The sequence below is a fragment of the Monodelphis domestica genome, chromosome 2 (assembly GCF_027887165.1).
Source record: "Monodelphis domestica isolate mMonDom1 chromosome 2, mMonDom1.pri, whole genome shotgun sequence".
Taxonomy (NCBI): Eukaryota; Metazoa; Chordata; class Mammalia; order Didelphimorphia; family Didelphidae; genus Monodelphis; species Monodelphis domestica.
In genome coordinates this window covers 429,824,457-430,944,456 of record NC_077228.1, presented here as the reverse complement: position 1 = coordinate 430,944,456, position 1,120,000 = coordinate 429,824,457, and the positions used below count along the sequence as shown (strand labels likewise).

The window sequence follows — 1,120,000 nt, the reverse complement described above, 5'->3', positions numbered from 1 at the left end:
ACACAAAAATACCAAGTGGGAGATTCAAAACCAGGTCTCTTCTAACTCCAAATGCAATAAATAAATATTCCTTCAACTGTATCATGATGATATACATAGTTGGAGATATTCATAGGCTGTGCTCCTAAACAGTGGAGAACTTCACTTGATGCTCTAGGAATGGTGAGCTCTAACAGGCTGAATATTAATAGTCATCTGACCATATATTTTCCAATGTCTCTAGGGCATTTAGAATTCTGGGGTGAAGGGAGCGAAAAAGAGCATAGAACGTCCCTGTCCCCAATGAGAGAAGAAAGCATTTGCCACAAATTTTCAGCAACTAATTTGACTCAAAATCCAATTTTCCATTAAAAGCAGGAATCCATTAACCCAGCCTACAAATCATAAATTACAACTGTCAAAAATAGCTTTTAGAGCTACCACGTACTCTAGTGAATGTGTAGTAAGGATGTCAAGGCTAATCTTCCTTCCATGTTTTTAGCCTCATCAGCAGTATTGCAGACTATGCCTACTTCTCCACCAATAGGGTCCTACATTCATTTGCCAAAAGGAGGGAATACTGCTTAGATGTGGGAAATCCATTCCTTTTAAACTGGATAACAAAGAAAGAGACTCACCAAATGCTGGTCCTCAAACCAATATAAAACAAATTTTCAGCGGTGCCTAGCTTAAGCCCCTTCCCTCCTCTGGGTCCTGCGTGCCTTGTGTGTAACAGGAAGAGGCTGAACTCTATATAAAACTGGATGGGTGTGAGGAGTTCTAATCTAACTTCTAAGCCCCTAACTAGTAAAGTGATATTGAGCCAATCATTCAGCCACTCTGGACTTCATAGATGCCGTCTATAAAAAGTACTTTAAAGGGGAGGCTGTTTTAGGGGATATTCAAAATCCCTTCTAGTGCTAAAATTCTAAGACTTGGGGATTTTTTTGAATTGTTAAAAGAGGAAGCTGAGCAGAGTGGAGAAAGGGCTGGCTGTAGAATCAGAAACCCTTTAAGTTTCAATCCTGCCTCTGCCACAAACATATTTGCAAGAGTCACTTAAATATTCAGTAAGAGAGAGAACTGTCAAAGACTAATCTACAGAAGAGTTTCCAATCTGCGATGCCTTCTAGCAATAAATTCTAAACCGAAGTGATTCTACAAATTATTAGTAAAAGGAGCCATGCAACCAGATGGCACAGTGGGTAAAGCACCAAGACTGGAGATGAGAAGTCCTGGGTTCACACACCTCCTAGCTGTGTGACCCTGTGCAAGTCCTTTATCCCCAGTGCCCTAGCTCTTACCACTCTTCTACCTTGGAATTAATATTTAGTCCTGATTCTAAGACAGAAGGTAAGGTTTGGGTTTTTTTTTTTAATGACAGCTACAAAAACAAAAGTCATCAATAAAACTTTCAAAACTTGTAAATCCCTTCAGAAAGTGTCTTCACTCGCCCCTTGTACCTGCTGCCCTGGAACCTTGGTAGCAAGCAAGGGAAAATGATCCATATGGATCTTGTACAGTAATGGTCAAGAGTGAGGACTGCTAGATATCGGTCTTCCCTCTTGAATTCATATGCAACATGAACATCTCTCCCCTTCCCTGGCCTTGCTAAATTCTGTAAGTAAATCATAGATCATCTACAGCATTATCCCTAGAACAATTCTATCTGTGAGTCACTCTTATAAGATCAGCAATCAAGATATAGAAGTAAACAGTGAATCATAAAGCCTCTTCTTCTCTGGATCACAACTGGCATGGAAAAGCTTTATTTATATGTATGGGAATATTTGCCAAGTACTCAGAGGAAATGATTTATTTACTGCACACACAGTTATCTACAGAACTAGAAAGCAAAATCTTTGGCTTTCTGTTATCAGTTAGTAAAAGACTAGACAAAATACTTTATCCCAACTCATTCCAATTTTATTCTTATTTTTAATAAAATAAATAATTTAATAAATTTAATAAAATCCTTTGTTTTTGTATGATAAGATGATTCCCTCCCCCTCCCCATATTAACAGATGATGACAGGAATCTAGTACGTTATTTAAAAGAATTTCTAGAAATGTCTTCATTTTCCCCTCATGAAAAATAGCTTCTTATCTTCTCTGTAAACCACCCTTTTAAGTATTTCAAGCGCTGATTACATGGGTCAAGGGGGATAATGCAAACACCAACAACATGGAAATAGCTTTGATCAAGGACACATATAAAACCCAGTGAAATTGTACGTCAGCTAAGGGAAGGGTGGGGGGAGGGAAAGAATATGATTCTTGTAATCAAGGAATAATGTTCTAAATTGACTAAATATAAAGGATTTCAAGATCTCTGATAATTAGTGACTGAGAACACAATCACATAATATGGATGGCTGTTCTGTAAGAAATGTTCAATTAAGGGTGCATTGTATGTAAGTATGATAGATATAAATTATCATATTATATTTGTGTATAATAAATACACAAACATATAAACACACAGAGCAACCCAAAGGCCTTAGCTTTAATCACTTAAACTACACTCCCTTTATAAGAACATTGAAAAGGAAAAACTGTCACCATCTTCCTACTCGAGTCAAACCCTCCAGCACTTTACACATGCATCATTATAACAACATCCTGAGCTTTCCTGCTAGCCCAGCCTGTATACCACTTGGAACAGTCCTCTTCAGGATCCCCTTCCTATTCAGACTCCATCCTGACTAAAGAAAATTGGGCTGAAACTCCTTGAAAAGCTGCTTCCAACCTATTCTTCCAAACTTCTCTTCCAGTACTCTTCTGCATGTATCCTCCACTTTAACTACAGAGTAGTTGAATCACTGTCCCAGAAACAGTTATGTACATTTCATGTGGTACCTTTCACAGCTAGAATTCAACAATAGGGTAGAGAGATGGAATCTGCTATGGTAAAACCAGGAATGAAGTAAGGGGTAAGCATTGCAGGAAAGTAGTTACTAGGCTAGACAGGACCTGAAAACTGGCAGCTGAAATAAAGGTAAGAGGGGAGGCAAGAAAGGGGTGCAGGAAAAGAAAAATCTGAGAAAAATAAATACAAGGAATCAAGGTAAGGCAGTGGGCTAAAAAACCAGGCTACAGAGAAGAAACCAGTGAGGCACCTTCTATCCCAGAAAGAAATATATAAGAGATTGAGATATGGAGATGCCAAGTAGGGTTACCTGGTGGTCAGAGGAAGGTCAAAGATAAAATGAGCTCCAGTTATCACCTTTGTTCACTCATCTTCTCATACCTCTCTATATTTCTCTACCCCTACTAAGTGGCTGGTCTAAATTCTACCTATTTTTCTTCTTCTAAAACTTAAAAATTTTTTGCCTATCCCTTACCACTCTTCTCGTTAGAACCAATACACAGTATCAATTCTAAGACAGAAGGTAAGGGTTACAAAAAATAAAATAATAAAAACAAACCTAAAGTTTATCTTTTTAGTTCATAATCTTTTATCTCGTTCCCTTTCCACCCTCTGAAAGAAAGCAAAAAACAAAACCCAGAAAATATTCCTACCCATCCTTCAAGGTTCAATTTGTCTCCATTGTAAGAAACTTTTCCCAGTTATTCCATCTCTTCCCTTCCCAGTCAAGGCCTGGTCCTAAGTTGAGGTTAATGTCTTATTTTATAAGGCAGAAAGTCACCGAAGTGAAGTATGATTCCTTTATATGGCAAACATTACAGCTTCTTAAACTTAACAGAGCTACGAACTCTCTAATAAACAAAAATCAGAAGCATAACTTAAGGAACTGTGAACTCTAATGGTTTTCATACAGATGAATATAACTTTGTATTGTCTTATATGGCTAAAGCCATTTGAAAAAAAAGAACTAGCCACTTCAAAAGTGAATCGGTACACTCCCTTTTTGTACAATGTGTAGAAAAAGAAAGCTGGTTATTTTAAGGTATGAAATCTTTATTTAACAACTAAATTTTTTTTCTTGGTTGATAATTGTGCATTTCAAATAAGACATAAAATGGAGATAGGGAAAAAAGGTTTTCTCCAGACATGTCCTTGTCTAGAACAAAACTTTGAATTGTTTCCTTATCCCTTTTTCACCATTTAAAGGAGGGATCAGGCTTCCTTCTTCCCTCCCCCATGTAAAACCAATAACCAGTTTAATTTATGTATTATCAAGCTAGATGCTTGATAAAGCTGAAGAATGATTTAAATGCCTCTGTTCCTCTCCACACAATATAAGCCATTTACTCCTAAATATTGTTCCTCCTATTAGCAGTGTCAGTGGCATAGCAAGCATATGCTCAATACTTTTCCATTTATTCATGAGGTTAAAATATGAAAAAAAAATCAAACTCATTAAAGACAAATGACTTCTGAACTCCATCTAATTGAAAAATGGATCCAAGAAATAGAGGATCTCCCCCCCCCAAGAACTGGTAAAAAATTATCATTATTAAAACAAAATATCTTCAGCATTTAGATTAATGTATATTTTATTGATGACTAGGCACACTATCCTATAGGCTCCAAAGAAAGACACACAACACTGACAAAAGAGTTGACAAATTTCTTGCAATCCCACCAATGGATCTAATCATGACCAGATATTCCCAGACCACCTTAATCTGCTGCTACCACCGTGTACATTCCAATTGGAAGAAACCCACCTTTATACAACTGCAGAAGTAGCTGCCACCAAGGGAAGGATTCATTTTCTTCTTTTTTTTTCTTCAAAATACTTTAAAGGTAATTTTGGGGACTAAGTGACCAAGACCAAGTAAAAAATATACAGGAATATAAAAATAATAAATCAGAGTGTATACTTGTGAAACTATTACCAAAAAAATTGACTAGCAATTTGGCCACCTCCCCACCCACCCCAATATAACAAGAAAAACAAAAGAACTTTGATTAAATATAGAATGACTAAGAAAAGATAGCGTTACTTAAAAATTAACTCCTATTGGGTTACATAAATCTCTTTACAATGACAACCGAAAACAGATGTCAATCTTTCCTACAAGATGTTTAGGAAATCTCTGACACTATAATTGTACATTCCTGGAAAAACAAAATAAAACACTTTAACACTTTTATAAGTGTTAAAAAAAAAAGTTAGTCAGATTCTTTCATCTTCTGTTACTGGAGCCACTCCCAGACTGTCCTTTTCTTTGTGTGATGTTCTGCATAGACAATGTCCACTGGGAGATTGCACTGCAGACACAGCAAGGCATATTAAAGAGCAAAGCATCAGTGTGGAAACAGCATCCTTTCACCCTCTCCAATACTGCTGACTAAGGAGAGAGCTTAATTACAGGATCTTTTACAGGCCAGCTGGAAAAACTAGTCAAAAATAAAATTCTTTATTTGAGGCAAGGCAAAAATCTTGAGGTTTATTTACTGAGGATAAAATCTTAAGGATACTGAAAAATAATTTCCTAGCCTAATTGTCTTCTGCTGTTAAAACTGAATTATATTTCCCCATCCTTTATTGATCAATAAAAGGTGGGGTCAGGCTTCCTGTCCCTTCTCCATGCAAAATCAATAAGCTCTCCATCTCCAAGATTTTAATATTGCTTTTTTTTTAAGTACAATTAATTGGTTTTGTTTGTACAAAAACTTTTTAATTTGATGTAATCATAGTAATTCATTTTACATTTTGTAATATTCTCTATCTCTTGCTGGTCTTAAATTCCTTAGTTTCGGAATTCTGGGAAGATGGCCACTTAGATGCAGCAAAAGTCCAGACCTCTCTGAAAACCCTTCCACACCAATCAAAAACAAAGTGCTTCGAGGGGATAGAAAGCCCAAATTTAACAACAGAACATAGCTGGGGGACCCTCCTGCTGGATTCAACTTAAAAGGTATGCAAAAAAAAAAAAAGCCTGAATTCTTATACTCTTGGGTTCAAGAGAAAGGAAGAAGGAAGGTCCCAAGACCCCTCCCCACCTACTGTGCTGAGTCTCCAGTGGTCCCTGGAATCTCTGGGTGGGCAAGGGTGCTAGTCTGGAGGGGGTGCCTTGCTAGTACAGCTGTGCCAGACTCAGGGCATTGAACACAGAAGGAAGAGAGGCAGCTGGAGGAGAAGTGCAAAAAGGGTAGCCTACCTAGTCCCAAGCAAAAAACCCGCTCCATCTTTCCCCCCCATCCTTTCTCAAGGTTTTAGCCTCAGGGCACATCTAGCTCCTAAGAGCAACTGGAGGGGGGGGGGGGGAGGAAGAAAGCTTAATCTTATCAATAGGGCAGATAAGAAGCCTTCAGAGGCCAGGGAAGCTCAATCTCCAACAACCCTCTCCCATAGACTGTGCTGAGAGTATTGCTGATTAAGCTCTGAGGGTGAAGGCTGCAACCACTAGATCATCCCCTGATAACAGGGTGGGAAGCCCAGCTACTACTGCCAGCTGGGAGAAGATCTGACCTCAGAGCTCATTAATAACATCAGCCAAAGAAGAGCAGAGAAGAAGCCCCTTCAGGGCAGAATAGCCCAAGCCCACAGATCCAGCAAATAATCTGAGAGGCAAGATTACAGCCAATTACAAGGGGGAAAGAAGGAAAAAATATGAGTATACAACAGAAAAAGAAATTATAATTGACAGCTTCTATCCCAGTAATGAGAGCAAATGGAACAGAGGAGGACCAAGGAACACCAAGCAAAAACACAGAAACTCCAGCGAATTGGACACAGGCTTTGGAAGAACTCAGAACACAATTCAAAAAAATAATTAGGAGGGGCTGAAGACAATTGGGGAAAGAACTTAAAAACCAAAAATAAGTCATCTGGAAACAGAAAACAGTGTCTTGAAAGCCAGAATTGACCAGCTTGAAAAACGAGGCAAAGAAGGTGAAAGATGACCTACAAAGAAAAGATCAGAAGAAGGATGACCAAAAAGCTAGGAATACAATTCAGTCTTTATGAAACACTTCATTGACAAAACCACTGACCTTAAATTCCTTCCTTTCCCACAGATATGACACATATACTATTCTATGTTCGTCTGATTTATTTATGATTTCACTCTATGTTTAAGTCATTTACCCATTTCTGAATTTACCTTGGTATGGGGTGTAAGATGTTCATCTAAACCTAATTTTTCTCATACTGCTTTCCAATTTTCCCAACAGTTTTTGTCAAATACTGAGTTCTTGTCCCAAAATCTGGGATCCTTGGGTACACTAGCTTACTGAGGTCATTTACTCCTAGTCTATTGCACTGATCCACCCTTCTGTCTCTTAATCAGTACCATATTGTTTTGATGACCACTGCTTTATAGTATAGTTTGAGATCTGGGAATGCAAGGCCCCCTTCCTTCACATTTTTTTTCCATTATTTCCCTGGATATTCTTGATCTTTTGTTCTTCCAAATGAACTTTTAATTTTTTCTAATTCTATAAAAAATGTTTTTTTGGTAGTTTGATAGGTATGGCACTGAATAAGATTAATTTGGGTAAAACTGTCATTTTTATTATGCTAGCTCATACTACCCAGGAACAATTAATGTTTTTCCAATTATTTAGATCTAGTTTTAATTGTGTGAAAAGGGTTTTGTAGTTCTGTTCATATAATTCCTATATTTGTCTTGATAGATAGATTCCTAAATATTTTATATTGTCTAGAGTGATTTTAAATGGAATTTCTCTAATTCCTACTGCTGAATTTTGTTGGAAATATACAGAAATGCTGATATTTTATATAGGCTTTTCTTGTACCCTGCAACTTTGTTAAAGTCGTTAATTATCTTCACTAGCCTTTTATTTGATCTGATGGTGAGGGAATATTATTGTGCTGAAAGGAATAATGAACTGGAGGAATTTCATGTGAACTGGAAAGACCTCCAGGAATTGATATAGAGTGAAAGAACCAGGAGGACATTGTACACAGAGACTGATACACTATGACACAATCCAATATAATAGACTTTTCTACCAGCAGCAATGCAATGACCCAAGATAATCTGGAGGAACTTAGGAGAAAGAACACTATCCACATTCAGAAAAAGAACCGTGGAAATTAAAACTCAAAGAAAAACATAGGATTGATCATGTACTTCAGTGGGGACATGACTGGGGTTTTGATGTTAAAAGACCACTCTGTTGCAAACATGGAAATAGAGGGAAGCTAGATGGCTCAGGATTGAAAGCCAGGCCTAGAGATAGGAGGTCCCAAGTTCAAATCTGGCCTCAGACACGTCCTAGCCCTATGTTCCTGGGCAAGTCACTTAACCCCCACATTACCTAGCCCTTACCACTCTTCTGCCTTGGAACCAATATATAGTATTGATTCTAAGGCAGAAGATAAGGGCTACATTACTAAATGAATGAATGAATAAATGGATGGATGGATGAATAAATAAAAGTACAATTAAGAAAAGTTAATATAGTTGATCATGAAATCTATAAGAAAAATAAAAGGGATAATGAAGTTGGGGAGAGGTGAGTTTTCTTTTAAAATTATTATTTTTGACAGCTAAATCTAACTTTGATCACGTCTTCACACACAAAATTTTTATGTTCTTATGGATCAATCACCAGATTCCTAGAGATTTGATTAACTGGGGGGAGAAGTAGCTCAAAAATAATTCTGTCCAAATCTATTTCTGTGAGTTCTGAATACTCATGAATACCTTTGTCTCCCACGAAGAGAAACAAAAAATGCCATTAAGCACTAAATCTAAATAGCATGCTACATTGCACCTTGACTTACTTTCCAATTACTTTCCAGTTAACCCATCTATCATAACCACTGCTTGGGAATGACAGGCACACTTGTTTTTACATGTCCCATCCCAGAGTTTTTCCATAATGTATATTCAAAGCTGGCTGGGGTTCCAGGACAAGCAAACTTACTTCCTGTTCCTCACAGATTGCATTTCCCCTCCCTGTGCATCTTTATAATATAAAAATATACTCTTCTCTCCTTTTAAAAATCCCTAGTTTTATGCCATCCCCTTCCTACATCAGGTCTCTTTTCCTGACTTCCCCAGATGACTATCTATATGTCTCCCTTGAGATGACCTTATATATACTTTGTAAATGTTTCGTATTTATTTATACAGAAGCATACTGTTTCCCTTGATGGAATGTAAACTCCTTGAGAAGGACAAGAACAGTTTCTGTCTTGGTGTTTCAGTACATCAAGCACTTTCCTACAGATAATTCCAGTTTTCACTGGTTAGCAGTAATGTCTTTAAGAGGCCTGTCCTTACTATATAAGCAGCTCTCTTTCTTAGGACTCACCTCCACGAATCACAGAGCCCTTGGATTCTCTTCCTCTCCCCTGGTAGTTCCTGAGTCTAATTTTCTCAGCCAAGTCACTTTACCACTTGAAATCCTTCTTTGGTTCTCCATCGATTATTAGCTAGGATTTTAAACTGCCCTGACACTGGAGACCTTCCACAATGTGGGGGTAACTAACTTTTCTCAATCTTCTCCCACAGTCTCCTCTCCACATCCAATTTCCTTTATTTCCAAACTCAAGCTTGACCTTCTGGAGACAGCCTTTTCCGATTCCTTGACCTGGAAGCCCTCTCTCTCTACTTATTATACTCTCACACCATACTTAATCTAAACTTCCTGTGTTCTGTCTGGCATTCTTTAATTATGAGTATCTGTCAGAAGCCCCATACTAAATTGAGAAAAGAGGCTATGCCAATTCATGTTTGCATCCATAGTCTTGAAAATTGTAAGCATCCCAACGTGCTGAGGAAGCAACTTTTAGAAAATCTGTGCCATACAACTAGTCTATGCAGTTTTAAAAACAAGTACAGTAGTAAAGAAGTAACCACCTCTGCCATCTGGTATATTAGGAGAAAGAGTTTTACCATTGAGAAAATGCATCTCTCTCCCTTTGTGGAGATGGAGTGACTATGGATATGAAACCCTGCTTATATCATTAAGAAAGGGTTGGTGTGTTGGTTTTGCTGAGTGATTTCTTTTAAAATATTTGTTACCAAAGAAGGTAAGTTTGGAGGGACTGGAAAGCAAGGGAGAATACATGAATGAATGAAGGTGATATTTTTTAAAATATCAATGAAAAAAAGCCTTTCTACAAAAAAAGTCAGTCTGAAATTTATTAAGAAAAATTTCATTTAACAATTCAGAAAATTGTTTTCTATCTCTTGATAAATGTGAATGCCTTCAGCTATGCTAACCTAAACTTACAGTGAAAGTTATTACCTTCTACTGAAATTTTTCTCATAGCATATTTCCCCCTTGAGAGAAATATATGGTTGATCCCTAAATTTGAGAAACTATTTTTTAAAATTATATAGAACAAATTGACATTTATTCAAGAAATAAAATTAAATATTTCCATGTCATCTATCAGTTTAAACTGGTTTTATGGTTTTTACCTCCAAAATAATAAGCCCTGTAGAATATTTTAGTAACAAGTGGTGAAAGCAAAAAAACACTAGAAATACAAAAAATTCAAAATAAAGCATCCTCACCCATTCATGGTGAGGGGAAAAAACAATTTCCCATCAAGAGAGTCCCTTCTCATCTGAATAATTAGGAATTATGTGTATTATAGATATACTATATGCTTCAACAAATTTTAATCAACTTTTACTTTTTGTTCTAAAGCTGTACTACAACTTTTTCCTTAAAGACCATCTGCATTGTTGCAATAGGATTAGCATTTTACCATACCTGGACAGGTATGCAATAAGGATGCTTTTGCTTACAGGCCTATTCATGAGACAAGTCCATCTCTCTCAATGCATTAGTTTCTAGTTATTCACAATCTTAGAAAGTGACTTCATAGTACAAGTGGGAGGAATGCCAGTACAAATCAAACTCAAATAGTGATTCCTAAAGAAAGCAGACCTTGTTCTTTAATTATTAATCAGGTACACTAAATGTACTGACAATCAATCTTACAACATAAGTGAATTGAATTTTCACTAAATTCCAAGAAAGGAGAAGATAAATAGGTCAATATTCTCTTGAAGACACAGCTATATTGTAGTCCAAAGTTTGTTGTAGGTTTTTTCACTTGTTTTAAAAAAAGTTTCTGGTAGAAAATAAGGTTACCAGGGCCAAAACTAGCCCTATTTACACCCTGAATACCTGCACAAAATAAGGCCTTACTTCATTAGGGAGAGGGAATGAGAAAAAACCAAGATGAGATTCCTGATAGAAACACTCCTATGAGATAAAAAGATTTAAGGAAACCCACTATTTTCCTATTTTATATAGCTTCCTATTTTGACAAAAGCATTCTTAAAAATTTGCTGTTTAGCTTAAATTGATAGCACCCATCCTATTTTGGCTTCTTGGTAAAAATTCCTGCTGTACCATCTAGATATGACTCTTAAGTTGTTTATTTAGAATTAATCTACCTTTGATATAGCTTCATTTAAATCTGCATTAAGCGCAGCTGGAACATTCATTTTGGTCAATAAATCAAAATATTCAACTTTTATTTCTCAGTTAATTCTAAAAAACCAGAATTCCTATCCACCATCAACATTAGTTCTGCAAAAGACTTAAAAGCAAGGATAAAGGAGAGCAGGGCAAATTTTGCAGTAACCTAAACTTTAAGAGATCAAATGATGCTTTCCTTCTTTCTACCTTGGCCAAATTACTGCTATCCATGCTTAAAGTTTGGGCTTATCTCTGTTAGGAGAGAGCTACTTACTAGAAAGGATGGAGTGTTCCTTTTTTATAAAAAGTGATTTAACATAAAAAGTACTTGAAGAGGCGGAAGAAGCTTGGACTTGTGTCAGAAGGTTGGGAGGTAATGGAAATGTGACAGGAGAATAGCAAAGAGGCCTAATGAAATATAAGAAACAGATGTGGGTTTTCCCCAAAGAGAGGGGAGCAACTCCAAAAAACTCCAAGGAATGAGATGTGCTGTTGTCAGGTGAGAGATTATTACCAAGTCAGAAGTTAGTAATTTCTGTGCTGAGCACTAGAAGACCAACACTTCATGGCCAAGAAATTAAATCCTCAAGACAATGGTTTTCACACTTTTCTTTTTTCGATGTAAAGCACACAGTCTTTTGCCAAGAGGCACTGACATTATATACTTAAGGTGGGACCTGCACAGGAGTGAGGCTCTTCCAAGAAAAGCCATCATTATTGTTGAATTCTTTGTGAGTATATTTGAGATTGCTGTCCATACACAAAAGGCAAGTTTTGTTTGTTTTGCCAATGCTGGACCTACCATGTTTATGCTGGATAAAAGCTATATCATATCTGGAATAATATCTAAAACTTCATTGCACACCCATTGATAACTATTGCCTAGGCAGTATTCTCATCATTATTGCATCAGGACTTCAAAAGAGAAAGTTAGATCAGAGAAATGAAAGGAGAAGAAAAAAAGGTTAAAATGGTGGTGTTTGTGAGATAAGATTAGAATATTTGGTCCATAATTTAAAAATACTGTAATAACAGAGGTCAAGAATGGCATATATGTAACAAAGGCTAAAGAGTGTACTTAAATATTTCAAATTAATTAAAAAGGCTGGAGCTAAAAAGGAAGGGAAAAGAAGAAAATTACACATGATGTGTTTTATTTTATATATATATATATATATATATATATACACACACACATATATATATGTATGTATATCTCCATAACAATAGAGAACAGCTACAAAAGGTAGGAATTCATCAAATTGAATTCTCTCTCTACAAGAAGCCAAGCTCCTTAAAGGATGAATCTATTCAGTTTTTTTTTCCTTTTATCTCTGGGACGTAACAATCAGTTAACAAAGCATCTAATGTGTAAAATACTCACAAACAGTTGTTGTTCAGTAATATCTGACTCTTTCTGACCCCCAGAGTTTCTTAACAAAGATTCTGGAGTGGTTTGCCATTTCTTTCTCCAGTATTAAGGCAAACATTTACCCAGGTCACATAGCTAAAAAGTGTTTGAGGCTCTTTTTTAATTCAAGTCTTCTTGACTCCTGGCCCAGTACTCTACCCATTAAACCATCTAGCTGCCTAGACTGAATTGAATTTAGTCAGGCTATCTGCTGGACACTCTCTTCAACAAGTCAAACATCCAAGTTTGCCTGTCCTGCTTCAATCATAATTTAACCCACAAAAAGTCAAATAAATAAATAAAATAAGGGAAATTTCTATATCGGACCTGACATTCATTAACAAGAACCAACACAAAACTGGAGTGGAAATGATGGCAACCTTGAAGAGATGTGGTCATTTCCTGTCTTAGCACTCGTGAGAGAAAAAGAATAAAGCTGGTAGAGACTTTTTAAATGGACTAAAATTCTACAAAATTCCACAAAAGGAATATAGGTCTCTGCCAAGATCAATGATCTTTACGACAATAAATAATGCTGATTATTTGGAAGTGGTTTCTGGAGTGGTTTGCCATAAAAGCATAAGGAAACACCAAGAAAGCAAACACTGAGCTATTCTTTATAAGTTCCAATCATCAGGTCTGGAAGACCGACATCATAGAGGGAAAAAAAACTGAGCCACCTTAAGTGATCTTTGAAAGGTCGTGGAGAAGGAATGAGTATGCTACCCACCTCCCAACAAAGAGGTAATGGGCCCAAGGTGAAGAATGAAGCATTTTCTTTGAATGTGGCTAATATGATTTTTTTTCACTTGATTATGTTATTTGTTACAGGGACTTCCCACTCCACCCCAAAGAAGGTATGGAGAAGAGAAATTTTTGTTGATTGAAAAAAGTTATGGACGATCTAGAAGTTATAAAATATGTCAAATGTCTGATTTAAAAAAAAAAAAGATTTTAAAACTGTAGACCAGTGGCCTTAACTTTGATTCGTAGCTAAATATTTAAATATATTATTAAAAGGCACTCTTAAGCCATATATTTAGAGGCAAAAAGAAAAGGTCTCATGCATGAAACAAAGTATTCAACAGAGTACTTTGTGATAGTAAAGATAGGGAAATGGGTAAGAAAGCCACCATCATGGCTTTAATAAGAAAAAAAGTGATATACTTTGTGACCTAGACAGGATTATCACCCTGCAGTTTACTTCCTGGGCTTTAACACTCTGAAAAGCTTATAATTCAATCTGAAGAAAATCAAAGTAACCAGTCTCCCCCAAATCATACTGTCTGTTCTACCACAATGACAACCTTTGGCTTTCTTGTGCTCTTTCCTGTGGGCAGACTTAACTCTGCAGTCTGATAACCAACCTAAAAACATTCTAGCAGCCTGATTAAATCTAACTTGTTATAAAAAAAAGTTTCAGATGAAGAGAAGAGAAACTAGTTCTGTCATCAGAGTTATTAGCAATAGGCACTGCCTTCCTGATAACTGTGACCCCTTTGAAATACTTCCTTCTTACTTTCAAGCCAACACAAAGTTCTGAATCTGATTACTCTTGCAATAAAATCCATCAGTATAGCTTTCTAAAGTTTTTCTTAGTTTTGATTTATTTTTATGGATACACAGCCCCAGGAACGAAGGGAAGTATCAAAAATTCTGCCAGCTGCAGAATTCAGAAGTCCACTGAAAACAAATTAAACGTAATTTGGAAATAATTATTTTTTCATTTTTTATTTAATAACTAATTTAGGGTATTTTCCCCTGGTTACAAGATTCATGTTCTTCCCCTCTCCTCCTCTCTCCCCTCTCCCGGAGCTGGCAAGCAATTCCACTGGGTTTTACATGTATCATTGTTCAGTACATGGACCTATTTTTATATTATTAATAATTGCAATAGAGTGAGCATTTAAATTCAACATCCACAATCATATCAATTGGGAAATATTTCACAAAATAAACAAAAATAAAACTTTTGGAAAGCAGTTTGAATTATCTAAAAAAGGTAACAGTCCATTCCCTGTGAACCAGAGACTATACCCTGAGGAAAACAATGTTGAAAAGTCCTCTGAAATATAGTAGTACTTTTTGTCATAGCTAAGAATAGGAAATGAAGTAGATGCCTATCAGTCAGAAAATGACTGAACAAAAAAAATTTAAGTGTACTGGACTATTATTGTGCTATAAGAAATGTGTAAATATAGATGAATCTATAAACTGATATAGGAAAATTATACAGAGGTAAATAAAAAACTATAAATAAAAAAACAAAAGTAAGTGTAACAAAACAATTCTGAGATATCACCTCGCATCTATTAGATGGTTAAGATGATAAAAGGGTAAAATGACAAATTTAAAACAGAGAACTAAAACACTGTTGGTGAAACTTTGAATTGATCCAACCATTTGAGAGCAATTTGGAATTATGCCTAAAGAGTTATAAAACTGTGTATACCCTAAAACCCAGGAATACCACTGTTGAGTCTGTTTCCCAAGGAGATCAGGGAAAAAGGAAAATAAACTATATGTTCCAAAATACTTATAACAGCTCTCTTTGTGGAGGTGAAGAACAGAGATTGAAGATGTCTGTCAACTGGAGAGTGGCTGAACAAGTTTTGACATATGATTATGATGGAACACTGAAGTGCCATAAGATATGATGAGCAGTTTAATTTCAGAAAAAGTTGGATAGTTCACATGAAATTAAAAAGACTTAAATTAGTAGAACTAAGAGAACACTATATGCAGCTACAGAATATTTGAAGAATAACTTGTGAACGAAAATCCACCTCCAGAGAAAGAACTGATAAAGAAACACAAAAAGCATAATTTATGCATATGTATATATTTTATTGAGTGATGCCTTCTATGGTGTGATGAAGTGAGGGACATGGTGAGATACCTAAGAATTCTAATGTAACCAACAAATTTTTTTTTAAGGGAAGAAATGTAACAAAATTATAAAGATTAAGCAGGAATTGAAGAGCATGTGAGAAGACACCCTCAACCTTTGTGTATGTTGTAGGACTTTTTTTTTTAATTTTTAAATTTCTTTAATTAATTTAGAATATTTTTCCATGGTTACAAGATTCATATTCTTTCCCTCCCCTCTTCCCGCCCCCCTCTCATAGCCAACGAGCAATTCCACTGGGTTTTCCATGTATCATTGATCAAGACCTATTTCCATATTATTAATATTTGCAATAGTGATCATTTAGAGTCTACATCCCTGATCATATGTAGGACTTTTTAAATGTAAAGAATTGCACTATTTTTAAGTTTGTTTTTGTTTTTTTACTATTTTACTATTTTAAGACATATTTTTTTACTATTTTACTACTTTAAGTTATATTATTTTATTTATTATTAAAAATACTCTATCAAGATGGCTCTCTAGGAGAAGGGAAGGATACTTAGGATAATTATTTGATGTAAGAAACAGAAAATATCAATAAAACTTATTTTTAAAAATATGGACAACATTCCATTTTAAAACTAAGTTAAAATGTATACAGTAACAGAACTATTATAAGATGATCAACTACGAAGGACTAAACAGTTATCAGGAAAGCAAGTCTCTAAGGTAACCAACCACAAGAGACTCATGATAAAAATGCTATCCACAGCCAAAGAAGAAACTATTGGAATACAGAGCAAAGTATGTTATCTTCTATTTTATTTCCCTCATGAAACTTCTATTGTATGTGTGATATGTGCCTTCTATCATAGACTTTAAAAATTATATCCTGGAAATTTCAAATACAATGTTTAATCATTTCATTTAGAATATCTTCTTAATAATTATGTTTTTATAATTCAACTTAAGCTTTATTCTGACTGTAGTAAAGAAATGGCAATTATTTTGTGCATAAATTACTTAAAGTTCTTAATTAAAGTAACTTTTGTAGGATCAAATTTTAACAAATCACCTAAATCAGGTGTTAAAATAATTTTTACCTGTACAACATAGGGGAGGATACAAGGAGAGAAAGAAAAACACACTTGCACCCACCTCTCTCATCTTAAGAACTAAGAACTAGAAGGGATGGGGGTTATCTATACCCACTCTTTACAAATAAGGGAACTGAGAGGCTAGGCGGCTCAGTAGATACAGAGCCAGGCCCAGAGATATAAGGACCTGGGTTCAAATCTAGTCTCAGATACTTCCTAGCTGTGTGACCCTGAGCCAAGTCACTTCACCCCCATTGCCTAGCCCTTACTGCTCGTCTGCCTTGGAACTGATACTTAGTATCAATTCTAAGACAAAAGGTAAGGGTTCCAAAAAAACAAAAAAAGGTTTAGGGTGGGGGGACTGAGACTCAGGGAGCTACAGTTAACTGCTCAGGGTCCCACAGGTAATGAATACAATGGAAACAGGTATTAAGTGATAACATTTGTGCAACCCAGTGAAATTGCTTATCGGCTCCAGGAGTGGGGAGGGAAGAGGAAAGGAAAAGAAAATCAATTATGGAAAATGGAAAAATATTTTTAAAAATAAATAAATCAGGGTCTCACAGGTAAGTGGAAAGCCTGACTGCTACTTTCTAAGTCCTCTGACTCCAAACCCAACACTCTTCCTACTATAATATACTAACTATTGGCAAGAAAAAGAATATTTTAGATCATTCAAGACCAGTTTTTTTCCTGAGATTCTCAGATTATAAGATTCAGAATACCTGAGATTCGCATCTATTTGATACTTCCTTCATAAGGAAACAGACACTCCTTCCTGAGGCATCCCCTTCTACTTTTGGACAACTTAAAAAATGAAAAAGCCCTCTGGTTCTACCTTACAGGGCGAGGGCAAAATTTACTCTCACATAACACCTTCCCCAAACATTCTTCAAGCTAATTCTCATACTTCTCTTCATACTAAATTGCATCCTTCAGAGAATACAGGGAGCTCCTGGAGGGAAGAGACTTTTAATTTGGCTTATCACCCTATCTGGACAATTCTGACTCAATTTCTCATGTTTGGATTCATTGCAATATTCAAGTGTTAAACGCAAACATGCCCCAGGTTTGAGTTGGGAATTGGTCCCAAGATCTGGATCTTGGACAGGTGAGTCTGGTACTAAGGATGACTAAACAAAGAAGAACATTGCTCAAGAGTCTAGTAAAGTCAGGATCAAAATAGGAAAATCAGATCTTTAGAAAATAATAACTATAAATCAATTGAGTTGGTCCAGGTATTTAAAGAGGAAAAAAGAATGTATTTCTTGCAAAATATCAAAGTGCCAATGTCTTATGTACAGATGAAACTGATGTTGAATATTTTTAAAAAGAAGGGAGGAAATGAAAGAAGAGAGATGGCAGAGAGGGGAGGGAAGGAAAGAAAGTTTAAATCTATGTAAACACGATTTATTTCCTTTTTGGACCATCTTTTAAAAAAAAACAAACAAACATTAATGCTTTTCTACCATGAATAAACCTCACTTCTATCTTGCCCCCTTCCTTTCCTCTGTATATACATTTACTCTGATGTGTTTGTTTCTGCTCCTACAAAAGAATGAAACCAGCTTCCAGACTAAGGTATTCCCAGGAGCACCAGTCAGGTTTTAGGGTTCAAAAAGAAAGCTAGAACAATTCATCCTTTAGAGAGTTTATTATCTACCTGTCAGTGTGAATGTGGGGGGAAAATTGTCTCCTATTTATCACAATGACCAAAATTGAAATCTACCTTCCTGGAAAAGTCAGCTAATTCTTCTGATTTATATTCAGTTTAACAATCTTTCCAATTTTGCTGCACAATAACATACTCATTTTCCTCAAACCCATATTCTAAATCCATCAGATTAAGGTGAGTTTAATTCACTTCTTTATTATATCATTAAATCAGAACTGACCACCTTTTCTTGATGTTTGAACTTGAAGGGGCATCTTGAGTTTTATGTTTTAGAATACACATCTTAAAAGGAACAGCTGGATTCAAGCGATAACCCAAGGGAATGAAATAAAAAAACAAATCCTAACTAAGTCAGTTCAATAATAAATACAAAACATAATATACACACACATCTGTTTCCAACTGATTGAGGTTAAAATAACATTGAAAATCAATTTCACCAGCATGCGTATATTTTAAGTCTCTCTCCCCAACACCCTAAAAAAATTACTTGGCTGAATTTATCCATTTCCCCCAATGATTTTAACTGGATTATGCAGTCCTTTGCTATTGAAATATGTTGAAAGTGAATTAATATTTGCACTCTAGTGGAAAGAGCATTAGTTCAAAGGAGGAGGAGGCAGAGAAACAGGGAGAGAAAGTGGGTGAGCATTTAGTCAGGTCGTTAATTTGAATACTAACTGGCACTGGTTATTGATATGATCTTGGATAAGTCCATTTCTTAGCCTCAATTTTCCTAACTGCAAATGCTTTCATTCCTATTATTTTATAGAGGTTTTATAGATGTCCTATTATTTTATATATAGATTTTATAGATCGATTGATAATTTATGTAAACTGCTTTTCATGTAGTAGGACTTTTAATGTTTGATTTGAATTGCTATATAAACAAACTTATTTTTAGCACATTATTCAATTGAAAGAGCATTTATTCAACTAAGTGGTGGGCACTGAGTACAAAAAGACAAAAATTAACAATAGCCCATGGTTTCAAGGAGCTTACTTTCTATTGGGAGTAGTATAATGGGATCTAAATGCAAAGTAATTTGGGGAGGGAAAGAACACCACTAACAGGAAAGACAGGATATTGCCTGGTACTCTTTAGCTTACCCTAGAAGGAATTCTGAAGATTCTAATAATTAAAGGGAAAGAGGAAGTACATTCCAGGCAGGGGGACAAAAGGGTAAGATAGTACTGGCTACTTTACTGCTGTTTTTTTTATTTTATTATTATTATTTTTTACTTCCTACCTTCAATAAATAAGTTTGTTAGGTATCTGGAATTGTAATGTTTGGTGGGAGGTGAACTGAAAATGAGATTTAACTCTTAACCTCCAGACCCCAGCTAGAACTCTGTCTCCTACCCCCAAGTGGGAGAAGAGACTTTTTATCCTAAGCCCCATCAAAAAGAATCATACCTCTACATTTCAATTAGTTTATTCTAGCCCAATATCCCTCTTGAAGATAGCAGGGTAAGTGGGAAGGTAGAAATTTAGGCCCTCCTGAAGACATGGAGTGAGACATTCCAGACCTATCCAAAAAAATCCCTAAATATTTTTCATTTTAAGAATCCAGAAAACTAAAGCCCTGAGGTTGCCAAAAGTGATCCATCTACATTTTGCCCTTTTAACCATTCACATTCAGTTAATTCAAACCCTTATCATCTCAGGTTTAAATCCTCTAAGTATACAAACCACTACCAGACAAATTTTTACTCCCTTTGTTCTTATTTTAGTTATTTCTTTGACTACTACCCTTCCTCCTGTCTGGTCTCAACCATTCTTTATAAAGAAAAAATAAATTTTTGTCCAAATAGCCTCTTACCTTTCCTGAAAGAATGGTTAGGGTTATTTTCAAGGAGTTTCACTAGAGGAGGATGCCACAGCCAGCCACCTCTTCATTTCCCACCCAACTGCCCTCCTTTGAACTTCTCCATCTTGTCCCTGGGAATCTCATCCTCCTGAAAGATTCTGTCAGTATGGGTCCTCACACCTCATCAGAACCCTCTCCCTCTCTGATTAGAGGGCATCTAATTTCCCACTGGGCTGAACCTCTTTGCCCTTCATCATGCCACCCAGGCGGGCTTCCTTCTCTCACCTTTTCAGCCTCCTTTTGCATGATATCTTGTTTCAATATAGTCTAAGATCCTTGAGGGCAGAGTCTGTTTCTTTTTTGTATTTTTATCCCTAGCACTTAGCATAGTGCTTGGCACATAGTAAGCACTTCATACAAATTTATTGACAGACTAAGTGGTTTTACTCCAGCCTATGACTCCCTTTTATAGATAATTTCACCTCCAATTATTCTCATCTTTTGGTCCTCCCTTTCACCTCCCATTGGGCTCATATTTTTCTGAATTCCTCATATTTATAATTTCTTGCTATAATATTTTCACTTTATTCATATCATAGTCTTTTGTTTGCTACAAAAAAAAATGCTGCTATGATTATTTTGAAATAAATTGCACCTTCCTTGGGGAAGATTCATCATAAACCACCACTTTCTTTCTGACAGGTAAATGTCATTTTCAAGAACCCCTTGGGGCATTATATTCTTTTTCTGTTTAACTTTGTATATGGAAATGTTCTTTTCTTTGAAGGGTAAGGGTTATTCATTCATTTTTTAAGAATATATGTATTGCCTATTGTGCTGAAAGGAATAATGAACTGGAAGGATTCCATGTGAACTGGAAAGACCTCCAGGAATTGATGCAGAGCCAGGAGAACGTTGTACACAGAGAATGATGCATTGTGGCACAATTGAACGTAATAGACTTTTTTACTAGTAGCGAAAATGCAATGACCCAGGACAATCCAGAAAAAGAATACTGTCCACATCCAGAGAAAGAACTGTGGGAGGAGAAGAAAAACATATGATCGATCAAATGGTTCGATGGGGACAAGATTGGGGTTTGGGCATTAAAAGATCACTCTGTTGCAATTATTCATATTTGCAAATATTCATATTTGTTATATGAATAACATGGAAATAGGTTTCTTACAATGATACATGTATAACCCAGTGGAATTGCTTGTCAGCTCTGAGAGGTGGGATAGATGGGAGGATCCATTGAAAAATATTCAAAATTTTTAAAAAAGAACATGTATTGCAGCTCTTCTACCTACCTAGCTCTGAAAAGGTCCTATCCAATCCCTTTCATTCCTCATGTTCCCCCTTTTGTTACTTTTTGAGCAACATTCTTTATTGTGCCATTATTGCTCACCTTTGCACATAGATCTGAGGTAAAAAAATCTACATTTTAGAGAGATAGAAACTGCTGCTGGGAATTCCAAAGTGAGTTATACAACAAGGTTTCACAGTAAATAAGTGGCAGTCAGAATTTGAACCCAAATCATTTACCTAAACCCATATTCTTTCTAGGGTACCATTCTGCCCCACAGTGTCCTCAGGTTGCTCTTTTTGCCATCCATCCCATTATCTTGGAATCCTAACCCTACCTGCTCCCTGGTGACGAATGTCATTAACCTCAGGTAACAATTAAGCAAATGTTTCTTGTCTGTAAGTTAAAATTTGTACACTAACCTAAAGGATTATTAAATGAGTAAGAATCTTGGAAGCTGCAGAAACACTTTTAAATGTTAATGACTTCATTTAGTATTTGCTATCATAGCATGTGGCTTCAAAATCCACTTATCGTTCTGATTCATAAGAAAATTTCCCTATATAAAGTCAATTGGTAAAGAAGGGGGAAAAAATCTGTTCTGGATAAGTACCAAGTAGGCATAAGCTCACACCCTGTTCTTTTATAATAAAAGACCTACTGTAGGAGAAAGATGGCCAGTGGTTTTCTATGCTCACTGATAAGGAAATGGACCAACCTCAGGAAAGGAAGAGGGGAGAACTTGTGACCTTGTACATTGTTAAAGAATTACAATGAAGTTAGGGAATCAATCTTTTCAAAAAATAAAAGCCAAAGATCTCTCTCCCAGGCCTAGGCTCATTATTCTAGAAGAAAAACTAACTCTTAGAGATTTTCCAAAGTTCTTTGTGCTTATTCATCAGCCACTGCTATTACTATTCTTGATATTATTTTGTGGAAAATAAAAAACCTTGGGGAAAAAAAAAACAGCCTTGAGCCAAGTTACACTGAATAAGAATATTTATAGCAGGAATGAACTGGAAATATTTTGTAGCAGAAAAGGACAGGAAATATCAGAGATGGAGAAATGGCCAAACAAACTATATGTGAAACAATGACTTGAAAACTGCAGAAAATCACGGGAAGATATATGAAATGATGCAAAAGTGAAGTAAGTAGATCCAGAGAAACAATATATAAGCAACAAGATTGCAATGCAGTAATGTAAATGGAATGGGGAAAAAACTGAAAGCAAACATTTTAATTGCAATAATGCAGCTCCTCCCTTCCTTTGCAAAAGTACAGAACTTCAGGTATGGAATATTGCATACATATTGTTGAATTTTGTTAATTTGGTTAGTTATTTTGTGAACTGCCACACCCCACCCTTACCCCTACCCAATCTGTCATTTTAAGTAATGCCTCTCAGTGAGGTATATATATGAAAACAAAAACAGAAGATATAAATAAAAATCAAATGAATTAGTTATTACTCAGAATGTGATTTCCAAAGCTGGCAGCTACACATTTTATAGAAAATGAAGTCAAGAAAAGATTTCAAGCCACAAATATACATTTTCCAAAGTATAATACAAGCTGTATGAACATCCATTATCTAAGAAATGTGGATATTTAGATTTTGAGGTAAGTAAGGCTGTTGAACAAGAAAAACAAGAGGCAAAACTGTTTTGAACTGTCATATACAATCAATGAAAGGGGAAAAATATATGTGGGAAGATTAGAAAAACATTTACAAACCTCTTTAGATTGATCATCTAACCAAAACCCTCAGGGCAAACACTTCCTTTTACTTATGCAGCTTTGTTGCTGCTTTTAGATCAGAGTTCTGAAACTAAATGTTATAGCTGCACAGAAATGCTCCTTAATCTTGGTACTTCTGGAAATCTAGTGGTCTTAAAATTATTATTTTTCTTAAAGAAATGAAATATGTTTCTTGTAATAAAATTCCATATACATATTAAATATATGTACTATATGTAAGACATGGAGATTCTCTAAAGAAGGAATGGGCTATATGACCCTGGGCAAGTCACTTAACCCCCATTGCCTACCCCTTACCATTCTTTTGCCTTATACCCAATACACAGTACTGGTTCTAAAGCAGAAGGTAAGGATTTTTAAAAATAAATTGATTAAATTTAATTTTTAAATAAAATAAAGAAGGAATGGGACAGGGCTGGGATCAAGACCAAAAGAACAGTTTCTATGAAACTGTATTAAGCATCTTGCAGTCTTTAATCAGCCTTGGAGTACAGGCATAAACACACTCAGAGATCAAAACAGAAATAAAGATAGAGAAAAAGAGAGCAAGAGAAAGAGTGGAGAAGAAGAGAAAGAATAGTTCTTCTGTCATTACAATTATGTCTCACTTTGGGATTCTATTTGGGAGTTTCTTGGGAAAGATGCTGGAGGGGTTAGTGATTTTCTTCTCCAGTTCATTGACAGATGAAGAAACTGAGGCAAGCAGAATTAAGTGACTTTCCCAGGGCCACAAAGCTAGTAAGTGTCTAAGGCCACATTTGAACTCAGGAAGATAAGACTTATTGACTCCAAGCTTGGCAGTCTGTCCAATCAGCCTCCTGCCTACTCTAAAATTGGGAGACAGACACAAGATTAAGTATTGTTTTAATATGCTTCCCACTTCTTAGCAGAAAAGTGATGAACCAGAGGTACAGAAAAACACTGCCAATGTGTGAATCTGTTGTGCTTGACTATATTTGTTCTAAAGGAAGAGCTTTTACTTCCTAGTGAGAGGATCATAGCTGTATATTAAAATACATTTGCATAAGAGTTCATTAACAAACTTTTCTAAATAAATTTATTTTTGCCAATTACTTTGAAAAGAATCATAATATCCATTAAAGCATACCTGCCAGCTTTTGCTGCCAGACTATTTTTCTCCACCTTGTACCTACCTTTCCTGAACATTTTTAAAAACACTTGGTTCTGATAATACACAACACCTGCCTTCACAAGGGGTGGAGGGAGAATTTGCAGCTTAAAAATATTCAAAAATTAATGCTAATCTTTTAAATGTAAATGGTAACTATTTAATGAAATTAAAAACACTTTTTGAAAAACATTTGAATTTTTACTCAATGTTTTCTCAGCACAGAGTGAAAACTTAATAAAGCAGAGAACACAAAGGAAGCAAAAGTGGAAGACAGAATAACTTTGAACTTGGCAGTGGAAGGTACTTAGATATGCCAAAACCAAGACCACTTTCTACCACGCAAGACTGACAGGCAGCCTGTGTATATAGGAATGTAAGGAGGCGATGGAATGGACAGACAGCTGTCCAGGAAAACCTTAGTTCCAGTGCTGCCTCAACACACATTGGCTATTGGACCCTGAAAAAAAGTCATGGCCTAGCAGTATTCCAGGCAAATCGTCCTGACCTAGCATGATACTAGAATGTTCAAGACCCGTGGTGGCGAACCTATGACACGTGTGTCAGCACTGACACGTGTGGCCATTTCGGTGACACCTGGCCGCATGCAGGCTCAGCACGCCTTATGGCCGGGAGCCGCCCAGGGCAGCCACACAGGGGAGCCACACATGGGAAGGGGGGGGAGGCTGTTCCACTTGGTCGCCATGGGGAGGTGGCTGGGGCTCTTAGGGCTCCTGCTGGAGGAGAAGCTGGCAGCTAGGGAGGGGAGGAGAGAGGCCAGGCAGTGGAAGACTGGAAAAGTGCCTGGAACTGATTACCAGACACTTTTAGCACCCTGAAAAATATAGCAATGGCTTTACTCAATTTTTCCCTCTACATACTTTTATAAGACCTTATTCTCAGCATTAAATAATATCAAAACCAACAAAAGAAACAGATTGACAGATGAAGTTAGTAGCACTTGCTTAGGCTTGAAGTGTACAAAATACCAAAATTCAATTGAATGCCAATGAAACTCAGCAACAAAAAAGCCATTAATAGGCTGGTTAAAGAATTCTCCCTCCCCTTCGCTTATCTTAGTTCATGGCACACCACACAAGTTAAATAATATCAAGACCAACAAAAGAAACCGACTGACAGATGAACAAAGGAGTCACTAAGCTGGTAAGTTAAATAATTAGTTTTTGGTTTATTAAATACAGTTATATATTACAATTATGCATTTTTGTTATTTAAACTATAAATAACATAAAATTATGGTTTTTCTCAAAGTGACATACCACCTGAGTTATGCTCAGTTTTTTGGAGAATTTTGACACACCAAACTCAAAAGGTTGACCATCACTGTTCTAGATACTAAAATACTCATCTCTCAGGCTGTTTTTTGTTTGTTTATTTTTTAATTTAAATCTTTGTATCTCTACCACACTGGCTCAGACAAAGGAAACTCAAATGCTGTTGTAACTCTCTTGGATTAAATCTTTGGGCTACTTTTACCAAGCAGTTTTTCTGAGTAATTGAGCATCTAATACCTTTTTTTATGCCATAAGATTGGAGTGTCAATATATAACTGACAGCCTTGAAACATACAAACAGAAGGAATTCTAATTTTCACTTTTGCTAATACACAGCAGGTTTCTTTAGTTTCTAAGAAAAGTCACTCCCCACTTAACAGAAGCTCTCACATTTATAGAACGCTTTCAGGTTTGTAAAGCATTTTATAAATAATATCTCATTTCTTCCTCACAACAACCCTGGGAGTTAAGTGACATTATTATCCCCATTTTTACAGATGAGGAAACCGAGTCAGAGGTCAACTGGCTTGCCTAGAGTCACAGTCAACATTTAATTTTAGATTTGTACTCAGGTCTTCCTTGGCTCTAGGCCCAGCAGCCTATTCCCAGAACCACACAGCTGCTTTTAATGGCATTAATTATCGGCTTGACTAATTTGAAAATTTTGTAACTAAGAATTACAACTTGTAGAATTATTATTACTATACAAATTGTTCATAAGCTAAAAACTATCAATCACCAATATTAGCGCAGAATTGAAATTCATTGTATATGGTCTTCATTAGTGTCCACTGGCTTCCAAAATTCATTTTCCTTAAGAGAACTTGAAGTGTCTGGTCTTTTACAGATGATTACATTAGATTTGTGTATTCCTAGAGCAAGGGCTCCTAAGAACAGTCTTAGCTTTTCTAGTAATCAGATTCAGAGATCTGACTTAGGAGAGAAATCCTTTTTCCTCCCCATGTCTTATCCAATAATGAACGAAGCCAGCAGGTCAGGTCAGTGCAAAGGAACCATGAGCTGTGGGGATTTTTCCTATTTTGTGACCATAAAAAGCAACGGAATAGCTACTGTTATTGGTCTGAGGAAGAAGGCAACTGCATTCAAGAAAGCCGGTTCTGCCCTTCCCTTGATCTTCCGGAGAGTTCACATCCAGGACAATACTACTAGTATTCGTCTTGGGATCTGGAAAGGATCGGAGGAACCCAGTCATTGACAGCATTTAACTGCACACTAGTGCAATTGTCCTGGGTGCCAGAAAATATGGGTAAATGAACATTTCGAGGCACAACATGGTTTGTGCTAGGATGTTTAACTCTAAGCTCAAATAATGAAGTGCTAGAAAGAACTCTCTGGCTAGGTCTCCAGACACAAACAAGTATAGATGTGAGTGAGGCAATTGTCTGAATTACTCAAGCAGAGAAAATTCTTTTCCCTTCAATTACCTAGCAATTTCATTTTAAAACAAGGTTTTCTTCTCTGGTTATTTGGATAAATTTCTTACTTCTCTATTTCATGTTTACTGTACTAGAGGCACGACAATTTCATCTCTACCAATTTGTTGACATAATTAAAACTAATAAATAGCTACAACTCAGAATGAACCATTCTTCAAGATTACATTAATAATGGGACATTTCTTAGGTCTTTTTTAAAGAACTCTTTCCTATCATGAACATATCCAATCCGTTAGAAATAATATATGCTCATTTCAAAACTTGCACATGTAGAAGAGGAAGAATTTTTATGCCAAAAAGGATGCATTTTGTTGATCAAAATTGGGGCGGAGTGGGGAGGACAGAATCTACTAATCCTCCTGGAAAGGCAGAGAATCTATTTAAAACTTATTAGTCGAGCATACCCAAGAAAAGTTAATTCAGAAACCCTATTTCACTGAATAACCCAGCATTATAGGTAAGGGATAACAAGCAGCTTCAAGGATCATAGGAATATCTTGAGAAACTTTCTTCCACAAAAGCAATGCTTTAAACTATGACCTACTTCCATGAACACTTAAACATTCTTTGCATTCCTCTCCATCATGGGGAGATTGTTTATCAGCCACAGCTCCACAAATGGCCTGAAATCTCAAGCCACACTTTATTGCAAATTCAGATAAAATTGTTGGTCTCCTTTGTCTATCACAAGAATATTATTTACTTCTATTTCCAGGACAGAAAATTCTTTGAAGAGTCTCAAATTAGGTGCTTCATAAATTACTACCAAACATGAAACCTCTATATTTTCACGCCAAAGATGATTTGTGATCATTCTAACAATAAACAAGGGCAGAATAGGATAGCACTGATATATTAGCAGGATTGGAAGTAAACATTAACATAACAACTCCAAAATATACCAAAATAACTGGGAATTTATTCATTAAATTCAAAGTCTTAAAAAAAAAAAAACTTTCTATAAGGTTAAACATTAAATCTTTCAAAAAAAAAATAGAAATCCAAACCTGTGAATTAATTGTTTGACGGTTTGCCATAGATGCTAGCAATTTGTATGAGCAGTCTAGCTCAAATTAAAGATAGAAGATCTCATACAATATGCTGATAAACTAAAAATGGGTACCAACCTTAGACACAGAGGTTGACATCATAAACAAATTAGGTAAGCAGGAAAGAAATTGCCTTTCAGATCTCTGGAAGAGTTCATACCTAAGCACGGGACAAAGGATCCCAGAAGGTAAAATGGACACATTTTATAATGTAAAATTAGAATATTGGTAAAGAAACAATCAGTGCTGCTAAAATTAGAATTTCAATCATTGCAGCAAGTTTCTCTTTTAAAAAATCATTTCTAATATACATACAGGGAACTCATTCAAGTGTTTTAAGAGTAAGATCATTCCCAAATTGATAAATGGACAAAGGAGGCAGTTTCAAGAGGAAGAAATCCAAACTATCAGCAACTATATGAAGAATGCTTTAAATTGGTAATAAGAGAAATGAAGATTAAAACAACCAAGGTATCTATCATCTCATACCCATTAGACTGCCAAAATTGACAAAAATTGATGAATACTGGAGAGTCTAAGGAAACAGGAACATTAAAGCCCCATTGGAAGCACTGTGAATTGGTCCAGTCACACCGGAAAACAATTTGGAACTGTGCCTAAAAAGTTAAACTGTACACAAAATATTTGTAATAGCTCATTTTGTAGTAGGCAAAGAATTGGAAATTTAGAGTGGTTACCCATTGAGAAAGGAAGGGCTGAACAAGTTATGGTATATGAATGCACAAATAATTGTGAAGGGGATAGTTTCAAAGGGAAAAAATCTGGGAAGACTTGTACGAACTGATGATGCAAAGTGAACTGAGCAGCTCTGCCCTGAATTTTTCAAGAAGCAAATCAAATTGGGGGGGGGGGGGGATGTAAGAGGGATTGGTGTGGGTCAACACCTATAGCAGCAAAAGTAATCCTGTGGGTTAAGGGGGAAGGAGGTGGGAAGATACCCTTCCCCTAAAAAGCAAGGGCTCTTATGTGATATTTGTCAAACATTGATCAGAAAGAGAAACTTCACTGGCTAGACAGCGGACTTCCTTGAATCAAGGATTTAGTTATCTAGAAAGAGTTTATAAAGAGCCTGAAGCCTAGAGAGGATAAGTGGGGCAGAAACTGATTAGGATGGTGAAGCTAGAAGAAATCTGAGAGATCATCTAGAACATGAACCTTCACTTTACAGGTAAAGAAACTGAGGCCCAAAGAAGAAATGAGAGTGAAAGGAACAGAACCATGATTTTTTTTTAATTTGGAAAATTTTATTTAATTAATTCAGAATATTTTTTCTGTGATTACAAGATTCATGTTCTTTCCCTCCCCTCCTCCTACCCCCATCCTGTAGCCAACACACAATTCAGCTGGTTTTACATGTGTCATTGATCAAGACCTATTTCCATATTATTGATATTTGTACTAGGATGATAATTTAGAATCTATATCCCCAATCATATCCCCATTGAACAATGTATTCAGGCAGTTGTTTTTCTTCTGGGTTTCTGCTCTGACAGTTCTATCTTGGGATGTGGACAGTATTCTTTCTCATAAGTCCCTCAGAATTGTCCTGGATCACTGCATTGCCACTAATGGAGAAGTCCATAACGTTTGATTGTACCACAGTATTTCAGTCTCTGTGTACACTGTTCTCCTGGTTCTGTTCCTTTCGCTCTGCATCACTTCCTGGAGGTTGTTCCAGTCTCCATGGAATTCCTCCACTTTATTATTCCTTTTAGCACAATAGTATTCCATCACCAACATATACCACAATTTGTTCGGCCATTCCCCAATTGAAGGGCATCCCCTCATTTTCCAATTTTTTTGCCACCACAAAGAGTGCAGCTATGAATATTCTTGTACACGTCTTTTTCCTTATAATCTCTTTGGGGTACAAACCCATCAATGGTATGGCTGGATCAAAGGGCAGACAGTCTTTTAAAGCCTTTTGGGCATAGCAGAACCAGGATTTTAAAATCAATTCTTTTGGTTCCAAATCTAGTGCTTTGCCAATTACCTCATGTTCCTCCACAAAGCTTAAAGATAAAGGTTCTATTCTATCTTATAAAATAAAAATTGAACAAACTTACGTAGCCAGAAACAGAAAAATCTGCTGACAAGAGTCCAATGCTTATGACTCCAAGTTCAAGTAGTTAAATGTAGAAATAATTTACTAGGAACAGGAAGAGAGATGATGTTCAGACACAAAAGTTCTTGCTTCCCAAGAACCACAAGGGAGTTGAAGGAAATTGTTCTGACCTTTGTTGGGAAGGTTAAAAAAAATCATCCTAGCATGACTGAATATATTACAATATGTGGATGTAAGGGATTATTCTGCCAGAAGAAACAACAAAGAGAAAGGTTTCAGAGAAACCTGGAAAAACTTGTATAAACTGATCCAGAATGAAATGAGCAGAACCATAATAATTTGTCTGATAACACTGTAAAGAAAGACCTTGAAAACCTAAGAATTCTGAGGAATGAAATGACCAAAAAGGACTTCAAAGAGCCATGGGTGAGCCATGGTAACCATTTCCTGACTGAAGGAAAAGTGATGAACTAAAAATGAATGATACATATTTTTATTGGATATTTGATTTTGTTTATAAATTTTTTAGGAATAATTAGAGGTGGAGAAAGGGGAAGAAGTGCCAAAAAGAAAGAGAAAGTTACTAAAGGCTTTTTAAATGTTCCTAATAGAAAGTTCAAAATTAATCATAAGAATTTTTTAATACTTTGAATATGCTGTTATATTATAGGTTTGTAGTTTCACATTATCTCTCTGTTCTACTGTGCAAATCTAAATGTTCTTTTTTGCTAAATTCTGAAAAATTAAATTTAAAAACTAGAAAAATAGTCAAGCTGAACTGATTTCTTATACCAGCAACTAACATAACAGGAACCTCATACCTGACCATGATGATAGATAGCCTCCCTGCTTCTTCTAGTTCAAAAGCTTCCAACTACTTGGGGTCACAGACTGCCCCTTCTCAGAAAAATGTTTGTTGCCTACATTCATAATTGAAAGAAATGTCAAATTCTAGCTAGAGCACTTCCTAGCTGTGTAACCCTGGGCAAGTCATTTAAATCCAGCTGTGTAGCACTGGGCAAGTCACTTAAATTCTCATTGCCTAGTCATTATTGCTCTTCTGCCTTGGAACCAAAGCCTATTAGATCTTTAAATGGAAGGTAAAGGGAGCAGCTGGGTAGCTCAGTGGATTGAGAGCCAGGCCTAGAGATGGGAGGTCCTAGGTTCAAATCTGGCCTCAGACACTACCCAGCTGTGTGACCCTGGGCAAGTCACTTAACCCCCATTGCCTAGCCCTTACCACTCTTCTGCCTTGAAACCAATACACAGTATTGAGTCCAAGATGGAAGGTAAGGGTTTTGTTTTGTTTTTTAAATTCCAGTTAAAGGTAAGTGAAAATAAAGATGCAATTTTTTTTCCATACAGGTTCATAGATTCCACAAAATCTAAATTTAGAAACCTCAGTTCTGACCATTCCTGGCTCACTTCAACTCTAATCTTCCTAAAGAACAACTCTGAGGTCATTCTAGATAACAAAAGAAAAGTCAATGACTTGTCATTGATTTCAGAGTATGGTCCTTAGCCATATACATAAGACCCTCCACAATCTGACATGGAATACTTTCAGTCATACCAGCAGTTAAAACTGTCCAAACTGTCCCCAAAATATGCCTGGGGGGAAAAAAAGGAAAGAAAAAAAATATCCCTGGACTTTATTTTGTTAATATCATTCTACTCACCTGAAAGGGAATATCTATCCCACCCCTCAACTCAAATCCAATCTTTGCAAAGTCTTTTTCAACTTGTCCTCACTAAAGTGACCCCTTCCTCCAATCCATTCTTTTCCACCAAGATGATTTTCCTAAAGCCCAGATCCACTACTCAATTAACTCTATTGGTTCTTTCTTCCCTTGCAGGACCACAAATAAAATGCTCTGGCATTTAAAATTACAACCTGTGTCCTTCCTACATTTCTAGTCTCTATAATACAACTTTCTTGACCTACTTGCTGTTCCCACATGACTTTGTACTGGCTGTGCCCCATGCCTGGAATGTTCTCCCTCTTCACTTCCCAGCTTCCTTCAAGACAAGGCTCCAATTCTACGTTCCAGGGGGAAATTCTCCTAGCTTTTCCTTCTTTCCTCAACTAACTTCCTTCTTAGATTACATGATATTTACCATACACGTATCACAGATATATATCACAGATATATACACACATATCACACACATATATAAAATACATGTTGTCTCCCCCATTAGAATGAGTTCCTTGAGCAAAATGGTGTTTTTTACTTTTTGGGGAGTATTTTCAGCATGCCTCAGTTAATAAATGTTTGTTAATAGATTAATCGAATAATCAGTTTTATTTTTAATTTAATATGACTTTTAAAAAAATAATTATCAAATTAATTTAAAAAATATTAATCATTTAACCTTTTCACAATATTTTAAGCATTTTTTTTGCCCCAACTAATTTGTAAACTTAAAGGGAACTTAATTATTTGCTCTAATAACCAATGGGGTATCTTATATAAGTATTTTCTCACTAGATTTTATGATTTGAGTAACAGGGGAAGCCACGCAGATTATTGGTAACTGATGTACTTACCAAGTGCCAATGCTCCATTTCTAGGTCCATAAAGAGGCCACAGTTTCTCCCACCAGGGGAACAGAATTGGAAAAAAAAAACCCATTTGGGGTTTTTTTTCTCAGCCACATCCACAATCACCAAGTTACGTAGGATAGAGAGAATTAACAGGCTATATCCCTTGCTATCCTCTTTCCCCAGCTGTTAGAAATCAGCAATTAAAAACTAGTTACTAAACTATAAACTTCTGGGAGTGAAGAGGATCCAGCAGCAAGAGAATTCATTTTTATTTCTATTTGTAGCCCATTGCCTAGCACAGAATAGATATTTGATTACAAATAGAATACTAAGGATCTTCCCATTCAGAACTAGTTTCACATTTCTGCATAGAATAAAGGAAAGTTATCCAATTAATTGCAAAATGGAATGGAGATGTCATAGTTCAATCATGTCTGAAATGACATATCAGACAAGATTGAAAATGATAGAAGTTAATTGGCTTAGCCAGAATGAGAACTTCAGGTTTTTATTTTGCTTTAAAAATTAAATATTTGTCCTAATTTGTAAATAGAAACAGGATGATAGTCATTCAACTATAATCTCTACTGGTGAAAACCTAAGCATTTCAACAGAACACATCTCACTTTTGTAAAGTAAAAAAATGAGATACTACTTGGGCAGAGCTTAGAGGCGTCTGTCCATCTATTGTAAGAAGATTCCAAGGGAGTTCAGGATATTGTGTTCTTAGGGAGTGGCTATCTGCTTCCTCATAATCCCATCTTTCTAAGGGGCAAAGGTTAGAGAGAAATTTCTAGCACTCAGAATCTCTTGTGAAAAATCAGTCCAGCTAACTCAAGGATTGAAAAAGAGTACCTTCATTTGAAAAGGATAAAGAGACTAGGGGTCCTCTATTCAAAATGTCCCTTATTTGTAAAAAAGGAAAAATATCTCTCCTTTTCCCTAGCCCTTAATAATTTAAGTATCTGCCAACCTGCCCATTTCAGGACACTATTTCCTTCTTTAAAAACTGTACAAGTTTATATTATGCTGGAAGGAATGATGAACTGGAGGAATTCCATGTGAACTGGAAAGATCTCCAGGAACTGATGCAGAGTGAGAGGAGCAGAACCAGGAGACATTGTACACAGAGACTGATACACTGTGGTACAATCGAATGTAATGGACTTCTCTACTAGCAGCAATGCAATGATCCAGAACTATTCAGAGGGATTCATGAGAAAGAACGCTCTCTACATCCAGATCCAGAGAAAGAACTGTGGGAGTAGAGATGTAGAAGAAAAACATATGAATGATCACATGGTTCAAAGGGGATATGATTGGGGATGTTGACTTTAAATGATCACTGTATTTCAAATATTAATAATATGGAAATGGGTTTTGAACGATGATTCATGTAAAACCTAGGGAATTGCTCATGGGCTCTGGGAGGGGGGAGGAAAGAGGGGAAGGAAAGAATATGAATCCTGTAACCATGGGAAAATACTCTTAATTAATTATATTTTTTAAATTTACAAGTTTAATCTATACTTTAGGAAAGTAAACTCAAAGGCACCAGGAAAAACAATAGTGATAAATATAGCTAGTATTTATGTAGCACTTTAAGATTTGCAAAGCATTTTACAAGTATTATTTCAATTTTGTCCTCACAATGACCCTAAGATACGGGATAATAAATTGTTCTCATTTTACAGATGAAGAAACTGAGGCAGACAGCGGTTAAGTGACTTGTGGTGAGACCACACATTAGTAAATATCTAAAGGCAGGATTTAAAATTATTCCAGTTTCAGGATTCTATCCACTGTGCCACCTAGCTGCTTTAATAAAAGGCACAACGATTCTGAAGGAAGGGCACTTACTGAAGGAGACACAATAACTACTGACATTTTTCTTTGTCAGATCTATCTTAACTCCATAATTCAAGCCTGAGACGATGTATCACTGACAGTGTAGCATAAAGTTGGAATCAAAAGCAAGAGGCTGGGGGGCAGCTGGGTGGCTCAGTGGATTGAGAGCCAACTCTGGAGATGGGAGGTCCTAGCTTCAAATCTGGCCTCAGACACTTCCCAGCTGTGTGACCCTGGGCAAGTCACTTAACCCCCATTGCCTATCCCTTACCACTCTTTCTGCCTTAGAGTCAATACAGAGTATTGATTCCAAGAAGGAAAGTAAGGGTTTTAATTTTTAAAAAAAAGCATGGGACAAAGGTACTAGGTACTACCTGCATGACTTTGGGCAAATGATTATCCCCTGAGCCTCAGTTTCTTCATTAGCAAAATATAGTTAAACTACATACTGCAGTAGTAAAGATCCAAAATGAAGCCATTGTTTTATAGCTACACACACACATATATGAATACAATTATATATGTATATATGCAGCTATAGATACATAATTCAATATTCAAGATAAAAGGAAACATGAGATATCAACTGAAATCCACAAAGCCATGACACCTTTTAAAATAGATCTGTTAGTCTCTAAATGACTAAAAGGTCCCTAGTTGGGATGATAAATTAAAGGCTATGTCTAGTTCATCTTTAAAACAATTTAAAAGTTCACAATACTTTGTAAATGTATTGTATGGATTAGATATTTGATGTCACTTTAAATAATGGCATCCCTTAGGTGGGATGGTTCTAGGTTCAAATCTGGCTTCAGACACTTACCAGCTGTGTGACCCTGGGTAAGTAATTTGACAACACCCTTCCTCCCATGGCCTAACCCTTACCACTCTTCTGCCTTGGAACCAATACACAGGATTGATTCCAAGATGGAAGGTAAGGGTTTTAAAAAATAAATAAAATAAATAATGCCATCCCACCCCCAAATATGAAATTTACTCTAATGTTTTTCAACTTTTTTATGCCTCCTTGTTGGTTTTTGATGACTATGACTGTGGAGGCAAAGTTAGGGCACATTCCATCAAGTTAGAAAAACCTAGTGGACAGATGGTAGGAGGTGAACAGCCTTGCTAAATGTAGCAATGCTCATTAACAAAAGGTTTAGACACCAAGCAATTGTATTTTTTGTCAATAGTTACTCATGAATATTATCTATTAAAGCACAATGGAGTTGGGGTTCAGCAGTACCCACATCAATGAAATCACAGATCATTTGAAGTATTTTTCTTTCTGTTTTTGGTTGAGTTAGTATTTTTTCATGAATTAGCTATTAAAAGTGGCAGCCTACCACATGAATGAAACATCTATCAAGTGCTTACTATGTGTCATGTTATTCAAAAATGCTGAGGACACAATTACAAAAATAAGAGAGTCCTTGCCCTCAAGAGCTTATATTCTAAAAGGAGTATCACTAGACTAGAGATGACCAGAAAAAGGTGTTTTGATCTTTAAAGTCAAAATGGTGAGTGGAGGCATAGAAAAGTTGATTGACCCTTTCCACAGGAGGAAAAAAAAAGCGGAAGTATTAATTTAATTAGTTTCCAAAGCAAGGGATTAAGAAGAATTTGCATTCCTAAAAAATATATGACAAAAAGATAGCTAAGATAGCCAACTGGATGTGTTATTTAACATAATCTTTTCTGGCTGTGTGAATTTATGGTTACTCATCAATCAGAATAGCCTAGTATTAAGACAGGGGTTCCAAAACGGAGGTGATTAATAGTTCCCTAAAGGTTTGTTCTGTGGATAAAGAGGATCAAAAGATTAAGATCTGGAAGGGACTTTAGAGAATCAAATAGTCCAAACCCTTCATTTTAGGAAAGGAAATTGGATGCAAATTCATTGTTAGGAACAGAGACTGGATTTGACTCCAACTTGGGTGCTCTTTCCACTACACTATTAACTGGATTGCATTTGGTTTTCTATTTTGTTTTGTTTTGTCCTATTTCAGAGAGTTTCTCTAAGAATACTAATTAGGAGTGAAAAATTCAGGTCCTTTACCTAACTGAAGTTGGTATAAACTTTGATTAAAAAGCATGCCTATCTGGGTATCAATAAATGTTATTTAAAACTTTTGATGACTAACGAGCATACAAGCTATTGGTGGCCACAAGATATCCTGATACTAAACATTCAGTACTTCCTGAAGCATTATTGAGATAAAAGCATAATTTTGTAGAATATGCACCAGACACCAATTTAACCCAGGGGGAAATCAGCATGACTAATAGAGACTACCATCAATTAGCTGTACAATGTCAGTCCTAAGGAAATAAAGAAAAAATGAAATGACTTCTCTCTCTTCCAGGAACTTACAAGCACAACATGTATGCAGATAAATACTGTGTAATACAAAACAAAATTATACAAAACAATTGGAAAAAGGAAAAGAATGCTAACAGCTGAGTATAGGGTAAATTAGGTAAGGCACCTGGGTTGCTCTGAAAGAAAGCTAAGGATTCTAAAAGTAGGTAGGTGGAGGGCAGGGTTAATCCAAAAATGGTGCCACATTTGCTAAAATGGAATGGAAATATAACCAGCTTCCCTAGGCTGGCTCCCTGCTCAAACATCTTCCTTACTTTCTAGCCCAGGGAGATAATGTCTCATACTGATGCAAAGCACTGACCTATTTTTAAATTTACTCAAACTCATCTTAAGCCTGGGAAAAGAGAAAGGTCAAGGGTCTTAGTGACAAAATTTTAAGTGTCTAAGAATCTGAAAGCAAAATACAGCAGGAGAGGTTACTATGAGTGGTTGACTGGACCCTCAGTGACTAGTGCCTCAAATATGACCAGAAATATACAAAATAAAAACATTTTCAAAAATGTAACTGAAAGATTCCAAGATACTGTTGAGCTGAATGTTGCCCAAATTAAGTTACATCCACAAGATAATTATGATGATGTTTCCAGTGTATAACAGTTGAGTATTATACTCAGAAATCAGTTCCATCCTAGAAAATAATTGAAAGAATTATTGAATTTAAAAAAAAACTGTTTACAGTAAGCCATGGGCTTTGTAGAAAACTTTTCCCCTCCAATTCAATCAAAATATTTTAAAAAGCTATAGCAGAACCTTTGTAAGCACTAAAGAACTGAGAAGGAACAATTAAAATAATTTGATCATTTAAATCTTACTCCCTTTGACCTGCTAGACCAGATATTTTAGTTACTGTTATCTTTTGATGAAGTGTGTACACAGTAATTCACATATCTCAATGAGTGACTAAAAAAAATGCAATTACAAAACAAACCCAACTAAAACTATGTATTCAAAATCTACAAATTCTCCCTTACCACAGATACCACTCATGCAGAGAGCCAGAGTTATCTCCTGGATTTTATTTCACAACTTCTTCAATTAGGTAGAAATCACAAAGGAGAGAGTGGTTCCATTTCCATCCATTATAAATATCTTGCATTATAAGTTAGTGTTTTCCTCACTACAGCCTTAAAGTAGATAGTACAAGTTTATGTCCTCATTTTACCGAAGAGGACGCTTGAGCCCCAAAGTGAGACCCAGAGCTGAAGTGATGCTCAAGCTTATGTAGCTAATAATGAATGGCCACAACTCAATACCAAATTCCAATGTTCTTTCTGTTATACCACATTGAGAAACATAGGAATGGGAAAATGGGCTTGACAATCACACCAGTGACGTTTAAAATGAACAAAAGGACAAAAGGAATAAGATTATAATGGGATCTAGGAGAGAAGGATATTTAAAATTTGCAGATCATCAAGGAAAAAAAGCTCTGCTCATACCACACCCTACACTATTACTGGACAAAATAGATACAAGCTGAACCTATAAACATATCATTTGGATCTCTTGGATTTTCTTTTTAAGAGATTTAAAACAGTACCATTTCAATAGATATATGGTTAACTGGGTATTGTCTACACAAATAGTATATGTAGATTTGAAGGATAATCCAACTGCACAAGGATAATAACCAAGAATACTCTAAACCTATTTTAGTCAAAATTTTCTGTCTTCCACAAAGAAAAATAAGCAAATGTACCAATAGGTAACATAAGGGACTAACTAGAATCTTATCTTGTGTTTTACCAAAGAGAGGGGTGCTAATGAGCAATTAAATGGCCAAAAGCAGAATCAAAGAACCATGGAAATTCCCTAACTGGGTTAACTAGCAACGAGATAAAATTAAAGGGCCAGAATTTAAGAATACCTCAAAAGAGCAAGCAAATTTTTTATTCAATTGATGGTAGTTGTGTTAAAGGTCTTAGTATTAAGAACCTTGAGGTCATTTTTCTAGTCACTTAACTTAGATTCCTTTTAAAAATAGCTTTAGTGCTTCATAGCATCCCTTGCATACTTCAAAACCATTCATGATTGCATTGATAAGAAGTGCTCCTATATCACTGACATTCCTGTGGCAAGTACTCCATCTCCTCCAAACCATGCTTTAGTTCAAGGTCTTCCAGAGCTTTTGGAATCTGAAAACATCCATCAGCTGACAGGCTGTGCTCTGGGACTGCTTCTCTCCTCCTATCCTGGTCCTCTAGATAGCTTCACATTGTGAAGCTTGGGAGGTCCAGTTTAAAAAAAAAATTGCACATATTTTTCAGTAATATAGCTCAGTCAAAAGATAAATTTGAATTGGTTGTCAAACTGCTGTCCAAGTAATATGCCAACAAGTTCATGAATTATAAATTTCATTTTAAGAAACCACTTTAAAAAATGTCCCAAAAGTCTCAGTGCAGTCCAAAGCTTTTAAGCTATTAAATCTTAAATATGCACTAAGACTTCTGGGCCACCCAGTATAATGGTCTGTAGAGTTTGGCTCCTTCAAGATTTTGAGGCAAGAAGAGATTGAGCCATTCATAAAACATGAGTAGGAAGTACTTAATAAGAATATAAACACATTTAAAAGTCATCTCTAAGCTCAGAATTCTACTTGATGGTTTCAGAAATGTAGTTGTCAAGTTTTTAACACATTTATTCAAATGTTAACAGTTACTTAAATCCTAAATTACTTTTTATTGATAACTAGAATCATACAACTAGAGTCATGGTTATACACTTTAAAAATGTTAAGTATAAAGACATTTTATTATTTATCATAGCAACTGCATTATCATTCTTTTGAAGCCATTCTTAATCACCTTAATCACCTATTTAAAAAAAAACAAACCTCTACATACCTTAATATTACCACTTACTATTTCTACCTATCAGCTACTTGAAATAAAGCTTGAGATGTCAAATATTAGTAGCTTTTATACACATATAATATAATAATGTTTATATGTAGGAATTAGGGTAAACTGAATTCTCTATTAACAATGTGAAGGCCCTCACAGGAAAACTACCTGGAAGCAAATAAAAGGAAAAGCTCAATTTGTGAGATCAAGGGAATAAAATCTTAATTCTTATATTTAACACCAAAGGAAATCTGGAATGTGGATAAAAATCTCAATCCCTAATATAGAAATCTAGAGAAATTTTAAAGACAGTAAAACTTGTTTTCTTCCTTTAAAATGAAACAAAATTAGAATAAATTTAATGTTTAAACTATTCAGAAACGAGTTTATACAGTCTTTAAACAATCTTGCTAAAATATGCATACTGAGAAATCTTTGTAGGTTCAATTCCTTAACACACACACAAACACCCCCAACCCAGGAGCCAGAATTAGCTAGTTACATGGTCTTTCAAGCAGAAGCAGAAGCAGAAGCAGCACAATCAAATATTGTACTTTTAAAGCATCTACAACCGGAGTTATCTTCCGAGTAGAAAAGTATACACACTTCGTATATATTAATCTGCAAACACATCCTGTGAGAATTTCCAAGCCGCTATTTATTTATCCAACTAGATCCAAAGACAATGAACTGGGAGAAAAAGGGTGGGGGTGCCGCCCACTTTGGGCAACTTGTCAATTCCAGAACTGCTCTTCCCCTTTGGGAAAAATCGAGACTGCACAGGTTTTCCTTGGCAAGGAGCAACTACACCGCAAGCATCCTCTGCATAAGGAAGGCGAGGTGCCTGCAGACCAGCTGTCGCAGGACAGGGTACCAATAGCAGTGTGGGCTTAGGCAGCAGGCAAGAGCTCCTGGTATAGACTCTGCCTCGAAAAATACTGGGAGAACTGAGAGTGGGGAAGAGACCCAGTTCCTTAAAAACCCTCTCCATCCCCATTAGAACTAGCGAGATTGAAGAGAACTTCTTCTAGTCTAGGGTTGGTCTCACCTTATGACCCTATTTCCACTATGGAGTGGGGGCTGCGGGGTGAGGAGACGAGGCGTTAAATGTCGGGTGGTTCTTTAATCTTTAAAAAGAAGTAGCGCATCTATCTTGGGGTACACTGAGTACGGAAGGGGCTGGGGGGCAACGACGATGGCAGGAGCTTCGGGAGGTCACCGGCCGCGTAACTGCGAGCCCGCGAGAATCCAAGACAAGCGAATGCTACCCGTCCTAGCCCCGCTCACTACCCAAGAGGGTGTCCAGCCTGGAGGGCGGGGGAGGGGAGAGGGGCAGCAAGGACCCAGCCAGGCTTTTGCCTCTCGATTTTTGGGAGACTGGTGGAAGCGCTACAAAGTTTTCTCAGGCAGACGGCAATAATATATTGGGGTCTCATCCCCAACCCCCTGCAGTCTATGCTCAGACCAGAGCGCTACCGCTACCGCTACAGCTACCGCCCCCGCCCTCGTATGGGGGGCACAGGAGATAAGGAGGGACTGCGGTGAGGGTGGGGAAAGAGCGCTTTACCTTAGGGGAGGCAGGGGCTGCGCTCGTGGCGTGGTCCCCCTGAGGCTCCGGGGCAGCTGCTGCGGTTGCCTCCTCAGCCAAGGCGCTGCCAGTCTCCTGCTTCGCCAGCGCTGGGGCCTCGGCAGCTCCAGGCTCCCGTGCATCTTGCGGCGACTCCGGAGGCGCCTTCACTGTCGAGCTCCCCGCGCCCATGGCTCCACTGCGGTTCTCCCCAGCTCAGCCGCACCACGCCGCACGCACGGACACACCGCACCGATCTGCTTGCTTTCCACCAGTCTTACGGAGACCCCGGCCACTGGCTGGGGATCGAGGGAGAACTGGCTCCTTGGGGCCCGACGTCCCACACCACTTGGATTCACCTGCCTCCTCCTCCTCGGAATGAGCCGGGTCTGAGAATGAAGGCGACAAGCTCTCTGCAAACTCCTTAAAAAAAAAAAAAGCCACCACCTCTATGCCTCCTCCCCCACCCTTGTTTTCCCTCTCTTCATCACATGAGCTCAGCCCCAGACACGCCTTGCAGCAGCAGCCCGAGCAGCAACAGCATCTCCCACCCCAAGCAGTTAGGGGCTACGGGAGCCAATAGAGGCACCCCCCCCCCCCCGTTAAGGCTTTAACCCCTGCTTTCACAGCAACGGGCGCATTACCTCCGAGAGGACCTCCTGTATATCCAGTGAGACCAGGACTTTTTGCGGACAATCAACCAAGATTTTGCTGGAGAAAGGAGAAGGCAGCCCCCTCTCTACTGAAATTGGATTAACTGGGTTTTATTAAATGATTGATAGCTCTAGGAAAGGGCTTCTGTGTGGTGCCTGACCTTCAGCTGGAGAACAAGCAAACAAAAGGCCTCCCTTTCTCTCAAAATTGTTTTCTATTCTAAACATTTGTTTTTCCCTTCCCTTTGATGGAAGGTGAGGGGGAGACAAAAAGAGGTTTTGCTGTTCTCTCAAAGAACTAATCCTGATCAAATTGCTTAATGGGGAGAAGTAGCAAACTGAGGAGCAATATGTTCAGACTGTGGTTGAGCTTTGCAACTGGTGCCATTTCACAAAAGGATGTGATGGCATCTAATCTCATAAATTAAATCTGCCTCCCTCCTTTCTTTGAAAAATAGCTGTAACAATATCGGCCTATTCTCTTTATTTTAACAGTGATGTTGAAAAAGATATGTCTTCCTCCTTCCAAATAAAGCAAATTTGGTCATTTTTTCCCCATGTTTATAAAATGATGTTCAATTAAGCCCAGTGTAAAGTTAATTCCAATTCAAGCTGACCTAGTCTATTACATTATACTCAGACATGATACTATGTTTTATTTAGAAGTAGATATGTTGCTGGAAACGCATACAAAATGATGGCAAGACAGATAAAACCAGGAAACTGGCATCCTTTCTTCAACAACACCTCCCATCCTATCATCTCTCCCAAGACCTAAACTCTTTCTCCAATTGACTTGAATCACTAGGTGCAAATATTTTTTTATTTTATTTATCAATTTAATAATTCAGATTTATTACTTTTCAGACCATTTATGAAAGTGACATTTTTCAGTACCAGGTTCTTACAAGCAAAACTAATTGCCCATACTGTAGTGACACACATCTTAAGGAAATACTGAAAATAATTATTTTTACAATTTGGTTAAGAAGAGACATCATTCTAAAAGTTCATAGTGTGCTCCTCTTTTAAGATGTTATTTCAAAATCTGAATGTGTTTATTCTGAGGGAGTGGATAAAGGCAAAATCCTTTGGGATATATTCACCAAGATTTTTTTTTCATTTTCTTTGTGTTAAGATTCCTCTGTATTAAATTTATTTTGATATTTATTTCTATTCTGTACCCTAATTGGAAATCTATGTTGGCATTTCATTGAAAAACATTCTAAAACAATTCTCTTCACAACTTGTACTTGTTAATGTTTGTGGGAAAAAAGGGGAGGGGAATATTGACAAGAATAAGGGTGGGAGCAGCTAGGGACTCACTGTATTGAGAGCCAGGCCTATAGATCAGAGGTCCTGGGTTCAAATTTGCCCTCAGATACTTCCTAACCACATAGCTATGGGTAAGTCACTTAACCCCCATTGCCTAGCCCTTACTTCTGCCTTGGAACCAATACATAGTATTGATTCTAAGATGGAGATAAGGGTTCCAAAAAAATTACTATAAAAATCAGTTTATCAACTTGGCCAAAAATTTTTCCATTCTCTTGGATCTCTTGGCTTTTGCTGTGGAAGCACTGTAAAGTCACAGTTCTTTCCAACTTAGTAAAGCATCATGGAAACTTTGAGTTGGAAAGAAAGGACCTTCAAGATCATTTAGATCCAATCTCCTCATTGAGCAAGTAAGGCAATGCTGAAACCTCAGGTTCACCAAAATGTATTTCTTTGAAAGAAAAGGAAAATAGCTAGGTCTTGAAATCCATTTAAATGAAGACACTTGCAGAATTTAGTTTTTAAGGAAAAGGAACTATATAATTTTTTTTCAGTTCAACAAATATTTAATAAGCACATAACCATGTATAAAGCACAGTGCTAGGTGCTAGGAATACAAAGTCAAACCTGGAAAACAGTCCCTGGCCTCAAGAATCTTATATTCTAATGGAGAATACTGCATATAAAAGATAAGTAAATATAATTTGAAGAAGCAGAAGCCAGAGAAGCTACTTGAAACTTCTGGTCCAATGTTTCTCTATAGAAATAGCAATTGTCTTCACAATAATCTTCCTTAAAAACAACAAGGAGCAAATAAATGTTGATGTTCTTCCTCTCTGGCAGTGAGCACAGAAGTCAGTTGCCCCAAGTTAATCCTCTCCCACAAACATCATTTGAGATTTCATAAAAACAAGAGTTCTCCTGGTATAGCCAGCAAAACTTGTATCTCTTAAGAGAAGGGGGGGAGCATCAGGAAATACAGGTCTCTTATTTATTAAAATAATCCAGTAGTCATTGCCATTACTGAACCTCATGTACACATACCAAAACATCCTTCAAATCCAAAGAAATCATCAAGTAGTGTTAGTTATAAAACTTTAATTAATAATTCAAGATTTCAAGGGTCTGTGTTTTTATATTTGTTAACTTTTTCATTGTGTCTGACTCTTCCTGAAGCCTTTTGGGGGTTTTTTGGGCAAAGATACTAGATTGTTTTGTCAAGTCCTTCCCCAGTTCATTTTACAGATAAGGAAACTGTGGCAAACAAGGTTAAGTGGCTTGTCCATGGTCACACAGCAAGTAATTATCTGAGGTCACATCTGAACTCCAGAAGATTAGTCTTTCTGACTCTAGGCTTGACACTCTACCTACTTTGTTGCCCAGCTGCCCATGTTTAAGAGAGTGTGGTGCTGTAAGAAAGGATGAAGATGATTTCAGAAAAATCTGAAAAGATCTGTGGGACTGATGCAGGCAGAGTGAAATAAGCAGAACTGGGAGAAATTGTACACAATAACAGAAATACTGGACAAAGATTATCTGTGAAAACTTTGCTACACTCAGCAGTGCAGTGATCTGAGACAATCCCCAAAGACTTATGACAGGGAACGCCATCCACCTCCAGAGAAAGAACTATTGGAGTCCTCTTTCACATCAGTGTATTTTTGGTTTTATTTGGGGGTTTGGGTTATGTATGACTTTGCTCTTACAACAATGTAAGATTGTTTTTTGTTTGTTTGTTTGTTTGTTTTTTTCAAGAGAAATCTGCATATGGAAGTGTGTTTTGCATGGCAATAAAAATTTAAAAAGGGGGGGAAAGTGTGCAACAGTGGTACTAACCCTGCCCTGGAAACTGAGGAAACCAATCCTGTCACTAGGACAACCCAAAAGGTATCTTAGAACCCAGAAAAGGATAGGCAGGAAGAAAAGACTGTAGAGTAATATCAAAAGAGAAGGGAAGTAGAAGGCAGGTGGGTGGTTCAGTGGATTGAGAGCTAGATCTAGAGATCCGAGGTCTTGGGTTCAAATATGACCTCAGACACTTCCTAAATGTGTGACACTGGGCAAGTAACATAAGTTGTTTTTCCTAGCCCTTATACCACTCTCCTGCCTTGGAACCAATACACTAACCCTAACCCTAAACTGATTCTAATACCAGAGGTGAAGTTTGTTGTTTTGTTTTGTTTTTAAAGAGTGAAAAGGGAAGGCAATCTACATTTATGTGGTACCTACTCTGCACCAGGCACTGGTTAAGCATTTTGTTTTTGTTTTTACAGATATAATCTCATCTGATCAAAACTGAGGAAAGGTTAGGAAGATTGCGAATTTTCAGAATATCAGGTTAAGCAGTTACAAGATCATTTGTAACTCTGAGGGAGCAGTTTTAGTAGAATAGTAGGTTGTAAACCAGATTGCAAGGAGTTGAGAAGTGAGTGGGTGAGGAGGAAGCAGAGGCAGCAATAATTATAGCCGACTCTTTCTAGGAGTTTAGCAGTGAAAGGGAAGAGAGATGCAGGAGATGAAGTGGAGAACTCTCAGATATAGAAGTAAGAGAAGAATCCTTCTGCTGAAAGAATTATCTGTATTAGTCAATTTTTCTTTGGACTTGAACAATATGGAAGAAATCCAAGATCAAACTGTTTTTACTTCGCACATGAAAGTTCTCAAGTTCACTATCTATATCTTAAATATCTTTAGTTGTGGAGAAAACAATGCTAACTTGCCCAATTAATGCTTTTTCCTTACAAAGTCTGTACAAAGGGGTGGAAAGCTATTGGGGGTCCCAACAACAGGCTTACCTGAACAGCAAGACTTCCTTCCTCAAAGATGCCATGTCAAATTTAAATCATTCTCTTCTGAGGGTCATTGGCTGTAAGTTGACCCATACTTGAATGATTAGATAATTTACCAAACCATTCAGTACAGTAGCTTTAGTAATCCTCTTCTTATTTCTTGGGACAAATCATCTACCACATCTGAATCCAAGAGCATATGTGGGTGGAAAACCACTGAATTTGGAGGCAAAAGGTATTAAAGTTATTGTAGGCTGTCTTTTAATGACTTCCTATTTAGTGACTGATCTGAGAACAAAGAAGTGGTAAGAGGTAGCTCAAAGTGTGAAAAGGTATCAAATTAGTCAGTGTAAACATTGGCTCCAAGTCTGGCTAGGAAAGTACAAAGGGAAGGCTTACTTTCTTCCTTCTACTTAGTAAAGTGTGGACCAGGAGTCCTAAACCTATCTTCTGTTGACTATGTTAGCTGGCTTCATACTCAAACCCAACGCTATTAACCTTCCTGAAAGGACTATTAGTTTCTGTGAGGATACATAAAAAGGTAGGAAATCTGCAGTGTTTCTTTGTGCTCGTTTCTATGATGAGTAGTAAAGTATTGGGATTATAATTAATGTTGTTGAGGAAAATGCACAGAATTCCCCCTTGCCTTCAGCCTCAGAGACACCTTCTTACAGTTCCTTATCTTAATCAATACTTAATAATATATTTCCTATTCCATTTCTATAGTACATATAAGGAAGATGTAATTCAAGAGCTCTGCATTTGGAATCAGAGCATCTACCAATGGATCTTGACTCTGGTACTAATAATGACACTTTGGGAAAGTCACTTAACTTCTCTTTTTCTTAGTTTTCTCTTCTTTATAATGAAAGAGATTAGAGTAAATGACCTCTAAGATCCTTTCCTACTCTAATATGGTCCTCTGAAGTTCATAAGATAATATGAAAATTTTAGGAGTTTTGGTAGATTTCAGAATCATAGAATTTTGTAAGTGAAAGGGACCTCTCTGCCATCTAATCCTATACCTAAAAATGAATACAAACTATAACACATTTAACCTTTGTATGGAGATCTCCAATTGAGGGAGAATCCAGAACTTCTAAAGGCATTCCATTCCACTTTTGAAAGCTCTAATTGTAAGAAGATTTTCCCTGACTTCAAGTTTAGATTACAATCTTTTGAATTTCTACCCATTGTTCTTAGTTCTGACCTCTCAGTCAAGATAGAACAAATCTAATCTATTTTCTACTACTTGACAACCTTTCAAGTAATTAAAGAAAGATGTTGAGTTTTCTCTTAGTTTGTACTTCTCCAAGCTCACTATCCACATTCAACTGATCTTTATTTTCATGGACTCAAACTTTTTACCATTTTCCCCTCTCCCTCACTATATATTCAGATAGTTGCCAAGTACTGTTGAAGCAATGTGAATCATACTAGAAGCTTCCTATTTATTCTCCCTACTATGAATCTCCTACATCTCTAACTTATCTCCCATAGAGCTGTCAAAATAATATTCCTGAAGTATAGCTACAATTGTTTTACTCCTCAAAAACTTTAATTAGTTCTCTTCTCCTCAATATGGCATTCCTTTAGTTCGTGTCTGATACAGGATTTGAACTCAGCCCCTCCAAATTCCAGGGCCAGAGCTTTATCCACTGAGCTGTCTAGTTGCTCTTTGGACCTGGTAGATTCTCAAAAAATACTTCTTGTTGAGCCAGGTAGCTCAGTGGATTGAGAGTCAGGCCCAGAGATTGGCCTCAGACACTTCCTAGCTGTGTGATCCTGGGCAAGTCACTTAACTCCCATTGCCTAATGTAATCAAGGGAAAATGGCAAAAAGCAGAGTAAAACCAGACTTCATTTAGTTTGATCAGCTTAGTAGAGAAAAGAGAAAGTGGTTACACTGTAATCAGTCCCCTCCAATAGCTGATTTCCTGGTCCTAGCATTTTAAAGTCCCTTCTGTCTCTCCCACTATTACACTATCCCTTACTGCCCTTCTGCTTTGATTCCAAGACGGAAGGTAAGGGTTTAAAAAAAAAATTCTTCTTGAATTGACTTGATCAATTATAAGAACCCAGGTTAAAGGTCTTATACTTCATCAACCAGTGTGAAAAAATAAAGAAAGGTTTAGGGAAGAGACATAGATATTCCTTTAGATAGGACTTATCAATTAGTACTGGAAGAGTTGAAAAGATATTCTGAGAATTCTGCTGGGAGTGGCAAGCATCAGATTTACTATTCAAGATTCATTGCTATCCTGGGGAAATTTTACCTTCCTAAGCCTTTCTACTAATAGCCCTATAAAAGAAATTGGGGAGGGGGATACAGATTGCTCTCCTTTATGCATTTCCTGAAGGAGGAACCTAGGGAGTAAGGAAGGAAGAAAGTAGGTGGTGAAATAAAATCAAGAAGCATTTATTAAGCTCCTGTTCTCTCAGGCACTGTACTAAATGCAGAGAAAACTAAGAGTGAGATTAATTATCATGCTACCTACCTCTCTCAACTCAAATCTAGCAGTGTACTAGCCTTATTCCAGATTTCTAATAGGAATAATTATCTTTATAAATATATTATTATTATTATATTATAATTATATATAACTTATATATATATATATAATTTATATATAATAATATATATAAAGATAAATTATCTTTATAAAGAAACATTCTGGCTAGGAGCAGAAGACTCTAAAAATGAATAGAGACTTTAGTATCAGCCATCAAAGAGAAATTCTATTCTGGAGATGAAAAATCTATATCTCCTTCTGAGCTTTTGCTCATATTCCTGACCTGTTCAATGTCTAAAGGACTTAAAATCATATAAAACAGGTGACCATGGATTTTTTTTTAAAGAAAATGCCTAGTCTTTGGAAGCATGGATTAGCACAGGAAGGAGTATTTACACAACTAAAATAATATATCTCTCAATGTGTAAGTAATATAAGCATATAATTGTGGCTTTGACTGACTAATGAATGTCCCTACTTTTAGCCTGGAAAATACAATTTCTTTTTTTGGAGGGGGGGATTTCTCAGAAATGTATTTTTTAAGTTTTATTTAATTAGATGATTTAGAAAATTTTTCCATGGTTACAAGACTCGTGTGCTTTCCCTCCCCTCCCCCTCCCCCCTTCCTGTATCTGATGCACAATTCCACTGGGTTTACCATGTGTCATTGATCAAGACCCATTTCCATATTATTAATATTTGCACTAGGGTGAGCGTTTAGAGTCTACTTTCCCAGTCATAGTCCCATCAACCAATGTGATCAAGCAGTTGTTTTTCTTCTGTGTTTCTGGAAAATACAATTTCTATAATTATAGGAGAAAATGGCATCAGTTTATCTCTGATTTCAAAGACTAATAGTATTGACAGCTTCCTAAAAATTAAAATTTTTATAGTGGTTTAAAGCACCTTTTAAAAAGCACCTTCCAAAAAATGGCAAATGATGAAAATAGTGCTGAAGGAGCTACAAAGACAAGACACACTGACTCACTATTGGTGAAACTATGAACTGATCAAACCATTTTGGAATCCACACAGGTCTTGCTTTCTCAGTGCTTCCTCAGAGTCCAGAGCTGACTCCCCAAGTCCGTTACTCTCCCAGAATGCCCTGCTTCCAACATTCCAATCTGTTCCTACCTGTCTTTTCTGTTTCACCACATTCTATTACCATGTCTTTGAAAAATACCTTCCTTCAGTGATTATAAACAGCCTGAATTTCTTCATCTGTAAACTTCCTATTCATATGCTTTGACCATTTATCAGTAGAGGAATGTTTTATATATTATAAATTTGACTCAGTTCACACTATTTGGGAGATAAGGCCTTTATATTTGCTACAAAAAAAATTTTCCCTCAGCTTTCTCCCTTTCTTCTAATCTTGTTTGCACTAGTTTTCTTTGTGCAAAACCTTTTTAGTTTAATATAATCAAATTATCCATTTTCCGTTCTATAATGTTTTCTATCTCTTGTTTGGTCATGAATTCTTCCCTTATCCATAGATTTGGCAGGTAGATTATTTGATACTTTTCTAATTTATTAATGGTAGCACTCTTTATGTATAAATCATGTATCCATTTTCACCTTTTCTTGGTATAAAGTATGAGATACTGGTCTATATTGTGTCTCTTTCATACCTTTTCCCAGTTTCCCCAGTGATTTTATCAAATAGTGATTTCTTGTCCCCAAAGCTTGGATCTTTGGGCTTATCAAGCACTAAACTATGGTCATGTTCTACTATGAATTATATAGCATTCCACTGATTTAATGCTCTATTTTTTTAGGTTAGATTTTTTAGGTTTTAGTACAGATGGTTTTGTTTTTTTTTAAAACCCTTACCTTCCATCTTGGAGTCAATACTGTGTATTGGCAGAAGAGTGGTAAGGGCTAGGCAATTGGGGTCAAGTGACTTGCCCAGGGTCACACAGCTAGGAAGTGGCTGAGGCCAGATTTGAACTAGGACCTCCCATCTCTAGGCCTGGCTCTCAATCCACTGAGCTACCCAGCTTCCCCCAGTACAGATTGTTTTGATGAATGAGTATATGTTGTGGGTTCTAACAATCTCTATTTTGCTCGATGATCATAAAATTTCAGGGCAACTTTCCTCGATAATTTCTTGGAGTATGACATCTAGGTTCTTTTTATGCTCTTAGTTTTCAGGCAGTCCAATTTTTTTTTCTATTTTAAGTGTTTTTTATTTTTTAAATTTAGAATATTTTCCATGGTTACATGATTCATGATTTTCCCCTCCTCTTGCCTCCCTCCTTCCAGAGCTGACACGTAGTTCCACTGGGTTATACATGTATCATTGTTCAAAACCTATTTCCATATTATTCATGAGTGATCTTTTAACATCAAAACCCTAATCCTATCTCTGTCGAACCATGTGATTGTAATGATTAGAATTTAGGAATATGGGGAGACTGAGGCAGGTAGAAATTAGTTTCTCTCAGCAAGGAGTATTATATTTTTTAGAGGTTTATTAAAGGTTAAAGATTAAAGAATATACAAGTAAGAAACATGTGTCTAGGCCAGAGGCCTAGACAAAATAACCTCACATCACGCAAGAGACCGCCTGCTCCAAAACGGAAGTCCAAAAAGAGCCAAGAGCCTCTCTAAAGCCTTTGAATCAGCTTAAATATCTTCTCGATCTTGGCCCAGGTGAGATTACAAGGCATTCTGGGGAAGTGGAGCAAAGGCTCATGGGGATTGTAGTCCTGTATTCGAGTCTATTTTTTACATTTCCCCCTTTGATCGTTTGCAAAAAAATTAATTTTTTTCCAAAGGATCATGAAAACATAATCAATTTAAAGATTAAAATAATTTGAGGATAAGAGAAAGAAAAGAATAAAACCAATAATTACTGGACGCATTGACAGAAAGCCAGTTAGGGGGCAGTCCCCTTTGGCATGAAAGTATGCATACAAATAAATGTTCATTAACCACACCCAAAGTTCATTTTTGTGCATTTCGTGGTCTGGAGGCTTCTTCATGATGGCTTCTCCAACAGTTCATTTTCTGAATTCAGGGAAGTAGCATCTTCTTTACCTAAAATTCTTCTCAAAAGGAATTTAAACTTTGCAATTTAAATAATATTTTTTTTACATTCCCCCGTTAAGAGGGTGATATAAAAAAAAAGGGGATCACTTAGGGATGCATGGCTGAGGTATGAGGTATATGAATCAATTGGCAAGAGATATTAAAAAGACATCAGAAAAATCAAAAGGAAAGAAAAATTTCTGGATGAAAATATAGACTATCAAAGTCTTATGTGTAAAAATTCCAAGTAGAAGAAAAATAAATCTATAACAGGTCCTTCAATCAGCGCCCAATCAAAATGATCTAAGTAATGATGCATTTACCCAGTCAATAGCCAGGACTACAGAAAGGTACCACACTATGAGAGGTAGAAAAGAAAGGGACCAGATTATAGAAGCCAAGTAGGAGCCAAGGTTTCGGGGATACTCATCTGTGAGTATCTTCAGAGTGAGTGTGGATACAAGGAAAGCCTATGTCTTAACACATGTTAAACATAGTAACCTCGAGTCTTCACACTAGGTTCAAGGCCTTTGTATTGGCCTAGAAGTGCATCAATCCATCCTAGATTGGCCTTTCTTTGGCCCTATGAAATGGCTCTTGTGTGTATCTCTTGTCCTGGAATCAGACAGAATCATTAAGCAAAGTCCCATAATTTATTTAAATAATTAGTGGCATCATTTTTATAGTCACAAGCCTTTTAGGACATGTATTAGCAAATGTATCTTAAACTTAAAAATCAAAAGGTTAAAGAAAATCTTAATGCTGATGACATGTGCTTCAAATATAAAAAGGAGAGAAAAAATAATAAAAAAACTGAAAAAGTATATTGCACATGCAAGAAATATATATTAATAAAAGAGCTTTTAAAAATTCAAAAATATAGCTTATAACCATTGACACTCTGTGTCAGTTAAGAAAATATAAAATACAAGGCTTTCTCACCAAAAAATGAGATCCATTTCCTCTTTGTATCTGGCCATGATCACTGTGAGTAGAAGGCAAATGAATTGAACAAGGTTAACAATTTTTTCATCTTTAAAAATATAGTAGTACAAATATGTAGATATCAAAATCCCCAAAATTCTCAATAGCCCAATTAATTACAATAGCAAACAAACACACTTTCATATTTCACATAAGTTGCTGTATGACATTTTTAAAACCTATGAATTGATGCACATTTGTCACAATTTTTACAAACATAGCAATCTTTCAACCTTGGTAATAAACATATATTTTAAACAAAGGTAAAACTCATCTAGGGTTAAGAACATAATCAAGAAATCTACATATCATTCTGGTAGAAGTAAAATAGTGAGCTGAAGACATAAATAAAGGGTGCTCCTTTTTCTTGGAGGCTTATAGGGATACAAATGCCCTGAGATTAACTGCCCAACTTCCATTCACATATTTAGAAATGCGGGAAGGTTGGGGTTTATAAAATGTATTTCACTTCAGCTAATGGGCCTTACCTCGTGGTAGGGGCAGGCAAAAATAACCATACTGTTAAAAAAAATTCCAAAAATCATATTTAAAAAACCCTTAAAATCAAATCATTTGAGGTATTTAGCACATTAAAATTCCAAAGGTTGTTAATACAATTATAACCAGTTCTGAAGTCCATCTATCCTCAGCAAAATAGAAAAAGGCTGTTTTTTCATATATGGGCTTATTCACAATAATATTTGTTCAACACAGTTATAGGGGAAAAACAACAGAATTTCAAAATTCAGTACATTCAAAATAACTTCAATCAACCTTCAGTTCACAGAATAATATTCAATCCAGTAATATATGAACTTAAAATCACAAAGTTATATCTTAAACAAAACAATGCAATAGAATACAGAGATTTTTTTTTTTATAAACCATTGGAGTCTGAAATGCCTTAGAATATAGCCTTTAGTCTCTTCAAAGTTCCTTGGGGTTTTTTTGTTTGTTTGTTTGTTTGTTTTTAATTATCCATTTAAATGTCTATTGTCCGAAAGTAGAGTAGTAAAGGCTAGGCTATGGGGTTCAAGGGATCCATCCAGGGCCCCATAGCTGAGGAGTATCTGAGGCCAGATTTTAACTAGAAACCTCCGGGCTCTGGGCCTGGCTTCCAGTTTGCTGGGCCACCCATTTTCCTCCCCAAAGTTAAAGTTGAATCTTTGGGCTGAGTCTGCTCCCAGACAGGCAGGCAAAATCAATGAAATTGCCAGAAGAGTCAAAAATCCTTTTAAACAGCCCATTGCTTTTTAGGTTTCTGTTTGAAAAGATCTGTTTCTTCTCTCTAGTCTTTTCTCTCTTTCCCCTCTCTGATAGCCCTGTGGCCAATACCCCCATCCACGTGGAGGCTTAGCCTAAAGGAAAATTACCCGTTCTCCTTTCCCTCTCGACTCTCCCCTCCACCCACGTGGCCAATACTGTTACCAGCTGGTCGCAATGAGTCCTCAGCGATCTGCTCCAAGGATCTGGGTGATGAGCCAACTGGGGTTGTGCTCCAGGGTCTGGGGCGCAGAAATAGGCAGGCAGCGGGCCGGTGAGAGGCCAGGAGCAGGAACGGCTGCGGTGGGCAAGGCCGGGACCAGGTACCAGGTGAGGACGATCAGGGCTGCAGGCTGCAGGCAGGAATCGGAGGGGCTGAGCCAGGTGGGGTGGGCAGCAGGTCCGGAGTCTGTAGCAGCTTTCTCGAGGGTAGAAAACCTTGGCCAGAGAGATATGGCTCAAAAAAAATTTTTTTTCCTAGGTACTAGATATTAAAACTGAATTTAAGATCAAAAAAGAAATCAGAAGATTGAAAGTTCTTTTTTCCTCATTAGGTTGCCAACTGTAATGATTAGAATTTAGGAATATGGGGAGACTGAGGCAGGTAGAAATTAGTTTCTCTCAGCAAGGAGTATTATATTTTTTAGAGGTTTATTAAAGGTTAAAGATTAAAGAATATACAAGTAAGAAACATGTGTCTAGGCCAGAGGCCTAGACAAAATAACCTCACATCACGCAAGAGACCGCCTGCTCCAAAACGGAAGTCCAAAAAGAGCCAAGAGCCTCTCTAAAGCCTTTGAATCAGCTTAAATATCTTCTCGATCTTGGCCCAGGTGAGATTACAAGGCATTCTGGGGAAGTGGAGCAAAGGCTCATGGGGATTGTAGTCCTGTATTCGAGTCTATTTTTTACATTATTGATCATATGTTTTTCTTCTGTGTTTCTGCTCCCACAGTTCTTTCTCTGGATATGGATAGTGTTCTTTCTCATAAATTCTTCTGATTTATCCTGGATCATTGCATTGCTGCTAGTAGAGAAGTCCATTACATTTGATTGTGCCACAGTGCATCAGACTCTGTGTACAATGTTCTCCTGATTCTACTCTTTTCACTCTGCATCAATTCCTGGAGGTCATTCCAGTTCACATGGAATTCTTCCAGGTCATTATTCCTTTGAGCACAATAGTATTCCATCACCAACATACACCAAAATTTGTTCAGCCATTCCCCAATTGAAGGACATCCCCTTGTTTTCCAATTTTTTTGCCACCACAAAGAGCACTCCAATCATTTTTAAGTTATCTCTCTGCAATCTATTTTCCAGGTCAGTTGTTTTTCCAAAGAGAAATTTCATATTTTCTTCTATTTTTTTTTTCACTTTTTTGCTTTTGTTTGTTTGATCACTTCTTGAAGTCTCATGGAGTCATTATGTTCCACTTGCCTAATTTTAATTTTTTAGGAATTAATTTCTTCAGTGAACTTATGTATCTTCCATTTCATTTGGCTAGTTCCACTTTTTAGAAACTTGTTTTCTTCAGTGCATTTTTGTACTTCCTTTTCCATTTGGGCAATTCTCCTCCCCCCCCCCCTATGGTTTTCCTTCATTGCTCTAAATTTTTTTTCTATTTCTATTAGCTCTTTGGGACCTGAGACCAACTTATATATTTCTTTGATGCTTCACATGTAGCAATTTTGACAATTATTGACCTCTTCTGTGTTTGTATCTTGAACCTCCCTGTCACCATAATAACTATCTGAAGTTAGATTCTTTTTGTTTGTTTGTTTTTTGTTTATTTTTACCAGTTTATTTTGTGGGTTTTTTACTGCACTCTTTGTGGTGGCAAAAAACTGGAAAATTAGGGGATGTCCTTTAGTTGGGGAATGGCTAAACAAATTGTGGTATATGTTGGTGATGGAATACTGTTGTGCTCAAAGGAATAATGAATTGGATGAATTCCATGTGAACTGGAATGACCTCCAGGAACTGATGCAGAGTGAAAGGAGCAGAACCAGGAGAACATTATACACAGAGATTGATATACTATAGTATAATCAAATATAATGGACTTCTCCATTAGTGGCAATGCAGTGATCCTGAACAACTCAGAGGGATCACATCACAACCCACATTCAAAGGAAAAACTGTGGGATTAGAAACACTGAAGAAAAGCAACTGCTTGATTACATGGGTTGAGAGGGATATGACCAGGGATGTAGACTCTAAATGATCATCCTAGTGCAAACATCAACAACATGGAAATAGGTTTTGATCAAGGACACATGTAAAACCCAGTGGAATTGTGCATTGGTTACAGGAAGGGGTGGGGGGAGGCAAGGGAAAGAATATGATTCTTGAAACTGTAAAAGTTAAAATTATGGTTGAGACTGAAAATCTAAATTTAAGTGGTTGCCAGGGGAAATCCCAAATAATAAAATACCCAAGTCAGCTGGAATTTTTTATGGTAATTTAATCAATAGTGGAGGAAATTAAGGAGAAGGAAGGAGGAGAAGGAGTAGGTTTTCTCTTCCCCCCCCCCCGCCCTCCTCCCCCCCTCCCCCCGCTAGTATTGGGCAGGGAGATCAGGAGATAAGGAAGTAAGGATTTGGAGTATGAAGGAGGAAGGAGTCAGCCAGAACTCCAGAAAAAGAAGGACTAAACCCAGATGCCTGAACCTGAATCAGCTCAATGCAAATTCACCACCACCACTCCAAGATGTTGAAACGCCTAGCACACTGCCAGCCAGAGTCGCCTCTCCAGGGAAAGAGGAAGATACAGGAAGTGACATGCTTTATATAGATGGTTTTACATCACTTTTCTGGGTCTCATTTTTACCAATGATGACTTAGCTTGACTTAGGACCACCCAGGGGTCTGTCTGCTTTTTCTGCACATGTCTGTTGCCTTTTTCTCAGATACTTAATCTTTGAGTTTGCTACAGACCTTCCTAATCTTTTTAAACTAAGGAGGGTGGGGAAAATGTGGACTTCCCAAGACTGGATTCTGTTATTCCAAGTATCTCTATTGCTATTGATCAGGAAATAGCTAAATCGAATCTAAAGAACAGTCTGATTAGGGTGGAATAGTTTTAAAATTCACATAACTAAGGAATAATGTTCTAAATTGACTAATTAAATAAAATTTAAAAAAAAGATGTACATACTTTATTTGCCAGCCTAGGGAGTCAAGACTCTCTGAACTTCCTTTGTTGCTTAAAAGAAATGACTTCTGGAATCTATCAGAGGAACCAATTCACCATTTGTCTGAATAAAATAGCAATTGAGTTGAAGAATGAATGCTTTTATTATTTAAATACCATTCCTTATACATAATACTTACTGTTTTTCTCAACACAAATGATGTAAGAGCAACTTCCTTTCAATGTATTTTTACCAAAGTATTCAATCCTAGATGATAATAAAATGAGAGTCATTCCCCTTTCCAAGTCTCAGTAACTTGGAATCCAGGAAATTTAAGGGGTGGGGAGGTGTAATTTAAAAAAAAAGTGATCTTTCAAAACTTTCTTTCCCCGTCCATTTTAAAAATCTTATTTGGATTCTATGCACTGGTGCCCTTCTCCTACTTCTCTGTTCCTAATAAAATAAAGTAAAATACTGCAAATTCTTATTATATTTTTAAAACTTTCCTCTCATTTCTTTATCCCCCACTGGACTTTCTTCAGACAGACAGAGCAATGGAGTATACTTTGGGGAAAATCACATCAAATCCTCCTTTTTTGTGCTTACTTCTGTCTGACTCAACTGCCTTGTGAATCCCAGATACTCAAAAAGCAGCATATAGATTGAAGACAATAGTGAACACCATTCTGGGATTCTTCTCATGAACAGTGGTAGAAAGGTAGAATATACCAACTTAGTTTGGTTTGGGTAGTTCCATGACCACATTTTCATGTGTATATGTGTCTGTGTCTATTTTTAAGCCCTTACCTTCTGTCTTAGAATCAATATTGTGTTGGCTCCAGGGCAGGAGAAAGGTAAGGGCTAAGCAATGGGGGTTAAGTGACTTTCCCAGGGTCATACAGCTAGGAAATGTCTGAGGCCAGATTTGAAAAGAGAATTTCTGTCTTTAGCCCTGGTTCTCTATCCACTGAACCACCCAGCTGCCCCATTTCCATGATTTTCTAAAAAAGCTCTGATATCAAGAAAAAATGACCTTCAATAAAGCCTTGCTAATTTACTATCTTTCTTTAGCTCTAGTATCCTATAATAACGTAATGAAAAGAGTACTGAATATGAACTGCAAGCACCTAGATTACAAACCTGGCTTTACTTATTTAGGGGGAGAAGGTAGAGTGTAGGTCTCAGAAGACAGAAGTTTAAGTCCTGCCCTTGACATATACTGGCTATGTGATCCTCAGCAAATCATCTAACCTCTCAGGGATCTATGCAATTCTAAGTTACACAGTAGGTGCTGACCTATATTGAAGGAAGAATTTTCTCAACTGCATGCTCACTAAAATTTGATAATTGAAATCACAGGTTTAGTCTTTATCTTCTCTGTAACCTTAAGCAAGTCACTTAACATCTATTTCTTCAGTTGTAAGTGAGGAGATTTAATTAGATGATGTCTGGAGTCCCTTCCAGCTATAGGTACTGTGCTTTTTGTTTCAGAAAACAGTTACTATATGGAACACTTATGAAGTCATTCCCCTTGACTCCCCTACCCCTTGAAGGGAATAAATAAAATAATAAATAAATAAATACTGACATATATGACTTAACAATGGCATTCATTGTCACTCCCTCCCTATTGACTTCTCTACTGTCTCTAAACTGTCTCTCCCACCCTCAAAAAAAAAAAATCCTCCTTTGTTCCTTCTATTCAGGTTGGCTTTCATTCTATATCTCTTCTCCTTTTTGTAACTAGACTCTTCCACTTTCTTTTCTCTCATTCTCTTCTTAACTCTTTGTAGTCTGGCTTCTGAACTCATTCAACTGAATGTATACTCTCCAAAGTAACTAATAACTTCTCAATTGCCAAGGGAATGATCTTTTCTCAGTCCTCATCTTTCTTGACCTCTCTGTAGTCTTCCACATTGTCATTCACTGCCCCCCCACACACACACTTCCTAGATACTTTCTTTGATCTGAGTTTTCAAGACTTTGCTTTCTCTTAGCTCTCCTCCTACCTATCTGACCCCACCTTGATCTCACCAGCTTCCAGAGATTTTTATCATCTGTATACTAAAGATTCTCAAGTCAACTGATCTAGTCCTCTTTCTCATGGCTTCTAGTCCTGTATCTCCAATTATCTTTTAGACATTTTAAACCTAACATGTTCCAAAGTAAAATAATTCCACCCTCAGACCCTCCCTTTGTCTTAATTTCACTTTTACTGTGGAGGTGTAATAGATCATTTTAGAGGGCATATTTGATGGATACTAGATAACTAATAGATGAGGTAGTTATCTTCTTTTTGCCTGCCCTGCTCCCTCTATATCTCCCCTCCTCCCTCTTCCAATCTCCCTTCCTTCCCTCCTCTTCCCTTCAGTTTCCCGTTCCCCTTCTTCTTCAGCCTCCTTCTAAATCACTCAGGGTGAGCTACGATGTTTCAGAAGAAATACTCCTTTCTCTTCTTTTTCTCAAGTAAGGGTCTATTGGGGAACACAGGAAAAGATGAAGGTTGGAGGTAAGAGGGGTGGAGGTTTCCCTATTATCTAAAGTGAGTCTTAGGTTGGAGGATATTGACAGAAATGGCAATTCAGTCACCACCATGAAACAGGACTATTGTCCTTCTTCTGCCTTCCAATCAGCCAGGTCACCTCCAACTTGATTATGCCAAGTCCCAGAGATAAACCCAGCTTCTTCCTTCCAAGTCACCACCAACAACCAAAAAGCCTCAGCCAAGTCCCAGAAAATCAGTCACTGTTGGCTTTTGCCTTAAACTGTTTCCCAGTCACATTCCAAATGGAATTTTCCTTTGATTAACAGCTGATCAATCTCCAGCTTCTTGTCTTGCTGCATGTTTTGTAGTTTCTCTCTTCTCCACAGAGGATACCACCATCTATCTTCTCAGGTACCCAAGCTTACAACGTAAATGTCATCCTCTATTCTTCACTCTCTCACCATATTCTCAGTGGTCATGTTCTGTTGTTTCCACCTTTATAACATTTCTTCCATATGCCCCTCTTTCTTCCTCTAACACTGATACAACCCTGATACAGGTCTTCTTTACCTCAAGCCTAGACTATTTCAATAGCCTTCTGGTTGATCTCTCTGCCTCAAATCTCTCTCCAATACAGTCAGCAATCAAACCAACCTTCCTAAAACACGATTCTGACTAAGTCTCCCCTCTATTCAATAAATTCCTGTGGATCATTTTATTTTTGAGATCAGTTATGAAATCCTCTGGCTTTTCGAGCCTTTTGTCACCTAGCCTTCATTTACCTTTCTCCCCTCTATGTACTCTGTGATTCAGTGCCACTGTTCTTGCTGTTCTTTGAAAAATACACTTCATTTCCCAATTCCATCTTTTTTGCTGGTTGTCTACCATGCCTTGAATTCTCTTCCTCCTCATCTTGGCTTCCTGACTTCCCTAATTTCCTTCAAGTTTCAGCTAAGGTCCCACTTCTATAGGAAGACTTTTTTGATTCTCTTTAATTCTAGTCCCTTCCTTCCATTCTTGATTCAATTTATCTCATATAAAATTTATTTATATATAGTTATTTGTCTCTTGTCTCACACATTAGATTGTGAGTTTCTTAAGAAGAGGCTGGTTTTTGCCTTTCTATTCCCAACTCTTAATCCAGAAGCTGACACTAAATAAGGTTGATATTTAATAAATGAAAGTTGATTGATTGACTGATTTCATCAAACAGTTGAGGCAGAGAAATGTCCTCAGGTAAGTTTGGAGAAGGGGAGGGAAGCAGCCCCCTTGTCCACATGCCAAAGGTTCACCAACATGAGTTTCAACTCAGGTAGACTCATTTTTCTGAGTTTAAATCTGGCATTAGACACACACTAGTTGTGTGACCTTGGACAAGTCTCTTTACCTTATTTGCCTCAGTTCCTCATGGGTAAAATGAGCTGAAGAAGTAAATGACAAAACACTCCAGTATCTTTGCCAAGAAAACCTCCCAAAAATGGAGTTACAGAGAATTGGATTAAATAGCAACAATGTGTGCTTTAATATATACAAAGGCTTATGTTGACAATGACAGGAGACAAAATTTGTATTAATATAGACACAGTCTATGCCTTCATGGAGTTTACCATTTAGCCAAGTGAGGTAATATTAGCAAGGTAACTTTGAGGAAGATTATTTAGGGCCTTAAATGCCAGACTTAAGAAACCAAAGGCTTGGACTGGTTTCATCTTTATTCTACATGTTAGTTGTGGGATCCTGAGTAATAAATGAGATCAATTTGTACTGTTACACTCTTGCATTTGAGGAATATTTTCCCAACAGAAATATTACTACAAAAAATGTTAGGAACTTGACTCATTCAATCTGTATATAAGAGAACTAGGAAATGAAATAAGACTTACTAACACTGAATTTGATATTTACAAAATGATACTTAAAGAAAACTGTTTTACTTTAGATTTTCCTCTCTGTCTTGATCTGATATACTTTTCTATTATTATATTCTGCTCTTGAAATTGTGATTTGTGGTAGAGGCTGGAGAGAGTCTGAGAGAGAGAGAGAGAGAGAGAGAGAGAGAGAGAGAGAGAGAGAGAGAGAGAGAGAGATAACTTGTAAACCAAGATTCAAGAAACTGGAGACCTACTTATCAATCGAGAAGGAGTTTCCAAAAGGGAATGTTCCCAGGAGTTGGCAGTTGAGCTGACCAGGGGGAGGGGACTTGACTTGGAGTCACTCTCTCTGGAGGTTGAAAACTTGGCTGAAAGATCCTTGTGGGACTGACTTAGTTTTGGGGTTCTCTGGCTTTGGACAGTTGAAGTTGACAAGAAGGAGAAACTTGGCTTTTGAGTTGGTGGTTTATTTGAGAGTTGAGCTGGCCAGAAAAACGGAGAGACTTTGAACTTTGTTTCTCTCTGGGGTTGAAGCTGAGAAAGGAGACAAGGAGAGATTTTGGACTTTGTTTTCTCTCTTGAGAAGTTGTTTCAGACTAAAGGGCCCTTGGGGGGCTACAGAAATTAAGCTGAGAGACCTTGCTGATTTTGTGAAGAAGAAGAAAGAAGATTTTTGAACAGCTGTTGTCCTCCAACTCCCTAAATGTCTTAGAGTCACAGCTTGTGACTGGACTACTTTCTCAAACCCTCATTTTAGATTAGGGACATCCTCATCCCTCTCACCTCAGTTTCCCATCCTGTTATCCCAATAAACCCCTTAACTTGAAAAAGAAAAAGAAAGGAGTATCTTTATAGTTCACTCAGGAGAGGGTTGGAGAAGGGAGTAAAGGGGGGAGGAGGTTAAAAGGATTACTGATCCATCAGCCATCAGTAGGGATCAGTAGGCAAACCCCAGAGCATTCTCCAGAGCCATTCCCCTGTGTATAAGCATCATTATGTGTCAGCATCCCTGTGTGGCAGCATCCCTCAACATCTCTCATTCATACCTCCAATTACAACCAAGCAGTTTTAGGTTCCTGTAGCAGCTCTCTAGTCACAGCCAGCCAGAGGACAGCAGTCATTGCAAAAGAAACAGTTTCTCTTCAGTTTACCATTTCTATTTCAAAAAAGAAACAATTTCCTTCAGTTTATTTTTCTATTTCAGATTCTAAAGATTTTTTTTTCTTTTTAAAATGTTTCATTGAGGTTCCTTTTCTTTTTCTTCACTATGGCTTCCCAAATGTTATTCCTACCCTTCTCCCAACTGAACAATCTTTTATACCAAAGAAAAATGGTCAAGTAAACCAAATGATCACATTGATCTTGTCTGAAAAATATGCCTCATTTAGCACCTATTGTCGGATATCTCTATCAAGAGAGGTGGGAGGCATCCTTCACAATCAAATCCTCTGAAACCTCTGGAACATTTCAGTGCAAACAGTGTATGAAAATCCATATCACATGTCCATATCACCAGAGAATAGACACTTTGATACTTAGAATTTAAAAAGTTTAATTCTTGGAATAGAAAACATTCCAAAAACAGTGTGTATTTTCTGTTCCTCACACATGACACTTCATCTCTTGAATGGGCATTTTCAATGGCTGCCCCCCATCTCCCTCTTCACCTCCATTTCTGGCCTCCCTGAGCTTTCAAGTCCCAGCAAAAATCATACTTTTTGCAAGAAGATATTTCTAGTTCCCCTTAATACTACCACCTTCCCTCAATCGTGTATATCTTGTTTGTATCTAGTTGCTTATGTGTTGTCTCCCTCATTAGATCCAGAACTCTGTGAAGGCAGGAAGTATTATGTTTTCTTTGCCTTTCTCTAGGTCTTCCCTCTCTCAACCTTCCATCATCCTGCCCCACCTGCAATTCTTCATAACCCCATCTGGGGTGTTCTTGGCAAAGAGCCCAGAGTGGTTTTGTCATTGAGCTCCAGCTCCAGCTTATAGATGAAGAAACTGAGGCAAACAGGGTTAAGTGATTTGCCCAGAGTCACACAGCTAGAAAGTGTCTAAGGCCAGATTTGAACCCACAAAGATGAATCTTACTGCCTTTGGACCTGGTGCTCTACCCACTGCATCACCTAGGTGCCCCTGCCTGTCACATAGCAGCTGTCAACAGTTGGTTGACAGCTAAGATGTTGGTGTATTTAGTGCATTGTAGCTGAAAACTTATTGATTATAGTTAATAATACCAACTTTGCTATTATCTGCATGAATTGTGTAGTAGAGTTGAAAATTAGTTAATACTTCATGCATAGATAGGGCTGCTGGATGGCTCAGTGGATAGAGAACCAGGCCTAGAGATGGGTTTAAATCTGGCCTCAGACACTTCCTGGCTGTGTCATCCTGAGCAATCCCATTGCCTAGCCTTCACCACTCCTCTGCCTTTGAACTGATGTTTAGTAGTGATTCTAAATCAGAAGGTAAAGATTTAAAAAAATTACATACACAGATTCTCTGAAAACATTTTTCAAAGACTATAGAATGGCTCGTGAATATGCAAAGATAAGTAATATATCCTAAAGATTTTTTCTTTTCTTTTTATTATTATTTTTAAAATTTAGAATATTTTCCCATGTTTATATGATTCATGATTCCCCTCCTCTTCCCTGCCTCCTCCCAGAGCTGACAAACAGTTCCACTGGATCATATATATATATCATTGCTCAAAACCTATTTCCTAAAGATTTTTTATTCTCATCAATTGAGCCAAAAGCATTTTCCTGCTCTCTTCTTTCCAGTAGAAGATTCCCTAAAAAAAAATACTAACTTATCCTATCAGAATCCACCAGATAGAAGCTCCAGTGGTGTTATTCATATTATAGGCAAAAGGAATGCTGGAGAAGAACCCTTGGGTTTCAGCCCAAGGTCAGGTTTGAGCATTCTGAGCAAGAAGCACGACTAGGAAATAAGGTATTTGTTGTTCAGCCCTGTCTGACTCTTTAAGATCTCATTTGGAGTTTTCTTGACAAAGATCCTGGGGTGCTTTGCCATTTCCTTCTCCTTGGCTCATTTTACAGAAGAGGAAACTGAGACAACCCAGGTTAAGTAACTTGCCCAGGGGCCCATAGCTGGTAAAAGTCAGAGGCCAGATTTGGACTGAGGGAAAATATTCTAAATTAAAAAAAAAAAATAATAATCAGTCTTCCTGACTCCAGATCTGGCACTCTATACACCAGGTCACCAGCTGCCCCTAACTAGGTCATTAATATCCAGCTGTGTTTCCCCTCTCATTCAAACAATTTTTCAAGGAAAACGTTGTTGCAAAAGAGAACCTATTATAGAACTCTCTAGCAAGTGTAATCTCTGGTCATCCCAACGGTGTTAAAAGATCAGAGAAGTCAGAGAGACACCTGCAGCAAGAAAAACTAAATCCCATCTATTATTTATTTGTTTATTCATTAATAAACCCTTACCTTCTGTCTTCTTTTTTTTTTTAGTTTTGGAACATTTTATTTATTTAATTAATTAATAATATTTTCCCATAGTTACAAGATTCATGTTTTTTCCCTCTCCTCTCCCCCCACCCCCCAATCCCATAGCTGGCACGCAATTCCGCTGGGTTTTACATGTGTCATTGATGGAGAACTATTTCCATATTATTGATATTTGCACCAGGGTGATCATTTAGAGTTTATAACCCCAATCATATCCCCAGCGACCCATGTGATCAAGCAGTTGTTTTTCTTCTGTGTTTCCATTCCCACAGTTCTTCCTCTGAATGTGGATGGTGTTCTTTCTCATATTACCTTCTGTCAGAATCAATACCAAGTATCAGTTTCAAGACAGAAGAGAGGTAAGGGCTAGGCAATTGGGGTCAAGTGACTTGTTCATACAGCTAGGAAGTCTGAGACCAGATTTAAATCCAGGACCTGTGGTCTCCAAGCTTGGTTCTCTATCCACTGAGTCACTTAGCTGCCCCTCATCTACTTTTTATTAAAACTATAAATAGAGTAGGGATTTCCTTTCCCCTGCTTCCTGGGTTATTCCAGAGTCCAGAAAAGCTTTGAGCTTATAGGACAATCCTTATTTCTAAAGGTAACTATGTGAATTAGACTTTTAAATCATCCTATGCAGTGTCCCATTGATATGGGGACTTACTGAGCCTAGGAATAAATGATATCATTCTTTGGAAGAGAAAGTCATTTCCCCAAGAAGCCCAGAAGGCATTTATTACTGGATCTTTAGGAAAGGTAAGATAAACACTCCCTATTGTGGAAATAGCTACTTTGTCTCCGAGGCCTGAGAAAAGTTTATGGGTTACTCAGACAATGGAACTAGTGAGGCACTTGAAATGGACTGAGTAAATCAACATTTGTAAAGAACACAATTGTTTAGCTGCCAGTAGCCAAGATTAGCCAAACCCCAAAAGATCTAAAAGGAAATTCCAACCAGGTTAATGAGAAAGTGAAAGATTTAATTATTTGGACAACATAGGAGTGAAATTAGATTTTAGAATTAGAATGTAAAAAAGGGCTTGCTTTAGTCTAATAATATTTAATCAGTGAAATTGACATAATATTTATTATTCCAATACTCTCATTTTGGAATTACTGACTATCTGATAGGTAGGTCTCTAAGGAATGGCCATTGCCTCAGGATAAAAAAGTTGATTTTTATGTATATAAAATAGGAACTTAAAATCAGTGACAATTCTATTGAATTATTATATAACTCATTGTGTATATCCCCTACAGAATTTCTAAACTCATCATGTACAATTCTGTATCCTGCCCACCCTCACCACCTCCATATTCCTTATATATCCTAAGAACTCAGTGATTGTTGATTTCCATTTTTATTTAATGTCCTTATTATTGAAATGGATGTTAATTATGTAATCATAAATGATTTTCCACTTATGATTCCATATTATCCATTTACTATTGATTTCTATTTATTTATAAGACAAAAAGTTTTTAAAAGTGGTTTGAAGAGCTGCTAAGTCACACAGGGGATGGAAGTCCTGGAATGGGGAGTTCCTGGGTTAAATCTGACACTTTCTAGCTCTGTAATCCTGGGCAAATCACTTAACCTCAATTGCTTAGCCCTTACCTCTCCTGCCTTAGAATCAATACTTAATTCTAAGAAAGAAGATAAGGGTTTTTTTTTTTTAATTTTTTAGGTGTTTTAAATTTTTAGAGGAAAACAAGAATGAAAAAATGCACTGAGAATGAGTTATGTAGGTATGTAAATATTAAAATTTAGGGGAGACGGGGAGACTGAGGCATCTGAGGCAGGTAGAAATTAGTTTCTCTCTGCAAGGAGTATTATGTTTTTTAGAGGTGTATTGAAGATTAAGGATTAAAGAAAATACAGGATAAGAGACATGTGTCCAGGCCATAGAGAGGCCTAGACACAACCTCACCTACATTATGAAAAAAAGCCACGCCTGCCCCAAAACGGAAGTCCAAGAGCCCAGAGACCTTTGCCACCAGTTTAAATACCTTCTCGATCTCGGCCCAGGTGAGATTACAAGGCATTCTAGGGAAGTGGAGCAAAGGCTCATAGGGATTGTAGTCCTGTATTTGAGTCTATTTTTTACAGTATGAGTACTGGAAATGCAAAAAGTGTGAGAAAAGGAAATTCTGGGAATGGGTGGAGGGTATCTTTGCTAGGGGTATATTCTCCAGACTAGGGAAGTTAGTTTTTTAATGAATGTTTTTCCTTGACACCCCTGGCTCTTAATAATGTTAGAAGATCTGTATATAGCTTCCTGAAATTCCAAAAAGGGAAGAATGCTGATATAGATAATAACAAAATGTGATAGGAAAGGCAGATATCTTTATTTCGTCTATGATATTCATATAGATATATTCTATTAATATTGCCTATCTCTTTGGATTTCAATGTCTTTTTTTTTTCCTGGTCTGTCAATCAGTTTATTAGTTCAGAGATTTTAAATCTCTTGCCTCCAGATCTTTTTTTCTTTTCTGATCTCCAGTCCTAACCCCAGCTTCCATTTTTTTTCTCCTTCTTTCCCTCTTCAGACTACATTTGTCTCTTTTTTATTTACTTTGGGCTTCCTCCCTTCTTTTTTTCTTTCTTCCTTCCTTCCTTCCTTCCTTCCTTCCTTCCTTCCTTCCTTCCTTCCTTCCTTCCTTCCTTCCTTCCTTCCTTCCTTCCTTCCTTCCTTCCTTCCTTCCTTCCTTCCTTCCTTCCTTCCTTCCTTCCTTCCTTCCTTCCTTCCTTTCTTTCTTCCACTTTTTTCTCTTTCTTCCTCTTTCCTTTTTTTCCTTTCTTCCTCTCTTTTTCTCTTCTTGGGCAGCTAGTTCTGGTCAGTATAGACCTGAAACAATTAGATTCCAGAATAGGGAAACAAAATTCAAATTCCCAAGAATCCCCCATCCCCCTCCCTCCCTCAGCTGTTATTTACAGGCGCCAGTTAGAAGTGTAAAAGTGTTTGTTAGAGAACCCATTTGGGTTTCTGCTCCCACATTTGCCTATCTTTCAGATCTTTGAGTCAGAAGAAGTTACTGCCTGGGGAGGCTAAATAAAGGGAAAGGCAAGTAAACTTTATGGATCAAAGCTTTGCTCCTGGACAGTTGTTCAAAACTGAGACATTTGAGAATCTCAAATGGACCTCACACATGTATCCAAGTCAAATAATTTCTGAGAGAAAGAGGATTATCCAATCCGGGAGGGGTTAAAGATGTATTTTATATTTTGCAAAAGAAAAAGGATAAAGGTGAGAAAATGTTTGAATGTTATACATTTCTCTAGTCCTTTTCAATTCTATAACTTTGCTGTATATAATTAGTACAAAAAGATTAATTTCTAAAACTGCTTTAGAGGCAGCATTTTTTCTTTGGGGTAGGATAGTCAGTAATGATTTTAGGAGAATCTTAGTTTTCCAGGTTTCTCTCCACAGCTAAATATATAGGGTTTTTATTTTATTTTATTTTATTTTAATCTTAATCTTCTATTTTAGAAAGCAGAATGGTAAGGGCTAGGCAATGAGGTTTAAATGACTTGGCCAGGGTCACACAGCTAGGAAGTGTCTGATGTCACATTGGAACCCAGGCCCTCCTGACTCCAGTTCTATCCACTATGTTACTTAACCTACCCTAGACATATAGTATTAATGGAGCTTAGACATCTTTTATAGATTTTTAAATAGATTTTAGAACATTTATAGATAATTTTATATTTCATATCTTTTATTTATAGAATTTTTTATAGATTATTTTAAAATTATTGTGGATATATTTAGTTTTGACAAAACAAACACCATTCTTACAAACACTAAAGCAACACCTTCCTCCTCCCCCAACAACATTCTCCCAAGAATTCAACAATGTGGAATCACTGCCACTGTCACTTTCTGCTTTTTGGATTTATAGACTATTTACAGAACAGAAGACTATGCTAAAGCTTTAACTTTTCAATTTGTCACTAATGTTGTCTCTTTTATTTGATCTAAGTTTTATTGCCTTTTCCACATAGCCTTCTTTTACATTGCAGTAGTCATGACCAGGCGTTCGACATAGTGAACAGGGGTGCATTGTGGGTGATCCTCATCAAGCTCGGTTGCCCAGCAAAATTTGTCAAACTGATCCAGCTCTTTCATGTCGACATGACAGGGGAAGTCCTATCTGGGGGAGAGATTTCCAATCGCTTCAACATCTCCAATGGTGTGAAACAAGGCTGTGTCCTTGCTCCGCTGATATTCCACCTATTTTTCACCCAAGTATTACAACATGCTGTGATGGATCTAGACCTGGGCATCTACATCAAATACAGACTGGATGTCTCGCTATTCGACCTTTGCCGCCTGACTGCAAAAACAAAGACAACAGAGACTCATCCTGGAAGCTCTCTTTGCAGATGACTGTGCTCTCATGGCCCACCAAGAAAACCATCTCCAAACCATTGTGGACAGGTTCTCCACCGCAACAAAACTGTTTGTCCTGACTATCAGCCTCAGCAAAACAGAGGTGCTATACCAACCTGCACCAGGGAGGCCAACTAACCAGCCGTGCATTACAATCAACGGCACTCAGCTTTCTAATGTCAACACTTTCAAGTACCTGGGCAGCACCATCGCCAACGATGGGTCCCTAGACCACGAGATTAATGCCAGGATCCAAAAGGCCAGCCAGGCACTCGGGCGGCTGCACTGCAAAGTCCTCCAACACAGCAGTGTAAGCACTGCGACGAAGCTCAAAGTGTACAACGCAGCGGTCCTCAGCTCGCTCCTGTACGGTTGTGAGACACGGACACTGTACCGGAAGCACATGAAACAGCTGGAGCAATTCCACCAACGCTCTCTCCGGTCAATCATGAGGATCCGATGGCAGGACCGAATCACCAACCAGGAAGTCCTCCAAAGAGCCAACTCCACCAGCATCGAAGTCATGGTCCTCAAAGCCCAGCTACGATGGTCTGGACACGTCATCCGCATGGACCCACAGCGAATACCAAGACAGGTATTCTATGGTGAACTGTCAGCTGGACTCAGGAAACAAGGCCGACCAAAGAAAAGATTCAAGGATCAGCTAAAGTCCAACTTGAAGTGGGCTGGCATTACACCAAAGCAACTAGAACTTGCTGCCTCTGACAGAAGCAGCTGGCGAACCCACATTCACCATGCCACCACCACCTTTGAAGATGAGCGACGTCGACGTCTTGCCGCTGCGCGTGAGCGCCAACACCAGGCCACAACCACACCTCCCGTAACAACTGGCGTCCCAGGCCCCATGTGCCACAAACTCTGTGCCTCAGCCTTTGGACTCCAAAGCCACATGAGGGTACACCGTAGATGAAACTGCACAAAGGTGATCATTCTTGATCACCGAGAGACTACCACTACTACTCCCAGTCATTCTAAATAAATATTGTTCATAGGGTCATAGCTTTAGAGCTGGAAGGCATCTCAGAGGCCATCTAATCATCTAATAGAACCTTTTACTTTTACAGACCAGGAAACAAAAGCCCAGTGGTATTATTGACTTGCTCAGGGTTCCACAGCAAATAAGTGTCTAAGACTAGATCTGAACTCATGTCTTCCTTATTCCAGGTGCTCTATCCACAGTTGTATGGGATATTAGGGTATGAAGAGTTGGACATGAGTGAAAGACTCAACAGCACATCAAAGGGACCTCGAAGGGGGAAGGGAGGGAGCATGTGGATTCATGACTTAGAGATGTCCAAGACTTAATATAGATGCTTGGATGTGGGCAAGATAAGGTGAAAGCCTGCCATAATATCCAAGGTAATTCCATGGAGAAGGCATGGTTGGAAATGTTTAAGAAGTGTTCTCTCTCTCTCTCTCTCTCTCCTCTCTCTCTCTCTCTCTCTCTCTCCCTCTCCCTCTTCCTACTTCCCTCCCTCTCTTTCTCTCTCTCTCTCCCTTCATGTGAATTCTATTTTTATTTAATCTAGTTCTTTAAAGTTTCCTTTTCATAATTTGAGGCATATAAACATTAAATTTGTAATATAATTTAATTAGTATTAATTTTTTAATATTGGCATACTCCATTCATGAAAAACAAACATCATTATTGCTTGAATTTATGAAAAAATTAATACTTTTATTTCTATAATCTGGAATTCTGACACGTATATTTAGAATATTTATTGCTATTTTAAATGGAATTTCTATTTTTTTCTCTCCCTTCTAGTTTTTATTAATCTTATACAGGAATTCTGAATATTGGGGGGATTTTATTTTGCACCTTGCTACTTTTCTAAAGCTAATATAAAGTGATTGTTGATTATGGAGTTTAAAGTCTTTAAGATTCTTTTCCTTTACATTATTGTGATTATGGCAGAAGTTGTTTCTTGGTTCTACTTACTTTATTTTACTTTAGTTAATACAAGATTTTTCAAGTGTCCCTGAATTCTTCATATTCTTCACCTAACCCACAAAAAATTACATTACAGTTTTAAAATATAATCTGTCTCTTTTCTTCATGTTCTCAGTACTTAAACATTTTTTTCCTTTTTTTATTAGAATATTTTTTCCACGGTTCCATGATTCATGATTCCTCCATACACACACCTTCTTTCCCCCTCCTGGAGCTGACAAGCAATTCCATTGGGTTATACATGTAAAATTGTTCAAAACCTATTTCCATGCTATTCATATTTGCAGTAGAGCGATCTTTTAATATCAAAACACTAATTATATCCCCATTGAACATATGTGATTGATCATATGTTTTTCTTCTGTGTTTCTGCTACCATAGTTCTTTCTCTGGATGTGGATAATGTTCTTTCTCATAAGTTCCTCTGGATTGTCCTAGATCATTGCATTGCTGCTAGTAGAGAAGTCCATTACATTTGATTGTACCACAGTGTATCAGTCTCTGTGTACAATGTCTCCTGGTTCTGCTCCTTTCGCTCTGCATCACTTCTTAGAGGTCATTCCAGTCTCCATGGAATTCCTCCACTTTATTATTCCTTTGAGCACAATAGTATTCCATCACCAACATATACCACAATTTGTTCAGCCATTCCCCAATTAAAAGGCATCCCCTCATTTTCCAGTTTTTTTCCCACTACAAAGAGCATAGTTATAAATATTTTTGTACACATATTTTCCTCTGTTGTCTCTTTAGGGTACAAATTCAGCAGTGACATGACTGGATCAAGGGCAGGCAATCTTTTAGCATCCTTTGGGCATAGTTCCAAATTGCCTTCCAGAATGACTGAATCAATCCACAACTCTACCAGCAGTGCATTAGTGTCCCAATTTTGACACATCCCCTCCAGCATTTATCACTTTCCTTTGCTGCCACATTATTCAGTCTTCTAGGTGTGAGGTGGTACCTCAGAGTTGTTTTAATTCGCATTTCTCTAATCAGGAGGGATTTAGAACACCTTTTCATGTACTTATTGATAGTTTTAATTTCCTCATGTGAAAACTGCCTATTCATGTCCCTTGATCATTTGTCAATTGGAGAATGGGTTGATTTTTTGTAACTTTGACTTAGTTTCTTATATATTTGGGAAATTAAACCCTTGTCAGAGAGTTTTGTTATAAAAATTTTCTCCAAGTTTGTTGCTTTCCCTCTAATTTTGGTGGCATTGGTTTTGTTTAGTATTTAAATATATTAATATAGTTTTTGTCACTTAACAAGTGCTTAATGAATGCATTTTCATGAATTAATTGTATTTATTAACTACTAATTTTTATGTTTAATCTTTAGAGTTTTTTCAAGTAAACTTATTCTTTTCTACTTTTTTTGATATATGCAACATTGCTAGTACTATATCAAATAGTGACATTGATAGGAAGCGTTTTGGCTCAATCTTGATCTTACCACGAAAACTTTCAGTGTTCATTAGAAATAATGCTAGCTCTTGGATTTATAGTATTTTGATGACATTAAGGAAAGTCTTTTATCTTTGGGTTTTTTAGACTTCTGACATAAATGAGTGTCATTTTATAGATGGCTTTTACTGCATCTTTTGTCATAATAATGATTATTATTGACTTTATTATTAATATAGTTCATTTCAAAAATTGTTGATCTTTTATTCTTGAAAACTACCTGTTACATTTTTTAAAAACTCTTCCACTTTAGAATCGATATTAGGTATTAATTCTAAGGCAGTAGTGTTAAGGGCTAGGCAATGGGGGTCAAGTGATTTGCCCAGGATTTCACAGTGTAAATACAGATAAAAGAGTGTTTGCCTTAAACTGTGACTGCAAAGATATGTTTTTTTATATTAAAAATAAAGTGGTCGCCAGGGAAAAATTCCCAAATATGAAATATACCCAAATCAGCTGGGTTTTACAGAGATTTTAATTAATACAAATTAAGGAATTAAGGAAAGGGAGAGAGAGAGTAAGAGGAAATAATGAGAAGAGGGCTAAGCCAGCCTAGGCCTAAGCCTTAAGAGAGAGATCAGTCAGTCTTTAATTCACTTACCACAAGATTTGTCCCAAGCAATATTCGAGTGTTCAGAGAGACCCTCCAGTATAGCTTCAGCAAGCTGAACTAAGTTCAGCCACCAAGCCCTTCAAGGCAGCTCTGGCAAGCTGCCTCTCTCCAATTCAGCTTTGGCAAGCTGAATCTTCCAGAGACCTCTTTTGAGCTCCTTTTAAAGAGAATTTTCTCCTATGTCACCTCCCCTAAGTTCTCACATCTACCAATCACAGGAGACATTTTTCCAAAGGACAGACCATTCTTAATTCACACCTTCTTTAGTTCTCAACTTCTCTGGGTAGACTAAAACTTCTGAGTGAGTTCACACCTCTTTGCCCCTTGCAAGTTTGCAGGTTGCCTGACCTTCATAGGTACTTAGCACCTTTTTGTATTAGATCTAAAAATAGACTTAGCTTAAGGGATTTTTGCCTCACTATAAGTATGAGTTAAGTACTTTTTCATTGTTCAGTAAAGAGTTTACAAGTTATCTTCCCCTAAAGTATACTTAAGTATGGGTAGAGTAGAGTTCTCACATTCCTGATCTAAGTCCCTTCATTGTTTAAACTGGGGAATGGTCTTAACCAAGTGTTCTGAAGTAGGGTCTGATAATTTTTAAGATTCACAACAGTTAGGAAGTATGAGTTCAAATTTGAACCCAGGACCTCCTATCTCTAGATCTGGCTCTCAATCCTCTGAGCCTGCTGCCCCCTACTTGTTACATTTTGTAATACATCTTTGTCCTCAGTTTTGCTTTTACAAATGAGAAATGCTTAAAATCAGTTGCTAGCTTTTGTTATTAAAAAGATATAATCATTTTTGGTTTTATTTTTATTTTAAAATGTGTACAAGATAGTCTTTTCTATTTTAAAAATATTTTTCACTTCCAAATGACTCTGCCTCCATAAAGACTCCTTTATAATGGAAAAGTACAATCAAGCAAGAAAAATCAATATAAAGGTCTTGTATAAAATCTATGCTTTACTTGATCCCTGCTGTCTACTATTTCTTTGCCAGTTTGCAGGAGAGATGCTTTCTGTCAAGTACTCTGAATTCATGACTACTCACTCCATTGATCAGAGCTCAGATGTCTTTTAGTGTTTTGGGTTTGGTTTATTTACATCACTGTGTTCATTCAGTATATTGGTCCTTTGGTTTTCTTGAGTCTACTTTAATTAATAATGATCTCAAATTTCACTAAATTCTTCATATTTGTCTTTTTAATGATACAATATCATTATATTTGTATTCATGTCCATCTCAAATTGATAAGCACTCACTTTTTTCAAGCTTTCCAATTTTATGTAAGGAAAATTGTCCATTTTATCATTTCTATATACCTGTAACCCTTCCTTGGTTAATCTAGTGTTGTCATCCTTACATTTCTGGTATAAAATCAATCTAATCATAGTGGTTGATTTTTTGAATATATTGTTATAATCTCTTCACTAATATTTAATTTAGCATATTAGATTCAATATTTATTGGTCTAGAAAAGACTAATTAAGGAAATTATCAAAGAATTTAAAAATAGAAGCTTTATTGCATGTAGATTTACCACTTTTGGAATTTATCCTCTTACAAGTGATTCCACAGCAGCCACAGAAGGTGATTATTAAACCCATCTAAAAGTTTAATGTCAATTTCAAAATGAAGTTAGATACATTTCTTGTTACAAATTTATCTGTCATCATTGGGCATCTTTTTGGCAGCAAAGTGAACTTTCCTGGATTAGCCTTTAACCAGTGATAAAATTATCTATTATCGTTTTCTACTTGATCTCTCCCTGATTTCGATGTCAAGGTTATATTTACCTGATAGAAGTAACTTGGTAAGGTGTCATATCTTTCTGTTTTTTGTGATTTTAAATTAAATTAAACATTTTCCCCCCAAAGTTATGTTGTGATCCAAATTGTCTCCCTCCTCCCGGAGCTGGCAAGCAATTCAATCTGGGTTATACATGTATTATCACTTTTTGCAAACATTATAAATAAAATAGTTAATTCTCTAAATGTTTATAAAGTTGCCTTTTGAGTCTATGTGGCACCATGGGTTGTTTTTGTTTTTGCCCCCTTTAGGAGTTCATTTATGACTTTATCAATTTTTGTTTCTGGGATTAAATTGTTTCAATTCTCTATATCTTCTCTATTATGCTAAGTATTTTAATTTTTTAAATAAACATTAATCTACTTTATTTACATTTTAAGTTATTTTGGCATATGATTTAACATAATAGTTTAATTTTTGCTTTTACTTCTTTTTTATTTGGAATTCTTTCTAATTTTGATTTTGGAAATTGTTTCCTACTCTTTTAAAAAATGATATTTATATATTCTTGTCAGTATTTTTTTAAAAGCTCCTTAGTCAAAATTGAGACACTAATACATTGGTAGTAGAGTTGTGAATTTGTCTAACCATTCTGGAGAGCAATTTGGAACTATGCACAAAAGGGCTTTAAAAGAATGTCTACCCTTTGACATTTGAAAGAATGCTATCTACATTCAGAGAAAGAACTGTGGAAACAGAAATTCATTAGAAAAATATATGATCTATCACGTAGTACAATAGGGATATGATTAGGGTTTTGATGTTGAAGAATCACTCTACTGCAAATATGATCAACAAGGAAATAAGTTTTGAGCACCAGTGGAACTGCTTGTCAGCTTCGGAAGGGGTGGTGGTGGAGGATCATGAATCATGGAACCATGGAAAAATATGCTAAATAAAAAATAAAAAGCTCCTTAGTGATTAGATAGCTTTGCTGAGAAAAAGCTTTTTGATTAGTTCTCACATGTGACCTCTATCACCCTTATCCCCTTAATAGTTTCAAGACAAAGTTATGTCACTTTATGAAGTTGTGCTTATCACACCATTACAGAATAGTTCATCTCTATTCTCCCATGTGTAGAGCTTCAATATTGCCCAGTTAGCTACTTCATACATCAAACATTTATTAAGCAACTATGCAGAGCACTGTGTTAGGTGTGGATCTGCAAAGTTTATAGAAAGAAGTGATTTAAGGGGGCAGCTGGGTAGCTCAGTGGATTGAGAGCCAGGACTAGAGATGGGAGGTCCTAGGTTCAAATCTGACCTCAGACACTTCCTAGCTGTGTGACCCTGGGCAAGTCACTTAACCCCCATTGCCTAGCCCTTATTGCTCTTCTGTCTTGGAATGGAGTATTGATTCCAAGATGAAAGGTAAGAGAAAGAAAGCAAGAGAGAGAGAGAGAAAGCAAGAAAGCAAGCAAGCAAGCAAGCAAGAAAGAAAGAAAGCAAGCAAGCAAGCAAGCAAGAAAGAAAGAAAGAAGTGATTTAACAATTTCATCTAGTATCTTAGGTAAGCACTGATAGGACACCACCCTGCCCATCCAGTTACTGCCTGTCTCTCTAGAGGATATGAGGAAACTACTCAGAAACTCAAATCTGAAGTTATTCTAGTTGTAATTTCTTGCACAGCTTTGTGAGTAATTGAAGAGAATAACTGTTGTCCAAATCTTAGGTTTGGTTTGGAGCTCTTTGATACCAAATTCCATCCTCTAGACTCCTAATGGACATATTGACCAATTTTTAAAATATTAAAGCAGGACCTCATTAGATAGTGAGAAGGCAGCATCTCAGCTAGTCAGTGGCATAAAGGTCTTATAAGGCTGGTACAAAGACTCAAGGTCCTGCCAACATCCTTCATGACACTGACACAAATAGTGGCGTCATTGGAAATGAGAAGGAAGGCCAATCTGTTGGGTCTTGGTATGCTAAATAGGACTTGATCCCCTCTTATGAAAGACATAGTGAAAGAACTCTTGAGGGGTTATTGCATGCTTGTTAGAATTTCCTCTGTCATAGCTACAGAAGGAAGTTCCTTAGAAGTGCCATAGAGTGATCCAGCAATACCACTACTAGGTTTGTACCCCAAAGAGATAATTAGGAAAATGACTTGTACAAGAATATTCATAGCTGTGCTCTTTGTGGTGGCCAAAATTGGAAAATGAGGGGATGCCCTTCAATTGGGGAATGGCTGAACAAATTGTGGTACATGTTGGTGATGGAATACTATTGTGCTGTAAGGAATGATGAACTGGAGGAATTCTACATGAACTGGAAAGGCCTCCATGAACTGATGTGGAGTGAAAGTGAAATGAGCAGAACCAGGAGAACAATGTACACAGAAAATGAAACATTGTGGAATGATCAAATGTAACCAAATTTGCTATTAGTAGCAATGCAATGATCCAGGACAATAAGAAGGGACATGTAAGAAAGAAAGAATCCATCCACATCTATCCACATCTAGAGAAAGAACTATGGAAGTATAAATACAGTAGAAAAACATGATTTATCACTTTTTTGTATGGGTATATGATTTGGGGATTTGGTTTTAAAAGATTTCTCTGTTACAAAAATGAATAATATGGAAATAGATATCAAGTGATAATACATGTATAACCCACTGAAATTGCTTGTTGGCTCCGGGAGCAGGGAGGGAAGAGGGGAGGGAGAGAAAATGAAATTGTGTAATTTTGGAAAAATATTTAAAAATAAAAATATAATATAATAAACTTTAATGCAAAAATAAATATGTCACAGAGGCAAGTATAAATCCATGTGCATTATTATAGAATAGTGGTCTCTGAAGTAGAAAGAGAACATAAAACCTAGTACAAAGAGTACAAAAATGCCAAAGTATCCAAAAGATGACTCTTTAAGGAGTAATTTAAAAAATTAGGACTTCTATTTATATTTATTTTGTATTGAAATTTTTAAATTAATATTTAATATGTAAGTAGAAAAGGTACCTTCACTCAGTCCTTACAGAGAAAGTGACATATCATGTTTAGTTCATAAGGTATCCTGAAGGAAGAGTGGAAATTGCAAATGTGAAGAGGTTGGTATTCATGTTTATTCATGATCAGGATATAATAATATTTTGGAATTTATGTGTTACTGGTTAGATGCATTTTCAAATTATGTTCTTTAGCTTTAAGTAAGATTTTCAGTCATTGTTCAGTCATTTTCAGTTGTGTCTGACTCTTCTTGATCCCATTTCCTTCTCCAGTTAATTTTATAGATGAGAAAACAGGCAAACAGTGCTAAGAGACTTGCCCAGGGTCACATAGCTAGTAAGTATTTGGGGCCAGATTTGAACTCAGGAAGACTCCTCTTCCTGACTCTAGACCTGGCACTCTATCCACTATGTCCCCCTAGCTGACCTTTAACTAAGCTAACCATTGCAAAAATGGAAAAGTGGCTTAAAATTATGGTTAAATCATGGATTGAAGATAATATTAATGATAAATAATGAAATAAAATAACTAATCAAAGGAGGCAGTTAGGTGGTACGATGAATAGAGCTCTGACCTTAGTGTTAGGAAAATCTAAGTTCAAATCTAGTCTAAGACACTTAATAACTATGTCACCTTGGGCAAGTCACTTATTTTCTGCTAGCCTCAATTGCCTCACATTTAAAGTGGGTATAATAACAGCATCTACCTCTCAAGATTGTTGTGAGGATCAAATGAAAAAATATTTAGAAGTTCTTAGCACAGTGTCATCCTAAAACCCCCTTCTACTACAAATAAAAGTACAAGTGAATAATGATACTAATCAAACTACCAAAGAATTACTTTGTAGAGCTAGAATAATAACAATGAAATTCATTCAGAAGAACAAAATGTCAAGAATTTCCAGAAAAATACATGAAACATTTTAAAAAGGGCAGATAGGGGCCCAAGAGTACCAGATCTCAAAACTATGTTCATCAGTAATTATCTAAATGATTTGATACTGGGTAAAATATAGAGTGGGTGACTGATGGGACAGATTATGTATACAGCATAAAGAAGCAAACATGATAATTTGGTGTGTTAGAAATTGTAACTACTAGAATAAAGACCGACTATTCAAAAAATAGTTAGGTGGTACAATGGATACAACACTGGGCTGGATTCAGGAAGACTCCTTTTCCTGAGTCCAAATCCAGCCTCAGACACTAGCTGTGTCAGTGTCCTCATCTATAAAATGAGCTGGAGGAGGAAGTGGCAAACCATTCCAGTATCTTTGCCAAGAAAGTCCCAAATAGGATGAGGAAGGGTAGGACATGACTGAAATGACTGATAATACAATAAATTCTATAATTTTCCCAGTTCTTTAATTCCTAAGAAAATTATGGAGTAAACCATTCAGGATATTGTTGGTAAACATACAGAAAGGAACTCAGTGATTACAAAGAATCAACACGGCTTCGCCAAGAACAGCTGGGTAGCTCAGTGGATTGAGAGCCAGGCCTAGAGATGGGAGGTCCTAGGTTCAAATCTGGCCTCAGACACTTCCCAGCTGTGTGACCCTGGGCAAGTCACTTGACCCCCATTACCTAGCCCTTACCACTCTTCAGCCAATACACAATATTGACTCCAAGACACAGTATTGACTCCAAGAAGGAAGGTAAGGGTTAAAAAAAAAAAGAACAGATCATGACAGACTAATTTCATTTCCTGATTTGGGTAGAATTATTAAAAGATTAGACGAGAGACATGCTGTGGCTATAGTTTTCCTAGATTTTAGTGAAGTATTTGATAAAATATTCTAGAAGGTGCAACCAAAAGCAATGGGTAGAATTTGCAAAGAGGCCAATTTAGGATTAATAGTGGGGGAAAAAACTTCCTCACAATTAGTGTTAATCTTAAATTGGGTTACCTTGAGAGATGCTGGGTTCTCCCTCTTTAGAGGTCTTCAAGTAGAGCCTGGATGATCACTTGTAAGATAAATTAAAGTGGGGCTTTGTTTACTTAATTAGATGACTGCTAAGGTTCCTTCTAACTCTCAAATTCTATATTGTGTAATAATTTTAATAACAATTTGAGGGGTTTTTTTGTTTTATACTGCTAAATGGAATAAAATAGCTTGATATTTTAAAATCTATATTTGTTTTATAATATAGTAGTAAATGTGCATACTATTTTGTTTATAAATTTATTGATAAATAAATTTAATTTGAGAGTCTGTATGTAATCCTTCCTTCCTTTCTTTGTTCTTTCCTTTCCTTCTTTCTTTCTACCAATAGAGTGCATGAGTTTTAAAAGTTTGGAGATTACTGCTATAGAAGGCATTGGTTCAGTAGCAGTGGACTAAGAATCAGGAAATAACTACGTTTAAATTCTAGCTCCAAACTTCAACAAATCACTTTACCTCATTTTTGTCATCTATAAAGAGAATGAGAATATTTGTATTACTTTCATCATAGGTTGTTGTGGGAAAAGTATTTCGCAAACCATAATAAAATACTAGGTCAATGTGAGTTATTTTGTCAGAACTGTTTTAGCAATGGAATTTTATAGCTCAAGGAAGTAGAATTCAACATCATAATCTTGTTATAAAGATGAAAGATGTTAATGATTATCTTGTAGCTTATACTTCTATGACTTCTCTTATATCTGTTTCTTTCTCTCCACTCCACTCCACTGAACCAGAGTTCAGACATCACCTACACAATTACAATAGTCTTTTTTCTTCTTTGTTTTTTCATTTAATTATATATTTTTTCACTCTTCAAAAGTCTGCCATCACTCCTTTTCCATTCTGCCCCCCCACCCAAATGAGAATGTAAGAAAAACAAAAGCCCTGTTACAAACACATATAGTCTAGCAAACCAAAGTCCCATTCAAAAACATTGAAAATTTTGCTTGCTTTGGAAGTTGGCCCTAGCTCAGTGCAGAGCCTGCACAGCTCACCCCACCCCTTGTCCTCCTCAGTCTACCCTTGATTTCTGATTCAGCTCTGGGTAGTGAGCAACAGAGCTGCCAGTTTGCACCTGTTCTTGCACTTTCTATGCTGAATCTGTAATCTTTTCTTTCTCTGATGCATAGCTGCTCTTTGTGCTGGACCATCCTGAGCATCTACAAACCCTTCTGTCTGTCTCTCTATGCTGACCTCAGCTGGAAAAATATTCATTATGATTTTTTTCTTGGATTTCCTGATCAAAAGTCAGTCTGAGACATTTTCTCATTCTCTCTGGAGGTGTTTTGGGAGGAAATGGTGGGAGAGATTTATTTCTTATCAGAAGAACATTGCATTATACCATAGTAATGCTGTCTCTAATCTGCAGAATCCCTTATCTCTTTTTTTAATTTCATTTTTTACTCAGAACTTAACAAATACCAAAAAAGATCAGCATTTCCATATGCAAACCAGAATAGAAAGACATTCCACTTAGAGACATGAATCTGTACCATGCAGTTTACTCCATGTACATAAAAAATTCAAAACCTAACTTTCAAAGTTATCCTGTGTTACCTATTGACCTTTCTTCTATTCTCTTCTATGTATTTTAAGAAATGTTTCAATGACCAATTTTTGTTAAAAAAATTTTTTTTGGTAACTCTATTACTAGTTCCTCTTCTTCCCTCCAAATCTCCTTTTCCAATTTCAAAGAAAAAAATAGCAAAAAAAACCTTGTATCTAATGTGCATAGTTAAACAGAGTGAATGATCACATTGGCCTTCTCTGAAAACATATGTCTCATTTGCAGTCTATTTTCCCCTTGAAGCACAAAGCTGAGGAGAAACAGGGGATAAGAGTCTCAAGGGAATAGTAAATAAGATTTTGCAGGACTAGATGAGTTTCCTGGGAAAGGTGGGTGGAGTGGGCAAACATATTTAGACCAAGGACTAGATACAGTGACTGAGATAAAAATAGAACCAAACTCTGTCTTGGCTAAAGCTAAGGGTCAGGGCAATAGAGTGCCCTATGCAAAATGCAAGGCATTAGCTCATTTGCCAAAGCATGCCTGCCTATTCCTGTTAAAGATCAAGACCCAATTCTTCAGATCAGTTCCACAAACCTTTATTCAATAAACCAGCTAAGTAAAAAAGCACTATGCTAGACAATGGGAATAGAAGATTTAAAATGACAGTCCCTGAAGTAAAGAAAAATAATAATTATTGGAAGGGTTGTGACAAAAACTAATGCATTGCTGGTGGAGTTGTAAATTAATTCAACCATTCTGGAAGGCAATTTGGAATTATGCACAAAGGGTTTTAAAAGAATGCCTGCTCTTTGATCCAGCCATACCACTACTAAGTTTGTACCCCAAAGAGATAATAAGGAAAAAGACTTGTACAAAAATATTCATAGCTGCGCTCTTTGTGGTGGCAAAGAAATGGAAAATGAGGGGCTGTCCTTCAATTGGGGAATGGCTGAACAAATTGTGGCATATGATGATGATGGAACACTATTGTGCTATAAGGAATGATGATCTGAAGGACTTCTACATGAACTGGGAGAACCTCAATGAACTGATGCAGAATGAAAGGAGTAGAACCAGGAGAACATTGTACATAGAAATTAAAACATTGTGGAACAATCCCATGAAATGGACTTTGCTATTAGTATCAACACAACAAGCTAGGAGTCTCCTGAAGGACTTATGGGAAAGAATGCTATCCACATTGAGAGAAAGAACTATGGGAGTAGAAATGAAAAAGAAAAAAATGTAAGGCATCACTTATCACATGCATATATATGGGTATGTGATTTGGGGTTTAGGCTTTAAAAAATCACTCTATAGCAAAAATGAATAATATGGAAATAGGTACTGAGTGATAAACATTTGTCTAAGCCAGTAGAATTGCTTATCTGCTCTGGGAGGGAGGGAGAGAAAAGGAAGGGAAAGAAAATGAATCATGTAAACATGGAAAAATAAAGAGTTGTCTTAAAAGAAAAGACAGTCCCTGCCCTTGAGAAATTTACATTCTGATGGAAGATACAACTTCCACAGAAATAAATATATTCCAAGATAGGCTGTAAGGGGAAGGGCACACACAAAAAAAATTGAAGTGTTATGGGAAATGTTGAGGAAGGAGAACTCACTTAAATCTAGAAGTATCAGGGAAGGTTTCTTGGAGGAGGTCTCACTTGTGTTGAGACTTGAAGAATTTCAACAGGCAGAGATGAAGAGGGAAAACCATCCATTCTTAAGGGGAAGCCTGGAGTTGAAAGGGCAGTCAATAATTCCAAATCAGTTCTAGAATAGAAAATAAAAGACTTCTTCTAGAGAAACAGTAACTGGACATCTTATGTCAGCCCATGAAATTCCATGTTGTAAATTATCATTCACTAAGTAAGTAATAATAAGTAATTACTAGCTAAGTAATCTTCCTAAAATCCATCCTAATTACAATCCTTCTTGACAGCTGGACACTCAGAGATTACAAAGTAGGAAGGAATTAACTTCCTTTTATTATCACATAGTTAGAAATGGTAAGGACCCTAGAGACCACAAATTCCAATTCCCTTAATTTACTGGGAGGAAATCCAGGCTTAAAAGAACTGAATATAAGCAAATTAGATGAACACAGAATAGTATACATGTCAGATCTTTGGGAAAGGAAAGACATTAAAACCAAGCAAGAGCTAGAAAAAAAATCACAACATGTAAAATCAATAATTTTGATTACATCAAATTAAAAAGTTTTTGTATAAGCAAAACTAATGCATCCAAAATTAGAAGGGAAGCAACAAATTGGGAAGCAATCTTTATAACAAAAACCTTTGACAAAGGTCTAATTACACAAATTTATAAAGAACTAAGCCAAACAAATTTATAAAGAACTAAGCCAATTGTACAAAAAAATCAAGCCATTCTCCAATTGATAGATGGGCAAGGGACATGAATTGGCAATTTTCAGTTAAAGAAATCAAAACTATTAATAAGCATATGAAAAAAATGTTGTAAATCTCTTATAATCAGAGAAATGCAAGTCAAAACAACTCTGAGGTATCACCTCACACCTAGCAGATTGGCTAACATGACAGCAACAGAAAGTAATGAGTGCTGGAGGGGATGTAGCAAAGTTCCAACATTAATGCACTGCTGGTGGAGTTGTGAATTGATCCAACCATTCTGGAGGGCAATTTGGAACTATGCCCAAAGGGCAATAAAAGACTGTCTGCCCTTTGATCCAGCCATCGCACTGCTGGGTTTGTACACCAAAGAGATAATAAGGAAAATGACATGTACAAGAATATTCATAGTTGCACTCTTTGTGGTGGCAAAAAACTGGAAAATGAGGGGCTGCCCTTCAATTGGGAAATGGCTGAACAAATTGTGGTGTATGTTGGTGATGGAATACTATTGTGCTCAAAGGAATAATAAAGTGGAGGAATTCCATGTGAACTGGAATGACCTCCAGAAATTGATGCAGAGCGAAAGGAGCAGAACCAGGAGAACATTGTACATAGAGACTGATACACTATGGTACAATCTAATATAATGGACTTCTCCATTAGTGGCAATGCAGTGATCCTGAACAACTTGGAGAAATCTATGAGAAAAACTACTATTCACATTCAGAGGAAAAACTGTGGGAGTAGAAACACAGAAGAAAAGCAACTGCTTGAATACATGGGTTGAGGGGTTATGGTTGGGGATACAGACTCCAAATGAACATCCTAATGCAAACACCAACAACATAGAAATCAGTTCTGATCAAGGACACAAGTAATACCCAATGAAATTGCGCATGGGCTCCGGGAAGGGTGGGTGGAGGGGAGGGAGGGAAATAATGTGATTATTGTAACCAAGGAATAATGTTCTAAATTGACTAAATAAATTAATTTAATTAAAAAAAAAAGAACTGGAAACTGAAGGTATGCCCATCAACTAGGGGATGGTTGAACAAGTTGCAGTATATGATTTTAAGGGAACACTGCTGTGCTATAAAGAAGTGATGAACAGGATGATCACACAAAAAAATGTATATAATTGCTGAGCCACTGTCAATAATATTTGAAAGAACTTGGAAAACAGGAGAAGTACCAGAATATTGGTGAAGGACAAATGTCCTGATATTTTAAAACAGGAAAAAAAAAGTCTGCAAACCTTAGGTCAGTGAGTTTGGATGCCATTCATCGGAAAAATTCTAGAATGAATGATTAAAAAACGCTTATTATAGAAATAAAAACAGACCTAAATAATTGGGAAAATATTCCTTATTGTTAGGTCATTCAAATATAATAAGAAGGATAATACTACTTAAAATGTTTTACATATTCAGTGCCTTATGTAAGGGGTAAAATTAGGGGTTGGTTGTTGACTGAATATATTGTATTAGTGGTCTCCAGGGATTAATTCAATCCCAATAAAATACTCGTCAGTTTGGGATTTTTATGGTGGTTTAATTACAATAGAGGGAAGAAATTAAGAAGAGAGAGAGAAAAGGAATTTGGATTGTTCTGGCAAGCCTGATAGGAGTTCAGAGGCCTAGGCCAAGGGGCCTTCTCAATCTAGATTGGCTTCCAGCCATGAGGCCTCTTCTGAGATGAGGGGACTCCTAGGAGAATAGTGTTTTGGAGGTAAAGAAAAAAAGGAATCGGCCTAAACCACTCACCAAGCACTCTAAGGATGCCGCCACAAACTCCCAATGCTGAAACAGCCCAAACAGACTATCAGAGTTACTTTATAGAACTTTTTTTAAAATGGTAATAAAAATTCATGGGGTGGGGGTGGAGGAATGTCAAGAATCTCTAGGGAAATGATGAAAAAAAAGGGTGAAGGAAGGGATCTTTGAAGAAACAAATCTCAAACGTCTTCAAAGCAGTCATTGTCAAAATTATTTGGCTATATTTAATAAATAGAAGGGTTGTAGTGTCATAGGTTAGGCAAACAAGATCCAGAAGCAAACTAACATAGCTGCCTAGTGTTTGCTAAATCCAAGGTTACACAATATGACAAAAGCTGCTGTGAAAACTAGAAACCAATCTGGAAAAAATCAGGTTTAGAACAACCAAAACCACCATACACAAAGATACGGTACAAATATTTCCAATGACCTAGATAAAAATGGTCGTATCATTTTTTTTTTAAATAGAGGATCAGGTAAGGAATTATTTTGTACAATTTTTGACAATTGTTGGAAAGGCTGTGGAAGGATAGGAAAAATCTTAAAGTTTTGAACTTGTCTATCCGCTCTGGAAAGCAATTAGGAATTATGATCCCCTAAATCACCAGACTATGTATTTGCTTTGGTCCAGTGATACATCAAAGAGATCAAAGAAAGAGGGAAAATTTTCATGTTAACAAAAAATATTCAGAGCAGCATTTTTTGTTGTAACAAAGAAATGGAAACTATGATATTGCCCATCAGTTGGGGAATGCTAATACTGTAGAAATTGCTCTCCTAGTTCTGCTCACTTAGCTCTGTATCAGTTCAAAAAATCTTCCCAATTTCATCTGGGATTGTCCATTTCATCATTTCTTAAGGCTTAATAATATCCCATTACAGTAATATATTATAGTTTGTTTGGTCATTTTCCAACTGGGCAGACACAACTTCTAATTTTGGTTACTACAAAAAGATCTGTTATATTTTTCCACATACAGAATCTTTTCCCTTTTCTTTGATTTCCTTAGGTTATAAGCCTAATAGTATAACTGGGTTAAAGGGCATGCATAATTCCAAATAGCTTTCCAGAATGACCAATTCACAGTTCCGCCAACTGTACACTAGTGTACCTGCTTTATTATAGCTTTTTCAACATGTGTCATTTTCTTCTTTTCTCCTCTTTGCTAATTTAATAAGTATGAAGTAGAAGCTCAAAGTAGTTTTAATGTTCATTTCTCTATTATTATATATAATAATATATTTGTGATTTGGAATGTTTTTATATGATTGTTGACTTGGTTATCTTTCCTTGAAAACAATTTGCTCATATCCTTTTGGGGGATGGATTTTGGTCTTATAAATTTGAATCAGTTCCTTATATATCTAGGAAATGAGATCTTTACTAGAGAAATTGCTATTTTGGGTTTTAGGAGAACACAATTGATTATACCTAGTAATTTGGTTCATGAGCCCCTACCATTGTGTTTCCCATTGACAATCAGCCAGTAGACATGGTAAACTTTGCTTAGGCAAAGGCATTTACTTAGATGTAATAGAATAGTAGCAACAAAACACCCCCCCCCCCAAACCTGAGGTGCAGTTTTCCAGTGCTACATAGTGTCTATGGGAAAAGTGGGCATGAACTTAGAGTAGAATTGTAATAAAATACACATGTAGAGAATGTATGAAGCCAATGCCATTCACTCTTCTGGTACTTCAGGGCCTCCATTTTCTGTCTCTCCTAATAGAGTCTTCACAAAGTTTGCCCCTTGTAGAAAGGGTCTCTTGAATGGGTTATTCAGCTGGGCTCCCACATTTGACTCTTGTCCATCATAGATTAGCTTTTGATTGCCATTGCTTAAGTCTATAATTTGCTCTTGTTTTCTGCTGCCAGAAAGTATTACTTCTTCCCTTTAGGGCTTGAGTGTGTCTATGCTCTCTCAACTGTGCCTCAGCATTTCTCAAACTGATTCTTCAACTTCTGAATAGAATGTCTCCTTCTGGGTAAATAGTTCTGATGCTAGAAACCAAGTGAGGTAGAAGAGAGAGAAACCTTGTCTTCCACCCTTTGAGGAATCCATTCCAAAGGCAAATAACTGGTTCTCACTCAAAGTTTGGAACACTCTTCAAGACTTAGATATGAAAAACCCCTAAAAGAATGGCCTATTTTTAGTCCAGATAATCACAATGACCCTTTGGGTCCTTTGAAGAAAGGTATTCACACTTTGTAAAAGGATACAAATCCTTGTAAACACACCAATACCTACTTATTTCTCTAAAACACTCTGCTTTTGTGACTAAATCCTCTTGACTCCTCTTATTGGTGAGTTCTTCTTGGAAGCTCTTTTTTAGAGAAGAACCTGTGCCAGTCATTTCTCATTCTCCACACTTAGCCACCATGTCTCTTTCCCTTTGTTCTAGATTTTTATCCCTAGTGCTTAGAATAGTACCTGGTGGCTTGGGTATTGTACCCCTTGAAACTTAGGCAAACTATTATCAGGGAAATCCTTTGCTCCCTTAGACCCTCATGACTCCCACTGGAAACATCTGACCTAGAAGATCACCCTCCTTTGATTGCCCCATTGAATTGAGATGAACAAAGAGACACACTCCATTCATTTGTCCTCCATATCATGAGAACCACCCCATGACCTCCGGCAAACCTTCCCCCAACCCCTTGCTCCAGAGTCATGTCCTCACTGTTGTAAAGAGTATAAAATCCCCAGAATTGATGCCCTTTGGGGGACAGCTTTTCCACCCATGCTGTTCCACCTAGGAGGCAGGCTTCCACCTATGCTTGCCCTGCAAAAGAGATCCTTCCTGAACTCCAGGGGTTTACCTTTGCACCCCACAACACCTGGCACATATCATACACTTAAATACTTGCTGATCAACTAACTACATCAACTATGGAAGAGGGGTTCAAACCAATTCCTCCCCTGACATAAGAAATATCTGAGAATTTTTAGGGAAAGCTCACGAAATTGAATATTTTCCTTTGTACATATCATCTTAATAGTTTAACAGATCTATAATCTCATCAATATGAGCATTCCCTCTAAATTTAGTTACAGATTCTAATCCCTCTATGCTTTCTTTTTAAAAATTAAAGTTTATTTGTTTGTTTTTTACATTAAGATATCCTACCTTCTGTCCTTCCTCCCCTTCCCCATTAGAGAAGACATCATTTGACAAAAAGATGTAGGACTATATAAAACTATATCTTGCTTGTTTCTTTTTATCAGTTCTTTCTCTGGAGGTGGACATATATGTCATTCTTCAAACAATATTTCCATTCCCATGAAAGTGAACAATATGGAAATATGTTTGCATGATAACTCATGTATAACCCAGATCAAATCACCTGCCTGCACCAGGAGAAAGAAGGGAAGGGAAAGAGGGAGGGAGATAAAATTCATCATATAACTTAGGAAAACGTGTGTGGAAATTTGTTATTACATGTAAGTGATAAAAAAATAAAAACAAGTAAGGCAGTATGAGAAATGCATTTAGACAATGGCAATAGGAATGAGGAAAAGCATGTTTAAGAAAGGAGAAAAAAATAAACATTAAAGAGAAGGAAAAAACAAAAGGAGATAAGGACATAGGGAAACCCTAAAAAGTAAGGGAAGGAGAGAAAGATGCCTTAGAGTAAAAGCACAAAGAAAGGAGGAAGATTCTTGGAGAAAGGAAATTGTGTTTTGCCAACCAAATGGAAAGTAGAAATGCAATAGGTCTACCCAGCTGTCCTCTAGGACTGTTTCTTCCACAATTCTGCCAAAATTCTTTTATAGGATAAAATGGCTCATCACCATTATAATAATGCCCTTGTGCTTTAAAAAGAGAGAGAATGAAAAAGATTAATGACTTTAATTCTCTAACTGGGTAGGAGCCTGGTGGGACTTGTGGGAGGATGTGACTTATTGACAGATCCTCTATGCAATATTTTTTATCCATTGGTAAGAATGACCAAGGCATTCATGTCAAAATGAACATAGGTGGTGCTAACTGTAATAAGTAATTATGGATACTAAGTATCCATATAATAAGTAATAAGTATATATAATATATAATTATATATTATCCATATAATAAGTATCCATATAATAAGTAATTTGGTACTTATGGATAGTTCCTATGCCCAGAAATAGAAAACATCTATGCCCAACATGTAAAATCTATTTCAGGTTGCTGACTATCTCAGTAAGAGGAGAAGGAAAAAGGGGAGAATTTGGGACTCAAAAACATTTTTTTAAATTAATGTTAAAAATTGTTTTCAAATGTAATTGAGGGAAAAAAATTGAAAAGAAAGAAAAAATATATACCCAAGTACAGCATTTAAAAATAATGACCATTATTAAAACATCATTTCCTGTCCTTTTTTAAATATAAGATTTGAAGCCCACCTGATTTCATTCTTATCCATATAGTCCAATATTCATTCTATATCCATGACTCTATTATTAAATTTGGAGAGTACCATCATGTCCTAACTGTCCCATAAAACCAGATTGGCCAGGCTATAGGGGAGCTGAGATTCTTGGATCTCTCCTTCCTTTTCTGCTTTCTTTGTGTCTGAAAATTTACATATGAATGTAGCGGAAGTTCCCCCCTCTCCCCAGATGCCTGTTTGTCTAGAAATTTTACAGTTTTTTTTTTTTTAATCCAGGGCACCAAGATTCCTAACAAAATTCTGCTGGACATAGGAGAAACATGAGAATAGGATCCAATCATAACAGGTTAGTGCTCATTAAGTACTAATGGTGGGTAGAACTGAGACATTAGGGAGAAGGTGAAGATGGAATTTAAAGTATGAAACTTGTAGTAGAGAACTGACTAAACAAGGATACTAGTGACACCAGGCCAGTGTCTTTCCTCAAAGAGTCTTCCAGCCAGAGATTGTTTCAAAGGGCCTCTCTTAAGAGCCTCCAGAGCTCCTACCCCAGAGGGACAGAGCCCCTCAGAGGAGCTCCTCAAGTAGCTCTCCTCCAGAATGAGAGTCAGAAATCGAGATCTCTTGCTCTTCTCTGAGCTCTTATTTTTAAGGGCAAAATCTCCTCTGTCACCTCCCCTAAGTCCTTATATCTACCAATCACTGTAGATGTTTCTAAAGGACCACCCATTTTGAATTCACAGCTGAGTAGTTTTAATCTCTTTAGTAAGTCAGGAAAAAATGCTGCTGTGTCCACAAATTTCATTAAGAAAAAACCTCTGAATAAGTTATCACCCTTTTAGGTTTAAGTAGTTTACAAGTTGCCCCACCTTTATAGGTACTTAGTATCCCATTGTATCAATTCTAAAACAGTCATGACTCAAAGAACTTCCTGTCCCTTCCATAAGCATGGATCAAAGTACTTTCATTGTTTAGCAAACAGTTTTCTGTCCTAAAGCAGTCTTAAGTAGGGTGGAGCAGGGACACTCCCATAGCTAGGAGCCCCCACACTCAAGTAGAGTTCTCACCATCTGCTAGGGAATTTTTTTAAGTAGAAGATTCCCCAATGGGGGAAACCCCTAACATTCATAAATCTGAGAAATTTTGAGGTTTACAGAACTCAGGAAAACCTACTATGATAATTGTATTCAAAGACATTTTAGTGGTTCTGAGGATTTTAGAGATCATTTTTTTAGTCTCTTATAGAAGGAAGATAGGAAGACTGGAGTTCTGACCTCAGATACTATATGATCCTGGGCAAATTATTTAAGTCCTGTTTGCCTCAAGTTTCTTTATCTGTAAAATTAAGATAATAATTGCACCTGCCTCTCTGGGCTGTTGTGAAAGTTAAGTGAAATAATAATTATAAAATTGCTTAGCATAGTATCAGGTGCATAGGAAGTACCATATAAATGTTAACTTTTTATTTTTTACTAGAAAAGTATATTTTTTCTTTTATTTTCCTTCAAATAAAGTTGGATTATTCATTTAAAATATCACTATTCTTTATATCTCCATCAGTTTCATTGTCCTCTTTCCCCCTTTATTCAGTGTTATCTTTAAAATTCTCTGGAGATATATATTATTTATATTATGTAGTATATATACTATATATAATTTATAATTATTAGGAAAAGTTGGAGAGAGAGAGAGAGAGAGAGAGAGAGAGAGAGAGAGAGAGAGAGAGAGAGAGAGAGAGAGAGAGATTCATATAATTACTTGGCTATGCCTGACTAATCTGAGTTTGACAAGCTTTTCTTCATTCACAAGCCAAAAGCAGCCAAGCCTGGAAAATTGTCCAGCCCAAGAGAGCAAGCTGCTTCCTCTAACCCCTCTCTCAAAACCTCTGGTGATATCACTCCCTCTGAGTCTCTCTGGTTGGACAGACTTAATTTCAATCTGAATACTAGGAGTCACAGGAACAAGACAAACCTCTTCTGGGCTGCTGGGGAGCCACATAGCCTCTGGTGTCCTTCCATAGTACTCATGCCTGCCCAGTCAAAGGGTGGGGCTGATACTGACCAAAATGGGTTTTCCAAAGGAATAAGGGGTATATTAAATTCACACAAAAGATATATTTTATTTTCCCAATTACACATAATAACAATTTTCAACATAGATTTTCTGAAATTATAAGATCCAAATTGTTTCCCCTCTTTCTATTCCTTCCCATGTCTTGGAGAGGGTAAATAATTTGATCTGGATTTTGCATTTATGAATATGCCAAACATATTTTCATATTGGCCATTGTTGTAAGAAGATACTCATATAAAACCCAAACTCCAAAATAAAACCAAAGATAAACTAATATGAAAAATAGTATGTTTTAATTTGCATCTAACTCCAACATTTCCTTCTCTGGAGATGGATAGCTTAGCATTCTCTGTTTTAAGTTTTTCAGCACCTTCCTAGATCATTGTATTGCTGAGAGTAGCTAAGTCTTTCACAGTTGATCATTGTACAATACTGCTATTACTGTGTACAAAGTTCTCCTGGTTCTGCTTATTTCACTCTGCATCAGTTCAGGTAGATCTTTCCAATTTTTCCTGAAATCATCCTGCTTATTATTTCTTACCTCACAATAGTATTCCATTACTGACATAGACCACAATTTATTCATCCATTCCCCAATTGATGGACATTCCTTCATAATGTTAGCTATTAATAGCAACTCACAGGACACCCAGGTCTGGAGTCAAGAGGATCTAGGTTCAAATCTAATCTTAGACACTTCCTACCTATGTGACTCTCAGTGAGTTACTTAAACCCAGTTGCCTGGCCCTATCATCTGTCTCTCAGAATCAATATTTTGTTCTGATTCTAAGACAGAAGACAAGCATTTTTAAAAATAGCAACTCATTAACCTCTCTTTGACTCAATTTCCTAAAGCATAAAATGGGGATAATAACAGTACTTACCTTGCAGAGTCATTGCAAAATGAGATAATAAAATAAATAAATAAAATAAAATTTAATGAGATCATATTTATAAAATAGTTAGAACAGTGCCTGGCACTTAGTTGAGGCTATAAATGCTTATTTCCTTCCCTTCTTTTCTCCTTATAGAGTCCTTTTCTTCCTCTTCTCTATCTGGTGCATAAAGACTTTCCCCAAGTCACTCAGCTGCTATTGACCTCCCTTTCTAATTATCTTGTATTTAACCTCTGTGTGTGTATTTATTCATTTTATATTTATATTGAATATATTTTTTCATGTACTTTTCTCCTCCCTTGGAATGTCAGCTCCTTGTAAAGAAGAATTGGTGGAATTTTTTTTTTAATATTTGTATTTCCAGTGGCTAGTGTGAAGCCTGGCACATAGTAGGTGAATAATAAATTCTTATTGACTGATTTTTTTGTCTTTGGAAACCTAATAGAATTTATTTTCCCAAGTACATGAAAGAAATCAACATCAGATTTGCCTGAATTTTTACATAAAGTCCTTCTCTGGAGGATCTCTACCTTTCTGAACTGTTTCAGGGGTCAGAGATTCTTATTCATTGGAAGAGAGTCTCAGGTCTACAAGCCTCAAAAGGCTGTGTGTGTAGACACTATAGAACAAGTTTTGAAAAGAAATACAACAAAACAATTTATAAGCAGAAACTGATAATTTGCAGGATTTTTTTTCTTTCTAAGCTAAGCAGTATTATAGGGAGGAGAGTTAATGAATTGATTTTTAAAAGCATTTATTAAATACATAAGATGTATCAGATACAATGCTAAACCTGTGGATACAAATATGTCAGGCAATTTCTGACCTCAAGGAGTTTGTATTCTAATAGAGGAAGACAACACATAAAAGAGAGAATGATGGAGTGTTTTGGGTGGTGAATTGGCATCAGAGGACAATTGATGTGTCCTTTCCAGGAACAGATGTATTGATTTAATGCAAGGTAGCTGGAAGGCATAAACAGGATCAATGATCAGAGTGATGGAATCAGAAGTCTGGGTCAGGACTAGAGATCAGTAATTAGATATCCAGGTTCCAAGACTGAGTTGTAGAGGCATGTTGTCTCCCCATTACATTGTTTTGTTTTCTTGTTTATGTCTTACTATCATTTCTAAGACAGAGGAATGTCAAGGGCTAGGCAATTGGGATTAAGTGACATGCTCAGGGTCACACAGCTAGATAGTGTCTAAGGTCACATTAGAACCCAGATCCTCACAACTCAAGACCTGGCACACTATCCACTGTGCTACCTTGCTGAAACTCCTCATTAGATCATAAACTCCCTGAGGGCAAGAGACTAAATTTTCTTTTTTGTGCCCTTAGAGCTTAGCACAATGCCTTGCCCAAAATAGGTGCTTAATAAATATTTATTGAATATCTTTTTCACCAAGATTTTATTCTGGCTAGTGATTATGGACAGCAAGAAAGCAGGCATCCTGAAGTCTGCAGCAGTATGGAAATGAGAGCAGAATCTTTATGGAGAGAGAAAGCATATGGAATCTTGGTATGATATTTCTGAATTCTTTAGCATCCTGACCAGACTAAGTAGAGGCTAGAGCCATGGCCCTAAAACAATCTGGACTCTCCACCTGAGAAAGAGGTGCAGCTTCCAGAAATAGTTGTGGGTTTAAACTAGTTATGTAGGGACAGCAGATAGAGCTCCAGGTCTGGAGTGAGGAGGACTGGGTTCAAATCTAGCTCTTCTAGCCTCCTAGCTGTGTGACCCTGGGCAAATCACTTAACCCCATTGCCTAGCCCTTACCACTCTTCTCCCTTGGAACCAATATTCAGCACTGATTCTAAGATAGAAGGTAAGGGCATAAAAAACCAGCCAGTGTTATGTAGCTTCTTCCTGCTGAGTTGGAGGCCCAGAGAGAATGGACTGGGGAGTGGATTTGCAGTTGTCCTGAGAAGTGTAGATGGTGATCACATGGGTTGATGGGGATATGATTGGGAATATAGACTCTAAACGATCATCCTAGTGCAAATATCAATAATATGGAAATAGGTCTTGATCAATGACACATGTAAAACCCAGAGGAATTGCACATCAGCTATGGGAGGGTGGTGGGGGTAGGAGAGGGAAAGAACATGAATCATGTAACCATGGAAAAATATTCTGAATTAATCAATTAAATAAAAATTTCCCCCCAAAATGAAAAAATTAAAAAATTAAAATTAAAAAAAAGTGTAGATGGTAACTGCAGGGATATGGATGCCAAGGATGCTTGCTGCTTGATTTAATTTATTGTTACTAGCTTGCCATGTTGTTTCATTAAATATTTTTCATCCTGAACTCATTTAGTTTAAGGGATACAACCGATGAAACAGAGAGTTGTAGATTTGAATAGATACTAATGAATAGGGTACCCAGAACCCAGTATATTCTCAAGCCATCACATAGAAGGTCCAGAATTATATTTCTGGGGTATAAATATAAATATAGTATGGATAAATATCACCATTTACCTCATTCCAGGCAGCTAAGTGATGAAGTAGATGGAATACCTAGCCTGGATTCAGGAAGATTAATTTTCTTACTAGCTGTGTGACCCTGGGCAAGTCACTTAACCCTGTTTTCCTCAGTTTCTTTATCTGTTAAATTAACTAAATAAGGAAATGGCAGCCTATTCCAGTATTTCTACAAGAAAACTCCAAAATGGGGTCACAAAGAGTCAGATGTACCTCAAACAACAACCTTCATCAGTTTTGCTAATCAGTGAACCTTGCTGAAATTCACCCATAGCCAATTGCCATCTAGGTGTCCATATCTTAGGAGGAGGCCATGTGATGAACTAGAAAATCTTGGATTTGTATTTGAAGGCCTTGTGTTTGAATTCTGCATCAGGAAGGAGAAGAAATAGAGTTCCAGATTCTCTTCAGGAAGAGAAGCACCTAAAGGGGGAAAGACCCTGAGAAGAAGCTGATACTGAGAGGGTCTTTGATCAGGTCCCTTTTCCTAGGTTACTATCCTGGAGACTGTGCTCTGCGTCTGACACTGCGGACTCCCTGTACCATGCCACAGAAGCCCCATCACCCTGGAAATTCAGTCCTTCCGTCCTAGAGTTCTCACCCCAGAAGAACTCTCTGGAGCTCCTTCCTCTGAATGGACTCCTTCCTCCCATAGGCGAATCATGTCTTCACTCCTCTCCAGGCTCCACTCTTGACCGTGGATCTTCTCTAGAATGTGTTCACCGTCCGTCTGTCCTTTCTCCCCTCCTCCTTCCATGTTCTTTTTATTTGTGGTCTTTTCCCATTAGGATGTAAGAGAAAGGCTCTGCCTTTCTTTTTGTTTGCACTTCTATGTCCAATACTTAGGACCGTGCCTGGCAATGCTTTACAAATGCTTGTTGACTTCTTGACTTGACCTGTGAGTTATTTTCCTTGTGATCTTGCTTAAGTCACTTAGCAGTAAACACTTCGGTAGTTGGGTTTTTATTTTATTTTTTTCATCTATAAAATGATAAGGGAGAGAGACTAAAGGACCTCTGAGGTCCCTTTCAGTTCGAAATGTTATTATGGGAAAGATCTAAGCCCTTCAATAGCTGGCAGGAACTGTCTTCTGCTTCCCTCCTAACTCCTTCCACTGTAATGTTCTATGGATAAAGAGTATCCAGGATATATGCTAGAGTTCCTGGTTTTTCAGAAAGTAATGAATGCTGGAGGGGATGTGGCAAAGGTGGGACATTAATTCATTGCTGGTGGAGTTGTGAATTGATACAACCATTCTGGAGGGCAATTTGGAAATATGCCCAAAGGGTACTAAAAGACTGTCTGCCCTTTGATCCAGCCATAGCACTGCTGGGTTTGTACCCCAAAGAGACAATAAGTAAAAAGACATGTACAAGAAAAAGACTTGTACATAGCTGCTCTCTTTGTGGTGGAAAAAATTGGGAAATGAGGGGATGCCCTTCAATTGGGGAATGGCTGAATAAATTGTGGTATATGTTGGTGATGGAATATTATTGTGCTCAAAGGAATAATAAAGTGGAGGAATTTCATGGAGACTGGAATGACCTCCAGGAATTGATACAGAGCGAAAGGAGCAGAACCAGGAGAACATTGTACACAGAGACTGATACACTGTGGTACAATCGAATGTAACGGACTTCTCCATTAGTGGCAATGCAGTGATCCTGAACAACTTGGAGGGATCTATGAGAAAAACCACTATCCACATCCAGAGGAAACACTGTGGGAGTAAAAACACCGAAGAAAAACAACTGCTTGAATACATGGGTCAAGAGGATATGGTTGGGGATGTAGACTCTAAATGAACATCCTAGTGCAAACACCAACATGGAAATAGGTTCTGATCAAGGACACAAGTAATACCCAATGAAATTGCGCATGGGCTGCGGGAAGGGTGGGTGGAGGGAAGGGAGGGAAATAATGTGATTATTGTAACCAAGGAATAATGTTCTAAATTTACTAAATAAATTAATTTTTAAAAATAGAGTTCCTCGTTTTTTACCCATGTATTTGTTCTTTGAACCAATATTTATTGCAGGTGTGCTCTGTGAAAGGCACTGTGTTTTGTGCAATGGGAGAAACAAAGATTTATAAAAATGGTAACCTTTGGGGTACCTTGGCCCTCCCTTCCCCTGCTTCATTTTGGCATTTGCTGGTTATAGATTGGATTTCCAGGGGATCAACTAATCTCCCAGGATCAAAGGTACTCTATAGAGTTTTGCTCTTCACAGCTCAGAAGTCCTTACCTGTGAACTTATGTGTAATAGCCAAAGACACAAAGAAATCAAAGCAAAGAAAGGCATTTATTAAAATGACATCATAAGAATAGTAGCTACACAACATTCCCACTACAAGTGTATGGCATGTTCTTTCACAAGTACACAAAGTCAGCAGGAAAAAAGGATCTAAACAAACAGTATTCTGGTAGCCACATAAATACGGTGGGAACTTGTGTGGTCAAGACAACTCATGCCTATTGTATTATAGGGCCAAGATGCTTTTTCTCTCTCTTTTTTTTTTTGTTCTGGTTCACTCATGTTGTTCTGCTCTGGAAACAGTCTCTCTACTGGATGGATTGCTCACTTATTGGATCTGATTCTTTCTAAAGCTCAATTCTCTCTAGAATACACAGTCATGGGGACAGCTGAGTGGTTCAGTGGATTGAGAGTAAGACCTAGAGATGGGAGGTCCTAAGTTCAAATCTGGCCTCAGATACTTCCCAGCTGTGTCACCCTGGGCAAGTCACTTACCACCCCCATTGCCTATCCCTTACCACTCTTTTGCCTTGGAACCAATACACAGTATTGATTCTAAGATGGAAGGTAAGGGTTAAAAAAAAATACACAGTCAGCTCTCTTCTCTGCTTCCAGGAGTCATACTCTTTGAAGCTGCTTGTATATTGATGGTGTCTGTCTCTACACTCCCTGTGCAATCCCTTCCACTGAGTGATGTCATGGTTGATGGGCACAATGTGATGTCCTGAGAACTGTAACCAGAACTAATTTCCCCTGTTGCTGAGAGAGATGGAGGAGTCAGACTCCACAAAGCCTCTTCCCATCTGAATTCCTTCCAGGGATGACAGACTTATTTTTAAAGACCACTAGGAATGTGGAAAATATTTGGCCATACGCCTTTCCAAATCCATCAGGGAAACTTCTTCACACTTCTGGAAGAGATAACAGAACACAGATTTGCCATTATACTTCATCTAACATATTAACACATCCTTTTCTCTGTTATCTTGGCTTCCTTTCTATGATAACATGTGCTCCACCAGATATAATCCCTGTTCAGAAAGAGACCATATAATATATGGGACCCAAATAGTTATATACAAGAAAGCCCATGATGGAAGGAAACAAATGGTACAAAGGAAATGTTATAGAAATGCAGAGAAGAGAGAAATCACTTTCAGCACAAGTATGGAAGACTTCTTTGTAGAAGAAGAATCTGAGCTGAGCAAATTGATGGACTGGGCCAAAGAAGATGAGTAGAATTTTGATAATTGGAGATTAGAGAGTAGGAAACAAAAGAGATAGAGGGAATTTTAAAAAGTTTTTTTTTTAAATTTTATTTGATGAGTTAATTTAGAATATTTTCCCATGGTTACAAGATTCATGTTCTTTCCCTCCCCTCCCCCTAACCCCCTCTTGTAGCTGACTGATATTCCACTGGGTTTTACATGTGTCAGGGAATTTTTTTTTAATGGAAAAAATGTACAAGAAAATCATCAATAAACATTTCAGTACACAAAGATCAGAATATGGAGGTTGTATAAAACTCCACAATTTACTACTTATACTTGGTACTCTATATTCCTCTATGAAGCCTCCTCTCATCAACCTTTGTATTTTTGAAAAATATGTTGTTATTTTTTTCTTTCTCCTTTTCCCTTTCTTGCATCACTCAATCTACTTATTCTGCCCTATCCTCTCACCTCAGATGATAATTATCCCTTGTAACATAGGTAGAGGCAAAGCAAAAAAAAAAATGCAGCTTAGTGGTAGTGTCTCAAAATGTCCAAGAGAATTTCTGAAGGAAAGGCTCAAGGGTGGGAAACTACAAGGAAGTTGGACTTGGAGGATAATGAGCGATCTTGTTAGCCTATAAGAGGATACAAGATTAAAAAAAAAATAGAGGTAAGGGCCAGACTGTGGAGTTACTGAACACCATGGTAAAGGGTATAGATGTTATTTAATAGGCAGTGACAACTTTATTTTCTATTTTACTAAAAAAAGAGAAGACATCCATTGTGTTTTTTCTTCTTCCTTATACATCTTAGTCCCCTTGATAACAATCCCATTTTCTCTTATTTTACTATAAGTGGCAAAGAGGTAGTTTTTCTTACCAAGGACAACCTCTTTACTTTTGCCCTTGAACCTTTCCCTTCCTATCCCCCTAGGAATGTGATTGAGACACTCAGTTGTGAATGCCTCAAGGAGAGAGAGAGAGTAAGAAAGGATAGTAGATTGGATTCCGTGGGGGGTGTGACGGAGCCAGGTAGGAGATGGCAGAAATGAGTCAGAAACCAGGCCTTATTATTTACAATGGAGCCACAGCAAAACTCCGATCTCTGGACAACTCAAAGGCCAGATCCATCCAGTGATCCAAAATTACATCACACAGATCAGAGACATGATTGAATTAGCTGAGAGAATTAGCCTTTGTTTCTTGACCAAGCAGGAACCTTAAGGCTGAGAGAGTTAAGTGTAAATAATAGGATGAATTAGAAAGAGCTAGATATTAGCATTGGAAAAGAAAGGTGCCTGGCCAAAGGCCAGGTCCCAGGAGAGAGAGATAGAGAAGGAAAGAAGTTAAAAATGGAGCTTGGCCAGAGGCCAAGCTCCAGGAAAGACAGACATAGGTGAGAGGTGAGATCCAAGAGAGGGAGGTGACTGCTATGGCTCCTTTTAATGTCTTTGACATGTAAATGTACCCAATACATATTGATAAATTACATAGTGTATTGCCATTGGGTAATTGTAGATTACGACAAGGTATAGGTGTGGTTTGTCTCAGGCCAGGTGATCACAAAGAAACCTGATCTGGTGCCTAACCTGGGGGAAGCTGGGATCAAGGGTTAGAGGCTTTACTAGCCATGTGCAAGCCTGAGCATGCTCTCTTCTAATACAATCTTTACATTTCAACTATTTCCCTTGTCCATAGATAGGTTCGGACTGCTACAGTGATCCTCTCTCTGTATGTGTATCTCTCTCTCTCTCTCTCTCTCTCTCTCTCTCTCTCTCTCTCTCTCTCTCTCTCTCTCTCTCTCTCTCTCTCTTTCTCTCTCCTTCCCTATTTCCCTTCAAACACACACTATTATTGCATGTCTTTCCTTTCTTTCACAATCAAATTTTTTTCAAGTCACCCCCAAAATGTGGCCTCCATTTCTCCTTCCATTTATTTACATTTCTCCGTCCATTTACTTACTCCTTTGTAGTCTTGCTTCCAACCTCATTGCTGAACCCCCCTTGTCTGTCTTTCTGTCTCTATTTCTTGGCTAACAATTATTTTTTAATTGATAAATTTAGTGACCTTTATCAGTCCTTATCCCTCTTGACTTTGCTGCAATATTTGAAAGTACTGATCACTCTCTCCTCCTGACTTTTCTTCTGCCACTTGATGACTCTTTGGATGACTCTCAAAGAGTGAGTCTGATGGCTTTGTTGGATTCTGCCTCACTTAAATTCTACTGACACAAGTCAAGACATCACTTAGTGATATCATTTGTCCTCTTTGAAACTAAGGACAAACAACAACATCTTTCATGTTGTCGATGGCTACTCAGGTTCAAATAGGAAATCCTTAAGGACAGGTTCTGTTTTTGCCCTTTATTTTTTTTTTTGGTACCTCCAGCACTTAGCATGGTGCCTGATCTGAAGCAAGTGCTCAATAGATGCTTGTTGGCTGCCTGATAGGCAGCCTGGAGCTATTATAGCCTTTGAGTGCTGAAATTGTAGTAAAGGACCTGACGGGCTCTCTGAGAGTCAGAGGAAATCATTTCAAAGTCCTCAAGGTTTTTCTGCTGAATCAGGGATAGGTTATCATCAGCACTTGGTGAAAGGAGCTCACACAATGGAAGCTCCCTGTTTGCTACAGGGAGATTTTCCAAGCTCACGTGGTACATCCCAGGAGTAAGTTAGGCCTTTAGCAAAACTATTCTAACTCTTTCAGGACTCACTAGAGTACTACATTATGCATTAAAGAAATAATTTTCTAATGTCTACCTCATGGTCTGGAAGAACTAATGGAGTTTCCAAATGTGCTTTGATTTATTGCACCTGGGGAGACTAACTCAGCTGTTCATGGCCTCCATTTTTATTTCCTTGCAGTTTTGTGGATGCTTTAAGCAAATTCTGTTGTTATGCAGATATTTCTATTCCCAGTTGCACCTGACATGTGCTGTTCTCTAATAGTATGCAGAAAATGGAGAGAGCCTGGAGACTTTTCATGAAATATTTATTAGTCCCTCTCCAAATCTTGGTTATCTTTCTGGATCTATTCTCTATGACAAGGTTGCACCTGGAAGAACTAGATCCATCACTTTTTTTTTTGAAAAATTTTATTTAATTAATTTAGAAAATTTTTCCTTGATTACATGAATCATGTTCTTTCCTTCTCCTCCTCCCACCCCACTCCTGTAGCCAATGAGCAATTCCACTGGGTTTTGCATGTGTCATTGCAGATCCACCACTATTAAGCCCTGGGTTCTCCAAAATTAAACAAGGCCTAAAAGAAATCCATTTTTCCTCTTTTTCCACTGTGTATGACATTCCAGATGTCAAATTTTCCTCTATTGGTCAGTAGATGTTCTGGGGGAAGAATTTGGAAAATCTTGCTCTGAGGCTTTACAAAAATCCCCTCCAAGATGCTCATTACATCAGCAAACACTCCCCTCACTCCCTCAAAATCTTTACTTCTGGGGAAGGAGAGGAAAGAGTAGGAGGCCTGGGTATGTCCGTGGCAAAAGGGAGTCTTTTTGCTTCAGAGACATTTTAAATGTGACTGTAACTTAACAAAATGTAACCCCACACATCAGAAGGAAATTTGAGATGTCAAATATGAATTGTCTTAATGGCAAAGGAATGAACTCTTTCTTTAAAATTCTGGATGTCTTTTTCTTTTTAATTGTACTTCATTTCCAAATATAGCCTTTAGCCATCTCCTGTAATAAAGAACAAAAAAGAGAGAAAGAAGAGCTGTTCAGCAAAGCCAACCAATACAGCAACCAATATATCTATATATACATATATGTACTGATTCATATATAGCTACCTATTCCTGCAAAGGAGGGAAAGAGGTATATTCTTTCTTGTCTTCTTCAAGGCTAAGATTGGTCATTATAAGAATTATTTCAATATGTCTACTGTGACAGAGGCTGGCACTAGAGAAAAAGTACCAGACTGAAGAGTATGTGAAATTGATCACCCCAATGGGGGAGGAGCCCCAGGAGTGGAATCAAGAGGAGAAGTAGACTCTGGCGGAGAGAGCAGTGACTCTCTGGATCTTGAGAAGCCAAAGAGAGAAGTTGAGAAAAAGACTTTCTCCTGAGGGTTACCCATTTTTCCTGCTGGTGACTAGAAATCTTTCCCCGAATACTTCCCAATTAAAGGGACTTCTGAAGAGAAACCTGAGCAGACTTTACCTCAGCTCCTATTGCCCAGGGGTGAGTCAACCTGACTTTTTCTCAAGGGGCTCAGGCTGCCAAGGCCTGAGTTCCCCCAAAACTTGAGGAGGGAGGGGAAAGGGTTTAGATAGAGACAGGGACCCCTTTCCCTATTTTCCTTTTCACATTCTTCCCTGCCCATTATTCCTTTTGTATTACCTGATTGAGTTAACATTAAAAGTTATCTGTTCCCCAAGCTGAGTGTGAGTGCACCAATCAAGGGGAGACCTTTTAGTCTCGAGTAGTGGAGGGAGGAACAAGAGGGACAAGAGCGAATTGGAGAGATCAGCTTTAGCTAAGGAGGGAAGGCAGAAGGGGGGAAATCTTCAACCCCCCCCTCCTCTCTCTGAGTCAACTCTAAACATCAGCTGTTTCCCCTGAACCTCGATTTGTGGAAGGGGGGTTCTCCTCCCTTTCCCCTTCTCCATACCAAAAGTCCAAGCTTCCTTTGGGGTACAAAATTCCCTCTTTTATCTTTTTTTAATACACTACACAAAGACAGGTAGAGGTGGACTGAACTCCACATCTTTCATCCCCTACTTTTGGACTTCTGGGAGAACTCTTATTCCATGAAGTCTTGGCAAACAGGAACAGAAACTGACCAGGTATTCATTCCAAGAGGAAAATGAAGCAAATACTTTGAAAAGTGCTTTTTTTTTTGCACTAAAAATCATTTTAAAAAATTTTCTTTTTTATTATGAATTTAATGTTGCAAACATTTTCAAGGTCTTAGCTAGCACAAATAAGCCTGTACAGAAAACAGATAGGAACATTTCAGTTTATTTATCCACTCAAGAGTGTGACACATACCATTAGTAAGTGATGGACGTGTGTATGTGTCTCAGAATTTTTCAGATTATACACACACAAACAGTCTTTTATTCTGAGCTACTTGACTCAGAGTTTTGGCTAAGATCTGGTAGGGCATTTTAACCTGAATTAAAGAAGAATATCAAAGTGGCAATAATAAAGGGTTTTTAATTGAGGCAGGAGGATTGCAGTCTTATGTTATTACACAGATTACACAGCATTAGGGGTACAGGAGTACCCAAGAGAGGCAGAGAAAAGTAGGATTAGATCCATTGAGGGAGTCTCAGGGGAGACACAGCCTCCAGGAGCTCTTTTACAGAACAACAGAAAGTTCACAGGCTCAGTGGTTTGAGAGACAGGACCAGAGAAGGTCCTGGATTCAAATTTGAACTTGGACACATTCTGACTGTATGACCTTGGGCAAGTCACTTAACCCCCATTGTCTAGCCTTTAACACTCTTTTGTTTTGGAACCAATACACACTGTTGATTCTAAGATGGAAGGTAAGAGGTTTTTTTTTTTTTTTTTTAAGTTCATAGAAGAGGATAGGGAGACTGGAAGGGGCAGCAATAGCCAGAGGCTCAGGTGTCTGAGATCAGAGCAAGATCATCTTATAGTCAGCAGCTACAGAATATTTAGCAAAAGAAAAAGGATGTTTAAATTACTACAAAAGAAAAAAATATTTTTTAGCATGGCCATTTACACTGAACCAATAAATAAAGTTCAGTAGGGCTCCATATCCATATGTTCTAAGACCTCTTGTGGATGGCTGAAACTTCCATTAAAGGGAGGGAAAGTAGAAACAGAAGAAACCTCAGCATCGACTTTCCTTGCTTTGCTACCTTCCAGTTGTCTTTGCAGAAAGTGAAATCTCTGATTAGGGTCCTTCTGTATCTTCTTTGTCAGTTAATCAGCATTTGTTAAGTACCCACCAGAGGCTTTATTAGATAGGATAAAGGAGAAGAGTTTGAGTTCCTGACCTATTTGAAGTGCTATCAATTTTCTTTTGTAATTATAAATCGATTAGTGGAAGGTACTAAAGGAGACATTTTGTTCATTTAGCATTACACAGAACATATAACCAAAATGGAGTTAATTATATTCTTCCAAAATCCACTTTCAACATTAACAAACACCATTAAACAGGAACATTTTCATATACAAAGACTAGAGAAAGAATATTATTCAGAACACCAGGAATTTCAATTATATTCTGCTTTCTAAAAAAAAAAAAAGCAATTCAGGATGTCCCATATTGCCTTTCTTCTCAGAATCCCTTCCTGAACTTGGTTCTTATCTCTTTTGCGGTTTAAAAATGTTATTCTGTTTTCTTTCTTTTCTTCTTTCGTTGGTAGCACTCTTACTTACCTTTTCTACTCCCCACTGCCCAAAACCTACCCTGGTGAAAAATGTTTTACGTTATGCAAGATCACATCAGCCCTGGAGCTCATGCCTCATCAGTACCCTCTGCTTCTGGGGCCCCTCCATCCCTCTGACTGCAAGATCAACACTTCTCCTCTGAGAACCTCCAATTGAGGCAAGATCCCAGGCCATCCACAAATTCATTTCCCATCCAATTGCTCTCCCCAGGGCTTTTCCACTATGCCCCCAGGCTAGGTAACCTTTCCCTTTTCGCCTACCTTTTGTTTGTTGTTTTCTCTATATTAGATTTCAAATTCTTTTAGGGCAGGGACTATCTTTTATCTTCCTTTGACTCATTGAGGAGAGTCTGACACACAGTAGGTGCTTAATAATTGTTTATTGATTGACTAATTAGTATAAGTATTGTCAAGCAGAATGAAAACATACATTGACCTTGTGTGTAAACATGAGTTTCAATCAGTACGTTTAGACTTTCACCTCCACTAAAACATTAAAGAATATTTGCAGATCTTAGGTTCAAATATGACCTCAGACACTTCCCAGCTGTGTGACCCTGGGCAAGTCACTTGACCCCCATTGCCTAGCCCTTACCACTCTTCTGCCTTGGAGCCAATACACGGTATTGATTCCAAGATGGAAGGTAAGGGTTGAAGAAGAAGAAGAAGAAGAAGAAGAAGAAGAAGAAGAAGAAGAAGAAGAAGAAGAAGAAGAAGAAGAAGAAGAAGAAGAAGAAGAAGATTTGCAGAGCTAGATTTTATGATATGAGAATCACACCTTGTGAAATAGAAACATATCTTCATTTGTTAAGCCTGGCTGGGTGAATGGCCAGATTGCTTAGGAGATAGGCAAACATGGTTCCATGTCACTCCAGAAATATATTTGCTCTGTGACTTTAGCCAAAACAATGAACTTTTCAGTTCTAACTCGTGAAAGTACAGAACAGTTTGGTATGCATTATGGTAGGGAGTTTCCTACACAGATGAAATAGCTCTGGACAAAATATATTTGAATTTGTATTAAAGAAGAAAAAAGACTGCATTTTGATTGACAGACACATGTGACACAGAATCACAAATACAAACTTAATATAAACTTATTCTAAGTACAAACTGTGAATTTGCTAATTACATTTTCCTCAATGCTGACAAATAGCTAGAATTACATAATGACTCAATTTTACAATATGTATTATATAGAATGTTGTAATATAGAATTACAATAATGAATTCCTCAATGCCTAGATGAATGGACAAGCAGATGGATATAATAATGATATTTAAAAAGCAACCTGCAGTCTTCAGAATGAATTTAAAACAAGAAAATAAATGCATGGGCTACATGCATTGCCTCTCTTTGGAGCCCACAGGCATACTGACTCAGTATGTCAAGAAGGAGACAGGACTTCCCTCCCCGGTAAAAGAACTCTACCTCCACTGGAGATGTTGTAAAGGAGAAATCAACATCCCATGAACAGTGGGTGTTAGAGTCCATTTTCCCTTGGACTCTTGACTCCTTTGCTATCTTCATCTAACTCCCCAAGTTTTGGATCAGTTCTGGGAAAGTTCACAATTTTTAGCAAGCTCTTTTATTTTGTTTACTCCATGAACTCAGGTTTGACTTGGCATATTCTGTTATCCTCCACACCGTCTTCCCCATGGAGGTCTTTCTCTCTTTTGGGCTCCGATAATTCTTCTCATTCACCATCAACAGGTCAGAGGAGGGATGTTTAGGGACTGGATTGGGGTTATGCTATAAAGACACAAAGACAAGGGGATTGATACTAGAGACATTAAAGAGATAAACTTGCAAACTGCTTGAATATGAAGGGTAAGTAAAGATCAAAGTTGACTTCTAGGTTGGACATCTGAATGGCTAGAAGAATGGTTGTATCCCTGCAAGAAATAGAAAAGTTAGAAAGAAGGGGAGCTTTAGGGGGAAATATAGTGAGTTCTATGTTTGAGGTGACTATGGGGGGATAAAAGAGATGACTATGGAGAATCTAGGTAAAGATACCACTGATGTCACTGAAAATGGGAGACTGAACCTTAGGAGAGTCATAAGGTCTAGATATATAGATTTGGGATTCAGTTGCATAGAGTTGATATTTAAATTCACTGATGAGATCACCAAGAGAAAATGTAGAAAGAAAAGGAGAGGCTAGAACCTAGAGTATACTCATTCATAGAGAATGGGACAAGGATGATGTACCTGGAAAGAAAACCAAGAAGAAATACCCGAGCAGGTAGGCAGATGACCTTGAAACAATAATATTTAGGAGGAGGTGGTTAACTGAATTGAGTGTTTCATCAAGGTCAGCAATGGTGAAAACTGAGAAAAGGCTGTTGGGTATAGCAATAAAGAGGTTTTGTGGATGACCTTGGAGAAAACAACTTCTGTCAAAGGGGAGACTAGAAGCTAGATTGCAAAGAGTGGAGAAGTGAATGGTTTATTGTCCTGTACCGTGCCATTTGGAAAAGTCAAAATTTAGACACTTGACAGATTTAATGCCTAAACAGACCCTTCTGTAGACTATAACCTTTTAAATTATTCATTGCCCCATCCCACACATCTTCCTTTGAAACTGAGAATGGATTCTCTTATGATTCTTGTCCAGTTTTTTGAGTTTGTTTACTTTGTGATCTCTGGCTTGAGAAGGGATAGCATTTGTTTGCCTTCCTGCATCAGGACCTTTTCCCCTTCCAGAGGAGATTCCTAACTGCCCCTGGCATTATGAAGGCAGCCAGTGGATATGTCAAGATAAACTCAGAGCCTATAGAGGCTTTAGCTGTTCATGTGAACAGCCCAGAATATGACCGAGCAGGTTATAACCCTCATGCTTAGCTGTGTCTTGGTGCCTTTTCCTTCAACCACTCATCAAATGGAGCAGGTTGCTTTAATGGATAGAGATATAGTCCTAGAAATGGGAGGTCCTGAGTTCACATTTGGCTTCAGATACCTCCTAGCTGTGTGACTCTGAGCAAGTCACTTAACCCCAATTGCCCAGCCTTTATCATTTCTGCCTTGGATTGATAGTGTCAATTCTAAGACAGAATGTAAGGGCTTTTTTAAAAGAAAGGAAAACACTGGGGAACCTAGAACCCCAGAATTATTTGGGTCACCCAACTTCATATGGATAATGACCCAGATAAAACTTATCCTTCAGAGACTAAAATCAGGATATATACAAAATATCAATTAAAAGTTAGAGTGAGACAGTGAGACAGTCCCTTGAGCCTGGTAACCAGGATTTTATTCCAAAGAAAAGAGCATTATCTCCTTAGCTAGGAGTATTATTTTTTTTCTAAAGAGCCCAAATCTTGGGACAAAGAATCTTCTGCTAGAGATAATAATTCTCTTGAGCAAGATTATGAATGGGGAAAAGAAATTAAATACTAAGGAGAAATATGCTAAGAAGAATCTCTTCCCTACCTTATTATTCATCCTTTAGCTGTGTGACAACTTTCCTTGAGGAATTATAAAAGCCTCTAAAAGAGCACTGCAGAGCCCATTCTTCTCATAAGGAAGAGGTATTGTAGGAAAGGACTTCAGCTGGTCAGAAATTGGAAGCTTCATAGCTTCAAGCCCAGTGGGATTCTTGCCTACCTGCACCTCAAAGCGATATAGGTTACCCCATTATACGTGCACCCTAGCCATACATGTTCCCTATATGTGTGCATCACTACGAGTCTTCTCTATGCTTGTTCCCTTTTCCATGAATGTATCTGTGGGAAAGTGTGCCTGAAATTTATATGGGAAATTTGTTGTTATTCATTTCAGTTGTATCCAACTGTGACCACATTTGGGATTTTCTTGGCAAGGATATTGGAGTGATTTGCCATTTCCTTCTCCAGCTCATTTTACAGATGAAGAATTGAGCCAAACAGTGACTTGCCCAGGGTGACTCAATAGTCTGAGGCCAGGTTTTGACTCAAGTGATCTATCTATTGCACCACCTACCTACCCTATATAGGAAATGTATTCTTGTTATTTTTCTTACTGTGACATTTCATTCAATGCCTTTGTTTTGAACTAATTATGCTGTCTGGCTAATTATTAGAAATAAATTTATTGGTGAGGGCTTTTGAGTTCTGTTCTTAGTGGATTTGGATTCATTAAATCTAGAGTGTATATTAATAGGGTTCCTTCAAGTTTTAATTTAAAAGACTAGGAACAGGTCACAAGTAATTCTTTTTTTATACTTGTTATCTTTCATATTTCTTACAGACTAGCCATTATTAAATCTTTTTTTTTTCCTTTCTTTATCAAAGAACTATATATCCTGTCTATAAAAGAGAAATGTGACATTTGTCCCAGGGAATCCTAATTTCTTTCTCTCCCAACCTCTTCTTTTTCTTTTTCTTCCTTTCCTTTCTTATGTACATAAAGAGACCAAAAAGAAGGGGAATGAGAGGACATTATTAATATCCAGGCTAAATAAGATTCTCCAGTTTTTTTTCTTTCACATAGTAAGCACTACTGTGCTATAAAAATGCACAATCCCTTCTCCCATCACATTTACAACTGAAGAAGATAAGACAGGCAAACAAAGATATAAATGAAAAATCTGAGTTTAATGGTTTTGGTGTCCCATTGGCCCTCCAAAAAATCAGAAATGCATTTAAAATCCATCATGGATATAGTCTTCTCACATGAAATAAAATGGTCTCAACAGTTCCTAATAGAATTAAGATCTACAGTTGATAAAAAAAATTCTATTTTTTTTTGAAGTGCTACATATAGAATCCAGCTGACTAATTTTTTAAGTCCTCTACAACAAAGAGGGTTATCAAAAATCAGATTCTACAGACAGTTTATTTCATGATGCCATTGGGAGGACATCCCTGACATTCTAGACAAGGTTTCTGATGATTTTGTTCATCCTGAAAAAGGTATGGAAGGAGGAGGAAGTAGCTGAAGTTGACTCATGATACCAGATCATAGCCACACTTAGGGCAACAGAGTATGTCATTGGAATGCATCTTCTTTGTTTAAGAGAGATACAGTAACCTCTAGCCATATCACTTTTGAAATGACTCATTCTGGAATATTGTAATTGAGTATAAGAGAGTTAAAAAAAAGAGTAAAGAGAGCTGAGAATCAGGATATTAATTTCCAGGACTCAAAAATAAATGGGTTTAAACATCTCTCCCTTCCAAACAAACATACAGACAAATAACCCCCAAATCCTTACACAGTCTAGTGGAAAATTGCTTTTATGATGTTTGCCTGCTTCCTTAAACAGAACATAATTTGTCTTTCTGACCTTTCTTTGCAGCATTTGATACTGTTGACCATCTTTTTTCTCCAGGATACTCTCTCCACTGGGTTTTTTGTGACTGGTTCCCCTCTTAACTGTCTGATCACTCCTTCTTAGTCTCTTTTGTTGGTTCTATTTTTTTTTAACATTTACCTTCTGTTCTATCATCAATTCTAAGATAGAACATCAAGATATGATAGGCAAATGGGGTTAAATGACTTGCTCAGGGTCACACAGCTAAGAAGTATCTGAGGCCAGATTTGAACCCAGATTCTCATGTCTCCAGTCTTGGCTACAATGTCACCTAGCTGGTCCTCTTTTGCTGATTCTTTAACCATCTCATACCTACTAACTTGGGTGTAATCCAAGGATTTGCCCAGGTTCTTTTGTCTTTTCATTGCTAACTCTTTTGCAGGATGATGCCATAAACTCCCATGGGTTTAGTTATTTTCTGTTGTTGAGGGCTTTCAGATTTATGTATATAAATTCAGCTTCATTATTTCTATTTAGCTTTAATCCTACATCTCCAACTGCCTATTGAACATTTCAAATTGCATGTCCTATAGGCATCTCAAGCTCAAAATGTGCAAACAAAATTGTCTTTCCCTATAAATTTTCCCTCTTTTAGGGGGCATCTGAGTGGCTCAGTGGATTGAGAGCCAGGTCTGGAGGCAGGAGGTCCTGAGTTCAAATCTGTCCTCAAACATTTCCTAGCTGTGACCCTGGACAAGTCACTTAACTTCCATTGCCTAGCCCTTACCACTCTTCTGCCTTGGAACCAATACACAGTATTGATTCTAAATTTCTCTTTTTACAAACTTCTCTATTACTGTGGAGGACACAAGCAGGTATCCTGTTTAAAAATCTTGATTTTACTCTTGACTCCTTATATCTATTTGCCAAATCTAGTCAATGCCATTTGCAAATACTGTTCCTTTCAAAGAGGACCAATGATATCTCTGGGTATTGTCTTGACTTGCACATAAATTGAATTTAAGTGAGGCAGAGTTGCACAAAGTTGTCAACCTCACTCTGTCCTCCAGAGTCATCAAATACAGGGAATAAGAGTCATCGTCCAATTGATAAATTGGCAAAAGTTATGAACAGACAATTTTCAGATAATGAAATCAAAGCCACATACAGTTTTGTAGGACAATGCTCTAATCACAACTGATTACAGAAATGCAAACCAAAACAATTCTTAAGTATCATTTCATACCCATCAGATTGGGTAAAATGACAAATTTTGGAGGGGATATGGAAACGTAAGGACACTAATACATTGTTGGTAGAATTGTGAACTGATGCAACCTTTTTTGGAGAGCAATTTGGAATTATGCCCAGAGAAATATATAAAACTTGATGATTTATGTATAAAATATAAATATATACCCTTAGACCCAGCAATACCATTGGTGGGATTGAGGAGGGAAGGATTGAGATACCTGGAAATCAATCAATCAATTAATTAATTTTTTAAAAGTCCAGTGGCAGGGTAAAGTTGACTGGCAAAGACCCAGGATGCAGTGGGTAGCTTCCTCAGGAATATTCATTAAAGTAAAGCTTTGACCACATGAATTCCCCTACTCAAATTCCAATGATTCTCTATTACTTCAAGGCTGAAATTTAAGTTCCTCTATTTATCATTTATGTCTCTTTAGAACCTGACCCCTTCTTATCTTTCCCATCTTTTTACATAGTACTTCCCTCTGTAGTCTGGGTTCCAGCTGTTCTACTTGCTGACCTCATACATGGTGCTCATCTCCCATCTCTAGGCCCTTGCAATTCATGTACTCATGCAGTTAATGCTTTCTTCCTCACTTTCACATCTTTGGATGTCTGGCTTTCTCCCAGATTCAACTCAAGTTTTCTTCTCCTTCCTCTTCCTCCTCTTCTCTTCCTCTTCTTCTTTCATCTTCTCCTCCTTCTCTGAAGCCGTCCATCGACTTCACTAAAATTCCTTGTGGGTAAAACACTAGAAAGGGAAACTAGAGACTGAATGACTATGGGTGAAGAGTTAAAGTTTAAGGAGAAAAGAAAGACACAAAGACGCAGAGAGTTCCAACACAAAATAGGTCTGACAGTGAGTTAGCTCTAGTGGAAAGAGCTCTGGTGGTAAAGAACGGCTTCTTAGCCAGACCTACTGCTTTTTATTGGGGCAAACACAGGAAAGGGGGAAGGGAGATGGCTAATCAAAGGAGAGTCTGACCGACAAATTAACATTTTGAGGTCCAGCTCTTGAGTTCATTTGACCTAAGGCATAAAAGCTAGTCGGATACAAATGTTAAATGATTGTTATTGGCAAAATAAAGGGACTGAGATAGCTGGTCAGTCTTCCAGCGTGTAGCCTCAGGGAAAGGTTTGAATATTACAAGGTTACAGTCTTTAGAGAACTCAAGGGCATAGCTGGTAAATGAACACAATGCTCTTAAGTGTTTTTTTTTTTTGAGTGCTTCTATAATATTTTCAAGATCTATACCTGCCTGGACTGCTCCATTCTCCTTCTCCTTCCCTCCTTCCATCTTGGAATCAATACTGATTCCAAGGCAGAAGAGTGGTAAGGGCTAGGCAATGGGGGTTAAGTAACTTGCCCAGGGCCACAGAGCTAGGAAGTGTCTGAGGCCAAACTTGAACCCAAGACCACTCATCTCTAGTTCTGCCTCTGTATCCCCTGAGACACGTAGCTTCCCTTTGTCAATGAGTCAAGACTTGTCAAGAGTAGGTAGCGCATCAGTCTCCCAAGGTGAAGTTCCAGAGTTTGATCCTCCTAGGAAGAAAGGTGTGATTTACTGGGAAAGGTTTCTGGAGACAAAGAGTCACTTGACTTCTGATTTCAGATGAGGTTTATCTCCCACCTGAAGTGGATGTCTATTGTCTGGTGAAGTGGGACCTTTCCTCAGGGGGAAAAGTCTCCTGTGACAAGGTCAAAACCTGGAGTTTCTACCTCCCAACTAAATAAACTGGGGACCTCTAGATTTCCATGTTGATACCTATAGGAAGCTCTCCTTGGTCCTAATTGGTAAAGCTTTCCAAGATTACCTTCCATCTACTTTGTATGTATCTTGAACATATTGCCCACACCATTAGAATTTAATATCTTTGAAGAAAGGACTTATTTTCATTCCTTTCCCTATCTCCCCCTTCTTCTTCCTAACCTTTTCCTGTTCCTTCTCTATCCTTCCTCTCACTGCTTAGTGAAGCATCTGGCACATAATAAATACTTAATAAAAAATAAATACTCAAAAAAAAAATTCAGCCCTGGCCATGCAATTCTGGTCCTCAATAAACTCCACTGGGTTCCTTTTGCCTCCAGGATGAAATTAAAATGTAATAAACAAACAAACAAATAAATAAACACTCAATAAAATGTTTGCTAGATTTTTTTGGGAGATAGTTCAAGAACAATATTGGGAACTCCATTTTATTGTAACATGTTAAAGGCAGATGTAGGTGTCGATAGTGTTGTAGAGAGGACCATGGCAGTGTGACCTAGTAGAAACCATGTTGTTCTTGGAGTCATGAATTTTAAATTCAAATCTCCACTCTGAAAGTCACTAGCTAGGTGACCTTCAACAAGTCATATGACCTTACTGTGTTAGTAATATAGCTTCATGTTGTTGTTGTTGTTGTTGTAGTTGTTCTTGTTGAGTCACTTCAGTTAAGTGAGACTTTTGGTGACTCCATTTGGGGTTTTCTTAGCAAAGACACTTGAGTAGTTTGTTATTTCCTCCTCTTGCTCATTTTGCAGATGAGAAAACTGAGGCCAACAGGGTGAAGAGATTTTCCCAGGGTCACACAGCAAGTAAATAGCTGAGGTCCAGTTTGAACTCAGAAAGATTCATCTTCCTGAGAAATTTAATCTCTAGTAAGAAGTTTGTTGGTGGCAATAGCAATTAGAGTTAATATTTCCTTCATATCTGGGAACTTTAAATTAGTTTCTACCTGAATTTTTGTCATATATTTTAATTTAGTGAAATGATACTGGACCATTCCAAGCCTATATGGTAGCATGTAAAGAAGTGGTTACCATTGATTGGCAACTCCTTTAAGGCAGGGACAATTTCAACTTTTGTCAATTCCCCCCCCCCCCCCCCCCCCCGGGGGCCCAGCACTTGCCAAATATATAGGTGGTCTTGTTTAATTGAATATTTGTTGAATTGAAATAAAAATGGATCTCTCCTATCAGGAAAAGGATTAGGTTACCCAGTGGTACCCTAGAAGGGGAGCCAGTTTAGAGTTAACAGACCCAGCTTCAATTCTTAACTGCTAACTTGGGTGGATTTGGAGAAGTCACTCACACTCCTGGGGCTACTCAGACTCTTTATTTATAAATGAATAAGTTGACTTATTGATTCTCTCAGGTCCCTTCTAGTTCTAAATTTATGGTCTTATAATTCATGCTCAGAGAAAAGTTAAATACCTTGTGGTATATTTTAATATCCAGTGATAAATTCAAAAACAAAACAAAAACAAACAAAAAAACCCAACCCTATTCCTATCACTCCCTAAAAGACACACTATTGCTTTCCAAATTTCTAGAAAGGATCCCAAAGACCATTTAGTTCAATCCTCTCATTTTTCATATGAGGAAACTGAGGTTCAAGGAATCAAATTGTTTATTGACACAGGTAAAATTTGAGTGCAAGCCAGTGTTTTTTTTCACTCTACTGACTTACTGAAGGAGGAAAGGGCAAAAGTGAGAAATTGGTGTAGGCTATAATTGCTGAGGCACCTGTTTATACAGATGACATAGTTCTGATGACATAGCTTTGTCTGATTCATGTATAAGAGAATAAACATTGAAAGCAAAATATAAGTATACAAGCCAGCTCCAAATGCCCTTGTGCAACAAGAAAGAGCATGACTCTATAAACAAACAAGGAAAATAGCAGCAGCTGAAATAAGATACCTCAGAACCATAACTCAGAGAGGTGGATAAGACATAAAAAAACAAGCAATAAAGTCAAACCAGGGTCCCTTATGAATACGAGGAGAAAAATGTCTGAAGTTATAGCAATATGGGCTCAGAATGACTGTAGAGCAGACTAAGAAAATGGCACTAAAAAAAAAGAGTGAGGAGGAAAAGATGAGAGGAAGATTGAGGAGAGTAAAAAGACCAGACTGAAAAGAAAAGGAAAGACAAAGAAAATGTGGAGAAGGGATGTGAAGGATGAGTTAGTGGCTGCTCCCTGGGGATGGAGAGGAGGACTAAAAAAAGTTGTACATAGTGAAGTGAATCCGTAAAAGCCCACGCCTAGAGTCAGGAGATTTGGTTGTAGAACCAGGTCTGTCATTTATCTTGCAACCTGCTTTTAGCCTATTTGGACTCAGTTCTTTCATCTATAAAATGAGGCAGTTGGAGAAGATGAGCTCCAAGCCCTCTTCTAGTTTTAAATCAGATGATCCAACATGTAATTGGTAAAAAATAAAATAAATGAAAAAGAAACAGATGATCTAAAAGGAGTTTTCTTTTTAATCATATTTTCTGTCTTAATAACAACTCTACCACAGAAGGGCAAGGGTGAGGCATCAGGGTTAAGTGTCTTATCTAGCATAACACAGTGAGGAAGTATCTGAAGTAGATATGAACTCAGGTTCTCTTGACTCCAAACTTGGGACACTATCTACCGTGCCACCTAGCTGCCCCTAAAAGGAATTTTTCACTGGAGGCTTCTGAACTAGTCTTTTATTTTTTATTTTTAAAAACCCTTACTTTCTGTTCTAAAACAAAAAAGTGGTAAGGGCTAGGCAAAGAGAGTTAAGTGACTTGCCCAGGGTCACCCAGCTAGGAAGTATTTGAGGTCAAATTTGAACTTAGAACTTCCTGTCTCTGGGCCTGGCTCTCAATCCACTGAGCCACCCAGCTGCCCCCTAAACTATAACTTTCACCAGGATATTAAAGGGATCTATGATACCCCAAATTTATTTTATTTTAGATTTGGCTTCAAATCCTTCTTCAAATGCATATAGAGATGGGCAAGACACTTAACTGCCCTGTGCTTTAGTTTCCTCATCTTTAACATGAAGAAATTGTACTAGATGGCTTCCAGCTCTTCACCTATCATTTTATGATCATAAGAGTCAATTTCTCATTAGATAGTAAATCATGTTTTTGAGGGGATGAAGGTAGTAGGTACATTTTTTGAAGTATTTGAAGTCACTCTGTCCCCTAAAACTCCCCACCTCCATTATCTCCAAGTATCATTCACATATACATATATATATGTATATATATATACATATATATACACACATACACATAAATGTTCCATAAAGCATCATAAGGCATTCCAGATACTGCAAATGTGAAGATGGGATTAATTCTCCCCTGCCCATTTTTAGATTAAATCATCAGAAGCATATACACCCCACTTACACTTGAGTGGGGAAGGTCTATAGCCCACGTGTGCTGAAAGTGGGTAATAAATCAGAAGCGACTGATTGCACCCTGGGCAGTCCTAAGAAAATTTGTAGACTATAATTGATCCATGTAAAGTAGAAGAAGGCACAGGAAGTTGTGCCAAGAAGTGTCTTTAAAAGGAGTTACAAGCTATCCATATTCAGAGGAAGAACTGTGGGAGTAGAAACACAGAAGAAAAACAACTGCCTGATCACATGGTTCGATGGGGATATGACTGGGGATGCAGACTCTAAACGATCACCCTAGTGCAAATATCAATAATATGGAAATAGGTCTCCATCAGTGACACATGTAAAACCCAGTGAAATTGATCATGGGCTACAGGATGGGGAGGTGGAGGAGGGGAGGGAAAGAACATGAATCATGTAACCATGGGGAAATATTCTAAATTAATTAAATAAAAATTTCAATTAAAAAATCACTAAAATAAAATAAAATAAAAATAGTTACAACTTCCTGTGAGGAGTAGTTCTATATTCTTTGGAGTTTGGAGTTTGAGTTGGAGGCTGGTGAAGAATCTACTTACTGGATTTGAGACCTTGGACTTGGTGAGATGGTTATTAAATCTTAAATCTCACCGTTTCTTGGATTTTTGTGGAGGTACTAGCCTTGGGAGAGGCCTCTTGACTTGGAGGAGGCCTCAGGGGCTAAAACCCTTATTTAATTTACCTCTGAGCCCCTTTTGCTGGGCCTCTTAAGCCCTGACTGGTTTTGACCAGGCCAGAGTAAATATCTACTCTCTGATTTTCTTACTTTCACTCATTCTCCTTTTGTAAATAAATTACCATAAAAAAATTTGGATTTGAATAATAATTCCTGGCGATTGTACTCTTAAATAATTTCGTCCAACCCTTTAATTTTAACTCTGTATATTCTGGCCTTTACAGAAAGGGCCATAAGGACCAATTCACCACAAGAATTTTCAGAGGAGGAAAATGAAGAGTGCAAAACAATTAACTTTTCCCCGGGTCACAGGGGAACTGAATTCCACCTCTTACTAAAATCCAGGATGATGACTATGGGGGAATGGCTAAACAGATGGTACATAAATGTAATGGGATACTGTTATAGTATGTGAAATAATGAATATAAAGAATTCAGGAAAGCAGGAGAAGACCTATAAATTGGTATAGAATAAAATTAAGCAGAGTGTGGAATGATAACTCTATGTGGAAAAAAACAACAACAATGAAACTGGATGCTCTCTAATTATAATGAATGAGTTATAACCCAGAGAAAAGCTGAGGAAATTCATACTTCCCCCCCACCCCCAATGCCCTTTGCAGAAGTGGAGGACTATAGCTATGGAACAACATGGCATCCTGTAAGACTCAGTTATTATGGATGCTAGTTTTGCTGAACTGCACCCTCCATCTTTTGTTTTCTTTCTTTGTTGCTAATATTGACTTGATGGGTATGGGAAGGAGGAAGCATATACTGGGAAATGGAGATTTAGAAAGAAAAGGTAAGAATAATTAAAAAAAAAGAACAGAGTATCTTGCTTGAATTTTCTATGCTTAATTTTCCTTAGATAGTCTTGAATTGACACCTTTACTTTTTCCTACCATAGGAATCACTTCTCTCTTTATTCATTTTGCTTTTTTTCTAAGATGACTTGCCTCCTGTGGTTAACATGGTGGCTTCCTCATGGAGCCTTTGTATTTTTTAAAATTTTGTTTAATTGATTAATTTGGAGCATTTTTCCAGGATGACAAAAAATCATGTTCTTTCCCTCCCCTTCTTCCAACACCCTCCTATATCCAATGTGCAATTCCACTGGGTTTTACATGTGTCTTTGGTCAAGACGTATTTCCATATTATTGATATTTGCACTTGGGTGATCATTTAGGGTTTATAACCCCAATCATATCCCCCTCGACCCATGTGATCAAGCAGTTGTTTTTCTTCTGTGTTTTACTCCCACAGTTCTTCCTCTGAATGTGGGTAGTGTTCTTTCTCATAGATCCCTCAGAATAGTCCTGGATCATTGCATTGCTGCTAGTATAGAAGTCCAGTACATTCGATTGTACCACAGTGTATCAGTCTCTGTGTACAATGTTCTCCTGGTTCTGCTCCTCTCACTCTGCTTCAATTCTTGGAGGTTGTTCCATTCCCCATGGAATTCCTCCACTTTATTATTCCTTTTAGCACAATAGTATTCCATCACCAACATATACCACAATTTGTTCAGTCATTCCCCATTTGAAGGGCATCCCCTCATTTTCAATTTTTTTGCTACCACAAAAAGCGTGAGCCTTTGTATTTTTAAGTTGTTACAATGAAGACAAGAGATGCTTACATTTAATTTAAACATTTAAAAAAATCCTTACCTTCTGTCTTAGAATCAATAATATATATTGGTTCTAAGGCTAGGCAATGGGAGTTAAGTGACTTGCCCAGGGTCACATATCTAGGAAGTGAGATCAGATCTTGAACCTAAGACCTCCCATCTCCAGTCCACTGAACCCCCTAATTGTCCCCTAATTGAAACACTTTTATTTAAAAGCATGTTTTCAAACCACCTCCATGCTTAGAAAGCATGGATTAATGGGAATATTGTAGCTAGGGACAATATGGCTAACAGCTCTCTGTCCTCATGCCAAAGAGATCAGGGAAAAAGAAGAAGGATTCATATGTGCACAAATATTTATGCGGCTCTTTTTGTAGTGGCAAAGTTTTGGAAATGAGGGAATGACCATCAATTGGGCTAAGCAAGTCATAGTATGATTGTGATGGAATACTATTGTTCTATAAGAAATTATAAAGGGAAGTCTCAGAAAAAACTGGGAAGACATATGATCTGATGCAAAGTGAAGTGAGCAAAACCAGGAGAATACTGTACACAGTGATGGCAATATTGGTAATGATGATCAACTATAAAAGACTTACCTACTCTGAGCAATGTAATAATTCATGACAATTCCAAAGAACTCATGATAAAAAATACCATCCACAAAGAGAACTGATGAACTCTGAATACAGACTGAACATGTTTTGTTAAATTAATTATTATTTATTATGATTATTTTTCAGCATGATTAATATGGAAGTATATTTTTCATTACTTCACATGTATAATGGGTATCATATTGTTTGCCTTCTTGATGGGTGATGGAGAAGCTAGAGTTAAGGTAGCAAATTTAAAACTTAAATATTTTATTTTTTGAAAATTTTATTTAGTCAATTTAGAACATTATTCCTTGGTTATAAGAATCATATTCTTTCCCTTCCCTCCCCCCACCTCTTCCCATAGCCAATGGACAATTCCACTGGGTTTTACATGTGTCCTTGATGAAAACCTATTTCCATGTTGTTGATGTTTGCACTGGATGATCATTTAGAATCTCTATCCCCAGTCATATCCCCCTTGACCCATGTAATCAAGTAGTTGTTTTTCTTTTGTGTTTCTGCTCCCACAGTTCTTTCTCTGGATGTGGATAGTGTTCTTTCTCGTAGAACCCTCTGAGTTATTCAGGATCATTGCATTCACACTAATGGAGAAGTCCATTACATTTGCTTGTACCACAGTGTATCAGTCTGTGTACAATGTTCTCCTGGTTCTGCTCCTTTCACTCTGTATCACTTCCTGGAGGTTGTTCCAGCCTCCATGGAATTCCTCCACTTTATTATTCCTTTGGGCACAATAGTATTCCATCACCAACACATACCACAATTTGTTAAGCCATTCCCCAATTGAAGGGCATCCCCTCATTTTCCAGTTTTTTGCCACCACAAAGAGTGCAGCTATGAATATTCTTGTACAAGTCTTTTTCCTTATTATCTCTTTGGGGTACAAACCCAGCAGTGCTATGGCTGGATCAAAGGGCAGATAGTCTTTTAGTGCCCTTTGGGCATAAAAACTTAAATGTTTCAAAAGTGAATGTTAAAAAATTTTAAATGCAATTGGGAAATAGTTAATAAAACAAATAAAATGTATAAAAAATCAAAATAAAATAAGAAGGAATTGCACTGTAATGTAGCCACCATTTCTCTGCTTGAAAAAAGATGAACAAAACCCTGTGAATAGCCTGGTCCTCTGTGTCTGGAGACTGGATTGCTTTTCACCAGAATGAGTCATTTTCTGTACCTTCTGACTTTCTTCCCTTTTAGACCAGGGGAGAAGGAGGCTGAGAAAAGAGGAAGAAAGACTGAGATAACAACTCAAAAAGAACAAGAACCACATCATCTTTTGAAATTCCCATGCATGCTGGAATTCTACATGGGAAGCCTTTCTCCCTCTCCCTAAAGTTAGTGTTCAGGGAGAGCCAATCCATTACCATTCAAAGAATGTATCTGTCTGTCTGGGTCATCCCAGAAATGTTCCCAAGGCAATGAAATTTCAGAACCAATTATCATTTCAACAAGTTATGCTAGAGATTCAGGGTAGATCCCAGCAGACAGAGTCCTAAAGCCTCTCAGTGAATACACAGAGTAATCTGGATCATTGTCCTATCCAGGAATGGAATAATTTCAAATTAGCCCCTCTTCTGGGAATACAAGACAGAAGTACAACAATAAATAATTGAAGGCTCCACATCCCTTGTCCTTGATCCTTATTTTCCTTCTTTTTCCCTAAAATCTCTGAACACTATTTCTTCTTGTTGAAAAACCCAGAGAAAAGATGGGTCCAAATTCCAAGAAATTGTCAATCCTTGTAATGACTATTATTATGTTGGATACTCGAATTCATTGCCTTTGTGGTTTCAGGTCAAATGTGTATTTATGTTTTGTGTTCTTAAAATGAATAAAAGCTTTCATGGTTTACAATGCACATGAGGGGAGGAAAATGACAGAGAGAAAAATCAAAATTTATACTTGGCCCTATCTATTTTCTTGGGACCTCTTATGTGGCCCTAAGGGCAATGTGGGGACAGTGAGTCAGTTAATATTCTTGAATTAGAGTCCCCTGAGTTCTCTCTCCAGTTCTGGTTCCCACTTTCTTTTAACAACCACTTCTAAAAAGTAATCATTTTTGGTTGGGAATCTGCTAACATGAAACCTCCTAGATAGCCTGCAGGTAAATTGTTGACATTTTTTTTTGGTCTATCAATGCAATTATTATCCTCTTTAATGAGCTGAGTCTGTTGCTTATCGGTTACATACTCGCACTTATCAATCATGTCTGAACCTTTCTGGAAAAAGTAATTGTTACATGGAGTATTGAGGCAGAGTCATCCAGGCATGTGGTGAAATCTGAGGCTGGGAAAATCAGAACTTGAAAAGCTCCAATTAAGTAATCAGGAGTTGTGTGTAATGCTGACCTTTCCTAGGCTGCTGGGCTTCAGAAGCTGGGAATGGAACACAGAGGAAATCCAAACCTTCCCCCAGACATTCTTCAACAGAATGAGGCAGAGTGTGGCTATTTGGTTACTGACAGGAACTGAACAGAGCTACCTCCAAGTGGTGTCCCTAATGTCACCAGAAAGGACAAGCTTCCAATTTGGCCATTTCACTGGACCAATGTCGGCAGCCAGATTGGATAAATCCAAGTTATGATAAAGTCCTTAAAAATAGGGGGATTTAAAGAATAAATTTTAAAAATTAACATTTAATACTTTAAGTATTAGATTTAATAGTATTTATTAATATCTAACTAGAAGAAAAGGGAAGTTAAAAGGCTAGAGAAACTGAGAGCTGACCAGCCTTCCACATGGAAAAGAGGGGGGAGGGAGGAGCCACCTCAACTATATACAAAAAACGTAAGGACCCACATATAGGAAAAGGAAAGGGGAATTTTGGGAAGAGGAAAGAATGCTGGGAGATGAAATCCAAAGGATACAAAATTTCCACATACAAAAGTCTGAAATGTGCCTATTGAAATTTTACCTTATTAAGTCTCAGTTCAAATGCTATTTAATGGAGACATAACATGGAGAATACAAAAAAATGAGTAAGACTGTCCCTACCCTCAAGGATTTTATATTCTCATAGAGAACTTATCACTCTATTCAAAGAATAGGAATATAAAATAGAAGATGAGAATATAAAAGAAGCAGAAAATACTATGAAAGAACTAACTAGTTGGAGAGAATCCAGAAAAGGTTCCACACAGGTGCAACTTTTCATTTCAATTTAGTTCTGTAGCTAGTTAATTAAGTGCTGGTTATATCCAAGAGGGAGCTGGGTGGTTTGGTGGATAGAGAACTGGGTTTAGAATCAGGAAGATTTGGCTTCAGACACTTATTAGCTGAATGACATTGGGGAGGGGCAAGTCACTTAACCTCTGTTTGCCTCAGTTTATTTGCCTGTAAAATAAGGATAATTACAGCACCTACCTCCCAGGTTGTTGTGAGGATCAAATGAGATAACATTCATAAAGTGTTTAATATAATGCCTGGAATTATAGCAGACACTTAATAGATGCTCTTCATTTCTCTAAAAAAGCATCCTGCAAAGAATATAAAGACAAGATCAATAGTCTGTGCCCTTCAGGAGTTTATACTCTTCAGAGGGGAAGCAATAGGAATCAGATTAGCATAATGTTAGGTCTATTTTGATGGAGGGAAAGAAGGGATCAACAAAAAGAGCTCTAGGATTTGAAGAAGGAGAGCTTCAGGGGAAGCCTCATGAAGATAATGATATCTGACCTGAACCTTGTTAAAAGAGGGATGACCTATGTAAATGGAGAGAGAGTTTGGGGGAAGAAAAAATATTGCAGTTTGGCTGAAATATGGAATGTGTAAAAGAGATTTCTATGAAGTAAGTGTGGGGAAATAGGCAGATTGTTGTCAGGTTGAGGAGTAGACAATAGGGAGCCACTGGTGGTTTTTGAGTAGAGGTTGGACATGGTAAGACCTATATTTTAGGAGAATTATTTTGGTAGCTGTGTGTAAGCTTGACTGGACAAGGGAGAAATAATAAACACATTTATTATAATTTATTACATACTTATAACAAATCATATGCATTATATTATTGCTATGTTACATATGTTATATATAAAATATAAAAATAAATGGTAACTAAAAAAAATAAGAGAGAATGAGAGGAGAGAAAGTGGAGGCATTTATTGCAAAGGGCTTTTTCTTTTTTCTTTTTTTTATTCAACTAAGTAGGTGATTTATTTATTTATTTATTTATTTTTTAAAACATTATTTTATTTGGTCGTTTCCATACATTATTCACTGGAAACAAAGATCATTTTCTTTTCCTCTCCTCCCCCCCCACCTTTCCCTCTCCCATAGCTGACGCACGATTCCACTGGTTATCACATGTGTTCTTGACTCGAACCCATTTCCATGTTGTTGGTATTTGCATTCGAGTGTTCATTTAGAGTCTCTCCTCAGTCTTATCCCCTCCAACCCTGTAGTCAAGCAGTTGCTTTTCATCGGTGTTTTTACTCCCACAGTTTATCCTCTGCTTGTGGGTAGTATTTTTTAGATCCCTGCAGATTGTTCAGAGACATTGCATTGATACTAATGGAGAAGTCCATCACCTTCGATTGTACTACAATGTATCAGTCTCTGTGTACAACGTTTTTTTGGTTCTGCTCCTTTCACTCTGCATCAGTTCCTGGAGGTTGTTCCAGTCTCCATGGAATTCCTCTACTTTATTATTCCTTTTAGCACAATAGTATTCCATCACCAACATATACCACAATTTGTTCAGCCATTCCCCAATTGACAGGCATCCCCTCATTTTCCAATTTTTGGCCACCACAAAGAGCGCAGCTATGAATATTTTTGTACAAGTCTTTTTGTCCATTATCTCTTTGGGGGGCAAAGGGCTTTTTCAAGGACTTTAACCACAAAGGGCAGAGGATATATAGGACAATAGTTAATGGGCACAGAAGGATGAAGTGAAGGTTTTTTCAGGGTAGAGGAGACATATACATGTTTATAAGTAGGAGGAAATGAGTCAGTAGATGGAGAGATTGAAAATAAGTAATAGAGGGATATGACAGGGGAATAATCTGTTGAAGGTGTCTAGATGTAATGGGATCACTTGAGCAGGTAGAGGAATCGGTCTTGGTAAGGGGAAAGACCACCTCATCTGTGAGAAAGGGTTGAAGGAGGAGATAGTGATAGAGGCATATGAATGATACAAGATGAGGAAAGGAAGAGAGGAGGAGCCTTACTACAAATGACTTCAGTTTTTTTCATAAAAATATAAGACAGAGAAAAGAACCTACTTATACAAAATATTTATAGTTGCTCTTTTTATGGTGGCAAAGAACTGGAAATTGAATGTCCATCAATTGGAAAATGGCTGAACAAATTGTGATACATGTTGATGATGAAATACTATTGTGCTATAAAAAATGATAAGCAAGAGGATTTCAGATAAAGCTGGAAAGATCTGCAGGAACTGATGCAGAGTGAAACAAGCAGAACTAGGAGAACATTGTACATAATAATAGCAATATTAGATGATGATTATCTGTGAAAACTTGGCTACTCTCAGCAATGCAGTGATCTGGGACAATTCTGAAAGACTTATGATGGGGAATGCTCCCAAGAAAGAACTGTTAGAATCATCTTTCACATCAGTATGTCTTTGGTTTAATTTTGGGGTTTTGGTTATGTATGAGTATGGTCTTACAACAGTGATCAATATGGAAATGTGTTTTCATGACAATAAAAAAATAAAAAAAAAAAGACAAGGTTCTCATTGAGAGGGTGAGGAAGTCATGAAAAGTTTGAGGAGAGATGAAAAAATTTGGAAAAGCCATTATGGAGAGAGATAGTGAGTTGATAAGGTAAGTATAGTAGGATTTTCCAGTATCAGTGAGGGAGGGTCCAGTTGAGGTAGTATAGCACAAAAGTGTAATAAAGGATTAGTGTTCCCTAAAAAAGAGACAAAGTTGTATCCAGGGTTTGATTTCCCCCTGCTTTCCTAGTATAAGAATATTAGAAACTAAGTCTTGTTATATTAGTTTAGAGATAAGAAGTATCTTGAGAAAAAATTGGAGTTTCAAACAGAGCTGAGGCAGAGTGTTAGTTTCAAATCCAATGTTTTTTTTTTTTTCTGTGGCAGTTGGTCTCTGGCAATTGGCAGAGACTCTCTCTCAGAATGCTGGGGAGAGGTGACATCTTTTCTCTCTTTCTCTCACTGTCTGAGGTAGAAGGAAAGGAGGAAAAGACCTGAAGGAGCTAAGTGATTTCCTTTTCCAACTTGGGAAACACTAGTGACTATCTATTGCTGTTTTTATAGATTATTTTAACTCTGAGATGACCAAAGAAAGATCTAGTCTTTGGTTTGGACTCTAAGTCTGCTAAGGGTCAGAGTCCTAACTTGGTTCTTCCTGAGACTCATCCAGCTAGCCTTTGTTATTTTTATAACCTGGAGACAAAGTTAAGAATTATAAGGATAATAGTGTTAGTTTGTTTAGAATAGTAAAAATTTGGGTTAGTCAGATCAGGAAAGATCAGGGTAGCCTATGAAACAGGAGAAGCAGCTCCTTGTGGAACCAGGGAGTTTTATTTGGGTGGAGATAGAATCCTTTAGAGTTAGAAATCCTTTTTTATCTTTATGTATTTCAATAAATATTTTATTTTTTATAACAAGAGTCTCTTTAGTATTTAGTAAATATTTAGTATTTGCGCTTGGTCCTGAAGAGAAGTTCACTTGTGAGCTTCACTTCACTTATATAAACTGAAGATACTTTGTAAGCACAGCAAGCAGAGTATCGAAATCAGTTTATAACCAATAATCAATCCATTGCTTTATTATTTTTATAGTTCTCATTATTATTTTTACATTAGGTGCATCCTCTGGTCATCTAAGAGTGTAAGACTCTAGCCATGTGGAGTCTAGGCCTCTAGGACTTGATGCACGTCTGATATGTGAGTCATCTCACCCTGCTCCACTGATCAGATCCCAAGTGCCATTGGATCATTGATATGTTGGGGCAAAGGAATATTCCTTTTTTAAAACTGTTCAGTGTCTCATTTATTCCCCAAACTGAACCTGAATAGGGTACTGGCCTTAGTTCTATCCCTAATACCCATTGATTGATTGGTTGATTGATCTAGTTGGGGGATTTAGTCTCCCTCCTCTTTCAACTGATATGATCACAGAAAGTAAGGGGCAGATGACAGGTATTGTTATAAAGTATCAAAAAGTTTCTCTGGTTTGGAAAAGGAACTTGGCAATAGCTAGCTAGCTAAAGACTGATTATGCCCTTAGAGGGCTTTCAAAAGCTAAGCCTTAAATTCCCTGGAGATCAAAAAATAATCAGGGTATATTCTAGGCTGCTACATGGGATGGTAGATAGAGCATCTGGCCTACAGTCAGGAAAACCTGAGTTCAAATCCAGTCTCAGACACTTACTAATTATGTGATTCTGGTCAAGTCATGTCACCCTGTTTGTCTCAGTTTCCTCATCTGTAAAATGAGCTGGAGAAGGAAATGGCAAACCCCAAATGGAATCACAAAGAGTCAGACACACCTGAACAATAGCAACAAAAATATTCCAGGCAGAAAGAACCTCTGTAGAGGTACTCCTCTCCAGGAAGGTGGGAGGAGCAGATGATTCTCTCTTTTCCATTGCTGTTGGCCATGACACCTCATCGTAGAGTTACTCACCTAGCAGGAGTACTGAACCTATCAGGATATCCAGGGAAAGCAAAACAAAGCTAAAGAGGCATCCAGGAGCTCAAAGCCCAGGTTCAGGCTTCCGTAGATAGCACATATAATTTCTTGCCATGTGCCAGAAGTTGCTAGAGTTGCCAGGCAATAGAAGAGGGAGAAGAACTCTGTTCCTTCCACATCCCATACCCAGGCAAGTCTAAAAGAAAGGAAGGAGAGAGAGAGAGAGAGAGAGCTCCAGAGGGTACAGTCACTCCTTTTAAAGCTTAATAAATAAGAATATGAATAGATAAAGAATGAAACAGCAATATATGTAATGTCTATAATGAGGGTAATGGAGGTTGATCTGGAGATCCTCTGGTCAACCTGATGAGTCCTTCTAAACAACATGATGAAATTATAGTGCAAGAACCTTTGTCAGGAGAGGTTATTACCTCTCTATGAACTTAGATATGTACCCTGGCCCCTTGCTAAGAGATGTGAACTCTAGTTCTTTGCTGAGAGGACACAGAGAATCCCCCTCCCCCCAATTAGTGATTGGGATTGCCTTCTGATGACTAGTTGGCTGGCTCAATGTCCAATCTTCTTTGTAATGGTCCTCTCCACTTAATACAGTCATGAGAACCCAGGGATTGCTGTATTAACTCAAAATTCCATGTTCTAAAATTCCAAGATGGCACATATGGCCCTCGAGAAGTGGTCCCAGAGTCCTGTAAATCAAGGGGGCTCCTCTGTTTATTCACATTATACAGATAAGAACATTTGAAAACATGACTGTTGAAGAGAAGATATAGAAGAGCATTCTGTTTTGGAGATGTGTTTGAGGTGCCAAGAGGTGTTTAGCAGGTGGTTGGGTAGATATGACTGGAGTTTGATGGATACATAAGACTGGACATGAAAATATGGTCATCATCTATGCAGAAGAGATCACTGAAACCATAGGAGTACATAAGATCACCAAAGGAAAATGTATAGGAAAGGGAGGGCCCAAGGTAGTGATTTCCTTAGTTAGGGAAAGCCTTTTAGATAACATTTGTGCTACGTACATCATAACTGTCGGTTGAGTGTTTTTGAATGTGTCTACTTACATTTGATCAAATTAGTCAGATAATTGTGAAGTTTCTTCTTCATTTTGTAGAGAATTATGATCATTTATCCGCCACCTCCCTTGGAAATTGTCTAAAGTTTATCTCTAATTCCTTTGGTAAAAGGCCAAATTACTAAAGTGAGCTCATGTCATTGAAGGCCAAAAAAGGACAACAAAGAGGAGTGAATTTCTTTCCCATATATACAGTTAACGCCCTTCAGGCTCTGCCCTGTCTTGCTGTCCTCTTATGCTTAGTCTCCTCAAGGCCATTCCCATCACAAGTCTACTCTGTGTGGTTTATAATAAAAATAACAAACAAACTCCTAGTTAATAGTTTGCATGTGTAGCCCATGTGCTGGCAGTTTATCATGTTCTGTGGTTATATAAAGTGGATGAGGTTTCTTCAAGTTAGACCTCAAGCAGTTAAATTGGTAGTCAAGAATCCACAAATATGCTCTTTAAAAAAAAACAAAACAAAACTCTTGCCCTTCATCTTGGAATCACTATTATGTATAGAAGAACAGTTAGGTCTAGGCAATGGTAGTTAAGTGACTTGTCCAGGGTCATATAGCTGGGAAGTGTTTGAAGTTAGATTTGAACCTAGGACCTCCCATCTCTATGCCTGGCTCTCTATCCACTGAGCCACCTATCTACTCTTAAACATGTTCTTTCAATTAGATGCTTTTCCAGGGAGCTCTGAGGTTAACAGGCTCTTAAATGTCACATCTTAAGTGCTCAAGTAAAATCTGTTGCCCCAATTGGGAATTAAAATTTGAGTTTTAAGCACAAAAGATAGAAATGGAGGTTCCTGGAAGAATGTTAGCTCCTTGAGGGCAGGAATTATTTTCTAGCCTTTGCATCCTTCTGTACCTGGCATAGAGGGTGGCCTTGGATTGGTTCTTAATAAATATTCTTTGGGTTGTTTTGGATGGTTTGGGGACTTTGCAATTTATGGATTATAGTGACCTATTGTGTAAATTAGAATTTTGTTCTCTTGAACTACATTTCCCAGCATTCCTCTTTTGTCCCCACTTTATGTCCTTATGTTTTGAAGATAAATTTGTGTAGCTCCTCTCTCTCTCTCTCTCTGTCTCTCTCTGTCTCTCTTTGTCTCTCTCTCTTTCTCTCTTTCTCTTTCTCTCTCTCCTCCCACAAAGTAGTCTGGGAGAAACTCCTTTTTACTCAAATTTTTCTATTTCCTCATCTTCAAGTGATTATTAATAAATCTTATAAAATATACTACTTGGAGTGATTGAATATTAATTTTTAACCTTATACTATAATCAAAATAGTTACATTTACATGTATAGTCTTTAAAGTCTTATTTATTCTTTGATTATTTATTTATTTATTTAGAATATTTTCCCCTAGTTACATGATTTATGATTTTTCCCTCCCCCTCTTCCTTTCCCCTTCCCAGAGCTGACAAGCAATTCCACTGGGTTATACATTGTTCAAAACCTATTTACATGTTATTCATATTTGCAAGAGTGATCTTTTAACCTCAATACCCCAATCATGGCCCCATTGAACCACTTGATTAATCATATGTTTTTCTTCTGCATTTCTATTTCCACAGTTCTTTCTCTGGATGTGATATCTTTTAAAATCTTAAAGAGAACTTTCTCCACAACAGCCCTTATGACATATGTAACTCTTATTCCTGCCCTTTTCCTCCTCAAGGACTCTGCCCTCAGACAGACTGAGTCCCATCCTGAGAATCTGACCCCAAAGATTCTATCTCATTTCCTTTAACTCATTGGCACAATATAGATCAACCTAAGAAAGTCACCAAAATAAAATTTGTCTCCTTAACATCTAAGAAGTTCCAAATGTGGGAGGCAGCATCCCCAGATCTTGAGCAGGCCTTCAATATACAACAGGGCTATTGGATATAGGACAATCTTTATTTTTTACCCCTATAGAATATGCTTCAAAATGCTGACATGGGAACCCATGAATAAATTTAGCAGAATAAAGCATTTGAACAACCCCTTATCTTCCATGAAAAGAGATTTGAACTTGTGAGAACTTTGGGGAAATGGGAACTTGTGGGAAGATTGTTGTTGTTGTTTAGTGGATTGAAGAGTCTGACTCTTCATGACCCCATCTGGAACTTTCTCAATTGGAATGATTTGCCATTTCCTTCTCCAGTTTATTTTATAGAAGAGGAAATTGATTGATGGTTGGCTATGGGAGGGGAGAGAGAGGAGGGGAGGCAAAGAAGACAAATCATTGTAAGAATTAAATTCATGTTGAATACTTCAAGTATTATTTTTATAAAGTTTATTATCTGACAAAATAGAACCATGTGACTAAATTAATCTATCTGATCAAAAGGGCCTGCTCCACCAAAGCCACCAACAGGAAGTAAAGAGAGCTAGACTGAACTATACCCAATTTATCTCCTGTTTAAGTCAGCATGTAATAATAGGAAGTGAGTGGGCTTCTGGGAATTGTAGTTTTGCTGGGAATCATAGTTTTTAGGGTAACAGTTTCCAATTTCACATCATGTAACCATGGAAAAATATTTTAAATTAATTAAATAAATAAATGAATTTTTTTTTAAAAAGAGGAAATTGAGGCAAACTGGGTTAAATGACTTGCCTGGAGCCATATTGCTAATAAGTGTCTGAGGCCAGATTTGAACTCAGGAAGAAGAATCTTCATTACTTTAGGTCTTGTGCTCTATCCACCATATCACTTAGCTGTCCTACTGTCAGGGTAATCCTCCATTATTCTGGTGAGTCTCTCTTTCCCATAGAAACCACCACAGTGTCCCTAACATTCATTGAATCATTTTGTAATTAGTCTCTTCCCAAAAGCAACCATGCTTTGTATCTTGCTGACCATACTTTCTCACAGTAATATTGTGAAGAGTTGGCAAGATCCAGATCTACTGGGCCCTCTAAACTTGGCTGAAGTCCTCTAGTTTGAGGCAGATCCCATTGGTCAAGAGCTTATGCTCAGCTCTTGACCTCAGGAACTCTTAGACAGGAGAACCTGAATTTGGCATTGCCTATTAGGTAGTTACAAGGCTGGGGGCGTCTATCCTCAGAACTGAGGAGTGGGAGTTCATTTCTTCGGCTCTGGGCAAGCGCACGTCCCTCACTGCCATTTGTTTATGCTATGAACTGCCATTTTGGAGCAATCCCTACCCATCTACCTTGCTACACCCCTGTTTGCAAGTCTAAGAGATAGAAAGCCTGCAAAAAGGATCTAAAAGGGGAATTATAGTTCAGAGCTCGTGCTCATCCCTTACTGCAGGGATGGTTATTCCTCTGACAAGAGCTGATGCCCTTAGACCTCAGTCATCAGAAAGCAGCCCTAGCCACTAATTAGAGTTCACGGTGTCTCCCAGAAAATGACTAATGGGTACATCTCTTAGCAAGGGGCTAAGGTGTGTATCCCCTCCTGGCGAAGGTTCATGCCCTGTAATTTCATCATGTGATTTGGAGGGATTCATCAGATTGATCAGAGACTCTCCAGATCAATCCCAATTACATCCAATACGATCATTATTTAATTGTTGCTTCATTTATTATTCATTTATAAGTCGTCCTGTGCTTCTGTGAATTCTTTATATTTATTCTTTCTTAAGACAATAGAATAATATTCTATTACTTTCATGCTCCACAACTTGTTTAAGCATTCCTCAAATGAAGAGCACTTACTTTGCTTCCAATTCTTTGCTACCAAAAAAAGTGTTGCTATGAATATTTTGAAATATATGGAACATTTCTTTCAGTCTTTTACCTTCTTGGGGTACGTGCTGAGAAGTGGCATCTTAGAGTCAAAGGGTATGGACATTTTAGTCACTTTGTAAAAATGCACAATTACAAGTTACTTTCCAGACTGGTTAGACTGCTTCTAACTCCAACAGCAGAGCCTGACTTGAACTAATCTTTTTTGGTTTGTATTTAGGATCAGGATTATACATCATAAACTTAAATTCCTTCCTCTTTTTATCTTTTATTTTAATCTTTTCCTCTTGCTCAATTGCTAATATTTTTGCCCTGTAATAAAATTTATCATAAAATACTATTTTTAAAACCTAAAAGCTCTGTATTGTAGAAATGAGGGATTATTGGATCAATACGGAATATTGAACATACTATCAAATGTGGTTGATTGATCGATTAGTTTTTCTGTACATTTTTTTCTTTTAATCTTTGTTACAAGAAGACAGCTTCATGGGTAGGGAATGGTGGATTAGATATATTTGGAAATGTGTGAATTGAATATAAATTGAAAATTTATTTTGGTTGGTCTCAGCCCTACCCTTTGGACAGACAGATATACTACTATGGGAGGGCACCAGAGGTCTTGTGGCTCCCTAGTGTTTTGAAGATGCTTGTCTCTTGTCCCAGTGACTCCTGGCATCTGGAAGACTGACTGGCCTCTGACCCAGACTGAGGTCAAGTCTGTCCAACCAGAGAGACCCTGAAGTAGCGATGTCATGGTTGTTATAAATTAGGGATGGAGGAAGCAACAAGGGGGTCTTGGCTCTTGGCTCTTGGTCCATGGTCCAGGGAGTAGAGCTGAGACCAATGCTAGTTACCATTTATTTTTATATTTTATATATAACATATGTAACATAGCAATAATAATACTAGGTCTGAGCAACCCCAAAGATTGGGAGTTACACAAATTTCTATTTTGGAGAGTAAAGAAAGCTAGAACCTTCTTTAGATTCCTGAATTACCCCCAGGCATGTTTGGAACACAACAGTCTTAATTAACTAGATCCAGATCCTTACAAGCTTTGGAGGAGTTCCCTTGGTAATGTGTTTAGGGTGCAAAAGGGAGGAGGACTCTGTGCATGGATCTTTGCCACTAGCTATCTTTGTCTTAGAGGATAATGTAAGAGAAAAAGATGCCACTTTTTCTGTTTTCAATTCCCCATATTGGTTCCCATGAATATTCAGATGAACTAGATAAACTCTAGCTATGTTGTCTTGGATAGACGTCTGGTCTTGGAGTCAGAAGGCTTGGGATTGAGTCTTAGCTCTTAACACTTACTTTTTCCCTGACTCTGAGCCTAAATTTTTTAAATGATTATTTTTTAATGAATGAAAACACATTTATTAAATGTATAGCAGTTATTCTCTTGCCTTACCCCTCCATAGAAAGATTGGCTACATTTTCCTCTCAGAGATCTAGGGATACCCCTAAGAGGGAGCAATGGAGTATCTTTCTCTAATACCCTGTTTGAATCCCCATTCCAATGTGTTTCCATCACTGTAAGTTGCCAGGGACTAACAGTTCAAATCCATTTACGCAAAAGATAATAATGAAAATAAATGGAAAACCCTTACCTTCTGTCTTAGAGTTGATACAAAGTATTGGTTTTAAGGCAAAAGAGTAGTAAAGACTAGGCAACTGAGGTTAAATGACCTGCCTAGGGTCACACAGTTGAGAAGTGTCTGAGGCCAAATTTGAACCCATGTCCTCCTGTTTCTAGTCCTGACTCTGAATCTATTGAGCCACCTAGCTGCCCCCTTAAAGAAAAAATTTATTGATTGAACAAAAATGTATTTTCTCTGCCTCCTAACCTCCCCCACCCCATACTGAAAAAGAAAGAAAAAAGAAGAAAAGTAAAACCCATCTAAGAATATGCCTGGTCAAACAAAACAGATCCCTGTGTTGGGCATATTTTAAAAATATGTTTTATTCTGCACCATTAGCCTATCAATTTTTGGTCAGAGAATGGGTAGGATACCTCATTGTTAGTCTTCTGGAACTATGGTTGATCATTGCATTGATAAGAATTTCAAATGTCTTTACAATGTTATTATTTTAATATATTATTTTATAAATTGTTCTGTTCACTTTAGTCTGCATTTTTTTCATATAAGTCTCCCTAAGTTTCTCTCAGACTCCCAAAAAAAGGAAATTTACTTTGCAGATAATGATGTTAGCTGGCATTTAGAAAGCTTTAAAGTTTACAAAGTCTTTTACATGTGTTATCTCTTTTGAGTCTCACAATAGCATTGGGAAGTAGAGGATAATAAAATTATTATCCTCACTTTACAGATGAGAATAATTAGGCAAAAAAAAAAAAGTTAAAGTGATTTGCCCAGAATCAGACAATGAATTAATAAGTGCTTGATATAGAATCTGAACTCACTGTTCTTCCGGACTCCAAGTTTAGTATTCTATGAACTGTCCACCTAGTTACCTATATAAACACAATCATTTCCCCCAACACCTAGGAGTTCTACTCTCTCCTATCCTGCTTTGGTCGCTAGGGAGAGGATGCTCATATTTGTCCAAGTTTCTACATCCTGGTGAACCCATGAAATCCACATCCAATTGTGGCACTGCTCTTGGATGAATTCCATTCTCAGTCTACCAACAGACCAAAACTTGTTTTTTCCTTGGGGTCTCTTAATGCTGGATTTAATTGGCCATAAAACCTGACTTGGACTGCTTCTGGATGTCAGGTGGCTTGCTTTCCTGAACTCTCAAAGCTCACAAGAAATCTAGTCATCTCTAATTTCTTTCACTTATAAGGATAGAATAAGCTCTGAGCTAAAGAACTGAGGTCCATGCTCATGGGCCGCATATTGGTCTTAAATGGGAAAGATTTGAGATCTCTTCCCTCACAGTATTATCTCTCTTCTCTCACATTCTAGCCATCAAGCAAGAATGGGGTCAGACTCCCAAAAAGAAAATCTAAAGTTTCATCACCAATAATATAGGAAAAATAATAGCTACCTTCCAAGAAAGTGTTTTGTAAAATATCAAACTTTATAATAAACTTAGTTACTATTATCAAAAATTATAATAACTAATGTTTATATGGTACTTATTATATAAAAGACACTATTCTAAGTATCTCACGAATATCTCATTTCATCCTCACAACAGCCTTTGGACATAGGTATTATTATTATTATTATCTCCATTTTACAGTTAAAGAAACTGAGACAGAAGTTAAGTGACTTGTCCAGGGTCACACAACTAACTAAATTTGAATATTATTACTTTATTTACACCAAAGGTCACATAAAGTTCACTCACTAACTCAGCTGGACCAATGGAAACAATGCTGGATTTGATCATATAAGACCTGAATTAAAATCCTAGTTTCATTACTTATTATCTATGTGACCTTGTACAAGTCACAGTTTCCTCACCTATAAAATGAGAGGGTGGGTTATATGAACCCTTGGGCCCCTTCCAACTCTATTTCTAATGTCCAATGAGCTCTGGGTTTGCAAACCATATCTCCTAGTGCATTTGAAAAAGTATAAGTATGCAACTAATTAAATGGAGAGAATCACAACTGAGGAGTCAAAAACTGTAGCATCCCAGGTATATTCTCAGGTTGAAAGTATTATTGATGTATTGATATTGTAACCTAAGTGCTCATATACCAGACACAGAGTCATGTGACTTATTGATCATTATATTTCCAAATCTTCAGTCTAAAGGTCAAAAGAATTCCTGGGCAGTGCGTTAGCTGCCACAGGTTACTAGCTACCTCCTTGTTAGACCACATTCATTAATAAGTCACATATTTTATTAACCTCCTTCTCTTTGATTACATGATTGTCAATTGAACCAATGTTAAATCCTATACCATGTCACAATCGTTAGTTACCTCCCACTCCAAATTCCTAGATTTTGCAATAAAAGATTGGGACCATGTGCAGCTCTCTCTCTCTCTCTCTCTCTCTCTCTCTCTCTCTCTCTCTCTCTCTCTCTCTCTCTCTCAATACCATCAGAGGAGCACGCACGATGGAGCCCATGTTTTTTAACTCATTGTGTCTGAGTCTTTATTCTTCTCTCTCTCTCTCTCTCTCTCTCTCTCTCTCTCTCTCTCTCTCTCTGTCTCTCCCTCTCCCCTTCTCTCTCTCTCTCTCTTTCTCTCTCTCTCTCTCTCCCCTTCTCTCTCTGTCTCTCCCTCTCCCCTTCTCTCTCTCTCTCTCTCTCTCTCTCTCTCTCTCTCTCTCTCTCTCTCTCTCCTTTACCCATTTTCTCTATTTCCATTCTCCTCAGGTGTCCACCCACAAATATATTACTACAAAAGCAAATATTGCAAAATTACAAAGAACAAATAGCCCCAAAGGAGAGATATGGGAGGACAACCTGACTCCACTCCTTTGCAGAAGTAAGAATATGAAAGAGTGGAGCATTACATATATTTTAATAGTTTTTTTTATAAATCTGTTCATTGGTTTTGCTGATGTTTTCACTTCTTTGTTTCATTTTTTTTCTTAATAACATGACTTCTTTTAGGAGTATCTCTGGGAGAATGGAGGGAGAAAGCTTAGAGGAGAAAATTCAAGATGTAAAAACAAAAGCTATTAATGAAAATTTATTTTTTAAATGTGAACAGGTTCCATTTTTTCATGGGCACTTTTTCCTGTGTAGGAGTAAAAATGAATAAATACTAGTGTATATATATATATGTATATATATACATATATATATGATTTTAATAATAATCAAAAGGAGAGAGAAAAGAAAAAAAAGATCTTTCAGTCAAGTGAACAGAGTAAAGAGAGCCAGAGACTCACACTTGCAGCACTTTACCAAAAGTACAAGCTCCCAAAAAAGAACCCGGCAGCATGAGTCTCAGCCAAATTTATATCCCAAGTCTCTTTAAGTAAAATGAGGATTTAACTTAAAAGGATGCTGGGAATGTAGCTAAGGTGTGGCAAATTTTCCACTTGCACATCTGAATGCTAAATGTCCGAATGAATGAAAAGCTTTTTTACTACCAGACACCATACTAAACCCTGGAATACAAATATAAAAGATTCCCTGCCTTCCAAAACTCACATTCTAATGGGGAGACAATACATCTAGGGGAGTACTGGCAGGGAATAGTGAATTCCTTGGTATGGTGAGTGGAGTCCCAAGCAATGGAGTAATGCCAACTTCCCAGAAGCAACGATAGCTTTGATTTGTTTGCTGTAAAGACTTAGCAGTTTTGTTTTTTATCCCTAAAAACAAATCTGTTTAGCAGTGGGAAACAAGTAACTGTCAAGATAGTAATTCTCTGGAGGCCTCCCCTTGAGTCATTATTCACAAAGTGGTTGTCGATTTCAAGTTCATCTTCATTGATTTTTAAACTAAACCAATAATGGAAACCAAAGTAACTCTTTTCTTTACCACCAACTGTCAGATAAAGCACAGAGAACAGATTGATCATGAAGTGGGAGATAGTGAAATATTCCTTTTCTCTCACCCTCTTACCAAGTCTCAAACTTTCCTTAATCCCATAAACGATCATAGGAGTGATGGGGGACATATTTTAGAAGCATGGCAATTCACAATATTTATTTGACCCCAGAGTGGCCAGCTCATTTGAATTGGAGATGCTGGAGTTATAATAGGATCCATTTTACAAGAATGACAGAATGGCTGGGAATACCTCTGGGAAATCACCTAGTATTTTAACCACTCGCTAGCACAAAATCCCATCTTTTATTTCCAATATTCTTTCATTGCTATTATTTGCTGGTGAATGGAGGAACATCACAATATCCAAAGAAACAAAATTGTAAACAATGGAGAGACATATGGTGGGCATACATCAGCCTTATTCTTGACCCGTATGCAAAAATGGGCATAAAAAGTGTTTATCCAGGAAATATATGATCAGAAAAAGAGCTGAGCACATCACATAGCATGGATAGCAGATGGACAGTTCCAATGATACTCTTCTACTCATATAATATTAAAATGCCTAAAAGAAGACTATAGTGCCTTTAGGTAGATAACTGTGTGGAAAATCAATCAGTTAACCAACAAACCTTTTTAAAGTACCTACTATGTGCCAAGTTTGAGAAGTCATATGGTGGCATGGACAAGAATCATACAAGACGACAAAGCATAACTGGTGGGCAGTTGGTATTACTGGAGGGACTACTAACCCAGAGGAGAATCCATTGTAGTATGAAAAGAATTAATTAGGAAAAAGTAAAGTGTTTTAATTTAGGCAACATAAGAGACAGAAAAAAATGCAAAGTTGGCTTCAGTTCTGGGTAGTCCCTTTCTATTTCAGTGACAGTGATAGGGTAGAGGTAAAAGGGGCTGGGGTTTCAAGGAATATCATCTCACGGGATGTGTGATAATTATAATCAGGATAAGTAAAATGAAAAAAACTCATGAATTTAAGTGTGACTTATTTGTCAAAATCCATTGTAGGGGACGACTAGAGACACTCTATGAAGCCCTCAACAAGGTCTTCTAAACCAAGTCATCCTGTCATCAGCCCCATTCCCTGCCTCCTCTTCAGTGGGAGAAGACTAATACTCACTGACTTCAATAAAAAGTTGATTTACTTCACTTTGCAGAAGCTCATATAAGGCTTCCCATGTTTCTCTGTCTTCTTCACAATCATCATTTCTTACAGGACAGTGACAATCCATTGCCTTTATGAATCACGGTTGGTTTAGCTATTCCCCACTCATGAGAACCAAAATATTTTCTAGTCTTTTTCTTTCACAAAATATAACACTTCTGCTATTTTGTTTCAAATGAACCTTTCTATCTCTGATCTTTATGTGTATGTATATGTGTATAATGTGTATATACACATTATAATAAATATAGTATAATATATTAATATAAATATGCATATTGAAATAAAGATATATATATATTTATGCACACACACCTAGTAGTAGGATTTCTGGGCTAAAGGGCATGGACATTTTAATAAATTTCTTGATAAATTCCAAGTTCATAGTAGTAATTTCTTTTTTTAAACCCATTTTGTTTTTTAAAAATTAAAAAAATATGAATACATTTTAATAAACCATGAACATTTCTATATGCAAAGAATAACAAAGGATGTACAGCATTTTAAAAAACATTAATAGGGTCTAGCTCAGTGCTCAGTGGCTTGGGAGCCAGGCCTAAAGATGAGAGGTCTTGGGTTCAAATTTGGCCTCAGACATTTCCTAGTTGTGTGACCCTGGGCAAGTCAATTGACCCCCCCCCCCCATTGCTTAGCCTTCACTGTTCTTCTGCCATGTAACAATATACAGTATTGATTCTAATATGAAAGGTGAGGGAGAAAAAGGAAGGAAGGAAGTATAGAAGAAAGAAAGAAAGAAAGAAAGAAAGAAAGAAAGAAAGAAAGAAAGAAAGAAAGAAAGAAAGAAAGAAAGAAAGAAAGAAAGAAAGAAAGAAAGAAAGAAAGAAAGAAAGAAAGAAAGAAAGAAAGAAAGAAAGAAAGAAAGAAAGGAAGGAAGGAAGGAAGGAAGGAAGGAAGGAAGGAAGGAAGGAAGAAATAAAGGAAGAAAGAAAGAGAGAGAGAGAGAGACAGGAAGGAAGGGAGACAGGAAGGAAGGGAGAAAGAGAGAAAGACAGGAAGGAAGGAAGGGAGGAAGGAAGAAAGAAAGGAAGAAAATTATGCATTAGAGATAGCTAGGTAGCACAGTACATAGCATACCTGGGATCAAGATGATCTGGGTTCTAACATGACCTCAGATACTTCCTTGCTGTGTGACTGGGGCAAGTCACTTAACCCCAATTGCCTACCTCTTATCCCTCTTCTGCTTGGAATTAATACTTAGTATTGATTCTAAGACAGAAGAGAAGGATTAAAAAAACAAACACATATATTAAATATAACACACTAGTACCAACATTGCCCCGATTGTCTGTCTCCCCCTTCTGAGCTTCCTTCTGTTCTTTTCTGAGTATTTTCTAATATTTCATTGGGATTCTTTATTTTTTGTTATCTCTATCATTCCTCACCCACAATTTCCTCACCAAATAAAAACTTCTTTTGAACCAAATAAGTATAATCAAGTGAAACAAATTCATACATTTGCCATATTTGAAAATGTGTCTTATCTTGGGCTTTTAGTCTAATACTTGGTTTAGCAGTCATTTCTGAATTAGGTGTTTGTGTTCAGTCAGATTATTGACTATTTGGAGAAGCGACCAAAGCAAATACCAAAAGAGTAGAAAAAAATGAGAGTTACGGCAGCTCCAACTTGTTTAAGGAACTTGTCAGTAAAATCAATGATGCTATCAAGATTTCATAGAAAAGGTTAAGCAATGAAAAATTGGAAGAAGCTAAAAGATCCCAGAAACTACTTCAGCCAGCAATCTCCTTGCCAAGTGAAGAAACATAGTAGCCAAGTATAACATCATTAGCTCATTTTAAAATATTGTGGATGAGAATGAAATGAGATTATAACCAGTATCACAAAACAAAACAGGAAGAAACAGTAAAGCAGAAAATGGGTCTAATGAGAGCTTTTATTAGGTTCAAGTCAGATAATACCAAAAACATTTGTCAATGAAACTAGAAAACAATGAACAGCTGAGAAATAAGAACAGATCCACTGTTGTATCTATAATTATCTTTTCTCATCAGTGGCAATAGTAGAACCACTATAATCAAACACTATAACTTCAGCATCCCATGTGAGGAAGTGGCAATGTTCCTGTGAAACCAGGAAGAGGGGCTGGATCTAGAGCCATAGCTACTATGAGGCAATAAGGGTTTTGCTCCAGGGCACAAACATCTGAGCATTGTACCCATCCTATCTTTAGTGATCATGCCCCCAAAGAGTAGGAGGACATTGGCAGGGGACAAACAAGTCCCTTTGGATATCAGGATTCTGGGGAGAAGTGTCTGATCCCACTTTTCAAGTCTTGTTATCATCATATTCTTTCCTGGGCCACCATATTCTCATACTGTATTTAATCAGGGAGTGCTATCCTTTTTTTTTTTTGCTTACTATATCTTTATTTTATTTTAATAACAAATTTTCACATAAGTTTTCCAAAGTTATATAATTCATGTTGTCTCCCTGCCTTCTTCCCAGAGTTGACAAGCAATTTAATCTGGGTTATACATGTATTATCAAGCAAAAAAATATTTCCATTTATTCATTTTTAAGTGAATAATCTTATAAAACCAAAACCACAAATCATATAAATAAATAACAAATGATAAATAAAATAAATAAATAAACAAATTACAAATCATATGATAAATGATTTCATATACCATATATCAAGTGATAAATCATATCTTTTCATTTGTATTTTTAATCAGTTCTTTCTCTTCATATAGATAGCATTCTTTTTCCCAAGTCCCTCAGAATTGTCCTGGATCATTGTGTTGCTGTTAGTAGCAAAGTCTCTCACATTTGATCATCTCACAATATTTCAGTTACTGTGTACAATGTTCTCCTGGTTCTGTTTATTTCACTCTGCATCAGTTCATGTAGGTCTTTCTAGTTCTTTCTGAAATCATACTGTTCATCATTCCTTATAGCACAATAGTATTCCATCACTATCATATACCACATTTTGTTCAGCCATTCCTCAGTTGAGGGACATCCCTTTAGTTGCCAATTCTTTGCCACCACAAAAAGAACAGCTATAAATATTTTTGTACAAACAGGTTCTTTCCTATTTTTTTTATTTCTTTGGGATATAGAACCAATAGTAGTATTGCTGGATCAAAGGATCCAGCATAATTATATTTTCGGGCATAATTATAAATTGCCCTTCAGAATGGTTGAATCAATTCACAACTCCACCAACAATGCATGTGTCCCAATTTTGCCACATTCAGGGAGTACTATCTTAATACTTAGTATTAAGTAATTGTTCTGGGAATCCTTGGCATATGGGACATTCAGAATTACTAATAGAATCAGGAGTTTCTTTCCCATACCTTTATTGCTCAACTGGGCTTGTTCTGAGTCTTGCAATTTCCACTTAGGGCTCTGGGTAGACTCAACCTAAATACTCTGGAAATCAGTGCAGAAGAATTTTAAAGATGTTTAGAGATAAATTTTTAAGAAATAAAAATTTGAGAAGTAGCTTGCATCAACAGAAGGATTTTGTTTTTGATTTAATGTATAGTAAGATTATTTCAAACAGGGGAAAAGCTCTTTAAAGAAGAGGTCATAGACAGTACTGTTACATTAGGAAAAAAAATAGTTGAGAAGATAAGAGTAATTACCAGCCCTTATCCTATTTTTTTGTTTGTTTTTGATTTGGCTTTGGATTAATAACTTCCCTTTTCTTAGAAAAATAAATCAAAATCACTTTTGTAACATGATTAATCTTGTGCTTTCTTGGGCTTCAGTCCTTCCAGGGGCTTTATTTTATTTTTTTTTATAAAATTTTATTTATTTTAGAATATTTTCCCATGGTCACAAGATTCACGCTCTTTCCCTTCCCTTCCTCCCATAGCCAATGCACAATTCCATTGTGTTTTACATGCCTCCAGGAGCTTTAAAGATCCACTTAATGATAAATCAAAAATAAAATTTTTTATTTTGAGGCATGTTGCTCCTTTTTTTTGAAAGGACAAGGGAAAGAGAAAGGAATCATGGAAGAAGAGAGATCATATAATGGTTTGGGGTCCTTAGTCACTATATATGTTGCTATACTATTAATTTAAAAATATGTTTCTTTTTAAAGCACAAAAAAACTATTCTGTGGGCAATACTTCAGGGACCCCTGCTCCATTTCTAAATTTTCTATTTTTCCTGCCTTTCCAATGTTCTGTTTCTCAATTATTTTATGAATCAAGGCCTCTTCCCATGAGGTTTTGTAGGCTTGTGTTGTGCAGGTTTTTAAATAGGGGTCCAATTTCTTCAAAAACCAAGCCAAGGATCCACATGCTTCACTGACACCCTAGATGCAATTGGACATCTTCTCCTCCAAAGTATGAGTCTGACAATGCAGGGCAAGTTGGCAGCAATCCCAAAGGGACTCATGAAGTCATGAGGCATCTCCAATAGCATCCATCAACTTCACAGCAACAGCCCTCACTTTAGGATCTATTTCTCTAAAAAGGAAAATATTCCTGTAATTTCTTCTTAGTCAAAACTTAGTTACTTCCTGGACTGAACCATTTCCTCTGTCCTGGGGGGCCCTGGAGTATGTGTATACACGTACAAGCATGTACTCATGTAGGCTTGTGTGCATGGAGCCCTTTCTAGTGGATTCTGGTTTTACAGATAAGAAACCAAAAATGTTATCAGCCAGAGTGATTCATTATCTGCCTGAATTTTGCCTTCCGTTTATAGAGCTTGTGAAGTAAGATTTCTTTATGGGATTGTGGGGAATGAAGTCTAATAAAAAGCAGTTAGAATCTTATCTTTCTATGACCCTCAAGCTCCCTTCCAGGACCCAAATTCCCTTCTTTCTCATTGTCTTACCACAGACTTGGGAAGGTTCAAAATATCAAGTCTCATACAAGGAAACAGAGTTCACATCAAGCCAGTTTTATTGAGGGGAGATACAAAATAAAGGAGAGTCATGGAGAAGGATGGAAAGAGGAAACTGCATCCTTCTGGGGCTTTGAGGGGAATGGGGCACCCACTAAAAAGCCACTTGTGGCTTTCTATAGGGTTCTGATCTGGACAAAGAGCTTGGGCTTGGAGATTGTTACTGACTAATACCAGTTGGAAGGGAAGACCTTTGGGGAACTGGCAACAAGTTAGTGGGAAAGGGCCCTTGGGTGGTGTAAAAATTAAAATTATATCTTAATAATAAAAATATTGTATTTTAGGAGGTTTATTAAATGATCATTAGAAATCAAGGAATAAAGAGGATACAAAATAAAAACCACATGCCCATGGCTGATTAGCCATTTCAAAATCCCCACCTTACCACCATCATCTCTGACTGTAAGCCAAAGAGGGTGTGGGAGGAGTTACCGCCAGTTAAATACCAATAACATGATCTCACCAACATGGAGACACAGGAGAGATTATACAGAATTTTGGGAAATATTAAGGATTTCTGGGGAATGAAGTCAAAGGTTCAAAATCTCCATTTATACAGTGGGTCACTACTGGTCTTACTCTGACAGGGTGACCCAGTAGTTTTGAGTTCCCTTGAAGCTTTTTCATTGACTTTGTAGGCTGTAAAGGTCATTATATTCCTTACACTCGTCTCTACAAATATGTATGAGAATAGTCGATGGGCATACCAAGGATAGGTGACAAAGTGGAACTCAGATTTCCAACTTCTGGTCATTCTCAACTCTTCACTCTCACTCATCTCACATATCTAATCAGTTGCCAAATTTTGTTATTTCTACCTTCATAATATCTCTCCTACATATTTCCCTATTTCTACCCACACAGCTACCATTATAGGTCAGGCTCTCTTCACCTCTCACTTGCATTATTATTATTATTATTATTATTATTATTATTATTCTAATTTATGTCTCTGCTTCAAGTCTCTACCTCCCTACTCCCATCCACCCCTTACACAGGTGACAAAGTGACTTTCCTAAAGCACAGGTTTAACCATGTCAATACCTCTACTCAATAAATTTCAGCAGCTCCCACATAAATAAAAAATCTTAAAATCCTCTGTTTAGCATTTAAAGCTTTTCACAACCTGGATCTTTCCTACCTTTCCAAAGTTCTTACATGTTAATTCCTCCTAGGTACTCTATCATCCAGCCATACTGACTTACTTTCTGTTCCCTGAACAAAATCCTCTGTTTCTATTATTCTTGTTTTTGCCCTCTTTCCCTTATGCCTGAATTTCTCACATCTCCTTCTCACCTTTCATCTACTGTGAATCTATCTTGTATGTATACTGAGATATTTACATATTGTCTTTGCCTATTAGAATGTAAGCTCTTTGAGGTCAGGAAATGTTTTTACCATTCTTTGTACCAAATCAGCCCTTAATCCAATGCTTTTGCCAAATAGACAATGACATGGAAGTTTGACAATTGGCTAAACTCAGAATTGAACAGAAGGGAATAGATTTGGGTTGCATTCTGGAATATGGTTCAGTGTTTTCAAACTTTCTTTTTATTGCCATAAAAGCTCAGCTCTTTAATATCTCTATTCTCTGGATAATGCATATAGCACTAAAATACAGAAATCTGCCATGCTAGAAAAAAAAATTCTCAGTGACCCAAAAGTAATAGAAAATCATTTGGATGGATCAGTCTAGAATGTAAAAAAAATGTTAAAGGCATAATCAACTATAGTGACAAATGGAAGGGAAATGCTTTTGCCTTGTTATAAGAATAAAAGAAAAGAGTTAGTCCAAAAAATTATATTTTTATCTTTGCTATAATAAAAGGATTTGAGGAAGGCATCCAGAATACTGGATGCTAAAACATGAGCTCTTCTGTGGATCATTTGTAGAAAAACTTGGACAAAATTCCCAAAAGATTGAACATATTTCAAGGGCTGAAAAATCATTCTTTTTGGAAGGCACTGTTTGATTTCTGTAAAACCAGTGATTTGAAAATAATAAAAGGAAATTCTCAGGGGCAGTAAAAAAAGAATAAGAATAAGAAAAATATGGGCAAGAATTATGTAGAATTAAAAGGCAACGAAGGGTTGCAATATGCATCAATGAAGACTATCTGGCCTCTAGGACCATCTTAAATATAATGCTGGAATATGCGATCACATTGTGGAGTTCAGAAATTCAGGAACACAATGAAAGGTTTGGGGGGAACCCCTTTAATAAAACTCAGGAATGTTCCTTGAGAACTTTTGTTACAATGTGTGTACTTGTATTTATCTAAAATTTGTAAATACAAGCCATTAATTCAGGTCTTAAACCAGACAGTGAAACTTGGAAGCCTGTTTTTGGCCAGTTTAATAAAGAATTAGGGATCTTCTTGGGATAGTCCTAAATTATTGGGGAAGTTAAGATCTTGTAAGAATAGTTGATAACCCAGTCTCTGGGGAATGCTCAGGACTCATTGATTTATCCCTATCCAATCTCCCTTCCATAAGGGACATTTAAATGATCTCTTATGTCTATTCTTGTGGCATGGCAAAGAGAAGAATATTTGACCTACTTAAGCAGAACAAACCAAGGTCTAGTCATGTTTTGGTCAATTGTAGAGTGCTCCAATCTGGGATCCACAGACTTTAGTGTAAGGGTTCTTAACTCTTATTGTCTTACGGACCCCTTAGGCACTTTGATAAAGCCTCTGAATCCCTTCTCAGAATAAAGTGGCCTCTTTCAAGACTCAACTCAAATTCTATCATCTGAAGAGGACTTTGGCCATTCTATCCCCTCTTCCCCACCACTGCTAGTGCCTTCCCAATGATATTACCTTCTTTGGGGGAGTATGGGTGTTCAAAGAGGACTAATACCTCTCATGTGAGGGATTGCTGAACCCTTTTTGAGGCTGTTCATCCACCTTTGGTATCCACTTGGCACTCACCTCTCCCCTGTGACTCCAAGAAGCTGTAGCATGCACAGTGGTCACATCCCAGTAAATCATTTCAGCAGATGAGCTAAACCAGGCTAAACCCATCAGTGAGTTAGGGGGTTGTCTCTGCCTGACAGATGAGGCAGATGAAAATAATTTGTTACACTAGGAGGCTGAAGCAGGCTCTATGGAGTGCCTAGAGCTTGGTCAGACCTTGAAGATGCCAAGATCATCCACTACATCCTGGGTCCCCACCAGTCATCCTGCCTTTTGTCTTGCCACTGAACTTTGATGACCCTAGAAGAGAGAGTAGGCTAAAGACTTAGTGCAACTCTGCCTCACTTAAATCCAAATCATTCACAAGTCAAGACATCACCCTGTGATGTCACTGGTCCTGTTTGAAAACAAAGGACAAACAACAACAACAAAGACTTTTTTTATCCTGTATATACTATATTTGGTATGATGTAGCTATTTGTATGTTGTTTCCACCATTAGAATGTGAGCTCCCTGAAGGCAGGGACCATGTTACTGTCTCTAATGTATCTTTAAGCCTTAGCACAATGATACATAATGAGCATTTAATAAATGTGTAAAAATATATAGCATTACAAAGGAAAACAATTATATTCACTTTCAGTTACTTTAAGCAACTAGGTCTTCAATATATATATATATATATTTGAAAACCAAATTCCTGATGCCAGAATAAGAACTCCTGTAGTAGAGATAGGGTTTGTAAGATCCTTCCTAGGAACTTGGCTCAGCCTCATTTACCAAAATGACAAATTCTACATGTTTGCCAAAATAAATCCTAATTCCCTAAAAAAAAATCCCTCCAGCTGGTTTGATATGTAGTCATAGGAGATTCCTCTGCCTGTCATGTTAATGTACACACAGTGATTCCCTGCTGAAAAATGATCCCTGAATACTGCGTGAAATCCTACTAGCTGAATAGTAGGTATCCTTTTTCAAAATGAAAAAAAGCACTGGGAGAGTTAAGAAAGATTATCAGTCATTCACATTGTAGTGTAATTAGTTTAAATTGCTTTCCTTTTACCATTCAAAGGTGAGGAGCTTTGAATGAGAGGAAAGGAAGAGGGAATTCCTTCTCTACTCAAACATTGATTGATTGATCAATTGATTAAAATAATATTTATTGATACCAGGTGTTTTATAACATGTTATTTCTGAATATATCTTCCCTTCTACTCATATTGTTTAACCCTCTCCTATAGCAAAGAAAAATAGTTAAGCAAGAAAAAGCATAAAATGACAGAATATATAAATATATGCAACATTCTGCATCTGTAGTCCATCATTTCTTTGCTAAAAGGGAAGAAAGGATATTTCATTAATTCTTCTGCACAACAAAGACTGATTTAATTACACTTAGATTAGTTTTCATTTGAATTATAGAATATTGAGAATGAGAGAGAGACAGAGAGAGAAAGTATTACCGTATTTTCTTCATGCCTTTTCAAAAGACCTTTGATAGCAGCTCATTCATACTGACAAGTTATTCTAGAAAGGTAAGGATATAGGTCATTTGAACCAAGTTGCTTAAAGTAAATGAAAACCAGTAGATCCTCTCTTACCTCATCTCCTCACTATTTTGGGGTTCATTTCCCTGTAAATTACTTTTGTCCTATCTCATCCATGCCAAGGATACTTCTTAATGGGAAGGAAGACAAAGCAACATAAGAATTGGGTGGTTTTGCCTTCTTAACATTGCTATCATTGTCTTCATTCTCCTAAACAGTGATTCTAATCTAGTAGGCAGCTAGGTGGTACAGTGGATAGAGCATTGAGTCCATAATCAGGAAGACTTGAGTTCGGATCTGGCCTTTGACACTTGACCCCGGGCAAGTCATTTTTGTTGTTGTTGTTTTATTAATTAATTAACTAATTTAGAATATTTTTCCGTGGTTATATGATTCATGATTTTCCCTTGCCTCTTCCCTCCTTGCTCCCCAAGCTGACAAGCAACTCCACTGGATTATACATGTATCATTGTTCAAAACCCATTTCCATATTATTCATATCTGCAATAGAGTGATCCTTTAAAGCCAAAACCCCATTCATATCCTCAATGAACCACATGATTGATCATATGTTTTTCTTTTGCATTTCTACTTCCTGGGGAAGTAATTTAACTTGAGTTTCCTTCATTGTAAGATGCTAATAGTTAATAGCACCAGTTTCCAGGGTACAGAGTAGGGCAGTAAGGTTGCACAGTGAATAGAATACTTTAGCCTGAAGTCAGAAAGATTTAGTTTCCTGATTTTAAATCTGGTCTCAGACACTTGCAAGGTATATAACCTTCTTTGCCTCACTTTCCTCAACTGCAAAATGAGCTGGAAAAGGACATGGAAAACCACTGTATCTTTTCCAAGAAAATCCCAAATGGGATCATGAAGAGAAGAACATGACTGAAACAACTAAATAACAACAATCTTTCTGCTGGATTCTTTTTACAGCCTTAAATCAGTTTTCTTCATCTTATCTAGTCTGTTCTTGGCTTGCGATGCAGACCCTGCCATCAGTCTCTGCTGTCTTGAGAAGATTTCTAGGAAACTGATGAAAAAAGTCCAAATCCTCGAGTTCTCTTAAATTCATAAGGCCCTCTTTTGGCCAAGGGTTGGTGGAAAGGAGACCTTGGCCAAAATTGAAGAGTTCTTTGTCAGCAATCTCTCTATTTCTTCTTTGCTATCAGACACTTTAATCTCTGGTTCCAATTAGATGGATGGTTTTATATAGTCTCCATATGCCGTAACCAAGTCCTTCAGCCAATCTGAAGACTTCCTATATTACCCAGGGAGGTGTCCAGGCTTTCTCCACACTTAATGAAGAATCCAGATGTGTTCTCATCTAATAAACGTGTCAGGGCATAGCATCTTGAAACTTACTTTAAATAGAATGGATTGATTTGGTAGCCTGGCACCTAGTAAACAGTTAATAAAGGGTAGATTAATTGATTGATTGGATTTACTAATTGCAATCTTATTAGTTTGCTGTGACCTCTTTGGGTTCTGCAGTTAAAGAAGAATTTAGAGAAATGTAGAAAACTTGAGCAGAGCCAAAAAATGTTGAAAAGATTGGAAAATGGAACTTACATTCAGTGTTGATTATCCATTGTAACAGGGTTGGGGATAATAAAAATAAGTGAAAACATAAACCTTGTTTTTGCCAAATAATTTGAGCAGATGCTTTTTCTCCAAGTGTGGGTGTACATAGAGAAAGGGAGCCAAGTTTTTGCCATGTGATTCAACTCACTTACCTAGAGGATTATAAAAAAGTAACCATAGAAATGATTTCCCAGGGGCTCATTGACTGACTAGAACATTAAAGTAGCGTTAAGGTACTAACCTAGTCCCTCCAGACCCTTTTGGAGAGGCAAAGCAACAGAATGTAGGAGGCAATCCCTATTCACCTTTTTAAAAATCTTCCTTCAATATGAAAACGAATTTTACAAAGGAAGTAAAAGACATTAGTCCCTGTCTCTCTCCTTAATAAATGTGCCAAGTTTCTGGCAAGGTCCTTGCTTAATTAATTCCTTTTCCTTTTGAAAATTACAGGTTAAACAAGGATTACAGGTCAGGAGCTCTCTCGTCAGCTCTCACTGACTTCCATGAAGTTAAGGGAATTGGTTTCATCTGTTTTTTTTTCCCCCCTGTTTTTAGCTCTTTACTGCTGCTATGAATGTTTTGTTGGATAAGGGACTTTCCTTTCTGCTTTTGACTTTTTTTGGGTTTTTGTCTAGTAGGGAAGGGCAATAAGCATTTATTAAGCACCTACTGTATGCCAGCACTTCTACAAATAGCACTCCTACAACACTATGAGGTAGGAGCTATTATAATTTTTATCCTCATCTTGCAGTTGGGGGAACTGAGGAAGACAAAATTAAATGACTTGCCTAGGGTTACCAAGCTAGTCAGTGTTTTGAGCTAAATTTGAACTGGGGTCTTCCTGATTTTAATCCTTTCATCTAGGGTATCACCTAGCTGCTTAATATTGATATTACCAAGAGTGGGTCAAAGGATATGAACATTTTGATCATTTAATTTGGGGTGGAGTGAGGGGGAGAGTTCCAAGAAGTTTTCCAGAATGATTGGATCAATTCAAAGCCCTACAAGCAGAGTATCAGTACACCTGTCTTTCTATAACCCATCCTGATTTGTCATCTTTGACAAAATTGTTCTCATGCAGTCTTTGCAAAAAAACACAGCATAGTCCCTAGTACATGGTAGGCACTATATATATGTGTGTGTATGCATATATGCTTATTCCCTTCCCCTTCCCTACCATTGTTTTCCTGAAGTCCTGGCTTCTTCAAAGGGGAAATTGTTCTATGATTAACTTGGATGGTAAAAGGAGAGGGAATGTTATTTGTCAAGAAAGGGATAGCTCTAAAGAACTGAGAGTCCTGTGTAATAGATGATATTGGAGGGTTTATTTGATGGATACTTGATAACTAATAGATCAGGCACCTATCTTTATTTTGTCTTAACCTCTTCCATCTAAACCTCCCTTCCTCCCTCTTCCAATCTCCCTTTCTCCCCTCTTCTTCCCTTCAGCTTCCATCCCCCTTCCTCTTCAGCCTCCTTCTAAGTCACTCAGGGTGGGCTATGATGTTTCAGAGGAAATACTCTTTTCTCTTCATCTCAAGTAAAGGTTTATTGTGGAAAACAGGAAAGATAGAGGATAAGGTAAGAGGGTTGGAGGTTTCCCTATTATCTACAGTAAGTCTTATATTGGAAGATATTGAGAGAAATGGCAATTTAGCCACTACCATGAAACAGAGCAAGCCAGAGAGAGATATATGGACTATTGTTCTTCTTCTTCTGTCTTCAAATCAGCCAGGCCACCTCCAGCTTGATTATCCCAAGTCCCAGAGATAAACCCAGCTTCTTCCTTCAAAGTCACCATCAGCCAAAAGTCCTCCAAATAGTCAGCAGTTGGCTCTTGCCTCCAACTGTTTCCTGGTCATATTCCACATGGAATTTTCCTTTGATTGACAGCTGATCAATCTCTAGCTTCTTGTCCTTTTGCATGCCTTATAATTTCTCTCCTCCACACGTGTCACATATAATGTGAATGGACATCTTCCTCCTCTGGAAAAAAAAAGAAATCTCTTTTCTTTAAATCAGTCAGACTACGAGTCAACAGTTATTAAGTGCCTGCTAAATGTCAGACAACCTACTAAGGCCTGGGGTTAAAAAGAAAGGCAAAAGAGAGTTCCCACTCTCAAGTAGCTTACAGACTAATTGTGTTGAGAACATGCAAAGAGCTATGAACAAATGAGCGACACATGAGATAAGTTGGAAATAATCCTTATAGGGAAGGTGCTAGAATTGGGGGGAATCAAGTAGAATTTTAGCTGGGACTGGAAGGAATGCAGAGAAATGGGTAGGTAGAGATGAGAAGGAAAAAACCCCTGAAAATGCCTGGAATGTAAAGGTGGAGGCCAATGTGGATGGACTGCATGCAGAGTGCAGAAATGTGTGGGGAAGGTGGGGGGAGACCAGGTCCCAGGAGGTTGGGGGAGAGGACGGGCATGGTCCAACCTGTACTTTAGGAAAATCAATTTGACAGCTGAGTGGAGGAAAGGCAGGAGTGGGGAGAGACTTGAAGGGGTTGAGACCAACCCAAAGGCTATTACATTAATCCATTTACCAACTACCAGCCTTGGACAGGCAATAGGACAGGGGCAGATTTTGAAATCCATAAAATGTTTATTACCAAAGGTCATATTAATTTGAAACTGTATAAATTTGACATTTCCTCTTCCTTCTGGAGTAGAAATACCTACATACTTGTGCATGTATATTTATATACTTACACACATATGTATGTGTCTTTGTGGGTATATTTTAGCAGTAGAACATGTAATTTGGGTTGGGAATCATTGTCAGGTCCTTCCAGACTGAAGGTCTAATCCTTTATTTTATTATCGTATTCTTTGATTTCAGTTTTCTTTTTTTCTCTTGGCCTCCAAGTGCTTATTAAGCCCTTCCTTTTTTCTTCCTCTTGTTTTTTTCCTTCTCTGTTTATAGCTTTGCTAAGCAAATCGTGTAGATATTGCCCTTGTGTTAGGCAGTGCTCACCACCTTACAGATTTAAATTCATATTTATGAGAGAATTCTCTGGTAAATCTTGCCTTGTTGCCTTCTACTTTGGGAGATATGGAAATTCTGAAGTCAATTTAGACCTTGATATTATTATTACCATGTTAAGAGAATCCCAAGTACTCAAAACCATGCTCTAACTGCATTTATCTGGAACAAAAACAAAAACATAAAACAATAAAAATATTCATTTGATGCTCTTTCTCAGCATAGCTCAAGAAGGAAGTTTTCCTCTTTTAGATTCTTTCCTACAAACAGAGGAAACCAGCTGTGTCTCTAGATTAGGAGTTTATAGAAGGGCACACTCTTGTCTACCTTGTGAATCAGGATAATAGCTAACATTGATGTAATTCTTTAAGGTTTGTAAAGTGCTTTACATGTTATCTCATTTGATTTTCACAACTGAGGTAAATATGATTATTCTCCCTATTTTGTAGATGAGGAAACTGAGGTCACACTTAATAGCCATAGTGATTAAGAATTTGAGGGGTAATTTGAACACAAGACTTATTTGATCATTTATTTATTCTCTGGTTTCCACACAGCTCAGTTTAATTTCTTATTGTATTTCATTTCTTTGGCAACATTATAGTAAATTGTATTTTGGAAAATATTTTAAATTATATAATTCCTGAATAAATTGTTTTCCAAAAATAACTTTTTGTTCCACAGACCCTGGCAGACCCTGATAGTCTATACAATTCTTCTGTACAGTCACTATGACATGTATCCCCAGGGCATCAGACATTGTCTCACAGGAACTTGATATTCAGCTCATCTGCAACCAGGTCTGACTCTCCGGGTTTGGGATCTCATGGAAAATGTAGTTTAGAATCAGATGGGCTTTCTCTTGTTGTAAGGGTTGCCCTCATTTGGCTAGTTACTAGTGATATATTAGATCCCAGGGACAGCCTTAGGCAAAATCGCAAAGTAGAAAAAGCTAATTAGCAATGAGCAATTTTCTTGTTTCTCCCTGCACACACACATACACACATGCACACATATGTAATACTTCAGACAACTATGTTATCTAAAGACTCCTTAGAAAATGTGTTTATTTGCCTGAGTCAATGGAAGAACATTGAATTTTAAATCAGAAGATACACATTAAAAGTTTGCACTAAGCAATTTAACCTTTTTGTGTCTCAGTTTCCTATATGAAAACCGAAAAGGTTGGACCTGGATGAATGCTAAAATCCATGATCACTTAATGCATTGCTGATGGAGTTGTGAATTGATCCAACCATTCTGGAGGGCACTAAAAGACTGCCCTTTGATCCAGCCATAGCACTGCTGGGTCTGTACCCCAAAGAGATAATAAAGAAAAAGACTTGTACAAGAATATTCATAGCTGCGCTCTTTGTGGTTCCCAAAAATTGGAAAATGAGGGGATGCCCTTCAATTGGGGAATGGCTGAACAAATTGTGGTACATGTTGGTGATGGAATACTATTGTGCTCAAAGGAATAATAAAGTGGAGGAATTCCATGGAGACTGGAACAACCTCCAGGAAGTGATGCAGAGCAAGAGGAGCAGAACCAGGAGAACATTGTACACAGAGACTGATACACTGTGGTATAATCGAATGTAATAGACTTTTCTACTATCAGCAATGCAATGACCCAGGACAATTCTGAAGGACTCATGAGAAAGAACACTATCCACACCCAGAGAAAGAACTGTGGGAGTAGAAACACAGAAGAAAAACAACTGCTTAATCACATGGGTCTATGGGGATATGATTGGGGATGTAAACTCTAAATGATTACCCTAGTCCAAATATCAATAATATGGAAATAGGTCTTGATTAGTGACACAGGTAAAAAACCCAGTGGAATTGCACATGGACTATGGGGGAAGAGGGGAGGGAGAAAGAAAATGAATCATGGAAACATGGAAAAATATTCTAAATTAATTAAATAAAAATTTTAAATTAAAAAAAAATAAGATCTATGATCCCATAAGCTCTATGGGGCTGAGGTAGGTCACTGATACATTTTCACCAGTTATCTGGATTATTCTAAATAGTAGCTCTCTTTGTGGTGGCAAAGAACTAGAAATTGAGGGAATGCCCATCACCTGGGAAATGGCTAAATAAATTGTGTCATATGATTGTGATAGAATACTATTATGCCATAATCAATGACAAGCACGTTAATTTTGGAAAAATAGGCAAAGACCTACAGAAAAACAAGACATAGTTTAGAGATGTAGGTATAGATATACACACATATATGTATCTTTTTGTCAAATGAATCCTTCTCTACTGCAGGTGGGAGGGAGGGGATTAACTGAGTATTTTAATGTAACAAATAAATTTAATGAATAAATGAATAAATGAAAATAAATGAATAATGAATAAATAACAAATAAATAATGAATAAATTTAAATTTAAAAAACCTAAACTAAGTAGTCATAAGTTTGATAAGGGGTAGAAAAATATTCAAATATTTGAGGGACTTGTTCAACCTTCCCTTGAAAGGTTGGTGCCCTGTAGAAGCAGCTTGCAGTAGGCATAGTGGTTTATTTCAAATTTTGTCATGACTGCACCACACTAGACACTCCAAGTATGTTTGTTCATGGAAGTGCATCTGTCTTCTAAGTAGCACTGCATCATATCTCTGCTGCAAACACTTAGGATTTGATTTTCAAAGGGTGAAAAGACTTCTGAAATTGTGTGGGATGGGGATGGAGAGGAATTGTTTTGAAGTATTTCCCATAGAACTGAATCTATGCTCCTTGGAGAGAGTCATGTATTCTGGTCCCTGGCTAAATGTGTAATGTGTAATAAGAGGCTCCCTTGCTCTAAATAAGATAATACATGGAAACCACTCAGCATAGTCTGGGCACATAGTAGAGTCTTAATAAATACTTGTTCCTTTCAGTGGCCACCTCCATCCCCATCCCCAACATGTGACAGCAAGCCTGTGGGGCTGTTTCAGTGAGAACTGATGACCAAACAAGGAAGAGCTAATTACTCTGCAAACTCAATTTAAGTCAAAAAATTTAAAGCACCTACTATGTGCCAGGCACTGTGCTAAGCCTTGGGGTTACAAAAAGAGTCAAATAATGGTCCCTTTCCTCAAAGAGCTCACAGTTTATTGGGGGTAGGGAGTGGGGAACAATATACAAACAAACATATACAAAACTAGCTCTATACAGGATAAATAGGAAATAATTAACAAAGGGAAGACCACTGAAATTAAGGATGGAAAAGAGATGGCTTCTGGTGTCTCCTGAGGTGGTCTCTTTTATCAGGACACAGTTAATACCAGCTTTCTTTTCTCTTGGACTTCTGAGGAGAGAGGAGATTTCTTTTTCTTCCTTCATCCTCATTCCCAGATAAAACAGCTACACCCAAATGACACCAGCAATATATGTTTGCCTCTGTGAGCCTGAGACGACATTTCAAGTCTATGACTCCCTCTTCTGCTTTGTGTTTTTTGACCCTGGGCACAGTTCATGCAACAGTGATCCTGAGACATAGATATTTCAGTCTGTATGTCTGCTTCATAAATTCAAGAGGTCCAGAGTTCTTGGCTACCCAGTAGTAAGTGTTTCATGCAACTATACCCTTTCTTTTTATTTTTTTCCCCATTTACATGTAAAAAATTTTTTTTACATTCTTTTCTAACATTTCAAGTGCCACATTCTGTCCTTCTCTCCCTCCACCCCCTTGCCCTTCACTGATACAGTAAACCATTTGGTATTGGTTTGTACACATGCTATTGTACAAAATGTTTTCCCATATTTGTCATGTTGTGGAAGAACACACACACACACTGTGGATGTGAAACCTCATTCTCCTTTTGATTCTGCAATACTTTATAAATATTCTATAATCCTGTTATACTCTATAACTATTCTGTTTAAACTTCTGACTCTATTCATTCTGGCCAATGAAACTATATATCTTTGACATTCTGTTTTGTTATGGTTCTGTGTTTCTTGACTGAAGCTACACCCTGGTTAATGCACAGGATTGATGTCATTTTCTAGGGCAAAAATGAGACTGGGCAGTATCCACAGGATGTTGGGACTGATGCACACCCTGCATGCACGATACAGGTTATATACCTTGAATTCATCACACTAGAACAAAAGTCTTGGATCAGGGGACCCATTCCAACAGGCAAGGGCAAACTACTCCAATTAAATCCCATTATATTTCTTAATCTCTAGTCCCTATTTTACTGGATCTCTTGCTCAAATTGTGCTATAAAAGGGGGTTGCTGGAGACCAGCCTGATTGAGAGACTGGATCCCTCTCTCAATAAACCTATTTTATTTTTTTGGTGCCTTGGCTAATAAATTTTCATCATAACACACATACATACACATACACACACACACTCTCTCTCCCATTCTGTCTCTCTCTCTTCCATTCTCTCTCTCTCTCTCTCTCTCTCTCTCTCTCTCTCTCTCTCTCTCTCTCTCTCTCTGTCTCTCTCTCTCTCTCTCTCTCTTTTGCAAAATCCATAAAGAAAATAAAGTGAAGAATGGTCTGCTTTTTGATCTGCATTCAGACTCTATTAGTTCTTTCTCTGGATGCAGATGTCATTTCTCATCATAATTCCATTGGGATTATCTTTTTGGTCATTGTTTTGCCAAGAAGAACTAAGTCATCCATGTGGTTCATCTTCCAGTATCCCAGTATTCCAGGGTAGAATGTCCTTCTGGTTCTGCTCATTTTATTCTGTATCGGTCCATGTAGGTCTTTCCAGGTTTTTCTGAAATCCATTTCTTATAGCACAATAGCATTGCATTACAACTATATTCCAAACTATACCCTTCTTGGAGGAAATGGCCCTTGTCAGAGAATGATTCATACCCTGGCTGTCTGGAAGGCTAGGAGTTGCCACTCAGATAATAGAATTTGAAGTGGAATTAATGGCTATCCACCAGTTCCACAAGAATCCCTGGGAGTGTATAATAGAAGTGATGGGTCATAGTTTATGTTTTAAGCAGCTGATAAATGTTTAACAACTAGCTATCAGGGGGGAAATGTAGGCTTGACGTACTTTTAAGTTTAATCTGCATTATTAAGATTTTTCTCAACACTTTAAGTCTAGACCATTATTAGAACAATAAATCAAACCCTGATTAGTAGCCTTTGCCAACTTCTGAGTTGTAAGTGTTTATGCTGAATATTGAACAATTATCTCTATGGGGCTGGTTTCAGCACACCCTTGGTTTTGAGTATATGTTAATGTATTTTTTAATCATTTATGTTATGATAGGATTATAAATAATTCTATGCCTAATATCTATTACTTTCTACCTTGGGTAACCTCCCTAAGAAGGGACCCTCTTAATCACTTTTGGAGAGACACTGGACATGAGCCATACCTAAACTTTTTTAGAGATTCTTTTCCGGTTGTCTATTATAAGATGGGGGTGTAATGAATCAGAGAGTTTAAGAATATATCTGAAATTCCTTGTCATCAAATTGTCCCAGGATTGAACCCAGGTCCATTTGAGCTCAATGCCAGAAACCCTTATGCAAAGGGGCATTCATGGACTATTATCTCTGCTCCCTCCATTATTATTATTAATCACATCTTGATGCCACTTTACATAAATTCCTTCTTTCATCCTTAAATAAACATGAAATAAATTTAACAAGGCCAATCTATGTTTTGTAAAGCAGACACTGCCATTACTAGAGTTTCTAAAATAAACCAGAGACAGAGGACAAAAGCCAGGGCACTGTCTTCTAAGCTGAGTTCATCTACAGTGTTGAAAAACATTGTTTACACTGACGTAATGTAAACAGCACTGAATTATTGAGCCAATATTACCTTCTTTGGGCCCAAATGTCCCAATCTGAAGAAATGGAGACTTATATAATAGCTGTCTTTCCTACTTCAGAGCATCATTGTAGTTAAAAGGTTGCACAACAACAACCTATAATCTTTCCTTGTTTTCCCTCTACTATTCTGTCTAGGTTGTTTTCAGTTTAGCCCTGTGGTTTTTCTGCAAACTTGCCAAATAAATAGGCCTTTGCTTTTTGCATGGACTAGTTCATTTAATTCTGTTGCAAAGCCCCAGCAATAGAGACAGACAACATGCACTTAGCAACATGCTTGTTAAATTGAATCAAATTGATTGAATGGCAGAATTCTCCCTTTCTATGCAGTTGGTTGACCAATTGACTGTCTTTTTCCTAGAGAAAAATGACTGACCCGTATAGCACACCAAGTAACACTTTGTTATAGTTGAACTTAGATTTTTCTCTGGTTGCTTTTTAGATATGTTCTTTCTCTCTCTCCAACTTGGTGATAAAACCCAAGGGGTTTGGAATGTTATCTTTTACTGATTTTGTATCTCATGCAGTACTGGGGTATCTAGTAGGTAATAAAATAAATTCTTGACTTGTAGTATTCTCTTCTTTTCTCTTCTCTTTTCTTCTCTTTTCTTTTATTTTCTGACCTGGAGCATTTTAAAAATAATCTCTGAGTAGGAGCAGGCATTACTGAAGCTACTATAAGGCACTATCACAGAAACAATGACAATATTTTCTTTTCTTTTTAATTTTTTAATCTCTTTTCACATGTTGATACAGTTTCTAATAATTGTTTTCTGATATTTTGTGATCTGTTTTTTCCCTTCTTCTCTCCCTTCCCATCCTGAAGATAGCAGGTAATATAGGCTGTACAAATGTCTTTTCAAATAAAACATATTTCCATGTTCATCATGTTGTGAAAGGAGACAGAAAAATTCAGAGGAAATAAAGTGAAGAATGCTGTGCTTCAGTCTGTATTCATTTTCTTTAACATAAGTGTTGTTAATAATTTATTGTTAGAAAAGCACTAGAAGATCAGATTTATGCCTTTTCAAAAAAAGAGAACAAAATGCCAGACCCAAATGTGACTCAGACACTTCTTAGTTGTGTGACCCTGGGCAAGTCACTTCATCACAATTGCCTAGCCCTTGCTGCTCTTCTGCCTTGGAACCAGCTCTTAATATTGATTCTAAGAGAGAAGATAAGGGCTTTTTTTAAACCTGTGCAGGTTCCTCCAAACTTAAGGACTTTTGAAAGTTGATGATGAGAAATAATTGGCCTACCCATTCAGTTTAAGAATTTATAGGTATAGGAGGCAGCTGGGTAGCTCAGTGGATTGAGAACCAGGCTTAGAGATGGGAGGTCCTGGGTTCAAATCTAGCCTCAGATACTTCCCATCTGTGTGACCCTGGGCAAGTCACTTAACCTCCATTGCCTAGCTCTTACCACTCTTCTGCCTTGGAACCATTATAAAATTGAGATAGCATCTACCCTCAAGGAGCCTACTTTCTAATAAGGAATTTTTTACAAATCAAAGACAATTTCTTTTTTTTTTACAAAAATACTGAATAGAAAAAATCAAAATAAAATAAATGGCCCATTTAAAAATCAAAGGCATTTTTTTTCTACAAAAATACAGAATAGAAAAAAATCAAAATAAAATAAATGGGGGCCCATCCTTTGATGTACTAGTAACAACATATAAATACTCTCTTAATTCATAAGGACTTTTGCACCAAATAAAGGATTAGGGGCAGAGTATTTCGTCTTCTGATTGGTGAGTGGACCAATACCCCCAAGGATGGGCAGATAGGAACAATTTGTTCCAATGGCCAAGAAGGCAGTTGAAGCAGACTTTGGGGAATTCTTAGAGCTTGGTCAGAGATCAAAGGCATCAAGGTCATCCACTGCATCCCAGATCCTCACTAGTCATCCAGACTTTTGTCTTGCTACTGGACTTGGATGACTCAGGAAAACAGAGTGAGACTGATGGCTTTGTGCAATTCTGCCTCACTAAATCCAAATCACTAAAATGCCAGTTCCAGCCAAGACCTCGCCTGGGGATGTCATTGATCCTTTTCAAAAAGGGCCAACGACGACTAGAGAAAATGGTGGTGTTGATTTGATTGGCTGGACTTTTTAACAGTCCCATAGAAGCTGCAGTTTGCACATTTTTATGGGTAGGAAGAGAGGGTGAGGAGGGAAAGGAGAGCTGCATTTTTCAAACTTGGTGAAGCAACGTAGGTCACAGGGGTAAAAATACCGGAGTTGTTTTCCTAGACACCCAGTACGTAGGAGACAGGATGATTAAACATGAACAAATCCTCCCTGGCATAGAGATATGGCTCTTTCCAAAGAAAACCGAGGGAATGGATTAATCTGGCTTCGTTGGAGAGGACAAGGAGTGATTGATTGATATGTTTAGCATTCTGCTCAAATAACAAGGTCACGGAGTGACTCGACATCCTGATGCCTCACCTCTTCTGGATAATAGCTCTTGGACAGCTGGATTGGCTGCAGATCTTTCCCTGGAGGATTAGCCAGCAGGAGGGAACAGTAAAAGGTCGAAGTGTGCCTACTTACCTCCAGCTAATGAATTAAACAGAACGAGTAGTCAGTCACCTGCTTCAGATAGGCTCCACTAAAACGAATAACTCAAGTCATTGCCCCGGGGTGGAACCATCTAGCTTCCAAGATCTGGGGATGGGGCACTGGATCATCCGTGGCATCAATCATGGGCTCGTAGGATTTAGAACTGGAAGGGAGTCTATGAGATCACCTATACCAGCCCCCTCAGTTAGAGGAACAAGGGAGAAGAAAAGACTGAGAGGGTCATAACTGTCCAAATGTTTGAAGGGTTGTCACATGTGCAAATGGAGCTAGAATTCCTCTGGCCCCCGAGGGCAGAATAGGAATAAAGATGGAAGTTGCAGAGAGTCAGATTTAGGCTTGGTATAAGGAGAAACATATAAACAGAGCTATTCCCAAAATGCATTGGGTTGCACCAAAATAATAGGTTTCACCTCAGGGGAATATTTCAAGCAAAGGTCAGATGAGCACTCATCAGGTAGGTCAAAAGGAGGATTCTTGCTCAGAGACTAGATGACCTCTGAAGTTTCAGTGGTTTTTGAAGATCGTGTTGGCAGTAAATGGCAGATGCAGGATTTAAACCCAGGAACTTTGACTGCACATCTTTTGCATACTTTTATCATATAAAGTAGCCAAGGAAATTGTGGATGGGCTTTTATTCTTTTCCCTCCTTCAGCAAAATATATTTTATTTTTAAAAGTTTTTACATTTTAGAGGGGATACTTTTTTTAATTGAAAGAAATTTATGTTTTAAACCCTTACTTCTGTCATAGTATCAGTTCTAAGATAGTAGAATGGCAAGGTCTAGGCCAGTGGTTCTCAACCTTTCTAAAGCAGTGACCCCGCAATACAGTTCCTCATGTTGCGGTGACCCCAAACCAAAAAATTATTTTGGTGGCTACTTCAAAACTGTAATTTTGCTACAGTTATGATTTGGAATATAAATACCTGATATGCATTATGTATTCTCATTGCTACAAATCAAACATAATTTAAACATAATCATTAATCACAAAAACAATATTTAATTATATGTTGAGAAATATTAATCCAGCAGGAGGCAGCCTGAGCGCTGGGGCAGGAGGTCCTCAGACGCTGCTTTCTTCTTCCTGTCTCTCCCTCCAGCTCCAGTTGAGGCTTCACTTTGCTGGGGTTACTTGGCTCTGTTATCTGTTCCAGGAGTTATCCTCTCCAGGACTCGTTCTTAACCCCTCCAGAGCCAGCACCTGGGTGATCTCTCTGGGTCTCTGAGTCTGGTCTCCAGGCAACAGGGTAAATCCATCGCCCCTCATAGGGGGAGGGCTGCTGATAGGTAGCTAATATTAGTACAATGTGCAGGCAGCAGGGTCCCCGTTCTTTCCGAGATCTTGCTGTAAAATAGCACAATTTCTCATTGGCTAAAGCCATGGGAAATATGTTATTTTCTGATGGCTTTAGGTGACCCCTGTATTTTGGTCATTTGACCCCCGCTGGGGTCGCGACCCACAGGTTAAGAACCACTGGTCTAGGCAATCAGGGTGAAGTGACTTGTGTGAACCCAGGTCCTCCTTACTCTAGACTGGTGCTCTATTCACTGTGCTACCTAACTGCCTCAGGATATCTTCTTTTAAATGACATTTATTCACTTCACTTCCATTGCCTAGCCCTTAGCACTCTTCTGCCTTTGAACCAATACCTCCTATTGATTCTAAGATGGAAGGTAAGGGTTAAAAAAAAAAGACATTTATTTCACAGCATAACAAAGGAAAAAGAAATGGGGGGGGGAGAGGGAGGGATCAATTGAGCAAAACCAAACAATTCATTGAGTTTGACAACATATTTTCTATTGCTTATCCATAGTCTCTCACCCTTACAAAGAAGAGAAAGTGATATATTTTTTCAACTGAAACCAAGCTTTGTTCTTATAATTATGCAGTGCTTAATTTCTTGTTTTTTTTCCTTTTCACATTTATATTATCAGCATTGTGTATATTATATTCCTGGTTCTGCTGACTTTGCTTCGTATCTATTTTTCTATGTTCCTCTGCTTCTCTGAATTTCTCATCTGTGTAATTTCTCATAGCCCAGTAATATTCCAGTGTGTTTAGTCATTCCCCGATAAAAGGTCATCAATTTTTTTCCAGTTAGTGGAGACCCTCAGTATTGCTGTACAAAAAGCATTGGCATATGGTACAGGGAAAACTTTCCTTCTTTCCGTGATCTCCTTGAGATATGTGGCTAGCAATGGCATCAGGCCAAAGAGCATGCATGTTGTAGTCCATCTTTTTAAAAGCATGACTCTGAATAGAACTTCCTTACTGAAAAGTCAAGCAGGGAGGTTTGAAAATCACATATTCTGACCTCCCTGCCTTATCTCTGACACGAGACTGAAAAGAACCCTGGAGCTCAGATCCTGTTTCTGTCACTTCCTGCCTGTGTGACCTTGGGCAAGTCACTGAATGATACCTAGTATTTAGTAGGAACTCTAAACTTTGCAGAACCCTTTACTAGCGCTGTTTCTTTTGAACGATCCTGGAAGGTAGATGAGATCATTACACCTAGCTGGTAAATATCCAAGGTCAGATTTCAGCTCTGGTCTGTCTGACTCCAGCATTCTGTCTGCTGTGACATCTAGGTATCTTTAGTGTCTCAGTTTCCCTTTATGTAAAATAATAGAGTGGACTTGCTGGCCTCTAAGATCTCCAGCAGCCCTCAGCACTGTCCCTTGATATGCCTCTGTATCTTAGAATGGACAAACAGGAAAGACGGGGAGGATTTTGAAATGTGAGCTCTCAGAGGCATCTAGATGGGTTCTCCCAGAGTTATCAGAATGTAGCTATTGTGAAATACAGCTGGCAGAGTTTCAGCTCTATAGGGTCTGTTTTTCCTGGGTATTTGCATTCCAGATTGAATATCTAACCTGTGAAGCAGACAGGAGGCAAATTCAATGGCTTCAAAGATCTGAGGTTTTCTCAGGCTGGATCCTTTTCTCCATGGATGCAGATCATTACCTCTCAAACGTGTAGTGGATGGATTTCAAGAGTTGTTATGGCCCCCAAATTCATCACCCTATGGCCAATGTGGTAATAGCATCTTTGACTTGGGTCCTTTAGTCCTCAGTTGATCAAGCAATAAGTTGGATAGCTACTTTGGGTCAGAAGGTAGTGGAGTCAAAGCCAGGGAGGGGGGAAGATCTGAGTTCAAATTCAAACTCAAGATATGTTCTAGTTATATGGTCCTAAGCAAGTCACTGAACCTCTGCTGAAGTTTTCTTATCTGTAAAATGGGAATAATGATAGCACCTATCTGAAAGGGTTTTTGTAAAGATCAAATGAGATACCAGTTTGTGATACCTAGGATGTACCACATAAAATGCTTATTCCCTCCTCCCTTTTTTTCCAGATGCAGTCCCTGACCTCAAGAATTTTCAGTTGGAGGAGATAGTAGGTAAATAAGAATATGAAATAAATAAAGATACATTTGAGATGAAGATCTGAATCTGAATCCAGTCTCAGACACTCACTAGTTGGGTGATACAAAGCAAAGTTATTTAATTTTGTCTGCCTCAGTTTCCTTATCTGTAAAATGAGCTGGAGAAAGAAATGGCAACCCACTCCAATGTCTTTGCCCATAAAACCCCAAATGGGGTCACCAAGAGTCAGACATGACTGAACAACAACAACATTTGAGATAGGGGAAAGCACTAGCTACTGGGGTGGGATATGAGGAAAGACTTTATTTTAAAGAGTTCACCCAAGCATTTTGGAGTTAATAAGGGATTCTAAGGCTCAGGAGTACATTTCAGGCTTGAGCGGGTGTAGGTGTGTTGTATATGTGACAACAAAAAGACCAGGTTGGTTGTACCAAGAATAATGTATGCTAAGGACTGGAAAAGCAGGCTCGTTCTCAAAGTCTTTGGTAGGATCAAGTAGAACTTTTATACTGCTGGGACAATCTTCCAGAACCCAGAGAGGCCCTGAAAGAAGGAAAAAAGGCTTTTTTTTTTTTTGCTTTAATGTTGCTTTTTCAGCATTAATGGTTGAGTGGGAATTGTGACAAAAATCTGAAGAGGACATTTCCAAGCTTCCAAATGACTGAAAATTTGCTATGATGACTGAATTTGAGTAATTGGATACATTCACTAGAAGGATGTCTTTATTCGTCTCCCACATTGTCTCCCAAATGATTAGATTGGAGTCCTTGGCACTCAGCTGATTTATCTAACTGATTGCAAATTGAGTATAAATACTTGGTTAAGCCAGTTTACAAACTACACAATCCCTTGGAGAAAATGACTTTCCAAATGGTCTCCACTGAAAATAGCCTCTTGGTAGGTCCCAATATGTGCATAATTTTCATTGGCTTTCCACACTTCAGCCTAATGGGAACAGAGAGCTCCCATCCCTTCATGTACTCCCGAAGACTGTCTTGACAATTAGCACTGGCAAATCCCAGCACCCTTGAGCCCATGCAGACTTGCTTTGCTTCAACAAATGCAATAAACCAAACTAAAACGAATACTACCAGTTCTCAGGGTTGTTGTTGTTTTTTTTTAAGAAAATGCTAATCCATGAGATTTCCCGGGACTGAACCCCACAGCCAATGAGGCCAAGTAGACACCAAGCTCTCAAGAATTCATTAATTTCCTTCAGTGGTGAAGCAAATTATATTTTTACAGTTGAAATTTACTAATTGCAAAGCTCAGAGGATTTAAAAAATCAGTTCACCTGTTCTCCAAAGCTATCTCTTAATCCATGAGCTAGAGTAACAATTGTACTGCCTAGGAATATTCCATATTAAGATGCTTTGACCACTCAGTTCAGGCTGAGGTGTCTGATCCAAAATATACTAGAGACTAGACAAGGGAACCTGAGACCATGGGTGTGGAAGACAGTATTAGGATCCAGAGAACTGGATTCAAAGACTGACTGCCACTTGCTACTTGGGTGCCAGAGGTAAGTCACTTAATTTTGTTAAGCCTCAGTTTACTTATCTGTAAAATGAGAAGATTGAACAAGATGGCTTATAAGGTTTCTTTTAGTTCTGAATAATCTGAGATCCTATAACTTGCTGGGTTCAGAGCATGGTTCTCTCTATATTTTTAGTATAAAAAGGAAATTCATCGGTATCAGAAAATATATACACTTTTGTATACACTACTGCAACATTTTTTCTGGTTATATTGAAATATGTGAGGCTAGTCTGTCAAGATTTTTCTTTTTGAGAGTGCATGAATGCCCTTTGATCCAGCAATACCACAGGTTGTACCCCAAAGAGAAAAAAAAATGGGGATGGACCTATTTGTACAAAAATATTTATAGCTGCACTTTTTGTGGTGGCAAAAAATTGGAAAATGAGGGGGTGTCCCTCAATTGGGGAATGGCTGGACAAATTGTGGTACATGTTGGTGATGGAATACTATTGTGCTAAAAGGACCAATAATCTTTAAGAACTGGAAAGACTTACATGAGCTGATGTGAAACAATTGAGCAGAACCAGGAGAACATTGTAAACAGAAACTGAAACATTGTGGGACAATCAAATGTGCTTAACTTTTCTACTAAAAGCAATGCAATCATCCAAGACAATTCTGTGGGACTTGGGAGAAAGAATGTTCTCCACATCTAGAGAAAGAACTATCGGGGTAGAAATCCAGAAGAAAACATGTGATATACAAAACACTTGTATATTGGGGATATGATTTGGGATTTGGATTTTAAAAGATTACTTTTTCACAAAAATAAATAATATGGAAATGGGTACAAGTGATAATACATATATAACCAAGTGGAATTGCTTGTCAGCTTGGGGAGGCAGGAGGAAAGAAGGGAGGGAGAGAATAAGAATCATGTAGCCATGGAAAAAATATTTTAAAAAATTAAAAAATAAAATATTTTAAAAAAGATTTTTCTTTTTGGATCCTGACTTCGATTCCTGGTTTCTTTTTTCAAACAAGTGCTTATTTAAAATTGAATTCAACAAATATTTCTTAAGGGCCATACATGTAAGACACTGGATTCCTCTGGAAATAAAGACAAAAGCACTACAAAAAAAAATCAAAAAGCCTACAGGGAAGAGGTTTTTCACAGTGCATAAGATTTTGGGTATTATCCTCATTTTTGTTGTTCAGTTGTTTCAATAATGTCTGACTCTTTCTGACCCCATCTGGGGTTTTCTTGGCAAAAATGCTAAAGTGGTTTTCCATTCCATCTTCAGCTCATTTTTCAGATAGGAAACTGAGACAAACAGGGTTAAATGACTTTCCTTGGGTGACACAGCTCATAAATATCAGGCCATATTTGAACTTGGGATGATGAGTCTCCCTGACTTCAGACCCAGCGTTCTATCCACTGTACCACCTGGCTGTCCTAGTACCTAAGATCTCAATGATATAGGGAAATCTGAGGGAAGGAAACTTCTGGCCAAGTTAGTTTCAGCTTTCCTATAACTTAAAATTTTAGTTGCCCAGAGTATTGAAAGGTTTAATGCCATCAAGGGGTTTTGAACCTAGGTCTTTCTCACACCGAAGTTCTCTATCCACTTTTGCCACAGATTCTTCCTTTTACCTGGGGTCTCTGATTTTTATTTTTTAAAAATATTTTTGATAACTATTTTGATAGAACTAATTTTCTTTATAATCCTATGTATTTTATGTCATTCTTTTAAAATTTTCACTTCAAGATTGGACCAATAGGCTTCACTAGACTGCTGAAAGGGTCTATGACCCAAAAAAGGTTGAGAAACTGTGCTATGTAGAGTACCAGAAATGGACAAGGATTGGACCTACAATTTCCCTGGATGGGAAGCTCTCTGTTAGAGAAACTGCCCCTACCAGTGCAAGTCAGTCGGTACCATCTCATAGAGAGTGGCCCAGATTATAGAGTAAATTGTCTGGCCCATGGTCACTTAGTCAATTTATGTCAAAGCTAAGACTTCACTCTAGTTCTTTTTGGGGTTCCCAGACCACCTCTGTATCCTGTATGATTCTATCCACAGCCTCTCTCACAATGAACCTATGTAAGTGAATACAAGATAATTGGAGAAGGAAGAGAAGGCTACTCAAGAAGGATTTCCCATTGGAGACAAGTCTTAAAAGACACTGGTGACTCAACAAGTCAAGGATGAGAGGTAGAACATTGAGGATGTCACCTCTACATGTTAATGATTAAAATTCTCTGGAGATGTGATATTAATTTATAATTATTTATTAAATAGTGAAAAGCAGATCAGAGAAAGAACAAGGACATAATCATAGACATGACTGATTGCCTAGCTAACTCAAGCTTGCTACTCACCTTGTGTCTCCATTCGTTCCTGCTGCTTGACCAGGAAAAAAGGAGACCCTTGAACTTCCTAGATCCATAATTTATGCCCACCATGACAACCACTTTTTCTGGGTCACCCTGATTGGCCTCAGTTCTGGTTAGAGGCCAGTCTTCCAGATGCCAGGAATCATGTGGGACAAGACAAACATCTTCCAAGAAACCAGGGAGCCTAGGGTTGGGGAGGGGGTGGTTCTGGTGCCCTCCCACAGCACACATGCATCCCCTTTATCCAGATAAGCCTCAAATCTTGTTTTTAATCCAATCAAAGGGTAGGGGCTTAATGGAAACCCATTTCACCAGAGAAACACCCCAAGATTGATCTTAGGGTACCAAGAAAAGGGGTGAAAACTGGTGTTCAATTCTCACATTCAGAAGCATAGAGACTGAAAATGGGATGATTTTTGGAACCAGTAAGTCCCGTTGGACTGGAATGTAAGTAGAGTAATATGAATTAAGTCCAGAAAGGTAGATTGGAGCCCAATTTTGGGAGACTTTAAATGCCAGGCAGATGAGAGAAAAAGAGAGATGAGCAGCAATAAAGGTTAATTTGAGTGGTTCTTATAATAATATAGTTAGGATTAGGCCAAATTGTAAAGGGCTTTAAATGCTAAACAAAAGAATTTGCTCTTTTAGGTAATCCTCTTGAGTGCCCTTCTCTTCTTCCTCCTATTATCTTCTATTCCCTTGCATATCTTCTGTTTTAGTATCAATTCTAAGAAGAGTGACAAGACCCAGGCAAATGGGGTTAAATGACTTCCCAGCTAGGAAGAAGTATCTCTGGTTAGATTTGAACCCCTGTCCTCTTGACTCCAAGCCAGGTGCTTTATCCACTGGGCTATCTTGCTGCTCCACCAGTGGGACTTATTGAGCAGGAAAATGGAGATGACCAGAACTGTATTTTTGGAAAAATCTGTTTGGCAGCTGTATGAAAAATGGATGGGAGAAGTTGGAAAATTGAGACAGAGGAAAGTAGGAGACTGTTGGCACAATCCAGGTGAGCCATCAGGGTCTGGATAAGGGTAGTGACTGGACTATTTAAGGAAGGAGAAGGGGATCAGTGGAAGATACTTACCGGAATAGAAATGACAAGATTTTTATTTTTTATTTTTTACCATTTACATGTAATAAGTGTCCATACAAGTTTTCCTAAGTTATATGATCAAACTTATCTCCCTTCTCCCTCCCAGTGCTGGTAGATGATTCAATCTGGGTTATATCATGTTATTGTGCAAAACATTTCCATATTGTTCATTTTTGTGAGTAATCTTATAAAATCACCCCCCCCCCCAAAAAACCCCCTCAAGTAAATAATTGAAAAATTGTATGCTTTCATCAGCATTCTGACTCCAACAGGTGTTTCTCTGGAGCTGGATAGCTTTCTTTGACATACATCCTTCAGAATTGTCCTGGATTATTGTTTTGCTGATAATAACTCAGTCTATCACAGTTGATCATTCCACAATAGTGCTTTTACTGTGTTTAATGTTCTGGTTCTGCGTATTTCACTCTACATCAGTTCACATAGGTCTATCTAACTGGTTCTCTCTGAAATCATCCTGTTCATCATTCCCTACTGTACAATAGCATTCCATCACCGTCACATATGACAGTTTGTTCAGTCATTCTTCAACTGATGGACATCCCTTTAATTTCCAATTCTTTGCCACCACAAAAAGAGCAGCTATAAATATTTTTGCACACTGGGTCCTTCCCCCAACCCCCTCTACCCCACCCCAACTTTTTAAAAAAATCTCTCCAGGATACAGACCAAGTGGTGGTATTACTGGATCAAAGGATATTCGTTTTCTCATAGCCCTTTGGGCATAATTCCAAATCCTCCAGAATGGTTGATCAATTCACAACTCTACCAGCAATGCATTAGTGTCCCAATTTTGCATTATTCCCTACATTTATCACTTTTTTTTAAACCCTTACCTTTTGTCTTGAAATCAATACTGTGTATTAGTTACAAGACAGAAGAGTGGTAAGGGCTAGGCAATGGGGGTTAAGTGACTTGCCCAGGGTCATACAGCTGGGAAGTGTCTGTGGCCAAATTTGAACCTAGGACCTCCAGTTTCTAGTCCTGACTCTCAATCCACTGAGCTACCCAGCTGTCCCCAATATTTATCACTTTCCTTTACTGTCATACTGGTCAATCTGATAGGTGAGAGACGATACCTCAGAGCTGTTTTATTTTTAGTTATTTATAAAAGTTTTGGACATTTTTATTTAATTAATTTAGGATATTTTCCCATGGTTACAAGATTCTTGTTTTATTTTTATTTATTTATTAAAGTTTTGGAAATTTGGTATACATTGGACCTTTCTGTCTTGGCTTCTTGGGGTATATACCAAGCAGGGAGATCTTTGGGTCAAAGCAGATGCTATGTTTAAAAGATTTAACTTTACTTGCTGGAATTTGACTAAAACTGGAATCTGGGCATTAGGCAAATTTGTCAACTTGACATGTCCTTCTGCAGATGAGAAACTTCACAAGCATTCCTCCTAGATATAATCAGCCTTCAGCAAGCAAAGGATGCTTCTAACAAGACCCAGGAGCCTACTGCCTCCATTGGCACATCTTCACTAGAAAGTGTGTTGCATTTAGAGCCACGGGATGAGTCTGAGTTCCTGCTCTTGGTGCTTATTGTGTAAACATGGAGAAGTCACTTGGGCTTCAGTCTCCTCATTTGTTGGGTAAGGGAATTGGGCCAGAATGTCTCTATATCTTAATGAGATAATATGTGTGAATTATTTGTTATATAACCACAGTTAAGTCATTCTATGAGCCTCAGTTTCTGTCTCTGTAAAATGGGGGTAACAGTACTATAGCACTAAGAGAGGACTATCAAGAATGAAAAGTGGGCTAATCTTTAGGTACTTTATTCTATTCAGGTTGGAAGTGGTTATGTTTATTGAGCAACATGGTGGTTCCATAGGAAAAAAAGTCAGAAGAGTTTGGTTCAAATCTTAGTTTTCAACTATTTGAGCCATGTTACCTTTGGCAAGTCATTGAACATCTCTCAATGTTCTCAGTGGGTCTCAGTTTCCTCATCTGTAAAATAAGAAAAGAAGACAGGTTTGTTGATTTCGGAGATGCCTTCTTGGTCTAAATCAATGGTCATGATTCTTCTAGGTCAAATGAAATAATGTATTTATTTTTTTTTCTTTTAAGTCCTCACCTGTTTTAGAACCAATACTATGTTTTGGTTTCAAGGCAGAAGAGTGGTAAGGGCTAGGCAATGGGGGTCAAGTGACCTGCCCAGGGTCACACAACTGGAAGTGTCTGAAGCCAGATTTGATCCTAGGACTGCCTATCTCTAGGCCTGCCTCTCAATCCACTGAGCCACCCAGCTGTCTCACTATGTAAAATTCTTTGTAAACCATAAGGTGATATATATCAACTTTTGTTATTGTAAGCCCCCTCCCAAAGGCCTAACATCATTGTGGTGGTAGAGGATATTCTTACTTAGGTGGTCCACTTGTGCTGTTTTTCCCACTGTGATTGAGGCTGCCCTGTCATTCCTGAAAGAAATGTTCCAGTTCTTCACTACCCCAGTGCATTTCCCCTTCAGTTGAATTTGTCTCTGATTTATAGGCTGGACTGTTTGTAACTTTTTAGATAAAGATTGATCATCCCAGGCCATATTTCCCCCTGCCTATGGACATTTAAAGTTTAGATCCTTAAGCAGTGCCTCAGATGTTATACCTCCTACTATCAAAGTGGTCAATTGCTTAATTTATCCTCCCACCAAAAGTGGAATTTTGTTAGAATGATTGAATTAATTTATTTATTCAAAATGTAGGGTTCTTACATAAATTATGATATTCACCTATAGTTCTTTCCTTTATTGTTTCCACTGACTTAAAATTTATTCTATTCTCTTGACTTCTTAGAGGAGCTTGAGATTGCCCGTGATGATTTATGATGTACCTACTGGCTCGCCAAACCTGTACCAGGACTGACCACAATCACATCTCCAAGTAATCCTTGGTATAGGACATCTGGTCTGACTTGGCAGCTACATAAGCTAAACTCTAAATTGTAGGGGCCCACAGACTAAGAATTATTTGTATATACTTAAATACAATAAAATGATTTTCAAATGTAAAAGCCATTCTAAGCTCATGGGCCCTACAGGCCTATTGTGATGAGGAGACTGCTCTAGAAAACTGATACACTCCTTGTGGAAACTTTTTTTTTTTTAAACCCAATACTGCATATTGGTTCCAAGGCAGAAGAGTGGTAAGGGCTAGGCAATGGGGGTCAAGTGACTTGCCCAAGGTCACACAGCTAGGAAGTATCTGAGGCTAGATTTGAACCCAGGACCTCCCATCACTAGGCCTGGTCTTCACCTGACTGACCTACCTAGTTGCCTGCCAATCTTTTGATTTTAAAGTAAAAAATTCTTAGAACTGAAGTTCTAGACTTTGTGGAGTCTTTCCTCCTTTTGTCTACCATGTTAGGAGACCCTGCATGTGCATTGTACACCATTCTAAATGCCACTTGATTACTCCTGGTATCCAGAAGACCCACCTCTTGATCTGACTGAGGTCTGAGTCAACCAATCCAAGAGACTTGGGAAAGGGACTTCATAAAGAGAGTAAATTGGTGGAGGGGACAGGAAGTTGCTTTCTTCCTTTGGAACCATGAACTTAGATGGCACAAAGTCTGGTTTGGGGCCAATTTTGCCTACTTTCAGAGGTGGTAGAAGGAGCTAGCCAGTCTCACATGGTTTGTGCTTCTTTCTTTCTTTCTTTCTTTCTTTCTTTCTTTCTTTCTTTCTTTCTTTCTTTCTTTCTTTCTTTCTTTCTTTCTTTCTTTCTTTCTTTCTTTCTTTCTTTCTTTCTTTCTTTCTTTCTTTCTTTCTTTCTTTCTTTCTTTCTTTCTTTCTTTCTTTCTTTCTTTCTTTCTTTCTTTCTTTCTTTCTTTCTTTCTCTCTCTCTCTCTCCCTCTCTCTCTCTCTCTCTCTCTCTCTCTCTCTCTTTCTTTCTTTCTTCCTACCACTTTTTTCCTACTTAATAAAAATAATTATAAAATTAAGATATGGTCTCCAGAGGATTTTAATCGTAATTCCTCCTAGATAATTTTGGCTGGATTTAAAAGTATGAGAGGGTTATTAATGGAAAAAATAAGTCTTGAAAAATACATTGGATCCATATTATGAAGGGCTTTAAATGCCAAATGGGAATTTATATTTTCAACTTGACTCAGGAGGAAGCTACTAGAGCAGCAGAGTAAAATGATCAGATGTATTTAGGAATATCAATTTGGCAGCTGTTTGGAGGATGGAGATTGGAGAAACTGTATGGAATTAAGAGGCTATCCAGATGAAAGGCGAGTAATAAGGCCCTAACTAGGGTGATGGCGTGTGAGTAGAGAGAGTAGGACTGCTGATTGATAGTCCAGGGTATAAATCTTTTTTACATTTTAGAAAGAGTTGTACTAGGATTGTTTTCTTTTATCTCATATTCATTCCATATTATCCTATATTCAAAAACTTTATTTTAGAATTTTTAAATTTAGATTTGTGATTTCATTGGTATGGGGTGGGAAGAGGAGGGAAATAAACTGGTGGAAACTCCCTTAACTGGTGCAAATCATCAATTCCTCTGAAACTTAGATCCTTAGAGAGTTGTTAGGGCAATGAGAAGTCAAGAGACTTACCAGTGGTCACCCAACTGGCATAAAATTGCCAACTGATTCATCTGGCTCATACAAATCAACTCTGACTCTCCCTCAAAGTCATCTCTAGTTTCAAGAGGTAGGAAACTCACCTGGGAGTCCTAGAACCAGCTGGATATGGTTCAGTGGGGATGAGGAAAGCTGACTAAATTTAGTTAAAGAGAAAATGTATTTAAAACATCTCAGTAAAAATGTATAGCCCAGTGGAACTGCTTGTCAGTTTTGGGAGAGGGGAAGAAAGAGCAGGGATGGGGGGGGGGGGCAATCATGAATCATGTAACCATGGAAAAATATTCTAAATTAAAAAAAAGAAAAAAATCTTAGTAAAACTAAAAATATTAAGAAATATTTTTTCTTTGGTCTATGCAGACCAGACTTTCTAGACTTTTTCCTTTAGAAAGTGACCAGGACTGAAAGGACTTTTCATAAGGAAATGGATCAAGGATAGAACTCCATTCAAAAAGTCTATCATTAAAATCTTTGCCTTTGCTTATTCCTGGAAGTGATTGGCACTGCTGTGTCTCTTTTGGTGTTTGTTTGCAATCAAGGTTAAGTTATGGATCACAGGAAGGAAGCTGTTTTAGTCTTAAAAAGGGGGTAGTCTGAGGAAGAATTAAGGAGTAACTAATCTGGAATGTTAACATAAACTTTGTTTTAATGTTATAACCTTTTCTTTGCTCAAAGTTCCTTACAAAAGTTACTTTAAATTATCTTAGAGTAAAAAGTCTCATCAGAGGGCATGTAGGAACTATGTCATTTTGGACACTTTTGTCTTCAACTTAGAAATTCTTAGATATTAGAGATAATGTTTAATGAAATATAATTCTTTTTTGGCATACTAGTTCCTAAAACCCAGAGTATACAATGAATATTTTTTTTCTTTGACAAGTAGGACAAGAAAAACTGAGCAACTCAGATAGTAAGCTTTTGGTTTCTCTTAGTATGGCCACAACTTGAACCCAGGTTTTCCTGATTCTAGGGCTAGTGCTCTATACAGTGTGCTTTATTTCTTATTACTTAAGGATACCAGCAGAGCAGCCATCATATAACCTTAGAGTGGAATGAACTTTAATTTTTCCAAAATCTCATTCTGCATAAGTATCTCTCCTCTCCACAAAACATTCCCAACAGGTGACTTCATTGTCCTTTGAGACAGCCCATTCAATTTTGGACAGCTCATTGTTAGAAAACTATTTTTTAAAGCTGAAATCTACCTCTTCCCCACCTTTCTCCCCATTCCCATCCACTAAGTTCTGCTCTGTGGAGTAACTGAGGATTTGGTGGAGTCCCCCCCACCCCCCTTCTCTCATCTGTAGTCAGATTTCATGCTTCCCATCATGCCTCTGGTATCCCTCCTGGAGCTTTGGCTGACCATCTTTATTTCAGAAGGATGACTGTGTCAGGTTTCTGGCATGTGCCTCAGGTTTCTACATAAACATGCAGAAAAGTCTTGTATGAGTCTGATGAGGTGGAGAGCCCCTTTCCAGAAGAAGGGTTAGCTGTTACCAAAGAAGAATCACAAAAGTATAAATTGTGCTGATATGTGTTTATATAACTGGATGGGAGTTTAAACAAAGCAACTGGAGAGAAATCTACAAGCCTTAGTTACAAAATCAAGCTTTGGTAAAAGTCGGTGAAATTATGGGTTGCACTTGCCTTGATTTCTCCACACAGGGAAGCCACAAACTCTCCTGACAGATCAGATAGCTCAAATCAGAATCCAGAGGTCAGTGCCATCATCCTCAGAAAACTGCTTTAGAAACTGTCATTGAGAAACTGAAGGAGGAGTGGCTTGCCCCAAGTCACATAGACCATCACCCCAAGAGCCCTGAATGCCACTGACCATTGGGATAACCTGATTGATTTCTAGTGAAATGGACAACTGGTACATACTGCCTTGTCAAATCCCCTAGAGCCATTTCTGATTCCATGAGGCAAGAAGTTTGCCTGGGAATGTTGGAATCAGATGGCCCAGAGAGTCAAGGAAATCTGACAAATCCAGTGAGCAACATTTCTTTTTCTGTTGGGATTTTTAATCCTTGGAAAGGGATTTGGGTCCAGCCTGAGTCTGGCCTAAAGGAATGTGGTAGATACAGACCTTTGGGTCTATATCTCTAGAGACACCACTAACTAATATACATTTATATTACATATGGAATATTTTTTTTTTGTAAAAAATGTTCCCCCACTTCTCCGTATTGGGTAAAGAAGAACAAATATTTATTGAAAGAATAAAGACAAACCCTTTCTACTCTTCTGCCTTAGAATCAATATTGATTCTAAGGCAGAAGGTAAGGGTTTAAAAAAAAAAGAAAGAAAGAATAAAGATAAAGTATTGTAGGCACCAGATAGGGAGAGCATCTTGTTGTGTTTGTGGGATTTGTGAATTGTTCATGCTTTATATCATGTCATAACAGTGTTTTTATGCTTTTATGGCAAACTTTAATACCACATATAGATAATAGAAAATAGGAAATAATCTTTAATTTAAAAAAATCTATAGCCCATTAATTTTAGATATTGGAACAGTTTTGGATTCAGAACTCATTAAATATGTTTATAAGTGGGTTGGCCCACGCATTGGGAGTTGTCAGGAGCCCAAATTCAAAAACTGGCAGGGAGGTTATGGTGAAGGTGACAGGGTGACTCATTTATTGGCTCTTCCTAGACTCACAGATGTATATGTTAGAACTGGGAAGGCTTTTAGAAAGCAGCAAGAGGCGACTAGATGCTATAAAGGTTAGGGCTCTGGACTTAAGAGTGAGGAAGAGGCCTAGAGATGGGAAGTCCTGGGTTCAAATCTGGCCTAAGACACTTCCCAGCTGTGTGACCCTGGGCAAGTCACTTAACCCCCATTGCCTAGCCCTTACCACTCTTCTACCTTAGAACCAATACACAGTATTGATTCCAAGATGGAAGGTAAGGTTTAAAAAAAAAAAAAGTCAGGAAGACCTGAATTCAGTCTTGCTCCTGACATGAACTGTGTAGTCCTGGACAAATCAGTTTAATCTCTCTCAATTTCAGTTTCCTCATCTGTAAAATGGGGATAATATCAGAAACTACCTCATGAGATTATTATGTAATAACATATAAAAACTTTTATAATCCTTAAAGTGCTTTTGAGGACTAAATATTATTAATCTTATCCTATCATTTTCCAAATGAAGAAACTGAGGCCCTGATAGGGATCAGAATTAGTGACTCTTATATAACATATATGACATACAATAATACATGGATATTATCACATGTAATATATAATATGCTTCTTTATATTGTATATTATGTTTACATAATTTACATTATGTAACCTAATAAAAATTATAATGTTGTATACCATTCTATAATAATATGAAAAGTTATCATACTATAATAAATTATGTTGCTATATTATATAATATATAATATGTTATCTTATGCTACATTACATTACTTTACATTACATTGTATTATATTGTAGGTGAAGATAGAATTAACTCTCCCCTTGTCTATTGTTTAGCTAAACAAATCAAGAACTTAAAGTACCCCTACTTGGTACTAAGTAAGAGAGTTTGCAAGTCACTTTCTAGAGTAAGCTCACACCTCCAAAGGTCACTGCTCACCCCTCTTGGGCAGTGCTAGGCAAACGGAAAGACTGTGATTGGGTCCCATAAAATGGCGGAGAGATATCCAGAAAACTGCTTTAAAAGACCAGCTCAAGGATTCAGTCAGGCTCTCTGGGTTGGTGAGCCAGACTGGAGGAGGAGACTCTTCCCCAGGATCCTGCGTTGGCTTACAGAGGTGAGTAGAGTGATTCCTTCCTTGGTTCTTCAATGAGGAGAACCTCTCTGCTCCTTGGTGCTTCCGTGGGACACTCCCTTCAGCGAGTTCCGTTGAGATTCTTGGCGGTCGTAGTCTTGTGTGTGCTGAAGGTTCTCTGCGAATTCTTCAGAGTCTCCTGGCTCTTCGGATTTTAGCCTCCTAATTAGGATTTTGGCGTCTGATGAGGTTCACTTTCATATTCACATTTATGGTCTGGAGACATTAGGATTAAATTTAGGGTATTTGTAGTTAGGCAGTACTTTCTGTCTCTTTATCTACATTTTTCCACTTTCACACTTTCAACCTCTTTGTAGATGAAGCTGCTAAAAGTCATTTTGACTTAAGATCTAATATTTTTAAATCAGTGACCACAATACTACATTAAAATTCTTATATTTAGCATAAAACCTAAATTAAAATTCTTACATGTGTTATGTTATGTTATGTTATATTCTATTCTATTACATTACATTATATTATATTAATAATATTATGTTATATTGTATTATATTATGTTATATTGTATTATATATTACATTACATTATGTTATATTACATTACATTATGTTATATTACATTACATTACATTATATTTATTATATTATATTTATTATATTATATTATATTATATTATATTATATTATATGTCACAACTCCTTACTTTCTATATTGAAATCAATTCTGTGAATTGGTTCCAAGACAGAAGAACAGTAAGGGCTAAGCAATTAGGGTTAAGTGACTTACCCAGGGTCACCAAGCTAGGAAGTATCTAAGTTCAAATTTGAACTCAGGACATCCCATCTCTAGGCCTGGCTCTTTATCCACTACCCTCATAGCATACTTTCAATCATCCCATACTACTCTATCACAAAAGCTATTTTCAATCTCAAGTTATAGAAAATTCACCTGGAAGTGAGTTTCTGGTCCAAACTAACTGGACCAAGCCCAGCCTGGCCAACAGCACTTTCCATTTTTGTGATATAGAGAGTTAAACAAGGGAGAGAGGCATCGTTGTGTAGCCTTGTTCTCTGGGCTGTACCTGCTCCGATGTTGTGTCCTAAGGACCCCTGGGCCTTTCTCTCTGCTCTACAGCTAGACTTTCCTCTCTGTGTTATCTCACCCTGGTTAAAATGTGAGTTCTTTGAATTCAGGGGCTATTGTGGTTTTCTGTTTGTGTTGCCAATGCTGAATAAAAATTAATTATTGATAAACATACAGACAATTTAAAGAAATAATTGAATTAATGGCACAAATAAATGAATAATTTTGTAAATTGGGTTGATTTAATAAGAAAGGTATAGATGAATTAAATTAAAACATATAGTAAATGTTTAACAAATGCTTTTCCTTTCCTTTCCAGTAATATTAGCTGTTTCCTCTTCAATAGCCCAATTGCTGGGGAGGGGGGGAAGATTTTTTGTTTGCAAAGTTGAAGAACTAAGAGCACAGATAATCCCAAAATGGACATAATTCACTTTTTGTATATATTTTAAGCTATATTTGATTATGAGTCTGTCTGTTTGTTGAATTCATGATATACACAGTTCAAAATAATGAAGCCATTATATCAAGACTTGACTATCTCTGGTCCAGCCTGTCTTACATCATCTTTTCCTCTTTTTCTTACTCAACTCCTCTTGCTGGGAGCACTGCTGCCTCCATCATAATGAAAGTAGGACAGCTACTTCAGAATGGTCCTCTGGCTTTCTCCAAACTTACTGTTTTCCTGTTAAATTCAGAAAATTATTAAAAATGTTGGCTTCATTGACCTTTGCTGTTAGGTTATGGTAGGAACCCAAGTGTCTAGAAAATGATGCATGCCTTCTTCCATTGTAGATATTGGGATAAGAATTCACAAGCAAAATATATTTTTCATGATCCAAAATATTCAGTAGGGATCACAGAATGATTTTAGTTTTTGAGTAAAAAAAAGAATTTTGACAATAGAAAAAAATAAGTTTTACTATACTATATTTAGTCAGGATTTGAATCTGACAAATGGACCTTTTTTCTAGTATTATCTAATCTTTGGCTTCCTCCAACTTGGTAAGATTTTAAAAATTAAACATTTATTCATTTCCTTTTCTCTTATTGTCTCTGTTTCCGAATGTAACCCTTCCCCTCTCTTACTGAGGCACCCATTCCTTGCAGCAAAGAATGAAACAAAAAGAAAAAAAAGGTGGTTTAGTAATAGTTTTCAACATATCAAACCAAGGTTGAAATTATATGTGGTATGAGATATCTGTGGTCCTCTGCCTTTACAAAGAAAGGGGAGAGAGACATTTTCTCATCCCTTCTCCAGAACTAACTTTGGTCCTTATCATTACACAGGATATAGTTTTAGTTTTAGTTTTTTCCATTTGTACTACAATAATTTAATAACAATGTTTATTGTTTCCGTGGATCTGCTTACTTCCTTTGTATTGGTTCATATAAGTTTTCCCATGCTTCTGTGTTCTTCATATTTGTCATTCCTTATGGTGGACAGCCAGATGGTGCAGTGGATAGAATATTGGCTTTGGAGTCAGGAGGACCTGAATTTAAATCTAGCCTCAAACACTTCCTAGCTGTGTCACCCTGGGAAAGTCATTTAACCCTGTTTGCCTTAGTTTCCTCATCTGTAAAATGAACTAGAAAAGGAAATGGCAAACCATTCCAGTAGCTTTGCCAAGAAAACTCCAAATGGGATTACGAAGAGTCAGATATAACTGAACAAACAACACATGGAACAGTAATATTTCTTTTATTACATTGTAAATCCCAAATCTCATAGTCACCAAAGGGCATCAGCTCTGGTCCCACAATAACCAAGTTCAGTCCTAGGGGAACCTAATTCCTGAATGAGGAGAGTTGGACTTTTCTCACATTTTCTGGCTCATTACATATCAACCCTAGAATTCTGGAAAATAATTTATTAAATAAAACTTTACTTATGATTCATATCTAGGGTTTCTTCTAAAAGAGGTTAATAGGTTCCCTTCTAGTCAAAATACAAGGTAGTTGTCAAATCTAGGCTCATACACACTTTAAGACAAAAGACTAATAAGAATATATTGACAAATACAGTAGCTTCTCATCATTTGTTGTAGTTATGTTCTATAAAGTGGCTGGGAACATTGAATTAAAGACTACTGAACCATTACTCCTGGGGGAAATAAATACAGGATTGGGTTATTGGGAGCCTCTGTTCATAATATACTTTAGCGTTTTCCTGAGTGGCCTCATGTACAGACTGGCAAATTTCCTTTTCTTTTTTCTGGATGTGCCATATTGTTGATTCATTAACATTTGAACTCTGAGCTAACAACAGTGTAACTCATGCCTGAAGGGAGCTCATCTAACACATATTTTCTCTTTAAGGCACATAACAGCTTTCATCTGCCTGGGAACATTAGACGGTACTTCAGCCCTATGCTTGGGGGACCGATTTAAATGTGAAAATCACCACCAAAAAGCACAAAAATATGAAAAAAATGGCACCAAATAGAGAAAGGGGCACTTGTTTATATGATGAGAGCTGAGTCAAGAGGGCAGAGCCTCTCCTTGTTCAGCATCAACTGGGAATGTACACATTAGGGGATTAAATTTTTTTTGCCACTCCAAATAATCATAAAAGTACCTTCAGAATTGGTTTTGGGGTTAGAAATAAATTATATCAAGTAGATGAATTCACAGATATGGAGATCATGAAGAATGAGAATCAACTGTACTTAAAAACCTGAAGAAGTAACCTATTGCTCCTATTATTTTCTCTAGGAAAGTAAAGACACATTTGTAGGATAATTCAACAGATATTTTTCATAGTTATCTAGGATCTGGTCTGTGTGAACACCTAGCAAGCCCCAAAATTTCTTGCAAACCAGGCAAACAGGTATATAAAGGAATCCTTTCAGCTTCAGAATCCTGGTTGAGGTGGTAGGTGCAGAATCCTACCTTTCTCCTCTAAGAAACTGTTATGGAAATCAGCTGCAAGGGGATCAGCTCCTAACAGACTCATGATTGCAGTTCAGTGACTTATTAAAAAAAAAACAAAAAACAAACAAACAAACCCTATTTTCTGTCTTAGAATCAATACTGTTTATTGGTTCCAAGACAGAAGAACAATAAAGGCTAGGCAATGGGGGTTAAGTGACTTGCCCAGGATCACACAGCTAGGAAATATCTGAGGTCATATTTGAACCCAAGACCTCCCACCTCCCACCTCAAGCCTGGCTCTCAGTCCATTGAGTGAATTAGCTGCCTCACCTCCCAGAAACTTCTGAAGACCATCTAAGGGCTCGTGTGTGTGTGTGTGTGTGTGTGTGTGTGTGTGTGTGTGTGTGTGTGTGTGTGCAGGGCAGTAGGGTGGTGAATTCTGTACTAATAGAGGGAGGACCCACAGTGACCAAAATCTTTGAAGTATTTTAAGCTGACTTATCTCATCCTGGCTGCAAGGTAGATACTGATGATACTATCATGATTATTTTATGGCTAAGAAAATCATACAATTGGTAAGTGTCAGAACTAGAGGGCACACTCAGGTCTCTGGACGTCAAATCTCATGGTCTTTCCCTTGCCCTGAACCAGGCTTGCCTCTTGTGTCTCTCTTCAGGGCTCTAAAATGGAAGGTAAGCTGATCACTGCTTGTAAAGTGGGTTGACAGTGGAGTAGAAGTGATAAATTTCATGGCAGCAAGCAGCATGCTTGTTGCAGGTATTTTGTCCTAGGATTCTGAATAATTCATAGAAATAATGAGGATGAAAACCACTGGCCATTAATCATCCTTGGTAACCCTCCAAGATACAATAACATCCCAAAGATTTAAGAGAAAGCTGAATTGTTATTGCACTGAAAATGGAAAATCCCAGCCGTTGGTGGAGCTCATGTGAGTGAAATAAATGCTCTGAAGGTTGAAAGTCTGTTGATGCTAAAAGGACTGTTTACGTGCCTGGGCTCATTTTAGCTGGAATGGTTCTATTTTTAGCCATGACATCCATGAAGGCCAAATTTCCCTTCCTTGCTGGGGAGTAGCAGTATAACATTAATCTGGTAGCCATGTTAAAAGAAGACGTTCCTGTAGAGTAAGGTTTGTTTTTTCCACTTTTTTTTTTATGTGTCATGGACCTGGCTGGCATCCCAGTGAAGCTATGAACCCATTATCAGAATAATGCTTTAGAATAATTGAAGAAAATGCTAACTTTCAGAGATTAGTGAAATAAAGAACTTCATCCAAGTTCTTAGACCCTCTGAAATCTGTTCATGGATCTTAGGTTGAGCCCCTGATGTAGGGAATGGACCTGAAGTCTGTTAGAAAAGAAAGATTGCAGGATGGCTCTGGTGGAAAGAAGGGAGGGAGTCAAGGGTTATTTATAATGAGAGATTCTGTCAGTGAGCCATCCCAAGAAAATGAGAAGACAAAGCCCTATGCTAAACAAACAAAAAAAGAATTATTATTATTATTATCATCATCATCATTATTATTATTAATTATTATTTTAAAAGCTCTTTAGACTCATTTGGCCCTAATAATCCTCCTCTAGCTCTTCCAGGGAGGCAGATGGATTTAGCCCTTGAACTCTTGCCCTAAGTGCTCTCTGATTTAGCTAAGAATGACTTAGGCATTGCAGTACTTAGAGTCTTCCCTGGATGACTCTTCATAATCTCTTTGGTTTCTCCATTAGGGAATTTTCACATGCACTTAATTTCGCTTTTTCAGTTTCAAGTAACTGCTTGGTTCTAATTATGTCCCTTTGGGCCCATCTCCAATCAGTCTTTCTCCCTTGGTATTAATATCGAATTCCAGAGTTGCCTTTGGACAAACTCATCACTCCCTCACTTCTTGGTCCAATTCTGCCTCCCAACATCATCCCCCTTCCTGAAAATTTACTTTTAGATTTGTTTTTCCTTTTTACTAAAGTTTCATCTTAAGAAACTAATAACATGGTGATGTGATAGGGTAGGAAGTGATATTGCAAACTATAATTGGAAAGTGGAAAGGACCCTTATCTTAAATTTTTTAAAAAATTCTTGGTTATAAGTTAAAGCTTCCTGGGAAAGTAAAAAGGGAGGATATTGGGGAAAGCTTATGGAAATACAAGAGGTATCAATAAAAATCTACTAAAAAAAAAGCAGGAAAAAAACTGATTGGATTAGATGATCTTTAAGATCCCTCCCCAGCTCTAAAAGTCTTAGGATTCTGTTTATACCTCAGTGTGGAAAGTGTCATTTTGTTTTCTAAGGGCAGGTTTTGATGGGGTAGAATTTAGGAGGATATCAGATGACAAAATGGAAGAGCAAAGGATCCTGATGAGGAAGACAAAAAGGAATAGAATAGAGTGGTTCTAGACATGAAGGTTGAACTCATCATTTTGTGGGTGGTCAGCTCTGATTGGAATCTTCAGTTTATACAAGGAATAGATGACCATGCACGTAGTCACAATTACATTCATCTTTCCTTATGCATCATTTCCTTCAGTTCTCTAAACTATAATTTTATTCTCTATGGATACTCCAGTTCATAACCAGCGTATAGCCTTTGCTTTCAGTACATTCTGATATTATTAGAGAGAAGGATTATAAACTCTCAGGAAAGAAATGATAGATTGGGATTCAAAGATCAAGGATTGAGGACTGGCTCTGCTGCTAACTTTCTGTTTCACTATGACCCTGTTACTTCAACATTTCAGGCCTCAGTTTCCTTATCTATAAAATGATTTAGAAATAGATCTAGTCATGAAATATTTAAGCATCTACTATGTGCAAAGAATACTGTTAGGCAGTAGGAGAAATATAAATATGTGTGTTGAAATCCAGTTGAAATCAAGACTTTAATTAAGCTCCTACATTATGATTATGCTAAATGTTGTAAAATAAAATGCAATGGGAATTTGAAGAGGAAGGAAGGATATTCCTCAGGCTTTATGAAGAACATGGTATCTGATCTGGACTAATCTCAACTAGTAATAATAAACTAAATAGGAATTCCACAGACAAAAAAGGGGAGGGAGGACATTCCAAGGACATAAAATAGTTATTTCATACAAAGAAATACAAGGAGGTGGGAGAGCATAGGTCACAAAGGAGGCAAAGCCCAGTAAGCCTATTTTGCTGGAAGAGAATATGCCATGTGCCTGGAATGCTCTCCATCCTCCCTCTGATGATTTATGACCTTGACTTCCTTTAAGTCCCAACTAAAATCCCACCTATTATGGGCAGCCTTCTCCAAACCCTCTTAATTCCAGAGCCTTCTCTCTGTTAATTATTTCTAATTTGTCCTATTTACAGTCTGCTCTGTATACATATCTTTACACATTATCTCCAAGTGAGATTGCAAGCTCCTTGAGGCCAGGGATTATCTTTTTTGCCTCTTTTGTCTTTAGCAAAGTGCCTAGAATGTGGTAAGAGCTTAATAAGATGGATTGTATGTAGGGGGATAATAGGAGATAAAATTGGAAAGTTGGGTGATCAGAATGTGATGCCTTGAGGCAAAGGAATTCGAACTTGAGAGTGGAGAGGGAACTTTGAAGATTTTTGCTTTTATGACATTATTATTAGAACCATAAATGAGGAATCATGTAAGAAAGATGATAGCAGTAAGAAGGACATTGCAGAAACGAGATAGGATGGAAGATGCCCAAGTATGAAATTATGAAGACCCAAAGGGAAACAATTCCAATGAGAAACAAGAAGGGGATTTGTCTGAAGAGACCAATGTGGACATATGAGAAACTTACTGATTGTCTTGGATTTCTTCCTAAAAACCCTTACCTTCTGTCTTAGAATCAATATTAAGTACCAGCTCCAAGGCAGAAGAGTGGTAAGGGCTAGTAAATGGGGTTAAGTGACTTGCCCAGGATCATACAGCTGGGAAGTATCTGAGGTCAAATTTGAATTCAGGAACTCCTGTCTCTAGTCCTGGCTCTCAATCCACTGAACCACCTAGATGCCCCTTGTCTTGGATTTTAAAAAATTATCTAATAGAAGATGAAAGCAAGAGTATAGAACAGTCCTGTAAAATGATAAGACCAAGAATTCTAAGCCTCAGGGAGCTCAGCTGGTAGGGTAAGTTAAGGGCAACCAAAAGGGTTTAAAAAATTTTTTGTTTTGCCCATTATCACCAATTTTATTTAGCAAAATTTTTAGAAATGCTAACAAGAAGAGAAAGAGAAATGAAAGGAATCAGAATGAGCAAAGAAGCAATAACAGTATCTCTTTTTTTTTTTTTTAATTTTTATTTGGTCATTTCCAAACATTATTCAATGGAAACAAAGATCATTTTCTTTTCTTCCCCCCCCCCCCCCACTTCTCCCATAGCCCACGCGCAATTCCACTGGGTATCACATGTGTTCTTGATTCAAACCCTTTTTCATGTTGTTGGTATTTGCATTACAGTGTTCATTTAGAGTCTCTCCTCAGTCATATCCCCTCAACCCCTGTAGTCAAGCAGTTGCTTTTCATCAGTGTTTTTACTCCCACAGTTTATCTTCTGCTTGTGGATAGTGTTTTTTAGATCCCTGCAGATTGTTCAGAGACACTGCAGTGCCACTAATGGAGAAGTCCATTACATTTGATTGTACCACAGTGTATCAGTCTCTGTGTACAATGTTCTCCTGGTTCTGCTCCTTTCACTCTGCATCACTTCCTGGAGGTTGTTCCAGTCTCCATGGAATTCCTCCACTTTATTATTCCTTTTAGCACAACAGTATTCCATCACCAACATATACCACAATTTGTTCAGCCATTCCCCAATTGATGGGTATACCCTCATTTTCCAATTTTTGGCCACCACAAAGATTGCAGCTATGAATATTCTTGCACAAGTCTTTTTCCTTATTATCTCTTTGGGGTACAAACCCAGCAGTGCTATGGCTGGATCAAAGGGCAGACATTCTTTTATCGCCCTTTGGGCATAGTTCCAAATTGCCCTCCAGAATGGTTGGATTAATTCACAACTCCACCAGCAATGAATTAGTGTCCCTACTTTGCCACATCCCCTCCAGCATTCATTACTTTCCATAGCTGTTATGTTAGCCTATCTGCTAGGTGTGAGGTGATACCTCAGAGTTGTTTTGATTTGCATCTCTCTGATTATAAGAGATGGTAGAACACTTTTTCATGTGCTTATTAATAGTTTTGATTTCTTTGGCTGAGAACTGCCTGTTCATGTCCCTTGCCCATTTATCAATTGGAGAATGGCTTGATTTTTTGTACAATTGATTTAGCTCTTTGTAAATTTGAGTAATTAAACCTTTGTTAGAGGTTTTTATGAAGATTGTTTCCCTATTTGTTGCTACCCTTCTGATTTTAGTTACATTGGTTTTGTTTGTACAAAACCTTTTTAATTTGATGTAGTCAAAATTATTTATTTTACATTTTGTGACTCTTTCTAAGTCTTGCTTGGTTTTAAAATCTTTCCCTTCCCAAAGGTCTGACATGTATGCTATTCTGTGTTCACCTAATTTACTTATAGTTTCCTTCTTTATGTTCAAGTCATTCACCCATTCTGAATTTATCTTGGTGTAGGGTGTGAGGTGTTGATCCAAACCTAATCTCTCCCACACTGCCTTCCAATTTTCCCAGCTGTTTTTATCAAATAATGGATTTTTGTCCCAAAAGCTGGGGTCTTTGGGTTTGTCATAAACTGTCTTGCTGAGATCATTTACACCAAGTCTATTCCACTGATCCTGCTTTCTGTCTTTTAGCCAGTACCAAATTGTTTTGATAACCACTGCTTTATAGTATAGTTTGAGATCTGTGACTGCAAGTCCTCCTTCCTTTGCATTTTTTTTTCATGATTTCCCTGGATATCCTTGATCTTTTGTTCTTCCAAATGAACTTAGTTATGGTTTTTTCTAATTCAGTAAAGAAGTTTTTTGGTAGTTCAATGGGTATGGCACTAAATAAGTAAATTAATTTGGGTAGGATTGTCATTTTTATTATGTTAGCTCGTCCCATCCATGAGCAATCAATGTTTTTCCAATTGTTTAGATCTAGTTTTAGCTGTGTGGAAAGTGTTTTGTAGTTGAGTTCATATAGTTCCTGTGTTTGTCTCAGCAAATAGATTCCTAAGTATTTTATATTGTCTAGGGTGATTTTGAATGGTATTTTGCTTTCTAATTCTTGCTGCTGAAATGGGTTAGAGATATATAGAAATGCTGATGACTTATGTGGGTTTATTTTGTATCCTGCAACTTTGCTAAAGTTGTTGATTATTTCGAGTAACTTTTTGGTTGATTCTCTAGGATTCCTTAAGTAAACCATCAATTCATCTGCAAAGAGTGATAGCTTGGTCTCCTCATTGCCAATTTTAATACCTTCAATTTCTTTTTCTTATCTAATTGCTACTGCTAGTGTTTTTAGTACAATGTTAAATAATAGAGGTGATCATGGGCATCCTTGTTTTACTCCTGATCTTATTGGAAAGGATTCTAGTTTATCTCCATTGCAGATGATGTTTGCTGATGGTTTTAGATATATACTGTTTATTATTTTTAGGAAAGGCCCTTCTATTCCTATACTTTCTAGTGTTTTCAATAGGAATGGGTGTTGTGTTTTATCAAAGGCTTTTTCTGCATCTATTGAGATAATCATGTGATTTTTGTCAGTTTGCTTGTTAATATGGTCAATTATGTGGATGGTTTTCCTAATATTGAACCATCCTTGCATTCCTGGTATGAAACCTGCCTGGTCATAGTGGATGACCCTTGTGATGACTTGCTGGAGTCTTTTTGCTAGTATCCTATTTAAGATTTTTGTGTCTGTATTCATTAGGGAGATTGGTCTATAGTTTTCTTTCTCTGTTTTTGACCTGCCTGGCTTTGGGATCAGTACCATGTTTGTGTCGTAGAATGAATTTGGTAGAACTCCTTCTTGGCCTATTCTGTCAAATAGTTTGTTTAATATTGGGATTAGTTGTTTTTTGAATGTTTGATAGAATTCATTTGTGAATCCATCTGGACCTGGGGATTTTTTCTTAGGGAGTTCTTTGATGGCTTGTTCAATTTCTTTTTCTGAAATGGGGTTGTTAAGGTAATTTATTTCTTCCTCTTTTAGTCTAGGCAATTTATATTTTTGTAAGTATTCATCCATATCATCTAGATTGCCATATTTGTTGCCATATAATTGGGCATAGTAGTTTTTGATGATTGCCTTAATTTCCTCTTCATTAGAGGTGAGGTCTCCTTTTTCATCTTGGATACTGTCAATTTGGTTTATTTCTTTCCTTTTTTTAATTAGACTGACTAGTACTTTGTCTATTTTATTTGTTTTTTCAAAGTACCAGCTTCTAGTCTTATTTAATAAAATTGAAAGTCAAAGAACTATTAATTTAATAATTTCTCCTTTGAATTTTAGGATCTCTAATTTAGTCTTCATCTGAGGATTTTTAATTTGTTCACTTTCTAATTTTTTAATTTGCATGCCCAATTCATTGACCTCTGCCCTTCTTAATTTGTTAATATATGAACTCAAGGATATAAATTTCCCCCTGAGTACTGCTTTGGCTGCATCCCAAAGGTTCTGAAAGGATGTCTCATCATTGTCATTTTCTTCAATGAAGTTATTGTTTCTATGATTTGTTCTTTAACTAACTGGTGTTGGAGAATTGTATTGTTTAATTTCCAATTAATTTTCGATTTACCTCTCCATGTTCCCTTACTAATTATTATTTTCATTGCATTGTGATCTGAGAAAGTTGCATTTATTATTTCTGCTCTTTTGCACTTGTTTGCAATGTTTTTATGCCCTAATACATGGTTAATTTTTGTGAATGTACCATGTGCTGCAGAGAAGAAGGTATATTCCTTTTTGTCCCTATTTATTTTTCTCCATATGTCTACTAACTTTAGAGATATTTCCTCACTGTCTATATTGCCTTTTATCAGGATGTAATTACCTTCCCTATCTCTTTTAAATAGATTTATTTTTACTTTGGCTTTGTCAGATATCATGATTGCGACTCCTGCCTTCTTTTTGTCAGTTGATGCCCAATAGATTTGGCTCCACCCTCTTACTTTCACCCTATGTGTATCTACCTTTCTCATATGTGTTTCTTGTAGACAGCATATGGTAGGGTTTTAGAATCTAATCCACTCTGCTATTCACTTGCATTTTATGGGTGAGTTCATTCCATTCACATTCAGAGTTATGATTACTAGCTGTTTATTTCCCAGCCTTTTGATTTCTACTCCTGGTCCTGCTTTTTCTTCTTTCACTATTTCCTTCTACACCAATGTTTGCTTTTGAACAGTCCCCCTTGTTCCCACCCTTATTTTACTCCCCTTTCTATCCCCTCCCTATTTATCCCCCCCTTATTTTCCCTGTAGTCTTTCTAAAATTAACCCCCCCACTCCCTCCCTCTCTTCTACTGATTCCCTCCCCACCAGACCATTTGTTACCCTTCTACTCCCCTATAGGGTGCAAATCTATTCTCTGCCCCCAGGGTTTAAAATTTAAACTATATTGGGAGAAAAAGAAAGAAAAAAGGAGTAAAAGATTTACTTGTGGTAGATGAGATGATAAAAATGTACAACAGATTTTAATTTTATGTCTGTTTTCTCTACTAAGGAGAACAAATTTTGCACTGGAATTGTTGTTCAGTTTCGTCCAACTCCTGGTGACCCCATTTTGGGTTTTCTTGGCAAAGATATAGGAGTGGTTTGCCTTTTCCTTCTCCAGCTCATTTTACAAATGAGAAAACTGAGGCAAAAAGAAGTCAATTGACTTGTCCACAGTCATAGAGTTGTAAGTGTCTGAGGCTAAGTTTGAACTCAAATCTTCCTGACTCCAATCCCAATACTCTAGCCACTGTGCCACTTTATGCCACCTTGTTTCCTCAAAGCAATTTGATAAATACAAATTTCTTGGCTCAGATGGTCTGCATATATTCTCTGATATTGAAAGAACTGGCTGATGTGATTACTAAGCCAGTTACTATGCCACATTTTTCCATGACATTTGAAAAATCAATGTCTCAATTTAAAAACAAAGGAACAGAGTCTGCAAACTATAGTCTAGCAAATTTGACTTTTTAGTTCCTGGGAAAATTATAAGACAGATCCTTAAAAAGAAGTTTGATAAGAATCTTCAAGAACAGCACGCTAAACTTCATCAAAAGCTTTGCTAAAAGTCTAGGTAATTTATATCATCTCATCAGCTAGTTTAGTAAGCCTGTCCAGAAAAAGGAAACAAGGTTAGTCTGACATGACTTGTTCTGGATGAAGCTACAATGGCTCTTTTTAGTCACCATTTCCCTTTTTCCATGTTTGTCAAACTTTTTTGAGTATGGATCCATATTTGATGAGTGTCAGTAACATTAAAGCTCACAATGAGTGGAGGCTGGCTATAAATGCTAAAATCATTTAAAAAAGAATGTTTTAGTCACATAGGGGCCAAGAGGAAGATCAAAAGAGGGTGAAGCTGGGTTTAACATCCTCAGCTCTCATTTGGCTTCCCTTTTCTATGCCAAGGACTGTCATCTCTGGATTAGTAAGGACAGGAAAAAAAGATGTAGAATTGGTAGATGAAACTGGAGACAATGGCTGTCTTCAATAATGACATCAACAATGTTTATAGAGAGCTGTAAGTTTGGTAAAATGCTTTCCTCACCATTCTTCCTGCGGTAGAGAGTACAGATATTATTAGCCTTATTTAACAGGTGGGGAAACTGAGGTTCTAAAAAGGGTTAATGAGAAGACCTGGGGTCAAGCCCTGCCTCAGATATTTGCTGTGGGATGCTAGGCAAGTCACTTAAGGCTGTCCAAAAGGAGCCGAGATAAGCCCAGCTTTCACTTGTATAGGGAGTTTCCTCACTCAGGAGTTCCCCATATCAATGAAATCACAGGGTTAGTCCTTATCCCTTTAGTAACAGAATGGTTTATATAGATGGAAGTCTAACTCTTGAAGAGTTAACTCTAAGAGCCCGAATGGCTTCCTCAAGAACAAGTAATGTTCAACAAATCTAATTAGGGTTGTTTCCCTGGGAAATCAGGGGAATATTGTAGACATGGTATAGCTTGACTTCAGCTACATATTTGAGGGCATGTGTCACGGTGTCCTTCAAGATGAGATAAGGAGGTTTAGGCTAGATGACAGTCATGTAAGGTAGACTCCAGAACTTCATGAGTTGATGTCACTTCGGAGGAATGCCTCTGGTTGAAATATTCTAAGAATCTGTCCTTTGCCCTGGATTATTTGACATTTTTATCAAAGATTTAGATGAAGGCATAGATGCTCATCACATTTACAGAGGACAGAGTTGAAAGTGATAGCTAAACCATTGTTTTACAAAGCCAGAATACAAATGAAATAATAAATAATAAAAAGGTTAAAAAAAAAAAGATATGGCCAGCCTAGAATGATGGACAAAATTAGTAAAATGCAAATTCTTTTTAAAAAGAGATCCAAAAAAAAAAGTCATTCACAGATTAAAAATATTAAATTGAAAAAAAATTTAAAGAGATGTTGGGCCTGGAGTTGTTTGATCATTCTCATCATACACAGATTTGTGGGATTAAGTTCAGCCTGGTACCATATTTTTAAGAAAGAAAATTTTTAAAAGTCTGATACTTCCTTGATGTGTGACTCTGGACAAGTCACTTAATCCCAATTGCCCAACCTTTATTGCTTTTCTGGCTTGGAACCAATCAATATTTAGTATTGATTCTAATATAGAAGGTAAGGTTTTTTTTAAAAGGATATAATAAACGTAGCATGCTCCTTTCTTTTAAAAAAATGTTTATGAGACTGTCTGCCCTTTGATCCAGCCATAGCACTGCTGGGTTTGTACCCCAAACAAATAATAAGGAAAAAGACATGTACAAGAATATTCATAGCTGTGCTCTTTGTGGTGGCAAAAAATTAGAAAATGAGGGGATGCCCTTCAATTGGGGAATGGCTGAACAAATTGTGGTACATGTTGGTGATGGAATATTATTGTGCTGTAAGAAATGATGACAGGATGATTTCAGAAAGACCTGGAATGACCTCCAGGAATTGATGCAGAGTGAGAGGAGCAGAATCAGGAAAACATTGTACACAGAGACTGATACACTGTAGTACAGTCAAATGTAATGGACTTCTCTACTAGCAGCAAAAGAGCACTATCCACATCCAGAGGAAGAACTGTGGGAGTAGAAATGCAGAAGAAAAACTGCTTGACCACATGAGGGGGATACGATTGGGGATGTAGATTCTAAATGATCATCCTGGTGTAAACATCAACAACATGGAAATAGTTTTTCATCAAGGACACATGTAAAACCCAGTGGAATTGTACACCAGGCTATGTGGGGGGTGGGGGTAGAGGAGGGAAAGAACATGAATCTTGTAACCATGGAAAAATATTCTAAATTAATTAATTTTAAAAAATAAATAAAAATTAAAAAAAATTTATGCTAAGGGCAGTTGGGTAGCTCAGTGGATTGAGAGCCAGACCTAGAGACGGGAGGTCCTGGGTTCAAATATGACCTTAGACACTATCTAGCTATGTTTAAAAAATGTTTATGTTTCTCATTTTTTCTTTCTTTTTTATTACAAAGACATTTATAGTTACCAATTACATCTAAAAACAAATTTCCATATAAGTTTTCTGAAGTTATATGATTCAAATCGTCTCCCTTCCCTTCCCTCAACTCTCCCAGAACTGGCAATTCATTTGATCTGAGTTTCCTTATGAATTTCTCATCTGTGCATTTTAAAAAATGCTCCAGTATCCTCCTTTCTTCCTTTTGGGCAACACTATCAGTAGCTCTTATTTTCTCCCTGGCTCCCCTCCCCCAAGAAAATAAAAAGAAGAAAACAAACAAACAAAAAAAACCCTCTTGTAATCAAAAAGCATAGTCAAGCAAAACTATTCAGACATTGGTCCTGACCAAACATATATCTTGTTCTGTCTTGGGTCCATCCCTTACTCTTAGGAGATGGGTAAAATGTTTCATCATGAGTTCTCTGGAATCATGCTTGGTCATTGGATCGTTCATGATTGTTAAGTCTTTCAAAATTGTTTTTTCTTTACACCATCATTGTTACTGTATAAATTGATCTCCTGGTTCTGTCTGCTCTTCATAAATTCATACAAATCTTCCCAGATTTCTCTGAAATGATCCCCCGCCTTTTTTTAAAGCCCTTCTCTTCCCTCTTAGAATCAATACCATGCATTGGTTCCAAGGCAGAAGAGCAGTTAAGGGCTAGAAAATGGAGGTTAAGTGACTTGCTCAAGGTCACACAGCTAGAAAGTGTCTGAGGCCATATTTGAACCTAGGAGCTCTTGTCTGTAGGCCTGACTCTCAATCCACTGAACTACCCAGCTGTCCCTGAAACTATCTCTTTTTTGATATATCTTGTGGAATAATAACATTCCATCCCATTCACACATCCAACTTTGTTTCTAATTCTTTGCTACAATAAAAAGATTGGGTGCTATGTTTTCAGAAGTTCATTGGCATGCATAGAGAATCTAGAAAAAGACTATCTTCAAAATATGTTATACAAAGATTCATAGAAAAATTTTGGGATGTTGAACCAAGAAAAGATAATTATTAGTGGGAAGATTTAAGAAAATAAGTCTGAGAGTTTTTGTATCCCAAGTTCCTACCACAGTTTCTGGCACACAGTAAGTGTTTAATAAAGGCTTGTTTGATGGACATATATAGTCTTTAAATATTTAAAAGGTTATAATATGTAAAAAAAAGGATTTACTTGACTCCAATTTTTAAAACAATTGGGGATATGGGTCTCCAGAGAAAGAACTGTTGGAGTAGAAATGCAGATGAAAGCATGATTTATCACTTTTTTATTTGGGTACATATTTTGTATGATAATACATGGATAACCCAGATTGAAATGCTTGTCAGCTCTGGGATGAGGGAGGAAAGATGGGAAGGAGATACTATGGATCACGTAACTTTGGAAAAGAAATCTGTTATTAAAATTAAAAAAGTTTAAAAAACAAAAAAAAAAAGTTGGGGGATATGTAGGCTCAGGCGATGATGAGTCACCGTGTTCTAATGAGCCATGTAGCCAAGACTAAACTGTCCAACTGAGATTCTTTTTCGTGTGAGGTAGACTGGCTTGGACTTTTTTGGTGAGTCCCCATTCTCTGATGACAGAAGGGGATTGTGTCAGCAGGGATACAGAGATGGCCCAGAGAAGGGAGTGGAAAGTGACCAGATGGCAGGGAAGCAGTCAGTCGTGGAGGTAACTAGGACTAAACAGTTTTCCACTGAGGTAGGTAAAGACTAACCCAGGCAACTAGCAGAGCTGTGAGGAGCATGTGAGGTCTGTTGTGGGGAGTCCAGGTGCTTTTTGGGCAGACAAAGCCTCTCCCAAATACACGGGTAGATTAAGAGATAACAGGGAGGATTAGTTTGTAATCCCTGGGGAATGTGTGTGAGATTATTCTATTCATTTGCAAATTGTTTTCTTCTGATTTAATGTTTTACTTTTAAATTAAATGCTCCTGCTTGCCTACTCCCTTCCCCCTCTTTAAAACTTTTGTTATTAACTCCTGGTATGTGGGGTGGGGAGGAGGAGGGATATGTTTGGAAATGAATGTGATGTAAAAACAAAAGATCCTTTTTTTTTTTAAAGAAAAAAATTAAATGCTTATTCCTTTTTCTGATCAGCTAATAAAAGTTGCAAATAAAGTTGAACTGATTTTAGAGGCTCCCAGTTGATCTGGCATGGAACTCAAACCATATGAGAAGAATGTGATCTGTCAAAATACCTCCACACTAAATCTTGTAATTGCCATGACTCTAGATTTGAATGACTCAAGGATTACAATAGAAATAATGGATAAAAGTTTTTGAACATATTTGTTTGCAAATTGTCTCCCTCTTTTAGATTGTAACCTACTCTAGGGCATGGATTGTCTTTTGCTTCTTTTTTTGTGACCCCAGTGTTCAGCACAATGCCTGGCACTAAATAAATAACAATATACTTTATTGATTGACTGGTACCACTTTTGTAACCCCAGTGTTTAGCACAATGCCTGACACTAAATAAATAACCAATACACTTTATTGATTGGCTGGTACCAAGTGATTGTGAAGTCAAAGAGCATCTAAGAAAGGAGAAGTCAACAGTGTCAAATACTTCAGGAAAGAGGAGGATGTAAAAACAGGATAGAACTTCAGGATCACTGATGATTCTTAAGGAAAATTATTTCTGCAGATTAATGGTGGTAGGGTGGGGCAGAAGTCATTTATATGGAATGAGTAAGGAGAGAATGGATCATGAAGAAGCAAAGATATTGGTAGAGATAATTTTTTCCAAAAAGTTTAGTGAGGTGGTGGGGAAGGCAGCTGGGTAGCTCAGTGGATTGAGAGCTAGACCTGGAGATAGGAGGTTCTGGGTTCAAATATGACCTCAGACACTTTCTACCTGTGTGACCCTTGGCAAGTCATTTAACTCCAATTGCTAAGCCCTTGTTGCTCTTCTGCCTTGGAACCAATAGTTACTATTGATTCTAAGAGGGAGGGTAAGTGTTTAAAAAAAAAGTTTAGCTGGATAAGAGAGAAGAGAGTTAGGTCAGAAACTGGATGGGGGTAGAAGGGTCTGGGACCTGGTTTTTCTTTTGTGGAGGGGAGTTGGGAAACTAGAGAATGTTTGTAGGAAGATAGAAAAGAGCCAGTGGAGAGGAGAAATTAAAAATAGATGAGAAAGATGATTGCTGAAACCAAAAAGGGAATTTTATCAGCTACATAGGCAGAGGGATTGGCCTTCCTAAGAAGCTAGATCCTGGGATGATAAGATTTAGATATGGGAAAGACCTCCAGATCATCTGACCCCAGTCTGTGGCCCAAAAGCTTAAGTGACTTGCTCAAGGTCCCCCATATAGTCAGCATAAGAGACAATATTTGAACCCAGGTCCTCTGACTCCAGAGGCAGGGCAAGTCGCAGTACATCACATTTCCTGCAATGGTATTCTTTATCCTGTGACCAAAGGGAAGGAGAAGAGAGTGGCTGCTGCTGCTGAGACATTTTGAAGACTGGAGGACTGGCTTGAAATAGTCACGTGGGGAGAGTGTGTAAACATCCCCCCAAAACACAAGGGTCCCCAGGTACTATTGCATTTTGTTTTTCATGCCTAGCAAATCTCCGCATAGCAGGACTGTTTCAACATCACTGCACCAAAATCAAATTTTGTTCTTTCAATTTTGTTATCATTCTTTTTATCAGATCAGACAGAACCAAATGGGCTGGACATGGGCCAAAAGACTGCTTTAACATGGTACCACATTATTTATTCCAGTTATGACGTATCAGGAAAAATTTTCCAGGGCTGTTGACTTCTATAAGACTTCTCATTTCCCCTCTCTTTATTGTGAATCCAGTAATCACTAACAGACACAAGCATTTCAGCATAAAAAGAAGTAGCAGAAATGGAATTGTATAAGAATCTGCCACTAGGTGACCAGGCGGAGACTGGAGTTCAAATCTGTCCTCAGATACTTATCAAGTGAGTAATCCAATGGCTTGTCTGTTTGCCAGAGTTTTCTGAACCCCAATAATAATATGACCCACCTTCCAGGGCTACTGTGAAGTACTCACAGAGTGCCTGGCACATAATAAAGCACTATATACTGGCTTTTGTTATTGGGTGTTTTGAAAGAAATATCTTAAGGTAGTAAACTGCTCTATTTGTGTTTCTTTTGCATTTATTTATCTAGTTAATTGTTTATTCCTTTCTTCATTTTTTAATCCTTTCTTTCTGTCTCCCTTCTGCATTTATTTTTCCTTTTATCTTTACATATTTGGAAATGTCTCAGTAAAGTTCTTTTTTAAACTCTTACCTTCTGTCTTAGAATCGATGCTAAGTATCAGTTCCAAAGCAGAAGAGTGGTAAAAGCTAGGCAATGGGGGTTAAGTGACTTGCCCAGGGTCACACTGCTAGGCAGTATATGAGGGCATATTTGAACCCAGGGTCTGGCTCTCTCTATCCACTGAGCCACCTAGGTGGTCCTTACTGATGCTCTTTTGTCCCATCTGTCTCTACCCAGGACTCTCCACTTTCCCAAGCGCTTCCTGGTAACAAATATGTATATTTCACGTTCAAGCAAATCAAATCAATACATCGGCCATATCTGGGAATACAAAAATAGGGTCATTTTTTTAAATGGCAGGATAACCATGCTTCCAAAAAAAAAAAAGCTTTTGATGATTTTGGTTAATTACTAGTAATCATTATATTCTCAGCCTAAGAAAGCGGTTCAGTTCTTGAATTCCAGCCTATGAGCCAAATCCACCGTATTTTCGGTTTTTACACATAAAACCAGTCAGCAAGCCAGAGTTTGCCTACCCCTGTCCTAGGAGGAGGGTGGAAAATTTGGCTTCTTAACATGCTGAACTGGGAGTCACAATAGAACAAGGTGAAAATGCTACCTCTTAGGCTTACTTGCTTTGCCAATGTGGACAAATCCACTAAGTTTCCTTACCTGTAAAATGGGGACAATCATCGCTTTACAGGTTGTTGTGAAACTCAGATGAGTTCTGGAGGCTGTTGGAGAGCAGCTGTATCTGCTGGACACAAATCTTCCAGGGTCTGTCCACTGTTGCCCTTTGGGGCTGTGACTCTTTCTGAAAGGATAGTTCCTCTTTTTGAGCCCTAAAGAAGGGGTAGAGCTGACTCCACTTGGAGAGGAGAAGGGAGCAAACATGAGAGGAAGACATGGGAAGTTCCAACAATGACCACCCTTGGGAAATTTCAGTGCCATCTTGGTGGGCAGCTGAGCCTCTGGCCCAATCCTGCCATAGACTCAATGTTTCCATAGAAAATTCTGGGGTGCTACGAGGATACTGAAGCCCGGGTCTGAGAACTGTAAGCTAGACAGAGAGATTGTTGTGTCCCTGGTGCCATGGAGACAAATCTGGGTGAATTTTACATTTTCAGAGCCTCTCTTTCCCTTTCCCCCTACACTCTTCTCTCTATTAAGGGAAAGACTGAAGGGATCCTTCTTTGGAAGGAGCCTGTTTGCTTTTGGCTTTGCTAATTGCTTTTAAAGAAATTACTCTAAAACTGTGTAGTCATGATTATTGTGCTGATTGATCTGTGTATGTGCCCTTTGGGGTTACTTGTAGCCAGAAGTCAGTCAATAAACATTTATTAATAACTTATTAGGTGCCAGACACTGTGCTAAGTTCCAGGCAAAGCAGGGAGAACAGATACAGGGGTCCTGTCTTCAGGAAGCTCTCATTCTAATGGGGGAGACAACATGCAAAAAGTATTGGGTAAGTAGAAAGTAATCTCAGAGAGAAGGCACCAACCTTTGGGAAGGGGAGATTTGGGCTGAGTCTCCCAGGAAGCTCAGAAAACCAGGAGGCAGGTGAGGAGGGGAGGATGGAAAACAGTTCAGACATTGGGGACAGTCAGTAAAGGTGCTTCACTGTGGGAAAATCAGGAACACTAAAAGTTTCATGACTCCAATTGGGCTGATTTATACGAACTCCAGGAATAGAAGGGAAAATTCCATTGTGTTTGGAATCAGACACTTCATTGGTTCTGAGCTTTATTAAAATTATCCGCCTTTCTGAATGTCAAGGATCTGGGGTACTTTCTTTCAACTCAAACAACATAAGGTTTTTCAAGCTTAGAAAGTAAATGGGGGGCAGCTGACTCAGTGGATTGAGAGCCTGGACCAGAGACAGGAGGTCCTGCGTTCAAATATGACCTCAGACACTTCCCAGCTATGTGACCTGGGGCAAGTCACTTGACCCCCATTGCCTGCCCTTACCATTCTTCTGCCTTATAACCAATACATAGTATTGATTTTAAGATGGAAGGTAAAAGTTTAAGAAGAAAAGAAAAGAATAACTGAACGAACGATGTAATACATACATAAAGAGATCCATCTTAGAATTTCAAGCTTTCAATACAATGTATTATTCATATAACACATTATCTCTTTAGTCCAATTTTTATTCTCTTCTCCAGATCATTAATAAGGCTAAATAAAACCCAGGCTGGAATCCATCACAATATGTAAAGACAAATTGGTAGATTTTTTTTTTGGTGACCTTTTCCAAATAGATTCTTGTGAGGCATTAGTGTAAGGCAAAACATATCAGAGAAGAAAACAGATGCAAAGCATTTTGTAACCTTTAAAAAAATGTTACATTAACTATAATCATTATATATGTAGCCATCTCTTTGCTCCCACGTGGTCCTTAATCTTCTGGGGCTGTAGCAGTGCCCACAGATGTCTCCACCCCTTCCCAGCTAAATAGCCCCTTCTATTGACTTAATACTGATATGTCCTAAAGAAATAAGTAAGAAATAATTCAGGGAGGCAGGGAGTTGTGCTCTGCTTTGAGAGTCCAACCAGCCCCTCTCAAGGGTCTGAGAAGGTTTGCTGCAGGTGGAGTGAAGCAATAATTGTGTATCTGGTGAAAGAACAGAAACAAACTTGGATAAAGAAACAGGGTCGTCTTGGGTGGCTTCAGTGATCTTTCAGCCTTCCCAAAACTGGATTTTCCAGCTTCAGGTCCCAAGTCAGAAGACCAAGAGGTTCTTCAGAATCCCCTCAGCCAACCGTTTTTCTCCAGAAGTCTCTTCACCTCAACTGTCACTCAAGTTCTTTTAGTGCCCATCTCAAAATTCCAAATCTCCCTGCCCTCATGATAACACTCTCCTCTAGGGAACTCACATTTAGTTAGATGAACTGGGGAATTATCTAAAACTAGCAATGCTCTAAACACAATATTGTGGTCCTTACAATGTTTTTCAACAAATGGACTAAAATAATTTGAAAATCAGTTATAGAAAATAATTTTAGTTAGACTTCTTTTCTTATTTGACTGCCAAAGAACTGAAAGTGATCTGTGGTTGTAGCCACTCAGAGCATGAGTATTTTGGGACTGATAAATAAGCACTGGCTTTAATTTAATCTAGAAGGTTCTAATAAATAAGAAAGGCGTTGAGTGAAGGAATAGCTTATCATAGGATTGAGTGTCTGTCATTTGAAGATCAGCTTGACTAGGTTGGAAGGATTAGCTTCCAGGTGAGGATTTTTCTTTGGCTATGGCATTGAGTATACTACTACTCAAACTAGGATCTTAATGTGTCTATACAAACCCAGGGACTACATGAACATAATTATGAAACACTTTTCTATGTAAATAAAATCAAAATTAAATAATTAGATTAGAAATGTTAATTGTCCATGGGTAGATAGAGCCAATATAACTAAAATGACAATCCTACCTAATCTACTTATTAAGTACTGTAAAAATTAAAATTAAATCTCAAATAATAAAAATATTATATTTTAGAGGTTTATTAAATGATCATTAGAAATTAAGGAATAAAGAGGATACAAAATAAAAACCACATGCCAATGACTGGTTAGCCATTTTCAAAATCCCCACCTTACCACCATCACCGCTGGCTGCAAGCCAAAGAGGGCATGGGAGGAGTTACCGCCAGTTAAATTAAATTAAATAATTTAAAATAAATATTTTTTTATTTTAAAATTTAAAATAAAAAAAAATAAATTAAATACCAATAACGTGATCTCGCCAACATGGAGACGCAGGAGAGATTATAGGGAATTTTGGGAAATACTAAGGACTTCTGGGGAATGAAGTCAAAGGTTCAAAATCTCCATTTATACAGTATCATCCCAATTAAATTATCAAAAAATCATTTTATTGAACTAGAAAAATACTGCCTTCCACAAGGCAGTAAGCCATCTGTTCTGGCCCAGGCTATGTGTTTCTTATCTATATCTTCTGATACATTCATCATAGGGGATACCCCAAAGAGCTTGGAGCTTTCCTCAAGTTTTTCAGAAATTGCAAAGAGGTCAGTAGAGCACACAGGCTGCCTATTACCCCTGATTTGTAGCATTCTCACTATATGACCATTCCATTTCCTTTTTCACTCATCCATTTTTTTGATGTTGTTATTGTTTGGTCATTTCAGTCATGTCCAACTCTTTGTGACCCTAGTCAGGGTTTTCTTGGCAAAGATACTTGAGAAGTTTGCCATTTCCTTCTTCACATTTCTTTGATGCATCCCTTTTTTCTGCTTCTTCTGAATAATTCCTTCCTTGCAACTTGTTGTTTGTAGCTTGCTCTTACCCATTGTGTATCTTCTCATTGCCCTTTTGGTAGTGCTCCATCTCATTTCCTTGGAAACTAGTATTTCATGAATCTAGTCATGTAGTATTATAGGAAGAATATGGGGGGGGGGAAGGCCTTTGTTTTAAGGAGAATCTTGGGGTCATTATAGGAACTTTGTATTTTCCCAAAGAGAGTTCAGTCTACTTGTTTCCTGTTCAATTCTTCATTCAGCTCATGGTCCATTTGCAGTAACTTAGGTGCCATCTAGTTCTATGTCCATATTTTATAGGTGTGGAAACTGAGGCCTAAAGAGAGGAGTATCTTGCCCACCATCACAGGAACTTGAAGAATCAATGAGGTCCCCCGATTACAAGCCCTGTGTACTTTCTTTCTTTCTTTCATCTTCCTTCCTTCCTTCCTTCCTTCCTTCCTTCCTTCTTTTTTCTTCCTTCCTTCCTTCCTTCCTTCCTTCCTTCCTTCCTTCCTTCCTTTTTCTCTTTCTTTCTTTCTTTCTTTCTTTCTTTCTTTCTTTCTTTCTTTCTTTCTTTCTTTCTTTCTTTCTTTCTTTCTTTCTTTCTTTCTTTCTTTCTTTCTTTCTTTCTCTCTCTCTCTCTCTCTCTCTCTCTCTTTCTTTCTTTCTTTCTTTCTTTCTTTCTTCCTCCTTTACTTTCTGTCTTAAAATCAATGGCAGAAGAGAGATAAAGGCTAGGCAGTGGGGTTAAGTGACTTGCCCAGGGTCACCTAGTTAGGAAGTGTCTGAGTCCAGATTCAAACCCAGGACATTCTGTCTCTGGGACTGGCTCTCCATCCATTGGGCCAGCTGGCTGCCCTCATCTCATTTGATTCTAACAATAACTCTGTGTGTTATATACGATTATTATTTCTTTTTTTCAGATGAGTAGACTAAGCCTGAAAGTGATTTAGTGACTTGTCTAAGGTTATACAGTTACCAAACATCTTGAGCAAATTTCAATTTAGGTCTTTCTGATTCCAAATCAAACACTAACCACTATTCCACCAAGTCCCTGCAATTCAGCTATGTAAGTTCATGCCTTTACATCTGAAGGTTGTTACTTCAGAGTGTTACTTCATATTTTTTAGGGTCTTTTCCCCCAAAGTTCAATGTTCAAGGAAGCCTTATGGGGTTTGCTTGATATAATTAGCAATGGAGATAAAGTTATAGGATCAAAGATTTTGTAAAATTTAAAATTAAATTTTAATAATAAAAATATTATATTTTGGGAGGTTGATTAAATGATCATTAGGAATCAAGGAATAAGAGTATACAAAATAAAGACCATGTGCCCATGACTGGTTAGCCATTTTTCAAAATCCCCACTCACCACCATCACCGCTGGCTGTATGCCAAAAAGAGGAAGAGCCTCAATTCCCACTGACTTGATCCTCTGTCTACAGAAAGTACGAAATGACAGGAAGTCAGTGGGCTCTCAGGAAATGTAGTTCTTTTTTTAGGGTGACAGATTTTCAATTACACAATTTAGATATGTAAAAGACTTCGGAGGTCAACTTCTACAAGTGCCTTTTCACAGATGAGGAAACTGAGTTCCAGAGAAGTTAAATAAATGATTTGCCTAAAATAACCTCAGTAAATAAATGATGGAGCTGGGATTCAAACCCAGATCCTTTGACTCCAAATCCAGTATTTTCCCACTTATTCTTAGCTACCTTCTTCCCTTCCTTTCTAACAGCAATTGTTAAAAAGGAACAAAATGAACATAAAGCCTCATGGGTATGTATAGATATGAGGGTTCATTGATTTTCCTATCTCCATTTAAAGTAAGTGATTAGGCTATACATTAATTAGGTGATGAGTTTCAATCAGTTTGTCACAGACTATCCATTAAATGTGAAAAATCCTTGGATGCCTTGTGGTGACATTGTCAAGAAGAATTTAGTTTGGTTTAGGAAACTTGTTGTGGGTTGTCTATAAAATAGAAGAAAAGTTTATAACTCATTTTATTCCATTATATAGAGGAGGAGAATTTTTGAGGGTCTGGTAATAGAGATGGAGTGGGAACATCTGGACTTCAATGGAAAGAACAATAGCTCAGTAACAACCAGTGAAAGGGGAAAGGACGATTGAGTTGTGGGAAAAAAGAGAGATATCAAGGCAGGTCAGTGGCCCTTACAGGCATCTAGTAGCAGAAGACTCTGACTGAAGCCAACTATTGTACTTACCTCCTCAAGGATTGAGGGAAGTTCCAAGAAAAGATCTGTTATTTCCTTAGCTTTTCCTCTTAGGCCTCCTTATCTTTATATTTCTTTTTCTTTTTTTTTTTTAATTCAAATTTACATTCCTTTGAATTATGTATACTTTCCCTCCTACCTCTCCTTGACCCAATTATTGAGAAAGCAAAGAAAAGCAAAACCTGTTAAAAATATGTATAGTCAAGCAAAAGATATTTCTACTTTAGCCACTCAAAAAGAAAAATAAAAGGAAAAAGAAAAATATGCATCAACCTGCCCTGAGTTCAACTCTCTATTTGGAAGTTGATAGAATATTTCATCCTGGGGCCTTTAGGTTCATAGCTGGTTATTGTGTTGATCAGAATTCCATTGACTTTTAAAGTTGTTTATCTTTACAATATTGTTATCGTCTAAATTGTTCTCCTGGTTATGTTTATTTTACTTTGCACCAGTTCATTCAAGTCTTTTCAGTTTTTTTTTTAACCATCCCCTACATTATTTCTCATAGCACAAAATTATTTCATCAACTTCATACACTATAATTTGTTCAGCCATTCTCCCTCTCAGTTTCTAATTCTTTGCCACCATGAAAAGAGTTGTTATAAATATTTCTGCACATATGGGTTCTTCTCCTTTAATTTGTAGCATTGAGAATTTAACTAATAAAGAATATGAGGGCAATTTTCTTGATGATAACATTGTTTATTAATGGGAGCTTATAATTTCCCATGAACAAAGAATGAATCCTTTTTACCAACCTTCTTCCTGGAAAAAAAAGACCCAGTGAATCCTGCCTCTTGCTTATAAAAGGAGTCTTATCATCTTTCTGATTGGCTTCCTAGTTTCATCTGACAGGCCCCATTGGTGGATATTTCCAAAGAGGAGGTGGACTTAGAGACCTCCACTCACTCCTCTTTCATTATTTCATCACAGAGGAGGCAGGGCTTTGTCCATACAAGGAAGATGGCAGCACATCCTTTCCTCCCTGCCATTTTGCTAAACCAACTTCACACAGGTCAAGGTTCACCATGGCTTAAGATCTTAACAAAAGAAAGAAGGTTGAAACCCAGTTTGATAGCCTGGTGGGGAATGGGAGGACTGGAAGCTTAAAGGGAAATGATTTCACATAATATCACAATTCAATATTAATTTTCCACAGATTTCATTGGGATATAGACCCAGTAGAGGTGTCAGTGGTCAAAGGGAATGCACAGTTTAATAGCTTTTAGGCATAGTCCAAATTCCTGAACCTGTTTATCAGTAGACATTGTTGATTCTCTATACTATTTTGTTTGATGATTTCATCAGCTCCTAGATATTCAATTATCAGCTCTCAGGTATTCAATCATTGTCTCTATGCAGATGATTCTCAGATCTATATATACCAGCTTAGCCTCTTTCCTGACTTCCAATCCAGCAAAATAAAATAAAAACTGCAGATTGCAATGCATTGATCTGAGATGTTAGGCTTCCCAAATAGACTGTCTTTTCCAACATGCTATACTGATGGAGAGGTAGAGTGGCAGAAGACAGAGACTAACTTCAAGATTAGTTCCTATTAGAAAAAAATTTTTAAGTGGACTAGGCAATTTACAATGAAAAAAGGAGTACTTCTTCTTCTTTTTTTTTAAAAACCCTTACCTTCAGTCTTGGAGTCAATACTGTGCATTGGCTCTAAGGCAGAAGAGTGGTAAGGGCTAGGCAATGGGGGTCAAGTGACTTGCCCAGGGTCACACAGCTGGGAAGTGGCTGAGGCCAGATTTGAACCTAGGACCTCCCATCTCTAGGCCTGGCTCTCAATCCACTGAGCTACCCAGCTGCCCCCGGGAGTACTTCTTATTGGACACCTAGAGTGGTTATGTCTTGTAGAAATCTTAAACACAAGATACCTAAAACTGAACTCATTATCTATCTTTTCTCCCAAACCTTCTCGTTCTAACTTTCCTATTAATATTGATGAGAAGGAAATGGCAAACCACTCTAGCAGAAATCTTCCTTCTCATCAGAACTATATCCTCTTCCCATCAGTCTCAAGTACTCCTAATGGGAGCTCCTGCCAATCTTAACTCCTTCCCCCATTTTCCCTGGGATTCCTGAAATCTGTAGTGGGTCTGGCAGTCTGGTCTGGGATGATGCTATCATCATGCATTTCCTGCTTCTTTGGACTACTCTGAGGGGGGGAAAAACAAAACAAAACAACTTTGTGGACAGGTTAGAGGAGGCTCATAGGATTCCCAGATATGGAACTGAAAGGGGAAATAGAGGATACTTAGTCCAGCCCCTTGTTTTATAGACAAGGAATTTGAAGTTCATAGGGCTTAGATAACTCTCTAAGGTCATATAGGCAGTAAAGAGACAGATAGATGTCTTAGCCAGCTAGGGAAGTCGTGGATGAGGCTGTCTGGGGGTGGTTATCAATCAATAAACATTTATTAAGCCCCATCCTGAGCCTCCTCTCCCCTCTGATTGGAGGGCTTGGGGAATGAACTACCAATCTCTGGTTTTATAATTAAAGGGAATTGTTGAGATTGAAGAGGGACAGGGGATAAGGAAAGTTTTGTAACAGGGAATGGAGGAAATTTTTAAATTAAATTAATAAAAAAAAAACCCTTACCTTCCATCTTAGAATCAATACTGTGTTCTGTTTCCAAGGCATGAGTGGTAAGGGCTGGGGAAAGGGGGTTGCCCAGGGTCACACAGCTAGGAAGTATCAGAGGTCAATTTTGAACCCAAGACCTCCCATCTCTAGGCCTGGCTCTCAATCCACTGAGTCACCCAGCTGCCTCCAAATTAAAAATTTTTTTAAAACCCTTACCTTCCATCTTAGGATCAATACTTTGTATTGGTTCCAAGGCAGAAGAGTGGTAAGGGCTAGACAATGGGGGTTGAGTAACTTTTTAATTAAAAAAAAAGTTTTATCCTTATTTTATTCCAATAACAAATTTTCACATTTTTCCCGAGTTATAAGATTCATGTTGTCTCTTTCCCCTCTTTTCTCCCCCTTCCCAGAGTTGACAAGTAATTCCACTGGGTTATACGTGCATTATCAAGCAAAACATATTTCCATATTACTCGCTTTTATAAATGAATCATCTTATAAAACCAAAACTCTGGGGAGACAAAATACGAAGAAAGCTAAAAAGTGGGGAGAAAGGGAAGAAGCTTGTGCTGGGATGGGAGAGAGAAGTCCCAAAGCAATGGGAAATGGGGAGAAGAAGGCGCTGAGTCCAGTGAGGAGAACAGAGGATGCCCATGAGCCAGGAGTACCAGGCAAATTCAGGCTCACGGGATAAGGAGATTTCCCAGTAATGAGTTTCCTGGGGGATTCCTTCTATCAGATATGGAAGGAAACATGGTCCAGTGGGAAGACTTGAAACAGGAGTCAAAGACACCTGAGGTCTGAGTTCAGGCTTTCTTGCTAGTGGTGTGACTTTGGTAAATTCCCTGATCATCAGTTTCCTCATCGTTTAAATGAAGATGAAGAAACTTGGACTCCCAGTCTCTCGTGGGTTACTGTGAGGAAAAGAAATGTATAAATCTAAAAATACAATGTAAATCTGACTTAAGATGATTAAACTATCCATAAAATTTAGTGATCTATAAAGATTGAATTTTCGTATTGACAAAATCATGGATCATTGGGTATGATACAATATTTTGCTGTCTAGAGTTTTGAGACTAGTCAGAAGTTCAGCTTTGGGGGGTCAGCTGGGTGGCTCAGTGGAGGTCCTGGGTTCAAATCTGACCTCAGACACTTCCCAGCTGTGTGACCCTGGTCAAGTCACTTGACCCACATTGCCTAGCCCTTACCACTCTTCTGCCTTAGAACCAATACACAGTATTGATTCCAAGACAGAAGATAAGGGTTTAAAAAAAAACAACAAAACATTACAACTCAAGGCCTAAGATATTCTAAGATAGAAGGTAAGGTTGTCTTTTTAAATAAGTATTTCTTGTAATATTTTTTTTAGGTCCACGGGTTGATAATCAAAAATGTTCTGGAAAGATGTTTAACCACCAGCTGTCTGAAAAAAAAAAAAGGATATAGGACACAAAAGTTCAGTCTGCATTATTGCCATTTTCTCTGTCACTTTCTTGAGTCTAGACTATCACTAAAACAATAAATCAAGGCTTAAGGTGTAAATACTCACACTGAAAACTTAACAATGGTCTTTCAGCAGCCAGTCAGAGCCGGTTCTAGCTCCTAACTTCATCTCCTGGATCATTTTCTGATTTTAAGACAGGAGTGAAAGGGTCTCTGATCAGGAATCCCTAAGGGAAGGAGGAAGGAGGGCTTTGTGTTTAGCTTTGCCCCACCTGGCAGAGACTCCCTTTCCAGTTTTTGTAGCAGTCTTGGCTTTGCTTTCAGGAAATTCAAGTATTTTAAACAGGAATTTTTTTTTTTGGCCATTTGTTGCTGGATGAAACTTCCTCAGATTATAACAAAGCACTAATTACCAATTGACACAGGGCACAAAAACTCAAAACATAGATTTCACTAAATAATGGCTTTAAGACTGAAAGGCAGCAAACAAAAGTCCTAATGGCCATTTTGACCTAGGAGAACCACAATGGTCTGTATTTCCCTACTCTCTATATTGGGGTAGGGACTCTGGTTGCAGAATTTGGGAATGTTTTCAAAGGCAATTGTGGTGTTTTACTTAATTTTGTTTCTTCTTTTCTATATGATAAGAGAAAGAGGTTTCCCTGGGGCTGGATATATCATACAATACCTGTGACTTCAAAACAAAACAAAACTTGGAGTCATAAAGAGTCAGACACAACTAAAATGAAACAATGAAAAACAACAATAAAAAAAGAAAACCAAGTGGTATATTCAGGGAAACTTTCTGTCATGCATGATGGATTCTGTTTGGTCTGTATCCCCCATAAGGCACTCCTGAAGCTGGGTCCCTTTAGGGGACAAAGCTAGTAAATTTCAAATTTCAAAAATTTGAAAATGACTTAGGTTTAGGGTGGGGGATCTGAATTTTTTAGGGAGTCATGGACCACTTTAGTAACCTGGTGGAGTCTATGGATACCTTCTCAGAATGTTTTTAAATGGATAAAACCAACAAGATGACAAAGGATATAAATTATATTGAAATACAATTATCAAAATATTTTTAAGAATTGATGGATCTGTTGGATTTATTCATGGACCCTTTGGGAGATGCCTGTGGTCACCCAAGCTAAGAACTCCTAGTTCATGAAAGTTATTCTTTGAATTACTAATTACTTGTTATCTACTATGTGCTATATACTCTGCTGGATGTCAGACAAGAAGAATTTAAATGAAACTCTTCCTCTACACATGGACTTTGCAATCCAGATGATCTGATGGTTGGTCTTTTGGAATAGTGATAATGGCCATCATTGGGCCATCTCTATCTACCTAGTTGTTATTTCTGGCATGATTGATAATTCACTTAAGACTTTCCTTATCACAGCCCCATTAAAAACAGCAACCCTTCATCTCATCTGTTCTGGTGGCCTTTTTTTTTTTTGGTCAATAATAAGCAGAAATGGATCCAGCCTTTTAATTCATGAAAGTAGTTGGTGGTTCACTTTTGGCTCATATATTTGTATATAACTTTAAGCTTGGCAAAGTCAGTTAACCTCTGCTGGAGAGGTCCAAGAGTAGAATTGTCTTTAAAAGGATTTCTCTCTCTTACAACTTTGAACTGTTGCCATTCCCCCATTTGGTAGCCCTGAATTGATTTTTCCCCCCAGTGGTTACCACTCATTGCCAATTTGATTTTAATTAGACAGGCAGACCTGCTCTCCTCTTGTAATTGGCCAATCCCATAATTAGTCCCACAGTAGAGCTTGTTTCTCATTAGTGCTATGACTTGACTGGTGTCAGTTTCTCTCATGTGATGTTGCTTCCTGTATAAAAAAAGGCACTGGGGCATGCTTCTTCCTCTGTTCCTCCAAAATCATTGCTTGCTTGCTTTAGCCAATAGCCCTCTAATTCAGAAGTAAGACAGTTCACCTACTTACTAGAATGGTTTTTTTTTTCTCTGCTAATGTTTTATTTTAAAATTTTACATCAATGTATATTAGGGATATTGGTCAGTAGTTGTTGGAGTTGATTTTTTTCTGTTTTAGTCCTGTCTTGTTGGTGTATCAAAATCAGATCATGCCATTGAAGAGATTTATTAGGACCCCTTCTTTTGCTATTTTTGCAAACAATTTATAATTCTTCTTTGAACATTTGACAGAATTCAGTTTGTTCAACTTAATACTCTGTAACTGAGTTATTGAAATTCTCTATTTTTTATTCCAATAATGCAGATATTTTATATTTTTCTAAGTATTTATTGCATTTAAGTTGTCAATATTTTTTTTTTAAAACCCTTACCTTCCGTCTTGGAGTCAATACCCTGTATTGGCTCCAAGGCAGAAGAGTGGTAAGGGCTAGGCAATGGGGGTCAAGTGACTTGCCCAGGGTCACACAGAAGTTGTCAATATTATTGGCATATAATTGGGCTACAGAGTTGCTAGTATTCTTTATTTCTTCATTTGTTATAAATTCCTTTTTCCATTTTGATGTTGGTAATTTGGTTTTATTCTTCTTTTTAATCAAATTACTTAATAGATTATTTTTTTTCTAAATAACACCCAGTTTTATTTTTTAATTGAATTTATTTCATTTTCAGTTTTGTTAATTTTTTGATTGGAATGGTTTTTAAGTAGGAACTGGTACCTTGTGGGGACTCTAAAAGAGATTCATCACCGAGAAGGAATTGGACCCAAGCTCCCTTTGACATACTTTTAAACTTTGTTTCTGTGATTTTTATGAATGGATTTCTTGGTGCTATAGGGCCCTACTGGGATATATGCCTTTTAATTGTAAGTGTACAGCCTCAGTATTGTATTTGTTATTGTAATTGTAAGAGATCTACCCTACCATCCTGGAGAAAAGATATGATCTCAAGGCTGACTTGCCAGATAGCTGATAGTTGTTTTTTAAGTCATGTCTGGCTCTTTGTGACCCTATTTAGAATTTTCCTGTCAAAGGCATCAAAGTAGTTTGCCATTTTTTCCCCTTCAGTTTATTTTGTAGAAGAGGAAACTGAGGCAGAGTAAAATGTCTGCCCAGGGTCACACAGCTAGTATATGTCTGAGGCCAGATTTGAACTCAGGAAAAGGAATCTTTCTGATTCCAGGTCTGGCACTCTATCCACTGAGCTACCTACCTGCCTCAGGAGAACTAATAGAAGAATATAATATAAATCTTATAATATACATTACATGATATATATTGTATAATAACAAATATAAAAATAAACAAAATATAATAAAAATGATGTAATATAAATCTTGTTTTGCAGAGAAGTATAAATTGAAATATTTAAAGAGATAGGGCTCAGCTCCTGAAAAATCTTAGAAACTATTTTTTTAAATGCTTACCTTCTGTCTTAGAATTATTACTATGTATTGGTTCCAAGGCAGAAGAATGGCAAGTCAAGGTAATTGGGATTAAGTGATTTGACCAGGGTCACACAGCCAGGAAATGATAGACCAGATTTGAACCCAGGAACTCCCATCTGTAGAACCACTTAGTCACCTAACTGCTCTATTAGAACCATTAAAAAAAAAAAGAATGGATTTGCAATTCTATTAGTATGGGGTATCTGTCAACCTGAAAAAACCCAGCCACTGCCAATGTAGTTATAATAAGGGCCTTTAATTGGGGTAGGCAGATCAATCTGGGAAGAGGCACAAAACAGTAGTGCTGGGACCTCCATTGAACTGCACCATGCATGGGGCTTATTTAGATGCCCCTTAGTGCAAGGGGGAAGGGCATGCGACCCTCCTGGGACCAAAGCACTAGCCACAGTCTACTGTGCCTGGGAGAGACCTAGATGCAAGAGTTAGAGGCTACAGTGACTGGACAAATAATTAAGCTTTTGATAGTCTTTAGTAGCCCAGTTCTGGCTTGAATGACTGAAAGGTATTTAAAGGTTTATTGGTGTTTATTGGTTGGTTGGGGGGGGGGGGGCTTCAGAAGATGGTCAAACCCAAGGGAACAAAACTCTGTACCAATGAAGGTTGCTTGCCATGTAATTTACACTCTTAGAAGTTCATTCAGGTTCCAAGAGGTTAACAGGGATTCAAGTTCACATAGAAAGTATAAGTTGGCATATAACCCAGTGGAATTGCTTGCCAGCTCTGGGAGTAGGGAGGGAGAGAACAGGAATCATGTAACCATGGAAAAATACTTTAAAAGAAAATTTTAAAAAAGGCTATGTTGGGGCTGGGAAGCTGGGTGACTCAGAGGATAGACATACAGGTGTGGAGATGGGAGGTTCTGGGTTCAAATATGGCCTCTGACACTTCCTAGTGCTTTATCCTCAATGCCTAGCCCTTACTGTTCTGCCTTAGAACCAATACAAAGTATTGATTCTAATATGGAATAATTAATAGGGTTTTTTTTTAAAAAAGGATGTTAGAAGTAAGACTTGAATATCTTAAATTTACTATGTCCAGAATTGCACTTATCTTTTCCCCTGTGATCAGAAATCTGTTACCCTAAAAACTACATTTCCCAGGAGCCCACTTACTTACTGTCATTACATATTTCCTGTAGACAGGGGAGATATTGAGTAGAGTTCCTGGTCTTTATCTCTTTGTTTCCTGAGTGGTGACTGTGGTGCTAAGTGGGGTTTTAAAAGGTTGATTAGCCACAGGTGCGTGGTTTTTATTTTGTTACCTTTTTATTCCTTTATTTCTAATTGATCATTAATAAATCTCTTAAAATATAATTATTTAATTATTTGAGATTAATTTTAATTTTTACACCCCCAAGCCCTCCTCTGGTTGTCCTTTTATTTTTGAGAGCACCCACCAGTCATTCAGGTTCACAACTTAGCCTAATTCTACCAATGATCTCTCATCTATGCCCTCTTTTCTTCTCTGACACTGCAGTCAGTCATCTTAATCTGCCCTCTTCACTCATGCCTGGATTATTGCAATAACCCAATGGTTGGTCTCTCCCCACTCCAGTCCAACCTTCCTCAGCTGTTAAAACTGATCTTCCTTCACAGTTCTGACCACATAATACCTCTCCCTTGAATTCTTCTGTCAATTCAACAAACTCCAGTTACCTCCCATCACTTTCAGGATCAAACAGAAATTCATTTTGTGTTCAGTATCCTTCATAATCTGGCCCCTTCCTACAGTATTTCTAGTTCTCTCACACCTTACTCTTCTTCCCTGTGCACTCTGATCCTCAGTAACGCTGGCCTCCATGGTTCTTCATTGAATAAGAACTGCCATCTCCCAATTCCACACACTTTCATTGGCTGTCCCATCCTCACCTCTACCTGGATTTCTCTCCCTCCTCATCTCAACCTACCAGGCATCTAATTCTGAATTCAATTATTTTTTTACTATTCTTAGTTTTATATAGGAATCATCTGGACTTACTGACCTCTAAGTTCCCTTCCAACTCTAAAGTAATGATCTTTTGATCTTCCCAGTCATCCAGGTGTGGAACCTCAGTCATTTTTGTTTTAGATCCTCCACTCTTTCACTAGTTATATTCAGTTGGACACCTAGTTCTATCATCTCATCTTCTGTACTCTCAAGGACAATACCCTGGGGTTCAAACTCTTTTTACCTAACTTATTATAATAGTCTTTAAATTGGTGTCCTTAATTCCAATCTTCCCTGGTTCTCTCATCCAACCTCCAAACAGTTGTCAAAATACTCTTCCCAAGATCCAGAATCAACCATACCATTTACCTGTTTATAAAATCCTTTAGAACACTGGAATCAAACTCAAACAGAAATGGATCCCTGTAGACTTAGAAAACTGTAAATTAATATGATTTATATTTGATTTTTAATATATTTTTACTACTTTCCAGTCATGGGTTTTCCTTTAAATTAAAAAAATATTTAAAATATTATTTTCTTTTCAAATTGAGTTCTAAATGATCTCCCTCTGTCCTATTCCTCCCCACCCACCTAGAAGGCAAATGATATCAATTGGACACATAAATTCCTACAAAATATATTTTCAAAACAAAGCAAAAAAAAATAAAGCGAGGAAAATTATAATTTGCACTCATTAGTTCTGTTTAAATCTGCTTCCCTGTATTGAGTGCAGGCTTACAGGGCTCTGGTTTTGACTCCTCTCTGCTTTCGTGGCATCTTATTGCTTCTAGACTAGACTAACTCCTGCCATTTGAGTTACTTTACAGCTTGACTCCAAACTACCTTTCCACCTTAATTTCACATTATTTTCCTTCATATATTCTATGTACTGGTTAATATAGACTACTCTTTTAAAAATTGATGTCTTTGTTTTACATTATCCCACTTTCCCACAGCACCCTCTCCTTCCCAAGAACAACCCCTATAACAAATAATATTTTTTTAGTATTAAAATTTTTTATTTAATTTATTTATAATATTTTTCCATGGTTACGTGATTCATCTTTCCCTCCCCTCCTCTTCCCTCCCTCCCATAGACAATGCACAATTCCACTGGGTTTTACATGTGTCATTGATCAAGACCTATTTCCATATTATTGATATTTGCACTAGGGTGATCATTTAGAGTCTCCATCCCCAATCATATCCCCATCAACCCATGTGATCAAGCAGTTGTTTTTCTTCTGTGTTTCTACTCCCACAGTTCTTTCTCTGGATGTAAATAGCATTCTTTCTCATAAACCCCTCAGAATTGTCCTGGGTCATTTCATTGCTGCCAGTAGAGAACAAAAAGTATTTTTTAAAGAGAAAAAAAAAGAAAACAAAGGGAAAAAATCCTTGAAAAAGTTCCAAAACATGTGTACCTTCCACCTCCATAAAGAGCCATTTTGGTAGTTGGACAACCCAATCTTGGCTATTCCTCAATTTAAGGTTTTCATCTCTTGATTTTGCAAATTGGCACCAGCCATTCTCTGAGCAATGTAATCCCTACTCAGAATCTCCTTAAAAGCTCAACTTGGGTCTTCCATCTTAAATGAAGTTTCCCTGGATTCTCTCTCTCCCTTTTCTTTTCCCCAAGTTGTTAATGCTTTCTCTCCTCAAATTACTTGATTTACTCATACTATTGCTTTTCTCCTATTCAATAAGCTCAGGGATAATGTAGGGTCAAAAATTGTTTTATTTTGGCTTTTATATGTCCATTTAAAGGCAAAACTCCCTTATTGTGGATTGTTTGCAAACGAATAAAAATTTAATCCCTGCCTGCTTCCAGCTTGGGGTAGCCCCTCATTCAGCAGTGACCTACCTCTTATTGGTGTAATTATTATACTGGAAAATTATACCATAACAAACCAACATACAATAGGCTTTTGGTAGTTCTTATAAATTGTTATAATTATATAGTTATAATTGTGATTATAATTATAAATGTTATATAGTATACAATAATAGAATTGTAAATATACCATTTATATATTACTATATAATATATACTGTGTATAATATAGAATTGTATTACAAATATGATGATGAATTTCTAAAGATTACACAAATTAATACTAGTAATTATTAATAAGAAAATCTGTTACTTTAGGGCATGCATTGTCTTTTAAACATTTTGTCTTATCCCCATTTTATAGATGAGGAAATTGAGGTTTAGAGAGACTCTGGGTCACATAGTAAGTAAATCTCTGAGGCAAGATTCAATACTCTATACACTGTGCCATTTAGCTTTATAGAGAAGGATCAGTACCATGTGGTTACACTCAAAAATTCTCTAAGGTTTAGAGAAGGTAACATACTTTCTCTTACCATTTTAGCTCTTAAGCCCTTATAATGCACTTCTATTTATATAAGTAGCCCCTCCTAATGATGATTCTTTTATATTTTAAATATAACCATTTATTTTACAATGAAGGGGGAAGGAACAAACATTAAGCAGCTACTCTGTGTCAGATTCTCTGCTAAGCACTTTACAACTATTTTCTTATTTGATCCTCATAACAACCCTGCGAGGTAGGTGCCAAGAAATGGAGGCACATCTGCAATAAAATGATAATAAATAACAATATCACAGGTATTCCTATATTAAAGCAAGTACATGAGTATTAAATCCACATATAAATCTGGGTTATAATCTCCTACCAATATACTCACTATCCGGAAGATACAAACTTATAGAAACCTACAAAGGAGGCATTTGAGTAAGGAAAACATGTATATATGAAGTAATTCCCAACTCTGGAATTAAAAATTTTGGTGTCCTGTCTCAAAATTAATTGAAAATTAACTGAAATTGAAAAATTCAGCTTCTGTGTTTAATAGAATGTTTAATTCAGATAAGCTGAATTGACTCACAATGTGCTTTACAGTTCTTAATTTAAAAATTTTTATTATTAACTATAAAATTTTAATTTCAGAGCTTAAAAATTATAAATGCTTGTGTACATTTATTTAGTCACAAGAATCAAACCTCAGTCTAAGTCTCTCTCTCTCTATATATATATGATGTAAACTACTGTGTACATCAAACATACATTTTAGTCGGCATTTTGTAATATTGATTTTATCCACAAACTTTTGAAATGCAGTGCTAGTTGATTGTTGCAATAAAAACAATAGTAGCTTGTTAAGATGACTGTAGCCTTTCACTCATTCACTATCATATATAAAAGCCAGCATCATGATGGAAGGGTACTGGCTGGCCACAGGTCTGACAGTGAACACCACCTCTGGGAGGATATTGATCATCCTCATAAAAGCTTCTCTCCATCGTTTGACATCTTGTTTATTGAAATTGGTCTGAGTCCACAAGTTCTACCTGATCCACTTGTTCAGTCTCCTCTACTTACTTTTTTTAGGATGATAGCTCTTCCAGCAAAGATTGCTTATTTGATGAAAGAAAGCCATTCTCTGAATGGAGTTTAACTTAAATTCAATCAATGGAATTCCCTTTTCATAATATCAGCAATAAATTCACATGCTTTCATTCAACACACATTGATATGTCCAATGTTTGACAATATGACCAGAGATGAGACTATAGTTCTGCTGTCAAGAATGGAGACTGCTTTATGAAAACCACATCGTGCTTCAACCAACTGGATGGTTGGGTCCATGAAAAGGTCTTCACTTGATCCTTCTGATGCAAAACAATATTATCTCCTGGTTCAAGTCTTGGCTCCTGTCAACTTCAACATGAAATGTTATTTTCTGACTATTCTTCATGCCCTTGTCAAAATGAACTTTCAGAATATTTTTTCTCTTGAGCAATTTTCCTTCCATTACAGCGTTTACATCTATCTTTAGGGCTCATTCTCCCATTCTATACAACTGATTGAATTTGCTGAACCATTCCAGGTTCTATTTGATGAATTTTATTTGTATTCTAGCACCTTTGTAACTGGGACAGCATTCTACTGCTCCTTTCTTGCCACTCTTTATCACAAATTACATTCTTTTGCAAAGCCAGTTTCCTTGTTGGCATCATCATACAAATCTTCTAAAGTTAAACATCCAATGAACAACATTTTAACCTCTCTATTTACTTTGTATTCTTCTTCCTCCTCCAAAAAAAAATATGAAAGATATTCATTGTTGAAGAACCCAAGCCACCACCAGAATCATTTACTTTTTCCTTCTTTTGTCACATAAATTTCTCTGTCACAAAAAGTACTTCATAAGCTTGGGAAATGTTTGAACTTTTTTCTTTCATTTAAATTCTAATCTGGGTGATATTTTAAGCTAGTTTCTTTTATACCACTTAAAATTTTAAGTTCTTAGTGGGAGGTGTTTGGGTTTTGCCCTGAAAACATAAGTTTTTTTCCAACAGTTTTCTATTACTGGGAAGTGATACTTGTGGAAGTCAGTATCAAAATGCCACCCAGAAGCTTGCTGGGATGTTGGGAGAGTAAGTAGAAGAAAGAGAAGGGATGGGGGCAAGTTCTTGTGTGAGGAGCTTTGGCTGCCTCCTGCTTCTTGCCAAGTTTTCTGGAAAGTTCCACAGGGTGTGCCAACAGACTTAGGTATCATATTTTAGCCAAACTAAATGATCGATTGGTTGACTTCTGTGAGATTGTCTGCTCCTAAACCATTCCCTCCACCCAGATCTAGGCTTATTCCTCAACAGCGACTATACCATCTATCACTTTCAGCTTCAAACTTGGATGATGATTTCTGGAATATGTCCCTTCTTTCTAGGGTCAGACTCTGGACTGTCTCAGTAAATAAAACTAATTTAGATTAGTAATAAAATGCTCACCTATTGACTGTAATAGGAGAAATTATATTTTCTCATAAGCATCTAGTTCTGATGTTATCTCCCCCACTACACTATAGTTTATCACGTTCAAAACCTAGTTAACAACTGCTTGCTTTTCAGAACCGATTCAGTGACTATTTTGCTTAGAATTCTAATCCGATTTCACTAAGCAAGAATCTTTTTTCACTTATTTATTTATTTATTTAAAACATTATTTTATTTGGTCATTTCCGAGCATTATTAGCAAGGATCTTAAAGGGACACAAATGTCTGTCCTCTTCTCTCATTACTGAACAGTTTGTTTACAGAATGTTTAGAAATTATTCAGAGAAGCAGAAGACAAAGAAGTAGAACATAAACTTCTTTGCAATTATTGCAGTAGTTATTGAGGAAGAATTAGTAACTCATAACGAGCCTCAGGATTTCCTCATGCATTTCCCTCTGTAGGAATTCAGCTTTAGAATGTATGGTGTGCAATTGGGTTGTCAGGTATTCAGGAATGATGTTTTTATAGGCCTGAATTTCTTCAGTGATATTTCCCCCAATAACATGTAAAAACAATTTTTAATATTCATTTTCTAACATTTTGAGTTTCAAATTCTCCCTCTCCTTCCCCCTCCCTGAGACCATAATCAATTTGATATAGGTTATACATGTGATAAGTCTGAATTTCCTATTTTAACTGGATAGCTGGTTATCTTGCACTTTCAGTAAGTTTTCTCATTTTTTAAAAGTTGGAGTTTTTAACCTGGGATCTGCAACAGATCCTCGAACTTGTTTTAAAAAAAGACTTCAATGATTGCATTCAATATCTTTGGCTTTCTTTGTAACTGTCTTTTATACATTTAAAAACATCCCAAGGAGTCCACCAGGCTTCACTAGATTGCCAAAGGAGTCCAAAACACACACACACAAAAATTAAGTGCCCCTACTTTATATGATGAAAGTGACAGGATAATATCAAATGCTGGTACAAATTAACTCAATATAGTTAAAAACAAAACAAAACACAACAACCTTACCTTCTGTGTACTGGTTCCAAGGCAGAAGAGTGGTAAGTGCTAGGTAATAGGGGTTAAGTGACTTGCCCAGGGTCACACAGCTAGGAAGTGTCTGAAGCCACATTTGAACCCAGGACCTCCCTTGTCTAGGCCTGTCTCTTGATCCACTGAGCTACCTAGCTGCCCCCAACTCAATTTAGTTTTAAAATTCAATTATAACAACCTAACATCCTAGGTGGCAAAGCTAAAGAGGATAGTGCATAGATCTTTAAAGCTAGAAGTAATATTGGAGAGTACTTGCTAGTAATATTTTAAACTCCATTTTAGTATTTTTTTATTTGAAGAACTAGTCTTGGGCTTATTTTATATAACAATTTTTTTTTCAATAAAGCAAAATGCTTGGCACAATTTGACCCTATTGGGTCTAACAAAATTTTTAGAGCACTAGAGGGAAAGAAAAGGGAAGAATATCTTCTTAGTATCACTCAGGAAGTACAGAAACAGATTCTTCTGTATTATTTCTGATATCCTAATCTCTGATCAGCAAATTTAACTAAGAATGGAAACTTAAGAAAATTTCCTAAATTTTTTAATGGAGGAATTGCTGTTGTTCATCCTTAAAGCCCCTGCCCACTTTGGGCAGCCTTTATTTGAAAGGACACGTAACCAACAAGTTTTTTATATTGAAGATAATCAATTGGAACTTGAAATATCCTTTCCTGTTTACTACAAGTTTCTGCAACTTCATTGGCATGGGAACTCTAACCATTACTGACAAACCCTTTTTGCCGATAGGTCTGGCTTGTGTAATTGGAAATCTTGTGCCTTTGAACTACATTTCCCAGGAGCCCACTGACTTCCTGTCATTACCTGCTGACATAGACAGGGGGATAAATAAGATGGTCTTCCGTGGCTAGCTCTCTTTGCCTCTTGTTGGCAACTGTGGTGGAGCAGGGTTTTTGAACAGGTAGATTAGCCATGGGCCTGAGGTTTTATTTTGTTACCTTTTTATTTTGTTACTTCTAGTAACTATTAAGAAATCTTATAAAATATAATATTTGAAATTGAGATTAATTTTAATTTTTACAATTTGAGATTAAATTTAAATTTTATGGGCTAAGGCAGCTAGGTGGCACATGGATAGAGTGCTAGGCTTAGGGTCAGGAAGCTCTGAGTTCAAATAGGACACTTGACTAGCTGTGTGACCCTGGGCAAGTCATTTAACCTGTTTGCCTCAATTTCTTCATTTGTAAAATGAGGATAATTTTCTCCTTGGGTTGTTGTATCAAATAAGAAAATAAGGCAAATAAGAAAAGAGGCAAGACAGATTAAAGCACTTGTCCATGGACTAATAAGTATCCGAACTCAGTATTCTAGATTCTCTTAGCTTTCTAACAACTCCATTTTTTTGTTGTTTTCAAATATCTTTTCCCAGGGCTTAGCATAGTGCTTGGCACATAGTAGGGACTCAGTAAATGGTTCTTGATTGATTACAAATGTACTTAAGGGACCAGGCTAGCATATAAAGATGTGGCTGTTTTAATGGGTTTATTTGATGTTGGGAATGGGGGACCTCTAAAAAAGAGGAGCCTTTAGAACTCAGAGTTCTAACCAGAGGAATTCTTTTTGGGATACATTTTTGAAAGAAAAAGACTCATTTATTCAAATGCTTGGTGCTTTGGAACAATTTATGCAAAGATACACAAAGATACATTATGGGCTAAGGAAAGAATGACCAGGGTCATGAAAGGTTATGGTCCAAGTCAACGAAGGAAAGATCTGCACATGGAGTCCTTCTGGAGGATGTGCCTTGGGGAAAATAAGCTATTTGTAGTGATTCCTTAACTTAGATTGCTCAGAGGACAATGGCTTACTATGGTGCTTTCCCCAAACTTCAGTTTTATTTACATTTTGTACTCTTGTTAGGAAGAAGCGGAAAGGGAATAAGGGTCCAACGTTTTGGGGGAAAGAGATAAAATTGATCAGACATCTGACCTTTCAAATGCCTTAGACCTTAGATTAGAATAAGGGATACGGAGACGTTTCCATAAATGAATGGAAAAAATCAATATAAATCCTTGGAGCCCTGAACATCTCTTGATTTTGTGTTGAAAATATTTTGAAATACCTTAAAACGTTTCCATAGTCCTTGGAAATGCCAAATGAGGACTTTGGAGAAATGTAGGAAGATTTGTATTAATGCAAATAGTGAAGTAAGCAGAACCAGGGAGATACCCAGGAGCACACTATTATCAATAAATATAATAATACAAACCACATTAAAAGCTGTGTATTTAAAATGAACAATGGTGGCTTTGGAGAAGAGATGAGGAAACGTATTTTCCTTTTAAAAATCATTACCTTTTGTCTTAAAATCAAGACTGTGTATGGGTTTTGAGGCAGAAAAATGGTAAGGGCTAAGCCATGGGGGTTAGATGACTTGTCCAGGGTCACACAGCTGGGAAGTTTGAACCCAGCTCTCAATCCACTGAGCCCCTTAGCTGTCCTTGAAAAGTATCTTTCTTCTTTCCTTGGGAAAATCAGGGACTGTGGGTAAAGAATTTATGTATTGTCAAATGGTGGGTTGTTTAGTTTGAATGTTCTTTTGTTACAAGGTTCATTTGGGATGTAGAGAGGGGAAGGAAAAAAAAGAATCTAGAAATGGTTGTGATATAAAAAGGTTTTATAAATAAACAGAATTTCAGAAATAGCTAAAGACAAACATCTATTTACTTTGGTCAGCTCTTCAAACTTCTTAAAAATAGAAATCCCAGGAAACTCTGTGTGTGTGTGTGTGCATGTGTGTGGGGGCCTTGAACGGTGCATGTAATTTGCTGCTTCTAAAAAGTAAAACTTTTCCTGGGTTTATAATCTTATTTGACACATTTATTTTCAGTTCAAAGACAATAGAAAAACACCCATAAAAGAAAATGCTACACCTTTGCACGGACACCCTTTAATCCTTCGTCTTTATAAAACAAACGTTCTTCAGGGCCAGTTGTGGAAAAATGCTAAGTTTAAAGAAACAGAAAATCCATTCGCCTCCCTCTTGCCCAGCCTGGCTCTCGGCCCGTCTTGACCGCGGCTCACTGAGTTTCAACTACGACATGGTGAAGGCAGAAGACCTCTCTGGCCTACTTCCCCAGGGCGGCCCCGGGTCACAGACCGAAGTCTCCAAAGTTCATGGACTCTCCTTAAGTGCTCTGAAAGGGAAGCGGCGCCTGGTTCAAGAATCTGAAAGACAGAAATGTGGCTTAGTGTGGAAGCGGCCAGAGACAGGGTGCTACCCAGCTGCCCCTCAATGCATTTCTTTTTAAAAGGGAATGAAGAATGATTTAGAGGGGGTAGCCGGGGGGCTCAGTGGATGGAGAGCCAGGCCTAGAGACCCGAGGTCCTGGGTTCAAATCTGGCCTCAGACACTTCCTAGCGGAGTGACCCTGGGCAAGTCACTTCACCCCCATGGCCCAGCCCTTACTGCTCTTCTGCCTTGGAACTAATACACTGGAATGATTCTAAGGCTGAAGGTAATGGTTAAAAAAAAAGATTTAGAGGCATAATCTGCATTTCAGTGCTGGTCAGGCTTCCCATTTGCCACAATATAGTTGCCTGTGTCTAATTGTTTTTCAAGTAATAAATAAAATCTTTTGCCAACCCTGGAGTGCTATATAACCACAAGCTATTATTAATGACATTTATTATAGAATATATATATTCTCTAGTATATATATATATATATATATATATATATATATACTAGAGAAAGCTGTCTTAGAAAGGCGCTGCCAGTCTGAGCTGAGACACTGACCCCAGTGCGTCAGGCACGTCCTGTGTCAGCTGGGGGGCTTTTAACTCTGGAGCTACGCAAAGGGTTATTTGGATGGTGGAAATGCACAAAGATCTAACAGGGAGTCCCACAGATTTGAAAATGAAGAGGGAAAATGAATTCTTATTAAAGGCTGGCATTCACATAGGACAGCACCTTATACATTATCTTACCTGATCTTCACAATAGCCCTGAGGTGCCTTTTTGTGCCAATTTCACAGCTAGAGAAACTGAGGCACAGAGAGTTTAAGTGACTTGCCCAGGATTAGGGTTTGAACTTGGGTCTTTTTCCTTCTAAGTCCAACATTCTACTTGACCAAATAGCCTTCCTGATTACTTGGATACCTTTTTACTTTAACTTCTGTGGCTTCCAAACAGCTCATGATGATGTTTATTCAATGTCATCTTATGCCTTAATTAGTACAGCATTCATTTATTTATCTACTCTGCTGGCCACAGATCCTGCTCTTGTGATTCCAATTTCTCTTTTAAACCATTCAAGAAAAGTGTGTTGGGGTTCCATGCTCTCCTCAGAATGGAGTCCTTTATCTCATCAGGTGTTAAATGTGTTTCCTCAGATCTGGAGCCCATATTTCCTCCTGCTAGTTGTTTCCCTTGTTGGTTTATCTGTGTGCAAGGTTTTTTGAGTTTCATTCTCCTGAAATTTTTGGTAATGTGTCATTTTCCCCCACTTATGGCTCACTTTCTGACTCTGTCCTCACATTGGGCAAATCAAATGACTTTCAGAGGGGCAGAAGTGGCCCCAGCTGGATGCTCTGCTCTTTCCTCTATCCCTTGGTACCCTGGCCTGGAGTACCACCATGCTACTGCTATTGCACTTTGGGCCCATTTCTGCCATTTCCTTGGGCTTGGATCTCTCTGGCATTGGGAAGAGGGTAAAGTAAAGAGAAAAACAGGTGCACAGTAATCATGGGAGAGCCTGATCATAGAAGGAATATTATAGCTGTAAACTTTGGGTTGTTTGGCAGTCAAATTTTATTAAGATTAATTAAGTTAATAATTAAGTGGTCAAACAATCATTGCCCCAAAGAGAGGAAGAGGAGTAGTGTTGAGGGGCTGGCCTTGTTGGCAAGAAGATCTATTTAACTCCTTCTGAAACCCACAAGGAAGGACTTACTTCAGCTCTTAATACCCCAGGCAACTAAGTTGAAAAAAAAAGAGACAGAAATGGGAGAAATGGCCAATTTTTTACAGATAAATGGGGTTTGTACACTGGGAGTTCCACATATAGGGAATAATGTCTGATACCTTTTCTTCCAGAAAGGAGATGTTATACAAATTATAAAAGATCATGATTAACCTATTTTTATATGAAAATAGGAATTTGTAAAACTTTATGTGTTCAGTAATCAGCGAGTGATCCCCTGATTTCTTTAGAGAAATATACCAGACTCTGGTCTTGATCAATGAGAACAAAGTAGTTCCCCGAAATCCACCACCACACAAAAGCATAATAGCTGTAGAAAGGGAAGGGGAATGCAATTCAGTATTGTCTCCTTTGGATAAACTGCATGTGTAATCACTCCTAGGTGCTGACATCCAAAAGAATGAGTCATGCCCTTGTGCTAACAATAGAATAAAGAACTGCAGGTGAGATCTTGAGCTGAAAGAAAGCTTAGAATCTGGTCATTTCTCAGCATCTCAAGTTCATATTACATTCTCATGTACTTTCCTGGGAGTGGGGTGGTAAGAGTTGGGAAAGGAAAGGGAAAAAAAAAACATTCAGTAGAATAGTTTTTCTCTGTTTGCAGTAGATATCGGTAACATCCTCTCTAAAGAATAATAATCTGATTAATATAAGGCTGAATGAACACGATTTTCTATTCTGACCATACTGATGATAAACTATTCTACTAAAAACATGTACTTTCAAAAGTTTACGTAAGCTGATTAAGATCCAAACTTTAATATTTTTGTTTCATGCATCCTTTGTTAAGTCTTTTTGTTAGCAGCAGTTGAAACGAACTCTAATAGCACAGTAGCAAACATGCATTCAACTGAAGAGTTACAGAAAGAATGTGTGCTTTGTAAAAAGGGCTTATCTTAGGAGACTGAATCCAGTTTTGGATTGTTTGAGCTGGGTCAAATGATGAGTTCTGAATTACCATTCCCTGAGCCTACAGAAGAGCATGGAGGTTCACAAACAGGAAATGGAGCATGGAAACAATAAACCAAAGTCCCACCAGAAGCTGAAAGGAGTGCCTTTTGCCTAAAATTTTTGTAAAAGACACAGTTTTGTACAAAACTTGTCCTTTAATTACCAAAACTTCTTTCACGTGGGAGAAAACTATCAACCAGGAGAACCAAAAGGTGGGTTGATTCAAACTATATCAGTTTTCAGCATGAGTAAAAAGATCAATGACTTTTGTAACCAGAATAAAAAGGAGAGCCAATCTGTATGAAACAGATTTAGAAAGTTCCTTCTGGCCACAGAAATACCTCTGCTAGGATTTTGGTGAATGAATAAATCCTCTGATGCTTTTGGTACATAACAAAGACACAATATTAAAAAAAAAACCCACAAAAAGATATGTAGCACACAAAGAAGATGGCAAACAGTTTGATGAACTTGATATGCAGAAAGAGGTGAGTAGGGATAAGGGTCCATTCACAATTACCCCAAGAGACAGCTACTCTCAGCAACATAAGGATCTGGGACAATTGGGAAGGTTTTAGGAAAAAGAATGCTTCCCCCTCCAGAGGAAGAACTGTTAGAGGAGGAATGCAGATGGAATCATATGATTTTTTCACTTGCTTATTTGGGTTTATGTTTTGGGGTTTTGGTTTTATATGATTATTCACTAATAAAAAATGAACACTCTGGGAATATGTTTTGCATAATACATGGATAACCCAGAATGAAACACTTGCTAGCTCTGGGAATCAGGAGGAAGGAAGACAATTTGGAACATTTAACTTTGGAACATGTAATTGATAAAAAAAAAAAGAGTCCATTTTCATCTTGAGAAGGTTGTGATTTTTCCAACTAGGGTCTAAGATATATCAACATCACATTTACTAAATATTAGCACCAAAGAAAGAACATAGTGGGATAATTTGCTAAGCTGAGCACTGCAATCACAGCTAAAGATCCAGGACTGTTTGGCTATTACTGTAAAGGAAAACAACATGGAGAGCTTTCAGAACGTTGCCCAGTGTAGGGACTGACTGACTGCTGATTATTTCATAGGAATTACAGGGAGGAATAACACCTGCTGCATTTTGGAAGAAAGCATCCATCCAGCCATAGGGATGGGTTCTGATTCGTGCCCTGCCTTATAGAAAGGGAAGGCTGCTCTGTGTGTGTATGTGTATGTTTGGTTTGTTTATTCATGGAAGTTTTTGAGGAACACCACCAAGACTTTAAACCATTCAGCTTCTGTAATGATCTCTCTCTCTCTCTCTCTCTCTCTCTCTCTCTCTCTCTCTCTCTCTCTCTCTCTCTCCATTCATTTAACCTCTTCCCTTATGCCTTAGAATAGCCACTAAGGAGGAGTCCCGAGCAGAAGACTGATAAGGCAATGGAGGTCAGGTGACTTGCCCAGGGTCACACAGCCAGGCATCCCCAAAGGCCCTAGTTGAACCTGGGACCTCCCATCTCCAAGCCTGGCTCTAGATCCCCTGAGCAACCTTTCAGCTACCCCTTGAATTTAATTTTCTGCATTTTCATTTTGAGATGAGAATTTGATTTTTAAAAAGTAAGCACAGGGAGCAGCTACCTGGCTAGAGCCAGGCCCAGAGATGGGAGGTCTTGGGTTCAAATGTGACCTCAGATGTGTCCCAACTGTGTGACCTCTGGGCGAGTTACTTAACCCCCATTGCCTAGCCCCTGTCACTCTTCTTGCCTTGGCACAGATACTTTAGTAACACTTCTAAGATTGGGGGAAAAAAAGATGACTCTCAGGTCATTTTGCCTTTGGTTACTATGTATTCTGGCAGACTGTGGAATGTTAGTGGAGCCCTGAAGAAAGCCAGAAAAGTGTGTGTGGGGGGGGTTCGGGGGCCAGGCAGAGCATGAGGGAGACAATTACAGACACAGGGTGTAGCCAGGGAGAAAGAGGGATAGTCTTATGGATTCAGATTAATTTCCTGGTTGAATTTCTTCTTTTATGTCCCCTCCTACTATTTTAAATTCTTATTTTCTACTCTAAGTTCTCTCTCTCACTTCTCCACTATTTGGATGGCAAGAAATAGGACAGCAATTATACCTATGAAGTTATGCAAAACCTATTTCCAAATGAGCCATGTTAAAAAAAAAAAAGATTTAAAAAATGCTTCATTCTGCCTTCAGTCCATTTATCTTCTCTCCAGAGGTAGACGGCATTTTTAATCTTGTGTTCTCGGCGATCTTCTGTAAGCCCGGCACGCTCTCCTACGCCCCTTCCCGGAATGGGGAAATACCCGAATAATGGAACTTGCGATTTTATATTTAACCAAAGTTGGTATCAAGTGACCCAAGGCCACCAGATAACATACAGGCTCGCGGCCTCAGCCTAGTCATCCCACTATCTCTGACACACAGTGAGAGTTTGCAGAACGGGGTTTTCTGCCCCTCGGGGCGGTCAGCAACAAGACTTCTGGACCAATGAACGTTCTGTCATAGGGATGTACCAGTACATAGTATGTGGAGACGCCGCTAGTTACCTGCGTCACCAACGCCTAACCCTGGGAAAAGTGACCCTTTTCCCTCCTCCGGGGGTGCCGTCACCCCCTCATCACCTCCAGCCTGGAGGCTTCCCCCACCCCAACCCCTTCTCCACTAGGCGGCCAAGATGGTGCTTCTGATGTATGGGTCTAGCCATGGCTCCTCCTAGCCCCGCCTTCTCTCCCGATATCCAATAGAAAACCTGCGTTTGGGCTTTAAAGCCCTTCACAACCCGCCCCCTTCTGCCCTCCAGTCTGACCTTGCCTCCTGGACACACTCTGCCACCCACACAAAAAGCCAAGTCCATCTCCCAAATGGGGGCGGTTTTCATTGACTCCCTCATCTTCCCAGACCGCCTTCAAGCCTTGTGTGCCCCACCTTAAGGAGGAAGCCTTTTCAGTCTTTCCTCTGAGACAATCTCTCCTCCATCCATAGTGATGTAGACAGACATCTATCACTACCTAGATCTGTCAGCTTCTTTCTATAGCCATCTCTGTCTCTGTCTCGCCCCCCTCCTCCCTCCCTATCTCTCTCTCTCCCTCCTGTCTCTGTCTTCTCTCTGTCTCTTTCTGTCTCCTCCCCTCTGTCTTTTTCCTCCCTCTCCCTCTCCCCTTCTCTCTCTCACCCTCTCCCATTCTCTCTCTCTTCTTCTCTCTCTGTCTCTCCCTCTCCCCTTCTCTCTGTCTGTCTCTCTCTGTCTCTTTCTCCTCTCTCTGTCTCTCTCTCTTACCCTTTCCCCTTCTCTCTCTCTCTCTCTCCCTCTCCCCTCCTCTCTGTCTCTCTCTCCCTCTCCCCTCCTCTCTGTCTCTCTCTCTTACCCTCTCCCCTTCTCTCTCTCTCACCCTCTCCCCTTCTCTCCCTCTCCCCTTCTCTCTCTGTCTGTCTCTGTCTGTCTGTCTCTCTTACCCTCTCCCCTTCTCTCTCTCTCTCACCCTCTCCCCTTCTCTCTCTGTCTGTCTCTCTCTGTCTCTCTCCTCTCTCTGTCTCTCTTACCCTCTCCCCTTCTCTCTCACCCTCTCCCCTTCTCTCTCTGTCTCTCTCTCCTCTCTTTGTCTCTCTCTCTTACCCTCTCCCCTTCTCTCTCTCTCCCTCTCCCCTTCTCTCTCTCTCCCTCTCCCCTCCTCTCTTTCTCTCCCTCTCCCCTTCTCTCTCTCCCTCTCCCCTTCTCTCTCTGTCTCTCTCTCCTCTCTCTGTCTCTCTCTCTTACCCTTTCCCCTTCTCTCTCTCTCTCTCCCTCTCCCCTCCTCTCTGTCTCTCTCTCCCTCTCCCCTCCTCTCTGTCTCTCTCTCTTACCCTCTCCCCTTCTCTCTCTCTCACCCTCTCCCCTTCTCTCTCTGTCTCTCCCTCTCCCCTTCTCTCTCTGTCTGTCTCTGTCTGTCTCTCTCTCTTACCCTCTCCCCTTCTCTCTCTCTCTCACCCTCTCCCCTTCTCTCTCTCTCACCCTCTCCCCTTCTCTCCCTCTCCCCTTCTCTCTCTGTCTGTCTCTGTCTGTCTCTCTTACCCTCTCCCCTTCTCTCTCTCTCTCACCCTCTCCCCTTCTCTCTCTGTCTGTCTCTCTCTGTCTCTCTCCTCTCTCTGTCTCTCTCTCTTACCCTCTCCCCTTCTCTCTCACCCTCTCCCCTTCTCTCTCTGTCTCTCTCTCTTACCCTCTCCCCTTCTCTCTCTTACCCTCTCCCCTTCTCTCTCTCTCCCTCTCCCCTCCTCTCTGTCTCTCTCTTACCCTCTCCCCTCCTCTCTTTCTCTCCCTCTCCCCTTCTCTCTCTCCCTCTCCCCTTCTCTCTCTGTCTCTCTCCTCTCTCTGTCTCTCTCTCTTACCCTCTCCCATTCTCTCTCTCTCTCTCCCTCTCCCCTCCTCTCTGTCTCTCTCTCCCTCTCCCCTCCTCTCTGTCTCTCTCTCTTACCCTCTCCCCTTCTCTCTCTCTCTCACCCTCTCCCCTTCTCTCTTTCTCTCTCTTACCCTCTCCCCTTCTCTCTCTCTTTCTCACCCTCTCCCCTTCTCTCTTTCTCTCTCTCCCTCTCCCCTTCTCTCTCTGTCTCTCTCTCCTCTCTCTGTCTCTCTCTCTTACCCTCTCCCCTTCTCTTTCTCTCTCTCCCTCTCCCCTTCTCTTTCTGTCTCTCTCTCCTCTCTCTGTCTCTCTCTCTTACCCTCTCCCCTTCTCTCTCTCTCCAATACACAATCATTTTGCACATCCCCTCCCCATTAGACTGGAGGCTCTTGGCTCATTTTTGCCTTTTTAAAAAACTCTCCTGCTCTTAGCACAGTGCCTGACACGTTGTAGGACCTTTAATAAAGGCTGAATAAAACATACTAACAAATTATATTTACAAGGTAATACAGGTATTTGATATCCTAGAGATTATTAGGTTCTAACCACAAGCTTCTGACACTTTGGCAAAGCCACCACTCACAGCCCTATAACCTCATATCTGGTTATTTTTGTTGCACAGAAATCCCTGCTTTTGGAAGGGAAGAAAGATGCAGCTTACCCATGCTGGTTGCTGGTTCTTTCAGAACAGGCCTTTTACTTGCTCTGTTTTGGGGTCAAGATCTATATCATAAAAGCATGGTCGGGTAGGAAGTCCTGGCATGGTACTCATCTGTGGGAACAATAAAACATTTAAATATCAACAAAACAAATTCACTGAGTTAACCACACTGTGGAAAAGATGTTACTGATGATTTTAATGACTAGTCATAGTACTGGTCTGTGCTGGATGGTGCCTTGGAGATCATCTAATGAAATTCCTTCGATTTAATGTAGGCAATTAAGATTGGGAGAAATTGTGAACACTGGGCAACCAGCAGAGGACCTCGGTTCATATTTCATCTCTAATGCTTTTTTTTTTTTAAATCTTTACCTTGTCTTAGAATGAAAACTAAGTGGTAAGGGCTAGGCAGTTGTGGTCAAGTGACTTGCCCAGGGTCACAAAGCTAGAAAGTGTCTGAGGCCAAATTTGAACCCAGATCCTGCATGGGAATCTTGTGCCTTTAAGTGGGGATAGATAGGCAGGTGTCTAATAGCTTGAGTCAGAATGCTGAATGCATTTTCCCACGGAAATATCATTTCACATGGCGTAGAATGACATCAAGTTTATGAGGAGTTAAACGGGCTTTTCTTAAATAGGTCTGGAAACTTAACCACCACATATAACATTATTTCTATGAGAAAAGGCATTCCAAGACAAATGACTTGCACATAAACTTTTGGAACTCGTCCCATTTGTGAGCTGAGGGCTGTCTTATTTTTGAAAACTTTTTCTATCAAGGGCCATATTATCTTCATTAAGGCTATGCTTCTATGATGGGGACAACATTCCTCTCTGGCATAGAGTTCACGAGTCTCTAGAAAGAAAACTGTCAGCTGTTTTAGCTTTGGAAGCCCAATGCAAGGCTGGAATAGCTCATGATTGCTCTCGTCACCTGTGTAACAAATCACATAGAAGTCAACGCAGTCATTCCCTTGTATAATTATATCACAATTTCCATGTTTAAAAAATATTTTTTTTAAGCCAGGAGGGTGGACACAAAGGTAGTGAAAAGTCATGTATTTTACTATTTTGTCCTAAGACAAAAGAATGACAGAAAATGATGGAATAACATGCAGAATAAGAAATGGATTTTTGCAGATGGCCAACATGGGAATGTTTCACCTGACCATGTTTCCATTATGCCAGGGTTTTCTAATTTTCTCTTTTCAGTGGGTGTGGAGGTGGAAGGGAAGGAACAAAAGCTGGGAAAAATTACCTAGAAATCATGCAAAATGCAGTTCAAGATGTGATGCAGCATTCCTTACAACTCTTAAATGAATAAATACTGTAAGAACACAGCACTCTTTATGGGTAATGAATTCAAATTTAACTTTACAATGAATATTTATTGTATTAAATTTAATACAGACTACAAAGAGCAGAGAAATAAAAGTCTGAGAGTCTATCGTACAGACCTGGTCGTCTTCCTCCTAGCCCCTTATCAGGGATTGTGATTTATTATAACTGTACATGGAGAGTTTTAGTTGAGCCTGACAGCATCCAGTCCTCGGAGGCTATTCTCAGACAATTCTAGTTAACTGTGTCTGGACTTTGGAGTATCATGTCAAGTCACCCACAAATTCGAATCCTCTGAAGGGAAACACCCCACCTATTTCCTGGCTGTTTTCCCAGAAGAGTCAGAACATCCACAGATAACTGGAGGACAGAGAGAAGGGGATACATAGAGGAAACAAAAATCACCCCAGCTGCCTGTCCATCCGGGGTCTTAAATGACTTCTAAACCTCTTTTTTGTGTATTCTAGCTCTGTGTCAAAGTGGGAAGGGGTCAGTTTTTAATAGGCTGGGCAAGATTTGCATTAGCTTTTCCTTCTTTAAAAAGTGGACTGTCAGAGGTGAGAATGATCCAACATATTCCTTTCCCACTTTTGCAGGGAACTCTGCAATGCCAGTCCCCTCAATATTAGAAATGTGGCAAGACTAGCATCGTGCCTTCCTCGTGTTATAGACCAAAGCCTGACCCAACTCACTGGAAAGAAGGATGCTGTCTAATTAAGTCCTGCATTACATTTGAGGTGCTTGCCCCCCTGAATTGATAGCGTGATAGAGACTGGAAAGGGTTCTGCGTATTTAGAGAATTCTAAAGCAGTGTGGCTTAGGGGATAGAGATCCAGTTTTGGAATTGAGAAGTTCTGAGTTTAAGATCCACCTCTGACAAATACTGCTGTGCTACTTTATTAACTCTTAGTGCCTCAGTCAGCTTTCTAAGATTAAAAAGTGTACAATGGTGGCTAATCTGTAATTATAGACCTTGGACCAAAGTAAAAGAGAAACAAATACTATCATCTTTTTTTTTTTTAATTTTCATTAAAAAAAAAAGTTTTCCATGTTTCCATGATTCATTTTCTTTCCTTCCCCCCTCCTAGGCCTGACAAGCAATCCCACTAACTTAAACAAATGTTATCCCTTGATACTTATTTCCATATTATTCATTTTTGCAATAGAACAATCTTTTAAAACCCAAACCCCAAATCATTTACTCATATAAACGAGTGATGGCATATGTTTTTCTTTTGCAAAAAACTACCATCTTAACGTTAGCATTTATAAATAATAAAAATTATACATAATATAAAAATTTTAAAACATGTAATATGTTCCCACATGGTTTATAGGTGTGAAATTTTAATAAAGCCCAGAACCTAAAATGAAATTTTTCCTTCTGTTCCTGGAGTTCACATAAATCAGTCAGATCAGAGTCATGAAGCTTTTAGTATTCCTGATTTTCCTATAGTAAAGGTACCCAGGACCACCAAATATAAGAAAGAAGTCCACGCTCTTCACTCACTTTCAAATGATCCCTCCTCATTAAAACTTCTTTGGAAGTAACCAGCACAGACATACTGGCATTAGTACATCAGGGTAGGGGCCCCATGGAACTTCATCAGATCTCCACGAGGACTGACCATTCATTCCATTTCTCTTCTTATTCCTTCTCATGGATGGAATGAACATTCCCCCAAATCATGTCTTGTAAAATATAGATGATCAATTACCCCGATCCTGACAGGATGTGTGGTCAGGCTCACCGTGGCATGAAGAAATCTACCCCGAATGCTCCTCTAAATGGAGCCAATTTTAAATCTTTGGGCAGGGCCACCTTCTAGATCAACCACTACTGTGGCTCTGTATGGCCCAAGGGCCGCAGTCTGAAGCACTGGTCTGTTTTTCCTACTTCTAAACTCTCTACGAAAGGCAGGCTCATAGCAAACTGCCCTGCTCTGATAGGTGGGACCATCGTCCTCTGACTGCAGGCAGGCAAACAAATGCTGGACGACTGCTTCTTGGGAATGCTGCAGAAGGAATTCTTTTTCAGAGAATGGGGGGTCCTAGAGGACCACTGAAGTCCTTTCTTACTCTGAATTCTATTTTCCCATCACCCCCGTCTCAACAAGGTGGCTCTCTCCCCAACAACGAAGATCAAAACCCCATCATTTGTTCTCAACTCGCCAACCTACTGTCTGTGCAGTCCTGTAGATTTTGCAAAGGGGGAAATTATCGGAGTTGGCTTTCTTATGCATCCAAATGGAACAAGAAATGAATATTCCAATGAATAATGTGTGGAAATGACCAAATAAAATAATGTTAAAAAAAAAAAGAACTGTGGGAGTAGAAACACAGAAGAAAAACAACTGCTTGATCACATGAGTCGATGGGGATATGATTGGGGATATAGACTTCAAATGAACACCCTAATGCAAATGCGAATACTATGGAAATAGGTCTTGATCAATGACACATGTAAAAGCCAGTGGAATTGCTTGTTGGCCACAAGTGGTGGGGGTAGGAGGAGGGGAGGAAAAGAACATGAATCATGTAACTATGGGAAAATATTCTAAATTAATTAAATAAACTTTTACAAAATGAAAATATTTCAAATTAAAAAAAAAGAAATGAATGTTTCATGGGAATGCAATAAGAAACCACGTGTACAAATGTATGGACAAATATTTCACCTGGTCGTCTCGTATTGCTGTGCTCATTAGGAACATTCATAGAAAGATAGCCGAAGAAGACGGCTGTAAATTATTTGCCAACATCTGTTGTAGAAGGAGAGAAGGTAGAATAATTCTAGAAAGAATTCAATAATCTGCTCTGACTTAAACAAAAATAGGCTTTAAATCTTACTTTTGATGTTTGCAATTTGTGGATTAGACTAGACAGCTTCTTGGGGGGTTCCTTCTATTTTACATCTTCTTGATTCTCAAACATAGTCACATTCACAGGCCAATTAATATCTGGTGTGGATGACAACTCAGAAAGAAACCGACAATATTGTGCATAGTTTGTTTTGCCTGACTCGTGGTCCAGAAGGGGAAGCCTTCCTCCATGGGTATTCTCAAGTCAATTTAGGCAGTCCACCATATTTCCATTTTTAACAGCAGGACTAAACTGACCGGCTATAACAAGGAACTACGTGATTATGCATTGACTTAGCACCTACAACAGACTGTAATTTCTGTTACGGTTCAGTCATCTCAGTTGCCTCTTGACTCTTTGTGACCCCTTTGGGGGATTTTCTTGGCAAACATCCTAATGTGGTTTGCCATTTCCTTCTCCAGCCCATTTTATAGATGAGGAAACTGAGGCCAACTCTTATGTGACTCTTCCAGGATGACACTTGGGTCTTCCTGACTCCAGGAAGGACTCTATCCACTGCACCAACAAGAAACTGCTCCATATTATCTGTAAAGCATCTTGCAAATTATAAAGTGCTTTCATACCCATTTTTATCTCCTCCATAACTCTGTGGGAGAAGGATGACAGGTAGTTTAAATGGTCTTCTTCTTCTTTTTTTTTTTAAACCCTTACCTTCTGTCTTGGAGTCAATACTGTGTATTGGCTTCAAGGTAGAAGAGTGGTAAGGGCTAAAGGCTAGGCAATGGGGGTTAAGTGACTTGCCCAGGGTCACACAGCTGGGAAGTATCTGAGTCCAGATTTGAACCCAGGACCTCCCATCTCTGGGCCTGACTCTCAAACCACTGAGCCACCCAGCTGCCCTCTTAAATGTTCTTAAATAGAAACTGGGGCTCAAAAGTTTAGGAACTAAGGGCAGCTAGGCAGCACTGTGGTCAGAAATGCTAGGCCTGAAGCTGGCAGGACCTGGGTTCAAATATGCCCCCAGCCACTTCTTAGTTATGTACCCTGGTCAAGTCACTTAACTCTGATTGTCCGGCACTTGTCCTTCTATCTCAGAGTTGGTTCTAAGAGAGAAGGTAAGGGTTTAAGAAAAAAAAGGGGGGGGGGGAGGAAATTAACTATATGGTTTTAAGTCTAGGAAGTAGGAGAGTGGGAACTGGGGGTCTTCTAACTGTTAAGTCTAATATTCTACTTTTAGAATACAAAATTTTACCTAGCTGTGAGACCCTGGGCAAGTCACTTAACCCCCACTGCCTAGCCCTTTCTACTCTTCTGCCTTAGAACCAATACACAGTATTGATTCTAAGATGGAAGGTAAGGGTTTAAAAAAAATACAAAATTTTATGCAGGGTTGCCAGCTAGGTGGTCATTGGATAAAGAGGTAGGTCTGGAGATGGGAGGTCTTGGATTCAAATAAGCCTGGATAAATCTTTAAACCCCAATTACCTAACCCTTATAACTCTTTTGCCTTGAAACAATACTTCGTATTGATTCTAAGTTGAAAGTTACAGGTTACAGAACAAACGGATGGTCCTAGTTTTAATGATTTTGTTAAACTAAAATATTTTCTTATTATAAGAAGAAATTTAGAAGATGAAAAATGGCAAGTTGTGAAATAATGTATTCAAGAATAGAGAACACAATGTAGCCCCTGGACTGAAAAATTCACACAAATTCAATTAAGTATTTTGTGTGTGTGTGTGTATGAAGGACCTATCACTTATACTTTTAAATGAACAAATTATCTCCTTTGAATACTTAAAGCATTTGCCACAATGGCAATCCTATTAAAAACACAAGGAAGACATGATGGAAAATTGCCCACTAGAAAAGTTAGAGGGGAAAAAAAAAAGAGTAAAGCCATGATTTACTATTAAAAAAATAATAGGAGTTCAGGGATTCATTTTGGTTTGAAGTAATTGAAAGAAAAACTGTATCTATCAAGGGAATCTTTCTGAATTTTTCCATAAGAACTTTCTATCATAAAATGACCTTTATTTTTATTTCTGGCTTTTTGCCCTTAAAAAAAAAAGCCAACCTAAGGTCTTAAGACATAAAACATAATCAAAAAAGTAAAAATATGTATTATATATATGTGTATACATATACACATATATGCACACGCTTTTTTTTTTCTTGCATAGGATAACAGTGGAAAGAATGAACCAACAAAAAAATTCCAAAATTTAGTCTTAGAAAAAAAGTTTTTTTCCTAATAAAATCTCGCATAATTCAAATAGCAAATAAATTGGTAATTTTGCATTAAAAAGAATATGCCTGAGAATAAAATTTAGAAATTTTAAATTATTTTTAGGTAGTTTATGTTTTCCCATCAAATAAAAAGACATTAAAAATTTACTCATTACTAAAAAATAAATCATGATTTATCATACCCATTCCCTAAATGACATAATTTACATTTAAAAAATTATTCCTTTTAAAAAATTAAACAACATTTTTAGAAAATATTCTTATAGCTCTGCTCTAAAGCAGTTTAAATGTTAGCTTGTGCTTTCTATTTAGAAGACAGTATTTATAAAAGTAGTTCTCCAAGCAAAAGACGGAGCTCTAACTAGGCAATATGGGAAGGGGGGAAAGGTATGAAATTTACAACTCGGGAGGCCTGGGTTTGTGTTCCCACCATTGAGCTCTTGTTACAGTCCTGATCTTCCTGGGTCCCCATTATCTTTAGGGGATCTTCCTTGGGCAGCCACAGAGGCACAACAGAAGCAAGGATCCATACTCCAAACTCTGGGTCTCTCTTCCTAGTCTAAAACTGGGAAGTTCTGGATGATCATTCCTGGAAATGTGATGTCTAGGAACCTTTTTTTTTTGGTGACGGCTTCCAGGGTGCTTGGTCTGGAGTCAGGAATACTTGACAGATCCAGGTTCAAATCTGGTTTTGATTCCTTTTTCTTCTCCTGAGTTTATGTCTTTTTTTTTTTAAGACCCTTACCTTCCGTCTTGGAGTCAATACTGCCTTGACTCCAAGGCAGAAGAGTGGTAAGGGCCAGGCAATGGGGATCAAGTGACTTGCCCAGGGTCACACAGCTGGGAAGTGTCTGAGGCCAGATTTGAACCTTTAGGCCTGGCTCTCAATCCACTGAGCTACCCAGCTGCCCCCCTGAGTCTTTGTCTTGAGCATCCTTATCACAATAGTTTTTTTTTTCTTTCTTGAATAGTGGGATTCAGTTTTGGTCATTCTTCCAGCTTTCTTCCTGGCTTTGGACTCTGTTAGGGCCAGATCCGTGAATTTCTCAGTCCTCTAGGTTCCTGCTGCTGCTTTTCTGGGTTATTGAGTCTTCTATTATTTTGGGATCTTCAGGACAGCTCAGACGGGGAATGGGCAAGCTTTTTCAGGGTTCTCCCCATGTAGGCATCTGATCCAGGGCAAAATCTGGTCCCTGTCGTTCTTGTCAGAACTCACAGAGTTCCTGACAAGGATCTGAGGCTAAGCAAAGCCCTGTGGGTCAGCCCTCGGCCGCAGTTTTAGTAGATGCTCTCTGTTGGTTGTGAGGGACGGAGCTGCAGGCTTGGGGCAGGGTCAGAGGGCTGCTGCTTGGCCTCAGCCGTCCCTCAGTGAGGGCGCCCTGTACGTCAGCCCCTGGAATGCTCTCCTTCAGGCCCCCCTGGCTCTGGGGAGGGGATGATGAGCCCCAGGCAGACCGCCTCTCTAGAATTTCCACATCAGAATCTCATCTAGTATGTGTTCTTTGTGGGGGAGAGCTCTGCGGTATAGATTCCTGCTGCTTTGCTATCTTGGCTCTGCCTCCTTTCTATTGCAAAGCAACCTGAGCATCACTGTTCTCGTGGAGAGGACAGTGGGTACAGCATGGAGCTCAGAATCAGGAATATCAGAGTTCAAATCCAGCCTCAGGTACTTCCTAGCTGTGTGACCCTGGGCAAGTCACTTAACTCTGCATAATTGAAAATCTGTTACCCTAAAAAAGAACTACATATCCTGAGAGCCCACCGACTTACTGTCATTACGTACTTACTACAGACAGAGGATAAAGGAATGGCCGTTGAGGCTCTTCCTCCTCTTTGGTATAATGCAGCAATCAGCGATGACGGTGGTAAGGTGGGGATTTTGAAAATGGCTAACCAGCCATGGGTGCCTGGTTTTTATTTTGTATCCTCTTTGTTCTTTGATTTCTAATGATCATTTTAATAAATCCCTTAAAATACATTATTTTTATTATTGCACATTAATTTTAATTTTTACAATCCTCATCTGCCTAGCCCTTAGTGCTCTTCTGCTTTGGAACCAATTCATAGCGGTGATTCTAAGATGGCAGGTGAGGGTTTAAAAAAACCCCCAAAGCAACATCATGGCCATTGCTATCAGATGGTAACAATATTCATAGCAAAATAACAAAGAGATTCAATCTTTTTTTTTTAAACCCTTACCTTCCGTCTTGGAGTCAATACTGTGTATTGGTTCTAAGGCAGAAGAATGGTAAGGGCAGGCAATGGGGGTTAAGTGACTTGCCCAGGGTCACACAGCTGGGAAGTGTCTGAGGCCAGATTTGAACCCAGGACCTCTGGGCCTGGCTCTCAATCCACTGAGCTACCCAGATTTAATAATTTTAGTATAAAAACTGTAAAAATGATCTTGAGAGGACAGGGTAGGCCATGATAAAGCACTGGAGTCTTAAGTCATTATTATTTTCAAATTGAGCCTTGAATGAGATCTTGTTTCTCTGTAGCTGGCAGAAAACCTAATCACAGCTATGTTAGAAGAAGCTTAATATCCTTGGAGAGATGATGTATAACAATTATCAATGAGAAATAAACATTTCCAATGAGGGACACTGACAGAATTGATTGGCCAAGGTTTCTTCCAGCAGGCAAATTGTAGGCTTGCTGTTCTTGGGCATGAGTCAAAAGATATGGTCATTTATCTGCACCCGCTAGAATGTAAATCCTTTCAGGTTCTGCTGACATAATGTGGTGAGGACCACGAATGCCCTTCCTTTGACCCCCCCCCCCCCCCGGTAATTATAATTATTTTACTTACATATTTTTCACTTAACATTTACTTTGGTTAGGAAATCTAGCTTATTGGCACAAAGCCAACATGACAAACTAACCCCTGAACTGCTTTGCTAATGAGCTAATCATTTTTACTATGAAGTTTATGCTTTATACAAATTCATTCCTGAAAATATGCATAAAGGTCATGAGTTACATAGATGTTAAATTATAACATTAAATTATAAGCATTTCATCCTTCGTTTTCATACTGCAGAATTAAGGTTTGTGGAATACGTGGCATAAAAATGATTTTAAAAGGCTCTATGCATAATTGCTGTAACTAGTAAACCCATCAGCAAATTCTGCTGAAGTGCAGTGGCAAATCCATTTACCTACTTACAATCAAAAAGAATTTTCTGCCATTCATGGCTAATTAAAAGACACTGACAAAACAAGTTTCCCAGATGAGTTAATGATGGATTTCTGACTAGGCCAGGGGGAAATGCTACGTCCTTTTATGTGCTGATAAATTTTTCTTGCAGGTCAAAGAAAATAATTTATGTCTTAAATAATTAGGTTTCCTCCCATATTTCTTCATTATGTCACTGTAATGGCCCAAATAATTTTCCTGGTTACACTATTAGCCCCTTATAGTTTGGGGTTTACAGTCTTATAGAAGAAAGGAAAGTTTGGAATCTATAATATAGTTTCTGCATTTTTATCATAGAAGGGAAAGAATTGCACAATAAGCCAAAATTTTTTCTAAATATTTCATCTCTAAAAGCAATTGGATGACAAGTCCACTGAATTACATATATCTAGGAGAGCATGGCAAATGGATAATGAGTTTGGTCCAGAATTGAAGGGGAGGAAGAGAATAAGTTGAACTAGGGAAATTCTATAGGGCCTTAACTGATAAAGTTATTGATAAGAAATTGATAAAGGTGCAAAGCTCCATTAAAAGGAAACAAAAAACAACAAAGAACCTAACAATCACAAATGTCCCTCTGGAGAGAAGCTCTAAAACTGAAAATTCTGTAAACTATTGTTATTAGAGAGTCAAGCTTGCAATGTAGAGAAACATGGTAGATGCAAGTGGGCCGTGGCATGTTTTGAGTAATTAAACTACACACAAAAAATTTGTATTAGGGGCATTTTAAAAGATACATAAATATATTTTAAAAAGGAAGTAGGTTACTAATGAAGCAAGAGAAAAGTATAATATAAATGCTGCACTGGAAACAATGAAATGTAAGAAAACCAACTCTACCACATGGTGTACATTCTTTTGTGGAAGATACAAAGACAAATATGATCAGGAAATTAATGAGATTGATAAGTAATGACCTGCATCAATGAAGGGAATAGAATCACAAATTTAGAGATGGAAGGAACTTTGTTCAGTCATTTCAGTTGCATCTGACTCTGTATGATGGCATTTTTGAATTTTTCTTGTCAAAGGTACTGAAGTAATCTGCCATTTCCTTCTCCAGTTCATTTTACAGATGAGGAAACTGAATTAAATAGGATTTAAGTGACTTTCCCAGAGAAAAATAGTATTAAATGACTTGTCCTGGGTCACATGGCTAATAAGTGTCTGAGGTCACATTGGAGCCACATTTGAACTTAGGGAGAGGGTTCCTGACTTCTTGGTCCAGTCTTCCTGACTCCAGGACCAATACTCTATTCACTGCACCACTTAGCTACCCTGGAAGGAACTTTAGAAGTTATTTCATTTAGTTTACAGAATAAAAAAGGACTCCCAAAAGAAATGTAGTAGCCTGCCTGCAAAGGTCATACTTATAGTAAGTGGCAGTATTCAAATCAAATACCCAAGTCTACTTACAAAGAAAAGTATCTTTTATGAAGTGTTTGGAGCTCAAAAAAGAGCTAAAGACAAGAGTTACAGATTCGGGAGCCATCTGCCAAGAGGTCTTGGACAGTGGTGAAGTGAGATTTCCAAGTGAGGATACAGATATCCTTGAGGAAAACTCCTATTAAGAAATAAAGAATGATTACAAAGATGGGAAAATCAGGAAACTCTACTACTTAGAGATCAAGGAAGGTTGTGAACATTTGTAGCAGGGATAGAGTCCACACTATCAAAAACTGAAGAAAGTTCAGGGAGGATGAGGACTGAAAAAAAGGGGGCAGATTTGGTGATCAGGAGATCTTTGGGGACCTTTGAAAGAACACTTTTCCCACAATGGCGGTGGGGGTGGTGGAGAAGGCAAATGGCAATGAACCAAGAAAGTAGAAGGCAAGGGTAGGCAGCTTTTCCAAGAAATCTGGCAGCGAATGGGAAGATCAGTAGGTTGCCAGCTAGATTGGTGCTGGTTCAAGACAAATCTTTTTATGACCAAGTGTGTTTTTAGGAAGATGGGAAGGAGGTAAAAGGGTAAAGTACCATGGATTTGGGGGGGGGGGAGGGATACAGGTGGAGTAGAGATATTTTTCCTGTGATTAGAAGGGGAAAAAGAGACTTGGTTATGATGCCAAGGATTTTTCAGGAATGGAAAAAAAAGACACTACGGATGCTCATGTTGGGTGGCCCCAATCTCAGTGAAAGAGAAGGTTGAGTCACCTGTTAATAACTGCTAGGAGCTGGAAATGGGAAAAAAAGGGAGAAAATAGTCTGAGACTTGGTGAAGGGCAGGAGGGGACTATAGAGTTTTAAAATTCACATGGTTGGTCTGATTGGAAGTAATGATTATTTTGAGAAGCTCCCAAAACACAATGAATAGCCTAGTTTTTGCCATTCTTCTGCCTCAGAACAATTCTTAGTATTGATTCTAAGATAGAAGGTAAGAATTAAAAAAAAAAAAGCTAGGACTCTAATGTGGCTTTTAAGGAAGAAAAAGGGAGTTTTAAATGAAATATGGGCCACTGAAGGCTTTCCACATCCCCCAGTTGCTGTTACACAAGGCAGAACTGTCAGTGAATGAGAGCTGTCTTGGCTGGTTTTAGAATGGTCACAGACGTGATGGAGCAGCATCTCAGCTGCTGTTGTGACAAGTTGGTACACTGTGCTATCAGCATCACCATCTGGTTTGGCAGACACAAACATTAAATAACATACTCAGATATTTGGAAAGAGAGAACTGTTGAGCTGTGCTAGTCTTAGGGAGGTGATAAGAAAAACAATGATGTCCCTTGTTCCCAGGGTCCACCTGAGAGCATCGCCATGGAAGATGGATTTAACCCATCCCAGGGACCAGTTACTGAGCATGGCTTCCTGCTATGTAAAGTTAGATAATCATCCTTGCACACGGCTGGGTTAGATGGCAAAGGAAGCTTTTTTTTTTTTTAAATCCTTACCATCTGAGCCACCTAGCTGCCCCAAGGGAAACTTTGTAAATTGTCAAACATGACAAAAATAGAGCCATGATATTTTTATTTGGAAAAGACCAAAATGAATCACTTATTGCAACGTCCCAACCAGCTCATTCCATCATGGCACTCACTTGGGTTTCTATGCTCTGACTTAAAATTTTCCCTCTCTCATAATCCCATTTAATCTTATCTTCAAACCTGTACATTCCTGCTTTGAAAGAGGCTTCTTTCTTTTAAAAGTTAATTTTTGAGTTTAGGAAATACCACCTAACATGAACATTTTCATATTACAGAACAGAGGGGCAGTAAGGTGACTCAGTGGATAGAGTCTGACCTGGAGATGGGAGGTCCTGGGTTCAAACCTGACTTCAGACACATCTAGCTGTGAGACCCTGGGCAAGTCATTTAACCCCCTCACCTTTACTGCTAAAGGCAGAAGCCTCGGAACCCATTCTTGCTGTCCATTCTAAGGCTGAAGATAAGGGTTTAGAAAAAGATTAGACATGAAACTAAGAATCTCCATTACATTCAACTTGCTTTTCCTTTTAAGTATTGGTAAACAAAATGAAAAATTGACCCTTACTGCTCTTCCACCTTACAATCGATAATTTATTGATTCTAAAATGGAAGGTAAGGGTTTGAGGGGGAGAAAAATCAGCATGTACCACTGGCTTACCCCAGAACGGGGCCAGCACATGGATTTATTCCCTCAAATGCAAAATCAACCCAGTGTCCAGGAGAGTTCCCTCCCTACCCATGTGGCTAAAATGATTAACATGATGATTGTTATCACGAAACAAAACAACCCAGAAAGCCCAAAGGACATAGGGAAGCGCCCCTCCCCCTTCCCGCTTATGGGAATTTTTGGCTGGATTGCAAGGCCTCACCACAAAAGAAGATTCTTAAGTTACAGCCGCGGGCTCCACTTTTTCCTAATCAAAACAAGCCCGCTTTCTCTGAACTTTTCTTCTTGGCAGGTCCTCCGGCTTGCTAGTGGCACAGCCAGGCGGGGCGGCGCGGCTCCCTCGGCTGCCCTCTCGCTGACCTGACTAAATGAAAACTTCCCGTGATGGCACATTCTCAAGTCCGTGTGGGAATCCGGGCAGAGTCCCTGGGCAGCTCCCTCCCCACACAGCCCAGGCCTTCACTTTCTTATGTAGGCCAGGGCAGGAAAGGATCCAAATTTGGCCAAAATGTCACCTCGATTCCTCCTTTCCCTCCATGGACATGCCATCCCTGACTGGCTTAGGTTCCTTAAGCAAATGGGATGCTTATGTGGAAACAGGCAAATTGACCAAATTTAATACTAGGCACAGTTAATAATTTAATAATGATTATTTAATAAACAGTTGGGTGGCCAACTAGAGCCTGGAGTCAGAAGACCCCGAGTTTAAATTTAACCTTCAATGCTTATTAGCTGTGTGACCTTGGACAAATTGATTGATCCCATTTTCCTCAGTTTCCTCATCTGTAAAATGAGCTGGAGAAAGAAATGGCAACCCACTCCAGAACCCCTGCCAAGGAAACCCCCCCATGGGGCCATGAAGATGTGGACACCACTAAAGGGACTGAACAACAAGCATTTAATAATCGTGTCAAAACAACCCCCAGGACAGTTTTTTTGTTCTCATTTTCTCCCTCTCCCACCCTTTTTCTCTCTGTCTCTGTCTCTGCCCCTCTCTTTCTCTCCCTCCCTTTCTCTCTCTTTCTCCCTCTCCCTCTTAACTTACCTTCTAACTTAGAATCAATACTGTGTACTGGTTCCAAGGCAGAAAATGGTTAATTGTGTGCCGTGGACTAGAAAGAAGAAAAACCAGGAAATGGAAGATGAACCGGAAGAGTATTTCAAGTCTTCAAGGCTACATGAATGAAGTACAAAAAGGTTTCCCGTTTGGTCCTAGTGGCGTGGGCTGCTTGACTGACCTAGCGAAGGTCACAGAGACGCATCAATACGCCGGCCTCGGCTTTGAAACGCTTATACACACCAAGTCATAAAGAGGTCACAACTGAGGGAGGGATCAGACGGATGGAATGACGACCCCTAGGGTAGAGACGGCGCTTGTTATAATGAAACGACGCTTTAGTTCTGAAAGATTTAAGAACTTTGATGGATGAAAATAATCAAACATGGCTCCAGAGGGCTGACGAAGAGCATCTTGTAATGGACGAAGATGGACGAATATGCAGGAGAAATGCATATACGGACGGGGTCAATGTGGGAACTGTTTCGCTAGACTATGCTTATATTAAGTTTGGGTTCCTTCCTTCCTTTCTTACCTTCCTAGTGGGTGGGAGAAAAAACAAATGTTTAATAAGAGAAATTATTCTATAAAACGATGACAAAGGTTATTGTTCACACAGTAAAGCAGCCCACTGAAGGTTTTTATTCATGTGCCTGCAGTTGTTTTTGGATACAGGAAGATATAGTAAAGTTGGAAAGTTATGGGGGAGAACTCTGGTAAGGTCTCTCTTCTCTCTCTCTCTGTCTCTGGCCTCTCTTCTCTCTCTCACATACAGCGGTGATAAAAAACTGGAAATAAAGTGGATGTCCATCAACTGGTAGGTGGCTGAACAAATGAATAACTGACATTTACATAATACTACATGTCAGGCACTGTGCTAAGTACATTTATGTGGCAGAATATTATTATGCCATAATAAAGGATTCAGAGAAACTTGAGAGTTGGATAAATTGGTGCAGAATCAACTGAAGAGAAATAGGAGCCTAACTGATACACTGACTCTAAGAATGTAAAAGAAAACAACTTTGAAAGGCTTAAGAACTTGGATCTAAAATCCCGTCTTCTACAAGAATCCTTTCCCAAGTCTTATTAATTTGGGTGGCTTCCTTCCCTTTATTTCCAATTTATCCTATGTGAATATACATACACATACACTCTCACACACCCATTTCACTTGTACATGTTTGCTTGTCATCTCCCCCATTGGACTGTCAGCTCCTTGAGGGCTGGCACTATCTTAGGCTTCTTTTTGCATCCCCAGTGCAATGTCTGGCACTTAGTAGGTGTTTGATAAATGCTGACTGACTGACTGATCAATGAGCAATCAGGTCAAAGACTATAGGAAACGGATCATGATGAAATACTATTTCTACTTTTTTAGTAGAGAAGAGAGACTGGTAATCCACAGTGAGACATCCAGTTTCAGATGTGACCAATGTGTGACTTTATTTTGCTTGACTACATTTATTTTTTTAAAAGGTAGACTCTGAGGTAGGGAGTGATAGTGATTTGAAAAAAGGCAAAAAATCACGACTGAAATATTACAAAAAAAGTAAAAGAATGTTCAGAAAGGGATACCAGCAAGAAGGCCAGTTTTGGTATATCATATTAAAGTTAATAAAAGCTTAGAAAAATAAAGCTGTACATAACAGATTCATGGTTTCACACACAATACTCATTGTTCTTTGTATATGAAAATCTTTATGTCTAATGATATTTGTCACATTCATAATACAAAAGGGAATTAAAAAAAAACACCACCCACAATGAGAGAAAACATACTTTAGTTACAATAAATCAGTCTATGGGCAAGTTCTGACTGATGCCCCTTTCAAAGCTAGTGATGATACAGTCTAAAATCATTGACGATGTTAAGTGTGGGAAAAAATTTGTTAGCTGAAATCTTCAAAATGTTTTGAGGACATAAAGATTTTATCTGCATATCTAACTTAATGAATTACTAGTTCTTACATAGTCTCCATTAGAATTCATCTATCAAGTTATTATGTGTATTTTGAAAAGTACATGTGACTTTAGTGACAAGATTGAGAAAGTCTGACGTAGACAATGTAATTATGACTATTTCCCTCTACTTTTGTCTCCTGGGACATTGAGAGAGACTAGAAACCTGAAAGAATACAGAAAATGAACTTAGGTCAGTCATTCTGAAAGCATATGGTTGCTGTAATGGAACCTTTGGACAGATGAAGTTCAAGGAGGAGTCTGCCCACGGCAGATCAGCTTAAAGAATTGAGGACATGCCCTGTGATTGAAAGAGTTGGTGACATCATTAATCATGCTATAAAAGAGCAGAAAAGAAAATATTACAGAAAATTCCAAAGGATCTGTCACTGATAAGATCTTGGCTTGAGGTCTTCCAAACTGCTTACTATGGATGCTCAGAATCTCCAGGCAATTTTCCATCTAGCAGCAAGGCAAAGAAAATACATTTTTTTATAGTATGTGGGGATGAAAGGGAAATCAAAATGTATTTGACCGTTGTCATGAACATGATTAAAGCTCTATTTAATTACTTGCAGTTTAGCAATCCACTTTGCATTACTCACTCGGAAAATCTCCCTCAACACCAATATTACATATCCCTTTTACATGGGCAAGATTGAGGATCAACTCAGGCTATTTTTTGTACCCTCTGGGAAAACTTTTCCTTTTACAAACTTGGAGGCTCATTGAAAATTTCTGATGGTCATTCAAGAATGTCTAATTGCTGTTGATGGGAGCCAGAATTCCTTGTGCAATAGAGGGAACTGAGGGTTCATTTGGCAAGTTTAAAATAATCAGATCAACCATGCTGAAAGCTGTCATCATTCTGATTCTCAGTCAAGGATTGACATAATGCCATATCTCGTATAGGCAGATCATATTTAATGTCTTCAACGAGCTGAGTGCCTATGTTAGTATATTTTTGGAAGAAGAATACTTGACACATTGGCAATATCCATGAATTATACTTAATATCCCACGGCAAGGCAAGATTTCCAATGGATTCTTAGAGCTCAGTGGAACATCTCCAAAGCCATGTTCACTGAAACTTAGGTCTGGGAGGCTGGATATTTGAGAAGGATGAATAAATAGCAGGAATCCTAAGCAACTGATGGGTGACAAGTTTTAGTTGGGAGAGAACATGGGTGGGTGGAAAATGAGGCAGAGACATCACCCTAAACAATGCATCTGAGTCGCAGGCTGTCTGGAACAAACAGCAATAGAGGAGTGTCCACTAGAATTGAACCTGCTCCTTTATGAGCCAGCCAGTCAACATTTATTCATAATACAATAACACCTATTACACACCAGAGACCGGGTGAAGCAACAGAATGAAAAATGAAGAAAAAGTTATAAATAGCTCAATGCTCTCTCTGCTAAACCACCAAGATGTGCGCAGCTCCAAACTTTGCTGATAACTGTTTTTTTGGGCTCTTCTGATTCCTTCTCTGATCTCTTATGCTTGATTCCCTGTTAGCGCACATCATTTTTACTAAATTGTAGACACTTTGCCCATTAAAAAAAAATTCTTACCTGCTGTCTTAGGATCAATACTAAGTATCAGTTATAAGGCAGAAGAGTGGTAAGGGCTAGGCAGTGGGGGTTAAGTGACTTGCCCAGGGTCTCACAGCTAGGAAGTGTCTGAGGCCAGATTTGAACCCAAGAACAGTCTTCCTGATTCCAGGCCAATATTCTATCCACTGGGTCACCTAGCTGCTCTATGAAAAAGATACACGTCCATAATTTCAGCTTGAGCTTTTGGTAAAGTGCTGCAGATGTGAGTCTCTGGCTCTCTTTGCTCTGCTCACTTGACTGAAAGAACCTTTTTTCTTTTCCCTCTCTTTTGATTTATTATTAAAAATCCTATATATTTTTAAATACTAGGAGTAATTATTTATTTTTACTCCTTCATTTTATTCCTACAAAGAGGCTCCTTTCTACTGTTATCCTGTCCCCTCCACCATGATGTCACCTAGAATGGACTTACCATTTCTGCCCATTGAAATCCTTCTAGTTCTTTACACATACCCCAAGTACAGTATTGCCAACTTCCAACTTTCTGAAAACCTCCAACTGTGAAGGATTAAAGGATGCCCCCCATCTCAAGTTTCTCACAGCAGTTTTAAAAATAGAATTCTTCTCTGCACTCACCATTATGCCTTGTATTAAGTTATTTGTGTCCATGTCTTATCTTTATTAGATGGCAAACTTTCCAAGGGAAGGACCTATCATGTTTCCTATTTCTATTCTTGAGAACCTAACACCTAAGTGCTTAATTATGTTTGTTGAATGCTGGTGACACATGACTTTTCATACCGTACCTTCTCCTTGCCATATTGTCCTGTAGGTTACATTCTAACCAAAATGGACAACCCGGGTATGTTGCCCTGAAGGTGTCATGAGCTTCTTCTTCTAAACTCTGACTGGATCTGACAAATGAAGTTTCTGTCCGTTCCCAACCTCCACTTGTTGCCATTGGACCCATACATCACAGCACCCCCATCGGAGTCACCTCTCCCTCCCCTGAACTCTTCCTATGCCCTGCTCATGCCGTTCTCATTCACTCCCACATTCCTTATCATTCACTCCCCTACACTGTTAGGTAAGGAAGCTTTAGGACAATTTGTCATAAGTACAGTCTATATAGGAATCTCATCTCCCTAATCACTGGAACTAAGAAATTCTCTTTGTCCCATTGTTTCTACTTTCCAAATTTCCATTCTTATTGCCTCTTACAGAATAGACTTTCAGGGCTGGCCCTGAATTTCCTCCTGTAATATCTAATCTTAAAGCTGCTTAGACTCTACTTCAGAAGAACTGATTAAGCTATTCCCCATTTTTCACAATGGAGGTACTTGGTCAGGAATGCATTGAGAACTTTTTAAAATTACTCCACCCTACTCAGACAGTGCCTTAGGGGAAGATAAAGTTGCAAACTCCTGACTGAACAATGAAAAGTCCCTAACTCACATTTATAGTAAAGCTAGAACCTTAAGCTAGGTCTATTTTTAGATCTAATACAAAAAGGTCCTAACTACCTATAAAGGTTAAATTAATCACTAAAAGGTCAAGCAACTTACAAAAGGCAAGCTTAACAAAAGAGGTGTGAAGTACCCAGAGAAGGTGAAAACAAAAGAAGATAAGAACTAAGAATGGGCAGTCCTGGGAAAAAGCGTCTACTGTGATTGGTAGATGTGAAAATTTAGGGGAAGTGACATAAGAGAAAATTTCTTTTAAAAGGAAGGGGATTATTTAATTTGAGGGAGTTTTTGGATTGGAAGTCAGTTCATAGTTGGAGTTCGGAGGTTTGGAGCTTGCTTGAAGATGATCTTGTGGTGAGTGATAAAGACTGACTTGCTCTCCCTTAGGCTCAGGCCTAGGCCATTTAGCCTAGGCCCTTTCTACTATTCTCTCTCTCTCTCTCTCTCTCTCTCTCTCCTTCCCTTAATTCCTTCATTTATATTAATTAAAAATCTCCATAAAACCCAGCTGATTTGGGTATTTTCATATTTGGGAATTTTCCCATGGCGACCACTTAATTTTAGATTTTAAATCAAGACACTAAAAATTATCTTTACAGTTTGGCCAAAACCTTTACAGTTTTGGCAATTCACAGTCTTGGCAAACCACATTTTTGCTCGTTACAACGGCTGTTAGTCTCAGGGGTGTCACCTTTTTGAGTCCAGACTGTGTCGTCTCCCACCTAAATCCTGACTGTATCCACCCCAGGGTCTGGGCTGTTCACTTTACCTAATACATATTAAGTACATGGCAGCTTTCAGTCTGGATCCCATTGCCAGCCTCACACCAGTCCAAATATTGATTTACTATCAGATGAATAAAGCTGACAATTCCCCGATGGGCTGTACTACCCAGCAGAAGCCTCCCTTCACAGTCTCATACACTAATGCATGGATTGGAGCCAATTTCCTGAATTCACTTTTAAATACAGCATCCTACACATTTTAGAAACCACTTTGAGAAAGCTCTCATCTCCATATAATCTTTTCATGTACTTAAGGTCTAAGTTTTTTCCCTGCAGATTACATAATCAGACAGTCAAGTATCTCAGCATATAAGGATTCCTCCCACCTATTACAAGGGCTCCATCTTTCTGTAGTCATTATTTTGTCTAGGGTGGGATGAGGTTGGTTCTTGGTCAGGGGGAAGGACCAATAAAAAAATGGGGGGGGGGCTTAATGGATGTATTTTTTCAACATGAGCATCACTACCCCCTGTATCTTTCTCCATTTAATGGGGAGGGGTGGAGAATCTAGTTGATGAACACTTTGAAAAAGTCTGAAAACATGTGCAATGTCTAACATTATTGGATTTCCACTTCTGCAAAAGGGTGGGGTGAGGGACAGCTAAATGGTGTGGTGGATAAGAGCACCAGGCCTAGAGACAAGAGATTCTGGGTTCAAATCTGGCTTTAGACAATTCCTAGTTGTGTGACTCTGGTCTTCTCACTTGACTCTGAATTACCTAGCCTTTACTGCTCTTCTGTCTTGGAACCAATACTTGGTATTGATTCTAGGATAGAAGGTAAGGATTATTTTTTTAAAAAAGTTTGAGTATCTTCTTATATTCTTCTTTCAAGTTATGCTTATTCTTTACATTTTGCAAAATTTGTTTTTACTTTTTTTTTGGCCTGTATGTGGTTATTGTTCCATTTATATTGTCATATTCATTGTATATATTGTTTTCTTGGCTCTACTTGGGAAGTCAATCCTCAAAATGTGAAAAGCTTTTAAAAAATTACAGCTGTGTAAGCACGCATAGAAGTGGCCACAATTTAGTGAAACTAGTTAATACTGGTAGGATTGGAATTCTATAGCTGGAATGACCTAAAATGTCATTTATTCCAAATTGCTCATTTTATAGATGAAGAATGCAAGGCCGGTGGCAGTGGTGGTAAGGGGAGATAAGGTCAAATTCAAGATCACACAGGTGGAATCTGAATCTGTAGAACCAATGTTTTTCCAATCCACTACTCTGCATTTCTCCCAGAAATTTCTATAAATTCTATAACTTACAATCTATCTACATTAGGAAAAATAAAATCCAAACTTGAACAAAACCCCTGAACTTAAAATTCAGGTGAGACTTCTTCCCCCAGGCATCAGCTTCTCATCTCACTGGGTGGCCTGGCTGTTGGAGGACAATTTGTATATGTAGTTGGGTGGAAAGAAGGTAGTTTACTGCAACATTCATGGCATTCTTTTACCTCTGAGCAACTAGGTCTACATTTTCCCATAAGAGAATGCCATATATAGTGTAACAGTAAGCACATGATTGCTTATTAAGTCCATCAAGTTGCTAAACTATTCTTTCCCATTAAACTACTTTAGTCTTAATGCATTTTAAAATAGGAGTTTATTAAATGCTATCTCCCCTCTATAGAGCTGGAAGATTTTGATAACATATCAGTGTAGTATATGAAGAAGAACTCAAAAGAACATAATTATTGACTAAATTAAACCAATTTCTTCCTTTCTTTCCCCAACCTTCATCTTTGCCCAAGTCTAATTAGATTTTCTGTTTTTCATTTTAGTTGGGTCTGTCTCTTTGTGACCCATTTGGAGTTTATTTGGCAAAAATACTGGAGTGGTTTGCCATTTCCTTCTCCAGTTCATTTCACAGATGCAGAAAAAGAGGCAAAAAAGATTAAGTGACTTGCCCAGGGTCACACAGCTAACAATTCCAGATTTCAATCTGGGAAGGTAAGTCTTCATGACTCTGTGCCACCTTGCTGCATTTACTGCCAATCATCCTGGGAAAATCACTTAACCCTTCTTAGTCCCAGTGTCGTCATTTATAAAATATAGAGGTTAGTCGAAATGATATTTATTTTCAACAAGCAGGTTAATTTTGGAAAAAAACATGAAAAGACCTACAAGAAATTATGAAGAGTGAAACAAGCAGAACCAAAAGAGTATTATATACTGAAAGAGAAATATTGTTGGACTTGAGTATGTCTACCTCCAAAGAAAGAACTGATAAACAGAAAAAGGTAAGTCATAGTTTTTGTGTATACTTTATGTCAAATGATGTCTTTTTTTAATGGGGGTAGAGAAGGAAGGAGCTAATTAGGTATTTAAGTGTAACAAACAAATTTAAATTAAAAATAATTTTTTGTGGATGCTTTTTTAAAAATTAAGTTTCTTTGCCACTTCCTAAAGACTTCTGCCTCTTTCATGGAACCCTTCCTTCTACTAGATAAATTCAGCCAAGAAAAAGAAAGAAACATAATGAAAATGCTTGAAAATGCATGCCTTATTCCAAACCTGTTGTCCATTAATCCTTTATCAATAAGTGCTAATTTTCAATTTTCTGAAATGGCCATCACATTAATTAGCTTTCTGCAGCTGTTTGATATTATTTCCCTTTACATTATTATGGCTATTGAGTAATATTGTCCTGGTTCTGCCTATTTCATTCTCTATTAATTCATAAAAGTCCTCCCAGGTTTCTCTGAATTATTCATATTAATAATTTTTCATGGTACAATATTACATTAAGCCCATATTCTGTATGATTTGTTCAGTCATTTCTAAAAAGATGTGCACACACTTTCTTTTCTGTTATTTTCTGTTACAAAAAGGAATGGCTATGAATATTTTTGTACTTAGAGGGCCTTTTTGTTTTTGAACTTCATAAGGGGTGTGCTTTTGGGTGGACTTTAAAGCCCTTTTCAGATCTAAAGTCTCCTAAATGGGCTATGTAGACTTGGCATAAGAAGTAAAATATTTACTAATTAATAAAGAATGCCTGAAGATTATATAGGACATAAAAGAAAAAAGTGAACTATGAATTTCTAAAAGAAATGAAATAGAATTTCCACCAGTATAAAGGATGTTACCTTCACCAAGCTATGAAAAACCAGTGAGCCAACATTTTGTGTTCTTCTATGAGGTCCAGTCTGAGGAAAATGGTACCATGACCTCCTATGGTATCTAGCAATATTGATATAAATCTTCCTTATCATTCTGTAAGGCTATTTTTACTTCATTAAAATATCAATGTGCTAAATCAGCCAAAGGCACTTTAGTAGAAAGGTTTTGAAATCAAACAAGAAAACGAAGACAAAACAAGCCCTTAATAAATAAATCATACTTTAGTATTGATCAGCAAGATGATGCACTAATATAATTAGCTATTCTTATATGCTCCTGAAAGTAGCTTGCTTCCTGTAGTACTTTAATTTGGGGTGTTGCCTCTAATGCATTTTTTCCTTGTTTGCGCAGATGGTATCCTCTAACTTTTTTGGTATATCATAAATCCCTCAAATTTGAGGACCTGGGTCAAATCCCTATGAGCCTTACCACTTACTCCAGGGTAAGAATGTGAACTATTTACACAATCTCTTCAGACCTCAGTTTCCTCATCTGTAAAATGAGAGCAAATGACTTCTAAAATTCCTACCAGCTCTAAATCCATGATCCATGAAGAGAGGCAAGTATGCTGCTATCTTGCCATTTTTGGTGGGTTCAAATCACTTCTATCACTTTTGATTGGCCTCAAAGCATCCAAAGATGGTAATTTATTCACTGTTTTTAAGTCCTTTACAGTGCTAGTAAATTCAGAATTAGGTTAGTTAAAACTGGGGACTTAGAACATCTAGGTGGTTCAATTGATACAGGCATGGAAACAGGAGGTACTGGGTTCAAATTTGATCTGTGACATTTTCTAGCTATATGACCAGATGTGGCAAGTCATTGAACACCGGTTTAGTCCTTACCACTTTTTTTTTTTGCCTTGGAACCAAAACTTAGTATTGATTCTAAGACAGAAGGTAAGAACTTAAAAATAAAAAAACAAAACTGGGGGCCTGAAAGTAGGTAGTTATAACAAATTATCCTGGTTTCTTTCCTTTTTTTAATCCCAATCTTTACCTCTCTACCACATCCTTAAATCTGGCAGAGATGGGCCCTAGAAAAATCTGAGATATGGAACATTTCCTTGACCACTTTTTATAAGTGACCATATTTAGCATATTTCAGTATACTTAATGTAAATTTTATGAGTTGTTAAAAGATGCATGCTTATGTTCTTAAGCCAACAAAATAACTGTAGAGCTGTAGAAGAAAACAAAAAAAATTATGTGCATTTCAGCTGCTTTCCCTATTTTCTAATCTTACCTTGAACTTCTCAAAGATTTTCCCCCTCATTACTTAAACATTTCCAGAAACTTGGTAGGGATTAGAGATTCTGAATGCTTTAGAAAGACTTCCTTCCTCAGCGAGTGAATCGCTGTGATTCATAAGCATGTCATGAAAGCCCTCAGAAATCATCTATTCTAAACCTTTTAATTGTAGAGATTAAAGAAACTTCACTTTCAAGACTTCTCTGAAATTCTAATGAACAAACCCAAGGTTAGTATTCCCTACTATAGGAATATTCTACTTATATTCTTAATTGCTTCCAGAGAAAAAGAGAGGTGAAACAATATTATAAAGTTGTATAAGAACGATGACCTAAATGGGCATTTGGCCCACAGTGTCTTAACTGATTTTTGTGATTATGAAGTGGGATTTGATTTTTAAAAAAATTAACAATGTTACTATAGAATAGTGTTAAGAAGGGACCATGTATAACCTGATTAAAAAAGAAATCTATTTAAGCCTGGCATGGTAGTATATACAGCTCTAATCCTGTCCACTCCGGAGGTTAAGCCTAGTAGATCTGCTGAACTTGAGAATTTTGAGATGTAGAGAGCTAAAGCTAGTTGGTTATCTCCATTAATTCTAAAACCAGTATGGTAAGCAACAGGGCCTGGAAGGACTGAGGGCTGCCAAAGGAAGGGTGAACTGATCCTAACTAGAAATGGAGCATAAATCAATCTAGGGTGGTACTGAGCCTAATGCTACTTCAAACTTGGGCAAGATAAGGAGACGTACTCTTTTAAAAAAAATGTTTCCTATGGAAAAGAAAGATAAAAAAAGCCCGACTTTGTTATTTCTTGAATGCCAACTGGAGGTAAAGGTGTTTCAAGGGAGTTAAACAGATTGATATTGCCACAGAAAACTGTTGGTCTTTTTTCTCTCTCCCTATCCATTCTTTTCAGTTTTCAAGAAATAACACATTCCATTCTATCAAACTTACCAAAATTAAAATAATGACCACCAGATGTCAAAATAACTTTGAGGGGAGGGGGTTTAAAGTCATTGTTATGGCTGTTATTATAAATTAAAGAACTTTTGGCTCCCCATATAGTGTTTTTTCACCCATGTGAAAATAAAATTTAATTTAATTAAGTGATTTAGAAATGGCACAATAGACACCAAATGAGTAATAAAGATCCACACTCAAAAATTCATTACATATTAACTTGGAAGAGGAATGCCAATAACAACAGGGTTCTGGAAACACTACTGACGTGATCTGTCTCAGCCTAGAGAAATGACCCTTAAGACAAGTCTTGTTGAGATGTAACATAAATATCAATGTATTCAATCCAAACTAAAGAGCTGACTTTTAGCAGTAGGGTCAGTGTCAAGATTTATATTCTCTTATACTTCAAGTTACAGAAGAGAATTTTTTTATCTCTTACACTACCAATGATATTATGATTTTGCAGCTGGGCCAAGAAATTAACCATTTGTTTCAGGTAGCAGTGAATCTGAGGATCAGGTTGTTGGTTCCAAAAAGGTGAAGTGCAATTGATTGTTACCAAAGGTAAAAAATATATCTAGTCTCTTAATCTAATCTATTTTATTATAGAATATCCATTAATATTTATAATGTGCTTTAAAATGTACAAGTCACTTTATGTAGATTATTTCATGTGATTCTCATAAAATTGTATGTCAAAACCAAAGCCAAAAGCCAGTCATGTTACTTCAAAAATCTATAATTCATTTTTATTATTTTATTAAGTCTTATGGTTTACAAAGAGATGGTTAATGTAAAGCATTGTGCTACTGAGATTTGGCCACTACTTTCCCTTTCAAAACAAGACTATGTATGTACTTATTCACTGATTGCTAAGAGTTGCAAATCAGGGGATTTACTATGAGAAAAATAGATGAATCCTGGTGGGTAAATGTACAACCTGGGCAAGTCACTAAATTTCTCTTAAGCTTAATTTCTTCTGTAAAATAGCACCTACCCCACAAGGTTGTTGGGAGAATCAAATAATATAACACATATAAAATGCTTAGAAAACCTTAAAGCACTATATGTATACTAGCCATTGTTTTTCTTTACTGAGTACTATTGTTCACAACTGATAAACCATTTGTCTAGTTAATTGTTGCAATTTAGTGATGTAGAAACATGTTTTAATGCAAGAGATCTAAATCTGGAGATTATGAACTCGTTTTAAAAATATTTTGATTATTGTATTTCAATATAATTGTATTTCCTTTGTATTCCTACATATTTTGTCTATGCATTTAAAAATATTATTCTGAGACGATGTTCGTTGGTTTCAACAGGCCCCTAAAGGAGTCTAGGACACAAAAATGATTCAGAACCCTTGCTCTAATGTAAATAAATAGCAAGTTTAATGTAAAGAGTCTCTACAAGTATATCCATTTTATCTTTCTCTTCTTTGCATTCTCATAGCACTCATGCAGCCATTTTTTCTCTCTCATGTACAATGTTATGAGGTTTCTTGTATTGCTGTTTAATTTGTGACTCTACATTTAACTTGTTCAACCATACCCTTTACTTTAGATTCCCTCCATCCTTCAGTGCTGTTGCCATGCTCACCTTCTAAAATCCCAACCTAGGATTGGCCCCTCCCACGCATCTTTTCTTGGGCTAGCGCTTCTAACAGCTCTGGGAGGAGTCACAGAAAGATACTGACCTTGTCCATTACAGTTCTGTTATAGACTCTGAGCCCACCCAGCAGTGCAGCCAGGAGAGCCTCTAACCTCCCCAGCTGACTGTCACATCCTGCCAGCCACTCCTCAGGCTAAGGGCTATGCTGAGCCTCTTCTTTCACTCACTACCACCCTCCTTCACCACTTCTCCTTAGAGCAGTCATGAGAATCAAACGAAGTAATATCCATAAAAAAACAAACAAACAAAAGCTTAGTGAGGTGCTTGACACATAGTAGGTGCTTAATCAAAATGTTCATTCCCTTCCTTTTCCCTCATGGTTCCAGAGAGGACAAAAGTTGTTGCTCTTGAGCTCATTCTTCTCTCCTAACTGCCTGGGTAAACGCCTCGATGCCCCACTATGTGGCTTTCCTTTGCTCTCATCTCTGATGAAGAGGTGGCCCTTCTCTTGATCAAGGCAAATACGTAGATCCCTCCCTTCCCATCTTTCCCATCTGCTCCAACAGATTATTTTCGACAACGACTCCCCATGCCCAGTTCCAGTTTATGGAGCTTTCCTTCTCTGCTCCTTACAAACATGTTCAGGGCACATTTAAAAAACAACTATTACAGCTTTCATTTAATCCAATCATATTTTTAAGTTTCACTCTTCTTATTTTTGCATTAGATAGTATCTGGCACATAATAAGCACTTTATCTATGTCTGTCTTCTTTCTTGCTTTCAAAATCAAATACCTAGAAACAGTCACCTATCATCCTCACTGCCTCCATTTCCCCTTCTTTCAACTCAGCAGGAATCTTATTTTTTTTGTTTCAAAAGTCAGAAACTGCTTTCCAAAGTCATCAGTGTTTTCTTTTTAAAAAAATTAAAACTCTTACCTTCTGTCTTAGATTCAATACTGTATTTTGGTTCTAAGGCAGAAAAGCAGCAAAGGCTAGGCAAGAGGGGGTAAAGTGACTTGCCCAAAGTTATATGGGTAGGAAGTATCAGAGGCTAGATTTGAAACCAAGACCTCTAGGCTCTCAATTCACTGAGCAATTAGCCACACCCCACCAGTGCTTTCTTATTGATCATATTTTATATAGTCATCTTCTTTCTTAACCTCTCAGCTGCATCTGACACTGCTGACAACTTCATCCTGGATACTCTCCTCTAGGATTTTTTGTGGCACTGCTTTTTTTCTGGTTTCCTCCTTTTTCCTTTTGTGACCACCCTTCAGTCTCCTTTGCTGACTCATCATCCAATAAAGTACCCCAACTGTGGGTACAACCTAAAGCTTGGCCTGAGTCCTCTTCACTCTCCAATCACAGTTTCCATGGACACAATGATCATCTTTGTAGAGAAAATCCAGAACTGTTCCTGACCTATGATCTTATAAATGGGAAAGAAGAAAGAGCAGATGCCCAAGATGGGTTCAATACCATACCTCTTTAGACATTGGCTTTTTCCCTAAGAATTTCCAAGTACTCTTTCACTACAGAGCCTGCAGAAATATTCTATATGCCAATTTCTGTAAGAACAGGAAACCAGAAACGGAACTAATTATAGTTCTTTCAAGGGTTCAAGGATTTAGTGAATGTTTCTAAATTGGCCAATTAGCAAAATGTACAAAATTCTTGGGCAGTTTTTCTAGGTACATTACTATTTTGTTTTAATTTAATGAGATCTGGCTAGAATCAGTGAAATAAAGCCACTCATTTAAAGAGTTGCTGGTTCTGAAACAATAACCAGAAAATAGATGTTATTTCCTAGATATAGGTTTTGTAACCTATATCTCATAGACAAAAAGGTTTTAGAAATGTTTAACTATCTTATTGTGTCTGAGGAACAGATGGAAAAATAAATGAATAATTGCAGATATACTTAAGCCTGCAAAGTGCTATGAGTCTATGAGTTCCAGGCATTATTAGTTATGATGAAGGCTAAAGCTACATTAAGTTAAAAAAATTTACTGATATGTTTTCCTTATTAATCTGTCTTCCTCTTTTCTTCATATATTACTGAACATAAAGGCTCTATCTACAAGGGTGGTCCAGCTATTTAATCTCTAAAAACTGCTATTTTTTTATGCAAATTATATTTCCCTGCCATAAATTCCTTAGTATCTTCCAACTACAGGCTTCTAATTAAAGTTAGGGATGTTAGACTAGAGTAAATCTAAGAAAGAGGCACATTGGTAGAAATTTACTGCTCAACAATTTTAAGGGTATCCTGTGGTAGGCTTTAAATTTGGAAGATCTCACTGTCTGAAGAGTTTTGACTCTCATTCATTTCACCTTAATGATTAAAAAAATTATGAAGAATAAAAGGAGCTAGGTAATAAGATGTAGGCTATGATAATAGGAGAGCAATCCCTAGTAAAAGAAAAGAGAAGGGACCAAAAGAAAGACTGATTAAAAGGGTGGACAACAAAAGGAATTAGAGACAGCTGTTCTTTAGATGAGAAGTCCTGAAGTTAAAAGTGATAAGAAATGGGTAATGTAGAACTGGCATACTGAGAAATTTGCAGGACTAGGTGAAAACATCTATATCTACTCTATGACTGAGAACACACCCCTGATTTAGAATGATATGGCTGGCAGTGTTAATCAGTGTGATATTGATAGTCAACATTATTACAAATAGAAATATTACAAAATTTGAGGTGATTTATAAATGGGGGTTATTATTTCTATTATAATAGTTGTTATCCTGTGCTCCCGTCCCATACAGATGTCTCATTGTGTAGAGATGACCTTAATTTTTGAAAGCTATACTTGAGAGGCAACACAGCATACAGAGATAAGTTCTGGACTTAGGAGTCAAAAAGACCTAACAACCTCCCTTGGTGGGTTCTGGTGGGGCTCCAATGAAACAATGTCATCAAGGATACACATTAGTTATCATCATTATTATTATATATATTATTATACAAATGGAGCACAAGTGCTGGCAGGTTCTACTAAGCCAGAAAAGTTTCATGAATTGGTTTGGCCATTGATTGTGACTCTGTCATCCAAGAACTAGCACAGTGCCTAGCATATAACAGGTGTTTAGTAAATATTTATCGATTGGTTAGCATACCTAGACTTGAAGAGGATCATTTCTGGAAGATCAGCCACCAAGTGGTAAGTATTTTTAATCACTGAAACTATAGTGCAGTGGGAGGTTGTAAAACTATAAGGAATGCACACAGAGAAATGACTGATCCCTTAAATTATCAAGGAAATGTATTTGTATTTCTTAATAAAATATATTTACATTTTTATTATAAAGGACTTAGTATCAAATTTATGATCTAGGCTGCCCATAAAAGAATTCATGAATTTTAAACAGGAAAATTAGATAATAAAGTGTAAAGGACCCAGAGAACCTTTTATGAAGGACAGTCTAAAAAAAAGTTATGAACTTTCTTTTATAAATTATATATGTATATAGGGAGAGAGACAGACACAGATTGTGACAGAGAGAAAACTCCAGTTGAGTAAACCTCTACTAATAACGCTCAGCAACATCAAAGTCTTTGAAAACTCTGCCTGAAAACATGTTAAATGATTTGCAGGACTTCAGTTCAATTCTTCGTAACCAAGGCTAGTTCTCTGCCCACTATGCCATACTTTGCTCTGTGTTTATCTTTTGGAAACATATTCATGAGAACCATTTTCTCTCTTCAGAAAACACAAGGTAAATGGTTTAAAGAAATGACACTTATGTCACCTATTATGGTATGAACCCTTCCTGTCTATGCTAGGTATATGTGCTGCAAACTTAATTCTAATTAGATTTCTATATAATGCCTTAAACATCATGGGAAGAGATCTCAAAAAAAAACAGAATATGGGAAGGAATTAGGCAATCAAACTCAAGGAAAGTGCTAAAAGGAGTAGGAATAAGATATTGAAACTGACCTACAACAAGGCAAGAGAGAGAGAGAGAGAGAGAGAGAGAGAGAGAGAGAGAGGGAGGGACAGAGAGAGAGAGAGGGAGGGGCAGAGACAGAGACAGAGAGAGAGTCATTCAGGTGGGAGTAGGGTGGTCTCTGGGGTGGACCCAAGGAGATCCAGAGGAAGAGAAACAAGAAATCAAATGATAAGTACTAAAGGATGAAAGGAAGAGGAAACTTGGCAGTAGCCCTCAGAGCAGAGGATAAAGAGGTGAGAAACAAAAGGGCACCAGACCAGGAGGTCCCCCTCACAGATTAGAGGTCAAGTTTAGTCTGTTTCCTGACCCAGGGCAGAGTGAGCGACTCCAATTCCAAGTGTGTTGCAATCTCAACCAGTTGGCCAGCTTTCAGTGAAGGCATGTCCAAGACCAATGTGTTTGTTGGTGGAAAGAGGAATGGGAAAAGTGGGGGACCTTTTGTAATTTTCCACCAATGGCCTGAAGATTGACCCTATGACTAGTGTGGAGTGAGGGGTTCAAGGTTCAAGGGTTCAAGGAAGCAATCACTTTCTTTGGGTCACAATGACTCCTACAGGTCCCTTTAAAGTACATTCTAAGGTGAAAGCAGTGGTGGATGCTCTTTTTAACATGTGGTGGGTGCTAACATGTTAATAGGTATAGTGTTAACATCTCGTTTACAGTGTGGTTTGGGGTGTGAATGTTAAAATTTCTCACTGATCTAACCAGGCATAAATCACTTAATAAGATGAGTGGAAATGTGTCTAACTTAAACCTCACATGGTTTGGATTAATGTACCCCAGTGAAGGTCCATGAGAAGTGAGCTTGTAGTTTTCACTCCCTAAGTAAGGGTAGAGATTTAGACAAACAAAACAAAACAAAACACAAAAAACCCAACCATTCATTTTGGAAATAGCATCTCCGGCTTGAACCTGATTTAACAGGAAACTAAACATTCAGCACATACTTTTACCGAAAAGGGAGGAGAACAGAAAACAAAATGAGCTGAACTGAAACGTGAGAAAGTACAACATAGCAATTACTTTCCTGGGTGGGTCAGCATCCCCCCAATCCAATAACTCTCCACCCAAGCTTTAGCCGAGAATGACCTCACTGGTTTCCTAAACACACTATAGCAGCCTTCCTGCTCTCCCAGTGTTAAGCCAAGCAATGATGTCAACGGTGCACCTGTGTGAGTGATGGAGTCCAGGGTCAGGGTCACAGAGCTCAGAGATAAAAGTCCTCCTCTGTCGCTGTTAATTCAATGAAGCTTGTGTTGCATTACTCATCTTTTTAGTTTAATTTTCCTGGAAAGACTCTTCATTTTGAAGGGACTGGAGTCAAGCACAACAGAAGGGTTACCCCCATATCTGCAAGCAGGGGGTCCACAGAGCCCCTTCAAGTATCTCCCCATTGATATTTCAGGATGGGGTAACTGTAGAAGAGAAGGCAGCTATGTGGACAGCATCCTATTCTGGAAGGGCTGATGGAAGGGAGCAATCCAGGGCTGCTCAGAATTGCAAAGGGAGGGGGCAGCTGGGTAGCTCAGTGGACTGAGAGCCAGGCCTAGAGATGGGAGGTCCTAGATTCAAATCTGGCCTCAGACACTTCCCAGCTGTGTGACCCTGGGCAAGTCACTTAACCCTCTTTGCCTAGCCCTTACCACTCTTCTGCCTTGGAACCAATATACAGTATTGACTCGTATTGACTAGAGTATTGACTCCAAGAAGGAAGGTAAGGGCTTAAAAAAAAAAAGAACTGCAAAGGGAAAGATAACCTTGTTCATGAAAAAGGATTATCCTTAGACATTCTTGTAGTGATTGGGGAGGTTATTTAACCCCCAATGTGTAGCTTTGGATTAACTCTATACATTTTAGCTATTTTAATTCTATTGATAAAAGGTGAGTGTGTGTGAAGCCTCCAATTCCTTTAAGAATTGAGCCACAATATAAGAGAACAGCTTGCCTCTCATTGTGCTATCAAACAGAATGCCACAGAAAAACTACTTCATACATATTGTATTTATGAAATTAAAGAAGTCTGAGTTCCAGGGTCTACTTGTCAACCCTTATAAAAACAGCACCCTTTTGGAAAACATTCTGTGGCAGGATGTTTTTCTTTAATATCAAGGCAAAAATAGATAATCCAAATAAGTTACTTGAGCCTATTTAAATCCAAATAAAGTGGCAACAGAAAATATTAAATGCATCACCACACAAGACTATTGTTTTAGTGCTGAAAAGGCATTGGGAGATTATAGCATTAGTCATGCGTTAAGAAGTCCTAAGGGGTTAAATAAATACTCCAAGGTCAGGGTGGGCATAGAATTTGAACCCACCTCCTCTGACTCTAAATCTAGTCTTCTTTCTAAATTTAAGACACTGGCTCTAAAGAGAAATAAATATACTTTACAGTGACATTGCTAAATAATGTATTGGTAAGTATGTCAGTTTTTTTAGGAACACGTTAAGCAGATGAATAGATGGATAGGATATGCCAGTAATAAACACACTCATTTGTAAAGCATGCCAAATAAAGAAATGACTTAAGACAGGAGAACAAATTATTTACATTTCAAAGGCCTGTTATTAACTTGAACATGGTAGATATTTAATAAGTGTTCAATCTTCAGTAATATTATTCCATTTCTTTCTATCTTAAATAATGAAAGTATAAATAAATTAATTTTAATTAAAAAGAACCCTAAAAGTCTTATCAAAATAGGATAAGCTCTAATGGATTAAAATAGACGACTTTCAAGACATTATGTGTAGAATGTTCCAACCAACCTCCACATTTTTTACCCTGCGACATTAGTTTTAGGCACTGTAAATGTATTAATTTAGAATGTTTTTTTGAGAACCATACACTGTATGTTTTAAAATATTTTGAAAATATAATTTAGTAATTTGTAGAAAGCTAGGACAAGAAGAAATCTTCAGTCATTTATTCCTTTTCTACCACAATGATGCCTGTTTCTCATAAATGTTTAGAAAGACACTGAATGGTGTTCTATGGGTATTTTTTAGTTTTATTTTTTTTTAATCTTTACCTTCAAAGAGTTTATATTCTCCTGAGAAAGGTATGTCATGTTCATAGTTAAATAAATGTTACATACATAGTTCAAATTTTTGAATAATCTACTATGAATGTAATTTAAAAGAAAATCAGGAGTTCTTTTGGTTATTTCTATGGGTATTATTAAGAAAGGATGGGATAGTGTTTAGTATTACTGGATGGATGGACTGGACATTTTACACAAGCATTACTAACATTACAAAAGTTATTGGCAAAGCCCTGGGTGACACTTACTAGGAGAACCAAGTGGAAAATAGCTTTTTAGGAGGAAAACATAACTAATGAGTACAGAGAAGGAATAACTACATATTATTAGCACAGTAGAAAGAGGTTTATAAGTCATAACTGTCTGCAGGATGAATGCCAATCAACCATGTGGAACTGCTGTAAAACTTTGTAATTTTTTTAATAGATGTGAGAACCACCACATTCATCACTACATCGAAGTGATTTGGACACTACCAATTAAGTAGAGGGCTCACCAGGGGCACAACACAAATGATTAAGTGGTTACAAAAGAGGCTTTCTGGGAAAGAATGCTTGTAGAATACGGAGAAGGGGTCGGCTTCCTCTTTTCCCTCCATAACATCCAAGAGTACTAAGTTGACGCCCAATTATACACATAACCTCTATGTTAAACAAAGAAAAACCATATGACATGTTGCTGAGATCGTGGACAGAATTTTTCATTTTTTTTTATGGTGATTGACCCCAAGAATGGAGGAGAGGTCAATAGGAGAACAGTCCTGGGGGGAGCGTTTGGGGAGTGTTGGTGGAAGGAGCTGTTCGTGGGATTGGCAGGTCTGAGACTGACCAAGAAGAGGAGAAACTCAGGAATCACCTTATGCATTGTTTTACTTATTTGAGAACTTACTCAAAAATGATACAGAGATGGGTGTTCAGTTGGTCCCTACCCACTTGAAGGACACAAGAAAAGATGGCCTTGTGTGTGAGGGGAAAAAAATTAAAGAGAAAACTCACCCCTCCTTCCTTCCAATTTAGTGGTTTTCTTCCCCCCCCTGAGTGTGTGTAGGCACACAAAAATTAATGTAGTGAGTAACTGGTGATGACTTGCATCATCTTCTTGGCCTGACTCAAAAGTAGTATCATGGTTGACTAGAAAGATGGCTGGATCTGGGCTCCAAGGTCTTGGGTTCAGATCCCAGCCCTGCCACTGACTCAGTGACCCTTGTGGAGGAGAGTAAATAGGAAAAGTCTGCAACAGAGCTGGAGTAGCTGGGACTGCTGATCTGTCACTTAAGGAGAACATTCTAATTGGAATGGTGACCAGGAAAGACCGTTGAGAAGGATCTAACAAACTGAAAATCTTGGTCTCTTTGCTTGGGGACAGAAAGGAAGAAGGGCAAAAGTCCTGAGCTCTCTCTGATTTTCTCTGCTATACTACAGTGACTGAATTTCAAGACCTGTTAATCAATTTTCCCATATCTGAACTATATTCCACAATCCTCCAATCTAGGAATTATTCTAGTATTAGGGAAACCCTGAACCCTCTTTTCCTCCATTTTCTTATCTTTCCCTTTCTCCCCAATAAATCCCTTACTTATTAATATTAGAGAAGAGAAAGGAGTAATTTATTTGAAACACCATAATACTCACTCTGAGTTGATTTTTGAGAGACCAACAGAAGAATCAAATAGAAGGGCAGGGAGGAAGGGAGGAGGGACAAAGAGGGAGGTAAACCAGGGAGGATGAAGGGAGAAAGGAGGGAGGAGGGGAGGAGATTGGCAGATCTGATCTTAAATGATCATTTCTACTTAAATAATCCCCTATTACACCCTGGAGAGGTTTTCCCTCCTCTCTGAGGGTCAATTTACTCATTAATAAAATGAGCAGGGTAGACCAGAGGACCAGCAGAGGTTCTTCCATCTCTCTAAGATCTTTGCTTCCATACTTCAAGATCATCTCTACTTTCCTGCCTCCATTTACCACCCAAGAAGCAGCAGGTGCCAGCATGAGAGCTGTTCAAAGTGGGATCAAAGATAAATCCACATTCTTCCCATATTAGGAAATTTGGGCTGTTGGTAAAGGAACTCCCAATGTGCACACTCACTGCCTTCTGATGTTGTCCTTAGAAAGTATTCCTCTCTACGGCCACCATGTCCCTGTGACACGGCTTCCTCAAGCCTAGGAACAACTTCCTTCCGTGCTCTTCGAGTTGTATTGTCTCAGAGGAATTCTGCAACAATGGCCTCCATGCTCATCCGTGTGCTGCTGCTGCTGCTGCTGGAGGAAATCGGGCTGAGTTCTGGGAACAGGAGATAACTGACAGAACTCTCTCTTCCGGAGATTCAGCGAGTCCTCTCGTCCCCATGCTGGGGCCATTCCACACATTCACTCTGTAGCGAGTCAGAGTTCCCAGCGACATCACCAGCAGTTGGACTCTTGTTCAAAGCAAGATGTAGCTGGAGAGCAAAGTCCAACCCAAGGAGGTTCTAGTTTCTCCAGATCTCTTTGGGTAGTCTCATCGAGCACAAAAAGGCCAGACCATATGTTTATCCTATACTTTTTTTTTTCATTTAAAAATAAAGGAAGAAAACTGGTATGTTCAGCAAATAACTTTCAGTAGGATTCATATGTTTTCCATTTGCTAAAACTTTCCTGCCACCATTAAACTCCCTTCTAACTCCTGATATCTAGATGGAGAACCTGTTGACAGAAAGGCCTGTGTCCTATACAATTACACATACTCTCTATACATTTTTTTTTTCTGGGTAAAGATTTGGCTTTATTATGATGGAGAAATGATGGGGTTAGAGGTCTGCAGTTTTCCTCCCGTTTCAAAACCTGAGACCTTGACCATCGGCATTGGCAGATATTTAAAAGAAAAAAAAAAGAACTTGTTGACTCGGGGTGAAGACTGACACGGGTCACTCTTAACATAATAGTGACTTATGGGTCATGAACATATCAGAACACTTTTGACCTGGGTTTTTTTACAATACAGGACTAGCCCCCAGACAAGCTACTTCCTCTTTGGTGTGCCCATTCCCCTTCTAGATGCCCTCCTTGGCCCTTTCTTCTAACCCTACCCAGGCACACTGTGCCCTCACCATGCCATGTTGGGCTGCCATATTAGCCTTCCCTTTACCCTCCCATCCTAGGCCTCTTTGCCCTTTACCAAGCCTGGGATCCCTTCTTAGCCAACTCTGAGAAATTAGTGAGGGCTTAGATGGTAAGACGCCAATAAGCAAATGTGTCCCACCCTCCTCCCCTGGAATATACGACTAGGAGATGGCTGGGGCTAACACAGAGAAGTGACTTCGGGTGGTGTAGTAGCTCATCCTTTTTCTACTCCTCATACAGGTAATCTCTCATAGGATGGGCTTTCACCACATATCACCGAGTTAGGCTGATGTCAATATAAGGCCACCCTTTCATTGTCTAAGAAATGAGGGAGATGGAAAAAACGTGCTCCAAATTTATAATTCTATAATATAATAAGAATAGAATGCAACATGCTCCTTGTTATCCTAAAAAAAGAACTACATTTCCCAGGAGCCCACTGACTTCCTGTCATTATATACTTCCTCTAGACAGGGAATATTAGGTGGGGATGTGGAGGGTCCCACTTCTTTACTTCCTGTCCCAAGCTTGGTGGTGGTAAGGCAGGTGTTTGAACTGGCTGATCAGCCCTGGGCATGTGGTCTTTACTTTGTATCTCCTTTATTCCTTGATTTCTAATGATCATTAATAAATCCCTTAAAATATAATTTTTATTGTTGAGATTTAAATTTAATTTTTATCCCTTTAACCCTCCTTCTTAAAAAAATGATTTTAAAGTGTTCATGTTTTTTCCCTCCCCTTTCTCTCCCCCCTCCTGGAACCAACAACCCATTCTACTGGCTTATACATGTATTATCACTCGATACCTATTTCCATATTATTCATTTTTGTGATAGAGTAATCTTTTAAAAACCAAAACCTCACATCCTATATTCATATAAACAAGTGAAAAATCATGTTTTTCTTCTGTGTTTCTCCTCCCACAGTTCTTTCTCTTGATGTGGATAGGATCATTGTCCTTTTTGCAAATTTTAAAATTTTCTCCAAAATACCTACAACCTGTCAATTATGCCGTAACAGCAGAGAGATCTTTTTTGCTATGTCTGTTTTCAAGTATTTCCAACTACTTAAAGATGAGGAATGAGTATGAAATAATATTATCCCCATTTTGCAGCTGAAGAAATGAATAAAGATGTGGTAAATGAAGTCGGGCAAGTCTCCTTGGCCACCAAGTGGCAGAGCTGGGGAGCCCCACCACAGAGCATCTGTGTCCACATGTGGGCTGCTCCTTGCCACCTATGTGACCTTGGTCAAGTAACTTCATCTTTATGGAGCACAGCTTCCTCCCTTACCAAATGAAGAGATTGAACCAGATATCCTTTCCCAGTCCCTTCCTGATCCTACTCAGTGATGCTCTGCATTTCACCCAAATGTTCTCCCTACAGGACCAGTGCTCATCCCAATATCCCAGGCTCTTTTACTGTTCTGGACCTTTCATATAGTTTGTTGGATTCCTTTTCCTCATAGGGTTAAGAGCTCCATTTTTTGTTTGATCAGTTGAGAAATAAATAGAAGGCTTAGGGGCTTATCAACTTAAAATTCAAAAATTTGGTTCAATATTCTAATTAATTCTATCAGTTTGCAGAACCAAACAAATGGGACTTTCATATGTAGTGAATAATGCCTCACTTCTTAGTAATACTCATATATATTAGCATCCAGTAGTTGGTTTTTTTTTTCCCCCCAAACTCTTACCTTCTGTCTTGGAATCAATACTGTGTATTGGTTCCAAGGCAGAAGCATGGTAAAGAGTACGCAATGGAGGTTAAGTGACTTGCCCAGGGTTACACAGCTGGGAAGTGTCTGAGGACAAATTTGAACCTAGGACCTCCTTTCTCTAGGTCTGGTTCCCAAACTACTGAGTCACCAAGCTGCCCCCTATAAATGTGCCTGATCATTCACTTGGTCATTACATTGGACTCTGATAGACATTTGTCCTATTTTAAGAAGTGGCCATGCTGCAAAGGGTGCCCACTGAATGAATGGCATGTTTTGAAGGACAATAATGATTTGTATATATCTAAATACTGGTACAGTTATTATATTTATTGCAAAATTAGTTATTTTATTCAATTCAACAGACACTTGTTAAGGACTTATCCTATGCATATCAATTAGATACTAGAACTTGGGAAAATCAAGTTTACCCTTTAAGAATAATAAACTATTCACAACAGGTTGTACTCATGTGTTATTATCAGCTGGATTTTATGGCTAAAAATGCATTTTCATCCTCACTAAATAGCCAAATAGGCAATATAAATTATATTTCAGATAGTAAATATCAGATATAAGCAATTTCCCCCATGATTTGATAATAGAAGTTGAAATTATTATTTTTTTACATAGAAAGCAACAAAAGCCTCTTTGGGCATTATAAACTTCAGTTTCCCCTGGGTCTCTTTGATTTCCAAAGAAGATGGTAGAATTGGAGGAATTCGGCATTCATAAAAACAAGGCATGGAAAAATATTTGTGGGGGCATATAACTCACCGTTCCAACCAGTGGGTAAATGAACCCAGCACCGATGCTGGCGCGGACGTCATTAATTGGTAAAATGAAACCAGTTGGGACCCCTTTTTTCTCAGGCTCATGAGAAAGAGATAGGTGGGTTTTTGCCATGCAAATAGGCAAATTTCCAAAACCCTGAAAGAAAAGAAATGAAAACTGTGAGTACTTATATTCCTGTCTTTTTTTAAAAAAAATCCTCATCTTTCTTAGAATCAATCCTGTGTATTGGTTCCAAAAAAGAGTGGTGAGAGATAGGCATTTGGGGGTCACATGACTTGCCCAGGGTCACATGGCCAGGAAGTGTTTGAGGCTAAATTTGAACCCAGGATCTCTAATTCTGGCTCTTGACCCACTGAGCAGGTATATTTCTTGAAGAACCAAAACATTTTTCTACACTTGTTCAATCTTAACTTGCATTTTAGGAAAAGATCCTGATGGTAACAACGTTAATCCTGTGCAAGGCAAACAGTAGGTGCTCGATCAATACTCACTGACTGCTATCAGGGAAAATACTTTCATGTCACACTAATAGCTATACATAAAGCTGATAGAGTCTTAATATCTCACTCTTCTGCAGTACTGTGTGTGTGTGTGTGTGTGTGTGTGTGTGTCTTTCAGAAAGGAAATCTACTTTCTGAGGTGGTCACTACCATATTTACAGAAAGGTGATTTGGATGAAATGTCCTTTAACAAGAGACTTTTAGTCATGGGCTTACTCATTCTGAGGACATCAGGACGCAAAGGGTCCCCATTGTGTTTGTTTATGAGTCACAGCTTTTTGATCTGCAGATATACTCTAAGAACCAGAATGAGGTCACTAGTGAAAACTTCTTCTTTTCAAGGGCCAAAGACTAAACTTGAACCAAAGTCTCAAAGGGGAAAGGGCAGGAAGTCCCATGCGGTGTCGGACAAAAGTACAGTGTCCTCGAGCACAATTTGTCCCCCTGTTAGGAATTCTTTACTAATTAATGACAACTCCAAAGCTGACACATAATAACTTTTGAAATCCATTTCCTCAACTGGCACAGAGAAAGGGAGGAAAAATAAAAACCCCAACAACCTTCCATAGGGAGAGAAATGAAGATTTCTTCAAGTGAGCTCAGAATTTCTTAAAAGGTTCCTGAGGGGGGCAGCTGGGTAGCTCAGTGGATTGAAAGCCAGGCCCAGAGATGGGAGGTCCTGGGTTCAAATCTGACCTCAGATACTTCACAGCTGTGTGACCCTGGGCAAGTCACTTGACCCCCATTGCCTAGCCCTTACCACTCTTCTGCCTTGGAGCCAACACACAGTATTGACTCCAAGATGGAAGGTAAGGGCTTAAAAAAGAAAGAAAGAAAGAAAGGTTCCTGAGCATTATAACAGCAAAGTCTCTTTAAAAGGGCCTGGCTCTTTTCACATACTGAGAAGGCTCTTGCCAAGGAGCAGATGAGGGAGCTCTTGAGATCAAGGTGATCGCTATACCCCAGTCACCCTACAGAGCGACATGAAAGCAGACTCTCCAGTGGACAGTGGAGCACCCAGAACATTCTAAGAACTCCCGATGTGCTGTTAGCCTTGTGAAATGTGGAAAGCCTTGTTTAATCATTTCACTTGTGCCTAACCCTGTGTGGGGTTTTCTTGGTGGAGACACTGGAGTGGTTTGCTAGTTCCTTCTCCAGCTCATTTAACAGAGGAGGAAACTGAGGCAGACAGGGTTAAGTGACTTTCCCAGGGTCACACAGGTAGGAAATATCTGAAGCCAGGTATGAACTCAGGTCCTCCTGACTCCAGGACTGGCTCTTTATCCACAATACTAAATAGCTTCCCTTTGCACAGTTTTTTACTTAGTCACTTAACCAAGGACTCCACTGAAGTGAGACTACATAAATTTGTGGCAGAACCAGTTCAGGACAGTTTTATAACTTTTTTAGCTTTATGCAAGTAAGAATAAAAAAGGTGGAAGATATGGTTTATTCAAAGTTAATAATCAGCAGAGCAGAAATAACTGAAATTCAGTCACTGGGTTTAGGAATTCAGTGCAAATTAGTCAAGACTAGCAAACATGAATAATATCCTAATTCTTCAAGGACCTCTTCTCTCTCCCTCTCCCTCTCCCTCTCCCTCTCCCTCTCCCTCTCCCTCTCCCTCTCCCTCTCTCTCTCTCTCTCTCTCTCTCTCTCCCTCTCTCTCTCTCTCTCCCTGTCTCTCTCTCTCTCCCCTTCTCTCTCTCTCTTCTTCTCTCTCTCTCTTCCCCTCTCCCTCTGTCTCTCTCTCCCTGTCTCTCTCTCCCTTCTTCTCTCTCTCTCTCTCCCTGTCTCTCCCTCTCTCTCTCTCTCTCCTTCTCTCTCTCTCTCCTTCTCTCTCCCCCTCTCTCTCTTCTCTCTCTGTCTCTCCTTCTCTCTCTCTCTCTCCCCCTCTCCCTCTGTCTCTCTCTCCCTTCTTCTCTCTCTCTCTCTCTCTCTCTCTCTCTCTCTCTCTCTCTCTCTCTCTCTCTCTCTCTCTCCTTCTCTCTCTCTCTCTCTCCTTCTCTCTCTCTCTCTCTCTCTCTCTCTCTCTCTCTCTCTCTCTCTCTCTCTCTCTCCTTCTCTCTCTCCTTCTCTCTCCCCCTCTCTCTCTTCTCTCTCTGTCTCTCCTTCTCTCTCTCTCTCTCTCTCTCTCTCTCTCTCTCCCTCTCTCTCTCTCTCCCTGTCTCTCTCTCCCTTCTTCTCTCTCTCTCTCTCTCTCTCTCTCTCTCTCTCTCTCTCTCTCTCTCTCTCTCTCTCTCTCTCTCTCTCTCTCTCTCTCTCTCTCCCCCTCCCACCCCCTTCTCCCTCATTCTCTCTCCTTTCCAAGTTAATCAACATTTTTTACCCAAGGACCTCATAGCAGCATCTTGTTGGAAATAAAAATAGATTAAAGAAAGTTCAGTTAATACAATCTAGAGGGATACCTGGCAATGGCTTTAAGATTAGCATCTGAGAATTCCTGAGACAAGTTTTTAGGACACCTCCCTAACCCTCCCCTCTCCCCACTGTGACTTTTACCTGTTGTGTGTAACGTTCTATTTTAGTTTGCGCCTCAGGAGAAAGCTCTATATCTTTGGCCCCATAGACTTTCTGAGCAATGGTTCTTATTTTTTCAACAATGGGAAGCTGGAAAAAACACAGATGAGAATAAAAGCATTAGCTATAGCAGGCTGAAAGAATAAATTTTTCCAGTAAGTTTTTTATTTTATATTCAATTAATATTCATTTTTATGTCCTCCCACCTTTGAAATGATAAAAGAAAAACAAAACCCTTGTAACAAATATGCAATAAAAAAAAAAAGACAACTAGCAACCTTGTCTATCACTTCCCTCTTGGGAAGTGGGCAACATAGACTGTTTTTAGTCCTCTGGAATCCTGGCTGGTCAATGCATTGATCAAAGTTCTTTAGTCTTTAAAGTTGTTTGCTTGGACAATATTGGGATTGTTCTCCTGATTCTGTTCCCTTCTCTTCTGTCATTCACATATCATAATTTGTGCAGCCATTACTAGGGATGTGCTAAAGTCAGCTCCACAAGAGCTGCTTCTTAAGTTTTCAGCGTAAACATTTATACCCTGGAAACTGGCCAATGATACAAATTAAGAATTGATTTATTGTTTTGTTAAATATCTAGGCTTAAGAAAATGATAAAAAATGCAGCTTAAATTTAAAGGGTGTTGCATGTCCATTTTCCCTTCTGGAGAGCTACTTGTTAAATATTTGCTAGCCCTCTCCCACTTATACCTCACTTCCTTCCTAGACCATTCCCCAACTGATGTGAAGCTCTTTAGTTTCCAGTTCTTTGCCACACTGAAAAGAGTGGCTATAAATCTTTTTGTACATTTGAGGCCTTTTCTTCTCATTGATCTCTTTCTAGAGATATCACTGTGTCAAAGGATATTAATAGTTTACTTATTGGGGTGAATAAATAAAAGCTATAGGGGGCATTTTCAATTTTTACATTTCTTATCAAGCTCATTAACAATATCCTGAGCACAAGGGTGGTAACCTTTTGTGGAAGAAGTAAAGACATTTGAAGTCACAGTCTTGACTTCTTCCACAAATGGTTAACTGTCTTTCTTATAGTTGCAGGTCAACTAAGAAGTAAGAAATCTTAAAAGCTGAAATCATTTTTTGTAGACTGGTGGAAAGAGTGCTAGAACCGGAAAGCTGTAACCCCGCAATACAGAAAGATGACATATGTGCTTGCTTAATAGATCATATAAGAGTTCTCACTAAGGAAAATAGCTATGATTCTTATAGTTAAAAAAAAAAACTCTTACTATTAATGAAAAAAACTATAGGACAGGAGGTAAGGGTTAAAAACCCAAACCATTTAATTAAGGTAAGATATGTGTGTGTGGGTCGTCTGATTAAGTCATCTATCTGTAAAATGTAATAATTATTGTTCAGTCATTTTCGTGGTGTACAACTTTTCTTGAACCCATTTGGGGTTTTCTTGGAAAAGATACTGGAGTGGTTTGCCATTTCAGGACACACTGGATTTGAACTCTGATCTCTTGACTCCTGGCCTGGCACTATCCACTGTGCCACCTGTAATAACATGGTGACTTTAACCCACTACAGATGAATGTGTGATCTCAGAGCCACAGCATGTAAAAACCTAGAACTGGGACAGAGCAGTAACCAAATCCACTCACTCTCAGGATTTTTTGAGAAATATAGAAGAGGAGAGGTACAGGAGACAAGTTAAACTCTCTCAGAGCTGGCAAATGGCAGGCTATATTGGCTGAACTTAGATGGGATTCCAGGCCAGTCCTCCTTCAACTACCATATTATGTTACCCCCTCATAGTCAAGAGGACAAGAGTCAGCAAAAGATAGGAAAGAGGAGCCAGAGGGATAGGAAGAGAATGAGGAGGGAACAGTATTGATGAAGCTGAGAGAGGCTATAGAAAATTTAATGAGAAGTATAGTAATAATAGAAGGAATAGGAAGTACAGCAGCATTAAAAATTATAAGCACCAGTTTTTTTTTTGTTTTATTGATGCCTTGTTTTTGAATTTCAAATATTTATAGATTACTCCCACTTCCTGAGAGGTCTTTGTTACAAGTCAAGGAAAAATGAAACCGTGGCCTTGTTGGAAAGTTCATGCAGCATTTTACATCTGGAAGTACCCCACCCACCCCTTTAAAAAAAATGAGCGCAAATCTCTTTGTTTTTTGGAAGCAAATATCTTTTAAGTAACACATCCTGCATGAAGTTTTCCCTGATTCCTCAAACGGTTAGATCTCCATGTCCCAAACTACCTTCTCTTGAACTATTTTGTATTTGTACTCTTTATATTTACCCTGTGTAGAGACATACATGTCTATCACCCCCAATAGAAGCCAAGTTCCCTGTGAGTAGGTATTGTTTTATTCTTGGATCATGTTTCCTACTCTACATTGGAGCCAGGTGCTCTTGTGGTACCATGTTCAACTCCAGGCATGACATTTTTTTCCAAGTTTTGGAAAAAATAATTAATTAAGAATATTTTCCCATGGTTACAAGATTCATGTTCTTTCCATTCCCTCCTCCCAACCCTACACCCCACCCCCATAGCAGATGCACAATTCCACTGGGTTTTACATGTGTCATTGATCGAGACTTATTTCCATATTATTGATAATCGCACTAGAGTGATTGTTTGGAGTCTGCATCCCCAATCATATCCCCATCAACCCATGGGATCAAGCAGTTGTTTTTCTTCTGTGTTTCTACTCCCACAATTCTTTCTTTGAATGTGGATAGTGTTCTTTCTCATAAGTCTCTCAGAATTGTCCAGGCATGACATTTTATAGGGGATGACAAACAGGGATATGGGAAGAGAAGGAGAGTGATTAGGAAAAGTGTGATGAGTCTGGAGACTCCACCCTCTGCAGGCTAGTTGAAGGATTTAGAGATAGCCTGGGAGAAACTCTTCAAATAGTCAGACCCATCAGAAAGAAGACAGAATAGATCTGTTCTACACAGCTCTAGAGAAAGAAATGGGGCCATTTGGTGTAAATGACTAGGATGGAGAGTTTAGTTCAACATAAAGAACATTCAGCATCAGAGACACTGGAACAAGAATGCTTTGTAAAGAGGGAACGGGTTTTCCACAGAGGAATATATTTAGACAAGGCTGCACAGCTATCTTTCAGAGTTATAGCAGGAGACTGGAGGATAAAGGAATTATTTAGAGCTAGAAGAAACCTCAAAGGGCAATTCAGGAGAACCAGAGGCTCAGGATCAGAGAGTATGTGCCAGAGGCAGGATCTGAAGCTCAGTCTGACTTGAGAGTCAGTGCTCTGTGCACTACATCACTTCCCTGTAAGGGTAGGCTGGAAGCCAGACTAGAAGATCTTTTAGGGCAAAATCTAATGACTTTATATAATTGGAGAAGTAAGTTTAATTGGTTTAAGTCTGAAGACAACAAAAGATTACTCCAGAAGATTCCAATAGCTGCCACAATTTTTAAAGACATTCCAAGTGGTTTTAAACACAGGGCAGCACTGCTCAGTGGATAGAGGTGCCAGGCTTGGAGTCAGGAAGAGTCATCTTCATGAGTTCAAATCTGGTCTCAAACACTGCTTAGCTAGGCAATAACAAGGGAGGCCCCTCAATCCTGCAGATGGGATTTGACATTCTTCCCCCAACACTATATTTACATTAACATGACATCCTCTACAATTCAATAAATACTTGGCAAAGAATAGCACTTAAACAATAAAAAAAAAATAAACCTTACCTTCCATCTTGGAATCAATACTGTGTATTGGTTCCAAGATAGAAGAGTGGTAAGGACTAGGCAAGTGGGGTTAAGTAACTTGCTCAGGGTCACATAGCTAGGAAGTGTCTGAGACCAAATTTAAACCCAGGACCTGGTTCTCAATCCACTGAGCCACCTAGATGCTCCCTAGACCAGGAACTCTTTATTATTTTTTTTAGTTTTAATTTTTTTTTTGAAGACCAGTAATTCCTTAAACTGCAGCTAGGTAGCTCAGTGGATGGAACACAGGACGACCTTGGAGTAAGGAAGATCTGAGTTCAAATGTGGCCTCAGATACTTATTAACTACATGACCGCCTCAGTTTCCTCATTTAAAAAATAGGGATAACATAAGAGATAGCACTGACTTTCCACAGTTATAGTGAAGATCAATTATTTATACAGTGTTTTGAAAACCTTAAAGTACTAGCTACTATGAACTTTAAAAAAAATGTTTTGATAACTATATTTCAATATAATTGGTTTCCTTTGTAGTCCTATATATTTTATGCAATTTAAAACATAACCCTGGGAAGGGACCTGTAGGATTCTTCAGGCCGCCAGATGAGTCTGCCTCATAGAAAAGGCTAAGAATTCCCGGACCAGCCTCTCCCCTCTCACCCACCTCTATGTTCTAATCATTAAGCTGCCACTGTGGCTTGTCCTGATTTTTTTCCCTTTTCTTCACTAGGTGGCTACATCCTTGTTGAGTCCTCATTTCTTTCCCCCTTGATTACTATAAAAACTTCCCAATTTTCTTGTTTTTAGTCTTTTCTTTAGGCAAACAATCCCTCATGTCCCTGCCAAGCTCAGAAGTCTTTAGTGGGTCCCCTCATGTCTATCAGTTAATCTACTCAGCCTGTTATCTGTTTAAGATCCCCCACAATTCAAAGTCTGATTACTCTTCTCCTGTCATCTTCTATTATTCCCCTCTCCTCTATGCTTTCCAGCCAAGTGAGACAGTATAAGAGCCGCTCCTGAAATGTCAGGATGCCGCCTCTGCCTCTGCATTTGTAGGAGCCCTTCTCCAGCCTCCCCTCATCTCTCATCTTCATTCAAGACTATTCAGGTGCTGCTTCATCCATGAAATTCTTCTTGCTTCTTCCTTCAAGTCCTTAGGACTTAACTGTACAGGTTCCTACCCTATCTTCCCCCACCCCCTCCCATAAAGCCCTTTGAGGGCAGGGATGGCTTTTGTTTTGCTCTTGTAGCCCCAACACTTAAGTCACAGTCTGACAAGTAAAAGATGCTCAATAAAAATTGGCTGAAATGAATCCAGTTTAGGAAGATGTCTTTCTTAAAATCTCTTCTTTCAAGTCTACCACAGCCCCCCACAAAGGGTGTCTTTCTCAAAAGGTTAATTTGAAACATTAATAAAAACTCTAAATGTGCTGGGTGTATAGTTAGAAATTCCTGAACCCCTAAAACTACATTACCCAAAATTCCTTTCTGTATTACCTAGAATCCTTTTTCCTTTTCCTGCATCCTCGTATTTACATGAGGGTACTTAGGTTTGCTGTGACTCCTCCCATGCTCTCTTTTACTCCAGCCGGGCTGAGTTCAGGTAGTTCTTTTACTTTGGTTATCATTTTAATTTTATTTTAAACTATAATACTTTAGTTATTGAATATTAATTTTAAAACCCACATTAGCTGCCTTCATTAGTTGTTTAGATGGGTTTTGGGTTTTGTTTACTAAGGTCAGACCATCACTATATGCAGATAACTAAAGAGGGGAGGAGATGGGCATTTATTACACCCCCCCCCCTAAGTGCCTGGCACTGTGCTAAATGCTTTGACAAATATACTATCATTTTATCTTCACAACAACCAAGTAAAGTGAGTGCTTATTTCCCATTTTACAAATGTGGAAACTGAGGCAGAGTTTTTTTTTTTAATTTAAAACTGAATAGCCAGGTTAGTATCTCAGATCTTTCTCTCTCCAGACCCAGGGCTCTATCCACTTGCTGCCAGCTGTCCCTAATAATGCAAGCTGAACATGCAAGTGTGTAATTATATATAAAAGATATCAAAAGACACACCAACCCAGGTTGGATAACTGTAAATTATAATTAAGGGGATTTCTATTCCTTCTTTACCCTGGTCTTTCCAGGGCTGCATGCATGGGACCAGAGAGCTCTTTACATACCAAGAAGCATGATGTCCCTTAACCTGAACCTCAGCTAAAAGAACAGATGATGCTGTATTCTTGTATTCAGGCTCCTTTCCAGGTTTCAACACGCACAATATTATCTACTGAAAGCTGGAGATAATGTAGCATAAACATCCTGGACTCAATTCCTGGTAGGAGTGTCCTGAATGGAACATTTTAGTTTGTACAGATAGCCATCTTGGGACCCAAATTCCTTTCCCTCACCCCTCAGACAATGATCAAGCATTTTTTGGGGGATCAGTCATCCTTGTAAATGAATTTTTAAAACGTCAGAGAACCTTGGTTACTGTGCCTGTCAGATGTAACACAAAGACTGAAAACTGTTCCTGTCAAAGTTTATCTTTTGTCTCATGGAGAGAATTTTCTGCTACCTCTTATGCTGGTTTTAGAAAGTACTTCTTATCTCCTCTGAGTTAAAAAAAAAACAATCAGAAAGAAAATAAATGGAAAATATCTATGTAATCTCTTTTCCAGTACCCTAATTTTATTACTGTAAGACTGTTAATGAAAAAAGTACATTTTTGAAGCAAAAAGTCAACCTAATTTTATTGCAATCCAGCCCATTTTTCAATTTAGTAAATACTACCTTTCAAAAACTCATGACACAATTTAAATCCTAGGTTGTTTAATACCATACAAAAATAATAAGTTATTCTTCTGTTCTGCAAATATGCCCTAATTAAAACACTAAATGTATTTAAGCTGCTCCACCAAAAAGTCTAGGTTTCCATATCAGTATTGTTTGATTTTTTTTTTGTGAAAGAAATTTAAAAATATCTCAAAGGACCAAACTGTGTCAATTGATAGCACATTTAAAAAAAACCCTATAAGTCAAAGAAAATATATAAAATGAAAATTTCAATTTCAAAGCAAAATTATATTTTTGCCTCAATTGACGTACCTGGTCCTTCAAGTGTTAAAATGGGAGGCAAAATGGCATAGTAGGTAGAGGGCCAGCCTTGGACAGTCAGGAAAATCAGAGTTAAAATTGTCACATTCTCTCCCCATCTCCAAAGTCAAGCTCGCGCGCGCACACACACACACACACACACACACACACACACACACACACACTCTGTGACTTCTCAGTGTTTCAAGGAACTCTCTAAATTCATCAACGTTCCCAATGATTGGCATTGGGAGAGGGAATTTCTATACCACAAGTTTCCTCATGTCAATGAAAAAATTAAAAGCAAGACAAAAAAACCCCTTACTTTCAGAGAAATCCAGCTAACTTCAAACATATTCTTCTTCAAGTTCTCCATAAAATCTTTTTAAAGTTTTGTTGGTAAAAGAAAAGGTAAAATCTATATAGCTGGGTTAAAGTAATGCGGTATCATCCAAGTATCTTTATATCCCTTAGGCTTTTGAACACATATTACTGCTAGGATCTAGGCTACTTCTTAATAGATTATGAACATGTAAATACTCACTTTTAAGATTTTTAAACAAATTCCTAAAGTCAAGTATAAGGGTGATTGGGTTAGCCTTGGACATTTTCTAACGGTGCAACTCTGGAAAAGTTACTGAAACTCTCTCTGCCTTATCTACAAAAAGAAGATAATAATAGCACCTATGTCTCAGGATGTTTAGGAGGATCCAATAAGATATTAAAAGAATATCTCAAACCCTCAAACACTGCAAACTCTGAAGCATTAAATAAATGCTTCAGACCTATATTAAATGTCTATTACTCAACTTTCCTCATTTATTAAAAATGGAGGAAAGATGAAATAATTCCCAAGTTCTCTTTTAGTTCTAAAGTCTAAATTCTGTAGAAAGAACTAAATTCTTTAAAGAAGTTCAAAAGTATTAAAACTTATTAAAGTATCACATGTAATTTGATATACCAACATATCTTGTTCTAAATTTCTGTGTGACCAAATAAGCAAAATGAAATCAACTGAACCCTTCCTCCCCCCCTCCCCCAGTTAACTCCTTTGTTGTATAATTTAAGGGAGCTATGTTAATTAAGAAATTCCAGTGGTTTCCAATTTTCCTTAAGACAAAACATAGACTCTTTTGTTTGACATTTAATTATCATTTTGGCCCCAATCTACCATTCCAGATTAGTTTTATTTTTTTTTATACAATTATATAAACATTCTGCCTTCCTTCAGGTACTATTTGTTGTTCAGTCATTTTTCAGTTGATTCTAATTCTTCATGATCTCCTTTGAGGGTTGTTTTTTTGGCAAAGATACTGAAGAGGCTTGGGATTTCTTTCCCCAGCTCATTTTATAGATGAGGAAACTGAGACTAACTGGGTTAAATGACTTGCCCAAGGTCATATAACTAATAAGTGTCTAAGGTCGGATTTGAACTCAGCCAGATGACTCTTTCATGACTCCAGGCTCTGGTACTCTATCTGCTGTGCCAATTAGCTGCTCCTAAATGCTCTCTCTATTTTTTAAAAATGTTTTTACATGTTGATAATAAGTTTAAATAATTATTTTGATATTTTGTGATTCATGTTCTCTTCCCACCTCATTCCTTCCTCAAGATAGCAGATCATGTGATAAAGGCTGTACATATGCTATTATTATACAACACACAGCTCCCATATACTCTATATACTCCCATATACCCAATTAAACTGAGCTCCTTGTTAATCCTAACACAAAACAACATCTATTATTCCTATGCCTAGAGCGAATCCCCATCTCATCGCTGCTTCATCTCATCCCTGGTTTTTTCCAAGACTGTTGAAGTATTGCTATCTACCAGAAACCCTTTCCTGATCCCTTTAGCTACAAATAACTCTCTTGTATCTATTATCTCTCTCCCCCTCCTACCCTGTTTTTAATGGATTAGATACAGCTCTAGAAGATCTAGAATTTCTGCTGAGGAAATATTCTTCAAGTGGAACTCTATGCTTGATTGACTGATGTTATGCAATTTATCAGTTATTTTCTAGATATAAATGATAAGGCACAGAGCCATTTATGTTCACAAGTTCTATTTTATAAATTGAGTGGCTAAAATAAAGTGAGGGCGCTTGCTTACTACTGAAAGAAAAGTTGTTTCTGTTGCATTTTATGTAGTCATGATTTCAAATGAATTTCATGTTCACTACTTTATTTGATAGCTTTGGAATTTGGCAATTACATTCCTGGGAGTTGTCTTTTGGGGGTTTAGTGTAGAAGGTGTTCTGTGAGCTCTGTCAGTGGCTGTATTGCCCCCTTGTTCTAGAATCTCTGGGCAATTTTCTTTGATTATATCTTGTATCACCATGTCCAGTTTGGTGTTTATTTCTGGCTTTTCTGGGAGTCCAATTATTCTTAAATTATCCCTTCTCCCTCTATTTTCCAGATCTATCACCTTGTCGGTGAGATATTTTATGTTCTCTTCTAATTTCTTGGTATTTTGGCTTTGCTTTATTAATTCTTGCTCTTTTACACGATCGTTGTCTTCCAGCTGCCTGATTCTGGCCTTTAAAGCCTGGTTTTCCTTTTCAGTTTCATCATACCGGTTTTGTAGATGCGTGAATTTCTTTTGCATTATTTCCAACTTTTCTTCCCAGAAGGCTTCCATCTTTTTGGTCATTTCTGATTCAAATTCTTCATAGGTTTGTGGAGAGTTTCCATTTCCTTTGGAAGGTTTTGGATTATTTTCTTGTATATTATCTTCTATCTGCTCTGTATTTTGTATTTTGGCTCCATAGAATGTGTCCAAAGTCGCCCCTTTCTTCTTATTTTTCTTGGTATTTTGGGGCTTCTGTGCTTCTGTGGAGTTTGCCATCTCTGAATGTGGAGGATTAGCTTTTCTTATCTCTGTCTGGTGTTCAGAGGCTTTAGTCCTGGGCAAATTGTCGGTTCTATGAGCTTTCCCTGGGTTAAACTGAATATGCCTCACTGGAACTGGAATGGAAGGGTCGGACCACGTTGCTTTCCGGAAGTTGCCTTCAGAATCGCTGGCCGTGAGGCTGTTTCGTTGGCCTGCGGGGGGATGGGCTGCAGCTAACCCAAGCTCTGAGGGCAGGGACTTTCACTGAGACTTGGATAGCAGGATCCAGCCCGTGAGGCTGTCTTGCTCCAGGCAGTGACTTTCACTGGGACTCGGATAGAAGGCCCTGAGGGTTGTTGTTCCGAGGACCCTGCTCTCTGAGCCAGGCCGGGCTGCGGCTTCCGGGAGCCTTGGACTCTGCGCTCCTACCCCTGAGGTCCGAGGGATCTCGGGTTCTGGCTTTTGAGTGGGGCCGTACCTTTTGATCCGGGTCCAGGTCCAGGAGGAGGGTTCCCAGGGTCTGTGCTGTTGATCGTTTTGAATTTCGGCGCCTTAGGAGCTTATAGTTTGAGATCGGTCGGGAAGGGTTTTCCGGAGATCTGAACTTTAGCTTTCTCTAAGCCGCCATCTTAACCAGAAGTCATGTTCACTACTTTAAAATCTACTACATATGTTCAACCAATCATTCAAGGAATAATTGTAATATTTATAAATGAAGGAATAATTATAATTCTTTAAAAAGTCTAGACCTTTAGTGTATTTTATGTAAGAAGCAAAAGCTAAATGTATCATGCTTTCTGTTAAAAATTGTTCTTTTCTTTTCCAAATAGTGGGTATCAAGTACTAAGAGACCACAAGCTAAATATTTCAAGGATATCAAATCATTTCAGTGAGGCTGTTGCCTCTATAAAAGCAGACCAAAATACTTTCATTATTTAATAGGTGGTCTTTAATAGTTATAGTAGCTCAAAATATTCATTGTTTTCTAGCTAACCTGACCATGACTTTCTCTAAATGCCCAGTGGGGCTGGATCACCCCAAGAATTATTCTGGAAGTCTTTCCAGCTTGATAGGACCTGCCATATGTCTGCTAACATGGCTGTCCTTTGAGAACCCAGGATCATCTCTCTACCATAATGAGGCATTGGATTAGAGCTTTAATGTAATTCTTCCTCTGAAAATTGCCTGTTCATGTCTTTTGATCATTCATCAGTTGGGGAAAGCTCTTCTTATAAATTTTCTCAGTTCTCTAAATATTTGAGAAATGAAACTTTTATTATAGAACTGCAGTAAATATTTTCTGCCCAGTTTTCTGTTTTTCTTCTAATTTTGGCTGTGCTGATTTGGTCTCTGCAAAACCTTTTACTTTTATGTAATTAAACTTATGCATTTTTACACTGTGGCACAATCAAATGCAATGGACTTCTCTACTAATAGCAATGCAATGATCCAGGACAATTCTGAGGGACTTATGAGAAAGAACGCTATCCACATCCAGAGAAAGAACTGTAGAAGCAGAAACACAGAAGAAAAACATGATTGATCACATGGTTCGATTGGGGATGTTGACTTTAAAAGATCACTCTATTTCAAATATGAAAAATATGGAAATAGATTTTGAACAACGATATACATAAAACCCAGTGGAATTGCTTGTTGGCTCTAGGAGGGGGAAGGGAGGAAGGGAGGGAAAGAATATGAATCATGTAACCATGGAAAAATACCTTAAATTAATTAATTAAATTAAGCAACCAATCTTAAAAATAAATAAATAAATATTATTTATGCATTTTATATTTTGTTTGGTAATGAACTCTTCTTCTATCCATAGATCTGATAGATAATTTCTCCCATGTTCACTTTATTTGCTAGTAGTTGAGGTCAAGATTGAGAGGAAAAACAAACATTCATTTAAGCAACTGAAAATTATCAGGGGGCAGCGAGGTGGCTCAGTGGATTGAGAGCCAGGCCCAGGGATGGGAAGTCCTGGGTTCAAAACTGGCCTCAGACACTTCCTAGTTGTGTGACTCTGGGCAAGTCACTTTATTCTCATTGCCTACCCCTTACCACTCTATTGATTCTAAGACAGAAGATAAGGGTTTTTAAAAAGTGGCTATCTATAGGCACAGGACAATGTGTTTAGGTAAAGAAGACCAAGAAAATTATGTCTAGTCCTGACTATATAATGACTATAAGGGACATAGTCAATATTTATTTGGTCTCACGTGTTATGGCAATTCATATTTATAAAATTTATACTTTGTCCAAAAAAATAAGATGTCAAAATTAACCTGTATTTTGTTGTAACAAAGATGTCAATGAGAAATGCTTAGCCTTTAAAACAAAAAATGAAAAACTTCATTTTACAATAAATTTAAGAAAAAATAGTTCAGAATTCTTTTTAAAAATCAATTTACTCAAAATTACTCTTTAAGAAATGTTGCCATTAGCCTAATATTTCCATTTTGTAAACATAAAGATCAGGACAGAGAAAATATAATTTATTGAGAGTAATATCAGAAAAAATTTCAGATCAATCTATTTAGCATTTACTTAAAACATAATTTTTCCCCACTGGATATAAGAAAAAGAAATAATTAAAATAAATTTGTTCTTATAAAATCTGTGTTTAAGGGAAAATAAAATTAATATAAAAATTTAAAAGATGCTTTAACATTTTTTTAACATTTAAGATCCTTTATCATAAGGGTAATCTGAAATTAAATACACATAAAGTTAAAGTAAACTTCTGCTATAAATAGATGAAAAGAGAGAAGTACCATAGCTTTATATGGACAAAAATATTTAAATATGTATGAAATGTTTAAACAGAAGTGATCAGATGATAAACTTACAAGTTTAATTGGAAGTCTCAGAAACAACTGTTGTATTTACTTCAGGTCTTTTTGTCTCAGTCAAAATGGGGCATCTAGTTTAAATGTGTTATAAATACACTATAGGTAAACACAGTTAACAAAGAACTTCTGGGTATTAAATAAGAGTGCAATAAAAAAATATTGATGTTCATTTACATTGGATGTGACACAGGGTACAAAGAGGTCGAATTACACACATACCTTCCAAGTGCTATAGCAGCTCTGGAGTTATTACTAAGAACAACAGATTCCTATAACACTGATCAAAAACATATACATGACTCCAGACCAATCCATTCAAAGCTCACAAAGGTGTTATGTCCTTGCTTCCATGAGGCTGATATCATCAGTTCCAAGAACTGACAGCAAGACCACTAAACAAGGAATGAACTCTAAGGGTTCCCTAATGAACCTCATTCTCTATTGGAAACTATAGTTTAATAGAACTTTTTGGACATTGAAAATAGACTCACTGCCCATAAAGGCACATTTTCTACCCCATGAGGGATTACGATAAAGAAGTCACAAATATAGCTTATTTTATTACTCAAATATAAATAAAAAATATTTCTTAATCACCTAATATGTGCCCAAAACTGTGCATTGTCAACAAAAAAGGAATAAGCAAGTAGTTACAATATGGTGATAGAAATGGTGAATAGAAGAAGGAATGGCAGTGACTTAGCTTCTATAAGTGAAATTAGTAATATTGACTTGATAACTATTAAAAATATTTATTTTTAACATTTTTTCCTTTTCCATTTTGAGGTCCAAAATCTTTCCCTCCTTCTCATACCTCCATCACCCAGAGAAGGCAAGCAATATGATGTCAACTATACATATGAAATCATACAAAATATTTATATATTAGTCATATTTCCAAAAAATAGCAAGGAAGAAAACAGAAAATTATACATTAGGGCCCCCTTATCTGAGGCTTTGCTTTCCGTAGATTCAGTTGCCTGTGGCCGACCAGGAAGGGAGGGAGGTCAGCTAGAGGCCACTGTCTACCCCCAGGAGTAGGGGGTCTCTTCAGCTTTCACTTTCACAAAGTTTCTTTATGGAACATAGAGCTGAGAGGCATGAGACTGGATAAAGAGTGCACACTCACATATAGGTAGATTAGATATAGAGAAATTAGATATAGATCTAGGGTGAGCAGGTATTTTCTTCTATTTGTAGTTTCTGCCATTGGGGGTAGTTTCTGGAATGGATCACGGGGTCCTCAGTGTACTTTAGTTTGCACTCTAAATTAATCAGTTTTCTCTCTGCAGGTGGAAAGCATTTTTCCATGAGTCCTTTGACACTATCTTGGATCACTGGATTGATCAGAGTAGCCAAGTCTTTCACAGTTGACCGTTATAGAGCAGTGTTGTCACTGTGCACATTGGTCTCCTGGTTCTCTTTGCCTTGCGTTAGTTCCTCTAGGTCTTGCCATGTTTTTTTATGAAAATATCCCCATACCATTTCTTATAGCACTATGGTACTCCATCAGGATCACATGCCACAACTTGTTCATCCATTCTCCAATTGACAAACATCCTCTCAATTTCCAATTCTTTGTCATCACAGAAAAGGCTGCTACAAATATTTTTGAACATATAAGTCCTTTTCCTTTGACTTTTGATCTCTTTGAGATACAGACTTGAGTGGTATTGCTGAGTCAAAGACCATTTATTGTTCCTCCTTGACCTCCTTCCTCTATTTCCTTACTGGGTAAGTTACATTTTTTATATACAACTGAATGTGTATATATATTCTTCCTTCTTTGAACCAATTCTGATGAGAGTTTTATATTGCCTGCCACTGCTGTATTCCACCCCCACCCCCATTATAAAATTTCTTCCTTGAGCGACTCTTTGATGTGGGAAAAATCTCCCCATTTTACTTCTCCCTTCTTCCTCCTAGTGCATCTCTTTTTCTCACCTCTTCATTAAAAAAAAAAAAAAGATCATTCCAATAGAACTCACATCCATGCCCTCTGTCCATATCAACTCCTTTTAACTGCTCTAATGATGATAAAGTTCTTAGGAGTTAGATATATTCTCTTTCCATATAGGAATATCACAGTTTAACATTACTGAGCCCTGTATAATTAATCTTTCATATTTATCTTTCGACGCTTCCCTTTGAGTCTTCTATTTCAATGTCAAATGTTCTATTCACTTCTGGTCTTTTCATTAGGAATGCTTGAAGTTTTCTATTTCATTTAATATCCATTTCTACCCCCTGAAGGATTATATTTAGTTTTGCTGGGTAGATGGTTTGGGGTTGTAATCCTATCTCTTCTACCTTCCAGAATATCATATTCCTTTAATAGGGAAGGTGATAAATCTTGTGTGATCCTAATGGTGGATCCATTGTTTCTTTCTGGCAGCTTGAAGTATTTTGTCTTTGATTTGGGAGCTCTGGAATTTAGTTATAATATAACTTCATTTTTGGAAACTTTCGGGAAGTAATGATGGATTCTTTCAATTTCTATTTTGCCTTCTGGACTTAAGATACAAGAGCAGTTTTCTTGGTAATTTCTTGAAATATGGTATCTAGACTCCTTTTTGGATCATAACTTTCAGGTAAGTCCAATAATTTTTAAATTATTTTTTCTTGACCTATTTCCTAGGTTAGTTGTTTTTCCAATGAGATATTTTATATTTTCTTCTATTTTTCTTTCTTTTGACTTTGTTTTTATTGTTTATTAATGTCCTATGGAATAATTAACTTTCACTTGCAAGCTATAATTTTCTAAGGATAATTCCTTTCTTCAGTGACATTTTGTACCTCTTTTTCTATTTGACCAATTCTGCTTTTTAAGGAATTTTTTCTTTAGTGTATTTTTGTATGTCCTATTCTGTTTTACCTATTCAGTTTTTAAAAAAGTTTTTTCCTTCAGTGAATTTTTGTGCCTCTTTTACCATTAGGCTAATTCTGTTTTTTTAAGTTGTTTTCTTTAGTATTTTTGGGTGTGTTTGCACCTCTTTTACCAAGCTGTTAATTATTTCTTTGTAATTTTCTTGCATCAATCTTATTTCTTTCCCCAATATTTCTATACCACTCATCTTATTCTTAATCTTTTCTATCAATTTTTGCTGGGCTTGTATCCAATTAATATTTTACTTTGAGGCTTTGTTTGTAACTGTTTCACAAGGTTGTCTTCTTCTGAGTTTGTCTTTTTCTTCTTTACACTGTAGCAGCTTTTTATGGTCAAATTAAATTTTTAAAAATTTGCTCATTTTTCTAGCCAAGTTTTTTACTTGGGAATTTATGTTAAAGTTGGGCTCTGTTCACCTGGGATTGGGGTAGCACTGGCCCAAGCTTTAGGCTTTTTCACGTTGATGTATTTGGAACTAGTTCTGGGACGGGGTCTATAGTCTTTGGTGCTTCTAAGGTAAGGGAGAAGTGTGGTCCCTGCCCTCCTGGTCTGTGCTCTGAACACCTGGTCCTGCAGCTGCATGTGTTGGTGCTCCTCTACACCTTGGTACTGAAACCCTAAACTGTGTATGGGCAATAGAGTTGCCAATCAATCCAGCTGTACCTAGTGCCAGCAAAGGATCCTTTACTATCTCTTTCTGAGAAGTTGTTCAGCTCCCTCATCATCTCTGGGCTGAGAGCTCTTTAAGTTTCTGCTGCTTTGGCTGACACATATGTGGGCTCTGGACAGAACTGTACCCCAGGCTGGAAAAATAGCTTCCCCTGACTTTTTGTTGGCTTTGCTACTCCAAAATTTGACTTGAGGTATTATTTTAAAGTGGTTCAGGAGGGAATGCTGGCAGAGTTCAGCTAGGTGGCAATTTCTAATCGACCATCTTGGTTTCACCTGATTCTTTTAATGAACATAAAACTTTATAAATTGTTCACATTATTACAAAGAGATTAATCTTTTCTCATTGGCTTTCTTCATAAAACTGAAGATGTCTTTTTATGGAAAAACCCTCTGCCTTAAGACTAAACTAATCACAGATTTAAAAGGATGGGAAAAAAGATAAAAAAAATTTTTTTTAAACCCTTACCTTCCGTCTTGGAGTCAATACTGGGTATTGGCTCCAAGGCAGAAGAGTGGTAAGGGCTAGGCAATGGGGGTCAAGTGACTTGCCCAGGGTCACACCGCTGGGAAGTGTCTGAGGTCAGATTTGAACCTAGGACCTCCCATCTCTAGGCCTGACCTCAATCCACTGGCCACTCAGCTACCCCACCCCCCAAAAGATAAATTTTTGATACACCAGTAACAAACATCATATATGTGTGTATATATATATTTTTGTTTTCTTTTTATCCCAACATAAAGCCTTCCTTTAAAAATCTCAAACTTTTTAGTTGTTGTTTCTAAAGATATTTTTATCATGTATTATCTGTCTGTTTACACCTATAACAACACTGACTGAATGGTTTAAATGCTTCCTTTTAGTTTGAAAAATGAATTATATCACTTTCATAAGGAATTATATTGGAAGATCCATCATCTTAGTTTTAAATCACAAGATAAATGCATGATAAACAGTTCAGCTGACCTTTTATTCTCCTAGTCTTTCTACCCATGGGACAATTACAGATGAGGAGATGCATTTCTAAAGGCTAATAAAATAGTAATCTATTTTTTTTCAATTTAAAAACAAGTACTTCAGTGACATTATAAGACTTTTATGACCAGTAAGGATAAAACAAGAGAATTCCTACCTCAGAAGACAATCCTTCAAATTTGATAGATACTATTCCCAGATACAAAACAGGCCTTGTCTGTTAGAAGTTTGAATTACAAGGAGAAAATGTGGAGAAACAACTAGTTTTTCTTTTCCTTGGATATTTCTGTATATGTTTTGGGAAATAATAATCAAAACTATTTTTCAATGGGGCATGGTGAAGAGAACAAATTAATTTTATGTAGAGTAATTGTGTAAAGTTTCTGCTGAATAGATTTAAGAGAGTAGACCCCTGAGACATAAAAAAAGAAAAGAAAAATCAGATCAAAAGAAAAAGAAAAAACCAGAAAGGTGATTAAAGGTTATTTCCACACATATAAAAAAAGTATTTTACATGAAACCACAAACTTCTATTTTACATCATTTACTTTTAAAAAAGTATTGTGGGTTTCTAAATATTGGGGGGGGTAGAGGGACTCCATCCCCCAGCATGCCTCAGGGGTCCCTCCCCCCTACTTCCGGGCTTGGGTTTGGTCTATATAAGGACCAATCCCTGCCTAGGAGGATATTCTGAATCTAACTAGAGTCAAAGTTTAGTGGAGTTAGTTAATTTCAGCCTGGGGAAACTCTAGTTTTTCTTATTTTATTACAGTTAATCAGATAAAAGAAAGAATTAAAAAAAAAATTTATTTCAGTATATAATAAATTCTGTATGTCACTTTCAAAGTTGTCCTGCATATCTATGCTCCTTTTTAAGGCATTTTTGGAAAGAAACAAGGTATAAAGGTGAGCAAGGAGATAGGACACATTAGACTTGACCCTAAGAACAGCATTAGGAAAGGCTGTATGGGGAAAATGGATAGAGAGCTGGTCTTGGAATAAGAAAGACTTTTGTTTAAGTCTTGCTTTTGACATATAATAGCTTTGTGACAATACACAAGTGAATTAACTTGTTATTGCCTCAGTTAATGATCTAAGATTGTAAGAAGTAGATGGGTTTCTGATTTATCTCGGAGGGATTTTCCACAGCACATTTCCCAATATCCCCCTAAAAAGAACTAGCTTTAGCTCAGAAAAAATGAAGCCCTTGATAGGTAAGAGAAAGAGTTATGGTCCCATAGGCCAGGGTTATACAAATAGAGATCCACAAAGATGAGAGAAGTTTGGATTCCCCCTCCCAAACATTTTTATAATTATTATTAGATAAGATTGTAACAGTGAGTACTTCAATGTTTGCTAAAGCTTTGGAGGAAAATATAAAAACAAATATACTGAACATGTAACATTTTTGGATATGGACAATATAGGAATGAGTTTTTTTCCCCCACTTTGGAAGGTGGGGAGGGAAAATAAATGCTTGTTAATGGGGGGGGGAATTTTAATTTTAAAAAGCATTAAGTAAGAATGATTCTTTCATCATGGGAATTTGGGATTTAATAACAGACAGGGAGAAGACAAGAGGCTTGCACCCAGGCAAAGGGGCCAAAAATTAGTGGCTATAAAGGATGTGGATAAGGTATCTTCTCCCATTTTTCTTCCCCCATAAACCTAGTCAGATCTTTGGAATGAGACTGAAGCAGGCAGATGAACTGAGGTAGAAATTAAGATCATAGTATTGCAGGAGTTAGAGTCAGATGGAACCTTGGTGATCACATGGAAAAAAGGTCTAACAAAGACAAATCTAATGTCCTCCTCTGAGTATAATGAGAGGCAAAAAGTTAAGAGTATGGAAAATCCTTTCTAAATAAAGAGTTTGAAATCTATAGAGAATTTGTAAAGAATAAGAAGGACTGAATATCAGATATACAGACATTGAGGAACCACAGAGAAGTAAGAAGACTAAGGAAAGAGCTGGGCAGGGTGTCCAAAGACCCTCCAAAGTGATGGATATCAGTAGAAAAGTCGCTAATTATGTGAACTCTTTTCCCTTGTGTTTTTCTAATTCCTTTAATAAATATGCAGTATTTGTTTTTCATTTTGTAGCTCCAATTCCAGATGATTTAAGGCCAACTGAAGGTTGAATCTCAAAGCCTAAGCAAAACTTGGCACATGATCAAGCTGGAAAGATTTAAAAAACACAAATAATCCTTCAACCACTCCCCATTCCTATAACCCTCCAAATAGGAAAAAAAAAACTACCAGAAAAAACTAACATCTCTTCTACATAAGAACCTTAAGTGCAAGAGTTCATAAATTACTGTCTCTGCCTATGGCCTGAGTCTTAGACTTCATTGATTTAGTTTCCTTCCTCTACATCCAATGAGAGCTGAGTTCAAGAGAAAGACTTCAAGAAATGGCCAGGAAAAAGATTTTAATAAAAAACAAACATGATATTGCCATACTATCAAGGTCATACCTTGAAAATTTTCTAGTGCTGTAAGAAAACGACAAATACTTTCTGAGCTTTTAATTCAGAAAAAAGATTCTTCTTTCATAAGTAGGCTTTTGGGATGAGGTTTCTCTTTTCTCAGGAGACAGACTTTTTCCCATCTAATTACAAAGCTCCCAAACAGCTGAGAAAATGGAACGATGCCAAATATACTGGCTTAATTTGGTGGTGCCCTGGATTATGAGTGCAGATGGGACAACAGCTTGAAACACATTCCCATTTTTATAAGACAAATAACCATCTTGAAAGGCCAGGTTTGTTGATTGTGAAAAAAAAGATGTTGCGTGGAAAATTATCACAGCATGGCAAAGTTGCATGGGCTTGAAATAATTTAACAGTTTCTTCGGGGTGAAGCTCTAGATAATAGTAACAGCCAGCATTTATATTGTGTTTCAAAGTTCACAAAGTTTGTTTTAGATGTTATCTCATTTGATCCTTAATAACCCTATGAAGTTGGTTTTACCATTCCCTTTGCAGAGAAGGAACCCAAGGCTGAAGATGATTAAGTGACTTGCTCATTGTCCTGTGGCTAAAAAAAGTGTCAGAGGCAGCATTTGAATTGGGTCTTACTAATTAAAAGTTTATATAGCTCTCCTCACTAGCTGCCTCAATTAGCTCCATCAGTTTACTGTAGTGGGAAAAAACTGAAGCATGGGGACTCCAGCCTGGGAGAGAGAAGTAGTTTATTTCTATATTTATTATGCCTTGAGTTTCTACAGAGATTTCTTTTTTATGGAACATTTTCCCCCCTTAGGAAAATTGGAGAACAACATCACATGTGAAACTGGAAAGGGACAGAAAATGGTGGAAATCTTTCTGTACTTGTTCACATCATGTATTTAAAGATGTTCACTTGTAGTCAGCGTCTTCAATCCACAGGCTGAGCAGAAACACAAAGTAAATGAAGGCAAGACTGATGTAGGTTTTAATATAGCTCATACTGCTTGGGCTGATTGTTAAATTTTTAGTGTGAGCATTCATGTCTCAGGAATTTGCAAACACCACACATTCACTATTTCGTTGCTTGTCTAGACTTAAGAAAGTGATGGGAAATGTATATATTACAGGTCAAACTTAAAAATGTGCTTTACTCCTATATCCATACCCTGTCCCAGACAATTATTAAGTATGCATCATCCCCCTGCTAATAATCTACCACCAAGTTGCTATTCTAATGTCTTATTATAGGGGAATTTTGAGTTCTTCAAGACTATGCTGGGGAAACATAAGCTCTAACCAAACCAGATGGGGTTGAGTATGGCACTGGCGATGTTTATTGCCAGAGGACCATCCTAACAAGTTCAGAGATGCTCAGAATCAAAGAGCTGGTTATTATGAACTGCTTTTTTATTTTGTTTTATTTCAGGTCATATAATTAATTTTACTATAATATCACAGCAAGAGTAGCTTATATATTGCTAGAACTTACTAAAAACTGGCCGAATGAAACACCTACTAAAATACAGAGGGACTGTAAACTCCACCAAAAGAGGGAATATACTTGATTGGAATTAAATCATAGTCCTTTTTAATAGTAAAATGCTTATAGTTAGTTGCTGGATTCTGTCCAATGTAAATTCTTCTTTCAACTGGTTTTCAAGTTTTACAAACTACATATTTTGTTTTGGAAACACTAGATCTTTTGCATATAACCTCTTCATCTCTATTTGAAAAGATGTTTTATGGTGCCTGAAGCTGTTATTGGTTTTATAGAATTGAATGGGGTCTCTAAACTGATTAGTAAGGTAGCAGAGGTCTAATACTGCTAGATTTATAAGGCACATTAATTGCCATTTAACCACGGATAACCATCAAAGGAACTCTCCCTCTCCAAAGCAGCCTTCATGCAGTTTCCCAATTCTAGATAGGATGTCCCCCTTCCCCAAAGCAGACCAGACTGAGTCATCTGGCTTCACCTTTCTCCCTCCTCTGTAAAGGCTCAGCTCAGTCTCCCAATTGAGGGTTGGAACAATGAGTAACTTACCCGCTTTTATCCAGAAAAGCATCTAAGCAACCACACCCCGAATCTCAACAATTTTCTGTGTCTCCCAAGTCTCCTCATGTTTCTCCTAGGAGGGGAAACTAAGCCTACTTTCAGTAATAGGAAACCAAGCATGGGGTGAATGGACCGAGGCAGAAGCCATCCAATTTGCACTGAATAAGAAGCCAGACAGAATGCAGGGGAGCTTAGCTTTCCCTGGGAAGCAAAGAGGAGTCATGGAGCAGAGCCCAAAGGGCAGAAGGGTGGGCTGCTCCGGCAGGCAGAGGAGAAGAGAAGCTCCTCTGAATCCCAAGCCCCAAGCCAGCCCAGATGGAGTTTCCCAGCAGAAAGATAAATCTGGGGAGAAAACAAAAAAGTGAACAAGGGGCTACAAGATGTCCTCATCCAGAATCTAGAGTCCTCAAGTCTGACTTTGGCAAGACAAAATGGCACAATATAAGGCTTGAGTTCTGGAATTCATCGCATTAAGCAGTCTAGAATCTTACAAGATGGGATTTAGAAGGGGCTGGATGACGCGAAGCTGTGCTAATACAAACCGTAGGTGGACCACAGGAAGTTAAGTCAATAGTGCTGCTTTTCATAAGCTCCCGTGGCATGAAAGCCAAGGAACAGACTCCCCATCTGTTCCCCTTTCTTACTGTGGCCAAGCTCTCAAAGGGGAGGGAATACAAATTCAGAAGCAAGTTTTGCCTCTTTGTTCCTGGGCTAGGTTGGGGCCCATGAGGAAGTGCAATGTTGGAATCAGAGTCAGAAAGACTTGAGTTCTAATCCTTCATACACAGGGCAAATCACTTAATCTCACTCAATTTCAGCAGCAGCATCTGCCTCCTAGGGTTGTGACAATAAAATGAGGTAACCAACAAATGTAAAGTACTTGGCAAACCCTAAAATGCTATATAAATTCTAGTGAGACAGCTAGATTGTTCAGTGGTTATGGCACTGGGCCTCGGGTCAGGAGAGATCAGAGTTCAAATCTGGCTTCAGGCACTTACTAGCTGTGTAACCCCTGGCCAGTGACTTAAGCTCTCTAAATTTGCCTTAATCCAATGGAGAAGGAAATGGCAAACTATTCCAGGATTTTTGCTAAGAAAACCCCAGAGGTAACATGGTCCTTGGGGTCATGAAGAATCAGAATGAATCAATAAAAAAAAATGCTGGTGATGAAGATGATGGGTACACAGAGGTAACAGGGTGCTGTGGAAGGCAGTATTATGAAGACATTTTGAAATATAAACAAGGAAAAGTGATTTTGTCAGGAGAAAAAATATTAGGATATTAATGAGGAAACTGAATCTCATTCCTTGTCTTGATACTGACTAAATGAGTGACTTTGTTTAGGTTGTAGTCTTTATATTTCCCTGGTATAATAGAACAAAGGTAAGAATCTTATTACAATGACCTCGAAGCAACTGTTGACATTTTTTATACTGAAATACTTTGTCATGATGCTTGTTTATGCAAGTTTCCTCTTGTATAATGCAACAAAGGTAAAAATCTTATTAAAATAAACTCCAAGCAACTGTTGACATTTCTTGTACTAAAATTTTTGTCAGGCTGGATGTTTGTGGAAATAAGTAGCCACTGCCCTGTGGTGGGGAAATAGTTTTGTTAAAAAGAAATTTCTATCATAGTAATATGTAGCTTATATAGAGCTATATCACAGGTTTCAGTGATAAAAACAAACAATAAATAATTACCTAAGGCAATTTTAGTTCCCGTCATAGAAGAGTTTATTTTTTTTAAAATAAATAGTGTTTTGCCCTAAAAAAATAATTTCTAGGCATTATTTCTACCTAGGTCAACTATGGTAACCATGTTGTTATAAATGTCTTCTTTTTTTTTTCTCAAGAAGCCTGTTTTCTCACTGCATATTCTTCATGAAAAACAGGCTGAAAGAAAAACTAAACACCTACTTCATTAAAATATCAGCAGAAAATGAAAAAGGGTTCATCTCAGGGTTAGTATATTTCTTAGGACCATTAATCCCCCTCCCCTTTTTCTATTTAACCTTCTTTTCACCTGCAATAATTTTCTTGAGATGAGCCAGACCATATTTTAGAGTGCCATTGTCCCTGAGAGTGCGTAGGTAGTATGTGAAAAAATGTACAATTAGTCAAAACAGTGTGGGAAGAAGCTGTGTGTGGTTTGAGCACGTGGCACTGTTGGCTTGGCCAATATCCGTAAAGAGCCAGTGTCAGAAACAAGTAAGGATCTGTACCAAATAAAGAATAATACCAAAACAACAACAGTCCATTAATAGCCCACATATAACACATGACTAAAATAGCATAATTATAAACAACCCTGGGAGGTAGGTGGAATCATTGGCCCCATTCTATAGAGGAAACTGAGGCAGAGAGAGATTAAGAGACTTGTCCAGAGTTATACAGCTGGTGTCTAAGGCATATTTTGAATTCAGGTCTTTCACAATCTAAAGTTGGCACTCTAACCACTGAATCTTCTTGCAATAGTCTAAGATATGGTACAAAAATGGAAGCAGGAAAATTCCTATGTGAAGTAGAAATATCAAGAGGGCCAAGATTAGATTTCTGATAAAACACAAGTCTTGGAATTATTTATCTAGGGATGGCTCAGCTAACCCGACAGAACCATTATTTAAAGAATTTTAAAAAGTTGATTAAATCACACCCAACTAATTTGTAAACATGATATAAGATGTTAATGGTCAAATTTGGAGGGATGTAGGGAAAGAGGCACACAGATATACTGTTGGCAGTGGTGAATTGGTCTAATTATCCTAGAAAACAATCTGGAATTATTCCAGAAATGTCATTATTCTTACATAGACATTGAGTCATCATCCCACTGCTGGGAATATATGTAATAGAATTAAAAGATAGGGTACCCCCAACCCTAGACAGAAAAGACTAATGAGAAACACTATTTGGCATAGTAAGTCCATAAGAGAAATTCACAAAACAATATGAACTTGTGAATTTTAGATTTACTCCACCTTGTTTAGTCTTTAGAATTTTAGCAAATGGGAATGTATACACCCCCACTTAAGGATTAAGTGTGGGGGAGGAAGGTCTGTGACCCATGTGTGCTAGTAAGTGACAAATCAGAAACAACTGACTGACCCCCTGGACTGTCCTAAGCCAAGTTTAAGCCACCATGTGAGACACAGGAAGTGATGTAAAGAACTGCCTTTATATTTTGTGTCACTTCCTGTGAAAGGGTTTTTGCCAGCTTTTTGGGGTGGTTCTTGACTTGGAAGGTTGGAGTGTAGAAACCTGAGACTGCTTTCCTTAGGCGACCACGTGGTGAGTGTTAAGGCTGAATCCTCTTTCCCTGGCTTTCTGAAGATTCTAGCCTCCAAAGAGGCCTCTCATCTTGGAGGAAGTCTCATGGCTGGAAGCCAAGCTAGATTTAATCTTGGAAAGCCCCTTGGCTGAGGCCTCTGAACTCCCCCTGGCTCAGGCCAGGCCGGAGTAGATCTTCTACCCTTTTCCCTCTTTCTCCCTCATTCTTAATTTCTTCCTTCTATTGTAAATAAACCACCATAAAATTCTATACTTACTTGAGTCTTTCATTGGGATTTAGAATTTAAATCCCTGGCAACCATTAAATAATATATTCAGTCTCAACCCTAAAATTTACCCTTAACAACATATATGAAAATACTCTAGCAGTCCTTTCTTTGTGACAGCAAAAAATCCAAAACCAAATCAAAGTTGTAAATGAAGTGGGGACCTACTGATTGGGAAATAGCTGAAAAAGCAAGGAAATGATGAAAGTAAGGGATCTAGGAAAAATGGGAAGACCTATAAAAATTTATTGAAGAAATAATAGGCAAAACCAGGAGAACAATATCCACAACAACAATATATATATATATTAATAAAGTAGACTGGCCTAGACACATCATACTGTCTAGCCCTCTTCATGCCATGCCATCTCATAATGTTCTTTTCTAACTACTCCACTCACCCTTTTTGTGACTTTCCAGTTTAAAATACCCCTTGGGAAATATGACTTTATTACAGATGCTGTCTTCCTTTAAAAGGTCCTTGATACACATGTAAAACCCAATGGAATTGTGTGTCGGCTATGGAAGGGGTAGGGAGGAGGGGAGAGAGGGAAAGAATATGATTCTTGTAACCAAGGAATAATGTTCTAAATTGACTAAATAAAATTTTCCAAAAAAAAAAGGAAAGAAAGAAAGAAAGAATCCACTTGAAAAATTATAAAAAGGGGGCAGCTGAGTGGCCAGTGGATTGAGAGTCAGGCCTATAGATGGGAGGTCCTAGGTTCAAATCTGGCCTCAGACACTTCCCAGCTATGTGACCCATGGCAAGTCACTTAACCCCCATTGCCTAGCCCATACCACTCTTCTGCCTTGGAGCCAATACACAGTATTGATTCCAAGATGGAAGGTAAGGGTTTAAAAAAAAAAGGTCCTTGATAGCAGGAACTTGCTTTCTGTATATGGCACATAATAAAAGCTTTTTTCATTTATTCATGAAAAAGCACTTATTAAATGCTTACTATGGGCAAAGCTCTAGGGTTATAAATAGAAAAGATTGTCTTTTTTGACAAGGTGCATTCATTGAATCCATTCATTCATTCATTCATTCATTCATTCACTAAAAGCAAGTCAAACTGAGGAATGATAAATATGATAGAAGAGAAAAGATGAAGAAATGCAACTCTCTCATTCTGGTAGGGAGGTGAGAGGGAGTGTGGAATGATAGACATGTTTTCTGGTGAAGTTGCTGTGTTGGCCAGTTTTACTATACTATTTTTCTGAGCTAAAAAGGAACTGTCAGTTGTGATGGGGTGGGTTAGTCTTTCTAAAAATGGCTATGAAAGAAAACCAAAAAGAATCAATAAAACTTTTTTTTTTAATGGACTAGACACAGCTCTAGAAAATTCCAAAGGAGGAAAATTCTTCTAGTGGAAATCTTGATGATTTTATAAGGTCCACGTAAAGTATGAAAAGCACATTAGTCACAGCAGATACAAAATTTTGAGAAGTAGTCACTTACTACTTATCTCCCTTCCCCCCCCACCCCCATCCCTTTGCTTTCTTACTTGCACATCATAGAGGAATCTGAAGTGACTTCTTTGGTTTGCAGCTTCCTTCACAGCACGAGCCAAGTCTATTGACCCTCTACCACCAATAGACCAGTGATGGCAGGGAATGGCATCAAAGGCCCCAGACTGCCTTGCGAGGTTACAGACCAAGTCAATCTCAGCACGTGTGTCACTCCTGTTGGTGATGGAAATTATTGATAGTTTTGACTCTGTGTTTATTTAGGGAGTGGTTTTTAAAGCACCAGAAAGACATATTCCACGTTTAACCAAATTTCAGATTTTTAAACAGACTTCAGATTTTTAAACATTCTCAAAAATGGTTCAATGTTCTAGGCTCAAACTTTTATCAGCAAAATTCTAAATCACTGGTTCTCAATGGTCTAGGACCCTCATGGGGGTCCTTGAGATCCTTTTTTTGGCATCCATAAGGTCAAAATAAATTTTATAATAATACTAAGATATTTTAATTTCCAATACAGTAAATATAGAAAAAATATAGAAAAAAGCTTTGTTTTCAAAATTTTTCCAATAATTTTCATATTTTCAATATTTTAAAATAATTTTCAATAATTTTAAGAGTGTAAAGGGAACCTGAGACCAAAATGTTTGAGAAGTGCTATTCTATATTAATATAGATTAATATTAATTAATATTATATATTAATATTTTTCATTTAAATTTTTTAATTTAAAAATTAAAAAAAAATTTATTTTTATTTTTTATTATTTAAAATTTAAAATTTTTATTTAAAATTTTAATTTAAAATTAATAATAAAATAATATTAATTAATATTAATCCAAAAATAATTGGTTGTTGTTTTTTAAAGCACAGGAAAAGAAAGAAGAGAAAGTGGGGGCAGCTGGGTAGATCAGTGGATTGAGAGCCAGGCCTATAGATGGGAGGTCCTAGGTTCAAATCTGGCCTCAGACACTTTCCAGCTGTGTGACCCATGGCAAGTCACTTAACCCCCATTGCCTAGCCCTTACCACTCTTCTGCCATGGAGCCAATACACATAGTATTGGTTCCAAGACAGAAGGTAAGAGTTAAAAAAAAAAAAGAAGAAGAGAACGTAAGATGATTCTTTTTTTGGGGGGGGTCTATAGGGCTTTGTGAAAAAAAGTATGAAATGTAAAAGGAAAAAAAAACTAAACAAAAATTCAGGTTTGTTTTTTTTAAGCTATTCATCTGGTTCTCTCCCTAACTGAACATTTGAAGTGTGTTATCTTTGTTACTCCAGGAAAAAGACAATAACAACCCCAAAAGATCCATATTTGGTGGTATTCTCTCTCTTTCACCTCTGTAATATAAGGTCCCAAAAGAATAGAGAAGTGCTGTGTGCACTCAAGTAAAAATAATTCAAAGGGGAACCTAATTAATGATCTAGTCTTGCTTAAAACAGAAAATCTGACTTACTTGAAGACATTTAGAGCAACCACAACTGGAACTCCAAAAAGTTGAGCAATCTGAATTTGTTTCTGAAGGTTACAGCATCCATCAGCTACCAGCTGAAGGTTCTATAAGAAAAACCATTTGGCCCAATGTATCATTTCTCATTGAGCCCCATGAAGCCAAGAAAACCAAGAACAGCAGGATTGCTTTGGAGGTGGTTTTATTTACAATTTATCTTTGCTCCCCCCCCTTCCTTTTAGATATATTTTATGAGAACACTATGCAACACCTTTTTTCTCAAAAGAAGCAGCTGTTTGCAAAAAACTTCATCAACTGCCTTTAAATGTGTAAGTCAAGCTGCTACTTTCTGAGATTCACAATGGTTTTTCGTCTGATTGGCTGCCACACCAGGAACAATATGCCAAATATGTCTGTGGGCTGGTTGACACAAGGCATAAGTAATTGTGTGGTTTGGCGCCAGTTTTCCCGCACTGTATTCCTTGCTCCACCTTAAGGAAAAACCCAGGACTAACAGCCTACAGGAAAGTCTATCATAAAAAGAGAACATAAAATATATTATTTCTTTCAAATTCTGAAATTCAACTTGATATCCTTAAAAAAAAATTCCTATTTGTGTGTCAACACAATATAACAAAGGCTCTTCCAGGCCTCCTTCATTCATCTATTTGTCCAGTGCAACCACCCAATAATTCATGGTTCTACCAAGAACCTCACCTGCTAGGAAGCCAATTTTCACCAGAGTTAGTCTATGAGTAATCCTGAATAGGAAGTATCCTATGACTACTCTTTTTCCTGGGTTAATCTGGCCCTTTTTAGTTAAAATATAAAACTATGGTTTTTCTTCCCAGACTTTCAAAATTTTAAGTTTGAATGTAATTCAGACTATTACTAAGATGTCTACATAGACAGTTCATTAGCAATATAGGAAAAATAGAGATCGCCAAAGTAAAGCACGTACTATAAAGTAACTTTGTTGATCAAAAATATTTATAAATCAGAGTTTCCTCAAATTTGATTTGATTCCTATAAATTTGATTTTTTTTCAGGGGTTGAGGGAGGGGTGAAGGCCTTGTTTATTTCATGCTATCTTGGAGACTGAGAACATTTTGTTTCAAAATGGCCATTTGTGGACTCCATAAATTGCAACCTGTTCCCTAATCATGAGCCACCATTTTCAATAGTTGATGAATAAAATGATTTAAGCAATACCATATGGAAGATTTTAATGCAGCTACTCTTACCTCTTCTGTATATTCTTTCTTAAGAGGGACACCGGCAGACACCTAAAATTAAGAGAAAGGCAAATTAAGAATAATGTCATAAAATGTTTAATTCAATTTGCCAACATTTCAGTTCTATACCCACACTGTTGTTTGGTTGTTTCTGATTCTTTCTGACCCCATGTGGGGTTTTCTTGACAGAGATTCTGGAGTAGTTTACCATCTCCTTTTCTAGCTCATTTTAGAGAGGAGGAAACAGACACAAACAGGCTGAAATAGAGTCATGTGGTAAGTAAGTGTCTGAGGTCAAATTTGAACTCAGGTCTTCCTGATTCTAGGCCCAGCACTCTATATTCACTGTGCCGCCTAGCTGTACCCACTATATCCATAATATCTTGTCTTTTTTGAAGGAGAAAAATATCTATGGATTCTTATGTTGTACAGGCTGAATATGAGCCAATAGTATCCCCTAGAAGTCTCAAAGCTGTTGCAATCTTAGGTAGCAGTAAAATATAGCTTCCAGAACAAAGGAATCATAAAAGCTTCAGGTAGCAATGTGGTATAACATATATCATGTTTGTTACCATCAGCAGATCTTGATTTTCAAATCTATTCATTCAGCCCTTCAGGGTGCCATATGCTATCAAAGAAATCAGAGATGAAAATGCCAGTGTAACACAGGACTAATCTATACAGCTAGAGAATCTGCTAATAAACTAGAGGCTTTACAGAACTGATTTTTTTTTTTGGCAAATTTCAAGTTGTTACTTAATCTAAAAATTCTTGAAAACTGAAAAACATATTTCAACAAAATAAATTTTAATGGGCACAGGGCATTTCCTTTAAAAAAACTGAGTTCTTGAAATAAATTTATTACTAAAACAACTCAATACTAGAGCATAATTAATAGCAACAGAACAACATGATTTTGAGATATTGGATGCCAGATGATGCACTAATGAACAAGAAGCTCACATAACCAAATAATGAAAGACCTTCAACATTAATTCACGCATTGTAATTCTTCAGTATTTTTTTTAGGATAACAGCATTTAGTCACCCCAGTATTTACTATATAATTATGAACTGAGCTAATTTTTGAAAAAAAAATTCAAAGATAGAACAACTCTGTGGGTATCATTTAGAATCCTTCACCCTTTAAGCATAGCATGTAGTTGTCAAGGGATGCAAAAGAAAAAATTCAGGATAAGGAAAATATACTGAGGTGAATTAGCAGCTCTATAAGAAAAGCCCTATATGTTTTTAGTACTAAAAGTATTTGTGTCATGAATTTTTAAAACTAAATTTTATGTGAAGACAAAGCACGAACTTACGCTTGGGCCACCTCCATGCATCTTCAATGCCCGCACTGTTGCAACCAGAACCACTACATTGGGAACCAAGCCAGAAGCTCTACATTTGATATTGAAGAATTTCTCCATGCCAATATCAGCTCCAAAACCAGCTTCTGTGACTGTTGGAAATAAAGGAAGGAAAGTGCCATTATTTTCTAAGAACATGACTATCAAAGTAGAGACTGAAAATCAATGTTGCTGTTCATCTCCAATGAGTAGTAAGTCAATCTAAAAATTTCCAAAGTTCCAAGACAATGAACAACTATTGCAATTCTCTCGGGAGCTGAGCAAATATGGGTAGAGGATGTCCCTGAATCTCTATCGATCTTGACTTTTTTTTCCCATTAAATACCAAGTGTTGCTCTTTTCTTCTATGGATAATAAAATATACCTTAAAAAATTTGACTTTTTCCATTGTGGTCCAAATAATACCAAGGGGAACTGGATAGCGATATTATACATATAAAGGAAAATCTTTTGATTAAACAACAAGTATTCAGTAAGTACCTAATATGTATCAGTCATTCGGATATAAAGATTAAAATGAAACAACCAATCCTGTTCTCAAGGAGCTTAACATTTATCTTTTTTATGTTCTCTTTGGTACTCTGGTTAAGCCTATGTACCTTTACTCAGAAGAGATTTAAATGTATAAAGCAAAACATATAAGATTACAAAAGATTTATAATTACAAATTAATTATATTTGTATATGATTACTGATTACATTCACATAAGATGCATAATTTAAAATGTAATTAACAAAATTTAAAAATATTTCAGGGATTTCTACTGTGGGGGGACACAAGATATAGACATTTAAGTAAATATAAAGTATATATAAAATTATCTAAAATAATACATATATACCCCAGTGGAATTGTTTGTCAGCTTTGGGAGGGTAAAGAGTAGGGAGAGAACATGAATCATGTAAACATGGAAAAATATTTTTAAAATAAATAACATAAATAAATAAAATAAAAAATTCTAAAAGGTAATTTTTTATAGGAGAAGTCACTAGCAGCAACTAAGAGCTCAAAGAAAGTCTCATTTGGAGGTGGCAACTGAGTTGAGCTATGAGGGAGGTTGGAATTGCCACAGAGAGAGGTAAAGTTGAATTGTAGGGCTCAAGGACAGCCTGAGCACAAGGCAGGAAAACAACATAACTTTATTACTTGCAATGATAAATTAGATGAATGCACATTGCATATATAAAAGAACACAAATTTATAGTGAAATTTCAGGAAAGTGAGTACTATGATATACAAGTGCCACTAATTTTAAATGTAAAATTACTTACATTACAGCACAAAATAAAGCTTAAAAAATAAAAACAACAACCCTTACCTTCCATCTTGGAACCAGTACTAAGTATTGATTCCAAGGCAGAAGTGTAGCAAGGGCTAAGCAATGACTTGCTCAGGATCACACAGTTAGGAAGTGTCTGAAGCCATATTTGAACCCAGGATCTCCCATCCAGCTTTCAATTCACTGAGCCATGTAGAAGCCCACTATCATTAATGTTTAAGACAGATAAAGGAGAATATTGCTCAGGGTCTCCAACAATTTTGCAAAAGTGTGTAATCTGAAACCACTATGGAAGAATTGAGTATATTTCTGTTATTACTACATAATCCACTTAGATATGGCTGAGTCAAGAGTCATAAAACATGATAATGATGAATTTCTCTTTCCCTCCCCCGATGGCTTCTGTTTCTTCCAAAGTCACAGGTTCAAGTTTGCTATAAAAACTACCAACGTGAGATCAGGAACCATATCGCAACCCTCTGCTGAGTTCCCAAAGCATACTGTATCTTCTCTTCTGCACTGAGTATGGTCTTCTCTGTAGTAAGAGCATGCCCTGATGATTGATGCACTCTTATTACCGATATCTGAAGAGGCATTCAAGGCCGGCCCACGAGCACCTCGAGGTCAGGGACTTGTTCCGCTTCTCATGGCCTCGGCACACAATCATTCACAATACAAAATTCTTCAAGCCCGACTGGGTGCTGGAAATTACTCTTTCCTCAATTATTTTCTTTTATACTTTCCCTTTCCTATCAAAGCTGGGCAAGGGTTTACAGAAGAACCAGATGTAGCATCTGATAATGGAATGAAAACCTTAAAAACATTCACTGACTTGCTATATTTAATTTTAGATGTTGAGACCCAAACTGGAAAAGAAACAATACTAGGATCAGCAGAGAAAGCTTCAATCCAGCTGGAGGAAGGAAGCAGGATGCAGAATCAGGAGGGAGGATGATGGCTACCAAGGGCAAATGAAGAGAGTGGCAAATAGCCCAAGGAGAGTAGGAGAAAGTAACACATTCTTGCACACAGAAAACTGTTTATGCTTGAATGCTCCATGCAATCACTTTCATATTATTTTCTCCTTTGAAATATCAACCTTTCCAAAGAAAACAGACTGGCCATGGAGAATTTAAAAAATGTCAACTAGGGAATAGTCAATAAAATATGATAAAAGAATGGTTGAATTAGCCATAATGAGACTTATCAACTTAAAAAGGGTCATGTGTAATCTGTGATGTGTTACTATTACACATATGGGTCAACAGTGAAAAGGATGAAAAGAAATCACTCGCCTTTGGAGGCACTATAGAACTAATCCTTTTCGAACTCTCAGGAGTTTAAAAAACTAACTTTTAAAAGTTTGCCTAGTGCTCTGAAAGTTAATGCTCCCTAATAAAGGGCATGATTTAATAAATTTTAGGATAAATTCCACATAGCTAAAGGCAAATATTTCTTTCAACAGTCTTTTTTTTTGGGGGGGGGGGAGGAATGGTAATAAGTTATTCAATTTGCTACAGGAATAAAAACAGGAAATAGAAGAGTGATATTCTTATTATGTAAGCACGCAACAGAGCTAGAATCAAACAGCAAAAAAGCCACAATTAGCTCAAAAAGGGAAGTTTTATCGGATTAGAGTTAGGAAGGGAAAGCGTTGTTTGGATGAATACCACCAGGCAAACCTGCTCTTAATAAAAGTAGCCAACTGAAGGTCAGCCTCGAATCCTTCCACGGCTTTGAAGTGTGTTTTGGGGGGAGTAGAGGAGTAGGATAAAGGGGAGAACACATACGGTGCACACTACCAGCCTAAAAGAACATTCCAGAGTGCTACATGCCTACTGGAGACTCGTCAACAAGCTGGAGAGCACTTTGGGTGTCCCCAGCACCTCAAGGAATATTGTAATGACAAGAACTAATTAAATACCATTTTTTTTTGCATGGGAGGGAGGTGCTGGCCTTTATTTTAAAAATACTACTTTGACTTCCTAATTTTGCATATTACATTTTTAAAAAGACCCTTATCTTCTGTCTTAGAATCAATACTGTGTAGTTTCCAAGGCAGAAGAGGGGTAAGGGATAGGCAATGAGAGTTAAATGACTTGCCCAGAGCCCCATGTCTTGGAAGTATCTGATCTGAATCTTAATCCACTGAGCCACTTAGCTTGCCCCCTATATGTTGCATTTTTAAAAAATTTAATTTTATCGATATCTTGTTTTTATAATACCTATATTTCTCAATGTATCCCTCCTTTCTCTCTGTTTCTGCATAGGATTTTTAAAAAGGAGGGAAAAAAGTTCATCCAATGTGGTTCCATGGATCCATGGGAGTGCTTCAGACAAGTTCAGGAAGTCACAGCTATTTTAGTAATAATAATGCCAAGATAGTAGTTGCCCTTTACAATTCTCCTTCCATTTCCAACTACATATATATTTGAAAGGGCAGCTAGGTGGCACAGTGAATAGAGTAAGGGCCCTGGAGTCAAGACTCATCTTCCTGAGTTCAATTCTGGTCTCAGACACTCACTGTGTGACTCAGTTTCCTCATCTGTAAAATGAAAATGTACTCAGTGGAATCTAAAATCCCTTCTAGTTCTGAATTTCTGAACCTGTGATCTTGTGCTTCCATTACCTAATCAGAGGGCACCTATTTTGTTTCTAGTGTTTTTGATATGTATGAAGCCTTTTTTAGGGGTTTGGGATCAAGGACCTCTTTGCAGTATATGCCCAGCACTGGAATCTCTGGGTAAAAGGTTATTAGCCTCTGTCTTTGCATAATTCGAAATTGTTTTTTAATTTGAGTAAAAAACTGATTAAAAAAAACAACAGTCTGAGTAGCTTAGTGTATTGAGAGTCAGGCCTAGAGATGGGAGGTCCTAGGTTCAAATCTGGCCTCAGACACTTCCCAGCTGTGTGACCCTGGGCAAGTCACTTGACCCCCATTGCCTAGCCCTTACCACTCTTCTGCCTTGGAACCAATACACATGGTATTGGTTCCAAGAAGGAAAGTAAGGGTTAAAAAAAAATGGAAGGTAAGAAATCATCTGGTCCAATCCATCATCTTATTCATAAGTAATCTGAGACCCAGAAAAGCAAAATGGCTTTACCAAAATCATATAGCTAGGTAATGGAAAGAGTTGGGGAAAGTTTCTCATTTCCAGTCCAGTGCTTTTTAAACTATACCACGCTGCCCTGAACATCTGGCATTCTGTTAAGCAGAATACTCCTTATTAATGAGCACCATGAGACATTGTATGACCCTAAAAACATTGTTATGGTCACAGAAAGCTTTTTAGAGAATTTGGTTCATAAACACCAGGGTGTATTTTTTGTTGTTATTGCATCCAATTTTTTTGAAAAGGAAAAAAAACACCCTCTAGATTGATATCATTTTCTTCTAAACTAGAATATTCCTTTCTCCAATCAAGTGAGATCAATCAGAATTTACTGTAACATAATAATTCTCCATCTATGAGTAGTTAAGAGACAAGTTAGCACACTGGCTAACTGGTTTATAACGTGAGAGAGAGAGGATCTACAGACAAAATCCAATATAATGTTCAAGTCTCTCTGGTGGTGTCCAATATCTATCCTACTCGTTTTACCAACAGAGCAGGAATTAAGCTAGCTCATATGGTTACCAAGAATCTCATTGGTTACTATGCTGGAAGGGACTGAATAAATGGTCTGGTAGTTGGCCAAGTTATGGATTTGTCTAAACATCTGACTTTCCTAAAGGACAGGACTTGGTAGAACTCTCAAAATCTGCAATGGATTTCTCTTCTCTCAACTAGAATCTAGGCAACCAGTTGGAAAGTGCTACATCATTCATCAGTGAAAAGAAAAATTCTCACCTTGTACCCCCTCCCCCCATTTAAAAAAAGTCTGGACTGATTTAATCTTGTCATCACCATATTCCTTTCCTAAAAGAAAAAGGAACAAAAGCTTTAGAAACACTACAGTCTTCATGTTCCTTTTACGCTAATAATAATATGCCCTGGTCTCCGTTGGCTACGTCACAGTGAAGGGTGTTAGTGTGACTTGTACCCAAGCCTCTGGCCATTTGGACACATAACAGTAATTGTTTTATAAGAGAATTCTAGTTAAACATCATTGAAGTGACACCACTCCTTTCTAAGAAATGAGAGAAATCAGAATTAATGGTGTTGTGGTCAAAATACATGGTCAGATTTCATAGCCACTTTTTAAAAGCAATAATTTCTCTCCTCATGAAAGCTCATTTATAAAGCCATAACTCAAAAGTCTAATATAGTATGCTGAGTTGTCCATTACCTTTGGACGTGAGCTTGGATTTATGGGCTGCTAAAGGGCTCACAAAAGAATGAGGACTTGTAACCAGCTAGTCTTGAAATGGAGTGAGGTAAGAAATCTGTTTGTCCAAAGCAGTCTGGTTTGCTTAATCCTCAAAAAGCATTTCTTGTAAACAGAGGTGGAAATAAAGCTATAACTTTCATTCAGTCAGTACTGTACTTTCTCACATCAAATCAGAAATAAAAACAAAACCTTTATACTAGAAGAGGTATAATACTGAAATCAACTTCAACATTAAAGCTTTGAGCCACAATTCCTGAACAATGCAAAAGGAAGTGGAAACTATGCGCCAGAATAGCGCTTCTTCTTCGCTCCCTTATGTAAACAGATCTGGTCAGCTGCAGCTGTCTGCTGATAAACTCAGGAAAAATAGAGTTCAAAGTCATAGAAAAACATGAGCCCTGAATTTGGAGCTTAAGGTGGGTTAGTCTGAGGCTTTACATCCCCTTTGCTTTTCCCTCCCCAATGACTAGTAGGGGAGAGGCAGCCGCCAAAGCAAAGCAGGATGAATCATTAATTTATCTGCATCAAAAAGTCAGGGTCATTACAAAAGCTATCAGGAAGAATGGTCCAGATGTTTGGCCATTTTAAATTCTGGAGATCCATGCCAGTTGAATTTAAACTGGGATCTATTAAACTTTTAAGAAAACTGAAAGTTTTCCTTGTTTTTGGTGTTTGTAGCTCAGCCTCTTTAGGTTCTTGGAATGCCTTAATGCTCAAATTTTCACAGCATGTGCACATAAAAATGCATAGTAAAAGTATGCCTTGATCTGCTGGGGCACACATATAAGAAAACATACCAAAAACAAGGGGAAATTCAAGAAAACTATGCTAGAGTTAATGCCACGACTGCCAAATATCAAATTTAATGTAGTAATTTGCACTTTTTTGGCCACAGTAGGCAGGCCCCAAGAAATTGCTTTTGAGGAATAGAAACTGAAGAACTTACTCATAGCCTATTTTAGGAGTTTTTTCTATGAATACTCATTTTCAGGGTATTATTATACAAAAGGCTATGGGAACTTATCTCTTACATAAATTAAATCTCCAGAATGACCTCTATATAGCTTTTTAACTAAGTAATCTAAATGTATTTCAGTTCAATTTTCCAAACAATGAGTTAAAAATGATTTAAAAAAGCAATCCTATAGAATTTTCTGTGATCATACACATAGGAGCTTAAAGCTCTCTTGCTACCCATCACCTACCCATCACGTCCTGGGTAGCTACTCTTTGATGATGGTGAAAAATGCAGAGCTGGCAAAGGGAAGAAACTCAGATTTGACAGAGTTGAAAGATGGGGAATCAATGAACATAGCTACAAGAGTGACAAATAAAGAAGAAGAAGCAAAGAGCAAGGAAAGACAGAGAAGGAGCTGGGAATGTTGGAGAGAGAAAGGAGAAGAGGGGACCAGGGAGAGGGGCTCCTGTGAACAGTACCATGGGGCAAATGGCTGACATAACCTTGGGAGTGGATGAGAGAGGAGCTGGATACAGGTGCAGCCATATAACAGCAATGTGGTGGGTCTGGGTCAGCCTAGGAATGGAGAATGTTTTGTTTACAGTATTAGAGTGGCTGGGTACATTATTTTCCTGGTTTTACTTAATTCTTTATTAGTTCAAGTCCTTCCATGTTTCACTGAATTTTCAACTTTAGGCACTTTATGGCACAATGATATGGTCATTACACGAATAATGAAGAAATGAATAACTTTTCTGGTCTAATTCCAAATTAACTTCTAGGACAATTGGAATAATTTACAGATGGACTTTTTCACAGATGTATTGTTATATCTTTTTTATGAGAATATGAGGGTGGGAGGGCAGGCAGGGAAGTATCATATCTCTTTGTATACCACACTCTTCCAACAGGAATAAAAATTCATGAAACAAAAAAATGCCCTGCATTAAAACTAAAATCATTTTGTGCCATAATAATAGCAAGGAAGACCAATATTTTCAAAATGACAATAAATTAAAATATAAACAATTCTCAACTTCTTTCATAAAATTCAATTGTTGCAAATTTATTCACTGGTTTTCCAGTTATTTTTGATCCTACTGTAGACAAAATTATTAATATTTATACTATGCTATTAATGTTCTCAGTATGCAAGTAAATTTTTGACAGTGAACCAATTTTTATCTAAGGCTTAAAGTTTTCAGTGCTCACATGGGATAAACCCAGAGATGTGATGGTAAATGAGGAGAGGAACAAAATGTATGCACACATTTTTATAAAATATAATATGAGTTATCAACATTTTCTTAAGTCTAAAAAATCAACAAAACATGAAGTCAAGTCCTGAGTGGCAAAGCTCATTTCTTAAGGCTTTCATAAAATAAAATTTTCATTAAATAAAATTTAACAATTGGCTCACTCTCTGGCTCTAACAAACCCCAGGGACTTGTTCTCTTAAAGTGTATAATGGTATGATATTCCAGGATAAAGGAGAGAAAAGAATCTAAAAACCTAAGGACTTTTATCCTCAAGCAAAGCTGTGCAGACTTGACCTCAAATTAACTGTAAAATGAAATTACATCTTTCTTATTTACCAAATTTCAGTAATCAAAGGGAAATTTTCAATCAAAGGGAAAGTCTAAACTTGGGAGGAAACAGTAAATAAGAAAACTGCAAAACTATGTTTGTGAATGTTGTGAAAAAATTAGTAGACCCATAATCATGAGACTTCAATCAGTTAATTAACAAGCATTTATTAAGCATGTACCTTGGGAATGAAGATGAGCATGAAACAGTTCCTAATGTTAAAAGACAGTTCACTGAAGGAGGTAACATGTACAATATAATTAGAAGTAAAATGAATACAAAGTGACTTTGAGGAGAAGTCTGAGGAGGATCAGGAATATGAACTTCCATTGTAATCCTGATTCTGACACTTTGTGACTAAAGGAAAAGTCCCTTTTAAAAAATAAAGCCTCAGTTTCCTCATCTGTAAAATGGCTACATTCACTGTAGCTCTTTGCTTATGAAGTTGTTTTGCGCAAAGTGTTTTGTAATCTAAAAGTAAATTATTATCATCACTATTTCTGATGCCATAAATGGACCTTCTCAGAAAGTATTGAAGCCTCTGAGAGCAAAATGAAGTAAAATTTTCTCTTTCTTAATTTTTCTTGCCTTTTTAAAGAAATATGGTTAATGTGTAAATGTTTTACATGATTTCACATGTATAATTTTAATGTTTTTGAATAATATTTTATTTTCCCCAATTATATTCAAATTAAAAAATTATTTAAAAAATTTGAGTTCCATATCCTCTCCTTCTCCCTCTTCTTCCTCACCTCTCTCCGAGTGTAGGTTATACATCACATGTAAAACTTACATCACGTTCTTTGCAATCTCAGTGGATATGGGAGGGGGTTAGGGAGGGAGAGAATTTGGAACTCAAAATTTAAAAAGAAAAGAATACTAAACATAAATAGATAAGAAATAAAAATAAAAATAGATAAGAAATTTAAAAAGAATTTAAAACTAAAATAGACAAGCAATCAAATAAATTAAAAAATGAACTTAACGAAAGAGAAAGTAAGTCATTGAAACCATCCAGCCAGAAGTGATAGTACACTTGTAGACTTTACATAGGAATTTAAGTTGCACTGAAAGACTGAGAGACTCCAGAAGACATTACCAAATAAGGCAATGTAGAACACGGTTTTGGAGATTTCAAAGAGGAGGGAAATAGGGTAGAAAAAAAGATGGCCTTGATGGCACTTGACCCCAAAAAACCCAATGAAGAAGATTCTCGGTCATTAAGGCTCTCAAAATAATCTGATCATTTCCTTTATTTCTTGAAGATTTTCTAAGACTAATCACTGGTCTTATATTAGGTGGTCATTTAGTGAATATCTGAGATAAATATCCATATTATTCCTTTAAAAGCAGTGTGAACCTCCTTTGAAGGAGAAGCAACCTGGTCAATGAGAGGCAATGCTGCATGGCATGAAAAAGCATTGAGCAATTAGTGCCTTAATTCTAAAATGTGCCACCAAGAAGCTGTGTGACCTTAGACTCAAGTCACACAATTTATCTGATCTTCATTATTGGTTATGTATAAAATAAGGAGGCTGTGCCAGCTTTGGGACTTTGTGATTCTCCTATATAGCACAGAGCTTTGCAAGGGGGTTAAAAATATGTGTGTATAATATATATATATATATATATATATATATATATATATATATATATATATATATATATAATTTCAAAATACATTTCAAGCAGTCTGCTCTATATTACAGGAAACGGAGTTATCTTTGGGAATCCTTTATATAAAAATAGTGAAAAAAATTCCACAGGGTCATTCTGTGAAAGAGGCCTAAAATAGACATAGGTGATTCAAATTTCTTTTTGCTGGCTTTCCATTTCTGACCAACAATCTTCCTGAAGGGCAGCAGAGCTTTGGAGGTAGGTAAGAAATTCCCAAGATAATGCATCAAAAAGTCAAAGAACTGCATAGAAGAGGCCTAACCTCATTTATCATCTTATTTCTGGAACATTATAGAACTTTACAGAAGAGATCCAGAACTAGTCAAGGAGTTGACCTAACCACCACTCACTAAGGAAAAGCCAAATAGAAGAAGAATGCCTATTGTTCAAACTATGACATGACACTAGTTAGGACAACCTTTAGAGCTTTGTCCATAGTAAAGTCTATATTCTTGTAGTAGTTATTTCTAGGAAAGCAGAAGATTTTGAGCTAAAATAACCACAAATAATTATATTTTAAATTTCATTTTGTACCAACCAATGATGAATTGAAATGAAAGTACTCTATAACTCTTTATATTTTAAAATATATTAAATCTTAAATTGTTAAAATATATTAAACTTAGAAATATATAATAAATATTACCAATCTTAACAAAATTAATATTACAATTTTATGAAACAAACAATATTTTTAAAAAATGTTCAATCAATGACTTTTGATTTTACATTGGTCATTTATATTACACTTCTTCCTTTTCCCTCCACATAACCAAATTCCTTAAGGGAATTGAGCTCTCTCATAACAAAGAAATACAGTTAAGCAAGAATAAGTGATATAGTGACTACATTTGACAATGAATCCAACATTCTGCCCCAGTAGCTCCAAGATTAAAAAAAAAAAAATCCAACCCTAATATGTAACAAAGAATGGTTTGTTATGAAAAAGGTCTTGAATAATGGTCTCAATTTGCTCATCTGTAAAATTTTGACTGAGTTTTTTTCTAGTTAAAGTATAAAGTAGTATGACTTTCTTTTAGGACAATGAAGCTCAGCCTATGATATCTTGAATGCCTATGTTCAAAAGGGAAAAGAAAAGTAATATGAAATATATTATTAAGAAACACTATTGTTATTGTTTTTGTTATTCAGTTCCCTCAGCTTGGTTTGAAAAAAATAAAATGATTCCCTAGTCAAATACTGCACCAAACCCTTATTTCTATTGGTAATAAAGGCCTGAGAAGAGTGAGAATAGCACAGGATATCACTACAAGGGAAACATTTATCTTATGACTGTGGTTCATTCATTCATTCATTCATTCATTCATTCATTCATTCATTCATTCATTCATTCAAAATATTAATCAAGTCTTTCATATTTACTGATAACCCTTGTCAATTGGATGATTTTATTTTTTATTACCCCCCCCCCACCTCCTTACCTTCTGCCTTAGGTTTTAAGGCAGAAGAGCTGTAAGGGGTTAGGTAGGTACTGGGGTTAAGTGACTTTCCTAGGGTCACATAGCTAGGAAGTGTCTGAATATATTTGAACCCAGGCCTGGTTCTGTATCCACTACTTTTAAAAACCATTTATATTTGAGAGCTGTGGAGGAATACTGTATTTTTACAGGGAGGATGTGGGGGGGGGTGAGGAATGGAGGTGTTTGGTTTTGGAAGTGCTGAGAATCTCATTTATTGTTCATCTCAATGATATTAGCAGACTGTGTTTCTAACCAATCAGAGAGATGTTATCAAGAGAAGCAGTGTGTATTCCAGTTCTTCTATTAATGACAGTCTCAGTTTCCTTAGCTATCAAATTAAGGTCTTGGATAATCTCTAATGTCTCTTTCAGCATAACAACACACTATTAAAATCTTTGATTGAGGACCACATATTATTATTCTGACACCACTCACTGCTAAAAAATTGGAAATTCAATATAATTAAATTGTTTTTTTACCCTTTAATTGGTAACCAATCAAAATATTTAGAATTTTGGGAAAGAAAATTTAAATTTTCAGTTGCACAACCAAGAAAAAAGAAGTAACAATCATGAAATACGAATAAAAAGATAATTGGGTGGTGAAAGTTATGTTAGATTTTTAAAAAATCATAAGTTTATGGATTTAAGTCTCAAGTTTTAACTTGTATTAATGATGTTTCTGTTTTAACAATGATAATCAACAATTATGCCAAGGATCTGTTTTTGACTTTATTCTATTCAACAGGTTAGTCAACAATCAGAATGAAGACTGTCTTGCTCATCATATTTATGGATGACATGAAGCTAGAAGGACTTATAAACAACTTAGCTGAGAGGTGATAAGTCAGGTTTAATGACATGGTATTTTAAGAGATAAACGTGAAATTGCGCATTTGGGTCAAAGACAATCAATTTCATGAGCACATATGGAAGTATCCTTGCTGGCTATTTTAGGTTGTCTGATAGTATTAGAGTGTCCAGAATGTGGGAGATGCATTTTGCTATATTGTACTTGGTTCATACCACAGCTAGAAGATTCTGTACTATTATTAGTGTTACTGGTATATAACTGTTGACAAGTGAGAGGAATGGGAACTGAGGAAGCTGACAATGACGGTGGGCATCCTGGAGATTATTCCAAATAACATATGGTTGAAAGAACCGGGGTCATGATGTATAGAACTTTGCATGACATAGAAAAGTCTTAAAAGGGCCTTTATAGAAACCTAAGTATTTCAAAGACTAGACTTTTAAAAAATTAGATTTGGTTGGTCCATGCCAAAAGGCAGAACTAATAAAAAAAAAGAGAGAGAAGATTTTAGTTTCAAATAAAGGAAAAATTCCTACAATATTAACTATCTAAAAGTTTAACTGGCTGGTTGTAGAGGTAGGTTTTTATGGAAGTCATTCCATAAATGATGCAAGCATTAAGGAACAGAGATTCAAGACTATATTTTAATAATGTTGAAAATTCTCAAGAGTTGTTTCTGAAATTTGTTATATTTTTAAGGACACAACGACTTATTTGGTGACAATGATGGCACTTAGTTAAAGACATTTGACTAAAAACAGTTGCCATTAACAGTCTTAAACAGCACTTTTATTTTAAAAGTGTTCTCTCAAATTCCCAGGAAAATAGGTCTATATCATCTTCAATTTCACACACCAAACGAGATAACTGAAAATCTAATATGTCACTAACACCATGTGTAAATATAAAGCTTAAGTTCTTCACTCATGGGAGTCTCTTAGACCCTTATGCAGGACCTATTTTCTCTTTACATAATTCAGACAAACTTGGTTATCTGGTTTTTCAGCCAACAGCAAAACTGAGGCAACAAATTTGGTCAAGGAAACTGACAAAAGAAAGCTTATAATGGAAGGAAAAATGAAACTACAAAAGGAAGAGAAAAGAATTCATAAAGCAGAACAATATGAAAAAATTCTATTTTGGTTCAAACACCAATCTCTTGGAGGTGAGGGCTAGAAAAATATCTCTTTATATTATTAAATAGTACAGTAACTAATGTTCCTAATTATAGTATATACAGTACTATCAATTTTTAGGTTTAGAAGGAACTTTGGGGGGGGGTCATCTGATCCAACACTCTAAATTTTAAAAATGTGGAAACTGAGGATGATTTGTAAGTGATTTGCTCAAGGTGAGACAAGTGACACCTGTCAGTTCCAAGATTTGAACTCACTGTCTCCTAATAAAAAGGTAAATTTATTTTTCATATACTTTGTTTACAAGGAGAAAAGAGGCATGCAATCTATTTTGTAGCAGTTTCAATGATTGATCCTCCCTTGCATATGCCTCTGCCTCTTTTCCTTTCCTTGTTGGGAGTTTCCAGCTCTCTTAGAGACTGAGCTGGGGCAGCTCTGTGGATTGAGAGCCAGACTCAGAAATGGGAGATCATGGGTTCAAATCTGACCTCAGACACTTCATAGCTGTGTGACCCTGGGCAAGTCACATAAATCCCATTGCCTAACCCTACTGTTCTTCTACCTTGGAACTGATAAACTTTGTAAGTAAAATCATCTCAACTTTCCACAAAGGGCCAGATTTCAGGATTATCACTAAAATAATTTCGACTTGGGCCCTGTCTAATTTTAATCTACTAAATATTCTCTCTGGGGATAGTGGCTCAGTAGCTGGAAAATAGGCATTACAGTGGCTACCAAGTCCAGTATAGCACTGTAATGGTGCAGTTTTTCATCCTGCCCATAAAAAGAGCCCTTTTCCTGGGAATTAAAATTAATGGTGAAAAGACAAAATGCAGAAATTTGTTGAGGACTGTATATTATGGTACTGCTGCGGTCATCTTCATTTCTCTCTGAAGACTGGAAGAACAAACTTAGAAATCTAAACATTAAGAGAACAATGCATAGAATTCTTGCCATGACATTAAAGAAAAAAGTAAAAACATATGGGCTCTTGAACACACATATTTAACATATCATCCATTCTGTTGGTGCCAAAAGAAATGTTAACCAAAACACAAAGCTGTATGTAGCTCCTTATTTGGGAAAGACAGACTACCAGGAATGGGGTGGGGGCAGCAGGAGGCATGGAAGGAGCTTCAAAGCTTTTTATAACTAGAAAAAAGTCCAATGGTTATTCATCATTAAATACAAGCTACACTCCTACAAATTTGTGGAGTGGTTTACAAGTCTATGTTAGATAACATTTTATGTGTGCTATGAACACTTAGACCTTTAAAGTCAAATACCCTTCATATTAGCTGAATCACTTAACAGTCACTTCAATATATTTACCTTGATAAGTACCAATTGATAGTAAAAAAAATTAACTACTTAGCTTTTCACAATTTATTTCTAGTTAAGTATTTTATACTTAAAGTAAAGCTTGAGTTTCTATGGCTGTGATATTTCATTTAAGGGCCAAAACACATGATAAGTTATTACATTGGGTACAGCGATCAAGACTGTATACTTTGGTAAGATATAGAATTATCTTGTTCACAGTTCCAATGTATTTTAACATCTTACAATGTTTACATTCTTACATGCAATCTTTCATGCAGAATCTAAAAGATTTTTTTATATGGGTAAACTTGGACTTGAAAAGGAGACTTCCAAAGAATCAATAAAAAAATTGAACATTTATTAAGCATCTACTATGTTCCAGGCACCGTGCTAAGTGCTGAGGACACAAAGAGGTTAAAAAAAAAAAAGCAGACGAAAAAACCCCAAATCAGTAACTGCCTTCAAGGCTCATAATCTAAAGGTGGAGACAACATGCCAAAAAATGTATACAAAGCAAGTGATATACAGGATAAATAGGAAATAAATAACAGAGGGGGAAATACTGGAATTAAGAGGGTTTGAGCTTGCTCCCTTTAGAAAGTGGGATTTTGGTAGAGATTTCAATTTAAGGGAAGTCAGAGAAGATGAGAAATACTGTTATGCATTTTCCCCTTTAAAATAATTCAGCAAGGCATAGTGACTATAGTGGATACTTGATTTTCCTTTTTTGCTAAACCAAGGTAAAATTCAGAAATTTACCGAATTTTACCTGAATAATAAAGGCTCTTTATTTACAAAACACCTTCAATTAATCTCATCTGGGAAACACAGTAAGTTAAAGCTGAATCTAGTTTCTTGTCATTTGCACTAACCCAGTTCACCAAGCTCCACTGTATACAGGTTGTTCCAAAAGTCTGTATGCAGGTTTAAAGACTTCAATCAGACTTTTGGGACACCTTAGATAGTGGTAAAGTCTCCTAGGTTTTAGAACAGGAAATGAAGAACATGTTATAAAACATGAAAACTCTTGGGTCGACAGATGCATTAGTAGTTTGAACATAGCAGATGCAATAAATATTTGACTAATTCAATCTATTTCAATAGAATAGAATCTGACCAGTGAAGCTTTTCTTTTTTTTCCATGCCAGGTAGCAAAATTTCAATTTGCCTTCAGTAAATTAATGATGGACAAATGCCAAAGGAAGATGTTCATTATGACACCAGGTCAGCAAACACCTCCCAAACTAAAGAGGATCACCCAAGGCCAAAGATGAAAAAAGCCCACAAGAATTTTCCAAAGTGTAATAGGGCTTTCAAAGAAAGATTATTCTTACATATCCCCCTTTCAAGGGAAATCTTAATTTATGAAATCTGACCAATGATACTGACAAAATAATCTCTAATCCAACAAACATTTACTAAGGGTTTACTGTATTCCAGGCAACTGTTCTTTTGGCCAATTTGCATTGCTAGTGGCAATGGATGGGGGTTCTACACTAAAACCACAGGATAGGACCTAAATCAAAATTTAAAAACACCCCCCCCCCGAAAAATTTGATCACTGATCCACTGAAGAGATTGCTCTCTGAGAGGAAAGGCAGATGGAACAAATAGGCTAATGTAATTTGAGGCTGCATTAAGCAATGGAACACTTACAGGAAATAGGACATGGTAGTCCCACTGTATGATGTCCTGATCAGAACTTATCTAAAGTATTGTATTCAGTTCTGGGAACCATGGTTGAAGGATACCGACATACTGTGAAGTGTACAGAGTTGGGTAGCCTGGTTAGTAAAAGGCTTTAATTCCATGCTGTATGAGGATTTGGTTGAAGGAACTCGGCAATTTAGCCTGGATGAGGGAAGGTAAAGGGGGAAGAAGAAGTCAGGAAGGGAGATACCTGATAGTTGTCTTTAAGGATGCAATAATTTATCATGTGGAGGGGGTTGGGAGAACAAGAAGCAATAAATAGGTGCAAGCTTTAAAGAGGACAATCTAGGCTTGAAGGCAGGAATACCTCCTAACAACTGGAGATATCCAAAAGAGAAATGGGCTACTTTGAGAGGTGGTGGGTTTCTTCCCCCTTGGATATCTCTGAGTAGAACTGGCGGGTCACTTCTAAGGTAAGTTTTAATGGGCATTCCTTTTGCTCACTAAATTTGTCATAGGTGGTGGCAGGGGATTGGGGTCCTCACCAAAATCTTCCTATAACAGAAAAATCATAGGATAGGACCTGAATAGAAATAAAAAACAAAAAACCCCTCCACCACCTTGGTATCCATTGATCACAAATCCACTGAAGGGACTGCTCTCTGAGAGGAAAGGCAGTGGAATGTATATGGTTTGGGCTATCTGGCTAGTTAAGTCCCTTTCAAATTTCAAATTCTGTATCTGCCCATAGTTTATGAGTACTAACAATAATCTAGATCCCAGTGTTCTAAACCTACAGGAAATCATTCAAATCAGTGGTTTTTACTCTCCTGGAAACAAGTGAAGGGAGTTTTTTCACCCACTAACTCCTGTCACATGAGACACCTTACAATCCTAAAAGATTCTCTTTTAATTTTTCACTTCCTTGGATCTGGGACCTGAACAATCCCTGGGGAAAATACTGGGCTAAATCATACAATTTGTTCTAGTCTCTAGCTCCAATCTTTACTCCTCATGGGAACTCAGAGAAGAGTGCTTGTCCTATATGGTCTCTGAGGCCCCCTGAATCTCTGCTTTTATGATCCTCTATTGCTCAAACTTTATAAGCTGAATTTATTCTCTTCTGCACTATCTTCTCTACATCACAAGATTATTTTAAGGATTATGTGAGAGGGAAAAAAATAATGTTAAACAATATTCTGAAAATGCAAAACTCTATAAGGTCTAAGATATCACCATCTTTAAAAGGCTTCACTGAATTCAATTCAGTAAACATTTACTAGGCACCTACTACATGCAAGGCAGTGAGCACAGTTACAACAAAGATGACAATTTTCTAAATGTCTACATCAAAAGAGAGAACTTTGAAATGAAAGATGAGAAAAAGAGGCTCTTTCATAAAAGAGCATGCAGAGAAACTGAACAGAAGGTTGGCCCTTGTGACTAACTGAGAAGCAGACTAAGAGGAAATGAAAATAGGCTTATAAAGGTGATAAATTTCAAAGCCCCTCTGAAGAAATCAAGACTAGTGGGGAAAAGCAAATCCCTTCATTGTGTTTCCCTGTGTGTAGGCTGAGAAAAAATCATTATTAACATTAGGTGTTTTATTTCCTGACTGGAGAATATGACCTTCAGTTGGGCACTTCCAATACCATATCATCTACTATCCTGATTTAATTACTAATAAAATTACCAAGGAAGCAATTTGGAATTACTGTAAAACAGAAATGAGGTTGAGGCAGAGCTCTGCATTTTAAAAATTCTGGAAAAGGAGAGAGAGAAGTGAGCTTTCAATGCTAGATGATTATTTTACTTTTCAGGGTAGATAAAACTGCAGAAATATTTACTTTAGTCTAGTTGCATTAAAGGAACATTTTTGTTTAATATTAAAGATTTCAAAGGGATTAAAAAGTGGAGATGGAAAAGAGACAAAATAACTGAGTAGGCTCCTCTCAGAAAAGACTGCTAAGATGAATATGGAACCAGAATTACAAAAAAAATTTGGGAAATCAGAAATAGGTAGAAAAAAGAGACCTTAAAGTATTTTAATTAGAGAGAGATGAATTATTAGCCTGGAAATAAAACTTCATTTTAGAAGGGAGAAACTTAGTGGATGAATAAGATGGGAAGAACATTGGATTTAAAATCAGTTAAGATTTGGGTTCACATCTTGCTTTTTATCCTCCTTAGTTCTGTGATCACAGCATAACCTCTTGGGTCCTCAGTTTCTCAATCTACTTCAGAGGGCTTTTGTGAGGTTGAAATGAGATTATGCATTTAAAATGCTCTTGAAATCTTAAAGCATTATATAAATTCCAGCTGTTTTAAATATCAACTATTAATAAGTTTTTATTCTATAATATGCTAATATTTATGATATTCTGATAATAAGTAAATTGTTGAAAATAACCACTCTACAGTTAGAGAACTCATAAATCCATCAGGTTCTACATAAAAAGAACCTGCTGCAGATAAAATTTATATAACATACACTGAAAAAAAGAAAGTGTTGAGATCATGGATTGTAGCTTTAGAACTGGAATGGGCTTGAGTGATATTTATTCCAATCCCCTTATTTTTAACATGAGGAAACTGACATACAGAAAGTTTAAGGGGCCTGCCTATAGCCCCAGTTATTGGCTGTCTCCCTCTCCATCTCTGTTTGAGAATCCTAGGGGCTTCCTAGATATGGATAATGTGCCGCCTGCTATACAAATCCTCCCCTGATTTCCCTCATTTATTAGTCCTTGCTAAGGGGAACAACCTCTTGAAATTATTTTGTATATACCCTGAATTTATTTATCTCTGTATGTATATAGTATCCTCTCAGAAGAAGGTAAACTCCTTTTGAGCAGGCATAGTTTCTTTTTATTTGTTCAAGGAGATATTTCTTTGTTTTTGTTAACATTCATTTTAAAAAAATATGTAACATGATGATAATATAACATCTGATTTGTTATAAATATATATCCATTAGCTTATTTAAGAGAAACAAATTTTCAAATTAGCTAGGTTAAAAAAAATCTAAGTAGACTTAAAAAAACCCCAAAAAACTCTAACCCTTCTGTCTCAGCACTGATATTGAGTATTGGTTTCAAGGCAAAACAGAGGTAAGGGGTAGACAACTGGGGCTCAGTGACTTGCCCAGGGTGACATACCTAGTGCTTATTTGAGGATGGATTTGAATTCAGGTCTTCCAGACTCTGGGCTCAGCATTCTTTTTACTTCACCACCTAGATATCCACTCAGAGCTTATCTATGTGTACATATGCAGGGCCCATTCCTAGGTGCCCAGCAAGGAGCCCTGGGGCTCCTGTCATTAGACACTGAATGGGGACTTTCTCAGGAGTAAAACTCATTGATGACAAGCTGAATGCTGTCAAGCCTCTATAGGATCATTTGAAAATAGGGTAAAGTCAAATTATGTTGCTTAGCTTATAAAATGGCACTGAGTAAGATCCATCAGCTTCTGGAGAGGGCCTGGAGAAGAGGGAAGAAAGAGAAAGGCCACCCTATAGGTATAGGCAGAATTCAAGTGCTTCATTTGCAGAATGAAACAAAAGAAAATGAGAATCCTTAAAAAAGAAAAACATTTCAAAAGGGGAAAGAAAAGGGAACAAGTTTCAAATTTATAGGCTTAAAAAGTCTAAGAGATAATATATGAGTCAATGCAAAAAACCCCAAACAAACTAAAAACTCAAGTTAGCCTTTTTATAAAAGACACTAGAGTTTGATGCCAAAGATCTATGCTCTGTAGCAATAAACAAAAACAACATAAAATGACCCTATCCTGGGGACTGCTGACTGGATAGAGAAAAGAGAGAGTCCTTGGGGTGACCACAGCACTTTAAAATAATGTCCATGAAAACTTTTATTTCAGTCTGAGAAATTTGCCTAATTAATTAACAGGGTTTCTGTCTACTGTAGGCCCAAATGGAGTATCGATTCCATTATCCTGGAATAATTAATGCAGACAAGACCCACTGTTCCCTGCCAATGGGTATCATCAATATGTCATGTAGTACTGAGGGCCTGAGTGGATGTCAGCAAAACTACCCTCAGAGAGAAAACTCTGCTCTCTAGTCAGTACACTTTTTAAAAACCTTTTTTTAAAAGCTTTTTTAAAAAGCTTTTTTTAGTCTCCTGAGGTTTGAAGGGTCACCAGCAGAATATCATCACTGTAGCATTCATGAACTATTTTGAATTGTTCAAAAAGACTTAAATGACCTGCTTTCCTAGGACATGAGAAGCTTTTCCAGATTTCAGCTACATCACAGCCCTGATTACGCAGGACTACTTCCAACATCAAAAACCAGATGCCACCCATGAGGGCAGTCTCAAAGCCTTTGGCACCAGGCTCTGTGGAAGAGCTTGGCTGCATGTATTCACAGCACCAGAAGACTTTCATCTCGACACAGTAGCATGAAAATAGAGAACTTGGGTTTTTCTAGAAGGGTATCACTGTATGTAGGGCAGACTGCTAGGTCTAAACATTTATCCGCAATGCAGAGAAGCCTGGATGTTCTCTAACTAGGGGGAGATGAGGCCAAAGTCAGTCTTTTGGGGCAATATGGAGAGAAGCATGCCCTAAAGTCTCTTTTCATGGAGAATATTTGGTGGAATTCTGAGTCATTTAAATATGGTGTCAGTCTGCTGGAGAAGGATATCATTTAGGCACTCTGAACTCAAGTTATTCCACAAATGAGTAACACCAACATTTTAATTTAAAATAAAAACTCATTTATCTTTCCTCTGCCTCTATCTCTGACTCATACAGTAATAATAAAAGTAGGATTTGCTTTTTTTTAGGTTTTAGTCATTTGGGTTTTTTTAAGCACTCTAATATCAAGACTCAATCAAAACTGGTTTCTTAGATATATTATATCTTCTTGAGTGATAATACAAGTATAACCCAGAGGAACTGCTTGTTGGCTCTGGAAGGAGGGAAGAAAAAGGGGAGGGAAAAAACATGGACATGTAACCAAAGAAAAAGACTTTAAAATAATATATATATATTATATCTTCAAAGTATCTTCTGAAATAATATCAATATTCAGGTTTTAGTAAAGTACAGAATCTTACATATTTCTTTCTTTTAAAAATAATCCTTATCTCTTGTCTTGGTATCAATTCTAAGATGGTAAGATGGAAGAGTGGTAAGGGCTAAGCAACTTGGGTTAGGTGACTTGCCCAAAGTCTTACAGTTAGGAAGTATGCAGAGGTCAGATTTGAGTACAGGTCCTCCCAACTCCAAGCCTAGTAGTCGTGTACTGCCTAAGTTCCTATGCTTACAACTTTCAATAAGTGGATCAGTATCCTTATAAAATAATTATGCAAATTCAGTACATACATTTTGACATAGCCTCAATGATATACACTTAAAGCCATCTTGTCAATAAATAATAAATCAAAATTTTTTCAGAAAATTATAAAAATTTAAAAAAGAAATCATAAAAAAAATTGGAAGGAGAGATATAAAAGATAGGAATATGATCAGAGGGTATAAAGATCACATTTCTATTCCATCAAGTACCCTGCCAGCATAGAAGAATGTCTACTTTTTATAAACTGAAGTTTGAAGAGCTAAAATACCAACCCTACCACATTACTTCAACACCCAACTTTCATTTCCCTACATTGTGCAGATATCTAATTTTACGATCACTATAGATCAATCAAGCAATCTACTTAGATATCACAATCTTGTTCTTCATTGAGTGGATCCAATACAAAATGACATAAGAAAATCATGGATTACAAGTCTTTGAAAAGCAGACCCATAGATGGTCCTCTTCTCATCCTGATTTTATTTCTAGCAGGAATTCTTTTTTTTGAAACCCTTAGCTGCTCAGATAAGGCAGCCATGATGGAACATATAGTGTAATTGGGGGTATGTGGGGGGGAACTAGATAGTTGTTTTGCTTTTCAGTCTTAGAATTGATACTAAGTATTGGTTCAAAGGCAGAAGAATGGTAAGGGCTAGGCAATGGGAGTTAAATGACTTGCCCAGGGTCACACAGGAAGTGTCTGAGGGCAAATTTGAACCCAGGACCTCCTGTTTCTAGGCCTGGCTCTCAATTCACTGAACTACCCAGCTGCCCTATCTATCAGGATACCTTAAAAAATAAACTTAGTGACCATGAGTAAATTTTGAATCATCAAAAACAAAAAATGACAAGTGGAACCTATTTCAGGAAAATAACTCACTTCTGAGGCCAAAGTAACCTATTGATTATAAAGTTTCTATAAAAAAAAAAGGCTCCCACTACATTTGATTTGATGTAGCCAATAGGAGTCATTTATTGAAATTTGCAAAAAGCACACAAACATCAAAGTGCTTTAATTTTTATGAAAGTCTTTCTGTGAAAGGGAATTGCTTTTATATTTCCCCAAAGACTTGCTATGACATAAAATGGGGAGGTGGGAGAAGACAATAGAAGCTTTGATTGAGGAGGTGCCAGAGCCAACTGGCCTCATCCCTTGTCCACTAAGTCCCTGAGAGAGAGCAAGAAAGGGTAGATGGGGTGGCAGGAATAAAATTGGAGAATGATGACATGGATTCAAGTTCTAGTCATTTATAAAATAAAATTGGTAAAATGCTTTGCAAACCTTAAAGTATCTTATAAATGCTAGCTATTATTACTCTTTAATAGTACCAGCTCTCTCTTGCTCAAATGGGGTCATTAAAATTTCTTGTGGATAAAGGGAAGGGGAGGATTAACTCGGTTTCAAGCTGCTTCAATACTACAGACCTGCTCCAGGAGAATATGAAAGCCCATGTTTTATGTAAAAATGAAACTGTTAAGTTTCCATTTCCCAATAACTGTAATAAAGGGAAAGAAGTAGTACTTTTACTGGGTTCAAATCTGACCACTGACACTTTCTAGTGGGGGGACCCTAGACAAGTTACTTAGTTCCACTTACTTAGCCCTTACCACTCTTTTGCCTTGGAAACAATTCTCAATATCAATTCTAAAACAGAAGAGTTTAAAAAAAAAAGGGTAGATTTCTAATAGGGAAGAAGACTTTCATTAGTATTAAAATGAAGTTCCAGAAAGTTTGTTCCTTTATCATGTTTTCCAACAGTGGAGTATATGTAGTGCAAGAGAAATGACTTACCCACAAAACCTTCTTCACCAACCAATTTCAGCGCAATTTTATCAGCTAACACCGAAGAGTTGCCATGAGCAATGTTAGCAAAGGGGCCAGCATGAACAAACACAGGCGTTCCCTATGTAATGAGAAAAATAAATTTCAGAGAACAATTAAAGAATGCATTATCAGTTTGGGGCATAAAGAATGATGGAGCTTCAAAGGATATATTTAGAGCCTGCAGAGATCTTAAAAAGGTCTAACCTTCCCAATGTTTTTTTTTTTAAACTTTTTGGAAAATTCTATTTAATTAATTAATTTAGGATGTTTTTCCATGGTTACAAGATTCATGTTCTCCCCCCCACCCCATAGCCAATGCGCAATTCCACTGGGTTGATCAAGACCTATTTCCATATTATTGATATTTGCCCTAAAAAACATCTAGCCTAAAACACAAGAAACTGAGGACACTCAATTGGGAATCTGGATCTGAAAATGGGTTCTTAAAGGGAAAATTAGTAACACAAGTGAGGACATCTGATTTCTTCATGCTATCTTTGGAATACTGGTGGAGCACCAGTGTCTTCATAGAAGGGCTACAAGTAGGAGAGAAGGCTGTATAAATTCAGAAGAAGAGGGCCTGCCCACTTTTGAGGCAGCAGAGGAAGGAAGGAACCATCCATTTAGGTAGCTACTATATTCCAGGCACCGTACTAAAAGCTTTATAGTTATGATCTCATTTGATTCTCACAATGACCCTGGTATTACTGTCTTTATTTGTTTTTTATTTATTACCTTTATTTCATAGTTGAGGAAACTGAGGTATACGGTAGTTAAGTGACTTGCTTATAGGGTCACACAGCTTGTCTAAGGTCCAATTTGAACTGAAGTCCTCGATTCTAAGACGATAGCCCTCCCTCTACCGTGCCATCTAGCTGCCTCTAAGACAGACAACAATTCTTCTTTAAGTTATTTCAAGAGAAATTGTTTCCCTAGATTTGAACAAGGTGAGAACAATTAAGGACATGGGTTAGGAAAAAAGGCACCCTGCTTCTGTGACATCATGATAATTGTTGAGTGAACATTTAATTTTTGTAAATAAAATTTCTTATGATGGCAGAGACTGTTTTTGCTTTTTTCATTGTCTTCCCCCATGTTTAACATGATAACACAGTCAAGGAGTTCAAAGTCATTGGGTTCAAACCCTTCATTTCAGATGAGGACATGAAGCCATGAAGGGCTACACGACTTGTTTCAGGGAACTTCCATGTGGGTGCTAAGTAATAGGAGATGAACCAATGTCTTCTAACTTTTAATTCACCATTCTTTCTGGTGTCATTTTCCATTTCCAAGATTTATTATTATTGTTCTTTGCAGTAGTTAATATGTAATGGTTAGGAATGTTTAAAGGATACTTCTGGGTCAGGATTATTACTTCTCTTATCAATAATGTGTGCCTCCTTTGTAATCATTAATGTTTAGGTCACACTAACTCCCTTCTGAGGGGCAACTGGCACAACAATCAATTTTAAATGATATTGCTGTTTTGAATGAATACAATAACTAAATTTCTCTAGATCAAGTTTGTTTTACTATTTAGGGAAGGGAGAAGTCATAAATGTTTGATTAATCATTACACTGGAGTATATTCTTTTGACACTGCTAGGCTGGATAGATGTCATACTATATGAAAGGAGAAATGCGAGGAGCCCTAGTTGACCTAAAAGGTGGATGTTTAATTAAAAAATTTTTTTTCAAGAACAAATAAACCTGTTAGTCCAAAAGAAGTCTCAACCTTTAGAACACCTCCAGAAATGAACATTTTAAAGTAGGCTTTGGGCAGTTGTGGTTCAAAACCTTCTTTTAGGCTATTTTTATAACAATAATGGATTTGCTACTTAGAAATATTTCATCTAAATCCTCAATAATATTTTGTTCCTAAAAGATGGTTCTTGCGTATGTTAGAAATCTGTTAACTACTGAGATATCAAAGGCAAGAGAAAACAGAATTCATGAAATGTTTTGTTAATTCTTAGTAAAGGGAAAAGAAAGGAATTATCACAAAAGGGCCAACGTTGACTTTGGTGTACTTTAAGGCTCATTTTTTATCATAATTACAGCTTATATTTCATCTGGACTAATATATTCTTATATTTCAAATAGATTAAGGGTTTTTTAAAATACAAAAATCATTCTAGACAAAGCTGACCCAACACTGTTCAGGACCTGAACACATAAAACCAGGAACTCCATCTGTGAAAACACAAGCTGTCCTTTCATTAACTCAGTGGGAAAACAAGGATAGAGGTACGGGCCATGGGGGTAAGAAAGATGGAAAATTCCCATGAAACACGACAGGCTCTTTGCTGAATATGTTTCAATGATGAAACAACAGAAAAAAAGCAGGAAGAAAGAAAACAAAAGAAAAATCATGGCTGAGAAAGAGAATGATATGGATTATCAGCATCATATAGTCAAAGCCCTTTATACTCAGAATTTATTTCCTGCCTTCACCCCAAACACCTTGAGGATGTAACAAAAAGATACCGATAGTCATTGAAATTTATGGAAAGGTTAATGGGACTGGAAAGTTCAATATATTAATCTTTTATCCTATTAAATTCCATTCCTATGTAGGAGCAAAGGAAATATCAATTTAAAGTTTCCATAATCTGCCAGGGTTTCCAACATTAATGTGGTAGATGTGGATTGAAATATTCATACCTGACCTTTGTTTCTAGAAGAGATTTTGTTTTTTAAACTATATGAAGTAATTATCTTAATAATTTTAAGGAGTCTTTTTAACGTGGACATATTGTAATTTCTTGTATTTTAGTCCACTTCCTGAATGGGAGTAGGGGAGCAAAGGACTGGGACCTTTAATGGTCTATGGTCATACACTTGTTTTACAACTACTTACCTCTTGAATAAATGAATTTTAACATGGAAAAAAAAAGTTCTCAATGGGTAATTCACTGTTAGGTCAAGGTCATCAGTTCAACCATTACAGTATTTTGTGGTCACAGACTGAACCCATAACTGTCACAGCGGTTGTCTCATAAACAAAGAGGAGCCAGGTGACAAGGAATTGATAGATCACCACAAATTGCCAGTGTTGGAAAAAGAATTCTAGAAGTACATGGTCTCTGGGTCAGTCTTGCCATTTTCTATATACAAAGTAAAGTTTGTTAAATAAAATGTGATTCATGGATAACTACTAGAACAGTACATTATAATACAGTATGATACAGAGAGTGCTGGACTGAGATTTTGGAGACCTGGATATAAATTCTGGTTTTGCCAAGATTAGATATATGACCCTGAGCATGTAACTTAAGATATTCTGGACCTCAGTTTTTTAATCTACAAAATAAATTGCTTGGATGATAAAAGTTCCCTTTGGCTCTAATCATCTTTATTTCATAATAGGATTTTCATAATTTTTTCATGCAATATTATTTTATTTTTGTCTTTTCTAATGGTTTCTCATTCTTCAGGTTGAAAAGACACAAATAATTTCTTGTAAAGATAGTTTATCTAATGGCAAAATGTAGGAAAACATTCTAGATGTTGGCACACCTCATAAGAAAAGCAAAGGAGTCAGAATCATAAATTGATTTAAGTCAAAGGGACCACAGAATCTATGGAACCAAACCACTTCATTGAATTAGGTGAAGAACCTGAGCACTTAAAAGTGACTAATAGAATGTTAAGGAGAGCAAAGTGGTTGCAGATTCCAGAATACAAACTTTCTCAACCCCCATCTCAGGGTTTGCCTACATGTTAGCACATGTTAGATGGGTGTCAGGGACTGCCTTTTGCTACTCTATCACACTTCATTGCTTAGTCCAAAGCCTGGAACTTCGTAGGCACACAATAAATATTCATTGATTATATATTCTAAGACCAAAAATAAAAGAGAATATTTTTTGATCTTGAATCTTCTGGAAAGAATCCAAAATCTCTATATGTACATTTATAAGAGATTGACTATATGCTTAATGGAATCCAATGACCAAGTTAATTCCCAGGGCTTTGTATTGTTAAGGTTGTAGGAAATACAAGGACTTCAATTTGGGTAATATGAGTTTGGGGCAAGAACTAATAAAAAATTTCATCTCATAGGCTTGTAAGACTTAAATTTAAGTTTTATGCTAAATATGAGAATTCTAAATTAATATTGTGGTTGCCAATTTAAAAACATTACAGCTTAAGTCAAAGTGATTTTTAGCAGCTTTATTTATAAAGAAGTGGAAAGAGTGAAAGTGAAAAAATGTAGATAAAGAGACAGATTCTAATAAGCCTACCGGCCCTTCTCCTGAGAAGCCAGGCTCAGCTCTGGCAGGGGCTTCCCTAAATCCCTTATCTCCATGTGGATTTCCCAGTAATTCTCAGCCAGAGGTCCCAGTGGTGGTGTCTTCAGAGTTCCACCAAGGCAGCCTCTTCCAAAGTCAGGGTAGGAATCTCAACCATTCACTTCAAATAGCAGGAATCTCCAGAACCAATCTCTCCAAAAGCCAGGAAAGAAATGCCTCTCTAGAATCAGTCTCTCCAGAAACCAGGAAAGGAATGAATCTAGACCATGCTGGTCTCTTCTTTTTATGTTCCCCATTTCCATGTCACTTCCTGTCACTCCTTTTTTACAGAAACCAAGGCAGTCTTTAATTTGCCTAGCACTGACCAGGGGGGAAGGAGGGAGGGGCAATAGACTTTGGAGGTGTAAGCCTACTCTAGTAAGTGACTTGTGAATTCTCTTACTTAAGTGTTAAGTGGGGATACTTTAAGTTCCTGATTTGATTAACTAAAAATAGACAAGGGGAGAGTTAATCCTATCTTCACAGTTTCATTGTGTGACTATAAAACAAGCAACAATTACTCTATCTCCTGTTTCCTTTATATCACTTCCTCTCAGTCTCCCCTTTTAGAAAAAAAGCCCCTTGGGGACAGGGACTCCCACTTTTGGTGACTGTAACCCAGGTTTTAGTACAATGCCTAATAAATGCTCCTTTGTTCATTCCTGCCACCAATTCTCAGCATTCCAGATTACTCAGGATAAATCTGTTAAGACCCTCTAATGCAGTATGGGGTGGTGCAGACAGTGCATCAGATTTGGAGTTAGCACCTGGGCTCATTTTCCACTACAGAAGGGTGACCTCAGGAGAGTTGTTTTACAACTCTCTGCCTCAGTTTCTTAATTTGTAAAATAAGGAGGTTATACTAGGTAGCCTCTAAGGTCTCTGCCAGTTCTAAATCTGGGATTGTATAATCTCATCTCTTGTCAGAAGATAGAAAAACATCTTAACATCTTTGGAATGTCTTCTCAAACTGTAGGTGATGGAGGACATGCCCCCACATTTAAAAACATACAAAAACACATTCCCAGAGATAAAATTATTTCTGGATTATCTGTTCTTTTAGATGATAAATGGGGCTGATGAATGAATCTATCCATTACTGTATTTAGCACCAGGATAGTGGAGTTTGACCATGTTTAAAATATTTCAGCTGAAGTGTATCTTGTTTGACATGCCCATCTTTTTGGACAAACATTTCAGATGATCTTGTAGTTTGAAAGTTTGAATATATCCAATCTTGTTAAGAATGATTAAGATTGCTTTACCTGCAACTTGACTAATTCCCTGAATGGGATAGGTAATTTGTACTAGTAAAGAATGAATCAATGGAAACAATGAATTAAATATGCTTTCTGAAGTTACAAAAAGCTGACTGAGTGGGAAGGACATCTGACATTTTGTTTTGTATCTTCTTGAAACACTTACGGCATATTGTATTTAACTATGAGAGAGGCAGTTAGGTGGTTCAGTGGATAGAGAGCCTGGCCTGGAGCTAGAAGGTCCTAGGTTCAAATTTGACCTCAGATACTTCCTAGCTATGTGGCCCTGGGCAAGTCACTTAACCCCCATTGCCTAGCTCTTACCACTCTTCTGACTTTGAACCAATACTTAGCATCAATTCCAAGACTGAAAAACAAAACAACTAACTATCTAGTTTCTTCTCCAATTACACTATATGTTCCATGATGGCTGCCTTATCCAAGCATTGCATCTCCCCCATTGCCTAACACAGGGCTCTGTAAAACAGGGGGTGCTTAATTAATGCTTGTTCACCTGAAGATGTTAAATGTTAAGCTTTGGAACTTGGTCTTATTAATGTGAACATGAAGATATGAAAATATTATTTAGTTCTTATTATGAGCTGACAGAAATCTGATGAAAAAGGAGCTTAACAGTAATAATTGTCAAATTTTGAGGTAGTTATCATTGTACTGAAGGGAATTGTTGTCTAACAAAGATTGATCTGGTTGATAAAGTTTTATTATTTAACAGCTATTTAACAAACACTAATTTATTTACTATTAATGAAATATTAAATATGTTTCCCCCCAAACCAGTGATTTCAATAATATAGGAAGTTCTTTCTACAAATTCCAGTCCAGACTGGCAATTGCTTTGCATTTTTAATCTTAGAGAATTGACAAGAGAACTAAGAAGCTTATGAAGACAGAGTATGTCAAAATACTTGAATATAAATAGTCCTGATTCTGAAGTTATGTCTCTTTTTATTTCCAACCCTCCATCTTCCTCACAATGGCATGTGTACACACACACACACACACACACACACACACACACACACACACACACACACACATTCTATTCAACATTAAATGCAGATGGCTAACACATCAGATAATGAAAATTATATTGTAACTAGGAGAAAAGAGAACTATATAAGTTCAGTTAGAATAAATTCAAGGTTAATGTCCTTCAGAAAAGAAACAATCCACAAAAGTAAGATTGGGTAGAAACTGCATCACTCCACAAAAATTTTCTAGTTATCTACTATGTATAAAAAGTTTCGTTAGGAAAACAAAGACTCCAAGTTACAGGGGATTGAAAGATAAATTTGGCATTGTGGCAAATGGGTTCCATCTTCTAGCCACACGAAGGATAAGCTGTCCCTGATTTGGTTTTTTAGTTTTGTCAATAGCCCATTATCAACTGAAACATTGCCAACATGACTGACTTTTGAGAAAGATTATATTTCTTTGGCACAGAAAAAAATGGATTATTATGTCTTGACAATGGTTGTGGGGAAAACATAACTATGGATAGAAAGGTTGCTCATGGCTCAGTGAGGGACAGAGGGAATAAAGACGACAGTACGGCAAATTTAAAGAAATATGTGAAATCATTCACTAAAAAAACAAAACAACAAACCCACCTCTAAGGTTTGCATCAGAGTTGGCTTAATTGCATCCTTCATCAAAACTGTCAAAGCTCCGGTCACTCCCTAAAAGAAATTAGACGGACGTCACATTTAGGCTCATTTCATTGCAATCGGATATAAATATTGGGTTCACCATCCTTACTTGAAAATGTATAAGCAGATAGAAATATGATGTCAAATTCAGATTATCTTGTCTAAATTAATCATTTTTTAAAATAATACAGTCAGCAAGCTCTACAGCCACTTTCTCTTGCCTGCTTCTTAGGTCAGATTTGCAACAATTACTCATTTACTAACTCTCATTCAACCCCTCTTGGCTCTGTTCCTGGTTCCCAGATGTCCAAACCATGCTTTCTCATTTGGACCTCTGCTCAGTGCCTGGGGTCTCCTTGCCCAGAAATATCCACTCACCCATGAAGACTGCTCTCCACCTGGAACTTCCATGAGGGACACCCTTCCCTGCCATTGGGGAGTCCTTCCTGGAGCTTCCATTTTGTGGAGGGGACAAAGGCCAGTCTTTACTCCCCTCTTGGTCCAATTACTGGTCAAGGCTTCAAACCTTTCCCCAGTGTGGGTAGTTTCCTTTCCTCCCCAGTTTTTTGGCTCCCTTTTGGGGACTCCTTCCCCATTATAACATGAGCTCCTTGGGGGCTGGAGTTATCTTCATTGTTTTGTTGGGGTTTTTCGCTTGTATTTATATCCCTTATGCCTTAGATCCAGAAAGTGTCTAAATGCTTATTTCCTTCATTCCTTTCTTTGAACATTGTTATATGCTACTTTGAATAAGCCTGTGGGCTAGGTGTTGGGGGAGATACAAAGATAACCCTTATGGAGCTAAAAATCTAGCAGAGAAAACACAGTGTACACAAAATGCAAGGTCAGGATCTGTGATTTCATTGGTGTAGGGAATTTCCAGGGGAGAAATCTCCCCTTGCCAAAGCAGACTAATATTTTCTCTGCAATTTGTAGTGTGAAACAATTGCTCAGAACATGAGGCAGTTAAATGAATTGCTCAGGATCACACAGTCTGTATACATCAGGGACAGGATTTGGATCTGGGTCTACCTGTCTTTGGGACTAGCTCCATCAATAAAAATACATTATGTATTACTTGTACTGCAGAATAGTATTTATTAAAAAGAGCAGCAAAGAGTGAGTGTTCTATAAACGGTTAGAAAGAGAAAAGCTCAATTCTAACCTTGATGGAGTGGAGGGGAGTTGTAGTGGTGAAGAAATCACCAAAGGTTTTATGGACATGTCAAATCTGACCGGGATCTTGAAGGAAGAGAAGTATTCCAAAAGGGTGGGCAATCTATATATAGGCTGCAGTCAGGAGGAAGTGATGGACACTTACAAGGAAAGGTAAGTATTATGTGTAGGCTGCAGCAAATGGGGATGGGGGTCAGGTGGGGAGGGAAGAGATAAAGGCAATTAGAATGAAATGGGCCCAGAAAGGGGATGAGGGGGGCAGTTCATTGTCTGGCTACAGATGCAGAAATCCTATTCAAAAGCCAGGAATGAGCCCCAGAAGTATCTGGGCAGACAAATGACCTGAATATTTGCAGTGTCCTTAAAGCTTTTACGGTCACCACTCTGCTAATGGCAAAGGCTGGATCCTTTGCTTTCTTTGTCTTTGCATGATCTGAGTCTTATACTTATGATGCATTTTTTTTAACCAAATGATTCCTCTGCTAGGACTGAATCATAAGGCCATTATAGTTCATTGTTCTTTATTGAACCAATCTGTTAATTCTAGTGCATTTCTTCCCTGAATTATTTCCTGGCTGTCCAGTTTATAGCTTGTTTGTCCATTGTCTCCCTCGTTAGTCCGTGAATTGCTTATGAGCAGACACCGTCTTTTACATTTCTTTGTACTCATCACTTAGTATAATGCCGGCACATGGAGTGCTATCTTGACTCGCTAGTAAATTGGATTTAAGTGAGGCAGAGTTACACAGTCATTAGTCTAATGCTGTATTCAAGAGTCACTGAAGTCTAGTGGCAAGACAAGTCAGGATGATGGCGATGGACCACAATGCAGTGGGCATCTTCAGTATCTGACCAAGTTCTAGGTCCACCACAGGAAGTCTTCACACGCTTGAGGAAGACGTTCCCCTAACTTCACTTTGTGAGCTATCAGTCACCCTCAACCTGGTTTAGCTCATCTGCTGAGAAGCTTTTACTAGGGGTGGGTGCTGCCATGCTTCAGGTTCCTGGAGCCACAGGTGAGAGCTGGTTGCTAGATGGACACCAAAGGTGGATGAGCAACCCTGCAAAAGACTTGGCAAACCCCAAGCCCAGAGGTTTTAGCCCTCAATGAACACCCCCCATATGCTCCTGGTGCCTAATAAAATGTTACTGACTGGCATTATACAGTAGGTTGAATAAAGGGAATTTTAGTGCCAGTTTTAGGAATCATTAATTGTGGCTTGGTGCTTCCATGTAACCATTTCATAGTAGAATACCCCATTTTTTAGTAGAACATTTAACTTTCATACTTTAAAAAAGCTTCTATAACATAAGCAAACATCTATTACTTTTTTTAAACAATATAATATCTATTAAGAGGAAAAAAACTCTCACATTCCACACTTTGGCATCCCTTGGAAATTTACAAACAGAAACATGTCAAGCTTGTAATACTCTGACTTCAATATAGGACAGGGGCAAAAGGAAGTGTAATGCTTTTATTTCCTGCAAAGCATTCTTGTTTGCAATCTGGAACCATGTAACATTAGCTGAGGAAGTGAAAGAAGGGAGTAAAAGTTCAATTGGATGGACTGGCCCAATTAAGACAGTAGGTAATCAGCTGTTCATTTATCCATGGCACAAGTCTCCTAATGCTACTTCTTAAAAATTTATAGAATTCAGAGTATTACAAACACTGCCTTATTGAAATGGATGAAGCCTTCTGTGGCCACAATTCCCAGTACTAGCTATGGTGGTCTTTAATGCACTTCTAGTAAATGCCATTTTTTTCTAATATCCAGTATCTTAGAATCCATGACAAAGAAGTGACTGGAAGAAATCTTTCTTCTTTAGTTGTGAAAAGCAATTAACCTTAATTACTAATAACTCTTCTCAATTTTGTATGAAAATCTCACTGCAGAGATCTCAACTAATATTGGATAAAAAAATAGAAATACACTAAGAACTAAGAAATATGTGATAAGAGCTAGCATTTATATGTTGCCTCTTAAATGCTAGGTATGATGCCAAATGTTTTACAAATATTTTCCCATTTGATGTTGAGTTAGATAACTCTGGGAGGTAGGCCTTATTACTATCCCTTTTACAATAGAGGAGACTGAGGCAGGCAAAGGTTAAGTGACTTGCCTAGGGTCACACAGATAGTGCTATGCTTCCTCGTCTGCAGAAAGGGGAGATACAATAAAGGATGATAAGCTTGAAGTAATATCTGGGTGAAGTGAAGGTTTTTTAAAGGATGGGGAAATCTGGGAACATTTTTAGGCAGCACAGAAAAAGCTGGTGGAGTTTGAAGGCTGGGAGAGAAGGAAGGGCCAAAGAGCTGAGGTCAAGAACATGAGAGAGGAAGGAATCAGAGTGAGGAGGAAGACCACTTTATTCTCTGGGTGAATTTAATTTCAATTTTATTCCTTTTGAAAATCCATTTTGGTTGGTTTCAGCCCTACCCTTTGACTAGGCCCTTGTGAGTCCTATGGGAGGCCTCCCAAGGAGGCTGGCTTTATTCCCGTGTGACTCCTGGTATCTGGAAGACTGGGCTCTGATCTGGACTGAGGTCAAGTTCCAGAGACCCAGAGGGAGTGATGTCAATGGCTTTATAAAAGAAGGGACTGAGGAAGTGGGAAGGGCTTTTTTTGGGGGGGCGGCATTTGGCTTTTGGCTCACTGGACTGGAGATGCTTGCTGGTGTGGCTGCTTTTGGCTGGAGAATGGAGACAAGAGTGGCAAACTCAGATTAATTAGGTGAAGCTATGGGATCCTGAGTTTTTCTCTTTCTTTTTCTCTCTATTACTAATAAATAATTATACATAATTTATTATATAACAAACAGTTATAAATTAATACACAATCTATGGAGAATTTTAATCATAACATTCTCAAAGACTGAAAGAAAGGAAGAGGAAGTCAAGGGGATGTTGAGTGTAGAAACTGCAAGAAGAGGGATCTCACAATGGATGGCCAAAAGTTATGAGTGGAAAGAGATTGCTTAACATTTTTTCCCTCTCTATTTTTTACAAGATAAAAGGCTAGTAACATTTTCGTTTCAATGTGGAAGATAAACCACAGTATTTGCAGTCATTTACTAATCTGTATGAAAAAGTAAAGCTTAAGGGTAGAAAAAAAAACTTCTTAAATCCTAATTAGGCAAAAATTTGTTAATTCTTTGAACTTCCAAAGTGTAAACTCACAGAGGTAGAAAAGTCTTCACTCTGTTGAGGTAAACCAAAGGAAAGAGTTATAAAGCAGGAGTTTTTGACCCAATTCATCTTCATTTATATACCTACCAAATCGTCAGCAGTTACAGGTTGTCCTTTTTTGTCACTGGCTACCACCATTCTCCCCAGCCGTATTTTCATGTCTTCTAGGCTATTTGTTAGTGCCAAAACAGCCATGATCTCACTTGCAACAGCAATGTCAAACTGGGCCTAAGGAGGACAAAGCAAAAGGATTAATTAGTCACAGAGGGCCTTTTCAGGGTATTCTTAAAAGGCAAAAATCTATACTGGGACATAAGAACCAGTTATTAATTAAATAGGTATACATTCTCTTACTTAGTGACTCCCTTATCCATTTGAAAAATTTAATAAAATACTTATTTTCTGCCTTTCCTCCTTTATCAGAGACTATCTGATGAAATGAGATTAATATTTGTAAAGCACTTAGCACAAGGCCTAGTACATAGCAGGCGTTATATAAATGCTCATTCCTTTCCTTATTTCCTTTCTCCTTTGTATTTATTATCAGTCAAGAGGATTCTATTTGTCTTTCTAGCAAAAAATAAAGAACAGAAAGAGGGTAGGCATTAAAAACAAATGAAAATCACCCTAAAACAAACAGAGAAACATTTGTGAATTCATTCTTTCTGACCTCAGAAATTTCATGGAGACTTTTTTTCCTAGCTCACTGGACTTTCATACCTGTTTCCAAGACTGTTGTCTTGTGATTAGGAAATAACAGAAAAACCTTTTGGATTGGCTAGATTTCATTAGCTGAAAAGTTAATCACAAAATCAATCAATTTTGTATATTGCACAAAATTTCTAAACTTTTCAGTGGTTGAGGCTGGAGATGAATGATTTTGTTTTGAACAGTCTACATGATATTCTCATCTCCTCTTATGACTGTGTTCATAAAGCAAGCCAGAAAGAAATGGAAGGACAAGGGAACTTCAAGGGCATTGGGTAGACTTCAGAGGTCTCCTCTGATGCTGAAACCCTGCAAAAATTCTTTTGGTCAAAAACCTTCAATTCAACAAGTACTTATTGATTACCAACAATGGATCAGGCTCTATGTTGGGTGCTGGGGAAATAAAGGTAAAAATGACATAGTTCCTGCCTTCTAGGAGATAGCATTCCCCTGAGGAAATGCTAACCCTACTCATCTTTTCCCCAATATCCAAGGAAGGTGTGAGCCAAAGAGATCATAAGCTGAAACTCTGAACTAGGGAACTATCCTTTTCAAGAAAGACAACAGAATATGCCTCCAGACTGGATGTCAAACCCAGCTGGATAGAAGAACAACAGTGGCAGTTAGCTAGTCATTGTGGGTGAAGAAAAAGACATAGCAGTACTGATTCAGATTAACCACTTGACACCAGAGAACCTCTACCTTATGTTAGATTTAAAATGGTTGAAGGCCTTAAACTGTAACAGTTAAAAGAGTGATGTGTATAAACTGTTATAATTAAAATGGTTGATGTTATAAACTGTAGTGAGTTAAAATGGTGGAAGATATAAATTGTGATAGATATAAGAGAGGGTGAGTAAATTGTGACTGCAGAAAATATGTTTGACTACAGTGTCTTGGTTTTTAAATCAAATATAAGGTGGTCACCAGGGAAATATTTCCAATTATTCAATATGCCCAAGTCAGCTGGGTTTTATAGAGAATTTAATTAATAATACAATGAGTAATCAAAGAAAGAGAGAGAGAGAGGAAAAAAGGAAATAAGTATGAAGGGCCTTAAGCCAACATGGCCTAGACCTGAGTCTTATTCTTCCCAAGCAATCCTCATAAGAGCTTCTCCAAAAGGATTTTTTTTTCAAGAGATTCTGCTTTTTCTTATATAGGGGTTTTTCTCCTATGTCACCTCTCCTAAGTCCTTACATCTACCAATCACTGTAGATATTTTCCAAAGGACTGCCCATCTGAATTCCTGCTAAGTCGACTAATCTCCTCAGTAAGTCTGAACCAGAAAAAATGCTGCTGTGTTGACTAATCCCCTCAGTAAGTCTGAACCAGAGAAAACACAGCTGAGTCAACTAATCTCATTAAGAGAAAACCTGCCCGACCCTTTTAGGTACCTAGCATCCCATTGTATCAATTCTAAAAAACAGGCATGGCTCAAAGAACTCCTTGCCTTATTATAAGCAAGGGTCCAAGTATTTTCATTGTTTAAGCAAGGAGTTTTCTCCCCTAAAGCAGTCTTAAGTACGGGTGGAGTAGAGGTCCTCCCATAGCAAGGAGTTTTCTCCCCTAAAGCAGTCTTAAGTACGGGTGGAGTAGAGGTCCTCCCATTTCTGATCCTGGCGAGTTCTCACATCAAAATGGGGAATGTTTCCCAGTAGGGAATTTGTTCCAATGGAGGATTCCTCAATGTGGAAATTTTTTAACATTCACAAGTCTGAGAAATTTCAAGATTTACACTTAGCTGTAAATTTACCCACCTGGCGAAAGAATCCTTTCTCTGTCTTAGACTGACCAATGGTTATTTTTCGTAGAAATCGGTCATTTGTGTCCAATACTGAAAAAATGAGAGAAATTATTAAAAGAAAACTAACAACCAAATTCTAGGTTTCTTTATCCATTAATGTATTTTTTTTGGGGAGGGGAATGTGTGCTCAGTTTATTGATATTGGTTAAAAAAAAAGTTTGATGACTACCAGTCGAAGCAATCAGATAATGTATATTATGACTGTCTTGCTACGTATTTTACACTGCCTTGCCATTCAATGATTATAGCAACCAAGCAGAATTTATATTACTATAATTAAGAACTGTTCACATTTCCCTCTATACATATTCTTTAACATCACTAATTAGAACATTCAATAAACATTTATTAAGGTATAGTTACAACAAAGCAAGGAACTTTGCTGGGAGTTTGGGGCAAGGGGTGGGTGGGTATAAAAAGACATTTATAAAAGGTGTCTCCCTCTGAAGGAGGTTACAACCTAACATGGAGGAAAGATAGTCTCTCATAATTAAAATAAACAATCTAGAAATAAAAATAGAAAGCATGGTAGTATAATGATTAATTGGAATCAAGAGATTTTGTCATTTACTAGTTGTGTGACCCTGGACAAGTCGCAACCACCTTGAGTCCCTATATCCTCACAAAATGGGAAAGTTGGATTTGATCTCTCAGAAGACTGCCAACTCTAAACTCTATAACACTAAATACAAAGGCGAGGTCTGGGCATAAGGTCATATGAGGGGAGCTCATCGAATTCTTCATCCAGAAGCAACCTCAGATGCTACTTAGTCCAATCCATACCATAAGAAGAACCTCACCACAATACATTCAAGTGGTCTTCCAATCTTTGCTTATAGACCTCTAATAAAGGATGACTTTACTATAAGATGAATTCCATTCTACTTTGGGATAATTCCAGCTATTTGGAAGTTTTCCCTTAAATCAAGTCCAAATTTGCCCATTTGCCAATTTTTATCCATGGCTCCAAGTATGGTCATTTGAAGCTAAACACAATAAATCTTAATGCTCTTCCATAAGACAGCCTTCCAAATATTCCAAATATTAATGTTTACATTATCAAATATCAAATATAATGTTTACAGTCCTCCACCTCCCCCCTTGACCCCTTTCCCTTTTTCCAGGGTAAACATTTGCGGTTTGTTCGATGGATCTTCATGGTTTGGACTTGGGGCTCTCTACCATTTTGGCTGCCCTCTAGCTTATCAACATTTTTCTAAAATATAGCTAACAGCTGTAATCAATAGGTGGTGGGGAAGAAGTGTCCACTTTAGGAATGAAGCTATATAAAAGAGATATTGGGAGAGGGGAGAATAGACAAAGACAGTTAGGAGGAAAAGTCAATAATAGTCTGGGAAAGAAGAAGCGATGAGGGCCTTCCCTAGGTAGTTGTCAAGGGGATTGAGACGTAGGGACAGATGTGAGGACAACAAGGGAGACACAATTGACAGGACATGGAAGTTGACAGGATATGTGGGATAAGGGAAAGGAAAGGCACTCAGATTAGAAGCCAGGGTCATAGGAAGGATGACTGTGCCACTAATGGAAAGAGAGCAATTATAGTGAGAGATTTACGACAACAATAGTATTAAGGTAGCTTTGTAAAGGGATTAGAAAACATCTAGAAGCTAAACATCTTCCATCCTAGTAACTTGTCCATCAATACTTGCCCTTTAATCAATCAATGACTACACAACATAGATGCTTTTAAGTCAACCAAACTTACACACATAAAACCTCATTAAAAACAAACAAACAACAAACTTAACAGAAAGAGAAAACTTATGGAAATTCTTATAGGGTACTGACATTTTTGCCTGAGGCCTATGGCAATTTACATGGTTGCATTAAAATATGCCATTTGGAAAGATTACAACTTGATTATAAAAAAGGAAAAAATAAGGGAGAGTTTTCTCAGATCTGTACTACACATAACCTTGGCACAGGAGTAAAGTTTTCTTTTTATCAAATTTCAAAAAAAGGCCAACAACCAAAGTTCAGCTGTTTTTCATTTAACAAAGTTAAAAAAAAAGCAACAAGAAACCTCAGACAAGAAAGCAGCTGGGGTGATCTTTGGGAGCCAGTGGTATCAAAAGCCCATCTGTATCTTCAGGATGCCATCTGTGCTGAAGGGTTTCTCACAATTTACAATTATATTGGTGCTGAGGAAAAAATATGTGAAAGAGCTGGAGAGAAATCATACTAGGTCACATTTACATAGCAGTTTCAGTAAATCAGAAAGTGACTTAAGACTCTCTCAAGCCCAGTAGGAAGATAGATAGTAGAAAGAAAATTCCAAATAAATGGTAAAAGTATTTGTGTAAACTCATCTACCTAGTTGGCTAAAAGGCTTAATTAAGATGGTCAAGCCAAGGAATTTAATCTCATGGTGGAGTTTTGATAATTTTTGTTGCATAATATTCTTTGAGCCCTAAATAGACCAAAACTATACCTAACAAGGATGTTGCAGTGGAGACAGAGCTAGGTCTGGAGGCAGAAAGACTTATCTTCCTTAAGTTCAAATCTGACCTCAGACACTTACTAGCTGTGTGACTCTGGGCAAGTCACTTAACCCTATCTGCCTCAGTTTCTCATCTTTAAATGAACTAGAGAAAGAAATGGCAAATCCCAAATGGAGTTACAAAGAGTGGGACATGACTGAAAATACAATTTCTGCTCACTAATCTCTGATAGCTAAAGATGCACAGAAAACACATACTATGCATAAATCAGCTCAAATGCTTTGTTAGTTCTATTTTTAAAAACTTAGTTATTGACACTATACAAATAGTCACTGCTGGTATAGCTGTGCCTCTGTATCTGCTGAACTGGTTACCTATGGTTAATGATGGGGGTAAAAAGAGAAAAAATTGGAAAAATTGGAAAATTTCAGAATATAAGAAAAGAAACAGGTCATAAGTTTCAAGCTGCTTTGCCAAATGGGCTGTAATATGGTTAAGTCTGACAGCCCAGGGTGTGATTCATCTCCATTTCTCTCCATATCCACACTCCCACATGACTGTTTTCCTCCAGTCTGCCTCCAGTGTTCTTACTAATTGCATTCACTGTAGTGTTATCACAGGGATCCCACTTTGTTTATGAGTGCCCTTATTACTGTAACAATGGCCCCAGAGCACAAGCATGGCGGTGCTCCTTAGCCAGTGACTGGGTAATTCACGAATTCAGCCCTGGTCATTCCTCACCATGATGCCAGTATCATGGCTCCCAATTTCAGAGTCTTCTGACTTCTGTGTGTGTTTTCATTAACACTCCAACTTTCTATACTTCAGGGCCTTGAGCAGGAATAGGATTCTTCTGTTTATTGGAATAACTTCTTAAATGTTGTCAAGTCCTTTAATATTGATTCAAGGCCACAGAATACTTTGACTTTCTATATTCTCAGAAAGAAATCCATCTGAGCATTGGTATTTGGCATAAGTCAACCTAGGGAGCCTTTCTTTATACCAGGATCCAAGAATTGAAGTCACTGCTATATTTCTGAATCCATCTCTAAAAGGAGACTATTCTAATAGACAAGATAACACCACTGTATGTGACTCTATTATCTGATTTAGAGAACTGATTTAAAGTGCACTTTGCCTTTGTATTTTTATTTTTTTCCACTGGTAAATCTTAGTGTGGTTCTTTTAAAAAAAAATCTCAAACCTAATTCACAAATTAACTAATATAAAATAGTTTAACTAATTGAATTCTTTAAAAGATTCTTCCCTTCCCTCTTGGAAGCAACACTAAGTATTGATTACAAGGCAGAAGAGTGGTAAGGGTTAGGCAGAAAAAGTGTTAGAGGTTACATTTGAACCCAGGATCTCCCATCTCCAGGCTTGGCTCTCAATCTACTGAGCTATTTAGCTTCCCCCTTAACTACTAAATTTTTGAGACAAACCATAAACTCATAGTCTATCTTTTGGTACTTTAAGAATCACTTGAGACAACTAAGAATTCTCTAAAAAAAACGAATAAAAGTTCTTTGGGTTGACCAGATTTTAAGCCTTTTAGCTGACCAGGTAGATGAATTCACAGAAATACTTACCATTTACTTGGAATTTTCTATCCACTATTGTATTCTTATTGGGCTTGGGAGAAATCTTTTTAGTCACTTTTTCACTTATTGAAACTGCTATGTAAATGTGACCTATGATTATTTCTCTATAATATTTTCAAACATTTCCCCCTCGGCATCAATAAATTTGTAAAAAAAAATTGTTTAAAAAAACATACACAAAACCTCTTAGAATAAAATCCACTAGACCAATGTTTACAAAGCTTCTTCTGGGCTGAAGAACTGGCAAGACAAAAAGGCATGATCTTTTCTGATCTAGCTACAGGAAAGGATGTTGATATAAGGAAAAATTTCTTAAACTGAAGTTATCCAAACTAGAATGGCCCTCTCCTCTGAAGGTAGTGAATTCCTCCTCACTTAAGATCTTAATTTTTTTAATTGATGCTTTTTGTATATATAATCACATTTAGGACACTTCTCCAATCACACTGGATAAAAAGTTAAGTGAAGACCCCAGTCTGACTGCCTACAGCCTTCTCACCCAGAGTCCCATCTTCCCCCTCTGCCCCACCAAAAAAAAAAAAAATATCATGGTACATGTTGTTGGTCCCAGAGGTCTTCAAGCAAAGATTGGATGATAACTTGCTGAGGAAAGCACAAGAAGGTATTTGACTTGGATGGGCTCTGAAATCTATCCAGTTAGATACCTTGATTTCTGCTCCAGTGCCTCACTGGGGCATGGAAAGGCTTCTGAACCCTTCAAAAAGTGACTGAGTCCTATCCGTCCTGTCCCATCATTATTATGTATACCTCAACCATTCTGGACCTCCATTTTCCTTCTTGCTCTCTCCAAGGTTACATCCACTCCTGCTGGTTCAACCTTTTCTATGCATATGACTCCCATATTTATATATTCAGTCCTACTCTCTCTCCTAATTCCCAGTCTTCCATCTCTGACTACTTATTGGACATTTTGAAATGGATGCCCCTAAGCAACTTTTCCAATAGAGAATTCAGTGACTTTCTCTTCAAAATCATCCCCTTTCAAGTCATCCATTTTTATGACCTCAGGGTTTTTCTTGAGATCTCACATTCTTTCACCCAATAAGTTCAGTCGGTGACATCTGTTTCCATTCTTTTCTCTCCACTTTCATATCACAGCCATAGTTTGGGCCCTCATTACTTCTTGCCTGCCACAGGCTTCTACTCTGCCTCCAGTCCCTCTCCTTTCCAATGCATCTTCCATACACAACTGTCAAGTTGAGAAGATTTATTTAATGCTCTGACTTTAACATTTGATTTCTAATAGGGCTGGATAACTAATTATTCATATCTTTTTCCTCATTCCTTTGCCCTGATAATCTGAGGAATATTCTCACATCCCCTGCCCCAAAGTGACTTCTAAAACTGAGAAACAAAACTGGTTTAGGTCAAGTACATCTAGGACCGGCATGGCACCATCCTTGAGTCTCTCAATGGGGTGAGCAGGAAAAGTCACTCTGAACTAAGTACAACCTGATTTCTTTATCTTGAAATCTCACAATCAGGCATGTGATTTTCCCATCTTCAAGAGAGGGATCAGAGAGGTACTGGAGACAATGGTCCCACCTCTTCATTAGGAATCCCCCCAACTGGAGATGTCTTAGCGAGAGCTGAATAATGAGTTTCCAAAATTGTATTTAATGATTCAAGATGATGAATGTCTTTGTCTTTGATCATCAAGAGAGATCAGTGACCAATTAATTTATTAGTTATTGCTAGCCTGATCAATAATTGATTTTCTTACACAGAACCCAGTCTCTCAGAATTTTTAATCATCACACAGTAATATAACTAAAGTGCAAACCTGATCAAGACACTTTCTTGTTCAGAAAGCTCCTAAGAAAAAAAAAGTCCAGCTCCTCTGTTTAACAGTTAAAGCCCCTCACAAGCTGATCTTCAAATTTCTAAATTCTCTCAAAGTTCAACTAAAGTGTCACCTCCTATAGAAGGCTTTTGCTGATCCTTACCCCTCCAAAAATTACCCTATGTTAACTTGGTATATATAGGTATCCCTTCCACATTACATTTTTTCCCATCACAGTTTTGATATGTCATGGGTCAGGATAAGAAATTAAATGAGAATTTTTTGGGGAGTTTTGTGGAAGCCATAGATAACATGCCATGGTCAGCAGACAATGCAGAAAAATTTTGGCAACTCAGAAATGCATAAAGTATATGTATAATATCAATGTAGTTTATCTTTTAATACTGAAAATATACACAACTTCTTTTACAATAAACACTCCATTAAAAAGGAAAAAATCAGACTTCTTTTCTGGTATAAAGAGAGCGCCCAAAATTTTTATGCAGACTTTACAGCATGGCTAACCTTGGCAATATGGAAGAGATACCTACATTTGCTTGGTATATATTTACTTATCTCTATCCCGAATGAACCTCTCTAGTGGAATGCACTACATGTTCCTTGAGCGCAAGGACTATACAAGTTTTCCTCTTTATACATATTAGATTTCCCTCTTTTCCATCTTTCCTCTTTTGCCTGGCACAGAAGAAGCACTTAATAAATGCTCACTGATAGACTAATTGAAGTCATTTAGTCTCACCAAGCCTCAGTTTCTTCTGTTATAAAATGGGGATAATAATACTTTCCCTACCTACCTTAGAGAACTATGGTGAATGAAGTGTTTTTTCCCCTTTTTAAAAAAATTTATTTAATTAGTTAATGAAGTGTTTTGTAGACCTTAAAGACATTATAAATGTGAGTACCTCTTTGCCATGTGATAGTAGTTGGGTCGATGTCAAGCCGGGCAAATCTGGTCATTTCTTCTTCTGTCAGTGTGCTTGGATTACTCTTATTTATTCCTAATTTCTACAGAAAAGAAAAATAAGATACTTCAATGAAACATACCAAATGTATATCAGAAAACTTACCCCCCTGGTTTTAGATTTTGTTCCCACAAATCTCAATGAATTCCTTTACATGACCACTATGTTCAGGGGAGACAAAAAATTCTGTCAGCATAATTGACACTATTTTATCAGGCTCTACATTCAGCCTCAAACATTGCCATTTATTAGCATTATTTAAAAAAAAAAAAAAGGCCTGCATTTATATTGTTTTCCAAGCAGTTCTCTTCTAATTTAGTGAAAAACACAAAACATTTTTTAGGGCTGCACATTCCCCCAGTGAAACATTACTTCTAAGCCATGGTTCTATAATGAGAAAAAGAACAGGGAAGTATAAAAGCCTGTGAGTTAATGTTAGGCAAAAGAAAATATAAATTACTTATAATATGAAGCTAAGAGGAGAAATATATAAACCACTTCTCTCCAATTAATTGAATTATTGAAGAGTCCTGTAGTGTAAGAAACTTCCCACTTCCCAAAGCTTTAATCAAATTTCTGATGTGGCCAAGAGAGGCCTTATGGTGTTGTGGCTTGAGTGTCAGGAGTGAATACTTCCTCATAAGCTTATTTGCTGTATGGCCCCAGGCAACTGGCCCTGGAAAATCCCTAATTTTTTCCCCTACCTCTAAATCTCGGAGCCCAGGGGCCCTTTAAACATCCCCATCCATCTGAGAGGAGGGAATGAATTTCTTCCCTCCTGGAACTCAACATGGACTCTCTCATCCCAGGGCTGTCTCTACACTTTTGTTTTCAGGGTTGGTTTTTAGTACATCATAAAAGGCAAAGCGAGGACATATCTACAAATCAATCTTGCTCACACCAGCCAGCAGACTCAGCAGATTTTTTTTTTTAATTACACGATTTTAGTTTGGAATCAGTGAGGTAAAGCTTTGACACCATCTCCTGATACCTAATATGACAATCATAGTTAAGACTTTTTCTCTGCTAGAGAACTAGGGCAAATGAAAGTGATAATGAATGTGTATTCACACTATAGGACTTTGGAAACAATTAAAAGCATAAGAAGGGTAGTTCGAGTTCCATCTTCTACATGAAATCCTTTCCTGATCTGCTCAGTGGCTGGTCTTCCTCCTCTCCCATTTTGCTGTTGTTTAGATGTTTCAATTGTGTCCCACTCTTTATGACCCAATTTGAGGTTTTCTTGGCAAAGACACTGGCATGGTTTGCCATTTCCTTCTCCAACTCATCTTACAGATGAGGAAACTAAGATAAAGAAGGTTAAGTGATTTGCCCAGGGTCACATAGTTAGTAAGGGTCTGAATTCAGATCTTATTGACTTTGGGGCCAGCAATGTACCACTAGCTGTTGTGGGTTTAAAAAAAAATATTGTGGCTGGGGGACTTCATTTCCCAGCATTCTTTACTCTTCCTGGGGGTTCCTTGTCTTGCCCTGCGCCTTGTGTCTGTGTTGTGCCCTGGCATGGGTTTGTTTATAAATTTTGCTAAAACCCACCCTGCAGGGCTTTTTTTCCTTTGGCTTGAGTGAAACAAGTTGTGGTTCTCTGGCTTTTTGCTCTGCTCACTTGGCTGAAGGAACCCCTTTTCTTTCCCTCTTTGTTGTTATTAAATCCTATAAATTTAAATATTAGGAGTATTCATTCATTTTTAGTCTTACACCATCCAATTATATGCATAACAATCGTCTTCTGGAATTTTTCCAAATAAAACTGAAGATTACAAACTAAGATGATTACACTAATAAACAACAAAAAATTCTTACCTTTAGAGCAGAGGCCAAGTCAGACTAAAATGCTGACAAGCCTATTGACTCATTTTTTAAGAATTTCACAGTGCATATTAAATCTATCTTATTTCCAGCTAAGTTTCTGAATCCTGAGACCAAATTGTGGGTGGAACAATTGCTAATGTGCTTTAAAAGGTTTTCATTTTACTTTTCTGCTGTATATCCTCTACATTTTCCCCCTTAGAAACACAAACTGGAAACTTACTTTCAATCGACTGAGCTGAATGCTTGAAAACTGTCTCACACCATTCACTAATGGCACCAATCGATTAAACAGAGCCTGAGAATCAACCAAAACAGCAACAAAATCAAGTTTAAGGTACAGCTATTCAATTTGGATCACGTTCAGCGATCTCATATATTTTACCATGTGAGATTTAAGTTGTTTAGTTCATAGAGCCGACGAAAATTGGCCTAACAGAAACTATAACTTTAATTCAATTTTCAAGAAAATTCAGCTATAACTTAATCATATTAGTCAGTTTGTATAAACACAGTTCCTTAATAGAGATCCTAAAAGTTCTCAAATTAATGGTTTTCTGGACACGAGTTCTCTATTTCTCATAAACACACACAGTCTTAAATGATGGACATGGAAGATGCTACAACCCAAGCAGAACTGTTGAGAAAAATGATCTTCCTATCTGAACTCTACGTCTACAAACAATTAATCGTGGTCCATTTGCTCACTTCAGTGCTGCAATTTGCCTCTTGGACTTGTACCCTGAGATAATATTTATAGAGCTCTTAGTGTAGATTGTAGTCCAGTCATTTCAGTCATGTCTGACTCTTCATGTGCTCCTCAATTGTATGGTCAATGGAGAACCCCCACAAATCTCAGGAATTAAGAGTTGGCCTATATTGGATAAAAAAAAAATACATCTATTTCTGAGAGCCTAAGCCTGTGGTTTTATTGGTACAGAGACTTCCAAAGGTGGAATTCCTCTGCAATGATACAGAGAGACAACTTCCTTGCAACTTATCATCCTGGGGAGTTATATGGGACACAGAGAAGTGAAATGACATTTTCCACTGGTCACAAAGCTAATGAATACTACTTGGCCTGCCAGTTCTTCCATTAAGTCAGTCATCTATCTACTATGCCACTAGTGTGGCTCTTTAGGAAAAAAATAGTGATGATGAGGATGATGATGAAAAGGAGGAGAAGGATAGCATTTATAGAGTGCTTTTATATGGGTTTATATATATTTGCAAAGCACTTTACAAATATTATATCATTTTATCCTCAGAACAATTCTGGGAGATAGGCGTTACTATTTCCATTTTACAGCTGCAGAAATTAAGGCAGATGGAAGTCCAGTGACTTGCATAGGGTCACATAGCTAGTAAGTGTATAAGGTTGGATTTTAATTCACATCTTTCTGATTCCAGGTCTACTGCTTTATCTGTTATATCACCCAGCTGCCCTAAAAAATGAAGAGATGTTATGTAAAAAAGAAAAAAACTCACCCCCCCCCAATTTTAGCTTTAAAAAGATTTCCCAAGTATCTAAAAAAACAAATCTTTATTCTTTCAATAAATTATTAGAGAATCAGATGGCAAGTGAAGTAGAAAACTAAGGGTCTTCCTCACCTTATCTGTCTGAGTACTTTCATGCAAAATCCGGGTGTCAATAGCAGCAGCCAGCAAATTATTAGCAGCAGTAATGGCATGAATGTCACCAGTCAAGTGAAGATTAAACTATAAAATAGGTAAAAATTTATTTTCCTGCTTTTCTAGACCACCAAATCAATGTTTACAGTATTTCTGAAATTACAAATTCTTAAAACAGAAAAATCAAAATGAATTGAAATTACAAAATTAAAAAAAATTAGATTATATATTTATCACGTATTCTATATTTACACACTATATATACATTTATGTATTTTAAAAATATTTAAAATTATAAATTTCTAAAAATAAATATATACTTTCTTCCCTCATGAAGATGGAAGAATGGAATTTTTAGGTGTACTTTTCTTCAATTAAATTCAAATAGCTTGATACTCCAAATAAGGGAATATTGACAAACTAAGAATGATTTAAGATTTGGAAATTTTCTTTTTCTTACTTTAAGTTACTATACTTTAACTTTTTTTTAAGGTTTTCAGGTAGTTTTAATGAGTTTGAAGTGATATTATGGTTTAAGCCATTTTCAGATCATTATTTTCCAATTCATTGTTAATTATGAAGGCCATCCATATCTTTTAAAATATTTTTAATTTTAATATTCAATTTTAAAATGTTGAGTTACAAATTCTTTCCCTTCTGCCAACTTCTCTCCTACTCACTGAGAAAGCAAGAAATTTGAGGGCAGAAAAATGTCCAAATGAAACATATTTCTACATTAATTATGTTGAAGGAAAAAAAAACAAGTAAAGTAACTGAAAAAAAGTATGCTTCAATCTTCAACTAGACTTCATCTGTTCTCTCTTTGGATATAGATAGCAATTGTCTTCCTGAGTCTCTTTGGAATTGTTTCATATTATTATATTGATTAGAATAGCTAAGTCTTTTACAATGGATCACTGTTACAATATTTCTGATACTGTAGTGTTCTGGTTCTGCTCACTTCACTTTGTATCTGTTCATGTACATATTGTAAGGTTTTTCCTGAAACCATTCCTCATTTCTTATAGCATAAGAGAATTCCATTATAATCATAAATCACAACTTGTTCAGCCATTCTCCAATTGATGGACATCCATTCAGTTTGCAGTTCTTTGCTACCACAAAAAGCTGCTATAAATATTTTTGTATAAGAAGGCATTTTTTTCTCTGTTTTTGATCTCTTTTGGAAAAAGACTTATATGGAAAAAGATAACAACAGTGTATCTATTTTCTCATATCACCTCTAGGATTATGATGTTCCTTTTTAGTCACATTCATCAATATAATATGTACAAGGAGATAACTGAGTTGTTTTAACTTGTCTTCTCTAATTGATAGTAATTTAGAGCATTTTTTCATATGGTTGAGTTTTATATTTTTATTTTTTGAGGTATCAAATTACTTTCATATTAGACAATAACTTACTTTCCAAAGGGCAAGGAAAAAATATGCACTAATAATTTTGAACAGAGAGAAGTACAAATAGAAGTTATGAGGAGGGAGAAAACGTTAAGGTGCCATTTCACAATGTGGCCCCCTTTTATGTCCTTACCTCTTCCATGGGGATGACCTGAGCATAGCCACCACCTGCAGCTCCCCCTGCATAACACAACAATAAAAATTTCAGCAAATCCTATAAAAATGGGCATATGATTGCTGTCAAAGAATATTTACCACACTAATGAATGGAATTGTACATGTTTTTAAAGTAAACAAACTACAAACTTAACAAATAAAGGGGAAGGGAACAAACATTTTAAAAGTTCTTTATTATAAGCTAGGCATTGTGTCAAGTGCTTTGCAAATATTGCCTCATCTGTGAGGTAGCTACTATTATTATCTTCATTTTACAATTGAGGAAACTAAGGCAAACAGAGATTAAGTTTCTTGCCTATGGTTGCATAGATAACATCTAAGGTCTGATATGAACTGGGTCTTCCTGACTCTAGGTCTATCAATGCATTCACTGAATCTCTTATTTGCCTCTAAATAAGGCAACAAGATAAAGTGAATAAGGATGTTCAGAAGTCTAAATTAAAACAAGCAGGACAAGAGATAGTTATAGTTCAAAAAGTGTGGTATTCAAATACATTAGTTATAATGAACAAAAGAACCTCAGGAACAAAACATCTACAAAATAAATACTCCTTTATACAATATTCTCTTATGAATTTCACAATTACGTTCATGTGTTTAACTGCAAGCTGCCTAGAATTAAATAGAGCAGAGCATGAAATCTGTCACTTTTTATTATCCTCAAGAAGAAAAAGCTACCTGTTTTTCACGTGAAGAGAAGATGAGATGCTACATGTATTTATTGGGTAAAATACCTTTAACACCAAAAGTAGGTCCTTGTGAAGGCTGCCTCAGACAAGCAAAGGAATTGACATGCAGATGTGCGGTCAGTGCTTGAACAAGCCCAACTGTGACTGTGCTTTTCCCTTCTCCCAGGGGTGTAGGGGTGATCCTTATACCAAACAATAAAAAAAAAATAGTTTCAGAAACTACAGTCCTGTATTGAATGAACCCAAAGTAACCCAAACTTGGTGGCAGTCAATGCTATTGAAGGAGATGTAATTCCAGGTACTCATTTCTTGGATTCTGTTATAACCATTGAAGCAATTTAGCAATGCCCTCTTTACTCATCACTTGTATGTTTTTTAAAAATGTCATCTAGCAACAGTGACTGTTCCTAAGACAAAGTTTGTAAAAAGGAGCAAAATGGCATTCTCAGTTTAATGCCCTGAATACTTTTTCACTTCCCAGTCTTCATTACTTATTCAATCTGCCAAAGACAGACATGCTAACATATTTATGTGTATATATTTGTGAGATCTTTACCATTCAACCAACAGCAACAAACATAACCATCCAAAAGTTGCCAGACCATTAAAACCTGGCCATGTTACTCAGCTCTTCTTAGGTAAAACCAAGATATAAGTAAGTGCCCTCACACTAAGATAAGAAATAGGGAATGATACTAAGGAAATTGCCAATTTCTTTCATTTTCCCAAGACAGAAAATGAAAACATTGCTCAAAAAAAACTAAACATATAACTCCTTCATTGTCAACAGTAACTCCTTAATTCAATAAACACTTATTGGTTATACAATGTATGCTTTGGTGCTTTGCATGTTGATTAAAAAATATTTATTGAATGAATTAAAGGATTCAGAAGCAAAGACTAGTAAATACCACCCTAAAGCACTATGACTGGTAAATTTTATTATTAACTTCTATTAAATATGAGCCTTAGGACCTAGGAAATAGAAAAGGATAAGAAAAAAGATAAGAGTTCTTGAGAACCTGACAGATCAAATGAGATATTGTACACAAAGTATTTATAAAACGTTTAAAGCATTATATAAATGTCATTTAATGCTTATAATTACTATTGATAGAAAAAATGCTGAAATGATTCTGAAAAATCATTCACATTATTGTATGGTTGTATATTTGAGCAAAAATGCTGAAATGATTCTGAAAAATCATTCACATTGTTGTATGGTTGTATATTTGAGCCTATAAGCTTCATTCTTCCTTACCTCAAGAATAAAAGCCATTGAGGCTGTACCCTAATTATCTTAGCAGAATCAAATGAATGGATGAACTCCTTAGTACAGAATAGTGTTCTGTTGGCCTGGCAGGCACTTAATAAATAAAATGATTGCTTATTAAATAAATGAAGGTATATCAAACCAAGGCAATCACAAAAAAAGGCTGCCAAGGTAAAACCATCATTAATACAAACTCTGAAGTAGACAAGCCTCTCTTTGGCAAATGAGTAGATAATGGAGAATGGAAGAACCACTTAAAAGAAATTTTTTTTTAATACTTGCCTTCTGTCCAAGAATAAATTGATTCCAAGGCAGAAGAGTGGCAAAGGGCTAGGTAATTAGGATTAAGTGATTCACCAGGATCACATGGCTAGGAAGTGTCTGAGGTCAGATTTGAACCCAGGTTCTCCAGACACCAGTCCTGGTGCTCTATTCACGGAACCACCTTGCTGTCCTTCCCCACTTTTTTCTTGAAGCAGTCAATTCTTGCTAGATATTTGCTAGACAGACAAATGATGGATAAAGAAGACAATGCCAGAGTATTTTTAAGACGATTCCATTTAAACATCCATTTGGAACGACAACATGAAGTCTAAGAATTTTAAACCAAATTCCAAACCATGTCTGTAATCAAGAGATTGAGGAAAAGCCTTTGGGGATCTGGCTGCCTACTGCTCCACCTTGGGATAAGTTCCATTATACTGATGAGCTAAAGCCTCACAGACCACCAGAGCAAACCAACTCTCACACTGGAGAATCTCCTGGTAACAATTGTTTGGCCAATGAAACTATCCGAGTGCGCCTGAGAATTCTAAAGAATTTCCAAACTATTAAGGATGTTGACATAATATGCATATCCACATCTGTTTATGCAGCAAAATCTGGAGTCACGTCAACACTTGCAACCAAAAGGAGCCTCAAATCACAGTTCCTCTGTCTTCCTTGTTGCCTACCCTTCTAGGAGTAACCTGAGGAAGTCTGAATTCCCATTCATTCACAGCCTTCTTGCAAAAACACATAAACGAAGGGTTGGTGAAGTTAAAAATTCTTCAGGGTTCATATTTGTGAGGTCTTTTATTTTCTGCAAATGGAATATGTGCTTTATTTCAGCTATGTGGCATTAAGCACTATATTTTTCATTCCCAAGGAAATATTAGTACACTTGCCTAAAGGAGCCAAAAGGGGGACACGCCTAGTGAGTGACCTCCTTGAAACTTGGACTAAAAAAGATAATTTTTAATTAGAAACATATTACTTCCCAGGTTTTGTTTGGCCATTTTTTTTTACCATTGTTATTACAATTCAGCAAAAGTAAGAAAGTAGCAAAAGGAAAAACAAAAATGCCGTATATGAATGAAATGATGAATGACATTAAAATGAAAAATATACATTTACTTATTCTATACATGATTATGAAGTATCAAAATCTGGTTTTTCTTTTTACAAATGGTTTATTTTTTATGAATGAGAAGTTTCTGTTTTATCCTTTCACCGCTATTTTTATATGATCCAGGTATAAAACATATATTACATAAAATAATATACATCAGGTTATTTAACTAATACATCGGGTTATAATGTGTATATATATACACATATATATATGTATATAGTAATACATCAGGTTAATTAACTAAAGAATCTTTGATAATGTTAACTTAAGGTATATTCTACTGTGATGATTCATTGTAGCCTTGGATTCTAAAAAACTATGTCCAAATTGCATATATCCTTTTTGGTTTTTGGATTTCCTATTCGGATGGAGCATAGGATGATATAAATGTCAGCCATAGTAACTCTCATAGTTAATTTAGTAAATTACAAAGTGGTGGTGATTGTGGTGATGGAGGCAATGCCCAGAGTGATAAAATGACCAGTCCCTAAAATGTAGAAGAAAGTATCAAAGGATCACAGTTTTAAAGGTGGAAGAGACCTTAGAGGTCCTTAGTTTAACCCCCTTATTTGCAGATGAGGAAACTGAGGCTTAGAGAATTAAAATAACTTAGGTTCTCTCAGCTAAGCTAAATTTTGGGCATCATGGTCAGTTCCCAAGATGGAACAATGTTTTATTGTGAATAACATTAAAACCATAATGATTACATTCTGATTTGGAATTTGTGTAGTTCCTCAATTCAGTTTTACCTTACTATCTTTCAAAACAACATTCTCCTAAAATGAAAGTGTAAGAAAGCAGGGCAAGGGAGATAACTGAACTTACAAAATACTACGAAGTATTAAAAAAACAAGAGGGATAGTAATTACAAAATATCATTAACAATTCACAAAAGTAGCTCCCCAATAATCTCTGATTTCTAATATTTTGTTCAAGTGGTAAAGAGTCATTTATATATAAGAAAGTACATTCTAAAATTTTTTATATCAGACTCTTTACTAATTCTAATGGTATAATTTATTTCCTGACACCTAAAAAAAAATTGTGTAATGTTTTGCTAACCCTTAAAACAAAAGGTCTCATTTATTTGATAAATTGTTCAGAAAATATAAGAGGCCTAATAAAAATTCAAATTAGCCAAACTGCCTTACTTAATTACAAATTTTCAATATATTTTCAAATTTTATACTACCCACAGTTTGACCCATGGGCTAGAGATGATCCTTCCCCATCAAATCGCAGACACTCAGCAAACTTTCTTTTAGGATAAATTAAGGACATTATTCATCACCAGGCATTCTCTCAAGAATTGGTCTTTAAAGGAAGAAAACCAACCACCTGTACTATCTTTTTATAAGGCCCTTAGATTTAGTGCCCTTTACATTTGCATTTCTTTTATAATACTCAGAAGTTTAATTTAAGTATAAAAAGTTCAGTGATCCCCAGGAGTGGGTCTACCATCAAAACACAGCTGTGGTCTTCTGCAGACAACAAAAAGACAAAAGATCTGATAGAAGTAAAGCCCAAGAGAAACAACTACAGGAAAGTTGCAAGGAGAGCCCTCCAGGCTGACTCAGGAAAACACAAAAGCAAATGACTTAAAAATGAAAAGCTTAGGGGGCAGTCAGGTAGTTCAGTGGATGGTGATGGTGAGTCAGGTCTAAAGACAGGAAGTCCTGGGCTCAAATGTGGCCCCAGACCCTTCCTCACCATGTGACCCCAAGTCACTTAACACCAACTGCCTAACCATTACTACTCTTGTGCCTTGGAACCAATAATTAGTACCAATTCTAAGACAGGAGGTAAAAGTTTTAAAAAAGTCAAGAAAAAAAATTTGCCAAATCAACTTCTTGGCAGCAATTTAAAGGGAAAAGAACGAGTGATTAATCATCTAACTGGAAAACAAAACAAAACTCTGGTTTTGAAAAATAAAAAAAGTGGAATCAGGAAGACCAGTGCTCGAATCTGACCTTAGACAGGTACTGGCTGTGTGACTGAGCAAGTCTGATGGTCTTACTCAGAAGGTGTGGAATAGCTTTAGAGCAGGCAGGGTGTGTATCATATAAATAGAAGCCAATGAAAGCCAAGGCTGTCTTTTGTTTCTTTTTGTATCCCCAGTGCCTGGCACATAGTAGGTGCTTAATAAATGTTTATTTTGCTACTGATCTGGCCAGTCCAGCCCAGCCTCTCCAGTGGGCCTTGGACAACCTGCTTGGGCTGGCATATTCTCTGTGAAGCCCTCTGGTGCTGCTCAGGATAAAAGCGGGTGTAAGAAAGGGGGAGTTGGGGTGGCTGGAAGAGCTGAGGAGCAAATTCTTTCTCTCTCATGCCTTAGCTGAGGAAAGGAACAGGGGCTACATTTACCATTAAAGAAACTATCTCTTTCCCCTTCAAAATAGATATAAGTATTTATATTGATCAAATAGAAATATGTGAATATATTTAAGAAATATGTGGATATTTAATATATGAATATATTTAATGTTTAAAAATGTAAATAGATATATCTCCCCTTCTTTTCCTTCATCTCTGTTTCATACACATAACCATGTACACAGATGAGGAGGGAGAGACATATGGATTACCGGATTAAGAAAAATCTAGGCCTAAGAAGCTAAACACTTAATTTTTCAGATAATTCTTTTAAAATGGTGAATTACTGAGGAACTGACCCATAGTTCAGTGAAATCACAGGTGTAGTCCCTGTCCCTAGCCTGAAGTACAAGTAGGTCCTTAAGAATGTATCTATTTGCTCTCTCTCTCTCTCTTTCCCCCTCTCCCTACTTTTCCCTTCCCTCTCTCTCTTTCCCTTACCTTTCCCTTCCTCCCTTTCTCTCTTTCCCTTACCTTTCCCTTCCTCCCTTTCTCCTGCTTCCTACTTTCCCTTCCTTCCCTCCTTTTCTCTCTTTCTCTCTTTCCCTTCCTACCTTTCCTTCTCCCTCCCTCCTTCTCTCTCTCTGTGTCTACCTCTGTCTTTCTTCCCCCCACCCCCGTCTGTCTCTCTCTCCCCCCACTCCCTTTCTCTTTGTCTCTGTCTGTCTCTCATGCACTTGTGGCTGCAGTGTGCGTCTAGCCCTCAAACCGAATTCCTTTTTGTTCAAGTAACTGGGAAAATATGTAAAACTCAAGAACCCTTAAGATTCTGTTGGCATATTTCCCTGAACAATTCCCAGGGCTTTCTATTTTGTCAGGCAAAGCAAATAAAGAGATGTGTAGGTGTAAATACCAGGAGATGTGAAGCTGATGAAATACAGATGATTCTGACTGAAAAAGAAAGTCTAAAGTTTAATCTGTTCAGTATTTAGGCTATTTGTATTATGGTAGAAATAACTCACTGTTTTAAAATTCAATAATATTTTTTAAAATGTAAAAGTGGCTTTCAAACCATTGAAGAGTATTTATATAGTTGTACCTTTAGTTTTTTTTTAAATATCGAATGAAATAAGCATTACTTTATGGAAGGGGAGGGACAGATGAAACAAATTATTAGTAGAGTAGGATGATTCAATAATGTTAGTAAACTCATGATGTTAATAAACTATGATGATTCAATAAGAACTAATTTGTCCAGGAATTGAACAATCATATGTAGGAGCAGCTAGGTGGCTTTATAAAGTGTTGGGACGAGTTGGGAAGATTCATCTCAAGTTCAAATCTGGCCTTGGACACTGACTAGCTATGTGATCCTGGGCAAGTCACTTAACTCTGTCTCATTTCCTCATCTGTAAAATGAGCTAGAGAAGAAAATGGCAAACCACTCCTGTATCTTTGCCAAGAAAACCCCAAATGGGGTCACAAAGAGTCATAAATGACTAAACAACAAAAATTACTATTCATCTTTGATGTCCTCATAAAATAGGACATCTGTTAAACTAATTTTGAAAACACTAAAATATTCAGCTATGAAGAACCATAAATTTTGATGCAGTTTATTTAGTCATACCCCTCATTCTCCAAAAAAAGGCCTTTTGTTCTCTCCAGACAATTCTTTTTCCTTTTTTTTACAGTAAGTCTAGGTAATAATTTATTAAAAAAAAAACAAAAACAAAACTCCAAAACCTCTAATTCTGATGCAGAGAACTATATCTTAAAAACTATCTCCTTCAATGTCCTTATTCCCTGTACTGGATGAGGGTGTTTAATTTATGTTTGGAAGGTTTCCTTTGGGGAAGATGGCTAAGGCCTCAAATAATTAAAAAAAAAAAGGAAAGATGTTGCTCTCTTGAGGTTAAACACACATTCATATCTAAGTTTCACTTGCTCCCCTCCCCCTTTTCTTTCTCTCTCTCTCGGACTCACTTTCTTTTTTCTCTTCCTCACTTCTTCCTCTCTTCTCTTTCTTCTGTCTCTGTCTCCTCTCTTTCCCTGTTCTCTCGGTTTTTCTCTTTGTGTCTCTCTCTGTCCTCTCTCTGTGTCTCTGTCTTTCTCTCTCTGTCTATGATTATATGGTGCTGGCTCTGGTACAAGTCAGGGAAGTGTTACTGTGTGCTAACCACTGCACTCTTTAACTTGGGGAATCATGGAGGACTCTGATGCTTGTGAATCACACCTTGTGTGATAGGTGCTCCCAGGGTTCACAGTCCTTCTCAGCAGGATTTCAGATCCGATGATGAAATGCTGATATTACCTAAATGTGAGAACTCCTTGGGCTGGCCTGGAATTCCAATAGCATATACAGCAGAGGCCCCAGTCAGAGGATAGGTTGCTTTCCCATCTAGAGATTTCAAATTGACTCAAGAAACATTTACTGAGTAGCTACTAGGAGCTGGGGATGGAAAAAGCAATGATCCGGCTATCAAATAAAGCAATAGAGCGATAGAGCAAAGGCAAGCAAACATGTAACTCTGACACAAAGAAGAGTGCGTTAAGTACAAGAAAACTTGAAGTAAATACAACGGAGGGGTCTGGGCAAACGGCTATGAAAGTTTAATGAAGAAATGACTTCAGTTGGGGAGGGAGAAGGAGGGAAGGCCTCATACAACATTGGAGCCAGGCCTTGAAGGAAGGGAAGGCCTTCCATAGCAGGAGATGCTGGGGAAAGAAGAGTGTCTATTCCAGGCACAGGGATTACAATCCTATTGGACATTAGGGGGTAAAGAGTAGGGAGAGAGTACCCAAAGGAGTTTATGACGTGATATGCCTGAATAAATACACCACCCTGTGGCCAATTTGGTGGAATTCTGAAAGCTGGCTTCTTCTTGGAGTCTATCACCAGCCTCATTCTCATAAATTTTCTAGATTAGTAGGCCCAACCAAGATAGATGCATCGGGCATAGCTTCCCCCCTTTTAAGCTTTTACCTTCTATCTTAGGACTGATTCTAAGACAAAGAGTGGTGAGGGTGCTGTGACACAGCCAGGGTCACAGGAAGTGTCCGAGGCCTGAGAGGAGCCCAGGGCTTCCCGACTCCAGGCCTGGCACTTTTTAAGCAGCCCAGCATAGGTTTTTAGAATCCAAAGTCACAATGAGGCCACAGGCCAGACCTTAAGCTGGCATCCCCCCGAGTCTACAGGCTATACTCTTTATATAGAGGTAACTATGTACATACGTTTGTGTATATACACACAAGTTGTCTTATTGTTCAGATGTTTCGTACATATACCCGATAAGCCTCAAGATAAAGACGTCCGAAGCCTGGTGGGAAGAACAAGGGAATTATTAGCCCAGAGAGTGGCTAACATTTATATCTCGTTTTAGCTTTACAAGCTATTTCATGTTTTTTATAACAACTGGGGCAGGGATGGGGGGGGGAGGTGCAATTATTATTCTCATTTTATAGATGAGAAAACTGAGGCCAAGAGGATCTAAGTGATTTTCTCAGTCACAACTAATGTGGGAGGCAGAATTTGATATCAGCTCTTCCTAACTCCAAGTCCAGCACTCAAAGGAGAGAACACTAAGGGGGAATAGGATAACTGTCTCCAAGGGCAGGGTATACTAAAAGTCTTAGTGAATTTTAAAGCTTTGTGAGTTTTATTATATGTTTATACAAAACATATCATATATTTATATTATTTATCACTATCATTATTTTGTAAGTTTTATTATCCTAAAATACAATGTGGGTTTTAAAATGCACATCCTGATTGGGGACTGCATTTCCCAGCATGCCCCAAGGGTCCCTCCTCCCCACTTCCTGGTGTGGAATTGGTCTTTATATAGACCAATCCTACACCTGGAAGTAGGGGGTGGTCTCTCCCTGACACTGGTCCCTTCAACCAAAAGGATTTTCACTAGAGAGAGGTATTAAAATTATTCCCCTTGGTCCTAGGGGGCAGAACTGAAAACAGTGAATGCAGGTGGCCCAGACACAAGTTTGGGCTTTATGGAAGTTAAAAACCCCCTCAAACTGGAGCTCTCATTAAAGTGGGATGGGCCTCCTGAAGAGGTGCTGGGCCCCTTCTCCCTGGGGTCTTCAAGCAGAGCCTGAATGCCCAAAGCGCAGAGGAGATTAGAGGGCAAAGCCTTGTCATGTGCTTCTTCGACTTAATGGGATCTCTTTCCTGCTCTCAACCTTCTGTGTAATGAGCTATCCTGGGAAATAGACCTAGGACCTCTTCCTTCCTCGAGATTGTCCGACGGTTTAGAGGGTGTCGCAGGGAGCACTTCTGGTCAGGTGTGGGTAGTCCTGGATGGCTTCTGCCTTCCTACCTTTCCAGGAATATGGTAAACTCTCTGAAGGCAAGGACTACATCTTCTGAGTTTCCAGACCACAGCACACATTTAAAAAACAAAACAAAACCCCTTATCTTCTTTCTTAGAACCAGTACCAAGTACCGATTCCAAGGCAGAAGAGCAGTAGGCCATTGGGGCTGAGTAACTTGCCCAGGGTCAACACAGCTAGGAAGGGTCTAAGGCCATATCTGAACCCAGGACCTTTTATCTCCAAGCTTGGCTCTCTATCCACTGAGCCACCTATCTGCCCTGGCACATAACCTTATTTTTTAATTCCAAGGCAGATATGGTTTCATACAATAATATTAAACTTGAGGGGTGATGGTTATGGGGAGACTTTTTAAAACAGAAAAATGTGGAATTTATGAACTTGTAAGGGCTAGGTTCCAAATTTTATTCATTAAATGATAATTTATCCACTTGAGACTCAATAGAAACCAAATGAAAATACCCATTTTATATCACCACAGGGTAGAGAAGTAATACCCTAGAAATTCTGCTATGGCGCTCATTGGTTTTCTAATGCAATGTTGGATGCATTCTGTCGTTTCCTAGAACAAACATCTGAAGCGGGTGGTGGGTTACATATCTCAAAGCAGTCTGCTACTCCAAATTGTGTTTTCTGTCTAATTTTATTAAGAATGTGATATCCTGCGTAAAAGATATTTTCCATAATTGTTCTGAAAACATTTTGCTGATAATTAAAAAGTAAACCAGCTGTCAGGGGGCTATTTGAATTGGTTCTTAGATATACAACAAATGAATAGGTTATGTATTGAGACTGATAATCAATAAATTTACTAAGTGCCTAATATGTGCCAGGTACTATACTAAATGTTGGGGATAGCAAAAGAGGCAAAAGGCAATCTCTGCTCCAAGGAGCTCAGTCTAATGAGGAAGATGACAAATAAACAGGTATGTACAACAGCTATATACAAGATAAATAGGAAATAATTAAAAGGAAAAACCTCTTCCATCACAATACAGCTCCTTTGTAAATGATAATGATATCGGTGGAGCATTATTTCTAATAATACTAACAAAGACAACCATAACATTTCATTTTTTTTTTCTACTCTGAGCTGAGTGGCATGCGCTGGAAAATGATCATTTTACAAACCCAGGCCCCGGGGTTCAGAAATATTTTATTTGCCATTACTGCAGAAAGAAAGAAAAAAGAGCAAAGAGAAGAAGGAAGGAAGGAAGGAAGGAAGGAAGGAAGGAAGGAAGGAAGGAAGGAAGGAAGGAAGGAAGGAAGGAAGGAAGGAAGGAAGGGAGGGAGGGAGGGAGGGAGGGAGGGAGGGAGGGAGGGAGGGAGGAAGGAAGGGAGGAAGGAAGGAAGGAAGGAAGGAAGGAAGGAAGGAAGGAAGGGAGGGAGGGAGGGAGGGAGGGAGGGAGGAAGGAAGGGAGGAAGGAAGGAAGGAAAGAAGGAAGGAAAGGAGGAAGGGAGGAAGGGAGGGAGGGAGGGAGGGAGGGAGGGAGGGAGGAAGGAAGGAAGGGAGGGAGGGAGGAAGGAAGGGAGGGAGGGAGGAAGGAAGGGAGGGAGGGAGGAAGGAAGGAAGGAAGGAAGGGAGGAAGGAAGGAAGGAAGGAAGGAAGGAAGGAAGGAAGGAAGGGAGGAAGGGAGGAAGGGAGGAAGGGAGGGAGGAAGGGAGGAAGGAAGGGAGGAAGGAAGGAAGGAAGGAAGGAAGGAAGGAAGGAAGGAAGGAAGGAAGGAAGGAAGGAAGGAAGGAACATCCCACCTATTTAAAACAACTTCCCAAGCCAGTTAGCTTTTCCTTAAGTTTACCTGTTCAGGTAGGCATGCTGAGTACACTGCAACTAAATGGGCAAGAATGTCTTGTGAATGTCTTCATTATCTAGGACTTTTCATCACCAATTGTACCTCTCTGCAGCCAGATTGAGTCTCCTAAGCTTTAGTCCATATAGCCAATTGCTTGCTGGACATTTCCAAATGGACATCCTATGGTCATGTTTTTTCAAAGTGTCTGTCATTCTAAATCCATGACTCTTCCCAACTTCTCAACATCTGAGGAGGGTACCAACAGACACCCAAATGCATAAAACTTGGCAGTCCTTGACTCTTTTTTAAAAAAAAAATCTTAAAATCAATACTGTGTATTTGTTCTAAGGCAGAAGAGTGGTAAGGGCTAGGTAATGGGGGTTAAATGACTTGCCCAGGGTCACACAGCTAGGAAGTGGCTGAGGCCAGATTTAAACTGTAAAATAAGGAGGAGGGATACCAGCCTGATTGATAGATCAGCCAGAAAAGCAGAGGGGGAAGGGAACAGAATGCTGCGAGTTCTGAGAGAGCTGGCTGGAACCTTCAAAGCCAATGGACAGTAGGACTTCACTTCCAACCTGGAAGTAGAGAGGGAAGGTGTTTTTTCTGGGAGCAGAGCCAAGAGCTCATGAGATCTGTCTTTCCTTCTGGGACTCTCAAATACCTCCATGGAGACTCAACCACTGTCTGTGCTTCTCAGCAGGGATTTTGTGGGACTCATCTTGTTTTTGAGCCACTTGATCTACCTCCCTGAATTCCTCTCTCCTATTTACCCCTTTGATTTAGGATTTAACTAAGCATAAGTATAGGAAAAGAAGCAGTTGGTGAATAAAGAGGCCAAGGCACTGTGGCCTCTGGCCTCCAGACTTTGAAAGCCAATCTGCAAGGGGGGCAGCTTTTAGGGCTCCCCTTTCACCCATTCTCCTTTTTCCTCACACCTTACCATCACTTGTCCCAAACAACCTCAATAAACCATTTGAAGGTATTTAGATTCTAGGCTTGGGTTTATCTTAGGAATCAAGCAGGGAGACTAGGCTCTCACAGAGAGGGAGGTTGAGTCCAACATCTGAGACTCAGCCTTTTTTGCCTAAGGAAATCATCACTCTTTCCTTGGCAGCTAGCCATATCTAAGCCCTTGGGGGCTGGCTGTTGATGCCCCCTGGGAAGTGAAAATCACAAAAGGGCCACTTTGTGTCACTTCATAGAGTAAACCCTTCTCCTGTCTCCTGCCCTCCTTTGCTCACATCCCCCCAGTGAAGACAGCACCTGGCTTACTGCTCCCCTCTCTGTAATAGAGGAGAATATTCCCTCCTTCAAATCTCTCTTCCCTTTCTCCCTCCTTTCATCTCCTCCATTACAAAACCCAGGACCTCCCATCTTTAGGCCTGGCATTCAATCCACTGAGTTTACCTCGCTACCTCCCCTTCTTGGCTCTTTACTCCCCCTTACATCTCTTGTATCCTCCCCTGCGAACTACCCTTAAACCTACCAACTTAATTTATTGCTTGTCACCTTAATGGTCTCCCTTTTCTCCAATTCATTCATCCTCCACACAGGTTGCAAAAATATATTCTTAGGGCAGAAGTATAACTAAGTCATGTCCTATCTGAAAAAGCCCCAGTGATTTTCCTATTGCTTCTAGGGAAAACAAAAGCAATTCTGTTCAGTAATTAAATTCACTCACAAGTGAGCAAAGCCAAGAAAACACTGATGTTAAATGCAAAAAACCTATCACAAACAACAGAAATCAAACATTACAAGATTATAAAGAATAAGTATGGTTCCAAAAAAGCCCTACAAATTATGCAGAGGTGAGAAGTTCATGGGTAGAGTGGAGTGCATGCAGTTTTGGATCTTTGGATGCCCTGATGAATATTGTGAGTTTTCCCTTATTTTTCATTTTTTCTTCTTTAAAAAAGTATTATTTGACAAATATAGAAAAATGTTTTCATGATCACATCTGTAAAATCTTACATCAGATTTCTTACCATCTCAAAGAGGAGGGAGGAAGAGAATTTTGAACTCAAAAATTTTTTTAAATGTTAAAAACTTTTTACATGTAACTGGAGGAAAATATTTTTAAAGTTTTATTTGCTATATGGGATGATTCTTTGTGAGGGCAGGGGAAGAGATGATGGGAAAAATATGATTCTAATATAAACAAAATATGAAATGTGATATTAAAAATTATCAGTAAAATTTTATTTAAAAAACAACAACAACAATAACAACTAACCAAAAGTCCTCCACAATCTTGTCCTATCCAGTCTTCATTTCCAGGATTATTATCACTACTCCCCATCCCCCTATCCTTTACTATTTTATGCAATTTATATTAAAGGTATTCAGGCCTACTTGGTATTTGCCATACAATACATTCTACTTTTAGCTTCAGCACCTTTCTTTGGCTCCCCTATACCTAAATGTACTTCTCCCTTCTGCCTTTCAGAATTCTTACCTTTTTTTCAGAGAACAGTTCAAGTGCCCCATGAAGCTTCTTTCTGATCTCCCCAACTGCTAGTGATTACTCTCTCTGAAATGTTCAGGCACTAAGGACCACAGGGCCATGGAACCCTCAAAGGCCATTCAATTCAACCTCTTCTTATAAATTAGGCAATTGAGTCCCAATGGAGGCTCCAACTTTCCCAAAGTCAAAAGTGGGACTTGAACTCAAGTTCTTTGATTCCAAAGCCTGTTCCTCTTTCTACCATACCATGCATCCCTCAACTTCCCCCCAATAATTACTCTCTTTATCCTTTATATTTTTTCTGTGTTGTTTCCCAAAATTAAATGTAAGCTCCCTGAAGATTTGGGTTTTTTCCTTTCAGTCTGCGTTCCTTAGCACCTAGCAGGCACTTAATACCAGTTAGCTGATCCACAAATAAGTGTTTAATACTAATAGTAAGTCCTGAGAAATAGAAAACAAGATACAGTTTTATATCTACATATATCTTTTTGTCAAATGATGTCTTCTCTAGTGTAGGGAGGGGAAGGAGGGAGTTACCTGGGAATTTTAATGTAACAAACAAGTTTAAAATTTAATAATAATAATAATAGTAACTCAAATGCATATATAGTGACCAAGTATTTTACATATAAACAACCAAAAAGAATAGTTTTAAAACTATACCAACACCTTTGGACATCCTGTATCTGAAATGGACAATGGAAACTGTATTTTTCTCTCTTTATCAGGTTCACAGTTAGTAAGAGGTGCCAGGTTTTGAATTGTGTTCCTCTGACTGCATCTACTGATCTTTCTACTAGTCACCCAGTAATCATGTACTATTGGCCTGGGTATGAAAATAGATTCCTTATATCAAATTGAATATCATGGGGGAAGGTTGGTTAAAACAAAATTATCCTTATTCAGAGTACAAACATGTGGGCTTTTTCTCCCAATTCAACAGCAAATATTATTGTCTACTGCCTCCAAACCACTACATTCTAATGAGGCATAATCTGTATCTGACAAACCATTCTCAAAACAAATGAAACAAACCATATGTTATCACATTTGAAAATGAAAAGATAAACATAGAGTGAATCTGAGTTATAGGGAGAGCGGTGAGAAATGCTAAAGTGGGATACCGTTCTGGGGACAAAACAATGTTAAAAAGAAGGATTAAAGTATAGCCTTACCCAGCAACTAAGACGTATTTTCCATCTGCTTGATCCTTTAACCTGTCTAGCAGGGACAATCGTACTTTGGCTTTGCTCTGGCCATAGATTTCAATTTCATCTGCAAGCAATCCTATCTCCTTGGCAAGGACATCAACTGCTTTTGGAGTCTGTCCTCTGGAAATCTCAAGATCGCTAGAAGAAATAAAACAAATAAAATAGAAGACAATCGAGTTCTCAGCCTAGGTGGTCGACAATAAAGCACAGAACTAAGAATCAGATTATCAATCAAATTAACATCACCTGTTTGTTTGGGGCTTTCCTCCTAAGCAGAAATGATTAAATCTTATTAAAAAGTATTATATTTATTAAAATAGGAAAACATTTTTCAATATATCTTAAGTGAATTTTAAAAAGAAACACCTAGTGTTCCATACACCAATAAATAGTCTTTTCAGAACTGACCTAGGAAGAGGAGAATAAAGACAATCTATTTACAGCCTCCCCTCTAAAACCTCCACATACCCAATACATTGCCAATATCACTCTATACCCTGAAAGATGTCTAAATTCATGGTTTCATTGGGTACTTTTAGGTGGGGTTTTAACTATGTTCTTTAGTCATGTAGTCAAAGGCTATATAATGTCTTTAAAATTTTTAATTAATTAATTATTGAAACCCTTACTTTCTGACTTAATATCAATTCTAAAACAGATGAGTGGCAAAGGGTTGGCAACTGGAGGGTCCCACAGCTAGGAAGTGTCCCAGGCCAGATTGGAATGTAGGTCCTCTGAACTCTAGGCTTGGCTCTTTATCCCCTGTGATAAAAAGCTGACCCTACTTCATGTTTTTATGATGGCCTGAGTATACGAGTCTCTCTCTGTTTAAGAATACAAAATTGGAATTTCATTTGAGTTGTAGACCATTTGCTTTCTTTTTCCTTTGTGTATTGTCTCCTCTCAGTAGAATGTGAAATTGTTGAGTGCAAGAATTATCTTCCTTTTCTATTTGATTCCCCAATGCTTAACACAGTCTTTTGGGCAGAGTATCTGCTTAATCCATCTCTTTTTTTTTTATCAGTCCTTCATTCTAAATCCAAAAACATGCCTCAAAATAACTATTTAACTGCATAACTCAGAAACAAAGAGGCAGCAGCAGGGCAGGGTAGATGGAGGGAAAAATCTCAAAGTTACCAAAGACTATGTTTTGAGCCTGGCCTTTGACACATACTTGCTATGTAAATTCAGACAAATCAAAAGGCTTTCAGGAAACTTGAAGATTATAAAGATTTAGAGCTAGAAAGATGCTTCACAATCCCTAGTCCCACCTCCTTCTTTTACAATGAGGAAATTGAGGCTGAGAAAGGTGATGTGATTTTCCTTGATCACTCAAGGAGTGACATGTCCTCTGAGCAAGTCTTGGGGTCTTTCTGCTGTGCCATCCTAGATTTTGGAAGGCGGCATAATTTGCACAGCAGTGACCAGAGAGTGTTGGTAAGGAAGAAGCTTTCTCATATAATAATTAAAATAATATTTCTACCCATATATATGTATATGTATTTTATAAAGTTTATTGGAAGGGTAGACAACATTCCTATAAGTAACCTGACCGCGTGGTGCCTAGCCTGCCAGTCTCTTCCTCATTCCTCCCTCACCTGCCTGCTCTGTCTCTTCTCCGTTCTCCCGTGGTTCTCCCCTGGTACTCTCTCGATTCTGCCCCAAACCTTAACTTTTATTGACGTACAGAACGTACACTGACGCAACCCTGGCACAACTGTCTTATGTCAGAAATGTTTGATAGACAGGTAAAGTTACTCAGGAGGGAGAGGGGATGAGCTTCCTTGACACACTCATCTGGTATTCCATACACCAGTGAAACCACAGGTCACTGACAAAATAATGAATGGTTAAATCTGAAATAAAACAATTTAGGGATCAGCTTCCTATTTAGTGAATGTTTGGAGTATGACAACTATTCTGGGAAAATCATCAAGTCAATCATTTCTAAACCTGGAGAGTATGACATTCTGCCAGGGGTGCAATCCATTGCTCTTGAGACTTTTCACTGTGCTTCATCAGTGTGCAGTCAGTCCCTCTTCTCATGGGTGAGGGCACCACTGAGCCCCAACACCAAACCCTCTGCAGTGGCTTCCCCAGGCTATAGGATTAGTTCAAAGAAGGCTATAAAGCCAGTCACATCCTACAGGTACCTGCAACAGAGCAGGCAAGTGGAGGGAATAATATTGATGTCAACGATAAAGGACAAACTCAGCCACCGAGGCAAGAAAGAAAGAGGAACCCAAGGAGCAACAAGTTCAGAATGAGCTCCACAAACCTACCAGGCATGCAAAAGTGGAGCTACATATGTCTCTCCCTGGACCTACTCAGGTTCCAAGATTGCTTTTATCTTATTCCTTCTCTTTGCTCTAAGTTTTTTTCCCCACTCTCTCTGATTTCAGTAACATAAGTCAATAAGGCAGAATTTCAAAATTCCTTAAGGATTATTTTGTATCTAAAAGATCCATGTTAATTTCATTCTGATTTTTTTATGACCTGAAAATTACTTCAATATGTCTTGGTTTCAGGGCAAAGTAAGCCAAATTTTGCAAATCAAACTAATGCATCTTAAAAAGAAAAAAAATTATGCTTTACAAAGGGTAACACTGAGATTTTTGTTGTTTAGCTGTTTCACTTTTCAGGACCCCATTTGGGGTTTTCTTGGCAGAGATACTACAGGGGTTTGCCATTCTCCGTTTCATTTTACAGATGAGGAACTGAGGCAGAGTTAAGTGATTTGCCCAGGATCACACAGCTAGTTAGTGTCTGAGGCTGGATTTGAACTCAGTTCCTCCTGACTTATGACCTGGCCATTCTATCTACCATGCCACCTCGATGCCCAAAACAGAGATGTAGGGGGTACATGTTGGTTGACTAGAGATAGTAAATCCACCTTAAATCTGCTATATGATCAGGGAAGGATTCCATTTTTACATAAATCTGCTAACTACAACAGGTAAAATGACTTTTCCCCAATACATTTTAAAATAAGGCTCTTACACTCAATGTAATGAGTTTAGATTATAGGATGTCTTTATTGAGAAAAACAAACATGACTCCTTTACTTATTTCTTTTCTAGGAGGGTTGAATCTGAGAGGATGTAGGGTATGAACAGTCGATGCGGGGGAACAGGAGGAGAAAAGGAAAGTCTAGGAGGCAGGGGCACTACTTTACTCATTAAAACTAACAGGACAAAATAAACAGAATGATTAGTTCAAGAATCACATCTTTTACAAGCCAAATCCTTTTACCTGGGTACTGGAGAGAGTGGTTGCAGCTTCAAACATCGGAGCTTCCACTTCCTGTACTGCTGTTCCCAAAGCCATTTTCTCCCACTGTTAACTACATTCTTGAAGAAAGAAATGGAAAATAGGTCTCTATTTTCAAAATTAGAAGCCATACTAAAATATAAAGAATGTAAAAACATACCCGTACAGAGGCTAAAATATCACATTAATAAAATGCTTTCCTCTTAGTAGCCTTCTGAGATAGGTAAAAGGAATCAAAACACTATAAGGAAAGGGGGGGAGCAGCTAGGTGGCTCATTGATTTGAGAGCCAAGCCCAGAGATGGAGGTTCAGGGTTCAAATGTGACCTTGAACACTTCCTAGCTGAGTGGGAAAGTCTTCTAAATCTACATTGCCTAGCCCATACCACTCTTCTGCCTTGGAACCAATACAAAATATTGATTCTAAAGTGGAAGGTAAGGGCTTTTAAAAAAAACCAAATACTACATGGCAATATATTATTGTATTAAGGATTATTCATTCATCAGAACAAACTTTTGTAATGATGTCTTTTCCCCAACGTTTTTGCAGGAAAGCATGAATAGATATAAGAATATAAATAATATTAAAACAATAATCTTCCTACAACACATTGAGATTGTGGGATTTTTTTTTGTTGGGGGGGGGGGAATGAATGCGATAGGAGATGTAAAAAAAACCCTAAACTGTAGAATTTGTACACTAAGGAAAAATGAAAACGGGACAGCAAAAGGCAGCAAGCCCCCATCAATGCAATTAGTCAATGTTTAGTTTGGTAGCATTATGCATTATGGCAGTAATTCTCTCCCTTTTTATACCCCTAAACTTGGGGGGGAGATAGCATTGAGAATGTCTTTATTTCATCCTTTGGAAGCTCTTCCTGCTAGATAGTCATGAGAGAAGCCACAGTGAAGGTTTGACAGGAGCCAAGATAGGAAATTGCTCTCTTACTATTATTTTTATTTTCTTAGTTTGTTGCTTGAACTTCAAAGGTAGAAAAATAGGATACAAACAAGGAGTTCTTGCAGTTTACAAATCTCCTCCCTTTGACTTCCTCAGTCTCTGTCCTGACCAGGATCTTCCATAACCATTTCAGTGAAACAGAACTCTCACCAGGCAAAGTAAGTATAATAAACCATCAGCTTGGGTTAAATGCTTTAACAATTCCTGTTCTTAGTATATACTTCCTTTAAAGTGGCAAAAAAGATTACGAGGTATGTATATGGCTGAAGGGAGGTGAGCTGGTCATGTTCCAAGATTGAGGTATCTAGTGAACAGTCTCTGGGTCCTCCACTGGCAGCCACCAAATGCCAGAGATGAGAGGGGCATCTCCAGCAAGATGGATGGGCACAGCAGGAAGTCATGGCTGGGAGGTCCAATGACTAGACTTGGAGTTAGGGTAAGTAAGGATAGGGATGATCTGGCCCGTTGGAGGAAGTACCTCCACATCTATGTCTTTTGGAATAATGGAATATTTGGTCAGCAATGGTTGAAAGGTTGAATGAGTACAAGAAAGCTGATTTATGAATGAAACCTTGATGGGGGTAGAAGGAAGAGAAATTAGCCTCTCAACTTCTCCAAGTCCAATAATTATATTTAAATTATTATTGATATTCTAACACCCTAGTGAGGACTAACAACCCATCATGCTTTTTTGTTCAAGCAACAAAATACAAGGTTGTAGATAAGTGACCAACATATTTGACTGCTAATATATTTATCTGTGTGGTGCTGACATACATCCCCATCCCCATGACCTTTTCCCCCTCCCTAAACCTTTACCTTCCATCTTAGAACCAATACTAAGTCTTGGTTCTAAAGCAGAAGAGTGGCAAGTACTAAGCCACTGTGGTTCAGTGACTTGCTCAGGGTCACACAGCTAGGAAGTATCTGTGGCCAGATTTGAATCCAGAATCTCCCATCTCCGGGTCTGGTTTTCTGTCCAGCAGTTGCCTCTGACCCTTTTAAAATACCTCCAGAAAGATTGTGTGTACCATACACAGTATATGCAAGGTGACACTTAAGGAATGTTACTAAAAGCAGCCCCCCACCCCCACCCCCACACTGTTTGTATACATATTTAGAGTGTTCAACAATAATACTGTAATATTTTGTAGTTTGAAAGCTTGACCTGATTAAGACTCTTGAAAAGAAAACAGAAAAGAGTCATAATTTGTTTCCACAGCAGTTTTCCATCCAATACCAGGCTCAGGTGTCTTCCCTTGCAAAGAATGTCCCTGCCAATTAGTGAGAACACTGTGTGGACAACTGGTACAGACAAAGAACAGGCATTCTGCTCCTCCTCGAATATCAAAGCCAATGAACTGAGTGAGAGGCAAACAAACCTGAATCCTCAGAGCTGCTGCAAGGAGGCCTACATCATCTTCTACGGTCAGGCCATTATGGAGACCATAATCATGCTTCTCTGCAAAAAGAGGAGGGGGGAAAAGACAACATTGCAAAAGCTCATTCTGATGAAGGAATAATCCTTAAGAAAGGTAGTCACAGTCATGGTCAATAACATGGTGAGAGTTATGATTCTGGGGATAGTTACAACAGTGGTCAGGATTTAAATCTCTAATTTAGGGCCTCTTCCAAAACAATAAAACCATTTGGCTGCCACGGATATTTAATGAAATACCTGTTACTCAAGGTATCAACCATGAAACAATCTGTTACCCTATATAATTTTTCCTCTACTAACTAAAAAAATATAAATTATAGAAAAATTTATTTGCACTAAAACCTATCCCAGTGGAATACATTCCATTCACTAAGCAAATTCCTTTGGGCATATCCCGAGTATAATTAAAATTATTCAATTAAAAATATGGTTTAATCAGGAATGCAACTGATTGCTCAAAACAATTAAGGCAGGACCTTTACTATGACAAAAACAATAAAAGTGAAAACTCTGGGAGTGACCCATACCCTCCAGAGTGAAATTCTTCAATAGGAATGACTGCCTTAATTTTTGAGGTAATACAATTCCAGTCTGATCAGAAGCTGCCCACGTTCTTTACTAGGCAGTATGAATAAACTAAGAGATTATGCTTTATATACATGGTAAAAATGCAAAGCACCTTTTTCAATAATGAAAGGGAGGGAAGGAGGAAAGAAAGAATACAGAAAAAGGCACAGGGCTCAGTGAATAGAGAATTGGTTTACTTTGAGAATTTCAACTTGAATCACAAAACTGATGTCTTGTTTATTCCTTTAAGGCAGGAGAAAATAATGTAAAATTATTAACTTGAGGAGCTTCCTGGCAAAAAAAGTAGGTTTTAAATACTCTGCTTTTTTCCCTTTTAAGTTTTAAAAATCTCTCTTTCTGGGGGCAGCTGGGTAGCTCAGTGGATTGAGAGCCAGGCCTAGAGATGGGAGGTCCTAGGTTCAAATCTGACCTCAGACACTTCCTAGCTGTGTGACCCTGGGCAAGTCACTTGACCCCCATTGCCTAGCCCTTATTGCTCTTCTGCCTTGGAGCCAATACATAGTATTGACTCCAAGACAGAAGGTAAGGGTTTAAAAAAAAAAATCTCTCTTTCTCTAAATGTGTGTAAATAAATAAATAAAATTAACTTAGATACCTCTCTCTCCTTCAAGATTTTCTTCTTCTCTAGATTTTCATGATACTATGCTCTCCTGTTTCTTTTCCTACCTCTCTGATTACTCTGTTCAAACATGTTCTCAAGGGGGACACTTCTTCCACAGTAGAGCCATAACTCCCTCATCTGAATAGGAATTCCTTTGAGAATAAGGACTGTTTTTAACCTTCCTTTGGTTCCCTAGGATCATAGTGAAGCCTTAATAAATACATATATGTATGTCTATGGATCTACACAAACATATCACTTAGAAACATTATTAGAAATAAATACATAATATCTTTTAAGGCACCTCCCTCTAGTTGCTTCTGACAAAGGAAAGAAATCTCTCCCATGGCCATGCTCTAATTGAAAGATCATTTTCTTTGCTTTGGAATGACTATCCTCTTAAATTACCCATTTTGCTGACAACATACTGGAAGAAATAGCACAAAAGGCATGAAGTGAATCTTTTTATATCAGATTGCTTGAAGGTGTTAGAAAGTCATTCCCCTCAGGTATTGTGCAAAGATTAGCAGCCTTTCACTTTTATAAATCATCTTTAGGCAAAGGCCAGAAGTCTAGCTGGCTGGGTAGTTTTTTACCTCTAGAGATCTGGGCTCTGGGCCTCATCTACCCACTACTCTTATCTTCATCTGTTTAAATCATAATGTTGGGTGGGGGAAGTAGAGGGCAGTGGAGGATACCCCCTACATGTAATTATGCTCCTTTCTGATTTGCATTTCTTCTTCCTCCTCCTTCCCTTCCCTGTAATAGATACACTTTAAGCATTATCCCACTGGTGGCAATGTGGAAAACCTCTCATGCTCTAATCCATATAATGTACCATTTCCTTCAGTTTTTTCAGGCCATTCCCTTCATGCAAAATATGCAAAAACTATTTCTTTCATGCATTTTATAGCTATCTATCTATCTATCTATCTATCTATCTATCTATCTATCTATCTATTACAATTTAGCTAAAGCAATGAGATGACATTATAGCTACATCATGTTATAATTATAATAAAGGGATACTGTTACCCAAAAGAATTAAATCACCCCCTAAACAATCTCAAATATTATTAGGGTAAGTAATTGCCTTCATTTAAAAAATGAAAATAAAAGCTTTAGGTGGAGAAAATTCAATACACTTAATAAGATAAAATATCTTAAGATAAGTCTTTCATCATCACAGCAGAAGTCATCAATCAATTAAATGCCTACTATGTGCCTGGTACTAAATTTGGGGGTATACTGTGACAAAAGTGAGAAAGTCCTCAAAGAGCTTACATTTTACTCAAGGACATAACACAACCATACCCAAGTCTATAAACAAAATACATATAGAACAGATGAAGGAGCAACTTTAGAGGAGAAGTCACTAGAAAATGGGAGGGTGGTACAGAAAAGTGCTGAAGGAGAGTCTCAGAGGAAAGAATGGATTCCTAGAGTTGGAGGTGAGGAGTAAAAGCATACAAGCATGGGGGAACAGCCAGTGCAGAGGCATGGAGAGATGAAATCAAAGTATCCTGTGTGAGTAACAACAAGGAGGCCAGTGTAACTGGATCAGGCTCAGATCTCATATCACACTGGCTTATAAAACAGGTCCACAAATTATTTTAAAAGATGATCTTTCATTTGTAATTTTTCTTATTATTAACTGGACTTTTGGAAGGCGTATTCCTTATTTAATGATGACACATTGCAAGGTTTTTCCTGGAAACAAGCAGTTTTTACCCCAGTCCCTAACCAATATCAGTTGTTTTGAGATTACTTGGGGAACTTTGCCAGCACAATAAATGAAGTGGGAGGGACCAAGTCAGATTCCTTTGTCCAACTGACATCTCTGCTTCATAGAAACACTTTAGCTTTTATTTGATTTGGCTTGTGGGTGCCTTCCTTATCAAGAGAAAGAGTTTGGATGAACACAGAATGAACTTCTTTTAGACCAGGTCTGTTTCTCTCTGTGTGGTTCATGTTATTTTGTAACATTTATACAGAACTAGAAATGACTAAAATGTAGATGGTGTACTCAGGACAGAAAAGGGCTTTTAAAAAAAATCACTGATTAGGTTTAATTTTTAAGAAGGGAGATTTCATATTTTATTTAATTAAAAAAAATTTTAGCAATTACATGTAATAATAAATTTCCACTTGTTTTCTTAAGTTATAGGATCCAAATTGTCTTTCTGCCTCCCCTGTCCTGAAGCTGGCAAGCAATCCAATCTGGGTTATATATACATATATTATCACACAAAACATATTTCCAAATTGTTCTTTTTTGCAAGTGAAAAAATAAAAGGTGAATTTTAAATGAGCATATCTAGTAGTGCTAGAACAAAAATTATGGGTTAGAGCAGCAGAGAATAGACAGCAAAAACAATGAGCAGGTATTGCAATGCAGGAAGTGCTAAGGGCTGGTGAGTGTCCTGTCAGAATCAGAAGGGCTTACAGGAAAGGCATTCTGAAGAAAAGTGAGGATGGAATTTTTTTAACTGATTGGGTCTAGAAGGCAAGAGAGTGGGGAGTGGAAGGTGATAGGAACTTTGTGCCTAGAGTGCCTGGGAAGATGGTGGCACTCTTCATGATAAAAGGAAAAGATAATGAGCTCCGTTTTGGCCATACTGTGTCTCTGACTTCTATGAGACACCCAATTTGGGATGTCATACAGGCTTTACTGGGAGGGAGGCAGATAATTAAATAGATCTGAGAATAATTAGTATAAAGAAGATAATTAAATCCATGGGAGTTGATGAGCTTTCAGAACAGAGCTCTAGAGGGCAGCCACGGTTAGCAGGCATCCCTTTGGATGAAGACCTAGAAAGGAGACTGAGGAGTCATTAGACAAGTAGGATGAGGACCAGGAAAGAGCTGGCTGTCATAAACACCTGGAGAAGAAAGGGGACAAAGGAGAAGGGGGGGAGGAGGGTCATTGGTAGATCCACAGGAGCCGGTTAGGTTGGGCCATTAAGAGATGACTGGTAACTTTAGAGATGGCAGTTTCAGCTGAATGAGGAGATGAGAAGCCAGACTGCCAGAAGACGTGAACAGGAAAAGTAAAGAAAGAATCAACAACTATTGCAGATGGTCTTCTCAAGGACTTTAGTCATAGGGGTGAAGAGGTATAGGGTGATAGTACAAGATTAAGTGAGGATGGATGGGCATGGGCATATTTGTAAACAGTATGGAGAGATTGAAAAGAAATGAAAGGGGGAAGCTAGGTGGCCTGGAGAAAGGAGGCCCTGGGTTCTAATCTAGCCTCAGATACTTCCTAGTTCTGTGACCCTGGGCAAGTCACTTAATCCCCATTGCCTAGCCCTTACCACTCTTCTGCCTTGTAATCAATACTGAGGATGGATTCTAAGAGGAAAGGTAAGAATTTAGTTCATGCTGTTCTATCTTTGAACGAATATACACTATTTACTCTAAGATGGAAGGTAAGGGTTAAAAAAAAAAGAAAAAGATTTGGATTAATAGAGGGAGCAATCTGCTAGAGAAGACAGGATAGAATGGGATTCTTGAGAATGAAGAGTTGGTAGCCTTGGCAAGGAGATGAACCACATCTTTATGTGAGATGGGCATGATGGAAGTGGTAGCAGAAGACATATGAATGACATGAAATGAGGAGGGAGGAAGGAAGAGCTGGATGGGGGCAAGGGGAAGGGAAGGGATAACTTCCATGGGAGGCTTAAGGAGGTATGAAAAGTTCTGGAAGAGTTGTTTCAGTGAGTGGAATTGGGAACTGGAGGGGAGGCATTAAAGGAGTGCCTTGCCATATGGAGAGTCCAGCTGAGCTTACGGAATATAAATTTGTAGGGGACCCAGACAGCACAGTTACATGATTTTTTCTGACCTCACCCAGTAGGGGCAAAGGGAGTGGACAGTAGGAATAAAAGCTAACTAGGGGCAGTAGGAAGCCACTGGAATTTAATGAGGAGGGGAGACACATGGCAGTATCTGTGCTTCAGGGCCCTTCCCCTGGGAGCCATGGCCATGTTGGATTGGAGAAACCCGATGGAGAGAGAGAGAGGTCAGTGAGGAGACTGGAAATCACTGAGGTCAAGAAATGAGGGCCTGAATTAAAATGGAACCTTCTTCACAGACTCCTTTTCATCACCTGCTTCGAGCCGAACCTTTCAGTGTTCCTGCTTATATTACTCATCTCTCTGAGCATCATGGTCCTCTAGAATGTAGACATTCCATGTCCCACTCGCTCCCATGTCTCCGTGCTAGCGCATTAGGTCTGTGTCTTTTGTGTTCTCCTCTCTGCTGAACCCCTAAGAACTCCACAGGAACTTTAGGGCTCACCTCCTATACCAAGATTTTCTGAACCCTTGGTTGTTAGCATTATCCCTCTCCTTCAGCCACCATGTATTGACTTGTCTGTGGACACATAGCCCTGGTTTTAGCCTGGGAGGATGGACGACAGTTTCATTTCTTCTTGCTACATTCTCAGGATCGATGTTTTATACATACAGACAATTCTTACTTTACTTAAATGGACCATTTCACAGACCTCTATATAAAACAAATTTTGTTTAAGCAAATTTGCAAGCAGGTATGGGGGAGAGAGGGATGAAAGTGGGGAGGGGTCCTGTGGGAAGGGAGGGGGGCAGGGATGGAGAAGCAAGAAGAGGAATGAATGGAACCAAGGGGAAGAGCACAGATGCAAACAGGACAGGTGACATACAAGGAGTGGGTAGGTGGGTGGATTGGGGTCAAAGGCTCCTCTCCTGGGGTCTCAAGTCAAACTTTGGATTCAATACCAGTGAATCTTCTGCTTTCACTTGGAGGTTTTCTAAAATTTAATTAATTAATTTAGAATATTTTCCCACAGTTACATAATTCATGTTCTTTCCCTCCCCTCTTACCTTCTCCTTCCTGTAGCCAACAAGCAATTCCACTGGGTTTTACAAGTATCATTGATCAAGACCTATTTCTGTATTATTGATATTTGCAATAGAGTGATCCTTTAGAGTCTACCTCCCCAATCATATCCTCAGTGAATCACATGATCAATCATGTGTTTTTCTTCTTCATTTCTACTCCCACAGTTCTTTCTCTGGATATGGACAGCATTCTTTCTCGTAAGTCCCTCAGAATTATCCTAGATCATTGCATTGCTGCTAGTAGAAAAGTCTATTATGTTCAATTGTACCACAGTGTATCAGTCTCTGTGTACAATGTTCTCCTGGTTCTGCTCCTTTCACTCTGCATCAATTCCTAGAGGTCATTCCAGTTCAAATGGAATTCCTCCAGTTCATTATTCCTTTTAGCACAATAGTATTCCATCATCATCAGATACCACAATTTGTTCAGCCATTCCCCAGTGGAGGGATACCCCCTCATTTTCTAGATTTTTGCTACCACAAAGAGCATGGCTATAAATATTTTTGTACAAGTATTTTTCTCTATCTCTTTGGGGTACAAACCCAGCAGTGCTATGATCAAAAGGCAGGCAATCTTTTAAAGCCTTCTGGGCATAATAATTGGAGGGTTTTTTCTAAGAGTTGTTGGGATTGTTTGGGGTTTTTTTGGCCATGGGGATCAGAGGCATGGAGCAATGAGGCAAGGGGCAGGAGAGAAGAGAAAGAAGAGAGAGAACACAGGGTAGTTTAATAAGGTCTACATAGGTGGGGTTTTTTTTTGAACATGGATTTCTTTCACAATTCTTTATATAAATATGAAACTAATAGGCAGGAAATAAAGGGGGAAGAGAGAGAGAGAGAGATGGTGACATGGTTAAATAATGGATCAGGAGATTATTTCATTATTGTTAGATTTTCTTTTTTTGTTAATTATCCTCCAATTTCATTTAAAAGAAATTAAATGCATTAACAAACAAGGGAGAGCAGAGATCAATCAATTGGAAATGCAATTGAAAAAACTCGAAAGCGATCAAATTAAAAACCCCCAGCAGAAAACCAAATTAGAAATCCTAAAAATTAAGGGAGAAATTAATAAAATCGAAAGTGATAGAACTATTGATTTAATAAATAAGACAAGAAGCTGGTACTTTGAAAAAACAAACAAAATAGACAAAGTACTGGTCAATCTAATTAAAAAAAGGAAGGAAGAAAAGCAAATTCACAGCATTAAAGATGAAAAGGGGGACAGCACCTCCAATGAGGAGGAAATTAAGGCAATCATTAGAAATTACTTTGCCCAATTATATGGCAACAAATACACCAATTTAGGAGAAATGGATGAATATATACAAAAATACAAACTGCCTAGACTAGCAGAAGAGGAAATAGAATTCTTAAATAATCCCATATCAGAAATTGAAATCCATCAAGCCATCAAAGAACTTCCTAAGAAAAAATCCCCAGGGCCTGATGGATTCACCTGTGAATTCTATCAAACATTCAGAGAACAGTTGACCCCAATACTATACAAACTATTTGACATAATAAGCAAAGAGGGAGTTCTACCAAACTCCTTTTACGACACAAACATGGTACTGATTCCAAAACCAGGCAGGTCAAAAACAGAGAAAGAAAACTATAGACCAATCTCCCTAATGAATATAGATGCAAAAATTTTAAATAGGATACTAGCAAAAAGACTCCAGCAAGTGATCAGAAGGATCATTCACCATGATCAAGTAGGATTCATACCAGGGATGCAGGGCTGGTTCAACATTAGGAAAACCATCCACATAATTGACCACATCAACAAGCAAACTAGCAAGAACCACATGATTATCTCAATAGATGCAGAAAAAGCCTTTGATAAAATACAACACCCATTCCTATTAAAAACACTAGAAAGCATAGGAATAGAAGGGTCATTCCTAAAAATAATAAACAGTATATATCTAAAACCAACAGCTAATATCATCTGCAATGGGGATAAACTAGATGCATTCCCAATAAGATCAGGAGTGAAACAAGGATGCCCATTATCACCTCTACTATTTGACATTGTACTAGAAACACTAGCAGTAGCAATTAGAGAAGATAAAGAAATTGAAGGTATCAGAATAGGCAAGGAGGAGACCAAGTTATCACTCTTTGCGGATGACATGATGGTCTACTTAAAGAATCCTAGAGATTCAACCAAAAAGCTAATTGAAATAATCAACAACTTTAGCAAAGTTGCAGGATACAAAATAAACCCACATAAATCATCAGCTTTTCTATATATCTCCAACACAGCTCAGCAGCAAGAACTAGAAAGAGAAATCCCATTCAAAATCACCTTAGACAAAATAAAATACCTAGGAATCTATCTCCCAAGACAAACACAGGAACTATATGAACACAACTACAAAACACTCGCCACACAACTAAAACTAGACTTGAACAATTGGAAAAACATTAACTGCTCATGGATAGGACGAGCCAATATAATAAAAATGACCATCCTACCCAAACTTATTTATCTATTTAGTGCCATACCCATTGAACTACCAAAATACTTCTTCACTGATTTAGAAAAAACCATAACAAAGTTCATTTGGAAGAACAAAAGATCAAGGATATCCAGGGAATTAATGAAAAAAAACACATATGATGGGGGCCTTGCAGTCCCTGACCTAAAACTATATTACAAAGCAGCAGTCATCAAAACAATTTGGTACTGGCTAAGAAACAGAAAGGAAGATCAGTGGAATAGACTGGGGGAAAACGACCTCAGCAAGACAGTATACGATAAACCCAAAGATCCCAGCTTTTGGGACAAAAATCCACTATTCGATAAAAACTGCTGGGAAAATTGGAAGACAGTGTGGGAGAGACTAGGAATAGATCAACACCTCACACCCTACACCAAGATAAATTCAAAATGGGTGAGTGACTTAAACATAAAGAAGGAAACCATAAGTAAATTGGGTAAACACAGAATAGTATACATGTCAGACCTTTGGGAGGGGAAAGGCTTTAAAACCAAGCAAGATATAGAAAGAATCACAAAATGTAAAATAAATAATTTTGACTACATCAAACTAAAAAGCTTTTGTACAAACAAAACCAATATAACTAAAATCAGAAGGGAAACAACAAATTGGGAAAAAATCTTCATAGAAACCTCTGACAAAGGTTTAATTACTCATATTTATAATGAGCTAAATCAATTGTACAAAAAATCAAGCCATTCTCCAATTGATAAATGGGCAAGGGAAATGGATAGGCAGTTCTCAGATAAAGAAATCAAAACTATTAACAAGCACATGAAGAAGTGTTCTGCATCTCTTATAATCAGAGAGATGCAAATCAAAACAACTCTGAGGTATCACCTCACACCTAGCAGATTGGCTAACATAACAGCAAAGGAAAGTAATGAATGCTGGAGGGGATGTGGCAAAGTAGGGACATTAATTCATTGCTGGTGGAGTTGTGAACTGATCCAACCATTCTGGAGGGCAATTTGGAACTATGCCCAAAGGGCGACAAAAGAATATCTACCCTTTGACCCAGCCATAGCACTGCTGGGTCTGTACCCCAAAGAGATAATGGACACAAAGACTTGTACAAAAATATTCATAGCTGCGCTCTTTGTGGTGGCCCAAAACTGGAAAACGAGGGGATGCCCATCAATTGGGGAATGGCTGAACAAACTGTGGTATATGTTGGTGATGGAATACTATTGTGCTCAAAGGAATAATAAAGTGGAGAAGTTCCATGGAGACTGGAACAACCTCCAGGAAGTGATGCAGAGCGAGAGGAGCAGAACCAGGAGAACATTGTACACAGAGACTAATACACTGTGGTATAATCGAACGTAATGGACTTCTCCATTAGGGGCGGTGTAATGTCCCTGAACAACTTTCAGGGATCCAGGAGAAAAAAAACACCATTCATAAGCAAAGGATAAACTATGGGAGTGGAAACACCGAGAAAAAGCAACTGCCTGAATACAGAGGTTGAGGGGACATGACAGAGGATAGACTTTAAATGAACACTCTAATGCAAATACTATCAACAAAGCAATGGGTTCAAATCAAGAAAACATCTAATGCCCAGTGGACTTACGCGTCGGTTATGGGGGGTGGGGGGGAGGAAAAGAAAATGATCTATGTCTTTAACGAATAATGCTTGGAAATGATCAAATAAAATATATTTAAAAAAAAAAAAAAAAAAAAAAAGAAATTAAATGCAAAAACTTGTCAGGATATTGTTGAGCCTGAGGTACTAGATGTGAAAAGTTAAAATTGCAGTCACAATATTTTTTTGAATTTGTGTTTAACAGAAGTTCATACCCATTTTTTAAAAAGCCAAAGGAAAATTCAATGCGGTCACCAATTTGGGTCTAAGTGAACTTAACATGAACTTTTAATGATCAATCTATTAAGAGAACTTTATAAAATATCAAAACATCCCTTGACTATTTGTTCAAGGGAATTATTCAGATTAAAATCTAATCTTTCAGAGATACCATTTAAAAACTAGGTTCTACAAAGGAAATTTACACAAATATAGCACTAATCAATTACCAAATTGCATGTGCCATTTTCATAAATTTATAGGGACTTGAAGGTTTTTTTTTTTTAAACCTTCATCTTCTGTCTCAGCATCAGTTCTAAGATAGAAGAGTGGCAAGAGCTAGACAATTGGGGTTAAGGGACTTGCCCAGGGTCACGTAGCTAGGAAGTAGCTGAAGCCACATTTGAACCCAATTCCTCTCAACTCAAGCCAGGACCTCTTAAAAAAAATTTTTTTTAATGGATAGATTTCAGAGGCTTTCTTAATTTCATTGGGATTCTGAAATTTTCTTCAGAGGTAAAAATATCTCCCAGCTGTGAATCTTAAAACTGCTCAGACTCTACCTTAGAACATTTGATTAAGGCTATTCCCCATTTAAACAATGGAGGTACTTGATCAGGAATGTATTAGGAATTTTAACATTACTCCACCCATACTTAGGCATACTTTAGGGGAAGATAAAGTTGTAAAACTCCTTACTGAACAATGAAAAAGTCCCTAACTCATACTTATAGTGAGGCCAAAACCTTAAGCTAGATCTATTTTTAGAACTAATACAAAAGGGTGCTAAGTACCTATAAAGGTTAAATTAATCACTAAAAGGTCAAGCAACTTACAAAGGTTTAGCAAGAGGTGTGAAGTTTTAGTCTACTCAGGGAAGGTGATTAACAAAAGAAGATGTGAATTAAGAATGGTCAGGCCTGTGGAAACCGTCTACTGTGATTGGTAGATGTGAAAATTTAGGGGAAGTGACATAAGAGAAATTTCTCTTTAAAAGGAGCTGGCTCTCTCAACTTAGGGTTAATTGGCTCTTGGACTAGTTGGAGTAGCTGGGCCTCTGAACTTAGTTGGAGTTTTGCTTGGGACAAAATCTTGTGGTGAGTGGATAAGAGACTGACTTAGTTTTCTCTCTTAAAGAGAAAGGCCTAGGCCATTTGGCCTAGGCCCTAGGCCTTTTCCTACTATTTCATCTTACTCTCTCTCCCTTCCCTTAATTCCTTCATTCATATTAATTAAAATCTCCATAAAACCCAGCTGACTTGGGTATTTCATATTTAGGAATTTTTCCCATGGTGACCCCTTATTTTTGATATAAAATCAAGACACTAAAATTATTTTTACAGTTTTGGCAATTCACAGTTTTGAAACCATATTTTCGCGGTCACACAGCTCTAACAATGTGGAAAACCAATAATTACGGACTAGTAATAAATGGAGAGGCAGAATGGAACAGTGAATAGGGAACTGGTCTCTGATGACAAAAAGCCCTGGTTTCAAGTTCTACCTTTAATATTTGGTGGCTGTATGACCTCAGAAAAGTCATTCACTTTTCAATGCTCCCAGCCATTCTCTAAGAATATGTACCTCAGATTTTCCTTTTATAATCTAAATGGTAGCATATAACATTTACTTAATTTGTGATCCTATGTTTGCTTTGATCCTTCTACTCTTCTTGGGTCAATAAAAAGCTTCTTTCCTTCTATTTTCTCTCTCTCTCACAAGAAGAAACATTCTCTCAAGGTCTTAATTACTTTTATTGGTATATATTGGAAGGAGAGATGGAGAAATCTGATGAAACTGGCACTTTGGGATTCTACCTTGGAAAACCAAAATGTGGATACTGCTGTGATAGCGGTGGAATGGATAGGATTTTGTTTTGGAACATATGCTTTCAGAATAGACAAGGAAAGTATTTCTCATATCTTTCCTTAACAAAGACTCTAACAAAAGGTGTTGAAACTTACCTGACAGAAGGTCAGAGGAACAATTGAGAATGGTAGTTTCTGGTTGTATCCAACTAAGTGGAATTTCATCTGGTTTAGGAGAGCCCATCACCACAATTTCAGCCTCATTAAGCTAAAAAGAAAAGAAGCAAAATGGGATTTAATGAATGCTTTTAAAAAAGATTTAATATTACTGTATTATATACATAGTTCTTCCTACTTGATTGTATGCTCCAGCAAAGCAAGGATGATATCTGAATGAAACTTTCTAACTCCCTTAGGACAATGTTTTGCATAAATATTTGTTGAATCAAAATGAATGGAACAGATAGACGTCCATTGAAATACAAAGAGGATACACTAATATGGAAGGGGTGGGGGTAAAACACAAGACTTGGAAAACCCTCCATTTTAGGTTAGGTTTTCTCCTAACATTTCTTTGATTTCTTATTTCAAAAAGGGGGGGGGGGACACAAGAGGAGGGTGTTATCTTTGGTTTCCTATAAACAGGCTTCCAAAGTTAGTATCACTTTAGTAACCTCTTCATTCTTGTATGCTGCAAATTATTTGTGCCATGGAATCCAAAAGAAGATCTATTTGTAATTGTTATGGTATCCTCACTTTGTATCTGAGCGATACTATTATGAAGACTTTCTAGGAACCCAAGGAAGACTCTTATTTACAGTGGGAACTTGACTGGTTGTTTGCCAAGCTCCCCATCTGAACAAAGTAATAAAATAATAGTTATCACAAAAAAATGCAATCATCTTATGTAAACCTTAAAATTTCTTAGACTTATAAATGTTGGAAATTTCACCATTGGGAAATTTCATACTTGAAAAATTTCCTACTGATGGTCTATTGGAATGTGAACCCCCCCCCCCCTTGGCATGGGAGGGTCCTTCTCCTCCCTACTTAAGATTTCTTTAGGACAGAAACCTTTTGCTGAACAATGGAAAGGGCTTTGACCTATGCTTAAGCATAGAACAGGAAGTTCTTTGAGTCATGATTGATTTTAGAATTGATACAATAGAGATACTTGGAATGACAGAACCAGGTCTTGGAACTTCCAATCTCCACCCTGCTCAGGGTAACAGGATTTAGGAAGGGCTGCAGCAAAGGATCAAGATTTAATTATTTGAGAATATGACCTTCAACAGACATGTGCAAAGCCACAGACCTCTGGGCGGTCCTGGGTTAAGCTAGAGCCACCATTGGCACAGGGAAGACATGGACAGTGATTGGTAGATGTGAGAACTGAGGGGAGGGAACTGAGATGGTTTCCTTAAAGATAGCGGGGTCTGAGGACTAGAGAGGTTGGAGAGGTTTTGCTCTGAGAGGTTGTGCTCTGAGAAGCTTGCTCTGAAGGAAGCTGGAGGTGGAGGCCCCTGAGACTGTTTCTCCATTTTGGTCATGTGAGTGATAGGGACTGATCTCTTTTCTTTGCCTCAGCTATCTAAGGGCTTGGGCCTTTTGGCCCAGCCAAAACAGAGGGGGTATTTAAGCCCTATTCCCTTCTCTCTCTTTCTCTCTCTCTCTCTCTCTCTCTCTCTCTCTCTCTCTCTCTCTAATACCTTTCTTCCTCCTGTTTGTAATTAAACTCCATAAAAGGTTGACTGCTGACTTGAGTTTTCATTAAGGAATTACATAGCTGAATTCCTTGGCGACCTTAAATTAATATATATCAGTCTTTTAAAGTGATTTCCTTGTCACACTTATCTACTATTGATTTATCTTCCACAGCTTAGCAATGATTTGTACCCAGACATTAGGCCTTGGAGGTGGTTCTGCTCTGATCTCAGAATTAATGGAGCAGAGTCATTCCAATTCATGGACTAGAGAAGATGATTAAGCTTGAACATTGTAAGACACCTCAGAGATCTGATGGTAGACCTCTGAATTCCTCATGCCTTTCATCCTCATTTCCATCCACTTATCATTCCCTGCTTGTCTTTGCTTTCAACTCCCTTTAAAAAATAGACAGAAAGAGTTGAGGAAAGAAAGAAGTTACAGGGGAAGAGTAGGGCACCTTGTTTCTTTAGTAATACAGAAAATATGTTCATTGATCTCTCTTTGTTTTTGGGGTTGTGGAAGGTAGTATTTCAGGATCATGGGGGGGTACCATTAAGACCCCAATTCATGGCTTTCTCTTGTTCTAGGGTTTGCATGGGCAAAAGGGAAAACAAAAAGTAAACGTCTTTTGGTGTCCTTAAGACTAGGAGAAAAGAATAGAGGGTTGGCATTTCAAATACCAATGACAACAGTTATAAAGGAGCTTTTCCATAAATCATGATTGTACTTCAGTATCTAAATATAAAAAAGTTCTCCAAAATATCATTATGTAAAAATATCAATGGAGCATAATATTCTGGGGCATAATTTTTGTGAAATACTCAGTATGGACCAGGAAAAAGAAGTGATGAATTCTTAGCCTGGGACTCATGGATGCCCTTAGGGTCTAAGGATAAATATCAGGGGAGCTATGATTTTGGTTGGGGAATGAGACTGAACCCAGGAATACCTGAGTTCAAATCTGTACTCAGACACTTGCTGGCCATGTGAACCCTGGGCAAACCACTTAACTTCTGCTTGCCTCAATTTCCTCAAATATAAAATGGGGACAATGATATCACCTTTGTCTGAGGGTGGTTGTAAGGATCTTCATTTCAATATAATTGTTTTTTTAAAATAATTCTATGTATTTTATTTTATATATTTAAAACTTAATTCTAAGAAGAAGAAAAAAAGAAGTGGTGAAATGATGATCAGATCTGGGGTCTGGCAGCATTTACTATGATTCTGTTATTCCATTTATCTCCCCCTCTCTCCAGCCCCCAGAAAATTAGAATAATAATATCTTCTAGGGTTTTTGTGTGTGACTATTTTGTCCTGATTTTCTTCTACCTATCTGAACTCTCTGCCTTGGTTTCCTCTGAAAGACCTTCAGATCACGCCTGCTAACCATGGGTGTGTCCCACAGTCTAGATCTAGACAGGTCCCACTGTCCTAGATCTTCTCTCATCCCCTTAAATTGTGAATCAGAAGCCAGACTCCCTTTTTGCACTGCTCTTGAGTCATACAAAAATGATTTTTATATTTTAAAATACAGTAAAACTTTATTTAAAAATGTAAAAAATATTTTTTAGCTCATAGGCAAAAAAAGAGAGCTATACTTGCTCACCCTTGCTCTAGATTATTTCATTTGGTGATCTTATCAGCTCCCTTGAATTTGTCATCTCTATGCTTTCCTAATCTCTAGCCTTACATTTCCAATTCCCTATTGGACACCTCAAACTGGTTGTTCCACTGACATCTTCAATTCAACACATCCCAAACAGAACTCATTCTTCCTCCACAAAAAACTCCTCCCCCCTTCAAAACTTAAAAAAAAAATTAATGTCAAGGGTTCTTCCATTCTCCCAGTTCTCTAATCTTGTAACCCAAACATCATCCTCAACCTCTATCTCTCATCTCCCTCATTCCCCATCCAATCTATTGCTCAGACACATCTCACCTGTGCAACATTGCTTAGTTATTCCCCTGACTCTTTTCTGATACTGCCATCAATCTGGTACGCACATCTCCTGACCCTGGACCACTGCAAATGCATGCTGGTGGGGCAGCCTGCCTCAAATATCTTTGCACTTAGCTCTCAAAGTGAGATTCCTAAAGGATAGATCTTATTGTATGAGTCCCCCTGGTTAATTAAAAACCAGTGGCTTCCTATTGCCCCCTATGTTAAATATAAAATCCTGTGTAGTATTCAAAGTCCTTCCAAACCTCTTACCCTCTACCTTTCAGCCTTCTTACACCTTAAATCTTCCCTTATACTCTGTAATCCAGTGATAATGGCCTCCTTGCTGTTTCCCAAATAAGATGTACCATCTCTTGGCTCAGGGAATTTTCTCTGGTTGTACCCCATGTTTAGAATGTTCTTCCTCCTCACCACTACCTCCCAGCTTCTTTGGTTTCCTTCAAGTCTCAGCTAAAATTCCAGAGAGCCTTTCTTGACTCTCCTTAAATCTGATGTCTTCCTTTTGTGGATAATTTTCAATTTACTGAATTATATAACTTGTTTGTACATTGCTGTCTTGCATGTTCTCTCTCCTATTAGACTACAATCTCCTTGAGAACAGGGATTGCCTTTAACTTTTTTTGTCTCTAGTACTTTGCAGAGTGACAGATACATGCATCTTAATGTTTATTGACTGCCACAAATATGGAAATGATGAAAAATGATTAATTGTCTATAGAAGGAAACTGAAAAAGTATAACCCAATACAAATAAATATAAAAGCAGGGATGAAAAAATAACAACCCATGATTCCTGTTAGAAAACAGATTGGCTGTGATTCAATCTAAAGTGTCTACATAGAGCCAACTAATCCCACCTCTAAAAATCAGCATCCAGAGGGAACTTCATCAGTTTGATGGCATGCAAAGGGGAAATACAAAACATAAAATGTTTTAACATTGCTACAAGAAAGCAGCCTGATTAATCACACTATAAAAGGGCAAAAAAAAAAACAACAAAAAAACAACTAACACTTGCCTAAACGACCACTCTTGTTTCTATAACTACAGGACCACAACACAGCTAAGCTGAACAAAGACATGTAACGGTATTTTCTGCAGCCAAATATTAACAGCAGTTGGGTCAGTTCAAGTAGCACATGCTATCTGCTGGCTGTATCTAAAAAACAGCTGGACATTCTGGTGATGTCACAAATGAGAAAAAATTTTCCAGTGGGTGGAAGGCTTTAAAACATCTGCATAAAAACGATATCTCTTTCCTATATATACACACTACTGTCAGAAGCTGAGCCACAACAAAGGGCAAGCTTTCAGAGAAGTGTTTAAAAAATAATCAGCTATTCAAGAATCCAATGGTCTTAGACAAGAGTAGCAAAAATGTAGCCCTTTAAATCTGTATACAAATCAAGATAATGCCACCCAGACTTAAATGGTAGAGAAATGGAGAATCGGCCAAGGGTTCCCTCAGGTCCCACAAGAACACTTTTAACTCTGCATTGTATCTCTGCTACAACTAGTACTTTTTATTACTTATAAATCACTTAAACATCAGCCTTACCTCCTCCTCAAACTCATAAACATTCATACTCCTAAATCAACAATGTTAATATAAAATCAGAGGACAGCTAATCCCACAGTGCAGGAGAGCAAAATATCTTCCCGTAGCAATAATTGTAAGGCACAAATTATAGTATGTTGGGGGCAAGGGCAGGGAGAGAAGGAGCCAGGAGGGAAGGCAGAAAACTGGATACTCAAATGAGCAAGCAATCCACTACAAAACAAGGAAAGATTCCAATGGGCTAGGATTCTAGATATATAACCAACCTCATTGTCTGTTTCTTTTCCCCATTCCCTAACTCAGGAGACCTGCGCCAAGAAATGACTCAAAACGGTTTCATAACTAAATACTGATTTCTCCAATGAGATTTAAGACTTTGAATGAACCACCCATTCCCAAGACAAAAAATATTAAAATGATATCGAGACTACAGATAATACTTGAAGGTATGGAATTACCAGACACTATGGATAGTCCAAAATCTATTCTCTAAGTGTTAGATGATAAAACTTTTGCCCATATCAACCTTAGTATGATATTAGCAAGCCAGATTTTGAAAATAAAAGATAAAAATTAGGCATAAATTACCATTTGATATGTTCTTTGGAATTTTTATTCCTTTTTGGTTTTTGTTTCTTTTTCTTACAAGAGTTGGGAGGAAGATATGGGAAACTAAATATACAGAAATGAGTGTTGATAGAAATATCAAAAGGCACCAATAAAATCTATTTTTTAAAATAACATGAAAAACATGGACTATCATACATATTATAAATATCATACATATCATAAATATCAATATCAACATATTATAAATAAGTAAAATTTTATTTACTTACATATGCATGTATATAAAACACATATAACATTTTTCTTAATTCTTTGAACATCAAAGACCAAAAAAACCTTTACCCAAAAAGATCATAAAGGATTTGGGACTGAACTCCCACTGTGGAAGCCTCCCTCTAGCAATGCTGAGAAAGACTACTCTTTCCTAACTGAGCATCTTAAGGAATTGTCTGGGACACAGGAGAAGTTAAGTGACTTTTGACTATATAGTCTGTATGTCAGAAGTAGGACTTAAAACCTTATCTCCTGACTTCAAGGTTTTTCCTCTGGAAATTATGCTGGTGTGGTGTGGTGTGGTGTGGTGTGTGTGTGTGTGTCTGTCTGTCTGTGTAAAGTGTAAATAGAAGGAATTTATAGATCTTAATTTTATATTGTTCCCTTGTAGTGAGTCTTACTTACATTATCCCTGCTTACAAGAATTCTTTTTTTCTCCCCTTTCTTGAACCTGTATAAAAGGTTTACTTTCACTTAGATTTCATATCAATACTTCCATGGATCCATGAATACATCAATATGGGCATTCCTTCTACCGGTATAAATCAGCAACCCATTCATGCCTGCCCATCCAGTGTGATTCCTATTTTGGACATATACGTTATGGAGTTTTTTACATCTCTTTTGAGTGCAAGTCAACCTTGGGACCATGTCACAGCTTACTTATCCATCCATAATGCTGAATCTTCTGAAAATGTAATTTCCCATGATTCTTACTAAGAGAATAGTGATGTTCAATTCAGTTTCTTTAGCAAGCATTTTTCAAATATATACTATGTCACAGGCAGTAAACTGGGCACTTTTTTTCTTTCAGGATTTAAATGGATTTTTTTTTTTACATTTAAAGCTTTTTGTAATCTTGGTCCTAATCTAACTGTAAAGAATTATTAAACATCACTATAATCTAAACAAATTGTTCCTTATACATAGCATCCCATCTCCCATCTATCTCTATGCCTTTGCTCAGGCTCTCCCTCATCCCTAGAATTCACTCCTTCTTCGTTTCTTCCTCTTAGAATCCCTAGTTTTCTTCAAGTCTCAGCTAAAGTGCCACCTTTTACAAGAAGCCTTTCTTGATCCTTATAGCTACTCATGGTCTAACTCCCCAAATTATATCATATATGGTTTTTGTCTGTCAGACTATATGCTTCTCTGGGCAGGAATCATTCTGGAGCAGGAATAGTACCCAGCAAGTGTGTAGTGCTGCTTAATAAAAGCTTGTTGACAGGAAGAAAACCCTAAATAGTCCATGGTCTTACATTGAAGTTCTATTGTTTTCCACAAAAAATTTGTGTTCTAAATTGCTGCCCTTGGCACTAAATCTCTAAACCTGAAAAAAGACAGCAAATGTTTCTTAAGGTAGGTTCTAGGCGTTCTTTCAGCTTCATTTTTGGTGACTATCTTACACTGATTAAATTTCTTTATGAAATGGCAGTAAGCCAGTGTTTTTACCTTTATCCATCTCAAATTTCTAAATGAAAAGCTCATTTAAACAAGTTGAGTTGGAACCATCCTAATGAAATACAGTACACTCTTATCTTTGTTCTTTTCTGATATTGAAATGGTTCCCATCTTATAACTACTCATTTACTGTCTGTTAAAATGTAAATTTCATTTTTTGGTGGCAGTATTTGGTGTTATCTATCTTTAGTGATTTCCAATTTTCTTTTTAAGGAAAGCATTCATGATATAGACGTGCAAAAATTACAAGTAATTATTAAGCCTTCGAATGCTTTGATTTCTTAATCTCAAACCCAATTTTCCAATTTTTTTTTTGGCTATCTCCCCATCACTGAAATTATTTATTTATTTACCAGCAAGCTATTTAATTAATTAATTAACTATTTCTTTAAACTGCCCAAATTATGTATTCTTACTAACACTGATGCTTCTCCTTAACATTTGAGGCCAGTGCTACCAGCAAAGAAGGGAAAATAATGCATGAGAGGTAGGTTCTGGGTCCCTCCTGCCTGAGTTCTGAATTGGAATTTAAATTTTTTTTTCAGGTGAGAACAACATTATAGAATTTAGGTTCTGTAACACTATCATTACAGCATTATAGTTCAGCTATATCATGGGATTATGTAGTCTTTTCTGGTTTAGTCTGGGAAACCAATCATCATTTATTAAGTTTATTTTTCTGGGAAAATGGCTTTGGAGTCCCAAGCAACTGATTTACAAGGGAACTTTTGGAATATAATCTGTATAAGAAAGAAACAGCCTAAAATTAAGTTTAGACCAGTATATACCACAGTAAGGCTAAAATGGATACATATATATACATATATATCCTGAGAATTAAATGTTATATCATTAAAAACTTAGGAAAGACACATTCCTTATATAACTTTTTTTAGGTGAGGAAGTTCCTAACCAAATATGGTATGGAGACAATAAAAAAGGTAAAAAATAAATAAATAAATAAAGGTAAAAAGAATCATTTTTTAAAACCCCTTACCTTCCACCTTAGAACCAATACATAGTATTGGTTCTAAGGCAGAAGTTTGGTAAGGGCAGTGGGGATTAAGTGACTTGCTCAGGGTTATACAGCTAGGTAAAATAGATCATTTTAATGATATGAAGTTGAAAAGCTACTAGAATAAGAAAGGAAGTCATTGAGAGGAAGACAATTTTTACCTGGAATATCTTTAATTAGTCCGCTAAGTAAGATAAAGAACTAAACCAAACAAGGCAAGTGCCATTCTCCTATTAATAAGGAGTTCAAAGAACATGAACAAACAGTTCTCAAAAGGACTTCAAACTACTAACAACCATGTGAAAGACTGTTCTAAACCACAAAATACAAACCACAACTTGGAGTTTCCACTTCACAACCAGTTAACTGCCAAAGAAGACTTAAGGGGAGTCATTAATGTTGAAGGAAATGTGGAAACCTTCAAACACTAATACGTTGAGGGAGCTGGGAATGAGTTTGGTCATTGACAACAGTTGAAATTATGCTAACAAGATTGCTAAAATGTTTATGCTTTTTGTCACAGGGTTCCCACTGGTACATGTTTGTTTGTTTTTGTTTTGAAGAGGGCTACCAGGCGATGTTCTGACATGCATGCAAACTGGGTTAAAGTGAGGTAGAGCTGCAGCCTCACTCTCCCTCTTATGGAGTCATCCAAGTCTAGTGACAAGAGAAAGCAATGGCCGGGGATGCACTGGATGGCTGTGGCATCTCTGATGTCTGATCAAGCTCTAGGTACCACACAGAGCCTGCTTCAGCTATTTCTCTGGCTGTTGGAACAAATTGTTTTTATCTGGTCATTCCACTTGGGGAAGTCTTCACATGGTTGGCGTAGACTATAGTCACACAAGTGGCTGATGCTTTGAGAAGGAAATGGCAAACCACTCTAGGATCTTTGCCAAGAAAAGCTCAAATTGAGGCCCTGAAGAGTTTGATTAAAAAACAACTGAAAGATAACATCGATGGCTGGACTAATTTATAGCTCCACCAATAGTGCATTAGTGTCTCACTGGTAGATTGACAAGAAGGTCCATAGATACCAATATTTTTGTTAAACACATTATGGTACATGAGTGTTACAAGATAGGACTGAACCCTAACATGAATGCAGAGAAATATGAGAAGATTTATATGAACTGATATAAAGGGAAGTAAGGAAAACCAGGAAAATTATATACATGAGGATTATAGTAATATAAGCAGAAAAAAAAATTAACATGAGAGTTATCTTGTTAAAATAATCAAGTTTATTTAACCATGAAGAAAAGATGAGAAATGTACTACCCTCCCCTTAGTGGAGAGGTAGGGGCATATGGGAGAAGAACATTGCATATACTGTTAGACACAGTTGATATGTTTGTTAGTTTTGCCTATTTTTTTCTTTTATTCTTTGTAGGGGAGCAGGAGAATATATTTGGAAATGAAAGTGATATAGAAGCAAAATTTAGTCATTCCTTTTTAAAAAAACTGACTATATTAACAATTTATGTTGATATTAATTCCATTTTAGACTATAACCTTTTAAAGGGTGGAGATCTTGTATATATTTTCTATGGAGCATTCTACTATAAAGCTATTACTTCCTGGAAATGAATCATTGTAAAAATTCATTACAGAAAGAAATAATGTCAAACCACTTTCAGTAAAGCATTCCTCAAGTACTCAGATTTTGGCAAGATAAATGAACTTTTCACTAAAGGTATTTCCCCACTTTGCAAACACGCAGTCAATGATTCAGTGATCTCACTGCAAGAGTATTTTTCCTGCCTTTCAGAAACTGGGTATATTTGTTATCCCTTTTCTCATTTGTGATCAGAAGAAATAATTAGCATTTAAAATGAAAAGCACATCTTAATGTTATGTCATAAATTAGACTGAATACAAGTCAAATGGATTCAGAAGAAATAATGATTACAATATAAGTTTACTAAACTTTTCCCCCAAAGAGTTGTAAATGACCTTCCTTTAACTCTTCAATAAGAGAGCATATCAAAGATATTCATCTGAGTCCAAATTGAATACATAGAGCCTTTGAATGAAAATGAAGTTAATACCTATGGTGAGAGCAGATAGAAGGTACTGTAATTAGGACAGAAAATTCAAGGAAAATGTAACTAGAAATATTGTGGCAGCAACATAACATTGCTATTTATTTAAAATAATTTGTCTCCATGGAAAAAAAAGCAAATTACAAAATGGGGTGGGGAGGATGGCTTTGTTTTAATATAGCTTAATGGATCAGAAAACAAAAAAAGGACCAAAGAAACAAAATCATAGAATTCTGAAGTTTTGATTCCCAGAGCAAAAGAAGCCAACACACATTACTTGGAGACACTAGAGGACTGGTGATTTATGTTTATGCTATTAACCACATACTTTAATATAAACAGCATTAGTTAATATGTCAAGTTAATGTGGATTAATGTTGCTTTGGAAACTTTGGCCTTCTATCTCCTGACATTTGGGCTTTTTTGATTGTGAACCTCCCATTACATTAATAGGCTTCTGCATGTTATTTCCTTTGAGATTTTAAAAGCATTCTCTTTGTTAAAATTAAAAAAGGGAGGGGGGGAGAGATAATAAAGAAGCCTGCAACAGCCCATGAGCTGTGAAGATTAGAGGAAGAAAATAGATTTGGTTCTTCATATATGATGGAAATCCAAAAGACACATTATGATGTTGAGTCATGCCCTCTATGGATGGAGGGGTTTGGTAGGTAATAATGAATTATCTAGTGGGGAGGTAGATATTCTATTAATATGTACTGTTGGGGCAGCTATGTGGCAGAACCAGGTCTGGAAATAGGTCATCTTGGGATCAACCCTGGGCAAATCTCTTAACCCTGACTGTTTAGCCCTTCTTGCCCCTTGGCCTTAGAATCAGTTCTAGGGACAGAAGGTAAAAGTTAAAAAAAAAAAAAGATTTCCACCCCATTGTATGTGTGGATTTAAGTGAAGCAAAACTAAGAAATGAGAGAAAAGGCAAGAACCTAATGACATACCGTGAGATACAGAAGTGTTTGGAGCAAAAACTGAAAGCCAGGATAAGTACCCATTGACCCTAAAAGGATATGTCTTAGGATCACAGAATCATAGATTTAGGTCTGGAAAGGATCTTGGAGGTTCGCCAATGAGATCAGAGTTTACAAGAGAATCAAAGGCCAATGGGGAGCCTTCTGCTGGGAACACATATGAGAGAAAACCAGGTTTGACTCCTCTATGCCTTTGATAGTGTCCATCACCTTCTTCACATCACTCTCTCCTTTCCATGACACGACTCTTCTCTGCTTCTCCTCCTGTTGGACCACTCCTGTCTCCTTTGCTAGATCTTCACCCAGGCTCTCTCCTGCACCTTCTTTCTTTTTCTCTAGATGCCATTTAGCACAGTGACTTCTTCAGCTGCCATGGATTCAATGATCTCAGATCTATTTATCTTGCCCTAACTTCCAGGCCTCTTGGACCTACAGACTGGCATCTCTAACTGCCTATTTCACATCTTCAACTGGATATCCTGTAGACATCTTAAACTCAACACATCCGGAACTGATCAATATCTCCCCTCCCATCCTCGGTCATTCCAAACTTCCCTCTTCACCTCCAGAGTACCTGCCGCCTAGATGCCATCCCCACTCATCATTCTCCGTCCTTCATATCCATTCCGAGGGGGCAAAGCCAAGATGGCAGCTCAGTAGCAGCAAAAGCCCAAACCACTCTGACTGGCCTTCCAAATCAATCTTTACAAAGTGCTTCAGAACAGCAGGAATAAAAATCCAACAGCAAGACAGAGTCAGGAGGCCTTGCATACCCACTCTGCTGCCAAAGCCCAACAACAGTTTTACATTCATAACATTTCTTGCACATACTCCCTTCTCTGCTTTGACATGGCAACTATGATGGTGAAGGATTGTATCACATCACACTAGACTCTTAGAATAGTCTGCTGGTTGGTTCTTTTGTTTGCAATCTCTTCCCTGATCCAGCCAGTCCTCTAATCAGTTGCCAAAGTGATCTTCCTAAGTACGGGTCTCACAGGTATGACCAACGAATATCCTACTTGATAAACTCCAGGCTCCCTATCACCTCCAGGATCCAAAAATAAAATCCTATTTTGCATTCAAAGCCCTTCATAACCTGCCTCCTGTCCCCCCCAACTTTCTAGTCTTTTTACAGCATACCATTTACCATTCCTTTACATACTCTGCTATCTAGTGACAAGGTCTACCTACTCTTTTTTGAATAAAACACTCCATCTCCCAACTCTTATTATTTTCACTGGATATTATTCCCTAAACCAGGAAAGTCAGCTTACCTAAAAGTTAAATCAGTGTTTTTATTTTCATTCATAGGGACTGAAAAAAATTTCCTATCGATTTACTAGGGCTAGTTTTAAATAACTCAGTACTAAGCAAGGGATTTAAGTGTGTTTGAAGGGAACCCTTTCTCCTCCCAGTCATATATTGGGGTCATCCTATCTGTGTCCCTGCACTGAATGCATTATGTCACTTGAGAATGCTCCAGCTTGAGTCACAAGACAGTGAGCTAGGCACATGGACCAACTGGGAAAAGATCAGGTTAAGATCCAGGGGAAAAAGAGAAGAAATAAAAGAAGGGCTTCCAGGAAGCACATGCTCTCTATTCCCTTGGACACAGCTGGCAGGATGCTGGCTGAGAGCCAGGAGGTGGAGAGTAGAATAGACTTTAATAGTTCTATATCTATCTGTCCTTTTTTATTCAAGTAAATATTAATAAACTCTATGGAAACTAAGAACAAGAGTGTTAATTTAATTTAGTTTTTACATGTGGAAGAGGGTTAGATTATCTTAAATGACCTCTGATTAAATAATATGCCCACACACAGCTGTAATTTGCAAAAGTGCCTCTGGGCATATGAATGGTCAAATTCTGTGTCAGCTGATGGTAAGAACATCCTGACTTGGGAGTCTGGAGATCTGAATGAAAATCCTGGCTCTGTCACTTAACCAGCTGTATGACCTCAAATGAGTAAGTTCATGTCTCTAGACCTCAGGTTTCTCGTCTATAAGATGAGGAGACTGGACTATATGATCTCTAAAATTCCTTTCCAGAGACTTAATTATTAGTCCTTTTCTTCATTTTCAGTAAAGTGGAAGGATAGGATCCAAATGAAGAAAGAATAAGGTGGAAGATAGAAGCATTAAATGACCTTTTAGTGATATCAGGGAATATAAAATGGTAGATTATTAGCAGTATCATTACTACTAAATGTAAGCAACTTTCATGGTTTAGGGGAGTTTAGGTAATAAAAAAATATTAGCTGACATTTACAGGGCTTCTTTTGGCTTATAAAATACTTTCTATCTGTTCTTTCACTTGCCCTATGAAGGTTGTAGTAGGAAGAATGCTGGACTTGGAACCAGGAGACCTGGTTCTGATACTGGCTCAGCCACTTTGTTTGTGTGATTGGGCAAGCCATTCAACTTTTGGAAATCTCAATTTCCTCTTTTGGAAAGTAGAGATAATAACATCTGTGCTGTATACATCACAGAGTTGTTGCTGTAGGGAAAGTGTTTCCTAATTTCATAAATCTGAGTTATTACTATGTAGTAAGAGAATTTTAGTATTGCAGCCATTTCCTTGAGATAGAAAGTCACATCAACAGCCAGAGTTTGCAGAATTTAGCTGAGGCATTACAATTTAGCTTAATTGATTAACTGGTAAGTGACAGAAGAATTTCTGGCTCAGCTTTATTGCCTCGATTTACTTCCAATGAGTATTTCTGATCACTAGCTATAGTTTTATCGTTCATGGTTAGTCTGAAAATTCTAGTATTAAATCATCTAATGCTTACTGATCAGTTTATTCCTTTGCCTGACATAGATCTTCACCTTCGGCAATTGGTTCTTTGATATGGAAATCTTTATCTTTCCTTTCTGCCCTCAGTAAAATTCCATAGTATCCATCCTACTGATATCACTTAAATCTAGAAAAGGTTGGTGAAAATATTAGTTGAGACCCACTGGTTTCTGTGTACCATGGGATTATTCTCTGAGGAAAAAATAAACTTGTTATTAAAATGTCTCCGTTGTGATAACTACAATTGACAGCAGTATCTATCAACAAATCCTATCAACAAAAAAATTTTATGTCGACCAAAAAGTAATAATAATAAATTTTTAAAATGACTTACCCTAACTCATCCATCTAGTCAAGTAGCAAAGGCAGGATTTTCTGCTACTCTACAGAATCTAATGCCTTTAATTTTTCTAACAAATAAAACTTGCTCAAAGAGTAATGAAAAGGCCAAAATACAGGTAGCAGGGAAAGAAGAGACCTGAGGTGGGATCAGGGATTGAGAATGGTAGCATACCATGGCCTGAGGGCTTCACTGCCTGCTTGTGCATCTATAGTCCCAAAAGCCAATAATGCTTTTTATATCCTAAATAAGATAAAAACTTTTAAAGAACTGTAAAAATCATTCTGGGCTATAAAGTCTTACGTTTGTAGATCCCTGGTCTGGAGGAAACTATGGTATCAATACATGAATACCACAATTCTCCCTTAAACAGAAGATTAGGTTTGTTTATTTTTTTACACTAGAAAACTGACTAGTGATTGTTTAATTTTTTATAGTAGTACCTCAGGTCCCTGTCCTAGTGACTGGCACATAACAAGTGTTTAATAAAAGTGTTGCTTGACAGCCAACTTTTATTTAACTCTTGATAAATAGGTAACATATTAGTCTTGTGAGAGATACAAGGTTTGAACCTAAAAAGAGTATCTGATATGAACCCCCACTACCAATTTCTAGCACTGTACCCTACTCACAGCAGACATTTACTAAATGTTGATTGCACGGAATCTATTTTTTGGATTAAAGCCTGGTAGCAAGGACTGTCTTTATCAAACTTGCTTCAGAACCTAGATTATGATGGTTGAGCTATTCCAGGAGGAGGATTAGACCTAAATACAAAGATACACAAACATGGCCAGGTTACATGTTGGTTCCAGTCCATTTCCTCTAAGGTTAGCATTATCCTTTCCACAATATACATAAGACAAGACTCACTCAAGACTTCACTATAAGATAAATGACAGAGTTTATACTAAATGATATAAGTAGAAGCCATTAAGTTATTGGCTTGGTGACCCATCCATCAGGCTATAGTTTTTAATATCTTACATAACAGTTGTAAGATTTCAATAGGAAATAACAGTGGTGTTTCCACACTTGGTTTCTAGTCTCTATCTCAGTGCTTTCATTTATCCACATTTAAAATATATGTATGCATGTGGGTGTATCTTTTCCACATGGTGGGGGGATTAGGGACACAGTGACCCTTGATCTGGAAAATCCAAGTAAAATTTTTTTGGCCTTCCTTTCATACCAGAGAAGTCTGAATGTTATCTTTTTCTTTTGGGGTGTGTTTATAGTACCTTACTGTAAAATTTGGGTTAAGTGTAGATATTACCCCTTCTATAACTCAAGGGCAAATGTTTAGCTTTTTATATATTTTAACTTAAAAAAGAAATTGTGTATATTTATGGTACAAAAAAGATAACATTTTGATATAATCCAATATTTTATAATTGGATGCATTTCTGAGTTTCTCAGCTTTTTCTGTGGGCCTTCATGTGTTGTCTGCAGCTTCTGCAAAATTTAAAAATTCCTGTTTAATTCCTTTTGCCAACCCAGGATATATCAAACCTGCAAGGGGGACAGCTGGCATGTGGAAGGGATACCTGGTTGTGGAAATTTAACAAATGGAAATGTCTATTAGACCAAATCTACTGTTAACTTTAAAAGCATTTTTAAAAAACCCTTCCCTTCTGTCTTAGAATTAATACTGTGTATTGGTTCCAAGGAAGAGCAGTGAGGACTAGGCAATGGGGGTGAAGTGATTTGTGCAGGGTGACATAGCTAGGAAGTGTACAAGGTCCCATCTGAACCCAGGACCTCCCATCTCTGGAAAAGCACTCTTTGGATCAATAAAATCTCCCTATGGCTCACTGGAATATCTAAAGTTAGCGGGAAAGGAATGCCACATTGCTGACAGCTACAATCACTCAGAGAACTCTCCCAAGTCTCCTTTAGAGCCTTTTCCTAACCGCATCACAATAAGAATTTGGTCTTGAGATCCCCTCTTGTTGACTGTAGGTGAAGGCCCTGATTTATTTTTACTTCATGCTGATAGACCTTCCCGGTAAAATCAGCCTTTTCTGAGGGGCTTGTGGTTTGGGAAAAACGAGAGACAAAATCCATTGAAGCAGAATAAAACAAACAGGCCTCTGTTTTCTGGCCTATTTCTTCTACACACAGTTGGGATTTACCTGATTTGTCACAGCTGGAAAGCCTTTAAAATAGGCCCTTCCAGCTGCGCTTCAGATCCCGGCTTTAAACTCATCCCACAGGAGAATGGGTGTGTGCCTGCTCACATCCCCTTCCCCAGCTATCTCCAGGCTTGGCGCTGGGTCGCTTTTCAAGCAATAAATGTGCATGGGCTAGTCAAACAGTATTGGGACCTGGGATCGATCCATTTCTTGGGGGGCTTCTAGCAAAGCCTCTGGGACCCCAAACAAGGTTTAGTTTGGGGGCCCACCCAGTCATTCTCGTAGAGATTACAAGGGTTCTAGAGAACAGGAAGGGATGTGTGTAAGAGATTCCCCAGACCGCCAGCCTTAGGTCAAGGCTGGGGCTTTGGCTTCAGAACCTCCCAATCAGAGCTCTTCTGCATAAGGCTAAATTGGCAGGCGGCCCGGGACTCCCCCTCCCTCACTCTGGGAAGTATAAGGTGATTGCCGCCGCCCCCCCCCCCCCCCCACTCTAGGAAGTATATGGTGAATGCCTGCCCTCCCCGACTCTTGAAATTACTGGCAGAACGCATTAGGAAGATCCTAGGTCAGTGCCCCGGTCTCACGTTTGTTCTTAATTCTCCATAATAGCAGAGGCTATTCCTCAACCCTGAACTCTTAACTACGCAAGCCACCATGACTACAGATCCGACTCCACGGGGATCTCTATTTAAAAAGAAAAAGGAAAAGGCTTTAAATGGTGAGCTCCCGGTACACGGGGCTCACAAAGGGGGGAGAATAAACACGGGGATGGATTAAAGATGAAGTTTCCCATTTGGCTCACGTTCCCCAATACAGGACCACACAGGAGCTGGCCGGCTCCCTCCCTCAAGCTACAGGTTAAAAAAAAAAAGAATCCTAAAAAGTAAACGTCGTTTACTTGGGCCCTTCGGACCCTGCTTATTCAATGAGAATAGGGAGTAATGGCTAGATTTATCCGGAGAGTAAGGACGCGGCTCGCATTGTGGCGGTAACAAAGCAGGGCCACCAAACACTAGACAGGGCCCCGCGGTGATCCAGAAAAGCACACGTTAACGTTATCTACGTCGTGCTATATTTTTATTTAGCTGGTGAAATACTTTCCACCGAGGACTAGCAGGTTTCACACCTGTGGTTGGTGTATCAGAGGAAGGCGGTAGGAAGGCTCGAGCTTTTCTGATATTTACCGGCCGAAGGACCCTGGGTAAGTCTCTTTAATTCTCCCAGCCTTGCTTCCTAGTGGGGTAGTCACTCTCTCCCAGCCTGTAATAGTCATTAACTTACGGGTCCTTTATGTAAAGCACTTTGCAAACCTGAAAAGCTATTTATTATTCTTGGCCCACTCAATAGAGAGGGTCGGGTACATAACAATAAAGTACAAGCTCTTACAAATACATGAAATTTAACAGAAATTCCCAGGGCATGAGTTATCAGTTAGACTTATCAGTTTTGGGCAGTCAATTTGCTGGACTTACCTTAATTGGGTATATTTTAGGAAATGGGGTGGGGCAAGCATTTATTAAGTATTTTTACTACAGGGTGAGGCACTGGGAGAACTAATCCTTTAAAAAAAAGAATATTTGGGTGTGAATCATGACTCATTTCTCTTTTGTCCCCTCCCCTAAATTTAAGCCACATGAAATCCTGACTAAATGTTTCACAGTTGTGCCTAGAATGGTGCCAGTTATAAATAACCACTTTTTAAAAAAAAAACCTTCTTTCCCTTCTGGGGTAGCATCTAGTCTGAGATGGAAAAGCACAAGGGTTAGGCAATGGGGGTTAAGTGATTCAAGGTCACATATTTAGGAAATGTCTGGGGACAAATTTGAACTTTGGTCCTTCCAAGTCCAGGCCTGGCACTCTAACCAGTTTGAGCTCCACTAGGGAATCAGTCCTCTCTAGGCCTTGATTTTCCTCATCCATAAAAATGGGAAATAAGAACACTTACAGAGAAAGCATTTTGTAAACCTGCATTAATGTAAGTTTTATCATTCTGGCAGAAATATGAGGGAAATGGTGTCCAAAATCAAGTGCCAAGAAAGGCAAAGCAAAAAGAGACCCTGGAGCCTATGTATGGCATAATCAGGATCTGCTTAAGTCACAGCTAAAAAAGGCTTGTGTTTTTGGATTCTGGCAAGAGATTAGCCTGTACAAGTACGGAGGCCAAGGAGAGGAAATCAAACCATACCATATCCCAGAGCCAAAGTGAAATTTTGAAGACAAATGTGTAGAACCTCATACTATTTTTTGGCAGTACAAAGTAAAAGACATTGCTGTAGGAAGTAATGAGGGGTAGTGGCTTGCATATATAGGATTCATGACACCCTAAAGGGAAGATCCAGGGATACTCAAATGTTTCTATACTGGCTCTGAACAAGAACATGTGTAACATATATCCAGATTCACATGCTTCCTATGTAAAAATCTCAACATTGTTTATTTTGAAAAATTCAGACATTAGGAGACTTAAAAAAAAAGTGACAATGCCCTTTTTCACTATTAAGATTCAATTAAAAATAAAAGATCAGGGGAATGGGATTCATGTACCAAGTAAAAAGGACTTTAAAATGCCATATTGTTTCAAAAATAAAAATCAGACAGCAAAAGCATCTGGCAGCTGTGAAAACATTCAGTTGCCAGTAGAGGTATTTTCTTTTCTCACCACAGCTGGTCAGTTCAAGGCATATTTTGTTTTCCTTTTTCACTGAGCTTCTGAACCCAAAATACTTAGCTCTAAATGATGGTGGATTGTATTTGCATTTTCATGAATTGGCTGCCACCTTGTGGTCATCTCTGGGAAAGTGGCTAAAGTCTTCAAGTTCAAAAATCAGAAAGCTTTTATGACTACATCAGCCTATCCTGCAAATTGGCATCTTCACGGCTCTCCAAGCTGTAACCTTCGGGGTCATCTAGTTCAAGGGTTTTTAGACTGGGGCCCAGATATCCCCAAGAAATCTATGGATAGATCTTAAAAGTCCTTTGGAGTTGGGAGGATGGGGGAAAATGGCATTTATTTTCACTAACTTCTAATTGAAAAATAACTTCTTCGATTAGAAAGGTAGACAAAAAACCACAGTAGTATTAATGGACCTCATGACCTTGTCAATGATAGAAAATTTTCTATCATTTTCAAATTTACGGTTTGAAATAATATGTGCTTATAACTATTTTGAGATGACTGCAATTATCAGACTGTTGATATTGTAGTCTTGTTATTTAATGCTTCAAAAGATTTCATATTACTCTATATCATTTGATTTTAAAAATATTTTATAACTCAATATAATTTAAGTATATTTTATAATTATTTCAGCAAAATTGAAATATAGAACTAAAATATATAATTCTATGTATTTTATTTTATGCATTTAAAAGCACTCTTCTGAGAACAGGTCTATCAGTGGCTTCACTTTAGGCAAAGAAATCTATGCCACAAAATGGTTAAGAACCGTTGGACAAGTCCAACCATTAACTGATCTAGAATTTCATTTCTGTGAAGAGATCCTTAAGATACAACCCTTATGTATTTTATTTTAAACCCTTACTTCTTTGGGCAAGTCATTTAACCTCACTGACTAGCCCTTATTTCTCTTCTGCCTTGAAACCAATACATCATATTGATTCTAAGATGGAAAGGAAGGGATTAAAAAAACAAAACAAAACAAAACCTTACCTGCTATCATAGAATAGATCCTAAATGTCAATTCTAAGAGAGAAGAGTGGTAAGTTCTAGGCAAACTTCTTCCAAAAGTCCATCTATTTCTCAATTCAATGAAGGCTTAAGATTGTAGGGGAGGGATGATGGGAAGAAGGCAGAGTAGGGTTTGAAGCTTCCTCACCCTCCTAATACCCACCCACAAACAATCAAAAATAACTCCACAGAATCAAAGCTAAAAGCAGCAAAAACAGAGAGGTGCCAAGAGAGAAGCTGAACAGCCAGGGATAATTAGGGAGAAAGGTTTCTGACTTTCCTGGCTTCAATCCCACCATCCTAAACCCTGGGGGAAGGAACAGAACAAAAAGAATGGAATGAACAAGTTAGACCCTGGGAGCAAGATTGGTAACCTCACCTTGTTTGCTGAGTCTCTCCTTCTCTCCCTCTCCAACCCCCTTCCCTGCCTCACCCTCAGTTCGAGTTTGGAGGATGCCACTGGAACTCTTAGGTGGAGGGCCCTGGGAGCAGCCATGTCTGCTGCACCCTCAGGTCCCAAGACCCTTGCTGCCTTCAGCTGGAAATTGAGGGAGGGAACACCACAGAGTCTATGGGTGCCAACCCCAACAGGCAGGAACAAAGGCCCTGGAGGGCCTTTGGAGATCTGAGGAACACAGCCTGTACACCTGCTCTAGTCTAGGATGCAGCAGAAGGACAGGAGGAGTAAAGAAAAAGGCTGCACCAAAAAGTGTGGTTGCTAAGGGACTGGGTCCCCATTAACTGTGGTCACTCCCAGGAGAATGGAGTTCCTGCTGTTGCCACAGGGGAAGGTGAACTGTTTGCTTGTAGTTGCAATGGCAGAACTGCCATGGGCTCTGGTTGGAGCACTGCAATCAATCATCAACTAGGGTTTCGACAGGGGCCTGGGAATACACCTGTCTCTGGACTCTAAAAACAGGAATAACTAAATAGGTCTGAGGAAAACAAACCCACACAAAAAATCTGAAACATGAGTTAATATAGTTCAACATACTAGAAACCCTGGGACTCCCAGTAAAAAGCTGGCTTATCCAATACAGATTTTAAAAATAAATAAATAAAAATGAGCAAACAAGAGAGAAAGAACCCAACTATTGATAGCTATTATAGGGAAAGAAGTCCAGGCTCAAACTTGGAGGACAGTGAAGCAAAAATAGCTACTTTAAAAATAACAAAGCAATACAACAAATGGCCACAAGCTCAAAAGGAACTTTTGAAAGAGCTTTAAAAAGATCTTAAAAACCAAAGGAAAAAAACTGAGGAAAAATTAAGGGAAAAAAATAAGAGCAATGCAAGAAAACCAAGAAAATTAGGAAAGATCACCCAAATTGAAAAATAAATCCAGGAACTTGCAACGATTTCCTAAGACAACAAGAAATAATAAAGCAAAATCATAAGAATGAAATGATAGGAGAGAATATGAAAAATCTTATCACAAAAAGTGATCTAGAGAATAGTTCAAGGAGAAATATTGTAAGAATAACTGGAGTCTTAGAAAGTTATTATCAAAAAAGAGTTTAGGGGGCAGCTAGGTGGCTCATTGGATTGAGAGTCAGGCTGAGAGTAAAGAGGTCCTAGGTTCAAATCTGGTCTCAGATATTTCCTATCTGTGTGACCCTGGGCAAGTCAATTCACCCCCATTCCCTAGCCCTTATTGCTCTTCTGCCTTAGAAACAATACAGAGCATTGATTCTAAGATGGAAGGTAAGGGTTTTTAAAAAAAAGTTTAGATTCCCATACTCCAAGGAATCATCAAGGAAAATTGCCCAGAAATTCTAGAATCAGAGGCTAAAACAGAAATGGAAAGAATCCCCCAATAACCACCTCAAAGAGACCTAAAGATGAAAATACACAGGAACATCATTACTAAGTTCTGTAGCTCCTAGTTTAAGGAGAAAAGACTACAAGCAACAAGAAAAAACCCTTAAATCCTGAGGAGTCACAGTTAGAATAATACAATATTTAGCAGCCCCAGCATTAAAAGAATGCAGGACATGGAACACAGCATTTTGTAGAGCAAAAGAACTGGGCTTACAACCAAGAATAACATCAAGCAAAGATGAGCATAATTATAAAAGGTAAAAAAATAGATATTTAAAGAACTAAAGGAATTTCAACTATTCCTAAAGCTCAGATCTCAGCAGAAAATCTGTAACATGAATACAAGGGTAATAAAAAACGAATCATAAGCAACCCAAAAGGTCAAAATGTTTGGCTCCAATATGGAAAATGTCATATTGGCCCCTGGGAATGGCATCATTACCTGAGTATTTTGAAGGGGCATATATGGTTGGAACACTCAAGGTTGAGGTAAATGGAATGGAATGAGCTGAAATGACAGTGAAAAAGACTAGGAAGAGGTAGGGTGGAATGGCTATCTAGGAATGAGTGAAGAACTGCCAAGGAGAAAGGGAGGAGTGGGTGGAGGGCTGGTAGTACTAGAAGAATGCTACTATCATCAAACCTGTGATAAAGGGAGAATACAAAATTACAAGGGTAAAAATCTTCTTAATATACAGAGAAATGAGAGGGAAGGGAGATGGGATAAGGGTGGGACTGGGAGCCCCTTTGGGGGACTGAGAGAATAAAGAGAAGGAAGGGTGAGTTAAGAGAAAGGAAGGCAAGGGGATAAGACCTAGAGGGGAGTATATATTGGGAAATAGGGAGATAAGGTAAGGGGATAGGGAGGGACTCAAACAAGATAGAGAGGGAATTTTAGAATCAAACCCATATTAAGAAGTAGGAAGGGACAACTGGGTGGCTCATGGATTGACAGTCAGACCTAGAGATGGGAGGTGCTAGGTTCAAATCTGGCCTCAGACACTTCCCAGTTGTGTGACCCTGGGCAAGTCACTTAACCCCCATTGCCTAGCCCTTCCCACTCTTCTGCCCTGGAGCCAATACACAGAATTGACTACAAGATGGAAGGTAAGGGTTAAAAAAAAAAAAAAGTAGGAGGCCCAGAGCTTGATTCAGTTTTCCTTTCCACAGAGGACATAGTACTTTTGGAAAGGTCGATAAAATAAGATTTAAAAGGTAAGGGGAAAGGGACAAAGGAGGGACCTTTGAAAAGCTGTGCTAATTTGGAACTAGGAGGGCAAGGGGAGAAGATAAGGGAGGATTTGGGGGAATGTGTATGAACTGGAGAGGAACTGGTTAAAAAAATTGGATGTCTGAGGAGGGATGTGGCAGAAAGAAAGGAAGAGGGGAACAAACAGTGAGGAGGAATGAAGTGGATGGAAATGCACAGTATGACATTGAGTGTAAGTGGGATGAATTCACCTGAGGGAAGAAAATGGAATACAGAAAGGATCAAAGACCAGGATCTGACAATTTGTTGTTTATAAGAAATATACTGAAAATGAGAGACACACTTGGAATGGAGGTAAGGGGCTGGAGCAGAATATACCACGCTTCAACTGATCCAGACAAGGCAGGGGTAAAAGTCATGATCTCTGACTGAGATAGGGCTAAATGGATATAATCAGTAGATCTAAACTCTGAACACACACATAATCTAAACATGGTTTCTGGTAGAACAACAATGGTTTACAGAGCACAAGTATTTTGCAAAGTCTCACTTTAATACTTATACTATAGAGGTAATACTATATCCCCAAGAGACTGTGGCATTGGAACAAAAGTTCTAATCGATATGACCAAACTGGAAAGATTTGGTTTTGGAAAGAGTATGGTCCTGGCAATAGATTCTATCTACTGCCCAAGGACCAATATATTTAAATGTGGCCCTGGTAAAGTATTTTTGAATGAGAAGCATATGGGTTAAAGTGATTAAATTAAATGACAGGAATATGGGGAAACAGGCCCAATATTACATTGCAGGAATAGCTGTGAATTGTTTTTTAGAAAACAATATGGAGATACACATTAAGAGCTCTAAAGCAGTTCATGCTCATTGTCCTAAAAATCACTAGGATTTGGCCCCAAGTGTATTATTAAGAGGATAAAAGGCTGTATTTATATGAAAATATTCATGGAAGCTTTGTTTGTATTGACAAAATAACTTGAGAAAAAATATCAAAGTAAAATAAATTCAAGGAAAACTCAAAAGCAGAGGATATTTATATTGTCAACATGGAAATATAGAGATCCCCAGTTTATTTAGTTTGAGTGTAGAAACCCCAGGTTTTGACCTTGTCACAGGAGAGGTTTCCCCCTGAGGGAAGGTTCCTCTTCACCAGATAGTGAACTTTCTGGTAGTTTGGGTTGGAACAGCTAATCCCATCCAATATTAAGCATCCCTTTTGTCCCAATGGTTTCTACCCCTAGACTAAGCTCCATGACCAAGGTGACCCAGCCCTGGGCTGAGTCTTTCCCTTTTGTGTCCACTGTAGGGCATCAGCCCCTCACAATTATTCCTGTCTGGAACTCCTCATTTTCCTTTCTCACCATTGTAAAGTCAATCAACTGTCCCTCTAATCCTAAAGCCCCCAGGTCATCTAGAGTGGTATATAGGCTCCCCAAGTTCTTTTGTTCCTTGGAGTCCATCCTGAGTCGGTGGGCACTCTCGGGTTAGTGACCAGGGTGTCTTGACTCTGTGCAGTCATGGGAAGCAGCTCTTTGTCGCATTAGTAGGGCTAACCCCTTTTCCCTTGATTAAAGAGTGATTTTGACTATTTAATAGTTCTGTGTTTTTTCTAGTCGACAATATCAACACACACATAATTTACATATTTTTAAATAAATAGTTTACAATGTGGAATTTATTTTGCACATAATTTTTTATGCATTTGTTTATTTAAAAAAATTTTTTTTGGTTGGTGAAGGTGGTTACTAAGTATATAATTTTTAAAAATTGAAAAAAAACAAACAAACAAAGATCGATTGTTGGGAAAGAAAGGAAGAAGGAATGGAACAAAGAACCAGGATATTCCTGAGAGGAGAGGAACTTGGCCCATGTACTGACACTTTGAGTTGGATAGAATGGTCTTGAAGTCTAGCCTGGGACAGGTGGGAAGTGTAAGAGGAGGAGAGAACAGGCTGCTATGTCCCTCTTGCTCTAATATATAATGGCCCAAGCCTGACAGAAAAGCATACTACAGACCACTGGCCCCATAATCAATCAGATCAGGCTTTATCTTAGACTGGTCAATCATGAGAACAATAGTTGGACATCCAGTACAGACATTTAATAATAAATGCATGATGATTACTTAGAGTCTAGACACTCCAAGACAGGATAATTATTCTCTTTTTAATGGAATAAAATGCACTTAGATAATCTGCTGTCTTGGATGTATTTCAGTAACAGAAAAACTGTGTGTAAATTACATCCTCGATTAAACTATTATAACTTGAAAAACATGACTGTGATCTAAAGATCAGAACCAGCTAGAGATGATGAGCATGGCTGAGACACATTATAGCCATCCATTTTCTAACATAAATACAGGGAAGTAGGATAATTGTAAATGCATTGACAAGATTCAGTACAAAGAGTTATGTGAATGATAAATAGTCATCCCTAAGGGGAGGAGTCAGGAAAGGCTTCATAAAGTAGGCAGCATTTTGGTTGGATTTTAAAGGAATCAACAAGCAAAGGGCCATTGCATATTGAGAACATGGAGATGGAAGGCAGGACATATTGGAGGATAAGGGATCTGGCGATTTACCTTGCTTTGAAGCTGAGGAGTTTCCCAGGGGCAGATCATGGTCATGGCTCCCTTCCTCTGGAACAGGCACTGCAGGGCAGCTTCCAAAGGACCATGGGCTCCTACCACCAAAACCTTTTTCCCATCTAAGATGAAATCTGACAACAACAACAACAACAAAAATCCCCAGTCTACATTACCATTGTGTCTTCCGGCCTTTTTTAGGAGTTTTAGATATAAAAAAATAAAAGCTCCACTTTTTAAAAACCCCATATCTTTTGTCTTAGAATCATACTACATAGTAATGCCACAGCAGAAGAGCAGTCAGGGGTACCTACGTTCTGTGACTTGTTGAGGAATCCAGAACTGGGAAGTGTTTGTGGTCAGAATTGAACCCAGGATCTCCCTTCTCTAAACCTGGCTCTCTGAAGGCCCCACTTTTAACACTAATTAAGCCAGTTGGGACTAATTTATGATGGAGGCAGAATGAGAGCAATCTCTCCCAGAATGCTTCCTCAGGGAACAGGCTGTTCTGAGGGAATGAACTTTTCCCACAGATTCTCCAAAAAAAGATCTACCAAATATGAAGGAGGCTTTCCTTTACTATCTTTTTTCCACAATGTGTAGGTACTGGAGAAACATTGGTTTGTCCTTGTTATCCTTGCTTTTCTGAACACACATTTTCTTATTGATATCCTCTATGCTCATAAAAAAAATGCAAGAAGAATTTATAGAACATAATCCTCTTCTTTTTAAAAAACAAAAAATGAAGTCTCTTGTAGTACCTTGGAGTGATCCTTCTGATTAGTACATATGAGCAGAGTCATATAGATAGTATAGGAAATGAGCTTTCAGTAGAAAATGACCTTATGAAAAACCCTGGAAATTTGATTCTTTATGACATGACCAACACAATCTTGCATTGTTGCCATTTTTCTATTTTCTTTTTTCCTTCTAAAAGTAGACTGTTTAAAATAAAATTTTTTTGAGTTCCAGTTAATCAAGATTTTATGTAAGTTCTGATTAAGTGGCATATTCAATACACGAAATATCCAATAATCATTTATTCCTTAAATTGAACAGTTGTGAAGCAGAGAATATGAATATCTTTATCTAACAGATAGAGTTCAAGGCCAAGGGGATAAATCTGAAAAGAATCCTTAAATGATAATACTGCTTGAAATGAAACTGCTCACTGAAAAAGCTCCTCTAAGTTCCCATTCATCGACATAAATAAACTAGAACTTCTAATGCAGCAGAAAGGAAAGAGTCAGAACAGAGGTGGGTGCTAGTCTAAGCTCTACTAAGAACTAGTTGTATGACCTTGGGGGGGTCACACTTTTCCTCTATGGGCCTTAGTTTTCTCCCATGAAAATATCTAGTGCTATAATTCCAGAAACTTACACTTATTTAAGATCATCTTTCTAATTAATTAGCACAAGATTTGTTCAGTTATATCAATCCCTTTGTGATCTCACTGGGGTTTTTGGGGCAGAGATACCAGAGCAGTTTGCTGGCTTTATAGATGAAGAAAATGAGGCAAACATAAGATAGTGGATTTTAAAGACACTAAAATTTAAAGCACTGTTCTTCAGCATATCTGCTCTGACTGCTTCTGGGAAGAAATTTAAAAATATATCTGAAGGCATGTTTATCTTTCAGCTTTATTCCTATTCCTTTTTTATGGTAATATAACCAATCCAGGTATAAAGATCAGCCAAGAATGGATAATTATAATTTCTGTCACCTCCCCCCACCCCCAAAGAAGCTTAAAATTATTTTTGGAGAAAAATAAGTGTTATTTTTAGATTTCAATTAGAATCCACAAAAAGGTAACCTTTCAAAATATATAAACATTGTCTTGGATAACTTTTTATAAAAGACCATTATAGGAAAGAATACTAGGATTTGGAGTGGGAAAGCCTTGAGTACCAGCACGGGCAACTATTTAATTGGGTAACCAACCACAGGGCAGTAAGTAAATTTCCTTCCTATGTCCCTTCTATCTTCCTCCTTTCCTTCATCCCTCCTTCCTTCAGCACTACATAAATGACAGTCATTAGAATGATCACTTTTGCTATTACCTGATTTCTCAAGAAGTTCAATCACAGCTCTGGCAGTAGGTGAAACAAAACACTCATGGGCATCTCCTCTTACCAACTTTCCCAGGTTTACATCTGTCACCCTGAGGCATAAAACAAGGAAACATGTAAATGAAATGGTAGTACATATTCAACATGAAGAAGTTCAAAGGAAATAAAAGTCAGTGCCTGATACACTGAATGATTACAAATAAGATAAAAAGTGAGCAGAAAATTAAATAAATTTATTTTGTAATTACATTGCTGGAAGAATCTTCACTCTGACCCCCACAGGCTAACCAGAAAATAGCAATGGAAGTTACAAATTTAGTCTTCAGGCCTTAAATTCATGCATCAAGCCTAGTCCTCAAATGTACTTGCTAACCAGCTCACCTTTAGACACCCTAGCAGAGTCCAAACTTATACATTCACCTCCAGGTATATCCCATTTCTGTGACTTCTCTCTGTCTATATCTTTGGCAAGTCACCAAACTTCTGTTCCCTCAACTGTAGAATAAGGACAATGTAATTTTAAGGTTCCTCCCAGTTCTAGGGCTCTGAAGTTATGATCTTTTGGTACCAGAAAAGAAATGACTTACACCAGGAGGAGGGGATGCTTAGCTTAATTTCTTTGTCAATTCAAATCCAGCTCAAAGCATACCCAAACTCTCTAAAACTGCTAATATGAGTTGATGATCTCTGTATAGACTATTTACAAAATAACTACATTATTTAAAAAAAAGAATCTTAACTATTTTGCCACTTGATTTGGAAAACTGTGAAACCAATCACTGAAGGTGATAAGTTTAGATGGTTTAGAAGTTCTCAGCCATCAAGGCTAAAGCATATTAATAAAGAATAAAGATACTACAATGGCTAGTCATTTCCTTCTCCAGCTCATTTGACAGATGGAGAAACTGAGGCAAACAGGGTTAAGTGACTTGCCCAGGACTTCATATTAGTAATAATAAGAAATGGTAACAGAAATTCCATTTACAGAGATAATCATCAAATCTTTGGGAATTAGCCTATTTAGACATATACAGTATACAGAGAGCCAAAAAACAATAACTGAAATGAGGGAAGATTTAAAATTCTAGAAAGATGATCAGTGTTTATGAAATGGTTTGTATTAATGCAATAAAAATAATACTGTCCAAATTAATTAGCATATTTAATTCAATACTAAGACTTGGCCTGGGAGTCAGAGAAAGACCAGCTATATATAATGAGCTGTGTGACCCTAGACAAGTTATTTTATCTCCAGATGCTCAAGATAATTGGAGAAGGTATCAGTTTGCATGAATAAAGGGAGCAAAAAAAAAAGGTTAAAAACTAGTTTAAATTTCAAATGACTTCCTTAAAAGATAAGATAAAAGCAGCATGGTAGAACAGAAGGAGCCAGAAGATCTGGGTTTGAATCTCAGCTCTGCCACTACTGTCTGACCTTGGCCAAATCACTTGACATCTGTAGGCCTCAGTTTTCTTATCTGCAAATTTAGAGGGTGGACCATATCTTTCAGCTCTGAACCTCTGGTCCTAGGATCTTATGATTGTAGCTCAATCCCGATTGCTATAATGAATGTATTTACCCAAGTTCATCAACCCCACAATATACCAGGTTCCAAATGATGATTATTACTTTGTTTTTTTTTAATTTAAAATTAAACCCCATGATTTTGATTTTTAAAAATCCTTTTTGTGGTTGACTTTTTTTGTCCCCAACCTGGGTGAGATGTCCAAGTATGCAATACTACTGGGAAGTTAGGTAATCCAGGAAGGATAAATCACAGAGGATAATCAAGGGAGCAAAAGAGAGTTGAGGTGTAAAATCAATAATTTTGATTACATCAAATTAAAAAGTTTTTGTACAAACAAAACAAATGCATCTAAAATTAGAAAGGAAGCAACAAATTGGGAAACAATCTTCATTACAAAAACCTCTGACAAAGGTCTTATTACTCAAATTTATAGTTAAACCAATTGTACAAAAAAATTAAGCCATTCTCCAATTGATAGATGAATAGGCAATTTTCAGTTAAAGAAATAAAAACTATTAATAAGCACATGAAAAAGTGTTCTAAATCTCTTATAATCAGAGAAATGAAAACAACTCTGAGGTATCACCTCACACCTAGCAGATTGGCTAACATGACAGCAAAGGAAAGTAATAAATGCTGGAGGGGATGTGGCAAAGTTGGAACATTAATGCATTGCTAGTGGAGTTGTGAACTGATACAACCATTCTAGAGGGCAATTTGGAACTATGCCCAAAGGGTGCTAAAAGACCCTTTGATCCAGCCATTGCACTGCTGGGTTTGTACCCCAAAGAGATAATAGGGAAAAAAAACTTGTACAAGAATATTCATAGCTGCTCTCTTTGTGGTGGCAAAAAATTGGAAAATGAGGGGCTGCCCTTCAACTGGGGAATGGCTGAACAAATTGTGGTATATGTTGATGATGGAATATTATTGTGCTCAAAGGAATAATAAAGTGGAGGAATTCCATGGGGACTGGAACAACCTCCAGGAATTGATGCAGAGTGAGAGGAGGAGAACCAGAAGAACATTGTACACAGAGACTGATACACTGTGGTACAATCAAATGTAATGGACTTCTCCATTAGTGGCAATGCAATGACCGTGAACAACCTGCAGGGATCTATGAGAAAAACCACTATCCACATTCAGAGGAAACACTGTGGGAGTAAAAACACTGAAGAAAAACAACTGCTTGAATACATGGATGGAGGGGGTATGGTTGGGGATGTAAACTCTAAATGAACATCCTGGTGCAAACATCAACAGCATGGAAATAGGTTCTGATCAAGAACACAAGTAATACCCAATGAAATTGTGCATTGGCTGTGGGAAGGGTGGGTGGAGGGAAAGGAGGGAAATAATGTGATTATTGTAACCAAGGAATAATGTTCTAAATTGACTAAATTAATTCAAATGGGAAAAAAAAGAGAGTTGAGGGCATGACAGCATTGGTTATTTACAAGATGACAAACTAGTAAAATAACATTTCTTCAAACATTATAACTTGTTCCATATAAAGAATTAAATCATCCATTGAATTTCCAGGATTTCTCAAGTTGTTTTTTTTTTTGACTTGTTATAAGAGACAATGAACAAATATAACAAAAAAATTTAATGGAAAAAATCATGAAACAAAAATGAACTAGAATCACAGGTCATTTAATTTCTCTGTGTGCTTAATAAATGCCATATTTAATGAATGCCTAAAGTGATATCTTACCCATCCACATCTTTGTCTGGTTTCAAAGCATTAAGTATCTTGTTGCTAAATGAGCTGATGGAGAGTTGAAGAGTGAGGCCATGAATTCTAGGATCTTCATTGAGCTTTAAGATTTCATCTATAATCTAAATGGAAAAATACCCCAAAATAGTTTGATTAAACAAACAAATAATCACACATTTTATTCAATAAGAAGCATTTTGATTTAAAGATGAATTCCTGTTCTATATTAAATGATAGGTTAAAAAAAAAAGCAATGTCAAGTTGTTACTCCCTCTCATTTCTTTTCTTTCTTTTTCCATGTAAAATTTCAGTAAAAACATGACAGTATTTCTCAGGGAATATTAAGTCTCCTATCCCTAATTCAATTTGATTTTGCAAACACTTCTTGAGGTCCACTCTGTGTTAAGCCCTGCACTAGTCTGTTTCTGCAGGAGAGGAAAAAAAAAGATAAGTTAAGATTTGATCTCTGCCCTAAATTTTGAGAACATAAAGTGAGAAGAGATATAAAACACCTAACAAATAATAAAAAAACAGAGCACGACCAGTGTTTTAGAGGTAGAAAAAGCTATTCTCAGAGTGTTCTGTCCACTCTGCCAACACTGGAATTGAAATACCACAGGAAGAAGACCAAGAACCAACCTTATTATAATTGCAAAGGGCAAATCTCTATTAATAGATTCATACCATGAGCCAAACACACAGAAAAAAATCAATACAACAGTAAACAATGGAGGCAGATGGAGTCTGCCAAAGGCATAGTATAGATGGACCATTACCTTCCTTCCTCATTCTAGATGCATTACCATCCATTACAGCCTGAGATCTTTTTTTGACTTTCATGTCAAACTGTTTAACTCTAAAAGAGCTTTCAGTCTGAATCCCCAATAGATGAGGACCCTAAGGCCACTTCCCAAATCACTGAATGCTAAGAGTTGGTTCAAGTCCAACCCATCATTAGACAGATGAGAAAACCGAAGCTCCAGGGCATTTAAGTGACCTGTCCGGCTAAGTGTTCTGGCTCCACATCCAGTATCTTTCCACTCTGTTACTTTGCTTCAAGAATTATCCATTTCACTAAATGTTGACAATATGTCTCTTATTCTAAATGTTTCTTTCATTTTCAAAGCACATTCCTTGGCAAATCTGATGAAAAATTAAAGAAAAATACTAAATACCAATATAGCAATCTGTATATAACAAGAATTGCTGACTTACCCTCAGAAGAGTAGGGCCCTTCTCAATGCCAAATATAAAAAAAAAGGATGAAAGATGCTAATCTTATTAGCATTTCTGAAGTATGCTTCAGAACCTCTGCACTAACAGAAGCAACTAGAAACTTGGCCACAAAGAAAATATAGGATTGTTTAAGTATTCTATTTCTCCTTCTGCTAATCTAAGCAATTTATATTTTTGTAAATATTCATCCATTTCACTTAAATACAGTTTGGCATATAATTGGGCCAAATAATTCCTAGTAATTGCTTTAATTTCATCTTCATTAGTAATATATTCACCCTTTTCATTTTTCATCCTGGTAATTTGGTTTTTTTCTTCTTTAAAATCAAATTAACTAATGGTTTATTATTTTTTAGTACAATGGGTTTTTTACTTTCAGATTTATTAATCTCATCTTTGATTTTCTGTATTTCTATTTTAGTATAATGCAACTAGAATCTGCTCCCCGGGACTCTAAATCCCAGCATTCCACTTTTGTTCTCACATCCTTATGTTTTGGAGATAAAGTTTGTGTGATTCCTCCTCTCTCTTCTCCCCTGATTGTGCTGGGAAAGCAGGCTTTATGCCAGACAGGAGAATCTACAGATGTGGGTTTACTTTTTTAGATAATTAGGTTTGAACTTCTATTTCTCTTAGTTTTATTTTCTTTCTACTTCAAGTGATTATTAAAAAACTTTATAAAATATGATACTTGGAGTTATTGGATATTAATATAAAATTTTACATTGTGGCCACCAGAAGTCTGGAGTTATAGGACCCTTACTTCTCTCTAAGTGAATATATTAAAATCACATTTCTCCTGCCATGACATTTTTTGCCTTTCCCCTCCTGTCTTCTTTGCTTCCCACTGCATTTGCTTGTGCCCATCTACCTGTGCTAGTATTTTTCACTGCTGGCCCCAAGCACTGTGGATTTCCCTTGTGTGGAAGGTGAGAAGCTAAGTAGCTGGCTCCCTGCCAGCACGAGCACCCCCACCACCCCCACCCCCCCCACATGGATCTCAAACATGTGGTAGCTTGGAGCTGAAATAGCTTTTTAGACTAGCAGCAGCCTAGAAGCATGGATGTGCAGCAAGCAGGAGATCCTGGGCCCCTTCCTCACTGCCTACCCCCCCTTTATTCTCTCCCCCATTAAGCTCCTAAATCAACTTTAAACTAACCTAGGGGGGCTTCCACGCTCCTGGCTGTGGGCGTGGGGACTGAGGTGTTACGTGGCCACTGGTTTTTGCCCTTGGGGGGAGGAGAAGGAAGGTTACTCTTCCAAACCTCTTAACTTTACTCCTAGCCAGTGCATACTAGGCTAGCACCACCTAAAGACAGGAAGTAGAATGGCAACCAATTTAATGAGGATTCCAAGCATGGCCCAGTTTCCTGCCTATCTCAAATAGCTCTTGTTCCCAGAGAGCCTTACCAAACTTTTAGGATGTCTTTTCTTGCTACTTTTCCTGGGTGCACTTGTCCTTGCTATTAGCTTGAGTAATCTCCAGATTCAGAGGGGAGATTCATCTCCCTACACCCCCTTGCCATTTTGGCCTGCCCAGTCTCTGCAACACATCCAATATGGAGTTCATCTACACTATGCCCAATGCAGGTATGGAGAACCCCAGAAGTGTGACCAAAGGAAGATAGATGGATTATGATACTTGGGAGGGAAGGAACCTTAAAGAGTCTGGAGGTGAATTGTTAAGCCTTTTCAGACTCCATTGTTTTACTGATGTTAACTGTTTCAGTTTATTTCCTTCCAAATAGTGAAGAAGTCTCTGTAACACAGTTATTAGAATTGGAGAAAAGGACTCTTGAATTCATTGCTCACACCCTGTCACATATATTGTGTTCACTGATTGTTTGAGTTAAGATTTAATTTTGTTTTTTAGGTTCACATATTGATTTAATCTATACTATTTTGTTACACTATGTCATTTTCAGCTACTGTGTTTTGGCCATTAGCTATATGTCCTGTTGTGCTGTTTTCATTTGTACCGTCCTACTGTCTTTATTTGTAGCTCCCCTATGATTGGACTGGAGAAAATACCATTATAAAAGTCCATAAACAACTTGGACAAACCCCTTTCTATGGCAAAACCATAGGTCCTTATGGATGCTAAGTTTGTCACCAGATCCCTCAAGGACACATATTGCCTAAACAGTCTTTGGTGTCTTTTTGTCTTTGTTAATTGTCACTTAGATGATGATGAATGGACTCCATCAAACTGGTAAAACCTGTAAACAACCTTTGAAGAATTTAATGACCTAAAAATGTAAATTGATTTTAAGGGGTCTTCAGAAGTGATTTTCAGGTATCTAGTAGCACCATTACCTCTGACTGATCATTTGCCTCCCTTTGAGTTGTTTTTAACAAGAAATAAGGGTCCATTTATTAGTTGAAGTGAAGTGCAATAACACTACTGTATTCCCCACCTCTGCATTTGTAAAAATGTAATGGATGAGACGTCAGAAGTGATTTTCACTGTTGTAGTCCTTGCCTCCACATTGCAATGGATGAGACATATAAAGACATGCCTTTTATTGCTGTTATAGTCTCAAACCAGAGGGAGGTTTCCCAAGGGGTTTGGTTACCCTGTGATGGATTATAATTTCATCCGAGAGGTGGGAAGGATTTTCCTATGGAGCCTAGTGGCTCCTGGACAGTTTTTATATTTGTAACTCTTCAGCTTACACAACCCTTCCACCAGAATGATCTAGATTCTTGGTGACATTTTAGACCCAACAGATTTTCATCAGCAGTACAGAGGTTTTTCTGTGCATTTCCTACCAAATTTTGGAATGATGTTTGTTAAAAATATCTCAGTCAAGGTTGAAAGATTGGCTAGATCTGGAGAACTTGTGACAAGTATTCATGAGCTTCAGTGGGTATAGAGACTCATGTGAATCCTAATGATAGTGGATTTGTTTACTATTGCCATTAAATGTGCTCTTATGTTTTGGGGATTTTGGTACTTCCTTGAATGTGCACTGGCTGTTTTACTACTGTTTTAAAAAGCTGTTACTTAGTGAAAATCACTCACACTGTGGATCATGGCCAAGTTAAAAAGGAAATGGGTCTCATTTTTGGGTGAGAAACCTTTGTATTCTGCCTCTCCTTGGGTAACATAGTGTGTCACTGATTATGAACTATATATTTTTGATTTTTTAAAAATGTTATTATTGTTTTTCCTTTTATGTGCAACAGGATACTTGAATTTTCTTTCCTCTCTTGTTTTTTGTACTTGTAGTACAAACAATCAGTATTAAAGGTTTTTTTTTTTTAATTTTGCACTAGGGTAAGTTTAAAATGTCCACTAGCCCTAATGTCGATGCATACCCCAAAGCTTTAGACTATGGAAAACCTGCCATTGATTATTAAATATTATGGGACTTTCATTAATGATTATGTTTGATTCCAGGAGAAGGGATCACTAAAGAGCCACTGCACAGTGCCAAGGAGCACAAAGTTAACCTGCATAGTGCCAACAAGCACAAGGTCAAGGAGACCAACCAATCCTGGTGGGATTGCTGAGAGTCTGTGCCAAGACAGGGTACTTGAACTTATTTGGGGTTTGAGGAAGTGGTTGTTTGCAAAGTCAGATGCAGGATCCCCTCATGCCAGATCCAAATTTCTTCCAAGTACCTCAGTTTGGCTGCCATTTTGGCTCCCTTATCCCTGCGAGCAAAGATAAAATCAGACTAGGGAATGCTATTTCCCTTTCTGCTTCAAAATCTAGTCCCTTTTCTGGCTTTTATAGTATGGCAATTTTCTGTAGTCCTGACTGCTGAATGGGTAAGTACATAATTGCAACCATAGGCTTGTGGGACATAAATCACTTTAATCAGGCCCTGATTCTTCAAGGACCTGTTATAGCCTTATTTTTCATTACTTGGAATTTTTACACATGAGACTTTGATATTTTATTTTTCATCCAGAAGTTTTTTTTTCTTTGGGTTTTTTATTTTCTTTTTGCAAATGATTCATATATCTCATAACTCATAACAAGTCATGTATTCTTGGGTGATTTGTGTGTTGGTCAACATCCTCTTTGGGGGGGGGTGGATTGTATTATTGTCATAAAATTCTAGATTTCTAAAAATTTTTCTTGTTTGAGAGTACTTTTTGGATAAGAAACTTGCTACCTCACTGAATCAAGAAAGTGCTATTTGGAGAAGGCACCATGGAGATGCCTGCAGACACCACACACCACACCAAAAGATCCAGAATGAACTTTGGGATGTAGTGAAATTGAACTGTGGGGGGTGGAACATATTTATTTTGAACATACACTATTATGTGAAAGGGGACTACCCCCTAATTGGCTTTTTGTCAGTGCCCTAGCAAACATTATTTTGTTCTCTTCCTCTTTTAAATTTCCCCTTAGAAAGTACAATATTGTACGTACCTCTAGTTAAAGATCTTTAGAGATATATGCTGATTATGTGTACTGATTCATTGGGGAAACTAGGCATGCAAATCTGGGAGATTTCTACATGCTCAGTTTCCAATGGAATCACAGGGGGATTGTATAATTAGAATCTGCTCTCCAGGACTCTAAATCCCAGCATCCTGCTTTTGTTCTCATGTTATATCCTTACATTTTCCAGATAAAGTTTGTGTGTGACCTCGCCATCCTCCTTCTCGCCTGACTATGCTGGGAAAGCAGGCTTTATGCCAAGCAAGAGAATCTACACATGTGGGTTTACTTTTTAGATAATTAGGTTTGACCTTCTATTTCTTTTAGCTTTATTTTCTTTCTACTTCAAGTTATTAATAATACACTTTGTAAAATATAATACTTGGAGCTATTGGATATTAATATAAAATTTTACAATATCTAACTGGGGAGGGTGTACTACACTAGGTGTGTGGTAGATAGAGCACTGGGCCTGGAAGTCAAGAAGACTTAATAGTTGTGTGGCCCTGGGCAAGTCACTTAACCCTGTACCTTATTTTCCCTCAGATATAAAATGAGCTAGAGAAGGAAATGGCAAACTACTCTAGTATTTTTGCCAAGAAAACCCCAAATAGAAATACAAAGAATTGGACCCAACTGAAAATGACTGAACAACAACAAAAGTTAATGAGGGATTTTTAATTCATTCTTTTTCTAGTTTTTTTTTTTTTAATTGCATGACCCTAAATACTGCTTTGGTGGCCTTCAACTGATTTTGGTATGTTGTCTCCCTATGTTGTCTCCCCTAAGGAAAATAGAATACTGCTGTTGCTATTATCTGCCCTAGAAGCTAATTCTTTTAAAAGATCACCTTAAAGAGAAATTAACTAAAGTAAGTGAATAAAGTCTCATTATTTGAGTTTTCTATTGACTGATTAGTCAATAAACTCCTCAAGGAAAGTAGTTGCACCTCCTCTAACATCTAGTTCATAAAAATATATTGTTTTGCACAGAGGCCTTGATACAAAGCAAATCTAAATAAAATAAAATAATAGAACTTTACAGTTAGAAGGGCCTTTACAGATCATCTGATCCAACCTCATCATTTTAAAGACGAAGACACTAAGGTCTGGTGAAGCAACAATAACAAGGTCACACAAATGAACTTGAAAGACTATTAAATGGAAGAGATCTATTCCTTTTAAATTCTTAGCCACAGGAGTGGGCTGGATTTCTTCCAACTTGGCAATATTAATAAAAGGAAAGCAAGAGCCCATTACCTCATCTTCATTGCTGTCAGGAGGCAGGCAAATGTGAGTAATGTTCAGACCAGCCTGAAAAAAAGAATCAAGTTATTTTTTAAAAATCTAAACAAATAATTTAAAATTATAAAGAACAAAAATTTCCAATCCTCACCTCTTCAGCCAAATTCTGGTTTATCTCTTGCATCCAGTTATCCTCACCTGCCTTAAGGGGGGAAAAGGAGAGAAAAGTATATGAGAATAAGCATAAAGAAATTAAATGTAACTTCAAAAAAATAATCTATCTTCAGAAATAGAACTGATGGAATCTGAATGCAGATAGAAGCATATATTTTATTAACTTCCTTTTTTCTTTTTGTCTGTATTTTCTTTTGTAACATGGCTAATATGAAAATGTTTTGTTTGACTTCACATATATAATCTCTATCAAATTGCATGAGGAGGGGAAGGAAGAAAGAAGAGAATTTGGAACTCAAAATTCCAAAAAAGGAAAAAAAACTTTTTACATGTAACTGAGAAATAATTAATGAAATAATATTTTTTGTGGGAAACTTTGATTATAAAATAAATAGAGGAAAATAAATTATACACAAGAGTATAACTTTTCAAAGAATTTGTGCTTTTCTCAAAAGAAATTGTTGAATCATATTTAATTTATTCTAATTTGCAATATTAGCAAATACTGATGCAGACACAGCAATGTCATTGGTATTATTTTACAGGTGAAAATATTAAGATCAGAAGTCTATGAAATAAAGATTGGAGGAGAACCTAAGTCTTTGGTGTCTTAACCTCTTATCACTGCCCTAAAATCATTCTTATGCCTTAAAAGAGACATTAGCACTTGGTACAATGACTAGAAGATAATAATAGTAATAATAACAATACCACAGCATTTATGTAGTGCTTTAACGTTTGTAAAGCACTTTATAGCATTTAATTTAATCCTCACAATAACTTGGGAGGTAGGCACTATTTTTATCTCATTTGATGGTTAAAGAAACTGGAGCAGAAAGAGGTAGATATTTAGTGTTCATTGAGCTGAATAAAAATTAAAGCACATTCAAAGGTCAAGAACAGGTGAATGTTCTTTTATCAGAATTCACACCTTGACAGAAATTTTAAACCTGGGGTCTACAGATTCTTTAGATTTTAGCAGGATGGGGCATGTTTAGTGAATTAGGTTGAGAAAAAAATTTCATCTTTAATTTTACTAACTTCTAAGAAAACGATCATTTTCCTCATTTATTTAAAAATATTCTGAGAAAAAATTCATAATGCATAATGTAGTCAAGAACCTCAGGTTTAAGTAAAAACTACTTTGTTTTGGAAGTATGTAGGCAGCACAGTGGATAGAGCTATGGGACTGGAATCAGGAATTCATGAATTCAAATCTGGCTTTAGACACTAACTAGATGTATCAACCTCAACAAATCACTTAACCTTGTTTGCCTCAGTTTCCTAAACTGTCAAATGAGCAAGAGAAGGAAACGGCAAACTATTCTAGTATTTTTGCTAAGAAAATCTCAAACAGGGTCACAAAGAGGCAGGGACCAAATGACTGACCAACAACAGAACCAGCTTGATTCTGACCTTCTAGACCAGGGGTCTGGTCTCCATGAAAGGGAAGAGAGATGGATTCCATGAGAAAATGTCAATGAAAGTAATAATTTCCTTCTAAAACACTTTGAAATTATAAAAAATTCAGAGGCAGCTAGATGGCTCGGTGTATCGTGCCAGGCCTCTAGATGGGTAGTCCTGGGTTCAAAACTGACCTTGTACATTTCCTAACTATGTGACTCTGGGCAAATCACTTAACCCATTGCCTAGCCCTTATTGTTCTTCTACCTTGGAACCAATACTTAGTATCACTTCTAAGACAGAAGGTAAGTGTTTAAAAAAAGTTATATATAATTCAAAATACTTAATAGTTTACTAAGAGAATTTATGACTTAGTTTTATTAAGGTCATTTATTGAAGATGAACAGGGCATGAAACTAGCTAAAGTCTACAAAATCAACCTAAGACATCAACTCAGGACATGGAATACTAGAGTGGCCAAGGAGGGGGTTGAGTCCTGGGTACAGAATATCAGAGTGAAGACAGTGGGGTTCAATTTTTGGAGTGGGAGAGGAAGTTGGAACATTTTACAGTTATTTTTATAAGGTAGGAAGATAACTAGTAATTGTTACTGTGAACTGTTTTGCATAGACAGGGCTAGGGAATTCTGTGAGTGCTGACATCTGGCCAGAATAGTAGTCTTCAGGGGTTGCCACGGGGAATGTCCAAAGAAAGGACAGATGCCCCTCAATTGGGGAATAGATAAATAAATTGTGGCACATGACTATGATGGAATACTACTGCTCAGAAGAAATGTAAAAACATGAAATGAAAACCTGCATAAAATTATGAAGAATGAAATGAGCAGAACCAAGAAAACATTATATAAGCAACAAAAATATTGTTTGGACAATATGTCCGTCAAGTATGTCCACCTTCAGAAAAATAACAGATATAAATAAAAAAGACATAGTTGTATATATGCACATTTTTCTTCTTGTCACATGATGCCTTCTCTAGCTCCAGGAGGAAGACACCTAGATATTTTAATGTTAACAAATAAATAAATTTTAAAAGAAAAGAAACAAAAGAACCAATTTTTAACTGGTTTAGACCAGGTTGGTCCACCAAGGTCAGCTCAAAGCTAGCTGCATTCAACATTTGATAGAGATTTTCCCCTTCAGACATCTGCTCTTTGGTCTGTAAACCATCATCTTCCCTTATTTACTCCTTGAAATTTTATTGTATTCATCTTTCTTATGTAACTATAACCTACATAACGATGCTGAAACTGTTGCTCAAGACTGATTGATTTTTGTATATAATGAGCTCTAAGCATTATAAACTGATTTTTATCTCCGCACCATCATTGATCTTCAAATAATTTTTGTCACACTAGGTGCTTAAATACCTATGGAAGCTTAATTTATTTTTTCAGAGTAAAAATAGTAAAAAAAAAAGTAAAAAAAGTAAAAATTTCTTTCATTATATTCTATTAAACTCCTTTGCAGAAGTCCAAACTCACTGAAAGAATCTTCAGTTTATGCCCAACTACTACAGAAATTTAATTTGTAATCAAATAATTTTAGACTGTTTTAAAAACCAGGAGACACTAAAGCTATTTGCCACTTCTTAGGCTCTTTGATTTCAAAGCTTGGCTTTCCTAAGAAATTTTAAAATGGAAATATATCATAAAAAAGCAATCCTAAACAATACTTTCAACATTACCTGGACAATTGCAAGCACTGGCTTAAAGGAAGGGTTTCCTTTTTGCAATACATTCAAAACTTCTTTTGAATTCTGAATTATTTCTCTGCAATGAGAAGAAAACACAACTCAGCTAAATATCTGTTAATAAAAGATATGTTTCAACAAGGAACTCATTTGCCAAAAATAGAAAAAGAAGGTGAAATAATATTCAGTGGGAAGAATGAATTTTAGGGTGTTAGGGAAAAAAAACAATGAAACCAATAGCAGAAAACATTTCTTAAGTGCCAAATACGTCCAAATCACTACTGGCCCTTACCCTTCCTTATGCCTCTTCCACACCCTCATGGAGCTTACACTCTAATAGGATAAGAAGACAACAACAAAGAGCTCTTGACATCACTTATTTCCTTACTGCATAAAAAAAAAAAAACCAAAATAGTCTGAAGGGGAAAGATCATTACCAAGGACAAGAATTTTAGTATCTTCTAATCAATTTATGCATTTTTCATCTTTATAAAAAATTTAAAAAGAACATTTGGGGGCAGCTAGGTGGCTCAGTAAATAAAGAGGCAAGTTTGGAGATGGGAGGTCTTGGGTTCAAATGTGACCTCAGACACTTCTTAGCTATATGAACCTGGGCAAGTCACTTAAAACTCATTGCCTAGGTGTGAGAAAAGAAAATGTAAGCTTTTGCAGGGCTTAGCATATTACTTAGGAAGCACATAGTATTTAACAAAATGCTTCTTGATGAATAATAGTCTACAGAAGCTACTAAATATAGAAATATAAACATAAATAATACATTTATTATTTATGTTTGTACTATATTGATATTTTTGTGTTTATATATAATATTTATATTAATATAATATAAATATAAAAATTTTCCATTAACATGGTAACTGAAAAATATAATGAATACAAGATCCAACTATATTGTCTATAAAATGTATTTGATTCAGTGGAGACAAATGCTCTCTTTTCAGGAAGATGTTGCCCAAGAAAATATCAAAACCATACATGATTTTTGCAAAGATATAACATGAGGTTTTTTGTTCACTGATGCTCTGATTATTAATAACAAGTCAGGCATAAACAGTAAGATGTTTGCTGAAAGGTACTTGCCACCATTATAATAATAGCCAGTGTCCAGAGGGTTCCTTAAAGATGGTAAAGCACTCCAGACATTCATGTTTGTGGCTTATGGTGTCCTGACTTTGCATCAAGTGCTGCAGAATAGATCAGCTCTTACTAAATGACACCCATCTCTGCTCTTAAGGGTTTGGCTTTCTTGGTTGTTGTCCATCACACTTGAAGACAAAGAAAATGACCTCACTACATCAGGGTCAATGTACAGTGTGTCTGACTGTGACCCATCAAACTGATATGAGTTCAGAAGGTTCAGTCACAGGACAGGCACAAATAATGTGCAGGAACATCTGGGCTGGAGTTTCCTCTAAATTTGTGCATCTCACAATTTCTGCCTTGCTCACAGAGCACAGCACCTTCTTTGATGTGGTCAGAGAGACTTTGAGGTATTGATAGATGATAATGAGGAATGGAAGGAGGTGGGCCACCTTTTGTCTTAATTTGAACAGGAACAGCTGATTTAAGTAGGCCGACATCAAAAGAGGATGTGGCCCTGAGAGACTCCAGTAGCTCAGTTGGGATTTTAAAGGTGGGAGGCTCTTTCACCTCCTGACTGTCTGAAAGAAATACAGGGAGCAAATTTAAGGATTCCTCAGGCAATTCTAGTGTCATGGAGCCATCTGGAGAGCATGTTATTGTGGCTCTAAGCTTGCATAAATGATCTCTCCCTCACAAATGTGTAGGGGAGCTAGGCATTAGAAGGAAAGAATGTTCTACTGATAGGAGTCCCACAGACACCATTCAAGGGGAAAGCTTTGGGACCTTTAGGAGTGGCCCTGATATCGCAACCAAATTTAGCGAGCCAATAGAATTGCATTCAGAATCAGGTTTACTCATCAATACTGTGTAATTAGAATTTTGTCCCCTTAAAATATATTTCCCAGCATTCCTCTTTCATCCCTATGTTACATCTACATTTTGTAGATAAAAGTTTTGGTAACTCCATTCTCTTGCTCTCTTCTCCTGCTTTCACAATCCAGGACTGCTCTTTACTCAGGCTATCACTTTCCTCTACTTCAAGTGAGTATTAATAAATCTTATAAAATATAACACTTGGAGTAGTGGATATTAATTTTAATCTTACAATACTGATCTGGATGCTCCAGTGTCTAAGAGGCAATCATAGTACGTGCTTCCAACTTTTAGGGTTACCTAAGGTTCATCATTACGGTGGGGAGAATGGACTGGGTTAGAGATTATTTATGGATTTCAGCTACCTTGGGAGTGTATAGGGTATTCAGAGAGGACCAGTACCTTTGGTGAGAGGGCTTACCAAACCATTTTCAGGGCTGATCATCTTTCTGTGGTGTCCATCTTTTACCCAACTCTCATCAGAGGCTCCAAGAAGCTGTAGCATGTGCAGGAGTCACTCCAGTAAAACTGGCTTGGCAAATAGGTTAAACCAGGTTATGAATAACCAACAGGTCTCCAACCCAATGGTGCGCTGGGGGGGAGGGTGTTTGCCCCAAGCATGGGTATAATGGGTGGAGGAGAACAATTTGTTACCAGTCATGTCTGACCAAGCTCTCAGTGCTCCACAGAACCTACTCCAGCAGTCTTCATGACGGTTGGAGCAAACTATTCTCATCTGCCCATTCCACTGAGATTATTTTCACACACTTGGGGTAGACAGACCTCTAATTTGCCAATGGGTTTGAGACCTCTTGGTTAGTCTAGTTTGGTTCCTTTGAAGAATGAGGTAAAAGATTCCAGAAGCACAAATAAAGCAGCTCATACTCGATTACAAGTCAATTTTCTTTTAAACCAAAGATCCTTTTTAAAAAAGTCTATAAGGCTCTATCATAGTCAATCATCCAACAGCAAGTAATATAATATCTTTGGATGGCAGACGTTTTGGAGGGGAGTAAAGCCATAAGGCTAGAATAGTTGGAAAGGGTCAGGCTCTGTTTCATCCTGGAGGTATATAGGGAAGTACTAAAGCTCCTTGAGTTTTATTTTTGGGAGATTAAAAAAAAGGCAGAGGAGATAGTTAACAAATGATATTTACTTGCTCCTAAAATTATCAAAATTAAAAAGGACAGTCTGACAAATTGGAGTAAAAACATATCTAATCTAGCAGGTCTCCCAAACTAGAAGATGCTTGTTAATAGCAATGCAGAGAACAGTTTGACCTGGATTTGTTAAAATATTGTGTTAGCTTGAAGAAAAATGAATTCACATTATAAAAAGAACAATTTAAATGGACTTTGGGAGAGATACTGATTTTATAATTTAACTATATCAAAATATCTAGAACTAATTTGTTGTAACAGATATGATTCATCTCTTAAAGATGACTCAATTAGCTTTTGTAAAAAGAATAACTCAATTTTCACTCAGCTTTTTTGTTTATAAAAAACACCCCATCAAACCACACTTTAAAATATAATTTCTTTCTGAAAATAAAGAGATGGACGACTAGGTGGCACAATGGATAAAAGGATGAACCTGGAGGCAGAAAGACCTAAATTCAAATCTAGATTCATACATTTAGTAGTTAGGTCATCTTGGTCAAGTCACTTAATATCCTTGTGCCTCAGTTTTCTTAACTGTTAAATAGTAATAATAATATTTGTGATGTATTTAGCATAGTACCTGGCACACAGCAGGCACTATATAAATGCTTATTCCCACCCCCTTACTCTTTCTCTGAAAATAATGCATAGGTGGTAGAGGTCTCTCTGACTCCAGGTCTAATGGTCTATCTGCTAGGCCACTGAGCTGCCATATAATATGACATTACATTTAATTCTAAAAAGCTTTCTCTGGCTACCCATACAAACAACATGTCAGGAGGAAGAGACAGGAAACAAATATACAAGATTTCATAAAATATGTGATTTCAAAAATTAAGCAAAACCAGAAAATGATATTGTATCTAAAAGTAACTAGGTGTGGATGTAGAACTTTAAGGTTTGCAGAAGTGCTTTCATAGACATTACTTCATTTGGGCCTGGGAGTGGCTTTGCCCCAAGGTTCTTAGGTGAAGGAAAAAGGGAGGAAGGGACTGTTAGTGCTTCTTTCACTTTCCTCCTGACACAGGAAGCTTTTTAAAGTTCTATTAGCATTTCCCCACAGGCCAAGTTCTCCTTGCTCCTTACTCTCCCAACCTCAGAGAGAGGTAAGACCTTTCTGGGAAGGCTGTTTTAGTTAATCCTGTTCACATCAAACCCAGACAGGCAGTTACATTGAGGAATGAAGAGGTTAAATGACTCCATCCAAGTCATACAGTGCCAGGAACAGGATGTAAGCTTGGTTTTTCCTTACTCCAAATTCAATAAAGTATCCACTAGATCATGTTGACCTTCATTAAATAAAAGTTTGTTAAACTTTGAAACAAAATAAAATGAGGTTTAAGCAGGGGCAGAAGATTTGACCTTGATTTTACCAATCCTTCAACCTCCACTGGATTCTTACAGCATAGCATTATGGGAAAAAGGGAGGATTTGGAATCACAGGAGTTAGATACCAATTCTAGATTCTGCTAATTACCTCAGGACATCCTTAGCCAAGTCAATGAACTCCTCAGGGCTTCCATTTCCTATTGGAGGGGGAGGGAGGATTAGAAGAAATACTGTAGCCTTTATAAACTGGACTGAATACATTTTCCTCCTCTAGCACCAGTACAGAACCTTTACCTATACCCAAGGTCCAAGTACCCACCTTCTGAACTGATCTAGATTAGAACCCTATAAAAACTCATTAGACTTGACTGGCTTTGGAAAAGGTGCTCCACTCTTACCTAGGACCTAATGGAACCAGTTTCCATTCTTCTTTTATACCTTTTGTCCTATATGTCCCCACAATAAAGTTGGTCTGCTTTACTGCCTTGTTGCACTTTCCATGTTTCCCTGTTCTTAGTTTTTGGTACTGAGGCGGTCTTGAGTTTATATTAAACAAGGTGATATTTATCAGATAATGTGAATTTTAGTTTTACTCCACACTGCTTAGTCTTTAAAAATTCTAGCAACCAGGAATGTATACACCCCTACTTAAGGATAAGTGTTGAGGAGGATGGCCTATGATAGACATGTGCTAGCAAGTGACAAATAAGAAACTGACAGACCCCCATGGGCTGTCCTAAGTCACGCTTAAGCTATCACTGGTACATGTGAGACACAGGAAGTGATGTAAAGAACTGTCTATATATTTCGCATCACTTCCTCTCTCTCATTCTCTCTCGCTTGGAGATTTTTGGGCTTGCTTGCAACATTGGGCTCTGTTGGCAGCATGGGGAGTGCTGGGCGGCATTTTGGTGTGTTTACAGCTCTTGTCAGGTTTTGGCATTTGTGGCTTGCTGGTGAAGTGACTGGGAGAAGCTCTGTAGAGTGGGTTAGGTGAGGCATCTTCCCTGAGCGACCTTGTTGAGGTGACTGATTCTTCCTTTCCTTGACCTCCAACTCCTATCTGCTTTGCCAGAGCAGTCCAATTCCCTTTTCTCTCTCTCTTCTTCTTAATTTCCTCCCTATGTTGTAACTAAACCACCATAAAAATCCCAAACTGACTTGAGTATTTTATTGGGATTGAATTTTAATCCCTGGCGACCACTAGTATAATATATTCAGTCAACAACCCCTTATTTTATCCTTAACAATAATTAGATGGTTTCTAACTCTATCCAAATTTTTAGAACTAAATAACTTTCTTTTCTTGTTTTGCTTAAACTCATATTATTTTGTTTTAGGATTATAGATTTTTCCACTACTTATTTCAAAAGAATAGCCCATGACCAATGACAACCTTGTTTTATGAGACCCCAAATTTACCCCTGTCCTATGAGAACTAGCCTTTAAGAAACTCCCTGACTGATCCTAGTCTTCAGACTGTACATCAGGCCATCAAGCACCCATTTAAGCATCTTGGATAGGGGTGATGGATATAGTCAAATTTTAAGTATTCTTTTTTGTCTTATTTTCTCAAGGTAACCTAGACTTGGGCTATAAACCACTATGTAACCAACAAGAGGTTTCTCTTTAGCTATATTCCCTAGGAATGATGGTGGATATTTTAGAGATGGAATGGCCCTCTCCCCACCATGTGCCCCACCCCACCCTTACCCCCACAAAGGGAAGGGAGAAAGCTCTCATTGGGCTGCTGGGCAGAGGGGCAGGGGGAGTGAAGAATGTCCTTAGCAAGTATAGAGAGGGGGAGGGGAGTGGCCTGAGAGCTCTGCTTCCCTCCAGCTCTGCCACCTGTGAGCCACCCACCTTACCCCCGTGTACTCCCATTGGGCTGTGGGAAAGAGGGGTGGGGGATATGAAAAAATGTTGTCAGGTACAGTAGAGAGGGAGAGGGGAGAATTTCTGCCTGAGTCCCTCTGCCCTTCTAGTAATGAACTGGGGGGGAGGGGTAGAGGGGGCACAGCTGAGTGCCCATAGAGGGTGCTCTGCATGCCATCTTTGACACCTGTGCCATAGGTTCACCAACACTGTCCTAAGGTATAAATAGAACACTAGGTTTGTAAATGTTAAATTTAGTCTCTACTGATAAAAGTATTATATTTTATGAGATTTATTAAGATTATTAGAAATCAAGGAAATAAGAAAATACAAAATAAGAAAAGCACGTGCCTAGGGCACATTAGCCCATTCACAGCCTAATTACTACATGTTGCAATGTTTCAAGTTGGGGAAGAGAGCAAAGTAGGCTGGTTTAAATACAATTTGTGTTCTCGCCCAGGTGGGGACTCAGGTGAGATTATAGGGAATTCTGGGAAGTACCAAGGACTTCTGGGGATTGAAGTCTGGGGTTCAAATCTCCATTTTTACAGATTCTTGAGTTCCACAGAAATACCCTTTCTAAGGGTTCTTCCTGGAGACAATGTTCCTAAGGTCTCCAAGATAGTTAATCTACTCATTATTTAGTATTTCATTGTTAAGTCTCTATTTGGGATATGATTCTTTTATTTCTTGTCTCTGAACTACTACTTTTATTGTGTCATGGTTTATAAAAGATTTATCAACTATTTCTGTCCCATTCCTCCCCCTTTTAAACATTTATTTACAATATCTCTGTCCCCTAGTACATGGTCAGTTTTTGCAAAAGTTCCACGTGGTGCCCAGAAATAATTATTTTGCTGTCTCATGTAGAAGACATCATAAGACTTTTAATTCCAGGTTCTCCAGCAATTTATTTGGTTCCATATTTTGTTGTTGTTGTTTATCTTTCTGTTGGACTTATCTAAAACTGAGAGATATTGATGTCTCTTGTCATCGATACCGTTGGTCTTCTTGCAGTTCATATTTTGATTACTGAATATGGATGCTAAGGCATTTGGAGCATTTAAGTTTATTACTGATATTAGTTTGTGGCTTATGGTTCCTTTCAACATAATATAGTTTTCTTGTCTACCCCTTTTTAAAAAATATTTATTTTTGCCTCATCAGATAGTATGATTGCACTTTTTAAAAAAACCTCTACCATTTGCCTTAGAATTAATACTATGTATTGGTTCCAAGGCAGAAGAGCAGTAAGGGCTAGGCAGTGGGGGTCAAGTAACTTGCCCAGGATCACACAGCTAGGAAGTGTCTGGGGCCAGATTTGGACATAGGACAAATCTAGGCCTGGCTCTCAATCTGTTGAGCCACCTAGCTGCCCCCCCCCACCCCCATGATGGCTAGTTCTACTTTTTTTATTCACTTAATTCATAGTAAAATTTCCTTCATCCTTTGTTTTATTTTGCTTATGTCCTTATTTTTTAAAACATGTTTCTCGTAAGCAATATATATTGTAGGGCTTTGTTTTCTAATCCAATCCATCTCTTTTTTGTTATTGAATTGTTTCCAAGTTCTACAAGGTGCTAAGAATCCATATAATCTTTTGCCATCCCAGTTAGAAGATGCTATAAATCTTTAAATTATTCAGTGGTTTCAACTCCCTCTCTCCACCAACAAATAGATGTTTCAAATAAATACCAAATACTCCAGGCCATATCCAGTGCAAGATCCTCACCTCCCTACAGCTTCTCTCTTTACCCCATAGGACATTTATCTGTGGAACCCTAGCAAGACCCTCTTCTTTCCCTTTCCACCTTTCCCTCACTGCTAGTCCTCAATTTGACTTGGGCACATCATATATTCCTCTTTATCCCCCTGCTTCCCAACCCACCTTTCAAGAACCCTCCCATGCTGCAATGCAGTTCTACTGTTACAGAATACAACACTACAAAAAACAAAAAAACCCAAACACTGATTCTCCTACGGGTAAGGGAAGTCACTAGGTTCAGTCTACAAGGCTTCATGCCTGCTTCTTCAATGTTACCTCCCATCGGACTTCTGTGCTCACCTTTGTCTCCTTATGTACATTTAGAAAGAAGTTTCTGACTCATCTGTTTGCTGGCATTTTGTGACTATTGCTGTCCTTGGCTGCTGTATTTATTCATTCCTCCTGCATTTCTATTGTTTTAGTGTTTCATTTTCTTTCTAAAAATGTTTCAAACATCTCATATTGTTGATTATTTTTTCACATACCATTAAGATCAGATTTTCAGGATAGATTATCCTGGTCTGCATTCTGAACTCCATTTTACTTCATAAGATATTGTTCCATTACCTTTCTCCTGTTTTCTGGTGGTGAGTGAAGAATAGTTTTACATTATTCAAAATTCTTTTCCTTTGTATTTAACAAAGTTTTTCTCCTGACCAACTGCAGAACTTCTTTCTGAATAGAATTATTAAATTTAACCACTTTATGTCTTGGAGTTTTTTTTTTTTTTCTGGAGAGAAGCTGAATTCTTTCAATCGGTATTTAATTTCTTATGTTCAGTTCTGGCCAGTTCTGGTATTTTCTGTGTTATGGTATGAAGATTTTCCCCCCCTCAGTTGCGGTCTTCTGGGAGATCTATGATATCTTCTGGGAGATCTATGATCCTTAAGCTGTCTCCAAGCATCTTGTCTTCAATTCTGAATAGTATTATTTGTTTCAATGTTACTGTTTTATTCCCCTCCTTCTAGATTGTCCTTTGCTTTATTGTATTTGTATTCTGAACCTAATGTTCCCTTTTGTTTCTTTGTGAGACTTGCCACACCAGTTTTTCCTACTTTGCCCATTATTTTTGCTGTGCAAGCCATAAATTCTACTCCTGTAATTCTGATTTTTCTTTTGACCCACTCAGAAACATGTGGTGGTTCCATTCTTTTCAGGTTTTAAGCCTCATTTCATCATGTTGGTTCATTTTCCTTTGTTTTGCAGTATTTATTCATAGAAGCTTAAATTTTTTTATCCAATCTGCCATTGTTAATGTTTTTCATGTTTCCCCTACCTGAGATCTCTGGTATTTTCAATCATTTCCCCTCTCTGATTTTCCTGTTTACTTTTTGACTTTTGATGGCGGTTTCCTTGAAGGCTGATTGTCAAACCTGTCCAGCCTCCTTCCATACAGAAATTCTCTGTCCCAAGTGAATTTTGGGTATACAGAACTGGCCCCAGCTGGATGCAGTATTCTTTCCCTTAGGCCAATAGGACCATCAATAAAACAATTGAATAAATTTTTTAAAAAACTCCAAAGAAGAACCTTTCAGCTCTAAATGTATAGGATCACACTACTTAAATCTGAGGTGGAGGGGAATCATAACCAATTAGGTTCTCTGGTTAATATTTTGGCCCCACTGAAACCAGCTACTAAGGGTTGTAATTTCTGTGTGTGTGTGTGTGTTAGTGACATACACACCAAAAGTCAGCTATTGTTTAGAAGTATTTGTAGTAACTAAGTCATCATTAATTACATCGCTTTCCAACCAATCATAAACATTTATTAACGGCCTACTATCTCCTGTACCCAATTTTTTAAGATCCACCCCTCTACAAGAACCTTATTAATTTGCATTGTGATAATTCCTTTAGCCCGTTCATCCCTCAAGAAGACTCCTCTTTTACCCCTAACATTACTTTGCCATAAAAGTTAGTATTGTAACCAGGTGTCAACATACCCCGAAACTTGGGGCATTAAAAACAAAACAAAACCATGAATGCATCTAACTCTAAAATATACCTTAAAAAAATCTTTCCTATGTCTCCCCTCCCCCCCCAAATGCTTTGAACCATCAAATCCAAGGGCTGCCAGGGCAGGCTGACCACTGCCAGTCGGTCTCTCTAAAAGAAGAAACAAAAACACTTTTCTTCTCTGGGAAAGCACTGCCCCGGAGGGACGAACAGATCCTGGTGGGCAATGATAGAGACGTACCCAGCTAAGGCTGGGGATGTCCCCCAATCTCCAAAGCAGACAGCTGTCCATGGCACAGCTACGGAAGGCGGGAAGCGGCTGCTGGCAGGAATCTGCTAGAGCCGCCTCTTTCCTTCCCCAGCCAAGCGTTACGCGGTTGCATCAGACTCTACAGCGAGTCGCAGATGCTCCGGCCTATGCCGGCTCGGCGCGGCTCCGGGCACTTGGGCGCACGTGGGGAGCAGTGTGAGACACTAGGAAGCACACGCGCCGCTAGGCTAGGCGCGAGTACGCAGCGTCAGGCTCCCCTCAGCCCGCGCTCGGGGCCTCTCTCCGCTGTACGTGGCCAGCAGCCACCCGCCCCGCGCGACGTCCCAGCAGAGATCGGCAGCCACATCGAGGGCTCCAACAAGTTGTCATCAAGCATACATAAGTCCATCTCCCCGCTACCTAGGGGCAGCCCTCCCGCCGCTTAAAGGGATGGGGAAGGAGAAGCGAGGCCTCAGCGCCGAACCCACCAGAGCCCAGGGCTCCTGTGGGGAAAGTTAGCCGGCTTTAGACGCTCACCTGACCACGGCGTCCGGCTTCAGCGGCGCTTTCCCGCCCGCGCGGCCGCTGCTTCCGCTCTGTTGCTCTCGTAGCCGCCGCTGCCCGAGCAGGCCCTCACCCGCGCTGCCGCCACTGCTGCTGCCAGCCCGGCAGGGCATCTGGAACGTCTCCCAGGTCGGAAACAGCCGCCGCGCGGCAATACTCTGCCGGCAGCCGCGGGGAGTGCGAGGGGCTTGGGGCTGATGCGCCCAGCGGAGTTGTCTGAGGACCCCTGACCACCTCGTGCTCATGGCTGGGTTGGAGCTGCTGTCGCCTCTGGTGAGCGAGGAGCCAAGGATGCTGGCTCGGAGGCGCGGGCTACCTGAATCCTCCCGCGGTGCGGTGATGCCGCGATGCCGCCGCCGCTGCTGCTGCCAAAGAGAAGAGACGCTGCAGCTGCGCCAAGTTACTCAATACCAGGGCTCTACGCCGTCCAGGCTGGGCTGGGCGGAACTCTTGGGAACTCAGTAGCTAGAGAAGCTGCAGGAAGCTAGCGGGCGCTTCCTTCTTAGGGGACCAGAAGCCAACCCCTAGAGGGCACCCCACCTAGAAGATTGGGAACGCCTGCCATCCCCAAGCCCAGTGACGCCCCTAGAGCTTGGATCGAAGCACCTGCCCGACCATGCTCTGGTCATCGAAGTTGCCACGACCCTAATTTTGAGGTCTTCACTTTAGCATGACGATTTAAAAAGATGCAGCAAAGGAAATACGGATGCTGATGCTAGCTACCTTTGCAACAACACACTGTCTCTTTAGCTGAGAGTTTTGGCTCATCTACTTCTAGGGGGTTAAAATAACAAAGGAAAAAATTACGAAGTAACAAGTATCAACCTTTTGGCCCTGACTTTTGTGAAAATAACCTGGGGCTCAGATGATAGAATTTTAGAGATTCATGAACTCAAATGGGGAAATATTTTTTATAAATTGATGTTCAGTAACATAGCCCCTAACTTAAGTTTAGCATTTCCTTCAGTTAGTTAAACCACATTGTGGGGGGAGTTTGGTTTCACACAGGCCGAGAGTTCCATGACTCAACAGAGACACAAACACCTATTCCTTAATCTTGCCTGATTCATTTTCTCCCTCTCCCACTACTTGTCCCAGAACAAGGTTTTTATTCTACAGAGTTTGGTGTTCTTCCAGTTCTTTAGTCATTTGGCATATCTGCCCTGAGAAATATTTTTATTCTAAAAATGGAATTTCAGAATCTAAAGGAAAACTTTTCTTCTTGAAATAGCCATTGCTCAAAACCAACAAATAATATTAGATTTTGTTGAATTTTAAGAGGTCATAGACTCAATTGTCCTCCAACTCAATGCTCTTTTTAAGGACTTCATAGTATTCCGCTGGCTCATTTAAAAATTAATTGAATACCTAGTCCCTTAAGCTTTTGGTTTCCAAAGCAAGTTTTTTTCTGTGAAACTAATAAGATATTTAAAAACTCATACTCCATTCTCACAATTTTTGGAAGTACTTTAGGATGACAGTAAGAAGTCCAAGACAGCCTATAAACTGAACTTTCAGATTCTAGTATTGAATAAGATTTTTTTTTAAGTTGACCTTATGGCCAAATTAGCATGAATGAAACTAGGTTAATAAAGGCTAATATTCCATCAACAGCCAATCAGTAGTTCTGTCAATAGTTATTAATTTTTAATTTGACTGGTTCTGCTTATGAAAATTTAATCGTTGGGGTATGTAGATGGCTCAGTGGGTAGAAAGCCAGGCCTGGTTTAGGGAGGCCATGGGTTCAAATGTGAACTGCGCAGGTATGTGATCTTAGGTAAGTCATTTAACTCCAAATGCCTAGCTTTTATTGCTCTTTCTCCCTTGTTATTGAGACTCAGTGATTCTAAAACAGAAGGGTATTTTAAAAATTCAATTAAGTAAAAAACATCATAGAATGTGTTAAATATTTGGATACTGAAATTCAAAAACTTTGCATATTTCTTTTATTTTATTCCAATTCATAAATTCAACTTTCCCCAGTGTTTAAACTCCAAATTTTTTTGACTGATTTGAGAATGTTTTGGAAAGTAAAGAGTAATTTATAAGAGATGCTGACACTTTCAGAATTTTCTTCCAATGTTGCTTTTAATGTCATTTGCAAAGTGGCTACACAGCCAGCCTTGCATCCAAAAAGACTTGGGTTCCAGAGCTGCCTTTGACAAATACTGGCCATGGAACCTTGGGCAAGGTAACTGATTCTTTAAGTGACATAGAAGGTGCTTATTTACATTTTTGAAATTTTCCTATGCAAATGAAGTCACAGGTCCAGTATATTTTATCCCTTGATTTTCATATTATAAACTCATAGAAAGCTTATTTTCTTTATTGCATTACAAGCTTTTAGATATTTGTCACAAACATAATCTGCATTTATCAAACTCTTGATAATAGCTACAACATAAACTACATTTCTCTTGGGTTTGACATTTATTTGAATTTAACTTGGAAAAAAGCAAAATGTGAAGACCTAGGTTTAAGAGTACATGTTTTATTTTTAAACAAAATAAGTCATGAAAAAAGTGCAATAAGAAGCTCTAAGTCTTATCCATAGGACAAGATTTGACAAAGTTAAAATAAAACATTTTATATGTGTGTGTGTGTGTATGTGCATGTGCACACGCGCGTGCGTGCACGCGCACACACAAACTAGCAGAAATGTTGAGGAGGTTACTTCTGTCATGAACCTGTTGGGCTGGTGGAGATGAGTATAGCTGTTCTTACCCAGATATAGAACCATAAGCACAATGCAGTGAATTGGAGAACTCTCTAAGCAATGTCTTAAAAACTTTTGCTCTTTACAATGTAAGAATATCTCTAGACCAGATTCTTTGTGTCAAATACCTTTCTTGCCTCTATTATACTAAAAATAAACATGTTACTTAACACCTGATTATATCACCTGTTCACATGGCTTATTGTAAACTAACTTTTAAAATTATTCACATTATCTTTCCTCTATGAGGCTTTAGTTAATTCACATTCTTCACGTGGGGTACAGGTTTTCCTGTCACCAATTTCTTTAAATTAAAGCTAATCCAAACTGGTTTTTGCCTTCGGGTTGAATAGCACAAGGGAATGTTTATCTGGTGGACTGATAGTCAAGTTTAAAATCCACCATTACAAAGTCTTCAGTAAGGTTCTTCCTCCCATCCCCATTCCCTCACACTCACACACACGCATCACACCAAGTTAAGGAATATGTACTTTAAATTTAATTTGGATGAGTTTATATTCAAGAATAGAATTGGCTTTAAGCTACATATTCCATTAACCTTAACATATTATAACAATTCTGTTTCTCTTCCCAATAAGCATCAGATAAGATTGCAAGCAATGTGATGCTGTGTCTTTTTGCACATTTGAAAAACATTTTTCAACAAACAGTTCAAAATTAATTGTCATTTTGGGGAAAAATGAGTATATAGTATTTAGCTACCTACTGGACTGCATGTCCCAAGCCACTCATAATATGTTTCATATACTCCAAATATATAGAAAATAGCATGAACTGGCCCTCTGGAAAACCTGTACACTGTCTTGAACCTAAATAAATTGTGCAACAGTGATATACATGATGAGAGGTTGACTGCTGTAGTTAAGGAGGGAAATCTGAATTTTCTAGTTTATATACATTGATTCACACTATAATTTACTTTATACTTTACAAACTTTATTAAATAATGGGCATTGCTAAGGTTCATTATTTTATATACATTATTTTAAACTGTTTTACTAGAGGCAATTCCCTTAGGTAGTATTCAACTAAGTGAAAATTTAAATTATTTTCTAAAAAGTTGAGTATCCAGTACAGGGATTTATTAAGACAGGAAAACACATTTCTAAATGCACAGAACTTTTGGTTTCTGGGGAGCTTATACAGCAATACATCACATCCCTGGCCATTTAAAACTAAGGTAAAGCATAGCACTGATGATTTGCAGTATCAAGTTCACAATGAGGGAATATACACAATCCTCAAAAATCTGCACCCTAACAAAAAGAATTCATTTGAAGATATAAAATTCAACTTTGCCTAAACATGTAAATACAATGATATATACATACACATTTTATACAAGAAAGAGAGCTATTTTAAAGCTGTCATTTGCCAGGTGTGTGTCTGGGGGTGTCTATACTTTTAATAGTAGACATCAAAACCATGCAATTAGTAAAACAGCATTAATTTGAAGAATCATTTTTGTAAAATGAAAGTTGATCAGCTCATTGTTGTTAAGAATTCAATTCATGCCAATCACTAAAATGAAGTCAATTTCATACCAGGCATATTAATATTCAAATAGCTTTTTTTGTTTTCCAAGGGCATTACAGGGGCATGCTTATTTTAAAGACTTCTATGAAGTCAAGAAGTATGAGATTTTTTTAGGGTTCTCTTTCTGCCCTCCCCACCCAGAAACATCTTGATCCTGAAACTCCAGGATTTTGCATTTTTAAAAATTATCAAGAGTGAAGGATTCATTCAGTATCATATTAACCCCAACAAAACCAGCACTTTGGATGAAGAAAAAGAGCAGAGTTCAAGCAAAGAATGATCTAAAAAGTGAAATATGTTTTTTTTTAAGACGTCTTAACCATCCATCATTAATAAGGAGAATCACTTTTTATGTTTTGCATTTAAGAAAATGAGGCATTCAGTTTAACACACGAAAGTAAGATGCCACTTTGATTTTGTACTTTGTCTTAGTTTCACTCATCTTAAAGAAGACAGATGACCCTAAATATCATATTTAATTATATTTGCCTATAAAAAAATGTGGTGGTGGTGATGAAGGGGGTAGGAGTAAACACCTATAACTTCTTCAGATGAGACTTTGAAGTTCACATTTCAAAAATCTATCTTTTTGTTGCACAAAATCTTGTAATTTCATGTTTTGTTCATGAGAACTTGTGATTAAGTAGACTCTCTTTAAACTTAAGTAAATCTGCTACCATATTCCCCAAATAAGAAACTGTGTGAAAAGAGGCCTTCTGGGGTCCTAAGTATTTTGTGTCTCTAAGCAGCACTAGTATACACTGCTATCTCGATACAGTAATAGCAATACAAGGTTAAGATGTCAGTTGGCAAAACTGGCAAAGAGAATTTCATAAAGAGCCTCTCTTTGTAAATATCTAACATAGATTTGTTTGTATAGACACAAACATATACTACATGCAAATAAAGCAAAATCAAGTGGCATTCCCACAAGTCACTAGTAATTCTTGAGAAATATTTTCAGTCTAGTCCCAGATTCATGAGGGTGCATATAGGCGAATGCCCTTTGGAAATACACATCTTTGGGGAAGGGAGGGGGGAAGTTTTAAAAATGCCTTGGTTTTATGTACGAATAATCTATTTTCTTCATATGAAAAATACTTCAACATATTTAAGAAGATTTTTGTATTCAACTTAAAATGGAAAATAAACTATTCCTAACAGCGTGTGATCTCCAAATACCTAACACATTCTGATTTTTGATGGGGCCTGAAGGAGTCACTATATTCCTGGAGTCATAAAATCAGCAATGTGAGTTTTAATCGTATTCTCAAAGCCTTGTTTCCAAAGAGCAAAAGTGGCAATTGTGAAAGTGTAAAATGCAGTGTGAAAAAAAGGGTGAAAATGTAAAAACAAGCAAACCCAGAGGAGATTTTTTTTTCCCTTCTAATGTTTTGATCCTGGGGTGGTTGAATTCTTTCTTGTCATATAATTTTAAAGACCAATTAGCAACTTATCTGAGCTCCCAGCAGAAACCAAAAAGTAGACAACACATTCACTACCCCCTTTAAAAGGCTATTCCAGTAGAAGGTTTTGCCAAACATTGAGAAAAGTAGCAGTGATAACTTATAGCAGATATCAAATTGTCCCAGGTATCTTTTAGATAGTATTATCCTTGGTCTTGACTTTTAACCTAAAACACTTAAAAATTTTTTTAATGGTGTTTGCTATGCTGCTTGTGATAGCAACTGCCATCCAATTATATGAATATTGTTGCACAGAAGTGCTAGATTTCTTAAAATCTGGACAGTACAGTCAAGATATGGAAAAAAGACCAGACTATTAAAAAAAGACCAAACTTTGAGGTGAAAGCAGAAAATAAGAAGAATAAGCTATGGATATTCAAGTAAAATTGACTTAGGATAAATCAACCATCATCATAAAATATGCCATTAGATGTTTATCTCTGCTACTAGTACAGTCTTGTCAGTTTCAAACTTTTCAACATAATGTGTGCCATATCTTATATATAGTTTCAATATTGCTGTGTGAATTCTATGTTGCAATATGTCATTAGTATTTGTAGTACATGTGTATTGTAAAAAGACATTACAGACAGAAACTATTAGGTATTTTAGGCAAAACTGCTTGAGCTAAGACACTGAAACTTTTCCCTTAGAGCCTGGACAATGTTCTGCTGATTGGGTGAGGAATCACTCCACAGGTATTCATTTAATTTGTCAGAGTCACCATATGTTAAGTAAGGTGAAAGACCAAGTTTGCTGTTCACTGGTTTTGTAGAAGAAGCACAAGGGTTGCTTAAAGAATAAGAGGTGATATTGCTATGGTGATCATCAGAGAGATCAGTATCCCTAATCTTTGGATCAGATTTCTGTATATGATTCTGAGCTGCCTCTAGGTCCGATTCATCCTCTTCTGATTTTATCTCCACATAATCATCTTCATCTCCTTCTACCTCTTTGAAATTGGAAAAATAGTTCTGTGTGGCGATCTGGGCGTTTGATGGTAAATTTTTATTCACTACCAGAACCTTCTGTGAATCTTGGAGAGTCACATCAGAGCATTTGTCAGAACCTTGCTGATCTGGGACAGCAGTACCCAATAACAAATCCTGTTGACTATTACACCTTGAGCTTCTGTGTGAAGAGAGCTGTTTCTTTCCCATTTCATTTGGGTAGTTGATAGAGTCCACCAATTTGTTTAGCACAATTGAAGAAGCCGACTGGGACCAGGTATATGACTGGGATTTATAACTGGTTCCTTTTCTGCCTAAAGAATTATAAGCGTTGATGTGACGTAAATTTTCTTTATTAGGCTGGCTTATTACAACACTCCTTCTTTGTGCAGGACCTTGCAGAGGGGTAGATGTTTGAAGCAAAGGAACAGAACAAACTGTTGGCAACTGCCGTGGAGTACTTTTTACATTCATCTCTGAATGAGAGTACCTTGACTTGGTATCTTCATGAGGCCAGACACAAAAATCTGCTAATTCTCCATTACTGTATGTGGAGTGCAAAAGCCAGTCTTCCGTTTGAGAGCTTTCATCATCAAACTGAGAATGGGAAAGAGACATAGATGGTGGTGATGAAGAACGGAGGATTGGTGACCCTCCAGGACTGGCCCAGCCATCCTTTCTTGTTTTAAGGGGTGTCCCTCTGAATACAATCTGATCATAGAGTTGAGAATATTCAGCAATCCTAGCACCTAGAAGATAGAAATATTTAGACAATTAAACATCCATGGGATAATTTCAATAGTCACCAAAGATAAAAATCAATAATATTTCATATGAGTACTAAATATAGTATTCAGGTTAAGGCTGAGGATAAGGAAATATTAAACAGATGTCAATACAAAAAGATCATTTTTTATTTCATAATTCTTGAATATCTTATACGAGGGGCATATCTGCAGGTATCCACCATTGTCAATATAAATTCCTAATTATTCTTACAAGTTTAAAAAAGTGAAAGCATGCTGAAATAAGATACCACAAAATAAGAATGTATGTAAACTCTAACCAATAAAGAATGAGGTATTTATTAAAACAGAAATCATAACTTGTAACCCAAGGCCTACCTTTAGTTAGTTATTATTTTTGATGGCTGCTGAACAATGTGATCCAGAGAAGCCTATTCTCTATAATTGTTTCTGCACTGAGGCAGCTAGTTGCACAGCAGAGAAAGCATTTGATATAGGAAGACCTAGATCTGTGTTCCATTCCTGCCTCATATACTTAGCTATGTGACTATGGGCAAGTCACTTAACCTCTGTCTGCCTCAGTTCCCTGAACTGAAAAATAGGATCAGTAATGGCACCTTCATCCCAGGGTTGTTGTGAAGACTGAATAAAATAGTATTTTTTTAAGTGGTCTGCAACATTAAAATGCTATATAAATGCTAGTTCTTATTACTCAATTTTTATTTTGAAACCTATTCCAAACAATTTTTTGCCACTTAAGTTCTCTGCTTCCTTGTCTATATAATCATGTATCTTGGACTCTCATGGCTTGGGGTCATTCAAGAAAATAGATAATTTAATTTCTTCTATTCAACATCACTCTTAAATATTTCAGGCAACTAAAGGATTTAGTTCCCACTTGTAAAAAGTAAACCATCCTCATTCTAAATCAGTTGTAATTGTTCAGTTTTAAAAAATATTATTATTCATTTGGATACTAAGTACTGTTTTTGATGAAGTGCTACAATTCCTTCCAAGGAACTCTTGCTCTGATTCTAAGTGCAATCATTTCTAAGTAGATTAAATGTATATGGAGACAGCTATCAATGTAAATATAGGAATGGAAGTCTAAAGAGTCTTCAGAGACCAAGTTAATGTGTAGTTCCATCCACCTGAGTGCTGAAGCAACTGAAGCTTAGAATTGGTGAAAGTGGGTTGTTGTCCTTCATATGTAAAAAGGACCAAAATGACATCACTATGTTAGAGTCAACATATAGTGTGTCCAGCTATTGATCAGATCAATTCAAACTGGGAAGGCTTTACTACAAGTTGGGCACAAATAATTTGAATGAACATTTGGGATGGAGATATTTCTAAATCTTCACGTCTTGTATGTTACTTTTGATTGGTGAAAATACCACTCTCCTAGAGAACCAAGGAGGACATACAAATCATATGCTTCTCTGTCTTTTTGTTTTGCTCCTAGAAACACTAGACACAGTTGGTTGCTATCCTTTTATGCCCTTCATGTACCTGAAGACGTTTTCCCTTTCCTCTTAGATGCTTTTCTTCAGGATAAATAACCCTGATTTAGCTTTGATTTTAGTGGATACATTTCCCAAGCCTTTCTTTTTGTAGCCCAAATGTCATACTAAGACAGATTTTGTTAAAATCTTTGTTAAAGAAAAAAGCCTTTGTTAAAAGAAAAAAAAAACCACCGTGTCATTTTTATTCCTTGAAAGGACAAAATTAAAAGTGTAGATTTATTAGTTCAAGAGTCAAAAAACACACAGCTGTCCCAAAGTCCATATTATTCAACCTGAAAGTGACAATATTTCACCAATTTGATAAAACTTAACCTAGAGAAACTAAATCCAGTCATTTACCAAAATACTAACTGATATTTGGCCAGACTTTACTATTCTGATCTAGACAAAGGTGGTATAATTTGGCTTTTTAGAAAAGACTTTGCATAGTACACTAGTTTGTTTGTTTTTTTTTTTACTTTCAAAAACCATCTAAGTCCCATAAGATTATACTTTCAAAGGAAAAACAGACAGTTAGAACATGTTAAAAAAGTTCCTTTTGAACTATGAAAACTATGAACACATAACTATAAATACTTGCAAGAACAGTTGATACTAGATTATCAAACATAAAGGGAAGAAAGCCTGAATTGTAATAGCAAAACTCATTATATTTTGATCTAGAGTGCATTATTAGATATACTGTACATATGTAATAAATCCTCCTATTGCTAACAACTCATCAATTCTGCTCTAATTCTAATCTCTGTCAATGGGGCAAATGTCCAGATTGAAGAAATCACAACATAAATTAAAAAGCAGTATATTGCTAACAAAAGTTCATTTAAAATTACTCAAACTGAAATAAAGTTTAAAAATTGCTTGCTAAAAGGAAGAAGTATTATATTGTTAACAAAAGTTACTATTTCTATTAAAAATTTGAAAGCACAGAAATATATAACACAACAGGATGGAAAAGACATTGGAGTGAGAGTCAATAGCCCTGGATTCAGTTTGTGTGAATTCACACAAGTAATTTTCCCTGTCTGGGCTTGTTTCCTTGTGAGTAAATTGAGAAGTTGGGATTCTTGACATCAAAGATCCCTTCCAGTGTCTTCTATGACTTCCATGTTGTTTTTGTGAAAGTGACCAAAGGGTTCGTCCCATTGATTAGTAAGTCTAACAAACAAGGAGGTCAGGCTACGGGTATGTCATTTCTGTTCTCTGTAGAGCTCAGCTTGTATAGAAAAATGAAGAGGGTGGACTCCATGACCTCTAAGATGATATTCCACCTCTTTTTAGTTTTCTCTCTTTGGTCTTTTTGAAACATTACTTCCAAACTAAGTGATTATTAGCTATTTTAATACTCATAGAATTTTATGGTTATTTGATAGTTTGCTTATTTTATTTTACTTTTTCATTTCACCAAATCCTCAGGTATTATTGATATTTAGCCTATAGTTTTCTTTCTCTTAAGCTCTTCTTGGTTTAGGTATCAGCATATTTGTATCATAAAAGAAATTTGTCCAGGTAAATAGGATTTACTTTATTTACTGGATCAAAATGTAGACCATATAATTTTCACCATCTTGTCCAGAAGGATTAAAAACCCTTACCTTCTTTCTTAGTATCAATTCTAAGACAGAAAAATGGCAAGAGTTAAGCATTTGGGGTTAAGTAACTTGACCAGGGTCACAGAGCAAGGAAGTATCTGAGGACAGATTAAAATTTTCATGTTGGTCGTATCTTAGTGACTCCCTAATAGTTTATTAGAAATATTCTCTTATGAAAACAAAAGATTTCATCTTGGGACGTACCCAGAGTTAAGCAATGATTCTGCCTTGGACACTGAAAGAATTATAGATCTAGATCTGGAAAGGACATCAGAGGCCATTACTGTCCAATATCCTCATTTTAAAGACATGGAAACTGAGGCCCAAGGAGGTTAAAGCAATTTGCCCAAGATTGACCAGGTTGCATTTGAAACCCAGATCTTCGGATTCCATGAATTCCCTGATGTTGACCTCGAAAATGAAGATATGTAGCACAAATGACTGTTTTCTTTTCTCTGCTGTCTCTTCCCTACTCTCCAAAGTCACATGTTTCCCAGTATTATACTTTTTACCATATGAACTGTTGTGGCTGCATCCATGAATTTGTGCAAATTTCCTTGAATTTGTTTTCAACCTGTGGCACCTCTTAAGATAAAGTAGTATTTAAGTAGTATTTCCATTAAATTGTTGCCCCCCCCCCCCCATCATCTTTTTCTGGCTGTGATGGAAAACTTCTAGTGCTAGTATCATGAAACCCTGGATCTGGGATTTCTTTAGGAATCAGAGTCTACCACTAATTAGCTATGTGATTTTTAATCAAATTGTTTATCCTTTCTTTCTCAATGGTTTTGTGCTAAGAATGAGGGAATTGGACTAAATGACCTGAGGCTTCTTCTAGCTCTGATAATCTATGAATTTATAATATTTTATTAGTCTTTTCTCTCCAACTAGATGATAAGCTTCTTCATTGTCCCCTTCTCTCATATACAGGATGTCCCAAAAGTCTTATGGAGTTCAAAGCTTTATTAGCTGAGACTTTTGAGATAATCTATATTTCTATCTCTCACAAAGTTTGGCTTGCAGTCAGGGTAACATGAGTTAAAATCCTCCCTCAGGCACTTATTAGCTAAGTGGTGTTGGGAAAATTATTTAACTTCCCTCTTAGTTTAATTTCCTTATTTGTAAAAAGGATAATAATAGTATCCACTTCACAGGATTGAAGTGAGAATTAAATGAGATATTTGTAAAGCCCTTTGCTAGCTATACAACTGGTGCTGAAGAAACACAACTACTGACTACTCAGACATTTTTTAGGAGAGACAAAATATGCTGCCACTTTTGTAAGGTCAGTATTAAAGTTAATTTTAATTCCCTCAGTATATATCATTTTTAAGAAGCCCTTACTTTCTGTCTTAGAATTGATACTAAGTATTGGTTCCAAGGTAGAAGAATAACGAGGGCCAGGTAACTGGGGTTAAGTGACTTGCCCAGGATCACACAGCTGGGAAATGTCTGAGACCAGATGAGAACTCAGGACCCCTCATTTCAAGTTTGGTTCTCTATTCCCTGAGATACCTAGCTACCTTGAGAGCAGTAAAAATCCTAGAAACATACTACATGGAAGACCAGAGGGAAGTCAGCTGGTGGTAAAAAAACAAAAACAACCCACAGATGAAGTATTAGGAAAAAAACACATATATTTGCATAAAGTCTCTTTTAGCTCTAAAATTTCAAGATAACCTAGATTTGTTTTTATATACAATTTTGAGTTTTGGAATAAAGTGCCAGACCAAGTAGAAAAAATAGTATAAGAATTTTGTTTCTCAACCAGATTTGATGGGAAAATATAAAGAAGACCATTTTCACCCAATATGAGAGACAGATTACAGGAAGATAGAGACATCTTGGAGAGATGGCCAAAATATCTTCTTTATACAAAGCTAGGATATTAATATGGGAATGAGGGTTCCTCCTAATTCTAGGAGTTCTGATACTTTATCAATTTAGATATAATGAAGAATGAATATGTATAGATAGATATATAGACCAGATATACATTATAACTAAAATAATGGGAATAATGTCCAAATTATTAATTTTTCTCTTTGCTTATAAGAATACTAGAAGAATTTTATGTCATCCTTGCTAAAACAGGCATAAAGAGAGAGGGTAAGATGACTGAAGCAAGACATTAGACTCAACATTTTTTATGTCTAACTAAATTTAGAAAGATATCCAAGATAAAGTTTGGCTTTTCACAATGAGAAGAATCCTTCAACTTACATAGGGTTTCCCCTCCCGTCCCCCCCATGAATAGTAACTCAAAGGCATCCTTTGCCTCAAAGGATCTCAGGAGGCCCAAGTAACTGAGGCTGCCAGCATGCTACAAATATGTTTAAAAATATGGGAGTGAATGGACCTGCTCGGGTGACTTTTAGGCGAAAACCTGACCCAGGCCCTATAGACCCAGGCTAGGCATTCAATAAAGATGTTCGAGAGTTTCAGCCGGGGGATAGCGTGCTCCTCCTTCTGCACAACAACGAGAGCAAGCTCCGGGCAAAGTGGCAAGCCCCATACGAAGTAGTCTGGAGAATCGGTCCAGTCGATTACGAGTTCCTGTGCCCAGATAAACAAGAAAGAGAAAAGGATTCATAATGTCAACTTGCTGAAAGCCTAGTGGGCACAGGAAGCTCTCTTGATTCACCCAGACAGAGGAAGAGAGGATTTAGGTCGTCAGGTCCAAGAGATGGCAGGCCCTAAGGATGTGCCCATATCAGGCAGCAATGGAAAACACAGAGTTCTCAGGAAGATTCTGGAGATGTCTTCTCTTTGTTGGGGAGAGCATCGGTAGTGGCTCACCATGTCAAAATGGACCCAGACACAAATCTGGCAAAAAGATCCTACCAGATCCCCAAAGAAGATACCAAGAGGAAAGAGAAATACTTAATATTAAAAGGGGTAGAGGAAAAATTCACAAGTGGTCCTTATGTGCTAATGGTTTATTTTCTTAATCTTGGGAAAAACACAAGCTTCAGGAGAGACCTCACATTGTTAGTAGGTATTACCTACTCAAAGAGACAGGCCCAGGACATTACCACTTTTTAGTCAATCAAGTTCTATTGTTAAATACCATTAATACTAGATTAAAGGAGAACATTATCTTCCCTATCATTATGGGATGCTCAAGTAAAATACAACTCTCAGGAACCAGCCCAAAGCTAATGGCTATATTACCATGGCACAGAGCTTTTTTGAGTCATCATTTATTACTTAGACTTGTGGGAACTCAATTATTTTCTCTGTATTTAAATAAATGATTTTCTATTACTGTTAGATTTGGAAAAAGAGAAATCATATTTAACTATGTTGATTCATCTGGCAAGAGAAGCCACTAAGAAGTTAGCCAGTCTGTAAAGTCAAAGGTTTAGAGGTAATACTTAAGGTATCTATGACAATTAATCTTTCTTTCTTTCTTTCTTTCTTTCTTTCTTTCTTTCTTTCTTTCTTTCTTTCTTTCTTTCTTTCTTTCTTTCTTTCTTTCTTTCTTTCTCTCTTTCTTTCTCTCTCTCTCTCTCTCTCTTTCTTTCTTTCTCCCTTCCTTCCTTCCTTCCTTCTGCCCATCTTATTACCTTTTCCTTACTCCTTTTTCTATTCTTAAAAAAAACCCCTCTACTTTCTATTTTAGTATTGCTTCTAAGACAGAAGAATGGCAAGGGCTAGTCAATTGGGGTTAAGTGACTTGCCCAGGACCATAAAGCTGTCTGAGGCCAAATTTGAAACAAGGTCCTCCTAACTTTAGGTCTGGTGCTCCATCCACTGTGCCATCTAAATACCCCAACAAGTAATTTCTTTTAAAAATTATACCACCTTCCACTAATATCGCACTTGGCAGGTCACAAAGTCTTTCTATACATATTGTCTCATTTGAACCTCAAAATATCCTATAAGACAGGTAGGTGAGTTATTAATATTATTAATGTTCCTAATTTACAGAGGCTGAATTGAAGTTCAGAATACTTAAGTGACTTGCCAAAGGCCACACACACAAGCAACAGAGTTGGAACTTAAATGCATGTACTCTGTTTTGTACTCTAATTCTCTCTTCCATTCTGTTATGCTGTTTTTAGGAATCTCAAAGAAAGTGATTCAGTAACATTCCTCAGTCATACCTTGCTCCAGAGTTCTTGCAGTCTTAACTACCAAGGAAATTCTTTCTCATGTTTTAAAGTAAAGATCTAGCAGGCATCTGACTAGAGCTAACTCCTTTCAAACAGCTGATAGAATTATTCAGAAACTCCCATTTTCATTTCCCTTAATCCCTTTCAAAAAAAGACAAACAGAAATGAATATCCAAGGAGGAATATTGATGGGACCAACATGATCAAATCTTCCAGGTCACTAAGAAACAGTTTATTTTTTGGAATCTTGTCTTTAATATATTAAATTAGCCACTATAGATGAAAACTGATATTTTTTGACTTGGGATCATGACCCCCCCCCCCCCAATCTTAGAAATCCTACGGTCTTGAAAAATGACTTATGTCTTATTCAAACAGATATTCTACCACTAAAATGTGGTCTGAAGCTTTGACCTTAAAACCCCTTTTCATTTTAATGAAAAGATAGGTAGTTCTCTAATCGCTTATATCCCTGGAACCAACTTTGCAAAAAAAAAAAAAAAGGATACATAGTATTCTAGTTCAGATTAATTTCAAGCCATAAGAGGTTTTATGAAAAAGTCTTATTAAAGATATTAAAATGTTTTATTGTTGTCTTTGGCTTTTTTATCCTTTATATCACAGACATGCCCACCCACTTCTCCATGTGACAAAGAGAAACAGCTAAACAAAAAAATCCACTATAGAAATCTTATCTGCCAATATACAACATACTATCCTGGTAGTAACAATCCATTTCACTGTTATGAGGGAGGAAGCAGGGAGAATTTTATTTTCTTGACAGTGTATATGAGGGAGGAAAAAGATAGGCAGCTGTCTAACAAGAGAATCATTCAAGTCCCTGGCACCAGCTTTGCCCAAAAAAGCATGTGACAGGGGGTGGAAGAGCAGAGAACCGGTTCAGTTGGATTGCTTTTAGAAATTAAACATTAACTAAACATATGAGGAATGAGAAGAGAAGACTATTGGAACACTTCTGAGCAGAACAATTGGAAAGATCTGAGAAAAGATGCTTATTTTTATTTTTAGTCTTTATTAGGATAACTAAGCCTTTTGGTTTGAGATACCCCACCCCCCCATACTCCTTTCTCTCCTAAATCTCCAAAGCTCAGTTATAAGATTCATCTAAACATAATAATAATACAAAGAAAAGACTAAGGAATCAAATCCTAAATTTGTTTCTTTCTTTGTCTATCTCATTCTTCGTTCAGAGAGGAAATTTCTACTGACAGGAACTGTTGCAAAGAAGTTGTCTCTAGTTTTCTTTTCTTTTTTCTTGATACAACAATCATATTACTGAGTTACACTTTCAATGACAAATTCTTAAATCCCCGGATACAGAGAGAGACAATAATCTTGTCAGTGTAAAGCTTGCTATAATTTGGATTCCACTCCACTGAGTCAGTCAGTGGTTTCTGGAGATAGGTAGAAACCACAGGCCTCTAGCAATTGGACATCTTTGCCTATGAAGCCAAAATGTTTAACAATAGGAGAGCATGATCACAGGTGCATCATTTTTTTTAAGGTTATGTAGACTCCTGTTTGAAATTTAAATTCATTTAAACATACATCTTTCCTTCAAAAAAATAAAAGGAAATATTTTCAACATACCAATAGCAGGACCTCCTTGCTTCTTCTCCTCCAATATGGCAGCAAGATCCTTGTGTCTTGATTTATGAGGCTGACTGGCTGTTTGTTCTCCCTCTGGACCTTTCACTTTCAAAAGCTGGTTAGCTTTCTTGATTTTCTGACTGTATTGTCTTGCCATCAGAAAAACTCTGCTTTTGGTTTTATCTGTACTGCTCACTCTTGGGTCAGTACTCTCAGGATCTGTGTGGGATAAACTGCTATTAATTGAGTCACAAGGGCTCTCTATAGAAGGCATTTCACTGGCCAGAGAAAGTCTATTAAGATTCATTAATGAGTTTTCTTTGTAAAGCATGTCTTCTTCAAAAGGGAGATGGGTCCTGCTTAACCTCATAGCTTTATTTTTTACAGGCTTAAGAAATGCAGGGTTTTCTGGCAGGGAGAGGGTAGATATTGCATAGTTTATATCTTTACTGAGTTCAGGTGTGCTTCCAGCATGTAACCTTTCTTGGACATCATCTTTACTAACAGGAAATGCAGCAAGGAGGCGGTCCCTAGTTTTATCTTCATTTTTCTTGATGTAGTTTTCCAAGTCATTCCAAATTTCATCTACTTCTTCTGACAGTTTATCAGCTACAGATTTGTGAGACAGTGAATCAGAGTTAGAAGAACTGTACAGCAAACTTAAATAATCATTCTCCACGGGAGCTTGACGGTAAGGTGTTTCATCTTCGCTGAACTGGAGGCTCTCCTCAGAAACAAAAGGTCTCAAACTATCACAGCAGGCAAAGTCTGTTTCCAGTCCTAAAAAGCTGCTTCGCTTTGCACATTTTAGGTAGTTGCATTTAAAATTCAGTAATGGTGGGTCTGGGAGCTGTATAGTGTCATATATATTTTCCTCAGCAATGTTGAGCTCATTTGAGCTTAAGTTGGAGGGATCTCTACTAGATAAGGTTCCATCTCTTTTTTCAGGAATGGTGAGATTATCTTGACTTTCTTGCTTCTGGGGGGAGATTAATAAATTTGGACTGCTTTGATGGTGTAACCCTTGAAAAGAGTCCATGTTTGATCTCTGGGGAATATATTCAGGTGTGTCCCTTTTGGCAAAACCCATCCGTTTTAAATCTTCATAACTAATATTATCATAGACATGGTCTACATCTTGAAGGGTCAGCTCTGGATCAAAGTAAGCCTTCCCATCACTTTCTGTTCTAGAACCTCTGTCTACCTCTCTCCGTGAAGAGTGCTGAATATCTTCACTGTCTCTATTTCGTGCTTCTGGTACACAAGTATTGCTTTCACCAGCACTGCTGGCCCTCCGGACAATCCTGTGACCAGAACTGGTGATCCCTGGGTCCCTGGATTGCATCTGTCCCAAATGCCAACTACAGGGTCGACTGGAACCATTACTCTCCTCACAAAGCCTGGTGGAATGCAAATCAGATGAAGATAATGATGGCATGAACATTTGGTAATCATCTTCATCGTCCTCATTCTCTTGAGGTGAGCGTCTACTGGGAAATAGAGCTTGCCTGATCTGGTGGTCAGTCCAGATGTTTCTCACACCAGCACCAGCACCTCCCAGGACGTTCAAAATGACTGGGTTATTTTGCTGAGAGGTCCTCTGTGTTGGAGGATTTCCAGCTGATGTTGAACGTGGAAGGTCTGTAATTAGTGATGGAGATGCTTCTTCATCATCTTTGGAAATCTGGAAAAACATTTGAAATTCATCAGCTGAAGGAAAGTAACCAAGGACAAACAAAATGCAATTTAAAATGTTATTTATACTCTTTTTTCTTAATGGATTGTAAACTCACTGAGTTTTGGGACTAGCTTGCATTTCTTTGCACCTTCAGAGCACTCCGAATGCCTTGCAAGCAATAGGTACTGATTATTGCTTTTAGTTTAATTGAAAACATTTTATATGGCCTATACAACATCAAAATTCAATTAAGCCTTATGTCACTCAGATACTTCAAATGTTTCAACTTGTGGTGGTTAAATATTAACAAGACACAGGGAAAGTGAGTATGTGGGCATGAGAGGATTTCATACTTATGTTCTAATAAGGATTTGTATGAAAGCTGAAATTTAATTCTTAGTGAAGTCCCATAGTATCTGCAGAAAAACTTGGTACAAATCCCAGTAACTACTCTATGTGTGGCTCCTTAAACATCTTCTAGGACCAATGTAATTAGGAGCTTCTGGAATTACAAAGCACAGTCAACCTAATGAAATTTTTAAGAGAAATTTTAAAATATTAGAGATGTTTAGCTATTTAGTAGACTAGAAATCCTTACAAAAATTAGACTATGATTATTTAAAGAAAACAATGTGGTCTTTTGTTATCAAGATGCTTTCCTTCATGGAATCTGATACATATCATATTTAAAAGAAAGAATATAAATGTATTCAAAGGACATCATCTGTCAGTCAAAATGAACATTCCTTTTGGAACGTTACCGGGAAAACAGTTGGAGTCAAGCCAACGGTGAACGGGGTCTTTAGCTTCTGACAGAGTGGTGGAGAAGCTGAGGTTTTGGCTGGTGTGGCTGATGGTGGTGAAGAAGCTAATTGTGTCTCTGGACTTGAATTAATCAAGTTGAAGGCTATCTGGCTGGTAAGCAGAAAAAGAAGAAAGACAGTTGTCCTCCTATGTCTTTGACTGTCTCTTCTAGTGAGTGATTGCCATTTTCCCCAATATCCTCCTAACCCTCATTTTAGAGAATAGGGAAACCTATCCCTCTTACCTTATCCACCATCCTTGTCCTGACTTCCCCAAATAAACCCTTACTGACTTAAAGAAGAGAAAAGAGTATTTCCTCTAAAACATCATAGTTCACACTGAGTGTTACTGAAGTAGGGGGTGGGGGAAGCTGAAAAGCTTCTGAAGAGGGGAGGAAGGGAGGCTGGAAGAGGGAGGAAACAGGTGGAAGAGGGAGGAGGGTAGGCAAAACCTTGATCCATTAGTTATCCAGAGAATCAATCAAAATACACCCTCAGAATTACTATCTATTACACATAGCTATTCAAACAGATTCATTTAGGAAGTTGCTTTCTGGTAGTAAATCAGGCACTTTAATATGGAGCTTATTGTTCTGAAAGAGTTAATACTGCTTGCCAATTATTAGAGCATAAACTCTTTGCTCGTCATTATGGATATAAGAAAGAAGAAAGGAAGGGCAGGAAAATAGGGAAAGAGGGGGAAGGAAAGAATGGAGAGAGAAAGGGAGGGAAAAAGAATGAAGAGAGGAAGGAAGGGAAGAAGAAAAGAGAGGAAAGAAGAAAGGAAGTGAGGGAGGAAGGGAAAAGAAATGAAAGGAGGGAGGAATGGAGAAAAGAAGGAAATAAAGGGAATGGAAGGAGGAAGAAATGAAATAAGCATTTATTATGTGCCTACTACATGCCAGGTACTATGAAAATTATAAATATTATCACATTTGATCCTTATGACAAAATTGGGAGGTAGGTGGTATTATCCTCATTTTACAATTGAAGAAATTGAGGTTGACAAAGGTTAAGCAATTGGGCCAGGGTCACATAGATAGTAGGTATTCAAAAGCTAGATTTTGAACTCAGGTCTTCCTGAGCCCAGGCCCACCTCTCTAGCCATTGTATCACCAATTCTTTGTGTGGAACAACTTTAAAGCAAACACTTTGTCTACTGTGAAGGTAATCTGGTACTCTAACTAGGGCATAGGTGTATGAAGTAAACATTACATAAAGCAAGCATGAAATGTAACAAGACTTACCTTTTGTATATCTTGTGTTGTTTCTGGGGAAAAAATAAAAAATAAAAAATGCAATAACTACTATATCATAGCAAATATTAATTAGACTACAGATATCTTTAATTATGACCCTTTACATCATCTACTGGCACCCAGCACAGCCCATTAGAAAAAGCTTCTGGAAATACTTTGATGACTCTGGTAGTAAACCCTATACTATTCAGTGCACCACAAACATTAAGTTAAACATCCTTGGAAACTTGGAATTTTTTCCTGGTTGGTTAAGTGTATATTAACTTTAATATTTTTTAAAAATGGAATATTTTATTATATCATAGTCCATCAAGATATATTTAATATTTTGAATTTTCTATAAAATTGTTGCATCTTCATACTCTACTACATGTTCAATTTTTTGTAGATACCATGCAGAGCTAAGAAATAATTTTGTATTGTTGTTGGATAATATATTTAGTACTGATATTAATTCATTATACTTCCTTTCAGCAAAAATATAGTTTCCTTTGTTCCTTCCTAATGTTTCTCTCTTTTAGTTACATTTATTTTTTCACTTCCTTTTTCTGAGAGGGATGATTACTATCTCCAAATTTTGTTACTTCAGTTGAAGCATAACAGATAATGCCTTCAATCAATCATGACAGAGTGAAGTTAAAGCTCACCTGGAAGCCAGGAGGACCTAAATCCCACCTTAGTCACACACTGGATGTATGACCTTGGGCAAGTCATTTGATTTTCCAGATCTTTAAATAGGTCTCTAAGATTCGATTCTAAGGTGCAAGGAAATTAGCTGCTGATCTGCATTGGTACAGAGTTTTCCTCATCTGGGAAGACTCTGGACAACAATGAAACTCATAGGTCTAATCCCTATCACTAAGAAAAGAGGCAGCATGGCTTAACCAATAAAAGGCCAACTTTGGAGTCAGAAATACCTAGATTTAAGTCTTTCCTTATCAATACTGATTACGTGATCTTGAGCACATGAGTTAATTTCTCAGTGCCCCAAGCATCCCACTAAGGCAATAAATGACAAATTTATAAATTACAGATGATCTAAATTATTGTTGTTGTTTTGTGTGTGTGTGTGTGTGTGATGGTCCTGAGGACCCCAAGGTTCCTTAAGCAGATGAAATTACAGATTTAGACCAAAAAAAGTTTTTAAAAATTGTGAATAAATACAATAGTTAGACTTTCTAACTCACCACTGGCTTTCAAAACCTTATGCACTCTAGAGGAAGGTTCTGGAAAGAAAAAAACCATTATCACTTTCATGAAAAATGCTATGCTTTAGAAAAAGTAATCACTCACTGACCTACTCTTATTTTCATTCATATCTGTCAACATGGAAATATAGAGATCCCCAGTTTATTTAGCTGGGAGGTAGAAACCCCAGGTTTTGACCTTGTCACAGGAGAGGTTTCCTCCTGAGGGAAGGTTCCTCTTCACCAGACAGTGAACTTCCTGGTAGTTTGGGAACAGCTAATCCCATCCAATATTAAGCATCCCTTTTGTCCCAATGGTTTCTACCCCTAGACTAAGGTCCATGACCAAGGTGACCCAGCCCTGGGCTGAGTCTTTCCCTTTTGTGTCCACTGTAGGGCATCAGCCCCTCACAATTATTCCTGTCTGGAACTCCTCATTTTCCTTTCTCACCATTGTAAAATCAATCAACTGTCCCTCTAATCCTAAAGCCCCCAGGTCATCTAGAGTGGTATATAGGTTCCCCAAGTTCTTTTGTTCCTTGGAGTCCATCCTGAGTCGGTGGCACTCCCAGGGGCTGGTGACCAGGGCGTCTTGACTCTGTGCAGTCATGGGAAGCAGCTCTGTTGTCGCATTAGTAGGGCTAACCCCTTTTCCCTTGATTAAAGAGTGATTTTTGACTATTTAATAGTTCTGTGTTTTTTCATCAAAGCAGTAAACATTAAGTGCCTACTATGTGCCAGGCACAGTGCTAAGTGCTGGGGATACAAAGAGATAAAAAGACAAAGGCATTCAAGGAGATTACATTTTAATGGGGGAGAAAATGGGCAAACAAATCCATACTAATTAACTATACACAGGATAAATAGAAAATAAGTAGCTGAGGGAGGTTATTAGAATTAAGAGGGGCTGCTTGGAAAAATTTAACAAAAATTCAGGTCTTTGGCAGAAATCTGAAACACTTGTCAGACTGAAACAGGTCAGCCTTGTCCACATCAGAGCTGTAAAACATGAAGTCATTTTACCCACCACACCAAAAACTCAGAATAAAGGGACCACAGAATCGCAGGGCTCTAGGAGACATCAGCGAATGGTTCCCTAGTTCAGCAGATAAGTCCTAAAATGACCTTAAGGATCCAATTTAAGGGATTTTCTTTACTAAGCTGAATCACTGATGGAATAAACATGGTCATCCTTAGTATTCTGTTTGTTAAGCACACACATGCTTATTATTCCATGTTGTATAATAAAATCTTTTGTCGTATAATCCTCTGTCTGACGTCCATAACCTTTCACAATCTTGTTCCAATCTGTTTTTCAGACTAATTTCATTTTATTCTCTCTCTCATACACTCTTCATCACTGCAGAATTGGCCTACTTGCTGTTCTCATACAAAATACTCCTCCAAACCTTTGCATGGGCTGCTCACGTATGCCTGGAATACTCTTCCCCCCTCACATCTGCTTTCTGGAACCCTCAGCTCTTTTCCAGACTGAGCTTCTATCACCTCCTACATGAGGCTTTTCCTGATTCTCCCAGTTGTTAGTAGTCTCCCTCCCAACATGAATTTGTATTTATTTTGAAAGTGTGTTGATGGGAGCACATATATAGCCTATGTAAAATTGTTTACTTTCTCAGGGCGATGGTGAGGAGGGGAAAAGAGGAGGGAGAGAATTTGGAACTTCAAATGTTAGAAAACAAATGTTAAAAATTGCTTTAAAAATATTACTGGACTTAAAATTTAAAACTGTGCTATTTATTTCTATATATTTTGGGCTGTTTTGCTTTTGTATCTCCAACAAAGTGATTAATAAATATCAATGAGATCTTGGTATGTTCCATTTCTCAGATTTAACTACTTCATGTTTCAAACTGACTAAGCATTAGGAGCTGAGTCTAGGCTGACTGGCAGAGATGGCACTTGGGTATTTTAAGGAAATTAATGACTTTTAAAACTGAAGGAGGCTATTATCACTTGAGCTCCCCCACAATAATTCTGAATGATCTACTGAGGACAGATGAAAATAGATAGCTCGTGGTGACATGGGCACTGTACCCCAGAAACCCAGGCCAACTATTATCAGGGAAACTCCCTTGCCCTTGCATCCTTGTGAATCTTAATCTAGAAACACCCAAAGACCCCACCAGGGTCCTGAGATATTTACCCTCTTTTGCCCTCTAGATTTAAGGTGGACAAAGACATGAATCTTTATGCCTCCAGGCAGGCCCCAATCAGATGACCACCTCACCCCACCAAATGCCTGAGGGACTAATACTCACTTTGGTCTTGTCCACACCAGGACCTAGCATCTAAAGAGTATATAAACCCCAGAACTGATGTTGTCTGGGGGGACAGCCTCTCCATCCATGCTGTCCCCATGGAGGAACAGCCTTTCCTTTCATGCTGTCCTCCCGGGGAACTGCTCCCCATCTTGCTGTTCTACCTTGCTATCCTCCTGGCCATTCTCAACATTACTTTCTAAATTAATAAATCTTTTTGTTTTTAAGCTAAGTTTTGGAGTCTTGCATGCTTGCAAAAGGTATCCTTCCTGAACCCCAAGGCTATCCTTCCTGCCCATAACAGTGGTATGGTGGAAAGAATGCTGGACTTAAAAAGCAAGGGGAAGAAAAAATTAAATTAGTAAGTCCTTTTGTAAGTAAGCAGATTGGAAGAGATATTTAGGTAAGCAAAAGGATAATACTTTTCCAAAGGCTGAACAAATTATATTTCTTAATTTGATTACACTTCCAAGTTATTCCAAATGAAACTCAACAGTTGAGAAAAAAGGAAGAAACGCGAATTAATGTTTTTAGCTAGATTACCTAACATACTCTGCTAACCACACTTTCAATACCACTAGGAAGGCAGGTTTTACATTTTCAGGTTACTTAACAAGGAAAACATTTGATGCCTTTTCCCCTTCTTGGCTAAGGTGGGGGACAATTGTTATAGAAAACTACATACAATGATGTCAGAGTAGGATGGTTAGTTTGACACAACTTTTTTCCCTCTCTAATTTTTTTATTCTTACTAGGGTTGATTTCCTGAGCTGGGAAGCCAGAGTTTGGCGATAGATATGAAGTTGATATAAAAATAAAAATTAATAAAAAATAAAAAGACCAACTACACTTTTTAAAATTTCAGGAGAATGCATTCATTCCTTTTAAATCCAAAAGATACTGACTCTCTGAGAATTCTAAGTATTCACCATATCATAAGAAAGGGCAATGACCTGGCTCTAAGAAGTCCATTAAAATGCTGTTTAGCATATAAATGTACTTAAAAAAATTCTGCATCTATTTGCATGTTTTCCATCTATCTAAACATCATCTCTACCATCTGAAATGTTGGCTACCATTCTGAGTTAATGATAGATGAATACTGGGCAAGAAGGAAAGCTATCAAATAACAGTTATTTCTACACTTTAGACAGTTTGTTTAGGTAAATTCCAAGATCTTGAATACAAAGTATGTCAAAAGCAAAATTACCACCAATGAATATAATATGGTTTTTAGCAGCAGGCTCTCGACTTTTTGATTTCTGACTTTCTGGAGTGCAAAAAGTTCCTCTACATTTCAAGAATAAGCATATTTGGTAGTGAGGGCTGCATGAAGTAAGTTGTTCTTCACTCACACAATAAAAGTGGAATAAGTCCATCTATTTTGAAATAATTGTCCAAAATGCCTTGAGATATATGTTGTTTATGGATCTCTAGAAGGTCAGACACACAGGAAGGAGACTAAAAGCTAGAAGGTTTGGTGTTAATTTATATATCTCTCCAATTTAGGTGGTAAGATGTAATCTTCAGCACTATTGTCTAGCTAGAATGACTATAGTTCTGAAGTCCTCCAACGGTCTTTAGAGTGTGGAATACTTTTCTAGGCCTTTACTCTCCAGAGAGCCTCAATTGATACTTTCTGCCTGTCTGTCACTTTGTCAGATTTTGATATTAAAGAGTAAAATATCCAATTTACCAGATTTTCTTCTTAGGCGATGGGGAGCAGTGCCTTCCTTTGAACTGGAAAATGTCTTTATCTCTTTCTCAGGACTGTAATAGAATCCTGGATGATCTGTAAGATACCCACATGTTTCAATAAGAATACAAGATCCTGTGACACACCAAATCATTGTCATCATTAAACTGGGGCAGGATTCCACGAGTTCATTTCTATTCTACAGACAAAGACAACAGAAAAAACTGAAAATCAGTGCATAGTTATTGTCTCTCTCAGGGCTTTTCTATTTGTTCATAGTAGGCCTTTTAAGAACTTTACAGAGAATGCAAGCCCTGCAGGAAAAGTGATCACATACTTGGCTTTCCTCCAAAACTTCCTGGAGAGTTCATTAAAATGTGCAAAGCACAAATATCCATTATATTGTAGCATCTGTATGACTCAGAGTGGTCACAAATTCCACTTAAAAATAAGAAAACATGTTTGATATTTCAAAATTATTTTTACTAAAATGTTGGTTGAAATAAAGACTGGGGTGAGTTCTAAGACTGATGAGCAGTAGTGTTTTAAGTTTTCTTTCTAACTATTTCTTCCTCTGGTCTAAACCATTCATCCTGTCTCCCATAGTTGAAATTGTTCATACTCCTCTGAACTCTTACTTCTTTCCTCTCATATGTGATGTCCTATTGACATCATCTTCCTATTATTTCTCCCATTTGCCCTTTCTTCTTTATTCCCATTGCTACCTCCTTCATCATTACCTGGACTGTTGCAAAAACCTTTTCCCATTTCTCCTGTCAATACCAGATCTTCCTGCCCCTACCCAAATCTATTAACATCCTTTATAACACTAGGAGAATAGTCTTTCTTATATAGAGATCTGATCAGATCAGATCTCTCTCTATATGCACTCTGCTCAAACTTTCAGCAGCTCCCTGTTGCCCGAGTAAAGCCAAAATTCTCTTGTCTGGCATTTTAGATTTTATTTTCTCCCTAATCTGCTATTGCTTCATTTTTTAGACCTAATTTCATACTGTTACCCTTTGGCCAAAGTGGATCCTCCCACCTTTCTTCTGTGCTGGATTCCTTTAGACCTAAAAAAAGTTTCCTCCTTCCTGAATAGCTCAGTGGTTTACAACTCACCTTCTCCTCTCTAAGTTTATGAGTAACTTCTAATGCACTTGTCAGATATAATATGTATTACAGTTTTTTCTGTTTTTCTGTTTATATCTTCTGCCCCAATAAAATAGCAAGTTCCTTGAGGGCAGGAATTAAATTTCAATTTTTTTAACCCTAAAATCTTCTATCTTAGAGATCACACTGAAGTGTCAGTTCCAAGGAAGATGAGTGGCTAGGGCTAGGCATTTGGGGTTAAGGGTTTTGCCCAGTGTCATAGAACTAGCAAGTATCTGAGCCAAATTTGAACCCAGGATCACAAGGTCCAGGCTTGGCTTTCTATCCACTGAGCCATCCAGCTGCTTCCTACATGATTCTCAAATGCTACTCAGTGTCCCACCTAGGTAACACCATTCTGGTGAAGATATTGTACAAGATACAATGTTCAACAGCATCTTTGTCAAAGAGCAAGTAATGTTAAGCTCTAGTACCAAAAAGTATTTCCCCAACCAAACTATTTCATGAACTAGAAATATATACACATATAATATATGTGTACACATTTGTATATATGTTCTACATATATAGAGTTCTCTTTCTTAGTCTATTCTACCTTTCTCCATCTTAGAGCTCTACAGAAGATCAGTATCTTGGGAAAGAGGAATGGAGAGAAAGGGGAATTATCTTAAATATATGTGTGTTTTAAGAAGAGGTAGAGAGGTAGTGCAGAAAGTATAGTGTTGGGTCTGGAGTCCAGAAGACCTGAGTTCTAATTCAGCTTCAGACAGTTATGAGCTGCATGTCCTTGCAGGGCAAGCCACTTACCCCACTGTCTGCTGCAGCTTCCTCAACTGTAAAATGGGAATCTACTAAAAACATCTACTCTGTAGAGTTATTATGAGGATCAAATGAGATGATATTTGTAAATTGCTCATCACAGAGCACATAGCATGCTTTTAATAAATATTTATTGCCCTCCTACCACCTTTAAAGGGCCCTTGGTTGGAAAATGCTGGCATACTGGTATGTTAACCCTGGACTAGTGCCAATCCATGAAACAGTGATTACTCTAGAAATCCCTACTTCAGACTCATAGGCCTCTTATCAGTTGCCGCCAGGTTCTCCCCAGGTGTCAAATTCAGAGAGAGTTTTGAAGATAGATGTTCAGACCTCCAAAATCTGAGCCATTGAGCAGAAGTGCAAGTAATGAACTGTGCAAATAAGCAATGGACCCTGCAATCCCCTCAGCAGGGGAAGCCAGGTACACTCTTCTTAGGCTATGATGTTCAAGACTGGTTTTGCAGAGAAAGTGACTTGGGGATACATTGTGGGGTCTACTGGGGAAAGACAGAGGTATCTCTAGTTGGTCCTTAAAAAAGGATTTAAAGTGCTTATATATGCATAGTTCAATTAATCTAGACTGGAGTAGTTTTTCTCTCACCATGCTTCATATCTCCTCTCTTTAAAAATCACTTTTCATATTTATTTTCATTAGATTTGACCTGGTTGGAAATGGGGGGGGGCATAGAGCACAATTTACCATTATCCTATACCTGACAAGTATAGAACAATCTACAGAGGGTATTTTTCTCAGATCTTTTTTTCATACTAAGGAGGTTAGACCTCAAAAATACATTAAATAGTGATGGTGTCCATAAGACAAACTACTGATTTTTTTTGAACGGGCATAATTTGTAACATAAAGAGGAACAAGCTAATATAATAAAAAGAACATTGGGCTTGAGAGTCAAAAGACCTGGGTTTGAATCCAAATTCTTCACCTTTAGAGCATGTAGCTTAAATTCTTTAAGTCTCAGTTGCCCTATGTATAAAATAGATAAAATATTACTAACACTACCTACCTCAGAGAGTTGTGAGGAGCAAACATTATAAGACATGTAAACCAAGAAGTAAATGTAAATACATAATGAATCAGGCAGGGGCATAAAAAAACAGTTCCTGTGGAATAAAACTATGACATCAATGCTTGAGATAGAAGTATTGGAAAAGGACAGTCATGAATAGAAAGATCTTTAAGTTTTCCTTTCCCCCCATAGTTAATCTGCTGGGAGAGGGAGTTAAAATCACACTTTACAGAAAAAGAGTTAGCTCTGTCCTAAATCTGGGGTATATGAGGAAGAGGGTTAGAAACAGGAGAATGCCCTGCTTGGTAGCCTCTGGTAACTGTACAGAGGGAAAAAGTAATGAGACAGCTGTCCGACTGGTAAAATTCTTGTAGTTAATAAATCTAAATAATTCAACAGCACCCCCTGCCCTGAAAAAAGAAAAAAAGCTTACATTTTTCTTTAGAATCATTTAAGTGTTGCCTAAATTGTTAACAAATACTGGAACAGACATAGTTGGCTAGCCATCAGCTAAGTTCCAGATAAATTGGCAATGAAAACATCTGTTTTCAAGTTTTTAGGTAGCGACATAGGGGTTTGTGACCCTATTTACCATTTCAGTGATTATAGAGCTATCATTCTCTGCCTGTAGATATTCCACTGTCTTTGAATATTTTATACTTATTTGAGTTTTTTAATTTAAAATGCTGGATATTTTATTCTTAAGAAAAAAAACAACTTACGAATGGCATCCATTTCCAGAATTGCTTGTTTCGCCTGAAAAACACAAAATATGATCATTACTTTATTTGCATATTTTTTTCTTCAGGTACTAACCCCAATACTGATGTCACTTTTATTTATTTTTTTATAAAGATCATTTATGAAAATTTGTTTTTTTAAAAAGTTATTTGTGACAAGAATTTTAATATAACAATTATATCTTAAAAACTCAACATAATAACAGTTTTGGATTCAATTACTCCTGAAAGTCAAGACATAGAAAAATATATGTAATATTTACTCTATACAACTGATGGATTATTGTTAGCTATGATTTCTCCTTTTCTCTGCTGTCTCTTCCCTACTCTCCAAAGTCACATGTTTCCCAGTATTATACTTTTTAGTTGGTAGCATTTCTTTTTCTCTAGTAGAAGCATAGGTTGCTGACAGAAACAGGAACTTGTGAAGTAAAAAGCAAAATGGTGGTATAGTTGAAAGGTCCTGGTCTGCTACTTAACTGCATATGTGACTTTCAGCAAGTCTTGGTCTCATTTTTCTCCTTTATAAATAGTGGGAAAGTTGGATGGGATCATTGAAGTTCTACCCAGCTTTAACATCTGATTCCCTTAGCTCCTACTGGGAACAATGACCCCAAAATCAGTGATATGGGAGGGGAGAGTTCTGGAATATTGTTGCCTCCTTCTGACACCACTTCCACCAAGGTCCCTCTCACCCTACCAAAACCAATCCTACATTCTTCCCTTATTGCTCATAAATGGCACAGAAATAAGAGGGGGCACAAAAACTACCATTACCTAATGGGATACAGCCCCATGATGACCAACCCCATCACCCTTCCTTCCAGCCTTATGCATATAAGGGGACACAAACACATATCTAGAAATGCTCTTTACCTGCCATTTATAACTTTTATCCTTATTTAATACTTTTATTTTTTGTGGGGTGGAGTATGGGATATTTATTTGAAGCAGAAACTAACCAAGCAAATGGGAAGTCGTTTGGTATTCACCAAGGTACAAAAAGGTAAGTAACTTGCTGTGTGTGCCCTAGCTTGTGTTGGCCAAGGTAGCAGGCAAAAGGGACAAGTGGTGGATCTAGTAATATTTACATAAATTACATCATCTTTTACCTTGAATACTTTAAAATGAATTTATAGCCTACAACAGTTACTAGGCAAATGGAGCTCTTATTTAAGCTTCAACTCAAAGCCTCCAGATCTAATGTTAATTCTATGAAGTCACTCAAATAATATAAATAATGCTGTAAAACTAATATTTATATAAATATTTAACAATAACGTTGTTAAATCAGTCACTTTAAAGGTGAGAAGTTTAGCTTTTCATGTAAGTTCTACACCTTACTTAACAGTTTCAGATTACTGGTTAGAATCTCAGAGTATCAGTTAGAAGGAACTTGACACGCTATCTAACCTAGTCCAAATAGGAAACCTTTCTATAATATCATGACATTCATCCAGTGTGTCTGTCTATCTCTTTGATAAGGTTTAATTTTATTTTTTTCTTGGGGGGGGGGTAAATGAAATAGCCATAATGACCACATCAATATCATAAGGATCTAGGTGGTATAGTGGGTAGAGGATGGGATTTAGCATCATGAAGACTTAAATTCAAATCCTTCCTTAGATCCTTAGAGGCTGTGGCCCTGCACAAATCTCTTAACCTCTTTTTACCTCAGTTTCCTCATCCATAAAGTGGAAATGACGAGCATTCATCTTCCAGGATTGTTGTAAGGATCAAATGACAAAATATACATAAAGTATTTTGTAAACTTTAAAGAACCATATGAAAACTCTTGTATATTGTTATTATCACTGTTACCTTGAAAAGCATATGATTATATGCATAGATACCTTTAATCATCAGTAATTTTCTCCTTATTTTGAATCAAAATATTTCTCCCTATAATTCCCACAAATTGATCATAAATTAAGAATTTAAATGTACCAGTTTTATTATAAGACCAATCTCATTGAATCAGGTATATGTTTGCAATACTAGCAAAGAGGATCACAAGTAGTTGAATTGTAAATGATTAATTAAAATAAAATTTTATTTACCCTCTAGTGTGAATCATTATAAAACAGAGGATTAAGTTTAATTACTTTGACCATGTATTGACTTTTTAATACAGATGATTCTGCCACAAATTTAGGTCTAAAGAAGTTGCCAGATTTTCATAAAAGTGACTTCAAGAACGTCAATTTCCCCCCTCTGTCCTATTTCATATGCCATCCTCTACATGAAGCCTTTTCTTGACCTACCAGCTTCTTGTACTATATATATATATATATATATATATATATATATATATATATATATATATATATATATATATATATATATATATATATTTGTATGCATAGACACAGGTAAATGTTTTCTCTCTTATTAGAAAGCAAACCTTTTGAGAGTAGAGACTCTCAGTTTTATCTTTTTATCCCCATTTCCTAGCACAGTGCCAGGCATAAAAAGCATGAAATAAATGTTTGTTGAATGATTTCTAGAATTTGAAATGTTTGAAAAGTGCTACTCGCAAATTGTCCACTAGGTGTCAGATATGAACTATCCCTTACTGAAAAGGGTGGAAAAAGCTAACAAAGCAATTTCCAACAGTTGCAAGTCCTTTTTAATTAAGTGGCAGATGTATTTAGAGGGAAAGGGATTGGAATGATGATTGCACTGGCAGAGGGAACCACTCCATGAGGAAATGCAAGTCAGCACTTTCTCTATAGCTAGTAGTTTTAAAAAGTTGCCTAAAACACTTCAAGTGAAGTGACTTGCATAGGGTCACACAAGTAGTATATGTCAGAGATGGGACTTCAATCAATACCTTGCTGGCTTAGAAGCTGGATTTCTATCTAATATGTAATTTCAAAATGCCTCTTATATGTTCACAAGTCATTTGGTAGAAAACGAATTTTTTTGTTTTTGAAATTTACTTGTTATAAAAATTTAACAAAAACATCGAATTGTATTGACTTTAGTTTAGAAAGTGAAATGGGAAGGAACATCATTCGAAGTTAACATTTTGTGTTTATTACATAAAGATGTTTTAGTAGTTACTGGGGAAAAAATGAAATCTAAAATGATTAGAAATATGGACTTCCTAAAATTTGTTTGTCATGATATCAACCACTTAACTGTGTCTTATAGGAATCCTTAACTATTCCCCTCAACTTGCTAGAACCCCTTCCTCTCTAAGATTAACTTCTATTTACTCTGCATGTATTTTGTTTGTATCTACTTAGTGACTTGGGGCAGCTAGGTGGCACAGTGGATAAAGTGCTAGGACCAGAGACAGGAAGGTTCATCTTCCTGATTTCAAATCTGGCCTCAGACATTTCCTAAATGTATGGCTCCTGGGTAAGTCACCTAACCCTCTTTGACTCAGTTTCCCCATTTGTAAAATGAGCTGGAGAAGAAAATAGCAGACCACTCTTCTAATTTTGCCAAGAAAACCCCTTGAGGACAGGTACTATTTTTGCCTTGCTTCACATCCTCTCTCCCTTGAACTTAGCACAGTGCCTAGCAGATAGTAAGGACTTAATAAATGCTAGTTGGCTAAATACACTAGGATCATAGATCTGGAGACAGAAGTAACCTTAGAGATTTTCTGGTCTAAGTGTTCTACATCATTTTCCCTAGGAAGAAACTGAGGATCAAAAAAAAATATTCAGTTATACTTGAGGAAAAATGCCTGAAGTACAAATATGGTATGGGAGAAATGTTTTAAAGGATCCATAACATTACTCTTTTGTTGTAAAAAAAGTTTGTGATTTCCCTTGAGGATCCTATGAATAACTTTGTCTTTGGCAGGAGACACATCAAATATAGGCAGGGTATGTCAGTAATACTATGCCATTGTTCAGAGATATATTGCAAGGCATGAAACTGAAATGATTAATCACAAGACAATAGTCATCACCCTCACATGAACTACCTTGAGTTTCATCATATGTGCAGGAAATGGAACTCATACACACCTGGGCACATTCATTTCCTGACTACAAAATGAAGGCAGCTTTGAGAAACACTCAGTCACTCACACACGCACACACATGCACATGCACACTCATGCCCAAAGCTCTATAATCCTTTTTCACAGCATGCTGAGGGAAAATAGAAGTCTTTTCTTAAAAAGATCAGGAAGTTGGCAGTGCAAAGTCCAGGAGCAAAATTGTTTGAATCATGAAGGAACCACTGAGACTTGGGAAACCCCTGGGGAATAAGGGCCATTGCCTTCCCCAAACATAGTCTAAGACCCATATTATTGTTTGAAATCTCCCTCAAGAGCTCCCAGTTTTCTTCAATGGTCAGCATCCATTTATCAGCATCCTACCCACATTGTTTTTTCTTTTTCATGGTAGCTGGGTGGTTATGTCCTCCAGTTTCATTGGTACATTGTAAAAAATAGACTCGAATACAGGACTACAATCCCCATGAGCCTTTGCTCCACTTCCCCAGAATGCCTTGTAATCTCACCTGGGCCGAGATCGAGAAGATATTTAAGCAAAGGCTTTTGAAGGGCTCGGCCTTTTTTTTGGACTTCCGTTTTTGGAGCAGAGGCGTCTCTTCCATGATGTGAGGTTACTTTGTCTAGGCCTCTGGCCTAGGCACATGTTTCTTACTTGTATATTCTTAATCTTTAACCTTTAATAAACCTCTAAAAAATATATATTCCTTGCAGAGAGAAACTAATTTCTACCTGCCTCAGTCTCCCCATCTCCCCTAAATTTTAATCTTTACAGTTTGGCTAACCACTACGGGAAAAAGAACTTTCAGTCTTCTGATTTCTTTTCTGATCTTAAATTCAGTTTTAATAGCTAGTACCTAGAAAGCGGCCCCGCCGCTTCCTGCCTGCAGCCTGCAGCCCTGATCATCCTCACCTGGTACCTGGTCCCAGCCTTGCCCACCCCCGCAGCCGCTCCTGCTCCTGGCCTCTCACCGCCCGCTGCCTGCCTATTTCTGTGCCCCAGACCCAGGAGCCCGACCCAGCCGGCTCATCACCCAGATCCTTGGAGCAGATCGCTCAGGACTCATTGCGACCAGCTGGTAACAGTATTGGCCACGTGGGCGGAGGGGAGAGACCAGAGGGAAAGGAGACCAGGCAATTTTCCCTTAGGCTAAGCCTCCACGTGGCTGGCGGTATTGGCCACAGGGGTATCAGAGAGGGGAAAGAGAGAAAAGACTAGAGAGAAGAAACAGACTTTTCAAACAGAAACTTAATAGCAATGGGCTGTTTAAAAGGATTTTTGACTCTTCTGGCAGTTTCATTGATTTTACCTGCCTGTCAGGGAGCAGACTCAGCCCAAAGATTCAACTTTAACTTTGGGGAGGAAAATGGGTGGCCCAGCAAACTGGAAGCCAGGCCCAGAGACGGGAGGTCTCTAGTTAAAATCTGGCCTCAGATACTCCCCAGCTATGGGGCCCTGGACGGATCCCTTGAACCCCGTAGCCTAGCCTTTACTACTCTACCTTCGGACAATAGACATTTAAATGGATAAATAAAAACAAACAAACAAAAAAAAACCCCAAGGAACTTTGAAGAGGCTAAAGGCTATATTCTAAGGCATTTCAGACTCTAATGGTTTATAAAATTATCTGTATTCTATTGCATTTTTTGTTTAAGATATAACTTTGTGATTTTAAGTTCATATATTACTGGATTGAATATTATTCTGGGAACTGAAGGTTGATTGAATTTATTTTGAATGTACTGAGTTTTGAAATTCTGTTGTTTTTCCCCTATAACTGTGTTGAAAAAATATTATTGTGAATAAGCCCATATATGAAAAAACAGCTTTTTTCTATTTTGCTGAGGATAGATGGACTTCAGAACTGGTTATAATTGTATTAACAACCTTGGAAAAATGTAATGTGCTAAATACCTCAAATGATGTAATTTTAAGGGTTTTTTAAATATGATTTTTGGAATTTTTTTTTAACAGTCTGGTTATTTTTGCCTGCCCCTACCATGAGGTAAGGCCCATTCTAGTAGCTGAAGTGAAATGTATTTTATAACCCCCAACCTTCCCACATGTGAATGGAAGTTGGGCAGTTAATTTCAGGGCATTTGTACCCTTGGGAAAAGCCTCCAAGAACAAGGAGCACCCCTTTATTTATGCTCTTCAGCTCACTATTTTACTTCTACCAGGATGATATATAGATTTCTTGATTATGTTCTTAACCCAAGATGAGTTTTACTTTGTTTAAAAAAAAAATATATATATATATGTTTATTACCGAGGTTTAAGGATTGCTATGTTTGTAAAAATTGTGACAAATGTCCATCAATTCATAGGTTTTAAAAATGTCATACAGCAACTTATGTGAAATATGAAAGTGTGTTTGTTTGCTATTGTAATTAATTGGGCTATTGAGAATTTTGGGGATTTTGATATCTACATAGTTGTACTACTGTATTTTTAAAGATGAAAAAATTGTTAACCTTGTTCAATTCATTTGCCTTCTACTCACAGTGATCATGGCCAGATACAAAGAGGAAATGGATCTCATTTTTTGGTGAGAAAGCCTTGCATATCTCTTGCCAATTGATTCATATACCTCATACCTCAGCCATGCATCCCTAACTGATTCTGAATCTTTCAATCACCCACAACACGGGGGAATGTAAAAAAAATATCATTATTTAAATTGCAAAGTTTAAATTCCTTTTGAGAAGAATTTTAGATAAGGAAGATGCTACCTCTCTGAATCCAGAACTGAACTGTTGGAGAAGCCACCATGAAGAAGCCTCCAGACCACAAGTTGCACAAAATTGAACTTTGGGTGTGGTTGATTGAACATTTATTTGTATGTATACTTTTATGCCAAAGGGGACTGCCCCCTAATGGCTTTTTGTCAATGTGTTCAGAAATTATTGGTTTTATTCTTTTTTCTCTTATCCTCACACTATTGTAATCTTTTAAGTTTATTATGTTTTTATGATCCTTTTGGGGAAAAATTAATTTTTCCACAAATGATCACACGGGGGGATGTAAAAAATAGACTCGAATACAGGACTACAATCCCCATGAGCCTTTGCTCCACTTCCCCAGAATGCCTTGTAATCTCACCTGGGCCGAGATCGAGAAGATATTTAAGCAAAGGCTTTTGAAGGGCTCGGCCTTTTTTTTGGACTTCCGTTTTTGGAGCAGAGGCGTCTCTTCCATGATGTGAGGTTACTTTGTCTAGGCCTCTGGCCTAGGCACATGTTTCTTACTTGTATATTCTTAATCTTTAACCTTTAATAAACCTCTAAAAAATATATATTCCTTGCAGAGAGAAACTAATTTCTACCTGCCTCAGTCTCCCCATCTCCCCTAAATTTTAATCTTTACAACATCAGACTTCCAGTATGAAGATTTTTTCCACTGGTGCATGTCAGCAATTCAACCATAGCTTACACAGCTTGGAGAGTTTGCCCTAGGCATTATGTGACTAATACATTATTACACAGTGTGCCTGAGAAGCAGGACTTACCCGAACCTTAGATTACTTTGACTCAAAGGCTAGGTATGTATCTATCAAATTATATTGACTTTTTCATTTTCTCATGTTAATTCTCTTCCATCAAGTTTCCTTTCTGATTTGAACTGACTCTCTATGGGGGCAGCCAGGTGGTGCAGTGGATTTAGTGTTGAAACTGGAATCATGAAGATTCCACTTCCTGCGTTCAAATCTGACTGCACACATTTGCTAGCTGTGCGATCTGGACAGGTCATTAATTCTGCCTCAGTTTCCTCATCTGTAAAATGATCTAGAGAAAGAGATGGCAAACCATTCAAGTATCTTTGCCAAAAAAAAACCCCAAATGGAGTCAAAGAGTTGGACACAATTGAAAAACAATCCTACATCCTAAGAAAAAAGAAAAACTATCTACATCATGTAGCAAAGGGAAAAAAGTTAAAATAAGCATGACTTTCAATATCAACATTGAGTGCTAATTGTTTTTCATGTGTGTAATGTGGTTTTAAAAATTATATCAAACTCCTGTTTTCTATTTATTTCTTTTCAAGCTCCCTGAATGGCCACATCTGGCCAAACCCAAGATTCACAGATTTAATCGGCAATAAAAGTAAGTCAACTGTCCAGGTCGACTCCACACTTGTTAACATATCCAGGTATGACTTTAGGATGACTCTAGAATGGACCAAACTCACCTAGACATAACCACAATTCCAGGATGAGAGAAATAAAGTAATGTCTGGGAGTTTGGATATACTGCTTCACTCCAATCATTACAACTCTTTGTGAACTCCCTTCTGTTTCCTGGATATATGTCTATATCTGTGACTCCATTAAATCTGACTATAAGTTCCATAATTTATCAGTCATTTAAAAGCAATTCAACTAGTTTCTACCTTGACACATTTCTTTCCCTTCACTTTTGACACACAAGTCAGTCTTGTACTTTAAAAGTTTTCCTGATATTGAATAAAAACAATTTTCTTTTCCCTTTTGTATTTTTTAAACATTTTGTTATTGCATAAAACATGTTTTGATATCAGATAATAATTTTGTTATTACATAAAAGTTAAAACAATTTTTCTGATCTTCCTCTATTCAAAATAACTTTTCAGTATTGTATCCCAAGTACTTTGTGAAATTTCTCGAAAATGTATTCAAGAATACTCAACAGGTACCATTCCTGGGGAGTGGAGGTGGTTACCAAAATCAATAAAAGGTTCTGTGACTTCACTCTATCATCCACTATATCTACAATGAAATTCAGGCATCATGCTTGTGAATTCAGCTCTTGCCCCTGCTCCCCATACATTGACTCTCAGTGTTTCCTTAATTTAGAGGCTACCATTTCTTCTGGTCAGGCTGCATTTCTGGGGTTTGAAAAGATTTAAGTTACATTTTTACCTTAGCTGGAATTTTAGCAGCATGATTTTCTAGGATAAGTCTCTTCAGATGGAGAATCCAGAGTCGTTTATCTTGTTGAGATTTAGCCTGTCAGAAACAGATTCGAATAGTAAGAAAACTCACATCTGCAAATCCCCAGGACACAAAGACCAATGGGTATAACTCTGAAAAACAGTCCTCTTCTGGGAAATGGAAGGAGCAAATCAGATGTTTCACAGAGGACATGGAAATAAGGCTTCTCAATACACAAGAATCACACAGAGAAAAAAATAGAGGTTTTTTTTTTTTTTTTTACCTGTACTGTGTGTTGAAGCTTGGGATTCTTATAATGGAAGACACTAAAACTAAGTGGTTCCTTGGGAATCATTTCCACAAGCATGAGGTTGCCACACTGAAAGAGAGAATATGAAAAACCAGTAAGACACTTTTGGAAGGGAATAGGGACCCATGAATTGCTTCAATTTTTGTAGCATTCCCAACACACAGACGTACCAGTATGTGAGCTTTGTAGGTAAAGGTTTCTTCTCTTTTCTTTGTGATCAGAAGTAGCTTGTCAAAGAGGAACAATGTTCGCTCATTTTTAGCACGCTGGATGCGGAATGTTCCTTCCAAAACCAGCTCCCCATAGCTGGTCAGGTCTGGTCCTTTCCAGTTCGTTAGCAAACTCTGTATCTCCTGGAAAAATGAATATATATTTGAAATGTTGTTAAATGGAAGGAAGAAAGGATGACTTCTTCAAGTATTGGGTGGCTTGACAAGTGAAACTTAATACTTCCAACAGTTCAAAGTATCACATAGAAGATCAGCTTTCACTTAAGGGTTAACAAAAATGAAGCACATTTATAGTTATCTAATTGCTAGTACATAATTGGTCTCCCCCAAACCCTACTTGTAATTTTCATCCAAAGGGGCTAGTATGTGAATGGCCAGTGAAAAAAATTGCTTTCCTCCCTTCTTGAACTTCTCTCCTTCCCAGATAAATGTCTTAGAGCTAACGATTTCAGAAATTTCCACTGAAAATTCAATTACCTATATTGTGCATTGAACTACAAATCAGAGGAGGCAAAGAAATAACATATGGACATTTTCTTAAAATTTTCCCAAATAAATAATTATGAAAATAAAGGTAAACCAATAATGTTCTAACTTTAAAATTATTATCTGGGAATTAGTTTACTTATTATTACTATGTACCAAGAGACCAGTTTCATTATTTTGAAAAAAATTCTTACAGAGAGCCATAGAAATATTCAGATTTGCCAGTAAGAATTTGGGAGATCACCTAAGAATCTCAAATTCTATGGAGGAGACTAAGAAATGTTATTTAGGGGGGAAAAAGGAGAAACAGTTGAAGCACAAAATCTAAGATGTCTATATGATAATGAAAACCTGGATGAAACATAAAAAACTCAGATTAGTTGTCCAGCTGTTTACCCATATTCAGGTACAGATATTTGGCTTGTGGGAAGTGGCAGGAAGCAGGAAAGAGTCTGGGGGTGAGGAGGGAGGTTGTTGTTGTTGTTGTTGTTTTTGGTCCAGACCTTTAATTTCTTTACTTGCAATAAACTCCTTCCACCAATGAAGTTTGCAATTAATTTGGAATCCAAAATCTTAGCTGCCTATGGCAGTAGTGAAACCAGTTGATGTCAAATCTCACTTCTTCTAGACTCTTATGGCAGACCTCAAAAGACTACATCACAATGCTTCAGCACCTGGGTGGATGACTGGAGTTTTAAAAAAATCCTTACTTCCTGTCTTAGAATCCATACTAAATATTGGTTCTATGGCAGAAGAGTGGCAAGGATTGGACAGTTAGAGTTAAGTGGCTTGTCTAGGGTCACACAGGTAGGAAGTATATGAGTCCAGATTTGAACTCATGAACTCCCATTGAGTCTCCAAGCCTGTCTCTTTATCCACTGAGTCACCTAGATTCCCTTTGCTTGGAGTTTCTCTCTCTCTCTGATGCTTTTTACTTGAACATTTTGTTATTGAATAGATATGACTTAAAAGATAAGTGAAATATGATGATGGTAATCTTCCTTTGGATGCCCAGCATCCATTGCCAACTTCCATAACAATTCTTTTGATGTCACATTAAGATTTTGGCATATTGGCCAATAATTGTTTTCCTGATGCTACCTAGGGATTGTGAGCTGGGGATAAGAGATTCCATGTTATATTGCATTAGCATGGGTTTTTATGTAACATTGCCAAATCACCTGGAAGACCATCAGTACTTCTTTGAGACCTATTACATTGTTTTCTAAAGATCAAAGGTCACTAGGCATGCCCTAGGATTGGTGAACTGGTGAAACTTTTAGAGATTGTGTGCCCAAACTGTGCCTTCAAGCTGTGCCCCTCCACTCTGTGAGTATCCCACATTACCCCAGACAGCAAAGGGATGAAGTGCTTTCATTAGTCTGCTAGGCAGAGGGACAGGGCATGTGAAAATTGTCCTCAGGTGTGGTGGAGAAGGAGAACAGAGCAACACTCTCCAGCCCACCAGGGCATGTGTGCCATACCTTCACCAGCAAGGCCCTGGGATATAGTCAATATCCAAATATATACTATAACTTTATATATCCATAAAAACATGAAAAGTCTAGGCAATTAAAAGAGGGGAAGAAGAGAGAAAATGCTAAAAAAGGTTACTTATTTTGCAAATAATAATAAAGTTATCCTTTCTGAAACCTAAATTTGTGACTCATTTAAATATTTTCCATTGGGGGCAGCTGGGTGGCTCAGTGGATTGAGAGCCAGGCCTACAGATGGGAGGTCCCAAGTTCAAATCTGACCTCAGACACTTCCCATCTGTGTGACCCTGGACAAGTCACTTGATCTCCATTGCCTAGCCCTTACCACTATTCTGCTTGAGAACCAAAACACAGTATTGATTCTAAGAGGGTAGGTAAGGGTTTAAAAAATGTTTTCTCCATTAGAGGAGGGAAAAGGAAGACTGTTAGATCAAGAGAACCATCCTTAAAAAAAAAAGAGATTTTCATTTACATTTTCCAGTTAACACTTAGGTATAAAATTTAAGACATGCTGCACTAACCCCAGTCAACATAGGCATCAAATAAAATGCTGAGTGACTTGTCATCAGTCATTCCTGTGGGGAATGCTGGGACATAGGAAACAAGGTTTAATGCTCCTTTAACATTTAATTAGGAGAATGCATCCTCTAATAATAACATCAGAAAACAATTCACAAGAAACTTCACTGAAACAAGGAGGCAAGGAGATTTTGTGAACTCACCTGTAGCCGGATTGCATGCTCATGTTTCCTCTTCATGTCATTAATGTGCCAGGCTACTCTCTGCATTGTGTCAATGGCCTCAAGCACCACGTCATAGCCATCAGTCTCCTTGTCAAGGTGGTTTTCTATTTCCTAATGAAGTCAGCAAAAAAGAACCTTCTATTTTGAAACATTTCTTCCACATAGCCTGTTACACTGTGAAGATACCTATGTTATTTTTGAGAGCCTTCTCATCTATAAAATGAGTGATTCATACGACAGGGTCTTCTAACACCTCTTCCAGCTTTAGCCTTTTATAACTCTCTTAGTATTTCATATTATTAATATTATTATTACTGTATCAGCACTAGATGATTGCAATTTAAGTGATATGAAAATTATAGTAAAGCCAAGTAAGTTATATCAACAAGTATTTCTTAAGCACTAGCGATATGCCATATGCTATGCCAAGCACTGGAAACACAAATGCAAGCAAAATGGACAATCCCTGCCCTCTAGTAGCTTATATTTTAATGAGGGAAAGGAACTGAAAAGGGAGGGAGGACAGAAGAATCATGAATGTGGGAGGGGGTGAGAAAGAAAGTACAGAATATAGCCTGGTGAGGAATGAGACATGGCTGGCCTGGGTACCATTCAGAGGGAAAGGCTACTGGGGCATTGGACATTTCCAGGGTTTAAATTCAAGGTCCAGAGTGACTTTCCAGGATGAAAAGTGTCTAGGACATGGAAGAAGCAGCCTAGCATTTCATTCTCTCTTACTCTCAGATAAGTGTAAGTCAGACTGCAATTTTAGAGTGAGAAAGGGCAGTTTTGCTTCATTGTTTCTATCATCATTAGAAAAAGACTAAGAAATGATCCATTCTATTTTAGAATAGCACTGAGTGTGCATGGCAAGGAGTCAGAAAGACTTATTTTTGAGTTCAAATGTGGCTTCAGACAGTTAAAAGCTTTGTGTTGTTGGCCAAGTCACTTAACCCATTTTGCTTCTGTTTCCTTGTCTATAAAATGAGCTGAAGAAGAAAATGGTAAACTACTCCAATATCTCTGCTAAGAAAGCCCCAAATGGAAGAGTCAGACATGACTGAAATGACTGAACAGCAACAAAATTTTTGAATAGACAATGTAGCAAGGGGGTTTCTTCTAAGATGGGTCTTTCCACTGTAGTTTTATCATTTTGTTTGAAGTCTTGTGGATTTATGGAAAGATATACACGAATCCAATCACAACATGAAAACATCACATTTTGTTGTTCAGTCATTTTAGTGAATGAAAGTCAGTCAGTCAACAAAATGTAAACTAAGAACCTACTATTGTGCCAGGAACTGTGCTAGGTGCAGGGGAGAGAAAGAAAGACCAAAAAAATAAGTGCTGTTCTCCAGGGGGGTCAGGGTGTAATGGAGAGACAATAAGAAAACAAATTTACAAGCAAGATATAGATTATAGAAAACATCTATCAAAACTTAGATCTATTATAATAGTATGTTATTGATTACTATAATTTATTATTTAGAAATACACATTAGCTAAAATTAGATGTTTTATCAATATATTAATATATAATAGCTATTGATATATCATATTGGATAAAGTATAGGTTTATCTGTCTATATAGAGGCACACAGAGAGATACACACATACACACACACAGAGACAGACAGAAGGAGGGAGGGAACTTTTTGTACTGGTTAAATCCCATACCTGGAATGCTCTCCCTCCCTCCCTTTGCCTCTTGCATAGTTTTCTTCAAGACTCAGTTCAGGTGCAATGTTCTATATGAGATCTTTAGCATCTCCCCAGTTTTCCATTCCCCACCCTCTAAGTTTTCCTTGTATTTACTTCATATGTGTTGTGTATCTGCCTATATATGTCCATTCTGTTCTCCTTATATGTTCTTTAAGGGCAAGAACTATTTCACTTTTATCTCTGTATCCCCCAGTGATCAGCAGAGAGCTTGGCAGATAAATGATTGTTAATTAATTGATTCTTCCATCTCTAAAAATATTGTACAAAAAACCTACTTTGTTTTAGGCCTGACTGCTTTGACTTTAGAATATGCTGAGAAAAAGATTATGAAGCAGTATTTCAATCTTTTATCTACAAAGCTATCTAAAATTGGGTAAAAGTATTGAGACACAAAACATGGAAATTTAAGTATAACTGAGAACTTAATCCGGTCCACATTTCCCTCTTCACTTGTTGCTACCATACCAAATCAAACCCAAGACAAATAGCTCTTCCTCCCAAACCACTCTCTAAATCTGGCACAGTGATCTCAACTGCTTTCATTTAGATGATAACTTCCTATATAATACAGAAACCACTCGGCAAGATCATGCCCTGGGATATGCCTGGTAGCCAGTGACCTTTTGAAAAATGTCAAGGGTCCCAGAGAGGCACTGGTTGTTTGCCGGTGATTCTCCCGAGCAACTGATGGATTACAGAGCTGAAAAAACCCAGCTCATTACTTGGAAATATTCAACACTGCATGCTCAGTATTATTTTTTCTTCTTTTTTTAAAGTCCCTTATCTTTCATCTTAGAACCAATACTATGTATTGGTTCCAAAGCAGAAGAGCAGTAAGGGCTAGGCAATGAGGTTAAGTGACTTAAGGGTCACACAGCTGGGAAGTATGAGGCCAGATTTAAATCCAGGACTTTCCATCTACTGAGCCAACCTAGCTGCCCTCTAGAATCATGACATCTAAAACTTCTTAATTAAAATGTATTGGTCAACTGTAAAATATGGACAAGGAAGACATCTGTATACATCCTCAACTTTTAAATATTTTTTTGTTAGCTCAACATAAAAAGAAGAAGCCCCCCTCAAATTCTATCCCTGCATGATGAAATGCACTCAAACACAGTAGGCATAAAGAATTGTATGTTTTGAAGATGCTTACATGTAAAAGCAGATGATACTTGAGAATTCGCTGAACAGGCTTCAAAAGGTATGATCCTAAGGGCAGTGAGTGATGGAGAGTTTCCTGACGTTCTCTGAAGAACTTGGCTAACATTTTGTTCCTCATACATTCAGTTAGCACAGCTACTGATCTGTAAAGAAAATCCATGATGCACAACACAGACTCATCAATAACCGAATTACTTATTAAAATCATTTAAGCATGTCTGATATGAAGAAGGCGATCATTTATTTGTAAGGCTATGATAGGGCCATTTTATATCATGGTATCTGGATTTTAAAAGAACAGCCAAACTAACTGATCATTTAATCAGATGAGGAGATCAGCTGAAATATGTGACATCTCACAAATTAAGCAAGGCAGGATCACAGGCTTTGGTACAACAAAAGGAAATACTACTATCAATGTCAAACTATGCAATTAGGTAGGGGCATAAGGGACTTGTTCCTCTTTTTCTTCAAATTGCACCACTGATGTCTTTCAATGTCTTTCTTAGATCCATCAGTCTATTTTCATTACCACCTTCAAAAGCTTGTTTTAACACTCATTTGCTCTTACTGATGGCTCCTCATTGGATATTCTTTCTTCACAGACCTCTCAGCACTTATATACTATTTATGCTATGTTAATTTGTACTTGTTATTCTACTCTGGAGAGTTATTCAATCATTTCATGGAATCATTGATTTAGAACTGGAAATGATTTTAGAAATAATATCATTCATCTCCCTCGTCTATAAAACAAAGGGGTTGGGCTAGATGGTCTCTTAGATCCCTGTTGTTTAGTCTTGTCTGATTCTTCATGATCCAAGTTGGGATTTTCTTGACAAAGATACAAAAGTGGTTTGCCATTTCCTTCTACAGCGAGCCACCTAGCTCATTATTAGTGCCAAGAGTGACATGAAATGAGGAGGAAAATGTTTGCTAACAATGTCCATGGTACTGGAGGATATCCTATGGGTTATCTTAATTGAAGAAGAATTCCTTAGTCCTCCAGATGTTTCTGTTTACAGATCCCAAGACTCATTAATGGGATCCATTACAACTCCTAATGGGAACAATATCTTAACATCTTGCTCCATACAAATTAGGTTAGCTTTTCCTTAAAACATTGAAAATGTCTTTGAGATTTATTTTGATCAGACAACTGAAGACTTAGGCTGTTGACATCACTAGCTGGCCATGAGTATATAACAGTTAAAAGGATTTCCAGGTACGTTCTAATGCTTGGATGAAGGACCACAATGGTCAGTGCAGAGGCAGGGGAATCAACTCTCAATATCCTCAATGCATTTCCTTGTTGAATCACCTTCTCTCCCTATAGCTAAGTAAATCTCCTTTTTGTTAACCATTGACTGAAGTCTGAGTATCTCTTTTTCTCTTTTTTCAAAATGGAAGACAAATCATCAGAGGATTGTCCTGAATCAGGCCTAGCTCAGGACATCATCCAAAAAAGATGGGCCTAAGAGTTTGCACAGGAAGAATCAAGTAGGTAAAGAATGTCTATTACCCAGCTTAGAATCAATAGGATAGGTAGTCCATCATCACAGTTATACTGGGCAATTCATGCAAATGGAAAATAAACTAGGTTTATAACTGAATAGGAGAGAAGAAGAGGGCTAGATTGCCTTGGGGAAATTGCACAATGCTCTCTTTAATATTGAACTGTTCTCTCTCTCTCTCTCTCTCTCTCTCTCTCTCTCTCTCTCTCTCTCTCTCTCTCTCTCTCTCTCTCTCTCTCTCTCTCTCTCTCTCTCTCTCTCTCTCTCTCTCTCTCTCTCTCTCTCTCTCTCTCTCTCTCCCCCTTTCTCTCTCTTTAACATCAATATTACTACAGCCCTAAAAAGCAGTAAGATGTAGAAAAACATGATTGGCTGTAGAGTTGGGAAGATCTGGATTCAATCCTAGTCAACCCATACTGACTGTGTGACCATAAGTAAATTAGGTAATCTTTCAATATCTCAGGAAACTGAATAAGACTAAAAGTTACAAAGTTGTTGGTGATCTATATGGGTGAAAAAGCAAGAATTCCCAATGTTTAAGAGATCACAGGTGTGTGCACCCCCCCTTCATTCAATTCAACACATTTTTGCAGTAATACAGCAAAACTACAAGACACAGAATATCATATCTTCCAAATAATCTAAATTTCAAGTAACCCAAAGAAAGAAATGGAGAAATTCATAAGGGGCGTAAATAGGCTGTTATATATTATTAATGTAAAGAAGATGCAGAAAAGATGTCACAGAAATGTGTGATCAATAAAAGATATAGACAGGTCCTGTAATGAAAGCAAGAGACAAAAGATACAGCCTGAATTCTGCAAAGGAAAGAATCTAAATGAAACCCTAAAATAAGTCAAGTAGATTCCTTATAGATGAATTATGGGAAAATTTGGTTTAAAATGACATGTCTTAGAGTGGTTTCAAAATGCACCACTTGAGGGCATACTCTGCTTCTTCAATATACTCTAGGAGGGAGTACTGGCCTTAGCTGTCTTCACAAGTCAGGTCATATATGCCATTTTCTGATCCCTTAGTGATCTCTCTCTCTTCTCCTCAAATTATCATCTATATATTTATCTGTTTGTAAGATGTATTACTCCACTAGATTTAAGCTTTTTGAGCTCAGGGAAAATGAACAAAGCAGTTGCTTAATAAATAGTTAATATTACCTTCATACATGTTGATAGCGGATCTGTCAGAGTATCTTTACACTAGAGAAATGTATACTTGAGCAATTGTTAAAACTTGTTTTCATGAATATTTAATCAAGCTACAAATCAATTTGGATTAATAGGATATTATCATTCCATAAGATTTTATCTTTAAGATTTCTTTTGAAATTATAAGTAATTGACATAGAAGGAGAACTCACTGGTTTGGCTTTGGGAAATAGTGGTTTTGTGTTTTTTTCTTTCTTTCTTTCTTTCTTTCTTTCTTTCTTTCTTTCTTTCTTTCTTTCTTTCTTTCTTTCTTTCTTTCTTTCTTTCTTTCTTTCTTTCTTTCTCTTCTTTCTTTCTTTCTTTCTTTCTTTCTTTCTTTCTTTCTTTCTTTCTTTCTTTCTTTCTTTCTTTCTTTCTTTTTTAAGTATCAGTTCATTAACAGATGATTTTTCATGCATTTTAAACCTGTTTTTCCCTTTGACTCTTTACCCAATCTGTTAAGTTCATATCAAATGCCATTCTCTCCAGTAAGCCTTCCTCCCACCTCTTCTCCCTCAGGCAGAGAAAAATCTTATTTGTAAATATGGATTTTCTTTGCATCTTAGATTACCTTGGATAATTGGTGCAATACTGTGTATAAATGTGAAAATCTTCACTCTGCAAGAGAAAGAATTAAGACTTGAGTAAACAAAGATCAAAGTAATGAATAAACCCAAAGTATACATTTCAAGTTTTACATACATATTTAAAAAAAATTCAATATAAAGGCCTAGAGATGGGAAGTCATGGGTTCAAATCTAGCCTTAGACACTTCCTAGCTGTGTGATTCTGGACAAGTCACTTAGCCCCAACTGACTATCCCTTACCACTCCTTCTATCTTAGAATCAATTGATTCTAAGATGGAGGATAAGAGTTTAAAATTATTTTTTTCAAGAAAAAAAGAACCTTGCCTTTATTCCCTTCAATTTCTTGGCTTAAATGATGACAATTTCTTTTCAATATTGCTACTAGTTTATTATTTTATTTTCTTGACAATTCCTTAAACAGGCCAACCTGATTCAATCCTAAACAGTGATATTGTAGCAAAGAAATAGAATAAAAGGCTAAATAGTTCCTCCTTTGATAGAAAACACCATGACAAAAGAGATCTTGGCAAGCCAGTGGATTAGTTATGAAAATTTTAAAAATGAATTCCAATAAGAAAAATAATTATAATTTTTGTGTTATATAAAACTATCCATTTCAGACTATGCAAGAAGTCTTTTACTTTCTGACCTTCCAGTTTTATCATTCCATTGGGCTCCATAAAGGCAGAGGCTGGTTTTGCCTTTCTTTTCACTTTGAGCACTCAGCAGAATATCTGGCACATAATAAGTGCTTACTAAATATGTATTGATTGACCGAACGCTGGAAGCTAATTTTATACCTGGGAATGGCCTATTCAATATCAGTCTTTAGAGCTACATTTTAATCTTTTAAGCTTTAAAGAAGTATTTTTTTCCCTGTCCAAATCAATTTATGATTGATTTATCATAGCTATGCTATTTTTCAAAAAGAAAGGAATACATTGTTTTGTCAAAGGATTTCTCATACACTGAGCTCATGAAAGTCTCCGGTTTAACATTAGTTAACAATCTTGCACACTCTGAATAATTTTGCTAGTGGCAACATTTTTCATGGATGCTTGCAAGGTCTCAAACTCCATTCAGATGAAGAGTGATACATTTCTGGAAAAGCAGTTATAGCCTTCAAATTCACGCTACACAAAATTGTGACAAACTTTGATTTGCCTAATTTTCACAAAATAATAACATTCCTCAACCTTCTGAAGTCAAGACTACAATGAAGGGAATTAAGATTATGAATAGTACAGTTAATCATCCATACTCTAAAATGATTAAAATGTACATAGGGGAACGTAGCTTCAGAACTGGAAACCATTGAGTCTAACCCCTTCATTTTATAGATGAAACTGAGGCATTGAACAGTTAAATGACTTCCCCTGGTCACAAAGGTAAGTATTTATAGTAGGATGTACATGAAGTGTTTTATCCAATATGATCCCTACTTGCAAATACTCATAGAAATAGTAATAACACATTTCCTTTAATTCAGATTATTCAGATACTTTAAATATGACACAGTATTGCTTATTTATATATTTATATATAATATATAAATATATATAATATATTATAATATATTAATATAAATAATAATATAAATATAAATATATAAAAATATAATAAAATATATATTTTAAATAAATAAATAAATAAAATAAATATAAATATAAATATAAATGTCATAACTTAGAAGCTATTAATAAATATTAATAAATAATAATATATAAATATAATATAAAATATAAAGAAAAATAAAAATAAAAGGCTGCATTTTAGCTCAAAAGTATATAATTCAATTACAAAAGAATGCCTTATGCATAATTTTCAGAACTATATCTAAAAGTATTCCCATAAATTGAAAAAAAATGAAGTTTTCCTTTATAAATTTCTAGTTGACAAACTACAAATGCCCTTGAGAGAATTAACACATTGACTTAAATGATCATAACTGACATTCTAAAGGACAGGTTTTAATGTTGTAGAAGGGATATAGGATAGAGAGGGATGTGAGAGTATGAATGAAGACATGTGAAGTAGAAGGTGACATCTTGAAAAGTGATGAGACAACTAGGTTCTTCAGGAAAAATTTTCCATTTCCATCACTCATCAACAGTTCCACCATGGAAGATTTCTCCTCTTTTTTAAGGAACAGGTAAGGAACAATTATATTACTCTTTGACAGAAAAAGTTTCATTTAATTTAAATATCCTTGCTCCACCTACCAAATGAAAAAGGTCAAAAATGAATCTCTGTGTAGGCATCAGTGATTCAGATGAAAGTGGGAACCTGCTTTACATCTTTTCATTAATGGCCTGCTCAATTTAAATTAATCTTCTATGCCTCCCCCTGGTTAAACAGCTGGTTTGGCTTCAGAAAACCTAACAGCTTCTAAATTTCAGGGTGCTGAGTGAAAAGTATTCCATGCCAGGGCCAAACCCTCTTAGCGCCTTCCTTACATATAAATGTGTGGAGTGCTTAAGTAAGCCTTCTAATTAAACCTGGCAATATTACAATGAAGAAGGAGGCTTGGGAAATGCCAATGGGGCATATAAACAAACTTTTATGTGAATAATTAAGCCAGGGCTAAGCTTATGTTCCCACCCCTTTAATCATTGCTCCTGATTATAGTTACCATTAAAAGCTAAATGTTTCCGAACTCTTCTGTGTAACTGATGATCTGTGGCTCCATGAACATATGCCTTCTTTGATGGATAAGGGCATCTCTTTTGGCCTGTTTCATTCTGTTCTCTTTTTATTCCTCTACCCTTCAGTATTTTATAATGGCTAATTATGACATGTAGGTAAATTGTGAAAAGAATAATGAATATATGTTATAGTTTCCTTTTGCTTTATGCCTAGCCCAACAATCACTTTTAAAAAACTGTAATAAAATAACAGGGTGGTATGTTTAGATTCAAAACCACTCTCATATCTGATAGTCCTTGGGTGGTGGCTACTTTTATAGGATTACATTTAGTCAAATTATGACATTGGCCAACTTGAGAAGAATCAGAGTTAGATGTTATATTATTGGACTTGAGGCTATAAGTAAAATGCTAGTCCTTTGTAGAGTTCAAAGCCACTTTCAGAGGCCTTTGCTCAAAATCTGAGTATATTTGAGCCACAATTGCACAAATCATGTGGTACCCAATTTTTTTTTCCCTTAGAGATAGTCTTGAAGATTTTTGCAGGGCAATAACCTATTACATGAAGTCTGTGAAAATTATTGGAAATTTATAGGAAACACTACTCATTTTTTTTGCTTGTCCCTCAAACTCTTCTGGGCTTGGATCCACCAACTGCAGTCTCACCTTTTCCAGATTTAAGAACTTTTTGGCTATTTCAATACCACAAAAATTCCCATTCCTATCCCACCTTCTGTCTACCACATAAATGTTTTCTAATTCCATTTCATGAGTTGTCCTCTGCCATTGGATTGCAAGTTCCTTGAGGGGCCAGAATTGCTTTTTGTATTAATATGTCTAGCACTTGGCATAGTACCTGACCCATAATACATAAATTGAGAACTATCCTATTTCTTTCTCTCTCTATCATCATAATCATCATCACTACTACCATATCTTTCTCTCATCTTTATCTCATGGAACCTACATATACATGAAGATGTTAATTTTTTCTATCATAATTTTTCATACATGATTTTTCCATTCTAGCCTTTCTCCTATCCCTCAAGGCTTACAATTTCTTAATAAGATAAAATAGCCAATTTGTTCCAATTATAAAATGGCATTTAAAGTAATCAGATTCTTTTTTTCTGTCATTGATCTTTTTTCCTTGTAGAAAAACGCAATGATAATATTTAGCCATTAAGAAATAGAGTATTCTCAAAAAAAACCCCTCAAATCAATTACATTATTGCTTTCTATCATTGGCACAAACTTGTATAACCTTCTTACCTTAGATACAAAACATTCTGCTATGGCCACAGGGTCATTTTCACAGTTTTCCAAATCTTGCAAAAGTCCACTAATAACAACAAAAACCAGAAGAAAATATAAATGTTAATTTTCAGTCTTTCAAAATGAAGGATATTTTATCCAGCTATATAGAGGACAGCTTGTGGTGCTAGGTGACACAGCTGAGAGAGTTGCAGTGAAAAAGAACTTGTGTAATCCTGGAGCAAGTCACTTAACCTATGACTGTCTAAGTTTTTTTACCTGTAATATGGGTCTAATCAGAATGCCTACTTTCCAAGGTTATTTTAAGGATAAAACAAAATAATGTTTTAGAATTGCTTTGCAAGCTATAAAGCACTATATAAATGCTATTATGAATATCTTTGTAAGTTAAATATTATAATTACCTTTTAGCAAAATATGATACTATTAAATAATAGAACAAAAATAATATTTGAGCTCAAGGCCATAAAGAGTAGGAAATGGACAAGTTTTTCTTTCTTTTTTTTAAAATATATTTTATTTGATCATTTCCAAGTATTATTCATTAAAGACATAGATCATTTTCTTTTCCTCCCCCCCACCCCCATAGCCGATGCGTAAATCCACTGGGCATTACATGTTTTCTTGATTTGAACCCATTGCTTTGTTGATAATATTTGCATTAGAGTGTTCATTTAGAGTCTCTCCTCTGTCATGTCCCCTCAACCGCTGTATTCAGGCAGTTGCTTTTCCTCGGTGTTTCTACTCCCATAGTTTATCCTTTGCTTATGAATAGTGTTTTTTTCTCCTAGATCCCTGCAGATTGTTCAGGGACATTACACCGCCATTAATGGAGAAGTCCATTACGTTAGATTATACCACAGTGTATTAGTCTCTGTGTACAATGTTCTCCTGGTTCTGCTCCTCTCGCTCTGCATCACTTCCTGGAGATTGTTCCAGTCTCCATGGAACTCCTCCACTTTATTATTCCTTTTAGCACAATAGTATTCCATCACCAACATATACCACAATTTGCTCAGCCATTCCCCAATTGATGGGCATCCCCTCGTTTTCCAGTTTTTGGCCACCACAAAGAGCGCAGCTATGAATATTTTTGTACAAGTCTTTTTTGGACAAGTTTTTCTTACACTATCACTCAGCAAATGATAATTCTGGCCAATTTTCATGAAGCATACTCTAAAAAAGAAAGTAATTCCTCCTTATCCATTGTAACAAAAAAGGGAATCGATATTAAAGTTAGAAGACTGTTTTTTTAAATGTTCTCTCCTGACACTATTTAGTTCCACATTACCAACTGCCTTTGGGGCATCTTAAATGTCTTATATGCATCACAAATCAATATAGTCAACCCCTTAGTGTATCCAGCATCATTGGCCTTGTTGCTGCCTCTTTATACTTCATATCACAGCTCTTGTCTTTTTCTTGGGTGTCCTCATACCTGGAATGTTTTCCTTCCTTGCTTCTGCCTCCCACCATCCTTGGCTTCTTTTTAAGACTCGGTTCAAATCCTACCTTCAGTGGGATGCCTTTCTTAGCTCGCTCTCTCTTTAATGCTGTCCCTTAGAAATTATCTTCTGTTTACCCAGAATCGTTGAGAGAAGGGATGGTGTTTTTGCCTTCCTTAGGCTAGGATATGGCACATAATGAACACATCATAAAGGCTTGTTGATTTACTGACTAATTATCTTCCCCCTCCCTTCTCCACTCCATTTTCCTCCCTTTTCACCTTCTCTATTACTATCAAGGGTACCAACATCCTTCTAGGCATCCAGGTATCCAACCATATCATCATCTCAAACTCATCACTTCCCTTCACTCACCTTAACCCCATTAATACCTCTTACTAAGATTATTTAAAAAACTTTCCAGTCTCCTTGACTCGTCTGTCTTTACTCCATTCCATCCTTCAGTCAGCTTCCAAACTGATTTTTCCTTATAATTATGACTTTTCCAGTAAATTCTAGAGGTTCTTTATTACCTTCAGGAATAAACATAAAATCTTCTGTTTGGTATGTAAAGCCTTCACAATCTGTGCTCTTCCTACACTTTCCAATTATCTTTATACATCACAGACTCTCCAATCTAGTGCCCCTGCAGCCTGCTTGCTATTTCTCACAAAGGCGCTCCATCTCTGTATTCCATGTCTTTGCATTGGTCAGCTGCAAGCCCAGAATCCTCTCTCCCTCTTGCCCTAAGCTTCTTTGTTTCCCTGGCTTTTAAGACTCAACTCAAATTCTACTTTCTACAAGAGGCTTTTCCAAGTCATTATCTCCTTTCTTCTCCCATGCATTTCCTCTGAGAATACTTTCCATTTACTCTGAATATATCTTGTATGTATAGAAGTTAATTATCAGTTGCCTCCCCAATTAGAATGTGAGATCTTTAAGGGAAGGAATAGTGTTTTCATTTACATTCTCAATGCATAGGCCTGTGGCTATCATGCTAATTTGGTTAAACTGATTTCAAATGATTTCTGCAAAGAAACTCTAGATCAAAGATGATATTAACAGTGGGAATTATTCTGTTACATATTACATTATGCTGTATATAAAAAAAAGAGAGTAACTAAAAAAAGCCAAAGAGAAAATGATAGTGAAGAGACTTATAGGACAAATTCCTTATAAGCCATAAAATGAAGCAAAAATACAGATGATTTCACTATAACTGACAAGAAACCAACCCTCTAATCCAAGATTTGAAATTCACCAAATTATTTGAAATATGAATTTATATCTACTCTCATTAACAACGAACTTTATCTTAGGCATACATTGTACCTTGAGTGCTAGCATGTTATCTTAGTTAACAAGACATTTAAGAAATATATATATATATATATTTTAAAACCCTTACCTTCTGTCTTGGAGTCAATACTGTGTATTGGCTCCAAGGCAGAAGAGTGGTAAGGGCTAGGCAATGGGGGTCAAGTGACTTGCCCAGGGTCATACAGCTGGGAAGTGTCTGAGGCCAGATTTGAACCTAGGACCTCCTGTCTCTAGGCCTGACTCTCAATCCACCCAGCTGCCCCCAAGAAATAAAATTTTGTTGCCAAAACCACTGTATATCATGTTATTGTAGGCAAGTTATTTAACTTGTTTGGTCCTTCGTTGTTTCCTCAAACATTTAATGAGAGGGTTAGACTAGATAATCTTTAAGGTGGCTTTTAAGCTCCAGATTCTATGATCTAATGACTTGTAAAAATTCTCATATCTACATACTTGAATTTTGAAATGGAATTTTCTAATAGGTTAAAGAAATCCAAAATCAGTAGGGTTTGAGCCCATTTACAAAAACTATAACAATGCAACATCTTCCAATTAATTTGTTTGAACTATAAATGAATTTGTATCAGGGAAGATGGAAATGTTATCAGTCCAATTTCAAAAAAGCCTGGGTATTATTGGTGAATGAGTACCATGACAGCTAGTGCTGTGATTAATGCACACTTTCCTTTGGAACCCATATGTCTTTGTGAGGTATTTTTTTTTTTTGCTATGATAGCCACAAAAACAAAGCATTACAATAAACACAATTCTGACCTTTGACTTGTGACATCAAAAAATATCAAATTGAGATTTTCAAAAACAATAATATGAAAATATGATTCTGTCTTTATTTCACCCTTTAGTTTTTGCATTTGTTTTGGAATGTACATAATAGTATAGCAGCACATGCATATAATTTATAAATGAATATACATATATTTGAGGTACTGTGCAAATACTTTTTACTAACACATTGTATGATTAGTCAATAACATTTAGTAAGTTCCTATTATGTGTCAGGCACTGTGCTAAGTTCTGGGGGATACAAATATGAAAAAGAAAAACTTCTTGCTCTTAAGGAGCTTACAATCTAATGGGTGATTATAACACAGCAAAGAAGGGCTAGAGGGAAGAAGAGAAAGCAGGTATCCATTGCAGTGGCACGATGGAGAAGTCCATAGGAATGCAGTCACATGGGAAATAAAGAGATGGCTGGCTTGGGTCTTCAACCTGATGTGCAGGTTTTGGAGTTCATGGCTCTATCTTCCAATCAGAGAAGTAGAGGCACTAATGAAGTGTGAGTACCAAGGCTGACTCAATCATGCAGGATGATTTTATTTCAACAATGCTTAGAGACTATCAGTAGTCTACTTGATCCATTTAGTATTTAATTACATAAAATAATTAATTACATTATTAATTTTCTTTTAATATATAATATATATCTTTTATCTCTTCAATGAGAGTATCTACTTATTATCTACAAAGATCATTTATTATACTTTTTTGTATTTACTTGTGAGTGTCTTACTCATAGTAGGTGCTCAAAAAATAACTGTTGGCAGATTCTCTATTTCTTATTCATCCACTTTGGGTATAAATCTAATATATTTTTGTATTCAGGCTAGCATCTTTGTTTCTGCATTCATTAGTACCTTCTCATACTTATTGTCATTTCCCTTTGTTTTATGTTTCTAATTTAATTTTTAGTTTTTTTTAGTCATTTTGTCAACAAGCCTAGATACAAGGGTAAATATGAGCTTTTCTAGTATTATTCCCCATCCTACTATATTCCTGACCAAACCATGCCACCAAAACCAACCAGAAGCAGAGGAATGCTGAGGGGAATAGAGTAGATGAGAGCAATTGGACCACTGGGTTCAATAAATTTAACTGAAGGTTAGAGAGAAGAAATTAAGATGACAAAAATAAAATAAAATTGGTGTTCTAGTTTGGTGGCTCAGTAAATAGAACACTAGGCTTAGAGTCAGGAAGACATGAGTTCAAATCCTGCCTCAGACACTAGTTGTGAGACTCTGGGCAAGTCTTTTAACCTTTGTTTGTGTTTCCTCATGTGTTAATTGTGAATATAGTAATAGCACCTCCATATTGTTGATCAAATATGAGTATTTGATCAATACAATATAAATTTGAGCCCTTATCTTCATCATCTTTAATAACAACTCATATTTACATAGTACTTGGTAGTTTGCAAAGAATTTTTCTTACAATAGTCATTGAGGTAAAAGGGGGAAAAGACTTCCATTTTATACATGAGGAAACTGAGACTTTGAGAGGGTAAATGAATTGTTGATGGTCACATAACTAACATGTTCTTGAGGCAGGATTTGAACTCAGGTTTTAGGTTGAGGTTCTGTTTTGTTTTTTTTGTCACCTCTTCTTTCATACTCTCTTGTTTCCTTTTAAGACACAAGAAATTTGACTGCTGAACACAAAAAACACTACAGGAAATCTAAGGAAGGTCGGTCATCAGCATAAAGGAGTAAGGGTTGAAGATGTTGTGGGGGGTGCTCTCTAATGGGTCAATCTAGATGGAAAGATAAAGAAGGCACTTGGAAAGGACTGAGGGTTCTCAGTTAAATCTCACAGATCAATGGACCATGTACATGCAGATTCACATTAAAGTTATAAGGAAGAGAAAATGGAGAAACAATGGGGAAAGGAAAGAAAGGATGAGTTAATGGAGCACTAGAAATCAGAGAAGAGATAGAAGAAGAGGTAGGGTCACATCTTAAGCTTTAAAAAATGGAGTGAAGTCTTGGGTGGTACCTAATAGATTAATAACTTGGGTGGGAGGATGGTTATGGACTGATAAACTCATCCCCCCCTCCCCAGAGTGTTTCCCCTTACTGCTATGAAACTGAAAACACTAGAGAGGATCTCTTCCTCTCTACATCCTTACCTCTAAGCATAGAGAATCCTAAACTTTAGGATCACCTCATCTCTCCCATCTATTTACAGCTAAGCAGTCAAAGAAAGCTTGTACTTTACCTTATTACCCTATTAAGCATCTGCCCTACTCATCCTGCTCTGAGTACCCAAGAGATCCAAAGTGTCTTTATTATATGGATGAAGTGAATCAGTACCAGAAACAGGCTCTGCCCTCAAGGAGCTAAAAGGGTAGGTAAGGAATATTAACTACAGAATATATTATTTCAAAATTACAAATGTGTGATAATGGGAAAAGGCAGGTCATAGATTATGTTTCCTTCTGGAGATTGTAACAATATTATAGTTATCCTGGCTTCAGGGTTGGAATAATTTTTCTTTCACCCTGACCAATCATACTACTTTTTTTAAGGAGAGCTAAGCGTAGAGGGGTGAACAGTTGAATACATTTTCTCCTGTGTGTGTGTGTGTGTGTGTGTGTGTGTGTGTGTGTGTGTGTGTATACAACAAAAGGAAAGGGCTTCCTTTTACACAGTAACAGATTCATCAAACTGTTCCTGAACCATTGATGTAAATGTTAAAATAAGAATTATACCATGGCCTTGAGGATTTCAGCACTTCACTGTGAATGAGATCCTGAAAGGGAACCACTCCCATTCATATCTGAAGTTGGCTCTAAATCACACTTCCCTTCTCCACCCTCCTAACTGGGTCATTTGGCACCTGAACTTGGAGCATCTGCAAGGGAACCATAGGCCTGTGGGAATATAAAATGTAATGAGCTATAAACAGCACCAAATTCCCCTTGAATTTCCTAGCTACATTAGCTCAGACCAGGAAAACTGCTTTCTGGGAAAGGGGAAGGATAAGGATGGGGAAGACTGTCCAATATGGTCTGGGAATTAGACATTTAATAGTGCCAAAGTGTATTAAGAAATGCAAGAAAATATTTCTAGATGATTCTTACTGGGGGAGACTAGGCTACATAATTTTATTTTATTCCAGAATATGGTTTAGCCAGAAAAGACAGTGGTCCCAAATTCATTTTTTAAAAAGAAAAGAATAAACTGTGGCCCATTTGGATGAGAAGTAATCATCTGAAGAATTCTCAATCTGAAAGAATTATTTTTGATTTTAAAAGAACCTATGAGGTTGGGACAGGAGAAAATGTATTCAACTGCTCACCCTGCCACCCTTAACTCTTAAAAAAAGAAAAGTATGATTGATTACTCAGGGTAATTTAAAATTTGGGCTCTGATACTTCCTAGCTGTGTGATCTTGAGTAAGTCACTTTGTTAATTGGGTAGTCTTTACTGCTCTTCTGCCTTGGAACCAATACTTAGTACTGATTCTAAAACAGAAGGTAAGGGTTAAAAAAAGAACCTATGAAATGAAGAAATTTTGCTCTGACTCTTATTGAAAAAGGCATAGAGAAAGAATGTTGGGAGAAAACTTGAACCCTTTTGATAAGAGAAAATTTCCTATTCTAAGCAAAAGGAATGCTTCTTAACAATTAGAACTATCTAGAAGAGTAATGGTTTGCCTCAGGAGTCCACCAACCCTGGAGGTCTTTGAGCCAAGATGGCCACTTGTCAGATATATATCACTTCTACATGAAGGAAATTAAGTATTAAAATGTATAAAGATGAAATACAAAGGAATAATCATTATTATGTGAGGTCGTATCAAAGATACATTTGAATCAACATTTAGAAAACTATTATTCTAAAGAGGAGATGTGCAAGACGTGGTGTTTCTTCCCCTTTGATTTCCAGAAAAGGGGGGAAATGAGTGGGTTCCTTTATAACCATTCCCCTTACTAAATAAGCCAATTTTCTTGATATTTAGAGATTCGTTATAGACAGACCTGAAATTTTAGGATATCTTGTTGAATTTTTGCATGAGAAGCAACTATATATGTGTACACATATACAAATATACATAATATATACATATATGCATAATAAAGCTTGTCTCATTTAGGGTTGCTATATATATTTGTGAGCACATGTATATACATTTGTACCTATATATATATTCACATATTAAGGATATTCTATCATCCTTGACAGAAGAATTAATGAACTATTCCTTTAAATGAATCAGTTAAAATATTCACAGAGAGAAAAATCACCATTTCCTTTTGCCTGGCTTAATTGTAAGATTCCGAGTCCAGCCCATTGCTCTACCCATTTGACAATGAGAATGACCGATATGTGTGGAAAATCCTGCAAATAAACTATAAATGCTAGCGTACAAGGAGTTACATGAAGGCTCATAGTTTTGTCTTGTGTCCCCAAAGTCTTAATGCAATTTCACTAAATAATTTTAAACGGCACTAAGGCTTTTGGGATACTCTATAATTATGTTTATTAAAATGAATGACATAAGAAAGACAAATCAAGACTTTTCAACTGCCATGGAAGATAGTATTCATGGACCTATTTTGTTCCTAACCAAAAAAAGGTTCCATATTTTTGAGCAATGTTACCACCTATGAGTATTTGAAAAGTTGTGATTTGACTTAGAGATAAGACTGTTACTTTTCTGATACATTAGTTGCTCATTTAAGGGAATAACAATGTCACATAACTGAGGACTGTTGTGAAGAGCAAATGAGATGGTATATGGAAAGTGCTTTGTGAATGTTAGCTCTCCTTTTTTATTCAATAATCTTATAACTACAGTTCATTCCATGTCTTAAATATTTTCTTTACTATAAACACCATGAAGGCCCAGACTCCCATTTCCTTGCAGTTAGTAACTATAATAAATATAAAATGCTCCACAGTAGGAAGTGATTAAGAAATGGTTGGAATGAATTTGCTCTATCCTTTCTAGTTCATGGAGCTATTCTGATGTTCGCTTTTCAGTAAGGGTGAAAAATAATACTGGAATAAACCACACAATCTTTAAAGATACAGAAAAATAGATTCATTTCAGATAGCATTAGTAAAGTCAGAAAGTGAAGTAGCCAGATCTCTAGTTTTTCAAAGGGTCAAAGGTTAGAGGCTAGGGTGCTGCTAGATGGGTAAGTGGGTAGAGAATCAGGCATGGAAACAGGCAGTCCTAGGTTCAAATATGGTCTCAGACACTTTCCATGTGATCCTGGACAAGTCACTTGACCCCCATTGCCTATCCCTTACCTCTCTTCTGCCTTGGAACCAATATAAAGTATTGATTCTAAGATGTAAGGTAAAGGTTAAAAAAAAATTAAAGGCCAGCAAATCTCCAGCTCTAGCTCTGCCTGGGCATTTGAAGTAAGTTTTTTTTTTTTTTTTTAACACTAGGGTATATTACTAAAAGGATATAAAAGTATTAATTCTTCAGTTTATCTTTTGTATCTATGTTTGTTTTTCCTTTCTTGTTCCTCACGTAGTGCAATCTTATATAGAATCAAAATAATCATAAAAATACCAACAACATTTTATTTATAACATATAGAATTTAATATGGTACCACATTTGGCATATAGTTGTCAATTAATAAGTGCTTAATGCATTCAGGAACATGATGCTGGTGCATTTGTATCCAAGGAATATGATTTTTCTCTCAGTGTTGAGGAGTTATGACACAAATTATAATAATTTATAATCAGAAATTATTTTAAATTAAAAATTTATATATTTGGGTTCCAAATTATAATAAGCACTGTAAGGGATACCAAAAAAGTATTTGAGAAAACCCATTAAGACTCATGACTTTGGGCTAATACATTTTTTGCTATGGAAGGAAAACAACTCTGATCATTCTGTGGACCTATAATCAGATAATCTCGTCAAAGATTGCAAGATAAAAGAGGTTTGATGGAGTATAAATATTGTTCTTAGGAAATATACAGATTTAAATGTTCAAAGAATAGTAATCCTCTGAAAAGTGGAAGATTATAGATGGTCAATTTTCATGTGTTATATCTCATATGAAGTTAGACTATAGAGATCTTAGAAACTAATAATCTAGCTGTTTTATGTTGACCATATTTCAGTATTAATTTACCTGTTGAAATGGTAGATATCTTGTATGTTTCCAAAAAGGGCAGATCTTTCTTCAGCTCCTAGAGAAAGCTTGGATTGGTCTTTGATGCAATCAAGATAATCCTGTGAAATCAATGAAAGGGATATCTTAAAAACTCTTGTCCTTTTCAGTATTAGTAATGGAGTTATCTTTAATTATGTAAGATGAATCCTTCATATCAGTTTCAAGTTATCATTTCAGTAACGCATGTAGTAGTTTTACTGTGAGAAAACAGTCATTCTTTTATTAAAGGTAACAATACTTACCTGTTCACTGACCTCCAGAAAATAACAGATAAATTGAATGGTGAGTAACATGGAGACATGTTGTATGTTTACACATCCACCTCCAGAAAACTGTACTTAGATTTCATCTACATTGTGATTATACACAATTAATTAATGGATAAAAGTTTCTCCATAATAAAATATTATTTCTCTGAATGACTGTTAATGACAGAAAAACTTAGTGATACTCCCTAATATAATTTTGAAAGTTTAACAGCAATTTGCTCTAAAGCTAATCTCCAATAAGTAAAACTCCTCAATAGTCCTTTACTCAAACGTTAATGTACAAATGAACATATTTTATCAAGTAATATAACTCAGCATGATATATTTTAGCTGTTAGTTTTGTTTATAAGTATATTGCACTTAATGAAACATGAGGCAATCAACGTAAAAGGCTTTTTTTTTTCATTCTGATATAGAAGTACTTAGATTTCTATAGGGGTTCTGATTTACAGGGGGTTAAATTCTATCTGTCTGAATTTAGATATTCTATCAGGGCTGCTGAGACAGAGGAAAACTGTTCCCCCAAGTCCTACGTCTAAGAGTGCTCATAATGAAATGTCCTCCAGTAATGTTTGCAAAAGAACTCTGCAGGAGGCAGGAAAAAAATAAAGGAAAAAGTGAAAACAGCTGAAATAATGTAAAATGAAAAATAAATAAAACCCCCTACCCTGAGCTGAACAATGTAGTATGGCATTCAACCAAAGGCAACATAACATTCCATGGCCCCGCACTTTGAGGAAGTAACCCCATGAAATGTCAACTAGAGCATGAAAATCTTTACACCATAACTGCATTCCAAAGTCTGATAGCAAATACAATAGTATTTTGATGCACCAGTAAAGGGAAAATTGAAACTTGAGTACATTATGAATCATTTCTCACAGTCTTCAATAATTAACATTCATTATCTCAATTTCTGGTAAATTCCTCAAGTAAGAGTATCTTTTCTCAGCTTTTGTCAAAAAACCCCAAACAAACAATAAACACCTGCTTGAATATCTTAGGGTTGGGGGAGGAATCCTACTCAGAGATGTCAATGAGAACCAAAGCTCTCTTCTTTTTCACCATCCCAGAACCTCAAAGAGCCCACATGGTTACTGATCAATGTTTACATAATGAATAATGAGAACAAGGTCCTGGGGCTTCTTAACCTTCTGACATTTTGTTTGCATCTCAGGAACCACCCAAAGGAAATCAACAGCCTCTGGAGTTTGGGGAGGCAGAGTGTAAATTGCTACAGACTCCAGGGTTTAGGAGCCCAGGAAGAGGAAGACCTCATTTGACTTTCATTTGGGTTTGTATTTATCTGAGTAGTGGATATTAATTACCAAGCAGAATAAAATTGAAGTCATAGGCAAAAACTGGGTAAGGGTGGGGAGGATGGAAAGAGTGGAATCTCAAAGTGAATGGGAAAAAATCTATACAACAGATGGTAGAATTATTATACTTGCCTCCATATGTCTGGGAAGAATCATCAACAAATACATAAATTGGAGTTTCTTGTACATTATCCTATGAAAAGTGCTATTATTTGAAGACTTTGACTCTTAAGTGTTAATAACTACAAATATGGACTGGTAGTGAAAACCAGAAGATATATGAAATTTCAATATACTTCTAAACATCTTCTTTCATTGAGTAGAGAATTGGTATGACATTAAAAATTTGAGCTTAAAAATGATTACAATAAGATACCATTAAGCTAAAATTTAATGAATTTACTAACTGCATTTAGAATGACACATACATATCAATATCAATGTTATTGTTATTATTATCAAGGAGAACTTATTGAACTCTAACTCTGTGCCAGGCACTGTGCTAAGCCCTGACAATATAAAGAAAGGTAAAGACACAGTCCCTAACTCTCAAGGAGCTCACATTCTAACAGGAGAGACATCATATAAGACATAAACAATATGAATGGGACATAATCTTGGAATGAAGAAATTGCATGAATATAATGTATTTCCCCTAGTTTATCTTCTGAAATCTTCAAATTCTATTTTTTAACCAGGCCAATTTAGCTAACTTTACCAAATGGTTTCAATTGTTTTCCAGATATTTGGTAGTCATTCAAATCCAGGGTGTTTTTTAAGAGTTATATTGGGGTTTATTTTGACTAGATGCTAGCAGGATTAGGTCAGCAAGTTCAGGTCTGCTAAAAATTTCACTGCTGATAAGGGATATAATGGCTCAAGAACCTTTGGTGATTGTATTGCTAATGGATGAAATATAAACACCTTAGCCCAGCATTCTAGGGCTAATACCATGCAAACACTTACCCTTACAAACACTACAAACATTACAGAAAAATTGGATTATTCCCTATCCCATCCTGCAAACTCCCATGTTAGTGAATTTGAGCAAGGCTGCCCCCATGCTAGGAACACATTTATCCTCATCTCTGTTCAAGTTTCAGCTCATGTATCACCACAAAGCCTTCCATCATAATTAGGACTTTCTCTTTTGTCCTCATCACAGTTTCTTTGATATCATATATATTCACATCTGTAGATGGATTCACAAATTAAGTTTACCATTTTTCAACCTTTTCCTCCATCACAAACTGACTGTGAGGTTCTATAATACTAGACTTCTATACATCTTGTGTGGAGAGCCATCATATTCCCGGCTATCTGACAGAGTCACAGTTTGGGATAATAGAGGCTGCAAAGCAGCCTTCAGAAAAGATGAGGCATCCACTGAACCTCCTCTGTGTGACTTCTCCCTCTAACTTCCTGTACTAATGGAATTGTTATGATTGTTGTTCTCTTCCCAGTACAGGAGAAATAATATAAGAGCAAATACTTACAGGGTTAACACACATATGCCCCACTTTAATCCCCCAGATTATTATCCTAAAAAGATTACATTCACAGAATTAAAACCTAAAGGTCATCATCCATTACCTCTCCTTTTTCCCTCTTAGTAGAGGTACACTCAGAGGCCCCATACCCACTGTTAGCTAAACACATAAGCACCACAATCAATCACTCCTCTGAAACACACTCTGAAACTGACACTGCTTTTTCACTATGTTTATGATAACCAGGCAACATTGACAAAGTGCCTTAATGAAACACAAGAAAAATTTAACTTGGAAATTGAGAAAATTCCTGATTTCGGTCTGTCTTAAATTACCCTCTAACCCCATACCTAGCTACCAAATGTTTTGTTACCCATCTCCTAAGTAATTGTGCTTGATTGTGAAAGCTGATCAAAAGAAAAAATGATTCTCCTAGCTGGTCATCCCACAGGTCAGGAGGAACTAACCTTCAGATCACCCTATCCATGTCATTCATCTCCATCACAAACCTTTCTGTTATAGCAATATAGTGAATGATCACAGAATGTTGATTAAGTGATTTGTTAATGTGTGACATATCCAATTATCTGTAGAAGATCATGTATGTTGAAAAATGATTGTGTGCCAGAAAACCACGTACTCACTGAAGCTATAAAATAAACCAAACCTTGTGCAATGGCAGAACGCTATGATGCCTAAGCACAGGTCTGAGCACTCAGTTATCTCTCATCTCTTATTCACCTGACTGCTCCACCTTCTCAGAAGGACCCTTCACTTTGGGAGACTGTGGGCTTGGCTCTCAAAAATCTTGGAGTTGATTTAAAAGTGAATTTTAGAAAGAAATAAAAATAAGAGTACATTTTGTAGCTTTACTAAATGTCAATGAATTTCTATAAGGTCTTCTAAGTGAACTTTAACTTGTCTACTAATTATGTGAAAGGTTTTGTAATAATTAAAAATTTGTAATCTTTTAGGAAAAACATACAAAATTCAGACTGTTTAAATGGAATAAAAAGTTTCAAAAACTACAATAAGTTATTGAATAATAAAAGAGTAACTAGAATCTAGTTCAGAGGTTCTTTTTTGGTGTGTCGTGGACCTCTTGGCTAGTTTGATGATGTTTATGGTCCCCCTTCTTTGAATAATATTTTTAAATGCATAAAATGATAAGACTTATAGAGAAAACAGGCTTACAAAGAAAACTAATTATGCTGAAATGAAGTTAGCAAAATATATATTTTTTAGCAAGCCTGTGGACTCTGGGTTAAGAAACCCTGATCTAGTTATATTGAATTCCATTACCCGCATCCCAGAATAGCTGCAGAAAACTACAGAATAGGAAACTAATCCTGCCTCCTCACTTGAAGTTCAAGGTTTGTTAGATTTTCAGGAACCAGATACTAAATTCCTCATGTAAGGAAAGGATTGAGTTAAAGAGTACTAAGAATTTCAAATGGGGCTAGGGACAAAGAACCATGGCTCACCTCCAAAAAATTATGGCCCATCTCCAACTGAAAAGACTTCAAAACAGCAAAGCCAATAGTATAGAGAAACTGTATTAAAAGCATGCTTATTTTCTGAAAATTTTCAGAACACAGAGTGTTAGGAATCCAACTTTGTGTAAGCCAACTGTTGAAAGCAGATCAAAGTTGTATGGTCACAATTTGCTCCCCTCACCAATTCTAATTAAGTCTTTTAAATATGATATGTTAGTCCTAAATCAGTTACTGAAAACTGCTACAGAATATACTATATTAACAGTTGTAATCATTTGAAACCATAATGAAAGGTTTTAGCTCCCAGATAACAGTCCATGCTGTATGCATAATGACAGTACAGAAACCAGGAAAATTTATTGGCTCAATGTCATATTGTTTATTGATTTCATTTGCTTGTCAGTCCTTGTGGCTACTCTACTTTCAGGAACAAAATATACCAAAAAGTCATAATGAATTCCCCCTCTTTTTAATCAACAACTTTCCATATTAAATATTGAACATTTAATTACTGGAAGTATTTAAGCAAAGGCTGTATGCCCACCTGGCAGAGGTGCTAGAAACAAAATTCCTTGTGGAAAAAAATTTGAGACAAGTTACTAAAAAGTGTCATCATAGTCTTTGACCCCACAAAGGTCGATAACAAGCCAGAAGCATATTATATATACCAAAATATTCATTAGATCACTCTGTAGTAGCAAAAAACAAAATAATAAAAACTGGAAACAAAGTGGGTACAGTTTAGGTGAAGCTGACCAACTGTGGCATGTGAAGTAACAATATTATTATGTGAAAAGGTGAATATAAGGTATTTAGAGAAATACAGGGAAAGGTAGACTGGATGCAGAATAATTAAAAAAAAGCAAAACCAGGAGAATAGAAATACTGATCACATAGTGTACATGAAAACAACAATAAAACACACTTAATATGTACATGTGCATGCTGAAAGAGTCAAATGTATTTGTGATTTCATCAATTCTGGAGTTCTTTCAATGATGTCAATCACCACCCATCTGTGATGATTTATCTTGTATGATTTTCATTTAGGTCCTCTCATGAGTCTACCATAGGGGATTCACTTAATCTGCTGGAGGCATTGCTCACCTTCTCTGAAAATCACAAAAGTATTAAGGGGTGCCAGTACTCTACTTCCAGCTGTATTCCCTAACTCTTGTCTTGTGACTAGCCCATCTTCCCTATAATTTCTTGATGACATCCTTTACACCCGTTAATCTTAAGAGTTGCTGGTTTGTTATATGTTGGAGCTTACGCACACCCACTGTGGACAGTTCTACTGATTTCTATATGATGCATTTTGAAGTTTTCAAGGTTCAGATTACTCAGATCTTAATGCCATGCAGCAACACTAGTGAAATGTTTGTCTTGGAAAGACAAGCCTTTGTTGTCATTGGAATTTTAAGGTTCGTAATAGGGCCTTTTAATTTATTGAAAGTAGCCCAGCTTATTCTTCTATTCCAGTCCAATTTTGGGCCCAGATCATTGTCCATCTGTATTTTCTGTCCCAGAAAGAATATGTTGCTAGACAAATTTATTATGTAGTCTTACTCAGATGAATGCTGAAATATGGGGAATCACCAATTCTTTATTTTTTATTTTTTTTTCTTAGTGCTTTGACAGACCAAAATTCTTTGAATGATTACAAATCTCTATTGGGGCTCTGCTTTTGGGGCTTGATGCAATTGACATATTGTTACCTGCAGGATTATCTGGAGCTCTTCACTATCCACAGGGAACTAATGGCTCAACTATGTACTGGATTTCGTTCATCAAAATGGAAGATACTTTTTTGGCAAATCTATATCTTCCATTTTACACTTTGCCTGATATTTACTGTAGGAAAATCATTGAATACAATTGTTTCTGTTGTTATTTCTTCCAAGAAATGCTGAATGAATTTGATGTATGGAAAAAGGACACTTTGTGGTAAAAAAAGCCTCTAAGGCTCTAAGACTAGAAGATTATAGAGACGTCTCTTCAAAAAAGAATTAGGAGATGTTGACCATGGATAATAGCAAATAATTCACAAAGAATGAAATTAGAAACATTTAACAGACAGGAAAAGACTTATTATTCATGTGGGAGTTATCCTTTAGTGAGCTGTCTGTTCATAGTCAGACCATTGACTCATAAGAGCTAAAATCAGAATTTATAATAAGAAAAAAGAATAGTAATGAGAAAAATACATGGCATACAATGAAGATGATTTAATCCTGAATTATTTAAATAAACTATGAAAAAAAACAAGGAGTAGGAGAATGGGCTGGATTGAGGATTAGGGGAGAATAGAAATGACACTGATGCTGACTATAAATTCATCCTACAGTTAAATCAATGTAAGTAAACTGCTACAAAAAGAGACTGAAAATTATATGTGTATATATAGTATATCCTACTTAACATAATTGTAATTGGGGGGTTAAAAACCTAGTCTATCAACTATCTTTGCTCTTAATAACATTTCTGAATTTTCCTTTAGTAAATTTCTCATACCCTTAAAATAAAGAAAAAAGGCAAATTACCAATTCCTCTGTTTTCTCATTTACTTCCATGTTCAATGAAGACTTCATTTTTCTCTAATAATTTCCTCCTTGGCCTTCAGACTAGCTTTTAATGAGACCTGTTATTAAAAAGGTTCCTCATTTAATTCATTAATTCTATGGGTCAATTCTCAATGCTAATGATCTTTTGATTCTGATGTTTGAGAACATTCTTTAGGCATTATTCATTCTTACTCCTCTTCATTTAAGTGTAGTATGAGGCAATGGAAACTGGGCCTGAAGTTAGGAGATCCGGGTTTCAGTACAGGTTGTGCTATTTACTAGTTGTGAACTTGGGCAAATTATGAAATTTCTTACTTAAGTCCTCAGTTTCCTCATTTGTAGTTAACATTATTTCAATTACTTGGCCCATGTGTCTTCAACCACAATTTTTGCTCTAGGAAGGTTTCAATAGGATTTTATTTGTTTTTATTACTTTTATTTTATTTTTGAAAAATATTTTTCCATGGTTACATAATTCATGTTCTCTGCCTCCCCCCTCTTGGAGCTGACAAGCAATTCCACTGGCTTACACATGTGTTATTACTCAGAAATGTCAATAGGATTTTTAAAGAGCATATTTTAACCAAGTACTATGCTAGGTGCTGGAATGTAAGAATTTTACATTGTCATGTAATTTGTTTTTTCCAAAACATTCTTATCTCTATACCTTATTTGTAGGAGTGTTCCACTAATAAATTCTTTTAAGGCAGAAGAGCAGTAAGAGGTAGGCAATTGGGATTAGGTGATTTGTTCAAGGTCACATAGCTAGGAAGTGTCTGAGGCCAGATTTAGACCCAGGTCCTCCTGACTACAGGTCTGGTACTCTAACCACTAAGCCACTTACCTATCCTGCACCAATAAATTCTCTTTCATCATTGGTGAGTTTAACTTAGTTCTTTTTAGAGTTAATATCGAATATTGATATTTTATTATTTTACTATTTTTCTTGGAATTTCCTTATTATTATTAATTTTGATTATCATAGGCAACGTTTCATTAAAATAATGTCCGGTCATTGTAAAAGCCTTAAATAATTGTTTAATTTTGTTAGATAACAGATTTAAGAGAAAGTAATTTGAAATCAGGATATAGTCCATATAGCAGTCACTTACATTTTATACTAGTTTTACATTTCCAAATATTTATTTAGTTCTGTTTTTTTTCAACAGGAGTGGATGTAACCCTCAATTTCATTAAAGATTCATATATGTCTTGATATGATCACATTCAGTTTTAATGGGTAGATTATTCTTGGTTGAAAGCCTTTACATTTTTCCTTTTAGAAGACTGTATTCCAAACTTTCCTCTTTAAGATGTAGCAGCCAAATGTTGTGTCAATCTCATTGTAGTTCCTTAGTACTTAAATACTTTATTTTTTGACTGTTTATAACATACATGTTATAGAAAATCTGAATTTTGTCTTATGTTCCTGGGAGTTTTCATTTTAGAGTTTTTTCAGGAAGTACTTGTTTTTTTGTTTTTGTTTTTTTCTATTTTTCAATTTGCTCTCTGGTTATGGGAGACCTGGACAGTTCAATTTTTATTTATGATTTCTTGAAAATATGGCACCCAACCTCTTTTTCCTTTTTGAGAGAATGGGCCAAGGTCTTTAGGTAGTCTAATGATTCCTAGATTCTCTCAACTTATTTTCTAAGTCAGTTCATTTTACCAATATTTAGCTTGCATATTTTTTAGTTTTCAAAATCTTCTGATTTTATTTGAATATTTATTGTTATCTCATGGAGTCATTTTCTGTTTGGTCTATTCTAATTTTCATAGAGTCAATTCTTTGGTAGTATTTTACCATGATATCTTCTAAGATATCAATTCTCCTTGCCATTTTTTATTACTAACTATTCCATTTTGTATCCCTTTTTTCATTTCTCCCAGGCACTTTTGTAGTTCTTATAGTGAGGACTTCTTTTGAATTTACTTCTCTCAATCCAAGAGTTTTTCACTGTGTTCAGTGTGAGTGAGTGAGTGTGTGTGTTTCCTTTTCACTCATGTATCTAACTTCAGTTTCTGAATTTTGGGTTCATGTTTGGTTCAAGTTCCACTACCATATTCATGATTGATGTGCAAAGGACATGATCGATCCTGAATTCAGTGGTTAAGGTCAGGCTCCTTTTTTGGGGAATGGTCTTGTCTCCTGCCTAGATATTATTTTGGCTTTGTTTCTCACCTTAGATGAGGGTCCCTTGGTATCCCTGAATTGAGCATGGATACTGGTCTCATCCTGCCAGAGAGGGGGCCTTTGGGTCACCCTATACTGGGGGTTGGTCTGGAATGGACTGGGGCCCTTCTGGTTGTCCAAGTCTAGCTGGTCTGGCCCTATCTCCTGTCTGAATAGGGACAGTGCCTTTCTGGTGTTTACAGTGGGCCTGATGCTTTAGTCATCTCTTCCTAGGTGGGAATAAGCTGTTTCAGTTTCCCCTTCAACCTATCCTAGCTTTTCTCTAATCTAGGATTCTGAAGGATTTTGTAGTCTTTTTTTAAAATAGACTTGGATAATATCAAGGAGTTTATAGCCGATTCTCTTTGGTTTTATTGTGCCTTTTGTTGGACCTATTTGTTCATTTTTACAACTTTACTAGTGTGTCTGGGAGTCCTAATTGCCATCTTCCCCTCAATTCCTAGCTTAAATATTTTGTTGCCTTGAACTCTGAATTCTCAAAGCATTTGCATGCACCGATCCACCATTGAACTAGTTTTTTCATGTTGGATCAAACGAGAGAATATTTGTGAAGTGTATTGTAAACCTTAAAGCATTTTATGAAGGTCAGCCATTGTTGTTGCTGCTGTTGTAGAAAGGCTCATCACCTAAATCTGCTGGATGCTCTTTAAGGACAAAGACTATACATTACTATATACACTATGTATAACACACACACATATACAAGAAATGGTAACACAGAACCTTCCCAGTAAGTACCCATCAACTTAAAGAACCTTTTTCTACCTTAAAAATGTCAAAACCAGCCTTGGACATAGATCTACTCAAGAATGTTTAATAAGTCTCATGGAGAAAAAGGAGACAGGAAGGGCATAGGATGAAAGAAAGGAGACCATATCTTTAGTTATTTCCCTCTAATAAATCACATATGTGAATTTCCCTGCTCTGGTCTTTGGAAAAGCATCTAACCTCCAGTTACTCTCCCCAATGGTCTTTATACAGCAATGTAAAGGGGAGAAAGAATAAATTACACACAAAAGAAAACAGGGACTTAGGATGCCCGATCACTTTGTCAGAATTTAAAGGTTTTTAGTGTATACACACTGCTTAATCTGTGTATGTATGTAAGCATAACTGCTGTACATACATATATACACATACATGAATTATGAGTTTCACAGGGAATTGTATTAAGATGCAGGATAGTATCTCTTTAGTAAAAAGGATAGATTCTTCCTGTTAGTATGTTTTAGTGGCAAAGTCCCAGGCTTTCTGATATTCTATTTGACCTTAAATAAGTTTGCATTTCTGAGTTGAAAGTCACATATGCTCTGTTACTGTTGACCTTATTTTAAAAGGATATTAAAATTGATGATTACAAATGCTTTTGTGATATTGAGATGAATAATTATAACAAATGCAATCTTAATCTCTCAACTTTATTTATCTAGTATAATGGAAACAGCATGATACATGGGGGAAAAATCAGACTAAGTGCCAGTTGAATACAACTGAAAGGAAGAATAGACTTGGAGTGGCAGTAGATTTGGAATAACACCCCACTGATTTAGAGCTAGCAGGATTGGAATTCTTCAGCTCTGAATCCAGTGTTCTTTCCAAAAGACTAAGATATCTAAGGTCTGAGTTTGACCCTTGTGTTGGTCACTAATAAGAGCACTAGTTTCTATGTGTGTAATGGAGGGACTAAAGTGGATCATCTTTAAAGTGCTTTCTAGCTTTGACTTCCTAAGGCTTTCTGAAGAGTTTGTTACTACCCTTTACATGAAGCAAAATCTTTCACAGTCCAGTGTTCAGTGCCTAGTAGGCATTTCCTGATTGCTGTAATGAAGGAAAAACTCATTTATCAGACATCATCCACTCACTAACTGCTCTAATTGCTTTGAGAACAATTACTCTGGTCTGTCTCTTTTTCATCAACCATCTTTTTGTGTGTGTTTTTTTCCCCTTAAAGTCGATTTCAATGTCCTGTCTACTGGGCATGGTGGTTACTTTCAGTGACCTAAGCTTCCCTCCCTTTCCTGATTTGTAATCAGTAATTTTAAACTGTATTCAGAGGAGGAATGCTGAGGTTTTCTAATTCTGCAGGGCAGTCAAAATAGATGAATGTTCTATTCCTTTGCCATCAGATAACCCATTTTTCTTTTAGGGGTAAGAACCAAAAATAATTGCTATAATGGTCAGGAAAATAGTAATCTCAAACTCCTATATCTCTAATTTCTGTTCTATTTAAAACCTTTTTATGAACTATTTCCTTACCTAACTTGAAGTTCAGAATTCACAGAAGCAGGCAGACACTTATAACCCTCAAAGGGGAGAAGGGAGGTGTCTCCTTACAGAGATAGAGAGGTAATGTCTTGGCAAAATTCTAAGCAACTGAAAATTAGGAACTGAATCATCTCAATTATAACTATGGAGCTGTTAGGATAACTTGAAAATGATGATTAAAGAGAAATTAAAGAAAACCTCTTTTGGGCATGCATTAAGAGAAAAAACATTTTTTAAAAAACACAAGTCTAATAAAAATAGTTTGCACCACTGAATGCTACTAAATTTGACATATCCTCTCCACGACAAGTGTTATTCCTCAGAGGGAGGATTAAAAAATTAGAAGAAAGCTTTGCTGACAACTTTCTTGAAGCAAGACACTCGTATCTGCTGCTGCTGCTGCTGCTCTGTTGGGGATAACCTAGACATTTCAGAAGAGTAGTGGTTTTTGTTCTTGTTCAGTCCTTTCCATTATGTTGGACCCTTCTTGACTCTGCTTGGGGTTTTCTTGGCAAAGATACTGAGATGGTTTACCTTCTTCTTCTCCAGATTATTTTACAGATGAGGCAAACAGGGTTTAACAAAGTTAAGTGATTTTTTCAGGATCATACAATTAGTATTTGAATTCATATCAGGAACTCAGGTCTTCTTTACTCCAGGCCCTACTCTCTATCTGCTGTGCTACCTAGCTGCTCCAGAGAAAAGTTTGTGAATGCTTTTTTCCCCTTGTCTAATCATTCCAATGTAAAAATCAATTGCTCCACTCTGACTTCCTCTTTCAGTTAAAAATACAACCCATTTTTTACTTCTCTTTCCAGCTAAGCAGGTCTGTTACTGCTCTTATCCTATTATCATTCTCACAAAACTTGTTTGTGTTTTTTAAAAATGTTTGCTTTGGTCGTTTTTTTTTTCCTTTCTAAAAGAAATCCTTTCCTTCAAAACTCTCTGCACACTTTAGTCATGATAGTCACTGTGTGATCTCATGTCTTCCTGTAAATAGGGGATCACAAGAAGGATTTTGCTTTAGAGTGATAACATAGTCAATTGAGCTGACTTTGCTCTCTTTCTTCCACTCACTTTACAGTCTTCTATAGCCAGTACTGACATGTAGCACAACCACCTCAGATGTTGAAACCCATTTCTTGGGTTCTCTTACTATTCCAGCCTATCCTAAACCAAATTTCCTGCTCAGTTACGGCAAGGATAAGGATCCGACTGCTTCCTTTCCCAATGTGACAGGACCTGTGCCATTACATCCTGATCCTCACTTAATTATTTTTGCCTCAGGTTTGAAAATTCCTCATTATAACTTTGTGTGACTTCCTGAAACTTTGACAGACTCTTTAAACTACTATAATTCAATGTACAGGTATATCTCTCATGTAAAAATATGGATTCACAAAACATTAAAGAATTGTGGGTGATTCACGTGATGTCAATTTCTATAAAGAGCTTAGTTATCCAACACAACTAAGGATCTGTTTTAAATTAACTTGAAAAGAGAAGATATCTTGAATATTAAGGAATCAATATTCAATCAGGTATCATTTATTAAGTGCCTAATTTTCTAAGAGCTAGGGATGGAAAGAAAGGCAAAAAACAGTCCTTGCTCTCAAGGAGTTCACATATAATGAAGAAGACAATATGCAAAGAACTTTGGTCAAAAAGGCTATGTACAGGATAAATTGTAGATAATTGCAGTGAAAAGACACAAACATTAAGAAGGAGTTGATATTTTTGGAGTGCAGACCTAGTAGTGGCATCACTAGTTCACAGAGTATGCACAGTTTAATACCTTTTGGGGAGTAGTTAAATTGCTTTTTGGAATGGTTAGATAAATTCATGGATCTAACAGCATATTAAAGTTTCTGTTTTCCCACAGTTTACCAGTATTTGTCATTTTCCTTTTTTGTCACTTTTGTCATTGTGATGGGTGTAAGGTGGTACCTTAGAATTTATTTTTCAGTTCTCTGTTTTTAGTGATGTAGAGCATTTTTTTTCATACTGCCAACTGATAACTTTGATTTCTTCTTCTGAAATTTGCCTGTTTTCATCCCTTGAACATTTATCAATTGGGGAAAAGTTCTCATTCACATGAATTTGAATCAGTTCCCAATATATTTTAAAAATTAGATCTTTAATCAGAGAAATTTGATATTTTGAACTTGCTGTTTTGTTTGTGGAAAATCTTTTTAATTTTATGTAATCAAAATTGTACATTTTATTTTCATGAACCATTCACTCTTATTTCATAAGCTCATCTACATCCAAGGAACTGACAAATAATTTTTTCCATGCTCCTTTAATTCTTTATGATATCATATTTTATGTCTAAGTCATGTACCCATTTGGAGTTTGTCTTAGTATATGGTTGTTGGTTTTTACCTACTTTCTGCCAGAAGGATTTCTAGTTTCCCCAGCAATTTTTGTTGAATAGTGAGTTCTTGCCCCAATAACTGGAATCTTTGGGTTTATAAAAAACTTAGATCTTGCACTTTCAATAAGTATTTATTAAGTATCTACTAGATGCTAAAGACTGTGCTAAGGACTGAGGAATAGAGAGGCAAAAAATAGTTCCTACCTTCAGGGAGCTTATGGTCTAATGGGGGTGATAACATGCAAATAAATATATACTGTCAAGATCTACACAGAATACATTGGAGATATTTATAATTATGGAGGGAAGACTCTACCATCAAGAGGGATAAGGAAAGACTTCTTTTAGAAAGTAGAATTTTAGCTAGGACTTGAAGGTCAGAGAACCCTAAAGAAAGGATGAGGGGGAAAATTCCAAACATGGAGACCACCAGAGAAAATGTACAGAGTCTGGAGATGGAATGTCTGGTTCAAGGTATGATAAGGAGGCTAGTGCCATTGCATCAAGCTGGATGCAGAGATGGCGAGTAACATGTAAGAAGACTAGAAAGGTAGAAAAAGAACAAAATTTTAAAGAGGCTTTAAATGAGCAGCTCTGAATTTATACCCTCATTTTTTAAAGATAGAAACTGCACAAAAGGAAATCACAGATTTTCAATTAGTCATAGTGATGTAGACTGTGTAAAAGGGAATTCTTAATTCCTTGTTCTAATTTAACTGGGGAAAGAGCTGGTTGTCTCAGTGGACAGAGACCAGCCAGCTCTTCCCCCAGTTAAATTAGAGCAAGGGATTAAGAATTCCCTTTTACAACTGACTCATGTCTGAAAAGAAATTGACACTAACACTTTACCAGATAAATGGTAGTTGGTATATAGCCCCCATCTATATGGCTCATATAATAAAACTTGTCAGTCTATCAAAAAAAAAAGGTCCTCTTTATATAGTACCACTCTATTGGTTCATACAATAAAATTTGTTGATCTAGCCCAAAGAAAAGTTACACAACTTTAACTATATCCTTACTGCTGCTAGGCCATTCCTTTTCACCTTCTCAATTCTCTGAGTTACTCACCACAGTGGTTATTCCAAATCTTTTTGAATCTTATCAAACATCTCATGGCTCCTCCTCTCTCCATCCTTTCAGCTGAGAGGCTTGCCTCATATTTTATTGAAAAACTGAAGTTTTTTTGCCAAAAGCTTTTTCTTTTTACCTTCTCATCTCACTTCACTCAAGAGAATTCTGTTCTTATCTTCTCCTTCACTCCTATCTCACATGAAAAAACAGAATTCTCCTTGCTGAGGCAAATTCTTCTATTTTCAGTAGTGCTGTCATTCTATCCCATCTCCTCTAGAAAGGCCTGCAATCTCTATATTGCCTACACTATCATCCCTACTCTCTCACTTATCTTCAGTCTCTCACAGTATGATGGCAATTTCTTTACTGCCTACAAACATGTCTATATTTCTCCTATTCTCAAAGACCTTCACTTGATCTTTCTCTCCCTGCTAACTACATTCCCATATCTCTCTTGCCTTTTGTGGAGAAACTCCTTGAAAAAGCAATCTATATTTATTGCCTCTACCTCATCTCCACTCACTCTCAACTTCCTAGATCCAGGTTATATCATTCAACTGAAACTGCTCTTTCCAAAGTTTGCAAAGACCTCTTGATTGCCAAATCCAATGATCTCTACTTAATACTCAATGTTTTTTACCTCTATGAAGCCTCTGACTCTGTCAATCACCTTTACTGCTTGATATTCTCTTCTCTCTAGGTTTACAGGACTCTGCTCTCTCCTGGTTCTTCTCCTACCTATCTGACTGCTCTTAGTTTTCTTTGTTGGATCTTTTTCCAAGTCACACCTGCTAACCATCGGTGTCTCACGGGGATCTTTCCTCAATCCTCTTCTCATCTCCTTATATATTTTACTTGGTGATCTCATTAGCTTCTATGGTTTTAACTATCATTGACATTCTGATGATTCTTAAATCTACTTATCTAGCCCTAAATTCTCTTTAGACCTCTAGTCTCACATTTTTAATAGACTATTGGATATCTCAAACTGGATGTCTCACAGACTTCTTAAACTCAATATATCCAACACTGAACTAATTTTCTTTCTGATCAAACCCTCCCCACTTCTCAATTTCCCTATTGCTTTAAGGTATCACTGTCCCTCCCAGCCCACAGGCTTGCAACCTAGACATCTTCTATCTTTCAATATGTTTTGTGGCCCTCCCCACCTCCCACCCATCACATCTAATTTGTTGTCCAGGCCTGTTTATTTACCTTTGGAACATCTCCCAAATATGCCCTCTCTTATCTTTTGATAGTGCCATCCCCAGATGTTACTCTGTAAACTCCAGGGACTCCCTTTCACCTCAAGGACCAAATATAAAATTCTCTGCTTGGCATTAAAAGCCATTCATAACCTAGCTCCTCACATTTCCAGTTTTCTTACATTTTATTCCCCTCCCTTTCACCTCCTACCCTTTGCCCCAATATACTATTCAGACCAGCAACATGGACCTTTTTGCTTTTCCTCAGACAAGACACTCTATATCTCAACTCTGGACATTTTTATTGGCTGTCCCCCATGCTGAAATGCTTTTCCTCCTCATCTCTGCTTCCAGGATTCTCTGGCTTCCTTGAAGTCCCAGCTACAATCTTTCCCATTCATTCTTTTTTTTTTAAACCCTTACCTTCAGTCTTGGAGTCAATACTGTGTATTGGCTCCAAGGCAGAAGAGGGGTAAGGGCTAGGCAATGGGGTTCAAGTGACTTGCCCAGGGTCACACAGCTAGGAAGTGGCTGAGGCCAGATTTGAACCTAGGACCTCCTGTCTCTAGGCCTGGTTCTCAATCCACTGAGCTATCTAGCTGCCCCCCCCCCATTCATTCTTAACTCTGTTGCCTTCTTTCTGTAAATAATTTCCGATTTATTCTGAACATAACTTGTTTGCATATAATTGTTTACTTATCCCCCCAGTAGATTGTGAGCTTTTCAGGAAGGGCTATCTTTTGCTTTCCTTTCTATCTATCTTTGCACAGTGTCTGACACTAATGCGTGTTAATGAATGCTGATTCCACCTCTTTCTTTTAAATATAAATCCTTTTTCAAGGATCAGTTCAAGTACCAGTTTTTGGGTGAGATCTCAAGGCTCCCCACCTTTTCTTTGTATTAACTTATCTGTGTATATATACATTTCCTCATAGCAGAATGTGAGCTGTCTGTAGGCAGAATTTTTTTTTCTGCTTATATCCTTACTCTAGCACTGTACCTGACCTATGAATGCTTAAATAGTACTTGCTGAATAAATGAAAAATTTGAAGATTCTAGCTAAGTTGACTGAATCAGAAAATCAAGAGGTATTATTAACATGCCTTGAACAGAAGTTCTAGCTTTCTTCCAAGTTCATGTCTAGCCCATCTCCCACATAAAATTTTGCCTGATCCATTTACCTGTCAACTTCTAGTGCATCCCCTCCTCTACCTTATAATTACTTTTTTTTTATATCTACACATTATGTACACTTGTAGTGTCTCCCATAGAACGGGAGTAGAGGCTGGTTCATTAAAACAGTGAAAGAATCACAAAACTGAAGGTGATAGGCTGGGGCCAGGGTGCTAAAAATCAGGGACTTACTCCTTTTCAGGCCCAACTTTACAATCTAACAAACATCTATGAAGCACCTCCCATGTTCCAGGAGCTGAGCTAGGTGCTGAGGCTATAGGTAGGCAGTGCCAGCCTGCCAGAAGCAGTTTGCATACTCTTTCAAACTGATTTCCCATAGTGATGCCCATCTGGTTATTTAAAGGAAACCAACCTCTAGGGTACTTGCCATAATGTGAATTGGATTACTTTCAAAAGAGATGCTACTTTGAATGTCCTAGTCGTTCTGTCTCATCTTGTCCCATGTAGAGTGTCTAAGCCATTTCTATGGAAAAGATCCAATATTCATAATATTCCTACAAATTGACTTTCCCAGGCCTACTATATGCCCTTCCTGATAAAAATCCAGTTAACACCTGCAAACTTTGTCCATCTGCTAACGGGAATAAATCTGAGGCTAAGGGCAAGGGTTAACAGATTCACTGGCTCTTATCCTCCAGCCCTTTAAGGGACAAAAGTTTTCAATGCACTTTACTCAATAGCAACCCAATCTGACAACCCTTCCAGATCCCTCCCATCATTCTTTAGTGTCAGAGACACAATTTTCACAGCACAAACTACTCTTAGGGAGGACAAGGGGTCTTAAATGATGCATTTCACTTTTAACTACCCTCCTACCCACCTTACCCAAGCCTTTCTAAAAAAAGAAAAGAATAAAAAGCATTTCAGATCAAAAGTAGATTAACTCTCTCCCTTTTATTTTTGACCATTTGCATTGAGAGTCCCATTTGCTGGGCTGTAAACACTGTTTGGCTGAGTGATTCACCCACAGCTCCTGGGAACATGGAACAAAAGCAGTTCTTTTCAGAAACTCTAGTGTACTGTAGCTAGACGCCTTCCCTGGCCCCCTTGCTGCCCAATCTTCTACCTCAAGCTTTCCAAAGATTAACAATATAAACTCAAGTCTCAATTATTATTAGATATATTGTAACCTTTCTTGATGATTGAAAGTGCAAAAGCTGTGATGTTAAGTAGATTTTAATAAAATAAACATCTCCTAATTGAATTTCATGCAATTCATGCTCTCTTAGAGTGTTTGTTGGCCAGTGTTGTAGAAAAGTTAGGAATGGATTTTGCCTTATGAAATGATGAAGCTAGGGGGCCAGTCTGTCTCATTTACCAGAAAACTTGACCACTTTCATCCTACGTTTGGGAACTGAAAATTAATTTTTTTATATTGGGTTATTTCATAATGATTCATGATGAGGGAGGGCATTAAGATTCACAAAATGCTTTCCAATAAGGATCCTCTAAATAGAATCATTATTATTTCATTTTACATAAGAGGAGAGTGAGTAAGTTGTTCTCCAGTCTATTGAGTGTCGGGATTCCAAACCAGAGTTCCTGAGTCCAAGTTCAATGGTCTTTCCAAAGTCTTATTCTATTTTGTACGCAGCATATTATATGCACAGGACTTGGAACATGGAAGGCACTTAATAAAATGCTTTGTTGATTGATTTCTATTATACAAGCTACCTAGGTTTTTGAATTCTGTTCAATGATTTAGAAAGATGATTGCTTTTCTACATCATCTCTTAATAATCCATGATAAGAAAAAAAGATAAAAAATCATTGACCATCATTTACTCAGTTGGGGTTTTGAAGGAAAATCTGTACAACTCACTTTGCAAAATAAACTCCTATATCACTAACATACCTATAGTGTTCAGAGTTTACAAAGAGTTCTGACAACTATTATCCCATCTTGTTCTCACAACCACCTTGACAGGTAGGTAGTTCTGACTTGCTCACTATTAGAACCCACTTGACTTTTTACACACATATTAGGAGGTTGGTATAAAATTTCCATGTGGAAAGGGATATTAGAGACTCTATTAAAAGTATGTGAGATTAAATTGAATTAAGATTGTTGGATAAAGAGCATTAGTGAAATTTCTGGATAACTGAGGCTTATTGCTTTGCATACTAAACATTAAAAAAAAACCCAAAATTATCAGTCTTGTATGAAAAACATTTTTAGGTTATGTTATATACTACTTGTATTTCTCAGAGCACACTTGAAAATGTTTGACATATTTTGAGAAATAATAGTTGTCATGATCATCAATAATTCTACTGTTCTATAATCTATTGATGTCTTTGAGAGCCCCTTGTTCATGCCAGGGGGTTATTTTGATTTCTTGTTTTAGAAAACATTGCAACCTCCAGAAATCAACCATAACTTTCTTCCTTCCAATAATTAAGTGCAGACTCAGAGATTAAATTGTATCTAAACTAATAGTAAACAAGATTTGAGTGAGGACTTGAGAAACTCTTTTAGAAATAGAGCATTAGTATAGGGCCTTGGAGACATGTACAGTGTTCTTGTATAGAAACTTAACCTTTTTTTTTTTTAATGGCAGCATACTTTAGTTCTAGCTTTTTAAATTTCTTTAAGCCTCAATTATTCCTAGACATATTTGTAACATCTCCTGCTGACCCAAGGGGAAAAAGCTGTGATATTAAGAAGAAAATAATTACCAAATTGAGTTTGGTTGTATTTCATATGGGGTGTATGGGGTGCTCAGGGAGGGATAGTATCTCTGGTATGGAGGGCTTGTTGTGACTTCTTAGGGCAGCTCTCCAGCCTCTGACCCCCACCTGACACCCAGCTCTCACTTGTGGCTCCTAGTAGCTGCTAGCATGCGGCAGTGGCCACGCCCCGGGCAACAGCTTTGACAGGCCGGCTAAACCTTGTGAGGGTAGCCATCGGGTCATAGACCCCTGGTGAACCAAGGCTTTGCTCACCCAGCATGTGAAGCCTGTTTCGGCTGAACAGATGGAAGAAACCAATAAGAAGGTTCAACGGCTGAGATGGCGATGCAGCAAAGCACTGTGGAATGCTTAGGGCGTGTTGGAGCACAAAGGACAACACGGCCATCCAATGCAGCTGAGGAAGTCTCCAGGTGTAATGATTTTTCGTGCCATTGGACCAGGCTTCCAACGCTGAGAGAGTGGGACTGTCTCTGTGCATCGACTTTTCCACTTAAATCTCCTTCACGCACAAGTGTCTTTGTGCACACTCATCTATACACCATAGATGAAAACGCACAAAGACAATCGTCATCCTTGGTTACTGAGAGACTACTACTATTGTATTTCATATAGTTTTTGGTGGTGTTATTGTTTCATCTAGACTTGTGATTTTATTGCTGTAGGGAATTTGCAAGGAAACAATCACCAATGCATATGAACACTAGTCTGTAGAGTTTTTTGAGATGTGATGGAGACACTGAAAGACAAAGAGATTTGTCCACTGTTGACATGTATGGTATGAGTCAGAGGCAGAAACTAAACCCAGGTCTTCCCAAATCCAAAGCTTGCCTCTTCATCCTTCTCGTTACCAAATAAAGGATCTCTGGATAAAGGAAATATTACTCTAGAAATTCTGTCAAGTCACATATAATCCTTAGTTTAACCTAATATAATCTCTTTTAGAAAATGAGGAATGCTTAGGCTCAGAAATGTGAAAAAGACTTATGCAGGATCACAAAAAAGTTGTGAAAAGAGTTGAGACAAGAACTCAGGTCTTTTTACTTATATTGAGAGTCTATTTGTTAATTCTTTTCCCCCTTTTCTTTTTTGGTGGTAGGTAGAACAGAATGTGAAAAATAATGGTTCTTTAGAAAGAGTTAGGAAGACAGACACTCAGGTAGATAGACCAATAGCCAGGTAGATAGTTATATAAGAAGGCAAATAGATCAATAGGTAGACGGATAGATAAATATATTGACTAACAGACAGGTAGAAGGATGGATAGACAGATAAATTATAAAGCTCTTATTAAGCATTTACTATGTACCACATACTTTGCTGAGTCCTGGGGATACAAACAGAAGCAAATAAAATGGTTTCTACTCTTTAGAAGCTTACAATCTAATTAGGAAAAGAACATATGTAAAGAAACTGGAAGAAGTTAGGGAGTGGTAGAGATGGGGTTGGAGCAAGGGAAGAATGACCTTGCTGGGGCAACATGGCAGGTAAGAGAAGCTAGAGAGTGAGTCACCAATCAAGAGATCAGAGTCTTAAAGAAGAATTTTCTCCAGAGTAGTAAGGCATCAGAAGAGAAGAGAGAGAAGTCTGGAGAGCAAGTATATTATATATTATACCCGAATAACTAGGATCATTTCTGGGCATGCTGAAATCTATGAAGAAATGGTGCTTCTGGCCAACCACACATGTACATGTCTATGATAAAAGGATTGAATGCCTTAGGAATGATAGCTTTGGGTCATGGATGTCTCAGTGCTGAAAGGACTTAATACTTCTTTTTTGGGGGCATCTAAGTAGCACAATGGATAGAGTGCCAGACGTGGAATAGGAAGACTCATCTTCATGAGTTCAAATCTGGTTTTAGCCATGTAGTAGCTATGTGACCCTAGGAAAGTAATTTAATCCTATTTGCCTCAGTTTTCATGGCTATCAAATGAACAGGAGAAGAAAATGGCAAACCACACTAGTATCTTTACCAGAAAATCCAAAATGGGATCATAAAGAATCAGACATGACTGAAATGAGCAAACAACAACATGACCCTACAAAGATAAAGAGAAATCATTTTTGGCTTGCTCTCTTCCTTTGGCATTATCACCAGCTCCTCATCATGTGCAATCATGTAACTCTGAAACTTCTTGGTGGGATAAGTGATTCTCTTCCCCACCCCATCAATATGACAACCATTTCCTGGTCAAAGGAAATGAATAAGCAGTTTTCAGATGAAGAAATCAAAGCTATCAATCATCATATGAGAAAATGTTCTAAATCCCTCTTGATTAGAGAAATGCAAATTAAAACAACTGTGAGGTACCACCTCACCTATCAGATTGGCCAATATGACAAGAAAGGAAAATGATAAATTTTGGAGGGAATTTGGCAAAATTGGGACAATAATGCTTTGCTGGTGGAGTTGTGAACAAATTCAACCATTCTGGAGGGCAATTTGGAATCATGCCCAAAGGGCTATAAAAGAATGCATATTCTTTGATACAGCTATACCACTACTAGGTCTGTGCCCCAAAGAGATTTAAAAAATTGGAAAGAATGTTTGTACAAAAATATTTATAGTTGTTCTTTTTGTGGTGGCAAAGAATTGGAAACTAAAGGGATGTCCCTCAATTGGGGAATGGCTGAACAAATTGTGTTTTATGATGATGATGGAATACTATTGTGCCATAAGGAATGATGAACAGGATGATTTAAGAAATAGCTGGAAAGACCTGCATGAACTGATGCAAAGTGAAATATGCAGAATCAGGAAAACCTTGTACACAGTAACAGCAACATTGTGGAATGATCAAATGTGAGAGACTTTGCTACTAACAGCAATGCAATGATCCAGGACAATTCTAAGGACTTATGAAAAAGATTGTAATCCACCTCCAGAGAAAGAACTGTCAGAGTAGGAATGAAGATGAAAACGTGATTTATCATTTGTTTATTTGGGTATACGTTTTGGAGTTTTGGTTTTAGAAGGTTATCCACTTACAAAAATTAATATGGAAAAAAGCATGACAACCATTCCCACATGTCAGCTAAAGCATGGCCCTTTGTTAGATAAGTTTGGGCTTGGGTCACTGGCTGGCTTTTTCTGTGTGTTTCTCTCCCTGAGTAGATAACTAAGTTAGACTTGGAGATCACTTTATGAGTTTGAGAACCTAGGTTCATTGTTGTAATTGGCTGGCAGCAAGAGAAATTCTTCTTCTTCTTCTTCTTCTTCTTCTTCTTCTTCTTCTTCTTCTTCTTCTTCTTCTTCTTCTTCTTCTTCTTCTTCTTCTGCTGCTGCTGCTGCTGCTGCTGCTGCTGCTGCTGCTGCTGCTGCTGCTGCTGCTGCTGCTGCTGCTGCTGCTGCTGCTGCTGCTGCTGCTTCTTCTGCTGCTGCTGCTTCTGCTGCTGCTGCTGCTGCTTCTTCTTCTGCTGCTGCTGCTGCTTCTTCTTCTTCTTCTGCTGCTGCTACTTCTTCTGCTTTTAATTTTAAAACTCACACCTCCCATTTTGGAGTCAATATTGTATATTGGCTCCAAGCAGAAGAGTGGTAAGGGCTAGGCAATGGGGGTCAAGTGACTTGCCCAGGGTCATACAACTGGGAAGTGTCTGAGGTCAGATTTGAACCTAGGACCACCCATCTCTAGGCCTGGCTCTCAATCCACTGAGATACCCAGCTGCCCCCGAGAGAAATTCTTTTATATGGGAGATATAACATATTCAGCTGAAGGAGATCCCTTAAAACTAGGTTTGACTTGCCAGGAAACACTGACTTTGAGAGAAACAATGTAAAGCTGAAATGAATACAAAATGTCTAATCAGCAGTTTTGCAAACTTTATGTTTAAAGTGTTTTAAGTTATCAATTTCCTAGCAGACGATAATAATAGTTTGTGCTGACACATTTGTTTTTGTTAAATGAGTTCAAATGAGTGTTTTGTGTTTAGTACTTCTTTTGTGTGTAGGAAATGAAACTTGTTCTGTACCAGACTCACCTAAGACACTCAATATGTTTTTACTCTATTCCAACCCTCTACTTTGGGTAGATCATTTTTGTATTAAGCAATTTTTCACTTAGGTACTTGAATTGGGTAATAAAATGTGAATGAATGAGAGAAAAAATAATCTGACTCTTCTTTTCTTCTACATGACTGAATTTAGTGTGAGGCTCATTCACAGGTCCAAAGTAGATAGGCTTCTAGGAGAAGTAGAGGGCAGGTGCAAGGCACCAGCCCCTTGTATCCCATGTTAATTAGACAGGATGTCCAATATGGTATAGTTGAAAGAGTATGGGCCTTGGAGAAATAGGTCTTTGAAATGAATCCTACCTCCTGTACCTATCTGACCTACAGTAAAATACTTTACCTTCCTGGGAATCAGTTTTAGCAGCTGTATAAAAAGAGAATTAGACCAGATGATCTCCAAGGTCCCTTGCTGTTGTCCGATCATTTCGGTTTTGCCTGACTCTCTATGACCCTATTTGCCACAGACTCTGGAGTATATTAAGTGGTTTGCCATTTTCTTCTCCAGTTCATTTTACAGATGAGGAGACTGAGGCAAATGGGATTAAGTGACTTGCCCAAGATCACACAACTAGTAAGTGTTGGAGGCTGGATTTGAATTTAGGACTTTCTGACTCCAGGCTCAGTGCTCTAGGGTCTCTGCCCACTGAGCCAAAGTCCCTAACAGTTGTAAATTTCTTGATTCTTTGGCTATCTTGGCAAGTTGGCCAGAAATCAGCCAACTGTAAAACTGAAAATTGTTTCACTGATTTCAAATTCTAAATTGGAAATAAATCCTAAAACATTTTTGGGTCATAAGATGTTATAAATCCCACTTTGCAAATAGAGTTTTTTCTTTAAAACTCACAAAGCACAAATGATAATTTTCTAAAAGGTTAACAGAATTTTACAAAATTACAAAATCATACTTTACTGAAACTTTAGGATTGATTTAATCCTAATGGCATTGAAACTGTATGACTAAATCCACAGAAGAGAGTGAAACCCTACAGATTCCATTGACCTATAATTTTTAGCTGAAATTTACATTAGAGATTATAGAATCAGAGACTGGAGGTTGGAAAGAACAATTAGAGGTCATGGTCACACTCTTTGTCTCTTCTACCACTTTCCAAATACCACATTTTACAAATGAGGTTTCAGAGTCCAAAGAGCTCAAGTGACTCGGCTTGACCAAGGTCACAAACCAAGTTAGTGGCAGCCTGGCTAGATCCCAAATTTTACTCCCAGGCAAGTATTCTTTCCAGAATATTATTACTCACTCTATTGCTCTCTCTAACCCTAGGCAAACACTCACTTTTGAAAAGCTGTTTTGAATTCTATTAAAGTGATTTATCTTACATGATTACTTTTAATTGCTTAATTAACAGAGCTATTAAAGCTGTTTATATGGTTCCTTAATAACCTTTGTGAGATTCAGTTTTCACCCAGATATCAGGTGTCCTGTATGAAAAAGCCATTTAAAAGATTCATTACTAAGGCCCTTCTCTAAATAGAGATTTCCACAGTTCCCCCCCCCCCCTTTTAGCAGTGGACAATTGAATCTTATCAAATCATTACCACTGGGTCAGAAAGCACTGTAGCCCAAAGACATGATTCCAAGTCTTACCTCTAATGCATCCAAGCTGTATGATCCTGGGCTAGTCACTGAACCTCTAAGAGTTTATTTTCACCAAGGGGATAATTACTCGAACTGCATACCTTACAGGGTTGTTGGGAAGACAGCATATCCTTTGAAACATTTTCATTTTGATTTTTTACTGTTTTCTTTCTCCACTTTTAAAACTAGACCTGTTACATGTTTCATCTGTATGAACCTCCCTTTGCAATGCAAATCAGCATCTGTTCTACAAGTTGCCTGGGGCACTGAAAGGCTAAATAACTTCCCTAGGATCATACAGTTTGCGTGAGAGAATGCCTTTTGTTTTTATATGACATTAATTTCTATCTTTTCCAAGTAACAAGATTTTCTGTTTGTTTGTAATATGTGTCCAATTCCTTCTCTTCTAACATTGAGTAAATTCTTTTAAAACATGAAAAACAAAATCTTTCATATACATCTCTAGAGTCTGGAAAAACAGATTCCCACATTAGACATGTATGAAAATGTATATTTCTTTCAGTATTTTAAGGTCTTCGCCTCTCTGGCAGGAGATGAGTGGCATGTTTCACCATCATCCTTCTTTCAGCCTGGTGGTTCATCCATGTTTGTACTTCTAAAAGTTTTTGAAGTTGTTCTTCTCTATAATGTTCTCATTGTATTAAATCGTTCTCCTAGTTCTACTTACTTCACTCTGTATCAGTTGATAAAAGTCTTTCCAATTTCCTTTAAAATTGTTCATTTCTTATAAGTATTAACTTGGAAATAAACCCAGAACTTCCAATTAGTCAGAAAACCCACTTTTTAATCAACTAAAGAGATAGATTCATTAATCTGGGCACCACACAAAGTCATAAATCAAATTCCATACAGAACCAAAGGCTCTGAGACTCTGGGAACCATACCCATGGGAGAACATCCAGCTCTTAGTACCAATGCCAAAGAGATACTGGACCTGAGAGTCTCTTTGTACCTTTAGGAAGCCTACAAAGACTAACTACAGACAGGTGCATAAACCTCTAAACACTCAATAGCTATGACATTAGAAAATGGTCAGCTGTAACAAATTAAAGATAAAGGTTAAACTCAGGAGCTGAGTTTCCTGAGAGGAAATTTTCAACCAATAGAGAAGCCTCCATAACAAAAAGGAGCTTAACATTTAAATCAAAATAGGTGTACTGGGGTTTCTCAAAAGTAAAGGTAAACCGAGTCATCTAAAAATTCACATTACATAAGACAATAACAATCCAAATACATTCACATATAGCCTCTTAGACTCCAATTTTTGGCTATCATGAAAGAAAGTGCTATAAATATTTTTGCTTATATATTTTTAATCCTTTTTTGATATCTTTAGAGGGTAGACCTAATAATGTCATACTTAAAGTTTAGCAATTTTCTGGGCATAATACTAAATTACAATTCATAGTTAAAACAGCAATGCACTAATATACCTATTTTCCTATTGTGCCACTCAAATTTGTCATTTTCTTCTTTTGTCTTCTTTGCTAAACTGATAGATATAAGATGAAACCTTAAAGTAGCATATTTACATTTTTCTAATTATTAGTAAAATTTAAATTTTTTTTCATATGATTGTTGAGAGCTTCAATTTCTTCCTTTGAATATTGCTTGTTCATCTTTTGACCATTTATCTATCAGAGAATTACATTTCTTTTAAACTTATCTTTCATTCTAGAGTCAATACTGAGTATTGGTTCCAAGGCAGAAGAGAGGTAAGGGTTAAGCCAGTGATGGGCAACCTTTTGAGCTTGGTGTGTCAAAATTCGCCAAAAAATCGAGCATAACTCAGGTGGTGTGTCACTTTAAGAAAAAAATGTCCTCAGCACGTGGCCCCATACTTATATGTATGCAGTCACATGTAGCTGTGTGTCATCAAAAATGGCTACATGTGTCAGTGCTGACACGTGTGTCATAGGTCCACCATCATGGGGCTAGGCAGCGAGAGTTAAGTCACTTGCTCAAGATCACATAGCTAGGAAGCATCTCAAATCTGAACCTAGGACCTCCCTTCTTGAGGTATGGCTCACTATTCACTGAGTCACCAAGCTGTCATTACAAATAATATATTTATTAGTGTCTATATTCTCAAAGCCCCTCCAGAATTGGCTTTTTCCATCTTTTGTAATGTTTGCCAATTTATTGGGTACAATTAACCTCATTTTTTACAGATATATAATGTTACCTCTCTGTGTCTCAGTTTCTTTATCTGCAAAATGATGGAATTAGACTCAGTCATCTTTAATATCTCTTCCAGTTCTGGATCTATGATCCGATAACATGTCTTAGATCAGTGATGGTGAACCTTTTAGAGAATAAGTTCCCAAACTGCATGGAATTCACTCCCCACCCCACCACCCCCAGAAGAGGGAGGAAGAACTCCCATTGGGATGCTGGGAAGAGAGTTAGGTGATGTGAGAAATGTCCTCAGGTGCAGTGGAAATGGGGAGGGGAACAGTCACCTCCAGCACACGTGCCATAAGTTCTCCAACACAGTTTTAGATAATCAAAGAGCAACTCCTGCTTTTACATGGTGAGTGGGAAAATAAATTTGATGGAGTGAATTATCACCACAGGGAGGTCAGATCAATCTAGAATGCTTTGCTTGTTTGGGTCTATTGATAACTATTTATACTGAGTAAGTATTACACCTGTGGCAGCAAGAGGTGGGGGAATAACTTTTATAGCTAAGTGTTGCAGAGGATAGAGACCTGGGTCCCAAATCAGAAAAACCTGAGTTAAAATCCAGCCTCAGACACCAGTAGTGTACCCTGGGGCAAGTCAGTTAACTTCTGCCTCAGTTTCCCCAAATTAAAAATGGGATAATAACAGTTCCCATCTCAGGGGGTTGTTGTGATCTTTGTAAAGCACCTAGCACATTGTCTGGAACATAATAAGCATTATATAAATTACATAATCAGTATAAGTTATCCTGAAGGAAATCCTAGGATTATTAGACCTAGCAGGAATCTTAGAGATCATCTAATTCAATTCCTCATTTTACTGATGAAGAAACAGAATCCAGAATGGCACAGGTGAAAGTGGCAGATGAAGTCTTCAGATTCATTAATGTTCTACTACATCTAGCCTGCCCTAGCTATGCTTCACTTTACACTTTTGCTGGCTTCTTGTCCATCTCATAGAGTAGGGCATACCTGTCCATCTCTGCTTTTGACTTCTTGCTTTGAGAACAACACTATCATTGGCTTGGGAAAGGTCATGTTGATAGGAAGTTCTATTGTTCTTTTTTGTTCACCATTCCAAAATATCTGTTGCTGGTTATTTTTCCCCCATATGTTTTCTCCCCTCCAACAGAGTACCTTCCTAAAGATATGGACCATCATATTTTTGTATATGTAATGCCAGCACTTAACATACATAAGAACTTACAGTTTATGGCACAGAGAAAATACTTAACAAATCTTTTCTTCACTCATTCATTCATTTATCCCATTGCCTCCATAGATGCCAAGGCAGGATCCCAGGTATTTCCTTTGTAGCCATCAGTCAAAAACTACTTTACAGAAAACTCACACAAGGAAATCAGCAGAAGAAAGAGATCACATGAAGTGATACAAGGACACTCTCAAGGACTCTCTGGAGAACTTTGGTATTAATCATGAGACATGGGAGATGCTGGCACAAGACCAACATGGTGTGCCTGCATCAAGGAAGGCATTGCAGGAGCTCAAAAGACACACTAGGTGCACAAATTAAAAGATATCTCCATCCCAAAACCTCATACAGACTATTTGTGCCTCACCTGTGATAGAGCATTCTGAGTTCATATTGGTCTAATCAGATAGTTCAACACACCATACATTGATTTCAGCTTTGTGATGTCATTTTGGTCCTTTTCAAGCATGAAGGACAACAACCAATTAATGGTTGTCTCTGTTGCTACCATCTTCATGATTACAAGGAGAGTTAACTCCCCAAACTAATGTTTAAATGGGACTTGTGTTCTTTGGTGGTTGATAGAAATAGTTAACATTAATTTGAGTGAAGTGACTGGAGTTTGGGCTGGTTGGGATTTAAAGGATGAAGAGGTCTGGGACAGGATGGACTCTTCAAAGCCACCATTGATTCTAAATATTTTACTCTTGGGGCAAGGACACTGGGATTTATAGAACTTCAAAGGACTTGGATGTGTTTGAATTCCTTCATGTGATAGAAATAATTGAATTTAGTCCCAAGTTTAAAGATTCAATAGACAAAATGAGATGGCATATATCTATCTGTCTGTCTGTCTGGCCCCTGGTTTTCTAAAGGTTAAGATATAATTGTGGAAGACAAAATAAGAGAAGATATCACAGAATCATAGACTGCTACTGTTGCTGCTCTGTTGCTGCTACCTTTGTGATTTTGGACAAGTCACCCATCTGGTCCTCAGTTTTCTCATTTATAAAATGGGATGGTTGGACTAAATGACCTATAATGTCATTTCCACCTCTAAATCTAGGATCTTGGGATCTAATCTAGTACAGCCTTCTCACTGAATAAGTGAGGAACCTGAGAACTGGAGAAGGTCAAATGACTTGTACAAGATTTATTAAGTACCTCAGAAGGAGCTCAAATCCAGGTCTCTGAACATCTGACTCCAAATCTAGTGTTGCTAGTGTAGTGCAGGAGATCAAATGCTGATTAGGGAGTCTAAAGGCCTGAGTTTCAGTCCCAGCAATGAGATTTAATAGCTGTGGGACTTAAGGCAAATAATTTTACTTTTTTCATCTGTGATGTAGGGATAATAACCGTTGGATGACCTACCTCATGAATTAATCTTAAGGAAAACATTTTATAAACATTAACACATTTTATAGATGAGCAGTTATCATAAAACTGTCTTCCTTTTGTGTGTCTGTAATGAATATACAGACCCTTAAAGTATGATTATTTTTCCTTAGTTCACAGAGAACCTTTGTAAGAAAAGGAAAATTCTCCCAGTTGAATTGAGCGATTTACTCAGCAGACAAAATAGAAAACACTCTGGCAAATCTATTTCAGGGAACCCGAAATGAGACTTTTGCCTGAAAGCAGACTCAGAAATATAAGAAAAAAATCATAAAGGAAAACAATTTTACTTATAAAGTGCCTTTTCATTTTCAAAAAGATTTTTTTCTTCCAAAGCCATGATACTGGCACTATATATATTATTGCCTTGCTTTTAGAGCTGAGAAAACTGAAGGTCTGAAATGTATGACCTTGGGCAAGTCATACACTAGGTGGAATCTGTCCAATTCTATGTGTTCCCACTCCATGAATAGTGCTGCCTCATTTAAATTCTGTACAGAAGAAGGAAAATGGACACTCAAGCACTTCAGGTAGGTCACTAATTTTTGAAACACCATCATACAAATTCACAATGATTTTTATTTGTTAAAATCGCAGCTAGCATGAGGATGAATTTTCTGATAATAAAAATCTATTGAAGGCATATTCCTTCAATAATGAGTACTTCCTCATTAGCCAGCTATAATATGATAAAATTGCCTCCTACTTATTTTCTTAAATTCTTGACTTTCTTTTGATTTTTTTTGACCGGTTCCCTCTTCTATACAATTCCAATCTATGCCTAAATCTCAGAACATTTGGCACTGAGAAAATATATTCTAATTTTTAACATTAGAAACACACTATTTTTATTCAGCTCTTAAATTATCTTAATGTACTAAGAAACTTACAGAATGTAAATAGGGTAGCTTCTGAAAGTGGTTTGACCATAATTTCCAGAATAGGGCTTAAATGCCTTCAGCAATTTGTATTTACAGGTAATTAAACTTGTTCATCCAAATTGATAGCACAAATACTCTGAATCAGATTTCTGTGGGATAGATAAATAAGATTTGGATCTATTAAGATATATTTTTTTAAAAGGTAAGATAGAAATCAAGAAATAACGGCTTAAAGAACCTAAGAATATGTCTAATAAATGCAATTATTCTGCTTTTATTCTGAAGAAAAGATCATATCTCTCTACAGAAAGCAAATGGTTTGGCTCTCAATTTTGTATTAACAAGAGGAGAAAAACCTGTTTGTAAAATATCTTGCTGCTCAAAGGATATTATATAAATTCTAGGAACACATACATGTGTTTATATCTACCCTTCACTTTTATGAAGTTACTCTTTTCATTCTTGGTTGTTGGATCTTTGAGTCCAAGAAAAACAAGGACAATACTTTTCAGCAATCTTTCTATACTCATATTCTCTTTTTTTTGAAACCCTTATCTTCTATCTTAGAATCAATACTGTGTATGGTTCCAAGGAAGAAGAATGGCAGGGGCTAGGCAATAAGGGTTAAATGACTTGCCTAGGGTGACATAGCTAGAAAGTATCTGAAGTCAAATTTGAACCCAGGACCTCCTGTCTCTAGTTCTGGATCTCAATCTATTGAACCACCCAGCTGTCCCCTCATATTCTCTTAAAGAAAGCTATACATAGCATTTTCTGAGCTGAAGACAAACTTCAGAAAATCCAGCTAAGGCAAGAAGCGCAAAACACCCTCAGATTCAATGGGAATGGTGTTGGAAATAAAAATCCCAGGATAAGGCAAGGCTATTCTTCTATGATGACATAGGGATGAGGGGTAGAGAAGAGGTCAGCTGGGATGAAAGAGTAGAGGGAGCAAATGGAAACTTCAAATTTTAACTAATTGTTCTTGTTTGGATGTTTCGACAGTGCTAAAAGCATGTAAATAACTCCTTTAAATTGCAGTGCCCCCAACAAAGCCCACCTGTCTATCCTTGTCATAACTCTCTTCTCAAGACTCAGTAAAAACTTCCCTAAAAGTGTTATTACTGGGTTCATTGCTTCATAAGCATCTGTATATCACTGCAAGCTTACTTATTTCCATTCCATGTATGTGGTGGCAAAGTCTGTAAACTAGCATGCCAAGGATACAGTAGCAGGTCTCTCTGACCTGTAATTCATAAATCTTCATAGAGACACTGAAGAATGCTATGGAAACTCATAAAGAATTGCTTTTGTTCAGTTATTTCATCTGCCTGACTCTTTGTTATTCTTTCTGTGATTTTTTTCTCAGCAAAGATACTGCTGGAGTGGCTTGCCATTTCCTTCTCTAGTTCATTTTACAAGTGGAGAAACTGAGGCAAATGACTCAGAGTGTCACAGCCAGTAAGTGTACAAGGTTAGATTTCAACTCACAAAGATAAGTCTTCCTGAATCCAGGCTTGATACTCTATCCACTGTCCTGATGATGAATACTTATTGATTATTCTTCTATTGCCACAAAGTTTAGTGTACTTGAGAAATTGTTTCTCTGTAAAGTCTTTTAACACTGCTAACCTAATCTGTTATTTCTCTAGTGGTATATTAATCTTCCAAAAATTAGCCTTGGAAAAAACCTCACCATGTTGGTTGCAACATTTTTATGCAAAATCTTTCAAAAGGATGCAAACTGAGTAAGTAGTTCTTTTGAGAATGGGGAGAGGAGAGGTGGGATATAACCAATGGAAACTCCCAAATTTTCCCTTAAATTTTGACCATTTTCATATAAGAGTTTTTAAATATGGTCCCAAAGAAGGATCTATGAAGGAAATTAAGGGCAGGAAGAAAAAAGAAGGCCCTTTATTTGTTATTTCTTGTTTACTTAAATGCTATTTATATGGCAACAGACTAAATAAAATGACGTTTTGGAACTTCAGTCTGAGCAGTAACTAGCTGCATTTGTGTAGTGGGTTCCGTAAGAAAGGAACTGGGGAAGGTTAGATGGCTACTTCTTGAGGATGCTTTATCAGGAGTCTCTGTATACTCTTAGATTCTGTGAGACCATAATTTGGCAGATTTCAATTCACCTACTTAAACCTCCCTCCATGCCTCTGAACCACTAGCAAGGGTAGGCATCTGTACCCTTTGCACTTGACAGGACCCCATAATATTGATCCATGAGAGGTAAGTAATACTCTAATTCCCATGACAGATTTTAGGAACAGGTAGACAGGGAAGAAGAAAAGAAGAGAAAATTTGGGAATCAAAAGTAATGAAAATAGTTGAGACTGGAGAGAGTATGGAGGGAGAGAATGTTGGCCTTGGAAATGTAATCTGATGCCAAGACCACCACAGTTACTGAGCTATGAACAACCACTTAGAACAGAGTACAAAGGATTAGTGCAGAAGATGATAATAATAATAAAAATAAGTAGCATTTACTTATTGCTTTAAGGCTTACAAAGTACCCTACATATATTACCTCATTTGATTCTTGTAACAATGCTGTGAAGTATATATAATCATTCCCATTTTACAGATGAGGAAATTGAGGCTGACAGAATTCAAGGTCACATAGCTTGACCTCTCTGTTCCAGGTCTTTACCATTGTAGACCATCCTTCTTTTGCTTTAAAAGTGCAAACATGTTAGGGCAGCTAGGTGGCTGAGTGGATTGAGAATTAGGCCTAGAGACAGGAGGTCCTAGTTCAAATCTGGCCTCACACACTTCTTAGCTATGTGACCCTGGGCAAGTCACTTGACCCCCATTGCCTTGCCCTTACTGCTCTTCTACAGTACACAGTATTGATTCCAAGATGGAAGGTAAGAGTTTACAAAAAAAAATACAAGCATGACCATGTCATCACATTATTCAATAAACTCCAGTGGCTCTCTATTATTTCTGGGATCAAATATAAAATTATTTGTTTTTTTAAAGCACTTCACACCTTTCCAGTCTTCTTACATTTTAGCAGTGACCCTGGACTCCTTGCTGTCTGCTCCTCAAACAAGTCACTTTTATCTTCAGATTTCATGCTGTCTCTTATGAAGGAACTGCTCTCCCTCATCATCTTTGCCTCTTGTCTTTCCAGGTTTTGTTCAAAGTTTCTTCAAAAAGCCTTTCTTAATTAAATGCTTTTCCTCTGAGATGATCTCCATTGCATCCTGCCTAAACCTTGTTTATACACTGTTATTTACAAGTTGTCTTTCCTGCTCCATTGCTGTGTTCCTTGAAACTACATTTTTTGCCCTTCTTTATATCTATTGCATAGTGCCTGGTGCATATATAAATGCTTGTTGACTTGATTTTTAATAAGATAAAAGGTACTGTTGATTATGTTTGCTTCATTTGTTGAGATTGTTCTCTCTCCTCCCCACTTTGGATTTGTGACAGGATCAGAACTCAGAGCATCCTGATTCCAAGTCTAATACTTTACCCACTTGCCTTACCTAGCTGTTTATAATTCTAAAGATCAAACTAAGTAACTAAATGTAAATTCCTAGGGTCAGTGGGACTGAAAAGGTGGGGCATTTTTTAGCAGTTCAAAAGGGATATGAAACCTATAATGAAGGCAGTTAAAAAGAGGAAATAGAGAGCACATGTGGGGAACCTTTTATCCTAATTATTGCATTTGGAACCATAGCAATAAGGGGTGATCTACTCTCAATTACTCCATCCTGTGAAGCTCTAGTTCAGAGGTGTCAAAACACAAGACTCAAGTGCTACATGAACCAGCACACTGTATTGGATGTAATTGGGAGGGGCAGCTAATGCTCATTGGATAGAGAACTAAGCCTGAAGATGGGAGGTCCTGGGTTCAAATCTGGTCTCAGACACTTCCTAATGCCATCCTGGTTAAGTCACTTAAGGCTAATTGCCTAGTCCTTAGCACTTTTCTGCTTTGGAACCAATACTCATCTATAGTGAGAAGGTAAGTGTTTAGAAAATGTAATTGGGAGATTTTAACAAAATAAATATACAATAGAACATGGATAATGTTAGCATGTGGTTTTGTATGCCAATATTTGGCCTACAAGGATCCTTATGAATGATTTAGTAGCCCTTATTGCTATTTGTGTTTGACCTCACTGATGGTGCAGTGGGTAGACTCCAGTTCAAACCAGGTCTTAGACACTTACTAGTTGTGTGTCTCTGGGCAAATTCCTTATCCATGCTTTATCTCAGTTTTCCTAATCTGTAAAATAGGGATAATAAGAGCACCTACCTCTCAGGGTTGTTGTGAGGATCAAATGAGATATTTATAAAGCTCTTAGCACAGTACTTGGCACATTGTAGGTGCTATATAAATGCTTATTCACCTCTTTTCACTACACCTTTCCCTAGGTGTTAAGGAAGTTAAAAAAAGTTTTATTTGAGTTTTTCTTTCTTTGTTGATCTGTTGTTAATGCCCAATGAAAGATCTTTAAAAGTAGAAAGAGGAAAAACCACAGGCTTCTGGGAACACACAATTCAAACTTGGTTTTATAGGAGGAGCTAGGGCTGTTTCATCATAGGAATGTAGAAGTGCATGATGACTAATAGCCCTTTAGATGATTTACCTGAAAACTTGGTGATACCTCCAATCAAAATTTAGAAAATGACTGTATTCCAAACAGTAGCTTGAAGCTCAGAGATAGAATTGGGTAGAGAAGTTTTAGATCAAATGCTATTTTTTATAAATATTGTCTTAGAAGAAATGGGACTGGTTAACAATTTTTAAATGATTAGATTGGGTATCTGAGAAATTATTTTTAGTTACTAGCAGGCCCAGATTAGAGAGTTTACCTTTTTTTAAATGGTAACTGTACTTAAATAGAGGAAAATAAAGATCTTTTTCAAATGATTGCCTGAAGAAAGCTTTTGGAGTTCCCCATCCCCCAAAATGATTCAATCATATGAAAGGGGTCCAAGTGCCACTTAAAAGACAAACCCCATTACAATATGCCAAGAACGATAATGTAAGTTCTTTATGTAACTGACCCACATAAAAAGCCTTATTAAAAACAGTCCTTTGCCAGGTCCTATACTACGGCACTGACTGTGACCATATTCTTCTCCTTGATGTTCAAAACACCAAGTTCCTTGGCAAACCTTGTAAAGAAATTTCACAAAGTGGGAAGAAAAGTCTGGTGGGATCATTCCTTAGAACAAGTATAAAACTGATCATTCATTTCCTGTGTCTTTTCATTATTCCTCACTCTTGAGTCAAAAACTTTTTATGACATGTATTCCTTTGGATATCTTAGCCTGTACATGAACCCTTGCTTATTTAAATTGTGGTTTTTCACTACCATTTTCTTAAAATCGAATAGTTTTTAAATTATCTTTTCCTATCATCCTCATGAAATGGGAAAATTTGGAAAACAAAAACATAGGAAATAAAATAAGCTCAATTATGTTCACTGTGTATAAAGTCCTTAGTAACCTGGCCCTGACCTTTCTTTCCAGTCTTATTAAATATTACTCCCACTTCCACACTCTGAAATCCAGTCAAAGTGACCTTTTCTCTCTATTACTCACACAGGATAATCTATTGCTCTTCTCTATTTCTTTTTACTGGCCAACTCTCATGTCTGGCATGCCCTTGTTCCCCACCTCTGCCTCATCAAGAATGCAAGCACTGTCTTTTACATATAAATCTCCCCAATGCCAAAGTGTCTTTCCTCCTCCAAATATTTTATATTTGACTACTTTATATTTATTTATATGCATTCTTTTTATGTTTATTCTCTCTATACTTATAGGGTGATGGCTGACCTTCATACTGGAAGAGGACCAAAATGACATCACTATAATGGGGTCAATATACACTGTGGCTGACAATGACTGATCAGACCATTATGGGCTTGGACATTTCTACTGCAGGCTGGGCATAAATAGTCTGTATGAATGTTTGGATGTCTTCTCCATTAGTGTATAATCTCTCTTTTAAAAAAAAATCCTTACCTTCCACCTTGGAATCAGTACTGTATATTGGTTCCAAGGCAGAAGAGTGGTAAGGTCTAGGCAATGGGAGTTAAGTGACTTACCCAGAGTCACACACCTGGGAATTCTCTGAGGCCAGATTTGAACCTAGGACCTCCTGTCTCTAGGCCTGGCTCTCAATCCACTGAGCTACCCAGCTGCCCCCTAACCTCTCCTTTAGAGAGAGGATTATTTCATTCATTTTATTTATGTTCTTAACATCTAGCAGTGCCCAGAACACAGAAGTTTTGATAAATGTTTGCTGCCTGAATGAAAGACAGTAAGGATACCAAAACCAAAACAAACCCTGCCCTCAAGGATCTTATATTCTACTGGAGAGAGAAAACATAAGTTAACCATAATCCAATATACTGTCCATTTTGGTACTCTATTATTCTATATGCCTTTTATTTTGAAGGGAGTAGACAATGGATCAGCCATGGCATGTGAATGTGAATGCATGTCATTCACAGCCATGGCAGTGAACCTATGGCATGAGTGCTAGAGGGGGCACCCAGAACCCTCTTGCGGGCATGTGCACTGTAGCCCCAGCACAGAGTTTGTTACTAGAAATCCAGAGGGACATGGGGCTGGGCTGCTCTCCTCCCTTCTCTATGGGTGCCTGAGCTCATTTTTCACATCACCTGCCCCTCTAACAAGTTTGTCATCATAGGTCTGGGGTCTTCCACGAAAATCAGGTTTAGAGAAGTTTTCTCACCTCTAAAATGAGATGGCTGAAACAATAATCTCCAAGGTACCTTCCAGGTCCAAATTCACACTTATGTGAACTTGGGGCTAGGTTCTCTCTGTCTACCCCAAAGAGTCAAATTGAGTTAGGGAAATCACAGTCACTAGTCACAAAAGTTGTACTTCTTTTAGATGGTTAGGTTCCTTTATCATTATTGGCAATTAATTGTTTAAAAAAAATCCATGGCCTTTTCACATATTGTAGGGTTGAAATCATCCAAAGTTTGGGAGATTTTTTGCTTTTAGAAACTTAGTACATTATTTCTGAGAATTGCCCTTCCCTATACTCTACTCTCTCCAAAGAAGGTTCATTTTTTAAAATATCCAAAGACTTTGGAGGAAAAGGGACAAACTGTCTTCCCTTCATGAGAAAAGTTGTCTTGATGCCATCTGTTCTGAATCTCAAAAGGGAATGGAATAGGAAATTCTATTTCCTCTGAACAAACCTTCAACTTCTATGTCAATTCACGAGGAAGATTGAGGCAGGAAGTCAGAGGAGATTGCAGTTACATTTGTAAGTCTAAGGCACTCACGAATGACCACCTTGCAAAGCATCTAATTCTAGATATCTTATTAAAAAAAAATAGGACATAGGACTAAGTAAGCAACGATATACTGAGAATCACTGGATAAACTTGTGATATCTTGTTGTTCCTTCCACTTCACTCTGTTCAAGTTACACTCCTTTCAAATTTAGAAGGCCAACTTCTCATAGTTAAGATTTTTTTTTTGCCACTAATTTGATATCACCAGTGTTAATACCACCTGCTTTTCAAAGCTAAGACAATGACACAATGGCTCTCAATTGTGTTTTAAGTGACCGAGTTTATGAAAAGCCCTTTTCTCCTTCTCCACCCACTCTATCAACTTTCTATTTGATCATGCAACAAATGGGAAATTGTTGGGACTTTTTTCTCCCCCATCCCCCTCAGACACTGAAAATTATGAGGGTGAAAAAGGACAATCTTGCATACTGTATGATATTGAACTTGAATCTCTATAGGTGGGCTGAGCATAGGTCTCCTTTGTCATTAGTCAAAAACATTTCTCAACAAGTTGCCAGATTTTTAAACATTTATTTATATCTTTTATTTCTACATTACCCTTATTTCCAAATAAATCCCTCTTTCTTCAATCAATGTGCCAGGCATTGTGCTAAGTAGTAGGGAGACAAGTAAAAAAGAAAAGATAATCCCTGCCCCCAAATAGTTTAAAACCTAAATGGGGGACGACAACTACAACAACAATAACAAAAAGAAAAAGGGGGAAGGAAACAGAGCGAAAGCACGTCTGGGACTGATGGAAAAGTCCAAAAAAGTCCAAAAGCAGTGTGTTGTTGTTGTTGAGTCATTTCAGTCATTTGTCTGACTTTCTGTGACTTTCTTTGCAAAGATATTGGAGAGGTTTGCCATTTTCTTCTCCAGCTCACATTTACAGATGAAGAAACTGAGGAAAATAGGGTTAAGTCCAGGGTCACATAGCTAGTGAGTGTCTAAGATCAGATTTGAATTCATGAAGATAAATTGTACTGATTGCAACTGTTTCCATTGCACTAGCCAGCTGCAATTTAGCTGGTGGGAAATTGGGAGAAGATTCTATAAATGGAGGATGAATTATGGTTTAGAGAGGATTTTGATCCAGAAAATACTAAGAATCTGGAATATCCAGCTGGAGAATCCAGAGTGAAGAAGGTGCTATGAGCTACATTATATGTAAAGCCTAGACTTTTGATCTTTTTCATAAAAGGAATTCCTGGGTGAGGAAACTCTGTCAATTAATATAGGTCACACCTCCTAGCAATCTACAGGCTTAGAGAGTTGTCTAGAGCAATGCTTAATTAAATGACTTGCCCAGGGTTCAAGATTCAGAGGCAAGGCTACATGAGATAATAATCGATTTTATTTTATGATGTCATTTTGGGGTCACCATGTATAATATTTACTGACTCTTCTTGAAGACAATATTCATTATGTATAATATGTAGTATATACATACATAATTAAACACAATCTTGATTTTATCATGTAACTAAAGCAAGTACTCTTCACTGTTTTTGTGTAGTGGACCATTTTAGCAGTTTGGCGAAGCCCATGTATCCCTTCTAAGAATGTTTTAAAATTTGTGAAAAATCATATATACATATATATGTAGGTACATACTTATGTGCATTTATAGACATGCATATATGCATACAAATCTAAAAAATTTAAAAGGTGTATATAGGAAGGAGGAAGAGGAGGGGGAGAAGAAGGAGCAGCATTAGATTTAGAATCAGTTTTAGTCTCATGCTTCATAGTTATATAACAGTAATTCACATCACTTTTCAAACTTTGTTGATTCTCTTATATATAGGATGGGCAGAATCATACTTGGGTTTTATAGAGTTGTTATGAGAAAAGCATTTTGTATGTCTCCAAGAATTACAAAAATGAGCTATTATTATAACCCTTGAAGAATTATCATCATTCTGGTGATAGAATCTTGTTTCTAGAAGCTAACTTACTACAAACCAAATTTTTGGTCAGTGAAATGACTAACAAGTAATCAAAATTCTATGAACATTCTCTGGAGGTGGATATTCACAAATTATTCTTCAAATATTCATTCCATAGCTATATAAAATGTTCTCTTGGTTCTACTCATTATATTCTTCATTACTTCATGTAGGGCTTGCCTTTTTTTTTAATTAACCTGCTCATTGTTTTTACAGTGCAATAGTATTACATCACAATCATATACCATAGTTTTCTTAGTCATTCCCCAATTGATGGATATTCTCTAAATGTCAAATTCTTTGCCTTGATAAAGGGACCTGCTATATAAAAATATAAATTATAATATAAGCTATAATAAAATAAAAAAAATATAATTGAAATATATAAGTTCTTTCCCTTTTCCCCCTAATCTCCTTGGGAAATAGGTCCAGCTGGATCTTAGGGTATATTCATTTTATAACTCTCTGGGCATATTTCCAAATTTAAGGTAAATACTTATAAAGTCACCGACTGTACTTCTATTAGTTCTCAGTTAAGGATATCTCTCCATGCTTCAGTCTTATATTTAAAAAACAGGGTTTTAATGATACTAATCAATCCCTATATACTTCATTAAAATGCTATAGAGGATAAATATTACCTAAAGATTAATTAGAGCACTGGGGATAAGCATTAAGCTTTGTTTCATTTATCCACATGAATTAAAATTTAATTTTTCTACACATTTTTATAAAAACAAAGACTAAATATTCAACAGATGATTTTATTCCAAAATATGTTCAAGATCAAAGATATCATTATGCAAAAAGGGCAATTACATAATAATAATAACTCTATTAAAATGTATCATACTTAATGGACTATGAATTTTATTGGAGGTTCAATTTTGGTGGTTTACATAGAGATAGTCTGCAGTATTGTTGGCTAAGATTAATAAACAATACCATCATAAAGAGAGAGACAGTATGGTATATACAGAATAGGGGGCCAACCTCAGAGACAGGAAGGACTAATTCTAAGTCTTGTCTATGACCCAGATTGTCCAAGAGCAAGATGTCCATGGCCTATCCTCTGATGACTGATGTGATGGAGGATGTTGTGGATAGCTTCCAAAGTGGTGCCTTGGCCCCTGATGTCTGGAGTGTGCATATTTTCACTGTCAGTTGACGCCAGGATGATCTTCCAGATCAAGATGGTGGAGGAGTAGAGTGCAGTATCATGATCAGATAGTCCAGAATCGTGCAGATAGCCAGCACAATGTTCTTATTGATGATTCTTTTATGGTATTCTGGATCGTTGTCTCAAAGACTATGTATATATGCCCATAATTTGCCCCAGCCACAAGGCCCAGGCCCCAAGTAGGCCAGTATGGACATTATTGATAATATTTCCATAACAACTGGCCACCACCATGACATTAAACTTTTGGGGTCTGGATACCAGCTGCTCATGATGTATAGTCCATGATGATCAGATTACCTGAAGCTACCTCCATACAGCATTAGAGGAAGAGGCCATCTCCCATTTTTATGATATTGGCTTGGTGCATGGCAGTCACTTTCTTGTGCCCAGTTGCCTGGACTAGCTGGAAAGCATACTCAGTGGTATTTGTCAAATTCAAACAATCATATATGAAGAGATCAAGAGTCCCTCAAATTTACATATATCACAAACTCTAGAAGTGTCAAGTTATTTGAAGTCAAATTAACTTATGACTGGAGATGGGAATGTTTGCAAAAGCAGGCAGCTGGCTGGTGTAATGGATAGAGCAGTGGGCTTGGAATCTAGAACCAAGTTCAAATCTGGTCTCAGACACTTAGCAACTCTTACCTTGGCAAGTCAATCTCTTGGGAACAAACTGGCCCTCCCAGGATAAGCACATCACTTCCAACCTCATTACTATGCTAACTCAAGCCTTGAGTGGCACAACCACCTCCTTAGCCAGTGATTGGAGGACTGAAAAACAGATTACCAAACTTCTCCCAAAGTCTTCTTTTATAAAGGGCAGAAACGGATCTCTCAGCTCATTCCATCAATCTGCATCTACTGCCCAGCCTGATTTCAACTCCTCTGAGCAAGATGCTACTCCTTGGGTTATTCCTTGGTGCTCCAGGCCCTCTCTTGCTTTGCTTTCCTATCTCCCTTTGTGTTCTTTCTCTCCAACTAGATTGTAAGCTCCTTGAGAGCAGGGACTGCCTTCTTTTCCTCAGTTTTATCCCCTGTGCTTAGCACACTGTAGGCTTATAAATTCTTATTTCTTTCCTTCTTTTTGTAGAAATGCAAGGAAGGAATGGAATGGAAAGGGAGAAATGTTTTATCATACTGTCAGAAGGCATTTAAAGGACCAAGAATGGTGGTATGCTTTTGTAGTCTTTGCTACTGGGGAGGCTGTGGAATTTAGAGCTAATGATGATAGGATGTTCATATTCAATCTAATATCTATATGATGAGCCCCTGGGAGCAAAGGGACACCAGACTACCTATGGAAGAGAGAATAAGTTCAGGTCTGAAATCAGATACAGTCAACGCTTCCCAAAGGAACAGGAGTAAGATAAGCTGGTCAGTAGCCCTTTTACTTCCAAGAGGCATGAGATGGTGAGACCCAGGCTTAAAAAAATCATTAAAAGTTCATTTCTGGGATGGCACAGGGAAAAGAGTATTGGCTCTAGGGTCAGAAAATCTGGAATCAAATCTTATGCCTGATGCTTACTATTTGTGCAACATCAGTCAAATCACCTTATTTCCCTAGTCCTCAGGATGAAAATTATGAGGTTGGACTAGGGGATCCCCATCTATATGTCTATATTCCTATGATCCTAGGACTTTAGCAAGGCAATGGCACAAAGGAAAAACCTATCATTAGTATGCTAAGTATTATTGTTTCTACACTGCTGAAAGATTGCAAGGGCTATTAATGAACTTGAAATTTGACACCCTTGGATTAAGCTCCAGTTGCTTTTACAGCTTTGGCACCACTTGAGATAAAAGTTCTCAGGAAAAAATGAACTGGGAAGATAGGTGGCTCAGTGGATTGAGAGCCAGGCCCAGAGATGGGAAATCCTGGGTTCAAATCTGGTTTCAGACACTTCCTAGCTGGGTGATCCTGGGCAAGGCTCTTAACCCTCCATTGCCTAGTCCTTGCTACTCTTCTGCCTTGGAACAGTGCACAGTATTGATTCTAAGGCAGAAGATAAGGGTTTAAAAAAAGGAAAAAGAGACTATCATAAATTTTAAATTGTTTTCCACCCAAAGTTTATCAACATATTTTAAGAAAACTGTTATACATTTAATAATTTTCCAGTTAACTATTTTTGTCTCTCATGGTGAAAAATCTTATTAGGTAAAGAGTTTTTAAAACCATGTAGAAGTAAAGAATGCCTTAAGAATCATAAGTTGTTTTTAAAAAGAGCTTGTAAAATTGTTGGCAGTTCCACATGTATTTTTCTTCAAATACAAATTACATCATTGCTGAAATTTCAATAAAATTGGTCTCATTTACTCTACTTTTGGTATTGCATATTGTTTCTGTTGAGCATCAATTGGCTTTTCTATTTCTACTGGAAGACTTATGTCATCACTATTTTTAGCACGCAATGTCTGGTTCTATCACTTTTGGAATTCAACTAGCACACAATCACCCTTTAGAATTTGTCTAAAACTAAGTGCATAACATTTTCTAGTGAATACAGTGCTCATCAGCAAGAAAGTAATGGACTCTGAATTATACTTGACTCAAAGTTTAAAGCACTGTGGAACTTAGGTAAAGGTAATATGGCTGTACAGAATGAAAGATAAGGTTAAGATCTCTTAGTCATGTGTTTATCATGCCAATAAATTCATGAACATTTATTAGACACCTACAACATGCCAATGTCTTATACTAAGTTCTGAGGATGCAATACAAAAAGAAGTTCCTACCCTTAAGGAGCTTACAATCTAATAGGGAAAGATAACTTGCAAACAAATAGGAAGCAAGACATATGCAGGATGACTAGGAGATCATTAACAGAGAGAAGACGCTAGAATTAAGAAGGGTTGGGGAAGTCTTCCTATAGAAGATGGGATTTTAGTTGGGACTTAAAGGAAGTCAGGAAAGTCAGTAATTGCATGATCAATTAGCCCAGTCTCTGCATCAACCTGTCATTGTACTTAAAATTCAATTTGTTGTCAAGCTCAAAAAACTGTTCAGTTTTCTGGGTTAAGAATTTAACAAGTATTTAACCTTTCCTAAGCTTACCCATAGTTCATTTATTCATATAAATCTATTTTTTAGCTTGATAAGTGAACAGTAAGAGAACACCCAAGAAGTGACTCAAGTTGTTTCTCCTTGACCTCAGTGACTTCTGGGGCAACAGTAAACTGAAGATAGCATAACCCAGGTAGTAGAAATTATAACAATCCAGCAGTCAGGAGATTTCAAGTCTGCTTGTAAATGTTGACAAACTGCAACCTTGACCTTTTTTTCTCCTTGAACCATTTGACTCTTTGAGATCCTCTGATAAAAAGATTTATGAATGTAAAATATTTTTATTAAGGACAGGCCTGTATTACTTGGAAGCATCACTCTCTATGATTGTAACAGGTGATCAAAAGATAACAAGTAAATATTAGGGTTATGCTAAACATTAGCTTGATGTGGTCTTTGGATGCCTTCAAAGAAAGAAGGTCCAGTACTGACATTCATACAAACCAAATGAGTAGACAAAAGGGATTCTTACCTTTTTAGTGAGGAGGCAATCCAAGTCATCCTCTGATAGGATTAACTTTGGTCTTTGTTTACATTTATTTCATCTTAAAAAATTCCCTTACCTTAACAATGCTTTTTAAATCTTGTACGTAGGTCCTCTCAGTTTCCAGAATTTCTTGAACTACTCTATCCACATAGAGAAGTTTAGGACTTGTAGTAGATTCTGCAACCAGGGAGAGGGTGCCATTTTTATTTGCTCCTTTTGTTTCAGGTGTCCTCAGCACTCCCTGCCAATTTTCACTGCTTTCCTCCATGTTCTGTTTTTCCTCTGGGGGATTCCTCTGTACTTCACTGCTGGAGAATCTCCTTGTTGGCATCAGCTCGAGCTTAATGGCCCCTGTTTCCTTATCTTGGTTATTACACAAGCTCAAATGGCCATTGGAAGCTAAGGTCAACCTGCTGCCAAAGGAACAGTGGCTGTCCCTAGAAGATGCAGAGGAGGATGTGGAGCTAAAGCTCACTGGACGATCACTGTCTGACAGTTCCATGGTTTTTGGTCTATGGTAGGAAAGATGCCTTTTCTCTCGGTGCAAATCTGCCTTGGGAACCTTTGTCACAGCTGGAGAAGCCTGAAGAGGCAACTGATATTCATCTAAATGTAAACAAACAAATAATAAAACTGGTAAGGGATATTGCAGAATAAAGTTTATGCTAACCAGAGATTTAGGCAACGACTTTTTAAAAAGTAATTATACTCAAATTGGCACTTTGGGTCAGAAGGAAAACAAGTGCAAACTGAATTAACAGAAGGAAGTACAAATTTTATATAAGCTAGAAGGCTGGAAGAGTAGGTAGGTGGATAGAGTACTGGGTTTAGAACCAGGATGGCTTATCTTTAGGAGTCTTTGACTTCCATAAAATGTTCTTCAATTCCTTCTACTTATTAACCACTTTGTTTTTTGGACTTCCAGGGACATGTTGTTTTGACAACTTTCTAATGTAATTACCATATAAGTACTTTATAGTTAACTGCTTGTATCTTGTTATTTTAGACAGCTAGGTGGCAGAGTAGATAGAGTGCCACACCTGAAGTCAGAAGACTACATCTTCTTCCTGAGTTCAAATTTGACTTAGCTATGTGTCAAACTAACTAACAATTTACCTGACTCACTTAACCATGTTAAGGAGAAGGAAATGGCAAACCACTCTTGTCATCTTTGCCAAGAAAACCCCAAACTGGATCATGAAGAGTCAGACATGATAGGAAACAACTAAACAACAATCTTCCTCCTAAACTAAGCTAAAATAAAACTTATCTGGACTGGGACTATGACATCTAAATTTTATATGTTACCTAACACAACATGCTACAAACAAAAGTAGGCATTAATGTTTTTGGAGGAATATATAAAGTAACATTTATAGCAATTGACCAAAATTCTGAAGTAACTACTTGTTAAAGAAGGAAATAGCAGTGAACAAAATTTATTCTTGTGTTCTTCGTTGTATTAAAAATTCTTAGAAAACGAATATTCTTTTTATGATAAGTATATTCAATATTGGATAATTAGAATATTTATTTAACCAAAACACTTTAGTCTCCATTCATGACTGATAAAAAGACTTAATAGAATCACTAAATTCACATAGTTAATGTGAATAGTTGAATAATTGGGATTTACAACTGAATTTAAGAAAACTGAAAAATAAACTTTTTAAGGCAACAAAATTACAATATTTGGAAGATAAAATTTATGTACCGTTTTAAATAAATCTCAAAATAAGTATACTTATGAACCAAAATGTTCGTTCAACAATTTTGAATGTTCTCTGTCTCTGTTTCTTTCCTTCCTTCCCCCTTGAAATTTTTATTTCCATGGTCCTTTCTAAGTTTAAATTCTATAATTTTATGGGGTGTTAAGTTATCCATCAAAAATTATTATGATGAAATATCATTCTTCTTCTATTACACACAAAACATTGTCTTTAGCATCTCAACATTTAGTATTTCAACATTTCACTCACCCACTCCTGGCCCCTATTTAACAGGTCTCTTAATAAAGATATTTCACTTTCAGAGAAAATAAAATGCCTTGTAATGAAAATTGTGATTTTTCAAAAATATTGTGCAGTCTATTTCTTATTCCACTTTACATCCATAGAGTTGGTAAGGCAAGAATACTGTTTACATCCTCACTAAAAACTTATGGATTTGGTTAGCAATTTAAAGTTTGGTGGACTAAAAGTTATTCAAGGCAAGTAAAATGACACACATTTCTATCAATTTAACAATTGAAAGGTGATTTCAACTATATAATAAAGGTCTCTGTTCCTTATTGGTGGTGCTTATATACTTAGAGTTCAAACAATTTTTACTTTATCAAGTCCATTTATAGTCTGCATCTCTTTATTAAACACGATGTCTCATCTATTGTTGTGAAAATAGTAATAACCAGTAATGTTCACATCATAAACACTGTTGAGTTTACCAATATAAATTGAAGAAAACAAATGAAATTTGATTCCAAGAGAAAGAAAAGTAAAGAAATACTTGGAAGATGATACAGCAATTTACTAATAACTACAGCCACATGGCATGTCTGCAATACTTTTTAAAGTTTTTGCAATCTTCCTGCTTGCTTTATAACAATTTTATAGTCTATAAAACATGGATTAGTTATTATGGTTAAATACACTTGTCTTCAAAAGCCTGCTATGGCATGATTATGGCATAAATCCCAAAACACAGTAGAACATTTGAATACACTTGTAGGGAAACACATTTTGTTCATGTATAGACCATTTTAAAAATAGAGGTTATGGGTAGTCCAAAATGGATGAACAAAATGATTTCAGAAAGAAATGGAAAGACCTACATGAACTGATGCAGAGTGAAATAAGCAGAACTGGGAGATCATTATGCATAGTAACTGAACTATTGTGGAATGAAAAATGTATAGACTTTGCTACTAACAGCAATACAATGATCCAGGACACTTATAAAAAGAATGCTATCTACTACCAGAGAAAGAACTGTTGGAGTAGAAATGCAGGTGAAAACATAAGATTTATATTTTATTTTATTTGGGTATATGTCTTGGAGTTTTGGTTCTGTAAGATTATTCACTTACAAAAATGAATACTATGGAAATGTTTTGTATGATAAATACATATAGAACCCAGACTGAATTGCTTGTCAATTCTGGGAGGTAGGAAGGAAGAAGAGAGGCAGACAATATGGATCAAATGTCTTTGGAAAACTTATGTGGAAATTTGTTATGAAAAAAAAATGGAGAAAATATGGATCAAGATTGGCATTCCATATTCCTTCTCCATTACTACTGGTTGGCCCTACTCTGGGATTTAGGTTCTATCATAGGAAGGGAAGTAGGACTTAAAGTGGCCTTAAAGAGCTTGGACTAGAGCTAGATCATCTCATATTGACATATTTCAGTAAGATGGTTATGGGTTGGAACCAAAGACTGTTTGAAGCTTACTTTGATGCTTCCTAGGACATTTGATTTGATTTGGCTAGGTTCTTAGAAGATAGTTCTTGATAAACTGTGAAATCTGAAAGGACTGGTGCAGATCTAGCTAAACTAGATGTCAACAATTTAACACTAAAGGGTCCTCAAAGGTCAAGAAGTCCAATTCCTTTATTTTATGAATTTAAACATCACTTCTAAATGTAAAATCCTGAAAGCCACTTAATCTCAATGGGGCTCTGTTTCCTCATCTTTAAAATGAGAGAGTAATAATAATCAGCTCTCTTAGAATAAAAAATGGTACATGTAACATTAGCATCAATTATTTGTCATTAGTAAAAATAAAGTAACAAATATGGCAGATAAAGGAATTTGACCCCAAATTTTTTTATTCTCTTACTTGCTCTCCAACACTACTAGCTAGATAGCCATCAAGGTCTAGGTGGAAAGAAAGAGGAGAGAAAAAACAGGAAATATTTGGCGGAGATATTGTTACGACAAGTAAGAGAAGGGAACAACTATTTATTAAGCATGTGTTATGTGTCAGGCACTGTGCTATGCACTTTACAAATATCTCATTTAAACAAATTTAATTTAATTAAAAATTTTCCCCTTTATTTTGTTCTATTAATACATTTACTTATGAGTTCTCCAAGGTTACATAATTCATGTTGTCACCCATCCTGTTTCTTCCCCCCTCCCAGAGCTGACAAGGAATTCCACTGGGTCAGATATGTATTGTCACTCAAAACCTATTTCCATATTATTCATTTTTGAAATATTTCCTCATTTGATCTTCAGAATAACCCTGGGAGGTAGATACTTTTATGATTCCTATTTCATAGTTGAAGAAAACAAGGCAAAAGGAGGTCAATGACTTGATAAGTATAACAGGTATTAAGAGTCTGATACTGCATTTGAACTCAGGTCTTTCTGACCTCAGGTCAGGTACTATGTAGCCATCCTTAGTAGAAACCGCAATGCTTTCCTAAGAGTCAGCATAATACTTTTAAAAGTAGAAAAAAATGAGATGTGAAATGCTGGACAACGAAGCACTGAAGCTTATTACCAACTAAAAAATAATCAAGCAGGTCTTCTGAAATTCCAAAGTCCTCAAGTCCCAAAATATCAGGGCCACTTTCCAAAACTGAATTCTTTCAGATACTTGGGATCCTGATGACTTTTTAAAGTATTACAAACCAAGTTAAATATTGCTCAGCCGAGTTACTTGTGGCCCAAGGGAAAATGCTTAAATTTGGCCCCCAAATGGTGAGAACAACAGGCACTAAATTAGACCTATAAACGCTAATGAAGGAGAGTCTTTTTTTAATGTTGGTTCAGCACAAAGATGATGATAATTACATGGTTTCACACCTAAGGAAATGTGCCTCAATTAAATATGTCTAAGTTTTATCTTCACCTTTCTCAAATCCAGTTAAGATTATTACCTTCTTGTCTGTTCTAATGTTGTCTGCTCCCTACATTACATTCTCATCTGAGAACCTTGAGCTACATTATGAAATTAGTAGAGTAAGTTAAGGGTAGAAGTTGTCTAAACGCTTTGCTTAGCTCTTTGATCTGAGAACTTGGTATATCTCAAACTTGTTTTTCTATTTAATTTATTATAAATTGTGATGAACTTGCATAGATACATGTTTGTGCTATTAGGGGCTCGTTATCTACACCACTGATTTTCCACAATAATTCTCATCATAGTCTCAGACGGATAATTACAGAGGAAGAAAGTATTCCCTTCTGCCCTGGGAAAAGGTGTGTGTTTTGAGGGAAAGTAGATGGCTGTGTTATCCCATAGGTGATTTGCTGTTTTTTCCCCCCAGCAGTATAAGACTGAGAGCACAGGTGGTTTCTCAATTTATCCTAGAGCCTGTCTCACCTAGCTATACTTTGGGAACTTCCAGACTCATATCACAAGACTAATGCGGACAGTTTTACAAGATAGCCTATTGGCCTGACATATTGGAGTAGGGGCAGTTACAGAAAGGGCTTTGTGCCTTCTTTTTGGGCCTTAAGATGAGAAGGAAGCCAGGTGGTATAACTGAAAGAACACTATATACAACAAAATCAGCAATGTAAATGAAAGAATCCTTGATAATGAATGGTGCAAAATTACCAAAAAATAAAAGTTGACCTTCAAAGAGTATGAGAAGACACTTCCTTCCTTAACTCCACTCCTTTGTAAAGATAAGAGGTCTGTAAGTGCAGAACATTTATTTATACAGTCAGATTTTGGGGGTCATTAATTTATTAATTTTGATCATTTTTCTCTTCTTTTTTCTATAAAAAATCTTTGTTATAAGGATCACTATCTGGGAAATGGATATATATGGGAAAATTTAGATAATGCAGAGAAATAATTTATCATTACAATAAAAGTTTATTTTAAAAACACATTGGATTAGGAATTAGGAAATTGGGGATCAATTCTCTCCTAGAATTAGTACAAATTAGATGTATGATCTAATGAGCAAGTTGCTTTAAATTTAAGAAACTAAAGCTCTAAAAAAAAAAATGAAGAAACTGAACTAGAGTTCTAAGGTTAGGTCTATCTCTAAAATTTTATAATTTTGTAAGTTCTTCCTCATGATTCAACTCAGTTCAACAGATAGACATTAAAACACTTGCTGTGTTATGTGTTGGGGAAAAGTTGAAAAAGAAGTGTTCAAATGCAAGGTTTGTAGTAATGGAGGCTGAATTGATGGAATGTGGCAACTAGTTGTATGTAGGTGGTAGGGGAAAGGAAAGAAATAAAGATGAATCTAAGGCTTTGAAGTTTGGGACTGGAATAGTAAAATAAAGCAGGGAATAGGGAAAAGGTTTAGGGGTAATGATAATGAGTTTGATTTCAGACATGTCAAGTCTTATCAGACTGTCCAAGTAGTGCTATTTTTCCTTGTTTGCTATTGAAAATTATGTATTGGAATTCTGGGGAGATATAAGAACCAGAGATAAAGATCTGGTAGATTACCTAAGTGATCACTGAAGTCATGGGAATAGATGAGGTCTCCAAGGGAGAATAGAAAGTCAAGTCAAGAGGACTAGGACTAGAAGCTTGGGAGATGCCCAGTTTAGGGGGCAGGGGGACCAGAAGAAATAGCCAAAGGAACAGAGGAGTTGTCAGAGAAGAATGAGAACACTGTCATAGAAACCAGAAAAGAGAACATTTATTTGTCTGAATTTTAAATTAAAATGCTGTTCTAATGTGATAGATGTCTTCCATGCAATCTTTGGTAGGATATTTAAAAAAAATTCCGTAATCTCTATGAAGTTGTGTTTACTCTTACATGAATTATATTTTAAGACATAATTTCTAAGACTTCTTTTATTCCTAAAATCATGACTTATTTGCATTTCCTTTCACAATTCCTATTCCTCTCTGTTCAGAGATGAGTCTGCTATCTTTGAATTTATATGAAGGTCCCTGCTCTGATAGAGGTCCTCTTTTCTGAGCAATGTTCAATGTTATTCTTAATGTCATGCACCTAATATAGGAATAGGAACCAACAGAGAGAATGAGATGAATCCTGTCTTGTTTGTGATCACATATAATATTCCCTCTGCTTCTCTGCCCCTTTTTACAAACTGTCTCCCATATACTCCTTCCTTACCTCTTCTAAAAAACTAAAATGTCATCTCCTGATTCCAAGTTGCTAGTGCCCACCCCTAAGAATTATCTTGTAATTTTTTCTCTGTCTAGATGTGAGATAAGAATGGGACCTATGGTTTCAATGGCATAGCAAACTCCTTCTATCATTGCAGGTTTGTACTTTCTCTGAAATCTAATCATAGATAGTTGTATGGACACTGAGAAGTTAAGTATCTGGCCTATGGCCATACAATCAGTATGTGTGAGAGGTAGGATATGAGCCCACATTTTCCTGGCTTATGTTCTGTCATGCTGTCTCTCTTTGCATGTGTCTCGTGCGTATATGTTATTCCCCTTTCTAGAACTTAAAATCCCTGTGGACTGGTGTCATTTCATTTTTCTTAAAATTCCTAGAACATTGTATAGTGCTTAATTATATGAATAAGTACTTAAAAATGCTTGTTGACTGACAGTTGAACACTGCATGTCTCATGACACTTCCTTTTTGCTACTATATCTTGGGAAAAGAGAAGGAAAAGAGTGCTATGTACAAATGAGAATTTCTTATGAAACCTAGAAAAAGATCTGATATTAAAGCAGCTATTTCTAGCACATAGCAAAGTGACAAGGTACAAAGAGATTTTTAAAACCATGAAAACTATTCTTGTAGTCATGTATTCACTCAACAAACATCCATTAAGCACCTGCTATATACAAAGGGTTTCCTTTAAGTGCTGAAGGTCCAGTCATCTATACAGCAAAAAGATGTTGCTGCTACTCTGAAGGGTACCCACCAACCCTAGACAGAACAGACTAATGAGAAACACTATTTGGTATAGTAAGTCCATAAGAGAAATTCACAAAACAATATGGATTTCCAGGCTTTGGTTCATTGAAATAATAACATGATTACTGTCCTAATACGAGGGCCATGCCAATAATTCAATATATTTCTAAGCTCCTACTAAGCAAATTTAGAAGATTTTATTCTGCCAGTCATCCTTATAGAGTAGAAATAGGTTCAAGGCCTAGTTCTGCCACTTACTATGTGATCTTGGGCAAGTCATGACTTATCCAAGCCTCAGTTTTCTCATTTGTAAAATGGTAATAATAATAATTGCTGCTTACCTCACAGGGTTGTTCTAAAGATCAAGTTAGATACTATCAGTGTAAATGCTTTGAAGATTGGAAAGCACTATATAAACATAATGTATTATTATTACTTCATATTGTCATTCCCTTTTTCTGGCTTCTCTGCTACAGAATCCAGCATTGGTGAAGTGAAAACTTTTTCCATAGTGACATCAATCAAACTGCTTCTATAGATAAATGGAAAGACTTAAATGGAAATGGATAAAAGGAAGGCAGGAGATACTTAAAAGGAATTCTAACAAAGAAGACATTCCTTTTCTAATAAAGGGGTCAGAAGTGCTGACTATTCCATTCCAAATAATGTCAAGGGAGGAGCCAAATATCCTATCTGTGGTTAGATAATAAATTGACTCAGCCACACTGGTTAGAGGAAAGTAAAAAAAAAAAAAAACCATACCTATACCCTGCTTGCCTCAGTTTCCTCATTTGTAAAATGAACTTGAGAAGGACCACTACAAGTATCTTTGCTAAGAAAATCCTAAATGGGGTCATAGAATCGAACATGACTGAAACGAATGAAAAACATTAAAAGCCAAAAATGTTACCAGAAGGGAATCCAAAAGCATTCAGACTTCATCAAGAACTCATTATATCTTAATTCATAGGGTCAAAGATCTAGAGCTTGAAAGGATATCAGAAGCCATGTAGGATAAACTTTCATTTTATAGAAGACAAAACTATCCGGAACTCAACTGTGTCACCTGAAAAATGAGAGGATTGTATTAGACAACCATTCCTTCCAATTTTGAACTTCTTTGTATGAATAATTTAGTAAAAAAAGAGAAAAATATTTAATTCCACATCTGCATTTACTACTAATGTCCAGAGTTACTGAATAAATAGAAAATACATTCTGCTTGGAATGGTTTCCATCATCACTTCTACCTCTTTCTTTAAGTTACATCTTTGATGCTTCATCCTATGGGAAAGTTTTCCTGGTTTACCTAGAAATCAATACTCTTCCCTGTGGGCTGGATGCCTCCCAAAGTTTCCCTACTCACTACTCCTCAGTTTTAACTAGGGTGGGGAGAAAGGTGCCCTAGTGACAAAACTGCAATTTAGTTACTGTAACCATTGCATTTCTTTAGCAGTGAATACACAACTGAGTTTACATTCTAGTTTATAAGAATTAGTGAGTAAAATGGGAAGTTGATAGTGGATACTCTCCCCTACTTCTTGCAACCTCTCCTTACAATTCCTCCAATTGCTGCAGCCTTTAGGAGATTTCTCTTCAAATATTCTTTCACCCAATTACTCATAAAAGATATTTTGGAGGCACACTTTGTACTACTTGTCCTAGGTAAAATAAAAATACTAGTTATGCCTCCACTCCTTCCAAAATTATATTTAATTTATTTACCAATCAACAACAAGCATTTATTTTGTACCTATTATGTTCCAGGTACTATATTGGATTCTGGTGATACAAACACTAAAAATGAAACAATCCCTACCTGCAAGATACTTACATTGACTCTCTGCCCATACTTTTCATCTCCCCCTATCCTCCACAAAACAGTTAGATCCCAGAAAACATGGACTGTTTTTCCTTTGGTCTTTGTCTCCTATCATTGTGCATCGTATACAGTAAGTGATTAATAAATGATTCCTGAGTTGAATTAACTTTCGATTTTCAGGTCTCGAAAATTAAAAAGTATCAGCACTTTTGCCAAAGACATGAATATGGATTTTAAATCCGCCTTAATAAAAAGAAATAAAAATGTATCCAGTACTTGGCTCTGTGCCCAACATAGTAAGTGCTTAATAACTTACTTACTTACTTTCTCTCTCTCTCTCTCTCTCTCTCTCTCTCTCTCTCTCTCTCTCTCTCTCTCTCTCTCTCTCTCTCTCTCGGCTAAAATCTACACAATAATGGTATAAAGTGGGTAAAATCAGTCTTCATCTGGACTAATCAAGTTGCTAAGCAATTTCTGAAACAACCAAGTTAAAACTCCGCCTCTATTATTATTATTTTTTAGAAATATTTTTGAAAGGAATCTGAGCTTAAATAACGGGCATGAAAAAATCTGAACATTTGAATTTGATGATAATCAGATTGTAAGAACACAACTCATGAAATAAATGATACTAAATCAAACCTGCGGACTGACTCTTAACTCCAGGCTTTCCAGATTGCCTGCCTCTGATTTCTGACTTGGGCGCATCATAACAAGTGTCCCTAACCAGCGAAAGTTCTTTTTCGCACAGCCTATTAAAAGGTCCACAGGATTTTAAAAGTAAAGTTCCACCAAGGACTCATTCAGCAAAGGCTAGCCTGAACCTCGCTGCTAATCCCAAACCAAGGCTAAAATCCCACACTCCTTTTAGGAAGTTGCCTTCCAGCAAGCAGTTCACAAAGAAAGCCCACCGAGACATTTAGCTTTGGCTCAAGGAGACTTCCTTACAACGCTGATTCACCCCTAAAGCAACTATAGCTGGCCAAGACACTTCAGTTGAACTCTGGGTAACAACGAAGAAGTCAAACGGGAGACTTCAGCCCAGAAGCAAAGAGAATCCACCTCCTAGAGACTAATTCCATTCTTTGAATAGCTTTCTACAATGCCGCGTTTAAGGCAGAACCCTCCTCCATTCCCTCGGGGGAAACTCATCTATATCCCACCCAGTTTCTCCCCACCCCCACTTCCCTCAATGTGCAGAAGAAGAAACCCCCAAACTCCCTCCACGACAGTCTCTCACCACTGTGGAATGTGTCTCCCAGTCCTAGCTCACTCCCTGCAGAGAAAGCACCAGTCCCTCTCAATATCTCCAGTGTGCTCTGCACCAATTCCCCATTTACCTGTATCCCATTGAAGTCAAACACATCCCCTGCCTTCAGCTGATACAGATTACCTCACTGAAGGCTTCCTCAGCTCAGGTAAAATGAGAAGCCTTTACTAGTCCATGCAGCTCCTTCACTGGAAATATTGCGTGAGTCAGCTTTTATCTATCAAAACCTAAAACACAAAGGCTTCGCAGAAACCTGATTTGCAACTTTCTCGCTGCCTGTCCCCCCCACCCCCTCCACCCATGTGCAGACCACAGCCTCCAGCATCACTAAGAGCCTTAAATGAAACATGACATCATTCAATTCAGAAACAGGACAATAGACACCACTGTGGGTAACTTGAAAATGCTTCACTGAACAACACCCTGCAAATTCTATTCTTTTGTGCAGCCCGAACATCAAATACAATCCACACTTGCCTAGCATTCCTAATGTTTTACCTTCCTAGCTCAGTGGTACAATTCTCATTAAAACACTAAATAAATAAAGCAAAATTCATGTGGAGTTCCGAATTTTTTTACAGAGTGGAAAAATCTTCTTGACCTCTACAACTAAAATAAAGTAAATCACAGTTTCATACATGTATGTATGTATATATGTTCCATACAGATTATATTTTATATATTCATCAGTTTCTATCAGTAAAAAATTTCCTTCATTTTTTTCAAAATGTAAACTTGTTGAACTCTCAGAAAAAACTATTTTCAACTTTTGTCTACAAGAAATTTCAAAGAATTCTTATGTTTGTAGTCATTTATGAAGAAAAAGTCAGTGTTTTGCAGCAAGGGCAGCATAGATATTTACTTCCAATGTTCTTTAGTGGCAGGGGCCAAATGTGTTACCAGTGCCTTTGATTGGACTGCCTGTTTTCCTTCTCTGACCTACTTTCCTGATTAATGCTACTTTTCTATCTATATTTTTATCTTACTTTACACACAGAATATTATGAATTCTTTAAATTAAATGGACTTCAGAAGTCCAAAAGTACATTATTTTGATCCCAATAGCCCATAAAAATCAGTTAATGTGAAAAATAATCAGTACAGATTTATTACAAACATCTAGAATCAAATACTCCATTAAAATGAATGCATAGATGCTCCTACTGAAACTGGGGAGTTAGGTGGCACAGTGGATTTGAGGGCTGTGTCTGAAGCCAGGAAGAGTCATCTTCCTGAATAAAAATCTGACCTCAGACACTAGCTGTGTGACCCTGGGCAAGCCACTTAACTTTGCTTGCCTCAGTTTCCTCATCTGCAAAATGAACTAGAGAAGGATTGGCAAACCACTCAATATCTTTGACAGTAAAACCCTAAATGGGGTAATGAAGAGATGGACACATCTGAACAATAAGAAACAAGTATGAAACAAGTAAACCCTATTTATAAAATAGCAATATAATTTGATAAACTACTGGATTCTCTATCCACTCCCAATTAACTAATGCTATACATTATTGGCTACTGGATAGTGCATTTGATGAAAACTGACCTGACAATTAAGGCAGACATGTAGTATGAATGATTCCTGGCCCACCCTTCTCTAACTTTAAAAAGCTAGACATGATGCCACTCATCTTGGCATCATGCAGACTGTCTTTACACGAGTGACATAATAGCTGGCATCATTTTTATAGGATTTAAGGTTTGCAAAGCACTTAATATATATTATCTCTTTTGACCCCCATAACATCCCTTATTACCTCAATTTTACAGATGAGGAAATTATGACTTAACAAGGCTGAGTTATTTGCTCAGAATCACTGTAAATGTTTGAGGTGGGACTCAAAGACATTTTTTGCTTACTCAAAGTCCAGATTCATATTATCCTATTATAGAGAAGATAATGCTTGTGGGTCTTTCATTAGGCCTTACATTTCTTTTAATTCCCCTTGTTACCTCATGACTCTTTCTGACTTTGCTCAGACTAGTCTCCCATTAACCCTACCCAATCCTTTCCTCTCCCTTTCTTGTTTAAATCCTACTTTAAAGTCCTAGGTTCTTTTATGAAACTTTCTCCAGGTACTCCAACCTACGCTGTTCCCTCCCTTCTCTGAACTCCTAATTATATTTATAGTCTATGCCATACAGTTTAACATATAATTATTCTCTAATTGTTTCACATGGATAAGCTTTCTTTCTCAAACTCCTGAAGCCTTTTAGGAGGGCAGAAAGGACACTTTGGACTTATAGTTGGGACACCTGAGTTGAAACTACTTTCTCTGAAACTTTAATAATATAACTATGGGCAATCTATTTAACTCCCAAGAAGATGTTTTCTCATCAAAAAACAGATTTATAATGGTTATACCAACCACCTTACAGCATTGTTTCAAAGAAAGCACCTGTAAATCTTTAAAGCAGCCATATAAATGTTAATTTATAATTAAATTTATAATTTAAAGCATTATATAAGTATTAAGTATTACTCATTATTTTTTATTGTAAGCTCAATACTTGGCATAGAGCATGCACAAAATATTGGTTATATAGCAAAGTATCATAAAGAAAGACAGGGACTCTCTAACAATTCTATATGATCTCTAAGCCCTGGCATATATTATTCTAGGCCTTGAGGGGACATTTTCATGGATTCACCAGAACATGAGGCTTAGGTACAAGGAAGGACTATGAAACTGATTTGAAGCCCCTGAAACTGGTTGTCAGGGTTTGACTTTCCCATGGGAAAACCTCATATCTAAATGAGGAAGGAGTGGGGTGGTACCTAACTCATTTATTTTAGTGATCTAAGGAGAATTCTGGAATTGAAAGGAAGTCACAGCAAGAAAGTTGTAGAGCAGGGAAGAATACTGAGTAAAATAATAAGGTTTGGCAGTCTGATCTAGGCTCTTACTAGTCTTGTGATAGCTAGTGGGGGACTTTAAGAACTCAGGTCTACAGCAGCCCAGTATGGCACTTAGATTTGGACAGCTTGTTGATTTGAAATTGATCATTTATGCAAACTGGAGTCTGGAATGGCTGAGTAGGAATTCTAGCTAAGAACAGCTTATGGGCAATTGAATCCAATTCAACATTTGTTAACATCTATTAGTATAAAGCACTGTGGTATTGGCTGGAAGAAATAGAACATTTAGCTAAGGAAGTCTCTGCCCTCATGCATCTTAGAATCCAGCTGTATATGTGTATCAGCTATTCTACTTAGGGATAAATGACTAGACCTAGGACTGGACTCTCAGGTGAGGAAAACCTTCTACGTATGCATGTTGGCATCTTTTCTGCAACTTAGTCTTAGAGCAGACCCCTTTGGCAGTCTGATGAAACCTATTGACCACTTATTAGAAAAATCATTTTAATCCATAAAATAAAATACCTAAACTTACAAAAGAAACCAGTTACATTGAAATAGAATATACAAATAGATATGCATACATATACATATATATATAAATATATATTTAAGTTCTTATAACTTTGGTTAAGAACCTGAGAGCTCTAAGGCATGGCAAGGTTTAAGTTGGCCAGGGCCATCCAGCTAGTGTCAGAGGCAGGAGATTCGCTCCTTGGACATAAGAGCAGCCATCTAATACCATGACATCAGCTGTATCCTTTCCAAAGCCCTATGGGCAGTATTCTTGTTTTACATAAGCCCTTACTCTTTTTGGTTGATTTCCAAAAACAACTGAGTACTAACTGTAATTATGCCTTATGGCTATATCTATCTTTAGCTATCACTTTTTAAATTCCTTAGAAATTATTTTGAAATTCAAAGGTGAGTTCTATTGTTAATTAAGATTTTATAAATCTTAGGATGATTTAGCAAGGCTAGAATGAATTAATCAAAATCCCCAAGAAGGAAAGTAGCAGTTCGGGAGCAAGGGAAGTTTCCACAGGGTTAGTGGCAAACAGCCTTCAGATGTTCTAAGGAGCAATGAAGAAGTACAGAAATGGAAAATGACCTCCAGACCAACCTGCCCTCAGGTCTGACAGGAGAGACTACCATAGTGATCCACAGTGGGCACCACTATATACAAGGGCAACAAATCACACTGAATGAGGGGAATGAAGGAAGGATGGATGTTAAGGAGTAAGAGGGTCAGGGTAGGGGTGACATGGGATCCGTGGTGATCAAAGGAACATTATTATTCTTATTACATAGAGAAAAAACTGTGGTTCAAAGATATTCAATTACTTGCTTAGTGTCACAGTAATGTTTAAGTTGGGACTCAAATTCAGTTCAGCTTAAGGCAATCCATTTCAGGGACCAAGTTGGCACCCATTACCCATTACCTATCTACTGGCATTGACTTTAATCTTCTTCCCTTCTCATCTACCCTCTCCAAATTCTTTCTTTTCCTCTTCTTTCTCTAGTTGATTTAGGGGAAGAGGTTTTGTTCCTTCCATGGCTGGGCAGGAAGAAGTAAGAGAGTACAGGCCAAGAATATGAGAGATGTTGTACATTATTCATTTAACAGATAAGGAAACTGAGGCCAAAAATTATTTAAGTATTTTATTTAAAAATTAAACTCGTTTTTTATCATGAGATTACTTAAAAGAAAAAATAAACATCAGAGTATAATGATTTCTAAGATCTGACAAAGAAATAAATTTTCTCTTGAAGTCAATGGCATGTAGAAGAGAAATACATTCATGTTCAAGGCCATCTGAAGTACATACTGGCATTTCTACTGAAAGTGCTCTGTAAGCTATTTATATCTCTCTGCATTGCAGGACTTTTTTTTTTTTTAGTCTATACACAAAATTGCAGATATTCTAAACCAAAGACAAACCATCCGGTATATATGTGAAAAAATGTGAATCCTTTTTTTTCAAAAGGTTATTATTATTATTATTTACAGTGAAATGCATTTTCTGGGATAGTTTAAATTTTATAAACATGAAACAAAAGCACTTATTGGAGTGATGGAATGGAAGCAACATTGATTTAGGAACGAGAAGACCTGGCTTTGCTCTCTGGTTCTGTTATGTCACTGTGTGACTCTGAGAAAGGTCATTTTACTTTTCTGAGCCTCAGTTTTCTCCTCTGTAAAATCAAGGAGGTGGACTAGATAATCTCCAAGGTGCCCTCTAGCTTTAGAATTCTTCAGCCAAGAACAGACTAAATCATATTCGCAGCCAATAGAAATTAATTTTCAAAGAAACAATATTCTTAGAGGGGAGGGGAGGGAAGTTTGAGCCCTGAGTGCCATGTTAGCTATTTATTACTAGCAAGAAGGAATGAAATTCTTGGCAATGTTACAGGAGTTGACCACTTGAAATGATGATAATGATCTTTCACTAATGGCTCACTCACTCACCATTGAACAAAGTCCTATTAAAATATTAGAAATAGCTTCCCTATAATTTTTACTGTCCCAAGGTCAAGACACACCTGTTCTGTTTTCCCTTCTTCCTTATGCCTCACCATGCATGATACTTTTGTTGGGCAGTGAAATCTAATATTGCTAGAACCAATTATAAAGGCATTGAAGTAGAAATGCTCTCAGATTCTACCATGGGACTATGTCACTGGACTCCTTCCAAGGGATCTTTCCTCTGCCCCACTGACAATCGTTACTTCTATTTTTCAGTTTGTCCTTTTTATAGGAATATTTTGGTCTTTATTACATGAGATGAGGAAATCAAGCCACAGTTATTTCTGTACCACACCATTTTAGAAGCTGTGCTCATAATAGGTTATAAATAGCCTTTCTTGCTTTCAATAACTTGTATTAATACGATCTTTAAAGACACTGAGGTCAGTGCTCCAATATCAAGTATAATCAGTCAATTATCTCAAGAAGAAGGCTGTTTCTAGAAACACTTTTTTCCTTACAGATTCTAGTATGTATACACTATTAATTTATGACTAAAACATACATTCTAATATTATTATTTTAAAATAATCTAAAATGTATTCATCATTTAAGCCTGAAGTAAAGAAAACATGGGATTTTAAAAAATCAGCATTTAAAATTAACATAGTACTTTTGAGCATTGGTTGGCAAGACTTGTGACCTTTGTCTGCATCTTCCATGTACTTTGGAAGTCTGGTGCTAAAAGAAGACTTTTCTAAGCCATCTCTGCCACCATTCACCACTTTTCCCCAAGTAGGATATGAGAGCATTGGCAGAAGGGGAGGGGCACTACCAGCACTTCCTTTTAGTAATGATTCTTAGCATTCTCTACTCCCTCCTCATCTCTGATGAAGGTTTGGTAGTTGTTGATATAGAACAGTAATGTACAAACATAGTGAGTATTGGGGACTACAGCAATGATATTAAAGAAACAAAATAAGGGTCCCAGCTTCTTTTTCAAAACCTTGTTTTCTCCCCACAACCTCTTTCTTAGAGCTTGTCTCTATTGATTTCATCTGGGATGTCAAAAATGCATCACTCAGGAAATGACCGAAGTATATGGACCAAAGGATATGATCAACAGATCCTTGTCCCAACCCTATCTTGGCATATAAGAGATTACACATTAAGGATAAGTCCTCAGTTTCCTTATTTACAAAGAGGAAGTCCTAGATTAGCTCCTAGAGTACATTAAGATTTACAAGTCTCATTTCCATACAACAATCATGGAAGGGAGGGAGAATATAATTCTCATTTGGCAGATGAGGAAATCGAGGTTCATATAAGCTAAATCTAATATTCTTAAACTGTTTCTGTCATAGACCTATTTGACAGTCTCGTGAATCTTATTGATCCCTTCCTAGAATTTTTTAATGCATAAAATAAAAATATATACACACACTCATACGGAAATAAAGATTTAGTCCCCCCCCCCCCAACCAAGTTCATAGATACCTCTGGAATTGATCAATGGACTTCTTGAAGGTCTGTAGGCCCTGGGTTAAGAACCTTGGCTTTAATGAATTAATTGGGTACTGTTGGTTTCAAGACCAAAAGTCTCAGTTGTCAAAGAGAGTTTGGCTTGAATCAGATTAAAATGTAATTGGGAAATATTTAACAAAATAAATAAATCTACAATAAAACATATATGGTATGTGGTTTTCTAAGTCAATATGTGGTGTATAGGGATGCTTCTGCATGGTTTATTGGCCCCTGCTTCAATTTCATTTTGACATTATCATATTACCTCTTCATATGTTCACCGAGTTTCTACTGACTCAAATTCTAAAATTCTGGGATCTGGAAATAGTTGCCTACTACATGGAGAAACTATATAGATATTAGAATAGGAATGGGATAATAGTATAAGTTATATTGTGCCATAACACAATGGGGACAACTTTGGGTTTGTAATCACAGAAATGGGGTTCAAACATTGACTCTGCCTTTAGCTTTCTATATGACCTTCAGCATGTCATATCTTCTTTGGGTTTTAGTTTCCTCATCTATAAAATGAGGGGATGCAATTACATGACTCTTAGCATGCCTTCTAGCTCCGATTCTGTGCAGACTTTCATTCATCCTGAAATGGCAAGTTATAAGAGGGAATTCTGTTAGTCTGTAACCCTGATTGTGAAAAAATATCAGCTTTAAAGGTTTTTTAGCATCAATATCCTAAAAGGTCCTCAGATGTAAATATCATTCCAAGAAGTGAGACATTTTTCCTCTGCAAAATGAGAAAAGGAAGTTATGTTTTTTTTGTTATTGTTGAAAATGAGGAAACAGTAGGATTGCAGGAACACCCTGTAATGTAAATTTACTTCCAAACTTGAGGGGGGAATTAATGTATTTTTCATTACCAGTTTTAGCAATATTTACTGTTTCCCAGTTTTTTTAAAAAGGTTTTTGAGGGTATTTAAAAAGTCAGATTTCACTTCTGGTTTTCCTCTCTCTGCATTTCCTTTCCCTTACCACCCACTCATAACTGTCATAGGATCACAGATTTAAGAGAAGAAGAGACCTAGGAAGCCCTTTAAGTCTACCCCCTTCCATGTTACAGATGAGGAAACTGAGACCTAGAGAGGTATCTTGATCATGTAGCTAAGTCAGTGACAGTAATGTTATGGTACTGATGTGAAGAAAAGCATCTATAAATATTAAAGTACTATGGAAGATATTCAGCAACATCATTTTATTCTCCATTAACTGGACAAAATTAAAAAAAAATATATATATTTGTCATATTGATTACTCAGTTTTAGGTTTCTTGTTTTCATTATTTTCATATTAGATGAGTAGAACAATAATTTGAGCAGGAAATAACATACTGGTCTGAATTGAAGCCCCTTTTAAAAAATTATGCTGATAAAAAATCCTAGTGGCACATTATTCATGTCTTTCTTCAACACATAAATTTTGCCTCATAAACTAAATTAGGTTGCTTCTTTTTTTTCCTAGTGGTCTTCCACTTATGGCTACAGAAAAAATAAGTTCAGCTGGATGCCTCCTGCTTCTGCAATTTAACTAATTGCTCCTCAAGCTGGAAGTAGAATCTGTTGACAGATTTTCTGGCTCTTAAATACTTGCTTGCTTCCCAGCACCCAGAGAGTTACAATGCAAAGCCATGTTTACATGGAAAAGAACAAAGAAGAAAACCCCAGATTTCCTTTGAACTAACCATATAATTAGGTCAAAAAGCCAGCATCTCTCTCTCTCTCTCTCTCTCTCTCTCTCTCTCTCTCTCTCTCTCTCTCTCTCTTTCTCTCTCTCTCTCTCTCTCTCTCTCTCACACACACACACACACACACACACACACACACACACACACACACAAACTCTACTGTGAGAACACTTCAGAAATGAAAATAATTTTTGGTAAAGGATGAGAGGTAGTGTGTTTTAGTGGATAGAAAGCTGGTCTTAAAGTTAAGAAGAGCAGGATTCAAACCCTATTTCTGAGAGATATTAGCATTGTAGGGAAGTCACTTAATCTTGAAATGTCTGGGCAATCCTCTAAGACTCAATTACAGAGAAGGTGTAGACCTGCATTGAAAGAGAGAGTTTCTTAAGCTTCTATTTCCCCATGTCAATGGAATCTCAAGTCCATCCAGGAATGGTTTTACTGGCCTGGAGTCCCTGTTACCAGGGAGTCTGAGGCTGGCAGATCTCTTGAGTTTGGGAGTTCTGAGCTGCAGTAATTTAAGCAGATTAGGTGTCTGTACTGTCTGGCCCTGCTAATGTGAGCTCTTGGGAGCAGAGATCACCAGGGTGCCTAAGAAGGGGTAAATAGCACAGAACTGAAGCAGAACAGCTCAAAAGTGTCACCAGTGGAGGCAGCTAGATAGTACAGTGGATAGAGCACCAGGTCTGGAGATACAAGGTCCTGAATTCAAATTTGGTCTCAGATACTTCCTAGCTATGTGACACTGGGCAAGCCACTTAACTCCAATTGCCTGGCCCTTGCTACTCTTCCATCTTAGAATTGATGCTAAGGCAGAATGTAAAGGTTTTTAAAAAAAGGCTACCACTGATAAGTAGTGGGATTACGCCAGTGAATAGCTGCTAAATTTCCCAGCCTGGGTTTGAGAGGGAGACCCAGGCTCAAAAACAAAACAATAACAAACCCCAAAATTCTCCCATCTCCCTAAAAAGGAGTCATGGGTTCAGGATCTGTGGATTTCATGCTAAGTACAGAATAATTATATATTTAAAATATTTACAAATAGAAAATCTGGTAAATATTGGCCCCACAATTTAAATATTCAGAATGAATATTCAATTATATTTTCCCCATTTTCTAGATGAAGTAACTGAGGCTCACTAAAATTAACTGCTTTACCCATGGTCAAACATGGGCAAGTTAGTATTTAAGAAAGGTGTAAGACCCAAAACTCTTCTATCTTAGAATTCAACAACTCATTCCATTATGCCAAGCTCTCTTGCTTCCTTGCCTTTGTCCATACCATTTTCTACATTCTACAGAATGCCTTCTCCCACCCCATTCTTTATCTGTTATAATCCTATCAATTCTTCAATAGCCAGTTCAAATGCCATCTCCTCCATGAAGATTTCCTTGATCTCCTGTCTCCTTATAGAAGAAATCTTTTATATTTTGAGTCTCATAAAAACGCTTTGTATCTATTACAATTAATATTGTGCTGTTATTTATATGAATGAAAAAATATTAAATGCTAACTATGTGCCAGGTACTGTGTATACAAATACAGGTAAGCAAAACAGTCTTTGCCCTCAAGAAGTTTATATTCTAATTCTAGAAGTCAACAAAGTAACACATATGGAGAAAATAATAATTTTGTGTCTGATAAGTTAGGGCAGCTAAGTGGCACAGTGGATAGAGCATCAGTCCTGGAATCAGGAAGGCTCATCTTCCTGAGTTCAAATGTGGCCTTGGACACTTTACTAGCTATGTGATCCTGGGCAAGTCACTTGATTGTCTTAGTTTTCTTTCCCGTGTATAAAATGAGTTGGAAAAGGAAAACCACTTCAGTATATTTGTCTTTGCTAAGAAAACTAGAATTGGATGTGACTGAAACAACTGAACAACAACAAATTTGACATGTTAATCCTCTTTCATGGTCTCATTTTCTCCAAACTTTTCTGTTAACCACAATATAATATCGTATTAATTACCTTTAATAATTCTACATGGTTTTAATAAATTCCAGAAATATTCCTGAGCCTCAATGTAGCATACATTCAAGTCCATTCATCCACACCCTAAATAACCATGACTAGTTATTTATTTAGCAATAAAGTTGGCAATTTTTTGGTAAGAGAAAATTGAAGCAGGGCTTTAAAGAATCAAGTAATTAAGATTAAAAGTGTTAAGAAAATTTGGGAATAATTCCATTTTACTTTCATGCAGTATCTGAGTGAGAATTCATTTCCTAGGCTTTATTTTGAAAACATAGCAAGATCAATGGCTGGTTTTAAGGGCCAAATATTAAACTTTTAATTTTATATATATTGATCTTTCTTTACTTAAAATAATAAACCTTAACTTTTTTAAATAAAAAAATCCATATAGAAACAGAGGCTGAAAGATTATAATGGGATGGGCTAAGTTTTGAGATGACAAAGGAATGAGATAATAAAGGAATTATCCCTTAATTTTAAATAGCATCTAATTGCACTGATGGTTTGAGGTTGTTAACCATCAGATTTTTTACCCTAGGAAGGAAGGGCAGGGGGAATTCCATATTCACACAACAAATGAATGTTTCTTTCTAAATATTGGGAAGTAAAAGCTTGATTTCAACGGAAGCTTCTCAGGGAACTTGCAGGCTTATGTACTTCTTCATTGAAGAGAAAAACTCTCTCTTTCTTTCTTTCTTTCTTTCTTTCTTTCTTTCTTTCTTTCTTTCTTTCTTTCTTTCTTTCTTTCTTTCTTTCTTTCTTTCTTTCTTTCTTTCTTTCTTTCTTTCTTTCTTTCTTTCTTTCTTTCTTTCTTTCTTTCTTTCTTTCTTTCTTTCTTTCTTTCTTTCTCTTTCTTTCTTTTTCTTTCAATAAACCCTTACTTTCTGTCTTGGAATCAATACTGTGTATTGGTTCCAAGGCAGAAGAGTGTTAAGGGCTAGGCAATAGGGTTAAGTGACTGATCTAGGGTCGCACAGCTGGGAAGTGTCTGAGGCCAGATTTGAATCTAGACCTCCCATCTCTAGGCCTGGCTTTCAATCCACTGAACTACTCAGCTGCCCCTGAGAAAACTTTTCTAATATATGTGATCTCTTTGCTCTCAGGGGCATAAGGAAGAAGGAATAGGTGAGGGAGATGGAAAAACAGTCAACTGCTTTTTCCTCATCTTGATCTAGAGGTTAAGGAACAAGCATTAAGCAAGCACGGGACTATGTGCCAAGAACCATGTTAAATGTGTTACACACATCTATCTCCTTTGATCTCCATAACAACTCTAGGAGGCAAATGCTATTATTAAGCTCATTTTACAGATGATGAAACTGAGGCAGAGATTAAGTGACTTGCTTAAGGGTTACATACCAAGTAAATGTCCAAGGTTGGACTTGAACTCGGGCATTCTTGACTTTGGGTCTGGCACTCTATCTCTTGTAACCTAGTTGCCTAATTTAGTTGGTAAAGCAAAAAGTGAAAAACTTCCTTCAGGGTTAACTATGAACTTGGGAAAGCAAATCCAATTTATTTCAGGCCACAGGGCCAGAACAATAGAATTAAGCTCTCCACCCAGTCCACTTTCCTCAAATCTGAAACCCAAGGGTAATGGTGATGCAAAATTTTTATCCATAGTACTCAGCTTAGACCATTAAAAATATCTCTTGGTCTTCTCATTTTGACAATCTTACTCACTCAGTATGAGCTTCAGAACACAGGGAGTTTCTGAGAATCCTATATTGGTATTCTACCTAACTGAGTACAATGCCTGTTTTAACTTCAGTTTGTAGCTGGAATATTCACTTTTCAAATTCCAATCTCTCTGGAAACCCTGAAGAGAATCAGGCTCATTACCAAGATCCTTATGTTGGAAAGATCCTCTTGCTTCTATTTTTCTCTTGAACACAGCCAAATCCTCTTTATACAAGTTTCCTTCAGAAATGTTCTCCATAATGAATTCTACTAAGCCAAATGTAGTAATTTCTCACATGGACTCCTTTATCCTTTATTTAATAATTTTTTAGACACAGTTGGGACATGGGCATTTTGTCTCATTTATAGTTAAGTGTGCTTTAAGCAAAGCATGGCTCAAAGATTAAAATACACAAATGAGCACTCAGATTCTGGGATGCCACACATATATATATATATATATATATTTAATGACTTCCTTGTAAGCTTCCCCAATATGGGGCATGATTACTGCTTTACTGAGGCTGTATTTTTATTTTTTGTAATTTACCATGAAAATGGTTGTACAACCTCAACAAATCAAAAGTTTTTGAATTGTCCAAACCTAAAAAACAATGGAATTTATTTAAATTGTACTTGTCAGGGCACAAGCAAAGCTGAAGATGCCAGTTTTAGCCAAGTAAGTTGAAACACGGTGTAAGCACTATAAAAGTCTTAAAAAAAATCAGAATGCCAACATATAATACAATTATCCAAGGCTGATGAGCCCAGAGTTGATACCCTCAAAGCTTTATATGAGCTTTTATTTTTATTCATTTATTCATTCATACATTCATTTATTAATTTATCTATCAATTAATTAATTTATTTAGAGACCCTCACCTTCCATCTTAAACTCAATACTGTGCATTGGTTCTAAGGCAGAAGAGTGGTAAAGGCTAGGCAATGGGGGAGGGGGTTTCAAGTGACTTGCCCAGGTTTACATAGCTAGGAAGTATCTGAGGTCACATTTGAATCCAGGACCTCCTGTCTCTGGGCCTGGCTTTCAATCCACTGAGCCACCCAGCTGCCCCCATATGAGCTTTTAGAACAATATGGATGTTTGTGTTTCTTCTCAGAATCACAGAATTTCAGAATTGGAAGGGACTTCAGCAACCATCTTGACTAGAGGTTTGTATGTCATGGACCTTTTTGGTAATCTGATGAAGCCTACAGATTCTTTCTCAGAATAATAGAATTTCAAAAACCAATTACAATGAAATAAAGTGAAGATATTTTTAAAGGCAAGTTCACAGGAGGGGGCAGCTGGGTAGCTCAGTGGATTGAGAACCAGGCCTAGAGACGGGATGTCCTAGGTTCAAATCTGGCCTCAGCCACTTCCTAGCTGTGTGACCCTGGGCAAGTCACTTGACCCCCATTGCCTAGCCCTTACCACTCTTCTGCCTTGGAACCAATACACAGTATTGACTCCAAGACGGAAGGTAAGGGTTTTAAAAAAAAAAAAGCAAGTTCACAGATCCCAGGTTGAGAGCTCTTGGTCTAGTCCAAATCATACCCTCAAGAATCCCTTCTACATTTTCTTGATAAATTTTCTAGCTAACCCCTATTTAAAGATCTGAAGGGAGCGGAACTTACTACCTCTCTTAGCAGAGAAGGCTTTTGGATGAGATGATACCTGAACAGGACCTTGAAAGAAGGGAAAAATTTCAATGGATTTATTGATTTATTTATTTGGGATGTGGTGGGGATGGGGAGAAAGGAGAAGAGGCCATTCCAGGGCTAAACAAAGGCATAAAGGAAAGGGAGACCAGGAAAGAATTAGGATGGGCATGGTCAATAGAAGGATACAGTTTGATTGAAACACAAAGAATATAAGGAAAGAAGGAAGATACATTCTCGGAAAGACAGAACAAACAGACTGAAGGACCTTGAATGCCAGGATAAGGAGGCTATACTTTATTTTCGAAGGCAATAAAGAATCAATCTAAGATTTTGTGATAAAAAAATAACATGTTCATTAGGTGTACATTAGGAAACCTACTCAGAGTGGGAATAATTGATTGGAGAGGGAGGAAAAACTAGTCACTAATTAGAGCAAGAGTTCTTAATCTTGGGTTCATGGACTTGTTTTTAAAATATTTCAAGTTATTTCAACATAATGAATTTTCTTTGTTAACTTATGAATTTTATTTTATGCATTTATAATACTATTCTGAGAAGAGGTCTGTAGGCTTCACTAGACTGCCAAAGAGACCAAGATATACAATAAAGATTAAGATTCTCTGAATTAACAACTATCACAATAGTCTAGGTAAGAGTGATGAAGAATTGAGAGACACCAAGAGTTGAAAAAAGGGCTTCACAATACAATACAAATCCAAAGGTCTTGGCAATTGACTGCTCTGGGTAGGAAAGTAAAAGATTGAGCCAAAACCAACAGGGAGGTTTTGAGCATAAGCCTCTGGAAGAAAGACTAGAATCTCAACAGAGATAAGAAGTCTGGGGAAAAGGCCAAACGGTTCAGTTTTGGATATTTTGAGTCTGTGGTATTGATGGGACATACAATTGGATGTGCTTAGCAGGAAAGCTAGAAATGAGGTTGTTGAGCCCAAGGGAGAGGCTCTGTGATATGGACTGGGAAATCACTGCCTCAGAGGTGAGCATTTCGACCTTGGGAGAGGTAAGAGGCAGCATAAAGAGAAGTTTAAAATAGGAAGACCAGTTTTCTTTTCATACTGTTGCTATAGAAACAATGCTATGAAATAGAATAATGCAAGTGTCCTTTAAATTTTGATGATATACAAGAAAATCAATAGGCATTTATTGAGTTTGTTTCTCTGTTAGGACTCCAAGGAACTTATATTCTATTAGGTAAGGTAAGTAGGTATGCACACACATATACATATATAGCAGTCTCCCACTCCCATTCATCTTCTGTGGCTTCAGTTACCCATACTACCTGATTCTGCCCACATCCGTTCCTCTGCTTTCACTTAAGAGGGTTTTTTTGGGGGCGGGGTAGAGAGAAGCCAGGGAACACCAACCAAGCCAAGGGGCAGGAGCAGGCAGAGAGAGTATATACAATAAAGTTAACATAGGTGTTAAAAGTTAAAGTGAGAACTGTCAGCAGCAGCAGTTTCAGGCATCCATGAGGGGTTCTTGAAACATATCCCTTGAGGAGGAGGGATAATTCTGTGCAAAAATACACAACGGACTGTGTAATTAAAATTTTGTACCCAAGGTCTCCATTTCCCAGAATCCCACTTTCATCCTCACATTACATCCTTACATTTTGGAGATAAAGTTTCTGTAACTCCGCCCTTACTCTCTCTTCCCCTGCTACCTTGGCCAGGAAAAATTTCTCTTTACTCAGCTTTACTTTTGTCTTTTTATTTCCTCTACTTCAAGCGATTATTAATATATCTTATAAAATATAATACTTGGAGTTATTGGATATTAATTTTAATCTTATAATACTTTATTGTTATAATATTTAATGTTGGCAATGTCTTACTCTGTGTTTAATTTATCAGTTAAACTTTATTATACTAATGTATGTTAAAGAAAATCATGTTATAGTTGGGGTCAGCAAGTGTTTGCTTATATCTGTGGTTTCATCCATTCACAGTAGGTCTTAGAATACATCCCAGGGCCCCAAATGTATGCATGTATATTTATGTATATATACATATGTACACACACACACAATACTACAGATAATTGGGGAAGGATGTATTAACTCTTGGAGAGATGAAGAAAGGGCTCTGATAAGAGGTGACCCTACATCTGGGTTTTGAAGGTAACTAGGGATTCTAATATGAGAGGAAGAAGTACATTCCAAGGAGAGACAGCCTATGCAGAGTGAGGATAGTGTGGAAGAGAGAGAGATACAATAGGTATTGTATTGTATCTCTCTCTCATCTACCAAAGCCAGAAGGCCATTTAGTTGGATTTTAACGTGAATGAAGGGGACAGACACAGTGTAAGCCTAGAAAGGTAAGACTGGAAGCAGGTTATGAAGGGCATTAAATGCCAACTAGAAAAAATGTGAAAAGACCTGTTTGTACAAAAATATTTATAGCTGCTCCTTCTATGATGGCAAAGAATTGGACATTCAGGGGATGCCTATCAGTTGGGGAATGGCTGAACCAATTGTGGTATATGATGGTGATGGGTACTATTGTGCTGTAGGGAATGATGAACAGAATGTCTTCAGAAAGAATTGGAAGGACCTATGTGAACTGATGCAGCATGAAATAAGCAGAACTTGGATATCATTTTACACAGTAACTGCAATATTGTTGAACGATCAAATGTGATAGACTTTGCTACTAACAGCAGCAGTACGATGATCCAGGATAGTTCTGAGGACTTAGGAAAAAGAATGCTATCCACCTCCAGGGAAAGAACTGCTGGAGTAGAAATGCAGATGAAAACAAATGATTTATTACTTGTTTATTTGGTATATGTTTTGGGGTTTTGGTTTTATAAGATTTTTCATTTACAAAAATGAATAATATGGAAACATGTTTTGTGTGATAACATGTATAAGTTGAATTGCTTGTGGGGGGGGAGAGAGAAAATATGGATCGTATAACTTTGGAATCTTATATGGAAATTTTTTATTAAAATAAAAAAAAATTTAAAATGCCAAGCATAAGAGTTTGTGTTTAATCCTATAGACATTAGGGGAACATTGAAAGGAAGGGAGGAAGGAAAGAAGGGAGGAAACAAGTACTGATTAAGTGACTACATTTCGGGTTCAATGCTAAGTACTCAACAAATATTATTTTTTGATCATCACAATGACTAGTATTAGATAGTATTATTATCCCAATTTTATAGAGGATAAAACTGAGGCAAACAGAGATGAAGTGACTTGTCCAGGATCACAATGTCAATAAGTGTCTGAGCAAGATCTGAACTTAGCTCTTCCTGACTTTATGCCCATCACTTTCTCTACTATGCTACCTAGTTGCTTTGGTAGGCACCAGATCTTATAGAACTTACATCTAAATGATAATAAACCAATTATTATCAAAGTGAGTCCTATTACTAATAAATTCTTCCTCCACTACCTCTCCTTCCTAACTTTGAATGAGGAAAGGGAGAATGCTCATGGTAGTGGGTAAAAGATTATCTTTCCTTTATTTCAAAAAGTATATTATTCCTCCTCAATTATTCATCACTCTTGGTTAAGAAATCTTGGTTTCAGTCCCAACATAATTCCTTATCTCTTATTTTGCAGTCTGAAATAACATAGTTCAAACATTAGGAGTAAAACCTCCCAAACAACAATACCCATCCACATGATTTTATTTATGATGGCACAAGGGAACATTAAATAATTTCCAAGGTCTTTTGCCTTGGCAAAGACCTTTGGGCACCAAAACACTGAAAAACCACTTCCAAAGAAGAGCAAATATGTCTATCCTAACAAGATATTTACATCAGTTTGCTATATCTTCCAAGTCAATTTTCTCCATTTGTCCAAGATTTGTTTTAAGTTTTAAAGGTGAAATTAGCATCGAGTTGTTAGTTGTGAAACCTCAACAATTTAAGGAGTTAGAGGTGCCCTATTGAGCTTTCTCTTCCCTCCAATTTCTTCTGTTCATTCTTTCTATTATACCCTTTAGACCTAACTCCTTCCTTCCCATTATCCTTGAAAATTCTCCTTTGTTTCCAATTAGTTCCTTCCACATTTTTCACACTTTCCTACCTAGTGGAGAGAAAAGAAAACGAGGAGATCTGGGCAAGATATTATATCCTGAGTCATCCTCTCTGCTGCTGCTTCTTCTTATGCCCTTATCCCACTCACCCCCAAACCTCACAGACCCAGGAGTCGGTATAATACTTTTTTCCTAATGCTGCTTCCAGAAATGTTCTCTGTTGCCATCATCATTACTAATGTTTATATTTTGAAGGGAGAACCATCATGACCCTTATTGTCACCTCTTGATATTATATGGTGTTCTCTTCTTCCAGCCTCAATGAATTCAGGGCCTGATACACAGTCTTCTTCTCTACCCCAACTTCTATCTTTCTCTTGAGTAACTGAAAAATATTCATGCTGATGAGCCTTCAAAACACCCTGGCCTTTCACATGATCAACTTCCTCAACTCCCATGAATTTATTTCCACTTCAGCCTCTCACACCTTACCACTTACTGTTACCTGAAACTGTTCCACCTCCAAATTCTTGACATCTGAAGTTTCTCTCTCTGATTACAGTCTACTATTCTTTCACTTGCCTCACTGACTCACTCCTCCTAAATGTCTTCTTTAATTTCTGGCTTTTCTTGGGCAGCTAGATGGTGGAGTAGATAGAGAGCTAGACTCAAAGCCAGCAAAACCCGACTTCAAATCCTGCCACTGACACAGTAGCAATTTGACAATGGGCAATGACACATAACCTCTTTCAGCTTCAGTTTCCTCATCTTTCAAATAGGGATAATAATAGAACCTACTTTGAAGAGTTCCTGTGAAGCTCAATTAAGGTAACACAGGTAAAGTATTTCCTAAACGTTAAAGTATTATGTAAATGCCAGAAATCACTACTCTCCTAGTCAACCTATTAGTAAAGATTATGGATGGTCTGGTGATATTTCTCCTAGAATTAAAAGTTATTTTTCAGAATGGAAAAAAGGGCATTAGTGTACATGTCTTCTCTCAGCCCCTCCATTATTCAACGTTTCCATCATTTCTCACCTTTGCCCATTGAAAGGTGAGAGACTAGATAGATTTTTGAAGTCCATAATATTATCATCCTCTGAGTCTTCCTAGTCTAAAAAATTAAGTTACCTTAGGCTCTTTTCTTTATCTTGCATCTTTTCTATCCAATTGTCTACCAAGCAGTATTGATTCTATTTTAACAAAATGTCTTCATTTTGGATTGAGACCATGTATCATCATTTGTCTTATTCTCTTCTTTACTTGGACTATATCATCATCATAACCTTTTACTTTCTTTCTTAAAAAACAAACAAACAAACAAACCCTACCTTCCATATTAGAATCAATACTAAGCGTTGGTTCTAAGGCAGAAGAAGGGTAAGGGGTAGGCAATAAGAGGTAAATGACTTGCCCAGGGTCCCACAGCTAGGAAGTATATGAGGCCAGGTTTGGATCCTCAACTTCCTTTCTATCCACCGAGCTACCTCATTGTCCCACATAATAACCTTCTAATTGTTATCTCTGTCACTAGTTCTTGCCTTCTCTGAGCTATCATTCATCTAGCTGTAAAAATAATCTTCCTAATGTTCAAGTCTAATCATATTAAAAACATTCTATGACTCCCTATTGCCTATAAGATCAAATAAGAATTCATTAATGTTCAATCACACTTTTAAGACTTATTTCATCTTACTCTAACTCCACTCTAACCAGTCTACAGGCTACTTCTGAACCAAAATTACCTCTTGCTGCCATACACATTCCATTCTCATCTCTATCTTTCAAAATATTTTCTTCCTTTAAAACTCAGCTCTTTTGGGACCTTCTCCATGAAACCTTCCTTTATCTTCCCTCCCAGCCTTCAATTGAAAATGTTCTTTCACCTCTCAAATTTTCCTCAAGACCTTTGTTTAAATGTTTTGTTCATTACGTGGGGATATAAAAACAATCCATAAGTGGGCAGCTGAGTAGCTCAGTGGATTGAGAGCCAGCCCTAGAGACAGGAGGCCCTAGGTTCAAATCTGGTCTCAGATACTTCCCAGCTGGGCAAGTCACTTAACCTCCATTGCAGAGCCCTTACCACTCTTCTGCCTTGGAACCAATACACAGTATTGATTCCAAGATGGAAGGTAAGAGTTTAAAAAAAATTAATGAAATAATCCCAGGTTGCAAGGAATTTATTCTAATGGAACAAAATTCATTGTAACCACTTGACCTATAGGTATATTCCCAGAAAAGAAGGCAGGCTTGTCTTATATCAAGAAGAGGAGTCAGACTCTCCGTGTGTGTGTGTGTGTGTGTGTGTGTGTGTGTGTATAGTATCTTAAAAATTAAAAAAAAAACAGAATTAATATTGTGTACTGGTTGCAAGGCAGAAGAATGATAAGGGCTAGGCAATAAGGGTTAAGTGATTTGTCCAGAGTCATACAGCTGGGGAGTGTCTCAGGCCAGATTTAAACCCAGGACTGTCTCTAGGCCTGGCTCTCAATTTACTGAGTCACCTGGCTGTCATCCTTCATATATTTTCTTAATCAACAGATGTTGAATCATATTGATGAGTAGGTATGAAATTAGAAGGGAGTATCCCTCAAAAAGGTTTGGGAACCACCGGTAAACATAATTATTGTGAATAATAAATTGATAATTAATAATATTAATGATGAAAGCTAGCATCTTCATAGCATTTTTTTAAACAAAGCACTTTACAAATATCTTGTTTTAGTCTCACATCTCTGGGAGGTTGTTGCTATTATTATTATTCCCATTTTACAGATAAAGAAACTGAGGCGGACAGGGTAAATATCTTTCTGAGACTTACTAGTAAAGACTCTCTGAGGCTGAAATGTGAACTCAGGTCTTTCTTGCTCTGAGTGCAATACCCCATACACTGCTACTAAGCTTAAAGATGTGAAAATCCCAACTTCTCCATTCTTCTGCCTCATTCAGCTGAGTAATTGTAAAACATATCACACATAATATCATATGAAATATGCCTCAATGCTGCTAGTCCCTTGGCTTCTCCTATGTTTCGAATACAGAGGCAATTAGGGAAAATATGTTCACATTTCTACCAATTGTAAGGAATGATGTAATTATCATATTTACCAGTAACTCGCATTCTCAGTAAACAACTAGTTATTAAATGGTTATGGCATCCTTAAAGCGGGAAGTAGTATTGTAAGCAACATAAGTAAGACAATAAGAATGGCTATTAAATTCATGTGTTATCTTTCTGTTTAAGTAAAAAATTATTATTTTTTTATCCAAGAATGTGTACCTAAATTATATACCATTAGTGAATAAAACTACATCTGGATTTTAAAAGTAGAATAGAACAAATAAAACTACTAAAATTTAGAGATAATTTACACAAGGGCAAAGGGACAGTTTTATGTTGTAGCAGCTGACAATTGCTTGGGTAGAATAAGTAGGATTAGTAACATATTGTAATACCTAGGGCCCTTTTATGGTCCAGGAAATTACTATCATTAGTGACTCATCTTAGATTAAGACATTAAAGGACCTTATTAAAATGCAAATGTTATATAAGAGGGATAACACATTAAATCAATACCATCCATTAACACTTTAACTTGCAAAGAATAGAGCCAAGGGAAATGGGAGTAGAGGGCAGAGGTTTTAATAGAAAAGTAGGGGTGTATAGTGATGAGATTTTTAAAAAGGAAATGAAAGGACACTGAAAAAGTACTTAATTTACTCTTTTATTTGATTTATTTTTGTGTGTTAAAAGATAATATTTGCTAGAGAGCCATAACTATATTCTCCAGCAATATTTAAGTTCTTAAAAGAATAAACTTTTTTGGGGGGAGATTTAAGTAGTAGGCTTCAAAATCATAGTCGTCCAGAATTTTTAGTCATGTCCAAATTTTTGTGATGCCATTTGGGGTTTTCTTGGCAAAGATAATAAAAATAATTTACCATTTCTTTATCCAGTTCATTTTTATAGATGTGGAAATTGAGGCAAATATGGTTTAGAGATTTGTCCAGGGTCCCACAGCTGGTAAATTTCTAGACCAGAGTTGTATTCAGGAAGATGAGTTTTCTTGACTCCAGCACTCTACCCCCTGTACCACCCAGCTTCCCTACTCATCAAAACATTAAATTATCACTTAACTACAGTTTGTATTTTCCATTGGTATCTCTGTAATGTAGAGGATGCAAGGAAAGTCCTTAATATGTTCCTCAAAGTCATACATTGATGCCTCATTTTGTTATGGCTCTGAAAGACTGTGCAAATGAGGCACAAATCCTATCGGGTTCTATGATGCTGGAAAGACTTTGAATCTGGTCCTGACATCCTAAGGAAAGGCTAATGACTAGTTGATTGACCATGTAGCCATGCACTCTTTGTTCACTGTAGCTCAAAAATGGAGAAAAAAATAAAACAGCCCCATATTATAGAGTCACCTTTAACCTCTATTACATAGTTTTAGATAGTTTATAAAGCTGCTTAGTTGCATGCCCTTTGATCCAGCTATACCTCTACTGGGTGTACCCCAAAGAGATTTTAAAAAGTTTGTTAAAAATATTTATAGCTGCACTTTTTGTGGTGGCAAAAAATTGGAAAAGGAGGGGGTGTCCCTTGACTGGGGAATGACTGAACAAATTGTGTTATACAATGGTGATGGAATACTATTGTACTATAAGGAATGATGAATTGCTTGACTTCTATATGAACTTGAAAGACCTCATTGAACTGATGTGGAGTGAAATGAGCAGAACCAGGAGAATATTGTGCACAGAGACTGATACACTGTGGGATGATAAAATGTAACAGACGTTGCTACTAATACAATACAATGATCAAGAACAATCCCAGGGAATCTATGAAAAAGAATGCTATTCACATGTAGAGAAAGATCCATGAGAGTAGAAATGCATGAGGAAAACATGATTTTTCACTTGGTTATATGGGTATATGATTGGGGGTTTTGGTTTTAAAAGATTGCTATTACAAGTATGAATAATATGGAAATAGGTTTTGAGTAATAAGATATGTATAACCCAGTGGAGTTGCTTGTCAGCTCTGGGAGGGGGGAGGGAAAAGTGGACAGAGAGAATATGAATCATGTAACCATGGAAAAATATTCTAAAAAAATAATGTGGAAAAAGTTGCTTATTTGTGGCATTATTAATACCTTAATCCTTGTACAATAAATAAACATATTATTGAAGGAACCAAATCTTATCATTTGTGATATTTTTGTTATAAATGAAAGCAGAATACAAAAGAGGGTTAAAGCTTAATGTAATTACTTTTGTTTTTGGAATTGTAATTGTAAAACTTACAAATTATTTTTGGAGAGGCAAATAAAGGAGTTAGTGGAACTATCCAAGGTCAGCAAGAAATGTCAGATATATATATATATATATATAAGTTCATCTCATTTTGCAGTGGTCAGTCAGTCATCTAGCTTTAGTAGCACCTACTGTGTGTTAAGTGCTGGGAACACAAAGAAAGGCCAAAAACAGTTCTAGCTCTCAAGAAGCTCAGAGTCTAATGGGGAAGTACACAGTCTAATAGTCACAAGAAGTATCTACAAAAAGAGGTTCATTTAAGAATTAATAGTTTATGTTCCAATATTTATAGCAAGGGATAAAGGGGTAGAGAAACTCTATGAAGAATTTGCCCAAATCTCCAAGTTAAATCAACATTCTGAATCTTGATAACTTCAATATCAATGTGAGCATTAAGGGAGATGGGAAAACTTGAATATCATCCAAAGGCAAAGGAAATGTTCATTGTAGTGTGAATAGGCAACAACATATTGCAAAAAGAAAGTATGATGAAGAAGAGTAAAAGAAGTCAAAGAACTATATCATCAAAAGATGTGAAAATCTAGTTAAATATTAATGGTGAAAAAATTTTCACTTACTACAGCTTATGTTTTCTGTTGGGATCTCGGCAATGCAGAGGAGGCTAGTAAAGTCCCTAGTGTGTTGAATGAACATCCATGAAGGAATTATGAAAGGATATGGACAAGAGTTTGCATTGGATTTACAGAATGGTGGTGGTGTGCTTTGTTGCAGGGAAATATCTACCTTAATGGGACTATAGATCCAGTTGTATGTTGGTAAGAATAAAGGCTCAGGGACACTGGTGACAATCTCTCAATAAAGTACAGATTTTCCATTATTACAGTCTTAGTAATAATAATGCCATCTTTTAAATACAAGTGTAAAACTATATGGTCAGAGTGTGCATTAGAAATTGCTTTTTTTGGGGGGCAGCTGGGTAGCTCAGTGGATTGAGAGTCAGGCCTAGAGATGGGAGGTCCTAGGTCCAAATCTGACCTCAGACACTTCTCAGCTGTGTGACCCTGGGCAAGTCACTTGACCCCCATTGCCTAGCCCTTACCACTCTTCTGCCTTGGAGCCAATACACAGTATTGACTCCAAGACAGAAGGTAAGGATTTAAAAAAATTAAAAAAAAAAGAAATTGCTTTTTTTGGAAGTTGTAAAAGAGTCGTGTATGGTTCCCATTGTGAGCACACATTTGCAAAGCAGCTGGCTGTAATTAGCAAATATCATTTGTGTGATGAACAATGAAATAATATAACCAAATAGAATACTCATAGCTAACTGCAAAAATCAGGAGAATTTAAGGTTGGCATCTTCACATGCATCTTTTCCTAGGCAGAACTTTCAAGGATTCACTATTCTCAAGTGGTAAGTGAAGGGTTATAATAGTTGAGTGTCACAGATTGATGCTTTATAGAGTAAGAAATTAGTCTGATACTACATTTGGTTTATTCATAACTTCTGTTTATGAATGCCAATTCTTAAAAATGAATTGTAATAAAGCTATTCTTTCTGAATAGGCAGGTTTAGATGAGGTATCAACTCTCAAACTTTAGCAAAAGCACTCAAAAATACATTAAAATTCATCCATGGAGTTGCAAGTATATATTCCATGAAATTTTTGGCATACCTAGCTAAAATTTATCTTGGCACACCTTTAGACATTACTGGTTTCAGGTAAAAGATGGGAGACTACATATTTGAAATGTACAGTAAAATTTACTTCTAACAATGGAGGAGTGCATTTATCAGTGACTTGGAAGACTAAAGGTCTGAGTTTATCAGTCTTTGGTTTAATATACTAATTATTAAAAGGTAAAGAGAATACAATTTTTTACCCAACCTCCAATAGTATGATTACTACTCAAATAGCTCCTACCATTTTTGACTGCCTAATAGAATTCACTTGTCATCATTGACTATTGGGGAATCATGGTAGTACAGTCATCTTTAAGCTTCTAATAACAAAGAACCAGTGGATTGACAAATGGAGAAATGAAATGGAAGGCCAGATCATCTTTAGTTATTGTTTATGTTATTTCTACTACCTTTCCATCTACTATTTCTCCCCAACATCTGATTGCTTAAGTCCTCTCTATAACATCCTTTCTGCTAAATATCTGGAAGCAATCATCTTCCTCTTTCCATTTTTTTTAAACCCTTACCTTCTGTCTTGGAGCCAATACTGTGTATTGGCTCCAAGGCAGAAGAGTGGTAAGGGCTAGGCAATGGGGGTCAAGTGACTTGCCCAGGGTCACACAGGTGGGAAGTGTCTGAGGCCGGATTTGAACCTAGGACCTCCCGTCTCTAGGGCTAGCTCTAAATCCACTGAGCTACCCAGCTGCCCCCCTCTTTCCATTTTTTAAACAGGGCAAGGAGAGGATTGAACTTTAAAAAGCTAGGTCAATAGTAATTCTCTATGATTGTTTAGGACTGTAGGTCTTTAGAACCGGAAGAGACTTTATAGATCGCATAGGTGGTAAAGTGAATAGAGCACAGAACCTGGAGTCAGGAAGTATTAGCTATGTGACCATGAGTGAATCACTTAATGCCTATATGCCTCAGTTTTCTCATCTGTAGAATGGGGATATTACACCTACTTCCCAGGGTTGTTTTGAGGATAAAATTAGATACTGTTTGTAAAACGTTTTGGAAAACTTGAAGTGCTATAGAAATGCTATCAATTACAATAATAATATTATCATTTAGATATGAGGAAACTGAGATAAAAGAGATGAATTGACTTGCCCATAGTTATGTAGCAAACAAATAACAGAGCCAGGACTAGAGCCTAGGATGTCTAAATCTCAGCCCTTATTCCAGCAGGAAAAAGATACTTTGTTTTTCTAACTGGAATTTTTTTTCTCAAAGTTTCAAAAATTTCTCAATAAGAAATTCAAGAGAGTTTATTTTTACAGCAATGTAGTTTATGTAGCATTTTTTCCAATAGCGACTTACACTCAGGAAAATATGCAGGAGCTATCACTGAGTAATAGAGAGGTGGCAGATTAGTTACATATCAAGAGAACAGAAAAATAGATGGGTTCTGTCCAACAAAGTGCTTCACTGGTGCCCATGAAACAGAAAGGTACCTTAAGAAAGATATCTAATGTGTTAGATGGATCCTCTGGAGGATCTCTGAGAGAACATGAACAAAAAAGTATAGTTAGATTGCCATTAACATCAATGGATGAACTATTCCCATCCTGAGATCACAGATTCATTGAAGAACTGAAACACCATTATTCAGTCAATTTCAATGAATTGTCAAATCACCAAATGTCCTTATCTTCTTTTTCTCTAAAAAGACACTAATATTTAATATGTGTTGACATATTAAGGTATAATAACTAACATTATAAAAGAAGAAAGAATTATGATCACCAACCAGCAGGAGGCATTTACGGTACTGAATTTCTAATTCAACAGCACAGGAAGTCTACTTTGCCTTTAATTGAAGAATTTTTTTTTCTTTTTTAAAAAAATTGCATTTGTTAATCTTCCATCAGCATTGCCATGGCCAATATAAATAGTAGTGCCAGTGGGTCAAAGAGGGAAAGCAAATGCATCCCCCTCTAGCTGTACAGAAAGAAATATAGTAATCTCCAGTGGCCTAATTTAAATTCTGGCCCCCAAGCAATTTCTGTCCACTATTCCCAAGAGCAGTGGTGGCAGTGTTAGGAGCCCTTTGGGTTTGCTCAGGTAGAATTGATGGAAGAAAAGTCTGATTTGGCTAATCCCCCTTTCTTGTTCTACATTCTGGTACCTGATACCAATACTCTGGGCCTGGCCTCTCTCTACTTCCCATTGTTATTCTAAATATTACTTTAGGCTCTTCTATGTTTCCTGTGTTTTCTAGACTGTTTATCATACTGCCCCATCCAGATTCATATGTTACCTTGACATTTATTACTACTGTATCTTATTCATTATGGCGAAGAAGTCAAGAAATCAATTAAACAGATCCATGTTAATATGATAGTGAAGGAGACTGAGAGGGATAGAAACTCATTTGCTACTGCTAAAGATGGTTTAGTTAGAGGTATTTATGCATTAGGTAGAAAGTTGAACTAAGGTTCCTTCCTATGCTAAGATTCTGGAATTTTTTGAGGCCCTCAGGAGTCTACCCCTCTCTTTTCCTGCCTTCCCTTCCTCTCAGCTAAAATAAATGTTTTCAAATAGTGGCCTCCTGCAGACAATGCTCTGCCTTTGTGGTTTAATCCAGAGAAGAGACTTTTAAGAACCTCAAGACACTAAAGAAGAAATGATGGCATGCCAAGCTGGAGAGTGCTTTTTTTTTTTTTAATAAACAGGTCCTTCAGCCTCAAATCATGCCAATTAACAGTTTAACACCTCAATAAATATTATTTTCTAGCACACTGACCTGTTTACTAAATATTTCTAAGCACAAGAGAATATTAGACTAAGTATATAAGATGCCCAATTTTTTGAGGCTATCATGAAATGCAATACTATACTGGCAATAAAAGATAAAAACTTCATTCAATTAAAAAAATATAAACATTGTGAATCTTGAGCTCGATTTAGATGGAATTATTTATAAAAGGAGAAAGGAAAGGAGAAAATTTCATAAAGCCTACACATTTGTTTAACTCTTTTTTCTAGAGATTTAATAAAAAAAACTTATCCCTTATTATCCCCAAGGATCCTTCTATAGAAAATTTTAAATTATATATGACAGATGTTAGAGTTTTTCTTTGAAGGAGCAGGAAATTAGATGGAGAAGGGAAAACATATACAATTCACTGATTTCAAGGAAAAGAAAGTAAATATTGGGTGACATCTGTTTGGGTAGATGTTAAAGAGAATTTTTTTAAGGAAGAAAAAAGCTGAATTCATCATAATCATTTCTTATTATAGCTGCTTTAATTTTTCTCATTCTGATGAAAGATCAATGACCCACTTAATGCCAATCCACTGAAATCAAACTGAGTGGAAATGACATTCTGTCAGAGAAGAGAAAAGGTATCGTTAAAAGAAATATAGATAGAAGGGAGGCTGATTTCTTGTGTCATTCACAAACTTGAAAAGGAAAACTACAAGCTTTCCATGCATTTGTCCATGTCAAATCATTCCATGGTCATCAATAGTCAAAACCTAAGTTACAAACTCACAGGGTTAGTATTTCTTAACTCATTTATTTTCACTACTTCATTTACAAATAAATACCAACTCTAGTCTATATTTTGCTTTCGGAGAAAATAACATGCTAAAGTTTTCATATCAACCCTTTGTATACTACTTAGCAAAAATATCTTAGAAGTACTACAAGTCATACAAAAGCATTGATGAAAAAGATTAAATCTTTCTCAAATTAAAAAATAAAGATTAAAACAGTGTTCCAAAAGTGTTGATGCAGTTTCAAGCTTAAATAGTTATTAAATGGAAAAAGCTATTATTACATATGATTTATAATAAATGTCTCATGACATAAATAATATTATACTATATTAAATTTATTAATATTGAATATGTATTAAACATACTATTAAAGCTTTTAAAGCTTGAAACTATGTACTAAGGCTTTTGGAACACAACTATTTCATAAGTTGTCTACATTTCCAGCAATTCAAAAAGTAATTTTATTCTTTAAAAGACTCCCAAGACTGTTAAGACAAGGGCAAAGTACTAAGAAATGATCTTTACAATGGCTTTGAAGCTGAATTTTAAAAAGCACAATAGCAGCACTGCCATGAGCAGAATCAGAGACAGACACATAACAGAGAAAAAGCCAAGAACATATTTTAGAGAGAAAGCTTACCTCTGGTGCCTTTACTACTACACATTCACATTCATTTTCCACAGATTTAGGCTCAACAGCTCTTATAAAACCATCTTTGTATTCCAATAAGTCCCTCATTAATTTTTCAAATGTTAGTTGGCTCGAAGCTCCCTTTGTGCATTTGGCATCACGAGGGAGGCTGCTGTCCAGAAATGAATCCATAAAGTGAGGTAAAGGTGTGGAAAAAGGGACCTGATGTGAGAGCTAAGGCAGCTTTCAAGAAGCATCATTAAGTGGTCACTTGCAGAGTTTAACCCAAAATTAACAAGTGGTTTGAGCCAATCCTAGGTTCCAAATTGAAATCTGCAGTTTTTATACAAAAACTGGCAAATTGCCACCATTGCAGGCCTCAAAAGACTTCAGGACTGGAGGAAAGGGAAGAAGAAAAACACATACACACCCTACCACCACCACACACTGATTGTCCTGGACAAATCTCAGTCTGCTCATGTGCATCATTACCATTTGTCTCATTGATTCGGGGTCAGAGTTAGTGCTGACTCCACAGCCAGACTCCTACAGAATTTATTTGACTAAAGGCACTTAAAAATCATTTAGGGACTTCTGAACAGAGTACTCAGAGAAATACATTACCCAAGAAGAAAGCTCTATTGAGCTATTTGAAAAGGCATTGTGCTTTAATTGAAGGATCACTAGTTTGGAGTGAGAAAAAACCAGGCTTGAGTTCTGGCTTTATTACTCCCCTTGTTGTTTCGGGTAGTTAGTTCACTTGACTTCTCTAGATAAGGTGGAATGGTGGGAGAAGAGGACTCAAAGAACCAGAGATTAGAGTTGGTTCCACTCTTACACTGGAGATGGAAGAGGGTACAATACAGTCATATAAAATTACAATAGTACAATACTATATGCTATGTTAAGTACTTTACAATAATTATCTCATTCGATCTTCACAATAACCCTGGGAGATCAATGCTATTATTACTTCTATTTTATAGACGAGAGAACTGAGACAGACAGAGGTTAAGTGACCTGCCTAAGGTCACACAAGTAGTATGTATCTGAGGACAGATTTGAACTTGAGTCTTCCTGACTCTGGCCCAACACTCTATCTATTGTGACACTTGGCAAGTGCTTTGGTTCAAAGAGTATTTTCAGAGATATAGAGCATTTCAAAATATGTAAAATTTCAAGAAAGAAAGGTGCAATAGATAATGAAATATTAAAGATCAACTCAACAACAAGATGCCTCTCTTCAGGCTGGATTCTATTCTATAGCATAGGCATATCATCTAGACCAATGCCACCTGAAAAATCAACTTAAGATTTAAAAGTAATTGGCAATCAATTCTTTTTTTAAACCTTTACCTTCCATCTTAGGGCCATTACTAAGTATCAGTTCCAAAGCAGAAGAATCGCAAGGACTAGTCACTTGGGATTAAATGACTTGTCCAGGGTCCCACAGCTAAGAAGTGTTTGAAGTCACATTTAAACCTAGGACCTCTAGTTCTCCTGGCTTTCATCACTAAACCACCTAGCTGCCTCAAATCCTTTAGTTTTTGCAAAGTAATCCTCCCAATTCAATTCAACAAACCTTTATTGATAATTTAGAAGTGGATCTTTAAAAATGTCTTACTGACCAAGGCTGACCCTGTATCCAGTATGTCACATTGACCTTCTTCGGTGATTACTAGAAAATCAACATGTTAAGACACTGAGGCACTTTTAAGTTTTAGAATCAACATCATCAACCAATTTCTTTTTAAAGAAAATGGAAAACTTCTAGGACAATGAACTGAAATCCCTTTATAAAAGTAGGACAAATATTGTTCTTTGGAATAGAGACTTGTTGCTGGGCCTCACCATGGAGCAAAAGGCACCAAAAACAATGTTCACATGGAAACAAAAAACAAAACAGTGACTAAAATATGGAGACACCAACAGATGCTGTATTTATTCATTTCTCTTTTAAGGGATATAGCTGACTACTGAATGGTAGAAGTAGGGAAAATACAATGTAAGCATTTTTAGTGTTTTTGGTAAAAAGCTTGAATTAAAGTTTATACAAGTATAGATTTTGTTCAAGGTTGTCAATGTAAGAGCATGTATGGATCAGATGATAAGTGGGAACACATCTTTAGAGGCTCTAAATTAGTGTAAGCTTGCTAAGAGATCCTAGGGCAATGCACTGGGCCTGGAGTCAGGAAGATTCACTTTGAGTTCAAATCCAGCCTCAGAAACCAACCAGCTGTGTGAGTCTGGGCAAATCACTTAACCCCATTTGCCTCAATTTCCTCATTTGTCAAATGAGCTGGAGAAAGAAATGGTAAACCATCCCAGTTTCTTTGCCAAGAAAATTCCAAATGAAGTCACAAAGAGTTGACTGGATAATAACAACAAGCCAAGAGCCCCTTGATGAAATAGTGATGTGAGGAGAGGAATAGACTCTAAGAAGACATGACAGGCAAAGTACTACTATTCTCAAAACCTGCAGAAAAGGCATTAGGTTATGACTGATTATAACCCTGTCCCTATATTTCTCTATGGTATTGGAGTCCTTGATGTATCCTCTACCATAGTCCCCAGACTTCTTGGGTCATGTTGCGGTCATGAATATATTTCTGAAATTTAAAAAACAATCATAATTCAAGTACAATGTGGGACTCAAAAACAATGAAACTGTCTCTATACCTGGTCCACCTCATTACTTAATATATCATGTCATTATTTTTATCAGGCATTTTTATCCTTTTTTTCATGCCATGGACTCAGTTTGGCAGTTTAGTAAATCTATGTGCCTCTTCTCAGAATAATGCTTTTAAATGTGTAAAATAAAATACATAGAATTAGAAAAGAAATCAATTACATTGGAATAGAGTTTATCACTATATTAAAATATTAAAATTAATGGATATTAGGTTAAGAACCCCTGCTATATATAACCTACTTGATTACTTGTATTAGAGAATGCTACTACTATCAAATATATATTGAGTGTTTATTATTTTTTGCATTATGCTAGGATAGTGGAGATAGAAGGGGTTGGCATGCTATGGCCCCTGGGTCACAAAGAGTTGGACATGGCTGAAGATTGAATAACTAAACAACACCAAACCTCATACTAAAAATAAAGAGTCCAAGGCATGGGAACCTGGGACTTAGGAAGAGACAGGACATGAAAAGATAAATGATATAAGGCATTGAATGCCAAAGAAGTCATTTAGGTCATGAGTACTATGAGATTTCAGAGGCAGGAGAGTTCACAGAGTAGAAAAGGTAAGACTAGAGCTGAGATGCTTGAATACACCAACAATCAATATGGATTGGGTCATATAATTCACAGGAGCTCTTATAGAAGGTCAGCTTAAAAATTCTCGTTAGGGCAGCTAGGTAGTTCAATAGATAGTTCAGTAGTAGAGTGCCAGGTGTAGGAATGAGAGGTCCTGGGTTCTAATGTGACCTCATATTTCCTAGCTATCTTTTATTTATCTTATATATATATGTATATATATCCTATATATGCCATATTTCCATCCTAGGAAAGTCACAATATCAATGGTCTAGCTCTTCCTATTCTTCTGCCTTGGAACAGATACTTCCTATCAATTCTTTGACAAAAGGTAAGAGTTTTTTTTTTAAGAAATTCTTGCTTTTTAACACTAAAAAACTTCATAGTTTTAAATTTATTTTTGCTTTTAGAAAGGAAACTGCAAATAGCTATAACTTTGTCAGTTACCCCAGTGACCTCTTCCATTTTATTTACATATTTACTCATGCATAAGTATACATATTTTTCTTTTATATAATCATAGTTTGCACCTCAGAAATTCTTTTCTTTGGTTTACATCATTTGTGTCAATTATTCCAGATGTTTATATATGTATTTATTATTAAATTGTTAATACATAAGTTTCTGTATTTTTCATACAGGTTATTCTTAATTGTACTATGTTATTCCATTAAAGTAATAAAATAGTTTGTTCAACTATTTCCCAACTAATTGGTCTTCAGTTTTTCACCATTACAAAAACCACTTTTATAACAACAACAGCTGACTTTTATATACCACTCAGCAAACCTTGAAGCACTTTGATATATTTTCTCATTAGAGATTCATAATGATCCTGTGAGAAATTCCTGCCATTAGCCCCATTTTATAGAAGAAAATAGAGGCTCAAAGCAATTGCATGACTCACTCATGGTTACTACTCTAGTAAGTATTAGAGGCAAGATCTGAACCAAGATCTTTCCTAGGTGAGTCTAATGTCCTCCCACAGAGGTCTCAAACTTTTGAAAAATCACTCGATAAAAAAAAAAATTCAGCATGCACTCCTGATATGAGTACTTTTACCTATTTATAAATTATATACTTTTACTACTGTACTAATAATGTTATGCATTATAAAATACAGAAAGCATAGCAAAATAAAAAAGATATAATTATATTTAATCCTAGAGTCAATAGGGAGTCACTGGAGTTTACTGAGTAGGAGAGTGGCATGACAAGTCCTACACTTATAGAATATAACTTTGATAGCTATGTGGAGGATATAGTGGAGTAGAGAGACTTGAGGCAGGGTGGAGGCTGTTGTTACAGCCCAAGGAATAGGTGATTTGGTCCTGATTAAGGGTGAGGGTTTTGTGAGTAATGGGTCAGAGGTATGAAATAAGGAAGTAAGAAAGGCAAGATGGCAACCTAAGAATGGTGGTGACCTCAAATGAAAGAGAAATATAAAGGAAGAATGAGATATAGGTATAAATACCATGTAATAAGATTTGCCATGTATATTGTAACCTAATCATGCCTTTTCACTTGTACAGATTGTTACTATTGTACCTAAAATGTACCCATGGCTAGGTAGGTGGCATAGTAGATAAGAGTGCCAAACCCAGACTGAGTTAAAATTTGGTCTCAGATACTTTTTGGCTGTGTGACTCTGGGAAAGTCATTTAACCTTGTTTATCTCAGTTTCCTCTTCTATAAAATGAGTTGGAGAAGAAAATGGCAAACCACTCCAGTATCTTTGCCAAGAAAACCCAAATGGGGCCACAAAAAGTTAAACACAATTGAAACGACTGACCAACAAAAATGTTCTGATTCCCAAAATTTACAATTCATCATGATATATATATATATATATATATATATATTTGTGTATTTCAGGAAAAATGACCCATACTAACAAAAGTTTGGAAAATGTAAAGAAATGCCTCCAGTTATTTTAATTTGCATTCATTTGGTTATTAGAGAGACTGATTATATTTTTAAGTGATTACCTACAAACATATAATTAAGATTAAAAGCAATCACTGGATTCTTTTGACTATTTTCAATTTAAAACCACTTTAGTTTCTTTTTCCTTTATTCTCTCCTCCTCAAAGATAGATCATCATTCTGATTAAAAAAAAAATCCTTGCCTTGTATCTTAGAATTAGTCCTAAGGCAGACAAGAGATAATGGCTAGGAAATTGGGGTTAAATGACTCACCCAGGGTCATTTAGCTAAAAAGTGTCTGAGGTCATGTTTGAACCTAGTACCTCCCATCTCTAGGCCTGACACTTTATACCCTGGGCTGTTTCGCTGTCCACTATATACCCCCATATATTAATTCTTTTAGAATGAATGATTTTAAGCATATTCAGAGCAATTTTGACTATTTTAAGAAAATAAATGATAAAGTCTATAAAAGTAGTAAAGAAGGCCAGAATCTAAAAATTGCAACAAGAATCCAAATGTGTTTACTAAATACATTTAACCTTAAAATCAGGGATCTTATATTTACTGTTTAACAACTGTCTCCAAGGAAAGTACATATGAGACATTTAAAAATTTCATATACATTATTAATATTTTCTCCATCCCTTTCTTAAGTCTAGATAATCAACAAAACAGTAAATCAAGCCCTGATTAGTAGCCTTGATTTCTGAGATGTAAATGCTCACACTGAATTTAACTATCATTCAAGGGCTGGTTCAAACTGGCTCCAGCACACCCCTGTGGGCTTTATGGGTAAAGATATTGGAGTACAGTGTTTATTTACATCACCTTTGTCTTTATGGCCATATTGTCTGAAGGAACTCTTAAAGGACTGGACTGTGCAAGCTGCTCCTTCTGCAAACAGCACTGGCCTCATGAATTAGTTGGGGGGTGGTGGTGGCAAAAAAGAGATAACTTCAGGGTCCAGAGTGTTTTAGCTAAAAAAAAATTCTGCTCAAAATTTTTGTTAGGTGCAAGCCTTTGGGAAAACAAAGAAGAAAAGGATAATCAGAAAGCTTGTCTTCAGACTATTGGGAGGATGGGACAACAATATAATATGTTTACAAATCTGTATCTTATAGGTCACAAGAAAGAATGTGTTTGAGACAAAAGAGAGACAGTTTTAGGTGGAAGAGAACATTTTCAGGAAGGAGGGGGAAAACCAGGGATGTTCTCTAGGGTTATGATGTATAATAATTCCTTTATCTCTCTTTTGCCTTAGAAATGAACCTTTGTATCAATTCGAAAAGAGAAGGCAAGGATTTTTTAAAAAGGATGATGCTATGTCTTTGTGAAAGAGAGAATAAAGGAATAAGAAACTAAATCCATTGATATAAGTTGAAAACAATGGAAAGAATCACAACAAAGGAAGGAAGAAAGGAAGGAAGGAAGGAAGGAAGGAAGGAAAAAAGGAAGGAAGGAGGGAAGGAAAAAAGGAAGGAAGGAAGGAAAAAAGGAAGGAAGGAAGGAAGGAAGGAAGGAAGGAAGGAAAAAAGGAAGGAAGAAGGGAAGGAAAAAAGGAAGGAAGGAAGGAAGGAAGGAAAAAAGGAAGGAAGGAGGGAAGGAAAAAAGGAAGGAAAGAAGGAAGGAAGGAAGGAAGGAAGGGAAAGCCAGGGATGTACTCCAAGGTCAGGATGTATAATAACTGCTATTTACTTTTCTTATTAGCTTTAATGTTTCAAAATATTTCCTCTCTAAAATTATATGATAGAAACAGTAGAAGCAATACTGTTGCCATTTTTGAAAAACCCTTACCTTCTTACCTTCTATACAATATTGTATATTGGTTCCAAGGCAGAAGAGTGGTAAGGGCTAGTCAATGGGGGTTAAGTGACTTGCCCAGGGTCACACAGCTAGGAAGCATGTGAGGCTAAATTTGAACCCAGAACTTCCCATCTCTAGGCTTGGCCCTCAGTTCACTGATCCACCTAGCTGCCCCCAAAACTGTTTCTATTTTACAGATGAGGCAACTGAGTTGATGTGAGTTTGCTCATGACCATTCTCATATATGCTATGATACCTGTCTGAGCTAGAATTTGTATTCAGTTCTCCTGTCTCTAAATCCAAATTTGCTTCCCTGACAAGGATCATGACTCAGGTTTACCAATTTATTATTACTAATTTAGGGCTCTCTTCAGTGTTAGTACTACTGTTAGCATCTCCTCATGTAATCATCATCATAAATATTTGCTCATCACCCACTGAGGGAGTGCTCTCTGCTAGGCATTTTCAAGTCTCCTTTGACTAAGTTTTATTGAATAAACCAGATCAAAAATGTTTATACAGGATTATATGTGTGGCCTCTTAATAGGTAGCCAATACTTGCATTGCATTTTGGAAGGGAAATCAAACAACATTCTGTATACATGTATTTCAAAGAAAATAGCATTTGCTTCTGAGAATATTGCTGATTGAACTCTCATTCAGATTTGGAGGGGATCTCCTGGGTTCTTTCCAGTGCTCAGAATCTGTGATTTTGTAAATAAACAACTACCAAATGCTATTTCATTTCTTTTTCTTTATTAAACATTTAAAAGGTAATTTTATTCTAGACTAAAAAAAGAACTTCAGACAAAACTTTTAGTCTATAGAAAGAAAAAATTAATCACTACAGAAGGAACTCCTCCATCCAGTGACAACTTAAGCTAACATTTAAAATACCTTTAAGTGGGGAAAGGGCCTGAAGGTAGTTTTGACCATTTAAGGCTAAACCCAGTCAAAAAGGAATCATAAACCCTTCAGAGTTAAGCATTACCCCTTAGAGTTAGTGATCATTTATGACTTTTGGGAGGTCCTAGGAGTTGTCAAATAAACTAAACAGACTGATAATGCGCTGCTGTGGAAGAAGCAAAGAGACTTTATTGAAGTGGGAGATTTGCTACTAACTTTGGGATAGGAATTGCCCCTCTCTGGGCCTCTGCTGCTGCCTGTAAAATGATGGGCTGGACCAAGATACCTTCCAGCTCTAAATCTCAGATCCTGTGATTCAATCATAGACATCAAGCATGGAATTTGGGACTTGAAAGGGAATTTAGGGATCATTAGGTCTACTCCTCATTATCCAGAAGAGAAAAATGGAGCCTGGAAGTGGGTAAATAACTTGCACAAGGTCACACAAAGTCAGAATTTGAACCCATTATTCTTGATACTATACCTCTGCTTCAACATCTTAAAATCTTTAGTTCTTACAAATTATAATAACATATTGAAATATAATATATAAATGTATATATGTAAACACATGCATATATACAAATGTGTATATGTGTATGTACATGCATATATATATATATATACACCTAGGGAGATATATTTAGGGATATATATGTGTGTATATATATGCATATATATGAAAATTATACATATAGGGATAGATATATCCCTAGCAGAGAATATCTTCTCTTTGTTTTTATGGCATCACTAAGGCACATCTTCTGGGGGTTTTTTATTTTCAATAAAACAAAACTCATATGCTATCCCAATGGCTTTTTACCTATGTTAAGAGAAGTACCCCATTTAAAAAAAAATTAATGGTACCATTAAACTAATTTCAAAAATAGAACTGAATATAACTGAAAAAGAAAGTGGGGTTAAAACTCCAAAGTTTACTTAATTACTGACTCATTTCTCACATGAGAATATGAGAGATCCAGTCATTTGGCCAGATTGGGTTTGCAAAAACGAAATGACCTTTTCTTTTCTAAATATGTCCAGTAATTACCAGTCAGATAAATGCACAAAAAAGGCTACACCTTAATTTCTACCTTTAGCTTAGTATCACCTCCTCCTGGGAATAAAGGTGAGAATAATAATGAGCCTTTATTATGTGAGAACTTGTCAACTGTAACTGAAGAAATATATATTCTTTGTATTTAAAAAAAGACTATCTTTTAGAATTCATACTGTGTATTGGTTCCAAGGCAGAAGAGTGGTAAAGGCTGGACAATGATGTTAAAGTGACCAAGATTACACAGCAAGGAAGTGTCTGGGGTCACATTTGAATCCAGGACCTCTTATCTATAGACCTGACTGTCAAATCACTGAGCCACTTAACTGCCCCCAAGAAATACATTTTCTAGTTAATTCTCCTCACTCTTCCAAACACTTTATGAAGGAAAAAAAATTACATGTAATAAAAATGTTCTGAACCTACCCAAAATCTGGGTGCCATCTTGGAGCTGTGGAGTGGCCGTTTTTCTTTCTGCCTTTCCAAGAGAATTTCGTTTCCTCCATCCCCTGACCAGAGTCTCTACCATAGTTACTGACAACATTCCCACAGACAGCAAGAAAATGACTGGGAGTGATATGGTTTTGCAAAATAGCAACTGTAGGAAGAAACATTTCCTCATCTGCAAATAATATTACTCTATGCAGGGAAGACAGGTTAGTGCAGTTGTCACCTTCTGAGTCCTCCACCCATTAAGTCCTCCACCCACATTCTCACCCTCTTTACTTGACTTCAATATGACAGGGACTTGGAAGAGTCTGGGAGATAAAAGTAGACAAGTAGAGAATAACTAACAGAAAGAATGCTGAGAATGCTGGTGAAGGAATATTAAATGAGAGGAACCAATTGATTACAAAGAGGGACTTAAGAACCAAAGAAAGGATGTAGGATCTATATGACCTTGGTAAATCAGTCAATGAAACTTTCTAGTCCTGAGTTTCTTCCACTACAAATGAGAGAGTTGGATAAGATGACCTACAAAGACCTTTGCAATTCAAAAACTCATTTTCCTCTATCAGAAGGTTAGAGGCAGATCTTGTTCTGAGGTAGAAAATGGAGTCTTTCTTTTTATGTTGTTTGAAGATGCCCCCTAATGGCCAAGATGTACACACGTGGTTAGATTTGAGGGACTAAAAGTGAAATAGAATGGATCCAAAACTAATCTGACATCATAGAATCTCTCTCAGTGCCTTAAACATTTATGTTGCCATTGCCATTACCATCACCGTCATTATCTCCTCCTCTTCCTCCTCCTCTTCCTCCTCTTCTTCTTACCAAATGGAAGCTTGGCAGAAAATGAAACCAGAATGATTTTGACTGAGAGAAAATGTTCAGTAGTATTTTCTGAGAGTTTTTGGATATTTTAAACATCTATTTCAAGATTTGAGGGATATCCACATGAATTTGCTTTATGTTCAATATATTCTTTCATTTTGGTCATCTTCTCTGAAGTTAGAATTTAAATTGATTTCAACTCTGAGACAGGCAATTTAATATTTTTTTTCAGTTCATGATCTATAAAAGACTCAACACATAAAACCATTCCAGTTAAAACAAAATAACCGCATGCAGTTGTGATGAAATAAACCTGTTACAGTTCTATTTTTAAAATTTCCCAATAATTTGTTGTTTATTTTGGCTTAATTAGTTCAGAGTGATGGAAAATATTGAAGAAGTTCTGTGATGCATCTGAGGTTTGATGTAATTACCACAATGTCATCTGTAAACAGGAGCATCTGGAAGCCCTCATTATCTGCAGGGAATCCCTCTTCTATTTGAATGCTGCAGTGGACAGAACATAGACAGGAAGGGAAGGGAGATGGAGTAAACATTTATTAAAGGTCTTCTATGTGCCCGGTTCTGTTTAAACACTGCAATCATTTTATCCTCACAACAATCCTGTGAGGTAGGTGTTATCATCTTTGACTTAGAGTTGAGGAAGGAGACTGAGGCAGAAAAGTTAAATGACTTGCCCAATTGTTACTTGGGTAACAATATTGCAATAACTGCCAATATCTAACTGGGAAGTTAGGTGACTTAGTGAATTGAGAACTAGGCCTGCAGATGAGAAGTCCTATATTCGAATCTGGCCTCAGAGACTTCCTAGTTATATGACCTTGGGCAAGTCACTTAATGCCAATTGTCTATCCCTTATCACTCTTTTGCCTTGGAACCAACTTGATTCTAAGATGGAAGGTTTAAAAAAAACAACTGATATTCTTTGGGTGATGTTTTATGACTCTGAGTCATATGTTAGAATTGCCTTTGAAGAATTGCAGTTGTGGGTTACTGGAAAGGTAAATTAAGAGGTGCATGTCAGGTTTTCATAGGATGCAACACATTATCAGCCAAGAATTGCACCAGAGAAGTGGAATAAAAGACACTGTCAGAGAGATGAATGACTGGAAAAGCAGGTAGGTAGTTTGGTCATGTAACAAGGACAAAAGATAACTGATAGTGAATTCACATAACAAGGTAAAAGCAAGGGAGCATTGCTATAAAACTCAAGTAGACATGGGAGCCACTCAATCATACAGAAGTATCTTTTTGGGATGCATAGTTACTTTTTGTTATTCAGTCATGTCCAATTCTTCATGACTCCATTTAAGGTTTTCTTGGCAAAGGTACTGGAATGACTGGCCATTTCCTCCTCCAGGTTACTTTATAGAGAAGGATATTGAGATAAACAGGGATAAGTGACTTGCTCAGGGTGATACAGTTTGTAAATGTCTGAGGCTAGATTTGAACTGAGGAAGACTTTAGTCTTCCTGACCCCAGGCCCAGCACTTTAACCACTGCACAACCTACCTGCTCTACAAATTGACTCAGAAAGCCAAATGCTGATATTATGTTTTATTGCATTTTAATTTATTGTGTAAAATATTTTCTAAATACATTTTAATGTGATTTAGGCTACACTCAAGAATGTGGTAGATACCATGGACCACAGAGGCATGTTTGATACCTCTGAACCAGAGGATTGCCCCCAGTGGAAAATTTATAGGAGGGTTTGGACAAGAATAGCACAGAAATAGGCCTAGAGACTGGAGGTCCTAGGTTCAAATCCAACCTCAGACACTTCCCAGCTGTGTGACCCTGGGCAAGTCACTTGACCCCCATTGCCTAGCCCTTACCACTCTTCTGCCTTGGAACCAATACGCAGTATTGATTCCAAGACGGAAGGTAAGGGTTAAACAAAAGAATAGCACAGAAAACAAGGGAATGGAAATATTGTGGTCTGCCCTATTGTAGATATCTACATATAAGATATCAGAATACATTTAGTTCCCCCAGCATTGAAGAGAAAGAGTGGGAAAAGATGGTATAAGTAGAAAAACCACCTGGATTTCAGTCTAAAGGTGGCAATACAGGTACATCAGAATGGGATTGAATTAGGGACCAAGTTTTGCCTCATAATAGGGGTTTGGAAGTTTAGCTTGCTCTTCTGTAAAATTAAAGGGTTGGATTAACTGACCTTTGAGAGATCCCTGCTAGCTCTGATCCTCTGATCCTGTGATCACTACATTTCCGCACTGGAGCTGACTGCCTAACCAGATCCTCTCCCCCTTCCTTCTCTCTAATCTCAGGGTCCATTTGCTCTTTTGAGACATAGACTTCCCATTAGAGCTTTCTTTTTTGTTTATTTTAACTTAATTTCACCTGAATAAAAACACTCTTCTGGCCTGGCAGCATCACCATGCCTTTACTTCAGAGATAGCCAAGTCTTTGACTTCATATTCCCCAGGGTCTAGTTGCTGCTGAAAGCTCTTGATGATTATCTTCTCTTTTTTTGCCTCTTTAAATGTCAGTGAATGAAATCAGGTTCAGATTTAACAACAGAATAAGAAAAAATGCTATTCAGTTTGCTAGTTTTAGCAGGTGGAAACAAAGACTTTAGAGAATATAGGTTTCTCTCCAGACAGGAAGCTGAGTAATGACCCTTATTGCTATGGGAAGCATGGCCAGGAAGAGGAAGAAGAGTAATGTTCTGATAGTGTAGGTCAACTCCACCCTTTCCAGCCCATACAAATGTGCTTCCTTTAACTATACCCCATTACCAAGCATTGCACTAGAGATTCATTGTCTAATCTACCAACAAAGTTCAGAGAAAAAAAACCCACCAACTGTGAAAATGTAAAGGTCACAGAAATTGTTAAAGTACCAGTCTCAGAATAAGGCATCTTTCCCACTCCTGCCTCCACTTCCACGAGGAGAGGTCCCTCCTGAGCAGGGCCCACCAGAGTTTTTAACTAAGAATTCTTACATTGGATTTATTCTTACACTGGATTCTTATTCTTATTTTTACACTGGATTCAAATTCTGTTGGTTAGTGCAGTTGTAATAGGTGTAATGGCACAGTGGGATACAGTGTCAGTCCTAGAGTCAAGAAGATTCATCTTTCCGAATTCAAATCTGGCCTGAGACACTTACTAGTTATGTGGTCCTGGAGAAGTCACTTAACTCCATTTGTCTCAGTTTCCTCATCTGTAAAATTAGCTGGAGAAAGAAATGGCAAACCACTTCAGTATCTTTGCCAAGAAAACCCAAATGGAGCCATAAAGAGTCAGATGGGACTGAAAAATAACTCAATAACAATAAAAAACAGGTTAGTTGCAGTCCAACTCTCAGTTTATCCCCAGTTTGGTATTGAGGGGGAAGTATGGTTCCCAGAAGACTCACAATACAGCAATGGAAGCTAGTGGAAACAGCTCTACTCAAGAGAGAACTCTGATGTCAGGAGAAGAGTATTTGCCATAGGCAGGAAGAACTGTTCGCCGCTATCATTTTGGCATATTGAAGTTAAAACCCAAGTCCTCCTCACCTAGTTATAAATCTAGTATGTACCCACAATATACAGACACACTCATTATATACACATATACATACTATATATATATATATGCACACTATACACACTATACACACATACACATACGCACTTTATACACACATTCCCTACACATATATTATACAGTTTCAAGCAATCATGATTTTTACCAATGCATGAGCTGTCCCTTTTTACCAATGCATAGTCACACAATTATATATACACAAATATATACGTATATTTAAGACAAAACATTAGATGTTATATCAACTAATAAGCTCTAGTTGTTAGTTGCTATCTGTTCCCTTTTGCCACAGTGAATAATAAAGTCTATAAATCTACCCTAAACGCTCAAGGCTAGGAAATTAGATGGAACCCAAGCAATTATCTCCATATTATACCATGCTCCACCAAACCAGGAATTACAAAGGTTTATAAGTCATTGAACTTTAGCTGCTCCCCATTTAAGATAGCAATGTGGAAACAGGCATAATAAGAAGTACTGAAAAGTGAGGGAAGATTTCATTTTCTTCACACACTCTTAAACACATTCATCAATTATCTCACTTTTAAAATAATAGAAATGGAGTTGCAAGAGCCTCAGTGGTCACTTAGTCTAACCTATAACTGAACCTGTAAAGTATCCCTACTTATAACCATCCAGATGAGAGAAGGGTGATTTGCTTTCTCTGTTGATGGGGAATCCAGCATTTCCTTAAGTGGCCGGATTTCACTTGATTTTAACAGCACAGCAGTGTGAATAGAACAGCTAGGAGGTCCAGTGGATAGAGAACTGGGTTTAGAATCAGGAAGACTCATCTTCATGAGTTCAAATCTGACCTCAGACACTTACTAAGTGTATGAGCCTGGGCAAGTCACTCAACCCTGTTTGCCTCAGTTTTCTTGTCTATAAAATGAGTCTGAGAAGGAAGTGGCAAATTTCTCTAGTATCTTTGACAAGAAAACCCCTTGGCATCATAGTGTTGGACAGGACTGAAAGAACTCAATAACCACAAAGTGTTTAAATATTAGTGAAAATGACCATGGCTTTTGATATTGAGATAAACTATAGTCAGTCATTCTCCCTACTGTCCTTCCTTCTTAGCTGATGTTTACTTGTCCTATTTGCAGAACTAGGGGTATATTTTCTGTGTCGTATATAATGCTTCTTCTCAAAATAAACCAATGCACAATCAAAACTAAAACAGCTGGCAATGTATCTATGAGGTAGGCTAGTCTGAGGAGTTCAGTAAACAGTTGTCTGGGCAGGCAAACCAGGTGTTTAAGCTTATAAGCTTACAAACATTTTATGCCAACAAAACCCGCAAAGGTTTTGATGCTATTGTTTACCCTCCTCCTATATCTGACCACTATAAAGATAAGACTGGATATATTACAGGTTAAAGTCATATTGAAATTCTAGTAACCCTTGGTCAGTAATGATGTGCTTACTATTCTGGATATCCAGAGTAACTCTGTCTAGGGTCCTGTTAGGAGGCTATGAAGGGACAAATTTACAGTGTTGTTACTCCAAGTCAGATTTCTTGAAAATTTTCTCTTGAACAAAATAAAAGAGGTGGTAATCTTTGAAATAATTTAGGATTTTCTTGGCATTATTCCCATTGAAGAAAAGTCCTTGGAAGAAGCAGCAGTTCTCTCCCTCCAAATCTGAAAAGTCTCAGAAAGCAAGCCATTCTCTAATGAGACTCCCAATTGGATTTAACTTATTTCGAGGACAGCTGAAAATCAACATTACAAAATCACATTCTTTCCATGACCAGTACCATGCTCACACTCAAACATACAACATAGGACTGCTTTCCACCTTGGTAGACGTCAGAGAAATTATGCATGTGTTTTTAAGATGAGAAAATCCGTAGCAATATGTAGCCAAGAGTGAGGCTGCATGGAATATAAGTTCTGTAATGCTTTGGAGAAGGGAAGAATCATGGTGGGATGGACTCTGACGGAGCATTATAGCTGACAAGGTCCAATAAGGACTTGAAAGAAGCATAAAATTGGAATTGGCAAAGATGAATGGGGAAGGCATGTCAGATGAAAGGAACAGTATGTAAAAGTTGTGATGGGAATCAGTGTGGTGCCTGAATGTACAAGGTCTCTGTTGCAGAGAGTTATGAGATAAGACTGAATGAGTAAAGGGATGCCAAGTTATAAGAGGCCTTCAATGTCTAGTTAAAGAGTGAGAATTTGACCCAATATGCAATAAAGAAACAAAAAAAGCAATTTCGGTCTACCCAGTGAATCATTTGGGGAATATGAGATGTGAAAAGACTATCCAAAAGGCTATTGCAATAATCCAAGAGTGAATTATTTTCCAACAGTTCTAGCAATGGAATGGACTACCTTGTAGCAAGCTCACAGCTACTAGAAATGCTTGAGTAGAGACTGAATGACCAGGTGTCAGTGCATTGGGGAAGAGGCTGTGTAAGAGCCTATGTGCACCGGCCAGGGCAGGACAATTGTTGAGGTCAGATATAGCCAGATTAAAGTAGAAATGGGAAATGTAAAACAAAAAAATAAGATACTATAGCATGGATGATTTTAATTTCTAGTTTTCAAAGACAGTGAGTGGCCAGCAGTGACACAATTTTCTTTCTATTATAGTTTGGTACCACTGGTCTAGGGGATATAATATAAAAGTGGTCTCTGTTTTTTGCATTTTAATTGGAGACTAATATTTGTATTAAGTGGCTAAGTGGTACAGTGAATAATGCCAGACCTGGAATCAGGAAAATTTATCTTTTAAGGCTTGCAAAGTCCTTTACATATATAATCTCATGACTTTCTCTGGCTGTTTTCATGGGGAAAAATATCCTGTAATGATACTCTCAGGACAAGGTTTTTGGGAAAAAGTGGACTTTTATTTTATTTGTTTTTTACTTATTGATTATATTTAGCTTTTCTATGGTCATAAGATCACAATCTTGATGTTCAATGGCAATGTGAAGTAGCAGAAATAATGCCAGACTTAGAGTCAATAGAGATCAGGGTTCAAATCTTGCCTTACTAGCTGGGTAATCACAGGCAAGTCACATAATCTCTTTGTGGTTTGGGCACCTCATCAAATATAGAAAGAAATAAAATACCTCACAGGGTTATTGTTAAGAACAAATGAAATAAAGTAGATAAATACTTTGTAAACTTTATAGTACTATATAAGTCTCACCTATTGTTTTTAAATTGCCTTCACCTTTGGAGTAATTGTTATCTATAAAAGTATAAAAGTGGAGGCACTTAACTAGTGCATACTAATCTCTTGAAATAATGCTAAAGATTGTAGCATGATTCATTTTCCATTAAATAGCAGGTTCATGGTATCACTGAAAAACAATATAACATTTTAACTTTCATAAAGTAACTTTCACTATTTTTTTAAACCCTTACAATATTGACTCCAAGGCAGAAGAGTGGTAAGGGCTAGGCAATGGGGGTCAAGTGACTTGCCCAGGGTCACACAACTGAGAAGTGTCAGAGGCCAGATTTGAACCTAGGACCTCTTGTCTCTAGGCCTGACTCTCAATCCACTGAGCTACCCAGCTGCCCTTCACTCTATTTTTAAAACTTTAAAAATTCAGTTATTCATTTCCCCTTCACCTCCATCTGATCACTAATAATCTTTGCACATATATATCTATACCAATGTCAAATTGTCTATCAAAATTTAGATTTTTTGGTGGAGACAATTATAAAAATAGAACAAAATTGAAAAGGCAAATAAATGTCATTTAATTTTATTAAAATGTTTAAGAGCTACACCAAATATTTTATTCATTCATGATGAGTTCATTTGCCCATGTTCACTGGTCATCAGATATAATTCTAACAAAATCTCACTCTCAGGAATTTAATATAGCCATCTGCTTCAGGGAAGCCTTTGTTACCTGCATTTTTACCCTGAAACATGAACTCTATTCAGAATTTTAAAACTCTCCATTAGGTCAGTATAGGGGTTTAACACTGTCAGGACTCCAACAGTCCCTTTCTTCTTTCCCTCTCCCCTATACACCTTTTTTTCTTCTCTAAGTATGTGGATAAATTACAAGGTACTGATTGACCTGGATTAGCCTTTATCCCTTGTCTGCACAAAATAATTCCTACCATTTACAACAATTAGGTTGAGAGAGAATGGGCAACTCAAGATGAATCTGCTTGTAAAAACTTCAGTTTAATAAGGAGTCCTGAGGTTAACACTGGTCTGTGAATGGAACAATGCCTTTGTTTAGAAACAGAGTTATTTATGACAGAAGTAAGTTAAACTTCTGAATGTTCTTTTGAATTCTTGTTGTCTGAGCTTGGGCAATGCTGCATTTTTGTTACTAATCAGGGGAGACTTAATTTTTGTTTACAACAAAGAAATAATGTATTTACCTTTTAAAAATCTATCTTTATTTGAGTTTAAGCTCTCATGGACAAGCCAATTCTGGAAGAATTTAGTTAACTAGGGAACTTAGTTAAGTAAATATAGTTAAATAATAAAGTTAAAGAAGAGAAAAACTTATAAAGTTATATAAATCTATAGTAAAGGATTTTTAAAAGAAAATGATTGGGAAAATGGTTTATTCCAATGAAATGAATTCAGAAAGTTCCTGACATAAGAATACCTAATTTACTAATATTCTCTACTCATTACAAATGGTTGTTGTGATTGACTTAAAAGAGGATTTCAGGAATTGTCCTCCATCTTGCCTCCAGGATTTTGGAAGTAGTAGTCAGAAGGTACTGCTTTTAGAGAATCCTTTCTTCCTCTGGCCTTTTCTTCTCCCTCCAGTTCAACTAATTGAAAATGTATTAAGTGCCTACAATATGAAAAGTGGGGCAGCTGGTGGTGAAGTAGAATACCAGGTCTGTAGTCAGGAAGACTCATCTCCCTGAGTTCAAAACTGATCTCTGACACTTAATGTGACCCTAGGCAAGCCACTTACTGTTATGTGCCTCAGTTTCCTCATATGGAAAATGAGCTGGAAAAACAAATGGCAAACCACTCCAATATCTTTGCCAAGAAAACCCCAAATGGAGTTACAGATAGTTGGAATATGATACAAGGGATAGAATAGAAAAAATAATATTATAAAATAACACATGATAACTCTATAAGGGAGATAAAAACAAAATGCTAAGTAATATCTGGAGATGGGATATGAAGAGGAAGATCTGATTTGTCGGAAACTAGGAACTTCTACGGAGGAGGCAGCATTAGATTTTAAAGACTGTGAAGGAATTCAACAGGTGTCCTAGTTTCAGGGGTCTAAATTTAAGAATTGGAAAGGTGATCAGTACCTTCTATCTATTCCTCCACATTTAGCATCAAATGCTCTTGAAAGGAAATGTGGCGAAGGTTAACATTATACCACTAATGGGGGAAAATAAAACTCAACTCTTGTATGTTCCAGAAGGGTTAACCGAAGGATATGTTACAGCTGGCCAAAGTTTGGCTAAATAGTAAGTGTGTAAATCCACAGTTTCCTTTACAGGTGCCAACACTAATGAAAGGCTGTTTTCCCCTCAGGTCTATTTCTTATATCCTCAAAGGATGAAAAAGAGGAAATTATAAGGAAAATTCAGAGGCTGCACCAAATCAAATCATCCTGTTCATATACTATACTTCATCGTTCATTTTAGACATCATTGTTCAAAATAACTATATAGAACGTTATCAAACTGAGGTCATAAAGAATTGTGATCATTAATCTAGGCTAATAAACATATTCATAGTCCCAGTAGCCTTACAACTTCATACCTAACTTTCAAAAGAATGTAGGAAAAAGAAGAAAAAAAAGGCAACTGAGAAGAAAGACCATAATAATTTCTAGCCCTAAGATCACAAAATAAAGCTAAAATCCATTTGAGAATTTCTGGATAACTCTTTTAGAGGGGCAAAAATGTTTTCCATTCTCACATTTGATAGACTAGGAAGAAAGCCCAGGTAGCATCAGTGGGATAAAACACAGATGAATTGATTTGGATAAGGACTAAACCTCTGATTTTACCATATAAGGAATTCCTCTGTACCATAGTCTTAGAGTAGAGGTTCTTAGCCTATTTTTGTGTTGTGGACCCCTTTGGGAGTCTGGTAAAACCATTCTCAGAATAATGTTTTTAAATGTATAAAATAATAAAGTTATCTATCTATATTTAAAAATTCAAGTTCATGAACTTTAACTTCATGTTAAAAGCATCTATTTAAAAATTAATAAATAAAATTTAAAAGCAACCACATATGTTTAGAATACTGAGAAGCTAAATGATTTGCCTAAGTTCAGAAGTGTTGTCATAAGCAACATTTGAATCTATGTCTTCCTGGATTTGAGACTAATTCTCTCTTTATCTATGCCAGGCTGTGTCTTAGTTAAAAAAAACAACAAAGAAACAAACAACCTTACTCTATGAAAGATTTCTAAGATCTTCAATGTACCAGCTCTCCCACTAAGAGGAAAAAGTGACCTATTTTATTAAAAACATTTTTGGTAAATGTCATTGCTCCCATTGATTATTAACTTTCTGAGATTAGGGATTCTACCAATGTTTTATCCTCAGCACTTGGAACATTAGGTGATTAATATTCACAGGATACAGAAATAGAAGGAATCCAAAGAAAGGCTGGATAGAGTTGGAAACCTGGACCAAAATCACCAAGTTATGAATCTGGATTTTTTTAATGATAATTATTTTTAGGTTATGTTGAAAACGCACATTTAATCACGAGATGAAGTGGCTGCCCAGGTAGGAAGAATGAGAAATAATAGATGGACATCCTTAGCTCTTGCTACTGTGGTATCCCTGAGCTATGAAAAAAAAATCAAGGAAAGCCTCTCCTGTTTTCAATGGATCTCCTATTAAAGAAAAATACAAAGATATAGACAAGAATGACATAGGATAAGAAGATGCAGAGGATTTGCAATCCTGAATTGTTGGAAGGTATGTATGTCTACTCTAAATGAGATTTGCTTAAGTGTAGTGGAATAAGCTCAGGAATTTCACTGGGTCATTGTCTCACTGATGAGGTTTTTGTTTTTGTTTAGAATGGTAGCTTTCTATCAAAGCTATAAAAGTGCATGTTATTCCCATGGAAGGGAAATATATATTTCTGAAAGTTATTCATGCATACTAAAAATGGCAAATTGTCCCAGTCTAGACTCAAGAGTTGGAAGGTACTTTGTAAGTAGTCTAAACTAAACTCTTGGTTTTAAAGGTAAAGAAAAATGCCTTGGGGAGGGGAAGAAGCTTACCCAAAAACACATGGCAAGTTAAGTGGGAGAATAAGTTTTCAAATTCAGGCTTTCTGACTCTAAATTCAGGGTACAATCCTTCACCCAAGCTCACCTTCTAGAACAAAGTTCAAGATGAAATCTGGGATTTCACAACTGGAAATCAAAGGTAAGGTTGGTATCATTTTTATACCAGAAATTTAAAATATTATAGTCATTTGATCAAAATGAGCCAAATTTTGCCCACTGCTTAAGTCACTCTCTGGTAATGCACAGGTTCCAAGGGAAGCGCAGGCAGTAGAAGAACTCTTAAATCACTGGTATAAAAATAATCACTCTAGTAAAAATCAACCCAGATTATCAGAAAATGAGATATATGAGTTATCTGAATTTTCTGGTAATAATTAATCCCTTACTGGTGTAGTAATTATACTTTATAAACATGTTCACAAGATGATTATTTTGCTACTTAGAATAAATGACATAGGCAGGGCAGGTATTATCATTCACATTTTACAGTTAAGAAGGAAGTAAAGAAGAAAGAAAGAAATATTTACTAAGTGCCTACTATGTGCCTGACACTTTATAAATGTTATCTGATTTGACCCTGTAAAAGCTGTCATTGTCCCCATTTTGCAGTTGAGGACTCCAGTTTACCTTTGTTGAAAAGCCTCAAATTGTGTTAGTATGGTTTTTGTTTCATTAAATTACCAATATGACCTTGGAAAGTCACCACTTCTATGACTCACCTTGTCTACAAAATAAATGGGTTGGGCTAAATCATTTGGCCAAAACCAAAATTCTATGAGCCAGGATCTTGCACTGCTTCAGGAATCATTATTTTTATGGTATAGGAATGCAGATAGAGAAGGTGAAAAAATTAGTTAATTATGTTCCAAGAGAGTCTGGAAGAGTGTTTCTTTCTTTCTTTGTTTCAAATAAGTATCCCATATAAATTTGTTTTATTTTTATTTTTTATCTTAAAAGCAGAATGCAAAAAATATTCTCATAAATTGAAGGAAATAGTTTGCTTGTGTTTTATGACAAGTCATATTAACTAGTTACCTGAGTGGGCTAAAATAATTCATTTTCATATTAAACATCTATTAAAGAGTGACAGGCATTAGGATGAATAAACTCAACATTTGTTATCTATTGGATTATTCATCTGTATGCAAAAGTGACAAATTAAATTACAAAATTCATTTCAAACTAATTCTGGATGAACATGATGTATATTAACACGATGATGAAAAGACGTTGTACTTGGACATCTTTTCTTGTCCTACCTCCTTTTCTTTTATAAAAGTCAATTATAACCTGGCTTAACTTCAGTCATTAGAACATCTGCTAGGGGTCAATTTCTGAAGATCTAAAAATGGTGGATATGCCTCCAAATTCTATTCCCAGACACAAATTATATTATCAGAAACACAACATCCAAACTGCAACATCAAATAGTTTTGCATTCTGGCAGGCTATGAAAAAACCAGTTTGAATGTTTGAAGTAGGCATTTGTTTATATAATGCAACCAACCAAGACTGCCAAACACAATAATTAAATGCTTTAACAAGTGAGAAGTCTTGGCAGAATGTGTAATTTGAGTGGCGGGGGGCAAAAATAAGCATCGAGTTGATATGTAGCAGGAAATGTTAAATTATTTATACCTTGCAACACAGAAATGGGTCCTTTTGTGAATCGACCTGTATTGATATGAAAAGATTAACAAACATTTCAGAATAAGAGACACCAGGAGGCCCATTTATACCTTCCCAAACTATCCATAATAGGCTCTCTGCTTTCAAACTCTGATAGATGTCAAGGAATTCTCAGCTTCCCTCCTCTCTCACTCACACTCATAAAAATATTGAAAAATTATACTTTCCTTCTACTCTCAATTCAATTATCCTTTAAAACATATACTATGGGTTGTTTCTGTATTAGTTTTATTAGTTGAGGTCAGGAAATAAGAGAAGATATATTGAATTTATGTTTTTTAAACATCCATAATACACAGGGGTATGATGACCTCATTAATTAGTTCTTAGAAAACATGACAAAAAGTAAAATCAGGGTAGAAATATGTCCAAGATAGATTGAGACTAGTTACAGAGCAATTAATTAAAAGTGCTATGTGGTTTGGTGATGAAGTACTGTAGCTGGCTACTTTTCTGAGTATGGGTGGTTATCTGTGTATGTTTCTTGCCCAATGATAGGAAGAGAAGTGTGCTAAACATGTTGTGAGTGGGGTAAGGATAAATTGAGAAAATGTAGTTTTCCCATCAGGAATAGGGAAGGCCATTCCCTGGAGAAGGAATTTTTCTCACCAGAAAATGGAGGAGAAAACAGTGTTTCTGATGGTTTTATGGGTGGTTTTATACTTTATGGAGAACCATGTTGGATTTAGCCATAGTAAAGAGACTGGGAGAATCCCTAAGCAAGCCAAATTGAGACCAGGAAACACACTAAGAGGAGCAGATAGACAGGGTGAGGAGCTAAATATTGGGAGCAAACAATTCTAGAAATAGACTTCCAGCTCTTCATGAAAGGCTTCAGTCCTATGACTTAATCCTGGGCTGTCCATTATCCAGGGCTAAATCTTCTGAGAAGCTCCTCTCCCAAGTTACTTCTGGTGGAATCAAGGCCACTGTTGGGACTCATATATTACTGTGAAGTGATGTTGGTCAGGTCAATGTTTTATGAAATATGTCTGTATTACCAGGTTACAAAGCTTTACCTTAGTACAAAAAAGTCCCCCCTAGTCTGTGGATTCTTGGGACTGATGGATAGGTTTTAGGGGATCCTTGAATTTCTTGGGAGTTTGTGGGAAAAGATACATTTTTATTTCACTATATTGACTTCCTTTATAATCTTATATATTTTGTTTTCTTCATTTAAAAATATTCTGAAAAGGGTTTCAGAGGCATCACCAGATTTCCAAGGGGGTTCATGACACAGAAATGTATCATGACCCACATGATACACAGTAGTTAAGAAATACTGTTTGATCAGCACAGTAGCTCATGCCTATAATCCCTACTTCTCTTGAGCCTGAGACTGGTGTATCTTTTGATGTTGGGGATTCTGTTGATGGATGTCTGCACTAAATTTGTCCTTAATATAGTGTGCCCAGTGATCATGGTAGGGGGGGGTCACCATTTTGCCTAAGGAGAGAGTCAAGCCTATCCAGATTAAAAATGAAGCAGATTAGAATAAGATCCCATGTCCATCAGCTATGGGAATGTCCTGTGAATGACCCCTGCATTTCCAGCCCGGTTGATAAAGAGTGATGCAGTTTTTAATGAACAAATAAATAAACAAGTACCTTGCTCTGGATGATCTCTATGATCACCAGGTCTAAAATTTTATGATTCTATTCTATGGGATAAGTAATTTGCAGTTATTTCATCCGAAAAAGAAAAAAGAAAAACCATGACAAGTTTACTTGCATATTATTGAAGAGATGGATCAAAGCTTTGGAAGAGAATACTAAAGAATAGATATTTGCCTATTTTTCAAAGCAACTATGACACAAATAATGCAAACATCTTTCCTTATTCCACTGAAATAAAAAAATTGCTACAGAAATATGGAATCAATGATATGTATGTTTACATTGGGCAACTTGACAGTCTTTTCAAACTGTCCAAATTTCAAGGCAAATGTAAACTTATGCATAATGTTGGAAATGTGCAGGAAAGAACAGTTTGCCTTCACCCTGTAACTTGAACAAACAGTGCTAAAGAACAAAATAAACATCAATAAGAGCTCGCATTTGTATGGATTTACATCTTCAAAGTACCCATACACATAAATTGACTCTAAGGGTATCTGGCTGAATCAGGTTTCAATCATCCCCCATAGTTCAGAAAGAAACCCAAGGGAAGAGAGAAGTTAAGCAATTTGTTTAAAAGCCAGTTAGTGGCAGAATTCAAATTAATCTTTAATTTCTTACCACAACATGCTTAGAATCTATACTGCTAGTCATTAAATTAGTCAATTATAGCTGCCCCAAAGTGGAATGAGTTGCCTTGAGAGATGACGGTTCACCTTCCTTGGATGTCTTTAAGCAGCAGCTGGACAACCACTTGTTGGGGATGTTACAGTGGGTATTCCTTTGGGTATGGGTTGGACAGAATGAACATAGAGGTCTCTTCCATACCTCAAATTCTGTAATACATTCAAATGCACTTAAAATAATGGTACCTTCTAGATTTTAAATAAAAGATTAGGCTATACTTGGGGACAAGTCAGCAAATATTTATTAAACATCTCCTATGTGCCACTCATAGTGTCATGGAAGCAACAAGCATGAGACTGTAGGAGATAAAAGAGCCTGGTGTGCAATGGTGTATGGGTTGAAGATTTGGACATGACAGAATAACTGAACCACAACAACAAATATGTCACTCACTCTATGAAGAGTTGGGGATACAAAACTAGGTTCCTTCCCTGAAGGAGCTTACAGTCTAATCAGGAAGACAACAAATGATTTTGCACTAAAAAGATATGGACTCAGGAAGACAACAAATGACCTGGTACTAACAAGATACAGATCAGCTAAAGTAGAGACAATCTCAAGAGACATGGCTACTTCTATTAAATGGGATTTGGGAAAGATTCTTCTTTTTTTTTTAAACTCTTACCTTCTGTTTTAGAATGGATACTAAATATTGTTTCCAAGGCAGAAGAGGACTAGAAAATAGAAGTTAAGTGACTTGCCCAGGGTTATGGTTAGAAAGTATCTTAGGTAAGGTTTGAACTCAAGACCTCTTGTCTCTAGGTCTGGTTCTCTATCCACTGAGCAACCAGCTACCACCACTGGAAAGGCTGCTTACAGTAGCTCAGACTTATAGTAAGCCAGGAAGAGAAGATGAAATGGAAAAGAATTATGCAAGGAACTAAAAGGATGCCAGTGGATCATAGAGTATGTGAGAGGAGGAAGATGTAAGAAAACTGAAACTACAGGAAAGATCAGGTTATGAAGGACTTTAAAAACCACCAAATTTTATATTTGATCCTGGGGGTAATAGAGCTGGAAGGAAGGTGGAGGTAGGTTGAGGAAAATATAAACTACTCTTTCTTCTGGGATTTTGCATTGCCCAAGAAATTGCCTTGTTCAATTGCTTTGCTCAACTGCCCAGGTGGAAAAAAAAAGTCTAATTCTGCCTCTGGTTACAGGTGATAAGCATCAGCAGAGTAGACAAGCTCAATTTGTTTGGCTCTCCCATACTCACTCAGATACTTCCAGAGCACTTAGCTCAAACAGAGTCCTAAGTATAATACCACCATATGCATTTCCTTCTCTGTTACCTGAGAAACTAATACCATGCCTGCTTAGGTGTCAGGGAGCCAATGATAAAAAAAACAAAAAACCCCGCCACTCATGGTTGAATTACAGGATTGTTTATTTTGACTTATAGGCCCACTACACTGATGCTGCCAAAAAGGCACTATATATTTTAAAGGGGTGGGAAGGCAGAAAGCTCAGAAGGGCAGGAAAGGAGGAAGCCTAGACAGAGAGAAGAACCAAGAGGAGATAAGCTGTGATTGTGAAAATCCTTAAAGAACACTTCACTTCATTCTACCCAACATCCATTTGCTAGCTGTGTTCTATTTCCATAGTCTTAGAGGATTATCTTTGCCACTTACTCTTAAAATATGCTACCTGATTTTGGATTATATGAATTTTTACCTTTGTGAATCAGTATTCTCCTTTTGAAGGGTCCGGTTAAAAATCAGATACTGTTCTGGCTTCTTTAGGAGGAAAGAAAAGAAGAAAGGGAGGGAAGGAGGAAGGAAAAAAAGAGGGAAGGAAAGAAAGAAAAAAGAATTTATTAAGCACTTATCAGTCAATATTAAGTGCCTACTATGTGCCAGAAATTGTGCTAAGTGTTCTAAATATATATAAACAACCAATTTGATCCTCAACAACAACTCTGGGAGAGAAGTACTATTGTTTTACAGTCAAAGAGATTATGGTTAAGTGACTTGCCCGGGATCATATCACTAGGTGTTTAAGGTCAAATTTATACTACCAAACTATATGTTTGCCAGAAGAGTTTTTATATCTCACTTTCTGTATGTCTATCCCAATTTTCTTTTCTTTTTTCTTCTTTTTAACATTTTATTTTTTCTAATTATATGTAAAACAACTTTTAATATTTGTTTTTTTTTAATTTGAGTTCCAAATTTTCTTGTTTCTTTCCTCCCCCTCATTGAGAAGGGAAGCAATTTGATATATTCTATATATATGTGATCATGCAGAAAAAATTCCATTTGAATCATATTTTAAAAGGAAACAGATCAAAAAATTAAAAAAGTAAAAAGTAAAAAATTGTATGATTCAATATGCATTCAGACTCCATCAATGTTTTCTTTGGAAGTGGATAACATTTTTCATCATGAGTCTGTTGGAATTGTCTTGGATTATTGTATTGCTCAGAATAGCTAAGTCATTCATAGATAATCAAAGTACAATATTGCTGTTACTATTTACAATGTTTTCCTGGTTCTGTTTCCTTTTGCACCAGTTTGTGTAAGTCTTTCCAGTTTTTTCTCAAAGCATCCTGCTCATCATTTCTTATACCACAATAGTATTCTATCACAATCATATACCACAAGTTGTTCAACAGTTCCCCAAATGATGAGCATTGCCTCAATTTCCAATTCTTTACTATCACAAAAAGAGTTACTATAAATATTTTTGTATATATATATATATAAAGGTATAAAGGTCCTTTTCCTTTTTTATTTTTTATCTCTTTGGGATACAGATATAGTAGTGATATTGCTGGTGCATCTATCCTGCTTTTCAAGGAGGGAATCCACATGACACTTCTCAAACCATTATATTCATAAAGTCCAAACTTGCATTTTTGAGTTTGCCCAAAGTGAAGTTCACTTGTAATTCACTTAAATTATAAATAAAACCTCAATGGTAGACATTTTAACATCCTATAGGCTAAAAGTTTGATACTTTTCAGAAAAAGCAATGCCTTTATTGTGTTTACTTGGAATATCACAGAATCTTGGACTTCTAAGGATATTTATAAGTTTACCAGGATATTCACCAAAATAGAAGGAAGAGGAGTCCAAAAGCAGATTGAAACATCCCATTCTTCACTTTATTTCTTCCATGAATTTTCCTCTAGTGTAAGCAATATCTGTGTTGTTTCATAACACTATAAACAAGGAAATATGTGTTTTTGATAATCTATGTACAACCTATATCATATAACCTGCCTTTTTGGGGAGAATGGAGAGAGAATAAAAGAATGAGACATAGATTTTTGGGCATAGCTAATGTGATAATTTGTTTCTCTTGGATAAGTATATTTATTAAACATTTACAACAAATCTTATATATTATATTATTGTTACATATTACATTAAATATAAAAACATTATATTGGGCAAGGTGACATTCCTCAGGTGCCACAATTGAGGAAAGGAAATTACTACTCTTCCCAAAGAGTTAAATTGCTTATTTGGGTGAAGGGCATGAGTTAGGAAAAAGTATGACATCTACCAAATAGTCAGCCTGGTAAGGTTAGAAGGCATCAGAATATTCCTCATACATGAACCAGTTAGGGGGTTAGCCACTCTGGCTGAGCTAAATTAAAGGGTACTTGAGGACATCGCATTTTTCTTATGTTACATAAAACTATAAAGAAAACAAAAACAAAATCAGATCATGGCACCAATGAGTGGACCAGTGGAGACCAAGCAAAGCATTGGTTAAGCATTAAGTCTTGGTCAATTGAAAATTGGGAAATTAGACACTGATCAGGGTTAAGAGGCAGGAATACAAGTTGAAATATTAACTAAGGATAATTTTGAGCCATGACAATGTAGCTGTCTGGTGAAAGCACAGACAGTAGGGTTCCCTGATGTGCATATTAGTTAGGTTCTCTGGGCCAGTGATGTCAAAAACAAATAGAAATGGTCCCTACAAAAGGATCCCTGCAGGCCATATGCTGATAGAACACTGCATATTTACATTGCCTATTTATCCCTTCTCTGATAAGTGTGAGATATCTCAGATTTGTTTTTGATTGCATTTCACTAATCAATATTTAGAGCATTAAAATTTTTGGTTATAATAGTTTTGATTTCTTCATCTAAAAACTGTTTATATCTTGGGAATCACATTCTCATAAATTTGACAAAGTTCTCTATATATTTTAGATATTAGATCTCTAGTTGAAAAACTGACTATAATTCCCCTCCCCTCCATTTACTGCTTTCCTTCTAATCTTAGCTACACTAATTTTGCTTGTTAAAAAACCTTTTAAATTTATGTATTAACAAAGAAGGAAAAATGGTAAATGTTGGAGGGATGTGGAAAATGAGGATGCCAATACACTGTTGGTGGAACTGTGCACTTATCCAACCATTTTGGAAAGCAATCTAAACTTATGCCCAAAGAAAAATAAAACTGGGTATACCTTTTGACCTGACAATACCACTATTAGTTCTTTTTTTAAGGAGATCAGGAAAAAGAGAAAGGACTTATATGTTCTAAAATATTTATAACAGCTCTCTTTATGGTGGCAAAGGATTGGAAACTGAGAGGATGCCTATCATTTGAGGAATGGCTAAACAAGTTGTGTCATATTATTGTGACAGAATACTTCTGTGTTGTAAGAAATGGTCAGCAGGTTAAATTAAAAAATTGTAAAGACTTATATGAAATTATGAAGAGTGAAACAAATAGAAACCCAAAAAAATATACAGCAACAGAAATATCATTTGAAGAATGAGTTGTGTATGTCTACCTAGAGAGAAAGAACTCATAAATAAAAATAAACAAGTTAATAGTTTTATATATACACATATCTTTTTTTGGTCAAATAACATCTTCTCTAATGGGAAGAGGGAAAGGAGGGAGAGAGTTAACTGGAAATTTTAATATAACACAAATAAATGTAAATAAAAACCATTATCTGTGTTTTATTATATTTTGTTAAACATTTCCTAGTTAAATTTTATTCTGGTTCACTTCTGTACTATATAACTATAAGCATTCCTGAGAGGTGGCAATTTATTATTATGTTTTGCTTAAACAATTCCAGTGACTGGGAAGGTCACTATTTTACAAGGCAGACTGCTATATTGCTGGTAAATTCTTCCTTTATTGAGTCAAAATGACCTTCCTATAATTTCCAACCATTGGTCCTATTTGTGACCACTAGAACTATGTAGGATAAACTTAAATCCTTGTTTTCTATGACAACTTTTCCATTATACAATGACAACTCAATTCTTTCTTGGACTTTTTTCTTTTCATTTAAACATCCCCATTTTTTCAACTTTTCATCATACAACATGGTTTCTGTCAATATTTATTTTAAAATGTGGCAACCAGAATCAAATACAAACTCCAGATGTGGTCTAAACTGAGTACAGAGGCTATTATCTTCCTTCATCTGTATTCTATGATTTAAGTATGAAAGCCTCTGATTATATTATATATTTCTGAAAAACCCAGGCCTGTCACATTAGTTACTGGATCCCATAAAGCTTGTAGTCAGTTAAAACCCCAAAGGATTTTTTTTTTGGCACATGAACATTATTAAGCCATATCTTCTAAGTTCTATACCCTTGCAATTGATTTTTTAAAACATGAGATCTTCAAGTTGATCCATATTAAATTTCATCTTCCTAGACTTCATTTTTCTAATTTGTCAAGAACTTTTTGACTCCTGATTCTATTAACTGGTCAGTAATAGTGCGTCCAGGAAGAGAAAATGTTCAACAGTGCTTAAAGTGTGGAAGAGAGGTCAAGAAGAATGAGAACATTACCATTATCAGAAGGGGGCTGGAATAAGAAGCTATATTACAAGGGGCTGAGAGCTGAATGAATGATGAGGAAATGAAGTGACTGCATTCCTTTTAGGATCTTGATAGTGAGAGGAAGGTAAAATGTAGGATCTGTATTTTGAGTTTGTGATAAACAGAGTCAAGGACTTTTGTCTTTTCTGAGAGATGAGGTCCACCAGTGCAGCAGGAAAAGAGCTTAGAGGGGGAAAAGAGGGAATAATTAAGGTTGCTCCCCAGGGAATGGTTTTGAAGGCTCAAGGGGACAAAATGACCATGGCAAGAAGGAACATTTCTTCTGGCTTCAAGAGTAAAGCAAGAGAGAAGAGTTGGAGAAATAGGGCCGGGGGTTTCATGTATGCAGTAAGAGGAGCTCACAACAAATTGCGACAATTTTCAAATGTCAGTTATATGATATAATGGATAGAACCCAGGAATTAGAATCAGGAAAACCTCAGTTCAAATCCAACTTCGGATTAGTGATGTGACTCTGGGCAAGTCATGTCACTCCTCACAGCCTCAATCGATTGAACTGTAAAATAGGGATGACAATAGTATCTACCTTACAGGGAGTAATTTCTGAGAGTTATTTCTAGGGAAAAATGAGATCACACATGTAAAGTGCTTTGCAAACCTTAAACAATATGTAAATAGTAGCTGTTATTATTTTTTTCAATAATGAGAGAGGTGAGGAAATCTAAAAGAGACAGAGATAGAGGGAGAGGGGAATCTGAGGGGGATATGAGATGAGAAAAGAAGGTTGGCACAGATTGGAGTGGGATAGAGATGGCATAGTCGTTGACTTTTTTCAGCTTGATTATATAATCAGAAAATGGAGAGGAGAGCTGTTTTAGGGTGTGAATGTCAGCAGAACAAAGGAGCTTTAAAAAAGATGAGGTCAAAGTATTATTGAATGGGTAGACTGGTCAAGGGAGTTCATAGAGGCCAGAGTAGGAGTGGATGGACCAGGTTGGAGGGAGCTATTGGGGTAGGTGGGAGACAAGCATGAGTACAAGCACTGTGCTAAGTACTTTACAAATCCAGTCTCATGGGATCCTTACAATAGCTCTGGAAGGTAGATACTATTGTTATTTTCATTTTATAGTTAAAGAAACTGAAGTTGGAAGAGGTTAAATGACTTCCCCAGGATCACACAGCTAGGAAGCACCTGAGGCTATATTCGACCTCTTCCTGACTCCAAGCCCAAAGTTCTATCCACCCCACCCTCTACAGTGGAAAGGGAGAATAGGTTCAAGAGTGATGGACAAGCAGTATTGGAAAGACTAGAAATCATTACTAGAGAAGAAATTCCTTTTAATTTCATTTTTACTTTGAACATAAAAAAATAAAACAAGCTTTTTCATATAAACCATAAACGGGACTTAAACATAAAACTGTGATTCTACATTTTGTAGAAGTTGCTTTTCTTTTAGAGCATAAAATATACTAAACATTTAACTTTCACAGTTGTTCTGCTTTGTCTGTGTTTCATTATGACCTTTCTGTTCAATTTTCTTCTTTCTGGGGAGAGGAAATCTATATCTAACCATCTGCTAGCTCATACTCTCAACTTCCATGGAAGGAAAACAAACAAACCAACAAACTGAGATCCTTGTAACAAATATAGTGAAGCAAAAAAAAAAAATCCCCATATTGACTATGTCAAAAATGTATATCCCTCTTTGTATCTTGAGTGTTATCACCTCTTTTTGTCAGGAGATGGTGAATATATTCATGAATCCTCAGAAGTTGTGGTTGGTCATTTCATTGATCAGAGTTCTTAAATCTTTCAAAGTTGTTTTAATTATGATACTATTGTTGCTGTACAAATAGTCCTCATTCTTCATTTACACTGTATCTCCTTATACAAGTCTTGATGAGCTTCTCTGAAACAATTTCTTTCCTCATTTCTTATGGCACAGTCACATTCTATTATCTTCATATACTATAATTTGTTTGACTATTGCCCAATTTGTGGTTACCTTTTTAGTTTTCAGTTCTAAAGAGGTGCTATAATTATTTTAAAATATATGAGTCCTTTTCTTCTTTTTTTGATCTCTTTAGAGAAATACTCTGTCTTGATCAAAGAGTACGTACAGTTTGGTGATTTTTTGGTCAGAGCTCCAAATTGCTTTCTAGATAGCTGGACCAATTCATAGCTTTACCAATAGTACAAGTAATGTATTTCTTTCCCATAGGCCTTCCAACAATTGCAATTTTCTTCCCCCTACCCCATATTTTCCTATTAGACTGGTGTTCGAACCTGAGAGTTGTTCTAATTTGAATGTATTCTTCTAATAGTGACTTTGATCATTTTAAAAATAGTTTTTGATACTTTATTTTGAAAACTATTCAACTCCTTTGACCATCTATCTTTTGCAGAATTGTTTTTTTTCTTACAATTTGAAACAATTGCTTATATATTAGAAGAGAGTTTTATCAGAGAAATTTGTGGTGAAGGTTTTTTGCCCAGTTACCTGCTTCCTTTCTAATTTTAGCTGTATTGATTTTGCTTGTGCAATAAGTTTTCAATTTTATATAATCAAAATTATTCACATTTTATATGATCTTCTCTGTCCTTTGTTTTTTCATGAGCTTTTTCCCTTTGCAAAGTTGCTAAGGTTATTTTCCTCCTTGTTTCTCTAATTTGTTTACAATGTGGCCCCTTGAATCTAAATAATTTATTCTTTTAGAGTTTTTCTTGATAGATGATATAAGGTGTTGGCTTGTATTTAATTTCTGTTGAGGAATTTTCCCAGAAGTTTTTGTCTAGTGAATTACTTCAGTAGCTAGGGTCTTTTGGGTTTATTGAACACTATACTGCCACATGTGTTTATTATAATGTGTCCCTAACCTGTTCCACTCATCAACCTTTCTAGTTATTAACCAGTAAATAACTTTGACAATTATTTCTTTGAAGTGCAGTTTAAGATGTGGAACTGGCATATCTTTTTCCTTCCCACTTTTATTTATCATTTCCCTTGAGATACTGGATTTTTTTGTTCTTTTGATAAATTTTGGTATCATTTTTTGTAGCTCTGTAAAGTAATCCTTTGGAACTTTGATTAACATGACACTGAATAAGTAAAAAGATTTAGGTATTTTAAAATTATATTTACTCAATCTACCCATGAGTAATTATTAAGATCTATCTTTGGCACTATAAAGAATAATTTTTTGTATTCATATAGTTCTTGTGTGTGCCTTAGTAGACAGAACCCCAAATATTTTATATATTCAATACTTACTCTGAATGGAAGTTTTCCCTGCTGAGCTTTGTTGGTTATATATACATATATTTATATTTATGCATAAATATAAATATATGTTTATATATTTACACACATATATATACATACATACATCTGTGTATATTTACATATAAATGTTGATGATTTATCTTTATTTATTTTATATCATAAAGTTTTGCTGATGTTATTTATTAGTTCAAATTTTTAGTCAATTCTCTAGGGTTCTCTAAGAAAACCATAAAATTATCTGCAAAAAAGCAGAGACAAAGATTTTAGAATTTAAATTATGGAGGTTTCACATTTATGAGGTAAAGGTTTAAATGATAGAGTTTAAAGAAGTTGATCAATGGAGAGACCAGAGTGATAAGGGGGTATCAGTGTATATAGTGAAGTTTTCAAGTATGAGGTCAGATTGTACTTGTTAAGCAATATAACTCTTTGAGAAGAGTTGCTAGAGACCAGAAGGTCAACAGATCTAGAGAAGAATCTGAACTAGATAGATAGAGATGAAATGAACTTCACGAGGCAGGATGGTTGCTCAGTGATTGTGGAAAAGAGCAGTGAGAAGTAGCAGTGAGGCATGAGTGTTCTAATTTGTCATGCTATTCTGTTGAGTTAGGTAAGATGTGAGAGAAAGAGCAATCAGCTTGGAAGATGTGGCTAAGGAAAAAGTCCTTTGGATAGAACTGAGTTTCTGTAAGCAGAAGATGAAAAGTATGTAAACAGAAGATGTCTAGAGTGATGCTGGGTAGTGAAGTGTTTCTTGAGGAAACAATGGAAAAGGAGGGCAGTGGAAGAAATGAACTGGATATTATGAGAGTTGAGCTAAAGAAGTATAAAATTGGAGAGGTAACAGGAAAAAGGGATTTCTGCCTCTAGAGGCTGATTCGGAATCACAAGGGCTAGGGGAGTAGGCAGTAGGAATTTGCTTTCCATAGGACTAGAAAGTACCAGCTGATTTTAACTTCTGTCATCCAGGGTCCTATGACTATGACTAAATAATATGACACCAATTCTGGAACCTTTTCAGACAGTGGGAAATTAAAATAGTGGTGGCAGAGAATTTGTATATGAGGCCTGGATCTCCAGATAACCACCATGTGGTGCTAGTTCTGTAGCTCTTTCTCAAAATGATTGGGACAAGAGACATGAAGAAGATAGATATCTTTCATGTGGGATGCATGTTTGTCAGCCCTTTTATTCCAGACCCTTGTCCTTTTGGCCTTTGTTCTAGTGTCTGAGGGCCAGAACTCTGGAACAGTACTTGGCTTTTGTCTGAAGTTTCAGTTTTTTGGATTCTTGGTGTCATTGATTTTCCCTCCTATTTTTGTATCTTCCACAAGTCTGAAGAGCACGCCTTTATCTAAGTCATCAATAACATTATTAAATAGGACAGGGCCAAGAACAGAGCTCTGAATTACTCCACTAGAAACCTCTTTATAGATTGACATCAATACTTCAACCAATATCCTTTGGATAGAACCAGTTACATATATTCTTTTGGGGAGATAAATTGAAAATGAACTATTGATTGGATGGATCCAGTTTTATTTCGACCCCCAAGGAACAAAGAAGATTTTCTTTTAAAGATAAACTCTACAAGTTTCTATTGATGTTGAAAGAATAACTACATTCAAAAATATGTAAATTGAAAAAAATTTTTTTTACCCAAAGCCATGAGTCCTGAAAGGGGGAAAAACAACCTTTTCACTGAATGAATAAGAAAAGTAAAATAAATATCAATTATCAAAAGGAAAAATGAATTTAAAATTCCTCAATTGTCTTAGGAAGAATTTCAAAAAAGAAATTATCATTATAATATAGGAGACCAAGCTTTGTGATTAGTGAAAAATAAAAGATGTTACAAATAAGAAACTTTAGCATCAAAAATCTGTTTGGAGACCATAGGTCATTCTTCATATAAGTTTCACAAGATGTCACAAGAAGAATTTCTGAATCACCTGCCTAACCTTCTAGAGACCACAATATGATATCTTTGGAGACAAGCAGGCAGTTAGCTGAAATTCACTAAGGACATAACAGATCCAATTTCACTACTAGTTGTGAGATTCGGGATCTTAAAATGATAGCAAATGCTCTAATTTGCCCCTTATTTGGGTGCTTCAAACATCTTTAAGAGCAGAAAGGCAAAACCACCAAACCATAGCAATGCAAAGAGATCTGTACCAGTTTTGTCTTACAAGCAACAATAAGGTATAGTATAGGGGTGTTAAATTCCAATAGAAGTAGATCCCCGATGCCACACTGAGTTAGAAAATTACAAATTAACACTGATTATAGTATATTTTTATTCATTGTTAAACATTTTCAAATTGCATTTTTATCTAGTTTAGTGGCATGTAGTCAGTAAGCTGCAAGTTTGGGGTATTGACATGGATTCAGGAAGACCTGGGTTCAAAACTCATCTCTGACTCTTACCAGCTATATGACCTTGGGCATATTACTCAACCTCTCTCTCAATTTTCTCATTTAAGAAATGAGGAGGTTGGCTCCAATGGCCTTCAAAGTCCCCATCCAATTCTAAATCTCTGAATATATGACCCCAAAAAGCCAAAGTAGTGAACATTAGGAAGAAGTCAGGGGACTAAACCAGGATCAAAATGTTCAAAAATAAAATTAACAACTAGCTTAAAATTGCTTTCATTCAACAGTCTTAAAAAACTAACAATGGTGTTTATTATGCATCATTGCATGCTATATGCTTGGTCTTGACTACATTTTTTAAAGCAAATAAAATTATAGTAGTTCATTACTTATATGATTGTCTTTTGAGTCATCTCCTGGTACCTGGAGAATGGGGATGCATGTTTTTCTTGAAACTTTTAAAATAGCTTTTGTCCATGGGGGAAAAAAGCAACAAAAATTTGCTACTCTTTCATCCTCCTTTCTCATCTTCATCCCTAGCCCTTGACAAAACCCAACCCATAAGACTTATTTTCAGTGACTGACTATCAGCTATTTCTGTTTGAAAGCCCTTGCCTTTAATGTGTCAATTCAAGACTGATTAGAATCACAACTGAAGAGAATGCTGAACTCATGATTGGCCACCAGCCAACTAGTCTCCTTGGAAACTCCGATGTTCTAATAGACTGAAGAATATCTTGGCATTTAATATTCTCTTGTAGTCTACCCAATAACTTATAAACTTCATTTTTATAAGTACATTCTCTCAAATGGTGCATTAAGTTTTACTGTATATCAATTGCAAAGATGTCATAGATATTTGATAAGGGAGCTGTTGGCCCCCAAAGAGGAATTCTTTGTTGGAAGAGAGTACATAAAGCTGAAGAATATAATTATGGGAGTGAAAGAAGGTCAATACAGATCATGACAAAAATACATTTAATGGGATTTTAGCTCTCACTGACTTCCACTGCCATAGTTTAGAAGGAGAAAGGCACATGCTATGCTGGTATAGATGAAAATAAGGGAAGCACCAATTCTTTCTATGGGCATCAAGACAAGAAAACAAAAACGAAAATAAAATGGCACACATAAAAGGAGAGTTGTTTCATTTGTATACATAACACCATTGACCAATCTAATGGAAGATTCTTTAATTCAATAGTAGCCAAAAGTAGCTTGAAATTCAAAATCAATCTTTCATCTCTGTGTTGTGTTAGGTTTTGTTTTGATTACATTTTCTCATATGATAATCTTAAAAGGTCTTCTGCATCAAAAAAGTAGAGGAAAAGGTCTTAAACTCATCAATGTTGAATGACATTATAGACACAAGAGAAGTCTGGCATAGGGACAACGGGTACAGAGAAGAATTAAATATCTGGGAATTAGCTGGAACCTTGAAGAAGGGAAAATTCTAGGTACTTGAAAAAAGGAATACAGCTATAGAGCTGGAAAAGATCTTGGGATCATTTAACCTAATGCTTTAATTTTACAGATGGAGAAACTGCAGCCTAGGGACTTGCTTAAGATCACCCAGTAAGTAGTAGAGCAAGGATCTGAGCCAGATCTAACTCAAATTTGGGGTTCTTTATATAATATGTTATGTGGTTGCTTTTCAGTTGTGTCTAACTCTTTGTGATTCCATTTGAGGTTTTTTTAGGCAAAGATATTGGAGAGGTTTGCCATTTCCTTCTGTTATCTCATATCTACCGATCAGGAAATGAAACCAATAGTATTAAGTGACTGGGCTAGGGTCATACAATTATTAAGTGTTTGAGGCCACATTTGAACCCTGGAACATTAGTCTTTCTGATTCTAGGCCTGGCACTCTATCCACTGTGCCACTTCACTGCCCATATTATATTATACTGGCTCCTTTAAAGAATTCAGAGCCTTAGTGAACATTTCCCCCAACAGTCAATGGTAGAATAATCTGGAAATGCTCTATTCTTGGTAAACACTGTTTTTCAGATTTTACGTGTTATAGGGAGAATGAGTGATGGAAACAAATCTAACTGAGAATGAAGTGACCTAGTTTTTGGTCCCAAGTCTAGGTGTGACCTTTAGCAAAGAGTAAGATACAGGTTCAAGTCCTGGCTCAGCCATCTAACTTGGGCCAGCCATTTATCTTCTCTTGACTTCATTTCCTTGCTGTAAATGAGAAGCATTGGATTTTGACCTCTAGGTTTGGGGCTCCTTTGCTTCCCTAGAAAGTTTCAAGTATAAGCCTCCAATTTCTAATAGGTTGTCCTATAAATGCTGACTTGTAAATTGGTTGTTTAGAATTTAGAACATTTTCTATTGAAAATAATATTATAAATGGTAGTTAGGTTCCCAGAGTAGTCCTTAAAATCGATTTAACTATCTCTAAGGTTGTATTCTAGTAGTGATAGAAGAAGCCCAAGGTCTGGGAACAGGGATTCAAGCTGTTTTCTCTCCCTCTTTGGGTATGCATTACTTCAAAGTGCTGAGTACATGTACAGTCTTTTCAAAGCTAATTTGAGTGCGAGCTCAATTGCAACAAACTATTTCATTTTGAGTTGACTGAGTTCCATTGTTTCAAGACATCTGTTACAAATAGGTCAAAATTGGCTCCATTGCTAAATGTGATTCAATGCTTCAAGACTCAAGATTTTGAAGCCTTTCAAAAACAAACAATCCGCCCCAGCTATAATGTGTACACTACACAAACCTACCCTACCTCAATCCTTTTTATTACTGTGGCATCCAGCCAAAACAATGACATCATTTATAGATTTGTTTGTGCATTCAGAAAGACTTGACTGAGCAGATAACTGAACGGCAAATAACTCACCTCTCAGGATGAACCTCTAGTCAAATACTAAAGGGTTCATAAAAATTTCCACAAGATAATTTGAAGTCGTAAAGTCAGAAGGAACAAGAGAAGTCATCCAGTCCAACCTCTGACCCAGTGCTGGGGTCTCTTCTACAACAATTTACAGGAAGTAGAATTGCTACTTGTTCTTTATGATAATAAATGTATATTTGTGCATTCCTTAACATTGTAGGGCACCAAATCTTGTCATCTCAATGGTCAATGAGTATAATACTAATGCTAAAATAATCATCAGTATAGTAGAAAGTCAGATCAGTATTCTGAATTGTGATGCTGAAAATCAATAGCTCTTCTCAAATCCAAGACAGATAAACTTAAAAGTACAATTTAAAGACCACTATTTGGCAGCCTGCCTACTTTATTGCATATGGTATTATTGGCAACATAAACAAATATTTTCATGCCAATGGCATCTAGGGCATCGTGAAGAATAAAAATAAGAGAATTATGTCATTATAGGCTTCCTACCAGTAGGAAGGGCACTGGTTTAATAATCCAAGAATCCTAGATCTTTAATTCAAGTTCTTTCACTATTCAATGTGTGGCTTCGCGTCTCTTCTCATTTTTAAACCATCATTTTTGTATTTTTAAAATCAGAGTATTAGACTAAAAAATCCAATCTTATAGTTTTAACATTGTTATTCACTCATTTGAGTAATATCTGACTCTTCATGACCCTACTTTGGGTTTTCTTGTCAAAGATGTTGAAATGATTTTCCATTTACTTTTCCAGCTCACTTTACAGACAAGGAACCTGAGGCAAATAGGATAAATTGACTTACCCAGGGTCACACAGCCAGTTAGTATCTTAAAATTATAAAGCTATACATCAAGTTCCTTTAAGCAACTGAGCCTAGATACAGAATAGGTGGAGGCAAGTTTCAGTGCTTTCTGAGTGAGGAGTGACTCAGGAAAGTAGAATGTAAGTTTCTTGATGGCAGGGATTATTTTTCATCTTGACCCTGTATCCCTAGAGATAATGGTCTCCTGTCCAAGGTGAGGTCCACAGATCTAGTGCTTCTATAGCTTCATCACCTGCTAAAGGGGGAACAAAGCATGATCTACAGGTGTGTGTGTGTGTGTGTGTGTGTGTGTGTGTGTGTGTGTGTGTGTGTGACTTTATGCCATTGGGCAAGAGACATGTAGCATTCACTCCACTTGGGTGGTGTTTCATATCAATCATCATTATTATTACTCACTTTCATAAAGAACTTTTTTTCCCCCACTGGACCTGTGATTTCATTGGGGTAGGGAACTCCTGGTCAGGAAATCCCTCTACCTACACGGAGTAATTTAGAGCCTTGGAAAGTTGCCTGGGGCACCAGCAGGTTCTGAGAACCTGCCCTGGGTCACACAGTCAGTATTTGTCAGCGGCAGGATATAAGCTCTGGATTTCCTGGATTTTATATAGGTCAATGAGGTATATAATAAGTTTGAGAGGATTTTAAAAAATGACAAACAGACCCTTTATCAATGATTATATGCCAAATAACTATTAAGATAACCTGTGAGGTAGCTATTTTAAGTTATTAGCTGTGTCACCATGGACAAGTCATGCTCTTTGACCCTCAGTGGTAACATGAGGAAAATTCTTTTGTAAGGGGAAAATTAATATCCAATAACTCCAAGTATTATATTTTATAAGATTTATTAATTAATCATTTGAAGTAAAAGAAATGAAAGGACAAAAGTAAAAACCTAAGTAAAGCCAGATTTCCCAGTCGCGTTAGCTGGAAAAGAAAAAGAGGGGAGGGGTCACACACAAACTTTATCTCCAAAACCTAAGGACCTCAGATGAGAACAAAAGTGGGATGCTGGGAGAGAGAGTCCTGGGGTTCAAATTCTAATTATACACTATTTTTATTCTTTACTTCACAGGCTGATTTTACATCATGTTCTATATAAAATTAAACTAATAATAATGATGGCAATTATAGCTAACATTTATTTGCAGAGCTCTTTTTATACCTGTTATCTTATTTGATCCTCACAACAATCCTATTAAAAGGTATTGTTATATCCATTTTACAGATGAGGAAATTACAATTTACAAGTAGGATTTGAATTAAGGTGTTCCCAAGTGGTCTGAACTCAGTGTCATTTACTGGATCTTTATCCAGGTCATGTCCACTCACTGTGGATGATCTCCAAGGCTAACTGTTACCTATATGATTAAATATAAAAGCCTCTCCCTTAGCCTTTCATAACCTGGCCCTATCTTTCCAGTATTTTATATCTTACTTCCCCCACTTCCTTCCTATATAAAAGCAGTCCATGGACACTGGCATCCTTGATATTCTGGGTACACAACATTTCATCTTCCTGCTATGAATATTTTCACTAGCTAACCCTCTCATCTGGAATTCTCTTCCTCTTCATCTCTGCCCCCTAGTTTCCTTCAAGTCCCAATTAAAATTGTACCTTCTACAGAAGTCTTTCCAAAAAAAGTTATACGTGACTGCACATGTAAAATCTATATCAGATTTATTACCATCTCAGGGAAGGAAGAAGGGTGAGAGAGATTGAGGGGGAGGGTGGGATGAAGGGAGAGAATTTGGAACTGAAAATCTTTTTTTTTTTTTACTTATAAAGATATCTTATTTTACTAATTACGCAAAACAACAAATTTCTACTTAAATTTTCATCTCAAAACTGCTAATGTGGTCAAGACAAAGCCTTTTACAACATTTTCCCTTTCTACCTTTTCAGTCTTCTTACATTCTTACACTTTCTGTCCCTGTCCTATATAATGTGACACTAGTCTCCTTGCTGTTCCTTGAGCAAGACACTCCACTGAGAGACTCCAGGCATTGTACCTGACTGTCTTCCATGCTTGGAATTGCCTCCCTCCTCATCTCCACCTCTTTCTTTCCTTCAAATCCCAACTTAAATTTCACCTTCTATAGGAAACCTTTCGGGATTCCACCTTTATTCTAGTTTCTCCCCCCTTTATCTGTAATTCATCCTGGATATAGCTTGTTTGTACATACGCTGCATATTGTCTTCCAATTATATTGTGAATTTCTCAAGGGCTGAGACTGTCTTTGGTCTTTCTTTGACTCCCCAGGGCTTAGCACAGTGCCTGAAATAGAGTGGATGCTGAAAAATAGTCACTGACTGGTATTGAGGCAGGTGAGAAAAATAGAGACTAGGTGTGGAGCAGGAATGGTTAAAAGAAGGTGAAGGGCTTTTCTAAGTAGAAGCTATAGAAGGGAGAGGAAAGGCAAGGGGGAAGGATATAGAGCTTGTTAGTGCAGATGAAAAAGGGATACTGGGTAGTATTTGTAAAAATAGGTATATAGAGGAATTGGCTGACAATGGTCAGGAGCTATTTGTCTTATAAACATCCTTAAATCAACAACAGATAATCCCTGGGCAGGATCTACAAGTTTGTTCAGAGAAAAGTCAAACCAACTATACCAGGTGACCAAACTGACCTTTCATAGAGAGATAGATTTGGAGCTAGAAAGTATCATTCAGTATAACTCTGTATTCTTCAAAATTAAGAAACTGAAGCACAGATTCAGGATTCAGTTCTGGGTCCCCTAATGCCAATTCCATTGCATGATACGATTTCAGTCAATACTGTTTAGGTCTTTCCCTCACTTCCATAATTCATGACTTTTGTGGTATTTGTAGAGAGCTCTGGGTAATACAAAACATAATTTCCTATTAGAAATCCAAGTCTTTTTAGTCTAAAGGTACATCATGTTTTAATGCTGGATCCACTTAAGAGTTCCAGTCAATGAGATCCAGTTTTTTCAAGTTTTAGCAAGGAAAGGGACAAGAAAAACAAAAATTAAAAGAAGTCTGGTTTCAGTTGCAGAGTTGTTTATCAAAAGAACTAGGGAATTAAATATTAGGAAGGTGGAAAGGAGAACAAAATAATCATATCTCTGTTTTATAGATGAGGAAATTGAGGCTCAGAGAAGTCCAATAATTTGTCCAATAAGTATGCTGCTAGTAAATGGCAGACAAGAGGCAAACCAACATCTACTGATCCCACATGTAGAGCTTTTATCATGACTTTAGGGGTTAACCTGGATTGTGTAAAAATGTTTTAAAAATATTTTGAAAATTGTATTTTATTATAATCAATTTCCTTTTAATCTAGTGTGTTTTATTTTAGGCTTTAAAATATTATTCCGAGAAGAGGTCCATTGGATTAACTAGTCTGCCAAAGGAGTCTATGACAGGATAAAGATTAAGCATCCCCACACTCTACCATATTGCCCCCACATTTAAAGCATGCCATAAACTTCAGGTCCCTTATAATTCCTCAGGTTTGAAATGATTTTAAGATGTAAAATCACCCTTCAATAAGCCTGAATACCATCTATAACTTAGTTGTAGGATTTTTAAAGAGAATTGGCTTACACAATGAAAAAAAATTCATTTTCTAAAAACCAGTATTCACATTCATTCTACTAAATGGTATTTATCCCAATTTATAGTCTATGAGTTCAGTTTTACCTTCTGATAAGGAAGGAAGGGGACAAACATTTATCAAGTGTATAGTATATGCCAAAGCCTGTGTTAAGGGTTTTATAGATGTTATCTCTTTTGATCCTCTGTATAACCCTGGGGAGTTGGTGTTATCATGATTTCACAGCCGAGGAAACTGAGGGAGACAGAGGTCAAGTTACTACCAGCTAGAAGACTTTGGAGGAGAAAAGGACACAATTTAAAGTAAGAAGACCTGGGTACAGACCCTGGTTTTGCCATGCATTAGCTATATGATCTTGGGTATTTCTCTTAATCTCTTCTCAATTTGTTAGCTGTAAAATGAAGAATTTGAATTAAATTACCTCTTGATTCCTTTCTGGATCTAAATTTATGATCCTGTATTGTTGCTACTGTATTTGTTACTATGACCAGAGTTTCTGGCACTGGACATAGTTTCATTTTCAGCATTTTTATTTTAGAACTTAGATTACAGTATAATATTATTGTTACTTTGATTACCAGGAAGTTATAAATTTGAATAAGTGGGGAAAAGGTCATCTACATTCTGAATTAAAAGTAACTTAGGAACCAAAAGTTCCCCCCATTAAATGAGTCTCATTGAAGGACTCATTTAATTTGGGGCTAAATTTAGACTAAATATATTTAAATATAATGATATTCTATTTAAATTAAATTTAACTTTATGGTAAAAAAGACACACATATATAATTAAGACAAGGAGATTTTTATACAGCAATGTTCTTTCTGTTTCTAGTTTTTGATTTTTCTTACTTTCCCCACTTTTGTTGCCTTTTCCTACATAAGTAGGTTGAATGTTTGTCATGAATGTGGATATCTATGACTCATCTTCTTATTATTGTTCCCCACAGAATTCTGGCTCTAAATATTTTAGAACCCCTCCAAGATAAAAATATAGATTGATCTGTGGTTTAACTTAATTGACAATAATCACTGGAGATATTGCAGTAGTGTGACAACACAAACTTCTTGCCAGATTAGGACTGTTGCTTCTGGCTTTTTATCTGGCATCTTGGAAGAGAGTTGCTCAGTGAAACTTGTAGGACACAAAGAAGAAATAAAAGCATTTTCCAACAAAGCCAACACATTCCACTGCAAGGACACCTTTCTCCAGGTGGGGATTCTGTTTCAAACCATACCAAACTGTTCCCTCCTCCCCCTTGACCTTGTGAAGGAAGAATGCCATTCACTGCAATAAATACACTTCCAAAGAACAGCATGGGTATAGGCAACAAGCTTACTGTGATTTCTTTTCATTTTTAAAGGATAAAATAAAATTTTTAATAAATACTTTTGGGTAGAGAAACATTTTAAAAATAAACAAGATTATAAAAGAAAAAAGATTATAAAGATTATAAAGAAAGATATACATTTAAAATATGAGTCCACAAATGTATGTAGAAATCCATAAGACACACCTTAGCAGTTGAAAGCTTTGCTTTAAACTATTTACTTTTCCCTGATCCATGTATTGTTAGGAAAAGTTGCCCTATGTTTAAGGTGGTATTTGTACTGTGGAAAAGTTGTCAGTTTGGGGTCACTTCATCTGTTAGGATAGTAATGAAAATGAATTGTGAAAACTAATAATTTTGTCATTTAAGTGGTAAATAAAGCTAAGATATTAGCCACAAAAATTCAAATTATTTTAAGAAGATACAAATTAGATTCATAATATTCAGGAAAAGATACTGACCCTCATTCTGTTCTATTACACTTGACCAGTCCCTTCCACCAATTTCCTTAACTTCCAAATCTCACCCAAAGCTCTAGGAGAATCCTAGTTATTTTGATAGCTGTAAGAATAAATGTGGAGGAAAATTAAAAAGAAAATCTCATGGTAGCAGTCATTTAAAACTGGAAAATTGTTTAGGGGCAAAGTTTGGAGTAAAACTATTACTTAAGTCAATTTGATCCTCACTCAAGAAAATCAGAAATGATGGTATGCAGTCATGCCTTAAAAGCTCAAAGGCCTTTAAAAATAGCTATTTCATTATAGCAATTGGAAGCTATTGTGGATGAAGAGAAAAAATTATTGGATTTTAAAAAACTTTGCAACATTATACTCTGACTTCAATAGAAAGTATAGTACAATTTGAAATTGTACAGTATATTGAGTATAAAAATGCATATGAACCACCAGTATATACCTCTAGTTAATAAGGCTTTATACTGCAGCTTCAGGCAGTTTAGTGAATTTATATCAATGACCGTGACATTTTCTAGTGATTGATAAACAATTCATGAAGTTGTTAAGTCTATGTAAAATATAATCAATGACAGAAAATGTAGTGGGGGGCACCTAGGTGGCTCAGTAGATTGAGAGCCCTGGGTTCAAATATCACCTCAAACACTTCCTAGCTGTGTGACCCTGGGAAAATCACTTAACCCCAATTTCCAAGCCTTCCCCAATCTTCTGCCTTGGAACCAATACACAACATTGTTTCTACGATGGAAGGTAAGGGTAAAAAAATTATATATGTAATATATATAATATATAAAATATAATATATATACAATATAAGCTATTCCTGTTCTAAAGAAGCTTACAGTATAGCTATGGAGCTAGACTACAGAATTTGGATTTTACTTCAAATGTAATGAAGAGTCATTACATTTGATGTACACACAAAACTTCTATATGGTTAATTCATGGTTTAATATTCTTTTTACACATGGGAATATTAATGACAACTTACGACTATTAAGTTTACAATAAAACATTTTTAAAAAGAAAATTTAGAGTTGGGAAGGGAAATGATTAAAAGTCTTTTAGAAAAATGGAGTGGCAATACAGGATCTGAAGGTAGAGAGTAGTTTGGAGACTACAGAAATCTAGAGGTCAGATGATAAGGACATGATATGGGAAATTAGTAGAAAGGAAGAAATAGGATATTAAAAAATTGACAAGATTTAGTGACTAGTTGGATATAGAGGCTAGATGAGACTAAAGAATCAAAGATGATTGATGTTTGAACTTTAGAAACTGGAAAAATGATATTAATAACAGAATGGTTGAGGTAAGGTTGCAAATAATTTCATTTGGAGACTAACCAAAATTTTAGAACCTTTCATTTCTTCTCGGGTTCTGTAAGGTATAAAGAATAAAAAGTGAAAGGGGAGAATGTAATAAAATAAAGCATTCCAATTAATGTGGTCTCCCTCCCAAACTCAATATACAATGTTTGCATTAATCCCTTGCCAACATCCCTTAAAAGTTCTATCAAAATTAATCTTACTTCAGAGTAGATTTTCTTTCTGAAAAATCTAGCATATAAAAAGCATAATGCCACAACCAAGTAAAACACAGATTTCTCAGCATATTTTTACAATAGGAATTTGAACAGAAATGTCAAATGTCAGGATTTGGTGGGGGCAGAGAGAGAAGACAAAGCAGAAAAGAGGTTACACTGACTCTAGTTTATTCAGTATGAATGCAGGCCTTGATACTTAAAATGCTACTAGAGAACTCTGTTTAACTCTGCCTTGAAACTTGGTGAATCAGGCTTGGTACTACTACTGTGGATTTCTCCAGAACTGTAGCTAATGGTCTGTTTCAAGACACTGGATTAATTATCTATGGCTGCTGTGCTTCATTCTGGCATCATAAAAACTTCATCTGGGTCTCCTGACAGATTTTATGTGCCTATTTTCCTATGCCTATTAACATGGGTTTTAAACAAGCACCTGGCATGTCTATCCAAATCTGATCATCAGTTATTTTAAGGATGAAGCCTTCTTCATGGATCCTCTAAAATGCTTTGATTTATTAGTCGGGGGTGTTTCATCTGATTACCAGAACAAAGTTATGACCTCACACCTGTTGAGCTAGCTAGCACACAAACTCCCATGTAGGTATACTACAGCTGGAAGTCATCTGGTCCAATTCTTATGAAGTCTTGTTAACAATTTGTACTTTTCTTATGTGCTGTAGACTGATTTTGTCTTAATTTCTTTTTACCAGGGTTTAAAGCTATCAAATGAGCTAATATTGTAAAGTACTTGGCATGTTGCTTGGCACATATTAGGTGCTTTAATAAATGCTTGGTCCCTTCCCCTTATAGATCCTTTAACATGCCAACAACACCTCCAGAGATAACATCTTATCTCTGGCAATTTTTTGAATGAATGATCATTAGTAAACAACAAAAATAATGGCAACTTGCAATAAATAGTTTTAAAGTTCATTTATAGTAACACATCAGCAAATTAAATCTTGGAAGTTACAAGTTTCCCTACTCCTATTTTTAATAATGTCCTTTACAGTGTTTATCCAGATTCAACTTTATGATATTAATGATGAGGTTGCTTAAATAAATAAAGCAAAGTCAGGGTCTAAGGAAGCATAGTTTCATGCACCATTAGGATAGCAGTTATGGTTCCATGAAACAATAGCATAGCAAAATATTTCTAGATATTCCACAAAGTTTTAGTCATTGTTGTGTTAGGTCAAGTCCAAAAGGAAGGGATAAGAGCAAAGAATTTATCAAATGGTAAACCCAGACATAGACTCAAACATATTATACATAAATCTAAGCAGCACATAGTTTTATATTGCCTATATATAACCCTCCCTTAAGATAGTAGTAATGGCTGCCCAAGTCTTGAGCTTTTCTAAATTGTGTCATATAATTGATATGGCTGCTTGTGCCCATTTATCCTTCTCTCACCTGAGTTTCAGTCCCTGCATCATCAACTGCCTATTGGGCATTTCGAACTGGATGCCTCAGAGACATCTCAAAGTAAATATGACCCAAACAGAATGCATCATCTTTCTTCTAGCCTCTTCTAAACTTCTTTACTCCTGTGGCAGGTATCATCATTCCTTCAGTCTCTCAGGTTCAAAATTTTTTTCCATTTGAATTTATTTAGTCAATTTAGAACATTATTTCAGGTTCAAATTTTTGATGTTATACTATGGATTCTCATTCTCTCTCACTTTTCCTATCTTATCAGTTGCCACATCTTCTCAGTTGTACCTCCACAACATCCAAACCCTTTTCTCTACCTACACAACCACTCCCTTAGTTCAGGTTCTTATCACTTTTCACCTAGATAAATACTACAACCTCCTACTTGCTGTCTCTGTATCAAATCTCTTCCCACTCCAGTCCATTTCCCTCATAGTCGTCAAAGTGCCTTAAGCATAGAAGTCACTGCATTACTCCTTTCTCAAGAGTCTGTTGCTTCTAGGATAAAATGAACTCCTCTATTTAACTTAAAATATTTTTATTTTTATCATGCAAAACACTTCTATATTGGTCATTGTAAGAGACACTACTACAAAATCAAAATCCCAAAATAAAACCACAAATATTCTTGTGAAAGATATTATGCTTTGATCTTCCTCCATCTGACTCAACAGTTCTTTTTCTGGAGATGGAGAACATTCCTCAGCAAAAACTTTCAGGATTATCCCAGATCATTGCATTGCTGTAAGTGGGCAAGTTTTCACAGTTGATTGTTGTATAATATTGCTCTTACTGTGTACAATGTTCTCTTGGTTCTGCTTATTTTGCTCTGCATCAGTTTATGCAGGTCTTTAGCTTTTTCTGAAATCAACTTGCTTATCATTTCTTCTAGCACAATAGTATTCTATCACCTACATGTACCACAATTTGTTTAGCCATTCCCCAATTGATGACCATCCCTTCAATTTCCAATTCAAAAGAGCTGCTATAAATACTTTTTGTACAAGTAAATCTTTCCCTCCTTTTTATTATCTCTTTGGGAGACAGACCCAGTGATGGTATTACAGGATCAAAGGGTATGCAACATTTTTATAGCCCTTTGCCTTAGTTCCAAATTGTCCTCCAGAATGGTTGGATTTGTTCACAACTCCACCAACAATATCTTAGTGTCTGAAGTTTGCTATATCCCTACAACATTTATCACTTTCCTTTTCTTTCATATTGGCCAGCCTGATAGGTGTAAGGTGGTACCTCAGTGTTATTTTAATTTGCACTTCTCTAATTGAGAGTGATTTAGTGATTTTCCCATATGATTATTGATAGCTTTGATTTTTTCATCTAAAAACTGCTTGTTCATATCCTTTGACCATTTGTCAACTGGAGAATGGATTATATTCTTATAAATTTGACTTTGTTCTCTATAGACTTGAGAAATTAGACCTTTATCAGAGAAATTTGTTATACAATTTCCTCCCTAGTTTGATGTTTTCCTTCTAATTTTAGTTATGTTTTAGTTATACAAAAGCTTTTAAATTTAACAAAATCAAAGTTATTCACTTCATAAACTTATAATGCTCTCTATTTTTGTTTGGTCATGAAAGTTCTTCCCTTCTCCAAAGATCTGCCAGGTAAATAATTCTACATTCCCCTAATTTAGCTATGATATCACTCTTTATATCTGAATCATATTCAAATTTTGATTTTATCTTGGTATAAGGTATAAGATATTGGTCTCTACCTAGTTTCTACCAAACCTCCCAGCAGTTTTTGTTAGTGAGCTCTTATTCCCAAAACTGGGGTCTTTGGGTTTCTCAAATCCTACGTTGCTAAGGTCATTCACTCCAATATATTGTGTATCTAATCTATTCCTTTGAGCTACCATTCTATTTCTTAGCCAGTAACAGACTGCTTTGATGATTACTGATTTATAGTACAGTTTGAGATGTGGTACCGCTAGGCCATCTTTCTTCACTTTTTTTTTTCATTCATTACCTTGACATTCTTGACCTTTTGTTCTTCCAGATGAATTTTGTTATTATTTTTTCTAGTTCCATAAAATAATTATTTGGTAGTTTTATTGGTATGGCACTGAATAAGTAAATTAATTTGTGGTAGAATTGTCATTTTAATTATATTAGCTTGCCTTACCCATAAGCAATTACTATTTTTCTAATTGTTTAGATCTGATTTTATTTTGTGAAAAGTGTTTTGTGGTTGTGTTCATATAATTCCCATTTTTGTCTTGGCAAGTAGGTCCCCAGGTATTTTATTTTGTCTAGAGTTATTTTAAATGGAATTTCTCTTTCTATCTCTTGCTGCTGAACTTTGTTGATAATATATAGACATGCTGATGATTTAGGTGGATTTCTTTTGTATATTGCAACTTTAGTAAAGTTATTATGTTTAGCTTTTAAAGCCTTTTACAACCTGCCACTAACCTATTTGTCTAACCTAACTGTACATTATTCTTTCTGAAGTGCTCTTTGATCCCAGCAAATTGGTCTTCTCTTTTCCTCACAATCAAATCTCCATCTTCCATGACCCCATATTCCATATCTTCATGCCCCTTTTCAGTTTAAAACTATTTGTCTGATTGGTTAAATTTCCTACATATATTCCACCCTCCCTGACCTCTCCACCATTCTAAAGCAGGCACCATTTGACAAAAATTATACATATGAATATATATCATTCCTTTTCTATTTATTAGTTCTTTATCTGGAGGTGGACATTCACAATTTTTTTTTCAAACAAAATTTCTATTGTATATAACATTCTCTTGGTTCTACTGTTTGCTCTTGATAATTTAATTTACACTTTTCCTTGTTTTTAAAATATTAATCCATTTGTCATTCCTTAATGCATAAAAATGCCATTTGCAATGAATAGGCTGGCTGCATATTCTCATCTTGGCTTCATAAAATCCTTCTTCTTTAAGAAACAGCTCAAACGCTGCCTTCTACATGATAACTTTCCTGATTCTCCCCAACTGATCAAGCCATCTACTTGTTAAATTTCTTTTTTTATATCCATTCTATATGTACTTGTTTCACAATTAGAGTATTACTTTCTCAAATGCAGAGATTGTTTTATTCTTTGTTCTTGTATACACACCTCTAAGTACAATTCCTGGCACATAGTGATTCATAAATGCTTTCTTGTTGATTGAAATCATCCATCTGGTACTGTTTCCACACTTTTCCCTAGGACACTAGTTAGCCATTGAACAAATTCGAGCATCAAGAGCTTTTTTTCCTCTTGAATGTCTATAAAATAAGGTGCCAAACTTGAGGAAAACAAAACAAAAGCACTATGTTATGGGATACAAGAAGACTTAACTAAATCTTAGATTTTTGTCTTTCCCAATGTTGAATCATGTTCACATATACCAAAGAAAATGAGTTCAGGCACCCCATTTCAACATAGTACATGGTTTCTTATGATATCATGGGATATGTGGGGCATTTTTATGATGTAAAAACAGGAGGAAGGAAGCCCAGCTTTATGCATGGCATAAATACTATCATATTTCAGTGTAATCACTGCAAAATATTAAGCACTTTTTATAAACACTTGCTTTTAAAAAGCATTAATTTTCAAGACACTGCATTAAGATATAATTGGTTCCAGTCTTTGATGGAAGAAGCCAAAGTCAAGCACTTATATAGCATTGTGTGAGCTTTACAAAATCTCTTACGTGACTATTCCCATCCTCTTGCCCCACTGCCAAAGCCATAGACTGTTGGTTATTCTATTAGAAATGGCAGGCTCAAAACCACAGGTAATTTTGGTCACTCTGTAAATAATTTATTCAACAGTTGCTGAGAATTCTACTATTATCTCTGTCTCTTTCTGACCATCAACCTTAAATAAGAACTTTAAGGAACAAAGGATCACAGTAGCAAGGTCACTTCTTTGTGGTGGAATGTACAATATCTATTATTTCAGCAAGGCAACTATAGCTCATTGTTGGTGTGTCTCAAGGGTAAAAAAGCCACATTTCTGTAATACCACAAAGCACTTAAATTTAAGGCTATACATTTTTAATGCACCACAAGGAGCTGTGGTCCTGAAAAGGATACAGTGGGAGGTCTTCATGCAGCTTCTCATGAAAGATCAACTTTCCTTTACAAAACAGAAATGCTGCAAATAGGGGATTAGAATACAATCTAGATCCCTTCAATAAGAGTGAGATTTAAACTGGATCAAAAGGGGGGCATCATACAATAGGCACTCAGGACCAATGCACCAACACTTCAGAGGCAAATATGGGGAAAACTCAAGTTATAAACCTTCACACGCCTTGATGAAATAGGATCCCTTGTCTCTCCTGTCATCTGACTTAACTGCATTAAGAGAGTTTAATTAAATGCCTGGGAAAATAGGGGATATCAAGGCTACCCATTATAAGAACTCCCTAGTCCTTGGTGTGTTGCTTGGGTTTCTCCTATTGAATTACACTACTCTGTAGACAGTTTTGCTCTGCATATCTATGCTCTTAGGCAGTCCACTTTGCTACCTAAACCTCACCTAAGAGGATGAAGGCATGCAAAAAAGGGTCAAGCAATAAACTAGAGGGAAATTTAAGGACACCATTATCCAGGGGAAAAAGTCAGATAAATAAGGCATTTTACAGCTCTCTGGGGAATCAGTGAACCTTTGATTGAAACAGCATAAGAAAAATCAGGAGCATCGGCTTGAAATAAATGTATTTTGGCCAATCTCCATGAATTTTTCTTCAGGCTGGGATTTAGCTAGCCTAGAAGTCATCTCTTCAATGCTATGTGACTAATTAAGACCAGTTGTGTTGTATAAGCTTAAGAGCCCTAGTTTCGTATCTTTGAGAATTGGAGGTGAAACATTTTTCTCCCTGGAATTTTCTTTTCCTCTTAGTCTGATTAAGCCAGGGCCTTTGAGCTTCAGTTATGATGCTAGAGATAGATATTGGTTTGGCTTATAGCAATGAGGAGACTTTCTGTGGCCAAAAATGCCCGTTAGAGTGTGTTATTTCTTATTGATGTACAATGTTTCCTTTTGGACGGGCACCTTGAAAACTTCAGGCATTAAGATCATTCAGGATAAGTTGAAACAATAAAGCATGTAAGAAAGAGTTGTTACAATGGTTAAAACGATTGTCCTTGATTGGATATGTGGCAGAAATATAAGGTTGCATGCAGACCTGGGGAGTAAAGGTTCAAAGAATTATTAAACCCTTAACCAAAAGATATTTATTCCATTTTATCTAAGCTATAAAATGCTACAAGAGTAGTGAACAGTAGCTAATTCTTTTTTGATGTTCATCATATTGGATTGGGCATTGAAGGATCTGACTTCAAATATAATTCACTTCCTGGCTTGCGTTGGGTAAGCCATCTAACCTCTGGTTAAGATTCCACATGTGTAAAATGAGGGAGATGGACTAGGCGATATGTAAGTCTCTGACATTTAAAACTAGGATCCTATGATTTTAGATATGGGAAACTTCTGGCATGGAATTTCTGTATCTTATCATCTTAGAGAGTTACCTGGGACAAGAGAAGATTAAGACACTTACCTATGGTAATAAAGCTGTATTAGAGGCAAGACATCTTCTTAACCCCGGTTTTCTTAATACTTTTAACTGCTTTCCCCAATTTTCCAATTTCTGTTGAGTCACCACTATCCATGCATGGTTCCTCTCATTCTTGATTTCCCATTTTTCTTTATTCCATATCTCCAATTAGTTACTGAATCTTGTTAATTCTATCCTTCTTTCCAGCTACCACCCTAATTATGAGTGTCATCACCTACAAAAGTCCCACAAGTTGCCTCGTTACCTGAGGTCTCTTTCCAATGTAAATCATTTTCTATACAGAAGGCAAAGCGATATAACCATATTACTCCCCAACTCAACAATATGGCTGCCTCTTCAACTCCATAAGCCTTGGAGTTAGGCTTATGGTTATAAGGAATAATGCTCCAAAGGTTGCCTCTAGTTCCAAATGTAAACTTCTCTGTTTGGAATTTAAAGTCCTCAACCTAACTCAAACTTACATTTCCAGGATTATTTATGCCTTATTCTTCTTCACATTCTTTTCAGTCTCACCAAACTGAACTTCTTACTATTCCTGAAAGGAGGCATTGCATTTCCTTTTGCATAGAATGACTTTCATGTTTGGACTGGACTCCTTCCTCACTTCTACTTTTTTTTTTTTTAATCCTTGCCTTCTGTCTTGGAGTCAATACTGTGTACTGGTTCCAAGGCCACACATCTGGGAAGTGTCTGAGGTCAGATTTGAACCAAGGACCCCCCATCTCTAGGCCTGACTCTCAATTCACTGAGCCACTCAGCTGCCCCCTCACTTCTACCTTTTAGAATGTCTGTCTTTGAGAGCAGCTAGAATGGCTTAGTGGATTGAGAGCCAGGTTGAGAGATGGGGAGTCCTGGTTTCAACTATGGCCCCCCAACACTTCCTAGCTATGTGACCCTGGACAAGTCACTTAACCCTCATTACCCAGCCCTTACCACTCTTCTGCCTTGGAAGATAGAAGGTAAGGGTTAAAAAAAAGAATGTCTGGCTTCCTTTAAAGCTCAGACCAAAAGCCATCTCCTATAAGAGGCCTTTCCTGGCATCCCAGGTACTAGTGACTTTCCTCAAAAAATTTACTTGTATTTATGTTGAATATAATTGTATGTGTACTTATATATTTTACCTGTGGTCTCCTTCAAGATAATGTAATCTCCTTAAGGGCACCATTTGTTATTTTTGTCTTTGTAATCCCGGAGCATATGATAATATCTGGCACACAGTAGGTGATTAATAAATATTTGTTGACTGATTGATTCCTAACTCTAACATCAGATTTCTATCCACTGCCATATTGCTTCTCCACTGGTTCAAACAATTTGGGGTGGGATAGTTAAGGGAAGGGCTTTGATATGAAGACTGATGAGTGTCTTGCAGGGAGTCTTTGGTATAGCACTGTGTTACAATGATTAAGTAGAAGGCAAATATATTTCTCCCTGGAGTTTACACAGCAAAGGTTCAGAAAGGGATAGGGATTGAGACTAGTCATGAAATGGTATTGGTATAGATAAATCCTAGGTGAGAAAACTCCATCTGCCACTTCAGATTGAACCTCTGCAACTTAATTCTTAGTTGATTCAATTTCAAAAACTCTTTCAAAAATTAAGTCTTTCAAATAACAATAGTAAGAACCCCTACAAAAATCTGAGTGAAAAAGAAATTGAACAAGCCATCAATGAACTCCACTGGAAAAATCCTCATGGATTGGTCACAAGGCTGGTCAATTTCATTATTCTTCCAAAAGAACAAAATTCAAACACTTGTGTCTGGCACCACAGTGTAAGGCAGCTACCTTTCCTTCTGAGCACACATAAAAACATGCAAGACAAATATACAACATATAGAGCCCAGGTGAAGTGCTTAGCCCATAAGTGAAACCAAAGACAGAGGGCAGGAATCCTGAAAGTCAAGTATTTCTCCTTTTTCTTCAGTCGTGTTACCAAACAAACACAACTCCAATTATTCTCTGGAATGAACTGTTTTTATTTCCTTCTGTGAAAACTAAGTCAATAATCGTGGGCTTCCGAACCTGACAACTTTCACAACTCAAATGATGGGGAGAAAATAGGTATTTGGACAATGACTAAATCTGTCTTAAAAATCAGCTTTTCATTGTAAACAGAAGCTCTGACATTTAGAAGGAAGCGTGGGACTAATGGGCAGCCATGTCTGCATATTTATTTGTGCAAAGACATTGATCCTGAAGTGAGGGATGTCAGCCATTTCTCATCTAAATTCAGAAAGAAAATCCTTTACAAAGAGGACAGTCAGGCAAACCAATTGCTATTTAGAGTGCTCATATATCACTATCAAACATACACTTATTATGCAAAGCCATTGTTCTAGGTACTACCCCCTCTTAACTTCTTGTCTCCAAAGGCTTCTAATTACAATTTAGGGCCCCTAAAGTTATTAAAAACCTTCTTTCTGTCACTGACAATCTTTAGCGGGAAAAAGAGAGTTGGTGATATAAAGTATTGTACCAAATATTGCTGAATTTTGAGGCAAAAACAAAATTAATCACATTCTCTGAATTCTACAAGTTAGATTACCTTGAAAGGAACAATTTTAAAATATCAGATACTTATTTTTGTAAACCCTTATCTTCTCTCTTGGTATCAGTTCTAAGACAGAAGAGCAGCAAGGTAATGAGGACTAAGTGACTTGCCAAGGCTCATAAAGCTGGGAAGTATCTGAGGCCACATTTGAACCCAGGTCCTCCTAACTCCAGGCATGCTACCCAGCTGCCCTAATATAAAATACTCATGATACTATCTATTTAGAAAAAAAAATGAGGAAGCAGCTAGGTGGCTCAGTGGACTGGGAGCTAGTTCAAGAGACAGGAAGGAGGTCCTGGGTTCAAATATGACCTCAGACACTTCCTATCTGTGGTACCCTGGGCAAGTCCCTTATCCATTGCCTAGCCCTTACCACTCTTCTGCCTCAAAACCAACACACAGTATTGACTCTAAGATGAAAGGTAAGGGTTTTTTTTAAAAGAAAAAGAAAAAATGAGCCTAACAATGTTGAATTAGCTGTCATCAATGACACTTGTTAAAATTCTCTTTTTCTCTCATTCTTTGTATTGCCACACTATTATCATTGTTTGATTTCAAAACCCTTGTTGCCATTTTTAAGATATGAATAAATTTTCGTTAACTTGAAAAATATGATCTAGACTTTTTAGGTTTCATAACATGCCTCCTTCCACCCTAGCAAGCATTAAAATTGGGCTGCATCCCTTTAAAATGTCAAGTCTTTACAGATGGCTTATTGCGTGGTCAGAGCCTGGTAAACTAAAGTGCTTAAGTGAGAGTAAAACTGTTCTCCAGGATCTAGGATCTACAAAGAGGCACATCCCCTTCCTCCCTTCCTCCTTTTCCAGCTTCCTTTAATGATAAATAAAGCAGTTATCAAACCCTGGTTTATTCATATTGCATTACCACAAAATAGCACCAAGGTTCTAAATTTAGGAGTCATACTAGGGCAAAATAGGGCAACTAGAATTTTTCTCTACCTCATGAGAAACATTCCAAAGAATAACTCATTTATTAAAAATGAGTTGACCAAATAGAATGAATACAGAAAGCTTTCTTAACGGTCTACCCTCCTGAAATGATTTCTCTTCCATCTTTTTTGTCTCTTCTTTCTATACACTCCATGCGTTGACTCTAATATTGGCAAATAGTTTTGCAAAAAAAAAATTCAATTAACATTATATTACTTTGAACAATGAATATTCCATTCCATTATAACAAACTTGATATTTCATTACCCGAATGAAAACACCGGAGTTGTTTCTGAGTGCCTGGACATTCCAATATTTGTTCACAATGAAGAGTGTTAAAAATGATAAGCAACTTACTTTGTAAAACTGAAGAATCTTCAGATTCTTCTCCCCCCAGCAAACCTTCAAAGCCTTTTACCTGTAATAGAAATATAAAATAAAAACAAAATTACTCTTTGCCAAGCATAGTGACTTATTTAACCAGTGCCATGGAAATAATATTGAAATCTTTGCAGAGAAGGATGAAAAAGAGTTATAATCTCCATTTTACAGTTCACTGGGAAGATCATATCCCTTAAAAACAAAAAACAAAAAGAAAGATCCTTGTACCATTATGTGAAACTATTGATTCAATAAAGTATTTACATTAGAAACACAAAAAGTTATTTTTCCCTAGAAAACTTCTGTACAAAAATAGGGTAGGTTGGGGAGCAACTAGGTAGCACAGTGGATAGAGTGCCAGGCCAGGAATTGGAAGGATTTGGGTTCAAATGTGGCTTCAGATACTTCCTAGTTCTGTGACCCTGGGCAAGTCACTTAAGCCCTTTTGCTAGCCCTTGTCCTTCTGTCTTAGAGTTGTTACTAAGACATAAAGTAAAGGTTGTTTTTTTTAAAGGGAATTGATAAATAGAAATAAGTAAGACATAGTTTTTTATGTTTATCTCTATATCTTTTTGTCAAATGATACCTTCTCTAAGGAGGAGAGGGAGTTAATCTGGTATTTTAATGTAGAAAACAAACCAAAAATGAATTAATTTTAAAGTATGGGATAGGTTCAATCTGGCAGAGCCCTGTGAGATGCCAAAATACCATAAAAACCTAAAGTATAGTATCAGCAGCTTGTTAGCCTGCCATGCCAAGCCATTCTTGGACAAACTTTGCTAACCTTGTTACCATTATTCTCTAACTATAAAGAATGGCTCATATTTATACCAGCTTTCAGATTTATAGAGTGCTTTCCTCATAAGGAGTAGTGTGAATTGGGTAGGTGAAAGCAGTATTATTCCCAATTTACATGGGAATAGACTGAGGTTTAAAAAAATTGGGCAAATCAACCACGGTCACTTAGGCAGTCAATGTTAAAGGTGGGATTCAAACTCAAATGTCCTAAGTCCAAAATTTCCCCCCACATGAGAACATATGTTCTGATGGAGCACCTCAATTGGCTCTCTTACAACTGTATATCAGAGTCTGGAAAATAAGCTTCTTTATCCACTTGTTTTTTTCTTATGTAGATTGTTAGATCAGGCTCTTTTGAATGAGTTTTAGATCCCATCTTGGGGAATTCTAATAGCAATTGTAAGCCACTATAATCATAATGCCATCCCTATTTTCACAGTTTATAGGTTTACAGCTGGAGGGGATTTTTAATGTTTGTCTTGTCTAACTCTCATGTTAAGATGAGGAGAATGATACTTGGAGAAGGCAACTTGACTAGGTTGTCACACAGGTAGTGTCAGAGCTGGGATTTGAATCCAGGACCTCTGATTTGGGGTCTTTGCCACTGTATCTTCTTGTCAGTATAAACAGTAGAAAGCTATTTCTAAAGCCACCTTATTGAAATAGTATAATGACATGGACTCTCCTAGCCTTTTAACATAATTCCTACTTTGAATCTACTATAATTATCAAACTTTTAGTGCAAATGTAAAGAACATTTTAGCTGAAGGGGATTTCTATTCTCTCTGCACAATGGAAAGTAAGTCATTCACATAAATAAGAAGTGGTTAAAATAAAGATCTTCCAAGTTGTTTCCAAGAAAATGAGAATTCTTTCTAGTAAGTTTGCCTTTCTAATAACATTTTAGTTGATGAACTGTGAGCAATTTTTTCTTTGAATGTGATTCCAACTTGGTAGTAATGGTGATGGGAATGGAAGTGATAATGGCCACCTGAGTGAGCTTTTTAAAAATTATCAAGGATAGTCCACAAAATGGATAATCAAGTTAACTATAGAAAACCTACAATCATAAACAATTCAAGTAGGTCAAGAAGGGTAACCTTCTTTTTTCCATTCAATATGAAACAAATACAATTTCCCAAAGCCACAATGAGTAAGAATAATGAAAAAAAAGTAATATCTATGTTCAAAAATGAAATGTTTTGAGAATATTAGAGCCTACTAGGCTCTATGGTACAATGATAAAAACAAAAAGAGTCTGAGCCTCAAAGAGCTTGCATTCTATGGGGGGAAGGAGGGATACATCATACACACACAGAGAAGTAAACAAGATAGTTTGAGAAATAAAGGGGCATTAACAACTGGGGATCAGGGAAGCTTAGAGAGCAAGTCCTATAAGACAATGACTTCTTGGGGCAGAATGGAATGAATTCTAGGCATGGAAGACTGATGGCATAAATGTACAAAGGTGAGATATAAAATGTCAAGTCTGAGAAACAGCTAATTGTCCATTATTGCTGGTACATAGAATATATAAAAGCAAGTAACATGAAGGTCAGAAATGTGGGTGGGAACATGATTATAAAGGGTCCTAAAATCTAGACTGAGGACTCCATATTTGCCCTAGAACCAAAAAGAAACGACTTAAGATTTTTGAGGAGAAAATGACAGGGTAAGAAGAGTTGTGCCTTAGGAAGACTATTTTGCAGAGGTAAGAAGGGTGGATTAGAGAGGAGAGTCAGTGGAAACTGTTCACTGAAAAAAGTTCAGGAAAGAGATTATGTATATACAGATTGAGAAGCACTTGCAAAAAAAAAAACCAATGAAACCTGTCAGAGCTCAAGAGATCATCATGGAAAAGGGTTTAGACATGGAAAGAGAGAAAATAGGACAGACCCCAAATAGATATATTACAATATTCTCTGTTTAGCGGGCAATAGCCAGATGATGACCCAACAAAGGCAACTGAAGCAGGATGACCAGAGAGTGGCATAGTAACTAGGAGGAGACACAGGTTTATAGAATCTAAGAAAAGAGTGTCTAGGGATTTAGGGATGGTCAATAGTGTAAAAAGCTACAAAGAACTGAGGGGAGGATTGAGAAAATGATATTGGATTTAGCAGCTGAAAGCCTATTGATGACCTTGGAAAGAACAATTACATTAGAATGATAGGATCTGATTGCAAGAGAATGACAAATAAGTAGATAGTGAAAAAGTAACATCATAAAGCATGAGTAATACTATATAAGTCTAGAACTTGGTGACAGAAAGAGAAAAGATACTCAAGTGAGAGAATGGCATCAAATGAAGGGATGATGACCAGGGAACATTTGTTTACAATATGAAAGAAACTAGAAGAAAAGAAGTTATTGAAGATAAGAGAAATGATGGCATGATTACTATTACTATCTTTTTTGTCATTCTTTGCACTGAACCTTTATTAAATGTTCTTTTTTTTTTTGACAATTACATGTGAAAACAAACTTCCACTTAAGTTTTCTGAAGTTATATGATACAAATTGTCTCCTTTTCCCTTCCTAGAGCTGGCAAGTAATTCAATCTAGGTTATACACGTATTAGAATGAGGGAATTGTTAACAAAGAAAACTCCTAGAAAGGGACCCAATCAAGTATACAGGGAGAGGATGTGTTTTGAGAAGGAGGAAGACTACCAGTTCTTTCAAAAGCTAGAGCAACTAAGTAGATGATGGGTGAAGATGTAGAAGGGTTTTGAGATGTAGGGTAAGAGATGAGTGAACTTGTGAGAGGTGGCATTGGTTTTTTCAGTAAAGGACAAAGTCTTCTTTTGAAATGGAATAAGGAGGAACCAATATAGGAGACTTGATGTGGTTTGGAATGCATACTGTGAAGACTATGATAATGAATCATTTAGGAAAGAAAAGAAATGCCATTCAACATTAATGGCCCAGTTGAGATTAGAGAAGGCAGTGTGGGAGTAGAAGAGGAGAAAGCAGATAGTGGAGTTATAAAGAACTGAGGGTTGATAGGGGACGAATGGTGGTAGGACAAGGAAACAAGGTGGATAGAACATAGCTGAACTATGCAATCACAAGGTCAAGATTATATGGGGACATGTAGGCAGCTCAGTGGATTGAAAGCCAGGCTTAAAGATGGGAGATTCTAGGTTCAAATATGACCTCAGACCTTTCCTAGCTGTGTGACTCTGAGCAAGTCAATTAACTCCCATTGCCAAGCCCTTGACCACTCTTCTGCCTTGAAACCAATACCCACTATTGATTCCAAGAAGGAAGGTTTAAAAAAAAAGACTATGAAGAGATAAAAGTGAGGCCAGAACAAAGGTGATAATCAGTCTTCCCAATCTTCCAGCTCCTCAGTCTCTTTAAATCCACATGCTTTCATTCTACCTCAGTCATTCATAGGGATGGTGACTCCCTGCCCTGGCTTTTATCATTGCTTATAATTCCCTATTCCTAAAAACAAACAAATACCCCCCCCCTTCTCTTCTTCTACCCTGCTATAACCTCCATCATGCCATTTTTCCTATACCTCACTCAGTCTAAACCTATCATTTTCTCTTATTGTAACCTTTATTTCCTTCAGGCCATTACCTTTACTTTTAATTTCACTCCCACCCCTTTTCTGTTTTCAGTTCTATAATTAGATAATTTCCTCATTGTTCTGTGCCCTTGAATTCCTTTCCCCTTGCCCTATTGCCATTCAGCTTTGGTAGAACCTTGGTTTTGGGTTCTGAATTGCTTATAATTCTAAATGACCCCTCCTCATTACTCACAACAGCTACCTACCACCTTAGTTCAGGTCCTCAATCACCTCTTAACTTACAATATTAAATAGAAAATTTAGTGAGGTTGCAGAATATGGCAGTGGGAACAATGTCTAATAATGTTGAAAAGGCAAGTTAAGACCAATTGATGAAAGGCTTTAACAGCTAAAAAGAGTTTACATTTTTTCCTAAAGGTAATAGAGATTCCAGGATCTTATTGATAAGGGGCTTGATATTGTCAGATCTATAATCAAGGAAAATTACTTGGCAGCACAGTGAGGAATGGGTCAGAGAAACATGAGATTTGAGGAAGGCAATTTTAAGCCTATTGTAACAATCTAATAAATAATAATATGATTAAGATGTGATTGAGGACTTGAACCAAGGTGGTAGGTAATTTTTGCTTGTAAAGTTAAATAACTAGAATGCTGGACCTATTATAGTCAGGAAGATCTGAGGTTAAATATGACCTCAAACTGATAAGAAAGAATGCTATCCACATCCAGAGAATGAACTGTGGGAGTAGAAACATAGAAGAAAGACATAGGATCAATCATGTGGTTCAATAGGGATGTGATCGGTTTTGATGTTAAAAGTTCACTCTATTGCAAATATGAATAACATGGAAATAAGCTTTGAACAATGATAGAACCCAGTGGAATTGCTTGTCAGCTCTGGGAGGGGGGAGGAAAAAGGGTTGGTAAAAATCATGAATCATGGAAACATGGCAAAATATCCAAAATAAAATTTTAAAAATATGACCTCAGATGCTTTTTATCTGTAGTACCTGGGCCTGTCATTTAAACTCTATCTCTCTCAGTTTTGCCACTTGTAAAATAGGGATAATAATAGCACTCACTTTCTAGAGTTGTTGTGAGGATCAAAATGAGATAATACTTGTAAAATGTTTTGTAGCCTTCCTCAATTCTCATGCTTCTCTGATCCATCCTTCACTCTGCTGCTAAATAATTTTCCTTGATTATAGATCTGACAATATCAAGCCTTATCTTTGGAGCAAAAGGTATATATATATATATATGTATATATATATATTTACACACACACACACATACCCCTTAGAGCTGCTAAAGAAACTAGATCTAGGATAGCTTAGAGGAGAACTTTATATTTTCAGTTTATACAGAAAAAGGAGTGAGGATGAAAGAGAGATTCCTGAAAGCTAGATCTGAACATTAAGAATTCTAGGCAAGAGACTGGAGGGTGGTAGGAAAAAAAATAGACAAAAAAGCAGGGTGATCTCAGTAATATCTGTTAGGAGCCTGATTATTGAGCTATAATTGGCAATGGTATTATTGTTTATACTTCATTTTTTATGTATTCTAATTTAGCTCCTATCAGAGCCACAAGTGTCAAAGCAGTGACCTATGTGGCAAGATTGAGGAGGCAGCCTTCTGATCTGAAAAGGGTTAGATATCAATATTTCAAAATGAAATATCACTCCCAGAGATAGCACACTCAGAACTGCTGCCTAGTCTGGCTTCAATCTTAGTGTACAAAAGGTATGGTTTTGCTTCTGATTCTCAGGGGAAGTTGAGAAATAAGCTATACCTGTTATAGGGAGGGGACACATAAGGTCCCATAAATAAGAATATCTAACAGCACATTATCTAGTAGCAAAGAATTAGAGTTGAAACTGGCACCCTACCAATTGGGAAATGATTAAAATAAAGTGTGGTATTGTCCAGTGATGGGTATATTCAATGACAAATACGAAGAATTTAGAGAAACTTATGAAGACTTATATGAACTAATGCAGAACGTAGTCATCAGAGTTAGAACATAATTGTATACAAAGTCCTACAAGATGATGAGATTAAATGTGTTAACAAAGTGTTAATACCTCCCCTTATGAAATATGACTGGCTACCCTTAGTCAGATAACTGAGTCAGTCTAGGATGGGAGCAGTGGTGAATTGTGATCCTTGAACTTATATCAGAGGGAAACAGTCGGGAAGAGCAGGGTTTTTCTTTTTTCCATCATCCCTGCACTCTCTTGGTCTTGATTTGCTATTTGCTCCATAGATGACATCCCAATGAGCATTCAGATTTTGAGAAAGTTAGAGGCACAGTTGAAAGAGCTGAACGATGTAAGGAGACAGAAAGGTAATCTCCTGATGCTAGAGAACTTCAAGGAATGTGACCGCTGGCAACAAAGAAGTTATGAACTCAAGATCTGGAGATTTATCCTTAAAATTAAGTCAGCTGCAAAGGAAGGCAGACTCAAAGAGCTTAATAACGTGGCATGTCCAGAGGGATACTGAAGGAATTAAGATGGCAGTGATTTGGACTGTAGGATCTACAGGCAAGGCAGAATGTATGGTCTAGGACCTAGACTCTAGGTAATCTTATATCTCCCTAGAAACAATGGAGTTTGGGGCTTTTATTTTATTCAAACCTTGTGAATGGTTAAGCAGTCAGGAAAGGGATTAGTACATTCTTGGTAGTGCTGTTTTCTTTGTTTAGTTGCCTTGGTTGGGCAGAACTCCCTCCCCAAACCCATGCCTCCTCTGAAGTTATCTTCTACTGTAGAGAGAAACATTATTTTTCTAGTCACCCAACATATTGGTGTTATTATCTATCACTAACTAACTCTGTCTCCATCCCACATAGTTAACCACTTAGCAAAAATTTTTTTTAAACCATTACCTTTTGTCTTGGTATCAATTCTATGTATTAGCTTTAAGGCAGAAGAGCAGTAAGGGTTAGGCAATGGGGGTTAAGTGACTTGCCCAGGGTCACACAGCTAGAAAGTATCTAAAGTCAAAAGTTGAATTTGAACCCAGGACTTCCTGTATCTAGGCCTGACTCTCAACCCACTGAACCACCTAGCTGCCCTCAGTTTTTGTTGTTGCTTGTTTGTTTTAAGACAGACAGGCAGTGTAGTGGGTAGAGTGCTGGGTCTAGAATAAGGAAGACTATAGTTGAAATTCAGTGTCATAATACACTAACTAGTTGTGTGACTCTGAGCAAGCCATTTGATTTTTGTTTGCCTCACTTATAAAATGGGGATAATAATAACAACTCCATCCCATAGTTAATGTGAAGATCAAATGAGATACCATTTATAAAGAACTCAGCACAGTACCTGGGCATATATTAAGTGCTATAGAAATACTCCATATTATTCTATCTCTTAGATCTGTTCCCTTCACTCCATCCACACAGCTACCAACACATTAGTTTAGCTTCTTATCACTTCTCTCCTGTTTTAATGCAATAGTCTTCTAATTGGTCTCCCTGTGTCAAGACTTCCTCTCTCCAATGCAATATCCACACAGTTGCCATCTTCCTCAAAATCAATTCTGATTATGTTATCCTTACTGAATATATTCTAGTGACTTTTAAAGAGTAAATATAAACTCCTGTCTTTAGCATTTAAGCCAACTTGGTCCCATCCTTTCTTTTTTTGGGTAAGGGGTGTTTTTAGAAATGCTTTTGTTGTTGTTTTTATTTTATAATTTTCTTTATTTTATTATAACAAATTTTCACATGTTTTCCAAAGTTATATGATTCATGTTGTCTCCCTCCTCCTCTCAGAGTTAAGAAGCAATTCAATCTGGGTTATACATGTATTATCATGCAAAACACATTTCCATATTATTCATTTTTGTAAGTGAAAAATCTTATAAAACCAAAAACCCAAATAGTTAAATGATAAATCACGTGTTTTCATTTGCATTTCTATTCCAACAGTTCTTTTTCTTCAAGTGGATAACATTTTTTTTCATAAGTCCTTAGAATTGTCCTGGATCATTGCATTGCTGTTTATCACATTTAATCATTCCACAATGTTTCAGTTACTGTGTATAATGTTCTCCTGGTTCTGCTTATTTCACTCTGCATCAATTCATGTAGGTCTTTCCAGATTTTTCTGAAATCATCCTGCTCATCATTCCTTATAGCACAATATTATATATATATGCTATTAGTCATCTTGCATAAAATATAGATCTTCTGACCCGTCAGGGGAACAAATGGAACTTCTATAAAGGCATCACTGTCTCAAAAACAAGCACAAATAATAGAGTGTAGTTACAAAATTTTAAAGGACTGGAAAATTACAAACATTTCATAGAAAAATATTGAAACTGTCAGTATGTAAAATGGGTTATTGTAAAGTACAATTGAGCATTAAAAAAGATGCATCTCAAGAGACTAGAGGAGAGCAGCTAGGTGGTGCAATGGATATAATGATAAGCCTGGAGTCAGGAAGATTCATCATCTTCTGTTTAAATCTGGCATCAGACATTTACTTGTTATGTGACCTCAGGCAAGTCATGTAACTCTGCCTCAATTTCTTGATCTGTAAAATGAGTTGAAGAAGGAAATGGCAAACTACTTCAGTATCTTTGCCAAGAAAACCCCAGATGGATAATGGAGAGATTGAAACAACTGAACAAAAAAAGAGAGTGGGGTGGGGCGCTCAAAACACCAAAAAGGGATATAAAATGGCAATGTTGAAAGAATTTATACAATATTGCCAAATAAAATGCAGCGTTTCATCCAGATTTTTACAAGTTTTAGTTCTTCCTTTAAAAATCACAAAATAAGATATCTTGCCACTGGAGATAATGCCTATCAAAAAGTGGCAAAAAGTTCTATAATTCCATGCAAATAGATGCTTTTTAAAAGGTATTTACAAGGTATGCTTTTAAAAAGATATTCATCAAAATAGTCCATCAGTTTTAAAAACTTCTCAAATCATTGTTTTTATTGCTCTATCATGTCTGATTCTTTGTTACCCCATTTGTTGTTGTTTTGCAAAGATACTGGAGTAGTTTGCTATTTCCTTCTCCAGCTCATTTTACAGATGAGGCAAATGGGGCAAACAGGGTTAACTGACTTTCCCAGGGTCACACAATTAAGTGTCTGAGACCAGATTTGAACTAAAAAAGATGAGTCTTCATGATTCCAGGGCTGGCATTCTATCTACTCTGCCACCTCGCTTTCCTCATAGTTGTTAACTTTCCTTTAGGCCAAGTTGAAAAGGTAAGATATAAAATCTTTCTATTTTAATTTATATTGATTTTATGCTCTTTTCTTATATTCAACCTACATGATTATATGCATCTTTCTAAAAAAATAAAAAACCTGCAAGGATTATGAAAATTTGAGGCCATAATATTATTGTCAGTATTTGAAAAACAATGAGGATAAACAGCAGAACTAAATTTTTAGTTAGACATAGGAAGGATTTTATACCCTGAATTCTCCCAAATTTTCTACAAAAAGATTATTTAAACAAAAAAGTCACAGTTGGGAAAGAGAAGAAAGAAGGTTGTCCTTTCTGGAAGTGTAAAACAGGAAAGTTAAAAAAAATACAGACTGGCTTTAAATTGTTTGTTCTGTTTTCTCCTTGGAATACAGTTGAATATAGATAGCACTGGTATTGATTAGATAATTCACTTTAGAACCCATGGTTCGATGTTAATTCTGCCTTAATGAATGTTACAGATATTCCCTATTATACTGATGACAAAATCTATCTTTTTTAATTTTATCTTTCTGACAAAAAATTTCCTTAGAAGTTTCTGGCTATCAAAGTCTGCATTTCCATTGATTTCTGCCCTAAAATGATTTTATTTATTCCTTCCTGAGATTTCAGAGCTCCTGCTGCGGAAAGGCTTTCCACCAAGGCAAATCGACACCTTATTTTTAACCTATAATCTGAGAGAATCGCATGAGATATTAAGAAAGCAAGTAAATTGCCTGCTTACTGGTATGAGTGAAAGGCAAGATTTAAACCAAAGTCTTTTGACACAAGACTGGTCCTTTATCAACTATGATCAACCTGTATAGAAGATCTGGTTCAGTGCAATTTTTTTGTGAACTAAAAATACATGTATTTATATGTATATATGGAACTATATGAAAAATCTTCTAAATCATTACTGTTTAGAGAAATGCCAATCCAAACAACTCTGAGATATCCTCTGATACCTTTCAGAATGGCTAAAATGACAAAAGGGCAAAATGACAAATGTTGAAGGTGATGAGGAAAAATAGGGACACTAATACACTGTTGGTGGAACTGTGAACTGATCCAACCACTGTTCAATTTGATGTTCAAAGATGTACATACCATTTGACTCAGAAGTACTATTAATTTATTTCCTAAGGTGATCAGGTAAAAAAGAAAAGAACTTAGATATTTTAAAATATTTATAGCAGATCTTTTTGTGGTGGCAAAGAACTTGAATTCTGAGGTGAAGCCCATCAATTGGGGAATAGCTAAACCAGCCGTGGCTTGTGATTGTGATGGAACACTACTGTGTTGTAAGGAATGACAAGCAGGTTAATTAAAAAAAACACGGAAAGACCTGTGTGAAATTATGAAGAGTAAAAAGAGCAGAACCAAAAGAATATTATATATATAGCAACAGAAATATCATTTGAAGAATGACTTGTGGATATCCACATCCAGAAAAAGAGTTGATAAACAGAAGTAAGACATTGTCTTATAAAAGCATATATCTTTTTGATGCGTTTTCTAAGGGGGAGAGAGGAGGCAAGGAGTTAGCTGGGTATTTCAATATAAAAACAAATTAAAAAATAAAAACACATATAGAATATGAGGATGGGAAATCTCAAGGTTAAAATGGACAAAGCTTGCTTATTGATGTCCATGGAGAGCTACCATAGTTGAAGGACAAGTAAAGGAACACCGACAAGTGAGCTATTAAATGTCCTAAAGAGGATCAGAGCCATAGATTTAGAGCAGAAGTGTCCTTAGAGCTCAATAACTCCCTTGCTTTCATTTTACAGAAGAAATTGAGGTCCATGTAGAATAAATGATTTGCTCAAGGTCATGTAAGTAAAATGTGGTAGAGTCAGGATTTGAAACTCAGTTTCTCTGATTACATAATTCCCCATTCTTTCCAATGCCCCTTCCCTTATTTCTCTCAAAGGAAGCCTTTGCATATTTATTTGTCTTTCTTATATCTCAGAAAAAAGAATCCTTTAGAGAGATTCTTTTTTTCTTAAATAAAAATCTGTCTCCATAGCTAATTGGGGCATTTTAATTTTTAGGTTTTAATTAACAATAATTTATTAAGCATTTTCTCTTAGCCAAGCTGGGCAGCTAAGTAGTATAGTGGGTCTGTAGGATTGCTGGGTCTGAAGTCAGGAAGACTTATCTTTCTGAATTCAAACCTGGTCAAAGCTATCTGCTAATATGGCTTCAGACACCAGCTATGTGACCATGGGTCAAGTCATTTATCCTTTCTTGCCTCAGTTTCCCTATCTGGAAAATGAACTAGAGAAGTAAATGGCAAACCACATCAGTATCTTCATCAGGAAAATCCCAAATGGGCTCATGAAAAGTTGGCCAAGATTGAAAATGACCAAACAACAATTATGTGTGTGTGTGTGTGTGTGTGTGTGTGTGTGTGTGTGTGTTTAATAAGTGGAAAATAATCTCAAAGAGAAGGCACTGAAGAACAGGGGAAAGAGATCTGTTCCATAAATACCTAGGCTCTATTGCTGGCTTTATTACTTACTACCTCTGTGCCCTTGGGCAAATCACTTCCTCTTGATCTTAAATTATTAATCTATTAAATGAAGGAGTTGGATTTGATGACCTCTAAGATCTCTTCCAATTCTAAATCTGTGGACCTAGGCTCCAAGCCTAATACTATTATTTCCTTTCATGTATCTACATTTTTCAGGTTTTGATTATAGTCTTATGGTCAACAGACATGTTACTGGGAAAAGTGGGAGGTAGGGTGGAGAGGGACATCGATGGTCTCATCATTGTACATCATCTTTGAGGAATTTTTGTAAAAAATCTGCCCACTAAACCCAGCTTTTCCTCACCCTAGGCTTACAATTGTTTATCAGGGTCTACATATAAATGGATAACCCATTTTTTTTTTAAATGAGGAAAAAAGGTTGAACTTTTAGCTTAAGGGCAGTCAGTCCAATGTGTGAATTCCTGGACTCCACAGGATCACACATCAGCACAACACAGGGCTACGGTAAAGATCGTAAAAAACTATTGGATTAAAACCTTAGACTCTGGTTCCCAAGACGCTGACACTGGCAGCTTCCCAGTCGTAGCTTGTATATTTTGGGGAGTATGTGGGTTAGAGCGTTTCCCTCCTTCAACATATTTTATATGGTTTTTTTAAAGGTAAATTAAAAGCAGATTGAGACAACTAGCACTTTGTATACTAGATCCTGGTTTCTCTGATTGAATGGGTAAATTCAGGTTTGCTATTTCCTGTTAAATGTACTTTAACACCCCCCCCCACTCTCCCCTTCCCCAAGAAAACCACCCCCACCCCACAACAATCCAATCCTTTCATTTATTTTGAGAAGTGAAGTTACTTCTAGGACTTGCTGGATTTCTCAAGATCTGTTGTCTGCTTTTTCCTATTAAAAAAATACTATTCCCTGTGCCTTATCTTGAAAAGTGAAAGAAATGTAGGGGACAGAGGAGGGGGAGGATACCTGGAGATAAGGGAGACTCCAATACTTTTTATCTTTATTTTCCAAAGTCCAACCCAGTCTTAGGGGAGGGGAGGGGGTGTGGGGAACTGTGAATTAGGTGAAATTTGTCTTTGATACTCTGCCATAGATGGTAGTGATATCAAAGAATAGAGACAGCCTTCCACTCAGTTCATCCAACAACAGTATACAGCAATAGCATACAAACTGATTTTTGTGGACAGGAGATATTGAGGCTCTATGGTACTTGATGGCCTCACCACCACCTGAGTCTCAATATTAATTTTGATTCTAAAGTTAGGATCATGGAAGATGACCTATGAAATCATCCAGTGTAACCTCTTTATTCTTCAAAAAGGAAAAATGGTGAACTGATTTGCTCAGGGTCACATAAGTAGTAAGAAAATCTTGACAAGTTCTGCATTTACCTAACATTCCCAGCAGAAGTTAACAACATTTCTAGGCAATCAATTAAAAAATAATAAACTGTTTCAAATATGAAAGAGACCCTCTTAAGATGGTTTAGCAACTCCAGGGACTAAGTGCCACATTTGATGAATTACACAGAGTAATTTAAAATGTCAGAATCAAAGAAAGAAAGAAAGAAAGAAAAATCAACCAAATCTAAGTCAGTCAGCAATTGTTGTTAATTAACACATGCAGACACAACACTCTCCAAATGGACAGAATTCAGATGCCTTTGGGTTAAAGAATATTTGGGCTGTGTTGTAATTAAAGGGGAAGGAAAAAAGAGCAAGCTTGATTTTTATACATTCAATCAGAAGAGAGTGGATTGTTGGTTGTTTCATTCATTGCCATCTTGAGACCAAAGCAGCTTCAAAAATCTGAATTTATAGCCACATGCATGAAGGTACATTGACTTTTTCTCTCCTTTTAACTAGTCTTCTGTGAGAACACTACTTCTATTCAAGGAACATATGGAAAAATGGTTACATCACTTAAAAATGTTATATTGGAAAGGTAATTTCCTTTTGCTGAATGCATTTTTTTTCACCTTTCCACATTAGTCAAGAAAAACATGCTCCAGACTATCAGTTGTATAAAATTAACTGTCAGACATATTTTGGAGTTACATTCGTAGCCTATTTTATAAGAGGTTTCATTGAGCTTTCAGGAGCTCTGAAAAACAATAATAACTTAAAAAATGTTTAACTAGGAAATCCAAGGAGATTCTTATATATAGATGCTAGAAAAAGGGCACATACCAATACTTTTGAACAAATGTATTATTAATATTATCTGGGTATCTTATTCTCAGAAAAAGGAACATCAGTTGAAAGATTTAGACCTGGAGGGGACCTTAGAGAGCAGGCCAGGTCCCATAATTTGCAGATGAGGAAACTAAGTCATGCAGAGATAAAATTATTTGTCTCGTATCATACAAGAAATAAAGTGGTAGAGGAGGATTTGAACCAAGGTTCTCTGACTACAGATTCATTTCTTTGCTCTTTTCACTGTTATCTTACACTAAGGTTGAAAAGAAAGCATTGGTAATTTTTGTTCCATGTAGGATAGTTTGATTGAATCACAAAGTACATATGGGAGGTAGAGATGATCATTAGAATGCACAGAGGAAACTTCATTATTCAATTTACCTTTTGATAACTAACCGCCCCTTTTCTCCCCAACAAAAACAAAGCTGAGACTCATGGCTAAGTGGATGTGTTAATCACAGAGTGGAATTAAAGGTTCAAACCTGAGGAGATTGTCAGTTTGAAAGCCTTATTTCAAGTAGCCTGAACTGAAAAGAAAATCCTTTCAAGATCATTTTATTATTTCTATTCCATAAAACCAGGCTATGGACTTAATATTATATATTGGGCTTCCAAAAAGAACATTATTCTTTCTGTGGATATGAATACTCATGAATGCTTTTTGTTATGGCAGAGTTCTTTGGTTTTCAACCTATTTTACATTTTCAGGGCATGATCATTCAAGAAATGGAAATGCCTACTCTATTTAAAGTGCTGGAGACTTGGCCTATGTTCTCAAGAGAATTGTAATTTTATAGTGGGTCAGAACAAAAACTCTTGTATTGGAGCTGATTGGGATAAGATGAACTTAGAGGGCACAGGTAGGTGATGAGGACAATTTCACTTTGAGAGAGGATGAGTTTTTGATGTGTCCTTTCTATACTTTGCCTTCAGAAACACATCTATTCATTTCCCTCAAAGTGCTTCACCTCTCTATCAGGAGGTGGATAGAATGTTTCATTATGAGTTCATTGAATCATAGTTGATTACTGAGTTGATCAGAGTATCCAAGTCCTTCAAAGTTGTCTTTATACTACTGCTATTATTGTATAAATTATTCTCTTGATTCTTTTCATATTATTCTGTATCATATCATACAAATCTTTCCAAGTTTCTCTGAAACTGCCTCTTTCATAATTTTTTTCTTTAAACCCTTATCTTTCATCTTAGAATCAATTCTAGTTATTGGTTCTAATGCAGAAGAACAGTAAGGGCTAGGCACTGGGGGTTAAGTGACTTGCCCAGGGTCACACAGCTAGGAATTATCTGGGGCTATATTTGAACCCAGGGCCTTCTCTTCTGTCTCTGGGTCTGGCACTTAATCCACTGAGCCTCCTAGTTGCCCCTTTCTTCATGTCTTAAAACGTAATAGTATTCCATCACATTCATATACCATAATTTGTTTAACCATTCCCAAATTGATTGGTACTCTTTTGATTTCCAATTCTTTGACACTATAGAAAGTTTATAATTTTTTTTTGTTACAGAAAGGTCCTTTTCTTCTCCTTTTTGATCTCTTTTGAGTATAGATCAAGTACTGGTATCACTAGGTCAAAGGGCATGCACAATCATTGTTGAATCTTCTACCTAGCCTTTAAAGCCCAAGTCAAATGTCACCTCTATGAAACCTTTCCTGACAATGCTGCTCTTCCTAAACAGACCTCCTATAGTGCTTTATTTGGAAACTCTCTAATGTACTTATGTGCTGTTATACCTAATGCTGCATTTTCTCCTTCTACTAGATGCTCAATTAAAATTTAGAATTTTCCCTAGAAACTATTATAGCACTCCGCACAGAGTTGATTTGAATTCTTGAATAGTTTAGATATGTAAGAGAACAAAAAAATAAAAAGAGAAAAAAGAATGATATAGCAGAATCTCACAGCTGGGACTTCAGGGTCATGTGATTATTAAGATTGCAGGTTAGTTATTTTCTATAATCTTATCCAATCTCAAGATGTCATAAAAAGGAATTATGTTTTAGATATAAATGATCTAAGAAGTTGAATTTACAAGATAAGTAGAGATGCCACATAAGGTAAAATTTCTACAAAATAAAATCAGAAACTGAAATACTTCAACTCTCAGTCAGTGTCCTGAACCTACACTGCTTGCCATCTCTATCAGCCACTTTGAAAATGAAAGTTTGTGCTTCAAAGTCTGGTTAGGGAGAAACTGTTTGGTCTTCCCCTGTCCCCCAGCCCCTTCCCTGCCCATGGCAATAAGTTAGTCTGCACATAATCATATACCTCATTAAGGGACAGAAATTCATTCCCCAGACACATGTAAGAAAAATGGAACTAACTAGGGAGTGGGGCAGATCTGCATAGTACAGAATTAGATAGGAATGAGCTTTCATGTCCAAAGAAAAAGGCCTGGAAACCCATCTGGGACTAGTCTTCTCCTCTGGGAGTTTACTTTAGCCAAGGACTTTTAGGAGATTTAGGATAACCAGCCAGGCCAAGGTTAGAGGGTGGCAAATTGGAGGAAGAGGAGTTTGCATCAGTAGAAGGGGCAGGAGCCAAAGTGCAAGGGACTAAAACAGAGGCAAGTATCTAGGAACATGAAAGAAAGCCCGAGCAAAATATCTAGCTAACAGAAGAAAAAGATGGCTGAATATACAAAGAGAGGCCAGACTAGAATGAATAAGCATTATATCATAATGGAAAATTAACCAAAATTCCACAGTGAAAAAGAACCTCAAAGTCTCTAGAGACTATGGAGCAATAGCAAGAAACTCCAAAAAGGCTCAGAAGAGAAATAAAACCTTAAAAGAAGATATTGCAAATTCAGTTAGGTCAGAACATAAAGCTCATCCATGAATTTAAGAAAAAAAAATAACAGTGTAAAACATAGAAAACATATTGAAGAATTTATGTGATAAGAAAGACTCAGAAGAAGAGAATGATGAATTTGAAACCCTCAGAAATACAGGTATGAAAAAAATGAGCAGACATGACAATATCAAAAGAAAACATGAAACATTTATATATTAATATAAGTCAAAATGACTGACCTTGAAGACAGATGTATAGTAATAATTCTAAAATCACAGGTCATAAAGAAAAATATGATACATGGGAAGGAGTAGAGTCAAGATGGCATATTAGGAACAGTTACCCAGCTAAACTCTCCAAACATTCCCTCCCAAAAAACTTTAAAGTAAGGCCTCAACAGTAATCATCAAAACAATCTGGTTCTGGCTAAGAAATAGAATGGTGGATAAATGGAATAGATTAGGGGTAAATTACCTCAGCAATTTAGTGTTTGATAAATCCAAAGAGTCCAGATATGGGACTAAAAAATCACTATCTGACAAAAACTACTGGGAAAATTGGAACACAGTATGGTAAAAATTAGGTCTAGATCAATATTTTACACTCTATACTAAAATAAGGTCAAAATCGGTTTGTGATTTAGACATAAAGGATGATATAGTAAGTAAATTAGGGAAACATACTTGTCATATCTATGGAGAAGGAAAGAATTTATGACCAAACAAGATATAGAGAACATTATAAGTTGTAAAATGAATAAATTTGATTATGTTAAATTAAAAAGGTTTTGTACAAATGAAACCAAATGCAACCAAGATTGGAAGGAAAATAACTAACTGGGAAAAATGTTTTAAAACAAATTTCTCTGATAAAGGTCTCATTTATCAAATGTATAAAGAAGTAAATACAATTTATAAGAATCCAAGTCATTCCCCAATTGACAAATGGTCAAAAGATATGAACAAGCAATTTTTAGATGAAGAAATCAAAGCTATCAACTGTTTTTTAATCAAAATAATCCTTTGAAAAAATGTTTTAAATCCCTCTTTATTAGAGAAATGTAAAATAAAACAACTATGAGTTACCAGTTCTCATCTATCAGATTGGCCAATATGACAGTAAAGGAAAATGATAAATGTTGGATGGAATGTGGCAAGATTGGGACACTAAATGTGTCCTGATGAAATTGTGAACTGATCCAACCATTCTGGAGGGCAATTTGGAATTATGCCCAAAGGTCTATAAAACAATGCATCCTTTGATTTAGGAATGCCACTACTAGGTCTGTATCCCAAAGAGACAAAAAATAATGGGAAAGGACCTATTTGTACAAAAACATTTATAGCAGCTCTTTTTGTAGTGGCAAAGAATTTGCAACTAAAGGGATGTCCAACAATTTGGGTATATGATGTCCAACAAATTGTGGTATGGTGATGGAACAAATTGATGGTGATGGAATACTATTGTGCTATGAGGAATGATGAACAGGATGATTTCAGAAAGAGCTGGAAAGACCTATATGAAACTGATGCAGAGTAGAATAAGCAGAACCAGGAGAACATTGTACACAGTCATAACAATATTGTGGAAGGATCAATTGTGATAGACTTAACTACTCTCAGCAATACAATGATCCAGGGCAATTCTGAGGGACTTTTGACAAAGAATGTTATCTACCTCCAGGGAAAGATCTGTTGAGGTCACAATGCAGATGAAAGCATATGATTTTTCACTTGATTATTTGGGTTTATGTTTTAGGATTTTGGTTTTTATAAGACTATTCACTTGCCAAAAAAAAACAATATGGAAATGTTTTGCATGATAATACATATATAACCCATATCTAATTGCCTGCCTGCACTGGGTGGGGGAAAAGATGGGAGGGAGAGAGATAAGTTCAATCACATGACTTAGAAAAACTTATGTGGAAATTTGTTATTACATGTAATTGGTTAAAACAAAAAAATTAGGTCTCAAATCAAATTTTGGAAAGGCAGAACCAATGGAAATTCAGGGTGAGACATTTTTTTCTGACCTGTGAAAACTTAAGAGCTAGGCAAGAGAAGTCTATGACATGGGGTAAAGGTCTGCCCAGAGTCCATATAGGTGTTCTGGCAACTGTGTCTGTAGCAGTAGCAGCAGCAGCAGCTTGAGGAGCTCTCAGTCCTGAGACAGTCAGATGCTCAAACAACTAGTCAGAAAAAGATGACAGGAAACCCTTTGCTGGCACTGATTGACCACTGTATTTTACATACATAGAGCACTGGTGGTCAGTCACAAGGGAACAGGAGCCTTGGTTACAGTTTTAAGGCAAAGCACATTTCTAGGACAGGTTATTGCAGGGGACCATGGGACTTTCCTTAGGAAAGACCAGAGGACATACCAGAAGAGCAGTGACCATACCTGTTCCTGGAGCATACCACATTGGAACCATTGAAAACTTGCACACCCTCAGAACTGAAAATAGCAGCATAAAAAAGCCTAAAGCTTAAAACATTTCCTCCCCACCTTAAGGTAAAGAAACAATTAAGAAATAGGCCAGAAAAATGCACAATAAAAAAAAAACCTTGCTCATAAAAAAGGGGTTTAAAAATAGGAATGCACTAGGAGTAGTAGGGAGAAGGGAGAGGTGGAATGGGGAAGATTTTCTCACATAAAAGAGGCATGCAAGGAAGAGCATTTACAATGGAGGGGAAAATGGCAGGGGGTGACAGGCAATGTTTGAACCTTATTATTGTCACTGGAATTGATTTAAAGAGGAAAGAATACATATCTATATACTCAGTTGTGTACAGAAATGTAACTTACCCAATAAGGAAATGGGGGGGAAGGGAGAAATGGCAAGGGATAATAAAGGGGAGAGCAGATTAAGGAAGGCAGTGATTAGAAGCAAAAGACACTTTGGGGGAAGAAGAGAGGGGGAGGGGGAGGGAGAAGGAGAGGGAGAGAGAGAGGGAGAGGGAGAGAGACAGAGACAGAGAGACAGAGACAGAGACAGAGGGAGAGACAGAGGGAGAGACAGAGGGAGAGGGAGAGAGACAGAGACAGAGAGACAGAGACAGAGACAGAGACAGAGACAGAGGGAGAGAGGGAGAGAGAGAGAGAGAGAAAGAGAGAGAGAGAGAGAGAGAGAGAGAGAGAAAGAGAGAGAGAGAGAGAGAGAGAGAGAGAGAGAGAGAGAGAGAGAGAGAGAGGGTAATACACAATTACTACTAATCATAACTGTGTATGTAATGGGATGAATTCTCTCCTAAATGGAAACAGGTAGCAGAATGGATTATAAACCAAATCCAACAATATTCTATTTACAAGCCACAAACTAGAAAAATAAAGACATATACAAAGTTAATGGTCTAGAGAAAAATCTAGTATGCTTCAGCTGAAGTAAAAAAAGCAGGGATAGCAAACTCAGACAAAACAAAAATAGGTGTAATTAAAAGAGATAACCAGGGAAACTACATTTTACTAAAAAGATACTATAGACAATGAAGCAATATAAAAAAAAATTATAGCAAGTTCCTGTGATAAAGGCCTCATTTCTCAAATATATACTGAATACAGAAATAAGTCAAATTTATAAAGAAAAATAAGTCATTCCCCAATTGCTAAAAAGTCAAAGGGATATGAACAGGAAGTTTTCAGAAGAAGAAATCAAAGCTCTCTATATTCATGAAGAATGTTCTAAATCACTACTGAATAGAAGAAAGGCAAATTAAAACAATTGTGAGATAGCAGCTCATAGCTATCAGATATGACAAACACTGGAGGGGATGATGGAAAAAATAAGTGTACCAATGAACTGTTAGAAGATTATTGAACTGATCGGATCATTATGGAGAACATTTTGAACTATGATCAAAGGGTTATAATACTGTGCATATTCTTTGATCCAATAATACCATTATTAAGTCTATATCCCAGAGGTCAAAGAAAAAGGAAGAGGACCTCTATGTACAAAAATATTTATAGCAGCTCTTTTTGTGATGGCAAAGCATCTGCAATTAAGGGAATGCTCACTATTTGGGGAATGGATGAACAAGTTGTGGCATATAATTGTGCTTTTAGAAATGATGAGGGATGTGGTTTCAGAAAAACATGGCAAGACCTATGATGCAAAGTGAAGTGAGAAGAATCTGGAGAACGGTGATATGTATAGTAACAGCAATGCTGTAATGATAACCAACTGCGAAAGACTTGGCTTGTCTGATCAATAGAATGATCCAAGATAATTACAAAGGACTCATGATAAAAAAATGCTATTTACCTTCAGAGAGAGAACCTATAATGGAGGTGGTTTCAATTAAGGTTTGAGTTAGAAGTGTGGTGGTGAGTTTAGAAATGATGAACTTGTCTTGGGAGGGGCATCTTATTCCTTGGAGCTAAAACAAGGCAGAGTTGCAGATACAAAATATAGTTCAAAGCAAAGCAGATTAAACCAGCAGATTTCAAAGTAAACCAATTATGCTGAAACATAGTCATCAAAATATTTTTAAAATGAGCACACAATTCTAGCCTAGGAAACCTAGATCTATAGTAATATGTTATAATGTTTTTAATCAGAAAAATCCATTTCTTGAAATAGAAAAATAAAAAAATAACCCCTTGTCCAAAAAATTCTCAGCAGCAGTAATGAACATTGAGCTGAAAACAAAATAGTGGATTCTTTTGACTTTTAAAGGTGAGCACAATTTACTAATCTTAACACATACCCAAAAGAATAGGTTTCCAAAAGGAAATATCTGAAAAAACAGTATAAACAATATGACCCCATTCATTAAATGGATGGAATTTGATAATGTTTACATATGTGGTTCTCTCCCTTTAAACTTAAAAGTCTAAATAAATTTTAAAAGCTATAAGCAAAGCACTAATTTACTGAGGCAAAACCACAATGGAATTCCAGTAATGTTTCTAGGTTATATAATTCAATTGCTTGCTACATAAGAGAATTCTAATAGCTTCTATTTTGGTCAACTATTCAATAGTTCATACTTAGAAGAATCTTGGCACATAAAGTATATCTGACAAATTAAGTTTCAGTCCAATTAAGTTTCTTAGTAGAAGGAGCTGATGTGCTACCAGGAACAGAGTACAATCAGTCTATGACTTTTAAGTACCAGACTTATCACCATCTCTTACACAAGAATAACCACTTAACTGGATCTCACTAGAGAGACCACGTCTCTGACTCTTCCATGTTAATGATGCAGATGACTGAGATTGATGTTAATTTACCCAAAGGATTTAACCAGTCCATAACTAGGATACTCTAAGGTCTAATATCCCGTAAAGTTAAGGAAATGATACTATAATTATTAATTGTTTTATAATTAGCAATAATAAAACAATAATAGTCTATGCCTTCTTTTAAAGTTTATAAAGTTTATAAAATTAAAATACAGAAGCTCCCCGAGGGCAGGGACTATTTTATTTTCTTTCTCAGCATTTCCAGTACTTAGCAGTGTTTATACCTCATATTATGTGCTTGTTGACTATTTTACAAAAAAGAAAACCGAGACCTAGTGAGGTTAAGTTGTTTGCCTTTGGTCACACAGCTAATAAACATTGGAATAAATATTTATGGATTTTATTATTGGTTTGCCTCCTATTCTAGGCAGCAAGTGGTTATAATTGAAGAGAATTTAGAATGAGAAAAGATTTTAGAAACCTTCTTGTCAATCACTCTCATTTCATAGAGGAAGAAATTTGAATTCTTTTGTCCAGGGGGGCACAGACAACAGTAAAGCTTGGATTCAAATAGAGGTTTTCCTGACTCCCAAAGCAATTCTATATCCATACTTCATGGCTTCTTTTCCTAGTAGTAATATGCCCAACAAGCTACCTAAAAAGGGATCAGCAACCATTGACCTAGCATAGACCAAGAAGGTATTCTTGATGATGATATGAGAAGGAAACAGGCATATTTTTTTCAGACATTTCTTCACAGTGATTTAATTGAATACATATGAAGAATAGCTTGTTTCACAATAGTCCAGATAAGAGCTAAGCTTGAGTGATTTATCCAAAGGTTTCAACATTCCCTAAGGTCTAATGCACCTTCAAGTTAAGGAAATAATACTATAATTATTAGTTGTTTTATAATTAGGAATAATAAAACAATAATAATGTCTATGTCATCTTTTAAGGTTCAAAAAGTTATTTACATGTGTGATGGCTAGGCATACCTAGTGAAAAGGAAGGTGGCAGGAAATGTTTTGGAGCTACAATTCACAAAATTTGACAACTAATGGGCTATAGGAAGCAGGGGAATGCTGTAGTGATGGAGATGGAATAGTCAAGGCTGCCTCAAAATTTATGATCTCAAATGACTAAAAGGATGATGGAACCCTCAACAAAACATAAGGAAATTAGGAAGAGAGGTGGATTTGAGGGCAAAAGATGAAGAGTTATATTTTGGAAGGCAGCTAGGTGGAGAGTACTAGTCAGAAGTAAGAAAGATCAGATTTCAAATCCATCCTCACACATTTACTAGCTGTCTCAACTGATAAGTCACTTGACCTATGTCTGCCTCAGTTTCATCAACTGTAAGATGAGGATAATAACAGCACCTACACTGCACAGCTGTGAGGATCAGATGAGATAATATTTGTATGAAGTGTTTAGTAGAGTTCCTGGAACATAGTAAGCACTATATAAATAAGCAGTTATATGTTTATATATTATATATTCTCTTTCCTTCTTCTCTACCCACTTCTTTATGGAGAACCTGTTTTTGAGATGATGCCTATCAAACATTTGTAGCAGTAAGGGGGAGTAGTGGATCAGGACCAGGGCCTGGTGTCAGGAAGATTTGAGTTCAAATTTCCCCCTAGCTGCTCTGTGTGATCCTGGGCAAGTCACTTAATCTTGTTTGCCTCAGTTTCCTCTTCTGTAAAATGAGCTGGAGAATGAAATGGCAAACCATTCCTGTATCTTTGTCAAGAAAACTAAATGGTGCCACAAAGAGTTGAATACAAGGGAAATGACTGAACAGTGACAAAATCAAACATTTATCTGGTTAACCAACCTAAGCCTTTATTCAAAAGAGAAGAGACACAGAAAAGAGAGAAAGACTGAAATATTTAAAAAGGTCAAACAAACAGGAATATGTGAGATGATAGAAGGGGCAAAAAGGAACAGAAGATAGCTAAGTGATTTTCTAACAATTCTATATTGTATCTACAATAATGATAGAGGAAATAGCAGAAGTAATATGGCTGGAATAAGGGATGAACCCCAAAGGCTCACTCAGAGTAATATCCAGGTGGCATCTAAAGCTAATGACAGTGGCAAAGAAAAAGATGGAGGAGCTATGGGAATCCCCACAGGGCAGCATACAGAACATGGGACCTCAATTCCCTGCAGCAGCTGTAATGGAAAAATGAGGTAAAAAAAGGAAATGGAAGCCAGAAGAAAAGGGGAATTCCTATGGCAGGACCAGAAAAGCCATGAAACCTGAACTGGAGCCACTATTCATACCTAAGGGTCATTAAGTAAGCCAGGGACTCTCCATACACTACAGGATTTCACAATTATTTGTGCAAGGAGTTGTTAAGCTTGTTTTTGAGTGCTATTAGTTTGTTGCAAATGGTAGTTTTATCCCTTAAAATGAGAACATACCCATTAGTCCAAAAGTATGGGGGGTGTAGAAATAACATTTCCATTGGTTGTCTTGTAAGAATTACTGTCTCTAAAAAGTACTGGTTCCACTCTGGCCTCAGGCACTTACTAGCTGTGTGACCCCGGGCAAGTAACTTAACTATGCCTCAGTTTCCTCATCAATCAAATGAGCTGGAGAAGGAAATGGCAAACCACTCCAGTATCTTTACCAAGAATCCCAAATGGGCTCATGAAGAGTCAGACATGACAGAAAAACAACTGAGCAACAACAATAGTAATAGAATTCATATCGATTATAGTGACCATTAGCAAGATGGCTGGATTGGGACTTAGGGGACCTTCATTCAAATCTAGCTGTATGACATGGGAAAATCATCTAACTTTTCAGAGTCACAGTAAAATGGGGATAGTAACGCTTATAATACCTATCTAACAGGGTTTCTGAGAACCAAATGACATGAGTAAGCTTTAAACTACCACATAACTGCCAGCTGCTATCATCATAATCAAAGAACACTATTTACATAATTCAAAGTTTTTTGCTTTAAAAAAAAAGAAAACTAGTCTTGGAACATGACTATCTAGGGCAAAGTTGCCAACCAATGTTGGTAAATGCATTTAAATAAGGAAAATTTAATCCTCAGTAACATTCATTATTTCTTCATCCCTTCCAAATATTGCCTTTAGGTCAGTTTTGAGAGAAAATGTGGCATGAACTAAAGATTACATTTCTTTTCTGCTCTTACCACAAGAAGAAGAAAAAAAGGACAAAAAATAGTAACTCTCAGGTCTTTGTTCGAGAAACTGACCATTTGCCTTTCAGGAGCTCTTATTATACAGAATTAAATGGAAAAATACATTTCATTTTGCCACTTCTTCTATGTATTTGATGGCAAACCACAAAGAACTTCTTTCTTCATTCTACAACCAAAACCTTGCTGTTGTTCAGCCATTCAGTTATGCCCACCTCTTTGTGATCTCATGGACTTATGTATGGGGTTTTCTCAGCAGATACTGAAGTGGTTTGCCATTTCCTTTTCCAGTCTGTCTCCATTTTATAGATGAGGAACTGAAGCAAGTAGGGTTAAGTGACTTGTCCAGAACTATACATCTAGCAAAAGTTTGAGGTCATATTTGAACCTAGATTTTCCTGAGTCTAGGCCCAGGGCTCTATCCATCTAGCTACCCCATCCAAAACATTATTGTTATTTGATCATTTCGGTCATGTCCAACTCTTTGTGATCCCATTTTTTGGGGAGGGGCAAAGATACTGTATTGATTTGCCATTTCCTTCTACAGATAATTTTATAGATGAAGAAACTGAGGCAGAGGGGGAAACTAGGTGACTCAGTGAATTGAGAGCCAGGTGTAGAGAAGTCCTGTGTGACCCTAGTAAGTCACATAACCCTCATTACCTAGCTCCTACTTCTCTTCTGCCTTAGAACTATTTACATAGTATTGATTCTAAGAAGAAAGACAAGATTAAAAAAAAAACCTGGGGCAAATAGGTTAAGTAACTCGCCCTGCCTCAATACAACTAGCAAGTATCTGAGTTTGTATTTGAACTCCAATCTTCTTGACTCCAGGCTTGGTGCTCTATCCACTGCACCATCTAGCTTCCCCATCATAGCCTGTTAGCTCATTAAGTGAAAGAAAAGCATTGCAGGAAGAGATCTTTGAGAACAATTTTTTATAAATGAATAGATGGAGATCAAAAAAGAGAAAGTCATATAATTAATGTTGTGTGACCTAAAAATATTAGAACCTAAAAAATGTTAACTCTAATTTATTAAAGGCAATTCTTCAGTAAAGCACATAAAAGCTGTACAAATAAACACAAGAGAGTTCAAGACTGCCTACTCTTCAGGAAACCAATTAAAATATACTGTTAATTCTCATTAATAAAGCCTTGTTAATTAACTTTCTGCATTCTATACAAATTGCTTCTTCATCATCTTAAGCTCATTGAGGGCAGAGATTAAACCTTTCCCATTCTTTTAACTTCATGTAATTTCTGATCAAATGTTTTCTATGTGCTTAAAACTGTATTAAATATGAAATGAATGTGAATAAGAGTATGAATCTTCAGTTTGCCTATAAATACTTTTATTATTAATTTTTTAAATTGATAAATAATTCTGATTCATTAAGAACAGTTTAAAATTTTTCTGCATCTCAAAACTCACTCACTGCCTTCTTTACATGAACACAAAAAATCTTTTAAATACCTATCCACCCCCACACTGAAGCCAGTTGCAAGACTGTGGTTTTCATCTATCAGGCAATGATACTTGTGTTTATAATCATCCCAAACCACGGAAATGATGATGTGCTTCCAACAATTTGAATTGTTTTCTCTTCAAGTTAAAGATTTATTGTACAATTGTTTTGTTAATTTCATCATTTTAATGACTTTTCTTCCATAGCTAGCTTTAAGAGATCTTACTAGAGGCATTGTTGAAATTTTCTATCCATTTGATTTAAACAATTTGAATTTTGATGCTTGGGATGCAGAAACTGATCAGATCAGTTAAAGTACCCCCAGATGCTTAACTCCCCCTTTCCTCCAATTTTCAAAGAAGTTTTATTTCATGTCTAGATTTCGACTCCATCAGAGGGTCCTGAAGCACCTAGACACAAGATATGGCACAATTGTAGAAGACAACAAAGCAAAAGTTATTTATTGAGCATCTATAGTATGCTCCGGCTCATGCTTTAAGAAAAATCTCCCAATCTGTTCCGTACAACCAAATAATATTGATCATTCAAATCCCAACTGAAATCTCACCTTTTCCTTGAAGGCTTCCTGGACTATACTAACTCATAGTGACCTATCCTACCCAAGCTCTGTGTTATGCTACTTAGTTGGCTACTGTCTTTGTATGGTACATATATTTGTCCATTTCTTTGTTTATTATGAAACCAGGAATCTAGAGAGGGTGGATCAAAGCTGTGAGAGAGGGACTTTCCAGAAGACCATGGCCTCAGGAATTGCAGAAAAAGAAGTGAAATAGATGTGCAAGGTTTGTATAGATAACCTAAAGCCCTGGGGAAGAATTTCTGGGGATGGTCCAGTGGGAGAAGGCACTCCCTAATTCAAGGAGCCTGGAGGTAATGACAGAAATTCATTCAACTTCATAGGTAGGAAATGGAGAAGGTTCAACAATGGGACATGGTTATATATGGGGGAGTTTCTCTCAAGGTCAAGGTTTCTGTTGCCAGAAATTAGGATTGAGGAAGTACATTCCAAAAGTTTTTCCAATAGCTCACATTTATATAACACTCTCAGGTTAGCAAAGCATTTCTCCCCACAACCATTCTCTCTGATAATTGAGTATCAGTGTCCTTATTTCATAAATGGAGAGATTGAGGCACAGACAAGGAAGGTTAAGGAAGAGGCTCAGCTAGATGATGGACAGAGGAAAGGCTTTGAACATTCCATAATACTTAGAAGGACACAAAAGACTAACAAAATTACTCCACTACTTGATTTTCTTTTATTGTATCTTTGCCTTCTTCCCACTGAACTGGGATATCTGCCCTGAAATATAAAATACTTCAAAAAGTGAAATATTTAAATATACCTAAAATGTGGAAGCTGGGGGGTAAGGAAAGGCCTGTGACATCTTTCAGAAGTAGAGAACCCAGCCTAGAAAAGAGATGGGCAGCTTCTAGAAAATAGTAGGTTTAGTTAGCATAATTCTAAGCCTTGTGGTTAGAAGAACAATTGCATCAGGAACCCAATATTTTTCATAATGTTGAAAGATTTGCCAGTATTCTACATAGGCAAATGTTGCCCTTTGATCATGGATTAAATCTCTACATATGAGGATCTCTTTCTTATTTGCTGAATAACAATGCTTTCCATCCAACCACTCCCCCTTCTTGCTAAATATCAAGCTTAAGATAAGCTTGACATTGGTTTAGAGATGGAGGGGACCTTAGGAACCATCTAGCTCAACCCTATTATTTTCCAGGTAAGGAAACTGAGGCCCAAAGGGTTAAGTGGACTCAGGTCCCCTGATTCTGGGTTCAGATGGAAAGTGGAGCATTTTTTCTCCTTTTCATCATGCTGCCCAAGAATTTTCTGAAAATTGGTCTGCACAGCTAGAAGGACAAGATGGAAGATTTAAAAATGGGTGAACTTTAGAAGAATATTAGCCCTCCCCTTCCCCACAAGAGTTCTAGAAGAGGATCCTGAAGGAAAGAAAATTAGCTGTTAACTTCTCATCATCTTTACAACTACTCAAGTACTACTTAATAAATTATATAGAATTTTATAAAACTATATACATTGGGTCCATTATAAATCTGTTCACTAATCTCAACTGAGTGTACACTGCTGGGTGTTAGTCCTTTTATTCTTCCCTGATTGACTCCCCAGAAGCAATTCCAAATCTCTTTTCTTTTAAAGCCTCTTACACTATTCTCCCCCTCTCAGAGAATATCACCTCTTATTTATTGAGATCACCCTGTGATCCCTCTTTACTCATATTTCATTCTTCAACACCTTACACAACGTTAACAAGTCTCTCTCCTTGCTCTAGTCTTTGGGGAAAAGGTGGATTTTTCTTTCTAAAGGCAGTCTTCTTCACATCTACTCTAGGAACTTTTTTCCTTAGATGCAGCAGATTAATACTTAAAAAGCAGATCTATTTTTATTGCAAAATCTCCAACTGTACAGAAAAAAGGTTCCTAAACAAATTAAAAAGAATACATTCAATTTTTTTCTTTTTTAATTGCTTATGCAATTTTTAACAAGACGTGTCTAAGAGAATCTTGGTAGTAAGATCTACCTAGTTGCTTCTCCTTTGCTACAAAATGTCTTCTGAGATTAGAAAACCATTTTAATCTTTTCACCTTGAGCTAATTCTGAGGGTGAGGACATGCAGCCTGGCAAATTTAGAGAATGTCAACTTGATTACTCAGATTTAAATCAATACTGGAGGAAATATAATGATGGCAGTTTGCTTACGTTTGTGATTGAACTTTTTTTAGCCTTAAATTGTTCTGGAATCTCAGAGATCATCCAATCCGACCCCCCCCCCACCTATATATATATTCCAAAAAACCATGACAACAGCCCCAATAAATCCCCAGCCAGCCTTTTCTGAAAAACCTCTGGTGATGGGTGGGGTCTTCTTGAAGCCATCCATTCTCTTTTGGAGAGTGTTAGTTCTTTAAAAGAAAGCACAAATCTTCCAATTGCTTCTAATTCAGAACAGTTCTAAACCCTTATAATATGATGGGCCTTCAAATATCTGAAGATAGCTATCATATACTCATGTATATCTACGGTGGCTCCAAATGTCACTTATTTTACTACTCGGGCATCTTTTCAGTAAGGAGCTTTGCTTCTGAAACCTGGAGTACTTAACCCTTTTAACTCTAGATCAATGCCTGGGGTTTCTGCTGTCCTGAATAGTGAGCCCCTCATATGGCCCTCTGTATTCAGAGGAGTACTAGTCATTTTTAAAAATTAAAAAAAAATTTAAAATTTAGAATATATTCCCATGGTTACATGATTCATGTTCTTTCCTTCCTCTCTTCCATCCTCCCTCCTGGAGCTGACAAGCAATTCTACTGGGTTATACATGTATCATTATTCAAAACTTATTTCCATGTCATTTATATTTAGAGTAGAGTGATCTCTTAACATTAAAACTCTAATCATATCCCCATCAAACTATGTGATCGATCATATGGTTTTCTTCTGCATTTCTGTTCCCATAGTTTTTTCTTTGAATATGGATAGTATTCTTTCTCATAAATTCTTCTGGATTGTCCTGGGTGCCATAATGTATCAGTCTTTGTGTATAATGTTGTCCCGGTTCTGCTCCTTTTGTTCTGCATCAATTCCTGGAGATCTTTGCAGTTCACATAGAATTCCTCCAATTAATTATTCCTTTCTGCACAATAATATTCCATCACCATAAGATATTGCAATTTGTTCAGTCATTCCCCAATTGATGGACATCTCCCTCATTTTCCAATTTTTTGCCACTACCAAGAGCATAGCTATAAATATTTTCATACAAGTCTTTTCCCTTATGTAACATACCAGGCATATTAGCATTTTGGAAGTATGATTGTTGTATTAATATTGTACTACCAGACACATGGTCAGAACTATTGATGTTAAAGGGATAGTCCTAGGCACTAGCAAGGGATGAGCAAATTCTTGGGGTTGGGCATGGAGACAGGTTCATGTCCCTTTACCATTTGTTGATTGGGAAATGGCTGGATTTTTTGTAAATTTGACTTAGTTCCTTATATATTTGGGAAATTAAACTTTTGTCAGAGAGTTTTGTTATAAAAATGTTCTCCCAGTTTGTTGCTTTCCTTCTAATTTTGGTTGCATTGGTTTTGTTTGTACAATTTTTTAAATTTGATATAATTAAAGTCATTCATTTTACATTTTGTAATGTTTTCTACTTCTTGCTTGGTTTTAAATTCCTTCCTTTCAGCTAAATCAATTGTACAAAAAATCAAGCCATTCCCCAATTGATAAATGGGCAAGGGACATGGATAGGCAGTTTTCAGATAAAGAAATCAAAACTATTAATAAGCACATGAAGAAGTGTTCTAAATCTCTTATAATCAGAGAGATGCAAATAAAAACAACTCTGAGGTATCACCTCACACCTAGCAGATTGGCTAACATAACAGCAAAGGAAAGTAATGAATGCTGGAGGGGATGTGGCAAAGTAGGGACATTAATTCATTGCTGGTGGTTGTGAACTGATCCAACCATTCTGGAGGGCAATTTGGAACTATGCACAAAGGGCGATAAAAGAATGTCTACCCTTTGATCCAGCCATAGCACTGCTGGGTCTGTACCCCAAAGAGATAATGGACAAAAAGACTTGTACAAAAATATTCATAGTTGCTCTCTTTGTGGTGGCCAAAAATTGGAAAACGAGGGGATGCCCATCAATTGGGGAATGGCTGAACAAATTGTGGTATATGTTGGTGATGGAATACTATTGTGCTAAAAGGAATAATAAAGTTGAGGAATTCCATGGGGTCTGGAACGACCTCCAGGAAGTGATGCAGAGCGATAGGAGCAGAACCAGGAGAACATTGTACACAGAGACAAACACACTGTGGTATAATCGAACGTAATGGACTTCTCCATTAGTGGCAGTGTAATGTCCCTGAACAATCTGCAGGGATCTAGGAGAAAAAACACTATCCATAAGCAGAGGACAAACTGTGGGAGTAGAAACACCGAGGAAAAGCAACTGTCTGACTACAGCGGTTGAAGGGACATGACAGAGGAGAGACTCTAAACGAACACTCTAATGCAAATATTAACAACATGGCAATGGGTTCGAATCAAGAACACACGTGATACCCAGTGGAATCACGCATCGGCTATGGGGGGTGGGGGGGAGGAAAAGAAAATGATCTTTGTCTTTAATGAATAATGCATGGAAATGATCAAATAAAATACTATAAAATTAAAAAAAAAATAAATTCCTTCCTTTCCCACAGAACTGAAAAGTATACTATTCTATGTTCACCTAATTTATGATGTAACTTTTTTTTTTAATATTACTTTATTTGGTCGTTTTCATACATTATTCACTGGAAACAAAGATCGTTTTCTTTTCCTCCCCTCCCCTTCCCCCCCCCCCCCGCCTTTCCCTCTCCCATAGCCGACACATGATTCCACTGGTTATCACATGTGTTCTTGACTCGAACCCATTTCCCTGTTGTTGGAGCCTGCATTATAGTGTTCATTTAGAGTCTCTCCTCAGTCTTATCTCCTCCAACCCTGTAGTCAAGCAGTTGCTTTTCAGCGGTGTTTTTACTCCCACAGTTTATCCTCTGCTTGTGGGTAGTATTTTTTTTTAGATCCCTGCAGATTGTTCAGGGAAATTGCATTGATACTAATGGAGAAGTCCATCACCTTCGATTGTACCACAATGTATCAGTCTCTGTGTATAATGTTTTCCTGGTTCTGCTCCTTTCGCTCTGCATCACTTCCTGGAGGTTGTTCCAGTCTCCATGGAATTCCTCCACTTTATTATTCCTTTGAGCACAATAGTATTCCATCACCAACATATACCACAATTTGTTCAGCCATTCCCCAATTGAAGGGCATCCCCTCATTTTCCAATTTTTGGCCACCACAAAGAGCGCAGCTATGAATATTTTTGTACAAGTCTTTTTGTCCATTATCTCTTTGGGGTACAAGCCCAGCAGTGCTATGGCTGGATCAAAGGGCAGACAGTCTTTTATCGCCCTTTGGACATAGTTCCAAATTGCCCTCCAGAATGGTTGGATCAATTCACAACTCCACCAGCAATGAATTAATGTCCCCACTTTGCCACATCCCCTCCAGCATTCATTACTTTGCATAGCTGTCATGTTAGCCAATCTGCTAGGTGTGAGATGATACCTCAGAGTTGTTTTGATTTGCATCTCTCTGATTATAAGAGATGTAGAGCACTTTTTCATGTGCTTATTAATAGTTTTGATTTCTTTGGCTGAGAATTGCCTGTTCATGTCCCTTGCCCATTTGTCAATTGGAGAATGGCTTGATTTTTTGTACAATTGATTTAGTTCTTTATAAATTTTAGTAATTAAACCTTTGTCAGAGGTTTTTATGAAGATTGTTTCCCAATTTGTTGCTACCCTTCTGATTTTGGTTACATTGGTTTTGTTTGTACAAAAACTTTTTATTTTGATGTAATCCAGATTATTTATTTTGCATTTTGTAACTCTTTCTAATTCTTGCTTGGTTTTGAAGTATTTCCCTTCCCAAAGGTCTGACATGTATACTATTCTGTGTTCGCCTAATTTTCTTATAGTTTCCTTCTTTATGTTCAAGTCATTCACCCATTTTGAATTTATCTTGGTGTAGGGTGTGAGGTGTTGATCTAAGCCTAATCTTTCCCACACTGTCCTCCAATTTTCCCAGCAGTTTTTATGAAATAGTGGATTTTTGTCCCAAAAGCTGGGATCTTTGGGTTTGTCATATACTGTCTTGCTGAGGTTGCTTGCCCCCAGTCTATTCCACTGATCCTCCTTTCTGCCTCTTAGCCAGTACCAAATTGTTTTGATGACCGCTGCTTTGTAATATAGTCTGAGATCTGGGACTGCAAGACCCCCTTCCTTTGTATTTTTTTCATTATTTCCCTGGATATCCTTGATCTTTTGTTCTTCCAAATGAACTTTGTTATGGTTTTTTCTAAATCAGTAAAAAAATTTTTTGGAAGTTCCATTGGTATGGCACTAAATAGATAGATGAGTTTGGGTAGGATGGTCATTTTTATTATATTGGCTCGTCCTACCCATGAGCAGTTAATGTTCTTCCAATTGTTCAAGTCTAGTTTTAGTTGTGTGGAAAGTGTTTTGTAGTTGTGTTCATATAGATCCTGTGTTTGTCTCGGGAGATAGATTCCTAAGTATTTTATTTTGTCTTGGGTAATTTTGAATGGGATTTCTCTTTCTAGTTCTTGCTGCTGAGCTGTGTTGGAATTATATAGAAATGCTGATGACTTATGTGGGTTTATTTTGTATCCTGCAACTTTGCTAAAGTTGTTGATTATTTCAATTAGCTTTTTGGTTGAGTCTCTAGGATTCTTTAAGTAGACCATCATGTCATCTGCAAAGAGTGATAATTTGGTCTCCTCCTTGCCTATTTTGATGCCTTCAATTTCTTTTTCTTCTCTAATTGCTACTGCTAGTGTTTCTAATACAATGTCAAATAATAGAGGTGATAATGGGCATCCTTGTTTCACTCCTGATCTTAATGGGAATGGATTTAGTTTATCCCCATTGCAGATGATATTAGCTGATGGTTTTAGATATATACTGTTTATTATTTTTAGGAATGACCCTTTTATTCCTATGCTTTCTAGTGTTTTTAGTAGGAATGGGTGTTGTATTTTATCAAAGGCTTTTTCTGCATCTATTGAGATAATCATGTGGTTCTTGTTGGTTTGCTTGTTGATGTGGTCAATTATGTGGATAGTTTTCCTAATGTTGAACCAGCCCTGCATCCCTGGTATAAATCCTACTTGATCATGGTGGATGACCCTTCTAATCACTTGCTGGAGTCTTTTTGCTAGTATCCTATTTAAGATTTTTGCATCTATATTCATTAGGGAGATTGATCTATAATTTTCTTTCTCTGTTTTTGGCCTGCCTGGTTTTGGAATCAGTACCATGCTTGTGTCATAAAAGGAGTTTGGTAGGACTCCCTCTTTACTTATTATGTCAAATAGTTTGTATAGTATTGGGATTAACTGTTCTCTGAATGTTTGATAGAATTCGCTGGTGAATCCATCAGGCCCTGGGGATTTTTTCTTAGGAAGTTCTTTGATGGCCTGTTGGATTTCTTTTTCTGATATGGGATTATTTAAGAAATCTATTTCTTCTTCTGTTAGTCTAGGCAATTTGTAGTTTTGTAAATATTCATCCATATCACCTAGGTTGGTATATTTATTGCCATAAAGTTGGGCAAAGTAGTTTTTAATGATTGCCTTAATTTCCTCTTCATTGGAGGTGAGATCCCCCTTTTCATCCTTGATGCTATTAATTTGCCTTTCTTCTTTCCTTTTTTTAATTAAATTAACCAGTACTTTGTCTATTTTGTCTGTTTTTTCAAAGTACCAGCTTCTAGTCTTGTTTATTAGCTCAATAGTTCTGTCACTTTCTATTTTATTAATTTCTCCCTTAATTTTTAGGATCTCTAGTATGGTTTTCTTCTGGGGGTTTTTAATTTGTTCATTCTCAAGTTTTTTGATTTGCATTTCCAATTCCTTGGTCTCTGTCCTCCCTAATTTGTTAATATATGCACTCAGGGATATGAATTTTCCTCTAAGTACTGCCTTGGCTGCATCCCATAAGGTTTGAAAGGATGTTTCGCCATTGTCATTTTCTTCAACGAAATTGTTAATTGTTTCTATGATTTCTTCTCTAACTATCCGATTTTGGAGTATCATGTTATTTAATTTCCAATTAATTTTTGATTTGGGTCTCCATGTACCCTTGCCGATCAATATTTTAATTGCCTTGTGGTCTGAAAAGGCTGCAGTTAATATTTCTGCTTTTCTGCATTTGAGTGCCATGTTTCTATGACCTAGTGTATGATCTATTTTTGTGAATGTGCCATGTGGTGCTGAAAAGAAGGTGTATTCTTTTTTGTCCCTATTTATTTTTCTCCATATGTCTATTAATTCTAATTTTTCTAAGATTTCATTCACCTCTTTTACCTCTTTCTTATTTATTTTTTGATTTGATTTATCTAAATTTGATAGTGGTTGGTTCAAGTCTCCCACTAATATGGTTTTACTGTCTATTTCCTCCTTCAATTCTCCTAGTTTCTCTATTAAAAATTTGGATGCTATACCATTTGGTGCATACATGTTGATTAGTGATATTTCCTCATTGTCTATACTTCCTTTTAGCAGAATATATTTACCTTCCCTGTCCCTTTTGATCAGGTCTATTTGTACTTTGGCTTTGTCAGATATCATGATTGCAACTCCTGCCTTCTTTCTATTGGTTGAGGCCCAAAAGGTCTTACTCCAACCTTTAATTCTAACCTTGTGAGTGTCAACCCGTCTCATATGTGTTTCTTGAAGACAACATATGGTAGGGTTTTGTGTTCTAATCCAATCTGCTATTTGTCTGCGTTTTATGGGTGAGTTCATCCCATTCACGTTCAAAGTTATGATTGTTATTTGTGGATTCGCTGGCATTTTGATATCTTCCCCTAGTTCTGACCTTTCTTCTGTAGCTTTCTTCTTTTGAACCAGTGAGAAAGTGTCAGTCCCCCTAGTCCCCTCCCTTGAGATGCTTCCCTTTCTAGCCCCTCCCTTTTTATGCTCCCTTCCCCTCCCCCCTCTCCTTCCCTCCCTTTTTGTACTCCCTCCCCCCTCCCCCTCCTTGATTTTCCTTTCTTTCTTGCCCTAATGGATAAGATAGAATTCAGGATCCCACTGGATCTAGATGTTCTTCCCTCTCAGATTTGATTTCACTGAGAGTAAGGTTTAAGTAATTCCACTTCACGCTCTCTTCCTCTCCTTCTCATATGAGAGTTCTTCCCCTCCCCTTCCCATGTGTATCTTTATATGGGAAAGATTATTCTATTGATTCCCCTCCTATTTCTTGAAGTTAATATTAGTATTATCGCAGTTCCCCCCTCCCTTTTCCTTTCTTTGCCCCAACTTTCCCCAAATCTTCTTAATGCCCCAATCTTTCCCTATGCATGTTTCTTCTAACTACTCTTATGATGATACAATTTATGAGAGTTACACAAAACATTTTCCCCACATATTAATATATATAATTTGATGTAAATGTAGTCCTTATAGAAGAGAGTTTGACTTAAAGAAAAAGATAAGATTTATCTCCTTTTCCCTTTCTTTCATATTTACCTTTTCATGTTTCTCTTGCTTTCTGTGCTTGGATATCGAACTTTCCACAGAGCTCTGGTCTTTTCTTAGCAAATGCTTGGAAATCTTCTATTTTGTTGAATGCCCATACTTTCCCCTGGAAGTATATAGTCAGTTTTGCTGGGTAGTTGATTCTTGGTTGGAGACCCAGCTCTCTTGCCTTTCTAAATATCGTGTTCCATGCTTTGCGGTCTCTTAGTGTATTAGCCGCTAAGTTGTGTGTGATCCTTATGGGAGCCCCCTTATATCTGAAGCTCTTCTTCTTGGCTTCTTGCAGGATTTTCTCCTTTACTTGGAAGCTCTTGAATTTGGCAATTACATTCCTAGGCGTTGTCTTTTGGGGATTTAGTATAGAAGGTGTTCTATGAATCCTTTCTATTTCTATTTTGCCCCCTTGCTCCAGAATGTGGGGGCAATTTTCTTTTATAATCTCCGGTAGAATAATATCCAATTTGTTGTTTACCTCTGGTTTTTCTGGGAGACCGATAATTTGGAGATTTTCTCATCTTCCTCTGTTCTCCAGGTCTGTGACCTTCTCAGTGAGATATTTTATGTTTTCTTCCAATTCATTAATTATTTGGGTTTGCTTTATTGATTCTTGCTGTTTTATCATCTCACTTTCTTCGAGGTGCTTAATTCTGGTCATTAGGGACTGGATTTGCTTTTCAGCCTTGTCTGCCCTTCTATTGGATGCTTTGAGTTCTTTTTCCAATTGAGCATTCTTATCTGTCAGACAGCTGATCTCTTTCTCCCATTTTTCTTTCCAGGTTTCCATCTTTTGGATAAGTTCCAGTTTGAGATCTTCCAGAGCTTGTTGATAGTTTCCATTTTGGGAGGCGTGTTCTGAATTTTTTTGGATTTCCTCCTCATTCTCCTCTTTTCCTTGGGTACTTCCACCATAAAAGTTTTCAATAGTCACTTTTTTCCCTTTCTTCCTGGAGGCTTGATTTTGGGCCATGTGAGCCATCCCTTTGGTGGTTTTATTCCCCTTTCCTTTTTGGTCTGGGGTCTGGGTTATATGAGTGGTTTTTCTGTGAATTTAGGTTGCTTCAGACTAGTTCTTCCCAGCCTCCGAGCCCAGGTATTCAGCTCCGCCCAGATAATCAGCGCTGGTCCGCGTTGTTCAGCGCAGCCCGCCCCAAGTACAGTTCCGCTGGATTCTCCAGTGAAAGCGCCCTGAGACGTTTTTTCCTGGCAGTCCCCAGATCCCAAGGACCCTGGAGTGCCCCCCCAGACAGAGACGCTCCCCACTCACTCGCTGTCCCGGTGAGCACTCAGGTAGCTCACTCTGGTTTAGTGGGGGAGGTGGGGTGGGGGAAGGGCGCCTCAGTTCACTTTTCTGTGCAAGCTTTTCCTTCTTATTTTAGTGTGGAAATGTTCAAGCCCCATGTACCTTTGCCTCTGTGGGGTACTGGGGAGTCCTTCTGTTCCTCCAAAGGTGATTTTATGCCCCTTTGATGTAGTCTATTTCGTTTGGTGCCGGGGAGAGGAAGCCTGTGGCGTCTAGATTGCAGCCATGATTACCCGGAAGTATGATGTAACTTTTTACATTTAAATCATTTACCCATTTTTAATTTATTTTGGTATAGGGTGTAAGATGTTGATCTAAACCCAATTTTTCCCACTCTGTTTTCTAATTTTCCCAGCAGTTTTTTTTTTTTTATCAAATAGTGAGTTCTTGTCCCCAAAGCTGGGATCTTTGGGTTTATTAAACACTAACTTGTTGAGGTCATTTACCCCTAGTCTATTCTATTGATCCATCCTTCTATCTCTTTCTTAGCCAGTACCATATCATTTTTTTTAAATTTAAATTTAATTTATTTATTTAATTAATTTAGAATATTTTTCCAAGGTTAAATGATTCATGCTCTTTCCCTCCTCTCCTCCCAACCCCCTACCATAGCTAACGAGAAATTCCACTGAGTTTTCATGTGTCATCAATCAAGACCCATTTCCAAATGATTAATATTTGCACTAGGGTGATCATTTAGAATCTATATACCCAATCATATCCCCATTGACCCATGTGATCAAACAGTTGCTTTTCTTTTTGTTTCCAGTCACACAGTTCTTCCTCTGGATGTGGATAGCGCTCTTTCTCATAAGTTCCTATGAATTATCCTAGATCGTTGCATTGCTACTAGTAGAGAAGTCCATTATATTTGATTGTACCACAGTACCTTTTTAATTTAATGTAACCAAATTTATATTCATTTTATGTTTTATAATATTCTCTATCTCTTCCTTTGGCTTAAAAATTTTCCTTTCCCATATATCTCACAGGTAAACTGTTCTATATTTACCTAATTTACTTATGTTTTACCCATTCTGAGTTTATCTTGGTGTAGGGTGTGAGATGTTGATCCAAACCTAATCTCCCCCATACTGTTTTCCAATTTTCCCAGCAGTTAAATAGTGGGTTTTTGTCCCCAAAACAGGGATCTTTGGGTTTATTGTACACTGTCTTGCTGAGGTCACTTACCCCAAGTCTGTTCCACTGATCCTCCCTTCTGTCTCTTAGACAGTACCATATTGTTTTGATGACCATTGCTTTATGTACAGTTTAAGATCTGGTACTGCTAGGCCACCTTGCTTCACATTTTTTTCTTTAGCCCCCTTGATATTCTTGATCTGTTGTTCTTGCAGATGAACTTTGTTATATATATTTTTTCTAATTCTATAAAAAAGTTTTTTGGTAGGTTAATAGGTATGGCACTGAAAAAGTAGATTAATTTGGGTAAGATTGTCATTTTTATTATTTTAACTCATCCTACCCATGAGCAATTAATGTTTTTCCAATTATTTAGATCTAGTTTTAATGGTGTGGAAAGTGTTTTGTAGTTGTGTTCATATAGTTCCTGTGTTTGTCTTGGTAGATAAATTTCTAAAGATTTTATATTGATTGTCTAGAGTGATTTTAAATGGAGTTTTTCTTTCTAACTCTGAAATCTATCAGTTGAGAATTCCTACCCCACAGCAAATGGGAACATTTATCAAGCACATGTGGGACAGAAACTCAGGGTGGAGAGGAAAACATTAGAGCTTTCAACACAGGCTAATATTTGAAGTCAGGAGGCTAGATATTATTACTTAGAGAGAAACTATAGAAAGATAAAAGCAGAAAGCATATGAAGATAACTTGCTCATTTTAGCAAATTAGATATACATTCTTCTGCCTGGTTTTCATTAAAAAAAACCCAAGTCTTCATGCTAATAAACATTTGCGCTCTCTCTCTCTCTCTCTCTCTCTCTCTCTCTCTCTCTCTCTCTCTCTCACTCACACACACACACACCCACACACAAACACCATCAGCTTCAGAGACTTCCTCAAAATTTTTCCTCAATGAGCTAAGCCATCTATCATACTATCTTCATTTGAAATGCTCTTTCTCCTTTCTTTTACATAGTCATTCATATTCCACCCAAAATGATAGGTCCAACTGAGCCACACCATCTCCATATAAATAACCATATGCCAAATATTATCCTGTTGTGAGTTAGCCTTGGATTCAAGAAGCCCTGGGTTCAAATCCAATGGTAAAAATATTATCCATTATAGTGACCAACATATATCTCCCTGTTTCATACATACCGGTCTGAGTCAATTAATCAATATGCGTTTATTCAAAAAGTACCACTGCACAAATTTTTTTTTTGTGGTTGATCTTGTATAACTTAACAAATACACCAGAGTCTTTGTGGGGAAAAAAGCCTTTAAGGTTAGATTTTCCTAATTTAAATGATTTTTTCTTTAAAATCAACACACACACACACACACACACTGGAGTCTTATATTCTCTCAGGCTTCACTTTTACCTTATTAAAGATATAGTTTGCTGTAAAGAATTGCTTAGGAAAGCCTGCCTAATCCCTTTCTAGGATTTCCATCAATAATCCCTTTCTTTTCATATACAAATCATTCTCATGCAGATTTTTATAAAGATGAGGAGAGATATATGGGTCTGTAACAAATGATGTCTTCATGGTTGTCTTTTTATGTAATGGTATTTTTTCCTCCCTTCTTTTTGCCTTTTCCTCTCCCTGAAATATCTTGTAAAATGTTCCCTGAATGATTTCAAGATTTTGTGACATCCAGAGTATTTCCATGATGTTTTATATATTTTTCTTCTTATATAAAGTTTCAAGTCTGTCAGATAGAGAACTAAAAAATGAAATGTCAGATTCCAAATATGGTATATCCACTATTAGTGAACATGATACTAGATTATAAAAATGCAAAGCTGTTCTATTTTCTTTCTCTTGCCAGTTTCCTTTATGAATACCCTTGGGTGAAAGAGCACAGTTGCATCTTCTGTTCAGAGTAAAAAAGAGATGAATTCAAATCCAGCCTCAGACCATTATAGCAGTGTGACCCTAAGTAAGTCACTAAGCCTCTGTCTCAGTTTTTCATCTGTAATATGGGAGTAACAATAACACCTAACTCTCAGAATTGTTTATGAAAATAAAAATAAGGGAATATTTGTAAAGTGCTTTGCAAAGCTTAACGTGCTTTATAAAATACTGTTATTATCATTGCTACTACTGCTAGTAATAGCTAAGATTTATATATTATTTACTATGTGCCAGACCCTGTGCTAAGTTCTTTATGTTTATTACTTCATTTGATCCTCACAACAACCCTCTCTTAGCACCTGAGAGGAAGAAACTATTATCTCCATTTTACAGATGAGGAAACTGAGACAACATGGTTAAGTGATTTGCCCATCGTCATATAGCTAAGTATTTGAGTCTGGATTTGAATTCAGCTCTTCCTTACTCCAGGTGCAGTTTTTTATACACTGTGCCATCTAGTTGCCCCCTTTATTGCTACTATTATTATTCCTTTGGTTGATTTTTAAACTTTTTTTATGAAGTGACCTTTATTGGATTCTTCTCCCATTTTCCTCAATAATGTTTTATAAGCATTCATATGCAAAACCTGATATTATCCCTAGCTGCCATGTCTCTCTATTGCAAAAGGAGACTAAGAATGTTATGGGCAAGCCAGTTTCTAGGCTCTCCTGGCCTCCTTGTTGTAGTGACATTATATTGGTCAAAATTTTTAGAGGAAATGGTACCAATCAAATTCAATATCTTTGCTTTTTTCTATTTCCTATTTCCTAGCATTGAGAGCTTGTTCAATTAAAGTTTAAACTCTTGTGGTTGGATATAGGGTGTATAGTGTCTGTTTATCTTATTATTTCTTCTAATTTGATGGCGCTAGCTAGTTAATGATATGACTGTCCATAGTCAGGTAATTTTGATCTGAACCTCACATCATTAATTAGTCATTTCCTATCTATTAAGTTATAATCAATTTCAATCTTTTTTGCATGATGTTTTTCATTGTTTTCTAAATTCAGCATCTTCATCTCTTCTGGAATATGGTATTATGATATATAGGCATGAGGTTTCTGAATATTCTATAATAGTTTTTAAAAAAATAGAACCATATTTTTCAATATAATTTTCCTATATAAAGTCCTTTGCCAAAACCTCAGTGACATAGAAGTGACCCAGGATTTTCAAGGCCTATGCCAGTAGAACTTAAGCTCAGAAGGGTCTACCATTTTAGAAAGACAGTGTAATCTTGGTGACAGACTGAACTTGCAATCCAAAGACCAACCTGGAAAAGAATAGAGTTTAATGGGGAAAAGATTTCTTTGGCTATAACAATCCATGAAACAAAGAAAAAATTACATAGTGATTCTGAGTCTTGTGTGATCTTCCCTTCCTCTTGCAAATGTTTCTGTAGTTATGGTGGCAGAGTTATGGAAAAGGGAGCAGAAGTTGCTAAAATTTAGACTAGGGGAATTAACTTAACTGAATATACTCTAAATTTAAGGTTCCTGTCCAACAATCAATAAATTGACATGCTGTTGGAAGAACTAAGCAACATCAGTATTTATATTCTCATGATAGATAAAACTAGAAAAAAATAAGAAGTTAACACTAAAAAGTAAGATGGCTCAGAGACTCTCCTTAGAGAGGAAAAACATTTCATAGAATTCTTTCGCCATTTCATGATATAGTAATCATAAGCAAAAATAAACAATAATATATCTCCTTGACAACAATTACAATTTACTCACCATCAGAGGATAAAAAGTGATAAATTACATGATGAACTTTACCAAATCCTCTGGGCCACACCAACAAATACTTTGATTCAAACATGGGCATAGAGAAGGAAGCAAAAAAAAAAGTTGTTTTTTTTTTTAAAATGGCCATATATCAGGAATTTTATGAGGCAGTCCCAATTTCAAGAAAAATGTATGTCTGAAACAGTACAAAAGAAATATCTTGTTGAAACTTGTGTCTCAATTTGGGCCTTACAAAATTTAGCACTTTTGTCCAAGTATTCCAACCTATGCTAATCTTTTCTGATAACCTTAAAAATCAGTACCATATAGTTTCACACTTAGAGTTGTCTGTTTTGCCCTTTTTTTTTGTTTTTGCTACTATATTATAAATTCTTTGGTGAGTAGTCATTTCATATACTTTTTTCAAGTACTGGAAGTACCTAGCAACAGTTAGACACATTTGAACCTAATTAAAAAGCTTAGTCATTAGTTTCATAGAAGAGTAACTCAATAGGAAATGCAATTTCTCAAGAGATCTCTACCTTGCCATCCACCCTTATTAACATGTAAGTGCAGATTCATTGGGGGAACCCAGTCCACAGGTTTATTGTAATCTAGCATTTTATAGTTTACAAAGTACTCTCATATTTTCTCTCATTTCATACTCACAGCCACATGGAAATATGTAGATATTATGCTCCCCATTTTACAGACAGAAAAACAAAAGCCTAAAAGCTTGGCTATTATTGGTAAAAATAGCATTGCATGTGACTAGTAAATAGCACAGATAAAAACTTGAACCCAGGACTACAAATTCTAAGAATAGGACTCGACACCATACTGTAGCAGGTCTTCCCTAAAGATCATACCAACAACAGAAAAGGAAAAATACTGAACAGCAGCAATTTACAATAAACCAGAAAATAAAATCCCCAAAGCATAACCAAAAGGCAGATATTTCAAACTTTTAAAAGGAAGAGTTCATATTTCCAAACTCTTCTTTCATTGTCCGATTTTGCCAGAGTAGCAGCATGTGCTTTGACAGACATTTCAATATAACCAAACCTATAAAAACCAAGCACTCCGGGTTAAATCTGCTCTCCATATGTCAAACATACAGAAGAATGTGTTACACTGGCAACATTAACTTTGTCTATCTTGCAAGGAAAAAAAAGCATTATGAAAAAACCCCATTAGTATGTGGTTAGATTATATCATTTAAAATAAGCATTAACATAGTCTTATATCTGCTTTAAAAGCACAGAATGAAAGTCTATTTCCCATAAAACTCCCAGTATATTTTGACAGTAATGTGCTTGGCAACTCCACAAGAGAGCACTAGGACCCCTTAATAGGCAGCTGCATATCCTTAAGTTGTTTATTATGTAACTGCATTGAATTAAAGTTTCTAATGATTATTGCAAAAAACATTTCAAGTCTACCTCAAGGCAGGAAGAGGGGGAGAGGCAAAATGGAAACCTACTCTGGTAAACAGTCCTGAGAGTCATTGTTTTTATTCAACTCTATGTCAGGATACACACACACACAAAACCAAGTTTCTTAACTTGCCAGCAAATATATATGTCAATTCCTAGATTTCAGGTATATTTCAGGTCCTTTCTTATAAGGATTCCCTGCCCCATCCCCTCCCTTACTCAAGGTCAAAAGAATAAAGTTTAATTTCCCAGAAGGAAACCAGATGTTTAAGTTTTCTTCTCCAAATGATGCTGGTGCTGATAAAAAGAATGATCAACGACTCCTATTAGTGAGTTCAAATTTCACTCTCTTCACCCTTGAGATTTGTGCTATGAAAGTTCTGTAGAAATTGTTCACTCTTAACACTTTCTCTTCAGTTAATAATCTTATCTTTCAGGGGAGATTTAACACCACTTCTCCAGCTTCATCAAAGAAAGTGAATGGAGTGAACCTCATAGTCACATTTTATTGCAATCTCACTGAGGTTTGTTTTTAAATGGAAGTTAACAAAACTTCCATTTAAAAACATTAAAAAAAACATTAAAAAAAAGTTACAAAAAGTTGTTACTGAAGAGCACATTCTGAAGCTCATATACATGGGGGGAAACCCAACCCCCAAGATCTTCCTTTAGGGAATTAAAAAAAAAATCCTAAAATTTTTGACTTGTTTTGTCTCAGTTGTCACCACAGCCTCAAAAACACCTTTTAAAATGTAAATATTTTTCATTTTTCAAACAAATATTTTCCCCCAAATTTGACATGATATAAACAAACATGTCCTTTATTTATTTCCTTGCCAAAAGTTTTACTATCCTAGCTCTGGAAATAGATGTCACTGGCTAATTTTTTCCCCTTGGTCTTTTGTAACATCATCACAATGTCTAGACAGTATCTCTTTTCTCTCTCTCCTTTTTCCTTACCTTAAACCTCTGCTTTAGCATCAGAAATGACCTATATTTTTATTGTTCGTAAATTCATAATAACCAACGCTGCCCCTTCAAATTTTAATCTAATTTATGTTAAGTACAAAAATGGGACATGCTAATTAAGTTCAAACTTTTGAGACATCGTGAGCACAAGAAAGAAATATCTTCACTCTTTTGATTATTAAAGCTCTATATGGTTGATAAGATAAGCAGAACCAGGATAACACTGTACAAAGTGATTGAAGTATTGTATGAGGATCAACTGCGAAAACTTGGGTGTTCTCAGCAATGCATTGATCTTGAATGATCCTGAAAGTCTTCTGATGGGGAATGCTATCCACCTCCAGAGGAAGAACTGTGAAGTCAGATGGATGCAGATCAAAGCATGCTATCTTTCACATTAGTGCATTTATGGTTTTATTTTGGGGTTTTGGTTTTGTATGAGTGTGCTCTTATAACAAAGATCAACATGGAAGTGTGTTTTGCCTGATAATAATTTTTTTAAAGAGAAAAAACCCTCTATATATGGTTGAATTGAATCTTTCCCAGATAATTTTCCAAATAGTCCAAACAATGGTCCTAAACTATTTGACAAGTGTACCTTTAAGGAGACATTTGAAATGGAACATAAAAACACGTATCAGAGACGTTTTACTTAATTTTACAGTCCTATTCTGTAGGATTGGGCTGATGCCGCAACTAATCTTCAACACAAAAAATTGTTGCCAACAGAGGCAGAGTAAACTGATGTCCTCAGGAGTCATAAACCTGTTCAAGGTGGCTTTTCCCATAGTTCTATGTGAATATATATGTCCAAAGGCACATATATGTATTTATGTGTGCATATATGTATATTAACTGATAAATGAGAACTATTAATTGCCTATATCAGAGGTGTCAAATATTCCCTGAGCCACATGTGGTCTGCAACATGGTAAGTGTAGCTCAAGCCAAATTAAAGTGTAATGGAAAATATTTAATAAAATAACAAAAAACACAGTAAATATATATAAATATATAAATTTTAAATAGAAATTTATGTATACCTATAACATAATTATACATTAATAAACATATAATTTAAATATGAATAGAAACTATAGTAACTATAAATATAAATATGTAAATGTATTTATATAGAAATATAAATGTATTTTATATGTAAATAATAAATTATAACTACTTATATATACATATCAATATAAATAATAAGTAAAATATAAAGAATATTAATAAGTGGTTTTCTAAATCATTATATAGCCCATAGGAATTCTTATGTATGGTTCAGTGGCCTCTATTTCTATTTAAGTTTGGTGCTAGTGGTCTGTATAGCCACATATAAACCATACAACATCCACTTTGTTTCCTGGGAGGATAGTTAAGAACAAATTTTCAAGTTGCTATTGATGATTTATGGGCAGCTAAGTAGTATAACAGATAGAGTACTGGGCCTGGAGTCAGCAGGACCTGAGTTCAAATATAGCTTCAGCCACTTAGTTATGTGACCCTGGGCAAGTCATTAACTTTGAATGTTTCAGTTTCCTCTCCTGTAAAATGAATTGGAGAAGGAAATGGCAAACCACTCCAGCATTTTTGCCAAGAAAACCTCAAATGGGGTCACAAAGAGTTAATCATGACTGAAACAACCACACAAATGAATATGTTCTCTGAGGTTCTGTGACATTCTAAGCCTTGATACCACTAGAATAGTACTGTTTATAAATAGAGACATCTAGACTCTGCAGAAGGGTTGAACTTATTATCTAGGGCTCCATGTCATCAACTCAACTCCAGAGTATGGTAGGAATCAGATAAAAATGTAATTGGGAAATGTTTAACAAAATGAATTCAATTGTAATAATAGATAATGCTAATTTGTGTTTTTCTAAGTCAGTAAGCAGCCCACAGAGATTCATTTCTATTTGAGTTTGACCCCACTTATCTAGAAGACCTCACTGTCCCTATAGAATCTCTCTTCAATTTAGGCTTCCACTCTGGGTTTCTTCTATCACAATGGCAATCATATAACTCTTTGTCTTATGCTTTGACTAACATGTGTGATCAAGAGGGCTGAAGAGTATTAAATCTTTTGTTTTTTCCATGTAATCTTTTTTGTGGAATACTTATGCATGCAATGGAGATACCTTATTGGAAGAATCTCTAAGGGGATGCTTTACTTTATCCAATGAAATGCTTTTAAATAATCATATACACTAAGCACAATAGAAATAGACTTCCTTTTTCTTTTGATCAATTTTGTGATGACAAAAATCTAACATAAGGTGGAAAAATACTGCCAATGGTAGTTTATCTATTCCCCACTGATATTGCAAGGATGCCCACAATGTATATAGAGATTATGCTCATAAAATTTTATATAGATGGGAAAGCAGATATACAGGTTAATAGCTGATTGCATTCTCCTATTTACCTCTTTCAGTAATAATAAGGTCTAAGATTATTTTCAATAACTTTTGTTTCTTCCTTTCCCTTTAACCCTCAATGCCCATATGATTATGTCCCATTTAGCATGGATCTGCTCTATTTGTACTTTATCTAATTTCATTATTTTTCCTTTCTCTTTTTCTCATTAGGATAATTTCTACATCCTCTAAAAGGATGTGCCATGTTAGAGTCGAAGTGTGGTGGCTCCACTCTCTTTGATGATTCAAAAAACATTATTGAATCAAAATTGTGTCTCTCTTTTATTTAGAGAATAATAATTAGTCAATAATGCTATTACCTTTGGAAATGGCATGTCAAAGGATTGTCTTATCACTGTTTTTTAAGACTTCCCAAACCAGAGCTCTCTTCTCTGGACACTACCCCCTATATGTGTTGTCTCCCCTCATTAGAATGCAAACTCTTTGAAAGCAGGGAGTGCCTCACTTTTGTATTTGCATTCCTAGTGCACACAGTGTTTAATAAATGCTTTTCATTTATTCATGGCAGTAATATCTGCTCTTCGGTTAATCTTTTAGAGGAGAGAAACAACTGAGAATCAAGAGGTGAAATTCAATTTTTTGGAAAGCTATGCCAAATCAACATCCAAAAAACTGTTAAAGTTTAAGAGCATTTCCACAACCTCAACTTGAAGGCATTGTTCTAGTACTTTAACTAGAAAAAACATAATTATGATTTATGGCTGAACATTACATGCATTTGCATTTTTCTTTTGTTCCTAAGTTCCATGTTAGAGCTCCAAGAAAATCTTTTGCAGCTACAGAGGTTGTTCAGGTTATGAAGTAAAGGGGCTAGATGAGAGAGAGTCTAAGGGATCAACTCTGGCAGGTTATGTCTAGAATATTTGGGGGTCAAGAAGGCAGTAAAAATAATAGTTTGTACCTTAGAAACTGAATGGGGTAAGAGAATAATATGGGTGAAGCATAGACAATAAAGCACTAAATCACCTGGATTAGTTACTATTACAACAATATAGCATTGATCAAAAAGGAGGTAACCATAAAGATCAGGACAGAATCCATACTGCTATCCTCAGTGATATTCACATACAGACTCCCAATCTACCACAAACAGAAAGAATGGAAAATAGAAGATTGTAGGAAAGGGGACATTTCCAGATGTGGTAATGCCTTTACTGATGAGGGTCAGTATATTCTCTATCATCTTAGAGTTGTCTTGAGAGATTAGGTGACATGCTCAGGATTACATAGACATCAAAAGAATGACTTGATGTATATCTTCCAGATTCTAAGCTCGTCTATTCTCCATGCCATGCTGCCTCAATTTGTGTGAAAAAGAAAGAACAAAGATACAGGATGACATGCAAAGAACGTCAGGGAAGGCAGAAGTATTGGAGGCAATCACATACAAATATACTAGGTAAGTTCCAAGAGATAAAAAATTGAGCACTAGACTATCAGATTGGATCCTACAAAACTACAAATGGCTGGCTAGAAAGAAGCCTGAAAACTCTATGGTAGCAGCCAATTATCTGGCTTTCTGAACAAAGATATGTGTCAAGGCAGCTAAATGGCCCAGAGGATAAAATGCTAGGCTTGGTGTCAAGAAGATTGAATTCAAGTCTTGCCTCAGACACTGACTAGCTGTAGGATCCTGGGCAAATCACTTAACCTCTGTTTTCCATAATCCACTCGAGAAAGAAATGGTAAACCACTTCAGTATCTTTGCTAAGAAAACTCCATGGATGATATTGGTGTGCTTTGGTCCTCCGGGTCATAAAGTGTTTTATGTGGTTGAACAACAACATAAATGGCAAACTTAAGATGGACAAGTAGTTCTGACTGGCTTGACTTCTAAGAAGAGGAAACCACCACCTTTTGAGGAAGCCATTGCACCTAAAAACATTATTTATTTATTAAATTTTGTTTATTTATTTGTTACAGTGACCTACCCAATTAACTCTCTCTCTCCTTATCACAGAAGGTACCATTTGACAAAAAGATGTGTGTGTGTGCATATATATATATGTGTGTGTGTGTGTGTATAAAACTGTCTTACTATTTCTGCTTAGCAATAATTTCTGTAGAGAGATGGACATACACAATTCATTCTTTTTTAATTTTAATTTTTTTATTTTGAAAGATATTCTATTTTGCCAATTACATATAAGAGAAATTTTCAAAGTTTTCCAAAATTATGATTCAAATTATATATCATTCTTCAAATAATATTTCTGTTCCTGTATATAATGTTTTCTTGATCCCGCTTATTTCACTCTTTATAATTTCATTCAGATCTTTCCATGTTTTTCCAAATTTAACTTGCCTATTCTTTCTCTTGGCACAGTAGGATTCCATCATAATTAAATGCCACAACTGATTTTGAATAGCTCCGATTTTTAGGAAGTTTTCCCCCTATATTAAGCTTAAATTTACCTCTTTGCAGCTTCCATCTATTGATACTGGGGCCAAATGGAACAAATCTAGTTACTCCTCCACATGATAACACTTTAAATACTTGAAGACAGTTCTCATGCCTTCCCTCCTACCCATTAATCTTCTTTACTCCAGGTTAACCTTGCCCATTTTCTTTAACTGCTATTCATATTATTAGGATTCAAATTTTATCACCATCCTGGTTGCCTTCTTCAAGAGACTCTCCAGCTTATCAATTCCAGTCTTCCTGATTCTAATTCCAGTACTCTCTATCCTTTCTCCTATCCACCTGCCTATAAAACACATATTAATATAGCATTAAAAGCCATAAATTTAAAGATATCTTAAAAGAGTATTTATACCATCCTCAATTTTCAGAGAAAAATCTTTTGAAGCTGCCCAAAACAGATAAGTCTTGAGCCTATATGCCTATACTTCAAAGGCCAAGGGGGGAAGCTGGGTGGCTCAGTGGATTGAGAGCCAGGCCTAGAGATGGGAAGTTCTGGGTTCAAATCTGGCCTCAGACACTTCCTAGCTGTGTGATCCTGGGCAAATCACTTAACCCTCATTGCCTAGCCCTTACCACTCTTCTGCCTTAGAACCAGAGTATTGATTCTAAGATGGAAGGTAAGGGTTAAAAAAAGGCCAAGAAGTCTCTGTTTCTTAGTAAATGCTCAGAATCAAATTATTTCCCCAAACTAAGTCTTTGGTACTAAAATTTTGTCAGCTTTCTTTTCATTGTATACTAAATAAAGAACATATGATGACCATCACCTCTTCATACACAAAACAATTAAACAGTCATTCACCCTTCTCTTTATTGAGCTAAATAATCCCATTTTCATTGATTCAAATAGATCTTATTTTCAAAAATATAAGCCATCCCAGGAGCTTTCTGTTGAGCTTTCTAGATTTCATGGCCTGCATAAATAGACATATACTTCAAACTTTATAGCAGAAAGCAAAGTGAAGGAATGTTGGAAATATAGGAAGTAGAAATATCGTAATGGGCTTTAAATGCCAAAGAAATAACTTTATTTTTTTACCTTAAAGGTACTAGGGAACCACTGGAGTTTATTGAGTGGGGAAGGAGTACATCATGATCACATCTAAGTTTTAGGAAATTCACTTTGGCATCTGAGTAGAGGATGGATTGGAGTGGGAGATATATGAGACAAGGAGACTAATCAAAAGATAAATACAACAGTCTAGGCATGAGGTGATGAAGGTCTACTTGTACCGGGATGGTGGCTATGTGAGTGCAAAGGAGACATATAAGAGATGCTGTGAAGGTGAGTTGGCAACAAATTGGATATATGAGATGAGGGTGAGTGAGAAGTCAAAGATAACACTAAAGGTATGAGCATGGATGACTGGGAAGATGGGGGTGCCCTTGAGAGTAACAGGGAAGTTGCAAAGAAGGAAGACTTTTTGGGAAAGGAAATGAGTTCTCTTTTGGCCCTGTTGAGCTTGATTCATCTTAAGAATTCTGTTGTGAGATGTTTAAAGGGCATTTAGTAACACAAGACTAGAATTTGGGAGAAAGGCTTTAGAATGGAAATCATCTCCATGAAAATGGTAGTCACAATCACTTGTGAGTTGACTTTCCCAAACAAGGAAGTATATAGAGAGCAGAGGACCCAGAAAAAATGGCCTTGGAGAAAATGTATGGTTGGTGGGCATAACTTGAATGAAGATCCAGCAAGGGAACCAGAGAGGAGAGAGTATCTGGGAGAAAATGGTGGTCAACAGGGTCAAAGACTATAGATAGATCAAGAAGGATGAGGTTCAAGAAAAGGTTAAGTTCTCATTTTGAGTGGGGGGGGGTATGTGGGAGGGACTAAAAGGTGTTTCTGTTGCCTGTTTATTTTCCTGTATTACCATGCTATTTTCTTTTAATCAAATGCTTCAATATTTGATTCAAATTTCCCAAGAGGTCTGTAAATAGAGTATGCACTGAAATAGGGACTCTAATTGTTTTTGGATAATGACAACTAAACAAAATAACATACCAAACCCAAGTTTGTCAGTGGCCCCAGAACTGAAGAGGGAATCCTGGTTATTTGTACATTACTTATTAATAGTCTTTTGTGGACTGGCCTTGAAAGTTTACTATCCTGGTAAACATCATTTTGAAGGGAAAATGTATTTGGAATTCCAAATCAAAATGTAAATTGGAGCATGTCCATACTCTGGGATGGGCTTGATGAACATGATGATGGACATGGCAGAGATTACCATACTGGTCTCTGTTCACTGAAACCAGAATTCTTTGTGGCAGCCTTTTTTCCTTAGGCTGAGGGCCTCTGTAGGGTTAGTCCCAAGAGGATAGCTGATCAAAGCATGTTAGCAATGCGACTACTGAGGACATGACACCAAGGGACATTATTGCAGCTATCAGTTTGCTGACCCTGTAATAATTTTCTGAAACTGATTTTTAAGAGAAGAGGGTAAAAAAAAAGAGAAAACAAAAACCTCAAACCCCAGGCATTTATTTTCTGTCCCAAGTCTCTGGCTCTAAGGCACACACTCATTTTATTATTATAAATCTCATTATAATTATTTTTGGCATGTCCACTTAAAACAAATTAAATATCCTTCTAAAACTTTACTTAGAAAAATCTATCACAGAAGTTTTTTAATAAGGAGCCTCACTGTGTGAGGCATGGTTAAACAGGTGCTTATAAGCATGCCTGAGACACTCTGAACCCAAAATTTAGCCAAGAAAGATAGGGGACTTGTTCTACTACTTTGCTAGTGAACAAATGGGAAAAGCAAAACAGAACTATTAGAAAAGGGTACAGAAAGATGAACTTGATATTGGACATGGGGAGTGGGAGCTACTTTTAGTACTTTCAAATGCTCAATAGGTAACTGGAAATACTGATGTGGGTACTGGAAATACTAATGTGTGGCTAGGAGCAGTTAAGGGCTCAAACACAAATTAGAGCGATTCCCCTAGATATGAACATTGAAGCCAAGGAGTGGGTAAGATTACTGTGGGAGAATGAAGAGAGAAAAGGCAGTGGTCTGAAGATAGATCTCGGGGAATATGCAAAGAGTTCTTAACCTGCTTATTTTTATAAAATATTTTGATAGTCACATTTCCTTAAAACTGGCTTCCTTTGTAAAAAACATCCTATGTATTTTATTTTATGCATTTGAAAAAAAATATTCTGAGAAAGAGCCCACAGACTGGATTACCAAAGAGATTCATAACTCAAAAAAGGATAAGAACCCCTAATTCAATGGGTAGACTACTTAACATTAAGCAAGAGTCAGAAGGAATAGTGAAAGCAGTAGGAGAAACAGGTTGATGTTCCTCTGGATATATTTTTAAAAACCAAGCTCAAAGCAGTCGATTTTGGGGGAGGTGGAGGTTTAGGACATAAGAGTAAAGAGGATTCCTTCAATGATTATTTGCCTTTAATGCAGAACACTGTATAAAACATCAAGGGTTAGCTGAGCAGTTTTCATTGTGGTAAGGGAGACAAACAATAGAGACTTAAGAACAAAATACACTTGGAATTATAACTGATTGTTATACTGATTGTTGGTTCAGGTGTGTGTGGGGGGGTAAGATATCATGCAAAAATCAATGAAGGCTTCTGAGAAATTGTGATTTCTTCTCCCTGTACCTGACAAAATGTGATGCTTTTATACCTTTCTAAATTTAAGGGGTAAAAGGAAAGTTGGCATCAAGTACATTCTGTTTGAATGATACTACATTAATCTACCTGGAACACTTATAATGCCCAAGGGAAAGGAGAGGGAAAAGCAATTTTAAAAAGTCAAGATAAGCTCTTACTACAAAAGAGAAACAATAGTCAAATGGAATAAGGTCAATAATACCCATCCAAAAATACATTTTAAATGTTAGGTAAAAGTATACAAAAAATCACTTTTAAAGTAGTAACATGAAAACAAATCAAGTAAACTGTGGAAGAAATTAGAAAGTTTTCCAGTTTATTTCTAAAACAAAAATATGAGGTTAATGACCCTATAGTTAGAAAATAAGTATTTACTTGAGGGATGTAGATGAGATCAACTTCTGACTTTAAAACCCATTTTCCTATGAATAGCTATATGGCTCAGTCCCAAGAATGAAGACCTATTTATGGCCACAGAAAACCATCACAACCATTAACTATATTAAAAAAGAAAGCTTTCCTATGCATTTCAGTAAAAAGCAGAATCACAATATGTGGAAAGAATCCTAGATTGGATGGCAGAAAATCTGATTTCTGATATTGCCTCTGTCAGAAACTTGACAAGTGATCTTGACCAAGGTCATGAAGTCTTTCTGGTCCCCTCTTTACTCATGTAAAAGGAAGGGAGTGGGACAGATTAAATCCTACTCAAACCCAATTATCAGCTATTTAGGACCATATATATTTACATATATGGCGCTATCCTAAACACTAGAGTTACAAAGACAAAATGAAAAATTAATGAAATAATTGCAAAGAGGTAAAATTCTACTAATTGGAACTAATTTTTCTTTTCCTCTTTCCCTTTCTCTTCTCAATTTCTGATGCCCCACCCTGGGAGTGTAAAGACCATTCCATATCAGTACCTATTCTGCAAATTGAAGATTTTGAGAGCTGCCTGGGTTACTGAGAGGTTAAGTGACTTACTTACCCAAAGTCACACAGTCAGTATAAGTCAGAGGTGGGACTTGGTTCTGGGTTGTCCTGCCTCTGAGGTTGCTAGCTCTCCAATGACTATGCCACACTCCCTGTTTCCTCTTCTGTAAAAAGGAAGCTAATAACAGCACCTACCTCCCAGAGTTTTCGTGAAGATAAAGTGAGCTGATGTTTGTAAAGTGCTTTTCAAATCTTAAAATGCTATGTAAATGCTAGCTATTCCTAGACTGTCTTAGAACCTATTCTAAAAATCCAGTGCCTACTTCTAATAGGTTGGGGGTGTTTATACTGCTATGTTCAAGAGATTTGACATTTCATTATTATGATTCCCTGTATCAAAAGCATTTTGGCAAATTGAAATGATCTAATGGATCTCCTCAAAACACATACATGAGGAAGTCATTCTACCAGTATTTTTCCTTGTATAAATACTATTCATTTGGCTACAAAATGCCATATGCATGATAACCACTAAATCACTTGTGCCCTAGGATGTGACTCATGTGAGCAAATAATGAACCCAAATGACCACATCTTTTCAAGTAGTGTTATTATTTAAGATGGAAGTTTTATGAGCCCTTCACCCCACCCCTCCCATCTCAGACTGTCTTTTCCTGTGTACTGGTTGCACCTGTGTGGCTTAGAACATGTTCCCAAGCATGGCTTTAATTTATTTTTGTAAATGAGATGGGGAGAGTCAGTGAGGGGAGAAACACTTCAAGAATGTACCATTGCTACACCGGATGCTTAACACAAACAACAGATGTAGCGTAATCAAGTTTGCTCACTCACTTCCTACAAAAAAAAGTCCCCAATTAAGGACATGTATCTATTGGATGCAGAAGGAAACGTAAACTGGCCTCTGATTGACTAAAACAATAGCCATTGACACGTCTTGCTTGATATGACACATCTTTCTTGTATCTTTCCCACTACGTGGTTAGTACTTACTTGGTACATGCTCTTTCAACACTTAATTTCTTTTTTTTTCTACCCTAAGAAAAAAGCAGCTGTGTGGCGACATGAATTTTTTGTGTATGATTTAATTGATACCTCAATTAAATATTCAGAGACCACAATGTCTCCTGGAAAAAAAGGAAGTTTGTGGACACTGCTTTTTTTTTCCCCCATGTTAAGTTGGCAAGGATTTAAGGGTCAAGATGTAACAGTGATGCTACAAAAGATAGCATGTTTCAGGGAAGATAAAGCCAGGTATGTGCTCCTTGGCTGCTGTACTCCACTGTAGTCATCTGGAGGCTAGGGCCTAGATGGGGACCATGTTCAACTTCCTTCTCACTGTCTTTAGAGAAGGAAACCTTAAAAATGGAAGCTTCCTTGCATTTGGAGAAAGGTTTTGGATTCATACCTTGGCCCTCCTAGAGAGAAAGGAGATGCCCCACATCTGAAACTTTTCCTTCCTATTTTACAAGAAGCATACTAACACAGCAGATAGTGTACCCTGAGCAACTTATAGGATCATAGACTTAGAACTGGAAGGAATCTTAGGGCCATTAGGTCCAACTCCTTTATTTTACTCATGAGGAAACAGAGGAACATGGGCCAGGAAGCTAGTTAAATTTCTTGGACCAAGTCTTCCTGAATCCATGTCCAGTGCTTGACCCACTATATCATACTTCATCTCTAATATATATATTTTTTGCATTTTAAGGTTTTCAAATGGAGTTATTCATGTCTCAATTTGAAAGATGAAGAAACTGAGGTATATAGGGGTTGAGTAACATGTCCAGGTTGGCACAAGTAAATATTTGAGATAGGATTTAAACTAAGATAGTCCCAAGTTGGAATCCAATACTCAATCCATTCTATGATCTAGCTGCCTCTATCTTCTCAGGGATTACCTAAGCTATGGAAAGATTCTTCAGCTGTCAATGGAAGGAGTTTCATGCAATGTATAAATTGTACCCCCTCAGGTATTTTCATATTATTTTTACTGCAGGCATTCAAGTTTCTATCAAAGTATATCAGAAGAATATAGGGTCCTGGATGGAGATATTAGATGGTGTTAACTGATTTCTTAAGATATTCAAGATATAATCACCTTTAGGTCAAAATATTTTCAATATTGTTTTAAGTTAATAATTAAAACCTCTTTGTGCTAATTATATATCATAATCATGGTCTGAAAGATAGCCCATTGATGCATGCATTGGCATCTGACTAATTTAATTGAATGTTTTTTAAAGACATATAAATATTTTTTATATTTAGAAAGTATAGAAAACTGCTTTATCAAAATGTAATATAAAAAATGAGATGCGAGTGCCTAGAAAATCTGAATTCCATTCAAAAGAATATTTATTTTGCAAAAGGAAGATGTGTTATCTTCATTTAAAAAGAAACAGTTCAATCCTGCTAAGCATTAGTTTGGGGGTTTCATGTTGGAAATGATTAATCACAAATGGGATAATTAATCATGCCTCTAAGATGCAAAACATTGTGATCATCATAATTTCTTGTTCAGCTTTCTGCTTCCATGTCAAAGGACCTGAGTTTAAAATCCTCGCCCTATAACTTATTACCTCTGTGACCTTGTAGAGCCTTAGTTAACTTCAGCTATAAAATGGAAGTTTTGACCTTACTGATTTCTAAAGTCTCTGAAAGTTCCAGTTTGTATTCACTTTACAATGAATGAATATAAATCAGAGACTACAGGCTAGGTGAAGATGTGATGATGGTTTAAACATTAGTCAAGCAGACATGTGGAAGGTATCTGAGAGAGGCTCAAGAAGGAGGCAAAAGAATCATTTAAAAGTAAGTCTATCAACAAATGCCTACCAAATTTTGTATGTTATAAGTTGTCTCTCTCTGTAAGTGATCAGTCTTCAAGCTCACTCTCTCTCCCACCCATCCCCATCAAGTATTTTTCAAGCATTTATGTATGTGTCCTTACACTGAGAGAGGCATACAAAATAAAGACATAATGGTCCCTGAATTCAAGGTAACTTTACCGGAGAGAATATAGACATACTCATGAAAACAAGACCAGTCAAAGTAAAGTTAAGCAGGGATAATTTTGGCAAATATGTACGTGATCTTATTTTTTTCTATTTTGAATAGGCAATGTGCTTTTAAGTATTATTCTAATATCACAAATTGCTAAGAAGGGTCTGACTTATATTGATAGGGAAATTTCCTCCAACTATACTAATAAAATCACAATACACACATACATACACAAATAAGCACATACATACACATATCATAACATAAGACTTCCATCCTTCAGATGAAATAAGAAATGATGATTTCTTGCCTCTCTGTACCACTTCTCCATTATAAATCTATATCAATAATCATTAGAGGCAGTGGGGTGAATTAGAAATCTAGGATCCAAGAACCTATGCTTAAAATCCTCACCTGTAACTTATTACCTCTGAGACCTTGCATAAACCTAACCTCTTAGGTTCTTAGTTAACTTCATCTATAAAATGGAAGGTTTGGCTCATTGATTTCTAAAGTCTCTGAAAGTTCTAAATTGTATTTTTTGTTGTATTTTTTTGTATTTTACAATGAATGAATGAATATAAATCAGAGACTTACAGGCTCAACAAAGACAGGATGATAGCAAACATTTATATGGTGACTATAGGTATTATACTAACCACTTAATAAATATTATCTTATTTGATCCTTGTAAAAAATTTGGGAGGTAACTGCTGCCATTATCCTCATTCGACAGTTGAAGAAACTAAAGCAGGCAGAGATTACCCAGTTATTTAAGTGGCTGAGGCCAAATCTGAACTCGGGTCTTCTTGATGCCAAGCCCCTGGCTTTATTCACTGTACAAACTAGCTGCCTAGTTGAAGACATGAGAATGATTGGTAGTTAAAAAAAACCTCCTAAAAGTAAGTATTCATCAATTGGGAAATGGCTAAACAAACTCTGGTATTTGATTGTGATGGAACACTACTGCACCATAAAAAATGATGAACGAGCTAATTTTTAAAAACTTGGAAAGAACTACATTATATAATGAACAGAGAAATGAGTAAAACCAAGAGAACATTATATCTAGCTACAGATTTAATACTTGTAGAGTAACTTGAGAATGGTCACCTCCAGAGAATGAATTGAAAAATGTAAACATGAAAGATATAATCTATATATACACATATCTGTTTGCCAGATGATGCCTTCTATGATTTGGGGAAGGACAGAAGGGGATGAAATACCTGGAAATAAACTCTATTAATAAAAAAGAAAAAAAGAAAAGAAAAAAGTACTAGTCCATTTCATATTGCCATTAATTTAATTTGTCTGGTAAAAAGGGGGTATTCTTTTTTTCCTTTATTTTAACAACAAATTTCCACATAAGTTTCCCAAAGTTATATTATTCATGCCGTCTACCTCCCTTCTCCCCTCCCCCTTCCAGAGTTGACAAGCAATTCAGTCTGGGCTATACATGTATTATCAAGCAAAACATATTTCATCTTATTCAACTTTGTAAGTGAATAATCTTACAAAACCAAAACCTAGAAAGGGGGTATTCTTCATGATACTTTTATTGTTCAGTCATGTCAGGTGTGTCCAACTCTTCATCATTCCATTTGGAGTTTTCTTGGCAAGGATACTGGAGTCATTCACCTTTCTTTCTCCAGATCATTTTACTGCTGAGGAAACTGAGGCAATTAGAGTTAAGTGACTTGCTCAAGGTCACAGAGCTAGTAAGTATCTGGAATCTGATTTGAATTCAGGTCTTCTTAGCTACACATCTGACACTATCCATTGTGCCACCTAGCTACCCTTTCACATTATTTTGTTTTCATTGAATATATTAAATATTCATGACTTGTAATATCCTGTTAAAATATGAAGATTAGTAAAATATGCTCCCTGCTCTCAAAAAGCTTCCAATCTACTAGAGGAAGAAGACAAATATTAATACAAATTCGATTGGGATAAGTGCCATCAAGACAATATTAAATGCTGTGTGCATCCACATCATTCAGCATTTTTCTAAAGGGGAATTTGTTTACATAGAACTCTTCCTCACTCCCAATTTCCACAAATAGAACATGGGTCTGTGGCAAGAAGAGAGTACACAACTCCAGCAGATGGCTGAGGCAAGCATCTGCCTGGTCAGGAAATGGGGGTGGAGAGGCACATGTTCCAGGCAAAAAGAAACAGGGTCAGTGAAGATTTGGCCCTGCTCACAAGCCTTCCTGCAAAGAAGGTGAGCAGGAAGTTGGGGCACAGCTTACTAGAGTTTCCTGCCTGTCCTTGGACATTCAAAAACCATTTTAATAATATTTTAAAGAGCAAACTTATAAGTTAACGTATAAATAGTTTCCTCCTTCAAAACACACTGCTCTCCCTTTTAGATAAAACAAGAAAATACCAATTTCCTTACATTCACATTCAGTGCTTACAAAAGTGCTTTCTCGTTGGAACCTCACAGTAACCTAAACAAACATTAATAAAGAAATCCCAAACTAACACTGTTACTATATCATCACCAAACTAGTCTCAGGAAGCCACAGAACTCACTTCTCAGTCACTCACCTCTTTGTAACATTGTACCCTTATTTCCCCTAAAGTTGTGTAGGGAAGATGCCTGTATTTTTATGCTCACTTTACAGAAAAGCACACGCATGCTTCAGAGAGGCTGATTCGCCAAAGGTTATATGGATAATTAGTGCCCAGGCAGGCACCGAAATCATGCCAGTAACCCAATCATCTTCCTTTTACTATAGCCACTAACTTCTCAAGAGGAATAAGATATCCTTATAGAGAGGGGGAGCCAGATAGAAATGAAAAATAATAAAAAGTCCAAACTGAAATTATTCTGGCGAGAATAACAGTGTCAACAATCAATCAACAGTAATTTATTAAGGGTCTATTATGTGCAAAGGGTAGGTGGCATAGTGGATTGAACACTGGACCTGGAGTTAGGAAGACTCATCTTTGTGAGTTCAAATCTAGCCTTAGACCCCTAATAGCTGGTCACTTAACCTAGTTTGCCTCAGTTTCTTCATCTATAAAATGAACTGGAGATGGAAATGGCAAATCACTTAAGTATGTTCGTTAAGAAAACCCCAAATGGGGTCACAAAGAGCTGGACACAATTGAAAAGACTGAACAACAACACATTTAGGAAAAAAAAGAGAAGACAAAAAAACAAGAATAGAGTGTTAGATACATATAAGTATCCCATAAAGTTGTTTCTTAATTAAAAAAAAATCACACAAAGTGGGAAAGAGAGAAAGAGATCAGCATTTTAGTAATCATCAGCTTATCAACACTGTTCAGGTCATTTTTCAAAAGTTTGTAAATCAGTTGCATGGAATCTGAACACATTTCCTTAGAGAAACATTATTATAGGGGGCAACTGGATGACTCAGTGGATTGAGATCCAGGTCTAGAGACAGGAGGTCCTGGGTTCAAATGTGACCTCAGACATTTTCTAGCTGTGTGACCCTGGGCAAGTCACTTGACCCCCATTGCCTAACCCTTATCACTCTTCTGCCTTGGAATGAATACACAGTATTGATTCTAACAGGGAAGGTAAAGGTTTTAAAAAAAGGAACATTGTTATAAATGGTGGTTAGCTTCCTATGCCAGTCCATTCTTTAGTCATGAATATAGCTGAATTTTATGAATGCTAGGAGTCTTATGATATAAAGAAAAAATAAAAAGAATATCATTCTTGCTTTTTCTTGAGCAACCTACCTAGGAAAGAATATGTCTTTGCTAGTCCCTTTTCCTTTTCTCCCTCATGCCCTTAGTACCCTCTACATCCCACCTCATTCTTCCCTAGCTCCTCTGACCTCCATAAAGAATTCTTCCTCATGAAATTCCCATTGCCTCATTATTCTCTGCTAAAGCGTGAGCCACCTAATTGTAGAGCTCCTTAACCTTTCCAGAAATACTTACATTTGGAAAAAAATTGTTCACTAACGCAAATGAAGCTCTAATTAGTAACAATTTAGGTGCTGAGAGCAAGAGTATTCTTTTTTTTTTAAGTTGGAGGGAGCAGAATGGGGAAGGAGATATATTTTTAAAGAGAAAAGGCATCTTATGTTGACCAATGTGTGCTTGGTTGGTTGACTGCCCTGCTTGTCATTTTCCATTAATTGTCTCTGCTTTTCACAGCTTCTTCCCTTTCTTCCCTCCAGGGCCCTCAGGTTCCCTAAAAGCCCCCAAATGTTTTTCTCCTTGCAATGGCTCTCATGGCAACAAGACCCCAGCAGGATTCCAACAGACATTCTATCTCATTGGTCTTTTATAAGTGGGAATGGAAGGTGTGGAAGAGGAAGAGCTCTCTTTGCTTTACATTTTAAAAAGTGAATTTAACTCCTTAGGGGAAATCTGTCCCTATTTTCTTTTGTCCCTCTTTAGGATTAAAACCTCCTAAACTGCCATGGTTTTAGCCACCCTCCCTTTACATCAGGAGTCCTTAAGGCAATCCGGTGGTTCCATGGACAGAATATTGGCCTTAGTCAGCAAGATCTGAGTTCAAATGCTGCCTCAGACAAGTACTAGTTGTATGAACTTCACATGGACTCTTTAGTTCATCCATAAAATAGGGATAATAGCAGCACCTACTTCACAAGGTTGTTGTGGGGAACAAATGAAATGACATATGTGAAGTGATTTTAAAAGCTTAAAGTACTATATAAATCTTAAATCCTACTTATCTTAATGAATTATTATATTAATATTATACTTAATATTATTCTTATTATCTTGTTTTGCATCATGTATTCCCTGGCAATCTCGTAAAGCCTGTGTTTCAGAATAATGTTTTAAGTACATAAGATTATAAAAGAAATCAGTTATAGTGAATATATGTTTATAGTTGACTGGAAGAGAGAATGAGGCTAATGACTGCACAATTCTGTCTCACTTAAATCCAATTCACTCAAGAGACAAAAGATCACTCTGATATTATTGATCATCTTCTAAACAGAGGATGAATAACAATACATATGTAGGCGCACATATATGTGTATATATATATGTGCGTCTCTCTAAACATATATAAAATCCCTGTTCTACTTAAACATTTTGTATTAGTTACCTAAAAACAGAAGCTTGGTTGGTGTAGTGGATAGAGTATTAGACTTGGAGTACACTAGAAGAGTTAGATGGGAATCTATCTCAGGCATTTATTAGGTTTGTGATTCAAAACAAGTCCTTGAGCCTTGATTTCCTTTTTTTTTTAATGAAACAAGAGCATTGGATTCAATTAACTCTAAGGTCCTGTCCAGCTCTTCCTCTATGATCTTAACATTCTAATATTCTTCATTTCTGTTGGCAGTCCGATACATGTCCATTTTCCTTCCATTTCCCCTACAGTCTTCTCTCTTCTACCTCTTTCCCCTGTCCCAATGTCTGGATGTCTTCCCTAGCTTAAGACATGTTCCCACACCCCAGGCACTTCACCAAAACAATGCTCACTGATGGACTCCATCAATAAGCTGTAATAGGTTTGTCTGTCAAGTGTCCCAGAGAATTACAGGAAATCCTTTGCATTTATATGCCCAGATTGGGGCCTCCCTGCTCCACCATACAACTGCAGATCTCAGTTATACTAGCTCTGTCCCTTCACTCTTTGTTCAAGAAGTCTTTGTTCCCTTTCAGAGGTGTTTGTCTCTTTTCAATGCCTGTTAGTTAGCTGTACATGAAGCTGGTAATGAACAATGTGGGAAAATAGTGTCGTAAGTTCTTTAAAACTAATATAGGGTGCTACCCCTTACCTTTTAAAGTAATTCCTTTTTAAAGAAAGCATGATATAAAATATGAGCTAGTATTACAATGATAAATGACTATGTTTTAAAACTGGCTTAAGCACACATTTCAGAATTTAAAACTTTAAAAAATATAAATTGAATTCAAGTCAGACCAATTTTCCTTTGCATGAAATATAAAGTTAGCTCTTAAATTTAATTTACATATGAAGTCTGATTTTGAATTTCTAATATAAACCTCTTTCTATTTATGTCAAGAAACAGAAGAAAAGACAACTATTTTAGCCGGATTTTAATAAGTCTTCTAGTTTTTTTTTCTGGATCACCATGAAAACAGGTCTGATTAGAGGGATTGTCTTTTTTCAAATCCACTGAAGCATAAAAAGTCCTATAATCTCTGCCAGGAGCACAACATTCAACAAGACCACCAAATTTAGGGTACCTTCTTACAAGGGATTTCCTGCAATTCTCTGAGGACATGACAGAATAACATTTACATAAGTAATTTAAAAACTTTGATGTGAGTATACTTTTAATTGAAAAAAGAAGACTTATTTTAGTCTCCATGATTTCCTCAGTTTCCACAAAATTATTTAAGTTTTCCTTCTAAATCTTATCTCTCTCCATATACAGTATACTTCCCTAAATTACCATCTCAGCTTTAGGAAAGCAAATTGAAAATAACTTAAGACATTTGGTGTTGTAGTGTTTTGGGCATATGTCACCTCTGCTTTAATCCATCACCCCACAAATAAATTCCCTACGGAAAGCACGTGACTAGTCAGCACCCTTGTCAAGTATCCAAGTTCTTACAGGATATTAAAGAGAATGAGGTAATGATTCCACATTCACTTTCAGGTGTTTCCTGATTGTTACCATAAGTGATTACCATCCTTATCAGTTCTTTTCCCTTGTCCACTGCTTCTTTCATTTGGTTGAAAATGGCTCTTCTCAGAATATAGTGCCGACAACATTTATCTGAAGTTTGCCACAGTTTACACAGCATTCACTATGCACAGGACTGTCCCAGGTGCTGCTGATGCAGTTAGACATACAGCTAAGTTCAGATTGGTGTGAATCTTGGGAAGTGCTTGCATCTATTTCAATTCATACTATTTGAAGTTATAACTATGTAAGCTATGGTCATTGGGTCCAGGCTAATGGAAACATGAAATGCAAATCTGAATAATGTGAACATTTCAGGGGACTAATTATCAAAACCTAAGTGTAGTATCAGCTTTAAAGAAAACACAAATCAGTATGAATGTCTCTGTTACTCAGTTTGATTACCTGTAAAAAGATGAGATTATCATCCCCCAAGATCAAGAGTTCTTAATCTAAAGCCTGTGGAAGTGGTCTATGAACAGATTTCTGGAAGTTTGTCACCTTAGAATTTTGGGTATGTTATAGAACTCTTTTTTTTAAACACTTACCTTCCATCTTGGAATCAATATTGTGTATTGGTTCCAAGGCAAATGAGTGGTAAGGTGTAGGCAATGGGAGTTAAATGACTTTCCCAGGGTCCCACAGCTGGGAAGTGTATAACTCTTTTAATAAAATTGATTTCCTTCTATGGTATTTTGGTAACTATTTTATCTGATACCATTTAAAAACTTGATTCTGAAAAAGAGTCCTTGGGCTACGCTGTAACAAAAAGCTTAAGATTTTTGGGTCATCTCTAACACTCTACATTTCAATCACTCAATTAACTTTTATTAGGTACCTGCTAAGTGTTGGCCCAACTCAATGCTATGGATACAAAGAGGCAAAAGACAGTCCTTGCCCATAAGGAGTTTACAATCTAATGGACAAGACAACATGCAAATAAATATATACGAAGCAATCTATATGCAGGATAAATAGATAATTGGTAGAGGGTAAGCACTGGAATTAAGAGGGGTTAGGGAAAGCTTCCTACAGATGATGGAATTTTATTTGGGTCTTAAAGAAAGTCAGGGAGGTCAGCAGTCAAGAGGGGAAGAGGGAGAGCATTCCAGGCATGAGGGGGAGTCAGAGAGAATGCCTGGGGATAGCATCTTATTGAAAGAGCCAGGAGGCCAGAGTCACTGGATCAAAGAATACAAGGAAGGGAGCAAGGTGTATGTAGACTGGAAGGATAACTGAGGAGACCTGATGAATTTCTATGAAGTCTTTACTAAGTAATCATATGACCAATATGTGGGCAGTATGAGGCATTTATTTTGGCCCTCAAGGAGTTTATAATCTAATTGGAGAGATAAGAGCAATACAGGGTAGGCAACAATTAGAAAATGACTTTGCACTAAATAATGTGGAATGTATAATCGATATCATATTGATTGTCTTCTGTGTGGGTAGGAGAGGGGCAGGAGGGACGGGGAGAATTTGGAACTCAAAATTTGAAAAATGAATGCTAATTTATTTACATATGATTGGAAAATATTTAATGAAATTATATAAATAAAAATTTAAAAATAAATAATGTGTAGTTCAGAAGAGAGAAAGAGTACTTTGAGCTGGATAGTCAATTATAGAAGAAAGTAGAACTTCTTTGATGGGTAGAAGGCAATCTGTGATAAGGAAAGGAGAGAGGATTTTAAAAAATCCTTCATGTCACTAACACATATCTCTTGTGTTTCTTCTATTAGGTACCAAGCACTGTTAGATCTGGGATAATGTGGGGTGTTTTTTAGGCAGAGGGAATAGAGTTTTTAAAAAGAGGAGTCATGGCTCATTTAAGTACAGGGTCAATGTTAGGTAATAGCTAGGGATAAGATTAGAAGAGCAGAGTTGGGTCTGGTTTATAGAAGAACATAACTAAGACAAGTTCCAATTTGATATAGTAGGTAATTTTAAATAACATGATGAAAGAGGTATTTTAGAAAGACTGATTTGTTGGTAGCATAGATAAATTGAAATAGAAAGAGATTGGAGCCAGGGACTGTAGAGTTAAGAAATATCCCAGGCATGTTGGAGGGAAAACTCCCTTGTAGTTCCAGGCTTTCCCCAGGGAGTCTCTGGCATGGGAATGGAGGAAAAGCATTAGAAACTCTCCCTTAGGATACATTTGATTTTCATCCCATTCTCAGTCATGTCACTCTATATTTTCTTAAGATTCACCACTGGCACTTAGACCACAGGTTGATATTTATATAAGGATAGCATGGAGTACTCTCTCATACTGGGTTCCATAGACCCTTGTTTTCCCATGCAACATGGAAGGTTCCTTTGAGAAATTTTCAGAGAGAGTGATCTTTTTCTCCTTTGAAGTCTCAAATATGAAATTGTGCATGAATCACAATCAGAGTCAATATGTAATAATGGAAAGAATGCTGAATTTGTAATCAACAGAAATCTGGAATTGAATTTCAACCCTCATACTTGGTATGTGACTATGGGAAAAGTTCTTAATCTCATTGAGTCTCATTTTCCTCTTCTGTAAAATGGGGATCACTCCGCCTATGATAACTACCTCACAGGATCATTGTGAAGGTCAAATGAGAACATATTTATATAGTGATGCATTTGTATAGTAGAAGAATAGTAAAATCCTTATATCATTAGAAAATTTTGTTTTAGTATGGGAACAGATTTAATTATCCCAATCCCTCTTTGTCCTAAAGATACATCATCCTGCCAGACTCCCTGTGCCTTCATTTGCAGATTCTATCAATATAATTTCAAGACCAGAGTTTTTCCATGACCAAAAAAAGTGTGGAGGATGGTGTTATAAATAATCATACAGCCTGGATAGGTCTTCTGCCCAATTAAAATAAGTAACAGTATACTCTTTGACCTAAAAGATAGCAGAAGGACCCCATATAAGAAACTTTAACATATCTTCCCCACTCTTCCCAAACTATCCTGTCCCCACCAACCTGAAATTTCCACTCTCATTCACTTTTTTACAGTAAGGAATTGAAAGTTTTTGTTTAAAAAGGGAAATGTCATGTCAGAAAGCACAATAAAGTAATTCATAAAAGATACTAAAGACTTAGCAGATTAACCAACCAATCACATAGCAATGCCCCTAGAGAAATGGACATGGGACAGGAAAATTTTCTTTGAGGGTGGAGGGAAGGAAATGGGGAAGGAACAGACTGGAGTGTTGAAAGCTGCCAGGCAGACTAGAGCCAAAATAAGAGGCAACAACAGCCTCTAGAAAAAGGATGCAAGAGAAAAAAGCCTCAGCCTCCTACTCCACACTTTTGTCCTGAGCACACAATCAGCCTTCTCTTTCACTGACCACATTTTGTGTACTTTGGAATATAGCAACTTCACTATTTGAGCCTGGAAATTTTTATATTATAAGAAGAAATGTTTATTACTGTTGAGCCCCATTTCAAAACATAAACTAGGCTAACAAATTGGATTCATTCCAACTTGGAGAAGTTCTTTAGGAATCTGTCTTAATAAATTGAATGCATAATTAACATAATAATTGTCTTATGTACTTGAAAACAGCTTGTTCTCAAATATTTTCAAACCTTCTCTCTACAGTCTTAGTTACCCTGTTCATTTTGTACCCTGAAGGAATGGTATGTTAAACACAATCCAAAAGACCACAAATTGGGAATCTGAAGAGTCAAGAATTAATGAAATTATTGGGGCTTTTCCATGACTTTTTACATTGCTCTGATAAACTGAAATGAAAACATCCATTCAGACACATACAAACTAGCCCTGAACATTAGACTAATGTATTCCAATTACTAGTAAAAAAAAAAAAACAGGGCTAGACAAAAATATAATGAACAGCTTCATACGTAAACTCCCTCCACCTTTTCCCATCCCCTTTCCTCCTGTAAACATAGGCTGCTTATATGCTTGGAAGAAAATTTATTTCTTTCATGGCACAGTGTAACAGGCATTCAATTGGCTTGGATTTTTACAAAGACCTCTTACCATTACACGTTCACTGGACCTGGAAGCTTTGCCTGATTCTTGTTTCCATGCCAGAATAAATAGGATTTCTGCTGAATTTCCAGGCCAGTTGGGTTTAATATAAACAAAACCAGAAGCAGTCAATGGATATATGACACAAGGATGAACAGTACTACGTTTACCATAGACTCATAAAATGTTTAAACCAAGTAGCACTTGATTTCCTATTCCAGAAGGATTTGAAAACAAATACATTCCAGAAAACATTATTGAGTATTAACTTTTTCTTCAGAGACCCAGATGTAGAGGATACTGAGCTAGATTTGTTATGTTAGCACTAATCTGAGAGACAGAGTCTTTTAAACTCTTCTTTCAAAGACTTTTTGCTATTTATAAAACTGCTATGCAAGAGATAAGCTCACATAATAGAGAGAGTTCCATAAATAGAGAGACTCAGTCAACAAGAACCGGGTTCAAGTTCCACCTCTGATATATACTGACTGTTTGAGCCTTGGACAAGTTGTTTAGTCTTTTAATACTCAAACTATCCCTTATGACTATTAATTGCTGAACAGCCACTGATATTTAGAGTGAGAAGGAATTTCTTATATCAATGAATTGTAGGTCTGGTGCAAAAGGCAAGTCAGAACAAAGAATTGCTTTTCACCCACAAACAGGTGTCCTTAGTAACTAATTTAAGAATCAGAATTCAGGGATCATAGATTTCAAGCTAGAAAGGCTCTTCAAGTTCATCTTTACTTCCATTTTGTAGACCAGAAAATCAAGGAACAAAAAAGTTAAATGTGCCACCTAACTAGTATCTGATTGGGCATCCTCTTGACTCCAAATTCAGTGCCCCATTCATGAAAACACGTTTGTCATTCATTATGGCATAGTTAATGAAAGGCAACCAATGGGACAGTGGAAATCATGCTGGGTCTGGACTTAGTGTGTTCAACTTCTATCTTTTTAAAATATTGTTTCTTACAACAAAATTCCCAGGTAATTCCCTCTTTCCCTCCCTTCCCCATACTAGAGAAAGCATCATTTAACAAAAAGATGTGTATGTGTGTGTGTGTGTGTGTGTGTGTGTGTGTGTGTGTGTGTGTGTGTGTACAAACTATGTCTTGTTTGTTTCTATTTAGCAGCTATTTCTCTGGAGGTGCATATGTACAAGTTAGTCTTCAAACAAACATCCTATTGCTATATGTAAGGTTCTCTTGGTTTTGCTCTTACAAAGCAGTAGTATTCCATTATAATTATACACCATGAGTTGTTTAAAAATTTATCTTGTTCTAGTCCCTGGAAATATTTTCACCCTTCTGGTCTGCATAAAAAGTAAATTTATAAGCAGTCAGTATAAAGTGCAAGGGCAGCCTGTGCAAAGTGCAAAGGGGAACCTAGAAGTCATATACAAATTGTACCAGAGATCAAAGGAGCATAATTTACAAAGTGCATCAAATATTGACTAAAAATTACATTCTGAAAATATGTGCTGAATCAGGAGACTCCCCCTGGGCTTTGCTGTTTGGGTTTTTGGTCCTATGATATGGAAATTTCAGACAAGTTCCAGACATCAAGTAAGACCAGTAAAACACCAAATGGTGCTGATAATTTTGAGATGACTGGACATGTTAACTTTAAAGTTTTACTGACTACTTTGAAATGATTTGAATATATTAATAAACTAGCCCCAATATGGCACATATAAGAGTTATTCTGTTATCCTCCTCCCCTTCCCTCCAAATTCTGTTAAAATGAGATCTCAAACTCCTCCCCTCAAACTCTCTTTTATCTCTTTTGAGTCCATGCTGTTGAGTGGTCCCAACTCTAATCCATGTTTACCTGAATGATTATCTGTGCTTGCTCTCCTCATCCTCTTTCCCATGCTGCCTGCCTCTGTATCCCTTTTTGTTGCTAGTCTCTGTACCTTCTGGGCTGTTTGCTCTATATCCTCTATGTCTTATTAAAATGTGACCACAGCCTCATTTCCCACTGCCATTGTGATCTTTCCCTTTGAGTACCTGAAGAATTGGGCATGCCTGTCCCATTTTATAATTTCATGAATTAAGTATTAATTCAATCAGGACAATATGAGTTCAAATTCAGCTTCAGACACAAGCTGTGTGACTCTGGAGGGGCAAATTATTTAAATTCATTCTATCTCCATTTCCTCAACTTTAAAGTGGAAATCATAATAGCATGTTCCTCCCAGTATTGATGTGAGGATCAAATGAAATATTTGTGAAGTTAGCATAGTGCCTGGCATGTAGTAGGCACTTAATAATTGCTTATTCCCTTATCTTCCCACCCCTTCACTAAAACTTGGAGATGTCATACTTATATCAGAATAATTTCTTAAAGTTCCTTTAAAGATGTAGATTTTAAAAACGAAATATAAGGTATAGTCCTTAATCTTAGCACTACAGTAGGACAGCTAAAAGTAGAAACAACTATTTCTGGACCATGGACAGGGGAAATGAATTTTCGTCACATGGGAACATGGTTGTGGCTTCAGTTGTGGGCAGAAGAGGGCAAGCTGAGTGAGGGAATCCATTTTGCTGGTAACCCAAGGGGTCAAAGATCTCACATCTATAGTATTTCTGTGATTCCCTCCTTTCAAAGTTTACTTCTCAGAGTACAGCCTCCCCTCAACTCAGGTATCATTTCCACTGGAGAAGTATGGTAATTAGCTGTGGTAGAATTAGCTCTAGTCTGAGAGTCAGGATCTTGAGTTTAGTCATTGCCTAGTTATCTGATTTTGAATAATTTGCTCCATACTTTGACCCTTAGTTCATCATCTATTAAGTGAGCGGGTTAAAGAGGATCCCTCAATTTTCATCTGAATACCAAAGGCCATGGCATTTTTAAATTGCAAAATGCTACTTTACCACTATTTCCATCTTCTTCCAGTCCTTTTGCTACCTCCTTTATCATCTTCCTCCACCCCCACTGACATTCCTCTATACTTTTTATATCAGTCTCTCATTTCCAAGTTGACATAGGATAGAGAAACCTATAATCTGTTTTCAGTTCTTAAAAAAACTTAATTTCATCAGTGTGGGTGCTCTTTTCACTATTTGGATTGTAATAGATGGTAAAAATGGGGAAGATTTGTAATAAGGGGAAAAGGGTGATAAAAGGAACCATTGTCCATGTCTTCCCTCTTCTAAGGCTACCTTTAGCTTGGTTCTGCCGAGTTCTGAGAAGGATATATTTGAAGAGATTATGATGGTAAATTCTCTTTTTCTTGGGGAGAGAAAAGTCACCTCTCTCCCCCTCACTCTCAAGTTTCCCTCCAGTAATATTTGTATCAGTTCTTGTATCTTTTCTTAACTAAAATTTATTAGAGGGGAACAGAAAAGGGCACAGGGCAGATGGAGGGTAAGGGTTTAATGATCAGGAAGGAATGAGGGATGAGTCCCTATCTATCTAAAAGACAAGCAGATCAGGTTTGGTTCACCTGACCCACCTGGGGTCAGGATGATGAGGACTCTGGCTCTTGTCTGCACAATAAGTGTCTCAAGTTCAGATTTAAGAAGGGGGAAGGAAAATCTTCTTATTTGGACAGTTTATTTCCCAAATAAGCTTGTCGAATAGGTTTATCTTCTGTTGGGATCTGGGTCAGGAAATTACAGAAAGAAGATCACAGGATCAAAGAACCAGTTTAGAGCTACCTGTCTGGTCTGTGGTACAAGGCAGAAGACCACTCCCAACTGAAGGATCAGTTCGGAGTTCCTTTTCCTGCCCATCTCCTGCTGCTGTAGAATTCTGCAGCTCTCTCCTTTTTTATTTCTCTCCATGCTGTCAAACCTTCTCTCACAGGACATTATAACCCATTGATGTTCTAATATACAACATTCATAAGTTCTTGAGTTTAAAAAATATTACCAGGTAGCTAACTTTCTGGAGAACAGGCTTGTTATTTGGGGAAAAACAAACACTCATTCCATTACTGACCCCAAATCTGAAGTCTTTATAGCTTGTTAAGATTTGATAGAGTTTGTACAAAGTGGGTGTAGCCTTCAAGCACCCAGGACTGAGTACTCTAGTAGAACAGTTGTTGGGAGAGTTCTTAAACATTTTCTTCTTCCAGGAGAAAGCAAGTAACTTGACAGAAAGCATTATTTTATTTTGGTATACCTGGAACCTAGCACAGTACCTTGCACATAGTAGGTGCTTAATACATATTTGCTGAGTTGAATTATTTCCAATTTAAATTATTTAAGGAAAGATAAAAATAGAATATTTATACTTGTACATTTCCCTTAAGACTAGAGCACACCTAATATCTGTAGTGGGAGCTTTTTGTGGAGAGGAGAGGATCTTGGAAACCTATCTGAGCAACCAACCTAGCAGAGACTTGGGAGCAATGAGAGGACTCCATAAAAACAGAAAGAACATTAAGGTCCTGAAGTACTAGATATATGAGTTACCTCTTGACTGTATTCACCTTGATACTATCATGCAACAAGTTTGTGTTTACTCTTCCTACAGAAACTATGTGAAACTGTGAGTATACTCTAGGTTCAAGGAGGAAATGTTTTGTATTTACTATTCTTGCTATCCCATCTTAGTAAATCCAATTGCTTTGAGCTAATTATGTCTATCTGTTAATTGTTGAGAGGGAGCCACCAATGTGGGCTCCTGAATTATAATTTAAAAGTAGACTCAGGGTGTAACCTAGAACCAGAGAGTAGAAGCCATTCACCAGGGACCCAACCTACAAAAGTGAGGGCATTTGCAATCTTCCTTCTTCTCTAGGGGAGTTCTGTATATCAAACAAAGAAGTGGCTTCAAATAGTAGAAAACCACAGATATAAAAAACAAAATTCTTTCAATGTTCCTTTAGGTTACTACTGATTGAAACATAAAATGGAATTGGCCTAACAATTCCTACTTTACAAAATGTCTTTTTAAAACCATGTCAAAATAATCTCTCTTCCAAATTATTTTAAAAGAAAAAAATGTGAACACAACACTTATTACCTATTCTTTCAAATCATCCTTATTATTAAAGTTTTTAGAGTTGGGATTTCAATTTCATTTTGAATCTATTAACAGGTCCACAGGGATAACAGGGATCATTTTCAGGATCCTTACCATATAATTCAGTAACTAAGTAACTCAACAGCATTTAACAATCATTTAAATTTAAAGAGCAGACCTCACCCAGCATTCTAGGTCATCTTAAATGACATTATATAATCTCTACATGAAGATTGCACAATTTTAGAAAGGAAAAAAATAAATCATCAAAGTGCTATCATTTAATGAGAAAAAGGAAAAAAAGCCAAGACCACCAAACTTTTTCTTTTTCCCTCATGGCTCAACAGAAGAGTATTCCAAAGTTTTACTATTAATTTAAACTCCAAATTGCTTCCCCAAATAGATGCCAGAATTCCTCAGCCAATCCAGTAAAGTGGACTTTCTTCTGTTCTGTGATTTTATCTGTAGCATTCTGGCAGCCCCACCCTTGATATATTAATTTCTTAATAATCCATAACATGTTAGCCTGTAAAGGGACCTTCATGGTTCAGTTCATGGTTCTTTGAAAATTAATTTTAAAGTCACTCTCTACCCTTATATCCCAAGTAGTCTATCACATTTAATCTCTATTCTTTTAAATCACTTTGAGATGGGGGGAGGTTTTCAAACATTATTTATATTATTTATAACTTTTAGTTCTTATATTTAGTTATAGTGGACAATTATTTATAGTTTTTTGGTAATTGTTATTTTTTAAATAAAAGATTTCTGTAAATTGTCTTCATAATTAGGGTTTTACTTCATTTTCTATTTGAATGTAAGTCATTGAGGAACAGGGTCTAAGACAGCTATTCTTAACTAGTGTAATAAAGACATTTAAATACGTAAACTTACTTCATGATCAGAAAAAAGGGAGGAGACTCACGTTCATTTGCACCAGAAATTACAGCTTTTCCTTTAGCAGCAGCACATAAAAGATGCCCAGATGTTAGAAGTTGAGGTCTGTCTGTAATCACATAAACCACCAGAACCCTAATGCTGTAATAGCAGCATATCATCAGCCTCCACCCCTTTCCCTGTGACATCACCTCTTCACTATGCCTCCCTTGTATATTCTCTCTCCACATGCTTCCTGGATTCCCATTCACAGTACAGGGACTGCATCAAATAATGCAGTCAAACTTTTGTTAGCATTGTCTCAGATGCCTATCAATATGTATTGCTCTCTCCTTCGGGAGTTCAGATCTATCCGGAGTTCACCTGAAGAATTTCTAAGAAAACACCAAGGCCTTTCATCTGAAGATAAGGCAAAGGGAGGTTCTAGGTAGGAAGAGGAGTAAAAATATGAACTTTGTACATTGTCTGAAGGGTGGGAGGAAACTTAGCACTTAGTTGAGCCAAATAGGAAGCAGAAATGGGTCTGTGCTTAGGCTTCAGTGAGGAACAGTATGGCAGAAGAGGTATGGGAATGAAGAAAAGGGCAAGGCTAGCAAATTCCAGAAGAGCTATCAAGAGAACACAGACGTAAGGAGGAAAGTCCTGGCCCAAATGTTGCCATATGTGAGGGACTTTCTGGGTTGCAAATGGAAATTAAGTTTTATAATTACTACAAACAATATTTTAAAAATGAATACATTCTATTACTGTTAAGCAAACCCAAGTACTGCCAAGGTCTTCTATTAGGGCAGCCAGATCCTGAGAAGTTAAGGGAGGAGATGGGGAACACTAGGGGTGGGAAGCAGCTGCTTCAAGCTTAATATATGCAATGTATCGACCAGGATCATGAGTTCAGAGGGTGGTCAGGAGAAGAGGGATCTGGGGATATTTTATTCAATAAAATAAACAGAATTAGGGAGGATAGGAAGAGAACACTGTTTGGAGCCCTGCAATGTTGGCAGTGTGCCAAATGAGGGGGAAAAGTGCTGGATTAGAAGGAAGCCCCTTCCATTTCATTGTCAGAAAGGATTTATTTAGTTAGCAGGAGGATTAGCCCTTTGGGATAGGGGAAGGGAGAGAGAGAGAGAGAAACAGACAGACAGACAGACAGACAGACAGACAGACACAGAGAGACAGAGAGACAGACAGAGAGAGATTTGTATTAAATTAAATCAAAGAAAATAGAAGGAAGCTCACACCATTTTAATATCTTTATTGCCCTTTGGAAGTCATTTAGTATTCACACATCCCTGTAGAGAGCTGCCAAAAGGAATTTTGTTATCAGAATAGCACTTCAACTTTGTTCCTTAGAGAAGGGGAAGAAGACTATAGACTTAAGTCCCAGGGCTAACATTTTCAACCACCATCACCAGGATCACCACCACCACCACCATCACCAGTGATGACTGGAATAATTCATTTTCTTATAAAACTTCAACAAGTTATATTATCTCTATTTTACTGGTAAGGAAACTGAGGTTAAGAGAATTTCAATGATTGTTCACAGTCACAAAGTTAGGAATCATGTTAAATTAAATCATCAAAGGAATCATCAAAATTTAGTTCTTACAGGCAGCTAGGTAGTACAGATAGGCCTAGAGCAGGAGGCTCTGGGTTCAAATCTGATCTCAGATACTTCCTAACTGTATGACCTTGGGCAAGTCAGTTAATCCTGATTGCTTTGCCCTGGGTACTTTTCTGTCTAGAACTGATAATAACGATTCTAAGACAGAATGTAAGGGTTTAAAAAAAAACCAAACCAAACCAAAATTCAAACCTAGTTCCTTCCACTCCAAGTCCAAGGCTCTTAAGATTGCCCTTCATTATCAACAGTCATTGTGACTCTTTATAGTGTCTGACACATTCTGTGTCAGACATCTGAGCACTAAGAAACAGAAGAAGGAAATATAATCTTCAAATTAACTGTTACTGTCTCTTAAGAAATGTATCAAGGTCCTCACCAGTACAGGATTACATGGCTATATGATAGAGGATCATTCATTTATCTAGCATCTACTGGGTTCAAGGAACCCAAGGTATATGTGGCAGAGGTGGGGGGTGGGAGAAAAGAGAGATTAAAAGACCCTTAGAACCTGGCCCCTGCCCTACATAACCTTTTTCACTCCTACTGGGTGGGCAGTATATAAATAAGTATCTATAGAGTAAATGCTAAGTATTTATAGAAATATCAGAGACCAAAAAATGTGTTAAAAACTGAGATGGCATAGATCCTTCTAGCGGAGGTAATTGTGGAAGGCTTCATTGTAAGAGCTTTGGGGTCCTTAGTGGATGAGTAAAAAGGATATTGATAAGTAGAGAGAAGGGCATGAATAAAAGACAAAGAGAGAGAAGTATATAACCAAGGGATAGCCAGTAGAATATATTGGGAGAAGTAGAGAACTTACATGGAAATTGAGCATAGAAAAATTGATCAGAATAATTCTGTAAGGGTCATAGCTATCCAAAGCTCTGTATGGTATTGCATAAACAAGTAGGTACCATTTCTGGTGAGAACACTCAGAAACCAATGATATGCAAGAAAAAGAAAGAAGTAAGGCTTCCAGTACCATATTAGATCACAGACACAGAACTGAAAAGAGTCTCAGAAGCTAGTCATTTCATTCTGTAGGTGAAGGACCTGAGGGTATGGGAGGTTATGTGATTTGTTCAGTATCTGTATGCAAGAAATAGCAGATGTGGGATTTGAACCCAGGTCCTCTAACTTAAGAGCTAGCAGTTTCCCACTATTCAGTGTGGATTGAATCTTGGAAAGAGGAGGGGAAACTAGGTGATCCAGTGGATAGAGTGCCAGGGCTGGAGTTGGGAAGATCTGGGTTCAAATCTGATCCCAGATATTTCCTAATTGTGTGACCCTAGACAAGTCACTAAACCTCTTTTGCCTAGCTCTTATACTTCTGTCTTAGAGTATAATGAAGATAGAAAAGTAATAATTTTCTTTAAATCTTAGAAAGAGGAGTTATGTGCACAATTGACTAGTGGAATCCAAATGGATTGGATAAAACAGGGACTGTCTAACACAGCAAGGGATCCGCAAGTTATATCATCATAGCAAACATTCCTATGCAGCGCCATTTTGCAGCAATGTTCCATGCTTTCTAGTTGCAAAGCAAACAATCCTTTCATCCTTTGCTTATGTTAGTATAACTAAATCCCCAAGAGGCTCATTCATTCTCCATACTATGCCATTCTACTTCCCATACTGCAGCAATGAACAAATAGTCAAAGAATAATGGCATCTTCACTCAAGGTCTCAACCAAGATTTGCCAATAGAAATAGAACACTAAAGTGAGATCTTAGTCCTTATAAGAACAAATGAACTTGGGGGCAACTAAGTAACATAGGGGATAGTCTGGAGCCAGGAGAAATCAAATTTAAATCTGGTCCTAGACACTTCCTAGTTATGTGACTCTGGGCAAATCATATAGCCCCAATTCCCTAACCCTTGCTATTTTTTTTTGTCTTAGAATTGATACGAAGACAGAAAGTAAGGGTTAAAAAAAGAGCAAATGAACATTTATCACTACTTACTATAACACTAGCACCTCTGAAACTATTTCAGTAATGGAAACAAAAAGTAATAATAATTATTTAAATAATAATACTATTAATTGTAATATTTATGCTATAATAATAGCTATTATTAGAGCAGCTAGTATGTGCCTAGTGATCTTAGATTTGCAAAGGGTTTTAGATTCTTATATGATCCTCACAACAAGCTTAAAGTTGGTGCGATTTTTCTCCTTTGTTTTAGAGACAGAGAAACTGAGGCTGAGAGAGATGAAGTTAACTTGCCCAGAGTAGCACAGTTAGTAAGTGTTTGGGGCCTAGTTTGAACTCAGGTCTCTCCTTGATTCTAAAAGCAGCACTTTAGCCAGTATATCACTTAGGTAAAGAAAGAATTTGATTTAGGAAGAATTTCAAGGTACCCCAATTTTGAGAATTCTACCTATAAAGGGTTCTGACAATTAATATATATATTTAATAGGCTCTATAATTTATAGATAGCACCGTGGTAAGAGTAATATCCTGTCCCCTCTCCTTCCCTCCCTATCACCTTTGAGATTCTTCAAATAGAATTTGAGAATTCTAGATTGCGATTCTGGTTATGGGAGACACCATTAAACTGAACGCATCCAGCACTTTAAAAGTTTCCCTCCAATCCCAAGGGCATTTTGCTTTATTTTCTTTTTCACTAATGACCAAATTTATCAATAATATTTAAATAATAAACATGCTGGAAGGTTTTTTTTTTTGATACCCCACTGTAGAATAATAATAATTACTATTTGGCCAAGTCACTTTCTCTAAACATTTCTACATTTCCCCATCTACAAAATAAGAGGCTTGACTTAGATGACCTCTAATGCCCAGAAGTTACATGATCCCAAGATCCTATTTGCTTTGTCAATGATTTAAGGTAAAAACATTTTAGACACTAGTTAAAATGACAAATCAAGATCTTTTGGCATGATGACAATTTAAAAATGTTGCTTGTTTCTATAACTTCAGACTTGTCCAGGATCCTTGGTCTTTTAAAAATATGTTTTAAAGATAATTTAGTATATGATATTCATTGTTTCTGTAAGTTTTGAAAGGGCATTTGGAAAACAGCAATATAATCCCCACCTTCCTTGTACTGGGGACAAGTATAATAAATTTAAAATGCCCTCTTTTTGGAAGTTATTAGCAGTGACTCTTTAAGGCATCTTCTACATTCTGTTGTCTCTCTTCCCTCCATTCTTATTGCCCATACTCTGTACCTTTTCCCAGAGATTTGTTACACTGGCTTGGTGCAGCTGTAGTGTTCTCTTTCTGGGGGGTTGTTGTTGTTCAGTCTTTCAGTCTTGTCTGACTATGTGACCCCATGGGGTTTTCCTGGCAAAGATCCTAGAGTGGTTTGCCATTTCCATCTCCAGTATGTCCCTATTTTACAGATAAGGAACGGAGGTAAATAAGTGTTAAGTGATTTGCTCCACACAGCTAATAAGTGTCTGAGGCCAGATTTAAATCTAGATCTTCCTGATTCTAGGTCCAGGTATTTATTTACTGAACCACCTAGCTTCCCTTTTGGGGTGAGATGAATATGAATATAAATACTGAAGTGCATTTTCCCCCCTCAGAGATTTAATTAAATAAGAAATGGAGAGAGACAGAGAGAGAAAGATACAGACAGAGAGAGAGACAGAGAGAGAGAGAAAGATACAGAGAGAGAGAGAAAGATACAGAGAGAGAGAGGGGGGGGAGGGAGAAGAAGGGAGAGAGGAAGGGAGAGAGATAGAGAGAGAGAAAGATACAGAGAGAGAGAGAGAGAGAGAGAGAGAGAGAGAGAGAGAGAGAGAGAGAGAGAGAGAGAGAGAGAGAGAGGGAGAGAGAGAGAGGGAGGGAGAAGAAGGGAGAGAGGAAGGGAGAGAGAGAGAGAGAGAGAGAGAGAGAGAGAGAGAGAGAGAGAGAGAGAGAGAGAGAGAGAGAGAGAGAGAGAGAGAGAGAGAGAGAGAGAGAGAGAGAGAGAGAGAGCATCCAGTGAATTGTAGCATCATCTGTCTAAAGAACTAGTTAAAAACTACACCTGGAAAATCCTTATTCAGGATATATTCAGCTGAGAACTCTATGTCCACCAATTAAAAAAGGCATCTACTGGCTCAAAAACCATGAAAACTAGTTTAGATGAACAATAAGTTCTTGATTATCTGTGGACAGATAAACCAGGCCTTTGAGGAGCTCATTTGAATCATCATAGTCTTCATGGTACTCAGTTTTGCAGGATAAATCTTGACTGCTTTCCCAGCTAGGCAGATTTACCAGAGGTTTTCAATGATCTCTGTTGATGTTTTAATTGGTGTGGATGATTACGAATTCAATTCTTAAGTGGAAATAGATTCATAGTGAAGTGGGCGAGCCAAAACTCCCTAGCTCTGAATGCATGAATGATTTTCAGTTTGAGTTTTCATTCTTTAACAATGTGCCAACAAAACATTATGATTGTCCACAATACATAATCATCTTTTGTTGTTTTTACAGTTTTGTTCAGAAAATTCTTTGACTTTGAAATGCTGGCCCAAAGGAGAAAGACATTAAATGCAATAAGAAATCTACATTAATAATAATAACTAGCTTTAAAGAGCACTTTAATGTTTGCAAAACACATTTAGTCCTCACAACAATCCTATGAGGTAGGTACTTTCTCCATTTTACAGATGAAGAAACGGAGACTGACAGCAATTAGGTGACTTATCTGGAGCCATAGAGTGAATCGGAGGCAGTATCTTACTGACTTTAAGCCTAGTACTCAATCCTCTCACTATACAATTTAGATAGCTACTGCATTAGAGATGATACAATTGTTTTCAGATTGAAAAGGGGCTAAATGAATTTCTTAGTGGAAAAAATTTTATTGAATTGTCTAGAAAGTTCATTTCTTTTCTTTGAAAAAAAAATTTCAGGGGCACCTAGGTAGCATTCTGGATAGAGTACCAGACCTGGATTTGGGAGGACCTGGGTTCAAATTTGACCTCAGATACTTCCTAGTTCATGACCTTGGGCAAATCATTTAACCCTATTTGCTTATTAGCCCTTGTCCTTCTGTGTTAGTTATTACTAAGACAGAAAAATAGGAGTTTAAAATATATGCAAAAATAAATAAAAAATGCATTTGAATATCAGAAACTTCTATAAACTTGTGCCACTAAGTCTTAAGCATTGATAACCAGTTGGAGAATGTGTGGGGAGAGTGAGAGAAAATTCTTGTTTCCCCCTCACTAATGTAGTTCTCCCTGGTACAGTCACTTTTCAACTGGAAAAAAAAGACAAAACAAACCAAAAGATTTTTTCCCTGATATTGCCACTTCACATTATCCTGGTGGAACACTCAAAGTTAGTTTAACTCTTTGAATTACAATGTCAACCCATTACAGAAGTAGTAAAACTGAAGTGGTGAGGCAATTATCCATGTAATTCATTGTATGGAGGCGGGTTGCTATTGAGGAAAAGTAGGATTTAAGCCATGAATTACCCTGATTACATATATTTATCACATTAAACAAGCAAGTGCTTAATAACTCCCCCTTGCCTATTTCTATAAAGCAGGAGCTATACTATGAGTCTCTATGAGGATATTCTGGGGAAAAACAAAAGTAAAATGATTAACATTGTTTAGCAATGACCTGTCATCAGGAAGGAAGCAAGCAGTGATGTGGGTGGGCTCTGAAAAGAAAACCTGTCACTGGTACCATTCTACCTGAATCAGTGGAATGGCAGGGGTAGTGACACTGGAAATTGGACAAGAAGCTAAATTTGAAATTAGGAGGACTAAAGAATAACTTCTCTGGGCCTCCATCTTTTTTTCCATCTGTAAAATAAGAGCAGGTTGAACTAGATTTAATTCAACAAACATTTATCATATACTCACTCTAAGAAAAGAATGCACTATAGGAGGAACTGGGGATGTAAAGATGAAAAAACAAAGGTATTGTTCCCATTCTCAGAGCATAGACTGATGTAATATGTAGATGGATAAGTTAAAAAATATGTTTTTTTTAAATACAAGTTATGCAATACCATGGAATGAGCACAAGCTTTAGAATGAAAGGACTTGGGTTTAAAACCTAGCTGTAACACACAGCTGTAACCTGTGTGACCAGAGCGAAATCATTGATTGTCCAGTTTCTCCTCTGTAAAATAAAGGGTGGTGGACTACAGGGCCTCCAAGTTCCTTTTCAGTTCTAGAGTTAATATACCCATGCAAAGTAATTTGAAGAGGGACTTGAAATTATTAACTACTGGGCCAGTAGTTGTAGGAAGCATGTGCAGGAAGTCAGGGAGGGTTTTGTGTAGGAGGTAGTACCTGAGCTATGCTTTGAAGGAAGATAAGGATGTTAGAAGGTGAAAATATTATATTCCAGACATAGAAGCCTCCAAATATAGAGGTAAGAATCATATGCTCAAAGGCTATCTAATCCAACCCCTTCATTTCACATGTAGAGAAAATGAGGCTCAGGGAGCTTCAGAGACTTGTCAGAGATCAGGTATGTAGTAAGCATTAGAAGTGGTATCTGCAACAAGATCCTTAAATTCGAGAGTCTGTTCACTTTTCACTGATAGACAAAATCTAGAAACACAATATTCTAAGCAATTTCCTTAGTGAGAAAAATAATAACTTTCCCTTCATTTCCCATTAGACTACTTTTTTCTCTCTCTTTTTTGAAAATATTAAATTGTTTTTACACGCCAATGCAATTTTTAATAATTGATTTCTGACTTTTTTTGGATACATGATTTCTCCCTTCCTCTTCCTCCTCCTCTCTCCTCAATATGGCAGGCCTTAAGAAATAGGTTGTATATGTGCTACCATACAATACATTAGATTGTGACCTCCTCCAGGGCAGGAACTGTCTTTTGCCTTTTTTGTATCCTTGGGGCTTAGCACAAAGTCCAGAGCATAGTTGGCATTTAATAGCTGTTTACTGATTGGTTAATATCGACATTAAGACAGATGTCACTGATCTCTCAAAATCAAATTCATTCTTCTGGAATCCAGTCTTGAATATTATAAAAATTTACATGCTAACTTAGTTTACCAACTCATAATGGTATAAGGGAGCCCTGAGATTCTTCAGAACATAAGGATTTATGTAGCCTAAGAATTCATAAGAGCACACAAAGAGAGGGGAAAGTGGCCCTGCCTCTTGTGGATCATCAGCAGCTGCTTTTAAGGAGGCTGGCTAAGCATTGTTAGAGGAATCGCCTCTCTCCCTGCTCAAATGTCAGAAAGTTGAATAAAGTTGAAGGGACCCAGGTGTGACGCTTTACCTCCAAGAAGGCACCAGTGCTCCATGCTTTCAGCTTTTTCAAACCACACACACCATTCTTTTGAACAACTTTATCGCCGAAATCTCAGGCCATCAAGAATGCTCCTTTAAGACAAATTCCGATGTTCCCTAAGTTAGAGCTCGGCAGCTTTAGACCCCACAGGGGAGACCGGGAAACGACGGTGCACTTTTCTACACGCAAGCTCCAGGGACCTCTTAGTGGTCAGGGAGATGCCAGAGGCAGTGGGAAGGATGTCTGAAGGCTGGCTCCCAGTTTTGTTGAGGGGGGCGGGCCGGGGGGCGCGAGCGGAGGAGAATGAGAAGAGAAAGACACGGGGTTTGTTGTCCCTGCTGTTGCTGTCGTAGTATGACGAGATCCAAATAGATAATGTTTCTCTTAGGAGACAGCAGCCCTTTCACTCCCTGTGAATGAAAGTTAAAGCGATAGGGCACTGGAGAGCTGAGGCATCTAATAATTTCCAGGTGGCCTCGAGCAGCGCAACGGGGTGGGGATAGTAGAGCTAGGGTCAAGGTTGTTCTCTCTAACCCTGTCTGGATCTGTAGGGAGTGGTATTCTCAAACATGAAGGCTCACTCCTTCCCCCCCAAAACTCACCCCTCCAAATTCTAGTCCCCTTTATAAAAATAGATAGTATTTATACGGCGCTTTAAGAAGTGCAACACACTTTACAGAGATTATCTCTTGATCGTTGACACATGTTATCTCACTAGATACTTTCTTGGGCTGAATGGCCATCCTGGCCCCCAACTCATTTTTCATCCAAGCCAACTCAAGACAAGGTTTCTTGCCTCAGAAGACTGATACCGCAGCCCTACGATTAACTAGGGGAGGGTAGATAAAAGCCCCGAGATCTTCCTCAACTCCTACACTTGCAGATTTAGGGGAGTTCACCAGGTTGCCGGCGTTCCCATCTGCATTGACTTCCTTCATTAACTATCCCATGGCCGGAGGGGACAGGAGCTAGAAGGGAGAAAGAGGAGCCTTTCCCCAGTCCCCGACATCAAGGGAAGAACTGCAGTCAGACAGCCAAACAAAGCCCCTGTGCTCACCCCAACTCACCAGAGCCAGGCAACAGTCGCTGGGAACCGGGGGCTATGCCCCAATCCGAGCATCCAAGGCCCTGGCAGGTATCCCGGGCGGGGAGTGGACCGAGGGCAGGACGCTCGCCTCCTCACCCAGCCAGCCCCAAGCGGCGATCGGGTGGGCAGCGCGCAACCTAGAGATGGCCAGGTCCCCACTGCGCTCTGCAGGCTGCTCAGGCTCTCTGTAAAGTGCAGCAGACAGGCAGCAGCTCCAACGGCAGCTCGGACTCCAAACTTCCTCTTCCTCTGGCTACTGCTGTTGTTACTATGCTCGGTTCGCCACCCACCCCCTCCTCCTACTCCACCTCCTCCTCCTCGCTCTTCCGCGAGCTCCTGCAGTCCCAGCCCCACTCCTCTGCTCCTACTCCTGCTCCAGCCCAGCCCGCCCCTCCCCTAAGGAGACTGAGATCCCTTCTGGTACGGGGCTCAGCCTTCAGCCACACAGATCCCTCATGGCTCAGAGATCAGTCTTTAGCCACCCAAGGCAATTGAACTGGCTACCCCTTCCCCCTCCGCTCTCTCTCCCCCTAGCCCCTCACGCACCTCCTCACTTTCCCTCAGGGGCATAAAAGGTGGAAGAGCGGGTGGGGACCCGGTGGGGTTGGGATGAAACATAGATTAAGCACTTGGACTTGTCTCTGGAGCCGAGCCAAGGAGAGCAGTCAAATTACAGCCCCTGGGGGAAAAAAAAGTGAAAAACAAAAGCATCCAGAGCTACTGTCCTTTCACTCCTAGCGCTTCTCTCTTCATTTTCAGAGACCTTAACTCTTTTTCCCCGTTCTTTTTTGACTTAATATATCTATCCCATTTTTAAAAAATAAAAGGGTCTTTTTCTTTTTATTGAATCAGTTTTAGGTCTTTAAAGACCAACTTCTAATATTTAAAAGGAGGGGAAATACCATTAACTGTTTCCTAGTAATCCACCAAATAAAAAGTTGCAGTTTCCACTTGTTTTAAAGAAGTACATCTATTCAACAAATTGCATTAGGTAACATTTTTGTTTAGGAGAAAAAACCAGAGGAAAAAGAATAACCTCCATGATGGACCAGACAGACTTTTAAGATTATTTTCTAATAAAGTTAATTGAGGAGTAAATTAAAAATGTTTTTAAAAGGTTATTTTCAGGGGCAGCTAGGTGGATCAGTAGATTGAGAGCCAGACCTAGAGAAAGGAGATCCTGGGTTCAAATTTGATCTTAGACACTTCCAGTTGTGTGACCCTAGGTAAGTCCTTTAGCCCCATTGTCTTGCCCTTGGAACTAATATGTAGTATTGATTTTAAGATGGGAGGTAAGATTTGTTTGTTTACTTGTTTTTTTAGTTGTCCTTGATGCTTCATTCTGCCTCACCTCTTCTTATTAATATATATTAATCTTATAGTGCACAAGCAATAAGCCATGGAAGATTCCAGACTTAAATAAGACTGACTCCTGCCATCACGGACCATAGAGCATGAGAGGAGGAATCAATCAATTATATTTATATAAACTAATATATATAGGCTTAATAAATCATCAACTGAATGAATGAAATAAATAGGCCAGAATAATAGCAATGACTCATTCCTTAACAACACTCAGCATTCAGATACCCTTAAACCTGTCACTGATACATGTTGTTATTCCTGGTCAGTGATCTCTGACTCTTAGAGACCCTGTTGATCATAGAATGCTAGTAATGTCCATGAGATTTTCTTGGCAAAGTTATTAAAATGGGGTTTTTGTTGTTGTTTTGAAGTGCCATTGTTACTTCTCTAGTGGATTAAGGCAAATAGAGATTAAGTGACTTGCCAGGGTTACACAGCTAGTAAGTATCTGAGGCATGATCTGAACTCAGAACTTCCTGACTCCAGTCCCAGCTCTCTATCTAGAGCCATCTAGCTGGTTCTGTACTGATATATAGCTTGGAGATATCATGACTTTGGTTCAGATCACCACAATAAAGTAAATTTTGTAATAAAGTGAATATTTTGGTTTCTCAGTGCATACAGAAGTTAGGTTTATACTACACTAATGCCTATTAAATGTACAATAGTATTATGTGTAAGAAAAGTATATATTTAAATTATTATTTTTATTTTGCTAAGCCATGCTAACCATCATCTGAACCTTTAGTGTGTTGAAAATATTTTTGCTGCTGAAGAGTCTTGCCTTGATGTTGATAGCTGCTGGCTGATCAGGGTGGTGGTTGCTAAAGGTTGGAGGGGTTATGGCAATTTCTTAAAATAAGATAATAATGTTCTTCTTTTCACTTGCACATGTGGGGGCCATTGTAGGGTTATTAACTGGTCCAATTTCAATATTGTATCTCAGGGAATAGTGAGGCCACAGGAGAGGGAAAGAAAAGGGGAGTTAAGTTTGATGGGTGAGATTTGTGTTGTCCCAAAAGAATTACAATAATAACATCAAATTTTACTGATCACAGATCTCTGTAACACATATAATAATGAGGAAAATGTTTAAAATATTTTGAGAATTTCCAAAATGTGAGACAGAAACACAATGTGAATATATGCTGTTGGAAAAATGGTGCTGATAGACTTACTTCATATTGGATTGGCACAAACCAATATCTGCAAAGCACAATAAAATGAGGCACACCTGTAGTGGATAACTAATCAAATACAAGACCATTCTTCTTCCATACTTGAGTTATCTACTTCTGTTCCAAATTTGCTCATTTACATTATTTCTTTCATTTTCTCTTTCTTTGTGTTTCTTTGTGTTTGCTAATGTGATAATTTCAAGTAAAGGATGGAAATAAAATAGTGCTCTTTGTAACAAGCCCATTTAGATTTTTTAATTTATTTTAAAAAGAATTTTCCACAGTTACATGATTCTTATTGTCTCTATCCCACTTTCCTCTCCCCCCCCCCCCCGCCCCGCAGAGATTACAAGCCATTTCACTGGGTTATACATATGTTATCATTCAAATCTTATTTCCATATTATTAATTTTTGTAATAGAATAATCTTTTAAGCCCCAAACCCCAAATCAGATACCCCTGTAAACAAGTGATAAATCATGTGTCTTCTTCTGGATTTCTACTTTCACATTTCTTTTACTAGATGTGGATAGCATTCTTTCTCATAAATTCCTCAGAGTTGTCCTGCATCACTGCATTGCTTTTAGTAGCAAAGTCGATTACATTAGATTGTCCCACAATGTTTCAGTTACTGTGTATAATCCTCTCCTGGTTCTGCTTATTTCACTCCACATCAGTTCATGTAGGTCTTTTCAGTTCTTATAGAAATCCATAGATTCATTATTTCTTATAGCATAATAGTATTCCATCACCAACATGTACCACAATTTGCTTAGCCAGTCCCCAATTGAGGAACACCCCCTCATTTTCCAATTTTTTGCTACCACAAAAAGTGCAGCTAAAATATTTTTGTACAAACAAATCCTTTACTTTTTTTTTTGTCTCTTTGGGATATAGACCTAGTAGTGGTATTGCTGGATCAAAGGGCATGCATTCGTTTAAAGCCCTTTGGGCATAATTCCAAAATTCCAAATTGCTTTCCAGAATGGTTGGATCAGTTCACAAGAAGCCCATTTAGAACATTCTTCCATATATCCAAACTTCAGTTTTCTCCCCCTGCTACTTTGGGAAATTGTTAATTTATTTTTAGTTCATTCACTAGGCATTTATTAGGCATCTTTGTATAAGTACCTCTGTAAGGAGCTAGGAAAAACAAAGACAGGATTAAAAAAAAGCAAAATAGTTTCAGCTTTCAAAGACCTTATATTTTATTAAAGAGATCTAATAGTTATGACTATAAGTTAGTGTAATGCTAGATAATTAGGAAAGAGGCAAAACACAAATGGGTAGGAATCAAGAAGTTTCTTACATAGGATTATGAGGCTGAAGATGGAATATTGACTTCCATGATGAGCAATTAAACCAATTTGTCTTGAATAATAGAGTGAAATAATCCTACTTTTGATACCATGCCAGCTAGGTGGTGTAGTGGATAGAGTACAAGGCCTGGAGTTAGGAAGACTTTTTTCCCCCCAAGTTTAAATCTGTCTGAGACATCTACTATTTGTGTGATCCTGGGCAAATCATGTTACCTTATTTGCCTATAAAATGAGATGAAGAAGGAAATGGCAAATAACACCAGTATCTTTGCCAAGGAAACTCTAAATGGGGTCATTAAGAATCAGGCATGACTTAAGCGATTCACCATCAATAATTTGGCCCTCAAAATTCTGGGAAGAGGAGTAAAAAAATTATTACATTTTGAGAATTTTATAAGATTTTAATGTAAAATAATTGGAGTCTGGTAGACTATATAGCCTATACTCTATATAAAATAAATTATATAAAAATGGGATATGAAAGTGCTACTTTCTGTGACCAATGGTTATTGATTGAGACTTACTTTTTGAATTTCTACTGATTGTCTTGTCTTATTTTTTAATTCTGACATTTTCTAGAGTTGTAACTCCCAGCCATTTATTTACTACTGTGGAATACACCCTATGCTAAAAGAATTTTAACACATACAATTTGCCTTAATTTGTAATTAAATTAAATTGAAAATTTTAACATGTTTTGAGAGATTCATAAAACTTAAGATGACTGGAGACAACACTGAGAGTCTATATGTTATTTTATACATATTGTACATAGTCTGATATAATGTTATAAAGTAAGTGTAGTCTAGATTAAATATATAGTCTATACAATATACTATATAATACTTTTTAATATATAAGCATACATTGAAAAGTCAGGTGTCAATTGCATGGCATTCTTACATCACATAGTCTAATCCAGTAGTTCTCAAAGTGTGGTCTAGAAACATGTGAAGGTCTCCAAGATGCTTTCAGGGACTACAGAGCAAAACTACTTTCTTTTAAAAATATTCATTTATTTGTTTGTTTGTTTATTACATTAAAATACCCAGTTAACTCCTTCATTCCCCCCTCCTGCCATTAGAGAAGGCATCATTTGACAAAAAAGATACGTGTGTGTATATAAAGCTATGTCTTATTTCTATTTATCAATTCTTTCTTTGGAGTTGGATATACCCAAGTCATTCTTCAAATAATATTTCTGTTGCTATGTAAAATGTTCTGTTTGTTCTGTTCATTTTACTCTTCATAATTTCATGTAGGTCTTTCCATACTTTTCTAAAATTAATCTGCTCATTAATTCTTATGATGAAGTTCCATCACAATCATTTGCCATAACTTGTTTAGCCATTTCCCCAGTTGACGGTCATCCTTTCAATTTCCAGTTCTTTTAAAACATATGAGTTCTTTTCCTTTCCCCTTGATCATCTTAGGAAATTGTGGTGTTTCTGGGTCAAAAGGAATACACAGATTTATAACTCTTTAAACATAATTCTAGATACAATATTACTAATATGCTTTAATTTCTAATGCAGTAAATATTTTAGGAACATACCTGGGGGAATCCTAAAATCCTAAATAATTTTTAGGAGCATAAAGTGTTCTTGAAGCCAAAAAATTTGAGAATTGCTTCCTTCCTTCCTTCCTTCCTTCCTTCCTTCCTTCCTTCCTTCCTTCCTTCCTTCCTTCCTTCCTTCCTTCCTTCCTTCCTTCTTTCTTTCCACTTTGTTTCTTTCTTTGTTTCCTTCTTTGTTTCTTTCTTTCTATGCATAATAAATATTTTCACTTGAATTAAAGGATAAATTACAATATATACACATCTGTTTTTTGAGCATTGAAATTGAAGTCAGAAGATTTAGATTTTATACACAGACATACATATACACATATGGTATCTCAAAAATATTACTGCAATTTTAAGCTTTAAAGGATTAATGTAATTGAATAAGTTTTAACAACTTAAAACTACATTTGATCAAATGAGATATTTATATAGTGCTTAGAAAAGCACCTGGCACATGGTAGGCACTAAATTATTATTCCTTTCCCTTCCTTCTTTTATGTTTACATGAATATGTGTATATATAGATATATACAAACACACATGTATATAAAGTATGTTTGTGTATATATATTTATGTGGTAAGAATAGGGACTGAACTTGTGATTTCATCAGAACTCCTGGGTGAGAAAATTCATTCAACCAATGCAGTTTTGCTCCTTCTCTATTATTTAGAGTGTTAGAGAGTTGCCTAGAGAAACTTGCCCAGGGTCATATGACTAGTATGTACCAGAGGCATAACTTTAATTTCATGTTTTCCTGCCTCTAAACTTACTTTCTAGTCCCTGTGTTCCAAATGCTAGGTTGATGGCACCATTTTAATAGGAGTAATGTAGTAAAAGGAATGTTAATTGATGTAAACATACACATACATACAAATATATCTCCCATGCAGTTGCTGGCTGTTATAAATACATACACATATACATGTATGGACTGATATGTGTTGTATATATGTATATTTCCTCATCTAATTCCCCATATGTTAATTAATATGACATAGCTATATGTGAGACAAGGCTTTTTCAGTAGCTGTAACAAAGAAAACAATTATTTCTTATGTATATATGAAAAATTAAAATTTTGGTAGGAGTTTGAACAAAGGTCAGGAGAGTAGTTTGGTAAACACAAAAATCTGTTTATTTTAATGAAAGTTATATAGGAAATAGAAAGGAGGAAAATGAGAGTAATCTTATAGCTTTACCTTAAATCCTAATCCTAACTAAAATTTTCTAGAAAAAAACCCTAAATCTATCTGCCTTCAAGGGGAGTTTTTTCTGCTAGAGCCAGGCCCAGCCTATATACCTAAACTGACTATCTATGGATTTAATCACTATTTACCTACCTAAGCTAATCAATAAGCATTTACCACCTCCTTACAGATTGTTAAGATCTTAAATCCGTTTTCTCTATCCACAACTGTCAGTCAAAACTCCCAGTCTCAGAGACACTGAGACAGACTACTGTTCTCTAGGGAACCCAGAGTCAAAAAGCCCTTTCCAACTACCTGCAACTCACTGACCAACTGTCACCAACACACTCTTCTAATTGTCATTAACTCACAGCCTGCAACTGTGCAACAGGGGGCTCATACTGAGAAAACCTTTCTGCTCCCTTGCCTCTTAAAGAGACAGAGGGAGATATTAAGAAAACTCTTTTAACTATATACACATACAGACACATATATACCTGTGATTTATGTTTGTGCATGAAAATTTATATGTAGAAAAATAAACTTATTTGTGTGTCTATACATGTATATCTATCTATCTATCTATCTATCTATCTATCTATCTATCTATCTATCTACCTATCTATTCATCCTGAGGTTGATGGTGGAAATAGTTTATATAATCGTAAATCTCATTTTCCCTTAATTTTGAGTAATTTAATGCTCAGATGAGGAAATTGAGTTACTGTTACCACCCTAGTGATTAAAATAACACAATAAGAATCTTCTTCATGGTTATTGCTTGATTATAGAGTTGTTAAATGGACAAGAAGCCTGACCATTCTATGTACCTGAGATTTTCAGTGGTCCACATTGTGTAAGTCTTATCATTGGGACTGCAAAAGTGACTGAAATTCCCATCATTTGATTCTGTCCTTTAGTTTAAAATATTGTTTCCAGATAGTCCTGTTAAAAATGTAAATCTGTGGTATGGGAAGGATTCATTTATCATGTACACCAATTAGATTTAAAAGCAAACTTTTTTATTGATGCTTTTTTTGTCTTTGGATCATGGTCAATTAACCCTGTTATGTCTATTAGAGAATCCATCAGATTCCTAGTTCAAAAAGGTATGGAAATTTAGTTTTTTCCTGCCTTACTAATTCTGAATTAATATCCAGAGTTGTTGAATTACTTCATAATTTTCCCCAATAGGGCATCAACGTGCCTGTCTTCTCCTAGCCTAAGCAACACCAGTTCTTACCATCTTTTGTCATTTGTAATTCTGGAAAACAATTTAGAACTATACATAAAAAGTTACTAAATAGTGAATACCCTTTGACCTGTCTATTACACTTCTAGGACAGCTCATCAAAGACATCAAAGAAATAGTTACAAAAATATAGTAGCTCCTTTTCATGTTAGCAAAAGAAACAAAACAAAACCCTAGAACCTAAAGGGATAACTATCAATTGAGTAATGGCTCAATAAGCTGTGGTATGTGAATGAAATGGAATATTATTGTACTATAAGGGTTGAGAAATGGAAGCTACATGGAAAGATACATGGAAAGACATTTATATGGAATCTGTTTATTAATTATACTTATTATTTTCTTAATGTTAATTTATATTTGATACGCATTCTAATTGGTCAGTGAATTATTACATATATTACTTTAGTATCCTTGCAAGTATTTTATTTAAAATTTTTAATTGATGTTGACTAATGAGATTGGTCTACATTTCTTTTTCTCTGGTTTCTTCAGGGTTTGTATGTCAATACAATAATTATCTTATCAAAGAAGTTTGTGATTATTGGGATTTTCCATTCATGTGATAGGTGTAGTTTGATTTCTTTTTTATTTTTTAAGATTGCTATTTCTTGTTTTATCAGTTTAGATATTTTGTATATTAGTCAATTTCCTATGATTTCTCAGTTTTACTGGTGTATAATCAATAGTTTTTTTGTAATTCTTTATACTTCCTCTTCATTTGTTATGAATTCTCCTTGTTCATTAACATTTTTTATATTAATTTGATTTTCCTTTCCTTTTTTTTCTTGATCAAGTTGGCTAATAGCTTACCACATTTGTCAGCATTTTTTGGAAACGTTCTTTGTGTTTTTTAAATAATTTTTGTAGTCTTTGTTTTGAAATTTTTCCATTTTTCTCCAAGTTTTTAAAATTTCTTTTTTGTTTTTGGATTGATAATTTTAAAATATTTTCTAGTCTTTTTAATTACCTGCTCATTTTATTGATTTTACTTTCTCTATATTGTTGACTTCCTGTGAGAACTGTATTAGATATGGCCCTTAGCTTTTAACAGGAAATTTATTGTTATAATTTTCTTTAACATCATTTCTTATTAATATCATTTGACTTGTTTATTTTCCAGTATGTCTTTTCTTAAGTGTTTCTACTTATATTTATATATTTTGCTCTTATTTCCTTTATTCATTACTATTTTTATTGTGTTATGGCATATTAAAGTTATTACTGTAATGACTCCTTTTTTACATTTCTTTATTCTTTTAAATCTTAGCACATGTCTTTTCCTGGAAGAGGGTGGAGGAGTCAATACTATTGGACACTGAGAAATATGTATATTTTTTAATATTACCATTCAGAAGAGACTTAGTCAAGTGTATTTTCCAACAACTAATTAAATTATATACTTCTCTTCTTGCTTATCTTTCAAATTGGATTTGTTTGCATCTAAAAAAAGAATATTGAAGCCTATTAGCATTTGGTTGCTATCAATGTATTTCTACAATTTGTTTAACTTTTCTCTGAAGAATTTAGTTGTTATGCTATTTGATAATATACACTCAACATTATTGTTAATATTTTAGTCTATAGAGCTTTTAAAGTATAAAGTCCTTTTGTTGTATATCTCCTGTATCCGTTTTTAATTTTTAATCTGAAATTATTGCATTGTCTTCTTTTAGAGTCATTTGAAACATTAGATCTTGTTTAAATTCTCTTGAAAATACTGTTATATATCTATGTTTTAAAATATGTTTATCTTATGCAGAAAACTTTAGGGTTTATTTTCTTATGTTATTGATTTCTCTATTTTTTCTGTTTTTTTGTTTAATTAGTTCTCCAAGAGTCTGCATCTAAGACTATACTTGTTTTTTTTTCCATTGACATATATGTATATACACTATACATATATACATTTATGCTTTCTAAAGGAACAAGGAAATGTGAATATTTCTTTATACTTCCTTTACAAGCTTCAAATATGGTTACTCCTAGTTTCTCATCCTTTCAACCTAAAGACTGATCTCTTAACCTCTTTGGGCCTTGTTTCTTAAGTACAAAAGTCAGTTTCAAAAGGTGATTTCTTAAAAAAAATAAATTTATTAATTTAGAATATTTTCCCATGGTTACATGATTCATATTCTTTCCCTTCTTCTTCTCTCCCCGTTCCTGGAACTGAGGAGCAATTCCACTGGGTTATATATGTTCAATAGGTGATTTCTAAGGTCCCTCCAAATATGAATTCTGTGAATCTAAGTAAAAAAGATAAGGAACAATTAATGTGTTAATGGGGGAAAACAATGACAAAGAGGAGCAGGAAATGTTTTGGAGGAAATTATGTCCAGATTCCATGACTGATCTCAACAGTTTCAAGAACAAAATTTCTTATGGTTGCACGGTAACTTTAAGGGTACTGGAACTCAAATGCTCGACATGTTTTAGCTTGTCATAATAGTTATAAAGTCAAGATCCAAGATGTTTTATTGGTGCAGCAACAAAGTAAGTAATGTGGATTGGATATGTCTGATTCTCTTTTTAAATATCTGGCATTGCCAGAAGCATATTATTGCTACCACTCATAAGGCTATTGTAGTATCCTGGGTTAGAACTAGAAGGAACCTTGGAAGTTATCTAATCTGACCCACTCAAATTACAGATAAGGAAACTGAGGCCCAGAGAGGTTGTTATGTGCCCAAGATCACAAAGATAATGAATGTGAGAGTTGGATATCATCTATTTCCTCTAATTTCACCTTGAATGCACTTTTTTTAATGGTACTATGGCCTTTGCTGAAATTTTCCTCTGAGAACATAGAATCAGGGTACTTAAGTCCATCTTAAAGATAGTCTAGTCTCTTTTAAAAAAAATCAATCAAAAGACTTAGACATAGATGAAGGAGAGATGAGGGAGAGGTACTATCTGTTGATCAGATAGTCCCCCCCATCGCCCATCAAAATTCCCTAAACTCTCATGGGGTTGACCTGAGGTTAAACTACTCAGAGTACCTTGACCCTGACCTTGGAAAGGGAATGTGAGCTAGAAGAGATGAAAGTAAAGTTAAGCAAGCAAGATGCAGAGAAGCAGAGAGTTTGGGTAGGTAGGTGGAAAATGACAGCGACTAGAGCCAATATTTTGTCATTGTGAACTGAGAGTTGTCTGACAGGTCTCTGACTTGTAATGACAAGGACAAGGTCTTGGGGGTGTCATGGACAGACATTCCAGAGCCTTTCAGTCATTATTTGAGATGCCAAAATAAAATAGAGAATAGTTATTGGTGAGGCCACATGGGGGATTTTCGCTTGTGCTTTTCTAGGTGGCTGAGATCTCCCCTTGCTCTTACTCTCTTTACTTGTTTCCCACTCTGGAGTTGAATGGAAGTAAAGCCAGGCACATTGGGGAGGTTAAGCCTACCATTTGTGTTTTCCCCATTCCCTCTTTCAACAGCAGAATGTGACCATTTAAAAAAGTGCCTCTCTGTAAATAGGATTAAGTGTTTTCTCTGAGTATAGGTGACAAAATATTAAAAAAGATGATTATTCACACTTATTCAACATGTGTTTACTTGAAAGCTACTGGTGAGATTGGAAATGAATGGAAGACAGACCTTATAGAGAAGCTCCCTTAAAGTATTGAGATTTTATAAACATGATTTGCTTTGCCAGGGCAAACTGGTTATAGGGTTCAAGCTACATAAAACTGAAATTATGGTGCATTAGAGGGAGAAAGAACAACATATTCAAGCTTTGTCTTGTGATTCAGGCTGATAAAACAGCTGAAAATATAAGAACACACATAATGTGCAGGTAAACTTACTTTCATGTGGCTACCATTTAGGGTACAGTAGAATTTTAAAGGAAAGCCGGCTCTTGAGAAAGGAATAAGCTGAAAGCAATGCTTCTATAAATGTAGAAGAGCACATTGATGACTCAGCCTTCCTCTCTTGCCAGCACCACCTGATGCCTATAATAGTCTGGGGCTAAAGCATTCTTAGGTGCCAAAGAAACATCTTGCCAGGATGTAACTTTCTGAACCAGAGGATGCTTTTTCGGTTACTCCACAACCGAAATATCTTCAGCTCCCAAAGAAATCAATTACTATTAAAACATATTTGAGCCATGGCATCTGAAGTGGATTGATAAACTTATTTGATGGGAAGAAATGAGATTTTTAGTTTTGAGGTCATAACAGAGAAATTTTTGGTAATATATTTGGGGCATTGTTTATATAGATGCACATGTTTATGTGTTGATGAGAGGTTATGTGGTACAATGGCTACTGATTTACATTTCTATGATTATTAGGGTTAAAAATCAATCATTTTATACTTTATACTTTATACATGGTTATTATGAATTAATATTTCATCTTTCATACATTGTTTATTTCTTTTGATCACTTGTTCATTAAGTTATTTATACTGGATTTTGGATATCATTACCTGCTATATTTATGGCAAATATTTACTCCTAATTTGTTTTTGGCAAATTTATGGCAAATATTTACTCCTAATCTGTTTCTTTTCAAATAATTTAGTGATATTGTTTTTTGCCATTCAAAGTCCTGTGGAAAGGAAGAAAAACTGTACTGAGTAAATGTAAACAATCATCAAATGTACAATAATTATCCTTTTATTAATTAAAAAACTCAAGCCTTTGAGTCTATAAACTGGCATTGATAGCTTTTTGTCTCAGACACTACATTATCTTAGAAATCATTGTCTGGGTCCTCCACTGGAGTCTCTATAACAACTCCTTAATTAGAAGAGGCTGGCAAACGTGGCAGCTTAGAGGGCTCAGTAGAATACTGTTCCTTGTTTCCTTCCAGTTTATAATTATGCCAGGCTATGCCATCAAGAAAGAACAATGCTTCATTCCAGCCTGACACTCCCAAAGCAGAAGTTACAGCTGAACTTGGCTTTGTAGTCTTTCTCTGGATTCAGTATGTCATGTCCAAGTTCTTACATTGGTTTCAGAATAATGTTTCAAAAGGATGATAAATGAGAGGAAAGTGGCCTGAAATTTCAGTGCTTTTTTACATAATATAAGACCTATTAAGATAATAACACAAAATTTATAGCCTTTTATACATGTAAACACAATAAAATGTTAATTAATTGAAAGCCTTGAATTACCAGTGTTTTTTCCAAAAATAAGGTTCTCTGGATAAAAGTGGTAGCTAATACTTTTTGCAAGACTGAAAATACCAAGTTTAGAATGACATGTGTCCTTTATCTGTAAGGAGGAATTTAGAACGTCATTGAATCCTCAAATTACAGAAATTTCACAATATTCCTGACATTATTTCTGAAAGGAGTTTTGAAGATCCGCTTAAATTCACATGCTTTTCCCAGCCAACTGTGATAAGTTACAAGTTATAATGCCTCCAAGTAAAGGAGAATCACATTTGGTTAGAGTGGTTAATGAAGGCTTCATAAAATAGATGGTGTTAGAGTCATGCCTTGAAGGATGAATAAGAGGTCCTTCTCATCCACTCTCCTTCCTGATTTAAATATCTTCCCAATATTCTCATATCAATTCTGGTCCTCATGCAGTCAGAGTGTTAAGATATCATTCTTTCCACCAATAAGGAGAATACTATATGAATGCTCCAACCTTGACAAAACTTGGGTCACAATTCTATCTGGAAAACTTTGATTGCCATATGTTTAGACACAGTGATGAGGGTAGGTAATAATGTATAATTTTAGATAAATAATATCTATGCAAAATGAAAATTTACCTTCTTTATTATATGCTTCCCATCACCTATTACATTATACTTATTTATGTATGTATCTTGTTTCCCTTACTAGATGTCAAGCTTCTTGAAGGTTTGTTATATTGTCATCAACTTCAGGTTGACCACTGGTCAAAGTATTTGTCCAATTGATGAAACTCAATTTGACTTTTGTGCTATGTTATCTATGCTTTTCTCTTGCCTCAGGAAATTTATTCTGTCTTTCATATTTTGAACATCAATCCTATATTCCCAGTGGAATTTCCATTCACTAGTTCTTTGCTTCTATTCCAATTGGGGGAAAGATTAGGATATATACATATCTATCTATCTATCTATCTATCTATCTATCTATCTATCTATCTATCTATAGATAGATAGATAGATAGATAGTATAGTATAGGAAGTAGTAAACTGAAAGAAGGTCAGAGAACATTGGTGATACCTTAAAGACCATGAGAGATAGTGGGTAGTTGTTTATTCTTCATTTTTAAAGGGCACCAATGAGTTCACAAGTTTAAAGTAATATCTTGTCTTGTGCATGAATTAGATTTAAATGAGGTGAAGTTGTGCAAGTCATAAGAATCAGTCTTTCAGATTCATCAAACTCTAGTAGCAAAACAAAAGTCAGCTCAACTGATGATGACCTGGGATGTCCTAAGTACTTTTTTCATTGGGCCAAATTGTTTTGATCTTCCCATTTCATATGGGGAAGTCTTTACATGCTTGGTGTAGTCAATTCCCTAAGTCATTGACAGGTTTGAGGCTGGTTGACTCGTTTAGCCCATCTGCTTGGATGGTCTACTAAATGTGACTGTTGTACATGCTATGGCTTCTGGGAGCCACAGGTGAGAGTTGGATGATGGGTGGACAGCAAGGGTGGCTGAGCATACTTGAAAAGGGTTCAGCAAGTTCTCTCATCAGAGGTGCTAGTCCTCCCTGAACAGTCCATATACTGGGTGAGATTGATTGATCATGGTAGATATCTATCAATCAATCCCACCCAGTGTCTTGGGGTATCTTGTATGAGGATTCATAAGGAGACTAATAGTATTGGATTGCAGAGTACATGGGAGGGAGGCTGAAATATGTGTGTGTGGGGGGCAGGGAGCTCTAAAAGGCAGAATAGATATTGGATAGTAGTACTGATGGTTCAAGTGAGGGCTTTTTAAGGATGGAGGAAATATTGGCATGTTTATAGGCAACAGAGAAGCAGCCAATAGACAGGGAGAGATGGAGGATAAGTGAGAGAGAGGGGATAATAGAGGGCAGTCTTTTGGAAGAGATGGGATGAAATGGGAACACATGTACATTTTACAGAGGTTGACCTTGGGAGGGAGAAGCAGCACCTACTTATGGGAGACAGAGATGAAGGAGGCCACAGGGCAGAAGACATCCACATCATGTGAGATAAGGAACATGGGAGAAGAGCTGTTAGCAAATGACCTACTTCCCCTCTCCCCCTCACGAGGAAAATGTGAGGGAAGATTCTCAGGTAAAAGTATTAGGAAAGGAGAAGCTTTGGGAGAGTTGAGGAGAAATGAAAATATTTAGAAGGACTGCTGTGGTGAATGGGATAGTGAGCTAATTGAGGAGGTATAAAAGGATTGCCCAGTAGCAGTGAGGCCCTAATTGAAATGATGTAATATTAGTTTTCAATGGAACCAGTCAGAAAAGTTGCATGATTTTCTCTACCTTTGTTCAGTGATACATATGCAGGAACAAAAAGGGTGGCTAGTGAGAATGATCTAAGCCTGAGGCTTGGCAGAGCACAATCAGTGATGTAATAAAGGGGGAAGGAGACTCAAAGGAGACAATGTAGAGTTGAAGGACTCATTAAGGTATGAAACCAGGAGAAAGGAGGAAATTGTGACTAGGTCAAGGATGATTTCCTAGGAAAGAGTTGATAGGTCAAGGGCCACAATGTGATCAAAGAACTGGGTTTGGTAGTAGAAGGCAGAGAGAGAAGTTGAAATTCTCTTGAATATTCTTTTCTCAATGCAGCCCAATGTTATATTCACTTTTAAAATCTTTTACACCAAACTCCTGACACATAATGAACATGCAGTCTACTAATAAATCTAGGGAGATTTTTTTAAATAAGTGCTAATTATTTTTCTTAAGTTAAGTTTTTGAACCAAAATGTATTTATCTTATTGTATTTCATATTGTTAGATTCAGCCACTAATGATTTTGCTCATTAAGATGCCACTGGATCTTGATTCAGTAATCCAGTTCTTGCTTTGTGCCATCTACAAACTTGCTAAGCATGCCATTTCTGCTTTTATCCAACTCATTTATAAAAATTTTGAACAGCACAGTGTCAAGCATTTTTGAAGTACTCTATTGGAGAATTCTTCCTACATTGAATAATTAACAACTACTCTTTGAAGCTGGCCATTCAATCAGTTCCAAATACACAATAATCTTAATTATATTACATGGTAATAATTACAATTATAGTTTGGTCCATATATCTCCATCTCCATCTATTATGCAAAAACTATTGGGATATTATTTTTTAAACCCTTACCTTCCATCTTAGAATCAATACTGTATATTTGTTTGAAGACAGAAGAGTTGTAAGGGCTAGGTAATGGGGGTTAAATAGCTTGTCTAGAGTCACACAGCTAAGGAAGAGTCTGGGGCCAGATTTAAACCTAGGACCTCCTAACTCTAGATCTGCCTCTCAGTTCACTGAGCTACCTAGATGTCCCCTCAGTATGATATTCTTTATGAAATGCTTTAAAAAACTTTGTGTTGCCCTTAGCTTCTCTTGATAGTCTCACCTCATTCATTTTGATCTTTGGCATGCCTAACACCATTTTTTCCAGGAACATGATATACATATTTATATTACTTCATATGATTATATTTCCATCTTCCTGAGTTGGTAAGTTTGCTGTCATTCACATTGTTCTCTTCAGCATCTCCCATTTTCCTTTTCATTATAACTTTTACCCAATCCTTGGGTAGCTTAATTCATCCCTTGTTTTCCCTCTTTAATCCCCCTCCCCATCTTAGATTTGTTTTACCCACTTCTTGGATAGCTTGATTCTTTTACATTTAGAATCGCCACACTGGGATCATTTTGTTTTCACTGAGTCACCCAGTACAAACCCACCTGAATTGTTACATATAGACTGACCAGGACTGCAGGCTATGCTTTCACCCCATTCCACTAGATCTGCCCAAGCCATGCCCTTGCTACCCACCCTGCTGCTGCAAATATAACCTTGTTTCCTTTCCTCTTATTTTCCATCTCTTACTACCCAAACACCAGTCACATCAATACTACCATTGCTTTTGTAAACAGAACCTGTTTTGACTCCACTCACCATCACTGTGACTTCCTAAATCAAAACATCCTTGCCGACTACTATTCCTTTTAAAAAAATAATTTATTTGTTTATTTAAAAATCAATTTATTTGTTTGTAAAACCTTCTTCCCCAGTACCATAGAAGTAATCTCCCAACAAAAAATACATATAAATAAATCATGTCTTTCATGTTTCTATTTGTTGAGTCTTTTTCTGGAGGTAGACATGACACGTTATTCTTCAAATATTAATTCTGTAGCTGTATATAATGTTCTCTTGGTTCTACTAGTTTTTCTCTTTACAGCTTTATGTAGTTCTTTCCAAGTTTTTAAGAAAAATTAAGCTGCCACCATTTACTTTAATGCCTTCTTTGCCTGCTGGTATGTAAATTACTTATGGGTAAATACTGTCTTGCTTTTGTATTTATAACACCAGCACATAGCTTAAGACCTTATATACAAGAGTATCTGAATAAATTAAATCCTACAGGAAGGAAGGAAAGAACCAGAGGCAGAGGAACACACTGATTCTCTTTAAGGCTGCAGACCATGCTTCTAACCTAGAAGTAACAACTGCTATCCAGGGAAGTAACCCATATAATGATGTAACCTGACAGCTACTTCTATGGGACTAAGAGCCCCTGGTTCCTTATGAACCCATACTTCTGAAGATCCAGAAAAGAAAGTTCTTACCATCAAAGACCATGGCGCTGTCAAATGGTTCAATACCAGAAGTAGATATAGGTTTACCATGAGGTCTTTATTTCTGAGTTGCAGTGGAAATTTTCTACATATGTTACCTCTCTTTATTAGTGAATAAGCTCCTTGAGAGCAGAAACTGTCTTACTTTTTGTACTTTTAATGCTTAGCACATAGTAAGGGCATGATAATTATAAATGGAGCTGAGCTGGAATTTTGATGGATCCAAGATCTTAATATTGTGTGAAACTCTCTTAATTGATGCTGCTTGGAACCACTTTACATTTTCTCTTCTGTGCAATTCTCGGCCATATTTTCCCATCTGTTCTCTACTGTACACCCCTTGATATCCTGGAGGCCTTCTTTTTGCTATGTATTTGGGGGAGACAAGAGCGGGTACTGGTACTAAAAAATGCTCAAGTAGTTATAGCGAATTCTCACTACCTTTGTTTTATCTCCTTTTTTCTTCTTTATAAATTATTCTTTTAGTGTAATGAAAAGAATGTTGGAATAGGATTTAGAGTACTTAGATTTGAATCCTTGCTCTTCCACTTATAACCTTATGCAAATCACTGTCTTTCTGGGTTTCAATTTCCTCAGTGGTAGAAATGAGGGAATTGGTCTAGATGAACTCTAAGGTTCACACTTAACTTTCAATCTATGATTCTTTCCCAGTCTAACTGGTCATTAATAGGGCATTTTATGCCACTTATCACATGTAAGTCATCGCTGGCAATATACTTTAGCCTAGTTATAAGACCATGTGTCTTTCCATTGGCCTTTGGATTATTTGTCATTTTGACTCTTCAGAAACCATGTTATTTCATGATTCAGAGCCATAGAATGTCATCAGAATATTGGTGTAAAAGAGATGACTTTTATAGTAGAGCACATGAGCCAAACATAATCCAGAAGAAAGCATGTCATCATCACCAAGAACTCAGGATAAAGGGCCTTTGTGATTCTCTATCCTATTTTGAAAGCACTAATACAAGGTTTCAGGCTTCTTACTGTATTCTGTCATTTATACAGCCAGCTATGTTCTTCAAAGGGAATCTGGGGTATTGGCTCACCAGAGGCAAAGCTTAGATAGAATATGATTGTCTGGGTGGTATTCCTTTCAGGATGTTGGGGAAAATCTTTTACCCAAATACAGTCATCCCTTGCTATATTATGGTTCACATCAGGGCTTCACTACATCTCAGTTTTTTTAAAAAATGTGTCTAATTCTGAGTTTTTGCTATATTGTAGGATTTTGCAGATGAATACCATACTGTACACAATGGAAATGCAGTACACCACTGCTGCTTATGCAAGTTTGTCAATGTGAGATTGGACATGGCACACTATTAGCTGATGGAATAAAAGGCGACCAACCACAGTGCTGTGTTCTGTATACTGGGCACTGATTGGCTCAGTGACTGTAGCATTGATCTATTTGCTCTATCACACTGTGCCCATATGTTCAGCATCTCTCTTTGTCCACTTCAAATTGAGGTCTGATTGCTGTGCTCTGCAGTGTTCTGTTTTATGAGGTTTTCATAAAAGTTTGAATTTATTTCAAACCCTATGCCACCCAAATGTTCTTTGCCTTCTAAGGCTTCTGGCAGTGAACCCAAGCTCTGGAGGAAGATGCTTATCATCAAAGAATAATAAAATAAATATAATCCTGCTACTTCATGGATTTTCACCTATTGCATGTGTCTTTGGAATGTAACTCCCTCAATAGGTGAGGGATCACTGTAGTACAATTTCTTACTTATCCCATTGCTCAAAATCTATCTTCTGAGATTTGCTAATTTAATAAATATCTTTATTTAAAGTGCAGACATTCTTTGTGTTTTTATTAGTGCTTTAATTTGGCTATTGGTCATTCATATGTGCATGTGAAATAGTTTAAGCAACTTTCATTCTGATATCTTTGACCTCAAGTTTACCATCCCTTAGAAAGGAATGGTGAATGTTGGACAAAGTGGAGGTCCTCTTCCTTTTCCACTGAAGGACTTCCCTTGGAAGATTTCTGCAATGTTTCTTATAGCCTGTTTGTTATAGAATCAAACTAGAGATACATGTGCGTCTATAAATGAATAGGAACAACCACTAATACTAGTTGTATTTCGTATCTTCTCCCTCCCTCCCTCCCCTTAGATTGGGAACATAATGATCAAATAGAAAAATAGACTAAAATTTTTAAAATTCTATTTCTAAGTCCAGTTCCTGACTATATAATGAGCCTTTATGGGCAAATCATTCAGTTTGTCTATTTCTCAAGTTATTTAACTGGGTGACCCAGTGGTTAGAATGTCAGACTTATAGTTCTGAAGACCTGAATAAAAACTATGACTTGGATACTTACTAGATAAATGACAGTGATATTTCTATAAAATTCCATTCCCACCATCAATGACAATGGAGCCAACACAACAGAACTCTAAAATTTCCATCTCTCATGTACTGAATGAGGAAGTAGAAATAGCACTTACAGAGACAAAGTTGTAAAGCTTAGAACACTATACTCTCCAAATAATCAAAGTTCTGAATGACCTAAAAGTTTACATGGCTGGTATAGATAGGCTACAGTAGTGGTGGCGAGCCTTTTAGAGACTTATTGCCAAAATTGCACTTGTTTGCCACATATGAGCCTCTTCCTTACCCCAGATAGGGGAGGGAAGAAGCAGTTCCTTTGGGCTGCTGGCCAGAGTGGCAGGTTATAAGAGAAATGTCTTCAGGCATGTATGGAGAGGGACAGGGAGCAGCCCCCTCTGGCACACATGCCATAGGCTCACCAACATAGGGCTATAGTATATTTTTAATAAAGATGCATATGTAAGAAATTATGGTGTGAGGAGTATATCATCCAGGAAATGTACAATAAGAAAAAGGGGTAAGCATGTCATATAGGTAAGTATAAGATGGAATGGGAATGAGCATTTGCATAGCACCTATTATATTTCAGGCACTATGCTCTTACAAATATTATTTCATTAATCTTCACAATGATCCTGTGATCATTCCCTCTTTATAATTGAGGAAACTGAGGCAGGCAGAGGTTAACTGACTTGCCCAGATCATACAACTAGGAAGTGTCTGAGACCACATTTGAACTCAGATCTTCCTGATTCCAGCCCCAGGATTCTGTCTACTACATCTCCATCTACCTTTAACATAACAAGTAGAAAGTCTAATTCCTCTACTGGTACCCATGACATGTAAAAAGATGCAGGAGACCTATGAGAGAACACTGGGAAGAATCCTACAGGATGAGAAGATGAGGGTGGGTCATGCTCTCACCTAACAGAATGATGACATCATTCATTCACTGCAGAGGTACAATATAAGTCAGACTGGCAGATATGAATTTGTTCTGCTTGAAGAAAATCTGCATATAAAAATTTGTACTCACTAAGTGGGCAAATAAAAGAATGATTATTTTCATTACAGAAGTATTTTCTTCCAGGTCCTTTTGTAAAGTAATCTCTTCTTTTTATTATTTTATTATTTGGTTATAGATTATAAATTGGGTGGGAGAAAACCAAAAAGAGCTAACAGCTGGAATCCTAATCTCTGAAAAGCCATAGCAAATTGAAAGTCAGTCAGAAAGATGAAACATCTAAAATGATGATATAAGTCAATGGGAAACTGACAATTCATTTTACAAAAACTTGATTCGTATATACATTTTCGGGACTACATCTGCTGCATCAAGCAACACAAGCCTGTGATATTTATGAGCCTAAACATGAACCATTTGAAAGGACTTTCTGAATATGAAACATATTGCTCCTTATAGAACAAGATATTAGATAGCTATAGATCTATTTCTAGAACATTCCATTCATTGCTGTTTCAAGGAATAAAATAATATTTGTAAAGTAATGACAGCTCTATCTAAAGTGGAAAGTCAAGCCACTTTGAGCAAGATAGTTGAAGGCATCCATTTATTCATGATCAGTTATTATCCATAAAAAACATAGCAAATAAGCCAAATAGGTATACATTTATCCTTCTGGGATCTCCATTTCACAGAGTAAATTGATTTAAATAAGGCTACATGTAATAGGAAAATAGGTCTTCATCAATGAGACATGTAAAACCCAGTGGAATTGTGCATTGGCTACAGGGTGGTGGGGGAGCAGAGGGGAGGGAAAAAACATGAATCATGTAACCATGGAAAATATTCTAAATTAATTAATTAATAAAAAACAATCAATAAAAATAAAAAAACTAAATAAGGCTACATCAAATAATAGGGCACCCAGGTGGCACGGTGGATAGAGTGCCAGTCCTGAAACCAGGAAGGCTCTTCTTCCCAAGTTCAGATCTGGCCTCAGACACTTCCTAGTTGTGCTACCATGGATGTGTCACTTAATCCTTTTTGCCTCAGTTCTTCATCTGTCAAATGAGAAGAAAATGGCAGATCACTCCATCTTTGCCAAGAAAACCCCATAAGGGGTCACAAAGAATCAAACACAGCTGAAACAACTGATCAACAACAACAACAACAAATAATTTTGTTTTTTTAAATCCTTTAAGCCTTAGAGATTTCAGGTAGATTGAGGCAAACACAAGACAAGATCATTATATTTTATTTTTGAATGGAAAATCTTACTTTAAGTGCTTGCAAATTTACCTGGCAGAGTCTTGAAGTAGTCAATGGAATTGCATACTGGAGTCACTATGTACACCAAAGGAGAATACTTCCCCCTTCCCAGGCAGCTTTAGATTCAACAAAATCTTTCCAGTTGGAGGCCTGGATTTCCACCAGTTAAAAATTTCAGGAATAAGAACATTGATTTATGAATGAACTAGTGAACTCATTACTGAACTCACCCATAGTGAATTTGGTCTCCAAGTAATTTTTTCCTATTGAATATCAAGAGACAATAAGGAAACCTAATAGTCTGTTTCTTTTAATGCTTATGTCTGACTAGTTCATAGCATTTAGAACTGGAAAAGACCTAAGAGATTAGTCTAACTTTCTTATTTTGTGTGGGAAAACTGAGCGTGACAATTGAAATGATTTATTCAAGGTTACACAGGTCCCAAGTATTGAAATCAGGATGCGCAAAAAAGTACCTACAGGATAAATAGGAAATGATCTAGAGAGGAAAGGCATTAGAATAAAGAGAGATTAGGAAAAGCTTACTATAGAAGGTGGGATTTTATCTGGGTCTTATAGAAAGCCAGAGAATCCAAGAAGTGGAGCTGAGGAAGGAGGAACATTCCAGGCATGGGTAACAGACAGAAAATGCCTGGAGCTGAGAGATGGAAAGTTTTATTTGTGGATCAGCAAAAAATTCAATATCTCTGTATTGAAGAATATTTAGTAAGGGGGAAGATAATTAGAAACATGAGGGAGGTAGGAAATGGGGGTGGTTATTACCCCTTTCTCTGCCTTTACTTTCCTTCCTTCTCACTCTGGACTCTTTAGTGGACTGGTTCAAATCTATACCATTATCTACTCTTAAATTATTTGGTTCTTGCCCTGTAAGAACTATGTCTCCTTTATCTCCTCCTCTTCTTCCTCTTCTCTTCCTCCTCTTTCTCTTTCTTCTTCCCTTCTGTTTTCGTACCAAGACAGAAGAGCATTAAGGGCTAGGCAGTCAGGGTCAAACAGGTAGGAAGTGTCTGAAATCAAATTTGAACCCAGGACCTCCTGACTCTAGGTCTAGTGCTCTATCCACTGTGCCACCTAACTACCCTTTTCCTATAACTTCTTATGTATTGCCAAATTCCAACCCTGGGTTACTCTTACTGTGTTTACCATTTCCTTCCCTGATGCCTACAAACATGTTAGAATGTCCTTGTGAGTAAGGCTTATCTCATTCATCCTGTTTTTATATCCCTCACTCAATATTGAGCACAGAAGAGATGTTTAATCAATGCTTCTTGGTTGCTGGATGTCTCCATCTCTCCTATCCTTAAAAAACCCAACCTTACTACACTTCATCATGACATCGAGCTATCATACAGTATTTATTTCTCCCTTTTCAGACAAACTCATAGGCTAAAACCTAACCAAAGTGAACCTGTCCCTACTCATTGTCTTCAGTCACTCACTTCTCTGTGCTTTGAAGGCTGGCTTCAGACCTCATCATTGAAATGGAACTCTTCCTTCCAAAATTGCCAATGATTTTGAATTTCTTTCTTATCCTGCAGTTTTCCCTCTATACAATACCAAATTAGTAAAGAGGGCATCTCATCTTAGTGTTCTGGGACTTTGCTATCAACTTGTACTTTTTAAAAAAAAATTAAAAACCCTTACTTTCCATCTCTGAATCAATATTATGTATTGGTTCCAGGACAGAAGAGTGGTAAGGGCTAGGCAGTGGGGGTTAAGTGACTTGTCCAGGGTCACACTGCTAGGAAGTATCTGAGGTCACATTTGAACCCAGGACCTCCCATCTGGACTGATTATCCACAGAGCTACCTAGCTGCCCCCTATCAACTTGTTTTATATAGAGCAGAGTTCACTATGATATTGGTTTGTCTTGGACCCTACTCTAAACGGGGTTACTTGTTCAAAGATTGGGGTATTGTTATAAGGTAATGCCATCATGGCTTGACTCCTACAGGTATCGTTAAAGCTCCAGTATAATAATATATTTAGTGGAATGAAATAATTGCATTTCTTAATCTACTTAAAATAGCTAGTTTAATTTATTCAGCATACTGGATAATTCTGAAAATATGGGGAGTATAATTTAATTTAATAAATATTTACTAAATATAGTATGTCCAAGGTTCTAGACTTTGGTCAAGGGATGCAACTACAAAAAAAGTAACAGTCCTTGTCCTTGAGGCACTTATATTTGGGGAGGGAGAGGGAGATTCACAGCATATGCACAAAGAGAGGGAGCAGCTAAGTGGCTCAGTAGCTCCCTCAGTTAAGCACTTCTCAAAAATTATCTCATTTGAGGGTGCTGCTGGGTGGCTCAGCAGATGGAGAGCCAGGTCTTGAGATGGGAGGTCCTGGGTTCAAATTTGACCTCAGACATTTCCCATTTGTGTGACCCTGGGCAAGCCACTTAAACCACCATTGTGTAGCCCTTGCTGTTCTTCTGCTTTGGAAACAATATACAGTATTGATTCCAAGACCGAAGATAATGGTTTTATTTTTTTAAAATAACAATTAGATAAATATGAAGTATGCACAAAGTAATTTCAAGAGGGAAATAGTGCTAACAACTTTCATCTCACACAGCCTATACGGTACACGAATAAACTATTGTTGTGGTGCACCTCAACACCAGAAAAGCTTATTGAATAGGGAGACAATTTTTTTTTCTCACAGTGATCATGGTTTTATTTTTCCCTCAGAGGTTCCTGACACTGGTTGGCATGACCAGGCCTTTTGAGCTGAATTCTACTAAGTAATTACAAACTAAAGTAGATTGCACGTACACATAAATTAGGACCTTGGGTAATGAAAGAATGTGCCAGAACTCAGCCTCAGCAAGATTAAGTCTGTTATTTCAAATGGGCATATTGCATTTTGGCAGGGAAGGTTGCTATTTGGGGGGCTTATATTTAATTACTGTGAACTTAGACTAGCTCTTCATTTCTAGAGTGAAATTCTCCCAAAGCCAACTTGCTTTTAAGACTGTAGAACTTGACCGATGAAAGCATGCTTTTGCCCTATTTCCTCATTTGTGAGAACCAAATAATTCTGGTGCTGGGATGCCTTACTGATTCTGCCTCTCTTGCAGAAAGTTTCATACTATGCCCTTCTTTATTAATATGAATTTCAACAAAGGAGCCAACAACCACTTAAATCCCTCAACTGCCTCTAAATCTGAGCAGCTGTATCATGAGTCACTTCAGGATCAACTCATTGAATGGGCTTCTGTACTTCCACTCAGAGGACTTAGCACACCCTCCTCCAAATCCTTGGTCTCCCCAACAGCAGTGATACAAATGAAATGAAGAAGATTAAGTGGCAGCTTTTTAGAAAATCTTCAAAGGCAGTGTGATTGTGGAGGGAGCAGCAGTAGACTCCGGAAAATGGTAGACTTCACTTCGGGAACTTAAAAAAGCCTTTAAACTCAGTGCAATTGGTTTTTGCAGGAGAAAAGCAGAATCGCTAATGCCTACTTCCTAGTGACCTCGCTGGGTGTTGTTAGCATGAATGTCATCACAGATGAAAGTACTTTGAGTGGAATACATCATGCTTCACAGGAGGCAAATAGTCAATCTATTCGATGATGGCAATACACACATTTAAAATAACTGTAGCAAACCTTTCTGCAGTATTTGATCCAGTTAACCACTCACCCTCCTTTCTTCATTTTCTCTTCTTCCTTTGCTCTTAAGACACTTCTTTCTGGGTTCTTCTTCTGCTTTGAGGTTTGCAGAGTGCTTATGTCCATTTTCTTATTTGAACCTTCCAATATTCTAGGTCTTGATTACTACCAAAAAAAAAAATCTTCCTACCTTGTCCATCTTCAGTCTCTCCGTTCCAATCTATTCTTCACATGGTCATGTCTGTTCTGTCTCCACATTCATGCAGGCTATCACCCAGACTTGAAATTCGCTTCTTCCATGTGTTAAAATTCTCCTCCTTCAAGGCATGGTTCAGGGGTTACTTTCTCTATGAAAAGTTCCCTTATCTTCTGCTGAAAGTGATCTCATTTCCTCCTGCCATTTTCTTTTAACACTTTCTTTGGCTCTCTCTCTTTTAAAAAAAAAATTATCTTCATTATCATGCAAAACACACTTCCATGTTGGTCATTGTTGTAAGAGCACACTCACAGATATAAATAAAATAATTTATTTTTTGGATATAAATAAAACCATATATATATATTTATTCGAATACATATAAATATGTATTCGCTATAAATAAAACTAAACAAAACCATAAATACACTAATGTGAAAGACGACTCCAACAGTTTTTTCTCTGGAGGTGGATACCATCCCCAATCATAAGTCCTTCAGGATTGTTCCAGATCATTGCATATCTGAGAGTAGCCAAGTTTTCACAGATAATTGTTGTCCAATATTGCTGTTACTCTATGTAATGTTCTCCCAACTCTATTTATTTCACTCTGCATCAGTTCCTGCAGATCTTTCCAGCTTTTTCTGAAATCATCTTGCTTATCATTTCTTATAGCACAATAGTATTCCATTACCAACATATACCACAATTTGTTCAGCCAATTGATGGACAATCCCTCAAGTTTCAATTCTTTGCCTCTACAAAAAGAGCTGCTATAAATATTTTTGTATAAGTAGGTCCTTTCCCCTTTATGATTATCTCTTTGGGATACAGACCCAGTAGAGGCATTAATGGATCAAAGGGTATGTACACTTTCATAACCCTTTGGGCATAGTTTCAAATTGCCTTCCAGAATGGTTGATTCAGTCCACAATTCCACTAACAATGCATTAGTGTCCAAATTTTATATTTGTGTCTCTCCTAAAGCATAGGCAATGGCCAATGGCTCAAGCTCTGAGGGGAACTCAGTCAGAAAAAAGATATCTATACTAGTGTAATATCAGAAGTGGAGTCATCCTAATGGATGATATTTATTACTATTTAATTGGAATGTACTGACACCTATTCACTCTTGTATTGGCTCTCTCATTTCCAACCTGCTTTCACCCTGGCAGGTCTGGATTCTTTGAGATAAGCCACCATCACCTCAGATTATAGTCAAAACTCTCAGGTGGTAGGGGATAACCTTGCTGAGGGGGGAATATACTCTCCCTAATGACCATTCCAATTCTTGCACCCCCATTCATTATGTTTTCTATATCTACAACTAGCCATTCACAAAGCAAATACACCTACACAGTGTGTAATATTAACATGAACATACAATGATGATATTCTTTTAGATATTAAAATATAACTATTAACTTAAGGCAAAAGTAATAATGACTTTAAATATACTAATAAATTAAAGTTAATGAATAAATGATAAGCTTATGACTATATACAAAGAAACCTGTGTCATACTTTTCTTATCAATATACCCAGTATCTATGGTGAAAAGTGGACATATTCTTATAGGATTCTGGCAGAGAAGTAGCACCTAAAAGTGAGATATCTTATATTTTATGCCTTCCCCAATGTTCTTTAGTACCCTTAAGGAATTGGGGAGGGGGTAGTTTCTAGTCTATGCAATTTGCTCAAGCACCCCCACTGAATGTGTTCCCTTAATATTAGGGGTCCTAGGACTCCAGTTCCATTTGATCACTTTACAGGCAGATTAGCTTTTACTACAGAGTTGTGACTGTTTAGTTGTTTCGGTTGTGTCTGACTCTTTGTGACCCCATTTTTTAAAGCAAAGATACTGGAGTGGTTTGTCATTGACTTCTCCAGCTCATTTTATAGATGAGGAAACTGAGGCAAATGGGGTTAAATGACTTGTCCAAGGTCACACAGTTAGTAAGTATCTGAGGCCAGATTTAAACTCACGAAGATGAGTCTTCCCAACTCCATGCCCAGCACTATCTACTACACCACAAAGCTCAATTTACTAAGGAATATTTACTTCAAATGTCAACAAACAGTCCTAAGAACTCTATGGACTCTGGGCAGAAGAAAAGGATTAGGTTCATAATTTAACTCAATTCCTTATAATATAGCCCTACCAAATTCCAAATCAAAAGCCCTGCTGGGCCCCTTCTAGTCCTGGCAGCCTTTACATTATCCAGAGGAGAGAAGCAGGATGGATTTTTTTTTTCCTCCTCAACCCTCTCTGACTAGACCCCCTCACTATGGCTGCCTTGAACTCCTGCCAGGCTCTCTGGGATCTCTGTTGGAAGAGGTTTCAGGTGTTAAACCTCTTTCTTCTGGAGAGAGAGGGTTCACTTCTCTCCCCCCTCAAATCAGGCTGTCTTCTAATAAAACTGGAGTCAATTCTGGGTCCTAATAATTGAGTTTATTCAAGGGAAACAGGAAAGGGACAGGGCTGATGAATGATAAGGATTGAGATTCAGGAGGGAAAGAGGGAGAGGGGGTCCCTATCTAATTAATGCTCTTCCCTCCCAAGTTAGACAGCTCAGGTCTGATAACCTGAATCCCTGAGGGGTTCAGAGTAGAGAAACCCTGATGTCTTGGCTGGCACAGCAAGTGCCCCAAGTTCAAATTTCAAAGGGGGTTGTACAGATCTTCTTTGTGAACTGCTTGTCTCTCAAAGTCCTTGTCCATTGGCTGGGGTTTGGGAGGTTCTGGGATCAGGAATTCAGGGAGAGAAAGATCAATGACTTTGAGATTCAGACAATGTCAAAAACCCTCTACTCAGATACTCCCAGCTAGGAGTCAGTTTCAACTGCCTGGATCAGCTTTTTCTCTCACTTTCTGCCCACCACCTCCTTGGCTCCTTGCAGGATTCTTGAAGCTCTTCCAGGCTTATTCCCAAAGTTTCCAGATTTCTCTCTCTTACAACTCCCCATTTTATCTTTTCCACGCAATGTCACCTTGATCCCACGCGATGATATGCGCCTTACTTACCGTTATTCTATTATGATGATATTCTATCTATTCTACTTACTATTCCCACTTTATACCCCCACCCAAAATAAAAAATCTTAGCCTAATCTTATCTATGTCCTATTCCTAAGCCTATCTTACGCTAAGAAATGGGTTACTGGAAAGTGATTTTAGGTTGGGCGTATAAGTATAAGATGTACAGTGTAACAATTTTTTGATTTCAGGATTGACAACATAGTCTAATGCTTATTTAAAATGTATCTATTATAATGTATAGATATATACTATTCTTTTTTTTCTTTAAAGTTTAGTTCATGCTTTCCCTAATGCTGTCTCTGTGTACAGAACTTCCCTTTCCTCCTTAAACTAACTCTGTCCCTTCTGTTAAGGGTTAATATGTTAATTCCTTCCTATTCTAAGTTAGTCTATTAGCATGTTAGTATCTACATTATGTACATGTCTGTTTCCTATACAATTATTACATATAATACATACATATTACATAAATACAGAAGCTCTGTTTTGAAGTCATCCAGACAGAAAAGTTATTCCCCTTTTTGCTTGTATGACTTCTGCCAGAGACTTACTTACAAATGTACACTTTTTCTCATGTGATGAACTGTATTTATTTATGAGATAGTCCCTAAAAATTAGTCTGATATTGTGTTTTTGTATGAATTATGTAATGTGGATGCGTATACTCACAGTCCTTCTGGTATTTCCTCTTCTCATCTTGTCTGATGAATTTTGATCATTTTCTTTCTTCTTGTGCCAGGTTTGTGTGCGTGTGTGTGTGCAATTCCCCAAGTGTGGTGTTAATTTGTATGATGGTTAATCTTAAATGACCCATTCTATTGAAATTCCTTTTCTATATTGTCCTTGATTGACAATCCCTTTCTTGTTGTTTAAGTCCATTTGCAGTCTTTGGTGTTGATTGGAGCTTTCTCAGGTCTGGATCTATTCTCCTTTACTGTGACCCATCTTGTCGGTTGTCTAACCTTGAATGTTGATTTCTTTTGTCTGATTACGGAGACATAAAGGATCATGCACATGTGTAAGATTGTTTTACTGTTGTTTTCATGGTAGTAAGAGTGGTTTTTGTATTGGGTACATGCTAGTGAGATATTTTGTAGAGCATATCTATGTTATTTTATGTGTGATTGTGTGTTATCTTCTTGTGTTATTATGTGAGTTTGTAGAGGGTTGAGATAGAAATTTGGATGGGTGTCCTTTTTGTGTTGTGTATCATTCTATTTCATCTTCACTTTTTGTTAGGCTTCCTATATTCAATGTCTCTTCTTTTTCTGCATTTTGTCTTGGAGTGTGGGCTTCTTGACTGTATTATGGGGCAATCTCTGTCTCTGTTGTTTCTGGGACATTTTGTGCATGTATGTGTTCTGTGAAAGTTTTTTCTGCTGGTTTCCTTTGAAGCAGCTTGAGTTTCTTCCATGGACTCTGGGGCAATTTCTGTTGTATCTTTTGGTGTGGCAATGTGAGCATAATGATGTTTGACATGAGAAGCATGGTACCATGGTTCTTTCCCTATAACTTTGATTGAAGTGGGAGTAGTGAGAATGACTTCAAATGATCCATTCCATGTTGGTTCTGTTGGTGTTTCTTTAGTGAAAAATTTCACGTATACTTTATCCCTTGACTTGATGTTATATAATGAGAAATCTAGTGGTACCCTTTGCACTAACAATCCTAAACTTCTCAGTTCCTCCAACCTATCTTGTATTTCTGTCAGATAGGTGAGTAGTTGGCATTCTCCTCCTAGCATGGATATATAAGATGGTTTAGCAGTCCTTCCATGCCATAAAGGTTGTCCAAAAAGTATCTTGTAAGGGGAAATACTCAAGTCTCCTCGGTTTAGTCCTGAGATAGAACAGTGCAAGAGGGAGAACTTCTGTCCATGTGAGGTGTGTTTGTGCACAGAGTTTCCCTATGGTGGTTTTAAATTCTTTGTTCATTTTTTCCACTTGCCCTGAACTCTCTGGCCTATAGATATCATGTAGCCTTCCATTTATTCCCAGATTTTTATAAACTTTTTGCAATATATGTGATGTAAAATGAGTTCCCCTATCCAAGTCAATAGTGTCTGGTATCATATCTGGGGATTATTTATTTTAGTAATGTTCTAACTACCAAAGCTGTATTATTCTTTTTAGCTGGATATGCCTCTGTCCATCTTGCAAATCTGTCCACTACATACCACTAATGCATATTTATATCCCCTGTCACTAGGCATGTTTATATCATCTATCTGCAAGCATTGGAAGGGTGTGTAAGCTAGTGGTCTCCCTCCCAATGCCTTGCTCTTGAAATGACCTTGATTGAATCATCTACAAGGTCATATGCCTGACAAACTCTAATTGCATGTGTGGATATCCGTGGCGTGACCCAAAAGCATCTTATGTCATCTAATAATGATTGCATTCATCAAGGGTGAAGGACAGCAACAAAGCAGCAATAGATAACAGGACTGGACCAGGAGTCAGGAAAATATGAGTTCAAATCTGGCCTCAGATATGTATTAGCTGTATGACTATGGAAGAGGCACTGAAACCTCTCTTTTCCTTAGTTTCCTCATCTGTAAAATGGAGATAACAATAGTAACTATGCCCTGTGGCCATTGTGAACATCAAATGAGATAATATTGGTAAAGCACTTTAAAAGCCCAGTGACTGGAAAATAGTAGGTTCCATATAAATGCTGTTGCTACTATTACTAGTTTATAATTATTATGTAAGTACCTAAGGAATGATGGAAAATGCTCATTCTTTCTTAAGGAAAGAGAAATATATTAAAAATATGATCCTCCTAATTTTAGCATTCTTTTTCTTTTTGGTGAAATAATCTGAGGACCGAGAATGTGCTTCTCACTCAGCACTTATTCTACTTTGGTTGGAAGAGAACAGCTTAAGGAGCCAGGCACCCAGAATCAATCTGTGGACATTGTTCACAGTTACATCAACTGGAATATTGCCTTTAGGCATGAAGAACTGAGAAAAACTACCCCAGATAACCTCATAGAAGTCACCAAAAAACTAGGAAATGAAAATTGCTTTTGAGGATTGTTAACCCCCAGAGGAAATGAAGTACTAACTTAAGTTTTGCTTTCCAACCCGAACTCCTAGGAAACAAGACCCTCAGACCTCAGTCTTGATGAAAAGCCTCTGAATGAGAGATAAAGGCAGAAAATCCTTAGGAGCACCTATTGCATTGATACATTCAATTAGAGCAGCAGTTCTCAACCTCTCAATTTGTAGCAATGAGAATACATAATGCATATCGGGTATTTACATTCCGAATCATAACTGTAGCAAAATTACAATTTTGAAGTAGCCACCAAAATAATTTTTTAGTTTGGGGTCACTGCAACATGAGGAACTGTATTGTGGGGTCACAGCATTAGAAAGGTTGAGAACCACTGGATTAGAGTAATGGCTGTGTAAAATGGCTTGAAAATTTCCTCTCAAATAATCTATGTACCCAGCATCTGAAATCCTAGGGAATTTCATCATCTTTGCAAAAATGGCTCCTTGAAGGCAGATATCATCATCATATTTTTTTCTGGGTCCCTGCAGTGCCTAATAATGCTATTGAAGAAACTATCTGTAAAATGCCTTTATCATTACATGCCTGGAAATCTAATGGAACTATTGTGAAAAGATTATTATTCACCCCTCCATTTATATCTCTCTCTAACTCCTTGCTCCCCTGAACACTCATTGAGTGAGTGTGGCACCAAGCTCAGTTGATAGGCATAAGTATCATGGCATACCCCATTCATCTGTGCTCATAGTCATATGTCCAGGTGGTAGGGGCAGATTACCATGTTTTCTGGTATGGACATAGAAGCATCAGGTCCATTAACTGATGCATCAATGTAAAGTGGGATTCCCTTCATTTTGTGAATCAGGAGGATGTATTGATTGAGATGTATGAATGGGGTTCCAATGGAGGTTCCTTACTACAGGAGGTTCCCAGGATACTTAGGATGACTTAGGAGTGACATAAAAGAGATTTAAATGGAGGGGCATATGTTTGCACTGATAGACTATCATCAAATGCTCTGTGTTACCACCACATTCTCTCTTATCCAAGCATGGGCTATTCTGCGTATCTCACCAAAACACTATATACTAGTACCCCTTCCTATTCCCTTAAATTCATGCATTTAAATAATTTTGGCTGTTATATAAGTGCTATCATCCATCTGCCTTTCCCTTTAGTTGTTCCCTATAACAATGAGATCAGTCAAGACGAATCTTTCCTTCATACACATATATGCTCTAAAGGACTTCTGAAGTCATCTGGCTGAACCCTTTCCCCTTAATTTTGCAGATGAAGAAATTGAAGTCTGAGGAAGTAAAATGGTATCAGAGATGGGATCCAAATTCAGATGCTCTGACCCATATCCCAATACTATTTCCATTGTTTCACATGATCTTCCTTGGGCATGGACCTCACTGCTTTTCTTTTCATCTTCCCAGTCCCATATAACCCTGATTTACTTAATCTAGAATGTGGGAGAGAAAATTCATGTGGAAAACAAAAAAATAGAATATTCATTTATTTTTAGAAATATTTATTTATGTTATATTTATTGATTTATTTAGACTATTTTCCTTGGTTATATGATTCATGATTTTCTTCTTCCCTCTTCCCTCCTCCCTCCTAGAGCTGACAAGCAATTCCACTAGGTTATACATGCATCATTACTCAAAACCTGTTTCCATGTTATTCATATTTGCAATAGAGTGATCTTTTAATATCAAAACCATAATCATCACTTCTGGGTTAAGATGGCCACAATGTAGAAGCAAGGATCTTCCTCTCCTCACCACCAACCAATATAAGGGGCCTCAAAAAGGACAAAAAAACAAAATTAGATGAGTGAAGTGGCTCCACTATAGGATACAGCCTTGAAGGTAGGAGGGATTTGGACATTTCCACACTATAAGGGGGTTAAATAATTCCCCTCAAAGTGCAAGCTGATCACTCCCCAAACCCACTCCAACTACAATGCGGGAGTCAGAACCAGCTTGCCAGAATCAGAGTGAGTGAGAGGCAATCTCTAGGTTCTCAGAAGCTGGCTCAGAACACCACAGAGTAACCCCTGAGAGCAGCAGACTTGGGATCCCAGGAGGCTGAGGAACAAGGACCTTGGGCATAGAGATAGAACAGAGAGGGGAAGCACACAGTAGACAACACAGAGACTTTATAAATAGCCTCAGGGAAAAACCACTCCATAGCTCAATACCCAGAGATCTTGTCCTCCTCACTTGGACTTCTGGCTGGGAAGGGAAGGAAAAACCAAGAAAGCAATGACCACCAGCAGCCAAGAAAATTTGTAATTACCAAAAAAGAAAGAAAGAAAGAAAAGAAAAAGCCTCTGACTGGATAATTTCTACTTAGAGAAACAACAGACTACAGAGGATATAGTAGTGGATCACAAACAAGTAAACACATCCAAACTTTCTCAAAAAAAATGAAATTGGTCACAAGGTTTCCAAGAAATCAGGCTGGAATTTGAGAACCAAGTTAAAAAGATAAAGAGAAACTTGGTAAGAAAAGTGGTAAATAGTTCAAAAAGAAAATAATCCAAGAGACAGAATTTCCCACTTGGAAAAAGAAGCCCAGAAATCAAATGAAATGATAAGCAAATTGAAGACCAGAAATGACCTGCTGAAAGCCATGAAAAGCTGAAAACCAGTCTTTAAAGGCCAGAATTGGGCAAGTGAAGCTAATGATCTCACAAGACAGTGAGAATTAATGAAGCAAAATAAAAAGAATGACAAAATAGAAGGAAGCATGAAATTTTTCACTGAGAAAATGACTGATCTGGAAAACTGATCTAGAAGAGACAACTTGAGAATCATTGGTCTACTGGAAAATCTAGAAATAAATAGAAACATTGACATCATACTACAAGAAATTATCCAAGAAAACTGTCTTGATGTTCTTCAACAGGAGGGCAAAATAGACATTGAAAGAATCCATACATCACTCTCTATATTAAATCCTCAAAAGACAACCTCCATGACTATAACTGCCAAATTCAAGAGCTTCTGAGCTAAGGAGAAAATAGTACAAGAATCCAGAAATAGACAATTCAGACATCAAGGAGCACCAATCAGGATTACATGGGATCTAGCAGACTCCACACTAAGTGACTGCAAGGCTTCAAATATGATATTCAGAAAGGCAAGAGAATTGAGTCTACAACCAAGGATCAGCTACCCAATCAAAATTATATACTTCCAGAGAAAAGTATAGGTATTCAACAAAACAGAAGATTTCCAAGTATTTGTAAAGAAAAGACCAGAACTAAATGGAAAGTTTGATATCCAAAAACAGAAATCATGAGAAAACTGAGATGGTAAATAAGAGAGTGGAAAAAAAAAACTAATTTTTTTCTTTAAGGGCTTCAATAATGTAAAATTGTTTATATTCCTATATGGAAAAACGTTATTTGTAACTTTCAAAAATTGTGTTCTCTATTATAGTAGTTAGAAGAATTATTCATAGGTAGAGATTGGGGTACTAAGTGGTTTAAGATGATCTGCAAAAAAGGGGGGGATAGAGGATAGTACCAAAAGAAACAAAGGGAATAAGAAAAATAGGATAATCTATACCACACAAAGAGGTGCATGGGAGGGGGAGGAGAAGAATACTATTATAACAAGAAGAGGAAGAGAGTGCTAATAGGAAATACTCAAACCTTACTCTCAGTGGAATTAAATCTGAGAGGGAAAACCATCTAGATCCATTGGGGTATTGAATTCTATCTTACTCTACAAGGAAGTTGGGAGGAAAAAAACAAGGCGGGGAGTGGGGCAGGGAGTGCAAAAAGCAAAGGGGGAGGGAGGAGGAACTTAATATACCCTAATATACCCTAAAAACTTAATATACCCTAAAAAAATAAGAGGGGAATAAAAAGGGAGGGGGTGGAAAGGGAAGTAAAATAAGGGTGGGGATTAGGGGAACTGATTAAAAACAAACCACTGGAGTAGAAGGAAATAGCAAAAGAAGAAAGGGCAATCTATGGGATGCAGCCAAAGCAGTACTCAGGGGGAAATTTATATCCTTGAGTTCATATATTAATAAATTAGAGATGGCAGAGTTCAATAAATTGGGCATGCAAATTAAAAAAAAACTAGAAAGTCAACTAATTAAAAATATCCAAATAAAAACTGAATTAGAAATCCTAAAAATTAAAGGAGAAATTTAAAAAAATTGTAAGTGAAAGAACTACTGAATTAATAAATAAGATGGGGAAATAAATAAGACTTTGAAAAAAATAAAATGGACAAAGTACTGGTTAATCTAATAAAAAAGGAAAGAAGAAAACCACATTAACAGTATTGAAGATGAAAAAGGAGACCTCACCTCTAATGAAGAGGAAATTAAGGCAATCATTAAAAATTATTTTGCCCAATTATCTGGAAATATATACAGCAATCTAGATGATATGGATGAATATTTACAAAAACATAAATTTCCTGGATTAACAGAAGAAATAGAATACCCATATGAGAAAAAGAAATTGCTCAAACCATCAAAGAACTCCCTAAGAAAAAATCCCCACAAGTCAATTTTATCAAAACATTTAAAGAACAACTAATCACAATACTACACAAACTATTTGACAAAATGAGCAAAGGAGTTTTACCAAATACCTTTTATGATGAAAATATGGTACTGATTCCAAAGCTAAGCAGATCAAAAATAAAGAAAGAAAACTATAGGCAAATCACCTTAATGAACATAGATTCAACAATTTGAAAAGAATACTAGCAAAAAATTAACTAAAAAGTTAGTAGAAATAATCAACAACTTTAGCAAAGTTGCAGGATACAAAATAAACCCACATAAATCATCAGCATTTCTATATATTTCCAACACATTCCAAAAGTGAGAGTTAGAAAGAGAAATTCCATTTAAAATCACCCTAGACAATATAAGATACTTAGGAATCTATTTGCCAAGACAAACACAGAAATCATATGAACGCAACTACAAAACACTTTCCACACAATTAAAACTAGAACTAAACAATAGGAAAAAGATTAATTGCTCATGGGTAGGACAAGCTAACATAATAAAAATGACAATCCTACCTAAACTAATTCATTTATTCAGTGCCACACCTATCAAACTACCAAGAAACATTTTTACTGAATTAGAAAAAAAACTATAAAAATTCATTTGGATGGACAAAAGATCAAGAATATCAAGGCATATAATAAAAAAAATGTGAAGGATGGGGGTCTAGCAGTACCAGATCTTTAACTGTACTATAAAGCAGTGGTCATCAAAACAACATGGTACTGGCTAAGAGACAGAATGGAGGATCAGTGGAATAGACTTGGGGCAAGACAGTGTAAGATAAACCCAAAGATCCCAACTTTTGGGACAAAAATCCACTATTTGACAAAAACTGCTGGGAAAATTGGAAAACAGTATTGGAGAGATTAATATATCATACCCTACACCAAGATAAACTCATAATGGGTGAATGACTTGAACATAAAGAAGGAAACTATAAGTACATTAGGAGAACACAGAATAGTATACCTGTCAGATCTTTGGGAAAGGAAAGATTTCAAGACTAAGCAAGAGTTATAAAAAATTACAAAATGTAAAATAAATGATTTTGTTTACATTAAATTAAAAAGGTTTTTTTTACAAACAAAACCAATGCAACCAAAATTAGAAGGGACACAACAAATGGGTGGGGAAATCTTTATAACAAAAATCTCTGACAAAAGTCTAATTACTCAAATATATAAGGAGCTAAATCAGTTGTACAAAAAGCAAGCCATTTTCATTCCCCAATTGATAAATGGGCAAGGGACCTGAATAGGCAAAATTTCAGATAAAAAATCAAAACTATTAATAAGCACATGAAAAATTGTTCTAAATTTTTTTATAATTAGAGAAATGCAAATCAAAACAACTCTGAGGTACCACTTCACCGCTAGCAGATTGGCTAACATGACATCAAAGGAAAGTAATAAATGTTGGAGGGGTAGTGGCAAAATAGGGACATTAATGCATTCCTGGTGGAGTTGTGAATTGATCCAATCATTCTGGTTGGCAATCTGGAACTATGCCCAAAGGATTAAAAAAAAAAAACTCTTTACCCTTCGACCCAGCCATAGCACTGTTGGGTTTATACCCCAAAGAGAGAGTAAGGAAAAAGACTTGTACAAAAATATTTATAGTCATGCTCTTTGTGGTGGAAATAATTGGAAAATGAGGGGATGCCTTTTGATTGGGGAATGGCTAAACAAATTATGGTATCTGTTGGTGATGGAATACTATTGTGCTTAAAGTAATAATTAACTGGAGGAATTCCATGTGAACTGGAATGACATCCAGGAATTGATGCAGAGTGAAAGAAGCAGAACCAGGAGAACCTTATACACAGAGATGTATACTCTGTGGCACAATTGAATGTAATGGACTTCTCTATTAGCAGCAATGCAATGACATGTAAGGGGGTAAATTTAGGGTTGAGACTGAATATATTATTTAGTGGTCACCAGGGATTTAAATTCTAAATCCCAATGAAATACTCAAGTCAGAATGGAATTTTATGGTGGTTTATTTATGATAGAAGGAAGAAATTAAGAAGAAGGAGAAAGGAGGAAAGGGGTAAAAATCTACTCCAGCCTGACCTGAGCCAAGGGGCCTTCCCAGAAGATTAAATCTAGCTTAGATTAAATTCCATCTAGGAGTCTTCTTCCAAGATGAGGGGCTTCCTTGGAGGCTGGAACCTTTAGAAGGGTCAAGGGAAAGGGAAGTCAGCCTTAATGTTCACCAAGTGGTCACAGCACCCACGCTTCAGAGCTCCTCCAAGTTAAGTTTTACCACTCAATTTGTAAAAGCCACAAAAGCCCCTCTCACAGGAAGTGACATGAAATATAAAGGCAATTCTTTACATCACTTCCTGTTTCTCATATGTACCAATGGCAGCTTAAACTTGGCTTAGGACAGCCCAAGGGGTCAGTCAGTCTTCTCTGATTTGTCACTTGCTAGCACATACAGATCACAGACCATCCTCCCCCACATTTAATCCTTAAGTGGGGGTGTATATATTCCTGGTTGCTAAAATTCTAAAGACTAAGCAGGGTAGAGTAAAACTAAAATTCACAGATCCAAGACATTTCTGAGGGACTTGTGAGAAAGAACACTATCCACACTCAGAGGAAGAACTGTGGGAATAGAAACACAGAAGAAAAGCAACTGCTTGATCGCATCAGTTGATGGGGATATGATTGGGGATGTAGACTCTAAATGATCACCTTAGTCCAATTATCAATTATATCAAAATAGGTCTTGATCAATGACACAAGTAAAATCCAGTGGAATTATACATTGGCTTCGGGGGTGTGGTGGTGGTGGTGGTGGATGGGAGGGAAAGAACATAACTCATGTAACCATGGAAATTTTTTTCTTAATCAATTAAATAAAATAAAAAATCCTAATCATATCTTTATTGAACCATGTGACCAATTATATGTTTTTCTTCTGCATTTCTACTCCCACAGTTCTTTCTTTGGATGTGGATAGTGTTCTTTCTCATAAGTTCCTCTGGATTGTCCTGGATCATTGCATTGCCTCTAGGAGAAAAGTCTGTTCCATTTAATTGTGCCACAATGCATGTATAATGTTCTCCTTTCACTCTACATCAATTCCTTTCTGGCTCACATCGAAATCCTCCAGTTCATTATTCCTTTCAGCCCAATAGTATTCCATCATCAACATATACCACAATTTGTTCAGCCACTCTCTAATTGATGGACACCCTCCCCTCATTTTCCAAATTTTTGCTGCCACAAAGAGTGCAGCTATGAATATTTTTGTGTAAGTCTTTTTACTTATTATCTCTTTGGGGTTACAAACCAAGCAGTGGTGCGACTGAATCAAAGGGCAGACAGTCTTTTAGTGCCCTTTGGGCATAGTTCCAAATTATCCTCCAGAATGGTTGGATTAATTCACAATTCCACCAGCAGTGTATAGTGTCCCAATTTTGTCACATCCCTTCCAACATTTATCACTTTCCTTTGCTGCCATATTGGCCAATTTGCTAGCTGTGTGGTAGTACCATAGAGTTGTTTTTATTTTCATTTCTTTAATCAAGATGGATTTAGAACAGTTTTTCATGTGATTATTGATCATTTTAATTTCTTCATCTGAGAACTGCCTATTCATGTCCTTTGGCCATTTATCAAATGGGGAATGGTTTGATTTTTTTATACAATTGACTTAGTTCCTCATATATGGGAAATTAAACCTTTGTCAGAGAGTTTTGTTATAAAATTTTGCCCCCAACTTGTTGCTTTCCTTCTAATTTTGGTTACATTGGCTTTATTTGCACAAAACCTTTTTTAATTTGATGTAATCAAAATTATTCATTTTACATTTTCTAATGTTCTCTATCTCTTCCTTTGTCTTACATTCCTTCCTTTCCCACAGATCTGACAGGTATATTATTCTATGCTCACCTAATTTATTCATGATTTCATTTTACATATTTAAGTCTTTTACCCATTTTGAATTTATCTTGGTATAGGGTGTAGGATGTTGATCTAGACCTGATTTTTTTCCACACTGTCTTCCAATTTTCGCAGCAGTTTTTGTCAAACAGTTCTTGTCCCAAAAGCTGGGAAAGAATATTCATTTCTACTGGCATAGTATACCAAATTCTTCTTGGTTCCACCTCAAGCAAACCCTCCTTTGGACTGTAATCCTTTGGAATTCTATTGCTATCATCCTAGCTAGCCAGCAGCTTTGGCAACTCCTTTCCCCCACTAGGAATTCTCCCTCCCAAACTCAACAGGGTTCTTGAGTGTTGAATTCATTTTGGATTGTCTAAATGTTTTTGTTCATAGTATTATTTTCATAACAAAAGAAACCAGGATAGTTATCTGAGTTGGTTATAATTAGCTATAGAGTCCTTACAATCTCCATATAGTCTTTCCCCAAATAGATAACAATATGCTTTCTTCCTTAGTGGAGAAATGCAGTCTCCTAACACTATTCCGGGGGAGTGAATAGCAGGCCATTGTCAAGGGCTCCACTGTGTCTAGCTACATGTGCAGATAGGAGACTTGGAAAGTCCCCCTGCCTGCTTAACATGAAGGAGCTGGTTATTGGAACCTGAGAAAAATTAAAGGCTAGAAAAATAGTGAAATCAGCCACCGTCACCCTGGCCTTCCTGTTTCCCTAAATCCAACTCAGCAGGATTATAAGGTAAAGAGAAATAATCATGCAGTACCCACAGAAACTAGCATTGGTGCTGGTACCAGGAGGCCAAGGACAGAAGGAGCTCCAGATTTAATAGGAGATTCCTTTGGCTATTGAAGTGCAGTCAAGGACCACAGCATTTCTTCTTAGCATTTCTATTTTTAGATGATGGCATTTCTTTGAGAACTTAACAGATCAGATCACAGATTCATTTATCAAAGAGAACTGAGTGGCCATTAAGCCCAACCTTTTTATTTTTAAGAATGAAGAAATAGAGGCTGAAAGAGAGTATTTGAGTTCAGGTCTTTTGATTCCGAGTCCAACACTAATTACTGAGCTACTTTAGGTACTTTATATAAAAGATAGCATGGTGGTCCAGAAAAAAGTGAGGCATTTGGAGTCAGGAAATGAAGGTTCAATTATTTCATGATTATAATACAAGTTGTATTACTTAGTAAGTTGATTATTCTTTTTGAAGTTTAATATTCTCCATTGTTAAATGTTAAATGAAGATAATGCCTCTTAGGACCATGGAGAAGAAAAACTTTTTCTACCTTAAATTGCCACATAAATGAGAATTGCTGCTGCTAATAATACTACCACTTCTATTATTATTATGATTATTATTTACTATTATTATAATTATTATTAATGAGATCTTGGCAAAATTCTAGACTGCCCTATTGAAGGGATGATTAGTCAACAAATAGGAAAGGAAGCAGCCATCACTAAGACCCAGGATATTATCATTTAAAATAGGTCATGAAGACTAATATGTCATAGACTAGGTAATTTCCTTTATTGGCAGGATTAATTCATTGGTGCATAATGATAATGTTATAATATAGGTTATCTAGATTTCAGTTGAGTTACTGACAGTCTCATGCTATCTGTAGAAACATAGAGAGATCAAGTATCAATAATTGTACAGTTAAAATGATTTGGGAGTAGATAACCAGATAGAACAAAAAAATAACTATTTCAGAATTGACTTGAAAGGAGGCATTCAAAAGAATGGCTCTGGGTTATGTGATTGGCCTGTGTTATTCAACATTTTTGCCAGCGATTGGTACCAAGGCAGAGATGGCATGCTTATAAAATTTTTAGATCATACTAATCTGAGCCCGATAATAAGAAGACTGGATAATAGCTAAGACACAAAAAAGATTTTGGCAGGCTAGGCCTTCATCTGAATCTAAGAAAATGATATGCAATAAAGGTTGATTTAAAATCTTACCCTTGAGTTAAAAAAATCAAATTTATAATAATAAGACAGGAGGAAGAGACATGGCTGGAGAGTAGCTCACATGAAAACAATGTGAAGTTTTTGTCCTTTGCAAGTTCAATATGAATCAACATCATGATTTGGCAGTCAAGAATCTAATTGATCTTAGTTTGCATCAAGAAAGACATTAAGATATATAGAAGTGATAGTTCTATCATCCTATCCCCTGGTCATACTCTAACAGTATTATATATAATTATGGGTGTCATAGTATGGCAAAGATATTATTATTGCTAAGCAAGAAAGGCTTCAAATATAGGATATAAGAGGACTGGTTGAAGAAAGTGAGTACATGTTAAACTACATTATTATTTTAGTTAATTAGTTAAATTACATTAGTTAAATTAAAATTAATTAAACTACAATTAGTTAAACTACATTAGAGAAGGCTTAGGGGCGACAATGATTATCTTCAAGTATTTGAAAGGATATAATATGAAATTAGTGAAGAAGAGAGATTATACTTGTTTTGTTTGACTTCAGTGGATAGGACTAGTAGTAATGGGTAGAAACTTGTAAAGAAGCAAATTTAAGCTTGTTATATCAGAAAACTTGAAACCAGTAGAACAGTTTAAAAAATGGAATGGGTTCTTTCTTGGAGGGAATGGGTTTCCAATCATGGAAAGCATTTAAGCAATATTTGGATGAATGCCCATTGGGTATGTTGTAAAAAGAGATTTTTCAGCTATGAGTTAGACTGGACAGCTTCTGTCTTCCCAGTCTAAGATTCTGTGAATCAGATAATTCCACAGAAAAGTAACCTTAGGCAAAAATTTAGAAATTTCAGGCTTTTTCTCTGTACTCTTCTAGCTCTCAGTACCACTTTGCTTGGATGGCAATTTCTTTTATGTCCTGAATTTTTCAGCTACAGAAGTGCCAATTTTGTGATTAATTGAAAAATGTCTTTTTAGGGAACTTGACATTTATTCGTTCTTATTTCATTTCCTGTTCTGTTTTTATATGATTATTCATTTTAGAGTAGTTTTTTAAGATTACATGGTTCAGTAAAGAAAGAACACCCTAACAGGAATGGAGGAATGGTTTAAAATAAGGAAAACTGTCAACATAATTGATTGTATTAACAACAAAAATATCATAAATCATGATTATATCAATAGATGCCGAAAAAGTCTTTGACAATATACAACATTAATTCTTATTAAAAACACTGGAAAGCATGAAATTGCTTGTCAACACCGGGAGGGGGGAGTGAAAAGGGGAGGAGACAACAAGAATCACATAACCCTGGAAAAAATTTAAAAATAAAATAAAAACTTAAAAAAATAACCACAGGCAGAATAAAATATCTAGCAGCATACATGCCAAAACAAACTCAGAAACTCAATTAACATAATTATAAAACACTTAATATGCAAATAAAGTCAGATTTAGATCTTTATTTAAATATGGAGAAATATTCATTGTTCACGATTGGACAGAGCCAATATAATTAAAACAAAAATCCTACATTAACTAATTTACTAATTTAATGTTATTCCAATTAAATTTCCAAAAATATTATTTCATTGAGCTAGAAAAATGATTAAATTAATTGGGAAAAACAAAAGATCAAGAACATCATAGTGATTAATGAAAAAAATGTAAAAGAAAGTGGTCCAGCAGTACCAGATATTAAATTGTATTATAAAGCAGTAGTTACCAAAACTAGCTGGTGCTGGCAAAGAAACAGAAAGGTAATCAGTGGAGCAGAACAGACACACAGCAAATAGTAATAAAAGATTATAGCAACCTTTTTGACAAAAAAATAAATTCAAGTTTTAGGGAAAAGAACTCAGTATTTGGTAAAAATTGCTGGCACATTTGTAAAATAGTATGGCAGAAATTAGGTATAGACCAATGTCTTACATATTTCACTAAGATAAGATCAAAATAGATACATGATCTAGACATAAAAGGAGACATCCTAAGCAAATGAAAAGAACAGGGAGCATACTACACATGAGATTTATGAATGGAAGAGGAATTCATTAATAAACAAAAATGGAAGGCATTGTGAGAAACTAAACAGATAATTTTATTACATTAAGTTAATCAGTTTCTATAAAAATAAAACTAATGCAGTCAAGATTAGAAGAAAAGCAGAAAATGGAAAAACATGAGTTTTCTCATATCTAATACCTATAGAGAACTTGGTCAAATTTATAAGAATAAGAACCATTCCCCAACTGATAAATGGGCAAAAGATGTGAAGAGACAGTTTTTAGATGAAGAAATCAAAGGTATAGATAGGTATTTACAAAAAACTGCTCTAAATCACTACTTTTAAGAGAAATATAAATCAAAACAATTTTGACGTATCATTGTACACCTATCAGATAAAAGGGCAAAATGACAAATGTTGGAGGGGATGAGGAAAAATAGGGACACGAATACACTTTTGGTGGAGCTGTGAATCGATCCAACCATTTTGAAGAGCAATGTGGAATTATGCAAAGAGTTATAAACTGTGTATGCTATTGGACCAGCAGTGCTATTGTTGGAATTATTTCCCAAGGAGATCAGGGAAAATAGTGAAAGAACTTATATGTTCAAAGATATTTATAGCAGATCTCCATGTGTTGGCAAAAAATTGGAAATTGAGGGGATGTCCATCAAAATGGCTGAACAAATTGTAGTATATGATTGTGATGAAATATTATTGTCCCATAAGACACAATGAGCAGGTTAAAAAACTTGGAAAGAAGAGTGAAATGAATAGAGAAAAGAAATATTGTATATGATAGAATTAATATTTGAAGAACAACTTGTGAATGTCCTCATCCAGAGAATGAACTGAAAACAGGAAATATGAAATATACCATCTATATATGTATCTTTTTGTCAGGTGATACCTTCTATGATGCAGGGAGAGGAGGTAGAAACTGATGTCCTTGGGAATAAATTCTATTAAGTAAATTAATTAAAAAGAAAGAAAGAACATTGGTTTTGAATCTAAATGATCTGGGTTGGTATTCTACCTCTGCCATTTTCTTTGTGTCCTTGGACCTGTCATTGAACTATTTTGGGCCTCTGTTTACTTATTTGTAAAAAGAAGGGTTTGGAATAGATGACTTCTAATAACCATTTCCTCTCTAAATCTATAATCTTGTCATTATCTTCTTTTATAATTATTTTTTATCTATAAAATGAAGACCATAATATTTTTGCCACCCATCTCAGAGTGATTGTAAAAAAGTGCTTTGTCAATCATAAAAAATTATTATTGTGAGGAGATAATGGAGAGGGGAGCTAGGTGGCACAGTGAACAGTGTGACAAACATGGAGTCAGGGAAATTCATCTTCCTGAGTTAAAATCTTATCTCAGACACTTACTAGTTGCATCACTGTGGGCAAGTAACTGAACCCTGTTTGGCTCAGTTTCCCTATCTGTAAAATGAGCTGGAGAAAGAAATGGCAAATAACTTCAGAATATTTATCCCCCAAAATCCAGATGGGGTCATAAAATTGGACATGAATAACAATGGAAGTGGACTGAAAAATAAGAGAAAAGGGAAAACATTTTAAAATAGAATTTTAGAATTTGGAAGGGATCTTGGAGGCCATCTTGTAGAACCTCCTCATTTTACAGATGAGGAAACCATTGCTCAATAAGGGTAAAAAACTTGTAAAAGGTCACATAGCAGAGCTATGATTTAAAAAAAAAAACTCTTACCATGTGTCTTGGTATCAATTCTAAAACAGAATTGCAGGAAGGGCTGGGCAATTGGGGTATTTGAGGCTATATTTGAACCCAGGTCCTGCTGACTCCAGGCCTGGTGCTCTAGCCATAGCTTCCCTAGAGTTATAATTTTAAAGTTGGTTCTCAGTCCTTTAAATCCAATATTGTTTTCATTAAACAAAATTCCTCTTTGGAAGAGAGAAAACAAGCCAGGGAAGATCAAGGAGGGAAGTCAGGAGTCCAGACACAAGGTGAAAGGGAGAAAGGAGAGCAGATGGGATTAAGGTGAGATCAAAAGCATGGCTGACATCAGGCAGGTAGGAAAAGAGCCAAATTCATACACCAGGCAGTGGGAGAACCTTTCATTCCCCAGCAGTGGGGGCCATCCAGGACTCTACATATTGCTCATTCTTCTGAAGCTTTCTGATCACAGGTTACACTCTGTCCCAAGTACCATTGTCTCAGTTCTACTTGAGTTGGTTTGACCAATGACTAGGAAAAGCTGCCTCAGGTATAATTGCTTAAATGATCCTCTGAGTTAAAGAGACCAAGGTCTAAAAATTCCTGAAAGGAAATCCATCAACGCTCCTTATTTTCCACCCCATACTGTGTCTGTGGCAGTCACACAGGAGGCTGTAAAAAAAGAGTTGTTGGCTCTCGCTTGCTTTATCAGGGGGAAAACATGCTGTTCTCTGACCTTGCAGGGCCACTGCCCCCGTTGACTGACAGTCTTGACCATCAGAACCCAAGCTGCCTCAGTACACAGCTTAGAGTTCATCCTAAATGATGCTACTGGAAGCTGGACACATACGCGTAACCCAGACATGTTAAGGGTCAGTGAACCAGTAGCATTCAGGTTAGTTAGAACAATGTCAGATGCTATGATTCCTGAGAAGTGCTGACAAAAGGGACTTCCTCCCTAGGAAGGGCTGATAGACGTCTGTGCCAATTTTCTCTTTGCCACCACCGCTGCTCCCCACTCAATTTTATTTATTTTGAAAGCACACGCTGAAATCAGGGCCATTTAAAAACATGCTTATTTGCAGATAAATTTTACTTGCTGTTTCTTTAGCTGAAGTATCAGATTATAGATAGAAGAATAATTGTAGATCTGCATTTGTTTATTCATCCAACACATCTATGTGCAGGATCTGAGACTAAGAGCCTGGGGGAGGGAGTACCTAAAGATGATCAATCAATCAGCTTTTATAAAGGACTTACTTTGTTAAGTCAGAAAGCATTTTTTAAGAACTTACTGTGTAGGTGCAGGTTGGTGGCTCAGTGGATAAAGAGCCAACCCTGGAGCCTGGAGGAGCTAAGTTTAGGTCTAACCTCAGTTACTTTCTACTTATGTGACCCTGGGCAAGGCACTTAAGCCAAGTTCTCTAGTTCTTACCACTCTTTTGTCTTGAAACCCATAATTAGTATTAATTCTTTAAAAAGAATACTCTTACCTTCTGTCTTAGAATCAATATTGTATACTAGTTCCAAGGCAGAAGAGCAGTACAGGTTAGGCAATGGATTTGCCCCGATCAGTTCTGAACCCAGGACTTCCTATCTCTAGGCTTCGGTCTCAATCCACAGAACCACCTAGTTATCCCTCTTAGTATTGATTCTAAGACAGAAGGTAAGAGTTAACAGGTATCATGCCAAGCACTGCGAATACAAAAACAAGCAGAAAGAGACGATCCCTATCCTCAAGGAGCCTATATTCCAATGGGAAAAGACAACACAAAAAAGAAAAAGAAAAAAGATGGAGGTGAGGCAGGAAGAAGAGATGAAGGTACCTGCTGGTTCAGGGGCATGGCAGAAAGCATTTGAAAACTTCTCTGTCAGAATGGGAAGATGAGAATGATTTATTCCAATGGCCATGCAGGTGGCTAAAGTAGGCACTGTGGAGCTTGCAACATTGCAGGAGTCCTGACTTTTGTCCTGACACTGGACTTTGAGGCCTTTGGAATTATTAGGCTGGGAGCAGCTAGATAGCCCAGTGGATTGAGACTTAGATCTAGGAATGGGAGATTTTGGATTCAAATCTGGCATTAGATACTTCATATTTGCGTGACCTTGGGTAAGTCACTTCATTCCTATTGCCAACCCTTTACCACTCTTCTGCCTTGGAACCAATATACAGCATTGATTCTAAGATGGAAGGTAAGGGTTTAAAAAAATAACCATTGGACAACCAAAGTCATAATAAAAGAAAGCCTTGACAGCATGTTTTAAGAGATTATCAAGGAAAACTGCCCAGATAACTTAAATGAAGGGTAAAAGAAAAATGGAAAAATCCATAGGTCACCTTCTGAAAGAGATCCCAGAATGAACACTCTTTTATTGCAAAATTCTAGATCTCCCAGGTCTAAGAAAAAATATATTTCAAGCAGCCAGCAAGAAACAATTAAAGCATTAAGAAGACACAGTCAGGATTACACACAATTTAACAGCTTCTCCCTTAAAAGAGCAGAGGGATTAGAATTTGATATTCTGGTAAGCAAAGAATCTATTATTACAAACAAGAATAATTTACTCAGCAAAACACAGCATTATGCCTCAGGGTGGGAAATGGATATTTAGTGAAATAAAGAATTTTCAAAAGACTAGAGCAAAATAGAAAATTTGACATCCAAATATAAGACTCAAGAGAAGCATGAAAAGATAAACATGAAAGAGTAATTATGAGTCTCAATAAAATTACTCTGTTTACATTCCTATATGTGAGTGCAACTCCTAAGAAATTTATCATTATTAGGGCAGTTAAAAGGAGTGTAAATAGACAGTGGTCATGAATGTGATAATATTGGACTGATCTATAAAAAATAAAAATTGAAGTGATGAGAAAGAAGGCTACATTGGGAGAAAGGAAAGGGTGAGGTAGAAAGAAGAAGGGGAAGTAGAAGAGAAGGTGAATTTTGCTCACCAAAAAAAGTATGTAAGGAAGAGATTTTTTTTTCAGTGTGTGGGGGGGAATGTGGGGCATGTGAATTGCTTGAAACTCACTCCATTGGAATTGGTTCAAGGAAGAAAGAATATGTGTGTGTGTGTGTGTGTGTGTGTGTGTGTGTGTGTGTGTAAACATTCAGTTGCGTATAGAAATTTAAATTACCCAAAAGGGACATAGGAGAGAAAGAGAAAATAAAAATGGGTGGATGATAAAAGGGAGGACAGATTAAAGGAGGTAGTGGTTAGAAGCCAATAGACTTTTGAGGAGGAACAGGATAAAAAGAGAGAAAAAAGAAATAAGAAAAGAGGATGGAGGGGAAAATACAGCTAGTCTTCATAACTGTGAATGTGAATTGGATGAGCTCACCCATAAAATAGAAGCAGGTAGCAGAGAGGATTAGAAAGCAGAATCCAGCAATATGTTGTTTACAAAGACATGCTTGAAAGAGAAAGACACAGAGTTAAAGTGAGTTGGAGCAGAATCCAATTTGCTTCAATTGAACAAAAAAAAAGGTAGGGATAGCAATCATGATCTCAGAAAAACAAAAACAAAAATAGCCCTAATTAAAAAGATTATTAGGAAAAATACATTTTGCCAAACGGTACTATAGACAATGAAGTAATATAAAATTTTTATTACAAATTTCTGTGATAAGGGACTAATTTCTCAAATATATTCTGAGTGTAGAATTAAGTCAAATTCATGAAAATAAGCACCAATTTGACAAATGGTCAAAGGATATGAACAGATAGTTTTCAGGTGAAGAAATCAAAGCTATCAATTAATAATATGAAAAAATGTTCTAAACCACTTTTGCTTAGAGAAATGCAAATGAAGACAACTCTGAGGTACCACCTAGCACCTAACAGACATGACAAATACAGGTGGGGATGAGGGGAAAGTAGGTACAATAATAAACTGTTAGTGGACTTGTGAACTGGTCTAACCATTCTGGAGAACAATTTGGAACTGTGACCAAAGGGCTATCCAGCTGTGCATACACTTTGACCCAGTTATACTACTATAAGGTCTGTATCCTAAAGAAACCAAAGAAAAGGGGAAAGGACTGATACATTAAAAGTATTAATAGTACTTCTTTTTTTGTGGTGGTAAGGAATTAGAAATCAAGGGGATACTCATTAGTTGGGGAACTATTGACCAAGTTGTGGCATATGAATGTGATGGACTACTATTATAATGCTATAGGAAATGATGACGGGGAGGGGTTTCAGAAAAACATGTCAAGATCTATAGGAACTAGTGCCAAGTGAAGTGAGGAGAACCAGGAGATCATTGTGCAGAGTAACAGCAATATTGTAATGATGATCAAGTGTGAAAGATTTAGCTATTCTAATCAATGGAATGATCCAAGGCAATTGCAAAGGACTAATAATGAAAGAATGCTCTCTACCTCCAGAAGGAGAAATGATGAACTGAGAGCAAATTAAAGTATTATTTTCCTACTTTTAAATTTTTTCTTGCTTTGTAAAAATATGGCTAATATGGAAAATGTTTCATATGATTTTGCATGTATAATTGGTATCATATTGCTTGTCTTCTCAGTGAGTCTGTGAAGGGTTGGAGGGAGGGAGATAATTTAGAACACAAAATTTAAAAAGAAAAAATATTAAAAGTAAATTATTTTTTAAAACAGAAAAGTATTTTATGTGTATATATAATTAGCCTAAAATATTGAGTATTTATAGAGTAATTTATCAATAATATGTATGTGCATGTGTATAAATGTTTTATTTATGTGCTTTCCTAATTTACTAAAAATTGTTTTACCACCACGGCCACAACCATCACCTTACCAGGCATATATGCATATCTTTAACATACAGAATATGGCATGTTGTGGGAATTCCTAGGTGGCAAGATTTAAAAGGACCTTCCCCCCCCAAAATAAAATTTTATAGCTTGTATCATGTTTTAGTGAATTCAGGGTTAGGATTAGGGAGAATTTTAAAACTCAAATAACTTTAAGAATTAGGCTAGCCTAGGGCCGTAGACATTAGGGAACCATTAAAAGTTTTTTTTTTCTTTTAAAAAAGTTCCACTTTATTTTTGGTTTTTTAATTCTTTCCCTCCCCATACCTTTGCCCCACCCACTGAGATGGCAGTAAAAAGAAAGTATTTTTTCAAATATGTATAGTCATGCAAAATTTCTGTATTAGTCATGTTCATTATAAGTTATTAAATTTAGGAATGACATGAAAAAATTGGGCTTTATGAAGATTAGTCTAAAAGGACAAATGGGAGAAAGCAAACAGTGAAGTCTGGGACCACCTTGGAGGTTCTTGAAGCAATTCAGGCTGAGACCATTAATAACTTGGTTATTCAGGGTAGAGGCAGTGGGAATGGAAAGAAAGGGAGTAAAATAAAGAGATATTTCGGGGGGGGAGTATAGGATTTGTTGTCAGCCTGAATGAAGATGATGAAGGAAAAAGGGAAATATCAAAGATAATTACAGTATTTTTAGTTTTAGAGATCAAAACTAAAATGGAAGTACCAAGTCCAGAAATAAACTGGTTTTAAGAAAAATCTATTTTAGGAAGGAAATTATAGGTTTGGATATTTTGGGTTTAAGATAATAAAATATACAAGTATAGCAGTGTTGTAGACTGGTAGAAACAATGGTCCTGAAGGACAGGTGAGGGGTTAGGGGTAGAGGTATGGATTTGGGAGCTATCTACAAAAAGGTGATAATTAGAACCATGGGAGTAGATTAGATGTATCAGGGAAGAGCACATAAAAAGAAGAGAGAATGGAAACTAGAGAATAAGAGGATATCTATTATTAGGATATGAACAGAAGAAGAAGAAATAAATTAGATTAGTTCAAAATTTAAGAGAAGATACCAGAAACCTAAGTATTATTAAAGTCAAGGGAGAGATATTTTTAAAATGGCAAAAATTTTAAAATACCAAAAGCATGCTGTGTAAGATGAGACCTGAGAGAAGGCATTACGTTTGGTAAGATGGAAATCACTGGAGATTTTCAAGAGTTCAATTTCAGTAAAGTAGTTTGAGGGCAAAAGGCATAGTGTAGAGTCTTAAGAGGAGAAACAATGAAGAAAAAAATCAAGGCAGGAATCAAAGAGGGGATCTTGACATATTTTAAGATTTTGACACAGAAAAAGGAAGAATAGGATCTTAGTTGTGAGGAGTAATAGGATTGACCAACGTCTTTTTTTTTAATTTATGTTTATTTGTTATGTTAAAATTCTCAGTTAACTCTCCCTACCTCTTATTAGAGAAGGCTGCTGTTTATCCTTCATTTCTTTTAAAAAATATTATTATTATTTTTAAAAACCCTTACCTTCTATCTTAAAATCAATACTATGTATTGATTGCAAGGCAGAAGACTGGTAAGAAAGGCTAAGAAGTAGGTAATGGGGGTTAAGTGACTTGCCCAGGATCACATAGCTAGGAAGTGTCTGAGGTCAAATTTGAACCCAGGACTTCCTCTCTGGGTGTGGCTCTTAATCCACTGAGCTAACTAGCTAGCTTCCTCCTTTATCCTTCATTTCTGAAGAGGACCAATGGTGAGATGATGGCTTCACTTGCTTGTGAATTGGATTTAAAAGAAGCAGTTACACAAATTTACCTGCCTCACTCTCTCCTCTAGAGTCATCCAAATCCAGTGGTAAGATAAGTCAGGATGACTTGGAATGACCCAGGATGCAGTGGATGACAGGCATCTTCGATGTCTGATCAGGCTCTTAGTACTCCTTCATGCCTGCTTTGGCTACCTCCATGGCCTTTGGAACAAACTGGTCTTCACCCATTCTATTGGGGGAAACCTTCCCATGCTTGTGATAGATATTTCCTAACACACTGATGGGGTTGAAGCCTAATGATAGCCTTCAACCTAGTTTAGCTTGCCTGCCAAGCTGGTTTCACTAGGATGTGACTGCTATTCATGCTACAGCTTTTTGGAGCCACAAGTGAGAGTTGAGTGAAAGGTAGATACCAAAAGTGGCTGAACAGCCCAGAAAAGAGCTTGGCAAGACCTCACACCAGAGGTGTTAGTCTTCCTTGAATACCTCACACACTCCAGGGACTCCCCATGATAGCTTTGAATTTGGTCTTCATTCCTCCTGTAGCCTCATACCAGTGATTTTAGCTTGCTTCTAGGAATGGCAGAAAATGGAAACACATTAGAAAACACAACCAAATTAAGAAGGGTTTGCATTTAATTACTAGCAATGGTATAGGGCAGCGTTGGTGAAATATTGGCATGCCTGCAGAGCTGGCACTCCTGGAACTGCTCCATTTCCCCTCCTCCCAGCACCAGAGGACATTTTTGCATGGCCTGCCCTTCTGTCCAGCCACCCAAAGGGAGCATTTCCTCCCTCTAGTCTCTGGGGTAATACTGGGGGCTCACAGGCAGCTTGAAGTTGTAATTTGGGCACCTGAAAATGAAAACCTTCGCCAGTGCTGGTATAGGAAATTAATGGAGGTACAGTTAGAAGGAAGTGCCTAGTACTAGAGGAAAAGAACAACACAGAACTTGGCCCTGAAAATTCTATGTGAGCAAGGCTGTGGTGGCCCTTGTGTTCCATTCCCACCTCTGGCCAGTTCCTCCAGTAGTCTAATATATTTCCTGAATTATCTGCTTCTATGTCTCAGTGTATAGCACTGTACTTTGTACCATAGCCATAAAGCCAGAACTGCTTAGTCAATCACTCCAGTCTTAAGTTCTCTAATGGAAGATTTCAGGAACTAGGGCTTCCTGCACCCTTTGATTGTATGGCTCTACCCTCTTCTCTTCCCTGCTTTTGTTAGTGAGTTCATCATCTGATCAGCTGGATCAAGGAGGGATTGGCTGTCTATCAGAACAGACACAGACATATATACAAACACACTGACTCATGAGGAAGTGGTTATTTTCCCTTGCTGCTGAAGGAAATAAGGGGAAAATAAAGCCCTTGACAATATCTAGCAGGTGTCATGAATTGGGGATAGAGAGTTGATCTTGGAACCAGGAAGGCCTACCTCTGATATATTGGATGTGTCACCCTGGCCAAATCTATCAATATCTCTGTGCTCTAGGGAGTTCTCAAAAGACTATAATTTGTAAGGAAGCCAATGATTTCCAACAATTGAATAAAGTCCTCTTTACAGCAATGAAATTGCTGCTCTAGGCTATAGGAAGGAAGGAAGCAAGGAAGCAGAGAACGAAGGAAGGAAAGAAAGAAGAAAGGGAGGAAGGAAGGGAGCAAGGAAGCATACATTTATCAAGTGCCTACTATATGTTGGGTTTTGTGCTTAGCATCTTAAAAATCTTTTCTCATATGGTCCTATGATACAGTTTAGTACAATTTCCACAACTATATCAAGACCACAAAGTCCTTGGGGGTTACTAGAGTCTTTTATACTACTCTCTCATATTAAATTTGTAGCACAGTTTATGATTTTCTGGTATCTAAATGCTACCTAGCTAGCATTTTAAGGGACAAAAAGCAGTTTACAAAGATTATCTAATTCTTATTCTCACATTGACCTTGGGAGGTAAGTGCTATTATTATTTTCATGAAGAAACTGAGCTGGGCAGAGATTAAGTGACTTGTCCTGTTTTTTTTATAACTAGTAAGTGTCTGAGATCAGATTTGAACTCAGATCTTTTGGTATCTATCTACTACTCCAACCAGCAGGTATACTTAAATGTACACTCCTTGTAAGATATGTCAATGAAGTGAAGTTGGTTTGAGCATAGTAGATCCTACTAGGTACAGTGGAAACAGTGTTGGACTTGGATTTATGAAGACTTGAGTTTGAATTCTGCCAATTACATTTAATAGTTGTATGATTCTAGGCAAATTGCTTTCTTTTTCTAACTCTCAGTTTTCTCACCTGTAAAATGGGTATTGTTAGTACTCCATAAAGTTGTTACCTTACTCAAATAAGATAAAACTCTTCTCAAATTTGAAAGTGTTATATAAATAAATGTCAGGTGTTACTATTATAATTCTCTGAGACTAAGGTTATAGGTATAGGAGAAGCAACATGGCATAGTTATTGTGCATTAGGAAGATTTGGGTTTGAATCTTGTCATTGCCCTCTTAGTTGGATGGTCATAATAAGCAAAATTTCTTAACTCTTCTAAGCTTCTGTTTTCTCATTTGTAAAATGGGGCAATTTTTTCCAGTGAGTAATTACCTTTATTTATTTTTTTTATTTTATTAAATTTATTAAATTTTTTATTAATTAAATTAATTAAATTTTATTAAATTTATTAAATACTTAAATGACATATGTAAAGCATTTCATAGACTTTTAAACCCAGTTATTACTAAAAACAAAGAAATAATCAGGGAAATGGTACCTTCAGTTTACTAAGCCCCAGCATATCCACTATCTTAGCTCATCATATTGTAATAATGGTGTTTGTCTAAATCAAAGGATGGTTTTTCCAGAACTGTTTAATTTATGCACATTAGAATGGCAAGTCCATTCTAGATATTCTGTTGTGAGCTATCTGGCAAATCTTTGTTCCATATTTGTAAATCCTTTTCTTCTTATTCCTCTACTCTGTTTCCTTGCTATCCCCAGTCTCCCCAACTCATCTTCTCTTGAAATTCATGCCTACAAGGAGGCATGATGTCTTTTCACTTTTAATATAATATTTACTTTTTCATCAGATACATGTAAAATAATTTTAAATCCTTGTTTTTTTAATTGAGCCAATTTCTTCTCTTCCTTCCTCTCTGAGACAGCAAGCAATCTGATATAGATTTTATATGTACAAAACTACAAAACATTTTCCCACATTAATCATTTAGTGGAAGAGAACTTAAACAAAAAGATGAAGACAGAAAATGAAATATACTATGCTTTGGTCTGCATTCAGACCCATCATTTCTTTCTCTAGAGGCAGATGGCATTTTTTATCATGAGTCCTTTGTGATTGTCTTGGATCAGTGTATTGCTAAGAAAAGCTAAGTCATTTCCCAATTGTTTGTCATATAATATTGCTGTTACTGTGTACAATGTTTTCCTGGTTGTGCTTACTTCACTTCATATCAGTTCATGTAGGTCTTTTCAGTTTTTTCTTATCATTTCCATCTTCCTCATCATTTCTTTTTTTAATTTAATTTAATTTTCCCCAATTAAATGTAAAAATAATTTTCAACATTTAAAAAAGAATTTTAATCCTCAAATTTTTCCCTCTCTCCTCTTCCCCCACACTGAGATAGTAAGTAATCTAATATAGATTTTAAATGTGCGATAATGTAGAACATTTTTCCTTATAAATCCTTTTATGGAAGGAAATTAGAGCATAAAAAATTGAGAAAAAATGAAAAGCATTTGCTTTCATCAGGATTCATTCTCTATCAGTCCTTTCTTTGGAAGTGGATGGCATTTTTTTTTAAATCAGGAGTCCTTTGGGATTGTTTTAGATCATTGTATTGCTGAGAATAGCTGAGTTATTCCATTGTTCATTGAACATTATTCCTGTTACTATGTACAATATTCGTATGGTTCTGCTTATTTCACTCTTCTTTAGCTTGTGTATGTCTTTCCAGGTTATTTTGAGCTCCTTCTGAACATTATTTCTCATTTGATTTGGTTCTTATTGTGTTTTGGTCTTCCCTGTCACCAAAATGAATTTCTATGTTGAGTTCCATTTTTGTTTATTTGCTTGTTTCTCCAGATTTTTTTCTTTTAATTAAAAAAGTGTTAAAATTGGGCTTTGTAACTGTGGTGAAGGGAGCATTGTTTAAAACTTCAGATTCTTTGTGTAGCTTCCTTCAGAGATAGCTCTGGCAATCTATCTGCTTTAAGTTCTTCCAAGGTGGCATAATGTAAGGAAAGGTATGTTTAATATTCTCTAAGCCTGTGCTCTGGTCTGTGAGTAACCACAATCTTTTCTATCTTTGAACTATGACCAGGTCCTCTCTCCCCTGTTGGCCACAAGTGCTAGTGTGTCCTAGTGCACCTTTTCACTCTGAGACCATACCCCAGGACTGTGACCTGGATCTGCATATGGACAATGTGACAATAATCTTATACCCAGAGTCAACAAAGGGACCCCTATAATCTCATTCTGAGTAGTTGTTTGATCCTCCCTTACCATATGTGGGTGATAACTCCAGAAGCCTTTGCTACTGATTCAGTGGCCCCCAAAGCTTATTGCTGTGGTGGATCCTGCCTTGGCATGCTGCTTCTACTCCATTTTCACTCCAGTTCATTAGATCTTTCCTGATGAGATCAAGTTGTTCTGGGCTGATAAATTATTTTACCCCATCTTTTTGTGGATTATACTGCTCCATAATTTGTTTTGTATCATAGTTTTTTGGAAGGTAATTTGGTAGAGATCAGGTGGGTCTATGAATCTTCACCACCATCTTACCCCCAACCCCCCATAATTTCTTATAGCACAATCAGTCCATTACAATCCATTTCATTTCAATTCATTACAATGGAATTATATCTCATTACAACCATATCCTACTGCTTGTTCAGCCATTCCCCAACTGATGAACATTCCCCTCAATTTCTAATTCTTTGCTACCACAAAAAGATGGTCTAACTATTTTTTTTTGTACAAATAAATCCTTTTCCTGGTTGATATTTTTTCATTTCATGGTCAGAGAGATATCCCTTCCCAACCAGCCCTATCACATGAAGATCCTTCCAGGTGGCAGCTGGGAAACTTAAGTTTCTTAGAGTTTCTAAGAATAATTGCTACTCCTTGACAGCTATGTTGACAGAAGCACCTTATCTTTGCAGACCAGAGGACAGAATACCTTCTCATCTTCTGATTAAGTGGAGCAAAATACCATGCTTGCCCTATACCTATTTCTCATCAGCAAGAGTGTTGATGAAAACTGACCATGAATGATTGGATTTTTATTCAGTTAGCAAATATATTATGAGATGAAAATCACAGATCTAGACCTGAAAGGGATCTTAGAGACCTCTCATTTTAGAGATAAAAAACTGAGATCTAGGGAGGGTAAATCCTTTGCCCACAATTATAAAAGGAGTAAATGTAGGAAACTGGATTTAAACCGGAGTCCTCAAACTCAAGGGACAATGTTCTTTTGATGATAACATGTTGCTTCCTAAACTTCAGGAAGGGAGACCTTTGGAATGTCAATGAAGTGCTAACATTGCTCTCCCAAGTAGAGAGGAAAAGAAAGCATAGGATTTGTGACTCTTTGATTATGAAGGCATGACTACATACAGATAAGGTCTTGTTTATTTATCAGCTCATATTTTGGATATCATATAGCTTTCAGGAAAAAAAAAAAACTTTTGGTACCTAAAAAAGAAGTAGTCCAACCATTTTGGAGAGCAATTTGGAGTTATTTACAGAGAGTTGTAAAATTGCTTATTCTTAGGTCCAGCAATACCACTGTTGGGTCTGATTCCCAGAACGACCAAGGAAAAAGAAAAAGAACCTGCCTATGATATAAAGTATTTATAGAAGCTCTCTTTGTGGTGGCTGGAAGAACTGGAAGTTGAGGGAATACTCAACAATTGGGAAATGGCTGAACAAGTTGTGGCAAATAACTGTGAGGGAATATTACTATGCCATAAGAAATGGTGAGCATTATTAATTAAAAAAAAGACCTATGTTAAATTATGAAAGGTGAAATGAGTAGAACCAAGAGAACATCATATTCAGTTACAGAATTGATGTTTGAAGAATAACTTCTGAACATCCACTTTCATAGAAATAACTGGTAGACACACACACGATATAGTTTATGTATACAATTTTTGGGGGGTCAAATGATGCCTTCTCTAGGGCAGGGAGAAGTCTGGGAATTTTAATGTAACTAAGAAACAAATTATTAAAATTCTCAAGAAAAATATAATACTTTTCAAAAGTTTCCATAATGACTTTCATGACCTAAGGTTGTACCTGTAAATGGAAAGCAAAATGCAAAACAGAGGCAATGATTTAGAAAGGCAGAGAGAAAAGCCTCTTTGGACTAAAACTTGCAGATATCAGAGGTGGATGAAAAGGGAAGCATTGAATTATGAGAATAATTGCCTCCTTTCACCATTTCCCATTGGATATGTAGACACAATTTTAGCATAAAGCATTTAAAGTCTCTACTGTCTTCAGAAATATAATCTCAGCTTCTGTGGAAATTAGCTTCAGGTTAAGAAGCAGAGGCCAGAAACCTTGGCATTGTGCCAGCACCATTGTTAGCCGCCTACTTTGGTGTCAGCAAAGTCAGATAGAAATTTGTTTTAAGGAAAATGTACCATGTTTTGGGGGTTTGGACTCTTACACTGAAGCGTGGGAAGGTTGCGATTTCATGCATTTCATGACAAGCTTGTACTCTTATGTCTTGTGGGAAAGCAATACATTCAATGACAAAATGCCATTTGTATAACTAAACATCTGAAGCCCCGCAGTATTTCTGCTTTCAGAATGCCAGCCTCCATCTTTGACTTAGAACAAGAAACTTGCTACACAGTGGATACTGTGTTCAAACTGGTCTAGATGTTATCTACTATGTAATCTTATAAGAGTCTCAAATATCACCCATAAGGCCTGCAGGGAGCTTTTAAAACATTACCAGGGAAGGATCAGGACTGAGACGAGGGGGATGACAAGGAGGGAATCCTGCTACTTAGTGAAGAAAGGAGAAACAAACTTTTATTTGGAAAGGAAAATAAACCATTTTCCTTTTAAAATCTCTTCAGAGAAAAAGAGTTTTCCTTTAAGAAAAGCAAGAAATCATAGATTTACATACATAGATCTAGAGCTGGAAGGGTCCAACCCATTCATTTTACTGACAAGGAAACTGAGGATTGCTTGAAATCTTGCTGATAGTTCAGTGACAATGCTGAGATTTAAACCAACACCCTAAACTGTTCTTTTTTCCATTTTATTATGGTTCTGGGGACTGGTCCCAGAGTCAGAATTAGCAATTTTTGTGCCTGGGTCAAGCATGGTGGGGAGATTTAGCTTGAGTGTGGCCATCAAAGGGAGGAAACGCATCTCTAGCATACAAGTTTCTACTTTGCAGAGGAACTGGTTGATGCCATGGGGGAAGGGACTGGAATTTTGGGGATGGGGCACAGCTATTGGTCAGAGGAAGAATGATCTTTGATGAGGCTGCTGATGCCAAGGGCCACCAGGCAGAGAAGAATATTACTTTGAGAGTGGCTGCTGTGTCTCAGAATCCTGAGAAAGGGGACTCTACAATGGTATTATTGGCATCCACTACTAGACATTGTAATAAAGATGATAATCTGTAGGGAACTATTTCTGGTTGTAGTAACTGGAATATACTCTGGCTTGACTAGAGAGCTGCTAGGGGAACCTGAGGGATGCCTATTTGTTATGGAGATAGAAGTACTTATGAGAGGTAGAGAAATAGAGAGAAATGACACTAGAGGGGTGCTCTGGAGTTTGTCTATTGATCCCTAATGGCTAATGAATCAAACTACTTCCTACCTCCACTCTTCACTTCCCAGCTTTCACCCAGCCCTTTTGCCTCCCTTCCCCTTTCCCTCTATTCCCCCCCCCCCCCATCTTAGCCACCTTCTAAGAAACTCAGAAGAACTAAGAGATTTCAGAGAAATATTCTTTATTCTTCCATTCTCAGGTAAAGGGGTTTATTGGGAACAACAGGATGAGGATTGAAACTGAGGTAAGAGGGATGAGGTTGTCCCTAATCTACAGGGAGAATTAGGAGGGTGTGGGAAATGTCAGTCCAGCCACAGCCATGACTCAGAGACAGCCAGAGAGATGGAGGACAATTATCTTTCTTCTTTTCTTCTTTCTTTAGTCAGATAATCTCTGCTTGAGTAATTCAAGTCCAGACTCTGTCAAAAGCCACAAAGGTCTCTCTCTCTAGATCAGAAAAAGCCAGCCTCTTTTGGTCAGGAATCCAGAGAAGAGCTTTCTCTCTTGGTCAGTCACCCCAGAGAGCCAAAGTCCCAGTTCCTCTCCTCCGGCCAGGCTCCCAACTGCCTACTCCTGGGAACATTTCGTTTGGAATCTTTACCTTGATTGACATACAGATCCTTCACCTTGGTCTGCATGCCTGGATTGTCCTGCAAATCCTCCCTTTCTTCATGTCTCTTCCACAATATGTATCCCAAAGAGATCAAAGATAGGGGAAAAGGACCTACTTGTGCAAAAATATTTATAGCCGATCTTTTGTGGTGTAAAAGAATTGGAAATTGAAGGGATGTCCATCAACTGTGGAAGGTTGAACAAGTTGTGTTATGATTGTAATAGAACACTATTGGGCCATAAAAAATAACAATCACTAAAAAACCTGGAAATAATATGAAATGATGTAAAATGAAGTGAACAAAACCAGGAGAAAGTTGTACCCAATAACATCAAAAGTGTACAATGATCAACTGTGAATGACAACTATTATCAGCAATGCAAGAATCCAAGACAATCCCAAGGGATCCATGAAAAAACAAACAAAAAACCAACAACAAAGAAAGTGATGGAGTTTGAATGCAGACTAAAACATACCATTTTCACTATATTTAATGTTTTTTTTAATTATATAAGTGATATGTGTCTTCTTTCACAATGTGACAAATATGGAAATGTGTATTATGTTATATATAGTGTATATATACATATATACACTAAGACAACACCAAGTGTATATATACATATATACACTAAGACACCAAGACAACAGGTAATATGATATAGTGTAAATATACATATGATATAGTGTATATATATACACTATATCATATTACCTGTTGTCTTGGGGAGATGAAAAAGGGAAAGGTGGAGAAAGGAAAGTGGATTGTAAAATGTCAGAAAATAGCAATTAAAAATTGTATTTACATGCAACTGAGAAAAATATGATAATCTTTTTTACAAAGAAATAAAATATAATAAATTTATAATAATATTTTTCAAAAGAAAGAAAACCTCATACAGGGTCATGAAGTGTCAGATACAATTGAACAACAACAATATATTCCTTGATTTTCTTCCATAAGAGAGAAAATTGAAATTTGAAAATCTATGGAAGGCACTTGCAAAGTCTGCACTCTTATTTTGATAGGCCTGGTTTTGTAGGGCCATCTCTTTGGAGGCAGTTTTCTTTAAGGCACAATGGCTGCCCTTTGAGTAGCTACTCCAAGGTGGGCAGTGGTGCCTAGTTATGGTTTCACAGACAAAATTCTTAAGCTTCCTTTGTCCATTAGAAAGTAAGTAACTAAAATCTGAGCCGATAACAGTAATTTATGCTTTTCTACAAAAATAGATATATTTTTTTAAAAGTGCCTTTATATAAACTAATAATAAATTATTACTATATTTTATTCCAATTATAGATTCCACCTAAATATAAGTTTTATCCCTAAGATGAAATCTCCCCAAAAGAAATATATGTATATGCATAGGTATTTGCATATATATATATTTATGTATCTCAGAAAAATGATTACACAAAAGTATTTATATATATTCCCACATACTGTACTTTTGTTGAAATTCTTTCTATTTCTCTATCATTTCTTTTTGCTCTTTCTTAGTTCTCTCACCAGCTTGGTGTCAGAGTTAGGAATAAGGTAGAAGAAATATGAATGTGTCTAAGTATTTTATTGGTCTAACTCAGCTCTAGCCAGTAGCTATTGGGAGCAAGTTTACAGTATACAACATAACCAAAATTTTAATTTTTTCCCAGACCAACTATTCAGTCAAATAAGTTCCTACCTTCTCTCAATGCCATGTAATTAAAGGCATCATTACTACCTTATGTCTCCCCAAATATCACTCAAGCAATGATCCTGAATATCCAGCCTCTTTTGACTTGCATTATGTCATTAGCACAGTCTTATACATACACTGTCTGAACTTCAGTAATCAACTCCTCTGTTGTCTTGGTCACAATTTCACCCCTGCTGGTTTGATATTTGTGGGGCTCCCTAGGGGTCCTTCCTTTTGATAGCTATTAGGTCTTGTTGAGTCTCAATTTTGTGGACACATCATCCGCTTTTCTTCTTCTTGAAATAAAATACTTGTAAAAAATGAGGGTAAATGAAAGAAACAAAGAAACAAAGAAAGGAAGGAAGGAAGAAAGAAAAAGAAAGAAGTGGAAAAGAACCCATGGCTACAAAATAATTCATAGCATCTCTTTTCATGGCAGCTCCAAATTGGAAATAAAAGAGTGCCTTCTTATTGGGCAAAAGCTAAATAAATGATGGTATATGAATATAATGAAATGGTATTGGGCCATAAGAAATGACAAAATAAAGTTTCAGAGAAAATGAAGACTTCTTTTGAACTGATATAGAATGAATTAAGCAGAACTCAATGAACAATTTATACAATGACATTATAGAGAAAAATAATTTTGAAAGTCTTTAGAATTCTGATCAATAAACAATGAATTCATAAATGAAGATCAGACACGCACACTGAGGCATATTTTTGGACATGGCCAACACTTAATTTGTTTTGTAGGACTATGAACATTTGTTGTCAGAGTTTTAATATGAGAATTAGGAGTTAATTGAGTAGGGACAGTGGAAAAGAGAAAATGCCTGTAAAAATAAATAAATATTTTCAAATGAGGGTAGACAGTCTTATGAAAATTAAAATTAATGAAGTTAATTTTGAAATACTATATAGGTCTCCATCTATGTATTGAGGTCAGTTGCTGCTTAAGGTTGATCATCCTATTTGATTTGACTCACTGTCAAGAAAAATATAGTAGACTAGATCTATGATGATATTGATACCGTGGATGCCCAGGGAATAAATTCTTCACTAATGCAGGAATAAATTCTTCACTAATGTAGGTCAGGACTTGCATTGCAATTTGTAAGTTTAGATTTATGCTCAATTAATAGATAAGTTAAGTGACTTATTGATTATCCTAGAGCCAATATGTGTCAAAGGCAGAACCTGAACCTAGGCTTTCCTGACTTTGGGGCCAACATTATTTCACCTGCCATAAATATTATCAGATACAACTTAACAAATAAGAAATGTATATTCTTCATATTTCTCTTTTTAAAAATTATATCCTTAGTAACCACACCACCATCAAAAACATGTAACTAAGCAAATACATTTTAAAAATTATGTGTAAAACCACAAATTCCATATTGTGGTACAATTTGTTAAAAATATGTAAATAATTTATGTATGCTAATATAAACATTCTCCGCTTTTGAGTTTCCTTTGGATTTATTTTACTTGGATTTTTTCTTTTCTCTTCATTTTGTGGGTACTATTTTTTAAAACCATAATCATGGTATATATTATTCTTATTCCTTTTTCTTCTTTTTTAATCTTTTCATGTATTTTCCTTCTCTTTCTCCTTCTTAGCCTCTTTCCCCTCTTGTCTTTCTCCTTTCCTCTTCTCTTCTTTTGGTCTCCTGCTCTTCCTCTCTCTGTCTCTCTTTCAGACACACACTACACATGTATGTGTAGATGCAATTATTTGGTTAACTATTTGGTTTTCTCCCTGGAGGGTATGGGTCCCCTATTAGAATGTAAGTTTCGTGAAGATAGGCACCATCTTCACCTTTCTTTGAATACTTAGGCTTAGTATTATGCCTGATAAATAGTAAGCACTTAATTAAAATGTATAAACTGGCTGACTGTACATTGTATGAACTCAGTCAGAATCCATGAATTATAGCTTTCAGGTGATTCCCTTCTCTGAGGGGAGGTAAGCCTGTTAGAGCAGAGAATATGAGAGGGCTCACAATGCCAGACTCATTTTGATTCCTGGGTAGAAATGTTTTTAAGCATCCCCTGAGAAAACTAGCTTAGAACTGAGTTCCAAAAAAATAGTATCTAACATTAAAAATAAATTAGTTTTTGTAGAACACCAAGGAAGTTTTTCTTGAGTCTCAATAATAAAAATTCCCTTACATGTGGCAATATTTATCTGCCAGACAAAAATATTTTGACACATCCTACTTGATTTCAATAGGAGGATAAAAAGTGATAAAGCTTGAAAGAATACATGGAGGTTTTATGAAATATTTGAACCAAGCAACTAAAATATTTTCATTGCTCTCTGCTCTTGGGTCTGTTTCATACTCATACAAACTGTCAACTGGTACCACTATTAAACTGCCTTGGGAAACAGTAGGTCAAGCTAGATACTATGTTGATACTTCAAGTGATTTACAATTCCTTTAGCTGGTGTTCCAATCTCTTTATTGTTCTTTTGCTTTCAGTTGTGTCTGGATCTTTGTAACCCCATTTCAGGTCTTCTTGGCAAAGAAGTACTGGAGTGGTTTGCCATTTCCTTCTCCATCTCATTTTACAGATGAGGAAACTGAGGCAAACAGAGTTAAGTTACTTGTCCAAAGTCACAAAGCTAATTAGTTTTTGAGGCCAGATTTGAACTCAGGAAGATGAGTCTTCTTGACGCCAGACCTTGGCACTCTATCCACTGGGCAATCTGGCTGCCCATTCCTATCTCTACTGGTTCTAAATGCAACCTTTCTGTGCTTTCTCATGCTGTATAACTCATCTCTGTTTTAGATGAAAATAGGCAACTACTGATTCTCTACAGGGTATCTGTTTAATACTTTGGAGAGTCTCTCTATCCTGCCGGTACCAGTGGGCCACTTGGGTTGTCTAGCTGTTGTTCCTTACTCTTACTATATGTCTAACATTTTCTTTCTTGACCATATTTTACCTTGATAATACCTTAGATTTTATTTCTTGTGTGCTAGTGATGTCTGACAATACTTTGAAGCCACCAGGTACTTTCCCATTTTGCCTCTTGTGTTTCTTTAGAAATTAATTCTTTTTGGGGGGGGGGTTGCTGGGTGTCTTGGTAGATTTAGAGCCAGGTCTAGGGATGGGAGGTCCTGAGTTCAAATCTGGCCTCATACCTTTTCTAGCTGTTTGACCCTGGGCAAGTCACTTAACTCCCACTGTCTAGCCATTACTGCTCTTCTGACTTAGAACCAATATACAATATTGATTCTAAGATGGAAAGTAAGGGTTTAAAAAAATCAGTTCTTTGGAGATCATTATATTCTCTAGTTTGTAATCATATGTGATCAAATGAAACAATATTAAATTTAAATATAAGGGGATTTTGCTGTATTATATAATTTGGATTCATCAAAAACACAGAACAATTTCCCATATGTAAACCAGTCCAATATAAAGCAGAACTTGTGTTCTGGGCCCAGTTTATTATCCATCTTTGGCTATAGTCCAATATACATATCTTGTTGGATTAAAATACATAGAAGGGGGTTATATGTATACACACAGATACAGAAGAAGACATATATGTATATAAATATATATTTTAAATTGTTGTCATTTTACAGTTTTGTCTGGCTCTTCACAAACCGTTCTTGGGATTTTTTAAACAAAGATACTGAACTGGCTTATTATTTCATTGTCCAGCTCATTTTGCAGATGAGGATACAGAAGCAAAGAGGGTTAAGTGACTGACTCATGGTCACACAGCTAGGAAGTATCTGAGGCTGGATTTGAAATCAGGCCCAGTACTTCAAAACTGCTTCTCACATACCACAAACAAAAGAGCTACAAAGCGAAGCCAAGTAAAATTTTAGACCAAAATTTGAATATAGCTACAATAAAAATGAAAATCTTGGTTGAATTAGGGCAGGTATTTTAATGTACCTTGACATTTCTAGGAGAAGCCAAACCACCCATGATCATCACGCCCTTCCTCTTCTCCACCACCCACTCTAACTTCTTTTGTTCATGGGGTAAGTCTTAACCATATTCAGGCATCTGCCTCATGGGACAGTTTTTTCCTTTTCAAGTCCACACAAGTACACAAAGATCATGCTTCGGAGCCACCTAGCAACCAGAGAACAATGGCAAATAAGCTTCTGGCCTCCTGGAGTTTGTCCTTCCCTATTCTTATCCAGCTTCCCACCCCTATCCTTTGAATTAAATGACTCAAACTCTTCTAGGTCTTTTGCAAACTAAAGAAACCTAAGAGAGACAAGTACCACCCACAGCTTGTCAAAGAAATGCACTGAGAAAACATGGAAGGACAAAGTCCTGACCCCATCCTTGTGGCCCCCTGCAATGAAAATAATTTGAGTGACATTCATTCCTAATGCCAAGTGGCAGATACAGGAAAGAACAGAGGATGCAAAATTACATGAGCCTAGCCTTGGCCCTTGGAGCTCAACCTCACGGACTGGCTTAAGAGCCATTAAAAGGCTTGTCCCCTCTAAGCTAAGCCCTTCTACCAGTTCAAGATTTTGCCACTTTTCTTTCCTTCTGATTTGACCTGACTTTCAAACATCAAAGGCATCTATCTGGGTGAGGCAGCAAAAGAATATACTGTGTCTTATAGATGGTGGTAAAATGGATAGAGTTTGGGGTTTGGAGTCTGGATGACATGGCCCAATTCACTTATTGGTTTTGTTATCCTTGGGCAAGTCACTTTAATCTCTTTGTGCCTCCATTTCTATATCTGTAAAATGGGTATAATAATAGCACCTTCACAGTGTTATTGTGAGTATCAAATTAAATAATGTTATAACCTATGTAAAGTGCTTGCAAACTTTAAAGTGCTATATAAAGGCAAGCTATGATTATAGCTCTCCTCTCTATGATGATAGCTGATCCATTGATTAGATGGTAGTCTTTAGAAGTAATTTATAAGCAAATCATTAATTACTCTGAAATTTTTATCTTACCTTTAGCACGCAGCACAAAGTCTTATCTACAGAAAACATTTAATAAATATTTCTTAATTTAATTTGATTGTCTCCAAAGGCTGACATCAAATTTGTTACCTGGGAGGTGAGGGGAGACAAGTTAACATTAACAAATCAGATTAGCTTGGAAATCATTCAAATCATTGCAGCTAGGTGTCACTGTGGATAGAGTGTCAGACCAGGAGTCAGGATGACCTGAATTCTAATCTGTCTTCAGACACTTACTGACCTTGGACAAGCCACTTAATCCTGTTTGCCTCAGTTTCCTCACCTGTAAAATGAGATGGAAAAGGAAGTTACACACCACTGTAGGATCTTTGCAAAGAAAGCTAAATGGGATCACAAAGAGTCCATGACTAGACAACAATAAGAAAAACTCAATTACATAAAAATCAATATGTGTTTATTAAACACCTACTATGTACCACAGAAGAGGACATGTAGGTATAGCAGATTGCATAGATAGTGAGCTAACCTCCATTTCAGGAAGACTTGGATTCAAAACCTAATCCTGAAGCCTCTATGTGGTCTTCAGCAATTCCATTTCCAGACAACTCCAGAAAATTCCAATTTTCATTTGTATAAGAAATTCTTCCCAGGGAATTCCCTGCTCCAGTGAAATCATAGGTATGATATTCAAAGGCAGGGTAAAAGGCCAGACTTTGGGTTTTGGGAATACAAAGATAAAAATGAGTCAGCCTTTTCCCTAAGGAGATGCCATTCTATTGGGGGTTGTTAACATATGATACAGATGAGTAAATTGCGCTATATGGAACAATGGATAGAGCACCAGTGCTGAAGTCAGAAAGACTTATGTTTTTAAATTCTAATCTGGTTTCAGACACTTACTAGCTGTGTGACCTTGGGCAAGTCCCTTAACCCTGTTTGCCTCAGTTTCCTCATCTGTAAAATGAGTTGGAGAAGAAAGTGTCAAACTACTCAAGTATCTCTGCAAAGAAAATCCCAAATGAGGTCATAAAGAGTGGAACAGAACTGACAATGACTAAGTAACAACAATCAATGCAAAATAAATGCAAAGGATTTGGTGTGGGGTGTTAACAACAGGGAAAATAAGGAAAGATTTTATGTGGGAGCCTGGAAGGGAACTAAGCTTTTCAACCAGTGGGGTGAGTGGAGGGAACATTCTAGGCAGGGGATAGTTTGCCAAAGGCCCAGAGGTGAGAGATTGAATTTGGAGGTGAAGGAGTGGGAAGAGTCATAAGGAGGCCAGTTTGACCGGAATGTCTTTGGAATGTGTTGAGAGAGTGATGGGTTAAGAAATCTAAAAAGATGGCTACTCTCAGACAGGGTAGTTCTTTCCATTCCTCACAGATTTTTTTTTTTATCCTCGAGTCAATGGGAAGTTGCTCGAGTAGAACTTTATGACCAGGGAAAGCCCTGAGTTTTATAACCATAACCTGTAAACTATGTGGAGAATGGATTTGAAATGGGAGACAACTGAAGCAGGGAGCCCAATAAGGTGGATATTATAGGAGTTTAGGGGACGGGTAATGAAGGACTAAACTAGGCTGGTTGCTGTGTGAGGAGAGAGGAGATGGATTTAAGGGTAATTGTTGAGGCAGCATGAGTAAGTCTGGCCATGTGATTGAATACGGGGCATGTGAGAGAATAAAGAATCAAAGATGATTCCTAGATTTAGAACCAGTGACAGAAAGAATGAGGACCCTTGACAGAAACTGGGAAATTAGGAGGTATGAAGGAAAGGTTTTGTTTTAGTCTGTTGAGTAGGTATGTAATAAATGTTGATGGACTGACTACTTGTAAAAAGATTATTAGGAACTTTGGAGAACATGATTTGGAGAGAGCAAAGGAGTTGGGCAGAAGCCCAAATACAAAGAAGTTAAGAATTGAGTGAGATCTGAAGTAGAACTTTTAAATTAGCTTAGACATGTCCCTGAAGGAATGTGACAATTGACAAGTAAATTTCACTGGTAGGGAAGGGATGGGAAGAGTCAATAGCCTGAAGACACAAAGGCAGGATCTGAGGCTGCCTTGGGATAAGAGAAATATATAATGGGGGGAGGAGATGTAACTGTACCCCAGTGAATGAATATGGCAGAACCTAGTCAGGCAAAGGGCAGGATAGGAACTCAAGCTTTGGCCTTCCTTCTCCTTTACTTGTCCCATCTCCTCCACCCCTAAGTCTGCAGGTTAGAGAAAGTGAAAATATAGCCATTGAAAGGAATCCTTAGTACAGTGGGCAGGTTAAAAAGTTCTTAGATACTAAAAACCAACCGAAAACACTATACAGTTGGAATGTCTATTTAATTAGCTGCCTTAACTGTAAGAAAAAGGATTTGAACTGAATGGTTTCTAACCATCTCTTCCATCTGTAAGATTCTGGGAGTAAAGGGCACAGGAGGACACTAGTAATGGGAAGAGAAGATAGAGATATGATAGAGACTAATAGGAAAGCTTCTCTTTCAAAATCTCTTGCTGGAGATACCAAATAGAAGAAGATATTGGCATGGAATAGATGCCTGTCATGTAGGTTTATAGTTTTTTAAATCTCTGTAGTTTTATATTGCTGACTCTGGCCTTCCCAGGTAGTTGAGAAAAACTCATTTAAGAAGTAGAAGGGGCAAATTGGCAGTTCAGCAGAGAGAATGCCAGGCTTGTAATCAAAGAGACTTATCTTCCTGAGTTCAAATCTGGCCTCAGACATTTGCCAGCTGTGTGACTCTGGGAAATGACTTAACCTTCTTTGACTCAGTTTCCTCATCTGTAAAATAAATTGGAGAAGGAAATAGCAAGCCACTCCAATATCTTTACCAAGAAAGTCCCAAAGGGGGCCATGAAGAGTTGGGAATCATTGAAAATGGCTAACCAAAAATGACAAAAATTAGAAGATGTTAAGTACAGTAAATCCATTTTTGCTATGACTAATGTTAGAGACAGTCATAGCTACAAATAACCATTCAGATGCAGCCAAAAGCAGAAGCTAAGGGTAAAAAATCACATTGGGTTTTCCAATTCTACTAGAGACATATAGAAGTCTCAGTGTATAGAGTAATGCATCTGGAGTCAAGAAAACTTAATTCCAAATCCTGCATTTACTAACTCTGTGACTCTGGGTACTTCTTTCAACCTTAGTTTCCTCATCTGTAAAATGGGGATGATGTTGCCCTTTGTTGTTTAATCTTTATAGTTGTGTCCAACTCCCAACTCTTCATGACCCCATTTGGGATTTTCCTGGTCAGAAATACTGAAGTAGTTTGCCACTTCCTTCTCTGTTTCATTTTTAAAGATGAAGAAACTGGGTCTAACATGCCTTGCCCAGGGTCCCACAGCTAATAAATGCCTAAGACCAAATTTGAACTCAGGAAGATGAGTCTTCTTGATCCCAGGCCTAGAGCTCTATCCATTATGCCACTTAGCTGCTCCTAAAATGGGGACAATAATAGCATCTATCCCCTTGAATTGTTATGATAATAAAGTGAAATGATATTCGTAAAATATATATATTATATATAAATACTAGTTATAGGTAGAATGAGTCAGGATGAAGAAATTATCAGTGATTCTAAGTAATGTAGTGCAGTTCTGTCAAACTCAAATAGAAACAAGGGCTGGTAAACCTAAATAAGATCTCCGCAGGTTGCCTATTACCTCAGAAAACCACACTGTATTTTTATTTATTTTGTTAAATATTTCCTAATTGTTTTCTAACCAGATTCAGTCTTACTCAGGAGTTTTGTGGCTTATGTGGGGCACTAGTGTTTTGACACTTTTGATATAAAAGATAGAGTTTGAATGCTGCTTCAAATATTTATTACTTATGTGCCCTGGGGTAACTCAGCCATATTTGTGCTTTGGTTTCCTTATCTATAAAACGAGAGAATTGGACTCATCGATCTCTAAGCTCCCTTCCAGCTCTCAATCTATGATCCTGATTCTGAAGCTATGTGGAGAGATGAAGAACTGGGCTCACTCATATGTTTATTCCATTTAGGCAAGTTTAGAGATGGCTTTATTCCATGCGAAGATGCAGGAGCCAACAACTTCTTCTAGACCTGGATGTCACCAGTAAGTGCCACCTGCAAGGTCTCAAGTGTGGGCAAGAGAAAAAGAAAGGAAAAAATGAGAGTCAAGAGTATTAGCTTACATTTACACATGTATTAAGGTTTAAAATGAAATTGTAGGTGTGGATTAAAAGAAGGTGCGTAAAAAGCTTGTTCCATGACAAGCCTATGGAAATATTATTATCTTCATTTTACTAATGAGAAGTCTAAAGCTCAGAGATGGTAAATGATTTGTCCATGATCTTACAGATAGAGTATAAGTGACAGAGCCAGGATTTAAGGCCAGGTCTCCCAACTCTAAAACCAGTGTCGTTTCTTTATAGCCTCCTGCATTTCCAAAAGTTCTGCAGTCCCATTATGAAACTCGGAGAAAAAGAACATGTATTTATTTTGTGTAAGAATGTGTTGGAAGAGCAAGAATAATCTTCCAGGTGTTACTAATTGTCATTTTCCCCATTCACTCATCCCTCTCTTTGGGACCAGAGAAAGCATCATATTGTCCCCCTATGAGAATTACTTATAAAGGAAGATGGAAATGAAATAAACTTCCCTGTTTTTAGTACTTTCTGCTTACTGGTTTTTTGCCTTATTTTATGTTCCAAATTCTCTCCCTCATTTCCACTCCTTCACCCATTGAAAAGGTAAGAAATACCATGCCCATTATACAAATGAAACCTCCTTTTGCCTTTGTTGTATCTTACCCCCACTATGTAAATCCTGGCACATAGTAGGTATTTAAAGTATTTATTGACTGAATGATCCAGTTCAGATGGCATATGAGGAAACAGACCCAAATGAAAGTTGTCACAAAATGATTGATCTAGTGGAGAGAACATGGGTCTTGGAGTCAAAAGTTCTGTGTTGCAGACATACTAGTTGCCCAAGTGACCTTGGACAAGTTTCTTAACCTGTCAAAACCTCAGTTACCTCCTGTGAAAAATGGGATCAAATGATACTTCTGTTATATGTATATGACAAGGTTGCAATGGGAGAAGCTCTTTGTTGACATTAAAATAACAGTAACGTGAGCTAGTGTTACTAAGCAAATGATTTCTACTAAGCAATGTTCTTTAGCTTTAAAACATATGAATAAGATATCCTGTACCAAACCAGAAGATTAAATGATTCAGTTGTGAGCTTTATTTTTTCTTGGCATTTTGACTTGGCATTCAAATCATTCAATATTTCTATCATTTTTTTTTGTTTGTTTCAAAGCCAGTGTGTTGAGAATGAATGTTACTTAGTAAAAGTTTGGCTCTGAAATGCAGGGAAAATACATAAGGAAGTCTTTATTTTGACTTATTCCTTTCCAATTGGACTGAAAAAAAATGACATGGAGGAAAATTCATCTTGCTCGGATATGTTGTTTATTTCCATATGTTGTGTTTGTTGATTTGACATAGTCATATTTTACAAATTATAAATGATTTCTTTCTATTCTTATCATGAGTATATTATTATAAATACCTCAAACCAAAATTTCGGTGTTAGCATTACTAGATAACCCATAATTATTTCTTTCTTTTTCATTCACTGTAGTTGCTTCTAATATATGTCCTTACACAAGGCAGGAAATTTATTTGCTAACAGCAGGTCACATTCCAGGGAAAGGCACAATCAGTCAAAATGACATTTATTGAATTGGATTATTTCATAGAAGTGCAGAGTAGTTAATAAAGAAAAGGGCAGAAAGTACTTTTGGTAAGAGATTTATACTAATTGTCAGAGGACGTAGGATATTGCCACAGAAATGAATCAACATTTTGATGTCCAATGTGAGTAGGAAAATGACTTTATTTTTATGAACTGATAAAATGTGCATATGAATAAATCCAACTTTAAGATAGAATTTGGATGGGTTTTGGAAAGATGATCTGTGGCATGGACTTGAGAACTTGGATCTCTTTTGTAAACAAGATGGAGTTATTTTTCTCTTATGTGGGAAGAGTTTGATGTCATAAAGAGGTAGAAAAAATTTTTATTTATTAAAAACTTGAGAAATATAGTTGTAGAAAAAAGTTTCAAGGATTTATCAAAAAGATTCTGCAACTTGTTGAGAACTCTAGAGGAAGCAATAAGGTAACAAATTAGGGTAAGTCCCCTAATTTGCATGTATATGTTTTATGACTAAAGCTGGTAAAATGAAGAAAATGAGAAATAACATAACCATTTGGAAAAAGATATGATTTTAAAAGGACTATTGAATTGTTAGGGGAAATTTGAGGATTTGTGATACTTCTTAATGGAAAGTGAGACAGTGACTGAGGGTGAGTCAGAGGTCTGAAAGCTAGATCAGCCAGCACTTATTAAGTACTATGTTCCAGGTGGTGTGCAAAGTATGAAAAAAAGTTCCTTCCCTCAAGAAGCTTATAATCTATTGAAAAGTTACATTGAAGAGAAGCTAATTAGAAGTGGTCACTTGAGAAGAAGTTTCATTTAAGCAATTCCTAATTAGTTGCAAAGAACTGACTTTATTGGCCAAGAGCTCCAGTCACAGTCATTGCCCTTCCCTACTGCCTAGAGTTAGAGAAAGGTGAAATTTTTCATAAGAGCTTATTTACTCTTTGCTACTACCTTGAGAAAGAAACTGTCAAAGTACATAAACAGGGAGTTTTTAGAAGAAGAAATCAAAGCTATTTATAGTCATATGAAAAAATGATCTAAATCATTATTGATTCAAGAAATGCAAATTTTAAAAAAATGGAGGTACTATCTTACACCTATCTGGTTGACTAAAATGATAGTGGGAGAAAATGTCTATTGGAAGAGATGTAGAAAAATGGGCACACTAATACATTGTTGGTGGAATTGTGAACTTATCCAAACCATTCTGGAGAGCAATCTAGAATTATGCTCAAATAGTTATAAAATGGTGCCTATCAAAGATGCATTGATGCCACTATAGGTCTATTTCACAAAATGATAAGGGAAAAAGGGAAAGAACCTATATTTCTAAAATACTTATAGCAGCTGTCTTTGTAGTGATGAAGAATTAGAAATTGAGGGGATTACCATCATTTGGGAACTGGTTAAATGTGGTATGTGATTGTGATGGAATACTATTGTGCTGTTAGAAACAGCAAGTGGGTTGGTTTTAGAAAAATATGGAAAGGGGGCTGCTAGGTGGCTCAGTAGATTAAGAACCAGGCCTAGAGATGGAAAGTCCTGGGTTCAAATATGGCCTCAGACACTTCCCAGCTGTGTGCCCCTGGGCAAGTCACTTAATCCACATTGCCTATCCCTTACAACTTTTCTACCTCAGAAGCAATAAACAGTTTTGATTCTAAGATGGAAGGTCAGGGTTAAAAAAAAAGAAAATACTTGAATAAAATAATACAGGGTAAAACAGAGAACCAAGAGAAAAGCAGCAAGAACAATATAGTTCAAAGAGTAATTGTGAATAAGTAAACTATTTTGCGTACTATGACTATTCAAATCAACTCTGAAGGACTTACAAAGGAAAATACTAGCCACCTCCAGAGAAAGAAGTAATATAAGGAAATATGTACCATATGGCTTCTCATATATACCTTTATTAAATTTTGGCCTTCTCTAAATCATAGTTGGGAGGGAGGGAGAGAGGGAGGAAGTGATAAAACCTAGAAACTCAAAATGTAACAAAAAATAAATAAGAAAAGTATTTTGAAAAAGAAGAAACTCGGAAGGGGTATTACAACTGTTTAGGAACCCAGTGATTTGACTAAAAGCAGTAACTTCTGTTCTGAACTCCATTCTAACTGGAGAAGATAACATCCAAGAGAATGAATGGTGGGACAAATCTATTTGACTCAAAGATAACTAATTTGATGAGTTTGACAGTTAAGTGGCTTCAAGAGAACTGCTATTCACGGTAAGTGTTAATAATTTTGAAACTCTTTTCACAGGTGATGTTAACTGAAACAGCTTTGAAAGCTATGTCAAGTAGAGAGGCTAGAATTTCCCCAGCTAAACTGCTGTCAGTGAGCAGAGAAGCAGTTTCATCAGGTCCAAATGTTCTTGAATGGATCAGTAACGTTGAAACCTGAAATTTACATTTTGCAGTTACCATAAGCAGATGATTTTTCTTCGCTAATGCGTTTCTGAGTCTGGTTCCTATAAATGCATGTTCCCACTATCACATTATTGAGTGCAGTGGTAGAACACTGATGTGAGTTTATATGCACATTGTAATGTATTTTATTATTTACACATTTGGTTTAATGAATTAATATTTACCTTATATAAACATATTATGTATTATAATATTCATATTATTCCTTTATTTTAATTAAATGGTTCTGTTTAAGCTCTAAAAGTCTTATTATTATTATGAATGAAAGGTTGTAAAAATAGAAAACATTCTGGATGGGGGCTCAAGAACTAGAGTAGTGACTAGATTTGTATTTCTATTTAATAGGCTTTTCTTCTGGGACTGTAAGAGAGTTCAAATGGGACTATCAAGTGGTGGCCCATTTCTGTAAACTTAGACCTGATAGTACAAGAGCAGATTGAAGAAGCAAACCAAATCCACAAGCACAAGTGAGAAATCGAATCACTAATGGTGTTAACCCCACTGGATGGATCCTGAGGGTAGGACATTATCTGGTATAACATTGGAAACTATGGAATAGACTAACAGACAAATCTGTGTTATTACAGAAGCTAGTGTGTAAATAGTAGGTTATATTCCTGACACAGTACTTGATTTTTAAAAACAGAAATGATCATAGACACCATAATTAATCAATATCTACCATACAGGTTTGTTTAGAGTCAAGTTATTTTTCAATCAAGCTTGTTCATACAAATAATAGCACCATACGTTCATGTTTATATATTTCTCTATTATTCAATATAAAGTTTTCATTGAACTGTTTTAGTTATTTCAGAATGGCAAAGTGAGGCCCATCTAGTTGAAAATTGACATCATTGTATTTTAAGATAGAATATTCAAATTAGTTTTCTCTGGAAGAACTTACTGTTGCTGAATTTAATTTCAGTTTAATTCATTTCTGTTTTCATTTGCACAACTCAAATGAGGATGAATGTCAATATGTAAGTTCTTATTTGTATGCCAAATTTTGTCAGATGTATTATGAAAATATTATTTATTTTGACTTCAGGGAATTGTGTGTACACATGTGTGTTTTTATAACAGTGATTAAGGGTGGAGTGGGTTTAACATTTTCTATGATTCCTCTTCAGCCACTAAATGTAGCTTTCAAAGAAATTTACTTTAATCATTAATGATCTCAGAAAATTCCTTTATTTTTATGTACAATTCCAATGACTATCTCTGTGTGACAGAAACTTATTAGGTATTATTGGAATAATGTGGAAAACAGATTTCTTTCAGAAAAATATCCTTCTAGTCATAAACACTGGCAGAGAAAGAAAGTTTTCCTATTTTTAGACAATTAGATGCTTTACTAAGATAAGACATAAGAATTCACAAAAGAACCAACTAAGACAATTAATAGCATCAGTAAACTAGCAGAGTAAATCCACAGAAATTCCCAGCACTTCTACATAAAAATAAAAACAAATCAAGGAGAAAATAAAAGAGTAAGAAATTTCATTCAAAGTAAAAATTAAAAAATACACTCCTTAAGGAAATATAAAATGGCAAAATTTCAGAGAAACATGGAAAGCTATATGAACAGATGTAGAGTGAGGTATGCAGAACCAGGAAAAGAGTACATGCAATCCTAACAACAATGTAAATGGGAAGAACAACAAAATAAAACTAAATGATATATAATTATCATTATCAAGTTTGTCTCAAACCGATGAGACAAGGTACTAACATCACTTCATTGATGAAGATGAATGCTATTGTTGAGGAGTACTGTGATGGTTGGATTTACTGTATTGCCTATTGTAACAAAGTTTAAAAAAAAGAAAAAATGTGGTTCAGCAAAACCAAACCACACATTTTCCCTTGAAATTCTGGTGAATTTTGTTATTATTTCAGTTGAGTACAAAAGTGAAAGCTACATAATCTTAACAACCATGTGAAAGTAAGCTATATCAGATAGCAACAAAACTTAAGATACATACAATGAAAAACATTGGTACTTCCTTGTTAAAGTTCAAGCATTCAGTCATCCATCCATGCTTTTAGTGGAAAAAATGTAAATTACAAAAGTGTACAGCTATGTATGCCATTAGTCATAAACATTTTAGTGGTATTTTTCTTAATGGTTTTATTGAGGTATATTTTGTTTTCAGTTTATATCCTTCAGTTATATTAAAATAAAACTTAATTAAACAAAAAAGGGGAGCTGATGAAAACAATTTACCATAATCTCTTTCTCCTATTTGTTCCCAGTTCCCTGACTTTGACACTCTATTGTGCTAAACTTGGTTTTGGATATTAAGTCAGGTTCCTTTTCATTCTGGTTTCAGAATTCTCTTATTTGATTTTTGGCTTGCTGGTTGGGACTTGTAAGTATCCCCTGCCTTATCTCATCTGACTTCCTATTTATTTGTCTTTTTGAATGCTGACACTGTCCTTTGGCTTGAACAAATTGGGATAGATATCTGACCCATGCTGAGTTATCCTAGCCAGCTGGTGTATCTCATTAAGGCTCCACACCTAGTCTCTAACTCTCTGCTGACCTCTGATGTCCATTAACAGCATGACCTTACCTGTACAGATTAACCCTTGGTGTGCTGGAAGTAGTTGCCTAAAATTGAAAGGAAATGGTGAATGATCAGTCCCATCCCGACTGCTGCATTAGGCCTTTTCCAATAATGGCAAGATGAAATTGGGCTTTAGCAAAACATTTGTTTTACTCAACCCAGTCACCTGGCAAAATTTAAGGACTATCGGATTCAACTTGGCAGCTCTAAATATGAAGGTCTGCTAAAGGATCATGGAAACCTATTTGTATTTTTGCAACCTATATTTCACCACACTTTTCCCACTTGATTTCAAAGTAAAAATCTCAGTGTTTGAGCATTCTGAGAGCAGACCAGCTAACTCGTCTGAAAATTAGGATCATACAACTTAGTATTTTCTTCCTGTCCTTCATTTGAGATCACTGAATTCCTTTCTACTTTCTTTAAAATAAGTTTGCTTCCCATATCGGAGGGGAGGATAATGGTCCACTTCTTTCAGAGTTTAAAATATCTCCACAAAGAAACCATATAAGCAGGGCAGTTTAGCCAGGAAATGCAGCAGATTGAGTATTAAATGACACCAGACAAAACAAGAGAATGTTATGAAAGATCCGTGGTGGAGTTTAGACTCAAAGGCTTCTATTTAATTCAAACCACATAACAAATGATGGTGATATCATTAAAATAAATATCCCACATGGGCCATCCCTTGGCCTCCAATATCAAAGCACTGACATCATTTTTGCATATTATATCAATGGTATTTTCCATAGTTAACTAAAAGGTCACAACTCTGTCAGTAATGAAATTCAGACCCTAATCAGGATGTTCCCAAACACCACAGCAAGTCCGCAGTATAATTTGGGGAGAATTTTCTCAAATCAGACAGATCATGGGAGATCAGTTACCTTTGGTAAGGGGCTAAGCTAAAGTTGAACTAGGAGGAATCCACTGCAGTTTGAATAAAGGAAATCAGAGGGAATCTGGTTAATTCTTTAAGAATTTAGAAAAGTCCTCAGGAGGGTAAGCCAGTTCAATGGTGAGTGCTGTAAACCTCAAAATTTCTTAGACTTATAAATGTTGGAAATTTCACCATTGGGAAATTTCATACTTGAAAAATTCCCTATTGATAGTGGGTCTTGGCTATTGGAATGTGAACCCCATTGGCATGAGAGTTTCCTCCTCCTCCCTTCTTAAGATTACTTTAGGACAGAAACCTTTTGCTGAACAATGGAAAGGACTTTGACCTATGCTTAAGCATAGAACAGGAATTTATTTGAGTCATGATTGATTTTAGAATTGATACAATGGAGATACTTGGAATCAATCTCCACCCTACTCAGTCCTAACAGGATTGAGGAAGGGCTGCAGCATAGATCAAAATTTAATTATTCCAATCTCTACCCTACTCAGGTTAACAGGATTGAGGAAGGGCTGTAGCAAAGGATCAAAGATTTAATTATTTGAAAATATGAACTTCAACAGACATGTGCAAAGCCAGAGACCTCTGGACAGTCCTGGGTTAAGCTAGAGCCTCCATTGGCATAGGGAAATTGATGGACAGTGATTGGTAGATGGGAGAACTGAGGGGAGGCAACTTGGATGGTTTCCTTAAAGAGAGAGGGGTCTGAAGACTCAAGGTGGTGGTTGAGAAGTTTGTCTGAGTGGTTGGAGTGTGCTCTGAGAAGCTTGCTCTGAAGGAAGCTGAAGGTGGGGGCCTCTGAGACTGTTTCTCCATTTTGGCCACGTGAGTAATAGGGACTGATCTCTTTTCTTTGCCCCAGCTATCTAAGGGCTTGGGCCTTTTGGCCCAGCCTAAACAGAAGGGGTATTTAAGCCCTATTCCCTTCTCTCCCTTTTCTCTCTCTCTCTCTCTAATTCCTTTCTTCCTCCTGTTGTAATTAAACTCCATAAAAGATTGACTGCTGATTTGAGTTTTCATTTAGGAATTACATAGCTGAATTCCTTGGCGACCTTAAATTAATATATATCAGTCTTTTAAAGTGATTTCCTTGTCACAGTGCAAGGAGGTATCATTTGGCTCCAGAAGAGTGAGCATCTAGGATGTAGGGGCCAGGGGCAATAGTTTCCTACTGGTTTAAGGTGCCCCCCAAAGATTCTAGACCAAACTTCACTTTATAGGAGGAAGGTTCAACTTATAATTCAACTCTACTTCCTGATGTACCCCAGATTCCAAAGATATCCTTAGCATCAGTCTATAACCCAATTTGGCCTGGCATAAGGGGCATGTGAGTGATCATTTGCCCTGATATTCACCTATGTGTGTTTGGCACTTGGTCCAGTAAGATGTTTCTCAGAATCAATAATAGGCACAATTGTCAATGTGGTTTGGAGTTCTTTGGACTATTTCCCCTCATTCCTATTGAGATTTTCATCTAGGAGTGTCTCATTTTCTTCTTATTTCCAAATGTGAAACACCATTGATTGGCAGTCCTGAATAGGATGGCTCCATTGAAGTGAGGGAAGACTGAGGAAGAGGATATTAAACCTCTTGGTTACTGCTCTTCTGGCAGGACTGGTCATATACTTTCAAGCATCTCCCATTGCCCCAGAAGAATTAAAGAGTATGTGGGTATTCTCCAAATACAAATAGATGTAAGTGTGTTCTATGTCTTTAAGAACATTTATCCTCAAGGGGATAAATGGTATAATTTGTCATTTGTTGAATGTGTATAATTTTTGTATTTCAGGGTGATCCCAAGTCCCATCAGCTGTAGTAGTTTGGACATTCCTTTAAGAATTTAGAAATTGTTTAAGAAGAAACTGTTGAGGCTTTTTATATGTTTTGGGGAGGTCATCGGGAAGTTTGCCAGGTGGACCTTGTTGGGACCCTCTGGTGCAAGGTTCTTGGGGAGGCACCTGAAAAAAGCAATGCTTGAATCTCTCCAGGTGTCTTGAGACCTTTCCAGAAGTCAGCAAATATACTGATTATACCCCAACTCATTTGCTGAGGATGGTGGGTTGGAGAGCTTTATTGGCTTAGAAATTTTAAAAAGTAAAACAATTTTCAATCTTTCTGGTGGTTTCAGTCGAAATAGTTAAGGAGGCCCCTTTGAAGTGGGTTCCAGCTTCTTTTTTATTCAAAGAAATTTTATTTTCCCCAAAACATGTAATACAATTTTTCAACATACATTTTCTGAAATTATAAGATTCAAATTGTCTTATTCCCTTCCATTCTCACTTTCAGAAATGGTAAATAATTTAATCTGGTATATATAGTCATTGGGCTTCAGCTTTAAGTGGGAAAGGCAGTAGCAGATTACCCAAGTATATGGAAGGATCTTGCCAGGCTGCAGCATGGAGGCCATTGCTTGACCTTCCATGGTCCTTGGGTCCCAGGAGTGGTGGCATCCCAGTAGCATATGTGTTCTTGTACAGGGTATTCGGTGGCAGCACCATGAGAGTGCTCAGATTCTGGTGCAGAGTGGGTAGCATTTAGCTCCAGAAGAGTGAGCATCAGGGATGTAAGGCTAAAGAGCAAGGGGTAACAGAATGGGTTCTATCAGTAATCAATCAAAGAACAAGCTTTCTTAAGTGCCTACTATATGCCAAGCACTGTGCTAGGGACTGGGGTGCTAGAGTAGGTTAGGTAACAAGAATTTATTAAATGTCCATTATCCCTGGCATTGTGCTAAGCTTCTGGTTACAAAGAATGGCAAGCGCAGAGTCCTTACCTTTAAGGAACTCATATTTTAAGGTGTAAACAATTAGGTACATAGGCTAGGTAGGAGGATTCAAGATGAGTTTTGCAGGAATTTAGGGAATCCAGTAAATATGATATAAATACAAATTCAACCAGTGAAACCACCCCTACTTGAAAGGGGCTTCCATTATAACAGTGGTGGAAAGCAGCAGAGAAGTCAAAGCCAGAGACCCCAGTAGAGTGGACAGTGGTAAAAACTGGTCCAGTGTAGCTTCCTTTGCTCCCTGTAATCCTGAACAAATGGGGCCACTGCACACTGCTGCCACTTCAGTTACCAGTGGTGACTGGACAATTTCCTTTCAAAAGGAGGGCTTGGCAACTACCTCCCTGCAGATGGCCATGACCCACAATGAGTTTCAGTGACTGTACCAGAAATGCCTTCATTTGTCCTACTGTCCTGATATTTTTGTTGCAGCTGCTACTCATCATCCCTGTTTCACCAACATGTGCTACAAAGACTTGGCATCACCAGCCCTATAGACCAGCTTGTTAAGGTCTGTGAATTATCATTCCTTCCAAAGCAGAGAGGTGAATCTGGAATTTGTGGTTTTCATTGTCCTTCATATTTTGGTACTTCTTCAGGAGGTGCATATGTTATTTGTTTGTTATTGGGGTTGTTTTTAGTCGTTTTATTTTAGTTTTCTTTTCTTTCTCTGGTCTTTTCTATATCAGGCTTTTTCGTCCTGAGTTCTGATCTAGTAATAGCCCTAAAGCATTTAGACCTTTAAGATTTTTTTTTTTTTGCCAAAGGAACAATGTCCCAGGCTAAGCTAAGTTAATTTTTCTCAAATATATTGAAATTGTTCGTAAGCTTAATTGGCCCAGGAGTCTTAGGTCTAAATTATTGACTTTTTGGTGGTTGCATCCTGGTGACCTAAACACAAAAGTTAGTGTAAAGGACATCTGGAGCTTCTTTCTCTGGTTTCTGCCTACTGGACCAGTGTTGACAACACAATAGCAGGGAAATTGCATCCTATATTGGATCCTAGCTGAATATGCTTTCCCTATTATGGCTAATGGGGTGTATGGGGTGCTCAGGGAGGGGTAGTATCTCTGGTATGGAGGGCTTGTCATGCCCTCTTAGGGCAGCTCTCCAGCCTTTGACCCTCACCTGACACCCAGCTCTCACTTGTGGCTCCTAGTAGCTGCTAGCATGCAGCAGCGGACCGACGGAAGAAACCAATAAGAAGGTTCAACGGCTGAGATGGCGAGGCAGCAAGGCACTGTGGAGTGCTTAGGGCATGTTGGAGCACAAAAGACAACATGGCCATCCAATGCAGCTGAGGAAGTCTCCAGATGTAACGACTTTTCGTGCCACTGGACCCAAGCTTCCAATGCCGAGAGAGTGGGACTGTCTCTGTGCATTGACTTTTCCACTTAAATCTTCATGCACAAGTGTCTTTGTGCACAAAAACACACAAAGACAATAGTCATCCTCAGTTACAGAGAGACTACTACTATTATGGCTAAGAAAGCATTTTATTTTTTTATTTAACTTTTTATTGGTTTCAATTACTTGCAGAAAGTTCTTTTCTTTAAAAACCCTTACCTTTGTCTTGGGAACAATACTCTATATTGGTTCCAAGGTGGAGTGGAGAGGACCAGGTAATGGGGGTTAAGTGATTTGCCTCTGGGTCACACTGCTGGGAAATATTTGAGACAAGATTTAAACCTATGACCTTTTATCTCTAGGTCTGTGTCTCAATCCACTGAGCCACTTAGCTGCTCCCCAGAAATAATTTTTGATAATCATTTTCTTTCATTTTATGATTCAGAGTCTCTCCATGTCTCACACCTTCCCTTATTTATTTTTATATTTTATATATTTATTTGTCTATTTTTAATGTACTTTATGTATTTATTTTATTTTAGTTAGTTAGATCACTTACAATATTTTCTTCTAATTCTGATCCTGAAGAACCAGATTGGCTTGAATCTGGCATAGCCTACAGTGGAGCCTTCTCTTACCCTTCAAGGTGATCACACTTCCATTCAGTTCCATAAGAACAGATGATAGAGCTGTATTGTTCCATATTCTCAACACTTGGGTCTTTGAAATGATCCAACTGGGATGTGCCCTTGTCCCCGAAAGGCCAGCTTGCTTGCTTCTGAGCCTTTGAGATTGCCTCCTTGGAAGAAGGCTAGGCTGAAATACTTCTTGTCTCTAGAGGCCATGTCATCAGAATCTGGTAGAGAGCATTTAACTGTGTTCTTCAGGGGCTGGTATCAGAACCAACTGCTCTACTAGTGAGATTTCGGACTTGAAGATTTTTTTCTGAATATGTCATACAAATAACTGCTTGCTTCAAACTAGCCATTTGTTTCTTCTCAGTTTAATGTTGTGCTTGTGCAACTAAGGTATTTGCTTCCATTCTAAAGAAAAATGTATATGCTATTTAAAAGCACAAATTTTGCCCTTTGCCCAAAAGCCAGCTAGACAACCCATGGTTTCAGCCTTTTGTTTGTAGGAAAATGTGGGCACCCCAAAGGGGACTCTGAAAATGCTCAGAAGTGCAGCAGGGATCTTGGGAGAGGACAAAGGGAACTTTGTTAGTCTACGGCAAGTATGAGCCAGAAGAAGGATGAGCAAGTGGAAAACTCTATCCGATAGACTTTTTAAAATCACATTTGCTATCTTGCATGCATTCACACATTTTCACAGAGATTTACATGCTTGGGATGTCCACAGCCTGGAGCTGAGCATTCAATGAGCTATAGGGGAGGAAGCTAGAGAGGACTTTAGAGGAGCCTGCAGTGCTGACAGTGAAATATCCCAAGATGCATAGCCTGTTTGAGCATTCCCCAGCATGTTATTTGTAAAGATTCCAGCTCACAGTCCTTGCCAGATTCAGAAAGTTTGCTTCATAGCAGGATGAATAGTTTCCATTTCCCACTGGAGAACCAGCCCTTCAAGAGGCTGCTCTGATTTTCGATTGAATGAAACAAAAGGAGGCTCAGCCCTTAATTTCAGCCAGGAAGCATTGTACCTCACATGCCAAAAGGCCTTTTGCAGTGCCACAGAATCCTTAGTGATGGCCTGTTTATTTTTGAACACATTTATGCAAATGAGTAGTTTCCTTTTTATTATCCCATCAAATCTCTTTTTAGGCATCTAACAAAGTTCTCAGCTAAGTGGTGCAGGGGAGAGAGTGCTGGACTTGGACTTAGGAAGACTCCTCTTCCTGAGTTCAAATCTGGCCTCAGACACTTACTAGGGTAAGTCATCTAACTTTGCTTGCCGCAGTTTCCCCATATGTAAAATGAGCTGGAAAAGGAATCGGAAAACTACTCCATTATTTACCAAGAAAATCCCAAATGGGGTCATGAAGAGTCAGACATGACTAAAAAACAACTAAGCAACAATAAAAAAGTTCTTGGTAGCCCTTTTTTCATTTTTGATTTTAAAGAACAGTTCCAAGTTGATCACACCTTCATTCACTTCCATCAGAACAAAGAGGATAGAGTTCCTTTGCTTCTTGTTTTCAGCATTCAATGCTTTGACGTTTTGAACCTGGGACCTGCCATTTGTTAATTTATTCAATGATTCCTTACTGACAAAGAAGAACTAGTCTAAATCCTTCATTTTACATGAGGAAAATGAGGCTCATTGAGGTTAAAAAGACAGCCAAGGTCATATGGGTAATCTTTTACAGAGGTGAGATATGAATCTAGGTCTTCTGACTCCAGAGATTTGTCTCTGTCAAATGTCACCAAAAGCTTAGCACCAAACTACACATGATTACTTTTATGAAAAGTAATGTATACAAGAGGCATTTGATGGGAAAGAGTTCTGAATTTAGGATCAGAAAAAAAAAACAACCTGAATCTAAATTCAGTATCTGTTACTTATTCCTTGTATGATTGTGAAAGGGTTATTTAACTTCTTTAGGTCTCCATTTCTCATCTATAAAGTGGGAATAAATATGTTTTTACAAAGGCATTGTGAGGATAGAATACCATAATTGTACAGGATATGTTGGGGTGTGTGGCATAGGAGATAGAGTACCAGATCTGGAGTCAGGAAACTCATTTCTGCATTCAAATCTGGTCTCAGATCCTGATTAGCTGTGTGATCTTGGACAAGTCATTTAACCCTATTTGCCTCTGTTTCTTTGTCCATAAAATGAGAAGGAAATAGAACAACATTACAGTTTCTTTGCCAAGAAAACTCCAAATGGGCTCACAAAGTGTCAGACATGACTGAAAACAACTGAAGGTGAGGGAGAATGTTTACTGTTTGTTTTAATTCTTTATTATTTACCTTGTCATTCTAATTTGATGTCTGTTCTTTTTGAATTCCTGTGCTATATCATTTGACGTGGTCTGATATTATTTGGTTCTCAAGTCACAGTTCTAAATACTGAAGATGTGACTCAAACACTATCCTGAGTTTGAATATAGCTTAAAGAAGTGCTCCATTTATGGGTGGTGTTCCAGAAATCCTTTTTCTTTTTTTGTGGAGTAAGACTACCTGTTCTAGCATAGAAGGGACCTGTTGAGCATTAAAACTTTCCTTTTTTCCTTTTCTCTCTAGCTAAAATTTGACAGCAGTTTTACAATGCAATTTTTATTGGCTGGATTAGTTAATTTAAGTAGCCATTTTGCTATTATATGATAAACTTTATTCTTTATTGTTGAAGTGACAGTATTGAGCTGTCATTGTATACTTCATACTTGAGTACTGGACTAAGTAATTCTCTTGACTATGTAGGTATTCAGGCAGCTAGGTGGAGCAGCAAATAGAGTGCCAGGCCTGGAGTCATGAAGTTCAAATCCAGCCTCAGATACTTATTAGATATATGACCCTGTGCAAGTCATTTAATTGTTTGCCTCAATTTCCTCATCTGTAATATGTGCTAGAGTAGGAAATGGCAAACCACTCTAGTATTTGTGCCAATAAAACTGCAAATGGGGTCATAAAGAGCTAAACATGCTTGGAAAATGACTGAAAAAATACAGGTTATGAAAAACCTGTATGTCAACCAAGAAGTAATCTTCACTGAGCACTATTGACTTGGTGAGGACATATTCTCACTGTGATATCGTAAAAGTTTTATAACCCATTATGGACATCTTGGGGAATGTAAAAGTACTGACTAAAATACACAGGGATGAAAAAATGCCATCTTGGTTTCAGAATTAGAAAATGAGGGGATGTCCATCAATTAGGGATTGACTAAACAGATTGTGGTATATGTAGCTGATGGAATACTATTGTGCTATAAGAAATGATAAGCAGGATGATTTCAGAAAAAGCTGGAAAGGTCTACATGATCTGATGTGGAATGAAAAAAGCAGAACCAGAAGAACATTGTACACAGTTATAGCAATATTCTACAATGATCAACTGTGAAAGACTTGGCTACTCTCAGCAACACAGTGATCCAGGACAGTTCAGAAGGACTTAGGACAAAGTCATTTCCACTTGTTGGAATTGGATGCAGACCAAAGCTACTATTTTCACATTAGTTTATTTATGGCTTTATCTTCAGGTTTTGGCTTATCTGATTATACTCTTATAACAGTGACCAATATGGAAGTATGTTTTCTATGATGATACATGTATAATCCAAATCAAATTGCTTACTATTTTTTGAGAGGGGGTAGAGAAAGGAGGGAGAGATTCAATTTGGATATTATAATTTTGGAAAATGTATGTTGAAAATTGTTATTACATGTAATTGGGAAAATAAAATATCTTTGAATAAAAAATAGAAAAATGCTATTTGTGTCATATAACTCTGAAATTGGGATATTCTAGCATTCTCAAAAAGAAAACTTTTAAAAAAATTTAAAATTTTTTCCATGGTTACATTTTTCATATTCTTTCCCTCCCATTTTCCCTCCCCTCTCCCAGAACTGACAAGCAATTCCCCTGAGTTATGCATGTATTATCACTCAACGCTTATTTCTATATTATTCATTTTTGTAATAATCTTTTAAAAACCAAAACCCCACATCCAATACCCATATAAACAAGTGAAAAATCAAACGTTTTCCTTCAGCATTTCTACTCTCAGAGTTCTTTCTCTTGATGTGGATAGTATTCATTCCCATATGATTGTCTTACAGTGTTTCAGTCTCTGTGTACAATATTCTTCTGGTTCTGCTCATTTCACTCCACATCAGTTCATAAAGGTCTTTCCAGCTCAAAGGAAGATCAAGCAATTTATCATTCCTTATATCACAATAGTATTCCATCACCATCAAATACCACAATTTGTTCCAATACCAAATTCCACAATTGAGGGACACCCCCTCATTTTCCAATTTTTGCCACCACCAAAAGCACAGCTATGAATATTTTTGTACAAATATTTTTCATTATTATCCCAAAGATTAGTAGATATATGGAGAAAAATAAATAGGGATAAAAAGGAATACACCATCTTTTCAGCAGCACATGGTACATTCACAAAGATTGACCATGTATTAGGGCATAAAAACATTTCAAACAAGTGTGAAAGAGCAGAAATAATAAATGCAACCTTCTCAGATCACAGTGCAATGAAAATATTAATTAGTAAGGGTACATGGAGAGGTAAATAAAAAATTAATTAGAAATTAAGCAATATGATTCTCCAAAACCGGTTTGTCAAAGAACAAATCATAGAAACAATTAATAATTTCATTGAAGAAAATGACAATGATGAGACATCCTTTCAAAACCTATGGGATGCAGCCAAAGCAGTACTCAGGGGAAAATTTATATCCTTGTGTTCATATATTAACAAATTAGGGAGAGCAGAGGTCAATGAATTGGGCATCCAAATTAAAAAAAAAAAACTAGAAAGTGAACAAATAAAAATCCTCAGATGAAGACTAAATTAGAGATCCTAAAAATCAAAGGAGAAATTAATAAAATTGAAAGTCAAAGAACTATTGATTTAATAAATAAGACTAGAAGCTGGTACTTTGAAAAAATAAATAAAATAGGCAAAGTACTAGTCAGTCTAATTAAAAAAAGAAAGAAAAAAACCAAATTGACAGTATCCAATATTAAAAGGGAACCTTACCTCTAAGGAAGAGGAAACTAAGGCTATCATTATATGGCAACAGATATGGCAATCTAGGTGAAATGGATGAATACTTACAAAAATATAAATTGCCTAGACTAACAGAGGAAGAAATAGATTACCTAAACAACCCCATATCAGAAAAAGAAATTGAACAAGCCAACAAAGAATTCTCTAAGAAAAAATCCCCAGGTCCAGATGGATTCACAAATGAATTTTATGAAACATTCAAAGAACAACTAACCCCAATATTATACAAACTATTTGACAGAATAAGCAAAGAAGGAGTTTTACCAAATTCATTTTATGACACAAATATGGTACTTATCCCAAAACCAGCCAGGTCAAAAACAGAGAAAGAAAACTATAGACCAATCTCCTTAATGAATATAGATGCAGAAATCTTAAATAAGATAATAGCAAAAAGACTCCAGCAAGTCATCACAAGGGTTATTCACTATGACTAGGTAGGATTCATAGCAGGAATGCAAGGATGGCTCAATATTAGGAAAGCTATCCACATAATCGACCATATTAACAAGCAAACTGACAAAAATCACACGATTATCTCAATAGATGCAGAAAAAAACTTTTGATAAAATACAACACCAATTCCTATTGAAAACACTAGAAAGTATAGGAATAGAAGGACCTTTCCTAAAAATAATAAATAGTATATATCTAAAACCATCAGCAAACATCATCTGCAATGGGGGATAAACTAGAAGCCTTCCCAATAAGATCAGGAGTGAAACAAAGATGCCCGTTATCACCTCTATTATTTAACATTGTACTGGAAACACTAGCAGTAGCAATTAGAGAAGAAAAAGAAATTGAAGGTATTAAAATTGGCAATGAGGAGGCCAAGCTATCACTCTTTGCAGATGATATGATGGTCTACTTAAAGAATCCTAGAGAATCAACCAAAAAGCTAGTTGAAATAATCAACAACCTTAGCAAAGTCGCAGGATACAAAATAAAATTTTTAAATTTGCATTCCCAATTCATTGACCTCTGCTCTCCCTAATTTGTTAATATATGAACTCAAGGATATACAAGGATGACAAAAGTCATCAGCGTTTCTATATATCTCCAACCCATTTCAGCAGCAAGAATTAGAAAGAGAAATTCCATTTAAAATCACCCTGAACAATATAAAACACTTAGGAATCTAGCTGCCGAAACAAACACAGGGACTATATGGACTCAATTACAAAACACTCTCCACACAAAAACAATTGGAGAAACATCGTGAGGCTCCCCGAACCCGCGAGAAGCCTCAAGGTAGGTAGATAGAAAAAGGATAGAAGTTTTGGATACCCTGAGGGGCATGGTGGAGCCAAGTTATAGATATGAGGTGGCAGAAATGAGTCAGAAACTCGGCCTTATTGATTATAATAGGGCCACAGCATAACCCCGATCTTTAGGATGTCGCAGAGGAATGATCCATCCTGAGATCCACAATTAATACCACACAGGTTGGAGACATGATAGAGAAAAGAGAGTGCCTAGCCAAAAGCCAGGTCCCACGTGGGAGAGGTAGAGGAGGAAAGGAATTAATATGGAGCTTGGCCAGAGGCCAAGCTCCAGCAAGGACAGGCATCAGTGAGAGCTGAGATCCAAGAGAGGAAGAGAAAGAGGAGGCGGAGCTTGCTGTGGCCCTGTATTTAATCTCTTTGATATGCAAATATACATAATACATAGGGATGATTATCATTGGTTAATGACAAGGTATAGGTGTGGTTTCTCTTAGCCAGGTGAACACAAAGAAACCTGTTTTCCCACATAACCTGGGGGAAGCTGGGGTCAAGGGTCAGAGGCTTTCCTAGCCACGGGCAAGACTGAGCATGCTCAAGACTGAGCATGCTCTCTTCTAAGACAATCTTTACATTGTGTTTCCCTTGTCCCTAGATAGGTGTGGACTGCTACACATCAATTGCTCATGGTTAGGATGAGCTAACAATAAAAATGATAATCCTACCCAAATTAATTTACTTATTTAGTGCCATACCCATTGAACTATCAAAAAATTTTTTTACTGAATTAGAAAAAACCATAACAAAGTTCATTTGGAAGAACAAAAAACCAAGGATATCCAGGGAAATCATGAAAAAAAATGCAAAGGAAGGAGGACTCACAGTCCCAGATTTCAAACTATACTATAAAGTAGTGGTCATCAAAATAATTTGGTATTGAGAGACAGAAATGATGATCAGTGGAACAGACTAAAGGTAAATGACCTCAGCAAGCCAGTCTATGATAAACCCAAAGATCCCAGTTTTGGGGAACAAAACCCACTATTTGATAAAAATTGCTGGGAAAATTGGAAGACAGTATGGGAGAGATTAGGTTTGGATCAACATCTTACACCCTACACCAAGATAAACTCAGAATGGGTGAATGACCTGAATATAAAGAAGGAAACTATAAGCAAATTAGGTGAACACAGAATAGTATACTTGTCAGATCTTTGGGAAAGGAAAGACTTTAAAACCAAGCAAGAGCTAGAAAAAAATCACAAAATATAAAATCAATAATTTTGATTACATCAAATTAAAAATTTTTTGTACAAAAAATCCTAAGGCATCCAAAATTAGAAGGGAAGCAAATTGGGAAACAATATTCATTACTGACAAAGGTCTAATTACTCAAATTTATAAAGAACTAAACCAATTGTACAAAAAAAATCAAGTCATTCTCCAATTGATAAATGGGCAAGGGACATGAATATGCAATTTTCAGTTAAAGAAATCAAAACTATTAATAAGCACATGAAAAAGTGTTCTCAATCTCTTATAATCAGAGAGATGCAAATCAAAACAACTCTGAGGTACCACCTCATACCTAGTAGATTGGCTAACATAACAGAAAGGAAAGTAATGAATGTTGGAGGGGGTGTGGCAAAGTTGGGACACTAATTCATTGCTGGTGGAGTTGTGAACTGATCCAACCATTCTGAAGGGCAATTTGGAACTAATCCCAAAGGGCACTAAAAGACTGCCTGCCCTTTGATCCAGCCATAGCACTGCTGGGTTTGTACCCCAAAGAGATAATAGGGAAAAAGACATGTACAAAAATATTCATAGCGCTGCTCTTTGTGGAGGCAAAAAATTGGAAAATGAGGGGATGCCCTTCAATTGGGAAATGGCTGAACAAATTGTGGTATATGTTGGTGATGGAATACTATTGTGCTTAAACAAATAAGAAAGTGGAGAAATTCCATGGGTACTGGAACAACCTCCAGGAAGTGATGCAGAGCAAAAGGAGCAGAACTGGGAGAACATTGTACACAGAGACTGATACACTGTGGTACAATTGAATGTAATGGACTTCTCCATTAGTGGCAGTGCAGTGATCCTGAACAACTTGGAGGAATCTACGAGAAAAACCACTATCCACATTCAGAGGAAACACTGTGGGAGTAAAAACACTGAAGAAAATCAACTGCTTGAATATATGGGTCAAAGGGATATGGTTGGGGATGTAGATTCTAATGAACATCCTAGTGTAAACAACAACATGGAAATAGGTTCTGATCAAGGACACAAGTAATACCCAATGAAATTGTGCGTCCACTGCAGGAAGGGGAGGGAGGGAAATAAAGTGAGTATTGTAACCAATAAAATAAAATTTAATAAAATTTTAAAAAAAGAAAAAAAATTATTATTCCAAAGAGAAAACTTTTAATGAACCCGGTTGGGGACTGGTTATTAAACCCTCTACTGCTCCCATATGGTGAGAAAGTTTAAAGGCATCTTGCTGAAACTAGCAAGGACTGAAGACAATGTAAGAAAATTGCCAAGATTAAAACAAAAAATTACAGAAGAGAACAGAAGGGATCACTGACTAACATGATAGCTTTGAAAATTATGTGCTAAGCTCATCATATAAATAAGAAGAACAAACTGCACATAATAGAGACAAGGTTTTTTTGTGTGCAATCCTCTTTTTTGGTTCTAGTATGTATATATATATATATATATATATATATATATATATATATATACTCATTTTTATGTGATTTGTTAAGTTAAACAATAAACAAAATTAGAAAGAAAAGAAAAATGCTGGAAATACCAAGGAGGAGGGCAACTCCATCCTGAGCAATTTGTGATCTAGCAGCAACTCCTCACCAGTAAGTGATCATTTCCTGTAGGTATCAGAGATATATACAACCATAGGTTTGTAATTTAATTTTCTCCCATCTTGACCCCCCAATCATGGAGTCAGGCTAATATCCCTCTCCTCTATCAGCATTTTAACTTTGATGATCACTCAGGTTAAGTGCTCTCAGCTTCCTTCACAACCTTTGATAGTAGTTGATCATAAAGGTAGACTATCAATCTATTCACACCATCACAAGGAAGAACTTGGTCCCTTTCATTGGGATATCCTTGCTCACTAAGAGAGGAAGCCTTTTAATCCTGGCTAGCATGTGCCATAAAAATGATACAGATAATACAGGAGTGACAAATGACTGATACAGAGAAATATCAGAACTATATTTCTAGAGGATACAGGGGCACCCGCATTACCTCATTTTTATTTTGTTATTTTCAGCCATTTTCTGACTCTTTAAGACCCCATTTGATGTTTTCTTTACAGAGATACTGGAGTAGTTGCCATTTTCTTCTCCGGTTCATTTTATAGATTAAGAAATGGAGGCAAATAGGATTAAGTGACTTCCCCTGGGTTAGACAGTTTGTAAGTGCATGAAGTCAGATTTGGATTCACAAAAAATGAATCTTTTTGACTCCAGGCCCAGCACTCTATCCACTACACCACCTAACAACAACAATAACAATAACAAAAAGAAGCTGGCTGAATAAGTTGGCAGTGCAAAGGGTGCACAGGACATTTATATTCAGTTCCTTGGTATTCTCAGCAGGAAAAAGTGAAGCCTCTGACTTGAAAGATTTTTTTTTAAATCTCCTTCAAGGAGTGATGGTCAAAGGTACAATGCCTTTGGAGTGGACAGATCAGGCCTGTCTGACCAAGTGACTAGGGGATGGGAGGGAGGGTATGTGAGAAACTGGTTTTATATATCTATATCTATATATCTGAGTAAACAGCAAGTACAAACTTTGAATTACTTTAAAATAATGAATACTTTAGGAATTATATGAACACAATTACAAAACACTTTTCACACAAATAATATCAGATCTAAACAATTAGAAAAATATTACATTTCTCATGATTTGGCCTAATTGACATAATAAAAATGACAATCCTATATAAATTAATCTGCTTATTCAGTGACATATCATTTGCATTGCCCAAAATTATTTTATAAAGCTAGAAAATATAATAATAATGAAATTCATCTACAAGAATAAAAGGTAAAAAATCAAGAAAATCAGTGAAAAAATACTGAAGTTGGCCTAGCAGTACCATATATCAAATTATATTACAAAGTATTAATAATCATCAAAACAATCTCATATTGTCTAAGAAATAGAGTGATGGGTCAGTGGATTAGATTAGCTATCCTTGTGATTAAAATTATTTAGAGAGATTAATTTTTGGGTAATAATATCAATTTATTGATCATATCAATTCATTGGTTAGACCAGCAAATTAACCAATAAAGTGACATAGGTTAATGACCCTCTTTCAGTGACTAGAGAGCCCAGAGCTTGATTAGGCAGCTAAATAAACAGAGTTTTAGGAAGTCATTGATCAGCTTCTCCCTTGAATATCCCAAGACATCTCTAATTGCTAGATAACTTATTAAGAAGTGGTCAATTAAACTATTCACCTCTCTCCATCTCAATGTCACAGGAACATGTAATTATGGACTTGCAACAAACTATATTTCAATTTATTTCTTCACCTTTTTTGTTCCAGTTCCCTTCCAGAAAATGATGAATATGGAAAAATGTCTTACAATATCTGTATCAGATTGTTTGCCATTTCAATGAGCAGGGAGGGGAGGGAGAGAATTTGGTTCAAAATGTAAAAAAAAAACCAACAAGTTAAAAATATTGTTTTGTATAATTGAGGAAAAAATAAAATATAAAATATTGAACAATTGACTAAATAGTTCCCTTTGCTGCTCAGGTATTGGAAAATTGGTGCCACATCATAGGAATTGATCTTTATTGAAGATAATTCATTGAAGAATAAAATGTGAAAGGAGGGGTAAGAGATAGAGGTTAGAAACTAAAACCAAACCAAAAACTAGCCCCACCTAGCTCCAGGATTTCTCCACAGGCACATGGCAAAAAGATTAAGGAAGGGACAATCAATTCAACCAGGTCAGACTAAAAAAGCACAGGCTGAGCCTAAAGAAAGATGAGTCTCTGTACAGAGCTTCTCTTCCAGAGGAACAAAGGATTTGGGGATGTATGGGCAAGGAGGCCCACTTTGGGAGTAGCAACAAATGAACACGGCCAAAAAAACCCGAGTTGCTTTTGGTTACAGCTAAAATCTAGATGGACAAGTGCATATGGGGAAAATTCCAGACAGGAATTTGGAGTTGTTTTGTCAGAAACTGAATTCCACCATGGGCAACAGAAATAAAGACAAGGTCAGGGGCACAGGTTGTGACAAGCCCCAGAGTACTTAGTTTCTGATTCATTAGATTTTTGTTCCTTTTTAACCTAGACTCAAAGAACCCTAAGTGGTAGTAATAGTGAGGAATTAAGAGGAAGATTATCCTTCTGTGTGGATAGTGTATCTTAAATGACCATTATATTTAGTTCCTGTGGAGAGGGTAGCCATTGCATAATGAAAGAGAAGATGTCACAAACTGGAGGGAGCTTGGAATTCTTTAAGAAATTTGTTGCTATCAGCAAGGAGATAGACACTATGTTGACTTCTATGTCCAAATTCAGAAAATATCTCTAGAAAGCAAGCCTTGATTGGCAAGAACTCCAGCTTGTTTCTGGTACTGACAGAGGATTGTAGGCTTTAAGGACAGTAAGCTGTGGGCTGAGGCTCAATGGTGGAAGTCTTCACAACCTCTTGTGTGAAAGCTTTTAGGAATATAGAAGCTGGTGGTGACAGGAAACATCAAAAGAACACATACCTTTTGCCTCAAGTGTGGGTTCAGAGAAGTTTCACTTTGGTGATCCTCTATTGCCCAAGGAATGGAAAAACTAAGTAAGGGGGAAAAACTCAGTTTGAGAGCTGACTGTTGAGAACTCCCTGCATGAATAGGAACTATTGGGTGTGCCTGAGAAACAATGAAAACAATTTACAATTTATGCAAGTGGGATTCTTTTGAGAGCAGTCTCAGAAAATTGACCTCTCTAGGAAAGAAGACCTCAAAGAATGGTTTGTGATCCCAGAGCACTCAAATTTCTATGACTCACCTGTATTGATAGTACAGAAGATTAGAAAGATTTAGGTATTATGTGTCAATTGGAGACAGAAGAGAAGAACAAGGTCTTGTATTCAAGATGCCAGAATTATCACTGTTAATTGGCATGGATTTCATGGTAGAGGAAGATAAGGAAAAGATGGTCTTCATTTGCTTGATGGGATTCCACTAAAGCACCAGTCCAAAGTGATTTTTTTGGTCCTCATTAGAGACCTCAGAAATGCATTTTTAAATGATGCTTTTGTTTTTAATATCATTTTACTTACTGAATATATCCCTTTCTAACACTACCAAGCACACCTTTCTAAAAACACATATTTGAAAAGAAAGAGAACAAACAAGGTCAGCAAAACTCACCAATAAGCCAAAGTTCAATTTAAACATAATGGGCTTGAGATGCCTATAGACCACCTGGTTTAAGATGTCCAAAAAGTATTTGGTGGTGTAAGATAGGAGGTCAAAAGAGAAGTTAAGGCTGCATATATAGTTCTGAAATTTATTTACATAGAGATGATAAATGAATCCATGTGAGCTGATTTGAATATATATACCAAGTGGTATATATCTCACTTGTATAGAGGGAAAAGAGCACGTAGAGGGGAAAGAGTATAGAAGATACAGGGAAAAGAGAAAAGGGCTCAAGTTAGAGCCTACTCGTGCTTGATGGAAGATTAAGCAATGGAAAATGAGGAGGAGGAGATCATAGGAGAGAGAAGAACTGTAAAAATCTATAGAAAGGAAGCCATTCAGAAGGTGATCCATAGTGTCAAAGGTTGTAGAGAGGTAAAGAAGGATGAAGACTAAGAAGATTGTTATATAAGGTGATTAAAAGATTATTATTGATTTCAGAGAGAGCAGTTTCAGTAGAATGACAAAGTTGAAAGGTAGGTTATAGAGGTTTTAGAGGAAAATAAAGACTGTTTTCTAAAGAAGTTTAGTTGAAGAGGGAAATAGAGATATAGGATGTGGCTAGCAGGGATGGTAGGATTAATGAGTTTTTTTCAAAGAATGGGGGAGACACAGGTAACTATAGAAAGCAGGAAAGGAACCAGTAGATAGAGAAAATTTCAAAATTAGAAAGAGTGATGATGATAAGAGGAAATGATCTGCTGAAGATGTATTGAGAGCAAAGATGCATGTGGAAGGGTTTGGCAAGCTAATACCCATTTTTTAATGTAGGACAGTGAAGAAAGGGGAAAAATCCATTCCTATACCTCTATGAACCAGAGGTGCAATATTGAACTAATATACTCAACATCATCAAGGAGAATGGACACACAGAAAGTTTGTAGGTAGAGAATAACCAAGGGAACATGTGTAGCCATCAAGCCACATAGACAGACTATTTTGTTATCTAATAATGCAGGTAATATTCTTGAATTATTCTTTGCTGATTACAACATTTCTTCAGATAAATTGCTTTACTGAGTTCCCTTTTTCACTGGCTATGGCACCTATGCTGCTTAGCTATCATCTCCACCATGTCCAACTGTGGAGCCAGCTGAAATCCTGATCTTGGGTATTGTTATCTTATTTTGGAAGGGAATAAGAGTTCTAGAACCAAACATAGAACTAGGCTCTTATGCTTGCTATCTGGCAAATACCCAATACCAGACTCTTTTTATCTTTTACTGATTCAATTCAATTGCTCTAACAGAATACTGTTCTGGGAAGCTGTCACATATTTCTGTAAGAAACCATCAATGAAGGGTGGGGAGAAAAAAAATTCTATTCTCCACCCTCTGGCAAATCTTTGCTAAAGATATAGGGAAGAAGTAGAGCAACCTCAAAATTTGAGATAGCTTTATAGTTGGCTATTTTCTTAATTGCCAGGCTGACTTCCTTAACTTAATTCCATAGGTGAACTCTTTGGACCTCTTGGGTTCAGAATTCCTCAACCACTATTAAAAAAAGTTTTAGAATTGAATTCTCCTTTAATGCTGCATTCAAGATGTCATTGCCTATGGAGTAGGGGGAAATAACCTTCTTTCTCTCCCTTGTTGTACTCTGTACATGCACAATAAGGTGAAAGATGAAGAATGATTATTCTACAACTTAGTTCGTTCTTCATAATTGAGATCCTTCTTTGGTTATCTAAGGTGCTAGCTTTCTCTTCCAGTTTAATGCCATGTGAATAGATAGCGTGAAATTGAAATTTTATTTTTAATCCTATTCAAGCCAGATTTAATATTTCCCCTTGCCATTTTTGACCTTACAAGTTTACTTAGGTAACCTCAGGTTACTTGGGTCATAAATGTGTTCTTTTGTATCTAAACTCTTTTCTTTTGACTTTTATTTCCACATTTGTGACTTCACCCTTCACCCACATTTTGGAGAAACTTACTTAACTTAAACATAAAGTTGATTTAATATAAGCTGTTGTGGCAAGCCCTGATTCTTCAGATCATATATCTTGGTTATGGTTAAGGGGGTTTCAGAACAATAGGTCCAAAAGTTTGAATATTAAGCTAATGTGAGAGGTTTTTATGTCTAAACAGTCAGAGGAAGACACATGTATGCTGCTCAAGATTTTGCTCTGTCATACTATTAATTATTATGAACAGTCCCCTTACCTCTCACTTGAGGTCTTTGGTCATTGAGAGTCCATTGACCCCATTTATTGTCAAGTGCGTATCTTGCTAATGAACAGAGTGTACTTGGAACTTCATCTCTCAGAAGTTATCCTGTGACAATAATAAGTTTGCCTTTTATGCCACCATCCACATAAATTCCATTCAACAATTAAATTTCACAGACATCTATTGAACAATGTGCTTGGTGCTGAGGATACACAGGCAGATATGAAAACATTCAATTGCTATTTAATATTTTTATTGTTAATAAAATATAAAATAATATAATGACAAGGTAAATCTCTGGGGGGTATTCCACTAAAGACTTATAAACTGACTTCACCCATTAGTGACTAATTTTGGTGTTTTGTCACCACCAATTCTGAATCATCCTCATACTATGCTATTGTCTAGTCAACTTCTCTCCATTTTGTCTACAAAGATACCGCAAGAGACTTTGTCAGATGTTTTTGCTGAAATAAAAACAGACTATCTCAGCAATTATTAATCTGATTAAAAATTAAGGGTACTATTTTATTATTAGAAATGTATTCAATATGATTGAATCCAATGAGTACTGAGTGTTTATTATGTACAAAACACTATTTTATATTTCTTTTTTAAGAAGGGGATATTGGAAAGAAGTTGATGGAGATGATCTTAAATTAAAAGTGTTGGACTTGGAGTCTGACTTTTCTGCTAATAGTGTGACAATGGGCAAGTTATAACCTCTTAACTTCAGTTTCCTCATCTCTAAAATGGGGGGTAGTGATACCAACTACTTCACAGTGTTATTGTTAGGATCAAATGAGAAAACATATGTTAAACCCTTTGAAAATCTTAAAACTTAAATATTATTATTGGAGCCTTAGTTCCTCAGTTGCTTTAAATTCTATATATCCCATCATCTATTCTTTGTTAAAAGTAACTAACATTGAAATGATAGCACCATTTGATTCTTAATGACAATATATTATGTGTGTAATGTTTAAGTAAATTAATAATAGCCTCAAATTTAAGATAAGAAATTTATAAGTAGAGAAGACAATTTTATGTATTCAAAGGAAAACAGTTTCTTTTATTATTTTCTCCCATCTTTTCCCCAGACGGGGTGGCACTATTGGGAAGAGTATGCAGCTACCCCCAATCACCCCCTCCCCCAACTTATATGAGGCAGATAACAGCCTTGAGTAAACTGAATAATATTATCCATTTGCCCTCTGGGAGATCGGAGGGAAGTGAGAAACAACTAGGGGAGATACTAGAGTGTTTTACCACATTCCCACACTATTGGGGTCTATTGCTCATATCAGTAAAAGATATTGCTCATCTCCTCAGGGAAATAACCCTTAGTTCTCTGGATTTCCCATATCTGAGCATGGGATTAGTGACTGAGGTGACTTGGAGATGACATGTGTTCTGTATGTCTGCTCTCTGGACCAATTATGAAGCCAGAAATGAGCAGAACTGTAATAATAAGGAGAGATTATAGAATTGAAGTCCTTCATCTGGTATTATATTATCCTGGTGAAAACTGGAAAAATACATCTCCTTCCTTGGCAAGGAAGATTTAAAATATTGAACTATTCCACTATGGTGGAATATCATCTATGGCAGTGATAGATTTTCTCTGGGATAGGGCTCATGGTACCTGAGGACATCTATTGTATAGACTAGCTAGAGGAACAAAATAATAGATGCCACCTGTTAAGAACCCTGCTGAGTTATCAAGGAACCATGAACTCAGGCTCTAAGAGGGATCAATCTGCGTGCAGGAGTAGGCATGCTTTTAAAAGTTCCACTTCTAGAAAACTCTAATTTTAGCAAGTTTTCCTCCTGGTTTATGCCCTCTGGGTGCAGTTAGTGGTTATTGAAGGATGTCTTCTTTTCATGAGTTCTCTTGTCCTGCTTGAATTGTTAATAAAATATTCTTTCTTTGAGTTCACAGAACTGTATTTCCAAGGAAAGTTGACAATACACTAGGTAATGTCATGTAGAGGTGAGATGTTCCCTCAAAGGATGCCCCCGACTTATTCTATAAAAGTCTCTGAAAGAAGGGTTACAGCTGGACAAAGAATGAACCCAGAATAAAATTAGCTTATGTTCCCATCACAAATATCCTGAATATTTGTTTTTATAAAACTCCTTTGCTTATATCTCATTTCGCTTGATCTTTGTGGCAAGTCTGTGTCTCTATTTACTGCATAAATGGAAATGTCTGGAAAGTCCCAGTGATGCTTTTTGATTTTGTTTGGCAGAGTTAAATAGCCTGTCACTGCAGCACAGAGAGTTCTGATCATTTGCATAATTAAAAAACAACAGTTCCAGGCTTACTGTCAAAGGCTAAAGGAACAAAAGTTCAGTAGAAGAATTCCTATATGTTTAGACTGATATTTTTTAGGAATCTTATGATTGGAAACTCTTTAATGAAACATGTTCCTTTTGCTTTACTCTATTTTAAGAAATAAGGTATAATCTCTGAGAAAAGGTTATTATAAAAATAATAGCAAGAATAATTCTCCAACAGATAATTTGGATGAACAGATTTCAAAAGAATTGCAACCTATAATTGACCATGAATATGCCTCAAAGCACTATTAGTAAGAGAAATACAAATGAAAACAATTGAGGTTCTATTTCATAGCATACAGATTGGCAAAAGTGAAACAAATGAACCAAGAACAATCCATGTCAGGAACAATCATTAATAGCCTCTGTGAATTGAATCCAGCTGTTCTAGATAGCAATGCCTACTCTTTTCTCTACTTCTTTTTTTTTCCTTAAAAAAAAAAAAAACAACCCTTACCTTCCATCTTAGAATCAATACTTTATACTGGTCCTAAGGCAAAAGAATTGTAAAGGCTGGACAGTGGGGGTTATGTGCCTTGACCAGAGTCACACAGTTAGGAAGTGTCTGAGGCAAGATTTGAATCTAAGACCTCATCTTTGGGCCCGGCTCTCAAAACACTGAGCTATCTAGATGCCCCCTCTCCCTTTTCTAATAACTTAAACATTTCATTAAATAGAGAGTTTTCTTCTATTTCATGTCATGACAAGATTTTACTTTACTACATTACTTCATGACCTGGAATTTGTAGAAGCTTTCCTTTATCATAATAATAATAATGACAACAATGATTATTGCTGGATATTAGCTCAGCCTTAACCTTTCTAAGTCAGTCCTCCTTTTGGGGTGGGTATATGCAACCATGTAGATAGACCATGTGCTTAGTGCTCTGATCTAATGGGGGCAATTCTTATGTTCTTCAGGAATAGGAATTCTCAGAACTTCAGATTCTTATTTAAATGTAGGTAAAATACATTCTAAATTGTTCTAACATTATTTAGTGTTCAGTAACTTACAGAATGCTTATCTCATTGCAAAGCACCAAATGCATCTTATTTAATTTGATCTGCTCAACAACCCTATGAGATAGTTGCTGTTATTATTACCATTTTACAGATGAAGAAACTGATGACTTGTCCAGGGTGACACAGCTATTACCTATCTGCATGGGATTTGAACTCAGGTCTTTCTGACTCCAAGTCCAGCACTCCATCTATTATACCATTTAGCTGCCTTGAGGATGAAGACCTGGCAGAGGGGCTGTTCCTTGCCTGCCCATCCCCCCTACAATAATTAACAAGATGTGACTGTGGGCACTTACTGAATGCTGGGTGTGTTAACTTGATTGATTACAACCCCTCAGTCAGAAGTGTCAAGCCAAGATTTAGACTGTAAAGTACAAGGCATGTTTGGAGGATTATGAGGAAACTGGTTTGTCTGGATCAGAAGACTGATGGAGTAGAAATCTGCTAAGGGGGGGGAAGGGGGAAGGAGGACATGATGAAAGTGATGTTTTAAGGAAATCAATCAGATAGTGACATGTATATAGGAGGGAATGCAATGGGGTAGGGAGGGGAAAAGAAAGGAGGGAGGCCAATTAGGAGGCTATTGGAGTTGTTCAGTCATGAAGTGACAAGGCACCAAACTAGGTAGCTGAAGTTGGGAAAGACTATAGAGGAGTATTATTTTGAAGGAAGAATTATTTGAATTTGTTACTAGAAAAAATTGTATAGGCTCAAAGAGTTATAAAGTCTATAAAACATGGTCATTTTAATGAATTACCATGATAAAGTGACATGCAGCAAAGGGTAGTGAGTATATAGAGAGCTGCCTTCAGAGTCAAGGTGACCTGAGTTTAAGATCAAATTCTAATACCTACTGATCACACAGTTAGAATTTGGTGTGTGACCTAGGACAAGTCCCTTAACTTCTCAGTGCACCAGTCAATTCTTTAAGGCTACACATTATAGTGAAAGTGACCATTTGCATTGGAAGCAGAAGCTCCTTACCTGAAGTTCCTAATCATCCAAAGAGGGGAAAATTTGTGGGGATACCCTTAGTCTTTGATACTGATATTTGGGAGTATAGACAAGCTTATCTCCATGCTCATTATTGACTTTCCAGATAAAGGATACTGGGGTGTGTGGACTATAGTATTCTCATTATAAGGGCAAGAGAGCCACTAGTCAGAAATTCCTCTGGTGTAGGTATCAGGGAGAGGTAATACGAGCAAAATGATAGGCAAACCATGATCTCACTCAAAGAGGCACTTAGGAGGAGATGTAGTCCCAGAGGTGTGGTATGCTCTCAAGATAAGGAGATTGGCAGAGAGAGATTCCAGGCCTTGATGGACAATCTATAACAGGGATGACTAGAAAACATGCCGAAAAGCAAGGTTGAGAAACTGGAGGACAGAAACATTGGTGAGAATGCAGTAGATTGGGAATGGAGAATCGGGTTAAATATTGGTGAACAGAGCAAGTAGCCCCATATAGTTTCTGCTGCTCATCTAATTGAGTATAAACTCACACTGTTTAAGTCATCTCTTCTCTCTTTTGTAGGGGTGTGGGTATGCAACTGTGTATATAGACCATGTATCCATGGCTTTGTTGCAGTGAGGCAATTTTATGTTATTATGTGACAAGAATTCTCAGAACTTCAGACACACCCATATTCGAATGTGTTCAGAAATGCATTCTAAATTATTCTAACATCATTTACTGTTCAGTAACTTACAGAATACCTATACTATATTGTATTCTAAACCAGAACAGGAAATTGAAAATTGTCCGCATTTCTATCTTTTAAAAAATTATATGATTGTAGCAAATATATATATATCTTTATGTTCTGCTGGATTTTATTTACATCCCTTTTTATGAGTCTCCTGAAATCTCTGTATTCTTTATATTTGTGATTTTATTGTAGAAGGTCATTTCATTCCATTAATATATCATAATTAATTTATCTATTTACCGGTCATTGACCATATAGATTGTTTTAAGAGCTTGATGTTACATACAAAGTAGCTATGAAAATGTTTGCACATTTAGGTCTTGTTTTTCCTTTAATAATTTCTGTTAAATAATATGTTATGATAGAAAGAACATTTGGAGTCAGGGGTTCTTAGTTCTAATCCTACCTCTGACACATTTCCTGGTTGATCTTTGGCAAGTCACTTAAACCCTCTGGACCTCAGTTTCCTTATTTATAAAATAAGAAGGTTGAACCTTAATAATTTTTAACCTGGGGTCTAGGAACTTGTTTTTAAAATGTTTTGATGAATGTATTTCAATATTGTTTCCTTTCCAATCTTGTGCATTTAAAATATTATTATAAGAAGAGAGCCATAGATTTCACCAGATGGCTGATGGGGTCCATAATAACTCAAAAGTCTTCTGAAATTCCTTCTAACTTTAGGTCTAAGGTGTGATGAAATATTCATTGTCTATTTATCTTATATATTGTATCTATCACATCTATCCATATAAAATTAGGGCAATACAACAACTTAAAACATAAAAATATGGTTGTCTCCATGGATATGAGAATTACATTCATGGAAACTAATGAGGTTAACAGAACAAGAAAAAAGAAGAGAAAAAAGAAGAAAGTCCAGCCTTATTACAATAATAAATAGGGGCAAGAAATAGATTATGCAAAGGAAACAGAGAAGGAGTGGTGAGACTGGTGGAAGAACAAGGAGAGAATTGTGCCCTAAAAAGAGAGAGAGAGAGAAAGAGAAAGAATCCTGGAGGAAAGAGTGATCAACAGTATCATATTCTATAGAAATTTCAAGAATAAGAAAAAATCATCAGATTTGGCAACTAGAGATCATTGGTAATTTTGGGAAGATTCATTTCAGTTGATTATGGCATTAAGGATCAAGAAGTGGAAGAGAAGAGTGGAAATGGAGACAATGTACACAGAGATTTTTTAAGGAATTTAGCTGAGAAATAGAAGAGTGATATGAGAAAACTTGAGGGGATGATAAGATCTAGTGAGGGTTTGTAAGGGAGTCTTTGGCATGTCAAAGGTAGTAAAAATGTAACCAGAAAATTGGGAGAGATTGAAGTTTGATTGAAGTTTGATTGAAGAAGATTGAAGAGACCTTCCAAATTAATCAACATATATTTTAATAATTGATGATTTCAATGCAAAGGAAGTCATAGGGAAGGACAAGAACAATATGAGACATTTTGGAAAAATTTGAGCCTTCTCTTTTTCCAGGTCCACATCACTGCTTTAGCTTTTGCAATGATCTATTAATTGACCAATGACTTTTGAGAACCAAGCCTGCAATCTCTCAAAGCCAGGGTCCTTCTATCTAGGTGGAGTAGTCAGGGGAATAATGAAGAGGCGAGAGACAACTGAGTGCTCAGACCTGTGCTTAGGCATCAGGCAGTTGTTCTGCCTTGGCACAGAGTTTGCGTTTATTATATAGCTTCAGTGAGTATATGCTTTTCTGGCACACAATCATTTTTCAATGTCTTCTACAGATCTTCTACAGATAATTGGATGTGTAACACATTAACAAATCATTTAATCAACATTCTGTGATCATTTACCATGTTGCTACAACAGAAATATTCAAGATGGAGATGAATGATATAGATAAAGCAATCTGGAGGTTAGTTTCACCTAACCTGTGGGATGACCAGCTAGGAGAATCATTGTTGCTTTTGATTAGCTTTCACAATCAATCACAATTACTTAGGAGATGGGTAACAAAACATTACACAGCTAGGTACAGGGTTAAAGGGTATTTTAAGACAGACCAAAATCAGGAATTTCCTCCATTTCCAAGTTACATTTTTCTTGTGTTGCATCAAAGCACCTTAGCAATGTTACCTGGTTATTGTAAATATAACTAAACAGTACACTCTGTCAGTAGCTTGAGCTTCAAAGGAGTGATCGATTGTGGTGCTTATGTGTTTGGCTAGCAGTGGGTGTGGGGCATCTAAGTGTATCTCTGCTGAGAGAGAAAAGAGAGGGGTAATGGGTAATGATCTTTAGGTTTGAATTCTGTGAATGTAGTCTTTTTAGGGTAATAATCTGGGGGGATTAAAGTGGGACATATGTGTGTTAACCCCATAAATATTTGCTCTTATATTATTTCTCCTATATAATAATAATTCCATTAGTAAGGGAAGTTAGTGGGAGAAGTCACATAGAGGAGGCTGAGTGGGTGCCTCTTCTTTTCTGAAGGCTGCTCTGCAGCTTTCATTTCCCAAACTGTGACTCTGTCAGACAGCCAGGGTATGACAACTCTACTTCTTTATGAAGCATTTCCTTCTTTATGAAGACTTTCCTGACCCCTCTTCATAGCTGCTAGAGTCCTCCCTTTCTAACCTGTATTTTTAAAAATTACATTTAATCTATACATACTTACATAGATACATGTTGCTTTCCCAATATATCATAAACTCCTTGAGAGCAGGGATTATTTCACTTTTTGGCCACATATCCCTAGTCTTTAGCACAATACCTGGTACTTGTTAGGTGTTTAACAAATGCATTTTGAGTGATTTATTTATGTTCATCAACTACTCTGATCCAGTTTTAACAGAGCCTTCCATCCTGGAAATATTTCAAGTGTGATACTCATTACAGCCAAAGTATACTATTGAAGATCATCCTAGCTAAGAATGAAGGTAATCATTTCCCATAGGACTGGCCTGGAGGAGATGGATTCTTTGTCCACAGCAGTGTAAGAAACAAGGTACAATACAAAATAAGCTCATGTTCTAAGCAGCCTCCTTTTGTTTCTTTGACAACAGGGGACAAAAAAGGGGCAGTGGATGATAAAAATTGCATAGTTTTATCTCTAAGCATAAATTTAACTCATGGAATCCTAAATGTGAGATACTTACTAAATGATAAATGACGACATAAAACTGGAGGACTAGAATAGTATCAATATTGACTCTCCCACTATAAGTGAAATAGAAATTGGAACTAAAAGAAGGGACAGCTTATAGGCTTTCTTTGGAGAGATACAAAAAGGAGTTGGTGGAGCTGATTTTATTATGTGTCCAAAAATAACAAAAAACATTATTTCATGGGACACTTGGCCATCTCACATTTCAGTGTTTATGATGATTATAAGGAAAAAGACCACCATGAAGATAAATACAGCTTATATGCCAACATCTGTTGCAAAAAATAAGGAAATAGAGGAATTCTATAGAGAATTAGATGAGATTTTCCAAATTAAATTAACATATATTTTAATAATTAGTGATATCAATGCAAGGGTTGCCTCAAGGGAGGACAGAAAAAAAACATTTTGGAAAATATGGCTGAGAATTGAGAAATGAACTATAACAAAAGAATTATGGACTATATAGAAGTCTCATGTCTATATTGTATTTAGACTTTCCTCCAGAAGAAGTTTGGAAGCAGGGATACTCTGGTAAATTTTTTTTTAAAAAACCTTTACTTTCTATCTCATTAACAACTCTAAGAAAGACTAGGTAAACAAGTTTAAATAATGGCTAAGGTCACAAAGCTAGGAAGTATCTGAGGCAATATTTGAAACCGGGTCCTACTGCCTCCAGACCTGGTGCTTGCTGGAAAATATTTAACAAACTCCAGAAGAACAAATGTACATATTGTATATATTTTAAATGTAATCTGTATTTTAACATTTTCTCTTTTTTAAAATGTGTGTACAATCATCAAAACACTAAATTAAGTCCTGATTTGTAGTGTCTGCCAGTTTCTGAGGTATGAGAATTCAAAATGAAAATTTCACAATAAGTTTCCATGAGATAGTGCAAGCTGGCTTCAGAACAATTCTAGAGGGAAAGCACTGGTATGGTGAGCAATAAATAGCATCAAAAAGATGAAATGTGCTGTATCTTAACATAAGTGACTAGTTCATGCTAGAGGAGTCATTTCTGAATTAGCTCTGTGTATTTGTGTGTGTGCATGTGTTTTCCCATTTTGCAGGATCAACTACAAAGCTGATCCTGCAAACTAGAAATGGATAAAGGAATAGATCTTGATATGGGCAAACTCAATTTTTTTAACTTGTAAAATAACCACAATAAGAAGAATAAAGATCCCAGAAACCATCTCAAATACTTGATCATGCCAGATATTTGCAGATAAAATTGTACTGGAACATTGAGGTTCACAATCAGTCAAAAGTGTCTTGTTTTATTTTATATTTGTTAAATATTAAAAATTTACAATAATAAACATTTCAAGCCTTTGTTCAAAAGAAATAACTTCCTTCTATTTTTATCCTTTATTAAAGGAGATATTTTACCAAACTCTACTCTGATGCTTCATAATTGTTTGGAATTAAGATTGGATTCTTTAATACTATGCCAGTGCAGTTGAAACTTAGGTACATACTCCAAAATAGGGTTAGTCGGATAATGACCTGAATGATCAAATATTCTCTTTCATGTGAAACCACTAAATTTGGTACAGCTCATTATCAGAAGTTGACTGCTGGTGTTAACTTCTCAGAAGTTCAAGAAGACTGCCTGTTAGTAGGTATGGAATTGGATCTTTAAAGTATGAATATAGGAGAATCCGATATTTTTATCAGTCCACTTTGTGATGAGTAAAAATCAATTTGAATAATGTGGCAAGATTAGCCTTTTAAAAAATCCATTAAAATTTCTCCATTACTTTATTTACAGTAGCTGCTTTTTTTTTGTATTGAGTGATAACTGCTGCACATTATCCCAAGTCACACATTGCCTATAAGACATTTTAAGCCAGCTACCCTATAAATATCTTAAATTCATGTCAAAAACAGAACTCATTATGTTTCCTCCCAAACCCCACTCTCATCAACTGAATTGACTTTTTTTCTGGCAAGATCATCACTGTCTTCCCAGGCATTCAAGTTTGCAACTTAGGTAACATTATCAACTCTAGATACTTAGAAATCCTGTTTATCAAATCAGTTGCTAAATCTTATTATTTCTATATCTTTCTGCTTCACACATCCAGTGCTATATAGTTCAGGGCTTCATCACTTCTCACTTGGACCATTGTAATAATTCTCTGCTTAGTTTTCCTGCCTATTTTCTCTCCATTCCAGTCCATCTCCGAAGGTGATTTCCCCTCAAGTATAGATCTAAACATGTCATGCTTTAGCCTTTAAACTCCAGAGGCTCCCTATTACCTCCAGAATCAATTATAAATGATAAGTTCCCTTGTCATTTAAAGCTCTTCAGGAGCCTGCCCCTTCCCACCTTTCTAATATTCTTACATGTTCCTCCCCTCTATACATAATGACTTCCTTGTTCCTCTCTGGTCACCTATATCACGCCCAATCTTTGCTCTGGCTGTTCTCTATTTCTGGAGTACACTCCCTCCTCACTTCTACCCCTCAGGATCCTTGGTTTCCTTTAAGAATCAGCTCAAGGGTCATCTTCTATAGGATGTCCTCCTTATTCCTTTCACCACTCCAACTACTAGTGTCTTCTCTTCTAAAGTTACCTCCCATTTACTTTCTGTATATCTTCTATATACTGGTCTATGTACATGTTTTCTCTCTCATCAGAATGTAAGTTCCTTGAGGTCAAGAAATTTTTTTTCTTTTTCTTTGTAACTCAAGAAATTAACAGTGCCTGCTATATAGTATACTCTTATACTATATATTATATATTATCTTATATATTACTTTGCTGATTGATCCAAGAACAAAAGGATGTTTGATCCAGAAACATCATAGTTTTATGGAATAACTACTATCTGTACTCAAATATTCATATAAAGGCAAAATGGTGAATTAGAAAGAATGTGATTAGTAGCCAGGGGACCTGGGGTTCAATACTGGCTCTGCCACATGTTACCTCTGAGATCTCAAGCAAGTCTCTTTACTTATCCATGTCCTTTGTGTAAAACAAGGGGTTTGGATTATATCTCAAAAGTCCCTCCTAGTATTTAATCTGATTTATCTCCCATACAATTTTTGAATTAAGAAATATTTTTTAGAAACAGGGTGCTGTAGAAAGAATGCTGGCTATGGAAGTAATGAAACAAGAATTTATTAAATGCCTGCTATGTGACCAGCACTGTACTAAAGACTTTACAAGTATTATCTCTGTTGATCCTCACAACTCTGTGAAGTATATGCTACTGTTATCCTCATTTTACAATTGGGGAAACTGAGGCCCAGAGGTTAAATGAATTGCTCAAAGTCACATAGCTAATAAGTGTCTGATTCTGAATTTGAATTCAGGTCTTCCCGATTCCAAGTCTAATGCTCTATTCCCTGTGCCAACTAACTACCTACATCCTGGTGTAATTTTTATTTTTGGAGATAGAGAACCTGGCCTCAGAAGATTAATATCTTCTTCTTGTGCTTTCTTCCCTTTTTTTCATCTTCTCCTTTCCCCTTAATTTTATGTTTACATATTATATAAAAGAATACACATGTTGCATTATTTTCTGCCTAGTATTCCATATCCATATGCCATGTATTTCTATATTGTCTTTGTATATTATCTCATCTGTTTTGGAACAGATTATATGATTTGAAGGCTGGGGACTTTGTATGCTTTATATGTCACTCTCAAAGGATTAGTGTGAATGTTTAGAAAGTTAAACAATCATTTATTTTTGTAGGAAGAAAGCACCTCATATTTCTCCCTCAAGGAATATGACTTCTCTCAGAAATGCATTTCAATTTAAAAAGAATATATGCTGTAATTTGCATAGATAATCAGAGTTGCCTGAATATGACCTGGAAAATCTCATGATATGTGAGTCCCCAGTCACTGGAAATGCTCTAGTAGATGCCTGGCAACCACATGTTAGGGCTATCATGGAAATGTTCTTTCATGCATGAAGTATAGAGTTAGAGATTTAGCTTAAAGGATCTCTAAGGCTGCTTCATGATCTGGGATTTGGGGGTTTTACTTTTTACAGTGGAGGCAGCAGATCTCACATGTGTTTTAGATTAACTCATTTCAGTTGCTAGAAATAAGAATTTTGGTGAAAGACAAATGAATGCATATCCTTTTGCATGGAAATTTGTTTGGGTCATCCCACCAGCTATATCGTGAGGAGCATTTCAGTTAATTTTCTAAATAAATTCCATAAGAAGAGATACTTTGGTCTAAAAACCCAGATGTGGGAGCTACCTATTATGTTGGGAATTCAGTGATGCACTAAGCTAATATCTTCAGGAACACATGGAAACCAGGAATGGAATTGCCCAATTAGATTCATCATGACAGTAATACAATGGAAAAATTAAGGATAGGAATAATCACGGATTCTATTTGTATCTGGATGCCAGATGTGAGTAAAGATAAAACTCCTTATCAGGTTCAGGTGTGTGCACTCTCTTAGCTAAAAACTTTGATTTGAGTACTAGGTGACCAAAGAATGCCCTAGTTTCCTCTTAATTTCAGCTCTTTTTAAGCCACATAGTATGAACTATTATTTCATTGGTGTGTACCCTGGTGCATGAAGGACCTAAGTTAGGTTGAAGTTCTACAGGAACAGGTTGTACTTTATTGAATACATAATTAGAACTATTTGAAAATGGCCTGAACTATTTCATCATGTGGCACATTCTCTGTCACTAGAGATACTGCCTGAGGAAAATAAAAGCACATCAACTTGATCAGATTTATATAACTAGGTAAGTGTCAAGATTTGAACCTCGATGAGTAACTAGATATGTAGCACAGTGCCAGGCCTGGAGTTAGAAGGACTTGGGTTCAAATCTGGCCTCAGATACTCCCTAGCTGTGTGATCCTGGGCAAGTCACTTAAACCCTCTAGCTTAATCCTTACCATTCTTCTGCCTCAGTATTGATACTTTCTGTTGATTCTAAGACAGAAAAATAATGAGCTTTGAGCCAAGGCATTTCAGACTCTAAGCTCAACATTCTATCAAGTATTTTGCCCAAAATCTATACATCTTATTCATTTGGGTGGGGGGAGCATCAAAACAAGGATGAGGTAGCTGATGACAAAGAAGGCAAAATTATTCAACTATTTTCTTTCTATTGTCTGCCAAGAAGTTTGAGTTGTGGATAGAAAGTTACAGGAAAAATAGGTATGAATGAGTTAATGTCCAAGTTAACTAAGGGGGCCAACTATTGTCATTTAGTTCAAATGAGTTGGACTAAATGTCTGCCACATACACTATAGCTTCTTGGAGTCACAGGTGAGAGTTTTGAGTGCCAGGTGGACACCAAAGGTGGATGAGTAGCCCTGAAAAGGACTCAGTAAATCCCCACCCCAGAAATACTAATCTTCTCTGAATACCCCATATATCCCAACTCAAAATGAACTATAATTTGGGGTAAAAAAGAATTGGAAGATATGGTTCCTAATGACCCTCACTGATCTTTAAAAGACTCTGGAGAATGAATGCTTTAGAATAGAAGAATAAATGACCTAAAAAATCTTCTTTTTTAAAATTATTTTTAGTTTTTAAACAATATTTTTCCAAAAGGAAACTGGTCTGCAAAGAATAGACCTGTGAGCTCAACTTTAATTTCTGGCAAAATTCTAGAAAGCATAAGTAAAGAAATGCTAGTGAACATCTAGAAAAGGAAACAAACAGCGATCAGAGAGATAGTAAGACTTCATCAAGAACAAGTCATTTGGCTGGGTATGGTGGCACATGCCTATAATCTCTGCTGCTCAAGGAGGCTGAGGTTGGCTGAGCACTTGAGTTTAATAGGCCTAAAGCTGACTGAGTGTTCTAATTCCATAATCAATATGGTGACCCCCAAGATATGAGAGGTTACTAGTCTGTCTATGGAGAGACAAATGACCCAGAATGGACATAGATGAGGTCAAAGCTCCTGGGCTAATCAGCAATGGGATTGGGCCCAGATGTGATCCTGAACATCCAGTCTAGATGAGACAGGGAGACACCACACTAAAAATTAGGGGAAAATATTCCATACCAATTTTATTTCCTCTTTGTTGTCAGGGTGACGAGATGGGCAAAACAGGGGAAGTATCAAGTACAGCTTAAATAAATAAATAACAAATCTAGTTTAAATTTTAGCAAAGGATTTAATGAACTCCATCACACAGTTCACATGGAAAAGATGGAAAAATATGGATTAAACAATAGTGAATTAAGAGGATCTGGAATGGGTCAGTGGTGTGAACAACCAGATTCAAGGATAGGAATTAATAGTTTGATGGCTGGATTTGGAAGTTTTCTAGTCAAGAGTCCCAGAGATCTTTGCTATTCAACAATTTTTAAAAATCAGCGATTTAGGTAAAGACATCATTGATATGATTATCAAATTTGCAGCTCATCACCAAAGTTTGGAGAGACAAATTAACAAGTAATGATAGACTTGAGACCCAAAAAATACTGACATCAACTCAAAGATGAAATTTAATAAGGATAAATGTAAAATCTTCTAGATGCATTCCCCAAAATTTACTTCAGAGGTAAGAGTGGAAGAGTCAAGATGATAATTTGAATGAGATATGGGTGTATCAGTGTAATACAAGTCCAAAAGGAGTAAACAATGATACGATAGCTAAGAAAACCCCCGAAATCTTAAGTTGAATTAAGAGAAGTAAAGAGTCTAGAAAAAAATAAGGGATGAGGTGTTTTGGTCAAATCACATCTGGATTACTACATTTCATCCTCAGTACCACATTTTAGGCAGACCCACCATAAAATTGGAAAGCATCCAGAGGAGTACAATTAGGATGAGGGACTTCAAATTTATGCCATATAAAGACAACTGGAAAAACCTGGAGATAGTTAACCTGGAGAGTAGAAGATGTAGGGGGCAGTATTAAAATTATCTTTAAGTATTTGAAGGGATGTATTTGAAGAGGGATTGGGGTTATTTTCTACCTAGATGGCAGAGGCTAAATTTTAACCAATAGATGGAAAATTTCCTTACCCCATAACAGTACTTAGGGAGATACTCTCATATGTAATCCTCCACATACCTCTACTGCTGCTGCTCTCTTCTTCTCAAGATGGGGAGTTCTCCACACTGCTCTTATCACTCCCTTCTGTGTATATCTTATTAGTTGTCTTTTTGCCAGGGAGCCCTTCTCTCTAGTACCCTCAACATTATAGGCAACAGAGATAAGCTTAGAGTTCCCTTCTCAATCTGGTTTTACAGCTCTCCTCAAAGCACTAGAATTCCCATATCAAATGTGCTTACTTACTAACTGAGCCTCATTCCTCTCTTCTAAAATCTCCCAGATCCCTCAAATCTTCCTCCTCATATGACAATTACTTAGAGACCTACCTGGAGCATGATTTTATATTGACTTTCAGAGAATAACCAACCCTTTCTCTTTAGACATTACATTTTTTTATCCAAACATTTACCCAAGTTTTAGACTCAAATTTCACCAAAAGGTAGGATAATAAAACTTTACCTTAGCCCTGAGACTTTTCTTAGCCCTCAGCATCTTGACTGGACATTCCTCTTACATAAGATTACATCTACAATATATGCAACTTTGGGTGTGCCATATTTTAGAAAGGATACTGGATTTTTATTCTAGCAAGTAAATAAAATAGTGACCCATTTATTCACTATCTTGTTACACTGATTGGTTGAAATAAATGGAGTCATTTTTCTAGAGAAGATGTAAGTAAGAGAAGATAGAGGTAGTTATTAAAGCATTTAAAGTACTACATGTCGAAATTTGGAACAAACTTGTTCTGCCTGACTCTACAGAACAAAACTAGAAGCATGAGGAGAAGTTTCAGGGAAGAAGATTGTGACTTGATTTAAAGACAAATCTCCTAGCAAATAGGTGTATTCCAACAATGGAATGAGCTGCCCCAAGTTGCAATAAATTTTGTAACTGAAGCAAAATCCAGCAGAAGTTGGATGACCATCTATCAGGGATGTTGAATAAAGGATCTCTATTCAAGTAATTTGACTAGACAATCTGAGATCCCTTCTAGCTCTGAATTTCTGTGATCCTCATGGTAGACCAGCATCTTATTTATGGGCATTTAAAAAGTACTTCAAATGTCTTTAATTTCCTCTTTGAATCACAGAATTTCAGAGTTGAGAAGGACATCTAGAGTCATTTGGTTCAACCTGCATCCAAATAAGCTTTCTTTTCTCCCTTCCTTTCCGCCCCCCCCCCACTTTTTTTGGTATGTCACAGCATATTACACTAATAATTCTTTCTGAGACTTAAAATTCTCCAAAGCCCTCAGGTCTTTTTAATATCATGAAGTCACAGAATTAAAGAGTTGGAAGGAACCTCAGTGCTATCTAGTCTAACCCACACCCTAAAGAAGTTCCTTATATACGGTAGCTAATAACTGGCCATCTAGAGTCTGCTCAAAGACCTCCAAGAAGGGAAAACCCATTACCTCTTGAGACATCTCATTCCATTTTGAGGCAGTCCAATTGTTAGGAAGATTTTTCCTGACTTTAAGCTGAAATTGCCCTCTTTGCAACTTCTACCTACCATCTTGTTCTGCCTTCTGGGGCTAAGATGAATAAATTTAATCCCTCCTTAGCATTGGAGAGAGGAAGGACTGATTTCACAGAATTTGAAGATGAAATGAGATAATATAAACTCAACATGTCCAAAACTGAACTCATCCTTTTCCCTAAACCTTCCCCTTTCCTATCTTCCTCAGTAGTGCTGAGTATACTACCATCTTCCCAGTCACCTTAACTCCTTATTCCTGTACAAGAAACTCCATCTCCTGACTCTGGGTATCTTCACTGTTGTTTTTTCCCCATGCCTAGAACCCTCTGCCTTCTCAGATCTCAGAATTAAAACTAGGAGCTGTTTGTATGAGGGGGGGGACCCAATAAAATAGATAAACCACTGGTTATTTTGATCTTTAAAAAGAAGAAAACCAAATTATAGTATCAAAAATGAAAAGAGTGAGTGCATTGCCATAAAGATGAAATTAAAGCAATTATTAGGATTTATTTTGTCCAATTATATGCCAGTAAAATGGACACTCTAAATGAAATGGATGAATATATGCAAAAGTTTAAATTGTACAAATTATCAGAAGAGGAAATGAAATACTTAAATGACTCTATCTTAGAAAAGAAATTGAACAAGTTATAAACAAGCTCCCTAAGAAAAAATCCCTGGGGCCATATGGATTTGAAATTGAATCCTACCAAACATTAAGGAAAAATTAATCCCAAATATATGTACTAATTTTAAAAGTAAGTAAAGAAGGTATCTTGTCAAGTTTCTTTTAGGACACAAATATTGTTTTGATACCTAAACCAGGGAAAGCAAAAACAGAAAAAGAAAACTATAGACTAATTTCCTTAATGAGTATCCATTTTTTAAAATGCCAGCAAAGAGATTATAATAATATATCAAAAAGATTATTAATATAACCAGGTGGAATTTATAGAAGGAATGCAGGTATTAAGACTTAGTTTTAGGAAAGCTACCTAATATTGACATATCAATAAGAAATATAAGAAAAAATCATATGAGCACATTAATAGGTGCAGAAAAAGCCTTTGATAAAATACAACACATATTTCTATTTATAACACAGGAGAACATAGGAATCAATTAAACCTTTCTTAGAGTGATCAGTATCATCTATCTAAAAGTAAAAGCAAGCATCATCTGTAATGTGGATAAGATTGAAGCCTTTCCAATAGGATCAGGAGTGAAGCAAGGATGCCCATTATCACCACTATTATTCAATAGTGTAGTAGAAATTCTAGCTATAGCAATAAGACCAAAAAAAAAAAGAAATTGAACAAATAAAAATGGGCAAAGAGGAAATGAAACTCTCCCTCTTTGCAAATACTATGATAGAATAGTTAACTTTAGAGAATCAACTAAAAAAGCTAGTTGGAACACTTAATAACTTTAGCAAAGTTGCAGGATATAAAATAAATCCATATAAATCAAAATACAGAAATTTCATTTCAGATAATTGCAGACAACATAAGGTATTTAGGCTCAAAATGCTAACACGAATATAGGGATTAAGTGAACACAATAAAATACTTTTCACACAAATAAAGATGAATCTAAACAATTATAGAAATATTAACTGCTCATGGGTAGGCTCAGGCAATATAATAAAAATAACAATAACAACCTAAATTAATTTACCTATTCAGTGTCATACTAATCAAACTACCAAAGAATTAATTTATAGAGTTAGAAAAAAGAGTAAAAAAGTTCATCTGAAAGATGAAAAGGTCAACAATTTCACTTGGATACAAATTATGTGATATCTGGCAAAACACCTAACTTCTGTTGCTTCAGTTTTCTTATCTGTAAAATAGAGATGATACTAGCACCTACCTGCCAAAGCCATCGTGAAAGTAAAATGAAATATTTCTAAGGTACTTTGAAAACCACAAAATAAAGTACGTCATAAAAGGCTCTTATCATTGCCATCTTGCCATGTGATGACTCACTATAGAAACATGAGATATTAAAATAAAACTTAGCAAGAATATGATGGGGCTGTCACATAGAAGAGGAACTAAATCTTGGACCAACTGGGAGTTTGGGAAGAGGGCTGCTAAGAGGCATATTTAGAACTGATTTAAGGAAAACTTCTTAACAGTTAAAGAGAGACATACAAAAAAAAAAGAGAGAGATATCTAAGTGGCATGGTCTTCCTGGGGAGACTGCTTTCCTCTCTCTGGAGGTCTTCAAGGGAAGGCTGGATGATCATTTTATGCCTTATCTTGATATAGAGAATACTCCTTCAAGTATGGATATGGGTGGTACTGGGTGGTCTCTGATTCTGGTTTGCTTAGATTGTTTCATTTTTATTAGAAAACTTTTGCTTTATTTGCCCATATCAAATTCTAAGTTATGTTAGATCTCTTTGTGTACCTATTTTATTCCCCATAGCAAGTCAAGACAAGAAGTATTTCCTTAGCCTATACTATACCAATGTTAAGTGCTAGGAATACAAGTAGAAACAAAAAAAAGAAATATTGTCCTGCAAGGGTATCCTCAAGGAGCTAATATTTTGAAGGAGAAAGACAGCATATAAGAGGGAATTAAAAAACAGGAGGAAGAAAGTTTCCCGGGGCATGATGTAAATAATGTAAAAAAAAATCAGTAAATATATAGTATTTACATTACATTTTAAGTTTGCAAAGTATTTTACTTATATGTATATATTTATATTCATTTTATCTTCATAAAACCCTATGATGTTGGTACTACCATAATCCTCATTTTACAATTGAAGAAACTGAGGCAAGCTGCAGTTATGTGACTTACTCAGGCTCAAACACGTAGTTAAGTGACTGAGGGAGGATTTGGACATAGGTCTGCCTGGTTCCCAAGACCAGAGTTCTTATCTATTATACTACCTAAGTACCACATTTTTGTTTGGTAAAATGTTGGATTTATTTGATGGATGAAAAGTGAAAACATATTAGAAAATCAGATCTCATTGAAAACATGATTGAGATAAGAAACTCAAATCTTTTTACCTCCAAACATCGAACCCACTTTGGGTGCATCTTCATTTTGTTTAGTTTGTGATGGATAATAAATCTCTTAAATGAAGATCTACTTCTAATTTACCAAAAATGAAACAATTCTTGGCCTGATGGAGTTTATATTTATTCATTTAGTAATTATTGATTATACTTTGTATCTATATATTTATATACATGTTTTCCCTCATTACGATGTATACTTTTTCATGATAGACACTTATTTTTTTGCTTTTAAAAAATTCTCAGCACTTTTCACAATGTCTGGCATTTACTTAACCAACTGCACCAAGTTGATCCCTGTCTTAAAGGCAGTACAATAAAAACATGAGAATTTCAAAATTCCAGGGTCATATTTTATGAAAACAATTTCCCCCCTCTTTTTGAAATTACTTTGGGAGAAATGAAAGATAGGTGAGTTATGTTCAAATTGATGTCACTGATAAGACAGGTATGGGGAAAGTCATTACTAATATCACTACTGTTGATATCTCAGTAATACCTAAAACATGGAAAGTGTCTTTCTGCCCAAAGACTTTAAAAGTTATCATTCAACAGAAGTTAAATTTGGGGTGACATGAAATCCTAGAAATTTTTTCTATTAACCCTTTTCTATCAACTCTCACCTTTTTTTCTTATGCCAATTATCAAGTAAAATAATATCAAAAATACCTCTTGGATGATTATACATGGAAGGGTGATTGGCCTCTGTGTATGTCTTTCAATTCAGTCTCTCATAATTCACTGTCTTCCATCAAGAAGTTCATTAACCTCTTTTATACTATATATTGGTGATCAAACATGGTTATTCTAGAGTATTTCAACTTCTAGTTTCTGATGAGGAGGAAACAAAGAATTTTTCTGAGTTAACTGAAAGGCCAAAGATGTGACAACATGCCAAGTTCTTGAAATATTTAACTTTTCCTTCACTGGGACAGTATCTTTTAGGACAAAGGAAAGAGAACAGAGGTGGCCAGAAATTTCTTGAGAAAGACAGTATGTAAATGGAATTGGAAGAAGAAAGAAAAATGACACCAATCATTTGGCAAAAAATTTATGGATAGAGATTTCCACTTTTCTTCCCATCCTTACTTTTGTAAGGAGTAAATTTAGGGGGTTTTGACTAATATATTATACTTACGGTCACCAGGGATTAACCAAAATACCAATAAAACTACTCAAGTAAGTTTGGGAATTTTATGGTGATTTAATTAATATAGAGGGAAGTAATTAAGAGGAAGAGAGAGGGAAAAGGATATAAGATTTCTCCGGCCTCGCCTGAACCAAGGGGAGTTTGGAGACCTCAGCCATGAGGCCTCCTCCGAGATGAGGGGCCTCCTAGGAGGATAGTGTTTTAGGAAAGGTAAAGGAAAAATAAAAGGAATCAGCCTGAACTCCAAGAGAGCTGAGGGAAGATGCCTCACCTGACCCATGCCAAGACTCCAAAAAGCTGCCAGGAGTCAAACTACTAGTCGAACCCAACATCTCCGAGAGAGACCCCAAGTTCAACTCCTCAGATGCCAAATAAAGACTGGCATGAGGAAGTAACTCAAATATATAGACTTTTTTACATCACTTCCTGTGTCTCACATGTACTAATGGTAGCTTAAGGTTGACTTCAAACAGCCCAGGGGGGTCTATCAGTTGTTTCTGATTTGTCACTTGCTAGCACATGTCTGTCATAGGCTATCCTCCTCATCACTTAATCCTTAAGTAGGGGTGTAGACATTCCTGATTGCTAGACTAAGCAGGGTGGAGTAAATCTAAAATTCACACTTTATACATTTAAGTCTGAAAAAGTCTTATTCAAAGCAGATTAGTTTCTTTCTCAGCTTCACAAGAGTGACCATTGCTTAGAGCACAGTCTGTGTGCTAGAGTTGGCTGGGAAAATCCTTTCCTTTTTCTGTGGGATGATTCTGGCTAATTTTGGAAGTCAGGTGGTCTGAGTAGATTGGGAGCAAATGAATTTTCTATAGTCAGAATAGAGACAAGCAATCTTGTCTTTGGACCTGAGGAAGCCAGAAAGAGCTCAAGTCTTCAGGACATTCTGTCTTCAGTCTGATATGTTAGTTGACCCTTATCCACAAGGTGTTGTAGAGAAATTTAAACTCCTGCCAGAAGATATTGCAGTAGAACTGAAAGTTAGTCTTTGTGAAATTTTCCTGTTTTTAGTTTATCATCAAAACATGCCTAAGGAAAAAGCATGATATCAATTTTTTGGCACTCTCTGGAGACTATCAAAATTGGGCAGGAAGCACAAGAATTCTTCCATGCTACCCATTTTCATAACTTCTTTGGTAGGTGGAAGACTTCTGTGTGCCATAAGGATCATAATGGCCCTTTATGAATAATCCCTTTCTGGCAAAGGACAAAAAGTTGAAATCAACGTGCTAAAGGGAACAACATATGTCAGCTCTCTGCTGTGGTGTTTTAGGAATTGAGAGGATTTTATGAGGAATTTGGATGATTTTAACAAGCTCTGTGGTTAGAACATCTATGATTGTGGTTCACCTTTCTATAAAACATACAGGTCTACAAACAGAAAATTTATTGCAGTGGATGGTTCTGAGATTCTCACCTGTGAAAAGCTACTCAGAGGAATGGAGCTTGATCCTTCCACATTTCCTGAGCAACTGAGTACCTCCAAATGGCCTCAGATGAAAGTAATATTGAAAAGAAATTTTCTCAAGAAGACACAAGATGGGTGACATCTCATCTTTAATTAACTGAATGCCTCTGTGACTCCAGTTGTATCTTTAGAGGATAATCCTTACCTGATCAAAGAAAGACAGGATTCCTTCTTCGTGAATGGGAGTAATCCAGTGCCTAGTCCAGCTCTTTCAAGAACTCTAGCTGTGTTTCCAACCAGAATGAGTCCATTCATAGGAGAACACACAGAAGAGATCCTTATCCAAAATAGTTTTGACAAGGAAAAAATAGCTAAACTTCGTCTTTCTGGAGTCATTAAAAACAGTTAATTCATAAAAATCTGTTAATTGTAAGTAATCTCATACATATCTGTTTGAAAATGTTATGTTTAAATAGACATGTGAATAGATATGTAAAATTTTGGGTATTATTTGATTTTAAAGGCTTATCTGTACTAAAATAAAAATTTAAAATTAAATCCTCAGAATAACAGAACAAATTTGGAGTGTTTTACTTATTTCTTGGTCTTTCGTGTGTCCCTTCAGAGGGAATAAAAGGGAGGAAGGAGAGACAGAGATGGAGAAAAGGAAGGATTAAACTTGTTCTGTTCAATACAGAATGGCAGAAGCAGTAAGTAGAACTCAAATCTAGGTTTGATGTCAGCAAAGAATAACTTCTTGACAATGAGGACTATACCTAAGAGGAATGGACTTGATTGAGAGGTAGTAAGAGTCACCCTTTCTGTTCTTCTACCAGAGGCTAGATATTCACTTATCTAGGTATATATAGTAGGGTTAATTTGTGAGTATGGCTTGGTCTAGATTACAATTATATCCCTTCCAACTCTACAATTCAGTAATTCTTTGAAATCAGTTTCCACATCTTCTGTTATCTCTTTCACATCCATTCTATTTAATTCTTTGAGCCTCATCAGGAGACTAGTTATAAAGCTATCTAATTATACTATCAAAGAGCCCATGTCTCTAAATATTTTCCACAAGAACAGAATGAAATAATTTATAAAATACTTGGTTAAAATCTAGGCAACCTCTTTCTAGGCAACCAACATTCTCCTGATCTTTAATATATCAATCAAGAAAACATAAATCCTCTCCTGGTCTTCCTTAAGGCTAGTGCCTTCCCTTTAAACTATCTCCAGTTGATCCTATTCATACCTTCTTTGTATGTGGTGGTTTGTATGTTATCATCATCATTAGACTGTGGGATCTTGGAAGCAGGAACTGTTTTTGCCTTTCTTTTATCTCTAGTAATTTGCATAGAGTATCGCACATAGTAGGTGCTTAATAAATGCTCATTGATGACTTGACTACTCATTATATCTCTACCCCAAAACCTTTAGAAGTTCCTAATCTCTGACAAATTGCCTGCAGGATATTTATAACTCCTTGTCGTGACTGATTTCACAAAGTTCTCTGGTTTTTCATCATGGTGTAGCAGTGACACTGTGATTCTAAAAGGCTATGTCAGTGGATCAATAACACAGATTCTACCATGCTGCAAAAGCTTCAAATATGGCTCTAGTTTATGAGTTTTTTTTCCATTGAAGCCCAGATAAGTATGGGGTAACACATCTCCAGCAGACTGACACTTGTTAATTCATTTTTTTGCACTGGTCACCCATGAAATGAGGAAACATAAATTCGTTCTTCTTTCTTAGGACTCCCATTTCTGCAATGATATGTCAATGTTGGAAAGAGGGCAAGTATATATTAAAAATAAAAGGATAGGTTTTCAAATGTGGAGGATATGGGATTAGGGAGCTCATGAAAGATGAATGGTCTCAATCTCAATCAAATAGTAAGTGAGGGTAACTGTTAAGAGATGAGTTTGGGGGTGTTAGAAGTTAAAGAATGAAAAGGTTTGGAATATTGTCTGTGAAAACTATGATAGGGGGCCACTTAAAGATGAATGGCAGAACTGTCTTATAGCAGTGAAGACCAACTGGGGGTTAGAAAACAAATTTGTAGTGAGCAGAATAGTGTTTCATTAGCTCATTAGTTCCCCCAGCAGTGTTGAACAATGGGCAGGAGCCAAGAAAGTGAATGGAAGGTGTGGATGGAGAGAGGCAGTGATCAGAGGTTGAAGATTAGTAGGAAATGAATGGGTAAAAGATGAGGGGACAAAAAAAGTAGAAAGTGGTGCTTTCTAGAACCAGTTAATTACATAGAGTTAAGCCACTGAAAGGGAATAAATGAGATCTGAAAAGGAGTGAGTAACTGAGACAAAAGGAGGGGACTGAAGGTGGTGAAGATGAACAGATTCAGGTGGACTGAGGCTATGAGAGGTGAGGAAAAGGAGATTAAAATAAAAGAAAGAAAGTTCAAAATATATGATCTTAAACATGGAATAGTTTTGGGTGATGGCGATTCCACCTAATGACTGGTGTTTCAATCATACACAGTGCAGAAACAGTATATATGTGTATGATCACAACATGGATTCAGAGGCCAGGAAAATGGAGAAAGCTTATGAACCAGAGAGTAATCAGTTACTAATTGTGGTGCCCATGAATTATCTTTCCTAATATATTGTAAGCTCCTCGAAGGCAAGTACTATTTGTTTCCTATTTGTATCCCCCGTATAGGGTTCAACTTCATGAATATAGTGGTTATTTAATAAATGTTTTTGAATCAAATTGAAACATTGCTACACTTTGTAGAGCAGTTCTATGGTAATATTGGTTAGTCAGCTTCAGGTGTGGTCTAGGTCAAAGAAGCAAGCGTGAGAAAGCCTGCGATTCTTAGCACTAAGCACATATAACATTGTTTCTGTTGGAAAAGACATTCTGACTTACAAACAGCGACTAACTTAAGAATAGAAATGTTGGGGACTGCCAATACTAGGCATTTCTGAGAAAGTCAAAAGAAAGAGCACTTCAGTCTAGTTAGGTAATACAAGGGAAACAATTTTAAGAGCAGGTGGCAAATATGAGTGGAGACCTTGGAAACCAGTTTGTGGGAAAGAGTTAAGCTGCAAGTCAAATAAATGGGTGTGGTGGTTTAAAGAAGAGTGTGACACAGAAATGAATTGTGTGTTGGGGAGAGGGACTGCTGAGAGATTGGGTCTGTCTGAGAGAAAGGTAAGGCAAAAGGAATCAGTGCAAAGGAAGGAAAGAGAGCAACATCACTCCACAAGAAGACACAGTGGCAAGTTTTCAGAGGAAAATGGAATAATTTCCTCTAGTGACTGGATGCAGAAGTCCAAAGGCCCCAAATCTCCATTTATACAAAATGAATGGGACAAGGTAAAGGTTCTCTGCTTATTCACAGTGGGGATTAGAGTCAGACTCATCAGTGGCCACTGTACCCCCAGCCTGGGCAAGATAGGTAGATCTGGTCTCCCTCTACCCCTGCACCCCTCAATAAGTGCTAGCTACAATTTTAGGCCTAGATTCACCAGTTGCTACTGATTTCTCAGAGCCAATGAAGTCAGTTGAAAATTCAAATCATGTAGAACTACTTCCATGGCTTGGATTTGGCTCATTCATACTCAAGTATCCTAGTTTCCTTGATACTTCTGATTGCTCAGGAATTATTATTCCACTCTGATTACAGAATCACTGAATCTCAGATTTGAAAGCTATGTACGTCAGAGACTAAACTATCCCCATCTTTGGACAGGGTATCTTTGTGATTTGGACTTGGATTCAAAAGACCTAACTTCAAATTTTGACTTTTCTATTTTTATGACAGTGGGTAAATCATTCCAATTCTCTGAGATTCTTTTCTCATCTCTAAAATGAGGGGAATATAGGAATGGTCAGGCTAGATGATCTCTAAGGTTCTTTCCAGCTCCAAATCTGTGATCCCATGATCAAACCATTAAAATTCACTAAATGCCCTCCATGCCTACTATGCCACTATTCTATATGGAAACACAAAGACATATTCTGGGAACATAAAGACAAAACCAAAACAGACCTTGAAGATTCCTTGAAGAATCTGCATTATGTTATCAACCAATAATCATCCATCATATATTTGATGATTTCCAGCAATGAAGAAATTTCTATCATCAGTGGCAGCCTATTCATATTTTAGCATGGCATGGTTGATAAACTGCTAGATTTGGAGTCAGAAAAATGTGGATTCAAATCCTTGTTCTGACACTTACTAGCTATGTGGCCATGGATAAGTCACTTAAATTCTCTGAGCCTCAGCTCCATCATCTGTAAAATGGGGCTAATAATATCTGCCCTTAAGGGTTTTTGTGAGACTCAAAAATAAGATAGCAAATGTAATTCAAATAAGATAATACATGATGGTTTATTGCCCCAGTCTCTGTAATTCACAGACTCCTATCTCTCCTTCCCCAAAGACCTTGTTAGTTTATGGTTGGGCCTGAATATTTGACTGGTAGTCACCAGGGATTTAATTTTTAAATCCCAAAATGAATTACTCAAGTAAATGGAATTTAGTAGCAGTTTACTTTACAATAGAGGGAAGATATTAAGGAAGAGAGAAAAGGGGAGAAAGAGAGGGAGCAATACAGCTCTGGCTTCCTTTGAACCAGTTAGAAATTCTAAGGCACCAGTCAGGGGAAAGGAGTCTCAAGTCGATGGGCTTTTCTCAGAGGTTCACACCTCCAGAAAGGGCAGGGAAGGACGTCAGCCTTTATACTCACCACAGTGACCATCTAAAAAGAAAGCAGTCTGAGGTCTCCTGCATGAGCTCCTCCAGGGGTCTAGTTCCACAGCTAAGTGTCTTCACTCCAAGTCTGAGTGTCTGTCTTCCAGTCTTTTCTCAAGTGTCTGTCTTCCCTCCAGCTCCGAGTGACTGATTGAACCTGTGTGTCTCTGTTTCCACTATTTAAAGACCTTTTTCTCTTGTGTCATCTTCCCTAATTTTTACGTCTACCAATGACAGCAGCCCAAACAGAACAAGCCTAATCTCTTATTCCTCATAATAATTTTTCAAATATTTAAGTCTAGCTATTATGTTCCTATAAGTCTTCCTTTCTCTAGTTTAAAAATCAGCAATTCTCTCAATGGAAACTTAGAGGACATTGACTCAAGACCTCTTACCCTACAGCTTATAAATGGTATCTCTCAGTTCCCAGAACTAAACATGATGCTCCAGGTATACTATGATCTGCACAGAAAAGTGCCATGGATAAGTGGAGAAAGTGGTGAAAATGGGTCATAGGTTCAAATCTCAACTTTGCTATTAACTATTTCTGTGACCTTGATCAAGACACTTAAGCCTACTGGGCCTTGGTTTCTTTATTCTGTTAAATGGAACTGTTGGGATGGATGATTTATAAGTTACCCTGCAGCTCTAAATCCAGAATCCTATTACTTTCCTATCCCTTGAAACTATGTCCCTCTTGATGAGGCACAAGATTTCATTGGCTTTTTAATCTGATCTATCAAATTCTGGTTAACCAACTGATAAGTCTTTTTTCAGTCAAAATATAATCTAACTCTGCTTCTCCTGTCCTATACTTGTGAAGGTTGTTTTAAAAACATCCATATTGCTACATCACATTGCTGTGTGAATATTACTATTAAATTTCATCTACTTTAGTAGAATCTTTCTTCCACTCTCACTGAATCCCATCTTTTAGCATGGGCTGCTTGCTTTCAGTCCAATTGCTTAAAAAACCAGGGTCAACTTCCAGTAATATGACTCAAGGGTCTTTCAGGATGATGAATTTTCTGTATGTTTAGACCACTCAGTGACCCATAAATGAAAGGGCTTTTTGACATGTTATAGAATACTGTGAAAGACCCTGAGTGGTGCCTTGGTCAAAACCCTTTCCTCCTATGACAGTAGTAAAGGACTGGGATTCTATTTCTGTGTAGTACCCCTCAGGGATGGAGGAAGTCAGCCATTCTCTACTTCAAAATTATGCTGACTGCCCAAATGGATCATAGTCTCAACTAGGTAGGTTCATTTCAAGGTCTTTAGTTATCTTTTTCTTTTGTATATGTTTCCATCACTTAGCAAAGCTTTACCAGATTTACCCAGCCAATCTAAACTCTAATCCTGTTAAATATTGCTCCCAATGGCTCATCATTGAAATTGATTAAAATCCTTTCACATTTAAGTTGGAATGCCTTTGATTAACTTGATTCAGTTGAGTTTTCTCACCTACTTAAGATATCAGGGCATGGTACTGATAATTTTCTCAAATGGAAAATGTAATGTGATTTATTCAATGGGCCTTTACCCACACACACCTATGATCCTTGATCTCAAGGAGAGAATCAAGTTTAGAACCCAGTTCTTCTAAATCCTAAAGCCAGCATGACTCCTGCCCAACCATGATTTTTCTTCTCTATCCCAGTAGACCAACTCCCAGTCTAATCATCTTGCTCCCTACACTCTGCTGCCTCCCACAATGTTCTGGAAGAGATGATATAAACAAACATTTAAATGTAAAAGGGCAGTTGCTATTTTTAAAAACAGTGTAGCAAATTTTTTGTCAAAGGGAATTTTTTAAAAATGCCACATCACCTCCCAATTTATTTATTTTGTACATTGAGACTACCTTAAAGTATTATGCTAATTGAGTATATAAAAATTGACAGTATATGTAGTCAAAGGATGTCAGGAACCATGAAGTTCTGAAAGCACTGAGGGTGGCAATTGAAGTTAAAGACAAGAAACACAGTTTTTGTTTAACTTTGTTGGATACCACAGAATAGGAGCACTATTCATGGATGAAGCAGATGAAATCGACCTATTCCTTAATCAATCCAGTTTTAGTCAAGGATTTGTTTTGTGTCTGTCATTGAGGATAGCCCAGGAGAAGTTTATAATCTGGTGTGGGAGGACAATAGTATCTACCTATAACTATATGCAAAATAGAAAAAAGAGAATTTTGAGGGCAAGGTACTAGCAGATGGAAGGATTAAGACAGGCTTCATACAGAAGGTGGTGCTTAAGTGGAGTTCTGAACAAACAGTTGAAGAGGAAGGGAATTCCAGGCCTAGGGGACAGCCAGTGTGAAAGCTTCAAGATGAAAGATGGAATGCTGTGAATGAGGAACAGTAGTAAAAAGCCAATTTGGCTGGACCATCGTGTGCACAAAGGGGAAGGAAAGTATAATAAATCTCTAAAGGTAGAATAGGGCCAGGCTGGGGAAAACTTTAAAAATCAAACAGGAGAGTCTATATTTGATTTTTAAAGTCATTTGGGAGCCACCAGAATTTAATAAATAGGAGATTCAGACATATACTTTAAGAAAATCACTTGCACAGCTGTATAGAGGATGTATTCCATATTAGAATATGGAAAGACTTGAGGCAGGGAGTTCAGGTCAAAGTTGAAGGCATGAAGTAAGGTTTTGGCTGTAGGAATGGAGAGTAGAGGATGGGGGAGATGCAAGAGCTGTTTCAGAGAGAATAATAATGAGATTGGGTGGCTGCTTGGGTGAATGAGAGTGAGGGTTGAAGGACCACATAAAAGACACAAATTGGGGGCAGCTGGGTAGCTCAGTGAATTGAGAGCTAGCCCTAGAGATGGGAGGTCCTAGGTTCAAATCTGGCCTCAGACACTTCCCAGCTGTGTGACCCTGGGCAAGTCACTTGACCCCCATTGCCTACCCTTACCACTCTTCTGCCTTGGAGCCAATACACAGTATTGACTCCAAGACGGAAGGTAAGGGTTTAAAAAAAAAAAGACACAAATTTAGATTAAATGATAGGTGCTATCCTCAATGGAATTAGAGGTGTCTGGAAGAGAGGAGAATTCTTATGGGAAAAATGTATTCTGTTTTGGATATGTTGACTTTTAGGGACTGGTATGACATCGAGTTTGAAATATCCAACTAGTAAGTTTTTCTTGAATGATCAGAGCCAGGGAAAGAGGGAAACATACAGAAGGAAGGGGAGAGGGAAGGAGGGAAGGAGGGAGACAGACAGACAGACAGAGACAGAGGCAGAGACAGAGACAAAGACAGAGACAGGGACAGAGAGACAGAGTGACAGAGACAGAGTCAGAAATAGAGAGACAGGGAGACAGAGAGGAGAGAGACAGAGAGAGACAAAGAGGAACTAAAGTTATATATATTAGAGATAATTAAACCAATAAGAATGGACGAGGTCACTAAGAAATATGAAGAGAAAAGAGGAGAGGATCCAAGACATTTAGAGGTTCTCATATGGAGGGTGATCCAACAGAAGCTACCAATATAAGTAGGAAAAATACTAGGAGAGATCAACAACATGAAAACTCAGAGAGTAGAGAGACCAGAGTAGAGAAGGTAAAATAGAAATGCTCACCTCTTTGCTTTCCTTCTGATCATGTTACTTTGAACAAAGAAGGACAGATCAAAAGTATTTAGGGACTTGAAACTTAAAATGAATAAGGAGGTGGTAGAAAGAGCATCTAACTAGCTCTTCCCCAAGTTACCTGACCCCAGTCAATGGTCCTGAAAGAATTGGTTGCTATCAATGAAATTTGAAAAATATATATAGAGAAAGTAAGACGCTGAGAGATTGGAGATGAAGAAATAGGCCTTGATGCTCAAAAGTAGGAATAAAGGGGTCCTCTTTAGGTCTTGATTTTCTCCCCTGCAAGATGAGAAGGATTAGACTCAAGTCCCTTCCAACATGAACTTTCTGTAATTCTAAAGTCTATATTTCCATAGGCTGTACTTGAGACTGATTACAGACCCACTATTGGTAATATCAGTAATCCCTTTCCTAAGCAAGTTTACTCTGGCACAATGGCTAGAAGTCCTGGACACAGAATCAGAAAGATATGGTTTCAGGTTTTCGCCCTTCAAACATACTAACTTTGTGTTCTTTGGTAAACCATTTAATCTCTCTGAGACTCATTTTCTTCATCTGCAAAATGAGGTGCTCTCAATCTATGGTTCCATTAATCAACTTGATTATTTATTATGAAATTCCTAGTTTTCCCAAGCTGTCATTTGATCCTTTAAATAAAGCTTAAAAAGAAACTGAGGAAAAGCTGAGCTATAATAATAAACTCTTGACAATTACTTGCACCCCTTGCCTGAATTTTACAGTTCTTTAGAAATCAACCTCATAAGACTATCACAGTTCTGGAATTGTTACTGGATAGAAAGCATTGAGGACTCTTGAGGATATTGCCTTACATTTAATTTTTACAAAACAATCTATGCAGAAAATTTTGTAGTTATCCAATGTCATCTTGATTTTGTGTTCTAGATACCTTACCTATATGGCTTACAAAATTTACATTTTATATTTGTTTGCTCAGGCCTACAGACATCTGGGTCTTCCATAAACATATATCCTTTTCTAGTTGATGAAGTCAATAAGGTGTTTCTGGCTAGAAGAGATGGATTTTTCTCATTTGCAGGGGGAGAAAGTCTACAAAAGTTCTCCTTGGCCAGAAAAAGCAAGAACATCTGTTAGAATCATGATCCATTCTGTTGGCTAAGTGAAGCCAGCGGGGGAGTTTGGAAAAGATCATCTCGGCCTTCATGAGAAGGCGTTGCTGGAGTCATCAAAAAGTTAAAAAAAAAAAAAAGCTTTGCAGTGGAATCCAGGGCACACCCTTTGGGAATAAAAGCAAAATTTGGAAAAGAAAGACTGCAACTAAAATCTTGGGCAAACAAAGGCTCATGGGCATTAAGTTTTTTGGTTTTCTATGTTCTCGTTATCAAGTGAAATAAAATTGTCTTGAGGCAGAATCAGAAAGAATAAATTATGATCATTTGGAAGAAAGGAGAAAAATAAATTGAGACTGTAGACTTTATCATGGACATTCATATATATATATATATATACTTTATCCATGTACTGTTTTAATAAGTGCAGCATGTTACCCCACTTTCTAAGGCTGTCTCTATTGTTTCAACAATCTACTTTGAGGAACATCCATTCATTCACTTAGCAAACATTCCTAAGCCCCTTCTATTTGCAATATACTTTTGCTAGGGTCTAGGGAGTAGCAAAGATATGAAAGATGCATTCCTTACTTATAATCTATTGGGGTGATGACATATACTTGGATAAACACAATATCAATTAGCATATGTTGAGAATAAGGTGCTTCATTGTCAGAAGAGTGAAAGATAACTTGCAGAATTATTAGGGACATTAGAGGGAGTAACTGGATATGTGACTTTCTTGATATAGGGAATGCCCAGGAGAGGAAATGCTTTCTATCTATGTAGGTCTATACTCTGAAATATGTAGTATGAAAGAGCTCCCTAGTACACTGAGGGTTCAAATGATCTGCTCAGGGACACAAACTCAATATATATCAGATGGGGGATTTGAACCTAGGTCCTCTTCACTTTCCAGGTCAAGGGTTTATCCACTATACACCATTGCTGCCTCTACATCATTGCAATTTGAATACATCTAAGATTATTATTAGGAAAAAAGTAGCAAGATACAAGAAGTCTTAAAAGAGAGTGCCTAGGACCTGGCAGTTGGTGTACCATTTACTGCTTCTCTTTCATGGAAAACCAAAAAATCAAAGCTCACTCAATTTTGATCTTCTCTGAGTCCCATCAATGGGACTACTAATGGGGCATCTAACATGTACCCACTACCCTCTACTCGGCTTGACTTTCTTCATTCCACTGACTTTTTCCTGAAACACTATTGTATTTCTAGCTTAGTTCATCTATATTATAGAGCTTAAGACTCTGGTTCAACTTTGCACAGAAGATCCCATTTGGGGAGAATGACAGAAACTATAAATACTACATATCTTTTGGTTGAATGTAGGAGAAGTTTACAAAAATCAAAAGTGAATAGTAGAATTGAGTTTTGGATGCCACATTAATCTCCTTCCAATGCTCCCTCCATGATGCTTCTTTATTACCTAAAAGAGCTATAACAAGGGCAGGATGATAAGAGATTATCTCTAAGGTTCACAAAATTAGAGGGTGTTGACAGAACCTATAGAAAACTATAAATTGAGCATTTTTTCTTTTTCTATCCTTCCCCACTCTTCTGCTTTACTGACATTTGTATAATAGGCGAACTCAACCCTGCTTTCCACCTCTCCACAATTATTGAATTACTTGCTTTCCTATCACCCTAAGAAGTATCTATCTCACTCCTTCCTTGCCACCATTCTTCCTCCTCTCTCCCTTTCTCCTTCCCTCCTTCCCTCCTTCTCTCCTTCCTTCCCTCCTCCCCTCCTTCCCTCCTTCCCTCTTTCCTTCCTTCCTTCCTTCCTTCCTTCCTTCCTTCCTTCCTTCCTTCCTTCCTTCCTTCCTTCCTTCCTTCCTTCCTTTCTTCCTTCCTTTCTTTCTTTCTTTCTTTCTTTCTTTCTTTCTTTCTTTCTTTCTTTCTTTCTTTCTTTCTTTCTTTCTTTCTTTCTTTCTTTCTTTCTTTCTTTCTTTCTTTCTTTCTTTCTTTCTTTCTTTCTTTCTTTCTTTCTTTCTTTCTTTCTTCCTTCCTTCCTTCCTTCCTTCCTTCCTTCCTTCCTTCCTTCCTTCCTTCCTTTCTTTCTTTCTTTCTTTCTTTCTTTCTTTCTTTCTTTCTTTCTTTCTTTCTTTCTTTCTTTCCTTCTTTCTTTCCTTCTTTCTTTCCTTCTTTCTTTCTTTCCTTCTTTCTTTCCTTCTTTCTTTCCTTCTTTCTTTCCTTCTTTCCTTCTTTTTTCTTTCTTTCTTTCTTTCCTTCTTTCTTTCCTTCTTTCCTTCTTTTTTCTTTCTTTCTTTCTTTCTTTCTTTCTTTCTTTCTTTCTTTCTTTCTTTCTTTCTTTCTTTCTTTCTTTCTTTCTTTCTTTCTTTCTTTCTTTCTTTCTTTCTTTCTTTCTTTCTTTCTTTCTTTCTTCCTTCCTTCCTTCCTTCCTTTCTTTCCTTCTTTCCTTCTTTCCTTCTTTCCTTCTTTCCTTCTTGCTTGCTTTCTTTCCTGCTTTCTTGCTTGCTTTCTTGTTTTCCTCCCCTTTTATACTCTACACTTGTACTAATGTGAATTGATAATATTCTTGTTGTTCACCTTATACACATAAAAATGCACATTATATTTCTGCTGCCTTTGGCAGCATATTGGAATTTCCTTAGTTAAAACTAGTCATGGGACTGCATTACATTCCTGGTGAAGCTTAGGATCATTTTTTTTTGTATTATCACCATTTGAAATTTAAGCAACTGAAAAATCTTAGAGTATTAAAATTTCCTCTTTGCTTTCTTAAAGTCCTGATAAACAGCTTTATAATAATTTGAAATGATTAAAAAAAACCTTCTTAGAATTGTGAATTCTATGTAGTGATCCAAATTAAAACCTGAAATATACACATGCTTGTGAGTAGAGTTGTGTTTAAACTGTGTAATCGAACTATAGAGGAAAATAAGCTATATAAACATCAAAATGAGTTTTAAAACAATCATTTTAAATTTTGCCAGCACCTATTTCTGCATAAAAATGACTAGGTGATACATAAAAGTAAGTTTAAATTTTTAAAATTTTGTAAATAAAGGAGTTTTTAATTAATTTTTTTTTTCTAAATCCTTACCTTCCATCTTGGAGTCAATACTGTGTATTGGCTCCAAGGCAGAAGAGTGGTAAGGGCTAGGCAATGGGGGGTTAAGTGACTTGCCAAGGGTCACACAACTGGGAAGTGACTGAGGCTAGATTTGAACCTGGGACCTCCCATCTCTAGGCCTGACTCTCAATCTACTGAGCTACCCAGCTGCCCAGCTGCCCCCATAAAGGAGTTCTTTTAGATGAGAAAGAGAAATAAAAGGGAAAAAGACTTCTCAGTCAGAAAACCTTATTCTTGGGTGTTGGCTTTTTACCCTTTCCCTCTGGCTACTGTCTTTCTCTTATCCTATCTATTGTCATCCAGCATGCATGTGTGCACATTAATAATAGCCCATATTTACATACTGCTTGAAGATATATAAAGCATTTAATTTACATGATCTTATATGATCCCAGAATGAGTTTGGGAGTTGAGTACTATCATTTCTATTTTACAATTGAAGCAACCAAGGCTAAGAAAGGCTATTAGGTACCTAGATTCATGTAAGCTGCTTTGCCAGGGAGGTGTTTAAATTTGAACACAACTGCAAGAGAATTTTGATGTAGATTGTATTCAGTTGAGGTAAGTGGCAAATCATACAGATTAAGTCTACTATGACTTGGATTTAAATTTCTAAGTAATCTTTCTCATCACCCCTCTCCCTACTACAATCTCTCCTGGTTAGTTCGCATACCCCTCAACCAGATCCTGAAACCTAAAGTTTTTCCAGCCAATTCTTAGACAAGCATCCACTTGCCAGGATGTAGGAGACAAAATGGTTCACAAAGACCAAAGAAGAGTATTATCTTAGAAACTCTTTTACCTTAGAAACCACAGGAGATATAGCAGGAGCAGGTACTTCCAGAAGTCCACACCATCACTCTTTGAGGTGAATAAGGGTATACGGGTTTTAGGTGGCAAGGGAGGATTTGGGAGATACGCACCTAGTGAAGGACCTAGAAAGGAGATATTTGGGGCAGGCAAAAATTCAAAACATACCCCATGGATAGCTGACATACCAGCAGTGTGTGGGGTTAGTTGGACAAAATGTACAGGACAGTTGGATTTTACACATTGTAAACCTCAAATTTCCTTAGACTTATAAATGTTGGAAATATCCCATTTTACCAATTGCATTTCCAAGGAAATCTTGAAGACTCCGGTTCTATCTGCTGTATAGACATGTAACAGAAGTGATTCTCTTAAAGAGAGAAGCCAATATACTAATTGTTCTGCCATCCCTCTCTCTCATTCATTTTGAAAACTCTGACTATATACTTTGTGAGAAATAAACAAATTGCTAAGAGGAAAGGAGGGGGCTTTTTTGGGGGGAAGGAAGGAACGTCCCTGTTTTGCAATGAGGAAACTGTTTAAATGGTAATACTAAAGCATAGAAAACATGTTTTAATTATTATGAATTTAACAAACACAGAGAAGAAAAAATATCCATATACAAATTAGAACAGAAAAATGTATGAAAACATGTATCTCTTTTACATTTTGCCTATATTAAAAATATAATAAATTCTGCTTTCTTTGTTACATTCAACGCTATACTGTAACATAAAAATTTTAAGCTAGAATGGACCTTCAATATCATTTGATCCAACTCCCTCATTTACAGATTAAGAAATTCAGGTCAGGGACCACTGAATCATCCAAGGTCATTCATATACCGAGGTAGGTAGTAGAATTAGAACTAGAACTCATGTATTTTGACCCCAGTTGACTGTTCACACTCCTTTGAAACTCTTTCCCTAACCCCTTCTACACCTCTGGCTTAGGTTAAAGCTTCATCTTTGACATTTACCCAAATTCATAATTTGAGGTAATCTGAGAGCTGTGAAAAAAATGTCATTGACCCTTTTTTCAATATAATCAGTGTCCTTAGTAATTCTATGTATTTTATTTTATGCATTTAAAGGCGTTATTCTGAGAAGAGGTCTATAGACTTCTCCAAACTGTCATGTATATGGATATTTAAGTTGTTTTTCTGACTGCCAAGTAAGTCCACAACATAAAAAAGTTTAAGATACTCTGGGACAATCTCTAAGACACCTTTTAGCATTCTATGGTTCCAATGTATTTTTGTTCAGTTACTAATTCATGAAAAATCCTGTCACATTTTTAAAGGAGTAAGGTAAGGGACCCTCAGTCATTACTATGCAAATGGAAAAAAAAAACCTCTAAATAATTCAACTATCTTTGATTTATAATTAAGTTAAGTTCTATTATAGAAATGCCATTATGATCCAAATTTCTAGGTAACAAAAGATCATGGAACCCTTGGATAATTGTTTTAAGTAATAGCTAATATTTTAAAATCTATCACTATACAATATTTTAGAATGGCCTTTGGAGACAATCAAATGGAATTTGTTCAATGCTATTTCTCTCTCTCAGGAGAATACAAAGTACCTTGCAAATAAGAAGGAATAGAAGTTTGAACTAGAATATTAGACATTAATTAGTCAGTCCCTTAATTTTTTATATAAAGAAACTGAAGTCCATGAAAGTTGTCCAGTTCTGACTCTGTTTTAAGATGGAAATTACAGTTTTTATGATCATTTTGAGAAGCTATAAAATGAATGTTATGTATATAACTTTCCCATTTCATCATAGTTCATTAAACCATTCAGAGATCTCCCCTATTCTGAGAGAACACTTTGCTTTTCACTGCCTGTCAAGTTTAATCTTGTCTTTCAGTTGATGTATTTTATGACTAAAAAGACCAGTGGTTGTATTTGTCTAGCAAGAATAACCATCACTGTCAGCCTTCATTATCTTCTTCCTCTTCTGACAATTATAAACAAGTATGGTTCCAAAAAGTTCTATCAATTTCTCAGACTATATTCTTTTAATTTAAAAGAGAACATTTCACTAGCATTTTAGAGAATAATGACATCATACCATCATTGGTCTTATTTGTACCAATGCAAGAGAAATATTCTTAAACAATGTTAGGAAGGTATAGCTATGTTGTGCATGCATGTGTGATTGTTAATGTGTATGTGTTTGTGTCGGGGCCAATTTTTTTTAAGCTATATCCCATTTCTTGTCCCCTCCTATCCCAAATTTCTTATAATTCATAGAATCAAAGATTGGATGACCTCTGAGGCCTCTTTTAGGTCCAAGTTTGTTATCCTTGGAAATGTCTCTATTATCTTGATTCACACTATGCTTATTCCTGACTCTGACTTTGTTTATGTTGAATTTCTTGACATCTATGCCTTCAAACCTTGCTCCAGTGCTTATAACATAGAAGGGAAGGAAGTTGTTTGGATGGAGACCAGCAGTGCCACACAGGAATAGCACTTACTTATTTAGTACTGCCAAGGGGAAGGGGGAACAGATGCTCATGGATGAACAGCCTTACAGTGTATGACCTATATTGCCTTGGTTCACACATTGGAGTAGTTTTAATATTACACACACAAAGTCCTTCTACACTACAATATTCCTATTCAAGTTGAGAGCCCAGAGGAATTTGGGCATAGACTTAAACAAAGAACTGAGATGGTACCAATAGGAGGCTACTCCACCATGAAATCATGGAGCAGAGTAGACCTTTGAGATAAGAATATTTTCTGAATGCCTAACCACGTGAAAAGGATGAGAGACAAAGGCTTAGGAAATAAGTCTAACTGTTGCATGTGAGCAAGAGGCTGTGGAGGGGTGGGGAGGGTAGTGGTAGTGATAATGCCCAGTTCTCAGGTTTATTAATCTTAGCATTTATGCATTCTTGAAGGGTAGGAGTGTGTCAGTAAAACTAGTTTTTGTCTACTCACAATGACCTTCCTCTTTCTTTACTGATCTCAAGAACTAAGATGAGAGGGAATGAGGTCCTGAACTATTGTAATAGCATTGTGAGTAGAGAAAAGATGGCAGATAAAAGAAGGTTGAGACAGAATCTATAGTTCCTTGCATATGGAAGGCAATTAACAAATGCTTACTGAATTGAACAAGTCTGAATTAATAGAATTTGACAGCCAATTAGATTTGGGTTTGAGGGAGATGGAATGGTTAGAGATGATTGTGATATTTGTGCATGACTGACTGAGAAAGGTGGTGCTACTGACAAAAATAAAGGAGTTAGGAGGAGAACAGATTTACGGTGGCAGGTAATAACTTTAGTTTGGGACAGGTTGAGTTGTATGTCCTACAGATATCTAGCAGATAATCAGAAATGTTAGACTGGAACTCAAGGCAGTGCTTAGTGCTGGACATGTATTTTGAGAAGTCATTTACTTAGCTGTGACACTTAACCCATTCATTCAACAAGCTACTCTTAGATAACTACTCTGTGCCAGGCACTGTGCTAAGGAATCCAAAGAGTTATAAGAGAAAACATGAAATGGACTGTGTTCAGGGAGAATAGATTGTGATCACCATGGGAGAAAGTACAAATAGAGAAGAAAGCTGAGGATAGGATCTTGGGAAACATTATGCCTAGCAAATTGGAAAAGGACAATGAATAAGTGAAAAAGAGACCAAGAAATGTTGATCAGACAGGGAGAGAGCAGTCAGTTAAGTCAACAGAGAAGAGAGCATACAAGGTATGTATTTGTGGAGGGGGGATGGGGCACAGAGTTAGATTTGTTTAAGTATCATGCTAAAGAAAAATCAAGGAGGAGGATTGAAAAGTCTCTACAATTTAGTTATCAAGAACTCATACAGTGATGGGTTTGGAAGTTAGATTGAAAAGGAGAGATTGGGAGAGGAAGCAGATATAATGAGAGCTATAGACTACTTTTTTGTTTGTTTAGATGTAAAAAGGTGGAAAAATATCTGCAAGGTTAGCTATGCTGCTTAACAAATTTAACAACAACAAAAAATGACATTACCTAATTCTAAACTGACCCTCCATTCCTTTTACAAGGCTTTGTATGTGTTTAACTTTAAAAAATATTCAAAATCCTTATGCCTTCTAAGTAAAAACAGGGGGTTGATTTTTGTAGTTTTGAGGATTCTAAAAATGATCTTTGCATTGACCAACATATTTGCCTCCTTAGATTTTGTCTTTCTCTAGTAATAACTCTAAAATAGCTTCAATATTAATCAGGCAAGAAAACGTCCAGTTTAAAATAAAATCAGCCTGTTTTTTAAAGAAAGTAGTAATAAATGCATTCTACAAACAGAGAGTAAAAGTGCTGAGGCTACTCTGACATGGCTAATCTGAAAGGAATCTGGAGAAATCAAGTACAGCTGCCTGTATTTCCTCATTAAACAGACAATCCCTGGGATTGAATGCCATATGTCTGAACTGAGTTTCCTGTTAGGAAGGGAGCCTTCTGTAGGCTAAATATGGAAACATAAACAAGGGTTTTCATTTAGAGGGCTTGATTATTAAAACTTTTGTTTGTACTGTTATGCCACCAAATAGACTAGTGAATTGTTATAGCAGAAATCATTGAGCCAGACAGTAAGATTTTAGCTTAGGTATGAACCATTTAGGTGGGGGTAAATAAGTCATACCATTTTCAGAGTCCTTTTGTCAAAAATTTTTTGCTTAATTTACTTAATGTTTCATGTGTTTACTCAGTGTTGGAAGAAAAGATAGAATGATTATGAATATTTCATGCTGCTAAAACCACAGAGACCACTTTTATTTTTCGAAATTATCTAAGGAGCATTAATTCAAAAATCTATCTTCACAAATAATACTGCATATACCTAATGTTTTATTCATTCAAGTTTTATACTCAAAATAAAATTTACATGAACTACTTTAGAATTTACAAAGTATATTTTGTATGCACCTGCAGTTAGTAGATTTAGTGGTACAAGATGATTATGCGTGTACTAGCCAGTGACAAATCAGAAACTGACTGACCCCCTGGACTGTCCTAAGCCAAGTTTAAGCCACCACTGGCACATGTGAGACACAGGAAGTGATTTAAAGAACTGCCTTTATATTTTGTGTCACTTCCTGTGAGGGGGATCTTTGTGGCTTTGGTGGACTTTGGCGGTAGAATTTGACGGAGCTCTGAAGCATGGGTCTTGAGAATGCTTCCCTTGGGCTACCGTGTGGTGAGTGTTAAGGCTGACTTCCCTTTCCCTTGATCCTTCTGAAGGTACCAGCCTCCAAGGAAGCTCTTCATCTTGTAACTGGAAGCTGAGTTATATTTAATCTTCTGGGAAGGCCCCTTGGCTGAGAGACCTCTGAACTCCAGAATAGATCTTTTCCCTTTTCCCTCATTCTTAATTTCTTTCTTCTATTGTAAATAAATCACCATAAAATTAAAAAAAAGAATTTACAAAATATATCTTGAGATTCAAATGCCAAGTGGCATGTAATTAGATAGCCTACATGTTTTCTCAAATCACTAACTTTAAAAAAAATCAATACATTAGAAATAAAAAATTAATATAGGTTGTTCTACCTTAACTAGGAGCTTGGGCAAATTTTCATGATACTGGGACATTGGACAGGCTTCTAGAAAGGTTTGTATACTTAGAGCTAGAATGGATCTGAAAAATATTGAAGTCCAGTGGCTTCTTTTACAGATAAGGATACTGAGGGAGGCTAAATGACATCCCCAAGTTTCTTCAGAGAGAACATAGCAGACTTAGTATTTGGACTTAGATCTAGAGACTCTAATTTCGATGTTCTTTCTACCAAACTTTGGAAGAATAAAATATTTTAAAAACAATAAGTGAATTGATGAATTGTGAAAGATTGCTTCAAGTCTATTAACAAGAGAAATGGCAATCAGAACAACTTGGAGGTTTTACTTCACACTCAGCAAATTGTCAAAGACTTTAAAAATTAAAAAAAAATAGTTAATGGTTCAAAGCAATTATGGAGAGATGGACACATTAATACATGTTGGTGGAACTTTGAACTGGTCCAGTTCTTCTGCAAAGCAATTTGGAATTGGGCTAGAAAATTGTCTCTAAATTGTCTCTACATTTTGACACAAAAACTCCCTTCTAGGCATATGTCCCAAAGTCATCAAAAACAGAAATATGGGTCATATATATAAATATATATGTGTGTGTATATATATGCATATATATAAAATAGTGTTTAAGTTGGAAAATTCATAATGGTCCTTAAGTTGGAAGTAAATTAGATACCCAAGACATATATAAATTATTGTAAAATAAAGAACTAGGAAAACAATATATGACTACAACAACAACAAAAAAATGAAACTGAATGGCATATAATTAAAATGATCATGATTGACCTGAGGGAAGAGATGAGAAAATGTACTTCCTTTCCTACTTTGCAGAGGTTATCAGGGGGCATATGGAGACATTGGAATAAAACATCCCATAAGACTTACTTGATACGATGTTTTGTTTAGTGAACTAGATTTTTCTTCATCCTTTTGTAATCTTTATCACAAAAGATGATATAGATGACAAGGAAAGGACATTTTTAGTTAGAAATGAAGATGAAGTAAAAACACAAGATCTTAAAATAAAAAAACTTAAATTAAAGAATGGAGCAATGTACTTAGCATTGAGAAAGAGCAGCCTTTAAGAATGTTACAACCTAGAATATACAATGGTATAGTTCAGGAATGAAAACAAACTTTAAAATTACTAATCAACCTCTGGATAGCACTGGCAAGATTTATACCTCCCCCAATGCCACATCTTAAAAATAGAAAAGTCAAGTCAAGAAGCTTCTAGGCAGTATTTACTATGTGCCAGGCACTGTGCTAAATTCTAGGAATACAAAAATAAGCAGAAAGAAAGATAGACTTTACATTCAAGGAAACTACATTCCAAAGGCAGAAGACAATACATAAAAGGGAGTTGAATAGGAATAGGGTGAGAAAATCATCCATGTAAGGGCATAGTGGCCAAGTTAATTCTGGAAAGAAATCATTAATAGGAGAAGGAGACTGCAGAGGTGGAAAAGGGAAAAAATGGGAGTAATATCCAGTGTGACCATTTTGGATGTAGGCAAAAAAGGAGAAGGACAAGATTTCTTCTCCCTTCCATAATTGAGAAGAAGAGTACTTACTATATTACCATGCACAAATGATAAAATTCTAGGTTCTACTGCCATTCTGTTAAGTTCCTCTCTATCATCAATCTCTCTTCTAGTCTTAAGTGAGATATTCAGACACGGTATATTATTTGTGAAAAAGAGCACTAGATTTGGCTTTTATAGAAGACTTAGATTGATTCCTGACTCTTTTACTTGCGGTCAATGTAACCTTGGCCAAAAAATCATTTCTTAGGCAGTTCAGCAGCACAGTGGATAGAGCAAAAGACTTGGAGTTAGGAGAACTAGGGTTCAGATATGGCCTCAGACCCTTCCAATGTGTTACCCCAGGCAAGTCACTTAACCCCAATTGCCTAGAGCTTGCCCTTTTGTTTTAGAGAGAAAGTAAGGTGGGTTTTAAAATATCATTTCTCAAAAAAAAAGATAATTTATCTATGTTTCAATATCTTAATTTTGAAATTAGGATATTGGATCAAACAACTTTTAACATCCAAAATAAGATTTGCTGAATTTATGGTCCTATGATTTATCAACATGGTCCCATATGCCTTCAGAACAAAGAGATTTATCAGTTGCTAAGAATAATACTAGTAATTGTCACTCATTATACATTTACACATATTTGAATACACTAATGGAACCACATTCTCATATATATGCATTCTGATCTTTCCAATAATGTTATGTGTCTAAGGCTAAATTTGAACTCATGTCTTATCAAGTCTAGCATGGGCCAGCTTGACAAAATTATTTAGGGTCCCCAGAAGGTGACAAGGAAAATGATGCAGATACTTTAGGGGGAAAGAAGAGCTATTGAAGCTGGAAGCATTCAGGGGCAAGGTTTATTGATCACTGATAGTATTTTGTAGAAAGAGTGATGTAGGGTAAGAGATTAGGTAAACTTTTCATACACAATGAATGTAAATGATTTATCATTCTCTTGCAATAGACTTAGTTTACTCCATCAAATCTTAAACAGAGTTTTCTGTAGGCTAATAAATCAACAGGTAAATTGTAACCATCTAACCCAGATTCTGAGGGGAAATGCTTGCTTCAGTGGGTTTGGCAAGAACAGCCAGTTACTACCAGATGCTGCAGGGAAGGGTAGACCCAGGTGAGATCATAAAGCTATATGTCTGACTATAGCTAAACTATGGCTTTGACTTTACTGGGGTCTACTCTCACTATGGCTTGGATTTTTATTAAATCTATTTTCTCCACAGCTTTGCTGGATGGAGTTAGGCTTTGCCATCTACATTTCCCCCTTTCTTATTCAAGTCAGACAAACAAAGCTGGAGTAGGTAAATGCTTGAAATCAATTTTTGCTTTCTGAGGTGGGAGTGGACTTTGATTCTGAATATCAGGATCCAGGAGTAGGTACTGGACAAGAAAAGGGGTTATAGAAAGGGAATGATATGATCAGTTACAGATATAATGGATGGTTTGTTTTTCCTAAAATGCAACCCTCCCATTGTGCACAGACAACATACAGACAACACAGACAATGTCTGCTTGACTCCAGGATTGGAACTTGATCCATTATGCCTCTTAGCTGCTTTATTCAAGAGGGAAGGAAATGGTAAATCCTGGTCCTAGCCCCAAATCCCAAATCAGAAATGGGGTTGGAGATATGAGTAAAGAGAAGACACCAAACACCTGAAAAAATAGAATAAGTCAAGAGACCCTCCAAGAATAAAACTCATAATAACACAGTAACTAGATTTTAACTGCTAATAGAACCTCAGTGGAAAAAAAAAATGGCCCAGACCACAAAAATTAGAAGAATAAGTAGGAGAAATTAAGTAACAAAGAGAAAATAGAAAGATAAATACATAAGGACCCCAAAAAAAAGAATTGGAAGAATAAGTAGGTTAGAGAATTTGGAAAACCTTATCCAAAAATACATTAGAATCTAAAAATTAGAATAGATCAAACAGAAGTCAATTTCTCTATGATAAAATAAATATTAGAACAAAATCAAACAATTGGAAAATGTGAAAAAGAAAGACTTAAAAATAAGCCAAGTAGAAGTTATTTAAGAATCACTGAACTCTCTGAAAATTATGATTTAAAAAGTTTATCAAATACCATGTTAAAAGAAATAATAGAAAAAATCTATCTAGATCAAGAAGGACCAAAGAACAAAGTAAAAATCTAAAAACATATATAGGATGAGAAGTAAAGAGAAAAAAGTTCAAGAAGATATGATGTAGGGAAATGCAACATTGACAGTCACAATGAATGTGAATGGCATAAATTTACCCATAAAATAAAAGATGGCAGCATGGATTAGAAAATTCAACAATACACACTTGAAACAAAAATCCACACAAATTTAAAATGAGGAGCTGGAGAATTTAGTATTCTTCAGGTGAACTCAGAAAAGCAAGGGTAACAAAACATTCATTTTAGAAAAGGTAAGGGCAAAAACTGATATGGCTAAAAGAGATAAACAAGGAAACTTCATTATGCTTAAGGCATCATGGATGATGAAAGAATTTATATATATGCATATTTACATGTGTGTATATATATATTATAATGGAGGCATAATGTTTAAGTACTTAAGGAAATGTGTATTGAATTATAAAGAGAAAAATATTTTTATTACTATATAGTATAATAAAACTACAATAATGGGATAATTCAATGTATACCTCTCAGATCTATAAAAATATAAATATTTTTAAGTCCAGCACCTGAATAAACATTTAGAAAAGTTACATATAATAAAATTTTGATTAATGAATAGGAATTGAAAGGATATTTGACATATTTGTCACCATTACAAAATAACACCTTCCCCAAAACTGACCATGTACTAGGGTATAAAGAATTTATGAACAAATGAACAAAAGAAGGAATATTAAATAATCCTTTACAAGTCACAATATAAAAATAATTCTTAAAAAAAGAGCCTGAAGAAAGGATTCAAACTTAGATGGATATTGTATGCAGTAAACTTAAAGAACTAGTATGTCAAAAAATAGTTCATAGAACCAATGGATAATTTCATTAAAGAAAAGGAAAAAAATAAGATAAAATATCATTCCAAGAGGAAAAATTTTTATCACTAAGTACTTTCATCAATAAGACACAGAAAAAATAGAATGGACATTCAACCATCACTAAAAAATGAGAGAAGCAACAATTTTTAAAATTCAGTTAAATTAAAAAAAAAAGCAAATCCTGAAAAAAAAGATACTAACAAAAAAAAGTAAAAATCTCCAATAATTCAAAAGGTAAAACTACAAACTTAAGACACTAATAACATAAACTATTACCTAATCTAAATTTTTAAAAGCAAAAAGCATTAGTAGTATAAAAATTATGAAGGAAAATTTACATGCATAATATTGTTTGCCTTCTCAATGGATGAAGGAAGGGATAGAGGGAGGGAGAGAATTTGGAGCTCAAAATTTTTTCAATGAATGTTAAGAATGGTTCTTATAGTCTTACATCAGTTCCCTATATATCTTGAGTATCTGAGAAACTCATTACAAAGCTTTCCCCCCAATTAACCATTGTCATTCTAATTTTAATTGCCTGGATTTTGCTGTGAAAACGGAAAAGTAAAAATTAGATTTAGATCAACATCTTGGACTTTTCAATACAAGCAAGACTGACAGTCCTTCCCTCAGAGATTACAATTTTTTTAGGGGGTGACAATCCATAAAGGAGAGAAAGTAAATGGGGGAATGCCTATCCATATGAGGTCAAGGCATATGACAAAGAAGAGAATAGTAAGGATAGTTTAGTGGAGAATAAAATAAAACACATCTTGAACCTCTTGACCAAAGGATAGGCAATCAAAAGAGATAAAATGGAAAACTTTTGATGATATAAAATTCAATAGCCTTTGCTTAAACAAAATGCATGTGATTTATTATGCATGTGAAAATCCTGCAAAACATAGAACTATTAATAGATAAATGCTCAAAAGATTTAAATAGGCATTAAAAGAAGAACAACAGTTTATAAACAGTGACATAAAAATAGATCAAATAACTAATTATCAGAGAAATCAAAATGAAAAACAATTTTGAAATCTCACCTCATTTGCGTGGAAGCAAGGACAAGTAAATAGAGGGTAGATATGAGCATGACACTGTTCTCTTTTTAAGTATCAAATGTGTTAAAGTTCAGAATGAGCTGACAGATAGGGGGAGTCTAAGGACAAAAGAGGATATGTTTATTTGGTTTTGATTTTGCTATGTGCTAGGGGGAAAGTAGATGCAAAGAAGGTATGAGACTACTGAGTATGATAGATGAGATGATGACAACTGAAAAAGAGAATTATCTGTTTAAGTTCTATTTTACTTCTGTTTTCTCTGCCAAGTAGAATGTACTTTGTGCTGCAAATGACAGAACAAAATGGCTTACTGAAAGTTGATATCCAACATAAACAGAAGAAATAATAAATATCACCTCACTGTCATTGATTGTTTCAAGGCATTCAAGTTAAATGAACTACATCTTTTGGATACTAAAAAAACAAGTGAACCACTGCTAGTTATATTTGAGAGATTGTGGATAACAAGAAACATACTGAAGGACTAGAAGCTATATGTTCTGATTTTCCAAAAGGAAAGAGAACAGGTTCTAAAAAAATTATTTACTAGAGAAATTGACTTCATTTCAATCAATCAACTAATAAGCACCTGCTGAATGTCAAAGCATTCTAGCAAGTGGGGCTGCAAATGAAAATATAAGACAGTCTGTACCATCAAGGCTCTTGGAGTATACTATGGAATACAATCTAACTACAATTAAAAGGAAATACACAAAATATATAGACTGGAGGAAGAGCAATTACTATCTAAATTAATGAGGAAATGCTTGATTGTAATTTATTCTTGAGCTAAGCATTATGGGGAGATACGATTTTCAGGGATAAAAAGAGGAAAAAGAAGAGAATTAACAGTTTGGGATGGCCTGTGCAAAAGTATGGAGTCAAGAGATGAAGCAATGTATATAAAGAAGAGAAACTATATCATGTGCACTGGAGAAAGGAAATAATATGCAATTAGTCAGGAAATATAAGCTTGTAACAGGTTCTAAAGGACTTTAAATGCCAAACAAAGAATTCCATGTATTATCCTAAGGGCAATCATTGAAGCTTCTTTGACCCGAGAGTGGCATAGGTGTGTGCTTTAGGAATATCAGTTTGCTCACAGGGACTTCAAGAATGCCCAGAGAAAATGAAACAAAGTACAAAGAATCAAAAAGCTAGGGAGGAACTAAGAAAATTGGCATCATAAGATACAGAGCACAAAACCTCATGCAAGAACTCAGAACTGAATGTTTCTGAAAATTATATTAGTCTAGACAGAAAACAATGCAAAAAAAAAGAAACCAAAAAAAAATTTAAGTCAATAAAATTTAAGAAATATTATGGAAAAAGTAATTGGCCTAGAAAATGGTTAAAGGAAAGACAATTTAAAAATTATTATACTGAAAATTATAATGAAAAAATCTAGATAGCATATTACAGAGATATATGAACATTTCTTAGAACCAGAGATCTAACTATAAATAAAAAGAATCTAGCAATCACTCAAGAAAGAAACCACAAAATGAAAACAGCTAGAGCACTATTGCCAAAATCCAGGTTTATATTAGAAATAAGGCTTGGTTCAACATAAGGAAGAATAAAAAAAATTTTTAAACTTGTTAATAATATAAATGACAAAAACCATATGACTTTGTTAAAGGGTGCCAAAAAAGCTTTATCAAAGTTCAATTGAATTATTTTAAATACCCTAGCAATCAATGGAATACATGGACTTTTCCTTAGCATGGCAAAGAGTATTTATATAAATGGAAGAATAATCCCTATGTATAATGGAGAAAAGCAAGAAGCCTTTCAAGTAAAATTGGGGTAAAATATGCTCATCATTGCAACTATCATTCAATATCATTCTAGAAATTCTTGTAATAAGAAAAGAAAAAAGAGACTTCCAGTCAAGATGGCAGCTTAGAGAAAGCTAAAGTTCAGAGCTCCAATCCCAACTGAATGCTCCTAGGGCACCGAAATTCAAAACAAACAACAGAATAGACCCTGGGAACACTCCTCCTGGACCTGGATCAAAAGGTACAGACCTCCAAAAGTCAGAACCTGAGATCACTCGGATCTAAGGGGTAGGCAAAAGGAAGGTCCCAGGACCCATCCCCCCCCCCCCAACCCAGAGCACTGAATCTGAGGCAGCAGCAGGAACCTCAGGGCAGGCAAAAGGGCCTCGGGAGCCGGCTATTCTGAAGGCCTCACCCTGAAAACAACCTGAGCCAGTCGAGCGGGCACCCAGACAGCAGGGAAACAGAGAGAGACAGAGAGACAGGGGAGCCTGTAGCCCCCTGACCAGATCCTTCCATCTGAGTCTAATTGAAGGTCCCTGCCTCAGGGCATACTCAGTCTGAGGTTAATCCTATCACCAGCCCTTGGAGCTCCAGGAAGCCACGGCCCCTCCCCCTCAGAGTTCAGGCTCCTCTGGCCAGCAAAGGCATTGAAATACATCTGAGAGTGTCAAGCCAGGCGCAGAGCATAGAAGTAAGGCAACAGAGAAGCATCGGGAGGGAACTGAGGAGGGTAGTAACACCGAAACACCAGCAATTCTGGGCTTCCTGGGGAAGACAGACAATTTGCATGGGGCTTAAGCCACTGAACACCAGACAGATAACAGAAGAGCCAGCCTCCCTCACTCAGATAGAGATGGCAAACAGCACAGAAGCAAAAAAAGCCTCAAAACAACAAGAAAAACAAGAAGGGGGCAACTTTGGACACATTTTATGGAGCAAAAATACAAAATACAGAGGACATAAAAGAGGAAACACAAGCAAATGCACCAAAACCTTCCAAAGGAAATGGAAACCCTCCACAAACTTTTGAAGAATTTGAATCGAAAATGATCAAAAAGATGGAAGCCTTTTGGCAAGAAAAGTGGGAATTAATGCAAAAGAATTTCACATAACTACAAAACTGGTTTGACCAAACTGAAAAGGAAAACCAGGCTTTAAAGGTCAGATTTAGGCAACTGGAAGACAACGAGCAGGTAAAAGAGCAAGAATCAATAAAGCAAAGCCAAAAGATCAAGAAATTAGAAGAGAACATAAAATATCTCACTGACAAGGTGACAGACTTGGAAAATAGAGGAAGAAGAGATAATTTAAGAATAATTGGACAACCAGAAAATCCAGACATAAAGAGCAAACTCGACATCGTAATACAAGATATAATCAAAGAAAATTGCCCAGAGATTCTACAACAAGGGGGCAATACAGCCACTGAAAGAGCTCACAGAACACCCTCTACACTAAATCCCCAAAAGATAACTCCCAGGAATGTAATTGCCAAATTCCAAAGCTTTCAAGCAAAAGAAAAAATCCTAAAAGAAGCCAGAAAAAGACAATTTAGATATAAAGGAATGCCAATCAGGGTCACACAAGACCTTGCAAGTTCCACTCTGAATGATCATAAGGCATGGAACATGATTTTCGGAAAGGCAAGAGAGCTAGGTCTTCAACCAAGAATCAACTATCCAGCAAAACTGACTATATATTTCCAAGGGAAAGTATGGGCATTCAACAAAATAGAAGATTTCCAAGTTTTTGCAAAGAAAAGACCAGAGCTCTGTGGAAAGTTCGATATAGAAAAACAAAGAGCATGGAATACCTGAAAAGGTAAATATGATGGAAAGGGACAAAGAGAAAATTGTTATCTTTTCATTTATTCAAACTCTATTCTATAAGGACTACATTTATATCAATCTATATATATTAATATATGGAAAATGTAATGTGTAAATACGGGGAAAAGAAAAATCAAATAGAATAATCTTTCTCACACAAAGATTCACACGGGAAGGGGAGGGGAAGAAAACTCCTATAAGAAGGAGAGGAAGAGAGTTTTTACTTAAACCTTACTCTCAGGGAAATCAACTCTGAGAGGGAAGAACATCCAGATCCATTGGGATCTTGAATTCTATCTTACCCAACAAGGGTAGGGAGAAGGGAAAACCAAGGGGGGAAGGGGGGGAGGGAAAACAAAAGGGGAGAGAAGGAGATGGGGGAGGGGGAGGGAACAAAAAGGGAGGGGCTAGAAAGGGAAACATATCAAGGGAGGGGACAAGGGGGACTGATTTAAAGTAAATCACTGGATTAAAAGGTTAGAGCAAAAGAAGAAAGGTTAGAATTAGGGAAGGATATCAAAATGCCAAAGAATTCACAAGTCACAATCATAACTTTGAACATGAATGGGATGAACTCACCCATAAAACATAGACAAATCGCAGAATGGGTGAGAATCCAAAACCCTACCATATGTTGTCTTCAAGAAATACACATGAGGTGGGTAGACACCCACAAGGTCAGAATTAAAGGATGGAGTAAGACCTTCTGGGCCTGAACTCATAGAAAGAAGGCAGGAGTTGCAATCATGATATCTGATAAAGCCAAAGCAAAAATAGACCTGATTAAAAGGGATAGGGAAGGTAATTATATTTTGTTAAAAGGGACTTTAGATAATGAGGAAATATCACTAATCAACATGTATGCACCAAATAATATATCACCCAAATTTCTAATGGAGAAACTAGGAGAATTGAAGGAAGAAATAGATAGTAAAACAATATTAGTGGGAGATTTGAACCAACCATGATCAAATTTAGATAAATCAAATAAAAAAATAAGTAAGAAAGAGATAAAAGAAGTGAATGAAATCTTAGAAAAATTGGAGTTAATAGACATATGGAGAAAAATAAATAGGGATAAAAAGGAATACACCTTCTTCTCAGCACCACATGGCACATTCACAAAGATTGACCATACACTAGGTAACAGAAACATGGCATACAAATGCAGAAAAGCAGAAATAATAAATTCAGCCTTTTCAGATCACAAGGCAATAAAAATAATGCTCAGTAATGGTACATGGAAAACCAAATCAAAAATTAATTGGAAATTAAACAATATGATACTCCAAAATCATTTAGTTAGAGAAGAAATCACAGAAACAATTAATAATTTCATCAAGGAAATTGACAACGGTGAGACATCCTTTCAAACCTCTTGGTATGCAGCCAAAGCAGTAATCAGAGGTAAATTCATATCCCTGAGTGCATATATTAACAAACTAGGGAGAGCAGAAATCAATCAATTGGAAATGCAAATAAAAAAACTCGAAAGCTATCAAATTAAAAACCCCAGCAGAAAACCAAACTAGATATCCTAAAAATTAAGGGAGAAATTAATAAAATAGAAAGTGATAGAACTATTGATTTAATAAATAAGACTAGAAGCTGGTACTTTGAAAAAACAAACAAAATAGACAGAGTACTGGCCGATCTAATTTTAAAAAGGAAAGAAGAAAAGCAAATTAACAACATTAAAGATGAAAAGGGGGACAGCACCTCCGATGAAGAGGAAATTAAGACAATCATTAAAAATTACTTTGCCCAATTATATGGCAATAAATACAGCAATCTAGGTGATATGGATGAATATATACAAAAATACAAACTGCCTAGACTAACAGAAGAGGAAATAGAATTCTTAAATAATCCCATATCAGAAAATGAAATCCAACAAGCCATCAAAGAACTTCCTAAGAAAAAATCCCCAGGGCCTGATGGATTCACCAGTGAATTCTATCAAACATTCAGAGAACAGTTAATCCCAATACTATACAAACTATTTGACATAATAAGCAAAGATGGAATTCTACCAAACTCCTTTTATGACACAAACATGGTACTGATTCCAAAACCAGGCAGATCAAAAACAGAGAAAGAAAATTATAGACCAATCTCCCTAATGAATATAGATGCAAAAATCTTAAATAGGATACTAGCAAAAAGACTCCAGCAAGTGATCAGAAGGGTCATCCACCATGATCAAGTAGGATTTATACCAGGGATGCAGGGCTGGTTCAATATTAGGAAAACCATCCACATAATCAACCATATCAACAAGTAAACCAACAAAAATCACATGATTATTTCAATAGACGCAGAAAAAGCTTTTGATAAAATACAACATCCATTCCTATTGAAAACACTAGAAAGCATAGGAATAGGAGGGTCATTCCTACAAATAATAAACAGTATATATCTAAAACCATCAGCCAATATCATCTGTAATGGGGATAAACTAAATGCATTCCCAATAAGATCAGGAGTGAAACAAGGATGCCCATTATCACCTTTATTATTTGACATTGTACTAGAAACACTAGCAGTAGCAATTAGAGAAGAAAAAGAAATTGAAGGCATCAAAATAGGCAAGGAGGAGACTAAGCTATCGCTCTTTGCAGATGACATGATGGTCTACTTAAAGAATCCTAGAGATTCAACCAAAAAGCTAATTGAAATAATCAACAACTTTAGCAAAGTTGCAGGATACAAAATAAACCCACATAAATCATCAGCATTTCTATACATCTCCAACATAGTTCAGCAGCAAAAACTAGAAAGAGAAATCCCATTCAAAATCACCTTAGACAAAATAAAATACCTAGGAATCTATCTCCCGAGACAAACACAGGAATTGTATGAACACCACTACAAAACACTCTCCACACAACTAAAACTAGACTTGAGCAATTGGAAAAACATTAACTGCTAATGGGTGGGACAAGCCAATATAGTAAAAATGACCATCCTACCCAAACTTATCTATCTATTTAGTGCCATACCCATAGAACTTCCAAAAATTTTCTTTACTGATTTAGAAAAAACCATAACAAAGTTCATTTGGAAGAACAAAAGATCAAGAATATCCAGGGAAATAATGAAAAAAAATACAAAGGAAGGGGGCCTTGCAGTCCCAGATCTCAGACTAAATTATAAAACAGCAGTCACCAAAACAATCTGGTACTGGCTAAGAGACAGAAAGGAGGATCAGTGGAATAGACTTGGGGCAAGCGGCCTCAGCAAGACAGTATATGACAAACCCAAAGATCCCAGCTTTTGGGACAAAAATCCACTATTTCATAAAAACTGCTGGGAAAATTGGAGGACAGTGTGGGAAAGATTAGGTTTACCTCACACCCTACACCAAGATAAATTCAAAATGGGTGAATGACTTGAACATAAAGAAGGAAACTATAAGAAATTAGGCGAACACAGAATAGCATACATGTCAGACCTTTGGGAAGGGAAAGACTTCAAAACCAAGCAAGACTTAGAAAGAGTTACAAAATGCAAAATAAATAATATGGAATACATCAAATTAAAAAGTTTTTGTACAAACAAAACCAATGTAACCAAAATCAGAAGGGTAGCAACAAATTGGGAAACAATCTTCATAAAAACCTCTGACAAAGGTTTAATTACTCAAATTTACAAAGACCTAAATCAATTGTACAAAATATCAAGCCATTCTCCAATTGATAAATGGGCAAGGGACATGAACAAGCAGTTCTCAGATAAAGAAATCAAAACTATTAATAAGCACATGAAAAAGTGCTCTACATCTCTTATAATCAGAGAGATGCAAATCAAAACAACTCTGAGGTATCACCTCACACCTAGCAGATTGGCTAACATGACAGCTATGGAAAGTAATGAATGCTGGAGGGGATGTGGCAAAGTAGGGACATTAATTCATTGCTGGTGGAGTTGTGAACTGATCCAACCATTCTGGAGGGCAATTTGGAACTATGCCCAAAGGGTGATAAAAGACTGTCTGCCCTTTGATCCAGCCATAGCACTGCTGGGTTTGTACCCCAAAGAGCTAATAAGGAAAAAGACTTGTACAAGAATATTCATAGCTGCACTCTTTGTGGTGGCCAAAAATAGGAAAATGAGGGGATGCCCATCAATTGGGGAATGTCTGAACAAATTGTGGTATATGTTGGAGATGGAATATTATTGTGCTCAAAGGAATAATAAAGTAGAGGAATTCCATGGAGACTGGAACAACCTCTAGGAAGTGATGCAGAGCGAAAGGAGCAGAACCAGGAAAACATTGTACACAGAGACTGATACATTGTGGTACAATCGAAGGTGATGGACTTCTCCATTAGGGGCAATGCAATGTCCCTGAACAATCTGCAGGGATCTAAAAAATACTATCCACAAGTAGAGGATAAACTGTGGGAGTAAAAACACCAATGAAAAGCAACTGCTTGACTACAGGGGCTGAGAGGAAATGACTGAGGAGAGACTCTAAATGAACACTCTAATGCAAATACCAACAACAGGGAAATGGGTTCAAGTCAAGAACACATGTGATAACCAGTGGAATCGTGCATCGGCTATGGGAGAAGGAAAGGTGGTGGGAGGGGAGGTGGGGAGGAAAAGAAAACGATCTTTGTTTCCAGTGAATAATGTTTGGAAATGACCAAATAAAATAATGTTTAAAATTAAAAAACAAAACAAAACCTCTGACAAAGGTTTAATTACTCAAATTTATAAAGAGCTAAATCAATTGTACAAAATATCAAGCCATTCTTCAATTGATAAATGGGCAAGGGACATGAACAAGCAGTTCTCAGATAAAGAAATCAAAACTATTAATAAGCACATGAAAAAGTGCTCTACATCTCTTATAATCAGAGAGATGCAAATCAAAACAACTCTGAGGTATCACCTCACACCTAGCAGATTGGCTAACATGACAGCTATGGAAAGTAATGAATGCTGGAGGGGATGTGGCAAAGTAGGGACATTAATTCATTGCTGGTGGAGTTGTGAACTGATCCAACCATTCTGGAGGGCAATTTGGAACTATGCCCAAAGGGTGATAAAAGACTGTCTGCCCTTTGATCCAGCCATAGCACTGCTGGGTTTGTACCCCAAAGAGCTAATAAGGAAAAAGACTTGTACAAGAATATTCATAGCTGCACTCTTTGTGGTGGCCAAAAATTGGAAAATGAGGGGATGCCCTTCAATTGGGGAATGTCTGAACAAATTGTGGTATATGTTGGTGATGGAATACTATTGTGCTCAAAGGAATAATAAAGTAGAGGAATTCCATGGAGACTGGAACAACCTCCAGGAAGTGATGCAGAGCGAGAGGAGCAGAACCAGGAGAACATTGTACACAGAGAGTGACACATTGTGGTACAATCGAAGGTGATGGACTTCTCCATTAATGGCAATGCAGTGTCCCTGAACAACCTGCAGGGATCTATCAGAAAAAAATACTATCCACAAGCAGAGGATAAACTGTGGGAGTAAAAACACCAATGAAAAGCAACTGCTTGACTACAGGGGCTGAGAGGAAATGACTGAGGGGAGACTCTAAATGAACACTCTAGTACAAATACCAACAACATGGAAATGGGTTCGAACCAAGAACACATGTGAAACCCAGTGGAATTGTGAGCCGGCTATGGGAGAAGTGGTAGGAGTGGGGTGGGGGGAGGAAAAGATAATGATCATTGTTTTCAATGAAAAATGTTTGTAAATAACCAAATAAAATAATGTTCAAAAAGTCAAAAAATAAAAATAAAAAAAGAAGAAAAGAAAAAGACTAAGGAAGTAAACATATGCAATGAGAAAAAACAATTATCACTTTTGTGGATGATATGAAGGTTTAATTAGAGAATTCTAGAGACTCCACTAAATATTTTTAAATACTAACTTCATCAAAGTTATGGAATATAAAACAAATCCACAGAAATCCTTCATATTACCTACATATTAAATTCCTACATATTACCAATAAAATCCAGAAGAGTCAAAAAGAGAAATTCAGTTTAAAATAATTATAGAATTATTAAATATTTGGGAATGAATGTTTTAAACATAATCCAGATATTATATAAATCTAGCTATAAAACATTCTGTTATGATAGTGACCAGGGGAGAGCAACCAGTATGGCAAGAGATCTTGAATCCTTATCATATGAAGATCAATTTGAGAAATGGAGATGTTTAGCTTCAAGAAAAGAAAACACATAGGGATAATAAGCCTATCTTCAAGTATTTGAAAGGCTGTCTTGTGAAAAAAAGAGATTAGGTTACTTTTGTTTAGCCCCAGAGAATAAAACTAGGGGTAGAAATTAGTTCATGTTCCAAAAAGGCAAATTTAAGTTTGATGATGAGGGAAAGTTCCTAACTATTAAAGTTGTTGAAAAATGGAATGAGTTGTTTCTCAAGGTAGTAAATTTCCTTTATTGGAGATTTTTAAAGTGGAGGTTTGATGATTTCTCCTTGAGTGTGCTACATACAGTTGGGGTTTTCTGTGGAACATGAATTGCATTAGATGGCCACTAAAGTTCTTTCCAACTCTGAAATGTGATTCTGTGATTTTGTGAATGACATAATTTCCTTCTAGCATCCTTCCTTCATTTCCTTTTCCTTTCAGTTCTTCCCCTCAAGCTTCTCTGACCAAATTTCATTGAGGAAATTGACTAGTAAGAGTAATAGGGTTTTCACACCACTTAAATTCACTGGAAGTAATTAACTACTATCTTTCCAGTAAGATAGAGAACTACCAACTACCCTCATCATATCTAAGGTCCTCCAGACCTTAGCATCTGCTTTCCTGATGCCTGAGTCCTACCATCTGATCTGCTGATGCAACCTAAGGACCCCTTCACCCTCATCTGCCTTCCATGATGAACCATTAAGACTTCTGGGACTTTCCCTTCATATTAGAAGGGAATCTTTACATGAATTGTTTTTGCCAGAATTGATTCTTTGAGAAAAGGGCCAACCTTGCCTTATTCTTTTTGTATCTGCCTTTAGCAGAGTTTGGCACATAATAAGTACTTAATAAATATTACTGTGATAGAAGTTTCAAACCCTAGAACTGGAGTTACAGTCTGGGAAATTGACGGAGTCTCACCACAGTGAGGGAGGGGCCCCAGGAAATGTTCTGGAAGTTTGGGAGAGCAAGAGTTTCTGTCAGAGAGAGGCTCTCTCAATCCTGAGACAGCCAAAGGAAAGGTCTGTCAAGACTTTACTAATAAGGAAGACTTACATCTTTCTCCTGGTGATTTTGACACCCTTCCTCCCACTGATTCCCAACTAAAGTGGCAGTTGGAGAAGACAGCCAAGAAGCTGACAAGATCACCTCACAGCTCCTGGTGCCCTGGGTGGGAACTGTGACCAAGGCCAAGGCATTCCAAGACATTCCAAGCCTGAATCCCTCAGGGGCCCAAGGCTGCTAAGGCCTGGGTTCCCCAACTTGAGGAGGGACATAAAGGTAGCTAGAATAGGGATACTTTTCCCCCCTCTTTTCTCACAAAAACCCTTCCCGCAGCCATTTTCCTTGTGTTATTCCCCAACTGAATTAGTTTAGAATAAAGGTTGTCGTTTTTTTCCCCAACTAACTATCTTGAGTGGGAAACAGTTCCAGCTTAAGGGGGACAGTAACTCTCTTTGAGGAGGGAGCCTCTATACATTAGTAGTAGAGGGAAGTCTAGAGGCAGTTTGAGGTTAAGCAGTCATAGCTGAGGGGAGGCTGAAAGGGAGAACTACTCACTCCCCATCTCCTCTCCCTCGGCCAAGCTAAATAGCAGCTATCTCCCCTGAATCCTGTTTTGAGAGAGGAGGTTTCTACTCTTTCTCCCTCTCTCTCTATTCTGACAGACTTGACCCTCTATTACATTACTTTCTGAACTGTTGGAATCAGAATGAAGATCAAAGCATACTATTTTTCACTTTAGTTTATTTGTTTTTATTTGGGGGTTTTGATTTTATATGAGTATTCTCTTACAACAATGACCAGCATGGAAGTATGTTTTGCATGATAATATATAAAACTCAGATCAAATTGCTTATCATCTGGACCAGGGTGGAAGGGTGAAGAGGTGGGGAGGAAAAAGAGGAAAAGACAAATTTGATCACATAAGTTCAGAAAATGTATGTTGAAAACTATTATTTCATTGGAAATATTGGAATTGGAAAAATTGGAAAAATAAAATATTTAAACAAAAATATTTCTTTCTCTTCCTTCTTTCCCTCCTTTCCTCCTCCTTTTTCTCTCTTCCTTCTTTCCTTCTTTCTTTCTTTCTTTCTTTCTTTCTTTCTTTCTTTCTTTCTTTCCTTCTTTCTTTCTTTCCTTCCTTCCTTCCTTCCTTCCTTCCTTCCTTCCTTCCTTCCTTCCTTCCTTCCTTCCTTCCTTCCTTCCTTCCTTCCTTCCTTCCTTCCTTCCTTCCCCTTTCCTTTCCTTTCTTCATTTCATAAAAAGCTTGTAGTTCCCAAAATGAAATGTTCAATTTCTTAATCCTAAAAAGTTATATATCCTTCAAATTGATAGCTCAGGTCATAGAAACCTAGTTATAGCTATTATTTCATTCCTCTGCCAGATTCCATTCCATTCTAAGGACCTGGTATTTCTGTTTTTAACAGCAATTGCAAATGATTCCTCAAGATTCCCTAGTATAAGTCATTTACACTTGATTCCAGATTTTAGTGACCTTTTCCCACCCCAAGCTTCACCCTCTTTGTCTTCTTCTCTTATAACCATACACACATACACATACAATCCAAAATAGTTTTCAAAGGATGGTGTGACTTTTGTTCATGGTTACTTTCATGCTTCCATCTTCCAAAAGCATGGAAAAACTGTTTCCACTTCCAGGGATTGAGATTACGGGGTTGCTTTTTCAGGAATCATTTAGTGGCTCTGGGTAGTAGCTTCCTTAGAGAATAACAACTGCCTTGCTCTGCCCTGTCCTGCCCTGTCTTGCCCAACCTGCCATCTCCCTCACTGAGATGCTGGAAAAATTGAATTCGATATTGAGAAATGACTGTAAAAATGTTTTGGAAAGTATAAAGGATCTTACTAAGATAAGGGCTGTTATTTCATAAAGAATTGAGAATGCACTGGGAAAGAGAAGCTGAAGAAAAGAGTGAATGGCAGTGTCCTGTGTGTGTGTGTTTGTGTGGTATGTATGTCACTATGTGTGAGATGCAATGGCAATCATGATCTATAGACTAGGCAGTAGAAGACCTGTGCAGTGATTGCCTTTTGTTAACTTTGTGACCTTGGAAAAGTAATTTCATTTCTCAAGACCTGTTTCCTCATTTGAAAATTGTAAAAAGCTATGAAATTATTAAAAAAACTTTTTGTAAATACCTATATACACCTACATATTTGTGTATACATACATATTTATATGTAGATATAATCTCTTCCCATAAATTGTAACCACCATGAAGAAAGCGACTATTTCATTTATGTCTGTCAGTCGCCAGTATCTAGCCCAGTGTTCTGCACAAAGTAAGTGCTTAATGCTAGTGATCAAACAGACTAAATTGATTTTTAAGGGGCCTTCAAGCTTTGACACAAGAGTAAGGTGTGAAGGGCATGCTTTTTTCCCCTTTCCTTGCTCCAACAATGTGATAAGGCTAGACAGCTGTACAGGAAAAACATGTTTAAAAATACATTTTGTGGATAAGGAATATTTTTTTCCTTTTCCTGATTCCTTTTGACCTCTGACTTTTCTATTTGACCTTTTGTGTGAAAACAGAGCTAAAGTGCATTGGTTATTTAGGCCAGAGAGTTGACTGTATATGAGAAGGTTTGTTTAGAATTCCAAATGGATGAAATTTATTTTTATTTAAGTCTTTGGTGAAATAGAAAAGACATTTTGTGATTTACAAAATTTATTAGTGACAGCGTCTTAGTTAAATATTTAGACAAAGTATATTGTTTTTATTTATGTAAAAAAGTTGTTATAGATTTTTAAAAAGATATACAAACAATGCAAGTTAATATTCTGAAAGTCATTATTTACCAGGCATGTAATGCATCCTGAAGGAAGGAAACAAGAATTTATTGACTACTATGTAATTTATTTTATTGACTACTATTTCTGACATGAATTCTTTTACTTCATAACAAAGTGTTAAATAGGGGTTAAGTAGGGGTTTCTTAGACTGATTAACTCAAAATAGATAAAGAAAATAAATAATCCCCTTTCACATAATCAAATAGTAAAATTATTCACTACTAATTACCACTAATGAATTGATTCACTACTAATTAAAAGTGTTAACTGCTATATAAATATTATCTCATTTTATCTTTATAACAACCGTGAGAAATAGGTGTTATTATTATCTCCATTTTTCTTGAGAAAACTGAGAGGATAAGTGACTATCCCAAAGTCACACAGTATCTGAGAAAAAAACATGAGTCTGTATGATTCCAGGTCCAAAACTCTATCTACTACACCATCTACATGCCTCAACTGAATAAATTATTGAAAACTGGTCAACAGTTTCCTATACTAATTTGCTTTGTGTTATCTGCCTGTTTATATGAGCAAGAGCATCACCAATCACAATCCTACCTGTAAGGTCTTGTCATACTCTGCTACAGGGCTCCAAGATCCACCTTCACTGCCACTACATCCTCTAAACTCTCAAGTATTGACTTCTGACCTGCCAATGCACCCTAAGGACATTGTGGCTTTACTATTTACCCTATAACTTAACTGTTAGGATCAATGGGCCCTTCTGAGAATGGAAGTTCCTTGAAAGCAGGGATCATCTCACATGTCTTTGTACTTCCATCACTTAACATAGTGTTTTGAATATATCAAATGCTTAATAAAGTACTTTTCCATCCATCAATCCATTTATAGAGGGGGATTCCAAAATGTTAAAGTCAATACCAATGAAGCATAAACCTTGGAACATCCAGCCAAGCACATCTCTTGTCCAAGGTCTAGCCCAACTCAACTAAGCTTGTATAGACTCACTAGTAGGCTGGCAAAAATATGTTGGCTACAATATCTAAGTATGATCTATGGAGATACAGAAGGAGATTGCAAAAGGGAAGAAAGGATTTAAAAAGTAATTGTGATGATACAAATGATGATACTCTCCAGTATAAAGCAAGTCTGTCTCAGATAATGCCCAAGGTGTTTCATCCCTGCAAATGGCAGAAGTTAACCCTTAATAGGTAAAATATTTTACCTGAAATGCCAGTTCATAGCATAGATATCTTCTTGGCTTCCAAGGAAGAGAAGGTATGTTAACTTCAAAGTGTATTATTTGTAATCAAAGCAGTAATAACAATAAGATTTATATTCTCACAGATTTGAGATTGAAACCCCCCCCCAAAATGTACACAACCCTTCCTGATTCTCCCAGATGTTGGTCTCTTTCTCAGTGGGAGCAGTTTATGCTTCACCTTACTGGCCTTTGATGTAAAAATTATCACACCTGCATTGACTCTGGTGAGCCCCTAACCCCTTCCTGATGGTTTTCTTTCCTACTGCTAAGGAGGAAGATTCATCTTATAGAGGTGATTACAAAAACTGGAGTTTCAGGTGAGAGGCATGAACAACTGTATAGATTTGAACTTTGCTATAGCACGCTCCTCTACTTCACCATATCTTCCCACCCATTCCCTACCCCTTCACTCACTGGACTTTATTGTATAATGCCCAATCACTCCTTTAGCTTCAGCCTTTTTTCAGTGGAAAATCAATAGTGGTAAGGAAACTGTCCCTTCTCAGTCCTATGCTTTTATAGTCTATCATGTATTATCTTGTATAAATGTTCTATCTTTTCTATTATATTATATGTCAATTTATTTTTATTTTAACTTACTTTGTTTCTAATATATTTTATTTTCCCAACTACATGTAATAATTTTCAACATATGTTTTCCAAAATTATAAGACAGAAGTTACCTCCCTTCCTCTCTTTTCCCCTCCCTTTCCCCCAGAGATGGTAAGCATTTTGATCTGGGTTATACATGTATTATCATGCAAAACATACTTTCATATTGGTTATTGTTGTATGAGAATACTCATATAAAACCAACCATACCAATAAAACCATAAATAAACCAATGTGAGAGATGGTATTCTTTAATTTGCATTTGGATTCCAATAGTTCTTTCTCTGGAGATGGATAGCATTCTTTCTCATAAGTCCTTCAGAATGGTCTTAGAATATTATTTGCTGAGAGTAGCTAGTTCTTTCACAGTTGATCCTTGTACAATATTGTTGTTACTATGTACGATATTCTCTTGTTTCTGCTTATTTCATTCTGCATCAGTCCATGTAGATCTTTTTAGCTTTTTATGAAATCATCCTGCTTTATCATTTCTTATAGAACAATAGTATTCCATCACCATCATATTACATGTTATTAAGAAAAGGAATGATCTTATTTCTCTTTGTATTTTTCTCCCAACAAATGGGCCCAGTAAATCACAGGCAATGTGGAATAGTGATGAGAATTGGTCTCAAATCCAGGGGGACCATTAGACTGTGAGCTCCTTGAAGGTAGGGACTGTGTATCTTTGCCTTTCATTAAAGGCTATGTGAACCTGGGCAAGTCATATAAAATCTTGCAGTCAGAGGCAGCTCACTAAGTCTATAAGTTGCAAAACTGTGTTGGTAGAGGGAGTTTCTTTGATAGGAGTTTCCTTTGTTAATGAAATAATAGGCCATGTCCAACAGCAATAATGTTTTATAGAAGATAGTCCAGATGGTAATATTTTAAAAGCTTGGGGCAAATTATAACAGCAAACATTTATTTAGTGCCAATTACATATTAAGCATTGGAAACAAAAAAGATTATTAAAAAAAACACCATTTTTGCCCTCAAGAGTCTAATCTATAATAATTACTAAATTAAGTCTCACAACAACCCTGTAAGGTAGGTAATAAATTATTATTATTCTCATTTTACTGCTGAGATAACAACGAATTAGACAAAGGTTCCAAAGTGAATAAGTGAAAAAAAATGGAATTTGTACTCCAGTCTTCCTCACTCTGCATTGAATACACAATATCTCTTTGGTTATGCCAGCTCTCAATAAAGTATAAGGAAGTAAGCAGTTTGAGTGAAAGAGGCCGAAAGAAAGAAGAGAGAGAGAGAGAGAGAGAGAGAGAGAGAGAGAGAGAGAGAAAGAGAGAGAGAGAGGAGGGGGGGAGGGAGAGAGAGAGAGAGAGAGAGAGAGAGAGAGAGAGAGAGAGAGAGAGAGAGAGAGAGAGAGAGAGAGAGAGAGAGAGAGAGAGAGAGAGAAACATAACATTAAGACATGAGGTGACTTATTCAGGGAAAAGAGATAAAAGGAGAGCTCAAAGAATAAGCTTTTCCTGCTTTAAAATGTTGCCCAGAGTCCAGTCTCATTCTAACATTAATGTACAGGATAGATGGAAATTCATCATAAGGGACTGGAAACAGGAAGGCCAGGAAGTTTTTCTGCTTTGCTTGTTTTTTTGGATGTGGTAGAGCCATCGACTGAGATTTTACTGCAATGGAAATAAAGGAGAGGGATCTATTTGGTGAAATAGTCCAGGGGAAAATCAGTTGGATCTATTGGCAAGAGTCTGTGCGTGTGTGTGCGTGTGCGTGTGTGTGTGTGTGTGTGTGTGTGTGTGTGTGTGTGTGATATGTTGGGGGAAGGTAAAGAGGGAAAAGAGGAAAAAAGACAGACATTAATTTACACTACAGTCCTGGAGAACCTGGAAGGTAATAACAGAATTTACATCAATGGGGAAATTGAAAACAGTTTTGTCATGGGGAGTACAAGAAGCATTCTTGGTCTTTGGCCCGCTAAGTTTCAGTAAGATATCTAAGTGAAAATGAATGAACATGAACATTGACCACATGGTCAGGATGGGTATTGCCAGAATTTTTTTGGAAAATTTTATTCAGACAATTTAGAACATTATTCCTTGGTTACAAGAATCATATTCTTTCCCTCCCTCCCCTCCCACCACCCCTTCCTGTAGCTGACATGCAACTAAACTAGGTTTCACATGTGTCCTTGATCAGAACCCATTTCCATGTTGTTGACATTTGCACTAGGATGATCCTTTAGAGTCTATGTCTCCAATCATATATCCATAAATCCATGTGATTAAGCAGTTGTTTTTCTTCTGTGTTTCTACTCCCACAGTTCTTTCTCTGGATGTGGACAGTGCTCTTTCTCATAGATCCTTCCGGGTTTTTCAGGATCACTGCATTACCACTAATGGAGAAGTCCATTACATTCGATTGTGCCACAGTGTGTCAGTCTCTGTGTACAATGTTCTCCTGGTTCTGCTCCTTTCGCTCTGCATCACTTCCTGGAGGTCATTCCAGTCTCCATGGAATTCCTCCACTTTATTATTCCTTTGAGCACAATAGTATTCCATCACCAACATATACCACAATTTGTTCAGCCATTCCCCAATTGAAGGGCATCCCCTCATTTTCCAATTTTTTTGCCACCACAAACAGTGTGGCTGTGAATATTCTCTTAAAGTCTTTTTTCCTTATTATCTCTTTGGGTTATAAACCCAGCAGGGCTATGGCTGGATCAAAGGGCAGACAGTCTTTTAGCACCATTTATGCCCTTTGGGCATAGTTCTATATTGCCTTGCAGAATGGTTGGATCAATTCACATGGAGTTTCAGTTCTGAAAAGGTCTGTCATGTCAATGGTATGAGCCCCAAACCAACAAACATACAGGACACAGCTGTCCTAGGCCTTAGTCTTTATGGGTTGCTGTGGCCAAATCATTTATTACTTGGTAGCCAACTTTTTGGTGGTATAATTCCTTGGCTTTAACTAAAATAATCCTCAGATGTCAGACATACAAGTCATCTTTGGGGTTTTTAGGACCTAGCTGAGCTTTCCTTCCTTGAAAAAGCCTTTGGACCTAGATCAAGACTAGAGCATGCTATATTAATTACTTTATTTTTTAAAAATCTGCTAATGATAGCATTTACTTCCTTTGTCCTATTACAACTTTCTTTCAAAACTCTAATCCTGGATTGTTTCCACCATTCACATTCTCCATTCCTGTTTACATGCCCCTAAAAGAGACGAAAGGAAGTCGTATAACTGTGCTGCCTGTGTCCACTACAGATGTGTTATCTAATCTAAGCTAGATGCTCATTTCCCAAAGTTAACCATTTTACTCTTCCTTGATAGACTCTATATCTCTCCACCTTCCCTACAGAGACTTTTCTAAACCTTCCCTTCTGTTCTCCAAACCCTTTTTCCTCTTAGCAAAAACCTTGCCTTATATTTCACTGAAACTGTGTTCCTTTCCTTCCAATTCTAAACTTCTTATCACTTCAATATCAATCCCCTTTCTCTTTTCCTTTACTCTGTTTTCAGGAAATGATCTTCTTTCTTTCCTATGACCATTCCTCCATTTATGTCTTTAATCCCATCTCCTATCATCTCCAGGATTTTGATCCTTCCACCAGACTTTCTTTATCCTTACTTTTCCACTTTTGGCCATTGGCTCTTTCCTTGCTGCCTTCAGATTTACTCAGATCTGATCCATCCTTAAGATCATACAAACAATAAACTTTTACTTGACTTTACCATCCTTGTAAAGCACCATCCTATATCACAACTTAGGTCCTAGAAAAAGTTTTTTATATGCATTTCTCCCATTTTCTCACCTCCCACTCACTTTTCAACCATCAATACAGCTACTACATTATAAACCTAAATCATAGTCCTGCCCTTGGCATTCCTCTACTCAAGGAGCTTACATTACTCCCCATTGCCTTTAGTTTAAAATAAAAATGCCTTCCTGGCATTTAAAAGCCTTTACAAACAAACTAGCTATAAGGCACCTAGATGGTGCAGTGGATAGAGCTCTGGGCCTGGAGTCAGGAAGATATAAATTCAAATCCAGCGTCAGATACATACTAACTGTGTGATCCTGGCCAATCCACTTAACCCTGCTTGCCTTGGTTTCCTCATCTGCCAAATGAGCTGGAGAAGAAAATGGCAAACTACTTCAGTATCTTTGCCAAGAAAACCTCAAATTGGGTCATGAATAGTTTGACATGACTGAAATGACTGAACCACCAAGAACCAACCTCTCTATCTCCAGCTTTTTTTCCCCAGACTTTTTACATTATTCCCCACCCACCCACACCCAATCCTGATTCTACTCCACTCAAATTGACCTTTTTGTTTCCCATATGAAGCATTCCATTTTTATCTCCATGTCTTTTCAAAGATTGTCTTCCATGACTTTAATGTGCTTCTTCAGCACTAAATCTTGAAAACTCTAGCTCTTTTTACTATTCAGCTCAAGAACAATCTACTTTAGGAGTCCTTTCCTGATTCTCCCAGAGATTACCCCCAACTCCATCACTTTGTATGTGTATATCCTATATTTAGCTCCCTGTGAACATATATATTCTCTGAGAACATGAACTCCTTCAGGGAAAGGAATATTTCCCCCCTTTTTTAATTTATAGCTTCAAAGTCTTGAATAGTGGATAGACAGAGAGTAGGCACTGAGTAACATGCTTTTTTAAAAATTGATTAACTCATTGAAGTACTTTTCTCAGCAGTGATGGGATGAAATGGGACAAGAAGCACTTTCTCTGGCAAAGAACTGCAAAACCCAACACTGTCGCTTATTTTCTCTGTGATTGTGGGGGAGACATTTCAGCTGTGTACTGAAATGTGGGTAGCATTTAAGTAGATGGTAGGATAAGAGAGAGGAAAGCATTCTAAGAACAGCTTGAACAAAGTGCTCTGAACACTTTAATTTCAAGAAAATCCATCCTTCTGACACAAGTGTTTCCTAATTCTCTTTAAAGCTAGTGCTTTCCCTCTGTGATCATCTCCAATTTATCATCTCTATCTCTATCTTCTTTGGAAATGTTGTTGCCGTTCAGTTATTTCAGTCCTGTCTGACTCTTCATAATCTCATTTGAGGTTTTCTTGGCAGATATACTGGAGTGGTTGGCTATGTCCTTTTCTAGCTCATTTTGAAGATGAGAAACTGAGGCAAAAAATCATTAAGTGATTTGCCCAGTGTCGCACAGCTACTAAGGATCTGAGGCCAAATTAGAATTCAGGAAAATGAATCTTTTTGATTCCAGACCCAGCACTCTATGCACTGGGCCACCTAGCTATCCATACATAGTTGTTTTCATATTCTCCACTCCCTACCCCATTCAATCACAAGCTTTTTTGTGAGTAGGCACTGTTTGTGTCTTTCTATATATCTCTAGACACAGTAGTACATTGCCTGGTACATGGTACGTACACTTAATAAAGTCTCACTGGCTTGACGATCAAAAAACAGAAGTTGTCTTCAGAGGATGGAACCATATGATCTCAAAGTTGGAAGTGGTTATTTAGCCTAAATCAAGACTAAGAAGGGAATTATCTTTATAAAGACCCTGCCAAGTCTCCGTTTGAAAACTTCCAAGGCTAAGGAATCCACTCCCTCCTGAGATTGCTAACCCATCCTATTTTAATAGTGTATTCTATAACTTACACGTGGTGAAGTATTTTACTTTCATTCATGGCAGCTTAAATAAAGGTGGCACTTGACATCATCCCTACTTATTTGTTCAAGGACATGAAACTAATGAGAAGCCCTGAAAAAATTCTCCAAGTAACATCCTGCTGTTGCCTTTGAGGCTACAAACAACAGTAGCAGGACATGAAAAAAAAAGTCATGTGAAAATGCCTACTTAAGTGACAAAAGAAATTTAAAATAAATATTTATCCTCAGGAAAACAACAGGAAAACAGGAATTACCCTGCATGATGTCAGGGAACTTAGGGCTTTCAGAGATAACTAGAATAAACTCCTTGCATTGCAACAATTGGAAGTCCCTTTGAGGATATATTTGAACCAGAGAGAGTTTTTTAAGAGATCTTACTCATTCTATTTGGGTTACTGGGTCAGAAATTCATTGGATGATGAGATCACAGATCAAGAATTGCAAAGACCTCAGGTCCTTTGGTCCAATTCTTAATTGTGCAAATGACAAAATAAATTGAGAGGTTAAGTGATTTGCCCATTGTCCCTGTCAAACAGGCACTGAGGACCAAAGGTGAGGTTTAAATAGTGAACAGTGAGCTGACCTCAAATTCAGGAAAAATTAACACCTACTGGATGAACTCTTGGTCCCGCTGGCAAATCTCTTCAGCATATAACTTCAGAGGAAGTGCTGGTCTGCTTTGGCAAAAGGAGTTCCCTAAACTGGGGGAGGGGGGCCCTCTCAAACCGAGGAAATCAGATTCAGAATGAAATGCACCATTTGTCATACACTGTCATTTCATAAATGAATATCCTTGGTCATGGAATATAGACTGTTTTTAAAGTAACACAAAATGTAGGCTTTACAGATAGTAGCTTCTCTGTGTCAATTGCGTATAAGAAGCTCCTAAATTGAAAATTATGTTTTACAAAAAGGGGGATTATTTTTCAACTTTGGATGTTTGGATAGGGAAGTTGAAGTGAAAGTAGAGTCAGTAAAGACAGAATAAATATTTCTGTGTAGCAGTGAGAGCCCAGGTGAGAGACAATAACATGGATTTCAAGCTACCCAATTGGCGGGATTGTTTAACTTCTTCAATGGTGTTCTGAAGCTGTGGAGTAGGAATGGTGGGAGTATTCTGTATTTCCATTTTCTTCCTCCTGTTTGTAATTAAACTCTATAAAAGGTTGACAGCTGACTTGAGATTTCATTTAGGAATTACATAGCTGAATTCCTTGGTGAACTTAAATTAATATATATCAGTCTTTTAAAGTGATTTCCTTGTCATAGTAGGACAAATATGGGCAGTATTCTAAGATGAAGGACAATAAACTTTGAATGAACTAAGTAAAAATCCTTAGTTGTGGTGAGCATGAAGAATACATTTAGGAAAAGTGAGTGAGAGGAAGAAATGGAAGGAGAAAAGATTCTGATCATATAGGGACATTTCAGAGTCTGGGATCAGGATCTACTGTGAAGTCATTTCTTTGGAAATAACTGACAGATGTTAGGAAGTCATGGGTTCTCCTTATTGGACACCTTTACGCCAAGGTTGGATGACTACTCCTTAGGTGTGTTATAGTGGATATGAGTTGGACTAGATGGCCAGTAATGGCCCTTCTGACTAAAATTTCTGTGCAAGTTTTAAATGTATAGACTTGCATGGGGACATACACAAATTTGCATAAACACAACCCAACATTTCTGCAAACTCTGGTTGCTCTTTTATTCCATAGAATCCCCCTAAGGAAGTATTGTTTTGTTGTTGAGCCATTTCAGTTCTGTCTGATTCTTCATGACTCCACTTGGGGTTTTCTTGGCAAAGATACTGGGGTGGTTTGCCATTTACTTCTCCAGCTCATTTTACAGAGGAGGAAACTGAGGCAAACAGTGACTTGCTCAATTAGTTAGTGCCTGAGATCAGATTTGAACACAGGAAATGAATCTTCCTAATGCCAGACCTGACACTACTCTATCTATTGTATCACCTCGCCGCCCCTATATAAACATATATTATACTATGTATTTAAATACTTACAAATTTATAGTCATATATATGCATCTCTACATAAACACATACACATATGTGGGTATATATACTTATGTACGTACACACATGCACACATATGTGCATATGTATGTGTTGTGCATGTATATACATATTTTTTTTTATCCTTAGAAGTTTGGTAGGTGCTCTTATAATCTCCATTGTCCCAAATGAGAAAATTAAGCCTGAGGAAGACTAAGTGACTCCAAAAGTATTAAGTGACTTGCCTATATAGCGAGTAAAGGCTGGATGTGAATTCAAATCTTCCTGACTTTGAAGGTTCTAGCCATAATGCCATTTATCTAGCTTAGGAAACTAGAACTTGGAAAGAATAAATGAATAAGAGGTCATGATCACAAGTCTAATAAGTAGAGGGGTTAGGAACTCATGAAACAAAGGCAAACACTACAAAATAACATGTAATAAGTTCAAAATGGTCTGGTGCTTATGGAAAGACTTTTAGGGTTGCAGAGAATTGAGAGATCAAAAATGGAGGTGGTCTAGCAAGGTTTCATGGAAGAGATGGGAACTGAACTGGGCTTTGAACAATGAGTAAAATTTGATTAGTTGGAGAAGATCTGGGCAGATATAAAAGGCAAAGAAGAAATGAAGTAATATATGAAGAAGATGAATAAATTAAGCTGATAAAACAGGAATCTCATCTGACTAAAGCAGTGAGGCTAGGTTTAAGAGTAATAAAAAGTCTAGTTATATTGGTAGAGTAGGATAAGAGACCCAACCTTTGCTATAGAGAAGGTTAAGTTAAATTGAAATGGTGAGTAGGTTAGGGAAGCACAATTACTCTTCTATGGTGCCATTTTGAAATTAGATGCTAAGAGAAATTGGTCCAAACCTGTGGTAGGGTAGGGAACTATGAAGAAGGTCCCCATTCACCTTGCATATTGACAGTCCATGTAACTTTTAGTTCTGGTCATTCCCTTGAACAGTGAAAGGTAAGTGACTTGTCCATAGTCCATAGCTAGTGTCAAATGCAAGATTCAAACCCAAGTCTTCCTGATTCCAAGACTGTACCTCTATCCTTTGAGCAATCTTACCTTTCCACAATTAGATTATTATTCTTTAACATAATAGAATTTGGGAGGCAGCTGTGTAGCTCAGTGGATTCAGAGTCAGACCTAAAGACAGGAGGTCCTGGGTTCAAATATGGTCTCAGACACTTCCTAGCTGTGTGACCCTGGGCAAGTCACTTAACCCCCATTGCCTAGCCCTTACTACTCTTCTACCTTGGGAACCAGTATATAGTATTGATACTAAGACAGAATGTAAGTTTTTTTTTAACTGAAATTATAGGCTTTTGTGACTGGAGGCTAAAAATTGATTGCGAATGCAAATAAACATTGTTCAGTAAAATTCTGATTGGGTCAGACAGCATGCTCCAATTAGTAGCAAGGGTTTGGCTGGGGTGAAAGTGGGTCAATGGTTTGCCACATTAAATTTACAACCTTGTAAACTAGTAGGCCATGTCAAAAGGTTAACATGCCATTTCCCATAAAATTATATCTTTCATTTTTGTTATAAACAGAATATAATATTATGGATAACTAGTAATTTCTTTTTTAAAGGATCCATAGTCTGTTAAAAGTTGTTTAATAATTATAATAGGATGGTAACTATACTTTTAAATTTGTATCTTATTGAGACATGTTTTTTCTCAAAACAAGAAGAGATTTTTTTTAAACCCCTTTCTTTCATCTTAGAATCTTTATCTTTCATCTTAGAATCAGTACTGTATATTGGTTCTAAGGCAGAAGATCAGTAAGGGCTAGGCAATGGAGGTTAAGTGACTTGCCCAAAGTCACACAGCTGGGAATTGTCTGAGGTCAGATTTGAATCCAGGACCTCCCATCTCTAGGCCTGGCTCTCTGAGCCAGGCCAGCTGCCCCTGAGTTTTTTTAAGCTGATCCTAGGCAAGTCATTTAACTCTGTTTGCCTCAGTTTCCTCATCTGTAAAAAATGAGTTGGAGAAGGAAATAGCATACCACTTCAGTACCAGCTGCCCCTGAGTTTTTTTAAGCTGATCCTAGGCAAGTCATTTAACTCTGTTTGCCTCAGTTTCCTCATCTGTAAAAAATGAGTTGGAGAAGGAAATAGCATACCACTTCAGTATCTTTGCCAAGAAAATCCCAAATGGAATCCCAAAGAGTTGGAAACAACTGAACAAGTGGCTTTTACACCAACTATAAATAAGGGCTAAACTTCAGTTTTCTCATTTGTACTACTTTTTTCTAATGTTACTGCTCAAAATCACAATGTTGCTGCCATTTTGAAATTAAATGTCTCAGAATTTGATCTGAACCAAAAGACCATCTTGGCAAATTTATTTATTTTTTAAACTATTTTTAACCCTTACTTTCTGTCTTAGTAACAACTCTAAGACAGAAGGGCAAGAGCTAGGGAAATAGTTAAATGACTAGCCCAGGGTCACAAAGATAGATAGTGTTTGAGAACAAATTTGAATTCAAGTTCTCCCAAATCCAATCGTGGTGCTATATTCACTCAGCGACATAGCTGCTTTGCCTTTCCAGTTTACATACAGTTTACAGAAATATGTTTCCACTTTTGTTGCTTATTAATTTTTTAATAGGTGCTTTGAGACTTTTATGGACAATTCACTTTTTATGGGCAACTGGGTATATAGTTGGACTTGAAAATGGAGGAATGTTAGTCAAAACCAAAACAAAGATCTCATGAAGTTTATGGCTAGTTTCATAAGTATATGTGGTGGGAGAGGTGGAAGGGATAGGACTTATAAAGAGCCAAAACATATGTTAACTGATACCCAGCTTTTCATCTGAAACAAACAAATGAAATATCTTTATTCCTACTATGATTTGGTTGTTTAACTTTGAGACACAAACTGAAAGAACCAAAAAGTTTTGAAAATCAATTTGTGTTTTTATTTTTCCAATGATGGTTCTCCCCAAATATTAGACTTGGAGGTTTAAAACTTCAACACTTCCATTTTATAGAGGAAGAAACTAAGGTCCAGAGAGCTTAGTTGACTTGCCCATTACAGAGCAATTTAGAAGAAGAGCTGGGACAAGGATTCCTCTATATTCCCTCCACCACACCACATTGCAAGAGGTTGTGTATAAGCCTGCTAGTACTATCAATAAAAGATGAAGCTCTATAATGTGGGTACTCAATCCAGCATTTTTTTCACATGGGAAAAATTGAAAGACTATTCAGAGTAAGTGTTATCATATGTTTTATCCGAGAAACAAAATGGACACACACTTTGCAACCAAATTGCTTTGCTTCAGGACATGAAGAGAAATTGTACAAATGGGCCAAGCCTTGGATTTTAACTAACATTGAGACAATGTACCGGAAGGGTTCCCTGGTGCCAGCTGTAATTGGGGCCAGCAGATCTGTTTGCTTGACCTACATACTGTGGGATTTCTAGTTGACATGCAACAATATGGCCATCTGCTTGCTTTAACTTATTGCTAGAAATAAGGTGGGGGTGGCGGATTGAAAGAGACATTTAAAGCATGCTAGAATGAGCAGGAAGAGAGGAGAATTATTTGCCTCCTTTTAACATCTCTGACACTAGAAAAAATGTATCTTAACTGACCATTCAGTCATAGGGTTCTGGGTTTGCTTTGAGAATGTATCGAAGTGACAAAATCCCAGGGCAAAGGGACTATGAGATTCCATATGACCACTTGGTGGTTCTACCTTAGTTAAATCACAACATGGCTCTAGAAATCCAATTTCACTTATTCTATAAATACATTTTGGGTGCTAAAAAGATAAAAAAATATTAGCTGAAATAAAATCCATGCCCTTGGGAAATATATGACAAAGAAAGGGGAGTTGACAAATACAAATATGACAAGGAAATTATATGTAACAAAAAAGGGGATGTTATTCTCCATGGGTAATATAAAATGGGGGAAATAGCTTTTGTTTCCTCCTGGTCTCCCACATGTATATTGGACACAGATTCTTTTGGGAGAGAAAGAATAATTCCACGGGAGGGAAAATGTCAGTATGTTAAGCCCTTGAGGAGCCTAGATTCCATACATAGACCCTAGGAAGGTTCTAACGACATATCAGAAGGAACAATGACAAAAAAATAAGAATTAACTAAAAACTCCACTGTCTTTTCCAGGGCTGTACAAAATGACTGCCAGAATCCTGAAGAAAAGCTAGTGTAGGTAGAAGGCAAAGTGTTGAAGTATCTGGGTTCTCCAGAAAAAATGAGGGCCAGAGCAGCACCTAGATTGGGGGTGGGGGGGAGAAGATAATTGTAATAAAGGATGGAAAGGTTTGCAATTTGCAAAACTGTGCAAGAACTGAAAAGTGCAAACCTAGGTATGATTGACAGGGGCATGTGACCAAAGGTCACATGGGAGCCTGAGGGAGTGGATCTGGGTAGACTCCTTCTTGCCCAATGGACTTTTCTTCTGGTCTCCTGAGGAAGTCAAGAGGAAGGTCTGAAGAGGATTTTCCCTGTGTTGAACTGAGGAAGGGTTCCTATATCTAGCTGCTGGAAGCATTCAGACTCACTTGGACATTAGGACTTGCTTGGACATCTAACAACAACAGATCCTGGCTCTAACTGCTTTTTTTGTTGTTGTTGTTGTTGGACCCCTTCTGAGTAAGATTTGGGAACTTGGTTAAGTTTTAGTTTAATAATCTAGTTAGCATAGTTAGTTCATTTTTAAAATAAGAATATGCATAAGTAAATCCCTAAGCCCTTATTCCTTTCCTTTCCAAAACAATAAAGTAGATTTTTATATGTTTTTTCCTCATGTTTCCCTTATCCAAAATCCTATTTTAACATAATGTAAGGTACTTTTTAAAAACCTTATACATAGAGACTGATACTGTGGTATAATAGAATGTAATGGACTTCTCCACTAGCAGCAATGCAATGATCCAGGACAATTCCAAGGCACGTATGAGAAAGAACACTATCCACATTCAGAGAAAGAACTGTGGGAGCAGAAACACAGAAGAAAAACAACTGTTTAATCACATGGGTTGATGGGGATATGGTTAGGGATGTAGACTCTAAACAATCACCTTAGTGCAATTATCAATAATATGGAAATCAATAATATGGAAAACCCAGTGGAACTGTACATTTGCTCTGGGGCAAGGGAGGGAGTAAGGGGATGGAAAGAACATGAATCATATAACCATGGAAAAATATTCTAAATTAATTAGTTAAATAAAATTTTCAATTCAAAAAACCAAAAAATAAATAAAAATAGAAATTAAAAAATGACCTGGAAAAGAGATCAAGGAGAAGTAATCTAAGAATCATTAAACTACTGAAACTTCTGATTAAAAGTCCATGGGAGGTAGATATAATAGAGGTAACCCAGGTATGCCCTTGATAAAGGATAAAACAAGACCCATGGTGTCCTTTCCCTGCTTCATCTCTGAAAAAAAAGTTTTCTGCTAGTCTTAAGACAATGAGTTTTCTTTATTCTTTATGATAATTCTCTCTCTCTCTCTCTCTCTCTCTCTCTCTCTCTCTCTCTCTCTCTCTCTCTCTCTCTCTCTCTCTCCATTCCCTTTTTCTCTTACTTATCACTTTGAGCTGACTCAGAAATACAAAGTATTCTGTAATAGCAAAGTAACCAAAAGGGTTGCGGTTTCCTGGAGAAGAAATGATCATTTTACCTTTCTACCATGCCATATGTCATTCTAGGTGTTAGGTATGTCTTTCATCCAGACTCCCCTTTCCCCAAACCCATATCAGCAAGCTAACATGAAATGTGGGACAAGAGTTAAGAGTTATTAATTTCTTTATATGACAATGGCAATGAATAGTAGCTAGGGAAAGAGTAGAAAGTGAAAGCAAAGAGAATCTGTTGTACTGAACACTAACATTGCTACCATTTCAACAGAAATCTTGGCTTTCATTCTGTAACTCCTTCTATTCATATCAAGGAGTTGGTGGGATGGGGATCTGGTAATGTATGGTCATTAAATACAGCTGCCTCTCCCACTTCAACCCATGCCACCCTAATATATATCTTCTACCCTCACAAAACCAAAAAATTAGAAAATTATCTCTAAAAAGCATCAGAGGTCATCTCACCCAACTTGGTCCAATCATTACATGAAATACATTCTTTGGCCTCAGTCACAGTAATAGCAACTATGCTCACTGGTCTTAGTTTTTCTTTTTCTCTGGGGATTGGATACTGAGGAGCAGAACGCTCAGATCTGAAGAATCTAGTCACATGGTCCTCAGTTAGAAGATGAACTCTAAACTCTTACCCTCAACCAAGGACCTTCTTTTCTTGTTTCTTTATCCTCAAGTCTTTATGAAAAGTTTGCCAGCTACCTTTGCCCCATGACATCAGCAGCTAGTATGGAGAAAGTGTCTCCAACTTCAAGTTGATTTTGACAGAGGGTTATATATCAGTGGTATCCTAGTAAATATTTAACAACTAGCTCTCGAAAATGTGCTTGTGACACAGTTTTAAATTAATCTGCACTATTAACATTTTCTCCATCACTTCCTTAAGTCTAGGAAATCAATAAAATAACAAACCAAGCCCTGATTTATAATATTTACAGATTCCCAAGGTTTCCAAAATCAGCAGTCAAAAGCCAGTTTAAATGACCTCCAACATACTCCTATTACACATTGATAATGATGCATGGTAAAGTAATGGGTGTGAAACAGAGACATATCAAGCATGGAGACATAGGTAGAATATAGTTGGATGGAATGTGGTATTAGATTTTGGTACACATTGAACAATTTGTTTTTAATTTTATTATTTAAAGGTTACATATGAACACATATGTTTAAGTGTACATATATGCAGGTACACATCTGTATGTCTGTATGTATAGATATATATATGTATAAATATAATGTATATTTATATTTATATTCATAAAACTTTACTCTAGTTTAAGAAGTCAAGATGGTGACCAGCTTCAAGGCATGAAAGATATTCTAATACATAATGTTTGCTGAGATTCCATGCCTTTTATAGGCAGCTGGTGGCACAGTGGATGGGATGCAGAGTCTGGGGTCAGGGACATGAATTCAAATCCAATCTAAGACACTCACTAGCTATGGGCAAGTATCTATTTGCCTCAGTTTCCCTAACTGTAAAATGGGAATAATAATGCCTACCTTAGAGGGTAGTTATGAAGATCAAGCAAGATAATATTTGAAAAGTGCTTTGCATAGTGCCTAGCACAAAGTAGATCCTATATAAATACTTATTGCCTTCCTTCCCCCCATTTTACAATCCTGTAGTAGATAATAAGCTTTTTGAAGTGTCCTAGTATCTTTGTAATTGCAGTAGCACCTGGAACAATAACTTGTTCATACCAGGTATTTCATGATTATTGATCAAATGATTGATTCAATAAACCCAACATGATAATGTGATAAATATGGTAAAATAGGGAGACAAGTTAGAGGCATGGATGGAGAACCAACTTGGGAGTCAGGAAGTCTTTGGTTCAGGTCCTATTTTTGATACATACAACATATGACCATAAGCAAATAACTTAACATCTTGATTCTCCCAGGGTAATCTAAGCCTAAAAGATATAAGGTAATTGTTGATCTGTCTTGATGGAGGACTTTTCCACACTGGGATTCCCTGACACCTATGACATCATAGGGCTAGACTAAAAATTGTTTCTATAATTGCCAAGAAGGGGTGTGTGTCTTTTTAATCCTCAAAGTACTGGTATACTCATGTAGGCACCATTAACATTTCAGTGCCACTTTCATTTTCTCTTCCTGACTTATTGGGCATAAAGTATAAGGGATTGTAGGAAATAAGAAACAGAATTTTAAAATGTTTTCAGAATAATGAAAAACAAAGCTTTTAATCTGCTCATGTGATTTCATTGGAACTGAAAAGCAGCATAGCACAATGGAGAGTTGGATCTCAAGAGAACTTGGGTTCAAATTCTGTTTTGTTATAGGGGAATTAGCAGGAGCAGGAGCAAGAGCAATGTTGCAAGGAATCTTCCTTCTTCTGCCTTGCAACATTGCTCTTGCTCCTGCTCCTGCTAATTTCCCTATAACAGTTTCTTCTATGTACTGCCTATTCGACTTTGGGTAAAACACTTGATCTTCTTGACCCCCCAGTTTTCTATCTCTATGATGAAGTGACTAGACCAAAATATTGGAGATTCCTAGCCTAGAATATGTTGATAGATTTTAGGGTATCTGAATTTGAGGGAAATTTATTGCAATCTACTTGGTTTCCTTTATAATGCAATGTATTTTTTTATGAATTTTAAAAATATATTCTAAGGAGGGAGTCTATAAATAGATTTTACTGTTATCTATGCATTTGGAGAAAATTATATCTTTATTTCAATATAATTAGTTTCCTTTGTAATCCTATGTATTTCTTATCTTCTGCATTTTAAAATTATATTCTGAGGAGTCTATAGGATTCCCCAGGCTGTCAAAGAGGTCTATGACATCTAAGAAGGTTTAAAACCTATGAACTAGATGATCCCGAGGACTAGTTTGTGACCTTCTAAAGAATGGCCCAAAGAAACCCTGATCTCCTCCTAGGAGATGCTGCTTTTACCTGAAATCATACTTACTGATTTCTTTGTGGTTGACAAGCAAATATGATCTAGGGCAGTGATGGCAAAACTTTTAGAGGCAGAGTGCCCAAACTGCAACCTCAAGCCACATGTGAAGGGGAGGGAGAAAGTACTCCCCTTAGGCTGCTGGGCAAAGGGATGGGTGATATGAAAATATGTTCTCAGGAGCAGTGGAGAGGGGGAAAGGGAACAGCCCCCTTCATGTGTGCCAAAGGTTTGCAAACACAGATCTAAGGGCTGTCTCTCTTTTGTTGATCAGCTTATGCTGCAGGATAGGTTCTCCCAACTGAAAAGGACCAGTCATTCATGACATTGTTCTGTGGTCTGTGACACCAAACAATGTTCACATAAAAGAAAGGTGGGAGAGAAGAAAGAGGGAAGGAAAAGGAAAAGTGAGTAAGAGGGCTTGGGAAAGAAGATTTCATGCTAGTTAGCTGCTAAATCACAATTGACTACAATAAGGTAGATGGAACTAGATCTCACAGGAGTCGATGAAAATTATTTAGCAATTTTAATGGACTATGCAGTATAAAAACAGCTTATCCTGTCAGGCCCCACACTCTCCAGCTGTTTCCACTTCCTTAACATATGTTCATTCAAATACAATGTTTACTGATTTTACATGCAAGTTAAAAAAATTTAAGAGAGAGAAAACACAAGTTTTGTCTTTAATAAATGGGAGAGGGAAAGGGGTATGAACGGGGAAGGAAGGGGAAGGAGAATGAAAGGAAAAAAGAAAAGGAAGGTTAATAAAAGGATGGGGGAAAGACTGGAGGAAGAGAGAAGGGAGAGCAAAAAGAGGAGATGGAGAGGAAAAGAAAAGGATGGAGACAAACTTGAGGGGGGAAAGAGGGGAAAAGGAGGGGTGAAAGAAAGGAAAAGAGGGATGGGAAAGTGAAAGAAGAGGAAATAGGGGAAATTCTGTAACCAGAGCAAAACAACAGGTTGTTTTTAAAAAATCATAATTTTTAAAAGTTTGGTTTAATGGGGACAATACATTTCCCTTAGCTTTTATCAGTTCCTAAATGCCAATTTATTGCCCATTTCATTGGCCCTTCTCAGTATTCTGACTCACCACAGCCTATGGGAGTATGTGATATTAAGCATTCTGACTTAGTTAAAGGTCAAATGAAAGCTGTTAGATATGTATTTCCTGTCCACTCAAAGCAAAATTCCCTTTCAGACTTGCAATGAAGCTGATATAAGGATCTGATTGCAGAATTTGGCACCTAAGGTTCTTTCCTCATATGCATCATGGAAAATGATATGTATATTGTCTATAAAAAGAGTTTTGGAAAAATTTCATTTATGAACTTGATATTTATTCATCTCAAAACAAATCTAGACTGACTTCGGTGCTGAGACAAGGGTCTAGACTATGAATTCTGCCAAGAACATAGCAATGGTTTGGAGAGCAAGTACTTTCTGCTATAGGTCTAGTGCTCTGCTAGGTGCTGTGGGGAATACAGGAGAAGTGGACCCCAAATGCTCAAAGGATCTTTCTGCTTTCATGATATCCCCTCTAGGTTGAGGAGACTGGAGAAAGCAGACAGGTACTGGCAGTATTTGCTAGTGAAGAGGAGTAAGCAAGAGAAGTTAAAAACAAGTGTCAATGGGGGACTGAAGAGTCTGAAGAGAATTCAGTTTGGGTATATCCCAGGCTTGTCTCAATGCTGATTATAGTTCTATTGTTAGAAAACCATTTTGGGATGATTTTTGTCTTTGCATCATAGTTATTTTATGCATGCTTCTTTCCAGATCAAATTCTGTCTTGTGAAAAAGGAAAACAAGTAAGCAAAATCATTCCACACTGTGACCATGTCTCAAAGTGATCATGCCACTGTTTCCTAGAAGTCTTCTTCTTCTCTTCTTTAAGGAGAGAAGGAATATTTCATTATCTGTTTTCTGGGACCTCCACTGGTTTTTCAACTACTCAGTTAAAATTCATTGTCATGAGGTTTACATTTACATTATCATAGGCATGTAGATCTCTTGGTTCTGCTTTGTATCTGTTTGTACAAATTTTCTCATGTTATTCTGAAATTTTCATATTAATTATTTCTTACTTCTTAATAATATTCCAATGTGAATTGTCCTGTAATCCTAATCCAAGATATGATCCTGTCCACACCCCACCCCCATTCTTTTCCCTCCTCAACTTTTCCTTTTGATGTCAGGTCATTCTCCCATTGAATTTATGATGCTCTTTATTAAGTGCTCCACAATCTATGTCTTCCCAAGTCCTAAACCATATCTAACTCATAGTAGAGGTTAGTACTGAGATGTAAGCCTCCTTATTGTAGAAACTGACTTCCTGTTTTGTATAGACTTTCCCCTTTCCCCCAACCCCAGCAGAATTCATTGGCAGACTCTTGATTAACTCTACTCCTACCTTTGGAAGCTTACTTCATAAGGCTGCCAGGTCATTCATTTTCTTCCAAGGGTACTTAATTCCTGTCCCTCCCATTGTGATCTGCTCCCAAATATTTTTTTAACTCTCCATACCCCCAAAGGAAGAGTGAGAAATGGAAAACATTGCCCTTATCCAACCATCACCTCTCCCTATCTGAGAAGCATTTCTTTATTATTCTACTACTTATAATATTGATTTTCTAATGATGGATTGGCTTCTACTATTATAATTAATTTTTTCATCTACTTTTCTTCCATTTTATCCCATTGTACTTTATATTCCTGAGATTGTTAAACCCATTGTGGTCAAATGTAAATAGAAAGGGGGCACATTATAATATATACATAAGGATTCCTAAAAGCAGCATATAGCTTTAGAAAATCACATATTGCTATATGTATTTTGTATTTTTCTTTATTTTGTGAAATATTTCTCAATTACATTTTAATCTGGTTCTTAGTACTAGAAACTGCTATGGACCATGTGGATGCCATAGGCCATGTGTTTGACATTTTTGTTTTATCCCACAGAAGCTCCCTTTCTCACAGTGTCACTCATATATTAAATAAAAATTAAACAGCCTCCCTCACTCCATATTTGTGTTCATCTATAGCCAAATGAAGAGAAATATTTAATTTCTTAGGTTTTGTTACTCAATCTAAGCAATTAACTTTTGGATCTTCACTTAGTTTATATGTTGAATATTCACAGTTCTGAATTATTTTGAAGGAATGATTCAAAAATCTTTCCTTTAAATGAATATTTTTATTTTCTTTGATATGTAGGCTCATCTTTGTAGGATATTTTTATATGGACGCCAAATGATTTTTTTTTTATTTTTCAAAACATTTCATTTTATCCCTGCTTTCTTTTTTTTTCATTTTAAACATTATTTTATTTGGTCATTTTCATACATTATTCATTGGAAACAGATCATTTTCTTCCCCCCCAACAACCCCTTCCCGAATGTGCGATTCGTCTGTGTATCACATGTGTCCTTGCTCTGACCCCATTTCCTTGTTGTTGGTATTTGCATTAGGGTGCTCATTTAGTGTCTCTCCTTGATCATGTCACCTCAACCTCTGTAGTCAAGCAGTTGCTTTTCCTCGGTGTTTTTACTCTCTCAGTTTGTTCTCTGCTTGAGGATAGTTGTTTTTTTTGTTTTTTGTTTTTTTGTTTTTTTTTCTTGTAGATCGCTGCAGGTTGTTCAGGGACATTGTAAAGCCATTACTGGAGAAGTCCATTACATTCTCTTGTACCACAGTGTATCAGTCTCTGTGTACAATGTTCTCCTGGTTCTGCTCCTCTCACTCTGCATCACTTCCTGGAGGTTGTTCCAGTCTCCATGGAATTCCTCCACTTTATTATTCCTATTAGCACAATAGTATCCCATTACCAACATATACCACAATTTGTTCAGCCATTTCCCAATTGAAGGGCTTCCCCTCATTTTCCAATTTTTGGCCACCACAAAGAGTGCAGCTATGAATATTCTTGTTCAAGTCTTTTTCCTTATTATCTCTTTGGGGTACAAACCCAGCAGTGCTATGGCTGGATCAAAGGGCAGACAGTCTTTTATCGCCCTTTGGGCATAGTTCCAAATTGCCCTCCAGAATGGTTGGATCACTTGACAACTCTACCAGCAATGCATTAATGTCCCTACTTTGCCACATCCCCTCCAGCATTCATTACTTTCCATAGCTATCATCTTAGCCAATCTGCTAGGTGTGAGGTGATACCTCAGAGTTGTTTTGATTTGCATCTCTCTGATTATAAGAGATGTAAAGCACTTTTTCATGTGCTTATTAATAGTTTTGATTTCTTTAACTGAAAATTGCCTATTCATGTCCCTTGCCCATTTGTCAATTGGAGAATGGCTTGATTTTTTGTACAACTGGTTTAGCTCTTTATAAGTTTGAGTAATTAGACTTTTGTCAGAGGTTTTTGTTATGAAGATTGTTTCCCAATTTGTTGCTTTCCTTCTAATTTTAGTTACATTGGTTTTGTTTGTACAAAACCTTTTTAATTTGATGTAGTCAAAATTATTTATTTTGCATTTTGTGACTCTTTATAAGTCTTGCTTGGTTTTAAAATCTTTCCCTTCCCAAAGGTCTGACATGTATACTATTCTGTGTTCACCTAATTTACTTATAGTTTCCTTCTTTATATTCAAGTCATTCACCCATTCTGAGTTGATCTTGGTGTAGCGTGTGAGGTGTTGATCCAAACCTAATCTCTCCCACGCTGTCTTCCAATTTTCCCAGAAATTTTTATCAAATAGTGGATTTTTGTCCCAAAAGCTGGGGTCTTTGGGTTTGTCATATACTGTCTTGCTGAGGTCACTTGCCCCAAGTCTATTCCACTGATCCTCCTTTCTGTCTCTTAGCCAGTACCAAATTGTTCAGCTGGTTTGGGCCAAATGAGCCCTGAAGCAAAAAAAAAAAACAAACAAAAAAACAAAACCTTCTTCTCTACAGTCTGTGTTGAGTGCCCTGAGACTAGTCCAGGTTACTTTCAAGGAATGCCCTTTGGAGCAACCCCTTTGCCAGCCCTGAGGTTTTTGTTCTTTCTGAAGATCCTGCTCTCTAAGGGGGGAGGGATCATGGCCTCCCTGGGTTCTGAGGGCTCCTGATGGGACTGTGTTCAGCTGGTGCCCTAAAGCTGGAGCCTCCCTTGAGACTCAGATGGAAGGACCCAGCCAGGGGGTTACAGGTTTTCCTCTTCTCTCTGTTTCCCTGCTGTCTGTGTTGGGGCCCCCAGAGACTGGCTCAGGTTGCTTTCAAGCAACCTTCAGAATAGCCAGCTCTGAGACCCTTTTGCCGGCCCTGAGGTTCCCGCTGCTGCCGTGGGCTCAGCACTCTGGGTTGGGGCTGCCTACCCCTTAGATCCGAGTGATCTAGGGTTCTGGCTTTTGGGGGGCCGTACCTTTTGATCCAGGTCCAGGAGGAGGGTTCCCCAGGTCTATCCTGTTGTTCAGTTTGAATTTTGGTGTCCTGGGAGCATTCAGTTTGTGATTGGTAAGGAAGGGATTTCAGAGGTCTGAACTTTCGCTGCCTCTAAGCTGCCATCTTGACCGGAAGATCCCTGCTTTCTTATAGCAGAGTAATACTGAATTCATTCATATTGTCTCTCATTGGAATTTCAAGTCTTTCTTCCTTGGATACTTGCACAAGTTATTCTTTTACAATGTAGTTATGAAATTTAACTACAATGCTTCAAGGTGAATTAAACTTCAACTTTCTTTCTATTAGTGTTCTATGGATTCTTTTGAGCTATCGTGGTCATGAAATCACAGGTACTCCCACAATTTCTCTGTAATATTTCTTTTTTTTTTTTTAATATATTTTATTTGATCATTTCCAAGCATTATTCGTTAAAGACATAGATCATTTTCTTTTCCTCCCCCCCACCCCCCATAGCCGACGCGTAAGTCCACTGGGCATTAGATGTTTTCTTGATTTGAACCCATTGCTTTGTTGATAGTATTTGCATTAGAGTGTTCATTTAAAGTCTATCCTCTGTCATGTCCCCTCAACCTCTGTATTCAGGCAGTTGCTTTTTCTCGGTGTTTCCACTCCCATAGTTTATCCTTTGCTTATGAATGGTGTTTTTTTTCTCCTGGATCCCTGAAAGTTGTTCAGGGACATTACACCGCCCCTAATGGAGAAGTCCATTACATTCGATTATACCACAGTGTATTAGTCTCTGTGTACAATGTTCTCCTGGTTCTGCTCCTCTCGCTCTGCATCATTTCCTGGAGGTTGTTCCAGTCTCCATGGAACTTCTCCACTTTATTATTCCTTTGAGCACAATAGTATTCCATCACCAACATATACCACAGTTTGTTCAGCCATTCCCCAATTGATGGGCATCCCCTCGTTTTCCAGTTTTGGGCCACCACAAAGAGCGCAGCTATGAATATTTTTGTACAAGTCTTTGTGTCCATTATCTCTTTGGGGTACAGACCCAGCAGTGCTATGGCTGGGTCAAAGGGTAGATATTCTTTTGTCGCCCTTTGGGCATAGTTCCAAATTGCCCTCCAGAATGGTTGGATCAGTTCACAACTCCACCAGCAATGAATTAATGTCCCTATTTTGCCACATCCCCTCCAGCATTCATTACTTTCCTTTGCTGTTATGTTAGCCAATCTGCTAGGTGTGAGGTGATACCTCAGAGTTGTTTTGATTTGCATCTCTCTGATTATAAGAGATGTAGAACACTTCTTCATGTGCTTGTTAATAGTTTTGATTTCTTTATCTGAGAACTGCCTATCCATTTCCCTTGCCCATTTATCAATTGGAGAATGGCTTGATTTTTTGTACAATTGATTTAGCTCATTATAAATATGAGTAATTAAACCTTTGTCAGAGGTTTCTATGAAGATTTTTTCCCAATTTGTTGTTTCCCTTCTGATTTTAGTTATATTGGTTTTGTTTGTACAAAAGCTTTTTAGTTTGATGTAGTCAAAATTATTTATTTTAGATTTTGTGATTCTTTCTATATCTTGCTTGGTTTTAAAGCCTTTCCCCTCCCAAAGGTCTGACATGTATACTATTCTGTGTTTACCCAATTTACTTATGGTTTCCTTCTTTATGTTTAAGTCACTCACCCATTTTGAATTTATCTTGGTGTAGGGTGTGAGGTGTTGATCTATTCCTAGTCTCTCCCACACTGTCTTCCAATTTTCCCAGCAGTTTTTATCGAATAGTGGATTTTTGTCCCAAAAGCTGGGATCTTTGGGTTTATCGTATACTGTCTTGCTGAGGTCGTTTTCCCCCAGTCTATTCCACTGATCTTCCTTTCTGTTTCTTAGCCAGTACCAAATTGTTTTGATGACTGCTGCTTTGTAATATAGTTTGAGGTCTGGGACTGCAAGGCCCCCATCATATGTGTTTTTTTTCATTATTTCCCTGGATATCCTTGATCTTTTGTTCTTCCAAATGAACTTTGTTATGGTTTTTTCTAAATCAGTGAAGAAGTATTTTGGTAGTTCAATGGGTATGGCACTAAATAGATAAATAAGTTTGGGTAGGATGGTCATTTTTATTATATTGGCTCGTCCTATCCATGAGCAGTTAATGTTTTTCCAATTGTTCAAGTCTAGTTTTAGTTGTGTGGCGAGTGTTTTGTAGTTGTGTTCATATAGTTCCTGTGTTTATCTTGGGAGATAGATTCCTAGGTATTTTATTTTGTCTAAGGTGATTTTGAATGGGATTTCTCTTTCTAGTTCTTGCTGCTGAGCTGTGTTGGAGATATATAGAAAAGCTGATGATTTATGTGGGTTTATTTTGTATCCTGCAACTTTGCTAAAGTTGTTGATTATTTCAATTAGCTTTTTGGTTGAATCTCTAGGATTCTTTAAGTAGACCATCATGTCATCCGCAAAGAGTGATAACTTGGTCTCCTCCTTGCCTATTCTGATGCCTTCAATTTCTTTATCTTCTCTAATTGCTACTGCTAGTGTTTCTAGTACAATGTCAAATAGTAGAGGTGATAATGGGCATCCTTGTTTCACTCCTGATCTTATTGGGAATGCATCTAGTTTATCCCCATTGCAGATGATATTAGCTGTTGGTTTTAGATATATACTGTTTATTATTTTTAGGAATGACCCTTCTATTCCTATGCTTTCTAGTGTTTTTAATAGGAATGGGTGTTGTATTTTATCAAAGGCTTTTTCTGCATCTATTGAGATAATCATGTGGTTCTTGCTAGTTTGCTTGTTGATGTGGTCAATTATGTGGATGGTTTTCCTAATGTTGAACCAGCCCTGCATCCCTGGTATGAATCCTACTTGATCATGGTGAATGATCCTTCTGATCACTTGCTGGAGTCTTTTTGCTAGTATCCTATTTAAAATTTTTGCATCTATATTCATTAGGGAGATTGGTCTATAGTTTTCTTTCTCTGTTTTTGACCTGCCTGGTTTTGGAATCAGTACCATGTTTGTGTCGTAAAAGGAGTTTGGTAGAACTCCCTCTTTGCTTATTATGTCAAATAGTTTGTATAGTATTGGGGTTAACTGTTCTCTGAATGTTTGATAGAATTCACAGGTGAATCCATCAGGCCCTGGGGATTTTTTCTTAGGAAGTTCTTTGATGGCTTGATGGATTTCAATTTCTGATATGGGATTATTTAAGAATTCTATTTCCTCTTCTGTTAGTCTAGGCAGTTTGTATTTTTGTATATATTCATCCATTTCTCCTAAATTGGTGTATTTATTGCCATATAATTGGGCAAAGTAATTTCTAATGATTGCCTTAATTTCCTCCTCATTGGAGGTGCTGTCCCCCTTTTCATCTTTAATGCTGTGAATTTGCTTTTCTTCCTTCCTTTTTTTAATTAGATTGACCAGTACTTTGTCTATTTTGTTTGTTTTTTCAAAGTACCAGCTTCTTGTCTTATTTATTAAATCAATAGTTCTATCACTTTCGATTTTATTAATTTCTCCCTTAATTTTTAGGATTTCTAATTTGGTTTTCTGCTGGGGGTTTTTAATTTGATCGCTTTCGAGTTTTTTCAATTGCATTTCCAATTGATTGATCTCTGCTCTCCCTTGTTTGTTAATATGAGCTTTCAGGGATATGAATTTGCCTCTGATTACCGCTTTGGCTGCATCCCAAAAGGTTTGAAAGGATGTTTCGCCATTGTCATTTTCCTTGATGAAATTATTAATTGTTTCTATGATTTCTTCTTTAGCTAAACGGTTTTGGAGTATCATATTGTTTAATTTCCAATTGGTTTTAGATTTGGTTTTCCATGTACCATTACTAATCATTATTTTTATTGCCTTGTGATCTGAGAAGGCTGCATTCATTATTTCTGCTTTTTTGCATTTGTGTGCTATGTTTCTGTGACCTAATGTATGGTCAATTTTTGTGAATGTGCCATGTGGTGCTGAGAAGAAGGTGTATTCCTTTTTATCCCTATTTATTTTTCTCCATATGTCTATTAATTCTAATTTTTCTAAGATTTCATTCACTTCTTTTACCTCTTTCTTATTTATTTTTTGATTTGATTTATCTAAATTTGATAATGGTTGGTTTAAGTCTCCCACTAGTATGGTTTTATTGTCTATTTCTTCCTTCAATTCTCCTAGTTTCTCCATTAGAAATTTGGGTGCTATATTATTTGGTGCATACATGTTGATTAATGATATTTCCTCATTGTCTAGAGTCCCTTTTAACAAAATATAATTACCTTCCCTATCCCTTTTGATCAGGTCTATTTTTGCATTGGCTTTATCAGATATCATGATTACCACTCCTGCCTACTTTCTATCAGTTGAGGCCCAGAAGGTCTTACTCCATCCTTTAATTCTGACCTTGTGGGTGTCAACCCGCCTCATGTGTGTTTCTTGAAGACAACATATGGTAGGGTTTTGGATTCTAATCCATTCTGCTATTCGTCTACGTTTTATGGGTGAGTTCATCCCATTCACGTTCAAAGTTATGATTGTCATTTGTGGACTCCCTGGCATTTTGATTGCCTTCCCTAATTCTAACCTTTTCTTCTTCGGCTCTACCTTTTAGTCCAGTGATTTACTTTGAATCAGTCCCCCTTGTCCCCTCCCTTGATGTTTCCCTTTTTAGTCCCTCCCTTTTTGTTCCCTCCCCCTCCCCCCTCTCTTTCCCTCCCTTTTTGTTCTCCCTCTCCCCCTCCCCCCCTTGGTTTTCCCTTCTCCTTACCCTTGTTGGGTAAGATAGAATTCAAGATCCCAATGGATCTGGATGTTTTTCCCTCTCAGAGTTGATTTCCCTGAGATTGAGGTTTAAGTAAACCCCCCCCCTCTTCCTCTCCTTCTTATAGGAGTTTTCTTCCCCTCCCCTTCCCCTGTGAATCTTTGTGTGAGAACCATTATTCTATTTGGTCTTTCTTTACCCCCTATTTATACATTACATTTTCCCCACATATTAGTATACATAGGTTGATATAAATGTAGTCCTTATAGAAGAGAGTTTGAGTAAAAGAAGATAACATTTTTCCCCTTTCCTTAATATTTACCTTTTCAGGTATTCCTTGCTCTTTGATTTTCGGTATCAAACTTTCCACAGAGCTCTGGTCTTTTCTTTGCAAAAAGTTGGAAGTCTTCTATTTTGTTGAATGCCCATACTTTCCCTTGGAAGTATATAGTCAGTTTTGCTGGGTAGCTGATTCTTGGTTGGAGACCCAGCTCTCTTGCCTTTCTGAAGATCATGTTCCATGCCTTACGATCATTCAGCGTAGAACTTGCAAGGTCTTGTGTGACCCTGATTGGCATTCCTTTATATCTAAATTGTCTTTTTCTGGCTTCCTGTAGGATTTTTTCTTTTGTTTGATAGCTTTGGAATTTGGCAATTACATTCCTGGGAGTTGTCTTTTGGGGGTTTAGTGTAGAAGGTGTTCTGTGAGCTCTGTCAGTGGATGTATTGCCCCCTTGTTCTAGAATCTCTGGGCAATTTTCTTTGATTATATCTTGTATCACCATGTCCAGTTTGGTGTTTATTTCTGGCTTTTCTGGGAGTCCAATTATTCTTAAATTTTCTCTTCTCCCCCTGTTTTCCAGATCTATCACCTTGTCGGTGAGATATTTTATGTTCTCTTCTAATTTCTTGGTGTTTTGGCTTTGCTTTATTAGTTCTTGCTTTAAAGCCTGGTTTTCTTTTACAGTTTGGTCAAACTGGTTTTGTAGATGCGTGAATTTCTTTTGCATCATTTCCCACTTTTCCTCCCAGAGGGCTTCCCTCTTTTTGGTCCTTTCTGATTCAAATTCTTCATGGGTTTGTGGAGAGTTTCTATTTCCTTTGGAAGATTTTGGAGAATTTTCTTGTATATCTTCTTCTATCTGCTCTGTATTTTGTATTTTGGCTCCATAGAATGTGTCCAGAGTCGCCCCTTTCTTCTTATTTTTCTTGGTATTTTGGGGCTTCTGTGCTTCTGTGGAGTTTGTCATCTCTGAACGTGGAGGATTGGCTTTTCTTGTCTTTGTCTGGTGATCAGAGGCTTTAGTCCTGGGCAGATGTTGGTTCTATGAGCGTTCCCTGGGTTAAACTGAATATGCCTCACTGGAACTGGAATGGAAGGGTCGGACCACGAGGCCACACTCTCCCCCTGGCTCGATTTCCGGAAGTTGCCTTCAGAATCCCTGGCCGTGAGGCTGTTTCGTCGGCCTGCGGGGGGATGGGCTGCCGCTTCCCCAAGCTCCGAGAGCACAGACTTTCACTGAGACTTGGATAGCAGGATCCAGCCCGTGAGGCTGTCTTGCCCGCCCTGAGGGTTGCTGTTGTTTTGACCAGCTCTCTGCAGCGGAGGCCCCAGGCAGTAACTTTCACCCGGACCGACCAGCTCTTTGCAGCGGAGGCCCCAGGCAGTAACTTTCACCTGGACCGACCAGCTCTCTGCAGCGGAAGCCCCAGGCAGTAACTTTCACCCGGACTGGGACTTGGGTAGAAGACCCTGAGGGTTGTTGTTCCTCAGACCCTGCTCTCTGAGCCCGGCGCGGCTGCCGCTTCCGGGAGCCTTGGACTCTGCGCTCCTACCCCTGAGGTCCGAGGGATCTCGGGTTCTGGCTTTTAAGGGGAGCCGTACCTTTTGAACCGGGTCCAGGTCCAGGAGGAGGGTTCCCAGGGTCTGTGCTGTTGATCGTTTTGAATTTCGGCGCCTTAGGAGCTTCTAGTTTGAGATCGGTCGGGAAGGGTTTTCCGGAGATCTGAACTTCAGCTTTCTCTAAGCCGCCATCTTAACCGGAAGTCCTCTCTGTAATATTTCTGAAAGATTTCTTAAAGTATTTTTAGGGACAAACTTAAAAATAGAAGGCTTATTGTCCTTACATTACCTTTTTTCATCTTATCTTCAAGTTCAACCATCTTTGTCTTGTAAAGCATTTATATATTCTGCCAATTTTTAGTATTTTATTGGATTCTTTAATACATTCACAGATAAAGTTATAAGTATTAGGCTAAGTATTCTTCCATTAGTATAGGGCAGTGTTGGCAAAGTATTGACATGTCTGCCCAGCCAGAAGGGGGGATTGCTACGTTCCCCCTCTTTCTAGCACCTGAGGACATTTTTTGCATGCCCTGCCCCTCTGTCAAGTCATCCAAAGCCAGCACTTTCTCCCTCCTCTCTCTGGGTTAATACAGGTGACTCAAAGGCAGCTTGAATTTGCAGTTAGGGGATGTGAACTTGAAAACCTTTGCCAGTGCTGATATGGGGTATCCCAAAAGCCTTAGAGTAGTTGTCTTAGTGTGGTTTTGTACTAAAATTTTAACATTTTTATTTCCTGTATTTGGTGTCAATCAATATTTAAATAGAGGCTCTGCTGCTTGGTACCTGAGTGCCCTTGGTCTACTCATGGAAGTTCATTGAGTCTTAGTTTCTTCATCTACAAAGGAGTAGATTCTCTCTTGGGTTAAAGCACTCAGTACTACAATTTTAGATATAATATGTGGGGTTTTTTTTCACTTGGAAAGACTTATGTGAGCTATGTAAAGAGAAAGAGCAGAATCAAGAATGTCAGACTTCCTGGTAAACATGGCGACAGTCTAGATGCAGGACTCTTCCTCTTCTCACCAACTACTGATATAGACAACCTCAAAAGGCCAAAAAAAGCAAATTATTATGAATGAAGGGACTCTACAGTAGGGCGCAGCATTGAAGGTACATGGGATTTGGGCATTGCCACACTATAAGGGGGTGAAAAAGCTTCCACCACAATGTGAGCTGATCTACCCTCCCTCACCCCACCTATGGAGTCAGAGTCAGTGTGAGCTAGAATCAGAGAGTGAGCGAGGAGCCCTTGGCAGCTGACTAAGATCATCAAAGACCTACCCCTGAGAGTAGCTAGACCTGAAACCCCAGCAGGCTGAAGAGCAAAGACCTTGGGCGCCTGCAGGGAAATAGCACAGAGAAGGGCAGCAAACAGTCGAAGCTGCAGAAACTGGAGAGGTGGCCTCAGGCAAAAACCTAGCCCCTTAGCTTCATACATAGAAAGCCTGCCCTCTTCATTCAGATTTCTGACTGTAAAGGGAAGAAAAAAACCAGCATAGTGATGGCAAACAGTGCCCAGGAACAACTTCCCAACACCAAGAAAAAGAAAAAGGGGTTGACCCTGGATAATTTTTATGAAGGAAAAATCCAGACTATGCAGTGATCCTGAACAACTCAGAGGGATTTATGAGAAAGAATGCCATCCACATTCAGTGGAAAATATGTGAGAGCAGAAACAAAGAAGAAAAACAACTGCTTGATTACATGGGTTGAAGGGGATATGATTGGGGATGTAAACTCTAAATGATCATCCCAGTGCAAATATCAACAACATGGAAATGGGTTCAGATCAAGGAAACATGCAAAACCCAGTGGAATTGTGCATCAGCTATGGGAAGGGAGGGGGGAGGGGAGGGAAAGGATATGATTCTTGTAACCAAGGATTAAAGTTCTAAATTGACTAACTAAATAAAAATTTCAACAACAAAAAAAGAAACATGAGAGCAGAATGTGGTTTGGTGACTAAGTCACATTCTCCATGGGTCCTATTGGTTAGAGGTTACTAACTAGAAATTCCTGTGGGGCTATTGTTCTGGGAATTTGGATGTGGAGAAGATTTACAGATTTTGTGTGAACCACTATTCAAATATGAGCATCCTAAATATATGTCTTTTCTTTTCTTTTTTTAAAATCTAAATTAATTTATTTAGTCAATTTATAACATTATTCCTTGGTTACAAGAATCATATTATTTCCCTCCCTTCTCTACCCCCACCCCCCCACTCTTCCCATAGCTCACGCTCAATTTCACTGGGTATTACATGTGTCCTTGATCAAAACCTATTTCCATGTTGTGGTGTTAGCATTAGGATGTTCATTTAGAGTCTACATCCCCAGTCACATCCCCATGGACCCATGTAATCAAGCAGTTGTTTTTCTTCTGTTTCTGCTCTCACATTTTCCCTCTGAATGTGGATGACGTTCTTTCTCATAAATCCATCCAAGTTGTTCAGGATCACTGCATTGTCCCTAATGGAGAAGTCCATTACATTTGATTGTACCACAATGTATCAGTCTTTGTGTACAATGTTCTCCTGGTTCTGCTCCTCTTACTCTGCACCAATTCCTGGAGGTCATTCCAGTTCACATGCAATTCCTCCAGTTCATTGTTCCTTTGAGCACAATAGTATCCCATCACCAAAATATACCACAATTTTTTCAGCCATTCCCTAATTGAAGGGCATCCTCTTGTTTTCAAATTTTTTGCCACCATAAAGAGTGCAGTCTTTTCTTTATTATTTCTCTGGGGTACAAATCCAGTAGTGCTATGGCTGGATCAAAGAGCAGACAGTCTTTTAGCACCCTTTGGGCATAGTTCCAAATTGCCCTCCAGAATGGTTGGATTAATTCACAACTCCACCAGCAATGCATTAATTTCCCTATTTTGCCACATCCCTTCCAGCATTCATTACTTTCCGTTGCTATCATCTTAGCCAATCTACTAGGTGTGAGGTGATACCTCAGAGTTGTTTTGATTTGCATCTCTCTGATTATAAGAGATTGAGAACACTTTTTAATATGTGTATTAATAATTTTGATTTCTTTAATGGGAAATTGCTAATTCATGTCCCTTGCCCATTTGTCAATTGGAGAATGGCTTGATTGTTTTTGTACAATTGGTTTAGCTCTTTATAAGTTTGAGTGATTAAACCTTTCTCAGAGGTTTTTGTTATGAAGATTGTTTCCCAATTTGTTGCTTCCCTTCTAATTTTGGTTGCATTGGTTTTGTTTGTACAAAATCTTTTTAATTTGATGTAATCAAAATTACTGGTTTTCACATTTTGTGATTTTTTTCTAACTCTTGCTTGGTTTTAAAGTCTTTCCTTTCCCAAAGATTTGACTAGTATACTATTCTGTGTTCAACCTAATTTGCTTATACTTTCCTTCTTTATATTCAAGTCATTCACCCATTCTTAGTTGATCTTGGTGTAGGGTGTGAGATGTTGATCCAAACCTAATATCTCCTATGCTGTCTTCCAATTTTCCCAGCAGTTTTTTTTTTATCAAATAGTGAATTTTGGTCCCCAAAGCTGGGATCTTTGGGCTTATCATAGATTGTCTTGCTGAGGTCACTTACTCCAAGTCTATTCCACTGATCCTCCTTTCTGTCTCTTAGTCAGTACCAAATTGTTTTGATGACCACTGCTTTATAATATAGTTTGAGATCTAGGACTGCAAGGCCTCCTTCCATTGCATTTTTTTTCATGATTTCGCTGGATATCCTTGATCTTTTGTTCTTTCAAATCAATTTTGTTATGGCTTTTTCTAATTCAGTAAAAAAGTTTTATGGTACTTCAATGGGTATGGCACTAAATAAGTAAGTTATTTTGGGTAGGATTGTCATTTTCATTATATTAGCTCATCCTACCCATGAGCAATCAATGTTTTTCCAGTTGATTAGATCTAATTTTAATTCTGTGGAGAGTGTTTTGTAGTTGTGTTCATATAGTTCCTGTGTTTGTTTGGGCAGATAGATTCCTAAGTATTTTCTATTGTCTAGGGTGCTGAGATATGTTGGAGATATATAGAAATGCTGATGACTTATGTGGGTTTATTTTGTATCCTGCAACTTTGCTAAAGTTGTTGATTATTTCGACTAGCTTTTTGGTTGATTCTCTAGGATTCTTTAAGTAGACTATCATATCATCTGCACATAATAATAGCTTGGTCTCTTCATTACCTATCTTAATACCTTCAGTTTCTTTTTCTTCTCTAATTGCTACTGCTAGTGTTTCTAGTACAATATTAAATAATAGAGGTGATAATGACCATCCTTGTTTCACTCCTGATCTTATTGGGAATGTTTCTAGTTTATCCCCATTACAGATGATGTTTGCTGATGGTTTTACATATATACTGTTTATTATTTTTAGCAAAGACCCTTCTATTCCTATTCTTTCTAGTGTTTTTAAAAGGAATGGGTGTTGTATTTAATCAAAGGCTTTTTCTGCATCTATTGAGATAATCATGTGGTTTTTGTTGGATTGCTTGTTGATATAGTCAATTATGTGGATGGTTTTCCTAATATTGAACCATCCTTTCATTCCTGGTATAAATCCTACTTGATCATAGTGAATGATCCTCCTGATCACTTGCTGGAGTCTTTTTGCTAGTGTCCTGTTTAAGATTTTTGCATCTATGTTCATTAGTGAAATTGGTCTGTAGTTTTCTTTCTCTGTTTTTGACCTGCCTGGTTTTGGAATCAGTGCGATGTTTGTGTCATAAAAGGAGTTTGGTAGAATTCCCTCTTTGCTTATTATGTCAAATAGTTTTTATAATATAGGGATTAATTGTTCTTTGAATGTTTGATAGAATTCATTTGTGAATTGATCTGTACCTGGGCATTTTTTAGGGAGTTCTTTGATAGCTTGTTCAATTTCTTTTTCTAATATGGGATTGTTTAGGTAAACTATTTCTTCCTCTGTTTGTACAGGCTATTTATATTTTTGTAAATATTCATATTTCTTCCTCTGTTAGTCTAGGCAACTTATATTTTTTATAAATATTCATCCATATCACCTAGATTGCCATTATTATTGCCATATAATTGGGCATAATAGTTTTTAATGATTGCCTGAATTTCCTCTTCATTAGAGGTGAGGTCTCCCATTTCATCTTGGATACTGTCAATTTGGTTTTCTTCTTTCCTTTTTTAATTAGATTGACCAGTACTTTGTCTATTTTATTTGTTTTTTCAAAGTACCAGCTTCTAGTCTTATTTATTAAGTCAATAGTTCTTTGACTTTCAATTTTATTAATTTCTCCTTTGATTTTTAGGATCTCTAACTTAGTCTTCATCTGAGGATATTTAATTTGTTCACTTTCTAGTTTTTTAAATTTGGATGCCCAATTCATTGACCTCTGCCCTCTAATTTGTTAATATATGAACAGGAGGTGATCTGTGGATTCTTTTGATTTCCACTTTTCCCTCTTGTTCTAGAATATCAGGGCAGTTTTTTTAGATAATTTCCTGTAGTATTATGTCCAGGCTTTTTCTTTGTCATGGTCTTCTGGTAGACCAATGATTCTTAAGTTGTCTCACCTGGAATGATTTTCTAAATCTTCTGTTTTGTGAATGATGTGCTTCATATTTTCCTCAAATTTTTCATTCTTTGATTTTGTTTTATAGTGTCCTGCTGCCTTGTAAAGTTGCTTGCTTCTAGTTGTTGTATTCTGGATTTTAAAGCCTGGATTTCTTCCCTGGATTTTTAGTCATTCTTCTTCTGGTCTGATTTTCTTTGGAGGTCATCTTTCATCTTCTCTGCTTCATGTTTCATTTTCTTTGCCTCAGCTTTCATCTACTGTTCCCCATTTTCAAGCTGATTAATTTTGGCTTTCAAGACACTGTTTTTTGTTTCCAGGTGACTTATCTTGCTTTTTAAGTTCTTTTCCCAGTTGTATTCAGCCTCTCTTAATTGTTTTGAATTGGTTTGCTCTTTGTTCATTGCTTGTATAGAAGCTGTCAATTGTAATTTCTCTTTTCATTTTCCATTGTTTGCTCATATTTACCCCCTTTTGTAGTCCTTGCAGTGACCTGCATTTTTGCTCCTCTCATTTTTGGGGGCTTTTCTGTCAGCCTTCACCCTTGGAGCTTTGTCAGCAAATCTCTCAGTGCAGTCTGTGGGGGAGGGGTTTTGGAGCTTGAGCTTCCCTGTCCTCTGAAGGCTTTGACAGTATTAAGTCCAGCTGGATGTGCCCTGAGGCCAAAACCTTGGAAATGGGGAGGCAATATAAAGTGTCTCTGCTGTTCCAACTAGGCTTCCCACTCTGGAGTGTTTTTTTTAATTTAGGCTTGGGGAGGGGTGTACCTTTTAAGTTGATCCAGCAGGAGGGTTTCTTGGCTCTGTCTTGTTATTATTAGGTTTGATTTTCAGTCCCCTAGGTGCATTTAGTTTGTAATCAGTAAGGAAGGGTTTTCAGAGGTCTGAACTTTCACTGCCTCTATGCTGCCACCTTGACTCTGCCTCAAGATATGTCTTTTCTATGGAATTTTTCAACCATTTCTCTATTTTTAGACTGTACTGACAGCTCTCAAAAATTTGTTTTCATATTATCTTATTGCTTCCTTAACTCTTCTGCCATTTTCATGTTGCTATGGTGTCTATGGTCACTGATTACTATTGCCTGGATATGTGATTAAGTTTTAACCTTTATTATACTACTGTATAAAATTTAAGGCAAAAAATATAATATTGCTATCAGCTTTTTATACAAAAAAAATAATCAAATGTGAATGAGCTAGTTATTCTCAGCAATACAATGGCTCAAGACAATTCCAAATGACCAAATGAAAACTGCTGTTCACTTCAAGATAAAAAATGGATGAAATCTGAATGCAGATCGAAACATGCTATTTTTCAATTTGTTTTCTTTATAGGTTTTTTATATGTCTTCTTCTTCAACATGACCAATATGAAAATATGCTTTGTATGATGTCACATGTATAAGTTATATCAAATGGCTTACTGTCTAAGGGAGAGAGGAAGACAAAGAGGGAAGGAGAGAATGGAACTCAGAATTTTACAAAATAAATGTTAAAATTTGCTTTTATATGTAATTGGGAACAAATAAAAAATTGAAAAAATATTTTAACTTATATGATCTAATAACTTATACATCAATTCAAAATCTAGCTTTATTCTGTAACAATTTATTTGTTTGTGAGGCACTGTGGTATGGAATCTAAAACTGAACGTGGGTTTGGCAAGATCCAGGCTCAATTCCACCTCTGATATTTACCAGCTGTATGACTTTGGGAAAGTCATAAGATTATAGATTAGTATTGGAAAAGATCTTAAAGGTCATTTAATTAAATTTTTTAATTTCATAGATAAGAAAATCAAAGCTCCTGTGACATCGAGTGACTTGGCTAAGGTTAAATAGTTTCTTAACTTGAGACTTTGTTTTCTCATCTGGAAAGTGAGGATAGCCATTAGCACTAGACTCAGAGTCCATATCTCAACTCACATTCGTACTGTGATTTGGGTTGGAGCAAAGTCAAATATAGCCTCCCAGAGCTCTACTGATATCTCTGAAAGAAACGGTGTCTTTCAGACATTGTATGAAGTCTTTATTCCCTCAGCATCAATTGCCCAGTTACTACATTTGCAATATTAATACCATTGATTAGCTCTCTAGCGCCATTTAAGTAATTAACATAAATTATCTCATACAAAGTCCAAAAATAAAAGTACATCTTCTCAGAGCAGGATCATATTCTTCTGCATACCACCTGGTCCTTGGAAAGAATAGGATCAAACTTAAAGCCTTTATCCCACCAAGTTCTCTTCTGAATTTGAATATTCCACACCTTATTTTTAAGTCATTTTATTGCTTAGAGAAACCAGATCTCAGAGCTGCTGCCCTTGGTGGCTGGGTTGACAAGTTACTTAGCTTTGCTCCTCACCAAATCCAGCTGCCCCATTCTCTGCCTGCTGCCTTCTTGACCTTTCCAGTCTCTCAAGGTTGTACTGCAGCCCAGCCTGTTCTTTCTCTAATACTCTTTCCCTGGAGGTGGGAAGGATTCGTGACAAGAGAACACCAGCAGAGCCACTGGCTCATGCTTTCAAATGGACCAGGGTAAAGAGATAGGAAGCTGGGAAAAGGAGGCTTCTACCACCACTCTTGGTGCTTCTGTCCTCACCTAGAGGCTTATAGAAGTCCTAGCCTTGAATCGTTCTGCATAAGAAAGACTCAAGTTGTCCCTTTGGGAGTCTTTTTGTAAGTGTGCTCATGTCTCACTCATGAGACAACTAAAGAGGTTAATTCTTTACCAAATCAATCAACCATTAAACATTAAGCACCAACTGTATACCAAGCAAGCAAAGGAAATAGTTGTAGAATATTTGCATGTCCTCCTAAGTCTATGTGGGTGATTGCTTCAGGTCAAGCAAACACTCATAAGGCCTGGACTCCCATTGACTAATCCCTTGTTGCATAAGGAATAAAATGAGATAATTGTATGTATAATGCTTTGCATGTCTCAAAGCACAATATGTCAACTTTTATTAATATAAAAGATAGGCAGTGTGGTGTAGTGGATAAAGAGTCAGGCTGAAGACAAGGAAGACCTGGTTTCAAGCCCTGCCTCTGACACATACTGGGCTGCATAACCTCTCAGTCTCCCAGGCAGCTCTTGTAAGACTATGAGTTTCAGCATAGATAACCACCTAACTGGGGAGAGGAAGTTTCCTTTCCAAAAGTTCCCTATAACAATAAAATCAGTTCCGAACCCTCTCTTCCCCCTCTCCATTATAATTATTAATACCCAGCTGCAAGAGGGCTGATACAGTAATAGCTACTCTGTTCAGCCTAAAAGGTGAAGAAGGTTCCCTTTCCCCATGAAGTGTCAAGATACCCTAGGAAGAAGCAGCCAGGGACAGCAGGAAGAACCAGGAAATGAATAAATATTATGCACCTAGTGGAACAAATTAGAAATGGCATTGCCTTCTTCATGCTTTCTTTGCTTCCTTCAGTAGTCTTCTCCTTTTTAATCCTCTGCCCCAGGAAAGAAATTACCTGATAAGGAAATCAGGTATTTAACTTGTAGTCCCAGAAAAATTTACCCCATTTTCCCCCCAGGGAGGGAAGAAGGAAATTATTCCTAATTTGTCACTCCTGGAAATTCTGTCTAAAGACCTGGCATCAGAAACTGATGGCAAAGGAGGCAAAGTTTATCTTTGGCACACCCCTGGCCACATCCACCCATCCCCACCCTTCCTTCCTCCCCACTTCTGTCTTGAGGAAAAAATTAGGTAAAAACAATTAAAACCATACATAGTCTTATTTTGAATTTAGAGTTATGGAATGTCAAAACCAATTATATTGAAATAGTTATCAAAATATTTTAAGAAACATTCATGGACCTCAGCTTAATAACTCCTGATCTATGCCAACCTCTCAATTTTATAAATGAGGAAACTGGGACCTAGAGGCAAAATAACTCATTGGAGGCCATTTAACTATTTAGTGACAACACCTACACTAAAATAAAAGTCTGCTAACTCTAAACTCAGGATTCGTTCCATTAGACAGACCACTTTGTCTCTCTGCAAGGAGCATCTCATGTACCTCTCGGCACCAAACTAATGTCTCCCAGAATAGAGCCTCCCCATTATGGAGTGGAAAGAGTGTTAGTTTTTGGTATCTGAGGACATGGGTTCAAAACCCACCTAAGCCACATGTCAACCTCTCTGGGCCTCAGGTTCCTCATCTGTCCCTCCCAGTCCTAGACCTATTAATAATTCCAATTAAAAAGTACCACTAAGGTTCTACTATGTGCAAGGTGCTAGTGATATAAAGGGAAAAAAATCAGTTCCTTCTCTCAGGGAATTTAAATCCCACTAGGAGGACTATAACATTTAAACAAATAAATAAATACAATATAATTTTAGGAAAGAGAAAGCACTAAGTGTTAGTAATATCAGCAAAAACTTTTACCTACCTGGACAAGATTCTGATCTTCATCTGCCTTTGGCTACCGTCTCTTTTACAATCTGTCCTTTATCTCTACCTTCCAAATTTTGAAAGTTACTTTCTTGGGTTCTGAAATCAGCCTGATCAGGGCTCTCATTTCCATCTACAACATACAGTTCCTCTTGGGAGATATCGGGGCCAGTTTTCTAGATATTAGTAACATTGATGCTTACAGATTTTTTAAGGGTGGGATTTTCTGCATCTACCACATTACCACCACACCCCTCACCTCCACCGCAAATGTCTCAAAACCATCACTTAGGCTGTCTATTCCTAAGAGCAAAGGAGTTTGGTCTGTTTCATGAAGTTTGTTCAACCCTTATTGCCACTCCATCAAGAATGGTCATGTTTTCCCATTCTTTCTTCCTTGATCCTGTCTCACTCTTTCTCTTTCCTCCCTTTTCATCCTTTGCAGTACTATAGAATCTTAACTTTTCTCAGTAGCTATGACTTCTCCCTAAGACTATGGCACAACATAAAAGGGAAAGAAACTTCTGCGCTCCATGAAGTATGGCTAGATGTGGTACTCAAGATCAGGAGCCCTGATTTGGAACTATGCCCAAAGGGTGACAAAGGAATATCTACCCTTTGACCCAGCCATAGCACTGCTGGGTCTGTACCCCAAAGAGATAATGGACACAAAGACTTGTACAAAAATATTCATAGCTGCGCTCTTTGTGGTGGCCCAAAACTGGAAAACGAGGGGATGCCCATCAATTGGGGAATGGCTGAACAAACTGTGGTATATGTTGGTGATGGAATACTATTGTGCTCAAAGGAATAATAAAGTGGAGAAGTTCCATGGAGACTGGAACAACCTCCAGGAAGTGATGCAGAGCGAGAGGAGCAGAACCAGGAGAACATTGTACACAGAGACTAATACACTGTGGTATCATCGAACGTAATGGACTTCTCCATTAGTGGCGGTGTAATGTCCCTGAACAACTTTCAGGGATCCAGGAGAAAAAAAACACCATTCATAAGCAAAGGATAAACTATGGGAGTGGAAACACCGAGAAAAAGCAACTGCCTGAATACAGAGGTTGAGGGGACATGACAGAGGATAGACTTTAAATGAACACTCTAATGCAAATACTATCAACAAAGCAATGGGTTCAAATCAAGAAAACATCTAATGCCCAGTGGACTTGCGCGTCGGCTATGGGGGGTGGGGGGGAGGAAAAGAAAGTGATCTATGTCTTTAACGAATAATGCTTGGAAATGATCAAATAAAATATATTTAAAAAAAAAAAAAAGATCAGGAGCCCTGGCCTCTTTTCCTGATTCTGCTGTTATTTATTAATGTTTTTGCTGACTTTTTCAATAATCCCACCATGTTTCTGTGAGGAAGAGCGACCTCCATTGACTTGAAACACTTACATAATAGGGGACAGAGGAGGAGGAAGAGGAAGAAGAGGAGGAGCAGGAGGAGGAGGAGGAGGAGTTAATAAGAATGAGAGGGGCTAATGATAAAGTTTCTGACTAGGATTAAATATTTAGAGCCAGATCTGTGTGTTTGATTCCACAGTTAATAGATATGGAAACAAAGACACAGAAAACTTAAGTGACTTGCCTAGGGTTACATATTTAAGTGTGTAAAGATGGGCTATGAACCCAAGTCTTCCTGATTGCATACCAAATAGCCTATCTTCTATACCATACTATCTCTATATTGTCTTTGCAATCTCTTGAGTCAATTTGCAACATTTCGAGTGTTGGTAATAGTAAAAAAATCAGATGGAAGTTCCAAAAATTTGAGGGAACCCAACAAGTGCAGGAAAACCAATGATTAAATCAAGTCTTAGCAGTGGATGGACCTTCTTAAAGTCAGAAAACTATAGGGGAGATTTTCTGGATTTCTGTTACCATTTGCTCTAGGTTCAGGCAGAATATACGATGCATAGAACTCTCTTCCTGACATTTTCCCTACTACTGTGTCACAAAAGCTCAAAAGTTAAGGATAAAAGGGACCTCAAAGACCACCTCAGCCCTTCTGTCTCTGAACAGAAAGTCCTATAACATCCCAAACAAGTCTTCAACCATCTTTCATTTGACAGCATCCAACAAAGGAATACGAGGACCTAAATGAAACAGTCCACCTCATAGAACTTCTATTCTACTAAGGGAATAGATATTCCTATTATATATATATATATATATGGCTTAGTGGCTATAGCTTGTGCCTGGAGTCAGAAAGACCTGAGTTAAAATTTAGCCTCAGATACTAATGTGGCTCTGGGAAAGTCACTTAACCCTGTTTACTTCAGTTTTCTCATCTATAAAATGAACTGGAGAAGGAAAGCAAACCACTGCAGCATCTTTGCCAAGAAAACTCCAAATGGGGTTATGAAGAGTTGGACACAACTAAAACACCTGAGCAACACCAACAACATAGAAAACATGTACAAAGTAAGTACAATGTATTTAGGGGGAAGATATAGACTGACAGCAAGAGGGATAAGGAAAGGGTTCAACATCATGTTTTGTGACAATAGTTGTTTTTTAAATCCTTACCTTCTGTCTTGGAATCAATATGACATATTGGTTCCAAGACAGAAGAGTGGTAAAGGCTAAGCAATGCGGGTTAAGTGACTAGCCACAGTTCTACAGCTAGGACATGTGTGAGGTCAAATTTGAACCCAGGGCCTTCCATCTCTAGGCTTGGACAACAGGTTTTTTTTTTTTAAGCTCCCTCAACCTTGCTTGAATGCCACAGAAAAATCTAGTTTCAATTTGATGTTTGTAGACAGGTTGATTCATAGTTTACCCATCATCAGATGAGTACATGTCAGGTATGCCTGGGGCAGAGGAGATGACCTTTAAATACTTACTGAATTTTGACCTATCAACCACTTGAGTGTCAGGATAAATTTGCCAAATCTAGTTGCTCTAAAGAATCCTGATTTCTTATGCATGAACTGATGAACCCAAGACTGTGATGCTGGTGAGTGAGATGGGAAGGAAGTCAAACTGACCCTGCTTCAAGATACCTGCCAATCAGTCTCTTCCATTGGGTTAGCAGTGTCAAAATTGCCATCCAGCCTCCTTCTTCTCCTTTCTAAATCCAGTTTCTGAAAGCTCTTTTGAAGATGTCTCAAAGCATAAATATTTGGAAATAGTCCAACTAGTTAAGAAAACTACATTACTTCCTACCTCTCAATGTAGTAAGCTCAGGTATGATTTCACAAAGGTCACATCAATTATAGATAATGGAAAGAATACCAAATGAGACTGCAGATGACTTAATTATTAGCCTCATGCTAGCTAATTTTGTATTCTAGGACAAGCCCTCCAACCCCCTTTCTCCTCCACCACCACCACCTCTAATGTGTTATCACAGTTTAAGGAGGTGGGACAGTTAATTTGAAGAAACAAGCAAGCATCAGGTAATACTATTAGTCTTAAGAAGGCATTGCCTTGTCATCAACTCTGAGATTACCTGGAAGCATCATACTAAAAGAGAGAAGATCCAGGGATTCTGGGCTGGGGTAGTTATCGGTCTAATCTTGTCTATCAGGAGGTAAATCCAGCAATTCAAATTTGAATTCTTTGAGGCTGGGGGGACCAGATACAGTTTAGTAGTTCTGATTCCTTGTAATCAGGGGTACACTAATAAATGTTCAACAACTGATTCTCTGGGGAGAGAAATGTGTCTGAAAAGCAAGTTTAAGTTTAATTTGTGTCATTAACATTTTCTCCATCACTTTCTTAAGCCTAGGCAATCAAAAAAAATATATTGAGGGGTCAGCTAGATGGCTCAGTGAATTGAGAGCCAGGCCCAGAGGCAGGGAGGTCCTAGGTTCAAATTTGGCCTCAGACATTCTGGGCAAGCCTTGGAAATAATACACAGTATTGACTCTAAAATAGAAGGTAAAGGGGTTTATTTTAAACCAATATATTAAGTCCTGATTTGTAGAATTGGCTGATTTCCAAGGCATAAACAAGTGAAATGAAATTTAACAATTAGCTTTTAGGCAGCCAAAGTTGGCTCTAACATACCATCCCCTGTAGCATTTGGATGTTTTTGTTCCTTGTGTTATGTGCATATACCTGGGGAAATTTTTTGGGGCTGGATCTCTGCCTGCAGTCTTTAGTCATAGAGAATACCAAAGCATTAAATGGCCAAGGCTCTGTTAAAAGGTCAATGGAAGCTCCATCCTCGACAACCCCTGAACACTTTCTCTTTGTCATGCCTATGTCAACTGATGCTGACCCTTTGTTTTATTTTCCATCACTATGTCTTGATTCCTTCTGCATTATATAAAATGGGCTCAATGATTGGTCTCTAACTCACAAGGATTTTATAGAAATGACTTTTTAGGTCCTCTTCTTTCCTATATGGTTCACCTCTTGGATAAGTGGCAGGGATAGATGGATTGTCCTACCCACCAATATGCTCCTTTCTAGTCAACAAATGCCATGTGGATTGGCTGCAAGATCTTAGAATCTCAGGAGGTTGTAGCAGGGTCTAGACTGTACCAGTACAGAAATCCAGTTCAAATGATTATCCAATTCTATCTAATGTTCCTTGTTTTTCTGAGGCTAATATAGTTTCATACTTCTTTCTTTTATCACATCTTGAAATATCTACATGTATATATGTATATGTTTAATATACATAAATTACTTACATATTATATATACTATATTATATTATATGCCATATTTTATGATACTAGGTGGTATATAAGAAGATTTATATTATATATATGTATATATATATATATATATCATGTCCCACCTCAATCTTTACTTGCTCAGTCTAAACATCCTCAGTTCCTTTGATAACTCCTCATATGATTTAATTTGGAATTCCATCACTATTCCCAGATGAGAGAATTGTTCTGAATAAATTCTGGCTCATTAATACTTTCCTAAAATATGATGCTCCAAAATGAAGTCCCTGAAGGAGACATCCAACATCCTGGCAATATAGACCAATGGCCATATGCCCTGTGCATGTGGAATGGGGAGGATGCCAAAACATCAATCTAATCCTTATTATGGAGCAAGGCAAAGTACGTAGGGTCATAGTAGGTATTCAATAAACATTCATGAGATTAAAATTGGAAATGCTACTGACCATTTGTGGTTTTGAAACTTTACCAGTGTCCAGAGCAAAAGCTAGAGGTCAGTATTCAGTGAAGAAATAATTCACATGCCTTAATGGAAAAAAAAAGTCTAGAGAGGCATAGCCAGCCTTGTAGTGCCCCAGCCCCAGCCATGAGACAAGACTCTGCTGTTCAAGCTCATTAGTCCTCTGATGACAGGTATATCGGCAGCTTTATGGCAAACAATGACAAATGCATTTCCATGACTAAACAGCCTTCATTCATAATCGACAAAGTCTTCTTAAAGTAATAAGGTGATGAAATTTTCCTCTGGACAACTAACTATGTGCTAGCAAGATCTTTTTTTTTTTACTCCAGAGCTGCCTCTCTCTTGACCATCCTGCCAGCCTCAAATTCCAAAAACAGAGAAGCTGTCTTCCCACTGTCTGTTTTACTATCCTTGGTTGTTCCAAGATGATGCCCCTGAGAACACAGTACTTGCTCTCTCTGTGTGTGGCTGTGTCTGGAAAGACCAGAGGGTGATGAATTTTCTTTTCACCACTATGAACAACATGAAGATGATTCTATGACTTGTGGCTGGAGAGCACCTGCTCACAAAGCCTATCACTGTCTGACTCTTAGACTCCTAGCCAGATTCAAGTCAGGAAAAAAAGAAAAAGGATGCTGGGCGTCATGTTGTTCCATTTAGGAGCTTGGTCTGTAGCTGCTATTGTCAAAATGCAGGGCAAGTCCTGATGCTTGCTATGATAAAAATGGAGGAAAATGATGACATGCTAACTAGCCAGATGCCTTAATTATCCAGATTTGTTTTCCGCATACTATTAGGAGAAAAAAAGGCAACCATCAAAAGGCAGACGTGATTATTAGATATTTAATAAAAAAAGTTTTTATCTTGTGCCCTAAATACAGTAGCCTACATCTATGAGAATATAAATTCCATTATCTTCTCTATATCATTTATCACTGTTGATAAGTCTCTTCTCAAAATTCACTCCTCGCCTAGGTTTTCTAATGCATTTTCTTGGTTTTCCTCATACTTCTCTGACTATTTTTCATTCTGTTTCCATCTGATTCCCCTTCCTCTCAAAAACAAGTCTTCACAAGGAATCTGTCTTGTGATCTCTTTCTCTTTGCTACACCTTTTCCTTAAGCAATATCATCTACTCCCATGGTTTCAACTATTATTCACTTTTGTGCAAACAGTTCCTAAATCCATATCTGTTGTCCCACCTTTATCTCTGCATTTCTTAACTGACTAATAGATATCAGAACTTTGATGTTTTAATGAGAGACTCAGTGTATCCTAAATCAAGCCCATCACCTTTCCCTAGAAACCAATGCTTCTTCTAATTTTCTTCTTTCTGTTATCTAGTCCCCCAAACTTGAAATCCTAGACTATTATTACTGCTTTTACTGTTTATTTTCCACATCTACTTCTCTCTCTCTCTCTCTCTCTCTCTCTCTCTCTCTCTCTCTCTCTCTCTCTCTCTCTCTCTCTCTCTCTCTCTCTCTCTCTCTCTCTCTCCCCTCTCTCTCCCCCTTCTCTCACCCCCCCACACCTCTCTCACCCCCACACACACACTTTTCTAAATAAGTTGCCAAGTCCTATTGATTTTATCTATGCACAATGTTTTTCAAATCAGCCACCTCTTTCCTATTTTAACTGTCATTATACTAACAGAGAGGTGGTATATGGGGCAAGGCAAAGTACCTAGGACATAGTAGTGAAAGGTCTGAATCCAAATCCTGACTTAAATATTTACTATGTTTGTGACCCTGGACAAGTCACTTAACTATGCTCAACCTTAGTTTTCTTCATATTTAAAAATGTCTCTGAGGTCCCTTCCAGTTCTAAATCTGTAATTCAGTCCAGATCTCGATTATTCCTCACTTTTAGTACTTCCCGTTTCCTAGTTGTTCCTCTTCCAGTCTACCTTAAATATTTCTGCCAGAGTAATCTTCCAATCTCAGGTTTTTCCTCTCTAGTTATATGCCTTTGGGCAAGTTGCTTAACTCCTCTGAACCTCCTTTTTCTTATCTGGAAAATGGACTGTTCAGATTAGATCATGTCTAAGGTCTCCAACACTTCTGAAATCCTTATCAGTTCTTGATTATGTCATGCCTAGGCTTAAAAACCATCCAGTTGTCCCCTTCCCTTCTCCTAGATCCTCAGTGCTCCAAAATAAAGTTAACCCTTTAGCACATGAGTCAAGATTTTCCATTCTCTTGCCCCAATCTATCATTCTTCTTTTTCAAGAACTCTTTACTTCAGAAAAACTTGACTACTTTCTCTTTGTGTTTTCATCACTACATATCTTTGCTCAAGTTGTTTCCTTTGCTTGGAATTTCCTCATCAATAATTGAGAACTTTCCCATCCTTTTAGGCCCAGTTCAACTTCTACCTCTTCCACAAAATCATTACTGATCCCTGCATTTATTTCTCATTTGCCTTTCCAAAGCACTTTTCTTATGAATCCCTTGTAATACCCATTGGCAGGTCTGACAACCAAGGCATGAATTATATATATTTTTAATCTAAGGTCCAGCAGAAAGCTCTGCTAGCTTCCTCTAATTCTGTTGTTCATGCCCCCAAGTTCATCTGTATGGTAGTCATTAAGGATCTCTATATGAAGCCTTAATGCCCATTTCCTTTTTAAAATTTCAATGTCTGAAGTCCATAAAATGATTGAGAGAACTGATTCTGATAGTAATTTAACATGATTTCTTTAAACGAAAGAATTGTTTAAACCCCAAATCATCTGGTTGAATGGTACAAGGAGAAATGTTGGCCAAAAGAACACCTGGGCTTAGACTAAACACACCTACTAACTTTTGCTGACCTCCTTGCCAAATGTCATTGTCATAAAGTTAGACTATGCAGGTCAAAAGAGCTATAACTCTCCTTAGCAAAGGAGAGGCTTACTAGGCTTTGCACTCCTAAGAGATGACATCCTGGAACAGCAAGCAGATGGTCTAGAGACTTAATAGATGAAGGCTAGAAGAAGGAAGCAGCTAGGTGTCAAGAGTGGATAGAGCACTTCCTGAGAGTCAGGAAGATCTGAGTTCAAATGTGACCTCAAGCTCTTACTATGTGACCCTGGACAACTCACTTAACCATCTTTGCCTCAGTTTCTTCATCTGAAAAATGAACTAGAAAAGGAAATGACAAATCACTTTAATATTTTTGCCAAAAACAAACAAACAAACTCAAATGGGGTCATGAAGAGTCAGATATAACTGAAACCACTGAAGAGCAACAACAATGAAAAGAAGGAAGCAAAGAACAATTCAGTGAACAATATCAGAGTTCCCTAAAGTGGGAAACCATTGCACACACCCAGAAATAATGAGACAGTCAATAGAGAGTAGAGATATGATGTCTAACAGACAACAGCAAGATGACCTCTAAGAACTGCAATCACAGAAGCATGAGTTGCTCTGGTCATATGCATGTACTAGCCTTACATGTCACATGTGGCACCTCCAGGTATGTGACTAGGTCAATGTATTCCCTATAATGTGTGCCTCTCCCTTGGTCACGTATGCTCTCTATATATGTTTCTTCCTTCCATTGATAATAAGGTAACCTGTAGGAGAACATTTTCCTGTAGGTTTTGCCATTCTTTTCTTGTAACTTAATTTACTAAATTGTCATATCAAATGTCTTTCTTTGAACTAAGGGTTTGTTATTTTGTTGACTTAGCAAATGTAAATCTGTAGATGGACGCTTATGAGAAAAGGTTTTAATGAACACTGATCCCCAAAGTGCTTTAAATCTAGAATAGCTTTTTTGGCATCCATATGTGAGGGGACCCCAAAATATAAAAGTTTCACCAGTCTTGAAGATGGTTTGTACTATGAAGATAGTAATTACTTTAAGGAAATCTCACAAATAATCATTTTGTATCAACTTACAAAATGTGGGCTGAGATAATAACTTACCTTTTGAGTGTAAAGAAGACATTCCATGGTGAGTGAGGGGCCAGACTCATAAACACTTATTCTAAACTCTCCCTTCCAAAAGTCTGCCTACTCCTCCAAATCCCTGATGATAAGAGGATGATTCAACACGCTTCCCCTAGAAAAGGAAATGGTAACTTGTTCACTTGGGACAATTTCATCCCAATCAGTTTACCATTCTTTCCAGGCGTGTAGACATATGTGATTAGTGACACAGCACATGCAATGATAATAGTAACTTTAGGTTATATTGTGGCTTCTCTGATACCTGAGATGCCATAAAAACATAGCAAAAAGTAAACTGCAATCATTATTTCAAGCAGATTACTGCTTTAGTGATAAAACCTAGGTTCTAAAAACCATAATATCAGTTCTCCAATGGCAGAGACCAGGCAAGAACAGCTTCTGGGTTTAATTATCTAGCTAGAACTAGTGGCATCCCCTCCCAAACACCAACCCTTTTGTATTCCAGTATCAAACTAGGCACCAGTTGGGGTCTGGAAGCAGTTTCCCGGTTTGAGACACCATTGCATAGCTAAGAATTGGGGTCATCTTCTGAAGCACCTGGCATTGGCCCCTACTGGAGGCCCACATGATATACAAAAACATCATTGTTTGTCTGGTCCCAGGAGTTCTTCTTTGAATATGCTTTTGTGTGTGAATAAAGGTGGTTATTGTTTGGACCTTTCCTTCACCAAAAAATAATGAATCTGATTTAGGGGTTTGAATAGGCAAGGAGCCTAGAAAAAAATCCCTTAAAGACTTGCCTCTTTCTGGAATTATCTTTGAAAAATTCCTTTTCACATACCAAGTGTGTTGGATCTGACATTTCCTTTCCTTAGCTGATACTTAATATTAGTCCTATGTTTCCTAGCACTCGGGAGATTTGATCTGGCTATTACAAATGTAACAAGAATTAATTCTTTTTTCAGCTAATCGCTAATCTGTTGTAAACTGAAGCAAAGGAAGATAAACAGGGACAGGGACCAAATCAAAGGGTTCATAAGGGCACTAGGAAAGCATTTCTAGCAAACAGAGGAAGGGCGATGAAGGGAATAGGGTGGTAGAACTGGAATCAGCAAGTGCTAGGTTTGACTCCCCTCTCCCACTAGTCACTAGCTCTGTGACCTTAGGCAAGTCACTCAGAGCCTCCTCTTATGTAAAATGAGAATCCGTAGCTCCTACCTGTGAGGGCTCTTATGAAGAGCAAATGAGATAATGAAGGTAAATCACTTCTTAAGTCCAAGAGCTACATAAATATCAGTTATTATTATTAAATGAATTATGGCAGCTATGTAGCATAGCATATAGAATGCCAGTTCTGGAATCAGGAGAACCTGAGTTCAAAATCAGCCTCAACACTTACTAGCTGTGTGATCCTGTGCAAGTCACTTGACTGTCTCAGTTTTTTCATCTGTCAAATTTGCTAGAGAAGGAAGTGGTGAGCCACTCCAGTATTTTTGCCTAGAAAACACCAAATGGTTTTATGAAGAGTCAGACATAGCTTAAACTATTGAACAACAACAACAAATCAAATAGATATTAGCCTTTCAGTTATTCAAGTCCCAGTTGGCTCAGTGTGATGGATTTATGGCTAAAGATAAATTCAACAATCTGTGGGAGACCATCAATTTACTCCTTTATTCTTTTCCACATGCCTAGGAAGGTAATGGGCTGATTGAAATTGAACCAAGTTAGGAGGGGAACTTGGGAACTCCTGAGTATGTATACTTAGGAGTATGGGTATGTTCACATGTAAGTATATATGTAAGTTTTGCCTACTTCACAAGGAACTCACTAAACCATGTAATTCATAGGACATCAGGAAGTTTTTGTCAATCTAAAATGTTTTCCCTTTCTACTTGCGTCTGGTGCTCCAAGTTTCCATTAAGATCACGCTCTTGGCTAAAAGAATTATACCCAGGAGGACTTTATTAAAAGGCAGATATATCATACACATAACAACATACTGACCCATAAGCATCTATTAGCACATTACCAAGAATTAATTTCTTTAAAGGCTCAGACCCCCCCCCAAGACTTCTGGAAACCTCAGAAAATAACTTACGTCTAAGTATCCACAGATGTGGGGGAAAGGGTACCTCAGGTCCTATGTCTTTGTTTTATTTCACAGAAAAAAATATGAACCCCCCCAAAAAACACTAAAAAGGAGCCTATGAATCATCAGCCATGCCCTCCCTTTTCAATGAGGCCTATTTGTCAATCAGAGAACTATATAGTTATTGAGATTCATAGCACCACCCAGCCATTGACATTCCTTTGGAAGGAAAATGAATTTGTGTCCCAGAGGCAGACAGCACGTCATCCTCACATTAATTTTGCCCAATACATAATATTACGCATATTTTAATGAAATATTGTTCTTCATTTCATCTCTCTTCCACACATGGCATCATAGCATGTCAGAGGTTACAGGGATCTTAGAAATCATGATTCCAATCTCCTCAAAATAGATAAGGAAAATGAGTGCCATAAGGAAAAAGGGACTTTGATTAATCAATTGTTATTCTCAAGAGAACTCTAATAGAATCTGAAAAAATATATAAACCACTGTTTTTATAACTGTAAGATGGGAGGAGTAATTTTTGCTGGCCATTCCCCAGCCATGGGAATTTTGTGAGGACTGGTTAAAACTCCAAAATTTAACACTATAGAAATGCATTCCTCCTTGAGAATAAAGGAGATTATTGGTCATGTAATACCATTGTTCTATGCTCAACTTCTAGAATTAACCCATCTCCTAAATCCCAGCTCTTTCCTCCTCTTTTATGAATGCCAGAATAGGTATCATTGGCTCCCCAAAGATTGGGAGATGAAAGAAACTATTTACTTGTTCTTTAAAAGGAGGATTCCACTGCGTATTAACTTGGAGTAATCATTCTGAGCATTTGTCAAACTCTCTCCAGATTCAGGTGCTAGACAAACACTAGGCTTTGTGTTTTGAGTATGATTCATTTTGTGGTTAACCTTTTACTTGCCTAAGAAATTACCATATGTGGAAATAGAGGAGGAAAAATCCCTACACAAATACACATGATATTTAACCTGGAGAAAACAGCATTCCAAAACATAAACTGAAGATGAAATTGGAAGTGGGTGTGTGTGTATTCAAAAATGGGTGGGTTGGATTAGATGACTTCAACATTCCCTTCTAATAGTATATCTATGATTCTATGATCTTAGATGTCTTCCTTTTGTGGTTTCTTCCTCTTATATTTCTTCTACTTTTTGGTGATGGATGAAATTTAGCCTTCTGCTGAAGATACCATCCTTCTTGTTTTACCTTCTCCAAGATTAATTGCCCCTTTTCTTACACATTCTACATGACATACAAAACCAGGCAGGTGGAGTTCACATAATCTTTATTCCCCACCATCACTTTTAGACCTCTCTGCTACAGCAATCAGCAAGCAACTCTCCTCATTTAAAGTTCACTCCATCCTGGCCAGATTCTTGTTGTCATCTATGGATCTCCATGACCACCCCCGATAAGTTCAGGACCTGGGTCAGAGTTTGGGGAATTGTTTCTACCTCAATATCTTTGTGAGTATCCTGGTCTTCTAGTTCATCTTCCTCAACTCCCATGACTTTTGAACTCCATACCATCTTAAACACATACAGAATAAGTAATATCCAGTATCTATTCAAATCTTCTTTTCCCAATCTTAAATTTTCCCCAGTTGCTAGATTTCATAACAGCCCTGTTTATCTGTCCTTATAAGATCATATTATTCACATTTACAGATTGGCTTGGAAATCTATTTGGCATTTATATCACTATTTTTGTGGGAAGCAACATTTTTTTAATAATCCAATGAGATAATGTACAATCACTTAGGTGAAATATTGTGAAAACTTTAAAGTACTATAAATGTTAATTTTTTTCTTTATTCAAAGATATTTTTCCCAATTACAATTAATAAAAAATTTCAACATGTGTTTTCCAAAATTCTAAGACCCAACTTGTCTTCCTTCCTCTTCCCTGTCCACTCTTGGAGAGAGTAAGCCATTTGATCTGGGTTATACATATATTATAATGTGAAACATACTTCCACATTGGTCATTGTTGTAAGAGAATATTCTTATAAAACTAAAATCCCAAAATATAACCATAAATGAACTAATGTAAAAGATCCTTTGATCTGCATCAGACTCCACTAGTTCTTTCTCTGGAAGTGGATAGCATTCCTTGTCACAAGTTCTTCAGAATGATTCCTGAACACTGTATTGCTGAGAGCAACTTAGTCTTTCACGGTTAATTATTGTACAATATTGCTGTTATCAGGTACAATATTCTCCCAGTTCTGCTTATTTCGCTCTACATCAGCTGAGGTAGATCTTTCCAGCTTTTTCTGAAATCATCCTGTTTATCATTTTTTATAGCACAATATTATTCCATCACCAACATATACCACAGTTTGATCAGCTATTCTCTAAATGATGGCCATTCCCTCAATTTCCAATTCTCTCCCACCACAAAAAAGAGCTGCTATCAATATTTTTGTACAAGAAGGTCTTTCTCCCTTTTTTATGATCTCCTTGATCTATTATAGCCCCAGTAGTGGTATTATAAGATCAAAGAATTTCATACCCCTTTGGACATAGTACAAATTGCCTTCCAGAATGGTTGAGTCCTTTTACAACACCACAAATAATTCATTAGGATCCCATTTTGCCACAACCCCTTGAGCATTTGTCACTTTCCTTCACTGTCATATTGGCCAATCTAATAGCTGTTAGATGGTACCTCCGAGGTTTTTTATGTGCATTTTTCTAATCAAGCATGATTTAGAACATTTTTACAAGTTAAAATTTTTAAATTAACTTATTAAAATTTTGAAAATCAAAATAATATAGTATTTTAAGATCATCAAGGTACTTTCCACACAATAACCAGGTAAAAGAGCTCATGTAAATATCATTATTCCTGTTTTAGAGCTGTTAAAACTAATGTTCTAAGGCTTATCTAAAGTTACCTAGCAAGACAGTGTCAGAAGCAGGATTTAAACTTGGTTTTTGTGCCTCCAGGGCCAATATCCATTGACACTATGTCTCAGTTGCGTACTGAGCCAAACTCTGAGACCATAATTTTGCATATAGAAGTCTGTCTATAATATGTCAGAGAACACAACCTGCTCATTCTATTCATTCCAGAAGAAAAGAAGATATAGTTGAAAGTGGGAAAATCAGGGCCAGGGTCATTTCTCAAATTTAATATATCCATCACATTTACCCAACATGTTTCAGAAATTTAAAGTATTATTTATTTAAAATTTTGCAAATTGAGTTCTGAATTCTCTCCCTCCCACCTTTTGCCCACCCATTTTGAAGGAAAGAAATATGATTTCAATTACATATGTGAAACCATACAAAACATGATTTCATATTAGCCATTTTGCAAAAAAAACATGAAAAAAAGAATAAAAAGTATGCTTTAATCTGTTATAAAAATTGTCAAGTCTATATCAGCTATGAAAATTAGTGCATGGCTTTCTGCCTTGACCTATGGCATAAAATAAATTAAGGTCAGATGCATGAACTGCTTGTTTTTTTAATTTAAAATTATTTTTTGTTCCATTAAAATACCCCATTTTAACTCCCTCCTTCCTCCCCTCCCCTCATTAGAGAAGGCATCATCTGACAAAAAGATATATGTATTTATAAAACTATATCTTAGCAATTTCTACTTATCAGTTCTTTTTCTGGAAGCAGACATACACAAGTATTTTTCAAATAATATGTCTGTTGCTATACATAATGTTCTTGTGGTTTTGCTCATCTCAGTCTTCATAACTTCATGTAGGTCTTCCTATGTTTTTCCAAAACTGACCTGCTTGTCATTTCTTACTGCATAGTAGTAGCATTCCATCACTACCATATGCCACAACTTGTTTAGCCATTCCCCAGGTGATGAGCATCCCTTCAATTTCCAGTTCTTTTCCACCACAAAGAGAGTTGCTATAAATATTTTAGAACATATAGATTCTTTTCCTTTTCCCCAATCCCCTTAGGAAATAAATCTAATAATGGTAATGCTGAGTAAAAAAGCATACACAGTTTTATAACTCTTTGAGCATATTTCCAGATTGCTCTCCAAAATGGTTGGATCAGTTCATAGTTCTACCAACAGTGTATTAACATCCCCATTTTTCCATATCAAATGTTTTAGCCATGTTCCTGTTTTCTTTTTGTTCAGTTCCCATAAGAAGATGTATTTGAAGGGAACTCTGCTCTCTTAACAGGGCCATTTGGAACACGTGGAAGCAATGTCTTAGGGAGTAGTGTTTCCTGATTTAGTCTTAGGACAATGATCTGAGGGGTTCACACTAAAAACTCTTAATGGTGCATTTAGCAGTAAATAATTGAAGAATATTAGGAATAGTATATTGAATTATCCTGGGAGTTTGCAACACTTTTTGTGATTTATGTTTTTATTGCTGTTTTTAAACCTTTACCTTCTTAGTATCAGTTCTAAGATGGAAGTGCAGCAAGAGCTAGGCAATTGGGGTTAAGTGACTTTCCTTGGGTCACATAAAAAAGAAATTTCTGATGTTGCATTTGAACTGAAGTCCTTCCAACTCCAGGCCTTGTGCTACTTCATTCCGATTGCTATTGTTGAAAGGGCTTTGTGCACCAAAAATGTTTAGTTAGACTCACTAGGATAGAGGGATAGGGAGTTAGCCTCTGAGAAAGGCCTAGGTTTTAAGATCTTCTTCTGATACCTCCATATCATAGCAATATCATCTTGGGTGGGTCCCTTAACTTTTCATTCATGCTAGGAAACTCTCGAAGATTTTAAATTGTAGATCATTTGTTGATATGCATTTATTAGTAGAGGACATTTACTCATGGAGAGTTCTCTATATTGATGAAATTGGGCATGGACCAAAATAGGCAGAATGGGTAGAATTCCAGTCAATCAAAAAAGCATTTATTAGGCACCTATTGTGTGCACTGGGAAAGCAAAGAAAAAACAAAATGGTCCATTCCTCTAATGAATTTAGATAGATAGATGGATATAGATGATATAGATTGAAAGAGTTAAATTAAGGAGTTTGACAAAGTGAGTAAAGCAGTTTAACAGAAATTTTGTTTAATTTAAGAAAAAAGTACAAATAGAAAGACAGAAAAGAGGAAAGAGAGATTATTAATCTTATACCCTATAAATATACCTAAAATTCCCAATAACTACCTAAAATTTCCTAAACCTACCTGTCTTCTGAGAACAGTTTCTCCTGCTTAGCATGCCAGACCTATCTAGCCTACTCTATCTGTAAATGATTCACTAACTACCTAACTCCCTAAAATAATAGAGAGCCACCACTCACTCACTCCTTCAATCAGTTTTCTATAGCAGTACAACTGTCAGTAACCAACTGCCAGCAGATCTGTGCCTCAGAGAAAGATCTGTTCTCTAGAGATCCCAGAGACAAAAGACCCCACAACTGTCAATGGCTGCTTCCTTTATCTCCTCACTGACCAACTCTTCCCACCTAACTTCCTGTCTGAAGGCTGGCTACTTCCTCTTCTCAGTCCTGATCTCCCTGATAACAGAATCTTCAGCTCTGGCTCACTGACTCCTGTCAGTTCTAATCTACTTAGAAATCCTGCTCTCTAGCCTCTTAAGAAGACAGAGGGAGAGATTAAGAAAATCCCTTTAATTATATTTATTTTATATTATTATATTATATATTATTATATTATTATATATTATTATATTAATTATATTATATCATATCATCATATCATATCATATCATATCATATCATATCATATATTATATTATATTATATTATGTCATGTCATGTCATGTCATGTTATATTATATTATTACATTCTATTATATTATCATATTATATTATATTGTGTTATAATATTACATTACATTACATTATATTATGTTATGTTATTACATTACATTACATTACATTACATTATATTATAATATTATATTACATTATAATATAATATTACATTGTATTACATTATATTACATCACATCACATTACGTTACATTACATTACATTATATTATAATATAATATAATATCATATTATATTACATTACATTACATTATATTACATTACATTATATTAATTATATATATTATACACACACACACACACTCAGAGCAAGAGAATGACAGAGATACACAGAATTAGAGAAAGTGAGAGACAGACAGACAGATGGACAATAGGGCTCTAATTCGGAAGTTAGAAGACTTGGGTTCAAATTCAGTCTCTGTGCTTTACTGAGTGATTTGGGGGCAAGCTATTGAATCTCTCAGGGTTGAAGTTTCTTAATTTTCAAAAATAAATAAATAAGGGGTAGGTTAGACAACCCCTGAGGTCCCTTTGAGCTTTAAATCTATGATCCCATGATTCTTTCAGCTCTAAATCAATCATCTCATTCCACTAAGTAAATTTAAAATGTATGAAAATAAATATTTTTTGTAGGGTGGCCTAAATTGTTCTAACAGCTGTGGAAATCAGGAAATGCCTCTCCTTGGAGGTGGCCTTTGAAGGGAGCTAGAGGTTTCAAGAGGCAGAGGTAAAGAAGCAGTCAGGGTACATTTATTAAGCACCTACTATGTGCTAGGAACTGTGCTAAACAGAGCATACATCATTTCTGGGAAGAGTAGACATGGACTTAAAAGTCCAATATTGTGAGGTACTCACACAGAGGACACGTGTGACTGTAGAACTCAGACCTCTGGTACTGCAGTCCTGATGTCTGTTCTCTTCTCAGTCCTATCCTTACACTACTCCCCATCGGGTGACATGTCTCCTTCTTGACAAGTAGCCCTGATGCAAAGTGTCATGGGTAATGGGCCATAAATGGAGGGGTCACACACATAATGCTACTTCCTATCTTACACTGCATCTTAACATTTGACTGATATGGTTGACAAGTTTGTTTTTTAAGGGCCACCAAGGAGGAGGTCAATCTTTGAGCATTCAATTAAAATCTATCTCTAATTCTGTCAGGAAAATTTCTTCAACACTTCAGAAAGGGAGAACTACATGTATATATCTTTACATTTATTTAACAAAATGACACCTGATTTCCCTCAGCCATATTGGGATTAGAAAGAGAATTAATTAATCAAGGACCAACTAGTCCCTCACTATGGTGTGACTTAGAAACAATAATAATTATTGAAAATTACCTCATATATTTGTGTTAAAGAAGAGCAGAAAGAACCATGATCTTTCAAAAATAAATTTCTATGAACTGTTTTTTGTCACATAGCTAATCTCTTTATTTCTCTGGTTCCAAGGAGATATCCCTTTTAAAATTTATTAAAATTATATCCCTTTAAAATTATATCAAAATGGAATTTTTAAAGGAAGAAAGAGGAAGAGAAAAAATTCAGCAAAATGAACATAACACAAAAAATCTGCTATTATTTACAATGTTTTTCATACCCATAGAACCTGACTTTAAAAAGAATGAGGTGACAAGTTGTGTCCTAATTTCTTTGGGGCCAGGCTTCCTTTACAATTTTCCAACATTCAGTTTTGATTGCTTTGTAGTGTTTGATCTTTCATTATAATAGTCCCTGGTATTTCATTTTCCTAGCCTTGTTTCTTTCACTTTGTGTCAGTTCATATAAATCTTTCCACGCTGCTCTATATTCATCATGTTCAACATTTCTTTCAGAACAGTAAATATTCCAGTACATTCTTGCATCACAGTTTGTTTAGGCATTCTTCACAATTGATGGGTATTTACTTTGTTTCCAGTTATTTGCTCCCCAAAAAGTGCTTCTATAAATGTTTTCTGGTGTGTTTAGAGCCATTCACTGTCTTAAGTAGCTTCCTTGCAGTGTATGTAAACATCTCTTAGTTAAAAAGGTAGACACTTTATTTGCATAATTCTACATGCCACCAATTATACATTCCACTGTCTTTTTAAAAATTGGAATTTAACATTGAATTTGTAGTTGTTTAATCATATCCAAGTCTCTGTGACCCCATTTGGGGTTTTCTTGGCAAAGATATTGGAGTGTTTTGCTATTTACTTCTCTCACCTAGGGTCACACAGCTAGTACATATCTGAAGCTTGATTTGAACTCAGATCTTCCTGTCTTCAAGCCAGTGCTTAATCCACAGTACCACCAAACTTCCTATAAACTGAGGAACTAAGATAAGAAATGGATATAACCTGGAGAGTTAATAAGCAGCTTGGGGCTAGTGTTCACATTCCTTTTTTTCCTGTCTTCCTTTTAGTAGTAAAGTTACCAGTGATCCATCCTAATCTAGATTTCCTGTCCCCCAGGAAACACTGAAAATGAACACTTTAACTTGCAGGGAAAGGAAAGAATCATTAAAGAAATGGTGGTGAACCACCATCAGAGAGGGAAATTATGATTATAAAGAGTAGGTATAGCTTTATCAAGAACAAGTTATGCCAGGGGTGGGGAAAAATGAATATCATTTCCTTCTTAACAAGATCAATAAACTAATAGATGGGGGGATACTGCAAATATAGTTTAGATTTTAGCAAAGCTTTTGCTAAAATATCTGATGTTTTTTCTTGTGGAGAAGATGGAGAGATATATTCCTGGCAATAATACTGTCAATGTGAACTTGGCATCAACTTCCTCATTCAACCAAAACTGTTCTTTCCAAAGTTACCAATGATCTTTCTCCTTAAAACCTAACCTTCTGTTTTAGAAGAGATACTAGGTATCAGTTCTAAGGCAGAATAATGGTTAGGGCTAGGTAATGGAGGTAAAGTGACTTGCCCAGGATAATAAAGTTGGGAAGTGTGTGAGGCCAGATTTGAACCTAGGACCTCCCATATCCAGTCTAGCTCTCTATTCCCTGTACCACCTCACTATCCCACTCCCAACAATGATCTTTTAGTGATGAAATCCAATGGTCCTTTTTTCAGTCTTCATTCTCTTTGACTTCTATGTGTGTGTGTTTTTACACTACTGATCTCTTTTTTTTTCTTGACACACTCTTCTTTGTAAATTTTCAGGATTCCACACTCCCCTGGTTCATCTCCTATCTATCTTCCTGTTCTTTCTCAGTCTCCTTTGCTGGATCTTCCTCCAAATCATGTCCCCTAATCATATGTATCCCTCAGGGTTCAGTCCCGATTCTCCTCTTTTCTCTCTCTATACTGCTTCACGTGGTGATCACATCAGCTCCAATGGACTTTACTTTCTTAACTGATGATTCTCAAATCTGTCTATCTGGAACTAACCTCTCTGCTGACTTCCAGCCTTCCATCTCCAGCTGCCTTTCAGACATCCCAGACTGAATATCCAGTAGACATCTTAAACTCTAAATATCCAAAAAGAAATCATTATCCTCCCCCTGAGCTTTCCAACCTTTCAAATTTCCCTATTACTGTCAATGGCAACATCATCTTCCCAGTCCCTGAGGCTCAAAATGTGTTATCCTTGATTCCTTACACTTTTGCCCCAATATCCAATCTGTTGGGAAGGTCTCTTTATTTCACCTTGGCAATATCTCTTCAATCCTTCTAACCTTCTTCTGATTCTGCCAATGGTTCAGGCCTTCATCACCACACACCTGGACTATTACAATAGATTTCTGGTTGGTCAGCTGGTCACATGTCTATCCTTTCTCCATTTTTCATTAAACCTCCAAAATGATTTTCCTAAAGCAACAATCTTGCCCCCATCCCCTTCCTCCATCGCCATAAACTCCAGTAGTTTCCTCTCACCTCCATCACCAAATACAAAATCCCTCCTTTGGCATTCAAAGCCCTTTATAGCCTAGCACCATAATTCCTTTCCAGAGTTCTTAAACCTTGCAAACCTCATACCCCCATTTATTGTACAATGCAATGACACAGGCCTCCTTCCTGGTCTATGAGCGAGACAGTCAATTGCTCTCCTCCCAGCATTTTCTCTGGTTGCCCCCATGACAGGAATATTCTTTCTCCTTCTCATCTCTACCTCCTGGTTTCCCTGGCTTCCTTGAAGTTTCAGCTAAAATTCAACCTCTTAGGGGAAACTTTTCCAAATCTGTTTTAATTCTAATGATTTGCCATTGTTAATTATTTCCTTCTAACTCTATACTTGGGTTATGGGGTATGTTTGTTAAATTATGGGCTCCCATTAGATTGTGAGCTTCTTGAAAGCAAGCAGTGCCTTTTACTTTTTTTGTATCCCCAGCATTTAGCACAGTGCCTGTTGCTATATTGCAATACTGTAGGAGCTTAAAAATGCTTATTGAGTGACTGATTGGTGGGGGGTCTCCAGTGGAACACCCTGGGGATCTGCATTTGGTTCTGTGCTGTTTAGTGTTTTTGTCCATGATCTGGAACTTCCTTAGCAAAATCTGTAGAACTGAGAACAAAGGAGAGACGACTTCTCTGTCTCAGCGGGCAAAGAAAGAAGGGGTGGATATCAATTGAGTGAAGGTAAATAAGGACCTTGTCTACATTGTCTGTTCCTAGCCTCTCCCTCATCGTGTTTTGATTTGTCATCACCTTTCTATTAGTCACAGGTCATCTGAAGTGAGGCAGACACTTTGACATCCTCTCTAGGGACTGTCGACAGAGCATGACTCATGAGCACTCCATATTTCTCACTGTCATTCTGAAAAGGAGCCTGTAATACTCAGTGAGAGTTTTTGTTGATGGAAAAATGCTTTCTTCTGTATTAGTCTCACACTATTTCTCTGTTGGTTTCCACTGTGGTTTTTGCCCTCATTTCTGAAATTCAAATCTGCTTGGGACCTTTTTAGGATTATCTCTATAAAGAATGGTGATGCAGAGAGAACAAAGGGCCTGAGTACAGAACAATGGAAGGCAAGGAGAGCAAATAACTACCTTTTCTGGTCAAAACTGAACTTAATGTATTGGACAAGTTTATCGTCCTGTGAGTCAGCTAGGTAGTACAGTGGATGAAGTGGCAAGCCTGGAGTAGGGAAGATTTATCTTCATGAGTTCAAATATTTTTTCAGAAACTAGCTGTGGGACCCTGGGAAAGCCTCTTAACCCTGTTTGTCTCAGTTTCCCCATTGGTAAAATTAAATGACAAACTACTCCAAGATCTTTGCTAAGAAAATTCCAACTGCTATAACCAAGAGTTAGACACCCTGAGACTGCAACAACTGGCCTTACCTTCCAACAATGACCTCCCCTTGTTTATACAGCTTTTTATTAGGAAAAGTAGAATATATGTAGTGCTGGCTCATTCTTAAATCTACACGAAGCAAAAACCTCTGACAAAGGTTTAATCACTCAAATTTACAAAGAGCTAAATCAATTGTATAAAAAATCAAGCCATTCTCCAATTGATAAATGGGCAAGGGACATGGATAGGCAGTTTTCAGATAAAGAAATCAAAACTATTAATAAACACATGAAGAAGTGTTCTAAATCTCTTATAATCAGAGAGATGCAAATCAAAACAACTCTGAGGTATCACCTCACACCTAGCAGAGTGCTCAACATGACAGCAAAGCAATGAATGCTGGAGGGGATGTGGCAAAGTAGGGACATTAATGCATTGCTGGTGGAGTTGTGAATTGATCCAAACATTCTGGAGGGCAATTTGGAACTATGCCCAAAGGGCATTAAATGACTGTCTGCCCTTTGATCCAGCCATAGCACTGCTGGGTCTGTACCCCAAAGAGATAATAAGGAAAAAGACTTGTACAAGAATATTCATAGCTGCACTCTTTGTGGTGGCAAAAAATTGGAAAATGAGGGGATGCCCTTCAATTGGGGAATGGCTGAACAAATTGTGGTATATGTTGGTGATGGAATACTATTGTGCTAAAAGGAATAATAAAGTGGAGGAGTTCCATGGAGACTGGAACAACCTCCAGGAAGTGATGCAGAGTGAGAGGAGCAGAACCAGGAGAACATTGTACACAGAGACTGATACACTGTGGTACAACCAAATGTAATGGACTTCTCCATTAGTAGCAAGGCAATGTCCCTGAACAACCTGCAGGGATCTACCAGAAAAAAAACACTATCCACAAGCAGAGGACAAACTGTGGGAATAAAAACACCAAAGAAAGGCAACTGCTTCTAATACAGGGACCGAGGGGACATGATTGGGGATGGAGACTTTAAATGAACATCCTAGCGCAAATACCAACAACATGGAAATGGGTTCAGAACAAGGACACATGTGATACCCAGTGGAATTGTGCGTTGGCTATCTTTGGCTATAGGAGGGGTGGTAGGAGGGGAGGGAGGAAAAGAAAATGATTTCTGCATTCAATGAATAATGTTTGAAATTGACCAGTTAAAATAATGTTTAAATTTTTTTTTTTAATCTACACAAAGAATTTAAAGCTACAAGACCTATTTCCTTGGATGGATACCATCAATGTCAGGTTGTTTTCAACTTAACCTTTGAATCAACTACACCCAACAATTCAATTATAGGAAGTAAATGGCCTGAGACTTTCATAGTTCTTTTGGATGTGCTTAGTTCAGGGAGTGAGATGCAGCTGAATAGTGGGGAAGGAGCCAAAGTATTTTAAGTAGTATGCCTTTCCACAGTCAAGTCAACAAGTATTAATGCTTAATTTATTGTCATAGTACCCACTATGTGCCTGAAAGCACTGTCCTAAGTAAGCTGGAGATACAAAGAAAGGCAAAAGAAAAAAAAAATCCCAGCCCTAAAAGAGTACATAACCCACAGGGAGAAATATCCTTGAAAATATCTCAGTATTCTGTTAAGTGTCCTTGACCCAATTAGAAGAGACCAAAATGGTGGCTGTTTTTATGACTTAGAATGTTAGAGTTGAGAACTTTTGATAATCTAGCTCAGTAGCATGATTTTAGAGATAAGGCAAGGCAACATCATCAGAGAAGTTAAGGTATTTGTCCAAAGACACACAGCTAATTAAGGAAAGAGTTGGGATCAGCATCTAAGCCTTCTGACTACTAAACTGGTTCTTTCTATGACATAGTCTCCTAGCCCAAATTCCCCTTTTAATGTCTGCATTAATATGAGGGAAATTGGAGGCTCCAAAATCTTGTTTCACTGGGATACATAAGGAAGTCATTTGTAATTTAATCTGTGAGATCCCTTGGAGGCTCTGAGAGGCTAAATTACTTGTCTAATCATAGAATTAAAGGTATGACTTGAATACAGTTCTTTCTAAATTTAAGACCAATCTCCACTTCAACACATTAAATTTATCCTTTCTAAATGCAACAAATTAACTTACTCCACTTTTTCTGTTTATTTCCACTTCAATTTAGACATAAAGCCATAAAGGTCCTCTTGAATCATTAGCATTTGTCAAATACACTCACTTTAAAGTCTGCAAGGGAGATAACATATGGGTTGAATTTGAGAGGGTATTTATCAATTTTTCATTAACATATGAATATAAAAGCAACCCAAATTAAGATTTTATTTCATCTACTGATTAGACATGAAGATAATCTACATATTTTGTCTCCTTCAAGGGTAGAAAATAGGGGAGGCTCATTGTATCACATGCCCGTTCAACTATTGAGTTAATGAGCATTTACTAAAATTGATTTTAATAATAACTATATTTATATATAATAATTATATATAATAATATATATTTATATATAATAATAATAACTAAAATTTCTATCATCTGAATAAGAATCCAGGAAGATATGCAGATTTAAAAGGGTTTTGTGTAGGGGTGTGCTTAGGCTAATTCATACTGTCTAAAGAGAGCTGATTGTTAAAAGTTCAGGGTGTACATATATATGTGTGTGTATATATCTATATTTGTAAATTGGCACATGCTATCAATCAGCGCTTGATTGTTTTGTTGAGTGTCTAAATTTTTAAAAAGTGATGAAGAATAATTTTAAAAAAATAAATCTTACCTTCAGTCTTAGAATTGATCATAAATATAAGTTCCAAGGCAAAACAGTGGTAGGGGCTAGGCATTATGGTTGAATGACTTGCCCAGGGTCACACAGCTAGGAAAGGTCAGAGGATGCATTTGAACCTAGGACCTCTCCTCTCTAGGCCTGGCTTTCTCTCCTCTGAGTCATCTACCTGCCCTAGGAAAATGTGAATAAAGCAGAGTGAAGTTAAAGTGGACATTTGGGGGGGGGGGAGGATGCTGTTTAAGCATTTACCTGTACACCTCTGCTCATGTGTAAACTGGCCATAATATTACCTGGACAACTGAGAGAATGAAACGAGAGCCCATGTTGTGTTGTTGCTTTGGAGCCCATCTCCTAAGAGAATGGTATGAGCAAAGGCTTCCTGTCTTAGCTTATTTCTTCATTTGAGTTGCTGATTTTGATTAACACTGATCATTCTTCAGAAAAGAAATAAACATTAGATTAGGAAAGGATAAGCACCCCCCTTGAGGAAGGGAGAGAAAATGTATTCAGAGAGCTGTAAAGGACCTCTTATAATCACCTCGTCCAACTCCCTTAATTTTACAGATAAGGAAACTGAGGCCCAGAGAGAAGTGATTTGTTAGTTTGGCAGAGTCAAGAAAGAAATTAAGTCACAAATAAGAATGCCCTGATCTTTCCTGTCTCTTTCCACTGCCCACAACAAAAATATGATTTTTTAAAAAATAAAAATCTTCTAGAAGGGATGCAATGGAATGTTTCCTTTCTTTCTATCCCTCTGATTCTTTCTTTAAAAAATCTTGACCATTTCCCAGGATTTGGATGGTGAGCTTTTTTCCTTCATTCTCAGAAGGGAAAATGAGGTGAAAACAGGTGAGGTTAGGCAAGGTAATGTCTATATTAGTACCAGCCTACCCTAGATGTCAGGGCAGGATGATCAAATCAGAACCGTAGACTGACTTATCTCTTCTCAGCAGACACCTAAAGTTTCTGAGCGGTACTGGAAACCAGAAAGACTGCCAACCTGGTCCCTTTCAAGCCTCGCCCTTTCAGAAAGCTCAGAAGCAAGTATGGCAAGCTCCAAGCACAGCAATAGCTTTAGCCAAAGCAGTTACTGCTGCAGATTCCTAGGCATTGTTATCCATGGAAATTCTTCCTGCATGATCTCCTTCCTACAAGATCACCTTCTACACAAAGAAGTGCTAATTCTAGAAACTATAAGATAAGGAAGGAAACAAGCATTTACTATGTATGAGGGTACTAGATGCATAACACCGTGCTAAGCATTTTGCAAATCTGAATCATGAGATCCTCATAACAACAGTTATATATAATTACTATTATCCTCCTTTTACAGGTGAGGATAATCAGATAGAAGTTAAGTATCTTGTCCACAGTTACTGAAAGTCTGAGGTCAAATTTGAACTCACAACTTCCAGACTCCAGACCCAGTATTCTCTCCACTAATCCCTGTATTGTATAAATCAATGACTGTAGTATCTACACACTCAGATCGTCTTGACTATGCTTGGTACCTAGTAGATTCATAGTTACTATCCATTACTAACAGTAGGATCCCCCATATTCACAGGTAATATTTTGCAAGATCTACTGTGGATGATTGTAGTGGCCATAAGCAAAAATTTGGTATTAATCAAGGGCAACTGAATCAGGGGATACATGGGACACAACTTCACTACCAGCACCACTATTCTTGGGCTCTGGGACCATTAATCAAGTAAATAAGGGATTTATTAAACAAAGTCACTGTGATAATGCTACAAGGAATGCAATCAGTGAGAACACTAAAAGCAGACTAATGGAAAATTTCACATGGGAGGGAGAGAATGGGGACAAAGTGAGAAGAGTCATATATTGGACTGGTGGATTTCACTGTGTTCTAGTCTATACTTTCTTGGTGGACAATTTGAAACTTATAAACGATTTTTTCTGGAATTTCTCAAATTTTTTAAATTAAATTTAAATTAAAATTTTTTTTTATTTTTTTGCATTGTTAACTATGGGTATCTGAATCAGCAGACACTGGGGTACAACTGTATTAGGGAACTGGTCACTAAAATATACATGGATTAAGAACTGAGAGGATCCTCAGTAATCCTTTAGTCATTTTACAAATGAGGAAACCGAGGCCAACAGGGATGAAGCAATTGGTAATGGTCATATGAGTAGTTTGAGGAAGAAATAGAAAACATTATACTATTTTAATATTATATATAAATAATAGAAAAATAGAAAATATTATATTCCTTACTCTTTTGTATTGTTATCGAACAATATTCCAGTTAGAGATGTGATTGGGGTGAGGTGATCTGGACTTTCCTCCAGGATACCAAAAATTTAGAGGGGACAAAACAAATAATGATTTTAAAAGAATACAAATATTTGTAATTTGGGATCATAACTTCATGCCTTCAGAAAATTGGAAAGAATTATATTAAGTCCTTATTTAGCAAGGATAATAAAAACAGCTAATTTAGGAAATCACAAGATATCAGGTTCTTTCCAGGTGGCTAAACAAATCCTCCCTCCCTATTGAAGCCTCACAGTATCCTGAACTCTCTACATATAAATTAACAGAAATATATTTTATCTACCTCCCACCATCCATTCCCTTGGAAAAAAAGGAAAAGAAAAATAAATTTCTTGTGACAAAAATTCACAGTTAAAAGCTGTAAACTAAAGAGTTGCCCATCAAGCCATGAAGTTTTAATTAGTACAATGCAATTAAGTGGTTATGTCACTAACCTGTCTTATTGAAAGAACAAATTCAACTTCTTTTTTTAAAATATATTTTTTATTTTTCCAATGTCAAAAATCCACTTTCTCTCCCTCCTACTCAAATTCCACTCCTCAATTAAGAACTAAAGTAAAACAAAACTCCTGTTATAAACATATGTATAGCCAATCAAAATAAAGTTCTTCATTGGCCATATCCAGTAAAATATGTCTAATTCTTCACTCTGAGTCCCTCACCTCTCTATCAGGAGGTGGGAAGCATTTTATATGGAATCACAATTAGTCATTACATTGCTCAACATTCCTAGCTCTTTCAAAGTTGTGTGCCTTATCATATTGTCATTATATAAGTTCTCCTGGTTCTTTTAATTTCATTCTACATCAATTTTTATAAAACCAGCTCCTAGTTTTATTTATTAATTCAATGTTTTTCTTATGTTCAATTTTATCAATCTCACCTTTGACTTTTAGGATTTCCATTTGCTATTAAATTGGAGATTTTTAATTTGTTCTTTTTTCTAGTTTTTTAAATTGTATTTCCAATTCACTGATCTGTTCTTTCTCTATTTTATTGATATACGCATTTAGAAATAAAAATTTCCTCTAATTACTGCTTTTTTTTTGCTGTTTCCCTTTAGGTTTTGATATGCTGTCTCATTATTATCATTCTCTTTAATGAAATTATTTATTATTTCTTTAACCCACTCACTCTTTAAGATTATTTAGTTTTCAATTAATTTGTGTTTAATTTACTTTGTGTTTCCATATTATATATATATATATATATATGTACATATATATTGCATTAAGATCTGAAAAGGACACATTTAACACTTCTGCTTCTATATCAGTTTGTACAATTCTTCCCAGGTTTCTCTGAAACTATCTCCTTCATTTCTTTTGTTTTCTTTTCTTTTTAACTGTTACCTTCTATCTTAGAATTAATACTGTGTATTGGTTCAAGACAGGAGAATAGTAAGGACTAGGCAATGGAAGTTAAGTGAATTGCCTTGGACCACATAGCTAAGAAGTATTTGAGGTCAAATTTGAACCCAGGATCTCCCATCTCTCTATACCTGGCTTTCAATCCACTGAGCCACCAAGCCATCCCCCCCATTTCCTTCATTTCTTACAACACAATAATATTCCATCACATTAGTATACCATAAATTATTCAATAATTTTCTAAGTTACAAACATACTCTTAGATTCCCATTCTTTGTCACCTGAAAAAGAGCTTTAGATATTTTTGTAACCCTTAACATTTGTTTTGTTTAGGGCTAATTCCTCTCGTAATTGAGCCTTCCTCTATTCTCTTTCTCTCCTCATCCTTTTTCCATAAGGCTATTTCCCTACTCAAAGAAATGTATTTCTGTACCCAGCTCCTTGCCTGTGGTCTTCTTATTTGCCCAGTTCACATGAGAATGAGGTTCAAGTGTTAGCTACTCCCTTTTGCCCCCTTCCTCCTTGTTTGTATACATACATCTGGATTATGTGAGATAATTTCCCTAAGCTTCTTTTCCTTTCCCCTTGCCCAGGTCTCAATATATTCCCTCTTATTGTTCTTCTCTTAAAATCATTGAGTCATAACCAGACCTTGTTTTATTGGGCTGCCCCTGATGTCAATAAAAAGGAAAAGCATGTGTTATCCTCTAATATTCAAATATAAGCAATTTATCCTTGTTTAATCCTTTATTTTTCTATGTTTGTTTTTACTTTTTTATGTTTCTTAACTCCCATGTTTGAAAGAGCTATTTTATTACAAGGCAGCCCTTCACTGAGAGTTCTCTTCACCAATAAAATCACAGGGCCAGAGCTCTTCTCCTTCCCACCACATCCCAGCTCCCATCTAGGTTATAGAATTGTTGTGAGGGTCAAATGATATTTATTTATTTATAGGTTTCCATGAGAAAGCATTATAAGAATAGACACTATTATTATTTCCCCCCACATATAGACAAAGAGTTGGATAAAATGAGCCTTAGGGTCCTTTCCAACCCTATATCTATGAATGATAGGCAAGTTCTTCTGTAATTCCTAAGGCTGGAGTCTGGCTAGCTCAGCTGGTAGAGCATCAGACTTTTAATTGGTGGGTCCAGCATTCAAGTCCCTGTTCATATGCACATCTAATATTTTAAAAGAATACCTTTACAAGGAAAGATTGAAAAATAATTACATATTATAAGAACGTTAGCCCACATTTGTATAGCATTTTAATGTTTACAAAGTACCTTCACAGCTCAGTGAGATAAAATTATTATCTCCCTTTACAGATCAAGAAATTGAGGCTCAGAGGTTTTTTACTTGCTTGCCTAACAAACACATAACTTTTCAAGTTTAAAGAAAAAGAATTGTGGTACCCTTTGAACTCTGTGTCCACTGTTCCAATTCTCATTATGTGGATTATTGGATGGGAAAAAAAAAATTAGCCGTTATACAAGTTGCAATGACTCAGGTCATTAGAGCATCTCAATGAACTGGAAGAGGAAATTGACTAAATAGTGCCTGAACCAGGTACTGTCATTCCCTTCCTGCTTCAGCTCCCTGCCCCCAAACCCCAATAAACACAACCCTCCCTCCCAATCCCTGAAGAATTCACTGGGACCCTTAGGAGCTGCATAGGTTTCTTCTACACCATTTCCAAATTAGACTGAAGTCCCTTTTTATTTTCACTTTCCTTTCAGTGTGAAGGGAAAGGGTCAAGGTAATTAATCTGATGTCAATGGTTTTCTGCCTCCCATTTCCCAACCCCCATCCTCATCTCCCCATTAATTAAGAAAACCAAAGGAGAAAGCACAAGCTATTTGTCTCTGATCTCACATTCCAGTTCTTTTCTCCTCTGCCTGGCATCTTGATTAGAAATGAAACTTTATGAAGCTACTTTTTTGTAGCTTCTGTCATTCCTTTTGTTTGTAGGAAATTTTTTTAAAAGATAAAATCCACTAAATAAAGAAGAAACAAACACATGGGAGGAGATCAGAGTAGAGGGCTGGTAGGAAATATCTATTTCAGGGTCTGGGGGTCCAGCAAGAGAGGTGATCTCACTGATCGTGGTCAACATTTTTAAAGCCATGCCAGCCAGTGGTCTTGGCAGTCTCAAGGTTAATGCCCCCTGTCTGGGAAGAGGAAGACAAATGCTGCCTTGCTTGGAACATATCAGAGCTGGAAGGATGTGGGTCTGTTTCCATAAATATTTAAATAACACTTTTTGTGTGTGTTTACTATATTTCTCATTTAAGAACAATTCTGGAAACTTAATTGCAAACAAAATAGCATCGAGAAAGCATATGATGTGTCAGTCAGAACTATTTTGTTTCTTTTAATGTACCAAATTCAATTCTCCTTGGTTGTGCTTGAGGTTAAAAAGATTTTTCTAAAGTGCTTAGCCCCTCTTCCTCCCACATTTCCTGTCCCTTTTCTGTATTTATGGCTCCTTTCCTGGAATAACATTTAAATGATTAATCAGCAAATAAGGATAAAGTTTTGTCAAGTATCATTAGTATTCCTCCCTCATTGTCCCCATTCTCCCACCCCACTCCCAAAGCCTTGCCCACAGAGAGTATAGAAATGTTATCATTGTATTGTTTTTACAAAGTGAGTTACTGGTTATATCAACCACAAGATTTAAGTGAAAAATCACTGGACTGCCTTTGAATGGGTTATCTGTCCCTTCTTGGTATTCCTAGCTCCCCTGGAGATCCATTTTAAGTAATACCACCTATAAGAGGCCTTCCCTGAATCTTGAAGCTGTTAATGCCCTGTGTGCCTCCTTCCAAATTGCTTAATGTTTATTCTGTCCACAGACTGTATTTACATGTCTGTTTACATGTTATTCTTAGGCCTGGCACTCTATCTACTGGGCTACCTAGCTGAGATAATATTTGTAAAGCATAAAGCAAAATAACTGCTATATTGTATATTCTCTATAAATAATAGATATTAATATTCTCAAAATAATTTTAAATACATAAAATGAAATCCATATTATAAAGGAGTTAAATCATATTGAACATACAGTTATCCAAATATTTTTTAAAACAAGTTCACAGGTCCAGAGTTAAGAACACCTCAACTAGAAAGAACACATTTCTACTCCAATTAATTTCTATGACAAGAGAATAGAATCTTCAAATGATAAGCCATTGATTTTTATTTCAATTCCTAGAATAAGTCCATAATATATAAAAGAGACAGTTAAGGACTATGAGGAAAAGAAAATGGTAACCGCAAAAAGCCAGAATGGTTCCATCAAGAATAAGTCATAACAGGGGCAGCTGGGTGGCTCAGTGGATTGAAAGACAGGCCTAGAGATGTGTAAAAAATAGACTGGAATACAGGACTACAATCCCCACAATTCCTTGCTCCACTTCCCCAAAATGCCTTGTAATCTCACCTGGGCCAAGATCGAGAAGGTATTTAAGCTGATTCAAAGGCTTTTGAGGGCTCTTGGCTCTCTTGGTGCTTGGACTTCCATTTTGGGGCAGGCGTGGCTTTTTTTTTTCCATAATGTAGATGAGGTTGTGTCTAGGCCTCTCTATGGCCTGGACACTTGTCTCTTATCCTATATTTTCTTTAATCCTTAATCTTCAATAAACCTCTAAAAAAATATAATACTGCTTGCAGAGAGAAACTAATTTCTGCCTCAGATGCCTCAGTCTCCCTGTATTCCCTAAATTTTAATCTTTACAGTTTGGTGACCTAATGGGGAAAAAAACTCAATCTTCTGATTTTTTTTTCTGATCTTTAGTTCAACTTTTAATATCTAGTACCTAGAATTTTTTTTTTTGAGCCGTATCTGTCTGGCCAAGGTTTTTAACCCTTGCAAAGCTGCTACTCGTTCAGTTCCAGCAAGTAGATAGCTCACAGGCTCGGTTCGGACCCCGCTCATCTGCTTTTGCCTGCGGGTGTTCAGCCCCCGATCCAGACCTGTTGCTTTTTTGCTGCCCACCTGGCCCCTGGCTGCTAAGTTCTGCCTGCCTGCTTCTCCTGCTTCTGCTCCTGCTCCTGGCCTCTCACCTGGTTCCCCAGCTCCACTTGTCTGCGCTCTGGCTCCCGGCCCGACCCACCCCAGAGGTCTGTCTCTCACCCATCTGGCCTCCGACCCAGATGGCTCATCACCCCAGCCCCAGACCCACAAGCACGACCCCAGCAGGCTCATTACCCAGATCCTTGGAGCAGATTGCTGAGGACTTATTGTGACCAGCTGGTAACAGTATTGGCCACGTGGGCGGAGGGGAGAGAAGAGAAGGAAAGGAGACCTGGAAATTTTCCCTTAAGCTAAGCCTCCCAGCAAACGGGGTGTATTGCCTCCACGTGGGTGGCCTGGGCTCCACGTGGACTGGGGCAAGAGGAGGGATCATATCAGGGGAGAGGGGAAAGAGACTAGAGGAGAAGAAACCAATATTACAAACAGAAACCTAAAAAGCAATGGGCTGTTTAAAAGGATTTTTGACTGTTCTGGTAATTTCATTGATTTTACCTGCCTGTCAGGGAGCAGACTCAGCCCAAAGATTCAACTTTAACTTTGGGGAGGCAAATGGGTGGCTCAGCGACCTGATAGCCAGACATAAAGACATTCGGTCCTGGGTTAAAATCGGCCTCAGATACTTCCCAGCTATGGGTTCCTGGACGGGTCCCTTGAAACCCATTGCCTAGCCTTTACTACTCTACCTTCGAACAATAGACATTTAAATGGATAATTAAAAACAAACAAACCAAAAAAAAAAACCCACCCAAGGAACTTTGAAGGGACTAAAGGCTATATTTTGAGACATTTCAAACTCTAATGGTTTATAAAAAATCTCTGTATTCTATTGCATTTTTTGTTAAGGTTTAACTTTGTGATTTTAAGTTCATATATTACTGGATTCAATATTATTCTGCTTGAACTGAAGGTTGATTGAATTTATTTTGAATGTACTGAGTTTTTAAAATTCTGTTGTTTTTCCCCTATAACTATTGAACAAATATTATTGTGAATAAACCCATATATGAAAAAACAGTTTTTCTATTTTGCCTTTGTAAAATTGTCATAGAGATAGATGGACTTCTTCAGAACTGGTTATAATTGCATAACAACCTGGGAAAATTTTAATGTGCTAAATACCTCAAATGATTTGAATTTAAGGGTTTTTTAAATATGATTTTTGGATTTTTTTTTAACAATCTGGTTATTTTTGCCTGCCCCTACCACGAGGTAAGGCCCATTAGCTGAAGTGAAATACATTTTATAATCCCCAACTTTCCCACATGTGAATGGAAGTTGGGCAGTTATTCTCAGGGCATTTGTATCCCTAAAAGCCTCCAAAAGGAGCACACCTTTATTTATACTCTTCAGCTCACTACTTTACTTGCACCAGAATGATATCTAGATTTCTTGATTATGTTCTTAACCCAAGATGAGTTTTACTTTGTTTAAAAAAATATGTTTAAATACCAAGGTTGAAAGATTTGCTATGATTGTAAAAAATTGTGACAAATGTCCATCAATTCATAGGTTTTAAAAATGTCATACAGCAACTTATGTGAAATATGAAAGTGTGTTTGTTTGCTATTGTAATTAATTGGGCTATTGAGAATTTTGGGGATTTTGGTAACTACATATTTGTTCATTTTAAAAATGAAAAAATTGTTAACCTTGTTCAATTCATTTGCCTTCTACTCACTGTGATCATGGCCAGATGTTAAGAGGAAATTGTTCTCATTTTTTGGTGAGGAAGCCTTGTATTTTATATTTTCTTAACTGACACAGTGTCAATGATTATAAGCTATATTTTTGAATTTTTTAAAGCTCTTTTATTACTATATTTTTCTTGCATGTGCAATATACTTTTTCAGTTTTTTTTAAATTATTTTTTCTGTCCTTTTTATATTTGAAGCACATGTCACCAGCATTAATATTTCTTTAACTTTTTGACTTTTCAGTGCTACAAATTTGAAATACATTTGCTAATGCATGCCCTAAAAAGCTTGTGACTATAAAAATGATGCCACTAATTATTTAAATAAATTATGGGACTTTGCTTAATGATTCTGTCTGATTCCAGGACAAGATATACACACAAGAGCCATTGCACAGAGCCAAAGAAAGGCCAATCCAGGATGGATTGATGCACGTCTAAGCCAATACAAAGGTCTTGAACCTAGTGTGAAGACTCGAGGTTACTATGTTTAACATGTGTTAAGACATAAGCTTTCCTTGTGTCCACACTCACTCTGAAGATACTCACAGACGAGTATCCCCAAAACCTTGGCTCCTACTTGGCTTCTATAATCTGGTCCCTTTCTTTTCTGCCTCTCATAGTGTGGTACCTTTCTGTAGTCCTGGCTACTGACTGGGTAAATGCATCATTGCTTCGATCATTTTGATTGGGCCCTGATTCAAGGACCTGTTATAGATTATTTTTCTTTTACTTGGAATTTTTACACATAAGACTTTGATAGTCTATATTTCATCCAGAGATTTTTCTTTTCTTTTTGATTTTTCTGATGTCTTTTTAATATCTCTTGCCAATTGATTCATATACCTCATACCTCAGCCATGCATCCCTAACTGATTCTGAATCTTTCAATCACCCACAACACGGGGAAATGTAAAAAAAATATTATTGTAAATTGCAAAGTTGAAATTCCTTTTGAGAAGAATTTTAGGTAAAGAAGATGCTACGTCTCTGAATCCAGAAACTGAACTGTTGGAGAAGCCACCATGAAGAAGCCTCCAGACCACAAGCTGCACAAGATCAAAATGAACTTTGGGTGTGGTTGATTGAACATTTATTTGTATGTATACTTTCATGCCAAAGGGGACTGCCCCCTAACGGCTTTTTGTCAATATGTTCAGCAATTATTGGTTTTATTCTTTTTTTCTCTCTTATCCTCACATTATTGTAATCTTTTAAGTTGATTATGTTTTTATGATCCTTTTGGGGAAAAATTAATTTTTCCAAAATGATCACAGAGGGAAATGTAAAAAATAGATTCGAATATAGTACTACAATTCCCACAATTCCTTGCTCCACTTCCCCAAAATGCCTTGTAATCTCACCTCAGCCGAGATCGAGAAGGTATTTAAGCTGATTCAAAGGCTTTTGAGGGCTCTTGGCTCTCTTGGCGCTTGGACTTCCGCTTTGGGGCAGGCGTGGCTTTTTTTTTTCATAATGTAGATGAGGTTGTGTCTAGGCCTCTCTATGGCCTGGACACGTGTCTCTTCTCCTGTATTTTCTTTAATCCTTAATCTTCAATAAACCTCTAAAAAAATATAATACTGCTTGCAGAAAGAAACTAATTTCTGCCTCAGATGCCTCAGTCTCCCTGTATTCCCTAAATTTTAATCTTTACAGATGGGTGGTCCTGGGTTCAAATCTGGCCTTAAACTTTTCCTAGCTATGTGACCCTGGGCAAGTCACTTAACCCCCATTACCTACTTCTTACCATTTCTTACCATTCTACTGCCTTAGAACCAATACATAGTATTTAATCTTTGGCTTGCAACTTTAGCTGGTGACTTGCCTCTTGGAGGTGGCTTTGGACTGGGACATTGGTTTTGACTTGAGACCTTGACTCTTGGATCTTCTCCTTTGGACTTTGTCTTGGGTGAGTGAGTAGCTGGCCTTCCCCTCCTGGTTTCTGGAGAGATTAGTTTTGCAGAGGCCTCCTTCTGGAACCTTTGTATAAGACATCATCAGGTCCTCTGGCTGAGGGTTAACAAGCCCTGTCAGGGCTGAGCCAGACAGTGGAGCAACATTTAGTGTGACAGGTTAGACATTTTCTCTACCCTCTTCTTATATTTTTCTACTTTCATTTTTTCTACCTCTTTGTAAATAAAAGCTACTAAAAGTCACTTGACTTGAGCTATAATATTTTTTAATTGGTGAACACAATATTTCTTTAGAATTCTCATATTTTAGTCAAACCCATAAATTTTAATTCCTTACATTTCTTACATAGTATTGGTTCTAAGACAGAAGGTAAGGGTTTACAAAAAAGAAAAAGAAAAAAGAATAAGTCATAACAAGCTATCTCCCCCCCCCCCATTTCTAGCAGAAGATTATTTGCATCAGGTACCAAACTCTTTAGAATAAAAAGCAGGGATGGTGCTAGCTCTATAGCTAGAGTCCTTAGGCTCTAGCACCCATTGTTCTAATCTGTTCAATTCTTTTTGAATCTTGTATCTGTCCTCTATTGTGTTTGCTATCCTTCCTACTTGGTGTCACCTGCAAATGTGATAGTAATAGAATCTATGCCTTTTGCCAAGTCATTATTAAAAGTTTTAGGCAGCAAATTGCCAAGCACAGATCTTTAAGGGACTCCATTGGAGAACTTCTTTCAAGCTGACACTAAACCATCAATAATTGCTCCTGCATCTGGTCATAGAGTCCCCAATCCATTTAGATATTATATTGCCTTGTATATATCTCTCCATAAAAATATCATGATAGACTATCAATTCCCACTAAAACTAAACCAAGTATACCTATTCTATCTTAGTCTCTTTTGCTGGTTCACCATCTTACTCTTGTCCAATAATATTAGACCCATTCCAAACCTACCTTCTTTCTCTATTTTCTTTTCTCTTTTTATTCTCTTCTTTGGCAGTTTAAACTGCTTGGAGTGATTCATATAACAATATATAGATGACCCTGAGATCCACACACCCAGTAACTATATCTACTTTGGACTCTAGTACAACATCTCCTGCTACCCACTGGACCTCCCCACCTTGATGACTTGTCACACCCCAAGTGTAACATGTCTAAAATATAGCTTATCCGCTCCTTTAACCACTATAATTTCTTCCAACTTTCCTATTAATGTTGATGGTACCTCCATACTCCCTAGTCACCCAGGCTCAAAAACTTAGTTAGGCTTGATTTCCTCCTTTTCCTATCCCTCCCACACCCAATTAGTTTCTATCCCCAGAATATTTTTCATATTTGTCTCCCTCTTTCTATTCATTAAAACAACTCATTTAGCATCCACCAAATTGACCAAGATAGTAAGAGATACAAGTAGTCAATACTGTGTGAAGATAAACTAATATATAAGTATAAAGCTATAAGTTCAACCATTTGGAAATAATTTCAAATTACATAAGAAAGTGTTTATATTCTTTGATCCAATGATCTCACTACTGAATGTACACCACAAGGAAGTTAATGACAGACAGAAAGGTCCCATTCTTACCAAAATATTCATATCAACACTACTTGCAATAGCAAAATACTTGAGGTTTTCCTTAATTATGTGCCCAGGGCCTGGGGTAATGATTGAGCAAACTATGGCATATAACAAAGATGAACAATTTAAACAAGGGAAGAGTGGAATGATCAACTGTGATAGAATTGCCTATTATCAGCAATTCAATGATCCAGGACAATTGTGAGGGACTTGTGACAAAGAATGCTATCCACCTCCAGATAAAGAACTGTTGGAGTCAGAATGTAGATGAAAGCCGACGATTTTTCACTCGTTTATTTGGGTTTATATTTGGGGGTTTTGGTTTTATGAGATTACTCACAGGAATGAACAATATGGGAATATGTTTTGCATGATAATACATAGATAACCCAGATAGTATCACCTGCCAACACTGAGAGGGGGCAGGCAAGGGAGGGAGAGACATAAGTCTGATCATATAACTTAGGAAAACTTGTATAGAAATTATTGTTACATGTAATCGGTAAAAGAAAACCCTAAAAATTAAAAATAAATAAATAAGAGAAGACTTATATGAACTGATTCAGAGAGAAGAAACCAAATAGAAATATACATAATGACTATGATAGTGTAAATTAAAACAACTCTAAGAAAAAACAACACAGAATTCAGGTCAAACACTACAGTAAATGTTGGTTCCAGATAGCCAGTAAAATAACTTTATTTTCTTTTTTAAAAAATAGCCAACTGACTGAAAATAGAAATTTATATGTGCTGTCAATGACATCCATTCTATTAAATAGTCATACTTAACTGTTTTTAATGTGTTCTGTGAAAGGATGTTTATTTGAAAGTGATCAATACATCAAAATATAGCATTAACCAATCAATAAATATTTATTAACCACCTCTTATGTGCCAGGCACTATGTGTTAGAGCTGAACATGACCTTAAAAGTTATCTAATTCAGTCGTTGTATTTTGTAGCTATAAAAACAGAAGTCCAGAAAGATTTCATGAGTTGTCCAACATGCTGGAATTGGAGGAATTGAATTCAAATCTTATGTGTATGATCATAAACAAGTAACTTAATCTCTCTGGGCCTCAGTTATATATAAAATGAACAAGTGAGACTAGATGTTCTTTAAGATCTCTTTCATCTGTAGCACTGTGATTCAAAGACCCTGTGATTTTATGATTCTGACATTATACAAATAGTAAGTAGGAGAACTGGGATTCAAATCAGTCTTCTGACCTTCCCTGCCTCCTCCTCTTGTTCCCATGTACCTAACATCTACAGCACCTAAATTTTGAGCCCCCCCAACACTGAAAATAATGTTCGTGACATCTAGTATAACTGAGAGATGCTATATATTGTTCAGGGATTTCCTCTGCCTTGGGTATAATGAATATTTTTTTCTTGTCATAGTCAAATATTCCAATGAATGTGTGATCTCAACAGGTTGAAAATTCCCTGCAGTGATACAGATTAGAGACCATCCATACAAGACCACCCTCTGAGGCCCTTATCTATACCCTCCCATAAATTCTGTATCCAATATGTTAGAAGTTTTCCTCACTTTCTTCTTCTTTTTATAAACCGTTACCTTCAGACTTAGAATCAATATTGAGTGGTGGTTCCAAGCCAGAGGCAGAAAAGCAGGAGGGGCTAGACAATGGGGGTTAGGTGACTTGCCCAGGGTTACACAGCTAGGAAGTATCTGAGGTAAGAATTGATCCCAGGACCTCCCATCTCCTAGCTTTCTATCCACTGAACCACCTAGGTGCCACTCCGCTGATGTCATAATGATGCCAATGGAATACTCAGCCTGTCCATCTGTCGTCCATCATCCTTATCATGTGACTGACACATTTTCTCCTATTCTTATAAATTTCCCTAATAACATTTTTTGCTCCTTTTCATCTCTGAAGTTGGGTATTTATTTATTATATGTTTAAGCCTGCTCAGACGTACCATGCATCTCTCTGCTGCCTTCTGGGTGATGATCTTTCAGTTCTTTAATGACTATTGTCAATTCAGTGTCCTATGTCTCCTGAGCATCTGAAAAATCTGTACAAAAGAAAAGACACAATAGTTTGTGGGAAAGTGGCCCCCGATACAGTTAAATGAAAAAACAAAGGAATTTATGGCAATAAAATAGTCCGAGCATTTGAACTGAGTACAAGAGGGGAAGTAATTATGTTTATATTTTAGCTTTAGTCACTAAAAGGATGGAATGACTAAGCTAAAACACATCTGTATTTCCAAGATCTAGAAAGCACAAATTCGCCACACATCTGAAAGTTCTCTGATAAAATGTAAACCTCATAGCTCTTTCAATGTTCTAGAAAAATTTTCTCCCAAGTCTATCTAGCTCCTGGTCCCATCTGCTCCTTATGGTCAAGCTAACATCTGGCATAACTCTGCCATCTAGTGGTTTTGTAGTGAGGCCAGATTCCAGGGCTGGATCATGTTTGAGTTTCCCCTACTGTAATTAAGAACAAGTGGGTGGCACTCAAATGCAGCTGTGTCTGCATTACAGGAAACAACATGGGAGTGAAAAGCCAAGGAGAAATCAAAGCCATATCATACAAAAAGTCAATGATTTCAAAATCAAGTCATCAAGCATTTATTACTGCCTGCTGTGTGCCAGGTGCTGTGTTAAACATGGGGAGGGGGACACAGAGAAAAATGAACCAGAACAATCCAAAACAATATTATCAACAATAAGTAGACCCTGCTCTCAAGGCGCTCACACTCCAATGGGAAAGAAAATGTGTAAATAACAATTTACATATATATATATATATATATATATATATATACAGAATAAAATAGAGATTTATCAACAGAGGGAAGGCACTAAGGAAAATTAGGACTAGGAAAGGCTCAAAGCATTTGTTAAATGTATACTTGTGGATCACATGTGTGGATGGCCACATACAAAGACCACTACCTAAAATAGTCTTTGATCTCTAAAGTCTATCAGCTAATGCAGGAATTGCAGTTTACTGCCCTAGCAAAATGTTTAGAAGTATCCCTAACTGGCAATAAAGTTGACGGATAGGAATCTGTTTTCTTTGCACACCTTTCTTTTTCTGTAGGTGAGAAGGGTAAGCAACTGGAAGAAAGGAAGTTTAGGAGAAGAAGCTGGGAAGTCTGGATAACACTGGATAATCAGTCTCTAACTCTGGTTATAAATCTTATTTTAATCCCAAAATGAAACTCATTCAGCCAGTCAATAAGCATTTGTTGGGCTTACTGAGTGCCAGGAACTGTGCTAGGGGCTAAGAATGCAATGAAAATCAAAAACAATCTCTGCCTTCTAGGAGTGCACAGTCTAATGTACAAAACAGCATGCCAAAAATTATTTATGGGAGATATATACAGTGTAAATGGAAGGGAAAGTAATCTCAGAAGGAAGTAATTGGGGGGAAACAAGAAAAGATTTCCTGAGGAAAATAATATTCAAGGTGAGTCTTAAAGGAAGGAGTGAGAGAAACAAGAAAGCAAAGGAGAGGAAGGAGAGCACTCTAGGAAAGAGATTTTGTGTGTATGTATGTATGTATGTATATATATAAACATATGTATTATACCATATTATATAAGAGTGTTATATACATGGAACAGCAGGAAGACTAGTGGTGATTGATCATAGAGAAATTCAAATCCTAGCCTGGAGTTTTAGAGGTTCTTCATGCCTTCCACTTCAAGACTGAACAAACAAAGACAACTCAACTCCGAGTTTTGCTCATTCAGCTGGCAGTGCTATGTTGCAAAATGTCATATGGATACATCCACATCCTTGTGTAGCTTGGGTAAAGGTTTCTAGAAGCCATTACTATTTCTCTCTTGCACTTCTTGTGCATAAGTATGTGATGAACTTTTGTTTCATTTTCTTGAGTATTTGTCTCATGCTTTGGCCACTCATAAACCCAGTCCCACTGGTGATAGGTGCAGGAGCTCTGTTTCTCATCTGGACTGGTTTGCCTCTCCTTAGGAAGTCTGTTCCTGATCCCAAAGGTCCACCATGTTAGAACCAAATTTAGTATGGATACTCAGTTTTAGTCCTACTATATTTTAAAACTCCTGAGCTCTATTGATCTTGGCCTCCCCAGAAGCAGGGATTACAGGCATGTGCCACCAATCCCAGCCATGGTATCCCTATTGGGAAGAGCCCCTTCTAATAGTTGAGTTTTATCACAATTGTAAACAATAAGTAAACCAAAAGCAGTTTTTAAAAAATAGTATTCAGAGAGGAAATTATCATAGTTTTAGCAAATGTGGCTTAACAAGACTAAACAATCCATTATTGACATACTGAATGTACACATATCTGTTAACAAAATTGTTCCTAGAGTCTAGAAATTTAAGTTGGTAGAAACAAACAAGATCTGCCTGAGCTCCAGTTTGGGGGCCTCCTTGAAATACTAGAGCAGAAGGGGGAACAAGATTCTCTCTGAGGCCATCTGATGTTTGAAATGATTGATTATTTTGAAGTTCTAGGGTTGCTCTCAGTTAGAGATCTAAGACCCTTGTGTAGCATGTCTTAGTGGAAAAAAATACTGGGTTTGGGGACAGAAGATCTAGTTCAAGTCCCCAATTTGATATTTACTTGTCATATGACTCTGGATTTATTGCATAGCTTCAAGAGACTTGCTTTCTTCATTTTTAAAATGAGGATAATAATATTTAATTGGTCCATTTATATTTCATATCTTTTCCTTACACTCAGCTTATTGTATACCTTTAAAGCAGTCTACATTCTATGGTATTAGTCATTGTAAACACAAACATTTGTTTGTGCACATAGAAGTCAACAAACATTTATTAAATACAAGTATCCTGTCTATGTCATCAGGGTTAGGGGTGAGGCACCCTAGTGATCTACAAAAATCTACATAAAAATTTTGGCCCTCCTTTCATATCAGAGAAGTCTGATTTTTTCTTTGTCGTTTATGGGGTGTACACTATATGCATTTATGATGTCAGCCTGGAAAAACACAGAACTACTAAAGGAAGCAGCAAAAACAAATCATTAATCAGGAAAGAGACAGTGTTCAATATTTGGCTGCCATTCAGAATCAAGTGCCTAAAAACCACACATTTCCAAGGACTCCGGGGCTCTGGGAACAGTGTCTCTGTGAGAATCACTGCACCAGATGATTCTATAAGGAACAATAAAACAAAAGGATCTTATATACCTTTTGGAGAACTCAGGACATCAAACATACACTGACAGGTTGTAAGCAGGCTTGGGAAAAAGGCTGTAACCAGAGGCTGGGGTATCAGAGAGTGGTTTACTACAATGGATACAAAAAAGATGGTTCCTACATGTTGGCCTTCTAGGGAATAGATCTCTGATATGATGGGGGAAACTTCTAGGACAAAAAGGGCACTTCACATTTGACTGTATCTCCTACTCCCACATAAACTGGGATCATTAAGTACTTTAAGGTCTATTGTTCAGTCCAAAATGGAGTTCTCAGGGGACAGGGGCAAGATTGGATTTCCAAAAAGAAACAATTGATAATGAGTTACTAAATTTTTAAAGATTATCTCTACATTTTTTACTAGTCTTTGTGTAATATCTTCTGTATTTCATATTCTTTTCACAAATTTTAATGTTTTGCTTATTTTTACTTTTAAAATATTGTGTATATTTATGGTATTAACAATAAAATATATTGATATTATACAATACTGTGCATATATCTTATGCATTGCTAAGTTTCTAATTTTTTCCTGTCATCTTCTGGCCTTTGCATGTCATTTGTGGCTTCCACAAAACTCCTCCCAAATTTCCATTTAATTTCTTATGCCAACCTGTGATAGATTGAAACCATGATAGGGAAAGTCTTGATGTGGAAGGAATGCCTGTATTTACTATGTCCCAGTTACTCAGTTAAGTGCTGGGAATACAAAGAAATGTCCCAAACACAAAACAAAAACAAAATTCTCACCACAAACTCTCAAGGGGTCCACAATATAATGTACACATGGATATAGATGTATGTATATTTCCTTTTTTAAAACCTTCCATCTTGTAATAAATATTGTATATTGGTTCTAACACAGAAAAGTGGTGAGGGACAGGCAATGGGGATTAAGTGACTTGCCCAGAGTCAAATAGCTGGGAAGTATCTGAGGTCAGATTTGAACCCAGGGCCTCTTGTCTTCAGGCTTGGCTCTCTATCCACTGAGCCATCTAGCTGCCCCTTGTATATTTCCTTTTAAAGAATCCAAATTTTTAGGGTACAATTTTAATTTGGGTATAATCCATTTGTGAACCAATATGGACATTATTTGAGCCTCTTGCAACATAATATTTCCATCTTTACAATATGTTTAACACTCAAAAAGGAGTTGACTTTGACTGGGATACAGAGATTTAAGATGTTGTAGATGAAGAATGTAACAACCATAGAGGAATCATATATATTTATGTCAACAAAAAAAAAAGTCCTCATTCAACTGTAACTCTTGTGTTACTTATGTCTTCTTCTTCAGTAATGGCAGAATGGAAGAAGGGGTGTTGAAGTGTGCCAATCACAAAGTTTTTAGAACATCTATAAACTTTAAATCAGTTACTAGTACTCTAAATGTGAGCTCCTTGTCAAATGTCAATAACTGGAGACATTCCTAGAAGAACTAAATTATGTCAATCTTGACATTCTCACTATACATGAAGCCAGAAATCAGGAAGAAAGAGAAGATAGATGGAAGGATTCATTGATTCTCTTCAGAGAGACAGAGGAGGTGAAAAAGTTAGTTTCATAATTTGTACAAAGACAATAAGAAACATTATTTCATGTCATATTTTGTAATGTTTATGATAAGTATTTGCAAAAAGATAATTATGGAAATAATTGCCACTTGTGCACCAAGATCTGCTGCAGATAATAAAGCTATAAAGAAATTCTAACAATATCTCAATAAGATCCTCCACATCAGACTGACTTGCACTCTGATATCTAGGGACGTCAATACAAAGGTGGTATTGGGCAGAGGACAAAAAATGTTAGAATAAAGGGTCTGGGAATAGGGAATGAATTGCCCCAAATGTATAACCTCAAAAGAAAAGAAAAGAAAACCAGAAGATGTGAGACATGGAAGACATTTAATAACATCACAAAAAAAGTGAAATTGACTCAACTGATGGAAATTACTCTTGAATAAGCTGTCTATATACAGGCAGACCTCACTTGTTACTTCAATGATTAAAATTAGTACAAAAAATTTTAAAGACTATATCTGAGAAAAATATATGTTATGAAGTTGAAAATTATTCCATCTTGACTTATTTAAATAAGTTGTTATTTATTATGGGGAAAATAGAATATGTGTGGAAGTTTTAACTGTCTTAACAAGGAGATCAAAAGAACTTTAAAAGTGCCTTGCCCCATAAACACTTGGATTACTTATCAAGGGGGGAGGAGGGATATGGCAGCCAAGCACAACAGTTGTTAAAATGGTTAAGATCTGGATTGCGAAATCTTAAAGAGAAGGACAATGGAAGATTACAAGTGGTATCACCTTGTAATAAAGAGAGAAGAGAGGAGATAAAACCAGTTTTAAAAACACTAGCAAGAGACTCAACTAAGCATATTCATCCTGAAAGTATTTATGGATTAACACAGAAGGAAAGAGTAAGGCATAAGCATATAGTAAATGCTTACTATGGGCAAGACACTGTTGAGAATTTGGCAAATATTATCTTGTTTAGATAATGAGGACAACAGAAGAAATATGGAGAAAAATATGCAAAGAATTGTATAAACCTTTTTATCATCAAGGACAGGGGAACCTCCAAATTTGGACTATATCATCCCAGTCCTAAATAGGCTTAGAGAGGAGACAGAAAAATCAGTAAACAGAACAGACGTGGAAAAATCAGCTGAATTATCTGTATAGGAGGCAACATATTTTTCAGGTCATTGAGGGAATATTCAGAGTATAAAGAAGATGATGCAAATATCTCTAGCATTATGAACATTATTACCTCTTGAGCCTATGGTTTGAGAAGTCAATTAAATTTTGGTCATTTTATCCCTTCTTAATATGAGATCATTACTTCATAAGTCAGCTCACTTCAGTGTCAGAGAGGTCCAGATGTAAGGAAGTATTTACTTATATTGAAAGGAAATTTGCCTCAATGTAATTTCTATTCACCAATCATTCTGTCCTCTGGAACTACATAAAATATATCTAGTCCCTGTTACATAGGGACAATCCTCCAAATCTTTTGGGACAATTATTATGTTGGTTTACATCTCTCTATCAGGACAGTTGGTTCCCTGTGCCTTCTAGTTCTAAACTATCATTTACTGTGGTCCTCTGGGCACATTCAAACTTGCCAATGTTCCTATTAAAATTTAGCTCCCAGAAATGAATTAAATAATGCATTGTATCTAGTAGGCACCTAATAAATATGAATGAATGATCAGAACAGACTAGATTGTGTCTCATTCATTTGGGGTGTCATTCTTTTATTAATATAATCTAAGTCAAGGATGTGCTGGTAAATATTTAGCATCAAGTGAATGCACCACTTCTAAGTAAAATCTGAATTATTAACATTTTTCCATTACTTTCCTAAATCTAGATAAAATGTAGCAACAAACAGAAACAGAAACAGATCCCTGTGGGTATGATATTAACTTAGAAAACCACAACTTAACATTATCTATGTTGTACTATGTGATTTCATTAATCATTTTTCAATTACATTTAATCTGACTCAGACCAGTGGATATCCAGGTTAACACAATTGATCTAAATAATCACTAAAACAATAACCAAGTCATCATTTATAGCAATTGCCAATTTCCAAGGCAGAAATGTGCATTCTGAAAATTTAACATCCAGCTCTCATGAGTTGGTTCAAGCTGGCTCCAGCACTTCTCTGGATTGTTTAGATTCACTTTTTGACAACCATATCATGCTTTTGATAGCTATTGAACTCACCATAAATTAAACCCCATTCATCTTTTCCACATAATTTGCTATAGGTCAATCAACATCTCCCACAACATTCATTTCTGACACTTATTTTATAAAATGTATGAATAAGTTATGTAAAGTGTGTCACAAACATTGAAGTGCTATTGAAGCATCAGCTATTATTCTTTTGTAGCATTTTCCCAAAAATAAAGGTTAAGAGGCAGAGTATTCCATGCATAGGCAACAACCAAGTACTAAGATAAGAAAACAAGAGAAAAAATGTCATGTTTACAGAACTGCCAGATGGCCATTGTGGTTGAATCATAGAGTGAGAGGTGGATAGTATAGTATAAGAAGCCTAGAAAGTTATAAAGAGCGAAGTTATGAAAAACTTCAAATACCACATTACTTTATAATTGATTCTGGAGGTAATTGGATGCCACTAGAGCTCACTAAGTATATGGTTACAATTTAGAAAAAAACACTTTAACAACTGAGTGAAGAACGGATTTGGAATGGGGAGAGATTTGATGCAGGAAGACCAGTTCAAGGCTATTGCAACAAACTGGGCAAAAAGACAAAAGGGCCCAAAATAAGATTATAGCTAAATGAATGGAAATAAGGGGCCTTATGCCAAACACGTTGTGAAGGTAGAGATGGGAAAATTGGAAGTGAACTTGATACATTGAGTAAAATGATGAAGAGCCAAAGTTTACATTAAAGTTATGAGTTTGGGTAATTGGGAAGATGGTAGCAACCTTGACTATTATAGAAAGTTTGGGTACAGAGAAGAGTTTGGGTAAATATGAGGAGTTCTGTTTTTGGACACATTCAGTTTGAGATGTCCAAGGGACATCTAGTTCTAAGACACATTAGGAGATGCATAAATAGTTCAGCAGAGAGACTAGAGCTAGAGATATAGGTCTCGGAATCATCCTAATAAAAATGAGAATTAAATCCATGGAAGTTCGTGAAATCACCTACTAAGAAAGCATTCAGTAAGAAGAAAAGATGCTTGCTTTTCACCTCTGTAACCTTTTGGCATGCTCTTTTTCCTTCCTCAGTCAAAGTTGATATCCAATAAAGGTTGATTTTATATATATATATATATATTAGTATTGGGAGTTATAAATGTTTTGTATAAAGTAGACAGCCATGTAATTGGCCTATACTTAGAGGGGTTGATGGCGTTCTTATGTGTTAATAAATATACAGGATCAGACTTCTATCTAAGAGGAAACCAGTGAGATTCCTTGCTAGTCATTTAAATGCCACTGTGAAACCATTGTTTGTTATGTGAGCTAAGTATAATGTATCTTATCCACATGGAGCAATGTCCAATCTTGTAGAGAAAAGTTTCAAACTCTTAATTTCCCACCTGGCTGTATTATTTTAGATTTCTTTGGACTTCACCATCTTTTTTTCTCTTCTCTATACCTTTTTCAGTTTCCTTTTCTGTATTGTTTCCCTCCATCAGATTGTAAGCTCCTTGAGGGGATAGACTATCTTTTTCTTATTTATATCCATAGCACTTAACCCAATCCCCACACAGAGTAGGTGTTTAATAAATGTTTATTGACTAACTGAAATGCTTTTCTTGATGTCATTACTTGGGTCTGCATCACATTAATGCTGAGTAAGTTTTCTCTTTCTCATATGATCCAACTTATTTCTTCATTATGTTGGACTTCTTGCAACCATTTAATTGACCAGAAAATTTTCACTTTCTCTTGCAGAAATCCTTGCCTCTGATTTCATTAATTCTGAAGCACCTACAATAAAATATTTTATTGATGTTGAATTTTTTATCTTTGAGCTTATTTTATTTCTTCAATCACCTCAACTTTTTGACTTTTACTTTCAAATGCTGATTTAGGGAATCTAGGATTTCTCATATGCTTCTGTTTTCTTAATTTCTTTCCACATGTTTCTTTTTTTAAGTTGCTTTTAATGGAGCAATATGCCATACAAGTTTTCCACTAGACAAATAAGAGAGGGGTTTTTTTGTTTTTTTCAGAACCTTTACATAGATATTCAATAGTTCTCTCAAGACGTTTTGATCATGTTGGTGTTTGATGCCAATCCTCAGGGATATCCCTTGACAGCTCTATCTTTTTCTTACATTTCTCATCATAGAAGTGATTACTGCCTGCACTGGTATGTGTGGGGTATGGAAATGTCTTTAAACTTTATGTCAGATATTGTGGGGAAAATTACTCTGTTTGGTATAAATGATCTAATACCAGGATTCATGTCATCAAGTTCAAAAAATAACTTGAGACTTTGGTACTATTGAGACTTTGGTACTATTTTTCTCCTCTACCTGGATGTGAAATATAGTTTCTGGCATATAGCAATTAATGATTTTCAATTATTCCAGGGTCCTCAACTTTTACCTCTTCACACTCTAATTAGTTACTTGATTTAATTTATTTCAACGAGGGGGAAAGTTGTGTCTGTGTGTGTGTGTGTGTGTGTGTGTGTGTGATTGTTGAAAATTGGTCAGCAATATGTTGTTGTATAACTTGGATCAAACGGTACTATTAATAATAAGCATCATGATGCCCTTGCCTGTAACTGATAAGAGGTTTCAAGTTTTGTTATGAATGTGGTTATTTATACAGGGATTGGACATGTGGTTTCATTCATATAAGGAACCCTCACATAAGAAAACTCTCTCCACCAAAGCAGGTCAGCAATTTAAAATCTTATAGAGTTACCTAGAACTTCATTTGCTCTGCTTTACTTATGGCTTTAGTAGGGCCTGTGTACAACCTTATGTCACCTTGTCCATTCTTTGACTCTTAGGAGGACTTATATGATCTAGGTGATAATCAGTGGTATCACTACAGTCCAATTTGACAAAATTTTTTGGCTCTTTTCAGGCCTTTGTAGCTAACATTGCCACTGCCCCCTCATATCATGAATGGTTGGACTTCCAGGAAAATTTTCTTCTTCTCATCATCACCATTATTAAATTTTTTTCAAGGCATGCCCAAAATATGTGTACTGATGGACTAACTTGGTGGGCACATCATCAAAATGCAGAGAATAATTTGTTAATAGAAATTTTTTATCTATTTGATTTTTCCTATATGCATTACAAGACTGATCTGTTTTGAGTAGTCACTGATCTCATGGTGGAGACCCTTTACTATTCTGGGGCTAGAATATGAGTTATCAACAGTCTTATAGGAGATAACTGAATCAGCAGTGGGATATGGATCTCAAAACTCCCAGTCCACAGGCCACCATAGTGGGATATGGATCTCAAAGCTCTTAGTCCACAGCCTATCATACCACCTTGGAGGAACTAAAACTTGCAGAAAACCAGAAATAAGGTGAAGGGTAGCATCAAGGAAGGACTGAAGCTTAAGAGGGTGCCCTACCCTCCCAGAGAACAAAGAATACCTTTAAAAAGGCTGGGAAAATGAGCAAACATCAAAAAAAAACTAACCATAGAGAATTTTTATGGAGACAAAAAGTAAGGCACAGACATAGAAAGGGACAATGAAAGCAAGGCAAACACATGCAAAATCCAAAAGAAAAAAATATGAATTGGACTCAGATTCTTGAAGAGCTCAAAAAGGATTTCAAAAATCAATTAAGAGATGTAGAGGAAAATGGGAAATAGAAATGAAAGCAATGCAAAAAGACATGGGTCAAATGAAAAAGGAGATTCAAAAGCTGAAAGAAGAAAATCATTCTTTAATTTGAATTGGACAACTAGAAGCTTATGACTTCATGAGACATCAAGAAACAATTAAAAAAGAAAAAGAAAAAAAGAAGAAAATGTGAAATATCTCATTGAAAAAACAACTGACCTAGAAAATAGATCCTGGAGAGATAATTTAAGAATTAGTGGAATATATGAAAGCCATGATCAAAAAAAAAGTCTGGACATCATAATCCAAGAAATTATCAAAGAAAATACTCAGGTATTCTTGAACAAGAGAAAAGACTAGAAATTGAAAGAACCCACACATCACCTCGAGAAAGAAATCCTCAAATAACAACTCCCAGAAATATAAAGCTAAATTCAAGAGCCCCAAGCCAAGTAGAAAATACTATAAGCAGCCAGAAAAAAACAATTCAAATGCTATGGAGCTACAATCAGGATTACACAGGACTTAGCAACTTCTATACTAAAGGACCTTAAGACATAGAATATGATATTATGGAAGGTGAAAGATATAGGTTTATAATCCAGAATCAACTATCCAGTTTTGAGATGATCATTCAATAAAAACAGAAAATTTGAAGTCCAAATCTAAGACCCAAATAAAGCCTAAAATAAATAAGAAAGAGAAAATTTGAGGGACTCAATAAGATCAAACTGAATGCATTCTTATATGGAAAGAGGATATTTGTAATTCTTAAAAATTCTTACTCATAGTAGAGCAGTTAGAAGGAGTGTACTTAATAGAGAGTGGGGAAGTAAACTGATTAGGATGATATGATATGCAAGACAAAAAAAAATAAAGGGGTAAAAAAGTGGATTGCATTGAGAGAAAATAGAAGGGAGAGATGGAATGGGGTAAATTAACGTTTCCATGTTATCTAAAACTAGTTTGGCTGGTTCATAATTACAATAATAAGCATTGAAATACTGCTTTTAGGTTTAAAAAGCACTTTATAAATAATTATTGTATTTTATACATACAACAAACATAATTGTTTGGTGTTATTATAACTAGTTGTTATTAATAAGTATTAGATATTATTTTAGAAAGGTATTATTATTATCCTCATTTAATAGATAATGAAACTGAGGCAATCAGTGACTAAGTGACTTGACTAGGGTCATATATTTAGAAAAGATCTTGGGCTAGATTTTAACTCGGGGCTTCCTGGCTCTAAGTCCAACACTCTAACCATTATGACATCTAGCTAGGTGGGAGTGATTAGAAATTGGTAATTATTTGCTAATGCATGAAACTATTAAGCAAAGGAACTATTATGAAACTATCTGAAAGCCCTTTCATACTTTCTCCCCTTTTTCTCATCTCTATGGTTTTCTGTCAACCCTCCCCCCCCCCCAGTCTTTCTGAGATAACTTCCATTCCTTGTCAAGAGCCTGCCATTCTTTTATCATAAGTCATAGTGCAGGAAATAAAATCCAATTCTTCAACACCACTGTTGTAGCCAGCTGTTCACTTCCCATGTCCTCCCTTCTCTTCCAAAGTCATGACCTTCAGCTTGAAGAAGTGATGAAAACACCATCTGCACTTCCAAGTTTTTTCAATAAGCTCCCCAGAACTTCAAAGTTACTAGAGGTGGATTCCAAGTTTCTTTTAGTGATATAAACCAGTCTCACATGAATTAGCATAAGAGGACTGAAATTCCAAAGCAGAATAATAGTCTTTTGACTTAGCAAAAATTAAGTAGACTAAAGGATATGTAATTACCACCACAAATTCAGGAAGAGGCAGCAGAAAATGCGTGAAAAATTACATGACATGCTAGTTTTAAATAGTCCCAAAGATATATAAATAAGGAACTAGATGTCTGATTTGATTTCAACAAGATTACCAATTCACTTTACAGACTTGGGGGAGAAAAATAGTGCAGAATCATTTTGGCTCTGATATCTCCAATCAATATCTCCTTATCAGATAACGAGCCATTATTCAAGAAGTCAAACAGGACAGCAGGTAGATGGATGGTTCACATCTACTTTTTTTGTCTTCTAAAATTATTCATTTAGGGTTTTGCAAACTTTTGTATTGATATAGTTTGTTTAAGCCCACATTCATTTCTGAAAAGGTCATCTCCTCTCCTACCCAATATGCCTTCCTTTGTACAAAAAAAAATTTTTTTAATCAGTTCAGTAATGTAAATGGATACATTGACGACATTTGACAACATATGTAACATTCCACATTCACATGGAAATTCCACCCCAGTGAAGGGAAAGAGTTATGTTTTCTTCTCTCTTTTTCTGGAGTTAAACTTAGTCTTCATAATTAGACAACATTCCTTTCCATTTCATTGTTCATTCTCTTTAAATTGTTGTAACCAGCATACATATTGTTTTCCTGGTTTTTCTTTGTATCATTTCAATGTGAGTCTTTGGATATTGTAAATTCTTTATATTTGTAGTTTCTTTTGCTGCAGCAATATTCTAATATATTAACGTGTCACAATTTGTTTAACTATTACCTACTTTGTTTCTAAGCTGTTCACAGTTAGAACACTTATCTTTTGAAATTGGGGTGAGTCAAGGTCTTCTATTTGTGTGAATTTTCCAGGTAACTGAAACATTTCATATGCCAGAATCTTAAAAATCATAATGAAATTCTTTAAAGATAAATTCAATTCAACAAATATTTATCATGTATCTATGATATGCAAGATATATAAAATTAGAACTGAAGTTTTTGTGAAGCACTTAAGTATACTTCTTTGCCTTCTTAACTAAGAACTTGGCATAGATTTAAGTTTGGAAGGGACCCAAGATGCTATCTAGCTCAACTCCATTTGATTGATGAAGAAAGTAAGGAGAGAGGTTAACTTTCCCAGGTACAACCTGACAGAGTCGAGATTCTCTTTGAAATCCAGCTTGCTTTCCACTAATCTAAGATGATAATTGAATATTTAGTGATTTGTGATCATCATAATAAACATTCATTATTGCATTGTGCTCCATTAAAGTAAAGCAGAAAAATGTAGTAGAATGAATGCTTTGAAGTTCAAAAGACATGGGTTCAGGGGGCAGCTGTGTGACCCTGGGCAAGTCACTTAAACCCCACTGTCTAGCTCTTATCACTCTTCTGCCTTGGAACCAATATACAGTATTGATTCTAAGATGGAAGGTAGGGGTTTTAAATGTTTTTTAATTACAAAGACATGGGTTCAAATTCTGGGTCTGCTACCTATGAAACATCAAGCAAATCACCTCACTGCTTCCATTTTCTCATCTGAAAAATGAAAAGGTAGGATAAGGTCAGTAAAAGTTCCTTTGAGCTCTGAAATTCTATGATCCTAAGGTGATTAGAGAGAATTCAGTAGGCTATTTCAGGATGAAAGCTACAAGATGAGCTCTATCTCAATAGAGTCATCATAGATCTAGAATCTAGTCTTTAATTTTATATAGTCAGAAAATCAATTTTTCAGCCCAGCTAGAGAGGTCAAATACTGGAAAGAGGCTGATTCACACTAAACCCAGGATTCATAACTTGAAGTTTGTGAATTTATCTTTTTTATATTTTGATGGAATTTGTCTCTCTAATAATCCCACATTTTATATTATGCACTTAAAAACATTATTCTGAGAAGGGATTCACATGCTTCCCCAAACTTCCAATGATGTTAATGATACAGAAAAGTGAAGAAACCTTTGGATGTTCACTAACAAAAATCATATGATACTGTGGGATGAACCATAATGCAGTGAACTAATTTTCAGTTTACCTAATCCAAGCCCTGGGACCAGTTATTTCCACAAGCTCTTCCTCCTTGTCATGGGCTCATTAAGAAGATCAAATGCAAAATCACAAGTTTTCCTGATTAGCAAAGATTTGAAAAGAAAGGAAAGTGTAACTAGGGATAGTTCACTAAAGTTTGGTTAGACTGCTAGACCAACCTCCTCTACTGAAGGGATAGTTCTGTTTAAAGTTTGGTCCCCTGGCTCTAGAACTAGATACTCAAATGGATCTGTGATACAATTAATCAATAAATATTTATTAATCTCTTAATATGTGTCATGCACTGAACTAAGCACTGGGGATAAAACAAGAAAGCAAAAGATAATTTCTGCCCTTGAGGATCTTCCAATCTAATGGAACCGATGATTCCATCAATTTGAAAATTCCCTCCAATGATGCCTATTTCATCTCATCCCTGCCTATCCATCCTGTAGACTCTTATCCATGCCCACCATCAATTTCTTCACTATCAACAAATATTCTTTTGTTATTTTTCCTTTTTTATGTTTTTCTCTGCACTTGTAATTTCATTGACATAGGGAATTTCCAATGGAGAATCTTATTCTGCTAATGAAGATCTAGAATTGTTTTCTCCTTACTATCTTAGAAAGGTCCTTGGGGCACAGAGGGGCTAAGTTATCTACCCAGAGTCACACAGCCAGTAAGTATCAAAAATGGAACATGAACCTCAGTCTTCCTAGCTTAGAAGTCAGTCTTCTACTACACTATCCTGCCTTTCGGGCACCAGCTAGCAGTTGTCTTATTATTTGTAGGTTTCCTTCAGCATGTCTGTCCTGCACATGATAAGTATCACCAGACTAAAAGATACAGTCTATGGCCACTTGGTAGATTGTTTTCCCTCTGTGGAATAATTGTCCCATAACTTTACATATTAAGTGCCTATAAGCAAATAATCTTAGTTGATTTTTTTAGTTACATACACCTACAAAAATGATCCCATGTTTTATATTCATTCATTCTAAAAATATTTATTGGGTACTTGTTACTAGGGCACTGTGCTAGATATAGTGGACCAAAACTGACCCCTTCCCTCAAAGTAGCAGAGAAATAAACATAAAATACATTATAAATATAAATTAAATACAAATAGGGCCTTTTGTATAGTCCATATAGTTTATGTTTATATTTATATGAATCTGTGTCTATAGTAAAGTTTTTAGAGTTATCTTTGGACTTCTTCAGGGAACCTGAGGGGCAGTTGGAGTGGGTAGCTCAGTGGATTGAGAGCAAGGCCTAGAGACAGGAGGTCCTAGGTTCAAATCTGGCCTCAGACACTTCACTTCAGACACTGGAGGGGCAGCACAGTGGATAGAATTTCAGGCCCCCAGGAGGGAGAACCTGGTTCAATTTTTGTCTCAGACACTTTCTAGCTATGTGACCCTGGCCAAGTTATTTAACTCTGATTGCCTAGCCCTTGCCACTCTTCTTTTTTAGAATTGATATTAAAATAGAAGGTAAGGGTTTGGGGAGAGGGAGAGGGAAAGGAGGAAGAGAGAGGGAGAGAGACAGAGAGAGTGAATGAATTTCATTTCAGTTGAAAATGACCATGAGAAAATCCTACTCTGATCTCCACAAAGAGCAGGGTATCAGACTAGAATTATATCTAGCTGTTCCTCTAAATATTACAAATGGAATAGAATGATTTTCCTCTTAGGTTTGAACTCTTTTCTTGATTGTTATCCTTCAAAGAGGAAGGTATATTCCTGGACTTGATCCCTTCCCACCAAAAGCTAATTTTACATACACACACACACAAACACACACACACACCATAAATATTATATAAACCCATTTCTCTTAGCAGATAGAAGTTAGGAGAAATTATACAGAGAATATGTCAGGAAATAAAGTAAATTAACTCTCCCACTAGGAGTGAGATATCCCAACTTAACCAAGAGTTCTTGTTCTCATCTAAAGGGAAATTGCCCCCAGTTTTCTAGAGAGGTGGGTCTCTGGCAGTTAGGGTGATAGTCACTATTGGATCAAGTTAGAAATCAGGTGTCTAGTGAGGAGTAAATTTTCCTTCATGTTTGCATTCCAAAGTCTTTTTTTTAGCTTCTTAGAGTCTGTTCCCAAGCATCGGTATCCTCTCTCAAAGCAAAAAGGAAGAAAAAAATATTTCTTCCCTCTAAAGATCTTGTGCCATCTCAAATCCTCATTAGCCCTGCAATATTGATTCATTTTTCTCTCCACCAACAAGGAGAGTCTTATACAAATGTTCTATGTTCAGGGTCTGAGTTACACAAAGAAAGATGGAGGGAGGAGTGAACAACCAGACAGAGGGGCAAGAAATGTCTCATGTAGATGGTGATACTTGAACTGAACTTTGAATGGTTAGAGAGTCTAAGTAGCAATTGAGGAAGGACAGTGCCTGGGCTTAACCAACACTTGAAGTGATGTGAAGTAAACTGAACTGATTTCTTTCTAGGAATAAGAGGCAGAAAGCTAAGATAGACTGTTGTGTAGGGGAAAAGACAAGTAGGCCTGGCTGTCTGCATTATAGACTATGAAATAATCAAATTCAAAAAACAATCCACAATTTACAAAATGCACTACACATAAAAGCCAGTAAATTGGCTGCCAAAATGTACTTTCTGTAAGCTTTGCTTTAAAAATGTTCAGGCTCATAACTAACTCACATATAGTACAGCTTATTTTCCCCCCGTGATCGATGAGAGAAATTCTGCTTGTAAAGGAAAAGTGTGACATTTAAAATCACTTTTTCTTTATAAGATCTGGAGTCATTTTCATATCTCACAATGATTTATCACTTTGAAATGGAGCCATTCCTCTATGTGGCTATGATCTATGGTTTTTACAACTGTTACTGCCACTCTATCCCATAAAAGCTGCCTGAGGCTGTGGCAAACTGTGGGAGCCTGGCAGCTCTTCCAGTGTCCCCCAGAAAAGCATCTTAACATTCATCCTGTTTCCAAGAAGTCTGACATATACTGCATTTGAAATGAGGCAGCTTCACGCTCATCATCTAATCCAGCCTTCTTCAATCAACCACTGAATCAATAGGGATTTCTTAAGTGTTTACTCTATTTTATCTACAGTGTATCTAGAAAGAGCTTCTTCTCACACCTTCATGGCACGGTAAATTAACAAAAGTTAAAAATTAATGTAATGAAATTCAACCCAACAGCGTTTATTAAATGCCTACTATGTGTCAGGCTCTGGGGGACTTAGTTCAGGACCTACGCTTAGGCACCAGGAGTTTAAAGACAAAAAAACGACAAAGTTCCTGCCCTCAGATAATTTATATTTTACTAGGTGGAGAATGAGACAAAGGAACAAACATGTATTTAGCATCTACCATAGGTCCAGCACTGTGTTAAGTGCTTCATGAACATTCCATTTGATCCCCACACAGCCCTAGGATATAAGATATTATTATTAAGCCAGTTTTATAGATGAGGAAACTGAGGCAGATAGTGATTGACCCAGGCTCATACAGCTAGTGCCTGAAACCCGATTTGAACTTCTCTTCCTGACTCCAAGCCTAGTGCTCTATCTACTGTAAGGTCTAGGCACTTTATGAATATTCTCTCATTTGGCTCTCACATCAGCTCTGGCAGGTAGGTGCTATTATTATCCCCTTTCATACATGAGGAAATGAAAGCATATAGGGAGGACCAGCCCAGGGAGTCAGAACTAATAAATGTCTGAGACTAATTTGCACTCAAGCTTTCTTGACTCTGGGACCAGTGCTCTATCCACTGTACCACCGAGTTGCCAACAGACAAATACAATACATTTCATATAATACAGAGATTATATTTGTGAATTGTGATTTATTTTTCAAGTTTGCAAAATGAATCAGCTTTAAACTATTTTGTTGTCATTGTTTCCATTGATATGCGTATAAAATCAAATTTCCTTTTGCTTATTGAAATTAATCTTGCTTTTGTCTTAATATAGTTAATAGTGTCAGCTATGAAGTCCTATGCTGAAACAAATATGTGCATATGTGTGTTATATATTGTATACATTTGTATATAAATGTGCCTTTATATTTATTATTTCATATTCTATATTCTATATTTTATATTTTATATACATAACATATGTAGAGAAAAGATTTGTCTGTAAACAAATGATAAAGTCTTTGCCTTCAAGGAGTTTACATTCTCCAAGCTTAGGATAAGAGGGAAGGGAACAATCATTGAGTAAGTCCCTGTTATATTCCAGGCACTTATATGTGTAAATATATATGTACATAAACACACATACATACAAAAAAGTAATTACTAATATCTCTAGCTTAGATTACATTAAGATACATTAAGAATTGGGGAAATCAAGATCAAAATAGAATTTTAACATCCTTGGAGTTAACATCCCTGGAGGTTCCAAGAGGTAGAAGGGAGAAAGCTGAAGCATGGCAACCAGAGATAGAATATTGTATATGGGTGAAACAAAGACATCCCTATTGGCTAGAGTACAGAGTGCATGAAAAGGAGCAAAGCAACCTGGAAAGACAAGTAGGGGCCAGATTTTCCCTTGGCAACAATGCTAGCTTTGCTGTAGTCCCCAGAAAAGTGTGATATTCAATCTGTTTCTAAACTCTATGAATAAAATAGATCAAATGGCTACCATCTGGTAATGCATTTCATTGTGAGATGTTCAGTAAAGCATGGCATTGACCAAGATTTTACTCAGAGGATTCTGTTTTCATCAGGTTTTGTTTTAGTGACTGTCCTCTGTCAATGCTTCCTTCGTGAACTAAGCCAACATACTAATGATTCAAGATTATGGAAGGCATCCACCAGAGAAATAACATAAGGAAATATTTCAAGCATTTACCAAATAAGATGCTAATGTTTTCAGTTTTAAAGAATTAAAGCTGCCATCTCTTATTATGCATGGAGTAAAATTGAATTCCTATTTGCAGTATTTTGGTTGAACTTTCTGTCTTGTCTCCAGCTTGGCTTCTCCAATTCCCCACATGCTCAAAGGCTTCCCTTTATAGGTCAGTGCCAGGATTTACTTTAGCTCTGCCTGAGATTGAGTTTCTGCCTCTAAGCTAGGAAACTCTGTAAGTCTTTCCTTCACTGTGGAAAAAAATATCGCATTGGTGCTAATTGGCAGAAGTTAAATCACTTCATTCCCTTAGATCATAATTATATAAATTGCAGAAGTGTTCATTTAATTACACTTAAACACTTAACTGAAATACAGTATGCCTCTAGTTTCTAGGGCCACAAACCTGTACCTCACTGTTGGTGATCAGAAAGTACCTTCTGGCCATTGCTAGCATTTACAAGCTGCTCTATACCTACCATGGCAGCCACTGATGGATCAAGTATCATATATGCTTTCAAACATTGCCTCAATCAAAGTGGCTGGACAGTTGAACAGTGGGGGTGTGGAAAGTGGCAGCTGTTGTCAACTGTCCTCATGAGGCTATTGATCCCCTTTCCACTCTGAGGCTACCTGCAGAACTTCTAACCAATGTTTCTACGTTGGCCCTTACATTGTGACTACAGACCTGATTGATAGTCATCAGATAGTGAGATTTAGCAGAGGGATCAGGAGACATGAATCCAAGCCCTAGCTTCATTACAGCTATGTGAACAAGAGCAAGTCACAGGTCACTCTGTAAGCTTTGGTTTTCTCATCTGTAGATTGGGGATTATAATACTTGCTCTATTACCTCCCTGTTGTGAGAAAAGGGCCTTTTGAACCTGAAAGCACTGTATAAAAGCATTCCTGGTCTTGTGTTATTGTTTTAGTTCATAAACATTCACCCAATCCATACTCTAGAACCTCATTGGGGAAGCTGTGGCACAAGGGCAGAACCAGCACTGGGGGAGCTGCTCCTTTCCCCTCTTCCCAGTGCCCAAGGACATTTTTTGCTTGTCTGGTCCCCTGTCCAGCAGCCCAAAGCAAGCCCTTTCTCTCTCAACTCTCTCTCTGGCAATGGGGGCTCACAGACAGCTTGAATTTGCCCTCTGGGCACCTGAAGTGGGAAATGGTTGGCCAACCCTGCCCTAGAAGCTGGGATCTTCAGGACACTGCAGACACATCGCCCCTCAGGGTACTAGAGCTAAACCTGAAGTATGTACATGTTGTCTTTCTAATACTACTGTTCATGAGCCCCCACCTGACATGTTATGTCCGTGTCATCTTTCACTAAATATCTCCCCAATATTATTTAGCCAATTGTCATCAATTACCTTTTATGAAGGGACATTTTCTGAAAGGGTACAGCAAAGACCAAAGAACACCATTTCAAAACGGGGATGACACTACTCTTTACCATCTTATACCCTGCAAAGAATAAGCTCAAATTTAGAGTGCTTGCTACAAAATAGCCTCCCTACCAAGTTCACTTCAGAACTTCACACACGTAGCAAATAAATACGTTGCTTGCTTGCTTTTGGGACCTGGTCTCTTTGAATCTAGACCAATTTATTTCTAGGCAGGGTCAAGCAGGAAACAAAAAAAAACCCCTTACCTTCTGTCTTAGAATCAATACTATATATTTGGTTCCAAGGCAGAAGAGTGGTAAGGGCTAGGAAATATGGGTTAAGTTACTTGTGCAGGCTCAGACAGCTAGTAAGTGTCTAAGGTCACATTTGAACTCTGGACTTCCTAGCTCTAGGCCTGATATTCTATCCACTGTGCCAACTTAAAGTGTCAGAAACCAATTTTGAACTCAGAAATTTTCAAGCTCCAAGCCTATAGTATTTCCATTGTATGATGTTGCCTCCTCCTCACTAATAGTTTGTGATATATAATAAAGGTCTAATAAATGCTTTTCATTTATCCCTCCAATGGGTCAGATCTGGAATTGAACATTTACTTTGGACAACAAGCAAAGGAAAATCTGACTAAAACAAATTCTCCTGGGGATTGTCTCAGTAATTACTGTATTTTGCAAGAAACATCACAAAGAGATCACTGGATAGCAGCCCATGTATTGTCCTTACTTCATCTCTATTGCACAGAAACAGGTTTAAGATCAGCTTGTGTTGTTGTACTGGGTTTTGATGCAAGTTGTCTGAGGACTTAGGCCCAGGAAGTCCTGAAAAGGCTGGGCAATGAAGGTAAGTTTGGGTTACAAGATCAGTTGTCAACTGTGTCTTTGACAATACTTTGAGTTGGCTCTTTTCTTTTTATTTTTTTAAACCCTGACCTTCCATCTTAGAATTAATACTGGGAAAGGCGGAGTCAAGATGACAGCTTAGCAAGCAGCAAAAGTTCAGATCTTGTGGAAGACCCTTCCTTACCGATACAGACTGAATGCTCCTAGGGCACCGAAATTCAATCTGAACAACAGGACAGAAGCGGGGAACCCTCCTTCTGTACTCAAATCAAAAGGTACGCCCCCCAAAAGCCAGAATCCGAGAATACTCAGGGCTAAGGGGAAGGCAGAGGGAAGGTCCCAGGACCCCTCCCCCACAACCCAGAGGGCTGAGCCCCCAGCAGCAGCGGGAACCTCTGAGCGGGCAAAGGTGCTGGTTTGCAAGGTCTACCTTGTGAGCAGCAGGGCGCCAGGCTCGGAGCATCCAGCTTGGACAGCGAGGAGGAAGCCAGGGAGAAACAGGCCATGGCTGGGTCCCTCCATCGGGCTCCAGTCTCACCCTTGCCTCGGGAACATCCAGACCAATCCAGTTGAACTAATCCCATCAGAACTCCTTAGAGTTTAGGGAGGCAGGCAAAGGCACTTACAGACAGCTGAGAAGCAGCTGGAGAGAACTGGAGAGAGCCTGGGCAGCCCAGCCTTCCAGGAGTCTTCAGAGCCTCAGTGCTTCATACCACATACAGCCCAACCCAATTGAACTCAATCCAATCAAAAGCATCCAGAGGACAGGGAAGCTAACATTCCTCCCCTAGAGACTATACCAAGAGATCTGACAAAGCTCCAAGAGGGGAGACTGACAGCCCCAAAACCAAAACAAAATGAGAGGAGCAAGAGCACAGCCAAATATGGGGGGCAAAGACGGGATAAACTCAAACAAACAACAGAAAAAGAAGAAAGAAATTACAATAGACAGCTTCTGCACAGGTAATGAGCAAAGAGCGAATGAAACAGAGGGGGAGGACCCAGCAAAGGAAAAATCAGAAATCCCAGCAAATTGGATACAGGCTTTGGAAGATTCAAATACAATTCAAAATACAATTAAGAGAGGCTGATGACAATTGGGAAAAGAACTTAAAAACTAAGATAAGTCATCTGGAAACAGAAAATAGTGTCTTGAAAGCCAAAATCAATGAGCTGGAAAATGAGGCAAAGGAGATGAAAGATGAGGCAAAGCAGATGAAAGATGAGGTGAAGAAGATGAAAGATGACCTCCAAAGAAAATCCGACCAAAAGGAAAAGGACGACCAAAAAACTAAGGATGAAATCCAGTCTTTAAGAACCAGAATACAACAACTAGAATCAAGCGACCTCACAAGACAGCAGGACACTATAAAACAAAACCAAAGAATGAAAAATTTGAGGAAAATATGAAGCATCTCATTCACAAAACAGAGGATTTAGAAAATCATTCAAGGAGAGACAATTTAAGAATTATTGGCCTACCAGAAGACCATGACAAAAGAAAAGGCCTGGACATTATATTACAGGAAATTATTAAAGAAAACTGCCCCAAAATCCTTGAACAAGAGGGAAAATTGGAGATTGATAGAATCCACAGATCACCTCCTGTACTTAATCCCCAACTGACAACACCCAGGAATGTTATAGCCAAATTCAAGAACTATCAGACCAAAGAAAAGATATTACAAGCTGCCAAGAAGTCATTCAGATACCAAGGAACCACAGTGAGGATAACTCAGGATCTGGCTGCATCCACACTGAAAAAAAGAAAGGCATGGAATATGATATTCCAGAAAGGAAGGGAACTAGGTCTACAACCAAGAATCAACTACCCAGCAAAACTGACTATATTCTTTCAGGAGAAAGTATGGTCATTCAACAAAATAGAAGGATTTCAAGAATTCGTAAAGAAAAGACCAGACCTGAAAAGAAAATTTGATGTCCAAGCACAGAATTCAAGAGAATCATCAAAAGGTAATTTAAAAAGAGGGGAAAAAAGAAAAACAAACAAAAAAAATTTTAAGAGACTCAATAAGTTAAAATGATATGTATCCCTATAAGAAAAGAGGTCATTGGTAACTCTTAAAAATTGTTGTTATTTGCTGGGCAGCAAAAAGAAGTATACTTAGAGGGAACAGCAACAAACTGTATAGGATGAATGGACAAGACATAAGTAGGTATATAGATACATGCATGCAAAAATACATACGCATGAGTATGCATATATATATATATTTATATATATAACTAGAGCTTTAAAATAGGTTAACATTAAAAGAAATGGGAAAAGAAACAAATAGGGGTAAATTTATATGTCATAAAGAAGCTCATGGTGGGAGGGGGAAGAATATCAATACACTGGAAGGGTAAAGAGGTCAGAGACAGGAAATACTCAACTTTTACATGCTTTGAAAGTGACTCAAAGAGGGAAAAGCAATCCAATCCATTGGGGGCAGAGAATAGATTTGCACCCTACAGGGGAGTAGAAGGGTAACAAACGGTCTGGTGGGGAGGGAAGCAGTACAATAGAGTGAGGGAGTGGGGCATTAATTTTAGAAAGACTACAGGGAAAATAAGGGGGGGATAAATAGGGAGGGGGGTAGAAAGGGAAGTAAAATAAGGGTGCAAACAAGGGGGACTGTTCAAAAGCAAACATGGGTGTAGAAGGAAATAATGAAAGAAGAAAAGGCAGGTAAAGGAGCAGAAATCAAAATGCTGGGAAATACACAGCTAGTAATCATAACTCTAAATGTGAATGGAATGAACTCACCCATAAAATGCAAGCGAATAGCAGAGTGGATTAGAGTCCAAAACCCTACCATATGCTGTCTACAAGAAACACATATGAGAAAGGTAGATACACATAGGGTGAAAGTAAAAGGGTGGAGCCAAATCTATTGGGCATCAACTGACAAAAAGAAGGCAGGAGTCGCAATCATGATATCCGACAAAGCCAAAGTAAAAATAAATCTAGTTAAAAGAGATAGGGAAGGTAATTACATGCTGATAAAAGGCAGTATAGACAGTGAGGAAATATCTGTACTCAACATGTATGCACCAAATGGCATAGCATCCAAATTTCTAAAGGAGAAACTAGAGGAACTCAAGGACGAAGTAGATAGAAAAACTATACTAGTGGAAGATCTGAACCTTCCTCTATCTGAACTAGATAAATCAAACCAAAAAATAAATAAGAAAGAGGTAAGAGAAGTAAATGAAATCTTAGAAAAATTAGAGTTAGTAGACATGTTGAGAAAAATAAATAGGGACAAAAAGGAATATACCTTCTTTTCTGCAGCACATGGTACATTTACAAAAATTGACCATGTATTAGGGCATAAAAACATTGCAAACAAGTGCAAAAGAGCAGAAATAATAAATGCAACTTTCTCAGATCACAATGCAATGAAAATAATAATTAGTAAGGGAACATGGAGAGGTAAATTGAAAATTAATTGGAAATTAAACAATACGATTCTCCAAAACCAGTTAGTTAAAGAACAAATCATAGAAACAATTAATAACTTCATTGAAGAAAATGACAATGATGAGACATCCTTTCAAAACCTATGGGATGCAGCCAAAGCAGTACTCAGGGGAATATTTATATCCTTGAGTTCATATATTAACAAATTAAGAAGGACAGAGGTCAATGAATTGGGCATGCAAATTAAAAAATTAGAAAGTGAACAAATTAATAATCCTCAGATGAAGACTAAATTAGAGATCCTAAAACTCAAAGGAGAAATTAATAAAATTGAAAGTCAAAGAACTATTGATTTAATAAATAAGACTAGAAGCTGGTACTTTGAAAAAAACAAATAAAATAGACAAAGTACTAGTCAGTCTAATTAAAAAAAGGAAAGAAATAAACCAAATTGACAGTATCCAAGATGAAAAAGGAGACCTCACCTCTAATGAAGAGGAAATTAAGGCAATCATTAAAAACTACTATGCCCAATTATATGGCAACAAATATGGCAATCTAGGTGATATGGATGAATGCTTACAAAAATATAAATTGCCTAGACTAAAAGAGGAAGAAATAAATTACCTTAACAATCCCATTTCAGAAAAAGAAATTGAACAAGCCATCAAAGAACTCCCTAAGAAAAAATCCCCAGGTCCAGATGGATTCACAAATGAATTCTATCAAACATTCAAAGAACAACTAATCCCAATATTAAACAAACTATTTGACAGAATAGTCCAAGAAGGAGTTCTACCAAATTCATTCTACAACACAAACATGGTACTGATCCCAAAGCCAGGCAGGTCAAAAACAGAGAAAGAAAACTATAGAACAATCTCCCTGATGAATATAGATGCAAAAATCCTAAATAGAATACTAGCAAAAAGACTCCAGCAAGTCATCACAAGGGTCATCCACTATGACCAGGCAGGATTCATACCAGGAATGCAAGGATGATTCAAAATTAGGAAAACCATCCACATAATTGACCATATTAACAAGCAAACTGACAAAAATCACATGATTATCTCAATAGATGCAGAAAAAGCCTTTGATAAAATACAACACCCATACCTATTGAAAACACTAGAAAGTATAGAAATAGAAGGGTCATTCCTAAAAATAATAAACAGTATATATCTAAAATCATCAGCAAACATCATCTGCAATGGGGATAAACTAGAAGCCTTTCCAATAAGATCAGGAGTAAAACAAGGATGCCCATTATCACCTCTATTATTTAACATTGTACTAGAAACAGTAGCAGTAGCAATTAGAGAAGAAAAAGAAATTGAAGGTATTAAAATTGGCAATGAGGAGACCAAGCTATCACTCTTTGCAGATGATATGATGGTTTACTTAAGGAATCCTAGAGAATCAACCAAAAAGTTACTCGAAATAATCAACAACTTTAGCAAAGTTGCAGGATACAAAATAAACCTGCATAAATCATCAGCATTTCTATATATCTCTAACCCATTTCATCAGCAAGAATTAGAAAGTGAAATACCATTCAAAATCACCCTAGACAATATAAAATACTTAGGAATCTATCTGCCGAGACAAACACAGGAACTATATGAACACAACTACAAAACACTTTCCACACAGCTAAAACTAGATCTAAAAAATTGGAAAAACATTGATTGCTCATGGGTGGGACGAGCTAACATAATAAAAATGGCAATCCTACCCAAATTAATTTACTTATTTAGTGCCATACCCATTGAACTACCAAAACACTTCTTTACTGAATTAGAAAAAACCATAACAAAGTTCATTTGGAAGAACAAAAGATCAAGGATATCCAGGGAAATCATGAAAAAAAATGCAAAGGAAGGAGGACTTGCAGTCCCAGATCTCAAACTATACTATAAAGCAGTAGTTATCAAAACAATTTGGTACTGGCTAAGAGACAGAAAGGAGGATCAGTGGAATAGACTTGGTGTAAATGATCTCAGCAAGACAGTTCATGACAAACCCAAAGACCCCAGCTTTTGGGACAAAAATCCATTATTTGACAAAAACTGCTGGGAAAATTGGAAGACAGTGTGGGAGAGATTAGTTTTGGATCAACACCTCACACCCTACACCAAGATAAATTCAGAATGGGTGAATAACTTGAACATAAAGAAGGAAACTATAAGAAAATTAGGTGAACACAGAATAGTATAGCAGTTAGACCTTTGGGAAGGGAAAGATTTTAAAACCAAGCAAGACTTAGAAAGAGTCACAAAATGTAAAATAAATAATTTTGACTATATCAAATTAAAAAGTTTTTGTACAAACAAAACCAATGTAACTAAAATCAAAAGGGTAGCAACAAATTAGGAAACAATCTTCATAAAAACCTCTAACAAAGGTTTAATTACCCAAATTTACAAAGAGCTAAATCAATTGTACAAAAAATCAAGCCATTCTCCAATTGATAAATGGGCAAGGGACATGAACAAGCAGTTCTCAGCCAAAGAAATCAAAACTATTAATAAGCACATGAAAAAGTGTTCTCAATCTCTTATAATCAGAGAGATGCAAATCAAAACAACTCTGAGGTATCACTTCACACCTAGCAGATTGGCTAACATAACAGCTATGGAAAGTAATGAATGCTGGAGGGGATGTGGCAAAGTAGGGACACTAATTCATTGCTGGTGGAGTTGTGAATTAATCCAACCATTCTGGAGGGCAATTTGGAACTGTGCCCAAAGGGTGATAAAAGACTGTCTGCCCTTTGATCCAGCCATAGCACTACTGGGCTTGTACCCCAAAAAAGAGATAATAAGGAAAAAGACATGAACAAAAATATTCATAGCTGCACTCTTTGTGGTGGCCAAAAATTGGAAAATAAGGGGATGTTCTCCAATTGGGGAATGGCTGAATAAATTATGGTATATGTTGGTGATGGAATACTATTGTGCTAAAAGGAATAATAAAGTGGAGGAATTCCATGGAAACTGGAACATCCTCCAGGAAGTGATGCAGAGCGAAAGGAGCTGAACCAGGAAAACATTGTACACAGAGACTGATATATTGTGGTACAATCGAAGGTAATGGACTTCTCCATTAGTGTCAATGCAGTGTCCCTGAACAATCTGCAGGGATCTAAAAAACACTATCCACAAGCAGAAGATAAACTGTGGGAGTAAAAATACCGATGAAAAGCAACTGCTTGACTACAGGGGTTGAGGGGATATGACTGAGGAGAGACTCTAAATGAACACTCTAATGCAAATACCAACAACATGGAAATGGGTTTGAATCAAGAACACATGTGATACCCAGTGGAATTGCGCATGGGCTATGGGAGAGGTGGTGGGAAGAAAAGAAAATGAGCTTTGTTTCCAATGAATAATGTTTGGAAATGACCAAATAAAAATAAAAATAAAATAAAAATAAAAATAAAATAAAGATGAAATCAAAGAAATTAAAAAAAAAGAATTAATACTGGGTATTGGTTCTAAGGCAGAAGAGTGGTAAGGCTTAGGCAATAGGGGTTAAGGGAGTTGCCCAGGGTCACACAGCTAGGAAGTATTTGAGGCCAGATTTGAAACCAGGACCTCCCATCTCTGGGCCTAATTCCCAATCCACTGAACTACCCAGCTTCCCCCTGTCTCTTTTCTCTTAGGGGTGCTTATCAGAAAACTGAGAGACCTCTTGCAGTCAGAGATCATAGGACCCTCACAGCCAGCAGTTCTGGGAAATATACATTTCTTGGTGCTTTAATTTGGGATATGAAGTAAGAAAAATGTCCAGTATAGAACGTGGGAGGATGGTAGAAGAATATTGAGAAATTTGTTTTGACTGATCTTTTGTAGGATTAAGGCACCCAACCAAAAGTTGCCCTGATCAAAAAATGACTAGATAATCAGCTTCTAAAAGTGTCGCTCATTCTAGAAGGATCGAGGACAGCTGCTAGGAGGCCAATTGCTGCCTAGTTGTAACCCCACTCTCTCCTGGATTTGGCAAACCTAGAATCCAGCCATTTTTATGCTTGTGTATGCCTGAGTGACCATGTTGTAAGGCAGACCTTCAGCTACCTAATTCTGCAGGTGCAGCACGTCAACCCTGATCAATGCTGCGGATGGCAGCTGGCCTTTGAGAGAAGCCTAAGCCCTTCTGCAGCCTTTGAAATACCATGTTGAGACAAAGGGAGGGCTTATTTTTATCCTTCCCATTTCCTGCTGCTAGTTTAATTTTGTCCCAACAGGATGACATTTGGGAGGCTGCCAAAGCTGCAGTAGACAGCTCTTGACTGCGGCGGGTGGAAACCCTGTGTTTGATTAAATGCTGAAAAATAATTATATTTGATCTGCACATCCAAATATTTACATGGGAGTAGGCTGAGGAGCTAGGACGGGTGAAGCTGTCTTCTTGCTTTGTTTTGCCTTGTGGAGGGGTGGTTGGGTGCCTCAGTCCTACAAAAGAGTGTTTTCAGTTACCCAAGAGACAGGATCATGTGGAATCTGGTTGTTTGCAGAGCAAAAACTTTGAGGTCCTGGGGGCAAAGAGTTAATTTGATTCAGTTCAGTTCCCTTCAATTCAGTTCAGCTGGATCTGCCTAATTTGCTTAGGTTCATAGGCATTTAATAAATGCCAAATAAATGCTTTTTCTTTCCTTCACTAGTTCATATCAGAAACTAAAATTTTACATTGGACACTCAATTTAAAAAACACTTATTAAGGGCATAGGATGTGCCAGGTACTGTGGATACAAAGAGGGGCAAAAGACAGTCCCTAACCTAGGTTAAAAAGAGATAATTCTGTGTCTAATGAAATGTTCATTTCTTGATCTGAGCCATCATACTAAAGGTTCATTAAAGGGGCAGCTAGGTAGCTCAGTGAATAAAGAGTCAGGTTTACGGGCAAGAGATCCTGGAATCAAATGTTTTATCAGGCACATCCTAGCAGGGTGACCTTGGACAAGTCACTTAATGTCAATGGCCTAGCCCTTCCCATTCTTCTGCCTTGGAGCCTTTACTTAGTACTGATTCTAACACAGAAGATGAGGGTTGGAGTTTTTTAAGGTTCATTAATTTTCTGCATTTGTTAAGTGCTTAATTCATACAAGATACTGTAGTAGGTTCTAGGTATAGGAAGATAAAAATGAAACTGTCCTTCAGCTAAAGAACATATATTCTTCTGAGTGTATTAATTAGAATGTTATAACTAGGACCACATTTCCCACAGTTCCTTTTTCCCTTTCATGTACCTGCATCATAACGTTGTTAGTATTTTAATTTCGGTTCTCTCAGCAACCTCCTCTCTCTGTTCCACACGGAAGGCTGGTGAGCTCTCTCAGTTTCTCTAGCCTTTTACTTTCCCTTTGCCTCAAGTTAAATATTAATAAATATTATTAAATATGATACTTGGAGTATTGAATAGAACAATTAATCCAAATAAGCCTAATGGTTGGAGAACTGAGGAATGAGGGGACACTCATAACTGAGGTGGGCCAGAAAAAAACGTTCAGAAGGTGTTGGAGGTTTTACCTCCAGCATCCTCTTAGTTCAGGTGTGATGTTGGGAGGTAATGAGGCAGTCATGAGTCACTGAACAAAGGAGGAGGTTTTACTTTACTCTAACACTAAGAGAAGAGGCAATAAGTGGTACTTCGATTTTCTGGGCGTGGCCCTTCTCTTCTCTCACTGGTAACAACTTATCAGGGTTTGGCATCTCATTTTCAGTCAAGCACTGACCAAATCAAAGTGGTCCTGACCATATATAGCTGGGACCTTTTATCCTCTCAACAAGGAAACTGGTCATGGAAGCTGGGACCAATCAGGTTACCTAGGTGTGGGTGGGGGGATAGGAAGTTGAGGCTGTTGGAAACTGGGGATTATCAAAGGAGCTGAGGTTATCAGGAAAACTGAGGCCAAAGGATGTTGTGTTAGGAAAACTCTGGACCTAACCAGAGTTAGGTCTGTACTGAGCCTTAAAGGAAAACAAGGATTCTGAGAGACAGAGATACATGGCAGACATGGGTGAGAGAGGGAATGTTTAGTCTGAAGAATTTGACTCAAACATGAGGTTCATAAAGGGGAATAAGTAGGAAATAAGGTTGGAAGATAGGTGGGAGGCAAATTATAGAGGATCTTAAGTGAATGACTAAGGACTTCTTTATTTTCTCCTATAGGTGGTGGAAAGATCTATGCTCATAGATCTGAAGCTTTATAGATTCAAACTGAGAACTACTGCAGGAGTGCACAGACAAAAGACCATCTGGAAAAAATGTAAGCACAACACAGCTTATGTTTATTTTGAATTATTAGCATCTTCTCCATCACTTTCTTAAACCTAAGCAATAAAAAAAAACTCGAGGAAATTATCCCTACTTTTAACATTTGCCCATTTCTGAGCTACATATTATCACTCTGAAAATTTAACGATCAGACTGGTACTATTAGATCCCTAAAACTCAGACCTAGATGAATTAAATGATTTGCCCAAGGATACACGGGTAATTGGCAGAGGAAGTAATATGGTCATATCTCTGCCTTAGAAAGTTTATTTTGGGAATTTTATAAAGGGTTAATTTGCAGAGCAAAGAGACTGGAAGCAGAGAGATTAATCAGAAGATTCTCAGCATTTTCCGATCATTATATCATGGCCTCCAAACAGAGTGACAGGATTTCTATGTGCCTCCTACCCTCACCTAGAAAGAAATGTAAGTTATAAAATGCCCTTTTGGCCCCATTGCTAAAAAAAGTTTTAAAGGTTTTTTGCCATTTGACAAATAAATAGTATTTAATAAGCAAGTGGCAAAAAAAAAGACAGAAACCAAGTAGCAAAAGTCATATTTGGAGTCAGAACTGAATGGCCTGATTTTGCCCTTTATTGTCTATGTAAAGTTGGGCAAATCTCTTCCCTTCACTGAGCCTCAGTTCCCTAACTATAAAATGAAGGGATTGAGCAGATCACTTCTAAGGGCCCTTGCAGGTCTAAATCTATGATCCATCTACAAAACTGCCTTCCCCCAAATCACTTATGAAATGAGGATAATTCTCAGTTCAGCTGAGACTGGAATAATCAGTTTGTAATTAAGTTTTAGACATACTAATACTTTTTATTGTAAAGATGAGGTTACCTGGAAAGACAAACAGGAACTCTAGGTTACTGTTCCACTCAGATGGGTGGATGATGATGGATAAGAAAGGTTTATGAGGAAGCCCTTAGAGAAATCATAATGTAAAAATATGAATAATTATTGAACAAAAGTGAGGATCCTCTCTTGACCCTTTGTTCTCAGTTCTGTGCAAAACAGAATTCCAGTCAGAGAAATTTTGTAAACAGTGTCCAGGAGAGTGCTGAGAAAGGAGTTTGAGTAGGAAGCAGCTTTTACCCAAAAATGAGAAGGAACCTGTAGCCTAGGCCTAGAAAATCTTACTTCATTAATAATACTAGCTAATATAGAAAGGTATACACACATCTAAGTATGTACATATATTTCTAAACATAACATTTGCAAAATAACTTGCATCCATTATCTCATTTGAACTTCATGACAACCTTGTGATGTAGGTATGTTATTATCCTCGTTTTACAAATGAGGAAAAGGAGGCTGGAGGAAGGGAACTGGATTGCCCAGGCTCATACAACTAAGAAGTAGCAACAGTAGGATTTGAGAAGCCTATTTACCAAGTACTCCCATACAAACAGCAGATCACAAAAAGAGGATCATGTATGAAATTATAAATGTGTATCTATTTCTTTGCCTTTTATTTTTTTAAAGTACAATAAATCCAACCCTAATGCATTCAAAATGATCCTATTTGCCTATGCTTCCTTCTATATTCTTTGCAGTTTAAAACATGATTCAATGTTTGTTTTTTGTTTCTTGCTTCTTGTATCACCTCCTTTGTTTCTTGTATCACCATTACTATCCTTTCTTCAAGATTAAAAATAGAGGTCAATATCATAGACACACAAAACAAATCTGCACAATGGTCATGTACAAAATCTGTTTCTTTCTGTACCTTGAACCTGTCACCTCTCTGTCAGGAGGTGGATTAGGTAATATGTTTCATTTTAGATAGTTTTGGAAATATGGTAGTTCATTGCTTTGGTCAGAAGTCGCAAGTCATCCTCTCATCTTTGTTCACTTCATGTTATATCAGTTCCTACTGCCTTATTGTTTATTGTGCAGTCACTTCAGTCATAACTGACCCTTCATGACCCCATTTGGGATTTTCTTGGCAAAAATATTGGTTTGGTTTGCCATTCCTTTTTCCAGCTCATTTCCCAGATGAGGAAACTGAGGAAAACAGGCTTTAGTGAATTGCCCAGGTCCCTAAAACCAGTAAGTATCTAAGGATGGTTTTGAACTCAGGTCTTCCTGACTCCAGGTTTGTCATTCTATTCACTTTGCCACCTACCTTCCCCTACCTAAGATGCTTTGAAATAGATGCCTCTGAGATTTCCCATAGCACAGTAATATTTCATGACTCTCATATTCTTTTTCATCCATTTCCCACTTGATGGGGACCCTTTCAGTTTCTAGCACTTTTTTCATCCTTTTATGTTTTTTTTTCTTTTTTCTTAGGCTAAATTCTTAGGATAGTTTATGGCTTTTCTCCTGCTCTCTGGTGAAATCTGATCCCTGGGCATGGCTGTAGGATGGAGTGGTAATTGAATGAATGAAAAGAACCTATGAGTTCTATGTTGTAATAGAGAACATTGTTCCATGATTAGTTAATGCATTTGCCCTATTGTGAGTCCACGTGAAGAAGAGTGACTGAATACAAGAGAGAAGAAGCTTGTATGGAATAGGGTAGTTTGGGAGACTTCAGAGTGGCACTGGTGGCGTGGCACACATGCAGAACCAGCACTCAGGAGCAGGAGCTGCTCCATTCACCCTCCTCCCAACATCCAAGGACATTTTTTGCATGTCCCACCCCTGTGTCCAGCTGCCCAAAGCAAACATTTCCTCCCCTCCACTCTCTAAGGTAATGTGGGGAGGGGGGAGGGTAAGGGGATGGGAGCTCACAGGCAGCTTGAAATTGATTGCATTATGGGCACTAGTACTTGAAAACCGTTGCCAATGCTGCTCTAGTGTAAGTGGCTGCCATCTGGATAATGAGAGCATGTAAAGAGTGAATGGTGCTTGAACTCCTCAAAGTCTATATTGTGCTTTCTCTACCAGCAATATCAACATTTGGGTAGCATTCCTCAACATTTTGATATCCTCTCCTAATTCTGCCCATTATTCTTTCACTATATCTTTTTAGACCACAGGTTTGCTTTTAGTCAGTCCCTCTAATCCCCACCCTTATTATATTTCCCTTTCTGCCCCCTCCCATTTTGTTCCCTTCTTATTTTTTTAGTGTCTATTAAGTTCCCTCCCCCCTTTCCCTCCTTTTTTGTACTCCCCCCTACCCCACCCCCTTAGTTTTTCTCTTCTCAATTTCCCTGTAGTGTAAAAATATAATTCTATACCCCCAATGGATCTAGATGTTCTTCCCCCTCAGAATTGATTTCACTGAGAGTAAGGTTTAAATATGTTCTATTAGCACTCTCTTCCTCTTTCTTATAATAGTATTCTTCCCCTCTCCTTCCCATGTGCCTCTTTGTGTGATATCGATTATCCTATTTATCTTATTCCTTCAAGTTTCTCTTGGTGCCATCTTCTATTCCCCCCTCCCTTTTACTTTTTTTTGAATATTATCTTAGACCACTCATTACCCTGATCTTTACCTATGAATGATTCTTCTAATTACTATAATGGTGAATATAATTTTTGAGAGTTACAAATAACATTTTCCATATATTAAAATAAACAATTTGATTTTATTTAAGCCCTTAAAGAAGAAAATTTAAATAAAAAACATTTTCCCCTTTTCCTCTCTCTTATTTACCTTTTCATGTTTCTTTTGATCTTCGTGTTTGGATATCAAACTTCCTGCTTAATTCTGGTCTTTTCTTTACAAATACTTGGAAATCTTCTATTTTGTTGAATGCCCATACATTCCCCTGGAAGTATAGAGTCAGTTTTGCTGGGTTGGTGATCATTGGTTGAAGACCCAATTCTCTTGCCTTTCTGAATATCATATTCCAAGCCTTGAGGTCCTTTAGTGTGGAATCTGCCAGATCTTGTGTGATCCTGATTGGTGCTCCTTGATATATGAATTGTCTCTTTTTGGCTTCTTATAAATTTTTTTTCTTAGCTTGGAAGCTCTTAAATTTGGCGATTACGTTTCTTGGGGGTTGTCTTTTGAGGATTTAGTGTAGAGGGTATCCTATGAACTCTTTCGATATCTATTTTGCCCTCTTGTTCAAGAACATCAGGGCAGTTTTCTTGGATAATTTCTTGTAGTATGATGTCAAGGTTTCTGTTTATTTCTAGGTGTTCAGGTAGACCAATGATTCTCAAATTGTCTCTTCTAGAACTGTTTTCTTGGTCAGTCATCTCCTCAGTGATATTTTTCATGTTTCCTTCTATTTTGTCAATCTTTTGATTTTGCTTTATTAATTCTTGCTGTTTTTCAAGATCATTGGCTTCTAATTGCCCAATTCTGGTCTTTAAAGACTGGTTTTCCACTATAATCTTTTGATTTTCCTTTTCAATTTGGTCTATCCTATTTTTCATGGCTTCCAGTGGTTTAATTTTGGTCTCTAATTTATCATTTCATTTGATTTCTGGGCTTCTTTCTTCAATTAGGCGTTCCTTCTTTTGAACTGTTATTTTTTTTTAACTATTTCCCACTTTTCTTGCCAATATTCTTCTATCTTTTTTATTAGCTCTGATTTAAATTCTTCAAGAGCTTGTGGAAAACTTCCATTTTGGGGGAAGGTTTGTATGTATTTATTTGCATGTCCTCTTCTGTTATTTCCTCTGTAGTCTGGATTTTTCCTCCATAAAAATTATCCAGGGTCAATGCCTTCTTATTTTTCTTGGTGTTGGGAAGTTCTTTTTCCTGGGCATTTTTTGCCATCACTATGGTGGTTTTTCCTTCCCTTTCCAGTCAGAAGTTGGAGTGAGGAGGGCAGGCTCTGTGTATGGAACTAAGAAGTTCAGTTTTTGCCTCTCAAGTCTCTGGAGCTTCTACTGTTTGTTGCCCTTCTTTGTGCTATCTCCTCACCCAAGGTCTGTGGTCTTTCGCCTGTTGGAGTCTCAAGTCTAGCTGCTCTCAGAGGTAGGTCTTTGGTGGTCTTAGTCAGCTGCCAAGGATCTAGAGGTGCCCCCTCACTTGTTCACTGATTCTAGCATGCACTGGCTCTGAGACTAGCGCACTGGCTCCATAAGAGTGGGGGGGCAGGGTATATCAGCTCCCATTTTGGTGGAAGTTATTTCACCCTCTTATAGTGTGGAAATGCCCAAATTCCACATACCTTCAAAGCTGCACCCTACTGTAGAGTCCCTTCGTTCATATGAATTTGGGTTTTTTGGCCTTTTGAGGTATTCTATATCTCATTAAGCACTGAGGAGAGATAGATTCCTGTGTCAAAGCTGCAGCTATGTTTACCCAGAAGGCCCCTTGGGTAGCACTTAAGAGAGAGTCCTAGCAGATAGACATTGCTTATTGGCATAGATATGAGCTCCAGCAGTCTCTGAATAGGAAAAAAAAGTCTATCACTGGACATAAAATTTGATGAATTATCTGTGTGTGCATATTTGTATGTCTCCATATCATCCCAGTGTAGAATTCAAGTGCTCCGGACAACTGTAAGAGTTTGGGTTGCAAATATTCTACATTGCATAGAACCTTACTCACAAGAACCTTGGAAGACAGGCAGTTATAAGCATGAGATATTTATTTCTCTGACAGCAGCCAAAAACCTAGTTCACAAGAAGCTCTACCAGTAAATGATCCTAATGCTGTGGTCATAGGATGGGCACCAGAACATTTTAATGATCAAGTTCTGAATCAAGCATTCCATTTATTACTGAATGGTGCTCCTCATATAGCAATACACAAAGCCAGATATTATAAGAGGAAAGATGACTTAATTGTGGGACCTGGATCATTTGTGACTGGTTTGGAGTATGCCACAAACATCAAAGACATAGTGGTAGGGAAGTCAGAGGGAAAATTTTTCTTGGAAGCCTTATGTGGCATTGGTTGTATACCAGAAGTCATTATGATTGGAGATGACTGCAGAAAATGTTGGTAGAACTCAGAATATTGGCATTCTGGGTATCTTGGTGAAGACTTGGAACAACAGATGAAGAGAAAATTAATCCAGCTCCTTACTTAACCTGTAAGAATTTCCTTCTTACCGAGGATGACATCTTATAATATGAGAGGATGAAAATTCCTTGAAATATAACTTTTTATTTCCCATAATGCATCTTTGTAAACTCTTTGGGTCAGGATACACAGACACAATTTTTTTAAAAATTATAAATAAAATGATACAACTGGGGCTTTTAACCTGGGTACCAAAGGTTAAAGGGTATGGACAATACTCACATGCCTTTAACAGCATAGAAACAATTAAGGATAATGGCAAGTAAGCAAAAATATTTCATTAAAATGAGAAGCCATCAGACAATGTGAACTTGCTCTTCTTTATTGATGCACCCTAGGGGAATTCTATACTCCCTACTCCAATGGAGTAGCTTCTTCTCATCCTTGAGTCCAAGTCTTCCACCTCCTTCTCAAATGAATGTCTTGAGATTGTGATGGAATACTACTACACCATAGTAAATTATATTCAGGTTAATTTTGGAATAATAATAAATTATGAAGAGTGAAATAAGCAGAACCAAGAGAATTTGTTTCTTTGGATAAATGTATTTACCATAATTTATTACACATTATAATAAATCATATGTGTTAAATCATTATTATGTTATATATTATGTTATATATAAAGATAAAAATAAATATCTATGTTTTTTTTAAAAGAGAGAGAACATTATATACAGCAACAGAAGTATTACTTAAAGAATGGCTTGTGTCTCTCTACCTCCAGAGAAAGATCTGATAACTAGAAATAAGTAACACATAGTTTTACATGTATCTTTTTGCATGTGAAGCCTTCTAAAATGTGAGGAGAACAGAGAAAGAAAACTATAGGCCAATCTCCCTGATGAATATAGATGCAAAAATCTTAAATAGGATACTAGCAAAAAGACTCCAGCAAGTGATCAGAAGGATCATTCACCATGATCAAGTAGGATTTATACCAGGGATGCAGGGCTGGTTCAATATTAGGAAAACCATCCACATAATTGACCATATTAACAAGCAAACTGACCAAAATCACATGATTATCTCAATAGATGCAGAAAAAACCTTTGCTAAAATACAACACCCATTCCTATTGAAAACACTAGAAAATATAGGAATAGAAGGGCCTTTTCTAAAATAATAAAGAGTATATGTGTAAAACCATCAGCAAGCATCATCTGCAATGGGGATAAATTAGAAGCCTTCCAAATAAGATCAGGAGTAAAACAAGGATGCCCATTATCCCCTCTATTATTTAACATTGTACTAGAAACAATAGCAGTAACAATTAGAGAAGAAAAAGAAATTGAAGGTATTAAAATAGGTAATGAGGAGACCAAGCTATAACTCTTTCCAGATGATATGATGGTCTACTTAAATAATCCTAGAGAATCCACTAAAAAGCTAGTGGAAATAATCAACAACTTTAGCAAAGTTGCAAGATACAAAATAAACCCACATAAATCATCAGCATTTCTATATACTTCCACCTTATCCCAGCAGCAAGAGTTAGAAAGAGAAATTCTCTTTAAAATAACCTCGACAATATAAAATACTTAGGAATCTATCTGCCAAACTACAAAACAGTCTTCACACAATTTAAACTAGATCTAAATAATTGGAAAAACATTAATTGCTCATAGGTAGGATGAGCTAACATAATAAAAATGGCAATTCTACCCAAACTAATTTACTTATTTAGTGCAATACCCATCAAACTACCAAGAAACTTTTTTTACTCAGAAAAAAAATTAACAAAGTTTATTTGGAAGAACAAAAGATCAAGAATATAAAGGGAAATAATGAAAAAAAAAGTTAAGGAAGGTGGCCTCGCAATACCAGATCTTAAACTGTACTATAAAGCAGTAGTCATCAAAACAATTTGGTACTGGCTAAGAGACAGAAGGGAGGAAGAGTGGAATAGACTTGGAGTAAGTGACCTCAGCAAAACAGTGTATGATAAACCCAAAGATCCCAGCTTTTGGGCCAAATATCCACTATTTGACAAAAACTGCTGGGAAAATTGGAAAACAGTATGGGAGAGATTAGGTTTAGATTAATATCTCACACCCTACACCAAGATAAATTCAGAATGGGTGAATGACTTGAATATAATGAAGGAAACTATAAGTAAATTAGTTGAACACAGAATAGTTTACCTGTCAGATCTTTGGGAAAAGAAAGATTTTAAGACCAAGCAAGAGTTAGAAAAAATTACAAAATGCAAAATAAATAATTTTGATTACACTAAAAAGTTTTTGTACAAACAAAACCAATGCAATCAAAATTAGAAGGGAAGCAACAAATTGGAAGGAAATCTTTATGACAAAAACCTCTGACAAAGGTCTAATCACTAAAATTTATAAGGAGCAAAATCAATTATACAAAAAAATCAAGCCATTCCCCAACTGATAAATGGGCCATGAATAGGCAATTTCAAGATAAAGAAATCAATACTATTAATAAGCACATTAAAAAGTGTTCTAAATCTCTTATAATCAGAAAAATGCAAATCAAAACAACTCTTAGGTATCACCTCACACCTAGCAGATTGACTAACATGATAGCATAGGAAAGTAATAAATGTTGGAGGGAATGTGGCAAAATTGGGACATTAATGCATTGCTGGTGGAGTTGTGAATTGATCCAACCATTCTGGAGGGCAATTTGGAACTATGCTCAAAGGGCGATAAAAGACTGCCTGCCCTTTGATCCAGCCACAAAACCCACTGCTGGGTTTGTACCCCAAAGAAATAATAAGGAAAAAGACTTGTACAAGAATATTCATAGCCATGCTATTTGTGGTGGTAAAAAATTGGAAAATGAGGGGATGCTCTCCAACTGGGGGATGGCTGAACAAATTGTGGTATATGGTAGTGATGGAATATTATTGTGCTCAAAGGAATAATAAACTGGAGGAATTCCATGTGAACTGGAACAACCTCCAGGAACTGATGCAGAGTGAAAGTAGCAGAACCAAGAGAACATTGTACACAGAGACTGATACACTGTGGTATAATCGAAAGTAATGGACTTCTCTACTAGTAGCATTGCAATGATCCAGAACTATTTAGAGGGACTTATGAGAAAAAATGCTATCCACATTTCGAGGAAGAACCAAGGGAATATAAACACAGAAATAAAACAACTGCTTGATCACATGGTGTCGATGGGATATGATTGGGGATACAGATTCTAAATGATCACCCTAGTGCCAATATTAATAATATGGAAATAGGTCTTGATCAATGACACATGTTAAACCCAGTAGAATTGTGAGCCACCTACTGGGTGGGGTTAGTGGGAGAGGAGGGAAAGAACATAAGTCTTGTAACCATGGAAAAAGATACTAAATCTACTAATTAAATAAAATTTTCAAAAAAATTAAAAATTAAATAAAATGGGGAGAAAAGAAGGGAAGGGAGTTAGCAGGTATTCTAATGTAACAAACTATTTTTTTTTAAATTAAAGCTGATTTGAGGACACCTTTAATGCTGCTTGTTTCAGTCATGTTTTGTGAAATTTGCTTTAGGTGCAAAAAGAAAAAAAAATCAGTTACAGCACTTGAGACCAGTATTATTTCTTTATTGATTTTACAAATGGGATTCAAAGAAGTTAATGACTTGTGCAGGATCACACAACAAATGACTAAGCCAGTCTTAGATCTTGAATTATTTTTTTTTAAGTCTAATTTCCTTTTCCCCATACTGCACTGTCCCTCAGCTCCATTGCCCCCTCAGTATAGTACTAGTCACTTTAGAACAGAAAAAAAACATGACATTTGCTTATTATTCTCTTAAAATAAATTTTGTGGATTTTTTGTTTTCATATCATCTACATTTCCCAATGTATCCCTTCTCTCTCTCCTCTCAGAAAACCAAACCCTATAACAAAAAAACTAAAATTATAAAAGAACTTCAGTAAAACTAGTCAACACATCAGAAAAAAAATGTCTGACATTACATGCAGTATTCCCCTCCCATAGTCTGCTGTCTCTTTAAAGAAGGAGCAGGGAAAGATTTGTCTATTGTTTTTAAGAGCAGAGGTTGAACTTGACTTTAATGAAGTTCCCTTGTACTTTTTCCAACCAAAACACATACAAAATACTTTATATGCTTGGCTTAGTTGATTCAGTTCTTGGCAAGAATGACAATTATGAATCTGAAGTGATAAAGGAGACCTACAGGGGTCATCTAGTCTCTTTCTGTCCCCCAATTCTCACCCCCTTTTAATTATATGTGTCAAGCTGCAGCTGGCAGCCATAGATTCTTATCTAGCTATTAAATGAAGCCTCAGAGCAACTCATTTTATGAAGTGATGAGGCAAAAAATATTTCAGTGAGGTCTTCTAGACATCAGCTCAAAGACTCAGAGATTTCAGTCTAAAAGGGACATTGTATGACATCTAGTCCAACCCTTTCATTTGATAGTTGGGGAAGCTGAGGCCCATGGAGATTGTGACTTAGACCAGGTTACAGCAATATGAAGTAGTAGGCATAAGATCTGAGCCCAGGTCCTATTCTGACTCCAAAGCCAAAACATCTTCCACTTTACCACCTTGCCTCCAAGTTCTATTGTCCAGCATCTATCTTTAGAGGCAGAGTCATAGCCAATATAGTGTTCATACATTCTAATTGGACCTCTTCTTGCTCAAACTTTGGTGTGCCATATCATTCATAGCTATGCTCTCCCCCACCCCCTCCTCCCAATTAAACTTTCCTGATCCAGACTCAGGGCTAGCTCTTATTCTGATTTTCTTCAGACATTGAGTTCTATGGCCCTTCAAGAACCAGGAGATTGAGAACTGCCTCAGCTCCTAAATGGAAGTCTTCATCCCAGATTCTTGCCCTTGGATGACCTTTAAGACTGGGCATTTTTCCAGGCTCTGTGTTAATGAGCCTCCTCAGGTTTTAGCCTTCCCTTCAGGAGTCTATTTTCCTTTCTTCTTCACCTCTTTGCCTCCCTCACATCAACTCTACTCATGTATATTTCATATATTTCTACATATATAAACACATAATAATTACCATTAAATCTTCACTATTTTACTCAATTGCTTTTGGATTTATTTTCTATTCCTATTCATGAGCCCTGCTCTTTTCTGTCTCTCCTGATCTATTTCACATTCTAATCTGGATCCAGGATACTTTGGGATGGAAGCCAAATGCAAATCAGTACAAAAGAGCAGCCAGAATAAACATGACCTGGAAGGAGTCACATTTTTAAGACTGTGAATACATTTGAGGGGTCCCCACCCTAGCTTCGAGTGAATTCTGGGGTCTGCCATCAGAGACACAATAGGAAGGAAAATAATCCTTGTTCTCTTCCTTTGAAGTTAAAAACTGCATGTTGACTGTGAGGCCTCCCACTCTTCCATCTTGAATCGCTGCTTTTGCAACACTACTTTTGCCAGACCAGAAGGATGTTTCTTCCATTTTACCCTCCTTCCCCTTTCCTTCATTCCTCCAGAGCTTTCTCTCCCCACTCCCAAACATCCCTTTGCATTCAAGATCCTGGCCTATCAGGGCCATTCCAACATGTTCTCAGGAGCCTTTGGGAGGTACTGACTCCCATTTTAGTTTACCAGTGGAAGTAACAACTATCCAAATAGTCAAGATAAATCGATATTGAAGTTTTCTACTAGAAGGATAAGACTCTCCAATCACTTGCTAGTCAGACATGTCTGGACATTTGATACAGTTCAGTGATGAAAACAATGTTTTTCTAAGAACAGGTCATATACTTTTATAATGCATCATATAATAACAATTCTATTAATTGATCCATATAGTGGATCAACTTAAGACCTTAAGGTCTTTTCACAGTTTATACATATTAATCCTTGTGATCCTCACAATAACCCTAGGAGATAGATGCAATTATAATCCCAATTTTAGAGGCAAATAAAGCTTTCTTCACAAGAATCCCCTTAAGACAAATACTAAACATACCATTACCTCAATCAATCAACATTTACTAAGTATCTACTATGTGTCAGGATCTATAATAATTGTTAGAGTTATAAAAAGAAGCAAAAGTCCCTGACTTCAAGGAACTTACATTCTAATGAAGAACTATTGAAGAAAATAACTCAGGGAATACCTGTCCCAGACAAAGAGAAAAAAAAACAACTAAAATCTAAGATTAAAAAAAATCCTTTCCTTCTGTCTTTATAATACTAGGTATTGATTTCAAGGCAGAAAAACAACAAGGGCCAGGCAATCATAAGTCAAGTAACTTGTCCAGGGTCACACAGTTAGTAAGCATCTAAGGTCAAATTCTAATTCAGAAAGATGGAGTATTGATGACTCTATTCAGTGTTCTACCTATCTACCTTCAAAAAGCTGCAGTCAACCTGAAAATAAACCTTTCAAAGTTTAGAAAATTGGACTTCAGACAAAAGACATGTAGAAGGCCATTATACTGGACTTTACTAGCTTGGTAGTTTCCTCTGGATACACTGACTTAGTCTTTGGGAATCCCAAGTTAGTTCCACATCATAAAGAGATATTAAGAGATGACAATAGTGTAGGCACAGATTAATGATGTTATTACTTAATATTTAAGATGGAAGAGGAGGCAATATGATAATGGATAGGATTAGAGTTAGAAGAGATAGTAGAGGTCATATAGTCCAACTCCCTCATTTTACAGATGGAGAAGCAGCACCCAGAGACAAAGTGACTATTCTGCAAAGATATTGAAATGTTGAGCTATCTGGAAAGGAAACAAGAAATATGCCTGAACTTTCTGCCACTGTGTTGGAACAAGCAACAATGGGAATATCAAGAGAGAAGAAATTGTCAAGACTGACAGTTGGTGGGGGAAGGGACAACTGGGAGTGGCAGAGGGGTCTTGTGATTAGTACTTCTTTTCTGCCGGGCCGGACTTCCTTCCTGGTGTTGGAGGTGGGAGGAGCTTGTTCAGCCCAGTCTGGAGTTGTGTGCTTCTTCTCAGTTCAGCCCAAAGACACAGGCCCAATCAGCTCTGAGAGTTAGAACTGTTCTTGTTGCTTTCTGTCTACTGCTAAGATTCTGAAATTGACAAAACTAGTGCAGAGGAGTGGGAGAAACCCTCCACCAGCCTATGAGGCCTGGCCTTAGCTCCAAAGCTAAGGAAGACTCCAACCTTATTTAGGGACATCCCTCGTCCCTCTTTCCTGATACCTCTACAATCCAAACTGGTTATTAAACTTTATCTTATTTGAATTCGCAATCAGATAAGTGGACTATCTTTTCTGGGCATAGAGGGAGCTGAACATCAGTTCATTCAATGACAAACAGTCCTTATTGGACCCCTGCTTCTTCCTCTCAGCTGGGGACATCTCTCTCTCTTGTTTCACTGAGCAATATTCCCTCTCTTCCCTCAACTCCTCCATACCCTGCTACAAACCTTCCTTATCCCCCGTTTTTCCAATTCCCCATCTTTCCCAATAAATATTACAACTATTGGATTCTGTGCTATTAGTATTTGTTGATTGAGAAAACATATGATGACAAAGTGACAATATTTACTGTGTACAAGGATTTTGAGAATCCTTAGAATGACTCCACAGCCCATTAAAAGTCCATGGACCACAGTTTAGGAGTCACTACTTTAGTAAGTAGTAAGTAATAGTGAGCTTTGACAACTCATAGTTTTAAGATGGATCTAGAATCCTAATTTCCAATTTCTAGTTGTTGCTGCAATCTTAGGCTTAGAACTCAGGTCAAATTATGTCTTCTGCATTCCTTCAATCCCCCTTTTTAGTACCTCTTAACATATTTCTTTCCATTTCCCCTCTTCTCTCCAGGGTCTTAATTATTTTGTTCCACTCAAGTTTGCTTTTCTAAGCAACACCCAGTGCCTTTGATATTTCCTCCTTTCCTACCCCAAGTTTTCCAGTCTTGGATCTCATTTCCCAATTGCTCCATTAAGTGACTGGATAGCAAATCTGATAAATTTGAGCTAACAAGTTAATGGCTTTCTGCATCATTGGTCCTCTGGAGACATGGCTAATCACTGTGTTGATTAGAATTCTAACATCTTTCAAAATCTTTCCTTTTTACAATGTTATTATTATATAAATTGTTCTGATTTTATTCACTTCATTGTGCGTGTTGCTTTGCTTGAATTTGAATATTTGTTACAAAGGTTTGTTTTTCTTTTCTTTTTTTCTCAATGAGGAGATAGGAAGGAAAGAAAATAAATACTTCTTAATTGAAAAAATAATTTTAAAAGAGTTAATGACCAGCAAAGGTTTAATGTGTTATCATTGCCAGTTTACAATTGCATTTTAATTGAGATCTGCAAGACTTCTATTATATTCTGGGCTTCCTCATGGCAATGCATTAGCCATAAAGAAGCAGGGAAGATATTTTTGGTGAGGAGAGGCAGGCTTTTAATGTCTCTCAAATCTCTACACAGATGTAGCATGGGTTGTTCATTTTTTAGAGAAAATTAGACTCCTTATATTTTCTATAGTTATCTTATGAAGTTAAAATATCCTTTGAGTAGCTCCATTATAGCTTTATGAGTAAGATAGATGAGATATGAGGAAATAACAACTACAGAATGGCATAGTTGAAATAACATTGGATTTGGAGTTAGAAGACTCAGCTTCAAGTATAGTTTTTACTTCTTACTATCTTTATGCATCAGCATTTCATCAGTGCAATAAGGAAACTAGACTAGATCAAGATTTCTTAACATGGTATCCATAGAATCCTAGATAGGAAAATAAATTACTTTATTTTCACTAATGTGTAACTGAAATTTGGATTTCCTTCATTTATCAAATCCAGTTATGGATTTTTTTAAAGCATTATTCTGAAGCGATCCATAGATTTGCCAGATTGCCAAGAGGCCCTAACTACCAAATAATGAAGAATTCCTGAACTAAAATATCTTCAAATTCCTTCCAGTTCCCAAAATAGAATCTCATATGTGAAGGTCTCACCAAAGTCTATCTAATTTAAACTGTACCATACTTGAAGAATACAACATCAGGGATAAATGATGATTAAACCTTTGTTTGAAGACAATGAATCAAAGGGAAACTTCTGTTGTACAAGTCAACCCATTCCATTTGGGGATAACTAGCTCTATTAGGAAGCTTTTTTCCTCATTTTGCCTCAGCAACTTTTGCACATTGCTGTTAGGGAGGCTCTCTGGACCCAAAAAGAACCTTTTCCTTTCCTCTTCCACATGATGATCTTTAAAATATTTGAATATAGCTATCATGCTTTTCCCACTCCAAGTCTATTTTTCTCCAGGTTAAATAGGCAAAGTTCCTTTAATGAACCAAATTTCTGGGGAAAAAAGGCCTACCTGTTTAATACTAATATTCTACCAGTGTTGTTGATGGGATTTCTGATTCCTAAGTAATTAAAAATATCTCCCCAAAATTAAAAGTATCCCCCTAAAGGTAGTGTTATGACACATGGCCATGAGGATGTAAGAGACACATTACCAACAATGAATTATTCAAGTGAAACAAAGTAAATTATGTCATCAAAGAAACAGATAAACAACGAAGTGAATAGCCTGAAAGAGTAAGGGGAAAATGATGGACTGCCCTTGAGTTTTAATAATATCCTACTCATGGTCAAGTGGATTCAATGATGGGTGGGCCTTCTGTGCTGAAATTATGGGAGGACATATTTTTCACAGGATGGATAAGCATATGCATCACTAGAGGAATACTATAACACTGGTACACAGATCCATTGGCATATTTCAGTATCTTTTTATATATAATCAACATATTCTATTTTTTAGATTTTTGGAAATTTTTATTTAATTTAGAATATTTTTCCATGGTTACAAGATTCATGTTCTTTCCCTCCCCTCGCCCCAAACCCCTCTCATAGCTTACGCACAACTGCACTGGGTTTTACATGTGTCATTGACCAAGACCTATTTCCATATATAATCAACATATTCTTAAAAATTAGTCATAGCATGAATTTCTTAAAATTAAATTTTACTTTTTCAATTATCTATTTTCTTTCCCTCCTCTCACTTGGGAAAAGAAAAATATTTCTAAAATATATGTCTTGGGGGCAGCTAGATGGCTGAGTGAATTGAGAACCAAATCTAGACACAGGAGGTCCTGTATTAAAATCCGTCCTCAGATCCCTCAGTTGGGAAATGGCTCAATAAAGTATGGTATTTGATGGTGATGGAATACTATTGTGCAATAACAAATAATAAACTGTTTGATTTCCATATTAGCTGGAAAGACTTCCACAAACAAATGCAGAGCAAAACGAGTAGAACCAGGAGAACATTGGACACAGAAATTGAAACATTGTGGGATGATCATATGTAATTGATTTTTCTACTGACACCAATGCAATGATTCAGAACAATCCTGAGGGACTTATGAGATAGAAGGCTATCCACATCGAGAGAAAGAACTGTGGGAGTAGAAATGCAGAAGGTAAACATTTTTATTTATCACTTTTTTATATGGGTATATAAACTTTTGGTTGTTTTTTTTTTTTTAACCCTTACCTTCCATCTTAGAATCAATACTGTGTATTGGCTCCAAGGCAGAAGAGTGGTAAGGGCTAGGCAATGGGGGTCAAGTGACTTGCCCAGGGTCACACAACTGGAAACTTTTGGTTTTTAAAAGATTACTCTATTACAAAAATTAATAATATAGAACTAGGTATTGAGTGATAATATATGTATAACCCATTGGAATTGCTTTTTGGCTCTGGGAGGGGGAGAGAAAAAAGGGAAAGGAAAGAACATGAATCATGTAATCATGGAAAAATACTTAAATTTTTTTAAAAATCCATGCTCAGACTCTTCCTAGCTATATGACCCTGGGCAAGTCACAACCCCCATTGCCTAGCCCTTACAGCTCTTCTCCCTTAGAGCCAATACACAGTATGATTCTAAGAGAGAAGGTAAGAACTTTAAATAGATATAGATGTAGATTTATAATATGTCTTATTCTGTGAGCTGAGTTCATCACTTTTCTGTCAAGAGGTGGGTAGTAGACTTCATTCGTTCCTCTATAATCATAGTTGGTCATTGTATTGATAAGGATTCTTAAGTTTTCGAAATTATAATATTGCCTTTTGGTAAATCTTTAAAAGCCTGTTATTTTTGTGGTTTGGTCACTGTTTCTACTGATACAGTTCACAAATCCACTAATAACAGGTTTTCAGGCATAGCTGAGGCCAAAAAATCCATGAGATGCTAGCCAACCTGGCTATGAGCCTCTGAGAACTGATTCAGGCTGGTCCTTAGATATACATAGTCCATCCCTGGCCATTCCAGTTTGATAGGCCCTGCCAAGTCTTGTGTTATTTGGGCACAGCATTTAAAAACTCAGGGTCACCCCCCCCATCCTAGGCCATGATGAGGCATTAAAGGATGATTTCATTGAGACCATTAATTGTTATCGTATTTGAAATGCAAGCATTGAAGTGGATACCATTAGAGCAGCAGTCATAAGCCAAGGGACCAAGGATTTGGGGGGACAGGGATGGAATTGACAAGGAGTCTGCAAATCCTTATAAACACTAACCATTGTCAAGTAGTCAAAAACATTTTTTAAACCCTTACCTTCTGTTTTATAATCAATATTAAGTATTGGTTCCAAGGCAGAAGAGTGGTAAGGGCTAGACAATGGGGGTCAAGTGACTTGCCCAGGGTCACACAGCTAGGAAGTGGCTGAGGCCACATTTGGAACTAGAACCTCCCATCTCTAGGCCTGGCTCTCAATCCACTGAGCTACCCAGCTTCCCAGTCAATAACATTTTTTTTTATTCAATGGATACTACTGAAATAACTTCTATCCATGGGGGAATATATTAAATTTTTAATATTTAAAAATAGATTCACATATTTTAAAAGGTTAGAAACCATTGACTAGATGAATCTATTGGTGAGTCCTATTGCAAAGTTACTAATCATCCCTTGACTTTACTCATCTTATTTACTTAAAGTAGGCATTGGCCCATATCTTAATTTTCCATATTATTAGGCAAGACCATAATATAATCACATTGGATAAATCAGTCATTCTCAAATTAATTGTCCAGAGATCCCAGAAGGTCTATAAGACCCTTCTAAAGAGTCTGCAAAGTTAAAATTAGTTTTTAGAATTATACTCTGATAATTTAATTTCCAATATAGTTAATATCAGTGGATATAGCCAACATAAACAAAATCTCACTGGGAGTCTGATAATTTTTGTAAATGCTTACCTTCACTCTTAGTATCTGTTCTAGCAAAGCCTATGCAATAGGTTTAGTGACTTGCCCAGGGACACACAGATAGGAAGTATCAGAGGCCAGATTCGAACCCTAAGCCTGGCACTCTATTTACTGTGCTACCTAGCTGCCTTGGATTCTCAATAATTCTTAAGAATAGAAAAGGTTCTGAGTTCAAAAAGTTTGAGAACCATTGAGATGGAACATAACCCATTAGGCTTTGTGATGAACCTATTATTTCATTGACAGAGAGGGCTCCCAGCTACTGAAATTCTGTTTTCCATATAAGTCATCAACTGTTCTACCACTTATAGTCTTAGAGAGTCGCTTGGAACACTGAGAAGTTAAGTGAGTTTCCCAAAGTCACACAGCCAATATGGGCCAGAAAAAAAAAAATTTAAATTCTGACCTTCCTGGCTTCATAGCTGACTCTTAAGATTCAAGAATGTGGTGCAGTGGAAAAAATTTTCTTGCAATCATAGGAACACGTTTCAAATTTGGTCTCTGATATTTATTAACTATTTGATAATTTCTCACAATTGAAAGAACAAAACTTTTAGAGAAACATAGTCAAAAGTCCCATTTCTAGGCGTACTAAACTTTCAATGGAATAAAATGGGAGAGAATATATTAAATACTAATCACTAAGGATACAAATTTTTAACAAGATTTTTAAAAGTAGTTTTAGTGTGACTAATTTTCTTTGCCAAATTCAACCCATTTTATGCACCCCTAAGTAATTTTCCCTTTCTTCCTATCATCCACACACTTCAATTGAGCCCCAGCATTTCAATACAAATTGTTTCCAGCTCTTTTAATTAATTATTCCCTTCAGTTATGAAACTCCTTGTTTTTAGGGCATTGAAACTATGTGAGGATATATCTTCAAGGCCCCAGACTATCGCCAACCTCAAAGGTATCAGCTTAGCAGCTGTGTTTTTTAAATACTCCAGTGAGTAAGACATGAAAGTAAGTTAATTGGAGCTTGAGGCTGCAGAGAAGAGGAAAAGAGTTCTCTTAAGTTTACCTGGCATAGGTACTGCCTGAGGACTGTCAGGATCTGCCCAGATCATGAATTAGCTACAGCAGTAAGTCTGACACATGCCTAAGGCGGCAAGAGGAATTGGGAGTTTACCAAGTTACACTGAAGGACTGTCCCCTGAGTCTTGGGGATAATTTCTAGTTTATATTTATTGTCAGAGCTCCCCCTACCTCATTTATGTAGAAACACATAGCCAGCTCTGTCAGTAAGAGGAACCCCTATTTATCTCACCTCTAAAGAGTTCACAGAATATTATAGGATCATAGTTCAAGAGCTGGGATGATCCTTAGAAAACATTTAGTAATTAGAATGAATTATTTATTGGCAAATAAATAATAAAACTAATTTATTTAATTAAAATAAAATTAATTTTATAGATGAGGTAACATACCAAGAGAGACTAAGTGATTTGTTTCAACCTTAAACCAGTGAGCAGTAAGTCATAATTTGATCTCAAATCCATTGACTACAATTCCATGTTCTTTTTACTATAATATATTGTCTCCCATGAGAAATGAAAAGAACTAGGAGATAACCCAGTCCAGATCTCCTAATTAATCATTCCCTTCATCAATGAAAAGGACTCTAATAATGGAGTTGGAATCAATTAATCAATCAATTAACTGATTCATTGGTTGTTGTCCTTCATACTCAAAAATTATATCACTGGTGACATCTTTTGACTGGGGCATAAATTGTATTTAAATGAGGCACAATTAAGTGAAAGTCTTCAGTTTCACTCTCTCTTCCAGAGTTAAGTCCAGCAGCAAGACAAAACACAATAAAACATTTGTTAAATGGCTACTGCATGCCAGGAATACAAAAAGAGACCAAAGACATGCCCTGCTCTCAAGGAGCTTACAATGCAATGGCAGAAATAATTTACAAACAAATATGTACAAAACAAACAATTTTAAGGATAAGTAAGAAATTAGAAAAAGAAGACACTGGAATTAAGAGCTGTAGAATACTTCTTATAGAAGGTGGAATTTTATTTAGGACTTAGAAGCCAAGGAGATCCATATTTGGAGTGAAGGAGGGCATTCTAGGAAAGGAGGCAAGTATGATAAAATGCCCTGGAAGGGACTTTAGAGACCACTTAATCTAATTTCTTTAGTTCATAGATGCAGAAATTGATACTCAGGAACAGAAAATAATTTGTCCAGCATTTGTAATTCCTAGCAGTCAGGGGCCCTCACTCCTACCCAGTGCTCAGTTATCCTCTACCATACATGCTGCTTTCCAACTAGAAACAGATTCATTTCATAACCTTGGATCCTTCTCAGTTCCACTCAAGACTTCTAAACTGAATGAATTTAATCATAGCCCCCTGGTACCAGTGGCAGATTTGGGCGAAATGCTGCCAGTCAACATTACTCCATCACTAGAAGAAACATCCCCCCCCCCCCCATATAATGAGGGACTAACCAAGTCCAGCCCTTGTGAGCATGGACAGCATTCTTGGCTAATGCAGACCCCATGTGGAAGGACTGGGAAGCTTGCTTCTTATAAAACATGATGACCCGCAATTGATGAGTTGTGTTCCTTGATTCAAAGCATGCATAGACATTCTGTAACTGGTGAAGAGATAGACTTTTGGTTGGATGCTGAGCTGAAAGACACTATCCAGTCAAAGTGAGTCTTTGAGTGTTGTTCGAGTGAGAGAAAGAAGCAGTAAGCCTCTGGATGGGAAAAACTTCTGATCTTCTCCACCTGGAGGCAACAAGTAAAATGAATATGGACCTCTGCTCTCAGTCTCTTTGAACTGATTCGTTCCTACTTATGGGGAAAGGAATATACGGAGATAGATATAACCTTAGGAATGTCCAAAAATTAGAATAATAAATGTAGAAGTTTGGGAATTGAGGTACTAGTTTTTGTGGCCAGATACAAAATAGTGAGCAATGTGTCTTACCCAGCAGAGATGTAGGATTCAGGGTAATTAACAACAGCAATTCATCCATTGTCTAATGACTGTAAGTCAAATTTTGGAGTAGGAAAAACTCTCTAAAAACACCTTTAAATTTGAGCCTCCTCTACCCAGGGATTGCATTGTTCTAGAGGAGAGACTGTGCCCCAAGGGATGGAAGAAAATATTTGTATTTCTGTTCCTTCTATAATTTTATAGCAAATATATTTTTGTAAAACTAATTTATGTTCATCAATTAAATTGAGCTAGGATATTATTAATTGCTAACTAACATTGGGGATAACACACCGGAATGAGAGGGCCTCAAAGTACTAGCATTAGAGAGTCACCCAATACCTTCAGGGTTACCCCTAGAACCTAGCGGGGGAAATGTAGCCTTGCTCAGGGAACCTGATGTACTAATATACATATGGGTGGGGAGAATAAGTCTGTAATATATTGGCTTTTATTCTTTCTCTTTTCAGGAATTTTACTTTGCATCTCAATACTATATGGACTCAAAGGACAAGAACCTTGAAAATGGTCTTCTTTTGCATTAATTAACAAGTACACTGTGTGGTTTGAAAAATAACCCAGAGAGGAAGTTCTGAATTTGGAATCACGAAATTCTGGGATGACTAAGTTTAATTCTGAGTTGACTCTCACACATAACTGCCCAGCCCTTACTGCCTTCCTGACCTCTAGTCTCACATCTCCAGATGCCTATTAGACATCTTGAACCAGATGTCCCATAGATATCTTAAACATAGTATTTCCAAAACTAAACACATTGTCTTTCTCCAAAACCTTCCTTTATTCCTAACTTCTCTATTAGTGTCACAGACACTAATATTCAGTCTGTTACTTAGGCTTAAAATTTAGATTGTCATCCTCAACTTCTCATCCTCATTCGTTGATGTCTAATAGTTTCTAAGATCTCTCAATTTTTACTTTTGCAGCCTTTCTTGAATACTTATTCCTCCTCTCTTAACACTGCCATCACCCTGATAGAGGTTCTCTTCATCTCATTTTACTTTTTTTTTCAACTACATGTAGAAACAACTTTTTTTTTTCTAAACCAGAGTGGTAAGAGCTAGGCAATGGGGGTTACGTGACTTGCCCAGGATTACACAACTAGGATAGAAATAACTTTTTACAGTTGTTTTCTGACAATTTACAATTCAGATTCTTTTCCTCCCTTCCCCCTTCACACATACAATAAAAAACTCATGAAAGAAAAAAAGTGGAAGATAGCTTTGATCTTCAATCAGACTCCAACAGTTCCTTCTTTAGCTGTCAATAGCATTTTTCAAGATGGGTCCCTTGTGGATATCTTGGAAACTTGCTTTATTGATAATAGTTTAATCCTTTGCAGTTGATCATTATACAATATTTCTTTTACTGTATACAATGTTCTCCTGGTACTCCTCATTTCACTTTGTATCAGTTTCATGCCTGGATTATTGCAATAGCCTTCCAAGTGGTCTCCCTGTCTCAAATCTCTCTTCACTCTAATCCATACTCCATTCAGTTGTCAAATTCTTGTTCCTAAAGTACAGGTCTATACACATCACCCCCTATCCCATTCAATAACTTCCTATTATCTCCAGGATTAAATATGAAATTCTTTGGTTTTTAAAACCCTTCAAACCCAATTTCTTCCTTCCCTTCCGGTTTTTATGCACCTTTCATCACTCCATGCACTCTAAGATCCAGGAACATTTGTGTCCTTGCTATTTCTCCTGCATAAGACTCCATCTCTTTCAGAGCATCGTCTCTGTATTTGGAGTCCAGAATTCTCACTTCTCATCTTTACCCTCTAGGACACGTTCTCTGGCTTCCCTCAAGTCTCATGTAAAGTCCTATCTTATACAAGAAGGCTTTCCTAGCTTTCCTTAATCTTAATGCCTTCTTTCTGAGAGTATTTCCAATTTATTCTGTACACATCTTATATGTATATAGTTGTTTGAATGTCATTTCCCCATTAGAATGTAAACTTCTTAAGGGTATGGATTTGTTGTCTTTCTTTATATCTCTATAGCACATAGCACAGTTCCTGGCCCATAGGAGGTACTTAATAAATACTACTTGACTAATTGCTACTTATTACCTATGTAACCTTCAAAAAGTCATTTTGCTCATCTCTTAGTCTCAAATTCCTCATCTGTAAAAGGAGTAATTATATATCTGAAGCTGGAAGGACCTCAGAGACCATCTAGTCAAACTCTTCTCTTTTAACAAATGAGAAAACTGATACCAAGGAAAGAGATTAAGTACCTGGCCTGAAGTTTTAAAGGTTGTAAATATGCCTCAGGTAGAATTGAAATGTAAAATCTCTGACTTAAGAGACAACACTTATTTTCACTGTACCTCATAGGCACTTTAAGATTGAGTGGTCCCCAAAGTCCTGTATAACTCAGTGGTGCAGTGAATAGAGTTCCCAGGCATAGAATTAGGAAGATTTGAGTTCAAATCTGGTTCTAGATGCTTACTAGCTATGTGACTCTGGGCAAGTCATTGAATCTCTGTCTATTTCACTTTCTCTAACTCTAAAATGGGGATAATAATAGTATCTAATTTTCTGGGTTACAGTGAGGCTCAAATGAGATAATATTGTTAAAGTCCTGGTTTTGGTATATAGTGGGCTCTTAATAAATGCTTTGTTCCTCCCTCTTTCCCCATCTGACTTCTACATCTGTGATCCCTACTTCTCCTTTCCGCCTTCCCCATGTTGACTAATTATAACACATTTTTGATGTGGGGAAGAAGTTGGAACACTTTCCCAAAATGTGGCCAACAGAACCTTTGAAGTGGTCTGGAATAAGGGAATCTGGAGGGGTGGAGATACTGGATATTCCACAATATCTTGTTTGTTTGCACCTCTATCAGGTCTTGGTTATTATTCAATTGTTCCAGTCATGTCCAACTCTTCATGACCCTATTTGGAATTTTCTTGGAAAAGATTCTAGAGTGGTTTGTCATTTCCTTCTCCAGCTCATTTGATTGAAGAGAAAATTGAGGCAAACAGGATTATGTGACTTGCAACTTATATGTATCTGAGACCAAATCTAAATTCATTAAGATGAGCCTTCTAGACTCCAGGCTCAGCACTCTATTCATTGCACCACCTAGCTGCACCTATTAGGTCTAGAGCTGTTATAAAAATCATAGAAACACCATAAGCACTAGATCCCTCCACTCACCAGTTCTATTCCAAACAACCTAATAAATGACTCACTTTGAGAACATGGAAAATGATGAAGAAGCAAGAAGGATTTTTTTCATGTTTTCTTAACATTTATATACTGTTCCAATTAGTAAAATGTCTTGACCCAAAAGTGAGAAAGCCACTTGTTTGGAATTCAGGGCACATTTTCTATCCCATCCATGCAGATGTAGAATAGTGGGAAAATCAAAAGGGTCAATTAAAAACTGGACTTGAAACATGTCGTGTTTACTTGAGCTAATCACTTAACCACACCATGTCTCAGTTTCTTTCTTTGTGCAATGAGGGGATCAGGTTCCAAGATCTCCAAAAACTTTCTAGATCTGAATCATACAATAATTGAACTTAACAAGTATTGAGCTGTATATAAGTGCTTTATATGGTGGTTAGATTCCTACAAAAGTATTAAAACAAAATAGAATCCCATATGGTTTATTTTTATGACAGTAAACCATAAAAACAATACTGTTAAAATACTGGATTGATGAGTCTATGAGCTCCTGAGGTATATTTTCCTTCTAATGATGCAAATCACACCCCACTCATACCTTACTACAAGTTCCCAAAATGTTCAATATGTGAGAGGAGCTGGAGATCTTTCTCTAGGCCTATTACCATTACATGGGTACCAATACAGCATTTGGACTGTCTACTGTCATCCTTGGTTCTCAGTACATGCCAGGTCCATCTTCTTTTTTTCCAATCATCCATTTCTGAGGTGGCATCTGCTACTTCTTGTACACATATCATTACTGGGAATATGACCCAACTTCTTTATGTCCACCATGCCTCTTTCCATTATCCTTTAGGTGACCCACCATTTTGAATCATCGAATTGTTTGGGATTCAGAGCACATTTTATCTTTCATGTTCTGTATCCAGGAGAATACTGATGTTAAAAACATTGGGGTTTGTTTTTTTATATTTAAAGGAATTGTAGAGGAATTGAAGAAGATACAGGGGATAAGGAAGGTTTTGTAACAGGGAATGGAGGAGTTGAAGGGAGAGAGGGAATATGACTGCCAGCGAGGTAAAAGGAGAGAGATGCACCCTGCTGAGAGACTATCTTTGAAAAATGGGGTTCCTAGAAATGGGCCAGCTATGATAGCCTGAGGGTATGTCTTCTCTATTGATTGATGTCAATACCCCATAGCAGGTAAGCACAAACCCTCCTGAGGGACAAGCCTCCCCCCAGACTAAAGTTGCCTAGCAGGGGTCCAATAAGGACTGTTTATGGTTGAATGGATGTCCTGGGGCTCAGCTCCCTCTATATCCCCCTGAAATGACAGTTCTCTTATCTGACTGCAGTTATTTAAGTAAAGATAAATTTTAACAACAAGTTTGGATTGGGAGGTATCACAGAACAGGGAATCGGGATTTCCCTAGATTGGGTTTGAGTCTCTCTCAGCTTTTGAGCTGAGGCCAGGCCTCACAGGCTGATGGAGGATTTCTTTTATTCCTGTCTATGCTATATCTATGCTGACTTTCTTAAGTTCAAAGTCTTAGCAGTAGACAGCAAGAGGAAGAAAAGGTTCTGACCTTCAGAGCTGTCTCTTCGGGATGACACCCCTAAAGACCTACCTTACAGTTCAAACCACTCCCCTTTAATCCTTTTGCCCGATGACACGATCACAGAAATCCAGGTAGAGCACCTACTTAGGGAAATCAGGAATAGAGGAACTTCTATCCCGAATAAGGTAGAGAAGCTCCTTCCAGTCCGAGGGCCAGGAAGAGAGTCAGGAGACCAATTGCCACTCCCAGTTGCCCCTCCCCCCACCAACTCTCATTCTTGTCAATATCCTCTCTCTAACATTCCAACTGCTGTTTGTTCCACCTGAGTGGCAGAAAGTCCAAAACTTGCTTCAGTTTTCCTTTCCACAATTTCAAGTAATAGTGTAAGATCTATAAAAGCATTCTACAGTTTCAAATATAGTCCAATCTGCTCTCTTATTACTCCTCTCTGGAGCAAGTTCCTTGCTTACTTATAGTGTTTGTATAAAGCAGGCATACTGATGGATAACTTGATGGGTTGTCCATTTACCTTCATGTCATCACCTGGCATAGTTAAGTATTCTTCATTGCCTTGGATTTTAACCTATGAGGATTGTTAGGCTTCAATTTTTTTAATTATAGAGTTCATCAGTGAGGCTTGAGGTACTAACACAATGTTGCCTACAGTTACATGCTGGGGCCCTCCTCACCTATGGGAAATACTTCTCATATTTACACTTTGCACTGCATTTCCTAAATAACAGTGGTAAATATTTTTGTTAAGCACTGAATTTGAGGCCTTGCCCACTTCTTAGGGGCAGGAATTGTCTCTGTTGTATTGATTCTCTGATTGTCATCCAACAAAATTACCTCTGTTGTCATCTTTACAAGAAATCTTATTTGATTTTAACACAAGCACAAGATTCTTTGTTAAAGGAGAGCTTTTAAATTCGTATTTTATTCTATTCCATCAAATACTTTTTTATAATCTCCAAGTAAATAAACATAAAAGGAGGTCAATAGGTTTTACATTAGAAAGAGCAGATTGCAAACTCTAAATACAAGATCACATTCAATCCTCACAACCATCCCATAAGGTAAAAACTAAGGGTATTATCCTCATTTTACAGATGAGTAAACTAAGGTGCAGAGAGATCTTTCTGACTTCAGAGACCTCTCTCAGAGAGGTCAAGTAACTTGTCTGTTATCACTCAACCAACAAACATCAAAGGTGGGATTCTGACTCAGTTTCCCAACTTCAAATTGAGCATCTCTTTCACTACAACATCATGTCTAATGGCACAGATGATTCTAAGCAACATGATTTGGGCAAACTCTTTCCCCAGCATCTTTATTCCAGTTTCATTTGCCTCACCTTCCAGCTGACATTCTGTGGTAGAATAACAAGGCTCTGTACTTACTTGTGACTGGTAATGGCAAATTGCCTATTATTAATTGGGATATATATGTAGGTCATTCTCCTAATGGATGACTCCTGCCTTACCTCTTGGCTGTGAAAAGGGAACTAGTGTTCATTAAAGGAAGGCTGAAAAAGGTGAATCGTGTGAGATTTGTTTTTAGACAAAAGAATTCCATCACAAGATATTAACCAAGTTAAATAAGAAAAGAGATTAATTTCTTCCTCAGGAAGAGGAAGAAGACAGGGTATGAGGACAGCAATGTAGACATTTTGCTGGCTACAGAGAGTGCGCTGAAGGTGACCACAAATTGAAGAATGTTGATACTATGGGTCATGGTTTGCAGAGCAAGAGATGCCAGTATTGCAATCTATGTTCAATGAACTAGATTTCTAGAGTAAGGAGGAATCCAGGTGTTTGACACTACCTGGAGGTAGCACCAGAGCCAGAGTAAATGTTTGTAATGGAGGGGTTCTTCCAGGTTGGCACATGTCCATTTACAGTTTTAGGTCAAGCATTTCTAGATTGTCAAATACAATGCTAAGAACTTGTCATCAAATTCTCCCAATCCCTTCCTAAATGCAGAGATCATCCTCATATGCCATCCCTTCCATATACTTTTCATGAGTTCCTTCAAAATGGCAATGGTCATACAAATCCTTTTGGCAGGAGCTGAATTTGGTAGAATTCCACTGAATAAATGAAGCTCATTTTTTTTCTTACCTTTTCTAGTTTGTAACACCCTCTGTGTAAGACCAACAATAAAAGCCAATGGCTGTCCAGAACATCTTGAGTTTTTGCTAGAGAGAACTGATCCACATTAATTTTCTTACTCAAAGATCAATTTTCCTCCATATTTCATGATCTGCCCAGTTTTCTCTTTCTACCATAATGTGTACGGCATAGGGAATATGGAACTCCAGGATAATACCATCCAGTTCCTTCAAGAGATTCCTAAGGTCTTCCATTTGTGAGAGGGTAATTTTCTGAGATCATTCTCAAAAAGAATAGGCACTGTTGAAATAGATTTTACACATTTCTCTTTCAGTACAACCCATAAGCCCTCTCAAGAGAATGAGATCACCCTGGCTCTTACGCTGAATTTCTTCCACAGGTGATTAATCTTCCCATTCTTGAGTCTCTAGAAAGTCTCCAAATCTACTCTAAAGGATTAACGGAATCTTTTATACTCCCTGCCAAGACTGTTCTTCTTCCCCTAAATTTCTACATAGCAGGTTTGGACTGTCAGGGTGTTCAGATATTAAGCTTCAATTCATTAACTGCGATTCTCTTATCAATGATGTGAACAGCATAGAGTTAGTCTCAATCAGAGCTGAGACTTCAGAGATGCTTGCAGGGCAATGTTAAGGCTAGGCTATGTTGTCATTGTCATATGTATTCCCTGTGGTTGTCCTGTTGATCCTGTCTCTGCTAATGAAATCTCTATATTCATCAACAAATTTCACTAAATTCTCACATCCTGGGGCCCTGTGAAGGGCAGAGTCCTTCCATAATCATGGGCAGGAATTGGAAGAGGAGTCAATCATCATGGGCAATTCACATTGTATATGGAAGGCATTTTTCTATTGTAAATCTGTACTGGATGGATCTCTCTGGGAAAGGGATCATAGAGCTGGGAAGAATATACAGCTAAAATAAAACCTCAGAGGCCATTTAGTCTAATCCCTTTTTCTTGTATTTGAAAAGCTAAAGCCTATGAAAGCTAAGCAACTATCCAAGGTCACAAAAGAAGTAACAGAAGTGAGGTTTAAACCCAGATCCTCTGACTCCATTGTCAGGGTTTGCTTTAGTACCACACTTATTCCCAAGAGCATGGGAAAAGATTCATGCCAATGAACACAGATTTAAAACTAGAAAGGACCTTAGGAAGTCATCTAGCCCAATCCCTTCTTTACAAATAAGGAAACCAAGGCCAAACATATTAAATGACTTATCCAAGGTCATATAGGGAATGTCAGAGATAAAATTTAAACCCACATTCCCTGACGATGGTCAGTGTTTGCTCTATCATACCATTCTGATTGAGCAGCTAAGAGGCACAGCGGATAGACTGCTGGGTCTGGAGCCAGGAAAATTCATTTTAATGCATTCAAATCTAGCTTCAAACACTTACTAGCTGTGTGTCCTTGAACAATTTGCTTAATCCTGTTTGTGTCAGTTCCAAAACTGTCCAATGAGCTGGAGAAAGAAATGGCAAACTATACCAGTATCTTTGCCAAGAAAACCCCAATTGGGGTCACAAAGAGGTGGACATGATGGAAATGACTGAATAACAAACTCTGATTCCCAAGAACATGGGCAAAGGCTCATGTCTAAGATAACAGATTTAGAGCTAGAAAGGAACTTAGAGGTTACTTAGTCTAAGCCCTTTATTTTATAAATGAGGAAACTAAAGCCCCAAAATTAATTGACTTGTCAAGGTAACACAGGTAATAAGTTTTGGAGTCAGTATTTGAATGCAGGTCCTCTGACTCCAGATCCAGGAATCATGCTACCATATGAGGCTGACTCCTCCATCAACCAGAAAACCTAAGGAAATGGGTGGAGCAGTTTAGCTGGGTCCTAGAAAGGTGTGGAATGTTCACTGGCCTTGAGGTTTATTTGTCCTCTCAATCATTCCAGTAAGCTAAGGGTCAAAAGAGTGCTGGAAACAAATTTGCCACCTCTTCCACTTTTCTAATCCCTAGTCTGGAAATGATCTCTCCCTCCTCTGAAATTCCACAGCACTTAACTTCAAAGTAAAACAGAATATGTTTGTGAAAAGGACCAAGCAGCTACAATATAGAGGCTTGATTCAGAGTCAGAATCCCAGTGTTGACCTATCACATCCTCTCAGCCTCAGTTTTCTCATCTGTAAAATGAGTTGGAGGAATTGAACTGGCTCGAAGTCTAATTCCTATAATCTTATTCTGTCTATTAAAGCATAACCTCCTTATGTGTTATTATCTTTATGTCACTCTAGCAATATTTTTATCATGTAGAAGACAATTAAGAAATATTTATGAACTGAACTAGAAGAAAGTCATACAATAATGCAAATAGTGAGACCAACAGAGTTAAACTGAACTCAAAGTATTTCAAATAGCCTGTGTTGGTTTGGGAGAAGAGTTGAGCAAACATATCTCTCTCCCTCTTTGCAGAAATAGGAGGCCAGAGGTGTGGAATATAGTACATGCACATGATAAATGGATTGGTAGCGAACATCTTTTCTCTTGCTTTTTCAGTCTTTCCTACAAGCACTATTCCTTGGGTAGCAAAGGGAGGAAGGGTTTATTTGGAAATGAAGATGATATAAAAACATAAGATCAATCAAAAAGAATTTAATAAAACAAAATGATTAGGAAGAGATTAGGGTTTGAAGGCTTCCTATACAAATTATTAGGTGCTATCATTAGCTCAGGAATGGCTTAGCTTTTGGAGTTGAGGTTCAAGAAAGGCAATGTCCACCTAATGTCACAGTGACTAGAGAACTAGGCATGGAGTCAGGATGATTTGAGATCCCACCCTGCCTCAGACACTTACCAATTGTTTGATACTGGGCAAGTCACTTAATCCCTGTTTACCTCAGTTTCCTCATGTGTAAAATGGGGATAATAATAGCATCTACCTTCCAGGATTGTCGTAAGGATCAAATGGAGATGATAGTTGCAAAGCACTTCTCACAGAGCCTGGCACTTGCTAAGTGCTGTGGAAATGTTAGCTATTATTACTTGTTAAATAGCTATTTCTACCTCCCTGAGTTCCTGGGTGCCATGGTGGGTGCAATCATCAAGAAAAGAAGAAATGAAAAATGGCAAAGACTTCAGGAGTACACATTAAAAATTGTGTGTCCCATAGGCACATTTCATAATAGCAAAGTTCTGACTGGTGTACAGCAAAAAATAAAATAAGCTAAAAGCCCCCTCTTAAGTAAAAACTATGGGAAATTAAAGGGGAAAGACCATGTGTATGGTCTGAGTTTATTTCATTTTGAAAGCTAAATTTCCTAGAGACTCATTGAATTTTCTGGTAATTCTTTGCTTTTTCTCAAGCCAACAAAACCATTAATGATTTTATAAAGTAAACAGGGAAATTTAAGGCAGACATGAATTCCATTCTGCAGCAGGGGTGTACAATGTGACAGCAACTAGCATTTAATTAGAATGTCCTCTCTTCACCTCATCAGACTCTCCACTGGCCTCAGGAGGCATCAGATCCAATGCGTTTGAGATGTTAAAACCATTGATCATACCCTGTGGCTGTCACCTCTGAGAAATAATAGAGTGCTACACAAGCCTATCAATATCTACATTGAGTGACTGCTAAGCTTGGGGCAAAAGGAAGAAGGAAAGAAACAGGAAAAAAAGAGAGGCATGAGAGAAGCTTCCAGTCTATACAACCACCATAATCTCCTCCAGGGGTTTTCGCTTTAAGTCAGGAACTGTGCTATCCTTGCTGGGATACCCAACGGGGAGGAGCATCAGCAACTTTTCATTGTCAGGGCGGTCCAGCAATGTCCTCAGACGAGGTCCACAGTTCAGAGGGGTGGTGGTGACAGTCACAAGACCTGCATTCTAAAAGGAGAGAAACAATATGCTTGAGTTACCATGGAAAGCCTCTCTTCTGGTGTCCTTTCAAATCTTTGACTTCTATATTGCTCAAAAGATATAGGGCAAAAAAATACTGAAGGCTGACTGCAATGCCATAGATAATTAGTCCCTTCCCTATCCCAAGACCCCTAATCCACACACTTCCTACACATGATAGACTCAGATGTACAATTCTAGAACTGGAAGGGACCTTGGAAGCCATTGAGTCTAATCCCTTATTTTACATATGAAGAAAGTGAGGTACAAAGAGGTTAAGCAGCTTGCTCCTAAGACCACACAGCTAATATCTATCTGAGGTGGTATTTGAACCCAGCTCTTCCTAACTCATATATTTTTTAGGAATGGAAAAGCTAATCTTCTTTGATAGTTTGGCCAAAGAGAAAGAAAGTTATAATTTTCCAGGGAAAGATATTTAGGAAGTCCAATTCAGATGAAAAAAATGATGAAAAACAATGCTATATTGCTAAAATCAAATGTTCATCTGAAATTATCTGGCCAAAACTACATATCCAACAAGGTTGAACAGACCTTGTGGCCCCTGAAAATGCTTAAGTCCAGTGGCAGATGGAGTACCTGAGATGCTCATACATGAGATCTCATACAGCTCTGAAGACTGCAGGCAATCGATATTCAGTTTGTCCAGGTGGGGGCTGTCTGGAATCATTTTTTCTTCCTCTCACAAACCTCAGTTGTCATGTGTAGAAAAGGGTGAGAGTGGGACCATTCATAACACAACTTAGTGAAAGCTAGAGGGCAGCAAACTCAACAGCAAAATGAAATGGAGAGAGGATGAAAGGATTGAAAAGATCAGTGAATACTGGATTCTAATGCGACTCTAGCTCCATGGAAGATATATTTAGCATTGAGCCATTATGGCCTTCCTTGTTTTGGCAAGAACTGATGGTTGGATGTCTATCTTTGGTCTGAAGAAACAGATTAATTCTAATATTGCTCTATTAAAGTCAGGTTTGGGGTGCAAAGCTATGTTAGACATGTAGAAATGACTAATTCAGAACTTTTTTGAAAATAATAAAAGATCCAAGTTTTCCTCATATTATCATGGCATAGTAGGAAGGGTTCTAAAATTAAGTTCAAATCCCAGATCTGATTTGGTACTTAATTCTCTGAGACTCATTGTCCTCATCTCTAAAATGAAGGGGACGGGTTAGATGAATTCCAAATTCCTTCCACATTGATAGGTTATAAAGTAAAATCTTATCTATGATATTTTTATTTTTATATAATATACATGTCCCAATACCCTCCCAGAGAGCCATATTAAGCTTATAACAAAGAATAAAAGAGAGGGTTTGAAAAGTAATTCAACAAAACTAACCAATATGTCGAGCAAGTTTTACATTAATGCAATGTTAATGTAGTGTTCCACACCTATCATCATCATCCTCAAAGAATGGAGGAAGGTCCATTCTTATATTTCTTCTTTAGGGCCAGTCAGTCTGAAAATTTTGATTATGATATTACTATAGGAAACACTGGGGCAGGATGAAGAGGAAAATGGTAGATGGGTTCCTTGGGTTGGCTGTCATGACAAAGTACCAGAGTGAGAAGGTTCTTGTTAAGATTTCTAATCCCTTTTGTTCCTATAATCACCTAAATTCTACTATATGTTGATTGGTTAAAAAGAAAACCTCCTCATCCTCCTGTCCTTCTAATTCCAATGTTACTCATATTAATCTCTTCACCTATGATGTCTATGATCCTTTTATTGTGCTCTCACAGAGATCTATCCAGGCATCTAGTCTGATCCAGTGGCAATAATGGATCCCTATATGAGGGAAAGAACTTAAATGAAAACTCCAAAGTTCTTCAGGCTGAAGGATTTGGTTTGGTTCCCCTCAACGCTAGAGCCTCCTCTCTGAAACCATCACCAACTTACCCTGAATACACTTTATATGTACACAATCATTTGATTGTCATTTTGCTATTAGAATGTCCTCCTTGAGGACAGAGACTGGGTTATCTTTCTTTTTATCCCCAGCACAGGAGAATGTCTCACATATAGAAAGTACATAACAAATGTTTGTTCACTGACTGACACAAAAACACGATAATTTCTCTAATCTTGTAATTTATCAAGAAATTACTACAAATAATATCCAACTCTATTTTGGGGTCATGCCAATCACCAAAGCATTTTTACTGAATATATTTTCTACTTGAACTACCTTGCTTAGAAAAGCAGAGAGAGGACTTTTTTTTTTAATGAACAAAAAAATTGCAAATTTCCATAAGTTTGAAGTTCAGTAGGAATTTTAAAGTAAAATTTCAATTGTATCCCCAGAAGGTATCTGCCCCCCCCTTTTTTGTCCTGCTAACATACCTGTAAGGCAGCAAGGAGGAAACCACAAGCAATGGAAACACTGATCTCATTGTAGTAATGAGTCTTTCTTCTGCCACTGGAAGTTATGCCATAGACTTTTTTGAAAATGAGAATCAGAAAAGGGGCTGTGTCCAGGTATTCTTTGATCCAGTTAGTTCTGAAAGGGAAAAAAAAGTGGTTGTTTTATATTCTTTTATTGTCCTCAAAGGAGCATTTAATTAAATTTTTAGAAAAATAAATTTTATTTTTGTTTTGCCTGTTTAGCTACAAAATAAGAGAAACGAAGGCCCTAAATTATTATTTTTCTATTTCTCAGATATCTCTTTCTTTGGTTACTGCCACTACTCTTCTTTACATCCTTCTCTGGCCTTTGCCCAACTTTGATAAGAGAGCAAATTGTACAAGGGAAAATTGTTTAGTGTCATCTAGGTGGATTTAAGGATTATCAGTTTATAAATATTATGTAGTCTATGCCTGTCAAAATCTTGTCCATTCTTCATGATCTAACCCTCCTCCACAGAGCCCTACCTGATAAATTCAATCAGAGATATTCTTTTCTAATCCCATTCTGAGTTAACTAATTTTTACATTATGAGTATATTTGGTAAGCTATTTGGTGAGTATTTAGAAGTTTCATGAATTAGTCTAAAGCTGAGTAATCTTAACTAAGCATTTAATTAGCATCTAATATGTTCAAGGATCTATGCTAAGTGCTTTATAATGTTATCTCAATGGATCCTCACATCAACCCTGAGAAAGTAGGTGCTTTTATTATAGCTATTTTACAGTTAAGGAAAGTAAGGCAAACAGGAGTTAAGTGACTTGCCCAGAATAACACAGTAAGTATCTGAAGTCAAAATTCAAGACTTCCTGTCCCACTTAGCATCCTAGGTACAATTATGCGTTGCTTGCATGGTTATTTACTGCATACATAGACTGACAAGGCAGAGGAGGGAGATCATATTCCAGAAATGAAGAGGAGTCTCCTAGAATGCTCAGGGGCAGGAGATAACAATTAGGGAACCAGATTGGCTCGAACATAGATTGCACGAGAGGAAGTAATGGGAAGGAAATTAGATTAGAAAAGAGTTTGGATGTGAGATCTCTACCTTTAGGAAGTCTATGGATCTCAACAAACTATTTTAAAAACCGTACTGTTGCATTCAACTCAGTAACTCAAAAAGTATATAACATGGAACAAAATATGAAGTTTTCTCTTCTGTGTTCATGCTAAACCTGACCAAGATATCAAATCTCTCCACTGGGTCTGGAGAAAATCTTACGCTTGGATTTTAGAATGTTTCTCACCAATAAGCCAATGAAGATATAAACAATAATAGCAATATCACTGGCTTTTTCAGAATCTCATAACACAATACAATCATATAAATCATGTTTTTAGAGAGTGATTTTATGTCGTTAGACAATAAAGGAAAAGCAGACTCAATTGAGTCAACATAGGCACAGACTCTGATTTCTTCCCTCCTCCTCTAAGCTGAGAAAGTGAGTTTTCAGTACTTCAAATACCTGTTTCTTGTCCTATTTTTGCTTTCCACTTGGAGATAGGTAGTTCATCTAGGTCTGTGGTATGAGTGTATATGGGCTCATTAGTACTAGAAGCATACTTTGTAAACATATTGTAATCATAGTAACTTCTAGTAGGAGGTCAAAGTGTAAGGACCTTTGTAGGAGAGAACAAAGCAAATAATTCTCCTGCCAGGTACTGATTAGTGCCTCACATACATTTGCTCCTGATCCAAAGAAAAGAGAAGTTTAATTGCCTTATGTCATGTCATCAGGTCAAAGGTAGAAAAGGGATAATTCTCTAATTTCCTTCCTGATCCACAGGAAAATAGCACACACTAATTGCAGCTAATGAAAAGGAAAAGTGAATGAGAATGGACAAACCAAAAAATCCTGATGGGGATCTAGAGGGAATGACTAAAAAAATTAAATACTTTATGTATTGAAATTAATTTAATAATAAAGCTACTAAGCAAGTTTAATTATTTATGTTGATTCTTTATGCTAAGTTTTCCCTAAACTTAAAATTTTGGGGGTTTATAAGCTTTATTTTTTAACATGTCTCTCCTCTCTCTCAAATCCAGTGAAATATTCTTTATTGGGAAAAAAAGTAAGGAAGGGACGGAGGGAGGGAGTGAGGAATAAAGGAAGGGAGGAAGGAAGGCAAAAAGAAAGGGAGGAAGGGAGGAAGGAAGGAAGGAAGGAAGGAAGGAAGGAAGGAAGGAAGGAAGGAAGGAAGGAAGGAAGGAAGGAAGGAAGGAAGGAAGGAAGGAAGGAAGGAAGGAAGGAAGGAAGGAAGGAGGAGATGGAAAGAGAAAAGAATGAAGGAAGGAAGGAGGGAAAGAAGGAAGAAAGAAGAAAGGGAAAAGGAAAGGGAAGAGAAGGGAAGGGAAGGTAGTTGCAATTTCTCACTTTACCTTCAGTAATGTCAGTGTTAAGCTTGGTCCATGTTAATAATACATTTGAGAGAGACAGAGATAGAAACGCAGAGATAGTTTTTAGTAATACATTTGAGAGAGAGAATGACAGACAGACGTAGAAAAATAGTGTTACTTGACCTAATATTCATAATTCTCTCCAAAATCAAACTCAAATTGTTTTATAAAATAAAGCTAAACTTACCCAACATCCTGAGAAATCCATCCTATGATTATGATCATGCTAAGTTTTAAATACATAATATTGATTCTATTGGATTTCTTACTTTAGTTTCTTCAGGTCATTAACCCATTTGTCTCCCATTCTTTTCTTGTAATTTACTTCCTCTTCTTCCTCAACGATCATTCGGATTCTATGTTTCACTTCTTCATCTTGTACAACCACGAAGGACCAGGGCTCTGTGTGTGCCCCACTTGGTGCTGTTCCTTTGAACCAGTAAATTAAATAAATAAATAAAAACCCAGAAGAGGAATGTTAAAGGGGATTAGAGAGGAAAGAAGGAAATAAAATGTCTAAACATATAAACCAAGTACTATGATCCAAAATATTAAGTGACAGGACAAATTAATGCCTCTCCCTGCTCCTTAAGTTAATTTTTTCAGCAACATTTCTTTAATTTAGCTTCATGTTTAAAATTGTATTGCTTTTGTTATCTGATGCTCTATTTTTTACTGGTGATTTTGCATCATACTTATTTTTGGATATCTTCCTCCTCACTCTTACATCCCTATGAACTTTTCCTTTTAACAAAGAGAAAAACAAGCAAAAAAAAATTCCTACCATTTGATTATATACATTGTCATTTCATACTCAGAGTCCTTCATCTCTCAAATGAATGGAGGGAATTATAAATCCTCATTTCTTTTCTGGGGCTGATTGGTCATTTTTATTATACAAGTTTGGCTTTTTTTTTTGGTGTTCTTTTTTATTACATTATTGAAAACATTATGTATATTTTTTTCTGGTTCTGTTTACTTCACTGTCTATCACTTCTCTAAAGTCTTCCCAAATTTTCTGAATTGCTCAAATCAGCCCCATTTTAAGTACTTTTAAATTAACTAAGGGGGACCAAGGCCATTCCTTCTGAAGACTGCAATGATTCACCCCTACCCTTCTAAATATTTGAGGCAAAGCTGCCTGAATTGCTGATATAATCACAGCTCCAAAAGTATTTTTCTTTGAAATCCAGCAAACTAACTAAATAAAGCTATAAAGTTCATTAGAGATTTATAAATTCCATTCAAGGGAGAATAAAAATATATATGCCTAAAGTCACTAAAACACATGAAAATTCAGTCAAATAGCTCAATAAATCTTTATAGATTTTCTTCTATGTGCAAAGTACTGGGACGTGTGCTGGATGGCACATGATCCCTGCTCTCAGGGAAATTATAATCTAGTTAGGGAGACGACGCCAACACAGGAAAGCTTAAATAACTGTTACTGCTTCATAGTCGTGCATGAGATGCAATAGGTTAGCTGTCTGCAATGCCTTAGTTGTCTAGATCACTGGATTATGACCTGAGCCAGCTCTGGAGTCCAGTCTCTTTGAAAACTTTCAGTGAAGCCAGAAGATGGCAAGAGTTCCCCTATCTCCTCCCATTCCAAGAGTTAATAAGTATTTGCTGAATGAATAAATGCCATACTGAGATGGGAGACAGAACATTTTATTCTTGGTAACAGTGCTTCAGGCCAGAGTTTATTATGGAAATGTATATTAGAAGCTGGTCAAACATCAAGTTTCAGGCCATGCTAGCTTTGAATTTCCTCTTTCCAAAGCTCTTCCCTCCACTTTCCTTTGTATTTCCAAATATTAGAAGAAAAATATTTACTTTATTTCAATAAAGTCCAATGTCCTTAAGATTTTAAAGAAAACTGTATCAGTAGCAAAGAGAAACTCAACATAGGTTAATTTCAAAGAAATAGATTTCATAAAAAATAGTACAAGCAGTCAGAAAATACTTTCAGCTCCTGGATATGCTACTTCCTATGTAACCTTTGACAAATCTCAGTGCCTCAGTTTCCTTAGCTGTAAAATGGATATAACAATAATGATACTAGCTACCTCAGAAGAATACTATGAGGAACAACAAGATAATGTAAAAGAAAGTATTTTGAAGGTATAACACCTCTGTGAATATCTTATAACTTTTAGATTGAAAGTCTATCAAGAGTAAGGACTATATTATTTCATTTTTTAATATTATCCCTAGAGTTTCACAGAATGCCTTAAACAGGCAAGTTCACATTAGGTAAGTACTTAATACTCCTTTTCCAATTCAATTCAAGCTTTTGGCTATCAGGCCCATCAACCTTTGGTACAGTAGAGTGACCCATTTGTGTGCTTTCAGTAAGTTTTGAATATTACACCAGATGTGTGGCTGCCTGGCAAATGCTTTGAGCAGCTACTTCTATATATTGAAGGACTTGGTTTCCACTTAAAAATAAATACCTGCGTAAAGTATCCTTCCATTTTAAACTGAAACTAAATTAGTTCTTGTTTATTTCTTTTTTAAAGAGACAATGAATACAGATATGCACTAGATTAATCTCTCTAAATAAATTAGAATGTAGTTTATGTAGGAACAAGACACCATTAGGTTAAAAAAATCAAAAGATTTTATTATTAATCCTCTTCTTTCTATAACTCTCAAACCTCTTTCTTCTTCAAACAGACTCTTTTAAACTGAAAATTAGTTTTCTTGGAATTTTTAAATCCCTTGTTCAAAGCCCATGTTTATTTACATGGACATGCTAGTTAATCAGAATTTGTAATAAAGAATCATGGCACGGAGCTAGATATTTTCCTACAGGACAATAGGGGGAAAGATGACCTCCTGTGTGTCTGATTCTTTAGGTCAGTTTTTGTTTTCTTCTTTAAAAATAAGTACTTGTTTGCTCAGACACTTTGAGTTTATCAGAAATCTAGGAGCTGTTGATATGTTTGCATCTAAGCCATGTGAAAGATGCGTGTTGCTTCTTTAGAGATAGCCAAATTGTTGAAAATGAAAAGAACAGAATTCTAGGAATGGCCTATCAATGCAGATGAGGATGTTTGCAGGCAAAGGCATCATGCTATGCTTCACAAGCTGTTTGAAAGTCACAAATTCTCCAATAAGTCACATCACTCATGCAGCCAGCAGCCTCAAGAGACCCAGCTGCACAGTCTCATACCTGCTGTTTTGATGACATTGTCAATAACCTGCCTTGGGACCGGCTCATTACTTATGAACCTGACAGACCGCCTCTGATTGAGAAGCTCATAAAATTCCTGAGACCTCTTAATCATTTCATTCTCTGGATAGCGTGGACTGGAGAATGGAATATGTTCAACACTTTCATCTAATTCATGCGACTCGTCCTCATCTGCAAATAAAGACAATGACAACAGTAATGAAAATCTGATTTGTGTAATGTTCTATAGCCTACAGAACTGGTTCACCTATATAATATCATTTTATCCTCACAATGGAAAAAAGGCAAGCATTAGTATTCCCATTTCATAGATGAGAAAACTGAAGCCAAGAAAAGTTAAATGACTCATCCTAGGTCACTTAGCATTCCATCTGCTGACTCTGGGTTTTTTGTTTTGGTTTAGTTTGGTTTTGCATAAACTGTGACTGATGCCTAGAATGTACTCTCAGTTCTATTTCTTAGAAGCTTCCTTGATGGCTCATCTCAAGTATCATATCCTACAGGATGCTTTTGCTGAGGCTCCTTAGTTACTAATGCTTTCTCTTTCTCCTTAAGTTATATAATGTAAAGGATAGTGGATTTGATATCAAAGACCTGCTATCATGAGCACCTGAGTCTTCTCTTATCCAGGCTAAAATTTGGATTCTTTCAAACAAATAAAATATGATACAGACTCGAATCTTTTTACCATCCTGGTTCTCTCTGTCTCTCTCTCTGTCTCTCTGTCTCTCTCTCTGTCTCTCTCTCTCTGTCTCTCTCTCTCTCTCTCTCTCTCTCTCTCTCTCTCTGTCTAGATTTTTCTGTCTCTCTGTGTAAATATGTCTGTCTCTTTCTGGCTTAGTATTATTATAATTATTCATTTAAAAGTATTTTTTATTGCTTTGGTCCTCCCACTACTACTCTCCTCCAATGAACAATTTAAAAAAAATTTATTCAAAGATATTTTATTTTCCCAATTTCATGTAATAACAATCTTTAACATACATTTTCCAAAATTATAAGATTCAAATTGTCTCCCTCCCTTCCCACACCCCTCTTGGAGTTGGTAAGCAATTTGATTTAGATTATACATGAATAATTATTCAAAACATACTTCCTATTGTTCATTGTTGTAAAAGAATACTCATATAAAACCAAACCCCCAAAATAAAACCATAAATACACTAATAAGAAAGATAGTCGGCTTTGATCTACATCTGACCAACAGTTCTCTCTGGAGGTAGATAGCATTCTTTGTCATAAGCCCTTCAGGATTGTCCTGGATCATTGTATTGCTGAGAGTAGCTAAGTTACGCATTTGGTCATTGTACAGCATTGCTGCCCAGTGAACAATTCTTAAAAGGGAAATTAAATCTCAAATCAATTAAATCTCAAAATATATGTTTACATAGTCCAGCAGAAAAAAAATCTCCATGTTGGCCGTGTCCAAAAATGTGTTTGTCTTTTTATTAAGTTTATCAACTTTGTCAAGATATGATGATATATTTAATCTTCATTCCATGATAGTAGTTTAACATTATATTAATCAGAGTTCTAAAGTCTTTCAAAGTTGTTTTTCTCTATTATGTTATCATTATATCAACTTTTCTCTTGGTTCTATCTTCATTCTGCATCAGTTCATAAGGTCTTTTCAGTTTTGTCTAGAATTGTCCAGTTCATCATTTCTTGAGGCACAATAATATTCTATTACATTCCATTTCCACGTTTTGTTTAGCTATTCCCCACTCTAGTTGCCTTCTAGTTTTTTCAGTCTTTCTAAAGTGTCCATTTTAAAATGTTTGACTGCTGGTGGTCAAAGTTCTTCATAATTTGGCTTCTCCCTGCCTTTCCAAGTCTTCTTATACCTCACACTCTAACAAAACTGGCCTCTGGGCTGATACTCACACAACATATTCTGTCAGCTCCAAGTACTTTTTCTAACTATTCTCCATTCCTGGAATGACCTGCCTCCTCATCTCTGCCACTTGATTGCCTTCAAGTCCCAGCTAAAATCCCACTTTCTACAGAAAGTTTTTTCCCCAATTTCTCTTTAATTCTCATGCCCTGCCTCTGTTGTCTATTTCCAGTTTATCCCCTCTACAGTTTGTTTGCACGTTGTCTCTTCCATTAAACTGTGGGCTCCTTGAGGGCAGGCAATGCCTTTCACCCTTCTTTATATCTCTGGTATTTAGCACAGTAACTGGCACATGACAAGTGCTTAATGAATGTTCATTTACTGGGCTATTGGCTTAAACTGCGGAGTACACAACTGAACACAGCACGCCAGTTGTGTCTGAATAGAGTATAGAGAAACTAGTGCCCTGTTACACCCAGAAGCTATGACTCTCTATGTAGCCCAAGATCACATTAACTTGGGCTACCACATTACATTGCTGATTCATACTAATCTCAAATTCTGCGCAAATCTTATTAACATTGCTGTCTTAAGCATTCCTCCTCTAACCTATCTCTGAGAAGCTGATATTTGGACCCCAACTGTAACATTCCATTTTTCTCTTTTGAAATTCATCTTATTTGATTTAGCTCAATGTTTTAGCCTGCCAAGGTTTGTTTTTAGCTCCTAACTCTGTCCAATTTAGATCCAGTGTGTTAACTATCCCTCCCAGCTTTGTTTCATTGCAAATTTGATAAACATGCCATCTGTGCCTTATGCCTGTCCTTTGCCACCAAGCCTTTCTCATATGCCAAAGAAGCAGGTGAGTTTAACTATAGAAAAATGAAAGAGAATCTATAAAATCTTGACCATGGGGCTCAAAGTAGAAATTAAAATCTGGTACTAGACCAAAAACTTCTGAAAGAGTTGATAAGACCCTTGGTTTTAGTGGGAAAAAAAGCAAAAAATAAAACAAAATCACCCCTATTGTGACTTCAGTGACAAAAGGAAGGCAAATCTGTCAAGTACTGGCAGTTTGGCAATTCTATGTACTTTAAAAATATAATTAGATTTCTAATAAACAAAGTCCAAATGGAATGGGACTTTAATCCCTTAGACATAAGTGTCTACTTTGTTTTCATAGCTCTCCTGAGAGGTACCATTACAAAATCCACTAAAAAACAGACTTTTTTCTACTCCTAATAAGTAATCCATATAGTGATAAGCATAATAACTCAAAAGAGATATGGATAAAATGAAATTGAATTAGTTGGACTAATGATTACAGGAGACAGATTTACTATGGGGGAAAAGGAGGAATTATTCATGTATTACATACTAATCAATTATGCATCAGGAAAAATAAGGGAAAATCTTAATCTATCCCTTATTTTAGAGGGACATTGTGCTACAGCTTCAAATGTTCCATTTTAAAGCTTTCTCTATGGAATAAACAACCCCTTTGGCTTTCCTTTATGAGGCATCTTCTCTCTAAAGAAGGAGACTAAAATGTTATCAGAGCAGCAGACTCTGCTAACTAATAAAAAAGAAAGCACTTATTTTACATCTGGATGCCAATGGCAGCCTTGGCACAGACTCTTTGCCTTTTTCAATTTAAAAACAGAGTTGCTAAATTGCAAGGGCACAAAGGTGTAAAAGGGGAGTGGAGATGAGAACCTATCCCCTTTTCAGCTACTAATTTTGAGCTCACTGTGGGTCAATAATGGGCAATGGAAAGGGAAAAACCCTGAACCTTGTCTGCTATGTAAATAGAGATTTTCAGTGTCCAGGGAAAGTAATACCAGAGGACTTTCTTATTTTTTTCAAGGTTAAAGGGCTATCTGAAAATCAAACATATGGGATGAATGATACATTAACAAACATACCAAATGCTTTCTCTCTCTCTCTCTCTCTCTCTCTCTCTCTCTCTCTCTCTCTCTCTCTCTCTCTCTCTCTCTCTCTTCTTTTTCTTTATAACCTCATTTTCCATAGTAGAATCAATCACTGTGTATTAGTTCCAAGACAGAAGAATGGTAACGGTTAGGCAATGAAGTTTCAGTGATTTGCCGAGGATCGCACAGTAAGGAATTATCTGCGGTCACATTTGAATCCAGGACTTCCCATCTCTACGTCTGATTCTCAATTGACTGAGCCATCTAGTTGCTTCCTGAATGCTTTCTTCAGTAGGTTTTGACATGTATATGTTGACAAATGACACGATACATTTGTATAATGTAAGAAAGTCCATAAAATAGACTTTACACATGTAACTTCCATGTGTGTATTATTTATGAAAATCTAAGTACTCTGACTTGGATTCTGGATTTGTAGCTTAGAAAAAATCATTGTCTCAAGGCAGTCTGAGTGAGATTTGGGATTCTAGAAGCACAGAGAACAAGACAGGGTCAGCAGAGAGAAAATAAAGCAAACTAGTGTGAAAGAGGGAAAATATACAAAATAAGAAAAGCCAGTCAGGTCAGATGGACACAGATCAGGTCCACTGGGTTCTCTGGTAGGATTGACACCCAAACTGGTCAAATTGGTGGGTCTTACAGGATTCTTATGTGATTCAAGTAGAACCACACATTTCAGAGAGGGAACAGAGATCATGGACCTAGTGGGTAGATGAAGGTTCAAGCCCTGTTGCTCTTTCATGAGAGGTAGTAGAGAGAAGAAGATGATTGGATATTAGTACAGTTTTTTAAAAATATGCCTTGTCTCGGGGGCAGCTGGGTAGCTCAGTGGATTGAGAGCCAGGCCTAGAGATGGAAGGTCCTGGGTTCAAATCTGACCTCAGACACTTCCCAGCTGTGTGACCCTGGGCAAGTCACTTGACCCCCATTGCCTAGCCCTTACCACTCTTCTGCCTTGGAGCCAATACACAGTATTGACTCCAAAACAGAAGGTAAAGGTTTAAAAAAATTAATTAAATTAAAATAAAATAAAATATACTTTGTCTCACTAAATATTTCTCAATTACATGTACAAAATAATTTTTAACATTTAAAAAAATTTTTGAGATCCAAATTCTCTCCTTCCCTCCTGCCCTCCCCCTTAAGAAGGAAGCTTCTTTCTCAACTAAACAAAAATCCAACCGAAGCTTTTGAGCAGTTGTTGGATATAGATTATTGTGCAAAACATATTTCTATATTAACCGTGTTGTGAAAGAAAATACACACACACAAAGAAAAAAATAAAAAAGTAAAGCAAAAAAGTATGATCTAACTATATTCAGACACCAGCAATTCTTTTTTCTAGAGATGGACATTTTTCCTCAAAAGTCCTTCAAAAATGTCTTGTTCATTGTTTTAGTCAGAATAATTAAATAATTCACAGTTGATCATCATATAATATTACTGGTACCATGGACAATGACTTCCTGGTTCTACTCACTTCACTTTCTGTCTGTCCATATATCTTTCCAGTTGTTGGGTTATTGTTTTGTTTTTTATTTTATTTTCTCAAAAAACATCCTACTTGTCATTTCTTATTGCATGATAGTATTCCATCATAATCGTATACCACAACTTGTTCAGCTATTCCCCAACTGATCAGTATCCCTCAATTTCCAATCTTTACTACCACAAGAAGAGCTGCTATAAATATTTTGGTACACATATATCCTTTTCCTTTTTCTCTGATCTCTTGTGGGATACTAGTGGTGCTTAAAAGCTACTTGATTTTCAAACTCCCAGCTCATTGGTAAAAGCTATTATAAGATTTTGAAAATGTTGCCTTGGGAGATTTAAATTTTTTTGTCTAGCAGAGTGAAGAGGCTACTGAATTACTTATAGCCAACTAGCCATAGAACCATAAATATGGACCTAGGAGTAATTTTAGAGGCTATCTAAGTCAATTCATTTTACAGATAAGGACACTGAGGTCCAAAGAGTTCAAGCTATTTGCCTCAGATTATACATGTAGTAAGTGGCAAAGGCAGAATTTGAACGCAGGGCCTCTGACTCCAAATCTAAAACTGTAGCACACCTTTTCCTGCATAAATAGAACAAATTGGGGGAGGGCAAAATGGATATTTATCCAGTGTCTATACTAAAACTATCCAACATTTTTTTTCTGGAAAGGTGGTTATGATTTTCATAAGAATGCCTTTATCTGCCACATATTAGAACAGTTAGGTGGCTCAATAGAAAGAATGCCAGACCTAGAGATGGGAGGTCCTGGATTCAAATTATTTATATACTTCTTAGCTGAGTGGCCCTGGACAAGTCACTTAACCATGTCTATTCCTTACAGCTGTTCTGCCTTGGAACTGATACTTAGTATTAATTCTAAGACAGAAGGTAAAAAAGTTTTTAAAAAATACTTTTATCTCCAATTGTTACCATGTATCCATACCTGCAATATATAATCACAGCTGTCACTTGGTTCCATGATGAAAATTCCTAGTTTGGCTTAGTTTCTTTTAGAAATTTTTACTAAAAATTTTAATCTTTGTGAATATTGATTGAGATAGGCACAAGTTTAATGGGCTAGTCATTGACTCCAAAGTATTTTGATGCAAATGTCTGTTGTGCATTTGTAATGTGCCTCAGTTTAATAGATTTAAGTTTTGTGTGATATAATAATCTTCTTTCTGGTTATAATAAAAGCTAATTGTATTGAGGAGGAAAGCTTGCAATATCAGTAGTCATACATTACTAAGATATTTCCAAAGGGGATAGTAAAGTCAGATAGTGGATTTATAGACACTGATGACTGACAAGCTTGAGCCTTCCTCTGAAGTAATAGTTCACATTTATATGGCATTTTAGAGTTCATAAACTTGAGTTCACTTATTTGATAAAAGGCAGCCTAGTATAGTGGATAGTGTTGGATCAAGAGAACAGGAATAAAATCATGACTCTGACACTTACTAGCCATGTGATTAAGGGCAAGTTGTTTAATTAATCAAGAACATTTACAAAATCTTTGCTATGTGTCATTCACCATTCTAAAACCCTGGAGATACAAATAAGGTCAAAACAAAATGCAGTCTCTGCCTTCTAGGAGTTTGCATTCTAATGGAGGAGGCAATTTCTAAAAACTACATACATCCCCAATTGATAAACGGGCAAGGGACATGAATAGGCAATTTTCAGATAAATAAATCAAAACTATTAATAAGCACATTAAAAAGTGTTCTAAATCTCTTATAATCAGAGATGCAAATCAAAACAACTCTGAGGTATCACTTCACACCTAGCAGATTGGCTAACATGACAGCAAAGGAAAGTAATAAATGTTGGAGGGGATGTGGCAGAATTGGGACACTAATGCATTGCTAGTGGAGTTGTAAATTGATCCAACCATTCTGGATGGCAATTTGGAACTATGCCCAAAGGGCGATAAATGACTGCCTGCCCTTTGATCCTGCCATAGCATCGCTGGGTTTGTATCCCAAATAGATAATAAGGGAAAAGACATGTACAAAAATATTCATAGCTGCGCTCTTTGTGGTGGCAAAAAATTGGAAAACAAGGGGATGCCCTTCAATTGGGGAATGGCTGAACAAATTGTGGTATCTGATGGTGATGGAATACTTTTGTGCTCAAAGTAATAATGAACTGGAGGAATTCCATGTGAACTGGAACAACCTCCAGCAGAACTCTCAGGAATTTTTTTTTTTAATTTGGAAAATTTTAATTAACAGATTATTTGTCCAGGCTTCCATGATTCATGTTCTTTCTCTCCCCTCCTCCTACCCCCTCCCATAGCCAATACGCAATTCCACTGGGTTTTACATGTGTCATTGATCAAGACCTATTTCCATATTATTGATATTTGCACTAGGGTGATTGTTTAGAGTCTACACCCCCAATCATATCCTCATCGATCCATGTGATCAAGCAGTTGTTTTTCTTCTGTGTTTCTATTCCCACAGTTCTTCCTCTGAATGTGGATATCTCATTCTTTCTCATAAGTCCCTCAGAATTGTCCTGGATCATTGTATTGCTGCTAGTTCTCTTGGTATTTTAGATGAGTCTTGAGGGAAGCTGTAAGGTAGAGGTGAAGAGGAAGAGTGCTCCAGCAGCAGGGGTGTAGGGATCAACCACTCTCAAAGCCTTGATTTCTTTATCAGTAAAACAGGACTCATGATCATTGTACAATTGCCTTGGAGGCTTGTTGTGACAAAAAAATACTCTGCAAAGGGGCAGCTAGGTGGCTGAGTGAATAAAGAGTTCATGTAGTTAGTAAATATTCTAAGAAAGAAAGTGAACCAAGGTCTTTGATTTCAAGACCAACCCTTTTCTATTCACTATTCCTTGCTACAACAACTCTTTGGGTAGGGGCAGCTCTCTTGGAACCTGCCTACCCAGAAGATTGCCTGGGGACTCATCATTGCTGCCTGGAGAATGGCATGCAGATTTAAAATAGCAGTACAACTGGAGCAAAGAAGGCAACACCCAGACAAGAACTACAGGGCATGGAGAACCAACACAAGAGGTGTCACACTATGGGGCTCCAGGGAGCAACAAAGAGCTGGGGGGAAAGACAAGTAACCCCCAAAGCTCAGGCATTTTATTGATTCTCTGTCTTCAAACATCATCAATTAAGCCACAGGAGGAGGGGTAGGGGGAATAGCGGGGGTGGGAGAATCATTCAGGCATCAAAGACTAGTCATTCCAAAGTAATTGTGTGTAATCATGCTCTTTTTTTCCCTTAAATGTGATGCCAGTACTGCACATGGAAGCATGGAAATTTGCTTTTAATAAAAAGAGCAAATCTCCTCTCATTGGGCTTTTAATTCTAAGGAATTCTAAATGGCTCTGCATCCAATGGTAGCTGGTGTTTGGCTGAACCTAGTCATATGCTTCTACTCCAGTCATTCAAGGGCCCATGATGTCATGGATGTGGGTCCTTCCTGCTTGACCCTAGACAGCAAAAAGCTATTCTAGTCAAGCTGTTTTCTCATTTGGGGATTTTGCCCACTTCCCAGTTCTATTTCAAAGCTTCCTCACATAGACTGATAATATTCTCAAGGTCTGCTGGAAGACCTCATGCACTTGGAGTAACAAAGAACCTCTCTCCCACCCACGCAGCCCCACCCTTAGCAACTAGGTGGAGCAGTGGATAGCCTTTGGGGCCTGAAGTCAGGAAGATTTATCTTCTTGGGTTCAAGTCTGGCCTCAGACACTAACTAGTTGGACAAGTCACTGTTTGCCTCAGTTTCCTCATCTTTAAATGAGCTGGAGATAGAAATGGTAAACCAATCATTATTTGTCAAGAAAACCCCACTAGAGTCATGAAAAGTCAGACATGATTAAAAACAACTCAACAACAAATCCTATAGCATTTAGTATTCTCCAGCATTTGGCCATCCAAGTACTAGTGGGGCCCAATTCTGCTTAGCCTCAGAGATCTGATGAGTTCAGTCATATTTGAGGTGCTTTGAGTCCAAACATTTGGACTCTAAAAGCATGACCAAGACCTAGTCCTTCCAATGCCCTGTGCATACACATACAAATATACATATATACATATATATATACACACGTTATTCACTTATATACATATACACATCCCACTCATGAAAAACAATGTTCACTGGCCATACACAGTACATATATAGTACATACAGCAACATACTTCAAGTTTATACTCATTTTCTTGTCTTATTCTATAGGTAAGCTCCAAGATAATTTGCTAAATTCCTTTTCTCCTTCCTCACTTTTTCTCATTTCCTGTTCCTTTTTAAGCAGAGGCTCAACAAGCACTTTATGCCATACTTTTAGACTGCATCTTGTGTTCCCCACTCCACCCCCATATTTGCAGAGAAATTGAGAGTGTATTGACTCAGCTAGAGTCGTTTAATATAAGCCTGCTAGAAAAACAGAGGCTCAGATCCTGGGTCCTTTGCCTTAGAGGCTATTTTTCTGCAATCCTTAGAACCTGACTCCATTATTCCAAAGACTCAATGCCTCCCCACCGCTGACTCCTTAACCTGGCATTCAAAGACTCCTACATTTTATATCCATCCCATGTTCCCAGGCTTATCTCACCTGCCATATACTCCTGTGTCCTAGGTGTTTTTATATATATATATATATATATATATATATATATATATATATATATATATATATATATATGTCATATCCAATCTTGTTCTAGTGTGTGATCATTCAATGCAGTGATTTCAACAAACATCAAATACTTTCCTTTTATGAGGCACTGTGCTTAGTTGCAAGGGTACAAATCTAAAAGTGAATCTTCCTTCACTCAAGAAGATTACATCTTATGAGGAAAGAAGTGACTTCTATCTTACCACTGGACTTCAATGACTGGAAGAGACAGTTAGGCTGGGTGACTTTGTGCAGCTTTATCTCACTTAAATCCAATCCATGTGCAAGTCATTGCCCTGTGCTCTCACTGGTCCTTTTCACAAATGAAGGACCAACAACAATATGTATGCAGAAAAGTCAACTGAGGCAACTTCAAACAGGAAGAAGCACTCACTAGCACAGATCAGGAAAGGCTTCTCCTAGAAGATGGTGCCCATACCTCCTTGGCAGCAGTGTTTAAATCTCGCTCTTTGTACCTAGTAGCATGCAAGGCCTATAGTAAACACTGAATAACTGTTAAATTCCTTATACTTCAGGCTAGCTAAATTATTCACTCATTTGGAATATTTCCTAGACTTCCTTCTCCATACCTTTGTTCACATCTTTTATTATAACTGGAATGTCCTCCCCTGCCGTCTCTGCCTCTTGAAATCCTATCTAGTCTTTGAGATGGTACATAACACCAACTTCAACAGCTTCTCTCACATTGACTGTAGGTAGTATTACTGTATCTGAAAGAGCCAATGAAATCTTGGGATTTAAGTGTCCCTATACTTCTTTGAGGAATCTGTGTGAAGCATGAATATGGGAGAAATGGTTCACTATGATTGCTGAAGAGAGGATAGAGAAAAAAGAAATAAACAAAGTTATTTCCTAAGAGAACTATGTTTAAATTTTTTCTTGTTAAGCAACATGAACTAAATTCTCAAGAAAATACTTTCAATGGTGTCCTGAGAGAACTAACTGTACTTTCAAAATTGAAGAGAAGTTAGCAGTTAAAGGAAAAGTTAAAAATGGCTTGAGCTATAATCTAAATCATCCCAGCTGGCATAGTATAAAAATTATATATGTTCTGCCTTTATTATTGATTGCACTGTTAATAAATAGTATACCCAATAAATTTGATGTTTATATAAGCCTAGATGATTAGAAAGGCTCACATATAAGAGAGACAAACAAAAGTTTGGGGAAAGAGGCTTCCTTGATTAAAGTAATATTTAATAGATTGTGCTGGGAGTCTAGGGCTAATTAAGAGAGATGCTGAAATTTTAGTGATTTATAAGGAAATAATAAAACATACCCCTTGGTGCCTTGAATTTAGGGTGAGACTAAAGGAAAATGAGCTAGTAGTAGACAGAAAGAGAAAGGATCCCCTTCCCTCATCCCTAAACACACACACATGCTACACATTAGGATGGTAGATTTCAAAATATTTTTTTAGTGGGCAGAGAACAGGACTTGTAGCTAGGTGACCTAAACCCAGATCATAGCTGTGACATTTTCTGCCTTGTCAAATGAAAATTGCATGCTATTTCCTCCTCTATGAAATTAGGATAATAACACTAGCACTCCTATCCCACAGGTTTGTTGTGAGGAAAATGTTTTGTAAGCCTTAAAGCACCATAGAATCATGAGTCATAATTAACTTCTCTGAACCTTAATGTACTCCTAGCAGTTCAAGGGCTCAGTTTTCTCTTCCTGGTAGGATGAATCTTTAATCTTTTCCAGCTTTTCAGTTCTAGGATCCTCTGATTATCCCCTTCCCTCGACCCCCATCTGTGTCAGGATTGGTGCTGACCACCAAATTTGATGCTTATATGCTGTGGCTTGTATAAGACAGCAAATCCTGTAGGCAAACAAGTCTTGAAATCACCACATAGCTGAAGATCTGGCTTAATAACTCACACATTTTCCAGTGATACCCAACAATGCTCTGCCTCATATTCTGGTCAGGTCAGGTTTTGTTTCTAGCTCTCACTAAGAGGACTTCCTGTTGTCACACTAATGGCATTTTAAGCAAATGAAAAGAAGGGACAAAGATAATCCTGTTTGAGGAAAAAAACCTTCCATTCTCTTTCTGCAAATATCTCCCTCTCCATGTTGTCCCTATCTCTCTCTCTCTCTCTCTCTCTCTCTCTCTCTCTCTCTCTCTCTCTCTCTCTCTCTCTCTCTCTCTCTCTCCCCAAAGCACTTAAAACAAATAGAGTTGATAAAACTGCGCTAAAAGTCTCATTTAAAGAAAAATAAAGGATCTTGGATTTTGAGTTTTATGGAACCTTAGACCTACCCCCTCATTTTATGTATGAGTGTCTTAGTACCAAGGTTATATTTGTAGTAAAGGCCCTTCATTGTGGCACCCTACCCAAGCCTATTATATCTAGGGCAGAATTCCCTACTCCATGCTTTATAAATTTTAGTCTAAATAATCTTCAATGTCTCTAAATTCTTCAGTTCTATGATGACTCTGCTGAACTTCTTATCTTCTTTATTAATTTACTTTTCCATTGATAAAAACTCTTTGGGCTACAGATCAAATAGATGGTAATAGCTTAACTATTATCCCTCCCAAGCAGTATAGATAGCATTTAACAAGAGCTTTCCTTGGCACAGGTTGTGTATTTGTCCATTGTCCATTGTCTTTAAAGACTTGATTATTTCCTTTAATGGTATAGACCACAATATCTCTATGCTTTTCATCCTGTCCACACCTTCCTGTAAATATTCCACCAGGGATTCATCCAATATCCTGGCAACCCTCCTCTAGATCTCCTGAAATTTCATAGAATGCTAGTGGAGTACTCAGCCTATCCAATGGTTATCCCTCATTCTCACCACATGACTTGTCCACTTCCTTTTCCATTCTATCATCTCTCTGATGGCATCCTTTACATCACTTCTGCTGCACAATTTCTCATTTGTAATAAGTTTCAGACTGCATGTACTCACAGTGCACTTCTCCATTGAACTTTGAGTGACCTGCAATTTTAATTCTTTGGAGATTGTAGTATTTTATGACTCATAGCCATACATCATCACTGGAAGAATATTGATGTTAGAAAAATGAGCCTTTGTTTCAGGAAGATTGGGATCATTAAAAGCCCTGTGCAGTTTCCCAAAGGTAAGTCAAATCCATCCAAATCTGAGTCCATCTCATTGTCCATTCACAGTATCTCTCCAACATATATTCACTGATGGACCATTTCTATGGGTTGACCACTCACTTTTATATCATCATCTGGACAAGAGGCATTCTTCATTCTTTTTAAAGATTTTCCTGAGTGTATCGCTAAATCAACTTTTATAGAGTAATTTTGGATCTCATCTAGAGGGCTTTGCAATGTTCTAGGGCTTGTTGCAATCAACTCAGTGCCATAAAATGAGAATATGGAGGTCTTCATCATCAAATCTTGAGAACTCCATCATCCATAAGAAATTCTTTCTCCCATTTGGACTCTGAGCTGAACATCTTTGATGACAGTGAGAAATATTTTTGGTGAAAATTTATCTGTTTTATGGCTTGTTTTACATTAATAATCAAAGAGTCATCTAATAAAATTATTCCTGTTACCACAACTTTCAAGAAATCATATGATTTTTCACATACACACAGGAGGTATTGTTGGAGGAGATTTTTTTAAGGAAATGCTTTGCTCTAATGAATCAAATGTTCTTTTCTAGTCAACAAATTAGCACAGTGGGATTTTGTAATCACAAATACACAAATATAGTCAATTGTGTATAAATAAATGATCAACTAATATGGAATATCATTTGTGAAAGCCTATCTGTTCCCTTCTTCAAAACTTCATCAAGTATTCCCTCAATACATGTTTAAATTATTCTTATAAAGAGTTTGTAGTGATGAGAAAGTAGTCATATAGACCAACATCAGTCAGTCAGCAAGTACTTATTAAGCATTTTGCTATATGCTAGGCAGTGGACAAGGTTCTGTTGACACAAGAAGAAATCAAAGTGTTCCTGCCTTAGGGAGCTTACATTCTATGCCATGTATAATATAAAAATAATTTCATACAAAGTAATTTGGAGACAAGCCACTTATAACTAAGGAAATAAGGAAAGACCTTACTTAGGAGGAAGCTTTGAAGAATACTAAAGAAGTCTAAGGGATGATAGAGTACATTCCAAGCATGGGAGACAACTTCTACATGTGCACAGGAGTTTAAGATGAAATGGTATTTGTGAAGAACAAAAAAAGTCTTGTTTGACTCAATTAAGGAGTACATGAAGAAGACAGCTGTATAACAAGACTAGAAAGAATGATTGGAAGCAAATTGTGAAGGATTTTAAATACCAGAAAGAGGAGATTGCATTTGACCATATAGCCAGTAGGGAGCCACTAGAGTTTGTTGAGCAGAAAGATTTCCTGGTCAGATAATGTACTTTATGTATATCACTTTGGCAGCTTGTTTAGAGGATAGATTAGAGAGGGGAGATGAGCCAGATTATGAATGCCTTTAAATGACAAACTGAGGAGTTTATATTTCATTCTAGAAACAATAGAGATTTCCTGGAGCTTGGGGGACCAGGTGTAAAGTTGTCAGACCTGTTTTAGGAACATGAATTTGACAGCTTTATGGAAGATGGATTGGAAGGGAGAATCGGGGACATTAATTAGAATTCTATTACATTAGTCTAGGTGTGAGAGATAATGAAAACATAAAATAGGGATAATGACTATATGAGTGGAAAGCAGGTTTAAGGGATATTGAGGAGGTAGAATCACCAAGATTTGGTAGGTGATGGGATATATAGGTTGAGAGAGAGAGAGAGATTGAAGAGTTAAAAATCAATCTGAGGTCAAGAATCTATATTAGTGGATTTAAAATAATTCCTTCTATAGGAATAGGAAAACTTGGAAGAAAGGCAGGTTTTGAGGAGAAAGATAATGAGCTCTCTGTTAAACATGTTATATGTGCAATGCCTAGGAGACATCCAAAAGGACATGTCCAAATAGGTGAGTTGTTGATGGGATACTGGAGTTCAGGAGAGAGGCTATGGCTAAATATATAATTTGGGAGTCGTCTGAATAGAAATAACATCAGAACCCATTAGAGAGGTATCTTAATAGGGATAGCATAAAGAAAGAATAAAGGTGACTCAGGGTGAAGCTTTTGGGTACATTCATGGTTAGGACACAGAATTTAATGATCCTTCAAAAGATACTGAGCCTTGATCATCAAGATTGGAGAAGATCCAAGCAAAAGCAGTGTTGCAGAAACCCAAAGAAAGACTGGTCAATAATGCAGAGAGATACAGAAAGATGAAGATGGGTGGGTATTTTTTAAATAATACAAAGGCCTTAGACCAGTGATGGTGGACCTTTTAGAGACCAAGGGCTAAAACTGTACCCTCACATCACATGTGAGCTGCCCCCTTACCCAGGACAAGGGAGGGAAGAAGCAGTCCCATTAGTCGGCTGGGCAGAAGGGTGGGTGAAGTGAAAAATGTCTTCAAGACTGGTAGAGAGGGGAGGGGAGCAGCTCCCTCTGGCACATGTGCCATAGATTCATAAATATGGCCCTAGACTTTTCTTTTGTAAGCCTTTGCCATTCTCTTCTCATTTAGATAACACGATAATTAATTCCTCAACACCCTTAAAAATTATGTCATTTCTACCACAGTCTTTCTCCATATATTCCTACAATACATATGCTCTTCCATTCCTTGGTGTTTTTTTTTTTTTTAACTTGCCTCTATTCATTGCCTTCAACTTCAATTTTAAAGCCATGAGGACAATGTGGCTTAACTGAAGCTCTCACCAAGCTATCTTTATACTTATTTTTCCTCTCCATGGCTTCTCAATCTTTTATGAGACAATACCATTCATATTCTTCATCCTTCTCTAGAAGATTTTACAATTAGATTGGCTAATATTCTAAATATGTATCAACCTTAGTCCTGTAGCTATCCTGTTGTCCAGGAGAGCAAGTGTTTGCTGATAAGGTGGTTTCTAGGTTCTTATGGATTTCCATTGGAGCAGTTCATTTACATAAGTTAAACTTCACAGAATTTTAGAGTTAGAAAATAGCCAGTCAAAAATAACTTCTTAAATACTTACTCCATGCCAGGCATTATGCCAAGCACTAGGGATACAAATAAATGCCAAAGTATGGTCACTGCCTTCAGGGAGGATACATTCTAATGTGGGAAATGGCATACAAACCACCACATATGTATAAGATATAGACAGTGTAAAAGAAAGGTATGTTCAGTGAGAAGGCACTATCAGGGATGATGGAAGAAGGTAGCTTTTGAACTGAGTCTTGAATGAAACCAAAGAAACCAAGAGGAGGGAAGAAAGAGGGAGCTTTCCAGGTATGGAGAACATTCTAAGTACAGAGTCAAGAGTGTGTCAGCAGGTTTTGCTAGGTCATAAAGCACAAGAGAAAGTAGAAGAAAACTAGAAAGACAGGAATGGGACATATCATGCTAGAACTTTAAAGGCCCCAAAACTCCATATTATATTTGATCCAGGAGGCATCAGAATCCAGATATGCTGGAATGTGGCGTGTTCAAACCTGGTTTTAGGAAGTTAATCTTGGCAGTTGAGTGGGAAGCTTGAGGTAAGGAGACCTGCCAAAAAAGCTGTTGTATAAGTCCAGACAAGAGATCATGACAACCTGTACCAGGGTCATAGCTGTGTGAATGGAGAAATGTTATGAAATTCAAACAAATCCTAAAAAAAAGAACCCCCACTACACCATACCCAACACATCCAAACTTTCCTTTAATATAACAAATAAAGGAATATTAAGACAGTCTATTCCACTTTGAAATAACTAAATTAGTCAGTCATTCCTGACATTAAACCTAAATTAGCCTCTTTGCAAATTCTACCCATTGCTCCTGGTTCTACCTTCAAGGATCAGACAAAACAAATGGAGTTATCTCTTATAATCTTTCAAATATTTGAACATAGCTTTCATATCCTCTCCTGAGATTTTTCTTCTCTAGGCTAAACATTCCCAGTTCTTTCTACTTATGCCATACGGCAAAGACTCATGGATCTTTAGTCTTTTTTATCAATGCACTTCTTCAACTCTGGAACTCTGATTGGACAGGCTGGGTCCCAAGTCCTGACTTCCAAACATGTCACTCATCACATAGGGACTTCTGCTGGCCCCTTCAAGAAGTCAGGCATGTGGCACTTTAGTTACATGACTTGTTGGCTTCCTAACTGTGAAGATTGGATTTGGCTCTCCCCTGATTATAACAATGAAGGTTCTTAGATCTTCCTTGATTGTAAAGATTAAATTGTAATCCCCTGTCTATTTTTAGATTTTAATCCCCAAAGTGTAAACACAGTACTTAAAGTTGAGTATGGAGATCTACCCATTTTGGATTTTAACCACAAAAAGGTGTAAACACTCATTTCATACATTGAGTGGGAGGTCTGTGGCCCATGTGTGAAAGAGTGGGCAGTGCCTTTGTGGTCTCCAGATTGTTAAATTTATGGTTGGACTGAATATTTAATTGGTTGCCAGGGATTTAATTTCTAAATCTCCAAAATGAATTATTAAAGTAAAATGGGGTTACTTGGAGTGAAGCCTGCTGGACCTGAGGCTGATAACAGAATCTGCTGATTGAACTGACAATATGGTGAGTGTAAAAGGCTGACTTCCTTCCTTGCCCTTTCTGGAGGCTTGAGCCTCTAGGAAAGGCCCATCATCTTAAGACTCCTTTCCCCTGGCTGGGGCCTTTGAATTCCCATCTGGCTCAGAGGAAGCCAGAGTGCTCTCTCTCTCTCTCTCTCTCTCTCTCTCTCTCTCTCTCTCTCTCTCTGTCTCTGTCTCTCTCTCTCTGTCTGTCTCTGTCTCTCTCTCTTTTTTTTCTCTCCCCTTTTCTCTCTTCCTTAATATCTTCCTTCTATTGTAAATAAACTACCATAAATTCCATCTTACTTTAGTAATACATTTTGGGGATTTAGAAATTAAATCCCTGGTGACCAATTAAATATTCAGTCCAACCATAAATTTAACATAACTAAATATGCATGCATGGGTAGGAGATTATATTTCATATTAATTTCACATACCATATAAGTCAGCTATTGCAAATGGTTAAATGATAGCTTTCCCACTTACTATTTTGTAACTCAATAAAAGCAATTTTAAAATTGACTTAATGATTGTTTGATCCTCTTAAAGTCCTTTTTGGTGCTTAACTCACAGTTTTCAACTACAAATCAGTCTTATGTAAATGACATTAACTAAAGAATTCAATGGGCTTGGAAGTCCAGTGATCATTTTAGTCAAGTCTGGAATTGTTGAGATGGTGAGGGGGAATTGTGAAACTTCTGACTTTCAAATCAATCATATCTCTGACTGCTGAGACTAGTCAGTTTAGACTGACAGATGATGGGGGAGGGAAGGGAGGAAGAGGGAGAGAATAAGGGAGAGGGAGAAACACACACACATACACACAAAGACAGAGAACAAAGCCAGAGAAAGAGAGACAGAGATAGAGACAGTGAGAAAACAGACAGTGACAGAGACAAGGACAGAGAAAGAGACAGACATTGACAAAGTCAGTGATAAAAAAGATAGAAAATCAGAGAAAATAATCAAGGAGATAGAGAGATAGAGAGATAGAGAGATAGAGAGATAGATAGATAGATATTAATGGTCGAAAACATAAAGAGCCAAGAAAAAGACAAGGGTTCAAAAGAAAAAAGACACTGAAGGAAGTTGAAATTATCTCATTGATTCACTTTGCCCTGCTTTAGTTTCATTCTTAATCCTCCAAAGTAAATCTCTCTACCTACCTGACCTTCCCTCCTTACTATTTCCTCAGTCATTCCACAAAACTAAGTGTTTGTGAAACTAAAAAGCTTTTTTTATCTTTTTATTGCTCCTGACCACTTTTTAGCTTTTGATACAATTGACCAATTTTTAAGTTTCAGTAGTGGAAGCTTTTATATTTCACTAAAACTGAATGGAGGCTTTGGGGAACTACAAACCTACTATAAGCCTATAGCGTTATGTGTCAGCCAAGAAACAAAGGTAATCATGGGATATGTCAAGAGGATTATAATGTTCAGGGTTAGAAATTTGGTGGTTCTGCTGTCCTGTGCCCGCCCTATCCAGGCCACATCTAAAGTACTTGGCTTAGCTCTTGGTGCCAAATATTACAAAAGATCTTCATAAATTGGAAAATGTCCAGAACAAGGTAACTAGTATGGTAATGGGCCTTGAGTTCATGTAGTATAAGATACAAGACAATTTTTTAAGGAAGAGAGAGATGTCATTTAGGAGGTGGTGTTTAATCTGCACTGGGAAGGAAAACTAGGTATTCTAAGAGGCTGTGGTGAAGAAGGAAGGAAACCCCAATATGAGAAAGAACTTGTATGAAAATACAAAGACAAAAGATAGAGTACAGTGAGTAAGCAAGAACAAGAAAACCAGTTCAGCTGAACCATAGAGTGTATGAAGATGAGTGGTATGAAATAAAGCTGGAAAAGTAGATGGGAACCAAGTTGTGAATGGATAATTCAGGAAGAGAACAAGGAATGAGCCCAGTTTTACTGGAACACACAGCTATAATATATAAGGTCAAAAATATAAGGACTAAAATGTTTATATTTTGGGAGTGGTAGGCAGCTCTCCTGGAGACAGGATGTCCTGGATTCAAAGCTAACACTTCCCAGTTAAGACAGAAAGTAAGAGGGTTTTGTTTGTTTGTTTTTAAGTTTACATTTTGTTCTCAAGTCAATAGGGAGCCACTGAAAATTTTTGCAAATACATGCAACATAGTCAGATATGCTCTCTATTTTGATTTCACAAAGGATCTGTGATGACACTGAGAGAGGTGCTCTTGCCACCTATCCATATCACCATCTTTCTATAATTTACTAAATTGTTATGGAGAGTTGCTATGATAAAAGAAAAAAAAAACTCATCATACAAAGGCTAACCTGCTGATGAGTCTGGCTGAAGTGATTCTTGGAAATTGACTTGGGGTCTTCACTGAGCCTGTACTCAGCCTTTCCCACATGATAGAACTTGCCAAAAACCTACACACCTACAAACCTACAAAGAGGCTTCCAAATAGAAGCTTTGTTTGGGAGCTGTGTTATAAGTGGCTTAACTTGGATAGCTCTCAAAGCTTTATCTTTATATAGTTTCTATTTTCATCTCTCAGCTCATCATCTCTAGTCTTTTTCTCTCATCTGTTCTAGGATCCAAAATTTCAGCTACCTTCTAAGGTTATACTTGGATGTTTCATTCTTCTAGTCACCCAGATTGACAACCTAGGAGACATCAATTAAATTTTAAGTCAGTGATTCGTCCTCTCATTTCAATTCCCCTTCTCTCCATTCATACAGCCACCACCCAGTTCAGTTCCTGATCATCTTTCTCCAAAGCATCCTAATTGACCACCCTAAAGCTGGCCTCTTTCCTCTCCATTCCATTCTCTACACAGCTTTCAAATTGATATTGACATTACTAAAGCTCAGGTTTGACAATGTAACTCCCTTTTTCTACTGCTTTCCAATCGCCTTCCAGATAAAAGTAAACCCCTCTGTTTAGCATTTAAATCCCTTTACAATCTGGCTCCAGTGTACCTTCCCAAGTAATTACTCCTACTTATGGACTTCCATCATTCAGATGTTTTTCAGGAATGTCCAATTTTCTTTTTTACTCCATTTGGTGTTTTTTTTTTTGGCAAAGATACTTGAATAGTTTGCTATTTCCTTCCCCAGCTCATTTTACAGATGAGGAAACTGAAGCAAACAGGCTGATAAATGTTTGAAGTGAGATTTGAACTTGGGAAAATATCTTCCTGACTTCAGGACAGGAACTCTCTCCACTGAGTATCCTAGCTGCCCCACGCATAGATTTCACCTTCTAGTTAGATGTGTATACTTGTTGCTACATGTATGCAATATCCTATTTCATTCCTCCATGCCTTATAACTGTTTTTCTTCATACATCTCTCTTGGAAAAACCTAGCTTTCTTCAGGACTCAAGTCCTTCCTGTGAGAAGTTTTTTCTTTCTCCATCTCCTCAGTCCTTAACCACATCTATATCCCCAAATCACTTTATATCAATTATATTAATTAAATATTAACATAGTATTAATGTATACTAATTAATATTAATTATATATGCTCTTTAATTAATTTGAGGCTATTTTCTATCCACTGAGAAGAATTTAAGCTTTTTGAGCAGAAAGACTCTCTCACACTTCGATTTGTATCCCCAGCAACTCATACAGTGTCTGACACATAGCAGGTGCTTAATAAAGGTTTGTTGATTGGCCATTTACCACTTCAAACTCTACAAGACTGAGCTTGCCATATTTTCTCCTCAATTATATCTCCTTCCCAGTTAAATGGATGATTAGGTGAGGAGAAATAGAGCCAGCAAGAATAGAGCCAACTATTTATAGGAGGAACAAGCCTGCCGGTACACATGGTCTATCCTGGTTACATGTTATCTTAAATTTAGGTATAGATATAGGTGATATTTTAGATATTTTTTATTCCAACCCCTTATTTTACAGATGAGGAAACATTCCTAAAAAGGCTAAGTGATTTGCCAAAGTCAGGGGCAGTTAGATAGCACAGTGGGTAGAGTCCTGGTCCTGGAATCAGCAAGACTTATCTTCTTGAGTTCCAATTTGACCTCAGACATTTTTAGCTATGCTACTTAACCCTATTTGTCTTAGTTTCCTCATCTGTAAAATGACCTGAAGAAGGAAATGGACAACCACTCTAGGATCTTTGCCAAGAAAACCCCAAATGAGGTCATGAAGAATCAGTTATGTCTAAAAAACAACCAAACAACAACAATCAAAGTCAAATAATTAGTGAATGGCAGTGCTGGGATTCAAACCTGGGTCCTTTGACTCCACTCAAACATTTGCTTGGAATTCATTTGTACAGCAGGCAAAACTAATTAATTCCTTTTCATTTATACAATGAAAACTGCTAAATGCTAATAAAGCTAAGCAGTACTCCTGGCTTCTTTACCTTCTATTTGGTGGAGCTCTGTGCTGTCTTTTAAGTCTTCATCTACCCATGGCCGGTGTTCTGGCTTGGTTTTAACTTCATTGTCTGCTTTCTTGCTTTCACTTTTAAAGATCCACCCAATCAACACACAGATAACTGCTATCAAGACTGGAGTCAGGAAGAAAGACATGATTCTGAAGCTTGGCAAAGAATAATGCCCAGCTTTCCTCCCTTCACTGCTCTTTTTAAACCAGAGCAGTGAGAACAGGAAGGAGGACTGAGGGGGAGGAGATACAAAAGCACAGAAGTGATTATGTCCAAATGAATGTAACAGGGTTCAGAATTTCCAAGGTCTTTCCCCTAAGGGCAAAGATCCTTGCTGTGTGTTTGTGTGTGTGTGTGTATGTGTGTGTGTGTGTGTGTGTGTGTGTGTGTACCCATAGTTGTAGTTAAACTCTTTTTGCAGTTCAGCAATAAATAGGCAGCATATTATTGCCAAGATCTGAGCAAGCATTTTAATGCACTGGAATTTGACAGGAGTAAAAGAAAGCATTTAATTTTCTTTACAAGCATATACATTTCCCTCTAGGGCTTTGTATTTTGCTCAATTGTTTTTTTATAAAACAAGCTTTAACTAACCCATGGAAACAGTCAATACATCCTACAGTAATTGATACCAGAGGATATATTTGTTTGTTTTATTTTCACAGATAACCGCAGTATGACAAAGAAGTAAATGAGATAGTAAGATTAGTTAGCTAACACCCCTTTAAATATTACTTCTACATGAGCAGGTCATAAAAATTCAATTCAATTTAAACAAATATTTATTTTTTTAATTAATAAAAATTTATTTTCTCTCTTCTGTATCCCCTCCCTGACACAGAAGAAGAAAAAAGAAAAAGAAAAACAAAACCCTTGTAACAGATACGTTTGGTCCCTCAAAACAAATTCATTGAACTCATTGACCATGACTGCACCTTGTACCTCTCTATCAAGAGGTGTATAGTCTGCTTCATTATTAATCTTCTAGAATCCAAAGATGATTTTCTGCCCCTATATTCTACAGGGGCACACACACACACACACACATCACATCACATCACATGCAAAAATGGAAATAATATGCAAAATCCATTTTATGCAAAATTTACAAAAATTAGGCAAAAATGCTAAATAATATATGATAAATATATTAGAGAGCATAAAGAGCTACACAAACTTGAAGTGGAAAACTGTCATAACTGACTACAGGGAATATGGGAAGCTTCCTGAAGAAGGTAATATGAGAGTTGGGCTTTAAATGACAACTAGGGAATCAATAGCTAGAGGAATGATGATGGTATGAGCTTGAGCAAAGATATGGAGGTGGAAAAGTATGAGATGTATAAGGAGAGACTGTAAGCTGTCCAATTTGCCTGGAATGTGATATTGAAGACAAATAGCTTGATTAATAGCAGAGCCAGAAGTAGAAATCAAAAACCCATAAAATCTTACAAGTGGAAAGGACTTGAGAAATCATTTAGTCCTCTCTTTTTACAGATAAGAAAACTGAGATCCACTTATATAAGGTCACAAAGGGAGTCCTAGGAATTCTCCCATTTCCATCCAATATTTTGATTAAACGGGGCTTTCATTAGTGCAGGCACTCCCTCAAAATACGACTCATCTCCATTCATATATTACTATTCTTTGCCACTGTTGACAATATCATCTCATAAACCCTTCACAGAGTTTCCAAAACTCAACATGCTAGGGACCTCCTTTGGATCTCTACATATTTCCAAGATAAGAATGTGGAATTCCAAAGTAAAGGTTTAATGGTTAATTGTTGAAGAGATGTTATAAATTAGATTCCTGTAAAGGTGGAGTTTGGACTAAATGGCCTCTGAGTTCCAATCTAACGCTGAGTTTCAGTGAATTCAAATACACAATTTTTTCTTCATTACATCTCAGTCACATGTAATTTTCTGTTTAACAATGGAAGACAAAACAATTTCCTTTGAATCCTCATGCACAAAGCATTTGAATGCTTTATTTTTAACATATTTTATATTTTATATATCATATAATATCATATGATGTAATATGTCAATAGTTATTGTATTATATCATAATTTCAATTCTAGAATTATAAGTTTAGGATGACAAGGACTTCTCCCACTTTAAAATAATGTCATAGCTTGAGGGAGGCATTAGAAATCATGTTATAAGCTAGGGAGATGATCTGGACAAAAGTATAACTGAATTCTTACTATGAGTAGTCCATGTCAGGATTTTACTTTACACACAGGTCTTTAACTTTACTGTCTTTTGTCTTAGGGTGAAATTCTTGATTACTCGTGATTTTCAGTTCCTGACTACATGTTCCCTAGAGCATGAAGCTCTTGAGTAGAGAGCCCTTAAATCAAAACCTTGAGAGGAAGTTTTGGATAAAGGTACATTTGAGTTTGCTTAAGGATGTGATGCATCAAGTAAAATTTATCTTGCTCTAGTGAAGCATAAGAAATGGGATTTTAAGAATTTCGTAGATTGGCCGTGTCCTTTAGCTATGGAGCTCCTCTGAAATTCTACCTAATTCACTGGTCTGGTGACCATGAGAGAAAAGAAAGTGATTACTCAATTGGTGTCACATTTTTGAACAGTAATATAGTTCTATGAAAAAGTGTAACAGAGATTAAGTCCATTAAATTTTTTTCTTAATTTGGAAGGCAGGAATGAATGAACATAGGAAGAGAGGGGGGGGGGGGAAGGTGGTGGAGGGAGGGAGGGAGGAAAAAGGGAGAGTGGAAGGTAAGAACAATTTATTGTTTTGTTGATAGTCCAAGAAGAAGTGTTGAAGAAAATAATATACAGATTAAAATTTAACATGTGTTTTGCATACTTTTTCCTTAGAGAACCATTTATTAAATACTTATAAGCACAGGATATAACTAGAAGAATATGCATATGGATATAGATATGGATATGAACATGGATATGGATATGGATAGATATCTACAGTTTCTTCTGCACATCCTTTTCCAAGGGAGTCTTTAATTCCTAATTGGGAGGGGAGCAGGAGATTAGAGCTGCTACACTAACCATTCTGTTCTCCTCAGAGAATAGGCATTAGGCTAGAATTATATCTATCTTCCCCTAAATTATTTTAGGTTAGGAGAAATAATCTTTAGTTTGAAGCTATAATCTTGATTGTTATTCTTCATGGGGAAGGAATGTCCCTAATTATAAATCCAAGGCTTGACTTGTTTCTTATAAAAACCAGTTATAAAAAAACACACATAAAAAATAAACCCATTTATCCAAATTGGGAGCAAACAGAAATTAGAAAAAGTATATTGATGAGAAAATACTGGAAGAGAGATATCTCAGCTCAATCATTTAATAGTTGTGTAGACAAGTCATTTTGGTTGTCTGGATCTCAGTTGTTTTCATTTTTAAAACAGGACAATAATTGCTCTATTTGTCTATGGAATTCTTATGAAGAGACCTTTGTAGAAGCCAAATACTTCTACATTACCAGTTCATGTTCTTTCCAACTTTATAGTCAGTATATATAGTACTATCATTTGAGACCTTGTAGTGTTATTTTCCCTAAAGTATCTATCTTACTTCCTCACCTAAGTTGTTACCTAAATTAAACTTATCACTTCTCTTGTAGTGCCAATATAGTAACACAATGCCATATAATAGATTTTTAAAAATATTTACTACTCATGATGAGGATAATAGAAAACAAATAAATACCTCTTGGTTGATTTCTTGATTTTTGTTTGATTATTTCATACTAAGATTTAGAACAATATTATCTCCTTTTAGGTGTCTTAGGACCAGGAGATAGGAAACTCAGGTTCTAGTCAACTGTTCCATCTATTAGCCATGAGACTTTGACTACTCTCTCATCTATAAAATGAAAGAATTGGGCTGGATGACCTCTAAGTTACCTTTGTGGGGTGTATGGGGTGCTCAGGAGGGGTAGTATCTCTGGTATGGAGGGCTTTTCATGCCCTCCTAGGGCAGCTCTCCAGCCTCTGACCCCCACCTGACACCCAGCTCTCACTTGTGGCTCCCAGTAGCTGCTAGCATGCGGCAGCGGCCACACCCCGGGCAACGGCTTTGACAGGCCGGCTAAACCTTGTGAGGGTAGCCATCGGGTCATCGTTGCCCTGGTGAACCAGGGCTTTGCTCACCCAGCATGTGAAGACTGATTCGGCGGAACAGAAGGAAGAAACCAACAAGAAGGTTCAACGGCTGAGAGGGCGACGCAGTGAAGCACTGTGGAGTGCTCAGGGTGTGTTGGAGCACAACAGGGCCATCCAATGCAGCTGAGGAAGTCTCCAAGTGTAACGACCTTTCGTGCCATGGACCCAGGCTTCCAAAGCCGAGAGATTGGGACTGTCACTGTGCATCGACTTTTCCACTTAAATCTCCTTCACACACAAGTGTCTTTGTGCACACTCATCTATCATAGATGAAAGCGCACAAAGACAATCGTCATCCTTGGTTACCGAGAGACTACTATATATATATATACACACACCTTTGTGAGAACTGAACACCAGTTTGAACATCTTTTCCTTCGTACCATAAGATCAATCTTGGGGTGTTTCTCTAATGAACTGGGTTTCCATTCAGCCCCCACCCTTTGACTGGACCAAGAACAAGACCTGGGCTTATCTATATAAGGAGGATGCCCACCAGAAGCCTCCTAGCTCTCTGGCTTCCCGAAAGACCCTTGCCTCTTATCCCCCATGACTTCTGGGATCCAGAAGACCAGTTTCTGAATTGTACCAAATTTAAGTCTGTCCAATCAGAGCGACACAGAAAAAGTAATATCATGGAGCATAAGTTATGTATCTGAGAAGCTAAAGGGTCTTTTTCCTGATGTGAACAAGAATAAGAGGTAAGCAGCAATCTTGGGTTAGCTAGGTGACTGGCCATATGAGGGACCTGCTTTTCACTATTTAAGAAATAATTATAAATTAATATAAAATTTCCATGGAATTCCCATCTTAACACTTCCAGCTCTAATACATATGTGCAGATGATCCAGAGATCATAGAGTTTGTAATCTGATCTAATCCTTCCTTTTTTAGATGAAAAAACAAGAGATGAATAGTCTTGCCCAAATCCAACTTTATTCTCAGTGTAGCAAAGACATAATTATTCATAGAGACCCTTAGTAGCTAGGAGATCTGATAGGCCAGCAGCCAAAGGTCTTTATTTTTCTCAGTTCTCAACTATTAATTCTCATGTGCTTCTATAAATATGCACTATTATATCAGGCCTGGCTATTGAACACTGACTCACACTTTATATACTGTCTTCCCTTGGAAGGATTAACATTAGAAATTATTTCTGGAGGCAAAGAAAAGTGATCTGTGCTTTCCTGCTAAAATGGCTTTTTCAAAGTTCTCTTTAATAATACATGCTACAGATGAGTGCGTGTAGACATTACTCCACCTACTTCATATGCTAAATGAATTATGATGCTCCTCTTTTATGAATAATTAATCTAATCATTTTACCAAATAAACCTCAAGCTGACTGCATGCAATTCTTCAAACACTGGTAGACAAAAACATCTTCTAGGACAAAGGCAAAGCCCCAAAGATTTAAACCAGTTCATCTGATGAGATATTGCTGAATAAAAAAATGGAACATAGGTAACTGGCTTAATGGAGAGTTGGATTTTTTAAATTTCATATCACAATGCCCTCAAAATATTGGTATTCCTTGACCAATGTGTTTAATTTTTTAATTAAAATTTTTTCTCAGAAAACATTTACACACACGTATTTTCCTATCAGGTTAAAAACTGAACTCAAGTTAGTCAGAAAACAGGACACAAATATTGATCAATTCACTCATTAGATCTTTATTCAAAATTGGAAAAACTTAAGAACTCTGATGAATGAAATGATTAACCATGATTCCAGAGGACTAATGAAGAAGCAAGGTGCCCACTTCTGAATTGACAGGTGATGGCTCAGAGAAAAGAATGAGACTTATGTAATTTTTTTTAATATTGGCAACTTAGGAACTTGTTTTACTTAATGATGAATGTTTGTTACAAAGCTTTCTTTTCCTAAGTAGAGGGCAAAGATAGGAAAGAAAATGGGTTTTTATGTTCATTGACATAATTAAATTAAAAGTTAAAAAAATAAAAATCTATGGTGGAGAATAATTATCATCAGGTACGTCTTTCTGGAGATTTGTTATCAGACAAAACTATTGATGGGACTAGGAAAAGTAAAGCAGGAGTAGTCTGGGGGTATTCCACTGATGGATAAATCAGAATACTAAAATTGTCTTTCTTACCAAAAAAAATGCCTGCCTATAACTTCCATCTACTTACTTTATTTTGGCTTCCTGAAACACAAAGAATAAGTAAAACCTTTGATCCACCATAAGACAGCTAACATACCACCCAGTCTTTGGACCAAACATTCCTAATCCCTTCAACCATTCTTCATATGACAAAGCTCCTCTCTCCACATCCCCACACACCCAAGTAAAATATCATTCATTAGTGGAGAGTGTGATCTATGAACAAAAGATGGGCCTTTCACACATATCTCTGTAGTGAAAGACCACATGACAAAGTTTCCTGATCTTCCAATATCCAGAGGCCAGCTACTCTAGACCGAGGCAGGTAGTAACACAAGGGAGCCCCAGGTCTGGAATCAGGAAGACTTCAGGTCAAATCTGGCTTCAGACACTCCTGGTCATTTAATCTCTAACTCAGATTCTTCAGCTATAACAGCACCTAACTAAGGATTGCTGTGAAGATCAAATGAGATAATGTTTCTTTTAAGCACCTGGCACACATTAGCAGCAATTCTGTACAAAGAACAATTGTGAATGATTTGGCTTTTCTCAGCAATCAAGATAATCCGAAAGGACTCATGATGGAAAATGTCATCCTACTCCAGAGAAAGAACTGATAGAATCTGAATGCAGACCAAAGCGTACTCTTTTCTGCTCTTCATTTTTTGTCTTTTTTGTTTGTTTTCTTCTATGAAATAACTAATACGGAAGAATATTTTATCTGATTGTACTGGAGGAGGGAAGGGTGAGAGAAAAGGAAAGAACTGGAACTTTAAAAAAATTAAAATGAATTTAAAATAATTATTTTTACTTATAGTTGTAAAAACAAATTTTTGGGAAAAAAAAACATTTTTTAAGAACAGAAACTAAACAAATTTATTAGTTCTTTGTAGTTTGATTAATATAGTCCAATATTTCCTGCTTAATAACTATAGATTCAAATTAAATTTTACTTCTTTGAATGTTTTTAATATTACATAGAGCCTACTATAAGTAATTATATAGGGTTACTATAAGTATATTCTGTACTGTTTAATGAGCCCATGTGAGTTCTTTTATATATTTTGCATTTTTTAGGATGAAATAAAAGCTGTCCTATGCCTGATATATGCATCACTCCCTTGAGTCCTAGTAAGAGATCTGGAGACCTCTTGGACCACATGAGTGGAAACACAGATGATTTTGGTCAGGTGATTGGATCCAATCTATGTAAGCTCAGAGACCAGAGCCACAGTTTTTATTAGCTAATCCTCCTAGCTGTGTCATTCCCAAATTTCATAAATATTTCATGCTTAAAGCTTCATCTTAATTAAAAATCCAAGCCACTTATGAAAATATTGACCAGGGAAGAATGAATCACACCACTGGAATCCTCTTTCCAGATTCACATTAATCCATTATTCAATATTCTTTGGATAAAATTATTCAAACACTCAGATTGGCAAACATTAGATGTTTGGCATAAGTGGCACAAAATCAAATGACAAATATTGGAGACTGGAAAAACAGGCTCATTTGATGCATTGTGGGTTAACCTGTGAATTTGCATGAAAAGTCATTTTCTGTTCTGCAACTGTAAGCACCTCTTACTGATCTTAACAAAAAAGAACAGCCTGCTCTGTGGTAAAGATCTAGCAAAAGTACCTCAGAGTCCTGCAAGCAAGTAGCAAGGAGACAGAACCAGTAGCTTTCAAAATTCCCAGTCCACAGGCCAAAAAAAAAAAGACTGGGAAAATGAGCAAACATCAAAAGGAACACCTAACATCAGAAAATTTCTATGGAGACAAAGAGGCAATCAATAGGGGATGGTGAAATCCAAGCAATCACATGCAAAACGTCAAGGAAAAATGGAAATTGGTCTCAAGTACTGGAAGAACTCAAAAAGGAATTTAAAAATCAAATAAGACAGGTTAAAGAAAAATAAAAAGAAAAATGGGGAAAGAAATGAAAGTAATCCAAAAAGAAAATAACAACTTAAAAAGCAAAATTAGTCAACTGGAAAAAGAAACATAAAAATCCAATAAAGAAAAGAGTTTCATGAAAAGTAAAATTGATCAAATGGAAAAGAAGGATCAAAAGGCCATGGAAGAAATTCAGTCTTTAAAAGAAAAGTTCTCATACAGTTGGGAGTGATATTTGTAATATAAAATGAAATTTTGTTAATAAAACTTTTTTAAGATAGAAAAAAGAGAGGAGTGGAAAAAATTTTAAAGTATATAAGAAGACCTCATTTTACTTAACCAAATATGTTCCAAGGACCTTCATACAAGTTGAAAATCTCTCATAATAGAAAACCCCATTATTTAATGTTTCTCTTATACAAACATACCTAAGCATTTCATGACTTTTTTTAACCTGTACCTCTGTCTTAATGTCAATTCTAAGAAAGGAGAGTGGCAAGGTCTAGGTAAGTGGGATGAAATGGCTTGTCCAGGGTAACACAGATAGGAAATGTCTGAGGCCATATTTAAACCTGGGTCCTCCCAACTCCAGGTCTGGCACTCTATTCACTGCACTACCTACTGCCCCACTTGATGACTTTTTTTAGGCTCATCAGATCTATCAGCATTATTACTCTTTTACTTTGGGGCCATCATCAGTAACTAAAAAGGATTAATAAAATAAGGAGAAGCATGTCTGATGCAAACATGACTTGTAAAAAGAAAGAGCCAGAGACAGAGACTGATGATGCTGCAGAGGTAATGTTTGGGGCAAAACAATATAATAGCATGACTAGGTGAAATGACTTTTCACTGCTTTGAAGAATAATCTGGATTTAGTGTCTAATTAAAACTATTTACTTTACATATTTTTCTCCCTTTATTTTTTTCAGTTGGATAAATATTCCAAATATTCCAAGAGGTATAGAATACTTACTAGGAATTTTCCTAAGGGGCAAAAAAAAGAATCACTACCTTTCTCTCCTTGGCCCCAATCAAGTATACCTGAATTTGCATGTGTTAAATTCACATAAAACCAGGTCCTACTATATAACTAAAATGAGAGGTAGTTTGGAAGAGTAGAGAGTCACCTTTAGAACTCAGGAAACCCTGAGTTCAAGGAAAATCTCTTACATATATTAGCTATTTCGTTCTGGGCAGTCACTTGACTTCTCAGAATTTTAGGCAATCAAAGACTAGATTATAGAAAAAATGTTGACCTTCATTGGATGAAGGAGTTTCTTCATTGAGTAGCTCCCTATAACACTGAAATCCTAAGTCTAGTCTCTATCTCTAACTAAAAAGGACATTATGAATAAAGAAAATACAAGAGAACAAGGGGGGAGATCAGAAGAGGATAGGTTAATCCAGGATGAAACTTTTTCCTTAAAATGAGAAACAGTCCCAGAGATGAGATGAGAAACAAGAACACACTAGAAATAGTCTTGTGTCTTAGAGATAAGTGATTTTCCCAAGGTCGCACAGAAAATAAATAGGACACCCAGCACTAGATTATAAGATAATAGAATGTTTAGATAAAATGACAATAAAGGCCTTGGACCCAAACTCCTCCATCTTATAGATTGAATAGTAAAGAGTGGAAGAAGGCAAAACGTAAAAGGAAGGATCAAATTGTAGTCATTCTTATAAGGTTCATAATATAAAATGTTATAATTTCATGTTGTATTATGTTAAGTTCAGTTAAAAAATAAATGTTGTGCAATAAGAAAAATGATCAAATTCACCCAGTTTCAAATATACCTTATACTATTATCCAGACCACACTTCTCTATCTTGTCCTTATGGATATCATGAAAGATTTTGTCAAATTCCTTGTTGAGATTCTGACATGATACGCATACATGATTTTCCTGGCTCAAAAATCCAATAAAACTCAATTTAAAAAAAAGTAAATAGGAAAATTTGATGTGATTTATTTTTAGTAAAGCCATTTTGTCTCCCTAGTCCTAACTATTTCTATTTCTTTGAGACTAGAAAACCATGTACTTAACAATCCACTTAAGACATCAAATACTTGATTTTATGGAATCTGGAATCCATATTCTCCTTGAAAATGGAGAAAATTCTGTAATACTTCAGTTATTTAATATCTTTCTCAGTTTTCTGTGAGGAAAATGGAACAAGTTTCCCACAAACTTCTTTTTTATTTTATTTATTTTATTGCTCCATTGATTCTGCCTGGAGAAAAGCCAGTATATATTTACTGTCTTCTAGATTCCTATCCCTGCCCATTCTAAACATTAGAGAGCAAACTCTGTTTGTTTGAGTCCATTTAAGAATGGCATTCTCTATTATCTTTTTATAATTTCACTAGGGAATGAGGCACCAATAAAATAAATTCCTACTCTCATTGTTTTTCCTTGAAAATATCCAGTCTCATACCTTTACCCTATGATTCACAGTGCCATCTGCTGGCAAAAAAGGATCTGAACAGGCGATTGTTCTGGATCATAGCTTTAGAGCTGGAAGGGAACCATCCAGTCTGACAATCTCATTATATAGCTAAGGAAAGTGAGGACCATTCAGAAAAAAAGAAGTGATTAATCCGAATTTACATAGGTAGTAGTAAGGGATAGAGATTAGATTCAACGTACTGCCTCTTACTCCAAACCACTGACAAAACTATCTAGCTTTTTAAAAACTCCTGCCTTCCATCTTAGAATCAATACAGGTTCCAGAAGAGCAATAAAAGCTAGGCAATGGGTCACATAGATAGGAAGTGTCTGAGGTCAGATTTGAACCTAGGACTTCCAGGCTCCAGGTCTGGCTCTCAATTCACTGAGATACCTAGCTGCCCCCAATATTATCTTATTTTATACATAAGAAACAATCCCAAAGATAAGTGATTTTCCAAAGGTCACAGAGAAAATGAGTGGAGGTCCAGTACCTGAATGAAAGAATTTAGAGATAAAATGACAATAGAGAGTACTGAGTCCAATCTCTTCCCAAGAGGCAGAAATGACTCGTCCAAAGTCTCATAATAAGTAATAGAACAAAGATTAAGACCCATGCCCTCTGCCTAAACCGGCTCTTTCTTCTGTTCTGTGCTGTCATGAAATTCTGACTCTAGCCAAGTTTATAATCACACTCAACTAAGACCAATTCCATTAATCCTTCTTGTAAACATCCCCATATCCAAAGGGTACAGAATACTTACTAGGAATTTTCCTAAGGGGCAAAAAGAAAAATAAGTTAGAATCACTACCTTTCTCTCCTTGGCCACCAGCACAGAAATTCTTGGGAGTTGTTTCAGGTTAGATCCCATGGGGCCACCAAAGGCTGTGAGTATAAAATCTCAGGTGGATAAACCCATGATCCATTTGTTTGGAAAGAAATATAAAGAGTATGCATTAGAGGAGTGGTCTCCAAATTAAGGGACAGAATCCTTGGAACTGGTGGCTTGACCAAAGAGGGCTATATAATCAATGGAAAATGAATATAGGAGTCACATCCCACCTTCCTAGCAGTCAGTCATGGAGCTTATCTCTAATAGAAAATCTACCCTTCATTCCTCCAACAGTAGCCCACCCTGCTCTCTAACTCCACTTCCCAAGCATTTAATTAACCTACTTCTGAGCCTGGTGTAGGCTTCTCAGGACAATAATAATCTCCTAGATCATATTGGAATACTCACATAGAAACTGAAAATTTCTCCCCTGCTCACTCCTTCCCTCAGAGGATTGGCTCTATATTCTGGGACAGTTACTCACAAATGAGAGCCCCGGTCATCTCTTTCTTTTCATTTTAGACAGCTAAGTAACACAGAGGAAAGAGTGCTGGACTTGAGAGGCAGAATGGTCTAAGCTCAAATCCAGCCTCCTGGGATTTTGAAGAAGCCATTTTACCTATGTAAGCCTCAGTTTCCTCATCTATAAAATGTGGGTGCTAATAATAGCATGTATCTTAAAGAGTATAAAATGAGATAATACTTGCAAAGGGTTTTGCAAACCTTAAAGTAATATATAAATCTCATCATTATCATCAGCATTAAGAGAATAAATGACTTGGAGAGAATAAGCCTTTATCCCCATGTTCTTCAATAACCTCTTAATGATCTCTTTGCTTCAGATCTCTCCCCTCCTAAATCCTTCCTCTAACAAAATGATTTTTCTAAAGTACTAATGTTATCTTTTACTTCCCTACTCAATAAACTCCAATGGATGCATATTGACTCTAGATTGAATGTTATTTCATGTTAATGTCAACCTTTTAAAATTATTATTTTTTCTTATTGTATAGTGTTACATGTTTATAATTTATTAATAAAAATGCATGGGAAGACATGCTCAAAAATCTTTTTATTGAGAAGTGTGCAATTTTAAAAGTTTAAAGACCCCTACTCTAACCAGGGACTTTGTTTTAGACTGTGGTGGATCTGTTCATCTCATCCACTCAAAATGGTTCCAAATGGATTAAGTTCATTTTTATCCTTATGCTAAGAGAATGAATTCCAACAAGGGGCAACATTCACTAACAAAGTTCAAAAATTCAAGTTTTTAATGAAGCCACTCCAAAATCTTCCCTCTGTCTAAAAGGACATTAACTCTTCTCATTCTCATCCTATGCCAAGAGAAGGAACAGAAATAAATGGGAGGCAGGTCATCCCAACACAGAAGAAGAGTGTTAACACCCAAGTTGACACTGGGGTCCCAGTAACTGGAAGGAATAGCTTATTCATTTATATCAATCTACTTTCTGACAGTGCATGTCATATTTAGCTTATATTTCTTTGGGGCTCTCTATTCTTACTGCAGAAATCATATGAATGGGGAAAGATGGGATCCCATTTCAGATGAGTAAAAGATCAATTTTCAGGAGTAGAATCACAGACAGAGGCCACTTAAAACAGGAGTGACACAGAATAGGTGCCACTTATAGCCACAGTGTCAAGGTTTCATGTTTCACAGCTTTCTCAGCTCACACAATAATAGTTTCTAAAAGAAAAAATTATAGGTAAGATTAATTGTGGGTTTTTTCTGCAAGAAAAAGAGTTGTTTTGTTTTGTTTTTACCATTTTGTAATTAAATAGGCAACCTGCCAGAACTTCTTCTCTGAATGTCAAAGAGAAAAGTTTATTTTTGCTTTTCAGGCAGTTTAGAAAATAAAATTTAGTTTGTCCTGATCTTCTATTTAAAAGGACAAACTATACCAAGAGAACATATCCAAGAAGAAATTTGATTAAGCAGAGAGGTTTAGAGGTGCTAGCCTTGGAGTCAGGATGCCTGGTCCTAGTATTTATCTTTGGGTGACACTAGACAAGTCATTTCAGTTCTGAGTCTCAGGTTCCTCATCAGTCAAAAGGAAAGGACAATTATTTACCTCTCCTCCCTCACAGGAATGTTATGAGAAAAACACTTTGTTAGCCATGAAGCATTATGTATAATAGAAGCTATTGATATCATCATCATCATCAACATGCTATAAGATCATTCTAACTGCCCTGGGATTATTTTTTTTCATTCTTATTATCATGGTCAGATTTGTATAAAGGAAAGGGAGTGGTTTTGGAAATTGCCAACTTATTTTTGCTTAGATACTGGAATATATTTCTCAAATGATCCATAAGACAAGGGAAAAAGGTAATCCTATTACCTATCCTACTTCCACTGACAAGACTGCTCTCTTTCCCTTTTCTAACTTTCCAGTTGGAATTCTGAACTTTAATCCAATTCTCAACAAGTATTTATTAAGCATCTTCTATTGCCAGGCAATGTGCTAAACACTGAGGACATAGACACCAAAACAAAGCAATCACTGCTCTCAAGGAGCTTACATTCTCCTTGGTGAGGATGGTAAGGATAAAAGAGAGAGAAACAACTTCATGAAGAGAAGTAAAACTATATGTAATGTAATTTTAGAGCTTCATATAGGATGTAGAATTTGAGATGAAGCTTGATGAAAACTCAAGATTCCAAGAGATGGAGATGAGAAAGAAAAATATTCCAGAAAAGGGAGACAGGAAATAGAATGTGTTGAACAGAAAAATAGAATTATCCCTTCCACAACACAGGAGTTAGGAGCTGGGGAGCCCATGATCTAGAAAATCTGTGTAAAAATTTTGGGTCCTTCCTTCAGATGAGAGAAGTCTGAATTTTTTTCTTTTTCTTTTTCTATTATGGGGTGTTTACAATGCCTTATTGTAAAGTTGAGATTAAGTATGCATTTCTGAGTTTCTAAACTTTTTCTGAGTCATCTGCTGGCCTTTGCATGTCATCTGCAGTTTCTTAAAAAAAAAAACAAAAATCCCCATTTAATTTCTTTTGCTGATTCACAATATATCAAAACCTCAAGGGAGAAAGTCTCGATGTGGAAGGGATAAGTGTATATATGAAGAGGCTGTCCTCCATACTATGCAATGTTTCAGAAATGATAAGGATAAGAAGTAAGAAAATTTTTTTTTATTTATTCCTAGCCTTACTATACCTTTGATATTACTTTATAGTAATGGTGAATGATAAGACAGTAGGTCCTGAGGATTTCCCTGGTCATATCCAGTAAACAAATGTTGATACAGTCAAACCAAAGGATAGGAGAGTACAATTATTCTATAACTGTAGTAAAAGTGGGAATGTCAGTTCATTTACAAGGGTGAACAATTTAGGATGGCTTTAGTCCATGAAGAGATATTGTCAGGATCTCCTTTTAAGAGTCAGAATGTTGTCCCATTTTATGCCATCCTAATTTAAAGACTGTTGACAGTACCTCCTGGTGTCCTATAGCCACTGGCATGAAGCTATGGCAGAAGAATGGTCATTAGTAATGAAAGAGGGGGCAGCTAGATACCTCAGTGGATTAAGAGCCAGGCCTAAAGATGGGAGGTTTGTGCTTCAAATCTGGCCTCAGACACTTCCTAGCTAAGTGACTCTGGGCAAAGTTGCTTAACCCCATAGCCAAGCCAATATGGTTCTTCTGCCTTAGAACCAATACACAGACAATGATTCTAAGATGGAAGGAAAGTTTAAAAAGTAGTAATCAAATAATGGTAACCCATTAAAGTGATTATATCAATGTTAGGTATAATCCTACTTATTCCATGGACATCCCATTAACTAGCAATTCCATCTTAACTGTGAGGGATCATAGGGAAAGTACTCTACTTTGAGCTATTCCATAATTTCCTCTTCAATCTCAACTATTCAGGCTTTAAAATAGGGTTGCAGAAGTTTTATAGAATCCCAAGCATGCCATGGAAAAGTAAATAAATACACCTTTTTTAATTTATACTATCTTTTTTTGCCACCATTGTGTCTATAGTTCTCTATGATAAGTAGCTTAATTAGGTAATATAGCTAAAATGCTTTTAGTTGCTTATAAATTCTTAGTATCATTGTCATTGTGATTATTAATCTTGTTAAACATTCTACTGCCTTCCACAATGAGTGCTCTGATTTTTTCTAAAGAACAAAAATCTATAAATGTAGAAAATATGTTGACTCATTTTATTCACCTGCCCCATGCACCTCCCTGCAGTTATCCCCTAATAAGAATTTCCATCCAATTATCTAAATCACATTTTCTACCTAACATTCCTTAAAGAATTCATTATATTTATTGGAGTTGATCTTAGGGAGTGATTGCCAGCAAAATCAGGAAGTAAAAGGCTCTTAGAAAATACTTGGCTTCACCCAAAATTCTGCTATATTAGAATGGCTCAGAGTAGTACCAATTATACTTTTCTTTTTTTAATATGGCTTCCAGCCACAACCACAACTCACAAAATGAAAGAGCACTGAAATGGGAGCCAAGAAAACTATATTCTTGTTCTGACTCTGCCCCTAACTAGCTGTGTGACCTAGGGCAAGTTACTACTTCTCTGGGTCTTGGTTTCTTTAGTGGTTGGATTATGATCCATGTTATCTAAAAAGCTTCTCATGGAGTTCAAGTATAAAGTGGATTTGACCTGTGTTTGAAACCTAGTTCTTCTGCTTATTCTATTCTGTGATCTTAACCTCACTGGTACCCAGTTTTCTTATCTACAAAATGAAAGGTCAGACTAGATAGACCTTGAAAGTCTCTTTCAGATCTCATTCCATGCTTATGAGCTTCATGATGACTTATAGACATATGATTAGTGTTGGAGTACTTGCGTTTGCATCTGAGCTTTATTGCTTATTCTTCACGTGACCTTGGACAACTTCTTTGATGTTCAGTTTCCTCCTGCTGAAAATGATGGACTTGGACTCAATGACAGCTAAGATCCTTTCCACTTTATAGCTATGATCTCATAATCACTATGGTCCCTTCTAACTCTGACATTTCATTCAGAGTAGGACTTCTTAGAGAGACTGAAAAGGCTTGAATCTTTTTTGTACTAAAGTAAAAAAATAAATCACACTTTCTGAAGTGTTCCACGTATCCATTACAAAAGCATAGCTGTGCTCTGAAAAATAAATCTAGAATACCCCCTGGAACAAAAATACAATATTCATTGCCAAGAAGAATTCATGGAATTATAGAATCTCAAAGTTAAAAAGGACCTGTGAAGTCATCAAGTCCAATCTTCCTCTCAATTCACAGAGAAGATAAGAAGCAAACATCTGATTACCTCTTTTTTTCCCAATGGTATTGTGGGTTTTTTTAATTAATATACCATTACTATAATATTATATTTTATAATGTTTATTAATAACTAGAGTAAAAGCTACCTAAACCACCCAGCCTGCTCTCAAGAGAAGAGAGCGAGGGAGGAGTTACAGCAAACTTATATATAAAGGTGACCACACATCATGGTGGAGAGAGGAGAGGAATTCTGGGAAATACAGAGGGATTTCTGGGGAATGAAGTTCAAGGGCTCAAAATTCCACTTATACAGGATGAAAGGTGGGAGGGAATTAAAATAGATTTCTGCTCATAAAAAAAGAGAGAGATTGCTCACGAGGGAGCTACAGATGTAGGCTAAACCATGTACTTTCAGATAAGGTCTCCATCCTGTGAGTTTTGTTTAATTGTTTTACTTTGTTAGAAGAGAACTCTTTTGAAGCAAGAGTGAGACACTAATACACTATTGCTAGAACTGTGAACTGATCCAAACATTTTGTAGAACAATCTGAAATTAAACCCAAGAGTTATAAAACTTTGTATACCTTTTGACCCAGCAATACCCTATTGGTCTATTTCCTGAGGTGATCAGGGGAAAAGGAAAAAGAATCTTTTTATTCTAAAATATTTATAGCAGTTCTCTTTGGGTGGCAAAAAAAAACTGGAAATTTAGAGAGTGCTCATCATTTGGTGAATTGCTAAATAAGTTGAGCATTTGGTTGTGATGGAATACTACTGCACTGTAAAAAATGATGACTAAATTAACTTTGGGAAAACAAGGAAAAACCTACATGAAATTATAAAGAGCAAATTGAACAGAACCAAGAGAACATTATATCCAAAACTATTGTTTGAAGAATAACATATACTTCTACCTCTAGAGAAAGAACTGGTAAATAGAAACAAATAAGATGTAATTTTTATATACATGTATTTTTTTTTTGTAGATGAATCCTTCTCTAGTGCAGGTAAGGAAGGGGAAAAGGGACATACCTGGGACCTTTAACAAATAAATAAATAACATAAACAAATGAAGGGGAGAAAATGGGGTTATCTATAAATGTAATATAAAAACAAAGCATGTCAATAAAATGTTTTTAATTAATAAGGTGATTTAAATATTACCTATGTAATGGGAAGATTGGAAGCTCTGCCTGGTACCAACCCACAAGAAGATTTGTTAAATCTTCTCCTAGGAATTCATGATGGAGGGGCTCTTTCCATATTGTTAAGATACTTTTTTTAAAATTAATTTCTACTTTTTATATTTAAGAGGAAAAGGAGTAATAAGTTTTTTTTCAGTTGGTGACCCCCTGCTATGCAAATTGGCAGTTGGTGACAGAAGGGTGTGGCTAAGTGTGGTTATTAAGTAGCAGACTGTTAGAAGGGGCTTTGGTCTCTGGGTCCCCTGGGGAGAGGAGCAGCAGTTTCTGGTACTCTCTCTGAGACTGGGAGTTTTTTCTAAGGCCTTAATAGCCTTATTGATTATTGATCATTAATAAATTGGGTAGATGAGGTAGATAATAGTGGTTATATTATTAGACAGTGAGAAGGTGAGAAGAAGACTAGCAGAAGATACTGCCCTCTAAGTGTGAATTTTAGATTTACTCCACCCTGCTTAGTCTAACAAAACAGGAATGTATACACCCCTACTTAAGGATTAAGTGTTGCGGAGGATAGCCTATGACAGACATGTGCTAGCAACTGACAAATAAGAAACAACTGACAGACCCCCTGGGCTGTCCTAAGTCAAGCTTAAGCTACCATTGATACATGTGAGACACAGGAAGTGATATAAAGAACAGTCTATATATTTCCCGTCACTTCCTCTCTTTGGTCTCTCTCTCAGAGATGTGGCTCTCTCTCTGGCTCATGTGGCTGGTGACAGCGTGCTTGGCATCTTGGCGGTTGGCATTTGCGGCTTGCTGGTGAGGTAATTGGGAGAAGCTCTGTAGTGTGAGTTAGGTGAGGTGTCTTCCCTGAGTGACCTGGGTGAGTAATTTAGGCTGATTCCTTTTTCCTTTACCTCCTAAAGCACTATCCTCTTAGGAGGCCCCTCATCTCAGAGCAGACCTTGTGGCTGGAAGCCAAGCTAGTTTTAATCTTCTGAGGAGGCCTCATGGCTGAGTTCTCTGAACTTCCCTGGGCTTAGGCTAGGCTGGAGAAGTCCAATACCCTTTTCTCTCTCTTCTTCTTAATTCCTTCCCTCTATTATAATTAAACCACCATAAAATTCCCAAACTGCCTTGAGTATTTTTATTGGGATTGAATTAATCCCTGGCAACCACTAATATAATATATTCAGTCAATAACCCCTAAATTTACCCCTTACATGAGGCAGATAGATTTAGGGTTTTTTTTAGAGAAATTTCAGTTAGGATTTGGATCTGGGGTAAAGGTACAAACTATTAAAATATTACTTTCACTTTCCTTCTTTCTATCTGTATTTCCTAATCATAAACTAATTGCTTTGCATTTAATAAACTGCGCACTGGCTTTTGATCAAAGTCCTGCCCCCCAAAATTTAACCCCTCACAATATCTACTTTAGAGGACTGTGTAAGTATGCTTACTTTGCTGTTAGCTCACTGTGTGGTTTTAGTTGGCTGATGAGATGGAACTAAATGTGCATGCAGAGATCTGGACTGACAAAATCCCTTCTCTGGAAAGTTTTGAGTAAAGAGGATGAAGACGAATTTTGAAATTCATGGTGAGAGGAGAGATAATAGCTATGGTAGCAGAGACTTGCTTCTACTAACAGCCTATTCTCCCCACCAGGCCACCAAGTGGTCATGAATGCATGGCATTGTCTCTGTTTCTGTCACGGTTGTATTTATTCTTTCTTAATCTTGGGTGAATGGGTATCAGAAATAGAATAGACCAAGTTATGAGCTTATGAGCTTTGAAAAGTTGAAAGAGCTATGTAGCTGGAATCCAAAGAGCACTGCCAATAGCTGCAGGTGCTAAGCCTAACAAGGAGCTAGTCTTGATCCATTTGAACAGTTCATTAACTCAGCAGCTGAGTCACTATTTCTCACAAACAACAAAAGCAACTCATCAGTCAGCTACATCACACATAGAAGTGAACTTGGTGGAGGGAATGTTTGCTAGTAACTTTATTTTTTTAAAAACCCTTACCTTCTATCTTAGAATAAATAGTGTATATTGGTTCCAAGGCAGAAGAGTGAGGCAATGGGGATTAAGTGCCTTGCCCAGGTCACACAACTAGGAAGTATCAGAGATCAGATTTGAATCCAAGACCTCCAATCTCTGGCCTTGACTTTCAATCCACTGAACCACCTACTGTCCCCTGTAGGAACCACTTAAAATTTGACTTGACTCTCCTGAGGGACAAAGGGGATGATTAAAAGGTACCTTCTAATTTTGGAACTTTTGGTCCTTGCTTTGCTATATCAAAAGCCAATGGATTTTGAAAGGTTAAGTGATATAGAGAAGAGAGTAATTAGTCATAAATTATTTGAGGGAAATGTTAACTGACAATTGATACGAGGAGAAACACATTGGATGGGGGCTTGTGTATTAGATAGACCCTACCCAACCTCTAGAATCTAAAGAGAAAGTATAATTAGTCTTGTCTTAGGTACAAATGTGGATTAGGAGCATGATCTCTGGGCTTATTCATTATATTCAATCCAACTCCATTTTATAAATTAATAAACTAAGATACAGAGAGTACTTGCTCCATATCACAGGGATAATAAGGGGGCAAATCTAGGTTCCTGGTTCCATATCCAGACAGCTACTATGCTACGATACAGGGGGAGCTAGCTGTCTTTGGTTCTTTTTATGAGAGTTTAATTAAAGAGTAAGAAAAATCACTTAATCGTAAATACCACTGACATTTATGTCATTATTAAGTTTAAGGGTTCTTATCATAGCCTCTGTGTACTTTTAAAAATATATTTTGACAATGATTTCAATAGAATTACTAACCTTTTTAATTCTACATATTGGGTATTTTAAATTGTTTTTTTCTTTTTTATTCATGTCTGATTCTTCATGACCCCATTTGGGATTTTCTTGGCAAAACTCCTAGGGTGGTTTGTCATTTTCTTCTCCAGCTTATTTTACAGATGAGGAAACTGAAGAAAACAAGGTTAAGTGACTTGGTTTGAGGTCACATTTGAACTCAAGAAGATGAGTCTTCCTGACTCCAAACCCAGTATTCTATACTGTACCATCTTTTACATTATTCTGGGACAGCTAGGTGACTCAGAGGACAGAAAGTCAAGCCCAGAGACAGGAGGTCCTGGGTTCAAAGGTAGACTCAGACACTTCCTAGCTGTGTGACCCTGGGCAAGTCACTTAACCCTATGGCCTAGTCATTACCACTCTTCTGCCCTAGAATTCTAAAATGGAAGGTAGGGGTTAAAAAAAACCACATTATTATGAGAAGGAGCTCTTGGGTTTAACCAGACTGTCAGTGGATTTTGTGATAACGTCATCAAGTCAAGTCCAATCAGGTAGCATAGATTTTTACCTGCCACTGATGTGTGGTAGTATTGCAGCATAGAGCCCCAAGGATAGGGAGGATCCCGGAGCTGCTAAGTACCAATTATCACAGGGTTTGGAGGTGGAAGGGACCTTGATCCAACTCCCTCATTTTACAGCTGGAAAAACTAAGGTCTAAAACGGTCAGGGGACATGCCCAAAATCTCAAAGGTGCTAAGTACCTACCACAGTCAGAGGACTTCAGTCCAAGTCCTCCAACTCCAAAGCCAGCATTCTTTCCACTACCCAGAACTGTGTTTTCTCAGTCAGATCACTTGGCTCCATGCCTCCCCTCTTCATTGGCTGTTGAAAGGAAAGAACTTAAAGCATTGGTGGTAAAATCTCAGTGCTAGCATTTTCACCTTGGAAATCTGTAAATGCTATAAATGAGGGCTTGTTTTGTTGTGTATAGACATAAGAAAGAGATGGAGAAAATGTTAATCATACAGATTAAGCTTAAAAGTGTGTGGTGGTACATTTTTTCCCAGGGCACTAGCTATTAAACATTTGTCAGCCTATTGCTACTAAAAGTACTAGGTAAGTGGGAGCTATTAGCATGACTCTAGGTGGGGAAGAGGAATCATTTTAATGTCACCAAATTCCCCATGGATCTCAGCACCCTAAATACAGATGCATATTTTTCATGAAGAACTTTGTTTTCTTGCCTTTTAAAAAAAATCTTCACCTCTCTTATTACAAATATTTTTGAAAATTGTTTTATTTAATTAATTAATTTAGAATATTTTTCCATGATTACATGATTCATGTTCCTTCCCTCCCCTTTTCCCTCCCCCCTCCAGGAGCAGATGAACAATTCCATTGGGTTTTATATGCATCATTTATCAAAACCCATTTCCATATTATCAATATTTGTAATAGAGTGATCATTTAAAGTCAATGTCCCTAATCATATCCCCTTTGAATCATGTGATCATTCATATGTTTTTCTTCTGCATCTCTACTCCCACAGTTCTTTCTCTGGGTATGGATAGTGTTCTTTCTCATAAGTGCCTCAGAATTGTCCTGGATCATTGCCCTGCTGCTAGTAGAAAAATCCATTACATTCAATTATGCCACAGTGTATCTGTCCCTGTGTTCAATGTTCTCTTGGTTCTGCTCCTTTTACTCTGCATCAATTTCTGTAGGTCTTTCCATCTCGCACAGAATTGCTACAGTTCGTTATTCCTTTAAGCACAATAGTTTTCCATCACTATCAGATACCATAATTTATTAAGCCATTCCCCAATTGATGGAGACCCCTTCATTTTCCAATTTTTTTGCCACCACAAAAAGTGCAACTACAAACATTTTTATACAAGCCTTTTTCCTTATTATCTTATGGGGGTACAAACCCAGCAGTGGTATGTTTGGATCAAAGGGCAGATAGTCTTTTAAAGCCCTTTGGGCATAGTTCCAAATTGCCATCCAGAATGGTTGGATCAATTCACAACTCCGCTAGCAATGTATTAGTGTCCCAATTTTGCCACATCCCCTCCGACATTTATTACTTTCCTTTGCTGTCATATTGGCCAATCTGCTAGGTGTGAGGTGGCACCTCAGAGTTGTTTTGATTTGAATTTCTCTAATTATGAGAGATTTAGAACACTTTTTCATGTGTTTATTGATAGTTTTGATTTCTTTATATGAAAACTGCCTATTCATGTCCCTTGCCCATTTATCAATTGGAGAATGGCTTGATTTTTTGTGTAATTGATTTAGCTCCTTATAAATCTGAGAAATTAAACCTTTGTCTGGGGTTTTTGTTAGGAAGATTTTTCCCCAAAATTTGTTGTTTCCCTTCTAATTTTGGTTGCATTTGTTCTGTTTGTACAAAACCTTTTTTAATTTAATGTAATCAAAATTATTCATTTTAAATTTTGTAATATTCTCTATTTCTTTCTTGGTCTTAAATTCTTTCCTTTCCCAAAGATCCAGCAGGTATACAATCCACCTAATTTGCTTATAATTTCCTTCTTTATATTTAAGTCATTTACCCATTCTGAATTTATGTTGGTATGAGATGCTGATCTAAACCTAATCTCTCCCATACTGTTTTCCAATTTTCCCAGCAATTTTTGTCAAATAGTGGGTTCTTGCCCCCAAAGCTGGGACCTTTGGGTTTATCAAAGTACACTATCTTGCTGAGGCCATTTACCCCTAGTCTATTCCATTGATCCTCCCTCTGTCTCTTAGCCAGCTCCATATTGTCTTGATAATCACTGCTATAAAGTACAGTTTAAGATCTGGTACTGCTAGGACTCCATCCTTCACTTTTTTTTTTCATTAGTTCCCTTGATATTCTTGATCTTTTGTTCTTCCAAATTAACTGTTGTAAATTTTTCAAGTTCAGTAAAAAAGTTTCTTGGTAGTTTGATGGGTATATCACTGAATAAGTAAATTAATGTAGGTATGATTGTCATTTTTATTATATTAGCTCATCCTACCCATGAGCAATTAATGTTTTTCCACTCATTTAGACCTAGTTTTAATTCTATGGAAAGTATTTTGTAGTTGTGTTCACATAGTTCCTGTGTTTGTCTTGGCAAATAGATTCCTAAATATTTTATATTGTTTAGGGTGATTTTAAATGGAATTTCTCTTTCTAACCCTTGCTGCTGAGTTGTGTTGGAAATACATAGAAATTCTGATGATTTATATGGGTTTATTTTTTATCCTGCAATTTTGCTAAAATTGTTGATTATTTCCACTAGCTTTTTAGTTGGTTCTCTAGGATTCTTTAAGTAGACCATCATATCATCTGCAAAGAGTGATAGTTTAGTCTCCTCATTGCCTACTTCAATCTCTTCAATTTCTTTTTCTTCTCTAATTGCTACTCATCATGCTACTCATAATGTTTCTAGTACAATGTTAAATAAGAGGTAATAATGGGCATCCTTGTTATCTTACTGGGAAGGCTTCTAACTTATCCCCATTGCAGATGATACTTACTGATGGTTTTAAATATATACTGTTTATTATTTTTAGGAAAGACCCATCTATTCTTATACTTTCTAGTGTTTTCTATAGAAATGAGTGTTGTATTTTGACAAAGGCTATTTCTGTATCTATTGAGATAAACATGTGATTTCTGTTGGTTTGATTGTTGATATGGTCAACTATGTGGATGGTTTTCCTAATATTAAACCATTCTTGCATTCTTGGTATAAATCCCACCTGATCATAGTGAATAATGCTCCAAATAACTTGCTGGAGACTTTTTGCTAGTATTCTATTTAAGATTTTTTTCATCTGTATTCATTAAGGAGATTGGTCTACAGTTTTCTTTATCTATTTTTAGTCTGCCTGGCTTTGGAATCAGTGCCATATTTGTATTGTAATGGACAGTGGTTTGGGGGATGGGATTAGATGTTTAATTATAGGCCAGAATCAGAAGGATAACTGTTTTGGGCTGACAGGCTAACAGGTCCAGTCCAGGCAGTCTGTCCTGAGGTAACAAACACAGACCATATATAACGGGGATGGATGTTGGATTTATTAAACAAGGGAAGGTGAAAAGGGGAGTTTGGATAATCCTAAACTAATATAAACTACCTAAACACCCCTAGATCTAAATGTCCTGTCACCAGGAGTTTTCACATATTTGAACTACACTGATCCTTACCTATCTGTCTAAGATCCCAGACCCTAATATAAATAAACCTACACTAACAAAAACAAACAAACAAACAAAAACCTTTTGATGGTAATAGATGTAGTGAGGTTTGTCAGTTAGGCAGGTCAGAGTCCAGGGAGAGGTCCTGGATTCAGATGGATCTCAGACCTAATCTTATAGACAGATAGCCCAGATTGGTTTAGGATCACACCAGGAAGCTCAGTAGATGACAACAAGACAGCAGGTAAGCAGGTAGGATGGGAAAGACAAGGTAGAAACAGCCACAAGGGAAAGCAGCCAATCCCTCCTGGTATAACTAGAGAAAGCCCCATCTCCAACCCCAGTTAACTGTCACACTCTTTTCCCCTCACATTCTAGAATATTTTCTCTGCATCTGAATCTCCTTACAGACCCATCTCATAGGCTCAAATCCCCTCTTCCTTACAACACTTCCCTGCTTTGCACAAAGCCAAAATAGTGTTGAAAACAATGTTTTGGCATTTGTGCACCAACAAACATATCCCTCCTAAACTAAAATTCTTACCCAAAATAATAATCAGTCTACACTCACTAATCTTATCCTTTCTACCACTACCTTATTCTAGGGATTCAGATCAAGGAAAGGAAAAGGGGAAAAGTTATACAAAGAACAGTTACAAAGTTCAAAATACAAAGCAAACATATGTATAAGCAAAACAAGCAAAGAAAACATCAAAATAGAAATAGAAACAAAACTTCATGCAAAACAATAAAGCCATAAAATACTATACTTATACACTAATACATAAAAATCCTATCAAACCTATTGCAATGTATAAAATTGAAAATTTTGAAATTTTTGAAACAGTACAATAACCACATTGCCTAAATTTTTACAAAAAATAAAACCAATGCATCAAAACTTACTTATACAAAATACATTCAAAAGTAGATGAAACTTCAAAACAATCTTATTTTAAATTAAAACCTTATTATTATTACACAAAACAAAGTGTTACATAGAACTGTGCTTCTAATTATCTTATGTAAAGAACTTAATCAGTATCAAATATTGTAAGAATAATTTTATGGTTGTGACCTAAATTAAATTAATTATTGGTCACCAGTGGATATCCCAAATAAAATACCCAAGTCGTCTGGAAATTTATGGCGATTTTGATTAATATAGAGGAAATAAATTAAGAAAGGGGGGGGCAGCTAGGTGGCTCAGTGGATTGAGAGTCAGGCCTAGAGACATGAGGTCCTAAGTTCAAATCTGGCCTCAGACACTTCCCAGCTGTGTGACCCTGGGCAAGTCATTTAACCCCCATTGCCTAGCCCTTACTGCTCTTCTGCCTTGGAGCCAATACACAGTATTGACTCCAAGATGGAAGGTAAGGGAGAAGAAGAAGAAGAAGGAGGAGGAGGAGGAGGAGGAGGAGGAGGAGGAGAAGGAGCTAATTTTACATGAGAATAATGGAACCACAAATCTCTTTCTAATACTTTCACTGATATAGGTTAAATTAATACACTAGTATAAGGACCAACCCAACTTTCTTGCATAGCTCATGTTTTGGCAAAATTTTTCACATATACCATATCACCTGGTTGGAAATTATGGAGAGAGTTTAACCCAATGGACCAAATTTAATCAATACTCCCATATCATACAATTCTCTAAGCCTTTGTTGTAAAGCAATTAAATATGAAGCAATTTGACACTCTCCCCCCATGAAAGATGTATAAACAGCCTTACAAATTTTTGCTTGCAATGGAGCATGACCAAATAACATTTCATAAGATGATACATGCAAATCTACTCTAGGTATTGTACACAGGAAAAACAAAGCTGTGCAAAAAATATATGACCATTTTTTATGAGTCTCAGCACAAATTTTCCCCACCATAGTCTTGAGTTCCCTGTTCAAATGTTCCACTTGACCTGAACTTTGTGGATGATAAGGAACATGAAACTTGGGTGTTATTCATAGATTCTCATAGACTCTTTTCAGAATATCTTGAGTAAAATGAGATCCTCTGTCTGAGTCTATGGTAATTAGAACACCAAATTTAGGAACAATTTCCCTAAGCAACACTTTCACCACAAAACCAGCTATATTTGTATTAGATGGAAATGCTTCAGGCCATTTTGCTAATTGATCTACAATTACAAGGCAAACTTTTATCTTCCAGCTTTTGGCATGCTTATATAGTCTATTTGCAAACTCTCAAATGGACAATATGCCAAAGGCCTACCACCTAAACCTTTCTTTCTGAATGCACTTTGATTGAACTTTTGGCAAACAGAACAGCTATTACAGATCCTATTTGCAACAGTACTTATTCCTTGTGCTACCCACTCTCTCTTTACAGAATCCACAACAGTTTGTATACCAAAATGACCTTTTTTTATGTATGGTTTGACACAAGTAGGTGTAAAAATCTCTTTGTAAGAGTGGTTTCCCAGTGTCTACAACCCATATACCATGTTCTTTCCTAGCTACAAATTTCTCCTTCCATGTTATTATCATCAGGGTAGCTAGAAGAAGTATACCAAGAGTGTATAGAGATAAGCTGTATAGGATGATATGTCAAAAAAAAGATACAAAAAACTAGGGGTAAAAAAGAGGATAATACTAAGAGAGATAGGAAAAGGGACAAAATGGGATAAATATATTTCATAAAGAAGCACATGAGAGGATGAGGGGAGAAGACCAATACAATGGAAGGGTGGAAGAGGTTCGTAACAGGTAATACTTAAATCATATGTGCATTGAAATTGACTCAGAGATGGAAGAACAATCAGATCCATTGTGGCAGAGAATTGTATTGTGCCCTATAGAGAAGTAGAAGGGTAATAAATAGGCTGGTGGGGAAGGGAGAGCAATACAAGGGAGGGAGAGTTGGGGTATTGTTTAAAAGGCACTATAGTAAAAGGGGAATAAATAAGAGAAGAGGGGGTCAGAAAGGGAGCAACATTAGGGAGGGAAAACAGGGGGACTGACAAAAAATGAAAAGTTGGAGATGAAGATAAGAGGGATAAGAGAAAAGTCAGAATCAAAGGAGGAAGTCAAAATGAAAGGGAATACACTATGAATGTGAATAGGATGAACTCACCAATAAAAAGGAAGCAGGTAGCAGAATGGATTAAAAACCAGAACCCTATCATATGTTGTCAAAAGAAGCTCCATTGTTTATTTGCTGGATCTGTGGGTTTGGGCTATTCTGTCCTGAGGAGGCTTCTTCTCTGTTCTGCTGATTAACTGGATTAGGCTGATAGAGATGACCTGTTGTACTAATGAGCCCTGAGGTCAGATCTTCCTCAGCTGCCAACAGAAGTGGAAGGTGAAGGTGAAGGAGTGGAGGCTGAAGGTAGTTACCCTCATTCTCCTCTCTACTCCTCTCTGTCAGCTACCTCCCTGCCAACTGCCAGGTCAGAGTGGTGGCACCAGAGGACTCTGTAGCAGTTGCAGCTTTTACCACCTTTGCCCTGGGATCCCAGTCAGCCAGATTCTTACTGCAGGTCTCAGCTCAGTAGGTGGGAGAGGGGTGTTAGGGATTGAGCTTCTCTGCCCTCTGAAGGCTTTTTATCTACACTGTTGATAGATTGGATTAAGCAGGTTGAGCTGATCCACCCAGCTGGATGTGCCCTGAGGCCAAACCTCCAGAGGCCCATGATGGAGAAGTGCTGGCTGAAGGCTAGGACCAGGCTGCCCTCCTCTCTGCCCCTCTCCTCTAGCTGCCTCCCTACCAGTTGTGGTCAGAGCCCTGAGTCTCGAGTAGCTGTGGTAGCAAGGCACTCCCTCTGGGCTGGAGCCCTTACCCTGAGATCCCAGCAAATACCTAAGTCTCAACACAATAGGTGGAGGAAGGGTCCTGGGACCTTCCTTCTTTCTTTTCCTTAAACCTGAGAATTCAACCTTCTCTGCGTACCTTTTAAGTTCAATAGAGCAGGAGGGACCCTGAGCTTTGTCCTGTTGTTGGATTTGGTTTTGTGTCCCCCTCAAAGCACCTTGTTTTTGATTGGTTTGAAAGGGTTTTCACAGAAGACTTGACTTTTGCTGTTTCTAAACTACTATCTTGACTCTGCCTCTTCTTATGAATTCTAAGAGAGAAGAGAAGCAAGGACTAGACAATTGGGGTGAAGTGACTTGCATAGGATTACAAGCTGAGAAGTGTCTTGAGGCCACATTTGAATCGAAGTCCTCCTGACTCCAAGCCTAGCACTCTGTTTACTGTGGTATGTAGCTGTCCCTTTCCTTGCCTTTTGAATACATTTAAAATGAATACTCAATCATTCTAACCTTCAATTTCTTCTTCTATAAATTGAGGCTAAAATAACCCCTAAAGCACCTTGAAAACCTTATGAAGCTCCAAAATACTACTGAAATTTGGACCAAAGTATAGGTCACTGGACTTAGTGTCCCAAAAAATGAATTCTGATGAAAAGAATGACCACAAAAAAACCAGAAAGACTTATATGAAATGATGCAAAGTAAAGTAAGAAGAACCAGAAGACTGTTGTCTACAGTAACAGCAATAAGGTATGATAATTAACTGTGAATGACAACTATTATCAGCAATGCAAAACTCTGAAAGACTCATGACTAAAAAGGCTACCCATTGCCACAGAAGGAACTGACGGATCCAGAATGCAGATGGAAGTATACCTTTCTTCCATTTATTTCTTCTATGAATTTTCTAGTATAACCAATATGTATCTTGGGTCACAACATGATGAACAGGAAAATGTGTATTATATAATAATATATTGTCAAAGAGGAATTGGGAAAGCATGCAAAAGGAAGAAGCAATGGCTGAGTGGTGACCTGTCAGTCAAAACTTAATTTTCATTTGGAATGTTACTGGGAAACAGTTGAAGGCAAAAGCTAACTGTGGCTGAACTCTGGACCTGTCTTCTGCTGGTTGTCATATACCAGGGAAGGAGGAGCTGATTTATCTCTTGGACTTGGATAATCCCTTTTGGCTTGCTCTGTTTATGATTAGTGACTAAACTGCCAGACCTATCAATCATTCCAAGTAACATCCTCCAACCTGTAGCATAGGGAAATCTCCAACCCTCTTACCTCCATTCTCTATCTTTTCCTGTCATCCCCAAATAAACCCTTACTTTCAATAAAGAAGAGAGAAAGTATTTTCATTTGAGACACCACAAACTCATCCTGAGTGATTTAGTAGGAAGAAGAAGACAAGGGGGAGGGAAACTGAAGAGGCTGAAGAGGGAGGAAATGGGAGGAAGGGAGGTATAGAAGGAGGAGGGTAGACAGAAGAAATAAGATAACTGCTTGATCTGTTAGTTATCATTTACCCATCAAATATACCTCCTCATTATTATCTATTACAATTTGCACAGTCTATATCATATTACCAGTGGAAAGGAGAGAGAGAACATGGATGTCAGAATGTCAGAAAACATCAGGAAAAGATTATTTTTAAATTATATTGACATGTAATTAGGAAAAATATTTTTAAAAAAGAACTGAATTCAAATCTTAGCTTAGACATTAGATGTATGACCTCAGCAAGTCATATAACTTCTCTGTGCCTCAGTATACACATCTGTAAAATGAGGGGTTTCAACGCAGCCTCTAATGATTCAGTAAGTCTCCTTGCTACATGATATTCTGTCTTCCAACTCTACATTTTGAATGACTTTCCCCATGTCTTAAATTTTTTCTTTCTTCATCTCTATCTCCATGTCCTTCCTTCCCTTCCTTCCTTCAATTTACAGCTAAAATCCCCCTTTTGGCAGGCCACTTTCCACCCTAATGCCAGTGCCTTCCTTTCTGTCATTATCACCAATTCATTTTATATATTGGGTGTCTTCTACATTGAGTGTGTGCTCTCAAGGAGCTCCCAGTCCAAATCTGTTTGCATGTTCTCCCCCAACAGATTGAAAGTTCCTCCAGAAAAGGGGCTGTTAGACCCTTAAGAAATACTTGTTGATTTGATTTTATTCCAATGAATCTTGTAACTAAATTGATAAAACTATGATGATGTGAACTCCCTGAGAAGGGGATTTAGACAACTAACTGCAGTTCTCCAACTTGGCTATATTTGAAGCATCAATCAGAATACAAATAAAATTAAAGTAATAATTCAGGCTTGGTTCACTGACTTGCAGAGACAACATTAATCTCCCAAAATCTCTGACCCCTAAATTTATAAGAAATAAAAAAGATTCTCCTTCAAAAGCTTGGGGAACTGTAGTGTTCACTGAGTAAAATCCAATCATTACTTGATGTCTCAAGGTCTCCATTATGAATATCAGTTACAGTGCTATAGCACAGATAAGATTGTGGAATGTGAATTTCAAAACTACTCAACCCTGTTCAAACCATTCTTTAGAGGATGGGATTTGGCTATTTCCTGATCAATAACAATAGAGATACTTGGAATGACAGAATCAGGTCTTGGAAACTACAATCTCCACCCTACTCAAGGTAACAGGATTTAGAAAGGGCTGCAGCAAAGCTCAAGATTTAATTATTTGAAAATAAGACCTTCAACAGACATGTGCAAAGGGGACAGACCTCTGGGCAGTCCTGGGTTAAGCTAGAGCCACCATTGGCACAGGGGAGACACAGGAAGTGAGGTAGAGGACAGCTGAGGAGACTGGGACTTCCTGTGTGGAGGGTGAGTGTGGTTGTTGGAGCCTGGTGCTTGGAGTGGAGGCCCTGAGACTGTTTCTCCATTTTGGTCACATGAGTGATAGAGACTGATCTCTTTTCTTTGCCTCGGCTATCCAAGGCCTTGGGCCTTTGGCCCAGCCTAAGCAGAATGGGTATTTAAGCCCTATTCCCTTCTCTCCCCTCTCTCTCCCCTCTCTCTCTCTCTCTCTCTTTCTCTCTCTCTCACACACACACACACACACCTTTCTTCCTACTGTTGGTAATTAAAAACTCCATAAAAGGTTGATTGCTGACTTGAGTTTTCATTTAGGAATTACATAGCTGAATTCCTTGGCGACCTTAAATTGATATATATCAGTCTTTTAAAATGATTTCCATATCACAGGAATGAGAGAGATGCTGGGATTTCCTGTTGAATTTGTATTGGTAAATGCCCTCAGAGCTTTTAAAGAGTATTTGATTCACCTGCCACTATACTAATAATTCCTGCAACACTCTTCTCTGTCTCTCCTCTCTTCAACTCCCTCCCTTTTTCCTTCTTCCTCTCTATGTCTCCATCTCTATCTCTGTCTGTCTCCTCAACACTTCTCTCTCTCTCTACCCGTACACTCTTCCTCCTCCTTCCTCATACCTCTTTCTGCTACTTGACTGGTCTTGTTAATTTTCCCCTTTACTGTTTTATTAGCATAGATTTAAGGTGCCAGAAGGGATCTCAGAGATCATCTATTTCAACTTCCTCATTTTACAGATGAGGAAACTGAGAGAATAACTGACTTGCCCAAGATTATACATGAATATAGCCAGGTTTTCTGATTCCAAATTCAGAATATATGTTCATTCCTCATAACCACTTTCTACCTCCTATTCTCATTCAACATTTCTGATATCCATTGTCTCAGTCTTTATTTTTCTTCTTTCCACATTGCCCTGTTCATCTTTGTGTTGCCATGCAGAGGCCTGGATTTTCTGGCCATTGACAATTAATAAGAGCTATATTGGCTTCTGGCCAACAAACTTGCTGATAATATCACATCTGTAAAATCCATGTCTTTAGCTCTTCTCAGTGGAGCCACACTCTGAGGCTTCTTTGTTAATAATAACAGCTAGCATTTACATCGTGTTTTATAGTTTGCAGAAATTTGGAACCATGCCTAAAGGGCCATAAAACTATGCACACCCTTTGACCCAGAAATACCACGACAGAAGCTATATCCCAAAGAGATCAAGGATAGGGGGAAAGGACCTACTTGTTTAAAAATATTTTTAGCTGATCTTTTCATAGAAAAATTTATAAACTGAGGAAGTGTCCATTAGTTGGGGAATGGCTGAACAAGCTGTGGTATATGGTTGTAATGAAAAACTACAGCACTATAAGAAATGGTGAACAGGATGAGTTCGGAAAAAAATTGGAAACACTTACATGAACTGATACAAAGTGAAGTGAGCAGAACCAGGAGGACAGTGTATATAGTAACAGAAATATTGTATGATGATCAACTGTGAAGGAGTCAACTATTATCAACAAATTAGGGATCCAAGGTAACCTAAGGAGTTCATGATAAAAAATAAAAATACTACCCACACCAAGAAGGAACTGTTGGGATCTGATTGCAGATCAAAGCATGCCATCCTTCACTTTATTTCCTTCATGAATTTTTTGTATTGTTTATGTGGTATGTGTCTTCAATCATGATATGGGGAATATGCAAATACATATTTCATGAAAGCACTGGTATAATATATATCAGATGATTTACCACCTCTGGAAGGGGGAAAGGGAAAAGGGAGAGAATTTTAATCTCAAAATGTCAAAAAACAATTGTCGAAAAATATTTATACATGTAATTGAAATAAAATTTAACTTAAAATTTTTAAATTAAAATTTATAAAGAATTTTACAAATATCTTATCTGATCCTCACAGCAATCCTGGGAGATAGGTATTATTATTTTCCCATTTTTACAAATAAGGAAGCTGAGACAAAAAGTAGGCTAAGTGAGTTGGCTAGTGTCAAACAGCCAGTAAGTGTGTGAGATTGGATTTGAACTCCAGTTTTACTGACACTAGGTGTAGTGTTAAATTTACTGTATCAATTAGATGCCTTTGTTGATATCTGAATTTATTACTAGACATATCCAGACCTAATGTCCACCATCAAAGGTTCAGTAGGTGAGCAGAGCTGGGGTAAGGTAGGAGGAGAAAGAGATGGTACTTGCTTAAAAGAGTGGACCAAAAATTAACTAATATAAACGAAATTCACAGTAATGAAATAAGAAGTAACCTAGACTCACTCCCACCTTCACCTCCCGCTTACCACCTCAAATCAACAAAAGTGGTATCCAGTGGTTTCAATTAAAAGGATAAGAATGAGAAGAGAAATGAAACTAGGTATCACACCATAATTCTTAGTGAAAAAAGGATAGAAGACCACCTCAGCAGTCTGCCAATTTCTACTCATACTCTTCTCATACTGCTCACTGCCTCAGTAGTAGTCTAGTGTTTGAAGCACTGCATCCTTCCTGGCTGTTACAAGTTTAAGTTTGAACTTTTAGAATTAACCCATTAGAGAATACATCCCATAATTTGTTTTCTTTGTAAAACTATATATTTTATATATATGCATATATATACATACATTATATATATAGTCATTTTTAAAAGAGTATGTAGGCTTCATCAGATTGCCAAAGGGGTCCAAGACCCCAAAAGGGTCAAGAAAATTGAGATCCCTGAAGCCACCCAGCCCAGGGGATTAAGGGGAAAAAATTAAGTTATAGTGGATATAACAAAGAAAAGCCAACATTTATATGTAGGGATGAGGGTTACAAGAATTTGACCAATTTTGTGCTTGGAGAATGAAAAACTGGAAATCCAAGATGTTTAAAGAGAAGTAGTGAAGGGTCAAGATCAGATTATGGTGAAAAAGAATATTGAGAGCCAGACATTAATTTATTGGAAAAGATGGATAGTAAACTGAATTCTCATATATGACAACAATAATGCTCTCTATCAGATGGAATGGATTAATGACCAAGGGCAAAGGGAAAGTTTGATTGTCAACCAACTCCTCCCCCTATTGCTGAGTCTGAGGGTGTGAGAGAACCAGGTGAGAATGCTAAAAAATTTGACATCTTTGGGAGAATGCAACAGAAGGCACAAGGAATGAGAGAGAAAGATCTAGAATGAAGGGGCATTTTTTAACAGTAAGAAAAGTTGCAGAGGTCAGAGGCATAAGGCATGAAGTGTCAGAATGACAACAGGGATGTGCTGGTAAATGTTTAACTACAAGTTTTCCAAAACTCATGACACACTTTTAAGTTTAATTTATATAATTAACATTTTCTCCCAAATTGCCTTAAATGTAGACAATCAACAAAACAATAAAGTAATTTGTAGCCCATTTATGAGGCATACAAATGTTATATTGGTCAGTATGAGCTGGTTCTGGTACACACCAAATGGTAATCTCCAGATATTAGCACCTGAACAAAGTCCAAGCTGCCCTACCATAGTTACTGCTCCGGTTCTAGATATTTAAAGAAATGAGATAATTAAATTATTTTATGATATTTCATTGTGTCACTGAACAGTGAGAAGAGGCGATTTCTCTTCCTTTATATTCCTCTAATTTTTATTTCTTTCTTAGACCTCTGCCATTGTTTTAGAGGGTGAATTATGCATCCCCCACCTGTAACCTTAGATACTTACTAGCCTTGTTTTAGTATGTTGGTGTGGGGGGATGAATGAAAAGGTCATGGGAAAAAAGAAATCTGGGCTATGTAATTTCCTATTAAAAGCATCTAAAGCAGCTAGAGTCGGAAAGAGACAGAGTCTTGCAGATCATGCATTTCAACTCTATGAATGGCCTTTTATATTAAACAAGAGAAATGTCTGTGTGCTTGTTACTCTAAGGGGTTTCCAAACTTGGTGTAGCAATGCTTGACTTCTTTATTTCTTAAAAATGGCCATGCATCCCCCACTTTTTAGAAAACAATCTATGCAAATAACTTTCTTGGCTTATTTATTCAAGCAAAATTGAAAACCATTATAATTTTTTAAAACAAATTGTAAAATACACTATTTTTTTTCTTGGACTAGGTTTGTGATTTTATTAACATCAGGAACTTCTGCCTTGATGAGAAAAACCCCTCTATTGGTACAGGTCAGCAGCTGCTCTACAAGGTATACTCTTAGTTGGGGGGGAGGGGGCTAGGAGGTTAGGTGACTTGCACATCACCTGTGTGGGAGGCAAATCTTCTTTCAGATCTTCTTGACTCCTCACCTGGTTCTTTAGAAGCACCACATGGGGTAGCTAGGTGGCTCAGTAGATAGAGAGGAAGCTTGGAGACAAAAGGATCTGAGTTCAAATCAGGCTTCAGACACTTCCTAGCTGTGTGACCTTGGGCAAACAACTTAACCTCAATTGCTATGCCCTTATGTTCTTTTGGCTTGGAACCAATAGTACTAATTCTAAAATAGAAGGTATTTTTTTTTTACTTTTTATTTATTCCAGTAACAAATTTACACAAAGTTTTGCAAAGTTACATGACTGATGTTGTTTCCTCTCCCTCCTCCTGGAGTGGACAAGCAATTCCACTGGGTTTTACATGTATCATCACTCTAAACCTAGTTCCACTTGATTATTTTTGCAATAGAACAGACTTTTATTTATTTTTTAAGTTTATATATTTAATTAATTTAGAAGATTTTTCCATGGTTACATGATTCATGCTTTTTCCCTCTCCTCACACTCCCTCCAATAGACAATGAACGATTCCACTGGGTTTTACACGTGTCCTTGATCAAGTCCTATTTCCATATTATTAATATTTGTACTAGGGTCATCATTTAGAGTCTGCATCCCCAATCATATCTCATCAACCCATGTGATCAAGCAGTTGTTGTTTTTTTCTGTTTCTACTCCCACAGTTCTTTTAAAACAAAAACCCAAATCACATACAAAACATATACATATACAAAACACATACTATAATACATATATTTAAAAAATAAAAAGCACTACACACTTTTCTCACCACCTCTGATATCCTCTTGTTCAAACTTCTCATTTCAAGGTTTAAAAAACTGGGGACAGGGGCAGCTGGGTGGCTCAGTGGATTGAGAGCCAGGCCTAGAGATGGGAGGTCCTAGGTTCAAATCTGGCCTCAGACACATCCCAGCTGTGTGACCCTGGGCAAGTCACTTAACCCCCATTGCCTAGCCCTTACCACTCTTCTGCCTTGGAGCCAATACACAGTATTGGCTCCAAGACAGAAGGTAAGGGTTTAAAAAAAAAAAAACTGGGGACAAGATTGGGGAATTGGCCAAGGTCCCATAGGGAGTAAGTAAATGGGAAAATCATCATTTGAATCTTAATTATTAATATTTTCTTCCTCTTAGTCTGGGTCTAAGATTTTATTCAAAGATTCTGATGCCAGCTCCAGTGTCCTTCCTACTGTACCAATTTACCTTGCAAAGGTGATAGGAAAGGCATAAATGTAGTTTAAACCTATTTCTACATCTCTAGGATAACTGAAACTAAGACTAAGAGTTTGAGTAGAACTTGGCTTTTCAGAACCTATAGTCAAGAGCAATTTTTTTTCATGTTTCAGACACTTTAATGATGCTATTATTTGGAACAGGTAGACTGGATCAGTTTAATCACAGAAATCACAGTAATGCCTAGCACCTGATGCAAACAGATACTTCTTGGAGAAGAGAATTCATAGATAACCATTTTATGTGTGAGATTATATATTAATATAGGCCATTCTTGCTGAAAAAATATTTAATCCTTGTGAAACTATTTTCTTATAGGTTCAAGACTGATTAAATATTAATTTTAATTTACTTGCATGATTTTACTTTACATAATTATTTATGGTACATAATGACTTTGCTCAAACAAAATAGTTCTTAGTATTAAAAAATAAGGTTAAACAACATTGTCCATTCATCTGGAGAGAACAATGAAGTCAGAGAGTATGCCTCCAACAATACTGTTAATAACTGCCAAAAGAGTAGAGAGTGAAATTGTCATTAATGAAGTTCCATAGGAGTGGGGCAGGGGGAGGCCCCACAGACACAGAAAGAGATAGAGACAGTGAGACAGAAATAGAAAAAAGAGACATACAGAGAGAAAGGTAGAGATAGAAGTCATGAGAGACAAAAGAGACACCTAAAGAGAGACAGAGAGAGAAATGGAGAAAGAGAACAAGGAAACAATGAGAGAGAGAAGAGGAGGGGGGAAAGACAGAGACTGAGAGAGGGAGAGAGAGATAAGAGAGCGAGATACTAGAGAGAGATAAAAGAGATATAGGGGAGATAGAAAAGGATAAGAAAGATAAGAGATAAGATAGACAAGAGCCACGAGAGTTATGAGATAAGAGAGATAAGAGAAAGAGATAAGAGAAAGAGGGATAAGAAAGATAAGAGAGAGGAGAGAGAAAAAGAGATAAGAAAGAGAGGTGAGAGATGAAGATAGAGATAAGAGAGAGATGAAAGAGAGAGAGAGAGAGAGAATTCCTTACAGAACTAGCAACTGCCTTTCATTAAATGTTATAATTCTTTTGGTAGCTAAAATATAGCCTGCACAATATAGGTACTTAGAAGTACTGGATCGTATTTGAATGTTTCTGAATCCTGTTTTAGATTCAGACTTCTGCCAGTACTGTATTTTTGTCTCTATGCAAAGGGACATAAATTGAGCTGGAGTGACCTTAGAGATCATCTAATTCAATGCCCTCATTTTTACAGATGAAGAAAAAGAAGTTCATTTAGTTAAGAGATTTCTTCAAAGTTCTCAAGTGCCAGAGCTGCTATTTTATTACAGGTCTTCTGATTCTATATCTGGACCTCTTTTCTTTCTTTTTTTTAAACCCTTACCTTCCATATTAGATTCAATACTGTGGTGTATGTTTCCAAAGCACAAAAGCAGTAAGGGCTTGAAAATGGAAGTCAAGTGATTTGTCCAGGGTCTCACAGTAAAGAAATGTCTGAGACCAGATTTCAACCTAGGACCTCCTCAATCTACTCTTGGCTCTCAATTCACTGAGTCACTTAGTTGATCTGCCCTTTTTCCCTGAAATGGACTTTCCTTATACCTCAGCCTTCCTTCAATACCTGGGATTTCCAAGACTTCTTATTTTGTCTCCTCTAATGAAAAATTTAAATGGAGGAAAACTGTCTTCTTTATTAATGTCTTTAAAAAACCATTTTATTGCAAATATAAATAACATAGAATAATCCAGTGAAATTACTTGTCAACTCCAGGAGGGGGCAGGAAAACTCATGAATCATGGAACCATGGAAAAATATTCTAAATAAATAATTTTTTTTAAGTTTTTACTCTAATAATTTTTTGCAAGAATGATAGAAACAAACTGCAAATGGTATTTAAGGACAAACTGGAATTTTTCCTTTATGATTCTACTGTAACAAAGCATCTCTTTGACTTCAGCTCTAGAGTTATGGGCCAGTTTGATAACAAAAGTTCTTCTCAGAGCTGTTGTGATCTTTATCATCTGCCTGGACCATGTAATCTAAATAAAGATGCAGTCTTAGTTTCTCAGAATAATAGAACATCACCATCAAGAGGGACCTTAATGGTCACTCAGCCCAGCCAACACCTGACCAAGAATCCCTTCAATAATTTTCCCAACATGTAATCATCCAGACTTTGCTTCTATATATACAGTGGTGGGCCTGCCTGCCTCAAGTCTCTCCCTATCCCAACATAGCCTTCATTCAACTTCTAAAGTAATTTTCCTAAAGTTTAGGTCAGGTCATGTCACTCTTCTGCTCAATAAACTCCAGTGGCTCCCTATCACCTCCAGGATCAATGCTCTGTTTGGCACCAAAATCGATGCATCACCCAGCCCTATCCTACTTCTCCAATCTTCTTATACTTTACTCACACACAACCACATACTCTTCAAACCAGTTATACTGGCCTTCAGGCTGTTCCACAAACAAAACATTCCATCTCTTGACTCTGGACACTTTTTCTGGCTATTCCCCCAAGCCTGAAAATTTTCTCTTAACTCTACCTACTGACTTCCCTGGCTTCCTTTCAGTCTCAACTAATATCACATCTTTTATAGGAAGCTTTTCCCAAACTCTATTAATTCTAGTATTTTCCATCTGTTAATTATTTCATACATATCCTGTGTATGGCTTGCTTTGTATATATTTGTTTTCATGCAGCCTTCCAAGATCCTGGAGGGTAGGGATTGTCTTTTGCCTCTAGTTGTATCCCTAGTGCCTAGCATATAGTAGGTGCTTCATAATTGTTTATCAGTTGACTGACTGACATACCAGCTGTGTGACCCTGGGCAAATTACTTAATCTCAATCTGCCTTAGTTTCCTCATCTGAAAAATGGGGGAGGGGATAATAATTACACCTATATTCCAAGGTTCCTGTGAGAATTATGTAAGTAGTATTTGAAAAGTGCTTTGCAAATCCTAAAATGCTATATAAATTTCATTTTTGTGGTTATTATTGCTATTTCCACCATTGTTTTTTCACAGCTGTTATTGTTAGGAAGTTATGCTCTATGATTCTATGGACAAAGTATCCAAGGAGAGAAACTTCTGGGGATTAAAAGTTAATTAATATTATGTCAGAAGAGTTTGAGCTAGAGTGGTCAGAGAAAGAACTTCAATTGTAGCCTCTTGAGCTACAACAGAAAAGTCTAGAATTTAAACTTATTCTACTGGAACAATGCTGATCAGGCATTTCAATGAGACCTCTCAAGTGAATCTGAGTCCTGATAAAGTTGGCATCTTTCCAGGATATCCTAACCAGTGTATGACTGCTGTGCAAATATACTGTTTTAGAGATATCTTGACCAATGCCATTTTACAATTATATCATAAGTAAATCTGAACCAACTCTTACCATAAAGGCTTAAAACCCTGCTGTAGCCATGGTCCACTAATCACTCATTCATATAATTTCTAATATTTTACCTGAGGACTACAGTCCACATTCCCTCTATAACCTTGTTTCACCTATCTTTAAATTGTACAAGATGGAATCTGCTCTTGCAAACTACCTACATAATAAGGTTTAGTACCTTTTTTAAGCAATAATCATTGGTTGCCCCAAATATATGCAAAAAAAAAAAAGCAGGAATGCTATTTTTATAGAGAGCACAAATTTTCTTTGTGCTATATTTGGATTTCTTTCCCCATCTGTATCTCTGAGGTCAAAGGAAGGAAGAAAAACTTCTTAAGCATGCTAGTAGAAGTAGAAGATAGAGAGAATAAATGGAGCAAAGAATTTACACAGATATTAGTGCTATTGCTCCCCACCTCCCCCCGGCAAAAATTCTACCTTTTTCAGACCAAGTTCCACTTTAGTATGATTCGATTCAATAATATTTATGAAGCACCTACTGTGTGCTAAGTGCCAGGGATGTAAAAAAGGGGGCAAAAGATGATCCCTTGTCCTCAAGGAGCTTACGATAGAATGTCATACTTATATAGATAGTTTTCAATTTCTACAATTCTTTTTTTTTTTGTTTTGGTCATTGTTTGTCTTTCATTTTGAAAAAGACCAGTGACATCATAGGGGTGATACCTTCACTTACATATGAATTTTATTTAAATAAGGCAGAGTTGAACAAAGTCATCAGCCTCATTCTCATTTCTAGAATCATCCAAGTCCAGGGGCAGGGTAAAAGGCAGAATGAATGCTGTGGATGATCTTGGTATCTTTGATGTCTGACCAAGCTCTAAATGCTAGAGAGCAAGTACTTCAGCCACTTTCATGGCTATTGGAACACATTATTTTCATCTTCCCATTTCCATGGGAGACATCTTCAGACACATGGGATAGATTTTCCCCTAACTCACTGATGGATTTAAGACCTGTCAGTTACCCTCAGTCTGTCTACAGAAATGATTTTACCTGTGTGTGGCCATTACCTACACTACTGCTTCTTGGAGTCACAGGGGAGAGTTAGGTAAAAATGGACATCAAACCTGGATAAGCAGCCTTGGAAAGCAAGCACTCACACCAGAGGTTTCAACACACCATAGATTTTGGTAATTGACCTATGAAGTCATTTGGTTCTCAGAAGCAACCAAGAAGGAAAAGAGTAGTCATAGAATACTAAAGCAAGAAGGGACTTTAGAAATTATCTAGTCCAGTAATTCTCATACTTTTTGGTTACAAGACCCTTTTACACGCTTAAGAATTATTGAAGACCTATCCCTAGCTTTTATGTCAGTTAAAGTTATCAATATTTACCCTATTAGAAATGAAAAGTTCTGTATTACTACAAAAATTGTTTGACATCACAGACCCTTTGCCCAACCCCCCTTTATGAAGAATCTGATGTCCAGAGAGATTAAGTGATTTGCCCAACGTCACATGAGTAGACAGAACCAGAGCCAGGAATCAAATCCAGAGTATCTGTCTCTTGTACCCATATTAATGCTCTTTCCACTAAATCATGCTGACTATGCCAAGGTGGACTTTTGAACACTATAAGGTGAACCTATGGCACAAATATCAAAGAGGATATGCAGAGCCTCATTGTGGGCACAAGCCAGAGTACATAACTATAAAGGCAGAGGAACTCCAACAGAGCTGCTCCCTTCCCCCTCCCCATCCCTCCTCACTTCACCCACCCTTCTGCCCAGCAGCCCAATGGGAGCACTTTCTTCCTCCCTTGTGTGGGGTAAGCTTCCCCTCCCCATGTAGTACTACTGGGGGGGGGGGCGGGGAGGGAGACGGTGTCTAAAAGGTTTACCATCACTGCTATAAGCCATTTTGTTGATTGTGTTATTCTCACAATTAAATACTTCCAAAGTTTCATTGGTGGGAGGATTCCCTCCATCAATGTGCATCTTAACCTCTTTAAGATTTGGTGGGTGAAGTTTTTCATCATTAAACCCCATCCCCAAAGTAATAATTTCTCTCTACTCTACACTATAAACATAAAGTGATGAAATTGAAGTGTACTAAGTGTTCTTCACTGGGAACATTCAATCTTTTTCCTCCTTGCCTTTGGATAGAGTATCCCTCTCTCTCCACCTCGTCGAACCCCCTGCCTTCAAGTGTCATCTTTTATTAGAAGCCTGTCCTCATGTGGGAGTCCTAAGTATCTTCCCAGCCCCAATTACTTTGCATTGATTTTGCAAATATTTTACTACTAGTCGGCCTCCCCCACCTCCTTACAATATAAACTCTTTGAGATCAGGATCTTATTTTTTTCATTGTATTCCTGTTGCTTAATAAATGGTTGCTGAATTGAATTAAGTTGAATGCTAGAACTTAAAGCTGTTTTCAAAAAACATTGAGATGAGAGGATGAAAATGAAGCATAATGCTTGATAAAATTAAAAAAAAAAACTTCCAGCACTTAATTCTCAGGCCGATTTTGTTTGGTTTGTTCCGGGTTTTGTTGTTTTTAAATAGGAGGTTACAAAGAAGAAAAATTGGGCAGCCGGTTTCTGCTCTATTTAAAAGTTTAAGATGTGGAAACAAACAATTAGCCAGAAAAAGTGTTCTTGAGAGAGAGAGAATGTAAATCCCGTCCTACTTCTTTGTAACCTTCAAAGAAAAGTTAATAACCAGAAGTAGTAACAGCCGACCAGAGTTCCCATGGGAACAACTGTAATTGGAAAATTGGAAAGCACCGTGTAAGAGAGCTGCGCAGCAGCCCCCTCGAAAATGCTGAGATACCGTTATGCGAGATGAGCATCGGCTCCCGGAACCTCCTGGTCATCAGAACACAATCCTGTGGGCAGGCCCTGGGAGATGGTGTGACCTAGGCGGCAGAGAACTGGTCCAGTTTTCAATTGCGTCTGTGGAATGCCAGAAGCCCAGCCAAGGCGCTCCCAAGGCGAGATCCTCCCATATCTTTCCACTCACAGCACCGTTCTCATTTTCACAATTCCTCTTCCAACCAATCACCAGGCTTGTCTCATTAGCTTTGTTTTAGTCTCGGTCCTTTTTCTTTATTGTTTGCATCTTATTGGCCACAGAGGTTGCTGCATTCACCTGGAAACCAGCGAGCCCCAGGGTGCCATTGTTAATTCTAAGAATGGCAATTGCGGCACCTTTGGCTCGGTGCCTACCTTCTGAGGAAATGGAAGATCTGCGCATATAGGGAAACATTTTCAAAATGAAAAAGCGGAGATATACTGTAATAAATTTGCTTCCTCCTCTGCCAAGAAGCAGAATTTAGAATAAAATAAACAAATAACAACAAACAGCTGCAGGGTGAGAGTTTCTATTCTCTAATTACATTTCCTGTTAATATCTCGGGGACTCTGGAGAGCTCAGCTAGGGAGTAAGGAGAGATTGGAGTTCCGCTGTAAAAGACAATGATTTTCTCAAGACCACAGTAAGGTAGTAACAAAGCCATCCATCACGAGTTCCTAACCTTTTTTGTGTTGTGTACCTTCTGAGGGTCTGGGAAGTCTATAGAGACCCCAGAGTGATGGTTTTATATACATAAGATAAAATACAAAGAATTGCAAAGGAAACCAATTTCACTGAAATATAATTTTATGTATGTTATTCACAGACCTCAGTTTAGGAAACCCTGCCAAGCTACAACACTGGATCTGGAGTCAGGAAGTCCTAAATTCTCTAGCCTCAGATACTTACTGGTCCTGTGACTGAGCAAGTCACTATCTGCCTCAATTTTCCAATTTGTAAACATAGGATAATAATAGCACCTACCTCCCAGAGTTGTTGTGAAGTTAAAAGGAGGTCGTTTTTAAAAGAACTTTACAAACCTGAAAGCCATACGTTAAAGCAATAAAATGGATTCCCTTTTGAAAGACAGGAAACATCTAGTTGACATTTCTAGGAGCCATTTCTGAATCACCTATCTTCATAGATATTGATAGTTATTTTTAAAAGCAAAGCTCAAAATAAATACCAAAGTAAAAGCAAGCATGAAAATTAGATTATTTGGCATACAATTGAGACAACTCTAATGACCATCAACAAACTGTTGATGCCCAAAATGGGAAGTACATGAAAGAAATGGACTCAGGTTATTATTTTCTCCTTGCTGTTCAGTCCTGTCCCACTCTTCCCAGAACCCAATAGGCCATCGCATACCAATCCTGTCCATCAGGTTTTCTTGGTAAAGAAACTGGAGTGGTTTGTTATTTCATTTTCCAGTGGATTAAGACAAACAGATGTTAAGTGGCTGGCCCAAGGTCACACAACTAGTGTCTGAGACTGAATTAGAAGTCAGGTCTTCCTGACTCCACACCTAGTGCTCTATCCATTGAGACAACTAGTTGCCTCCATTTTTATTTTCCAGTATAGTTTAAATACTTCTTAAAAATAATATGCTATTGTTGCCATATTTTTATTTTACAGCTTTAGAAATTATTAGCCTTTCTAATGGATAAAGGAGATGTAATCAATACTTTTAATCCCCCAACATTCTGGCACCTTAGTCCTAATCTAATTCCAATTTTTGGAGGAGCTAGACCCCATAATGGGACCTGGAGCTAGAGAGCCAGTTGAATTGCCTCTCTCCTACTGGGCTAGATTTTTTTTTTATATTTTCTGAACTATTACCAAGAAAATTAGCACACATTTAAATAGCAAATCCCATATCCTCCACATAACCAGGTTAGAGAAGACAGGAAGAGGAAGATTATTTCAGAAGAGAGTTTGGTGTCTGTTTTTTGTTTTCTCTCCAAAAGAATTACAGAAAAATTATGAAATAAACCAAGGGATAATCCAGTATTTTAAAAAGAAGTCCTTTGACAGAGAAAATAAATATAATCAAACACTTTAAAAAAACACAGCCCAAAGCAGTAAAAACTAGATAGAACTATATTCCTACTTAGCGAATTATGAACTACTAAAGGGGTAATGGTGTAGAGGAAAGAATCCTGGTCTTAATATCTAGAATCCAGCCCTTAATAGATGTATGAGTATGAACAAATCATATGATTTATCTAAGCCTTTATTTCCCCATCTATAATATGGGGGTAATAATCCCTTTTATTAGTTTCAAGAGATGTCTCAGTGGTACATGAAACATCATTTCATGAGTCACTTGATCGATCTCATATACAGTACCTGTGATAAACATTTGCTCAAAATATCACTTGTTATTATTAATTGCATCTTACATACCTACTTTTTTTTTTTGGCAGAGGATAAGGAAGTAGAAAATTCTATAAGGAACCTAATAAGATCTTACAAATTAAATGAGTACATATGTCAATAGTCTAACATATATAAAGATCTGTTTAGGGAAGAATGGGGAAAATATAGATAACATACTTCAAAATTTCAAATGATAGACTCCGGTGACTTATAGGATAACACAGAGGCATCATTATATCATAAATTCTTTCTTCAATAAGGTCAAGGGGACAGCTGGATTGAGAACCAGGCCTAGAGACAGGAGGTCCTAAATTCAAATCTGGCCTCAGACTCTTCCCAGCTGTGTGACCCTGGGCAAGTCACTTAACCCCAATTCCTTAGCCCTTGCCACTCTTCTGCCTTAGAGCCAAGGCAGAAGGTAAGGGTGTGAAGAAAAAAAAAAGGTCAAGAAGCACTGGACACAATAATCACCAAATACCATAATAAAAAGTGAAATAGATTACATTTTAAATCAGGAAAAATAGTTGGCAATGTAAGAGTCATTTCTGAGTGATTGTTTGATGTATAACCTGATGATTTGCTTATAAAACAAAGACCAAAGGCAATACCAAAGTAGGAGATTAAAGATGTAAATATATGGCATGCCATTGAGGCAATTCTACCTTGACCTATTTAAATGAACTGTTGGTAATTCCAAATGGGAAATAAATCAAAGAGATATTGACCCAAGCTATTGTCATTTCCTAGGAAAGTTTAACCTATGCAAATATATCATCAAAATTAGATGAATGTATGAAAAACACTTATTAACTGTTTACTGTATGCCATGCACTGAGAGGACCAATCCCAGCCAGCAGAGTTGATCTCCTGCGCAAGAGGAAAGATAAGTCAGCCACTCTGGCTTAGAATATAAGCTTTTAAAAAAGATTTTATGGAGGGTGATTTCTAATAATAGACAGAGCACCCAAGGAGGTCAAAGACAGAAAGTTCCAATATATACATAGCAACATGTTTTCTAATAACTCTCTATTGCCTCCAGAATAAAATATAAACTCCAATGTTGCCACTTGAAATCCTTCATAGTCTGGTACTCCATATACCTTTCTAACCTTCTTGTACTTTATGCCCTTTTCTGCCAAGTAAAAAAAAAAGCCTTCTTGTTATTCCTGATGCCAAGGGTATCAGAGAGATGTGCAGAAAGAACTAGCACCTCTGATTCAAGGGCCTGCTGAGCCATTTTTAGGACTCTTCAGCTACCTTTAGTGTCCAACTCTCACCTGTGGCTCCAAAAGCTTTAGCACGCATAGTAGTCACACCTGGGTAAAATCATCTTGGGGGATAGTTCTCAAATCTGTTAGTGAGTTGGAGGGATATCTACCCCCAAGCATGTAAAGACTTCACAGCCAAGAAGGCTGCTGAAGCCAGCACTGTGGATAACTTAGAGTTTGCTCTGACATGGAAGATGCCAAGGGCATCCACTTCAACCGGAGCCATCAATAATCATCCTGACTTGCCATTGGACTTTGATGACTGGAAGAGAGCATGAGGCTGATGACTGTGCAACTCTACCTCACTTAAATCCAATTTACCTGCCAGTCAAGACATGACCCCCAAGATGTCCCTGGTCCTCTTTGAAAATGATAGATGAACAACAAGACCCAGGGGAGCTAGGGGGCACAGTGGAGGGAATGCCAGACCTGGAGTTAAGAAGGCTCATCTTCCCAATTTCAAACCTGGCCTCAGACACTTACTAGCTCTGTGATCCTAGGCAAGTCACTTCACCCTGTTTGCCTCAGTTTCTCATCTGTAAAATGAGCTGGAGAAGGAAATAGCAAACCACTCCAAATGGGGTCATGAAGAGTCAGATACAACCAAAACTAGTTAATAACGTCAGTCACGAACAGTGCTCCATTTCTTGCCTATCATTGACTTTTCTTCCATGTCTGGAACATATACCCTCCTCACCTCCAAATCCCTAATTTCCTTCAAGGTTCATGTCAGAAATTACCACGTGTATGAGACCTTTTCCAATTCCCCTCCTGCAAGTACACTCCCTCTTCAAATCACCTTCTATTTCTATATGTACTTGTTATCTCTCCTTTCTAGTCTTTGAGAGGCTTTTTTTCACTTGTATATTTAATCTTTAGAACCACAAATAGTGGTTGGCCCATATTATAAGCACTTAATAAATAAATGCCTTTTGATTGATTAATTACAGAATGGGTAAATGAATTGTAACATAGGAATGTATTAGAATATCATGATGCCATAGGGAATGAGTATTAAGAATGAAGAGACATGGAGGCAGCTGGGTGGCTCTGTGGATTGAGACCCAGGCCCAGAGATGAGAGGTCCTGCGTTCAAATTTGGTCTCAGACACTTCCTAGCTGTGTGACCCTGTCCAAGTCACTTAACCCTCATTACCTAGCCTTTACCACTCCTCTGCCTTAGAACCCATCCACACTTGATTCTAAGATGGAAGGTAAGTATTTAAAAAAATTAATTCAGAGGCATAGAAAGATTTCTATGAACTAATAAAAAGTGGAATAAGCAGAATAAGTTATACCCCCCCCCCAGAAGAAAAAAAGAAATGTACCTTCCTCCCTTCTTGGCAGAGATGGTGTAGAATATTGCATATATTATCATATTTGGGTAGTGGAAATAAAGTATGTGTAGATATTCTCTGGCTAATTCCAGTCAAGCAAGCTGTGATCCTTCTTCCATCTATGTAGTGCCCCCTTGCTAAAAATACTTGACATTTAAATAATGAAAGCCCCTGAATGGTTCTTTGGTTGTACCCTTAAATCCATGACAATGGCAGCAAGGAAGTAATACATCTATTAAAGTAAGAGACAGCTTCCAGCTGATGTTCTTTTGACTTTATCTTTAGAGTTGGCAAGATGTAACTCCAGTAGGGCATAAGGGAAACACTGAGACTTTTTCAACCCCAGTTTCATGGCAACCCTGCCTCTACTCCCTACATGCAGTGTGGATTCAATTAGGCTTGGGCCCTTGGAGTCCTTTGTATTTATTTTTTCCTCATCTTAGGAGAACAAGGACCCTGAGAGGCATTTGCTCTGGGAAACTTGTGAGTTCCCTGGAAGTCCCACCAGAGGTCCCATCAGCAAACAGAGCTAAATGGTAGCCCAGGCTTACTGTGCTTCCAGAGCAACAGTATTGATAGCAGAGGAAGCTTTTTTGTCAAATGTAGAAACCATTGTAAAAAGGATTGGTCCATTTGGCTATTTCACTGACAGGCTGGTAGTAGGAATTGGCAAAAACCAACCAACCAACAAACTCTTTCATGTCCTTTTGAGCCTTAATTACTAGCCTTCTGGCAGATTCCAAGAGCAGTTATAGATTGTTACTGACTTCTATTTAAATCATTTTATTAATGCACACTATTAGTTTTCTCATAGTTAACATTTCTCTCATTTTGAGAATAAACTATTTGTCCCATACTGATTTGTGTTTGTACATCGAGTACAATTTCTGTTTCTCTCCGACTGTCCCTCCTGAAGAACCCCTTATAAATCTCAGGTATAACTAACTATAGTTAGCAACTTTTCCCCAAGATGCTGTGATAAAGATTTGTCAGTGAGCCAAGGAATATAAGAATAGGAAATCTAATCATACTAATTAGCTGTTACGCTTCTCTAGGAATGAACCCAGCATAAACCACAATGGCTGGGTACAGAGAACAAAGAATAGTTCAGGTTGCTATCTGCTATGAATCCCAGACAAGAGGCTTGGTCGACATATCATTTGATTTTATAAAAAGTTTTTTCTCTTCCTTTTTTATTCTTTATTATATGGAATGGCTCACTGTTGGGGCAGAGAATTAAAAGGGAAGTATTTAGAAATGAAAGTTATATAAAAGCAAGATAGATCAATTTTTTATTTAAAAGATCTTATGAAGAAGATAAAGGAAGATTATGAGTTATATATCTAACACAATAAAATGAAGTAGAGGGGAAAACACATTTATAGAAATCTTTGTAAGAGATCCACCTGTAAAGACACTAATGCACTTTTGGTGGAGTCATGATCTGATCCAACCATTCTGGAGAGTCATTTGGAACTATGCCCAAAGGGCTCTAAAACTGTGCATACATACCCTTTGATCTAATAATACCACTATTAGGTCTGTATCCCAAAGAGATCCAAAATAGGGGGGGGGAAAGACCTCTTTGTATAAAAACATTTATTATACCTCTTTTTGTGCTAGCAAAGAATTGAACATTAAAGGGATGTCCATTGGCTGGAAAAGTTGTGTTATATGATTACAATAGAATATTATTATACTATAAAAAATGAATGAGCAGAATGACTTCAGAAAAACCTGGAAAGATTTACAGAACTGATTTAAAGTGATGTGAGCAGAACCAGAACACTGTATAAAGTAACAACAATATTGGTTGATGAGCAAGTATGAATGCTCCAGCTAGTCTCAGCAATACAATGATCCAAGACAACCTCAAAGATTCATGATGAAAAATAGTATCCATCTCCATAGATTAGAGTCTGAATATAGACCAAGACAGACTTTAATTCATTTTTTTTCATTTTTCTGTTCAAAGATCCCTTCTACAAAATGACTAATACAGAAAACTACTTTCCATGTGTAAAAATGGACTTGAATCCAGGACTTCAATCCCCAGAAGTCCTTGCTCCACTTCCCCAAAATGCTTTGTAATCTCACTGAATTCTCACCTGGGCTGAGAGCAATTCATTATTTAAAGGGTCTCCACCCACGGAGGGGTCTTCTTTTTCTTTCCTGTTTCCACTTGCAAGCAGAGGAGGCTCTTTTTCATAATGTAGGTGAGGTTGTCTAAGCCAGAGGCCTAGACACGTGCTTTCTTATTCTGTATTTTCTTTAATCCTTAACCTTTAATAAACCTCTAAAATATAATACTCATTGCAGAGAGAAACTAATTTCTATCAGTCTTCCCTAAATTTTAATCTTTACACATGATAACATCTGTAAAAAGATTTATCAGACTGCTTACTATCTTGGGGAGAAGGGAGAGGAGGAAGGTGAGAAGGAAGGAAAGAATTTGGAACTCAATTTTTAAAAAAGAAAAAGAAAGAGATCCACCTAAAACTAGATTGTTCCAGGATTTGTCAGGAATAAAATTCAAAGTGTAATGGAGGGGAAGAAATGAAGTCCCCCACCACTTAATTCAGGACTAGAGGGTGGAGGAGATGGAACGGAGCAAAAAGGTGGAGAGAGGGGACAGATTGTTTCTCCTCTTTCTTTTCCTAGTAAACCCAGACAGGCTGTCTTCAGATTCATAGACTATAATTTCTTGAGAGACAGGGTTGAAGTGAAATCCAGAACTGAACTGCTTCTTCTTCCTTGGGAAGGAAATATAGTTCTCCTCCCCAAAGCTTCTGGTCCCTCTCCTTAAATATTATGAGCAGGCACTTGATCTATAGAAATAGCTATTCTTGAGGATCACACAAAAGTTAGGGTAAGTGAGATTGTGGGATAAGGTAATGGGAAAGTGGGAAATAGGAAGTCCCTAAGGATTAACAATTGAACCCCTTCTCCCCAAATCCTGCAGGGTCAGGCTTTGCCTGTCTGACCCTCTGGGGTCAATTGTGAGAGCTTTCCTGACTTCTAACTGTCCTAACTATGGTATTAAGTTCAAGGACTACTTTAGAGGGAGAGAGATCTTCCTGGGATGGATGGCTTTATATCAAAGTCCTATGCACTCCTGTTGTCTTCCACTGGACTCAGGGGGTCTGGATTCACCGAAGGATGACCATGACTCAGAGGTTCTCTCAGACCAACCTCTCTGAAGGGCTTCCCAAAGAGAAGTGAGTTAACTGCTTGTATTCTCTCAGCTCCTCAGTTCTTTCACCGGAATTCTCTGTCCTTCCTTCCCTTCCCCAGCTCCAGTTGGTCTTCCAGCATGATGAATCTGCTTTCCTCTCTTACAGAAGGAAAACAACAGAGATGAAAAATGGAAAAGATCTATTAAGATTTCCCAAAGAAATTCTTTTCTCTCTGTCAACAGTAGTGACCACATTTAGATTCTAACATAGTGACTAGCACATTGTATGAAATAGCATTAACACTAAAGAAAACAAAGGTGGAAAATGACTGAATTAGAACAAATAGACAAAGAAGTAGCTTGTCATAAGGAAAAAATGGTAAGGACTTAAGGACTGAAAGCAGGGGTCAAGGCCTACCTCTGAAAACCACCACCTATGTGACTATGGGAATGACACCTAACCTTTCATTTTCTCTAGGAAACTCTACAGATCTATAAATTATCATTATCAATGAAGAGAAATTCAAGCCAAGGAGACATTTAACTTCTGAAATCACAGGCTGGCCTGGGCAAATAATAATAACAATAATAATACAGGTAAAGAAAGGAGGCCACTGATAGAGATAAAAAGATTCTAAGGCCTTTGTGTGATATTCTGAAGATACCCCAAAGTGGCAAGGATGAAAAATTTGTAGGGAGAAAATAATATTGACATTTTAAAAGCAATTCAAAAACATCAATAATGTCTAATCTATATGCCTGCTTTCTCATTTTTACAAAACTTTATAAGAATAAACTAAACCAACATTATCAAGAGTAGGTTTGAAGGAAATGGGAAGGCTTCAGAAATTTACATGCCCTAACATCATCCATATGGCACATTGGAAAGAGCATTAAATTTAGATCCGGACAACCTGGGTCAAATACCACCTCGATCCTTTAAGTGCCTGTATAACTATAGCAAAACCATTTTATCTTTCTGGGCCTCAGTCTTCTCATCTGAAAAATAAGGGTGGGGGTGGAGGGTTGACTAACTATTCAATAAGATCTCTTCTCATTCTGAATTTATTATCCTGTTTATTTCTGGTCCAAAGCTTACCATTTTTATAGTCATATAACTGATTAAGTGATCCCACTGAGCTTATTGTTTGTTGACTTAAAAAAATTTCATTTCTTATTTCATAAATTGAATTCAAAATTCATTGAATATCATAAATTGAAAGTACTATCTCATGACTCTTCCCCAACAAAGTGTCTCCTTTGCTTATAAAAAAATCATTCAAATTTCTACAAAATAGAAAACTAGACATTCTCTCATCATTATAGCCTCTCAAATCCCTCTATATAAATGAGGTCACACAGAATCTAGCCCAACTATCCACCAAAGAAAAACAAAGTGGATGAAGGATGGCTATTATACAGATGATATGTATTTGGATAGACTGATTTTCCATTGGTCCATTCATAGACATTGCCAGTAGATAATAATCAGAGCTTAGCATTATACATATGGAGGAGAGTGGATGGAGTGGGGTAAGAGTCAAATGAATATGGCGATAATGGAGACATGATGAGAGTGGTGAGCACCATTAAGAAATGAAAAAAGATATCTTGGAAGATGACTTTGTACTTCACAGTTCTGACTCATGTCAGACCTGCCAGGGGTCTCCAGAAAAGCAGTATCAATGCCATAGAATCACAGATTGATGCCTGGATGGAGATTTAAAGAATTAAATTAAAGAATTTAAAGAATTGGTCAGATGACCAATATTCTCATTTTCTAGATGAAGAAAATGAAGCTCAGAGAAATTGAATGATTTGCCCAAGGTCACACAGCAAGTAATGGCAGAGCTGTTATGATAATCCTATTTTTTTTTTTTAGGCAAAATCCACCATGCTTTCACCTTCAATATGTTTTCACTTGTATTCAGTTCAATTGACTGTTTTGAGGTTTTCTTGGCAAAGATCCTAGTTTGACATTTCCTTTTTCAGCTCATTTTACAGATGAGGAAACTAAGGCAAACAGGGTTAAGCAACTTGCTCAGGGTCATACATTTAGTGACTGAGGCCAGATTTGAACTCAAGAAGATAAGTCTTCCTGACTCGAGGTACTGTGCTCTATCCACTGTACCACCTAGCTGCCTCTTGGATGACTTGCATATATCTCCTAAGGAAACTGCACAAAACAAGCTTGTGAAACTGGACAATTTCCAGAGGCAGTAAATCTTTATTATTTTCCTTTCCATTTAAAAATGACAGGTTATCCCACAGATCTCTGAGAAAATGCCCTGTTGTACTTTGGAACCAACTAAATTCTGCCTGGCAGGGAAATAAGGCAGCTCCTTTTGTTTTGACTTAATAGTTTTGAGTTTTAATTACCTATATATTTTATAAATGATATTATACCCCAAAGGTTTATGGTAAGGGAAAGATTTTCTTAAAGATCTGATGAATAAATAAATTAAATGCATTATGGAGAAATATAGCAAGTTCCTGGTGCTATTTCAATTATTACTGACTTATTCATGGGATGCTGCACATAAACCTTTAAAGCTGTTTTGCTGAATTTAATCTATGGCTCTAAATTGGGCTTAAGTCCAGAATTTGACTTGGAGCAAATGAAAACCTTCCAACAATTCAACAGATTCTCTGAAAAGAAACTGGGAGAAATGTCAGTGATCTGGGAGACTGAGCAGTGCTTCATAGGGTATCAGAAAATCAATTTATTAAAGACCTCAAGATCCTGCCCCAAGATAGAATCAACATTTTTTAAAAATAGAATTTAATGCCATCTACCTCCAGAGGAATAATGGTTGAAGTAGGAATGCAGATGAAAGCATATTATTTTTCACTTGGATTTTTGGGTATATGTTTGGGAGTTTGAGTTTCATAAGATTATTCACTTAAAAACAGAATTTATTCCCAGATATCTCAACTCACCTCCCCATAGAATAGAAGGCATAGACTAACCAAAAACTATGTATGTATGAATTGTCTTTTGTGTTTCTATTTATTAGTTCTTTCTCTGGAAGTGAACATTCACAAGTTGTTCTTCAAAAATTAGTTCTGTAGCTTATATAATGTTTTCTTGGTTCTACTCATTTCACTCTTCATTATTTCAAGTATGTCTTTCCAAGGTTTTTTTTTTTTTAATTAACTTGCTTGGGGCAGCTAGGTTGCTCAGTAAATTGAGTCAACCCTAAAGATAAGAGGTCCTGGGTTCAAATCTGGAACTCAAATACTTCCTAGTTGTGCGACCCTGGGGAAGTCACTTAACTCCCATTGTCTAGCCATTACCACTCTTCTACTTTGGAATCAATACAGATTATTAATTTTAATATGGAAAGTAAAGGTTTAAAAATATTAAACTAAATCAATCTTCTTATTGTTTTTTTATGGAGCAGCAATTTTCCATCACAATCATATGCCACAATTTGTTCTGCCATTCCCCAATTAATGAACATCCCTTTGATTTCTAATTCTTTGCTAGAATCTACTTCTTAGAGACTTCAAGATACTTCCCCAAGGTAGAATCAACTTCTTAGAGACCTCAGGATACTATCCCAGGTCACAGGTGGGGAGATTGCTACTTTGAGAAGACTCAAGTGGAGCAGGTCCAATGAAGATATTAAGAAGATACCTACAATTCAGCCACAAGATGGTAGGGAGGAGGCTATCCATCTAGTGTCTTCTTATTGTGCCTAACTTATTCTTATGACTTGAGGAGTTCATTCAGAATCATCAAAGCTTTATTGTCCCTTGTTTTGTCTCCCTCTTTCCAAATTTTACATTTCTTTCATTCAGGCCCTCTTTGGTTCATCCAAACTGGCCTTCTAACTGTTTCTCACACATAATACTCCATCTCCCATCTCCATGCCTTTGCAGAGGTTCTCCACCATGCCTGAACTGTATTTTCTCCTTTTCTTTGCTTCTTCGAATCTCTAGTTCCCTTGAGAAGCCAGTTCAAACACTTAACTCCTACTTGAGACCTTTCTTGAATCCCCAAGCTGGAAGTGCTTCTATCCAAAAATAAACATGAATTTTTATATATTTATATATATATATTTACATAGACATAAGTATAGAATACATTCATTAATGAAGATGTTTGTCTCACTAGAACGGAATTTCCTCGAGGGCAAGAACAGTTTGATTTCTGTCTTTGTATCTCCAACACCTAGCACAGTGCCTGGAATACAGCCAATCCTTAATGAATGCTTTTTGATTGCTGGATTGATTCATGGATTCTTCCTTGATCTGGAAAATCAGAGAAAATCAAGAGCATCAGAAGCAAACCTGAACCTGGAAATGACAAACTTCTTTCCTCAGTTTTTTTAAGCAAAGTAGTAGCAAGGTTTTCTCTAAACATCTCTTCTCAGGATAGAAACTGTTTTCACACTGGACTGATGCCAATTATGCATTCCAGGAAGAGGCCTCCTGTGGATCTGAGTCCTAGAAAAACCAGCACCTTTTAAGGATATTCCAGCCCCCAGTCAGATGGTAGGACAATGTGGCATCCACTTTGGTGCTCTGCCTGATCTTGTCTAAGCCTTTAAAGCTGCAAACATTCTGTGCCAGGATTAGCTAAATGTTGCTGGAGAAATGCACTGCCAACTGGTAGAGATAGTATCTGGGTTTAGTATCAATTGATCGATAAGTTAAGTGTTTGCTTGATATAGGACCTGGCTAAATTCCACTATAAATAATTACATTCAAGCTCCCACTTTGGAGATACTGCTTTAATTAACTAATGCTCTCTGGTTCGTAATCTTAGGTAGAGCGTGGCCAGTGCCATTCTGGTGGCCAAATACATTTTCTGTTAAAAGGTCATGCATTCCATGCTCTAGCCAAATGATATTGCTCTCCATCTCCCATATATGCACATTGATTCACCTTCTCTATGCCTTTGCTAGCATTATTTTCTATTTTGAACTATCCTGATCCCCCTTTCCCTCTTTCCTTGATTTTGCCAATGCTAAAGACTTTTTCCTGCATTACATGCTTGTGGGATATTATGTGGGTGTCATGAGTTATTTTATGACATATGTGAAGTTAATGTAAAGAACTGAAATTCTGCATCTCCCCCATGGGTCAAAGGGTGTCTACCCCAAGCATGGAAACACTTCTCCCTGAAGAATGGGTGGATAAGAACAATTTGTTCTAACAGCCATGAAGGTGGCTGAAGCAGGCACTATGGAATGCTAGATTGATCAAACATCAAAGATTTTGGGGTCATCCACTGCCTTGTGGTTCACTGCAAGTTTTCCTGACTAATCTTACCACTCTCTGGAAAAGAGAAAGAGACTGAAAATGCCATGTATTTCCAGCTCACTCAAATCGAAATCACTCAAAAGTCAAAACTATGTCACTGATCCTCTTCAAAAACAAAGGATGAACAACAAGTCTACCAATTTGCATAAATTCGATGCTTACTAAATGCTTATTGTACCATTGCCTTGAATTAACCTAAAAACTTACCTTTGTCAAATTTGTGTTTTGGCAAGGCAATTCAGTTTGAGCATTAATTAATCATCTATTATGTGCAAAGCATAATACTAGATATCAAGAGACAAAATTGAAAAGTTTTTTCAACTTCAAGAAGTGTATTATTCTATTTGAGATACACATTTATACAAGTATATAAGTGCAAAAGGATGTCCATGTTATAGAAGAAAAGTTATTAATAATTAGAGGACTCAGGAAGGCTTAACGCAAAAAGTAGTCTCAGAAATCTTGGGGGAGAAAAGGAAATAGAATTTTAAGAAACAGTGGAGGGGAGAGAATTCATTCTAGAGTACATCTGGTGCAAAGGAATAGATGTAGGAGATCACTATGGGTTAGTTTCAAGTTCTGGAATAGCATGTAAGCCATGTGAATTTTAGATTTACTCCACCCTGCTTGGTCTAACAAAACAGGAATGTCTACACCCCTACTTAAGGACTAAGTGTTGAGAAGGATGGCCTATGATAGACATGTGCTGCTAGCAAATGATAAATCAGAAACAACTGACAGACCCCCTGGACTGTCCTAAGTCAGGCTTAAGCTACAATTGGTACATGTGAGACACAGAAAGTGATGTAAAAAATGGTCTATATATTCTGCATCACTTCTTCTCTCCAGCCTCTTTTTGCAAAGAGGTGGTTCTGGCTCTTGTGGCAGAGAAGTGGCTGGTGGCAGCATGCTGGGAGTCTTAGCATCTTGGTATGGCTGCAGCTATTGTCCGGGTTTGGCAGTGAGCATCTTTGATACAATACTGGGAAAAGTTTAGTAGCCTAGTTCAGGTGAGGCATCTTCACTGAGTTCTCTTGGAATTTAGGCTGATTCTTTTTTTCTCCTTTAGTTTTCCTAAAAATGCCATACTCCTAGGAGGCCCCTCATCTTGGAGGAGGCTTTGTGGCTGGAAGGTCTCTGAACTCCCCTTGACTCAGGCTAGGCTGGAGAAATCCTGTACCCTTTTCCCTCTCTCTTCTTCTTAATTCCTTCCCTCTATATTAATTAAACCACCATAAAATTTCCAAACTGACTTGACTATTTTATTTGGAATTTGAATTAACTCCCTGGCAACCAATTAAATTTATATTCAGTCTCAACCCTAAATTTACCCTTACAGTCAGGAAGTCTGAAGTGGAAGATAAATAAAGAGGAGCATTCTATCCAGACTTCTCCTTTTCACCTATTTCAAGTCTCAAAGAATTGGTAATTGAAGTGATACCCATTAGATGGGGAATGGCTGAATAAGTTGTGGTAAATGATTGTGATACAATATCATTTTGCTGTAAGAAATGAAGAGCAAAATGCTCTCAGAAAAACCTAGAAAGACTTATATGAGCTGATGCAAAGAAATGAAGAGAACCAAGAGAATATTGTAAACAATAACAGCAATATTAGACAGTGATCAAGTATGGATGATAGCTATTATCAGTGATACAACAATCCAAGGCAGCTGCAAAGTAGTCATGATGAAAAATGCTATCCACCTTTAGAGAAAGAATTGATGGAGTCTAAACGAAGGTCAAAGCAAACTAATTTGGTTTTGGTTTATTTGATTTTGAGGGAGGAAGGAGGGATCTTTTTTTACAACATGCCCAATATGGAAATGAATTTTATATGACTGAATATGTATAACCTATTTCAAATTGCTTAGCAATTAGTGAGAAGGGGAGGAAGGAAAAGAGAGAATTTGGGACTCAAAAATTTTTTAAATGTTAAAAACATTTTATTTATAATTGGGAAAAAATAAAATATTCTGAAAGAAAAGATAAGACCCTATTTTAACTACACAGTATCTGGAACATCGTGGGTCCTTAATAAATGTTCATTGTATTGATTTGAGTTTACTTGTCTTGGTTTTGTGTTTTAATTCCTAAATCCTAAAAAAATATAATAATAATCTACAGTGTTTAAGTGTATCTAAGTCCTATCAGGCTCAGTGCCTGCCACATATACCATTCCATGTTGCTCTACCATTGACCATTGACCATTGACATATTGGGAAACGCAACTTGAGAATATCCTTTGTGTACTGCAATGTTGCCTCAGGGGTAGAAAACAAATTTATCCTAGTGGCTTAGTGGAGGGATCTGACTAATGACATGGTCAGCAGAGCCAGCTCAAAGCAGGTTGGTGCTCTAGATATTGGAAGAATTTTCAGTTTCATGAATATAAAATCACACACCAAAGGCCTTATCATATTCTTCTATCAAACTCTTTTAAAAATATCATTACAGTGTTCCACTCTGGTGAACTGTCCCAAGGCAGGGTCCCTGGAATGAAGTGGACTTCTGAATGCAAATTACTTTAGGACTTTCTTGAAATGGAAATTGTGTTAAGGACAAGGGTGGAAAGGCAAAAACTTGTTTCATCAAGTAACTGGTCATTTCATAGGCTATAAGGGATTTAAAACTGTTCCCAGCTTATAGAATGACAATAATAGCATAGCTTGGGATATTTGTTGCTGGCTACAATTGCTCATGTGAAAGGCAGGAATTTGTAACATAAGATTTGAGGTAAAGGACAATAATATTTTTGTTCTTGCCTTCCTCCAACTTTCTCATTCGCTTGACATAACCAAAGAATATTGTCTCAGACTCATATAACTTCCATAGAGTTTTTTTTAAGAGAAACCTTTGAAATATGATTTGGGGGCACAGGATCCTAATAAGAGATAAGGAAATATTACAACACAAAGTCAAATAGAGTATTGAGAAAAGACCTTTGAGAACAGTGGCCACTAGAGGTACAAAAAGGCAAGATTTAATCTAAGCCTGATTCTTTAACTGGATGTTGTTTGAGCACTTGGCTGGGTGGT

The 1,120,000-nt window shown here is 37.0% G+C and overlaps 4 protein-coding genes, 1 long non-coding RNA gene and 1 pseudogene across 18 annotated transcripts in view; 1 reads left to right on the top strand and 5 right to left on the bottom strand.

The window, feature by feature from the left end:
* LOC103097796 (uncharacterized) overlaps nucleotides 1-6,071 on the top strand; it is a 37,210-nt gene extending 31,139 nt beyond the window's left edge. For both annotated transcript variants that reach the window (XR_008916711.1, XR_008916712.1), the window contains exon 3: nucleotides 5,648-6,071. This is a non-coding gene — a long non-coding RNA (uncharacterized LOC103097796). The remainder of the gene's footprint in view (nucleotides 1-5,647) is intronic.
* Nucleotides 1-42,360, bottom strand: part of AKAP12 (A-kinase anchoring protein 12) — a 113,214-nt gene extending 70,854 nt beyond the window's left edge. The window contains exons 1-2 of one of the 3 annotated variants that reach the window (XM_056818930.1): nucleotides 42,076-42,360; nucleotides 41,432-41,820 (exon numbers count right to left, since the gene is read on the bottom strand). In XM_056818930.1, coding sequence (XP_056674908.1) covers nucleotides 41,432-41,623 — 192 coding nt within the window. In that variant the 5' untranslated portion in view covers nucleotides 41,624-41,820; nucleotides 42,076-42,360. Of the gene's footprint in view, nucleotides 1-40,912; nucleotides 41,183-41,431; nucleotides 41,855-42,075 lie in introns of those variants that run through there. The other 2 variants (XM_007484727.3, XM_007484730.3) reach the window with 2 other exon arrangements.
* Nucleotides 42,361-151,537: 109,177 nt separating this feature from the next.
* On the bottom strand, nucleotides 151,538-444,604 carry MTHFD1L (methylenetetrahydrofolate dehydrogenase (NADP+ dependent) 1 like). 5 transcript variants are annotated; one of them, XM_007484726.3, is made up of 28 exons: nucleotides 439,094-444,604; nucleotides 428,236-428,320; nucleotides 425,102-425,152; nucleotides 424,966-425,019; nucleotides 418,066-418,190; nucleotides 414,808-414,908; nucleotides 412,745-412,881; nucleotides 386,728-386,839; nucleotides 374,316-374,395; nucleotides 371,956-372,053; nucleotides 368,668-368,841; nucleotides 353,949-354,085; nucleotides 353,171-353,217; nucleotides 351,598-351,705; nucleotides 350,210-350,284; nucleotides 348,100-348,202; nucleotides 341,263-341,339; nucleotides 338,882-339,022; nucleotides 334,387-334,455; nucleotides 327,169-327,280; nucleotides 303,765-303,904; nucleotides 302,452-302,493; nucleotides 301,214-301,314; nucleotides 299,796-299,973; nucleotides 273,209-273,316; nucleotides 270,189-270,341; nucleotides 230,609-230,719; nucleotides 151,538-152,000 (listed from the first exon to the last, which is right to left on the bottom strand). In XM_007484726.3, exons 1-27 carry the CDS (start codon nucleotides 439,363-439,365, stop codon nucleotides 230,630-230,632), a joined length of 2,970 nt encoding a protein of 989 aa, XP_007484788.1. In that variant the 5' UTR covers nucleotides 439,366-444,604; the 3' UTR covers nucleotides 151,538-152,000; nucleotides 230,609-230,629. The 5 variants fall into 5 exon arrangements, with proteins under 5 accessions (XP_007484788.1, XP_007484787.1, XP_056674906.1 ...); XM_007484725.2 differs by lacking the exon at nucleotides 151,538-152,000 and adding an exon at nucleotides 171,559-171,746; XM_056818928.1 differs by lacking the exon at nucleotides 151,538-152,000 and adding an exon at nucleotides 214,892-215,145.
* Nucleotides 215,152-222,741, bottom strand: LOC130456953 (dnaJ homolog subfamily A member 1-like; annotated as a pseudogene).
* Nucleotides 442,772-728,151, bottom strand: PLEKHG1 (pleckstrin homology and RhoGEF domain containing G1). Of its 6 annotated transcripts, XM_056818927.1 has the most exons (18): nucleotides 727,830-728,151; nucleotides 643,297-643,357; nucleotides 612,033-612,094; nucleotides 545,487-546,016; nucleotides 499,937-500,037; nucleotides 490,263-490,332; nucleotides 486,329-486,375; nucleotides 483,034-483,184; nucleotides 480,135-480,266; nucleotides 477,371-477,553; nucleotides 477,174-477,269; nucleotides 476,879-476,965; nucleotides 467,987-468,020; nucleotides 464,305-464,400; nucleotides 460,330-460,368; nucleotides 459,131-459,153; nucleotides 455,403-457,086; nucleotides 442,772-446,558 (listed from the first exon to the last, which is right to left on the bottom strand). In XM_056818927.1, the coding sequence occupies exons 4-18, from the start codon at nucleotides 545,910-545,912 to the stop codon at nucleotides 445,468-445,470; spliced, it is 4,260 nt and encodes a 1,419-aa protein (XP_056674905.1). In that variant the 5' UTR covers nucleotides 545,913-546,016; nucleotides 612,033-612,094; nucleotides 643,297-643,357; nucleotides 727,830-728,151; the 3' UTR covers nucleotides 442,772-445,467. The 6 variants fall into 6 exon arrangements, with proteins under 6 accessions (XP_056674905.1, XP_056674904.1, XP_007484784.1 ...); XM_056818926.1 differs by lacking the exon at nucleotides 612,033-612,094; XM_007484722.2 differs by lacking the exons at nucleotides 612,033-612,094; nucleotides 727,830-728,151 and adding an exon at nucleotides 726,751-727,820.
* A 300,880-nt stretch (nucleotides 728,152-1,029,031) lies between these two features.
* IYD (iodotyrosine deiodinase) lies at nucleotides 1,029,032-1,103,654 on the bottom strand. 2 transcript variants are annotated; one of them, XM_007484714.3, is made up of 5 exons: nucleotides 1,103,510-1,103,654; nucleotides 1,038,299-1,038,490; nucleotides 1,035,390-1,035,549; nucleotides 1,032,662-1,032,818; nucleotides 1,029,032-1,030,284 (listed from the first exon to the last, which is right to left on the bottom strand). In XM_007484714.3, the coding sequence occupies exons 1-5, from the start codon at nucleotides 1,103,550-1,103,552 to the stop codon at nucleotides 1,030,102-1,030,104; spliced, it is 735 nt and encodes a 244-aa protein (XP_007484776.1). In that variant the 5' UTR covers nucleotides 1,103,553-1,103,654; the 3' UTR covers nucleotides 1,029,032-1,030,101. The 2 variants fall into 2 exon arrangements, with proteins under 2 accessions (XP_007484776.1, XP_007484775.1); XM_007484713.2 differs by lacking the exon at nucleotides 1,103,510-1,103,654 and adding an exon at nucleotides 1,060,251-1,060,518.
* Nucleotides 1,103,655-1,120,000: the final 16,346 nt, after the last annotated feature.

What these genes read in the sequence shown, in the direction of transcription:
- IYD (XM_007484713.2), bottom strand. Translation starts at nt 1,060,419, where the DNA reads ATGTCTTTCTTCCTGACTCCAGTCTTGATAGCAGTTATCTGTGTGTTG. An exon ending in AGAGCTCCACCAAATAGAAG is followed by an intron (nt 1,038,491 to 1,060,250) that starts GTAAAGAAGCCA and finishes CTTTATTTGCAG; the next exon opens with ATGAGGACGAGTCGCATGAA. An exon ending in AATGACCTGAAGAAACTAAA is followed by an intron (nt 1,032,819 to 1,035,389) that starts GTAAGAAATCCA and finishes TTTCCCTTTCAG; the next exon opens with AACTAACTGGATCAAAGAAT.
- PLEKHG1 (XM_007484715.3), bottom strand. Translation starts at nt 594,904, where the DNA reads ATGAGGAAATGTTTCTTCCTACAGTTGCTATTTTGCAAAACCATATCA. An exon ending in CCTACAAAGCTCACATACTG is followed by an intron (nt 477,270 to 477,370) that starts GTACGTCTGTGT and finishes TCTCTCTTTCAG; the next exon opens with TGTGGCAACCTCATGCTTGT. An exon ending in TAAGGTTTTGAAAGCCAGTG is followed by an intron (nt 459,154 to 460,329) that starts GTGAGTTAGAAA and finishes TTTTTTCCCCAG; the next exon opens with AAACAACACAAGATATACAA.
- MTHFD1L (XM_007484726.3), bottom strand. Translation starts at nt 439,365, where the DNA reads ATGAGCACGAGGTGGTCAGGGGTCCTCAGACAACTCCGCTGGGCGCAT. An exon ending in ACCAGAATTTGGCTGAAGAG is followed by an intron (nt 425,020 to 425,101) that starts GTGAGGATTGGA and finishes TCTTTTTTTCAG; the next exon opens with GCTGGTCTGAACATTACTCA. An exon ending in AAAGTACTCAGACAGATAAG is followed by an intron (nt 350,285 to 351,597) that starts GTGAGGAAGACC and finishes GTTGATTCTCAG; the next exon opens with GCTCTGTTTAATCGATTGGT.